The sequence below is a fragment of the Drosophila melanogaster genome, chromosome 2R (assembly GCF_000001215.4).
Source record: "Drosophila melanogaster chromosome 2R".
Lineage (NCBI taxonomy): Eukaryota > Metazoa > Arthropoda > Insecta > Diptera > Drosophilidae > Drosophila > Drosophila melanogaster.
In genome coordinates, this window is record NT_033778.4 from 15585276 (window position 1) to 16550324 (window position 965049).

Here is a 965049-nt window from a genome sequence, read left to right on the forward strand (position 1 = left end):
GCATAAATGCAGTCATTGCCAGCTCCCCGCCCGCTTTTCCACTGCCCCGCAAAAAATGCAGTCAGAGTCGCAGTAGAGATTGGCATGTAAAATATGCTAAAAGCATGCCACTTCCCAGGGGGCCGAAGGGTATGGGGGGCAAGGCCTTTTCAAGGCGTCGCTTAGTCGCGTTGTCAGATTTGTCAAACGCTCCCAGAAATGCGGGAATGAGGGCCAAAACAGCTGGAAGGCATCGAATGCCACGATGAATATTTTCCAATTGCATAGTTACAGGCGCTGGCCAAATATTTCAAATATTTGTGACATTCAAATGGTGGAAAATATCACCCAGCGAGTGAGTACACAAATCCATATCGAATAAGTCTAAAACTACACTTTTAAATGTTTTTTTATGGCTTATATAAAGGGGTATGAAAATTTAAAGGGGGAAAATGGTCAATGTATTGACATATTAAACCAGCTATAAGTCAAAAGAATATAATTTTTATTAGGAACTTTAATGTAACTATCTATCGTAATCAAAAAGTTGCTCGCTAAGTAGCTACTTACAGTTTGCTTTTGTGCAATGTTATATTTTTATGATATCTTTATAAATCACCTATATAGCGGATAGAATTTTGATAAAATTATTTTGTAGTATTATACCCACTAGATTCTCTTGACATTTGTATGAAAAGTATGCCTGACTTAAGCGCAGTAAACTTACAAAACTGAATGAGAAATAGAGGCGGGGAGCATAAATTACTCCGCTCATTGCGCACATTTCTGCGCCAAATCTAATTTGCCAATAAATTCCTTTGTTCATCTTGGCTAGAATGGGCGGCCAAACTCGTATCGAGCAAACTATCACAACTTTAAAAGGATACTTTGCGGCAAGCAGCAGATAATGCCTAAGCAGCACGGAGAGGGGGGGGGGGGGTGCAACTGAAATGCAGGCGAAACTTTAAAACTAAACAAACTATTTATAAATTGCGCAGAACTTAAGACCAAGCGAAAACTTGCCAAGGAAAAGAGGGTAGAGCTGTGCACTGAGAAAAATATAAAATAGTTTTTTACCTTGTTACTATTCGTATATTCGTATTTAGTTATAGTTAAGTTTTCACTGCTATGAAGTATAAATATCTTGAATTAGTTCCTTTGTTGAACTTATAACGAATTTGTTTCAGTGTCCGAGAAGGGCAATCGAAAATGGAGTGGGTCGCAAATGGACAGCGCGTAGGAAGATGCAGTTGCAACTGCTAGCCAAGCCAACTTCTTGTGGGCTGCGGCAATTCGTTTAAGCCGCTTTGCAGCCCCGGCAATTTATGTGCCACGGCTGCCTTGCCAGAAGTTCCTTAAAGTATGCCGTATGCAGCACTGACGCTCCACCCTTCCGCCCCTTGTCCTTGCCACCACCCCGTTGCGCCTTAACCCTCCGATGGGCTGGCAAATGCGTTTGGCAGACGACGCGGCATCGATGACGCCCCGAAAAACTTGGCGCTAAATTGCGGCCGAGGCGCGTGTTCCACAAAAACTTAAGTGGCTTATATGCTGGCCAGCTCGATGGCGAGGGGGCATACGAACAACAAACATGCGGCAACAACACTTGCAAGGAACATAAAGAATATCCAGGGGCCAAGTTAAGATCGCAAACCGAAATGCAGGACACTCTTAAGATATCGTCTTTTGTTAAGTTCTATTAAATACTTTGACAATGACTAAGAAGTAATGAAAACTATTATATATTGAAGACATTTAGAATGTTTCAAAAGCATATTTTCCCTCGCATATTAATAGGCTCATTTTTTAAGGATAACAATCGTATCCTTGGCAAGAGTATGAAGATGTCTGCTGATGTGGCGCTGTGTGCATGAAAAATAATCATGGGCCGCACTCGAAGCGTCGCAAAGTCTGCGGCAAAGTCTTTGGCTTTCGATGGGGCTCCTCTGTCAGATTTGGCGCTATTCCGCGATGGGGTTTGGGTTCGGGATCAGAGTGTTGGTGGTAATGTATAAGTAGAACGGATGTGGCTTTGGCTGAGGGAAGACAGGACACACTTGGGCATGAAGCTCACGCCAGGCGTCAATCAATCAAGTGAGAGTTGAGTTGAGAGATCGATGCCGCTTATCGATGAGTTCATAACATCAATTTCCATAAAAATCCGCTTTGGCAAATTTGTGCTGCTAGCGCAAGTAATGAATGGAATGGATGTGAAGGACTTAACCTGTGGATATCAGCTTAATTCCTGGACACCTAAAGCGATGTGACTTCGTCGCTCAAGTGTGATAATTAGCTGCAAGCTGTGGCAAACTCTGGCCCCGTTGTTGCTGGTTGCATGCACCATGTCCGGTTCTTGAGGGGGCTTCATTAGCAACATCAGCATCGGCACTCGCACTGGCACTGGCAACAGCTAGCCACCATGCCTGTGCATAGTTAATTGGCCAGGCATTGTAATTACTTAAGCATTAACCACGAAAGCAACACTTGAGCGGCGCCAGAGCGGCAGCAGCAACATGGCCAACAACAATGGCCATTTCCGGCCGAGTCTCTGGCTGAGTGTCCTGGCCTGGCTTAATTAGGTTTTTGGGCAGCGGGAATTTGTCGCCATGGCGTGTATGGCTAGTGTATACCGTGGCCCACCCATAATTTATGATCGAAAATGCGTTCCGGCCTCTGAGTCTCGAGGAAGCCGGCTACGGCATTAAAACCAATTGATTTATGCCGCTCGTTTGCGGTTTTCTATGTCTGCCGCCGTCTTGGGCTCTGTGATTTAATCGACAGCCCATCGATTGTTAACTGAGGGGATTTTATGGATGCCTTGTTTATTCCATGGCTAGCAAATTGTCGGTTAACTCACAGATTAGTTACAAGACACATCAGACAGCCGAAGGCACGTTCTTGACTCGCTTTGATCCCACGGGGCGTATGAATATTGATATTCGCATATGCAGTGCAGCCAGCAGCTGGCAAGCCTTTGTGCAAGTTTTAATAAAGTCAATTCGGGATTCAAGAAATTTGCACAGCAATTTGCAATTGGCAAAGCTGATTGATTTCGACGACTCTGGCCCCCAGGATGGCGCAACAGTAGCTGCCAAGCTGGCAAGTCAAGTGTGCTGCAGTTAACAAACACATGCAGCGCGGTCCTTCACACACACACACACACACAGAGAGAGAGAGGAGCAGACTTTCCCAGATTTCCCCTACAATCGCACACTTAAAATGCCAGCAGCTATAATTGTTACTCAGGTGACAGATTGCTGAATGGCAGCCAGCGACTGCGAATGGCGTGGATTTCAGGGAGGCTCAGGGGGGTTATGGCAATTTCCAGGCGGCTGCAAGGATATAAGGACCAAGTGGAAAACCAAAACAAACCCGGACCCGGCAATCTCGACCCGGAGAACGAGGCGGCATCAACGTAACGTCAGACAAATTATCACGTTACACTCGAGTGCGTGAGGCGGGCAACTATCTGCCTTTCGCTTGCCTCATCCTGTTGCCGCCCCCCCATACCATCGCCCAACGCCCACCGCCCTCCTGGCACGCCCCCTTTTCGCCCGCTGTCTTGCACGTTGTCGCCATGTGTCGTGTTCGTGGCAATTGCAACGCCAGTTGAATTCGCATCCGCATCTGCATCTGAAGGGGGGGTTACCCCCATAGTCGTGGCTCTACTGATGCTATAAATGCATTGGAGAATGGCAAAAGTCAATTTGGGGCTCTGCAGGCTTTCAGCTACACTGCAAAACAATTTATTTGTTATATAACATATATTCGAAATTAGTTATTTAAATATGATATATATAATTGTCAATGTAGTGCTACTTATAAATTAGTGATCCCAAGACACAGAAAACAATGTTTACGTTGAAATCGGCAAACTTACATCAGTAGTTCTTCTGGCATTTAATTTTAAATGAAATTTTATAAATCTTATAAATTTTTAAGCTTTTCACCGCTACGTGGCATAAATGCATGTGCGAGTGAGTGCCATTGGTTACCGCAGGAATGATAACCCTGCTCGTGGCACTCGTGGTCTTGCCTCGTCTTCTGCGCCCGCCCACTTGCCACACAGCAACTTCCACAGACATTCCAGTTTCTTTCACCTCCCCGTCTCTCCATCCAATTTCCACTTTCCTGCATCTCCTGGTGTCCTGATGTCCTGATGTCCTGGTATCCTGGTGCTGCCTGGTGCTGTCTGCCTGCTTTATTATCTTCTTAAGCATTGAGCCTTCCGACTGACGGTGTCCTGGCTTCATGGGCCGCTGATTGACACACCGTAGGCCCATCGTGACTTAATTGCATTCGGCTCAATGATAGCACAATTTAAAGGGCCAAGCAGCGCGCCAGGTGTGCGGATTGTCCGGCTTGATTAACGATCGCCCCTTTTTGGGTTGTTCACCCAATTTCTTTAGTAGAAAATCAGGCAACAGATGGGATGTGCAACATATACATATACATACATATTTTTGATTTATATATGCAGCTGAATGGCTGGCATATAAATTCAATTAAATATTCAACACTACAAATATCAATTGATAAACCATTTCGGATTGCAGGGCATTGTTTAATGTTATCTCTCAATTGCAACGGCATTTTGAGCATTTAAATAATTGATGCATTCGCCGCTGCCATGGTGCTTTTGTATTCGGCCGCTTTAATGGCGAGAAAAACGAGCTAAAACTACAATTGCTAAAACGATTTTCGCGCCAATTTCATTTGATAGCCTCCCTGCGCCCGATGGCACCAATCACGGCTTGCCACCATCAATTAAGTGTCATCGTTGTTGTTGTCGCCGGCAACACACAAAAAGTTATAATAAAAGTTGACAACATTTTTTGGTGCCATGCAACAGCAGCAGCGGCAGCAGTGGCAGTAGTGGCAGTAGTGGCAACAAAAACTTTTTGCCGATTTTTATATTTGTGCACAAATTTTTAATTTGCCCAGGCCATCGCCGCTGCAGCCCATAAATTGTTTTATTTCGACCGGTTGGAGGAGGACGGCAGTGGAGGAGGAGGAGGAGGAGGGGCGAAACTGAGGAGTGGAACTGCCAAGAGATGGGCAAACTAAAACTGAAATTAAACAAAACTGCTGTCATCATCTCTGGCAAGTAAACAATTGACGAGGGCGGGGATTTCCCCGCTTCCCAAAACTCCGTTGACTGACTGGCGGACTGTCAGCGAATTTGGTGACATCCGACTGCCACAACAGCGCCACGACAAGGATTCACCCGCCCACCCATCCACCCAATTGGCTGGGACTCTATGCAAATTTAATGTTCCCAACAATTTTCGTTTAGTTTTTCCATTGCGGCAGCGGTAGTGGCGGGCCTGGAAAAGCCTTGGCTGTCATTACATAATGACAATCATTAACTGGTCCCTAATAGGTTACTTGTAAGGAAAAGAAGATACTCGCAGTATCTTTGGAGCTTAGCAATGCCTAAATACCCTTTAAAACAGTGTAATTTGTCAATTTGTTAGTCTTAAAATGGAATAATAAATTAGAAACAATATCTATATATATGCAATATCTATGTACATGCAAATGTATATACACTTTATAAAAATATCTTATTAAATTTTTAGTGTTGATCTATAAATGCCAAACATATCTTCTTTTCACTTTACAAAACCCGCTGACAGTTTGGAAATATCCTTGGGGGACCCTATTGTAATTAGCATAATCAATTTGCTGGCTGCCTTCGTTTGCGTCTCGCTTGATAAATCGTTGCGGCAAGTCATCAGCGCGGGGTGGTGGTGGGTGGTATGTGGTGGTATATGGTGTATGGCGCTTAAGGCCGTACAAGTTTTTTGGTAACGGGCAACATCAGTCGGAAGTTGGTGTTAGTGTCACTATCTCACCCTTTTTGGCCATCCCCTAGCAGGGACTGCGTGCATCCTTAACGGCTGAATGGGCAGGGACACGAGTCAAGTGTGAAGGACGAGAAGGTTGTGATAGGTGGAGGGGGGGGGGTGAGTTTGGTTTGGTTGAAAGCGAGGTGGCAAGTGTTGTCCTGCGACCCACTTAACGCTGCAGATACGCCGCCAATTTCGCATGCAGCAAGGAGTTGCAGTTGTTCCCTTTGCGTGGCGCATGTTGCACGTAGTCGTGTTGCCTGGAAAAGGAGCTGCAACATTGGGGCACGGGGGTGATCGCCGTTCCACCCCTTGTCTTGCCATTCCTTTGGCTTCGTTTCGTTTCGTTTCGTGTTTACTTTGGCATTTTTTAGTGCATCTGCAGCACATAACTAAGGGCGCAAAAAACAAAGCAACAAGCAATGGCCCACGAGGAAAACAGGAGCAGCAACACGGCGAAAAATATCAAAGAAATTGCCTAAAACCTATAGACTTTCGGATCAAAGAGAAAAAGAAGTTACCAATATATGCTTAAATATATCATTGAAATGTAAGTTTAATTATAATACCTTGTAATTGTAACTAATTGACCCAAATGTTCCAATCAAACATTTTCTAAGAAATATATCTATTTAATATATATATCGAAATATAGATATTGATATGAGAATAATCGCGTCAAATGGTCTTATCGCTTTTTAGCTGTGCACCAGAAGAGCACGAAAAAGGAAGAAAAACTTGCTAACTGTTTGCCTTTTCTTTGGCCAGGCCCATAAACTGGCCAGTTGTTATAGTTGTTGCTGCTACACGAGGACTGTCGCCAGCGAATGCATTTTGTCACTTGGGCAATTTATTGCCGAGCGCCTTTTGATGTTTCGATGTTTGACACAAAGGAAGTCTTTAAGCTCTACTACTACCACCCTACTCTCCCCCACCACCTCTTCCTTTTTTTTTTTTTGCATCCCAAAACCATTTAAAGCCCATTCCAGCGGCACTTGGGCAAACTTCATTTGCATAAATAACAAATATTACTCATACGCCGCATTGCACGGTGCTCAGCTGCCGCCTTTTCCGACTTTTCCAGCCTTTCCGCCTCTGCTGCTGCCGCTGCTGCTGCTTCCGGATGCGTGGCAACATTAAAAGGCATAAAAAATTATGAAAAATCGTGCCGGGCTATCGATATTCACTTGAATTTTCCCCCCTCACACACACAGCACGAAAATTCCAATCAACATTTTTATAAATCACATGCGCGCCGGCAAATTTACAGCTGCGTTGCGGGAAAATGTTGAACGTCCGATGGGGCAGGGGATGAATTTATGAACTTGCGGCATGTTTCCATTGAATGTGGCCTACGCCCAGCCAGTGGCAGCGACAATTTCGCTTTATGCCAAGATAAATTGTCTTTGGCAGTGTAAACAGCAAATGAGTTGCAGGCCAAGTGCTTACTAATTGGAAAGAGAGGTTGAGCGACCGGGCGAGAAGGAGACAATGAACAGTTGCAATTGTCATTGCAAACACGTGAAAAATTGCCACTCATTACAAAAATGTTGGCCAAAAGCAAAGGAACAATGGCAAACACGCGTGACAAACTTTTTAATAAATGAAACTTTTGCCAGCCACTCGCCACTCGAGTCCTTTTTGTTGGTTTTGTTTTACTTATTTGTTGGTGTTTAATGTTTTTTTTTATGTTTGGTCTTTTCCACTTGTGGTTGACCACTGTGTTGTTAACCGCAACATTTTTGTGGACCAGCATTGCAAAACAACAATAACAGTCGTAAACATCACAACAACAGGCCAAATGCCAAATGGCCAAAAAGCTTAAACAAGCTGCCAATATTTTGGTGTCTATTTCCGCGTGGTCTACGCCGCTCTTAGCCCTCGAAAAAAAAGTGCCCAACTCCTTGGTACGCTCTGCTTTTCCCATTGTCGTTACTTACACTTTATTGCGTTTTTGTCATGTTTCAATTTTTTTTGCCCTTTGAACTTCGTACAGTGCGTGACGGCGCCATAAAACAAGCGGTGATGATGATAAGATTATGACTTAAACCGCTCAAACTATAGCCTGCGGCTTTGGCTTCTGTTTAAGTACTTAATTAAGTATTACTTAAAAAGGCAATATCACATTACATATATAAATATATACTTAGCTTAATGTGTGCATTTAGAAGTGTGTTTATTTGGCACAGTTCTATTTGGGAATTTAGCACTTCAAGTAAGTAGTATAACTACTAACTAGTATAACTACTAACTAGTATAACTACTAACTAGTATAACTACTAACTAGTATAACTCGTTGCGGTGTGCATCAAATTCGGAGTCGATTATCGCACCTAATTCATGAGAAATAAACATCTTTTATTGACTCAAATTCGTCTTACACTAATGAATAGTAGTGTACGCATACAGATGTACAATTTGCCGATACTCTCCCCAAGGAGATGCAATAATTTTGCGTACCAAATAAGTTTTTGCGAGTCAAACCATATATTCCAATGAATTTACAATAAAATAAAACTATCGACAAACTCGTGAGTTTTTTTCCCATAGACTGCGACATTATCGGGCGTATCAAAAGTGTATATCCCGGTCGACCTGCTGGGGGGCAATATCTGGGTTTTTGGTTTTGTTTTTTGGTGCTGCTGTTTCTGGTTTTATTTGATTTGAAGCCTTTTTCCGGGAATTGGCTGAAAAAGGAGCGAAAAAGCATTTATGGCTCTTTTCATGTTTATTGTCGCACATAAAGCTGGCGCAAGAAGGACACTCGAACCGCCGACTTCTCTCAGCTATTTTTACGGCCAGTTGGCAAATGTGTCGCTGTTCGCCAGCTTTAAATTCTATTAAATCAAGCAGAAGAGGCCAGCGAAGCGGGTTGGCTTTTAGGACAAAAAAAAAAAAAAAAAATTACGCTTACGACAACAAGAAATAAACTCAAAAACAACTTTCTGCTCGGAGAAGTCTAAACATGCACACAACACAATGGCAGTACAAACAACTACAACTACATTCAAGGCAAACAATGATCTCCTGCCCAACTCCCCCTCCTTCAACCATCCATTCACCCTTCACCCTTCCCCACACTCCATTCGCCGTACAGGACCCCTTGCTCTTAACCATTTTTGTGCGCGCGTTGACAAAAAATCGTTTAAACGCAGGCCAAGGCACGTTTCCTAAACACAATTGCTGTGGGTAAACTTCATTAGAATGCGGCTGCTACAGCAACAACAAAGGCGCTGAGTACAGTAAGGCTTGCATAAATCAAACCTGTATATTAAGTACAAAACCTTGTCAACTTAAGGTTGACATAAGTCAAGCACAATTGAGCAGCAAATATAATTATGTCCTTAGATACATTTTTAATAAACATACATTCGTTAGGTTAAGAAAATAAAAGATGTAATATTTTCCCTTTTAACGCTTATACTTAAGATGTCCTGTGTGTAACTAATGGTTGGTCCTAGAATTTAAGATATACAATTGCCACTGTAGACCAGCAAGAACAATCACACAAGAGTGACATGGAAGTCGCATAGTCGAAATGCCGAGGGCCGGTGGAAAGGGGAGGGGTGCAGCGTCCAAGTTTCCAAGTCCAAACAAAAAGCTAAAAAAGTCAAATTAATAACAAGCCCAAAACAGAAGCCAGGGGCAGCGTCAAAAAAAAAAAATAAGAAGGCCAAGAAGGGAAAACACCCGAAAAGCGCTGTTGGGCATTTGTAGCGGCTACTACGCTGCCACGCCCCCTGCCACGCCTCCTTTTGCGCTGGGCAAAAAGATCCGAAAAAGAAACGCCATTTGGGCTAAAGTTGTTCTTGTTGTCGTTTCGGCCTTTCGGTTGACCAACGCGAAATGCGCGCGAATTTTAATTAGTGCGGACTTTGCCCCGCCCCTTAAGTCCTGACCCCCACCCCCCCTTCAACAACACTCGTCCTGCAGGATCCGCCATCTGTGACCCCTGAGTGTGTGTGCGCCTGAGTGTCTCGCAACAAGCAAACAATTAAAAGTTTTTAACCTTAATGCGGATATGTTTGTTAAATTGCCAAACAACAGTGAGAAGGAACTGGTGAGTGGAGCGAAAAAAGGGGCAACAGCTTGAGCTAAATTTGTAGCATACTTTCGAGGGCAGCATAACTAGCATGGAAAAAAAATGAGGATACATTATTGTGCCAAAGAAAATACAGATGCCAAGTGAATTCACTTTAATTTACATTTAATCAAGCTGCAAAAGCTGCAAATTGCCGCAGGAGCCGCAATAGCCGACAGTAAACCACAATTAACCATCGCACCACCCAACCGCAGTGGTGCATCACCATCACAATATCACCATATTACCATATCACAATCGTCATACTGGGGCACTCGAAAGTTAATCACTTTTATTGGTCGCCATCGCCGTGTGGGAAGATGCCTGCTTGCAGTAAACCGCAAAAATGATGTGCAAAATAGTTTGGAAATTTTGCAAATTGCTGCAGTTGTTAGCAATCAGCTGAATGGACAATTTAAAGCCAAGGGAAAAGTGGATGGATAATTTGTTGACATTTCATATTGGCTCAAGGCTTAGATGGCCAAAAAAGTGGGCGGGGTCATTAGGGGGGGTTTTGCATTTGCTGCATTTGGTTGGCGGTTTCCTAATTTAATTCAAACTGGGAAAACTGGGAAAAGTCTTGAAAGCAACAGTGGCTTAGGTATCGAAGAACATGAAATGAAACTTCTTGATTAAAGATATTTATATCTTAATACCACTTAGTATATATATTGTTTGAGTAGTTTTAGAAATAATACATTAAGGATTCTTCATACGAGAAGTATGTGTTTCTTTCACGTTTCTAACATTATAGGAAAAGGAAAATAATCCGAACTGAGCTTTCACCATAGATTAAAATATCCATTTTCTGCAGAATAATTGCAGCTGAAAATCCTGTGTGCACGGATAAAATAGGCAGAAATAACGAGACAATTTTGTGATTCGTAGGAATTTTGTTCACTGTTTCCTAAGTTTACCAGCTGAATATATCCATTTCCATTTTCCATCTCCTGCAGGACGATGCACATTCATGAAACTGAGGCGGGTTATATGTCAAATAGCCCACTTTTGGTCTTCGACTGACAACAGCACATTCCTCAATTTCATTTCCCATTTGGAAACTGAAGCGACGGCAGGGCTCATAGCTAAATGCAATTATGCCAGCAAGGAGTGCAAACCTCTAATGTAATCTAACTGCAGTTGCCTTTTGGCCTCTCGTCCTGTTCGTCCTTTTGCCCCAAACCAAAAAGCAGACAAGCTGCAACGAATAAACATATCAAAATTGCATATTGTTTTAATTGTTTTGTTACCGGGTTTCGGGTTGCGCCCGATGCCTAAACTGCAGATTAACGCATTTACACTGCACTGGATTCTGCATCCTGGATCCTGGGTCCTGCCACACTACTCTCGCCCGCAATCCTCCCCTTACCCCACCTTAAGCACACACACACACACATACACGGCGTCACGTAGAAAGAGCTCCTGGTTTATGCATTTGCATGCACTAAACACGCATAAATTTTGTGTGCAACCGTAAAGATGTCTCTGTCCTCGGCTCGGTGCGTTTTGCCTGGTTTATGGCCATGGATGGAGGTGGACCCGGTTGCACTGGCCAAATATCTGCTGAATTGGTCGATGCATTCGGGTTTTATCGATAAATGTGTTGATTATGCAGTGGAAACTACATGGAAACGAGCTATTCAATCTATGATTATGCAATCTTTGAAATGTTTCAATATTTTTAGGCCATTATGCATAATTGCAGTATTTTTCTAAAGTGTATATGTTCATGAAGGGGGAAAAGGGGGGGGAAACGATCATACATTGGGTGTGCAGTGCTCTGGTTTATTTAGGATTCATATTTCGATAAACAATTATGCCAGTACCTGGGAGGACCGCTTGGCCACATAGCATGCGATGCCTGTAAGCCGCCTTTAAATATGGCAAGTCGTTAAGGTAAGCCCCTCTGATTCCCCCATGCCTCCCCCCGCCCCTTTTGGACACCAGACCGCTTTTACCCGCTCCTGTGCATTGCTGTGGATTTTATCCCTTCTTATTTCGTGGAGTAATGGCAGTGGGGGGCCGCAATTGAAAATTTATTTTGTGTGCTCATTTTGCACCTAATTTCGAAGGCGGCCCCGAGGAAATGAGTTGGCAAAAAGAGGAGTGCAAATGGGCAGTGCTGGGGGTAAAAGTCATTTTCCGTGCCTGAACCCCTCGGCATGCCGCCCCGCCTGCTCCTTTGTTCCTTCGTTTGTTGTATATTTATTTTAGATTTATTGTAATGTCCAGCAAAAAGATTGCCCAACTGGCCTTAGTCCTCTTTAGTTTCTTCTGGCCCCCGATCTGCCTTATCCTTGGCTCCCCTCTCTGCTGTATCGCCCCCCCTCCACCACAGAGCCGACCTTTTCTCCATATATTTTTTGCGACACACGCATTTGGTATGCAGTTTGCGTTTTGCGGCCTGACAGGACATGCCGAAAAAGGACATGGCCGGACTTTTGGACACGGAACACAGGAGCTGGGCCCCAGCTTTCATACGCTCGTTGAACAGGACCTGCCAGCCTGGCCGCTCCCCGCCGACCCGCCCCTCGCATCCTGCCAACTGGCACTGTCCACTTTGGGCCCCAAATATTGAAAGTAATGTTTACGTTTCCGCTTCCGGTTTAAGTCCATGTCCAAGCCATTCAGCCAGAACGTTTGTATTTCATTTTAAATTTTTGTCATATTCTCGGTCTCTTTATGCCTCCCGACTTCCCTGCCTCTGCGTTGATTGCACAAAATGCAATTTGATTATTGGGGGGCAGGCAAAACTTGTGTCTCCTTTGTCTAACTTTTTTCAGCCAGCCCTTTTCCGTCTTTGCCAGCCAAGGCTCGTTCATTAGCCTAAAGACTTGCATCATCATCATCATCATCATCATCATCATCAACATCAACATCGTCAGCGGCATCTCGATAAAAACTTATAACAGCCGACCGACTGGTTTGTCAGTTACTCAGACAGCCATTTGCACGGGCTTTCAACTAATTAGAAAAATACTTGAAACCTAACGGAAAGCATGCCTACAAAAATATTACACATACGCCGCATATGCCAGAGGAAAAAAGCTGCCTCAAACAAAAAAAAAAAAAACAGAAGGCATAGGTAACGCTGGGCGTCCATATATTGTCGTGGGGGCGGTCAGGTGGGCGTGGCCCGTTAGCCAGTGGCGCATAACAAAATTGCGCATTTAGCGAAAATGCAAAAGTGCAAATACGAACATCCGCTTCCGTTGCATCACCGAAAAACCAAAAAGCCAAGCCAAAACCAAATGGAAGATGGGGTTGGATCTACTTTGTCCATTTGTTTTGGGTAGCTATTCCTCCCCCTCTCCCCCCACACCCACCACTTTTGGCTGTCTCTAAGTGCCGTCGTTTTCCAACACTCACTAAGAATTTCGGAGGAAGTGGACCCCTTCCGTAACGCCGCTCGTTGATTTTTACGAGTCTACCGCCCAGTTTTTTGTGCTCCCCCCTGCCCCCCCCACCCTTCACATTTCTCATCCAGTTTGGATGGTATTTCTTCTGCGTTCTTTTTTTTTTTTGTATTTTCTGTACCCCCTTTTGTGGGGTTGTTGGACATGTGCCAAAAATTTGACATATGAACTGCAGCCGCCAACGCTGCCACGCCCCCTGCCCAGCGCCCCCACTGTTTGCTTACATCATGAGCGGTAGCCGCAAAAGAAATCGCACTGCATTATTATCAACTTCAATTTTGTTGTCGGCGTTCGTTGTTCGCTGGGCCACAAAAAGGTTGGCCGGGCTAAAAAAAAAAAAAATGAAACGGTAGCGAACCTGCGCTGCATACGTGATGTGCTGCAACAACAACAAAAACATCAATAAAAGACAACAACAGCAGCAACAACAACAACAGCAATCGGTGGAAGAACAAGAGCCACAAAATTGAAATTACATGTTTTACTTATAAGTTGGTTGGCCCGGCCACAAGGCGCAAAACGAAACAAAACCAAACCGAAGTTGGTAGCAGATTTTCCGAGGGTGTCCTGTAGGAAGTGTGGAGGGGGGGGGGTGTGTATACTGCAAGGGGGTAGTAGGCATCCGCAGGCCGGGGTGCCAACGGATTGGACGTCCAAACAACCAGAGAAGGTGGCTCATTAATTTGCCAAAAGCCAAAGCCAGATAAGCGCAGCTCCACTTGCAGTTGCCCACATGCAAAAGAGGCGCCACCCCGCGGATGCAACAGCAACCCCTACCGCCACTCCCTTCCCCAAAGCCACTGCTCCTGCCTCGCCACAGATAAAATCCAATATGGCGCCAATTTTCTCACGTATGACATTTAATTAACACAACAATGTGTCCCCAACGACATGGATGGGGGTTGCAGGCAAAAAAAAGGGGGCTTGTGGGCGTCCAGCAGTGAAGTATTCTGCGGTGAATGTTGTCATTAAAAACTGTAAATTATGGCGGCCAGTTATTGTGCGAACGGCAGTCGTGGCAAGTTGCTCTCGTTTTGTTTTATTTTGCCCATAATGCGCCGGACGAAGTGGTTATTGGATATCGAAAGGATTAAGCACAGGCTTAAGAGGGATCTTCTCAGCTGCCCTCCATATTCACTGAGTGACGTCAGGGGCGTTAGCACCGCGATTACCAAAAATGGTCAGAAGTTATTTCTAGACCAGTGAGCGGACCAACAAGGCTGTCACTCAAACTAGATCTTAGGAGCTACTGGACTGGCTTTTTAGGGCACTGAGAAAAAGGCTGCAAGTAAGTGTGTTTTTTTTTTTTAATTATTATTCTTATATTTCATTTCAAGAAAATATTGATTCTTACGCTATTTTAATCAATATTATATTAAATAATATTTGCAGATACTTCATACTGGTATTAAAGTATCTTAAATTGTTAGCAGCATAGTTCGAATTTATATATATAAATTTTAAACTAAAATCCAACTCTAAGTTACAAAAAATGGATTATCTTATTAAGGTCAGATCATAAACATCCTTATTTTTCTTGCAGTGTGAGATCAGACGCTTAACGGAAGCGCTTAACTGTTATTCCCGACGGCAGACAAGTGCAGTAGACAAGTGGCAGGCAGCGACTAAGAGAGAGGCAAAGAGAGCTGCTGAGAACACAAATTCAAGTGCAAACGGCAAATAAATCAAACGGCAAACAGAAAGCGCCGCTGCTGTTGTCGACTTCGACTGCAGCGCAGGCATTTCGTTAACAGTTAATGCGAAGATCGCAAAACCCCGCAACGCCCCAACCGCCCAATCAAGGTATAAAAAAACGCGTCAGTGTGTCAAGTTCGTTTGTGGCACTCCAAAGAGCACAGCAAAGAGGTACCTGCCGGCCGTAAGAGATTGGAAAAGCGCTCTTAACTACGATCTCTTGCGTTCATCCTCTCTCCTACTACCTTTCTCCCTCTCCCTCACTAGTGTGCAGTGTAAGGCATCTTTGGAAAGGTAAACGAACTTCCGGTTCGCTGGAAGCGCCTTAAATGTGATAGAGAAAAAAGTATGTGGCCTTACAACCGATACCGATATCTGAAATTTTGTGTTCTCTCTTCCTCTCTCTTTCATTTATTTGCAAATTATCAGATCTCTATTTTCCATGCAGTTTTATTGATAATGTTTTCAGAGCTTGTATAATCACCGCTCACAGCTTGTGTATTTTTAATTTCAAGAATCTAATACAATTTCAAAGCATTTCGTGCGAAAAAATTACAGGATAGGTAAATAATAAATATTGTAAATCGCATTACATTGTATTTTATGTACCGATGCATTGCTAGCTAATTACATATCGATGTGCGGCTACTTTAGAGCGTAGAGAACATTGGTTCCCTTGAGATCTACGGCCTGGGTGAGCAGCTCGAAAACCCCTTTCCCCATTCTGTCTGCCGGCCATTTAGGCTGCCGACTAATGGCCAAGATATTAGCTGCATGGCCGACTGCCTGCAACAATGTTGCGCTAATAACTCGAACGTGCAACAACCTTGCCGACCAGACCGCACCGCCCCCCGCCCACCGATTGCCACTTCTCCCAGACAGATTGAGACCAATTAGTGTGGCTCAGAAATCCGCTTGCTGCAAACGGAACTGCAACGGGCGGCTAACTGTTAGTCCGCTGCTGCAGTTTTAGTAGCAGCAGCGGCAGCGGCATCAGCTGCCGCATGGAATGCTGCATGCACGCGACTCCTTGGCTCTCAGACGGTCTAAGCCCGGTTGTGCAGTTCCAGCCAACGTTGAGCGCCACGGCAAGAGTCAGCGATCTCTGCCAGCGCTTAGACGATCGCGGCCTACTTTCTCCACATTCCACCGGCGACGAAGCCGGCGATGGCGGCTTTTGTTGGCCAACTTGTGCAGCCAGCGCGGCAGCAGCAGAAGAAACAGCGGCAGAAGCCACAGATCCAGCATTGGCTAGAACTAGACAAACCACAATGCAGCCCAGAATATAAAAAAAAGATCATAAGCGCTAAAAAACAAAAACTTAAAATGCTGCTATATGAAGAAAGTAGTACGTATCTACCTTTAAACTTGAGGTTATTTGTTTAAGGCGCTTAATTTCTGAACATCCATCTTTAAATACATTGCAATTGTATCTTTCTTTCTATCTAATTATCTATCTTTTGAATAAATCCGCTTAGTCCGTATGCCACAAGCGCGGAGCTTCTGTGGTCTGGTGGAGTGCAGGTTAAGTGGGCTCCAGACTTCTGGACACGCTCCGCGGATCCGTTAACACCTCTGCCGCTCCTCCGCCGCTCTTCTGCTGGCCAGTGGGCAGTGCGCTTTTACCGTTTAGAGTTTTAACGATTGCATAATCTGCGTCGCCGTTGGCGTCGCCGCGTCGCGCCGGTCGCACCGTCAGCTGTTTAACCTGAGTTTATTTTTGGTTGGTTTTATTTACTTTTTATTTGTTTGTTTGTTCGCTCGGCGGCTTGAATGAATGTTTGTATGTGTGTGTGTGCGTGCGTGCGGGCAGCGCTGTTCATTCAAATGCGCTGATTACCGTCCCACATCGTCCCATCTCACTCACTCGAACCGAAAGTGTGGCAATCTCATTTCGCTCGGCGATCGCTTAACGCTTTTCAGTTGTTGCTTTTGTTGTCGCTCTACACGCGCCGCTTCGCACTTTTAGTTTATTTACCTGCATGGACTAACTGTTCAAATCCATCTCCGTACCGCTCACCGTTGCTTCCCCGCACTCTTCCAGATTTCTTTCGCTTTTCGGGGGTCTTAAAATAGCCGCATGATTTATGTATTTGCGGTTGCTCCACGAGTCGAGCGTGTCTTGCATGATTACCACAACCGCAGCAACAAGACTCCACTGCCGCTAAAACCACTACGGCCCTCACCGATTCCCCCAACCCCCCTTTCCCCATCTACCCAAAAAAAAGCCATTTCGACCTAGTCTCCATCTCGGTTTCCCAAACTAAATTTCCTGTGTACCTCTAGCCAAGACTAGAAGCCCACTTAACGTAAATACATACGCGCTGGCGGTACGGAAATGTGTAATTAAAAATTGTAAAGTTAAGATTTATTTTTACCAGGCTTACTGAGATTCGAGCAAGTTGAGTTGCAACTTTTAAATCAAATGCACATGCAGTATAAACTTCAAAGGTCTGTTAATGCTTTCAATTTTACATTTGCTTGGTATTCTTTTTAAACAAATTTTCATAATTATATCTACACACTTTTGTTTTAAAGTAATTTTATGAAAGAAAAAAGTTTTTAAGCATTAATCCTTAAGATATCTGCTTTAAATTAATTGAAACCCACTAGTTGTTGATTTTTGGCTGCTTTAGTAGCAATGGGCTTGCCAGTCAATAAATGCAAAATTAAGTGCGAGTAAACAAATTGATTTATTAATTGGCCAACTTGACAACTTGTCCTGTCCAATGCACTTCGTTTTGTCGGTACATCCTTTTGGACTTTCGTTTCCTTGGGGACTGATGTCTGGCTCAAGATGCTGGACGAAAATCTTTCCGACAGCCTGGCAGCCGGCAGTCGGAGTTTCAAATTAATTTCGATTTGTTGCAGCTTGTTGCAACTTGATCCTTGTGGAATTTTACGGCCGGCAAGCTTTTCCTAATTGTTATTGCGTAGTCGTAGTCTTCTTGACTTTCTGCTGCTGCCGCTTCTCGTTGAGCTGCCATCTCCCCGAGGCCAATTTGTTTATTGGCTTCCGAATTTGGACTATTGGTGTTAAAATTTAAAGCGGATTTGCATTTGTAAACAAGTGGCTGTCTTCCGATGCTGCTTGCTTTAATAATCCCCGTTGGCCCAATAAACAAAGGGCTGGAGCAGCAGCAGATTCACATGAGTTACGAGTACAAGTTGCACACATTTTTAATGCGTTTCGTCGTCGGTCGGGGCACTCTTGATAATTAGCGACAGGGCAGAGCTGTAGTGGCTCTGACCACCGGATCCCAAGTCCCAGATCCCTGCACAATTTATGGCACTGGCCGGGGACATTGCTCAACCGACTTGTCACAAATTGAATCCGGATGGGGAATGCAAACGGGCGCCATTTGTCGTCCAAAGTCATCCATAATGCAGAGCGTGGCAGCACCTTCAAGCTGCAGGCGGATGGATGCATTGAATCCTTCCTTCGCCCCACGGCTCAAGAGGCGTCCAATTGACAGGACCGTGTCTCCTGTCAGCCTGGCTGGTTGGCCCCCACGCCTTTCCCAGCCCTACGCTGTTTTCCCAATCGTTTTGGTCATTCATCCTCTTACCTGGGTACGAAATTCATTGAATTTCAAATGCGATTCGCCCCGATTGCCGGGCTGTTCAGTTCTGTTTCGTTTTTTTTTCCCTCCCCCTGTTTCTCGAGCAATTGGCCAGTTCCGAAGTTGGCCACTTCAATTTGCATTCGTCCGTTCATGATTCATTCAAGGAAAACTTCAGCCCGGAAAGTATTAATTATTTTTGCTCCATTTTCGTTGCCTCTGCCACACGGGGTCACACCTGCTGCGCGCCCCCTAAAGCCACAACAGATCCCTTGGCATTTGTCACGCATACGCAGCGTTGACGAGTGTTAAGCATACGCAGCGTTGACCAGCTGATGATGACTTACGAGCGAATGCCGACGTATGCTGCGCCACCTCTTAATGTTCACCTAATCAGAATCGGGACATTTATCATCATCGTCCTTAAGGAGAATGTATGCACCTTTGGCGAAAATGTGAAATATGATCTCATCATTTTTCATAGGTGTCCTCAATGATTTAAGCTGCACAGCAGTCACTTGTTAACAATTAAAGTCAAGAGCTGTAACCTCTTGTTGGCGACACGAGCGAACAACGCAAGGAAAATTCTTGGGGCAAAAGGCAGGAAAAGCGAGCGATGGCAGCACAATAAATAAAAGATGCAAAGCAACGAACGAACGAAATAAGAAACTATGGTGCAAGGCTGCCTTCGGTCTGCTCCTTCGCTGGCTCCTTCGCTGGCTCCTTCGGCGGCTCCTTGCATTATTATGAGCGATGATGATGTTGCTGCGCCTTACCCCTTCGTAGCCCCCGCTGCATTTCCACCGACGTTGGCTGCATTCTCCCGTTGACAGCGCAAAGTTGAATTGTTTATTTGACTTTTAGTTGTTTTCTTGCCGTTGAAATGCGAGCTGGCTTCTTGGGGGAAAATCGGATGGGGGCAAATTGAAGGAGCCGAGGCAAGTTTCTGCCCTTTGGCTTCAAAGAGTTGTGAGTCCGTGTGAGATGAGGGGTAGCTAGAACTTTCTGTCCTTCATCGCTTGTTGCTGCCGCTGTTTTCTGCTAGTTTCCGAAGCCCCTCCACCGCCCTCGAACCTCAACACATTACCAACTTCCCCTTAGGCAGTCAAACAAGTTAAGTACACAATATGCAAAGCATCCTGCCCCCGTTCTTCCTTCGCTTTGCCATCCATTTTGGCCACAGGACACGGCCGCAGTGCAGAGCAAACTGTTGCTACTCCCGGCAATCAAATGAGGCTCCATCTTCGCCATTTCCCACAGCCGTACAGAGGAAAATATTACCCAAATAATCCATCAATTGCATTGGCTTCTGGCTAAACTTTAAAGAATTCTATTTTTCTCCGTGCACCAACTGTCGATGTTTCGAGGAGGATCAAAATTGTTGCGCAAATCACTCTGAAGCTAGGCTCATATCAGCCAAGGATTCTAAGGATTGCATATATGCCTTTCAATTTCGAGCCTTTGTGGCCGTGCCACCAAATGTTGCCAGAGATGCAAATTAGAAGGGGCAACGACAAAGCCCTATATTGCTTACGAGGGCTTTCCCTTTATATCCGCCAACCCATCACACTGGCTCACACTAATTGATTTGCATATAAGCAAAAATTTTTTTAATTACCCAAAAACCTAAGCGAACTTCTTCGTGGCAGAAAGCATTCAGCCACTACCGTTGTTTACCCAGTCATGTGTGGGGGCGTCAGAGGCGCCACTGCAGGAGGTAAAACGGTGGTTTTGCTGTTCGGGCAACGGTAACAGGGCCTGAATGGCACTTGAAACTTTAGACAGTGGCATATTTCCATTGCATAAATCTGGGCAACAACGCGCAGCGATGGCAAACAGAATGGCGACCACTAAACGCGCGCTAAATGCGGTTTAGCTTTGGAAACTGTATGAAATGTGGTCGCCAGGGGCGCGACGGGGGCGCGCGGATGCGAAACTTGGTTGGACAGGTGCTGCCACGTGTTTAGTTTGCTGCGCAACTGGTCAATGTGGCGGTGGCAGCGGTGAGCGGAGGGGTTCGGGGTCTGTGGATACCGCTGAGGTGGCAGCAGATAGAACGCAACGCTGGTGGGTGGATTGGTCCCCCATCCTGGATGTTATATATCCGGTTTTGTTGGGCCAACTCTTTTCGGTTTTTACCCGGTCACGTCCCGAAAGCGGGTAAAGACACTTTGGGTTTAGGAATGCCACATGATGGGGCACTATATGTGAAATTGGATTGGCACCGAAAATATATATTATTGTATGTCTTATTAGCAATATGGTTGGTATGATCAGAACATGTTTCCATCTACTTAGAAATCATTGAAGCTAAACAAAATTTAAGATCGTTTTTAGATTAAGAAATATTCTAAATTTCCGGAAGGATATGATCTAAGTCCCTGCAATGAAGTTCCTGCAAAGTAGATCATTTGCTGTTCGTTTTGAGTTCGAGTGTCCAATGGGTTAACCTTTTTGTTTTATGTTTTTTTTTAGACTTTTGTTTTTGTTTTGCGTGCGACGACGCAGCATATGAAAACACGTGTAGGACTGAAAGTGAGCCTGCTTGTGGGCGTGTGGTCGAGTGGAGGGGGGGGGCGGCAAGGACAAGGGGGCGTGGTGGGTGGCAGCCACGTCTGCGGCAAACCGTGCAAACAACGGTTTAAGATGATTAAGTGCTTTCGCAGCCGCAGTTGTGTGGGCAGGGTTCTCAGTTTTCGGCCTTCTGGGCTCTCAGGGCTTGTTTTTCGGGCTTTGCGCCGTTTGGCTGTTTGGGCGGAGGCTCTCGATGGCCGTGCAAAGTTTCATTTTCTAAAAACCCACAGCCCACCCATATACACTTACACACACGAATACGGACACAAAGATACCTTTCGGCTCAGGCTGCGCCAAAAATGGTGCAACAAAATCTAGCATTTTCCGTTTGGTCTTGTTTCCTTTCGGGCGGAAGAAATTTAATTTCCATATGTTTCGTGTGCTGTGGCAGCTGCTGCAGGTTTCTGCTGATGTGCAAGTTTTAAAGTAACCCAATCGTCCGAACGAGCCATGTATCATATACCACCATAACGCCATATATACCAACTACCATCCATCGTTCATCGTCCATCGTCCATCCTTCGACTCGTATGGTGTTTGCCATTTTTGCTGACTCTCCTCGTTGGCCGCTGATTTGTTTATATTTGCTTTGCATCTTGCCCAGCTAGTAGAGAGTGTGTCAAGTTCCGGGCTTGTCTGTTAACCCATTTGAGATGTCCTGACACCCCCATGTACACAATGACTCCGGTTGTTTGTGTGTCAGAAAGATTAAGTATACGTCAAGTGGTACGCGGCATTGGCTTTTCCAATTAGTGCGAGCTGCCTGAAAATCCGCTAGAATTAGCCAAAAGTTGCGTTTGCCTCTGCCCCGCCACACTTCATTTAATGTGGCAGCTTAAAAGTTTTCACTCAGCTGCCACCTTCTGGTAATTGAGTGCCTCAAGTTGGAGCCAAAGAATCCGGGAATCAATTAGCCGGATTCACTTGGATTTAAGCATTGAATTTATGGCCCACTGGGCAAGCGGATAAGGTAAAGTTGGCAACCAGATCTGTGAATTATAACGCTATGATATCTCGACTTCGACAGCCAATGGTATGGCTGGTATTTTTGCATAATTCAAGTGGAGCCTCTCGATTGACTTGACCCGTCAATCAGGCAACATATTGTCTGGTGTATATAGCTTTAGGCACAGGCACTCCGCACTCCGCACTCCGCACTTGGCACTCGGCACTCACAGTTCGACAGATGGATTTTTGTTGGCTGTCAGTTTGACAGGACATTTCATCATCGGGACGAAGTGAGTCCATCGGGCCCAGAGAGACTGACAATGAGTGCGTCCATCCAACTGGGCTGGTGTAGTGCACTTTATGCAAATGCGACTATTAATGCGCTCGACCCTAGACCCACGACCCCCGACCCCTCTAGCCACCTACTTGCGACCCCTTGGGCTGAGTGTGTTTGCATATCTGGTGCGCAATTAGCTTAATTTGTGCCACTGTCCGGTGGCAGTGGCTCCTGTTCCCAGTGCCAATTTCGATCAAAGTTAATCCTTTTCAATATTACCGAAAGCGAAAGAGTGAGTGAGATTTTCGAGCGGAGGAAAGTGGGGCTAGTGGGGCTCTACAATGATTTTTAGTCCTGCCTATCTGCATGTATAATATTATAAAATTTTCATATTTATTTAGATGCATTTGAATATTTTGCGCATATATATTCCGTTGTTTTTTTTTTCTTCTTGTTGTTGTTCTCTGTTTGTTGCTGCTGTTTCGTCCAACTAATGGGTATACTGCAATCCAACCGTTTTGCCGCTTTAATGCAGGCTTTTAGTTTGAATTGCAATTGCCCTGGGATGCCTGATTAGCATCGTTTTAATGTTTAATTAAAGCTCTCGTGGTTACTGCCATAACTTGCCATCCAACCGACTATCTGCTTCGTGTTGCGCTATTCAAAATAATTTAAATACAAAAAAAAAAAAAATTGTTAGCCCATTGCGTGGCTGCTGCATTATGGATTGTTTATGGCGAACGCAGAAATTTCTAAATAATTTATTTGTGTCCATCGCTAATTGCTGCCAACTTCTTGTTACTGGCCAATGGTTACGGCTAGCAGCTATTTTTGGCAGCAAACAGTGGCATTTCTGGTTTAATTACAAGGCAATTCGCCGACGACGAGCGGCGCAAAATTTTATGCGAATTTATTTAGCCGGCATAAAAATATTTGTAAAACAAACTGCGACGGCCATAAAATAAACACATACACATGAGCAAAAAAAAAAAAAAAAAAAAAATAGATGTGAAAAACATGCAGCAGACAAACACACAGTCCTGCGCTGCTCATTGAAGGGTCGAGCTGCGGGAAGCCGAAGGATCGCAGGGATTGTGGGGTCTGGACCAAAACCCACACAAAAGCCATCTAAAACCGGAACTCAATTTAGCGACAAAATGCCTAAAATGCAGTTTGAAACTTTGCGAAGGGAGCGGGGGTGCAATGCAAAATCCCACACAGCTTTTTTGGAACAGTGCGCATTGCCAAAAATGGCTGCATAAAATTGCACATTAAATTTACAGATTTTCTATCTAGATATAATTAGCCTTATCATAATCATGCAAGACTAGTATCTCTTTCAATTCGAATGGTAAATAAACTAGTAAACCTTTAGTATCTCTTATTATTAGGAAGGTCAATATGTTTCTATAACAATTAAGAACCCAAAAAGTTTTGGGCTTCAATCAAGCTATCATCATCGAATGATATTTGTCTACATCAATGTATCGCAATTCAATTTTCATCAGCTGTTCATTTTAGCCGCATACCTCCGTATCAGATATTCGCCTGTATATTTTCTAGCCGTATCGAAAATTTTGCCAATTTTGCATATGAAAATTGTACGCGGTTAATAGGCGACATGTGTGCAGAATGTCCTCGGAGAGGGCGAGGAGGTCCCCACACATGCAAATCTGGACATTTATATACACATACAATATATGCATATGCATGCATATGTATATGTTTATTCATGCCAATAAGTATTTGTAGGTGTGTGCGGGTGGCATTGGATGGATGCGTGCGTGCGATGCCGACACCAAATTTAATAATAATTCTGCAGTTGGGAAATTGTTTGATAATTTAATTGCTGTCGTCTAGCGTGCGGCCAATAGTAGTTGAATGGCATTAAACCGAACAGAATTAAAGCGGCGGCGAGCGGACAATGCAAAGTGGCCAAGAACCCTCGGCCTAATCAGGCGTCAGCTTGATTAGATGCATATAATTAGATGCTGGCCCGGCACAGTGCCCGGAATCCTGAAGAATAACCCACTTGTGCCCCTAGTGCACTCACCAGTCGTCGTCGCTCTGAAGATGTGCTAATAATCATTTTAATGAAACGATGCAGATGCCGGACATAAAAATCCAGCTGGCATAACGATGAGAAAAGTGACCGGAACGGGCGGAGGAGTTGCGAGGCCGGGAGGTCGCCTGCCGCAAAGCAGGCGAGCCGAGTTTACGGTCAGTTGGGGATTGTACCCCGGCTCCAAGCTGCTTAAGCGCTAAACAAGATGAATCTAATAACGAGCTGGGACTGCGACGCATCCTATTGCCTCGTTCTGGGCGCCGCTTCCGCGCTCGCTGTCCAATGTCCGTCAGCTGGCTGCTCTGCCCGTCTTGACCTGCCCCAAAAAAGCCAGTGTCGTGACACTCTTAAGTCCTGCGCTCTTTGGCTCTTCTCTTTTGCCTTCTTCGGGCCGGGAGAGGGAGAGAGAAAGAGACCAATCCACCCTGTGCGGTGCCGATTGCCGAGCGGATGCACTGCAAAACGCCGGCTAAATTCGAGGCTTCCGTGCACCCAGCCCCCTTCCACCTGCACACCGCATCAGTTTTCTCTGGCTCAGCCAAGTTGTGCATTGTAATCTATACCCGAGCGGCTTACAACTGGCATAACTTTGGGGGGTTGCATTGCCTATTTTCTGTGTTGCAAGTCCTGCTTTTGCGTGCGCTTCCTTGGTTACATTTACCGATCTCGCACATATCCTGTGGTATATGGTATCATAAGCTATGTTTAATGTATATAATAAACATATAATCAAGTCACCTTAATTAGGGAACACCTCCATATTAAGTCATACTATAAGGTTTTTTAATTTTATTTAAATTATCCCCTTTCTCTGTTGTATGCAAGTCTCTCTCGCTGCGAGTCACAGTGAATTTCCCTTAATGTTATCCCCACTAAATATTCTTCTCTTCAATGATTTGATGATTTGGCAAGAAAGCGGTGAGGATCTAGATAATTCAGTGGTTGATTTTACCCATACTTAAGGTATTACTTTTTAAGAATATCTATAGTTCAATGTCGGGATTCCCAATATTCGGCTAGTTAATCGTAGCCAAAAAGCAGCCACTGAAAATGCGAAAAAAAATGTTTAAAACTTCGCTGGCGCCGTTGGTGTTCGGTCTATTTCGGCTGTCGTTCGGTTTAATGGCGTTCGGCTTGGTTCGTTTGGGCTTCGGGAATCCCTTTTTCCACCGAAACGAAGGCGAGACAGACAGCGACGTCGCTGCTGCAGCCTCTGTCGCAGTCGACTGCTCTGCCGCCGACTTGTTGCGACACGCCAGACGTCAAGTGCGCATCTAACGGCATCACAGCGAGCGACAGAGAAAGAGAGAACGAGAGAGAGAGAGCGAGTGAGAGGGAGGGAGACTGGCACTGGCGCCTCGTGCAAAAGTTTACTATGCCAATGCACTCGTTGTCTGGCCCGACGTCCGCCCCCATTTCCCGGCCCCTTTTTACCGCTGCAGCGTTGCAGCGCAGTAACCGCGTCGGCCGCACAGAAGACCTCTCTGTCGCACCGCTGCGACCGCGACGGAGTTGCAGAGCAGAGAGCTCACGGCAGTTCTCGTTGGGCCAGTCCCCGAGAAGTTGGCATTCAGTCGCCACGCAACGTCCGCCAGTCGAGGTTGCCCGGCTCCACTTGGCGGCACTCGATCGTGTGGCAAAAAAACAAAAAACAGAGTTTGCGAATCAGCAGCCCAAGGAACCCTTTCCAAAGCCAAGTTCTGGCCTTTGGGCCGCAAAAGTGCAGCGACAGTCGAGCCGAGAGCCTCCAGCGAAGCAGTCGCAGGTGCTCTCAGTGCCATCGAGAACTTAGCAAATTGCCAAAACCGAAAGAAAAGCATTAATGAGAAAGATAAATTCTAAGCAATCAAGTGATCAGCTAGCGGAATCTGAAACCGTTAAGTACACTTTGCTGTGTCTGTGTGTTGTACTCTCGTACTGGCCAAGTTCTGATACGTCTCCAATGCTATCGTGTGTAATTTAATTCCGACGCGGGCATAATCAATTCGCCGTAATCCATTTGCACTTAATGCGACGCGCCAACTCCCCAAAAAATACGATACAAACAAATACAAAGAGCAACTGAATGGGAAGCCAGAAAATAAATATGACAGGTGTGAGCCGGAAAACTACAGGTGAGTGAGCTGTCATTAGGGGGCACTTATTATTATCAAGTGACATGTGGTAAAGGGCGTAGATTCAAAGATAAAGGGATATTATATGGTAAATATCAAGTATCCGCTATGGGTACGAAATATATAAAGGGACTTTGTATTAGGGCACTAGACAAAGAATATATTAAGTACGCGCGTCTTTAACTAACTACTACTGTAACGAATAGAAGTATAACAGTAATTTTCAAGTTTTAAGCCCGACAATTTTGAAGAAACAAGTTCAGGAAGTGCTAGGAATGTGCTATAGAAACCCCCTGCAACAATTCTTCATTTTGCCAGCCCCCATTTCTTTGCGTACTTTCTCAATGCAATAAACGAGTCATCAATCTAACCGACCCGATTCATCAGCAAATTCGCCACGCTTTTCCCGAGCAGCCAGCCAACGCTTTCCGTTCCCGTTGGCCATGCAAATTCCTTGCCCAAAAAATGGGTTGTTGGTCAATAACACTGCCAATCACTTTCTGCCTAATCATGCGTCTCACTCGCTCATCTGCCCTTCTGTTTGGGCCTTGTTTGCGGCTCACGATAAATGATGTTAAATAGTCCGTGGCCGGAATGAATTCGCAGTTTGTGTGGAGCCTCCAAAACTAATTTCGCTTTACACGTGAGCGGTTATCTTATCGCCGAAGTTCAGCGCCCTTATCAGCTGGTCGAAAGTGACAATTCCATTTGGCGGGCTACCCCGCTGACTGCTGATAAGCAAATTAGCTCTAATTGAGCTAAGCCGGCCATAAGCGCCGAGCAAATAACTTGGAATTGGGGGCGTTAACTTCGAACTTCTAAAGGCCTAAGCCGCTGCAGCCTCGGGCGGTTCTCACATTTGTTATGGCCAAAAGCTGAGGAACAGCAAAAAAAAAAAAATATATAGAATATCATAATAAGAAAAGTGGCCGCAAAGAGTGCTTAAAGAAGGCGAGTGGACGAGGGGAGGACAGGTGAAACTAGCCCAAAGAAAAGAATTTCTACTTATAACGAGTTTTTATTACAAACGCGCGAAAGCGGCGAGGCAGCCGAAAATGTACTAAAAAAAAGAAGACTGAAATGGTAAAATAGAAAATAAATGAAAAAGGAGTAGCTGAAAAGGTAGTAAAAATGGGCAAAGCGAGCGAGGCTAACTGAATTCCTTCTGGGTGGCTTAAAGGGGACGAGAGGCGGAAGGGTTGCACATAAAAAGTAACAGCATTTTTGCCTACACTCGAAGGAAACAGTAGTACATTTCTTGTACTCAGTTGTTGATAAAGGAGTATTTTATTTGATTCAAAAACTTAAGTATCTGCAGAGAAAATGCAAATAGAAAAATGTAATGAATGTACCGTTTAGACTGTTTTACTTAGTTTCTTTTCTGGGCTAAAAAACCATAGACTCTGTGAAAGCTATGTGGTGCAATTTTCTCAGTGTAGAAGCTGACAGAGAGGGCGCTTAAGGTTGGTCGGCAAGAGAGTTGCGGAGAGAGCGGAAGAGGGAGCGGCAGACAGATGAAGACCAAGACTGCGAAAGCATGAAGCAACATTATTCAAAAGAAAGCCAAGTTAAGGCATGCACACACACACAAACCCACGGGCGAAATAAAGAGACAGATACATGGCAGCATAATGCAGCAGCGAGAGAGTGAGCGATTGTGTGGGGGGGGGGGGTTGGGTGGTGATGGTGAGTTGGGTGGCAGATCGGGCCAGGCATTAAACATCATTCAGCGACGTCGACTGCGATGCTAGCTGCTACGCCGACTGCGGCAGCGACGCCGGCAACAATCACATGCCGACATTCTTTCATTCGTACAACGACCTCGACTTTGATTTGCAGTTTTGGCCAACAAAGAGAGCCGCTTCGGGCCAACACTGAGAGACCCGGCTCGCAACGGCCTCTAGACGACCTACACGCCTGAGCAATGGCCGCGAAGAGAGCGCCGTCGGCTTTCTTCGGTTCTCCGAACGGTCGGCCATAGCTTTGCTCGCTCGCTGGCTGCGAAACTCCATTCATTCGTGCTGCGCGTCTCGCCTGTGCCGGTTGTCTGCTGTCTTTCTCCTGCCTCTCTCTCTTGCCCAGCCACCTACCGCCCTACCCCCACAACACACACAAACAGACTCATACTCTGACAGTGGAAATGTTAAACAAAGACAAAGGCAGTAACACACAAGCAAACACACATAGAAACAGTAACAAACACAGTGCTCCAGCTAAATAAGTGCAAAAATCATACAAAAATATTCCAGACAAAATAAAATACGAACAAAAAAAAAGAAAAGTGAACAATCAGCCGAAAAACTGTGGGGCCCAGCCAATGCGTCATTCCCGCAGTCGCTCAATCCGGCAACAAGAGCTATCGCCACAGACACGAGCATTCGCACTCACATTCGCACTAGCACAGTTGCAGCTACAAAGTGCGAACGACAGGCCCAGACATCGCACCCATACACCCGGATTGGGGATTATGGAACCGAGATTTTGCTCAAGAGATCGGAACTAAGGCGCTCGAGAAGTTAGCAGGGCAGTGCGGTACTTGAAACAAGTTTCTAGAATTTCAACTACTTCAATAGAAAGTACACAGGCCTTGGCCCTTGGATACTAAGTATCTTGCTTAAATATGAAACTCCCAACTTATTCGATGACATCTTAACATTCAAGTTCTAAAGTTCAAATTCAAAATGTTTCGAATGAATTAAGAGCAATGCATCCATACAAAGCAATGACACCTTCTGATAAACCGAAATCGGAGCTAGCAATTCCTGCACCGATTTTCGCCCAGTGTAGATTGGCAGACAGCAGGCAGACTGAAAGCGCAGTGGGAGGGTCGCCACACAGTTATCAGTCTCAGTCGCAGTCTCGTTCTCAGCCCCAAACGCAGACTCAGTCTCAGTCTCAGAAACTGAAACAGACTTAAAATCAGACTGCGACTGAAGCTGAGACGCCGCTGTCGGCGTTGTCTGGAATTCGTATTGCCCATATGCGAACTCACACACACACACACTCACTTAGACACCGTGTGCCACACGCCCATTTGCACACATGGCCAACCGGATGTTGCAGCCATCTTTGTCATCGTTTTCAATCTCAGCCTTGGCTAAGGTCGCTCCTGCCATCCGATGTCCCATCAACCAGAAAGAGACAGGAGCAGTAAGCGAGCGAGCGAGAAAGAGCCGGGTGGCTGGCTGGCGTTGCCGTGAAGTCGTGAATTTATAACAAAACGCTAGACTCGGCGACTCTGACCGACTGGTTTGGCGTGTTGGCCCGGCTGAAATGTTTTTTTTTTTTTTTATGGCTATAACAAGCAAGCAGAGCAGCAACAACTGAATCAAAAGCATAAAAATGCCGCAACCCAAAAACCCACTACACAAATTCTGAATGGGCAACATCTGAATATTCGAGATGATCGAAAACGATGGTGAGAGGGAGAGGGGTGGAGAACCGGCGATAAGGAAGTGCGGGTAAGCAAAAATAAATAGATATATAAACATAGCGAATTGTATGCAAATTTGTTTCAGTAAACACGTTATTATTAGGTTGAAATATTTAAGATTAAATTAAATTGATTTTGAAAGTAATTTACATATTGACATCTCAATATAATCAAATCGCACTATTAGCACAATTAAAAATCCATGGATTTGCTGACCTGGCAGCCAATTTCCCCATTCAATGCTTAAGTTATTATTTCTGCCACCTATTTTCGATTGCATGTTTGAGCCAGTTGGCTATCACTGCGCCTGTGGGCGGGCATCTGCCACGCCCCTCCGCCGAGCGTGCTAATGAAACATTTAATTAAGGCATTAAACATCAGAAGCGCCATCAGGGGAGCATAATGAAACCGTATGCCAACACTATCTGTGTGTGTGTGTGGTTGGGCTGGTGTTTGTGCACCTGAATCGCTAAGTTAAGTCAAGCCCTGCTGATCAGCCAAATAGGAGGGGCAAAAAAGAAAAAAATCCCCTCCACTTCTCAATCCAACCTCGCTAATGCCGTCGACAATTGCCGTAAAAGTTTATCGCCCGCATTAAAAAACCATGGATTAAAATTCAACTTCAAATAAAAGTCGTGCATACGCGAGCCAAGGAGAGAAAAAATTCCCATCTCTATTTCACAAATTTTCTTTTATTTTTTGTTGTTTTTTCCACTGCTGCCTCTCCACATTTTTCACTTCGTTCTTTCTTATTCGAATTTCTTTGCTGGTCGCAATTTTTTTGTGCCCACATTTGCCTTCTTTTTGGCAGTTTTTCGTTTTTTGTAATAAAGATAAGAGCTCTACTTTTGCTACCTGCATTGCCTATTGCCCATTTCAGACCCTCCCTTCCCCATCACCTTGCCGCCGTTGGAAAAGTGTTTGGCTAACAAATGTTGTCCACTAATTGCAGGCGAAAAACATTTTCTCGGCTAACGAATTAAGCGATGTAAATTTTTGCGCTCCCGAAAATAGGGAAAATGCCATGGGTCTGGGTTAGATTACAAGTTTTGGGTGGCGTGGGCGTGACACGATGGGCAAAAAGTCAGACAGACATGCAGACAATTTCATATAAAATGCATGAGCATGAAACCAATTCAATAGCCAAAAAATACTAACACACACACACACATGGGAGCGGAAAATGGTTTGGTTGGCTGGTTGGAAATGAGGGGAAAAAGGCGGGCTAAAAGGGGGCGGAGGTGCTTCATGTTAACTGCCTGTCGAGCAAACTGCCATCGCACTGAACTCATAGTTGTCCTAGTTGTAGTTGTACTTGCCCAAAAAGTAAAAGACGAGCACGAAAATGGGTTGGTGAGGGGCTTCTCTGGAGTTAGGAGAAAGCAGTGAAAGAGGGAGGGGGGGTCTGAGAGCAAATTACACGGAGCCAGCGGCTGAACGGCACAGAAAGCGATGCTAACTTATAGATACAAGATACCGACGATGAAACGAATTTGAAACAGACGAAAATTTGCACAAAAAAATTAAAAGAGAAATGCCAGGAGCTGGGTGGTCCGCCCAGAATCAAATAGAAGCGACAAAGTTTTCAAATTAATTTATTGATACTGCGATAAAAGAGGCAAAGAGATAGGGAGCGAAGGAGCAAAGTGTGAGAGATAAACGTTTTATGGTCCTGGCCATCAGGAACGATGATGAGAGTGTGGGTGAGGAATTCCAGGGAGGATGGTCAACTGCCGGACCCGGTTTAATCAAATGTATTGAAAATGTTTCGATTCCGGCAAAGTTTTTCGAGTCACATGAAAGAGCCCAGGGACATCAAATGATTTTTGATCCTCGAATGGGCGAAGGATACAAAGCGAAGAAAAGAACAGGAGTAGGATGGTGTTAAGAGAATAAAGTTGGGCTAGGAAATTATAAAATACATTGTTAAGGAATTGTAACTTTGAGCTATGTATGTAAATCCGACTTAATCTCAGCTGCCAAAGTCTTGTATGCAGATGGTCAGTTTCCGGTGGTGCTATGATAACATTACGCATCCGCCGCATTGTCACTGCCACGAAAAGGAAATTTCCTCTCATTAAAAGCCAAATATGTGCTATCACAGCGACCCAAAGCAATAGGAGCCAAAAGCTCAGCAAAAAAAAAAAATAAAACAAATAAGAAATAAGAAATCAGCATACGGCGCACCTACAGTCGACTCCAGAGGACAGAAATATGTACATACATAACGATGAGCCTCACACGTTTGTTTATAAGGCCTAACAACAGTGAGCAGCGGTATATGGAATATGCACATACAAAGCATCTTCGACGACATCCCCCCCGCCCAAAATGGATCCCCAACTCCGCCCCACCAACGAAACGATACTTGTTCAATAACCGATAACATTTCGCTTTTGCTGACTTTGACTTTGCATCGTCTCGTTTTGGAATTTGTTGTGCTGTTTTATATTCGGTTCGTAGTTTTGCTGATACCGAAGCTTTAAACGCAAAAAATGCAAATTTTATTTCGCTATTCCGATGGGGAGGGTTTGGGATCATCCGCTTGCCCCTCTTTCAATGCCTATCTCATCCCGGCTTTGGTTGTGCATTTGGAATTGTTTTGTTTTTTTATTCGGCTTGTGTACTCATTTCTTTCTATTTGTTTTAAAACGCCGCTTACCCCGATTTATTTATTGTGCCATTCATGTTTCTCTATCTTTATGTGTGTTTGTGTCGCCCCTTTGTCTCGCCCCCCCCTCTGCAGTTGTGTTTTGTGTAATGGCTGCGATATTTATGGCCAGCAAGTCCTTCGTCCTGCCGACTCGTTTTGGACTCCTAGAACCAGCAACTGCTGCAATTTATGACCATGGCGAGGATTCGGCATCGGCATTGGCATCGGAATCGAATTCGCATTTGGATTTCGTATCCCTGGGCTAATAAAATATTGAAATATATAACAATTTGCATGATATTCGGTTCAAGTTCTCGGGGAGAGTTGAATAAATATGCCATTCCGCACCGATCCGGGGCAATTGTTTTCATGCTGCACTCTATATATTTCGCAGCCTTTGGAGTGCAATTTGTGTCGGTAGGAGGCTTTGATTGCAATTTCAGTTTGTAGCCCGAAAAGCCCTAATTGACATCGGAGGCCGGGGAGCTCAAAGTGAGGTCCTGGGGAATTGCGAATCCATTACTAGTCCGAGCACAGCTCTGGCTCGAGCTCTCTTGTCTTGTCAAGTTTATGGCTTGGCCAAGCGGTCAGCATCTCAATTGGCCGAGAGATGCTCTTTCCAATTCCCGAATTCCCATACCGATAGTGAGCATTTGCCAAGCCAAAGATGATGCCGGGCCCATAAACAAAGAGTTTGAAATGTTTAGCACGAATAAACGGCGGCTATTTTCATTCGCATTACGTCAACAAACGCAGATGTTCCGATTTTAGCGGCCGGCACATACTATACATATGTATGTTGGTGGAGATAGATCCACATGTTTGCCGTTTCGCAAAGCGGCCAATACATAAAAGTTGCCATAAACAAACAAAGATTTCGCAACCAGCAACGGGGAGAGAGATTTGCGAGAGCATCTAACCGATTTGTAAACAGAGATCGAGGCGGAACTGCAAATAGCTAGGTGATATAGGAAAATCGTGGTCAGATTTCGTTAGAATCAGCAACCAGCAGCTTTAAACGCACTAAGATAAATGGGTAACACCATATCAATAACTAAATCAACAAAGTATCGGAGTATTGTACTGTTTCTAGTTACTAATTACAGTTCTTAGCTACTATTTATACGTTCAACATCCATATTGCTGCCACATAAAACAAAAAAACAGAAATATATAACAGCAAGAAGCCACTCTAGACACACAATTTATCCAAAATTCTGTTATTATCAGTGTCACACTTGAGGCAAAAAGCAAAAATCAATCTAGAGCCTGAAGCAACTAGCAACATCCTGACTTCGGCAGCAAAAAGCAAACATCAATCTAGAGCTAGTGGCAACTAGCAACACTGTGACATGGCAGACAATAGAAGCAACAATCAGTAGCAGCGGCAAGTGCTGTGAGCAACAACAAGCAACATCCTACACAGTGGTAGCAGCCACATAAGACCGGTGGCAGCCATCAGGAACACCAATCAACTCTGTCATCGGGGGCGTTGCTTTAATATGCAGCCGGTTGTCAAAAAGATTATGGCACATAACGACAACACCTGTCGCTGCCTGCTGATGCTGCTGCTGCCGCTGCTGATGTTGGCGATGGCGATGTTGCTGGTGTTGCTTCGACTGATAACACACGGAGATAATGACGCTCAACAATCTGTTGCTCGGCTGATGGCCTGGAGCTGCTGCTGTTGCTGCTGGTGCTTCCTTTCGACTGTCTCGCATTTAATGTGGCCACATAAATTTTGGGGCAAATCAAAAACGCGTTTTATGGCTTGCCATCGCCGATGCTGCTGCCACTGCTGCTGTGTCCTGACTTGGTCCGAGGGCTAACAAAATTTATTGCATTTTACAAGCATATTACAAACGCTCAGCCCGCACGTACAGAGCTTTACCCGCTCTCCCCCCCCCCTGTTTTCCCTCTGCCCTTTGTTCCGACTCTTCAATTCCCAGCAGCCACATAAAGCGCGTCATGTCCGTTGCTTGTCCGTGAGCTGTCCGTCCGTGTGTCCTTAATGTCCGTATTGTCCGCTCCTCTGCTGCTCTGCTCCCCGACTGCTGAGCCCCTCGATTCTTCGTGGCTGCCAAATTGATGCAGACTCAGTGGCGCCAGGAGCGGCAGCAGATTCAGCTTTTGACCATGGTTATGGAGCAGGAGAAGTGGAATTGGAATGGGAGAGCAGTCAAGATTGATGGCCCGTTGAATTGCTCGCTCTGCGGCTATTCCCTCGACTTCTTCAGAGCCCGTTTCTCGGGCTTCTGTCTCACCATATGAATTACTCATTGCTCATTTTTGCTGCAATTTATTGTCATTGTTGGTGGCGCGGCTGCCACTGCTGCTGCTGCTGCTGCTGCTGCTGCTGCAGTTCTGATGCCGCTATCGCAATTGCAATTTTTCTTGCACATTCTTTATGGCAAGATGTTTTTCTCGCTAGATTTTTCATGTCGTCGCGGGTCTCTTTTTCTCGCCGAGTGAGCGAGCGTGGCCGAGCATATTTCGTCGATATTTACTTAAATGCTCACAAAGGACAGGGCGCTGAGTTATGGTTGCAGGTCCTTGAAGGCTGGATAAGGAATCGCGGCGATCATTGGTGAACATGGCGCGGCAATTACAACTAATGCGGCAACTGCGTGTTCCTGCGGCCGCTGACATCATTAGGCTCATGCACAAACACACACATATACAGTGAAGTGAATATGGTACACTGGGAAAAACATTGGCTTAACATTCATTAAAATTACAGCACCCTGTTATTTGCTTTAAATACCGTTTAAAAACAAATTATTAATTAATTTAAACTTCTTGACGTCCACTAATTAAAACTTAACACGTTATTGTACGTACAGAGTATAGAGTTTTTCTCTGTGTACTTTCACATACTTCCAGGCTGGCACATCGTTTGACTTTGGCCACTTCCGCCTAGTCCACATGCTTAATTTCCTGCTCTCGCCTCTCGCACAACATGGCGTATGTGTAATCAAGTGAATGGTGCCACATGCCACACACATACACACACGCACACAGACTAACGCAAGTGTATCCACTTCCTTTTCGCTGCTTTCAGGCTTTGCTTAATCACAGAAACTGCCATTTTTCATCAAAGTAATTACGAGACTTCGCTAGCCTTCTTTTTTTTCATTGTTTCCCCGTCCAACAACCACACACACTCACACGCATGCCACGACCACGCCCACCGCCCTAACTGCCTGTTTAAACACTTTACCAACCAGCCGCCCATTTGTGTCCATTTTTATGTGGCGTCAAATTAAATCATTTGATATGCATTAAAATTTTATGCACCATTTTATTTTGTTAGCATAGCTGTATCCCTTTCAAACACACATTCCTTTTTTTTTGCTACCGTTTTCTTTTTTTGCCGTCCTTTTTACGTTTTGAGTATCCATTTCCATTACTCGACACTTTTATGCCGTGAAAATATTTCGTTTTGGCTTTGCCTACTTTTGAGCGTTGGCGAATGAATTTTTTATGTGCCACACATTTTGTTAACTGACAAAAGGCCAAGTCACTGGCTGCATGGGAAATTAATATTGCAAATACCTTTCAGAGGGATTGGTACGCCGAGCTGCTTATGCAGATTTACAAAATTTGTTGCCATCGTTTGTTTCGAACTTTTTTGATTTCGTTCATTTGATTGTTTTGTTGTGCCAGTGGAATCCTTTTTACGCCCGCTGTGCACAAAAATATTAACGAGCCAAAGTTCCGTTTGGCAAACATGAAAGTCGAGAGCAAGAACAAGAAATTCCACCACCCCAGCCAAAAAACTAGAAGATGAAGCTGATTGCCAAAAAAAAAAAAGGATTCGCCGTTGCTGGTGGGGCCAAAAGGGGCCAAGTCCTTGGCAAAAACTGGGCCACGCCCATGCCAACAAGGTGAGGCAAGAATTTTTGGCAATGAGTGGCAGCCCCCAGCCTACGGGCCATGTTTTGTTTTCTGCCAATTGGCGTGGGTTGCTGCTGCTGCCTCAGCTTCTGCCGTTGCTGCTGCTGCTGCTGCTGTTTTTCCACCTCTGGCTTTGCCGGGCCAGTTGCCAAGAGCCCATGAATTTCCCAGCAAACAAGAGCACATACCCACATGTCCTGCCATTCCTTACGGCCTGCCTGTACGCTGTGTGTGTGTGTATGTGTGTTTTCTTGGCCAGGTTGTCATAATTTCCAAGTGACCCACACTGCATGTGGTCATGTTTGCTATCCCATACAAGTACACACTCCTTATATATGATTTATGAAAACTGCTGCGAAATTTGTTTTGCCGTGGAATTTGAAAACCTTTTGAAAGGCTGAAATGAAACGGTTTTCTCAGTAGTTTGCTTTCGAAACGCCGCAGGTGACACCATTCAAGGAGAGTTCAAAGTTCAACACTTGGTTAACTGTATTAGGAACGTAGAACGAAAATCAAATTAACGAAACCCGTTGTATTTTTCCGCAGGCTGGCTTATTAAAACAACCTGTTCAGCAGCTTAAACATAAATGGGGCAAATAATTTCAAGTTGAGTTCGAGTCAATAAAGTGTAAATAACACTGCAGTCCAAAAACGCTGCCAACAGCTGTCAGTCGCCAGCAGCACCACACTTTTCCATTACTTTTTTTCCTATCCTTTTTTGGGTGGTGCAATGGTGCAGTGGTGCAAAAGGAGCAACAATGGCCATGTAGACAGCAAAACTCTCACACACCCAGACACACACACAATTGTATGTTTTGTTCGCTGTCTTGTCTGTTGCTGTTGCAATCCTTTTTAAGTACAGAATGCAAGCGAAGTTTTCAAGGGGAGTGGGCTGGGCGAAACAAGACCCAGACAATGAGATGTGGTTCCTGTAGTTGCAGTTCTTAGTTTATTCTTTCAATTCCATGTCGAGCATGCGGTTTTCCAGCTCCAAAAGCTCCAACGTTGTGCATTTGCAAGTTTTTAGTTTTTGTCCAACCGACCGACCCACCGACCGACCGTACGTCTCACCATCCCCCCGCCCCCAGCTCGTTCGTTTTTATAGACTACTGCACTTGTCGCAGCCCATTGTCTTGGACACAGACTCCACTCACAGGATCTGCCGCTCCAAGGACCCAACGGGTGGTCTGCCAGGTGAGTTCTGCCCCTTTGCCAGGTGCTTTTCGGGGTTTAGTTTCTGACAATACTCAAAAGAAAATATGGCTGTCGGCGTTGGTGGGAGGGGGAGTAAAAGTTTTTGTGCGTTTTCATTTTAAGCATATTATGAAACTTAAATGCGATGTAATTTGTTCTTGGTTGTCTTGGTTATGGCTTAGCCCGCTTTAAGGATATGACAGTTTACAGTTCGCTCTTGAGTGCGGTTGACAGGTGTCTCTGTGGGTGGCTGTGTGTGTGTGTGCTGGCCGCGTTTTTCGGGCTCTGACAGGAAACCGTTTTCCCGTGGCCATGTCATTGTCCCGTTTTTAGTGCTGTCACATTTTGTCACCTTTGTGTGGCTCCTGTGTCTCTCCGCCTCCTACTATCTGCATCTTTCTTCCTCCTCTCTTCCATCTCGCTCGCACGCTATCTGCTCTTGTCGCTTTTTGTTAGCACTGATTATATCGCCATTATTAGAGGCTGAAACCCCCTTGAATTCCCCCCTCATTCGCACTAGCATATTCCGTTGACGTATATGACGTTGTATGCTTGCTGACAGCTCGCCTACGGCAGACTTTGCCCCTTCCCCAACTCCGCTCCACTTGCCACCCCCTGCATCTGAGGTGTTAGACACACTGCGGGAAAACGGGGAAGCTAAAAGAGGCGTTCTCCTTGAAAGTAGAAGCACTTAAAAAGACCTCCATTCAAAATTTGTTTACAAGTATAGGTATACTGTGCCATTTTTTTCTGTGCACTTTTCTCATGCCACTGTTTTCCCAAAGTTGCCACTTCCATTCTCGCCATAATTGTTTGCGGTTGGCAGTTATTAATGCGGGAATGGGCGGGAGCGTGGCACGGCTGGCAGCCAGGATGAACATCGACTTCCTGCCTCCGTTGGCCACGCCTCCCTAATGAGGTCATTGCTTGACAATCGCATTTGCCATGCAACATTTGCTGCGATTCTGCTGCTGCTGCGGCGGCGGCTGTTTCACTTCTGATTTGTTGCATTCCCAATGCAGCAGTCGCACTGCATCGCATCGCATCGCATTGCATTGCATTGCATCTTCAGCGTTGTCCTTCGGCATCGTTGCTTTCATTTCCGCTTCCTATTCGCCGTTCGCTTTCTTTCCTTCACCTCCGCCCCTCTCCTGGCCCATCCCCTCACTGGAGCTGTCATTAGGCGCCGCCCCCTTTCGCCGCCCCCTTTCGCCGCCCCTGGTGGCCACATTTCATTTGATTTTAGTTCATTTTAACTGTCTTTTGTCTCGTGTTTTACGCTGCTTCGGCATCTTTTCGCCGGCGCAGCGTTGCTTTCATTAATTTCGCCAGACGCGGGGAAATTGCGAAAGGGGGGAGGGAAAACTCTCTCTTCTTCGACATAATTTATGCGACAAGGCGTGCAGGAGATAAATTTCAGTCGTTTGCCATTTTTCGCTTGCGTTGTATTTGGTCTAAATAAATTAAAGCATCCTCTGTGGGCCAAAAACGTGGAGTACGGTAAAAGGGGCAAGGAGCTGGCCAAAACTGTAATAGTTCCGAGCGCCTTTTTGGGGGCAAGACGGGCTTTGAGCCTGTTGATTAATGCCAGCTCTTAATTGCATCGAGGGGGTGTCACAACAATGCACTAACCGCAAAGAAATAGCGGAATGCAGCCTGCAGCGGGATATCAGGCTTGTAGATGAAAAATATATATTTTGGAAAATCTAAGCACAAAAATAAATTCGATTTTTGAATATTTAAGTACTTATATTCCAAAAAAAAAAAAAAAAAATGGCTTACTTTTGACTATAAAAAATAAGTACTACATTATTTTGGCATATTTTCTCCTACTAAAATGTATATTTCTTTATTATGTTCTTTACTATTTTTATAGTTACTTAAGTAACCATTAACCCATTTTATTACACAGTTATTTAATCGAAGCCATTCATTTTCGTATTCTATTTATTCCTCGTTTCCTTTCCATTATTTTCTAGTGTGCCCATTTGCATTAGGGCTCACACATGCAATATCTGTTTGACTTCTACCCCAAATAACGTGCTCCCACCCTTATGGCACTCCCCTTGACAGCCCCAGTTGAACACGCCTCATGCAAAATAGCATTTTCGTGCGTTTGTTAATTAAAAGTGTACATTTTGGGGGAATGGGTTTGGCCAAGGGGCTGCACGTTGCAGGTGGCAGGTTGCACGTTGCTGGATTGCCGGTTACAACTGCCATCTGCCCTTCGATGCAGCAGCACTGATGCGTTTTTGAGGTAAACCATAAATAATGAATGAAATTAACAGCAGCAATGGAAGGGGCAGTGGTGCGGGAAAAGGGCTTCGAAATTCCCCATTTCCCCGGCGTCTGTCACACGTAAATGTCGCGTGTGTGTGTGTGTGTGTGTGTAAGTGGCTGCCACTTTTCCAGGCAATGCGAATGCATTTCCATCCTTTTGCGAGCAGGGCCACAGATTCCAAAGCAGATTGAAGAAGGAAATTTTGTGATTTATTGCCGTCGAGTTGCAGGAATTATGGTTGCAGTTGGAAGACATTTTTAACCATTCGCCGTCACATCTCTGAGTTATGGCCAGCATAAATTATGCACAGTAGCAGGCGCCACGCAGAATCACAATCAGAATGGAGATAAAAGCCGGGCTCTCAAGGAGTTGGCCAATATTGGATATAATCGATTTGTTACCACCTCTATGGGAGTGGGCTCATTAATGTTTATGCTGTCGCTTAGCTTTTTTATGCGGCCATCAAAAGTGCTTTGTGCTCCGTTAGTTACTGTTGCCGATGGCTAAGCTCGCATTTCCGTTTCCGGTCATAAAACTTCATTGGGTTATCAAAAGAGGGGTGGCTTATTTATGCCCTGGCCATTACTCAGCCAAGTCTTGCCCGCACATGATTTGCCAACAAAAGATACAAGTTGCAGATACAAGTGCAGCGTAATTCAGCTAGCAGAAGATGCCAAACAATTTATTCTGCACTCATGTCTAAGCTGGCGCAAAAATATTCATTTATTTTTGTTGGCACGACGGCAAGGCAGCAGTCGGAAACCGCAGCAATTAACAAGGATAAGGAAGGGAAAATGGCTGGGAAAAGTTGGTAAAAGTGGGGGGGCAAAATGGTGAATGGCTGGCTAGCTGTATAGCTGGCCAGTCAAGTGGCCAACTTTGTTGTGGCTCGCAACTGGCACTTGCTTATCTCGCATCGCTGCATTTTCATAATAAACAAATTTTATTTTATAAATGCTCTCCGGCCCGGGGGAAAATGAAGTCATGTGGTCCGAGACCCTAAGCCCCCTTAAACTCTGAGTCGTACATACACTATGTATAATTGTATATATATATAAATATATATACATATTTATATGGGGGCTTGTCGACTGAGACGAGAACTAATGTGCGTTGCACTGGAAGACAATGCCAGGCAGTCAGCCAGCCAAGCAGCCAACCAACCAGCCAGTATCCTCCATCCATATCCTGGCCACATTCTCTCACAGTTGAGCAAGCAAAGCAATTATTTATATTTTTGGCTGAGCATTTCTCTCCTGCGGTTTTTTCGGGTTTTCCATGGGAGGGTGTACCTTAGCCCACAGCTCGAAATAAAAGTCACACATCGCAAGGAGCTGCACAATAAAAATGTGCAGGCCACGCAAAACGTGCCAGGATATTCAAGTGGCCAGGACATCCATGCAGTTTATGACCGAAAAACGAAGGCCCGCTCTGACTTTGGCCTGAAAGTAGTTTTCATTGTTTTCCCTGCCCTCGGTTTTATGTGCCATTCCGGCGTTGTACTGCTCTACGTAGTGGTGTCCTGTAGACGACGTCTGTTTTGTTGTGGCCACAAGCAACAAGGACTTCTAATTAGCACACTGTCAGCTGGACGAAGAGAGGTGGTGGCGCTGTTGGTTGGCAGGACAATGAGACGACAAATGTGCTTAAATGGCCGAGTTGTGGACGCCACTAAAAACTCAACTAAAACTAAAATTGCACGACGAAAGAACGCGAAACGGAAACCGCAAACTGGCAAATGGCTGCCACTGCTGAAGGACATTACCAGCTTTTTGGGTCCTCTCGCTTCTGCACACATGCTACCTTTTTGTATGCATAGAAAGCGGCGGCTTTGAGCCGGGTGGACAAAACCTTTAAGAATAAAAATGGAAAAGCTACGTCCTCTAAGCGCCTGTTGTCCTGCCGTTGTCCTACGCTCCTTCGGCACGACTATTATTATGGGAATTTTCATTCTGGCCGTCTCGTTTTCCACTCGCGTCTATTTCCATTTTGATTGCAGCTACTGTATTTTTTTTGTTCCTGTGTATTTCGGGTTTTTTCCTCGAGCCGCCACCACTACCCGCAAATGTATGCAACACATTTCGTATGCAATGGCCGCGGCAGCAAATCCGCAGGATCGTCAAGGGGCTGAGAGTTGAAGGGTCCGCGGGCAGCGGCAGGGGCACGGGCACGACTGCCACTTCCGTGCTGGCTGGCGGAAATGGCGGCGTCAGGTCGCCAGCAACGACACCCAGGGCCAAAAGTGAAATCCGAAGCGCCGCTGGAAAACACATGGAATCAGTTGGCAAGGGCAGTCGGCAGCACATAGTAGGAATGAAACCAGGACAGACCAGACCAGACCAGGCCAGGCCAGACCAGGGAAAGGGTTCCAGAGACGGCCAATTGAATGTGTGGCTCTGGTTTCAAGTGCCGCCACTCAACTAGCACTTATTGCATGCGACAAACGACAGCAGCAGGCTCACAGGACACGAATGCGAATGATGATGGGATGGTCTGTAGATTTTTGGAACGGAAGGCAGGAAGCAGGCGGGCAGGAAGATGAGGACTCTGCTCCGGATGCGGCCGCAAACTTTTGTCGTTTTTTCAATTTCAATTTTTCACTGAAGTGCCCGTCGTTCTCTCTTTCGTTCCGTTGGTTTATCCTTCTCTGTCTGCACTTAAAGCAGTTAGCACGATGACCATCATTGGCATATCCATGTATGAATTCAAGCCCATTCTCCGGCACTAGGGCCATTTGCTGCATATGGCGCTGGTTGCAGGGGCAAGGCGTCATGTAATTGTTGAGCGGTGCAGAAGCAGCAGGACGAAAGCTGCGAAAAGGATCCGCAGGAGCAGTTGGCATACACACATTATGGTTACGCAGCGTTGCGATGAGGATTTTCGGTGCCTAAGCGGCCGTGAAGTCTGAAACCAAACAGAACTGCAGGCAGAGAAAGACAGGCCCGGCACAGATTTAATAAAGTAAATCGAGTTTTTGGGTAATCCTAGGCACATGAAATTCTGGTTTGGGTACTTCACATTGAGGGTTATAAGCACTGGCGTCGAATTACAAAATATTAAAGGGCTGATGGGTTAGTCAGCAAAAAGGTTGGATTTTGGGATAAAGGATCATACGAAATAGTTTGAAATCCTGCAGTCACTCTACAACAAACTAAGAAATACTTTTTAAACTTATTATTTAAAAAATTTCAATTTCAATACCAACTCTATAGGTAAAACTTAAGTATCCAGGCCAAACCTTTCTCCACACTTACGCGTATTTCAATAATTTATATACTTTATCCAGTTAACGAAGCCCGCAAACTTCTTAGTACTTTCGTAATACCCCGAAAGTAACTCCCTTTTCCGAGCCGGGAAATGTCGGTGGGATGGGCACTCACCTGGTGTCATAACTGCCAAGTGCAGACGTTGGCCGGAGTGCGGTGCTCCGTACGGCAGACTGCAGTTATTACGGCCGTAAGCGTAACTGTTATCTGTTTTTGTGCCCGGACCCGTTTTCGTGTTCGTGTTCGTGTTCCTGTTTCCATTTGGGAAATTTCAGAAGTTCGTTGATTCGTTTCTTCTTTTTTTCACATTTTTTTTTGCTGCTGCTGCTGCTGCTGCTGTGCCCGTTCTTCTCTCATAATTTAATATTTACAAAGTGGAGCGGAGCTGGCAACAGAAAACTGCAAAATAATAAAACGAAATTACCAAAGGGCCCCGGAGAGGAAAATGGGGCGCAGGGCAGGGCAGCTGCAGGAAATCTGCGCTGTGCATTAAAAAACGCTTAGGGCAGCAACTTTGTCGCCTGCCAGGCGACTGTCCAGTGTCCGCAGTCCAGTGTCCTGTGTGTCCAGTGTGTCCAGAGCCCAGTGTCCTGCTGGCTGGCATTGTTCATTGACAGTTTGGCTTCCTCTGCCGAATCTGCGGACTTTGCCACTCTCTCTCTTGAGAGAGAACGAGAGAGATTGGGTTCCGTACCCTTTTACCCGCTGAGCCTGTCGTGCATTTTCAAATTTGTTTGTTTTTAATTAATTGCACGCGCGCCGGCGATGACGATGTGGCCGACAACACAGTCAGCAGCAGGAGCAGCTCATATGTGACCGAAATGAGTAGGAAAAGTGCGGGAAAATTCGGGGGAAAAGCAAAGGGACTGCGTGCTGGACAGTGATTAAGCGAGCCGAAACTCAGTTTGTAATGGCGTTGGCATGCCAGGAGATTTTAGATAAAGTCCCCGGCCTATCCGCTTTTCATCCGATTTCCCCATTTATCCCTAGGCGCGGCGTCGCCCTCAAGTATGCCATAAAAATGTTCGGACTTAATTTCGATTAATTTACCAGAGCATTCCCATTGTGTTTTCCCCCACTCCATCCTTCCCTTTTTTTATTTTTCGCTGGTCCCATTTTGGCACAATTACCAACACCATCAAAAATGAAATCAAATTGAAGTTTCGCCGAAAAAACGAAGCAGAACGAACCCTTTTTTGACTTGACAGCAACGGCTGAGAAAATTTGCATAAATTTTAAATTTCAATTTGCAGTCGGTGAAAAAATAAAGAAAAATTATGCAAGCCAAGAAAAAACAGAAGAGTTCGAGACATCTGCAAACGGCAAAAAATGTCGAAACCAAATTAGCAGACAACAAAGAGACTCTCTATCGTTCTTCCGCAAAATTTTTTTCATTTTTTTTCCTGACTAGTCAGGCGAACGAAGGACACCCTTTTTCACTCGGTAGCTAACGCACTTTCCCAGCCGAGATGATTGTGTCCTGCTGCCTTTTGCCTTCTTTTGCTTTTTTGGCTTTTATCGAAGAGCGAGTCCTTGGTGCGTTTTTCAAACAGGTCCCCATGTCCTGTGTCCTGTGTCCCATGTCCTCTGTCTCGCTTCTGGGTCGTTTTACAAATTCTTACACATCCGGTATGGAATCACATGTGTGCTCGGTTGTGTGTTTTGGTCAGGGTTATAACGGAAAAGGAAACAACTGCCATTGGCAGCCATACGACGTTAAGGATAATCGTGATGACAGCATATTTTGTTACCCACGGTCCAGCTTCCGATTGCTTGGGTGTTCGGTTGAGATTCAGGTTTAGTTGCGTTCAGTTTGGCTTGCTGTCAGTTGGATGTCTTTAAATTGACATTAAAAACGGGCAAATAAGCTTAAGAAGACATTCGGCAGTCACTTCTGACCCCGCCAGCAGAGAAAAATCGAGCAGAACTAAACGCAATTTAAAATAAATCACAACACAAAATGCCGAAAGTGCTACACCCATTTGGCTGTGTCTTGGCCTTGTGTGTGACTGTAGATTGATATATCTGCGCGCTGCTTTAAAACTTGGGTGACAAATGTGAATTTTATGTTGATTTCTGCCAGGGAGCCAAGGAAAAGAGCTTACTCTAATATTTTCTGTGTGTTCTTCTCTTTTATTTCTTCCAGATGTCTTTGGGCTCCTGCTTGGACTTGGAAGATGGAAATCTTAATCCAAACGAATGGAAATGGAAGTCGAGGTAAGTGGCTGAGTTTCTTGCCGTATTAAGTTTCTGCTTAGCAAGCAAAAGTTCTTTCACTACTACTCGTAGTGGGACGTTAACCCTCTGCACAAGGGGTCTGCGTTGAGTATACGCAACGTGGACTGACCCTATTAATTGAACGCTTGTTTATTTATGGGCCTCGTTATTTGAGTGCATTCAAGTGTTTTGTACTGCGAGTGGCCACGCCCCTTCTGTGGGGTGGCCGGGCAGGCGGTCGCTATAAATTGTTAAGTTTTATCAGCCGCAACAACAGGAGCAGCATGAATAATAAGGCGGAGCACCGCCCACTTTCGCATTGCGTGCTCGAACAGGAACAGTCCTGAAAGCCTGAAATCCTGAAATTCTGAAATACATGCACACTGCCACTCGCATATGCAAAGCCACACACACACACAAACATACACATACGCACTCGCACGCACAATTGAAGCGGAAGTGCGCATTGTTTCCGCTTTTAATAAGAGTCGTTGTTCGCTGCGGCGCTGCAACAAGGTTCTGCATATGCTCGGGCATAATAATAAAGCATGCCGCCTGCCAATTCTCTGGATTGGGAGTCGGTGGCCAGAGCGGGCCATAAATTGCATTAAATTGCATTTAAATGTGTCGGACAGGTTAACAATGCGAGGAGTATCCGCCATAATTGATTGTAAATTAAACCTAACTCCGGCCAAGGCGCTTAAAGGCAGCAGCTTAACGGTCGAATCCTTATATTGCCCGTAATTATTCGGCCATTTTAACACTCTCCGCTGTGTCCCCAGTTTAATTTCTACGCTTTTGAGCGTGAAATAGCCGGAGCTGCAAGCGAAAAGAAAGCAAAGTTGGGCAAACTAGCAATTTGCTATGCTCTACAAGGCACTTTTGTCCTCCTCGGGGAGGCGAGAAAACTTTAATCTTATCCCAAGGAAATTTGCATGCCGCTGGGTTCTTTTTTTCGACGTGCTCGTCCTTCCTCCTTTTGGTTATGGCATGCCTGTCGACAATTAAACATATTCACCATTCACATTAATTGTGGCGAAACTTTCGGCCAGAAACCACCAACCTGCTGTGCCACCTGCGGTGGCTGCCACAAGCACACACTCAGGACATTCTCGTTTGTAGTGCCGACGTTTGTAGTGGCGTATACTCAATTTCTTTTTCCTGTTTTTTTTTTTGGTCCTCGCCTGGAACTGACTATGATCTATGGCACTTGGCATGTGTGAAAGTGGGCTGGAGCGGGCGTAAGTAAGGGGTGGGCACTTAAAGAAAATTAGGGCTGTGATCAGAAGGAATATGTATAATAAACATGAATGAGAACTTATGTTTGCAGAAAACTAGAAAAGTCTTCATTCAAAACAGCATAAAACTGCTTTTACGGTTGCCAATATAATTGCCGACATAAACTCTGCCATACGTCTTAGAATACCAAAGTTCTAACATTTCTAGTAAGGACTAACCTCATTTTCCTGATTGCTTTCATCACAGATTTTTCTCGAGTGCAGCTCCCCAAGGTAGATGACTTTTCTTCTCCACTTGATTAGCATTCGCCTTAGCCATTTGAGTCGCTTTGTGCTGGAGTGCAGGAGCGTGCCTATTGATGCGTGCTAATTGCGAAGCGACTCCGCATTGAAGTCCGTGCCAAGAATATCCTGGTGTGCCAGGATGCCACATTGTTATTTGGACGTAGCTGGTGTGCATAACAAGGAAATCCGTTTCGAGTGCGAGTGGAGACTGCAGTTCGTCTTTGTCTTGACGGAAGTTCTCGAGAGCTCCGACTGGCTTCGAGTGTGCTCTCTTCGAGTGTCCTGTCTGGCCGACTGGCTCCTCCCATTTTTCATTTTCCATTTCCCCTTGCTACCGGCTGACCCACTGCAACCGGCTTATCGGCCAGAGTCCTTTGGCAAAGCAACGACCAGGTTTAAACCACTGACAGCACTTATCAAAACGTTCAATCAATCAATCAATTGTTGCCAACAAAAGGGCGCTCAGGGAAAAACACAGTAATATTCACTCATACGCCCATTTGTAGCGACGAAAAAAAAGCAGTGCCAAACCAAATCAGCTTAGGCTGAAAAAAAAGGACCAGCAACTGGGAAAAAACAGCACCACTAATACAAAGGACATATGCCGGCTGACATGAAAGCAAAGCTCACTCCCACATTCGGTGGCTGGCTTTTGTGTGGCGGCTTTTTATTTGTCCATGGGCTCTGACCCAAAGAGACCCGAGCCGGAAAGCCAAGCCAATGGACTGGCGGGGGCCAACAAATCAGGCGCAAATCGGCCAGACAAAAGGCGCCCGCCGCCCGGTTGGAGGCAGCGATGGTTAGGTGAAAATCCCGGCAAGAAGCGGCTAAAAAACGTGCAACATTGTCAACGGCATTCCGCATGTCACTGCAATCCAGAGGATGTGTCAACGTCAGAGCAACGGACTCCCAGGTGATGGCCCACCTGCAGTTGGTCTCGTTAAAGGACTGCCGTCTAATAAGCCAATTCAAAGCCGTTTCACTTGGATAAAGAAAAAAGCGAGTTGGGTGTGGCAAATGTTTATCCAATGTGGCACATGCATAAATTTATGCTTACACACATTTTGTCAACATCTGCAGCATATTCACAACTTGCCAGATACTTTTCTGGCTCATCCAGCTGCCATCCACTCACACTTGCCAGCATTCTGCACACACATCGTGAGATTGCGGCAGATATTTGCATATTATGTCTATATGCAAATGATGGCGCGGAGCGCAGGAGCAAAGGAGCAGAGATGACGGCACACGCGGCGTATACGTGCTGCATTAACATATCAATCATACGTAGCGTAGCAGCTCCTTCCGCTTCCGAGCAAACATTTAGCTGTAGATAAAGATGAACGAGTGTAGGCCATGATTTTTCAGCGTGCCAAAACTTGCGCCATAAATCCGCAGAGCTTGGCATTCAACATAGTAATGCAGTTTATTGAAAAGTTAATTGCCACGGCGGCTGAATACAATGTACAATAAATTAATGCCAACTAACAACATTGTCAGCGATAGCCACTTCCTACGCCTGCATCGTGTCGACAATTGTAATTGTTGTGCTGATTGTTTAATTGCGGCCATTTTGTGATCAGTTTCCGTTGGCCACACACAAACACACAGATGAACCCATGAGTGTGCAACTCGATTGTGTACAAATAAATATGCCATTGTATTATTGTATGCATTTCAATACTGTTTGGTTAAAAAATTAGCCTCTGCGATTTCGTCAACACGCATTTAAATCACTCTCCATCGGTGGACAATTATTTTCGCTTACAATCTATATTTATGCTATATCCTGCGTCCGTTGTTTGCGTTTCCATGACATTAAATTGACTTTTGCAATTGGTTTTTGATATTTTCATAATATTTGCTCAATTGCCTGGTCATAATTTGTGATCGACTGGCGTTTTCCTTCCTTTTAAAGAGTAAACCCTAAGTGCGTGAAAAAAAAAATATAATCGCTGGCAAAACATCTGTGACAACATGGCGTATGATTTATATATATATGCGGGTCCCGCACTCTGCATTTTCGCGGTTATTGGCTGGCTTTAAGCCATGTTTGCTCTTTATTGGATTTTATTATGTTGCTAAAAAACCACGAAAGACCATTAATTGCATTTAATTAGAAAATATTGGCCATTAGCGGTGGGCCGCTGCAATTTATGCAGTTGCAATGCACAGCAACATCAACTCCTATTATTTTGTGAGCCAAATGACATCAGTGGAGCATATTTTTGCCAATGTGTTCAGAGTTCGCAGATGCGAGACATCACAGTCCAAATTGCGTCATTCGACCGCTTCAGTTTTCTCGGCAGTGAAACGAGTTTTGAGCTTGTTTCAATTATTTGCCACGCAAATACAAAATCCATTTGCGGGCAGGGTCGAGGGTATTTGTCCCATTACCAATTAGATGAAATGGCTTCGCCCTGAGCTCAACTCAGCTCAGCTCAGCACTCTCTTTCTCGCCATTTTCTCCGGGTTCCAATTTAATGAATATGTAATGGCTGAGCGAAAAAACTTTTCGCTTATCATCCCCCATCCATGAAAACTTGACTTGTAACAAAAAGCTTTATCAAGCGGCTTTCTATCTGGTCCGGGATTTTGTGCTGCTGGCAGCTGTTCCTTCATCGGAGCCCACATTTTTGGCAACCATCCCTCGGAAAATTCCTCACGCTTTTCAATCTCAACTTGTAATTGACGCTGTACTTGGCGGGTTGCATAAAAAATAATTTGATTATTAACTCGAGCCGCGCAGAGAAGGGGAAATTAAATATTAATTGAAACAGCTCACAGGGTTCGTGGTGCCTGCGGGACTTGTTGACTCATCCACAGGCTAATCCCCGACTAATCTGGGCCGGCTTTTCGCAGCCAACTGGACACTTTAAGTGCCAGTGGACTGTCCAATCAATTAGTGGCAGGCGAATTATGTTCCATTTAAATATGCTGGCCGTAGCCAAGATTTATGCGGCTCATAAATGTCACAGGCAGCAGGATACGCAACTCGATTCGCACAATTAATCTTGTGGATGTCAGCTTTATAAATATGCATGTGTTTGTGTGTGTGTGTGTGGGGGGGGGGGGTGGCCGAACCGCAAAGTCAATAATCGCCCATCACCTGCTGTGGGAATTCTAGCAGATGTATGAGGTCGTCGGTAGCTCTAATAAAATAATTCATTTCAAATTTACAACTCACAGAGCCGAAATGAAAAGAAGCCATATGTCAATTGCAGTTGCACACGGTCGCATAAACAAGATGGCAGACACAAGTCACAGCCAGAGTCCTTTTCGCCAACCAGCCAGATCCTTGCCCTATCCCGTTCCCATTCCGTTGCCTTTCGCTTTTGGCACACAATGACATGTCAAGTGCAAAATGCAAAACTGGACGCCACAGAACTTTTCGCCAATTGTTCGTCCTCGTTGTCGGCCTCGCCCACGCCCTCGTCCTCGTCCTTGGACCCCCGTCCTGCGTTCTCGGCCCCTCGACGTGGCTGCACCTACAACTTCCGGCCTTTGTTGAAATAACCATAAAATCAAGATAAGTTATTGGATTTGCTGGCAGGAAGCAGGAATAAGCACTTTTTGCCTTTGCCCTTCTGGCCCAGCGACTAGGCCTCGTCCTTTGCTCCTTTTTTTTGGCCTCCATGTCCTTGCCTGTGTCGTAGATTAATTGCTTTTTTTGGGGTGAGGCACACGGGTTCGTGTTCGGGCTCGAGCTACAACATCTCTCCTACTGACTCCTGGGAAAAAACATTTTTGTGTAATATAAATACGAATTTTTTATTTCCTGCCTGCCTTGTGCCGCCTCTGAACTTTGTGTCCCGACGATTGCCCCGGCCAGTGGTGCAGCTCCTGTTCCAGATCCAAATCCTGGTAACTGTAGCCGCCCATTTCCCTCTTTGTATAAATAGTGACGCTCACAATGCCGCTGCTCAGCCGGAATGGAAATGGTAGTGGGTGCGGAGGATTGGTTCTCCTCCACAGCTGGAGGCGCCACACAATCAGTTTTCACAGCTCGCACTTGCCTGGGTCCCTTTGCTTTCCCAGTTGCCAGTTACCATTGCGCCCAGCTAGGACTCCTTCTCCTGTTACTGCCGCACTAATGCGATTAAGCCGCTTGTTGTGGCTGTCAACGCGTTGACTGGTCTACTCCTCCCCAGTCACCACCCTGCACTCCGTTCGCCCTCATCCAACTGCCTTTGTAATTCACTTAAGTGTGGCACTTTGGCCTGCGGTAAACGTCGTCCATTGTTGCCCCACTGTTCGCAGGCACTGATCTCTTTAGCATATAACCAGAGGCCAGAGAGGTTTACCTTTGGCCAACTCTCAGATTTTCGGCTTGGCTCTGGTTTAATCATAAATTTTCAGCTGGATCTCTGCTCGGCATTGTCCAATGAAACGCCACGCCCCCCGAGGGGCGGTAAAACCAAGCGAACTGCTGTCAAGTGGTCTTAACCTCTTAAATACATTTTATTTGATGACATTGTGGCGTGTGGCCGGTTTAATCACGATATTACTGCTATAAAGAGTGCGAGGCGGCTAACCCAATTGGACTTTGTTTGTTCACTTAGAGAAAATGGTTATTTAAAAAAAAATTATTTCCATTGTTAAAGTAAAATAAGCACGAGTTCTGATATGCGAATCAATACGTCAATTTAAGCAATGTATTTTAAATCTAGGTCCTTACTTTAGGGAAAACGGAATGTCAGCAATTGACAGGACATTCGATTTGATTGCCCTTTTCCGCTGTGTCTCCGCTTTTCAATAATCCCAACTCAGATTTACCATAGGACAGTGCAATTATGCACAAAGTGCTTTGGGTGGAAGGACGCCATAAAAAGTAACAGCTCAAATGGCGGCGAGTGTCACAGTTTAGGAGATCCCAGGACTTATCGTCCTCATCCTGCCAGTCTCCACCTTCTCCTCCAACTCCCATTTGGCCCACTCACGCACAGAGGCCTGGCCCGGAGGCAGGAAGTCTTTACGGGCTCACACGCTCATCAGGAAGCCACGGCAATCAGGACATTCGGAGGATGAGGCAGGGAGGGCCGGAATGGCACTGGAATGGCACCAATTGGACTTTATTAATTTGAGGCCGTGCGTGTCGAGTTGTCGACTCGACTCGAGTCGAGTCGAGGTATTTACAATTGTTGTAAATATTTCCTTTATTATTGTAATTATATTTATGGGAATGCGAATTTGAATGGCTTGGGGACTGAGACTCAGACGAGGGGCAGGGGGCTCTCATGACAATGTTGCGTGCTGTCCCCAGTTCTTAAAGGGAATTAGCAGCATATTAAACTGATTTTTATTGAGGCACAGGCACTCCAGTTCCAGTTGCACATGGTTGGGGCTATTAATTTAACATTTGCAAATGGCCCGAAAGTATGCAACAATTCTGTAAATTCCGCTCATGAATATAAGCCAGCCTACAACTAATTTGTTGCCCCTTTCTCTCTTTGCAGAAGCACAGCCCACACGCACACAAACACATACACATAGAGAAGGACTTCTTGGGAACCAAGGTACTTCCGGAATGGATGGCCCGACTCCTGACTCCTCCTGGTCCTGCCAGCTGGATCCTCCGGTCTGAACCAACTTGACGCCGGGATCTTGGCGCAACTCGAGTCGGACGCTTCAGGTAATTATGCATATTTAAGCAGTTTTGTCTACAGTTTTACGGGAAGGCGCCTAAAAGGATGCTTTAAATTAATTATTTATGCAAGGTGGGGCCGACATATGCAAACATTTGTTCGCCTCCTACCTCTCGAAAGCCATGTGCGCCTGTCAAGTGGACTCCTCACGAGCAGGAAGCCATCCCGTACGTCTCCTTAATGGGTTTATACTCGCATGCATTTTAAAGGCATGAAGTGGATAGGCAAGGAGCGGAGGCGGGAGCAAGGCGCAGGATGGGCCTGCAAAATTAATAGAGGTTCCTGTTCCGGATAATTGCCATTCGTGCTCTTAAAGCTGCCATCCTGGCCGCAGAATTAATGTCGCTCTATTAATGCTAATGTCAGAGCATCTTCATCCATCAGTGTGTGCGCCCTATTCCCATCAAATCATGTTCTGGTCTGCTCTGCTCAGCTCTGTCTCACTCTGCATTTGTCAATAGTCGGCTTTCTTGTATATATCTACATAAATACAAAGATATACAATGTATATACAATATATATATATCTGTTTTTCGGACCACTTCCTTTCACAGCCACACTTCAATACACAGCTTTGCTTTCAGCTTAATTGTTTTGCAACTAAACATCAGTCGGATTGCCTTTCATCCTGCTTTGCATTGTTGTCGTCCTTCCAGGACCTCTTCTTTTCGATATTTCTCGTTTTTTTTCGATTCCCACGAGTTGGCTGAAAGTCGTGCCTAAGTAGCTTTTCTATAAATGACGGCATGGTAGAAAGCAAACGAAATGAAACGAACAAATCTGTAGCGCTCTTTGAGCCTGTTAACTGGAATCGGAGAACATGGCAACAGAGTGGCAAAAACCAGTGAGAAAAGGGCCCGTAACCGGTAGAAGTGCGGTGGGCGGGGCAAAGCCCTTCATCTGGAAGAGCAGGTGGCTGTTAAGCTGTTGGCATGGCACGGACGTGATAGCTAATTAAAATGTGTTCAAGGCCAAAGTCCGCGAATTGAGTTTGCAATTTATGCCACACTTTACGGACTCAAAGGGCTGTAAGTAGTCGAGTTACCACAACAACATCAGCTGCTGCAGGATAATAAGCAGAAGCATATAATTCCCTATATAATAGACACGAACGTTGAAACGTTATTTATAATAGAGATTTATTATTGTCGAGAGGCAATTAAATATCCAAAAGATGAAGATGAATTGTGGTTGGGTAAAAGTTTTTCCTTCTTATTATGTCGGGGGAAATGGAAAATTGTGTGCACTGTATTGCATTTATTTCGTGATATTGTAAAAAGTCGTAAACTTTTCCAAGTTATCTACGCTTTATAAAGAAAAGAATTTGAAAACAAATTGTGATCGAATCCCCTGATATATTTAAGCAATTTCTTAACGTGGCCAACCGAAATCCATTCCACAGACCACAATATTTGTGTGAGAAGTTCCCCGCTGCTTGTGGCAGGAATTATAATTTCCAATTCGGAGCGTCCAAAAACGAGCCTTAGACAATGGTTCACCATTCGGAAATTAGCATAGTTTTAGGCAGCCGAAAGTTTTCTGATGTTTTTGCCAATTTCCGTCAACAATTTACGGCACAACAAAAAAAAACACACAGAATTCCAACGAAATAGGCAAAACAGTCGGTGGTCGAAAAGTTTTTGGCGAGGCCAACTTTAAAGGCTAAAGGATATCGAGGGCGTTTAATTTATTGATTCGGGTGGCCCACAGATAGACAAACTTCGAGGGGCCAAATGGTGGTTTTGTCTGGGTGAGAGTGTGTTTGTTTCCAAATTTATACGTTTGTCCCAAATGGCATTCGAAGGGCTTAACGAGAACATCGAAATCAGCCCGCAAATGTGCGCTTAATTGAACTTTGAACCGAAATCGAATGGAATCGAAACGAATCGAATTTGGAAGACTCCCGAGTGGAATTTAAGCATCGACTAAATAAACCCACTGAGGAGCCTAAGTAAATTTAACTGAAAAATCTTCCCAAGTCCCGTGTCCTTGCCACCGTTGTCCTGTATTCTCTGTTGTGTGTTCTCCATTGTTTTGCTTGTTTTGTCCTCGCCTTTTGATAAATGTCCGGCAGCAGGCAGCCAAAAACAAGCACATAAATCACACGCATGTGTGGATAAGGCGGCGGGAGGCAGGAGGATGATTCGGTCTGGGACTTAGACTTGATATATCCCCACCTCCCCATCCCCATCGCCCAGACAGGACATCCAAGTAGTTAAAGCTCGCCGGCCTGGCCGCACTCAAACATATGCCAGTGACAAGCCAAAGTCGGTAAACTCACTAGCTCCGGAGCGGAGCCATATTAATGCGGTGTCGGAGTGACAACTTATGCATTCAGTTTAGCCAGCTTGATATATATTCTCTGCATCACTTCTGGACTAAACAGAAATTGCATTAGTTGCTATCGAATGAATCGTCATATATTTTTATAAATAAATATTAAAACTATGCAGCTTTTATTTGGAAGGCAAATATTATTATTTTCTAAAACCAACCATTTGTTAAATATGCTGAAATATTTATGTGCTTGAGAGCAGAAATAATATAAATTTTATGCTTAAGGCAAATTATACTTTAGCCATGCTTGCCCATCCCAAGTTCTATTTTCATTTCAAATGTTCAATATTTTTTTGTTATTTTTCCATGTGTACAGCAGGTTGTTTCCATTTTAGATGTTATTAAATTTGTTGCCGCAGCACAGATACGACCACAGAATGGAGGTGGCCGGTTGCAGAATGTTGCAAAGAGCCAATTGATTTCAACTGAAGCGCCTCCACTCAACTGAGCAAAGCTGCAGCCACAAAACACAAACACTGGTGCTGGGCAAAGTCAAATCCATAACCAAAAATCCGAGAGAATTCCGACAGTCAGTCAGTCAAACGGACAAACAATGCTGGGCCACACACATGTGTGTATGTTTTTGGTTGTGTCTCTGTCTCTCTGTCTCTCTCCGGCTCGCTACCCGTCTCTTTCTGCTGCTGCTGCTGTGACCGCAAATGCCCGAAATTTATGCCAATATTTGCATTCAATGCCCAAAAATAAACCGTAAAATGGTAGCAACCGAGCGAGAGAGATGGCCCAAAAAAGATGGCCAGCGGCTAAAAGAAAGAGATGAATGATAAAAGAAAGAGAGGGATGCGGGCCAAGTGAAAGAGATGGGGCGAATGAGGCTGCTGGCCAAAATGGTGCTGCACGCTTTTAGGCGCTGCATCGCCTGGCAGGATGCCTTCCTGCGTTGTGCTGAAAATTTCATATTTATGGCTTCTGCCGAGGGTGTTGGTATTTGTGCATTGAGTGCAATAATTCAATTGCACACCTCCGCAAAAGGAGTGAAGTGGAATGGAGTGGTGTGTGGAGCGAAGCGGAGGTCCTTCTGGTCAGCAGTTAATGCCCTGGAAAGGCGGACGTTTAAAGCGCTCCAGTGAGCAGTGCCAAGGATACGATACGAAACGATACGAAACGAAACGATACACAGAGATTAAAGCGGAGTGGGGCATAATTGGATTTGTTTAGCTGTCAATATTATGTCAGAAATCAACATGACCCGACAAATGGGGAGGAGTAGGGCGAGTGGGGTGCGACGGGCAGTTGGATAGACGGATGGATGGATGGATGGATGGTTGGAAGGATGGTTGGATAGACGGATGGGATTGATATATAGATAGACATCCGATATGGAGTCAGGCGATATACTACGCTATTAACTGCCAGTGACGCCAAACAATTCGCTCGCAAAATGACACGAACTCCGCCAAAGGAGGGGGCGGCGTGGGCGTGGCCCACATGCAAACAAGAATGGCAATCAAAAAATTTGACAACATTCCAGGAGGAAGGCGGAATGAGGAAGGGTAAAGGACGAAAGCAAACAGAAGCGGCTGCAGCTGACACAAGATCGAAAGGGACCGAGTAATGTGGATTTTCTCAAAGGACACTCCAGCCAAGAGCCCTCATACCGTTTACTCTTTCCATCGCAATCTGCTCGAGCTCGTCTCATGTTCCCTAATACCATCATTGGCTCCTTTTGTTTCAATTAGAATTTCTACCAATCTGCTAGAGAAAACGGCAAAGTGTTTAAGTTTGGGCTTATAACTACAGCAAAGAACACTCGAGCAGTGGAAAACCAAATGCTGGCTGCTCATTAGATTTCAGTCACTAAGAGAAAAGGGGATTACATGAGGAATTTAAACGTTGTAAGCATTATCCCCTTGTTTAAATATTCCAGAAAATACCTTACACCAAAAACTTTCCCATTAAATACATTTTTTTTTATGTATTCAAAGAGTACACATATTTTTTTGCGACCCTAGGCACTTACAATTTACGACATATTTTCCTCTCTGCATGCTCGTTGGCCAAAAAACTGTGTTAATAAAGTATTTGCTCACTCGAGTGCAGCCAGCAAACACTTGCAACGTGCGGTTGCCACAGGAGCGAGTTGGGGTTGGCTGCTCACCCAGTTGACTTTTGTAATCAGCAGGCGAGGATGCATCTGCTCCTGCTCCTGCATCCTAGCGATGCTCATGCTCATGCTGATGCTGATGCGGATGCTCTGCTCCTGATGTTGTTGATGTTGATGCGAGGCCTGAGCACAAATATTCCGGCCTGACTGACTGACATCCGTGCACACGGACAGGCACACACATATCGCACAGACGGATTCGAGTTAAGTGCCTGACTTGGCACTGTCATAATTTACATATGCCAAACGGCAGCGAGAAGGGTTAACCGGGTTACCTAGGAGCCTGTGCAAATATCCTGGCTGTCGTCCTTGCAACAAGCCGTTGCAAGCCGTTCTGGCAGTTGCAGGTGCGCCTTTGTTGGGAGCTTTATTTATATGAGTGATTAGCCAGTGGGAGTTGCAAGTTGGGCGTTTCGGGAGTCGGTTGACTTGGGGGGGCTCTGTTTATTTATTAGAGCAAGGTGTTGTTTGTATGCTGTTTGTGGCAGGTAAATATCAGCCTAGATTTGGCGATGTGGCAACATAGTGCCGCAACTTGAAGATACTGTTTAAATTATACCCCGGGCTTTATTGCAACGAACATAAATAAGAAGAAAACATCCTGTATTTAATTAATCTAGAATTTAAAACGTAACTTGATTCAGAGCTTGAATTTTGAAAAGTTATTTGAAAGAAATGCATTTTGCAACAATTCAATTGTGTAATAATAATGCGACATAGCAAAGTTCGAGCTGCACTAGTTCGGTTGCCTTTAAGCATCAGATGTTGAAACTACTCGACTGCCGCCCCTCAATTCAATATCCTTGGCAACTTTTGCCGCCTGAGACTTGGCTTTTTTCAAATGCCGCACACGTCGCGACTGGCCGGGTAATTGAGTTGGAAAAATGTTGTTGACGCCGTGCCCATACAACTGGCGGTGGTGATGGTGCTGTTGCAATTGCTACTGCTGCATCTGCAGCTGCAACAGTCAGCGGCGACATGTTGCGACAATTGCATCTGCATCTGCATCCGCAGCCCCGCAGCCGCATTGGCATCCGCATTCGAATATCCGCACATCCGCATCGTCGCCTCCGTTGGCATTTTGCATATTATTACGTCGCAGTCGTCCTTTTGGGGTTCCTGGCGAAATTTCGGCTATTTTTTCGCTTGCTTTTTCTTCTGCTCTGAACATGTGCGCAAACATTTAAATCAATTGTGTTCCAATCTCCAGAGGGGCTTGCAACATGGGGGCAAAAGGAGGAGGATGAGGAGTGTGGCAGCAATTGTTATGTAAAATACGAGCACGCTCGGCGAATCAACAACGCGAGCTGTCTGCTGGATGCAAAACATTTTTTGGGGGCTCCCGGGATCCTGCTGGGATGAGCCCGGCTCCATTTGACTCGATGCGCCTGGCTGGCATTATGTAAATAATTCCATATCGAGAGTTTTCAATTTGGGCTTAAGGCGCACCAGAGAACTGCATAACCCCCCCTCTTACTTTTTGCTTTTGCCTTTGCCTTGTGCCTGTCCTATTTTTTCTTTATTTTCGTGCCACTCGCAAGTTGGCAAGGTGCACGTTTTCTCACACCACCGAAGGTCGCTACTACATAGCTAAACACACACACACACACACACACACACAGTTATGGCCATAGGCTGACGGCGGAAAAGCGGTCGGAAAAGCGCCCGTGGAAAAGTTTTGCAGCTTAGGCCAGGCCATGCGAAAGCAAACCAAAGTCATGCACTTGGAAGCCAATAAAGCGGAAAAATATTACATTTTCCCACCGGCGAAGGTCCTGCGTAGAAATGCGCTTGTACATATATTTATGCAAATAGCTCTCCTCCAGTTGGCCTCCCTCGTCGGCTTGAATTATTAAAATTATTATTTCAACCTCATTTGCAGATTAGAGCGGACATAGCGTAGATCAGCTAGTTGCCCACGGCAGTGGTTAAATATTTGATTAGCATGCTACGCCATTTTTACATAACAATTCATTTTAATTAGTTGCCCTTAAACGGCAAATAATTTGCACTAAAACTTTTATCACGCAGTTGCCAGCGATTTTTTTTTTTTTTTTTGTTACTGGTTTATGCTGAGACTAATTATGTGATACGTGTTTTCAGATCCTGGGCAGCTTTTAATTGCAAAATGTAATGGTCTCAACTGCACGCAATTTTCGAGCTGGCTTTTAATGAGTTTTGTTTGGGAAGTCAGGCCGAGAATTGATCTCACCTGCGAAGGCATCCTTAGGTGACACATAATTTAGAGCTTAATCAGCTGCAAGTTTTCCACGCCACTCGAAATGGCTTAACTTTTTCGACTGCTTTCACCCCTTTCACCGTTAACCCTTGAGTATCTCGCTTACGTACATGCAAGCAGGAAAATTAAAAGCATACTTTCGGCGACTTGCAACCGCACGACAATGCAATAAAAGTAAACTTGCTCCTCGAGTTGCAAGTTCGTAGTTGCAAGTTGACTGCTTGCTACATGGCAAACAATTGAGCAACTCATTGAGGAAGAAAATCAAAATGCAGTGATAAAAACCAATTGAAAACAAGGACATTTACAAAGACAAAGACAAGCCAAACTTGCTTGTTCCTTGTATATTGAATGTTTATTTGCATGCGACAGAGCGTCCTACATTTATACACATACACATATTCAAAACGATACCATATATGTATGTGTGTGAGTGTGCCCCAAAAGTTCTGTGCTGTTCGGAAAACGTAGCGAGGGCATGGGGTTAAACGCGTTCTTAATATCACATAAAAAATAGAAGCGTAACAAAGTTAAACAAAACTTTTGCTGCAACAAAACTTTTGAGTTGCCCCACCAGAGGGAATCCAGCGGGGGCGCTGAAGGGTTAAGGGTGGATAGAGTTGACTTCAAATTCAAAATGGCCACCATTTTCGACTTAAAGCCACTTTAATTGACTTTAAGTTTTATGGCTGGCCAATCGAATTACGAATTACGAATTACGCATACCCATCATTCAAGCTATTTTCGGGTGGCCTTGTCCTCTGGGGAGAGCTGTCCTGCGAATTATGACGAAATTCGAGTCACTTACCTTATGCATGCCATAAAATATTTACCTGGGCCCGGCTTCGGCGATTCGCACAGCCTCTGGGACGCCATAAAAACCATGGGGGAACGAACATTAGGCCCGGCCTCTCCAACTTTTCATCCTCATTTTCCGCATTTCTGCGTATTTATTCAATGGCTAATGTGTGTGGGGTGTGTGGGTGTAGCGTTTGAACACTTGTTGAAGGCGCTGCCTGGTTTTTTAATTGCTTCGCCGCCTCGTTTGCCGCCCACTCATCTGGATTACGCAGCCACAAACAGCTGTGGGCGCAAAAATAGAGTCATGCTATTTTTAAAGTACATTATTTGCTTAGGGATTAACCGAAGTAGCAGACTACTGGGCAGTAAATAATTTAGTTTTACTTCAACATATTTGAAGGTTATTTTCAAAGGCTTACATATATCCAGAAAATATATTTTTTAACTCCTACATCTAACTAAGATGTTGACAGCAACTGTAGCTGCAGACATAAAAAGGATATGCGAGTGAAATGGCTTTGAAAGGGAAAAAGTGCAGAGGACGCGATGCGCCAAGTGTCAACAATAATTTTTAATTAAGATTTGTTTTCGTTTTTCATATTACAGTGAATCCTTGCTTACTTCCCCGTCCCCTTCCCTGACCCCGCTGACCTTTCACCCCCCGAGTGGCGCATAAAGCTAACTCGCACATTGCAAAGGCAACAAAAAGCAGCCTTGGCTGAGCGAGGAGTTAATTTGAATTTTATAGCAGTCAAGTTGTGTAATTTCAGCACCCAAACGTACATCGCCCGGCACATAACGTATACGAACCGTTGTACAAGCAGAGGCGTTGAGCAACACATGTTGCCAGTGCAGCAGTGGGCGTGGCCAGGGGCGTAGATGCAGTAGTTGTTCCTTGACTGGCATTACTTCTTCCTTCTATTTTTTATTTTTTTTTTTCTCATTTTCCATCTCCTTTTCAACAATTTTCCCAGCCTGACTGACGGATGAGAATGCCGAGCACTACGTATCTCGGAGAACGAGTGAAAAGTTTTTCAATTTCTTCAACTGCATTCGAAGTAGGAGAGGGCGGATGATGGCCATGTCGGCTACAAGTTAATCTGGCCAGAGACTCAACTTTGCCATCCGTCTTGCCAAGTGAAGAGGCTCAGAATATGCTCGTATGTGCAGTAGTTTCAGTTCATTTCCCCGACACTGCAATCCTCTTCGTTATTTTTCCTTTTACGTACCGTTTTTTTTTTGCCGCAGAACGCAAACTTCTAATTTCGTTACAAATTACACATGTAATGCATATGTAGAGGGTGTACGGTCCTATCGCATCCACAATTTATTAGCTGCAAATGGCCGACTCAAGAGGGACGCTTTTATCTGTTTGCCCCCGGGCGTTTTTCGGGGCTCAATTACAAGCCAAGTTTATCCGGCTGCCAATAAGCTGAAGTTTATGGTCTGCAGCTCTCGGCAATTAAGTTAAGCCGCCCCAAAGAATGTGCTCGAAAAGAAGTTTTTTGGCTGCTCGGCACCGAGGAATGTGTGTGTGCGCAACTGAGTGTGGCTGTGTGTGAAAATTGAATATTCCGCATGCCACATAAATTGAAAGGAATGGAATGGCAAACGAAAACTGCAGCAGCAGTCGGTGGCACAGACTGCTTATTAAATTATGTCGGCGGTGCATGGAGAAAACTTTTGTGCTTGGCCATATTAAAATTGTTGGCAATCTTTTGCCCGGCTCCTGCGAATTTGCGAATGGCCTGGCTGTCGCTGCAATTATTTCATTATGTGTGAGGCTCAGCCAAACCGGCTAAAGTCAAAGCCATAGCGAAAGCAAACTGCAGATTCCAGATCCCGGATTCCAAGGCTCTTTTTCGAAATTATGCACTCGCAAACTTTAGCAACAATACGGCAGACAAAGAGGCGTTGCTCCACGCCTCATTGTTATTATCATAATTGCATAAAGCTGAGAGCGGGATTCTAGTTCTTCTTAATTTCTTTATTTTAATGGCAAAAAGATCCAAGGCGCCGCTTGCTGGCGACAGTTTTCCCCATTTCTCGGCAACACGACTAAGCGCATTATTTGGCTTTGCATTTTGGGCCAAGTCAGTTTTAATTAGTGCAAGCTCCTGTAAACCGGCGGCTTCATTAATTTCCCTTCGCCAGCACGTGTCTCCAGGCATTCGGTGGCCCTGACTCTCGTGTTTCTCTGGGTTACCCCAGAGTTGATTGTGGATTTTTCTCCCTCACGCATCATTAAACACGCCCCAGGCTGGGCACACGCAAATTAAAGTGCCATATAATTTGGCCACCGCGCCCATGGCCAAAAAAGGCCCCAAAAGCAAACAGCTACGGGATTGTGCTGTATTTTTCCTCCGAATTTTCCTTGGGCCCATCGCATCGGTTGTGAACGATTATACATAAGAGATTCCGCAGAAGGCGAGCGCCCATCCGTTCAATTTGGTTTATTTTCGTTGCGCCGGGACCAACAGCCTTGATTGTATCAAATGGCCGGCTAAATGTTGACTCTGAAAGCGTTTTGTCTCGGCCACCGGAAGCGGAAATGTCCAGTGCCCCGAAGGAGGCGTAGCGGATTTATGGGGCACCAGCTGCACTGAAGCGTTTGACTCTCGTTTCAGTTTGTGCCGCTCGAGGCGTTCAAGGCCTGTCATCCTGCTGGCCACGCCCTACTGCCTGCCACATGCCACATGCCACGAGTTGCGTGCGGCACTCAAACACTTGGCCTTTCGCCACCGGAAGTGCGTGGGATGACGCGGAGCGAAACTTGGCCTCAAACGGCACCCTCAAATATGCCGCTGCTCCCGATTTGCATTTGCCAGACTGAGCTGCAGCTATCAATCAGCATAGATGTCGAAATTGAAAGTCAAAGATAAGACTTCTCCACACAAATCAATTCAAAGTTCGTAGAATTTTACGCTTCATTTAAAATTCTGTTTCTGTACATAGTTGTTCTAACAAGTTCTTGTTTGTTCTCATGGTGTTCTGCTAAATATTCCCTAAAAACCTCCTTTAGCATAACATTTGCTTATTGTACTGCACAAACTTTAGCTCTCTTTTTATAAATTCACATCACATGTTCAATCGTTTTTTTACACCAAACATTTAAGGATATTTTTTTTTTCATAGGACTCATACATCCATCAAAGGCGGTGTGGCAGGGGGCGTGGCCGTGTGATAGACACACGGTATTAAAATTACTGACAGCTACAATTTATTATCAATTGGCAAACAAAGAGTTCGAACCGAAGCTTACGTAATACATTTAAATCAATTGCGGAAATCCAATGGAAATGTAATCGAAAGGGGCGAGATGAGAAATGAAATGGAGACCAAAGAGCGGGGCTTCGCTTCATTGATGAATTCGCAAAACAATTAGAATTTCAAATGAGGACCTAAAGGAGAGAGAGAGAGAGGCAGAGAGAGAGAGAGAGGGAAAGAGAGGTGCAAATGTTGGATAGGACAGTGTCAAGGCAGCGAATGTATTCATTTCCACTTTGCAGCTTGGATATTTATTGCATATTTAATGAGTTTAAACTCAGACAGAAAATGAAATGCAATGCAATTTGCGTTGGCTCTGTGTGCGTACCTGCCGTCTCTTTCTGCCCCCGTTTCGCCCTCTCTTTCTGCCATTGTATAGTCCCATCTCGCTCGCTCACGCTCATTGCATTTGCTGATTTCCTGTTTGCGGCTAGCAATTGATTTGTTTGCAATTTAGATCCGAATTCGATGCGAATGCATCGAAAGGCCTGCTGGGAAATTAGTTCAATTGTTTGTTTGTGTGTGTGTGTGGCCAGACAGAGTTGGTAAAATGGGCCGAATCTGGTTCAAACGCAATGGCCAAGTCAATAGGTAGCTTTAAGTTAACATTGCGTATACGCCGCGTGGCACCCGCTCATAAATAACAAAATCGCATTAATTTAAAACTCATTTCGTGAATAAACACAGACAAGTGGGTGCTGCACTGGGTGGTTTGCAAACGCACACATGCGACGGCAAACTGCATTTTAAATTAAAATTAAAAGTTACTTGCTACCATTATCGCCCACAGCGGCGAGGACAACGAGCTGCGGACAAGGACAGTGGCGACAAAGGACGTTCGCGTCCTGGCCGAGGCGATAAATAATAAATATTGTGCACGCATACAATTATGCTATACCCGCCAGCTCACGTGCTCGCATTTTCCTGCGACTGCGGCCAGGTGCAAGTATCTAAAAACAATGCAATGATTTATGCATGCAATATTTTCCTTGAAAATTGCTCAATGAAACATGAATAATCACAACGCGTCGAACGCTGCGTATGCGTATTATTCGCACCTATAGTCGCACGAAAAAAAAAAGAAAACCAAAATACCCTTTGTCGCACTTAATTGAATTTTAACTTCCACTCTCGACGCCCGCGCTTCTGATTGATTTTTAATTAAAATATTTATTTATTTGTAATTAAGTTGATTGACTTTTCGATGGATGACCGCTACAAAAGCAACTGTCCGCTTAATGCGATGCCTGTAATCACTGAATATTCCACTAATTTCCGTTTCCGTCCATCACTTTGATATTTGCAGATAAGAACTTCGTTCGTCCGTCGAAGAATATTTCCGGATTCAGGAATCAGGTAAGCAATTGCCCAAAGGATGCCTTCGGATGCCTGAGCAAACATTCATTAATATCAATTTGACTCCGACCCGTTCGACTTCTTCTGTTTATGACTGCTACAGCAGGGACACAAATAATTTATTTAGTTCATTTTGGTTACTCGCCTGCGGCAGATGCTCCATCTTTACTTCCAACTTCCAACCATCCACAAAACCGTATGCCTCGTTTGATTCATGGCAAATAAACAATAAATGAAATTACCACATTTGATTGCCGGGCTCAGAACAATTTTGATATTCCCCATGTGCGTTCGTGTACCCGAAATCGTCGTTCCTGTCACACTTCGAGTGCGTAAATGACTAAATGAATGGATGCATTATGTATGCTGGCCGTTGTTGCGATGGGTCCAAATTGATTTTTAAGTTACGACCATACGCATTTATTTGGCAATTGGACGTAGACGGTTTCCCATTCCATTCCGTTTCTCGATCTTCGACTGCCAATGCCAGGGAATTGCAATTCCATTTCGCCATGCATTCTCCTCAAGGAGCATGTGTGTTATGGATGTCCTTTGGCCTGGCCAACGGCAGAGATTTATGGGCGAACGCACAAAAACGTTCATTGAAAACACATTTTCCATTTGGCCCCATAACCCCCCCTCATCTACTCTGCACACTTCGAATTGCAAATTCAATAAAGCATTATATAATATGGCCAAGACCTATACCCACACACATCCAAGTGGCATGGCTGTGACTTGCGTTGCGAGTGCAATAATTTACAACATTTTAATCGAATTAGACGCAACCCCAGGCGCTGGTAGACGGAATATGGTAGATGGGCACTGGCCAAGAAGCAAAATGCATTTTAAGTGCCGCCTGGCAGAACTTTGGCACTTGGCAGCTGAATTCGCCACCAGCAGCGGAAAGACAAAAAGAATGGCACACCACGGGCCAAGGGAATAGCACTTGAACATGTGCCAGCAAATCTGCGCCAGGGTGGCTGTCTTGAATGCCAGGCGAAATGAAAAAGGATTTAAGGTCTGCGATGGCCACCGTAATTATCGTCCAGGTTGCACTTGTGCAGGTTCAGTCTTAAACTTTGTGGAATAGAAGGCAGGATTTTAGTTACCTTGTATTTTCTAGTAAACCTCAATCAGCACCCTTCCATATCACCAAAGTCATACTTCTAATATCAAACTCTTCTGCATATTGTCGATATTTAGTTATACAATGGCTATCTTTTAAGTTTTTGACACAATCTATCGTGTCAATATTTAACACGATAAAGTGCAATTTAAATCCAGTTTTATCATCCTTCATAACTTTCAACAAACAAAGCCATAATTTATACAGCTTTCATATAAAGATTTTATTTTCAAAATTTATTGTTATACACTCGTAAGTTTCATTCACAATTCGATTAACTCCTGATTCGAATGACAAGTTCGACGACAAATTTTTATTCTCTCTAAATTGCCTGCATTCACTTTGAGTGTTCTAATAATGAAATCTCCTGTAGATCTTCTTCCTCTAATTTTTTTTTTTGTGATTTTAAACAGTTGATTTTAGGCCAAATGCAGGCGATGCAAGTGCAAGTGCAACGGATGCAGGCGGAACGCGAATTGTCATAAATTCCAGGCAATAAATTTCTATTTGTTTTATTTCGCCATTCTATTATTCGTTGCCTCGGCACAATGGCAGTTATGTCGGAGCCATCCGGAGCCCCTTTTCCACGTCTGCACAGCGAAGCGTGCTAAAATAAAAACGCTGCTGCTTTTCTTGGATTTGCGTTGAATTCACTTTTTTTTCCTCAGTTTTCATTTTATGTTTCTGGCTGCCGGCCTGCGACTTTTGTTCTGGCCTGATTTCTCTGACTGCTGCATGACTGCAGCTCGAGTCGCAGCTGCACTATGCAGCTAACAACCGAATGTAGAATGATAATGAAATCTACCGGAATCTGCTTATTTTCTCTCTTTTCCTTTGCCCCATCTTGGGGCGCTAATAACTTTTGTCTTACGGGCACTGAAAATCGATAGTGCTCATGGCAAATGATTGGTACTTGGCAGGCGGAAAATCCTAATCCGCTAAGCACCCAGGACACATGCTCATCGCGGTTTGACATCTAATGAGCTCATGAGCTGAAAGCTGTCGCAGTTTCACAGTCTCAATTTGAGTTTGAGTCGGGATCTTTAACTTTGCATAGTTTTTTAAATCCATGGTACTCGACTCGATTCCATTAGCTGTCGTGCGGCTGCCACTCTGATTGCATTAACCGACGAGCTAGTGGCCATGCCCTGAAAAGTATGCTACACGAATCACAGCTTGCGTGTCCTTACTGCCTGCAGTTGCACTTGCAGTTGCCTTTCGCTGCTGTTGTTGCGAATGACATGCAAACGTTGCATTATGAATGTTATTATAAAATCTCGCTAGCTGAGGCGGCGATTGTGTGTGTGTGTGTGTGTATGCATTTAAACGACTCTATTTACCACAAAATGGCTGCCAAACAACAACATGCCAGCAAACAATGAACGATAATAATAATGACACAACAGCAACAGCAGCAGCAGCAGCAGCTAAAGTAGCAGCAGCAGCAACAACAGCAGCAGCAGCAGCTGAAAAGGCAAACGTTTTAATGGCCACAACGAAATATACTCTAGTGGGAGTTACGAGTACCGGGCCGTGTGTGTGTGCTCTCTGCAGCTATTTAAAATTTAAATAATAGCAGAATACAACGAACAAGAAAAAAAAGAGAAGAACAACCGCACGGAATAATAATAAATCATGGCAAATATATATTTTCATACGCACATGCATGGCTTACTAGACGTATGTGTAATATTGCCAGCTACATTGTTGGCAGCGTTTTGCCATTTGGGCCAATGTTTTGGCCTGGCGCCGCGTGTTGATTTAATAGTCGTGGTCACAGGCATTATGGCATGCTCATGATTGCCCCGAAAATACGTGAGACCCACCACTCCCTTTTCGCCACTCGACCCGCTCGTCCATATATCGCACATTGTTCCGGCTTGGGCTTTTCATGCAAATTTCCATGCCATTATTTATTGTGTATTTAAACAGATTACGTGTAAGCAGCGTGGGAGCGCCGAAAGGCACCAAGACTCCCACATCCTAATGGCCAGCTACGCAGGTTGCAAATTGAAAAAGGCGAAAAAAAATGCAACAAAAAAAATGGGTGGAAAAAGCGTAAACTGATGAGATGGCAGCCAACCAAGACGTCGACATCTGTAATCCCCGCCTGCAAGTGTGCCATAAAAATTCAAATTCACCCCAGCTCATATGCTCAACAAATCCCAGTTAATTGTTGGTGCGGTGGTTCTGCAATGAAATTTCATGTATTCTAATTTATGCAAACCTAACAAAGGACCGCCCTTGCTGGCCACATTGCGCCTTCAGTTTTGTTTCGTTCTGCACTTGTGCATAAGTACAATGACTGAAATAAAAAAAACCAGTGGAGTCAGAAAGTAAAATAAAAAGTATGGGAAAAGGAAAAGAATCCCGAATAAAATGCAGTGCCAAACAAATGCAAACCAAACTCAGCTGAGGCGAAACAGTCAGGCAAGCAGCCAGCGGGCCACTTGGCGTATACGTAATTCGCATTTGGGCAACAGCAACACGAACAACAATTGCAATGGCTACGTGCCAAGGCAGCGGAACAGGGACAGCAAAAAGGACGATCCACAGCGAATGAGAGACAGGGAGAGAGAGGGAGAGGGGGAGAGAGGCCAGAAGGTAAACGGTATTAATGGCAGGACCTTCTTTTTGGCAGCAGTTGGCAAGCGTAACAGAAATAGCTGCAATGCGACTTTTTCGCTTTTTGGCTGTTGATGTCTTTTCTGCTGTATGTTGCACGTGGTGCACGTCTGTATGTCTATATGCCTGTATATAGTGACTATATCTAGCCATTGCAGCAACATACAAATCACTTGAAACTTTACGGATATCCCTTGTTCCGATTCCAAAAACAGCCCCATAAGTAATCGAATGCTAATGGAAAACTGTTGCTCATAAATATGCCAAGCAGCAATTTGTCGAAGGCTGGCCATAAAAACTACAAGGGCCATTTAACTTATGAGTGCTGTAGGCCCATCCCCGCTAAGCATCCCCTGCCCCATTGCCCTTAGCCCATCCGCGCCCTGGCCACCTTAGATTCCTTCCTTGGCCCGGGCCAATTGCCAGCGGCGTCAGCGTCGACGGCTCTTCAGCGTCATCAACACATCGTGTACGTGACTTTGCTAACAAAAATTAACAATTTCATTAGTGGTCCCCGTTGCAGGACGAACGATGAAAACTGGCGACTGGTGACTGAATGCTGGTTGCTGGATGCTGTATACGGAATGCTGAAGCATGGCTGAAGGAGATGACGTAGTGTCAGCCGAAGAAAAGAAAACGAGGAGCAACAGCAGTGCACTGTGAGAAAGATCATAACAGTTGAAGTTCGTTGTGGGAAATAAATTGTGAAGGAAATCAGTTCTTAAAGTGGTAATACATATCATATATAGAGAAAACGAAAAGTACCATTATTTAGAAAAACAATTCTGTAAGAAAATTAAGATCTTACCTCAATTGTTTTAGAGTCATAAGATAGGGTTTGCTTCAAAAGCATATTTTCTTGTGATATTACAGCAAATGGCTGGGGCAATTGCGATGACATTTTCTTTCCGTGCAGCAGTAAGTAAGAAAAAACAGAAAAGAGCTGACGGGGGGCAAAAAAAATTGCTGCCACTTATCAAACAGACGCCCACACACACACACTCACTTCCTGTCTGCCTGTACAGCTCTCCACCTCTCTCTCTCTCTCTCGCACTCGTTCCTTTCTGCTCGTGTGCGTGGGCGGGTGTGTGTCAAACTAACGAACCGCGCTGTCCTCACACGCCCCCTTTTACCGCCCACTGCAGTCATTTACAATACGTCTAAAAAGGCGCTGCGTGCCGTACGTGCATCAAGTGTGCTTCAAATGCACTTCATTGCCTCCGAGACACACACGCACACACCCAGCCATATATATGGATACTCGGCGACACACACACACGCACACATGCCCTGCAATTCACACCCACACATAGAGTGCTTAGGCTTTGTGCTGCACAAAGTAAATGAAATCGTGTAAGAGCAAAGAGTAGCAGTGAAGGAAAAATGTGAAGGAAGCACACACAGCACACAGCAGGGACATCAAAAAGCGCTGGCTCAGTTGCCGGCACCTTTTAGATACACAGATACAGAGATACTCGCACTCACAGATACTCGAACACTCATCGTTGAGACACTCGCACACACACACACTTGCATTCGCTCACAATCAATTGCCTAAAGTAGTTTGTAAAATAGGATAAAGTTGCAGTAAACTTGGAACTCTCCACGAAAGGATTCCCCGGGACAGTCTCTAATGAAAACGTAAAATCCAGCCGCACTTACCCGCTTTTCCCACTTTTCCCTCCTGAATTTTCCAGCTTTATTTGCCCAAGATTTGTGAGCAAACATACATGGATTTCGTTGCTTCGTTTTCTTTGCTTTATTTTTTTTTTCCTGCTCAGCTTGTTCTTTCTTATTATTTCGATTTATCTGCTCCTTGCGAAAGGCGCACTGCAGTCATTTTACTTGGGCCCCCTTGGGCAATTTTAAAGCCCCTCGCTTTACCGATTTGCGCTCCCCTTTCCCCCCCAAAAAAACGTTTGCGAGTGTGAGTGCGCTTGAAATTTTGAGGGCAGCCAGGCGAATCTGTCAAACGGCAAATACGAGTAAATAATAAAATCAAGTTGCCAGGCTGGTAATGTGCCCGAAATTGATTTTTTGTTGGGCCAGACAACAAAACAGGAGACACAATTGGCCGAAGGGGCGGCTTTGTTTAAGGCACTCGGCAAATATTTGGTCAAAAATTGCCGTGCAGGTGCTGAGTCCTGTTTTTTGTTTGAACTCGAAAGCAGGGCGTACAGCACGGAAAAAAACGGATTAGAGATCATTATTAAAGGATAATTATTTAAAGACCTATTTTCAGGAACATGTGGAATTGTAGTCTATATTCATATATTCATAATCCTTACATCTTGTGTGTCTATAAATTCCATACCTTTTCCACAATATAAAGACTCAATTTTCTAGTAGAGTGTGAATCGTGAAGTTCTTAAATTTGGGGCTATGCAAAGTGATTTTTTTTAAGCTCGTTGTTGTCTCCAGCAGACCTGTCAACTGAAATGCTCGCTGAAACGCAACGAAAGCCCCTAAATCAATAAAAGTTTCGATGGCTTAATACCAAAACGGAAGCGCTTTTTTCGGCGCTCGACAGTGGCGACGACAGTCGCTAAGTCGTCGAAAATATGCCGCCGCCAATTGGGGATCCTTGTTATTGCATTCCCGCTGCACCGCCAGCGACTGGCATTTGGGTTATATTTTTTATTGACTTAGTTTCGAGTGTCAGTGGCGCAAAGTTTGGAACTATTGCGCGGCAAGTTTGGTTCTCCATTATTTGGGCTTGCCTACTTTAGGCGTTGTCTGGCGATAGTTTTTTTCGGCTTTGCGATTACAAATGAGATTTATACGGCCATTTCCGAGCCATTAGAGGAAGTGCAGGGCGGCGCTGCCTAGTCAAGTGTGCGGCCATAAAGAACACGAGAAAATGGTAGGGGCAAATAGGAGTTACTTGTGCAACCGCTGGCCTCATATTTCTCCATTGGCCTTGGCGCATTAACCGACGCTTTTTCATTTACTTCTCTCACTTCGCAGGCCAACTTGTCAACAGAGCGGCACGCCTAATGTCCTTTTGATAGGCCCGCTAGCCGCTGCAGGAAGCGGCGACCGGCAGGAGGAAGTGGTGTCCACTGCAGCGGCGCCAGCGCTTGATAAATTATCATGTGAGCGGAGGGCAGGAAGACGGAGGGTCAGGAGCCGGAGGAAGTGGCAGGATGCGGCTGGCAGCTGCAGCAAATGATGCTGCATAGAACTAACCCGTTCACCTGCGACAATTTTTAATCTATTTTAAATGTGATACGAGACCATGGTAATGGTACGGTGCGACCGGATGATGGTTCACAACGACCGTGTCATTTAAACGGGTCGGTGGGACTTTCGTCCGTTTGTAACGCCATTTGTCAACGATTTATCAGTGTCCGTTTCGAGAATTATTTATGATGCTGTCTTGCACCTGCCGTCCATCGATAGTGGCATTAATTGATTCGTAATTGCATCCTGTTCCGGAATTAATGTTAAGCCGCTAACCCCAACGCTGTTAATCTATATACCACGACTATGCATTTCAAATAAAATTTATTTGTATATATTTAATTTAAACAAACGATAATATCTTTTCATTGCGAATGGGCTAACAAACAAAACAGATTACAAATGGGGACGACGTTTGTTTTCTGATGTTTTTTATCTTTTTTGGTTTTTTTTTTGTTGTTTTCTGGGAGTGCACAAGGATAATAACAATATTTGATGGTGTAGCCTACGGATAAAAACATGGAAAATCGCTGACTTCGATAACATTAACATGCGTTTACAAATAGATAATTGTATAAATAATTTTTCTATTGACTAGGGATAAATTTGTCGTATTTGCTTCGATTCTTTGCTAATTGGCTAATGTGTATATTTGGATAGAATGCAATGCAGCAGCGGAATAAATATAACATCGAATGAGTTGCACTGGGCAGCCTAACTACTTAGCACTAGCGGATTATCTGATATAGAAATTCATGAGGCGGCGGCGAGATAGCATTGCTTTGCTGCTCGTGCCGTTTTCAAATTTAAAACTTCGAGTTTTGTTTCGCCGCCATCGAAACTCACCACGCAGGTGTGAGACTCGGCTAGATTGCGGGGGGGCGTGTGGTTCTAAACTAGACTAACAGATAGGTTTCTTCGATTGGCAAGAAAAAAAGCTCGGCTTTTCGTTCGCTTCTCTACGAGATGTATAGTTCCACGCAGGAGTTGGTCACAAGGGGCGTGGCAGCTGCCCCCGCCGACCCCTGACTACCCGTCTTCAGCGGGGGCGCAGCGGCTGTTGTGGGTGTGGCATGGTTCGTGTCTATGCTGAGCAGCGTTTGTGATGCAGAGGTCTCTTGAGGCGTCGATGTGTCCTTTGCTCCTGTGGATGTGACGCCCTCCGTCTTTCCATTCACAGCGATCGATGGCATATGCGCTGGTCCCGCCTGACCGGCCAACTTAACGGAACTGGAGCTGGGACTTCCGCTTCCGGTCGAAGAAGGCGAAAACTGCTTGGGCGGCACAAAGGAGACGGCCGCTTTGGTGGGCGTGAGTATCAGGCCAGTACTTGTGTTCGGAATGGACACATTGGGCGGCGAAAGCGGCGAAGGTGGAAAGAAGTCCAGCGGATACTACAACATACAGAAATATGTTAACATTTTAATGTTTGTTTTAAAGATAATTACTGGGCTTTAAATACATTGCATTTCTATAAAATTCTGTGAAGGGGAATCCATGGTTCCATTTGCTTCTTTAATTTATAATATAATTTTCTATATCTAGAGGCGCAAATTTTTCAGCTTATCAGGTAGTGTAACTCGTGGGGCGTGTGGCTCTTACCATGGCTTGTGAGGGCGAGTGCGCCCCCGGCTGGCTGTAGTACGTGGTGGGCGAGACAGGCGGACTCGGGTAGGGCCAGTAGACGAGCGGCGCCGGGTAAAATGCGGACGCCGGATGGTGGTGCGGATGATGGTGCGATCGGGGCGTGGCCAGCAGGGGCGTGTGCGGCGGCGGTGGTGGCGGGGCCGCTCCGTAGGCCGGAAAGGGACCGCCATAGTGGGCGCCTAGCACGGTGGCACCTAATTGAAAATAAATAAAGAGTATTATTCCGCTGAAATGTTCATCGACTGAAGGGGTTCCTAAACAGAACAGGGTCGGGTTTCACTCTGGGAACTCTAGGGTAATAAGTGTTGTGAGTATGGCATTTGCTTGTTGAAGGGGAAGGACGAGGGGTCAGCAGACATATACAAGATATAAAGGTATATATGCGTGGGTTTACTGGTGTACATTAGCCAAACTTCTCAGCTTCTGTAGGTTTACTTATGCGGATAATTTAGCCACTCACTTTCATGGTTTGTGGCTCAACCTCACGTTTTAGTTGTTACTAGGTTAATTAGTGATCTTATCTCCGTAATTAATTGGCCAGTTAGTTTAGTCGATTAGTAGGGGCAAAATTGTATTCAAATCACTCACCGTTTAGACATTGCAAATGGTAGGAGAGACATATATAGTTGGTATTTTTGGAACGAGTATCTTACCACCTCACCCAGAGACCATGAAACAGTTGCGCACAAGTACGAGTACAAATTTTGAACATGTTTGGCCGATTGTTTTGGAAATTTAAATTTGTTTTCAGTTTCTTTTGTTTTTTTTTTTTTTTTGTTTTCGTTTTGGTTTGATGTTTCGTTCGATTGTTTTGTTTAATCCAAGCACCAGGCCCTCGCAGGCCGTAATTGATTATATAGAATGCGCCCGAAGGAACAAACTGCGTCGAGTTACATACAGGATGCGACTATGACTAGTACGATGTACGATGGACATTCCACTTAGAGTTACGATAGTATTTATGTGGCTAGAACAGTGACGGAAACAAAAACCAAACAAACTCCAAATGCCGATTCCGGATATCCACTCCCAGCGTTTTGGCCCTTGGACGAGGCGCTGAAATCGCGATCGAGTGTAAAGCTTAGCCCAAGCCCTATATCCCAGTTACATGTACATATAGGTGGGTGAATGGTGGAAGAGTGTGCGGGCAAGGAATAAGGATAGGGATCTTGGATGGACTGGTTCTCTTCTCGGTTTTGGGGGCATCAGTGTTAGTAAGGAGTTTAACCCATTATGATATCATATTGCTTATTAGTAGGTCTAGGAATAATCCTCTACTCATCGGGCAACACACAAAGGAGCGAAAGGGATGGTGACAGTGTGTGAGAGAGAGAGATAGAGAGAGAGAGCGGGCTTAGTTTAGGCGATATGTCGTATTTTATTGATGTAAAAAATTAATCAAAGATTTTTTTACTAACATCTAGTGGTAAAAAAGAATGGAATATCAAAAATCGTAAAATTTCCAAAAAACATTAAAACTGCTGTGCGTACAAACTAGTTAAGTAGATACAATTGATTATGTGTTGTTTCTTTAAAGTGGCCGTTTAACCCGCTCGGAAGCCACTTGATTGCCATTCTACGTAAGACTAAAGGTTAAATTAGGCTAAGGATTAGGCCAGGCGCAGACTATCTTTCCCATGCCTTTCCCTCGCTAAGCTCGATCTTCCCAAGCCGAGCGAAACTTAGTGTTAGACGCAGCAGGAGAAGACAGAGGTGGATATATGGATTTTGGTTTTGGGGGATTCGGTAGGTTGGGGAATTCGGAATCCGAAAGACGCTGACAAAAGCTCCTGTTTGTGTAAGAATTGAACAAAATGCTCATTAACTGAATTCCTATCTTAACTCACGAGATGTTCCTTATCATATATTGCAGATTTCTAAATACCTAGTGAGCTACGCCGAATTGTATATTATAATTTGGTTGACTTCTCATTATCATATCGTTTCAAAATAGTTACTTCTCAAGAGTTAAGACAGTCTTAAAGCTAACGAGCAATTTGCAGGATTGTAAGCCCGAGTCACCAGTAACCAGTTATCAGTTATCCGATTATGTAGACTAGTCACACTATATATGTATATAGACACTAAAGCGCCGCAACTTACAACAAGCTTTAGACTATAGATCTAGCTGATCCCGAATAAATTAGTGATGACAGAGAACACACAAACAGTGAGAGGTATTGATATCAAGAGGTAGAGAGTGATATAGTAGAGAGAACTATCCCATTTGCGACTAACACCAGTTACGCACACTTAAGAGCTACACCATAGATCTAGGCACTATGTATTTATAGGGTGTACGATATTGCAAGTCAGACGATGAGATTATTAATAATTGATTGTTAGCTGCCATGGAGAGACACGGGAAAAGATCGCCGCTAGAATTAAAATGCAATCCCATTTCACAAATCGCACAAACTTAAGGCTAGCGTGTATAAATGTAGGTATATAAATATGCATAAGTCGATAGGCACGCAACTCCACCCATCGATGGTTAATCCAAATCGTTTGTCTAACAAAACAGGGTTTCGTGATATTCGCTTTACTCGTGTTATCCCGTAAACAGTTGCGGGTTTCGATTTTCGTCTCAAAATTCAGTTTTAATTTGCGCTTGAGCCAACACCTGACGTGGTTCACGGAGGGAGGGGATCTTATGGCGGGCGCCAAGTGGCTATATTATAAACAGGATTACAAAGGGTAAACACTAAAATTAGATTGCACTAAATGAGCTTGGTGGCCACCGAGCCACCAATAAGAACTCCCTGCCCCATTGAACCACGTTAGCCTCTGTTGATTGCCTTCGAATAGGGGGACAGTCGAGGAGATATATATATATAATCTCAAGATATATACGTTCTCCTGCCCCTAAAAAACACGCGCGCACGCACACACACACCAAGCATACATCGAAATAAACAAATATAAGTCCATTGTTATGGAATGCTTAATTGATCAGGATACCTTGATCATTTCCAAAATGCCCTCTGTTAGCTGAACTACTTATGCGTGTATGGGTGAGCAGTGCTTTCTGGTGTGTGTGCGTGTGTGTGTGAGTGCCCGCGTGTGTGTGTATCGTTGTATATTAATTATAGTAAGTATGATTCGCTTAGACCATAGACAAGTATGCTTAGGCTACTACGAGTACTCCATACAAGAAAAGTACTTAAGTCTACAATCCAAATCGGTAATTATTAAGCTCTAGAGAATGCCTGGTATGCGTTGTGTGTGAGTGTGGCCATGATGATACATGATATGGTTATGTGTGCGCCTTAATGTAGGGTATTATATGAACGCCCCACCCACTCGCGGAATGTGCCCGAAGTGCTGGAGGTGGAGCTCTTATTTCAGGTTTTGTCGGATCTAGGTTCTAGATTCCCGAATTATAGTACGAGTAAACACTGCTGGGCTGCCGGGTTAAGGCCCGCTTAGCAGCACTGGCCGCCGCTGCCGCTCCGGCTGCCTCCTGCTGAAAGGCGTTCTCGTACGAGCGCTTCATCGATTGACTCAGCGAGGAGTTGCTGGCGGAAGGCGATGCGGCTGCTGCCGCTCCAGCAACTGCTGCTCCTGGCGCCACTCCAACGCCCGATGCCGCCCCCGCTGCTGACATATAGCTGAGCGGAAAGGGCGGCAGGTAGGCGGCCGAAGGCCTCTGCATGAGCACGAATTGCGGCTGACCTTGTTGCAACATGGCACTGGCATAGAGTTGCTGTTGTTGCTGCTGCTGTTGCAGGTACAGCGGATGCTGTTGCAGCATTGCACTGGCATAGAGCTGTTGCTGCTGCTGTTGTTGCTGCTGCTGTTCAGCGGCCAAGGCAGCAGCTGCAGCCTGCTGTCGCACCAACAAACTTTGCTGGGCTATGAACTGAGCCTGTTGTTGGGCCAGCAGGGCGGGTGTGGAAGCTGCTGCAGCAGCCGCAGATCCTGGCGGCGGCAGCGAGAAAGGATTGAGGGCGTAACCCTGAGGTGCCAAGGCCACCGCGGCATTTTGCAACGAAGCAGCGGAATGAGCAGCTGCAGCTGCCGACTGCTGACCAGCTGACATGAAGGAGGCCAAACCGGATGCGGAAGCGGCAGCCGAAAGTCCCGGCAACATAGCCGATGAGGCGGACAATCCGTGGTGGGCGGCGGCGGCTGCCGCATGGGCGTGGCCCGTGGCGTGCGCATGCGCATGAGAGTGCGGGTGAGTGTGTGTATGAGTGCCGCCCAGCGGCGACTGAGCGGTACCGGCGGCTACGGTCGTCGGCGACTGACCCGCCGAACTGAACATACCCGTAGTGGCGGCCAGCAGTGATTGCTGCTTGTGAGCGTGGCCAAGGTGAGGCGGCGGTGGTTGTGCCACCGGTGAGGCCAGACCTCCGTTGAGGACCATGTTCATGTCGTCCCCGGAACACTGGAACACCTCGATGTACCGATACTTCTTGCCGAACATCATATAATGGTTGTGCCTGCGCTGAGCACACAGACGCGCTGACTCCTCCAAGTCCATCTGGATAAAGGCCTCACCGCTTGGCTGGCCCTACAAGATCAAGAACAAAGGGTTAAATATACTACTTAATATACTATTAAAGCAAACTAACCTGTGCATTGATAACCATATGGACACCTTGATAAATGATGTGCTTTGCAAAGTCATCGAGGAAATGCAGAATGTGCTCGACCATCGCCTCGTAGGGCAGTCCGCGCAGTCGGATGCAGTTCTTGGTGGTGCCCGAGGTGATGAGGTGCTGTGTGGGGAGAGGGAGAGCGGGAGGTGGCACGGGGGGGCACAGGTTAGCGGGGCTGGCTCCGAGGCTGTGGCTGAGGCTGTGGGCACCCACCTGCGGCAGCAGCGGCAGCTGCATCGTGGGCAGTTGGGCAATCAACGGCGGCTGGCTGTGCCCACCGCCCGACTCATAGTTCTTGGGGTCCATCGACCGGTTGAGCACCTGCTGCACCTCGGCGGTCGTGGAACGGAATAGCTCAATGTACCGCTGCCCAATGGATTCACGGTGCCGGCCCAGCGCCTTGGGCGCATCCGTCTCGTTTGCGAATAGCACGAAGGCATCACCCGTGGCCCGTCCATCCGGCTTCTTAACGAACAGCACGCCCTCATTCCCGTCAAGAACATGGCAGGGCGGAGTATCCCCAGTGGTGAAGAAGTCCAGCTGAAAGGGGTAATTATAAAATTAGCATGAGTTTTAATAATTCTTCTTTAAACTGCATATGGATTTGTCGCATCCAGAGGTAGAATGAAAATGAACTCCTGGGCAGCTGCCTGTACTTACCACTTGCTTGGCGGTGGCGTCGTATGGTAATCCCCGCATGCGAATGATCACCTGGGCGCCCTTCGAAAGGAAGGCTTGCGCCTCATTGGAGGCTCCGCCGGCAATGGCCAGAAAATCCTCCCCCGATGCCCGGTACACCTCGATGTAGCGGGTGCCGATGTGGTGCTTGTGCCGCTTAAGCGCCATGTCGCGATGCTCCTGGCATACAAAGCGTATCAAAGCCTCGCCGTTACGACGACCGAGCGGAGAAAGACAGAGGGCCACGCCGCCTCTGGAATTCGAAGAAGGGGAGCGGTTAGCGGGTGGGTAGATTGATAAAGTGGGTCGCTCGTAATCTCGACACGGCCGACCCCTGAACTGTCTTATCAATGGGATGGCCTGGGCAATACTCCACATATTACTCACTTGGCTACGTTGAGGCCGCGGAAGAACTTGGCAATGTCCTGGTCGCTGCTCTGCCAGGGCAATCCTCTGGCCCTTACGATGCAGTTACCGTCGACTTCGTCGTCTATGGAGCTGTGGAGGAAAATGGGGAAAATCCGTAAGCATGGTGTTTTTGAAAAACCACCTATCCCGAATCAGGGGGTTATGCAACACGTAATGGGCCCAGCTCTTGGGCAAGGAGAAAAAGGCGTCGCAGTCACGTTCCGATGTGCAACCAAAGTTCTTGACGATTACCAAGTCGCATAAACATTTCTGCTGACTCTCCCGCAAACACACACTCGCACAAATAAAACAGAATGTCATGCATAAATGGGCCAAGCAAAAATACAAAAAAAAAAATACAACAAGAAAATAAAACCCAACGAGCAGCGCGAACAAATAAAAAACATGAATAATCAGACTTGGCAGACTTGGACACAGCAAGGAGTTTCAGAAAATTGCCATTCCGGGAAGGGGGTTACCTCTGTCGCTTGCTAATTGAAACTTTTATAGTGATTGGAACCAAAAAAAAAAAAAAAGAAAACAGACCCCAATCTCTAGGAGCCGTAGGTAGTTCAATATTTCCAGGCGATCTGGCGATAACAAGAGCCGTGCATTCACGTTGCCTCTGATCCGTTACAATGCCACCCGATACCACACGATGCCATCGGCTGAGAACCGATCCCGTGGAAACACTATAGCTATGTGGCTCTACGATCGAGCTCTTATCGCCTCCCAATCCAAACGAAGACTGACGAAAGCGACGCTCCCAGCTCGGATTTGTTGGGGCCTTCTTCCACTGTCACAGTTTTCGAGTGATTTCTTGGTGGGCTTGGCGATCGTTTTGAGTTCTTTGAGTGAGTTATTCCCACTCGAAATAGTGCTTGGATCAGCTGAGAGGGGCTTGAGTCGACTTGGGTTTTGGGGAACCAGTTCAGACGAATCCCAAACACAAACTACTACAAACTCACCAAATTCCAGGTTCTAGTACCAGGTTGACCAATTCGTTTGCAGCAAATTTGTGACCTGTAAAAATAACTCCCCAACAATTCAGAGATAAAGTGCCAACTTTATATAACTTACCTGCCTGGAGCAGCGTCTGGATCACAGTGACCATGTCGCGGGATTCGCGAATGTAAAAGTCGTTGTCCTCAACGGATGAAATATTAAGTTCTGTTGCGGGGAAAGTAATAAAAACTAATTTAAACCGTGTTCAGTTAATCAAACCAGGCAAATAGTAATCGTTTTATGAGCAAAGCTTAATTAAAACTCATATTAACTTAATATGCATTCGGTAACAATTATTAAAGATTATGCAAAACAAGCATTTTGCATTTTAAATCAAGGATTTGAAACGATTGCAACATACCTCCCAGCATCTCGGCAATGGACTGGGGCATGGGCAGCGTTGGCGCCTGGAGCATCTTCTTCACATCCTTGACGGGAACGAGGGCGCGGGCAAGGTCGCCGGACTTGTAGCGCAGGAACTCCTTGCGCAGATCGCTGAAGCGGTTGTAGTACGCCGGTAGCTCCACATCCTTGGCACTGGCCTCCCGATGGAGGCACTGCCTCAGGGGCAGCTGGCCGTCTGTGACCAGCTTGATCTCCGTATCGTGGAGCGACAGAGATCGCAGATAGGCATCGAACTGGAGGGTGGAGTCGCGGGAAATACACATTTAGTTACCAATTGCAATTAGCACGTCTCGTAAAGACAGACGATGGAAAAGAGGGAGTGGGCCAAAGGTTAATAATAGCATTTGGAAAAATACCCCAAACATTCCATTGGCCCGTGGAGAAAAGTAGTTACTTTGGGTCACTGATAGTGCCACATTCCCCAGATTCGCCCCAATGCCAATGGCTTAAACCCGTTTGCTGGCCGGCAATTATGGCCAATTAAGTGAACAGTTTTCATCCATGTCATGGTGAGTAAATATAACACGCGGCTTAATGTCGCATTACCAGCTCGAAATCGCAACAGAGCAAGGAGTGTAATCCAGATGACATCACTAATCTTGAGCCACCACCTTACGATGTTCGAGTGCAGCTTTATCTCCGGGCAATGGCTTTATTGGCCCTATTGACTTGGCCAATTAGCATGCCAGACTTGTGCCGGTTTCCCTGTGCGTCACGCGTCAATCTCGCCAGAGAACAAAGGTTCCCAGATGCACTTTTAAGCCAAGCTAAGTAATTGCCTTGACCAATGGAATATCACACAGCGAAGATTATATGGAAGTATTTGATCGATGCTTTGCTAACTACATGTTAAAGATTAACAGCAGCATTTTGAGATTATAATAATTTCCAGATCTATATAAAACAATCATTTATAACTAATCTTCATCCAAATTAAATGTTGCTATTAAAACCACTATATGTACAGCTCTTAACTGATTATTCAAGGTTGAAAGAGCGTCAACTGTTTGAAGTAGTTAAAATTGGTGATGAATCCAAAATATCAAACAAAAACTACCCCATTCATATCGAGATGCTTTATCTGCATCAGCAGCCAACAATGTGTGTCGCATTTGTTTGCAGAGCGTCATTTCCCAGTTCTTCTGACCGAATGGAGCTAAAAGTGGAGACGGGGGCTTGCCTGGAGTGTTCGTGTTATCAGTGGGTCAGATAAGCGCTCAAGGGGTGGGGTGCTGGCGTTGGCATTGGGTGTGGAATCTGTGCTGGGGTAAAGTTCTTCAGAGGATAATGCAACCCGTCGTGACTCTGCGAGAAACTCGACCAATCACCATGACTCCCTCGGTTCCGAACTAGATCATCGGTATTGGCTTATCACAAGTCGTTCGATATGTGCAGCACTAATGTCATTCATCTTTTCGTTTTCGTAATTTATAGCTTGAATACTTTATAAATATAAATCTTATAAGAAAACAGTTTTTACTGGTATCCATTCACCGTACTTTACTATTGTTATACTAAACTTGCTCATATTATCACATTTCAATACATTGAATATAACAAAAATTTCCACTGTGTATCTGCTTTGTATATAGCAGCACGCGTAATCCGATGCCCATTGATAAGGGTCCACGCAGCAGGCCTCATAAAACTCGTGGCAAGGACTCTCTCTTTTGAGAGAGTAAGCGTTCCATAAATAGACCCATCCGCATACCACTCAAAACATGTGCATTTGCTGGTGGCATAGTGCAGGGTAATCTTATCGTAATCAGTTGATAACCAATTTGAATCGAAATGAACCAAAACAACCCGAACAACCTGCTCTGATTACCGCACGGATCAGATTGGATTATACGCACCTCTTCGATGGCCTCGCTCAATGGTTTTCCAGCCGCCTGGGCCTCAGCAATGGGTAGAATCAGCTCGGATCCGTTCTCCAGGCTGTTTCCGTTGCCACTGGTGCTTCCACTGCCATTATTGGCATCCCCGATCGCCAGGGGCGGGGAGCTGGCCGTGTTATTGGTGACACTCGAGTTGTCCGAGGAGCTCGAGATGGTGCGATCTTTGATGAAGTAGCCATCCGGCCGCACGAGTATTTGTTTGGTGCCTACGATCTGAAAATGTGAATATGAATGGTGAGATGTAGTCATTAGTTTACCTTGACAATGATAAGTGTCGGTAATAATGATAGGGGCAGTACAAGGTATAGTCTGGGCTATGACATAGAAATACCCTTTCAAAAGAGTACACGTGTGTACGCGGCTTTCGAGTTTGCTAGATTATAACGATCTTATATAACAATATTTATAATGAGGCCAAGCTTATGTCATCCTTAATAGAAATCACTTTAAGAACTACCTTAGAGCTAAAGAAAACATTTCGAAAATCGGAAAAACAGTAAGCATGACTATTTCCAGCCTTATCACCCTGACATTAAAACCGCTCTTGACCGAGTCAACTTTTCCTATCACTACCATTCGAGAGTCGAGTTCACCTGCAACTCAGACCGCAAAATTTTTCTGGCTCTTCCTGGGAAATCATTTCCTAGGCGTCTTTCCGGAAACCTCCAATCTTTCGGAACCCAGAAACCGCAATCCCAATTTCAATTCCAAAGGGAACAAAGAATGGTGCTTGCGTCAGCGGATATGCAAAGAAGTTACGATCCGATTCCAAATCGGGGTTCTCTGCAGGTAGTTGGGCGCTATGCAAATCTATTAGGCCTTAGGAAGAAAACTAAAAAAAGAAACATGGCGATTTTCTTTGTTTTCCGATTTCTGTTGGCGTCCAAAATTGATTTACATAGGCTTTGAATGTGAGAACAATACTGGAATTGGAGGTTTAAAGTAAAAAAAAAAAAAGATCGAGGGGTATATGGCAGTACGGCTCCGAAGAAAATGAAAAATGCATGAGTTGTGGTCATGTTATATTCAACGGACAAGAGAGTGGGGGTTAAGAGCACCCCTAATTATGCCAGCGTGGGGATCTCGATATATCCGAAGAGAGGGTATACACATATATTTTAGAATTTCCATTAACCCACTGATTTCAGCTCAATAGAAACGCCGATTAATTAAAGTTCAGCCAACTAAGAGTTCTAATTGGTTCAAGAGATTAAGAGCAGGCCCACCTTTCGCCCGTCTAGCCCCTCGGCACTCGATTTAGACGGCTTTTTGCAGTTTGTTTTCGAATGTTAATTAACTTTAATTGTTGCCATACGAGTCATAACTAGCCTGTAATTAACATGCCAATTACTCCATCTGTATATGTAAGCCAGCGAGTGTGCGAGTGTTTCTATATTAAATCAATGAAATTGCTCCCCAGCAAGAAATCTATAACAGTGAAAATCAATTTCAGATCGAGCTGACATGAAAATGGATCACCTGAGACGGAAAACGATGTTTCCGTTTGGGAAAGTCGTCTGCCTCTGCTCGTGCAGGCAGCATACTAAATTCTCTTATCACGTTGCACGAGCCATCGCTATAATCAAAACGATCCGATTTGACAGTCTGGTCGTTCTCGCCGTCAGCTGTCCAAAAAAAGAAGACCCAACAGTCCCTCCATTAGGCAGTCAAATGACAGTCAGAATCGGTCAGCATATTATTATTATTATAGTTCGATGTCTACTTGTATGGCAGAAGGCCTTCAAATGCGATTTCGATTTCAATTGCTGTCATTGGAATATTATGATTACGACACAAGGCATTAAATCGGGCTCACAATGACAAGTCAAATTTAATATTGTTATTAGTTTTGTAAATAACAAAGAATCTGTCGAAATTTTAGCTTTCAATATTAACTTTTACCAATAAATATAATATAGAGTTGTTTTTATTGCCCAATAAATGGTATATTTAACTTTATTCAAATGATTGCACCTCTAATTTCCAAAAACGCGTTTGTCTGCTGACCTGCGATAATTTAATACATAAATTCAAGTTTAAGGTTTGGTAATCAACATATTTAATAATCGTTTAAATAATACAAATAGTGACATTACTACAATATTGGCACTTTCGAAAACTTTGGATCTTTACCGTTTGAGCATTTTGTGACTACGATATTAGCATATATTTCGCAGACTAAATTTCGTATTCAGATATGCAACGACATTTATAATATATTTTATATAAAAGTCTGGTCTATACGTGTATTCCTCATTAGAGGGGTCTAAATCTATTCGAGGAATAGCGGAGAAAGGGAAGGATTTTGGAGAAATTCGAACGTCTGCCGGTGACCCCGTGACCTGGCCAAAAATAGCAAGAGGAAAGCGATACAATATTACCAATAATCTGCGCCGGGGACTCACCGCGAAGACGATTAACATAAAAATTGGCCCCAGAGCCGAAACGTTTTGCGAAAGCCACTTAGCTGGAAGCCAGAGTTTAAGCTTTGGTAATTAATTCACAATATTTTGGCAGTGGAACGCAGACAGAAGCTAACTGCTCTGACAGCGGGTCAGGGCCTTGGATGGATGGGTTTAAGATCTCGCACAGAAATGGAAGCGTTCGTAATTGCGGTCCCCCAATGTCGCCATTAAATGCCACTTAAGATCATCGCGGAGGTGGGCTAGTGGGCAGTCAGTCAGTCAGTCAGTCAGGCAGGCAGGCAGGCAGGCAGGACGGGCTGGGAGTAGCTGGCTGTACTTACTAAAATGTTGCGTGCTCGTCATAAAATCGCGACAATGTCAGGCAAACATCTCGAATACCCCCGGCCAGTGCCAGCAAATAGCCTCAAGAGCCCCGACCCGAAGGTACACACAGACCCATCTCTAATGGCCGGCAATTTCCTTCATCAGTTCTAGTCGGTGCGAAAACAACGTCCACTATATATGTTCATATGCATCTAAGTATATAGGTAATACCTCCTCCCAGAGTCGGTGCCTCTGAACACGCAGCCTCCGACGGAATCGAAGCGCCTACGTAATCCCCAGATACTAGACGATACTAGACGGATACTATACAATCCGATACGGGTTTTTGTGTGCACTCGAGATTGTCAAGCATTGGGCAAATAAAATTGCGTATTGAAAGCGACATTATGAGACGAAATGCATCGAATTGGGTAAATCGAGTAACGAGTCAATGCAACCGATAATGGGAAGAATAAATTATTCCAAGATGATTGGGACGCAAAAAAACGTTTACAGAAAATGAATGATCACAAAAGATTGAAAACATTATGGTACTGTTTTAAAGGATTGCAATACTGCAGCATTACATAATTTTCAATTTAAAAAACTTCTGTGTGCTTTCTTGGAAAAACTCACTTTGCCGGTTGACAAATAAATTTTAATGGCAGGCGATATTTTGTCGCGGGAATTTCGTAATGCCATAGAGCGCAGCTCCGTTGAGGGCTTCAGACGAGACTGCAAATCTCGGTTGTTGGCCTGCCCTTAGCCACCTCGGATGTTTAAAGATTTTTTCCAAACAATTAGTGTCAATCGCTTGGCAAACTCAAAATATGCAAATATCTATATACAATGTGCATGTCTCTCAGTTTCCCACTTGGTAGGGATCTCCCCGAAAAAACATAAACACTTAAAAGCAGGGAATGACACGTGAAGCTGAGAAAATCTACCAAGTGACAGTGTTAGTAAGTGCCAATCTCAACATTATTTTCGAAATACATTTGGGTAGAAAATTAGTGGGTTAAAGTCTAGAAATCATGAAAATCTAAAAAGGCTAATGCCTGTTACCATTATAATAAAACGATATTCCATTTAATATGTTTCTGTTGTAGCATTCAAACTCATTAAACTGTCTTAGAATGCATAAACATAATACATTCAAAAAGTCTTTAAGTATCTGTCACTAAGCATATGTACATATATGTAATGTTGAGAGTGCTTCCATAATGGCTTGCCCCATTTTGACCCTCGCTGAGCATCCCAAATATTTGGCGAATCAAAATCGAGAGCTGTAACATAATAAGCGATCGCCGCTCCACACAGTTGAAAGTGCAGCGCGTATTTCTCTCTGTGTGTGAGTGGGATCTGTTATCGCACAGCATTCATTAATTAAAGAGTAGATGAGAGCCGAGCGGTTCGACAAAATGGTGGTCAGTGGGCGGCGCCAGTCGAGCTTTCCCCATATAGATGAGGCATACTCACTGCCCCCTAGTAATACAATAATAATAGACCGTTACTTAAACTGAGCCATTAAATTTTGATCTTAACCTTTAGTACTTAAAAAAAGAGATTACTTCGCTATTATTGACAATTCAAATTTGAAGTTAACTCACCTGTCCAGTTGAAACCTCTAAGAGAACAAAGACCAGCAATATGATCTCCTTCTCGTCCGATCCCAGGCCTGATCCATTTTGGCCACAGGTCGCAATGTACAGTGAAACAACGTGCTCGGGAACCTGCATTTTGTCAATCTCTTACTGTGATGATCGATGTGACTGAAGAAGTTGGATCGCTCAATCTGGATCCCTTGATTAAATCTATAGCTAGAGATTATGCTCCTTGTACTGAAGCCTAAGGACTAGCTTTGGATGATCTGCATTTCAGGGCTGCACCGCCAGCGGTTGTGCCTGGAAATAAAAGAAATTAGTGGGCGATCAGTGATTACGCAATCCGTATGGAAAACGGAAAACTGCAAAACTGCACACTTGGACTTTGGGCTGCATATTAAGCAAGTACTAATTACGAGTGCGTTCAAGAAATGTCAAACAAAGCGAATCGGTTTGTGGCAGAGTCAAAGTTTGCCAAAGTAAAACCACTATTAAAGATAGACTATACTATATGTACATATGTATGCATGTGTACTGTGTGTGCTTGCACTAAAAAATCGAAAAGAAAGCCAAAGTCCGGTGATTTGAGCGAGACTTGGCAAAAGGCTTGACATCGCGACACTTTGCATATGCAATCCATTGTCCGTCCGTCCGTCCGTTTGTCCCTCCGTCCGTCACTGAACCCACGTGACGTTGCCAGTTTTCCCGTTGCGTTGCCGCTTTTCAGCTGCATTTGTAATTGGCTCGAGCAATGGAGCTTCTAAGACCGTTGACGTCAAAGGGGTCAAATTGAAATTAAAGTATTAACCCCCGACTGGCGATTTGAAATTTAATTTCGCCTCGCCATGCTGAAAGCGAAATGACAGACGGAGAGAACGTACGAGAAATTACAGTGCAATTTAATGAGCATTTTTAATGTGAAAAGTGTTACTCTTAATGAAAACACAAGACCCTCAGAGTTCAAACAAAAATGGCGTTCGTGGGTTAATCGGGCGCGCAGGCGCAAATCGCTCTCTGTTTGCTTGTAGTTGTCATGACTGCTCTTTTGCCGTAATTAAAATTTAAAATAATTCATACGTGCAAAAAGGCCAGCCTGTCGTAATTGAGCCACTTTAAGTGCTCCTCGTGTCGGATCTGATCAGATCGAAAGGGAAGCTGGCTTACAGTCTAACCTCGTCACATTGAACCATAATTTTAACGCCAAAATACCAAATAATGTTTGAAGTAAGTTTTTTTTTAATGTCATATTATAAATGTTATATAAAAATTATCTTTGTAGTCTAATGTTTTAAAATTTATTCAAACAGATATACCCAATTATAAAGTTCCAAGCTAACAAGCAGCGTACTGAGAAAATAAAAAGAATTTCAAATTTCTAGAATGAAATTAAGTGTTGTACTTATATAAGTTGGACTGTAGCATAATGCCCTGCTTTTATAGTCTACACTCGAAACTCTTCTCGTTCGAGGGGCTTTATCATCTCGAAGAGCGACCGTGTGGTAATGAGGGATTGCGGTTATAATCTTGCGTCTTGTGCAATTTATGACGTTTGCTTTTTATGGGTTTTAAACGTTTAACGTTTTTGCATCTTGCACCGCCCTTTGGTTTGTTTTTTTTTTCCGTTAGCAGGAAGTCATCATCAATACAGGTTCCCACGATTTCGTACTCCCCAAAAGAACTGCCTCGGCTTTCATAACCAAAAAGCCTAAACTGGTTCGCAAGTTTCTTGATTTTGACACTTTTCTCGACCTCCGGGGTTAGTTAAACCGAAAAGCTGCGTTTACTATTGCCTTAAAGTGCCCTATTTCCTGTTCAGAGACCTTAAGCCCTTACAGCCCATTAAAGACTGTTGATTTACGTCAACCTTTCGAGAGTGGTACATACGTACATATATCATGGATTGTGGTCTTATGAGAGGCTTTATGCGCTTTTAATTGATTGCAATGGAAACTATGAAAAGATACGGTTATGCCAGAAGGGCAGACACGCATTGATAAGTTTCCCTTTCGTTGAAATGAAAAAGGTACTATATTCGTTAATGAATGAATAACGGTAAGCGAGTCGCCCAATTAAGTAAAATAAAGAATAACCAAATAGACAATGGGAAAGCGTTGCGGCCATCATTAAAAATAAGAAACGCTAAACCCTGAATATCACAGCACAGTGGGACCTTCCTATCTTGAACTTGTAATTATTGTACGTTATAAAGATTTAAATAGATTTATATCGTATATCACAGAAACCAATAGAAATGTACCGTTTTTGTTAAGTCAGAGGTAATTTTTGGTAGTTTTCAAAACAACCATTTTCCTCAATATTAATGAGAATACGTATGTTAATCGCACAAATATTTGAATATATTGAGAAATGTAGATTATTGAGAGGTTTGCGTGTTGTGAAGATCGATTTTCGATTACTGCACTGTGCGAAAGACAAAACCATCAAGCCGTTATTAAATTTGAATTAGTGACAGGCGCAGCAGGAGCGGAATAAAAAACTAATACCACAACAGCGGCAACAACTATTGCAATTAATGAATTGCTACCTGCCTATTGGTAAACCAGAAAGTGAGCAGATTTTCATTGTTGGCCGATTGTTTGTTGTATTTCGGACTGGCTTATTAAATTATGAATTGCGCAAGTTTCTGTTTTACGATTTTTGTTTTAAGCATTGTTCCCCGCTTGCATATATGTTTTGTTGTTGTCGCTGGCGTGTGCCGTTAGTTGTTGTTGGAGCAACAGGAAATCTATTATTGCGCAAAAATTGCTGGCGAGAAATGCCAATTGCCAAAGTTATTCGCACAACAAAAAAGTGGTAGAAAAGCGCAGAGAAGAAACGAAGGAAAATGTTTTGGGCTCTCGCTCTATCTGGATTTTTATCTCGTTCCCTCTTTTAACTGGATCTCACGCAAGCAACAAGTGCAACTCTGAAATTGCTGCTGTTTTGTGATTCTGCAAATAAGAAAACAGATTCAGCACTAGGCGATCTTCAAATACGCTTTAGCAGGTGCATTTAAAATTCACACCGTTCTGTTTTTTCCTAAGCAGCATGAGTATCAAATTGGGGTAGTATCTTATCTTGTCGGATTTTAATTACTAAGTTTTCCAAAAAAAAAAACTAGACCATTAATGTAGCGGAATAATTGTCGTTCTATTTAAATTTTCCATAATCATATGGAATCATATGACAAACTTGAAGACTTCTCTAGTGCAGGGTATTCATAAACAAGTTGTGTTCTCTTTCTCTCAGCATCTTCGTTTTGGGCTCCGCTAACTGTAAATTTGTTTTCACTTTGTTTTTGTTAATGTCGCTCATTCATTTTGGTATATTTAATAGATAATTTGATTAACGGCAACAACAAGTGGTTCTCAATCGGATATTTTTCCCTCCCTCTCCCTCATCGACACTCTATGGCGCTCTTTATCTCCCTCTCGCTCTTTTGATTTTTGTTGGATGCCACAGGTTGTTGGTAAATGATATCTACAGCTTCCTCTTGCTCGTCTTCCTCTGTTTCTTCGCTTTCTTACTCACTTTTTTCTCCCTCTCTCAGCGACGCGACTTAACTGTTTTTACTGTTTTCTTATTTTATGATTTTTTTTCTGTTCAACACGTTGTATACATTGCACTTGTTGGCTTTTCACAAATTTTGGTTTTTATTGCACTTTCTTTTCTCTCGCACACAAACTCGAAAAGACCATATGTGTTACAGTTACATTTGATAAAACGCCTGCTATTTTTGTTTTGTGGCCTTTTGAATAGTTTACTATTTTAATTTAAAGCCAGCAAACAAGTATTTTCTTCTTCTTTTTGACCTGTTGCTTCCACCACTTTGTCTTGTTGTCTTTTTCTAGTTGTTGAATTGGTATGAGTGTGCGTGCAAACGTTTCGGTGTGTGTGTGTGTCGAATCTGTTTATTAACTTATTTAACCCGTCGCGCATCCGCTTGGCTTCAAGTCTGAAAAACAACTGATCGCCGCAGCGAAACGCAGGTAACCACGAAGGTAAATTAAGGTGAGCTGCGCTTACCTCTCTCTGTGTCGGTAGACAGAGAGCGAGAGAGCAGACCAAACAAGATTCCATCACGCACATACCAGCAAAAACAACAACATGGCCAGGTATGAGTTTGCCAATAGGCCTTGCGGTAGTTGGCAACTCGGCGGAGAGAGTGAGACACAGAGAGCTCAAGGGAGAGAGTTACACAAACTCCGCCAATAAAGCTTGGCTTAAAGCAAAGAGCTAGTCTATAAGTTTCCCACGCTGCGCAAGACAGTTACGCTCAGTGAGCATGACCCGCGCTTTTCCTCTCTCTCTCTGTCTCTTTCTCGTGCTCCCTCTCGCATAGAAGTTACCTGTGCTGCTCCACCAACACATTCGTCCTCCACCACACATACACACGTACACCTGCATACTGTTTGCTCTGCTCTTCTTCTTCCTCCTCCTCTTCTTCGCTTGCTCAATTACCAACGGAGAACGGTGAATGCCCACGTAGAATAGACTGCTTACCTGGTTACCTTACCTTTTGGCCAGAATCATCATTTCCAGCTAGTGGCCATTATTTGGTAAGTATACTAAGTAGTAAATTTCACTGTTTTAGAAGCGGTGGATATGCACAGATCAAAAGCAACAGGCGACGGCGACTAACTGGCTGACAACCGAGCAACGTAAACGCGTTTTGGTCAAAACGAATAAGAGCGGGAGCGAGAGAGAGAGTGGGAAAATCATCGGGAGCGCACAGGTATTGGTGTGCGTGGGCCGCTTTTTTGAGGAGCAACCGTGTCACGACCCCCAACTACTTGCACTTATCGATATCGGAATGTAAACTCCCCTTTTAAAGGTGCAAGATAAATAATTTACTCGAACAATAGTTAGCTTCCTTTAAAAAAAATAAACAATATGAATGCTGGTATTCTTAATTGCCTCGATTTTTTATAACAAATATACCAATAACTACTACATGTTTTTGATCTGAAAGATACGCTAGTGGGAGTGCGAGCGAGAATATACTGTACGAGTAACGGATATACCTAATTCAATTCCTTATAAAAAGCACACAAATGCAGAAAACTGCATCCCTCGACCACATTTATAAGAAAGTAATACCGCCGTAAAAAGTTTAATACGTAAAGGTATTCGAAAAAAAATTGTTTCCCAACTATCACATATCCATCTTTCAATCATAAAAGCACGAGTGCCGAGTAGTTTACCTTACCGGGTCAAAGACGTAGTAAAATTGGCTGCAGAGGATAAGACACATTTAATAGGGAGTTTTTCAGAATATAGCACAATATAAACATATAAAATGACATACTGATAGGGACACAGAGCGAAGATAAAAAATAAAATCATTCTCACAAGATGATCTCGTTTTTGAAGCTGCGACTGAGCTCCTTGTGCGGCAGTACAATGCTGTTCAGCAGGATTTTCTCGGCGGGCACCTGCACGAAACAGCCTGAAATTGAAAATTAGGATTCAAGAATGTCATCACTCAATTCAAAACACCTACCCAGTATGGTTATCGAGGGGTTTAGCTTGCCCTCGTTGTTGAAAAGCGGTGGGTTCTCCATTTTGGCAAAGGGTTTGTTGGGATCGGGATCACTAGGTGTGCCCTCGACTCGAGCCCAAGCTCCAATGGTGGAGCCCCTGCCCACAATAGAGTGCAGCACGAGCGTATGGTCCAGGATCTGTGCCTGCTCCAAAACAATCGATTCGCGAATGCGCACACCTGGTCCAATTGTCACTCCAGGTCCAATCGCCACATTGGGTCCCAGCTGGAACAGGACCTTTTTGTTAGAAGCACTCTAAAAAATAAGTTTGATCTAGACCAACCACTGCGCTGTGATGGACAGTGGCACTGGGATGCACATAGACGTCCGGATGCACTGTGCAGATCAAGCTGCCGTCCCCTTCTCCGCGCTTGATCCCCACATTGGCCAATCTCTCGGGATGCGTTTTCTTGTACAGGCCAAGATAATGACGATTTGCGTAGATTGCCGACCCAGCAGTCTTCAGTTGGGACCACCAGTTAGGCACTGGCATGGCAAAGAGTTTATCGGTTCCAGCCAGGGGCGTAAGCACCTCCTGTTCCCACTTGATGTGCCCCTGCTCTCGTCCATTTCCATTTCCGTTTCCATTGCAAAATGCCTGGCAGCTGTACTCCTGACCTCTCGAATGAAAAATCTGTGCCAACACCGTGAATATATCCATGGAACAGACATACACCCCACAGTTGATAAATGTGGACACATAGGAGCTAGGCTTTTCTACATAATGCGAAACGGCTCCGCTACTCCGATCGAAAACCAGACAGCCGTAGTGCAAGGATTGCTGACGTGTCGCCTCCGTGGACATGATAGTAACCAGAGCACTCGCCGGGCGCTTCTCGTGAAAGTCGCACAGTTCTTGCAGCGGAAAATCAGCGCAAACATCTCCGTTCAATACGAAGAAGGCTCGGGGGTTACCAGCTCTAATCTGATCCCGGAAATGGTACATTCCGCCTGCAGTGCCCAAGGCAGTGAACTCCTGAAGGTACCTATGATAAAGGGTAGGTCAACTTGGAACTTAAGATTCAAGTTCTTCCAAAGCCCCTCTTCCCACCTGATGTTGATGTTGCTGCTGCTGTACAGGGCCTGCATGTCGCCCACGAATCCCTCCATTTGGGTCTGCGGATAATAGCCGATGATCAGGATCTCGCGTATATCGGGCAGCTGGGCGCAGGCCTCAATATGATGGGCGATTAGAGGACGACCGGCCAATGGAAAGAGCGGCTTGGGCGTGTCAAGCGAAAGGGGGCGAAAGCGGGTGCCCTTCTGGGGACCGCCGATCAGGATAACGGCCTTTAGCATGGTGTGCGTGCAGCGGTAAGATGACTAATGACGATCGATCAACTTGTGGCCAGGTTCTCAGAAAGATATATTTTATGTTTACGTTGCCAGCTAGAAAATACTCCGCTCTACAACAGCTGATTGCGCTAACAGCCCTTGGAATAGCTGATAACAGACTTAACAGCACGCTGAACTTGTTATCTGGTAAATTTATACAAGATATTCCTTTAGCCTTAAAATCAGCAACACCAAACTCATTGAAAATGTATGGAACATTTAACACAGCTAATCTAATTTCAAAATTTAATAGCTAATTTATTTTAATGAAAATTCTAGATACCACATTTATGCGGGGCATACTGTTAATCAAGTTTCTTATCTACTGGTAAAAAAAATTATTCTGGCAACAAATTGATAAATAAATAACCAATGCCATTGCCAAAAATTAGATTTCTTACAAATCTGCAAATGAGAGTTGTAAGGATGAACACCAATTTAGTGGCTTAATATATTTTTGACCTATCGAATGCGCACTGTATCTTTGCTGGAAGACTGTTACTTGACATAGCTGGAAAGACCTTTCAATGGAAAACCTCCAGATATCAGACTTCCAGTATTTGATTTGGAACAATTTGATTTTAATCTATTTATACAACGAAAACCATTTAATAAATGTCTTTAAATACACGATAAGAACAAAGGCGAAGCACTGAATCTATGGATAGTTGTTTACAGGGTGTAAAGCAATTCTCTGGCGGTTGCAGCAATACGAAACAGTGTCCTCGAGCAGAATTCGAGGAATTAGCGCACCAGATCCTCCGGATTGAACATGCCGCGGGCGCGACGCAGAATGGAGTCCTTGCTGGCGTCGTACGGATGGTCCTTGGAGGGAATCTCCAAAACAGCGGGCACGGGCGACGTATGGGCATCGATCACATGACGAATAAGCTCGGCGCAGTTCTGGTTGATTAGAATGATGTCGATATCGTCCCGCTTAAGGAAACGCTTGAAACAGTCCTCCAGTTCGCTGACGGCCGTATTTTTGTCGACCACCATAAAGTTGGGATGGCGATTCTTGTTGATCTCGCCCACTCCGCCGAGCAGAAAGCCCACACAGGTGTCCTCGTCGCCGATAACGCTGATCAGTTTTCCCTTGATTGCCGAGTGCAGAGCCATTTCGATTGGTTTTTTCTAATTTTTTCTTACGAGCGATGTGGACAGCGAAATTAAAACCTAACTCTGGAAAATGTACGGGTCAGCTGGTCTCTATCACATGACACAGTTGCGGTCTACAGCACTGGAAGGCGCCTAACAGCACCGCATTGGTATTCTTAGTAGGTATTTTAGTACCGTAGCGTAACGGTATCTTCTGATGGTGTGACCGTAAGGCACAGTGTTATTTGTGATTTTTAAATAAATGAAAATACTGTTAAGAGCTTTAATGTTTTTTTTATTGCTAATCGAGCGTATTAGTTTTAAATGTGTTTTAAATTCCAGGAATTAAGAAGTAGCTTGCCATAAATTATATTCTGGTTTTAAGAAAAATATCCATTTTTCTGAAAATTTGGATCTAAAATTCTTAATTTTTCAGTTGTTCAAAAAGGTCAAGTTATTTAGCGCTAAAAACATTTTGGTAAAATCCCGCTCTTTCTGATAAGAGTAAAAATATTAATAGAAACAGCATTCTCATAGCTGATAAGCTTTTCTTCAAATTCACGACGCACAGCAGCTCACTTTCAGTGTGTTTGAAGGTTTTCACTGGAAATGTGCAGAGCTTGGGTTGTTTTATTCGCTTGGATGCTGACGGCGGGACGAGGATCGGCCCGCCTTTTGGACGAGGATTGTGGAGTTCCGATGCAATTAATACCGAAGATTGTAGGTGGAGTGGATGCGGGGGAACTGAAGAATCCGTGGATGGCCCTCATAAAAACCAATGACGAATTTATCTGCGGAGGATCGGTAATTACTAACAAATTCGTCTTGACGGCCGCTCATTGTATGTGCACCGATGAGGAATGCATTGTAAAGTACACTCAGCTGTAAGCACCTTAAATTAATAAATAATATAATATAATTGAATAATTATATGTGATTTGCAGCACAGTTACCTTGGGTGTGTACCATCTACTGGCGACGGGTGAACACAATCATCCCCACGAGATATACAACGTGGAGAGGGTCTACATCCACGATTCCTTCGCGATACAAAACTATCGCAATGACATAGCGCTTCTTAGGTTGCAAAAAAGTATCGTTTACAAGCCACAAATCAAACCGTTATGTATTTTACTGAACGACCAACTCAAGCCGCAAACGGATCTCATCCAGGAGTTCACAGCAATCGGCTGGGGCGTAACGGGCAATGGGAAGATGAGTAACAATCTTCAAATGGTCAAGATCTACAGAATAGATAGGAAAATGTGCGAGGCAGCATTTTGGTACACTTTTGATTACCCAATGTTCTGTGCCGGCACCGCGGTAGGCAGAGATACCTGCAAAAGGGACTCCGGTGGACCCTTGTACATACATATGTTGTTCGATGGCATCAAGCGAGCAACGCAGTTGGGAATCGTCAGCACTGGCACCGAAGATTGCAGAGGTTTCGGTATGTACACCGATGTAATGGGCCATATCGACTTTATCGAGCGCATTGTTCTGGATGCGGACATTGAGGTGGTGCTACCCTATATAGACCTACTCGATGCTGGGTGTCTGGGCAACGACACGTTGAACAGCTGGGATAGAAGTGGTCCCGATGCGATCAGGTCCTTCGAGTGGTTGGCTGAGGTCTACAAGGATTCCTTTATAATCTCAAACGGCGCACTTATTTCGAAAAGTTGTCATCTTTTCTTTCCTCATTCGAAAAGATTACTAATGTGTTCTTCTTGTAGCTTTCGTGGTGACAACGGCGCAGTTGATTTCCGAAAGTACGGCATTGTAAGTACTTTGATCCCTTGGGAGGAGAAAGTTGAGTAATCTGAGTGCAATTGTATGTACATACATCTAGAAAGGTTCAACTGGGACAAGGCGATGTGCATACCTACGCTGTCGCATCTGTTCACAAGCATCCCAAATTCGTTAGCCTGGCCCAAAACGACATAGCTCTGCTTAAACTGGGCGAGGAAGTGCAGTACACGGGTGAGTGTCTTCCAAAGGCCATACGGATTAGCTTCATAATCATAATGTGTTCATTTTATGCGGCTAGAATCGATTCGACCGATCTGCCTGCCCTCGCTAAGCAACAAAGCGGAGCAGCAGAAGTTCCAAAGGCGTGCTGCTGATCCCGCCCTGAATCTCATAGCCGTTGGCTGGGGCACGCCGACTAACGTGGTGGTGCGGCGAACAAATGCCAGTAAGTGCTACCGGGAGGATCACCAAGACATCGGAGAGCAACAGTTGTGCATGGAAAGCCCTTCTCCTCATCTCCTGCGCGTGGGCATTGGCAGTCCCTTGGTAAACCCTCTAACCCACGGAAACAGGAGGGCATTCAGCCTGGTCGGACTGGCGAGCTTTGGCAGGTTAGAGCCTTTCGCTTCAAATGTCTACACCAATGTTCTCGAATACTTGGACTGGATCGGGGAAATGGTTAAGGCGTAGAGAATTCTTTGAAAAGTTTTAAGTTCTGCGATATGAAAACCATTTGATTTAATAAAGTTAATAGTAATAATAATATCAAAAATTTCATATACTGTAAGCCCACTTAACGAGAAGTTTAAATGCTTGCAAAATTACTTATATATTCAGAAATACTATTTTAGTAATAGTTGTTATTAAATGTATTGTAATTTCTTTTAAAATTCCATTTCAACAAAAACTTAACAAACAATAATTTAAATTTGAAATTTTTTGCAAAATTATTTATATTAAAATTTGCTGTTTTAGTATTTTCCAGCATTTGCGGTCGGTCACACTGAAATTCAAGCAAGAAGCAGCACGCGCCGCAGAAATTTGCCAATAATTTTCGTCCTCGCAAGCGTCGCAAGAGGAGGCGTCGTGTGATGGAAATGGCAACGGGAGCAGTATCTGGAGCAGCCGCAGCGGGTGCTGGAGCGTCGGTGGAGCAGCTGGTAGCCCAGACACTGCAGGCGGCCACAAATCCGAGCCATGAGATTGTCCAGAAGGCGGAGGCGCAGCTGCGCGAGTGGGAGCAGCAGCCGGGCTTCTTTCCCACGATTGCCCGTCTGAGCATGCGACGAGGTGGCGGCGGCGACGTGGTGTCCAGTACGGAGGACTCCGAGGTGAAGGTGCGCTGGATGGCGGCTGTCTACCTAAAGAATGGCGTGGAGCGCTATTGGCGGCCCAATTCGCGGCAGGAACTGCCCGCGGAGCAAAAGCAGCAGATCCGGGAAGTACTTCTGCGTCACTACGACGCAGAGGAAGTGCCCCAGGTAGCCCTGCAGGTAGCCGTGCTCCTGGGTCGCCTGGCACGCACGGATTACCCGCGATTTTGGCCGGATCTGCTGCCGACACTCATGAAGCAGCTGCAGTCCTGCGGTACGGATGGGGATTCGGCCCTGCAGCAGCGAATTCTTATTGTCCTACACTATGTCCTCAAGGCCCTGGCCTCACGGCGTCTGATGGCCGAGCAGCGTGCCTTCCAGGAGCTGGGCTTACAGATATTTGGATATCTGGCGTGGGACATTTGGGCACCACTTACGACGCGCTTTTTGCAGCTCGTGCGAAAGGACGAGGCCATGGCCCTCAATGCCCTTCAACGGGCGTATGTGGTGATGAGAACCCTGCGCAAGCTGGTGGTCTACGGCTGTGCCAAGCCGTACAAGTCCACGGATCACATGAACTTTGTGGAGCAGCTTTTCCAGCGGTTGCGACAGTGCCTCGAACTGCGCTATGAACTGAAAGTGGGATCGGCCACACCAGGCACTGCCACGATACTCACCGAATTGGAGCGCTTTGTGATTAAGATGATGAAGACCCTCAATGAACTGATGGAGCGGCATTCTGTGTCCTTTGCGAGGTTCGTTCCTGTGGCCCTGGAGTTCAGCTTCCACTATGTGTTCCACGAGGGCACCGCCCTCATTTTCGACGCCGGCGATCGCATTAACTTTAAAAACTTTGCCATACAGGCGCTGAACATGCTGAAAGGTATCATGCTGAGCGGCAACGATAGCATCAGTGCTCCGCCCGAAGGTGGTGCTCACATAGAGGATGAGCTGTTAGCCAGCGCTGCTCAAAGCCAAGCCAAGTTCTTCACAGCGGAGCGAGTGACCTACATCTGTGAGAAGATCGTGACGCACTATTTTCTGCTCACTCAACAGGAGCTGGAGGAGTGGCAGCAGGATCCAGAGGGCTATGACCAGGACGACGGCGGTGGTGATGCTTGGAAGTACGCCTTAAGGCCAAGCGTGGAGACCCTTTATTTCACATGTTTTACTCAGCATTCGCAAGTGATGATTCCGGAGGTGCTCCGTTTCGTAAGGCGTGCCCAGCAATTGCAGCTGACCCCGGAATCTGACCTGAAGGCCATTCTACTGAAAGACGCTATCTACAATGCCGTAGGCCAGGCAGCCTTTCATTTCTTTAACAAGCTGGACTTTGGCGCATGGCTGACATCCCAATTGCTTGCGGAGCTGCGCGTGGAAGCTCTGAACTTTCGGATCCTACGGCGTCGCATCATCTGGCTGGTAGGCCATTGGGTTGGCGTCCAGTTGCCCAGAGAACTGAGACCGCTGGCTTACGAAGCATGCCTGCATCTTCTCCGGCCGCAGGAGGACATGCCCACCAGGTTGGCCGCTGCCAGGACGTTGAATCTGTTGATCGACGATTTTGAGTTTATGCCGGAAGCGTTCCACCCGTATTTTCCATCCCTCTTCGAGGCCCTCTTTTTGCTGCTCCATGAGGCCGGCGAGTGCGACACCAAGATCGTGGTGCTGGGCACGATGACGCTACTTGTGGAGAAGATGAGCGAGTACATCGAGCCGCAGGCATTGCAGTTCATTGCGTATTTACCCCTCCTGTGGCGCGAGAGCGAGGAACACGACCTTCTGCGCTGCGCCATCATTGGCACCCTAGAGCAGCTGGTTCGAACGATACGGGATGTCCCAGAGCCCATGAAGCCCTTCCTCTACAGCGTGATCGAGCTGAGCACGGATCTTCAGGTGAGTGATTTTTTATGTTTAATTCCATATGCTATACATTTTTTTTTATTTATTTACAATAAGAATTTTTACATAGTTGAGTCAGTTTTGAGTCCAGCGGGTAATACTGAGTATCCAGTTAGTAAAACTTGGAACGTATGTGTAGACTCCTGGCCCTCGACACAAGTAGTGACCATAGCTGACAATACCTAGCTGAACGGTGCGGGTTATGCGGCCATTTGACATTTTCCTCGACAGCGGACCGCCTGAGTCACCGCTACAGGTGTCCGCCCGCCATTGTCCAGCGCAGAACTGACCGTATGAAAGCGAAGTGCGCAGGGATCGCTCACAGTCGCTTTGGTCAAGCCTGATCAGGTTCACTGTTTGCAGAACTGTGGCGGTGTTGATTAGATCAATCTTACCCCATCCAGCGGCCTCGTAGGTGGAACTATAAGGTACTTGGCCTGGATCCCGGAACAGACAAATTGGTCGAATGAACACTGCAAATGAGAATAATAGTAAAGTAACTGTAATGCACACCGCTTAGTAGATCCGTTCATCCGTAGAGCAATATAAAATTGGGGATAAACTAAATTGATACATATGATGGCATCTAACATTTGTAAACGACGGTTCCATTTAGTTTAAGCAATCCAATGTCGTTGCGACTGTCTTGTCTTCCACCGAAGAATGTATGGATGTAGGCGTTCTCTACGCTGTACTCCTCATACGTCGGAATACAGAACTCAGATGTACAATCGATGCGTGTCGATGTGTCGTATTCCCCAAGGCGAACCGTTCTGTGTTTTAGAATTAATTTAGTTTAAAAATCAAATACGAGCTTATACTTTATACTAACAACAAATGGAAGCTGTGCAGGCAGTGCGCTGCGGTGAGTACAAACCCTAGGAAAATCATTGTTAAAAATACAATTCGTAAATCACAAATTTCCGAAGGTACAAACTTTTTGTGATCAATGTGCCTGTACAAACTAAAGACGAGTTTTTGTGCAAGTAGGCCAACCACGGATTAGATCCTATATCTGCAGTTCTACCTCCAACGATTCTATTCGTGGGCGGAAGATTGATGGTAGTTCCGCAATTGGGATCAATAAACTGGGCTCTTAGTTTTGGTGTTAGACAAACCAGAAAGGCGAAACTAGCAATCCACAGCGATTTCATCTTGAGGTCAACACTGGCTGTACTGATTATTTTTAATGGTTTAGCATTCATTCTTTCACAACAATCTTATCTGTAACTAAGCTAAAATATAGCATTTTATGAAACCGCAATGAGTAACAATACCTAACTTTTTTTCGCACAGCAACCCTCGCACGTCTACCTCATCGAAGATGGTATCATGCTCTGGCTGGCGGTGATTGGGAACTCGACTGCACTGACACCCGAACTACTTGGTCTGTGCGACCACCTTCTGCCTATTATCGAGATGTCATCGGAGAACCTGCGCACCGTGCTGCAGCTGATTCATGCCTATATACTGCTGGACGCTCAGGCCTATCTGAGTCGTTACGGTGAGGGTTTCGTGGCCTACTGCGTGCGCTCTTTCGAGGACATACGTGTGGAGGGAATAATTGCCATGCTGCGGATCATCGAGACATGCCTGAAAACGGACGCGGCGTTGGGACTGCGGCTGGTGCGCCCAGCACTGCCCTTTGTCTTCCAGCAGGTGTGCCTTAAGCAGGAGTATCCCATGACAATGGGATGGTATCTGACCATCGTGGCCCGCACCCTGCTCATTGACCAGTCTGTTTTCATGTCGGTGGTACAGCAATTGCCACAAGCGGACGCTTTGGCCCGCATCCTGGACGTTTGGATCGAGATGTTCCCAATGGTTCCCGACACGCACGCAGAGAAGAGAAAGCTCTTCTGCCTGGCCTTCGCCTCGATCTTTGGAAGCAATGAGCTGCTGCTTGCTCGCCTGCCACATATCCTGCAGCTGGTGGACGAAACGTTGGGCGAAGTGATGGACAAGCAGTACGCCGCCACCGAGGAGGGTGCGTCACAGGCCACGCCTCGCTTCTATGATTCATTGGTCATTCATGACGAACACGAGCTGGACGATCTGCAGCAGCAGCTGGGCAGTGGCGGCGGTGTCAGCGAGGAATTTCACACCAAGGGCTACCCGGCCAAGACCTATCACGACGACCGCCACAGGCAGTTGGTGCTCAAAGATCCCGTTTACAAGATCCCCCTTACCGAGTATCTCAAGTGGCAGCTGCAGTCGTTGCAGGCACAGCTGGGATCCCAGCGATATGAGCAGGTAATGTGCTCCGTGGTTCCCGAGGTACGGGAAAGGATTACCATGTACATAGAGCAGACTGTGCCCAAGGCCTGTGTGGTGTGCGCGGGCTCCGGCTCCGGATCGGGAGCGCCTGCGGACAGGACGCTCTCCGAACAGGTGGAGTCCGGCTGATTCCGGACTGCTGTGCTTTAAAAGCTTTCTACGCTAAGTTATTAATGTATTTTGTATTGAAATTATATATTTTTAATTGTTAAAAACTATGTTCTACGCGTTAATCCACCGCCGGTCTGCGCTCCATTTTGCCTCTAAGCAGCGCACATATCGTTTCCTCCTTCTGCTGTAACTTATGACGCAACTTGTCCATTTCTTCTGCATTCCGGGCATGCAATCCGCGCAATTGTGACTCCTTGTGCTGGACAAGTACTTCCAGGCGGCGTACCGCCTCGTAGGTATCGCGCACCTCAGCCTGCCCTGCCTCCAGCTTTTGGGCCCACTGCAGCGCCATTCTCAGACGAGCCTTAAGCCGATCTCTGCTGTGCTTGGCTTTTTCCGTGCTGCGGACCAGTGAAGCTGCCCGTGCGGTGGTGGCTTGCAGCTGTTCCTGGAGGCAAGTTCGCTCTCTCGCATGCTCCTGCCGCAATTGCTCAAGCAGGGCTTTGCACTGATGCAGTGCCTCGGATTCGGCGGGAACTGGAGGAGCAACCGCAGCGGGCGCCGCCGATGAGGCACTTTTAAGCGCGGCTAGTTCGGATTTAGTTCGCGCGTAGGCCGCCTGCAGGTGATCCATGTCCAGGATCAGCGTCTGCATGCGCTGTTCGTAGCAGTGCATCACTTCCACCAGCTTCTCCTTGGCCAAGTCCGTCTTGCGAGTTTGCGCCTCCGCTTTGGAGCGGCATACTCCTAGTTGGGCCTGCAGACACACTCGCTCCTCTCGCCAGCCGCCGAGGTCACGACGCAGTTGCTCCTGGGACTGCAGCTGTTGGGCATTACATTTAGGTGGTGTGAATTTAAATTTGGACGGTTGATTATTCGCCGCTTACCAGCTTTGTGTTCTCCTCCAGGGCTCGCTTTAGTTCCCCAGTGAAGTGCTCGAACTCTGTGTTATATTGAGCCAAAAGAGCGTCCTTATCCCTTAGAGATTCATCGTATGCCTGCAGGAGTGGTCCCAACGTGTGAGTGGGCAGTGGCGGATACGGAGCAGATGACGAGCTGACTTTCGTTGATCCTCCACAAGTGGGTGCACCCTCACCGAGACGCCGTTGATCCTGGTAACTCTCAATTTGCACGTTCAGCCTGAAGACGAGCGTCTTCAGCATGTCCACGTCGCCGGCTAATGTTCTATTCTGTGCAAGAACGGTGTCCAGTCGTTGGCCGAGCTGTTGACAGCGGCTGCAATTGGCAACCTGCTGCTCCGCCTCCGTAAGACGCCGCTCCAGCTGGCCGCTGTCCTTGCGTAGTTGGTCATTCTCCTTGGCGAATTGGTCGTTGTATCGATGCAGGGTGGCTAATCGCTGCACAAGCTGCTCCAACTGCTGGTCCTTGGCTTGCAACTGTTTCAGGATGGTTATTTGGGGATATGTGGACCAATCCGATGAGCTTACCAGCGAGTTAAACGAACGATCCTTTTTGCGATCTTTGTGGACAACACCCAAGTTATCCTGTCGCTTTACTTCCACCTCCACGCTTCGTGACCGACGATTAAAATTGCCCGACAGAGTTTGGAGAACCTTTCGGTTCTTTTTGGGATTTTGATGATGCTGCTGCTGGTTCGGATCTGGCTGATCCAGGTCCGTTATCATCACATTTCGCGTGCTCATTGTGGCAGCTTTGCTATACGAATCCGGACACTTTTTACCTGGGCTGCTTGTAAACAAAGTCAAAACCACACCCGCACTGAAGCCCGTGTCCTGGCCACGTTGCCATGGCTCCTGGTCGGGTGTTTGACCCCGTTTTTTGGCCAACTGACAGCCACCCTCTTCCGCAAAGGGTAACGCGCCCCCAAAAAATACCTGTATTGCGACCTCTTCTATTGAGAAACTACTCACCACTCACTCATTAATGTGATAAAAAAAAACCAGGTTATACAATCAATCAACGCAGAAGTGAATCATTTTTGAAAAAGTGAATATTTATTTTAACGGGTATCTGATAGTCGAGTCACTGGACACGGGATTTATAATTTTTAATGTGTAGAAACTAAAAATAGCATGTGTTTTTCTTATCATGTGTTTTTTCCCAAGATTCTATTTGGTCACTTTTAAATATTTGAGAAAAGAGAACGCTATAGTTGAGTTTCTCGCTCTCATATCCTGAGTGAACAAGAATAAAGAAACGCTTCTTTCAACCTGTTTCATTCATTACGAATGTAAATTCCATCGAATCTACCATACCCTCTAAATTTCCAAGTAACGGGTATAACCACTTATATTCAAATAATTGCACATGTACATTTAAATCAAATCTAATTCTTGTAAAACGCTGAGAGATAGCTAAATGTGTTCTAGACCTTGAATTTAAAAAGAAAAAGGGGTTTACTCATAAAGTTATTACGATTTCAGTGTATACCGACTATGTGTTGCCTCTACAAATAATTTTGAATTTTAGAGATAAGGCTCTTAACAATTAAATGTACTTATAAAAACGATCGACTGTCAGCTCGGGCAGTTTGCTGACAGATCGTACAGATGTGGGGCGCTATTGCAGCGATCACAGCTCTGGCAATTGGAGTCCTCTGTTCTCTGGGCAATGGAGAGTACTTGGAACCGAGGTGCGGGCTAACTGCAAATACTATCGCTTTTAAAATAATTGGTGGCAGAGATGCGATCATAAACTCAAATCCGTGGATGGCCTACATCCATTCCTCCGTCAAATTAATCTGCGGAGGAACTCTCATTACCCAGCGTAAGTATGTGCGGGTAGTCGAATATTGGAACGATGACCATAGATTCCTTCAACAGGGTTTGTCCTAACAGCAGCGCATTGTGTTAACGAAGGAAGTGCGGTGTAAGTATGGTCATCTCTATTTTAATTTAGAATTATTAACATATAAAATGCAATACAAGCTATTTCCAATTGATTTTGTTTGAGCAGAAAGGTGCGACTCGGTGAGTACGATGATACTGCGACAGAGGACTGCAACAGCAAGATCTGCATCCCAAGGGCTGAGGAGCACGATGTGGACATGGCCTTCCGGCATGGAAAGTTCTCTGAGATCAAAAACCTGAACGACATCGCGCTCCTTCGCTTGGCCAAATTTGTGACTTTCAAAGGTGTGATTGATTGGAGTCGTACCAAAATACTCAGTATCGTTTTGCAGCTCACATCTCGCCCATTTGCATCATTTTGGGTACCTCCAAGAGGGAATTAGTCGATAGCATAGAATGGTTTGTTGCCACCGGTTGGGGCGAGACTAGAACACACAGGACACGAGGTGTTCTGCAGATCACCCAGCTCCAGCGCTATAATTCATCCCAGTGCATGCAAGCTCTTGGCAGGTTAGTGCAGCAGAACCAAATTTGCGCCGGACGCCTTGGATCCGATACGTGCAACGGAGACTCCGGCGGTCCGCTCTTCCAGACTGTGCGCCACATGGACAAAATGCGTCCCGTGCAATTCGGAGTCGTCAGCTACGGCAGCAGGGAGTGCTCCGGAATCGGTGTCTATACGGATGTGTACAGCTACGCCGATTGGATCGCAACCGTGGTGCAGCAGAACACCCATGTGCCCGCACCCATAATGCCAAACATTTAATCTTAAATTTATAATTACACCTAATTGTAAAATAGACAATAGTTGATTGATTTTCAATGCTGTTGTCTTTTTAAATGAAAAATATATAATTTTAAAAATTGATTGAAAAAATTATTTGCTGTGGATTGAGTAACGCGATTAATTTCACGGAATTGCAACTGATTAATTCAGCTTTATTCCAATTTAATGATTAACACCAGTTGTTGTGGGTTCAGTAACCAAGATACCGTCTCGCAAAATGAGCATTTCTCTCGCATCGACTTCCATTTACATCTGCATGTGCGTCTGCCTGGTTCTCCAGGAGCAAGTGGCCGCCAACTTCCTGATTCCGTCCTGCGGAGTATCCTATGAGTCCAATGTGGCCACGAGAATAGTTCGCGGCAAGGAAGCTATGCTGAAATCGGCTCCATTTATGGCCTATTTGTACTACAGCTCCGAGATCCACTGCGGCGGAACGATCATCTCCAGTAGTTCGTATCTTGCAGCTATCTAATGACTACCTAAGTTAAGATTCATTCAATTGCAGGATATATTCTAACTGCAGCTCACTGTATGAGGCCGTATCTGTAAGTATGCCCCATTTGTACTGAGACATCAAATTGACAAGGTTTGTTTCATCCGATCTAGAAAGGTGCGACTGGGGGAACACGATATTACCAGAAATCCCGACTGCCAGGGTGGATCTTGTTCTCCCCCTGCCGAAGAATTTGACATCGTTTTGGCCACGAAGTACAAGCGCTTCGATCGCTTCCTGGCCAATGATATTGCTCTGCTCAAGCTCAGCAGGAACATTCGCTTTAATGGTGTGTAGGGATATGCACGTATGGCTCAATGATATTTAAATAGAACCATCTCTATTCGCAGTGCACATACAACCGATTTGCCTGATTCTCAATCCGGCGGCAGCGCCCAATGTGCACGAATTCCAGGCTTTCGGATGGGGCCAAACCGAAACCAATCATTCCGCCAATGTGTTGCAGACGACGGTTCTCACCCGCTATGACAACCGCCACTGCCGCTCGGTGCTGTCCATGCCAATCACAATTAATCAGCTTTGCGTCGGATTTCAGGGATCGGACACCTGCTCCGGTGACTCAGGTGGACCTCTGGTCACCAAGGTGAACTACGACGGAGTTTGGCGCTACTTGCAGTTGGGGATCGTGAGCTTTGGCGACGACAAGTGCCAAAGTCCCGGAGTGTATACGTATGTTCCGAATTACATTAGATGGATCCGATACGTTATGCAGTCGAATGGATATTAATTAAACTATTCTAAAACTGTTAAAAGTAAAAGATATCTAGTAAAAAGTTGGTTAAGTTTTCTTGCTTTGGTTGCGGTATCCTTTTTTTTATCCCATGACATTTGTTTACTCATAATGGCATTAGACTTTAAGAGATACTTATGTACATACGTAGATTTCTTGGAATGATGATGATTGATTCCCATTAATGAGCTGATAAGAACTGCATTGAGTTTACTTAACCATCAACGTCAGTTGCATTCAGTTCAGTAGGCATAGAACAGTCACACTAAATGAAGACATCTCCAGCTTGGTTTGTCATCGCCATCTGCCTGATCCGCCAGCAGAGGATTGTGGACGCACAGTTCCTGAACCCGCTGTGCGGGGTTACCTATGAATCCCAAACGGCCATGAGGGTCGTGAACGGAAAGGAAGCTGTGATTAGATCTGCACCGTTCATGGTCTATGTGACCAACAATTCATTAACGCATTGTGGAGGATCGATCCTAAACTCAAGTTAGTTAATTAGTTATAAATGAACGTACATATAATATATCTGATTGGCTAATTTAACGTTTTTAAGGATACATACTTACTGCCGCCCACTGTGTTTTTCCCAATCTGTAAGTTTCCGTCTTTTACACAATATTATTTACTCAAGATTTTGATTTTGCGATTTAGAAGATTGCGACTGGGCGAACACAATATAAGAACGGATCCCGACTGCCAGGGATCGAATTGCTCTCCCCGTTCTGAGGAGTATGGCATCATGAAGGCAATAACCCATCGATTTTATAACGCTGCCAACCACGTCAACGACATAGCGCTGCTGAAATTGAACAGGAGTATTAATTTCAATGGTAAGTTGTTCCTGAATAAAGATACCCGTTACTCGTAGGGTAAAAAAGTATTCCACATTTGTAGAAAGTATGGTAGAAGGGTTGAGAAGAAAGGATCACTAATCGGGGTGATCTTTTCATGGCCATCCGTTTGTCCGTCCGTATAAACGTCGAGATCTCAGGAACTATAAAAGCTAGAAAGCAGAACGTTTCCACGTCCACAGGAAACTCATCAATTTTTTTTTGCCAATTTCTATCGACATTTTTGCCAACGATTTTAAAGTTTTCTCCGAGTAACGGGTATACGATAGTCAAGTAGCTCGACTATAGCTACCTCTTTTGTCTTAACATGATTCCATTACCCAGTTCATATCCAGCCCATTTGCATACTCCTAAATCCCGCTAGTGCGCCCAGTGTGGCTACATATCAGACCTTCGGCTGGGGAGAGACCAAAAAAAATGGGTTTCCCCATTTGCTGCAGACCGCGGAACTTAGGGCATACGACGCCGCATACTGCAGCCGGAGTTTTCATGCGTATATGAACGGAAACCAGATTTGCGCCGGCCATGAAGAACGGGATACCTGTGCCGGCGACTCCGGCGGACCTCTGGTGACCAGGGTCGATTTCGATGGAGTTAAACGCTACCTGCAGCTGGGCATCGTGAGCTATGGTCCAACGGATTGTCAAAGCCCCGGAGTTTATACATATGTGCCAAATTACATTAATTGGATTAGAAGGGCAATGCTAATTAATTGAAATTAAATGCTGTGCATAGTTATATATACTACAGATCTAATGAATAAAGAACGCATTTATTCGACAAACTCCTTATCGGTGATTTAATGTTTACTTGTTTGGAATTTATTCAGCAAACATGATTTTTGAAAATAAATATGTTGTATACTACAATTTAATTGTATAAATTCGGTAAGCTCACAAAGCCTCGCAAAGTTCTACCATGCGATTGCCATCATTCGCAGTAAAATGTTGTTGTGCCTTCCAGTGAATCACCTCATAAGCCGTCGTTTCAAATCGCTGATAAGGCCTGAAGAGAAACTAAAAATGCGCTCAATACGAAAAGATTTCATTAAATTTCAGTATGAATGCGCTGATTCGATCGGAATGAACGCCACATTAACTATATCGTTGCTCGCCAGTTATATGCTTGTTATATATTCCGATTCTGTATCGGCAAATTATCTTTACGAGCAATGCGGTCTTATGCGAGAAGAGTTTTCAACATCTTTGGGTCCCTGGACAGCTCTACTGCACACGGATGGTAGTATCTTTTGTGCCGGAACGCTGATAACTGATGGTATTCACTACATGGAACATACCATATTTAATATTTATGTAAATAACAATGCATTTGTTTTCAGTTTTCATACTGACTGCAGCGAGCTGTATTCGACCAAACGCCGTGTAAGTTATTTAATATAATTTTATATTTCGCTAAAGTCAACTTATTCTTGTGCTCGCAGTAAAGTTCGTTTGGGAGAGTTTGGCAGATATCCCAATGAATTGCCAGAAGATCATTTGGTGCACTATTTTCTGATGTATCGGCTTTTCAACAATGAATCGCTAGCCAATAACATCGGTCTACTGAAATTAACCAAAAGAGTGCAAATTACAGGTGTGTATTTGCTTATTTAAGGCTGTATACAATATACAAATATTTCCTAACCGAATTTTTTTGTTTTCCCAGACTACATTATGCCGGTTTGCATTGTCCTCAACCCGCAGAATCAGCAGCTATCGACTATGCGATTCATCGGAAATGCCTGGATGGAAGACAGCAATGTGTCCTTAACCAAGGAGTTACGACCCATTGTCATCCAGAGTAAGCCGAAGATGTGCACTAACCTTGACTTGTACACCCAGTTTTGTGCTGGCCACCAGGGCAATTTGAGGTCATGCGACGGCCTCACCGGCTCGGCACTGATCCAGAATTCTAGATATATGAACAAATATCGGCATATTCAGTTCGGCATCGCGACTGTGAACGATATGGATTGCGAGGAGTCACAGGGTTATACCGATGTGTTGAAATTCTACTGGTGGATCCAGGATGTGGTGTCACTGTTCAATCATTATTCAACAAATGAGAGCTATATTGTAAATGATTATATTAAGAAAAACTTCTGAGTTCGGGAAAGCGTATTTACGGAACAGAAACTTCCTATGATTTTTTCATGCTACAATAAAATGTATACTAAAACTATACTAAATTGAATTCTAAAAAATGTGTACATAATGACTTATACTGCTGCTGGCGAAATACAATTCCCGCTTATTAATAAACAATAAAAACATTTTTCGGAATAAAGTCAGCGATAAGATTGAGTGTTCTTAAAAATGCGGACCGGTTTTAGTTATTTCAGTTGGTAAGCATGCCTTGTCTGGAAATGAAGACTATTATCGCTTATTTGGCTCTATTCGTCCTTGGAGTTCATGGGTCTTCGTCAGTCTTTTTGGAGGAGAATTGCGGTGTAGTGCCTCGGTTATCCTACAAAATCATAAATGGCACTCCCGCGCGATTGGGAAGATATCCGTGGATGGCCTTTCTGCACACGCCCACCTATTTTTTATGCGCCGGATCGCTTATTAATCAATGTTCGTTTTTTTTTTTTAATTTTGTTTTTAATTAGAAAAATTTCATAATTTACGAATAATTTCATGATTCAATTTTCTTTTTCTTTGATTAAAATATATACCACTTTCAGGGTTTGTATTGACGTCGGCTCATTGCATTGAAGACGATGTGGAATTGTAAGTGTGATGATGGTAATCAAAAATGATTTTAAATTCTTTACTTGTTTATTTAAGAATTGCTCGCTTGGGCGAAAACAACAGAGACAACGATATAGACTGTGAGAACAACAGGTGCTTGGAAGCCACCCAGGAGTACAATGTGGATATGCTCTTCAAGCATAGGTTATACGATCCCAAGGACTTCTCCAATGACATCGGAATGCTAAGGCTGGAGAGGAGGGTTGAGTACACATGTGGGTTGAGTGGACGTTGATATAGAAAGATTTTCCATTTATAATGTATCTTTCGATTGCAGATCATATCCAACCCATCTGCATTTTCCACCATAGACGTATGCAGTTGGTGGTGGATCAGATCACCTGGTTCAAGGCCACTGGCTGGGGTCTCACGTCTACCGATTTGAATACCAAGTCATCCCGCGTTCTCATGGAACTGAATCTCTACCGCCGACCAAGAAATGATTGCGCCAGAATCTTTAAACAAAACTTTCTTAGCGGACAGATCTGTGCCGGAAATGATGATGGTAACCTTTGTAGAGGTGATTCCGGTGGTCCGCAAGGTCGATACGTATTGATTTTCGGCATGAAACGCTTCGTCCAGATGGGCATCGCCAGCTTCACGTATGAAAATTGCAGCAAAGTTAGCATTCTCACGGACGTGGTTCGATATGGCAGATGGATCAAAAAGGTAGTGGATTGGTATGGACGGTGAATAAAATACTTCAAAATAAACACAGATACTAAAACTAATAAATTACACATACATTGATTATTTATATTGGGCATGCAAGTTACATTTGATATATATATTTTTTTTTTATCAATTTGTTAATAAAAAAACATACAATTAAATGATAGATGAGTACAGATCAAGATGTAGTATAAGCAAAAATAAAATGGGGAATTATATTTTCAAGTTCTTTTGCTCATCTTTTGCCGACATTGTAGGCAATTCCCAGAACGGCACCAGCGATAAGGGGTCCACTTTGTGAAGCGAATAAAACCTGCAGAGGCTGTTCGAGAATTCAGTATATCAGAAAGAACCTCCAAGCAATGAGCAACTTCATCATTGGAATCGCAGTAATTTGCTGTCTGTGGCGTCGCGTGCAAGGATTTCAAATGCTCCTGGAAGAGGATTGCGGGATTCCGCATAACATTTCTGAACGAAGTGTAAATGCAAAGTTGGCGCAGAATCCATGGATGGCCTATTTGGAAACTCCAAAAGGATTCCATTGCTCTGGCACTCTAATTAATCACTGTATGTTTGCATATGATATACTTGTCGTGCAGATCTAATGCAACTCTGTTTCAGTGTTCGTCTTAACGGCAGCTCACTGTGTTCCGGACGACTTGCTAATGTAATTAATCATTAAAAACATATTTATATATTACGATTATACTCAGTGTGAATCTAATTAAACTATTTTCTTAAAGAACCGTTCGCCTGGGAGAGTACAACACGAAGACTAAGGTGGACTGTGACAACCACCTGTGCCAGGAACCCTTCCAGGAGTACAATGTGGATATGGGCTTCAGGCATAGGTATTATAATGCGAATGACCAAACCAACGACATCGGCATGCTGCGACTCGGAAGGAGGGTGGAGTACTTAAGTGTGTCTAGTTAGGATATGAGTACGACATTTTTATAATATCGATGCATTTCACATATGCAGATCACATACGTCCGATTTGCATTTTCGCAAGCAACCGTTTCCAGGAGCCGATAGACCAGCTCACCTGGTTTACGACCACCGTTTGGCGTGAAACTGCCGCTAACGCAACGAGCAAAGTTCTTCGGACCATGAACATCGACCGCCAACCCAAAGAGACGTGCTCCGAAATCTATGGCTGGAATATGACGTTCGAACAGATCTGCGCCGGCAACACCTTGAGTCAACTCTGCAGCACCGACTCCGGGGCTCCGCAGATCCGCAAAATGTGGCACAATGGCTCAGACCGCTATGTGCAACTGGGCATCGCCAGCAGGGTGAAGGGCCAGTGCCAGAACTCTGGCATTCTCATGGATCTATTGAGCTACGCTGACTGGATAAAACGGGTGGTACGGCAATACGGACCCTCGACGGATATGAACCGTTCATTAAAGAAATGGGTCGATAAAATTCCAGTATTTTACTACCCGAAATAATATAATATCAATAGTAAGCTTTCATTGCTAGTCCTTGTTTAATATAATAAATTAAAAAGTTTAATGTTGAACAATAAAGACTATGTCGCATTTAACATTTCTATGTTTCTAAGCAAAGAAACTCAACAAATCTTGTTTTCCTTTTAAAAAAATTACAATATTATTGGCTTAATCTCAATTGACTGATTATGATTTTCTTGTTATACATATAACAAATCCATCTGAGTTTCAAGACTTTTTATTTTAGCCAAGTTTCGCATATATTTGTTACATTTCATGTAGAAAAGATTCGATCTTACATTGTTGGTTGAAAACCATGCTAAGCGTTGGTGATGTAAAATTAGGAGGATATGTATGTAGATTGAAAAATTGTTTAAATGCATTGTGTAATGTTTAAATAATTAAACATTTTTTAGTTTTGATAATACATTTTCTAGTAATTTTTTATTTATTTATTAAAACAATTTTAAAATACTGAAATACCGCAAAACTTAGTCGTATGTACCAATGTTCTTCATATCACTTGTAGCTCTTTTGCACGGAAATTTAATTTGCTCAAAACACTTGTTCCAATAAGCAAAACGTGATTGCTTATATTAGCTAAGGTCAGCTTCTAGAGTATGCCACGGATAAAGAAAGAAATTCGTGCTAAAGTCGTTTGAAATTGGCCCATTAAAAATGTTTTCTATAAACAAGTTCGGATCGCATGAAATTGCAACCTGTTTTGCAAAGAGTGCGAATAGCTCTTGCTAATCGATATTTCAGAGCCCTCCCGATCCCATGTTATCTGCAAGTTGAGCAAAATGGTTGTGTTCATATACATTGCATTTTATATTATATTTTCACACTAAAACTAATTTCTAAGTATTAACATTATAGCACATAAGTTAGATTAGTTACGATGGGATGAGCTATAGATAATTACACATGTTTCTTAACATTAACATTATTAACATATAACATAACATTATTTGTGCAGTTAGTTGATATGGCGATATGTCGTCGAGCCGGCAATATACACAACCGGTTTTTGTGCCGCACTTTCGAGAGATTCGATTGCATCGGACTAGGTTGAATCGATCTTAGTAGACCACGATGGAGCTACTGCATGGCGTGTCTTGGATGGATGTAGTGGGATCCGGAGTTGTTGTCCTCCCGGTAAATGGCGGTCATCAGGAGCAGCAGGGTGCCGGCGATCAGGGCTCTAAAGACTTTGTCAACAAATCGAATGTGCTCCATGTTCTGATGCTCGTCGACTGGTCGAAGCTTTGGAATTAGCAATCTTAGCGCGTCTGGCTTTGAAACGTTACTGAACGCTCGTCTTGATAGCGACCGGAATTTATTGCAGCTCCAAGCGAGGTGTTTTCCCCCTACTGAAGGTTGGATGGTGGAATTGCTGCGGCAAGGGTAGTTTCCCAGCCGCCGACTTGGAAATGCCCCAAACCCAATCGCGTTACGAGCACTTTACAATGCCACAAATTGTTGTATTTCAGAACTCTGAAACAACAAAGCGAAACCCCCCTCTCGGAACGAGATCGTTGACTGACTCTCTGCGTATCGCTATAATGAATTCAACTAACAAATTTTGGCATCGTCAACGTGCCAAGATTGCAAATCAAAAGCAATCTGTTTTGAAGACGAGGCGACGACGCATTTTCTTGGATCATTGCTCTTTAAAACTGACAGAGACTGGACTCGAGGAATCTGGAAGAATCGATATAGGGAGGGACATTTTTTTATATGTATATCTAATATCATTGTATCCAAACTTACCTAACATATTGCTGGAACTTGGGACTATGGCAAAATTGAATACAACTGCGCCACATGTTTTGCGAGATCTTTCGATATAAGGAAAGAGTATTTGCGGCGAGACTACTAGAGATCCGAATGGGATTCAAGGTCCAGTTAAGGGGAAAATCCCGCTCGATGTTCTGCAAGTGTGGCATCTCTCGATGAGTTCTCGTTTCGGACTGAGGATCAAGGACTATTTGATCTCAGGTAGGGGCGCAAGCAGCTGCATTTTCTTTGCGCCTCCAGATGCCCAGGGGTAGGTCATGTCCTTAAGAGCAGGATGGAGTGAGGATCAAATTCTTGTTACCTACAATTCGCAATATGGTTTACTCTTTAGATGTGTATCTAACCGAAAACCTCTTTATGCTAGTAATATGACTGATGAGCAAATCTTCTCTTAATTCAGTAAAAATTCAGCTTTAAGATACAATTATGTTAGCCGAAAACAAAGATATTAACAGAAATGGTATCAACGCATTCATTCTTCACCCTTTTTTATATTTAAAATAAATATTTAATGTTCTCTATCCTGCACTGCAGCATTATTTGTTTCTCTGTAAATTTAATCACTGCAATATGCAATCAAGCTACCTGTAATCAGATAATCCACAGAGATTCCTCTGAAGTTTGACTGTCTTCTGCATTCAGTTCATATCAGAGCTTGGTGGCGCAATGACGGTTTTGCAATTGCTGCTCCTGGTCATATGCCTTAAACTTGGTCAACAATCCGGACAAGCAGTTCCCTTTGGAAACCAAACAGAGAAGCCCTGTAAGTGCCAGCAGATGAGGGGTGACCTGTAGTAATGTTTCCCTCCCCAAGATCAAACATACTGCACCACCTACGATCAGAAGCCAGGCAAATGCTTACACTACAGAGAATGTTAGTGCATCGCGAAAATAGTTTCGAAGCCAAAGGACCAGCTGACCGCCAAGGACTTGGAAATAAAGAGGAATGCCCCTTGTTTTTCAAATTCTAAAGTGAGTGGTCATTTAACAAAGCGACATATGCTGATATTCCAATCTTTCAAAGAAATTCATTTGCTGTGAGGAATTCGTGCTGATTGCCAGTGAGAGTTCGTGCGGAGAATTCGGGGATCAGAAGATAACTGGAGGGAGCGAGATTCAAATGGGATCTCGACTTTGGATGGCCTTGCTGCAATTGAATCTTTCAAAACCGAATGAGAGGTTATCCTTTGCGTGCGGTGGCACGTTGATTAGCCCACTTATGTATTAAGTTAGTCCGAAACCAGGGAGTCTCGGTTAATATTTTAATATTAATATTAAATATTATTATTATTATATTATTATAAAGCAAACAAGATTATTAAATAGGTGACATTGATAAGATAATTCATGTACTTTAACATAAGCGAATAGGAAAAACAACTTAAGACCAATCTTACTTCGGACAGCCCCTAATGTTGAACGTTTTAGAGTTTATCAGGTATATTGCAACTAATTGCAAGCTCGTAGTTTTCATATGTCTTACGTTAGATACTTTCAAGCTAAATGGTTTGGTTATCTACGCTGAGGGCATCCACTAACTGGGAAATTCGTTGAGCTCGCGTCAATTTCCACGATACGCAGGACAAAGCCGTGATGAAGAAGCCAATCGCTATAAACCCAAAGTTCATCATAGGAACAATCAATTCAATAGCACTGTTACTCACCCATTAGGAGAATGGCCTCGGAAGTCTCATCCTGCCAGGCTTTTGAGACAACGCACAGTAAAATGAATCCGCTGAGCAGGCAAAAGGATCCAACTACGACGGCCAGTGTTATGAGTATGATCACCGGATCGTTTAGAGGACCATAATCAAAGAGTGTACGGCAGAGGGACGTTTTCCGGGGCATAGGAGTACCACTGTTGAATAAAAACTAACTAGTAGATTTGCTAATCCAAAACTGTGCACTACGAACCAGGCTTGAGAATAGGTGGGTAGAATGGGAACAGCTCTGCACTCCATGGCGCTCCTAAGGAAACTGAAGTTGGAGCTCCACACTAATGTTTTTGGGTGGCTGGCGGGCCCTACTTCTCCACATTCTAAATTTAGCCCTCAGTCGCGGCTGACGATCGCAGACGCGTGTCTGAGATTGGAGTTAGGGCGTTACATTATCTATTTATAGCCATCTAGGAAATGGTTCGATCCGGCGGAACTAGCGGAACAGATGTTTGAGTTCAGCCGGCTACTTCTGCAGTCACAATGCGTCTATTTTCGTATCTATTTTCTATGCAGAGTTCAATGCTCTGTGCGTTGAGCTGAAGAAGAAATCGAAGATCCCGAGAAGTCGTGTAATGTAATAAATCAACTTCATTACTGCCTCATAAACGTCGAAAAAGGAGGCGTGGCGGGGGCGAACAAGTGCGAATCATTAACTCGATGTCTCGAAGTTCACGTTTCGCATGTGCCAAGGTAGCGTTGACAACCGACACGCGCAGTTTCCCCCCGCATTTTCCGCCCATCACCGGCGTAGTTATAGAAATATACTTGGCTGCTGCATTCAAGCGAGCTGTAAATTATGCAAAATAACGACGTCAAAGTTTCAATATAATGAAGCCAACGGACTGGCGGGAGTTTCGGGGCCCGCAGGTTGGGGAATATTATAGTCTGAAATTTCATCCCTAATGTTTCTATGCCATTAAGCCAAATAGAAAACGAAAAGCAACTTATGTGCCATAATGTTATACCTTTAGATTCCATGGATGCATGAGGGTGAATTTAAAGTTTCATTTCATGCACGTACTTAAGTTTTAAATGGTTTCGAAAGTATGTGAAACGACTAGTTGTGAGTTACCATTAAATATATTACTTTACAATTGTTTAATTGAATTTCGGGTGCATGTAAAAACTCTAAGGTTTCTTTACAACAGTTGAATGCTAGAGGTTATAACATTTTTCCCCTTGGTTGTGGCCTGAGACCAACACTCAATCACTGCCCCAAGTCCTGAAGACATAAAAATCAAATCGAAGCCGTCGCCATAAACAATTATGAACTTTGTTGCACATTGTTGTCCACACATGGCCACACGGATCCTGCTCCTTGTCGTCGCCTTGGTTACATTGTAAAACGTTTTATTGTCGCCACCATCTGGCGACGATTTGTTGGCAGCAGCGCACCGCCGCCAGACGCCCAGCCACCCACTGAAACCACCGAACCCACCAGAGGTGCCAATATATCCTTTTTCTTGCTTATTTCAAACCCATTCAGCTAATGGAAAAATACCATTCCCGGTTGGAAAGGCATAAAATATGACCTGATATGTATCTAATTAGAAAAATTACTCCAAAATAATATTTAAAAGTTTTTTGATAATAATATTTTAAAATTATTTTGATAAATAACCGTACTTCTTTTTTTAATTTAACTTTTTTTGCTTATTTGCTCATCACTGAACCCACCCTAAAAATCCGATTTCAAGGTGTAAGCCGGCGGCACGACGACAACTGTTATGCTTATCGGATGCTTTCTGAATAAGAATAAGAATTCGGATGCGGATGTGGATGTGGATGGGACTCGAGTGCGGATCCCAGGCGCTGAGGCAAATTGCTGCTGATTGTCAGGTTCAGGCGACGCTGCGTAAATAACTGAAAGTGGTCCGAGGTGCCAACTGCCTTTGAGCCGGACCCAAAAGTTTGGCGAAGCACATTAGACGGCGATGGCCAAACTTCGGACCGATTAAGTTGGGAGTCGCAATGAAAAGGGCAGTTGGCAGTTGGCAGTCGGATGATGGTGATGCTGAAAATCTTATCGCCGCACAAGAACCCGTTTCTTTTTAGTGCCGCAATCAGCGCTGTTCACTTGCAATGGCCGTGGCAGGACAAATATTTTACTTTTACTCTTTCGCGTCCGTTTCGAGATTCATTTTTTCTTATACCGTCTCCGTTTCTGACTTTAACTTTCCGCCCCACTCCCCCCAAAGTTGAGCTCTCTAATGCGCTGCAAAAGTGTGCCAAAGACGCTGACAGCGAAATCAAACACAAGTCGGTTGGAGTACATATATATAAACGGACAAGCAGCGGAGAAGGTCCTGCAGAAGGTCCGAGGAAAGGATGCACAAAGTTAAAATTAAATTAGCGTTTTTTCGAGCTACGCAGGGTAGCAGGGCGATGAGAGGTTGGGTCATTCTGGGCCACGAAATGAAGTCCAAGGGCACGCGATTCTCTGGGGAATGCAGGGTATCTATGGGTCGAATCCGAATGATTCCCACTAACAAGGTATTCGCATCCTAGTGCCACTGTCTGTCACTGCCTGCTACTTAGCCAAATTAAAATTTCAGAGCACCAATGCGCTGCACGATGTTGGGCTACATAAATAAGAAGCTAATTTGAAATAACTATACTAATATCTACATTTTTAAAAGTTATAAACTAAATTGGTACCAAACAAATGAGCTTAATTAAATATGTGGTATTCCTTCAGATATTTTATAAGTTACAAAACTAGTTGTGTTATAATGAGATTCTGTCAAGGGATCATCGTAACTTGTATTTTCTTAATTTATTTAATTTAAATTTGAAATATTGGTAGAGCATTAATCCTTCGACTCGCGAACTAAGCAGTTTCGCTTCCGTTTCGCTGTTAGTGTCCTTTTAGCGCTTCGCATTTATGCTTGTTTAAGCAAACGCCGTGTTATCGTCCGGATCCGGATTCGTGTCCGTGTCCGTGTCCGAGTCCAGTCGAAAGGATAATGCGCGTAATTGTTGTCCGTGCCCGGCAGTTGGCGCTGAAGGAGCGCCTCTATTTGCATGGAACGCATTAAAAGTCGCTGGCGCAGCGCCGTGGCAATTCAATTTAAACGAGTGGCATAAGCGCAATCTGGCAAACTAGGGATTACCACTAATGCCGCACGTATGCATGTATATATCTGGTATCCGGAGTTTAGTGCATATATGCCAATGCTCCGGGAATGACTTTATCGGTACTCAATGGCTCAATTGTTGGACCAGCCTCTGTGACTTTCGCTCTCAGCCCTCTCGACACATATTCGCATATCCGCACATCCGCATATCCACATTCGCATCTGCCAGAAGAGCCAACGGCAAGGGCACTTCGAGTGCAGTCAGTTCAGGTCGAGTGTTCATTAAGCGAGATCAATGGGTTGGCATATGGTCACCGTGGCTTGAAGTGCTTGAAGAGAGTTAAAGGACGTATGCAACATGGGTGCAATTATGTGTCCACGATTTGATTTAATTTATGCTCAAAACCTTTGACTATACTTTAAGTACACTCACATACCTATGATTATATCCAAACTTTTCCGTTTTAGCATTAACTTTGAGTTTAGAAAGATGCATTCAGACATCAATGGATTGCTTGGGCTTTAATACTTTAAATACGAAACTCGTATACTCCACATCACATGACTACGGATTAAGCTTCCATTAAGAGTGTCCTTTGTTTGCTAGAAGTTAAAGCCCAGACACAAGAAGATTTGGCTACGCTTCAATTCACTTCACCCGAGTTTGGCTGCGAAATTGGCATATAAGTGGTTGAGCGACTAACAGGGAATATCAAAAATATTGCCATAAAATATGCCAAGACAAGCGCCACAGCTCTATCCGCATCCGCATACACATCCACATCCGCATCCGCATGCTGAACCACAAGCAGTGCAGATACGAGTTCCAGCGTCTTGACAGCCAGCGATTGACATGAAAAGGAGTGGGGGGAGGGGCACTAAACTGGGGTTCCGTTGGAGACAAGGTAATGAAAAATATTTCCATATTGCAAATAAAGTCAGCTTGCCAACGTGGCAACCCTAAAACCTATTTCTTAACCCTTGTCGACAGGGCGCAGGACGAAGGACGAAGTACGAGGAGTGGCCCTCCTTTACCTGCAGCTGCTGCTGTTGCCGTTCGTTGGCTTTTGTTTTGGCAGCCTGGCATATTTCAATTTGGGACTCAGGACGACGGGGCCCAAAGTTTATGCAAATTCATTTCAAGTTTCCTGACGCAACAGCATTATCAAGCGCAGGACTGGCGACCTCCGACCTCCGACCTGCAACCTCCGGCCACGACGATGATGATGCCGATGATGGAGATGTTGCACTTGTGCACACGTACATATATATGTATGTACATACATACTTACTTACTTACTTGTTGACCTGCTGCCTGGCTCTGTGCCAGGACGCAGTTGTTGTCCGCAAGTGTCGGCATTTATATTATTACAATTATTACGTCGATGTGCACGGCTTCCCTTTGTAGCGGTTGCTTCACGTGTGTTTGCCTGTTTGCGGTCGGCAGTCAGTTGCTGCACTCGAGTCCAGCACGGCGTATACGCAATTAGCCATATTGGTCAATATTGTGCCAAGTTACGCGCAATTTCGCGGTCCTGGCCATCATTAGCTTTGTGCATTGGCGCTTGGCAGTGGGCTCGGTGCCATCAAATGTGTGCTTATCCAGCGGGTATATATTGGCCCAAGGGAATGATCCAGGCGCTGTGAATTTGCGACTCGATTCGATTTTTTTTTTTTAATTAAGTTTGGAGCTGGCAAAGTTTTGCCTTGGCTTAAACAATGGCCGGCCACTCGAGACTTGTTTTCTTTGTTGGCAGCCACCCTGCCCAGCAAGCAGTGCATAACTTGATTAAATTTCACTCCTTCCCGGCGAGTGCAGCCATAAACCACGCTCGTTTAATTTCAATCCAAAGTCTAAGCAGTAACAAGAGCCAATTCAATAAAAATTAAAAAGGAAAGCTACTGAGGTGGGTGGTGGAAGGGGTTGGGGAGTGCTGGAAGGGGAAGTAAGGGGCTTACCGAATGAAAGGGATGAAGCAATCACAGGAAAGCGGCAAATAAACTTGAAGAAAATTAAAAGTGGCAGCCAAGAGAAGCAGACGAAGCACACTGAAGTTGCCATCCAACTTTGATGGAGGCAGTGGAGGGACGGGGAAAGGACCACGGCCTCCACGGGGAAATGGGTTGGGAGCTGGGCGGGGATGGTGTTCAGAGGTCCCGGAAACGTATCGACTTAATTGAACAAATCGCAGTAAACGAGCCGTAAATTTTTAATATGTTTCGGTTTGCGTAAATAAAAGCTGACGCAAACTTCCTTTGGCAAAGGACTACCGCAAACGGAAGAGAGATCGAGTCCGACTTCGTTTAGGTAATCGATTGCGTCAGTGAAGCCTGGCCAAATTAATAAATCAAATAAACGCCGAGTGGAAACGGGCCGAGGTAAGCTCATTCAATTAGCAACTAGCTCCTGCTCCAGGCTCACTTAATTACTTCTGACGTCTGCTGACTGATTAAAACACAAGGCCTGGGCTAGCAAAAACACAGCATTACCGGACCCGGACTCTGACTCGAACCCGGACCCGGACCCGTACCCGTACCCGCACCCGGACACTTCGGACTACGTCCGACTTTAAGCTTTGACATTTCGGCATTAGCCGGAGGGGCAGGAACAATATTTTCTTTGCCCACTCTAGCGCAAGTCGATGTGTCTGGGCTGCTGGTTTATTTGCCTTGGATTTTTCCTTTTCTGCTTGGAACTCAAGTGTTAATCCAGCCAGCTGGCCAGACATCCGGCTAACCGGAATCCTGTTTTTGTTTTCAGACATCACTCTTCCAGTCTCCTTGCATTATAGACATCTTTGGGCACTGGCTACCGTCTAATCCCGAAGAATCTGAACGTGATCTCGCATTGATCAGTGCCACGAGATATATGTATCTCACATACGCGGAAAAGCGGAAACGGAAATGTAACCGAAGCGTAAAAAATGCCCGACTGCGACAGCGGGTCGAATTGTCATTGTAATAGTAATTTATTGTTTGTAAAACTTTGCCAGCAGCTCACATATGTCGACACCAGCAGTGGGAGGCGAGGAAAAGCTGGGCTGAGATGGAGAAAAATGGCTGTGGGACAGCGTTTGACATTTGACATATGCGAGTCGTTTGACATACAAGCAAATTACATGGAACTATTTGTCTTGTCGGCTAAATCGCATAAGCTGCGAGCGGAATCCGGAATGCGGCCACATAGCTAAAACCGTGCTGAGATCTAGCATCTTTGCATGGCAAACATATTGAGTGGCATACGGGGCGTATGAGTAATGTTCCAAGAGTTATACGAGGCGTTTGGGCAGTGTAAGTGCTTTACGAGGCGTATGAGCAATGTGTTTAACGCTTATGGCAGGCACTATCGGCCACTCTGTACAGGCAATTCATAATTAACCAGCAGTGTGCGGCGCCGCACACGGGGCGTATGAGCGATGCGTTGCACTTGGCCGACCAAGCAAAGTCATTCAAAATGTCCAGCACATTTTGCCGGCGCAACTTTTCCCATTGTTTGGATGTTTTCGTTGTTGTTGTTCTGCATTTTGCATTAAGTTAAATGTTTTAATTAAAATGGGAAAACTTTTCCAATTACGGGTTGGACCGCATAAAAATTATCAATTCAAAAGCTGTGTTTTTAATTTTGCTCTACTTTTTTTTTCGGCAGCACATTACCGTAAATGTGCCTCTTCTCGGGCACTGTGACTGTGACTACCTCGCCGGCTGTCACTGTCCGCGTCACTGTGAAGTTCCGTATTGCGAAAGGCAAATTAATTAGGTGCAAAAAGCGGCAGGAGTGTTGGCAAAACTTTCATAAACTCGGTAAGCTTGCTAATTGCATCAGAGAGCGTGTTTAACTTTCGAAAACTGTAACTTAAACGAGGCTAATTAGTTGAAGCACAGTCAGCTTTAAGCTCGCAGGGAATTTCGAGCTTGGTAAGAAAACTGCATCGATAATAATAATAATAATGATAATGATCGAGGAGAAGGCATGTGCATGGCTGTGCATTCATAACAGTTCTGGCAAAAAGGGTCCTTCCTGTTTCGTCCTGCACTCGCTCACCTGGCTCAGAGATTAAGTTTATGTGGCGCCGTGTCGTTCATGTGATTAAGTCTCGGCCGCACTGCAAATTGCTGGAGGAAGCCGTGCGCTTTCGTTGCAATTAAGCCGCAACTGCCACATAATGATAAAAAGAGGGACCTCCTGGCATAAAGGAGTGGCGACTGGCGAAAGGGGGAGGGTGCCAAAGGAGGGCGAGCTCAGTGATGGACTGCGTTTTAAGCCTGCCTGCCCCAACGAATCCACTCTCTCACTAGTTACGGCCAAGATTGCTGCCAGTACCCACGGGCTATATTTTCTTTTTATTTTGCATGTGGCACAAGGACACTTTTGGCTTTCTAACTGGGTTACCGCCATCGTTATGGCCCGTGAAAATTAAAGCCATCGCCTGGTGGCGGCTTAAATGCCTCGACTCAATTGTCAGGCATAAAGGCAATGTTGCCAACTTTTGATTGCTTTGCAGTGCCGCCAGTTTGAGGCAGTTGCAGCTAGCATGTGTGCAGTCGAAAGTTTTAATAAGCAGCCAAGTTGGGGGCACATTTTCGCCTGCAACTTGATCTCAATTCCCACGCACCTGAACCATCCGCAATGGCACGGCCTTAATAATAATTAGCACTCAGCTCCCGTTGCTGGCCATTTGGCATTCTGGCGTGGTCAAGAGCCATCCTGCATTGCAGTTCTGGCCGTGACGTGGCACGGAATGTGTTATATATAGTACTCGTACTGGCTGAAATCTGCGCCTGTGTTTCAAGATTTCGCTGCCCATTTATCAGCCAAGAATGCGCTGAAAGTTTTTCCCATTCCTTCTCTACTATAATTTTTTTTGTTGTATTTTTTTTTTTTTATTTTTTTCCCAGCTTGCAGTGAATTCTTTTTATGCTGCTCGTTCGTTTTTTTCACTTTTTGGTGGGCAAATGGTAACGGGTTTTAACGGATTTGGCTCGGGGAGAAGGCAGCGCATTGCACAATTTTAGAGAGATGCCTTTTTCGGTTCGCTTTGGTGGCAGAGCAACGTGCAGATTTATTGCATTCAACTTTCGTGTGACTTTCACAACAAACTTTTATGTCTTGAAACTTTTCAAGTTTACTTAAGCAACAAAAGTTTGTCCTCGCCCATTCAGATTTTTCCCATTCTCGTCGAATTTATTGCCAAAAACACAGGCATCCAAAGCTTAAGCGTAGCCCGAAATGAAGTGTTGGTAATATGCCATGAATTATGCGCATTAAATTTTCCAGTGTGTGCCATAAAAGTTTGCGGTTTTTCCACTGATTCCCGCTAATGAGGCGATGATGCGTGTGGAGTACGCGTCTGCATCCGGCGGAAATGGGTCTCTCGATTGTCCTCGTAAATCATTCGATTGGCAAGGCGAAATATCGATTTACTGCCACTGCTACAGCAGGCATGGCTAGCAAAGCTCGCATTAGAATTATTAAAATTCCTGCTGTGGTTTCTTTTTTTTTGTTTTTTTGCCCACATGCCACTGCCACACACACAAAACCCAGAACCACTCCGTGCCGAGGTAGGTATGGCTTTCACTTGGCTGACTGTGCCATTTGGCAAATTAAAAATATTGCCACAGGGGCGTAAGGGGCGCGCCGCACGCTGCTCGACTGGCAAAAAAAGAAGATGAAGAAATAATAAAAACGTAACCAGAGTGGAAGTGGCAGCCACAACAGTGGCAACAAAAATGAGCAAACATACCATATTTATGCCAAACAAAATCAATATCGAAAGTGGCACACAAAAACTGAAAAGCAGGAAGCGGAAATTTCAGAGCAGGCAAGTCAGATGTTTGAAATATTAGCCAGACCCAAATATTTTCGCGGTGCTCCATATCACCTGGCATTCGATTCATATCTTCTATTCAAAGGCAGTAAATGGAAAATTTAATGAAAGTTGTGGGAAGTTATATCTAAAACATTGAGCTATGGATTTAGGTCATTCTCTAATGTTGTGCTTCTCTTACATATTTAAACAAATATGAATTTCCTTTACCAGAGAGAGTGAACTATGCAATGTTCATAAATGTTGTTTATATAAAATGCTGGCTGAAGTACTTAAACAAATTAAATTTGTTCGTCCCTTCCACTTGTGATCAATCAGCCAACTTAATAGTAAATCGCATCGAACATTGAACATTGAAGTCTGTTTCCAAAGAAACTGCCAAGCCATTTAAGTGCAGGAAATTGAATTTTGAAATGCTCTCATCGAACGCTGGATGGATGATACGAATCTGTGGCAACAACTTGTTGTTGGAGTCGGGAGCGTCCCTTCAGTGGCTTCGTCCTTTTCAATTAGGAGCACTCATCTCGACAATTTCCCGTTCGTTGAAGCAGGTCGGAAATTATGGCACGCCCATTTTAATCATTCGCCATTTCCGGTGCACAAATACACCGTCGAATATGTCGAGCTAACGAAACTAACGAATCTCCGCCAGGATCTCGATCTGCTGAGCTGGCAAAGTTTCGCAGGGCAATTTAAGCATCCCACCTGGCTGGCTGCTGGGTTAGTTGGTTGGTCAAAATGGTGGCAGGCCAGGGATTTGGCCTCTTTCAGGACAGCGCTAATTGCACTTCTTAACAGGGTGAAGGTGGCTAAAATGGAGGTTATTCGAAACAGGGGGGGCGGAGTACGACAAATTCCGTGGGCACAGAAACCACGCAAAATTTATGGTTTCAATTAAAAGTTTCACCATTTCCGTTCATTTGCGGCACAAACAAGCAGCCAGCGGCAAGTGGCAGGCTGCCCCACTTGGTAGGTTAAGAGGGAAACCGATGGGGAACGCAATACGGTAATGAGCCTGGACAAAAGCAGGGCCCCAAAAAACTTGTTACTTTTGCAGCTCAGCGCTTAGGAAATGGACAAAGTTTTGACCATCCGGCCGGCAATAAAAATGTGAATTATGAGAAATTTCTAGCTGCAACTGACTGCTTCCACTTGTGCCAAAAAAAAATCATCAATCTGGTAGTTTCTTTCCCCTAAATAGCATTACATTTGAAACCCATAATATTCGACCTTCGTAGAATGATTTAAGGTCGCATAAATTTCCAAAAGTAAGTAACATATTCATGCTTTATTTACCGTAAGGCCATACTCGATACTGAATCTTCGGTGGACTGCGTACCGTGTAGTTATCTACCACCATAAGAATCCAGTCGATAAAGCTTGATAGCCGTGTATAAACCCCAGGACTGTTGCATAGTGAGCTTCCAAAACTGATGATTCCCAGTTGCACGTACCGCAGAGATCCATCCATGTATACCGGATGAATCAATGGACCTCCAGAGTCGCCCGCGCACGTATCCCCGTCCGGATGTCCTGCGCAGATCTGACTCTCGGTTACATTCACCCAAAGCATATTGTAACATTCAGATGCATTGAGTTCGTTCAACTCTACGGTTTTAAGCACCTTCGAAAATGTCTCGTTTTCTGTTTTTCCCCAGCCTGCAGCCTTGAAGGTTTTGACATTTGGCACTTTTGTGGGATCCGTGATAATGCAAATGGGCCTGATAACAGCTTTATGAGGAAAAACAGCTTAGAAAATTATTTTATGAAGAAATTACCAAAAACAAATTACCATTAAACTTCACTATTGGTTGTATACGAAGTATGCCTATATCGTTACTATAACTGCCAGTTGTAAAGTACTTGTTCCGAAAGGCCTTGGTCACTGCAAAATACCTTGATGAACTATGTTCTCCAAGACGAACGGCACTAGATTTAAGAAAATTTAACATGATAAAGATATTTCTGTTGGTATGGAATAGTACTCACAGTATTTGATCTCTTTTGATGCAATGGGCTGCACTCAAAACGAATTCTACACGAAAATTTAAGAGTGAAATGACTACTGAACCCATCAAATCTATTTTTTCTTACGTTTGTGAATGAGAGTTCCGCCGCATACGAGCTCAGCTACTTCCTTATCATTATATTTAAATATATATGCCATCCAAGGATTGGTTCCATTTTCTGCATTCTGACCATGCATTATTTTTGGGCTAATGTCAGGGTAGCCACAATTCGGTTCAAGGAACTGTGACATAGCACCCGGCCAGAGCAAAATGATCTTGAAAATCGTGAAAATAAACATTACTTCTCTTGTTCAGAATACGCAGTGTACTGGTTGCAATTTCATCGAACTCATTGGTAATAATCTCGCATTCAGCTTATCAGCAAATAAATGCTGTAAAAAAAAATTATACAAATCAAGTATTATTATCGAAGATGCTTGCTTTTTTCTTCTTTAATTGTATGAAGTAACTATATTGATATGTTGTTCTCTTTTCAGCTCCAATTGCACTGACTAATCGAACTCAGTGTCTGAAAATGCTCGGATGTGTAAGCACTGTTTGTCATATCGTCACTAATTGAAGTGCAAATATTGATGAGTGCCTAGCAAGTGCAAACGCGCTTCGCTAATTTGCACAATTCTCGCGTTCCGCCGCATAATGCGCCGCAAAGTATGCCATGCCAAGTCAATGCCACGCCTGGCAATCCATCCGCCCACATTCCACCGCCCATCGGCCACGCCCACTGGCGGAAAAGTAGAAACGGATGCAGCAGCTGCAGAGAGATCCAGAACAGCCAACAGAATTGCGATGGGCGACAAACAGACTAAATGCTGGCACAGGCAGACTCAGCAGAATTTCAAATTTATTCAAATCAACTCGTTCGAGGAGCGAAAAGGGAACCGAATTCGGGGCGTGGCAAGGCGGAAGGGGGAGGGAGAGGGGGAGGGGGAGGGCGAGGCAATGAGCAACGGCAACCGAATGAATGATTCAATTAGGCATCAAATATTTACAGCAGACGTTTAAATATTGCGACAGACATCAAGTCGGCTTGATATGCCCGGAAAATCTCGAGTTGCATCTCCGGCTGAGCTGAGATTTCCTCGAGAACTTTTCTAATTGGCCGCTAAGTGCGTTCGTTGGCCCTTGAGCTCTGTCTTCCAATTTTCCAGGACTCGACTCACAAAACTGGAGCAAATCGGGGGAAAGAAGACAGCTGCATTTTGACGAGGCCACCGAGAGTTCAATATGCACACTGCATAAATAAGCAAATAACTTTGCCATTGTTTTCCCCTCCCAATTCGGTTTTCCTCGATTTTCCAGCCCAGAGGCAGTTGAAGTCCCAGTTTTTGTCTCGATTCTCTGGGCTGGAATAGTTTTCTTTTAGATTTATGAGTTTCTCCAATACAAAATAGTTGTACGAATTCCCATTCCCTATGTGTGTGTGTGTACGCTTGTTCAATTCAAATAGTTTGATTACAAAAGTTTTTCCATTGAACATTGCTGGCATTCGAGCAGGTGGAAATGCTGTTTTGCATGGAGACTGCTCTTTCGGCTTTTCTCTTTTTGTGTTGAAAATATTAATTTAATAGGAGGAAAGTGGAAAACGCGCTCTCCTATTTCTGCAGATTTGTGTAATTTAATTGGATTTGATTTGCAAACATTTTACAGGCAGGCAGGCAGTCAGCCAGTCAACGTGGCCACGCCAAGTTGTCGCTCAAGAACTTGAGCACTCCAAATATTTTCATAATTTTTATCACGATTGTAATTCTCGCCGAAAAGTTTTTGCATTCGCAAAGTTGCTGGGCCAACTTTCGTGCCCGAGAAAACTTTTGGCTGCTGACAATGAGCTCACAACAGATTTCTGAGTTAATTTCCAGCATCATTTTGGCTCTTCATCCGCTCCCTTTTCCATCCGCCGATGCTGTTGCTATTGGCATTGCCATTGCCATTGCTGCTGCGCTTTGTATTGTGTGCAACTTTGTTGGCAATAACAATAACAATTGCCAGAACACGCTGCACGCACTGTTAATAAGCCAAATTATAGAGCCGCAGAATGGGCTGAATGCCCCACGTTGGGCGCCAGCTAATTGGTGCTTAATGCGGATACTTACGAGCAAAGTTGGCTTTAAGCCGCCGCGCCTTATCAATGTCGGCCCAAATGGATCTCGCTGACAGACAGGAGAACAATGCCATTAATCAAGCGCCCTCAAGGTGCTCGCCCAGGTTCTGGCTTTCTGCTATGTTTTTTTCCTTACTACTCACCGAAATCCCCAACTCACATGTCACATGTATGGGTATGGGCCCGATTCGATTCCGCCCACTTTGGATACCGCATGAAGCGACAGTTTTTCCTTCTACTCGCTTTTCACTTCCAACTGGGAAAAAATGAAGCAAAAAATCGGAAGCCCAGCAGCGGCGGTAGGACATTCCCCGCCCCTTTGGGCCCACAAGTGCTGACAGCGATAAATTCTAATGCCGGGTCAGCACTGCCAGCGACCACGCCTCCGATTCCAGGGCGTATGTGAGTGTGGGCGTAGTTGACCAAAGCATGAAAAATGCTTTCGTTTCCTTTGGTTTTTCCTGCTTCTTGTTTTGCCGGCGAAATGAATGAAGAAAGGAAGTTAACTGGCATTTGGTTTTTGTTTGCCAAGGAAATATTTTTAGCACGTGTTTGGTCAATTTCTGTTCCTTCAAATCCCACCCATACGGCCACCCACTTACAAGCTAGCCACATTTGTCACTTTAAATGCAATTTGACTTGTGCCCAATGCGCATAAGTTTTCCCAGGCTTTTTCTCGACCGCCTCATCCCCATTTCGGTAGAATTTTCCTAAGGCATTCTCCCGGCAATTTGTCGTGTCTTGTTTGGGCCAGCACATGGGCAACTTGGGCAACTAGAATGGAGAGGCGAACAGGGAAAATAGGTAGCATGCACTGGGGAGCGCTTAGGGAAGAGCTCAGCAGAATCAATTTTAAAGTGCTTCTCCGGAAGCCTGCGAAGATATTTATTGTCTGCCCCGGAATTGCAACAATTGTCGACGACCGAGTCGGGCGGGTCTGCATCGAACACTTTTCAATCTGCATACGAAATCAGCGGCGCTGACAGTCGCCAAGCCAATTATTCCAATAGGCGAACATGGGATGTGGCCATATTTTCAATGGGTTCTCTCTAGTTCCATGTTCTTCAAACTTAATTTGATTTCTACTTCTACAAAAAAGGAAAGGAAAAACGTTTTATCTAAAATTATGCTTATGATAATTGAACTACAAGTAAGCATCCATTTTTTTCTCCATGTTTACTTCATTTCCTCTGAACCCATAACCAATTGCCACCTGATGAGCAATGAACTCGACTGTTAAGCTGTCGATTGCCGAAAAGAAAGCTTGAGTTATTTGAATATGCACTGAACTGGTAGCAAATTACCCCATCCCATGTGCAACGCTTATGGCTTCATTAGGCTGCGTCGTTGAACGTAGCTGTATCTTGGGTGTTCAATGAGCCGGAAATGTCTTCATTATGATTGCATATGACCCGGGCCAGCAGAGAGTGGGTAGATAGGCGGGGGAACGGAAACGGAAGCGCCAAACTTCATTTGTTGTCTGGCTGCTGTTTTTGTTGTTGCTCTTGCCATCGCTTTTGCTGTTTACCAGAAGTGCGTACGAGCGTGCGAGCAATTCGATGGGCGCACAATCTCAGCCAGCCATGGGGGCGTATGAGTGATGGCGGCAGTCATGCAAACTGACAGTTTATTTACCCAACGCCATCATTACCGGGCCCAGCCAATGTTTGCCGTGGGAGTCAGGGAGTAGTGTGTGCCGGCTGAAATTATCGCACGATATGAAAAATTGACTGTGATTTATGCAATTATGTTAACAAAATATTTACTTGCCCACTATTGATGGGCAATCCCTTTTATTCCTCAGCACCAGGATAACCATTAGAAAGACATTAGCTGTAAGCCCCTCTTAATACAAGTCCAGTGAGCTGCACGCGACGCAAAGGAAAATGAAAAAATCCCGCTTAGCTTTTTGGGTTCGGATCATCCGCTCGCCTTTGTGGTCAGGAGCTAGTTGGCCAAAATGAACTCCCCTCGACGGATCAGCTTCGACAGCACAGCCGCAAAATGGAAAGGGAGGGAAAAACTTTGTCGTGTTTATGACTTCCAGCCCCAGTTTCAGTTACAGTTTTTCCGACAATCCCCTGGACCCGGAGTCCGGGGTATTGATGCCACTTCACATCGACTTGTCAGGAACAGCCGCTGGCAAGTTTTTGATGTGTCAGCCGGAGGGAGGAAACACTGGGACGTACGTACAATCTAATAAACGAGCTGGCGAAAAAGAATAACAAACTTTCACTGACCTTTGTGGGCTGGACTATGAACTCTGATGAAAAATCTACTCGTACCTTCGAAGGACCTTCGGCCCACTCACACACGCAAATTGAAATGAATAATAGAACGCTGTGAGCCAAGAAAAACAACCCAAATGAGACCCATTGTTAGTATTTGGCTGGATGCCTTTGTTCTGCCCGGTGTCCCTGGGGTCTGCGTGGTGCAGGGCAAACAAACAAAGTGAGAAAAAGTTGACACATTCACTTACCAGATTAAAATGGAGCCAAGGCCACACCGAGGAAAAAGCAAGCTTTTAGCGCGGGAGTAAAAAAAAATGTCAAGTGTATTGATAATTTCATATTTATATTGAATTGTATTAAGTCTTAAGCCTTGGAAGTCGCTTTCTTTTATTTCAATTTCCAATTTATTAATCAGTTTTTCTCTCTGTGTACAAAAGCACTAAGATATTGAGGAAAATCGAAAAGCCCAAACACACACCTGTGTCGAAAATGGCTCTTATCAAATGAGGCGGCCGAAAAGATGGATAGAGACCGATGCCTTTGATTTATGGCCGCGAAGTAGTTTTGCACTCAAAAAGTCCGCTACATCAATGTCAGTTAATTGTCATTTATTAAGCCATCAATTGTCACTGGGATCCGGGTGCGAATTCTTCGACCCACTGGCCCACAACTTAGCATTTAGACAAGGCCAAGACGACAGACGGCCAAGTTCGGCTAAGTTGGCTGGCGAATTGCTCAGCGAACTGTATTAATCGGGGTCATATGCGCAATTATAAAGAATAACGGCGGTGCAGAGACTCTGGCTTCAATACCCCCCTACAAGAACCCTCAAAGGCAGCCAAGTTTTTCATGAATTTTCGTGCCACAGCCGCAGCGGCGGATGAGAGGCGGCCCAAATTCCCGCATTCGTCATGGCTGGCTGCTGCGTCTCTGGAAATTCACTCGAATGGAAAGCAGAATTTTCCGAGTGCCAGCGATACAAATAGATAGATGTACATATCTCACCCAACCCCACTTGGTGCTTTAAAAACTACGGCCACTTCATTTAAATCGCGTGAGCTGATGCGTTTGATGATTTGTTTTAGCGATTTGTTAACAAATTGATGGCCACAAGCGTCAAAGACAAGGGGAAGTCATAATTTGTACACCGCAAACTGGATTTATCAGCCACTTCAAAGACGCCCATGGAGTCGGGGTTGGTTGGAAAACATATCTAATTGCAAATTAGATTCCGGTTTCCAGAGGTCACGTGTCGTCGTCGCCTGTGTTTGCACATCGGGTAGCAGAGCCAATCGAGTATGAGCCGGACTAATCCCGTAATTACAAATCTACGGCTCGCCGCTCGACTGACTTTTCCAGCTTTATTTCGCCATTATGTTTTCCGCCCTGAACTTGAGCAAAAATCGATGGCTCGTCCCCGTGGAGCCCTCATAATTTTCATAACGTTGCCATGGCCCGGATCGATTCGGTTCGATACGATTCGATTCGATTCGTCTGCGAACTCTTACATGGAATTTCCTGACGATAAGAAAAATGCGCACAAGGGGCATTGAAATTTATGCCCTGAATTTATGCCCCTTCGCATTATATTTCCTCGGTCCGATTTTCCGCTTTTCCTCGTTTCCTTAGAGCCTGCCTGCCTGCCTCGGCGGCAGGTTTAATAATTTGCCGTTGAAATGCACCAAGTTGCGCAATTTTCTCGACTCGAATTCGCTGCTGCTGTGGATAGCAAGATAACGAGGGTTGGGGGGGTTGGAAGGGCGTTTGGACTTAAATGCTGATACATCCTTATCGCTGCTAATGCAAATGCAGTCCAAGTTCAGCCCCTGAGCCGAATTTATGCAAATTACTCATTTTGCGATTAAATACTTATTCCATTGACAAACACTGACGGCCAGAGCTCACCACAAGGGTAATTTGCGAAATGCAGTCAAACCGCACACATCAGCCGCACGGCAATGATGAGATCCTTCTTGGTGATGGCTCAGGACCTTTGGACTTTGCTTTGATTTGGTTCCTGGCTCCTGGCTCCTGGCTCCTGGCCTTTGGCCTTTGGCATTCGAGAAATGCGACTAAGACGCAGGGAAACCGCATCAAAAGCAACTGCCCAAACCCACAGCAAAGTGAGCCATGGATTGTCCATTTCTGATGTCCCAAGTATCCACATAAATCCGGTTTAATTAATTTAACCTGTCAAGCCGTTTGATTGCATTTGAATGGCTTCAATCGAATGAAGTTGAAGTGTTACATGGCGAGCGTTCTGTTAGTGAAAATGCCCGAAAGAGAGAGAGAGGGATGGAGAGATTGTAAGGCTGTCTTCTCTGTCTGATGCACTCGTGACGAGGAAAATTGATTTTACTTCGCTCGCGCTGGCATTTCATTTCCCTCGCGTGCAGTTCGCCGATTGTTTTGGAATTGATATTGAAAGCTGTCAATTTGCATTTGACATCGTTTTCCATTTTTGCCAAAACTGCACTTTTTCCCTCGACATTTTTGCCTTTTACTTTTTCGCCGCCAACGTTTTCCTTCGCATCAACGTACATACATACATACATATATATATTTTTTTCTGCCACTTTTTGTTGTGATTTTTCAGTTGATTTGCCTGCCATTTGCATAGGAGTGGGCGTTTTTCGGGTTGGGAAATCGCTGCTTGACTTTGATGTGTTTGACATTGTTTTCGTTTTTCGCTTTTTCCGGGGCGAATGCATTCTGGTGGCACTGGCTCTGCTCCATGGGATGTTTTCATTGCGATTCGGGACATCCACTCGGGTTTGAATTTGGTATTTGGTATTTCGGGGAGCAACAATGCCGCATTCGCTTGTTAGTGTCAGCCTGGATGACTTTGTCGTGTCACGACCCCCATTTATGGAGGAGTCCCACCCCTTTTCAACCCACTGGCCACAGCCCGCTGGCTGGCCATTCGCATTAAAGCATTTTAGCCATGAACACGAAAAGTTGTCACTTTTAATTATATCATCGCCGAGCATCCAATTATTATTATCGCATTATTCGACGGCAAATTACGCGTGTGTCGAACTATAATAGATACTTTTAAAGCTGTGCCGGCTGAAAAATATATGACCCTTTAAATATTTACCGCTCTGAAGAGCTCCAAACTGGCTCATAAATATTTAGGATGCTGCGGGCCAAAAAAAGATGAATGGATGGCGTCGCGGAATAAATTGTTAACACGCATGTGCCGCGAAAATAATGCGAATGATGAAAATTAACTGAAAACTTTATTAAATATGCAAAAGTGGGCGTTCGCTGGGTGGTGTGGGAAAAATGCGGCTGCCAAAAGGAGAGGTAATGAAAGTTGAATGTTTAAACAAAGCGAAGGTCCTTGGATGGGGGTGGTTGGGCGGATGGGCGGTTGGGCGGTTGAATGTATAGGCGGTTGGGCGGCGTTCAAATCTAGGCTACAACTTTACTTAATGCAATAACCGTGTTATGGGCCCGCCACAAGAAGAGGAAGAAGCCGCCGGAAAGGACAGGCCAGGGGTACATGTAAATGGGGACACGGCAGCAACAATTCCCCAGGAAGTCAAGACAACGACACGCACACACAGACACAGACACCACCGACTCTAACACCAATACCATTATGCAGCACCCCACCATTGTGTGGGCTAACAAACACAATCAAATGCATTGGCCTAAGGACACTGCCTTGTTGCAAACAATGGAAATTCGCCACGTGCGAAGGGGCGTGGGGGAGGTGGAGGTGGCTAGGGGGTTGGAGCACAGCGGGCTACTTCCTTGTCATTCACTCATTCACTCCCAAACTTCCCGCCGCGGAATTCTCCATGGGTCTGAGTCAGTTCCTGATTCCAAGAAATAGCTGGGTAGCTGGGAGACCGGAGCGGAATTTACTTATTTGGCGGAAAGCATTCCAATAGTTGCTAGGAACAGCATGTTGCGGGCGTATTTCTGATATTAAATGCTTTCAGAACTTATAAAGAAAACGTTTTTGAATAAGGCAATATAGACGTTAATATTGGCAGGACTTAGGATAACCAATTAATTGTAAACAAATGGTTTCATATTTAATAATGGGTATTAATCGATTTGAAATACTTAGGAGATTTCTATTATTATAACTCTACAAGCATATAGTATGCTAACAGACATTATAATGAATATTAAAAATATTATCTATCTAATTCTGAAATTTTAAATTATTTTGTATTACTTATTTTCCCACGCGTAGATCCTTGACCCTGTGTGTGGTGTTAACCTTTTTCGCTCGCCATGAATCGCTTTTCGGCTTGTTTATTTTCATTTCGCTGCACCCATACCCCATTTTGGCACTCGTTTTCCAGCCCCAGCACCAAATCCAGCTCCAGTTCCATTTCGATTCACGCTCCACTGGCAGGATGATATATGTGCTTGGCATGCGTCGTCTGTTGTTATATTTCTGGGCTGACTCTGACTTATGATATGGCCATAGCTATAGCTATAGTCTAGGCTTTCGTTGCGAGGAAATGAATTATTGTCGCTCTGTGCAATTTTCAATTTCATAAGCAGGCATCGTGTGTTGTTGGCTGTTGTGTGTTGCGTAAACGATCTGAACTCTGGGGGCATACCAATTAGGTGGGTCCTCGTGGTTGGCTTCGATTTGCTTGGCTCTTCGCTTTTTTTGGGTGGTTAATTGCCAAAGTTTGTGGCCGTGGGGCCAGCGCTTATCGGCCGTAAGTGGAATTGTTTTCGACCGCGTGCGAAGGTGAGTTTGGGTAAATATTTAAATTTGGAAAAATAATGTATTATATCATTATGCTCGGGATGGGCGCAATCAGCGGGTGGGCGCTGATCCTGGTCCCGGTTTTGGTCCTGTGTTTCTGATTCAGAGCGCTTCTGGCTTCCCGCCAGCCTGCCAATTTAATTCGTTTGCATAAATTTTCGTTGTTTTTGTTACTGTTTTATGCTGTGGGTCACAGAACCGAGCCCTGTGGCTTTTTTATGCCCTCCAAGCTCTTCCTTGTGCTCGGCTTTCCCTCGGCGTGGTTTCAATTTTTTATTATTTCGCTGTTTTGCTATGCAAAATTCGATTTTAATGTGCTGGCAAATGCTTTAAATATTTTCTTCTGCCAAAAGCGGGGTGGAAACGCTTTATGTTTTGTTTGTGCTAAGCGAAATATTCTGGGAGTCATGAAAAACATGAACCGCTTGAGGTTCGCTTAACTGTCTGGGTGGGTAATTGACAATTAGGCTGCCAGTTGTGGCCATCTTTAAGTTGATCAATAATTCATTAGACTATTGTCTCTCACGGATCCCCTGACCCCACGCCCATGACCAGTGACCCCTTGCTGACCCCACGGCCAACAATCGCTGTGGCTCCGCTGGACCTCCTTCCAGGGTCATAAATCATCATTTATATTATTAACAAGGGATCAAAACAGACAAGCCAAACTTCACACACACGCACACAAACACTTTCATATGCATATGCATGGCTGAGTGTGTGTGTGTGTGTGTGTGTGTGTGGAAGTGCTAGTGTGTTGGTTTGTGTGTGCGTGTGTAACCGGAAACCAGAGCAACCGCAAATGACAAGGGAGTATGTCCGTCTAAACTGCTTCCCTACGCAGCGAAAACATCAAAGTCCGGGGTCGTAAGTGAGGGGGTCGAAAGGGGCGTTGGAGCCGTCGGAGGGTTAAGGAGTGGACGAGCCAACGCCAATGTGTAGCATATTTATGGGCACATCATAAGAGAAATTCCCGACTATGAGCCAGTACAGTCCCAGCCAAAACACTGATGCTTTCCCAAGCATTTTTTGCCATCTTTTGAGAAAGGTATTTAATTAGGTTCTTCAAATGCAATTTTTAGGGGATGACCTATCAGAAGTGGTATCTCAAATACAGTCTAAGCTGAAAGAGGGCATAGAAAAGCCAGATAAATACATGCTGAACTTTGAGCAATCGCACTTTCACTTTATATTAAACCCTCTTTCATAATAAATAATTGAAAACATTAAATAATATATCATATCTCATTTTTCTATATGTTAAATTTGAATGCTCATTTTAAATAACATTTCCTTTTCTGACGAGCGGTTTGATTTTATTAAATATTTTCCATTTTCCAGAAGCCAAGTCACTATAAAACCACTGCACTGCGCTGTAACACTATGATTCAGCAGCTATCTCGCTTCCGGGTAAACCTTTGCACTATAGGCTGAATGGTACCTTTTTGTGGCCAAAATGTACTCGGTCCCGTAGTCCCGAAAAGCCATTTTTTAACCATACAGCTGTTAGGATTTTAACTTTGTAAGAAGAACACCTATTAAGAATACAAATCAAAAATTGATCCCGAAAATTTCATTTTACTTTACTTTAGTGTAACCCAATACAAAAAACAGAAACTATATATCTCTCTCCGTTGTGATGTTATTAATTTTAACCACAAAAAGTTACCATTCAGCCTATAGTGCACTGGTCGAAATCGTAGTCCGAGTCGGTTAACACTCGTCGGGTGTTTGTTTTTGTGATGGACTGCCTGCGTTTTCTGCCCTCTGGCCAGGATTCGAGGTGATGCTGCCCGGCAGCTTTGCATGTTTTATACTTCTGACCTTAATACCTGCGGACCCACAAGCATGGAGCACGGTGGACTGGAGTTGTGGGTCTGGTGCTTGGAGTACGGTTCCGGACACGGACAGTTAAGGACAAGAGTTGAGCGTGTGAAGCTGTTTTTGTCTTTGGGACTGCTGGCACTAAGCTTAAAAGCAAACACAGGTGTTCACGGGTAGGAGAACAAGTTTCAGGTGAGTGAATATGTACTCCGTTTATTCGGTAGTTGGCCAGTTTAAGTTGGTTATGCAATCGAGCTCGCCTCAATTCATTTACAGATATTAATAAATTTAAGCATTCTTGAATATGGTGAAGGCCTAAATAAATTTATTATCAATAGCACGCCATCAAGTATGAATTGCATATATGACATAAATAAGCGTAAATACAAAGAGATGGATTGAATTTAAAGCCTAATTGGCTTTAAATTTTAATTTCACTATAAAAACTAATTGTGGAAATAAGCCTTTTCTATTTACCAAATGCACTTAAACATTATTGAATGTGTGTAGGGATCATAAAATCGATTTAAGAGGGCCGTCATACAGAAAATGGCCTGCAGCCCTGAGCAAACATGGCCGGCAAAGAGCAGCTTGCATTGAATAGCGCCCCGCAAACACGATGAATTATGAATATTCTAATTTGGATCTTATCGCACTCATTAACACCTTAAGGCCCAAAGGCAGCTCTTTAGAATTTCCCGCTGAGACAGTTGCCTCTCCAATGGATGGGTTAACCCATAAGTTGATAAAGGTTATCTCCGGGGAAGTGGAACAAAAAGCTCAATGTTTGTTACCGCTCAGTGTGTCAAGGGTGTCGATTGAAAAATGGGTGGCGCAAGTGGCGCCATTGTGGGTGGCATTGAATGGATGCAGGTAGTATGGCGATTGTATGGCCAATCGACAATTGTCAATTGGCAATTACCAATTGCCGTTCATCAGTTTTCGGCTTAAATTGAAAGCCTTACAATTGGAGCTCAGGCATGTAATGAAATAATGAAACAAAGTGCAACTCGGATGGCTCCACAAAGGATGCTATATGAAGGGAGGATGGAAGGGGTGTGGGTGGCGGATGCAGGACACTTGTGCAGCTTCAGCAAATTTTTAATTAAAATCTTTGTGCTTCCACTGTGCGTGCTTAATTAATTGTGCTTTAGCTGGTAGCGGCAGGAAGGATTTTCATTCTCAACACGGGAAACTTCTGCGTATAAACTGCCTTCATACAGTTCTGGACAGAAAGGGTTTTATTTTCGCTCGGGATGTATGTATACCCCCGACTCATATTTGTTACTTTCTATTTAAATATTTCCTAATCTTTCAATTGGGCTTTTAATCTGAATTTTCTGACTTCCTGTTCTGTTGGCTGACTTATGGGTATCTGATACTCTACTATAGCCTTCTTCTGTGTTCTTTCTTTAAATAGCTATTAATATAGGTTAATTAGATAAAATGATTTTACACTACAGTTTACAGTAAAAAAGTATTAGTAATTGTCAAAAACTATGCTTAGCTTTAAATATTTCCAGCATAGATCTACCAATTTTTATATTTAAATGGAAAGAGCGGAAGTTTTTCCATCGCACTCCCACTTTCCTTTTCTTTCACTCTTTTTCTTCCGTTCACACACACACCCATGCACTCACAGTCCGTGGGCGAAGTGCTTTCAGCACAAAACAAGTGTAAATCAAATAAAACCTAATAAAATATATAAAGGGGCGAACGCAGGTTGCCACACGCCCTTCTACACGCCCACTCACCCTTATGCCACCCACACACACACTTACAAACACACACACACGCACGCACGTCAGATGGCCCATCTGGGCCATGGGAAAAAAATGGAAAACGAAACCTAAATGGCAAACGAATTGAAGTCAGCAATTTTATGTTTTATTGCAATTCTTGCCTTTCACCCCGCTCCAGTACCCCAGCGCCCTCATTCCCATTTCCATTCTATTTTACGGTTACCTAGCTGCCCCAACCTCCTTTTCCCAATTTCCCCAACTGCCACACTTTGCCATGGGGTGGGAAAGTGTGGATCTGCGGATTCCGATTCATATACAGCCATTTTCCATGCAACGCCAGCGACAGCGGCATCAAAAGGAAAAACTTCTTGCCCCAAGCAGGCGAAATCGCTTAAACCGAAGATTTTTTGCCACTGCCTCTGGTGGCTGAAAAGGGGGGCGGGGATATTGGGGTTGGATCGGCGAAAGGGGATTGGAGTTGTCCTGGCGATGCGTCTGCCGGCTGCAGGCCCTACTCCCCCACCACTGCCCTTCGACCTGCGCATATGTCATAAATGGGGTCTGGGTCCTTCGGCTCACTTGCAAGGGCAGGGTTGTAAAAGCGAAATGGAAGTGGTTAAGGGCACTGCCCTATGAAGGGGTAACACCCATCTACAATATATTCCTTTCCTTTGCTAAGAAACCTATTTGATCTTATATTTAAAACATTTTTGTTTGCTGCATATGCTGATTAAAGTTCCATGATGATTTAATCAAGTCATATGGGAGATGTAAGAAAATTTCCCTTCTTTAAAGTTTGTATGTTGCACGTTGTTTTCATTAAAATATATATAATAAATAAGTTAACTGAAAGTGTGTTTTATGGACGCTTTTACCCCAAATTCCTTGTTTATTCTTTTATCGGTCTTTCCGTGGCAAGTGCGATGCAATTGTGAGGCAGTTATAGATACGGATATCTGTCTAAGCACACGTACGCGTGTGGCTGTGTGCGTGGGCGGTTGAAAGTGCGTGTGTGTGGTTGTGTGCGTGTTTTGGGGAGGCATTCGTGCGTGTTTGTTTGGCCGCCGCATACGCTTAGGTCTTTCTATTGAAATTATTTCCATCGATGTGTTTCATGTGGCGGGCGGGGGGTTAAATTGTTTTGAAGCACGCATAAATTATGGAAAATTGTTGAATATACATAATTTATGGCTGGCAATATCAGAGTAATTCAATAAAAGGTCTGGGCTAAATTATTTATGTTCCAGCTTGATCCCGATCGAGAACCTCAAAAAAGCCCATCTTTGGGGTTTTCCAGCCAAAAAGAGACATAACAAAAATCATAAATTTGTAGCTTTAGCCGGCAGTGGCAATAATTCAATTGGAAAGTCAATAATTTATTTTCTGACCAGAGTGTCGAGAGTGAAATTAAATCTAAATTTCAATTGCCTTAACTTTGGGAATAACTCATCGATTTGTTTGTTTTCGCTGTGCTCCATTGTGGTTTTACTATCCAGCCCGTTTCCCTGCCCCTTCGGTTTTGCCGTCCCGCATTTTCCTTTTTCCATATCGGATCCCGGAGGCTGCTCACGCCTGGGCCATAAAACTTTTATATCAACTTATGTACACTTACAACGGCCATTATAACGCATTAAACATAAACGCTGTTTCATGGACCTTCCCGCTACCTCCCCTCCCTTCAGCTATCTAATTGCCAATGCCGGCAACTCACACACACTTTGGGCTTCGGACTTTGGACTCTGGACTATGGACTCTGGACTCCGACGGCCATGGCCTTCGGAAAAGCTAAGGGGGCGGTAATAAATCATTGGCGATGACTGCTGCAGCAACCTCATTGAACATTAAAATAATTGCAAAGCACAACTTGGCCAATGATTGCGCCCTGCGAGTTCATTAATGATAATTAAAAAACTTTGTCCATCAGCAGCCGGCGAAAGGCGGCTGTTCATTAGATGGATGGAGGCTGTGTCAAAGCTGTGTCGGCAATCGGTTTTAGCCCGGCTTACTAGCCTAACTAACGCTTCCGGAACAGCTGGTTGCAGGCCTTTAGGCCAAATGCAATTGCATCTCCACTTCGATTGCAGAAGTCATATTTCACGGGCCCAAAAGTAGGCAACATCCAATTGGGGCCCGATTCCCACAAGTCCTTCCGCCTCCTTCTCCAGCTGCTTTCTGCCAAATGTAAACAAACATTTTCCACACACATTTCGGTTGGTAGCGGATGCGGGACGATTTTCCTGGAAGTGAAATGCACGTGCAGATTAACAGAGCGCGGAAAAGCGTGCGCAGACTCACCAAAAAATGGCAGAGAGCGCGTGTTGAGTTTTCCAAGCCCGAGCCAAGTTAGCATTGAAAAGCCATTGTTCAGTTTCCCAGCCAGTCAGTTCGTTCGCGTTTTCCGTCGCAAAAGCCTGTGCAGTGTTTTTCCGGTCTTCAACGGGACAATTCCCAAAAGTCGTAAGAAGTGAGAAATAGCTGCGGCTTCTAAAAGTGTTTGAGAACATTAAAAGAGTTTACGAGCAGCCCAAAAACTTTGGACTCGAAAGTGATTTGTGAAACACGTTAACTAAATAAAATCACTAGCATTGAATAGTGCCAAAAGATACATATCGGAGTTTTGTTTACCTCTGGCACTACGACACTGAATGGCTTTGACATTGGCGGCACATTTGCATCCGGGCAGGTGTAAATATTCATTTCTGTAGCTGGCAAAGTTGCTGCCTGCTTTTAGCATAATTAAGCGCATCACAACGCCCCCGTCGCCGCCGCCCCTGACATTCGCAAAGGACTCGAGGTGGACAAAAAAAAACTTGGCCAGAGCCTTGAAACTTTGAAGAGCAGCCGCCAGTCAAAGCAGCTTTAAGGTCCTGTTTTGTATTTGCCCCTCACAACGGTAGGATCCGAAGGGCAGGCGAACTGCATGGTAAGTGGAGAGCACCTTTCGCTGCAGCCCTTCTTTGTTTTGACCAAGTTAGCAGCTTGTTTTTAGTTCGTTAATTGAAGCCCTAGGAGAAGTAGGAAAAACTTAAATTGAATACCGCACTTAATTATGCAGTGCACGGGCCTTGGGAATTCATCTCTTCAGTGCGGATTATTGGGGCATGCCTCAGAAGTCAATCCGCAGCACTGATACTCCAGCTTTCCCTAACAAATCTCCCAACTACAAAAGTAATCTCTCTATCACAATTTCTCTGTTCCTTGCCTCGCTTCAAAATCGAAACGAAACTTGAATGGCTTAAGTGATTTAGCAACTCGATCGCATTCGTTTGCGCATTTCGATGCCAGAGCAGTGAGAAAAAATAGTACAGAATTAAAAGCAAAATTAAATTAAAGCATGAAATAATATTTTACTAAATTTAGTTTGTTTTGAGCAACCTGTCTGCTGGTTTTGTGTCAATGCAATTTTAAAATGATTGAAACATACAACGATTTGAAATACGTAATACTGTGTTTTCTGAACTATTAAGTAAACCAATCTATATGTGTTAGTGCTCTTTATTAATGTAAACTTTCATCATATAAAATAAAAGTATTAAGGCCACTTTTAAAGTTTACTTTTATTTCCTTAAATACTATTTTTCCCACAGTGCATTAACTGACACGATTTTTTCCTATATCGAATACGGGTCGGGATGCGTTGCCTACTTTCGGGCACTGGGAAAAACTTTTTAAGTGCCAAAGCAAAAGGCGCCGAATGCCGAATTAAATTAAAAATGGGAAGGCACAAGAAGTGGAATATCGGCTCGTGTGCAAATAACAGAGAAGGGAACCCGGCTTCAAATTCAATTTGAGGAGTATACTCTCCGCTTTCCCTTTCCTTTGCCACCATCCCCTCCGCTCGATCCCTAAGAACTCCTGCCCCGCCAACAATAGTTAAGCGGAAATGTAAGTCCCTGGGGGCACAGGCATCACGGAGCCTTGGAAGTGTGTCAAAGTACGTAAAGCTGAGACGAAGGAATCAATCGAATCGAATTGGATGGATTCGCAAGGAAGTGGCGGCGAAGGCGTAGCGAAAACCAAACAGCCACGGGCCATAAAAATGGGCCAAAATGAGCGGGTGAGACGTCAAAAGAAATTGAAATGGAACTCAAGCAAAAACTACTTTGTTTGCGATTAGCACTTGGCCGGATTATGGGCCAGAGGGGAGATGGTGGCCTCCACTCGAAGGACTGCCAGTATGGCGGCGGGCGTTTGTCGAGAGGAAATGAAATGTGTGTCAATATATTGATTGAATAATGGTCTACATATTGACAAACAACTCAAAAGGCACTCGACAGTGCCAGACTAGAGACGACGACGCTCAGTCAGCCGGAAGAGGGGGACGTAACGCTGGCAGCCTAGGGGGCCACAGGAAACGGAAGTTACGCACACACGCACACTCATACTCGCACACTCACAATCACATCCACACACTCACATGCGAAGCTGTCGAATCGGCAAATGCAAAGTGAGACATCAAAAGCATTTCGAGTGCCTCGTCATCAAAGTAAAGCAGCTGCTGGCATCCCAGCAATATTCGGACGAAGATATAGACCTCGATCCCCAAAGACGGCGTCAAGATGCTCCCTAGACGGAAAAGGGGGCGTGTTGGGTAACACGTGTTCCTTTAATTAGATAAAGTTTGTTTGCATTACAAACATACTGGCAGCAATTTTCCACTGTGCTCAGTTGTCGATGGCAACGATGCTGCTCCTACCGCTGCTGCTACTGCCAAGTTTTCTTTTTCTCAGCAACAGCTCCATCTTTCTGGCAGGGGGGCTGAAATAAAAATTCCCCAGCGGCAGAAAGTTCTGGAGCATGATTGACTGACGACGCACGTCTAGTCAAATAAAAATGGCACATAGAAATAAAAAATAAAATATGCCAGCAACTTGGTCGCTCTGTGAATATTTATGTAAATAATTCCATTGAATGGTGCAGTGCTCATTTGGACGACGTTTTCCGCAGACTTTTCGCTGAGTTTCCGCTGCGTAAATATTTGAATATTTCTCTGTTTATTTATTTCCTTTGTGGCGATTTTCTCTTTGAATCAAGTTAACTTACAAAATGGCTGCAAAATTCATTCAGAACTTCGATATAATTAGGCCTCATTAGTGCTCAAAGTGGGCGAAAATTGGAGAATGTCATTTAAAGCTGCTGCAAATCCCACACAAATTGAAATAAAATATTCAACAAGCTGAAAGAAACACACGCAAACAAGGCCTTTCTCGAATTCAAGGCTTTCTGCCGCCCCTTTCTTCTCGCCTTTGTTTGTTGTGCGGGGATTGTTGTTAATTAAAAGCTCACAAAAGTAGGTAACATGCATATTACACACGCTCTCTCATTCAGCCTCACTCTCAATTTTTGCACATACGTATTAATTCGGCCCCAATGCCATTGTGGGTGTGTGTGTGAGTGTGTGAGTGTGAGTGCGGGGCTTCCTTTTCCTTCGATACAACAATGCAATAGCGAGCATTGAGAATGATAACAATGAAGGACGCCACTGCACACATAAACTTGCCAAACAAACACAAGGAAAGTGCGCAAGCCAGCAACAACAAAAAAAAAGTAAGATGAACAGCAACAATGAAACACACTAACACAAATCTTTATTTAAGCATAACACAAAAAACACGACAAAAAATAAAGAACAGCAGAAAGAACCCAATTCAATAGTGGAAGCCCACAAACACACTGAAGCCCTGAAAAGAAGGCCGAGAATGGTTGAAAGACGGGCCGGAAGAAGGGGCCAACCGGGTGGCGAGTGAAAAAATTAGAACACTCAAGCGCCCCGGGATATGCAACACATAGCTGGAATAGCGACTTCTTCAAGGGCCTTCAACTTGCCCCATTGCTGCACTGCCACAGTTAATTTCCTATTTGTGGTTAACTTTTGAATGCTATTGAAAATGTATCAGTTGGCAGAGTGGTCAGGGATTCCTTTGGACTATAGGACATATACTTGTATTGTTGCATACTGTTACACAGATGTGTAAATGGTTTCTTAAATCTGCTTATTATATTTGCATTCGTATTTAATTTTTGTATCAACTTTGAAGTTATAAACTAGACCTGTTTAGCTGCATTTTCTCTCAGTGCACTTGCTGTTGTGGCAATGCCATTGCAGCAGTCAACTGGATGGCCAGCCATTTCCGTTTCGATGTCTCTCGTTTAGTCGTATGGCAGTCAAGCCATTCCCTTCCACTCGATGCCAGTTTAAACTTGGCTTGGCACGGCCTAAACACGCACACACACACACTCGATTTTCCGCCCTGTGCGGCAAAGTTTTCCCTAACTCCTTTGGGGCAAAAGAGGAGGAAAATCGAGAGAGGACGAGTCTGCCAAAAACTTTGCATCGCAAACTTTTCTGCATATATTTTCCACAAAACGGATGCTTGTTTTTCATGTCTGCTGGCTTATTTCGTTTTGGGGTTTTCCATTTTTAGGTTTTTTTTTCACCCCAGCCCATCCCTTTGCCAGAGAAAAAAAGAAACCCCCCGCCGGCGGCATATTCTATTAGAAAACCTCTTACCATCCAGCTCTACCGATTTCAAATGCTTTAATCGCAATTTATCAAATTGGAAGAGGCCGAGTCGGGCTGAAAAGTTTCTGGACTCGAAATTGGGGCATGGTAAGCGTTTAATTTGTCAGCCATTTGCTTAGTTAAAAGTTTTTCAGTTTCCATTTACAATTCGAGCTGATACATGCCTGGTTTTTTATGGAACATTGCAGGGTTTCATTTTTCGATCGACAAGAAAACTGAAAGTCTGCATGCAGACTTATAAGTGTATGAGATATTCGCAAGGATTTAAGAAAGGATGTACATGATTTTTTAAGGGGGAAAGGCCACTAAGGTTAACAAAAAAACCTTTTGATATGAGGAAATGGAAAAAGAGTACGAATTAACTATAAATAAATAAATAATAAACAATAAAGTTTTCCTTTTATTAGGCAAGGTTTGAACTTGACTTCTATTCAAACGATGCAGTGAATACAAAAATTATGTGAATATAGATAACATAGTTAACTTACTAGCTTAAACAACTACTAAAACTCCTAATCATAAATATTATATATTTTTTTAGGATATCCCACCATGTAAGCACCTGATGTGGAACAAAGCGGAGCGATGAGGCTTCGAAATCTGACCACCACTGCAGCATGTCCTTGTCGGAACGGAATACACCCAGCCATGGGCAGGGAGCGGGGGCAGGAGGTGGGTCAGGGGGATTGGCTAGTGGAATGCACCGCCAGCGACCGCCGGACGTGGAGGAGGCGCTCTCCTCCATGCTCTGGACGCCCTATGAGCGCACACCCCTGCCCAGCTCATCGGAGGAGGAGGCCGAAGAGGAGGACGACGACGAACGGCTCAATCGCCAGCTGCGTAAGTCGCACAGCAGCTACGAGGCCTCGGCCTTGAACCACCCCCACCACGCCCACCTCCCGCTTTTCGCCCACCACCAGCAGGCGCTGGACAGCGGATCCGCCCTGCTTCTGCCCCCCGTGCCTTCGTTTCCCCCGTTTAGTTTAAGCGCCTTCGACGCGGCCATCGCCGGCTTCGATCCCCTGGCCAAGGTGAGCTTCTCCGCCAGCGGAGTGGGTGGCCGGCGGAACCGCTACTCGTTCCCCGCCTACCAGGGAAGCCCCACCCGCACATTAACTCAATGGTGCTCCTCGGCCGCTACTTCAATCAAGGAACCACCCTCCTACGACTCCTTGTACAACGCCTCCAGCTCCAAGATTGGAGCTCCACCTGCCACGTCTCTGATCCTCAAGACCAGCGGGGAAGTGGGAGTGGCTCTCGAACCATGTGATAGATCGCAACGATCGCCAACGAAAGCAGTAGCAGAGGATCAGAATCCGGATCGAGAAGGGGGTCAGGATCGGGATCTGGATGAGACTGAATCCAAGGCTGCACCACTAACGGCTAATGTTCCCGCTGGCTTGGGTCTACGGCGCTCCTTTACGGATGACTACATTTCGCAGGTAAGTGAAATCCATTTCCCACAAAGCCAATCAAAGTGTTTAGGACTCTTTGTTAATAAAGTGTGACCTGGTTTCTATTTAGTGCACTCTTAAAAGTGTCACTTTTTATGAGGCATTAAGTGCAACTCCTTTGGAGATACCAAGATTATGCTTACCTTTCAGCAATCACCTAGCGCCATCTGCAGGTGAAAATGGAATATCATATCCAACCCACCCCACCGATACTTTCAGCTCCTTAATGGAGCACCATCAAATTTGATGTCAAGGGCTCAGCATGAATTACTTGGCGCCGCCAATGGGAAACTGTGGGACTCGAGCGCGAAATGGGAGCGCCAAGTCGAACTGTCGCCTTATCGAGCCCATTGACAGCCCCGTACTCCGCGCTATATCCCCCCTGCACCGCACCGCATAGCACCGCTACCATCCTATTGTAACCCCGATAAGGGCTAATGCTTCACTTAGGCCCTTAAGTGCCGCTAGCATCCCTCGCCGATAAGCGCCATATGTTGCCTATCAGCATCGAACGTTGGTCTTGGTCCGCTGTTGGGGGGGCGGGGGCGGTCTGCGAAATAGAGGGACGGGGGCGGGGCTTTGTTTCCACATATTAAATTTTATATGCATATGCATAAAGAACGGCATGAAGTACTCTCGCATAGGGGCTCACATGTGGCTGTGTTTTCTGTGCACACTTCATAATTTGTTTATGTGGCGTCAGCGAAACGGAAAATTGACCGCACAAAAATGACAAACAAGCAACAAAGGCGGCGGTGGGCTGAGAATGGGGTGGGGAGAATGCATGACAATGGTTTCACAAAAGGGTTCGGGGGGGGGGGGGTGTAGGAAAAACGAATATATCAGTTTTCATTTTGGGAAAACTAATAATGCTATCAAAATACGTGGAGTCGTAACAATTGCACGAAACAACAACATATAAAAATGCCATAACATTAAACGCTTTTACAATTTGTACCTACGTATGCAAATCGATAGTTAAAGAAAAGAATCGATTGAGTTTTTCGAATGTCACAAGGATATACCCTATACTTTTATGTAGGGTTGAAAGTCGATAGAGACTTCTTTTCTGGTACGTGTAATCCAATTAACGAAACTACTGTTTGTTTCCAAATGAAACATCCAATGTTCTTAGAACTCTGGTATTTCTAATCCAATTCCACCGTCGATCTGTTCATGTTCATGGCTGGCCGAATCTAATAAGCAGTGACAAATGCCTCAGAGTGACTACTTCTTCAATTCGTGTACCCTTGTGATCCACATATTCCCCCTTTTCCGGCACATATCACTGCTTATGTGCGTGGCTTTGACGACTGACTCATGACGAGAGGTTTATGGACGAGACGTAATGAAGTTGCCAGAGCTTTTCCACTGGCAGGCACCGTTAGCCGAGGATGAGTTTGGTTTTTCGGCACTCAGACCTCCCCCCCCCCTGGAAAAACCCCCCTCGCCCAACGCATGTTGCTGCTGTGATTGCAACGCACTCGAGAGCAACGCAATCGCACAGTGCACAAGACTGAGCAGCATTAGAACAATAAATTCGAGCGGGTTCGAAGGGAAAATGAAGGGGATGGCTGGCTTGCTGGCTGGCTAACAGTAAATCACATTATATTTCTGTGACGTAATTAATGCAAGTAACACAGCGTAACATAATTAGAACCCACACAGAACCGAGCAGAGATGTGTGTATATTCGCATTTGGTTTTTAACCCACATCCCCATGTCGATGGGGATTGGGTTAGGGTATGGGTTAGGGTTTCGGTTAGGGACCAACAGCTTTATCAGCACTTTGCAGGCAGCAGCAGCCACAACAACACCAGCAATTACTTGTGACGGTTTTATGTTTATGCGTTGGCTTAATTAATTCAATTAAGCGCGCATTTATGCTTCGCCCGAAGGATCCTAAACGGGTACCCGTTCGCCACCTTTTTGGCGGGAAAATGCTGGTGGAAAATGAGACCCACTGGCAGCGGGTAATCCCCCAGCAATTAGCATTAATTACGACTGGAAACGTAAATCTTGTCACTCGCTATATGCAAAACGTACTCATGCTCATCTATCTCTCTCTCTCTCTCTTTTTCTCCTTCTCTTTTCCACCTCTCTCCCGCAGAATTGCGATCCATTCACGCCAGCAACTGCAACGCAGCACAACAGCAACACTGAGACAACGGCAACGGAAACACAAAGCCCAGCAACGAATGCAAGATCACAACAAAGCGAGAAAAACCCAGGCAGCAGCGCAGCGAATTGCATTATCAATGAACAGAGAGATGAGGCAGCAACTGCAACAGCGACATCAGCAGCAGCAGCTGCAGCAGCGGCAGCAGGGGCAGGGAATGAGGAAACCAGCTCGGTGGCAGTGCAGGTCAGTCAACCTGTTTCCTGTACCGCCAGAGAGCGTAGAGAGCTGCTGAGAGCCAGCAACACGAACACGCCAGCGAGCAGCAGCAGCAGCACCAGCAGCGCCAGCAACATTAGCTACGCGAGCAACATCAGCGGCGAGCGCTCAGCGATCAGTCTCTCGGCAACTTTCGGCGGGCCAACGCTGTACAGCGCGAGCAGCAGCAACCGGAATTGCTACAACAGCAGCAGCAGCAGCAGCAACTATCGCCCACTGTACGACGATTCGAGTAGCAGCAGCGTGCTGCGGCCCAACAAATGTTTGGCAGAACTCGAGCGTCTCTATGCCGAATTTCGCGCGAGTGAAAGCAGATTCGAACGGGGTCTGATCCAGTGCCAGTTGGACATTGAAAACGCCAACGCCACCGACACCGTTAGCGAAATGCGTCTAAATGTGCCAGCCACTGCGGCAGCAGACACTGTTGCTAGTTGTAGCAACAGCAACAGCAGCAGCAACAACAACAGCAGCAGCAGCAGCAGTGTGTTCCTCAATGTGTCCGGCAGCAGCAGCACCGATAGCGGCGACAATCAAGTTGTCGATGAGGCTAGAAGCATTAGCAACATTGCTGTGCTGCCAGCAACAGCAACTGCAACAACAACAACAGCCACTTCCAAGTCCTGCCAGCGACAGCCGAGCCTAACGATCCAAGTGAACAACAACAACAACAACAACAACAATAACAACGGCAACACTAACGGTACTAGTAACGGCAATCGGGTCTCGGTGGCTTCGCCCACGAGCATTGTGAACAACAACAACGGCGTGTGCGTTGTCAACTGCAGCTACACCCCCAGCAGCAGCAGCAGCAACAACAACAGCAGCAGCAGCAGCAGCAGCTGCATCAGCAACACCACCAACAGCAACATCAGCAACAATAACAGCGTGGTTGAAATCAATAAGTGTGTGCCAGCAGCAGCCAAAGTGTTTAGTGCAAGTGTTCAAAATCAAAATAGGCTCAATAATAATAGTAGCTGCCCAAAAGGGGATCAGCAACATGTTGCTGCTGCATCCACGGCCAGCAATAATAATCATGTGCAGCCTGATAACAGTGTGAATATAATCAGTGTGAATGCAAGCAGCAGCAGCTACAATAATAACCACCCACGCACCTTCACCTCAACGGAATGCCAAACGGATGATCTGTCAGCCAGTACATCATCCAACATGCAACAGCAACACCAGCAGCAGCAGCAGCAGCAACAGATCCGGACACGGGAGCAACGTCGCAAGGAGCGGCGGGAACGCCGGCAGCAGCAACAGCAGCAACAACAGTTTCAGCCACACCATGCGCGACGCCACCCGCCCCCACCTCCTCCGCCACAACTACACCCACCACCGCATCTGCACCACCCACATCCCCACCCACTTCCCCACCCTCATCCGGCTGCCATGGGACTGGCACGCGCTCTGTTGCCCGACATCCTGCACGCCCACTACCCGCCGCCCTATACTGCTCTGCCCGTGCCCGTGGCCATGTCCGCCGCTCCGCCACCGCCGCCCCCGTCGACTGCCGTTGCGGCATCTGCTGTTGCGGCGGCGGCACAGCAGCCAGCACATGCAAGTCCGGCTCCTCCGCCAGCGCTGACGTCCGTGATATCGACGGTGCCACTGCCGGGTCCGCTGCCAGCGCCTCTCATGAACGACGGACGCTTCACGCTGCCGCTGCCCATCATGCGCAGGTGAGTTCCCACTAGCCCACTAGCTGTCCCCCAATCCCCAAGAGCAACTCTCTTCCCGGACAGCATCGATCACTCATCCGACCCGTTACGTTCGACCAGGCACTCCTTTGTCGTCTTTGGACAGTTTCGAATTTCGTTTTCCTAGCCCGGTGAAAAGTGCACTGAGGAAAATGTGGGGAAGTTGTGAAGATAACAGAAAAAATCCGTTTTAAGGACCTCTGTTATTGCTTAACATGAATCTGCTTACAGAGTTGTTATACCGAAAATCCGTTCACGTTATACATACACATGTTTCCATATGTTTTGCTGAAATAGTTTTTGACTTCATTTCGAAGGCGTCTTTAAGTACAGTACACTTGAAAACACTCGAAAGAAAATATTCCTTTATAAATAATTATGTAAAGTAAAAAAAGATATGACTAAAATGGTAAAGTAAGGACCCTACATAAAAGATATAAGATACATCTCTTTTGAGTAGTTTTATAAATCAAATTTCGCACTACTTTTAATTACTTTAATCCCATGCTCACCTGCGATTCCTGGTATTTTTCCCAGTGTCCATTTCGACATTTTCTATTACCACATACTGGCTGTTTCGCCGCTCTTCCTGCTTTCGAGTGTTCGTGTTCGTGTTAGACGGGGCCAGACATTATAATGATGGTAATTTTTATGTCAGTAACAAATTTCTTGCATGATTTGATTCTCCACCTCGGCGAGGAACAAACCCCAGACCAGGAAACCGGGTTCAGGTCCAGGCCGGTCCAGGTCGGTTCGGTGGCGTAAAAATTAATTCTCAACGTTGACAGCTTCCAAGAAATTAAGAAAAATGTAGAAAAATGAATGAACGACAGAGAATAGAGCAAACGAGTGGCTTTAATTTAAAGTTGATGCGAAAAAAAAAACGCGCCAGCGGTCGGTACATTTGGCCATTACTCTCGGCTAGTTTTCGGCGAAAAGTTTTGGGTCTTCAGTTTGGGGCTTTAATAACTCATTTTTATTATAATGAGTTCGGTCTTATCTGTAATTGCACATCTAGCGCCGCAGCCTGGCTTTGTGCTAGGCTGACTGGCCATAATTCTGCGATACTGGCAGATCGGACTGGCCTAGTCGCTTTCCCACGCATTTATTGCCTGGAACAGTGAAACACTTATCTATAGTTGGGCACTGGCAGAACCAGTTTTCATTTGAGCCCGCCACACAAATAATCGATGCCGCGTGTACTCGAACTTGTATCTCCGTTTCGCCATTTGTATCTGTGTATCTTGCTGTTTCAGTTTCTGAGTCGGCAAATGTAGCTGTTGCCGTATCTGACGGATGCGCTATCTGTCTAATGCGCTCCCTAAACGTCTCGAAATGAAACAACAACCACTTCAAACTTCCACCGTTTGAACGTTTGACATTTTGCGACAGACAGACGTTGCTCCAGTCAAGAGCAAATCGTGTTTCACAATTTTAATTATGTTTGCCCATTGAATAATTGCAAAACTGTGTCAGCGCGAACTGAGCGCCAGAATTAGCTATTCTTTGTATAAATTGGAGGCGTGTTCACCGGCTGATTAGCATATTTATGAAGAACGAGTACGAGTTCAAAGTTGGCCCATTAAATTAATTGTTTTTTCGAGGCAGGGCCCTGCAGGGGTGGCATTACATGAAGGTTAGGTGATTATAAAAATTCTACTGCGATTTATCACATATCAAACGGTTTTAGTCCTACAACCAGCCTTTAAATTGGATATTTCGCTCTAAGCCGCTTACCTTTCCCATCAAAAGATTCACAGATAATTGGGTCGCTTAATGGAGATTCCTGGCAGTGAAGTGTGAACAGCATCCCTCAATGAAAGGGTTTATGTACGTACATACATATAAACCTAAAGCGAAGAGAGAGCCCAAACAACAAACCGCAGACATTATCTGCAATTTTAACACCTTCTGCCTTCGTCCCAAATTAACATGCTCTTACACAACGTTTTTTTTTTTTTTGTTTTTTTGTGTTACTTTACCCTACCTGCCCCAAAAGGTGTAAAAAAAAGCGAAAGTTTTTCAGCCTCAGCTTTTTGGGGGATAAGGAGGAGCAGGAGCACTCTGTGTCGACCGGACCAGGAGTAGAAGGGTCGCCTGGTGGACCGTGTATAATCTTGAAATCATTAAATAACCGAGGGAGAAAAACACAGCCAGCCAACTGAACCCAAAATGAAAAATGACAACAGCAAAAATAACAAATTCAGAGAGCAATAAAAAGGAAACGTGATGCCGAACTCACGTATAAATCGGTGTAATCATTTCTTTGTTGTTTTGTTTTTCTTAGCGTTTAATTTTATTTTGAAACTCTGACAGAGCCAAAAACAAGAGCCAAGTTAACACGGAGAGAGGGACAGAGACAAGAAAGGCGGTAATAAAATCACTCGAGACAAACGATGCGGGATGGGAAGGCGAAAGAGAGAGAGAGATCGAGGAGTGCTGTCTTTTTTCTTCGACCACTTTCACTTTCGCATTCGGTTTTCTTAGTTTTTTATTTTTGTTGTATCTGTATCTACATCTGAATCTGAATCTCTGGCCTGAGGTTAACGCAGGCCAAATGGCCAACAGCTTATCATAAATTTGGCTTAAAGTTATCCAGGCACTCACTCATAAGCGAAATGAACTCGAACTTGAGGCATAAATCAAAAACAATTTAGTTAACATCATTTGGACGCGTGTTTCCTTTATTAATTATGGCGCTGCGGCTAATTGCAAATTGAATGGATGGACTGATGGTGATTTTGCTGAGCTGACACTGAAATCGGTCCTGCTCATGACGAAGGAGGAGGGAAACCAGTTTGCTGGCGAGTGCCAAATACAGAGTCCAAATACCCCGAAACTGGATAAAATACACTACAGGCATTTGCATTCGCATTGGCGTTTTGCGGAGAAGTGCAAAAGTATCTGCCAGATACGCCAGCTCGATATCAACATCGATGATTCAACTTCACCCATGCAAATGGAAACGAAACAGAAACAGAATAAGAAGCAAAACAGTGAGCGGGACAGATGCACCGGGAGCGAAAGAGATAGCGGGATCGAGACAAAAACCAGATTTCAGCCGAAAACAACCAGGTAAAAACCAGCCAAGATCGAGTTGCAACTCCGTGTCGCGAGAGTCTAAGGAAAGAGACTCGATGATCTTGTCTGGGGATTCTGCAACATTTCGGGGGATGACACACTTTTCCGCAGCTGGAAAATTGAGTGATTTTTCATAAATGTTCGTTCGCATCTCGGCACCGGGAAAATCAGAGCCCAAGAGCCAGCACTCGACACTAAATGCTGCTGCCGCTTGCTGCTGCCGTTGGTGGTGGCTGTTGTCAGTAGAACTGACCAAACAACTTTCCAGTTTTACGGTCTTGCAACTGCCAACTTCTGTCCTGCTCTGCCCTGGACTCCTGCTGTCCTACTCTCTCACTGATTTGGCGGCGTTGGGTTTATTTATTTTTATAAGCGAATAAACACAGCCAGCAATCAGAGGAGTTTACTAACACTAACCGACTGCTGGCATACCCTTTAAAGGATGTCCCTCCTCCACCCATCGAACAAACGTTTCGCCCGTTCAAGAAGCTCTGGCCACAAAACGAATCGAAACGAAACGAAGTCAACCGGGAAGAGAACTTACCAAAAGTCAATAAAGCCAATAAACCAAAAAGTTGCCATTCTCCAGTCGAAATGATATGGGTAAAGAGAGGGCTGGGTACACAGGGGAAATATTTTAGTAATAGTACGTATGCTAGTAATGGAAAAAACATATTTTTAAAACATTTCAATTTTACTATTTTATGTACCAAGCTTTATATATTAAAAAAATACTTTTGATACGATCAAACCATATGAATATTCTTGATTGTTAGGCTTACTAGTTTACGAAGTGGTTACAATTTTCCTTGATTTTTCTCTCGGTGTTCTGGCCATACCCATGCCCAACCGAATTGCAGTTGTCTGCTTCAGCTCCGTCTGTTTGTGCCTCAGCTTCTGGGTCTGTCTGTGTTTGTATAGAAAATGCATTCGGGCCAAGTTGAAATGAGCCGGCAAAATGCAGCAGCAACATCGGATGAGGTAGCAGCACCACCAGCAGCACCACCAGCAGCAGCCACATCACAAAATAGACGGGCCAAGTCGCAAGCAAGTTGCCAACAAAGTAGATTGAGAGAGAGTTGTCGGACTATGGCCAAAGGGCCGAGAAGAGACGGCCCAATCTTCTGGCTTATTAAATTGTCACCCGAGTGCATTCGATTCGATTCGCTTTGATTTGGGCTGACTGTGGCCCAGAAACCGCAAAATGCCAAATCTAATGGGGTCTCGGCCGTAATTGTGCCACTGCAATTAAGTCTTGCTAACTGTGGTCAAATTGTTTTAATAACTTTTTAACAGCCATAAATGAGCCCGGCCTTGAGCAGTGGGAAACTGTCAGCTCTTTCTCTTTTTTTTTTTTCTTTAAATTTTCAGATGGTCTTGGTTTGCCTTTTGTTGACTTGTACGTTCTGGCCATTACAGTTCAATGCCTTGGGCAACGCCGAAAACAAAGCCCGGCCAGCTCATTGTAAATTCAGATTCAGAACTTCGCACAAAAGCCCAAACAAATGGCGGCGTTTGATGCAAATTCGGAGTGCCGAGCACAATACAATTATTCCCATGATGGGCATCATTTTAAAGCAAGCGCATAAATAAACTATAATCATTTGAGTTGAAAACCAGCGCATCCAGAGTTTAATACACTAACTGGTAAACACGTGTCTTCTGAGGCTATTCTATGTGACGAGGGTTTCTGTGACAGGATGGAGAATGTCTCGGATTGAAACCCCTCCCAGTGGTTTCCTCTTTCGATTCCTCACCTGGGGTATCGCCCGTTCGAGTCGTCCGCTTGGGTTTACTGTATTATTTTTTTTTGTTTATTTTTGCGGCTGCTGTGGTTTTAAACAAAAGTCCATAATTTATGTTATGGCTAAGCTCCTCTCTCTCTCTCTGTTTTTTTTATAATTTTATTTTGTTTCTGCGGCCAGGCTTTTGTGCAACGAACTGAGTTCGATGGGATTGGCAACTGGGCGTGTGTGTGGCATTGATTTGGGAAGGGGTTATGCTATAAACCTTATAAGCGGGGGTTCAGCTAAGTTCAGTTGTGCGATAGCACATTCGCTGGAAATGCACTAAAATTGGCATTAAAGCTGACTCAGGGAGCAGACCACTTGACCCGCATTATGGCCGGATATGTGGGCGCATTTCCCCGTCGTTTGTACAAATTTGGTTGGATAATCGCGGTATTGGCACATGCTGCAATTAAACCTAAGGCTCACAGCTGCCAGCTCGATAATTAGCCCCTCATTTTGGCTTTTCAACCTTTTGGCTATGGATGGCATGAGGTAATATTTGATTTGGCGAACCAGTTTTGTTTGGCCGACCGTTTTTCGGGTGAAAGTTAACGATTTCTCAGCTTGTTTGTTGCGTAGATCTCTGTGGATCTCTTGATCGATGGTCAGTAGGTGGGCACATTTGCCTATCGAGCGGAGAAACTCCCACTCGCCAACGATCCATTTACGATTCCCTCTGACGCTCGCCCTGTTTGGCTTCAATTACCGTTTACAACAAATGCCAGTGCTTAAATATTTAAAACCAATATATACCAAATGCGCAAGTGTAATGAGGACGTACAGGAAGTTGAGTGGGGAAAGCGCATTTTAATGGCAGCATTTTAGCTTAAACAGTGTGGCGCTTACCCAAAAACCAATTGCCAGGCAGGCGAGTAGCAGGATGCTCCATCCGATGTCTGAATCTACTTTTCCTTTTCCCCGACTGCAGATACTGAGGTCCTGCCATTGCCACTCTGCCACACAGCACTGTGTCAACTGTCAACCGCAAAATGCGCGCGCTAAAAAAAGGACAACCGCAAAAAAAATAGGAGCTTCCAACAGGATGCCACGAATTTCGGAAGAGTTCGAGAGTTGAGTCAGATGGGGTGACCTCTGTATCTCGCACTGATTTCAATTTAAAGTGCAATGAGTTTTGCAGTTTCGTGGCTGTAGTTTCGGTTGTGTTGTTGCCGTCAAAGTTGTTGCCAAAGCTTATTTGTTCGTTGTCTGCAAATCTGCTTGCCACATACAAAAACACACGGACAGAAACATTTGCACAGTTTGCTTGTAATGTAATGCTCATTGCTGTTGGTGTTTCTTCTTTTTTTTTTTTTGGTTTTTATTTGTAGCAACAAAAAGGCAACGAAACAAGCGCGTTTCGCAAATTAATTAAAACATTTAACAAATGCGCGTGTGGCTGCCGGGTATTCCAGTTCCAGTATCCTTTTTGTGTGTCCTCCTGAGCACTTGAGCAAATAAAATGCATAATTTATGTTACTCCTTCGTGTTTTCCCCCAAAAACCCCTTTGCGTGTGCGTTTCTCATAATTACTTAGACATACACACAGCATTTACGGATGGAGGACAAGGGCAAACAGAGACTTACAATTTGTCTTGGCCTCCCACGCGGCGTATGCGTGATATTTGCAAGTGGAAGGGTTGCAAACACGTTGCCAGTGACAACTATAAATGTCTTGAAGTTCGAAAGGGAAGGATTGGAGATGGGCGGTATGGAATGGGATCCAGGGGTCATAATTAGAGAGCACCGAGCACGAGCACTTTCATAAGCCAAACTAATGGAGAAGATGCTGAAAAATCACCGCCTCAGCCGCATGGTAAACATGAGAAATGGGAAACGTTGGCCCGGGCAACCGCACGAGACAAAGGCGGTAATTTGACGCAGCTGGGAAACAGCAGCAGCAGCAGCAGCAGCGGCAGCGGCAGCAGCAGCAACTGTTGCAGCCACATCTATATAGACACACGCACACTCAAACAAGGCCGCTGCGAGTTGACGGCCCAACTAAAAGTCAAAACAAATAATTTGCTATAATAACTAAGAGCGTAGCCAAACAGCTGAAAACAAAAGAAGAAGAGGGCGATGGGCAAAAAAAGCAGAGAAAAAAACTAAAATAATACGAAGAAATTGGTAGAGAGATAGGCAAGTGGAAGTGAAACAAAGCAAACTCTCATCTCTTAGCCACAAAAGCCAAGACGTAGAGAAAACTTTCTCCTCGGCTAAACGCTTCATCTGCATGAGTTGCTGTCGCTCTGTGTGTGTGTGTGTGTGTGTATGTTTGTGTACTTTACAAGTTGAGGAGCCCAAGATGGGTCTTACCCCTTTCGGGATCGGGAGTATCTTGCCTTGGAAACCCTGCTCCCCAAGCCGCATAGCTATTAAACGCACACTTGCGACGACTTTTCACACGCAGACACGCCGCAGTTTTCCCCTCGCTTTTCCACCGACAAATCCCTTGGCCAAGTGGATGCAATTTTTGCATTTTACAAAGCAAGTTTTGCAAATCTCGCACAGCTGCGGTTAGTCTCCATTTACATTGGGCTCCGCGACATCCCCACCATTCCACTTTCAAGGGGTCTTTCGTTCTTTTCTGAGCGGTGGGGAGATAGAGATACTACCCGCATGGTCATAATTTCGTTTGGGTTTCGTTCCGCTTATCGGCAAACTGCAATCAGCATATAATTTTTGCCCAGCCGCACATAAAAACGAATCGAAACGAAGGAAACAACATGTGGCCGGCTGGACATGAACACCCTCATCGTATCTCATGGCCATGGCCCCATAGTTCATTTGGCAGACCCTCGATAAGGCGGATGGCCATCACAGACCAACCAACCAACCAACCAACCAACCCCTAGGGGTCTCATTCTGAGTCACAGTCCGAAGCTAAAACTGGGTCCAGAAAACTGACCACTTCGCAGTTCTCTGTGTCATTCGGGTGGCGAAAAAAAGAGTCATGGAAATGGACATGAAAATGAAAATGTTGCTGAACGCAGGCTCAGGAAATTATGCGTAATGAAGTAAGCACTTTCTGCGGAAAGGGGATTTCGGTTATCAGGGGGGAGAGTGTGGTGTGTGTATGGCATGGAATGGTATGGTATGGTATGGTATGGTAAGGGCCTTGTGTTGATAGCTGGAAATTGCTTGTTGGACAGACAACTCGGACGTCCCCTTTGCCATCCTCCCCCTTGTACACAGTGCAAAATACCGCCCGCTCAAATTAACTTTCATTGATAATATAGCAAATATGAAGGGGAGGGTGGGTGAAACACACATATGTAATTTCCTTAGAGAATCTATTGTATTCCAAATTATCTGAATGATTCCTTTAAGTTTTAGAATGTTATAAACGTACCTTTTACTGATTATTTAGTTATTAATCATTCAAAAGGGATAATTTCTCAAGGTTGTGATTGTAGATGAAGTCAAAGCATTATTTGTTGCATGGAAAACATGTAGATCCTTTCGAAACTGTCGCGTTTTTCTGAGTGCAGATTGCTTTCTGCGGCCAGCTCGGGTAGTTTTTATTCGCTTCGTTTCCGCGTCAATTTCCTTTAATGCGCTGTGGCGTGATGTCCCTTGGCTCGTTCGGTCCGAGATACTCAGCCCTCGTATCTGTATCTGCGTGTTCATATGTATCTGGCGGATACATGCGAATGTGCCGCACTGTGTGCCGTGTGTCTTCATATAACTCTCAATCAGTTTTGCGCTTTATGCGCATTTTTATGGCTTTTGCCCGGCTCAACTGGATGATGGGGTGTTGTTGTCTTATTGTGCGCTTGTTGCTGCCCGGCACAGTATTTTATCTACGTAATTGAGTTCGTTTGCACATTAGCAACAGAAACAACAGCCCGAGTTTTGAATGGCGACAGGCTAGAATTATGGCCAGAGTAATTGGCGAGAGCCATGTGTTTTTACGGATTGCCAAACGCGCTGCCCGCCGCCCAAATGATCCAATTTCGCTTGATTCAATTGCCTGACAGGCTATCGGTTTGATTCAATTCACGTAAATTAGTGAACGCTGGCATTTTGATCCGGTGACGATAATGGTAAATCCGGTACGTATTGCATTTCCACTCTGCCAAATGGCTCATTAATGCACATTATCGTTATGGAAATTCTATTAAAAATCTTACGACCTCTCATTTGCCGTTTAAAACCAGTCTCGTTGGTATACAATCGTTATGGAAAACCATTGACGGTTATACCAGTCCTTAACACCAAACGACCCATCATCGATGCAGCCCAATTTCCAGCCCACAAATAATCAAAAACTAATTGCCAAAAGAGCGGTTAATGGCAAGGGTAATGGGCCAGTTGCGTGCCGAAAATACTTAAAGGTGCCAGCAGAATTCGGCAGGTTATCGCCGGCCAGCAAAAAGAGTTGAAGGAAACTTTAGCTGAATCACGACTTTGGTACACTTTTGTGGCCGCAACGAAACGAAAGCAAACCGAAAGCGAGCCGGGCCAGCAGCATTTCAATCAGCTAACTGCCAACAGCTAACAATCCGGCAACGTGCCGGGGGCAAGGTGTCTTAGAAGCATCGCCAATCGCGTCCATAGCCAGAGCTTCGCTGCAAATTAGCCACATTTATGAGCATGACCAAGTCGGATTTCCACAGTTCACAGTCGCCACAATCCGCACACTACCAATGGCTCTATACTTATAGCCATAGTACCACCGATTTTTCTTCAGTTTTTTTTTTTTCAAATTGAACGAACGAAGCGCACTGAACGTGTGAACGTGAATTGGTAATCGATGAGCAGTGGGCATGGCTCCGACTTTGCTTTTGGTCTGGCTATTTCTATGCTATTTGAGGCAACTACCACTTCCATCCAGAGCTCGGGGGAAAATGCTGCGGTACGTGCACAAGGTCAAGTTGTTTATGGCCAGCACTTGATATTTGATATCATCGCCAGTGGCCTGGCCACAATTTGGATTTTGGTCTTCGGGTTTTTTATTGTTTCGTGTCCAGTTATGAATATGCATGGCTGTCTGACTGACTCGAAATTGATGTGATATTGAGCTGAACGATCGTTCTCAGGTGGAGAGTTCATGTGGCCTAATCTTTTCTTACACAAAATCATGCGATACCTGTGTGTTTGTTCAGGTTTTCCGTTTGAATCACAAATTGTGTTTGGCCATGGTTGAAGAAAAAGGTAAACATACGCTTGACTTTGAGTACGAACCAAGTGCTTTTTTATGATCAGTTGCATTTCGCTGGAGCAGCTGGCAGCTAACTTATCTACACACATTTCGTTTTTTTATTTCCCTGGTTTCGTTTTCTTTAATAGCCATCATTAACGTTTTATCAGCTAGATATAAACTGTACAGATTTTTCATGAACAGTGTTTTAAAGCCATTTCTTATTGGCTTCAGTCGCTAAAAGCTTTAGGTGATATCTATCTATCTGCAAACTAACGTTTTAATAAACACTTGAAATTCAATAATAAATTAAGATTTGTTAGAGAATGAGACTTTTAATACTGAATTTCATGCTATATTCATGCAATACACTTTCTCTGATAAATCATTCACACTTGTTTTTTGTATCCATGACAGACATTTAAATCTATTTCCCTGCGATTGACTTCGTATGCTGGCCATGTTCGGTGTCTAGTAGGACATATGTATGTAGATATATCTATGCATCCGCATATGAATGCTGATGATTCTGGAAACGAAGGGTTATGACTTCGCCCCCCTGGAACCCATTCGTCTCGATTGTTTGGCTGCTTTTTGTTTTCCGTTTCTGCCATCACTTTCCATTTTCGACATTTGCAAATTTGCATTTTGTCTGTTATTGAATATGTATGACATATAAAAAGCAGACATGGCTGCAACAAAAGCAAAAGTAACAGAAACACCAACAGCAACAATGTGAGCACATTTGTCCCACGTATTCATTTAATTTCTGCCGTGTATTTCATTTCAATCGGCTGTTGCTTTTCATTTGGCGCGACTTTCGCGCACCAAGCACCAATTTGCATATGCCGCAGAAAGAGGCCGAAATATGGTTGGCGAAAGAGACGGATAGTACTGTACTATAGACCGGGAAACTATGACAACGCCATTTGATCTAAGCGTCATCTGAATGGGCATCGAATTAAAGCGGCCCGAAATTGAATATAAACTGTGTTAAAATTGAAAAGTCGAGCTGTTCTAACGGTACGTGTCCGGATTTTCCGGGAATGTCCTAGTGTTCTGGTGTCCCGATGTCCTGATGTCCCGATGTCCTGCTGTTCGGGTGTTCGCCGCATCCGCAAAACTCTGACAAAAGTCCGTGCTTATAGATGGCAGGCACGTGACCCGGCAGCAACATCAGCATGCCACCATTTGCAAGCTGAGAATTTAGATCCAGGTGGTCCACGTCCACCTCTGGGTCCACCTCCATGTTCCGGGGCGGGGGAAAAGGGGCCGTCCAGAACCGCCCACTCCAAATTGTTTAATAGAAAAATTATGCACTGATTTGTATTTGTCTTAATCTGCTCCTTTTCGTTTCTGCCTTCGTGACTTATTTTTGGCTCCCCATTGCCGTGTCATTTTCATGGCTGGATTCTGGATGGAAAATCGACGGATAGACAGGGGAAAAACTTCTATAAATAGAAAAACAACGAAAATCTTTACCTGACAAACTGAAACAAAGACATCTCTCCGATATTCTTTGGATTATTCTATCTATATTTATTAATTTTGGGGGGTTGGATTTGCATTCAATTCAATTTGAATTTATTTTACATTTTAAAATGTAAATGCAAAATTTCTTCGCGTGTAAGCAGGAGCATGAGTCTGACTGGCGCTTATGCAAATCGCAGCCAAGGAATGGAAATAAATTGCCAAAGTGTCGTCTGCAAAGGCCAAAGGATCCGATTCGAGTGGGTGGACAGCGGATCGGGGATGGGGTGGCTATGGCTAAGTTATCGATGGCAGCAATTTCCGGAGCGACCCGAAAAAACAAAAAGGAGCCAAAACGAAAATGCCGCCTTTACATGGCAGAGTGGCTCGTCGTAAAAACAAACTCCAGAAATCCGCCGCATCAAATTGGCAATGGCCGAGAAAAACAAAGGAAAAACTCAATTGGAAGCTACTGTGAGCAGCACTCAAAAAAAAAAAATTACGGAAGAGGACGGTAGGGAAGAGGTGGGAAAAGCCAGTTACGGTGTTACTGTTTTCCTGCTGCTGCCCCACGCAGCGAATTTCCGTTTGAGCAGTTGAAAATCCATCCCTAAACTGCAAAACTTTCCGCCGTAATGCCTCGGTTCGAATCCACAAAACCGAGATCCAAGACACTGGGCGCTTCGATTTGTCAACGATTTGGAATCGCTTGCATTTTTATTGGCTCTGTCTGTGGATTTGGAATTTCATTTCATTGGCCATTTCGGTTGACCTTCGTGTTGAGGGGGCGGCGAGTTGGAATTCCTGGCGGGCAAATTCCTCCATAAATTGCTCACGCTTGCCGGCCAAAGTATTTGATTATGGTTTTGCATAACTCGAGACTATGGCTGTTATTGGCTTTCTCCGCGCATTTCTTGCATTTTTGAAATCGAAATTAAATTTGCCCAATGCAATGTTATAGATTTCGACCATTTGCTTGGAAAGTTCTCCTACCCTGAGCGCGATAATTCAATTTTTCACACCCTACAACATTTGAGTAACGCCCGAGGTCATCAGGTGTCATAATCAAATAAACTTCCACTTCAAACGGCAAAGTAATTAGGCGTTTGTACGGGGTAAAGCCAAAATGGGAGGAAAGGGCTGGGAGATCTGGAGGCCAGCGGCCCAGAAATGTTTATTAAACAACACCGTAATGAGTTGTTGACCTCATGCCGAGAATCGACGGCGAATGTTGCGAAATTCTTTTGTTTGCCAGGGGTAAACACACACACACACACACACATATTCACTTACCAAGGAAACGATTCGCGTAATAATCAGAGTTCGAAATGGTTCAGTAGCTGGCTCTTCGATTGATTGGAAATTATTCTCAACCAGCTAATTGCCGCGACAAATTAAAATGCTTGTTTAATCTGTGATACAGACTCTTTGGAATTTAATATTCCCAAAAGTCTCTTAAAGTGTGTTATAAATAAGACACCTATTCTCCCATTTAAAGCCTTTTACCTAACCAATTATGGTGTGCTCGCGATAAATATAAAGTCTCTCAGCTTTTGTGCAACGTAAATCAGATATTCCACAGAGGTTCGCTTAAGTATCTTGCAGATACTTTTGTATCGTTAAATTTGTCTCACAACTGATTCAGTATTTCAGCCGACAAAGAACAAAGCTGACTATCTTGGGCACTAGTGCTGTCATCTGCTCGCCGGGGCATTAATGTATTCTAATTAATGACGATCCCCCGATAACATCTCATGGGTGATGAAACTGAGCTAGTTGAAGAGCCCGCATCTCGGTGGGTAATAAAAATATAAATATAATAGCTCCCCACTGGCGCACATAATTTTGTCCACAACTTTCCAGCAAAGACCCCTTGCATTTCGTTGAGACAAAAGCGACCGCCAAAGAGAATCCATTGGGTGCTAAATTAAATCACTTGAAGATGCCACTGCGCGATATTAAAAGCGCATAGAATTCGAGGGAAATCGCTGGGCAGCGGAAAAGTGAAATAGTGAGTGGCCAGGGGACTGGGATGCGATGTGACCTACATTGTGGCCAACATTGAGAAGTTGTTTTTGCTGTTGGCAGCGTGATTATTGTTATTGCAGCCCATCATAGACCAGCGACAGCAGCCACGTTGCAACAGAAGCAGCAGCAGTAACAACAACATCGACGACTGCATGAATGAATGAGCAAACCTCATGATGGGCTAACGAGCAATTTAAGAATTTAATTTATGTACGTACATATAGCGACACAGATACATGGCAGACCCAATCCCAGTTCGAGAAATGCTGGCACTGCAGCAGGAGCAACACCAACAGCAACATGCAACGTGCAACACCAAAAGCAACAGCAACAGCAGAGATCTCGCAGCCTAATGACGCAGCCACTTAAGCGGTTCCTGTGTGTGTGTGTGTGTTTGTGTTTTTCGAGAGAGCGCGCCACATTGGCTGCGGTTCTTGCAGCAATGTTGCTTGCTACAACTGCGGCGTCGCGTCGGCAACATGTAAAAGTAATTGCCAACCCGGATGCTGCTGCTCCATGGCCATGGCTGCCTGGCCGCCTGGCTGCCTGGCTGTGCCACATGAAAGCCAGAAATTAGAAACGGATCTCAAATTAGAAATGCCTGAGACGCAATGCCAGTGCGACTCCAGTTGTCGCTGTCGTTGTCGTCACGATGTTTGGCACTTGTTCCCTGCCAACAACCCATTTATTTCCCACCCACCCACGAGTCCACATATGCACATATGTACATACATATGTGGGTGGCTAATGCCTTTTTCTTTTTGTATACACGTACGCCTGTCTGCTGCAGTTGGCCGCACACTTGGCATGCTGCCCTATATTCCAGATTTGCTTCTGGACGGAGGAGCAGAAGGAGGATCCAATGGGAGCCATGCGTGGGCGTCAATTGCTGGCAACTCTTGCGTTTTATGCATTCAAAAATTGGCAATAAACGTTGGCCAAAACTTTGTCTGCATTGCTGCACTCGAAACAAAAGTTTCAGCAATTACCTCGCAGATGTTGCAGAAGTCACATGCCACTTTATTTTACATTTTTTATGTCTCTGGACATACTTTCCATCAAATCGCGATAGAATTTTAAATGTAAATGTCACCAGAATTCCTAAGGAAACCAAGTGATTTTAATAAAAGACACCTATAAAAACGTAGATGATCATAAAAAATGCTGTCAATAAAAATGGTATTGCATTTATCTGTACCTACTGTGAAAGAAATTGTAAACGTTCTGTAAACATGCTGTTCTACAAGAAATATTTTCTTTTGCAACAAAAATGATTTGTTCGGATAAACATGATAGTAATGTTTGTAATAGTATGTTTTCCGAATAGCAGACTATTATTATTATTGAAACCTGACATTTTCTGCGAGTGCAGCTATTTCCGCAGCCAATGGGCAGCGCCAAGTTTGCCATATAATCTTTTACACCCGCATTAAGAGCTCACTTGGCCCGACAGAATGGGGGAAGTGGAGCCTGTCAGCCGGCAGAGGAGAGCTCCTCTGACAACTCAACTTGCAGATACTCCATTTTAGTTGATGGGGTAAGGGGGGTGAGGGACGCTTTCGAAGTCGTGTGCTCGAGTTACGCCCCCCAAAAGATACTGAGATACCCAGACACCGCCACCCAGCTGGGCTCTTTAAGGTGGCAGCTTGGGCCCTGGGTTAAAGCTAGAGCTGGCCTAAGTTTGCCTGTTTCGGAGCTCCGGCATCAGTCAAGCGTCAAAGCGTTTGCAGTTAACTGGAAAAACGTTGCCCAAGTTTAGAGACTCGCTCTCCGTCTTCAGCAGTTAGTAGGTCAGAAGTTTCTGCGGCTGTGTGTGAAATCGTTACTCCGCCATACGTGTGTATATATCTAGATACACATATTTATATATATGTACACAATTATATAGCACAAGTACTATACACCCAACGTGACTTTGTCTCTTTTGCTTGGATATTTTATTGCCGTCTGCGAGTCTCGCTGTTTGCTTTCATTTTTATATACATCGCGGCAAAGGAACAACAACTGCGATTTTAATGCCGGGTGAATGTCATGTTCTGAGTCGCAGTCTCTATTGCTACTGGTTTTCATTTTATTTCCATTTAACCCACACACACACTTTTCGTAAAAATAGAATCATGTTTGGGCATTTATTCAGTTGCCTTTTCTCTTCGGATTCTAAAACTTCTAAGTGTCATGGAATTTAATAGAACACCTCGCACATATTTTTTAGATCGAGGAGGGAGGAGAGATTTATAGAAGTTTCCCATTCAGAAGAACCAAAAGACATTACAATTTGTTTTTAACATTTTGTAGAAGACAATCCATCAATGTCCCGTCAACTTTATTTAAACGATTTATTAAAGGAATAGAATCTTAGAGAAATATTTCGCAGATTTCTCTCTGTGCAGCCCAGATCTTGTGAACTCAAATCACCCGACTTTAGCCCGAAGAACAAGCCAGAGAATCCCAAATGTCTGGCCAAATTAACACAGCTCGTAGTTCAGGCCCCGAAAACCCTTCTTGCCAAAAAAAAAAACACAAAAGCCCGCAAAACAATGAGGGAACAGAAAAAAGTTAGTATTACAAATCAGAACTGCGGCAAAGTTGAAAAGCGCGCTGTAATTATGGCCCTATTCGGAATGGAAAATCGGGGAGAAGGGGAAACGCTGTGATTGAAAGTTGAAAATGGGTTTTGTGGCCTAATCCGTCCTTCAGCCGGCAGCTGCAGCCAAAAAATTTGCTTTGTCAGTGGGCCAAAATGAGAAAAGCTATGGCTAAGTTTGGCTGTCAGTGTGTGTGTGTGTGTGTGTGTGTGTGTGCCAATGTGCCAATGCTAATATGCTTTTCCAGCTAATTATTTTCATTTGCTGCGCCCGCGGTGATTGCCTCATTTTCCACATTTAATTACATAAGTCGAGGTGAAAAGAAAGGAAAACTAAAGCTGAAACAATAACTGAAACTGAAACTAAGCGAGAGCGAAAATAAAAGTTAAAGAAAAGCACCAATGAATTAAATAAATTATCAAATATACATGTAAATTGAATTCAACGCGATTTTCGCTTTCATTGTCCGCCGCTTCGCCTTTAATTAGTTTTCCACTGCTTTCGTTTGATTTCTCACGAGCGAGCGGAAAAGCCGCTGCTCGGGGAATTGCCTGATAAATAAAATTAAGTTTCCATTAAACTTTGATTAGGCCTCCTTCTTTTTCTTCTTCTAATTGACGTGCGGGTGCGAGCGGAATTAATGTCTCAGTTTAACGAGCTTACATAAAAACATGAATCAACGCTGTTCTTGTTGTTTGGAGTTGTTCCATGTAGCTAGTTGTTGGCGGATGTTGGACTGATAAATAAATACATATATATAAAATCCCCACTGAGTCTTATCGTAATGAAGCCGCCTTTGTTTTTGACGCACTGAAAATTGCTTAATCAATTGGAAACTGTTCACTCGCATGCAAATGTCAAACTGACAGATGCCGGAAAGCAGAGGGAAAGGAAACGGAAACGCCATTTAAATGGAAACTCCGCAGAAATGAAAGTTCAGCGATAAGTGCGCGTCGAGCGCGAAAATGAATAAATACGCTCAGCCGATGGAACTGTGTCAATGTTGGCAATTACAAATTGCAATTAATAAATGAAAATTAAATGCAACCGCCCGATTGAATGATTGCCACACTGACTGACTGCCGAACTGACTGAATTAGCGCTCAGCTGGCTTACTGTCCGTCAGTTGCTAGCTTGCTAGCTTCTAAGCCTTCGCTAGACTTATAAAGCGAAAACTGACCCTGAACTACTTCGGATACACATCGCACATATGTGTGGATTTAGATGCACTGAGGAAAACAAATGTAACATTTCTATACCAAATGTGCAGAAACTTTCAACACGTGTGCTTTACTAGGGTTCATTTGGACCACATTGCTGTTACTTCGCTGTTCATAAAAGTGAACTTAATATTCCTCAGTACAATTACCTGAACTTTTGCTCCGTGTTGTAGAGATTCCATATTCTCTATTCATCATATAGCAAGTGCGCAATTGCTGTGTTTACTCACATGCAATGGATTTTAATAAGACCCCAGATGGGAATGCAAATGCTAATGGGAATGGGTTCCAGTTCTCCGATTTGGACCGCCCCTAATTAGTGTTTAATCAATCATCTGATGCTTAGCAACATTCAATCACGATGGGGGGCTATCTGCAGCTGGGGAAGATACATCGATGTAGTTGAACTTTGTCACCGCATGTGGTCGTGATTGAAATGCCGCAAAGTGCTGAGATCTGTGAGATCTATGTGGGAACTTTGGGGTGTTTTGCTGGAATAAAGAACGATCTGGGGATGCGTGTCGTTAGAAACTTTTGAATAGGGCAAAGAATACATAGTTATTGTTCGGACTGAACTCACCTTTTGGCATTTCTGCGAGCTCATTTCCGAGGGCCTGAGCGATGATGAGCTGAAAAGATCAAATTTATCATGACACGACAACTGATGAAACATTCATGCCGCCGCATTACCGGAGTCAGCGACCTCGGGGCCATGGACTCAGGCTCTTTTTTTGGCGGGGAAAGGGCAAACCTCTTCTTTAATGGCCCGTCATAAAAGTGTAAATCCCGAATACACGAAATACGGCAAATCCTTTGCCAGCGAGAACGGCAGCAAATTATTAAACATAAATTTCCGGTTGCCCAACTTGTTTACGGATGTATGTTTGTGCACGTAATTTTCCAACAATTTATCATCTTTTTGTGAAGCGGCTTCGATGACACAAGCAACAAAAGCGCCAGACGCTTTTCCATCCCTCTAACAACATCGGCAAGGACTATAAATATATTTTCCCCTCTAATTGTTTGGCAAGGGTTTGGTTTGGTTGCTTCGTCTTGCCGGGTGTAGAAAACGCCTGGCCGTATCCTAATGAATTTACGCACACACGTCCTTTTTGCCTTTGTCGCCGTCTGTGTCGCATAAATTGTCCTTTCTCCGCAAAAATATTTTACGTCGTCTGCTTGTCTGCCTGCCTGGCTGCCTGGGCTGCCTCGCCACCAAGGATGCCCAAGGATATTCGGAGGGATCCTTTCAGCTTGTTTCGTGTTGGCGGGCAGTGCGCAAATTTTTGGTCTTTTGCCTCATAAATCATCAAATTACAACAATTGCGCACTCGCTGCGCTTTTGTGAAGAGAAACCCAAGGATAAAAGGAAAAGGACCTGGCGCGAGACGATGCCGTTTGCCAATTTGCTGCGCAGCAAAGCATCTGTTGTCCTCGCCATCCCACCTGCGCTGTACGAATTTTCCATGCCACCATTTTGTCGCCCACCATTATGCCCCTTTATATTTTCCAGCTGCCTTACTAAAAATCTGTTTTCCATTCTGCTCAATTCCAGATCCCCCTCGGAGAGATCGGGCAAAGGCTGCTGTGGCCAGTGGTTTGCCGGACCGCCGCTGCGCGCCCTTATTGCCGTCGTCGCCCTGGGGGGCGTGGCCTGCGCCCTGGGCGGAGCGGCCTTGGGCGCCACAGGACTCGCCGGACCGCCCAACTCCCACCTCACGGCCGCCCTGTTAATGATTGGTGAGTGAGACTTTTATGAGATTCCGTAACAGTAGTATAAATATTTGTAAAGGGAAAAATTGAAGGTCTAAAGAATAATGGAATATTATTTCAAATAAAATGATACCGATTAAAGTAAACATGTATTTATTGTCGCAAATTTGTATTTTCTGCTTTAATGTTATTTAGCAAATAAGGGGAACTTCTCCCTATTTATTGAAAATGCATATCCATTTCAGTTTTCTGAGCTCACAGCGAACTAGGCGTTTACGTAATCTGGCAAAAATCGAGCAGGGAAAATGGCATTAAAGGCGGCAACGAGCGCCTTTTGATGTTCACTGATGTTTACACAAGTCGCGGGAACGACTGGAAATCCCCCTGGCCAGCGAAATGGCAAAAAGGCGAAAAGGCCTGTGTTTGCTCACAATTGTTACAATTATAAATGCCATTCGGTGCTGTCCGTCGTTCGCTGCTGGGTTTTTCTTTCACGCTGAAAAGGGCGACGGAGGAGGTGCCCCAGTGTCTATTTGAGCACCTTTGTATACCACTGTGTGTGTGTGTGTGTGTGTACCTGAGTATCTGGCTTTGTGCGATACCTCGTGCATCTGCTGACCCAGTTCGAAGAACAAACAAATTTGCAACCAGACAAGCCAACTGTCAATATTGCCAGAGCATTTAGTTCCGGCTGCGATTTCTTTGGCCAAGCCATCGCTCTATTTGGTGTGATCAACAGGTCTGCGCAGGTAGTTGAACCCCAGCCCAGTTCCACTCCAAATTAAATGCACTTGGGAAAGCTCTTTTCTGAATTAAAACGTCATCGATTCCGAGTCTGACAACTTTTCGGGCCACTCATGAATCATTCATTACGCAATCACTGCCGAAAGCGGGGCCAAGTGCACAGCTCTACTACTTGACTACTCACTTTTATGTGCAAAGTCTGTAGTCGGAGTTTTGGTCTAATCAATTGCCGGCGCGTTTAGTTTTAGCGCTTGCGAAGCGTGACATTGCGCCATTTTCGGTGGCAATTACCGAAAAGTTTTCAGTCCACACAGTCAGTACAGTATACAGTATGTATGTGCGGCAGCATTTTACATAATTTAATGGCAATCAAGCCAGCCAGTCAGCAAATCTCCAACTATGTACAGGCACATAATGGTGCTGGTACTGGTAGAGTCCCACCATCATCATCATTGTCATCATCAACATTAACATCACGATGATGGGCGAGGTCTTTTTGGGGTCTTCGGCTTTTGTGCGGAGATGTCACAACGCTCATGACAATTTTCGCTAATAAAATCGTATGCCTAGCTGGCAAATTTGCCATGATGACATGCTCCACTGAATGGCTCGTTTGGCCGGCAGGAGGAAAAGTGAAAGTCTGGACGGCATGATTAGGCCTAGGCTGGATTTGGAGCTTTAAGTGGAGCTGTAATTGCGTGCCACGCCCCCCTTGGGAGTGGGCTAATTAATGCTCAAGCTAAATGGATAATCGGGAGGGGGCACTTGGGGGCGTTAACCGAACTCTAGCTCTAAAATTAAGTCCGTTTCCACCTCTCATTTTTGGATTTTTTTCTCTTTCATTGCAGGAGTTGGCGTCGTTTTGGTGACTGTAAGTGGCGCCGCCTGGCGAATGACGGCGCCGGGCGGCCAGAGCTGCCTGGGAATCGGCCTGGGCACCAGTGTGGACCTTGGACGGTGTGGCCGGAGGCCCTGCAGTCGCGGTGGCGGAGCACCGCACGGACTGCTCTATCCGGAGTTCCAGCACCGCCCACCGCCGCCCTCGTACCAGGCCAGCATGCAGGAGTACCGGCTGAGGTGAGTTGAGTGGAGTACCAGGAGTACCGGGAGTAGCAGGACTACCAGAACTTCCAGAATTGCTGGTGCATAAATTACACGCAAGGACAGCAGTTGGTGGCGGACCTGCGGCTTTCGTCCGCCACTCGCATGTCCTGGCGCAATTAATTGCATTATGCATAATTATGCAGCAACCAGAGCGATTTGTAGCTACACTGAGACTATACTATTCGTATCGAAAATATTTCAATATCTTTAAAAGAGTGGAGAACTATAAAAACTTTTTCTAAAAGCAAAAACACTCTTTATAACTGTCATTAAATTAAAAGAAATTGAAATACAATCTTTCTTATTTTAGAGTGTACAATCTTGCTCATATACTCATATACTCTTCAACCAATAAGTAAGAACTTCCTGTTAAGTTCTTGTTTGTTATAAATGACAAATATTGTTTTTAAAATAGAATTGTTTTTGGAAAAGTAGATAGAGCCTCTGGTGGACAGTGTATCTATTGTCAGTGTCCACATCCACACCATCACACCCTTAACCCTTTGGCTGGCCGCCTTTTTCCTGTCGTGCCATGCCACACAACTACAACAGCTACTCACCCGAATCCTTTTCGCTTCTCTCCCGCAGACTTTTGCTATTGGACCGCGATCGCCAGAATGGCGTGGTGCGTGGAAATTCGCCGCCGCCCACTTATCGATCTCATGCGGGCAGCCTGCTGAGGTAAGTACTTCCGTTTCCGGCGCAATCCTCCCTGCAACTGTTCCCCGACCGCCTCCGTTTCGACTACTCCGTTCCGCCATTCGTGAGTTATTTGCAAAGTTTGGCGCCTGCCAAACCGCAAAATGTTTTCCAGACCGCCAAGGAGGTGGAGGAGAGCGCGTTAAGGAAAATTGGGGATGTAGTATGTGGAAGCATTGGAGATCTGGGATCTGGGGTAACTCTGCTCCGGCGGTTTGGCTTTTGTGCGGTTTCCAAGGGTGTCAACATTGACACATTGCTTTTCGGGTGTAGAAGTTTTCGAGTAATTTTCGATTTTTCCCATTCAAAGAGAAGATTCGAATCAAAAGATAGCCTGATGATGGCAGCAAACACTCCCCAATTGATTCGGCAACTAATTGAAGAGATATAGAAATCCACCCTGAATATATATGAGCAATCTGATTGCGTTTCGACCTCCAAAAAATATGACTCAAGCCAAGGCCATTTAAATGACAAGGACTTTTACAAAAAGTGGGTGTCGCTGGAATAATTATCGCCCGGAACGCATAATGTTGGGCTAATGAGAAAAGTTGATTTTTATGGCCTACAAATTACTGCTGGAGAAGAGAACAAAGGCAGCTTGAATTTGGTATTTAAATATTATTTGCAGCTCGTTTTAGAAAATTGCCATTCAAACCGTAACGTATTTATGTCAAATTAACTTACTTCACTCGCACACTTGAATATTTATAATGTGTGTAATGCAAATGGAAAGGCAACAGGGAAATCTTATTTCGGGGCTTCCCCGCACACTTAGGTTAGCCAAAAATGTCAGCGGAAACGGAAGGAAGAGGAAGCAGCCAGGGGAAGTATGTCAAAAAGCAAAACTTATGCAAAGTGTGTGGCAAGAAATCACAGCATTCTTCAAGGCAGGCAGGGACCCCAGTAAATGTGTGTGTCTGAGTTGCGTATTCAAATGACGTTAGTGTTGGTGGGGGGGAAAAACTGGCAAAGAATTCAGGGAAATTTTGCAAAATATTTACACACACGCGCGCACATCTGAAGAGCCTGCCAAGCCGCATAACAAGCAGCCCGTAAAGATGGAAGGTTAGGGGGCAAAAGGGCGAAAGAGATAAAGGGGATGATGTCCTGCGTTGCAAGGACGGAAAACTGTCCTTGCTGCTGGCCAAGTCAATTAAACCAACAAAGAGCCGACCAAAGAGCTGCGAAAATTGCCTGTTATGCACAGCACATCACATCACATCGTAGACCAGACAATGGAGGCCAACATATAGATAGGCCCGATTCCAGGACAAATCCTGGACGATGACTTATTTTGCTGTTTCCGTTCGCCCGGCGTCTTTGTCGGAACAATTAAATGCAATTCTACATACTCCAAATTGCTCCATACAATTTGTGCGAGCTTCTCGAATTTTGAGAAATCAACCAGCCACGCCCACAGAGACCGAGACACGCCCCCTTTGGAGCACTCGGCAAGCCATTATGTGCAGATGAGCGTTTGAGTGTTGACTTTTGTGCTCTGCCGACTGAAGTGTGAATTGTCTGTGATTTGGGTTTAGTTCCCCGACGAACCCTCACCTAAAAATAGCTCCTTTCAAAATCCTCCCCTTGAAATCTTTTTACCTATCGCCATGCACATGGCAACAATTGCCACAGCGGCCTTTTGTTATTTAAATTGACAAAGATGAGAATATAGAGAATAGAGACACACACGCTTATGTGTTTGAAAAGGACCGGAGTCGTCATATATCCTATACATACTTAAGACTCACAACGTTTGTGTGCACAGTGCGAAATTTTTGAAAATAAATTTTAAATTTAATGTGTAACAATTAAACTTCGTATTTGATTGCAAGTATCTTTCAAAAATAATAATTATAGTAAGTAATCAAAAGACACCAATTAAAATAACTAAATAATATTTAAATAAAATTGAAAATTTTTTGCCTGTGCACTCGAATAGACAAATCTCATAGAAATTCGCCTTTGAAGAGACCCTATCTCATGGATGCAAATTTGTGCATTTGGCTAACATATTTGCCATCTTCTTATGCCCGAGAAGGGCAAACAGAACCGGATTGACTTTGGCTCATGTGTAAATAATTCATGCTTTGATTCACTTACTTCCAGGGCTCCACTGACCACCCTGAGATCCGGAATGGGCGGAGGATGCGGCGCCGGGGGAACAATCAGCAGCAGTATGGGCGGCTCCGAGTACAGTTTGCCGCCCAGCTACCGCTCCAGGAATGCCACGCCCGCCAATCTCGTATGCAGTGAGCGGAACATCGAGACGGCTCCGTCCGGTAGACTGCTGGCCAATGAGGATCTGCAGCTGCCGGAGCCGTCGGTGGTGGAGCAATTGCCGGACTACACGGCGCTGCAGTCGAACACGTTGCTTACCTCGGCCATCGTGGAGATAGAGTCATCCAATCGCATTCCGGAAAGGGAATCCAATGCATCGAACGGTGCGGCGGCGATGAGCAAAAGCAAGGATCTGGTGACCATTGTGACTATATCCCAGTCACCCGGAAGCACCCACAGCCAAACGCAAACTGAAACGCAAAATCCAGCTGGCCAGGCCAGCGCACTCGATCAGATCGATATATTGGCGCATCTGTAGCGATCGAACTGAACGGTTGGATACATCAGATTCAGACACTCGTTAACCCAAAGGTATTTATTTGTACGGAACTCAAGCTGCTCCTAAATGAATGTAATGTAACCCCTATCTGTAACCTGTATCTGTAAGCGGCGTTAGCTGGTAAGATGTTTGTTGTACTTGAATGTGTTGAATTTATTTTTGTAAGCATTAAGCAGATGCGCAGCGTAGTTATTACGAATTCTAGATACTTGCAATTATACATATACGCCTACCCATTGAAGTATTAAAGTATCCAAAACGAAAGAAAATGTTAAAATTAGAACATGAGAAACTCTGAGCTCAGCCAACGACTAATTGAACTGTAAATACGACGAAATTTCGAACGCATTTCTAGCAACTAAACTATAAACCAGGCCAGAAACGAAGAGCAAATACTAAGTATATAGTGTATGTAGGTATGAGTATCCTCGGGATATGCATAACTCGCAACGGAACGCTACGGTGACAAATTTGGCGCGCACTTTCGGAAACCACGAATATCCAACTGAATACTGAACTTCGATGTCGATTTCGATTTCTGAATGCGTTTCGCACAAAAACAAAATAGGTAGACCTACCCCTAATGATATGTAAGTTACGACTAATTGTACGCGTGTCCTGCACGAGTACAACACACACAGATACACACACACACAACAACAACCAAACACACACTCGAAAACTAACTTAAAGTCCTTTACCGTAATGTGCAAGGCAACGTAAACTAAACATGAGAAATAAAACCCAACAAATCGTTGAAAAATGCCACAAAACCCCAAATTGTTTTTCTTTCTCGCACGAAGGGCGTGGCACATGCCTCCACGTCCTGATCCTGCTTAATCTACCGTGAATTTTGCTGCCATCGCCAGGCCTCTAAAGTTTTGTATTCAGAGCGGGGTAAACATCCGAGTTTCTCTGAGTGGGGTATTCGGAGTCCCAGCGATTAACACCCAGCACAGCACAGCCCATCACCCACTCACTCACACCTTAGGACGAGAGCCGAAAAAATAAAATACCAGGCTCAAATGAAACCAACAAAAATTGGTTGAGCATGAAATTGATGTAGAAGTGCGTGCCCATTTGTGGGTGGTCGGTAAGTATGGATGTGTGTGTGTGTGTGTGTGCTATTGTCGTACGGGCGGAAAACAAAAACTGTTGCATACTTTCAGGCAGCCTGTGGAATTCGTGTGCGCAGCAAACCGGAAGTTGCCAACGATAATGACATTACACGGGGAGTACATTATGATTGCTGTTTACGGCCATCACAAGAGAAAAGAACTCATTTTTTTAAACGCGAAAAAGATTTCGAAATTTATTCACTTGCTGATCATTTACAATTTACAATCGAATTATGGATAATTTACAACATAAATTTAGAAATTAAGTAAGCAACTGCCTGCTGACAACCTCGTTTGACATCTCTGATTAGCCCGATTCTAGGCCGCCAATCGGTTTTGGGAAATCCTCTCGCGCGATTTGTTAGCTTTTGGTTACGGGTTGATCAACAGTTTTCAGGCTCAACTAAGTAAATTAACTCTGGCCACAGTACATACATAGTTATCTGGGGTTCGGTAGTTCGGTTATGATACGATGTTTGAATAAATAATAGTTGTGTGGGACATATAATTTGCTAGCTAATTCGATTTCGTTTCGTTTGCAGCTACTGTTTTGATTTTGAGCGAATCGATGATGATCGCATCAGTTAAAATTAGGATAACATTTGTGTGCACAATTCAAAAACAAATAGAAATAATAATAGTTACGCATTATTCACTCTGACAATTGCAATAATAAGCATTAGATACGAGTTGGGAGCAAGCTCCCGTATCCAAGTAATCCGAAGATTCTGATAGATAGTTGGTGTTTAACCAACTGTGCGTGATCCCTGAAGTCGAACAAAATCATCTGAGTTGCGGCTTAGCGCGCGTGATTCTTGCAGAAGGGACGTCCGCCCTTGTTGTAGAAGCTCTGACCCTCCAGGTTCTGTTTGCAGAACTGTTAAACAATAAAAATAATATAAATAAATAAATAAAATAATCGTTATAAATAGGAATTAATTTTAACTACTACTTACCGTGCAGTTGAAGCATTGGCTATGGTAGTTGTGGTTCAAGGCCTCCACCCATCTGTCGCCAGCTTCCACGGGGAAGCCGCAGGCGAAGCACTTGGTGGTGAACAACTCGTTCCAATCGGCCTCGCAGTACGCGTTTCCATCCTCCAGGAAGAAGGGCCTGTTGCCAAAGATCTTGCCGCACTGGCCGCAGGTGAAGCACTCCGGATGGAAGTGTTTGCCAATGGCATTCAAACAGTCACCCTACGTCATACCATTATTAGTTGGATGAACCATTAGAGTTTAGCTTTAACTCTCACCTTGATCTTGCCAGCGCACTTGCTGCAAGTGGGCGCCAGGTACTTCTCGAAACAGTACTCGCAGTACAGATCGCCCTTCTCCTCAACGAATCCAATGTCCTGCAGCGGACGACGGCAGTTGCCGTTCACGCAGATGAAATGATCCGGGCACCAGATGCGGCCCAATGCCGTGATAAAGGGTCCTCTGTGATTGTGAGACAACAAGAAATTAGTTTGGAAATTTAAGATAGTACATAAAAACAATAACAAAATGAACGAACAAATGGCAAGCTGTACTTACGAGGTGATCTCCTTGTTGCACTGACAACACACGGGACGCTTACCCTCCTTGAGCAACTGACTTACGGCCCTTTCGTTCTCCTCCGACATGGTGGTTTGATCTTCGCTGTGAGGTCCCAAGGCTTTAACGGAAACACTGTATGTGGGTGCGCTGCCCTGGGTGGCATTTTGATTTCCCGCTTGCCCTCCATTCTGATTACCATTTTGAGTGGCTACAGAGGTGGCATTGATAGCACCCTGCTTAGGTTCTATGTAGGATCTTCGATCAGCCGCATGGGTAGCACCAGTGCGTTTCAAATTGTTCCTAAATGCAACCGGTTCGGGTGTGTCGATGGCCTTGCCACCATCGCAGAGATCAAGTATCTTGCCCATAGGATGCTGGGCAGCGAGTTCCATCTGTAAGGTTTGTTCCAAACGAGGAGCTTGCGGTTGTGCCTTCTGATTTCCCACCTCAGTGGGCAGATCCTTCTGGGAATGTACGGCTATAACAGGTTGCAGTGCAACTGGCTGGGTGGGATCCAGGTTCTTAAAGTCATCGAGATCTAAGCGCTTGCGAACGATCATTGGACTCTTTGAGAGATTTGAGCTGCTATTGCTGCGAAGACTTAAAGAGCTACCCGCATGGGAAAGTGGACCATTTTGTCCACCATTGTTGGCCAATCGTGCCTCCAGCATATTGGTGATGATTTTGCCGGCTTCCTGCATAAATGCTTGGGTTTTGTCACCCATATTTATTTTTCCAACTGATTCAGCCAGCATGGAAGTGGCATCCGACTCCAGTTGATTATCCTTCTGAAGCTCCTGGGCGGGTATGTCAGTTGCCTGGGGATGGGGGCGTGGCAAGGTGGCGAAGGTTTGAGGACTAGCATGCAGATTAGTGGATTTGGCAGCGCTTTGAGCTCCTGTGGGCACTGTAACAAAATGGGGGTAAACAGAACACAAAAAGCGTAAATGTTAGATTGGTGGCAGGCAATTAGTAGGGCTGGCTGGTATCAAGCTTATCAGTAGGAAGCTGATCCCAAATTATATTATAATAACATAAGATCATAAGATATGTGATCTATGGCATATCAAAGATCAATCTCAAGGTGTTGGGAAGCGGATTAGAATCATTCAAGGGCAAAAATAAATAACAACCATCATAGTTAACATATGAATCAAACTTTAAACACAACAAACTCTGGGATGCTCTGTTCACCTGATCTGCACATTGCAGCTGTTGCACAGTGGGATGCGCACTCCGGGTCCGGCTGCCTTATTCAGGATACCCCTGCCCCTCTTGGGCGCCGAGGTGGCTCCAAAGGCGCCAGCGCTCTTTCCTCCGGCACCTGGGGAATTATCCACATTAGAGTTCAAGTTCAAATCGCTCAGGTCTGGCGGAAAGACAGCGGGCGCAGGCGGAGCAGCGGCGTTAACGGCGTTCGCTATCACCGATTTTGGAACAATCGGAGCTTTGAATGGAGCAGTAGCTTTGGTTGGAGCTGCCGATGGAACAGGAGCGGGAGCACTTGCTGATCCTGGAGCTGTGATGGAAGCGATGGATGGCCGCGAGGCCAGATTAGGCTTGGTAATGCTGCCATTGCTGCTCCTGTAGGCCGTGGTGGCCTGGTTATTAGTGGTGGTAGTAATAGCAGAAGCTTGGGTTAGACTTTGCGACGATCTCGCGACGGATGCTGATGCTGAAGCAGATGCTGATGAGGATGAGAGCGATGAGGTTGTGGCTTTTGAGCTGCTCGCAAAAGAGCTCTGCTGCACCGATGAAGTTGTGGCTTGGTAGCCCGAGAAGGCAGACCTTTGCTGCTGTTGCTGCTGCTGCTGCAGGAAACCCGGTGGTGGTGCCGTTAGCATCTTTGTGGCGGCCGGAACAGTTGCATACCCCGGAACTATAGACTCCGCGGGAGCCGGCTTAAGTGGAAACTTCGAGTCAAAGGTGGGCGATCTCAGGTTGGGAAAGCAGCCCTCTCCGAGAGCAGAGGCCCGGGCACTAATAGCCTGCGATTGGCTGGTCAGACTGCTAATCTCTTCCTCCATGCAGGACAGACGCTTTGCCTGACTGGCCACGAATCCTGTCTTACCGTACGAAGAGCGACGTTCTGTGTCCGACTGATTCTGGGACTGGGATTGAGCCTGCGTCTGTGCCTGGCTGATGGACTGCGACTGGGCCTTTGATTGACTCACAGACTGGGAGCCAGTTCGGATCTCAATAGTTTTAGCACTCTGGGTACGTTCGAATTCCTCGGTGACCTTGCGACGTCTTTCGATTTGAGTATTTCCCACCTGGCTGCGTGTCTGACTCTGAGTCTGCGATTGAGCTTGCTGCTGCAGCTGAGATGACTGCTCCCTCTGTTGGATGTTCAGGTTGCCCACCCTTTGTTCCGTAATTCTCTCCGGTTGCTGGTTATAGCTCTGACTGGCCGACTGGGAACTCTGCTCGGAGTGAGCCAAAAGTTGTCCCTGGTAACTCTGTCCAGTGGTTATTGAGCCCGTCTGCAAGCGAGGACCTCCAGAAACTGACAGAATATTCGACTTGGTTTCCGGTTCCTTCATTCTCGGTGCTCGAATGGCATTCAGGGGATTTGGCGGTGGTCCCGGAGCCGGAGAACGTGTTCTGTCTGGAAAAGGCGAGGCGTTCAATTCGTTGTAGTTCCTGGCATGGGTAGCCGAGCACTCCTCGAAGACAAGCTTCTCCTCCGTCTGGTAGAAGGGCACAATTGGAGCCGGCTTGTTGGTCAGCGACGGGGTGTACGGCCTGGTGGGCGTCAGGGCCTGATCCGGTCGCACCAGTTCGTCTAACGGTTGGAAAGCCATCGTTACTGGACCCGATCGATCCTCAACAATAATGGGCACCGACAGCTGGGGCCGCCGCTCCTTCTCCCGTTCCCGGGAAGGAGCAACCACAGTTGTCGGCGCAGCAACCTGGGCAATGGGTCTATGTACAGTGGAAGAGTCACTGGTAACTGGTGCTTTCGGAGCATCCACGAATGCCAGCGGTACGTTCTCGCGCAGCTCCTGCGGTTCCGGAGTGCGAATGGGACTCTGGGTAGGTAGCACCGTCCAGTTGCGCTGGTATTTGGGGATGCTGTCCGCCTTGTGGAGGCCGGACTGTACGGCTTTGCCCTGTTTGGTCAGGTGGCTCAGCGGGGAGGGCGGCGGGAACAGGACCTCCGAGTGCTCGAGCTCCTCGGCGGTCTCCTCGATCAGTTCGTGGACATCGAACTGGCTGCTGCAGTAGCTACTTTGTACAGCGATAGCTGATGGGCGGACAGGTATGCTGGTGGGTGCTGGAGCTGGAGCAGGTGCGAAAGCGGTAGAGGTGTTGGCAGGTGGGACTGTGGAAGAGGAGTTAGAGCAAGCAGTCGCTTTGGAGCTGTAGGAAGCGGAACTCTGAGACTGGGCATTGGCCTGAAGGGTTTGGGTCTCAGCGAGTGTGGTTTGCGATAGCAGAGAGTGTTCTTGTTGTTGCTGTTGGGTTACTTGTTGGGGCACTTGTTGCTGTTGCTGTTGGGTTCTTTGGGTTACTTGGGAGTGTTGCTGCTGTTGGGTACCCCGTTGCTGTTGCTGTTGTTGCTGCTGTTGGTTAGCTTGAGGAGGTTGCTGTTGTGATTTCTGGGTGAGATGCTGCACCTGTTGCTGCAACTCTTGGCTCTGGACGCACTGCTGCAGTTGCAACAACTTGGATTGCTGCAGTTGCTGTTGGCTCAGAAGATTCTGTTGCTGGTTCGAGAGCTCCCTCTGAAGTTGGGTTAGCTGTTGGCCCTGCAGACCCGAGAGCTCCTCCTCTTTCTGGTGGAAGTAGTCCAATCTTTTCTGGTTGCGCTGCTGGGCCTTGAGATACTTCTGGTACTCCAGATCGGTTTCCTCCTTCAAGGCAGACACAATCGAGGCTCTTGGGGTATCGGCCACACTTCCAGCATTCGAAACCGTGTTCGACGACAAAGGTTCACGGGATGGCTGGAATGCTTGCATGGCTGCAAAGGCGGAGGATTTCCGTGGCTGATCTCTCCGCGTTTCGTAGTACTCGACAGACTGTGGAGGCTCCGGACGGATTCCCAGCTCTTCCTCGTGATCCAGCACCTGAAATTCACGCTTCTTGAGTTCCTGTTGCTTTTGCTCCTCGTCTACGCGATGCATAGCATTCTCGGGATTCAGGGGAGTGTAACCACGTTCTGGGGCGGTGCAAAGGGCATCACACATGCTCAGGTGCTCTTTGGGGGTGGGCAGGTCAATCATGTGGATGGGCACATCTTTATCAAAGTGACCTTCAAAGGGACGATCGGGAGCGGTGGTTAGAGCACTCACAAATGGTGATTTGGGTCGGTAATCCTCCCTCAAATAGGGTTTCGTGTCAATGGGTGGTGGCATATAGGGCTCGGTCTCCTCTGGAAGTGGGATGCCCTGGTCAGCGGGAGGGGCGAACTTGAGCTCGAACTCGGGAGCAGTAACCATGGCTTGGCTGAGTCGGGATCCGCGGGGAGGAGATTCCCGCAAGGGAGCAGGTGATGGCTCAACGGAAACTGTTGCCGGTGGAGCAGCAGAAACTTGTGGAGGAAGAGGTTCCGGAACCTCTTGAGTTTTGGCCGCTTCGGCGGCGGCTGCCTCCGCTTCAAAATCATCACCACAGGGCCGGGGAAAAGGACACTCCACCAGATGGAAGGGAACTTCCGGGGCTGTGGTCAAGACTCGAATCATGGGATTAATCCACTCCTTGGGCATTGGGTTGGGAATCTTGGTCGGAGGTATTTGGCGCACTGGGGCAATCTCAATCTTGATCTCGGGTGTGGGCTGGAACTTGCGTTCACTCTCCAGAATCTGACATCGCTGTTCGATTACAAGACCTTCGCGATCTTCTACAGCTTCGGAGGCTTCCGGTATGGTCTCTAGTTCCGCGGGTAGTTGGGGTAACTCCTTAATCTCAGGCTCATCGTTGAACACAACGCGACGGGTCGTAGGAGCAGCAGGAGCAGGAGTTTGAGTTGGAGTGGTCACGGGACTGGGTGTAACCTCCCTTACCATATCGACCAGCTTGTAGGTGCTTAGGGGCACAGCTAGGGAGTCCACGCACTCTTGGGCACTTCTCCTGCCGGACGGATAGTCCTGTACAGAATCCTGGGTACTGGCGTAATCCACCTGATAATCGAACTCTGAGCCAGATTGCTCCTGCATTTGATAGGCCTGCACCTGGGCTGCGTACATTCGCTGATACTCCTCCGAAGTAGTGGTCGTGGTGGTCGAGGTGGATGTATAGCTATCCGAGCTAGACTCCTGTTCCGCCAATTGGCGGGCACTCGCAGTTGTTAGTTGTGGTGCGGAGTAACTCTGCCACTGCGGAGCTCCGTTGGCCGAGGTTCCAACTACAGGTTGCGGATCTAGTCGAGCAGTTGCTCCTCCAGGTGGCAATGGAGGCACTTGCTGCACCGGATTCGAAACCACCACATGTTGCGTCTCCGGTGGAGGGATATAAAGAGGCGCCGCGGTGGGTGCCAAGTGGCTATCATCCTGCGGCGGTGGCCAAGTGAAACTAGAGCCACGCTGCGATTGGCGACTTGCGGCCAGGGCCACCTCGATGTCCATCTCATAGCAATCCTCCTCCTCGAATTCCGGCTGCAGTTCCTCCACAGCCTCTCCACCTTTCCGATGGAAGGGTCAGACAGCAGGTCAAGTGTTTTTGGGGGCAGGTTTCATTTGTGTGTTTCAGGGAGCATGGTTAGTTTGGTTTGTTTATTTTTATTTGGCGGACAGGGCAAATATAAGAGCAGAAAGAAACAAAAGACAAGCGCTTGTTAGTCCTTGGCACTGAGAAAGCGGCAGAGCGTTGGTCTTGGATCAGTGGTCAGTGGTTCGGTGGTTCGGATCAGTAGTGGTGGTGCAACGTTGACAGCGGCAGCGGATTCGAAGGCGATTTAAAACTATGCACACAACTTGTTCTAAAAACTACAAGGCAATTGGCGGCAAAAAACTAAAGCAACTCAGTGGTGAATTCGTTCAGCTTGTGGTGTTTAGTGTGGGTAATGGGCCCTGGAGTGGTTCGAGTGTCTCAAGTGGTGTATGGATGGTCAAGTTGAGGGCACACAGAATCGAGCAGGAAGACGGTTAAGTCAGGCAACTCAATCGAAGCGAAGCAATGAGTGGATCGGAAAAGTTTCACGCCCAACCCCACACACCCCATTGCAATTTGTTGACAGACAAACAAACAACGGTGTATCGCTGGCCGTATAAAGAGGGAAAATATTAAATGCGATTCAACAATAGTCGCTTTATGCCCCCCATGCCGGGGCAAATAAATTTTTTATTTCTTATTTTCAGTGCCATTTTCATGGCGAGCAACAATAAACACACGCGTACACACACACACACACACACAGGGGGCGGGGAAATTCTCGGCGCTAGGCACGCATATTTACTTCCATTTTTTATGGGACCACGTCTGACTCCCCCCTCAAAAAAAGAAAGAAAAAAAAAACAAAAATATACAACAACAAATGGTGGCGCCCCAGCTCAGAATTGGGAAAATGGCGTCGACAGGTAGTCATTGGATTTTATTATGCATAATTCGGTATTGGCTGTAATTTCGCAGAAATTGAAAATGGCAGAAACACACGACCAACACGAGGACAAAGGACCGTTTCTGTGGCAGAAACAAACGGAAAACAAACAGGCCAACGAAACGAAATTATTGCCGCAAATATTTTGTCATATCAAAAATGTTGGCAGCAGCAACAGAAAGTTTTTCGGCCATAATAAGAGGCAAAAGTTCTTCTTTATGTTTATTATTTTTGGCCCTGTTTTCACCCACATTCTATTGTTTCTTTTTTTTTTTTTTGTTTTTTAGACAAAAGGCATGCAAAGTTGTGCAAGAAAGGAAATTTCTTAGAATAGCAGGGACACAATTCGATTAGTACTTATGTATTTATATAGACACAGATGTGTATCTGTGAATATATCATATATCTTAGAGCGCTTTAAGCGGTATGCGGTTAGGCACGAAGCATTTATACTATGGTTCTTATAAAGATCTTCATGAGGGTTGTTCTTTGAAGTTTATATTCGCAGTTTATTGCTTAAAACTCATAGTATTTCAATCCATTTAAGAAGGTTTTAATATTTAGGTATTTCGTAGAATTTCCATAATTTCGCCAACTTTGCACGCCCTTTCATTTGCGGCTGTGTGTGTCTGTGGGTTTGGCATTGGGGGATTTTCTAATACGTGTAGGGGTAACCGTAACCTAAAAGAATCAGAAACCAAAACAAAAGTTATTCGTGGGATAATGGCTAATGGGCTCGGCCCGGGACAATAGTTCCGCCCGATCACAGAAATTAGATGGTGAAAGTACCCTCGATAAATCCTCGTACTGACGAATGCCAACCATTTGATGTATGGCCCCTTGGCACGCTTCAATATGCGCCCGCTCTCGGCAAGAAAAGTGCGGAAAATTCCTGGGTGAAACTGAGGCGGATGCTTGTTCGTATAATAATGGCTGGTAATTTATCTGCTTTCGTTTACATTTCCCGCTCCGTGTGGGAAAAGCTGCCTGTGCTGCGTGCTGGCATTTGTGCAAGGCAAACATTTGTTTGCCAGCACATTTCTGGTTTTTTTTTTTCCTTTGATTCCCTTTCCAGCAAATTGGGAACTGGATTTGCTCATATGCCGCCACTCGATTTTTGTTTGGGGTGAGGGAGGCAACGAAACCCTAAACCGAAAACCCCAAATGATTTCTGCGGTTGTGCGTGATTTTCGCCTTGATTAGGAGATTGATTCCTGACCAAATGAAGATTTATGTGAGCAGAGGGAGCGTTCGCTATTCGCGTCTCTTGCTAATTGCATTTTTAATTGCTTAACGAATGCGGCACTGGCAAAAATTGGCCCATAAATTGGTAGTGCGATTGCTGGCGCGGCCATATTTGTTGTTAATTCATTTCCGTTATGACAGCCAGCATGGCAGCGCGGTAATTGATAAACAAACAAACAGACAAACACCGAGCTGCAAGGATATATGTGCAGTTGGCGAAGAAAAAATAACAGAAATTGCCACGAGAGATCCCAAAGTGTTCTTGTTAAAGCCGCAGAATGACAGTGAGCAAGAAAATCAAACGCACAATATAATAGTAGGGAATTCAAATTGTACAGTAAAAATGAATATACCAAAACTGATTTTTTGATATTTAGAATCTATATGGTACTTCTATCCAATATTTGGCATTGATTTCAATGATCTCCCAGCCTTAGCTTGACTTTTTGGCCATTTACTTTTACCACCCACTGTGTGCGACCTTCTTCATTTCGCTGGGATATTTGCGCTGCATTTAAAGCCCTATCCTGGTGAAAAGGAGCGGAGGAGGCGACCACAATGGCAACAGCCACGCAGGCTGAGGCAGGAATTGCAGCGGCAACCAAATACATTTTATATCATTTATTTCTGTGAACATGAATGAGTCCCGTTTCGTTGCAATGGCAACGCGTTACGTATACGCAGCGTATCGCTTTGGTTTGCTTTCATTCGGTTTGGTTTTTCGGATCGGTTTGGTTTGGTTGGATTTTGTTGGGTTGGGTTTCTCCACCCAGTTGCACACCCGTTTACCCCCTTTCCCTTCGATTTCGCATCTGCATTCGCAGTTCGCCTTTCAGCACTTTCGACTGGCACACGGAAGTGGAAGATGGCAATCGCATTGGCATTGAAACCGCCGATAGCACCGCACCCACCCCCACGACATTTTCCGACCCGCGGTTACATCGGCCATTGTCAGTTTTAATTTCCCGTCTGGGCCCCATAATAATGATAAACACATTTTAAAATGCTTCCCCACCACCTGCCCCCACACCTATTGATTGAGTTTGTCAACAAAATGTTGCCATTATTAATGCATTCGGGCAAGGGTTGAGATGGCGTATAATCGGACCTGCTAATGAAATTCATTTGTGTGCTTCAACCTGAATGGGCTTATATGGGCTTTATGCGGGCATGTGATATGGCAGAACTCTTTAAAGCAGCAACTTTCTGATGATATCGTACGAGTACGAGTACTCAACAAGTGAGTTAATCTACGGCAGTGAATTTCAAACTAGAACTTTTGGCTGCGAGGCAATGCGATTTGCTTGTTGCATTTCGGCTGCATTTTACCTCGGTACACATTATTATTGTTGTAGTTGCTATAGTTGTTGTTATTGTAGCTGTTGCTGCTGCTATAGTTGTTGGTGTTGGAGGTGATGTAGGGGGACTGACTCGGGGTGCTATAATTAGATCCCATGGGGTAAGAGTTCCTATACTGCTGCTTCTGCTGATTGTTGTATTGCTGCTGCTGTTGTTGCTGTTGTTGGTACCTTACATTACGACCTACATATGTACACAGCACAGAGAAATCGGTATATATACACGGGCAGCAGACAATATACATATTTATATATATATGCTTAGAGCAATGTGTAGAGTAACCTAAGCTATGCTAAATGTTTTATGCAGCCACATTTGCCAAATAGTTTTCATTTAGTTGCTCACGTGGGAGGGGTATAACGAGCAGAAAATGGTTTTAGTAAATTTTGCCACAAGCATCTCGATAATTTCGATCATCTGAGGACTGTTGTTGGTTAGTTCTTTTCGTTTTAAGTCATGTGCAATTTATTTCGATAAATAAACGTATTTAGATATATATATATATATTAAACTCATTTTGGTTACAAAACAGAAATCCGGTTAATACTATACAACAATCGATCGACTGCCTCATCTATCACTCATAGTTTGTCATATTCTCAGGCTAACAACAAAAGGAACTAAATTGCGGGCTATATCAGGTGGTCGGTATATGGTACAAAGATATGGTACAAAATCTCAATTGGCTTAAGCGACTAGACCCATTCACCTTCTGACAGACAGCCGTCGTCATCATCATCCTTACCTTGTTGGCCCACATTGCTGCGGGGCAGGGTGGCGTACGGGTTTTGGCCACCGGGAGCGGGACGCGGCGACTGCTGTTGCTGCTGCGGCGGATACGACACCGGCGACTTGGGAGCGGCGGCACCGAACGGACGAGCATAGCCCTGGTTCACCTTTGGACGGGAAAAATTGGAAGTGGGCTATTAGTGGGGCTCCTTTTGAACGGCTGTAACTTCGATTTCATTCGGGGCTAACACATTACAACACTTAACACAGGTCAATTAGTTTTCGGGCCTGATCTGAGCGAGCTGCGGCGCGAGCTGAGCGGAGCAGAGTGCGAAGTACTTACGTTTTGAACTAGACGATGGTCATTCGAATGGGGCAAGGTCAGTGAGCAGCAGGATTGTGTGAAAAGAATATGCAAAATGTCTTAGCCATTACATATTTTTGAGCCAATTTTTACATTTATAAATTGATGCCTAAAATTCGAGATTTAGTTATTTAAATTTAAACGCTGCATTGATTTAGGTTAACGAAGTTATCTCGTTCCAACTGGCCACTTAAATCAAACTCCTTCCTGTTGCTCACTGACCTCGACCTTGGGCCCATTGGGGGGCGGAGTGGGATGGTTTACCTTGTAGCTGGGGCACGCCCCCTTTCCGGGAGCCTGCACGCTGCGGATGACGTTGCCGGTGAGCGTGACGTACTCAAAGGGCTGATCGCCCCCGCCGGCAGTGGGTGGCTGTGGTGGTGGTGGGGCCAATGCCACCGATTCAGCGCTAATTTGGCCATAAATCGAAGAGGGCTCATCTGCCACGTAGGCCGACATATTGTCTGATGATGATGCTGTTGCAGCTGGGCTATCTGTTGCAGTTGCTGCTTGGGGTGTTGCTGCTGCAGTTGCTGCTGTTGCAGCGGATGGTGCTACCGTTGCTACTGTTGCTGTTGCTTGAGAGCTTGCAACCTGATGTGGGTTAAATTTCAATTGATTAGCAAGTGTCGCCGTTAGCGCTGCCACAAGCGGCTGTTGCTGGTGTTGTTGGTGTGGCAGGTGTTGTTGGGGTGTGCTTGTTGCCGCCACTGCAAATGGCTTAGCCGTGTTGTTGTGTTTCAGTGAGGGTGCTGTTGTCGCTGTCGTGTGCTGTGTGGTGTTGTGGTGGTGTTGCTGCTGCAGCTTGTTGGAGTACTCTTTCAGCAGCTGGTTGTACGCATTGGGGCTCTTGTTCTGCGTATTCATGTCGTTCTCGTTCTGCGCAGCCTGCAGCCTGTAATTCGTCACGGACTGAGCCTGCGGAGGAGGCGGTGGCGGCGGGGAGGGCGGCGTCATGGTGTAATTATCACCCTGGCCAGCGCCAGGAGCAGCCAATGCCACCTCCAGTGACGTGGAGGAGCCGGATGTCTGGCGCGAGTGCAGGGGCGAACCAAAGCGATCTAGGGACAGAGTGGAGGAGTAACTCTGCTGGCTCTGGCCAACGCCGCTACCGCTGCCACTCCCACTGCCGCTGCCGCCAACTCCGGAGGAGGAGGAGCCACTGGAAATGGATGACAGGCTGCTGTGGGTGCGAGTGTGCTCCAGCTTCTGCTGCTGCTGCGGCTGCTGGATGGTGGACATGTGTGGCTCCGGGAGGACTTGCTGCTCCGCCTCGTACTGCAGCAGCTGGGTGGGCGAGGGGGGCGGTGGCAGGGGCAACTCCTGGCTGCTCTCAGACTCAGGCTAAATGGGTTAATGCGGGCAGGCGGGGGATTAACAAAGGCGGTTAATTAAAATGCGCGAGCGTTGCAAGTGGAGCACAACCTACGGCTGATGAACTAAAACCCCAGTGCGTATACTTTATTATGTGTGTGTGTTTTTGGTGGTGTTCTAAAAATGGCTAATAGGTCAAGGTCAATTGGCGGGCTAAATAAAAGCATCACTCCCATAGGGGAGTGCTGAAAATAAAGAGCCATATTCCTTGGGTAATCCACTCGGGTGATTATGCAACCTTTCGATGCAATCCGATTCGCTAGAAGAGTTTTCTTCTGCTGAAGTCACTGAAACAGAGTCGTATCACTTGATTCGCTAATCGTCGATCGTTGGAGTGCTGTACGCAAACCGATTTCTGGACACTTTTCGTGGGCACCGCGATCCCTTCTCCGTTGCCCGCTCGCTGCGGACACAGTTACGGACACTTCGCGGACACGGACACGCACACAGACTCCGTTGCTGGGAACGAGATGCACACTGAGCACAGGGCGCAAAGAAACTGCGGCCACGGCGGCCAAAAAGCTGCCAACGCGCTGCAGCTGTGTGTTTTTTATAGATGGCCAAAAGGCAAAAAATAAAATAAATAGCCGCGAACGAATGAGTAAAAAGCAGCGCTTGGCATATATATTTAGCATCTAGCAGCCATTGCACATTTTCGCGAAATGCGCTGGCCGCGGCAAAAACAGATAAATAGTAAAATAGTCTCTACAGCCGTACGCTATTTATACCGCCGCGCAATCAATCTGACCATGTCGATCGGATTGATTCGCCCGTCCGTGCCAAGGGGGAAGTCTTCAATCTCTCAATGAAAACACACCCATCCCCAAGCCCTTGATCTGCTCACCCAATCAGCCGTAGGTCGATCCAACAAACATAAACACAAAATCCATGCAAGGCAAGCAGAGGACTCACGCAAAAATACAGAGAAACTAAATGGAAACACAGGCAAACAACACACAGATAAACAACGTGTCAAATCAATTTAAATGAATTAACCATTTGATCAATACTTGAGAACAACAGTTGATAAGGCATGTGCAAATTATGCTTTTGATGTTTTAAAATAATTTACCAAAATAACTACACATAGTTTTGCTCTCTGCCAGCAAATGCATACAACTTTTGCGTTTTCATTTCATCGCTTTGTGGGCAGGAAAAGTAGAAAAGTGGAAAAGTGCGGAGCGGCAGCCAAAGAAAACAGTAAACAAGAAGCGTTTCTTGATAAAATTGCACGAGATGCTTGAACTTCTTTGCTGGCAAAAACTTTTTGCATTATATTGCATTTTTCTCTGCCGCCCTCCCCGTTCTGCAGATGATTTTTAACATTTTAGCATATGTCGGATGCTGGCGCTTCCGGCGAAATGTGCTGAGTTTAAGCAAACATTTTTCCTAGCAATATGATAGAATTGAATGTTGCAAAAGCAGATTCAGGTGGAAGGGGGTTGGCAGTTGGGAAATACCCTCCGCACATTTACCTTCGACCCAGTGCTTTTGCCTTCTGATTGTGTGTTTGGCTGTGTCTCTATCTCGATACAACTGTGTTTTCCGGTGAGTGTCTGACATTGTTTTAGCCACGGCAGGGAACACTTAACACTTGACAGGTGGGACTTCTATTGCCACCTGCCGGAATCTGTACTTACCGGTGCCGGAGCAGGGGTGGAGTTTCCATTGGAGTAGCCGTTCGAGTGGCCACCGTATCCGTGCGAGTTCAAGGCCGATGAGATGGTGGAGGCACTCAGCTTGGTGTTGCTGTACGGTAGCAATGGAAAATAATAGAAAAGATAGACAATATCTTAGAAAAGTGCCACATAAATCAGATTTGCCAGCGGTAATTGGCTGTCACCAGCCACCCGCCTAATTGGCCCCCCCAGTGCCAGACCTTTAATTTGGTTTGGCCAACGACATTGTTTTAAATTAAGCAAACAACCACCTAAAACCCGAAACAAATTCCAAATTCCAAAATTTGCATTTGGCAAATTGCAACTGTCACTGGTCGTTTGTGCATTTTTGACACACCAGCAATATCGCACACCCTCCACAGGCGTTTTGCTCACATATGTTATATTACAACCCACAACCCCAATCGATTGCTGGGAAAGCGCTTTCCCAACTCGTTTGCCGTCGTTTTAGTTGGCATGCAAAGTATGCGGCACACACATATGTTGCCAATTCATTTATTAAAAATTTGCGGCACAGCCGATGACACGTCAGCAGAGCAATCAGTGTCGCCTCTTTCATTTCCAAAAGCGGCGATTGGCCAGCCAAAAATAAAACAAGGTAAAGAAAACGCTTCGATAGTTGAAAACGAAGAGAAAATACCCTTCGACCCTTCGTACCCCTAGGACTTTGTAAGGGTCTTCTGTTTTAAAAATCTAATCAAAATTCTAATAAAAAACTAACTATAAGTCTACCCGGTATTTATCTATATCTATAATTGCTTTGCAACTAAGGCAATCTTGCTCATGTATATACTGCCTCCTTAGTGATCCTAAATCGTTAGGAAATTAAATCTCATGTTATTACCAACTTTAGTTATTAATAATTTTTTATCCAAAATATCTCGTTAAAGAGTATTTCCCACTGTAAATACTCCGTTGAGCATGGACGATTTTTCGTCGCCAGCATGTCAGTCGTATTTTGGCATATGCGAATACGCTGAATTTATTTATATTTCATTTTCATGTGAGCCCAGGACCTTCTACCCGACCAGCCCCCACTCACGTATCCCGCCACCGACCAATTGGCCGTGTAAAGGCGAATGCCACCAAAAAAAAAAAATCTGATAAAATATTGGGCATAACTCCGATCACTTACGGCTTGATGGGAACGGGGACGTAGCCCTCGGTGCCGGTGGGGGGATTGTTGATGGCGGCCTGTTTGGCGTGGATGTCGCAGTAGAGCTTGTTGTTGAAGTTGTAGTAGCCCTGGTTCTTCAGCGAGGTGCCACACGTGGCACACTTGAAGCACTCCACGTGCAGGTTCTTATCCTTGATGCGCACGAAAACGCCACTAAAAAAAAAATTGGTGTGGAAAAAAGTAAGATTATTAGCGGGAGTTGCAGAATGATGTGGGTTCGAGAAGCTCTTCATGGGTCAATGATGAAAATAAACACAATGATTCGTTTTATTCAACAAAAAATGTATCCTTTTACTCATGTCAAGTATTATCGCAATATAGATATTTACTACTGTTACTGATAGTTTAACTACTTAATTTTTCCACATCAATCCCATAGAAGAGCCCCTCAAATGCAGACACCGAACTCGATGATTGATCGAAAAGCACTTGATTACTGGATTACTACTGATAGAGTTCACTGTGCATTTGTGTGTGTACATCGTAACAGTCCCCAAAGGCAATCAGTTAGCCGTGTAGCAGGTAATGCGAGAAATATGTAAAAAGCTATAATGCATTATTGAGTTAAGCTCCCGAACGGCGAGCCAATTAAATTGGCATACAAATTAATACAAATGATGGTTCCCATGGATCTGGTCTGGATCATGAGCTTTATTTCCTGGCTGCTGCGGGAACTGAAGCTGCAACTGAGGCTGGAGCTCAGGTGTTGTTTGGGTATATTGCGTGAATGGCAAACAATTGACTTCGCCGCCGTGAGTTCGTGGAATAAATGCGAATTAAAATGCAGACACACTGGGTGGGGATGGGGGCTTGGATTTGCAACAGCAGACGCATGAATTATCATTGAACGGCGAACAACGCATATCCTTACACAATGCCCACGCCGCACAGCTGGCAGGCCGGATGTCCGCTGGCGGCCAATGGACGTGGTCGTCCATCCTGGTCGGTGGCCAGTGCCGCGGCTGCAGCCTCCATTTCAGCCTTATACTCGGGCCCCTGGAGGCCGGGGCAGATGGGCAGCACAATGATGCGCGGATCGGGCTGCTCCTGCTGATCCTGTCTGGCCTGCTCCTCGTTATCCTTCGGGGCCACCGGCAAGCTGGGCCTGTGTGTCGCCTCCGGCGCCAGTGTATTTGACTGCAATGGTACACCAATCCGCTCATCCTGCTGAGGCTGCTGGTGCTGGTGGTGCAGTGGAGTGCGTCGCTCGTTGCCGCCGATTGCGTGGCTCTGTGTCCAGTAGAAGTTGGCGGGACTGTGTGGTTCTGCACAATCAGCAACAGGCATCATCATTACGATTGAAGCGGAAAAGCTCAGTGAGTTATTTGGTTTAATCATGTGCAAAACCTGCCTAAAGTCTGCTCCAGGAAACTGAACCCTCTAGGCACCCTACTAATTGCTGGGAATCAGTTAATAATGCAAAAGCATCGCAGTTTTGCTTGCTGTTAGTCAATGTGCATACACAAATGCTAGTTACACACACACACACAATAGCGAGGGTATTAAGTCGGTCCAATAAGGTGATATTTTGAAGGAATTCCTTCTGCGATAGATCTCTGCTAGATCTCTACATCTTGGAATACCATCATATATTACCCCATTAGTTCAGGCCAATACCCTGTATTCTTTTCACAAGATAGTGATATCCAATCGGAGGCACTTACGTAATGAGGCGCTCGCATTCGGTGCAAATGTTCTGGCCAGTTGGGAGTCCGCCGGTGCTCGGGGGCTTGGGGGAGTTCACGGGGGCGCTGACATGGCGAGTGGTGCTCGATTGCTGTTGTTGTTGTTGCTGGTGATAGTGTTGCTGGTGTTGGTTGTATTGCTGTTGTGGCTGTTGCAGTTGCTGTGGTGCATCATGCTCGTAGTGGCTATTGCCGAATGCTGTTGTTGTTGTTTGTGTTGGTGTGGGCCGTGTTGACGATAGATGTTTGTTTTGGTGCGTATGAAAAACAGTTTAAATACAAACATGAGTTAGACAGAAAGATAGACAGAAATTGGACTTGCAATGGGTGTGTCTCTGGGTTTTCTTTAGCAGTCAATGGAAGACAGAAATGAGCTGGCAAGACACTATATTAGAGCTCATGCTTTAATCGAAACTAATCAAATAACTAAACTACATGACCCCTGCTATCGATCAACTATAAAGTGATTGCCCATACAAAACCTATTGTTCCTCACTAAAAATAATACTTTATAATAATAATCTACTCAATCCGTGCAGGTGACTTTGAAATTGTTGGTTAATATATAAATATATATATTTATAGACATGACTGTGTGTGGGCACTAGAAATGTGTCTTCACATAGAGAAAACGAAAGTCCATCTCCTTCTGCTGGTCTGATGGGTTAAACGACAAAAAAAAAAACAGAACAATTTAGTTACATTGGATTCGTGTCTCGCACGTTAGATCGGCCATTTCAAGGTCTCTGCTGGGCGTTTTAAAAAAATCATTGGCTAGCATCTGGCAGACTGCCCGCCCACCTCGCCCTCCCCCCTGCTAATCGCCCAGCGCATCGCTCACGAACGGATTGGCACCGTCGTTCAGGATGAGCAGCAGGCGGGCCAGCTCATAGTTGGCGTCATTACCTGGAGTGGACTGGCCGGTCTCCTCCTCGCGCAGGAACTTCAGAACCTCGGAGCGATCGCCCTGGTATTCCTTCTCGTTCTTCTTGAAGTTGACGCTGAAAGCAGAAGAAATTTATTAAACTTCTATTAAGAATGCTTAGCAACTGAAGATGCTGTACGAAAACACTTAGAGCAGGAAAAAAATTTTAAATTGAAAAGGACCAGAATCTCAGAACAAGCAAAGTGAGCTTTAACGATTGGGATAAAAACACGAATCGCAGGAGTAAATGAAACCAAGAGCCCTTGAGTTCAGCTTGTAGCATACTTTCAGGCATGAACACAGCGCAGCCCGAAAGTATGCTCCACTAAGTGAGTGAGTGGCGGCAACAAGATTGTTACGCATCCGCCGCGTTGGCCAGCAATCCCCCAAAGAAATTAAGCGCTAAAGGCGCGGGCCACGGTCCCACGCGTGCGTTTTGGCCCGCAAAAGTCGACAACTGGCACAAGCCGAAGCACTTGGCCCGACTTCTGCAGCAACGGCTATCATTTGCCAAATTGCACTCTTCGTTTCGACCGGCCTGCGGTTCCTCGCACGCTCTGCTTTCTGCTTTCTCAGTCTGCTAAATTTGTTGTGTCTGTTTTTTTTTTTTTTTCCTCTTCTTCAGCGGTTCAGCGCAAAGCAGAGCAGAGAAAGAACACTTTTAAGTAAAACTTTTCCCGATATTTTGCACTGTCACGGCTGCGGCCCAGACAATTGTTTGTTGCCTTTTGCCCAGCTTTTCGCCCAGACTTTTCCCGGAAAAACTTACCCGAGCACACCGCCAGCCAAAACCTCCGCCTGGGCCGAGAGTGTTTCCGCAATAGATTCATCGCTGTAAATGCCAACCGGGGTGTTGTATTGTTTATTGACAATGCTCTTCACGCCGCCATCGCCGCCGTTGGACTGAAAAACAAGTGTGAGTTGTAGGAAATACATGGGGCTCAGAAAGTGTGAAATGAGCAAAGTTACTGGTGAAATGAATGAATAGGACAAGCGGAGTCCGCCCACGCACTTATTGTAATTGGAAGTTATTGTTCTTCATGTTTGAGCCCTCCTCTGCACTTCTCACAAAGCAAAGCTAACTGAAATAGAGCCTGACTAATTTAATTTCAAAATATCAAGGGTGTATTCGAAATAAAAGAATTAATTACCAGCATATTGTCTTTGGTTGGAGTACATTTCTATTCCAGATTGAGTTGTGCAACCGTTTGCCTCGGAACATGAATACTGAAATATGTGTGTGAAAAGGAACTTTAATATAACACCATGTTTTATCGCCATTGGTGTTTGCAGTATCTCCGTACCATTTCAACTATGATCATTCACATGGTCCTAAATCAAATTAAGTTGCTATGCTTTCCATAATATTGTTCCTGAAACTTGGCACATAAAATGATCCCAAATCAATTTCATGTCCGTTGTCATTGGCTGGAGCTATTATTATACAAATTCATAACAATAAAATATACGAAAATGTATGCATATCACACAAACACAGACGCACCAAAAGAGACATTACTATGCATGGCATGGCATAGATACAGATGCGTGGGTGTGTGAGTGGATATGTGTGTGTGAGAGAAACCTTTTGCACATTAATTCTTGCCAGGCAAATAATCCTAGCACTCATATTCATTACTCATTCTGACACTTTTCAAAACTACGCACAAACAAACTGAGCGTCAGACAGACAGACATCGTATAAATGCAAATGTTGTCAACTCATACTGAGCATTTGGGGGCTCGGTGTGAACGGGTCTACGGGTCTACGGGATTTTGGGTTAGGGGTTAGGGGTTAGATATCCCAGCCCAACAACCGAAAATGAAATGAATGAATATGAAAAGCCACAGACAGACAACAAAATAAACGCAAAGTGTGAGGCGTTTTGTGGGGTGTGGAGTGCGGCCAGTCAAGGACTAACTATCAACATCATTGGTCATCATCAGGACGTCAGCATCAGATGGGCCACTAAAACTTTCCGCATTCCCAACTTTGGGCTGCCAGTTTATGAATTTTATAAATGATGTGGTGCGAGGACGGGCATGGGGCTATACTCTGCGTGATTGCAAATTAGTACACTCACGAAGGGACGGGCCGCGTTGTTGTAGCCACAGCCGATGTGCTGGCTGTCCTGTTGTTTGTGAGCCAGAGAGGTCTTCGTCACCGTCTGCAGATACGGCGAGTTGGGCTGCGGCACATTGCCAGTCGGTGTCACATGCGGGCGCCAGGTGGAGCCACCGCTAAAGGATCACAAGGAAAATTACGATAATATTGAGAAGTTTGTTTTGGCAAGTGGTTCCATCTACTTACCGCTGCACTGTGATGACAAAGTTGTTGCCGGAGCGCACCACAATGTCCTGGGCATCCTTGTGACGCAGATTGAAGACATCCACGTCATTGATCTTGACCACCGCATCGCCGGGCTGGAGGCCAGCCTGCTCGGACAAGCTGCCGGCGTTCACCTGGAAAAAATCAGAGAAAACACAAGACCGGTTAGTAACCATTACTCAACTCAACATCGATTTGCCATGGCCATAACTCACTACCCTGAAAATGCCTAGTTGGCCGAACTGGGTTTAAAATTTATTATGCTGCAACTGCAAAAATTATGAGCGGCACTCCGAGTTCCAAACTCGCGCTGACTTTAGCCGACTACGTATATCCCACATGTCCATCGAAACATGCAGATAAAGATATATACATACATATATGTACATATATACGCATATTTCTGTGTTTTTTGTGGCCCGCAACTGTTGGCCAAAGTTTAGTTTTATAGGCGCTGCTTTGTGTGCGTTTTGGGCGTTTGTTTTCATCATTTATTTATTTCCGAATATATGCATGTTTTCGGGCACTTCGACGTCCACGGGGAAATCGTGCGGGAAAATGCCATAAATTTGCACGATTAAAATCGTAAAAGTTACGCCGGAGATTCTTCTATATGGCCAGCGGCTGTGTGGGCGGCACTGACGCATACAGCCGTCAGAGAATTTTCAAATTTCAAACTTAAAATTGAAATGGCAGGCAGTTACTCAAGCACGGAGGGTTTCGAATAACTAGTCATTTCCAAGTTTTGTTTTGTGGAAACAGTGCTCGTAAATGTGTATAAATTACAGAAAATGGATTGTAATATGTATGTTTTTTGACAAATTGTAATTACAGCCCTTGCTGAACATTTATTATTGCTAAGCCAAAGCGTCGAATAACTTACCCTTCATTTTAGTTTTTCAGCTCCATTTAAACTCAACCTTCGATTGGCAAATTTAAAGCCGCTTAGAATGAAAGTCACTTGGCCTGTCAATGTCGCTTCATCAGCCAAACTAACCAACTAAGCACACACTCAATCCCTGGCACACATAGATACACTCATCAGGCTAAAGTCCACAACCACAAAATACAGCCACAGAGGAGCGCGGAGGGCGGGGCTCCACTGCTCCTGTTGCTCCACTCGGGGTCTAGGCCAAAAGCTTTGGGGGGGACCTGATGCGAAAGGAGGTCCGAACGGGGGCTCAGGTGTGCCCCAAAATTATACGCGCCATGCACGTATCCACTTTGGCAAATTGTCTGTTTATCAGACAACTGGCAGGCCCAGTCAGTCAGTGCTCGCCAGCCCCCTGAAAGCCTGCCCACCCCCTTTCGACTGTGGTCGGTTTATATTTGCACAAAACGGGCGACGCTCGTGCAAAAACAAACACAAACAGAGACACTCGCACACAGATACGCCGCATCGGTGTGTGTGTATGTGTGTGAGCATAAATATTTCATTGGCGCACTCACCAAGCGAGACACCTAAATTTTGTAATATTTACAAAGTTGCCAAAAAACGGCGAATCTCCCCCCGAAACCGAATCGAATTGAATCGAAGCGCAGCGAATCGGGGCAGCCGAGCAGAGCCGACAGGTTAACCGAGCCACAAAAATGTACACAGAGAAAAAAACCCGTAGAAGATTGGGTCTATAAAAAGTATGTGTATCTTAAAAGTGAAGTGTTTTAACAGGAAATATAAATAATATAACATATTCATCTTTTGTTAGTTAGCAATAGTTAGCTATTATCCTGTTGTGTGCAACTTATATGCAATTTTTGTCAGTGCACGCACAATCCCAATGGCAAAACCAAAACTAAAGCCAAATCCAAGTCCATATCCGACGTGTGCCGTTGACATGTTCATTTTCTTGTCGTCGGCTGTGGGGAAAATTGAAATTGCTTGGCCAAGGTGTTTTCCAGACAGCAACAAATAAGTCCTGGCTCCTCGTCCTGCCCAAGCTCATCACCCCCTTACCCATGCCCTCATCATTCAGCCAACCGAAATCAAAGCGAACGCGGCTCGGAAAGTATATTTTTTTTCTTTTTTGGGAACGTGAGTCGTGGGTCTGGGATATTGACATTCGGACAGTTTTATGAGTACCTGCGATCCGTGTTTGTATCCCCCACCCCATGCGAATATCTATCTATCTGTGCGCTCGTTCGACATTTGTCAGCTTTATAGCATTTGCGGCAGGCCGACAATTGACGGAGCATTTGTTTTTGCCCTTTCGAATGACTTATGAGCGGGCCATATGTACGAGGAGATGGACAAGGCCCAAATGGCATTACCAGGAGCTTTTGGCCCCGCCCTGGGTCGCATTATTAGTTTTGCTGCCACTTTCCACAGATCCCTCAGGTCGAGCTCGTTGCCCATTTGACATTGTTTGTTATGAGAAACCCACGACGACATATCCCATGTGGAGTATATCAACCGACAAAAAGCATTTGTCACACGAAGGCCTTATCTTTGTAAAGTAGAATATAAAGTTCGTTTTCATGCAGGAATGCAAAAAATCCCTTCTCTGCACTTAAAGCCTTCTCTGCGCTTCTCATAGAGTCCAAAAGCTAGGACTTCACGCCCACTAAGCAATGCCATGTTTTTAGGCACCCACCACAGAGCTCATATCCTCACGCCTCTTTCAGCAGGACATTAATGTGGTGTCCTGGCACATTACATGTGTGTGGGTGCTCACCAAGGGGATAGCTGCAGCAGGCAAATGATGATTTATATAGCGAGTGGACAGAGCTAGGGTGATATATACATACATATATGTATGCCCGCTTGAGAGTAAATGTTGTAAAAATAATTTCATTTGCATTATCATCAACATTTTGCTGGCTTGTGTGTATTTAGCATTTTACTCGGCATCTGCATATGTATGCTCTCTGCTTCTTTCGACGGCCCCACTTGAGAGAAGCTCTTGAAATTATATGCGTTATGACAAATACTCCCAGATACGTCGAAGTGGCTTTCGTGGCGATGTTGGCTTGGCGCTGGCAGCTTGACAAACATTTCTACAAAAGTATGAAGAATTTCGTCTCGTTTCGTTGCTGAGTTGTTGAAGTGTTTGATTTGCCGGAGTTGAGGGAAAAATGGTTTCGGCCATCCACCATCCAAAATCCATAAAGCAAATGAAATTCTGTGGACCGAACCGAAGCGAAGCCAAAGCCAAAGCCAAAGGCCCGTAATCAAGTCAACTAAGCGCTGCTCAAATCCATTCAAGTGCATTAAAATTGAATTTCGTTCAGTACACACACATACACACACACACACACACACACACACATCGATGTACCGGAGACAAAAACAACAACAATGGAACAAAAACCAAACCGAAATGCATTCTGTTGGGGGAGGGGGGAAAAGATCGGGAAAGATTGGGCCATGCTCACACATTGTATGCAAAATATTTATGTTGATAAATCAAGTTTGCTTTTGTGGATTAGGTGTATCTCAAATAAATTGAATTTGTGGCGTAAATTAAGCCAGAACCAAGAGCCAGGATACACACTTGCAGGACTCTAAAGTGGATGCCTAACAGCCAAGTTCTGCCAAGTTGTCGGCCAAGTTATGAGCTTGTCTAATTGAAAATAAATCTGCTTAAAGCCCCAGCTGAGGCGAGCAATATGACAGCGACACACTCTCATTTGCCACCGCCCCGCCTACAATATCTCTGCCCCTCGAGGGCCGTAAAGGGCGAAAAGAGAAATTGCGGAAAAGTCGTAAGTAGAGCGAACATGAACAAAGCAGATAAAATACAAAATACTGCGGAAATGCAGGGCAAATACAATGAATCTCAATGTGTATGAATATGCATGCTGCATCACTCATACGCCACGTTCGCCCCCCTTCCAGATGCCCTCGCCCGCTAGTAAATCACTGGAGACCCGAGAACTCCGGCACTGCGCTGATGCGGCTTTCTGGCACAAACAAATGGCAACCACAACACTTGACCAGCGCGAATGCGAACGGGCATGGTATGGGTTATGGTACTGGGAACTGGATCCCGATGGGCAAACAGTTCGCAACTAGACTGAGCTCTGGCAGCGATTAAAACGAGCCAAAGAGTGAATGAAAAACAGCAAACTACCGGCTACAGAAACAATTCACTCTGCCTGGCAGTTTAAAGTGCTCCTTGCCATTTTCCTCTATCTGCTGCCTCTCCATTTGGACTACACTTCAGCTTTAAGCCCTCGACATGGTAGCGTCCCCTGCCCATGCACATTCAATTAGATTGGAAAAAGTCACCAAATCACTTGCTAATGGCTTCGGCTTTGAACGTCGCTCCTCCGTTTTACAGGGCTGACCAGTCAGCCATCCAGTCCGCCAGACGGACAGGCAGACAGACAAATAATATTTATTTATTGATGGCGAAATATGGGCGGCAGCAACTGCAACATCGTGGCACCCGCCAAACTGTCGGCAACATTTATAAATTATGATTGCAATCAACGTTCAACAAAAGCGCGTTCCACCATCAGAAGGCTGGCTTCGTTGTAACTTGGTTGTTATACTCTATAACTTTTGGGTATTAGCAATCCCATTGGGAACACTTTCATTCCCCTTCGCGACATGAACATCAAATAAGACGCTTAGACTCGATTTACTATTGGAAAATATTGTAAATTGGAAAATTGTAATGTCATTTGATTGAAGAGTTTATTTTCATCTAGCTTCGGTACTTCTGTTAAGTATCTTATAGGTACTCAAGTGCCAAGTCTTGTAAAACATTTGCAATTCAAATTTTTTTCAAATCTACTTCAGTCAGGGTATTACAACATAAGCAAGTGTTTTGCAACTAGATCCCGCTTTTTGATTTGGTAGAACGACAGATGCAGTCGCATTCACACACAGCCAGAAAATTGATGGGCGAAAGGCGGAAAAAGCGTGAGAGTAAAACACAGTCTGACTGCAATAAACGTGACAATTTATATAAATGTTGCATATTCATAACGAGGAGCAATGGGAAAATACGTTGCCACAATGCCGCGCATTTTGCGGCAGCCAGCTCCCGGCTAATGAATGTTGGCCAAACGGCGGAGGAATTCCCATGTGGAGCACTCACTGCCGGCGGCCGGAATCCAATTCCGTTTCTCTGCTTCACATCCCAGGGATTTTTCTAGTCCGCAGCGTGGGCGCAGCTAGTATGCCGATCATTAATCTACCGCTAATGCCGGACCTCGCTCGCAGGTCTGAAAGAAAGATTCGGATACACACATGTATGTATGGCCAGGATGGATGTATCTTCGTATCTGGTATCTGCGGATCTGGGGGCTGACGTGTGTGGATTTCCTGGACAGCCAAGGCAACACCTACCAAGAAACGACAATCGCCTTGAGGGGCTTGGCTTTGGCTTCAGCTCATGCACACTGGACACTTGTGAGTTGTGACAGCAGCAAAATGGCTAAAAACGAGTGAGAAATTGCAATTGCCAATTGCATTTGCGGAGCTAAGCCATAACACGAATGCTCCAGGTCCACGTCCAAGTCCAGGTGAAAGTGCCGCTCACGCACGAGTTTGTGATAGATTCCCTGATTACTTCGGGGACAGGTTTTCCTTCAGTGCGAGATACAATTTAAACGATACCCACTCACGCATGGCATTTCTGTAATTTCTGCTACTTTTTATGGTCCCGTCGAGGAAAGTGTTCAACTGCAACTTTCAGGATACACACGAACAAATTGATGTAATGGGTTTGTGATTTCCCTTACTTTTAATTTCAATAGCTAACTACCAGTTGGTGCTTATTTTTTCTGAGATATGTGCTCGCTAAGATAGTTTCCTTAAGCAGGTCCCCATCTCCGATCCAATTTAATCATCCCCACTTGCTGCTCACACAAGCTCATCTGGCGGCTCATCTACGTGGAGCAATTTACGGCACCAGTTTCTACTTTCCGTCTCAGTCTGGAAATTGAGTTTAAATTGCTCTCAGCTGATGCCGCGGGTTCCTCTTGCCAGGATAAACTAGAATTTCAATAAATGTCACATGTACCGCGCTGCCTGCGTACGCAAATTGTTGATTAAAGCGAGCGGAGTGGAGTGGAGCGACCTGAACCTGATCCTGAACACCGGGGCCAAGAAGGGTTCATTAGGCAACGGGATATCCAGTTGCCGCACACAAATATATATGTGGGTTAATAAGGCGACAGGATATATGTATATAGTAGCTACAGGATGTGTGCTGGTTCCACCTCGGCTGACATCTTGTGCCTTGAATGTCATTAGCGTGGCTTGGTGTTAGTTGCCCCCAGAGGCAAATCCACCGGTGGATGAAACCCCAAAAACCCAGCAGGGGCGTCGATGGAAAGGGGTTTTCGGTACTCGCAGACAACTGCCAACTGCCGCAGCGCAAACAAGATTAATTAAGGAATGTAAATTTCGCAAAATTACGCGCCATTGTTTGGCTCCATCTCGCTCTGGCTGCGTCCCCCCAGTAGATTTCCATCTCTATCCTGCTGTGTCTGTTGTGTGTGCGTGTGTGTGTGTGTGCGAGAAAGGGTGTTGAGATTTTTTCCATTAACAACATCATCAATGGGCCGCCGGTCGCAAGGTCGAAAGGTGTCCTGCCCCACCCACAATCCGCGCTGTTTGTTTTTGTGCGACGGGTTGTTGTTTGGGAATTTAGCGGATTTCTACTGACTGCGGCCAGGAGCTTAGCCAGCTTTTCAATTTCAGCCACAGCCGCAGCTCCAGATCCTGCCCACCTCCTCCTGCTCCTCACCGTTCTCCAGTTCCTGGTTTTGACCAGAGCTCTGCGCTTGTCAGTCGCCGCATGAGCCATTTGAAGGGTTGGCCAACATTTTTAATTAGTGTCGTCAGCGTCGACGTTGTCGTTTGTTGCTGATTTCACCCAGTAATTCGAGATAAAAAGGGTATGCTGTTGGTAATTGCAGTAGATAAACGCGAATTAAGTGCGTGTTCTGCTCGTAAATATGATGCCCATTCTTTACTGTTTCTTTTGAAATAAATACTAGCATGCTTTGTGAAAACAAAATGCTTTTGTGCGAATTTTTACCTTTGATGAAACGTATGTTTGATTTTCTTCGGCATTCCGAAATTCCGAATTTTTTGAATAACTGACATATCACAAGTACTGGGTATTTTCAATTCGGGATTCCCGAACCACCAACCAATCCGTTTGTTATTTCTTCAGCTAGCTGTGGCTGCGGTTGCCTTGAACCCTTTGTGTATTGTGTCAGAAGCATGCATAAATTATATTTTCTGCGGGTCCGGGGAAATTTCTAATGAAGCCCGAAATTGGCTGCGGGAAATAACCAAGACGTGTGGGCCACACGATGGTAGTGCTAAGCTAACAGTGGATTGGGAAATTTTCGGGAACGGGATACTTTCCCAACCTGCTGCTTCTACCTGCTGGGCGGCGCAATGTGTTTTCGCATTTCCCGCCACGCAGCAACTCGCCCAATTTCCCGGCGATGGTGGCCAATGGTTTGGGCCATTGTTTACGCACTGCCGACGGACGTGTCGAAATGCGAGGCATGTGAGTCAGCTGCCAAAGTATCTGCATTCGTGTACATGGTACATATCTGGTATCTATGACTGCAACTGGACTGCTGCAGTCTGGCATATTTGGGTCAGCCTTTAAATAAACTCTATGGCAGCGCAGGAAATGCCTGCGTGTTTGATGTTTCAGTTACACATGATGGCTTAATAGTGCCAAGAGGAGGAGGTCGTTGAAGATATTTGGGAATCTCGTTCCTGGAAATGCCAGATATGTTCCTCGGGCATCCATCAATCCTGGACGCAGTTCTGACAGCCGTGAAATCGTGTTAAACGTAATCTCAGGCTAACCAAAAATCACCCTCCACCTTCACCTACCGTTGCTGCCACAGCTATTCGAGGCATGAATGATGGCACTCAAATTACATTAAATGGAATTTCGATTGGGCCTCTCCCTCGCCAGTTCCCCAAATCGAACAGTCCACCAGTCCTGCGATCTGGGAATGACAATGACGATGACAAGACAATGGCGGGGCAACAGAAACCGAATTCGAAATGGAAACAGTAAATGGCATTTACATGTTCCTGTCATAAGGCCGAAAGGGGAGCAGGGAACCAATTTAATGAATCAGCATCATCATCATCATCATCATCAGCCAGCTCCTGCTCGAGCTTTTCAGCTCCGGCTATTCTACTTTCGATAGGCCTCTCGAAATGCAGCATTGCAGATATCGGAGAAGTTGCAGCTGCAACGGGTGCAATCAGACAAATGCAATTAGGATTTGGCGACGCTTTCGTGTCGGGCATTCTAAGCATGCCACATCGTCATTCTTTTTCGGGTCTTCGCCTGCCGGAGTCCCCCCTCTCATTGCCCGAGGGGAAATGCAACAAGCCCAAGCTGAGGCACAGACATGAAGCTGGGACCCAAGGTCCGACGTTTGTCCCCGGGGATTTGACATGAAAGGCGCCGAAATGTCGATCCACGAGGATGGAGTTGAACAGCTCAAAACTGTCCCAAACGGGTGGGGAAACTACTATGGAATGGACAGTTTTAAGCACATTCAAGTTTACCGAAACACTTTCTTTATCATGAAATAAATAAATAAATAGTATTCTGACATTAAAATTACATATGGCCAATTATCTTAGCATTTAAGGCATAGTCAAGTGAAATCTCTTAATTAGGTCATCCAGTAAACACATTGTCTAAATGGAAAATACTTGTTTAAAGGACTATCTCTGTTCTATAAAGAACAGAGCACATTACATGGGTTTTTATATTGAATATGGGAATTGGGTCACAGTATTCCATTAGTTTCTATTACGCTTTCGCCTGAAACAAGCGTACTCAATAAAACTTTTAAAGGCTTTTCATATTAAATGCACAAGTTTCCGGATGGAAGGCTTTGGGAAATGCTCGCAAAACCCACTCCCCCCCCAAAACTTTTCCCCAATTTCCCACACTCTTGTGTGCACTCGAGCAACTTTTAAGCCTTCGCCGGACTGCTGATGATGTCCGCTCGGCTTGGCGGCTCTCAATTAAATATTTAACTTTAAGAAATGTAATTTCAATTAGCGCCACAGCATTTGGCCATTAGCGTGGCGAGTGCCGAGATTTGTGCCAATTGCGAAATGCGGAATACAAAAACAAGAGCCGCGATGAATGAGCAAACAGCAAGGAGCAGGAGGAAAATCGCAGGAAAATCGTGGGTGGAGTATGAAAAGCTGCGGGTTGGTCGGAATTTGGACACCCGCGCCTCTCGCTCAAAATCATTACGTGATTAAGGTTGCCATTACGGCCGGGAAAGCAAAAATAGAAAACTAGAGCATGGCACGCAGACAGCTGCAGAGGGGTTTTCTGCGGGACGGAAAACGGAGGAAAATCGGGACAGGGGGGCAGACGCTCAGCGACCGCAATTGCGCTCGCTTGGTTTGGCGGAAAATAAAATGAAGTGAAAGAAAATAAAATAAAATAAAACAAAATAAAATGATATAAAGAACAAAAAGCAACAAGAACCAGCTAAATAACAGCAAATAGAAATAAATAAATCAGCGACACGGCAGATGAGCTCTGGGGAGGATGGGCGGCCACAGGGACCCATCTTCGCCGCACAAAAACAATTAAAATGAAAAACCGTAAGCACTCTAATTCCGGGCGGAAAACGGGCGGCACTTTTCCGACTACTTCGAATTCGTATTCCGCATTCGTTCTCCGCACGAGCGAGCAAAATGGTTCGAAAACAAATTTGCCGATCTAATTAAAAGCTAAATTGTGACCATTAAATGGGGTTCACAACGCCACTGTCTACCTTACACATAAAACAAAAACGGATTCCATTCGATAGGCAAGTTAATATATATTACTCAAAATAATTAGTTTTTTTAGTAACATCGAAGTAAAGTTGTTAAGACTAAAGAGTGCGATATGTTTTCTCAAGTATTTCAATTCCCTTTTTTCCAGTGAACTATCTGTGACCTTAAGTGGGTACCACGGCATGGAAAAACATTGAAAAGCATTTAAGTTCGCTCCGCCTTTCAACAAGTTGGCAAGCAATGCAATTTACGGATGCAGAGCCCGGCGAAATGGATGAAGTGGAACGGGTGCCAGGATGCAAGGACATGGCCATTAGTGGGCCACGGGCCACGAGTGGAATAGAAAAAGTATGCCAAGCTGACCGCATAGCACAGGATAACACAGACCAGGACGAGAACGAGCCACTGATGCTGGGACAGGACCTGAAACTGGAACTGGAGATGGAGATGGAGATGGAGCTGGAGACTGTGCATGCGGACACGGACGTCTGGCAAATTGTAAATTAATTGATGAAGCCAGCGTTTAGAAGAGGCAGGGACAAACTCTCGGACTTCGGAATGTCAGGGCGGTCGCTGGAAATATTCGACAGGGATTGGGCTAATACTTTGAGCTTACAGTGAGTAATGCTGGTATTATAGCGAATAACTGCATAACATAGCAAAAAAATCGTCTTAAGTTTTTAGACTGTTTGCAGAAGGGTAGTTTACATTACTCATAACATAAACTCATATAAAATATTTTGCAATACTCTCATTGTGAGATACTTTAGCCCCCCTAAGAGGCAGCCCCTGGAATCGAGTAACTCGAACTGCAGCTGACATCTCGAACGGTAAGAGATGGCAATACGGAATGGAGCAGGATGGAGCAACGCTGACAAATTGCTGGTAGCAAGATTAATGCCTGCATTATCTTTCCTCATTTGTCGATTGTCAATGCAACTGGGCCGCGTCCGCAGCAGAATAGCAACAACAACAAGTTGATGCAGCAACAGGGACGACAACAGAACAGAACGCCCCTGGGGCGTGGCAGTTTACCTTTACCTTTGCGTTTTACCTGTCCAATGCCGCATTGTTCTCTGATTTCCCATTTTCCTCCTCTCTATCGCTGACATTTTTCAATTTGATGATGCACAGCAACAACAAACAACCGAGTGGGCGGCAATTTCGTCCTTATTTTTCCCATTCGAGCGCTTTTCCTTCTGCCGTTCCTTTTTTAATGGCATCTGGTGCTCGACAAGGTAATTTCATTTTTATATTAATGACAGTATGTTTGATGCATGTCCCTTTACAACTCCGTCTCGCTCGCTTAATCACTTAAGACTCTTAAATGCGAAAAATAAAAAACACAATGTGCCATATGGGTACACTTAATGGCCAATTGGTCGGTGGAATATGTCACGGTTTTGTTCAATTTAATGCCCGTGGAAATACAACTCTGAATATTTGCGAACATGAAACGTGAAAATTGCACTAATTAGTCAAGTCATCGATTATTTATCGATGGGGGGAGCAGGCATCACGTGGCAATCGATGCTGGGGGAAAAGTTAATTTTGGTAGTGTGTGTCGCAATTGCAGTTGGATAATTTGAAAATGCAATTACCAAAAATTAGTGCAATAATAGATAACGGGTGTTCTTGGTTTCCATTTTTAATTACTAGCATGTATTTTAACCTGTGCTGAATCGATAGTTGAGAAGTAATCCGTGTCATCGTTAGAATTAGAAAAGCTCATCACTGATCTTGTTTTGTTGACAAATCTTCAATGGAAAATCTTCAATAGCGAGTGTAAAGTGCAATTAATTTAAAACAAATCCAGGAAGTGAAAGATGTGAATGTAAATAAATCAGCAAAGAAGCAGATAAGACAGGTAGTACAGCTCATCGTATATTTTAAAATCTAGTATAAACCTTAAACTTTTTCGGCAGGTAGGCAAAAACTCAGCAATAAACCAAAATCAAAGGTGATAAGTCTTAAATTTTCATATTTTCCCATATATGCCCTTGTACTATGTACTTCGCACCTGCACGAACGACCATTTGGAGCCCCCCTTTCTAGGGCATTGTGAATGCCACCAATTAGTAGAGTCCTGCTCCCAAAAAAATGGAATATGGCGAGACAATATGTTCAGCTGAGCCCAAACAACTGCAGGCTAGAATCTAAATCCTTGCCGTCCAATAAAAACAGTAGAATGGATGTGGATGGACGGGTTGGATTCCGGGGTGTGGGGGGGTCCAACATTCCGGATGTGCCTGTTGGTCGTCGAAAATCTAGCGAACTTTACAGACAGAACAATGCCCTTCGGATTCCGAGTTGAGTGGAATTTTAGGTCTAAATCCGGCAGGGTCATAAAAAGTGCTTATTACATTATCACCTCAAGCGTGGCTGAGCTGGCTGTGGGCAGTGCCACGCCCACCCGCACACACACTGGCCCGTCCACAAAACGCAATTCACTCTCTCCCTCTTGCCTTATCAAAGGAACTGTTTGTGTGTGTGTCTACATGCCCTTCCCTTCAAAGGATATTACGATTCCTTCATCTGCTTTGTGTACTGCAGATCTTCCGAGGAGTTTGCCTTTAAATGATTACATGATGAGTAATTCAGAGCTTAGGACTAATCTGAAATCTAGAAATCTGTGAATAGATCACTTTAATACCTGTATGCATGATTCTGAACCATCCTCTTTTTTGTGGTATGAGTCGGCATTGCTTTGAAGATGTATTCTTAAAAGGTTTGATCTTAAGAAGCATATACCAAGTTGATCTAATTAAACATCTTACATTTTGAATTCCAATCTATTTAATGGTTGCTAGAGCCAACTGTTGATATCTCATTATATTTTTGCCAAGCCAGTGGCTATCGTTATTAAATATATTCCCGTAAATTGATTTAGTAAATAAAAATTAAATTTACAATCTGCTAGAGTATTCTGAAGTTCAGTGGCCGCAGCTGAATCCCCTTTTCTCGGTTTTTGCTGCGTGTTTTGGTTCTTTATTATGGCCCAGGCAGCTGCGTTTTTCAATTTTCGCTTTTTTAGGCCTGCAAACTCTCACCTGAGCTCGTTGAGCCCTGAGCCTTGAGCCGATTTGTTTCGGTTCGGTTCGGTTTGGTTTGGTTTGGTTTGTTTCAGTTCGGTCGCTTCAGTCACTTATTGGCAAATGTTTCGTAGCTGAAAAACGGAGGAAAATTCGGAGGAAAAACGGGGCGGAATCTGGTGCAGAAATGCGAAAAATGTGTAAATTTGCGCCCGCTTTTATTTTTCGCATTTGGCCCGGATGATGTGTAGCGGCTGATCCGCTTTGGCAACGCTCCCAGGTTCGAGTTCATTCAATTTGGATTAAGTCGTTCGTGTTGATTAACAAAATTGACTTTTTTGCAGACTTCTCGCCAATCGATTTCGATTTGGGATCGATGGAGAGCAGGCGCAGCTGTAAACCATTTAGCCGACGATGCCGTAGACGTTTAGTAAATATTCAATCAATTTGGATGGACAATAAATCACCAGGAAATCAAGAGCGTCTCAATTTCTCCGAGAAGATATGCGTCATAACAATAAAAAAAGAAGCATCCCATTTCCCGCCCTTTCCCCCAAAGTGCGGCAAATAAACAAGACAAGGCGACAGGCCATAATATATCATGGCCCCAAGGCGCCTGACGACACGACACGAAGATGGAGAGTCAGCTTCGAAGGACACTGATGCGTAATGGCTGCCATGGGGATGACATCGATCCGGAGCTCCGTCTCCTTAACTGCAAATCAATGACATATATTTACGCCAAATGCGTTTGCCCGCCGGGGCCACATGGACGGGAATAATAGGTTGAAATAAAGTAATAACCCGAATAATAGCATATGTCGGCGGAGCCATTACCTGCCGCTAATTGCCGGACAAACTTCTCCTGTCGCCGCCTAAGCCGGTCGCCAATTAAAGCCAAACAAATGCCGTTTGGAGTGCTAAAAGCCCTCAATCCGGATCTCACGGCTCCCGAGAGCCAGCCGCAATGTAAGTGCGGCTCATAATTTATTTCGATTACGCCGCAGCACGCAATTTGCGCCGGGCACATCCTTTTCGAGCACACGGACACGCACAGGAAGTGAGATATCCAAGAGCACCGGGAGTGCGAGTGGAGCACCAGGGCTAGAGATAAGTGTGCGCTGCGCGCAATTTCCGTTTCCGCTTGGTTTGCCCTTATCCAGCGCTGATGCTGTGAAAATCCACTAAGCAACAATTAAATCACAGACTCTCGAGAGCAACTTGGCAAGATAAAAGCTTAGAATGCAGCATAAACAATGTAAGGAATCGTTCACGAACTTTACCAACTATCGAAAGATGATGTTCGACTATACTAAAAATAGTAAACGTTTTCATGAATCGATTTAGAATGTCGTATAATATCCATTCTTATATGACGAACCAAAGTCCGCGCTGCAGGAGTGACTCAGAGGCATTAATTTGAGGACTGGAAAACAGAAACAAAGACAAAGGCTACCTGAAGTGAATCATTTCCAATCGTTTTCATGCAGGTAACAAGAGGCCGCCAAGCATTACCATTAGCTGACTAATCGTTGCCTTCAAGAGTGGCTGCTCCAGTCCGAGGCACTCCAGAAGCAGACCAAAATCGATTCCCGCTTTAAGCGTTTGCTCTTTACGCTTAGATGTTATAAATATTTATGGCGCACATAATGCAGCGCGTTGAGCTCGGCCAATAATTTCTCCGCTTACAGCTCTGCGATAACTGGGATCCCAGGCTAAATGTCGGGATGTGTGTGTGTGTGCTCCAAATGCAGCGAAGCGAGCATTTTCCACTGAAGGATTTATGCTCGCTGACATGCAACTTAAAAGCAAGGACAACAGCAAGAGATAGCACTGTGTGGAGTGGGAAACGGGATGCGGACGCAAGCAGCGGCAAACTTTTCTTATGCGGGATACTTTTCTTGTGCAGTCGGAACAACAATCGGCGAAGCGATGCTGAGCGCAAGGATTAGGCCACAAGGAGAATGGGAGTCTGCAACAGAAAGGAGCAGAAATTTATGTGACTTTTGCATGTGGGCTGCACGATGCAGGATGTGGCTCGCACTGGCTAGACATTAGTACAATTTCCGGTCCAGGCCACAAAATATTCAATAATATATTAAAGATATAGCCAGCAACCCGAAAGAGATATCACACAAAAGGCAAGGAGCTGGGAAAACCGGCAGATACAGGCGCACACCAGCAGGCACGAATTCGACAACTCAACTGAAGCGTAGCAGGCAGGATAAATCTAAATAAGACGTGCTCCGACTCCCGCCTGGCCTACTCCTTCTACTCCTACTGCCCCCTCTCCTTCTGCATCTCCTCTATTCTGCGGCAAGGTAGCTGGAGCATGCAACATCAGCCAGAGAATTTGTGCAATGAAGTGCAAGTGAACTTAAAGGGACTAAAGATACTCCCAACTACCTGACCACACGAGAGATGAGCACGTGAGGCGGATGAACACGCGGAGTCCAAACACGAATCACAGTAATTCAAGTTGCTAATCATTACTGCATGTATAAAAAGATAAGACGCAAGGTAGAATTAGACATTGCTAGTAGTCAATAAAAGTTAAACATGCAATTAAGAACGTAAAGCGATTCAAACACTAAGAAGATATTATTTAATATATTGATCGTTTGATGAGCTAACAAAAGTGGTAGGATCACTGAACCTACAAATATGTAAATAATATTTCATACAAAATGATCTGGCTTGGCTCACGAACTCATATCCCGTCGAACTCCCTTTAAACAAAACGGAAGTGCCACTCGATTCCCTGGAGCGGAAGTGGATATGGGGGCTACCGGAGGAAGCAGCCAGGTTTATGGGTATAAGGGGTTTGTTCAATAAATTTCAGCACTCTTAAATTGGCAATGCGATGCACTTTCAGTGGCAGTGGCATGCACCGATGTCCATGGCGTCCAGTGCGGAGTCAGTAGTCATGGGTCCGTTAAAGCGGGCCCGGTAAAATTGATAATCAATCAAATGCGGCGCTGACGCAGCCAGGCACTTAATCACTGTCTGGTTATCCTTTTTGTTTCGCTGGCTTAACTTTTATCAATTACGCCTTTTGGCGACTGACAGAGATGAATCACGGGAAATCAGCAATGCATCGAGAGAAGTTGCTTACCCCAACGGTCGACTATCTTTTTATTAATTCAATTAACGTTGCTCTGGCAATTGGTGTGGAATTAGCCGGCGACTCAAGTCAAAAGCCTGCGGATCAGGTGAGGCTTATGTCCGCATAATCAGCACACTTCTGTGGTTCCTTGGCATGTTCAAAACCAAGGTAACTTCCTGAAACAATGTTACATGGCCTGCCAAGTGCACAAATGCAATTTTCATATCTCGGCTTCGAATAAGCTAGCACAACAGTTGCTCTTAAGGCATTGTTCAATTAATAAAATGTCCGAGTGCATTGAAAGCAACCGCAGACCGAGATGCACTTTCCCCACTTTCGCCCCTCATCTGTTGACGATGTGGTCGAGAAAAGTGCAAGTTCAATCAGCAGCTGCAAGCTGCAAATTGCAATCGAGAGTCAAGAATCGAGAGTGGAGACCACAGCAGGGTGTCGCCTTCGCCTGATTCAATTACACAAGAGCCCGTAATCAGAGCAAAGGAAATTTGCCTCTATTATTTCGCTTGCATAAATCACTAAGAACGAAGACCTTGAGAATTTACTAAAGCAGACAGTTCATACCCTGTTTCCACAGATACGACAAAAATGAGTAGAACATGGCAAACGGAACTAATATACCTCAAAGTGAAAGAGCAGTTGCAAGTTATGAAAAGTCCTCCGCTTGAGTCAAAGACAAAGGCAAACACGGCTACCAACACAAAGGCTGCCCCCAGACAGGAGTCAAATAATTAATGGCCAACCGGGGAAGGCAAACAAACAAGCTTAAAACGAGCAAAAACACAACAGAAACTGAACCGAAACGTACCGAAAGCAGAAAAAATCTCGAGAGGATGGTCAACTGTTTTGAATACACTTCCTCGGAAAAGGAAGCTCCATTCATGGGCGATTAAATGCCAAGACAATCACAAATTGGCTAAACGATTTTGTTGGTTGTTTTTAATACGTACTTATGTATTTATGTATAAAATGAAATGATATATACAGGGTTGTTAGCAAGTCCAGGATTTCACTGCTGGTGAAAATTAACGTAGTGACAATAACTTACTTAAAGGAATATTTTAATAAAACAAACATACCCTTAGCAAGGGTAGCGAAAGAGGCGAGTCATGAGCGGATTTGCATGAGCGAAACGCGGAGTTCGGCGGGAAAAGGATACTGGGCTGGAGGATCATGTGTGTGGGACTGGCGGCCACGTCGGTTGCCTTGGATGCCGTCAGTAGCTTGTTATGCACTGTCCTCTCCAGTGTTCCCGTGGTTGTCTAGACTTTAAGTTGGCTAATAGCCGACACTGGCGCTTTTTTTTTATCTCTTTGGTTGTTATGATATGGTATGTGGCGCGAGGGCTTTGGTCAGAAAGCCAGAAATTTGTAGTAAACCGAATTTACGCTCTTGTATTACTTATTTGGTCCATTATTTGTGCGCTGCTTGGCTTTCGCTTTTATTTGACTTTGGCCTTTTGTGCGACGCTTTTTGTGGCCCCAAAACGAACCCTGCACTTGATAATGAAATATATGAACGTGGCTTCTATGCGAGAGTGGGTAAAAATCCGTGGGCATACGGCTTATAACACACACAGGATGCAGAACTTCCGAACAACCAGGGAAGCAACAGGAAGAGGACTTTATACTGTATACGGGGTGCGAGAACTGAACACAGAAAACTCGCTGCGAGAAATCATAAATTAATCCGATTTAAGCAGCTCAGTAGCTTATTTTTATGCCAAACCAACTCCAAACCAGCAGTTTTTGTTGCTCGATGAAAGCGGTGGTAGATTTACTCCTGGCCATGTCATGTGTTGCATCCTGATGAGTTGCGGCAGCATTTAAAGGAGACCAATTTGTTTGGCACTGGCTCAAGAGCCAGGAAGCTGACATGATTGGATGCTGACGATGACTAAGATGATGATTCGTTGTCAAGGTAGAAGGACCCTCGACTGCCAGTGCTCAGTTGGGCAGAGTGGCGCAGTTCATTCGAGTTCGTTCGGGGCTTAGTTGCGCTGCACAGCTTGTGTCGTCCTGGCAGCCAAGGAGCTCAGCTCAGCACGGCGAAAAATAGCCTAGAAACGTTTCATCAGCATGGCATTCTTTCTCGGGCAAAATGATCTATGTAACGTATTGTTGGGAATTCATAAGCTTCCTCAAAATATCATTAATAGTGTGGTATATGTACTGGTACACAAAAGAACACAAATCCCTTTTCGCTAGACAAAAGTTAAGGTTTCGCATGAACTATATAAACATAACTAATTAAAGATAAACTTTTTATGCACACATAGTAGATGTGGATAACGTTTCTTCCTGTGTGGCTCATTACGAGCAAAGTTTTTACGCAAAATCCTGCGGACGAGGATGCGACTTAAGTGCGCCATTCCAAATTCAATTGGGCTTGAAGTGTTCGAAAGGCAAAAGGCATCCAGCCAGGAGATGTCGCACCGCCGCGAGGCCGCTCAACTCATCTTGGCTAGGACTGTTTGGATTTATGGGCGGAAAAACCAGAGAGTGGCCAACAAATGATTGAGATTTAGTTTGCTTTATTTTTCGTTGTGTAATCCATCAAGATTTCCATTTCAAATTGCGCTGCGCAAGCTGAATGATTTTCGCATAAATTGCAAACCAATTTGCTTAGTACTTTTTTTTTACAGCCCTTAAATGACAGTCCTGTTGCACTTTTGGCCAACATTGTTTTATGTGGCTGCGTTGATAATTGTTAAATGACAGAAGTGCTCGAGTTTAGCCCATTTAAATTAATCGAAACAGCTCAATTCCGTGATAATCCACACTGGCTGTGTGGTGTTTTATTTATTTTCTGTTTTAAATAGCCCAGTGCAGCTCGGAAAAGAGAGAAGCCGCATAGCATTGACACAAATCCACAGCTGTTTAAATAGAAATTGCGCATTTAGCGCTGGCCACGCCCACCCCCACGTACCGCCCACTCGAAGCCAAAAACAAACAGATAAAAAGAGCGCACAGAATTCGTGTTATTTTTGAACGAACAACAATATTTACAAATTCTTTTCAGGGGGACTTTGACTCAGCTATCAAGTCCCAAATCAATAATTCCGAAATATTGGGGCATTGTTTTGGTCCCAATAAGTAAAGCAATTCTCTTTATGACTTTATGAGAGCATATAGGAATTCAACTGATGTTTAGCTACCGATTAGACTCGCACACAAACAAAGGTTCTTATCAGTGTGAGTTTGAGTCACAAACGAAGTCGCCAGCTTTGCCTTTGCTATATGATTCATAATTTGTTTCATTTCGAAGTCTCGGGAATATCATTTCCACTTGATTAACTAAAATATTAGCTCATGTCTTACTTTATCAAGAGTTGGAATGTTATTCTCAGCGATATTATCGTTAAACGAAGCCAACAACAACTAGATTAGATATAAGTACAATTCTTGCAAAGTATATAACTCTTGGCCAAATTGAAACTGTATCCATTAAAATCGCATTAATTAATTACAGCCTTACAGTTTTGATTCGCACTGCACATCGATATAAAACTAGGCACATTCATTTATTCCTTCGACATTTTCGCGCCACAAGCGCTCATAAAGTTGTCAAAATGATTTAGCAAATTTTGTTGTTGCGTGTCGCCACAAATGTAAAATGTTTCGAGATCTGTTATGAATGTTTAACAAATTTTTAGTTTGGTCCCTGTCTGTGTGAATGCTGTGTACATTTGTGTGGGTTTATATACCGGAGTGTCTGTATAGTTGTATATATGCTGTATGGCGAGGGGAAATTTGTTGAAAATTGGGAAAAATACGACTTTTATTTGTTTTTGGGTAACGTGCGCAAAAATCGCACGGAAACGCCACCACAAAAATTGAAACTTATATCAACGGATTTATTTTTAACATAAAAAAAGAAGACCAGCAAGCACTTAAACACATAAATAAATTAACTGACCAACTAATATTCGCTTCTCTCGTTTGTTGCCAGCGTAAATTTAATTTCATTTTTCGGAAAGCGTTTCCGAACACGCAAATTCCATTTGTCAATCGCCCGATAAGCGAATTGTTTCTGATTTTCCCACATGTTTACTCGCCGGCCAGTTGCGAAATGGATACGTATGTATGCATATAAGTGGGTGGGGCAAGAGATCCCTCACTTACCTTTTGCACCAGCAGGGGCTGAGCGAAGTCCGTGCCCCCCTGAAGGCGGAATCCCCAGGGTTGGGCATCGAAACGTGACAATTTGATTTGCAGCAGCTGTGGTTGGGCCATCTTCTTTTAGAGCTGACTGTAACGAAACGAGAAGTAATAATCATGATAACATGGCGTATACTTGATATCACGTAGGCGACTAATTAATGAAATCAAAACCTCGACGCACACGAAACCAACGAAAAACAACGCAGACAGACGAGAACGGATTGCTCCTTTTAGGCCACTAATAAAGACATTATTCAGGCATGTCCAGGCTAATCCTGCCAACAGTCAGATGACTCTTTACATACCTTCCCTGGTTCCTTCCCCTGGCTGCCAGCCCGAATCATGGAATCCCTAAAGCGGCCCTGCCCCACTTTTGTGCCACCCACAACCGGTTGCCAGATGCAGCTGCATGCGGAAAAGCTGCTGCGTCGTTTTGTGTGCCAAACTGAGCCAACATATTCGGCTGACTGAATGCAGCAGGCAGTCAGAAAAGTGGTTGAGGCACAGGATCGAACTGGGTGATATCCTGGGGACTTAGGGGCACAGAACATGAGCATAGAAATGTAAAGACAGACATGGCATCCAAATGTACATCTAATCGGGACTTAAATGCATTATATGTTTTAGTTCGAACGTTTTTCTTTTAAAGAATACCACAACAAATGTTTGGTGTCCCCAAATTTTCAAAGAATGCCATCATATCCCATTTGCCTGATATTTCTGCAGGGTGTTGGACATAAAACGAGTTAAACTTTGTTAGATATCGCCTTTTTTGCACACACAGAAACTCACACCCCGGAAAGGAGACTCAGTGTAGCACCAGGACTTCGAAGGACCCGCTGCATCCCTCGTCCTGGCCACAGTGAGTGCTGTAAGTAAGCGCACCCCAAACGGCACACGGAGCCGTGTTGTAAGTGTGGCTTACACGGGTTCCCATCTTTCTGTGCGTCCGTACTCAACTACCCCCATCTCCCCAACCATGCCCTTTCGTCCTGTCCTACTACTCCATGTCCTGTCGCACTTTTTTCCCCCGTCATAGCTATGTAATTTGTACGTGCGTCACAGGAGGGGGTGGGAAAAGAAAAGGGGTCAGGCGAAAATGGAAAAGTGGGCGGGACATGGGAGTCTGTTGATTTAGTTTGCTGCATAACAATTTTGCTGAGTGTTGTGTTTTTTATTAGCAAAGACACATTTGCCCCGTGTACGTTTCGTCTCTTTCACTCCGCAACTGCCCTCTCTCGCTCGCTCCCTTTCTCTTCCCACCGAAGACACTCAAAGTGGAAGTAACTACATTAAGCTATTAAAACGACAGCAGCTGGCGGTGGGGATGGGTATTCCAAGGGGGCGGAGGAGCTGGGATATCCGTACACACATATGGAAAAGAGACATTTTAGCACACACAGCAGTTTAATTAACGTTAAGTGCGGGTGGTAATGGCTCCATCTCGAGTCCAGGTTGCAGGATTCAGGTTTCCGGCTCGAATTCCCGCCAAGAAGCGTAAGGGGGCCAAGAGCACAGGCCGTAACACGTTGACGGCATTTGCATGTAAATACTTTGTACGCCATGAAGTTGGGCCATTAGACGCCCCGGTAAACCAACTGCACATGCACGGGAATAATTTAATTAAAATATTAAACAAATGCGGAGTGGAGTAGAGTGAAGTGGATCGGCGTAGAGACGGAGGCGGCCAACTCTTCCACGGATTCAAAGTGCCAGACTGAAAGAGGCCAAAAGCGCAACAACACGAGAACGCAAACACCAACGCTTCCCTCCAGTTTAAGAGGACAACGAAGGGAAAAGGTGGGTATCCTGGTAGTTCCGGTGCGAAAGGCGCCGTTTGGAGTCCTGGCTAATTACTGGCTCAAATGCTCTTGCCACAAGGATGCTATGCGGCTGACAAAACGTCATCGACGATTCGGCACACTGTAAGATTAAATTGCCGAATATGGTCCAGGTTTTACTTTTTTAAAAACATTAAAACCTTATATTCCCCATATGTAATAGGTTTTTATTGATTCTAAGAATCCTTAAACCTCCTTTCATATTCCAAGTTCCAAGACATACTTCTGTTGTAGCTGTTCGTAATATATAAAATTCTCAAAAAACTCTTATGGCAATATCAATTTTACTTTCCATACATTATCTCTTTGACAAACTTTAGTTTTAGACCCACCCGAGAAGCTTGTAACAAATGGTGAAATTTGTTTGGCCCAGGATTAGGTTGCTCCTTTTTCTTGAAACCCTTTCCGTCTTCATCCTGCCAGTGGGACCTGACCCACTTTTTGGACGGCCTTGGGCAAACTGCGGCGCAAACTTTCCATATGCAAGCAATTTGTAAACAAATTATTTGATCCTCAAACAGGCAAGTTGCTCCAGCAACTTATCAACTTGACGCCACACAAACAACAACGAGCGCCAGCAAATCCAAACTTGGTCAACCATGTATCATTAACAAAGTTGTCCAGTTGGCAATCCCATTGCAGCTTTATGACTAATAACCAAATGCCAGTGGATGGATGGGTGCGTTTCCGAAGGGGGCCTTGTTGGGTGCGGAGATGTTGGAAAAGCCGTGTGGACACGTACCGATGTAGTCCGCTTCCGGGTACAGTAAAACGTCGGTATTGAGAGCAAACACTAAACCATTGCTGGGGGCAGTGTCAAAAAACGAGTTATCGCTAATAACTTTTACACACACAATTGGCAAATTACAATTTATTTATGGGCCGCTGATGGTGGCCTTCCTCTCCCCTGCCTTGTGTTCCCCACTCTTTTGGCCTCCTCTTGAACTGCAGTTTGCATTTGATTCGGGGTGAGAGCAACAAATCAATTTGCATGCGGTAATTCCAAAGATTTATTGCCAACATTTTGTGCGGAACGAGGAGAGGGCGTGGTGTTTGTTTTGTTTGCTGGTTGGTATGCAAAAACTGTAAAATATCCGAAATTTATAAGAGTTCTTCTGCGTGTGGCACTGTAAGCCGATTTCCTGTCGCAGAAAGAGCCGCATAATGGGAATCACGGCCAGCTCATGAGTTGCCATTACCCCATTGCCAGGCAGAAAGTGAGCAGGAATCAAATTGATTTCAGAGCACACAGCATCATTAGCAGTTGGCAGTTTGGCCCCCGCCATAAAAGCCAGAATAATAACAGAGAGTGGAGTGGAGTAGAAAGCAGACAACGGCGAAAAAAACGGCGAAACCGAAGCCAAACTGAAACCATCAGCAGTCAAAGTCGATGGCGATGGAGATGATGGCCATAGTGGTGATCATGATGATGCTGCTGCTGCTGCCTGCCACAGATGATGTCATGGTGGCTATGGTGAGCATAGTACGGAAAAAAGCGAAGCGGAATGGGGGAGAAGGGGTTTTTGGGGTCGACAATTCGATTTGGCCATTTCGCACGCTGCTTTAAAATGCACTGCGCGAAAGTAGCTACAGAGAATAGCAAAGGAACTGAGCAGCTTCTCTATCTAAGAGATTCAGTATATTCTATTGGATTTTAAACGAAGATTTTCTTCTTTTTACTCAAACCATACTGTTATTTTCTTGTTTACTCTACGCAAATAATCCAAATGAATTATTTTTCTTAAATATTCGTGCAGCACCAATCGAAATTGGAATCGCTTTTGAAACATAGATTCTGGTGTGGTGTTTATTCTGGCATATCTGTTTATCAAACGGAACAGCTTCAATCTGTAATGAGCCAACTAATTACGCGCGGCAGACTCTAAACAAATCGGAAATCAGACAAACATTGTGCATTTGGTTAGCTGGCCATTTCAACACGTTAATAAACTGCATAAGGGAACAGCTCATTAAAAGCCACTCGAGTGAGGCAGCAACAGCTTTTTCCATTTCCCATATCCCATTTTCCATTTTCCACATACCATTTCCCATTTGACTGCCGGCTGTCAAGTGGTCGAGGCCCAAGAAAACTACTTCAAAGATCTTGCTGCTCCTGCTGTTGCTGCTGCTGCTGCTTCTGCTGCTGCTGCTTCTGCTGTTGATGTGCTGGCTCTTTGGGCCAAACAAAAGTGAAGCCGGAGCGACATATTCACCCACTAACTGGCAGAAGTTGGTTGAAATTAGGAGTGGAAAAACGCAGTCAGCAGACCCATCTGTCGGGGAATAACAAGCCATGCAAATGCCATGCCTCCCTACATCCCTGTATCCCTGTATCCCCATGTCCCCGTATCCACATCCACATCCATATCCATATGTGTGGCAAAGTGCTTGGTAGTTCCTCCGGGGAATCGAAGCGGAGGGCAGCGCCAAGTAGTGAACGCGTTGATTTCGCATTTATGCAAATTTCACGTACACTTCAAACTGCTCAACGTTTTTTCGTCTTTATTTTTTTCTTTTCGTGGCTCCCCGCTCTCTAACTCTTCAAGTTCTTCTTTTTGGCGTTTTTTTTTTTTTTTTTGTCGTTGTTTGGCTTTTTCCACAGACGCGCTTTTGTTGGCCGGGCCAAAACTAAACTTTGCTGAGTGAAACTGAAGTTGCCGTTGGGGAAATGCAGGGGGGGGGGGGCATTCGAATGGGTGCGGGGAAACAGGCAAGTAGTAGAAATTCTGCCTGGGGCCGAGTGATTTCTGAATACCTTTCAGACAGCCCCCAGCTCGGGTGTATCGGATTAGCGGGGTGTCCGAGTTGGGGATCAACCATTAATTGGATAGTTTTTGAGCAAAGAAGTCGAAGGTGTGGGAACATAAATATGTATTTCAAAGAATAGCTTTTATGAATTAAATTCAAACTTTGTATATATATTTAATATATAAAGATACCTTATCTTTGCTATAGTTTCGCTTTAAATCTGCACGATAGTGTTCGGTTGTATAATTTATAGATTTCAAGAAACATTTTTCTAAAAATAAAAGACCATTTTGATGGTATACATTTAAATAAAATATCTAATGATTTGCAGTACATGTCTATATATACATCATTTGGTCCCAACAGAGAACATTATATTTAATGCAGGCAAAGAAACTTTATTGAGCTATAATCGTATCATACTCTATTTAAGCTTATTTATTAAAACTGGAGTAGTTTAGTTTTAAACTCATTTTCATTGCGCTCCAGGGTATCCCCTAGTCGCTTAACCTATCACCTAAGCGATGCCGCACTGATGCAATGTGACGTGACGTCATGTGTGCGCTCGTGCTTGCGGCTAACAGGACATGTTTTCCTCCCGCCTGGAAGCTCCGCCCCCCTTCCCCTGCGAAAAAGTCCGCCCCGCGATCCCCCGCTGATGATGACGACGCTGTTGCTCTTCAGTCTGTCTAATGCAATGCGCGTGCTAAATGGGCGTAACTCAACGGCTCGACGACTCGACTTTTTCCTTTTTTCACGTTTTCCCCTCGTATTTCGTTTTTTTTTTTTTTGTTATATTTTCTCGCGGCGCTTATCAAGCGCTGAAAGCTAAAAAAGTTTTTCACTCACAATCACACTCACACCAGCACACGTCTGCAACTGTCAGTGCATCAAAACACTTGAGTATTTGAAAAAAAAAGTGTGGTAGGAAAAAAAATATGAGGAAAAACAACGGGAGGGGAAAAGTTTTTCTCTTTGTGCTATTTTTAATATTTTTGCACTAGGCGCAATGGCAAAACAAGAAGCGAGGGAAAAGCTGACAAAAGTGACACTTTGCATGCATTCTTGGCGTTTCTTTTGTGATTATTTTCTTTGCTTTTCAAGTGCGAGAGAAAAAGAGAGTGATATGCAAGTGACATTGAATGTGGCAATTTTCCGCCGGCCATGGAAAACTCTCCCGCTCACCTACAGATACAGATACAGATAGAGATACAGATACAGATACACAGGTACAGATACGATTGCAGTGGCATTTTTTAGGTGCCAAAAAGTTCAATACCACAATGGAATACCCCACGTTAATAAACCAAAAACTCTTATTCCATTATATAAATCGAATATTTATGGTTACATATGTGCGTATTAATTCAGAGCAATTTTTATCGACATTTTTTCTCAATTGGCAATTTCAAATATTTGCCTGTAGTTGCATAAATTTAAACAAATAAAATATGTAAATTCTGCAGATACAAACGCACAGCATACCCTGGCAAATAGGGGAGCTTATGCGGCAATTTGATTGCTTGGATACGGGATTTATAATTGTGCGATGGCTGTGCGCAAAATTGATTAATATTTCCCGAATGCTTTCTATGAGAAACGTGCAATATGCAATGCGAATGCAAATTTTAATCAGAGATATTATACTTCGATGGCCGTTTCGGTCAGCCAAAAATTCAATTTCCATGCGTTCACCTATTTTCGGAGGATTTTCGAGTGAATCAACATAGACATATGAAATATTTGACAGGTAAATATTTATTAAATTGTGTGTCAAAAACCGGCGTTTAAAGCTGAAGCCGAATAGCAATATGCTGATATTTTAGAACAGACGCATTTGGGCGAATCCAAAAGATACATATAGTACCGCTTATAGTTCTCGTTTTTATTCGTCTCGATATCGATAAGTAAACGGATTTAAAAGCGGGATTGTTAAGAGCAATGGCCAATAAATGCGACCATTAATAATGCAAAATATCACATTATTCGCCAGCGCAAAATGTAATTATATATAATAGAAACAATCAAAAAAGCAAATCCCATAAATTAAACTCCCGGCATAAAGCACTGACGGCTTTGGCAATTGAACAAATAACAGCTAAACAAAAAAATGCAACTGCTGGGGGAAAAAAAAATAGTGAAAATAATGCAATTTTAAATCTGTCACTGGAATAGTTAATGCCATATTAGTTGTTTTGAGCTAATAAAGCGTAATTATCAACACATTTATTTAATTAGCCGCACAAAGTGCGCAGAACAAAGCCCTCAATCAGTCGCCCATCTCCATCGCCCTCTTCAATTTGTCTACAAATTGTGTGTGGCATATATAATGACAATTTAATAGGCTTGTCAATCTGCTGCTGTTTGTGCGGTAATTTAATTTAATCCTCGCCCAAAAATCGAACCATTGATTTTAGAAGTAGTCATTTTTAAAGACATTCTTCGCTGAAATCTATCTACATATGTATGTATGTTTTTTCTATCCAATCGACCGAACGCATTATGCAGTCAATAAGATTATCGGACTGAAAACTGCAGAAACAGACGGACAGCGCATGGATTTGCCATTTGATTTAACATTAATGAACAAAATGAAATTAATTGAAAACTATTTTCATTCTGCCTCTTTGTTTTTTCCCGCCGTTTTATTTTTTTGTTGGTAATTACCTTTTGTGCATAATTGCTGGGCTTTAATGGGTTAACAAAATGCGATTAAGCGAAATGCAATTGCGAAATGCAAATTTTTCCTCATTCGGATGATTGGAGAGCATATCTCGCAGGCATATATCCCCTATTCACTTGGCCTAATGACAGGCGGCAGATTGAAACTGGCAGATAAAGTCGACACAAAGGACGGGCGGCCATAATTCTCCATCAAAAAATGGGAACTCCAGGAGGAGACACACTTGTTGCTGCCCCGCCCCCTTTGAACGGCCTGCCCTGGTGACAGTTTACAAAGTGCTGCAATTAGGGCTGACAAAGTGCCCGGCTCCTGGTCTCCTCGATTTCTCCTCGGCTCCTCGATTCCATCTCGACTCCTGGATGCTGGGAACATTGTGCGAACACCCGAATGAATTTGTTAAGACCACTGCCCGCTCGCCTGCTCTGTTGGCAAGCGAACAAGTATCTGTTGGATATGAATTAATCAAAGACTAAATAAAATGCTTAGCATTTGCATTTCACCCCGTTTCAACAAACAATTTGTCAGCCTTCGTAATGGACAGAGGCAAGTGTCACAGGCGGATTCTTCTTTTAAAAATACATCAGAAATGTATATAATTCATTTGGCCGAGGCAACTATTTCGGTGACGGACGCACACCGCTGTTTTTCTTTTTTATTTTCTTCTCGTTTTTGGGGTAATTGGAGCTGCAGTTTGGTCAGCAGGGGTTAAGGCAAAGTAATTTTCATTGAGATGCCGCCCTACCTTTCGCTTTCGCCAATCACAAATATATATATATTTTTTTTTTTTTTTTTTGATATTTGTGACTTTGGCATTGACGTCTGTCTGCAGGGGCTGTCGATCGAAATAGACTTGGCGCAGAAATGCCCCTCGAATATTAGTTCGTCGGTGGGCGGAAGGCCAGCGTTTTGAACTATTTTTCCAAGGAAAACTCGAGCGGAATGTCTTGGCTTACATACATATGTATTTAAAATCACCAATCGCCCGTTTAAACGCCACCAAATGTCGGGCAATTAATTCTCGATCTCGATGCCGAAAAAGAGATGCACGTAAATGCTGTTGTGATTTATGAGCGCGCGCCGCACGAGATTTTATAATTTGTTCAGCGCAACGTGCATGGCCAAAATAAATATTTTCCCTTCGTTAAATTCATAAACAAAACTCTGGAATGGATGGGATGGAATGGCATGGGTATGAGATGCCATGCGGGTTTCCCCACTAAAACCCTATCCCAAAGTGCCGACTCAATCGCAATCTCTCGATGGGTTTCTGTGGCTTTTGCCGCGGCGATGAAACCAAAAATTGTTTGCCAGTCACGTTTGTGGTGCAGAAAGAGCAGTGGCAGCAGTGGTACCCATTACCCATTTAGCAAAAAGTAAAAAAAAGGGGTATGGGGGGGAGGGTTCAGACAATTCGAGTTGCGTTGAGTCTGCACTTCTTCGTCGAAGATTTCGCGTCTGTGGGCGTTTATTTTCAACGCACTGCGGTTATGTAATTGCGAGGCGTCGGATACGTGATTACTTTTAGTCAAATTGCCGCTCGAATATTGTGTAATTCCGCTCGACTCCGCTCGCCTCCTCCACTTGCGATTTCATATCTGTGCGAAAGTGTGCCATCGCAGTTGTTGGCCAGGCGAAAGTGATTAACTTGTTGGCAGAAGTTAAGGTCAGGGTTGCACACCTCACAAGTGCTTTTTAAGTGGGAGCAATAACAGAGCACTATAACTTAGTAAATCGATAAGGAGAGCTAATAGTATCAGTCTGTATAGCAATAAATGTATTTATTTATGCTATATATTGGGAAGTAAACATTTGAAGAAATTGTTTCTTTGCTGAGATGATATCATTGGCTGAAATAGCACACCTTCTTTCCTATAGCCAAGCACTGCATTTAAAAATTCATTATAGAAGTTCTTTTAAAAGCCATATAGCATATAGCATATGAGATTCAAGATCAGAAGGTCGAAAGGGGTCATATCTCAATCTACTCCTACAACCATTCCCAGGCAAGAACCTTCCATTAACGTATGTTTAAATATTCTTGAATCATTATCATCGGTCGGGTTTTGCGTTGTTTCGCCACCTTTTTTTTTTTTTTTTTTTTTGTTCTTTTGCTCTGAGTGACATACGAACCCTGAAGAATAAACAAAGATACAAAGATACGAGAGAAGTGCTTGTCTCAGCAAAAGGAAAGAGAATGCAATCTACCATGACAGTTCACGAAGGTTAAATTCTTGAGAAATGATTTGGTGGCAATCGTAGAGACCGCAGAGAATTTGCAAAAAGCAAAAGCGGCCAATGAGAGAGCGAACTAATTAAAATATACGCAAAGCTGTTTGAAATTTGTAGAGCATGTCTCCCCTTTTTTGCCCCATCGCTCAGTCCCCCGCGATGGTTGCAATATGTGCACGAATCCGAGTCAAGTGAAGCCAAGCCATGAAATATTGTCACGCACCCAGGAACGGAATGGGATAGGATAGGAATAGGATGTGCACGAGAAGTGCCATTCTAATGAGCTCAGCTACATTTCCACGACGGCCTTAATTTACGATTCCCGGCCGAGAAGGAATTTGCTAGTATTTTTCAGCAGTGAGAAAAAATTTAGATACAATTCTGTTTACTAAAAGAACTCGACTTAAATAATTAAACGAACAGTCAGCTCTTTGTTTTCGGTGTATTTTCTAGTGCACCCATCATCCTCTGCGTAATTAATTCCGCCCTGGACTGATAAACCCCAGTGTAAACAAAGACATTTCATTCATCGAAAAAGTGGTCAGTGGCAATGGCTATTAGCTCATTCAAGTTTATAGAACCACTATCTTATCGGGCATTGATTCACGGATGTTGTGAGGCGTTGTAAGATTGATTCGGTCGAAGTGGCGATTGCTTTACAGCTATTATTGGTGAGGTGACCAAACATTAGTTTAATCGCTAGATAACAAGGTGGGTGATTAATCGATTTCGTCGTTTTGTTGGGGTTCACTGAACCCAGGCTAAAAGAAAGCCAGAAGATAAACGGACACAAGAACAGGGCGAGTATCAACAAGTTTTGGTCATGGCTAAATTACATCACAGGCAGACTGCTGGTGGCCTGGCAGGAATTGGAAATGGCAAATGGAAATGGAGAGCAACCACTGCGTATACGTGATGTCAGCGGCAGTGAGAGTGAGCGAGAGCTGGCGAGGTAGGCAGAGAGAAAAGGAGAGAGCGATTGCTGAAAATCGCTGAAAATAGATCAGGCGAAGAGGAAATCCGAAGAGCAGCCACGAAAATCGCAAACGAAAATTGCCAAGATAACGAAAGACACTTTTCGAGGAGGCGACCTAGAGAGCTGGTCTGGCTTCATTAATATGCGATGCTTTATGCTGTCGCCGATATATAGTCTATATAGCGCTCAAAACGTTTTGAAAATGTCTCAGAATTTGTGGCGCCAAACCGCAGCAATTCGAGCATAGAAAGGAGGCGCAGGAGGTGGTGGCCGCCACATTCGCAGCACTTTCGCAATTTGTGTATCTGTATCTGGCAGATATTGTATCTGGCGGATGGCTGCTGGCGAACGGCGCTGACTGACTGACTGAGCGAGAGTATTCGGAAACAAATCCAATCCGCGCAGCCATTTCGAGGAGCTATAAATAAACTCACCTTGAAAAGTTTCTAAAAATTTTCTCGCTTTTTGACTATATAATTTTATTCAATTTCAACGAGCCGAAGATCTACAACGTATCTGTATCTCTGTATCTGTGCTCTGGCCAACAAATGTGATATATGCGTCAAAAGAAATTCCCTGGATCGGCGTGCCAAGAAAATTATTTACCAATCGCCTATATTATTCGCGCTGAGTCTTCGGTTTCGTAAGGGACTTTACTTGTTGTTAACCTTCACAAAATGCACACAAGTCACTATTTAGTGGACGAATGGTGAGGGAGAGGGGCGGTGACTGTCTCTGATATTGATTCTGATTCATCAGCGATCCTGGCGAATCGATTGCGGCAGGCTATTGTATAACCAGCTGATTTCTACTTAACCGAATGTCTGATTTCACATGCGACCTGGTACTGACCGATTTATTCCGATCGGGTGGCTTTCTGCTGGGATTCGATTAGATTCGATTCGATACGGTTTCGATTTGATTTGATTTTTACTGATTTGGACTTGGATCTCGGTTTCGTATATTCGTGACGTTTGTGGTGCACTGCCAGTTCAGTTCTTGGGCGACGTTAACTAAGCGACGATTTTCTCTCAACTAAAGCAAAAACCGAAACCGAAAATTTTTATGTGCATTTTGTGCCGTTTTCGAATACAAAAATCTTTTCAACCACATCGCTGCCGTCGCAGTCGTCGTCGCTGCCGGCGTCGCTGCTTTTGGGCCGTGCGAGAGGCAGTGGCAGTGGCACAGTCTGGCTATATAGCATCTATATAGACATTGTCGGTTCTCAATTCCCAACCGATACGACGGCAGAGCCGCAAAGCTACAAAACGCCAGACGACGGCGACGGCAACGGCTGCCAATGTCTGTCTGGCTTTTGTGGCCCACTGTTTTGTTGTTGTTCCTGGTGCGGGCTATTCTTTTTGTTATTTGGCTAATTGTTTGTATTTTGTTTTCATAGCCAAGCTTTTAACGGCGCAGCCAGCCAAATGCCCATGTGCAATCAGTCCGTTTCGGGGCTGTAACTTATAGTAATCCTATAATTACATCTAGTTAAATGGGATAAACAATTTGCTGAAGGGCTCAAGTACAATTGCCCAAAAAATAAATCCTTAAGTAGGATAATTTCATTATCTATACTTTAGATATACATAAAGTTTCAATGATCTCATATTATTGTTTCTTGTCATGAATGTACTATGCGTATGAAACGCACATTTGGCACATCTCTTTGAAGTTGAAAGCAAGTGCAGGTGCTGAACTATTTCCCGTGATCTGTTTTCCTCAAAACCACAACAAAGTGTGCAGCTAAATGGGAACAACAACCCCGAATAATCTGGGGAATTTGGGTCACAAAAGATCCTAAGTGCGTGAATCAGCGGTGGTGACTCCATCCGAGCTATGATCCATCCGATCCATTATCCATTTCTCAATAAACAATTAATCATTCCGTCGGGGTCACACATCCCTCATACCCAATGCATGCTTCTTTTAAAGATCGCAGGTCCAAAAACATACTCTCGCTAAAATGAAATTTCCCTAAATTGAATTTCCAGTGCATGAAAAGTGAGCCATAAAGCATTAATATGTTAAAATGTAGCCATAGCGCAAAGCTTACAAAAATAAACGCAAATATGTTTTTGCCAGCGCTGATGTGCTCAATCAAGCAGCGAAATGAAACGAAACGAATTGAATCGAATCGAGGCAAACAATCCACCAATCCACCAAAAAACAAAAAAAAAATGGACAGGAAAACATGGACGACTATGTAGATAAATATGTATAATATAATATAATATTTGGATGTTTTATGCCGCGCGTATTTGTGTCTACATCACATCACATAGCGGGTGGCATAAAAAGCTCAGGCGGGTTAAACAAGAACAGCAAACAAGTAAACAAATAATAATAAACCAACCCGCCACCTAACTATGCCGACAAAAAACATTTCGGCTTTTTAATTAAATCATGTTGAGTGGCAAAAATGATAATAAAGAATCTAGCGCAATTCAATCAAAATCACTAACAAAAAACACTGTTCTTGCGGTTTTTTATTACGCATTTCGGTCAGGCGATTAAGATACGAAATACCGAGATACGGGCGTAATTAAGTTTAAAGACCGCATCTCGGCGATCTTTCGTTTTTATGTTTTAATGACAACGGTGACAACGGTTAGTTACACAATAACTTGCGGTTAACACTTTTGCTTTTTATACCAATGCGGTTTAATTGCTTAAATCTGTCTTTGATATTCGGGGATGCTGAGTCAACGGTCAAGTTTTCGGAGCCATGAATCACACAATCGAGCCCTGTGGCTCGAAACCGGCTCTTCGCGGAGCCGTTTTTTTTTTTTTTTTTGAAAACTTTTTGGCAGGAGGCCAGCACAAACAACAAACAACGAACCACAAACAACAAATCGCCAAGAAACTGGCCAAGACACTTACACTTCCTTCACTCGCACTTGTTGGATTCGCAAGCGGATTCGTAACGTTCTCTCTCTCTGCGAAAATGAAAAGCGTTTGGGGGACCGTGACCGGGAGAGTTGTTTCTGGATGTTTTGAGCACTTGAGTGAATACGTTTGAGTTCCTCGACACTTCTTGGTCTTATATCTTTCGTTCCGGGTTTATATCTTTCTGTTCTGTTGTTCTGCGAGATACAACCGCGCGCGATCGTTGCGTTCGAGCGAATGAGGGCTGGGATCGGGATCTCGACGACGACGGGTTGTTTGGAGTCGCACTGTAAGACGAGCGACTCACACAAATACTCCCGCTCACCCACACATCCGCACGCTGCGCTCTCACTCGCTCTCTTCTCCGCTCAATCAACAGGTAAGTGGTTGGCCAAAAGGTGCGCAATTGTATCGGTATCCGTATCTGTATCGGCCAGTCTATGTGTATCTGTACCTGTGCATGTGTGACACTCGTGTGCGGCACTTGCTGATAAGATAAGGCCAGAAAAAGCCGAATAGAGCAAATGCAAATATAAACAAACACCGGGCGCAACCATAAGCCATGAATTTCGCAGCCAGTGATAATGGCATTCGAGCCATAAATTCAGTTTTCTGGTCTGGATCAATAATTTGAGCAAGCTAATTTGCAGCAAATAGCGCGACTTTTGGCGAGCTGCAATTCTATATTTAGGTTGCATGCCACATCGCACCGAAACTGGTTCCTCCAGTTTCCTGATAATCTGGGTGACGGCTACACAACCCAAAACAACAGCGGCCCCAACACAACACCCTGATTCTGGACGGGCACAAAGTCTGATTTTCCTTTTTAGCGCCAAACAAAAATCAAAACAGTCGGGAAAGCGGCGATTTTCGCACACCCTCTAAACCTTTTATGCGTACTTTTCTGAATGCAGTTACTTTCCTTGTAATGAATGAGCCAACTTAACCTGCTTATCAAAGCTGATTTATAAAGAATATCTATATATCGCAACAAAATACATACTCTTCAAATTAAAATAAATACATTTAAATTTAAAAATCTAAAACTGGTAACTTTCTTGGCAAACCGCAAAAACTCTTTGTGAGGGCAACAATTCAGCAAATGCAGTTCCTCCCAAAAAAAAAAAATAAAAGAAAGACATGAAAAAAGCGATCAAACTGCGCAGTTGGCCGAAACCGGTTGCCGCCTTGCAGATCGCCTGCTTCATGCCCTTTGCTTTGCAGTGATATTGTTGACCAAGAGCGAGAAGCGGGCCAACAAAACCCCGTCTCCCAGCAACTGGAGGTGAAAAGAACAAACAGAAACCAAAAGTGCTAGCCCCATGACTTTGGCTAATGCACGCGAGAGCGGTAGTAAATCATTTGCCAGCTATTTTGTTTGATCAGTCGACAGAGCGGACTTCTGGCCCAAAGACAGACCGGCCAACAGAACCCAGCCAGAGGAAGCGACATCGCGCAGTCACTCTGAAAATGTCACGCATGCGCTGTCGGCATGCGCGTAATTGCATTGAGGATGTGCGAGGAGGCCAAGAGGATGTGCCAACTATATAATCTAGTGGGGGACGCATTTGGCTTTACAATTTAATGAGCGCTTAAATAAAGAAATTGCATGGGAATAAGCCGCAAAAGACATGAAAATGTGTGTTGTTGCTTAAGTACACGGTACTTTGTGTGCCAAAATGTATTACCATGAAAACAGCTGTGCTTTACTATTTATCGATTTATAAATATTTCTAAAAAAAAAACATTTATGGATGAACCAAATAACCTGCAAACGCTTTTTAACAATGCTTATTTTAGTTTAGTTTATGTTTAGGACCTAGACTATTCACATACTGGGCTCCAAAATTGTGTTTTAAACTGTATGTTGGACACCTAGCGTTGACTTACGAAACCTTCATAGTTTACATTCATTTTACACAAATGCAGCGCCACCTATGCGGGCACAGCTATAAGCTACGGATTGAGTAAAAAAAAAGTAACATGATAATATAATTAATTTTATCTAAATAGAAAGAAGTGAACTGCAGACTGGGTCTTATTTTTTATTTATTTTCAAAATAAGCAAAACATTTTGCTACATAATGTGATAAATATTAAATATAAGGCTTATCATTCATACTGGTTCATCGATGTTATTTATTCCTGATTTGTTATTTAACCATTCATAATTGTTTTAATGATTTATAAAGGTGTAACAGATATTCAACATGAGGAGCTAGCAATGAGTTTTTATTAAATTTTTTTTTTAATTTATGCCGATAATATGCACTTCTCATCACCGCAATCTTATACCAAAAAGTACATTTATAAATTTAAAAGAAAATCGTAAGTATAAACTCAGATTTGCATTGATAATTTTTATTGCATTTTTGGAATGATATATTTTATATTTATTCATTTCATCATATTAAAAATATTTACGAAATGATTTATTTTATAGTTATTTATTTATTATATATTTAATTATAATAAACTTTATCCATTATCCAATCCAAATAGCTTTGTATATAGGTGTAGACCACCATGCCGTCCTTACTGTAGCTCATTAGGCCAAAAAGATAGTACCTATTACCATCGCCGATATTTCTATATGTGCCTATGATTGAGCCTGGCGCTTGAACTTTAAAATCAATAGGTTGTGCGACACAAAATTGGTTACTTTTAAGTGGTTTCCCAATTCTTCTGGCGCATTCAATGTGATTGATGGCGTTCAAAGTAACATTCCTGACGCCTCTGAAATCATTGGTGGTCTCATCCACAAGTGTAGTTAACATCCTTGGCAATTTGGGACTTGGGACAATGCAGATTGGCTTGACAAGATCTAAATTAAAAGATTTTTAAGATCGATTAAGCGTTCAAAACTGAATCTTTTTTACCTGAGTTTGGCACATCGTGAGCTAGTTTAAGCAATGCAATATTGTTGTCCATTGATGAATGCGTGAATCTGGGATGGGTATGGATCGATTCCACGTCGAAACTTTTGAGATATTTGGTTTCCACCTTCCTGTAAGAAAAAATTTAAATAGTTAAGCAGAAATGTTATAAATTAATAACAGTCATATAATTTGTACTTACATTACTAAAGGAATGTTAGGGAAAGCACTGGCCACCGTCAAGACAAATCCTTTGAAAAGAAACACAATTAAAAAATTGAACTTACTATTACTAGATAGAACTTACTATTCGTAATAAGCACGCCAGAGAAAGTATTCTGATGCAGAGATACCTCCCACAGGCGAACAAGGACATCCTCCGCCCAGTTGCTCCTGCATTCTTCGTACACAACCTGATCACCTTTAGTTTCGAAATTCCTGACAGTATTATATATCCAGTCCTTGAAGGCGACAACATCTGTATAGACGCTAGTTGGGCTGCACAACTCGCTGCCGTAGCTCACCAATCCAACCTGAACGGTGATATTTTTTACGCCGTAGGTGAAATCAGCTGTCAACGGACTGCCGGAGTTACTTCTACAGAAACTTCTATCCCTATTGCCGGCGCAGAATTGCCCCTCGTTAATGGGCAACAACTGACCATTTCGATGGCACTCAAATGGTTTTTTCTGAGAGAGATATACGGTCTGCCTCACTTGGCTGGATGCTTCTGTTCCTTGTTGTTGCCATCCAAAGCCCTCAAACCTTTCAAATGGTGCTGACTTTACCACATGATCTAATATTATACAAATCGGGCGGATGTGGGCTGCAGGTGGAATAAATGTATAAAGTAATGAGTAGTTAATATCAACAATAATCGTAATATTATTTGAGCTATTACATTTGTTAGCTTACCATAATGCGTCACTTCACCGTAAAGTCTTAAAAGGCCTATATCGTTGACGCCATTGTTTGGGCGGAAATTGGAATGTTGCAAAGCAACCGCCACTCCATATTGTTCGTTGTTAAAGAATTGTGATGCATCCCTGTATTGGTTGTACATCCCGAAAAGCACGTACCTTCATAAAAAAAAGCTCAATCGGTGAAGCTAGCACTGGAGTTCTACTTACAGTTGACTATCTTTCGATATGCAACTCGCGGCCGTTAGGACGAACACTAAAATCAGATAGTATTAGTATAAACATAACTTTTTGCTGGAAATTATGTAATTGATTTTTTACTAACATTTGTGAACAAGCGTTCCGTCGCAAATAAATTGGTTATTCTTGTATATGCTTGCCATCCAGGGTGCGGTTTCAGTTGCACCATGATTGAAATTTATATTCTCTGAAGTTTTTGGATCGTGACACTTTTTATCCAGCAGTTGTGCTAAACCCTGGCAGAGCACTAATCCGATCAGAGCTAACGAAAGCACACGAGACATTGTTCTCGAACAAATTACCCTGTACGACTGACTCAAGAACACATTGTATTTTCAAATACAAGCGAAACCACCGATGTGCCTTATCAGCAATGCTACACATTTTCTTAAACTGGAAAGATATTTATGTTAAAAGAAGTAGAGTTTCTCGACTATCAGAAGAAAAAATAAATAAAATTTAAACGGTTTTCATAAGAGTGGGCGTGACAGTTTAGGTCGATGTATGGGCATTAGAGTAAATATATTTCATAAGGTCGAAAACGCCAACTTATTCCTGTGCCCTGATTTATAACGAGTCTGGCATACCCATTTTACCTTACAAGTAAAGGGTGTAATAAATAAAAAACATTCCAAGTGGCGCCTCTAGTCGTTGAATACATGAACTAAAGGTGGCCTTTCGCTTGGGACACGTTTTGAGACATGCCGATAAATATGTATTGTCAATTGTAAAATCCATGTAGATTAGATTAGGATACAGTATTTTTACAAATGTAGTTTATGGTTTGGAACCAGTGAAATTTGCTACAGTCCGATAGCTCGGACATGTCCATGATTGACAAAAGCCACCAAACTGTTCTAAAATAATGCTAACGCTATTAGATAACATACTCTATTTTATTAAAATTTAATTTAAATTATATAGAGTACTTATAATGAATTAATATAAATTAAATAATGTATCCAAACTAACATTTAAAATTTAAAATTATGAATAAATTTGAATTTGGATCGGAACAATGTAATCTTACAAACGGTTATAGACATATTTCACTACATTTAACATTTAATAATGTTTTTTTTAGTAGAATATAAAATCCTTAAGCTAAAACTTCTGCTAGTTATAGTAATATGTATGTATTTCTGCAAGGAAATATGTTAAATATGTATGTGTGTAGGGATATGTATCTATGTCATTCGTACGTTATGTTATGGTGTAAAATGAATTAGGGAATAGCCGGTTAAATATGTGTACTTTGTGGTACAAGCTCAATATCATTCACCTGATGGATCGATCGGCTACTTAATGTTTGCACTTGTCAACACGAATTGCCGTTATGAGCGGCAAAGGACACAAGGATGATGTGCCCGGAGTGCCGGGCACGTGCCCATGAGGACATCGTGATAAGGGGGCCAAACAATTTGACAATTTAATGTGGCGACAGTCGTCAAGCTGCAGTTCCGAAACTGAAAACTCTTACTCAGTGCCGAAACTGAAACTGAAACTTAGGATCGGGCTAAAACTCGTGCTCGCTGACGACATTAGCAGCGGAGGAAGCAAGGCTATAATTATAATTCCATTACCGCGGTGCAACAGGACCAGGAAGAGGAACAAGAACCCAATGGCTGGGTAAGGTGCTACTGATCCTGCGCCGAGATCCTGTGCCAAGTCAAAGACAATTGAGTGGCGTAATTGCCGAGCCAGCAACTAATGATGGCCAAGGATAATGCGGGCCGTGTTAATGTGGCCAGAACGCGCCAAGCTGGCTGACGAGCAGGTGAATCGCTGAGCGGCCAACAAAATGCGGAAGTATGCGCATTTCGCCCGATTCGCAGCGCCTTCGATCCGATCCGCATTTGATGGAATGTCCGAAACGAGCACTTGCCTTTCCCCCGCCCGAGTGCTGCCAATTAGGATGCCTCTCGGCAGCTGCCCAGCTCAACTGCTTAGCTGCTAGAATCACCCAAGCCACCTTAACCCAATAGCAAACGCTCCCCTCGCTTTTATGAGCCGCCAGGTGGGGTCGACGCGCATTCGGCGATAAGAATGTCATAACACAAGCTCCCAATTAACTGCGTCGCTCAGCGGAGGAGGAGCCCGTGATTCCAAATTCGGACACCATCCGACCGGGGGCTCATTTGCATCTGCGGGGCAGGGAGCAGGTTCATCTGCCATCTATCCATCCATCCATGCAGCCAGCGAAGGGTGCCACTTCGACGGCTCAGCGGGAGATGTCCCAGCTTCACAAGGAGCTGGAGAATCAGCGATGCAGGACAGTGCTGACACAATTCTAGCACCCTCAAATAAAAATGTAAAATTATATAAATATTATGAAATATTTTCTGTTAAGAATTGTTGTGTTTTGCAAGGCAGGACATGATATATTATACTGTGCAAAGATTATGATTTCGAGGAAATTATAAGTTGTTTAATATCATAAACATATTGGATTGAACAGTTTGGAATAGTTAAAAGTAGCTAGTTCCAGCTGAAGCGGCCACGCTGTCCCAAGGAGAGTCGCGCAGGGAGTCGCAAAGATATCCATCAACGTGTGGCGTGTTTGGCTCCTGTAAGTTGTTAACTCGACTTTTATTGCCGCACAGTCGGCGGCTGGACCACCGAAGGGTCATTGGCTTCGACTTGGCCGCGATCCACGCAACCATCGATTGCCTCGTTTGCGAAAGATCTCTCGAATTCGGCCGGTTCACACCCAGGGCCAGTTCATTTCCGCCCCTGCGGCCCCAATCAATGGTCACAATAAAGGTTAATTATGTAAATGTCACACAGTTGCTACTGTCCGTCCACCATTGATTCCCATTCCCATTTTCATTTCCATTTCCCACCCCGATTCCCATACCGATTCCCACTGTGATGCGTATTTCAACTCCTATTTCGATTTCGATTCCGATTCCGAAACGAGCTCAAAACTCACAATTTAATGGTCTCGAAACGTTTCAATTTTTATTAGTTCACATTGGGTCCTAACCTGTTGTCGGGAGCGTTCTAAATGAGAACATAACTGCTTCTGTTGGCACCGCCAATTAACCCCTTCCTCCCCAGCCATGTGGCCATGTGATGGCCCTTCGCCGTGTTGCCGCTTTTTACGGTTTAATTGTGCCCACGACCAGAGACAAAACAGAGAAATCAATCTCGAAATGCGTTGACAAGTGAGGCCAGGCCAAGAGCATTTCGAGATTTCAGGTCCGCGGCCGAAGAGCAAACAGATATTGCGAGGAGTCAGAGTAACCCCCGAACCCCGAGGTGCATTTAAGTGCACCTTTAGGAAATTAACCATAAAAAATTGCTTCATTTAACAAGGCAGTGCGGCACTAAAAACCAACCCAGACAATGTACAAACGCAACGCAGAAGACGAAGCCAAATGCCAAAGGCAGCCGGAGAAAACCAGAGTGACGTTGGGTCACATCTTTGGGTTGGGGGGGGTCCAGAGGTTCTGGCCTAGAAAGCGGAAGCTCTGGACCCACTATTTCAGGCTAATTGGGAAAGAGGAAGTCAGGTGACAACGGAAGATGTGGCTTTATAAAGCTGAGGAACAGTTTCAGCCGACTCCTCTACAGCTTCATTAGAAGTAGCTATTAAGGTCTTAGAAGAAAAATCATATTTTATGAATCACAGAAGTGTTTAATCTTGGTAAAACAATGCCTATGGCATAAAATACCAAAATATATATAATTAAACATAATATGTATTCGCTTATTAAATTTTTTAGCGGACGACGTATCCTATTCACGTTTATTACTTATATGCATTGCCAGCGTCTTGTTTCCATGTCCGCCATCTTAATCCATAGAGTTTATCCGTAATTGAATGACATTAATTATGGTGCATGCTGCTGTCAAGCCATCACTATGACCATTACCATTACCATTCCCATCCTCAGCTGGGCAAATCCGCTTGGCGATTCCATTCCCAGCCCGATGTCGCCGCAATGTCAAACATTTGGATCTGCTAATCGCGTAAAACATAACACCATTACCGCCATAAAATAAATTTTCTGCCATAATATCTGTCGCACAGAAGGGCCTCGGATCGGTGAAATGTACACGACGACATCTTCTGTCCCATTCCGCATCTACGTCCGCGTCCGCGTCCGAGTCCAATTTCCAATGCCCCAACTGGATTTTGATTTATGCCGAAAACGCAGAGGCGAGCTGGGCAAAAACCAAAAACACAAATCAAACGCAAACAGCGCGACGAAACATTGCAACAATCCATGCCAGCGCTCTGCTCCGGCTGCTACTGCTACCAGCTCCTCCAGATACGACTCCTTCAGCTCCGGCCCCACGAATGCCGGCTAACAAGAGGAGCAACCAAGCGCTGGGCTATGCTAGCATGGCCAGCAAAAACGGGCAAAAGGCGAGAGCGAAATCCAAACGCGAGCGGCGCGCGCGTTTTTTGCCGCGCCAAATGTGTTAAGCAAAAACGCGTCTCTGTGTCTCTCCGAATGTCCAGACTCATTGATATTTCGAGCGCGAGCGTATAAAAATATTCTGTCGGCCCAAGATCCCGAGATCCCGATTCCAATTCCGATTCCGATACTGATTCTGATTCCAATCCTGGCCTGGCCTAAAAGTGTCGCCCGAGCGGGATCGTCGCTGCGATCAGCGATCAGCAGAAATCATCGTCATCATCATCATCGATCCGGCGATCCAGAGCCCTTCGACTTTCGTCGAATGCACTGAAAGAAAATATATACATAAGCTATATAACACAAAAAAATTTAAATGAGATTCCATGTTAAGTGCTTATGCCATTATTAATTTCTTATAATCATCTGAAACACTATAAACCTTCGAACACGAAACACCAATAGCTCATAAATGCTTGTTTGTTTTTTCTCCGTGCACAGTTTTTGCGTGGTGACCTCAGAGGCTGTCAGTCATAGTCATGCCAGGGCATTCCAATCTGGCCATGATCAGGAGTCTTCTTGTACCGATACCCCGGTATATGCCCTGCTGGCTGTGCATTCCTCGCCGTCAGTTTCCTTGCGCGCATCCTCAACGCCTTTTAGCATTGTTTATGAAGTGGAGTGGTGTGGAGTGGAGTGGAGTGCATTGGTTTCGAGTGGAGTGGCAAGGAGTGATATTGGCGATATTGGCCAGGATACGGAATCGCGGCGTGCACGTGATACAATTATGGCAGCGTGTTTTTTCGCATCGTTTTTTGTGCGCTTTGCATAATTTAACTGCGCGCAATTGTCGCGGCAATTATTTTTAGCCACTGATTTATTGTTGGCATATTCAGAGTAGTGGTCTTGGGAAAGTTTCTCGCAACTTCACACCTTCGCCCAGGATGGCCATGTCCAGCTCCCCCGGGCACCTGCTTTAAAATTCCACTCACATTGGCCGCCGGTGCCGCAACACCATGCCACAATGCCACAATGCCACCATGCCGATTCCAATGCCATTTTCGCACTTCCAGTCGCCGCTTCACTTGCAGTTGCAGTTGCAGTTGGCAACCATTGTCGCCTCCTTCTGGGGGCGATCCCTCCGATGCCTCCTCCGCGGGCGATCGATAGTTATGGTCGTGTCAGACATCCTGTAATTTCGCCATTCCCCCTCCTGCGGATCCAGCGTGTTGGCAACTTGTTGACACTTCATTGGCGCGCAAGTTAATTAAGAACGAGAGCCGCAGATGCCGACGACCACCGGCGAGTCGATGAAAAACACTTCATTTATCATTTAAATGGGCATCTTGGGTACAAATTACACGAATTTCGTAGCAGAAAATTTCGCATAATAAAGTATATTATTACACGAATTTCGAAGCATAAGCTTTTGCATCCGTTGGTTATGTTCAGCATTTCAGGATCCTTTTTAAAGCCTTACTTGTATTTTAAACCCATGAGCCATAATGCAAAACACACTGGTTTACTCAGAACATTGTTTTATTGTTGTATTTAAATATTTTATTATATTATCACCCCCTTGCAACATTATTCATAGCAATCAATGTGGATGGAACTTGGAATGAATACAATTTCACGGGTATTTTAATCGACTGAACAAATTCAGTTTAAGACATCATTATCAGAGATCCAGTTTAAGAGAGAAGAAAGTGAAAAGATCGTGTGACCACAGAAATTCCATCAATTCGAGTTCCAACTTAGATTAAATTAGTACTGTTTGAATGGGGCGTTTACGATTAAACTAGGTTGCTATATATACACAGATCAAAACTGGGTCAGTGGCGAGACGCACTCAGTGGATTTAGTTGACTACCTCAACGCTGTCTTCCTCCTCTTGCTCCTCCTCCGCCTCGGCGGGATCCTCATCCTCTGGCGTTTCCAAGGGTGGAGCAACTGGACTATCCTGGCTGCTCTCGCAGGAACTGGATTCCAGGCACTCCAGACGGTTGCTATCCAGTCGGAGTCGTTTCTCCGGCTTCTTGAGCAGTTCTTCGATGGAGTACGGATTCCGCTTGCGGCTGTGGCTGAGTGTCGATCCTGGTGAAGCCTCTGGAGCTGATCCGGCGCCATTTCCACCTCCAGAAGCGGTTAGTGAGAGTGCCGCCGGGGAGGATTTACCGGAGTCGCAGTCGCTAAGCGCATCGCCAGCCGCTCCGGGAGTCGAAAGATCGATGGAGCTCTCCGACTTGGTGAAACCACCCAAGGCGGATGTGGAAGATGCGGCCGCCGCTGCCATGGCATGGGGCAAATAGCCACCGGCATAGGGCAGGAATTGACCACCCGACGCAGCCGCCTGGGCCTGAATGTGAGCCTGGGTGTAGTAGAGCAGGGAGGGATTCCACAGCCAGTGCTTGTGTAGAGCGGAGTAACTCAAGTCCAGGCCCGAAACATTGGGGTTCAGGCCGTGACTGTGGCCATGTCCCATGCTGGGCGGCATTTTGGGAGCGGGTTTAATTGGCATCTCGCCGGCGGAGTTCATCATCAACGCCGGCGGCTTGGCGTAGCGTGCGATGGAGGGCGTGGCTGCCGGTGTGGGCGGAGCCACGGTTACCGGAGGAGGCGGAGCTTGGCCGCCATATCCATTCGATGGACCACTGCCCGCCTGATGAGCCGCTGCCGCTGCCGCCGCTGCAGCAGCTGCGGCATTCTGCTGACTGGATGTCATCTCATCGGTCCACAGACCGCTGTTGCGCAGAATCCGGTTGATGGAGCTGATCGAGGGCACCGAACTGGGATCGCAGACGCGCTGCTGCTGCAGCTGCTCGCGAATTTCCCACGCGAACATGCCGCTGTTCTCCTCCTTTAGCCGGATGATCTTCTTCACCACGGTGGGCGTGGCCACTTGCTGTAAAGAGAAGAAGTTATACAGTTTAGATTTATTAAGAAAACAATTATCTTTGAAAGTTATTGTGTCTCCATATGATAACCCTTTAATTTGCAATTATTGGTTTTTTGTATGTTATGTGGATAACAAGCATTATAGCTTCATTAAATAAGCATTTGTACTAGTGCTTGCTTCAGCCCGTTTCCAAATTTACTTGAATGGATTTCGGAATATCTGTAGATATTTTCGTAATATTCAATGATTAAGTGCATACTAAGAAAGGTATTAGATAAAATTTATAATATATTTATATATGACATAAACGTTAAAGGCCTGTTGCGTGACTGGATATTTATGGTTATAACCGCCAGCCAGGTGCTTTAAACCCCTTTATTCTCAGGTGTCTCTGGTTACCCCCGTTTTGTGGCCTACGACTAATTGCCGTGAAATTCAATTGTGCACTAAAATAAACCACGGCGCACTCGCAACAATTGCAAAAGCGGCCGACAGCGAGCGCAGCCACGCCCCCTTTAAGCTGTCATGTTCGCGGGAAGATTTGCATCGGACCCACATCCGTGTTGTAGCTGCTTTTGCATATGTTAATTTGTACGAGTGACTGAAAGGAAGGACCTTCCTCCCGTTTTTCACTGGCGCCCGCTTTTCACGTGTGACGCGGTAATTCATTAAAAATTCATAAATACGCTTAAGGGGGGTTTATCGAACGGTAGTGGGGGACTTAAGGGGTCGGAAGCCCCTCCATCGCGGCAAGCTTGCATGCCAGATCTTATCAGAAATCTACACGCGCGTTCGCTCTTTGCGGGCCACTGTCCTTGCACCAGCCCCGCCCCCTTTTCCTATGCATGCCACAAGGGGCACACGGGACGGGGGCAACTTCTTTATTGACCCAGCGTAGGTGTTAAATGCGCGTTTTGTTCGAGCGAGTGCAGAGCGCTTATTGAATCACCATGTAAGCGGGTGGGTAACCGACATGCTGGGTGTGGGGCGCCTTCCGACGTGTACATTGTGCACTTGGTGGGCGGTGCAACTACCGTTAATTAGGCGTTCTGTTCCGTCGGCAAATATCGCACCTGAACAACTGTTTCCGCAGTCGAGGGGAAGTCGCATTGGAAGGGGTAGTTTCACGGACTATAGCTGGTAAAATGCCCTTACTATCCATAAAATATCCCTTTAAAACCATAAAGGACAAACTATTAAAACCATCAGCCTAATTTAAGAAAATTCATTTCCCTTAGTTTAATCGATTTTATGAACCCAGGATCTACTTTATATTACTCACTTTTAAGACTAGCCCCTCTAGGATCTAAACATAGTGGGAACTCATTGAAAACTAACACGGATTCTTAATCTAGTCACAATTTAACTACCACCGAGTATGTAAGTACTTTGAAAGATCTCTGAAGCGAAGCACCCTGTCTGAACAACCTTTTTGCAAGTTTGTAGAAAATATAATAATATGCAATAAAACTAATACTTTAAAGAGCCCTATATATATACAATACCCGTCTGCAAAGCGTTTAGTATGGTGCGTATGGGTCGTGATTCGGTGTTATCGCGTGGCTCCGCATGGAATCGCTGATTCCATGGCCCAGTGCAATCAGCACTATCTTCGTGCCATTGTCGTCACTTTTTGGGGCCGTGAAGCGAGCAGCAGCGGCTTAAACGGTAGCAGGCACACTTGATTGGGCGTGCGAACCGCACAGGTGGCTCCAGCCAGCCCAATCCAGCCCCATCCAGGTAGCCCACTTCCCGGTTATCATCCTCGACCTGGGCAGGCGAGATTGATTTGCTGCGCTCTCTGCACTCGAACGCCCACTCCTTCACCGTTCACCCAACTTCCACTCCCACACGTGGCCATAAAGGCTGTCATCGAATGTCGAGAACATGTAAACTAGCTGCTGGTTACAATGCTTATCTGGGCTATCTGCTTTCCGTGTATCTGTGATACTTTATGGATTTACTGCTGTGCGTTTGATTTTTATATAATCGTTTGTTGATTTCATGCACCACAGCGGACCACATGTGGTTTCCCGTCCCCCCAGATCTTGTTACCATCCCCCATTCGCAATCCCGTTCCCGCTTGGAGCCCACTTACCTTGGTCTTGCTGCCGCCAATGGATCCCGGTCGAATGGAGCCCGTCTCATAGAAGCGAGTTAGAATTTTGGAAACGCAGCCTATGCGAGAAAAGCACAAAATATATTACTTTATCTGAAGTATAAGGAAGTCATATGTAATAAACTCACCATGGGAAACCAGAAGCTGGCGGGATATATCACAGGGCCTCACTCCGCACAAAGCCAAGTCGACGATCCTCCGACGAACGCAGTCCGGCAAAGGACGGCCATTCACAAAAACTCCGCCCAATTGGTTGACTCCAGCTTGACCTAAAGGATTGAAAGGAAGAGGATATATTTTAGATATTAATAAACTATATTTTTGCCTGGTCCCAATACGTACTCCTCACCCATTTAATATACATTTAAAGGCTTTGAAAAGAACCATCTTTAAGTTCGCTTTGAACAAGATTAACAAGATTAGCAGCTTCTTTACAGATACTTAGAAAGTATTGTCTTAAACTGTTAGTGTTAAGCCATATATTTGGAAGTAAATTTTGCTAGACAAATGGAGCTTATAGTGGGAATTAAAAGCGCCTAAGCCTCCCAATAGAGCGAATAAAGTCTGGAAGATTTACAGTGGGCACACGCGTCTGGGCCAAATACCCGCAGTTTGGCAACCGCCCTGTTGACTTGGCTAATCTCTTTCCCACCTTTCTCCCCTCCTATCAACCCGCGGTCATAAACGCAGGCGGCAAAAGTGCGCCAGTAATAACCGTGGCTCTTTGTGGGATCTCGAGTTTTTGGTTATTCAGGGGGGAGTACGTGAAATGGGGGACTGCGACTGGAGATGGCATCTGATGCTTTCGTTTAATTTCCTTTTGAAGTTCATTAGCGAGACTCACCTGTATGCGGCATGGCTGAAATGTGATCAACAATTCAATTCAATGCGAGCCAATCCAATCCAATTCAATCCGAAAGTGATTCGATACGATCCGATGCTATCGGTAGTCGCTCGCAGTCGCTTAGCCTCCGTAAAGTATTTTGGTTTATTTGCTGTTGGTTGTTTGTCTTAAGTCTTTTAATTTTTTTGTCTTTCGTCCCGTTGCTGCTGATGCTGCTGCTGCTGCTTAGTTAATCGCTGAATTTTAATCAAATTTCAAGCAAGAACGTCATAAAAACGCTTTGATGGATGTCGTCGTGGTCGCCGGGCTATTAGGATGCTCAGTCTCAGGCCCAAATGGCGTTGCTCGAACTGATGTTCGATGCTGGATGATGCTGGCGGCCCACTCCCCGAAGACTTTTTACGGCTTCCACGAATTCGGACGGCGTCCAGGCCCGGCCAGAACCGATCCGATCCAAGACCAAAACCAAAAACCAGTGAAAATCTAGTAAGGAAAATACATAAAACTTAATTATTTTATAAAACTACGCGGCCGAAGGTTTTAATGTGCAGTGGTTTATGTGCTCAATGGCCATGTCCAGTGACCAGTGACCAGTTACCACTGGCCATTGCCCAGCGCCCAGTGCCAGGGAGTATCTCAAATTAGCTGCTTATCAGGCACATTCCGAGCGCAGCGTGAACTGCTGGCCCATTATCGAGAAGGTCCCCCCCCCCCCCTCCATCTAGGCCAGGTCGCTATAGTCGTACTCCTAAGTATAGAGTTAGCCAGGCAGGGGTAACAATTAAATGAATTTTGGCCAATTGCTCATTTCGTTAAATATGCAACCGGCCCAAAAGAGATATGCAAATGGGCTTTCAGCACCACCAACTTGCGGCCGGTGGTTTCCGCTTCCTGTTTTTATTTTTTTTTTTTTTTTCTACTTAATGCTTTTTGGGCCAGGATTTGAGCCTGTCGCCAGCCTGTCAGAGGCATGAAAACGCGCTGAAGAACCGTATAAATCAAAAACTGTAACTGCCACTGCCGGCCGACGGTCCACACTTTGTCATGGCCATGTTATTATGGAATTCACATTTGATTTAATTGCCGAGCCCGGGAGTCCTTCGTCCAGCTCCCTTGCCGCTTTTCAGCTCGTAAAACCACCGAAATGCGCGTGTTAAGCCACCGAACCACCGCACGCACCACACACTCCCCCTTTGAAATAAAAAAAAAAAACGGAAAAAACACCAAACAGAACGAGAAAAAAAGAACTCGAAATTAAGTTGTTCATTAGGTTTTTTTTGGACCTTCTCAGTCTCCGTCTCAGTTTTTCGGTTACCACTCACCGCGAACGGGAAACTCGTGCTGGCCGTTAAGGCCATAAAGTTAGCAGTTGGCCCGGGGCCACGATTTGGCCGACAGTGCGATAAGGATTGCAAATCCACTCGGTTTTGTAGAAAGTGAAATAGACATTCCGGCCAAATCCAATTTGGCCGCAATGAAAGGGTTAATTTCCCCTCTGGCGTGCTGCTCGCCCATTTCTCTGGAATTTTTCGTGGCCCAATCGAGGCCAGTGAGCAGTCAAAACTAAATAGTTCCGGACATAGTAGCAACCCCTAGAAATATGCGACTATTCCACTTGCTTTGCCACTTCTACACGTGTTAATTATCAATTATTGGGTACGATCCATCCTTAGAATGCTGAAAAATGTATCTTGCAGAACACAAAAACCTAAATTTGAGGTATTACTTTTGGAAATATATCTAATCTAACTAACAAGCAGTGATCCAAAGTATCTGGTGAGACCAAAAAATCCCCTCTAATTTTAAGAGACCTTATAAAATGTGAACGCGTAGCAAAGGTTTTTTCCAGATCCACAACGGCTACAATTTTAAATGTTGAATGCGATCTTGAGGCCAAATTGCGAGTTATATATATAGGGATGTTGCTAATCTGGGTTCTCGAGAACCGCTTTCTGGTTTTCAGGGGGGATAATATACGAGTATAATTAGTATCTTCCCCAAGTGCTACCGATTTCTCCACAATCCTCAACTCGTAAGTCTCAATTAGCTCCGTGCACATGTCAAGCGGAACAGACATAAAAACCGATAGAAATTAGTTAAACATACAATAATTTAAATTCGTGCGATTACCGAAAGTGGAACCGACAGGTTGGCCGAGCTTCTGTTTCGGAACCCTCTCCCTTGATTTTATTTTTTATCATTTGCTGCCCCCCCCGCAGATCAATGGATCGATCGAAGCCAGAGCCAAGCGGGGCATTAACAGCCGCTAATTAAAATAAAAAAATTATAATAAAACGTACGCTTCACCATTTGAATATGATTAGCTTGCTCTTTCTGGACCACGCTTAAGTAAGTTGTCCGACGGCTCGTTGCCTCGTTGCCGATGGCCAAAAGCCCCGAAAGCCGGTGGCTTGGGCTTTGGCTTAGAAAGCACACAAGTCAATGGGCCATAATGGCAGCCAGAAACGACGGCATGACAAAGAATTAATTAGCATACGATTTTTGACTTTTGTCGCTCGCCGTGGTCGTGGGAAAACTAAAGTCTGGCCAAAAAGGCAGTCATCGATCGTTGGCAGTCTGGCCAACGATCGATTGGTCCGCTTTAAATGAGTTATCTCGGTGCGGCGGAAGTTCAATTGGCCGTAGTTTTGCATTGCAAATTCGATTCAGGCCATCCGGTGGCATCTTCCACTTCATTCACAACATGAATATTATTCGAATATTATTGGAATCGAATCTTGGCCGAAACTAACGCCGCCGGTTGAATGAAGATCGCCCCGTTTGGTTCCGTTCAGACTCGATCCGTTAGATCAGATCGTCGTTCATTAAGAAATAAGCCGATCGATGGCAGGGCGTTGGGTCTGGGGGGACGAGGTCGGACTTGAGACCGATGTGTCGAACTCGATAAGCAAATATCGTTATTAAAGTCTTTCAAAAACGCCGCAACCTGATCGGGAGCGACTCGATTTTTAATGATTTAGTTGTTGAGAAAGCAAATTATGCGCAAACAAATTGATTACGATCGTTTATGGTGGTCATTATGGGCAGGTCGATGGATGCGACCAGATCTTAATTAAGACGCCGATAAGTCATCGTCGTTAGCTTTTGTCAAGTGTTGGCATAATATTACGGATTAGAATGTGTCTGCACTCAAAATGCAATGTGTGCACTTTTCACCAAGTTCAATTAAGCTTATCTGGTCTCGAGTAGAAAACGAGATAGCACATCTGGCGTAAAATCCAAATCAACAAAATATACAATCTAAAAACTTGTCAGTGAACTAATAAAGTTGTCATCTAATTTCATTTAATGAAGCAGATTCAAATAAAAGCTCAAATTTATTTTCAGATCCAAGCAAATGTATTCTAACTAATTTATGCCAATAATAATGACAATTCGTTATAAACGATCTATGGAATATTATAACAGATACTTGAATCTGCTAGTTTTTTATCTTTTTATGTTCTATTTTTTATAATCTAGATAGCAAATGAACACTTAAACTTTACCAATTCAACATAACTTGGTGAAGCTCAATTTAAAAACGTTGTGCAAGCATAAAAGCTTGACCAAAAACGGATAATCTTCCATGAATAGTATCTTTCCTAGATGGTTATACTTTTGAAATATATAATTCAAAAGATGTGCTCACCTTAAACTTAGAGCACTGAATTCGCCGGCTATCCAATAACTTTGCCGCAACTTGGTTCGAATCCTTTGATCACTTGAGCACAACACTTTCCGCTCGAGTTTTGCATGCACCGTGTGGCTTATTCCGCGGATAATGGCCGATTACTCAGTTCGGAGGCGCGACGGCTAATGGCTTCTGTATGATTCTTATTTGGGAGTTCGGAACGCGACGCACCTTGTCACTCGACCGTCAAAAATTCGACTAACTGCACGCGAATCGCGGGACCGGCGCATCGATTCGATCAATTTTTGTGGCAGTGGCAGTGGCGGTAGCAGTGGAAATTGAGAGTTGGCTTCGTGCCTCGCCCGCGGTCCATCAGCCGACAATTTCTACTGAAGCGCCGCCAAGCAGAGCGGCCCAAAACGCCACCGAAAAGCCGCCGCTCACTAACACACTCGTAATACGCGGCCCGCACACACTGACACAAGCGTTCACGGACTCACGGACGAACCGTTTTTCTGGTGTAACCGGTTTTTCACGGCTGCGACGTCCGCGTCGGTTTCAGCCCCATTTGGCCCACCGCCAGCCAATGAGAGCCAATCAGAGAGCTGGCCCGGTGCGCATGCGTCGCACGCTGCGCCGACGGTGAGCTGCCATTGGCCAGATTCGGCAGCAGGGGTGGGGGCCAGGTGACACGTCCTCCGGGAGCGAAATCGACACGGGCACAGTGGGTCAAGTGTGAAGCTAGAGGCTAGTGGGCTAGGTCGATTTCAACAGCATAGAAAACCGCATTGAAATTAGGGGTAATTACGTAAAGCCACTATATTCAGAGAGTGACTAATACGCAGTTACCTTTGTAGATAAACATTGCTAATCTGGTTAGTTGATTAGTTGGTTAGTAGTAAAAATTGTGATGATACTCAAGTGCAGCTAACTAAACTATCTTTGTGATTTAAGAGTTCAAAACTTTTTAGGATTACATTGTAATATATTTGGGAAGAAAGGAAACCTTATAGAAGCATGATACCATGACCTTTTACATTAAAGCTACTTTGAAATGTTAAGAATGAGCCACCTGATTTGAAACTAATAGTTTAGTGTCAAAATTGTTTTTCTAACTTGGTACACAAACTTAATGTTATGAGCAAAAACCGAGCAAGTTCAGTACAATCCAGCTTGCAACTTTTGCTCCACTGTGCGATTGCATGACGTCCGTGCAGCCCGCCTTCGCTCTGTGAACGCTCTGGGGGTAGTAGAATTTGGTGTGGATGGTCGGCGAGTTCCGGCCAGAGAGCGTTGCGGCAGAGCGTAGCCTTATCCGTGGCCGTTTCCGCAGCCGATGCGTTGCCGTTGCAGCCGCGTTCCGGCCAATCGGCGGAGGCAACGCAGCACGCAAACGCTCTCACTCCCGCCCCCCGCCCACGTCCTGCATCGTGTGGTTCATAGAAACTGATAGTGTATGTATCTCGCCCACTCCAAGGACCCCATCCACATCCACATCCGCATTGTGACACTGCATAGCCGTTACCCTGGCGAAACAGCCACAGCTACGGCCACAGCTACGGCTCGTCCTTGCCCACCCGCTGGAAACTCCCGGGGGAGAGGAGGAGGAGGAGGAGTAGGAGGAGCGGCAGGAGGCGGAGGTCGTTGGGTGGGTGTCGGCGTTAAGTAACGCTCGGTGGTGCCGCAGGCGTTAATTGAATTCGACAATTGTCGCTCGGCATTCACAATTGGAAATGGATTTTCACTGCGACGGCGACTGGTGCTGAAAGATAAAGCTGTCACATTGTTTGTGATTGTTCCAAGGGAGGAGTCCGGATTATTGATCCATTCGAGGTACCGAACATGATGAATGGAAATTAGTTGCCATGACTAGGAAATCAATGGTCCCTAGCAGGGGGAACTCCTGATCCACCAAGACTGGCTAAAGCCTAACCCGTTTTTTGGAGCCGCGTGGCGTATGCAAATCCACTTGCTACCAAAAACCACAAAAACCTGTGCGAAAACATGCAAAATTCTTAGGCCCACTCAGCGCGATGGCTTTCCCATGGCAGGAGGATGGCAAGAGCTTGGCAATAGCTTCTGCTGGCCAGAGATAAAACTGTCACAAAGGCCGGGTTGCCGGTAACCATTTGCCATTTACCAGCCATCCGAGCTATCCGAGCAGCTGCCTCTGACTTTTCCCAGGCAACCAAGCGCGGCGTAATAAGATCAAGCGAGTCAACCGTGCGTGGTGGCATCAACACACACCTCTCTGTCTCTTTTGGCACAGAGTCCTTTGGTCCTTCAGTCCACTGGCCCACCCAACTGGCCACGCCCAACGCCCAGTATGCTTGTTCATGGGCCACCCCCTCCGCGGGTCCTTCAACGTGTGTCTTGCCCTATCTGACAAGGCGATTATGCGACCCGGAGCCTTTCAAGTGGCAGCAATTACCCAAACTCCGGGTCGGCGCGCCCAAAAAGCCAACTACGCCCCAATTAAGGCGCACACACACAAATCTGTGTGGGAAGTGCGTTTAGCTGGGCTGTAAAAAACTGTTAAAGGATACAACTCGAAGAGAAAGTACCCTATAATTCAAATAGATCAAGCTCGTTTCGTTGCAAACAGATCTCTAAAATGCATAGCTTTCACTAAATTAAAAAAAAATTAATTTAAAAATAATAATGTAACTATAATAATTTAAACGTTAATCCATCCAAACATGAAATCTAATTATATATGTATTAAATAATGATCTGACCATCTAATTAAAGACAAATAGCTATATAAATTTGGTACGTTTTGGAACATTAAATACATTATAGATACATTTTTCATGACTGTTTCTAAAGTAAAAAGTTTAGGTTACCAGTCTATGCAATATTTCATCATACCCTCCATCAAAGGGCATTCAAATGAGCAACGGAAGTGGGTTTGCTCCGGTTTTATTAGGCGGCTGCCAGGGGGTGCAAAAAACGAGCTGTAATGAAAAGGGGCGGGACAATCGGCTTAACTTCTTCCGATTGACTTGGTTTACCATGCGCCCAAATGCGATCGCAATCGCAGAACTTACACTCGCTTATATTGTAATTGAAATGGAATCCAGTTCGAGTTGTGGTATGATTTGGGTCCGGTTTTCGACGGAATGAGGGAAGCTGAAAGAGAGGCTGCTAGACGGACTGACACCCACATCAACTTTTTGCCTAATCAAATTATGGCCAAAACCCAAAACCCATCCAGCCAAAGGCGTCGCATTCCAAGATGCGTGCCACCGAATCATTAGGTGGCATGCTAAGAAGAAAAAAAACGAGGTGAACAGAAGCTGCTCCCGATTTGTTAGCTGTTAGCCGTATTTCTGGGCGGCTCGTGCCTGGAGGTCAGTCTGCGGGAATGACTCCGGGGCAGAGTCTAGATTTCATGGTCATTAATGAGCGGTGTCCGCAGGAATGCGCCTGGGAAACGAGCAAAAACTGCGATTTTGTAGCGTGGGCGCCCATCTAATATGAAATTAGTTGCCCCAAACCGGCGGCAAATTAGCTGCTGCTATTTTTTTTCTTTTTGCATTTCTTTAAGACGCTGAGTGGGTAAAAAAAAACGGAGCCTGGTATGGAATATATTTTCTAATTGCAGGGGCGGCCTAATTGAGGGTTCGCTTCGGGGCACCCGTTCCTTGCAATCAGCAGATGCAAGCCAAGTCCCGAAAATTGTCCGAAGAAGGGACATAAACAAAAAAAAAAAAGGAACAGATATTTATATATATAAAGACAAAGGCGATTTCAGTGTGTGTGCGGGTCGCCAAATTGGCGCAGGTTACGCATGTGCCTCAAATCATGAGCATTGCTGCCACGCGATGATGGATGCAGTCGGGCAGGTTGCATTGCAGCCTCGCCTCCTGAATCCCAATTCCCGAATCCCCGAATCCTCGCATTCTCCGATCCTGTTGCACCTTGCTTCAAGGAGGCGCGTGGCCCAAAACGAAACCGAAAAACAATCGGGCAATTTCGTAAGCACTTGCCGACAAACGATAAGATAAAAATGATCTAAGGATAATGTACCTTTTCCAGGAGTCGCACAACCAGCAGTAATTTCTGACCCCATCCAAAAGGACGACGTGTAGGTGGACAAAAGGGCACGCGATTTTCGAGTGCCATAAAAATGAAAACGGAAAACTGGGACACTCGAGTGACTGGCATGTCAGAGCCAATTAATAAAAACGCAATTTCCACAAATCGAAATTTTTATAGAGTTTACAGGGTTTTATTGATCCCCCTAGAGCAGGACATTCCACACCTGCAGAGCAGAGCCCTTGGATTGGGCGGGCCGATAAGCAAAATGAGCAATTACAGGAGAAACTCTGACAGGACTTTGCTGGCGGCGCTGGAATTGTAACATTTTCTCACATTAAAAGACGGGTCCTGCTCGTCCTGCTCGTCCTGCGCTCCACTGAACCCTGACGCACTCACAAAATGGCCGACGCGAAAGGCGGAGAGAGAGAGAGTTCTTCTGCCCCGGCGAAGAAAGGCATCCACCGAGGGTGAGTCCTGGCCCAAAAGTTTGCGTGCAAGAAGAGGCGGCGGAAGGACGAGAACCTTTGCTTGCGATAAATTAAATGTCTGACATAATTATGGCTAAATTGAAAAGGCAAGAAGAAGACCAAGGAGCTGGCTACAAAATACATATAGGGATGGGGAGAGGGAGACTTGGCACTTAAAGGACTCTGCTGGCAGAGGGACAGGACAGTTATTGTGCCATAAAAACAGAAATTATTTGATCAAACACAATAAACACGCCAGAGGCAAAGGCAAACAGCGAAGCTCGAACCGCTGACAGGCTAATGATAGGATGTGTGCCAAAGGACATACAGATTATAGATTGAGCCACTATAATCGATGCGGGAACAGGGTGCTCCAAATATTCAGTTAATTGCGATCCCAGGACTCAATCGCAAACCCCTTTGAAGTGAAATCGAAGTCAAAGAACCCTTGGAAAAGAACATACTTTCTTCGGGATGTGGAAAAGAATACATCTTTTGTTAAAAACGTTTCTATATTAGGCTTTTCTAAGTTTGAAGCTCTGTCATTCATTAGAAAGTTTAAACATTCTTTCTAGCCAGAGAGAAATGTTCTGATTGTCTGTAGTATGTGTAAAAACATGTTGAAAGTTCCTAAGAGGAACTCCAGGGCTTTTTATGCACTTCCAGCAGCAGAGGAACGTACCCAATTCGAAACCCATCTCCTGCAACTCCTTGATCTCACCTCTTCCACTTGTGTGTGACTGTAATTATGGTTTTATGGCTCGCAACGCCTCTGGAAATCGGCCAGCACACATCATAGAATCCAAATCAATTATACGCTTGTCTAGGCCATCGAGCTTCGTCCGCTTCCTGGCCTCCACACCACTTCCTCCTTCAGCTGCTCCTGCTCCTTCAGCTACTACTGGTCCTGATAGCCCGTTGTCGGATGCCAGTTCCCATATCCCAAGTACCAGTCCAGCAAAAGTGTTAAAGTAACCATAAAACTTTGGCACTTCGAATCCGTTCCTGCTTTTCTTGCTTCTGCATTTGCTGTTGCTGCTGCATCGTAATCGTAAAACGCGGAAAGCGTTTGCGTCCGCCGCTCTGCCTGCTAAATGCAATATTTTTACGACCCAGTCCAGTCAATCCCAGAGTTAGTGAGGTCCAAGTCGGATTCCGAGTTGCGATCGCAATCCCAAAAGCCCAGGATGATCATTCAGTTCGTTGGCCCCTTTGGCGGTGGTCGTCTGGATGGCTGGCTAAGTCGGCTGGCTGGCTGGCTGGCGAGGAGCAAAAGTCAAATACGGTAGCTCGACTAATTGAAAAATTAAAGTCTGGCCAAAGTACTTACACCGGGCAGCAGTTGAGGTGGAAACGCCCACCGCCCATTCGTTCATAAATCTTGCGGCATTCCCAGATCCATCTCATCGCTCCCCTTCGATCTGTTTCGAAATGGGGTAACCTTAAGCTAGGTTGCCAGTTTGCCAAGTTGCCAAGTTGGCTAGGTGTGATCGCACACCCCCTTCCGTCGACTTCCACCTCTGAAGATGCCCAAACCAAACCCGCTAATGTGGCAGTCCGCACACCTTGCCAAACACTTTAAAAAGTGAGGGCAAACCTCCCGGCTGCCCAGGCGATTATCGGATCGAAGGTAAACACAGGTTCTGGCCAAGACCCTTTGCCGAATTTGTAATGCTGCCAAAAATCACTTCTGGTTTTTGCCCACCTCGCTGATCGATGTGCGATGATCGGTTTTGGGAGTGTGTATATTTTATATCAGGTACTGAGAAACGAAAAGGTGACATACCCTGTTTATTTAGAGTTATGATACAGCCGCAAAAATTGACACAAATTATGAATTTCAAAGTTAATTTTCATAGCCCTATATATCTTAGAATATATATTAATTCAAACGAACAAGATTTAATCTTTTATTTAAACATTGAAAATATTTTCTACTCGAGATAATTAAAATGGAATACTTTTTCTCTGCACAAACCATTCGCTGAAGATTTAAATATTCCGGTTGAACTTTAAAAGCAGTTTCTTAGACTTTATAAAAGTGCTATTTTAAACTGTGAAACAAACGACTTAAGCTAAGTTGTTGCTCTATATTGTGAACCATAAAATTCTTCTACCAGGTACTCACCAGTCTACAAGTTTGCGATACTTACTTTTCGCTAAACTTGCAGCTGCTAAGACCCCAGATCCGCTGATACCGCGGACCTCCGATCGATCCCCTTTTGGCGTACTTGTAATTTGCTGACGAGCTGGGTGCTCAAGGTGTGCAATCAGCTCCAGTGATCAGGCGAAGGGTTAGGGCTTAATGCTCTCACTGGATCCAGGATAAAAGTGCAGTGCTGCTAAAAATTATAACTACATTAAGTGCAGCAACAAATTGCAGACACTTGGGGCGTTTTAACAATGTCATTTACAGTGAAGGGGGAAGGTGGTGCTGGCCGCTAAGGGGTAGATCAAGAGATCAGGACCCACCCAAGTGCCTAAAAGAGGACTGCGGCACCCGAGCCAACCATAAATTACCCGTTTAATGGACTCGACGCATTGTCGCTGCGAACAAAGCGCTACAAAGCGGTTATAGTCATAGTTTTGGGACTGTGCCCGAGCGAGCGGTTGTGGTGCTGATTTTCTAATTTATTGCCTTATAAACATAATCAAATTCGAATCAAAACAAAACAAAACCGCCACCCCGAACACGCGTCCCGCTGCGTTCGTTGAGGATAATGATGACAGATCCGAGAAGCCAGCAATGGGATGATCGTCAAGGATGCCAAGGATGATCACACCACCATCCCGATGCGGTTTACACATCGCTGAATAGCCGGCTACCCCTGCCCATGGCATATCCATGAACATGAATCCTCGGAAAACCGCACAGATTGCCGTTGTTTTCGAGTTACGCATATGTCACTGTGTTTGGGAATGGTACTCCACCACACTCCATTCCACCGATTGTCCAATTCCTTGTTGGCACAGCAATTGTTACGTGCCATTAACTGCTGACATATCTATCCGCCAGCCGATAATTGATGCGTCCAAGTGCGAAATTCACGGCAGGTGTTGTTTGGATTACCACGAGAGCGAAATCTGGAAGGGATCGAGAGCTCGAGCTCGAAAGGTTGGTCCGCGCATCGCCAGCGGAAACTTTAATGTTCGCACATTTGCAGCTCATCAATTTTCGGCATTATCCCGTCCAGCATCAGTTCATTCAACCTTTCCTCCTGCCATGTCCATGTCCATGTTAGCGCCGTCTTGTTGACTTAATCGCCCCAAAACAATTTGTGCGTTTTTCGGCTGCTCCGCTTCTGACATGGCCTAAACGCTTGTCGCCTAATGACGGGGCAGCTCCAACCGGAGATGGATGCACCTCGAGCTGCTCGTCCTGACCAGGCATCTACAGATGATGATCGGGGGAGGGGAAGGTGGAGCTGCTGCCTGCCTGGTGCCCGCTGCCCACCGCATTATTAAGCCATAAAATTGAAAACTTATTATAATTACATAAACGTACGCCTCAAGCAAACCACGTGATGCACCGAAAAAAAAAACATTTATTTTTCTAATTGGTTTTTTATTTCTATGACATTTTTATTACTGGTATTTTTGTAGTTTAACAAACGAAATGCTACAAATCAACAAATCCACATCTATAGTTTAAACCAGTGATTAAATTTTGAAATGCTTAGTTTTTGCTCTTTGTACATACATACAGTTTTTTTGCGAGTGTTGATATGTGAATCGGTTTTGGGGAAAGAAAGAGGCAGGAACGGGAAGGCTGATGCCTGTGCAGAATGCGCTTTTAACGCGCTCCTTGCAGCCAGTTCGAATTTCGAGGCACACGCATCGCAAAGAATCTGCCGAAACTGCTGCTCGTTAACGAGCAAAGCAGAACAGATTTTTCCATCATTTCTTGAATGCCCGTGGCAAAAGGTATGGCTCGTTTTTCGGGCCCAGTCTGCAGCAAGTTGTCCGCAGCAGTCGTCATTATCGACATTACCATTACCATTAACATTACCATAAAGCAGATCGGCACTAAATTGCTAGCAATTGCATCTGCTACGCTTTAATTAATTACCAGGCAAAAGCTTAAACTTAAATATTTCAATTGTGAGGCACACGTCAAAGCAGACTGGTTTAGAAAATACTGAAAGCTCACCTCGTTTTCAAAGTTCTTGAAACTATTTATTTATACTTTTCTTTCCCTACACGTAGCTAATTAAAATGTTGTATTCGTTTCTGTGTAAATCGGACGCGCCTACAAAAGTATGCATACTCGTTTAGTCTCAATATGGAAATCGAAATCACACAGTCAGCTACGGTTTTTATTTATCTCTCATTCGCACTTAAGTTGATTTCCATTCCCCGTCTCTTCGATCGTGAAACGAATGACGTTGGACACGAACTTGACTTTCACAGAGAGCAGCGTTCTGATTGAATTCCGTGTATGATTGAGAGTTTAGATCGAGACGAAATAGGAATGCGTGCTACTAATTTATATATCACTTCGTAGAGAGAGAGCAGGTGCTTGAAAATATCGGGGTGCTAATGTGAGTGAGTGAGAATGTGTTTGTGAGCAGGTAAAATTGCCTAGCAGTCTCTTATCAGCGAACGGCCGTCGTTTAGGTTGACTTAATCTACTTAATTCCACGCCGCTTACTCAAAGTAAACAAAATATACTCAAGGAATTCTACACTTAATATTATCTATTAAAATACAAACGAGAATTAATTTCAAGTTGGTAACATAATCTAATGTTATGTGAGCAAACATTTTCCATATTTATAATTGTAAAACATTCATTTGATGTGTTTATTTAGAATTAATTTAATAACTTATATAAAAGAATCTTAACAAACGTTTAATTCTTGATTATTACGATGTTTTAGTCTAGCTAGCACCAATGGAAAATTCAGCTGCTCATTAATCTTCGTTAAAAACTTATTTTTATTATTGTCTGCGTTGCTTATTGTCTATCACAGTACTAAGCACTTCACGGGATCTATTTAAGTTATTTCATCTCATTCGAAGTTCATATCTACCCAAATGCACTATTCCTCGGGCTTTCGAACAAAAACCTCCTTCATTTCAACATCAGCCTGGTTTTGAGACTTACTGCGACCCGATCGGAACTGCTCCTCGATCTCCAAGAGCGTTCGACGACGCGTCTCTGGGAGGGCGAGATAAACGAAGATCAGGGCAAACAGAGCCATGACCCCAAAAATGATGAAGCAATTCGACATTCCCAGGTATTCCTTGATGCCGGGATAGGTCTTCAAGACCACGAACGAAATGAACATGCCCACGGCCACGGTGAGTCCTGAAGCGGGCCCTCGAACCTTTTGCGGAAAAAGCTCGGAGATCATAAAGAAGGGCAGGGTGTAAAGACCTAGAGTGCTCAGCACAATGAAGCCCACAATGGCCACCACCGGGAGATATGGGACTTCCTTAAGGATCTCGATTTGGCTATGTCCCGCCAAAAGGAACATGCACACGGACATGCCCAAAGTGGAGATAATCCCTGCCCTTCGGCGACCCCACCACTCCAGGATGTATCCCATGGGGCATGTGGTGATCAAGCGAGCCAAACCAATGAGCACGGCGCACATGAAGGGATCGATTTCGATGCCCGCCTCTTGGGAAATTTGCACGGCGAAGACGATGACCACAAAGATTCCGGTTAGCTGCTGGAAGGCGAACAAGCTCATCAGGATGACCAATGGCTTGTAGACCTCCGGTTCGTGCAGATTACGCCAAAAGGACTCCTTCACCGCGGTGTTCCTTTGCTGCAGGGATTTCTGCAGAAGCTGGAACTCTTCGAGCACTTGGGGATGGGTGATTTCATCTGTGGGAAAAATAATAACATTATACAATCCGTTCTATAAGGTATATTAATCTTCAATTGAAATGACTTTCAGTGGGAACTCCAAGCACTCGAGCGATTTCAATTTTATACGTGGTCCCACAAATGGACTATCATAATTTGATCGCTCGATTTGATAGAAAGCTCCACTTGACTTTGATTTGTTTTGTCATTCAAAAAGTCATTAAAAAAGTATACCTCCCATGGAACGTAATAAATATTCCACAGGCCTTATCTTGTTTCCCATCAAGCTCAACGTCAGCGAAAAACTCACCCGATTTGTTGAATCCACGGAAGTAGTTAAGTGATCTCTTCGCCTCCGTCACACGCTTCTTGGACAGAAGCCAGCAATGACTTTCCGGAAGTGGCAGCACGCAGAGCAGGGCCACCAGCTGGTAGCCACAGCAGATGAGGGCAATCAGTCGGAAATCATCGCGGATGCAGTAACCAATTCCGTAGAGAATCGTTATGCCACCGGCCACTGAAATGGATGTGCCCAGTATAAGACTGCCCCTCGTCTTGGGCACACTGATCTCGGCTGCATAGACTCCTGGTGGCGCACTGGCCAGTCCCATACCAACACCTATGAATATTCAAGCATCAAATAATACTTTTTCTACAGAGATAATAATTGTTAACGGATGTAAGACTTACCCAGCATAAATCGTGAGACAATTAGTTGCCAAAAGAAGGCATTTTGGTCGCTCTCACTGGGTGTGGCCAGCAGAATCCAAGCAAGAATAATCAGTACATTGAGCACTATCAGGGATTTCTTCCTTCCAATCCTGTCAAGCAAGAAACCGGACAGCAAGCCGCCTATAGGAGCGGACAGAGCGTTTACCGATGCGAACCAGGAAGCCTGCGAATCGTTCAGATGCACTGGCTCCGTGGTGTCCTTCAGCTGATGCAGAGTGGCGGTGGGCATGGCCAGGGTCATTCCCGTTGAGAAGACACCCACGTTGGCCAGGATAACAGCGATCACTTGTCGCCGCACTGCTCTTGTCTGTTCGCCAGGCGGAGGAGTCTTCAGCAGACGATCAAGTCCCGAAACGATCCTGGCCTGCTTACCATTGGATTCGCTGCCATTTTGATTGAGGTTCTGATGCTGCTCATCCATTTTATTTGTTGGCGGGCAAAATGTGGCTTATCTCAGCTGAAAAAGAGGAAAACTTTCAATGAGGAATTTTTTGAATTCTTTTACCCCGGCCATTTGCTGGCATTCTCACGGTGGGAAAACACTTCCTGCCCAGATAACTGGCCCTAAGCGAATTATTATGGCCCATGCCCTAACAAAGGCTAATGCAAATTTGCCTCGAAATGCCGTAGTTGCGGGAAAGGCAAACAAACAATTCATCATTTTTGATTACTCATTCGTTGCTTGTCTTTTGCATAAAGCTTAATTTTTACAAGACTAGTATAAACTTTATGGCTTACTATTTACCTAGCTGAGCTGCTTTATAACTTTATAACTAAACAATAGATTACGGCCAGACTTCTCGCGCAATATAATCAAAAGTAACTGGAGGCTCTTGCTATTTAGATTTTAAATCACAAAACGGCATGGTAACCCAAAAACATACTAGTATTATGCAAACATATCAAAGAACAATGAGTATGCATGACTATTAAACTGGATAGTATATCTATGATTACAAACAAGTAAGCATCATCCGATGATAAGAAAATAAACTTGTTCTCCTATTCGAACATAACCGGATTACACCCACGTTCGATTACATCGAATCCAACAGTCACGTGTGTTGTTCCAGAAGGGTATTTGTCAATTCGCTGCGTGCATCTAATGTTCCTGTTTTCTTGTTTATTACTTTTATGATTATGCCTCGAAGATGGCCTTGCCATCGGCAGCTATATAGCTAATACCCGTACCAACAAATAGAAGTGTAGCCGATAAGAAGTGCGGCGATTGTTGACCCTGCTCCCGCGTTGTCCACTGGCGATGGAAAGTGGGACTGGGCCACAGCTGATGGGGGCTGAGTGATCGTTTGTTTTGTGGATCGCAAGTCTGGTGCGCAATGCTTTGATCAATCGATGCCAATTAAGATTCAATGAATCCGCATGGCAAACATTTTCATTCGGCGGGAACACTTACTTCTGGTATGGAGATCTTTCGATTGGATTTTCACTGGATGCTCGAGAACCTGCTGCCCAAAAATCCACGAGGCTGGGAAAAACAGGTTCTGCGACGCTCACCAAAAAAAGATGTCGTGACTCGAGATGTGGATCCACGATCTTAAATCTGAAATGCTACAACACGGTGCGGATCAGAGCGGAGCGAACCCGTCGACGGTAAAGCGCTGGAGCCAACTGAATGCCGCTTGCCACGTTGGAGTCCCCAAACTATACGGATTTCATCGCCGCGCTCTCTCTCACGAACACAGACAGGCGATAAAGCGGCATAGAGTGCTGGTGGTAATACTGCCATCTAGGAACGTCATCCGGCCAATAGATTTGCCTTTATGTGTGTCATGATCGCTTTGATCGCTGATAATGGGCGATACTGCTGATCGGTTTGGACTTCTGAATGGGCATAGGGTTGACAATATGCCGATGCACTTTGTCCTTATCGGCTTGTTGGACACGAAACATTAAGTAACCATTTAACAGCCCATACGCTTGCGATGGTTCATTTGTGGGCCCATCTGGGTGGGTTAAGTCAACCTGTCATATATATAGTATAGTTATTATATCAGCTTATCAGTTTCGACGATTAACTCGCGGTGCGTTCGTCGCCTGGGTGTGTAGGAAATGTTCTCAAGAGGCATTTACAATGGCACAACAACGGACTGCGCAGATTTCAGATTTATCTTATCGAACGAAAGGTCTTTCGTCTTGCCTGCCGTCGTCTTGTCGAGTGCCGTAAAAATGAGACAATACTAATTGGCTTTGCCAAATTGCGTGCCATCAATTGGGCATTAGCAATCACGGGTGATTAGATAGCGATTATTAACGGAGGTGTTAGCAACAAATATTTGCTAGTGGCATCCAAAATGTGTTTCGAAAAACCGTTGACTGTAGCAATTACCTGCTGTCAGCTAGCTTGGAGCGTCGCAGCAGTGAGCAGCTCACAGCGTGCAACATAGCTAATAGCTTTTGTGCGTATGCGATGGGCATCACTGTTTGCTTGCTGCGCTCAATTGGATTCTGATTGATTAATTTCCGATAAGAATAAATGCTTATTGGAAAATATAAGTTTGGAATTTTCATGTATTAAAATTGGTTAAGAAAATACTTTTATTTATTAAAAAAAATTATACATTTCCTTTTTAAGAAGAATAAAATAGCTTAGCCATTTATAATATTTATTTTATATATATATTTCTTTAAATTCATTAAAACTTTATTTTTTAAGTGGCCAATTAGTTTATATTTGTACTTTTATTGTTTCTTGTATTTATTACATTTATTATATCTTCAAACTGTTTCTTATGCTTTTCAAATCGCGCGCGCTTTTACTTTCAGCTCAGTGGAAACCAGAACTTGTTCATTTTTCACAACAAACACAGAACTTGTTCTGGAATTGTGGCGCTCGCCAACTTGGGTCACACTGTGCGAACTCGGGAACGCGTACACAACACAAGGAGCGGAGTGTGCCGAGCAAAAGAAAAAAAGAAAGAAAAAGAAGCGGAAAAGCCACCACCAGAGCGTGGAAGGGAAAAAAACGAAAAGCTGATAGAGGCGCCCACGAAAAACGCACGCAGCCTGCAACATCCAAGGATTCCGGTGCCCAGACCAACGTAGTGTTCCGCCGTGATACAAGCTCCACGGGTCGCTGAGTGCGTGTTGCCCCAGGCTCAGTCACCTGGTCAGGCCGCCCCATCCTCGCCCGCTGCAGTGCAACAGAAAAATCTGCGGGGGATGAGCGCGTTTGTTTTTGGTCAGGTGTGCGATCCCGTAACGAGTGAACAGGAGCTGCAAGGCAGCAGGCTGGGATAAAAGCTCCAGCATCCTTAGCTCCTTGGCTCCTTAGCATAATTTAATTCGCAAAAATCGAAACGAAACCAAACGAAACGAAAGCGAGAAATCGGCTCCTTTGCGAGAGAGAGCCCCCAGTGTATGTGTATGTGTATGTGGCGGTGTGTGCGTGCCCGTGTGCCAGTGTGTGCGTGAGCAGCATCCTGGAAGCCAGAAAAAGACAGGAGAAATAACAAAAATATAAAAACATAGCAGAGGGGCCATCATCCGCATCGCAGCCTCCCTGGGAATGGAGGAATGTCGCTGAGCAGGTGCCAGTGCGACGAGCAGGATCGGAATAAGGATTAGCCAGCGTCCAGCATCCTCCGATGCCACCGCATAGACATAGATACAGATTACAGATACGGATACACACACCCTGCTTTTGTCCAGGCAGCGGCGCATAATGCAGTGATAATATAAACCAGCTCCTCTCGTGTCTCGTGCAATCTCCCAGTCCCCAGTGACAATTAGCTCCATCTCCGTCTCCATATCCATATCCTCCACGGCAAATCAACCCACAGGTCCTGGCTCAAGGATACCCGCACCCACAGCAACAGCCACAATAGCAACACAGGCGACCAGCATCGCAGCATCGCAGATCCCGGAGCGCATCAAGATGACCACGGACTTCCTCTTCCCTAAAATATCGGACTGCTCCTACGTGTCCTGTTACTGGTGATTATATGGCCATTCATGCGAATATACATATATACCCATGCCCATGTCCATGGGCAGGAACAAAAGCAACAGACAACGACAAACGAAAACAACAACAAGAACAAGAGCACCGCACGGAGATGGAAAACTTTTTCATTAGGCAGCCGAAATCATTCACCCAGCCTTCAGCACCTGAATATTAACACGCTGGCAGCGCAGCTCATGGCCAGGATATGTAGGCTACCTCCCAGGGGAACTCCAAAGCTGCGGAGAATACGCCTGAGCCTAATAAACTGAGCACAACAGTGGTCGCTCGCTAGGTGGGACGTTTATTAGGTTCTTCTAGAAGAAGTAACATGTGGAGTCTTCTGACTAAAGTTAAATATCTCAAATGCTATCGTAAGAAAACTCAGATCAAATACGCTAATATAAAATTAAATACAATAATAAATTATATTTGCAATGCATAATCAAAAAATTAAATAGATGTTCTAAACGTGTAATTGAGATTTTAATCTCAAAGATAAAATGTTCAATGATGCATAATTTCTGTAATATTTGAACACAGCCTTCTGCATTATTCATACTGTTCAAATTCATTTATATAATGTTGAACTAGCCTTGCAAAATTGTTTGTACCTAATGATAAACGTTGTCACCTTATCGAGCGACCACTGTTTAGAGCATTAAGCGAACTTAGTGCCCGATGCAAATGATACCCGCTGCCTTGCCCACTTGTGTGAATGATTATCTCATGCCTGGCCAGTCCCGGCGGACGAGCGTTTCTTCTTTTAATTATGTATATTTTATTTTTGTGCGTTATCTCTTTTGGCAACAACATTCGCCGCTCGGCGCTGCCATGTCCTTCGTCCTGTGCCGCCTCCTTTTCGGATGGTTTTCATTATCCCATCGCTTATTTGGTGGCTCCACCTCCTCCTCGTTCGTCGGCGTGCCCCGCTTTGCATTCAAATTCGCTCATTACCCACTCACTCCTGTGTGTCCTGCGACTCCGCATCCTTGCGCCGCCTCCCTTCCACCACTGGCTTCCCGAATTCGAATTCTGCTTCTGAGAATCCTGATGCGGCGCCGTTTGGCGCTGCGCAGCTCTAGAAATTAGGTCAAACGGTCATGTCTGCCAACAAGAAAAGCGTGCCACTGTGTTGGTGGTCGCTGTATCTGTGTGAGTGTGCGGTAGGACGGGCGCAGGATGGGGGTTCGTTTTTATGGCCACATGCGAGAGGCGCGTTTCGACTATAAAACAAACGACCGACCAACAACAAAAACATTCGAAAAACCAAAGCAAAAATTGAACAATACATACTACATACTATAATACTTTATAATATACATACATATTGTATGTACTTATGTATGTGCTATGTGGCATTTTCCTGTGTTGATGCAATATTTAAAATGCTAATTGCAAAAATGGCGGCAATGGCGGCGACGAGAACTAAGTAATGGCAACTTGGCAGGCGGTCGGTCCCCCGATGAATTGGCGGCGGGGACTTGTTTATCCTGGCGCGTGATATGAGTTTTATGTTCTGCCACCCACACACCCGCGCACACACGAATGTAAAAAAAAAAGCGGCAAAAAATAACAAGTAAAAGGCGCAGAACATAAAAAAGTTTTTACACACGCATACCCATTTACATGGCCAGATAAAATGTCGTTGCGTTCTCTGACCTCATACCACCCAACATTCAGCCTTCTAACCGCCCATCCGGCCAGCCCCCTTCCCCCTTCTCCCGCAGGACATGTTCATTGATTAATTCGCAACTGCTCGCGCACTCACATTTGCACTCAGATTCATCTCTCCTTCCAGGAAAACTCTGGAAAACCCACCGCTCTCGTTTGCCTCGCTTTCGTCGGCATATACACCACAGCAGCGCCATCTATGGGTCGCGTGTTGCAGCGGCTCGCAAGTTTTAGACACTGTCTTTTAGCTTTTGCGCCATTGCGCACTCATAAATAGATAGTTTTGAAACATATTTCAAATAAATATAATTGTTCATATTATTAGGAATTTGTTGGCTTTTGGGGTCGTTAAAATTCCCAGCGAAATATCCTTTTCTTGCCTTCTTATTTAAAGGATTCACAGGTAAATGGCAATGGCGCGATTTCTTTGTGTTTGCGTTTGAGCAAGTCACTCAAATTGGGCCTTGGCTTAAACCAGCCCACCACCAACAGAATAACGCCAGCTCACGATATTGCCGGGAGCCACTTTCAGTCTCGACTTTTGACCGCGCCACTTGAGTGGGCTGTGCCACCTGCCTCTTGCCTCTTTCCTCTTGCCTCCTTCCATGCGAACAATTTAGAGCACCCAATCCACCACCCCCTCGAGTCCTTGTTATACCTGTTACTGTTGATATGGCTGCCTTTGTTGTGCCACCTAGTTTAATGCCCCACTCACATGCACCTGAGGCCGCCAACATGCGAGCAACATTGTGTGGCAGCCGAATTGATTGGAATTTATTTGAAAGAGCCATAAACACTGAACTAGCAAGAGGCACGGGCCAAGAGTCAGCCGCGTGCCAAGCAAAATCGATTATTATAATGCCAACGAGGCGGCCTGTTGCTGATAAGGATTAGCATCAGTTAAGCCACTTGACATTTCGTGCAGGGATTAGCCCCGAACTGGAACTCGGACTGTGACTGGGACTTAATCTCGCTCTTGAGCATCTTGCATCTATCGATTAGTAAGCCCCCCGCTTTTCCCCTGCAGCGAGGAGAACGTGTGGAAGCTCTGCGAGCAGGTGAAGCGGACGCGGCCGGAGGAGCTGTCCAAGTGCTACGCCGTCTTCGTTTCCAACGAGGGTCGCACCGTGCCCCTGTGGCGCCAGAAAGCAGGACGCGGCGACGATCAAGTTGTGATATGGGTAAGTGGATGAACCATTATTACCACAATGTTAAGAACAGAAACTACCATATTAGAAAGTTATATGTAAAACTATGTGATGCATGGATAAACTATGATTTAATATGTATTTCATCACGTTGCCTTTTAGGACTACCACGTCTTCTTCATACACAATCCCTTGCTGAATCGCTGTTTGGTGTTCGATCTGGACACCACACTGCCCTTTCCCACATATTTTCACAAGTACGTGACGGAGACGTTCCGCTCCGATCTGGCCCTGCGTCCGGAGCACCACAGGTAAGTCACTTTAAGGATGCCGAAGAGAGTGTGATCATCAGTTTTGTGTATTTGTTAAACAGATTCTTTAGAGTCATACCCGCAGACACATATCTCATTGAGTTCTCGTCGGATCGGCGTCACATGCGTCGGCCGGATGGCAGTTGGATCAAGCCACCGCCCTCCTATCCACCTATACTCTCCAATTGTACGTATTTAGGTTGACAATCTATGGATATGCGACTAATATGCGTCTCTACCAATAGCGAATATGCACTGTCTAGGAGACTTTATCTGCATGAGTGCAGGAAAAGGTCCAGGATCGGTCTACAGCCTGTCGGAGTTCGTGCAAAACTTCTACAAATCGCCACATGTGATGGCGCAGAACAACAAGTAGATGGAGGGCCAGGGGATCTAGAATGCCGAATCGTGCATCCGAAGCATCCAACAGCCCACAGATGCAGAACGCATCCAGCAACTCAACCACATCCAAATGCAAATACAAATCCGTATCGAAATCGTTTTGTCGTTGTCGTTACCAGACAGTTAATTACCAATTGCATACATATACATACATACATATACACGCGAACATATAAATATATTTATGATAATGTATTTTTGTATTCAGGTTAACAGAGATCAAGTGCAGAAGACGGTTAAAACGCTGGCGCCACGCAGCTCTTGGCGTTCATATGCATTAAACTTCAATTCTAAAGAAATTATAAATCTAATTATACATTTTTTATTGTACGTATTGTATTGTATTTTATAAAGCAACCACCACACATACATACATACATATATGATAGCCTAGGGCAGAGATGAGATTATTATTCGTTATATCCTCCGTGTACTTTTTGTAACTCTAAGCCTAAGCGAAATGGAAAAGCACCAAGGCGGCCGGCGGACATCTGATCGCATATGCGCCGTTCCACCATATTTATGGATGTGGATCTACTACCACTTTGCATACTACGCTACGCTCTCGTTTATGTAATTCCATTTTTGGCTAGGCTCAAAGCTAACCCATGCCTAACTGTAACTTACACTCTACTCTAAACTCACGTTAGTCTCGTCTCCAAGCGAAATTGAAATCGAATTCGAATTCGAGGCGAATAATTGCATTAAAGCTTGTTAACTTGTTTTATCGTACTTACACTAATTACGTACTCGTACCGCAATTATAATTGTAATTCGAATATTATCTACTTTGTATACAACGGAAAGCAAATCGATGCTAATCGAATCGAATCGATGATAATACTAATAATGTATTGTATTGTATTGTATTGTATGTTTGTATCTAGCTAGTTTTTGTACGGTTTGTATGCCCGAGGATCCCCAGCCGAATCCACATTAGAGTACCCACACCCGATCCGGAAATACGAACCCCGCTTAGCGTTGATTTCGATATACTTATCGTATCGTTTCCCCTTCGATTAATGACTTGTGACGCGCAAAGACTGATTCATTATACGCCCTACGGTAGCTGCAGCTCCTCTTCAAATGCCTCCTCGTGTTTTATAAATGCCCAGTCCCTCGAGTGTCCCTGTAGACTTTTTTCGATTGTTTATTGTTCGGCTTCCAACCTTTAGACTCGGATTAGTTAACGAAACTCGCATTTATTTATGATTCTCTGGCTTACACATTGATTTTTGATTCGTATAGAGAGGTTTTTACTCGATTTGTACTTGTATGGGGTATACCATAAAGACATTTGAATATCTAGATCATAAACGAGAATGTATAAAAATAAATGCTGTGCAAAAGTCTCAAAGTTAAACCTAAACTCTTAATTATACAACTATAGCAAGCAACCAAAAACTCGAAACGTTTATTAATGTTCTCAAAGTATCTGCGAATAGATAGATACTTATACATATATTTATGAGTTTTACTTATCGATGGCAATCTTTCGTCCATCGACAATTGTTTATCGCTAAAAAGAACACCAAGCAAGCGATTGCATTATGTGTGTAAAAATCAATTATAATTAGACACATAGATAGAGCATACTTATCGTGTAACTAAGCATATGCGCCACTCTTTTTCTCTTCCAATTTTCTACTACCACCCGATAACATGGCATATTAACAATATTGGGCATCTTGCGCAAAATATATAGATATTTAACGGGCAGATATATATATATATATATATATATATATATATATATATATAGCTATAAGCTAAGCATTAAGTTTTGGCGCCAGCGTGAAAACTGAGCGTCTTTTTACTCTTTTTTACATAAGTATTTATATTTAACTGAACAAAATCACAACTGAGCATAAAAACGCAAAGAATGGTAAAAATGGAGCCACCTTTGATTCAGACTCATCTGCATGCAACGGGAAGTCAACCTCCGATAGCAGGCCAGATCAGGACAGAGTACCACTTCATCTTCCTCCTCCATCCGGAATCCGCTTTCAAACCCATTAGCTGCAAGTGGTTTCAAATCCATGGGTTGTCCTTCGCTAAACCCTCCAAAATGCATCCCGCACACATTAGTTGAGAACTAAGATTACGACAGATTCCCTGCTTTATTGGCCTACGTCTTTGTTAATCTATTTAACTCTCGATTATCTAACGTACCAACTATCGATCGATCTTTTGATTGTTATTGTAAAATATTTTTGCAAATTCCCTAGTATTTATACGTGCATACATAAAGCAAGCTAGCAAAACCAATGTCAAACCAAGTGTAATAACAACATTCAATTTATGGATCAATGAATTATGATTGTTCTCTCAATTCTGCAAATGTGAAGCGCTAATGGAAAATCAATATGAATACCACTTAAATTAAAAATACCGATCAATAAAATATTCTTGAAATTGCATTTTAAACAAAGCGTATTTATTCTTTTCCCATCGCTTTTTGTCATTGTTTTTGGAAAAGTTTACAAGACTAATAAATAAATGATTGATCAATATGATATATTGAGATCCTGACATCCTAGTCAGACGCTTCCTTATGCCTGTTACATACTTTTCAACGATTTTATAAATATCAAAAAAATATTTTGCAGAAATGCTGTCGTGACAGTTTATAAAGGTTTGTTGGCGTTAGAGTTTGTTTGTGGCAACATTAATTGCGCTGCGTCTATGCCTTCGATCAGATATCATTCGTCCGCGTTCGACGTCGGAAGCTTTTCAGTTATGGCGATGAATTTGGAAAATATCGTCAATCAGGCCACCGCCCAATACGTGAAAATTAAAGAGCACCGCGAGCCGTACACCGCCCACTATAACGCCTTAAAGGATAAGGTGTACTCGGAGTGGAAGAGTTCTGCAGTTCTAGGCAAGCTGCTCAAGGGAAGCACACTTTGCGGTATGTGATACTCGTCTATTAGCCCCTCCATTCTCCAATGCCACGTGTAGTGAGTGAAAAAACGAAAGAGAATGAGTCGGCTGTTAATCGGAAGTAAAGTACCAGCAAAGTCAATACCAATAAAAAGTGCAATGTGTGTATGCGTTTCGAAACTGCCACCGGAAAAGTGCTATTTTATTAGATTATTCAGACTTTCGTCGCTAGTTTCCCAGAATACAAGCTGTATTCGAAATCCTTCAGTAAATAAAGTTCATTTATACCTTAGCTGGTTGATAGAATCATTAATTGCAAGAAAGACTACAATATAAACTGTTTAGGTGGATATGGAGATAAGCTCAAGGTATCAATTCCCGATGAGTTTGACTTGTTGATCCATTTGGTGTTTCCCGAAAATGACAAGATCATTGTCAAGGCCGATGCGAGTAAGCCAGGTGAGATGAAAACTGACATACAATTATACTCGTTAAGCGGAACAATGCCGTTTTGGATAGGCAATGTCATTCTGGACATGACCAAGGTGATGGAGATTATCGGGAGTCAGGAGCACAACAAGCCAGTGTTTGATCGTCTCCAGAAAATCGTGAACAACAAAAAGCAGCTGCTGGAGGACAAGCTGAACAGCTTCCTAGAGAGCATAATGACCCAGACGCTCAACAAAATGGGCAATCAGATCGAGGTGGCAGGCAGGATTTCGCACCTTCAATACAAAAAGTGCGGCCCCGCTCACACGATCTTTGTGAAGGGATCTTGCAAGTACTCCGTGGACTTTGTTCCGGCCATTAGGCTTTCAGCAGCACAAGTGGTCTTGGCTCCGGAGCAAAGGATACATTTTGGTGAAACGCTCTACTGGGATGCCATACCGAAGCCCATGAAGCCAGCCAAAACTGATAACACATCCTTCACATCGTCCTTTTATGAGGCAGAGCGCAGACTACTATACGGCAAGCAGTTCCTCAAGCCCGCCATCCGCCTGATGAAGCAGAACCGAAATGTAAAAAATAAGGCCAACCTGAAGAGCTACCACATCAAGACGTTATTCCTGTGGCAGGTTATTCAACAGGATCCCAGTTACTGGAGTAATTCACCAAAAGATATATTTATCGAGGTGAATGATGATTTTGTGATGTCCACTGCTAACGTTCTATCATTACAGATGTTGGGCAAATTGGCGGACTCACTAGCTTTGACGCCGAAGAAGGGTAAGCTCCCCTTTTTCTGGGACCCCAAACTAGACATGTTTGCCCAGTTAACCGATTCCCAGCGAACGGATTTGTACAACCACTTCAGGAAGTGCGAGTACACCTTTCGCAAAGACAATGGAAATGTGAATGACTGCACCGAAAACAATGTGCATAGCTCTTTTAGTAAGAACACCACATACAAATTGTAACAATTGTTATTAAAGATTCATGTTAAGCAAAATAAACCTATTAAAAACGAAGTGGCCTCAAGCTTCGATCCTCAACCTAATCCAAATACAATACTTCATGAACAAGAGAAATTCCAAATTCCACTAAACAGGAGAAGCGGATGGCTAAGATGGAGTTGAATCCCCTCAAACAAAAAACACAGCAGAAACAGGCGAAACTTAATCGTACCTGAAGTGTTGGCGGTCATCTGTGAGTTGAAAGAGTTTTATTAACAGCAAAATGAAAATAAGTTTGATCTTAAACGTTCGATCTTAAGTCTAGTCCATGCCTCCGATGGCCGGGTGATGTGGTCGTCGTTGTTAAGTCGCTGGTGCTCTTACAAGCCGCCTCCGGATCGGTCCACGCTGATCTGCTTCAGATTGGCCGCCTCGTGCTTCTGCTCCTCCAGCTCGGCCATGCGCGCAAATCGGGAGTAGGCCACGTCGCCCGTTTTGATGGCCGACATCATCTGGAATTTTAAATTAATTTAAAATTTGTACGTGTAACTTATTTGCCGATTTGTTAAACCCATCTTATGTGTCTTTCACTTTTATAAAATTTACTATGTGCCATTAAATAGATTTTTTGGTCCTGGGAATGCTTCCAGTTTCCCAAGGTTTGAGATATTCTCTTATATCCCTAGCTCACCTGAAGGTATTCGTCCAGTTCCACCTGGCCGTTCATGTTGGTATCGATCTCGCGCAGGATTTCGTGCAGCTGCTCGCCAGAGACGTCGCCATCGCCGAAGCTCTTGAGAGCGCGACGGATATCGTTGATGGAAACGTAGCCCTTCTTGTCTTTGTCGATCAGCTGGAAGCGCTTGATGTATGTCTGGATCTCCTCCTTGGACAGCTTGATGGGTATGCGCTCCTTGGAGGTGCGGTTGACCGAGTGTCCCATCTCGTTGGCCAGGAACTCAGTGGCGTGCTTAATCTGGCGCTCCTTCTCGTCCTTGGACCAGCCCAGCTCCTCGCCCATGATGTCAACGATCACTGGCAGCGCCTCCTGTGCTGCCTGCACATTGAGGAAGGCCAGTCGCAGGCGACGGGCGATCATATCGACAGCGGTACAGGCGTACTCTCGCACTCCGTACCGGATCTCGGCATCGATGTATGGGAACTCGGGGTGGATGCGGTTACCAATGATGGGCCAACGCTTGCCGGTCAACGAAGCCATTTTGGACACGGCGAAGGCGCGGTCACCGTACGACTTGGCCAGATGTTGGGCCACCTCGCACTCAAGTCCGAAGTCCTGCACCAAACGGATGTACATGGTCGGGGTCCAGCCCTGGCCGCCTTCGATCTTCAGATAGGAGGTGACTGCCTCGGCGCGCTCTGGCTTTAAGTTGCAGGCTGCAAATACGTGGATAAGGTCATGATACGTTTACAACCGATTATAAGGAAGTCAACTGATAACTTATCTTAGTTCCTATCTTATGGTATCAGAATTAAAAATGAGTAAGACAGAAATTTATCTATTTCCGGCCCACTAGACAGCCATCATAAAATTAGTCAAGTCAAGTGAACTAGTGGACTCACCCTTGATAGCCGCGTCGATGGTGTGCTCGGCCATGGCCCTGTAGGTGGTCCACTTGCCGCCAGCGATGGTGATGAGATTGGAGGGGCTGACGTGGACGATGTGGTTGCGGGCCAGGGACTGGGTGTCGTCCTTGTTGGGATCGGAGACCAGAGGGCGGATGCCGCTCCATGCGGAGAGCACATCGCCACGGCGCACCTCCACATCCGCATTCAGATAGTTCTTGATCTCGTTGAGGATAAACTGGATCTCGTCCTCGGTGGGCGTTGGATTGTGGGTGATTTCGCAGGGCAGGTCGGTGGTGCCGGCAATCGTCTGCCTCTGCCAGGGCAGGAAGAAGATGACGCGGCCGTCGGAAGTGGAGGGATCCAGCAGACCCATCTGATCGGGGCTATAGTAGCCAGGCAGTACGATATGAACTCCGGAACTGGGGCAGCAGATGCTCTTCACCGTGGGGTTGTCCATCTTGCGGATGGAGTCCGTGAAGGGACCGGCGGCATTAACAATGCACTTGGCCTTCACGGTGAACTCCTTGCCGGAGATATGGTCCTTGACCTTGGCTCCGCACAGCACCTGTTTGCCAGTGCCGTCGTCCTTCTTCAGCAGCTCCTTCACCTCCACGTGATTGCACACAGTGGCACCGTGACGAGCGGCAGTCAGCGCCACCGCCAGACACATCCTGGCATCATCCTGCTGGCCATCATAGTAGACGATAGCGCCGCACAGCTTGTCCTTCTTGAGCATGGGGAACAGTTCGAGGGCATCCTTCTTGGAGAGGTAGTACGAGCTTTTCACATTGCGATCGCCGGCCACCAGATCGTAGGCCTTGATGCCCACCCAGTAGTAAGGAACCTGCCACCATCTGGGGATGCAGAATTATCTGGTTAGCAAAATCCCAGATATGGAGCAGATGTAATGTTTCAATTTACGTGTAAACTGGCAGCATGATGGGCAGAGGGTGGGTCAAGTGGGGCGCCGATTCGAGCATGGTGGCGCGCTCAGCCAGCGCCTCCTTCACCATGCGGTACTGCTCTAGATCTAGCTAAGATGGCAGTCGATAGTTAGCACTCTACAATGGGGGATGTTCTAGCCGAAGGTCTAGAGTTTGATAACTTACGCCCAAAATGGCCTTCTGCAGATATCGCACTCCGCCATGGATAAGTTTCGTGGATCTCGAGGAAGTTCCGCTGGCAAAGTCATCCAGCTCCACCAGGGCGGTCTTAAGACCTTTTATTGGAAGAAAGGACAAAACGTTTGTTAAAAGGCATTTCCAGGCGGAAAGAATCCTCTGCCACTTACCCCTTGTAACCGAGTCGAGAGCACATCCAGCTCCCGTGGCTCCTCCGCCGATGATCAGCACGTCGAACTCCTCGCCGCTCATCAGGGATTTGATCTGATCCGCTCGCGGGGGCAGCGTGCGCTTCCTTTTCGGCGGCACGGTGGCATTGTTAACCTAGTCGGTGGATACGGGATTGGAATAGAGTGATTAACGTGCATACAGAGGACCTTCAAGGACTGCGTACCACATGGGGGGTGTTCCAGCGATCCAGGGTGTACGAGGCCAGGACGGAACCAACACAGGCGCTAGCGGCTGTTACGCCGAACTTGAACATTCGCGAGGTCATCTCGGTGATCTCTCACGAAACTATATTGAAACGATCGAGTATTATATTGGGCTGCAAAGGTACAAAGCATTCGCAATCAATTTAACTTATTTTTAGTGCGCCCCAGCTCATAAGTATGCAATAAAAACGAACACGGATGATGTCCACAGAATGCACAGATTCAAATTCCTGACTTGGTAGGATACAAATTCTTTTGTTTATAAAAGGATGGAAAATTTTCACTTGAGATACCAATTATTGTCTTCATGAATTGTATATTTATTTATAGAATATTTTCAGTATTCTTAGATTAAAATTGTTTTTAAATATTGTTCTACGATTGCCCTAAATATTGCACAATTACTATTATTAAACATACATTTTTTCAAAAATAAAACCACTTGTATGAAAATAACTTTAATAGAATGTTACGAAGTTGAATAATTAGCTCTGTAGTAAGGATTCCATAATTGAGAGCACTATTTGATATTGTCGTGACACAGCTAGTTGCGAATCTTCAACTTAAAACTTGTTTTACAAATATCTCTCTTTGGTCTCTAGGAATTTGATGATATCACAAACACCATAAAATCTGGCATTAAACAGCAAATTAAGTTCCGAATTATTTTGCACTCTCTCTCATTTGCTCTCTCTCGCTTATATATCCAATGGCTCTCTGCCGCGCTTTTTTACAGCTGATGCGAGCTTTTGCGTAAAGCTTTTGGCCAACTATCGTTCAATCGGAATCCGAATGTGTGTTAAATCAATACTGCGGCGGCCAGATAATGATACAGATATGAAACTTGGGATCCGGAATACTGGACACAAAACAGAACGTAATCCGCACAGCTGCGTGCTGGACGCACTATTTGAGTGACTCAAAACCGATTCGTTTTTCGTTTTGATTCGATCCAATCCAATCCAACCCGATTCGAGTAGAATCGTGACCATGTTTACCTTTGCGCCTCAGCAACAGACTGAATGCGAAACACAGAAAAGCCGAAGTCGCCCGATTTCCGACCAGCGAGAATTGGAATGAGTATGCCAATGGCAATGCGAACGGAACGATTTTAGCGGCGGCCGTAATGGCATGTGAAAATGATTACATCAGAGTTTGAGTCACTTTTCCGCGACACTCGCCGTCGTTTTGCCGCTACCCGCATCCGCACTCGGCCAAGGCAAATCGGTTATTGAGCTCACCTAGTGCTCTGGATGCTATCTGATCCGATTCCGAATCCGAATTCGATTCCGGGCCTGGAACTGATGACCTGAGAACTGGTAGCGAGTCTCGTCCGTTTGGTTTGCCAGTTGCTGTTGCTCTGCGAAAACTGCACTGCATGCAGCTTTTTTTCCGCTCGAGAAAACTTTTGCTGCACTTCGTTGTGGCTCGTGCTCGGCGCCATCAGCTGTTGTGCCACGCCCTCCCACCCATCCGCCCCGTTTTGGCCCGGCTAATTAGCGAATTGGCAGATCTCAAGATGCTAGATAGACTCTCGTGCTGCGCAGCAGCTACTTGTTCTCGATTTTCCTTTTTTGCAATATCACGGTAATATCCTTAGTTTTGTCGTTTCCTAATGCATATGGGATAAATTAGTTTTGATTTGAGTACCAAGTGGTTTGGAATATCGAGCATTCTTATTTTTTGTGCAAACAGTAGTTTTTGACACTTAACCAGAATTAATTCAATTTTCACAAGCATCCTTAATCACTTCACCATAAATAAATATAGTTAAATGTAGGCAATTATGTCAGTACAGCCAACAATTTTCTCATTTCAACACTATTTACACATGCCGTATTTTATTTTGAAAAGTGTTATCCAAGAATGCGATAAGCATTAGTTTTTTTTATACAAGTTTATTCTGTGTCACAAATTGTTTCATCGAAAATTAAGCAAAATACCCGACGGATATATGTACATATTTATGTGGCTATAAACCGATCTCTATATAGGTGGCTTTCAAAAACCCCCCGCACATTTGCTTGTCTTTGTCTTTCTACCTCGTTTTTGGCACCTGCGAGATGCGCCCACGTTGTGTTCGCAGCGAATTTGTTCTGTAACTGGCGGCGGTCGGGCAGCGTATCTGATATTTTTATTGTTTCGCGCTCTTCGCTCGGCAGATTCAGATTATTCAATTATGCGGCGAGTGCTGCTGATAGGAACGCGGGCCAGCAAGGCTGCTCTTCCGTGAATTTCCACGGCTCGCCATCGAAATCGATTCGGGAACTAACCGCCTGATAAGAGAGGCCATTTCACAAGTGCCTCACGCGTTTCGAGGGCACCCGGCTTATGAATGAATCACATATGGATACGACCGGTCCATGGGGCGTATGAATATGTAGTATCTTTGTTGCGAGGGGAGGGTTAGACACATTTGACTGTGCTCTCGATCGGCTGACTGGCTGGCCGATTCCGCAGACAGAGAGCAGACGGAGCAGAAGACTTAAGTACGGACGGACTGCGTCATCGTACACGAGATGGCCTGGGTTAGGTAGGTCAGTTTCACTTGCGCAATTGGGCAAGAACTTTCCATCGCTATTTATATATATGGGCGGCCAGATCCGCCGATTTGGCGATCGGGATCCTACGAACAGCAGTGCTAAGTACAGACCTACAAACGACCTTGGCATTCCCAAATTAAAACGTCTGGCTAATTGTGCCGAAAGCGCACTTATCACGCCGCCTGTAACTGATACAAAGTATCCAACGTCTTTGTTGGAGCACCGACGGAGCACCTAACACGCATCCGTGGCGTGTAGAGCGCTCCGCCCACGTTGGAACATAATATTATATTGTAGTATTTGCACAAATGCCAGCGAAAGACGTCGCCGTAGACGTATTCCTACACACATGTATGCCATATAGTGTAGTGTATATATTTTAAAGATCGTCGGCGTCGCCAGTCGACGTATCTCTATCTGCCGATGTCGGCGACGACGCGTTGTTTGCTAGCACGTGAACATTATCAATGGATGCGGCGGACATGGCGGGGTAATTTGACTTTGCCGCGACCAGAACAACAAATCAACCAGATAGGGTTGGGCCGGCACCAGTGGAGGTTTCTACGTGGAGCTTGCCCTCCACTGAAGGTGCCACTACCTGACCCCCAAAAGTATCCAGCATAATCACAAGCACCTAAAAAGCGCAACTCTAAGACTTTGGAATGCCCTACACCTATTCAGCACCACTTTATCACTCAGAATAGTCGTTTCAATTCCATCATGATTACCTGACAATATTTGATCAATGTACCATTGAACTCGCTGAATAGCTAACACGAAGTTAACACAAATCATACTAATTATTTATCTGCCTGATGGGAAACGTATCTGTCACGTCACTTTTGACGTACTGATAAGATTTCCCTAGATTATATGGCAATCGATTACGATTTTAGGTAACATTGTCTGCAGTGTGGACTTTTGAGTATATGAACTCCCAGAGTTAAATACACTAATTTTAATTCGAAAACAAGTTAAAATAATTGTCTGGGTTTTCTTATCAAATTCGTTCCTTTTGCTGTTTTCCTTTATCTATAGGAATTATGATCGATGTACTTAAAAATAAATAAGTTCTCCCACCAATATATATATATTATCTAATATATTGATGACTTTCTACTTTTTATAATAATAAAATATTAAATTTATTGTAAGAATATGAAGCAAGTTTTTGCAGCAAAACATAATACACCAACGGGCATAATATAAATCTTAAACATAATGCAATTTAAACTTAACTATCTAGAACCAACTAGTTACAATCGAACTTCCCATACTTAATCGAGTTCAATGGCCAAGTGCTTAATATTTCATTCGTAATTTCAAGTCAGGTCCAATCTATAAGTTTGATGAGGAGTCGGCCGCGGTCTCGGCCACGTTGTCAGGGCTTCCAACGGCGGATACGACGCCCTTGGAGATGTGAGTGGAGGTGCTGTTGTTCCGCTCCCGACGCGTACGCATCAGAAGGTCAATGAGATCGAGGAGCAGGTCGTCACCGGGGCTGCACTGCACCATCAGTTGTTGTACGAAGGCCAGGCGCTCAGAATCGGAACGTGGGCCGCTTTTCAGAATTTCGGGTACCTGGGCCAGCAGCCCGTTGCGGCAACTTGCGCTGATCTTGGACTTGGCGCATACGTACTCCAGCACAGAGGTCGGGTTCAGGCGGTCGCACACCACCGACGACAGATTCTCGCGCACAGCGTGGTCCAGGAAATCCTTGGAGTGGTTCTCCGACAGAGTCTCTAGCACGTTGGTCTTAAGTTTTTCGTTTGCCGTCATTTGGGCGGACAGAAACTTAGCCAACATGCCGGCGCTCTTCAGCGGACTCTTGTCAAAGTAGCGCTGCAAAACCGACTCCAGCGGTAATTGCGCCACCGCCAGATCAAGAGCGGCTTCTGGATCCATGATGGCTAGATCCTGGCCGGCTGTCTCGAGTTCAGACTCCACTTCCATCGCCTTGACGGGTTCTTCGGATATGCTAATGTTGTGCGCGTTGCCTGTGTCGTTCCACTTTAAGCTGGTGAAAGCATCCTCCTCGGGTGCTTCGCCAGTGGATTTGTCCAGGCTCTTGTCCGTCGTCGCTGTTCTGGCCGTCTGTTCGCTAGCGAAACGCTCTATTTCGATTATGCTGTCTAACCGACCACGTCTCCTCAACGCCTGGCGCATCTCGGTGGTCTGGGCCACCTTGTCCATAAGCAGACAGCGTTTGGGCTTCAAACTGCTGCGCGTCTCCTCAGCATCGCGTAGATACTCCTTGGTGACGGACACCGGTGGGTCGTGGAAACTAACTCGCTTACGCTTTAGAGCCGGCGAGTCCAGAGTAACATCATCGAGACTTTCGCATCGTAGCTTGCGCTTCAAGATGCTTACGGAGGGACTGGCCGATGGGGATGGCAGTCGTTTGGAAAACACCAATAGATCCTTCGAGGGAGGTGCCTGAATCGGTGTGGAAGTGTGATCCGTGCCCGTCAGCTCGTTTAGCTCGCTGGTGGGAGTGGACACCTGCTCGGCGCGATCCTGGGCACGGGCCGGCGTCACTTGGTGAACCAGGCGCGAAGTAGACATGCACGCATACGGCGAGCCGGAAGCAGCGTCCAGCTTCTTGTTGCGAATCATATTGATCAACTGAGCACCGCGTCCAGTCAGATGTCCCGTGGGCTTGGGCCGCAATGTTGGACTCGAGGAGTTGTTTGTCTGCTTGCGATCAGGTGGAGAGCTCTGCGAAAAGAAGGCGGAAATTAAAAAAGTTCATAAAAACATTGTAATAAAGTAACCGTTTTAACCAAGTCTAATGCGATTTACTTACCAAATTGTATATTCGCGTGCCTGATTTCTTTGGAGACATCTCACCGGCAGCCACAGCCCCCGCAGAAGCGGCAGGATCTCCGCTGCTTCCAGGCAGTTGGGTAGAGGGTACAGCTTCCAAGGGTACATCAGGCGGGGTCAGTTGTGTTGTTTCTGGAACAGGGTCGGGTTTCTTAACCGGTTCTGGCTGAGGCTCTGGCTCAGCTGCGACTTCCGGGAAAAGATCCTCGCTCTGCGCGATTACCACAACGGGGGTGGGTTTTGCAACCTTTGCCTGCTTAACGGCAGCTGCAAAAATTCAAGTGTTGGGATTAACATCCTTAGCTCACCTGTTACTTGTTTCACGTACCTGCTGTAGATTGAACGACCGGGGACGGTGGCAATTTCTTTGGCGATCTGAGCTGTGGTTCAAACGCTGGCTGTGGCTGAGCCACCTGTTCCGTTTCTTTTTGAGCCGCCCGTGTTCGCGTCTGACGCTTTGGCGGCTCCTCGGCAAGAGAAGCAGCCCTGGCAGCGGCCTCGAGTTCTTTTTGAGCTTGGGACTTACGCCCCGGTTTCTTTCGGATGGGTGTAACTACGTCAACTCTCACTGGTTCCTTCTCAGACTCCTCGCTGGCCGTTATATCGATCACCTCGCCGTTGTCATCCTTGCCGGTTAAGGCCAGCTCACCCTGTTTGCTCTTTGCAATAACCACCTTCTTAGGGGTCCAGGGCTTAATGGAAGCCGAGTCCTGAGACTGCGACATATCATTGTACAGAGCTGGAATGTCCGACTTTTCAGCGAAGCGCTCCTTTTGACGATCCGTCAGCTTCTCTGGATTCAGACTCCACACTGATGGGATGATCACGAAGAGATCATCTGCCTTAAAGAGTTCTTTGAGCTGATTGGCCATCGTCTTCATGGGTAGCTTGCGAAACTTTTCTTGAATTCCCCGCTTCCACTCCTCCAAGAATCCGCCTTCGCACTTCATCTTATTCCAGCACTGGATGCCAGAAGACAATGTTGGTTTCAATGAATCGAACACTACCATTAGTTCGTTTTGCCGCAACTCCACCACCAGGTTGCGGAGGGTGTTTAAACAGGCTTCGAGCGTTTTCTGGGAGGAGGGCTGCTCGAAAATGGTTTGAAGTAGCCCAAAAACGTCCTTATACAAAGGTGCCTCCTTACAGAGTCCAAACTTGATTAAGGAGGTCACATAAGCATCGAAGAGCTCTGCAAAGAGCGGTTCATCCTTGCTCTTTAGGAGGTCTGTAAGTGTGGCTTTCAGGTCCGTCAAGAACTTCTTCCTCCCCGGCGCGTTTTGGCCTGCGTTTACCAGTTGGCGCCATTGATCGCAAAAAGAGGCATCGAAGGAGTTGCTAGCACGCCGTCCCGCAAAGGCAGCCAGTGTCTGAAGTGGCCATAAAAGCCAAGTGTCCAAAAGGGAAGCGTTGTGTGCCACACGGTATTCAAGCGCATTGTTTCGCAGATAGTTGGACAACGCCTGCGACACCTGTCGCCACACCTGCAGCTTGAATGCGAATCCCTCAAAGTCCTCTTCGTCGTTGGCCTGCATCAGAAGCTCAGCGAAGGAGCCCAGCATCCGGAACTCGTTCTGATTGTTCGCCTCGATACGATCGACTGCGAAAATGCATGCGATACTTCGCTGCAGAATTGCTGCCGGAACTTCTGTCTTGGATTTCAGTACAAGTTTCAAGTAGGCCTCCAGAACATCAAGATGGTCGCTTCCAGACACACGCTCCATTACCAAGTTATCTGCGGCTATGGTATTGAAAAGAGCGCGTACAACTCGGCCACCGGAGTTATCTTCAGCCTGCAGGATTTTCTCGATTTCACTGCAGCACGCCACATTGAAGGGAGCAACTGCCAACCGAAACATGGCAAGGCACAGATTCCGCACGAGCAACTGCAGCAGGAGTTGTTCCGCTTCTGTGGCATCGTTCTCGGTAAGCAACTTTAAACCGGAAACGGCAGCGGCCAAAAGAGGTTTCCAATGCTGTTGGAATACCTCTACGCTCATCAGAGGCGAGGGCTGGACCAAGGTCTCCAAGCGTAGCTCTCTCATTAGACGCTGCAACGGTTCACTGGACTCCACGCCCCAAAGGGCCACAAGGCAGGGCAGGGCCAACTCCCGAGCCGTCTGGTAGTTGTGCGCCAGACCCGTAGCCAGATTTCGTGGACCTCCGCCTAGCATAAAAGCCAAAAAGTGCTCCACGGCGCTGTCAAAAGACTTGGGTAACTCGTGGTCCAGGCAGCTGAGCAGATACCACCACACTCGCAACTTGATGCCACTCACGTGCGAGGATCGCGATTGTGAAGTGCGCAGGGGGATCAGCAGCAAACGAAGCCTCTTCGCGGATGTCAGTTCGTCGTAGGCGGCAAAGATCTTGATGAGCACGCGCCAGCAAAGAAATGCCTCCGACCGCACACCATTATCCGGGTTGCGGAAGCCCAATTCAACCAGAGCCAAGAATTTGTTGATATATACACAGCCCCTGAGCAAATCCTCGTCCATGATTTGTACCAGCAGCGTCCATATTTTGTGCCAGTTGGAGTTCTTAGCATCGCGCATCTCCCCGATGATGATGGTGTATTTGTCGACAAATTCACTGCGGATCTGAGGCCAGCACTTGGCCGAGTGGATAACGGACACGTCAAGAGCCACCAGTGCCTCCGCAAGAGCTGCCACGGCACAGTCCTGGATCTTTCGGTCCGCATCGAACATAAGCGGCAGGATATCTCCCAGCCAGAACTCCACCAGTTCGTCATCCGTAAAGGAAGTGGCTATCAAACCGGAGCTTTTGCAGCTGCTGGCCAACAAGTCGATCATCTGGTGGTGCACATGGAAATATAGGTGGGGGGCCGGAGCTATAGTGAGATACATACTTGGCGCTGCAATTGGGTGCCCTACTTACGTTGCAATAATGCTGACGGCGGCCAGCAGCGAGCACTTCTTTCGCGGAAAGCTGCACCGTGCGGTAGGACTGCCCCGCCTGCGCGCCGAAGTCTACATCCATGGCTCGTACGCTGGATGATACGCTTATTTAATTATATTATTTTCTTCCGCCTGCGAACGCCACAAGTTATTTTCCCGCAGTTTTAAAGACTGTCGAAGAAAAAAGCGCGCGAATTGCTATGGCTAGAGGTGGCAAAAGCAGGTCGATATGTCATCGACAAGTTATCGCCGACAGTATGAAAATACCAAAATTGTGAAACTCAGAGTTGCCAGACTTGTGCAACGCCGGAAGTTAAAAATAATTTAAATTTAAAATCCTAGCAACATCACAAAGGACTACCGTTATTATTATTTTAGCTTTTACTCGTTTATTGCTTTTTACTCGATATTGTAGAGCTCAAGAACCGCCGTCCTCAACTGATTTCCGTAAAATAACTTTGTAACTGGCGGGACTCAATTGGATTTTTAAACATTTTAAACTCCCCAATTACAAGCTAAAAAGTATTTAAAACGTGGAATTGCAAATCATACAGAATCTGCACCTTTTATGGATCGACATAGTTGCAAAACACAAACTCGTTTAATTTTAAACATTTTTCTTTGTCAATTTTATTAGGAAATAATTGTTACACACAGAAATGAATATTATAATTGTCATTTCCCCCATTATTGCTCGGGACACGTTCTCTTCCTAATTAATTAGCTGAACACAATTTTGCGGCTGTGAACCGTCGAAAGCTTCGCCGGAAAAAGGTTAAATAAAAAACTGATAATTAAACTTGGTTTAGCAACAGCTATTACACATAATATATATATATATATTTGTCAATAGGTTATACATAAGGTATGCGTTTAATTGGTGCGCATAGTTATACTTGAATAATTAATAAAAATAATACACGTATTAAATATATATAAAAGACAACTAAAATGACCAAAAGGGGCTATTACACATGTATCGTATATGCATATATAATATATATGAATATAAATAGTGAAAAATAGTCAAAAACATTTTACATATACATATAGGGTCATACATACATACAGCATACATATAAGTATATATAGATTAGTATAAATTATTATTATTATGTAGATTTCTTTAAATGCGATTCGATTTTGTTTCGATTTTTAGGTCTAACTTAGGTCGGTAATTGTTAATTGTTAGAGATTTACATGCGACTACCCAGCTTAGATGTTGTTATCCGATTTATGTTTAGGTTTATGTTTCCTCAATTAGTTTAGATTAATTGTAATATTAGTTACGCTTCGATTTGCACACATTTAGTTTAATTAGGACTAATTCTAGGAAAACACTTGCAACAATTTGTTGGAAATTCGTTACACGTTTGGGGCCTTTGTTTCGTTACGATTCAATTCGATTCTTTGTGGTTTATTGGTTTGTTTCTCGATCCTTTCCGGTTCTATCAAAATACTTTATCCTTTGAGCAACTTAGACTAAAGAAGGTTTTCGTTATGCACTTATTATCGTTTACTCGTTTCTTTGAGACAACTGAACGGAGCGTTTAAAACGACCGTTGCAGGTTTTTGTATTTTGTAATGCGTGCGCTTCTGTGCGATTTTACTGTGTTTTGTTTTGTTTAGAACTTTAGTTTAGTTTATCATTATTTATCGTTTGTCATTCGACATTCGTCTGGTTACCATCTCCCAACAACTGTTTCGTTTTCTATCTACAAAAGGAATCTGTTCTACGTTCAATTTCCGAGCTCCTCGACTGGTTCCTCTGGCGGATGACGGATGGTGGGGGGATGGAGGGAATGTATTTGCTGCGGGACTCATGCTGGGCGGGTTGGGCGTTGAGTTCAGTTCAGTTCGAGGGGGCGTGGCACATGCAATGACTTGCTTAAAGCTTGTATACGCTGATGTGATTGAGAATGTCCTACATGGGAGGGGAAAATAGGGCACACAACGTGCGAAAGAAGGAACGGGGAAGAAGTGACGTGGGTCAGCTAATTTCCGGCGGAGTGTGGCAGGGGCTACAGTTGCGTCTCACATAAATACATAGATATCCGGATCGATCGATCGCCGTATTATGGTTCTGTTATTATGTACATCGCCTGGGTAGCTTGCACTAGTAAATTGATATATGCGAATATATAGAATACATGTGTAGCAAGGAAGTGTCCGCATTTGCGAGCACAATGTCGAAGGATAAGATAGATATATAAATGTATATATAAATATATATAAGGAAGCGGAAGGGGACGAAAGCAAATCGATGCCGCTGTGTTACATAGATTATGCGATTAATATATGGCATATGGCATATGGTACGAGTACGAGTATATATTCGAGTATATGAGTGCTAGTAGTAGAAGAAGGACCTTGCATCCCGAAGGCAGCTAGCCAGCCTCCATAGACTGCATGATGATCATGACGATGCAGGAAACGGGGATTGGGTGGGGGGATGTGGGGCATTCGACACCGAAAATCGAATCCCCCTTGTTGTACTACCAGTGCATCATGCGCAGCTGATCGAGGATGCGTTGCTTGAAGAAGGTGCCCAGCATGCCGAAGACCGTCGACACGGCGGCCACGCCCATCATGACCTGCATGATGCAATGGATGCCAGACAGTTCCTCCTCCGACTGTTGCCGATGACGATGTCGCGCCCTATGGTGGCGCCGACCACCATTCTCCTGCAGCCGCTGTAGACGCTCCAAGTCCTCGTCAAACTGTGGCACAATGGCCAGATTGATGACTTCCGTCTTGGAGAGCAGCTGCTCGTTGGCTATGGTGTGTGCCTCGGTGGCTCCCTTGCTGGTGGCCTCGTTGTGCTCCTTGTCCCGCTCCCGCTGCTTTTCCAACTCACGCACCCGCGACCGCTCGTCCAGCATCGTGTTGTCACGGCTGAAGTCAAAGTCGTGGGTGCTGGGGATCAGCGGCGTCTGGAGCGTCCTTCCGGATGTCGGGAACTCAGCCAGGTTCACCTTGGCTAGGAACTGATGTCCGGAAGCGGGACTACGGGACGTGGCCTCCGGCAGTGGAGGCGGAGGCTGTTGCGTGGGCAATTGGTCACGCACCCGGGTCTCCTGGAACTGGTTCTTCTTGATGCCCAGAACCTCGGACAGTGGCCTGTTGATCATCGGCAGAAGCGAGTCGGAGGTGGGCCGAATTATAAATGACCCTCCTGGCTGGACGTTATCTGGAGGCTCCAAAATCTCTGGCTGCAGTGGCTTGGGCGTGGAGGCCACTGGTGAGGACTTTCCAGCACTAGTTTCACCTTTACTGTCCTCGGTATCCTCGCTGTCCGTGTAGACAGAGTCCTCCGCCGAGGAGGAATCTTCGGTTTTAGGCTTTGACTCCTTGGCCGGCTGTCCCGAAAACTTGTGCGTCAGGTTGCGTATGGGCTCGTACTTGGAGCTCTCCGAGTCTCCGCGATAGAGCAGCGCCACCTTGCCATCGGGCGTCAGAACAGGTGTAATCTTGGGGTGGGGCGACGGAAAGCGATGACTGCTCTCGGGGTCCGGTGACAGGGCGTCGAAGTCGGTGAGCGCCGGCTTCTTTTGCTGCTGCTGTTGCGCATCCTTGTCCGGACTTTGATCCTTGTCCGTCTGCTGGTACACAATGCTCACCTTGCCCAGCGGCGTGGAGATGATTTTGATGGCATCGTTGCCGTTCTTGCGGTGATACGGACCGTTCTTGCGCTGTTGCTGCTGGGAGCCAAAGAAGCCGCGCCCCTGGTTCTCCCCCGTGTCGGCGAACTCGTCATCGACGCCGTCATCGCCGTCCTCGCCATCCTCGTCATCGTTGGCAAAGTGGCCGCTGCTCTCGCGCAGATCTATCGCAGTGCTCGGCACGGCCACCGCAACAGCCGTTTCCGGAGCCGCCTGTGCTTCTGTGAGCAGCTTCTTGCGGATATTCTCCAGCTGAGTCTCGCGGAAGCTATTGCTCGGCCGGAATCGCGATCGAAAGCCGCCGAAACCACTGCCCTCTTCGTTAAGGAAATGCTCCTCGTCGGGCCTGGGTCTAACCGTTCTTGGCCGCTCCATGGCGATACGTTCGTCATCCTCGTCGTAACCCATGTCTTCCTCTTCATCTGGCACACTTACCAGACCTTTGGGATCGGGAAGCTGCTCTGGATCCTCCTCCCCATCCTCCTCGTCTGCATAATCATCATCGAGACCATCGTCATCGTCGTCATCGATGGTGTCGTCGTAGAGATCGGACTGCATGCCGTCCGTGGGGTAATCATCACTCTCGTCCCTCACCTCCTCCGTTGTCTCCCCCGCGTCAGCACTCTCCTCCGCTTCATCCTTCGTCCCCCTAACATCCGTGCTATCCCTAGTGCTATGGCTAAGACTATCGTTACTATAACTACTACTATAAGTTAGATTTAAACCTGTTCCTAAACTAACATCTAAGCTGCTATTGCTCCGTTCGAGCAATTGGGTAGTCGCATCTTTCAGTCAGTAGCATTTCTTGGTGCATCCGCACTTGCGCACGATGTCCAAGTTCTTGATGTACTTGCGGTTGTTGCTGCACACCATGCGCACCTGTAGGCAAAACGGGCAGATTGATTAGTTTTAAACACCAGGACATATTGTATATTCAGATTCACTCACCTTGCGCCGTCTCACAATTTTGGCCGCGCAGCACTGGTTGCCGCAGCCGCCCACGCACTTGGCGTACTTCAACGGCTGCCTCGAGCGACAGTCGTTCTCCGTGTAGTACTCGCGCACCTGCTCCTTGCGACAGGTGGACGCCGCTGTGGGTGGAAGGAAAGAGTCAACAGAACGCAATTAGTCGGCGAGCTAAGGCAGTGGCTGCAACGTGAGTTGCGGTCGGATAATTAGAACTAACAAAGTGCACAGTGTCGTCTCCGCCCCCCCCCATCAAAAACCCCACGATATTTCCCTTTGATGGATGAGTAGCGTGAAAAGCGAATGTCATGAATATGCGTGTGCGTATATGTGTCAATAATTAAAGCTTGCTGGTGTAGTATTAATATTTAGCATGTGCCACCATATGATTAACGCTTAAGAGTGAGGTGAACACCTCTGCCGTGTTTCTTGGCTATTTATGAAATTGCGATTCTGATATAAGTACCTTTTTTTTTAAATAAAATCACGTTAGTACCGTAATTCTAAATTTTTCAATGAGGTTGTTTGGTTTTGTTTTCTTGAGAATTTTAAGCCTACAATTCTTTTTGAAAAATTAAGCTGAGTACCCATCTACTTTTACCACATATTCACAGTCAAAACAAAACTATATAGATCTTAAATGCCCTACTCAGTTATGTCATATTTTTTGGTTAGTAGTGAATGGTGTACACCCGGGTGTGAGTTGTGAGTAGCAAAAGCATGATAGATGTATGTACCGGTGACTGTTGGGGGCTCAGTGCTGCCCTCACCTTGATCGCAGTAGCGGCCGCGCTGGCCGTGCTTGCACTTGCACTGGTAGCCGTCCCTGGCATTGGAATTCGGCACACAGCGACTGCCCCGACGGCATTTGTTCTCCAGGCAAGGATCCACCGGCTCCTGAAAATGGACAAAATTGTTTAGCTAAAGCCTTCTCTAGTGGTGATTACAGGACAACCCACCTCTTTGATGTGCGGTGTCTCGTCCATGAAATCCTGCTCGTCGTCTTCCTCCTCTTGCTGCTCTCCTTCGAGCAGGGCACATCCTGGTGTGATCTTTTGCTGGCGCTGGGCATTGCCAAAGTCGACCAGCTTATGATTGATCCACACCTCCTTCATGCAGCCCTTAAAGCTGGTAAGGTTGCGTATTTGCCAGTTCTTGTACGCCTGCTGTGCAGGATCCACGGGTAGGCCGCCCAGGAACATGGGCGTCGTGAGTTTCAGGTAGTCGTTGGAGCCCTCGTTGATGATGGAACGGGCCAATCCGCGATCCACGCGCAGCGTGAAATTCTTCTTGATGGCCAGAAGCTCCACGGCATGGTACTTTCCATCGGCCACCATCTCAAAGCTGTACATCGTGGACACAGGGTGATTACCCACATCGTAGCTAACCCGAATACGCCCATTAAACAGTTCCACTGCAAGATGAGCATCCTGGCCGTCGTACATGAGAATTCCATTCTGCTCCGCGCTACTGAAGACTATCGTCACGTTCGCCTCCGGACGTGTTCGCAGTGGCTCCAGTTCTACAAACGAGTTGTTGTGGACAAAGCTTATGCTGGTGAGGTACTCGCACCACTTTCCAGTGTAACCCGGATGACACCTGCATAGGTAGTCGCTGCCCTGAGCGTTCGGTTGGAAGCAGACACCGTGCTTGCACTCGTGGTTTTGACAAGGCGACGTCTGTGGATACATCATCGAGATCATGTTGTGGCCTTCACAGTACTTGCCCGTATAGTCGTCTGGACAGCGGCATTGGTAGTCGTTGATGCCGTCCACGCACGTTCCACCGTTCTGGCACATGTGGTTCTGGCAGTCGTCAATATTGTCCGTGCAGTTGGTGCCATGGAAACCTGCCTGACAATCGCAGCTGTAGTGGGTAAAGTGGTCCATGCACTTGGCTCCATTCGCGCAGGGATTGAACTCCGGACTGCAGAACTGGATTTTGGTGTCGCAGAACTCGCCACTGAATCCCGGCTGGCACTCACATTTGTACGACTCCACTCCGTCGATGCAGGTGGCATTGTTCTGGCACTTGATCTCGCCCAGGCAATCGTCGATATTCGTCTCGCAGCGGGCACCTGTGTATCCCGGAGCGCACTGACAGCTGAAACGACCCTCCTCCAGCACCGTGCAAGTGGCATTGTTGCGGCACGGATTTCCGTAGCAAGCATCGATCATAAACTCACAGTGTTTGCCATGATAGCCCGGCTGGCAGAGGCACTGGTACTCTCGCTGCGGAAGGGCCACGCACTGCGCTTGATTCTGGCACGGCTGCTCAAAACAGGCGTTGCACTTGGCCAGAATATCATTGCGCACGCGGCCGCGGCAAACGAAGCTCGACGAGGGTGTGGACAGGATCAGCTTATCCTTCATCTGTTCCGGTTCGGCGCAACGTGCAATTCCCGGTTCCACGTAGTCCAGCTTTATCCAATCGGAGAACCACTTCAGACCGCAATCGCAGTACAAGGGATTGCTGCCTAGTGCGCTGTATAAGAAATTAGGGTTCAATGGACTGTCCAATTTGGTGGCTAGTGTCTCTATCTACTCACATGTGGGTCAACGACTTGAGGTCCTCGAAGGAGCCTTCCGGCAGCATCGAGATGCGGTTACCGTGCAGCGAAAGCACGCGCAGGTTATTCAGGCCAGACAACGCATGCCGCTGCAGACACTGCAGCTTGTTGTATGAGATGATGCTGCAAAGGGCAGAAAGACCGAAGAAACGTTTACAAATTGCATTAGGCTAGCACACAGTCACAAACAGACACATGCGGCAATTGATGAAGAAATGAAAGTAATTGCAAAACGTTTTCCATTCGCAAACGGAGGAGAAACACCAGAAATAACGGCTAAGCTTTGATTGTGGATAGCGCACATCAACGAAGACAGTGGGCTTACATTGGACGAACAGCATCCAAGATGGGTTTCTTTGACAAAAGTTATAGTTCATGTTTTAGAGATTCCATAATGTCTTATATAATTATGTGGGTTTTGAGACTAATCTGGCACATGGCACATAGAATTTTAATGACTAAACGTTAACGAAAGTAGTGAAATAGCAGTGATAACTGCACACTATATCCACTATTATTACATGTACAAGCCCAATGTTCGACTAGGAACCACTGTAGCCTGGCGTCGCAGTCCGCGTCAACGACTAATGCTTAAGCACGAGTCACGATTTCGACTTTACGTCTCGGAATGAATTTCGTGCCTGCGCTCCCTAGGCTTCCATTGCTTTGTTGGTGACTGCCTTCTGGACAGAGGGGCAGACCTCGAGCCAAAGACCGGGCCAGAGACCGGCCCATGGCCCAATCCCAATCCCACTCGCAATGCAATGGCCAGGTCGACAAACGATGCAATTGGCGCAGAATTGTGTCAAGCCCTCTTGAGCCTTCGATTTGCGTTGCTTTTGCTGTTATTTCGTGGTTTCCGTGCTGCGGCGGAGCAATTAAAAAGTCATTAGGCCTAGTTGGACTTACAGCGTGGACAGCTTGGTCAGATTGGCAAAGGTGTAGTTGGAGAGAATGGTGATCTGGTTGTTGCTGAGATCGCTGCGAATGGAATGCCAAGTGGCGAATTAGCAAACGTCTTTGGGATGCACAATGTAGATAGATACTTACAGTCGGGTAAGGGAGCGCAAATGGCGTATGCGTTCGTAGTGAATCTGCTCGATCTCATTGGACTCCAGATACAGCTCCGATGTCTCGGCGGGAATGCCGCGCGGTATCTCCTTCAGCTGGTTACGCGAACAGCGGACCACGGTGCCGGTGCAGGTGCAGGATGGCGGACAGTAGCCATCGCCCAGGCAGCCCTCGCTGTTCTCGCTGCTACACTTGAATTCCGAGTGGGGCAAGTCCTTGATCTGCACGTCACGTACCTTCGACGGGGCTCCACAACGTGCCGCTCCGCCGTTCAGTGATTTTTTGCGCAGCCATTCCGCGAACCAGGCCAAATGACAATTGCAATTGAATGGATTCGATGCGAGGTTCCTGCGAGGGCATAAAAATTGTGACAGCATGGGCCACAAAAAACGATTACGATAACGGCGTTGATAAAGGGTTCTTATAATTCAATTTTCCTGCCCAGCCGCATGGGCGTTTGATAAATTAATTCCGTATTCATTTGGTGCCATAGTCAGCATACATATGTTACTCCTTCAGCTTTCCCTTCCCCTCCGACCACTTTCCCTGGCCAATCCATGCCAGGCACTTTAATTATGCGGACCAGGGGCCTTAGGAGCGGAGTAAGTGAAACAATGGCGCACAAATTACATTGGCAATTCCAAAGTTGCAGCCGAGTCCAGACTAATTTAATAAGCAATTCTGCTTTGTCATGCCACCAGCTATGCCAGCTCCCTATTACATGTGCATGTGTTAGAAGGTTTACACTCGAAATAAATCATTAGTAAATAAATATATACATCGTGCAGGGTTCCTGCTGATTACAAATGGTATGAACATAGGAGGTTAAATCACAATCGAGCATAAGTATTTGTATCCTAGTAAGAATAAAGTTACCAGTGATATTCCTACTGACCATACATATGATTTATATGATTGGATGAATTAAATTAATTAATTCAAATGTAAATAAGATAGTCCGCATCTTAATGCTGCCCGTACTTCTTCTTTCATTCTTTGAATATTAAACTCTTAGTATTTCTCTCAGTGCAGCAGAGTGTGTAGGCCGCAGGCAGCTAACTAACACTTTGGGCTCCTTTCACGCAACACCTTTGAAGGTGGCAAAGTGGGAGGGCGTTGGTTGTGGGGCGGCATGTGGTGGTGGGTGTCATGTGGTGCACAGCACTTAATGAATTTCATTGATGCTATTTATTAGCTACTTAAATGAATTTTACAATAATTTGCGAGCAGACCCAGCGGACCACACGGCACCTCTATGTATGTACCTCTCCTACATCCTACATGCTGACTGGCTTGGGCGCTCTCCATTGAACTCAATTTTAATTAATTAAATCATCGAAGGCGCACACACACACACACATGGCCACTGCCACGTATTCTCCCTTTGCTTGGGGGATGATTTACAGGCAACAAAGGCGGGGCACATGGGGCGCATGGGGCACATGGCCGGGAAAGAATGAGGAGCTAGTGGTATCTGTTATCGCAGCAGCAGTGCAGACAGAAACCCACACACACAGACGAGCAGAAAGCCATGCTATAAATTGAAGTTCAATTGAATTATATCCAATAGTTTGCTGTGCTTTTGGTGGCTGGCATCAAGAAGCAAAACTGATTTGATGGCAGCAGACGAAGCACATGGAGCAGACAGAGCAGCAACATCAGACAGAGTTCAACTGGAGAACAATCAGAACCATTAACCTCATTTTACGAGCGAGGAGCTGCTGCCCCTCACCAATCCATCCGCTGGCCAATTAATGCTTAAGCCAAATCATTTATCTATTGAAGTGCATCCCGAGCACTTGGCACAGTTTTAATTGCCAAGCATTGCCAAGCAGAGAATCTGGGATTCCGGGAATCTGGTTACTTACAGCGACGTCAGAGAGTTGAGATGCTCAAAGGAACCGGGCATAACGCATGAGATTTGATTGTCGTACAGATTGCTGCAACGGAAAGAGATTACGTAATGTCAGGTACTCGTTTACAGGTAGTGGATACGCTAATTAGAGGGCAATCAAGTTTTTATGGTGCTTGAATGGGAAATGAAATGGTCATATGTTTGCAATTAAAGATTTTTTTATCGTAGCTACTGTTTTCTTTTATTGTTGAACCAAAGAAATCCATACATTGTAGTCGTCAAAAACAAACATACCAAATTATACTCCCCCCAATTCTAGCAATCCCATAAGCATTTAAATGGACTTACAGCGTTTTTAGTTGGTGCAGTCCCAGGAACATCTTGTTCGATATCTCCTTGATCTTGTTCTCGCCCAGCTGCAACTCCTGGATGTGGGATGCTCCCTCGAAGGCGTTGGGCTCGATGCCGGTCAGCTGGTTGCGCTTCAATTCCAGCTTCACCAAGTGCGGCAGGCGACCAAAGAGGCCATCGGAACTGATGCGTCCCAGTTCGTTGTCGTTGAGCAAACTGCCAAATGAAGTAATGTATATATTGCGAGTTAGGGATGCGGGGAGCAGGATGCAGGGACATGGAATCCGGAAGTGGACTTACAGCTCAGTTGTGTGCAGGGGAATGTCGCGCGGAATCTCCTTCAGGCCCCGGCCCGTGCAATCCACGGTGGTGCCCTCGCAGTGGCACATGGCCGGACAGTCGGAGTCCATGCGGCACTCGCCGGACAGCTTCATCCGCAATTCATCCCAGGAGCCTGAAATGCGGAAGAGGGGGATCGCTTCAGTTGGCTGGTTAAGTACAAGGACGCTAGCAGCAGTCTTACATTTGAATTTCTCCTCGCGCAGCGATTCAATCCGACGACGATGCATCCGCTTCGGTGACTCGCAGCGGGCTCCACTCGTCTCTATGGGATTTTTGTGCAAATAGTCGGCCAGCCAGCGCAGATTGCAGTCGCAGATGAAAGGATTCTTGGCCAGATGTCTGTGTGTATGGATGTGCGAGTGTGCGTGCCGAAATGGAATGAAAGTAAGCAAAGAAAGTAGCATTGAGCATTCGACTGAATGGCTGAAACGGTTATGCGGCAGGACTTCTGAGGAGGGTATTGGGGCACCAAGACGTTGTTGCCCGGGCAACCGAAGGGAAGGGTCTATGGCTACCGTGGAGTCTTGAGACGTCTTAAAAGTGCACCAGCCTTGTGGCTACGACATTTCCGTTGTTGTTCTCCCTAGCTCGCCGTTGTTGTTCTGCAACTATTTAAAAGCGATTCCCGACAGGGTTGCCAAACGCCTGTGGACTGCGCAAATAGTAAATGTTTTTAGTGTTTCAATTGAGTTAGGGAGGCAGGTCCGCAAGGAATAGGTTAGCTTGTTAGCTAGTTGCAACTCAATCGATTTTATTGGATACTATTTAAAATGCTTTTTATGCGTTCTGGGATAGAGCTGGGATGTGAGTCATAAGAGTTTATTCCGTTATATATACATATATGTACAGCATCTTTACGGTTTGTATAAAATCCATATGGTAACAACCTAAATTTGCTCTCAATTTGATGATCTTTTAATTATTTAAAGAGCAACATATGCACCAATTCGGTATGCCAATTTATTAACATGATCATTAGCATATCAACGTTGCGTAGGACCGAAAGATCTCTTAAGTATCCACTGAAATATGCGTGAGCAACTAACCGGAAAGCCGACAACCCTGGCAAATACTTAACCCACTCAAGCATGCAAATCCCTCTGGCAGCCGCACTTATGGCAACCCCCCGCCCAAACCCATGTTTTAGAGACCATCCAAGATTTTTTTTTGTGCAGCTCCATAGCCGAGCGTACATTTATCGATGCCAAACGGAGAATTCTTCTCGGAGCCTTCGTCTTTTGTTCGCTGGAAATGCCGAAAGTCTTCACGGTTCACAGAGAAGGGGATGGATGCTGGATAGTAGGTGCTGGGTACTGGGATGATGTGTCAGGGGGCGGGAGATGCTTCTTGTTTGCTGCTAAACAAATGTCAACGCGAACTCTGAAGCGGACTCAAGACGAGAAGGCGTGGTGGGCGAGGGAGGCGGGGCTGAGTCAAAGGCAACTACTAAATGCACTTCAGAGGTTTAACACCAAAGTGCCTGCTCCATTCAAGATGGGATCCCGACATGGGCCTGTTCCCCACTCGAGTGCTTGGTGGGCGTTGAGCAGGCGGCGTTCAGCGGACGTGAAGAGGTCGAGGAGTAAGGAAGTGGAGGAATGGAGGAGTAGGTCTCCATGTACTTACACCGTTTTGATGCTCTTCATGGCGTCGAATGTGCCATTAGCCAGCGACTGGATGTTGTTGTCGTACAGGGAGAGCAGGCTCAAACTGTGCAGGTCGCGAAAGGCATCCTTGCGTATGCACGAGATCTCGTTGGCGTTCAGCAGCAGCAGCTGCAGCGAGCCGAGTCCTTTGAACACGCCCGAGGGTAAATCCTTTATTTTATTGCCGTACAGCACGCTGATGGGATGATGCCACGATGGTACAATGGCCACGTTGACGATGGGTGGAGCCGACATGGAAAAGAACACAAATAGAACACACGACGAATGTTAACAAAGCTCGAAAATAAAAGAAAAAAAAAAAGCTTAAAGAAAACACAAGCCCCGCCAGGAGGTGGCACAAAAAATTACAAAAAATACAAAATCACTCTGCGGGCAAAGACAAAGTGGTTAAGTTCTTGTTGCCGCTGTCATTCTTTTTTGTTGATATGAATGTGGATGTCGCTGTTGATGTTGCTGTTGCGGGCGGCAACTGGTTTCCTTAGCCCTGATCAAAAACTGAGTCGTGACACGCAAAAATGTTCTGCGTGAAAAGTAATGCTAATGTTTGGAAAACTGTTCCATCTAACTTTTAAAACTTAAAACTTATTCTAAGTAGTACTACAATTGCGCCTTTAATCTGTTTCCTTAGTTTAAGTTACTTTTTAATGAAGCACTCATTTAATTTCGATTCATTTGACACAAAAAGTACCATACTCTCTCCTGCAGCAGTTCTAATTGGAAGAAGCACAGCTCCAAACATAATTAAAAATTCAGAAAATAAAACCCCTTTAATGTGGCTACCAGTAATTAAGTCCGTGTCACGTTCTCAGCTCCATCACACACGTGCTCGTCGAGAAGGGAGAAGGTGGAGCAGGAGCTGGGTGTCAGGGCGATGGAGGATTCCACACATGGGCAATGTAAGCCGATGCCCGGCCCGATGCCTTGTGGTGTAAGCTGGCAGGAACGCTAAGCGTGGGCCGATTAGCTCGCTTCTGGCCTGGCCCAGAGGCAACTCTTAGCCCATTCCCCTCATTTAAGTTGGTTCAGGTGAGTTTACCCGAGTGCGGGAGCAGCCGCAGGGCAGCTCAAGTGAGTGCACATTTTGTTCTGCAAAGGCTACTTGTTGCACTGCAGCAAGTAAAGTGGCAACAACACCTCCACCACCGGGTATTATCTACTTACAGAGTGGTTAACTGCTTTAGGCCGCTTAGTGCATCGTGGGCAATCCGGGATATGTTGTTGTTGGACAGGTCGATGCGTCGCAGTCGTCGAAAGCTGGAGAACGATTTCGGCGGCAGTTCCGTAATGAAATTCTGCTCGAGGCGGCTGCAAAAAAAAAATCAGAGTATTAGTGATGCCAAGTCAGAGAGAAGCACCGCCATTCACATTCAAAGATGCACCACTTACAGCTCGGTGGTGTCGTCGGGCAAAGTGACGGGCACGCTGGTCAGACTCTTCTCACGGCAATCGACGATCCCGTCCGCACAGCGACATGGGTGCGGACAGCTGTTCTCCGCCCCGCATTCCATCGGTGCGTGCTCCGTCAGACCTGATGGACAAACAATATGGTTGCAGAGATTGGGATAAGTACTTGGCGAATTTAGTCTTGCTCCGGTTCGAGCTCCGGTAGCTGGGAAAACGAGCATCCGATTTGGATCTGGCTTGCTTTGCAACCAGCAGTATCGTAATTATCAATGCTACTGCATAGCCGCTCCTCCGATGGCGGGACAAAAGGGGATGCAGCAGCTGGGGAAATGGGTTTTGGGGAGGTGCAACTCTAACCAGCCGCTGGTCATAAATGTTTACCCACATAATTCCATAGCATTTCATACAAAACGAAAGTCAAACAAGCTCGGAATTATAGTTCACTTTGAGGTGAATGTGAAACTCTAGATACACTTTGTTGATGGATGGATACATTCGAAAATCTTAAGACGCGAGCTAAATAATAAACATTTAATATTTATAATAAAGTGAAACCGAGAAATGAACGATTGAGAAGAAAATTTAATATTTAGTTAAACAACAAACATGAGAACTTGAATCATTCATCGTAGAGGAATCAATCTATTCATTAATCTGCCTATCCTAGGAAAATTTCCCCGAAATATCGTTTATACACAAAGCCTTAGCAATTCGAAACCTCAGAGTTCCCATCATATTATAGGCACTAAAGAATTATCCAACTTGACACGGGTCATCCAGGGATATATCAGCTCATCTGCATACTCATATCGATTACAGGCTCCCCAGAAAAACCAACCACGACGCAAAACAATGCGATATACCCTAACCATTCGGCAGAAGTGGTTGAGCCAAGAAACTCGTTTCATGGCTGCATCGTTTTGGGGCGCATTTTCCGCTTCATTGAGCGCTTCACGCTCAGTCTTCAGCTTTGGTTTTCGTTTTGGCCACTACCCATTCCCATTCACTTGGCCCGCAGCCTCATCTCCATCTCGTGCTCAGGTCTTAAGCCTTCGCATCCGAGCATCTGCATCGGCATCTTTCAGTAAGTGGAGAAGCCAAAAAATACAAACACCAGGCAATGATTTCGACGGCGTTAAACGTTTTGGCAAACACACGACCTCGCTGCAGAAGGAAACGGGGGATATAACCGAATGGATGAAGCCACCAAAGCACCAAGTGGTTCTTGCCAGATATTGAGCTGCTGACGCTTTGTGCTCATGGTGCTCATGGTGCTTATGGTGCGGGTCGTTTCGTGGGCGTTCGAGGCAGTGGGGGTGTGCCCATATGACTGCTTATGATTTATACCCGCAATGCTTTGTTTTCCTCGCTTTCGCATAAAAAACTAATTAATTTCGACTACGAATTGTGACGGGGGGGAGGAGCGTCCAAATGTTGCCCATTTTTGGTAGCATTCAGGGAGTGGAAGCTGCCACAACATGTTGCACAAAGCACCGGGCCATTGGCCATTGGCCATTACATACCCGAGCATTTGAACTCCTGGTCGTGCAGGTCCGCCACGTTTTGGCCCTTCAGCTGCGATGGCGACTGGCAGCGGGTGTAGGGCGCCAGGCGGGTGGCACTGCGAAGGAATCGCGACAGCCAGGACAGATGGCAGTCGCAGGCGAACGGATTGTCCGACAGCCGGAGTGCCCGCAAACGTCCCAGTCCGCCGAAGATGTTGTGCGGCAGGGAAGTCAGGTTGTTGTTGTTCAGCGTGCTGGAAAATACAAGTGGAGAGAAGGAAATGGTCAGTGAGTGGAGCAGATGATCCGGCCTTATCAAGCAACTATATCTATTGGCTAGTTATGGTTATGGCAGCAAGGGTTTGGCCTGGCCAAAAGAGCACGAATCGGGTGCCGATCAAAATTTAATTAAAATGGTTAGCAACTATTGAGTTTCCTGGTCTCTCTACATGTGGAATCGCCTTCTATCTTCAAAAAGCCACTAATTTGAAATTCTCTTTTAATAGAAAGTTTAGGGCACTTGCCAATTTGTTTTCAACGGGCTTGGTTTATCGATTTCTTAGTAAACTTTACTTTCATAAAAAGTGTACTTCGTGCAGCTAATTAATTATTCATCAAAATTGGTATATTATGATTTGATAAATTTCTTGTTTATTGTCAACAAATTAATGTTAGTTAAACCCCCCATTTACACATTATCTGGCAAAACTGTTCAGCTTTAGCTTGGCCACTTGCCATTTATCTATTTGGTCCTCTCGCTCCCTTCTAATCACTTGATATATGAGCTCCATTTTGGCTGCGATTGGCTTATCTGGCCACAAAAGCCTAACCATTTATTATGTAATTTAGCCAGAGCATTAACTGATTGATTTTTAATTCATTCACTAATTCCCATTTGATTGATTAACAAAAGGCACTAAATCATTGATTAATTACTCGACCGCAATGGCACGCAGCTCCATTGATTGGCTAGCAAATTTGGTTATTATCTCCCTTCACTTTGACTTATTCTGGTAAATAGTACTCACAGTATCTCCAGCTCCACCAATCCCTTAAAGGCGTGCTCATCCAGGCAGGTGATTTGGTTATTGTCCAGCTGAAGACTCCGCAACGATTGGGCTCCCTTGAAGACGCGTCTACCCACGGTCGTGATGACATTGTTGGAGATGTCCCTGCAGGATTATCAAATTTATGGATAAATGATCCCATATCGAATACGACCTGAGTACAAGTGTCGACTACTATCGGCTACTTTGGAGTTTACTTACAATCGCAAAAGACTCGCTGAACTTGTCACAAAGTTTTCAGGAATTGCCTTTAGTCGATTGTTGTTTAGGCGTCTGTTTGATTACAGTGTTGGATTTGGTTTTTGGTGTTTCGATTTCGATATTGGTTTTTGATTTGATTTGATTTTGGTTTGATTTGGTTTTTGGTGTAGAGACGAGCATTTTAGGTACGCAAAACGAAACGTAACAAAAGCAGAGAGAGACAAAGAACGGTAGAGATATGCAATAAAAATAAACAAGAACAAAAACGGGAATCAGATACAAAATGTTAATAATTCAAACTAAATCTGGCATCAAGCTAAATTCAATTTGTACGCTAGCTAGCTATATTCTAAGTCTAAGAAAATATCAATTGATTAATTAAGATTAAGATCCAGATGTGGAGATCATCAAAAATTGGTTAGTAGTAGTGAGTTCAAATTCAATATTCAAAAGTATCTCATGCAACTAGCATTACTGCAAAACAAGTTATACTCCATAATCTGACGCTACTCACAGTCGCTCGAGTGAGACCAAATCTTGGAAGGAGTTCCTCTCGATCGTGTGGATCTGATTGTCAGTTAGTTGGCTGTGGAAATTCAAAGTTCGAAGATTTGAGTTAATCGGGCAATTTCGATTTAATGTTCCATAATTTAACTTACAGCATTCGCAGCTTGGTCAGCCGCTGGAAATCCGTCTCGTATATCACGGTCAAATTGTTTCCCTGCAGCTCGCTGCGAAAATATAGATAAAGAAATTACGATTACAGAAATTGCATTAATTATGTTGCAAGTCGCTGCGGTGTGGATGCAACCCAAGAGGCATTCAAACAGACAGGGCGATAATTTTTTTTAATTGCTTGTAAGACAAGAGGACAACAGCAATCTGAGATATGAATGCAGCTGGCAAAGGGAAAATCGAAAGGGGATCCACCGGGTAGGAGTAAGATGGAGATTTTTTCTGCTCCTCGTTGCTGATAACGAAAATATGATATTTAATCATTGAACATGGAGCACGGAGAACCGCCAACGAGGCCAGAACTCGTTTCTTTGGCCAGAAATACAAAATTTGTTACCTGTAGATGTCATAACAATGAAATGCAACCGAGAGAGATACAAAAGACTTCAGTTAACCGTGTGCGCATGCGCGCAACCATCTACAAACAACAACAAGTTGGTCTCAGCTGCTCACTTTTTGAGTAAGGTTCGAGCTGGAGTCTGGGTTTTTGGTCTTGTGGGCCCAAAACAACAGGTAGTAAGACCTTCGCCGACCCAGACGTAAGATATTTTCTGTACGGCTTAAGCCTTAATGAATCTCGCATCAAGTTGCCGATGATGAGGCGGTGGCCATTCACATACATACAGACATGTGTAGCCTGCTGCTCCTCAGTCCATCCACACACGCACATACACACGTATGTCTTTTTAATGAGCTTAATATCTCTTCGAGATGTGGTCAACTCTTGCTCAGATCCCACTGATTACAGCAGACTGGCCATAGTAACTGCACGACAAAAAACAAAACATAAGCGGGATTATCAATTTGATAACTTTCCTCTCTATCAAAAAACAGACTTACATTATAATTCAGCTGGGATTTGAATTGTTAAAAAAAAAAAACATTTCCTTTTTACGTAAAGTATCCATGTTTTTTCTCTCTCTGTACCTCAGCGATATCAGATGGTCGAGCAAGATTTTCAATATGCTTTGTTTTGCTTTTGTTGGGTTAAAAATAAAAACAAAAGTCTTGCTCGTCGCCGTCTAATTGCCAAACATTTTTCAAACGCTTCTGGCGCTGGTTTTTATGTAATTTGTTTATATCACTTTTGGTTGGAATCGCCGTATGCATAATTTTTGCCGTTTTCCCCTGGCTTATAATTAAGCATTTAACTTCATTAGATGCGTATGGGGCCGCCCGATATAAAAGCATTCTGTTGGTTTTCGCACTCCGCTGCCAATTAGATGCCATCTTGGGGTTTGCTCTTTTGTGGCCAGGAGCCGAGGAACCGAGTAACCATGGAACATCAAAAGCAGCTGCCACCTCGTTTACCTCAGCTATAAATTAGTCGTTCTCAGGTGTGAAGGGCCACCAAGCCGAGCAGCCAAGACACCCGTTTTCCACAAATTAGATATGCAAAAATGCTGTCGTGTCAATTGAATCAACTGTGTGGGTGACTGGCAGCCTGTCAGCTCAGAACTCTTCCATTCGAGCTCTCCTCTTCGAGGTCTTCACCCAGACCTCATCCCACCTTTCTGCGCCCGGGGGCTTTGTAATTAAATGGCAATGACATGGACATGGGCGTCGAAAGCGAGGGGGCGGGGGGTGGTAAAGGTTGAAGAACACAATTTGCCAGAGAGCCCCAGTTTGCATTTGGCATTGTTTTTTGTCCGTTCTCCCATGTATATACATACATACATACATACAGCTGAGCTCCAATGTTGGCCATCCCGTTCGGTGCACATGGACATGGTGCCAATAGTTGTGGGCATGTTCAATATTTGATATATGCTTGTGTGCCGGGTTAGAAGGTTCTGCCCAGTTCAGCATTAGGGTGTCCCAAGGTTGGTCGTGGAAGCTTTTTAATTACTTTGGCTATTAAAATCGAATTCAAAAGACTGAAACTATAACTGCTCGTTTTAGCATAAACTAAACCCAAAAGTATTTAGCAATTTTTAGGTAGCTGGATTTCCGTTTTCCAAAACGAAGCATTTAAGTTGCTTGCCATGCTGGAGTATAAGATAATGAAATTTGAGCTAGGTAAGTCACTTAAACTCAAACGTGCCGTAGACAATGCGACTTAGACTGTATTCAATTTCATTGAAACAAAAGTACTTTTCACCTTTAGAGTTCCCCCCTCTCCCCTCCGATGGCTTTGGGAATTAATTCCCCCGCTTCTACTATATAATCTGTTGAAATCATAATTCCCCCAAGAGCCTTTCCATCACATCCTCACCTGGTTGCCAGTCGCTTATTTTGGTTCTTTCGCTGCCCCACTTAAGCTCAGCTTAAGACTCTTGACACATTCTCCTGCACACACACACACACACATTTTGACACCCGGAACCTCATCGCTCCCCATGGAATGTCACTCACATAAATGGGACATATATAAATTTGATCCGTGGTCGTTGAGGCACCCTGTGCATAATACAATATAGTATAGTATAGTACGGCACATATATGCCGTGCCCAGTTCAGTTGGGTTCGCATCGGTTCGGTTCTCTATTTTAAAATGCAAATATGTCGTGCATGTTGATATGTTTTCTGTTTCTGTTGGCTCACTGCTGGCTGGTTTCTGTGTTTTATATTACTCTCTCTGTATGCAGCATTAAAAACGAATAAATACAAAATAAAAATAAAAACACAAATAAAAAAAGAGCGCAAATAACAGCAGCCAAATGTGTCCCTGAGCACAGTCGCCAGCCAACCAACCAGTCAGCCAGGCAACTTGCAACCGAGTTGGCCCGGCCGACTGCTTATAACTGGGCTATAATGCTATAACGTTAATGCTGCCACTGCCGCTGCTGATATCTGTTATTAATTTATGTAGAAAAACTGCCGCCACGACAGCAGGCTTTTGAGGCCGCTGAGGTTGGAGTTGAGTGCTGGAGGATGCCGTGGTTGGTTGGTTGGGTGGCTGGGAGGTGGTATTTTGCATACACTTGCTAATTGCCAGCGCGTTAATTTATGTGGCGACTGTGAGCGATGGACAGAGGACAGACGATGGAGATGAAGGAGTCGCAATGGCAGGCGGAATTGGAATCGCAGTCACAGTCACAGCCACATTGGCTTAATGCATTCGACTCTGCGCAACATGCAACAATTATTGCCGCCTGGCCACTGATGCGCTTATGCGGCTCCTTCGGCGACAATTAATAAACTTAATGGCGATTTAATGTAAGCAGCTCGCTGCAAGTCGGCTTGGGGCTGCCTGGTGGTAGCCTGGCTGTTCGGCTGGTTGGTTCTGTTTCTGGTCCTGTTTCTGTTCCTGGTTTCTGGACCCTGGGGACCCTTTTTCTTTATCGCTATCGACACGACGACATGGTCACGGCTTTATTTATTTCCCCATACTCCACAATCCAACTACCCTGTGAACCGCTGCTGTTGTTTGCCTATGCTGATTTTTAAATAAATACAAATCGGACCGACCAATCCCGGCCAGCAGCGGGTCGTGTGCGTCCGGACCCGGGTCCGGCTTTATTATTTTAATAGAGTGTGCTCAATGTTTGAACAATTGGCAATGGGCAATGGGCAAATGGCGAAAGAATGGGCCTTCCATAATTGGAATTTGTCATGCAGTTTTCCCGACTGCCCAACAGAAGGAAGTATCTGAATGGAGATCCTAACTAAACGGATGGAAATGGCAAGGCATCGATATGGCATTGGTGCGAGACTTGGCGGAAGTCTTTGTTGTGCCATGGGGGAAGTGTCTTTCTATTGGTTTTATGTCTGCTCAGATTGTTTGCATAATGGCATTTCAATAAAATTGTGAATTTAATATTGATTTATGACTGCATTAAGAATGGGAGTGGTAATTGAATGCTGATTCAAAGTGATTTTTAAATAGAAATCTATAAGGGGAGCTGCTGCCATAGATAGAATATGACAAATAGATACAGCTGTTAGAATCCTCTGGCCCATTCAAGCACCTCAATCGCACAAAAGGGTAATCCGCATTCGAATGTATTTATGTCAATAAAATACTCACAGTCGCTCCACGTCCGCTGAGATTTTCCTGGGAACGGAGGTGAGTCCTCGATGCGAGCAATCCACATTTAATCCGGTGCAGGAGCAGACCCTCGGGCAGCGGGCCTCCGTGATGACGCCCACTCCGCCGCCGGGTATGTGAATGCCCACTGACCCCAGTCCACCGCTGGATACAGCTGAGCTGCCGAATCCGCCGGAATACGGTTCCGCGTGGACCGCATCATGGCGCAGGAGTAGCAGGATGGGTAGTATCAGTAGCCGCAGCTGGAGCCGGAAGGGTGGTGGCATCAACGTCGTCCTGGACGGCGCGGCCATTGTGGCACATTTATGAAGCAGCGGCAACGTGCCTAATTGAAAGTGGCCCCCGTATATGCCAATCCACTTTGTCAACAGCAATCACCACTGGGTAAATATTTGAGGGAGAAAGGATAAAGGATTGATGATGCGTTCGCAGGCACTTTCACTTCACTGATTTCACTGGATTAATCCTTTCGATTCGATATCGAGTTCGAGGCGTTTTGGGTTCGGTGAATGTCCGCCCGCGCTCCACGGCGCACTTTTCACTCGGGGTTTTCCTACGGCGGTACGCTCTTTTGCAGCCGTCGCGAACGCGCTTCTTGACCAAACTGAGCGGACCGGCTGAGCAGATGTCTGTCTGTCCGTCGAGCGCTCGACAAAAGTATCGAGTACCGAGCAGCGAGTAGCAAGCAGCGAGAGAGTATCGGCGGCGAGTTACTCTCTTTTTCAACTCCCTACCGAAATCGTAGGTAGAATCCGGCTATGTAGGTAGAACGGCACGCACAAGTTAGGTAGCAGGAAATGCACTTTTCCTTTCCTTTGTCTCGGGTATCTCGTATCTGGTATCTTTCGGATACTGCACTTGGCTGTCAGCAGCTAAAGCATCGGACCGGGAGCGGCAGCAACTTCATCATCATCATCAGCACCGGCGGCAGCACCAGCTCGAAGGCATCGCAGCGACCTGCTGAGCGCATCTGCAACGAGATTGGGAAAGAAGAATGTGTCGGTAAAATCATGAAAAATTATCTATAAATTCGGCAAGGCATCGCAGCGGCAACAGCAGGAAATTGCCATTGACTGAGCGTTTAAATATAAACCTATACGCTTTACGATGTATATTTATTTTACTTAAAACTTAAAATATATACACACGAGGAAGTTGAGTGGCAGAAGTTGGATGAACGAACATACATACATATAAAACTCAACTGTCGTCTGTAACGCCATGATATATTGCCTGGCCACAAATTAGCTCGTCTTTTTTATTTTCAATGAAAAAAAAAAAGAAAACCATCCCTCGAAACACCTGTCGGATTGAGCGGTAGCAACTACCACTAATCACCTTCAGAAAACTACAATTATCAGTTGTTTGAATAGCATATGGTATGTTTTTCCTGGGGAAAACTCCCTATCAACAAGTAAACATGGGAATTTTAAGAAAAGAGTTTTCGTTTGGATAAACATTTTATTTTGAATGAGTGTATTCCTGTAACGTTTTAGTTACTTTTGATCATAACCAATAAGTCTAATAATTACATGAATCTAAAAGTTCTCTTACAAACCCAAAATTACATTCCACATTGTAGAGAAAAATTGATATGGAAATAAGAGTGTTCTTTGACCTCGTTTTCCATTTACAATGAGTATATTGCCCTAACCTACCATAGAAGTGAGGAACTATGCTATCTGGAAGCTCATCTAGTAATTACTCGCATCTGTAATCTCTGGGCTTCCGCTGTTCGATTCCTCGGGGGAACTCACAAATCATATTTAAGAGCACTCTGGCCCAATTAAATCTCTGGGTTCTTCTAATGACCCTTCTTCTCCGCCACCACCCGCCGTTCCTTCTATCCGCTCAAGTGCCAGTCTTCATATATGTACATACATTCCCCAGGCTAACACTATTCAGATTCGATCTATATTTGGCCATCTCGCTATCTCTTTCGCTCGCTATCGTGGCATCTCTTTCGCTGCTGGTCTGTCATGTTGTGTACTTAATTTGCAAATTGACATGTTAAGGCACTCCATACCGCTCGCTCGCTTGCTTGCTTCTGATATTAATTGTTTAAATTAACATTTGGATAAATGACAGCCGCGATTGATTCTGAATGCAGGAGGCATATTCAGTTATTGGATAACTGGAGTAATCAGCGTTGGACTGTCAAAAATCGCTTTCGCCGAGATATATCTTCCTCTGTTTCACTTAACTGGCAATCAACTTAAACTCAATTGAATGTCAAACGTAATTTGAGCAAGCTTTCCATACAAACGGAATGCACATTATACACACATGAAAAAGTACGAGTAGAGAACCTATCAAGACCAGGCATGGGGGCCTTTAATCAAAAATTTATCATATAACCCCCCCTCTATCGCCCTTCACCAACCGTTTTCTCACGAGCTGGAAAGCTCTGGAGAAAATATTTTTTGAACGGCAGCAAAGGCATGCCTTTCCCATCACGGAAATTGCGGGGGTGTACGTATGTGTGTGTGTATATATTATATGTATGCTCAAAAGATGTAATCACTGCATTGTCACCCGGCCGAAGGATTGCTCCTCCATCCTGCAGCTCATCCTGCTCAGTCCCTGGCTATGCTACGCTTATCATGCCTTGAGGGAATCTCTGCCTCATAGTCGGCTCATATGAAACATAAATCAGTGAAATTCTATACATGCCACTGATTGTCTACTCTTTTGCTCGACTACTCCTCCATACTACCCACCCCCTTATACCAACAAATTCCGAAGCAAATTCAATGCATGCCAATAACTCGTTCTCTTCTTGTGCCCAAGATGTGGAAGCCTAAGAATCTGGTGGAATGGTCGCTGTAAGAAGCCTGCCTCCAAGTCGCTCCAAACTGGAAATGGCAAGTGGACTAGAGTTGGTCTAGAGTGCCGGCGAATTAAGCTTAGGTAGGAAAACAACAATAATTTGATACCAAGAAGAATCCAAAGCACTCAATATCAATTTAGTTGAGAGTTATAACAGGAAAGTGATTTGTGTTTGCAAATTAAATGGGCAACGCAAATTGGGAAATTTTCAGTTAGAATTCGAACTAAATAAACAAGTGAGAATGCCTAATGCACATAAATTCCATATTAACAAGAGTCATAAGCTAATGTTTTATCTGGAAATACTAAATACTACACAATGCCTGATTCTCCGAGCACTAATGTTGACCGAATTTCACAAAAGATTAAAATATAAACTCATTTCTCTCTTTCAATCACAAAATGTAAACTAATGCATACTTGTGCGCATTCTCTTTAGATATTTGTTTGGCAATAATTTAAATATGTTCTGAATTAATTTTAATTTCACATTGAACACACTAATGGTGGCGGCCCATTTCAGTAATTTGTTTTGAGCAGAAATGATTACTTTAATGCATAAGCAATGACCGTTAACACGATTTTAGAATGGGCACTTGGCATATTTAATGACATCGATGTCGTTTGCAGAAATCCCGATCCCAATAAACATTCCATCCGCACATTGTACCCGAACCAAAGATTTTCCTGCCCATCTCCCACTTTTCCTCCCACTTTCCACTCTTTTTACTGCCATTTGGCCTGACACCAGGCGATAAGATGTGTGGTGGCAGCGTGGAGTTTGCCAGAGAACTATTCAAATAGAGCTGGCCAGCAGCAGAGGACAAATAAACCCGAGACACATACTAGATAGAATGTCATCTGCCGCTCAGAAATCTCCGACTGGACTAAGAGAGTCGTCTGCAGATTAATGACGCGACCTCGCACCAACTGAAACAATAGATTTATGGTAGATGGAGGAGGCGCCCAGCTCAATCCGCCGAGTGAGCCGCCCGGAGGCTCTTGTGGATTTTCCAATAAATTACGCTTAAGTATGCACTTAATTCAAATAATGCCACTGGGAGGGAAGTCGTCTGAGGGAGCCACCACCACCCGTCGCCCCCCTGACCAGATGGAGGGGTTGCCCCCAAGTGATTTGTTTTTTTGTGGCTTACACGAACAGTGGAGCTAGTTGAGAGCGAATCCCGCTTGGGGAGGTGGCCTCTGTTTGTCCATTGCCTATGACATGTGTCAAAATCGTTGTGCTTCTTGTACTCCCATCTCGAGACACAGAGATAAGCCATATCAAAGTTCTACCGCCCCCCACCCATTGAGGGATTAGGCTGAAGTCAGCGTGGCCAAAGTCAAACATGTCGAGCTGCAGATGGAGTAAATGTCGGGGAGTCTTAATCAATGGGAGCACAAAAAATCACAATAAGTACGGGGAAAACAGTTGACAAAGCAGAAACGGAGAAACAAAGTGCAAACAATCAATATATCAGATGGAGCCGGAGATGAAGACCCAGACAACGATTCGGAATTTGTGCCCACTCCCCAAAAACAGGTTCATATCAAAAAACATATACTTTTCCTTGGGCAGCATTCAAGCCAATTTCGATGCCCCAACATGAGACCCTCAATTAGTGCTCAAGTATCCAACGATTATAGATCTCTATAAAATGCTGAACGATGAAATAAAACAGAGACGAAATGTCAAAAAAAAATGAGAAGACCCATAATTATACTACTCGTAGGCTCTAAATGATAATTATCATTAAAACAAAGAAGATACAAAAGGCGAATATCAATTACGGGCTGAGAACAGGAAAGATCTGTCAAATGTAAATGGTAATTTCAAGCGTAGATAATCGAGATTGTATCTCTTGATGTGGGACCGGCGATATAATCGACAATTTACAGCACATCAAAATATTTTACCAATTTCCTTTTCAGCCTTTCTCCACGCCGACGATCAGATCATCATCTTTCCCCATTTGTGCTTTGGCATTTCCGTAGCTTCTTTTCTTCCCACCCCCTCCCAAAGAATACCATGCTGAGGTATGTAGATATATGTCGCAAAGAAAGAAAGAGTTCCGAGCTCCAATGCTTAATGCTCAATGCTCAATGAATTGTATTACAATGCGAAAGCCGTGGGGCAAAAGTAAAAAATAATAATAATAATAAAATCAGAGGAAAAGACCGTACAAAGCCCAGTTCCAATAGGGACTCTCGTCGACAGTTGTCCAAGCCGGAAGTGTCGCATACTTTTACGGATACACCGGCTTAATTATGCGCATAAAATGTAAGAACAACAAAAACAGCATCCCCATCAAGACGATGGAGCAGCGGGCAATGTCGGGCTTGAAATGACAAAACACAAACATTAATTGCTCCACATTCACATTCACGTTCACATTGTGATGCGGGGGCGGGGTAGGAAAATCAGAATGGATGGATGGGGATCCAGAAGGAGGAGGCGTACATATGCTCTGGGGACTGACTGACTCGTATTCCCCCAGGATTTGAGTGGAAAAGAAAGCGAACAGGGTAGCGAAAGGTGCACTGAAAGAAAGCCAAGCAGAATTATTCAAATAATAATCAAATAATAATCAAATGTTTTAAAACCGATTTGTAATCATGTTGTTTAAACTTTGTTAAACTTAGAATTGTAATCCACAAGTTCTCTACATTATAATTTTCGCTGAAATATTCATTTTTTGAGTGACACAAAAACTTTAAATATGACTCTATAGATGCCAGATGTAAACCAGTTTAATTGAAGCATATAGTCCCCCTCGGGAAAAGGTAGAATATTAGTCATACGGTGATATACAGATTTTGCAGTCAGTTTATCCAGTATTATGTCATGCTTAAATCAAATATTAAAACAATATCGGTACATAATGATTTTTACTGCTCTCAAGGTTTCAAAAATTTACTTACATTGAACGGACAAGAATGATTCATGTTCGAAAATTCTTTAAATGTGTCGAAAAAGTAGCTAGCAACGGGACTGTACTTCGGATTCTTGACGAGCTTGCAACAATCCACTGTTATATTGTACAGAAAGGGTTTGTATCCATTGTGTCGTTGAAACAGTGCTCCATTAACCTAAGTCACAAGTCTAGAGTTTTTCGAAAAAGGCATTCTGTTTTTTCATACCTTAGCATTGGTTACTGGCAATTGTAGCAATTTTAATTTAACCGAAATATACTTGTATGTCCTGTTCACAGACTTTAGATAGCAGTATTCAAATTCGCTAAATTCCTTATCCACAGCCTCACAATTTATATTTTTAAACTCGAGCATGGCAGTTGTCTAAAATGTAAGTTATCCTCTGTTAAAAGACTGATTTTAGGCATGATTTAAGTGCATATCTACTCACTTTGCTGGCCAATTGCATGGCTAGCCACAAAGTAAGCAAAAGGCTTAGCTTTGTATACATCCTAAGTCATCGGTGATCACGCCCAAACTAATTTTGAAATGCGTGGCTCTAGCTAATACGAGTATTATCATATAACTAATATCAAATCAATTAAAATGCGATTAGACTCGCAACAATTTGAAAATATAATTGACTTCATTTGAACATTTTTTTACATTTTTTTTTTTTTTTATATTTTTTTTACATTTTGTTTTTAATTGAAATTCAATTAATCAACATTGAACTTAGCTTTTCACCCAATTTCTTTTGAGTGTAATCACAGCGACTCCATTCAGAGAAGCGGCTTATAATTTATTAATCTATGCATAGAGCCCAACAAATACTCGTACTCGACTCGCAATGCCCCTGCCCGCCCCCACTTTGCCCCACTCTCGAGTGGTGGAAGGTGTTGGCAGTGGGTCCGTCTCCTCGTCAGACAGTCCGTCGCTATCCGCTGCCATCCGTTGCTATATAGCCTGAATATACGGACCACTACATGTCACTTTAATCTCTTGGAAGTGTCACTTTTGCAGCTCTCCAAGTGTTGCTGCCGTTGATGTTGCCTGTGCCCCGGGTTTTGTTTGGGATGCCGTTCGAGGGTCCCAGCGAAAGGGGTTCGGGGGCGTTGTAAACAATGTGCTGTTATAGTTGAATTTGAATTTTCATTTTGATAAGCAACAAAAAGGCATAATCACACATCAAATTGCATGTCGGGCCAGAGGGGCTCGGATCGGTCGGTCGGTCGGTTGGTTTGGTTCGTTTTGGTTTCGGGCTCGGAAAAGTGATGTCGGAACTGAAGGGGATTGGGAGTGCTGGCCAAGGCGAACCTTATGGTAATGAAGTATAGCAGCTGTTTTTGAGTTGAATTTGAATAAAAAGCGAGTGCAGGGGGATGGATGGTGGCGGTTGCCAGTCACTGATTTACATTTGATACAGAGACCGAGCCTCGGACTACTTGAACAATCAGATTCAATTTGTGCCACGCATTCGTTTTCGTTTTCATTTTCATTTTCTTGATCTGCCCCCCTGAACAACAAGTGATGGTGACGATCAAGTGTACGGCCCCTACAGTAGATTATGCTCTATTTGATTTAGGCATGGATTTTATTATTATACTTTTGGTGGCTTTATTATTACAATGGCGCCTCGAGTGCCGAAACGCAATCTTCATTTATCTCGTATTTATCTTTATCTCGACTGTGTGGGCTCATCTTCGAAATGGACAAACACAAAAGCTGGGCATTATTTAGTTTGTCGCCGTGTCCCCGGTTTCAACTTGTTTTCGAGGTTACCATAATAAACAGCCCCACCTGCGCCATTCGCGCACACACATCATTTCCATGTAAAGTTATAAAATGTTTCACAAATCCATAAAAACCCAAAAGGTAAAGAATCTGAGGCGTGCGTTTAGGTCCACCCAAATCCCCTGTCCGATCCCATGCCATACTATTCCACTCCATGCCATACCATACCACTCTACTCCATTCCATTCCATGCCACCAGAATCCCAGGTGCAATGCGTGTTGCAGTTGAGCTCTCTGCGATGTTGTTGTTTTGTTTCTGCTCCGGCTTTTGTTTTCCGCATTTCGGGTCAGGTAGAGCGGAGCATCTTCCTCGACGCCCCTAAAAGCCTTCGCATTGTTCTCGCCAGTAGAAGTGAAATATGTTGCAGCGAGCATGCTGCTGCATCACCGGGATTAGGACAGGTAAGGTTGTAAATTTCACCAGCCACGGGAGTCGACCCTGGAGTCAAAAGGTTGACGAGTAAATGTGGAAACCCTAGTTCCAGCAAGGAATAAGGGTATACCAAAAAAATGATAGCCCTCAAGTAATCTCACAAAGAGGGTAAACAAATCGTTAAGAAAAATTCATAAATTCGCTAAATTAATAACATAACAAAACGGCATAATGACATAACCAAAGAAATATCATAATGAAAATCTCTCTTTTACACAAGAAACCATCATAATTCCCCAATCCTTGTGACATAGCAACGCACTAAAATTATGGTTAAATTTGCCAAAGCAAGGAAACCCCGGAGTTTATCTGCTAATAACAATAAAATGCCATCAATGGTTCGTATTTTGTCAGGCTCAATAAAAACAACAGCATAAATGAAACATAGCCACAAAGTACTTTCATTCCGTCATATGTCTGGCCAATAAAGCGGAAGTTTGGGCCCCCAACCAATGCCCATGGTTGTACATAAATCAAGTTATTCTTTATTAATTCTTAGGCGAAGCATAAAGTAAATATCTTCGAGGACTGGCAGACGCAGCAAAGCAAACATAAATTTGGAGCTCTATTAATCTGGAGGTCATAATCCATCGAACCACCCTCTTTGGGATATTTGAAGCGATGCCTTGGGATTTGGGATATATTTTAAAGACATTTTTAAATAGAATAGAATAAATAAATAAATATCCTTATAAGAACTTAACTATTGTTAAATTCATGTCAACTTTAATATAAAATCAAGTGCATCAAGAAGACATATTTGTCAGCTTCAATTTAAAAGCCAAAATTACTATTTTGTGAAAATGCCCAAGAACATGCGACCGATATTGTTAAATGGAAATTTCTTTGGTCTGCCCCGTGTCCTGTGTCCTTCTGCCCCAGCACCACCACCCCCCCCCCCCCTCCGTTTACACTCCAAGTGACGCACACGCATCGTATCAAATTTCATGGCTGCCGCATGGGTGTGCGTGGGTATCTGTGAGTGCTGCGTCGTATCCAGGTTCGTTTCGTATCTTTTGCTCTTCCACTGGCGGCGTGTTGATGACAGATTTCGTCCGTCTGTCCGTCCGTCCATCCGTTCGTCGCTGTGTCGTTTCATTTTCGTTTCGTTGAAGTCATTTTTACTCATTTATTGTCACCGTTAGAGTACGTCAGAGAGTGTGTGTATATATCCTTACAAGTACTCGGGAACCCTGCAGGCGGTCATCCATGGTATTGATTCCACTTCCATCTCCACTTCCATTTCCATTTCCATTCCCATACCGACTTCCCACATCCATTTCGCCCGCCACAGCGGGGCACTCAGTCAGTCAATTGACATGACTCAACAACAGGCGAATGTCCCTGCGATTCCCTCGCCGTTCGTGCTCCTCCATTTTTGTATTCTTATTAAATATTTAAAAGCTTTGGCCTTTGTTTCTCCAACTGCCCGGGCCAGGCAAATACTTAATAATTTCATTCCGTTTCTTCAGTCGCACCGCAGGTTGCCTCCTGCCTCCACTTTATCATCATGCCAGCCCGGCCATCCTGCCTTTTTGACAAACTGCACGCACAGCGGCAACTTTAAAATTATGGTTTGTTGCATTTTAAATACAAATTATACACCAAAGGCTCTGACTCACCGAGCGCAAAGGAACTCGTAACTCGTAACTCGGGAGGCAGTGGAACAAGTGGGTCAGGTAAGACAATGAATGGTCATTAACCGCCCTGCTTCGAAGGGAAAACCCCGGCAGTTTTGATCCTAGTCCATGCGAGGGTTGCTCAAGAAGCGGGGATGATTTCACATTGCGGCATGGATTGGAATGCTCTTTTTTTTCATGTTTTGGGCAAGTCAAGTGAGTTGACACCTTTAAATGTCTAAAAAAAAATATATCTGTTGGTGCTGACTGGTGACCCCATTTGTGGGGTGACCCTGCCATGTGGTGACACCTTAACAGTTAGCCAAGTGGCCAGACTATTTCCCTCCACGAGATGACCCCATCCTAAGTGGTAGAATATATTCTATTCATCGTGGTTTGCCCCCCCGTAGAGGCCATAAAAAGTTCTCACACTTGGCTGTCAACCAACTCAAATGTTCTCATATGCGTGGTGGAACAAGAAAGAACGAAGGAGAGCCCATTAAAAAATTGATCTAACCTGACCTCCATAACGAAATGAAAGACCCAATTAGCTGCTTATAAAATTGATCATGGCAAACGAAGACTTGCAATATAAGGATGCCACCCTGAAAAGGTGACCCCAATTTGGTGGCTACCCTTCTCAAAAGTGAAACGTCGAGAAGTTATCAAATTACTTAAAAGTTCATACAGAAAACGGAGGATCCATATGGATATTTTTATGGAACTGGAACTGCACAGCACTTTATATAAATTTAGAATATGGATTTTTGGTATTGATTTCCGAATGAAATAAATAAGTAAAAATTTAAGTTTTTTTTTTTTTAAATAATAAACATTACTGGTCCGAAAATAAACCATATTTTTTGTCTTGTTCATGCACACTGCCACAGATTTCCCATATCTTTTGAGCACTCCTCGCCGTGGAACCTTTCAGGTTGCAGCTGCAGGTACACAGGGTGCAAGTGGCGCCCTTCGCCGACATGGTTATCAAAAGGGAAACCAGGGAGTGGCCACGTGAACGCAAGAGGACAATGGAGTGAACCAAGTGAATAGAACCTAAAAGTATAATATGACAATTGTTGGAAATTTTCCAAAGAGGGCGGGCGGCGGCACTAACTATATGCTACGGCCATACCATACCATATGCGGTTGCCCATAAAGGAAATGAAAAAGAGATTCACCGATGGCCTCAGGTGGGTTTGCAAGGCGGGGATAATTGCATCGGACTGTTTGGAGAATGATGGACTCGGGTTGTGGGACTGGCACTGGTACTTCGACTGCGACTGGGACTGGATTAGTGGCGAGTGGTTTCCCGGCTGGCATTTGGCATTTAAAGTGCCAAACTTCTTTGGGGAGCACGGGGTTTCAAGTGGATGAAGGGCAGACCTATTTGCAAAGCCTCCTGCCCGCCATCTGCATCTGCATCGTTCGTCTAACACTCATTTCAACTCAAGTTGCGCTCGCGCACGGCAAATATGCCTGGAATTTTTCAGCCCTTTTTGCAGCAACAGCCGTAGAAGTAGCTTCACATGGTGGCACTTGCTCCACTCGTCTGATTCCAGCAAATATTTGCAAATTTACGTTGACCCGGGGAACTGGGACGGTGCGGCGGCATTAGCGACAACTGTCGTGGAGTGGCACTTAATGAGCGGCGACTGGAGCTCCTCTTACTGCCATTTCCACCGCTGCTCCGCTGCGTGGTGCGGTGCGGTGCAGTGCGGTGCGGTGTGGTTATGTGCTACTGTTACTGCAGTGGCCCGCATGTCGGACGAAAACCAGAGAGATTGGGACGGACAAGGTACCAGGGACGATTGCAGACCAGAGAACCCCAGACCAGAGACAATCCAGCTGGAGTTATGCACGATGGCCATGCAATTGGCGTGGCAGCAGCAGTAGCTGTAGTAGCAGCAGTAGCATCTGCTATAGCAAAATCTATCTTTCGGATGCGAAACCTTGCGGCTGGTACGCCAGTTTCACTTTGTTTTGCTTCGTTACATTTCGTTTCGTTGCCTGTTTGTGCCACATATTCTACTTCTGCTTCCTCTACTCGTTGTTGTTTAGCACTGCAGTAATTTGACTTGATTTGTTTAAGCTGACACACGGACACAGATGCTGATGATGATGCTGATGCAAGTTGCATTCGTTGCAGTTCAAGTTGAAGTTGAAGTTCATGGGGGGCCACTGCACTTGCGCAATTATACGCTTATTAGGAGAACTCTTTCACGGATTAAGTCATTATTGCATTCAACTCTGGGCGCCACTTGAAGCCACTTATCACATTTCAATCGGTTCAACTTACATAAACAGTCAATTAATCGCGTCAAAAGAAACATGCCTTTAATCTCCTTAAAAATATGCCCATAAAAAGTGCATGAAATGTAACATCATAAATGAACAAAACTTACATAAATCAAAATGTAACACACAGCGCAATGCACATAAAATTCACTGCAAAAGTTACATCACTCACAGAAAATAGGTGCAGAGAAGTCCTTTCATAAACTTCTAAACTAATGAAAGTAGAAAACAATCGTATTCTTCTAACCCAAAAGCCATTTTGAACTGTTTTTATTTAGATAATAAGCTAATAAGAAGAATAATTATTTTTATATAGCATTATTACTTGTTTATATAAATTAATATTAAATTACCGCCAACAGGATACGAAAGACTTCCCTTCGGAAAAATGGATTTTAAAACCCTGTTAATACTAGCATAACCAAAAGTTCAGTTTCAACCGCAACTTATTCAAAGTTAAGCCCATTAATAATTTCGTATTGAGTTATCGTCGTGATTAATCCCCGTCCGTTTCGAATTTGGCTCAGTGTACGCCCGTTTACTGGGCGACTCTACCCCCGATGACAAATGTGCCGCTGCCATGTAATCGCATTAAACGTTCGCCGCTGTAGCTTCACACCCCCCCCTTTTTCCGGGTGGCCAGCGCTCCTGGATTTTCGCCCGTTGCATATGTTGCGCTCATTAAATTGGTATTTATAATGGCCCTGGCTAAATCGCCGCCCATTCGCCACGCCCCTCGCTTACTGTGAAGTATTACGAGTTCGTCTATGGGTATTACGTGCAAGCACTGCATCGCAGCGAGCGGTATGAGTATGGGTATGATGATGATGGCAATCATCATAATTTTTCGGCAGCTCCACCGGAGAAGCACAAAAAGCGCAAATCGAACGAAACATCGACGGGGGGAGGGGGAAGCTGAAAAGATAGAAATTGGTCGACGAGCCTGCAATTGACAATCTACAATCGACAGCGTCTAGGCAAATTGCGAAATTAATTAAATTTTAGCACAACTTTCGAACGGTACAAAAACTCAGCACTGGCTGGTTGAATGTTGCTGTTGTAGCTGTTGTTGCTGTGCGTTGATTGCCGCTCTGCGGTTGCTGCGGTCGCTGGTTGGGAATAAAGGGGGTAACAAGCGGTGGGTTACGGGTAATGGGTAGCGGCAAGCGGAGGACCTGGAGTGGACCGCACCGATGTGCGGGGCTAAAGAGCTAGGAGAAAAAAGGCAAAAGCCGATGAAACCCAAGCCAAGCGGCTCCACGTTTTAACATTTCTCGTACATGCAAGTGACAAGGCAATATCCGTCACGCAAACAACAGCAGCAGCAGCAGCAGCAGCAACAGCAACACCCTGACCAGCAGCAACAACAATGGTAATCTGGAGCCACAGGCTACAATGGGTAGGAAACGGTTCCACCAGAAGAGCCAATTGTCTCCGAAAAGGGTTATGACACGCCAATTTTTTAAAACTCAATGAGTAGGAGTGCTACTCAAAGGGTTTTTTAAGGAGCGGAAAATGACAACAAGTGGCGGTATAATTGAGTTTGATTGCTCTCGAAACTATTATATTGTTCGACCAACTCTTATACATAGGCTCATCCTATTGCACAGCTATTAACACGATATCAGGACAAATGTGTGCAATCCATAAAAAGCGGACAAACTGATCTGTTAATCGCTCTCCTTTTGCTCAAATTACCTTCTCAGTTCTAGAACACATCTGTTGTCGCGCCATAAAACCCACTCATATCTCATCCTGATATTATTCGACACTATATGGATCAACTCGACACACAATCAACAACTTGCTGTGGACATAAAGATTGCCTCATAATCGAACCTAATATGTGGGACAGCGATTACCCGAAATGACAGGCGATAAGTAATTTCCACCATCTGGACAGGGTTTGCCTCTTGGCCAGTTTAGTTACATATGTAAATGCGATGCGAATGGCCAGTCGGCGATCGGGCGCCCGAAAATTATTGGCCATTAAATCGGCAATCGTTACCACTGTGCTTGGCCATATAGTACATCAGTGGGTTGGGGGTGGGGAGGTGGGTTGTGTGGTGTGGTGGCATGGCTTGGGAATGGGTCCTGTTGTTGTCCACGGATTGGACGACTCTACGGCTCTGTGGCTTTGGCAAAAAATTATTATTCATCGCTTGTACAACGACGACGACGTCGCCGTTGCCGTTGCCGTCGCAGTCGCAGTCGGCGCACGAGTTAATTACGGTCCATTAGACTGCACAAGGGGTGTTTATTACCACATCAGTGGGCGCCGCCGCCAACGCCATCAGCCATCATCAGTACGCCCAGGAACAGGACCAACAACAACGGCAAAAGGAATATGTAGAAACATCGGAACAGGACATCGGAGCGAGCGGGATGCCGAAAGTTGGATGGCAAACTGAAAATTGTTGAGCGCCTCAAATCGCTGGACATGAAATCAGTTAGAAAATCTGCTTTGACATGGAAATTCCACCGGTGCACACTCCACTCCGTCGCAGGAATCAAGTGACAGGCCATCATGTCCTGCTGCTTAGCTGATCCTTGCACAGCGGGAAAAAACATCTTATGAAGGAAGTAGAAAATGACATCTTAATAACAATTCGGTCATTTTGTTTAACCAAAAAAACATTTGTTTTTTTTTATTGCTTTTATCAGATATTTAATAATGTAAGCATATAAAAGTCGGTATATGCAATTTTGCAATCATTATAAACTCATTTCTTTTGAATTAACTATAAAATGATTAATGGCAAATCCAATATTTAAACTTGAATTAGGCTAGATGTGTGCTTGCGGTTTGAAATTATATAATCCAAATTTCCCTCTAGAAAGTTAAGAGCAGTGTAGTGAACACCTTTGAAATATCACCTGTTTCTTTCCGTGTTTTATTCCCTTTTTTGCTTGACAGGTTCGACGCACTTTTGCCGCTTTTATCCTACATTTTGCCAGCGTTTTTAATTAGGACGCAGGCGCCGCACAACACGAATGGCGAACGGAAATCGGACAAAGGTTAGTGGCAGCAATCAGAGTTGCTATTGTGTGGCGCCCTCTCGTTCGCACACACACCACCCCCCCTGCTATCTGACTCGCTCGCTCCAATGCGAAAATGGCCAGCCGAATGCCTGGCGACAAAAATTTATTAAAATATTACGCAAGGTTGGGCAGTCAGTCATGGGTTGTGCTACCCTGTTGTTGTTGCTGTTGTTGTTATTCCCACAGCACAGCAGGAAAAGTTTTTCTCGCTTTTCGTGGGGTTGGTGGGCAACGAGGGGGCGATGGGGTAGGGAAGAAATATTTTCAACAAATTTAGAAGAGCGGAAATTGCAAAGCATTCAAAGCGAGTTGAGTCGCAGAAGTCGAGTTATTTGTGCAAGGAAAAACTTTTGCCTTCAGTTAGAATGCGAATTGTGGGTGGTTTTCCCTTTCTTTCCCCCTCCCCCCTCGCCCGTCCAATGTTCCCCCATTTTTTTTGGGTGGCAGGGCGGCGAGTTGAGTTAAGTTGGTTTTAGTATTGCAGCGTCGACACAAAAAATATAAAGTTCGCGTTGTTTACATAACAAAGGCCAGCGAAAAGGAGCAGGAGAAGGAGTAGGTGGTGTTGGTTGGTGGGGGTGGATGCCTGTCAATTGGTGCATTGGAATTCGACAACAACAGCGCAAAGGGGGTGGAGTGGGGTTGGGGCTAAGGAAAATGGGGTGGGGCTGGGTGCCAAAGAGAAACACACATAAATTGAAGTTTTATTGTTGCTGCCGGGGCCATAAACAAAGTAATTAAATGCAAAAGCCAGGCAGCCAGACAACAACAACATCAACATCAAGCAAAGGCAACTGCAATTAAACAGTTGAAGAAATGATTCTTTTCGGATCGCCATCTCTGCTTTTTTTCACATGTGCCAAGCCAGGCAAAAAATCTGCACATTCAAAACAGTGAAGGCAAAAAAAGCAAAAAAGAAAAAAAAAAAAGGAAAATCAAAACAAAAGCTGCAAAAAAAAATCTGCAAATAAACAGACTGAGCTAATTGAAGCAGCTGCGCCGCCAGCGTCAGACGTTGACCGCCTCTGCTCCTCCGAGGAACTGAAAAGCTGAAGAAGTGGAGAACTTGGGGAGCCCAGACAGGCAGACATACATACCGACCCCATCACCATTTGATGGTACGATCATCGGGATGCTCGTTGTTTTGCCTCTTAATTGGCAACAAGTGACAAGATTTTTTCTTTCCTAAACAACTACATTTTTTCATTTTCCCGCAACTCGAATATATTTGCTTAGGATGTGGGCAGGTGTGAAGACTTGTTAAGCAAACCAAAACGAAAAGCAAAAGAAAAATACGTGGTCATAAAGAAGAAAAATGTTAAATGGTTAAACGCTAATGGAAATGGCGTCTAATTGCTGGAAGGGGAAACGCTTTTTTGTATTCACAACTTTGTTCGCCAAGTATTCCATAAATCCAAGTGTGGGCGAGCAAAACGAGCAGAACGACGAGTGTGAGACAATGTTTAGCATGGCATAATTATCCGATACACGGCGGGGTGGAGAAGGGGGTGTGGGAATCACCTAAAAAAGAAAAGAGCACAAGTAATGAGACTGGGGAGCTGCACAACATCGGGGCAAATTACCGGACAAAGTCATTTATGCAGTCAAAGGGAAATATTCCCAGGAAAAATGTCTGGAATAAGTGCAGCACTCTCGGAAAAACGAAATGAAGTGTAGAGTGAATAATGCAGAGTTGAAAAATATGGCTACAACTCTATTCGAAACAGTCAGCAGTAGGGTTACCAAGGAGTTTCTTTAAAAGAAAAACTTATATCACATTATCCGACTCATCACTCATCCATCAAATGTCACGAATTGAGTAACTTGTTATATCAATCTGGGTCACAGTGACCACATTTCAACCCAAACCTTAACTTAAAGCCAGCAGCTAGAATGGCTAAAACTCAATTTCCATATGGTAGCATAAACTCACTTTTCTTGAAAAACTTCTGCCAACCCAACCAGTCGTATTTATGGCCATAATCTTCAACATACCTGCAAATAAATAAAGGGTAATAAAAATTTTAGTCTCAGTTATAAATCATGGAAATGAGAAAAAAAAATTCAACTTTTGCCAAAGCCAAAGATTCTTCAAAACTGCTCAGTAGGTTTAATTTATGTGGCAGCTTTAGTACGAGCCTTTAATCCCTCACTCTCTGGATTATAAAGTGGATATTCCTGCCACAAGTCGGCCGCATTCTAAGCACTTTGAGCTGCAGCAACAGCCAGAGTCGGATAAGAATATGAGCGAGCAAAGAAAGTGCTTAGCTTTTCAATTCTGCTTATTTAACTGGCCCTGCTGATTGAGTTCCTGCCGAAGGCTCCGCCAGTTGCACATGGAGCAGTTTCACTGGGAGATAGGGATGGAGTGTGTAGGGCAATGGCAACAGATAAATATAACGAACCCAACTTCCCGGAATGATTTAAATGCAAAGTGTACATTTTAACACGCGGCCTGCGCCTCCTCGTTCACCTCCTACTTTTCAGAATCTGCTACCACTCCACGAACAGCACCACCTCCTCCGGACTCCTCTCACTTCACTTTCCCACCGAGACCTCCATTTCGCTTGAAGACATTGCCGCAAATGAAGCAATTGCACACACAACCAGCCAACAAGCATGAAATACTCATGGAAAATACACTTGACATCTAATCGAAGTCTAAATACTCTGGACCAAAAATAATTACGTTTTTTAGACAATTTTATGATTTTAAAATTCATTCAATCAAATACACTGCATTCAGATAAGTTTGCATGTTCATAGACAAGATACTACCCTCTAATAATGTTTAGTTGCATGTTAAGGAGTTCATATTTAAGAGACTTAAGCTTTGAATATAACATCTTGTTATCTCTAACAAATTGAAATCCTCGTTGCAGCGTCCACAAATCAGCTGTGGGGAAGGGTATTCGAGCAGGAAGCAAGTGTAATCCCCTCGTGGATTTGCTGGATTGCCGGATCGCTGGAGGATGATGATGGTGGCGTCAGTCGTCAGAGTGTTTGTTGCACGGGGCTATGCCAATGCCGCAGCCGACGCAGTGCAACAACAAGTGCAACAACAGCAACTGCAACAGCAACTGCAACTGCATCAACGACAGGCGCAACAACAAAACATAAATTCCAATGAAATAAGTTGATTTATGCTGCTGCGCGCGCCGTGAGCTGACAGCCCCAGAACTCCGGAACCCCAGAACCGAAAGCAGCACCACTAGCGCACCGCTGGAATGCCCCTGCATCCTCATTCTCCGCACAAGGGGCACCACCATCACCTCCTCACCCCGTTCCAATCCCCCATCGCCACCCTTCACTCACAAAAAAAAGGGGCAGCAGCGGCACGAGGTGAAGTCGGATGGTCGGAAGACCATCATCTGGTCTTGGGGGTCGGGTACCAGCAGCTCATATGCCATATTTTTCATATATACGACGATATATACTATCTTGAGGAACATTTCTCTTCCGCCACCTACCTTCACCTACCACCCCCCCCCCCTCACTCCATCCAACGACTGACGTGCGGCATGCAAGAGTCAAAAATAACTAAAAAATAGAAAATGAATTCCCTCACTGGCGATGGAGTGGCGGCAATGGGGGCGTGGCACTTGGCGTTGATTGAATTATATTTTGTGCACCGGATAGCATAAAAACCAAATGTGCGCCTAGAAATTATTATTTCTTTTTTTTCGACTTCAGTTAAGTTCTTGTTGCCTTTTCACAATCAAAAAGCTTAAGCAAGTTTTTGCTAGGGATGGAAATCGTGACACGAAATAATGCCAGACGAAGTCAGGCGATTATAAATTACTTCACTGAATTTATAATTAATTTATGGAAATTCATGGACACTTGTACCTAAGACCCAGCCCAAAAAAACATGCTTTAATCGCTTTATTTGCGACTTGATTCCTTCACTTGAATCAGAATTCTTTTGGAAATTCCCTGGACATTTCATCATCATTTCATTCGCACATCTTATTTTCCATTGTTCTGAAATAAAATTTTCTTCGTTCACATCTCTAAAGATTCTCCCTTTTGGCCCACGCCATATTTTTAGGGCCTTTAATTTTATGAGCTTTTAACCCAAAACACAAACATAAGATTTAAAAAAAAAAAAAACAAAAAAAAGGGGGGCGGTGAAAACCAGCCAGCAAGTGTAAATCATGAAAATTATAAGCCATTTTAATTAGCTGCCGCTGCTGGCTTTCCTTTCCACCCATCTCAGCATCATCAGAAACACATTTTCCGGCGCATGTTGAAATATGCTTGATAAATTCGCCTCATCCTGGTGTTCTGGTTCCCAATCACCCACACCGTTGAAAGCAATTTCCCTCCATTTGCCAAGAAACATAGGTCCAGACAGTGAGCACGCGAGCAGCGGAGAAGGCTAATTCGGTGAGGCCAGGGGTCAAATAATGCATTTTCCTCATTAGACTGTCTCGGCCTTTGATGTTCTCCTTCGGCCACGCTAATTTATATACACCCCACATCCATATATAGTAGTGCATAGCATAGCACACTGCTTTCCATGCCAGGCATTTTTGTTTTCACTTCAAGTGATTTGCATGCCCCATCAATGATCCAAAACTCAGATTGTGTTTCTGCACGGGGGAAAACTGGTTGATTGGCTTGAGTATACAAATCCATAGAGGTTGCAACATGAACTTTAAAATTGAGGTACCAAGAAAGTAGCAATTAATCTTGTTCATATTGAAAAGTGTTAGGTGGTGAAAGATGGGACTTCCTACATTTTATCAATAACTATAAGTATTGCATAACTATATATTAAACAGGCTGCTGCAATCTGGCATTTCTCAAGTTAAGTTCGTATATATATAGACATCGCGAGGCAACAAACCACTAATGACTAATTATGTGGTTCTCATTTACGAGTATGTCTCTGTCGCTTTGAGGAATCTTTGAGGTTGTTCTTAGAGGCCGCCTCATAAATATCTGCTGCCCAAAGAATTGCCATTCATGTCGTGCACTGTGCGCATGGGCAGCGTGTTCAGGGGGAGGGTGGGAGAGGGGGTTGGGTTCCGAGGGGGTCGTTAAGGTGCTGGGGACAGGGCAATTGCTCTTTTTCTTTCGGCTCGACTGTCGCTGCCTTGTCGCTTTTTTGAGCCGTGTGGCGTGCACCTGCACCTGCGCGATAAGATAAGATGTGCCAGGTGAGGAGTGGTTTCGAGTTTGGTTGGAGGTGGAGTTGGGCATTCAGGGGGTGAGGCATGGAGTTCTGGCCATCTTGCGGCGGCTGGCGGCTTGTAAGTAGCCTGCCTTTGTCTATGCCCCAATGTTGTTTAACGATGTTATTGTCTGCCCCCGGAAAATGCGAGGAAAGACGGGGAAAAGGGGGGAAATTGGGTGGCTGCGTTGGTGCTGCTGCTGGTGGTGATGGTGGTGGGTGGTGCATTGTTGCTTCTCGGAAATGTTCGCCAAGGGAATACTGTGTGTGCGTGTCTTTGTGTATGGAACAAAATTGGGGAATTGAGTCAAGTCCAAGAAAAGTTAGCCGAAAATGAAAAGGATGAATTTGCTTGCCCAGAGTAAACGAAGGGGAAACATAAAGCAGACAAAGCGGGTCTCCGAAATTGGGAAAAAGCTGAGAAAATGCTACAATAGAACAACATTTTCTCGAGGAAATTTCCCTCGGATGTCTGGGCATTGAGAGGAAATCAGTCAGAAACATCGGTTCGGTATGAACGGAAATTAATTTTTGAGTTTGCTGCCCGCGGACTTTAATTCTCAAACCACATTTAATTGATATTTCCACCCCAAACCACGTTCAATTGATTTTTTTATTAATCTCACAAAAGAGCCCACAAAAAGTGCGCCATGCTAAACTATATTTAGTGCTCGGCCGGCTGTCAAAGTTCTGATCGGATAAAGGTAATTGAACTTTCACCACACAAAGTAAATGGATTCTAACGCCAGTCGCTATGAACTTGGTGGGTCTACTTCAATTAACATATTTTACCATTTTTTCCATTTTTCCTACCATTCCACAAACGTAACCCTTTGCACTGGGGGGCAAGTGACCCACAAAAAAACCTTTTGAAAAGAATAACCAAAACAAAGGTGAACCGAAGAACTCAATAAGGAAAATCAAAGTAGGCCACAACGAAGATTCCAGACCCTTCACAAAGATAGAAAAACAAATCAAAAGACTGGAGGGCAAGGAAACTAATCATGCAGATCTGTCGTCTGCTCTTTTTTTTTTTGTATTATAAGAGCGTGAGAACTATATATCAACTATATTTACAAATCATATGTAAAATAATTGCTTACATGCACTAATGAAACATTTTTGGAACTACGTTTCGGCACTCGTAGCACGTGTGTAATTATTTAGTCAGCCCTTTATTCCAATGCCAGCTCTATCTGCTCGTCCAAATCTTTCCCATGCAAGGTGCACTTTTCCCATTACTCAGCGCTTTCCCAGGAAAATGAGCAGGGCGGTGGTATGGTTTAGGTTCGGGTGGTTAAATGAAAGCCCGAACACATTTCCAATCAAAGTCGAGTTGACTGTGATGATGATGACGACGATGAGGAGTGCTCTGCCTTAATGTTTTAATTTTTGAGCCATTAACAGCTGCATATTTAGCAATCTGGCATATGCCGTCGCACCGCAGGGGGAGGTGCTGGGTGAGGTTGGTGCAGAGTGGTGGCAAGTACATCATTTCAACATTTGCCAACATGCATTAAACAGCAGCAACAAGAAGTGCGCGGAGTTGGGGCGACAACTCTCGGAAACAATGCCATTAGATATATCGCGTCGAGCAACGCCCATTTTTTGCACATTTTCGGTTGCCCTCACCCACTCACACGCGCAATCAAAGGATGCACACCCTCACACACACACACACACACACGCACACACGGACAAACACACACTTCGACACTCTCCAGGACATTTGCAACCCCTAACCGAACAGAACTGAACATCTTACCCCGAAAAGCGAAAAGCGTTATATCCAGCATATATTCCACGGCTTCTTGTTTTTTTGGGCTTACTTTTAGTGCTCATTCCGTGCTTCCCTGTTCGTTGGCGCAGCAAAAATTAAAAGCATTAAAAATGCCCAGAGAATGGGGTTCGGGATATATAGATTGGATGAGATGGGCTGGTCCGCGTGGGCTGGGCTATTGCACGAAGCTCCTGGGTCGGAGGACGTTCCATGCCGGCGGCTGAGGTGTTGCGATTGCAATAACCTTGCCCGGAAGAAAAGGCGGAGGGCGAAAGAAAAAAAAAATTAAAACCCACAAAAAACACATCAACCACGGTGGTACAGTGGAACCCGAGGGATTTGCGTTGTGGTTCTCGGGTTCAAGGATGTTAAACTGATCCCATAACTCTTTTCTCGACAACGGGCTGATTGGGTTAATAAAATAAACATGTTATTTATGTTGGTTCCATAAAAGTTGGATCTATCTTCATGGCTAACAAAACCTATAACTATCTATATCTATAACTACAGTATAGATCTGTATCTATCTATATCTATAACTACTGCATAGATGGTAGTTTATTTCCTTTTGAGTAGTTATTACATCTAAGCAACTGTTGTGAAATCCAATACTTCCTTAATGACACCGATTCCCTTGGTATGGATGAATCTTTTGGAGCCACATATAATTCGGCTACAGATCACGTGCATAGCAATTATGATTCTAATACAACAACTGCCTGAAATGGGATACTGGGTGTGCAAATATACTGGTATCCCGGCAATGTATACAAATAATTAATTAAAGAAATAATAATACCCCGCAACCCTTTTGGTCCTTAGCAATACGATCTATGGGATTCATCCCTCGGGACTTGGGACTTGGGCCCACTGTGCCATCAGGTTCACCACATAACGGTGAATCGTCGGTCGTCTTTCGTCATCAGTCTCCTGCCCGTAACGACAACAAATCGTTGTGGATTTTTATGAGTTTCCTTTGCAGCCTTCCTCCGTTTTCCCCCACCCTTATAACATACACGCCGTGTTTGCCTTGTGACAGGCAGCAAACAGATTGTTTTTATCCGTGAACTCGAGGATGGGGTGGCTCATCCGCATCCTTAAGCTCATCCTCATCGTCATTTTCCACCCAGCGGTGGTGGTGGGTTGCAGTTGCAATTTCCGTGGGCTGTCCCCTTGCCTTTTGTACATATATTGTATTCCTGCGCCTAGTCAACTGGCTTTAATTTAATTTAAACGACAATTCATGGCACGCACTCGCTGAAAATTCTGAAAAGTGATCTGCGTGCGGGCTGGCTGTGAGGTCGTTGCCGGTGAAGCCCTTAGCCTGGCCACGCCCACATTCCGACAGCCGTCTAATGAGACACATTTAACAACGGATCCCCCTCCCCCTTCCCCACCCCACGGAGGACAGGCACAATTTTACCAATTTCCCAACTATTATTGCAAGGCGAAGCGGAAACACATTTCATTCATTCATTGCGTTCGTCTGTACAGCGAGTATGCCATAGTACGATAGTACACCATAACCGTATAGATGTGTATATATTTACCCATGGGTCGAACCTATTTGCTTTTTGTACTTTTATTGCACCGGGATCGCGGAGAACCACCACCACCACCACCACCACCAATAACCAACAAGCAAAGCGGAGAAAGCCTGAGAAACGGATGGGGGTAGAGTTCAACTGTTGAGGAGTAGGGAGCGCTACGCTCGGTTGGGTTTCAGTTTTGCGAGCTGAGCTGGTTTCGACTGAATGCATCTCAAGGGCCAAGGAGTGGGGGTAGCTTATCAGACGCTAAAGACCGTGTTGAAGATAAGCCAAAGCTTTTCCCATTCGGATTGCTCCATCAAAAGCGCACGACGCACATAAATAAATTGATTTGGGGTTTCGATAAAGTTCATAATATATATATAACGCACATATAAAACGTTGGGAGGGAACCGATTAATATTGCCCACGTTTCCGGTGTTTGTTTTTTGTTCGTTGGAGGGGGGCAAGGAGGCAAGGGGTAGCCTGACATTATTAAAGTTCTGAGCACACACAAAAGGGTGGAGGGATCTAATAGAGAGCTTGGGAAACTTAATTTCTGATATCCAAAGTAAACGAATAGATACGGTTGGCGATATAATAGTACGTTGCCTATATGGAGTCACATTTTATGGGAATTCTATGAGCTTTGCAAACAATTTGCCTATCTAAAGGATCGTGCATTAGGTTTGGCCATCAGTTTTATCGGGAAAAAGAGGCATTTAATCCTGTACCGCAAGTGTTCATGGAAATTGATAACTTATCTGGGAGCAATTGAATGGGAATGGTAAATATTATTATCTTCGATGACAAAATGGGAAATTCTACAATTAAAGCCGACCAAATGCAATATGTCGAATAATTTAATTCACATTTCCATCTAATTTATCGCGCAAATGGATGCCGAATGCGATGACTCACAATTTAAAATCACATTTAAATGAAGCCAAATTGAAATCAATTCAAATGCGGCACAGAGAGGCATACAAAGCAAATGAAAGACATAATTCGATTTAAGCCACCGCTATAAGACCCGATTGGGGGCCATTAGCGGGCATCCCCGATCTTCAAGTCGATTTCCCCCCATCCAACAAAATGTCGATTCAAAAGGAAGTCTTCCCTCATATATTGAAAGAATTTACAATTTTGAGAACTTTCACTCGTTGCCAAGTAAGTCTTTCCAACAATGGAAATTCTGATGATGTTAATACCCCACCACAAGAAAATCAGACAAATTTATGTGAGCTTTCAATTTTATAATTGTATAAATAAACAACTATTAGCGGCACCGAAATGCGACATAATTGTCCAGTAATCCTAACTAATGAACCGACACAGAAGATGAACATGAAAAATGGAAAATGTGCTGCCCGAATGGTAATGCGAATGGGAATGGGAATGTAAATGCAGATCAGGCCAGTCTCAGTCCCAAGATTGGGAATAGACCACCAGGTGTCACCGTCTCACGGTTTCCCATTGTTGTTTCTTGGTCGCTGCTTCTGCTGACCAAATCCGGAAAAAAAATAAACCGAAATCAAATCAACAACAAATAAATAGAAACAAAAAAAACCGAGACAAAAAATTCAAATGCAAATGCAAACAAGGCCATAAAATTGAAAATATTTAATTAAAACGATGCGACACATATCGGGAAAATGAGGCGGAAGGTGAGGGGCCTGAGAAATGCCCAACTTTCCTGGTTTTCAACGTGGGCTGAAGTCTACGATCTACTGTAGCATGTTGTTGGGTGTCTTTAACTGTTTGCGGCTCAAATATTTGGTTGCAACGAAAATTAGAGAAAAAGAAGCTGTTCCGTGGCCAAAACGGCGGAGGGGTACGGGACGCAAACTACAACAGACAGCGCCTTTTATTGGTTTGTTTGTGAGTTTGTGTGTAGGCTTCAAACGATGAGATGGAGACAACGATGGCGACAATGTGACAACCACAACAATGACAGGCTGCTGCAAAGAGAGTAATGTTCCGAGAGCATTCGAATCGAAGTGGGAATACCCTATAGATAGGAAAGTGCCAAAAGGATTGCTCAGGCTTTTCTACAACTATCAAATGGTGCTCATATATCATTTTCTGGCCCATTTCTTTCACTTTCTTTTGTTCGGCATTCAACTCTATTTCCATTTTCATTCATTTAAGAGATAAAATGATTCAATTTTAACAACTTTAAGCTGGAAATATTTACATAATTAAGATATGTGTGGCACATGTTCAAAATGTATATTTTGAATATAAAACGTTTCTTTAAATCACTGGAAAGTTCTGCTCACACAGTTCGATTGCGTTAGTGGACATACCCTGCTATTGGTCAGGGTATTTATGTATAATGAGGAGTCGGCGCAGATTTTATTGCAGCATCACGTCTACGTCAACGTTGTCTACCGGATGCCTGCAATATATCAAACGGGAGTCGGCTCTCAAACTGGCCATTGCATCTGTCCCGCTCTGTGTTTCCCTATAGAAAATCCGCATTACCACACCCCCACCACCGGCGACTGGCGGTGTTTTGTCTGGCTCACTTTTAATAATTCCGCCCCGAGGGACCGGCGAACGGATGGTCACCTACACACAACGGCAATCGGAATGACAAACTATAACAATAGGAATATACTCCAGGCAATCCAATTGCAATGCCCGTCGTCTGAGTGTCCCTCGTCTGAGCTGCCCGTGAACCCCCTTGGATCCGGCCATCTTCCCTCCATTTGTGTGCAGCGAGGCATAGAAATTCCAAGTCCGACTCGCCTCCCCCCCTGCTCCGGATTCAGTTGTCCATCCAAGCACTGCCGTTAATTATGGGAAGATTTCCCATTGTACAAATGAGTTGGAAGAACAACTTTTGTCAGGCCTAATGATGGGTAGTGGACGTGGTAGTGGTAGTGGACTCCGGGGAAATGTCGCGTCTGGTTAGCTTCCAAAATTTATAGAAGAACGCCTCCTCGGGATGGCCGGAAGAATGCAAATGGCGGGGGAAAAGAGAAACCAAATTGGTTTATTACATTCTTTCATTAGGAATGGGAATGGGAACGGGACGGAGAGCTGTCGCCCGAAATCAACGACAATCAAATAAAGTTTAAATACATATTTTTATTTCATTACACACTTGAAAGTCTAAGCCCCGAAACGAACTGTGTCTCGAGAGCCGGAGATTTCGATGATGACGATGACGTTGGCGATGATGAGGCAGCGAGTATCTGGCGGATGCGATGCCAAGAGTGCCAAGTGCTAACGATTTGGCAATGGCCAGAGACATTGTCCCTCGTCTGTGGATCCATCTGTCCGTTCGTCCATCCGTCTGTCTGTCTCTCTGCTGGCCTGAGTGTCCCTAACCCAACGTGGCTAAATGTTTTTGCAGCTTTTGATTCCTAGAGATGGTGGCGTGAGCGTGGGAAATGACACTCCTACTATATACTCGTACATATATGTTTGGCCTAATCCACCCTCATAAATCATAAGTTAGCCCAGTTTATGGGCCCCAATAAACTTGTCATGTATTTCATGCACTGGGCGCGGGGATTTTTGTACAACAAATTAAATATGCAAATAGTTTGTCATATTTTATATTTGCTTTTAATTTCCTCGCGCACAACATTAAATTCCACGAATAAAAAAAAAAAAAAATACATCTCCCCTCTTGCCCTGATTTTTTCTAGCCATACCCTTCGCTTTATCTATGTCGGGCGATTAATTGGCGTTATAAATAAGCATTAACTGCTGTGGCACAACACAAATAAATTTCAATTTGTTGGCAAACGTGATCGGGTGTGGAGGGGGAGTGGAGGGGGGGGGGTCAGTGGAACTGAGAGGAGAAAGGGAATCTTTGGGATGACCAAGTCACGTGCGCATCTCTAGGAGCTGGCCGCGAATTGTGGCCGCTTACAGGTTTCGTTGCCTTTTCTTTTATATATATATACCCTACCAGAGAGTATAACTATTCTAATCAAAAATATGTAGTAAACAAATACGTGTAATATGGCATTTTAAAGATGTATATGCGCTTTGGTAATGCAGTATCACTCCATGTGATAATCTATTTTTTGTTGCATACTTGTATACACTTTTATCTGTATATTACGTTTATTTTACTTAGTTATAGTGTATCAAGTCTTCGGCTTGACAAACTCAACTTGATCCGTTGTCTTTCGCTTATTTTATTTTTTTTGGCTCGGATTTTTGTTGCCTGACTTTGGCTGACCAAAGGCATCAGACTCCGGCGAAAAATCCAGCATCAGCTTCAGTTTCAGCATCTGACTCTCGGGAAACGTCGAACGATTGGCATGCGAAGTGGAGTCAGAGGAGCCGAATTGGAGGGGTACTGGGGGTACTAGCCTCTGACATCGACCGACACTCCACTCCACGCTGAATTGCGAATGGAGCGTGGTTGCCTACATTGTAACTTGTTGTAGCTCCAACAAATACAACCTCGTACACTGTTAGTATAAATTCTCGCCTTTCATTTTGGCGAGTAGTCACGATTTATGCGAAATCATTATAGGCAAGTATTTCTCTTTCATTTTACGACGCTTTATCTGCAGGAAGAAGACACTACACTCTATATATATATAAAGAGTGTACCCTATAATTGCAGTCGAGTCAATTAAATACATAGATTGCAGCATGTCGATAAGACATTAACCTTCCCTCGCTGATCGCTCTCTCTCTCTCTCTTCCGCACAGTCCCCTCTTTTTAACTCAATCTTATTAGTTGTGACTTGAGCTTTTTGTTTTCGGCTTGTCGTGTTTTTCTTGCTTATTTTTTAGCCTTTTACAAAATGGCAGGTCATTTCACTTAGTCAAAAGTGAGGGAAATAGCGAAAAAGGGACAGGCAGCAGAAAAAGATAGCTGAGGTCTTCCTCGCCTTACTTTTTTTTAAAAAAAAACATTTTTTGTTTGCCCTTTTGGTGGGCGAATTTATGAAGACATGAAATGACTTTGATGTTTTTACTGCTGCAACTATGCGAAGATGTTTCCCGCTTGTGTGTCACCCCCGACCATGACTTGCAAGGAAAATGCTCAGCATTTTTGTAATTGACAAAATGGTTTATGTTTGGGGTTCCCTACGCTGTCCAGAATTCAGTGCTGCTAATCAAATTTGCTGAGAGGCATTTGTATAATTTGAATGTCTGTCCAAGTGCAATTTCAATTACAGTCGCTTAACTGTGGGAATTTCTGTATCTGTATCTTTAGTATCTGGCATCTCAAACTGCCCCAATTAATTGGCTGCGTAGTTGAAATTCCGTGCGATAAATGCGATTAATTGGAACGCTTCCTGCTGACCAACTTTATTTGCTGGACCCAACACCTGCTGCAGTCCCATCGACTTTCACTACGCACGGCTAACCCTAATTCCTCTGAAAAACCCAAAAAGACACGTCGAAGACGAGATAAACACAAACAAAACACTTGGCACCCAGCCGGGAAGGGGGCGTGGCTGGGGGCGCAGCCATCGGAGTGTGTAATCAACACTTTTATGTGATCCCCAATCCAATTCACAACTAATTACCAAAGCATCGATGGAATAGGAATAGGAATAGGAATTGGATTTGGATTTGGAATTGGCCTAGGGCATCGCTACATCGGCATGAAAATGTTGAAGGTATGGGGAGGGTTGGGGAATGGCATTTGGATTTCGATTGGGCATGGAAATGGAAATGAAATTGGGTGGCTCTCGCAATTAACGCTGGCATTAAAATCAGCCCAACGATTCCGTTTCCAATTATTTATTACACTTTCTGGTGCCTTTTATGCTGCTGCTTCTGCTGCGCTGTGCAGTTTGTTTAAACAAAATCAATCTAAATCGATTGCGCTACATTTGGAAAATAGAGACGTAAATCAATGGGCAGGCGACGGAGATGGAGGTGGGTCTGACCAGCCAACCAGGGACTACCAGAGATTAAAGGGCCCTCGGCGTGGCGATAACAAAGTGGTTTGTCCGCTGGAAATTAAGGCAAGCTGCGCCAAGTGAAGGTGCCGCGGGCAATGCCACCAAAAGAGGCAAGTACGTGTGCGTACTCTAAGTACATACACTGGAATTTACAGGGTATCGAAAGGTATGTACGATGGAGGAAAGGAATGTTTAACGGCTAATTTATAATCTTTGCTTCTCTAGGTCATAAAAATAAGTAATTAGACCACACGCCATATAAAATATGAATGGCCTTTTAGTATTTTTATAAATATGAAAATACAGGTAAATAGCTAGGCGAAAGAATACCATATATATAAATATCCTTTTGTTAGGACTTCATTTGCGTCACATCACCATCTGTTTAGTAACGTGAAATCCACAAAGGAAATAAGTTCTTAATTTATGCCGCCCCAATAACTTCATACATTACATCCATTAGTAACCAAAAACAAATCCGAATGGATTGACACAAGTCAAGAGTATCGATTAAAATGCTTTTATTGGAGCAAACAACAAAGGTTATTGAAAGTTATAACGGAAAGTTGTCGCGACTTAACTTCTGGCATGTGCACCTTTTATGATAATGTCATTGCGTATATGCCCCCGCCCACACTGTACAGAGGATATCGGTTAGTCGTGACTCCCGATCCCACGCTCCCTCCTCCTCAAGTGTTTATTTACACTTGTCTTATTTCTTGTTTGGAGTCTTTGGCGTGGTATCTTCTTCATTTTTTTGGTTTTTTTTTTTGTTTTAAGTAAGCGATTAGTGGCGGGAGACAATGAAAATTTGTCACTTGACAAGGCAAAAACAAAACGATTTCCATTTGCCCGACGACAAATGAGACATAAGGCAGGCACATAAGTGGATCCCAATTCTGCCCCTTAAATGCCAATGTATTGGAAGTAACAGCCAAATCAACAAAACAATCGTCTTGAGAGGACGTATGTGTGGGATGGAATGGTTCGGGATGGTATCGTATCGTATGGTATGGTATGGTATGGGATGAATCGGAAGCCCGCCCGCACACGCACTCGATGATTGTTATTAGTACATTTGCTGTGGAGTATATCTAATTTGCCATTGATGTGTGCATTAAGTTTGTACTGGGCGGCATACGGCATAGGAATTGTCGTAAAGCATTAGTGTCCCCCGAGATTAGAGCGAATGGAGGAGATAGGCCGAGGTGGAAAGGGGCCATGGCGGAAAAAGGCTGGCTCATCGCCCTTTTATTTGACATTGGGCAATATTTATTGCGAACTCATTTCAATGCTGGCAGAAACTAGGAAGAAAAGCTGACAGCGAAAAATGTACAGTGAAACCAGAATACCCTGGGCTCAGAAAATGTTACTATAAATACTAATGGGAAACCAAAGATGTTGTGGTTCTAATTGATGACATAATAAGATTATGTACATGAACTTATATATTTTTCAATTAGCAATTTGAAGGGGACTTTATACATTTAAAAATCAAATCACCTACGTAAGTGTAATATTTTTCATGTGACTGAGGCACACGATAGTTCCTTCTAGCCAGATGCGACTGTAGAAGGATAGCGCAGGCGACAGGATACGCAATACGAACAAAGCGGAATGGCAAAATACGCCATCAAAATAAATAAAAACAGGAGAAAACAGAACTGAGCGAAGGCGAAAACAAATTCGGTAGCACAGCATTCGGGGCTTTGGGCGGGAAAGAGATAGAACGAGGGGAGGGTTATACGTTACACTTCAACGTTACCGTTACGTCCCACCCAAAATGTAATGAAATCCTTTGTGTGCGTGTGCTTACGTGTCGGTGCGTGTATGTGTGTGTGTGTACGTTTTTGTTTGTCAACTTTGGCGAGGCGGGACATAAAAATGCTAATACAAAACACTAGAGCAAATTGCAGCAAAATAAGTTGTGAGTGGCGGCGGTGGAGGTGTGTGAGTGGCGAGCGAACTTGGCACCAGCTAACTAACTTTGCACGCAGGATTATCGCAAGGACACTTACCGTTTTAATCAGGCGAAAACACCGCTAATCCAATCGTAATCGTAACACCCACACAGACAAAGAAACAAAACACTAACACAACAAAGACACTAATTTTCGGCACTTTGCAGACGGAATTTAAATTCGACTTTTGCGCTTTTCTGCTGCTGCGATTTGTGCTTCAATTCGATTCGATGCGATTCGCGCAGACAAACGAAATTCAGGAATTTCAAGTGGAAATCTCGTTTGAGCACTTTTCGACCTGCGACTTACGAAGACGGCGCGGCAGAAAACTTTGGCCTTAACTTGGCTTTAAAATGGCCGTGCAAATGTGGATTGGCTAAGAACGCGCGACTTCAATTGCCAATGCACACTTTATGGTTTTTGCTTAAGTTTGGCAATTGCAAATTCTTTGCTCACCGGAATCTTCACTCTTGGTTTATACTATAATTCTTTTTGGACGCTCTACGCGACGCGATTGAAAGTGATGCGTGCGTCTGACCGCTCTCGTCGCCGTTCGAATTTTTTATGTTTCTGTTTCGCTGCCGAGCAGTGTTACCAGATGCAGGAGTAACCTCACCCGGCAAGAAGGGCCTAAAAAATACCGCGTTCGCCAACAGTTTAAAAGTTTCTTGTTCCAACTTAAATTTCAAATATTATGGTTAATAAGGGTCCAAAAACTCGTTCATTATTAAAGTGTTGATAATATTTTCATGAAAATATATATTTATTTAAAACTTTATAACTATCATCCCAAATTATAGAGTAGTTGTACTACACACATTGGCTTGTATAAGAACCCTTATCACTTGCTTTTATATAGGTCTCAATTGTTATTTATGTATTTCTAGCATTAAAATTACTAATTATAAGTAAAAATAACGGTATCAATTATTGTGTGAACTTCACAAAAGTTCTAGCCGAGACTCAACCCATTTGAACTGGTTCTTTGAACCAGCGCTGCCAGATATTAAAATAATAACCGCCAATTCGTGCTGATTTAAAAATTCCGCGGATTAACTTTTTTGCAGGCCAATCCCTTTGGAATATGCAAGTCACAAAGAAAACAAAAGAAATGGCGTGACATTTTAATCGAAATATGCAGCAACTTCCTGGCCCGCCTCATTAGGCGCCTTTGTTGGCTACGCCATCCTGGACTTCCGTTTATTTTCACTTTTTTTATTCAACTGGTCACGTTTGTTAATCGGCTTAGGGCCCAAGTACGTATTCCCTTAAATAGCTGACCCTCGAGAGCTGGGCACGTAGGAGGCCTACTCCATTGTTGGGATAATTTTAAGGGCAACTGTGCAGACAGGCGCGATCCGTAAGCCTAAAATATATGTGAAATGGAATTAAATGGGGTGGGTTGGATCGAACTGGGAATACCGGTTGTAGGGATCAAAAGAGCTCACACTTGGGAGTACCAACTAGTTGTTTTCGTTATTATTCGCATAACTACAAGGTAATATTCGTATTTAGATAACTAGCGCTAATCAAGTCTAAGAAAGCAAGCGGATATGTGGATCGCATAAGAGTTACGCTATGTACGGTACGATATTAGTCAGTTAAATCACAGATGTATTATTTCGCGCGCACTCCTCCGCCTGTCCAGCCTCCAATTCGAGCTCCAGCTCCACACCGGGCGTTCTGTCCGGTGGCTCGGCATTCAGCACAAGATTCTCTATGGATCGGAATGAGGCGTCCTCCAAGTGCGTGGACATGGCGGCGGTTGGGGGGCGAGGCAGGGTGCTGGCAGTGACCAAATTTCCGCCTCCCTGCGACTGGCGATGTCGCACCGAGGAGCGCAGTATGGTCACCACATCCTCCGCCGTATAGGGCCGCCTCTCCAGTGTCGAAGCACCCGAACGATGCAGTTTCCTGCCCAACGATTGCGAGCGTTGGGAGTAGCCAACGGGTCGCTGGTCGATCTCTATGGACTCGGGACTGCTGCTGGAAGCTGGCGAAGGATCCGCGTTGAAACTACTGCCAGCCGGATTGGTCAGTATGGTTAGGTAATCAGGCGGCGCCGCTGGCGAAGCAGACTCCGCATCGAGGGAGAGCACGGGTCGCGTTCGACTTGAGTCTCCGAGAACCCTGTGTCGATAAATTGGTCGTAAATAACTTTTTGTTTATATTAAGGGATGGTTTTTATGTACCTTCTTACGCTGCGGCGAATGCTCTGGCGCAGAAGCTTGGCAAGGCGGGCTCCAGTGGCCGTTGTGTAGGACGGAGGTGGTGTGTACTTTGGCGGAGCATCGTTCTGTGCATCGTGTTGGCCGCCCTCCGTGGTCTGGCCCAAAGCATTACGACGACTTTGGGACGCCGTTTGTCGAGCGGATGGACGACGCGGTTCCTCTCCCTCCTCGGGCGGTCGGTACAGCAGTTGAATGCGCTAAAAGAGAAAAGGAAATAATATTATTGAAAGTGCCAAATAATAAGGCAAATATTATTATAGACTCACCTCCAAGATATCGGGTGGCCCGTGCGCCAAATACCGGTAGATTTGAATAATAGCAGTCACGGGAATGACTAACAGCACTCCAATTTGGATAAGACTGCCCATCTTCCTGGACCAATACGTAAAGTATGACTTTCCACGCCAATAATAAAACTGATTCGACAACGAAGCCTTATAGTCTACGACAGACAATGTGATCAGACCAATGGGCAGCAAAACGTTCCAAGACAATGCCAAGAATGCCGACATGGACCCACAAAGCCTTAGGTCATTTACCAGATCATCTCCGTTGTACGGACGCCCCCGTATTAGAAACACGCCAAATATCTGAGCCGTCCAGATGATCGGAATGAACCAGGAGCCGCCCAGTAGAAAATCTACATAGTACAAGATCGAAATGCCCATCTCTGTGGCGAATGGAATGCTTAGGAGCAGACCAGTCACGCAGCTCAACAAAACCGAGCTCGTGGAATTACCTAAGGCACTTGAGATGGGTTTCCACATCACACACAGCTGCGCTAGACCAAATCCGGCGAACGTTGCAAAGGCCACTGCAGCCCAAACCCACGATATGCTATCACTGGCCAGCGAGAGCACGGCCGGAAAGATTTCCGAGATGAAGCGCAGTGCCTGGAATCCGCTCTCCACGTGAATCATGGTGCGATTCCTCCTGTAAGTCTCGCCAATGAACGAGGAGTAGTGCGGAATCAGCGAGCGCGGATAGGAAAGCAGATAAGGATTGGTGTTTGATTGCAGCGAGTAAATGGACGTGTAACAATCGGGATTCTCTGAAAAGCATAATAGAATTAGTTTAAAACTAAAAAAGAGACATGATTTAAAACTCACCAAACGATCCTGGCACATAAACGTATCCATGCTGCCACAGAATCTGTGCACAACACAACGCTAGCAGTGCCATTAAACCCAATCCGATAAGGGTAAACAATACCAGGAGAATCGCATCCCTCCTCAAAGCGGCCTTGTTGGCATTGGTGTGACTTCTGCTCGTAATAGCGATTACGGAGGCGCCTAGGAGACCCCAAGTAAGAAACGTTTCCTGCGTGGCTGCCGTCCAGCTATTTGAGTTCACCAGAAAGTCGTCGAAATCGCTGGCAGCAAAGATGTTCTACAAAAATTACAGAATATCGATAGTTTAAAGAGTTTTTTGTTGTCGGGTAACAAACTTACCTGTATCCTGCTGGGATCCACGACATAGACAAACTTAGCGGTCACTACCGCCAGAGCTACTAACGGCAGAGTGTAGATAATGTAAGCCAACTTTCCCAAGGACTTGAGACCCTTACAGAGGATGAGAAACACGGCCGCCCAAATAAGGGCCAGATAAAAGGCCAGCTGCTGAAGGAATTGGATGTGAGTCAGTTAGATGAGAAGCGGGATAGTGGGGAGGGCGAAACTTACCCGATCATTAACGTGGAATCGTATTCCACTGGCATCAGGATGATTGGCCAGATGTAGTCGCTGCAACACCACCACGTTGAAGTACTCGGCCACTGTTTGCGTGAGATTCCCCGTTGCATTCGATGCATCATAGCGATAGGGAAATGCCATCTCTTGCCAGCGATATCCACTGCGTGCTGCTGTCGGGAATACGTCCCTAAGGTAGACTAAAATCCAGGCCAGCGATACTGTTGAGTACAAGGCCAGGAAGCACTGCTGCATCACCAGAGCTATGCCCACTCCGGCGCATATCGGACTGATTTTCCACATGGAAACGGGACCAGCACGTATTTTGGCGCCCAAGCACATTTGCAGCCAAAGAAGTGGGATTCCAAAGATAACCGAGAGCAGAAGAAACTGTAGCAGAAAGTTGCCACCAAAGTTAATGGTGAGCACGGCAAATCGGCACATATTAAAGACTCCCAAAGTGCATCCGATCAGTGCAAGAGTACGACTTCCGGCATGGGGCCATTGACTGTTGAAACCGCACTTCTCGCGCAGCAGCAATTGCAATTGGTGGAGCGGCTCTAGGGGCGTCGTACTGCTGGCACTGCACATGGTCGTGGTTTGCACGGGATCCGGTTCCTGATCGTGTTCAGCAGAGCTGCTTCCGCTGCTGCTGCTGTCCGAGGGCAGGGAAACTGGACTGGGCATTCGTGACGAGCGCGCCGAGCTGAGTTCCGAGCATGTGGACATAATTGGGTGCGTGGGCGTGTCCTGCAGCTGTGGTTCTCTCATCTGCACGCGCGTCGGAGCGCTCTGTGGCCGACTCTGGGCTAGAATCAAGGGGCGAACTGGAGTAGGAGGTCCCTCCAAGCGGCGACCATACTGCCGGGGTCGCGGCTCTTCGCTCGATGCCCGTGCGTTCGTTTGCAGGAGGTTGTCGAAGATGTGCGCCTCTGTGAGCATCTGAGAGCCAACCGTAGGCGCTACCGATGCTTGGCAATCGCCTTGGGAGAAACAGCGACGCATTTCCGCATCGCGTCTCGGTGGCAACTCCACCAATAAGGTCGGTATATCGTCTTCCTCTCTTTCCATCGCAACTGTAGCTTTGGTGTCTTCCTGCTCGAGGGCTCGACGCATGGACTGTCGCCTCCAAACGTCCATAACGGGCTCCGTGGAAGTCTCCAATGATCCGGAAGAGGAAGCTAGAAATAAGAAAAGTTTAGTTGATTGTTTTATATATTTTAATCAGCTAAGAGATTACCAACCTATTTGGCTTGTAGGCCTTAATGAACAGCTGAAAGTCTTCCTTAATTGATGTTCTCTTTGGAAATCACCTTGTGCCGCCTCCTGATCTTCGCTTTTTTTCTTACTTGACTTTTTTTTCCTACTTAAAGGCAAAGTTCTAGTTCTAGGCTCTCGTTTTAAGCTGGTGTGGCCGTCTATAATGATGAGTGAATCTTCGCGGTTTAAGGCATTATCCATCTCCTCCAGATAGTTGTCCAGATCCATTAAATAATCCTCTACCTTGTCATCGTCACTTCCGGAATTCACAGATCCGCTCGAGCAGGTGCCATTCAGCTGCGAGACATCGTGGACATCCAGAATGGCATCCAGTTCGCTGAGCACACATAGGGCTTCATCCGTTTCAGCAGCTTGTTTGATCGGTGTGCTCAATGGCACCTGCTGCATCTCCTGGCTGCCACAAAAGGCACTTCGTTCGTCGCCCAGCTCATCTCCCAGTCTGAAGCTGATTGGCTGCAGCTGGAGGGGTTGTTTTGTCTGCTGGTGGAAGGCTTGGGGCGTCTGCTGAATCTCGATGAGATCCTCGTCGCTCAACTCGTCGTCGTAGTAGGCACAGGCCTGCCGTATCGATTCGCTGGACAGGCTGTTCGAGAGTCCAAACTGCTCATGCTCCAACTGATGCTGTTTGCTGCGAGCTCTTTTGCCAGTTCCCGTTCCCGATCCCAGTGCTGCTCCGGAGCATCCTGCTCCCGTTCCTGTAGGCGGCAGACTGGAGTAGGCATTTGAATTGCGCTTAAAGTCCCGGCCTGCTGCTTGCTGCTCCTTGCTGCTCATCTTGGTGCATTGCCGGATGTCGCAGCTGATTTGTCCTGCCGGCAGTGTTGAAAAGCTTCAAAGTCGTTCCTGCAATGGATACGAATAGGTGTTTATTAACACCAAAATTTTGCAATGGGTACACATAAAAAAAACTTAAGTGCAGAATAAAAATTTTTGGATCTGGAGAAAAATAAAGTAGAAAAGTAGACAGTTGGTATAAAGTGGCAATTAACTCATTTTCTCTTTGCTTAGATAGTTTTTTTCTTACTAAGTTGAATCTTACAAAAAAGCTGTGTAGTTGTGATTAATTTAATTGCATTAAGAACTAAATAGGAAACTGTGAAGGTGAAATCAGCACTTTAACCGACCGGTTAATTTGCAAAACATTTTTCAGGTAAAAGTTTGAAAAGGTTAACATATTTTAATTTTAACTAGAATATATTAATATATGAATTTAAATTCGTTTAAAATAAAACGAAATATTCTGGTAAATTATAAAAGGCATAAGGAATACTTTTAACAGTGAAAGTTGCCCAATTGGCAACAAGGAACCACTTAAAAACTGTGTCACATTGAGAAATTTCCTTAAATGGTGACTAATTTGAGAATGACTAATCTGCATTTAATTAACCGATTGATTGAACGGATTTCTCAATTTAGTGTTTTTTGTTTGTTAAAAAATAAAACAGCTACTAAAACCGCCAAACTAGCTTTTACTAATTCAAACGAGTTATTTCGTTGAAAGTATACAACTTAATAACCGAATCGGAAAACGATAATTAGCGAACAAGTAACTCAATAAAATTGTGCTAAAAAAAGCGATGATTCTCAAATGAAATTCAAGTTAGACAAATTCAAATTGTCTTTATGAGTAATCCAACCATCTAGCGGACTTCAAAGCTGTATAGCATTTAAATTATACCCCGAAATTGATAAGACTTGCTCCAATTAAAGCACAGATTGCGTCAAATCAAATACGTTGTTTATTTTTTCGGGAAATCCAAGTTTCGTTCAGCGATGATAGGCAATGCTCTCCTTCAGATGAAACCCGAGCCCGAGAAAAATGTTTGTTAAAGCCACAATCAAATCAGAACCACCGATTGGGACAGGTCAGTGGGAAGATCACTTTTCATTCTACGTTAAAATGCAATCAAATGCAAACAAGCGCGTGCTCTGGCGTTTTTACGATTGTTTGCACGTGAGTGAATCGCGTCTATAAAAAATGAAAAAAAAAAAAACAATCTACGCCAGCTGCTGTCAAATGGTCGAGAAAAAATATGGAAAAAAAATGTTTAATGGTAGAAAAAAAAATAAAGCAAATAAATAAAACAGTAGGAAAGAGCAGAGCTCATGTTCATTCAACTGATCAGGTGAATGTACTTCCGTTAATAATTTTTTAAGGCACGATATAAACAATCAATTCGGAAAGGGAGTGCTGGAGTCTAGGCCTTAAAGGGGGGAGATCGTTGGCACGTTACCTCGATTCACGTCAAAATTGTTTTATATTCGCTTTTTTTTTTTTGTTTACCTGTATGAATACCCTTGTGTATTATGGAGTTTATTTAGTATTTAAGAAGACATTTCCGACTTGTCGGCGGTATCAGCCGGTGATTCGATATAACGAGGACCAAATAAACGTAGTCCTCTGGCCAGGATAGCAAATAAAATGTGGCAAACGGTGGTGGTTTTTTTTATTGCATGTGGAAATGTTGTGTTCAATCAAAAGCAGCACATAGTTGCCATAGAAACCGGCAAACCTAACTTGCATAAGTTTATGCAGTTTATTAACTGTATAACGGTTATACATCTAAGCAAACTTTTTTAATTTTAAGGATTCTATAAGAGTAGATGTGCTGATCAAGTACAAGTGCAATGCTATGTGTATATAATAATGAAATTATTAGATACTAGGGCATCTGAGCTTCGACTTGGCCAACTTGCCTTATCAGTTGCTGGTCTGCGATCTCATTGAATCACAGAGTCTGTTGAGTCTGGTTTAGCTTTGATTTTATTTTGCATACGCTTAGCCGTGACCTTCGTAGCCGCCATAAAATCTCCGAAACTCACACACGCGCACGCGCACAACCAGTCTTGCACTTCTTTTCGGTAATACCTTTTGGTAATATATGCGAATGCGATATGGGCAGATGGTGCGGTGTGGCGTGGTGTGGTGGTAATAGAATGGGCAGCATCCACACTTTAATTGGTGGCCCAGAGGTCAAATTATTTAGCGAAGCAGCGCCATTGATCGCAAATTCACATATGTACACAAACCGATACATTTATATATATGTACATGCAAACGTACATAGGCAGGCAACCACGTACCGTTAAATTTCGCTGGCGCTCTCGTTTTCTGGCATTTCTCGCATTTTCGCACCGCACACAGAAATGTAAACAAAACAATTAGAGCTGCCGCCGCAGCAACAGCAAGTGCAACTCACAATCGATCGGCAACTCTGGCGAAGGTCACCTCGCCAAATGTTGGGGCTAAAATGGCAACTCCCAGGTGTGGTGCACTAATCACCAAACATCGCTGCCCGCTGGCCAACTTGTTTTCCTTTTCTATTCGTGGAGAGACTCTGAGTGTGCAATTACAATGAAATTGACATTCACCAGGCAAATAAAACTAGTTAATGCTGCCACACGCACATACATACGTATTTGCACACACACACACACACACACACGAGAGCGCAAACTGGGAAGCTGGCTCCATTGTGCGTGAGCAGCATGTCTGCCTGTGTGTGTATGTTAGTGAGCGACTAGGGTTGCAACTTATGCTGATCGCGAGATGCGAGGCTTCCAACGGTTCGATCTGCGATGCGTGCAGGTGCCGCAGCCCTGGCACAGTGAAAACCGGCTAACAGTAACTGGCATTAGTAAAAACTACACAAAAACGCAGGGTTTACTCTCTTTAATAAAGTAGCTCAAAACATAATTTAAACTGCTTTGTGACTTAATGATGTACAAAATGTATTAGGCATATGAGTTAAGCTAAAAGGGCACTTAAAACCTTAATCACTTGTAATGAGCCTAAATGGGTTTAATGAACTTTACAAGTGATTAATCAAAATCTATAAGCAATGTTTTGACAGTAACTTCTGTGGGTCAAGCACAGACTCGCATAGCGCCAGTTCACTGTACTTCAGCTATCTACCACCATGCCAGCTACTCTTGTAAAACATCAAACGTTGAGATCGGCACGTTTTATGCAATTTCTTCGTAGACAGATAAGTGCTGCAAGTACGGGGTGCGGCATTCGCATTCGATCCCCCTCCTTTTGGGACTTGCATATGAGTAATGCAGTCAATAAAGTGCCCACCGCGTGTAACTGCGCCTCCAATTGAGTTCAATATTTAAGGGAAGCACTGGGTCAATTGCTAAACAAACGTTGTGTACGGATACATACATATATGGATATAGAAATTCTGAACACATTCGCAGTCCAGATAGCGGGAATTCGTTATTTGTTTATTTTTGCATTCTCCTCTGGCAGGCGGAAGAAAGAGAAAGAGAACGGTAAAAAGCCCGCCCTGCTTTTGTTTTTCTTTTTTTTATGCGCTGTTGAAATTGTATGTATTTGCAAAACATTGCCAACACACACCATCACGCATACATACAGGTTATCCAGAGTTTTAAATGAATAATCATTCCGAATAAAAAATAAACGCTGATTGGGCTTTTGCGGTTCGCTGGGGAATACCTTAATGGGTGGATTGGTCATTCTCTTTAGAAGGGAATGGTAAGGGGTGGGGGGACAGCCCACAGCTGTTTCCAGCGACTGACCCGAATGGAAAATGTGAGAAATGGTATCAAGCCAAGCGCGTATGCGCAGCACGCTCGACAACCGAAATTACGGTGTGTACTTGTGAGATTGAGATTTTCAGATACGTGTCGCGCTCTCTCTCCCCTCCCTCCCTCTTACAATCTAGATAAGCAACGCTCGCTGAACGTGTGTGTGCGTGCGTCGCTTTGTTTCTCACCGTACGAAAAAGTGTTTTTCGAAGAAGATTCCAAAATGGAAAGGTAGCGGACTGTAAGGGTTTTCTGGTGTAGCGGGGGGATATGGCCACTGCTTGCCACACCACACTATAAAGAGCATAAAGCGCCCACACTCCGTAAAATGCAGCAGCAACACCAGACACACACACACACACTTGAACTCTTCCTTTGAAATACTCGCAGAATATACTCACACGAGCGCGCGTTTGGTAATTTCGATTTCACACATAAAATTCCCCGTAGCTTCGGTTCGGTTCTTCTAAATTTTGTTCACTATCTTCTGCACTTCTTGGCGTTGGAGCTTGTTAGTTTTTCGCGACCAGAACTCAATGGAGCTCCCTTACGAGCAGCGCACACGACTTCACGCGGAGAGCTGAAAACGATTGCTTGGATACCAATATTTTGGTACTTTTGAGTAGAGCCGTCAAAACATCGATGCTACTATCGATAGTATCGAACCGTGCATGGCGATGATATCGAGATAGTTGTGAGCAGTGGAATCAGACTGTTGCAAGCTAATAGGCTAATCTCTCGGGGCACATCACTTGAAGACCGTTGGGATTTAAAACTTAGCAAAATAAATAAATTATTTTAAAGAATTTTTGCAATTGAAAAGACAAATTTTTTAACATTTACATATACATTTATTGGAGAATGCATATAGTTGTGTGTAAACCATACTATCAGCGGCCTATAAACATGATCAACAAAAATACATACATGTGTTAATAAGAGTACTATAACAAGAAATCCATGTGATCTGCGGTCGTGCCGGTGCATTGATACCCTTTTCAGCGCGAATTAGAGCTGCTCATCTATATAAGGTCATTTCAGCGTGCATAATGTATGGTTCAAAAGGGATGCGCTCGGACACAATGCGATAGTTAGTAACGACAACTTACAACCGTAGCTAATGTAAAAACGAATAGCTGCAGTTGGCCAAGTACTTAGTAGACGATTAGTAGACGATTATATTAGCTAATCACCGGATAATTTGAACTTCGCTGTAGTAGTTTGTGTGGGTGCAATCAATCGATTTGCTTAACTGCTAACTAGGCTGGTGAACTCTAAATGATGTCGATATGCACTTCACGAAAGGAACGTGCGCACGAATCCCTTGATGTCTGCGCGGCACATGGGACAATTGGCTACACTGGGGGCGCACTGATTGCAGGTGGCTGTCGGGTTAACAGGAAGTTAGCTACAGCTCAAGGCAATCAAGGTATAGTTCAGCGACTTACCCAAGTGGCCACAGGGCAGGAACACTACGCCAACCTCCTCGTCCAAGCATACCTTGCATAAGCGTGCATCCTTTAGCTGGCGGTTTTCCTCCTCCAGCGATAGGTTTCCGTTCGGCGTGGCCACCGACATCTTTTGTATTTCGTCTGTGATTTTCGATATATTCGCCACTGCTTCAGCTGCCTGTGGTTTGGCTGGGATGGAATCGGCCACCGGTATTGGCACAGATGCTGCCTTGCTGGTGGTGGCCTGACATGGTTCAATAAAAGGAGCACTTGGCTCCGGCGGCTCGCGCACCTCCAGTGCAGCTCCTGCGCCCGCATCGTCAAAGATGTCATGCAATAGTTCGTCCAACGTAGAGAAAGCGCAGCCGGAACTCAAGAGCTTGCGCTGGATGGCATTGCGCACAACTCCTCCATCGATACCCAAGGCTAGGGCCTCCTTGGCCGGAGCTTCATCCATCAGTACGTCTGCTTGGAGCGTTGGAGCCGGAGCAGTTGCTGGCTGGGAACTGGCGTTGGCAGCTGTTGTCGCGAGCACTTCGCTTACATAGGCTGGACCCTTGGCCAGCAAAACGAACTGACACTTTGGCGACCACTTGGCGTGTTCGAACCACGGCTCGTCCTCCTTCTGCCAGGAGCGCAATCCAATGTTGCAGTGGAAACAGCGCACCTGGTCGCCTATTTTCTGATAATATAGGCCAGCCTGCGCCAAAGCCGAAGCGGGCTGAATATTGGAAATGGGCCAATCGGTGAAGGTTCTCAATCTGGCGTCCACGCAGGCGTACTTGGGACGCAGTGGCAGAGTGGTGGGCTGGATGCCCAGCTCATCCAGGTTCTTCCCGGTGGCAAACTCTATAAGGGGGCCCATTTGCACACGAGGACATTGGGGAAAAAAGCGCTTGTGCTCTTCAAAGGCATTGTCGTTCTTCTCCCACTTGGCAATCACTCCGTTGCACCAAACACACTTCACGTGATCCAGACGGTTCAGGTAGTAGAAACCTGCCTTTGCCAGAGCCTGCGGCGTGATGTTGGGATTCTACAAAGGAAGACGTTTTGGGCTAAAGTTAAACTATCTTATTCAGTCATTAAAAATATTTGAAATTATACAGTATACAATAACTTCATTTGAAGTTCATAATGATTTTTGTATATCTTAATTAAAGCTTAATTTCGTAGGATTATCAATCAACATTCAGCTGAATTGAGGCAGCTAACAAGACATTTCTTGTTTGTATACAAAAATATCATTGATACTTTCGACCGGGATTTTCCTGGCCTCATTTACGCTACTTTTTAACTACGCAATCATACTTACATATGCACTTATAGTGAGCTTGAAACTGAAACTATAGTGATTACAATGACCCGCTATGGTGAATCACCAGAAGCGAGCGACACCAGCTCAGGGTACTCACCGGCCAGTCCTTGAAAGTTACCAAGCGATTGGCCTCCAACAAGAGATCGGGACAAGAGCAGGACTCCGGGCTGTCCACTACGCTGTTTCCCTCGTTGTCGCTCTCCTGGCTCCTGGGAACATTGCCGCAGTGATTGGGAGCCAGAACCATGGAGCAGATGGGCGAGGAGCGGCGATGGCGCTCCGCCACTTGATCGCCGTATTCCCAGCGGTCGATGCGCACGTGGCAGAAATGGCACTCGGCCTCCAGCCAGTTTCCCGTGGCAAAGAAACCATTGGCGACCAGATCCTCCGCGGAAACTGGGGCATTCAGGGGCCATTCCCCAAATGTCGCCAGGCGAACGCTCTCCAGCTCCATGCCCAGCTCCGTCATCGTGGCGCTTCTAAATTGGATCCGAATGGATCCACCAATGATGTAATGCCACCAAGGGAATCACCAGCGAGCGCAGACGAAAATGAAAATAAGGTAAGGTAAAAATATAAACTTATTGTAGCGATGTAAAAATAAGCATCGATGTTTTTCGATACATCGTCAATGTTTCATCGATGAAATACCAACTTAATGGGCACTGCTTACAAAAACAAGGTCAAGCAGTTTACCTTGCTATTCGGTATATCCAAACCTAAGAAGTTTCCAGGTATTTCACGAGTGCCATATAACAGCCAACTATTTCAACAGCTGTCCAACCAACGATATAATGAACCAAAATCTCTTGTTTGTATTTTGTACGTTATTTATTTATATCGAGTTCTTCAATCAGTAACATTATACCACTTCCACAGTGCTCTGCGCCGCGCAGGGCCAGGCGGAACTCTCCGGATTACTAAGTGCCCTCCAGTATTTCGGGCTCTTCTCAAATTTGACGGTGTATTCCCTGGGAGTTTCGCGGGGCCAGTGCCATTATAGCTTCGAAACCTTGCTGAAGGAGCGACACACATGTGCCCCGGATGACGAGCACATCATGCACCTAAACCAGCTGCCTCCGGTTCGAAAGCCACCTATTATGATGAAGTGCCTGCAGCGGGATATCGAGAATGAGACAGCATCCGAGCCGGAACTGCTGATAATGCGCAGTGCCAAGGATATAGTGAATCTGCTTAAGCCCATGGGCAATGCCACCAAGCGCCACGAGCCGGGCAACTGTGTACTTGTCCATTTCTGCACCGCATCCAGCTTGGAGTGCGCTCGTGTGGCTTCGATGGTCAACGTGCTGCCCCATTACTTTCCCACGCTACCCATCGCCTATGTGGATGCCTATGAGTTTGGTCGTTTCAATGCAGAATTCGGCATCGTTTCGCTGCCCACACTGATGCTATTCCACCAGGGCAGGCCGCTAATCAAATTCGAGCCCGGGTGGAAGGACACAAAGAGCAGCTTTGCCAGTTTCATAATGAGTCACACCAATATGAAGACTGTGAATCCGCAGGCCATTGATCCGATCATCCTCACTCGCGCAGAGATGGAGCCGCTGTCTAATAAACCCATTGTGCAGACGGATTACTATTTGGGCCTGGCTTGGGCCTTTATTCTCGTCTGCCTTGCCAACTTCCTGCGTAAGACGGCGCTCTGGAAGCAGCTGGTAGAGATGGTGCAGCGCATTTGGCGGGAATCCGAGGAGACGCAAATGGAGATGGTGGACTAGTTAGTTAATACGTTTAATTCTCTATAAGTCGCATAAGTAGAACACTGGATTTACTATTATAATGTAATTACCATTTAATTAAATTCACGTTAACATTTACTTAGGCCTTACGAATTACATGTATTTGGGGAATTGGTAATTGTTGTTTTCTATCGTTCGGAGCCTTCAAATCAATTGTGTTCATTTGCACGCTAACTGGCATCCATAATTTAAAGCTTAGTGGCTAACAAAATCTAAAAACTTGAGAATTAATCAAATAATTCAAACTTATAATTACGATTTCATATATATTCCATTACTTTCATTGAATTTTTCGATTAGGTCTGAGAGTGTGTGTTGTAATGATTTCGGCGTTGAATAGTCACATTTGTTTTAAGTAAATTTAAGCAAGTTGTTCTGTATCCTGCGTGCACATCAATAGCATCTTGAAGTTGTACATTTTTTAGTGTTGCATTCTGGTCGACTCACGCAGGATAAGACAGAACTGGTAAAGAATTGTGTTTGTTAAAAAATATTTGAATTGGTTTTCCTGCTATGGAACAGAACCCAACGCTTTGCTTCCTAGTGTTTTTGAGTGTGCGATGCGGAAGATGTTGGCATACAGATGATCACGTTTCTACTACTTCTTCTTGCCGCGCTTGACCGCCTTGTAGGAGCTGGCCGCTTCGTCCTCCGTGTGAAAATGTTTTACGGCACGTTGTTGGCGCCTCGGATTGGCGGCATAGGGATGTGGATGTATGCTGCTGGCGGAGCAGAAACAAATGTTCATTAATTAACAGAAACGATTAATTAGAATAAGGCACAATACAAAACAAAAGGTATACATAATAATCATTCGTACACAGGCCAATTCGAACGCAAGTGAAAATTTATTAACAGGAAGAGAAGGTCAAAGGGAGCATTAATGGATGATGTGGGCAAGCGAGTGATGGATTCGTAGGATTCGCGCATTATGTCGTTCAGTGGTGGCGCAGCAACAGCAGCAGCAACATAGTTCAAATTTTGATTATCGTCGATGGCCAATTGGGCGTCGCGTAGTGTGGTGGTATATCGTCGAGTGTGGCTCTCGCAGATTGCGGTCTACATGCTATACGGATAGGCAGGCGATGCTCTTTCGGGCGGGTCAAAATGCGAGTATGCAGACAGAGAGTTAGATGTGTATGGGAAGGTGCGGCCTTACACGTAGCTTGCGGCCATAGTCTTGAGCTGCCGGCACGGCACGTAGATGTGGTGTTGCTGCTGTTCGAAGTTCGAAGTACTTGTGGCGATGAAGCGGAGCTGAGCTGAGCGGATCGTAGCGTTGGTGGCGCCTTCGGTTAGTAGAGTGCATGTAGTTACGTCGAAGACAGCCGAATGTCGAGTGTTTCTCGTTGTTGACTTTATTACTTATGATATTTATCTGGATTAGCATAGGTTTCATTTTATGTATTTGGTACTGTATCCGCTCTACTTGCGGTGGTACCGCGAATTATAAATACGCCAATCTCTGCATGATTTGGAAAGTACAAAATGTTGATGGAGAAGAGAAGAGAGAGCGATATGTCGTTAATACACTTGGGTAAATGGTATATTAGAAGATCAAGATCGTTGCTACCCATGAAGTCGAGTTCGAAAAGAATAAGCAGTATTGGTTTCAATAAATCATTAACGTTGTTGTTACAAAAGCGTTGTCAACCATTTGTCGGACCACAAAACCCCGGCATCAAACTTCGGCTGTCCGAAGACGTTTTTCGGTTAGGACTATACAAGCAGATAGAAATGAGGTTCGAAGCTGACATAGTCTATGTAACTAGGTTAATCCCGTATTGCCGGCTCCTGCCGATCCCAACTGAACAAACCTTGGAGAAGTGGACACCGTAGCCAGCGGCGAGGATGGGGGTGTCCTTAGTGGGCGGCGCGGCGTGGCCAGGCTATGCCCATGCCCATTTCGCAGGTACGAACGACGAGAGCTCACGTAGTTATTGTTGTTTCCGTTGCTTGTATCGTAGGTTGTTGGCGAGGATGTTGGTGTTGGTGCTGCTGCTGTTGCAATGTTGCCACTGCGTCGATGTCGTAGGTAGTTGTCGTAGTATGGAATCGAGTCGAAGAAAAGTTGAAAAAGATTACAACAATACTTTTGGGGGTCTGGGACTATGCTAGTTGGCGATCCAGTTCATTCAACGCGAAGCATTTGTACGTCGTGAGTGGGTGAGAGATCATGGCGAACGAAATAAGTCGTGGGCAAAACGAAAACTGAACAAACGAAAGATGTTGAGAGCTTAAGTTGCCGCCTACCTCTGTGCATTCTATGATTTCGATTCGATATTCGTTTCGTTTGAACGCAGTTGGGAATGTAATTAGCAGAAATTTATAGTATGCAATTCTGTTTCTGTTTTATCGGATAGTTAGTAAAATATACTGTATTGACTTTAGATTTAGTAATTATATCTGCAAGTAAATACAAACGTTTCAATTTAGCAACAGTTGTGTGAGGAGGAGGTGTGGTTAGTTGGGGGAATCTTCGGATCGGGCGGGCTTCAGCAAATGCTAGTCGGCTAATCCTACACAATCACGCGCACGGAACAGGGATTCGGGTGTAGATGTGACGTTAATCCCTTCTCACTCACCTGTTCTGCGGTGCCGTTGGCGCACTGGAATAATGGCGGCCCGCGGAGGAGCGAACCGGTTGCTGCTCCTGGATTACACAGTCATCATCATCGTCGTCGTCGTCCTCCACTGGCTCAATGGTCAACGTCGAGGTGTGTGCCGCTGGACGGGCGGGCATGATGGCCTGCATGCCACCAGCATGATGTCTTGACTGCACCGCTCCGCGACTAGCGCGCGATGTAAACTCCCTGTCAAACTGCTCGGCTTCTCCCTCCTCCAGATTAATGAACTCCTGGCGCTCCTCCAGTTGTCCTGAGCGCATGTCCTGCTCTTTCTCAATAATGTGTGCCCGCTCGCCGATGTGATGACCAATGGCCATCTTCTTCACCCCAGTGCGCGAGTCCTGCACCGTCCTGCGGGTCTCACGAACGCCTCCCGGTCCTGTTTTGGTACTAGTGCTGGCCTGGTAGATCTGAGGACGCCCATCGGGACCCGATGACATGGTCATCACGGTGCTCTGGCAGAAGGATGCGCCTGAATTGCCACCAATATCTGAAATACAATGGTTTTGTATGGTGCTCTTAACGGCGAAAGACCATTGAATACTCACCAGCGTTCAACAGGCGATTAAAGTTTGGCATCATGGGCATGCCGAAGAGGCCCATGGCTGGCATGGCCGGCATCTGCGGACGCTCCATGAGAGCGTTCTGCTGGAATCCCTGGTCAAAGGGCGAGACCTGCATGAAGGGATCGGGCATAAAGCTGTTCATCAGGCGATTCATCGAGCGCATCTGCATGTTCATCGCGTTCATAGTGTGGTTCATGTGGTTGCTGCAAACGAAAGATGAGTAACTTAGTGATACTTGACTGATGTGCGAGTTACTGGAGCTCCATTTGTGAACGGTTTGATTTGCTTTTACGTTTTTGTTTCATTTTAAACTGAGCCGAAATTAAGTTTTAAACAAAGCCAAACTAAATGACTTGTGGCCAAATATCGCAGTATAGTGATAAAGGCAGCGTAGCCTACGTATATACATAAAATAGGGTCTGATAGCCTGCCTTTACATGGGTCACTTTGCGGTTGGGCCTTATCAAAAGTCCCAGTGACAGGGCGAAACCTTTGAAATAACGCCTGCTAGTGCATTTTCCCCAATTCCATTTCCCTGCGGTCGCTCGATTCAAATTATCGATTATTACGTCTTCACTTCACGCATGCTGCGCACACACACACACGCACACTCCGATGGTTACTGTTAATTTTGGCACGCTATTTATTGCTAATTTTTGGGCACGTAAATATGTTTAATTGGCCTAATTGTGTGCCTATGGGCCAATTAATGATTTACACCTTGTTTTGCGATTATTTGGCTGTTTTTCCACGCCCCAAGAGGGCTTCGTTAGCTGCACACGTATGGAAATATATGGGGCTTCTGCGGGGCGAGCCGCATTTATTTAGTTTTTTTTTGCGCCATTTGGTACTTACTTCATAAGGCCGAGATCGTCGTCGAAATCACCCATCAACGCTCCGAATAAAGACATTTTTGTGGATTGTGTTGGCTTTCTGTTGCTCGAATTTTCTTCTTTCCGTATGCAGAATTTTCACGAATATTTTCTTTGTCAGTGTGGCTGAATCTTACTGGCTTAAATACCAGCGACGTCTACCACGAAAGTATATACTAGCTCTAAAAAATACCAGAAGCCGTTAATATTTAAAAACAAAATCTTCCTAATTATTTTAAATTTTTAAGATTTAAACAAATGTAATCTTACTCGAATACGTTAAACTATCTGCAAACGGTAAATTTCTAATATTGTGGATATTATTTGATTGCATCAAGTCAAATATAAATGTCACAAATAAATAATAATGATACTTCAAGCCACATTTACATATTTTATAATTTTAATTTCTGCATTGAGTTATTCTAAAATGATGCAATCAAACGATTTTGTAAAGTATAAAATTTATGGTTAGTTACATTGTACTTTTTCCCTTCCTCAAGATAAATTGCCTTCACCTATGCCAATTGGGTAATAATTTTATTTTTATATAAATCGTCGAGAATGGCTTATAGATTCCAATGTAATGGTCAGATAAAAAAGGTTTTTGATTAGGAAAACCAGTTGAAATGAAGAGTTAAACACCGTATATTAATTTGTAAATATATTATAAACCATGTTTTCTAAATGCTCATTTCATATTTATTATTGTGGTAAAATAATAATTTGTTCGATTTATTTGTTCGCGTTGTGCTTGTGAAGCTATCCACATTTTTAGAGATACGCCTCCGCCTGCTCTTCGATCCAATCGATATGGGAATTGACGCTGGTGTAGACACCCGGGAATCCTTCCCTGCCGCAACCCACGCCCCAGGACACCACACCCACCAGGACTCCGTCCACGGCCAAGGGTCCACCGGAATCGCCGTTGCAGGTGTCCTTGCCGCCCTCCAGATAGCCGGCGCAGAGCATCTCATCGGTCACCGTGTAGTCCTTGGTCAGATACTGGGCACCGCAGGTGCTCTTCTCGATGATCTGCAGCTCAACGGCGCGCAGCATGGCGGGCAGAGCTTCATCATCTTCAGCCCGCTTGCCCCAACCACTTACAACGGCCTGGGCACCCGACGGCGGTGCCTCCAGGGCCACAGCAATGGGTTGCACCAGGGCTGAGTACTCCAATGGCTCGCGAGTGATGATCAAACCGATATCATTCACATACGTTTTCTTATTGTAGCCGGCATGGGGGATCAGTTTGCTGACCTTAACACCCTGCTCCTCCAGATCGGCAATCGAGTTCTGACCAGCCACGATCCGGATGTACGAGGCATAGCGTCCCTTGATGCAGTGGGCGGCGGTGATGACGACCCGTGGTGCATAGATGCTACCACCGCAGATGTGGAGCAGCATGTAGGTCTCCAGGCGAACGGACACCTGGTACGGAAAGTCAGCGATGTCCGCCTGATCGCCACCAACAATGTGGGTGCTTATGGAGGCGGAATCCGTGAGAATTACCACACCAAGTGCAGCCAAAAGAAACAAACCCAAACGTAGCGACATGGTTAAACTTAAAGTGTGGTTCGATTTAGGTCTCTTATATAGGGCTGGAGTAGCCAGCTTATCACTTATCACCAAAATGGCGAATTTAGCGATCATCCATGATTGGTATTTTGGATTTTCATAAACTTCTGCTATGATATCGTAAAGTTTATACGACTTGCAGCTCAATTCGTTTTATATCCATTATAAACTGGGCGGTGGTCTTCTAAAGACCCAAATGGCCAGAAAGCCAACTGGCCAGAAAGTCAACTGACCAAAAAGTCAACTGGCCAGCTAAGGAGAACACAAATGGGGATTATCAGCAAAGCGATCCGTTGAGTCATCGATCGACTCTATTTCATTTGCCACTGAACTTTAATCGTCCCGAATGACGAAGGCGTCTAGTCGATGGCTGTAATCTCAATCTCCATGTGCTCCATGGAATCGTGTCTTCAGATAAGTGGTGTTGGAAAAGCAGGCTGAGATTTATTTACCATATTAATCGGTGGTGCACGAGAACTCGCAGCAAAAGTACAAGAAGTGGTAGTCTAATCGGTCTGATTGGCATAATAATAATTACTAATAATATTCTTACTGATAATAACTCTTAATCAGTAACCAATGCGCTATTGAATTTCCAAGATTTCTAAACCTATAACTCAAACGATCTTAACTGACTAAACACATCTAGGAATACTGAATGATGAATGAATGAATAAGAAACGTAATTCGTTTGTGTTCAGTAAACAATTGAAGATTAGCAAAGGTTAAAATTTCGCGGAAATAAATCCCGAATATATTTTGTAGAATTTATGATGACGTTAAAAGCAACAGTATGTGAATGTGCAAAGATCCGACGACTACACTGTAAACATAAATGATTGATGTAATCAACAACGTGAAGAGGTCCGTCTGCGCCATTTGAATATCCGCTCAAAGTTCGATCCACTGGCACGCGTCTGAAGATTTCTAGCTGACTTCCCCCTCGTTCCCACCGCTCAGATCGTTGAGTGCCACTGGCAACCCAAAGGGTCTGCCATTCCATGGAGGAGGTGGATAGCGTGGGCGGTGGCGGAGGAGGGATACATCAAACAAGCACCAAACGGATAATTGATTGCCATGCCACTTGGCAGGGGCATCCAGCATCCAGCACCATATCCACTTCTAGCTACTTAGCACTTCGAGTGCCGACTAGTTGGCAATTACTACCTATACTCGATACACTCGGGCATCTAGCGGATACGCGGCGACTCGGCGATTTGGTGATTCGGTGATACGGGGATTCGGGTATCCGGGGACTCCAACGACTTAGCTAGCACGTACATCATTTTCGGCGGCGTTCAAGCCGAGCTTGATCGGGCCAAATCGGTTATAAATAGACGCTAACCGGCGGAGGTCCCGCACTCGTAGCTCATCAGTCGCCGGATGTGACTCTGGCCAATAAGATCACAATACGGATATATCCCAAATCGAAGTGGAGCTAACTAACTTGGTGTATGTGTGGATTTGGACAGTGCTTGTGGCAAGGACTTTTGTGTGAAGCTATTAAAGATAAAAACAAAATATATTGACTATATCAAGGGAATACAAATACGTGACTAAAATGTTTGTGGAAAAAGTGGTGAGTGAAGAAAATATAAAAATATTTAAACGCAATTCGTTATGAATAAAAAGGATTACTCACAGCTAAAGTTTAAAAAAGAAAAGGAAAAACGTTTAAGTAAAATGTAAAATGGTGGCTATTACGTTTCTGTTTTTTAAAAGAATTTTAATAGAATTTAAAATAATTATTTTAATAAGGTGTATTTCCTAAAGGATAACAAATATTTACATTACTTTAAGAAGAGTGAGGATATATAAACCTAAATTTCATTACCAATACTAAAGTGAAATGATCTAGGTTTATAACTTATTATTTAATCATCATTTATCTATCAATGAATTGAGCAATGAATTTTGAGTATTCAAGTGCAAGTTTTTAATTTAATTTTAATTCACACCCATCAATTTGGATAATTTTATGAAAACCACATTTTCAAGTTCAAGTTTTCAACTAGATATACTCTCACAAATTTTAGTAACTTCGCTTGCATTTGAATCATTTTTAACCGCAATCTCAATGGATCGTTAGATTTTGGGCGGTCTTAGTGCCTCGACAAGCAGCCTCTCGTTTAGGAAGACCATTATGATAACTTATGGAATTAGTGGGAAATAATCATGATGTATATCTATTAGTGGCCAGGTGCCAATTGGCGAGCAAACACGGCGCGGGTTCTGCACACCTCGCAGCCTGGATGGGGATGGATATGCCGTGCCCAAAAAAAAAAAGAAGCATTCGAAACTAAGAAAGAAATATTCGATGAAGAGGAAAAAAAATAGAAGTAGCCGCTTGGAGCGGAGCGCAAGCCTTCTGGACGCTTCAGCGGTTTCTGGTCAAATATTGGGCTGATTAAACAAAGATACGCGGGTTGTTGGACCTTGTGGCGCTGGCTCGGATCCCCTTGAGAGTTCCTAATTGCGACAATAGTTTCGGGCAGCAGGCGTGGGTGTTACGGATCAGATTCAAATCGCTACAGTACGTAGTATTCAAATTCAAGCTAGCTTAGCCATCCAGCCAGGCATCAGAATAAGTCGAGTTATTGTGCAGATACATGCCGATCTTTGATATCCGGCTTATGGGCAATATGCCCGCCAATACCGCTGGTCTGTGGAAGCGTGTCACCTTCCTGCTGGCCCTACCGGCCATCGTCCTGTGCGCCGCAAACGCCTTCACCGGACACAAGCACGTGGAGCGGGAGCCGTTCGCCAAGTACGAGTACCTGAGGCGGCGGACCAAACGATTCCCATGGGGAGATGGCAATCGCAGTTTGTTTCACAATGCCGAGGTGAATGCCCTGCCCGAGGGCTACGAGGATGAGGTGGCTGAGGAGGATTAAAAGCGCCTATTATTTTACTCTTTAACTTAGCTTACTACGAACTGATGGTAAGAAGTTCCCACTAAATGGAATGCCACCTAGATTTTTGGATAAACTTTATGATGACCAACTGCGATCGTTTGCCGATTCCTTGTCCGTAATAAATTAATCATTGAGATCTGAGTCAGTTAACCAACCGGTGGTTTCACTTGGCCCTGAAACCAATCGCATTTGGCTAATGGTGTTGGGGCTCTCACTCTCGTCCAGAACCAAACAAAGGGGTTTTTTTTTGGGGGGGGGGGGGGGTTAGTGGTGCAAGGGTGTGGGGCGACGACAGGTGTGGGAAGTGTGGGCAACAAAAGGCTGTCCCTGGATTTTTGTCCGGTGATCATCATCATTTGTCATGTTTTGTGCTCATCGTGTAACCTGTTGCACCACGAAACATCGACGCGAATGGCCCAAAAATAAAGAAAAAAAAACCAAAGCAAAGCAACACGTACACATGAACGGTGTGGTGCTTTAATCGATCTTATGGATACACACACACGTACTTATAGCATCGCCCATACGCCATGTTGGCCCAAGCAATTCACACCGCAGTTAGATACATAACTTATACTTTCGTTGCGATTACGATAACGTGTGTTTGCCGAAAACTTGCGACACGCGGCAAGGGCAAGTGCTCGCATCCAAGTTCGAATGCCTAAGTGCTCCAAGATTCCTCAGTTAATTAGACTCCAGTGAGCGCAGTGCGTAGCTGATGAAGTGCGTTCAAGAGCTCGGCGTTCTCGATAGCAAACCAAATATTGACCTAAGCGGGCAATTATCCACGCGACTTGACCCAATGCATTTACGTTTGCTTTCGCCCCCACAGCTGGAGCGCACCACCAATTTGGAGCTATGCTCCATTCTGATCCTCCTGGTGATCAGCCTGAGCATCTACACATTCTACGCCACCCTGAACACGTACTTGAGATCGGTTCTCCTCTCGCTGAGACTCACGGGTCCGCCATCGCTGCCATTTCTGGGCAACTGCATGCTGGTCACGGATAAGGACTGTAAGATCCTTGAAGAAACCTTTTCGTGAAAGATACCTTTTAAGTTAAATTGAATCCCATTTCACAGTGATGCGCAGATGTGCCGGCAAGGCCTTCGATCTATATGGATCTCTGGTGCGGATCTGGGTGCTGCTCTTTCCCTTCTTTGCTGTCCTGGAGCCGGAGGATCTGCAGGTGATACTCTCCTCGAAGAAGCACACCAACAAGGTCTTCTTCTACCGACTGATGCACAATTTCCTGGGTGATGGGCTGATAACCAGCAGTGGTTCCAAGTGGAGCAATCATCGACGGCTCATCCAGCCAGCGTTTCATCACAATCTGCTGGAGAAGTTCATCGACACCTTTGTGGATGCCTCGCAATCGTTGTACGAGAATCTGGATGCCGAAGCCGTGGGAACGGAGATAAATATTGCCAAGTACGTGAACAACTGTGTACTGGACATACTAAATGGTGAGTCTCTAGGGGATTAGCAAGCTATAATTTCTCACTTAATCCCTGAACGACTTGCAGAGGCCGTTTTGGGTGTGCCGATCAAGAAAAGAGGTCAGGATGTGGCCATGATGGAGGACTCGCCGTTCCGCCAGGGCAAGATCATGATGCCCGCGCGGTTTACGCAACCCTGGCTGCTGCTGGACGGGATCTACCACTGGACCAAGATGGCCAACGATGAGCTTAACCAGAAGAAGCGCCTCAATGACTTCACACGCAAAATGATCCAGAGACGTCGCCAAATCCAGAACAATAATAATGGCAATAGCGAGCGAAAGTGTCTGCTCGACCACATGATCGAGATCTCCGAGAGCAATCGGGACTTCACCGAGGAGGATATCGTCAACGAGGCCTGTACCTTTATGCTGGCTGGCCAGGATTCGGTGGGTGCCGCCGTGGCTTTCACTCTCTTTCTGCTGACACAGAATCCCGAGTGCCAGGATCGCTGTGTCCTGGAGCTGGCGACCATATTCGAGGACAGTAATAGAGCTCCCACGATGACGGATCTGCACGAGATGCGTTACATGGAGATGTGCATCAAGGAGGCACTGCGTCTGTATCCCAGTGTCCCGCTTATTGCTCGTAAACTGGGCGAAGAGGTTCGCCTGGCAAAGCACACATTGCCCGCCGGCAGCAACGTTTTCATTTGCCCCTATGCCACCCATCGTCTTGCCCACATTTATCCCGATCCGGAAAAGTTCCAGCCGGAGCGATTTTCGCCCGAGAACTCCGAGAACCGTCATCCCTACGCCTTTTTACCCTTCAGCGCTGGACCGAGATATTGCATTGGCAATCGATTCGCCATCATGGAGATCAAGACCATAGTGTCGCGCCTGCTGCGTAGCTACCAGCTGCTTCCTGTAACCGGAAAGACAACCATTGCGGCCACCTTCCGGATTACGCTGAGAGCCTCCGGCGGACTGTGGGTGCGACTCAAGGAGCGCGATCATCCGCTAATCGCACATTGATTACCATTGAACTAAATAAGATTACTGATCCTGCGTTTTCGTTACATTAACTTTAATTAGTATGGTAAATATGTATATAAATCGATACAATAATTTAAACACTTAGCTTCCTCTAGCCTAAGTACAGTTCCCTCTGAACGGAGGGAGTGCATCCGCTTGAATGCAGACATACATACATATATCCTACTGTGAGTGGGTAGACGTGTGTGTGTGGGTGGGTGGGATGCTGATCCGCAGTCGCATTCATATTCGAGTGTTTCGTAAAGTTTCTCTGGGGTATATATATATATTTTTTACTTAAACAATGCTATATCTGCTTTATCTGTAATAAAGTTATGCTCGTCGGCATTTAACCGACTTAAACTAGGACGTGATATGCTGCGTTTCGCTATTGAATCGGTTGATGAGACGTCGCGCGCGTGATTCGCGATTCGTCTCCGCGGTGTTCCCATTACCATTGCCATTACTATTGCTATTGCCATTTCCATTGCCAGTGCCAGTGCCTCTCCCATTGCCCAAATGCCGCTGAGCACTGGCCACCGTGTGCTGTTGGGCAAGACGCTCGGCCGCCTCACGGACACGTTGGCTCATCAGCCGCGTCGGCGTAGCGGATCGCTGAGGCAGCGGAGAGCTGGGCATGGAACGCACCTGGGGTGACTTGCCTTTGCCGGATACACTGGGTGCGCCTCTACCGCTCCTTCCCGGCTCCTCTGCTGCAAAGTGGAAAACAATCAGGCGGTTAGTCATACGTTTGATTTCAAGAGCAAACCCTAAACGGATCTTAATGTCATATTTATGATCATATATGGACAGTTAGGTTTTATTTTGCAAGACTTTGGTTATCCTATCATGCAAATATAACCTTAGATTAATTGTTTAAATATGTGTTATTTTAGGTAGCTTGTAGGTGAGCTTAAGTAAAGTTAAATTTATAGAGATCGTTTGATTAGAAAGTTAAAATCAGTTGGTTTTAGTTAAGCAAAGGCTAGGTTACTTTCTATTAATTTCGCCATGTTTAAGTAACTTTCAGATTATTTTGATGTTTCTAACTATAGTTTAAAGAATCCTAGCAAGACTTCAAGATCCGTTTGGGGTCACAAGCAATGATTACTTCTACTGATGCGTCCCACACTCGCCACTTTGGCTATTTTGAAGGGCCCATAGGCAAGCGGAGGTTTGTTAGCAGCGGATGCGGATGCAGATGCAGAAGCAGGAGCAGGGGACACCTGGAACCTGTCCTTCAGCTGGGACACCTTCAGCTTGGACTCACACAAGAGCGGCTTGACCTGGGGTTTGGACCTGGGTTTCTCCCGTGCAGCACTGTCCTCCAGTGACTTCTTGCGCATCTTGATGGTGTTGGTAAAGTCGGAGCGCATGATGGCTTCGCCCTTGGTGGGCAGCTCCAGGCTAACGGGTTGCTCCGTATCGTGCACCACCGTGGGCAAGGTGCTCGCCTTCGCTATAGCCTCCAGTTTGGATTTGGCCAGCGAGAGTAGCAGCGTCTCCTGGGCTCCACTACAATTGGAACACTCACTGTAGCCTGAATCACTGCGTTCACTGCACTGGGATTTATCTCGCAGCTTGAGAACGGTGCGCTTCTCCACTGGCGGCATCTCGCCGCTGAAGTCGTCCTCCTCTTCGTGGAGCGATGTCATCTGGGAGCTGGTTCCACTCCCAATGGCACTGGTGGTCAGCATGCCCAGACCCGATATCGATGGCCTTGGACTGCTCAGTACTCCCATGGCAATGGCTGAGTTCCTTCGCGACACCGAAAGATTGGCCATGCGACCAAGAGCACGGATGGCGTTTCCGGTTTTCTGGATTAGCGGAAGCAGGAGCAGCAGGAGGAGCAGCAGAAGCAGCAGGAGCAGGGTTAAAATATTTGGGAGCAGCGAGCATGAAGCATTTACTAACCTGCCACTTGCGTCGAATGATGAACTTCTTCAGCTTATCCGTGCAGATCTTGTTGTTGCTGAGACTATCGTCTGGTCGTTGGCTCAGCCACTTGGACGCCAGGCATTGCTGGGCGGTCAGGCGGTCCTCCTTTCGGTGGACCAATAGCTGCGAGATGAAATCCTTGGCCTCTTGCGAACTAAATGAAGTGTATTAAGGATTAAAGAATCTTGGCTAAAGATATACCAACTTACACGCAGTCGAAGGCCTCGTCATCGTAATCGTAATCCGCTCTAGTTATATTCGAGAAGGTTTCCACATCGGTATCGCCCATGAAAGGCGACAGACCCGAGAGTCTACAAAAATAAAGTTACAGTTAATCCCATAGAGATAATATGCTCCAAATGCTCCACTTACAGCACGTAGCAAATGACGCCCACACTCCACATGTCGGACTGGAAACCTATGGGTTCGTAGCTAATGATTTCTGGTGGTATAAACTCGGGAGTACCAAAGAGAACCCGAACGGGTGCTTTCGTATCCAGTCGTTGGGCCAGACCAAAGTCAATGATCTTGATCTGGTGGCTAGTGCGCGTATGGCACATTATGTTCTCCGGCTTCAGATCGAGATGCACCACACTCTGGCCGTGCATGTAGGCCACGCCATCGCAAACCTGTCGCAGGAACAGGATGCAGTCCATTTCGGTCAAGGTGAAGTCGTCAGCCACCACACGTTCGAACAGTTCTCCGCCAGTGATGCTAGGGAATTCGAAAATTGGTCAGTGGTGATTCTCTAAAGATATGTGTAGTTATACTCACTACTCCATCACCATGACAATCTCCCTGGGACTTTCGAAGGAGGCAGCCAGCTGAAGGAGCTTGGGATGCTGCAGTGCGCGCATGATGGAGATCTCCTCGAGCACCTTCTGCCGATCCTGCGACTTGATGCACTTGATCACCTTGGCGGCCAGCAGCTGCTCCGGCTGACCGCGTTCCTGCACCTTGTAGACAATGCCAAATCGTCCCTTGCCCAGCTCCTCGATGATCTCGAAGCGGGATTTGAAATCTCCACCAGACTGCACGCTCACTGTCGCTTGTCCGAAACGATCGCTGGCATCCGATGATGTGCTCCTCTGTGGCGTATTGGTAATCTGTACCAGTTCGCTGGCCTGGCCGGGTGCACTGCGTCCATGGATATTCTCGGCACGCACTCTGAATCGGTACTGCCTCTCCGGCTGGAGGTTTTTGACGGTGTACGCTAAGCTGTCCACCACTCGGGTAACCTGCTGCCAGCTGTCCTCATCGCAGTTCTCATCGCCAATGGTCTGCATCTCAATGCTGAAGGAAAGCGGGGCTTGTATTAGCAATTTGTGTGGAAGTATACCGTAAACGGTTGATACTCACATAAAACCTGTGATCATACAGCCACCGTCGTAGGGTGGACCACACCAGGCCACTGCCACGCGATCTGGACCCAGCGATACACTGGGCTGGCCACTTGGTGGCTCCGGAGGACCTTCCACTGCCACCGAGGCAGCGGCTGCCTCCACGCCATAGTCGTTCATCACCTCAACCGTATACTTGCCGCTGTCGTCCGCCGAGATGTCCGTGATGTAGAGCGTCGACTGTTGGCTCGTCGTCCGGATCGTCACATTGGAGCTTTCCACAATGGGATGACACTGTGGACCGAAGAGAGATTTGTGTGAGAAGTAGACATAGATGGTGCACTGGAAAAAAGATATCAGCCCAAGTTTCCACAATACTTGCCACACTTTTAAAGTTTTTGGAAAAGTACAAATGGTATTATATCTTATTGTTTACCTAGCATGAGGTGTGAAAACAAGATAAATTCGACTGTCTCTTTAAGATAAAGTTATGGAATGACGTATAGCTCAATTTGGTGCTGATTTGTTTCGCGTGTATCGACGCAGTCAACCTTCGTTGGTGCGACTCGACCACCATTTGCGGTTTGCAACCATTACGTAGCCAGTCTAGGCAATCGAAGCAACACAAGCACCACCCGAGCAACCCAACTGGCCCAGCAAACCCAAGCGAACAACACCGCAAACTGATCGTGACACAGTCACCGTGGAGCAGAAGTCGCAGTACAGAGAGACCTGGTCTAAATGCCCAAAAGCGACACAGTGGGGGCTACTATCGAGATAGGGTGCCGCCGAGTGGGCTTATGGCAGATAAAGAATGTGGTATATGGAATATGTATCCGTAATCCTCTGGGCTGCCTGCTGCCTGTTTTATCCAAATTAGGTCAAGATTGCACAACACCACCAGACCAGTTATACCTTAAGCCGAATATCGCCACATCGAGATGTGTGGCTATTTATATATATAGGGGGTATGCCCCACTACTCACCGCCTTGTACCAGATGACTTTGGTGCCCGGGAATGGCTCGTAGCGAACGCTCAGCCGAACATGTCCACCGATCAAGGCGGTGCAGTCCTCGGGGCGTGTCAAAATGCAGCTTCTGGCCGCCAGCGAGGAACTGGAGCTGTTGCCACGGATGGCGGGCAGTACCAGGAGGCTGGTGTAGGTGCGTGTGGTCGGAATTCGACGGAACTCCGCCTGGGGATGCTTCACCTGCAGACAGATCTCGCCGCTTCTCGATGCGGTCACGTCACGCATGCGCAGAAGCCGAATGCCGTTCTCGGGATAAGACTCCAACTGGAAAAAAAAAGGGAGAGGAAATATGTGGAAAATTAGCTGAAAATCGCACATGCACTGAGACAAAAGCTTGCCACTTATTTCTGTCATTACGTTTCAATTAAAGAATTATTGTTCTTTAAGTGAACCAAATTATTGTACATTCTCAAAAGCTTTTTTAATTGAAATTTTATTGGAAAATAAACATTGTTGATTGAAATCTTCTGATCAAGTTTTGGTTCTCTATAGAGATGATATTAAAATCGATTTGAAAAGCTAAATTATTTATATTTTTTGCTTATTAAGCAATATAATAAAATTAATATGCTTTGGATTATATGGTATTGTATATCAGGCTGTGGATTTGAAACTTTATTCCAAATATATTCCATGAAACTACTTTAAGCTGATGATTTATTAACCAACCACAACTTTTAACTTTTTCACAAACTACTGGTTACTTTTCTCGCGGTGTACGCCTCGCTCGCATGGGTAAACAATTATATACTGTGTGCACAAGTGTCTGGAGAGGGGGGCGATCCGAATCCGAATCCGAATTCGAATCCGGGCGAACCGACTCCGGAGCAAGGTGCTGCTGCTGCTGGTGACGTGACGCGGATCGGACTGAGGTTGCTATAGAACTGAGCGACCCTCTCCGTGGCACGCACCAATTAAGCGAGAAGCGGGAACGGATGGGAGCTAAAAACTACGCCACGAGCGGAATTCCATGAGCGGACAACAATGTGACAATGACACTTTCACGCCCGCTCTCATTTTCATTGGAGCACAAACGACGCGGCGTTCCTTATCGAATGCGAATGCGAATGGGAATAGTTATGGGGGCTTAAACCGAACGCCAGCGATATTGATACTTGCAATCCATTTGGCTCGCCATCGCCTACCTGTGACATCTTGTCACGCCCTTGTGCCGATCGATTGGGATTTGGATTCTGATTCGGTTTGAGCCGGGCTCTTCGATTGCCCTATCATCTGGATAGGGGGGTGGGGTGGGTGATTGGGTCTGAGATACCGATGGCACGCGATGTGCACCGCTCGAGCGCCGATGAACGAATGAATCCCGGGCAGCAACTTCGTTGGCATGCAGCTCGCATCTTTTGGCAGCTCCTCATATGTGCGGCTTATGCAAATGAGCATACTCTCTCGCAGATTCGGGTCGAAATGTACATGAATATATACAACATACATACATATGTAGATATATACACAATTATTATTATTGTTTTCGCCGCCAAAAGTGCGAACAAGCAGCCTGCGGCAAGGCAAGTGTTGAAAATGAAGAGCACTGTTTTTGCTTTCGTCTTCGGTTTTGTTTTTTTGGGCCAAAAAGCACAGCGTTCCGATATTTATTACGTTTATTACGCATACGCACCGTCATGTTAAGTGAGTCATCCGCTTGGGCTAAAAGCTGGCCATTGAGATACCAGTCGGCTTCCGCATCGCAGGGGAAAACACGGGCGTAGAAGAGAGCTTCATCGCCGGATGCGCAGACCACCGGAAGTGGCGTCTTCAGCAGCTGAACACACTCTTCATCCTGGCCACGAAGATCACGCTCCAGGACGCACAGCTCACCGCTGCTGCTGCAATCGCTGCATCCGCTGTTGATTAAGCTGCAGATCGAATGGGAGTCGAAGGTGGAGTCGGAGGTGGAGTCGTTGATGTCGCTGGTAAACACCTGACAGCTGTAGATGCCGGAGTCAATGTCGAAGGCGTCGTTGATTCGCAGGCAGAGGCGTCCATTGCCGTGATCAATGTAACTGCAGTGAGCAATGAAAGTGCCATAAGTATGTGGATAGTTCGAAACAAAGGGAAACCATTCGCTTTTATTATTCAATCCAAGCTAATCGCTGGAAATTGGGTGCTTATAAAAAACTGAGCAATTTAACAATGTTTTTATAACTAATTATGTATTCAAGTTATTACAACTCAATATATTTCAATGAACTAAAGATTTATACTCACTTGAACTCATCGCTGTCTGGCAGAATCTCGCCATTTCGCAACCAAACGTAGCTGTAGGGTTCATCGCATTCGATGGAGCAGCACAGATCGATCACCTCGCCCTCCAGCGATTTAGTAATCTCGGGCAGTCGTTCCGTGATGACAGCACGACGCCTGCGAATCTCCGTATTCGAGTCGTGGAAGGTGACGGTGGTGGAAGTGATGAGGGGATCGTGGTCGCCGCTTATGATGCAGGTGTACTGGCCTTCATCCTCGCGCGTCACATTGTCCACTATGAGCAGGGCCATCGAGTCCTGCAGCAGGATGTGAACTCGTTCCGAGGCCTCGAGCTCCACGTCGTTGTGATAGAATCTCACCGAGGGCACCGACGAACCCCGATAGCCACTTGCCAGAGCCATGCGTCCGCCAATTGCTGTGGGTGGCATGGTATCAATTGAAATAGTTAAGCTGTAAATTGGGCAAGGAGCAGCACCCACCTGTGGATGGACCCATGATGCGCCTGTACAAGTGGGCATTACGGCGGGAGGAGGAGGCACGCACGCTGCGCACCGAAGGCGACTTGGAGTAGCGGGAGCTGCGGATGACGTCCAAGCGAGCGGTGGCCTCAATACGACCGAAATCGTTCTCCAGCGTGACGCGATACAGGCCGGCATCGTCGAAGGTCACCTCATCGATCTCTATGATGCGAAGGTCATCGATTTCCTTGACGGCAATGCGCGGCGTGGGTGTCACAATCAGGCCATCCTTGTCCCATGTCGCCCACGGTGTGGGATGTCCGGAGATGGCGCACTGGAAGCGCACACTGTCGCCCTCCTCGACGACGCGATTGTAGGGAATGGCGAGAAACTTTGGCGCCGTGATGGCATTCCGGGCATCACTACGCCTGCGTTCCGCCACGCCGGACAGATCGATGCTGCTGGTGCGGTACGATAGGCGCAGGGGAGAGAAACTTCTGGCGGGCGTGGATCTCGGCGTAGAACGGGGCGTGGAGTGGGCGGAGAGCAGGCCACTGGGACGCGCTAGCTGGCGGCTGAGCATATTCTCCTTCTCCTCGGGCACATCCACTATAATGCAGGCGGAAGAGAGACTGCGACCCACCGAGTTCTTGGCCACGCACGTGTACTCGCCCTCATCCTCTGGATATACGCGCGGTATGCTCAGCGTTGCCTTGGTTCCATCGAAAGACATCACGTAGTCCCGATCGCTGGGCATAACATGCCCATCCTTTTCCCAGATGATGAACGGCTCCGGATCGGCCTCAACGTGACATTCCAGCGATATCGCATCCCCATCGCAACAGCGGAGGTTTCGCAAGTTGCGAACGAATCGGGGAAGGGTCTCGATGTTGCTGATTAATTGTTAAAGCTTGTTAATGACAACATATCTTGATAATAAGCTTGAACTTACCCATGTCTCGTGTGCACTTTATCCATGCGGCTTTTGTTGAGTATATCTATTGAAAAAAAGATATTATGCATTAGCACTTTGACTTAGTAAAAAAATATTGCATTTCGAAATTGGCGCCCATTAAACTGCTTGCCAAGCAGTGGTGATTAGTGTCTTGGCTATTTTTGTCAGATTCTTGCAAGAGTGCGAATATATCGATAATCGATAGCAGCTGTGGCCCAATGTTTATTTTTAGCACACCATCTAATTTTCTACTTCTTGTACTCAAATTTTGGTTAAAACAAAATGAGGGGCATGATAATTGTGCCCATGGACCTGGAACCCGGCTTCCGCAAAGCAGACATACACAATATACCCGCTTTGAACAGCGGAATGGTGTACAATTTTTGTCTATCCGGCGCATCTGAGAAATCAAAACAAATGTGAGTGCCATCCCGTTCGCACATATACCTACTGTGTATTCTATTAAAAATTGAATTTTTGCCAACAGACCAACGAATAGATGTGATCTCCTCACGGATTACGTCCAGGTGCGCAGACATGGCGACGTGTGCGAACTCAAGGGACTCGTGTTTTCTGCCACCGACTTCGCCAACACGGTAACTCACGCCAATGTATCGCTTAAGATCGTCGAAAGTGCTCAGATGATCATGGACGGTCAATGCAGCCTGTGCACTGCAGCATGTGAGAATGACTCCATTTGCCACTAATGTCTAGTTCCTAATCTTTAGTACATTACAGGTACTTGTGCCCACATCGTGGCCTTCACCTTCTGGCTGCTAAACAAGAGCACAGATCGAAATCCCTCGGCTGTGGTGGAGTTTTGGGGCCACGAGTTGGAAAATCTGGTGCAACCGGAGCCCACAACTGCTACTCGAATATGTGATATAATTCCCAAGGATGATGTGCGAATGGAAAGCGAACTAAACTCGAAAGAACTTAGCGCCAGCGAGGGAGAGGCTTTCCTAGTGACCATTCTGAATGAACTGGCCGACTGTGGCAGGGACTCGGCGCTCTACCGGCAATGTGTGGAGACCACCGATGAGTTCGAGCCCATGTTCGTACACCATGTGCTGCTCCGAGCAAATGAGTACAATGTCGTCGATCCGTCCAGCTATGTGCAACACATGGAGGCACAGGCACATACGGGTATTATCGAAAGTCTGTACGAGGCAACGCGAAGCAAATACAAATCCCGATTGTGGGTGGAGGTACAGTATATGCGCATCCGTTGCTCCATGATGCACATGATCATAAGCCGCAAAACCTCTGATGATGACGATCAAATCTTCAATATGATGTTTTGCAGAGGACGTGACAAGAATAACGAGGATCGGGTGCAGCAGAAGGAGCACAAGCGCTTCATATTGAAACAGACTGAGAAGCTGGAGAACAAGAACTACTTAGAATGCGGTCTGATCCTGCACGAGAACTTCCCCTTCCTGTGCGCCGCCCCTGATGGCATCACGGACGATCACATTGTCGAAATCAAATCACCAAAGACTGACGAGGACTTCGAGAAGTACCTCGAGGCACGCGAATCTATTGCACCCAAGTACATGGCCCAAATACAAATCCAGATGTTTGCGGCGAATGTTAAAAAGGCGCTCTACTGCGTGCTAAGTCCCACGTTCGAGAGCAACGGAGCACTACACTACGTTTGGGTACAAGCGGATCCGGAATTCGTTAGCAGTTTGCTGAGCATGGCTGAAGACTTCTGGCGGGACGTTGTCTTTCCCCGCCTATTGAATATCTACCCCCAGTGCCCAGGTCAATAAATACATACACATTCACTGTGCTGCTTACCTTTGGCGAATATTTGTAGCGATATTACAGCCTTGGCCTCGCCATGGCAATTGCTGGCTATCACGGAATAGGTGCCGGTGAAATCCAATTTGGCGCTGGGTATCTCCAGCCTGTACTCGGGTCCGTCTCCAATTCGCCGGAAGTGTGGCGCGTCCTTGTAGTACTCCGGCTGCGGGCGAAAGAAAATGTTCGGCGATCAGTGGGTCGAATTGCTCAAGGTCACGTCGCGATGTGCTTGGACTATAAGGACTTGTTGTGCGGCTGTCGCAGATCATGAATCACGACTGTCTTTATACAAATGTCGATGCCGTTGACGCTGACTCGACCGACGTTGTTATTATTGTGTTAAGCTTATGGCCATATAAGCACAAAATTCAGTTTCGAGACTGTCGAATAGGAAAACTGGTAATGGGTATACGTTGCCCACCCTGACCTCCTACTCCTCCTGCCTGCCTGCCTGCCTGCTCGCTCGCTTCCTTGGTCGACTTCGTGCGCGACAGTGGCTAATAATATTTTTTTGTGTATTTTTTTCCTTTTTGGCTCGCGTAATTGTTTGTTGTGCGAACAAGCCTGTTATTTGATATGGGTTGAACTTGAATTAGCGTTTGACAGCGAATCGGATTTGTAAGATCTGTCTGAGTGGCCAGTGGTCTTGTATAACGCCGTTGCACCATTTCAGTATGACGCACTTGTCCGTAATCCGAGCCAGTTGGGGCAGCACCCTATTCACTCTATTCTTCACGTGCTTTTGTAGCCACTTTGCTGACGGATCGGTTTCTGTTTGCCTGGTTACCTCTGAGAGGGATGCGATGCTCCGCTTGTTTGGACACTTTGTTCGCGCTCGCGGATCAATCAAAAACGAATTTTATCCGCGCGAGCAACTGTAGCACCTCGAAAAAAAAAAAACGTTATACTAAAGTGTCTGGCCCACTGGGAGTTACCTATTTATAGTTAATTCGAGCGGAAGTTAAATTCGAACTTCCTGATGCCGGTAGGGCCCACGTTGCTAGTTCACCTAAACTTGAGACGCTGATAATGCAACGGGTTTGCAATCTAGAGAAGGTAGTGGATGGAACGACCCACATTTGCTGACGCCGCGAATGCAACTGACTAACATCGAGCTGCGCATGTGCAACAAGCTGGTCTCGCCATACGTCACCAAATACTCACATTTAGAAAATCGCGCAGCCAAACGACTTCGGGCTTTGGATCGCCGACCACCTCGCAGAATATGATGACGTTGTCACCCTCGTAGGCCTCGCTGGATCGTGGCTTGACCACAAACAGGGGCTCCTTGGAATAACTAGAGGGGGAAAATTAATCATCCTAACTGCAATGCCGAATGCAATACTTACGGCAGATCATCAGTCTTAATGCTGGGAATTTCCAGGGATCGCTGCGGTGCCACCGCCTTGTTCTCCGCCTCCTCAACGGCCACGCGGCAGATGGTCTCCACTTTACCCACGACATTGGATGCAACGCACACATAGATTCCTGCATCGCGCACAGTGGCCTCGGCAATGATGAGCTCCACATAACCATTGGAGTCCAAGGTGGCGGTCAGACGACGGCTGGGTCGCAGGCGCATTCCGTTGCGATGCCAGGTGACACCTACGGATGGATAGGCTTCGACCTTTGTGGACAGACGGATTTCGGAACCCTCGCGGAATATGTAGAAGGGATCCAGGGGCACATAGAAATCGGGTGAGATGTACGCTCGAATGCCCTTGTCCACCACCAGGGTGCAGTGGCAGGATACGGAACCCAGCTCGTTCCTCGCCAGGCAGGTGTACGTTCCGCTGTCGTCCAGCGTGGTTGCAGCGATTTCCAGCGTAAAGAACTGTCCCTCGGCGCTAATCAGATGCTTTCTATCAGTGTGGATGAGCTCATCGTCCTTGTACCACAGGATCTCTGGCACGGGATAGCCTACGATCTGGCAGGTGAGTCGTACCGGGTAGGTCACCTGGACGCGTCGATCCCTTAGGCGCATGGTGAAGATAGGTAGCGAGTCACCGACATCGGCTACATTGCGACCATGGGCGATCTCCTTCAAACGTGAATCTGCCTCATAGATTCTCGAATCAGAGACGACTTGGAGGCGGGCAAATGTGGAAACCCTGCCCTTCGAGTTGGTCGCCTCGCAGGTGTAACGACCCGAGTCCAGTTCGCTGACGGTGGCAATGGTGAGGGCGCAGGTCGAACCGATCTGCCGGATCTTGACGCGTTCCGAACTGCTGCTCAACTGAATGCCATCCTTGAACCAGGTGACCTGGGGCCTTGGCGCTCCACGCATGTTGCACTGCAGCGTGAAGGAGGAGCCCAACAGTGCCTTGGCCTGTCCCGGCAGAATCTTGACAAATTCCGGCAGGCACTCGACACCGCCCACTTGGAGTGGACTGCTGGTCTGGACGGTGGGTCCCCAGCCATATCGGTTCTTGGGCGTCACTCGGAAGTGGTACTCAACGTTGGGCTTCAGGTTGAAGGCGTCGAAGGAGTTGATGGGCGTTAGACCCAACTCCCGCCAGTAGGCTCCGCCCTCGTGACCCACCACCCAGGCCTCAACCTTGTAGGCCATAACCGGAGCAGAGTTGGCACTAACCGGCTTGCCCCACGACAACGAGATGTGAGTGGGTCCGGAATCCACGACCAGTGGCTCGGTGGATATGCAACCCGGTGGATCTGAGGGATGGATGAGAGAAAACTGATAAATGAATGAGGCTCAAATGGGATTGGGCGTGGATAGTTAGGTGACCTCAAGTAAAACTCTTTACGCCCCGGAGAAATATTTTTTATTTTCTTGTTTCCACTACGTAAATGTATAAGCTGGATTGCTGTGCTTTATATAATACATTATTTATAATAAAAGTAATTAAGTCAATCGTTCAGAAATACTAACAAAAGATAAATACAGGAATAGTTCATGGGTATCTGTTGGGTATCTACGATCTCACAGGAAATTTCTTTTGTAGCTTGTGGTTTGTTGGGGCGATTGAACCGATCTGCAAATGATGATTGCAAATGAGGATTGGGCTTGGTTTTAAGTGACACATACGGACACTACGACGGACAACACGGAACACAACGGACATTGAAGGAGTCTACACATGATACGGGTTATCTTATAACCCAAATGGAATACACAATCCTTACCTCTGAAGTACGAGGTGTCGCTATAGCTGTCCAGGGGAAGACCCCATCGTGGTTGCGTTGGCGTCGCGGATCGAGCGCGCGGATTTACCTATAAGTTTTGTAGTCAGAACGATATATTGTATTGGTTGGAGTGAACACATAGGGTCAGGAAAGAAGACTGAGGTGGGCTAAGTATGATATAATTGTAATTTGTATTTGGTGCTTGCTTGAAGAGGGAGGCGTTCGAAATTTGCAAAATAAATTGTATTGTATTAATAAGCTTTATTCTTCTTTCTTTTTGGGTATTTTAATCTGGAATTAGAGAAGCAGAGAAGAGAGAACGAATTGCAGTGGTTAGTGAGCGAAAGCGATAGAGGGACAGCCACGAGCAACAGATCAACTGGTATATATAGCATATAGCATATATCATATAGTGTATAGATCGCATAAGGACACATATATAGACACGCAGCCTACCGTCACAGTGACGAATATCCTGTCGGTGCCAAAGTTGTTGCGGGCTACCACGAAGTAGGTGCCAGAATCGGAGATCTGGGCTTGCTGCACTGAGAATCTTGTGTAGTCATCGGACACCTCTTTGCTGACCCGATCCGATTGGGTAATGTCCTTCGTGCCCTTCATGAAGGTCACTGCAAAACAAGAATCGTACATCAGAAGTTACCTACACACCATCGTTGGTATATCCGGCTTACGCTTTGGTTTCGGATCGCCGGCAATGCGGAAGGACAGCGAGAAGGGATCACCGACGGCGATCTTCATTTCGGTATCCGGTCGCGAGAGGAACAGCGGAGGACGCTCATCCTTCTCAGCTCCGACGGCCACATCGACGTTGACATTGGATTCGATGCGACCAAAGGCATTGGAGGCGCGGCAAGTATAGGTGCCTTCCACCTCGGGACCGGCATTCATGATGGTCAGCGTGTAGACACCGCGATCGGCCAGGGCCTTGACATTGGGTCCATCCACCACCCTGCGATCGCGAAGCCACTTGACCTCGATGGGTGTGCTGGTCTCCATGAATTCGGCGGAAATGGCCACGGTGCCACCGTTGCAGACCGTCTGATTGCCCAACGGCAGCAGGAAGTGCGGCTTGTTGGGATCGCGATGGAAGAATCCGTGCGTCTTCTCCAGCGAGTAGTGCTGGCGTCCCTTGAAGTCCACCTGATGGGAGATCTTGTTCTCCGCACCCTCGTTGCGGGCCACGCACCAATAGATGCCCGAATCCTTCTCTGTGGGATTCACGATGACCAGCTTGGCATAGCCATCGGCCTGATCGCTCGGCTTGAACTTCTCGCTGGCCTCAATGGGTTCCGTGCCCTTGATCCATTGGATTTCGGGACGCGGCTGGCCACGTACGCGACAATCCAGAACCAACTCATTCTCGTTGAGAGAATATGTGTCTGCAAAGGGTAAGGATTAGTAAGTAGGTTTCTTTCAATTTAAATTGGGGCCAACAGAAGTTAGAAAACATTAAGGATGTGCAAGCGAAGATGGAATCCGTAGCTTCTTCTAGACGGGTAATACCTCGAATTGGCTGCGTAAAAGTACTTGGCAATGGGGCTTCCTTGAAGTTTTTATATACCCGCAGCTGGGCATGAGTTAAACTCTCTCCAAAATCGTTGGTGGCACAGCAGGTATAGTTGCCACTATCATCGGCCACCGCGGCGAAGATCTCCAATGAGGCTTCTCCATTCAGATACACTGTCTGATAGCGATTGTCGCTCCTGGGCAAAGGTTTGTGATTCTTCAACCACTCGATGTGGGTATTCTCGTCTCCGGATACGGAACAGACCAGCCGGAGATTGGCTCCCTCCGAAACAGTGCGATCGTGCAATAGAGTGTGGAAGAGTGGCTTTCCCTTGCCCACGTTGCGTAGGACACGATCACCGGCTCGATGAAGTTCTCCATTGCCGTTAACCTGGCTACCGGAACTCAAATGCGACTGGCTACGTGACCAAGGCGTGCTCTCATGATCACCAATGCTTGGAATCTCCTCCTGACTGACGTTAATCAGGCGCTTAAGATCGGCCGCCTTGATGGTGATGCTAGTGGAGTCAATCCGATCCTCGTGCTCTGCATAGCAGGCGAAGATTCCACAATCGGAGGATATGGGATTGCGTATTACCAGCTTTCTTACACCACCTGGTTCTTCTATTGTTCTGTACCGGTTGTTGCAAATGGAGTGGTCATCACGCATCCAGCTGACACTCGGGCGTCCAATCACCTGGCAACTAAGCACGATCTCATTACGCTGGTCATCGTAGGATTCTAAAAGGAACCAAATAAAAAGGTTAGATGATGTATGGTTAAGGATGCTTTAGTAATTACCTATAATACCACTGGAGAAGCTTTCCGGCAACTTTCCCGTGGACTGATCCAGCACACTTAGCTGGCCAGCACTTTCCACCGTCTGCCGGCTGTTCTTCACCACGCATCTGTAGTGGCCACTGTCCTCCACCCGGGCATCGTAGATTTCCAGGCTAATGGCTCCGTTTATGTTGTAGATCTTGTGGCGGGCATCCTTCGTCACCCGCTCGTCGTTCCTCAGCCAGTGAACATCCTCGATGATGCCAGTCACATAGCAGATGAGCTGAGCCTTGTTACCACTTCCGATGGTCATGGTCTTCAGGCTGGTCTCCAGATTTAGTCGCAACTTTGCCTCCCGAGCCTTCGCCTTGGCAGCTGCAGTATCGTTCGCCGCGGCACTGGAGGATTCATCCCGTTTGATCTCCTGGATGACCTTGTCAATCGGTTTCTTATCGGCAATTCTCTCTCTAACATAATCAGAGGCTTGAACAAATTTGCTGATCTTCATTTGGCCATTTTCACTCTCGGCATAGCAAGTGTACAAGCCGGAATCATTGCTGCCAAAGTTGTTAATGGTTAGGAGTTTTATTCCGTCGCTTTGCTCCTCATACTGGTACTTGGTGCCCTCGATGGGCAGTAGGGTATTATCCCTCTGCCAGTAAATATGTGGCTTTGGACTGCCAGATACCTTGCACTCCAATGTGAGCTGGTTACCCTGGGAATGATATGCATCTGGAACATGGACAGAGACAGAGAGACACAACCCAAGACACATAAGACAAGGCACTATAAGAGGTTTAGGAAGTTGGCTTAAAAGGCGGTTAGTTCTCTTAAAGTAATCTTAGGACTACGAATACGGATACACTTAGCTCATAGATACAAGGACATTCACCTGTACGCACTCAGTTAGACAGTTCCCGCCAGCACATTGAGAATCCTACCTTTGATGCCCACTACAAATGTGGGCGGAATCACCTCCGGTTTGCCTGTGCTGTACACAAACAAATTGCAAGTGCTCACGATTTCGTTTTCGCTACCCCTGACCCGTAGAGTGTATTCTCCGGCATCCTCTTCTGTGACGCCCACGAGGTTCAACCAGGCGATGCCGTCCTGCATGGACATCTTGCTCCTCGGTCCGAAGGCGATCGGTTGGTCACCAAAGAACCATTTGGCAGTTGGCTCCGGTCCATCGATGTTCACCATCCACTTGACGTTGCTGCCCGATTTCACGGTTCGGTTGGACAGGAAGTTGCGGAAGTACAAACGCTTTCTTAGATCCGGAGGTGGTGGTACCTCGCGTCTGGAGCTGGTTTGCTCCTCCTCATCCGGTTTGGGCTTCCTGCGGCGCTTCTCGCCACCCTCACCATCAGCTGCGCCTTCGGCACCTTCCTCTCCGGCAGCGGCTGGTTCCTCATCGCCGCTCGGACGTGGAGGTCTGCCCTCCCTGGGCGGCGAGATGCGAGGTGCCCTAACACGTGGCTCCACTGTAATCATGTGGACAATCTCGGTCTTGCCCTCGCGATTCTCCGCCTGGCAAACGTACTTGCCGCTATCCGAAGCCTTCGGGCGACTGATGAACAGCTCACAGGTGCCGTCATCGTGGTCAACCTGCTGGTACTTGTCGCTGTTCTCAATCTTGACGCCATCCTTCACCCACGTAACGGCGGGCGTGGGCAGACCGCGCACATGGACGTCCAGCTGGAGCTCGTTGATCTTGCCGTGCATCGTGTCCTTGATGTTGCGCGTAAAGGTTGGTGGAACATCACCAGTGCCGGGATTCTCGTAAACCTCCAGTCGGCACGAGGTGGATGCTTCTCCAGTCTCGTCGCGACCCCAGCATTTGTACTCGCCGTTGTCCTCCGCTGTGGCGCTCATGACCTCCAACAGACACAGACCCTCACTGTACCTACCCCTGATCTTGGGTGAGTTTTGGATCTGCTCGCCGTCCTTGAACCACTTGACCTGCGGCTCTTTGGCCTCCAGGAAGCATGAAATCTTAACCTTGGATCCCTCGGCCACCACGCGATCTCTCATCGAGGTGCTGAAGTGGATAGCGATGTTCTTCTCGCGACGCTTGCTTGACAAGCTGGCGGTATCGGAGGCGTAGTCGGTGGCATAGGCCGAAGAGGCTCCATCGTCCTCCTCCTTCTTGGCACGCCTCTTCGCCTTGCCGTCCTCAGCCTCGGATTCCGGTTCGGCAGCAGGAGCCGGCTTCTTTTCCACCGGCTTCTCCACCTCCTTCGGACGCAACAGGCTCTTGTCCGCATGGAACACACCATGGATATTTTCGGCAATGTGATGGGATTGACCCTCAAAGAGCACATAGTGCGAGATCTCCATCTTGCCGGCGCGACTTTCCGCCTTGACAACATACTTGCCGGAGTCCTTGTTGTCCGGTCGATCGATGATGAGCTCACAGGTGCCGTCCTGGTGCTCGATGATCTGAAAGCGACCGCCGCTCTGGATTTCAATGCTGTCCTTAAACCACTGAACCGCCGGTGTAGGTTGACCCCGGACAGCTGTCTCCAGGATCAGTTCGTTGGTGTTCAGGTGATAGGTCTCTGAGAGAGAGAAACACCGAGACTGGTTACATAAAAACGTTGCCAAAATAGCATTGCATAACGAATGCAGTCAATGGCACTGCACAATTATACACACTGCTAATTATAGATGATTCGATCGATTACGAACACTCATCCGATACCCAATATCTTACCTTTCAGAGAGCGTATAAAGACGGGTTGCACATCCGTATTGACCTTGGTCTCGTACACATGCAGCATGGCAGAGGTGGTGATCTTGCACGACTCATTCTGGGCAACAATGGAGTAGGTTCCAGAGTCCTCCACCTTGGCATTGGTGAACTCCAGCACCGCCAAGCTGTCGCGGTTCATGTTGCGAATGTTGGGTCCATACGTTACATTCTGGTCGTCCTTGAGCCACTTGATCATCGGCTGGGGTCCACCGATCACAGCCTGCAACTTGACCTTGGATCCCTCGGCCACGTAGCGATTGGACAGGTTGACCGTGAAGTACAACATCTGTTTGGGCGAAGGATCCGGCATTCGGCTGCGTCGCTCGTAGCCACCATCGCCACCTTCGGGCTCATCCTCCTTCTTCTTCTTCTTGCCCTTGGCCTTGGCATCGGCTGACTCTCCGCCTCCTCCTCCTTCCTGCATAGCAATGGCAGACAGGATGCTCGATCTGCGCGAAGTGTGGGTGGTGTCGACGACAACCGTGTGGGTGGTCGACTGACTGCCCAGTTTGTTCTTGGCGGTGCAGACATAGATTCCGTTGTCATTGATCGTCGGCTTGTTGATGATCAGCTCGCAAATGCCGTCCAAATGCTCGATCTGAACCACACGATCGTCGAGCACCACGGGTATCTGGTCCTTGGTCCACGAGATTTCAGGGCGGGGGTTGCCGCGAACCTTCGTATCGAGAATCAGATCGTTCTGCGAGGCATGATACACATCTGAGAACAAAGTCAATCAATCAATTTGGCTATTTTCGTACGCGATCGACCTCAATTGCAACAAAACACCGAACGTCGGACACACAGAAGTACATGGGTCTTTTTGAGGATCGTGTAAGCGATAACACTTGGCCACAGTGCACACACACACATATCTACAGAATGGGGTTGAAATACCTCGGAGGGGTAGGGCGAAAATGGGTTCAGATTCATCGCCATCCGCCTGTGCCGCGTACACCTTGAAGTAGCAGGATGTCTCGATCTCGCTGAGATCGTTTTTGGCCACACACTTGTAAACGCCAGAGTCGGCGGATGTAACGTTGCCCACCTCCAGGATGGCCTTGCCCTCCTCGGACAGGTTTTTGATATTGCCACCCACAACCACCCACTTGTCGTCCTTCATCCAGCGGGTATTTGGATCGGGTCCAATCACAGTGGCCACAAACTTAATAGTTGAGCCCTCGAGCGCCATGCGATCGCGCAGCTGAGTGGCAAAGGCCAGCTTCTGCTTGGCGGGCACCAATCTCTCCGGCGTGGCCTTGACAGGATGCAGGCGCGCCTGCTCCTCCTCCGCCTCCGCACGCCTCTGATCGGAGTCGGCCTTCGACTTAAGGGCCGCCTCCATGGCCTTCTTGGCCTGCTTCAAACTGTCTAGCTGAATCTTGTCGCGGGCATGGAAGATGCCGGGTACGTGGTAGTGCAGGTTACGGGCCACCTCGACCGTATGGTTAATCTGCACCTCGCCACTGGAATTGATCGCTTTCATCGTGTAGATGCCGCCATCCTTGTTGCCCGGCTTGTAGATGAGCAACTTGCACACACCGTGCGCCTCCTCCAGCATGGTGAACTTGTAGCTGGGCTTCACCTGGAAGCAGCCGCGCCACCACGTGATCACAGGCCGGGGATAGCCGTGCACGTGACACTCGATGGTCAGCTCATCGTCACGTAGATGGTAGTACTCTGAAATGGTCAATTTTTAAGCACTTAGGGTGGTCAGCAATCGCCACAAATCCCGACAAATACCTTTGATATACTGAATGGAAGGGGGTTTGGGTTCGTCCTTGAAAATTTCATAGATGGTCACAATGCACGACGAGCTCGTCTCATCGTTCTGGTTCGAGATCACGCACGAGTATTCGCCGGAGTCCAAGATGGTGGTGTTAAGCACCTCCAACACCAGAATGTTATTGTTATTGATGATGCGATGGCAGCCATCGCGCTCCAGCTGCTTGCGATTGTGGTACCACTTAACCGACAACTCCGGACCATCCACGGCGCAGGCCAAGCGCACACTTTGACCGGCTTCAACGGCTCGGTCAGACAGGAAATTGATGAACTTGGGATTGCGGGCCTGCTCCCGGCGACGCTGCCAGTCGGCGTCGCGCTCCTTCTCACTGATCCGCTTGGCCTGGCTATATTTGCGCATCTGCTGCATGAACTCCTCGCCCTCGACGGCGGCAATGCGCTGCCAGCGCTCCTCCTCGTGGGGATCGGGGCGGACAAAGTCGTCCGAGGAGTCGCTGCCGCGACGCTTTTCCTTTTTCTTGGTATCCTCTTCAGGCTCGGCTTCGATTTCGTCTTCAGGATATTCCTGTTCCTGATCCTCATCTCCGTATCCGGCCTCAGTGCCTTCTTCACCCTCCTCGCCGACATTAGATGGATCCTCCTCGTCTTCCTCGGCCTCCGCTTCTGCCTCCGCCTCAGCCTCTTCCTGGGCCCGTTGCTCGGCCTCCAGGCGCTCCTGCTCCTCCTTTTCGGCTTGCAGACGCTTCTGGCGCTCCTCAAAGGTCTCACCCTTGGGCTTGGCCCTAGCAGCTGCCTCCTCGGCGGCCTTGGCAGCTGCCTTTGCCTGCTCCTCCATCTGGAGCACCATCTTGCTCTTCTTTGGCGGCGGCTTGGCCTGCTGCTGCTGTTGCTCGAACATCTTCTTGCTGGCCTTCTGGCCACCGCCGATCTCCAGTTTCAAGGTCAATTTCGGACTGGGCGACTTCTCTTTTTTCTCCTTCTTTTTGGGCGGTGCCTTCTTCTTGCCCTTCTTCACCGGCTCATCGCCGTCGTCGAGGTCAACGCTATCCTCCCTGTCATCGCCGCCAAAGTCACCCAAATCGTCGCCATCTTCGGCTCCGGAAGGACTCATGTCCTTGTCAATGGACTTGCGCTGGGCACGCGGCTTCCTAGCCTTCTTCTCCTTCTTCTTTGGCTTGACCTCCTCAATGATTTCCTCCTCCTCGACCTCCTCGTATTCCTCCACAACGTAGATAACCTCAACGTTGGACACATCCATTACGGCAGCGCGATCGATTACCGACAAGTCGGAAGTTATGTAACGCACGGGCTTTTGCACATCCAACGGCTCGGAAATATCCATAACGAGGGCGCGATCGAAGACGGCGATGTTGCAGGTGGTCTGGCTCTTGATATCCCTTCCCAGCTCGAATGGTGTCTTCTCCTTCTCCTCGCGCTTCAGGAACGGAGTTATGCTGCGCCATGTCGAAGGTGTGGCACTGCGCCGCGTCATGTACAGCGTAAACGGAGTCTGGCTCCGGCCATGAATGGGCGTGGCACTGCGTCCGCGAAGGCTTCCTGGAGTTGGTGACTTAAGCTTGCGCTTCTTTTGCGTTGGCACCTGCAGCGTATCCTGGGCGGATGCCGCCTCCGGTTCGGCGGAGGCCCGTGGCTCGATATCTCCGTTCTCGGTTTCTCCCATTTCGGATCGTTTTCGTACGGTCTCTTTCGGTTTTGGAAGGATATAATTCGTAAATGAGAACCGAAAAGAATTTTATCCGTCCGAGTCGTATATGTATATGACTGTGATAATCAATATATATAGCCCGCAACGGTTCGATCGAGATTTTTTAGGACGTGAGACGTCCGTTCGATGCAAAAGAAGATTCACGACTGTCACCGAACGTGGTGAAAATTTCGAAAACACATTCCCACTTCTCGAATCGATCGATCCTAGTCCCCCAAAATCGATTGTTAATGCTAAAAACAATTTTACGAATTCTGTTTTGTTCGCTGCCGATGTCGCACATACACACGCATGCAACATTGATTTGCCAAAATGTGATTCTATTTAAGTAGCAGGCACTTTTTAATTGAATGCAGACAGTAAACGAAGTTATATAAGTGTAAGCACCGCATCCATTCGAATTGAATTAGCTATTTTTAATGGGCGGATCTATTTAAATGCGATGATAAAGTGCATCGTTTACCTTAATCATTGATCACTTGCCATATTTGAGAACCGAAAGTGCGAACCGATTTGTTAGTCAAGTAAATACGCCCGACATATCATAAAGAACGCGACTTATTCTAGCCTTACAAACTAGTTTCCTATATACTAGCTCTATACTACACACATATACTATATATATATATATATACATATAGCTAGAGATGCAAATGCAAGGTGCATAATGCGAATTCAAAGCAATGCAGCACTAATTAAGTTTGAAATTCGGGCATTGGATCACTAGGTAGATGGGGCACAATTGGCACTTACCTCTAATGTTGCGTGTAAATATGGGCGGAGTGCCAAATTTACTTGAAGGTGCTTCGTATATAGTCACAAGACAGCTAGTTTCGACTTCTCCATTTTGATTGGACGCTATGCATCGGTAAATGCCAGAGTCACCCAGTTCGGCCGATTTGATTTCAAGGCACGACAGTCCGTCGTTCAATGTTCTCCTGTACTTGGCACCGTTCTCGATGGGGCAATTATCCTTGAACCATTGCACATTCATCTCGTGACCCGATAGGCCACAAGTCAGCTTGAGGTCGCTGCCAGACGCCGTGTTTCGATTGGTTAGTTGGATGTCAACCGTGGGCTTCCGCTTGGCACTTCGGGATTCCTTTCGGTCCTTGTACTCGGAGTCCATGGACTTGTACGTTTGCAGGCTAATAGAATCTGCAGTTTGTTCAGCCAAATATGGCTTTCGTTTTGGAACAACCAGATCCTCATCCAGAACAGTTGGTTTCTTTGCTGAAAGTTGATCTGTTTTCTCAGCTTCATTCTTTACAGGAACAGATTCAGAAACCTTAGCCCCGTGACTCTTTTCATCGGCAGGTAATCCATCTGGTTTAGATTTAGCCTTTGAGTCCATAGGTTCAGGAGTTTTTATTTCAGCAACCTTCTCTTCAGATATTTTTTCGGGAACAACATCAGCAGCCTCTGCCTTTTGGGATTTGTTAGTAGCGCCATCCTCCTTCTGTTTTTTATCATTCTCATCGAGTTTCTCTTTCAAGGTTGACTTCTTTTCCAGGACCTTTGCCTTCTTTGATTTGGCCTCAGAGTCCTTAAGTTCAACCTTTTGGCTTTCTTCTGCCTTTTCTTCCGATATCTTTTCCAAAACGATTTCGGAAACCTCAACCGTTTGGGATTTGGTATCAGTGGCAACCTTAGTCTCCGTCTGCTTTTCTTTCTTTTCATCCAATTTCTCTATTTCGATTGATTTCTTCTCCAAAATCTTTGCTTTCTTAGGCTTGGCTTCAGAATCCTTAACCTCCTTCTTTTGGCTTTCTTGTGCCTTCTCATCAGTAATCTTTTCGGAGACAGTTTCGGACACCTCAGCCTTTTGGGATTTTTCATCAATAGCAGACTCTGTCTGTTTTTCTTTCTTGTCTTCAAGTTTCTCTTCTTCGATTGATTTCTTCTCCAAGACCTTTGCTTTCTTAGGCTTGGCTTCAGAGTCCTTAACCTCCTCCTTTCGGCTTTCTTCTGCCTTCTCATCAGTAATCTTTTCGGAGACAGTTTCGGACACCTCAGCCTTTTGGAATTTTTCATCAATAGCAGACTCCGTCTGTTTTTCTTTCTTGTCTTCAAGTTTCTCTTCTTCGATTGATTTCTTCTCCAAGACCTTTGCTTTCTTAGGCTTGGCTTCAGAATCCTTAACCTCCTTCTTTTGGCTTTCTTGTGCCTTCTCATCAGTAATCTTTTCGGAGACAATTTCGGACACCTCAGCCTTTTGGGATTTTTCATCAATAGCAGACTCCGTCTGTTTTTCTTTCTTGTTTTCAAGTTTCTCTTCTTCGATTGATTTCTTCTCCAAGACCTTTGCCTTCTTAGGCTTGGCTTCAGAATCCTTAACCTCCTTCTTTTGGCTTTCTTGTGCCTTCTCATCAGTAATCTTTTCGGAGACAATTTCGGACACCTCAGCCTTTTGGGATTTTTCATCAATAGCAGACTCCGTCTGTTTTTCTTTCTTGTCTTCAAGTTTCTCTTCTTCGATTGATTTCTTCTCCAAGACCTTTGCTTTCTTAGGCTTGGCTTCAGAACCCTTAACCTCCTTCTTTTGGCTTTCTTGTGCCTTCTCATCAGTAATCTTTTCGGAGACAATTTCGGACACCTCAGCCTTTTGGGATTTTTCATCAATAGCAGACTCTGTCTGTTTTTCTTTCTTGTCTTCAAGTTTCTCTTCTTCGATTGATTTCTTCTCCAAGACCTTTGCTTTCTTAGGCTTGGCTTCAGAATCCTTAACCTCCTCCTTTTGACTTTCTTGTGCCTTCTCATCAGTAATCTTTTCGGAGACAATTTCGGACACCTCAGCCTTTTGGGATTTTTCATCAATAGCAGAGTCCGTCTGTGTTTCTTTCTTGTCTTCAAGTTTCGCTTCTTCGATTGATTTCTTCTCCAAGACCTTTGCTTTCTTAGGCTTGGCTTCAGAATCCTTAACCTCCTCCATTTGACTTTCTTGTGCCTTCTCATCAGTAATCTTTTCGGAGACAATTTCGGACACCTCAGCCTTTTGGGATTTTTCATCAATAGCAGACTCCGTCTGTTTTTCTTTCTTGTCTTCAAGTTTCTCTTCTTCGATTGATTTCTTCTCCAAGACCTTTGCTTTCTTAGGCTTGGCTTCAGAATCCTTAACCTCCTCCTTTTGACTTTCTTGTGCCTTCTCATCAGTAATCTTTTCGGAGACAATTTCGGACACCTCAGCCTTTTGGGATTTTTCATCAATAGCAGAGTCCGTCTGTGTTTCTTTCTTGTCTTCAAGTTTCGCTTCTTCGATTGATTTCTTCTCCAAGACCTTTGCTTTCTTAGGCTTGGCTTCAGAATCCTTAACCTCCTCCTTTTGACTTTCTTGTGCCTTCTCATCAGTAATCTTTTCGGAGACAATTTCGGACACCTCAGCCTTTTGGGATTTTTCATCAATAGCAGAGTCCGTCTGTGTTTCTTTCTTGTCTTCAAGTTTCGCTTCTTCGATTGATTTCTTCTCCAAGACCTTTGCTTTCTTAGGCTTGGCTTCAGAATCCTTAACCTCCTCCTTTTGACTTTCTTGTGCCTTCTCATCAGTAATCTTTTCGGAGACAATTTCGGACACCTCAGCCTTTTGGGATTTTTCATCAATAGCAGACTCCGTCTGTTTTTCTTTCTTGTCTTCAAGTTTCTCTTCTTCGATTGATTTCTTCTCCAAGACCTTTGCTTTCTTAGGCTTAGCTTCAGAACCCTTAACCTCCTTCTTTTGGCTTTCTTGTGCCTTCTCATCAGTAATCTTTTCGGAGACAATTTCGGACACCTCAGCCTTTTGGGATTTTTCATCAATAGCAGACTCCGTCTGTTTTTCTTTCTTGTTTTCAAGTTTCTCTTCTTCGATTGATTTCTTCTCCAAGACCTTTGCCTTCTTAGGCTTGGCTTCAGAATCCTTAACCTCCTCCTTTTGACTTTCTTGTGCCTTCTCATCAGTAATCTTTTCGGAGACAATTTCGGACACCTCAGCCTTTTGGGATTTTTCATCAATAGCAGAGTCCGTCTGTGTTTCTTTCTTGTCTTCAAGTTTCGCTTCTTCGATTGATTTCTTCTCCAAGACCTTTGCTTTCTTAGGCTTGGCTTTAGAATCCTTAACCTCCTTCTTTTGGCTTTCTTGTGCCTTCTCTTCAGTAATCTTTTCGGAGACAATTTCGGACACCTCAGCCTTTTGGGATTTTTCATCAATAGCAGACTCCGTCTGTTTTTCTTTCTTGTCTTCAAGTTTCTCTTCTTCGATTGATTTCTTCTCCAAGACCTTTGCTTTCTTAGGCTTGGCTTCAGAATCCTTAACCTCCTTCTTTTGGCTTTCTTGTGCCTTCTCATCAGTAATATTTTCGGAGACAATTTCGGACACCTCAGCCTTTTGGGATTTTTCATCAATAGCAGACTCCGTCTGTTTTTCTTTCTTGTCTTCAAGTTTCTCTTCTTCGATTGATTTCTTCTCCAAGACCTTTGCCTTCTTAGGCTTGGCTTCAGAATCCTTAACCTCCTCCTTTTGACTTTCTTGTGCCTTCTCATCAGTAATCTTTTCGGAGACAATTTCGGACACCTCAGCCTTTTGGGATTTTTCATCAATAGCAGAGTCCGTCTGTGTTTCTTTCTTGTCTTCAAGTTTCTCTTCTTCGATTGATTTCTTCTCCAAGACCTTTGCTTTCTTAGGCTTGGCTTCAGAATCCTTAACCTCCTTCTTTTGGCTTTCTTGTGCCTTCTCATCAGTAATATTTTCGGAGACAATTTCGGACACCTCAGCCTTTTGGGATTTTTCATCAATAGCAGACTCCGTCTGTTTTTCTTTCTTGTCTTCAAGTTTCTCTTCTTCGATTGATTTCTTCTCCAAGACCTTTGCTTTCTTAGGCTTGGCTTCAGAATCCTTAACCTCCTTCTTTTGGCTTTCTTGTGCCTTCTCATCAGTAATCTTTTCGGAGACAATTTCGGACACCTCAGCCTTTTGGGATTTTTCATCAATAGCAGACTCCGTCTGTTTTTCTTTCTTGTTTTCAAGTTTCTCTTCTTCGATTGATTTCTTCTCCAAGACCTTTGCCTTCTTAGGCTTGGCTTCAGAATCCTTAACCTCCTCCATTTGACTTTCTTGTGCCTTCTCATCAGTAATCTTTTCGGAGACAATTTCGGACACCTCAGCCTTTTGGGATTTTTCATCAATAGCAGACTCTGTCTGTTTTTCTTTCTTGTCTTCAAGTTTCTCTTCTTCGATTGATTTCTTCTCCAAGACCTTTGCTTTCTTAGGCTTGGCTTCAGAACCCTTAACCTCCTTCTTTTGGCTTTCTTGTGCCTTCTCATCAGTAATCTTTTCGGAGACAATTTCGGACACCTCAGCCTTTTGGGATTTTTCATCAATAGCAGACTCCGTCTGTTTTTCTTTCTTGTCTTCAAGTTTCTCTTCTTCGATTGATTTCTTCTCCAAGACCTTTGCCTTCTTAGGCTTGGCTTCAGAATCCTTAACCTCCTCCTTTTGACTTTCTTGTGCCTTCTCATCAGTAATCTTTTCGGAGACAATTTCGGACACCTCAGCCTTTTGGGATTTTTCATCAATAGCAGAGTCCGTCTGTGTTTCTTTCTTGTCTTCAAGTTTCTCTTCTTCGATTGATTTCTTCTCCAAGACCTTTGCCTTCTTAGGCTTGGCTTCAGAATCCTTAACCTCCTTCTTTTGGCTTTCTTGTGCCTTCTCATCAGTAATCTTTTCGGAGACAATTTCGGACACCTCAGCCTTTTGGGATTTTTCATCAATAGCAGACTCCGTCTGTTTTTCTTTCTTGTCTTCAAGTTTCTCTTCTTCGATTGATTTCTTCTCCAAGACCTTTGCCTTCTTAGGCTTGGCTTCAGAATCCTTAACCTCCTCCTTTTGACTTTCTTGTGCCTTCTCATCAGTAATCTTTTCGGAGACAGTTTCGGACACCTCAGCCTTTTGGGATTTTTCATCAATAGCAGAGTCCGTCTGTGTTTCTTTCTTGTCTTCAAGTTTCGCTTCTTCGATTGATTTCTTCTCCAAGACCTTTGCCTTCTTAGGCTTGGCTTCAGAATCCTTAACCTCCTTCTTTTGGCTTTCTTGTGCCTTCTCATCAGTAATCTTTTCGGAGACAATTTCGGACACCTCAGCCTTTTGGGATTTTTCATCAATAGCAGACTCTGTCTGTTTTTCTTTCTTGTCTTCAAGTTTCTCTTCTTCGATTGATTTCTTCTCCAAGACCTTTGCTTTCTTAGGCTTGGCTTCAGAACCCTTAACCTCCTTCTTTTGGCTTTCTTGTGCCTTCTCATCAGTAATCTTTTCGGAGACAATTTCGGACACCTCAGCCTTTTGGGATTTTTCATCAATAGCAGACTCCGTCTGTTTTTCTTTCTTGTCTTCAAGTTTCTCTTCTTCGATTGATTTCTTCTCCGAAACCTTCGATTTCTTGTGCTTTGCTTCAGAGTCCTTAATCTCCTCCTTTTGACTTTCTTCTCGCTTTTCGTCGGCGAAATTATCCGCCTCCGCGTTGGACACGTCTTTTTCCTTTTGATCATGATTTTCAGTCAATTGTTTAACTTCTTCAATAATAGTTAAGATATGTTGGGATACAACATTAATCTTTCCATTTATTACAGCCGTTAAGAGGGGTCCATCTTTTTTTTCAATATAATCATAGTCACTGAGCAACGTTGTTTTAATATTTTCAATTTTTGGTTTTAAAACTTCCGTCTCGTCATCTAAAAAGTCATCAAGAATTACGAAAATATCCATAAGACTCTGTTGCAAACTAATCATTTTTTCCGATGACTTATCAACATATGTTTCTGATTGAATTTTAACGGCAACTCTCTCCAAATTTAAAAGTTTGGGGATTAATAAGGACGGTTTGGTGAACATGTTAGAGTCGTCGATAAGTTGAATAGTAGCTTTTGTTAAAATCACATTGGTTTTAATTTCCTTAAGATAGTTGAGTTTTACTTTCTCAGCTGCTTCAGGGGAGGCCTCACACAACAATTCAATAAAGGATTCGAAGAGTTCTTTTTCTTTATTTTCTTCTCCTCTTTTTCCGTCATAGGTGTGAACTATATGGTCTCTTAATTTGAATAAATGTTTTGCCACTACCTTATCATCTTCAAGGTTATTGACAATTTCCCGACTTTCTCTCAAAATTTCATCGACACTAGATCCTAATGCCTTGGATAATTCTGTGAGCCTTTCTTTCAATGTTTTAATAATATCATCTCGAGATTTTCCATCCTGATCACCTTGCTTTTGTGCACTAGCCTCTAGTTCTTTTTCTTCCAGGACTTGCTTATCCAAAGTTGTGGCTTTCTCTGATTTAACCTCAGTTTCCTTTACTTCAGGTTTCTTTGGTTCTTCAATCTTTCCTTCAGATACCTTCTCAGCTACGACCTCAGATACTTCTGGTTTCTGGGACTTCTTTTCGACATCCTGATCACCTTGCTTTTGTGCACTAGCCTCTAGTTCTTTTTCTTCCAGGACTTGCTTATCCAAGACTGTAGCTTTCTCTGATTTAACCTCAGTTTCCTTTTCTTCAGGTTTCTTTGGTTCTTCAATCTTTTCTTCAGATATCTTCTCAGCTATGACTTCAGATACTTCTGGTTTCTGGGACTTCTTTTCGACATCCTGATCACCTTGCTTTTGTGCACTAGCCTCTAGTTCTCTTTCTTCCAGGACTTGCATATCCAAAGTTGTGGCTTTCTCTGATTTAGCTTCTGTTTCCTTTACTTCAGGTTTCTTTGGTTCTTCAATCTTTCCTTCAGATACCTTCTCAGCTACGACCTCAGATACTTCTGGTTTCTGGGACCTTTTCTCGACATCCTGATCACCTTGCTTTTGTGCACTAGCCTCTAGTTCCTTTTCTTCCAGGACTTGCTTATCCAAGACTGTAGCTTTCTCTGATTTAACCTCAGTTTCCTTTTCTTCAGGTTTCTTTGGTTCTTCAATCTTTTCCTCAGATATCTTCTCAGCTATGACTTCAGATACTTCTGGTTTCTGGGACTTCTTTTCGACATCCTGATCACCTTGCTTTTGTGCACTAGCCTCTAGTTCCTTTTCTTCCAGGACTTGCTTATCCAAGGCTGTGGCTTTCTCTGATTTAATCTCAGTGTCCTTTACTTCAGGTTTCTTTGGCTCTTCAATTGTTTCTTCAGATATCTTCTCAGCTACGACCTCAGATACTTCTGCTTTCTGGAACTTCTTTTCGACATCCTGATCACCTTGCTTTTGTGCACTAGCCTCTAGTTCCTTTTCTTCCAGGACTTGCTTATCCAAGACTGTAGCTTTCTCTGATTTAACCTCAGTTTCCTTTACTTCAGGTTTCTTTGGCTCTTCAATTGTTTCTTCAGATATTTTCTCAGCTACGACCTCAGATACTTCTGGTTTCTGGGACTTCTTTTCGACATCCTGATCACCTTGCTTTTGTGCACTAGCCTCTAGTTCCTTTTCTTCCAGGACTTGCTTATCCAAGGCTGTGGCTTTCTCTGATTTAATCTCAGTGTCCTTTACTTCAGGTTTCTTTGGCTCTTCAATTGTTTTTTCAGATATTTTCTCAGCTACGATCTCAGATACTTCTGGTTTCTGGGACTTCTTTTCGACATCCTGATCACATTGCTTTTGTGCACTAGCCTCTAGTTCCTTTTCTTCCAGGACTTGCTTATCCAAGGCTGTGGCTTTCTCTGATTTAATCTCAGTGTCCTTTACTTCAGGTTTCTTTGGCTCTTCAATTGTTTCTTCAGATATCTTCTCAGCTACGACCTCAGATACTTCTGGTTTCTGGGACTTCTTTTCGACATCCTGATCACCTTGCTTTTCTGCACTAGCCTCTAGTTCTTTTTCTTCCAGGACTTGCTTATCCAAGACTGTAGCTTTCTCTGATTTAGCTTCAGTGTCCATTTCTTCAGGTTTCTTTGGTTCTTCAATCTTTCCTTCAGATATCTTCTCAGCTACGACCTCAGATACTTCTGGTTTCTGGGACTTCTGTTCGATATCCTGATCACCTTGCTTTTTCGCACTTGCCTTTAGTTCTTTTTCTTCCAGGAATTCCTTATCCAAGTCTTTTTTTTCTGATCTCTTGGGTTCTTCAATCTTCTTTTCTATTGAATGGTCAACAACATCTTCAGTTTCAGACTTTTTGATATCTCCTGCTGCATCCTTATTTTGGTTTTGACTTTCAATAATTTGTTTGAACTCTTCACAAATGTCAAGAATCTTTTCAGTTATTAATTTAATTTTTCCATTAACCACAGCAGTATTAAGTTGTCCTTCTTTTTTCTCAATATAGTCATATTCACTCAGCAATATTTTTTTTATATTCTCTATTTTCGGATTAATTTTTTCTGTTCTTTCATCCAGAAGGTCATCAAGTATAATAAATATATCCATTAAATTCTGTTGCAAGCCAATCATTTCTTTCGATGACTTATCAATAAGTTTCACCGTTTGAGTTAATTCTGAAAGTTTTTCAAGATTTACCAGTTTGGGAACTAGCAGAGACGGCTTTGTGAACAAGTTGCTATCGTCAATAAGTTGAATTGCCGCTTTTGTTAAAATAATGTTGGTTTTAATTTCTTTTATGTAGGTTTGAATAACGTGCTCAGTGGCTTCTGGACAGGATTCGAAGAGGGATTCAATAAGTTTTTCAACAAGTTCCTTCTCGGTCTGTTCCTCTGGTGGTTTGCCATCAAAGGTGTGAACAATGTGCTCTCTCAACTTGAATATAGACTTTGAAACTTTTTCGATATTATCAATATTATCAAGAATATCTTGGCATTCTGTCATGATTGTTTTAATTTCATCATTTTGCGTAGCATTGTTTGGAGATTGGGATAATTTTTCCGATAAGGCTTCCAAAATATTTTCAGGCGATGCTTTTTGAGATACAACTTCAGTTGATTTTTGCGTATCATCCACCTCTGTTTGTTGTTTACTCTCTTGGAGTTTTTCTTGTTCGGATACTTTATCTGCCTTCTGTTCATCTTTTTTAGCAACCAACTCATTTTGGTTTTCTAGCTTTGATTCGACTTCAATATCTTTCTTGGTTTCATCATCCGTTTCCTTAGGCACTTCTTCTTGAGTTTCGGTTTGTTTGTAAGAATCCAGTTGTTGCTCGGATTCCAGCATTTTGGGTCTTTTAGCCTCGGGTTCAATGTCTTCCTGGCTTCCAGATCCTTCTTTAAGATCTATGTCAGTATCCAAAGCTGATTCAGGTGAGGAGACATCCGATTGACTTTGAAGTTCGGAAAGAAACACGTTCAGTTTGTTAAGTTTTTCCTGAAGATTACTGATCTGCAGCTGCAGTGCATCTATGAGAGCAAACTGCTTAGTGGTTATCTGACTGAGTTGCGGTTGAGAAAGGATTTCTTTCTCGATTTGCACAAGAGTTGCCTCGAGCTGAGCGATATCGTCTGTATTTTCATCTAGCAAAAGAATACATGTCGGATTATTAACTCGAAGTCCTTCCTCGATTTCGGTAAGGAACGCCTTTCCAGACGAAACGTTTTCAATAATTATGCCTATATCGATTGGCACTGTGGGTTCAACATGAATTTCGGACAATGCCTTCAATTCCGCAGTGATCGAATCCATTTCCTGTAGAAGTTCTATGACACGAATTGTATTGTCATTGCCCTCAATAAAATCAAAGACAGCCACTAAGCTGCTTTGTGTCTTCAAAAGACCACCTAAGACTTCGTTACTAATCTGCTCGCTGACATCGTTTATGCACCGAAAAGCAGCCATTAGACTAGTCTGAAGCTGAACAACAACCGAAGATGATTTGTCGACATCTACGGTGGGCTGCGCGGCCACAGCTCCAATTGAACCCACTAGATTCTCAATAGGTTGCTTTAGAGTTTTCAATTTTTGATAGTCCACAGCTTCTGGACGCTCACAGTACGCAACAAAGTTAGCAAATGCCTTTTCGATTTTGGCAAACATTTCCTCGGCCAACTGACTTTCCAGAATTGGTAACGAAAGCAGTATGTCTTCAAAGGCACTCTCTACGTTCTCCAAGGAGTCCACCAAGCCAGATTCATACGTGTGCACCAAGCACTCCTTCAATCTGAACATGGTGCGAGCTATTTGCGCTTGGGCCAGAACGGTTTCCTGTTGCACGGTATCAGTGACAAGGGCGATCTGTATGTTCTCCAGATCTGACTTCAGTTGCTCCATTATTTTGCCAACTTGCTGAAGTTCTTTATTGGCATCTGTCTGGGTAACTTCCAGACAGGCTTCTAATTGCTTGATGCCACTGGCGACACCTTGTTGTATATCGAAAACCTCCACTTGGGGCTCTTCCTCCACAACGGCTACTTCCTGGATGTGATCTGATACGGTTTGCTGATGACCACTGCTCTTAAGTTCAGAGATATCTCCGTGTGTAGATATATCAATGACATTTTCCAAAAGTTGCACATCGATCTGCTCGCAGTATTGCCTCACATCGTGCAATGGAGTGGCCAAAGTCTTGAGCTTGGACAGTTCGAGATCGGTCAAACTCTCGACGCCACTGTGGGCCATACACTCCTCCACCTGAAGAACACAGCGTTCCAAGCTGCAGAGCGCCTCGGCGAAAGTTCCCTGTTGACTGGCCTCTGACATCGAATGAGCCGCTTCCACCAAGTTGGTTTCCTGAACCACTGCCAAGCTACTTTGCAGCTCTTGCATCTTAACAAGGGCTGCCTGTACCTGCTGTGCAGCTGTTCCCGATAGGGAAACCACGTCAGGATCTTCACTATGCGAAAGAACCGAGGTGATTCCCTGGTTCAAATCGGACAGTAGGACAGCAACAGTCGATGGTTTCTCGGTACCTTTGGGCACTTCCACATCCGGATCAGTGGGCAAAGACTCTGCGACTGACTTAAGCACTGACACATCATCCAAGGTGGATAAATCCTCCATTGAAGCTCGCGGGGGCTTCAGATTTTGGAGCACATGAATCAGACTGGAGAGCGGACTGGCAATGGATAGCTTTTCATCCATTGACTCCTTCTGTTGGCCAACAATGTCACCAAACTGATTCAGTGCATTTATGAACTCACTCTCAGTCAAAGATTCGGGACTGTGTAGGGCTTTAGCCAAGTCAGCAAAACTTTTGCCACACTCGAAAAGAATTCTAGTCGTATTGGCCTCGTTGACGTCGAGTGTTGTTTCTGCCTCGCTAAATGTCGCCAGTCCTTTAGCAATTTGCAGAATACGAAGAAGATACACTTGGGCTTCGTTTGAGGAGCTCTTCACTCGTTCCGAAGCCTTTGGGTTTTCACTAATTTTGTTTAACGCTTCCTGCAGGGTTTCTATGTTACCAACAGCTTCTTCCAGGGACACCTTGGTCTCCAGCACTTTCCGCAGCGCGCTGAATGATTTGTCCTGCTGCTGCGACGCTTGCTCCTCATCCTGTTGAATCTCTTGCTGTAGGATCTTAAACTCGTGCTCTTCTATATCGATGACCACGTTGCGGATAAGACTGCGTATGTTGTCCAGGGTCTGAAGAGCCTGCTGATCGGGTTCCCGAGCGACTAGCAAGCGTTGGTGACCTTTTTGGGTGTTCTCCTGTAACATACTCAGTGGTTCAATCAGGTCGGCCAAAGATCCAGTCATATTCTTGACCTCTGTCTGACGGATGCAGTAGTTTAGCTCGTCGACGGGCCGCTTTAGTCTGTCCAGCAATTCTACATGATGTCCGGTAATTTCTCTTTCCAAAATTGCGCCAATTAGAGCTGACAGTTCATCCTTTAGGTTCAGCAAGCGGATCTTAACGTTGGGAGATAGTCGGGCAGAGATCCTTTCGATGTTCGTCTCAAAATGTAAGACAGCCTGGGCAAATGATTGTAAGAGCTTCTGGGTATCAGCAACACCCATTACTGGCTCAGATCGCAGTTGCTCCTGAGGCACGGAGTCCTGACCACTTTGCAGTTCTTGGCCCAGTTGCGCCAGACCATTTTGAATCTCCTGCAAGGGGGGCACCATCGATTCCACTGTGCTAACTGTCCGCATTCCTCCCTCCACACTTCCTGATTTTTCGTTAAGGATTACTTCTAGACCCTTTTTGAGTTCGAAAAGAGGGGGTGTAACGATATCCAAAATGGCCATGTTTATTTTCTGCTCAATTGACTCGGATCCTGCGAGAGACTCAGTCTTATCTTCAATGGACTGCAGTGTGGATTGCAGCTGCTTAATCGGCTCCACAATGCTCTCCAGCACCTTCTGGTGCACCTTCTTGTAGATCTGCTCCTCGGACTCCTCAAGCGATAATTCCATTTCGACGCGCTCTAGGGCTTCCTGTATCTTTGCCACCGGCTGACAAATATCCTTTAGAGCGCTTGCTTCGCTGGGCAGATTGGCCTCCGAAATGGTGGCAAAGGACATGGAATCGGGCACTTCTTGCATTTTTTCAACCGTTTCCGAAAAATGCTTTGCTGCCTCCAGTTCTTGCGCCTCCTGCAGAAGAGCCTGTGATTTAATTGTGCCCTGCGTGATCTCTAATCCCTGTTGGATGTCATCGGCAGTCAGTTCGATTTGGGCTCGTAGACACTCCGATTCAAACTTCCTACTAACGATTTTCAGCTCCTCCAGCGCTCTCTTCATTTGCTCGGCCACGCTGTCAATGATACAGACACTGGTGCGTTGGATGAGCGTGGCTCCAGTCTCGTCGATCTCCACGCACTTTTCAATGACCTGTAGACCCATGTGCAGTCGTCGAATATCCTCATCCATCGATTGGATGAGGGCGTCGATTTGGGTCTCGCCAGAGTATACTCTTAATTTCGATTCGATTTGCTTGATGGGCTCGATTATGTTGCGGATGATGGCTATGCTCTGATCCGCTGCCGACGGAGTCATCATCATGGTGGACTGTTCCATCACTTCATTCTCGACGGCACTCAAATGATTGTCGATAACCTTTAGCAACTTTGCGAGCGGAACGAGGGCAATCAGATTTTTATTGATCTCATTCTCATCGGAAACAACCTTGGCATGGGAGGATTGAGTTACCATTAGTCCGTCTCCCACTGCTCCCGATATATCCTGCAGACGAGCATCATCCTCTGTTGTCTTCGAGGAATCGGTATCTGTGGGTTTTTTGGACTTTTTACGCTTTGGCGGTGCCACTGAATCCTTGTCCTTCTCCGGACTAGCTTGTGCACCAGAGGCTGCTTTTTGTGATGCGGACATCTGGGCACTGGCAAAGGTTTGCAATTCCGATGTCTCCTCATCACCTTGACTGCCGGACGCTTTGGATAAGCTAAAGAACTCATCCGTTTCCGTGGGCTTGGACTTCTTTCGCTTTCGAATTGGCGCTGATAGCGATAGTTCCTCCTCCATTTTGTCAAAGGATTGCTGAACATACTGCTCAGTCTCTCGGTCCACTCGGCCTTCCCTTCCGGAAGAGCCGTGTACCGTGATCTCGTTTATGGAAATGTCATCCATATCAGCCTCAGTTCGCATATCGTCCTCGACTGTAAAGTATTCAGGTGAAATGTCGATGACCACCGCTTCCATCAGAAGTTTTCCCGATTGCGAGGTCTCTTTGACGAAGCGCAGTGGTGGCAGTTCGACGATGTTGTGCTCAGTAACATGCTCCGAGATTTGATCGGCATACATTTCGACAATCTTTAGGGCTTCCTCCTCCGTAAGATCGGGAGTCTCGTAGAGCGAAACCGATACCTCCTTGCCGTCGAAGGAGAAGGACACGTCGCCCTTTTCATCGATGGTTATGTCTCCGACTGGCGTCTCGTACAGCTGGGAGGTGCGCTCCTCCTGGATGGTTGACAGGGAGTAATTTCTTTGTAACTCATTTTCGTGCAGTTGCTCGCTCTTTTGCTGCTGACTTCTTTGGGCATCCTCAAAGCCCAGAAGCGAGGCCGAACTGGCAACGATACCCATGCAGTTCTTCGCTTCACACGTGTAAGTGCCCAGGCAGCAGGTGCCATCCTGTCCAGAAATAATCCGGTGAATATCGCCCGGTTTCAGCTCCACCCCATCCTTGTACCACTTGAGCGCGGGCTGAGGAACTCCGATGACCTTGCACTCCAGATTCACGGCTCCCTCCTCAGTGAGCACGGCGCGCAGGCATTCCAGGAAGCGGGGTTTCTTGTAGTGTCGCGGGATCTGCAGCTTCAGGAAGCAGGAAGTGATGCTGGTGCCGAAATCATTCACGGCCACGCACTTCCACTCCGCTTGATCAACAAACTCCACGGACTTGATGTCCAGCAGCCAGTCTTCGTTTTCACCCCGATAATGGTTATATCTTTCGTTCGGATCAATGGGCAGCTCGTCCCGGAACCAGGATAGTATTGGATTCGGCGTGGCCTTCACCACCACCTTGAACTGAAAGGGTTCGTTGATCTTAGCATCCGTGCTTTTCAGTCCAATTAGAAATTTTGGTGCTTGGTTCTGATTCTGTTGGTTGAAGACAAGTCGCTCCTCGTCGGTCAGCTGGTTCTGAATGTCCTCCACGGTGAGGACGGCAGTGCTGCTGGTTTCACCCATGCAATTACGCGCAATGCAGCAGTAGGTGCCCAATGAGTTGGTGCCCGTCAGCTGGTAGACATCGCCCGGCTTCAGTTCGTGTCCATCCTTGAACCACTTGAGCACGGGCGTTGGAAAGCCAACCACCTTGCACTCGAAGGACACCAGTCCCTCCTCGGTGAGCACGGCGCGCAGACTCTCCATGAACCTGGGCTTGCGATAGTTCCTAGGTACTAAAAAAAAAATAAAGGTTTTATAAATATCAGGTCTAGTAAAACTGAATCATTCCACTCCACTCACTGTCCATGGCAACGGAGCACGTTGAAATGCCCATACTGCCATCGAAGCTGGTCACCACGCATTTCCATTCGCCGGCATCGCAGGACTCCGATGGCTTCACCTCGATCATGTAGACGCCCAGGCCGTCCTCGATCAGCTTGTACCGCTCGGCGGTCTCCACTCGTCCGCTCGCATTGTACCAGCAGACGCTCTTCGGCCACGGCGGCACCACCACTGCGGGAATGGAGGAAAGATCAGGTGTGAGATCATGTAAACAATCTGCTCGAACGCCGATCTCAGCCTTCTCGTTATATGTATTCTTTTTTTTTTTTTTGCGTCATTATTTTTCTTCTCTCTGGCGGGCAATTAGCGGTTTTGTTTTGATCGCAAATGTTGATGACCCACCTCAACATTCGAGGCATTCCGAATCGTGCGATCGAGTTCAAGTTTCTAGAGCACGATCTAAAAACAACAAGCGCCGGCGAGAATTGGACCAATTTTCGCCAGCACGCCCAAGTGCCCGAGAGAAGATAAACAAAAATACGTTGGCCCGGTGCCAGCAGGAGATCATCGCTAGATTCACTAGACTCCGAGTGCTCACCTTGACAGCCGAGAATGATGGTCTCCCCGATGAGCAGGCTCATGTCTCGCAGTTCGTTCGTGAATATCGGAGGCGGAGCATTGCTTGCCACGCTGCGGAAAGATAGAAACATTCGTACAACACGAGAATCTCATTTAATGCTCTTTTAAATAAGCCAAAAATAGAGCAATTAGAACGGTTGAAAAAATGAACGGCAACAGTGCGTATGAGTAATGAAATCTCTGCTCACCTGTCCGCTGGCTTGAGAGATCCCTCTCGACTTCCGCGTCCCACCACATGCACCTTGGAGCTGGAGTAGGTGACGCCCATACAGTTTCGCGCCTCACACGTGTACGTGCCCAGCGAGGTGGGGTCATCTGCGTTGGCGGTCAGGGCGAAGATGTCGCCGGCCTTGATTTCCTTGGAGTCCTTGAACCAGCGCAAATGAGGCGTGGGCACACCCACCACCTTGCATTCCAGCGAGACGGTTCCCTGTTCCGTGAGCACTGCGCGCAGTTCCTCCACGAATTCGGGTGTTTTGTAGGCCTTCGGCACCAAGACGTTCAGTGTTCCCAGGCAGGAGTTGCGTCCACCAAAGTTCTCCGCCATTAGCATCCACTGACCACCGTCGTCCAGCGTCACGGGACTAATCTCCAAGTAGTGGAAGGTGCCTTCATTGACTTCCGTGATCCGGTCGTTTGCGCACACTCTCCGATCATTTCTGTACCAGGTTAGCTAGAAAACAATAAAATAGTTAAACAGTTAAAATACAATATGGGTTACATTAACACGCAGTTCTAAATAATAGAATATTTTGAAACCTAATGGACTCCATGCTCACCTTAAGATCTGTTGAGCTGCGTATTTCGGTTAGGAGGCGTGTCCGGGTGCCCACTTTGACGGATAGGTCGGGCAGGCGGCGCACGAACACCGGCGGATCGTCGCCCGTGGATCTGTCCTCCACGATGAGCTCGACGTGCCTGCGCACCACATCCTGCCTCTTCGTCCGGGCGAACAGCGTGTAGTGGCCGGCGTCTTCCCGCTGCACATGCTCCACGGCCAGCTGGACGGCATTGCTGGTGGCCGTGATGCGGAAGCGATCGGAATTTTCAATGGGAATCTCACCTCGGCTCCTGGAAGTACAGCAGGATTAGGGTTAGATCACCCAAAAGGTTGCCCAAAATGAAGCACTTGAATCCCTATGGAAAACATTGCAGGTAATAGATCACCTTTTCCTGTAGACCGACGAGGCCGAGGAGAGTGTGCCGTTGAGTTGCTTGTGCTCATTGCACTGGCAGCATTTGGAACATCCGTTGCCCATGGCGTTTTGTTTTGTTTAATTTACAACCGATACTGCAATCGGTTACGGTTAAAGGCAGATTGAACTAACCGAAATTCGTTTCGATTACTAGAACTCGTTTGAATTTAATGCAATTTTCAATTTATGCCCCTCGGAATGTTACTCTCATTTCATTTACAGATGCTCCAACTTTAATTTTATATAAATACTCGATCTGTTTCGAAAAATACAAAAACGTCAAAGTGGATTCTTTGGAATAAATAAAACAAAACGAATATGAGATTTTAACCTATAGTCATCAATCTACCATCTGTCTTCCCCAAGAATATGTATGTTAAAATTCTGTGATATATAAATATAAAAGATTCCCTGTTTTCGGAAGCGTTTTCCAAATTACTCAGCTTGCACGTGCAAACATTTTGCTGCTCAAGAGTTATTTGTTTATGTGCCGCACTAATAAACTAATAAACCGAAAACAAACAATAATCGGAATTATGTGAAAGCGAAAATTGACAAAAATATTTTCGAATGTTTATAAATAAATGCTTGAACTTGCTTAGCTATTCGAATAGACTAAAAGCCGAAAAACCGCGGACTGCAATAATTCAAACGCTAGCTAGACAACAACGCGATTGCCAATTTATTTTTGGGATGCGTGTGTTTTTGATGTTGAGCGCTAATAACTTGTTGTTTCGCTGTCGTTTTGGCCGAGTTCGAGAATTTTCAAATTGTTTCTTGTTTCCTTTGTGTAGCCCAGTAGTATCGGTTTATTTATTTGTCTGTTGCTCTCGCTCGTATATTGCCAAACATCAGAACCGATCCAATCCGATCCGATCGCACTCTCCACCTATGTAGGTATTATGTAATTTTCGTTTTCGTTTGAGAAAAACTATTTTCAACACTTTTAGGGCATTAAATGGAAACGTTTTTGACGCACATCGCCGACATTCCATACCATGGCACTGCCCCCCCAAAAAACAACGAAATCCAAGGCAGACGAAAGTTCCGCGGACGCGACAGCCAGCGATTTGTTAATGTTGCTATAATTAGACGTTCGTTACAGAACTCGGCCTGCGGATCGGACACCTCCAACAACCAGGTGCCATATCCCTCAGGAATTCTCGCGCACAATTGATTGATTTCGATATGTAGGTGATTTATTAAGTATACGACGCGTGCACACCCCCGAATTCCACGAACCAGTACGTATACGCAGTGGTGTACGAGTATATATAGAACTTTCGTATAGCACTGCCGCCGCTGCTACAATTCTTAATGTCCGCCCGCTGGGCAACGGATATGTTAATGCGCCGATCGTCGATGTGGAACTGGCCGCTCAAGAGTTTTTGGGTGGCCCATGGCGGAATACTCAGAGCAACAAACGAAAACTGGGAAACCTAAACATCTAATGCTGCTGGTTTGCTCTTTGTTGGATCTGTGCTCTCGGTCTGCTCAATTGAGCAAATCGGTCTCCTTGGCGCAGAAGTCATATGTTAATGCGCAAATTTTTGGCATTATGCACAGCAGACCGCGCGGAGCAAGGACGGTGATTCACACACCCGCGAACGAGTGCACAGGTAAGCCAAGGAAAATATATATATATATATAAATTTTCACTCGACAGATTTATGACTTACCACTCGAATTTGAAGGGCAGCAGCTCGGGCTCATCCTCTTCGGAGCAATCGATCTTCACGAAGAACGTGGCCCGTTCGTTGGGGATGCAGCGGATCAGGGAACTGGAGTTCTCGCTGAACGTGATGCGAGGTGGTGGTCGGTGGCCCGCCTCGGGCACCCCATCCTCGCCAGGAGGCTCTGCAAAGTGGGTAACACGGTGCGTTAATTATAAGCATGAGTAATCGCTTTATAAGTTACGATGCCGCAGGAAACCGTCCGCCAAACAAATAATCATAAATATTTGCGAAATGTCAAGAATGGCCGAGCATCCGCGGGCAGACATGAGCACACATATGTAGTTATGCCGGCAGGGAAAGCAAAGAGTCGGAACTTTAAAGTGAACTCGCATTCAGGATACCCTAATCAGAGTACATATAATCAACTGACTGATTTCCACATAAAAAGCATTTATTTTAAATCACTTTTAAAATATAAATGTTTTCTAATTTGTGAAATAAAGTGGTTCTCTTTATACTCATATAAATTTCCGTCGCCTCAAATTTTGTCTTTTCGATAGCTTAATAAATTTTCTTGGACATTGGAAATAGAATTTATAATAATAAATTGCTAGCGAACACGTTTTGAAACTTGCTTTAATTTTTAAAAATAATAAGACTGATCCCTAAGTTGAATTTCATTCATAAACCGAAGATACTACTCAGCACAAACATCCAAAAATATTTAACTCATATATCAACAATCGCTGATTATAAATTCAAATGCCATAAACACTATAATTCCGGTATCAATAAAGTTTGTGTTTACACTGAAGAGCTCGTTTGTCTCGTGCACATCGCCCATACCCTGCACAAAAACATCGAGTATTCGAAATATTCACTAAAAATAGTTCCAAATATTATTCATACGCGCCAGCAGCAATCGCTACTTGCGAGCATGTCGAATCTTTCTGCATGGGCAAGCCCTAATCAAATGTGATTCGCAAATAGTATTCAGGCAATTGGGAACAGCTCGCTCCTAGCCGGGATGCGGACACGATAGTGACACTCGACCAGCGCATATTCCAATGTACAATTATGAAAATTTCTCATACACAATTCACAAAAATTACGTAACCGCACTGTGGCCGTACAAAAGCCCATGAAGAAGATGGGGGGAAAAACGGAGACGGAGCCCGTGGCTGGCCATAAAAATACATGGCCCCACAAATAGCCATTAAGTACTCTGTTCGGGACCGGGAACCGGGTGCAAGAATAAAAAGGAGATTCTCTCACTTTCCCGGCGCCGGGCCACCAAGAACTGGGAACTTGGACGGATGATGCTTACCCGCGGCATTGGCTGCTGGCGATCTCTCCATGCTCGGGTCTCAGGTCTCACTATATAATTAGCCGATTAGCCGAAACCGGGCCACTTTGGCATGGGACTGGCAGGACTTTCTGTGTAGGATTAGGGCGCAGTATTGTCGGATGGGTATTTTCGAGGCGGCATTAACCGAAAGCGATTTAATATATTTTTTTTTTTTTATTATTTATATTTAGAACAAACGCCGCACACAAACGACGGTAAAAATTTGAATTTTTCCGTTTCCGATTCACTGAAATGAAATTTTCCGCTGGTAATTACGCGTATTCCGTCGGGCACAATGAATCGGAAAATGTGTAATTAGGATATATTCACATTTTCAGCCTGTGGCATTATTTCAAACTGTTGCTGATGGTGCAGCGCATATACACGTATTCCTCTTCCAATTCCAATTTGAAATCCACCAGACACTCGCACACACACACTCGCACTCACACTTTGGGAACACAGTGATGTTCTATCTTTCTATATATAAACAATATGTACAACACAGCATCGGCGTTCGGTTCGAATGGCGCACACCACGTCCAGCAGACACCTCCTGGATCTCCGATCGTTTTTCTCAGACTGAACCGAACTGAACTGAGCAGACAGATCAGCAGCAGCAGCAGTAGCCTCGCCTGTCCATGTCGGATAATTTTGGCTGCCCCGAGAAAGAGCAAGCTCTTTTGATGATGATCAGAGATGCGGCGCATGTCTTCTGACACGGCGACTCTCACTTGATAATAAATACAAAATGTACACAAGGCATTTAGTAGGGCTGTCAGGTAAGTACACATCTTCACCCGGCCACGGAAATGGATATTTAATTCCTTCGCTTAGGCCTAAACACACACATACATATGCACGATTTGTAGTAAATATATAGTTGACAATTGATCGAAAAATAGCAATTGCAATATACAAAATTGCACTCAGCGGCGCAACAAGTAGCGACAACTTGTTGCCTTGTACGTTTGTTAGTTGGTTAGTATTGTTCGATTAAGCTAATACGCATTCCAATCACATCCCTCAGACTGAATAGAAGTGCGAGTTGAATCTTGTGCGGCACGAGGGCTCCGTGAATGGTGAAAACCAGGCCAACGAGAAGCGTCCGAACACCGACTGGATGCTCTTGAGGCGCGATTTCTTCGCCCAGCGGGCCTCCTCCTTCTTCAGCTGTTCGATGCCCTGTTGGAGAGAGGAATGCGAGTATGTTAGCCATACAATCCCGTGCAGAGAGAGCAAGCAAAGCACCCACCGTCTGATCGTTTAGGATAGCCGTCAGCTGAGTGGCCAGCATGATGATGGTGAATATGCCGAACATAAGGCCCTCAAAGGTGAGAAAAAGCAGCAGGAATATAGTGGCCGGCGGAGAGTACGGCGAGCAGGTGCGCCAGTCGTTTTTCACGCACTCCGCGAACTGGGTGAGCACCAGGAAGAGCGTGTGCACGGAGATCGAAGCGATATAGAACTGCAAGTCGACAGCCAAAGGAAGAGGCATTAACTGGGCGGTTGAAAGAGATAAAAGAGATGTACTTACGGTGAAGAGCACAAAGTACTTTTGATTGTTCTCGCCCACGCAATTATTTACCCACGGACAGTGGTGATCCATCTTGCGGATGCAGCGCTGGCAGACGGAACAGTGATGAGCTCGTTCCGGCTTGATACTGCAGCACTTGGGGCACTTGTAGAACATCTGACCCTCGCGGTAGCCCATCTGCTCGATCATCTCCTTGGTGGCATTTCCGCGCGGTACAGCGCCCTATAGTTAATGGAGCAGATGATAATTTAGATATAATAATTTATAAATAAATATATAAATCTTATTTGCACACATATACCGAAAATATAGGAAAAATATTGTTCGAAGCTCATGCTTATTAGGCATTTTTGCCGCCTACATACATAGATAAGGTAGTATAAAGTGCATGGCCATCAGCAACTCACCGGATCCGAGAGCATTGTGCGTATGTGCGAGGCGAAGGCCAGGAAGGCGAGTGCCTGGAATATGATCATGTTGATGGTACTGAAGACGGTATAGTTGCTGGGCAGAAGGATCAGCCGCATGACCACGAATTCGGCGAACAGGATAAGCAGCCAGGTCATGATTACGCACACAATGCCGCAGATGTCCTTGACGCACCAGGCCTTGTTTCCGCAACATCGGTTGTGCTGGTCAACGCCACCGAATCCTCCGCTACCGCCGGGCGACAGCGCGGAGTACGAGTAGTTCATGGTGTCCGGATGCAGCCCACGCACATGTGACGCATCGGCCTCGTCAATTCCGTGATAACGCCACCGGACTGCGGACCATTAGCCAAAAGGCGTTTGATAAACAGCAAACGCAAAGCAAGAAAACACAACTAGCAATGTGCCATTCGCGTCCGCGGATATGGCGTCAGCTGTTTGCCATTCGCCCAAGGGCGCTGACAGGGTGAGGATAACCAAGGTGACGGTTTAATAAAATCGTTTGTTTATCATTCAGCTTAATCCGAGCACAAATACAAATACAATACATACAACACTTAAAATAGATACAAGGAAATACAGGCCCTTATCTACAAAGTTTCCAATATCAGGTGTTATGCAGGCGTTAGCTTGGCCCTCGGTTCCAGCAGAGCCCAGAGTCCAGCCAGCGATGAAATTGCCCCCAGGAGTCCAATTGTCCGGGGCGTGAGACTTGTGTAACCCAGAGCCGTCAGCGGAATGAAGAAGTCGCACGCATTCTTCACCGTGTCCACAACTATGTCTTTGTGTCCCTGCATCAGCACGTAGGACTGCAGGGCAAGGCGCTTAAAGTCCTCCGGCGAGTTGATGCTCGCGGGGATGCGGCAGCGCGAAATGCCGCTCTTGCTACCGGATCGATGCAGGTCCAGTACTCTCAGGATCTCGTAGAAGTCCCGGCACAAGTTCATTATGATCGAGAAGAGCCAGTACTTATTGGCGATGTTGGACCAGCGCTTGGCGTTCACCGCCGTCAGTCCCGTCCTGGCCAGCCAGAGGAAGTGATCGGCGAAGAGGAACAGCGATTGTGACAGCTTGCTTAAGGTGAGCGTCACACGGATGTTAAGATCCGGATGGTGAATGGTCTTCAGAGCGCCGTAGAATACATCAACGCACTTACCAAAGCGGAGTACTGAGTTGAAATGAGATTAGCTACGTGCTCGTGGAATACCTTAGAATACCTACATTTTCGGAATGTGCTCAGGATGTATTCAACCGTCTTGAAGTTGTCCACAAGCGCTGGATTGGAATTGGCGGACTCCAGCGAGTCCCACATTGCACGCGAGGCATACTGAATAAGTCGGGCGATTTTGTCCCGTCCGCCAGCCTGATTGTTCAACTGCACCAGTTGATCCATATTTATGTTGTGACCGCACAGCTCGTTGGACAGCTAAAATCAAAATTATGCCAAATCCAAAATCCAAAGTTCGATTATTAGGCTGAGGGCCCAGCAGCTGTTCTGCCGCTTCACTGTGAATGGCAAGTTTTTTTTTTAATAAACCAGCACCGTGGGCGTAGATTGAATATATTGTGGGTGCAACAATTTGTAAATAATATATTAAGAGCAAATTAAAATAAGTAAATTGCTTAAGTACCTTTCCATTACAGTTTTAAATGCTATATTTACCCTTAATATCACTTTCCCTCTACGGCCATGCTTAACATAAGTAATGCGCACGTTTCACAGCACTGTCGTTTCAACACCGTTTTGTTCAGTTGAAGACGTCGCCACGTAAATAGTGGTCCGATTTTAGATTTTGAAATAGCTGACACACAACTTGCAATCCCACCATGGCTGTAAGTGTAACTAGCACAGGGATAACGCTCTCAAGGATTACATAAAACCGCTTGTCCACTTTCAGCCCCAGCAAAAGGGTAAACAAGGCACGAAGGGCGCCAAGCAAATCGTGGAGGAAAACAAGACTACACTGACTTTCTACCGGAACATGGCCATTGGATGTGCTGCACCCGCTCTGCTCCTCAGTTTCCTGGTCTTCGAAGTCACCAAAACCTCAGTGGTAGGCCGCCGAAAATCCCCCTCAATGAACTCAATCATCAGCCTCTCGTTCTTTATTAGTTTATGCACATTCTTTCGTTGCTGATCCTGGGGAGCTCCTACCAGTTTATGGCGTTCATGTCGCAGGCCAAATACTCTGAGAGCGGTGCTCTTTTGGACTCCGGCAACGACTTAAATATGGAAGGCGGCATCGCGGAGTAAGTGCACCCACAGAAGCTTTGAAGTACTCTGCCTACACATGATTCTCCCTCTAGAAACGTTAAGGATTTGATCATCCTTACTTCCGGCACCCTGCTGCTGGCCCTCATCTCAAACTACTTCTGGTTGGTGCTGCTTTTGGCGCCCATACGAGCTGGATGGATGCTCTGGGGCTCCGTCATCCAGCCGTGGCTGTCGCAACGCAACGCCCAGGACGATAATCCCCAGGTGGACGAGAAAAAGCAAAAAAAGATGGATCGCAGAATGCGTCGCATGAGATAGAAGCCACTTTCCGAGTTGACCTGGTGGTTAAGGGGTTCCTGGTTTTAATGAGATTCTACGCTTAGTTGTGTGTGCGTTTCCAATTTGTTAATTGTTCAGCAAATTAAACTGCTCGAGACAAAGACAATTCATTGTTTTAGTTAGTCAAAGCATTTGTGCGATTTAATTGCGGTGAATTTTTAAAGACGCAAACTTTGCGAGGGAAATTGCATTTCCTCAAGGCTGCCTCCCATTTTTTGTGCATTGTAAATATTCGTGTAATTGTTTATAAATAAATGTGCTTCAGTGCAGCAGGAACTAGTGCAGTGTCCGTTTCTCTTCGAGATGCTGGCAAAGGAAGCGTGGGATTTAAAGAACAAATAGTAAAGGAAGGGTGACAAAAATAAAATTAAGCTTTTGCAACAATTTATTCTCTTGTTGTCTAGACAATTGTGAGCATCCAAACTAAAGTATAAAAGTATCAAATAATGTTATGCCGGGTACTGGTGTGTTGTGCGGCTCGGAGCACTAGATTTAACTAGGTCTAGATTCCAAAACCCCTAAGGGCTCCGGGGACACGCAGCGCTTACAAAAACAACGAGGGTAATGATGGTAACTTAAGAACTTTAAATGCAGGATAAGTGAGAGGGAAAGGGATCTGGGGAGAGTCACATGCGCGGATAGACCTCAATGGATCCTTCCAGCCAGCGGAGCGGGTGACCTCTTTGCCTAACATCATACATCTGTGCTTAACTACAACAACTTCCGAATAATATATATGCTTGTATATACGTAAATATATATATATAACATCGTCGCGGCTTCATCAGCACGCCTTAGTTGTACTGCTCGGGAATGACGTATGAGATGTCGTCCCACGGATGACGGTACAGGCCCTGTTTGAGACGTTTCTGATCCATGTAATGGCCAATAAATCCTATGCTGCGGCCCAGAACGAACAACGAGTTGATTGCGCCGACATTAATGTACTCCTGTGCTTCCTCACTGAAAGTGCAAAGGATTTAAGTTAGTTGCTGTTCTTAAGTTCAATACACGCGCCGTTCGCTCACCTGGTAAATGAGCCGCTGTTACGCAGCATGTCCACAAATGCGGTGGCTATCACACCGTCCACATTGAGGATAAGATTCGGTTTCTTGTTGGTGGTAATCTTCTCAACCTCCAAGGCGTATTTGAGAAGTGGACACGCAGGGAAGTTCTCCAGTACGAATTCCTTAATGATCTTCACGCGCACATCGGGGTTATTAATGGACTTTACACGGTGGCCAATACCCAGGATAAGCTTGCCCTCTTTGCGCATCTTGTTTACGAACTCCATTGGGTGCAGGTTGGTGTCGTATGCCTCAGAGAACTGTCGAGCCGATCCGTCCAGGGCGCCTCCAAATCGATCCCCCTAAAGGTTAAAGCAGATTTACAGTCTATCTTGCAAATGGAAATGCGGATGCATTAACTTACGATGGTCAGAAGACCGCTGACGACTGAGGACACCAGGTCCTTGCCAGCACGGGCGCACACAATGGTGTTGTGAGCTCCAGAAACTGCGGGACCGTGATCCGCAGTAACCATCAGGCACATCTCGAAGAACTTGCACACGTATGAAGGCAGGCAGCGCTGGAACCATAGCAGTGAGATGACACCGCCAATGCCGACGTCCTTGCTAAGGACCTCGCTGATCGGCATTCCTGCGTAGATAAGCTCCTGGCCACGCTCGTCGCAGATCGACGTCATGAATGACGCGGGCTTGCGAATAAGACCCAGCTCGCGGGCCCACGAATAATCCATGGGCACAGTTGGTGGTGGCACCTCCTCCTTCGGCACTACTCGACCAGTCTTAACCAGCTCGCCGTACACGTGGTGGATGAGTTCACCCAGCGTGTCGAACGAATCAGGAACGTAGGCGCCGGCATCTCGCAGACCCTTGTTCTTGGCCGTAGCCGTCTCTCGGTCGGAGTTCGCGCAGGATCCGGCATGGCCAAACTGGACTTCCGAAGTAAACATGCTGGCGCAGGTACCAATGCACCAGGCCACCAGAGGCTTGGTAATACGTCCGTCCTTCAGAGCGGCACAAACGTCGTACTCCTCGGTTCCACCAACCTCTCCTAAAAGGACAATCAGCTTGGTTTCCGGATCGGCTTGATACCGCAGAATGTGATCCATAAAGGTGGAGCCTGGGTACCTATCTCCTCCAATGGCAATGCCCTCAATCACGCCGTCGGTGGCCTTTGAGATAATATTGTTCAGCTCATTGGACATTCCTCCGGAGCGCGAAACATACGCAACACTGCCTGGACGGTACAGTTTCGAGTGCAGGATGTTATCCAGCATACCGCCGGTGTTGCCAATCTTAAAGCAACCGGGCTTAACGCCACCCACGGTTGCGGGTCCAATGATTGCCACTCCCTTCTTATCCGCCTCAATAATAAGCTTGCGAGTCATGTTTTCCGGAATACCTTCAGCGATGATGGCCACCGTCCGGATCTGGGGGAATTCGAGCACCTCTAGCGTCGATTCGTACGCACTGCGCATGGAAGCAAAGTTGACCATAACGTCCACCTCTTTGTGCTTATGAATGGCGTCCGACATTTTCTTGTAGACAGGAATCAGAATTTCCTTGTGACCCCAGTAGTACTTCTGCTTATGATCGCCGGTGAATGGATATACCATTGCCACCACAGAAGGCTCATCGCGTCTGAGAAAATAAGCAATTATGAGTATATGATAGGGGCGCTTGTTATTAATAACGAGAATTTGACCAACCTGCAGATAAAATCAAAGTCGAGCATCGACTGCACCGCCCGCTGCTGCATTCCCCACACAATCGCCTTGGTGGTGTTGGAGAAGAACTTTCGGTTAAGACTCGATCCGTTGCGCTGAGCACCGGAAATGCCCGCGCTGTCGGCCTCATCTGCTGAGATAGGTGGTAGTTTAATCGGTTTAGCTGCGGTCGGGCTCAGAGCTATCCCAAATGGAACGAGTCGAAAAACGAGTCGAGATCGATGTCGGGAATCGATTGTATGATGATGGAGGAGCAGAGAGCGAGATCAGGACGTGTAGAAGTTTGACAAACCAGGACGATACACAAACACACACAATACACGAACACGGGGTTATGAAGGACCGTGCAGAATCAGATCAGATCAAGTGCAGATCGGTTGGCCAAACGAGCATTTCAAATTTGTTTTATATTTGGTTTTTGTTAATAATTTGGTGGAGGTTATGTGGATATTTTTATAATTTTTTGGTGAGTGTGGCGACAAATTTCGTTGTCGTTGTAGTCGAGGGCGAGCAATGCAAACATACAAAATACAAAGAGAGAAAAGAGAGAGAGATCAGATAAGTGAGGTCGATCGATGCATTGCAATTCCTAGCGGGATACAAAAAGATTATTGAATTACAGCTAAAATGTACTAGTGAAATCCCGGGTTAGCCGCACACAAACTTATCAAAACACCCAACTACATCACAATTCATTACGCTCTACTTACCGGAACCGGAGCCCAACGCCTCAGAGGCATCGCTGGCCGCCTTGAGATCGGCCTGGGCCTGCTGTCCACCGGGCAGCAGGAAGTTGGCCGTCGAGAACTCAACGCTTGCCGTTTGGGGAATGGGTCGCTTGCCCAGCGCCATTCCGCAAATAGCGGTCATGTGGGTCTCAGGTCCAAAAACGTGCAGTGGGATGCCCAGGGTGCTGCCAAAGTCGCGCATCTTTCGAAGACCCTCCTGATAGTTGGGTCCAGCGCGGCGCACAAAGATCGATACATTGTGCTCGACTAGCTTCGGCTGGAATTCGCGCAGGGCGGTGATGATGCCTGCACAGAGTATTACATTTAGATAGATCGCTGATAAGATAAGGTATCAATCTCTCACCTTGGAAGGTCGCAGCCACATTGGTAAAGTTCGCAATGCCCCCTCCGGTAATCAGCACTTTGCCATCGGGATGCTTTGGCGAGGAGGTCATCAGGTTGAGAATCGTCTTTGCGTACTCGTACGTCTGCTGTTCCGATGGAGCCCCACTGTATTCGCCATAATTGGCCAGCTCGGAGGCTCCACCCAAATCGCAGATGGTGTCCGAGTAAATGACACTGGCGCCACCGCCCGCCACCATCGTCCAGATACGACCATTACGATTAAGGATCGTCAGCTTCAGCGAAGCTCCACTCTTGGCGTCCAAGTCGGCGATGTAGGCCTCCTCGGGATATGCATCTCGACCAAACGGAGGTGGATAGTCAATCTCGCCCCATTTGGGACGGCAGATGAAATCAGCTGTCGAATCCAACTTGGCCGCCAAATCCAAGATGTACAAATTGTCGGCTGTCACCACCAGAGGGTTAATCTCCAGATATGTGAAATACAGGTCTACATAGGTCGTGTACAAGGCGCTGACAAACTTGGCAATGCGCTCCTTGGTGCCCGCGTCCTTGACCTCCTTCAACAGCTTGCTCTTCACGTCGGCTAACGACAGAGAAGAGTTCACAGGTACGTCCAACTTCACGGCCTTAGCATCCACATCGCCAATATCCACGCCACCCTGGTGGTAGAACAGAATGGTGTCTGCGGCGCGGTGCGAGTAGATGCACACGTACATCTCCTCAGCCTTATGGATTAGATACAATGGTGTTAAGTATACATACACATAATAAACAATTTGATAACTCACATCGGTGTGGGGCACAAAAGGTTCGATGATAAAGTTCCTGAGCTTTCCCACGGCATTTCCGATCTTCTGGTCCTTGTTGAGGCGCTCGCCAATCCACTGCTTCACCTGCTCAAAGTTCTTCTTGACGCCAATTAGTCCCAGCTTTCCACGGCGCTTGATAAGTTGATCGGGCTTGCACACCAGCGGCTGCAACAAAGGAAAGGACGGGGCTAATTAAATGTATGCTAAATATAAATGAAATAAGCGACAAATCGTTGAACTTGTGCCTTCTGATCTCGGCGCGTCAGTAAAAAAGCCGGTTCCAACGATCAGCATCTGTCGAAAAGATCAGCCGATAACATCAGGGGTCGTTCCCGCGTCATTGCCAATGACAATGCCAGTGCTCGTACCCTTACCCGAACTTGTACTTGTGCCCACACAAAAACACATCTCATATGCTTATTAGAAGATCGTACGAGTGTAAATTGAGCAAACAGTCCGACTACGAAATATCATCCGAGATGTCCGTCAGGCGATTCACTTTGTCGTGTAATTAAAGCCGAAAGAACTCCCATTATGCTCACTAAATTTCGGATCTATCTTAATTGCATATAAAATTACGAGATCAAAATATTAAACTAATAGCTCTAAGTGAAACTATTTAAAGGGAGTTGTATTGTGTTTGATTGTTTGCTTCTCCCCCTTCAGTGGGGTAAACATCATTATCAGTAACGTAATAAAAGTATTATGCACTTCAAACGAAAACGTGACAACAAGACAATAAGTCTATTAAATCAGAAAGTTAATACCTTCTATCTGCATGTCATAAATTAAAACACCTTCCTGATAATCAGAGTTTCACAATCCTGCCTTTAGATTACTAAGACTAAGTATAGGGACGCTCCCTCTAGAGTCAACAAACAACTTATAGATAAGTTTTAACTGATCACATTTCAATAGAATATATTATTTTGCGAAAATTGTTTGAAAGATAGTAGAGTAGTTCCCTGAATCCCCCACTCGACTCAGCGACACTTCGCCACTTTAAAATCTCCGGCATATTTGAATTGAAATTATTCTTTAGAAATTCAGGCGGCGCAACAATGCTAGGTAAGGTCAATAAATTGAGACGCTCCAAAATCAACAAATAACTTGATGATAAGATTTCGAACATATGGATTTCGGTGATAAAGGTTTTCTAAAACAAACACGGAACATGTTAGCTTCCCCTTATTTCCCACTCAACCGTTATAAGTGCTCAAGATAAGTACTTGGCTACAGCCAAACTTTCCACTATCGATCGGAAGGTCAATCAGAGATAGCTGCGTGATCGTGAATCCCAATCTCCACGCACGCTTATCGTGTTCGCAAATGAGGTGAGCCTGATCCGCCGGCGGATAACCAAAGGGGCCAAGACCACGCCATGCCACGCGACCTACGACTGGGTCCCCGGCAATCTGATAAAAACCAGAGTGCGCCATGGGGTGAGCTGTCGGTCTGCGCCCGCGTCCGTCCGTCTACTCCGCAATTTCCAGCGATCAACTCGCGCGACCGACTGGCGCCCAATTCGCTCTTATCAGGAGCCGCGCTTAGTCATTCGGCATCGGCGTGGTGGTCGAAGCGTCCACCACGAGGTCAAGTTCAATGACAATCCCGCCGAGCGTTTGTTGTCGCTGGCCCAATTGTTGTTCCTACATATCGGCTGATTCGCAATCGTCGAGTTCCGCGAGTTTCGCGGCTATTTTTAACTGGCACTCACCGTGGTCAGCAGCCAGGGATGGTCAACGGCGAGCTTGGACCAATCTGTCGTGGAATTTACTGTGGAAAAACGGCAAGTGGCCGCGCCGGCGCCATGGGTGTTGAGATGGCGGTTCAGGATGTCCTTGCCGGAGGCCTCGGTGATTGCTTTCGCCGACATGATGAAGCTACAGAATATACAAAAAAACAAAAAAACAAAAATACAAAAATATATAAAAACAAATCAATTAAGATTTAATATAGCCTTCTTTCAAATACAAATAAAGGAGGGTCTCGTGTGTTCGCGCGTACCGTTTGACTTTGTCTGTACTTTCAAACTTTGATTTATTTACTTAGAATTGATTAGAGCACGACTGTGTGCAGGTGCAATAGGTTTCGAGTAAGTTTCAAAGTGTGCGTGCTGGGCGGCTTCAGCTTTGGGTAGCTACAGGCTGGGCAGCTAGCTAATCAACCTGCACGTCGTCGGGTCTGGAAGTAAACTGAAATCGAATGCGCGACAGCACCATCCATGAAAATGAGCCAGCAACAGGCGTATTCTGATTTCGATTTCGTGGCGCTGCCTCGGCTTTCAAGCTTCGCGACTCCAACGGCTTCGGGTCTTTAGAATTTTCGGCTTATGTGTTGATATGTACATGGCTCTCGCTCAACCAGATGGTTGTTTCCCAGAGATTAGGTCTGCAACGGGATCTGGCCCTGGACCATTACCATTGCGTTGGGTGTGGGGAAGCACCTTTTGTAGAACCGGTTATCAACATATCATTGCAGCTTGGATATCAAGCCCAGTTAGTCAAGTCAGTGGGTCACTTTGGCTGAGGGCCGAACTTTCTCCCAAAAATACATGAACAGCCAATGGCTAGCAAATCGGAAATGGCATGGAATCTAATTCGATGAAGAGCGCACATTGAAGGGGGCTGATGACTTTGCAAGTACACACGATCTAATTTACATCTGGAAACGAAGTTCACGCCTAGCCGATGCGTATGCAAATTGGCTGCCCTGCTGGTGAAACTAAAAAAAACTAAATGCGAAACCGAAACCGAAGCCCAAACTAAAAATGTTGTAAGCGGTGAAAGTGGGCAAAATCAATAGGGCTGTTGCATCACCGTTCGTGGGTCAAATAGCTGTTAATCTTCGCCTTCAGTAATTATTGCAAAATGCTTGCTGATTTTCGCATTAATATTTCTGCAATATTCAGCGAATATGTGATTATAGTGTGTGTGTGTGTGTGTGTGTGTGTGTGTGTGTGTGAGTGTAAGTGCGTGGAGCAAGCCGAACGATCTGTGCGAAATTTCATTTGGTCATGTTTTCCTTTGTACTCGTCACTATTCAATGAAATTGTGGGTGTATATACGCGGGTATATTAACGGGCGACGAGAGCACTCACTTTAGTTAAATCAGCTTCACGACCTGCGATTAATTTTAACACGTAAACTAAACTGCAACTTTCTTTCGGTTGTCGTTTCTTTAGCTAGCGATGGCCAAGTTTCGATAGCTCTTTCACTGTTTTCCCTCGAATACATGGCGATACATTTTGTTATTAATTTTTTTCGAGCATACTTTTTGGCGCGTTTTAAAATACTGCGCAACAGTATGTAATATTATATACAGTATTAACTGTATGCGCTAGGCTCTATAATATTAATAGCATTTATAGTAAACAAATTAAATATATATTTTTTTATATATATTTAATAATATATAAATATTTCATTATTTTAATAATCTGCTACAATACAATGTTAAATTTAATCGCATGCCATTGAACGCTTAAATTATACTACCAGCAAGAAATCAACTAAACATAAGCCCATATATCAAGCAATTTATGTAGCCACCTGATGCGCCTTAAAAAAGGATTCTGTGCTTTAATGGTATATTTTTAAAATGATCATATGATTAGTATTTCCCTGTGCCGGATGGTATGTTTTATGTATTCCACGGCGGTCACACCGAAAAGCGATAATAATTTTTGGCCAGCGATATTGGATAATATAAATAAAGCGCAACGCCAAGGAAACTCCAATTTAGATTAGCAGCTGGACAGAAAGTCGGTTACCAGGAGCTGCGCCATCGCCGCCCACACGAACACACACACACACAGCATCCCAGGATCAAGGGAACGCACGCCATGCCCACACAAGTCCAGATGAGGCCGCTTTTGCGAATATTCGCAGAACCCATCCTGCTCATCCTAATCTTCCTTTTCACTTTGGGCGCCAAAGGTGAAAAGGTCCTGCAGGAGACTTTCCTGGGGCTGCAGGAGGCACCAATCCACGATTTGGGGGACCTTCGGCTTGTGCCGTCCCGTCTAGACTTTGGAACGTGGTCCGTCGGCCAGGCGCGTTCTCAGACGGTGACACTATTCAATCAACACTCCAATCGAACGCTCCAGCTGAACGCGGTGGCCGGACCAAGTCCGGCGTTCTACAGCAGCTTCCTGGGCACGAGAGAGGTGCCGCCGCAAGGCAATACAACTTTCAACGTGGTGTTCCTACCGCGCCAACTAGGCGCCATTGCCGCCGACCTTCTCATTCACACCTCCTTCGGCCAGGCCGAGTTGGCGGTACAGGGCGAGGGCAGTGAGTGCCCGTACCGCCTAAAGCCGTTGGTGGGCATTAAGGCGCCCATGAATGCGACACTCACGCCAGAGATTCACATGTACAACCCGCACGAGCGGCCGCTGCAGATACTTGAGGTAGGTTTTAATCAACACTCTGTAGGTATATTACCCATAACCATGTCTTTTAGATATACAGCAGCGGCGGCGAGTTTCAGTTAGAGTTGCCCAGCGGTGGCTCGGAGGGCCCACAAAATCTGTGGAAAATTCCTCCACACACTTTAAAGCCGGTCATTAGGATATCATTTCACGGCCGCACAGCTGGCAATCACAGCGCCTACATACGCATCAAGGTCGCAGAGCAGGAACTGGATATTTTTATTCCTGTCGAATTTGAGATTCTGCCACGACATTCTGTGTACGCCCGCAATCCACTGGCGGACTTTGGCCGTGTGGCCACTTTAAATGCTCCGGATGCACTACAGTTCAAGCTGGACGTTCGGAACGACGAGAGTCGCCAACTCTTCGGCAGTTACCTTCGCCAGATTCCGGGTCTCTCGTTTGACGCAAACAACACAAGTATAGTGTTGGATGCCAGCCTATTCGAAGGCGATGAGATCATTAATGATCTGCTGGTGATCAACAGTAACCAGTCCAGTACCAGTCCTGGTGCGGATCAGCCGTTTACAGTGCTGGTGCGAGCGGAAATCTTCCATGGAGGGCTCACCTTCGACAGAAATGCCACCAGATTTGTGACCACCTCGCCAGAAGGCGTCGAGGGTGAACCGCTGGAAAGAAAACGATCGCTGGTGGTGCGGAACAAGTTCGCAATACCCCTAATGCTCTTTAACGTAAGTCTCACAGAGCCCATTGATGAATCCATATTGGAAGTAACCCTCGTAGGCGATCCAAGGATACTAATTCAGCCGGACGAATCTGTTGAGCTCCTGCGTCTAAATCTGCTAAACGACCAGGTGCCGTTCAAATCCTTTCTGAGGATTGAGACGAACGTGACGGTCTTTAAACTTCCATTGGTATCATGCAGTGGACGTTTACACGTTTCCACGCAGCCAATTGTGCTTAACTTTCGACAGGAATCGCTGGAGAAAGCGGCATATAACCTGGAGCTAGATCTGGGTACAGTGCCATTCGCCGAGATGTCGCGTGACGGATTCGTGATCCTGAGGAACGACAATCCAGTGCCCGTTAGAATCACCAACTGGTTCTTCAAGCATCCAAAAACTGTCTACTCACAAAGCACCTTCCTGGGTTGCCGCGCCACGGCCATCGGACATCCGGTAAGTGTCGAGAACGATACAAAGGGATGGCATTTATGCACAGAGATCCGTGCCGGTGAGAGCGCCGTATTTAAAGTTGCCATTCAGACGTACGAAGCGGATGCAACGTTCGGAACCCTTAAGGTCTGGACGCCATACGAGGTGATTCGCGTCCGAGTTAAGTTCGAGGCCTCTGTGGGCCACTTAGAGATTGATCAGGAGCAGCTCAGCTTTAAGAACTGCTTTCCTGGCAAAATGTGCACTGCCGTGCTGAGCATCCGGTCAAGCTTCACACACCCGGTGCACGTGAAGGGTATATCCTTTGCACTTCCGGTGGGACTGCGCTTTAAGGACTTTAATGCGAAGGGCACTACGATTGCTCCACAAACGCTTACCAAGGTTGGACGCATTTACTTTGACCCTGCGTCCGTGTGTCGAAATAATTGCTATATACGAGAGTCCACCAACGATCTTGCTATCTTCCCTAGCGTTCCAGGTGGAGGGAATGGCAACAGTGGCGTTATCAACAATAATCTCCTCTATGACGGAGTGGAGTTGAGACAGCGCACGGAACTCTTTAGACAGTTGCGACGCCAACTATCATCTATGTCCTTAACGCTACACAGCGAAGAGCTACCGCCGTTGGAGTTGGACTTTTCCATAACGATTGAGTGGCCGAAACTGGTGCAGTTTCAGCCTATTCCACCCACTCCGGCTATTGAGGTTGGCCAGGTGCAGCGCCAGTGGATAACGCTGACGAATCCTTCGCAGAGTCCGCTCCTGCTCGATTACTTTCTATCGGATCCGGCTTTTGCGCGACGTACGCAGCTATCGTTACCCCACGAAGTGATTGACGTGAGCTCAACAAGTTGCTATCTGACAGATAAAGAGGTTTTTTCCCTGCCTGAAGCCGGGGATCCCATTCTGTTGCCTGGTGGCGCCAGCTTAACCATCCCCATCACTTTCAGCGCCCAGCTGCCGGAGAAGTACTGTACCCTGCTGCATGTGAGAAGCAATCTTACGCTGTATGAGGCTGTGTGGCTACAGGCTCGCGCCGTGCAGTCGCAGTTCCGTTTTGGAAATCGGCGCCCGGGAGCCGCATCGCCGTTGCTCTTTGAGATGGCCACCAACCAATTTCAGGGCTGTCAGTCTGGCAATGAAGCAGTGGTAGTAACTCGCAGTTTTACGGCACGCAACTCGGGTGTCATCCCAATCAGGATCGAGGGCTTCCTCATTGGCTCGCTGCCGTGTGAGGATTTCGGCTTTAAGGTGATGGATTGCGCGGGATTCGATCTGGGCGAGAATGAAGCTAGAAAAGTGGAGATTGCGTTTAGCGCAGACTTTACTACCTCGGCGGTAAAACGATCCCTTACGCTGCTAACGAACCTCACCTACGATATAAGCTATAAACTTCTAGCACAAATGCCAGCGGAAAGTGTGGAACTATGTGCTTCGCTTTTGGTTCGACCTGGATGGGAATCCTCCCTAAAAAACGCCGCTCTTGTAGTGTTACTGGCCAGCTTTGGACTGGTTTTGGTGGCGGCGGTCTTTGATGCAAAAGCCATAATGGTTCAACAGAATGCCTACGATGCGGCCCGAAACAAGGGTCCTTTGCAGCCTACGTTTAATTTACGGAATATAGTAAAACTGCAGGCGGAGGAGGCAGCAGCTAAAGCAGAGTCTGTGCAGCAACAGCAGAAGGTCAAAAATGGCCAACTGAAGGAGTTGCGAAAGCGAACAGTAGTAAATTCCACGAATTCAAAGTCAAAGTCGAAGTCCTCATGGTCACCATGGAGCATGGACATGAATGCGCTAAGCAAGCATCTACAAAAAGCCAAACCAAAGACAGTGGTAAGCACTCCAGTTACCCCTCCTGCTGCTAGTGCTCCTGCTGCTGCTCCTGTCCCCTTGCCAGAGGCAAAGCCCGTTAAGAAATCTTCGACGCCATCGCCTCAAGGTGTTCCTATATCAGTTCAGGTACGGCCACAGAAGAAAGTAAAACCTACACCGGCAGTGGTCCTTGGGACAACCAAACCCAAGCAGGAAGTATCGACCCCCGTTGCGGATCAACACGAAAAGTCGTTGGCCAAATCGAGTCCACCACAGCAGGAGAACATATCGCCCAAGCCCAACAAGCCACCAGAACAGCGTGTGCTTAAGGAACAGAACGGATCGGCCAAGAAAATGGGAAAAACACCAGGCAGAGAACGGGAAAGGGAACGCCGTTCGAAGGATCAAAAGTTGACCAATGGCACGGGGGCTGGAGTGGGATTCAGAAAGCCAGAGCGAAAACAGCGCCAGAAGTTGAATTTTGGGCAGACCACGAATAGCACGTCGCCGCCAGAGTCACCAGATGCGCTTAAATGCATCAGCAATCCTTGGGAGACGAGCAGTCGCGTCTCCTTCCGGGATGTGCTTCGGACTCCTCAAATGGCGCCCACAGATAATGGTTTCGATTGGAACCATGCGACGTCTTCGAGTGATCTCGGACCGATCGGAGATAACCGAAAGAACGCCACGCCACCGATGGTGACATCGCTGTGGGAGCCACTTTCAGCTACGGCCAGTAATTCGCTGTTCGCCAACACCGAGGTGGATTTCATAACGCCAGATGGTAAGTCGCTATAATGATTATAAGCTCACAATTCCCTAATGTATTTCTACTCGAACAGCTATCTACGAACAAAGGGAGCGGGAAAAGCCGCAGTGGGAACAGCGGAGCGACTTGGTCATGCGACAGCAGCTACTTCTTCAGCAGCCCCAGAAACTAGAGTTTCAGCTAAGGCAGCAGGAGAAGATTTCGCTGCTGGCGAATATGGATCCGAGCAACTGGGCCACAAACTGGTCACCACTAGGATACTCCACCTGGCCCAATGCCACAGCTGGCATCGGTGTCATGCGTCCTCCTCCAGGTCTGGAGCAGAGCGCACGTCAGACGCACAACCTTGCACAAGAACAGGTCTCAGCGGGACCGGCATCTGGAACTGGAGCTGCACTACACGGCGAAAGCCTACCCACGCAATACGATCCTTTTACCTCGCCAAGCTCAATCTGGTCGGATACGTGGCGTCAGTCATCACAGCGCAACAACCATAACCACATGAACTAAGGGAATGACGAGGAGCAAGCTCACTGATCAAACCGAATCAACCAAATGAAATTCTTACCACTTAGACACCTAGGATACGCGACGATGGAGGAACGCTGAATGATCTTTTCCAATTTGACTTTTGACTAATAAACGCAAAGATAATTGACTTTCGTATCAAACTTTGTTCATTGTTTTGTTGCCAGTAATTTTATCTAGTTGAGTTAGCTACTTTTCCTTGTACGTAATGATTCCCTTCTCGATGAGATCCGGAATCTCCACGGCCAGCCAGGGAGCAAGCTGTAACAAAGGATTGATGAAGCAGATCCAACGAAGGCGGTGGTATATTTAGAGTACTTACACCCAGAGCCATAGCGTGGGCGATCCCAAACTTGGGAACATTGCGTGCCCACAGTGGCTTAAAGTGATCCGTCAGACAGATCTTGCCACCACGGTACATCTTCGCTGTCTTGCCGTCAAGTTCTGGCAGGGCAATCTCGGGCGCGGTGGTTGGGTACGTCACTGGAATGTCGAACTCCACGTCGAACTCGTACTTTAACAGGTTGTGCATGTACCAACACTTTCCGAACCACTTGGTGCCCTCCTTGTTGGATTCCAGACGGAACCAGTCGCTGCCGGACTGTTTGTTGTTCTCCACATACTGCAAGCAAGGAAACGTTAATAGTTCCATGGAACATACTATGGATGTATGTATGTACCTTAATTAGTGCCTGGTACTCCTCCTTGAGCCGCTGCACCCACACATCCTTTTCGCGCGGACCAGCGCGAATCTGCAGCAGCGGAATGTTGCTCAACGTTTTTCGAGTGCTGTCGTCCACCATCTCGTCCGGAAAATAGCCAAAAGTAAGGAAAATGCGGAACGAAAACAAAAGCCTTCGCTTGACACGTTCACGATTATGTGTGCGAGAGAGACAAGTGAAACAGCTGAGCGAGGTGGGTGTAGACAGTGGCGCAGTAAATGCCGTTTCTTGAGGATTGGGATTGTACGGCTAAAACAACTGTTGAGTTGCCTATCGATAGTTTGGCGCCTAACTCAGTTTTCGAAATAAAGTCTCGCGACATAATATTAGGTTATTTGACCAACTTCTTTATATTCTTTTAAATACGTTACTAAAAGAGTAAATAGAAGACTTTCTTAACATGTAACTCTCTCTTTAAATATAAATAAAGGATATGTGGTTACAGTTAGCAAATGCTTGTCAACAATTGAATCTTGTGACTTGTTTGATGAGGTTTTGGACCTGGTAGTCCTTTTTAATAAATTCCAGTTTTATGCGCATTGATTTATGATGTTGGATGCAATGTACGCTACAAGCGTGTTGTATAATTGTATAAGTAAGTCAATAAAGCACTATATGGGCTTGTTCCGTATTATGAACATGGGAACTTCCCATAAAGTTTGTGTAACCAGAGCAAAAAATATTCCTCCAATGCAAACTCTATATAGCCAAGCGCATCTGAATCCAGAGTAAACAATGAATTTGTAAAAAACAAAAAGAAAAAAAATGCGATCATGCTGGCCGGATCCAAAGAAAGATGTTGGCAACACTGCCCACTATTCGTAATATAAGGCGGGCCTGGAGTAGGAAATTGTTTAAATAAGATTCGCTCGTCGCGCGATAAGCATCAAATCTAGAAAAGCCGAACCGGCGCGGTGATAGTGTGAAATTAAACAAAGTCTTAAAAGGCTAACAATTTGGCTCCATTGACTGTGAATATTTGAACTACCTAATTACATCAAGTGAGTGTCATTTAAATCGTGTTATCGTTGTTTTTAGTTTTGATCTGAGATAATATTTGACTTTCAAGAACATTGCGAAATAACCATTCGAATTCCATATTTGTGACTAGATTTTAAATAAATGTTTTCGTTTTGCAACAAAATAAATGCTATTTACCTAATTTTAAAAGAGCGAACATTTTATGTAGACAAATAGATTTTTGAGGAAAGCACCCAAAAATGTTTGCTTAAAGTCAAAAGATTACATTTCTTGATTTCAATCAATAGGTACTCAAAAATATAAGTAAGGGATAGATCAGTGGGAATCACTTAAACCAATGGGAATCACAGCCATCGAAGTGGTGATGCAAAAAAAAAGGTCAATAGATCATGGCAGATTTGCGTCGCACCATGTGTGGCTTGCAAAACTTTCCAAATATTCCATTGGTAAATAAGATGTTGCCACAGATGAAAAAACAAAACATCATAACGTGCCTAGTCATTTCTTTGGCACAGATTGAGGATTCCGCAGAAGACTAGAATGTGTACAAACACACACGCCGATTGATGATACCTTTGAACTGATACCATGATAATGCCAATTCGCTGATAAGGATTAAATCCACTTTTCCAAACCGACTCAAACTGGTTTCTCCGTCTGCCTGAGCCGTTGAAGCATCCCGGGTTGGTCGTCGTCAAAATAAGAGTATTTAAACTGAACCGTTGTGCTATATGCGTCTATATGTGTTATGAATTACCAGATTCGACCTTAATCGCTGATAACGCCAGCTCCGATGTCCGTTTTACCAGTTCGAGATGATCGGGGGGCAGATGGACAAACCAGTTTCAGCCGGTTGATCCCATCGACACAGGGATTTCAATTAATAATCACATAATTTGTTTACCCCGCCACTGCAGTCATCACAATAGGGGTACGGTGTCCCATTTGGTTTTTTATTGCGTCAAAAGGTCACCTAGGGCTAGCATTCTGCTCGAGGGCTGCTGGTAGTTGCTATCGCTTCTGCAGGTACCAACCCTCCATCCTGCCTGGTCTCTGTGGTCTTTCGTACGCTGACGGCGATGATGGTGTCTGATTTGCGAGAACGATTCAGTCGCTTGTGTCGGTTCTCCTCCCACTCCTTGCGGTGCACCTTTTTGCGGTGCGCATGCATGTTGGCATTTGAATTGAAGGTTTGCGGGCAATGGGGGCATGTGTACAAAACCTCGCCCGTGTGGGTTGTCATGTGTTCCTGCAAGAACAGTTCAAAATCAATTGCTTTCATCGGTCACTGATTTCGCTAATTACCTTTAGTTCATTTGGTCTCTTGAAGGCCTTTTCGCACATAGGACACTGATGACTACGTGCCGTATTGTGGGTGTACTTGATATGGTGCTGGTGTGCCTGTAGACTGGGGCATATCTTAAGACAAAATTCACACTGCATCGGCTGCAGGTTCTCAGCGGTATGCATCATTTTTATGTGGCGGGCCAGTCCATATTTGGTGGTTAGCATTGAGTCGCACAAGTGGCATTTGATTGCTGCCTGCGGCCCTCCCGTGTGCTCCTCCATGTGCCTGGCCAAGGCTTCGCGTCCTCTGATCGATTTTCCACAGACATCACAGATCTTGGCATATAAATTCAAATGGACCAGCTTAACATGTTGCTGCATCGTATACTGACTGGGATAACTGAAAAATACAAATGTAGCTATCTGAGAAAGAGTAAATCTTTCGGTCACTCACGTTTTCTCGCAGTGCGTGCAAGGGACCTTCCACTGCTCTCGTGGAATGTGAGTCAGCTTGTGGCGCTCATAGACGACGGCGCTGTAGAAGGCCTTGGAGCACTGTTCACAGCGGTATAGTCGTCCGCGAGATTTGATCTCATGCATGCGCATGTGCAACTCAAGACTTCGACGGTGGCCCATCACGCGGCCGCAGATGGAGCACTTAAAGGTTTCAGGGTCCTGGTGGCGGCGCAAGTGGTCGACAAGAACTCCCCGCTTAAGGAATTTTCGGTTGCAACACATTGCATAGCCGCGCTGCTTGTGCTCCCGTCGTACATGGGCCAGCATCTCGGAGAAGTCCTCCATTGGCAAGTTACAGATGTGGCACTGAACTTTATAGTGCTCGCGAATATAATCATTAAACTCTTGTGATTTCTGGATTTTGGGCAGACAGCTTGTATTGGGCCGTTCCGCGAGTTGCACGCGTCGACGACCTCTTGAGCGTCCGCTAACCTTTCGCTTAAGCGTCGGCGGTTTTTTCTCCAAAACCTCTGGATCCTCCGCTCCCTCCTTGCTGATGCAGTCGTCGGGTAGGAAATCCTGCTCCTCCTGATCCTCAAGCACATCGGCAATTGTCAAGTCAGCTTCGGGGAACTCGATTTTTATTTCATTTAAATTGATTTGCTCCAGCACGCTCTTCAACTCCTCGCGTGCATCCTGTTGAGCGACTTTTCGAGGACGTCCACGTCGGCGTTTGACGGCAGCGGCTACGCTGTCGTCATGCTCGCTTTTAACGATGTGCTCTTCTAGAGCGGAAGCAACCACTTCTGGCGGAGATGTCTCCTTCAAAACAGTTTGCTCCAGCGCTTTGTGGGCTTGTTCCACATTGAGGTAAAAGTTGTGAAAGAGCAGTAGCTGCTCCCAGCAGGGGCCGCACACATAGCCGGCTCTTTTTGAGTCAGGGATCTGAAAAAGATCACTCTTCAATAACAATAACAATAATAACACAGGTAATATTTGTTTGTTTACCTGAAGCCAGAAGTGTTTCTCGATGATGCACCGCAGGCCAAGTGAATCGGCTTCCTCCGAGGCAAACTCTATATTGCCCGCCGCATCATCCACAGTCTGAGTGCACAGAAAACAAGGCATTTGTGAGAGAGACGCGCGAAAATATACAAAAAAAATTATTAAAAATGTGTGTTATTCTACAAATGAAAACAGGGCAAAGCACAGCTGATTACTGTCATCGCTAGCGGCTATCGATAAGCGGCGCCAGAATAGTGGGACCATAGTCGTGTTTTTGAATTAAAAACTTCGGGTTATTTGTTTTCACTTGCTTATAATAAGCACTTAGATAAGCACTATCTGGAAAAGTAAACCCTAAATATTTTATTAAACGAATCTGTACTGACAGTTTCGCACATAAAAAGAAGGTGCATATCGCAATATCTGGAAGTGCGCAATATTTCCGAATATACGTTTTATGGCATTCGCAGAGAGGTCATACTGATTCAAAGTTTTGTGACTTTGGGATTAATTTATTTTAATTTAGGCTTTAATTCGCCTTAATTTGTTAAAACGTTGCTTGCGAAATGGCCACGCAGTTTGGGGAAATCTCTGAGACGAGCCGTTCAACTCGTCTCCACTGGGTAAATGCCATTTCGCCGGGCTTATCGGAACGCACTTTTACACCTGTCTTTAGACGCCATAAACAAATCCAGACGTTTTAATAACAGTCCACTTATCGCTGTTTACATATTTTTAGCCAGCTTAATCTCGACGAGAAACTCGGAGAGCACAGTCATGGATGTGCAATCGAGTCGCGTTGTCCCCGATGGGGGCTACGGATGGATTGTGGTGGCCGCCGTTGCATTGATTAATGTGAGTGTTCAATAGTCTTTAAAAGGAATACCCAAAACTAAACATATTTATTGCATATGCCGGCATCCAGATGACCAACCAATCCATTTTGTCAGTGTTCGGCCAGCTCTTTGTGGGTGAGCTGCAGAAAATGCAAGAGGACACATTTACGGCGGCCCTGATCACGAATCTAAACAGCCTAGCTCTCAATTTCTCTGGCCTCTTCATTGGACCCGCGATTAAGAGCTTTAAGCCGCGAAATGTAGCTGCTACAGGTTGCATCCTAGTCGCCCTGGGCCTGGCTCTGTGCGCCTTTGCCTCTGAAAGCTGGCACTTCATTCTGGGCTACAGTTTCTTCGTAGGCTTTGGACTCGGCCTCATCTCGCCGTCCACATTCATGGCCATTAACTCGTACTTCACCACTAAACGAGGACGGGCTGTAGGTGTTTCATTGGCAGGTGCTGGCCTTGGACAGGTGCTTATCCCTCACCTAGTGCGTTACCTCTTGGATAACCACGGCTTCCGCTACGCAGTCCTATCCATGTCTTCCCTATCACTATTTGGGGTAAGTTAAGAATATAATATTATGTTGATCCAATGCTTACAGCCCGAGTACCTTACAGCTTTTTGGTGCTGCCTTCTTGAAACCACTAAACCCACCTGCCAAGCACAACAACCGCAAACACATTCGACTCCTGACCGAGGCCGATGGGGAAAAGACTAGTCCCCTTCAGGTGGTGATTGTTCCGACTAATCAAAGCAAGATCGAGCGTAGCCCGCCAAATGTGGATACTCTGTGCAGCCGAATGGGACAGCGGTTGGTACAGGCAATGGATCTGGAGCTGCTCAAAGATTTAGTATTCTGGAGCATCATTGTGGGCATGGCTCTAGTCTATACGGCCACCATAAACTTCACGATGATCTTTCCTGGTTTTCTTGGACAAACGGCACAACTTAACAGCCAAATGGTGGCCTTCTGCATGTCCCTTGTGGCTGGCGCCGACATTGTGTTCCGTTTGCTGCTGCCCATCGTCACAGATCACCTTAGAATACCCTATCGCGTAGTGTTCCTGATCGGCATTGTTGGACTCTTTGTCGCTCGCTGTGTGCTTGCCGAGAATCAAACGCTGCCCGTGATCATCACCATGTCTGTGTTGACAGGCATGATGAAATCAGCCACTGTAATCAACAACAATCTCACCATATCGGCGCATTGCCGCTCGGAAAAACTGGCCGGCGGTCTGGGTCTGAGCATGATGTCCAAGGGCGTTATTGTTATCACAGTGGGCCAGCTGCTGGGATGGGTGCGAGACTACGCCGACTCCTACCTAATCTGCCTTTATGCTCAAGGAGTCATTCTGCTGGTGGTGGTTCTTGTTTGGACACCGGAGATATTGTACCGCCACCGCAGGCAGCGATGTGCCACCAACAAGTCCATGGAGACGCAGTCTATAGACGCAGCTGAAGTGGCCAAACTCAACTCCTAAATCTCTGGTCACTACCTGACTGGATAAGAGTTTAAGCGAAGGATATCGGTATTGACTGTCATGTGATAGGCGATGAAATGACTTCCCCGTAGGGAACATTCCACTCTCGCCGCAGTAGTTATCTGAGTTGTGAGGAAGGACCAGTGTCAGGAACAGCACTATCTGTATGACTATGCATCTTAGGTTTAGGTTTTCGATTATTTATTACCATTTTAGCCCCTAGACCTAACTTTTGTACTGCCATAAGAGCCAAAATACAAATTAAAGTATGCATATTACAAAAACCAGGTTTATTAGCATGAGACGAGTTTGCAACTCTTTCTCTGATCGATCTTACTTGGGTAGGTATACTATTTATTCCGAGGAAATGAAGCTGGGAGTGCTGGAAACAGCCGATGCGCCCGATTCTGTGTTGTAGAAGATGCGTCGCTCGATGCCATCCTTGGTGATGATGCCAATGCGCACCACACCACCGGAGCTGCCATCGTGGTAGATAGCGTGCTGGACAGCTGTTGGAGGAGGTTTAAATGGGATTCGATTGAAGGGAAACTGTTTTGGTTTTTTTGGGATTACCTACCCTTCTTGACGAATGTAACGCAATCCTCCAGCGCCATATTGGGGCGGTAGTGCTCCCTAACAAATCCGTAGATAAAACTAGATCCCGATCCGCCGATGGTGCAGGACTCGCGGGTCAGCATGCCGCCCAACGGGATGCTGTACACCTGGCCGCCGCGCTGCTCATCCCACCCAGCCACAATGATGCCGGCAAGCAGGGACTCGCGGTAGCTGTAGCAGTAATTACGGAACTCTGAGGCGGCCTCGAACACCAGAGCATCCTTGTTGGTCTGATTCTCGTGATAGTTCAGCGAGTAGGCCACAATGTCGGCAATGGCCTGGGTGTCGGCGGCCGAGCCACTGCGGCAGCAGTACACTTTGTCCGTGATGCGGGTCAGCTTGTCGGTGACCCGATTGGCAACATAGGCGCCCGAGCTGGTGCGCGAATCGGCTCCAATGACCACTCCGCCATCGAACTCCACTGCCATAATGGTGGTCTGCAAATAGGTAGGATTGTGCTCTTAGTACGAAGTTATGTGGCTGATGCTCTTCATACTTACACCAGTGCTGACCGGTGTGTCGGTGAAATCAAAGTCGGGCTGCATATTGATCTTTAAATTTGTTACAATTCAATTTACAATTGATATTTGTTGAAACGCCGCACGAACACGAAATGACTGGCTTGTTTTGGATAAGTGTTACCAGATGGCGATGTGAAATGAAATGCTTCAAATGAAAACATACACCTTTCGCACTGACAACAGTTCAGTAAAGTAAAAACGAAGTGCCAGCAGCCCTGCTTTGCGGTATATCGATAGTATCGATGTGGGTTCATTGCACATGTTGAATTTGTTTTGAATATTTGTTTTCTTGAATTAAGTCTAAAATGGCATACGTTGCACTGAGCGAAGCTGAAAAAACATATATTCTACACGGCGTGGAGGTGTGTTAAACGGTTATGCAAGAAATATAGTCTGTACCTTAAACTATGCGTTTCCAGGATGACTTTCGTTGCGATGGACGTTCACGACGAGATTACCGGCCCATGGACCTGGAAACTGGACTGGTTAGCAATGCCAGTGGATCCGCTCGCCTTCGGCTGGCGAACACAGACATACTGGTGGGCGTCAAAACCGAGATTGATGTACCCAACCCGCTGACGCCCGAGTTTGGTAAACTGGAATTTTTTGTGGATTGGTAATGATGCAACTGAAGTTCGAAGAATATGCCATAACATATATATTTCAGCTCTGCTAATGCCACGCCGGAGTTTGAAGGACGCGGGGGCTCGGATCTGGCCCAAGAACTTATTCTCTCCCTGCAGAACGCCTACGAATCGCCATTGGCCTTCAACTACCGCACGTTGTGCCTCATTCCGGGTCAGCAGTGCTGGAAGCTGTACATAGACATCCTGGTTAGACTCTAGTGTGCTTAATTATACCGAAAATGCTAATCCCTGTTCTCGCAGATTCTGGAGTGTGGCGGCAATCTACACGACGCAGTGTCGCTGGCCGCCAAAGCGGCTCTGTTCAACACAAAGCTGCCCCGGGTGACAGCCACCATGTTGGATGCCGGCATCACAGACCTCATCATATCGGACAATCCGTATGACTGCACCCGCATCGGCATCGAGACGGTTCCGCTGTTGGTCACAGTTTGCAAGATCGGTGATTATGTCCTGGTGGATCCTTCGGCGGAGGAGGAAGTCTGCAGCACAGTGAGCATGGTTGTGTCAGTTTCCATGCGGAATGGACAGGCATTCCTTTCGGGTACACACTTGACCGGCGGCGGAGCCATGCACCGGGACACCATGCGCAACTGTCTGGAGCTGGGTCTGGCCATTGGCGAGCATCTGGACCGGCTGCTCACTAAAATGCTAAATCTGGAGCAGCAGCGCGTCGGACTCAAGCGACCGCAAATAGTAGGATTTCTTAAATAAAGCGGCAAAGTCTTGTAATGAAAATTTACTATTTAAACGATCTGACTCTGACTTGGAGCTCGGCGCTCCGATTAAGCTTAATACTAAAAGCTATCTGGTGGCCAACTACTACTGGTCCTTGCGCTTCTTCGCCTGCCTGACGGCCGGAGCAGGCTTCTTCTCCTTGGGCTCGGGCTGCTTGCCCGTTAGCAGTGAAGTCAGCATTTCGCTGATCTCGGGCATATCGTTGCCCATCTGTGGAGCAGAGCATGATTCATATAATACTATAGTGCTGTGCTATACATGATCCTCACGGCTTACCTTTGGGAACTGCAGATTGTCGATCTCCTTCTTTGTCTCGGGATCGTTGATCATCTTGGGCAGCACCAGCATAAGGAGCAGAGGCAAGACCATCATTAGGACCATGGGGCTGAACAAGAAGTCGGTGATCTGTGTGGGTCAAGAGCAAAAGTTAGTTTTGTGATTCTTCCGTTGGTGGCAATATAATGATGCACCTTCCACTGCTCTCTGGTCTGGAAGTATTTAAAGGGCATCAGTGGCTTCACGCGCAGGGGATATGCCACCTGCATAATTTGGGCGGGCTGCACAAAGTTCACTTTGCGGGCGCGGAACTTGCCCTTGGGATTGATCTCGACGCGCACCTGCAATTGAAGAAATTTTTAGTGATTCTGGCATCATATTGAATGGATTCCCTTAACTGACCGGCTCATAGAAAACATCCGGGTGGTGGACATCCAGGATATAGCTGCCGGATGGCACTCCGCTGATCATGAACTGCCCATCCTCGCGGACGAATCCCTTAAATTCGCCGTCGTTGATGGAGAGCGTAATCTCTGTGTGCCACTTCGGTGTATTCTTGTTCACCGGAGCACTTCGTCCGCCTCCTTGAGTGGGTGAAAAAATGGAATCCGGCGGGGAAACGCGTCCTTCGATGGTGTACAGGCCAGACACCTCGTCCACCAGTTCGTCCTGGCCAATGATAACCTCGCAGCTGACAAGGGCCAGAAGGGCCGTAAAAACAAATAACTTTAGGCACATTATTCGGGTCAAAGTAAATTTTTTCTCCAATTTTCCAATTGTCAGCCGATGATGTGACCGTTTGTGAGGTTGTGTAAAATCCAATGACAGGGCTGGCAACAAAAAAAAAAAAGTTACGGCAACGCGGGATATTTAAATGTGTGTAACCAATGAAAGAAACTTGTTTTACATAAATTTGCTGAAATACTTACAGAATATGTTTGACAAACCTTTGATATAGCATTCCAATCGATGCGAAGACAATGCATAAAATGGTATCCTTTGAATATATAATATTGCATTCATTATTTCATTGAAATGCTTTGTCCGAAATGCGCAGATCAAAATTGCTTATATTTATGGATATTATTTGGGAACTTCAATGAACCAATATTTCAATGTACGTTTTTTTTTTATATAAAGCTTGAACCGCAGACCCTTAGACCCTTAGATTTTGCAATGCTTACGATTTCACAATCAAAGTTAGCTTTAAAGAATAAACCTCCCTTCTTTAAATGTTGTTATCAAACTGACTTAAGGCAATTGAAAACCAGTTTCGCTGACTTAAAACCAAAAAGCTCGGTAGTTGGCGGTATCGGTGGTTTGTCTTTTGGCTTACTATCGATACACGACTGAAAACCCACTTCAAATGCTTCGCAGCACTTTTCGAGCGGCTCTCCGCCGACTTTTCAGTCGTTGGCGGCATTTCGTTGCGTTCGGTTTGGCCATATTCACTCTGTTGATTGGACAAGAAGTACGGAGCTAACGCAGCTCGGAGTGTTTTTCGAATATTGTTGACGGCGATTTTAGGTTAGTGCGTGCTTTGACAAACGGGTTTTGAGTTATTCGCGATGAATGGCGACGGCATTTGCGTTCGCGTTCTACTGGGCGTGCAGGTGTGCCCATGGCCAATAAGTGCCACATGCCGCGCTTGCAACATGCAGCGTGCAACAGGCCACACATCAAGTTCAGCCTGAAGCACAATCTTAACTTTGTTGTGGTTTTTGGGCAATGTCAATGGGTTGTGGGATGAACGTTGGATCAAATCTGAGACCGATCCCCTAAATCAGCACATAAAAATTCCAAAGTTACTGCTGTGTTTTTGTATCCAATCCACTTGAACTGTGTCGCATGTACAGTGAAACCGGTTTCAGAAATGTTAATGATGCTGAGATCACACAAACCCCGCCCCCCCTCACTTACTCAATTCAACGCTTGCATAGATTTATATTTTTTTTCGCACACAACATTTCAATGGCAAGACGCAATGCAAGTCTTCTAGTTACGATCACAATGGCAAATAATAATAAATTAATTAGGCACTCGAAAATAGAAACAAAAGCTAGTGAGTGATGTCAAGCGGCGCGTCTGCGCAAAGTTGTTGGTGATGTAAACAAGTCGCAAAGGTAGTAAAGACAACAAAGTTAACCAACTTATTCGGGTTTATCTCGGGACGTGCCCTGGTCCCTTTAGAGGAATTGGCACACTCGCGGACACGAGCTTAGTGGCTTGCGCAATTCGATGGCTGATTAATCAGCGGCGACTGTCACTTTCAACAAATGCACTTCCATGCATAAGTGTCGCTCAACTAATGACGACAGACAGTACAGCTTGGTACAGTTTTTGTATTTGGCCCCCACTTGGCGAGGCGATTTCCTCGATCTGTGTGCGATGTGATGTCATCTAATGGGCATTTGATGTGAATACATCGAATCCAATATTCGAGCCGTTAAGGCCTTTTTCTCGGCCACGCGACTGTGGCACAGTTTACGCATTCTACTAGGTTTTACAGGTGGAACACCTGTTCGGATCTCAATCAATTAATTTGCACTTAGTTCGGAAGGAAGTTAACTTTGAGGGATTTCTAAATGACTATACTAGTGTTTACTAATAATATGTATACCAAATTTGAAATAGACACGATATAGAAGGGATATATACATACATGATGATGATGGGTGGTTATGCTATAGATAGTACATTTCATTATTCCTAACCATTAGCAGTTAAAATCGATCTATAGTCGTACGACCTGTTGTCTATCGCCTGGTTAAACATTAATTTAGGCCCAAGTCTTTGACACATGCCACTCAAGTTCCAAGTGCAAATGTTGATCAATCCTATTCGGTATGCACAGAACCAGCCTGAGACCTCAGTAACCATGCTTCCTATACAAAAAGCCAGCCGAATGGGTGGAAGGGTCTAGTACTCGGTTGCCTGGAACTGCGCACCACAGGCCAGTAGTTAACCCAGTTTACACAGGTTCTGGCACGCGATGTCCGGCCAAGATTGTTGCGGTGCAAGGAAATTGGGCGACCACCTTGACCAGACCCCATCCACCTGGGCACTACGCCCGCCATCCGCCCCATTTGAACTCTTTGGATGGGGTCAAAAGCCAATAGTTGGCGTGTGCTACAAAACTACCTAGGAATAGTCAACCCACTACGTCTAATGGATGATACGACGGTTAAACAAGTGGATATAGACCTATTTCTTCGCCTGATTGGGCCATAATCTAACGGACTAGCCAAAGTCAAATGCAATCTTATCGACTTACAGGGGTATGCCAATTATGATCGCTTTACGCAACTTTAGAAGTGGGTGATTCAGCACAACCGATCTTAAGTGACATCCAGTCCAAGAAGGTGGATTTTAACAAGTCCGTTTACCTTTCTGATGTCGGCGATCTACATACCATTCGCATTGATCGAAGCAATTAGTGTTGGAGTGTCAAAAACGTATAAGTGGATATGTTTCGTGCAGTGTCTACACACCGATAGCATTCAAATTGCGATTATTTTGTGTACGAGTTTCAAAACTGGCTTTTTAGCAAGGGCACGACAAGCTTATGTGTAGTTTATACTATATACTATATGTGATATATATGTACATATATACCCCTTACAATGGGCAAGTTGGTGGTAACATAATGGCTCATTGTTGCTGTCGGAAAAGTCGCTAATCAGTTTTGTCCCACGTTCACAGAAAACAAAAGCACAAAAGCCGAGTTCCAGTTGAGTTTTGGTTGTGTTGAGTCGAGTCGTGGTTATAGGGCCATACACGTATGGGTAGGCCAATGGCTATATGCCGCGAAACGCTTATTAATGTGCCAAGAATTTAATGGAAAGCATTTATCGTTACTTTTGTGCGGCAGGTGAAATTTCTTTCGGTTTTCACTTTGCCTTCTACAGACAGTGCGAACTACCAGATACATACATATATGTATCTAACCAACGATGTAGATATGTTCAGCGATACCTTCGCGAAGGTCTGGGTGAATGTTTCTTTTTTTTTTTTAGATAAATCACTCATAATCAATACATTTGACTTTCAAGGTCTAACCAAATGCGAGCACCCATTGTGCGGTTCTTGAATGACTCGAAGTGGTCAGAGGTTCAGCCAAAACCAGCTGCCAAAAATTTTGGTGTAAACAATGACTGTATCGAGCTAAAACCGCGCTTTAATTAACATTTAGCTGGCACTTCAAAGAAAGGCAAATGTATAAAAACAAGTAAGCCAGCATTTATGAGATACATGCGCTATAAAACGCGCCAAGGTCAATCGTAAATGCTTTCAAATTCAAGTTCAATTCGAATTCTTGACACGGAGCGGGGAAAAAATATAGAGGAGTTACAGATACAGATACAGATACAAACAACCGTGCTGTTGTCGATGAATCACTGTCGTCTGTATTCCCACCACCGCCACATGGGAAAGTCCCAGGCCCATAACATATTCTACCCACTCACTTCCTCATTGATCTTGATCTTGGTTTTAACGAAAGCAAAAGTCATCTTGTGACTCGCGGGGGAACTGACCTCGTTAATGTTTTCTTAACCATGCGAGTGTTTAAATAAAAGTAGCACCCATAACCCGTAAATCCCAGTTAATGTGCCGATTTGCTTAAGTACAATAAACGTTGATTTATAGCCCAGTTGGCGAGTAATTAGCTCGACTCATATGCGCGTATGCGTAATATATTTGCAGTCAGTAGGAATAGTACGCATACGCAGCGATGCCTGACGACCCGTGATATTCCCCAAGTGATAAGCGTCGATTGGCCGGACAATCTGAAAGCTAAACGGTGTTAAGCGATACGTCCGTGGCAAATGTGTTATATCCATATCGGGGTAACATAATCTAGACCACAATCGGTCGCATTCGTAAACAAATGGAAGCATTTTGATTTGGAGTCTGGGCATTATGAATAGTAACCAATTAGTAAATAATACTTTGAGCATACATAATGTTACGGTTTTTTGACTTCAACTTTTATGTTTTTGATTAATTTTACTTTATACTCTAAACCTAAATACAAACTTAATTAAATAAATACACATATAAATTACAACTTCTTGCACAAAAACATTTAATCACTAATTTTCGGAGAACTTCCTATAGAGCATATATCACTTATATTTATAGTAACGTGCTCTAACCATATGTCATGGAACCAACGTAGGGACTTGAAGTGCCATCCACTCAGTAGCTGTAGATACTTCGATTGTTATCAAATATGTAGATGCACAGATAGATTCGCAATTCACTTGTTTGCGGGTTCGCTGAAAACGTGCCCCCGATAAGCGGGAAAGCAATTATTTATGCCATGGTAATTAAACAGACGACAGAAGATGGAAATGACGAATGTTTGACGAGGGTTTCAGATAGCTACGTACATATGCATATACATACATATATGTATGTATACATATAGTTTCTTTGTGGGGTCAGGAGGAAGCAAAGGGGAACGGAAGTCGGGACACGGTTCGCTACTGATCACTCAATTATCATTCGATAGCGAAAAGCAAAACTCTAAGCGGCATTGTCTACCACCACGACAGGTGCTCCATTCATAGATGATGCAGGCGCTGACGATGCGGAGTTGGCTGGCAACGCTGGTGACGGCGCTGCTGGCGGTGGCCATCTGGCCGGATCCGGGACAGAGTCTGCCGCAAGGTGCTCCGGAAACCGTGTGCGACACCATGCTGCCGTTCCACTCCGGCGGCAGTGTGCTACCCCAGAACAGTGTGTCGCCCTTCAGCGTGGAGACCTCTTCCTCGACACTTGGCCAGGGTCAGACGCTTCGCGTGGATCTGACGGGTGTGCCGGCGGGCTTAAGCTTCGGTGGCTACATGATCCAGGCGCGCAATCGGAATCCACCCCATCAGATCATCGGACAATTTGGACCCGCCCGCGATGGCACCATTAAGCTAATGAACTGCGAGAACTCCGTGAATAATTCAGCCACGCATAGCAATGCAGGACCCAAGCAGCAGGTTATCCTGGAGTGGCAATCACCAGTGGACTTTCTCGGCCAGGTGGTCTTCAAGTGAGTCGGAGGGGAATCGACTGGCAGGCATCAATGATACTATCTTTAATTTGTATACCCATCACAGTGCCACCATTGCCCAGAGCTACAATGAATTCTGGGTGGGCGTGCCATCTCAGCCCGTTCAGATAGTCCGTCGCGATCTGTCCGCTGCTCCACCACTACCCACACAGAGTCCATCTGCCCCTGCGGGCACCACCCGTGCTCCCTATGTGCCGCCCAGCTATGTGGCGCCAAACAACGTGGTTGCCGTTTCCTCGGATCCCATCTACAATGGCTGCGGACAGAGCAAGAACTGTTTTGGATTCCCCGACGGTTGCGTGGCGACGAAGAGCTGTACCTCCATCACTGTGGTCACGGTGCGTGGAGATGTCTTCGAGTTTGAGATTCAGTCCGGCAAGGGTGAGTCATCCGTTTTTCTTTTTTCCCAAGTTGGTCTTCATCTTCATCGCCGTTTCTAGGAACCAATGCTGCTTACGTGGCAGTTGGTCTTTCTGATGACGCCAAGATGGGTGACGACTTGACCACCGAATGTGTGCCAGAGAATGGCCGGGTTAACCTGTATTCCTCCTTGACTTCGGCCTCTCCTTACTCGGCAGTGAGATCCAATGTGGTAAGTTTGACTCATAATCACGCAACAAATGAATAAAATGAATAATTTACCTCTTAATGGATACCACTCTTTCTAGAACCAGAACTCTGCCCGCCTGCTGGACGCCTCCATTGTGGATGGAGTGATCTACTGCCGTGTGCAAAGGGATGCAGTGACCAATGTGCAGGGACGCACTTTTGATCTTCGCAATGGCAAGTACCATCTGCTGGTGGCATCCGGCAGCAGCCTTAAGGAGAACAGCGTGGGCTACCACGACATTGGACGCCTGCCCTCGGCGCAACCGATCAATCTGGCGGAGGTGCAAGACCTGAGTGGTTCTAGCAGACTGCTCATCCAGCTCCACGGTGCCTTCATGATTGCCGCATGGATTGGAACCACCTCGCTGGGCATCATCTTTGCGCGCTACTTCAAGCAGACGTGGGTGGGCAGCCAGAGCTGCGGCACGGATCAATGGTTCGCCTGGCATCGCCTCCTCATGGTCACCACCTGGTCGCTTACGGTGGCCGCTTACGTACTCATCTGGGTGGAGCTGAAGCAGGCTGTGTGGCATGCCCATTCGATAATCGGTCTGATCACGGTGATATTGTGCTTCATTCAACCCATTGGAGCTCTGTTCCGACCGGGACCCAATGACAAGAAGCGGCCATACTTCAACTGGGGTCATTGGCTGGGCGGTAACCTGGCCCATATTCTGGGAAGTGAGTTCAGCGGTCGTAGATCATCCAAATATATGGCTTATTCACGAATCTTCTTGCAGTTGTTACCATCTTCTTTTCTGTAAAACTACCAAAGGCCGAGCTGCCCGAGTGGATGGACTGGATCCTGGTCAGCTTCGTGGTGGTGCATGTACTCGTCCACCTGATATTCTCCGTAAGTAATTCATACTGCAGTGGTTGGGTGTTTCTCCCCTCTCATGTGACCCCGAAGTGTACAAAGATTAGACCCAGCATCGCCTGCCTGCCTGTACAGTGGTTCTAGTTGTGTCCCTAAACGTTCATTCATTCCATACTAATTCATCTGTCACCCATCATCCGCTCGAGAACTGGTGGCTATGTCCCTTAATGTGTAGATCGGCTTGTGTTTGAATCATTGGCAGATTGGCGGCATGGCCTCGGAGCGTCATCTCAGCCAGCGGGCGAACACTTTCCAAATGGGCGACATGTCCCATCATCAGCAGCACGCCATGCGGAATGGCATGAGCATGGAGCGGAAGATGGATGCCCCGGTAAGTAGTAGTAACCTATATTGTCCATATTCTTCATCCTGTAACTTCCCAATTTCAGTATGCGGGCATGCGCAAGGGATTGCTCGGAGTTTACGGCGTGGTGCTGATTCTCTTCGTGACGGTGCTGATCCTGTTGGTGGTGCTGGCGCCCATCGAACAATTCCTGGGAAAGTCCTAGGCCCCCTAATTCGGATGTCCTGTAACCTGTCCCCTTCCAATACTCGTGTCAGTTTTGTGTGCTCATTGTTTAACCCCTTCCGCCCACGGCTCTGCCCTGCCCACCACCCAAATTCCCATCCTTTTTCCATTCAGCTTTGTGTTGTTAAGTGTAATTAGGCGCATGTGTAACCTGGGGCGGAGCGTTCAGTACATGTTATATAATTTATTATTAATAAAATAAAACAAGCCAACATAAATGCAGTACTTTCTTTCTCTTCTTTGCTGCTATGCTCAATTTTAATCTGCTGCGCTACATGCATATATGTTTTACCGGTAGTATCTGGTGCTGGTGAGTGCTGATCGATCGGATTGCGTTGGATTATTCTATGTTTAGTATGGATTTGTATAAAACCTTGCAGCTAGAAATTATCATTATCTTTAGATATAGGTATATATGTATGTATGTGGTGTGTATGCTTTCGTTAAAGTGTTGCTGCTTGCTTAATTATAGTACGTAAATTATAGGTAGATCTACAATTTTCAGATATTAATGCAAAAACTAAACCCAATCGAACGAAACGGCCTTAAAGTAACAAGCGGAATCATCGCTCCTCCAGGATGACCGTTTCCTGCGGATACAGCTTGAGCGACTCCAATGTTTGGCTACTCTCGATGGCCGTAAGATCGCGACGCGGCCAGCTGCTGATTAGCTTGTACTCCTCGATGAGGAAACCATTGGCCGTCACAAAGTTGAGCAGATCCTGGTCAAACAGAGAACAGTCAACAGGCAATTCAAGTGTGGCTTAGTAGCACCTACCTGTAGGTTGTTGTTGATGAAAAAACGGCGCTCCAGAAAATCGCCAGTGGGCTTACGCACTCGGATCTTTGAAGTCCCCGTTTCCTGTTCGGACGGCTCCTGAGGTAGGGATTGTTGAGCCTGGGCGAAATGTGTATTTATAAGCGGTTTATCGTACAGAAAGAAAAACAACATGAACTTACAACTAATCTGATGGACTCGCGTCTAGCATCTTCTTCGGCCCGCTCGGACTCCATTCGTTTTCGCTCGGCCAATTGTGCAGCCTCCTTCTGGCGCTTTGCCGCATCCTTAGCCATGTCGGCTTGCAAAGTTTCCTGATAGGCCATGTCCTGCTCTGCCTTCACCTGATCACGGGCAGCGCGTTCGTCCTCTTGCCGTATTTCCACCTGAAGCTGCTCCTCAAACATTTCGCATGTTTCAATCAGCCTCGTAAGCAAGTCATCCAGACCAATGTTACCTATAAATTATTGAATTGTGATAAGTAAACAATATTATTTTAAAGATTTCAGTGGGCATACCATGAATCACAGATAAAACTTCGCAATTGCTGCCCAGCTGGCGGCTTTTTCCAACCAACATGATGGCTGGCAGCTTGTCCAATTTAATGTTTCTGGCCGTCAGAGAGGCGTTGCTGCTAATGCAGGCCGTCAACGAGGAGAGAAACCTGCGGCACACATAACTTGTCAATAAAATACCCTAGAAGTACACCAATAACGGCTCACATGTCCTTGTTGCTCTCGTAGGTCATATCCCAGCCATATAAAACAAACTTCTCTTTGAAAGTTTGTATAATGCTCTCATGTTTCATCAGTTGATCACAGAAAACGTTGCTGAGAATGCTCTTGCCGTGATGCAAGTAAATGGCCAACAGCTTGCGCTAAAATCACATGTCAGTTGGTAATATAATTTATAAGAGAAATTGAAATGAATTAGCCAAAATTTACCTCCTTGGCGGATCGAAGGCAGGCCAGCTGCTTGGCGTTTTCAAGGCTGCCCACAAAAAATTCGGGACAGGGCTCGCCATAACGCGCCTTGTAGTTCTCGACAAACTGCGTGGAGCCACTTATCTCATCATCCGTATCGTTTGGTACTGGAAAATTAAATAACTTTACCTACTGCATTCAATAGAATGCATTTATAATGCTTACTTAAGTGTCTGTTGGGGGGCTGAGCGGGTGGCGAGTCAGTAAATATGTACTCGGCGTTGTTGAAGTCTGTGGCATCTTCGAACTCATCTGTCGAGCTCTCACTGTCCACGGTCACCACATCGAATGCGTTGTGCTGATTGGAATTTGTTGGCGCTGATCGTTCCGTGCTGCGAACAGCGAATCTATGCGAGAGCCCAATGCCAGATTGCTAAAGGGTTTGCAGTAACAGATAGGATTAAGCTAGCATCAAGATATTATTTAAATTGACATACCGCCAGAGTGGTGTCATTGTCACAACCGTTGGGCCAGCCGGTCCACTCCTGGTGGCGCACTGGTATGCTCTTGATGTCGAACACGTTCATCTTTACCTCTTGCACTGTCATACGTCCTGGCAGGCTAAGAGTGAGTGGTGGGTCCGATTCGAACTGTATGAAAATGGTGAAGTCCTTGTCCACGCGCTGCGTCACTTCATCCCTACACAAGATTTATGAGTAAAATGTTTTAAGGAGTATTTTCGAGCGGACTCACTGTTCGGTGTCCATGAAACCGTCTTCGGTGAGGTCCACCAGGATCAGTTCATTCTCCGGGGAGAGATCTAGGTTGCATAAACGAGTGCCCAGCTGCTGTGCATCGCTGGCTTTGGAGGGTGGCCAGCCGCGAATGGCTTGCCTGCACACAGGCACACTTGTCTCGGCAAAGATTTTGCGTTTAAGTTGTTCTAATAGAGATATGTATTGGTTAATTGACTCAGGCAGCGCGAGATCCAGATCCAGCAGGATCCAGTAGAAATCCTTACCAACTGTGGCCTCCGATGGTAAACGGAGCTGGTAGAGCTGCTGGTTAAAGTGGATGTTGAAGGTGATCACGTTTTGGTTGTTGTTTTGGCTGGACGCGGGGTCCAGGTTGATACTGGACGTCAGCTGGGCTAGCAATTGTGACGCTATAGTAGATACATTTCAAGTCATGGGACAAAAGCGGCGCTATCATGTTCAACTCACTTGGAAATCTTTGCTGGATGTGCGGCTGATTTAGGTTTAGGTTTTGGTTCTGGTTTTGAAGGGCGGCCGCAAAGAAACCGGACGCGTTAGAAGTCCCGGGCATTTCATCAAAGCCAGGCGGACGGAAGCCATTCGTGCTCTCCACGGCATTCCTGGCCGGTGGCTCTGGCACCAGGATAGGATGGGGACTGGTCAGCGGCGCATCCTCGTGCGGGATCACGCGACTTAGAGCCTCCTGCAAAGAGACAATGTAGTGTTATGACAAGGCATATTTGCGGAGTTGGGGAATCCAAAGCAGGGCAACTGAACAAAGAATCTGCACACTCACCACAAGATTCCAGTCGGCGGCCTCCAAGTGGGAAAAGGCTTCGCCCACATCGTCGATGCCCGTAATGCTCTGCGGATGAGCATAAAGATCATTTAGTACCATATAGTTCGATATTGGAGCTATCTGCCAAAGTCACCCATACACCAAAAACGCACACGCATCGCAATGTGCGCAGCGAAATTGACGGGTTTTTCGGTTGAGATCTATGAAGAGCATTACCTGAAAACTGGTCAAGGCCTCGTCCTTGTTCTCTGACATTGGAAACGCTTGTGGTTCGCTTTGTTTGGCCGATAAACTCTTCTTTAAACTCTACTGATTTTCACTACAAAAAATTACACAAAGAAAAAAGTGGCTAGTCAGTGTGACCAGTTGAGAGTAAGCGATTTATGCGCAGTAGCGCTACTGCTGCTAACGGCACTTTGAAATAAATTTCTTCAAACCTTTTTATATATTCATGTATTTTTTTTTTTAAATTTTTTAACCTATGCTCATTGGAAATTGATTAATTTGGACGACAAATAAAACACTGACAATCGGATAGCATTTACTTTCCATAGAGTTGCAGCTGTTACATATAGCTCTGTTAACTCGCTTGAAGTCATGTTAAATTTAAAATGAAAGGCGGCAAAACTTGCCGCCGCCACATCAGAACTCAAAGGATATGAGCTGCCCACGCAAAGAAAAATGCTGAATTCCCACAAAAACTGAAAGCCAATCCTTCAATCTGCGAAATGTATTCAGCTGTAAATTGTGATTAATATGAGAAACTTTATACTCCGCACCCCCGGGGACGAATAAAAGAGCCTCCGCACAGCCGGCGATACAAATGCGGCTCAATTAATCTTCATGAAGTGGCGAAATCAAAGACGCGGTCCGATGTGACTTGTAGATGGCCAGGATGAAGACGTGGTGTAGACGACTCCGGGCTGGTAAACCGACAACATGTTGCTCTTGGGCCTGAAATACGCTCTTCTACTGGCCATTACCGGCTGTTTCCTGGTGCCAATCCATGGATCAGGATCGGATACTGACCAGGTCCTGCCGCACCGCATCTACCGTCTGCTGGACCGCCTCTCCGGAGGACGCCGCCTGAGTGCCAGCTCTACATTCGCCCTGTTGCTCTCGCAGTTTCTGATAAAACGTGAGCCCAATGAACCGTACACTTGCGATACGGATGACGGATGTGCGTATTTATTTATGCCCCGTGCATTGCAGAGAAACTGCGTTACGTGGCGCCTACGCGTTACGAACGTCAGCTCTACTACCATCTGCTGCACAGGATGGAACACATCAGAAGGGGATCGGGTCTGGTTTCCAGGGAGCATGGTGTCCAGGGGGAGAGTATGCTTGCTACAAAACTAACTACGTATTATTGTTTATGCTAATTTCTGGTTAGTTCTCAGCATTGCCTTTCAGGCGAATGTGTTGCTGCTGCCTCCCTCGCTGAAACTGGGCGAACTGAATGCCAATGGGGAGTACGAGCAGCTGGCCGAGGTCTACCCGAAAGTGGTCAACGAGGGCCAGCTGAACAGGACGCAGTCCGGTGAGTTTGAGTTCATATATTATATATAGCATATATATAATATATATCATAATAACAATACATTCATTGAACCTATCGTTTGATTTACCTTTGTGTGTAGACCTCTGCCTCCGGGACATTGTGGAACTGAAGCCACCCCACTGCAAGCTGCTCTCCGGCGAATGTTTGGAACTTTTGGCCAGTGATGCACCAGCCTACGGATACCAGAGAACCCATCAGTAAGCGTACATATACATATATCCACCGCTTAAGACATCTAAAGCTAGACGATATTTCCATCTAGGGTCCTGCTGCTCTACGTGCTGGAGCATCAGGCATGTGCCCCCCACCTCAGCCCACCTCAGGTTTACGAACTGCTGGCCAAGAGTCAGTGCGATGAGGTGGAACGCGAGCAGAACGCCATCCGGAGCCTGGGGCTGCCAGTCGTGTATCGCGATCTGTATCTGGAGCAAGGTGAGCAGGGTTCAGTGGGCCGGTGATGGTGGTGGTGGTGATGCTGCTATCGCTGTTGCAGCTACTGCTGTTCTATGGGCTATCCTTGTTGGGCTATCGCTGACATATATCTTTGCCTTGCCACATATCTCTGACATCGCAGCCACCATCTGCGGCCTGTTTGGCTACAATGAGTTTGTCAACTGGCGCAACGTAATGGAAATTGGCAGCTGGCTGGAGGGGGACTCGCCGAAGGATATGGATGTATTGGCTGACGACGGCGATAGCCAGCACATAAGCGATTTGGCCTTGGTCTTCTACACAAATGCACTGCTGCTGCTGCACTAATCCATCGAACATTCCCCCAATACCAAGCCCATCCATAATTTCTGCTTCTGCTTGATAAGTTAATAAAGTGGCGCTTATTGCTTTATGGTTGTGTCGATTTCAGCAAGTGTCGTGGTTAATACTTTTGTTATTGAACTGCATCGTGGTGCAGTGATGCGGGAGGGGTGGTGGTGGTGTACTTCGCTGGGAACGGAAACAACATTTGTAATGTGACACATTACTTGCGCTTGGTTGCTCGCCTGATGGATATGCAGCAGGACGAGAGCTGCGACGACAACACTTTCCATTACAAAATGCTCACTCTGAAGTGGAATACTAATATTTGCCCTGACATACTCGAAAACATGGAAGCCGGAGCTGCGAAGCCCGGAGGCCATCGGAAGGAAAAGGGGTCGCCGCGTGGCTTTTGGGCTCTGGCTTCTGGGTTCAGGAGGTCCCCGGCTGGATATTAATGCCTCATTTGCTGAATGTTGTCGGGGGTGGCAGTGCACAAGGGGATGGGGGAATGCAGCCAACAAGGCTGCAACAAGCTTGCACTAAGCGAAAAATGAGTTCCTTTGGCAGAAGTTCTATATCCTTCCTACTCCTTAATCACAGACGTACTTTGTTCTTTAATTGTTGTTCCTTTGGAAAGTCAATACCGTTGCTCACTGAATATTAGCTATATCTGAATCTTATTATCGATCTAAGTTCCATTTTAAAGCAGGCATTTCTTCAGGTGCAGCCAGACACACAAACAACCATGTCATACGTCGTTCCCTTTGTCGGGGGTCATGAATAGCGATGGGTCATTAGTAACGTCGACTTGTCAATGCAGCAACAACGCCGACAACAGACTTGCCAAGTCTCGGTTACCATCGTGGGCTGAGGATGCGGGGTGTTGGACACTGGCTGGGTCCTGCGACCCATTGGACATGCCTGCTCCTTCTCCAATATGTTTTCCTCTTTTTTTTATCATTCCTTTCGGCAGGGGCGAGCAGCGACATCAACCCTTCGTCAACCCTTGCAACCTGATCAGCTGACTTACTGGCCACTGCACAAATAACAACAAACCACCCGCCCACTCCCCGCAAGTAGCAGGCGTCCCGGGTTGTTTTTGTACACGCGTGTCGTCGAGTTCATTATGGGCTTATGTCTCTTAAAGTGTGGCTATGTGGCTCTCCGGAGGTGTTTATTGTGCTGTTAACTGTTAACTCGCTGGCAGCGGCAACAACAAAATGTTGTTTAACATTCTCTCCGGCTCTCCAGCGCCACACATCCTTCACCGTTAGCTTCTCGCCTGTCTGTTGTTGTAATGGGAGCCCGGAATGTTTGTCTGCGCTCGTTTTGTTTTGCCTCTCTCGCTCTCACGCGGCGCATGCGTGCGTGGGAGAGCACCTTGCGAGAGCGCCTACCAGGCTGGACTTTGATGGGGTGGAGAGTAAGGTAGATAGGGAGCTTTTGGAGCTGCTCTAGAGTTGCCAGGTGGGCGTAAAATTCCATTTTTAGATAGCACTATAATTCTTAGCATGTGCTTGATTTTTAAATGTATTTTAAGTTTACTGAACACTACAGATATTTTGCACTCGGATAAGGGAAATATATATCTTTTGAGCACACCGACTTACAAACTAGCTTTATTAAACCTTATTAAAATTAACTTTAATAACGTAAAAAACTTGCCGTTTTTAATAAAAACCCATTTTTGAAAAATATATCCTTGCAACCCTATTAGCCGAGCTAACTGTGTGAATTGAATTGGCGCCTCTTTACATGGCCGGATAATCGGACAGCGGATATAAAAACAACAACGAGGACCAAGGACTCTGTGTCCGGCGCTCTCTGCGATGTCTGCCCGTGTTTTTTTTCCTGCGGCAGCTAGACGCTCTCTCGCACTCTCTGGTTCTCAATCTCTCTTCCGTTTGGCAAGTGGCTTTTCCATTCCGAATCGACAGTCATACGCTCAGTAGTCTCCCGTCAATTAGAGTGTAAAAACGTTACGCTCCCACGAAAAACAAACGGAATCGCTAGAAACGCCAGAAATCATCCGTATCCGCCGTCATCAGACATCCGCTCGCAGGATACAACCAAAATAATACATATACACACCGTCGCACAACGAATAAGCCATATAGCCATTGCAGGAAACTAGCCAAAGCGTCGAAATTCCCCCATAATTGTCGATTTTCAAGTGCTCCGATCGAAAAATCGTAAGTGCAATGTGAAAGTCAGCTTATACGACAGCTGAATGTGTCAGTGTTAGTGTGAGTGAGTCTCCCCAGCGATTGAGGGTGTGTGGGTGTGCAGGAGTGTGTAAATGTAAATACCACGAAAATCGCTGAACGCCGAAAAATAAAGCACAGGCCAGTGGAAGAGGAGGCACAGGAGAGAGGGAATCAGAAATCAGCGAGGACGAAGCCAGAGGCAGTTGAGCAAGAAGAAGAGGAACAGCAGGAGCAACAGCAAGCGTAAGGATTTGATCTGTGCATGTGTGTGTGTGTGTGTGTGTGTGTGAGTGTACTTTAAAGAGACGTAAAATTGCGAAATGAAATAATGGAAATTTATGTGGCTAGCGAACTTCAAGTGGCCACTTCACTGCCCTCACACCCACATATGTACATACACAACCACAAGCACAAACACTCACCCACACATCCATGCAGCACTTTTATTTATTTATTGCGATTTTTGGGTCAAACTAAAGTTGCAATGATGATGTTGATAATTACCAGTTCGTTCACATCGCCAGCAGTTCAAAAGTCTTTGGGGGAGTTCCCCTTTTCCACCCACACGCACACAGAAGCACTCACATAAAATCGCCCACTCGCACACAAGCATACACACGCGCCCTCGAGTTGGGTGAGTGTGTGTGTGTGCTTTTGTTTTAGTCCTTGGGTCCTTGCGGGGAAAATTACTTTGTTGTTGCTGTTGCCTTTGTTGTCGTTGTGGCAAGGAACGCGGTCTTTGACAGCTCTCAAGTAAAACGCGCACCTGCGAATTCGCCATAAATTAGGCCCGCGTCCCGCATATAGCAGGATATATAGAAGGAGATATATTTAGTGCGACGTTGGGCCGATGTCTAAGCACTCAAAGCGCAGGCAGGATAAGCCCCATGGAAAAAACGCGCCAAACCTCAAGGCTATTACAGTGGATACTAGGGATAGTGCGATCCAAGCCACCCATTTGCCAAAGCTCAAACCACTTTTATTTTATTGGCACGAAAGAAAGCTTTAGCTTAAGAACAACGACAGCAAAAAAGCCGAACATTCTTATTAATTTTTAAATAGCACATGTCCTGTTATTGATTTTTCATCCATCTGAAAAACGAAACAAATATTCATTTTATTTATGTTTTCAAAACATATTTGATTCATGTGGGGCGGCAGGCTGACTTAAAAGATTTTGTTTTTACTCTCAGAAAACAGAAATCGTGTTTTTCCATTTATGTTGTTTTGCAAACATGGCTAGCTTATCAAAACCGATATTGTTTACACGGCTCATAGTGCATCATACATCATCATACAATCATATTTATTTAATACTTCTAAAACAGCATGTGCGTTTTTAGCAACATGGCACAAAATTCTCGTTGATTTTGGTTTGATTCTGGTGTTTTAATGGTTAGCTTTTATTTGATTAGTTAAAACTGTAAGAACTTTTTACAAAAAATCAATATGAATATATTTGCTTTTAGCAATCCAATTCTTTAAGTTAATTAAGCCATCCAATCCAGATAGTAGCTCAAGTTAATAAAAAACGAATTCTCCATGTCGTTGAAAAGTTGTCAATTAGTTTATATTGCTAGTCGCGCAACTTTTAAATGCAATTGGATTGAATTTATTCGCTAATTGCTCGAAACTCAACAAAAACGAATGAAATGCTCCATATATGACATTCAGTTATGGCAATGAATTTAGTATTATTTTTTTATGAATGCCCTATAATTTCTTGGGCTAAAGTTAATGGTCACAAGACTGCGTGCTTTTAAGTAATACCTTTTTTAAAATAAAAAATAAGCTTGTTAAGAAGGTCGCCTTTATCAGATTTCGTGTTAAAATAAAATTACAGAGTAATTTACCTGTACCCCCCGTGCCACCCTTTAAATGAGTCGTACCTTTAGGGCTTCCTCATAAAACCGTCTCAGTGCGCAGGAATAGCGACGAAGATTAGCCCAATTAGCGTGTCTCCACTGTGGTCGCTCCGCTGTCTCTGGCCTGTCATTTTGGCCAGTTTCGGGGAAGTCGAAACTGTGGCATGCGTGAATCAAGTTGATTCGAGTTGCTACCCTTAAGAAGAGCCTTTGTTTTTTCTGTGTTTTCCATGTATTCTGTGGTTGCTGGCCACCCAATTGTCCCTCCACGGATTTTGTGCTCTATTTACCTGCCTTATAAAAACACAATTTATTGCCGTACCAACGTTTTACCTTTGTGTTTGGCTGCTGTATTGGAATCGGGTTCTGTTTTCCGCTCCTGTTTCCATTTCTTTTGGACCCAGCTTTTTATTGTATTTCGCTGTTGCTGTTTTTAGTTTTAGTTTCAGTTTTCGCTCTGCTTTGTTTTATTTCGTCTCGTTTCATTTCCAACTTAACTTTTCCGCTCTGAGGTTGTGATTCTGATTCCGATTCCGATTCTGTGCGCTCGGGGACTTCCCCTTTATTGGCTTGCTGTAGAAAGTTTTTGCGTGACATCAGCCATGGATATTATTCCGCTGGAAGCCATTTTGTTTGGCCTTGTTTGCCTTTTGAATCAATAAACTAGCCATGGCATCGAGAGCAGAGCTCCTTAATAATTGAAAAGCAGCGGGAGCTTAGGTTTATGCCCTGCCCTCTTTTTTTTGCTTTAAGCCACAAAAGGACACTTGGTCGGAACGCTCAAAAGCAGGCAACACTTTATGTGCATGCAAATAATTCGTTTACCACTTATCCGGCTCACTTTCACTGCAAACGCCATAGTTTTCGGCCATATCTGTGGACAAAAGTTTGCGACTCTCCAGAGCAATTTGATCATTTGTTATGGTCTGGTTGAAACTCTGGTATTCCCACAGACGAAAAATTCCGCAACACTTGGTGGTCACGTAGTATCTAGTGGGCGAAAGTTTTGAATTTACGATTTACGAGGCATAAACTTTATGCCACAGCTTTCACTCGATTCGAATGAAAGTCGTCGGTAATCTGTGATAACGAATATGGATTCCGTTAAGCAGCCAGCCAACTATCGGCTATCAGATATCAGAAATCGAGGATGAAAGGCCGCTGCCCAATGAGCTTTTAATTGTGTAATTAAATCACTGCCACTTGGAGCACTCATCTTTGTTCATTAGGCTAATTGGGTGGATCAACTTATTCTCAAAACGAGAAAGTTAACAATGGATATTGACGATTGTCGAGAACGTTGGGCGCCACTCGTTCTCGAACGATTGCCCATTATGAACTTCGATACCAATGCGTTCTAATTAGTTCCTGAGGTCGCATTTTCCAGGCAAATGAGCTCACGTTTTTGTGCCGCCGCTGCTTACCTGAATAATGAGTTTTCCATCCACACATCAACGGCATGCATTTCGAGCTCTCGAATGGTAAAAACGGAGCACGGAAAGCGGGGAATACTCCGTACCGGCACCCACACAAAAGTGAATTCTGGGCGACGGGCGTCCACATTCTACATTGCTGGCCATTCGGAGGCGTTGTACCGGAAAGAAATGCCATTAAAAACGCAATAAAAATGCAAAAAAAAAAAAAATGGAAAATGGAGAAAACACTACAAAAACGGGTTGGCAGTGGGGAAATCCCGAATGAAAGAAATGCGAAAATATAACGTACAGAGTGTGCAGATACAAACGTACAAAAAGTAAAGAAGTATGTGGGTAGTATGTCAACCTCTCTGCACCGTCTGCGTGTGTATGTGTGTGTGTGTGTGTTGGGAGTGTGGGTAAATAGCCAAGGTGGAAAAATCGATATAAATGAATACGGCAACATTTGGTTGCCCCCGAAAAAAAAAAACAAAAAAAAGTAAATAAATAAAATGCGAAAAACGAAACCTCGACTGACTCAACTTGAGACAGTGCGGAGTGGCTATGGGTTTTTTAGCCCTTACGTCAAACTTATAAAAAAAGCGAAAAGTTTTCTTGCACGCACAACCATTGCGAGTGCTTACCCACTCATACGCACACACACACACTAATGCAGCAAGGAAAGCCCCAAAGGGAAGAATGGTGGTGGAGGGAGGGGGGATTAAGGGGCGGAGGTTGGGAAAAACCTCCCGAGGCCGCTGGCAGTCAACGCGATTTTAAGCGCAGGCATATGAAAATTGCCATAAAAATATATAGTACGCTTACAAGGGGTTTCCAACAGCGATTTCAGGCTTACACTACCTTTTGGTTTTTTTTTGACTTGCAGATATTTGGAATCCATTAAACGTGATTCATATAGGATATGCATAAGTAAAGTGGTTCCATTGATTTCTTGACCTTTTCATACACTAGCTATATTATCTATCTAGCTTTAGTATCTTTTTTTTTTTTAGGTTGCCTTACTAAAAACCCTAAAGTTAATAATTTCAAAGTTTATTGGTCATGAAACTTGTATCTTCGGAATGATTATCTTAAGAAAAGCCATTCTTCGTAAATAGCAATGCATCACATGCATCTATTATTATCTATTTTTATCTAACACCGGGTACATTGTAAATAAATGAAACACCGAAATAAAGCAACATCAGCACAAGCAGTTAATAGAAGCAACTTCCAGTTGGTTTAGCTTAATTAATCAAATCAAACATCCGGTCGTCTGGGGGACTTCCTGAATCTGGATGCCTCACGCCCCAGTGGGCCACCAAAGAGTATAAATAAATAACGTCGGCAAAAACAAAGAGTGAGGCGAAGGGAACAGGACAGAGTAAAACAGAACAGAACAGAACAGAGCAGCAGAGCAAAAACCGAAACAGCGGAGATGCTGCGGTTGCAATGTTTGCCCCAGTAAGTATGCTACACATTTCTCGAGCACGGGTTAAGTGCGATGCCAGCGAAAGAGATAGCTGATACGGGGGCAGAGTGTGACAGGAGAGGGAAAGCGAGAGTGAGAAAAGAGATGTGTGTGTGCACGTGTGTGTGTGTGTGGCACCAAAGCCTAACAACAATTGCACGCATTTTCCTTCCATCTTGCAGACATCTGACATTTCAATTTAAAATTGGCCAACGAAAAGACCCGAAAATGGGCAAAGAAAACTTGGATTTTCTTTGCGTCTTCGATTTTTCCATCAACTACTGCTGCCTGTGGCAAGTACATATCTATGCCCATGCCCATGCCCATGCCCATGCCCATGCCCATGCCCATTTCCATGCCCAGCCTTTTTGCTATGCAAGGTAGACACTTTGCCGAATTGTGCTCGTATTGATTTCTAATTACTTGGCCACACAGTATTCGGCTTAAGGTAGGACGCCAGTTGGCAGGTGGGTTGCTTGAAGTGGTCGGAATGGGTGCTGGCCAATGGGTGGTGCGGGTTTTGGATAATGTGTAGGAGTGGCCACGCTTGATGTGGGGCTTTGTCTGTTTGTTGTGGCGGCGTTGCCATGGTGGCTCCTATTGATTTTACTAACGCCATGAATCATGCCAGAGCTCCTGCCTACACTGAGAGAAATTAAGCATAACTCGAATGTCATTTACTATTCAATTTCATATTTTATTTATATCAATGCAATATTACACCATTTACTAATAACATAACCATATAATAACATATAAATCTCATAAATCTCGTAACTTGTGAGTGCCACTTGGGAACTAGGGTTTCGTAACTCTCTAATACCTCGCCTGCTTTAAGCTCCACTTTCTTTCCATTTTTTTTTTTTTTGTAGTGTACACTCATTGCTTACCCCCAGACCCTAATCCACGAAACCTGGTTCCCCGGCGGTGCTCCATTTGTTGGCTACTGCGTGTTTAGCAATTTGTGGTTATATTATAATGACCACTTGATTTGCGTTTGCGTCGGCTTGAGCTCTCTTGGCGCTGCTTTTGCCGCCTACTAATTGCGCGCTTGTGTCGCGTTTCTGTGTGTGTATATGTTATTTGTGTGTGTTCTCTGGTACTTTCAGGTGCTGGGACTCGGGCACAAGGACTGGCGGCAGGACTAGGAGCAACAGTCGCGGTGGCAACGTCGAGACGCATGCACGCTCCATGCTCGCCGCTGGCTGATGGCCAAAGGACTCGGAATCGCAATCGCAATCGGAACTGGAACGCCAGAGAGCAGAGCACCACTACCATCTGTCGTCGAAATCAACTGAATTGAGCGTCGAAAGAAAGCAGAGGTAACACTGCGCCGCATCAAGTATACGCCCCATTGCGCCCACCTGTGGACAGAGTGCAGCATGTCAACTTCAAAGCATCACCATCACCATTGCCGAGTCGTCTGCGTGTGGCTCCTCCTGGTGCTATCATCACTATCGTCGGCCAGCATCGCTGTGGGTGCGATCCCGGAGCCAGAGGAGGCGGCCTTTCAAGGTGCGTTTGACAGAAACCAAACCCTCTATCCCCAAATGAATAACGCCCCTGTGACTGTGCCAAGTGCCTAATTGTGGAAATTTCGGGCACTTTAAGTTCGATATTTGGCACGGGCATTTCAACTTTGAAGAGCCCTACCTATCCCGGCCCAGCAGCCACCACCACCCACCACCCATCCCTTTTGACATATCAATAAACGAGGCACTATTGTGCGGCATTTGACATTAATGAGCGACTTAATTATGCGTGAGCGTAGGGGCCAAAAACCAGGAAACCAGTAAACCAGAAAAACCGAACCCAAACGAACGTCTGATGATGAGGGTGAGGGCGGGGTCGAGTGATCGGAAGTTATGCAATGGCTGTTGTCAAATTTCCAGTACCAATGAGGGGGCGAATGTGTCATTGGCGACGATGCTGATGTGTGTGCTGCTGACACTTCGATTTCAATTGCATACAAAATGCGATTTTTCAATTTCAATTTGAATACGCAACGCATGGCCGGCGGGCAAAGGAGTTTTCAACGAGTGAGGACGGTAAGGTCCTGTGTGGCAGCCAGCTCTCTCTCTTGTGTGTGCATATGCAAATGGATTTGTGTGCTGGCGTCCTCTGTGTCCAGTGCACTTTAATCGTTCCCACACAGTTGCTTAATCAACTAGCAAGCCTGCATGCATGCACAAGCTTTGTCCAGAGCGGCGAATCCTGCCATCTACGCCCCATGTTTCCCCTGTTCCATCCTCCTTTTGATGGCACTTTAACAGAGTAGCTGACGTGTTCGTGTCTCCATCTTCAGAATGTGCCACTGCGTTCGTTCCATTTAATACAATGTGTGACGTAAGTGCCGGGCCACTCGGGCGTATGCGTAATGCTTGTAATGTTTTACTTTTCTCCTTTCCCTTTTCGAATGTTTTCGTTTTTCCAACCATTTCCTCCTCCTGGAGGAAATTTGCTCTGGCACAAAATTTCGGTGTCAAGTGAGCGGCCCAAGAATGCACCGGCACAAATGGGCTGTGATTTTGATTCACCTCCGCCTGCCTATGGAATTTGCATTTAAATTGCCATCGAACTGGGTACGAACAACTTTTCCATTACCGTCGACTAAAAACAGCCAAGCAGAACTATCGGCCAACCGAGTTATTTAAGTAGTCATTATGAATTTTTGCGGTGAAGGAGAGGTGGGGATGGTGCATTTGAAATGCTGCCATGGCCAGCAGTAAATTACGGAAAACGTATGACCGAAGTCAGGAGCAGACCGAAACGTAAGGAAACGAAACCAGGCCCAAAGTCCTTAAAGCTTATTAGAATTTATTGCGGACACGTCGGTCACACCCAGGAACACTCACACACACACACACACACTCTTCGTTACGGAAATAAACGGAGGAGACATGGACGTAGACGTAGACGTGGACAGGCAGACGGGACACTCAACTAAACTCAACTGAAGTGAACTGAAATTATGAACCGAACTGAAACGACTCGGCTCGACCGAAAGTTGCCATGCCCCTTATTGCTCCCTTTTAGTCCGCTTTTAGCCCCCTTTTAGTCCCCTTCTAGCCCTTTTTGGCCCCCTTATCTCTCCCCCTTATTGCCAGCCCCCTTATCACGCCCATCTATATGCCACAATGCTAACTGAACAATCGCACTAAAATCCCACTGCCTCTTCCCGCTCCGCCCACGAAAAACAGGCCACTGTGGACACACCAGCCCCTGCGAACAACTATGCTACGAGATCCACGATGGAATGTACGAGTGCGACTGCATCGAGGGCTACGAGCTGAACAAGAACGGTTACAGCTGTCAAGGTGCGTTCAGGATGGGATTGGGATTGGGATTGGGCTTGGGGTTGGGAGTTGGGAGATACATACATATGTGTGGATGCATGCATAGATGTAGCTTACTACCGCCAGGCCACAAAAGTGATTTGGCATTTCGGTTATTATTTGAAAATCACCTGTAATGGATGGCACTGGCATCGCAAAGTGGGCGGGATGAGCCAACAGATTACATGTGGAATGCCCCATACTCTGGGTGTTATTTATTTTTGGCAACGACTTGTTTGGGGAATTTGCAATTTTGCAATTGTTCGGCCCCCGGCTGGTAGACAAATTGATATTTTTGTGTTGTTACTCCGTATATTTATATATGTATATGTTTTGCATGTAATTTGTGAGTTTTTGACAATGTGTTGAAAAAATTACATGGCATACAATCAGTTATTTGTGTACAAGGCGTTCTAATTTAAAATAATATAGATCACATTTTTATTTCAGTTATCCGTAACTATTGAGTTGGGAATATTTAATTTTTGTTTGCGGATTTTTTTCATTGTTAATAGGGGAATTAAAGTATTAAATATCATTAATTTGGCCAGCTCACTCGCTGAATTTAATTAAAATGGTTGCATTTCGTAACCGGATCCATTTCGATTTTCCAGTAATTAACGCCACATCCAACAGTTTGGATGGGCGTGGCAAGTCGGACGAGGATGTGCTCTACCAGAAGGGCGCCTCGTTCAGCGCCAAATTGGCGAACGACGATGGTGGCAAGTCGATGGCCAAGTCCACGTTCGCCCTATCCGCCGCGCAATCCGCATCGCCGGCGGGCAACGAAAATGGGGAGGATGAGTCCGGATCCGAGGGCGACAGCTACGATTACGGCGAGCTGGAGGACAGCAACTCGGAGACACAGGAACAGAAGCAGAAATCGCTGAATCTTCAGCAGCAGCAGCAACAGCAACAAAAAGTCAATTCAAACGATTACTACATATCAGCGGAGAGCATCAACTTCAATTCGGAGTCCGAGGGCCAGGAGCAGCAGGATGTGGCCGACTTCAAGGCGGCCAGCACAATGCTGCCCAGCTCAGTGCCACCCACTCCCAGCAGAAGCACGACAAGGGCAACCGCCAGCACAACCACAACGACCACGACCACAAGGCGATCCCCTACCAGGGCGCCCAAGCAGCGAGTGGATGTGGACTATGGCGAGGGTGATGGCAGCGATGACTATAGCTACAGCTATAAGTCGGACATGTCCGTCTACGACGATGTCAACAATAATCAATTAAACTTAAGACGCAACAGCAAATCGCAAACATATCAGCAGACAAGCAATACCAACACGGCCAAGAACCGCAGGAAGTACCCAAACGTAACCAGCAACAAGGTCCAAATGCATATCACGAGGGAGACCAACCGACTTGAGAACATATCAGCAGCGGAACCGGCTGTCGTGGGAGCAGCCATGACAACAGACAGGTGGGTCACACAAACGTATTGCTTGAGGGGGCGGTGAATTCCTCATCCAATTTGGTTGGGCGAAATCCTTTGGCCTTTTGAAAAGGATTTCTTTGTTGGTCATGTCGAACCAACTTAGGTATGCAGATGCGTACATGATGGTTGTCAAAGCAGGAAAAGTACTTTAAAACTAATTTAATGTACTTTAATCAACTTATTCCACTGCAGGAGCACTCCTACATGCAATCTGGATTGCGGTTCCGATGGAATCTGTGCCTTGGAGGCAACTGCCGCCAGTTCTCGTTGTCTTTGTCCCTTTGGCAAAACGGGCAATGGCTGTCAGGAAGGTAAGTGGATGCTCGAAGGACCAAATCGTAGAGAACTTAAGAACATGGTTACTTTATAAACGCGTAGATATTCGAGCCCATGTTCCGCGTTTCGCCAAGCGATCCTGGCTAGCATTTCCGGCGCTCCATGGCGCCTACAAGCACGTCCAATTGCGCATCGAATTCCGTCCAGAGTCCTTTGACGGCATTATCCTGCTGAGCGGAGAGCGCGATGACCTCACCGGTGACTTTATGGCCCTGCTACTAAACAAGGGCTTCGTGGAGTTCTGGTTTGATTGTGGTTCCGGTGTGGGCAGCGTTCGATCCCGGGAGACCATTCTGCTAAACGAATGGAACTCGGTGATCATCTACCGTCATCGATGGGATGCCTGGCTGGTGCTCAATCATGGCACCAAGGTCCAGGGAAGATCGAATGTAAGTTCGCTGTTCAGAGGAAGGACAACTTTTTATAAATGAGTTAAAATCTTTCAGGGATTGTTCTCACGCATCACTTTCCGGGAGCCAGTTTTTCTGGGTGGAATTGGCAACATAACTGGATTGGCCAAGCGTCTTCCTCTGGCCGAGGGTTTCGCCGGCTGCATTCGTCGTTTTGTGGCCAACGAACATGACTACAAGTTCACAGAGCATCCCTTGGGCGATGTCATCAATGGATTCGATATACGTAAGAAGTGACTAATAAAGTTTTAAACAGCGTAATATATTGATAACTTCCCACAGAGGATTGTTCCACCGACAAGTGCGTGAGGTATCCTTGCCAGCATGGTGGCAAGTGTTTGCCCTCAGATCAGGGCGCCATATGCCTATGTCCTATAGGATTTGTTGGTGATCTGTGTGAGATTCGAATGGATCTACAGGTAGGTGTTCTCTGAAAGTTCTTACCGCCTTTTGGTTATTCATGTACTCGCCATCTCTTAGGTTCCCGCCTTCAATGGCTCATCTTTCTTGCGCTACGCTCCACTGGGCGATAGTGCCCTCATTTGGTTGGAGCTAAAGGTGACCCTTAAGCCCGAACAGGCAGATGGCTTGATACTGTACTCGGGTCCAGAGCATAGAGGTGACTTTATAGCTCTGTACCTCAACGACGGATTTGTGGAGTTTGCCTTCGATCTGGGCAGTGGTCCAGCTTTAGTGCGGTGAGCATTACGGCCAAACTAGGTCACTTTTATGAGAAGTCACTTGTATTGAGCTATACGATTTTTCCTTTCCAGGAGCGAACATTCCCTCAGTCTGGGTCAATGGCACACCATCAAGATCTCTCGAACAGCTCGTCTGGCGGTGCTCAAGGTAGGAAGTCCTTACTGTCCTCTAACTTCCTTTATCAATTCTTTATTTCCCATTCCTTAGGTGGATAAACATCAGGAGGTTTTGACTATTTCATCGAACGGCTTTTGGCACTTGTCGCTGGACCAGAATCTCTTTGTGGGCGGCGTTAACCACGTGGACCGTCTGCCTTTGGACCTCAAGTACAAACCCTTCTTCGTTGGCTGCATCCAGAGGGTAAGTGGTACACATCCCGTTTCCGCTTTCAATCCCATTGTCTACCATTGTTCACCACTCACAGATCGACATCAATGGCCACTCGCTGGGCATTGTGGCGGAGGCATTGGGTGGCAGCAACATCGGCAACTGCCCCCACGCTTGTGTGGCACGACCCTGCGGCCCCCTGGCGGAGTGCGTGCCTCAAATGGAGAGCTACGAGTGCCGCTGCAGCATCCACAATGAGCGCTGCAACAAGGCCGCCGAGGTGCCGCCCGAGCAGCTGCCCGAGCTGGCTCTCCACAAGTCCAAGGTCCTCGAGACGAAGGACAATGGAGAGGCGGCGAAGAAGGTGTCTGGCTTGGCGCACAAGAAGCATTCCAAAAAGCACAGGAATTTGCATAAGCCAACCCCTGCCACGAGCACGACCACAAGCACCACCTCAACCACCACCACGACCACTGAAGCTCCTTCTGAGAGGACAGAGGAAGCCACTGCGGGGGCGCTAAGCAACGAGGAAATCGAAGATGATATCATATTCCGTCTTGTGCAGCAACAACAGCAGCAGAAGGAGCTCAAGAAGCAGCACCAGCAGACGACTACTACTGCCCCAGCCACCTCAACCACATCCAGTGGTCCATCTAAAGCAAAGCCCAGGCTTTCAGGGAAGCACCATGCCAGCAAGCACGAGCACCATCTGAAGCCCAATGCTGCCTTCACCCGCAAGCTGAGTCGCCTGCCCACCCACTACGAGAGTTTCCAGACGAACCCCGACAGCGATATCCTTACCTTCGAGGACAACAATGACTGGGTGACCAGTCTGCAGCAGCAGGAGTACGGCGATGCCATGGCGGCCAGTCAGGTGCCATTGGCCTTTGAGGATGCAAGTCCCGGTACTCCCAGGTCTAGTGACAACAACGAAGATGATGAGAATGCCTTTGTGTTCGATGAGTCGCTTTTTGACGCTTCCGATGGAACGGAGGAGTACCAGCGCAAGCAACTGGCCCAGGATATGAAGCGCATCATGTCAAATTCAAATGCGCACTCCAGTCACAAGAAGGCAGAGGTCCAGTTTCCACCTCAAGGCAGTCAAGAAGTTGGTACCGCCAACGAAGACACCTCTCAGTACAGCGATGACTACAACGATGATGAGCTTTTGACGCCAGTTATGCAAGGCGGTGAGGAAGTCAAGCTGGAACAGCATACCTCCAGCACACCGCAGACCCACACCGACTGGAGTCTTCTGAAGAAGTTCGACCTGTCCGCCGAGCACCAGTCGCAGGTTCAGGGCGTACGCAAGAATTTCGGAGCTTGCTTCGCCGGCAGCGATAGCTATTTCCACTACAATGACGCGGACACCATGAGCCAGGTGATCAGCTACAGCATCGATCTCAATCTGCGCATCAAGACGCACTCGGAGAACGGCGTGATTCTGTGGACGGGACGCCAGGGTACGACGGAGGAACACGACGACTACCTCTCGCTGGGCATCGAACAGGGGTGAGTGGGAGGGTGGTGGGATCTACATTCCACACGTACTTATATACGATATGTATTCCGAACAGGTACTTACACTTCCGCTATGACTTGGGATCTGGTGAGGTTGATATCCGCTTCAATGGCACCAAGGTCAGCGATGGTCTGTGGCATCGCGTGAGAGCCATAAGGTGAGCACTAAATCTTATAGGTTCTAAGAACTAAAGGGATAAAATCCTTGAAGTTGATTTTGATACTTTAAACTTATTAATTCTAACCAAATCTCTAATCTTTCAGAAACTCTCAAGAGGGCTATCTGGAGGTGGATGGCAGAAAGACAGTCACTTTGCGGGCGCCTGGTAAACTCCGCCAGCTTAACACGGACACCGGTCTGTATGTGGGTGAGTATCTATGAGATATGATAGTTCTATACGGTATACTAAGAGATGTCCTTGTTACAGGTGGAATGCCCGATGTTGGTTACTTCACGCACCAGCGCTACTTCAGTGGCATCGTCGGCTGCATCTCGGAAATCGTCCTGGCCGGCGAAATGAAACTGAACTTCGATCCTAATACGCTGGGAACGGAGCACAATGTGGAGACGGGCCTCCTATGAAACGCTGCACGCACGCCTCAAGACTTTTGATATCGACTAGTTTAAATTTATATGTTAAACCACACAAATGTCCTTCGTCGATTTGTGTTTGTACAAATACGCTTTTAAAACCAAAAAAAAACCAGAGAGAAATCGAAATTGCAGAGTTAGGATGAGGAACATTTTTTTACACCACGATACGGAGGAGAGACGAACTAAATCTAAATGGGAAACATACTACATATTATATACACGCATATTGAGTATATACAAATGGGCATATATATATACATATATATTTAAAGCAGAGGAAAACAATTCGAAAAACCAAGGCACGCTTCTTGTAGAGCCTGTGACTGTCAATACTTCAGATCGGAATAGTTTATATATAACTTTAGCAAAGGATTTATATCGGAGGCGTAGTTCATATAGAATATGAAACAAGATCGGAAAAATCTGAGTAACCGAACTGTCCATTTGGCGCGATTTGCGAAATTAACGAAATTAATGACAAACGATTAACGATTAACGAATGGCGTAAGAGATACTTTAGTGTGTGGTCGCTTTTTTTGAACGAACCGTTACGCTTTATATGCAGAGCTGCCATCTTTTTGTACCACACACACACACACACAACGACAACTCTCACACACACACTACAAGCACAGAAGAACTAACACAGTTATAAATGCAAATTGGCAAATCTTTCGTTTTTCGCATAGCTGTACCTTAAACTATGAACTGTAAACTGTATAACTGTACATTCTGTACTATGTGGCACTTCTTGGAAGGTCCAGTCCAAAAACGAACGAATCAAAGACCGGAAACGAGATAAATCGAGATATGTAGGTGGAAGTGGGATAAGATGAGATGAGGAAACAAACATATTAAGTGGTAAGTTAATAAATGTGTAGCGTGTATTAGCTTGTAAGTCGGCACACTCACACACACGAAACACACTCACAAACACACGCCTGCCTATATAAACTTTTATATCAAAATCGTAAGATACTAAAGACACCAAAGATACTTAAGACATACGTAAGAACACCAAAGCAAACACACTATTTAAACACTTGAAAACGCGCTGAGTCAGAATTGAAAAAAGTGGGCGATTTTTAACAATTTATACTATACAATAAAACACTCACAACAACCACAAACAACAGACAAAAACAAAAACAAAAACAACAAGAAAAACTAGCTAATGGAAACCAAACAAAAAACGAACGCAAAGCAATTTAACAATCCCATAGCGAAATTTTTAAATGCAAGACAAACAACTAATCCGAGTAGCCTGTTGAAACAATTGTAAAAGAGCGAACAAAGTATGGTATATGGTAAATGGTAAATAAAAATAACTAACTAAGAAGGTGGAATCGTTTGTATTCGTCTTATGAGTATAATTTTGTAGCTTAATGAGATAACAACCACGTATGTAGTTATATATACATCATAAACACATATGCGTAACTATATATGACTATGAGAAACTATAGAAACAATGGCGTAAAATGAATAAAGAAATCACAACCACCAATCAATGTAAAACTAAATTAAACGACATTCAATGTAGCTTATTTATATAACAAATGAAGATCGCGGCATTGAGATACTTAATTTCGTACATTGGTTTGCAGAAAATAAATTAAAAAACGATTATAAATGTTGTTTTCTTGCTTTTGGTTAAACTGATGGGGGTTTTCGAATTTGAACTTGCCGCTATTTACCAACCGGTTAACCGGTTGAGCTGGTTCATCTCTGAACGGTTGCTGGTGCTGGTTCCGAATTGAGCTTTGTTTCGTTTAGCGGTCAGCCGATAGAACTAGTTCTAAAGAGTTCTTAGTTTCAACTTTTAATAACTTTTGCATTAATCGATTTATTATAGGCAAATTTTTTGAAAACGAAGTAAAAGGACCTGATATATGTATACATTTATTATAAATAAAGTTCTTGGTAATATTTTATAGTGCACCAGCTCAACCGTTACTGTTCCCCAAAACATGAATTTTTCACCAAACTATCGATAATTACTATCGCTCGCTGGTCACCTCTGCTGCGGACCTGGTTGTTGTTGTTGTGGTCCGCCAAGTGAATTTTAGCCAACTCTCTGAGATCAAGATTGAGAAATATCCGTAGACCTGAGATCAGATCAGACTGCGGAAGAGGGGCCAACCAGACGCGGAAGTAACAACCTTCAACTCCAGCCATGGCCGCTGTGCTGCCGGAAAACGCGGCCGAGATCGCGGTGGCCAATGCAATCAATAACATCAACGGGAATGGAAATGGGAACGGGCGCAATCGGGTGCTACCTGGCGGATTAGGTGGTGGTGGCCAGGTATGTAATTACCCATGGATTGTTAAAAACACAACACTCTTATCTTTTCCCCGACTTGCAGAACAACATGATGAATATGCGGGATCGACTGTTCCATGCCATATACTTTCGGGCGGCGGCCACCTATGCGGAGTTGGTTCCAAGGTAAAAGTCATTGGCCCCCCTTATCTGCCCACCCTTATCACCCGCATATGATTTTCCATTTCCAGGAAGGTGCAGTTGACCATTGAGTTCCTGCTGCTGGCCAAGGCCTTGCTGTTCTTCTTTACGCTCATCTACGTGCACAACTCCTTCATCAAGAATCCCTGCACTTGCCTGCAGGATGTTAAGAACTGGCCGCGCGAAGGCGTCATCAGGCATGGATTACCCTTGGTGCATAGTTTCAATCATTATTAAGCCAGAACTTCTTTGCAGAGTGGAAATTATTCCTCACCTGGCGGAGAAGCGTGCAATTTGGCAGGGAATTAAAAGGGACCAAGAAATAGTGCGCTCCCTCAAGGATTCCTAGTGAGCATACAAAAACCATCCTTAATAAAGGAAAGTTACTTCATGTACACTAATCTGTTTTAGCTACTATGGTATTGGACCCCAAACTCGTCAAAATCACGAAACGCTTAAACGGTACGAGTCCATTCTGGGAAAACTGGGTCTGCCCGTCCGACCAACATTCGCTTACAGTAACGAATCCCTGTACTACTACTTTGATGCCATCAACATCCTGGACACCTACGACCATCCAAATGCAATACAGCTCAAGAACGAAGAGGATGATGGTTGGAAATTCTAAATATTAATTATATAGTTTTTCCTAATAAGCATATTCTATTGTAGAAGAGCAGTACATTGTGGAGTATTCATTGGAATACGGCCACCTCCGCTTGTCTTCATCCACGCGAAAGCGTCTACGCATACCCGTACTCACTGTCCAACTGGATCCCAATACGGACAAGTGTTTTGGGGACAGTTTGACGCGATATCTGCTCAAACGTTTGCTAGGGTAAGAAATATTCTTTGGTTTAAAGTGCAGCTGCATTTTAAAAATATTTCCTCTTTGTTTATAGCTATGATGACTTACTAATGGCATCCGTACGAACAATAGCCGAGCAGGAGGAAAATAAGGGCTACCTGCGCAATGTTATAACCGGCGAACATTATCGCTTCGTCTCCATGTGGTGGGCAGCCTGGAGCAGTTACCCGGCTGCCTTCTGTGTTATGTTACTATTCGTAAGTCAACTGAAATCACGGGGATTATATAGTTACTAAAATAAGTTTGTGTTTCAGACGTTCTCAGTGTCGATGTTGCTGCGCTACTCACACCACCAGATCTTTGTGTTTATAGGTAATAAATTCATACAACCCAGCCAAGTTTTAATATACTTTAAGGACATTGTTTTCTCTTTTAGTCGACCTGCTGCAGATGCTGGAGTACAATGTGTCTGCCCGGTTCCCAATCGCACCGTTGCTCACTGTCATATTGGCGCTCGTAGGTGTGGAAAGAGCCTGCCTAATGATTCATTTGCATTCCCATTAACGCTTGTATTGTATTTGTATTTTTTTTCTTCAGGAATGGAAGCCATCATGTCGGAGTTCTTTAATGACACCACTACGGCCTTCTACATCATACTGATTGTCTGGATCGCGGATCAATACGATGCCATCTGCTGTCACACGAGCATCACCAAGCGTCATTGGCTCAGGTGCGTACCAGTTCGGAATCGTTACTTTTCCCAAACGTATCCAGCCCAGCAGAGTATCCCCATTCTGGCCATGTTTATTTTTGTTTTTACTGTGAAATCGTCCGTGCCCCGGACAAATGACAAATTCAATTACATTAAGTCTGCAATCCTTTCCAGCATCTATGTGTTACCGCTGCCCGGCCATAGATAATAGCTTCCACCCGGCATCTTGGCCATCCCAACCCACCTCAGTCATCAGCACTTAACAGTTCATTTCGTTCGGTTCGCATATTTTCCTTCTCTTTGGTCTCAGTCCGTGTATTTTGCACTCTTCTCCCAATCCAACCGCCGGCGTCCCGGTTGTTATTTGAAAATTAACTTGGCTTGCGCAAGCCTCCCCCGGGGCCAGAACAAATCGACCAGTGGCCGCCACCCCTTCGCCAGGGGGCGGGGCAGGTCCCTCCCTCGCCGATGTCCGCGTCCTTCCCTCTATCCACTCAAACACACAGACACCGGCAAACAGAGAATTTCATCACTTAAGTCAACAAGCGTAACCCAAGCGCCGTTTCTCCATATAGCCATCATGCATATAGCTCCTGACCAACTGGCCCAACCAACTGAGCCGCACCATTAGCAAACATTTAAATAAACACGCTGCCCGCACAGCAAAAAACGACAAAAAGGGGAAAAAATGCGAAGAAAAAAAAAGCTATGGAAATTTAGAGCTGCTCATTCCCGTTGTTCGATCGACATTAATGACCATGCACGTCAGGACAGCGGACAACCCCATCCTCGCCAGAAACAGAGCTACTTTGCGGTTTATTACGCGCACTTTGCATAATTGAGAACGGCCGCCGCAAGAAATTATTTCCATCTTTTTTTTTTTCGGCCACTTTTCCGGACATCAATTTCCACGATGCGCTGAACGGACCATCAATAATTCAAGAAGACACTCGAAAATTCCCTTTTCGGCGAGGGCCAAGGTCCGCACGCCTTGATTATGAATTCATGTGCCTGCATCCATCCTCAATCACTGGCCACACAACCGCCTTGCGGTGTTGATTTTGCGTAATTTGCGCCGAATTAAAAGGCTATCAGTGGTCCAGAAAATTTTGGCAAGTAAAGAGTCTCGTCGCCTCCACGAGGGCCACTTGACGTATATTTATATTCATTAAAGATTCATTGCCGCGAATGATTTTAAATGTGCTCGCCTTGTTTGCCCACAGCTTGTCCTGTGGATTCCTATGGAAATGGCAGCTGGGTAGCGGCCAGACGAAGAACATAACTTGGGCAAGATTACACCTTACGTGAATTTACTGGGGCACAAATTAAAAATTCATGGGAAGCAGGCATAAGGCATCGTTTTGTCTCGCATTTCTTCCAGCACAGATGAAAAGGCAGTCGAGATTGCGATGATAGTTCCTCTGTGAGACCACAACGACGCTACTAATCTGTTAGGTTGTGATGTGCACCTGGCCAAAATGGAATATCTTTTGTGTCTGATGCGCTCCTTCGAGTTTCGCATAACTCATCATTTGCTCGCCCAGATTGTCAAACTTTTTGCAAAACTTTTGAATGAAAAAATATCCAATTGCATCGTACCGAGCGAATCCTTTTCTGTGCAATTGAATGGCAAACAATATCTGATGTTGCTTCGCATAGGTAGCTCTATAAAGGACATTGATTGGGTATGGGTATTGGTCTAAGTCCAAGTCCAAGGAGCTTTCGTCTTGGGTCCTTCCTCGCTTTAAGTGAAATTAATTCAGTACGGAATCCTGGCACATCCATATGCCATATGGCCGTGGACGCTCCACCGGAACCATAACAGCATGTTTGTGAGTGTTTTGTGTGTCTGGAGGGTGTGTTTTCTGGATGTGGGGGAGGCTGGTTCGAGTGTGTGTGCTTTCCTACGGTTTAATTTTGCTGTTATTGACTGCCCCAAGCGGTGAAAGGGGTTTCCGGAACAGTATATTTGTACCCTAACTGCATAGGGGGTGTATAATTCGGAGAAAGCGGCTTTTGATAATGAAATTTAAACAGCATGTGTATGGCAACTGGATTTGAGTGATATTATAATTAGAAAACAAATCTATTGTAAGTGGTTATAATTGTTAAATGAACATAATTATTATATATTGTAATCAACTTGGCTTTTTTGCTAGGGTATTACAAATTTCATCATGGCAAGTTAGGAATTCTTTCTTGTTCTTGCTGGCGCCGCTGTTGTGGGTCCTGCGGTTATGGGTTACAGGGCCGGGATTGCTTGTGCTGCTGCTTCCTGCTTCCTTCCTGACTTCCTTCCTTCCTGCCCGAGGTGATGGGGCTTACTGGCCCGATCCTTCTGCTCCTCCTGCTTCCGTATTTGCTCGCCTGTTTTTGCGGTTAACTTGGTCTGCGAAAGGCAGGCAGTCAAGTCGGCTAAGGAGCAAGCCGGCTGGCATTGAAGTTAGCATAGAACACAAACAAGCTGGCGGCGCTTTTTGCTTTTTAGCTACTACCACAGCTGTTCCAATTCAAAGCCGCCCCTTGCAGTCCGCCAAATGGTATTAATTTCATTGCATAGACTAATTTGTGTACTTAAACTTTGCTAAAAGTTGCAATCAACGTGAATTGCAAATGGCAATTGCAGATGGCAGTCGGAAGCTTAAAATTGTCAAGTGGCAAACCTCGGGCTTCAGCTGCTGCTTTTGATTTCGCTTCTGCTCCGGCCTCCATTCCATCTCTATTCATTTTAGCCCAACTCTAACCTTGCGAACTTCCTGTCAATTGCCTTCAATTCATTCTAATTGACTTTAAAGTCATCAAAGGAGCGGCTGTCTCGGCTCTTCTTAATCGCCGTTTAACGATGCTACCCCGACCACCTACCATCCCTGACTACATCCATATATATTCGCACGGAAGGAGCATAATAAGCCCCTGACACCCGGACTTTACCCCCAATCCCCCAGCAGCCCTTTCACTTGGGCTTCTTATTTTGCCCTGTGGCTTCTTGCGGCGCGTAATGCTCCTTTTGTGCTTAAATCTGGTTGCCAGGCACGGGCAGACGACACGTATTAAATGAGCTGCAAACGCACAGGAAAAGCTAAAAGAAACACCTACCTTTGCTGGCCTCCACTTCATCCTGCTGCTGCCTGCTGCTGGCTACGAATCCAAAGTCTTGCGCAGATTGTTTGTCGCGTTGCGAAAGCTGAACGCTGAAAGCTGAATGGCGAGGAAGCTGACGAAGCTGAGGACCCAAGCATCAAAGAGCAAATGCCAGGAACCCGGAGTCGGGGGGCCAAAGTGGTTGGGCAAAGGGGTTTGGGTTCAGGTCGGTTACAGTAGCGCGCCTCAAGTAGCCGACTTCGTCTCCGCTTTCGTCCTCTTGTTTACACGCTTGTTACGCTAACAAACATAGCGAATATATACACATATATATAAATATATATACATATATACGTATTTATATATAGGGTATAGGTGGGGACCATATAACATATATATTCGCAAGCCATTGTTGCCGCTTCACGGTCTGAATAGGTGGCCACGGTGTCGGCGGGTTAGCCTCAACGTCAACGGCATTGGCAACCATGGTGAAGGGAGCCCCCGGAAAAACTGGTGGGAAAGGAAATGGGCTGGCATTTTCCTTTCGCTTTGCACTCCTTTGGCTGTTTTCGTGTTGATTGAGATCATGTTACGCAAAGTATAATTGCGTCAAGTTTGTTTTTCTGCCATAACTTTTGTCCAAACGCGCGGGCGGCGACCCCCATCAACAGAAGTGGCTCAAAACGGGGGGGTTCCTATGATGGGTGGATGGTTGGATGGGTGCCAACTGGATGGGTGTATACTCGTTGGGCGGGTGTTGTTCAAAGGTGCAGTTGATGAGTGCTCATAACGAGGCAAAATCGCTTCATTGTTGTGTGTGCCAGTTGATGTGTGTATGTGTGTGTGTGTGTGTGTGGCTGTGTGTGTTTGTACTCTGTTTGTTTCAGTTTCAGCTTGTTTTGTTTGTTAACATGGCGTATGCGCAACGTGCCTTTGTCTGTTGTTTGCATATGCGACAACTCTGTTCCAATTTATGCACGAAAATGGGTCGTTTTCACGCATTTAACAGGAGGAGAAAGCTAGAGCAATGGAATGCGTGGTGTTTGCATGGCAAACACTTCACTTTTTGTGATATTTCAATTATGTTTCGAGTTGCATTCACTCACCGGCACTTCGCTTTCGAGTTTCTCCCATCGAATCAAAAACTCATTGAACCCCTACCTTACATCTGTTGAAAGAGATATCCTTTCTCCTGTTCACTATTCCGTTTCCCCGTCCGCCCTTCAAAGATATGCAATCCCATATGTGTATGCAAATGCTATTAAAAGCAACCATTTCAACAGAGGAGCTTACAAGCTCATTGAGCACTTTAACTATTACGAATCGCCCACATGGCTCCTTCTTCTCGTTCTAATTTGCCCCCTCGGTGTTTACCTGCAACAAATAAACACTTATGACGCATATCGGATCATCGTTGCTGCAAAAACTGACACAACCAACAGCAGCATTTCGCACTTGCCATCAGGTTGAGCTGAGCTGAGGTGCTTACTTAACCACGCTACCCGACTCAGACTCTACACCATACCCGCCGACACCCACACTCAGCAGCAGACACATGCAACAGTTGTCCTATTTGCCATCCTGGCACTGGCCCGCCCACTTCCGCTTTTGGTGCGAAGGATATGAAAGCCAACAGTATTTGCTGGCGCACATCCGTCCTGCCACATCGCACCTTGGTCGATGGTGAATCGAAACGGATTGCTTATTGCAAGCAAAGAGTTGTAAGATTCATTTCTTGTAGTCAGACTGTGATTATATTGATTTCTACTGATTCTTTGAGAATGTTCAAAATTCAACAGATTCTGGTTTTGAAATATGATTGCATTTCTAAGCTATGAAGTAATTTCCTTAAAAGCTTTTTCAAGAAAAATATAATTCTTACTAATTACTTACTACTTTTGCTTAAAATCTATATACAACTTTATCGGAACATATGAAGTTCTCCATTCTCAAGAGTTGTCCGCTCAAGAGAGATTTGTCCGGACAGTGATGTTTTGAGTGTCCACAAGATATTGCTCCTTAAGAAGTATTTCCAAGATGACAGTACACTGTGCGCCCGCTGGCAATGCAAGTGGAATGAGGATGAGGATGAGGAGGAGGAGCATTGTCTGGGCAAGGGTACGGGTTACGGGTGGCATCGAAGGAAAGGGTAAGGAGCGGAAGCGGGGATGAGGCGTTGCTGCTTGTCAACGCTACGCTACATTAGGAAAGCGAATGAAACGGAAACGAACGGGCGATAAGTGTTGTCTACGTGCCTGCAGCCCGCACTTCCTTACCAGCCACCCGGCGTCGAGGATTCGGGTGTTTGTGTGTGTGTGTGTGTGTGTGTGTGTGTGTGTGTGTGTGTGTGGATCCATGTGGCCATGTGTCAGTGCGAGGGAAATTGAGGAAATTGCTGGCAAGCGTTCGGCGGGTATGTGTCCATAATGCTCAACGCTCACTGCTCCTCAGCTTGCGCAATGCCCTGGAAAGGCTTGCTAAATAAGAGTCGTGTGTCTTCATTTGTCGCTGTTGATATTGATGGCGGATACTTCTGGGTTACTCGGTGTGTGTGTGTGTGTGTGTGTGTGCACACAATCAACTCGAATTAAATTCAATAACATAACTCAATCATGGCCATGCCCCAAAACCACCATGTCCATCCCCATTCCGTTTCCGATTCGTATCCATTCTACCCCCCGATGGTTGTAAAAATAAATTAAAGTTGAATTCCGCTGGCCACGCCAAAGGTCCTCTGTCCGGTTGTCAAGCTGTTTGTCCGCTTGTCCGCTTCTCCGCTTGTCCATTGCTTATCAATGAGAGTCGCCTTCGCCCGTCATTATTGTTGCCTCTGTTGTTGTTACGGCCATCCATTGTGTTTTTTATTTGTTGTCTTTTGGGCCAGCTACAATTCAGCTAACAGCGCCAGCAATTATTTATATTATTAAATCCTCTTGAGTGTTATTTTTTTTATATTTTGCCCCCGCTTTTGCCCTCCTCTGCCCCTTCATTCAATGGGGCCATTGTTGTTTCCGTTTCCATTCGGTTTCTCGCCGCCGCCACTGTTGTCTTGGCATTTTGATATTTGCCCGCCCCGGCTATGGTTACTTGTTACTTGTTACTCTTATGTCATGGCCCGGACTCCCAGGGTAGCTCCTCCATCCTCTATCCGCCGTACGCCATCCGCCACACGTCTGACCCATTTCTCCACAGCATATGCTCGGCCCACCCGAAAAAAAAAAAAAACGGAAAAAAAATGAACCGGAATGGCAGTTTCAAGGAGGTGGCGGTAAAATAGAAAAACAGAAACCAATATGTTTTTGCTCTTTATTTTTTGTCAACTAAATACCATTTTGTTGAATGGTAATCATGCTTTCCGCCCAATGATCGCCGATATTTGATGTGGGTTTCGAAGCCCCAGACACGATTTCTTTCCTTTTTTGTTGGCAGCTTTAAAATGGATGTGAGCAAATCGTTTGGCTATTTCTATTATGTTCTATGCCAAGGATGGGGTTTCGATTTTCTTAAGTGCCTGACACTTTTGAAACCACTTTTAAATGGGGTAAATGTTTTACTCACTTAAACCGAGATATATATAGCATTAGGTTGACTGGGCTGATGAATGAATGATTCGTTTTAAGGTATGAATTCGTTAAAACCCATTTAGTTATACATCCATCTATGTATCTATCTTATTAGGTTTAAAGTTCGCCTAAGATCTGAATATATAATCAATTAGACTCTGTTGTAGTATTGAAAGCGTACCTATTCCAACCATTGACTGTGAAACGGATGTGCCTGCCTGCCTCTCGGGTGACAATTGTTTGAGCCTGGATCTAACTCGTTTCGTTTGTTCACTTGCAGATTCTTCTACCTGTACCATTTTGCGTTCTATGCGTATCACTATCGCTTCAGTGGACAGTACAGGACGCTGGCCCTGCTCTCGTCGTACCTATTCACCCAGGTGGGTTATGCTATACGTGGCCAAATGGCGTAACCATGGCGAATAATGAATGCGTTATGCAACGACGCTGCGACAATGATGGAAACGAACTCCGGCCATGTTTACGCCTGTCAAGTGCATGACAAATTGCCATTCTCCACTGGCCTTTTGTGGCATTGTGGCATTGTTTCCAGCCAGGCCAGAGGCTCACGTGCAGACCGAAACCGGTCTCACGTGCCCGGCGACCGTGGCATAACATCTCATCCTATCTGCTCCATATATCTGTCTGAGATTCACACTCGTGCCCCTTCCTTTTTCCAGCACTCGATGGTGTTCTTCTTTCATCGCTACGAGCTGCCAGCCATCATGGCCCAGCACCAGGTCTTCATCATTACACGCAACCAGGGAGCAGCAGCAGCAGCTGCTGCAGCGGCAGCGGGCGCGGGCGGAGCAGAGGCAGCAGGAGGGGGCGCAGGAGCAGGCGCTGCAGCTGGTGGACAGCAAGGAGATGGTGGGGCAGGAGGAGGCGGCATCGGTGCTGGCCAGCAGGCGTCCATGCAACGTGCCCGTCTCATAGTCACTCGGCTCTTCAGTCAACTTGCAGCACAACGCCATCAGCAGGAACCACGCCCGCCAGGACCCACTGCCGCCGTGGGCGTGGCCTTGGCCAACCTGAGAAGACTGCCCGTGGTGGGCCAGTTGTTGCAGGGCCGCGAGCAATTCGCCACCGTGCGTCGCGTCTTCCTGGGACATGGCGGCAACGCAAGGCTGATGCAGGTGCGTCTGCAGCGTATTAACGTCGCTGACATACCTGGCTTGCGCAACCAGGTGGCAGCGGCCATGGCAGCAGCGGGGGCCGCCCAAAGGGGCCAGAGCGCTGCAACAGATGAACCCACCATCGGCGATGTTGCAACTACAGATGTGGCAGCAGCAGCAGACGCGGCAGCAACGCCAGCAGCTAACGATGCAGCAGGTGAGCTTTGGCGACATTCGCTCGCCTTAATTGAGTGGGGCCAGCACACTTCATTGACTTTCACAACGAGGGCTTAAACTCTTAACTTTTGTGGCAACCATTTGCATACCCTTTTCAGTGGGCATAATGCTTGCATCAAAGGTGCTTTTTCACAAGAACTCTTTCTGTTTAATCCGCAATAAATCGTGCTTTTAATTGCATCCTTTCGCTAGAAAAACAATTAGCCTCGGGTTATTTTACGCAAATAAGTGCAAATAAGTTATCATGCGCTAGGCAAAAGAATTTCTGTAATTAGTTTACGATGCGATTATTATAATTGTATTTAAACGTGATTTTCAGTAACATCTGTCAGATGAGTGTATAGAATATCCGAACTTCGACTTACATCAGTAGCTTTCCATTTTTTTTTTACGATGGCAGAGCTGTTTTCGTTGCCACGAAGTCCTTTTTGGCTGTGTGTGAAATCGTTTGGAAGATAAATTCAAATTTAAATTCCACTCGACAAACGGGAAATCCCTTTCGCCTCCGGAAGCTCGTGTGTGAGTTGGTAACAACCAAACAAGCAATACAAATAAGCAAATAACAGATTCGGTGGCAATAAATGCCAACGAGAGCACTGCACGAGATTGGCACGAGTGGTGGTGGGAGTTAGTGGAACGAACCATGGATCCAAGGAACCAAGGAACCCTCGATTTTGAAGCATTTTCAATAGTCGTGGGGCAGCAAAGCCGCTCTTAACGTCTTTCTGTCTGTACACAATAATCGTAATATGCATGAAATTATTTCTCAATTCGCAGGAAAATGTTCACTGTAAATGTTTCGCTTGTCATTTCCTGTTTTATTTTCACTCTGCCTTCAAATTCCCTGCATATTTCAGATGTCGAAACAAATCAGGGACGCAAGCAGCCGACAACATCGAGCATAAATGATGCAGTAGCAACGGGAGCGGAAGGAGCTCAGGACAAGCCCGGCCAGGAGAAAGTGGAGGTGGTGGAGAATTCTGGGCAAGAAAACCTACAGCATGGCGATGGGGATGGGCAAATAGCGGGCATGTCCAAGACGCTGGAAAATCTAAATTTCGTTGCGGCGGATATTATAAATATGTCGGATGAAACTACTGTAGCATCATCGCCCCCAACGAACGGCACTCAACAACCAGATCAGACCCTGATCCACACCCACGTCCATGTCCATCAGACTCAGCCAAAGGCGAGGCAATTAGAAAATAATTTGCCAGAGTTGCTGAAAGCTGAGGGGGGGGCATCCGCAGCAACGGCATCAGGTGAAAAGCAAAGCTGCCCACTACAAGCACCCAGCATTATGAATGACCAGCAGCAGCAGCAGCAGCAGCAGCAGAGGCAGAAAAACAAACCGGACGAGCCCGCGACAGCAACGGTAGCAACATCAGCAGTTGCCACGTCAAAACAATCCTCTGGGCCAGGAGCAACAGAGGTAGGAGTGGTAGGAGCGGCAGGAGGAGCCGAGGCAACAGCCAGGCCAATGATGGATGACAGGCAAACAGTTGATTTTATAGAAGGCGACAGCCCAACGTCAGCAGCAAATTGCCAACTCAATGCTGGCGCAAACCACAAGGCACAGGAGCAGCAGCTAATGAAAACTTCACAACATACATCAAACCAAGTGACAACAGCAGCAGCAACAGGAGCAGCAGCAGGAACACCAGCAACAGTAACACAAGCAACTGGAGCAACAGCCGCAATGGGAACAGCAGAAACATCAGCAGAATAAGCAAGGCATTAGTGGCGAGCCTCCAGAAACGTACACAACACAAACCCAATTCCGAAATCGAATCCGAACACAAGCCCAAACCAATCGAAATTAGCTACCCACATAACAAGATGTTATACATAAAAGAGCTAGTAAATTTTAGATAATTTGTCTGGTGTACTTATGTCCGGAGATCAACCACGACTCACGACGCCCCCGCTCCGATTCGAATGTGTGCTTGTGCCGTGTGAATGTGTCTGGGTTGGATGGGTGGTAGATGGATGGATGGATGGATGGAGAGCTGAATGGATGTATATGGTTAGATGGGTAGATGGTAGATTTCCGAGTGGGGGAGGGGAGTAGTGGGTGTGAGAACGTGTTTGAGCTTCGACCAGGAATGGAGTGTTGGAAACGCGTAGTTGACCTGCTTGCACCTGCAGGTAAAAGTCAGGATATACATACAAATATATATATATATATATATTAATAATGTTGCACGGCTTTTTAATTAGCCAAATACGTGAGAAGCAGCCACACATGTACGGATACACACACACACACATACACACAAGCTAGTCGCGTTTTAAACTTAACTTTTTTGCCCATCCTTGTTTGCCCCTTTATTGAGAAAAATGCGTTGAACATTTTTAATTAACTTTCGTTCCGAGCTGCCTTCAACCCACGAAGCCCCAGCCGCCTCATCGTTTAGGACTCCGCCTCCGAAACCGGACGGACAAACAGCCCTTCCGGCCGATAACCAAACCCGATCCGAAGCCCAAGCCGATGCCTCCACTGATGCTTCTACTGTTTGCCCAAGCTCTTTGCTTTAGCTTTATGGAATACCATAGGATTGTCAACTGTAATATATTTTGTTTGTCGAAACATCATTTTAACACAAAAAAAAAGAAGAAAAAAAACGGGCCGAAAAAAGCCATCACAAAGGAAACACACTGTGAATATTCATGAGAAATTGCCGTTGAACGTTTGCCTGTTGTTGGCCAAAAAAAAAAAAAAAAGAAAAATGTGAAATTCTTGATTGTAATTTTATTGATTTCACTTACATATGTTTTTAAGCGTACTCCTACTTTGTACATGGTAATTAATCTGAGATGCGATTGAGTGAAAGTGGGCGACGTGTTTCTAAAACTATTTCGTAAGCAATGGCGGTCGGAAACGAAGTTCGCGAACGGTTTATAACTCTTAATTATACGTAATAAATACTAAAACTAGTAGCTATGACTCTTTGCTATTGCTAAACAAAAAAAAAATGTTATTTCTAAATGTGTATAAATATATATACGACATAAATTAAGTGCACACTTTCATTTATGGGCGGTGAACATCTCCATCTGGACTTGGTTTTTGGGTGTCTAATGAATCCGAAAATGGTTTTGCAATTTACATAAATGTTAATAGCGATGGCAATTTAATTTGACTGGAACACAAACAAATTATGCACCATCAGAAGTAGCAACTCAATTTGCATATTTCCGCCTTCTAAAAAATAACTGAGCGAAACCAATTCTCGGGGTAGTTATATTATGGATAACATTTTTCCGAAACAGGATTTTCATATCGGGGATGAATGGATGGAAGATCTCTATATAAGTTATGGTTATGATTTTAGCAATTAAAAAAGCATGCGCTGATTACATTATAATTAAGTTAAATGAATGAATAAATAAAATGTACGCGAATGTTAATCTGCGGATGGAAATCCTTGTCCAAATTAACGTCAAAATGTCCTGTGTCATCATCTCGCAAGGACATGGCTATGCTACTGTGAGTAGCGCCAAAAGTTTGAAGGTACAATATGCTAATAAAACAATGCAAATTGTCTGAACAGCTTCCACCTTCGCCTGCTGTTCCCGGTGAAGTTGCTCCTGCTGATGCGGCTCCTGGTGTTGGCAACTTGTGCTGTCACTGCGCATATCTTCCAGCTCGCTGATGTGAGCCAAGCCAAGTGACTTACAATAATAAACAGCGGGTCGTGTTATGTCGCATGTGCCCACTGCGGACTTGGGACAGGAGCAGGGACATCACGACGACGATGACGGAGTGGCGGCGTGCCGGGCTAGACAGCCATGACAGCCGTGGAGCACTTCTTTTATGCTGGGCTGGGGCGATGGATGTGAGGGGACATGGAGCGATAGCATCAGTAGATGCCGATGGTCGTCGCTGGCGGTGATGTGGGGGAAAGAAACATACATATTTATTATGTCGACAAGTACTCGACGACTGCCTATATGAGCAACGTGAGCTTCCTTTGATTAACATCTTTATCAATATTTTCTTATTATTTGCTCATTTCATCCGGCTGGAGTGGGCGGGGCAGACGGCAACTTTTCAATAAAGGCGGCTCCACAAAGAAGCTGGCAACTGACAGCGAAAAAGAAGTAAAAAAAAAATAAACAAATCATTTGCATCTCATTAATGCAAATCACACACACACATACATACACATATCTATGTATACAAATTATCATTTTAGTAGATTTTCCATATATTTATTAGCGTAAGTTTATTAATTACAATAGGGCTTGCGCGGTCTGCACTTAATGAGACGAATAGTAAGTACGTGGCGATGACCGACGCTTCTAATCTTCCAAAATCGACTGACTTAAGTATAGCAAGAGTTCTTATCTCTAAAGCTTAACAAGTTACAGTTTCTTATAGGTAAAGCTCGATCTATAGATGGGAAAAGCACTTGAGGCTTACGACTATATTTCGGGTGTTTTGTGATTGTGTTAACTCCTCCCCTTCTAAGACGAAGGCTGTCCACAGACTTTTTACAATTGGCAAATCTATTTGAAAGCGGATCTTACGGGTAACATTGGTTGTGCACTAAGTTCCCATACTGCCAACCTGGTACTGCGTTAAACCATCGAAGGGAAGGCAGCTCTGCGTGTCTGGATGATCCGAGAAGTTCGTAAATGCTGCTGATTCTCCATGTCATGGGTTCGCAACAAGGTTCTGGAGATGATCGTAGCGAACTTGGAAAAAATCTTTATTGTAACCGTCGACTTGTTGACGACGATGATGCTGATGTTGGTTGAACTAGTTGACCATCAAAACGTATGTGTTGAACGCACTCTGGTTGGCGTCTGATGGAAGATATTATTCAGTTCGTCGTTTCAGTACCCAGGCGCAGAAATAGTTGCCGCATCTTTACGTCTTTAGCAGATACTACGTTGATAGATCTTAATTCCCTCTTCTACTCTTCTCATCTACTTAAGAGGTAGTTACAGTTTTAATACTAAAGTTTTGACAATAATTAAGTATAACAATTATAATTTTATAATAAAGTTCATTCAGATATTTTTGATATTAAAGTATGTAGTAAAACGCTTATTGATTGCAAGTATTGATTTTCCTATTTAGTTGAACAGAATCAGGAAAGGGTATTGATAACATTAGTGTTTTATTTTTTTTTTTTAATCGGGAATTTGAAATCTAATTAGAGTGAGTGCGCTATACTGTTATTATGCCGTTTTGGTAATGCATTTATTTTCTATGGTAGTTTCAGGAAATATTTGTGGTTGCGTGGACTTTAAGTTTTCAAATCATTCGGGTCTAGCATTTCATCACATACCTTTAAAATTTTCTAAAGAGGATGAAGCGGAAATAATACAAAATGTTTAAAGATTAAATAAGAAGGATTTGACAAATATTTAATTGAAAAATGTTTGCAAACTCTTTTACTAGTGTTCAGATTTCACGTTTGTATTTTGCTAACTTGGCGATGGTCACAAAAGGAAAAGAAATACTAAACCTAGCGTAGATTATCTTTATGAACGACCCTCCCTTTTATGAGGACCGTTGTCCCGAGGTCTGCTTCGATTAGTTCTTCCCTATACCGTGGGGTTAGTTTATTTCCCAAGCGATTGTTTTGTTTTACCATGACGGTTTCTCCCACCTCAAAGGTTCTGTCTCGTCTTGTTACATTTTCTCTTCTTAGCTGTTTTTTAAAAGAAGCCAATACTGTATTCGCTGGACCTTTTATTTTATTTCGCATAATACCAAGAGCTTGGTAAAATGTTGAACTTCCCTCGTAATCTTTGAAAACTTTAAAAGCGACATGAGCCGCTTTTCTCCACGACACATATGTTTCACTTTTGCCATCAAAATCTGGCAGAGATTTAATTATATCTAGAGGCTCGCTACAGACAACACCTGGTCTAATTTCAGCATCTACATAAGTTTCCACCTCTGGGGTGTTCACTGTTAATTTCCCGATTCGCTCATTCATCTCCTGCAATTGCTTTTCAAATGATTGTTTTTGGACTGCGAGCGCACCGGCAACAGCACTCTCTACGATCGCTTTTAACTGAGCTTCAAATTCCATTTCACTAGTTGTCTTTGTTTTTGACCACCAATTATCTGATGACTTATTATTTTTTTCTGCACTGTTTTGCCTACTTGCCTGGTGCGCTGACCATTTATTTAAGCTTGACACTAGGTTGTCTAAAAGGTTATCACTGTCACTCATGTATTTTTATTATCAATACTCTTTGCATAGGTTATAATATAATAATAATAATAATATTTTTAATTCGTTCAATAAGCGTTATACTTACAATATAATAATAGTGATTAACAAACAATTTTAAGGTAGATGGTCTTAGTAATTAATATTATATTTTATGTAATCACGAAATTTTTATTTCTTAGGTTAGAGTTAATTAGCCAAAGCCGCTGGTTTTGTCTCCGGATCCTCCTTTTGTTATTTATTTATAATTATTCAGTTATCGTAGGTTTTTATATCCGTTTGGGCGCCAATTATCATTTTAGTAGATTTTCCATATATTTATTAGCGTAAGTTTATTAATTACAATAGGGCTTGCGCGGTCTGCACTTAATGAGACGAATAGTAAGTACGTGGCGATGACCGACGCTTCTAATCTTCCAAAATCGACTGACTTAAGTATAGCAAGAGTTCTTATCTCTAAAGCTTAACAAGTTACAGTTTCTTATAGGTAAAGCTCGATCTATAGATGGGAAAAGCACTTGAGGCTTACGACTATATTTCGGGTGTTTTGTGATTGTGTTAACTTACATATCTACTCCTCCACGTTGTGTTTCATGTTTTAAAAGGCTTGTCAATTCCCATTCGCAGCCAGTGGAACCCCGAGGCGGTATCCTTATGCCCCCCAACCCCTTTTATGCTTTCGAAAAGCCCCAAGGATGTTGTTAATCAGAAGTCAAACAAAGTGTTGCCTACTTTTCAGCTATGATTGCTAGCACAACATTTTAATTGCGTATTTATGTATATTCTCGGCAAATATTTCCTCAAGGCTCTGACCAAAAACTTAAGCTCGTGGCAATAACTAACCATACATATATATACAATATTTTACTACATCAATTACCTTTCGCCTGCGGGATGTGATATACTCGAGAATCGCAATTAAAATGGTTCAAACTACAACTGACAGTTCAAAGTAATCAAGCATTTGATATGTCCTTGTACTTACTTTCAACTTTTGAGTGAAATCACTTGCGGTGAAATTCTTTCATATTGAATACAAATACTTACTTAAGTGGAATTTTTCACAAGTTCTTTGAATGGCATTCAATTCACTTCTTTCAACTTCAATTGACCTGCAACCTTAATTGGCATTAAACGGCTTATAGAGCAAAGGAAAAATGAAAAATACGCAATGAATAAAAAAAAATTAATATGTTTGTTACGTGCTATCGCATCCTTTTTTTTAAGATTTTCCAGCGTAGAGCAAATGTACTTAAATGGTATTTACCAAAGAAATAACTATATGACTTTAATTAAAATGCAGTAGTTCACAACGTTTAGAAAGCAAATCGCTTTAATTAAGATCTGCAGTTTACTTGTGCAATTAATTGCATAAAAGAAATAAACTGATAAATTAATTACCTTTTAGCCACTAACATTTTCCAGCTCATTTAAACGGGTTTCGCTCTTTTTATTGCTGAACAAATCTCGGTGAACTACGTGTATTCTCAAGCAATAACATTTGGATTTCAGGTTATAGCTACGAGCATACACGTGGCCATTGGAGATTGGCGACGCCATCGTAATCCACTTGGAGCACAACAGCGCCAACTGGCAGCTGCCACTTTCACTGGCCGTAATCCGAGACGGTCGGTCACTTGGCACCCGGATTCCAGATTCCACTTAATATTCATCTACTTACCAAAGGTATTCCTGGTGTTTTCGGCATCGCGGGCGGCGGGCATTCCTTTCGCTGCTCCTTTGGTTTTGTGTTACGCTCGCCCGATGCGCCTAATAATGCCAGGACGCAGAATTAATTGCACTATAATTTGTAATTAAGTCACCGGGCAGACACCAAAACTACGCGTGCCGGAATGTCGAAGGGGGTAAAGGGTTTGTGCTGGCTAATAAAACCGAAGTAATATCGCTGCTCTGTTGTGGTTCTCTGGTGGATGGGTGGGTGTGGTGACCCCGACCAGCCACTTTCCCTGCTGCCATAACTGTACATGTAACTACGTTGTTTCGCCGTAATTAATTAATTACATTACACAAACTTGCCGTCATCACTAGCAAGTTTTGTTGCTTTTATTGCGCTGGTTGCAAGTTGCAGGTTGGGTGGTGTTTGTAATGGACCACCACCCATGTGGCAGGCCACAAACGAGCATCACTTTCAATGAAATTAGCTTGTTTCGCAATCGTTCTTGCCACCTAGCCACCTCGGTTGCCTCTTTGCCGTGGCAATTATTTTGCAATTTGGTGGCAGGCAAAGCCAATCAACTACTTTGGCAAACTTTAGAGCGCAAAATGCAAAATGTAAATAAAATTAAGTCCCCTGCCATGGGGGGGTAGCGTTCACTACTAAAACTTCATAAAAATGCATTAAAAGTTGTGCGGAGAGGTGTGCTTTGCTTGCCTTTTTTTTTTTTTTTGTTCATTTTCGAAGCCCAGGTAAAGTTGAGTTAATAAGCTGACAGATTTCCCTCGAAGCTTATAACATTATTCACCATTTAAGTCTAATATTACACATTTTTCTGGCTTTAATTGTGCTGCTGAGGGAGGAGGAGGGGGGGGGCGGTTGGAAATGCCTGGGTTGGGTCAAATGCGTAGGAAAACGGAAAAATCAACAAATATCAAATTTGCTGTGTGCTGGCATTGCTGCGGGGCACTGTTGTTCTCAGATGTTGCTGCTGCCGCCGCCGCTGTCTTCGTGTTGCTCCTTGTTGTGCTGTTGCTGCTGCTCCTGTTGCTGTTGTTGCTGCTGTTGTTGCTGCCACACAGACAGAGAAATAAATCGCGCATAATACCGCATACCAGAGCAACAGCACGAATTATTTGCACTGCGTGACAAACAATTTGTGCCAACATTGACAGCGGCGCATCCGTTTCCGTTCCATTCCTTGCCTCCTTTGTGGGCGGACTGCAAGTGGACCAGTTCCTTGGATCCTGAATCCTGGACCCCGAGGAGGAAAAGCCGCCTTATGCTTGCCTCTCCGCACGTCGCCCCTCCTGAGTTGTGTAAATATAAATATTTTCATTCCGCTTCCATTTCTTTTGCCCCGGCGTCAGTGTTAATTGAAAAATCATTTGCTGAACTTAATTAAGCAATGTCCTGGCAGCCACAAAAAAAAACCGAGAAAAAAAGGGCAGAGTACAAGTACATGAGAAATGCATTCGCAGCATTATTAATTTCGATTTGTAATCAAATTGAGCGCTGGAAAATGACATTAGATGGCCACAAGACCACACCAGACCGCGCCACACAAATGATAATCAAACTGGATGGCTGGCTGGCTGTGTATCAACAGTATCGCATCGATATATGCGAAATAATGGAGGTCCTGATGGAAATGGCGGCGCATAGATGCCGCTGCTAATGTGACACATGATTTCATTCCAAATTTATGTATGCAAACAAAATTGCTGGCCCAACAATAACAGCGCCAACGGACAACAAAAAAAAAAAAAAACGAGAAGAAAAATTGAGAAAATATGTTGCAAATGTAAACAAAGTGTGGGAAAAGTGAAAGAAAGGAACTTTGATTTGTTTGGTTGGGATTGAGGGATACGCATACGGGTTTGGGGTTAAAAAAAAAAAAATGCGCATATATACCATATATGTCGGGGTTGAATTTTTCTGATCATTTCCTAAAATATTTACCCCTGTCGATGCGATGGGTTAGCTGCCCACTTTGATTGCCCCATAGAATTCCATTGGGAATTCCACTCAAGTTGGCTAACAGAAGTGGGCGTTATAGCCAGCGTATAAAAAGCCACTAGGATTCGACATTTGTGTGCATTTTTTAATGGCAAATTGAAATCACAGCACGGCAGACAGTAAAGGGGATTAAGTTTAAAGCTTTGTCTGCTCTTGTCATGGGGTGTTGTTAATTAAAACTCCATTCAGTTCTTCCACCAGACCCGCCCACTTTTTATCTTACCCACTCTTTTGTTTATACTTTGCTGCTTTTTTTTTGGTTTTTTTTCATTTATTTTTTTTGGGTGCAGCAACTACAGAGTAAATGAATAATTTGTTGACACTTTGCACCCACTTAATCAAGAGTTTGTTCTTCGTCCATGCCAGCTCGACTCCTTTTTAATTACGAGTGGAGATGTCAGTGGCATGGGAAGTGGAAGTGGAAGTGGAACTGAAACTGAAACCGAGACCGAATGCGGATCCGAATCCGAGAGCGAAACAAGTGTAAGCAAATTGAGCTCCTTGACTAACGAAGTGCCCAAAATGAAAGGAGAGGACGAAAATCCGCATATGAAAGGACTGACTGAGGTGGCTTTGTTTAATTAGTTCCAGTCATAAATGAGTTTGGCCAGTAGGGATGCCAGGGATGATGGCTGCTTATCAGGTGTGTCCATGCAGGTCAAAAGTACCCAGACTCCATACATATCTATATATATATATATATATATATATATATATCACGACCATGGCTTGGTCGCATTAATACGCTCCGATACGTAAATATAATTGATGTTTAAAAAGTCTTACTGCGCGCTCCCAAAGTTACGATAAGTATGTGCCAACAATATGGAGCCGCAGGCGATATACTACATACTTTTGTCATAAGTCCGGCAGCTGGGACATTACCCATCGTGCTCAATCCAAGGACGAGAACGATGGATGTGGATGAGTAGCAACCCCCAGTGGCAAATGCTGTGCCCATGTTTCGGTCATCCGAGCATATCGTCCCACCGCCTTCGTTCTCTTGTAAGTCAAACATTAATTGGCACTTAAAGGCATTTAATGTTACTGACTGGCTGAAAGCTATACTTTTGCCTTTCTTTTTTTTTTTAAAAACAATTTTGATGTTTTCACATGTCATGGGGAAAAGTTGAAAAAAGTAACTATCGATGGCTTTATAGATATTGCCATATACATATATATATGGCTGTATATATGTATATGTATTTATAGGCCATAATCTTGGTGGAATACTTACGCGCAGCAGTTCACTTACATCGTCTGGCGGGGCATAAGCGCAGATTAAGCATACGCAGCGTTGTCAGCACTGCCAAAAGTCACCGTTGTATGGAAATAAATGCTCAGCTGTCGGGGGGAGAAAAAGTCATGAATAGATAGCGCGGTTAATTGGAGGCGGATTACTGTACGGCAAGGCTGGGCATTTAATGGAATTTTATTGTACCCCAACGTAAAAGACTTCCTTCCGTAAGGGATTTACGTGGCACCCAGTTACGTGGCACGTAGCAACGATTTCTATCACTTACCATCAGTTCAATTACGAATTATGTGCACTTCCTAGACGTCTCACTTGCTCCCTTTATCGCTCTGCCTGCGCCAACTTCAATATTTAAATTTGAGACCATTAAAGCTAAGCTGTATTTTGGGATTAGATTCGACTCTTGGCTGAATGGCTTTCAACCCTGGATCTCAAAAACCCCCCAACCCACCCACACATGTGTTTGCTGTCTGTGGCATAAGCCGAGAGGTAAATAATTTCCCTCTTTTTATTGCCCTGCAGTCAGCATAAAAAGTCAATATCTGCTGCACTTCTGCCGTTGGTCCTTGCAGCCCAGACACTCTTTGGCCTCTGTCCTTGCCATCCCGGCTGCATATGAGCTGGTCATAAATTTTGCCAAGCCAGCCCAGGGCAAATAGCAGTCACTGCTGCACCCAGTAACTGGCCTTCGTTGGGCTCCATTTGCTCCACTGGCACCTTCATCCTCCTGCAGCACATTCGTTGCCTTCGTTTTCCTGTTTGTTTAGCGCAATTAATGAGGCCGACGAGTCTGGTTGGTTGGCTGGCTGCCTGGCTGCCTGGCGGTCGTATGGGTTATCAACAGGTGTTGGGTTTCAATTCCTTGTTTATGGCTTATCTGTCACTAAACCAACACCAGAGGCACCCCAAACCCTGTCCGCTCTCCCCGCTCCTCCCAGCCTGCTGGTCTTTTTAATTTAAACGAAATTAAATTCGACCACAACCCATGTCAGGAACAAAGACCAATCCTGGCCGCACTCCTCCGTGGGACATTAATTAAAGTTGACGTCTAGGTGTTAGCACTGCCGCCAGTCGGCGATATATCACTATGATCAATCACACACATATACAATCGCACACACACACACACACCCACACACTCGCACTGTTGCATGGACATGTGCGAAACGAAAGGAGCAGGACATGTCAAATTGCTTGTGGCCAAGGTTTCGGTGCAATTCAATTTGCAGCTTGATTTGTTTGGCATTTTTGGGTGCTAACCCTACTCTTTTCCTTCCGCCCATTTGTGTCATAAATTCAACTGCCATATGCTGGCATTTTTGTGTGTTTTCTGTTTTTTTTTTTCTGTGTGCCTCACCCAATAGCACCCCCTTCCTTCATCTCTTTTTTTTTTTGGGGCAGCCCACTTCCGCTTCCTTTGGTGGTGCGATAAGCGGGCTGGCATTTATTATTTAATACGATAAAAGCGGTGGCAATAACGTGAGTACCTATCTACTTACCCGACCATATGGTGGGCCACCATCTCGTCCAACCGGCTTCACTCGCTATATGCGCCTTGGCTGCGAAACAGCTCGACTCCATATGGCACTGGCATTGCGTATACGCCACGTTGTCAGCTGCCACTTGTCATCGCAGCGTTGCGAATTTGGTTGGCGTCACTCGAACTCGATGGTTTTGAATGGATATTATAACGATGGGCCACCGCTGATAGACTTCGATCTGAGGCATACTTTTGTGGGCGAAAAACACTGACTTTTCATATTAAATACTATTGGCTTGGAGGAGCGGAACCAGAACCGTTGGCAGTCAGACTGTGACTGTTATGAAGTTTGATAATTTATCGGGCAGCAAGTCTAGGTAACGCCGGTCCGCCGCTGCCGCAGCCGCTGTCGACGTCACCTTCCGGCGAAGCTAGGCGGTACAAAAGTGGGGTAGTTGTGGGTGCTTGTGGATGGCCGCGGTGGATGGCGTTGGATGTCAGTGGGTGGCTCCCCCCCGCCAACATTTGGTATCTATGGTAACTTGGGCGCGGTGACGGTACACCAAAAGGGATGAAAAGCGTTTCAGCCTGTTGAGGCTGCTGTCGCTGCCGCTGCCGCAGTCACTGCCTCGGTCGCAGTCGCTGCCTCGGTCGCAGTCGCAGCTGCTGCCGGAAAATGGAATCCACAATGGCAACCAGTTGATGGAAAATCGAGGGCGGGCAGCACTTGACCTCCTGTGAGGCATAAAAAAAATCGGAACCAGCCGCTTGCATTTGTTGCAGGCGCCAATGCCACCCACCTGTAACACACACAACACACAACCGCACTGCGTGTGTATGTGTGTATGAATTGGATATGCGGCGGGGGTGGGTGGGTTGTTCTGATGTGGATTCCATTTACCCAACTGTTATTGCCGCCGCACACAGGGCGCATGCGCGATTTTAGCCAACAAGTGAAGCAACAAGCAGCAGGAAAAAGCAACAGTCGGCTAACAAGTGCGAGCGAGAGAGCACTGGCCGGCGGGAGCGAGAGGCAAGATGGCAGTGCGATTGTGAGTAATAATAATACGAAATACAGGGCAGCTGGCGACGCTTTTTTCCCAGCTTTCCTCGAACTTCTGCAGCTCTGGCAAAAAACTCAACTGCTGGAAACTGAAGCTGAAGCTGGAGCTGGAGCTGTGGACTGGAGCTGTGGATTGGAGTCGGAGTAGGATCTGCTGCCTTGGCTTTGGCTTGGCTGTGCCTGCGGGTGTGTACGGAGCTGTTAGGAGCTTTGGTCGCCGCTCGTCTACTTATTATTATGCTTAATTATACCCTAGATGGAAGTACATTCATCATCTGAGGTGGTTGTCTTTTGGGCTTCAAGGAACACGATCAATACTTTTCTTAGTTATCAAAGAAGTTATCACGATCAATCCAAGGGAAATTCAATTGCTTTAGCATAAGCAAGAAATATAGAATGCATTATACAAGTTATGGGCTCATTAACAACTTTTTCTATATAAACATAACTTGTTTAGTGCTGTTATCCTTTTTAATGTGATCTTTGATAATAAAACACAGGTTATGAGAAACTGTAAGTGTATACCTAACTTCGCTCTTACCAACGAATAGATATTACTTTAGATTTTTTCTCTGCTTTGCCTTAACATATATTAAAGAAGCTGTAAAAACAAAAAAACAAAAAAAAAAAAAAAAACAAGACAAGAGGGGCGGAGCTGGCATTTAAAGTACGGTCGCCCCACCCGCACTCCAAAAACCATACACGTATGTGGTGCAAGGTAAGAGGTGGTAAGGTGGCAAGGTGGTTGCGAGTCTTTGAGCTATAGTAACAAGTATGTCTCATATGTTGGCTCTCTGCCTTTTACTTAGTCGGGCCAAAGGCAGCGCAACTACAAGGACCTCAAGGATGCAGGAAAAAAACGAGAAGAAGGAGCAGACGAAGGAGCAGATGGTGGAGCTGGAGGAACTGGAGGAGCTGGAGACAGACCGAGCGACACAGTCGATGCTCAAAAGTCAATTGTTTGTGCCTGCTTTGGAGGCGAGTCTGCATAACTTTGCGAACGAACCGACACATAGAAGCCATCTGGACCCACACCCACGCAATCTGTTTGGATGTATCCGACAATGAGTTTAGTTTTTCCGCAGTGGAGTCCTTGCGAAAACTTGTTGCTGCCAAAGCCATCGAAGTTTGCTAAGCGACTTTAATTTGCCGCAACTTGTGGCTGCAACCGGAGATGCGTGGTGGCATGGCGATGGAGTGTTTGCTAGCTGCAGGATCTTCGCAATGGAGTGGCAAAAGAAGTTGCGGCAAAAGCAATTAGCCGACTGCAGGAGTGGTGGCAAGTGGTGGTGGGAAAAGTTCTGAAAGGATAATTACCCACGATCGATTAACCTTAAGCGATCTTTTCTCAGCTAAATGGATTGCTTTTTAAAGAAGTAATTACACTTCTATGCTATTTGCCAGTACATCCGGTATGTAAAAGTATTTTCCATTCCTGCATTAGGTCGTTACATAGCTGGTTATCCAATTTTCTTCTCACACTTGTGCATATCGAAGTTCCATCTTTCGTTATCCTATTACCTTTCACTCCTGTTTTCCAATCTCACGCGCTTTTCCTCGATGCGAATTTCCTTGATGATACTCAAGAGTCGCGACACTAAAAGAAAGATAGAGTTTTATGAGCCATAAATATGAATTAAACATGCGATGTTGAGATGGAAAATGTTAGATATGTGCTCGAAAATATATATATATATCTGATATGTGTTTTCTATAAAGCATCTTAGAATATTGAACGGAAGCTATTGCGCGCTAAATTTAGAATGTTTCTAGTGCCTTTGGCTCACTTAGGAAACATTTTGCGATGAAAGAAGAGCTTCCTCGCGTGAGAAAGTCTTTTAGCTTATGCCTTTCTTTTCTCCAAGGACTCAGCAGACGATACAGGCAGAGGACTTTTCGGTAATCTTCAACACAATCATAAATCAAATCCTTGTCCGGAGCCGCAGGAAAAATTAAATAAACTCGTTGAGGCGGCGGACAAAGCAGACAACAACAAGCTAAAGGACTCGATCCAGTCGAGAAATCCACGATTGTTCCTGGGTGTGGGTGAATGTATGCATGTATGGGTGTGCTGCTGCACATGTGTGTGTGTGTGTGTATGTGTTCTGCTCTGTCTGTGAGTGTTTGGCCTACTTTTGTGCGCTGCTGCCGCGCCGCCAATCGCCTCCCACTGGCTCCAGCACCACCCACTGGTCCACCCATCCGTTCCCCATCGCCGTCACTTTGTTTATGACGCGATTCGTGGATGGAGGGAGCAGAAGGACGAAAGGGAACTCCCCTGGCAGCCTCTGTCTGGCATTAAACACATTTACACGCCCATCTGGCAACAGCTGCTCCTCTTTGGCGTTCCTCCTCTCCGTCGCTCTAATATGCATACACCGCGGTTTAAGGACTCGTATCCTTTAAAGAGAACTACACATGCTGATTCTATAGTTGTAAGACAAACTGCTTAACTTTGATACAAGGCTTTTGATACTCAACTGTGCTTGCCAATATCCTTAATGATATATGATATTATATTACTAAATTGACTTTTGGGTTATACCTAACACTTTTTTCCAGTGTCCCTGCTGGCGTGTCCTGGTCGATTTGATATGCAGATGGTGGCATGGGCATGCCGTTGTGACTCCTGTCTAGGTGGGTGCATTTCTTTTGGTTTGTTGCCATTTGCATCTTTTTACAGCCGCCGTGATTCGATTGCGATTGCAGCCAAATGGTTTTAACGGCAAACGGGAAGCCGCCGTTGGAAAAAAAATGGCACAAAAAATGGCCAGGAGGGCGCAACAGGCGGATGGGGGAAATGGCATCAATGGGCACAATAAGCATATAACAATGACATGAAAGCCAAAGTGAACAGGGTTGGATACCCGCTTCCTGGCGCTGCACTTTGTGTGCCATTGTGTGCCGCACGGCGGACGCATAAGACGAGGAAGGAAATTGTAAATGAAACGCATTTCAAGTGCTGCTGGAATAGAAGGACAAGCTAGCAAGCAGCAAGGGTGCCACACGGAGCAGCATCCTGGGCATAAAGCCAAACCAGAGGCTGGCAACGGGGCGTATACGCAACGCTGACAAGCCAGCAGTATCCGCATAGTCCGCCACACCACCAACACTCACACCCAACAGGATTGAGTTACAGCTTGTGTCCGGGGCCAAAAGGCGAATGGTGTGCCGCCACATATGGAGCAGGCTTTAAGTGCAATTGTATATCCTTGCTCGGTTTTTGCGGTATGCGTGTGCGCGACATAAATAATACAGAAAGCCAGACTCGGGCTCAGACTGCCACTTGGTTCCATGGTCACATGGTGGCTGAATGGCACTTCAACCCACACCCAAGTCCTTGTGCGGGGCGGAAAATCTAAGCAGACACGCTCGCGTCTACCCTTTCATGTAATTATTCATGTAATTGTCATCCGAACTTCATAAGATTTCATTTAATGGGCCATATACCAAATATAAATTGGCTTTCTTGATTTATACGAAGCGATGGTATACGAACACACACACCCACACTCGCTGGCTGTTCCTTCTTTTCCAGGGACATCTATCTATGTCCTGCCCAGCCTCATGCTCATCCTCCAACCACCTTGCCCGCCATCTCATTCTGCCCCATCTGATGCTGTCATTTTGCATGCCACAGGATCCTGGGCAACCGACTGAGAGTGGCGATGAGAGCTCACACCGCAAATCGAGTTACGAATGCAAATCTCTCTCGGTGTGTCCGTACTTTTCCATTTCCACGCCATTCTTTTTTTTTTTTTTTTGGCCAAGCCGTTTGGAGCTAGATGAACTGGAGAAGTTGGTCGGTTGGCTTGGCCGGCGTGTCCAGAAATGGACACTGCGACAATTTGTGGCAATTACATGTGTTATCCCGCCCAGATATTCGTCGTTCGATTGGACAACTGGCTGAGTGTAATTACGTTCAGGGGTTCCTTTTGTCTTAGTTCACTCATGGCGTATACGTAATGCAGTTAGCGCACAAAGCTGTGACAATCTGTTGGATTTGTGTCGTGAAATGTGTCATGCCAAAATGAAGTTGCTAATCATGAATGTAAATGAAATCTTTAGTCTGATGAAAAGTAATATGGAATATACCTAGTCAATATTCAAATATCACTGTAATTGTAAAGTGATATTAAGCAGGTTCGCAAATCTTAAATAAATCTATTACATTTTAGCTTGGCTTATACTATCAATTCCTTCTTTCTGTACCTGTATGAAAGTGTTTCCCTAATCCTTCAAATTCATTCAGTAGAATTATTATTTCCTCTTCGCTTCTATTCCGACATGCATGGGATTTGCCCTTTGAATACTTCCCGCTGTCAAAGAGCAATAATCTCAATTGTCCACAATATTGTATAATGATCTAGACATCTCCGTTCCGTCTATATATATATATGTCCATTCATTCATTCAACCGAATCCAGGAACTCACGGAGTTAGAAAGAGATGGATAAGGACAGTGGCACATGACTCTGTCGCACGTTTCGCAGTTAATTTATATTCATAAGTCAAATTGGTGTACAATTACCGCCCGATTATGAAAACGAGCAGAGTTCACCAGCGGGGTGGTGTGGGGTGGTGGAACAAGCGTCTGTGCCAGCTACCAACCCCGCCTGCAATCCTCCGCCTGGAGTCCTCCAGCTGACAAGGGTCGTGGCATGGCGCTGTGTGGCACCAACGTCTCCATATGGAGCATGTTGCTGTTGGCTGCTCTCTATTTTTTAATGCGGCGACAAGTGAAAACAAAACAGCCAGGAGCAACCCCCAAATGACACTCGCCAGGACCCCCCACTTAAACTCCCCAGCAAGGATCAGCGCGTTGCCGGGATAACCGTGGTGGGACAGGACAGGACTAGTTGATGAGCTGGCGCCAACGATGACTGCGGCATGTCAGAGGATAACAGAAACATGTCATCCACACACACACACTAAGACACACCCAGTGGGTCACATCCCGACACCGCCATCGAGGTGAACAGGAATTGGGCCGCAGCTGGGCTGAAGCTAACCCACACTGCGCCTGCGACGCTCTGGCGGCATTAACGAGCAGGAACGTCCAGCCAGCCGGGTTCCAGTGCCAGTGCCCCCATCTGCCCCAGCTTCCAGTTCATGTGGAGCCTCCACTCGGTGAAGCATATCTGTATATTGTATTACATAGTTCATTTGAGTCTGGCAAAAAGTAGTAAGCATGTATTTAAAAGAATAGCGCAAGCTTGTAGTTATTTATTTATATTAACCTTATATTTATGGCACATAACCTGAAGTTCTTTTCCAATTAACTCCAATTTAGTTAACATATGCCTACCCTTTTTTGCGAGTGTAAAACTAAAGTCACAGCATCGGCTTGCCCGTCATCGTCGGGCGCGAAATCTGTAAAGTCAGCCACAATTTTGGCGCCAGTCTGCTGCTCAGCCAGCTGTGCGTGCGGATGCGTGAACGACAAGTGGTTGTGCCTGTGACCCCAGGACCAGGACCAGGACTCCATCTCCTCGTCCTCCGCCCTGCCGAAGGGATGGCAAGTGTGGAAATCATTCCGCCATGCTTCATTTTAATTTAGTCGCCTTAAACGTATTCAAAGCGCGTGCGGCATGCAGCTCTAGATCTAGTTTTAATTTACTTATTGTTGCCGCTTCAATGGCAATGGCAACCTGAAACGGAGGGAACTCCCTCCACTCCCTGACCGTAAACCTCTTGGGCCGAGCCAGTCTGGCCAAGTCGCAAACCCCGTGGCTCCATATGCTGTACGTTGGATTTGTAACTTTATTAAATCCAAGTTGATCGAGCATCCTTTGGGGCTTTGCGCTGGCTGAGTTTTCGATTTGAAAATGAGGTCACAGTCGCCAGCCATATGGGAATCGGGTTTGACTGTTTGCCGTCGCCTTTGAAGCTCCGAAGCTGCCTGTGCTGGCTAAAAGTGCTGGAGTGGCGCGGCACTCTTAGCGTCGCGTTTTGGATTTCAGAAGGAGACGAGCGTAATCTGAATACGGGGCGGATACGCGTTATTGATGCGTTGCCAGGCCACGCGCCTTAAAGTATGCAACTGTGGGGAAGTGGGAGAGTAGAGATCTAAAGGAGTTGGGGCAAGATGAGTGGCAGGCAGGCAGGAGCTGAGTACTCCCACAACAAGCAACTTCCATTAGCCGCAGAAGATTGACTTTCGAGTCGCGGCGAAGAGCCACGGATTAGTGGGAGTGTTCCGAGGCTAATGATATACACTAGCGTCGAGTGAAATTATAAAGTGCGCAGCAGCCACTACAATTAATTTCGGAGCATTGCAGGATGGCACGCAAGTCCTGCTCCTTATTACGCACGACCTTCGTGGCAGACCAACACCACCACCCCCCTCCCCCCTGCCCATGCAGCTTTAGTTGATTTTTAAGCCAGCTTAAGTCGCGCTGAGCAGGCTAGAGATGTTGGAGTCCTCCATCTCGAGGACGCCATGTTACCTAGCAGCTTGCACAGCATTTGCAAATTAGGTCGCGCTTCCACACTCTCGTCTCAAGATTTGAAGTACTGCAGATGCCCGCTACCAGATTGGCATGATTACCCAAAAAAAAACACACACAAACACACAGCGAAAGGCCAAAAAGCCAAACAATTAGCCGAAGTGGCTTAGCAGCGGGCGCCTGATTGAAATTAAGTGCAATTCGAACGCCGACACGAACTGTGTGCAATAAAAGCAATTTACCTAAAGCCCCCAATAGAGTGTCCACAGTCCAAAGTCCATAGTCCATAGTCCAGAGTATCCGACCCGCGCAGCTCTTTCAATTGGCTGACAGGACTGGCTGTTCGGCTCCTTTGAGATCACCTCCTGCGTGTCGCCATACGTGTGCCACAAAGTGTGCACTGTCGAAAAAGTGTGGTGTGCTCTCAAAGGATGTGGTAAAAAAAAGTACTAAAGACTTCAATTTCTTCTATTTCATTCTTTTAGAAATTCATTAGAAAAAACCTTTTTCCTTTGCTTTTTCAATTTAAATTAAAAGTTGATTTCCGGCTTCAATCATAGGACTGTTCTCGACTTTATTTCTCGCAGTGCATGTTTTTCAGGCACTAGATGTGGGGTATTCGGCGGGGGGTTCGTTTGTCTGAGACCGGCATTAGCGCAGCAGGTTGCCAATGTTGGCCATTGTTCCTTTTTGTGCTCGGCTAGCTCCACCAACGCCACCTCCTCCACATTCTACTCCACTTTTGTATTGCCATTATTTTTTTTCGACGCTCTCGCCTTTGTCCCGTGGCAACATAATTGATTTGTGTCCTGTCCACTCCACCACTTCTCGATGTTGCCACCGCCCGTTGTTCAATTGCAGGAAACTTAAACCTGTTTGGGAGCCACACATGTAGTGACGCTAGAGAACTGGACATGTGGACACATACAAATCATGAGGTTTGCCCAGGCATTACAAATATTTCCCATCGATTTGTTACCTTTACGGCATTCGCTGTTTGTTCCGGCATTTGTCACCTTTTGAGCTTTTTGGCCCGGGTTTGTTTTGTGATTAATCTCAATTTGTTGAGATGTCCTGGCTGTTTACGCCGACTTGCTGACAGATTTCTCTCGGGAATGGAGGTGTGAATTTCACTTCCGAGAAGGCAAAGCATTTGATGGCATCCACACTTGTTGCGCAAAAACAGCAGCTTGGAATGGGAAATTTGGGGGCTCTTTCTTCGCAGAATGCCAAACGGAAATGGTTTTAGTGCAAAACCAAAAAAAAAAAAAGAAAATCTATTGTTTTCGCATCGGCCAAAGACAAAGGCCAAAACGCAATGCACGTGCCACACTGGAGCTCAGATTTTAGGCAGTTGATGGATTTGCCGTTTCCAAAACAATGTGCACACATATCGTTTGCACGTGGCATAGACATTCAATGGGGATTCCATCTTTTGTGCACGCTATTATAATACACACTGCTGCATCCATTTGATAGCATGTAAGACTATAAGTTAATTATAGACTTTGTTGTTTCTGGGGTCGGTAACTTAAAAGGCACAGCAAAAAAAAAGGTCAACTGATTACGGCCTGTTTGGCAACTTGGCCAACGGCTTTTCAGCAATCACAGAGAAATTTTGCCAACGCAATTAGGGTTTGGGGCTCAAATGGCGGTGGCGATAATGAGCGTTATGGCAACGCAATGTAATGGAATCTGAGGGGGAAAGGACCTCAATGTCAGCAGCTGTTTGATTTGGTTTGGTGACAAAGGACTCGAAAAAGAGAGAGTTCCAGCAAATGAAACTGAATCTAGTTATATAATCAAATTGTGTATGCACATGTTTGTTATCTACTAAGCAAATGATAAATATACTTTAGATATCTGCATTTCTACAAACTAGTTAATCAGCAACTTAAGACTTTTGACTAAAGTTAAACTACTCCTATATGCAATCATTAAGCTTATCTCTTGATTATGCAAAAATGATACTTGCAGTTTGTAATAGACAAAACAACACTCATATGCAATGGCAACCGTAAAAATAATTAGTGCAAATGTAACTAATCTAGTTACATGTGTAGTTTGTATTATTTTATGCATTACAAGTGCCGTTTCGGCGGTTTAACTTTGTAATTGCAGGTCATACGAGCGCTTAATATGTATATTTTGCATATCCCCTGGAATCGCAGCCACATAGCCAAATGATTCGCAGCGGGCAAAGTTGAAAAGCCAAACATTCGCCGTATAACAAAAGTTTTTTTGTTTTCCCACCGCTGCCGGAAAAGTCGAGCCAGGTGTAAGCTGTTTTTCCGGGCTGGCGTGTCCTAGAGAGAGGGGGGGGGCGGCATTAAAGCTACATGGAGGAACACCCGGATTTTCCACACAGAAGCGCAGGGGCGAGGGGCGTGGCAGCAGGATCACAAGGAGCAGAAGAAGAAGTGCTGCTATTTACGTTTCCTGGGAAAGTCGTAAAAGCGTACAAACGAAACAAGCAAGAAATGTCGTTTCGACTGCCGAGGCAAACAATACAATTTGTTACCAATTAAATGACTGCGTTGCATAATAATAACAATAACCGTAGCAGCAACAATAATGCCACCCACCATAACCAATGGGTCCTTACACGCAGAAAAATGCTGTGGGCATTTACACAGTTGAATACTGGAATCATTGCTTTCATTATTATCCATCATAATCGAATGCTTCAGGGTTAAAGTCGCATGTGAACTTATGTAACATGTATGGGGCATAAGTACCTTGTGGGCAGTATAGCTAAGAGTATAGAAGCCAGATTTAAATCTGACTTTCATTAAAATGCTCGCTTAAAAATAGAAAACTTCCAGTAATATACTGCTCCCTTTTATTTAAATGTAAGAAAAATGTATATATATCGCGCTATCTACTATTTATATCCTATAAACTTTAAAAGGATACAAGCATATTCTTTCACAATATACCATCTACATATATAGGCTACTTTGTGGTATCACTTTCGTGTCGAATTTTCTCGCGGTGCAGCCACACAAACACACACGCGATAGACAATATTCCCCGCTGGCGTCAACGAAGCCAAGCAAATATGTGCGAGTTTAAGTGTGTGTGTGTGTGTGTGTGTGTGGCAGCATCCGGCGCGTATTGGTTGCCAAAGTAACGGGAATCAATAGCTTGCGAGGAGGAGTGGAGGGTGGTGGAAAAGTGGGCGGGGAAGGATGTCTTTATTAGGCGGCAAAAGCGACAAGAAAAACAAATTTGTATTACTTCATTATGTCAATGCTTTTGATTTGACTTTTTTGCCTATACAAAAAACCCATACACCACCCACACCCGATTTCCTGCTCACTTTGATTCCATAATTCGTTATGGAATTTCCATAAATTGAATTTTTCTTAAATTATATTACTAATGGAACGTGGAAGTTGAGACGGCAGCAATTAGGAAATAAAACACTGGCTTCTTTTGTATCAAAATATATAAATGTTTATTAGAATCCATGTATATATGCATACGTATATCCTATACGGACATATGTATGTACATACGTACGTATGTATGTATGTACCTTTATATTCACGCAGTTAGTTATTCTCAATAATTATTATAATTATTGCATGTGTTTATTGATTTGCCTGTGTATTTGTGGAGGGTACAGCTCGCTCAATTGAAGCCAATCGAATGGCAAACAGATTGCATTAAATATACAATAGTTTCTCTGATTTTTACTGAATATATATATCTATATATATATCTATTAATTAAACGTGCAACTCGACCATGGCCATTCGGTCAATTTTTCACAAATATGCACAATTATTTATTTGATTTGGAGAAAAATTACAATTTTCCAGCTCTGTACTTACTCTTGTCTATGTGTTTTCTCGTGTGTGTGTGTTTTTGTTTGTCTAAAAAAATATTCGCAAATATTGGCAAATAATAATGCAACTAAAATCGTATCTTTGGCATTTTTTTTATTCAAAATAAATTGATACCGTTTGTTGTTATTGCTGCTGTTGCTGTTGTTGTTGTTGTTGCTAATGCGACCGCTGTTTGCTCGATTACAAATTACATAATGTAAATAATTCAGCGGTTGAGCTTATGCAAATACACAAATTAGTTAATCGTACTTAGTTTAATAGGCAATTGCGTAGCACTTTCGTGCACATTTTCACGACGACAAAATCAGTGTCCTCTCGTAAAGTAATTCAATTTCATATTCAAGTTCAATTTCCATTTCAATTTCATTTCCCATCCTTCATGCAACTATTGCTCTAACTTAGGCTCTGGACTTCCACTATAAGTTCATATAAAATCAATGCTTTACTCACTACATGTTAGTTCGATTCAGGGATAAGGGACGGTTGGATTAGGTAGTAGATAGTAGTAGGTAGTAGTGTAGTAAGTACTGCCCAACTAGCAGCTACATATAAACTAATCTAACCATTTCACATAGAATTATCCAAAGGGGAGCTTGTGAAAATCATTTAAAACTAGATTCTACTTTAAGTAATCAATTTTCGTATAAATATTTGTGTGTGTGTGTGTTGTATGTTGTATGTTGTGTGTCTGGTGGATATGGTCTGTTGGTTTGTCTGTCTGTGGGAAGCACTTGTGGGTAATTAGGAATCGTTTGGTATTCAAACGGCTAGTTCGATCCGAGTACCTGGATTATTGGCAGCACTATTGTGGGTTCGATTGCTTCTTAGAATGTAAAATAATCAAGCTCCTTTCGGACACGTCCTTCGCCGTACGTCCCAGTAAGTTAAGCCAATGGTAAAACAACTAAAGTACTAAACTCAATTGGGCACCAAACAGCGGCAAGTACGCAGCCTGCCTCGGTGGTTCCCCTGATCCTTTGATGGAAATATGCAGCATAGTGGTCCGATAATTCAAAAAAAAAAAACATGCAAGCAATTCAGCTTGAGCAAATCAAGCTGAAAGTCTAATAGCTGCCCAGGGACGTGGGACGATGGACATGTGTGCCTTCTTTCTCGCGTTTAACTTAATTTTAGTACAAAGAGTTTTAAATGCTATGCTTAAAATGGGCTCGTGTGCATGTGTCTGTGTGTTTTTCAAGCTCCGATGCTTGTGTCCTAACAAACACCATTTGTGTCCTTGTGGTTCGCGTGGTTTACATATAAATTAGAGTACATACTAAATAAATAATATGCAGCATAGTTCATCGATTTGTGTTTTGTGTTAGTGATACTCGATAGTCCAACGGTGTAGACTTTATGTTTGCCAGTAATTTAGCACATGATTGTTTCTCCATTCTCGGCTAATACAAAACGTTATCCATAAAAAAACTCCATCGACTTGGCGAATACTTCTCGGCTGGGATGCAGTTTCCCTCAATTCGAATACAGTGTCCAAAGAAACCAATTTGCACTTGGATATATACAAAAGAGTTTGCTTAGTTGCATATAACTTGTGCCAAATCGGTTAAATATATATATGTATATATCTATGTAGATTGTGTGGTTAATACGATGCGATTGTTATTATTGTTGCAGTTGCTTCCAATCTGGTTTGCTGCTTTCCTGCTGCTCTTGACACTGATTTATGGCGACACATATGGCGGTGGTTTGCGGTAGGAGGGCGTGGCTGGCGACTTGCCACGCACTTCCCGGCCGCCCACAACCACCGATGGTGGTGGCACATAATCGTCCACGTCGTTGTCACCTGCAAGGAGTACACGATTAGCATATTATAAATATAACGGATCGATGTGGGCGCACCATTCATGTTTGAGGTATTGTAGGATGGTGGCAGCAGCGGCGGCTTCTCGTCCTTGAGTATGACAGGACTCTTGTTGCCGATCTCGGGCTTCTCCTCGTACTCGTCCTGAAAGATGACGGGAATACCCTTGGCACGGAAGGACTTGCGCTCCTCTTCGTCGCCTAGAAAGCAAATCGATAGATCCATTTTGTAAAGCAGTGTAATTTGAATTGAGTCAGTTTCGCCGGCCTACCTAGCTCCATTTTGCCGCTCCTTTGGCGACACCAGTGCAGGCAACAGGCAATGATTGAGGCAGCCACAAGCATCGCCACAATGATCACGATGGGCCATACGAACGTGATCATGTAATCCTCGCCGAAAGAGGACTTATGTGTAGGCTCTTCGGGGCGACTAGGTATATAATCAAGTTGGTTGGTGTCTATGTTCTCAGTATCTATAATGATATTTTTTAATTTTAAAAATAATCATATGGTAAACTAACTATGCAATCCTTACGATGACAAATACTGAAGGGCACCACCGAAAAGTTGGTCAAATTGAGCTCGGGTCCCAGAGCCCGTTTGGCTGCCTCCCTCAGGCTGAGGTCACTGTTTAGGTAGACACTCCTAGTCATGGCCACTTCCTTCTCCCGACAACTGTTGTGCTTCCTGTACAGCGTCGTATTGTAGAAGTTCACTATGGTGCCATCGGAGTCGTGGTGCGTGGTTATCGAACGGATCTGGATCTGGCCAGTAGTAGGATCTCCATTCAGCTTCGCTACACGCTCTACAAACTTCCGCTGCAGATCGGCATTGAATCGCTCGTGTTTGATAGACAGATACGCTTTGAAGAAGAACCCAAAGTCACGCTTTGGCGCTGGGCTAACCACTACAACCAGGGCATCATGGGCACTCAGGCCACCACTGTCTTCGGCGACCAACAGATATTCCTCGGAACCAATGTCACCGCTTTTCGGAATGCCATAGAACTCTTCGTTCTTGGAGTCGAACTGCAGCCAGTGGCGTGGGCTAAGCTCAAGGTGATCCCTGGTTTTCAACGTAAGAGTCAATTGATTGTCGTTCGCATCATAGAAGGTATCCGCCGGCACTTTGTAGACCAGCAGCTGGCCCAAGCTAGCGTTAACGCGATCCACCTGGTTGCGTGGCATTGGAGGCACATTCTTGGTCATGTGTTGCGTGGGCTTCACCTGAGTTAAATCCTTCTGACAGGATCCGATTAACTGTCCTGTTATAGATTTGATTCCCAGCTGTGGCTGAACCAAATCACTCAGTCTATTGGCATCCAGTCGTGCAATAATATCCTTTAGTTCCTTTTCGGGACACTCGCTGGTGGGCAGCGTTTCATTAAAATACACGAAGGTGGCACTGTGTGGATCGTGTGGTGTCTGTCGGATCTCACGCACCACCACTGCCGAATTGGTGGAGTCATCCAAGGTTCTGGCCACCGCATTAATGAGCTTCAACTGCCAATCAATGTTGTGACCCGGCTTCTCGTTGATCCGTACAAAAACACTGATCTCGTGGTTAATGGTCCTAACCGCTCGATGCTGCTGCACACTTATCTCCACGGTTTCCGTGACACTGGCGTTGCCCGAATCCGTGGCCGACAGGCGATATTGCCAGCGGGATACCGTGTCGTCCAGAGGTCTACAAATGAAATGAGATTCATAAATCACAATCCTTGTTAAGACATTTTAGTGAACCAACTACTCACAGGCCATAAAGCTCCCTCTTGTCGGCGTTAAACTGCAGCCAAGAGTTCGCCTTTAGCTCGTGGCCATCCTTGTCGGTGAGCGCCAGGCGGAGATTACCCTGATCCTCGGCATCGTAAAACGTTTCCGGTAGCACATGGAAGGTGAAGGCCTTGCCCGATGTGACAGCCAGCTTCTGCAGGCGTGTCTTGATGATGGGCGGACTATTCTCTTCCGGCTGCGGTTCCATGTAGTCGGTGGAGACAAAGTTGCTGCTGATGCTGCTCGACTCCGGAGTAGATGCCGTGGTCGTGGCCACCGAAGATGTGGGCGTGGCGGGCGTCGACAGCTGTTGGCAATGAAGTGAGTTTAATGTTATTAGTAGAGATTCAAGCGTTGCCAAGGGAATATGTCTGATGTTACCTCATTATTGGCCAGGCTATTGTTGCCGCTGCTGATGGCATCGGGTTCTCCTCCTTCCTGGGAATTACAGGGAAATTATTAACAGTGAGATGGCTAATTGGCGACAGATGGCTGGCTAAGTGTCATGCTGCAAAGTCATCGGCTAAGGAGGCAGGCAGAGTGAGTGTGTTAGCGAGTGTTAGTGTTAGTATAACCAATACGGATACGGTACGGATACAAGTAAGTGCTCCATAGTGGACATGCAATTACCAAGGACCTCATGCAGGAGCTCTGGTTAGCTAATTGCCTACTGCCCTTACATGCTAAGTGCATTTGGCTGGAAGCAATTTCCCCTAATTGGATACGGGATAAACGGTGAGACAATCGGGTGAAGAGGGGTTTTGTTGAGAGCCGGAATGGTGGTATTGTACTTTCAAGAGCGGGTGGAGGTGCAAATCTATGGCTTAACATCTAAATTGCGATTGCGATTGCGAGATTTCACCTTAGAGCTAATCGTGCGGTGCGTTGTGGACTCTATATGAAATTCGCTTTCGCCTGCTGTTGTTGCAGATGCATTGGCAGTTGTGGCTGTTGCGGTTGCTGCTGCTGCTGTTGCTGCTGCTGCTGCTGCTGTGCTTGCAATGGCAGTTGCAGTTGCAGTGCCAGTTGGCTGTGTTGCAGTAGCAGTGCCTTCAAAATCGTCGATGGGCAGCTGGGTGCTCAGCTCGAGCTCATTAAGCACAGTATTTGGCTGCATATATTTTTTTTTGTGTTTAATTGGTAACAAATATGAGTAGGTTTTTTCTCCAAGGGGCGGAAAGTGGGCGGTTATCTACGAAGTTCCTGAGCAACTCAAACCCTGCATACCATCTTACTTTATGTACTATGTACGTTTTTTAGGACTATCATACAAATACGCTTAATCTATATATAGTTATTTATACATCCTGCTATCCTTCACTACAGAAAAAAAACTAACTGCAGCTACACAAAAAGTATGTACACTTATCTTTATAACTATTTGCTATCTAGTCAGTCTAACATTTATGCTCTCGTACTTGCCAACTCCACTAAAATCTTGTACGGCAGTTACGTAAATGTCCTGTCATTTTGTGGAGTTTGGCTTTTTTTTATGGGACGCTACGTTTACACAGCACAAAGGCAATAAAACACAATATCAATATATGTATGTATGTAAAAAGAGAGTCGTGAGCTAAACTAACTTCTGACACAAAGCGCCGGTGGAGAGAGGTGGAAGAGAACGTTTTACAAGTGACAACAACAGGGGACAATAAGGACATACGGACATGAGGCACGCACACGTACAACGGCGAGGCAAAAAGGACACTCGTTCGTAATATACACACACACAGAAGCGACATCATTACCTTTGGCGATTCAGACAGTGTTGTTGTTGTTGTAGTTGTTGTTGCTGTTGATGATGCTGTTGTTGTTGTTGAGACTGTTGCTGTTGTGCTTGTTGTTGTTGTTGATGATGATGATGAGAATGATGATGCAGATGTGGTTGGTTGAGTGGCTTGTGTTGGAACGGATGACGATGGAGGAGGTGAGGCGGATGAAGATGATGAGGATGATGTGGTGGCTAGGCCATTTCTGTCTAGCTCTGTGGGCATGACCGTGGGTGAGTTAGCTGGGGACAGGTGAGGGGTCGACACCGAAGTTGAATCTTCACCAGCTTCGCTGCCAGATGCAATCGATGCGACGGGCGAGAACGAGGACGACACCGAAGAGGTGGCGTCATAGGGTGAAAAGGGCTTCTGTGTTTCGCGAGCGGACATCGAGGGCGTGGGCGTGGCCGAGGCCTCCACATCGATAGCCGGCACAGCGCCGGAGTCCACCGAAATTTCTTGCTCATCCAAATCAACGGGCTTTACCATTTCCGTGGCACGTGTGGCCGCCGCACTGGTGGTTTCGTCTGGCACAATCTCCGCGGCCAATGGAACTCCCAATTGCTGTAGTTCCACTTCCTCTTCATCTTCACCATCGTCGGCTTCGCCCAGAACGGGCAGCTCCTTAATATTCTTCGTATTCTCAATCGTCTTGCTGATGACGGACTCCAGCTTGGAGACGCTCTCTTCGATCTCCTCCTCCACGTCCGGAACCAGGGGAACAGCCGACGAAGAGACGGATTCGGGCGACACTATCTTCTCCGACACCTCCAACTTTTGGGTTAGTCACAGCGAATGAGTCGAGTTGGTTAGTTGTTGAGGCGATTTCGAAATGGTTTACATATTTTACAATATATTTGGTTGGATTGGTTGATAACATTAACACACAATTAGATCGATATACACATAGTGAGAGAACGAGAGGAAGATAGCAAAAAGAGAAGAAAGAACATAAACACCGTATGATGAATTATAGTTATTTTCAGTGTACGCATGTGGGTGTGTTTTTTTTTTTTTTGTGTGTGTTCCATTTAGATGCATGTGTGGGTGTGTGTGCAGTGTGGTTTTTTGGATATTATTCCAAATTGCGGTTATTAACAAAGTGCAGTGAAAACAAACAGAACCAAATAGCTTCCGGAAATCAAAAACGTATCTAGACAGTAAGTCCAACGCGATCCATACATATCCATACAGATACACGTAATACATACATATGTCAGCATGTGTGGTTAACCAACAAGTATGAACCGCGGGTATTCTCATTTAAACGTATGTATCAGTTAAAGAAAACACCCAGAGAAACCGAAACAAATATGGCGAATTGTCTTCAAAACAATTGGCCCCAACACTCACCGCTCCGTGATGATGTCGATGGGCATGTGTGGTCACTGGTGGCACTTCCGTACTGGGCTCACTGCACCCATTATCCATCGATGGCATACGAAATAAATGCGAAATTATCAGTTCTATGCCACACTCAGGTGAAAGGGTGATACTCACGCAACTTCCTCATCGTCATCCCCATAGTCGTAGTCATCTTCATCGGCACCAGAGCCCTCGGATTGACGTCGCTTGCGGTTTGATCTGGAGTTGAAGGACCGAGATTAGTGTGCCACATTAACAGGAAATCAGATATGCGGTTATCGACTTTGTTATCAGTAAGTTCTATATTTAGAACTTTACGTTTCAAAACAACTTCCTCTCTAATAAGCCTGATGACTTCTTACTCACCTTGATTTCAATTCCTTTCGCCAAATGAACCACAGCCCGAAGTTCTCCTCCGTCAAAGCGCCAATGGTGCCATCCTTCATTTGGTGGGCAATCTGCTTGGCTATCGGTTCGCCCATCACAAAGTAGCTTGGACCACAGCCGATCTGAAGAAAGGAATGCAATGAGTAGCAGATTAGATTATCATAAAAAGAAAATGTTTTTATTCATTCAAATATAATACAAACCATGAAACTGGCGCGTCCCAGGCGACGATTCAGGGTCTCGATATTCTTGTTGCCCTTGCCTCCTTTTCTCATGGCCAACTTGTGCATGGATCTCAGTTCGCGTTTAGACACCGAATCCAGGGAAATGAATTCCTACAAGGAAATACTTTAACTAATCCTTTTCAAGCATTTTTGGCACAACTAACCTTGGGTATGGCAAAGAACTTGGCCAACTTGGCCTGGACATGAGCTCGTTTCGTGGCCGTCAGCTCACTCCAGTCGTGCTTCTTCAACAAAAGTGAAAGCACAATTTCACTCGGAGTATTTTGGCAACTCATCAATTCCGTAACATACGGATCCTGTTTGTAGGCGGGCACATCCTTTGGCTCAATTACAGGGACCTTGAATGGAAATTGAGAGGGATGTGAAAAATATATAAAGATAACTAATGTATAAAGATTATTCATCTGTGTTTTTATTAATGAATTTGTTGTTTCAGTTGCAAGATAAGGTGAAAGTTAGCATTATAGATTGCACAGCCGAAAACCCGACAGCAATCTAATCTCTAAAATGGCTAGCTTATAAGTAGTTTCCAAAAAAAAAAAAACCCACTCTTCATTAATCAAAATTCTTGCAATTTCCAAACCAATTTGATTACTTGTGACCCACATGGGAAATAACTCACCTGGGAGTCGTTGACATTGAAGTCCCGCTCGCCGTGAATCCATACGACGAAGTCCAGGAGAAGGAACAGCGACAAGCTCGCACTGGCCGATAAGAACCACTGGAATCTCATGTTCGGTTCCGTCGGCGATATGTGTCGTTATGTGATATAAATATGAGTCCAAAGAATGCAGTTTCGATTTCGGTTTTGTTTTGCTGGTTCGGTTTTAGCTGGAGCTACAGTTTCCCAGCTGGGATTTCGCTTTCGTTTGGAGAGAGAAGAGAAAGGGGATGCGTCGATGCGGCATTTACATTATCATCTTCGTTAGCAGCGCCTTCACCATCTGCAAGTGGAATTTATGGGGAATTATTATTATTATTAGACATATTTTATGGCGCAAGGTCTTTGAGGGAGGAGTTGGAGTAGGAGCAGGAGGTGGGTGCCATCCAACATGGTCTATGCTAATTAATTGTCGACTGGGTTCGGTGACCCAAACCCAATTTGTGCTTCGAGCATTTGTGTCTATGTTGCTGCAACTTTTCCTCCGACAAGTAATTAACATAAACAACCGTCAGATGTTGTTGTTTTTCCGGTATTTGTGGGGAAAATTAACGCTTGATTAACGTGATGCACATGATCTTTTTCGATAATTGAAGAAAAGAAAATGGAAAGTTCGACTCGAAAGGGGCATTTAATTAAGCCACCACTTATGACAACTATGGGTGAAGGGGCAAAGTCGGGCGAAGACTATTGCTGTTTGATTATGAATAATTCACTGAATTATTTACGTCATACTAATAGAAGCTACCCATTCAATTGGCATCCCAATGACACTCTGCTCCAAAGTGAGCATCCAATTCGAATCAGTACAACCCTTTCATGTTGCTCCAGTCCACTTCATGGAGTACTCGCCATAAATTTGTTAATCCCCTCATTGAACACGCATCCCCCCCCCATCTACGATTTTCATTTGGCTCAAGCTTGTCTGCTTATCATCGACTTCTATTTATAGACCCATTCGACCAACCACTCCCCAAATAACTCTTCGATAATCATTCAACGCAGGCATTATCGCCGTACAAAACCCCATACCATTTTTCGCTGCGGGTTCAAATGAGGCGACCATGTGTTGCAGTTGCGGGGAGACGACACAAATTGGGGCAACATTGCACAATTTGCAGCATTCCGGCTGAATGGGGTTAATGTTTGTGACTTGTCATAAAAATGCATAGGGAAGTGGAGTGAAGTGCATGGGAATGCCTTAATTGCGGCATTAAATGTGCGATGCTACAAAGCACTAACTATATACTGCATAGGGTTCGTCACTTGCAATCGATATCAAAGGAATGCCTTCTTCAAGAAGCATCGACTACTATTGAGTTATTGAATGCCATAAATAATGGAAATTATAATTGCTTATGCATGCGCAACTAAAATATCATTTGTTTTTCCATCGCATCGCATTGCATCGATTCGTATTTGTGTGTTGTGCTGCCTGCTTTCTAGTTAAATTTAATTGAAGACCTCCGTCCGTGGAGACCCAGCTGGAATAGCAAATGAGAAATGAGAAATGGGAAAAGGAGGAGGAGGAGGAGGAGGAGCTGGAGGAGCTGGCCCAAGTGTCAAGCGGCGGCAATATGCCACCGATACAGACCTCTTGTCCTCTCCCTGCCAAACACCATATATATGCCACCATATATGAACTTAAAATGCAGCCAAGCATGCCGGGGCCATCAGTCGTTCGTTATACCCCATGAACACTCCACTCCACTACGCTCCTCTCCAGCTCCGTGCCCCGGATCACCCCTTCCATGCTCCCTGCTCTTTGGCATGAATGAGAATGAGACTTTGGGCCGAGTGTGTAGTGTATTTGCTGGGTATGCAAATGAATTAGCATTGCGCCAAATGCAAAAACCAAAGAATCACCGGAGGAGCATGGGGGCAGGGCAACGTACATACATACATACGTAGTGGGTGCCGGAGCAATGAGAGAACATAACTTAACAGGCGGTATTACAAAACAAGTTTTTCCGTTGTTTCAGCCTGCTGAATGCAACGCTTTAGATGGTAGCTTCATGTGGCGTCTGCATGTCCAGTGGACGGATGATGGCCACATCCATGCTGGTTCACTGGTTCACTGGTGCCGCCAGTGGAGTTCGAGGGTCAGCACATAAATTGAGCCGACACAAAGGCAAACTAATAAAGGTACAAGAACAATATAGAAAAAAGAGCCATAATGATGGCGAGGATGAAGATGTGGTTGATGCTAGTGCACTGGGAAAAATCAAACAGATAGATGGATTTATTCATAAGATACACATAAATTATAGTTGACAACGTATAGCTTTAGTTGCAAGAGAATAAATCCACTCCAAGACACGATATTTCATGATTTAGATAACATACGTTATTAATGCATATCGATTGGATTTTTGGGTTCGTTTTACACACGTTTTAAGGAAGCAATCAATCTTAAAGCGATACCTTTTATGCATGATTTTAAAATATCTAATTTCCAAAACCAGTTCTTTGGCCATAGAACCCTTTTTTCCAGTGTGGTGCCACCGCCCACGCAACGCGAGCCTTTCAAGTGGGCCGACTTTTATACATCGCCATCATTGTTGTTGTGGCATTAATGTGATTAGAAAAGAGGGCCAAACATTTAGAGCCGGCACTTTGCGATGGTTGCCCCTTCACTCTATGCTATCGCTGCCACTCGTTTCAGCTCTTCCCGCGGGCAATTAATCGTCTCCAGAGGTTGCGCCCAGTGCAGTTCAGTTCAATTAGCCTTGGTTAACACACACACACACAAGGTGGCTTCCACTGCATCATCATCTTCTTGCAACTACGTGACACAAAAGATGTTGATTCTGCAGCGGCAGTGGCAGTGCAACAAAGAAATTCTTTCATCACAGAATGCAGCGACCGCATAAACAAATTTATTTTCATTTTCCGTGCACCCAGACGCATTACTCATCCGAGCCCATGGTTTTTGGTCGCATTCACTTGGTGGCCCAAACTTTTTTATGGCATTTTTTTGGCACTGAATGAATATATGTAATATGGTATTCCCAAACTTTAACTTCCTATTGAGTTTTCATTATGAAATCATTCTACAGAATATAAACCATTATTCACAATGTTAGACAACTGACTGATAAGATTGTACAGCATTTAGAACTGACCTTTGCTGACTCATACAAGAAGCTAGGCCCATTTCAACCAATACTCTATAATCGTATTTTTTCCCTTTTCGAACAATAAGAGTGTTTCATCTTCAATTAGCTTTCAATGTTGTCTTCTGTGTGGTTTCATCTTTCCCGTATTAATTCGGTTGGATTTCTTGTGAAATAATAAACCACAATTGTTCCAACTTTCCATGCTTTCTTTTCGTTGCCAGCAATTTTGTTTCCTTACCCCTTCGATCTGGACAACGGGTAGGGCAGGGCCGACTTAATTAATTTGATTCGCCGCACTGGGCGAACAATTCCGACGATGAGCACGATGAATTCTTTGGGGGGATGGCATAGAGATGGCCAGCATTGGACTAATGGATTGTTGGTCGCTTGTATATTGTTTACGATGCTGGCCGATTGAAAAATTGTTATACACAGGAAAACGCACACGAGTACGAAATTTGTGTACACATGCTCGTTTGCCCGGCGTTTGACCCACAATCTTGTCGTTGGAAATAGTCTTATTGAAAATATGCTTTGTTGCACGCATCGCCAGTGAACTGGAAACTCAAAAATTTGGCTGGGGAGCGTTGGAAATCCCCAGCTCTATACAGTGGAAAGCAGGCCATGCAATTACCAAAAATAGACCAAAGTCTCTTGACTCCACTCAATCATCGCCACGCATTGGCTATGAGTTTTTTTTTTCGGTTCCCGCCCATTGGAATCCAATGCAATGGGATATCTGGGCTGGTCACGAAAGGCGTGTCGCATTCTGGTTTTTTACAAAAAAAAATAAAAACAAAAAAATTAAAAGCCCAGTACACAAAACGAAAGGCAAGAAAAAAATACTTTATAATGACTTCAGCAAAAAAATTGTAACCCAAACGAGGGAAACTCAAATGAAAAACAAAGCGATACGTCAAAAAAAAATTTCCATGCCTCGTTGGTTGTTTCCTTCATTTTAATGATAAACAAAAATGTTCATAGCTATAGTGTAAGGCATTTTCGATCTAATAAAATTTTCATTTATGTACGAATTTTATGTATGTCTTTATTTTTTAAAAATTCGTAAGTCTTTGCATTTTGAAAAACAAATTTCGTTAGTGGAAAGAGCCTAGTATTTGCTACAACTTTGAAAATTTTGAAAATACTTTCCAAAGAGATGTTTGTTGTTTTATCGTATTTAACGATACACAAAACCAGCTGGATTTTCAGCACTTAAAGAGCATTTCTTAGTATATGATCTTTTAGTATCCGATATTTCCAGCTGCTAAAAAGTATCTAAAGCAGTCCTATTTGATTTATCAAAGAATTGCTTATCTTTAACTTGTAATTTCGAAAAATGCTTTCGCTGATCTTCTATCACATGTACATAAATATGAATATCTGATGACAGCAGAGTCTCCCGAATTCCGAAAACCCAGTCCATTCGATTTCCCAACTCAGAATACCCTATGATGTCATGCGTGGATCTTATGACTTTATTCTCCAGTCCGCTTCACGCGTTTCTTCTGCGTAAATAAAAACAATCCGAAGAATCAACTGGAAGCGCGACACATGGTGAGCATTAGCATGGCTTTCACAGATAGCGCTTCTCTGCCCCGAAAACCAAAAGATATGATATGATAAGAGTGGTTAGTAAAGTAGGCTGATATGCATATCCGATAAGGGGGCTAACGAATAAAAAATTGAGAAAACCATCAAGGTGTAACCCAATTTCCGGCGCATTGCCCAAGAGCCCAATGATCCGTGGAAAGCGGGCCCAAAAAGGTGTTAAGCCGATTCAAAATCCCCGCCACATACATACGTGATGCACTGGGGGGCAGTTAAATGGAGGCGTTGCCGTGGTTGCAGTTGTCGCTGACACAGATGCGCCCATATATATATGTACGTGTACATATGTATATCGGTAATTCATAGAGTTAAATTGAGTGTAATTAGGCTATGACGATGATGAAGACCAATTTGGTGATATGCATAATTGAAGTGGGTTACGGCAACAGAAGAAGAAGGGGCAATTGCAATCCGATTTCCAATTAAGACAAACAAACCATGACAAAACGATGGCTAAATTGGATAACATCTAAATGCGCACAAAGTCGAAGTAATTGTAGTCTAAATGTAATTTGATTAGAAATCACGCGGCAATTATCGCTTCAGCGAAACTGGAGAAGTTCCCAGAAGTCCGTGGCCCAAGGAATGGTGGTGGTGGTGGTGGTGGTGGTGGTGGAGTGGTGCCAGGGGAGCACCTACAGGTTGGGGGCATTGCTCCACTCCCCAGTACTTTGCACCACACTGGCCAAAAAATTGAAATTGAAACTCTTTTATGACCAATACAAACTACTTTACATGAACTGCAGTCGAAGTTAACTTTTCTAATGATAGATGGAGCTTCGAGATATGCAAATTCAAAAGTGCACACTTTTCTCGCAGTGCACTGAGTTGCGGAGTAAGAGCAAAAATATTTTTGCGTGGGGCCGATGTCTGCAACTAATACTTGATGCTTGGGGACTTGAGGTCTTGGGCAGGGCATCCGCCAAAAAGGGGATACGGGGCGCGACGGACAGGCAGGGCATCCGCCATTTTGGCCAAATGGTGGCGGCGTTGGAGTTGCAACAGTTGTTGTTGCTGCTGCTGCTGCTGCGTTGGGAGCCATGCGCGCAGTTGGCGATCAAATGAGCTCCAAGATCTGTTGCATGCATAATGATGCCGTCTGTTGTATATCTGCTCGCTGTCGCCGATGTTTCGTTAAATTGTCTATGTGTGCTTGCAGTAAGCACAGCAACAATAACAGAAAACAACAGCAACACAGGCCAATGCTAAAAACAAACATAAAACAACGCAATGCCATAAAGTTCAAGCCAACAACACACACAGCGCCACTTACTCACTCTCGCACACAAATAAATAAGCAAGCGAACACAGATACTAAGGCGTTGATGAAGACGACAGACAGCAGATACAAGAGCAACAACAACAAACAGCGATCCAGTGCCGGCTGGTTGGAGAATTGGACAGCTGCCGCCATGATAGATACGATACTCGCACTCCGGCCGGCCTGGCCAAGTATTTCTGTACTTTAACGGGCCACGGAGAAGCGCAAAGCAAAAAGAATTGGTACTAAGAAAAACAAGGCGACTGAACAACGAAGTGTTGATCCCCTTACTAACTAACTAACGAATACAAAAAATGAAATTTAACATCAGTTACAGTTTATAGAAAAGGTAAACTTTACATAAGAATGCATAACCTAACTGGTTAAAACAAACATAATTCAATGAATTCTTGTTATCTTTTGCTGGCAAATTGGTGCCTAAACTTCGGCTGTCTCTCCTTCAGCACAAGTTGTTTTCATATTATCATATTATCATAATCAAATTTCAAAGTTTATATCTATATAATCATTTAAGTATTATTCTTGCATTTAATTTGCTAAAATTAAAAACAAAAGGCTTTCAATCTATCAATCCAATTAATTGCGTGGGTGCCACAAAGAGAACTGCAAAAGTGAAAAGTTAAGTTTTGAGTCATCAAAAGCGAGAATGTAAGCCCAATGACGAGCCATCATCCAGATGCGAGGCCAAAACAGACATTCTTATAATTAGTGAAAAAAGCGGGCGAAAAAAGGGTCTGCACTTGACACGCAACCCGGGAAATGGTCGCTCACTCCCACACAAGCGCTAATAGGACAATCCCAACGCCCCCCCCCTCCACCGGGACCGCCCTCATCGTTGGGCCAGCAACAAATTGACGCAATCTGATTAAAAACGCATCAAAATAAAACTAACTGGTGGCGAAGGGAAACCGGGGAAATGGGCGAAGGGACAACAACCTATGCTAAATGCTCGTAAAAGTAATTTTGTTGGCCCACACACACAAACACACTTGCACGCAACACACACACGTGCAGAGACACTCACACAGAGACACGTAATTTAGGGGTGCTGGCGGAAGTGAAAAGGAAACATCTAGTCCTCTTAGAACAGCCGACGTCCCCTTTTTGCGTACGCAGCATCCGCAAAAGAGTGCCGAAAACTGAGTGGTAATGCCGGGGATTTTCTACAGTAGGCACTCGCGAATTGGGAAAAACGTATGATAAACCAAGCCAGTTTAAACAGTGGCAAGCATAAAGTTAGTTAAAGCCTATGCCGAAATATTATATAATATAATATGTACATAAATAGATAATATAACACATTCAATCAAAAACCAACGTTGATGAGTTAATCCGCTGAATGCTAAATATTGTGTCAATAAGCTATTGTACGTATTGTTCACACATTCTATGCGTTCTTGCGTCTGAAAATGTCGACCTATTTATTTTTATGGTAGTAATAAGTTTTTATTGCTTTGCCAACAATTGTATATTATGTACATGTGAGTTTTACGTTTTAAAGCAGAAATTGTTTACTCACATTAAAACAAATCTAGAAGAACCTGAAATGTAACTCATTTAAAAAATTTCATAAATGGTCGCAGTAAATGCAGTTTTAAACTTAACTTCATTTGGTTCCTGCGCACCAGGTTCCACTGTACTGAAACATTGGTGCCGTGTATGGCCAAAAATCACAGTGCGGGCGGAAACTGAGTGCCGTCATCAAAATACGCACACACACACACACACGTTGGAGAACACGGGGAGAGAGCAAGATAGAAAGGGGCAGACAGATGAAATCAGAAAAAGGAGAAAAGGAGGAGGAGGCAAACGGAGTGACAGCTGCCCCATTCGCATCCGGGAAAAAGTGGCCGCTAAAATCATTTGTTAAGTGCGGTGGCCATGACAACTGGACCAAAAGTCGGAGGGTCCTGCTTCTGGTCAGATTTTTCAATTTTTACATCTCCCTCTGTGCAGAACGCACACACATATGCAAGTATTTCCATCATCATCCACACCAGCAAACAAAACAAGAACAACAGCCGTGTGCAGCCTCCTGCCCCCTTTTACACGCAGAGAAATAAAGTATAGCAAGTCGAAATTTAGTCGAAATACATTTTAATGCAATTTTATTCATCCTCTTGCTTGATAAGGCTAAATAATATGCTTTTATAAAAACAGACTGCGTTCGAGACCCTCAGCGAAACTTTTTCTAACGAGAATAACTTTTCGATATCAAAATAATTTATTCATTATTTCGTCCAGTGCATCCATTTCGCTTCCGTGTTTCGAAATTCAATTTATGTATACTTTATGGAGCCGTAGCCGGCTCCCCAAGCTCCATTTCGCCCCCCCTTTTGCCCAGTGAGGCGGAGAAAATTGTAAGTTCAGGAAAATCGATTTTCTTGTTGTATTTTTTCTGCCGTTCTTCATTATTTTTTTGGCTGGCTGCAGACATGGCTAATTGGAGTTCTTTTTGTTGGCATCAGCTCGTGAACTGAATGCTGCAGTTTGCATCTTTACTCACCTCGTTGCGCTATTTTTAATGCACCGGATTCGGATTCGGATTGCCTGTTTCGGGGATTCGATTCGGGACTCTCCTGCCCCACTTCCCCACTCTTTTGGCCAAAGAAATTGCGTCCAGAGAGCGACACTCACACTCGCACGCACAAACACACGCACGTACACACGACTGCAGCAATGTTTCTCTTCAATTGCAGAGCGCTTTTTTATTCTATTTTCACGAGCTCACTCGCGATTTTACGCACTTCTTTTCGGCGACAACTATTTCGTTTGAGATAGTAATTCCGTGGAGTAATTATGCTTCACATGCTGCCTGTTTTCCGAACACTTTTCACTTTTCTTTCTTTTCTATGCAGCTGAATGGGAGCAGAAAACAAACGCAGCCCTAACGGCACCGAGTTGTGGTTGTTGTTGGCTAGGCAGTGTGACCGCAACTGAGGGTGGAAAAGAATCCGTTGCGGAAAATATACCGAAATGTATCTTGTGGATTCATTTGCAACAGCTGCGCTGCCACAACCATCGTGGGTAGCTAGAGATGGCACAATACCAATTCGATATATGTACAACCAAACATATTCATTCCATATTTAAAAAGTTTTCGGTTACTTTCAGATCCATTCAATTAAAAGCGGTTTATCTAATTTGTCCCCATATGGTGGTTTTCCATTTGACCAATATTATGACGATTTTTTAGATTAATTGTATGATTCCATCTATATGTAATGCATTTTACATGCTAACGTAAAATAGCATGCAGCTAAGTTCGAAATTTCGAACCCAATGGTCTGGCAACGCCAAAGCGGCTTACCGGCTGTTCAGGCGGTATTATTCGGACTTCATGCGGTCATACTAACTGGAAATTACTTAACATGCTGCAAGGAATGCTCCAAAGGCGAGTAAATAATGAATATACCATTTATTTTGAGTGGTATAATAACATACATTGGCATTGCAGGACCTGCCTGGCGGTTGTCAGCACCGCACAAACTCTAATCGTGCGGGATAAGCACGCTTTCAACCGGGCGGTGCTGAAACCGAAAGTACGCTGCCATTTTCCGAAACCCATGGAGGTGAAGAGAATTAATGTCCACGGCTGGAATGCTAGGATGTCGACGCCTGAGGGACGACGAGTGCTGATGAACCGGATCCTCAAAGGACGTCACAATTTGTCACACTAGCCTTGTGTTAATAAACCTAACTTTATTTACAATGTTATCCGATTGCGATTGCTACAGTAAGCTCAGTTTTAGTTTCGTTGATTCGCTGGTACTCCCAGAAAGGCTGGCGCTCGATGGTAGATCTGCTGAATACTCTTCGAAGATTTCGAATCGTCAAGGATGAACACGAAGGGCACACTGCTGGACACACCTTGGCCCTGATCCCGAAGGAAGCCCTGCGGCAGGGACTGTTCCCCGCCGAGGATAAGACAATCCACCAGGGACATCTTTTGTAGCGGCATTGCTGGCACCAGGTATAACTCCTTGCGCTCGTAGTCGATGGCGCGAACCACACCTAAAAGAATTTTGGAATTCAATTAATAAGCCACAAAAGAACGTGAATGTGTACAAACCTATTCCCAAACATTGGGGCAGACCTGCTCCGTGATGGCACAGATATACTACATTAGCCTCCATGCCTCGAATCAGTTCTTCGCGCGAGTAATTCTTGCTGGTGGGATGCAGGATTTTCAGGGATTCCAAAGACACTCCCAACGGCTGGCAGTCTGTAAGAGATTTGGCATTTCCAGTCAGGCAGGAACTGAGACGTGCCAGAAGATTGGAGTACCGCATGTCCTTGGCGCTGAGACTCCAAGTTCCTTTTTCCCTTGCAGGCACTGCACTTATCAGCTTATGGAGTGTGTATTTTGGTATTTCATTGATCTTGAACTCCTCCGCAGAGTATATAATTGGTTTTATCTGCGACAGACTGTTCCGGTCGAGGACAGAATCAAAGTTATTGATTGGAATGGGACTGGCAATCTGTACAAGATCCGTGGGACGAATGCGATCCACCAGCAGAGCCATCAATTCGATACCAAATCCCTTATTATAGCCCATCGTATTTATCAGCCAAGGAATATTTGAATACTTGGCATCGTTCTGAATGTTTTGGACTAGCTGAATAACTGCTCGGGCATACTGCTCTGCGCACAAGACAATGTTGGTGTGGCCCACGACAATGGCATGTTCCGGCTGCCTGTTGTACAGGAAGCCCGGTCCCAGAAGGGGCTCATCAATTACGGTGCAAGAAATAGTCTGGGGTACAAATATTTCCGGCTGACCAATGTCCAGGTCGATGAGCAGCATGGATGGGAATTGACCCAGATTTCGGTTGATGAGGTAACGCAATAAACTAGACTTTCCGACGCCCTTACCACCGGCTACGATTATTCGGCTCGTTGCATGCATTTGTAACTTATTCCAAACCTGCGGAACTTGGAGAGTGCGACTTTGATCGCTCGATTGAATCAGACAGTGCAACAGGGTTTCACTTTGGCCAAATGGTCGATTGGAAGAATTGACAAGTGGGAATACATTTTGCGCCATGTGCTTGCCAAAGGTATCGACGAGCTGCTGGGCACTTGTGTTTCGGTGGAGCAGTACTATTGCATTCGTCTGACGCTGAAAGCTGGTCTTAATCCTGTCTAGCTGGGCGCGTGTAAAGTTCTTGTTGAGTTCTTCCCAATTTACCTCATCTTTTACAGGTTTTTTAGTCTTGGTTGGCGAAATAGATACCCAATTAAGGCCTTTAGGAGAATAAATTGTGATTGCTTCCTGCCTGCGTGCTCTGTAACCATTTACTGATATTTGACCACAGAGTAGAGTCAACACTAGTGTGCCATAAACTTCGAGGTCCTCCTTAATCACGGCCAGCACATGATTGCTCTTCAGACTGTTCTCAAAGACGCTAAGCTCAGTGGGATTCGCTTGCGGATTTCTGTAAAACGGGACATCGCTTGGTTGGAGATAATTTTCCTTTTCTGGTGTTACAACTTCAGGCAGTGATACCTCATCATTCTCTTCGGTTTCAATTGCAACTTCAGACTCCTTCTTTGGGGGCACACTGCTTAAGTTTTTTACAACAATATCCATAACACTTGACTGTTCAATACGTTCTTGCTTTTTTTCCACAGGCGGATCGTCGAAGATTTCCTCTATAATAAGCGGCTCTCTTTGCATACCCACAGGTGGATGATCGAAGAATCCCTCAATGTCAGGTGGCTCATAAGTTGAATCGAGGTCGTCGGTGTCGAAGATATCGCTTCCGAATTCTTCACTATCGCTGTCACTAACATCCTCCATATCGCTATATTCACTGTAGAAATCTCCATCACTATCATAGTCTGCGCTGCTTGTGTCTTCACTGTCAGACTCTTCGCTGTCAAATTCCTCCGATCCAAAGTCATCGCTATCTTCTGGCTCATAATCAATGTCATCTTCGTCGCTGTCAGTTTCTTCCTGTGCACTTTTAAATACCTTAATCTTTCGAACTGTTCCACTGCCATCCCCATCCAACAAAAGAGGTTGGTATTCATCGTGTTCAAAAGGAGGAAGAATATCTGATAACTTGTATTCGGGGCCTTTGCATTTGACCTTAAAAATCTTTGGATCTTTAAGAAATGTCTCGTCTATTTCTTCAACTACATCGTTTTCAGAGTCTAAAAAACATAGTTTAAGTTAAGAAACAAGAGTAATATTAAAAATTCCTTACCACTTTCAATTAAATAATCGTCTTCTTCACTCCAATCATCCAATGAATTCATTTCAATGTCACTTGTTTCCGCTGCAGTACCAATTATCTCTACTACTTTACCATTTTGTACGACCTTCATTGAGCTCTTGTTTCCATTTACCTTATGTTTCTTAGATAAACTTGCTTCTTTTGTTTTATTTGGCGTCTTGACTTTGGTTTTCTTAGGAGCTAATTCTGAAAAATACATATATATTAAAATAAAATGAGGTTGTAATTCTGGATCTAATGCATACCATTTATACTATGAACCTTGGGAATAGGAAGCTTAGCACTTTTGCTTGTTGCTGCAGATTTTTTAGCTGCAACATTTGAGGATTTATTTACAGGATTCTTTTTGGGTAGGGTATTATCCTTTTTAAGCCTCTTCTGGGATGGTGAACTGTCTGGATTCGACACATTATTGGAAAGAGGTCTCTTTGCGCCGGCTGTCTTATTTTTCTTGGATTTTTTGGGCGACTCCATCTGGGCTTTTTGAATCATTGTTTCCGAAATCTTTGCAGGATTGCTGGCCACCTTTGAAATAACTTTTTTCTTTGGAACAGCAGGTGGGTGTTGTGGTTTTTCCGGCTTACGGCGACCAGAGGCTAGTTCTCGCTGTTCGGTGAGCTGGAAGCTCAGTTTCATTTCTTTCAGAATATGTTCGTCAAGCATTCCTTTTCAGTTTTTTGCTGAACTACCAATACTTCCCGGGCCATGCGACCGCAAATTTAAGAAGAAGAGCAAGAATAACATATGTGCGGTGTTACCAGTCGTGGTCGGTCATGGGAATAACGCGCACAGAGTTGCCATCGATGAGAACTATCGATTGGGTTAATAACAGCCCTGCGCTCGAAGGCGTTGGTTGGTCATCGAGCGTTCATCCCGCTACCGAGAAATGAAACGGATGAACATTGTTCATCGTCATTTTGCATGGGAAAAAATCGTCGAGTTCAATTCGAATTTTTGTAATTGCATTAACTTTTATACGATATAGCTAAACGGTAGACGCATAAGAATCAACAAATTTGTGCCATTTTGTAAGCAAATTAAGTGTCGAATTCGTGCTGAGTGTTGTGAAATCACCAATATAAATTGTAAGTGGCCGAAAGAGCAGAAGTGAAAAAATTCCACACAGCACGCACACAAATGCACGCACGCCCAGCCAGAGGCGAACAGACACACGCACACACACACACACACAGCCATACCGAGAGTGGATGATGAGATGTTTTTGGAATAAAGTGTGAGCGGGACGGGCGCGGAGAGAGGAGTTTCCTGGAGTGTTGGAGAGAGGGGTGGAGAAGCGGGCGGCCCTATGACGCGACCAAAATGAAAATGCGAATGCGAAAAACCGTAAAGAAAAACGGGAAAAACTCGGCTAACGGACAATGGACAATGGCCAGATAAGAAAGAACCCCACACTTTATACTATTAGATCGCCGTCCAGCCGCAAGTATGACTAAGTGTGTGCGCGAGCGGGAGAGGGCTATCGGAAAAGAGAGCGAGCGCGCGAGTGTATTTGTGCTGTGTGTCCACCAGTGTGCGTGTGACTGTATGCGAGTGTGTGTGTGGCTTTTTCATTTTGATAATTTTTTGAACAGGCGCTCGTTCAGTTTTCGCGAATATATAAAACAGAACGGCTGACTCGGATTCGGAATCGAAAATTGTATTCGGATTCAGAATCGGACTCGGAATCCTCGGGCATCCGCTGCACTTGCATTGCATCTAGCTACAGTTTGATTTTGCCTTTTGCAGAACTTCCAATGACGACGATTCGCAAGAAATTGGTAATTGTCGGCGACGGTGCCTGCGGTAAAACTTGCCTTCTGATTGTCTTCAGCAAAGATCAGTTCCCCGAGGTCTATGTGCCCACCGTATTCGAGAATTATGTGGCCGACATCGAGGTGGATGGCAAACAGGTAAGCCCCTTTTCCCGGACAGGCCCGCCCCTCCCCTAACTACCCGTCCCGTCCACCACTCTGAATGCCACCCCCAACCGGTGGCTGACCCCCCTCCCCTGATAACCCCACCCTGCCATCCAAGTGATAATCGTCTGATCTCGTTTTATAATTTGTGTGCATTCTCAATTCATTCCGTTTTTCAAGTGCGCGTATCCTCCTTACACTTTCCACCCGCCTCTGTGTGTGTGTGTGTGTGTGTGTGTGTGTGTGCGGGTGTGTGTTCCCATGGGTGTGTGTTTATTGTTCTCTTGTTTGTGCCACCCACAACTTCACCCACACCTTGGTCGTTGTATTTCCTTTTCTTCGCCTGTAAAATGAAATGAGTCAATATCGCCTCATGCCCACAGACGCATCCATAAATAAAGGTGTCTGGAAAAGCAAAAGAAAAATTAAGATCATTTTTGGTTAAGTGGAGTGCAAATTTGGATTTTTCCGAAGAATTCAAAGTTTTGATAGCAGTGATTAAGTCACACTTGGGCACATTTCCCCACACTTACACGCACACATGCTCAACAGAGAGTTGGCAGCACACACACACACACAGAAGTAGTGCTGCTCCCTTCCTTCCGCTCGTTTTCTTTTCTTTTTATTTTGTATTTGTCTTATACAAGTCCGTTGCGCACATACAGTTTAATGCGTTGCGCCGCCCCCCGCTCTTTCTGCTGCTCTCTCGGGCGCTCTCACTCTTACTCTTTCTCCCTGCCTACCTGTACTCTCTTCTAAGGGGGGGGAGCGCTCTCCCGCTCCACCGCGCACTCCCTTACTCTATGGAATGTAATGTGCGTTTTCCATTGGGGCATCAAGTCATGATTTGGCTATATGTTCGTTCATATATTCCATTTGGGATCTACAGTATTTTCAGGCGCTTTTTTTCGAAATAAACACTGTGTGTTTGCCTTTGCTGCGCAATATGGCGGGTTTTCAATTTTCAGTTTCTGTTTGTGTTTCTGTTTGGATAGCGTTTACATACACACAAGTTCACGTCATTCCACTTCGCCTCGCTTCGATGTGATTAATTCGTTTGGCATTTCCGTCAAGTTCCTTGCTCACACTCTCGTACTCGCACTCATGCTATCTTCAACTCGAACTTGTCCCATTCTCCTCCGAGCCCGCATCGCACCGTCCCGTGCCACAAAAAGCCCCATCTATCTATAACCCTGACGACACCGCAACTGCAAGCGTAACTCTCAATCATAATCCGCATCCGATTCTCCAGGTGGAGCTGGCCTTGTGGGATACGGCCGGGCAGGAGGACTACGACAGACTACGACCGCTGAGCTATCCCGACACTGACGTCATACTGATGTGTTTCTCAGTGGATTCACCCGATTCGCTAGAAAATATTCCTGAAAAATGGACCCCAGAGGTGAGTTTAACTGGAATTACAGAACAGTTTCTATCAGACGATCGTAAACAAGTATGGTACTATATATATATATACTATACGGAACTAACAAGTCTAGACAAAATATGTTTTTAATTTTTATGTAATGATGCAAATTTGGAAAAAGTTGAACTTTTAACTCCAGTTAAAATATATTAAACATTTTTGAAGTTATCGAATGCATTTGCTTATGATATGGAATCTTTAAGACTATGCATCTCTGTGTTCTTGTTTATGTCATTGAAGCTATCTGAAAGACTGGTTTTGGTTTAGAACGAGGAAAGTTTAATAGAATTGTTGGTTATTTCTAGTTTAATCACTAAAAATAGTCTGCTATGAGCCAATTTGCTTTGACTTTCTGAATCATTTCCTTACTTCTCAGCCTTTAATTTATAATGATAGATATAGATAAGAAGAAAGTAAGTGGTTCCCAATTACGAATTACTTGTTTTTGCAGTTCGACTATATGGAATCTGATATCAAAATATGATACTAATCCTTACTACATTATTGCAGGTCAAACACTTTTGTCCAAATGTTCCAATCATTTTGGTAGGAAATAAGAAAGATTTGCGAAATGATCCCAACACAATTCGGGTACGTATACGCGCTGTTGAACGAGGTGAACTTGCAGCACTAAACTAAACTTGATTTTACAGGATCTAGCAAAAATGAAGCAGGAGCCGGTGAAGCCGCAGGAGGGTCGCGCCATGGCCGAGAAGATTAATGCCTTTGCCTATTTGGAGTGTTCGGCTAAGTCCAAGGAGGGTGTGCGAGATGTTTTCGAGACGGCAACTAGGGCCGCGCTGCAAGTCAAAAAGAGGAAGAAGACCAGATGCCTTTTGCTCTAAAAGAGCAAATCAACAACATGAAAATCTTTACCACACACACACACAGCAAAAACAACAGCATAAACACACACAAACACACATACACACCTTTTACAACAATAACGAGCTGAACAACAACCACTCAACAACAACATCAAGAACAACCAGAACATCGGATACACGAAGCTGCACCACCACCCAACCAGCAACAAACATGAGCAGAAAACAGAGAGCTTGAGCTAGAAGATCAGCGGAGGAGGGATGCAGCGAGATATAAGGGAAGGCAGCACCAAGTAGAATGTCAAATGCGGATTTGATTTTATATACAGTCTAGTGTAGTTATAAACCGAAGTAAACAACAGTAATAACTCTGGCATTATTATTTGTAAAAACTAGGGCAGAGCAGATCAATCAGTCAGCCACTGCAAGCAAAAAATATATATCGATATATGTAAACATATTCAAGTTGTGTCCGTTTCTGTCCACCCCCTCCTCCTAGATGTATGTTATTATTTCGTTAACTGTGTTGTCAAGTGTAGAGTCGGCTGTGGCTGGACGAGATTGTGTCGTATGCGAGGGTGAGTGAGTCAGGTGAATCAGTGGAATTAGGAACAGAATCGGAAACGGAATCGGATGTTGGATCCCGGGGTCCAAGGAGGTCGTAGGCGTCAAGATGAGAGTTATGTTCCCATTAAATCTATCAAATACAGAGAGACCAGGCCGCCAATAGGAGTTGGAAGCGAAACTACATTACAAGAGCCGAACTAAACACAAAACAAAACAAAACAAAAACGATAAATGTTTATTTAACTAAACGTAAGCCACAAATGAGATGCATTCAGTTTTCGCGTGGGAGATGCTAAGAGGGAAAATTTTTGATGAAGTGAAAAACTATTTCGAGCGCATTAAGCGAGTTTTTAATATTTGTACTTTGCATTAAAACGAGTGGAAAACATAAAAAAAAAAAGATACTACAAAACAACCAAACAACTATATGAAGAGTATTTTATGATTTTATAAAATACGATTATACATATAATTATACTATACAGTACATATGTGTATGTCTCTTTTTTTGTATTTTGTACCGTCAATCGTGTAATTCTCACACAGAAGTTGAAAAACTCGAAGATGCATCAGATACAACCAAACTATATTATACTTATGAATAAACAGTACATTTGATCTACTCTTGGTTTAACTAACTGTTTTCTTATTTGGCCGGGCATCGAATTTTATTAGGCTAAGATAATGGATTTAAATCCGGGGAATACCCGCCCTTTAAAGTCAAAACACTTATCTTTAACGGGGTTAAAAAAATCTTTATTGAGGGTATTGTTTTTGTTTATTTTGTGCTTTTGTATTTAATTTTTTTTTTTACATTTAAAATGTACATAACATTATGAATCAAAATGTTTTGGTTTTTCATCGATTAGGTATTAGGTTTCACAATATTATTCCCGAACAGGTATGTCGTTTTCGAAACAACATGGACACGACACATTGCTTTGAACATCTAGTTCCCAAGCCTTTTCTCTTAAAACGTACTTTTTAATCGCTTAACTTTCGCGGCGAAAGCAATTCTATTATATTTCTACCCGCATTTGATTCGTTTTCGTGTTGGAGCTGTTGTTTTTCTTTTTTTCGTCAGTCGATCTGTTTGGTTCGAACGGTTGCAGGATTCGCAATAACAATTAATTATTAGTAATTATGGGTAGTCCATTCAACTGTTTTTTGGGATCATGTAACAAACAGAGTAATTAAAGCCGTGTTAGTATTTTGTTTCCGGTGATGCAGTTAACATTGATGAGAGGAACTCATGGTGATTGCTTAGAGAACGTGATGTGTGGTTTCTTGTGGTAAAAGTAATCAACAGATTTCGTTAAACTAATAATAAATAAACTTAGGCGTAACACGTGTGTCCTTAACAATATAAACAATAGACTTTTCTCAAACTTAAACAACAAATGCATCGGCTGTCGTGGACTTAAATTATCAATTTGGGCTTGGATCTGAAATGAACGCACATTCTCATTCATATTTCATAATTTGCAATGTTCCCGCGTTTTACATACTTCTTAGGTCGATCGATCGATTTATAATATTAGTATACATTAAATTCAACATTTATTCGATTAGTTAAATGTGTGGCTCGTGTAACGTATGTCATGTGCGTGTATTCTGGGTAAATACGTACATACATAAGTTTAAAAATCCTCCAATTCTCTGCCCTTCGCACCTGGCAATTGGCTTTTGGGTTAATCTCCTGGCTAGGATTCAGAGTTGTTCAGATTGTTAGTGGGGGAAGACTCGACCCCTCGATCTTGCTGAATTTAAATGCTTTTGAGCTTTAGCCAATTGCCACACTTGCTTAATCGCTCTCGTCTAGGAATCAACATTAGTAATATTTACTACATAAACATATGTACGTGCATTGTTAATATGTATCTTTTGGATCGGTGCTTAAACGTATTGATATACTCTATCGCTGATCTACTGCCTCGCTATCCTTTCCGGCCAACAACAAGTACTTTAAATAGTTTCCATAACAAATAATAAATAAACCACTGTGGCCATAACAATTAGTTATCTGCTCCTCGATCGGTTAATTTCTCTTTTGTATGTTGTATCTGATGGGTATGTGCTATATACAAAATATAGCAAACAAAAGTTACTTGGTTTTTGTGGTTAATATTGCACTCATTTCAAGGAATCCGCCTCCTGGTCTAGTTAAGGTTTCGTCTGCGCCGGAAAACCAATGCGAAAATGGATCGGATGCGCCACCAGCGACTTCGTCGCCCCGTGTGAATCTTTTCCGAATTGGAGTCCGTGCCCAGGGCCTTGTGCATTTCCTTGCGTCGAATCTCGCGGACCAACGTGTAGAATGCCTCGTCGATGTAATGACGCAGTGCAGCCGATGTCTCAAAAAACGGGCAGCCGAACTGGTTGGCGAGATTCCGGCCCTCCTCGGTGGTCACGCGTCGCTGCGACTCCAGGTCCACCTTGTTGGCAATCAGAACCAGCGGAATGTCCTCGGACAGGCGGACACGGGTTATTAGTTTCCTGTACTCGGAGGCCTCCTGGAAGCTGTGGCGGTCGGTGACCGAGTAGCATATGATGAAACCTTCGCCGCAACGCATGTATTGGTCCCGCATGGCCGTGAACTCCACCTGGCCGGCGGTGTCAAGGATGTCGAGCAGGGCGGCCTCATTGTCGATGACCGCCTGTTGCTGGTAGGAGTCCTCTGCAGCAGCAAAAAAGAAAAAAAAAACCGGTATACATTTAGTGGGGTTGTGGGGGCTTGTGCCTTAGACGCCTTGCGCACCCTGCGCCTTACTCACCAATTGTGGGGTCGTGGTAGTCCAGGAAACTGTGGCTCACGAACTGAAGGGTGACAGCTGTTCGGGTTTCGTCGTCGTTTTCAGAGGGCGTTGGGAGTGGTGGTTGGTGGAGTTTCGTGGGTGTCGGTGGTACGGGGGTCAAAACAAAGCGTAAAAGAAATTGAGATAATTTATTGATTTTTCGCAGCCCCAATCAAAGTGCGCAGTGATAACTCGGCATTTTCTTTCGTCTAATCCATGGCTAGAATAGCTCACCTGACTTGCCAACGCCACCGTCGCCCAGGATGACAATCTTATAGACCCGCAGACCGCCGCGCATATTCTGCGGCGGCACCGGAGGCGGCTTGATCAGGCTCCCGTTGTCCCTGTGGTCGCTGGGCACCCGCATCGAGTCCGTGTCGGCGGCGCTGGTGCAGGACCTCAGCTTGCTGGATCGCTTCAGGGCCGCACAGCCGATGGACATGTCGCCGGCCATAATACCGCTGACCTCGCGGATTTAGACCTGGTCCGTGTCGGTCCTAGTCCCGTTCGATCGGATCACACGGAGAACCTCTGCACCGCCGTCGCCAATTGTGTATTATTTTCTTGTTTTTTTTTTTCTTGGTCGGGGTTGGTTCCCTTCGAGATGGGCGCGTGACGATACTGGAGACTGCAGTGCGCATGAATTTTAATGACATGCGATATTTAAAAAAAAGCTAATTTTTTTAATTTAAATTATTTACTTGTATTTAATACTTTGAGCACTTTACATTTTAAATCAAATAAATCAATTTGTTCTGTTGTATGGATAGCGCATAGACATAAAATATGAAAAATCCACGAGTAACAGAAAAAATTACATTTGGGTTTTCTAAACGTTTGCGTTGCTGAACTGTTAAAATTAAATTCAATCTATCGACACAACACGATTTAAAATAAAACATAATTATTAGAATTAAATAAATGTATAAATATTTATGCGTAAATATAGTTTTTGAGAGCTGTCATGAGTTTTCCATCCAGAATAATAAAATTGAAATAGCGGTGCCTTTACTGCCCAGCTGTCATCTCTAGCTTTCATCATTCCCGCCGGATCTGGCAACGCCACTGTCTCTTTATAAATAATTTTCCCACGGTGCGAGCGGTATTTGCATTTAGTAACGTGCTGTTCGTCGATCCAGATCGCCCGTTTTGCCCGGTCCGCTCGAAAAGGAAAAACAAACACTCTCCATTATATTGGCATAGGTTTTAGTGCCTTTAGCGAGCAAAATGTCGGGCGATGTGCAGCCGCGTAAGCGCAAGGATAAGCGCCGAAAACGCGGTAAGTCCCTGTTACGGTACTTTTACTTACAATCATACTCGAATGGACCGTTATTTGGTGTGAAAAACGGTTTTGTCTTTTCGCCGCCGCCGCGTAGCAAGCAGTTCATTTCTTTTATTAGCATAATAATATTGTCGAGTGCCTTTAAAAATAACTTTGCCCTATTATATAAAATTATACATCTCGCCTGTTTTCTGTCGCTATGCGTGTGCCGATCGAGCAGGAAAATATATATGCATGACATGTGTGCGGGCGAGGAAGGCGGGAGGTAGACCATAAAGTGGGTATTTCGATCGGTAGCCAAAGAAAAAGGGCATTGAATCGGTGTGCAAAAATCGAGAAAAATCAGAGAGAGTGGTTTTCCCTGATTTATTTATCTTTTTCCCAAGGCAAACAGATGTTTCGTTGTCCCTGGGGTATCCTCTTATTGCTATCTCTCTCTGCCACTTTTTCTCTCTATTGCTCTCTTCTCTGCGTTATCTTTATCTCATTGGAGAATGGAGAGCTCCGTCACCTTCTCGGCAAATTAATTCCAATGCAACAGAGATCGAGATTTACATACACAGATACTACAATAGATACCAGATAATGATGCTTCCGTAAAGATTCTGGGGCCATTACACCCACGGCACCGAAATAAGTAGCCACGATGGTGCATATATGTGTAAAGCCATTTAATTTCACTTGGCCAACTGCCCAAGAGCATGACTGGGCGGCTTCTTTGTTTATCGTTGCGCATATTTAGGCATAAACAATTCCCCCCAACCGGCGCCGTCTTATCAGCTTGTAATGCCGGTATATGTCTCATTGTAACTAACTTTTCGTCTAGATGATCGCAAGTCCGAGGGCGATGTGACTGTTCTGCGTCAGTCCAGTTTTCAAGGTAGAGAAATAGATACCCCCCTATATGTATTTTTCCCAACACACCCCGGAATGCTTTGCCAAATTAATTGAATGTCTCGCTCAGTTACTAAAACCAAGTAAAACACTCGAAGGTGGATTCAATTAAACTGCTTGTAATCACATGTGTTTTTTTATTATTCACTATCATGCAAATGTCGGATCTCAGATGACGACGAATCTTCGCACGGCGTTCACATTACAAAGATGGGAAACGAAGATCTCCACCTGCATGTGCACCACGATCACGGAACTGGCGGTCACTGGTGCGCCAAGATTATATTCTTCGCCCTGATGGCAGTGCTCCTCGGTTTGGTGGGTCTGATCATCATGGAGAATCGCGGACTGGAGGATCGTAAGTTATAGAATTCTTAGAAATTTGAATTGTACTGAATACCTGTTTTATTTTAGTGGACACTCCTCTGTCGGAGTCTAGGTTCTCGAAAGTTTTTGATGGCTGGGTGGACGAACATCGAGATGAGCATGATGGTCACGATGTGCAGGAACCCTCGGGAGAGGCGTTAGATGATCACGATGAACACGACGACCATGATGATCATGAAGACGAAGGTATGTTAATATTAACTTAATATAAATTCTTTTAAATATATGAACACTTTTTAGACGAAGAGCCCCTCACAGAAGAGTTAGAAGAAGAACTGGAGGAAGAGGAAGAGCCAACTGAGGAGGATGAGCCAGCGGCAGATGAAGAATATGAGGAGGATGAAGATGAGGAGAACAATGCGGGTGAAAACATAACTGCCGAGGATGCGGAGGAGGAGGAAGAGGAGGAGGATAACGATGATGAAGGCACCGTAGAGGCAACTGTAGAAGCTACCACTGAAGCCACTACGGAAGCCACTGGCGAATATGAAGCTGAAGAAGATGATGAGGACGAAGCAGCAGCAGATGATGATGCAGTAGAGTCCACTGAAGCGCCGCTCTCGAAAGCTGAGGAGGTATGATCCTTAGTTTGTGAAAAGATTGAATATTTCCAAAAATTAATTAATTTCGCAGCAGGAAGATGATGAGGATGAGGATGAGGAAGAGCAAGAGATCGAAGAATCAGTAGAGCCGGAAAGATCCCAATATGCGGCACAAAGTGCTCCCGCCAAAGATAATAATGACGACGACGATGATGATGTTAGTAAAATATCTAATTGCTTGTTGGTTTAAATGGTTTTCTTATTTGTTGCTAAATAACTTTCTTATTGCAGGATCAAGACAAAAACGATGCAGATGATGGGGATGACGACGAATTTGAGTCCCTGGCTCAGCAATTCGAAAATGATCCCGAGGATACAGTGCCAGCAAAAGCTGTAGAGAGTGAGGAGCAGGATCAAGACCAGGCTGATGAGGAGGAGCCCAAGGAAGAGGGCTCCTCTTGGTTGGCATCACGTAAGTAGCGAAGGAATGAATAGTTGAACGGTTAACGGATCTCGCAGGCTTAGAACCATAAGAACTGACCGACTGAAATATGCTCCACCTTACCAAAACTGAAAGAATATGCACAACCACACACAACCAAGAACTTAGAAACCGAAATTGTACAAGAAAGTGCAAAAGGCATTTGTTTGTTTTCTCATACTAAAACCTGACTCATTTACAGTTGCCGTTAAATTTGGCGTTGGCGTTGCACTTGCCTTAGTTTCACGCCTTGTATTGATAAGGAAAAGTCCAAATACAAGTGAGTCTTCAATGCTGATCTGCTCCCCCGAATCTCCGCTCTTTGTATTCCGCTCTCTGCTCTTGATCTCTATCAATCATATCCGACAAGCACGCCAAATGTTATGCTAATCAAATAAACCATACTCCGGGGAAACTTTTCAGTAACTATTACTAAGCGCCGCTTTTCGTTCTAACCCACCAAGCGATTGGTAAAATCAGCAAATGACCTCATTGTCTCGTGATTTATTCTCGTTGTATTAACAAAACTAAAAACAAACTCTGGGCAATGACTTCTCTTTTTGGTTTCATTAGAATGAGAACTCATTGGCCCTGTCTAAATTTTGCACTTTCTTCAGTTAGCTTATTTTGATTATGATTTTATATTATTTCTTGAATCTGATTGTAGTCACAGCTTTGTTCCAATTATTATTCGACCAATGTATGTATGTACGGAAATTGTTGAATGGCTTTGTTCTTGCTCGATTAATAATCCCTTAACTCGAATAACGTTCGAATCTTCCGTGGTGAATGCATAGCTGAGGATGAGCCCGCACCAGAGACTATATTCAGGCGAAGATTGACGATTGCCACTGCTGAGGATCACATACCGGATGATGTGGAGGAGCTGCCCCCTTTGGACGATGGTTGGAGATATGAATTATTAATTGCAAACTTCGGCTAGCCGAAGTTGCTTCCAAATCATTTGATTGACAAGTGATCTGGAAGCCTATGCTGTATGATATGCCTGGCCAAGTCCAGAGTATTAACTTCAGTCGTATCCCATTGTCTTAAAAGAATATTCCGAGGAAGAAATCGAAATCGAAGAGGAAATCGAGGTGGAAATCAGTGATATTGAGGAGGAGGAGGAGGAAGTACGTCACGATAACGACGACAACGTGGCCTCCATGGCCAGTTATGTGCCCGAGACATTTGAGCAACTGAGCGCCATGTACAAATACGCCCAGGAGCCTACGAAGGATGCCAAACCCGAACAGAAAGAAAAGGAGCCGGAAAAGCCAGTAGGTCACAGCGATATCTACGTGGAATACGAAGATGGTGCTATCGAGGATTACGAGCATGACGGAGTTAGCGATGAGGAGATCACCGACGAGGAGGACGAAATCTCCGACGTGGACGACGCCGATCTGATGAACCGGCTGGAAGCGAAATACGGTCGTCTGCCCGTCAAGGAGTTTGAGAGCGATCCGGACTCTGACGACCCCAGCTGGACACGTAATTACTAAACGCACAAATCACCACGTCTGTCGATGACCACCCGACTCCATTCTCCATCCAACATATATTCGATCGATCACATAAGCTATCGTAATCATAGGCCCAACACTACTTTAAGACACACGACCAAAAACCGATCGCTTTACACATAACAGATCGTAAGTGTTAGCCATAGGATATACAAACTGACACCTCACACAAGGTGGAGCTATCTAGGCCGTAACCGTTCAAAATTTCACTTCATTTTTTTTGTTGAAAACAATTTGTTCTAATTCAGATTCTTAATCTCTAAATAGAAATAAAGCCGAAAGAAGCTGCACCTGCTCCCGCAGAGAAAGAGGATCCTTTCGAGCAAGAGTTGCGCAAGGCAAACGAGGAGATGATTAGGGAGGTATGTCGCAACCAAAAGGTGTCTCCTTCACCTGGATTAACCCGTGAACTATATATCTTCGATATATCTCTAGCTCAACAATCACTAAAGAACATCACAACAAAAAAACAAAAAACACAATCTCATTTCAAAGCTTTAGTTTATGTTTGCTTGTCAAGTTCATTAGATCATATAACAGCTTAGTCATGTAAGAACAAAAAAGGATAATTAATCAAATGATAGGATTTAACCTTATTCATGTATTTATAGAAACGCTCATTTCAAGAGACCCATATATGATTGGGATGAACCCACGACCAGTTACTCCAAGAACTACACACCCACTTGGAGTAAACTTTGATCGCGGGCTCATCCTTGGAACTCCTTTCAACAGCGTTTCAATTCTTGAGAGAATGATTTTATACTAATTGCATGCTTTCGTATTTTGTCTAACCATTTTTTTTTTGTGTTTTGGCTGGCGAATCGCGAACTAATATCCACCCCAAAGAACTATGCCCAAGCCCTGCGTTCCTTTAACACGCTCACCACCAACTTTGCCCACGAGCCATCGGCCCATTTGGGAAGAGCTCGACTTCTGGAACTACTGGCCAAAAAGGAGCGCAGCAATCAGCGCCTGTGGGAAGCCATCGATGCTTACAAAAGATATTTGGCCTTTGGCGAGCTTGTAGCCAGCAATCAGGAATTTCAAACCGCCGGCGAAAGCTGCATCGAGAATTTGAGATTTTTGGGTAAGTTAACATAATCTGTTAATCTGTTTCACTTTCTACATTGCCTATTGAATTCTAGGTCACCACCGACAGGCAACTACCATCCATGAGCTGCTCATCAATCGTTTGCCTGAGGATCCACGGCTTCGTAACCAACTATCACTCACCTATCTTATGGTAAACAAGTAGGTAAGATAGGCTACTTTGAGCTACAAATACTTTATGATTGTCTCCCAGTCTTCAGCAGGTTGAAAAGGTGGCTGTGGAGACCCTGAAACTTTGGCCCAACAATGCAGTGGCTCAACTTCATTATGGACTAGCACTCAGACAGTTCCATGCTGATTACGCCAAGGCGCTGCCTTATCTAAAATATGCCGTGGAGTCTGGAGAGGAGGGCACGCAAGAGGCTTTCTTCTATTTGTCGCTGGGCGAGACCATGCAGCGCCTGTCCATGAAATCAGAAGCTCTTGAGGTGTACGGTAAAGGTGTTGCCAAAGGATTCTTTGCCAGCCTCTATCAGAGATCGCTGTACAATGAGCCCAGGTTGAGAGCACAGCCATTTTGGCAGCCCAAGGAAACGGGCTATGAAAGGCAGCTGGAGAAGCTGACGCTCAATTGGCGTGCCATTCGCGATGAAGGACTAGCACTGCTGGGAAGAAGTGGATTCTTCGAGGATGAAGCGGAACTGCTGCGCGACAAAGGAGTGTGGCAACAGTATGAGCTATATGCCCAGGGTCGTCGGGTGAAGGACAACTGCCGCAGGGCCCCAATCACCTGTAGCCTGCTGGAGGAATTTCCCGAGTCCGCCGGCTGTCGACGTGGCCAAGTGAAGTTTAGTGTTATGCAGGCCAAGACGCATGTGTGGCCGCATTGTGGACCCACCAATTGCCGACTGAGGGCCCACCTCACGCTAGCTGCTCCGGAGCCGGAAAAAGCATCACTCCGCGTGGCGGAGCAGGAAAGGTGAGGAAAAACGACAAAACCTTTCCATTTTCATTGACTAACCTGATTTGCTTTAGAACCTGGCGTGAGGGAGAACTGTTCATATTTGATGATAGCTTCGAACACGAGGTGTGGCACAACGGAAGCCAGTCACGCCTTGTGCTCATCCTAGATATGTGGCATCCGCAACTGAGTGCCGCCCAGCGCCGCAGTTTATCACCCATTTGACCGGTAGTCACTTAGTTGTTCTATTCATAGTTCCGGTTCCTAGGCCTGCAATTTAGTTTAATTTCTACATTGTTAGTTAAATCGCCATGTTGTATAGACATTGTAATTATACCTCTTAGTCGTAAGTTCGGTTTGAATGCGTGTTTAGGCTATGTAGACGTCAATTCATCTGTGTATCATATACGATTAGCGTTGGCTGGCAGCTTACCCTCGCTTTTCTACTTGACAGAAATAAAACCTTTTAGGATTTGATAATTGTGGTTTTTATTTATGCCCATGATTACCTGAATTTGCAAATATACCGCTCTCTGTTGAAAGATGAAGTATAAAAGTGAGCTAGCGTTTTACTAATGGATATCACAACAAAATGTTGTTCGCCGGATTTGGAGTACTATTGTTTGTAGCTGTTGCTGTCGGAGATTCCTTGGATGTGTGCCTGGAGGATATGGGCTGTATGCGAGGCACTCTAATGCCAGGATATCAGAGCGGAGAGTTCGAAGCCTTCATGGGCATTCCCTTTGCCCAGCCGCCAGTTGGACCGCTGCGTCTAAAGGTGGATTGTTCTTTGCTCTCATACTTTCAGAAGGATTACGTATATTGAATGCTTTCAGAACCCTGTGCCGAATGAACCCTGGGAGGGAGTACTCGATGCTGGAGCGGCGAAGGACAGCTGCATTCAGAGAAGTTACTTTGCAAAAGAATGGGGTTTGATGGGAGTGGAGGACTGCCTCTACCTGAACGTCTACAGACCGAAGGTATCAAGATTTGTAGTAAGCATTCTAAGATAGTCCTGATGGGTTTGGTTTTATAGAATCGCGCTGAAGATAAGTTGCCCGTGATGGTTTATATACATGGAGGCGGTTTCTTTAGCGGATCTGCCCATCCGATGGCTAGTGGACCAGAGTATCTGATGGATACAAACAAGGTGGTCATGGTAACAATGAACTATCGCCTTGGTCCCTTCGGTAAGTTGTAGGGATTATCAAAAAAAAAAACACCACTCACGTGGAGATCAAATGTTGCAGGTTTTCTAAGCACTGGCGATGAGCACATGCCAGGGAATTTCGGTTTCAAGGATCAGCGATTGGCTCTGCAGTGGATACAAAAACACATAGCTACATTCGGAGGAGATCCAAAAAAGGTCACGGTCCTTGGGCACAGTGCTGGCGGAATATCTGCCCACTTGCACATGATTAGCCCCAATTCAAAGGGTCAGTTTGTTTTTTAATTGTATTTTGATCGCAAATAAGTCACACGCTTGTTTGCAGGACTTTTCCAAAATTCCATGTCCTTGACTGGCACCATGTTTCTGTCGGCCATGAAGATTCTCAAAGATCCCCTAAGTCAGGCAAGGCGTCTGGGCAAGGAATTGGCCATCGATCAAGCGGAGAGTCTCAGTTCCCAGGATCTTGCGGAAGCGCTACGTAATGTGTGTCCTAAAAAACTCCTTGTTAGTGTGGACAGCTTAAAGGTGTGGGATAACATGCCCCATCTAACCACTCTCCCAGTACTGGAGGCTCCATCTCCCGATGCCTTCCTGGTCGAGGATCCGCTAGATGCCCATCGGGCAGGTCGCATTAACCAGATGCCCTGGATACTAAGCCTAAGTTCGCGAGCTGGTGAAGGTTCTCTATTCATAATGCGTGCCTTCATTAATCCCAAGCTGCGGGCAGAGTTCAATGAGAACTTCCTGGAACATATGGCCCTGCTGCTTAACCTGCCCGAGGGAACTCCCGTCCAGATGGTCAGCGAAATACTTGATGCTTACGACTTTAAAGGAGATAGTCTTAACAACGATACCATGTTGAAATTGGCAGAGATATCTGGTGACTTCAACTTTTATTATCCGATTTATGAAACTATTTCGTCGTATGTCACCTATGCAAATCTCGAAGAGAATCCACTATTCATCTATATCTTTGAGTTTGCCGGCCTAAACTCTATAACAAAGTTTTTTGCTGGCACCACTGACGACTATGGTCTTGGAGCAGTTCACATGGATGATGGTCTGCACACCATACGCATTCCGGTTAGCTTCGATGATTTTCCCAAGGACTCGGAAGATGCCAAGGTTATACAACGAATGTCTTCGCTGATGACGGATTTCGCCAAAACGGGGTAAGCTGGGAATAGCTTAGTAGATATATTTCATATCTTTATATCTCTATAGAGTTTTCCACGAAGAATCCATCTGTAAAGTTTCGGATTTCAAAGAACAGGGAATGTGCAACTATCTTCACTTTGGTGGCAACAAAGAAAAGTATCTGGAAGATATTCGAAACAGCATAACGCTCACCGCATTTCCCATATGGAAAAAGCTATTTGCATAGCTCTCTCAATTCGATTATAACTACTTCGGGTTAATTTAAGAATGAACCCGCGTTAAATAAAACCCATTAATTTGCGAAATGGAACAGAATGTGTAATGGGTACCATTGCAGATACCCCAGATTTTCATTGAGGCATTGTAAGTGCGTTCCATTTTCATAAATGCCTGCTGCTCCATCACATCCCATCCAATCCCAGTTGCGATTCGAAGGTCAATTTACATATGCAGAATGTGCAAGAAATGAGATTAAGTGCGAATAAAAGGCCCGACGACATGCGACATGAGATAAGATTGCCACCGATCCGTAGCGCAGTATAACTCGCCCGATAGGGGAAACCTCTGTCGACTTGGAGACTTCTCAAGATCTGCTATCTTAAGGTGGAGCACGATCCATGAGAGTGAAAACCGTAACGTTCTATGGGGGTGGTGGTGATAAAAGCGAAAGTGAGTGAATAATATCCAGGTTTCAGATGTTAAGCTCGAAAGTAAAAGTATGCGTGCATCATCTTTGAATACATTCAAGTTGTATAAGCTGTACTATTATTAGTTGCTTCAACTAGTTAGTACAAGCTATTGATCTGTGGTAGCAACAATAGTTAGTAACTTACTTTTTTTTTTGCCAATGACATCTGCACCATGATTTATTTCCGTGTGAATGCATCCGATAGCAAAATCGTGAGCCGAGACAGGATAAAAGCAAACATTTCGATACGATGCGATCGCAGTTGATCGCAAGTCGTCGACTCTGACGGATCGGGGGCATAAGTATAATCCACTGCCACTTTCTACTCGTTCTGGCGCGTGTTTCAAATTACCCTAACCAGATTCGGTTGAGGTCGCTGGTAAGATGCTAGTTGCATTTCCAGATCAATTCCTATTCGCAGCAATCAAGCATACGCCGTGTGTACCGTTCTACAAACGATCCAAAACGATCCCAAACAGCTGGCTAAATCGCGCTGATCTGTATAAATTTTCCACCGCACATTTTGTCAAGATTGTGGGCAGAGAGCCACTTGGTACGGAGCAAAAGTTTTCTTCACGATTCAACTGAACAAATCGTCAGATCGATTTGGGCCTCGGTCGCGATAGGTTCTTCCAGCGATTTTCACCCAGCGACTGTCTAAGTCTAAGATTGAGTGAGTAATTGAGCTTTTCCACCAGGATAGTGGGCCTGATGGCTGATGGCTTATGGTCAGCAAATCCATTTAAAGACCAAATTAAAGTTGACATCATCTTGAGCGAGTTAACGGGCAGCATAGGAAGCCCCAACAAAAAAAAAATTGATCATAAATAACCAATCGTTTTGCATAATTAACGATCCATTAGCTCTATTTTCAGTGATTTCGTGGACCGCCGGCGATGATTCAACAACGGATGCTACAACTGCTGCTTCTTGGACAGCTCTTGGCTGGCCCTGGACCCTTCTGCGCGGCCTTGGCCACTGTGGACCAGCTCACCGTGTGCCCACCGAGCGTGGGCTGCCTGAAGGGCACCAATCTCCAGGGCTATCAGTCCGAAAGATTCGAGGCCTTCATGGGCATTCCCTATGCCCTGCCTCCCATTGGAGATCTGAGATTCAGTGTATGTTAATTGGGCATCTTTGCTCAGAGATTCCATTTATGTACCAGCTACTTCTTCGTCAGAATCCCAAGGTAATGCCCAAGTTGCTGGGGATGTACGATGCCAGTGCGCCCAAGATGGACTGCATCCAGAAGAACTATCTGCTGCCAACGCCAGTTGTCTACGGCGATGAGGATTGCCTCTACTTGAATGTCTACAGGCCAGAGGTGAGATAAAATCGAATTTCTTAGGAGGATCTAAGAAAGTACAGGGTCAGTAGGGATGATCCGGCTTTGCGAAATCCTGTCCAGCTTAAATGATTGCCTTATTTAGATTCGAAAATCCGCACTACCTGTAATGGTCTATATCCATGGCGGCGGCTTCTTTGGCGGCTCTGCAGGACCAGGGGTAACTGGACCCGAATACTTTATGGACTCCGGTGAAGTGATTCTGGTGACCATGGCCTATAGGCTAGGACCCTTTGGTGAGGCCGAAGATAACTAACAAAGTGTAAGAAGTGTAATTTTTGAGTTTCTCGTTCCACACAAAGGATTCCTATCGACGCAGGATGCTGTGATGTCTGGTAACTTTGGCCTAAAGGATCAGAACTTGGCACTGCGTTGGGTGCAGCGCAACATTCGTTTCTTTGGCGGCGATCCTCAGCGGGTGACCATTTTCGGCCAAAGTGCCGGCGGCGTGGCTGCCCACATGCACCTGCTGAGTCCCAGATCCCATGGCCTGTTCCATCGAGTGATCAGCATGAGCGGCACGGCCAATGTGCCCTTCGCCATTGCGGAGCAGCCACTGGAGCAGGCTCGCCTCCTGGCGGAGTTTGCAGACGTGCCAGATGCCAGGAATCTGAGTACAGTAAAGCTAACCAAGGCACTGCGTCGAATAAATGCCACCAAGCTACTGAATGCCGGCGATGGTCTCAAGTACTGGGATGTGGATCACATGACCAATTTCCGTCCAGTGGTCGAGGAGGGATTGGAAGTCGATGCCTTTCTCAACGCGCATCCCATGGATATGCTGGCCCAAGGAATGCCCACATCCATTCCCCTGCTTCTCGGCACTGTTCCAGGTGAGGGTGCAGTCAGGGTGGTGAACATTCTGGGCAATGAGACGCTACGCCAGAGTTTTAACTTGCGATTCGACGAGCTGCTGCAGGAACTGCTGGAATTCCCGGCCAGCTTTAGCCAGGATAGGCGCGAAAAGATGATGGATCTGCTGGTGGAAGTGTATTTCCAGGGCCAGCATGAAGTCAACGAGCTGACCGTCCAAGGGTTTATGAATGTAAGTCGATGGGGCTGATGTTAATCAGTTAACTAAGTTAATATGATCAAGCTAAATGCATTTTAATTTATGAAAATGTATCGAGCATTCATTAATCATAGCTTTATTCTATAACTAGTTTTTATCTATTTTTATATGTAGTTTATTTATAAACCACTTCTTGATTTCCAGTTAATATCTGATAGGGGTTTCAAGCAACCCCTATACAATACCATTCACAAAAATGTTTGCCACACGCCGAATCCCGTCTACTTATATAGTTTCAACTATCAAGGACCTCTTAGCTATGCCTCTGCCTATACATCCGCGAATGTGACCGGAAAATATGGAGTAGTGCACTGCGATGATCTGCTCTATCTGTTCCGTAGTCCACTGCTCTTTCCCGACTTTCAGCGGAACTCCACGGAGGCGAAGGTGATACATTCCTTTGTTGATTACTTCGTGCACTTCGCCAAGTTTGGGTGAGACTAAGTTTGATAGTATGGATTGTTTGGGTACTATAATGAATCAACATATATTTTTCGCAGAAAACCCAGGAATTCCGAGTCACTGACCCCCTGCTCCATTGAGGTGCTCCAGTCACGTCCCGACGGAATATGCGACTATCACGAATTCGCAAATGCACCAGATGCCTACCAAGGCTTCGAGGTTCACGTGGCCAGCGAATTCCAAACGGATAGGGTGAATCTATGGTCGCATATACTCAACGAAAAGTAAAATAGTTCTAAACTCTGCTCAACCGATAAACTAATGTACATATATGAACGGTTGGTACTGAAAAAAGTCGTAGAAAGTAAGATAGAATGCAGCTATTGTAAGAAAATAAACTACTATCAATACTTAAGAACAAGCATTATTTCAGTTAGTTATTTGTTTTGCTTGCTATTTTGGATCTAACGTTTTTGGTTACATAATTCTTAGAAATACCTCTACCTTTAATAGTTGTCTGGAAATTCGCCTCGCTTTCCTATTTCTAAGTGTGCCAAACTTGATAAGCCATAAAATAAATTTGCAACACGTGGGTTATATCTATATTACGGCATTCGAAAAATGTTTTGAGTGGGAAAAAGCGTGCCATAAAAGCAGGTTTAGCAAATTAAGTATACGCCGCGTGGCGGCAATGAGAAATGTGTTCGTAATAGTTCAGTAGTTCTTCCTCGCTCAGATGGATTGCAATTGTAAATCAATTGATTATTCATAGATCGGAGTGAATTGTTCTGACAGGTGACTGCTGATTATTATCTCGTCTATATTGAGTAATATAAATATTAGCTAATGACTCATGATTTGCATACTGCATTTCCTGTGACTTAATTTTTGTTGTATGTATGATGTTTGTTGTCATGTATATTCCACAAATGTAACTTTGAGTGCAATGAACTTTTTGTGGCTGGCAAATTGGGTTAGCACATGCAATGTATCCCTATTGCCTGGATTTATGTCAACCTCGAGCACAATTAAAATCAATAGAGAGCGCAGTGAAATCATTCAGGTGTCTGACAATTCCTGCAGGACATTCGTCAGTCACATTTATTGCTGGCTAGTGGAAAGTTCGACAATGGAGCTGCGTCGGAAAATCGCTCTGCATATTCTGCCCCTATTTTTAGCCATATTTCTATTCACCATGGGCGAGGCATATCTGAAGAGTGTCCGCGTGGATGAGATTCCCTTTGCCGGAAGAAAGGCCCTGGCCAATCGGCGGTCCAGCGGTATTCATCTCATCTCCAGTCTGGAGCATCAGCGCACTTTTCTTCATCTCTTCCATGTGCCCTGTAAGTTAAGCAATCTATTTCGCAATCGAAAGTGTTATATACAAGAATGGGCCATAGTTTTTCCACATTTAACTAGAATGTTCTAGATCAAGATCTCTGTATTTTGAACAAGGATTAGAACATAGGTTTCTGTGTGATATCTTCCCAATTTACAATAGTTCTTTTCAGTTTAAAAGACATCCACAACGCATTGAAATCATTTTAAGAGACGAATACGGCTAAGCCTAAAAGTATGCTATACTTTTTCACAATTTATCATATGTCGCAAGGAAACAATGAATAAACTTCTTTAGCAACTAAAATATTTAAATTTTTATCTCCTCAAGCATATGAATACTTTTATTAAGGCTAGCAGAATTACAAATCGCTTAAATTTTTACATTTCAGACATCATATGCTTTTATGCCGCGAAGGGCAAATGGCCATATGTGCCTGGATTCATGAAATACCGGGTTGACAATGCAGCTCGCAGTTTCTTCAATCAGAACGACAGTTTCATCAAACAGTTTTGCACCAAGTGGATTCAGGTGAAGGAGTGCTTTCGTCCCTTATTCGGTGGGTGGCAACTCTTTATGGAGTTCAGACATAGATTGACCTATTTAGGCACCTCTTTCCAGACAAATCAAATAACACAGATGTTGAAGTGGAAACGCTCGATGCAAAAATTCAGGGACAGCGTTGTAATTGTGACAAATTGTTGCTCTCAACGGAGCCACCTGTACCGGTCGTCTACTTCGACAAGAACTACATTGGAAACGTCAGTTCGGAAACGATTTTGAATACCATTGAGTTTCTTGAGAGTTTCCTGCCACCGCCCACTAAAAAACACAAGCGCAAGAATCGCGTTCGCGGGCGCGTAGATGATATGGATATTGAATAGAAATCGTTCTTTTTCATTCGCATATACCTTCGTAACGCACTTAGATTTTAATCATCACAATCATAACCAAAAAATCATCGCTTAAATTTGAATTCAAATTCGGTTGTCAACAGTTTTCTAGAGATAAGTGGTACACTATCTGTAATGCTCAGAATATTATGGCAAAATAAAAATTCTTTAATTAACAGAGCGCAACTTAGCTTGTTAATATAGATTCTTGTTCATGTTTTTGTATTAAATGTAAAAATATTTATTAAAAATTGCTTTAAATGTTTTTTATCGATAGGCATAGCTATACCGATATTAGTCGATAGATATGCAGCTGGTCTTAGTTTATCGATAGTACTATCGAAATTGTCATCGCCAATTGGATTCTGGTATATATTCGCGGTCGCCGGACGGTCACACTTATTGCACTTACTCCAGTTGGAAAGGCAACAGTGTTCGCGTCGCGGAAGAAACAAGAAAGAAAAACAGCGAGAAGCACTGCAAATGCATTGGCTGCATTTAAAGAACAACCGCGATTAGAGGAAGTGTCTCAGTACACAGTCGAATTAGCCATACAAATTGGCAAAAGTGTTATAAAAGAGAAGCGCGGTGGTGTGCCAACAGCCCAAGAGCAAATTCTTTTGCATTCGCTTTTGAACCGCTTTCATCGCGAGTTCCCGTTTCTCTGTGTGCGTGAGCAAAGAGCGTGTGCAAATAACTTTTTGCCGCGTTGTCCGCCTGCTGCGAATTTCCAACCGAAAGAGGACAGCGAGAGCGCGAGAAGAGAAGAGAGGATCGAGTGATCGGGTGAATGTCGCTGAAACACCAGAAGCAATCCTACCAACCGCTCCCAACGGCGGCCGCCATGGACAATCCGGCGATGATCCAGAGCAGCGGTAGCAGTGGGAGCAGCTCCTCTGAGGAGGGCGGGAGTCGTGAGGATGTGGCCAATCTATCGCCGCTCGGACTGCCTACGACCTACTCGTCACAGCAATTGATGCCCTCGGATACGGACAGCATGGAGGAGGAGCGGCACCGACTGCGTCCCCACCACCATCACCACCACCCACTGGGCGAGCACCACCACATCCCGGGCATACCACCATCCGCCGTCGTGCCATCGCGTCTCTCCAGCGTGGGCAGATCGCAGTGGTTCACCGTTACCGTGCTATGCTTCGTCAACCTCATCAACTACATGGATCGCTTTACGATCGCAGGTGAGTCCGGTGATACCTCTTTGGGTGTCCTATGGGATTCCATACGTTTTTTGGGGGGCTTGTTGCCGCAGTAGATAGGAAAATTTGTTGACACTATTGAAGAAGATTGCTATAGACCGCTGTAAAAATCACAACTTTTGTGTGACCAAAAGATTGGGCAGCCCAAAGCACTTATAGTATGTATTCATTTATATATCAGGCAAAAGAATAATAAAAACATTTAAATTGCACAAAATCTGCTGACAAAATCATAATGTTATTAATTAGCAGCCGCTAATCAACAATACTTGTGACCTAATCAGTTGAAATTTATACCTCATCGTCGACAATGCGAGTCGTCGCGTTCCCATTGTTTACAAAATGTACCATAAAGATTGCGAGCGAGAGAATTTGATTAGTGACTAATCTACTTACAAGTGAATCACGCGATCCAAAAATATTCATACAGAGCATTTTATCATTCGATTCGCTTTGCACCGAAACTCGGGACATTTCCACTGGGTGGGCAATCAATCAAGACCCATTTCGCCTAAACCTAAACATATGTATATTATTTCTAGCACTCAGGTGCGATAAAATGGAGTGAGTGAGCACGGCGGTGGCGGCACCTGACCTGCTTAGCACGGCGGGTAATGGTAGTTGCGATCGGCGATCAGAAAGTCCCCCGCCCGCGTGACAATTACAGGGTAATCTCATGTTTCAGTCGATAAATACAGACACACTGCCCACATAATTGTTGAGTTTATTATTATTAAGAACATTAGCGAAGGAAATTGATCTTAATTCATGCGGGCGGCATTTCATTGGACACTTGTTGAGTGCCGAAGTTCTTTTCACTGTTTACTTGTGTCTGGAAAATGAGACTACTACCGATTGCACTTGCACTTCGACTGGCGACATCTTAGTTACACAAAACGCGGTGCAAATCGATTGGAAACTTGTTTCAGGTTACATGGCGAAACAAGTTGTGACTGATTATTATACGTACAAGTCCGCCTCAGACGACCGTTTAATATGCATTTCTAAATATGTGTATATTATAGCTATAGTTTCGCATTTTCTTCGTGAACCTGAACAGCCAGTTCTTCCTGAGTCAGCAGAACTTTTCCACTCAAGGCCATGTGATAACGTCTTTTACTGTATGTGTAGTTGCAATTAATTTGCAATTATAAATCACTGGCTATTAGTTATCAGTTGATTGCCGCAGCGGCAATTGGAAATCGATCTTACAACCCTTTTTTTTCGGTTGCAAATCATAAGCTTTTGATTCGTGTAAAGCCACCGGATCGAGTGACTAAAAAAACATCATACGACTTTTTGCAACAGAACAGGAAGTGGAATTACTCACCGAAAAGGGGCGATAGCACTTACATACCGAGCCAAACAAAATCGCTGTTTACATATTATATTTAATATAAACACACATCGCTACTCGCCACTCGGAAATTTTCATTATTTCCATGGGCGCCTAATTGATTGTTTATTTTGAGAATTCTGCGAGCGCAAGGCGAAATAGAAAACTCATATAAACAATGGTCGGTCGCACAAGGTTTTTGTTTTGCCATTTCTGCCAGTGGCATTGTTATCATTATCAACCCCCCCCCCACTTTTTTGGGCCTTATCAAGAAGTGGCTGAAACCAGACGCGCTGCATAATCAATTGCATTGGATCACCAGCTGCAGTGCACGTGGTGTTTTGGGTCACTTTTTTGCAGTGATTAGATTACCAAGCGATTATTTGTTTAGCTTCTGCTAACTGACTGCTCTGATTGCTTGGCCCTTTTGTATTTAATGTGAATTTCGGCATTTGCAACGTTTCCGTGTGGTTGTATATAACAAGCAAAAATACATGCATACATATGCATATATTTATTTGGCGCACATAGACGTGTGTATCAGCTGATGTCTGCCCAACCTAATGGAATGCATTTAATTATAATTTTAAGTGCGTCTCGGCCTTTGGCTTCGACCTCCGACTTTGCTGAAATTCGCCTGGTTTTTTAAGCTAAAACCGACCGACTGACGGTAGTGGTGTGATGTTTTGTAACCACCTCGTTCGGTCAAAAAAAAAAAAAAAACACTGGGAAGCCCCCCTCTTCATTCATGATCGTGATCTGTGTGAGGGTGGATGGGAAGGGGGGGGCGGGGCTATTCTGTTGTTGACAGTAAATTCAATTTCTGCACCGACAGCGAACTTTGATCATCGCAAAAAGAACTGGCATTTATTTTGGTCAACAGATATGTGGGCTGAGATATATAGACCAAGTTGCCGTTCTGCTATGCTTCCGACGTAATTTTCTTGGCCCCCATCCAAAGCAAGCGATCACAATAATTGTCTATGTCAATTGATCGAGTTGAGATTTCGGTGGCATACATATATCTGTTTTTAGTTATTTTCAAGTCTTTTGCAATCACTTTTACTTTTTTTTTGCCATTTTTCAACGTTTGTTTTGCATATTTTGCATTTGTTTAAACCCAAAAGTCACTGAGTTCGGTTTTTTATATATTCGCTTTAAATGTTTTTTTTTCTGCGAAAGATACATAAAAACTTTCCATTTTGTTGCCATCGCAGTTGGGGAAAGAAATAACAATGAAAAGAAAATATAAAATATGCAGCCTTGACAAACCGAAATTGTCAATACCCTTGGAAAATAACCACCAACTGAGTGAAATTACTCACACTGAAATTTACTGAATCAATTCCATTGCATAAACATTTGTCCAAACGATATTTCTAAATATGGCACAAACTTGTGGATAGTTTACTTACGTATGCCTCAAATTTGAATAGGTTCTTTGGTTACACAAAACGCGTGGATGTAACAAATGCACATTTCCTTAGCGTATTTTGCATTTTTGTTTGAGGCTTGCGCGCTCATTCAACGTCAATGGTTCTATTCTGCATTCAAGATACGTTTTTTGGGTCAACGACCTACGCAAAGTGCAGTGCACACTTTTTGCCGCAACAAATTCAATTAACGAAAGGCAAAAAAACTATCCGAAGAATAGTAGAAAAAAGGTTGGGGTAGGGAATGTCTGGAACGCGATGGTTGGGGAACACTTTTCTGTGGGCGCCGCCGCTTTCACAATTAATTTCCACCTGGCCCGCCGAAAAGAAAGCAAGAAAGTTTTTCTCTAAACACAATTCGAGTGCTCCGCTAAGCATTCAAATGCATTCCAAGCGAAAGTCACAGCCTCAGTGAGTTTTTATCTTTTTGGTTTTCGTTTTTTTTTGGGTTTTGACTTCGACTCGTGGCCGAAATATCTGTCAGAAATTCGTCGTTTATTCATCGTCCGATTTTAAAGCTTACGCTGCATATCGCGCGATTTTTCAAGGCCGACGTCATCAGACGCCACAGAACATGGGGGGTCAGAGGGAGATAGACTGCTGTTGTGCCGAAAGAGAGGGAGAGAGTGACTGAGAACAGTCACTTTCGGACGCAAACAACTTTTTCATTCATTCATGGTAATGAGAGTCCCGGCTTTGTTGTTGTGGCTTCTGCAGTTGCCTGGTTATAAATATTGGCTTTTTAAACGGATCAACGTTCTACAGATTTCTCTGGCCACAGTACAGTGCATTTTTATAGTAATAAGCTTCGTTGAAATTGGAAAAATAAAACACTTCAAAATTTCGACTTCTGGAATTTGTACTGCTCAAGTAATAGAAATTATTTTGAGATAAACGTACATACATTTCAGAGTCTTTTAGTAAATACCACTAGTCATTGTCTGGTTTCCAGAAAGTTCCACCTTTGGGGAAGTCCAAATATTATTTGTAATAAAACCTAGCATTGCGAATCCCACTGTCGCGTTTATTGGGCACAAGAGAGAACAAACCAAAGAGAGAATTTGGCCAGAGAGATAAACAGGTTCTAAAAATGCGGCAGCCGGCTAAAAAAGAATACTAATACTAAATACATTGACGAAACTTCCCCAAAAGTGGGGAAAATGGTAATGAGAGGGAGGTATGTATGTATCTACGTATTCCTTTGACTTCTTTTGTTTTTGGCCAAGAAGTGCCCATAAACATTAGGAATTCCTTGCGTGGAATGAGATTACTCGTTAAGTGTGCGAGATAGCAATAATATAAATATACATATGTATATATCATAAGGAATGCCTCACCCAGACCAGCCCCACTGTGTCCCCCCTCCGCCTCTCTCCGCCAGCCACTCTCAGTCCACAATCGCAATGCAGTACACACACACACGCACACAGACTTATCGCGTGGCGTCCCCCAACCGTTACGTCACTAGGCAAGGCAAACAAACACGCTGATTGGTCGAAAAACATCGTACGATAAATTTCTCAAATCGAAATGAGCGAAAAGACCCAGAAAATGGAATAATTAAAAAGCAAAGGCTGATTCACTGCAACTTGGCTGCTTCGTGCCACGTTTCGCTTCGGTTCGCGGGGGTTCGTGGAGCTTCGGCTCTCTCTCTCTCTTGAGGTCTCTTTGCGGCTCTCTTTTTCGTTCGCTCGCTCTCCTTCTTTGGGGCACAACTTGTTGAGCTTTCTGTGTGTCATTGTTGTTGCTGCTGCATTTGCCGGCTTCTGATCTCAGACACTCTCTCTCTCCTTCTCTTCCCCACTCTCACTCTCTCCCATCGCCCACTTGATTTTGTGGGCCGTTGTTTATTTTTGGGTACTCAAGCACTTTAGGTAGTTATTTTATTTTGGCCATTCCGCAAAGGCCAATGTACGAAGAGAGACGCATAGAAATACGGAGCTTAATAGCGGTTTTTGTTTTTATTTTGAGCTGCATGTAGAATGTAGGAAGTAGCGTTAGATCGGCTAACAGTTATTGACGAAGGTCGTTTGTCAATTAATTCGCTAGTTGCACATCCGTTTGTTAATGAATTTTTAAACGTCGCAAAGCTGAAGACGAGACGTGCAGGAAATACATGACCACACAGCTGAGAAAATGTGTGCGAAGGTGATCGCAGCGATCGATATTCAAATCATGACACAGATTTTCATCAGATCGATACATTGATTATCGGAGCTACGAAATAACTAGTAAGATAATGATATTTCGATATTTCAACACTTCGATTGTTACCAATTGAAAAGCTATCCTTCAGCTGATAAAAAGTTGCGGATCTTATCAGTACTTACTATTCGAGACTATAAACAGCATGATTATGATATATTTACATTTTCAATGTTATTTTAAGATAAATAATGACATTGAGATCCAACATATTGTCACACCCTTGACTATCGATTGCAGATATTATTACCACTACAAAGATATCGACAAAAATGGGCGTTGTATCAACTTTGATCAATTAAAGTTGGTACTATCTATATAGGCTTCTCTTTAATAGATATCGATGGGTTTATTATGGCACTCTGGGGAAAATATGATGACCCATAAAAGCATACGCCACATTTCCGGAATTTTCTCGCCGTCATAGTGGGGCTCCAATGACTGGGGAGTGCTAATTATAGATACATCCATCTGCCCTGCTAAACTGAACAATTTGGGACTTACGTAAAACACTCGAATATAGCAAGCTTGTATTAACGATTTATATGGTTTGTCAATTAACAACTCCCGCTGAGGATGGGCTGATATGTACGAAGTACAATGTATACAATGTATATCACACATCACGCGAATTCCTAATACATAATGCCAATAAAAGAGTAATACATAATACTGTATGTTCATTTACATTTCCACCGATACCACTTTTCTAAAATGTACATTTCGAAAAGGATCTAATCTCCGCTTTTCATCCTTTCATCTTCCAGGAGTTCTCACAGATGTCCGAAATGATTTCGATATTGGCAATGATAGTGCCGGACTTCTCCAGACGGTCTTCGTTATCTCGTACATGGTATGCGCCCCCATCTTCGGCTATCTGGGCGATCGTTACTCCCGCCCCTGGATAATGGCGGTGGGCGTGGGTCTGTGGAGCACCACCACCCTACTGGGGTCGTTCATGAAGCAGTTTGGATGGTTCATCGCCTTCAGAGCGCTGGTCGGGATCGGCGAGGCATCGTACAGTACCATCGCACCGACGATTATCTCGGATCTGTTCGTGCACGACATGCGCTCCAAGATGCTGGCACTGTTCTACTTTGCCATACCCGTGGGATCCGGTCTGGGGTGAGTGTTCCCCTCTTGACATTGCCGGCCAATGTCCAGGTCAATGATCAACAGTCCGGGAGGATGGGTTCTTATCATCCGTCTACGAATGCGCCTTATCATCTGCTGGTAACAGGCGATGGGGGCCAAAGTTTGAGGACGGTTGATAATCAGCAATACCCACTGCTGGCGAAGCGTGAGAAGTGACACGTGACTGTATGCTTTTGTAAATTGAAATTGAAATTGATTTACTTTTGGAATGCCGACAATTGAAGGCTCTCTAATTCAATTAGAGTGCTGGGTCAATTGGGCGGGTTGATTGGAAATTATGCAACGTCTAATTGGCCGCCAATGCAGCGCGGACCAAGAGTCAATTCATCAGGATCGGTCTCATCAATTCATACCACTTTGTTTTCTTCTCTAAACATAGATACATTGTGGGATCCAAGACAGCGCACCTGGCCAACGATTGGCGCTGGGCTCTGAGGGTCACGCCCATTCTGGGCATTGTGGCAGTTTTCCTCATTTTGCTGATCAAGGATCCGGTGCGGGGTCACAGCGAGGGATCGCACAATTTGGAGGCCACTACCTACAAGCAGGACATCAAGGCGTTGGTCAGGAACCGTTCCTTCATGCTCTCCACGGCTGGATTCACGTGCGTTGCCTTCGTGGCCGGAGCACTGGCCTGGTGGGGACCTTCCTTCATCTATCTAGGCATGAAGATGCAGCCCGGCAACGAGAACATTGTCCAGGACGAGTAAGTGTGCCCGCCCTTGGCAAGCCAAAGCCCCATTTTCACGAACTTGATCCATAAATGACTTGAATATCTCTAAAGAATTTAATCGTGAAAATGGGGCTTGTGCGCAACCTTTTGACACCGAGCCCCCCAAAAATCCCCCCCGCGAATATCGAGCTGTGCGCCTTACAATGATTTCCGATTCGTCGTCAAGCATCTCGTACAAGTTTGGTCTGGTGGCCATGTTGGCCGGACTCATCGGAGTCCCGTTGGGCTCCTTTCTGGCCCAGCGATTGAGGGGTCGCTACGAGAACTGTGATCCGTACATCTGTGCGGTGGGACTTTTCATCTCGGCTCCGATGGTCTTCGCTGCTCTCGTGGTGCCGCAGACAAGCGAGAGCCTCTGCTTTTTCTTCGTTTTCGTGGCCCAGGTGGCACTGAACCTGTGCTGGTCCATTGTAGCCGACATCCTACTGGTAAGATGGTAGAAACAAGATGCAGCAGCAGCAGAAGCAGAAGCAATGAAAGCGCAGGAATCAAATGCTAAAAGCCAGCCAGCCGATTATTGAAAGCAATTCATGAAAGGGGAGCTCTACGTTAAACCCCAAAAACTTGCCCTAACCACCCAATGCTCGTTTAATTGTTAATGCCCAGAATGCACGAAAGCGTTGTTATCCATTTGGAGCTAGTGTTCCCCATGATTAAGACCACCATGCAATGGATAAGAACGTTGTTGTGTATGTCGGGGTTCTTAAGCTTTGGCATAACTAACCGAATGTACCCCGAAATTCCAAACCCCGCCCTTAGTGTTGCGTTCAACTTCGGAGTCATCACCATGTTGGCGGGCCTGCTGGGCGTGCCGCTGGGCTCGTTCCTGTCCCAGTACCTGGTTAAGCGTTATCCCACGGCGGATCCGGTAATCTGCGCCTTTGGGCTGCTCGTGAGTGCGCCGCTGCTGACGGGCGCCTGTCTCTTGGTCAACAGCAATTCGGTTGGCACCTATGCACTCATATTTTTCGGGCAGTTAGCTTTAAATTTGAATTGGGCAATTGTTGCGGACATACTGCTGGTAAGCCAAGTTCCTCAGAACGGGAGACACCTGTAGTCCCGGATATCTAATGCTTTCTATAATTTTGCACCTACACGTATTGTTTGAGTATCGTAACTGTAACTACACACAGAAAAACTTTAGTTATAGCATTAACTTTTTACTGTTATAATGAGTAACACACACGGCACAACCACACACACAACACACACACAACACACCCACCTACACACACAGCTTGCCTACTCACAATTGCCTTAACTTTACTTAACTTAAATTATATATGTTGTCTTTACCCGCATCTTTTACAACTGGTGGTGGTCATCTGATACTCCATTTTGTGGTTGTTTCATGATTTTTGGGTGCGGTTTTTTGAGTTCAGTAAACCGAAGAACTTTAAGGCAGTTTTGGTATGTCTTTAAGTTTCCGAAGGCCCCCGTACATTATCATTCCTTACAAGTCATGTAATCCCCCGAGATAAGACCAATTTATCTCGCCTTATTGCTTTTTGTAAAATGTAATCAACGTAGAGTTTGTCATCTTATCAATGTTACTTTCATCCCTCTTGTGCCCCACTTTTTGGGGGGAGGCAAAAGGGAGTGTCCAACCCCCGAAAATACTTGCAGTGTGCAAATATTTTCACACTCAACCCCCAGTGGAGGTCGTATATTCTTATTAAACCATAGCACTTTCCCAAATTGCAGTGGAAAACCAACCCGCACTTAATATTCAGCCCCATTTCACGAGACCTAGTGTTGAAAATATTCGTATTTATATATGGATTCTCTTGTCTGGTTCACCAAATTTCGGGGGTTATCTTCCGGGGTAGTCACGTTTGACGGTTTTTGCGGAGATAAGCCAGTGGTGATAGGTGATAAGGAAATTAAAAAACCAAAACAGTGAATCATATATATTTGTACTATCGCATTTAGGCAGTATTTTGGAGTAAACTTGAGAAAGTATAAACAAATCATAAACTTAAAGATGAAAAGCACTTTTAATTGAATTAGTTACCACACTAGTACAAATAGGGTTTATAATACACCTCTAATGTCATTAAAAAAAAGCCTTAACTGATTAAGTAACCCAGATTGATAGAATGACCCCATTCAATTGCGAAGGTGTCTCAAGATAATGAATGTTGGGTAAACTCTGTAAGTAGCTGAAAGTTATCCCATATCTCACATAGATAGTGGATATGGAAATTCGTGGACGTAATTCCTTTCGAAAGATACGTACGTATTTCTTAATTTGTTCTAAATTTGGCAGTACGTCAGAGCAGGCAGCATATAGTACAAATACGTGCGGATATATATAAGTATATATAGTGCCCCAACTCACGCCCCCTTTAATGCATTGCTTTTTGGCCACGCACTTGGTTCCTTTTCTGTTTTTTTTTTTTTTATTTTTTGTGACCATTTTGTGCCATTGCAAACGATTCCGTGACAGAAATAAGCAATCTGATTTCGCTTGCCAGCCAAAAACTCACTCGATTATCTAACCCAAAAAAAAAAAAAAAAACGTTGGGGCGATCGGCCCACCTTGGTGGCGTTATATTAATTGGTGCCGGCGATAAGCGAACCGTGATTAGAGATTGCCATTATCTGGCCACCTTTGTTGCCATTGTTTTTGCAGCTCCACAAGATCAGCACAAGGTAAAAGGGAATTGTTGTAATGTCATAGTTATATGGCGTAAATTTTTTGTCGCTTTACATACACACAAAACACACTGCTTAACACACACGCATCGTACATACCTGTAGTTATAACAGTAAAAACTTAATGTGGCCAACAACAGTTTAGCGCACAACAAATTGCCACAGATTCAATTTAAATATATCAGCTCACTACTTACCGATCCACCCTCGCTAAGCAGAGTTCGCTCACAGTGTTCCCAGCCAGGCTCGCCAACTGTTCCCATCTGGTTAGACTCCAACCTGAGAACGCAATGCTAATGTGGCTTTTCTTTTGGGAACCTGTTCTTTGTTTGCTCCCGAAATTCTTGAGTGGCTCCATCTCTGGCGAGCTTTTGGCAAATTTGAATCTACTGTTGGCACACTCACACACACACGCCTACACCTACACACGCATTATCGCTTTAATCGCTTTGTTTTTATTTGTTTTTAATCAATTATTTTAGTTTCGGTCGCAATGTAGAATACTTTCTGGAGCGAACCTATAAGGGTTTAACACCTAGTCGCCACAAGAATGTATTTTCAACTGCACCGATAATCGATAGTCGTAGCTTAAGAATCGGTTGTGGCTTTTGCTTTCATTATTTGCTTTGCATTTTGTTGTTGCTCTTGCACTTTGGCGCCAGAATTCAAGCAAAATCTTAATAACCCTTTCATTTTTGTTATATAGTATGTGGTGGTTCCCACGCGACGTTCAACAGCCGAGGCCTTCCAAATCCTCATCTCACACGCACTCGGTGATGCCGGCAGTCCGTATTTGGTTGGAGCAGTAAGTACACAAAAGAATTTCTATACTACAGTAGTAGTTACTAACTACACCATTTCGATAGATCTCCGAGGCCATCATGAAACACCTGCACAAGAACCCCAGCGACTCTGGACTGACCACCGAGCTGCGAAGCATGTCCCAAGTGGCAGGTTCCGCGATCAGTAATGCCACCCAGGTGATCGCGGAAGCCACCACCAGTTTGATGGAAACAGCACGCTCGTCAGCCTCTCAGGAAGTAGGTGGAATCCACTTAAACTTAGAGTTCACTCTGACTAACTCCCTGGTTTTGCTTATTTTAGTACTCTGATGTGGAGCAATTCGAGGGACTGCAATATGCGCTCTTCTCCACCAGTTTTGTGGAGGTGCTGGGCGGCATTTTCTTCATATTCACCGCCTGCTTTATCATCAAAGACAAGTACAATGCCACACGAGGACTGCAAGGTAAGCTGAATGGGTTGGATTCAGATCTAAATGCCCCTTTCTCAACTATCTATTAGCTTTCTGATTAAAAAGTAACCGAAAAAGTTTGAGCAAATGTAATTTGTTTAAAGAAAGGTCTATAGACTAGATTTTAAGCTAAAATGTATATAGAGAAGACTTTACACCCCTCTTTTAAAGTTAATTGTTAGAACAATGGATACTTTTTAATCAGAAGGTGTCTTATTTGCCCACTCTTTGGCTCAACTGTCTTCCGTTTGATATTGCCAGGCGATCAGGGAGCGCAGGCGGTTCGATCGTCAGTCGCCTTGGCCAGCGGGCAAAAGGACGTCGAGTCCTTCAACTCGGACTGCCTGGTCCTTTGCACTGACATCGCGCTGCGCGAACGCACGTGATAGCTAAAAATATGAAATATGCATTCTGGTGCGCGGCACCAAATGATTACTTTATTTTGGCCCAGTTCCCGGTAGGTGGAATGCTCTAAATTTCGTTAAAACGTTCAGTTCTGCGTGCGTTCCATTGTTGCGTTGTACTAATCTCAGTTACTTGACCCTAATCCATACCCTGTTCTTCATGGCTTTCTGTGTGCTTTGCTTGGCGGAACAAGTTTCTAATGAATGTGTATTAATTGTACCTTTTAGATGCCACGGCTCAGCAACAGCAGCGGGATGAGCGCGGTCAGATTGCCTAATACCAGCCGATTCTGGAGGTTATGCTGCGCACTCAGAGCTCCGATGGCATGCCGGGTGAACTGATACTGACTGAAAACCATCTTTAATTTAATTTACGGTCACTCGCACCACGCACATCCCGCATCGGATCGTACTGGAAGCTTACGGGGACGGGGACACCTTGCTCAGTTGGGCGGACAAGTTCCCGATGTTCATGTTCCTATTGGAAGGGATCGGAGGAAGGAGGAAAATGGGGGAAAGGACCACCATGCCAACACGTTCAAGCACGCCACACCGATTTGTAGATATATATACAAACAAAATCAAAAACTCTCACCCAGGCACTCACTCACTCACCAAGTCATAACATAACACAGATCATTTTACTTGTAAACGTCAAAGGTCTTGGGTACCCAGGATACCTTGCTTCACCCACGTAGTCGTAGATAGGTCTAGCTCTGGTATTTTAGACTAAATCAAAATTAGCAAGAGTTTCAAGCGGACTCGCATTCGAAGAAGTGCTCCCTCAGATCGGATAATGTAAATAGATTATCTCAGGCATCGAATGCGTAGGTCGTGCAGTTTGGATATTTATATTAACGAATGTATATTTAATATGAATTGTAAATATAGATAAGCACCGGGCCATTGTATAAGTGCGTAGTCTATTTAATCAATTTTATCATAACGCCTTAGTTTTACACTGAACATAATTTTAATCATAGCCTTAGTTAGTTGTGTAACGAATTGGAGAAATGTGTGCACCCTCAGCAATTACTGAATATTACAGCAAAACTATTTTGAACCAAAACCAACACCAATCAGTCCTCGAGTTTGCTTTTCTATTTGTTGAATCTCAATCGAATGCTAGCCTAATTGGAACGCAAATTGAAAGCGACATAAAGACTGCGAGCAATCAAATATTGGTCCATCGATATTTGGCTAAGAATAAACCAAACTAATTGTTTAGCAAATAAGGTAATCATCCGGGGCAATAAAGAAACATTTTAAATCACTTTCCTCGATTGCGTTTAATTTTTCTGGGACCGAAAATTTTTTTAAACTGGCCTTGATATTTTCGTTTTGAGTTATTTGTTATTTTACTCCTTCTGAGATTGTTGCTTCAAAATTTCAAGCAAAACTGGCGAAAATGTTTATTATCTTAAAACGACTTAATTATCCCGGTTTATTACAAAACTTCCAGGTAGGAACAGCTCTTTGAAGTCAGTGCACTAGCCCCGAAACATGAAAATCGAATTTTTCTGAAAATACCTTTTATTTAGCCATAAACGCCTGCAAAATATAAAAATTCAATTAAAATTCATGCAATCAGAAGACATTTTTTCGAATTTCCGTGTCATAATTTTTTTCAGTAATTTTTTAGTATAAATATCGATAATTTCATCGACTGAGCTTTTGTGGGCCAATTTGATTTAGACAAGTGCAGCCACACTACTTTTGGCCGTCTTTGCCGACACTATTCCAAATTAATTTATTTGTTATTGTCGCTCCGTTTGGACTTGTTTCCCAAGCTATCCACGATGTCCATCTACGCCGACGTTCCAAAAGGACCCGCCATCGAGGTCTTCGCCCTGACGCAGGCCTTCAAGGACGACAGCAATCCCAACAAGGTCAATTTGTCGGTGGGCGGTAAGTTCTAAAGTTCTATTTTCTCACCCCACCCCCCTCCTCTAACAGAATGAAGTGCATACCTATGTATGTGCATATGTTTATAAAAAGTATATGTGTATTACTTAGCCGGCTGTATTTGTGTGCGGCTCAATTTGCTATCATTTGCTAGTTGGCTTGCCCTTGCAATTCGCCACCCCCCGCACCGCTGGAACGCCCGTTTCCGTTTGCCACCCAACAGGCCACTCTGCTGGAGGTCATTTGGATGTCAATGTCGCAATGTATGAATTGCACAGATTTTTCCATCCTTCTTGCTTTCCAATTAGTTGGCTTATAACCAATTGTGGATTTTGTGTGTGTGTAAACAATTTCAAATACTCTATATGGTTAAATATTACAACCTATTTCTTAATTACTTAGTTACATATTTTGCTTATTCCATTTTGTTTCAGCTTCTCAATAATATTTAAACTCAATGTTTGCTTAAATTAGCAGCTCAAAACGTAGTATTTTAAAGCTCCGATTGTAAATATCAATCTAATTTTTTTTAGTAGTGAATTTCTTTTGCGACTTTCTTTGTTCTATATTTTCCTCTGACGTCAGCTAACACCGTATTTATTTATTGCCTATGTATGTTTTTGTGTGGCGGATGATGATAAGCCACTTGTTTTTGGCAGGTACACCACGTCCATCCATTTCCTCCAATACAATACATTCAGCCAGCGAAAATTTGAAGGAACGACAACAACAATATTGCCGCCGGGTCGTTCAAGAGCAATTTTGCTTCACCTTTTCTATATTTATGAATGTTATTGCATAATTTAAATAACAATTCCCACCAGCAGAGTCGCCGATTATTGTATTTTTGTTTTGCTCGCAAAGCCAAGAGTCATTAACCCTTGCTCGTGTAAATGATTATGCCAATTTATTCGACGTATTTTGGTTTTAATAGCATTAGAATTAATAAATATGTATATTCAATGCCAAAATCAGCTGATTTACAAAAGGTATCTTTAAACTAAACTTATATCGAATCATGGTATTTTATTACCATATTAACTCAAGCAAATGGATGTTTTAATGAGCTTAATTATTCATTCTTCTCATTTCCGTCAATTTATTGTCGTTATGGCTTGTTTATCGCGCCTTCGCTTTTATTTACAATGCTGCAAAAGTATAAACATTACCAGACCAATTCATTCAATTGGTTTCGTATAACACGACGCCAGTGCTTTTCAGTTGCTCCAATAAATAAATAAATTGGCCTAGAAACAACGCATGAAAACAATATCAAATGGCCTATAGCAATGAGGATTGATTAGGCTTGTTAAGAGCATTCAGATAAGACTTGAATATTGTACGGATTTTAGCACTTTGACCCATGTATTTCCCTAAACACTTGAGCAATCAGTGGACTTCGAATAAATTGGTTTACTCATTTGATCTTTGGTTTCGTTCATTCACAGCTTACAGGACAGATGCTGGAGTTCCTTGGGTTTTGCCTGTGGTGCGCAAGACGGAAATCAGCATTGCCAGCGATGAGCAGGTTAACCACGAGTATTTGCCAGTGACTGGTGAGTAAATGCAATGCATTTCATCAAAGTAATTTAATTAACCCAATGATTCTGTTTTGCAGGACTCGAAACATTCACCAATGCGGCCACTGAATTGGTTCTGGGTGCCGATTCCCCAGCCATCAAGGAGAATCGCGTAAGTTGGGGCTCAACCTAAAAATATGTACTCTTTTATTAGACTGCAATTTTCTTGTAGGCCTTTGGAGTGCAGACCATTTCGGGCACGGGTGCCCTGCGCGTTGCCGCCGATTTCCTGCACACACAACTGAATCGCAATGTGGTTTACTACTCGAACCCCACCTGGGAGAATCACCACAAGATCTTTTGCGATGCCGGCTTTACGACCGTTAAATCGTACCGCTACTGGGACCAAAATAAACGCGAGTTGGACTTCAAGAACATGCTGGCCGATCTGAACGATGCTCCGCCCGGTGCTGTGATCATTCTGCACGCCTGTGCCCACAATCCCACCGGCATTGATCCCACCCAGGAGCAGTGGACTGAGCTGGCCGATCTGATGGAGAAGAAGAAGTTGTTCCCGCTGTTCGACTCGGCTTACCAGGGCTTTGCCAGTGGTGATCCCGATCGCGATGCCTGGGCCGCTAGGTACTTCGTGCAGCGTGGCTTCGAGCTCTTCATCTGCCAGTCGTTCGCCAAGAACTTTGGCCTCTACTGCGAACGTACCGGCAATCTGGCTGTGGTGCAAAAGAATGGTGCTACCAAGGCAGCGGTTCACTCTCAGCTGACGCTGCTCATTCGTGGACAGTACTCGAATCCGCCCGCGTATGGAGCTCGCATCGTTTCCAAAGTCCTAAACACACCGGAGTTGCGCAAGGAGTGGATGGCCTCCATCCAGGCAATGTCGAGCCGCATCCGCGAGATGCGTACAGCTTTGCGGGACAAGCTGGTTGCCTTGGGCACCCCCGGCACCTGGGATCACATTGTCAACCAGATCGGCATGTTCTCCTACACCGGTCTGAACGAGAGCCATGTTCGTGTGCTGATCGACCAGTACCACATTTACCTGCTGAAGACGGGACGCATCAGCATGAGTGGCCTGAATAAGGGCAACGTTGAATATGTGGCCAAGGCGATCCATGCCGCTGTCACCGGATCAGGAGAAAGTGCATCATGTCCTTGCGAAAACAAATTGTAATCGTACCATTGGATCGCACCATTGGATAGATACGTACAACGACTAGCTATGTACATATATTGGGCATGCGATTTAGAAATCCCAAAGCTGGATCACAGATGTCTGCACCATTGGCATTTAAATCAAACCAACAACAATTGCAATTACTAAACGTTTATACGCGGCTTTTAGATGGATATACACATATTATACACCGGAAACGAATGTTCCACATTAAAGTAAAAACTTTACAAAAATTACGCACTATTGAAAGCCGTCGAAGATTGGTTAAATAATTTAAGCTTACAACGTTTATTGACCTGTGTGTAGTAACTAAATAAATCGACAATATCATTACTGAAGTATTTAATCTTTGGTGGGTGTGTAATTCTTTTTGTGGATCGTATTGAAGTGGGAAAATAATTGACATTGAAAACATGTTTTTAAAGTTAGCCAGTTGTATTCTTATATATTTTCCATAACACTACAACATACTTTAAATAGCTTAGAAACATTTTTAAATTAAGTACCTAAATGATTAAAAAATAAACTTTTGAAAATAACATTCATCTGCATGCACTGCTTGACGTCAATCGATCTATCGATTAACAGTCAGCTGTTTACGTCTTGCAACTTTCACCTCTAGGCTTGAAATGTAAATTTAACGAAATTAGCAAAACATCATAAATATTAGTCGAATTTTAGATATTTTTCAATGGCAGGTGCGAATTGTCTCAAGAAATGTTTAAGTTTTGGTCATTAATGAAATGATTTTCTGCAGACGATCCAAACAAGCCCTCTACCTCGTCGAAAACTGAAGATGCTCCGCTGTTCCCGCCCGCAAAACCAGGAAAAAGAGTTGACTATGGGACAAACAACACATTGGAGCTACTGGAGCGGATTCCCAGCCAGGTGGTGGATCTCAAGCTGGACGATGTGCTGACAGCCGTCAAGGAAGTGGATAACCTCTGCGACTATCCGCGCTGCAAGACCAAAACCAGCCTGATGGGCCAAGACTGCCAGCATTGCAAGAAGAGATTCTGCTTCAAGCACGGACTGCCAGAGGTGCACGGGTGTGGCGAGGAGATCAAGCGGGACGAGCGCAAGAAGTTTCTGCACCCGAAGCCGGCGAAAACCATCAGGCAGGAGGAGGATGTGAAGAATGCAAAAAAGCGTCTGGATGCTAAGTTAAAGGAAATGCAGTTGGGGCGCACTCAAAAAGCCACCGGAGGAGGTTCCAAAAAGAAGAACGGAAAATAGGAGGGAGTATGATTATGTTAGTTTATTAAATCTTTACAAATACAATGTTCTCAAAAGGTGTTTCAGTACAGCCAAAATTGCTATTAAATATCGTGTTCAATTTATTCTGATATTCTTATTGATACCATCTTTTTTGCTCATCCTGCACATCCTTAAACGTCTGCTTGTGAGGACCAGCAATCTCCTCCTTAAACTGACGTAGCAGAGCATGCCTGGGTTATTTAAAATAAAAATAAAAACCGTTATCAAGCCATTCAATACATAGCCAGTGTGGCAACTCCCTGCAGCGCTGCCACCTGCCGACAACCAGCTGTTGCTCACAAGCTGATGAAACTTTGCCGCATTTGCAAGTGCAGAAGCGACTGGCTGTTTATACGTGCGCATATTATAGAACGGATAGATAATGTCGAAACGTGGGCAACCGGCGTGGCAAGCTCCCGAGGCGGTGGATCGGCCGAAACTGAAGCTGTTCAACAGCCTGACGCGACAGAAGGAGGACTTCGTGCCGCTGGACGGCAATAATGTAACGTGGTATAGCTGCGGACCCACCGTCTACGATGCCTCACACATGGGGCATGCTAGGTAGGTTTGGGCGCCACATCACCATCTGTGCATTTAATCTTATCTTCCCTTTTTACGTACTACACAGATCTTACATTTCCTTCGACATTCTGCGGCGCATTCTGTCCGACTACTTTGGCTACAACATTCACTATGTGATGAACATTACGGACATCGACGACAAGATCATAAGGCGTGCGCGGCAGAATCATCTCTTCGACGAGTACGCTGCTGAGGCGCAAAAGCTGCCACTGGATGAGCTGCTGGGTCAGCAAAAGGAGGTACTGCAGCGGTTTCAGGATACATGCGCCAAGAATACAGATCCCGACAAGAAGATTATGCTCGACAAGACACTGCAGCGGATGAACGATGCTGTGGAGGCGCTGACCAAGGCCGTTGGCAAGGGTGATGAGCGGGAGATATCCGAGAAGCGGCTGCTTTACCTAAACGAAGCCAAGGATCCAATTTCCGACTGGTTGGACTCGCTAAAGGGTGCTCAGATCAATGATAATGCAGTATTTGAGGCACTGCCGCGGTACTGGGAAGACCAGTTCCACAACGACATGAAATCGCTAAATGTAAGTTATCGCAGTACTAAGAAAGTTGAATCATTTGCTAATTTCATGTTTACAGATTCTCCCGCCAGATGTTTTAACTCGCGTTTCGGAGTACGTGCCACAAATCGTCACCTTTATTCAAAAGATTATCGACAATGGCTTGGCCTATGCAGCCAACAACTCCGTTTATTTCGATGTAAATGGCTTCGACAAGAGGGAAAAGCATCATTATGCTAAGCTGGTGCCAGAAGCATATGGCGACACCAAGTCCCTGCAAGAAGGTGAAGGCGATCTGTCCATCGCAGAGGATCGTCTCTCCGAGAAGCGTTCTGCCAATGACTTTGCCTTGTGGAAGGCGAGCAAAGCCGGCGAACCCTGGTGGGATAGCCCTTGGGGCAAGGGCCGTCCAGGCTGGCACATTGAATGCTCGGCCATGGCCTCGGATATCTTTGGGCCCACGTTTGATATACACACTGGCGGTGTGGACTTAAAGTTCCCTCATCACGACAACGAGCTTGCCCAATCGGAGGCCGCTTTTAATGAGTCGGAGTGGGTTAAGTACTTCCTGCACACGGGTCACCTCACCATAGCTGGCTGCAAGATGTCCAAGTCGCTGAAGAACTTTGTCACCATCCAGGAAGCTCTTAAAAAGCATTCCGCCACCCAGCTGCGACTGGCGTTCCTGCTACACTCGTGGAAGGATACTCTTGACTACTCAGAAAACACCATGGAAATGGCCACCCAATACGAAAAGTTCCTCAATGTAAGACGAAGTAATCTTGAGTTTAGTTATGTTTTTGATTTTACCTTTATTTATTGCAGGAGTTCTTCCTGAATGTCAAGGATCTGACGCGGCATGTGCTCTCCGAAGAGCCCCGCCGGCAGTTTGATGCCTGGACAGAAGTTGAGGCGGCTTTGCAGAAGAAATTCTCAAATGCTCAGGTCCAAGTACACGCCAGCTTGTGTGGTGAGTAATCAAAAGATTAAATCGCCCTTAAATATATAATATTGCTCTATCTATGCCCGCAGACAACATTGATACTCGCAGCGCCCTTGACGCCATTCGAGAGCTGGTATCCGTGTCCAATGTCTACATTCGCGACAATAAGACTAGACTCAACAGTCTGCTGCTCCGAAACGTAGCCACATATATCACCGATCTGTTGCACGTGTTTGGCGCAATATCTGGTCCTCGCGGTGGCATTGGCTTCCCCGTTAGTGGTGGCTCGGGAGCACAAGCTGCCGGCGCGGATTTAGAAACTACGGTTTTGCCTTACGTTCAATCGCTGGCTGAATTCCGCTACTTGGTGCGGGAGCAAGCCAAAACTCTGAAGGCCTTCGACATCCTGAAGCTCTGCGATGATCTACGCGACAATGTGCTGCCCAATTTGGGCGTGCGACTGGAGGACAAGGATATTGGAAAGTATGCCGTAAAGCTAGTCGACCGCGACTCACTTTTACGAGAACGGGAGGCAAAGCTGGCCGCCGAAGCGGAGAAGGCAGCAGAAAAGGAGCGCAAGAAGCAGGCGGCTGCGGAGGCTGCAGCTGCGAAAGAAGCCCAGCGACGTGTGAATCCCAAGGAAATGTTCCTGGCCGAAACCGAAAAGTACTCAGCGTTCGACGAAAATGTAAGACACGCAATATTAAAACCTATGTTCAAAATATGCTACTATTTTAAAACATTTTTTGTAGGGCCTTCCCACTCACGACAAGGAGGGCAAAGAAGTCAGTAAAGGACAGATCAAGAAGCTGCAGAAACTCCAACAGCAGCAGGAACAGCGTTACAATGAGTATTTGGCATCAATTGAGAAAGCCTGAGACCTAAGATCAGAGCCACCATGTTAATGATATTAGCATTTATCCGATTTAAAATCCTGAAAACGTACCATTTAGTTAATGCAAGAGATTTCAGTTCCCAGCTTGAAGCAATCCATCTAATAAAATAATTTTTCTATGATATGATTATTTTAATTCTTATTTACAGGCCAGTTTCAGTTTTTTAAATTATTGATTTAAAATCAAAATAAAGTCTAGATAAAAGCTGCCAATATTACGACCTACAACTACAATAATAATAACTTATAATAAGTCCAAAGAACGGACGTTAATTCAATTAATTGTTCTAAAGCATATTTAAACTATTTTGACAAATACGTGAGAATCCAAACGGAATAATTGGATTTTTGAGTACCAATGAGAAGTCAAAAGAATACAACCGGACCTGCCTACAATAGTCATCTCTATCACATCCCAATGACGAAATTGATTTTCTAAGCGAGATCCAGATAAGTTGGCCTCTTTATCCGTTAAGAAGGTATTGCTATGATATAAACGAACATTAGATTTCCATTAGAGTTGAGCGGTATTCTCAGAAGTCTTTGGTATATCTGCATAGGTTCCTCTGGAATGTTGGCCTCAAAGCTAAGGACCCTTATAAGCTACCAATATCATTGTAACGCTTCAACTTGTCCGGGAAATTGTCCCGGAATAACACAGGGTCCGCTCTGAACTCCACCGTGCGAAGTGGCATGCGGCCGTAGATTTTGGAGAAGCGATCAATGCAAGCCGAACGTTCACGCATGTGATTCAGATCAGCGGAGAGCATTTCCGTATTGGTGCACTCCGGGCACTTAAACTTCTTTCGAGGAGTAACCTTAATGGGCGGATTGTTGGTGATGTTGGCCACCAGAAAATTCATGGCAATGTCCTCGCAATTCATGTGCTCATCCACCCAATCCTTGATATCACCCGGCATGGCATGTGTGTACATGTGACTCCAGTACTTGTGATGGAAAGCAGCGCCGGTAAGAACCATTGATATTTGGTTCGTCCACTCCGATTCGTAGTGCCAGCGCATCGTAACATTTTCCCAAACATGAATTCGACTGGGAAAGCCAACAATGTGATCAGGAAACTCTCGCCAAACTTCATAGCTACAAAATAATGATAATAATTCGTAACGAATTATCTTAAAATACAACTTATATTTACCCAAAATCCAACTCATCAGTGGTCAGCATTATGATGTCATCGTCTATGGTTAAGATAGCTTCCGTTTCTATTTCTGGATATGGATAGAATCGATTGGATAGCTTGTTCTCCTTGGTTTGCCGAATTTTCAGCGGTTTCGATATAGATGGAAAGGTGGATACTAAAATAAAAATATATTAGGGATTATTACTTATGTTGTAGTTGTGGACTTTTAAAGAACTCACAGTGCGGTGGAGATTTTTTCTGATTATTCCAAATCACTAAAATGCTTTGCAATGATGGCACTACAGCGAGCTTCTGAATCAGCAGGAACAGACTCTCCACGCGATCGTAGGTGAGGATGACGGCGGTGAAGCCCTGTGACTTTGGTGCCAGCGACGGCAGGAAAAGGGGATTGAATGTGGAACGGGCGTTGGTATCAATGGTATTCCACTGACGACTGCTACGGGCTCGCAGCGGAAAGATCCTACTCTCCAGCACCTCAAGAGCAGTTAGTGTCACAGTCTTCAGATCTTTGAAGTACTTGGAGAACAACCACTGCACTTGCTTCTGCATTTCAACTATCTTAACACTCGATATTGCTTTTAGCTTCTGCATTACGGAATGCAGTTCGTTTTCGCGTATACGAACGGAGGCCAATGACCAATCAATCACATCTTCGAAGGGTAGCACATAGTTGTCCACGGCAATTACGGGAATACAGTGCTGAGACATAATCTCTACTAGATCGGGTTGACCCATGCGAAGACTACGACCTAGCAGGCAAAATTTACCGCGAGACAGCAGCCGAGGATACTCCAGCGATTTGTGGTGCTGCGACAAAGGGCAGCGCATTGTGAGATCCAAGTTCTCGCAGGCTCCCAAAAGAAGCAATTGCTCGCTGTGAGCCAGAGATAACTCCCTCAGAGTCCTCACAAAGCGCGGAAGAATGTTCAGCTGGGCTACTACCAATAGGAACTTCCTCTGGGCCGTCGCATGTGCATGTTGTCGCACCAATCGTGGACTCCAGACTGGAATGGCGACATCAAAGCCCGGGCGATAAGACCAAGAGTCAAAGCCACCGCCAAAAATGATGGCATTATCCGTATTCACATCCAGCACAGTGTTATAGGATGGAGCTCCGCCGGGCAGCATATTAAAGATGATGTGGTTGGCACCACGATCCCAGAAGTCCAGTGAAGCCAAGGCAGCGCCCGCCAAGTGCTTGTCGAAGACATTTTGGTTCAGGAGATCCAAACTGGGCAGAAAGAGGCACGCTTCGTTCGGATTGGACGTGTAGTAGCGACTCTTTAGTACCGCCTCCAATATTTGGAAGTACTCGCTGGACAGGGTGGTGGCCGTTTTGTCGCTCTGCTCGTCAACAAACTCCTGCAGCGGATAGATGTAGACCTTTAGGCGGTCGTGCTCGCATTTGTAGATGTTCAGGCAGTCCCAGAAGGTGCAGTTTACATTCCGTGCCCGCTGTTCGGCCTCCGGATTTACGGCAAGCTCCTGGATGTGCTCCAGGTCGAGGATTAATGTGTGCGAGTCCCTTTTCCCATGGAAGAATCCATCCCGTGGGCTGCTGGAGAGATCCCAAAGCAGAAAACCCGCGCAGAGCGCCACAATGACTAGTAGCCCATAGGTCAGGCAGTTAAGTATATGTTCCCTGGGATTGGTGTGCGATATGGCCCGTGACTGGGTCACAAAACTCAGCAGATTCTTTATTTTTGTCATTTTATTGATATTTTCACATATTGTCCTTTTCTCTTATTCCCAAGATAACATGACCGTATAACGGTCAACCAAAAATACTGATATGACAGTGTTGGCTATAGACCGTTAATAATATAAGCAAATTCAGCAATGAATCGATAAATCTAAAATATATATAGTTCATGTGTCAATAAATATATTTATATCAATTGAAGGAGTTAATTATATGCAATAACATTTCATTTGAGGTTTATGACTATTAAACTTATTGAAATCAATTTTTACCCACTGTGCAAGCCTTAGCTTTTCTCAACACTGCAAAAGGTTTTATTGGACCAAACCAATAAGTTCGTGTTCTGCTGGGGATTATTCTTTGGGCTTCAGAGTTAGGCCCATCTTGGTAGCCTTGATATCACAGCTGGGAAGCTGTTTTTTCAGAGAGGCGGCTACAGCCTCCATGTTCTTCACGAAAATCATATCGAATATGAGCAGTTGTCGCAGATTCTTGAGCTCCCCGATCACAGCAAGACCGGAATCCGTGATGTTGTAACATCCGGAGACCTGGAGTCGCTGCAGGGAGCTGCTGATGTGATGAAGTCCCTCCAAGCCATCGTTCTCCAAGTGCTTGCAATTGTGGAAGATGACTGTATCGATGCTCCGGCAGTCCTTTAAGTGCTCCAGTCCTATTTTCATGATTGACGAATTTGACGCGTCCACCACTTTGATGCAGAACTGCGTGTTCTCTCCCGGCAACGAGTTGTAATCCTTCCACAGCCTGGAGGGACTCTCCACAAAGCGCACTCCGCCTCCGTTTTTAATAATCCACTCGGCGCACAGGCGGTTGGCACCCACTTTCGACAGACGTTCCGCGTCCACCTGGTTGAAGGCGACAGCCACATAGCCCCAGATGCCTCGCTGATCCTTGGGATCTCTGGCGAGTAGTTGCGTTATCCTGGGCAGCTTATTTAACAACAACATTTTGGCGATGGGCGAAACAGCTGAGCCCGTCCGTTGTTTTGCAACACTTTAATGTGGGATGCCAGTTTGTCAATTTGGAAAGAATTAAAACGTTTTCGTATTTAAACTTCATTTTGCTTAACTTATTCCATAAACACAGCTTTATTTGACAATTATTGCACTGTAGTGTGTTAACAACTTTGTAATGAGATATCGCAGCATTTTGAAAGCTAACAAAAATGTATATTAACATACTGTAATTAAAGGACCGTTACATTACATGCCGGCAAAAGGAGCATATTTTACAGCACTGTTTTTAAAGTGCATGCGGTCGGGAATCAAATATTACTCATAAATTAAAGACTATAAATAATGCATTAAGAAAATAAATACAATTTTTTAAGTTCTATGCAGTTGCATTTTTAAAATAAGTGTCTTAATTTGTAGTGATTATTTAGTGTGTTTTGTGTGGTTATTTTTAGCACGTTTCTACCGCACCTACGTATATCTCGACTCTCCAATCACGGTCACTCTGCGTTCAATTTTCACGGCAAGCGGTTCGTTCGTGCGCGTCGCTGCTGCAATCAATTAATTGAAAACAAGATCGGGGTAAATAACTTTGGTAAATGATCAAAGCGTACGCCGCCACACAGCCAATACGAATCGGTTTCTGTGTGCCAATTGCAAGTGCTCTAAATTCACAAAAGTTCTTGCGTGCGAGCGACGGAGATAGCGTGTGTGAACATAAAATCACGGCAATAACAAAAAACGAAAATAAAAAGAAAACAACATACATATGCTTGTGGCAACGATTAAAACGCCAACGAGCCTTTGTTTAATGCGCCTGATAAGTGAACAAATCGCGGTTTTAGAACAAAACTGAGAGAGGCAGCAAACAAAGTAGCAACAAATAGGCCCCCCACCACCATCTCTCTACTCCAACGAAAATCACGCATTACGTCCACTGTTGTTGTTCTCGTCAATGAGTGCGCGGGTGTGCGTGCACGTGTATGCGTGTGTGTGTGTGTGTAAGCTTGCCGCCACCGCAATTGAGGAAAAATACACCAATACATGGGCGGCATATAAATATAAGCTGTGCATGTGTGCGTGCGTGCAGTGACGTCGCCGTTTAGAATCGAACGTGTTAAAGTGACGAATAAACAACAAGCGGGATTCGGATTTGGATTTGGACTCTCGCAATAGCAATAGGAATCTGAATCGGGAATCATCATCAACATCATCAAAGCAAGAGATAGACAAACAAAACAGACAGCTAAACATTTGTACATTTCCTTCGCACATCGCCGCATATGTGTGTATATGCGACGTACGTAATAGTTTGCCGCCGCAGACATTAGGGCTCTGTTCTGTCTCTCTCGCTTGCTTTCCCTCTCTTTCGCTCGCGTCCGCTTGTTTACACAAACGCCCACACCCCCCGCCCAACGCCCACCGTTCACCGTCATTTTGAATAGGTAAGTAAATGCCGCATTCCGCCGACTAATTAAGTTACCAATTGAGTTTTGCCGAATACTAAGTTCACTTTGTTGATTCCTGTTATAGTTATATAGTTATAATGGGTATTATTATTATCATATATTATTATTTAAGTTAAACAGAGACAGCATACAACTAAGTGCTCTACACAATTTTCATCTTAACTAATTTACAAGCCATTAAAAGAACTCAGGCAGAGTCCAGTCCAATGCTTCAAGTATCCAGAAATAGGCTCCAGAAAACTTTGGAGTCACACCGTTTGGACTCTATGTATATACGTAGTTCCATTCTGAACTCCCGAGGCAACCAGCGGGGTCTCAGCAAAAGATGAATGATATACCGGGTATGGCCATGTTAGATGATAAATGGCGCGCTATATTAAATGATTTATTTCGCTGGATCCCCCGAGTTCATTGTGCCCACACACCTCCCCCCCAGTTCGCCCCCTCAATAGCTAATCTGCGGTATCTCACATTCAGATTTGTGGCGCAGATTGGAGTCGGAGGTAAATGTTGAATATTTTGAATAAAGTAAATGGCTGGCAGGCCACAACACGCGCCTAAAAAGCCACAGAGATCGCAATGAAAGAGCCCGGACAATTTAAGACTGGAAACGGGCAACTAAATTCCATCAATCAATTTGAAAATATGAGAAAAGAACACTGTGAAATTGATCAAGAATACGCTGAGGAAACGATGTGATGTTGATCTTTGTCTACTTCCAGTCCGAAAAGGTTCAATTAAAGTTACCTAAGCTTGTTGTTCGTTCTATATTATATACTTGTGCTCTGTTTCTATACATTTCTACAATTCTGCGAATATATAATATAATTAGTATCTAGCGGATATGCCCAATGTTTTTTATTGCATTATTATCCACAAGCGATTCACATGCTGAGTCAACTGACATTTCCTCAATAACACAAACAGTTCGGAGATTGATTTTAATGGCATTTCGCATTCGTGTACGTTTGTTTTTCGCTGGAACTAATCGTGGAATAATCATTTCCCCTGCTTCTAATAACTTTCCAGTGGCAATTTTTAAAAACAAAAAAATAAATGTTTTTTCCACATTCTACTTTATTGTTTTAGCGATGTGCCAGTTATTCTACGCCCAGTTGGTTGGCTATTGAGTTATTATACCCTATACCCGTTACTCGAAGAGTAAAAGGGTATACTAGATTCGATGGAAAGTATGTAACAGGCAGAAGGAGGCTTTTTCGACTATATAAAGTATATACACTATTGATCAGGATCAATAGCCGAGTCGAGATCTCAGGAACTATAAAAGCTAGAAGGTTGAGATTCAGTATACAAATTCTAGAGACATAGACAAGATTGTTGACCTATGTTGCCACGCCCACTCTAATGCCCACAAACAGCACAAAACTGCCACTTTTAAAAAATGTGTTGATATTTTTCACATTTTAAGTAGTTTTGTAATCTATCGATTTTGAGTAACGGGTATTTGATAGTCGGGGAACTCGACTATAGCATTCTCTCTTGTTTTTTTTTTATATAGATTCCGCTTTCTGCCGTTTTCTAATTAGTTATAATTACACTTAATGCAATTTAGTTATGAGGTTCTGTTTCTGTGCCCACATTCGTGAGCTCCTCAGATGGCTGTTCGTGCCGTTTCCATTTTTGCATTTATACATTTTAACATTGATGGGGGATTTTATGATTAGTGCAACTAGTTCGTGTTGTTGCATCTGACTGCTCTTTCTGTTACAAGGGCCGTCTAAAATCTGATGGAGAAGGGAGTGGGGAGGAGGAGGAGGAGAAGGAGGCGGAGCGGGCAAAGCGATTAGGTACACAAAAGCCCCATCGGACAGCAGGCGTCGATGCAATTTGTATTTGTAAGATTTTACTTGGCCCGATAAGCAAGTCCAAGCAGCAGGAATTTCCCCAACTCTGTTTTTTTTTTGGGTTCCATGGCCCCTGGAAAAGGGAAATATCGAGATTATTTGGTCATAAGGCGGTTCTCCCCATCATTTTTGCACTAATGGTTGTTCAGATAGTTCTATTTTACTTTGCATAATGTATTTAATAGAGAATGAGGCATGCTAAGCGTACAGTTTTTAGTTGGAAAAAGTTTAAACATTAGATTAAGCAAGAAATATCCTTTAAAATGCAAACCAATTGTTTAGATTTTCTAAGAATCTGTTAGCTTTTTCAAAACTCCTTTTGATAATTTATTGCATTGTAGGTCTGATTTGAAGCCCACAAGTTGCAAGTAGCAGAAGGCAAAGTGGATACAGGAGCTTAGATTCAGTACCTGAGCATAATATATTATTATGCAACCGCCTGGTTAAAGCGAGGTGTGAATTCTAGCTAAATTCAGTATCACCTTCGCATCATATGCATATGAGCTATGCAATTTCAGTCGTAGATTGCATCAGGTGGTCTCATAAATAAATGCATTTAATGCTCCGCTGGGTCGCATGGAGTGAATGGATTTTCCTGGGTTGGCTCTGGATCTGCTTGGGTTGGATGTTCTGGATGATGGGCTGATGGCGGTGGGCTGGCCCTGGGGAACTGGCCAAAGACTTGACCATGGCATGTCGCTTGTCTCACGAAAGCATCTCGCAATGATGGAGCCAGCTATGGCCATTGCAGCAGCTCCGTACACCGACCGGCTCCTCATCATTAGCAATTTGAAATGCACTTGGAAGTGTGGTGCGAGATCGGAGATGTGCCGGGGCTGTGCGAGTGTATCCAATTATTTCAGCATTTTATGGCGTAAATTTCCTTAAACCCAAACCATTATTCAACTGAAACGAATCGCGGCCGGGGCACACCAAAAAAGAAACCCAAGCAGAATAACGTATGCAGTTCACCCCCTCGGATGCCACAAGTCTCCTCTCCGAAAAGGAGAGGAGCACAGCTCCACGGCAGCAACAAATCTTAAAAAGGCATCAAGATTATTGCGCAGAAAAATTCTTTTCTTCACACCTCGACCAGACAACCCAACGTCGTCGTCGTCGTCGTCGTCTTCAATCCTCAAAGGTCTGGCATGAAAAAAAAAGTAATAAACGAAACAAAAAACAGAAAAAAAAACTAAACAGAATAAGAAACTCAAAGAATTAAATGCGACTTCAAAGAAAGGTAAAACGGCAAGCGGAGCACGGACAAGAAATATGGTCAAAACGAAGCTACGAGGGCCAACACCACCAACAATGGACATCATGTGCAACAACAATAAAAACCAATTTAAGCCGACGTTCAAGCAGGCGGCTTAAAGTGTGTGGCAGGAGTGTGGGGCATGCACCATGGCGTACAGAGAGAAAAACATACTGATCGCGACATGAGACCCATCTTCTTGCCATCGTATGCACTTAGTGACTGATTTGATAGATATGAAATTTGGTATGAAAAGAGGAAATTCAACTTTCTTATAGCTTTAATTATCGGAAGAGGAAGAATAACTTTCATTTGCATTATAAAGAATTAAATTAGTCTAATAGTTATGATATTTGGTATGCAAAGAGCAATTGAAACAAGAAATTATTTTTATATTATTATCTCTACTAAAAATGATCAGCATACTACGTGGGGATTTTTCCCCAGTGTACATATGGTGTGGCGTGCGGAGGATTCCTCGTGGGTCTACCTTCTTGTCGGCTTTCGTTTAACTGACGTCCCGAACACCACAGAAAGGGCCACAACAACAACAACAAAGGCAACGCATACACACAATCAGTTTCAGAAATCAGATTCGGTTCGAAGTTGAATAGTTCTCTGCTGCTCGGAATTATGTGTACGTACGTACTAACATACATATGTATGTATGTATATCTTGTAGCTACGTGCGGCGTATCTTTGTCACTGCACCGATCTATGCTGGCACTATCTAAATGTATGTATGTGCGGTTGAGTGTGCAACCTACACAGCTGTAACTTGAATTAGGGATATGTGTTTTCGGTTTTCGAAACGACTTGGATCACTTTCCAGAGAAGAAAAGCATTGGAACCATGTACCAAACATGTCAAAGTCAATTTTGGGTTAAGGGTTTTTCGGCTATATGCAAATGGGACGTAGTTTTGTTTGAAAGGGATGCCATTGAAGAGATCCCAAAGATAAGATCGGTAGAGGAAATATCCATTTAAACAAGTTCACTCTATCTATAACATTGAAAGAATGTTATATTCTCTAATTTATTTACTTATTTCATGAAAATCTTATCCTTTGTGTCACGCTTATTCACTAACTCGCATTCATTGAAGACAATTACTGCAGAGATGAATAGTTTATTATTCTACAATGCATTCAGATTTTATGAATGCACAATGGCAGGGATTAAGGGACATTCCCAAAGAGTCAAGCTCATGGTCTATTATCCTATTATTATTATGTATCCCAAGTACTTTTCACCTTTCCCACACACACACACCCTTTGTAACTCCTAACACTGAATTCTGAATTTCCAAAGTGGCAGAAAATCCAAAAAAAAAAAGAGGGCAACACAATCCGCTCGAAAGAATTGAGAGGAAAAACCCGAAGCGAATCCCAATCAAAAGAGCCTTCTTTGCGAGAAACAGATGCTCCCTTCTAACACGCACACATTGGAATAGAGTCCCTACACATGTATAAATATATGTATATATATATATACGTATATTTGACCGATCATATCCAGTAACAATGCAAGTGAAATCCCAGAATCCCTTCCTCTTTCAGCCCAGTTGTGCAGTTGTTGTTGTTGCTGTTGTTGTTGCTCCGTCTTTGGAAAACGAGGCCCAATCCAGTTTTCTGTTCTCTGTTTTTCTGCTCCATAGCTGCCTGCAGATCTTGAGTTGATTTCGTTTTGGCTTTTGGTTCCTGGAGTTTTTCAGAATTTCGTGCTGCGCCTGGGCCGCTTTTTTGTTGTTGTTGCTGTTGTTATTTTGCCTTTTGTGTTTTTATTTTTTCTTCACACCTTCGAGAAGAAGGCAAGGGGCAGGCAGCCAAACTGAAATTTCAACGTTGACTGCAAATCCAATTCAATTCCCAATGGCGGCCTCCAATGCACTGGAGAGTGTGCGAGCGAGATGGGCGAAGGCGGCAGAGCGAGAGCGCGATATGAGATGGTGGAGAATGGGAATGGTGTGGGGGGGAGGGGTGTGTGTGGATATTCTTCCCACAGCCGGTTTTTGGTGTTGGTGTCGCGCTTGGTTTTCTCACTTGGCCCGATCCGAAGCTGCTGGCCTTTTGTATTTCGTGGGCCGCGATTCTGGGACCACAGCGACTGACAGCTCCAAAGCTTTGGGTATTTTATTATTTTGTTTTTTAAACTTCATACCAGGTACTTGAACAAAACGAGGGTATGCGATAGCTTCATCTAAGTATTATTTATATAAAAGTAAGAGTATGAGCTGCTGAGCACATAAACTAAAAGCGACATTCAGTTTAGTATACAATCCTTAAATGTATCTGTAAGTATGTTCTGTACAGGTCATCAGATAGTCGATGTCATGTTTCATATCAACATTCGTTATGTGTAAGACTGCTTAAGCAGGATCGGTTCTTAACTTTTTCCTTCGCTGCGTTTAAGATCCCTTGACAGTCGGCTCAGTGTGAGCATTTTTCTTTCTTTCCCGCCAGCTTTAGTTTTTTTTTTATTCCTTTTCTTTATTTTGCATCTTGAATGGGAATACAATTTGACATGCTTGGGATTTTCATGAGAGCACAAAAAATCAGAAATTATTGCCGCCGCAGATTAATTTTGAACGCGCTGCTTGAGCTCTCCTCCTGCGGCTTTTTTGCTTTTATCTGATGCACAGATACAGATACAGATACAGATACTCGAATATACGAGCAGCTTAAGTCGCGGGGATTACAAGTCGTCGTTTTGGTTCAAGGTGAGAGATCCAGCTTTGGACGTCAGTCTTCCAACGTCTTTTACACTAACTGGCGATACCATATTCCGCTAGTGCGATGAGGCCTTCCCAGTTTGACAAACACCATAAAGCGTAAAAAAGCGCGATATCAGGGGGCGATTTGTTTATCATCTGCCTGATAACCGCGCGCATTTCGGAAGGCCTGAAAAAAACGGTGCAAGTCTGTCACTCGTACTCAGGCATGATATCACCAACAAACACTTCGCAATGGCTATTCTGGGAAATTGGCTGGTGCAGGATAAGATTAGCGCCACACAAAACGGGCAAAATACCGGAAAAAAACATACAAAAACTCGATTTATTGTTTTACTTATGAATTTATATTATAAATAACCAATATATGGACACATATAAAAATCTTAAAGATGCATTTGCATGCTCACGAAAATTTTGTATAATATAATATATATGTATTATATTATATGTTGTTGCTTCTACTTTCTTATGTTTCGTTCGAATATCAGTGCCCATTTACATATCATCAATAAATTTAATTTAGTTTATAGAGCCTTCCGTTTATATCGGCGCATTCAAAGTATGTATTCGAATACGGCGGACTAAGATAGTTAATAGAATTGCAATTAGGACATAAACGACACACTGCTAGTTGAGTGATTCTAGGTTTCGATACCGTTTTAGTAGTAGTACTGACTTTCTCCTGTTTGCTCTTTCTCATATTGGCTTCCAATGTCTCCTTCTTGAGTTTTGCCGCTTGAATCCGGGCACTGCGTCGTAATACAATGGGTGGTTCTTTAACCTTTTCTGGACTATCTAATTTTTCCCAATCCATTGAAATTCTGGAATTCAGTTTCTTTTTATCCTCCTGCACGTTTCTTTCCAATAGCTGCTGGTCCTTTTTAAGTTTTGCAGCTCGAATCCCCGCACCTTGTTGTATAACCACTGATTGCTCATCCATTTGTCTCTCCTTCACTTTTGATGAATCCTTTTTGGATCGTCCTAGTTGACGCTGCTTAGCTAATCCTAATTTTCGGCGACTAACTTGTAGCTGCGACTTTTTCTGTTGCTTGCGAAAAGCAGCAGCCAGCTTCATGTCCTTCAAATAATCGTCGACCTTGAGCTTTACTTTCTTTAATATCTTTGTGAAAGTCTTCTGTTCATCGTTTATTTCCATAGGATTTTCCTTGCGATGGTCTGAAGCAATAAGACTAGAGGATTTCACAATATTTTTCGGCCTTCCGCGCAGTCGTCGTGGTTTCTCAGTTTCCAACTTATGCGGTTGATTTTTAGTCCCGGCTTCGCTGATCCTTTCCATTGGATTTGTAATGGGCGGCACATATCGTGAAGGTTCCATATTTACGTCACAATCCATTAGCCCCTTATCAGTAGTATTCTTAGCTGTTTGCCTTCGCGATTTGCGTTTAAATATATTCGAAAATTTATACTTTTCGGATCGAAGAGATCTGATTTTAAGACGTTTATTTCGTTTGGAATGATGTTTTTTTAGCGATAGGCTATAAAGTTTGCCTTTAACATCGACGCAATTCATGTACAGATTTTCTGGTCTCAATTTATCGCAATTCAAAATGCGAGACTTATTATATTTAGACTTTCGATAGTTATACTTCGTTAGATTCATTTGTATTTCTTGTTGATTCTTTGTATGGCTTTGACTTCTGAGAAGAATTGGGTTGTTGAAGCAATCTTCATTAATAATCGAAATGCACTAAACGAGCAATTCTACTGTCGGCTTACCTCAGCTCTTCTGATGAAGACAATTCTGCTGTTTACACATTTGTTTACAAAGTTTTTGGTAAAAATTAATGGTTTTGTACTTTGTTGTGTGATTTGTGTATCAAACTGACTGAAGTATATTTGGATATGAACTGTTTTGATATGTCTGTTTGTGGTTGTGAAACTGATTTAAAAAGCTACTGAGATGTATCCTTAATACTATATTTGCTTTTTTATGTTGGATGAAGATACAAACTATTTCCAAGGAGTAAACACTTAAGTTTATTTTCATGATCAGCTGAGCTTAAAACTCAAATTCACCTGACTGCTGGCAGCCAGCACAACCAAAATCAGGTAGATAGTGCTAGGATACGATATTTGGCATATGATATCACTGATATCACACGCCTAGCGCTTATCAAAGAACGCGAACAACAAAAGGAGCAACAATAACACAGAAAGCAGTTGTTGCGCTTTATTTATTCTTTATTTATGCGCCTTAGACCAATCAAGCAAAACGGTTTATCATTGAAGCGATAAAAAATACGTTAATTTATTATGCACACACACCACGGAAAGCACTGACATGTGTATATACAAATATATGAAGAAACGATTCGAAGCCGAAGAAAATAATAATAATAACAATAAATGTTTACTAATTGCGCAAAATTGAACTTGAAAATGTGAAATGTGTGAATACGCAAGTCAACAAACTTATGGAGTGAGTTCTTTGTCTGTTTGCCCAGTAAAATGCTATTGGACTTAAAGATTATAGTTGATATCTAAGGAAATATAGGAGAAATTGATTAACATTTTTTTAAAAATTATTAAATGTAGTATTAAAATTTTAAATGTTACGAAATTAAATTTTGTTCTAACGCGACATAGAATGTGTGTATATTCATTTGCTCACTCATAACAAATGCTTGTTTCCATTTTATTTTAATTACTTAATTCAAGTGATTTTCCGCCAGAACGAAAGTTCAAGTGACTACCGATTTGCGGTCGAATTAACTCGGAAACTCGGCTCATTTTGGTCGGATTAACAGCAGAAAAGTTGGCCTGTAAAATGAACAAAGCGCGCAATTATAAACTCTATTTTTTTTTAGTTATTTAATTAGCGGACCCAGGCGGAGAGGCTGAAATAGTACGAACGACGTCTCTCGTATCTAGAGTGGAAAATTAATGGCAACAAAATTAAATTTATTTTTGAACAACAAAAACAACAAAAAAGAGGGAAAAAGGCAGAAGTGAGGCAAAAACAACAACAAGAGCAACGGACCTGGGCTGCCAGACAGCCTGGCAATTTTGTTTCTTATTGGATTTTTATTCGCGCTTGCGAGCGTGTGAGTGTGTATGTGTGTGCGTGTGCGCGTATCTGTGTGTGTGCGTTAACGTAAGTGTGCGAAATTTATGTTGCTATTTGCGTCGCTGCCCACTGTTATCATGGGTTCTGCCCGATGTTATTGTCGTTTTTGTTGTTGTTCTTGTTTCTAGTTGGCTGCTGGCACGTTACCTAATTAGTTGCCGCAGACAGCGCGACGTTTTTACCTTTTAGCGCTACACGTACACAGACACATCTACAGTTTACGTATGTGTATTTATAATGGTGTGCGGTCGCTTTGACGTAACACATTACGACAAACGGGCAGCGACGTCGACGTCGACTGCATTCGATTTCCGTTCTCTGCCCACGCACATGCATATTACACACATCACCACAGCGGAGGCAGCGCTGCAGCAGCGCTGTTAGCTGAGGCAGCGGCAGCGACGATAGAGAAAACTTAGCAGAAAGATACAAAGGCAAAGACCGCAAATAAACACGCGACAAAGTGCAGCTTCAACGTTTTGTCTTCCTCTTGCTTCTGCATTTGGCTTTGTCTTGCTAACGGTCACAGTGGGGCAAAATAGTCAAGTTTCTTTTAAACTTAAAAACGTTTCAGTAGGGGTAATTTATGTGAAATTATTTATTTTAAATTTATTTTTTAAATTTATAAAAATTTCAAAAAATTATACAACTATTTTGTCGTTAGTTTATTTGCATTTATGTAAAAGATTCAGTGTTAGTGTGTACTAGTGCCTTTTTTTGTTATCATTTTATACTGGCCATCTGCAATATGTGCCCAATAACTAACGTACTTGTTCCACTGTGCCGTGGGTTTTGGCAGCATCGCATCGCTTGAGTTGCAGCTGCTCGGCGACCCAACCTCACCCCACCCCACTCACTGCTTGCCACACCGCCACCTCCGCCCCCACTACCATTTTTCACCTCAATTTTCCGACCGCCCCCTGGCAGCGTTTTGGTTTATTCTCCTTTTGCTTTTTGACTCTGTTATTTTCTTTTCATTTTTTTTTTTGCCTCGCTTTTTTATACACACACAACGACAGCGAGAAGATAAAAAAAAACACTTGTACAAATGCAACAGTCAGCTTATTCACAATGATATTGTGTATGCTATATTTTTATTCGTTTGGCAAAAGTAATAAACATCAGATAGAAAAAACAAAATACACGGCAGACAAAATCATTTGGGCGAACCAAAATGCTTTCGCAAAGAAAAATAAAAAAATAAAAATAAAAAGCAGAGAGCCGAAAATCGAAAAGCGAAAACAAATCATGACAAAAAGCTGTGGGCGACAACAACGCGAGTCATGAGTGAAGAAAAAAAGCTAAGATAAAATTACCAATTTAAATGCTAAAATCCGTATCGACGACGATGGCTGAGCGAAAAGCCACTAAAAACTAAGCCAAATAAAAATGCAGCCCAGACATTTAGTGAAGTAAAATGCTAATAAAGAAGTAGATACTGTGTGTATGTGCTATACCCGACTGCTGCACAGATACGATAATTATATAAACAACGAAAACTGATTGCCGATGTCGTTCCTAATGATCATCGCAAGATATACACGTTGATCATGAATGTACATATATGATGGGATATGTGTGGCACATGCGTGTAGCATAAACATATGTGTATGGATCCATCCACACAGTTCGAACCGTGAGCATTGTGTACATATATCAATGGGTGTGTATTATCATATCATCATCGCCAGCGGACAGGCGACAACGTGGACATTTTGTCGTTTTTATAAGAAGACAATACCCGGGGCCGAATTCGAACGTTATCTAATAAATTGTGAGGGAGTTGACAGCGGACGATTGACAAAAAAAAAAGAGCAGAAAACATAAAACCGACTGAAGACTGATAAATTAAACAAGAAACGGTGTAGGGAATCTGCATTTGGTCGTAAATATTGTTGTTGTCTGTAAGCTGTCCGAAAATGAGTTCAGAGTGAAAGCCCACTTCCCTTCCAAAAAAAAAAAAAAAAAAAAAAAATACAAAAAAACAGATAGATGGTGTGGGTTTTTCCCTCAAATCCCCCGACTTTAACCTTTTTCGGTGTAAACAGAACTCTGCGGCTTATCAATATGCGAATTAGCCAATGATTATGCATGCAAATCGATTCAAAATGGTGGCACAAATCGGTGGGCAGTGGAAATTAGCGCTCTCTGCTGATTGGTGTGTGAAAATTGATCCACCAGATCGTCAGATAGCCCCCAAAAGATAGTGATTTAATGGCCCGCATCATGCTTAGGATGTTCGGGTTCGGACATCATCAAAGTGCTGCTGATCGATAGGTGCGAAAACGGACGTATTGTTCGAATGATGATCGATAGCCATAAGCCCGCTTGAACTGCCAATTTTGGCAGCTTACTTTGGATACAGTTTATTACAAAATAGCTGAGTTACTGCTAAATGATGATCTTTGGAACCTAAATGTATCTTTTAGTATTGCAACACTTCGAGGGAAGTTAAAAATCATAGTTGTAATCATGTGTAATCATTTTTACCCTTGGAACCCATATGCCAGCTAATATGTACATAGTTAATAAGGCCAATTTCCTCAATCCCAAGGTAAACCCTTTGATTAGCTCCAGTTTTTACCACCTCAAATAAAATCGAGCAAGCACTTGCAGCCCCACCAAGAAGTGTTTATTTGCCCCGAGCGATCTGTACAAATATCAACAAATATAAACATTTTCCTCTGTAGATACCGCGATCGAAGACAGTGCAAACCTATTGATTAGATAATTGCAGAGGGTTCTAAAAAATAGAAATTAAAAAAAAAAACAACACGAAATGTAGAGCGTGAAACGTGCGACAATCTTTGGAGATTCAGATAGAGTAAGATAGGAGGAACTCCTTCACGGAATCGGGGCCAAGTCTTCGACAGAACAGAACTACTAATCGAAGCCTCTTCACTTCGGACACTTGAGGTTTTCCCTGGCCAGCTAGTATGTAGCTATATATATGTACATACATATATATAACTATATATAGGCATGGAGCTGTGAGAAATGTGGAGAAAAGTCTTTGAAGAAAATCTTGAGACCAAAGTAAGCGGTTGTTTCTGCTCGTTTTGTTTGATTTTTTTTTTTTTTTTGCTTTTGTGTGTTACTAAATTTGGTTGTCTGGGCATTTCTACGCGAGTGTCTAAATGTATCTGTATCTGTAGCTGTAGCTGTGTTTGTACCACACCATTTTTAGTAGCCTGTCTATATATGTAGCATACTATATGGTATGGCATTGTATACCATGCCATGCTCAACTGCGGTAATTGCCGACTATTTTCTTTAATTCGTTTCCAGCTGTCCTTTTTCTGTGGGTGGTGTGTGTGTGTGTCTATATGGTGGGAAAGTGCTCCAGCATCATTTCTGCTCGCATCCGGGGGCCACCAAAAAGGTGATAGCAGCGACCACAAACTGCGCAGCATACAAACGTACTTTATCTCGCCGCCGTACTGTCAACGAATTTGGCGAGCTTTGATTCCAACGCAACGCCCTCCGCATTTATGTATTCAAAATAAATCCAGCGCACGCTGCACAATTCTGGAGCAAGATGAAGACATTACGTCTGAGTTTTTTAAATTCTGCATTCCGAATGCCTCCGGGGGCCTCCGTCTGGCAGTAGACACTTCGTACTCGTACTCGTGGTCGTCGCCACAGAAATGATGATGAGATGATATGTTTTGCTGTTTTTGCAACTACGGCAGTGCGCGGTGCTCGGTTGCTGTTTTGTTTTCATTATAAAATCGTTGGCTCTGCGCGTTTTTTTTTTTTTTTGTTTTTCATTTCGCACAAAACATCCGGTCGTATTTTAATTTAATGAGTATAAATTCTCTGCTCGGCCAGAGACACTGGCACTTTCTGCACAATTATTATTTATATATTTAAAAGACATTTATGTTATGAAAGCAGCAAGCATAAAATGTTTTAAGTGTTTCTCTTTTAAGTATTTTTTTATTTTCGTTCTTTCTTTACACGTAAGCATTTAGATTTCGTATTATTTCCATTTTCAAATATTTGTAGAGTATTTTCCAAATCTGATTTTCTATTTCTTTTCCATTCATTTCAAAGGCACTATGCACGGAATACCAGAATGCTTGGCTGGCGAAAGGAGCTTTCCAACACTGGCCGAGGGCGAGTGACGTTCGCTGGAAATAACGGCGCTTTCTTACCGCCGCTTGAAACTCAACGAATTTAACAAAAGTCGCAAAATGCACGTTTCAGCCATAAAAGGCCGACATCCGACGAGGGAGTCAAATGATGATAGCTCTATGGTCATTAGTAATTATCGAATCTGCGACATCAAAACGAGTGGCAATGGCAAATATTTAATGTCGTGGAGTCGTCGTCGGCGGCGCAACAACAATAACAACAACAACAGCAGCAGCAACAACAACAATGCGGCATCTGAAAGTCGCAGTAATGATAATTGCAATTATTCTACAACCAATGATTTCAATAAAATCAATAAATTGCTGCTAATTACGTACATGCTGCTGATAACAGCGGCCACAATTTGTCAAAGCGCCGCCCAGTCGCCGTCATCATCGAATGGCAATGGAGTTGGAGGATCCGGTTCCACTGGGGGATCCCCCCTGAGTGCTCTACTCAAATCCGGTGGCGCCTCCTACAATCAACAGTTGCCGCAACAGCAGCTCTTCGCCATGCTGACCAGGAATGGAGGTGGCTCGTCGGGACCGCGATCGAGTGGCGGCAACAGAGGCTACACCAGCGCCAGGCAGCACTTCATGGCACTCAGCGAGGATTACTCGGATGCGGATGTGGACGAGGAGGATATGGCTGCATTGCACTATCCGCTGTCTGCCTCACATCCACCGGCTGGCGTTCAAGGATCCTCCTCCTCCTCCGGCATTTCCATACAATCCGGCTCGCTGGAGACAAATGGATTCGTGGCCGACGATGGTGGACAGTACGAGCATGCCCAGAAAGCACTGGAAGCTGCTGCTGCGGCAGCCAAGGCCAGTAATAAGTACAACATCGACTGCCCCAAGGACTGCAAGTGCCTCAATGTCCTCTTCGACTGCGATAAGCTGCATCTGGAACGGGTGCCCGTCTTGCCCAGCTACGTGCAAACTTTGTAAGTATATTGTTAATAGAGGAGGAAATTTCAGGCAGATCTTCATTTTTTTTTATTTTGATTGGAAAAACTATTTAATCAGCTTCACATTAACTTAAGGTCATTGTGGTTTTTCTTCTTCAAAAACTTCCAACTTCAGAAGAATAGCGAATATTGGTGGAGTTTGAAACATTCGACATTATTTAAATCCATAAATTCCTTGGGGGATGAAATGGCGAGCCACCCCCATCAGATATTCTCTGCGAATATAAATTACAGAGTGGCACAACCCTCTACATCGACATTTGGCCTCAATTTTAGCATTATTTTTTTTTTTTTTTGGGGGGGTTGCGATTTTATCGTTGCGCTTTTAATCAATTTAATGCATGGCAAAATTATGCAAACGTCGTTCGGTTTTTATCAGTAGCTTTGCATCGATAATTGCGACATAATTGAGTTGCATTGGGCTAGCCAAGGATTTTACAAATGGCGTAAATTAACTTTTATCTTTTTTTTGCAGGCATCTGGCTAACAACAAATTGAACGATACAACCGTTCTGGAGATACGTAATCTGTTGAATTTGACAAAAGTGTAAGTCAATCGAGAGTTTATCCGAGAATACTTTAAACTAATTACACTTTACATTTGCTTTTAGTTCATTAAAACGAAATTTATTGGAGGTAATCCCGAAATTCATTGGCCTCAGCGGTCTGAAGCACTTGGTATTGGCTAACAACCATATAACCAGCATCTCCAGCGAGTCGCTGGCAGCTTTGCCACTGCTGAGAACGTTGGATCTGTCCAGGAATAAGCTGCACACCATCGAGCTTAACTCTTTTCCGAAGTCAAATAACCTAGTTCACTTGTGAGTTACCTTGAATGTTCCTTGATTTAGGCAAATATTAATCCTTTTGCCCACAGAATACTCAGTTTTAACGAGATAACCAATGTGAATGAGCACTCGTTTGCGACTCTAAACAACCTAACAGATCTGGAGCTGAGTAATAATCGCCTAAGCACTCTGCCCATAAGGGTTTTCAAAAATCTGAATCAACTGAAGAAGCTGTAAGTTATTAAAATACTGCATTTTGAACAACCTTTACAATGTTTTGATTTCACTTTACCACAGAGCTCTCAACTTTAACCAACTGGAGATAAACTGGTCCACGTTCCGTGGCCTGGAGTCGATGAAAAATCTTCAATTGAAGTCCAATAAAATCCGTGCGCTGCAGGACGGCGTCTTCTATGTGATGCATAAAATCGAGACCATTGATCTGGCCATGAACCAGATCAGTTCCCTTTCCCGCCAGGGTCTCTTTAATCTGACAAAATTGCGCCACCTCAATCTGTCGTTTAATGCCATTTCACGCATTGAGGTTGACACATGGGAGTTCACTCAGTCGCTGGAAGTGCTGGATCTGTCGAACAATGCAATCAACGAGTTTAAGCCACAGCATTTGGACTGCCTACATCGCCTGAAAACGCTCAACCTAGCCCACAATCGATTGCAATATCTGCAGGAAAACACCTTTGATTGTGTGAAAAATCTTGAGGAGTTGAACCTGCGTCGCAATCGTTTGTCCTGGATCATCGAGGATCAGAGTGCGGCGGCTCCGTTCAAAGGGCTACGAAAATTGCGACGCTTGGATTTGCATGGCAATAATCTAAAGCAGATCAGCACTAAGGCGATGAGTGGTCTCAACAACCTGGAGATACTCAATCTCGGTTCCAATGCCCTGGCCAGCATTCAGGTCAACGCTTTTGAGCACATGCTTCGCCTAAATAAATTGGTTTTTAAATCGCTCAACTTCATCTGCGACTGCGATTTGGTCTGGTTCCAACAGTGGCTGAAGAATCGTTTTCCCCAGCAGGCCGAGCACGCGGTGTGTGGCTATCCGGAGCATCTACTAGATCGGCATCTAAAGTCACTGAGCAGTTCGGAGTTGGTGTGCGGTAAGTGTGATATTATAATGTTTAATGTTTAGATTACTAACGCGCTTATTTATCTCCTCAAGTGGACTCCCCGAAACCGCGAGTGGAACAAGAACCGGACGACATGCTGGCCGTGAATGCAGCTAACATCACTTTGGAATGCATTGCCAGTTCACCGACAGCTGCCTCACTGGCCGCCGCCGATGAGCTGAAGATCAAATGGCGCCACGACAATCAGCATGTCCAGGAGCGACCGGCTGTGCACGACGGTGCTAGCACGGAAACGCAGATCCGTCATGATCTGAGCACCAATCAGACCTCCATCTATGGCTATCTGAGGCTCACGAATGTGACCTACGAAAGCGCTGGACGCTATCAGTGCGTGGTATCGAATGCCTTCGGAACCACCTATGCACAGAAATTTAAGATATCTATAGGAAGTACGCACACACATTGCCTTTGTCATTTAGATTTATATTAATAACTATCCTTACATTCCCAGTTCATCCCACCTTTTTGCAAGTGCCGTCGAATCTAACGTTGGACGCTGGCGAAATGGCTCGATTGGTCTGCTCGGCCAGCGGTGATCCCACACCTGAGATAGCGCTGCAAAAGTTCGGCGGTAGTGAGTTTCCAGCGGCAACCGAGCGTCGGCTGCAAGTGATCCGCGAGGAGAACGCATTTTTGATAACCAACGCTAAGCCTAGCGATTCTGGTATTTACACGTGCACAGCGTTAAGTGCTGCGGGCGAGATTAAGGTCAATGCAACGTTGGTGGTGAATGGTAGGTTCCTTTAAGCCTTTTACTTTACTTTCTTCACTAATGTGTTTCTTCTTTTCAATACAGACAAACCGCAGCCTAGCATTCCCTTGGTGCACCAGGAGGTGGTTGTGGGCCGTACATGTGTGTTGCAATGTCTTAGCGAAACGGCCAATGCTGATTTTGAGCTAGAACATCCGCACCGCGAGTGGTTTAAGGAGAACAAACCGATACACATCTCGCCAACAGCTCCGGACGGCGATCGTTACTATTTTTCCAATAACAAGGAATTGCTCGTGATCCTGAATGCTCAGTCTAACGATGCTGGACACTTTCGCTGTGAGATAACGGACAACTCGCGAACGTTTACGCTGCAATCAGAGCTGGTAGTGGTCAAGGAGAACCTTAACTGGGTCGTCTTGCTGGTGGGCATAATCACAGTAACCGTCATCTGTGTTGTGGTCGACTGCTGCATCATTTGGTGCACTCTGCGCTATCAGAAAAAGAAACTACGCATGAGCCTGGCTGCCGAAAGGCATTCAACGCAGTTACGCCCGCGAAGCCTTGCGGATCTGGGCTGTAGCTATGATGAGGCGAACCACAGACGTCTCACCGTGATGTCAACACCCCCCTCCGAACAGCGCTGCCTGGAGCAGGGACTGACCCTAAGCTATCTGCGCCAGACGGACTTGGAGGCCCAGCAGGATCATTTGTCCAGCAAGGACTCGGGCACCGGTTCGGATGCGGCTGTGAAACGCACTCTGGATGACTTTGAGGTGGCCATGCCCAGTCATAAGCATCACACCGACGACGAGGAGGAGGAGGAGGTTGAGGAGGTGTATGAAGAAAACGAGCCACCATACATAAAGCATACATACGAAGTGAATTATGCTGAACCCGAGCAGCATCTCTTTCTGCAGAACAACAATCACAACTACGACGGTGGCGGGATTGGCGTTGCTGGTGGGGTCAACAAAATGGTGCCCAACGCGCTGCTCCGCAAATGCAGCGCTGGTGCCAGCGGCAGCAACTACAGCTCCATCCAACAGTGCACAACAGTGGACATTTGAGCGGTGGCTTAACCAAATGAGCAGGATGATCAGGATCATATACCAAAAACTGGAGGCTGCACCGTAACCCCAACCGCAGTCCGCCCCCAAAACGAACACAAAGACTGTTTAACTCGTAATTATAATTCGTAGATGGTGGCCCAGACTTTTGGACTGGCCACGACCATAGAGCAGGCGGCCTTATTGATGCCTTTGCTATGGAAATAGGACAGCTAGAGAAACATACCAGTGTCTTCGTAATTTATGAAATTAATCGTTAGAATCGATTATCATTAACTTGTAATGCATAATATTTAATTATCGTATATGTATATTTATAATTTTCTTTCGCTTGTGATATTATTTATTATTTTGATTGCCCGAGTTTTAGACGTAATACATTCACCACTGTATATATATCACTTAGACTTTAATTGTAGTCGATATCAGTTTCGTGCGTGGAAACACACTCGTTTATCAAATGGTTGCCAGTAAATCGGCTATGACAGCTCCAAATGAGTGGGAGTGTACCTTAGAAGAATACTTTGCAGTTACCTTTTGCTTTGATTAATTTTCTGTTTGAATTTGAAATGAGTTTGCCTTAAGTTTGGCCTTGAAAAAAATTTGAAAGAATACAAAATGAAACAAAGTCAAAATATTTAATAAAATGATGCATTATTCCAATACTTTATCGGAATTTTCAGTCAATGGGGATCTTGGTGGATTGCGGCATATTTCAAGTTTAGTAAAATAAAACCATCGACTGCTTTTATTATTTGAACTTGCTTTAATCTGTCTTCGAGTTGTAAGTGTGTCATCAGGTAAATGCTTGGTCAGTTGGAATCCTCTGAGCTGTCACTGTAGGCAGCCAAGAGGGAAAGTCCAGCTGGAGCGGCAGCTGGCTGATTTGTAGCTTTAGTTTCCGCTGGTGCAGACACAACTGAGGGCGTGGTTGCGGCTGGTTTGGATTCAACTTGCGTCGTTCCAGTGGCTACCGTGGGCTTTGCTACTGCGGTTGCCTTGGGCTTGACCAGCACCAATGGTGTCTTCCTTTTAACCATTGACTGCGCTGCGGATGCTTTGCTGGAGGATGTGGCGGAAAGACTGATCGTGCTGGGCTTGGCCTGTTTGGCTGGTGGAGGAGCTGACGGTGTGTCCAACGGTTCATCCTTGATCTCCTCAATGATTTCCTCAGCGACAACACGAGAGCTTCCTTCTGGCTTGTTCTTAAAGTTTACGGACCTAAGGAAATGTAATGTGTTAAATACACCGACCAAATAGAATACCTAGTAGAGAACTCACTTAATAAAATCCTCGTCTTCGCGCTCCTCCCGCTCCTGGCGCTCTCTCTCCGTCTCCACCGTGTTGTACTGCTGCAGCAGAGTGTTGTAGTCCACTGTCTGCTGACGCCGGTTGAGATCACGCAACTCCTCCAGGCTCTCGATCGTTTCGATCTCGTTGCGCGACTGTTGGGTGCGATTCTCGAGCAGCTTCATCGGATTGTTGGCCTCCTCATCGCGCAATTCCTGCTCCTCGCGACGTGCCTGTTCCTCGGCCAACTTGAGTGCCATGAAATTCCTGGTGGCCCCCGCCTCAATCTCGTAGTCCGTGTTCTGTGGATCTGTCTTGAAGGAGATCTCCTGCAGGCAGCGCGTGCACTTGATGTAGAACCGATAGATCCTGATGCCCAGGTACGTTTCGTTCTCCACGTCCTCCTTGCGAGCGTTGAATTTCTTGCCCTTGTATATGTATTCCCCACACGTTTTGCAGCGCATATTAAATGGAGCCATCAATCTCACGGTGTACTGCCGGTTTTTGGCCAGTTTCATGCGCGGAATCTTCGATGGATCGAAGTCCGGGGGATAGTATTTCTGCAGAGGAGTCGGTCAGGTGGCGATCTATTAGCTTAAGATGTATTTACTTACGTTTAAGACCTTTCGCTCGGACATTTTGAAGACTACGATTTATTTCTTACTAAAATAAATACAATTTATTTATCTGCCTAACAGTGCTGTAAAATGTGTGCAGTAAACAGTGCTCAAAGGCGTAATCCGCCGTTGTGAAAATATAGTTGTCTCGCTCCTACCTTTTTTTGTAATTGCATTTACCGCCAAATTTGAATTTAATAAAAACTCTTATAAACTGTTATACACGATACCTCTTTTTGTAAATTCTTTGCTCATTGCCCAATTTAATAAATAAGTTCAATAACTTATAGTTTTCTGCTATACATGCGCTTCTTTATAAATAACATTTATGTACAAAAACAGTTTTTCAAATGCAATTACCAAATTTATATCCACACTTTCCACTTAATATACAATTTAGATACATATTTCTTTGGCTATTATTGCTGCTGCGTTGTCAACACATCGTTAATACAAAAGTTACAAGAACACAGCTCATCTCACATATTGCTGCTGCTAGTTGGGTTATCGTTTTCGCCCGGTGGACTATTCCTCCGCAGTCCGGAGAACCTAGAAGGCAGCTGCACGATGGGCCTACCGTCATCCAAATCGGTGATCGGTGCGGATGACACATACTCACTGCCCACATCCACGTCCGGAAAGCTCACCTTTTTGGGAGAGGGAATGGCGGGCACGGTCACGGACTTGGGACGCCCATCCATTTTCAACGCAGCTCTGGGTATCTTATGCTTGACCAGCTCATAGGTGCAGGCGTAGAGGAATGTGTACTGCTGCTGCGTTTGCACCATTTTCATGCGCTGAAGTAGTGGAGAAGTAATGAGATAAATCCACAATGGCACTGAAAAAAAAACCCACCTGGAATCGCAGCTTTTTGACCGTTTCGAAAATGTTGATTTTCGACTCGCTCTTCAATCGCTGCATGATCAGATCCAGGCCAATAAACGTGCCCGTCCTGCCCACTCCCGCACTGCAATGGACGACAATGGGCGAGTAACTGGGTCGCTTCTCCGCCTTCACCTTCTTCACAAACATAATCAAATGCATGGGATCCTCGGGCACGCCGTGATCGGGCCACTTTTTGAAATAGTAGTGGATCACCTTCTCCTTCAGTCCGTACTTGTCGTGCACAACAGTCAACTCAGTTCGATCGTACAGCTCCAGAACCTCCTTGGACTTGATAGTCACAGTCAATCCACGCACATTATACGGATAGTACTCGTGACACTTGATCTGTTGACAAGACAAAGAAGGCTTAGCTTCCATCTCAAGGACCTAATCATGTACCTACCGTATTGCCCTCGCGAAACTGGGTAACTTGAACAATAACCCGCACGTTGTACTGCAGGATCATGCGCCAAAAGTCCATCACACTCTCTGGTTTTGGTCCCTGGGTGGCTATGTACTCCTTCTTACGCGTGTGACCCTGTGAAGTGGATGCACTTAAGATGATCTTCCTTAAGGATTAGCTATAACAACTACTTACATCTATGAAGGAGGCATTGATGTAGTCCGATCCCTCCGCATCGATGTCCAGAATCACGCGATTCTTGTCATCTATTAAATGGGAAAAAATGTGGTTTCCCATAATGGTTATTGCTACATTGAAGTTACTCACAAGGAAATATGTCCGCATAGCGATTCTTGTGGCAACCCAATTCGGAGGCGGAATAGCTGAGCTCCAAGGCCACAACGGTGATCTCCTTGAACTCCCTGGCCAGTTTCTCCGGCTTGGCAACTTCGGTATAAAAGATGGCAAAGTTCTTGGCAATGACATTGCCAAATGGATCCTCGATACCCTGACCAGAATCACGTTTCCTGCACCAAACGAAGTTAAGTTCTTTTTTCTCTCGTGAAGATTGCCATCGTTGACTTACCAGGCCAATCGCTTGCGCACCCAGAGAACCGTCAAACCAAGTACGAAGGCCAGCAGCAGGCAACTGCAAACGCTCACCAGGATCAGGGTCACCTTGATGGCCGCCTTGGTCTTAAAGTTGAGTACGGCGGCATCGCTATAACCAGATGCGGTGAACAGTCTCACCACAACATTGTAATCCGTGTCTGGTAACAAAGGTCCATTGCAATACGTTTTCTGAACCTCCGAACACTTGTCCAATCCGATGGTAAAAACAATTTCCTCATCGGATGTCACCTCTCCATCCCTTCGCTGACGTTGAACGGGTTCGGGATGCCAGCGCTCCTCGGTGGTTTGGTACTCCAGACTGCAGTCACCTGTGCCATCTGCGCCGGCCTCTTGATAGGATAGAACCTTTGGCCAATCGCTGCTGACATCGTATTTGAGGTGTGGAACTCCAGCACAGTTCTTTTGCGAGATCATCAGTGCCATCCACTTGATGTCGCCGGATGCGGATGTCATGATGTCGGCTGGAAGGCGAACAATGGCCGTTTTCGTTGGATTAGATGTCTCCTCGACATTGGCGCGCATTTGCTTGATAAGCTCATCACTCGGAATGGTGGGCACTGAAAGAGAAGATACACGAATGGGAATCAATGGATTACGGATTACTTTTCCGTTATTTCGATACTTACGTCCCGCTGGCGATTGCCAGCTACCCGGTACACTGCTGCTCAACTGTTCCACATCGCGATTCTTTACGGACACCTCAACCGTATAGTCGAACTGTGGCTGCATTTCCGTTTCCGTGTAGGACATCCGTCCCTGCTTATTCCCCGTGTCCAGTTCCACCCGCCGTTCAAATGAAACTGGAGCGAAGTTATTTCGTGTGCCATTGAAAGCCAGCTGGAAATACTCGATATCGCCATTGGACTTGCAGGGCACCTTCCACGTGATAGTCACGTTCGCTTCGTACACGGCGTTATTGTTCACCGGACCCTGGGTTAGTACGGTCAACTGGGTCACGCTATCGGATACTACAAGATACGAAATATTTACATTACTCATATTACTCATATAAAGATATTCCATCTATTCATCTTAACTCACCTGCTGGCAAAGTGATACCAATTACGGGTTCTGTATAGACGCCCATTCCGAAGTCATTTTGTGCCGCAACTTGCATCATGTATCGCACAGCTGGAGCCAGACCCGTGAAGTTTACACTAGGATCACCCTTGGTCTCCGACTTGGTGTCCTGCTCGACTATCGCGCAATCCGCGGGCACAAAGTAGCTGGCCTCGTGACGCATCAGGAATGCCTGGTAGTACTTGATGGGTCCGTTTGTGTAGGTGGGCGGTTGCCAGTTGAACAGCAGGCTGCTGACAGTGCTCTTCTCCAGCATCACACTCTCCGGCTGCTCGGGAACTGAAAACACAGATCAACTTACATATGAACTTCATATATACATATGTATATAATGTAGGTCTTACAGTAGGTTGTGGTGTGCATATCAGCATCGACAACTGGTTCGGAAGGTCCTGCCACATTGTAGAGTATTACTTTGCAAACGTAGGTGGCGTAGGGGGAAAGTGGACTTAGACTGGCATTAAAACCTGAGAATGGAATATGAATTAGAATAGCCATCTGGATACCGAATGACTGGATGACCAGTACACCCACCTTGTTTGCTATGTCCCTCCACATAACGCTCCGCGTATGGATTTCGCACCTGGGTGGTGGCATTGCACGTGAAGAGCGCAAAGATCGTCGGACAGGAATTGTTGTAGTCCGCATTGAAGGCGATTAAATCAATAAATTCGGAGCCAGCATTCTTCATTTCCAGCTTGACCTTCAATAAAATGCTTGCAGTCAGTAAGAAATGGTCAAATGGATACGAAATATACGTAAAATAGTCCTTAGTACCTTAGTGTAATCAACTATAGCTGCTTTGGTCTCCACACCAACCTGTCTCAGCTGACCATCGAGGTTCTCCTTGGTGTATGGGATTATCTGAATGATGTACACCTGACAGGCCAGCAGATTCTTGTCGAAAACAACCGTCGTATTCTGGGTGGTAATACTAAGTGCTTCAACCTCAACCAGCTTATCGTCCTCCATCCAGCCGGACAATCGGTAGCCATCGATGCAGAGATCGGCGTACTCGGGCGTCTTCCAGCTCACCTCCATCGAGTAGGCTTCTGCTTCCACGACGGGATCTTGAATCACAGATGGCTCTACAAGAAGATAATCATAGTAGATAGATAGATGTTGGATGAGTTGAAGCGCACTTGCACTCACGATCCTCGCCCACGGTGCTCTGCTCCTGGTACTTGGTGCCAGCGCTTCCATTTAGCTGATTGGGCACAATCTCCACCAAATATATTCCACACGGATCAAGGTCGTCGAAGATAGCGAATGTCTCCTCTGTGATCACATTCATAGTTTTGTTTTCCGATCGTTGAATGGGTCCGGTCAGCGTTACACTATAGTTAGCCACACATTTGGGATGATTTTGTGGAGAGAACCAAGTCCAATGCAACTGGGTGGGATAGGCGGTGGGACTGGGTTCATAGACGGCACTGACCACTAAACATTTGAATTATGGTGATTTATGGTTTACTTGGATAGCTGGTCTATCTAGTTGCACTCACACTTTTCTGCCGAAGTAAAAGTCTGAGAAGCCTTGGCCGTGCTGTTCTCGTTGATGAAAACCTGAAAGGTGTACAAATCACATCCTTGAAGATCGGTCAGGAGGTACTCCCTCAGCTTGCCATCGGAGGAGACATCGGTCCACTCGCACTTAACTGATGGGAAGAATAAAACACATATGTATTTCAAAAGAGGTTATAAGAGGAACCTAGAGTCTACCTTCATCACTGGGCGTATCGGGTGTGGTCTCCATTGGTGTGGTGGTAACGTAGTCAATCTCGTTCGTAGTTTCCGTACTGGGCACATCCGTGGTGGTATCCTGATTTTGATCCGTTCCGCAATCGTTGCGTTGCCACTTGAAGACATAGTTACTGATGCAGTTCTTCTCGGAGGGATCTCCCCACGTGATCATCGTGATGCCACTGGCTAGGTTCGTTACGTTCATGACGAGATCGCCGGGCTCCGCGTACTGTGTGTCCACATCGGTGGCATCCGTGTCCACCACAACGCTAGCGTTGTTTCGCGTGTCCAGGGTGATCGTGTGCGTTAGGCAGGCGCTTAAATTCACGAAAGTCTGAGAACTTTTATCGTTTAGCAGCTGAAAGGATTTGGTGTAGTCCGTCGCCTTTGCCGTGATGCCAAAGGACTCCACACAGGCGCGGTCGTTCGTCTGCCAGGTCACTTTGATGGTGTTCGCTGTGGCCACCACTGAGGTCACTGTGGTCTTGGGCTCTGCGATTAAAGATGATATGGTTTATGGTTTTCATAGTTAGCATTTTTATATAAACATACGCTTATATTCAGTGTAGGCATAGATGGTTTGGTCAGAAGGCGGTGGTTTGCCGGAGACATTCGAACGGAATGAAACCACCGATGTGTAGAAGGTGCAAGGATTAAGGTTTTCACTGGAAATCATAGGCATTATGTTAGTCCGCGATATCATTTCACTCAAAACATTCTACGAACCAAACGTGCGCTGCGTTGGCCTCGGTTTCCGATCCGGATCCATTGCGACAGATCACCTTATCGATGGAGTAGTCCGCCTCGTTGGAGATGCTAAAGCCGAGTGTGTAGACCGTAGAAACCACAGTCACCTCCACCTCTGGAATATTGGTAATACATATAGCTTTTTATAGGCTAAAACAAAACTGGATGCACTTAGGATTTGAAAAGTATCTTATATCAGTGTATCTTATATTAATATCATATTATCAGTGACATCCATATGCTTATTTTTCAAAGAGTAATACTTACTCTCCGCCAGTTCCTGGCTCTCACTCACTGCCACCAGGGAACCAACGGTTTGTCCTTGCACCCCAGCGATCCAAAGGATAAGGATTAGTGCGTGAATCCTTCGATGCGATTGCTTCCAATTTGTGGCTTCCATCTTAGGGCCTCATTGCTTCTGCTGCTTTTTGCGGTGAGTAATGATGCGTTATTAATTATTAATAACAAATTGTTATCGGCGGGGAGCTAATGCAACCGGTTCCTGCGCGGGATTTTCCGCGAAGCATTAACCTCGCCCAATTGCAAAGCACTTGGCTCGCATGCACACTGTTCATTTGTTTATAAACACAAAACACAACAAATAAGAGTTCACTGGACGTGGGCAAACGAAAGGTGATTGGTCATAAACAATTAGTGGCCGCCGAACTTTTGCATATCTCGCGATGTGGGAAACGATTCTGGATCTCCCCGAGTTGCTGACCAGCGCAACAAAAATTAAATGTAATACATACAACTTCCAGCGAGCGATTTATGATCATTTCACAAATACCACACGTAAGTGGAAAATGTAAAAAAATAAACGAAATGGTCGAGATACCAAAAAAAAAAAATAAAAAGGGGGTTATCTCAATGTCGTGGCTTACACCCAAAGCCTTTTAATGCGGCGGAAATTCATGAGAATGAAGTTGGAAACTCCAGCAATGTCATGTCGCAATATTCTCTGAATTTTTTGTTGGATTTTTTGGATCCCTAGAATCTTATCAAGCCACTTCACAGGCTGGAGAAGTGGCCAGCAGATATAGATACAGATAGTAATCTGGCTTGTTGGACAACCCAATAATAATCGAACAAAATTAACGACAGATTCGCTAAAATCGCAGAGAATCGCCGACGACGATCCTCGAATTCGAATCGCGGCTCTGTTTGCAATCCCATCACGCAGTCGCAAATGGAATGGGTATAGCAATAGATATATAGATATAGATATATAGACTATATTGCCGATATGCTGAGTGCGTCATCGAAGAGCTTGCTAATCGAAAGAATTCCGTACCCTCAAATTGGCAGCACTAATTACTAATTTCAGTTGTCGCTGCCGGCAACGGAAGCAAGCGAAGAAGACAGCTCTTCTTTGGAGCAAATAAAAAAAATGACACTTTCCGATCATTATTAATGGGTTTGGTTATCAGAAAGTGTGGCAATGGAACGTTGACAATTTGCCAATGTCTGTGCCCGATTGTTTAAACAAATCGCAGCGCGCCGAGGTTTTCCAAAACACCAAGTAAGCCAATAATAACAATTTAACGTTTACAAACGAACAAGCGGCCTTTATCATCGGCATATAATCATCAGAGTTGTCGGTCTGATAACAGCCATACGGTGCTGGCTCATAAATGGCTTTCGATTTCGCCAGTTAAACGCTAATGTGGCCAAGAGGATCGGCTACCGCAGGATTAGCAAGCATTGCTAAACTGAATCATATTTAACATATATCTATAGAGCCATAGAATTGGCTGATATAGCGGCTATATCGATATAATGTAATGCGTACAAAATGGCTGATTAAATCTCAAACACTGATAACACACAACGAGTGCCCAAATTTGGCAAATGATTTACATTATTCGGCAATTTTCCCAATGAGCGATTGAGATTGTGTACGATACGCTGCACTCACAGGTGACAGATGGTTGCTAATTGTTGTTGCTGTTTCGCGAATATTTGGGCGCACCAACTATGAATAACGAATGTGTGTGTGTCGCCCGAAAATCAGTAAACTAATAACCGTTTCCGCTGAGCGATTCTCGAATACTGAGCGCCAAAGGGAGCACTCCATAAATCGGTTGTGTTGTGTTCTGGCGCTGTGTGAGCGGTGATAAGGAAAGTTTACTCCCATCGCGAATGTGTGTGTAAGATAACAACAAAGTCGGTTTACAATTAGCAAACTGCAGTGTTGACTATCGAATTGGGATGTGTTATAAATAAATAGCAATACTTATATGGCATAAATAATTGGAAACCCATTTTGTTCACTCACGGATAGGCGTTGTGGTTCCGCAAAAAAAAAGCTGACGAAGGTCCATTTCCTTATCAGCATTTTAAATAGCGCGCCAATTTTTTAAGCTGTTCACACTGCGCTTGCATGGAAGTAGGGCTTAAGTTATGGCAACTCGTTCTTTACTCAATGGTTTCAGTCCTTAGGTCTTATATAAGATATAAAAAGTATTTAGAAGTTATTATACATATTTTTATTAACATTTTTCTACATTCCTAGTCACATCGATAGCTAATCGCTGTCATCGATAGTCCCGTGATGTTTTTTGAGCTGCTTCCACTGCGGTCACACTAATCGAAGCATTTTCGTCCGCTCGTCACTTTTCTGCGTAATTCTTTTCGTATATTTCGATTAAACATAAATAAATAAGCGTAATTATAAATATATGAAATACTAAATTGTTGTAAGTAACGTTCGCTGCATAATAAGAACAAACACCGAGTCGCCGCGTTGTAAATAGAACACCCAAGCAAAATGGATTTTTCGCAACCAACCCGTGTAATGGGCTATTGGGAGAAATGAAGAAAAAAAAACGTCATATGTACAAAACTGCCAATGGCAAAGTGTTAGTTCGCGCATTATGTACCAAGCATGTCGGTTGGAGTCGGAAAATATAATATACTATATGTGCGCTTGGATATTTGTCCTTTTTCCCCATTATGCATATTGCCTTTGGGACATTTCTTTCTCTTGGCCCCCTCTCTCTATCCAAGATGGCCGTCGTAACAGTATTTTCGTTCAAACTGTTGTTGTTATTGTGTTTGTTATTGAAAAGAGAATGAAAAAACAAGCGAAAGAGTTATGCAAATTATGCACAAAAAAAGTAGTGTGTTGAACAAAAAGACGATCAGTAAATAAGTGGAGAAACGAACTATGATTACATTTTATTTACAACCACCAGAAAGCGATGACACATCGAGTGCGTTGGTGTGCGTGCGCGAGTGTGTGTGTGTGTGCGAGTGACGATGTCTGTGGATTTTCGCGCATGTTTGGAGTCCTCCCCCTCGCCAAAAGTAGAATTGATCGATTTTTAGCCAAGTCGAGTCCCCGAACTGGCCGATTCCTTGCATATATGTACTTCCCGTTCCCCCATAGGCCAACAACACCTATTACTGGGCAAACCAGTTCTGCCAATGCACAAGAAATCTCGTTTTATTTTCTTCGTTGTGCTTGTGTAGTTGTTTTTGTTTTTTTTTTACAGTTTTCCGTTTTGGGCTTTTTTGCTGCGGCATTCTTTTAGATATTCAAGACCCGTTGCGATTTCCCAGAATGTGTGGAAAGCGCTCCTGACACTGCAAATTGTTTCTATTATCTAGTGACGAGCTTTTTGCACGTTTCCAGCAGTGGGTTAAAGAAAGGCAAAGCAAAAAGTCTCGGCACTTAACGGTTAGTCCCTGCATTCGATGCCCGTCGTGGGGTTAAAGCTGGAGTTCAAAGCTTTTTTGGCTATTGTTTTCCTTTTTCCTCTCTCTTTTTGCACTTGAAATTGCAATTGCATTTGCTCGCCGGCGCGTGTGTGAGTGTGTGCTAATCAATGAAACACGCAAATAAACAAGCAAAGGCAAGTGCAAGGTCTGTTTGCCAGAGCGGGAGAGAGAGAATAAGCAAGCGAATTCAAACGAAAGGGGGAGTGAGAGGAAGAGAAAGATCCTTAAAATTCAAGACCTTACTGTGTGTGTGTGTGTGTTCGTTGCAGCCCTGGTCTATGCCCCTTGCCAACTATCTCGCTCTCACGCCCACCCAAAACCATTTAAAATTCAAATATTAAATTAACTTGAGCAAGTGCAACAATGAGAATCCCATATGATTTTTACTGATTTAGTAACATTTCTGGTGTGGCGTGCGACCCAAACGCCCCCTTCCCATTGTTTTCATTCCCCCATATGGCACACACCCACAGCTTTACGGTTACAATGCGCATGGCTTTGTGTTTCGGAATGCCTGGTTGCCACAACACAAACAGTGTTGACTTCGTTCGATGGTTTAAGGGACCCCCCACTATCTTAACCCCACTTTGCTGCCCACGCTCCACTTTTCCATTAATACCCGTGACGCTCGCAACGCTTTTCATCGATTTTCCTGGGATATATTTAGATGCGCAGTTAGAGCGCAGCCAAACATCCACCCACAATATTCAAATGATGAGCGCCAAGTGCTCGAATACAGCTGATAAGCCCTATAGGAGTAGTTCAAGTCGCGTCCAGCCGAATGACTCACGGCTATATTGAGTGGCCGTTTCGAATCGGATTCGGCTGTGAACCCGTTTGGTCAGTTTTTGCTTGTCTTTTTTTTTTGCCATATTTGCTAGTTCAAAAAAATCGTTAAATATCATTTGGCCAAAAATAATTTGGAAACGTCATTTCCTAGACCGTGATGTGTGAGCGTGTCTCTCACAGGTGGGGCCATGAAATTAGTAATGAATTCGAGATATTTAGGTCTTGTTTATGTTTTCATAACACCTATTAATTTAATGATCATATAGCCAATAACTATTTAGCACAAATAAAAGAAACAGCTGAATTAGTTTTTATGCTATCAATTGCACCTCTGGTGCCCGTGTTTGTTCTGCTTCTTCGCTCGCACGCTCTTTCGCAGCCTTATTTACCTATAAGAAGTTGCTTGAACTACCGTTAAGTCTGGCTAATTGGCTTTGCCTTGTCGTGGATTTTCCTTCGCTAGTATATTCGTTGGCAACGCGTCAGTTGTCCATCGTTATCAAGTACGCGAGATATGCGTTAGCTATTTGTTTCCGATTGCTGTTGTTATATTGCGTGCTATACCCATGATTTGGCCACCTTGAGTTGATTAAAAAGGTTTTGCAGTCAAAAAAACATGGGCACTAAACAAACAAATAGCGCACCCATATGATTTCTGCCTAATTCCATGTGAAATCGACCCTTGAACTCACCGATGACGAGTGCAGTTCGATTGCAGGGGTTACCAAATGCTGCTGCTGCTTCGCTTCAAGCATTGCCAAAGTTTCGATTATTATTTTTTTTTTGCCCACTTATTCGAGGCACGGGCAACACAAAAATGTGTGCCAGAAACCAAAGACACGATGATAATGATGATGCTCCGCTTTGGGAGAATGAAACAATATAATGACTAGACGAAAGGTGAGCATAGGAAACAGAAATACTGCTGCCAAAAAAATTCAAGAAAATGTGGGTGACTCGCCTGCCCTCCATGAGAACTCAAACGAAACTTGCTGGCATTTTTGGCATTTAGGTTTTGCGAAACCAATTTCCTGTCCCAGGTACATCAAATCATCATATGATTATACAGTAGAAGTTCGATAGATGAACCAAAAATTATACATAACTCTGTCTAACGAAATGGTTTGCAAGATATGTATATAGGAAATATATCTTGTATCTGACTGTGGTAAGAACTGCTGTACACATATTGAATGTCTACCTTTTCCATTGCAGAATTGCAAGAGTTGAAGGCGGATAACCGAATTGCGAACGAGAGAAGCAAAACAAGCCAAATCGGAAAACAGTATGAAAATGGTGTTGTCGCAGCGGCAGCGCGAGGAGCTGTAAGTCCCAGTCGTCTTATATAACTATTACCCCATGAACTAATCCTTTTAATTGTATCGCCATCAGTAACCAAGCGATTGCCGATTATCTGGGCTCAAATGGCTACGCCGACTCATTGGAGACCTTCCGCAAGGAGGCCGATCTCAGCACAGAAGTGGAAAAGAAATTTGGCGGACTGTTGGAAAAGAAGTGGACGTCCGTGATTCGGCTGCAGAAGAAAGTGATGGAACTAGAGGCTAAGCTCACTGAAGCTGAGAAGGAGGTCATCGAGGGGGCGCCCACAAAGAACAAACGGACGCCTGGCGAGTGGATACCTCGGCCGCCAGAGAAGTTCTCCCTGACCGGTCATCGTGCCAGCATAACGAGGGTAAGTTGAGAAGTTAACAAATTAATAAACATTTTACATTTACATTTTATAATTGCAGGTAATTTTCCACCCCATCTTTGCTCTTATGGTTTCCGCATCCGAAGACGCCACCATTAGGATTTGGGACTTCGAAACTGGCGAGTACGAACGCAGCCTGAAGGGACACACGGACTCTGTGCAGGATGTCGCATTTGATGCCCAGGGCAAGCTTTTGGGTAAGATCTTGCCATAGTTGAATATATAGTAAAACCAATTTAATTTTGCTTTAATTGCAACAGCCTCCTGCAGCGCGGACTTATCCATCAAATTGTGGGATTTCCAGCAGAGCTACGAGTGTATCAAAACTATGCATGGTCACGATCACAATGTCTCGTCGGTGGCCTTTGTGCCGGCCGGAGATTATGTACTCTCTGCATCCCGGGACCGCACTATTAAAATGTGGGAGGTGGCCACAGGGTGAGTTAAAGAAAAAGGACATTTCGTTTAAGGGATAATATGACCAACATGTGACTTCTCATCCTCAGCTACTGTGTGAAAACCTACACAGGCCATCGAGAGTGGGTGCGAATGGTGCGAGTGCACATCGAAGGCAGCATCTTTGCCACATGCTCAAATGATCAGACAATACGTGTTTGGTTGACGAATTCAAAAGACTGCAAGGTGAGCATTGCCATGTGCAGCTTCTGCTGGCAATGAAGAGTCTAACGACGGTTTGATTCTTCTGCAGGTTGAATTACGCGATCATGAGCATACTGTGGAGTGCATTGCCTGGGCGCCGGAAGCCGCAGCCTCTGCGATAAACGAGGCAGCCGGAGCAGACAACAAGAAGGGCCATCACCAGGGCCCGTTCCTGGCCTCCGGCTCTCGCGACAAAACCATTCGCATTTGGGACGTGAGCGTCGGCCTGTGCCTGCTTACCCTGAGTGGCCATGACAATTGGGTGCGTGGCCTGGCATTCCATCCTGGTGGCAAATACTTGGTGTCGGCCAGCGATGACAAGACCATTCGGGTGTGGGACTTGCGCAACAAGCGATGCATGAAGACGCTATACGCGCATCAGCATTTCTGCACCTCCATAGGTGGGTCCACACAAGGCATTGTGTGTATGAACTATATATTTTAATTGTCATCCGTTTTCTTGCAGATTTTCACAAAGCGCATCCGTACGTAATTAGCGGTAGCGTAGATCAAACAGTAAAGGTCTGGGAATGTCGTTAAATTAAGGAAGAATCGGCAAGGGTTCTGCTTACTTCTCAATTTAAACATAAATAAAGCTAATATATTAAATCACATACCCACACAACACGCCCATACACGAGCAGTCTCGGCCACCTCCGCGGAAGTTTATTTTCCAGACGCTTTCTGTGTCAGCGTAAAATGAACATATTGTATTTTAAAACTGAATGAAACTGGCGAAAACGAATTATTTATTTAATTGTACGACCTTCTAACTAAACTAACTACCTACCTACTATACAAAGTACATAAACAAAATGCCCAAAAAATACATACATACGATTATCGTTTAAAGTTAATGCCGCCCTCCTTTATAAACCAGCATTGGCTCGCTAAGCAAACGGGCATCCTAACTTGAATTTGTCGTAGAATTCGATGAGAATGGAACGTATTTACAATGGTAAACTGTATTTCATTCGACGGCTAATACCATGTGTACCATGTGGCGCAGAAATGTTTTTCCATCCACAAATGTACCCGAGCACTCGCACTCACTTGAAAAAAATTCAATGACGTTGATGTGTTTTAGTGTTTGCAAAATGTATGCATAATAATAGCTAAATTCACTGGAAAATTTATATAAGCAAGGAAGTATTTCAACATCTAAGAAAACTTGTACTCACAAAGAGAAGTTTGTTAATGAGAATTACTTGGAGAGGAGTGCAACATGCTTTTTATCATAATTGAGGTAGTTTTAACGATAACAGTTTGCTTCTTTTAACCATATTCACTTTACACAATTCCTGTTTTGTGTTCTTTTTCGCGAAAGGATCTTCAACAAAAACAAATACCTTTCAAAATGCTTACAAATTTAAGTTGGCTTTAAGTTCAAAATATAATTTACTTTTACGGTTTACATAGTAGAAAAATGCTGCAAATTTATTTGTAATTGTTTATTTAAGAGCAACGGCAAAAAATATACCTATATATAAATATACTATAAATAATTATTTGTGCAAAACCGAGAAATCATATAGATGTATCTGAGAAAACAAAAACAAAACGCAGAAAAATCCAACAATTAGAAGAAACGATTTTTCGGATTCAAAGAAATCTAATTATTGAAAACAATAAAAACTTGCTTCTTCAAGAAACCAGAAAAAAATATGTTTATACCCAGAACTAAAAATGGTGGATTTCTGTCAAGGGTATAATTAATGTATTGCCTGCGATGTCAAATTTTGAAAGCATTTATTATACTCAAAAATGCAACATTTGATGCACCTTATAAATGTAAGACAACAAAAAACAAAATGCGCACTAAAGCCACGACAACTCAATGCATAATTCGCAAAACGCTTTCTTCTCAACCAAGCTGCTTTAGAAAGATGGCCTCAGATGAAAACCCCTAGATACTGGCGATGTATAGAAATCGCTTAATATATATATATTACAAAAGTACTATAAATAAAACCGCACTGTGTTTTATTACTCTAAACGGTTTATTGATAGGAATAGAACAGGAGGTACTAAGGCACAGGCTTGTCTTGTTCTTGATCCACATTTTGGGATTCCTTTGTAGCTTCGGTGCTATCTAATTCCACTGCATTTGTGTCCTCTGCGCTTTTCGCTTCTGTATTTGAATTCACTGCCTCTTCATTCGAAGTTTCTTGGGTGTTATTGTCGTCGGATTCCTTGGATGCCACCTGTTGTCCTTCCTCAGGGCTACTTTCTGCCTTTTCTTCTGTGGGCTCTTCCTCGGAATCTGTGTTACTATCCTCTGAGGCTTCCTTAGCCAGTGGCTTCTTGTCCTCTCTCGGCTTTTTCGCCCTCTGTTTTCTCTTCAACCGTTTGGCTCGTTTCTTAGCAGTCTTTTCTTCGGCCGCGCGTCTGTTGTCGTCCAACTTCTGCTGGTAAGCTTCATCTGCTGCTTCGCGGGCACTCTGGTTCTGGATGTTCTTCTGGCGGGCGTACTCCTTGCGTCGCAAGTGGCGGTACACATGGAACTCGCCGGAACCCGCTCCAGCACTGCTTCCCATCACATTCCGCACGAACGTGGGCACCGAGGACATGAAGTCCCGTTCGCGACGCTGCTCCGGTATGACCACGGGCTTATCCTGGCAATAAAAGGTTTATTAATATGAATGTCCACCCAGCTTTCCAATGCAAACACATACCGGATTCTTCATGAGCTTCTCCAGCTTCAGCCTCTGTAGATCTGTCGCGGTTTTGATGAACGGCCGCAGAGGCTTGTCCTTCTCATCGGAATCGCTTTCTCCAGATCCCGCATTCTTTTTCTTTTTCTTTGCCTTCTGTTCGGGCTCTTTTACCAAATTCTTTATAAGCGACATGTTTGTTTGGTTAAAAACAGTATTTTATGTGTGGCTGTATTACAAGTCGTAAAAAATACACACCGAATTAAAAAAAAAACTTAACGGGGACTATGCTTGATCTGTAAAATTGTATGCGTCAAATTAGAGTCGATAAGTTAGCGGCGATGGCGGAACGGTGGAATTTCAGGAAAATTTCAATTTTTGAGATAATTTCATAACAGTAGGTCCAGCTATGAACCAACCCATCCTTAAAACAGGCCCTTTACATTAATTAATTTTTAAAAATTGTTGAATAGAAATTCACCTTCAAATAAAATAAAAAAAACCTACCCATGTTACAAATTTCACTGTTCCTCAACGACGCTAATATGACGCACTTTATAAAAAGGCTTAAAAATTTGTTTTAAATAAAAATAAGTTTGTATTGTGCATAAATTACCTTTTATTAAACAGAACACAATTGTTGTTAAAATAAATGCAATCATATATATTGGTATCGTTTTTGCGTGTGCATCCCTATCACTAGTTGTTGTCCATCTGCAATTATACACAGCAAATAACTAAATACTAATTAAAATACTGCAACCAAGCCAATGCCAGCGGTATATTTAAATGTTCACCCGGTGGTCACACTCTCAGCCGTTAACAACATAACGCGTTATTTTCTAGCGAATCGGCCGATTTATATCCTCGATAAGTAATGTGCTGAAAAGAACAGAACTAGCAAAGACCCACTTGTCATAGATGCGTACGAGATCGTTAACCAAACAACAATCACGTTCGCAATCGACCAGAAAGACACTGAAAATCGAACCGAAATCACCCCGAGCTCGGCGAGCGGTTAGAGTTGTGTAACACGGACGGACGGGCCCAAAAAAAAAAGAAACGTGAACTAGAACTCTGTGTCTCCTCCGCTGGTTTTGTTGAGTTTTTGGCGAGCAGGTGAAACAAAAGCATGGCGCTTGAAACGGAGGCGAAGAATTCAAATGCAACGGCCACGGGCGATGCAACAGCAACAGCAACAAAGGCCAGCGGCAAGGCCAAGGAGAACAACAACACGGCCGGCGGCAAAAAGAACCTGAATCCGAATTCGAATCAGCAGAATTCGAATCAGAACTTGGTCAATGGCAATGGCACGGCTGCCGACGGGCCGGCTGCGAAGAAGAAAGGTGCGTTTAACTTTCCGCCTACGCCCATGTTCAACCAACCAATCAACCACCCACCCACCCACACACCAACCCATCACCACCTCCTCTTAGCTTTGCTGCCTTGGAAACTGCCTCAATATATTATTTGCCACAAAAGCCAATCACATAACATTTTTAACATTACGTAATGGGCTTTTTCTTCCCTATAATGCCTTAAAAGCGGCGCCCGTTGTCTATGGCTGCCCCTCCACCCCCTTTTACGAGCCTTCCCTCTCCCCCTCTCTCCATAAACCGCGTGGGTTACAATTGCAATCGTAAATGTGTGTGTGTGTATTATTGGAGTTAAGTGCGTGTGTGAGAACTGCAAGTGTGAGGCTCCCTATCTCTCTCGCTCTTTCTCTTCCTCTTGGCATGGCAACGCACATGTTATTAACCCGGCAACGGCGACGAAATGTTCATTAACCCCCCGGGCGGATTTCTTGTTGCGTTTAACCTACAATTAACACGTGCGCGGCCCGAAATGCATGCACTTAACACACGCAAATTGTTCGACAATTATGTAAATCATGTTTTCTATCCGTAGACGCATCGCTCTACACTTTGTCTCCTTCTCTCCGAATTCCTTGCGGTTAATGAACATTGTACTTATCACTTTTGCTTTCTCCTCTCCCCACTCTCTTTGCCTCTCTCATTCTCTCTCCCTAGCTCTATCTCTATGTATCTCACAGTGCTGTAATTTAGTATACGGCTGTTGAAATTAGCATGGTCGTGTTAAACCCATTCCGTTTTCCTGAGAGATCGAAAGGAGATTGGATTATTCGGTGGACTGTTCGTTCGTACGGACTCCGAACGAACCCGGCCCCTTTGGCCTTATCAGCTCGCTTTTCTCTTTCTGTTTGTTTTTCTACTGTTTTGTTGTAAATGTATGTACATATGCCTTTATATGTATATGCAAGCACACAGCTTGCCGGCGAACACAGACAAACTGAGCGACAAAAGTGTGCGGACAGTATTGTTATGTAAAAATCGGAGCCTGGAGGTAGAGACACCTCTTTTTAAATTATTATATATTGCCAGACAATTTTAGAAAAGAAACGTGTAACGTATTTGCATTACCTTTAATTCTGTCACCATTTTTCAAATAATATCAAGGTTTAATTATTAAACTAGATATAAACCACTATTTATAAATTAAGAATGGTAAACATTAAATTCTAACATAAACTTGGCAGCATTGCTTGGAAATTTAAATTCCTAAGAATAATCTTTTGTTTTTAAAAACATACTAATGAACCATAATAAATAAATAACGGATTTATACAAGATTCTTCTGAGAGACATGGAAACAAAAGTCGGTCCAAAGTTCACGTTTCTCCCTATACATCGAATAGGTTACACAATGCTCCATATGCCTTTCCCAATATTGACTAACAACAAATTACTTCTTCATCGCCCCATGTAGGCAAGAAGAACCGCAACAAAAGCCCAACTGAACCCACAACCGAAGCCGTTCTGAGCAACGGACACGCCGAGAAGCCCACAGTGGTGGATGCAGTTGAGGACAATGCCGATACCAATGCCAATGTGGAGAAACCGCAGGAAGGAGGAGCACCGGATGCTGAGGCTGATGGTGATGACATTGATCTGGACGCTCTGCAGGACATTGGCATCACGGTGAACATCAGCAGTCCCGGCGCCGATCTGCTCTGCGTGCAGCTGTCCAGCATGGAGCTGGTGCAGGAAATCCACCAGCTGCTGATGGACCGCGAAGAGACGTGCCATCGTACATGCTTCTCGCTGCAGCTGGACAACGTGACGCTCGACAATTTCGCCGAACTCAAGTCAATCAATAACCTTGAGCAGGGCTCGACGATCAAAGTGGTAGAGGAGCCGTACACCATGCGGGAGGCCCGTATTCATGTGCGCCATGTCCGTGATCTTCTCAAAAACCTTGACCCGGCCGACGCGTACAATGGCATTGACTGTACTTCGCTGACCTACTTAAACACGATCACTCAGGGTGATTTGCTGGACAAGAAGAGGACGCGACCGGACTCCGTGGATTGCACTCCGCCGGAGTATGTGACTCCGGGTGTAAGTGATCCGCCAATTCTGCCATTGCATCCAAATGTGAAGAACGCCAAGGGACCGCAGGCTCTCAAGGTACTGACTACATCCGCCTGGAACCCGCCACCCGGTCCTCGCAAGCTGCATGGTGACCTCATGTATCTGTACGTTGTCACCATGGAGGATAAACGATTCCACATCTCAGCCTGTTCCAAGGGCTTCTTCATCAACCAGTCGACAGACGACACCTTTAATCCCAAGCCCGACAATCCAAGCCACCTCAGCCACTCGCTGATCGATCTGCTTTCCCACATATCACCATCGTTCCGACGTGCCTTCCAGACCATCCAGAAGCGACGCACCATGCGTCATGCCTTCGAGCGTGTAGCCACGCCCTATCAGGTGTACCAGTGGGCAGCTCCCATCCTGGAGCACACAGTGGACGCTATTCGTGCCGAGGATGCATTCAGCTCAAAATTGGGGTAGGTTGAGCAAAAAGATTTTAATAGTATTACTACATAAATGTTAACAAAGTAATAATAATTATTAATTAAATACCCTAAATCCTTCCATCCCGCAGCTACGAAGAGCACATCCCCGGACAGACGCGCGACTGGAACGAAGAGCTACAGACGACACGGGAACTGCCACGTAAGACACTGCCGGAGCGCTTGCTGCGCGAGCGCGCCATCTTCAAGGTGCACGGGGATTTCGTGACTGCCGCCACGAGGGGCGCCATGGCCGTTATCGACGGCAATGTGCTGGCCATTAATCCCGGCGAGGACACCAAGATGCAGATGTTCATTTGGAACAATATCTTCTTCTCGATGGGCTTCGACGTAAGAGACCATTACAAGGAACTGGGCGGCGATGCAGCCGCCTTTGTTGCCCCACGATACGATCTGCACGGCGTGCGTGTCTATAATGCCGTTGATATTGAAGGATTATACACACTGGGAACCGTCGTCGTTGATTATCGCGGCTACCGTGTTACTGCCCAATCTATTATTCCCGGAATTCTGGAGCGGGAGCAGGAGCAAAGCGTCGTCTATGGCTCCATTGACTTTGGAAAGACGGTGCTCAGCCATCCCAAATACTTGGAGCTTCTTAGACAAGCCGGTAAGCATCTGAAGATTTTGCCACACGTAGTGCTTAACGAGCGGGATGAACCCGTGGAGCTGTGCTCCTCGGTGGAGTGCAAGGGCATTATTGGAAACGATGGCCGACACTACATCCTCGACTTATTGCGCACGTTCCCGCCAGACGTGAACTTCCTGAAGCTTCAGGACGTGCAGCTGAGCAAGGAATTAGTTGATATGGGCTTCCCTATCGAGCACAGGCACAAGTTGTGCTGCCTGCGTCAAGAGCTGCTGGAAGCTTTTATAGAGGATCGACATGTTAACTTTATCCGAATTGCTGCTGCGCGCCTTCAGCAGCTTACTACCATAAAGCAGTCTGAAAAATCGGAGGCGAATCCTGTTCCAGCCTTAGAAGGAGCAGAAGCGGCAAGTAAAGTGAACGGAGCTGAAAAACCCGATGACAAGGAGAAGAAAAACGAAGAGGAGGAGAAGAAGGAGAGGTCCACTTCTGGCGAGGCAAGGGCCGCCGCCATTGTTAATGCCATCCGGGAAGCACAGTCCAATGTAGCTACTTCGAATGAGGTGCAAGCTGCCGAGGTAGTAAAGCGGGCTTGCGCCGCCGTTGGATCGCTGAAGGAGAAAGAGTTTGACTTCCGCTTCAACCCCGACGTATTCTCGCCTGGCATTCGTCACGCGGATGGCGAGGAGGGCACCTCGCTGGCCAAACAGAAGGTGCTCGTGCAGGAAGCAGCCGAGTTTCTCGTCCTTAAGCAGATACCCGCCTTTATCAAGGAACATATGTCCCATTCATCGTCACCAATCGATGGCCAGAGTCTAACAGAATCTTTGCACAGTCACGGCATCAACGTGCGTTATTTGGGCAAGGTTATCAAAATTTTAAGCCAAATGCCTCGCATGGATTACCTGCATAGGATCGCTGTCCTCGAGCTGATCGTACGGGCCACCAAGCACATCTACTATACGTACATGCAGAATACAGAGCCGCTGCACCTCTCTGCTGCCATCAGCCACTTCCTCAACTGTCTGCTGACCAACGGACCCGTCAACCCGGCCGTGAGCAGCGAGGAGGCGCACAAGAAACGCGGCAACGGCGGTAAGCACAACAAGCACAAGTCCTCCAAGGGCGGAAAGGGTCAGCAGCAACAGCAGACGACAGGCAATCAGAATGGCAGCTCGTCTGGCTCCTCCAATAGTTCATCCGCATCCGATTGGACTCTGATGACGCCCCGATCCCTGTGGCAGCAAATTCGTAAGGAGGCCAAGGTCTACTGGGACTGGGAATTGGATTGTGACTCGATTGAGACTGCGGTCTCCAAATACGGCATCCTGCGTATCAGTCTGATGCGCGCCTTCTGCTTGAAGGTTGGTATTCAGGTGCTGCTGCGAGAGTACAACTTCGAGTCCAAGCACAAGCCAACCTTTGGCGACGACGACATCGTCAATGTGTTCCCAATTGTGAAGCACATTAGTCCCCGGGCAACCGACGCCTATAACTTCTACACCACGGGCCAGGCCAAGATCCAACAGGGCTTGTTTAAGGAGGGCTATGAGCTAATCAGCGGAGCACTCAACCTGCTGAACAACGTATTTGGCGCATTGCATCAGGAAAACGGATCCTGCCTGCGCATGCTGGCCAGGCTCAGCTACCTCTTGGGCGATGCCCAAGATGCTCTAGCGATCCAACAGCGAGCAGTGATCATGAGCGAGCGGGTGAACGGCATGGACCACCCATCGACCATATTGGAATACGTATGTGCCTTTGCTGCCCTGCCTCATTCTTCTAAGTTCAATTAATATCTGTATTCTTCCTTCTTTAGACACACCTATCACTCTATTCGTTTGCTAACGGACATGTGGGAATGTCTCTTAAGCTGCTGTACAGAGCTCGCTATCTGATGGTGCTCATCTGTGGTGAAGATCATCCGGAAGTGGCACTGATCGATGTAAGTTTACCAAGTTAGTTAAAAATTTGATTAAAATCCAACCGTCTTACCTTTATTTTCAGAGCAACATCAGTTTGATTTTGCATGCGCTGGGCGAATACGAGTTGTCGCTGCGGTTTATCGAGCATGCCCTCAAGCTGAACCTGAAGTACTTTGGCGACAAGGATATGCACGTGGCACTCAGCTATCACCTGATGGCCCGCACACAGTCCTGCATGGGCGACTTCCGCTCAGCGTTGAATAACGAGAAGGAAACGTACTCTTTCTACAAGTCTCAGGTGGGTGTATACTAAGCTAATTCCACAGGAAATCAATCTGAATAATATATTTTATAAACAGCTTGGCGAGAACCACGAGAAGACCAGGGACTCGGCCGAGTGCCTGCGTCTTTTGACCCAGCAAGCTGTGCTGCTGCAGCGCAAGATGAACGATATCTATTCCAGTGGCAAACTGACCAGTGACCTGCCGCCCATCCACATCACACCACCGTCGATGGGCTCGGTCCTGGACATGTTGAACACCATCAATGGCATTCTGTTTGTAAAGATTAGGTAAGACTTACACTCGATTGCCTTTTCACAAGGGATTTTCTAATCTGTATTCTACTTACTAATTTTAGCCGAAAAGACATTGTCAAGGTGCGCAGTGAAATTGAAAAGCATTTCAAGACCGATAGCACCGAGAACGAGGTGAATGATGCTATCAACTCCATTGTGGCTGCTGCTAACAACAATGGCGAGGCCGAGGATGCGGTATCCAAGGATATAAAGGAGCAGCCAGAAGCAGGCAAGCAGCTAACAAATGGCGACAAGGCGGCAGCCACTGAGGCGACTTCAAGTTGAACGCTCCCAATGGGCGATGTTTAACAAAAAGATATCGAAAATCCCAACAAGTCACAAAATTTGCCGCCTGTTCATTGCATTGCCGTATCGTTAATCGTATTTTGGGACTGAGCAAAATGAATGCATTCAGGTTTTAAACTACTACAGCAATGACCTACCACCAACAGCAACATCAAAAAGTACCAACATCGTAATAAAACATAATTGTATATGTTTTTCTTAAAGGCTGCTCTTGTACTGCTCACACACATCGCATCGCGTCGTATTTAAGAATACGCATAGAACGTCCTATAACCATTTATGGCATAGGTCAATAAAGTACTTTTAGATTTAGTCAAGCAAACTATCAGCAACACTATTAAGCATCCTATCCAAAACCTACAGACAGATATCACAGAAAAATCAGCTCTAACAGAAAGTTGACTTGTTTTTGAACGCAAAAAGTCGCCTAGCTCTAACACACATGTATGTTTTGCCAAACCATTTGCAAACCCGTCAAATGCCTTTTATAGTTTGTAATCGATTGCACGTAATCACATCCGTTACTCTTAGTTACTCTAGGTATACTAGATGATTCGTTGAAAGATTTGTAGCAGGAAGATATATTCTTGATCGGGATCACCAGACACGTCCGTCTGTCTAGAAACACGAACTAGAAAAGCTAGAATGTTGACATGAGGAATACTTGCTTCTTGTCACGCTTAGTTGTTTTAAAACATTGTTACTTTAACCGCAAAAAGCAGTAATTTTATATTACTATTTTACCATTCTATACTATTTTACAATATTCGCCGTTATGCCAACAAATTTTAGAGATATCTTCCTGCCACCTCCCACTAGTTGAGTAACGGGTATATGATAGTCGAGCAAATCGACTATAGCGTTCTCTTGTTTTATGCATTGTTTTTGTTGAATCAACTTTACAACGAGTGCGACTAAATATTTTACAATAACGTTAGGATTCACCCGATTGGAAAAAAAAACCAGAGGAATTATTGAAGGATTACGTTTTTGTTATACAACTATCATATAGATATATATCAGAAAATATATATATTATTCATATGTAATGCATACACATTTGGGTCCTTCGTCTATCAAGGACCACATGAAAAACGATTCATACGAACAAAATGGTTTTTTATTATTAAAAAGATCGAATTGCGATCAAATAAAAATGAAGCTGCCAAGTTGATTTCGTATTTAAAAGAACCGCATTTGAGTGTTACTAAAACTAAACTTATACGATCTTATGGGTTAATGGTGCTTCTTGGTGGGGAAATTGTAGAAAAACAATACTGGAATGAATGGTCTTAAAAATGCAAACTGTATTCTTAAAAACATGTACATGCTGGTCGTCTGGTCGCCTACTTCCGTTTTCTGCACTTGTTGCGTCCCTTTCGCCTCCTGCCTGGCGTTTTGCTTGGCGACTTGCCATTCTTAGCGGCCGCAGCCTGCTGTTGCTGAGTCTTGGGCGTGGATGCAGTGCCTGCTGCGGTGCTTCCGCCTGCACTGGCGGTGGTGCTCTGCTTGCTGATCCGATTGGCAGCACCCTGGCCACTGACCTTCTTCGACGGAAGCAAATGCTGGCTAACCAGCTCGCCCAGGACGCCCTGGTGGGCCAGCATAGAGAGGAAAGTGCAAATGAACTTATCGTAGTTGTGGGTACGTCGACTGGCGTCCACCTTAAACATGTGCCTCCGATCGTTTTCGTCAGCCAGATGCTGCTCATTGATGGCTATTTCTGTGTCCAGGTTCTTGAGAAGCGATTGCAGGTCACGTGCGGTGAAAGCGCTCGGCTCCAATAATGTGGTGGGTGTATCCGGACGTTGTGAGTCTCCGTTCCCCGATTCGCCCTGCTCGTCGGCCTTTAGAAGTTTCTGCAGTGTTCCGGACACGATTGCCTGGTTTGTGCGCAGCATCTTAAGTTTATGTGTTATGGCAATCCGCCTGTCTGGCACTACGGCCATGAGATTGAAACGTATGTCCTGTTCGCCGGTCGCTATTCCCAGTCGCTCAGCCATCACACGTCGGAACTTATCTGTCCAATCCTCGCTATCCTCCCAACCGCCGTGATTCATGGGATACGGTTTCAAGCCATCCAGCTCAAACAGTTGTCCATTGATAGGCACAAAGCTAACGAAGTGAAACGCCTCACCCGTGAAGCGGCAACTTGAGACGCCCGCTCCCGTCCTTTCTAGACGGCGCCGAGCCTGCGGCATTGCGTGTGAGTTATGGGCACAGGCCAGCTCCGGAGTGTTGCCAATAGCCAGCCCCTTGTTCTCCGGACTCATGCCTTTGGTGTGGGTTTTTAGTCGACTCAGGGTGTCGCCCAGCTGAAGATTGTTCTCGTTGCAGTTCAGGAGCACCGAAAGCAACGCGTGTGTGGCACAGCTATTGGGGACTACCTGCTGGGCGAAGAAAATGCTGGAAATGGCCTCCTCATCCTTGACGAATATCTCAGCAGTTGTCTCCACAATTTTGCGTCTGGCGCGTCGCTCTTCGATCCAGCGGAAGAGAAATATGAAGCCATATGGACTCTCGATGGGTTTCTGTAGGTCGTACACCTCCTCCACCTGTACATCGTGACCTAAGGATAGTACATATTTTAATAGGATGTGTGGAACAAGGCATATTCAAATAGATTACATCCAAAATCCTTGAGAAGCAGTGTGAAGAGACCTGGGTCGGACTCCAGCTCCAACCAACCGTCTGCCAGTTGGGCCATAGGCATGGTGGTGGCTCCTGAGGCCGTGGAAAGTAGCGCATTGTGGCTGAGACTGTTGTTGCCTGCCGCCACTGCGGCCGCCTGGGCACCACTACCTCCTCCAGCAGCGTTCATATTTGTATGGCTTATACAATTGCTGCGAAAGTATCCGAGATGTTACTTTAATTTCGTTTTTCTGCACAGAGAAGGATATACACATGAAAATCTATCAAAGGAATGTTTACGTATAAGTTTATTTGTCATTAATATAATAAACAAATGAAATAGTTACCGGTTATACTCATAAAAACGTCTTCAATAGTTTGTTTTCATATGACATTTATTGTTGCATAGAGCATAAGTACGTTGGTTTGCTAGTTTTAGGAGCAATCCATATACTGGCGATGTCCGTCCAGAAGTTAGGGCCGTCGGCTGCCGGTTATCTTCTGTCCCCAATTCATTTTAAATATAAAAATATTACCGATTTGGACCAAAATAGTTTTTTGCGCTTCCTCTTATCTGCCTTAGCCATTCACAGGATCACGTAAATTTCAATAACGATAATAATCCATTGCGCGGCGAATGGCATGCAATTTTAACGATCTGGCAGCGCTTGTATGAGTTTACAGTCAGCTGTTATTCACGTAACTTTTACTTTTGCCTTGGCTTTTTGGTAGAAATTCAATTGCTGTTGCTATGGTTCGACCAACACTAGTTGCGCTGGCTAAGCGCGTACCGCTCATACACTTCCGCAAGGGTGGTGCAGGAGTGCCGGGCGCCCAGACAGCAAACCAGAAGGCAAGTTCCCAGGCCGCAGGAGGCAAAAAGGTTAACCCAGCCCATTTCATTTATACACAATACCACGGCTTCTTCTGTGCATCATAACTAATCTTCGTAATTGTCCCTTCTACATTTAGTTGGCCGGTGGACCAGCAATTGAGGACTACGAGCTGCCGGCACGATTTGCCCGCAAGCCAATTGATCCCGAAGAGGCGGCTTACATTAATAATGGGGGTATTCCAAACTGAAGGGGCTCTCAAAGTATGCTGCTTATAAAATATAACACATATTAATGTCACATCTGTTGTAGACGTCTCGGATTATCACACATGTTTAGCGTAAATTATACAAGTTCGAATTAAAAAGATGAAAATAAATTAAGTGCGGCGCCAGAGTGCCGTTGTTTTTTTTTTTTTTTAATGACCGGAGCTTTCGTCGTTCGCTGCGAATGGCATTTGGGGACCGTCGAGGAAGAACAAGAGCAGCGAGCACCACTGCTCATCTGAAACGAAAGCCAATCGGTCGTGATATTTCCACACGCGCAGCTGCTTTTCGATCGGCTCTGTGTTCGTTCGTTTGTTTGTGCTATAACTGCTACCCCCGCCCACTGCGATCATCCGCCTTGCCCCCGCCCCCCGCAGTTCCCGTGCGCCGCGAACAAAGAGTGGAAAATTTTGGTGTCAGCTAAAAAGGAAACCCTTTAGCCATCTTATTTGGGCCCCGTAACGTTGCGGCCCCCCGTAAACACCGGATTCGTTGTATCCCCCACCTGGATGGGTGTGAGGCGTAGTATGCCAGTGAACTGTGCCAACAAGGACTGCCTGGGTCTCCGTAAGCGTGTCTGTGGTCTGCATCAAACGTGGAAGTGGCTGCATCAGACGCCCGCCCTGCACGAATACCTCATCTCGGCCAGCTCCGTGGCTGCAAACACATCCCGAGCCACTAAGAACGCCACAGTCTAAAGTCCAGAGCGACCAAAGCCATTTAAAGACCAAAACGAATAGCGTAGATAGTAGACCATACATAACCTAAAGAAGAGCACACACGGACCACACAGAACCAGGCAGACGACAACCGTAGAAACCAACCAACCAACCAACCAATCAACCAGCCAAAAGCTTTTTTCGACACCATTGACCTTGTTTCGCTTGCAAGTGCATTGTGTCCCAGATCACCTGGCAACAGAAATCACACACACCCGTACGCCCCACTTCCTTGTGTAAGCCATGAGCATGCTGTTGCGACGCAATTCCAGCCAGCTGCGGCTACTTCTCTCCTCCGCCGCTCAGGCCACGCGCCTGGCATCCAGCGGAGTGGAGCCACCATCTGCTGGACAGCAGGAGATTAAAAAGCAGAGGCGCCAGCCACCGCCCGTGGTTCCCGATTCGGAGATCAAGAAGTCCGTGTTCATCTCGCAGTCCAGCGATGTGTTCACCAACCTCGCTCTAGAGGATTGGCTGTACAAAAACTTTGATTTCAGCCGCCACCATGTGCTGCTGCTGTGGGCCAACGACCCGTGCGTAGTCATTGGTCGCCACCAGAATCCCTTCACCGAGGCTAATGTTTCGCAGCTGGTGGAACGCGGCATAACACTTGCACGCCGCAATAGTGGCGGTGGAGCGGTGTACCATGATCTTGGGAACCTCAACTGCACCTTTTTCTCGCCCAGAGAGCGCTACGATCGCAAGTACAACCTGAACATCGTGACCAGGGCCTTGTTCCGCGAATGGGCCATCAAGGCAGAGATAAATGAGCGCGACGACATTGTAGTGATGAATAAGAAGGTGAGGAGGAGCGGTGGCTCTTATCAAGGAATGATGCGACCCCGGCTGATCCCTCACATTGGCATCAGCTCACTTAACCAACAGCTGGGGCTGTGCATCTGGTCTTTATTTGCCCACTCAACGAGTATGCCCTTGTTCAATTACAGATTTCCGGCACTGCGGCCAAGCTGGGACACCCGAACTCGTACCATCACTGCACCATTTTGGCCAGCGCCAACAAATTGCACTTGGGCGAATCTCTGGTGCGGGAGCCGGCCAATTATATTAGCAAGGCCACGGCTTCGGTGCCGTCGCCCATTCGCAACCTGGTTGATGTCAATCGCACGGTGAACGTTGCTCAGCTGCGTTCCGCCGTGGGTTACGAGTATTTGAGAACGGCTGCAACTACGCTTGAAGACGGCGGCAGCACACAGACGATGCAGCAGCGCGGCTTTCAGCTGGTCAATCCCACAGAGAAATGGTTCCCCGGCATTGAGGAATTGCGCTCCAACTACAGCTCTTGGGACTGGGTCATCGGCAAGACTCCCAAGTTCACCGTGCAGAAGGAACTGGAGGTGAAGGGCGATGAGCAGGACATGAAACTGAAACTAAGCGTGGAAGTGGAAGCGGTAAGATTTGTTTTGCCCTGTTTTAGAGAATTATCACTTATGATTTTACTAAATTTGTAGGGATTAATGAAGGAGATCGGCATCCAGCTGCCGCAGAGCGATCAGCTCGTCCCGGTGGTGACTCCGCTCCAGGGCAAGCCCTACAACGAGGAGAACCTGAACGGAATACTTGGCGCCCTTAAGCTCGTCAGCGCATCGAATGTGAAGCAGGCAATAAACGGATCAGCTTGATTACTGTTGTGCTAGCTCGAAAAAATTAACAAAAAAATATATAATCCATTTCTAGAGCACTAACCACGCTAACGTAGTTATAATCTTTCCAAGAAACCATATTACTAACCTAGTATTTAAGCGGTTTACCAACAAACTATTTACTTTTGTTACCACGTTTTATATAAAAGAACTGCATTAAATGTTTAAACATTGATTATTAAAGCATACTGCTGTATTATTTAATACTAAATCAAAAAGCGCAGTATGTATAAAAATAGTTTTTATTTTGTATAACCAATGAAACAAAATGGATTTGTAAAAATGAATACAAAGCTTATATGCTAAATCTTTAAGGCACTTGTTCGCTTTCTTTTGACACAAATTGGTTGTACATATGATTAAAAAATATATTACAAGCTATAAACATGAATACTAGGATACGGAACAACAATAGTGATCTGTGGGTTCCAGATCGTTAATACGTTGAAAACGAAATAGAAGACATTGCATAAATAGCTACAGAAAATTGCACTCAGAACGGAAAAAATGGAAAATGGAAACTGGCTTAAATGTGAACCGTTTGCACCAATTCCGGCAGGTTTTGGTAATCAGGATCGCGGGCGAAAAACTCGGTGAGATAGACAAAGGTTGGCCGATCTTTGGGTCGTTCCTTCCAGCAGCTCTGCATCACGGCATAGATGTAAGCTGGACAGAGATTGGGCTGCGGCAGGCGTTCGCCACTGTCCACCAACTTGATGGCATCGACATTAGATATTTCCCCATATGGCGGTGCGCCGAGGGAAAACATCTCCCAGATGGTCACGCCAAAGGACCACACATCACTGGCGTGCGAGAAGATGCCCAGGTTGAAGCTTTCCGGTGCGTACCAGCGGATGGGCCAACGTCCGCCCTGGGTGAATTGGTATTCCGTGCTACCGGGTCTCAGTGATCGCGACATGCCGAAGTCACTGATCTTCGCCTGGTGGCGTGCGGTCAGCAATATATTTCTGGCGGCCAGATCGCGGTGTACAAAATGCTGTGATTCCAGATAATGCATGCCTGGTACAAACATTAATTAATTAATTGAATTGAATCAAATTGTCTTGAATTTGACTTACCACACGCAATCTGTGACGCCCAAACTTTCAGCTCCGCATTGGCCGTGATCTCATGACCATGATCCAGTATGTACTGCAGCATGGAGCCCAACGGAGCTAGCTCTTGAACCATCATTAGCATTTCACCCTTCGCAATGCCAATCAATCGCACAATGCACTTGTGCTCCAGCCGCATCATAACTGATGCTTCGCGCAGGAACTCCTGTTTGTTGCTGTGCTCGTCGCTAAGCATCTTAATGGCCACCTCCAAGCGCGATTCCTCGCCGGCACCGCTCTTTCTCAGCAGCCATCCACTGTGCACCGAACCGAATTCCCCGTGCCCGATCTCTCTATCCAGCACTAGTTTTTCTGGCTCAATAAAGAATCTCAGCTTGGCGGCCTCCACCTCAGTGGCGCTTGGTGTGCTTGGCGTACCGCTGCACTTGCGATGAAGATAGCTGGCCATCTCACTTTCCGTTGATGCGTTCGGACCAAGCGAGTTTAGTCGCGCCACGGCGGGCGCCTTGATCTGCTGATCCAACAGGGATAGCACGTCCATTGTGGGCTGGTAGCCGTTGCCGATCCACTGACCTGCTCGCTCGCGCTCTATGGCCACATCACTTTTCGTGAAATACTCAACTTCGGCTTCAGTCTTTTGGGCAATCGGTGGCAGGTCAATCTCAATGGGCGTGTTGTTCCTGGGCACGTTGTACACTTCGCCAGCAGCGGCGGCACCAGAACCAGTTACGCCATCCGCGTTAAACGTTGAGAACTCCGTCGAGAACGACAGGCTCTTCAGCATGGGTGCCGCTGCCTGCAGCTCCTGCTCCGTTCCGGCCAAAGAACCACTCACACTGCTCTCGGAGTCACTGCGTTTGCCCTTGGACTTGTTTTTGCGCAGGCTGTTCATGTCGAATAGCGCTTTCTTCGGACTCGTCAGTCGCAGAGTGTTGAACATTGAGCTACTGTTCTCCTTCTGCTTTTTCTTCGTTATGGTCAGGGCGGGAACGTGGGGGTGTTGATGATGCGAATGTGGCGATACTGGAGTGGGCGGGGTAGCGGGCGATGCTGCTTTTGGCTTCATATTAGATCGAGGTATTGTGGCAAACGATGGCACCTCTGGCTTGGGCTGTGGCGGAACCGGATACTTGAGACTCACTGGCAACCCGTACGAGAAACGCATGAAGTGGGCTATTAGATGTTCCACGCTTGGCCAGTAGGGACCGTCATCAATGTACAGAAACTTGGACTGCAAAACAGAGGTTACTTTAAAGAGAACATTTAAAGTACGGTGATAACTTACCCCGCCCGACTGCACCTTGTTACCATTCTGGTAGAGATCAGCTTGCGAAATACGAAAATTCTTGACCACCTGATCACAAAGCAATGTTAAAACCAACCCCGAGGCCGCCGGCGACTCGGAGTAGCGAACCAGAAAGCAGCCGGAGGTGTCTACTTCAGGTTGCTTGGCCAATAGCTCCTTGGCATGCTTTTTTAGTATGGCTACTGCCTCTTCTCTGGTCAGAGTGCCATGATACCACTGGTCTCTTGTGGTATTCGCCGGTGGGAGCTTGTAGTTGAGCAGGAATTCTTCTACTGCCGTTTGGCCCGCTTCCTTGGCCAGATCGAATGGAAATTCACCCGAACTTGTTCTGGGCAACGGCGGAGCCTCAGCCAGGAGCAGCTCTTGCACAGCCTCCAGGTTGCCGTGCTTGGCAGCCTCATGCAGCGGCACATAGCCGTTGTCGATGTTCCTGCCCTGGACATTGGCCTGTGCCGAGATGAGTGTGCGTATGAAACTGGCCGGTTTGGAGCGAGCGGCGTACTACGAATGTAAGTGTATGGTTATAGGGAGCTTTATGCATAGTTGTGCGTGGGTAAACCTACGTGCAATGGCTGGCAGCCAAAGGAGTCGGAGCTGTTGACCTGGACCTTTGCATTCAACAGGTGTTTCAGTATATCCTCGTCCGAGTGGAGGGCAGCCAGATGCAGAGCCGTCTGTCCATCCTGATTCTTGGCATCGAAATTCCGATAGCCGCACTTGAGCAGCTCGAAGACGACCTTGCTCTCGTTTTTGCTTGTGGCGCGATGCAGCAGATTGGTCACTCCGTGGCTGCGAGTGTTGTGCGGCGGCAGATCGCGGATCAAGGGCACCGTCAGCTTGGTGGGCAGACCATTGGCCGCCTGCTGATAGTAGTCGACGAGCGTGTCCAGGCCGTGCAGTATCTTCGTCTGTACCTTGTCGTCGATGGAGAAGAAGGCGTCCTCGCCGCCATGTCGCCGCACCTGGTAGTGACACACCTCACCCTGGCAGAGCAGGCTCAGCACAAAGTCCCCGGCCGCTGTGCTGCTCTCGCGCACCAGAAATGTCCCGTCCTCGTAACCTGTTGATTGATTGCCATACCAATTACCCATCATTGTGCTCCACCACGCCCACATCCCAGCGATCATCACTGATGTCAGGCCAATTGGCGTCCTGCGCCAGCACTTACCCTGCTTTAGCAGTTCGTCGGCTGCCTCGCGGGACAGGTTGCCGTGGTACCATTTCATGGGATCACTATCGCGACTCATTTTTGGGCCATTTGCTCCGATCCTGCTGCGTTTTGTTAATAATTTTGGGGAAGTGTGATCGTTGGTGGATCGTAGGAAAATACCGCCAGCGATCAGTGTTGCCAATTTAGCTTTCTTCCACTTGATTCTGGCTTTTTTACTTATGATATTTCAATTTCTTTTAATTTTCACGCTAAAAGTTGGCAGCACGGCCAGGGGATGGTCGCGTTGCCAACCAAAGAGAGTTGGCGGGAAAATTTAAAATTTCACTCTTAAGATTTCATGGTTTATTATTCATTATTGCTGATTTAAAAATAACTTAAAAGCGAGTTCAATTAAAACTTGATTCTATACATCAATATAAATGCTCGCATAAGTGATTATAATTGTTTATATAAAAATACCTATTTATAATAATATTTAATATTATGTCAGAATTATCATCGATCAGCTTGCATCGCAGAAATTCAACGAATTAATTAAATGAAACTATATTTAAAGTAGTAATAAAACACTTGTCTTAATTGTTTCGCATCTATTGTATATTTTCATTCTCATGTGTTTTTTTTTTTATTCTCATTATGAAATTTTCGCTTAACAAAGTATTAAATTATTGGCGATTATGTTACGATTAATTTTCTTTTCGCTCTGCAGGTTATGTGAGAATAGTCTTAAGCATTTAAAAAACGACTATACGCTAGCATACAGCATCGAAATTAATAAAGAAATCTAGGTTATGAAATATTTATAAAAATTAAATGTCATCGTTTAGAATATTCATATTCATATCCCTTACAATGTAAAGAAAAATTAACGCAAAGCCTATTTTAGTTCCGATTCATTGCTTAGATTGAATTTCTCCGCTTTCGATTTCCTAGTAAGTATTGTGGCAACTTAAGTGACTAACGATACATACACGAAGAATACATAATTATCCCCCCCAAAAAGATATACACCCAAACACACTCGCTCCGAACAGCATATTTAAAATCTGGCCCCTAAAACTTATTGGCTAAATTTTCAGTATGGTTTTTCCATTAATTCTCGTGGTGCTCGATGGTGTTGGCTTTATTCCACCGGTGCAATTTTGTTGTAGGGCAGCTGTGTTCAAAAACTATGCTTAAAAAATAAATTTCCATATTTCGCTATTACGGGGAATTTTGATTTAATTCAATGGCCTGTTCCATGTTCCATATTTTTGGTGTGGATATCGCTGCTGTTAGTGTTTCTGCTGTTGATTAATTTTTGCTTGGTCCTTTCGCTGGCTGTTGATTCATTTATGGTGCTGTTCGGTCCATTAAAAGTAACTAAATTGTAGTGTAGAGCAAAGTTTTAAAGTTTTAAAAGTATCATATTTCGAAGCGGTAACGAATTCCGAGTTCTTCTTGGGCTTGTTAATATTCATTCGGCTTTACATTTATGACTTTTCCTTTGTTGATTTTTGTTGATATTTATATATATATATATTATGTGTGAATTTAATTAATTAGCTATTGAAGGGAGCCCATCACAGTCTTTGATTTCAGAACATCATTTTCATATGAAAAGACAGTTTCCTTGCCGTTTTCGACGACCCTGAAAATGCAAATGCAGATATGAAACGATTCTATGATGGCCAGATAGAGTTTATCATACCGTTTGGTCATCAGTTTCTTGCCATTCACAAACACCGTCGAAGTGGAGGTGCGCTTGACACTGGCACCGGGTCCGCTGGAGATGTGGGTGACACCGCTGCTGCCATTGCCGTGGGTCATCGACGAGAACGAGGTGAAGCCGCTGGTGGGCATAAAGAAGTCCATCATTGAGTAGTTAAGCATTGGAGCCCCGAACGGACTGGCCACTTTGTGCTGGTGGTGATGATGATGGTGGCGAGATGATCCACTGCTGCCGCCATTGCGTCGACTGCCACTCGAGCCGCTTGTGCTGCCATTCGAATGTCCATTGGCATCTGCAAAACGATAATCATAAAAGTTAGAACACTCTCTACACACGTTTACCCATCCCATCAAAACACTCACCTCGGAATAAGTCGGCGAAGGGCGAGTGGATGCCGAAGAACTCACGGAACACTTCCTCGGGCGGGCGGAATGCAAACTGAAAGCCGCCCAAAATATCGAAGTCATCGAAATCGTGTGTGCTATAATGGTGGCGGGCATGCGAGCGACTCTGGCCACGATCGCCCAGTCCATCTTTGCCATACTCATCGTATATGCGACGCTTTTTCTCTGTTAAGAAATGGGAGTACATGGTAAGTTGGGTGTGAAACAACAGGAAAGTAAATGCAATTAATTAGTAATAAACGCTCGAGCTGCGAGGATTAGCTTAGACTTAGCATGGAAACAGTGGTGGGAAAGGTTATGAATGCTTATGAATGCTCCCCCATCACTGTACGAAAACAGCGTTTAGTTGCAGATAGAATGACGAACGAAAAACAAAACGACGTGCGCCAGGATGTCAGTCAGCAAAACCAAAGTAACGAAACAATTGCAACGCTTTTGGCCTCTCGCCTTTACCGAACATCTTGTGGAACGGAGTGCCCTCGAAAATGTTGCGAAACGTGAAGGCCTGGTACCGGTTGCCGGAACGCCGCCCGGAACCAGACCCATACCCCGAGCCCGGATAGTAGTCGTAGTCGTAGTCCCGTCCATAGGACGACGATCCACCGGTGCCGCCGTTGCGATAGCGGGTATAGGAGCTGCTGTTGCTGCTGCTGCTTCCGCTGTTCGAGGATTTGTGCAGCGTGGCCCGGGCATCGTAGATTCTGCGCTTACGTGCTAAATACACAATATAAAGACTTAATGCCAGGCAGCCTGGATCATCCGAATCCGGATCACGTGATACCCAACCCAAATTTCTTTGTTTTTCGACGCTCGAAGAAATCTGCGCTTGAGCAAGGCACTTACCATCGGAAAGAACTTCGTAGGCTTCGGACAGCTCGCGGAAGCGTTTGTTGGCCTCATCCAGGTTGTCGGGATTCTTGTCTGGGTGCCATTTTAGTGCCAGTTTTCGATATCTGCAAGTGGTGAATGTTGTGATGAAACGAATATGTTGACCGGAGGATATGTGTTACTTCGAAAGTCATTTGTTTACTTACGCCTTCTTCACTTCACTATCGGTAGCGGATCGCGAAACATCCAAAATTTTATAGTAGTCAACCATGTTGGTGATGTGTCTTCGAGTTCTCGGTGGTCTCTATTCGCTGTATATCGTTTCAGCACGAATTGCAATCTAATGCGTTTAGTTTTTGGTCCAATCCTTTTCCGGCTTTTGCTTCTGCAAAATATGAACAAAAAAACGGGAACAGAAGATGATGATTAGTCAAGGGATTAGAGCCAAAAATGTGGGAATATTTGAGAAATGTCTACCTTTAGAATCGGATTTAGACAGAACTGAATTTGGAGTTATGTTTCAAATGTTGTTGCTGAAAAAGCAAAGGCGAAATGGAAAACATAAACAAATAGAGAGGAGCACACACGCACACACAGATAAACTAGATTTCGAGTAAAGCAAAGTCAAAGACAGCTTGGTTTGCATGGGCCGCCGACACTTTTCAATTTTTTCGAGTTCAATGTCGTTCGAAAACCCCATTATGCCATCGCCCACACACGCAAACTGTGAACAAGATAAACCGAAAAAGTACACGGCGATAAAAAGGCGACGAAAAAGAGATTCAAAAGCATAGATTACCAAATATATATTCGAATATTGCAATTATTTAGATTTAATGTTTAAGTAAAGTTATACCAACAAGCAAAGTAAAATGCAACATTTCGTAAATGCCATAATATAGTGTTAGAAGTGCCAATTTCTCTCTGTGTAGACAGAGAGAGAGAGAGGGGTATATCGAATACATGGCGCATGTGTAGGGCGCTCAGTTAGCCGTCCATCAACTTTTGGGGCAAAGTTGCTCAAGCGTTTTGCGCCCCTCTTGGATCTCCGATCTCGAACCTCAGATACCCTCCCCCCTCCCCCCTTCCACATTTCCGTGCAAAATAGTCGCTAATTTTATTTAATTTGTATTGTTGTTGCTGCCGCCCGTTGTCATGCAGCCCCCTTGACACAATTTGGCTTGATTTCATGCGCGAGTGTTTTTTATCAAACACATTACAGCGGCCAATTGCCTGTATTTTACTTTTTTTTGTTGTTGTTTGCTGTTGTTGCAAGTGGAAAGTGCTTGGGATAAATTAGCCCTGCGGCCAAGTGACATGACAATTTGCATTTACACAATCTCGAACTGAACTGAACCGAACCGAACTTCAAAACTTGAAAACTTGTTGTTCGACTGACCAACATCGCTGGGCTGTGTTTATGTTGCTCTTGATGTGGGTTGAAAATATTGAGATTTGGTTCGGTTCTTATGGGCGGTTCATCCAAGTTGATCGTGTTTTCAGATTTTTCTCACATTTTTTCAGAGATCTAATTTATGGTTTTCGATGTCTTGCGTGTGCGTGGCGTCACATAAATTTGTCTATTAACACATCAAAATAGATTAAAGATATATACTTTACGTATTTAAATATAATAGTGGAAAATTATTTTAAGAACGCAGTGGACGAACAGATACAATGCATCTTAAAACTATATTTAAGTATTTAAGTTGTTACAATAGTAACAATTAAAACTATTTGTCTGTGACACATTAACTGCAATTAAGCATGAATTACGAAAGGCATTCATTAGTTTCTGTGCACTTTCAACTATCAAAAGCACTAATCTATTAATAACAGGGTCAAAAGTTCATGAACTAAAGAAAATGCCACGAATAAGTTACATTTTAACCATCCTTCGATGACCGTCGATAAAATAAGGACACCGGAAGGTCAGGCTCAGGTTCCACCGAGATTTGAACTCGGATCGCTGGATTCAGAGTCCAGAGTGCTAACCATTACACCATGGAACCACCGTATTGGTCCTGGGCCATTTTCCTTTTTCTGCTCGGGAAATTCGCACTGCGCATGTTGCAAGCTGGTGCGAAAGGGATGGCAAGCGTTGTAAGGACTTTCTGTTCACCGTTAACGCTGGCCCTTGAACTTCCGGGCGCGCAATTTCCAATGCAACATTTGAAACTTTCCGTTTCATTTGCTGCATTTCCTATTCTACATAGGTGTATATCTAATGATTCTTTAGGATTAGTCTGTTTACATGTAGCAATAGGGGTTTAAGAACACCCCCGATTATAAATACAAATCGAAAATGAATTTTGCGGGAAAAGAAGAAAATAATATACATATATATACATATATATACATTTGAATGAATTCCCCCTTTATTTATACAAACATGTACGTACATTGTGCTATCTATATAGCGTATATAGGGAAATAGAGATATTGCCGGCTTGTGAGTGTGTGTGCGCGTAGTTTGTTCGCTTTGCGGCTATAGCTATAGAGTATATACCTGTTGACATATTCGGCAAATTCTAGGTCGTAGGTGTAGGAACTCGTAGCATTGTCTAAAAGCAGCAAATGACGACGACGACGCCGCGACTGCCGTTGACGTTTCTGATGGCTGGCTAGCTAGCTGGCTGACTGGCTGGTTGGCTGGTTGGCCAGCCATCCGCATGACACACACGTCAGCGGAGGAGTCGAGATAGGAGGAGCTGGAGGAGAAGCCCGGTCACCAGGTGAGCAGGATGGCGGGGCTGTCCAGGGTAATGAGGCAGCAGAAGACCGGCTCGCTCTGGCTTGGATTTCACTGGCTCAAGTCGGATTGGAAGCAGTGGCTAGCTGCGAGACCATATCTCAGAAATCAGAATTCAGCACTCAGCACCTTGCCATCGGTTTGTGGGCGTCTGTGGCATTTAAGGCATTTGGCTGATCTTTCAGTTGGCTAGTGATCCACAGATCGCTTTTAACTCTAAGCAGACAAATGCCCTCACTGAAGCATATGGTTTTAAAGACTTTACTTTCCGATTTTTAAGGCCCCATAAAGAGTAAAAAAAGGTTCAAAATCAGATTGCACGACAAAGCAATTGCCTAATTTTATTGGCTTTCCTAACGACTTCATAAACCCCCAAAAAAAATAGCGTTAGTCTGGTATGAAATGTTCGATTTTAGGAGGATATGATGCTAATTTGACATTATAACATTTCGATTTACAAGAAAAGAGATGTAACAATTTTACGAGACTTCCAAACACAAATGAGGAAATTAACGCAGCACATACGAATACGTTAATCGTAACTGGTTTTTAAATATCAAACCCATTTCATCGAGGGAATGATTCACAGTCTGAGACATTCCGTTTCAGATTGTTCTTTACAGAACGAAGTCATAAGTGCAAGGTCACGCCAGTGATAAATAAGAAAATCACTGCTTAAATATTGCTCAATACAAAGTCAGTTTATAGAAAATGTATAAAGCTGATTCACTTCATTATTCTACGCGTAAAATAAAATTACTGCAAATATTGGTATTAGCTAGCCCTGAGCTCCTTTAATTTAGATTGTGATTTCCTTTACCAAGAAGACGAAAGATAAGAATTCTAAGTGACGAATATTATTGTTTAGAGAGTAAACTTTTAGCAATTTTCAATCACATAGGATAGGTATAACTCCTTTAAGTTTTCATTTAAACATTTCAAAGAGTGCTCAGTGCAGCTTTTTGTGGTTACTTGCGGTGTATTTGTACCCCGCATTATTTACCACCCAGTGTTTAATCATTTATTTAGCCGTATCGCATTCGAGCAGCTTTAATCACAAGCTCGGGAGACTCCACCACATTCAACAAGTGTGTTTGCCAGAGACAGCAACAACAACATACATGGAGCTGCTGCCTACATGGCGCAGTTTGAAACCTGAAGTGACTCCAAAAATTATGTATGCGTTTAGTCTGCGGTCTGCAGAAAGCCGAATGTTTGTTGTTTTCGCAGCTTGGTGTTATTGTTGTTTATGCAAATTACATCACCATCGAAATGGCGACAATGCAGCCAAGATTTTCCACACACACTATTCACTATTCGATTCGATTTGTTGACGCTGCGATTAAATTTTGAATTGTGTCACACTGCATCGATGATAAGCAAACAAACAACAAGGCGGGGAAACAGCGATAAAGTTGGATAAAGGTGGGGAGAAGCAGCAAGAGGAAGCATCAACAGTTGGTTGCGTGTTGTCTGCCTCGCTCTCTTTTTATTTTCTTTTCTTTTCTATTATTTTTTCTTTTCTTTTTGAAATGGTAAATGGTTTCGGTGCTAATTTTGCCATAACCTACATACACATTTGTACTTCTGCTGCAATCGCACACAATCACACACACACACACAGTGACACAGTCAAGCGTGCGATAAGAAAACGCTGCGCATTTATATTTTTATTGAGCTCGATGGAAAGTCACGCAATGAGCGATGCACTCGCACTTTTTATAAAGGCATGTGTATATTTACATCGGTTGCTTTTTCGATGTTGTTGTTGTTGTTGTCGTTAACCAGCAAAGGCCAATCTCGTTTTTAACTTAATGCTACGTTTGAACGCGGACTCGAAACTGCACATTATAAAACAAAAACACGGAAAACGCAGCGAGCCAAGAAATGTTAAAATGAACGAAAAAAACTTTTGCAGCCGTACGCGGCAATGAATCGTTGAGAATTGAATGCAAAGCACAAGAAACGAAACAACTCGGTGATCAAAAGAGAGAGCGAAAAACCAGCTGACGGCATTGCCATGCATCATTTTCTGTGTTATTGTGGGGGAACATTCGGAGAGAGAGAAAAAGGAGAGCGATTTTTACGGAGAGATTCTCAGTTTTTGCACCAACTCGACTCATTGTTATTGTTGTATCTCACCGGAAGTTGTTACGCCAATACTCGAAGCCCTATCTCTGCGCTATCATTTATCTTTCGGGCACTTTCGTTATCAGAGAGTGTCGTATATTAGAGGCCGATCAGTTGGTTTATTGTACCAGCGGTTTGAGTCCCCTTTTTTTTACCAACGTGATTCATCTTCCAGTTTTCGCCGAAAATCGTTTCTCCTTCACCTAGACTTATACTTATTCCCGCATTGATTCCAAATCTGAATAGCGAGTCATGTTAATTTGAATAAAGATGAGTTTTATGGCCAAAGTTTATAACGCTCAAGACGACAGAGCGAAGCCAAAAATGTAACGACAAATTTAAATATTTAATTTTAGAACTCTCACCACGAGTCGTTTAGGCCGTTCAACAGTGGTCGAAATCAATATTCCACAGCTAACAGAACATTATTAAAATACAGTATAAACTTTTGATGTATTTACCACTTAACAACGAAAAATCGTGTATCAAAAATGAGCGGTATAACACATTTTCCAGACGTACAGCTCTCACAATTTAAGCCCACTGTGCGGACACAACAGCAGGTGGTGGATGAGAACCGAGGGAGGTGCGCAAATTGTTTTGCGAAAAATGTTGAAAAGTTTATAAATTGCAACTTTTATATAGCACCACACAAAACACAACACATTTTCGATGTGTGGGAATTTATTTTTAGTTGGGTGGGAAGAGCGAATTGGTCATAAGTATTGCGGAAGGAAAATATTAATGCAGAGCAGCAAAAAAAAAAAAAAAAACAAAACATTGACGTGTTTCAGCCGCCGAGCAAAGAAATCGCAAGCAAACTGGGCGAAATTGGAACAGTGGATAAACGGTCAGTAATTATTAGGGGAAAATAACACAAATTAGGCAGGCAGGGAAAACAAAATGGAAAGCAGGGGAAACGACGAGCCAAACAAAAGGGAAGCCAAGGTGGAAACTCGCCAAATTGCACAATTCAAGGAAAAGAGCAGCAGCCACAATGCAATGCCAGCAGCCATGTGAAGCAATCGACAAAAGACCTGAGAAAAGCCACACACCCAAGACCTAGAAATAGACACGTGGGCGTGGGAATTCATCTATATATAGATAGATAGATAGGTTCCATGCCCGCAGCTACAACACCCCCCCTCCCCCCGCCGCACCAAGCAAACATGAAAAAGTGTTGTAAGTGTTACAAGCAAAGCAGCAAACATTCGAAAGCCCAATGCTGATTCATCCGCAGCTGGCGGTTCCCCGCTGGCCAAATGATTTTTAATAGACTTGGAACGGTTGTAATATCATCAAATCTATTGGATCTACAGCCAGAAGGGGGAGCTTGCCCTCTAGTTTTTTTTTTTTTTTTTGTTCTCTTGAACAGTCAGGGGGCGGGGTTTCAGTGCAGCATATCTAATCAAAGGCCCTTCCCACCACCCTTCGTTTGTTTGTTCGCCGCATAAATACAAAAAAAATCATTTCAATGTAAATTTCGAAATGATCTGTGTAATTTTTGTGGCCGCCGTTAGATTGCTGCGGTTCCAAACCGAAAGACGGGCGGTACGGATATGTTCAACGGGCGTGGTCTGTGGTCATGTTTGGTTTATATATGCTCTATAGAGAGCATTTCGTTTGCTCTTGTGGCTTAGTCATTTGGAAATAACACCCGGCATTAAAAAGAAGGGGATAAACATTATATGTACAACGAACTTATTAGTAACTACTGCTCTTTTTCATTTTCTTAGGACTCGTTTCCGAAAAATTTCCTGTTTTGATAGAGCACAATAGATACATAGCATATATAGCACCGAAAAGATACTCGGAAGAATATGTAAATATTTTGCAGACAAGCAGCCACTTGTTTATGTGTGCTCAGATAAATATTTGCCGGCAATCAAGTAGCTCAGGCGCACTGTGATCTAATAAAATCAAGCCTTAATGTGCAAATTCAACTCACCGCATTTGTGCGGGTGTAACAAACGTTCGTGTCCGAGTCATGCAGTCATAAAACACCAAAAACTAAATAAGGTAAGTCGAGTTTGATACCAAAACCAAACCCGGTGCCCTCTCCCGCTGCTTGGTCACATAAAAACTACCCACCATCGATCGAGAAATAAACCTGTAGTCCGATCCAACAGACAGCTGGTGGTGATGATCTCAATGCTCGACGACGTCTGATTTGTGGAATCATCGCGGCAACTAAGAAGATCTTAAACGCCCGACTTCTCTGTTCGCGAGTTCAACGCTTCCTAAGGCGATATGTACATGCACATAAATCTAAGCCACAATTGATAGCCATCTCCTTCGACCATCGCGAGCTACTGTGAAGCGAGTAAACCGAAAGAAATTGGACTAGATAACAGCTTTCTCCCATCAATTATAGTTCACAAGTTGATGATTAAACATAGAAGCAAACCAAAATACGTATTTTAGAGTTATACAAGTAATATAAGCAAAATTACTATATGTATTGTAGATATTTAGGCACCATTAACTCATGTAATTTTCTTCTGTGTACTGGACACTGCACATGGTGCATCTAGATCAAATCCGGTGGACGACAATGGACTTCCACTGGATGCCACAGCGAGAAGTCAAGCCTGGCTGCCTGCTTTTGTGTTTTTTTTTTGTCGAGTGTGCAACTTCGAGCGCTTGTTGCATTGACAATGAAGTTATTAAAGCGCAAAACCGCAACGAACCACCACCTGAGGTTATTTTTCTTTTTCAGCAACGGAAACATGTGATTAGCTTGCAGCACTAGGCACTGGGTGAAATAAAAAACGTACTCCGCGTGTCAAAATAGACGTCTTACCAGTTCACTCCATAAATCCACCTGATACTAAACCAACTTTTTATTAGGGAAAGTAGAAAATCACTTGGAATCCCCATCACAACACAGCTTCAGCTTCGAAATTAAAGGGCAGCATGATTGAACGCCTTAATTGGCGAGTTGTTTCGACTTGAGTTGCCCAATTTGTAGCAAGTAGCTCACTTAGTTAAGCACAACATTTTACCAATTAGATAAACCTCAAAGCCAGACAAAAAGTTAACTAAAAAAGATGGGTTTAGTTAACCCAATCTATGTGTGTGTGTTGTATAGCCACAGGTGTTCAATGTTCTGCTGACTTAAGAGCCTCCAGTCACGTAAAGAGATTTCAACGTCTGGAGTTCGCCGGATGACATTACTTATGGGAGTTAATTGCCAATTCTGGTTTAACATCAACTTCACATAATTTGTGAGCTTAATAAAATGTTTGATTTAAGCACTTGAAATTCTATATTTCTCATTAACAAAGATTCAGATGGGTTTCTTTAATTGAAAAAGCTATGAGATACAGAACTCTTGCTTTATGACTTCAACTTAATTGAATGCTAGCTCTTTAATTAATTTGTACACAATATCTTTTAATTTAAAATTAAATTTGTTCTTTTCGATGACGCATTTTAAACCATTTCAAAGTTTTCCATTAGCACATCAACAACTTCTAAAGATACCACATAAACAGTTTCCTCTTTTCTTTATTACTTCATCAAAACTTTGGAAGCACTTCTGGCACCCCTTTCACCCATTTGAATTTTGAATTTCCAAGCACTTGGGGTACAACAAACTTTGGGGTCAACAGGCGATGGCGATGACTCTGTGAGTTGCTTGCTCAGCTGGAATGAAAAATTCGAGGCAGACGCCGCGTCGTCGTAGGCAGTTTTTTTATCTGAAGTTTATCGTCTTCACGGACTTGGTCAGTTGGAAATGGGCACCGGCGTCCCAGCTTGAGACCCTGCCCCAATGATCTCTGCCGCTCACGCTGAACGAAGTCTTTTTATAGTTACGACTGCGTTTTGTGTGGGTTTATTTGCTTTAGTAATTATTATAAATAGTTGGGAATTAAAGCCATCCAGCGAAATGAAAGCTGAGAGATGGCGGCGCCCGCAGTGAAACGACTGGCAAGTGGCCAAACGAGACCAATTTCCAAAGCAATTTAGTTTAATTGAATGCAATAATCATAAAAAGTAAGGAGGAGAGCGCCAAGCCAAGATAGTAAATTTGTAATTGAGAAGTAATTGCTTGTCGCACTGAAAGGTAATTTTATTTAATCCACAATGTTGATAGGCGTCCATACTGCCACTTTAAGTGGAAGCTGCAACGTTAAGTGATGGTGCAAAATGCTTTTTAGCCACTTTGACTGTTTCTTTCTTTTCTTTTGTGCTGGCCAATTTGCAATGAAGAAGCACGGCTAGCACCACGACATTGAACGTGACTCAGGGGTAAAAAGCATCTCAGTTATGACACGCGAAATCGGAGCGAAAAAGTTGAGTTGGCAAATTAAATAAGCAATGCGAAATGCGAAGAAGCGGCCAAAAGAACAAAACGCGAAATCATATAAATTATTATAATATCTCCTGCCAGTTTGCTTATTGCCTCAAAGCCCGTTTCAAACAAAAGATACCCGACTGACGCATCATCGCTTGCCTCTAATTAATGGAAATAGATACAGCTAGAGATAGAGCTACAGATATGTAGATACATTGAGCAATGGCAACTCTCAGTCTTGGTCAAATTGCCGCGCCTCATTGAAAACCTTCGCTCTTCGTCTTGGCTTCACTCGGAAATCGAATCGAATCGAATCCAATTCATGTATCAGTACACATATGTATCTATGGGATGCGTAACACGCGCCAGCATTTAACTCTCTATAAATACGAAGTACAGCGATATCGTGCTAAGGTTAAATTTAGTGGATAGCTGCAAATGAATTCGATCGGAAAGCAAGGCTGCTAATGAGCCAAGTCCACTGGAAATACGATTGCCGTAATCATCAGGTTGCAATGCCAGATTCTTTAGAATTTCAAGGGAAGAATCGAGCTCTATACACAAAGTCTTTTAATGACATCATTTTCAGTTGTTAAGCAGTTGGTACCAAAAACTAAAAGCTGTTCGTTGCGAATCTTCAGGAACCTAAGCCAATATTATTGTTAACTATTTAACGTGTTTAGCTAATGATTTGAGGTACTTGAAACTACGAGCTCCACTCCTTAAACTTGATTAAAATCTCTAATAATATTATTCTCGCTTAAAATATCTTTTCTCATCTTTCAATTTGATCGATCTAGTTCCTCACTCCCGCTGCTTATGAAGAGTAGGCCTCTTTATGAGCTTAACCCAATTAATAAATTAAACTTTGTGCGTTCCGAGACACGTGTAAGCGATAACGCTCATCATTCGATAGGCCCTAGGCTTTCCCACACAAACAATCCCCGTAGAGAAAGCATTACTACCTCGGTAACATGAAGTTGGACACGGGATATGATTATGGTGATGGCTGTATCTGACCGCGAGTCCATGTCTGCGGCTTAGTGGATGCAATCTCTCCAAAAACTCTTGAGCGGACAACAAGTGCCGCTCATTAGGCGGACCGCAAACAAGGCGAACCGGTTAATTTAAATAGCCAGAGACGAAGATGAGACCGAAACTGAAGCTAAGCAGACGCAATGATTGATTTACCAGGCACAGTTAGTAAGCTAAACGAACTGAAGTTTACAAGAGACGATTTCCACTGGCCAACCACCGGTGGCGGTTAGGTGGATCCAATCCACAGTTTCAATGACGCTGACAGGCAACAATTTTTATGTGCGCTTCAAGTGCATCCGGAGATTCATTCATTTATCTTCATGGGCTCGATGAAAAGAAGCCACAACGACTTGAACGACGAAAAGAAAAAACAAAATCGCCTCAATGGCCAAATACCCGGTTTTGGTAATTAATGAAAACTCATCAGCCGCAAAATGCGCAGCCAAGTAAATGGAGCGGCTTGAATTGCTGTTGGATTAGCTAAAAGCTAAAAATAATCGACGGCACCACATCAAATTAAGCCCAAAAAGGTAATGCATTATTTGCTATATGGTGGAATCGACTTGAATGCCTGCTTTTCACTTAAGAAAAGCCTACGCTTCATTCGAGTTTTAGAGAGGCTGAAAATTTCTCATTGTTTTAAATTCATTTCCTCTCTGGCTTATTGTCTAATTTCCAGTCGATCTCATTTATGTACAATAATTGCTTAAAGGTGTGTGCGCTTTAATAGATTTTAGATTTGAAGAAAGCGGCTTGTTATAACAAACTTTAAGTACTTTTTTAACTTAGTTGATATTTTAATAAAATTTAACTGTGCTTGATTGGTTAAGCCCATATTTCTCTAGACTAGATCTTTTAATAACAATTCGACTGCTTTATTTCATCCGTTCCCATTTTCACTGTGCTCCACTCAATTTCATGTGCCATGGGCGCAGTTTGTTTAATTAACCAGCCTGCAATTTTCACAATACCTTTTGGCGCTTTTCATTCCGCCAGTTTGCGTTACTGTTGCTGTCGAGTGTGTCTTCTCAAGCGTGTGACCGGAGGTGAAATTTTTATTTCTGATTTTTGGCATTAGACCCGCGAACCACTGCCGCAAAATGCCTAAAAAGTGCTGGCCTGGCTAGCTGGCTGACCAGCTTGCGATGGCGATAAATGTGCGCAGATACGTTACAGGCCGCGTCGCGTCGTCTGGCCGCTTTAAATGGACAACTGGGAGTGGGTCACAGCTGCAGCTGTGGATCTGTAGTGGAGCCTGCGGCTCACCGAGGCAAACGAAGCGATTATAGGGACCCAGACTTGGAACTAAGCCTTCCCCCCGAAACCAGTTCGTCTTCCCAGACAGACTTCGCAGCGATTCTTTCTTTCCTTCGAAGCGTAAATATTTCAATTTATTTATTGGTCATGCGTCTTCGGCATCGTATCGTTTTTCGAACACTTTCTTTATATTCGGCACCCGAATTTCAGAAAGATATAGCAACATATGTCGTGGTGTGATCAGAAACCCACAGTATCTTGGCCTCGGTCTTGGACTTGGACTCACCAGCACGCAAAGCCGTGCCAAAATGTGTGTCAATGGCCTTTGCGGGCCCTTCTTTTCATTTTTATTTGGGGCGGAGATACAAAGTCTGGGGCGTGTCCCAAGCGGATTTTCACTAAACTGAAAATTAAGAGTGAAAACGGTTCGAGTTTCTGTCTTTTTACCCAACCCTGCCATTTTTTTTTTTTTTTTGCAGCACACAAAGCAAAAGAGGTGTGTACGTCGATTCCAACTGCAGACCATGCATGCATGACCCCGCGTATTAGTGTCCCATCCTATGGCCGCCTGATTGTCATGCTAAATGGGTGAAGTGAAACTACGACTGCGATTTCGGACTGTCGAGAGCATTGACCATCTCCCCAAAAGAGCATTGCCTGTTTTTAGCTTTTTCTTCTCCTACTGTCAACTGTCAAACGAAATTTACACGTTTTTCTTTCCAGCTGCAACTCACGAAATAGTCGAGACTTGAACAAAGAAATGGGGAGTGCGTGAGGCTCCTTTAGCTGATTGATTGTTTGGCAAAGTTTGCATGTTAATTGCCTTTATGGTGGCGATAGACGACAAAGCACACTTAAAAGTCTAAAACCCCATTACTGAGTTCATTGGAGTTTTCTTTTTTATCAGTCGTGTCGCCTTCTCATTTTCTACCAATTAACATTACTAGGTTGTGACTCTCACCCTAGCGAAGACAATGGAACTAAAGCAAATATAGTGTAAGCGATTAAAAACAAAGTGAATAAGATATTAATACAATCATTATACTGAACTTCTTTCGTTAGGCCACATATTGTCATTAAAAATTCTTTTTTCATAGTGTTAAGCAATCAAGTCCTCTGGAAGCGGAACGGAAACGGTCGAGGCTGACCCAACAATTCAATTAAGTTGACTCCTCCTGCACATCTGAACGATCGAGCCCGAGTGGAGACAACTTGGTTCCTACCTGCTAGTCCGGCTGGCTGATGCGGATTGAAAACAAAACAAACAGAGCTTAGACAACTCACAACAATGCGGTCGTTGGACGCGCAGGCGCGCAGCAGGGGCCGCTTAATATGCAGCCAGCGTAGCTGGTAAGTCGGAGATGTATACCCATATACCCATACCATATAGCCAGCAGCAGCTGGCGTCTTTCGTTCTTGCTGTCGCTCAACTGATCAACTGGTTTAACAATAAAAACAAAGCTCAGGCGGCGTTGGCGTTGCTTGAACGTTCAACAGAAACGAAAAAGTTACCGTCTTTTTTGTTGCTTCTCTCATGCGCTGCCATCGATTGTCGGGGCTTGGCTTTCTTTGAGGGAAAAAATATACAAACTCACTTAGAAACTATAAAAAATGGCAATTTGTACGCTTTGCCTTTTTCTCCGCTTCTTGCTCAATCGTATGTCTCACACGCGCTTCTAATGTCTGGATACGATACATAAGCTCGTTCAAGATGATGGCATATAAAAAGCTACACGAGTTTTTCAATTGACTTGGAAAGTGGCAAGCGACTGCCAGCATGCATCAAATGGATCGAGCCCCAGCGAAAAGTGGGCGTGATGGGCAACAACAATGGCTCACTGTTTTTTGGCTCTCGGCTTTGCCACACTTTTGATGAATTAGCCGTTTTTTTTCCATCGAGTGTCGGGGCTTGGAAAATTGAGTTGCAGCTGCAGCTTATGATGGAAGTGGTTGGCAGGGAGCGAGGAAGTTCGTTGAGCCGGATCATACCCAGCTGAGACTCATTAAAACACCACTTGAACCACGATTCGTGTTACACCGCCTCTAAGTGCAGGTCAATAAGTGGAGTTGTTGTCTGATTTTCAAGTCCAAGCCAGTTTATGCCTTTGTGCGATGCTATGGGAGAGAAATGGCTGGAAGAGCTTGATTGATGGGGATTCTCAAGCAGGGTAATTGATTTACTTATAAATAAAATAAAAATACTTCCCATACCGGGAATCGAACCCGGGCCTTCTGGGTGAAAGCCAGATATCCTAGCCACTAGACCATATGGGATATGTTCTACTTTCTTCCAAGTTATATAAACGTTTTTGTAGTTTTTCCTTGTTAAAAATGGTGCACGTACTTTATAAGGAATTTTATGCCTTGTTCATTTTTAAATTTATAAATAGAAAATATACAGTGGTGACTTTAAAACATGTCCTAAGAGGCAGACTAAGGACACACTTTAGTCACCTTCCAGACAAGTCCCATATTGTCTAGTGGTTAGGATATCCGGCTCTCACCCGGAAGGCCCGGGTTCGATTCCCGGTATGGGAAACTTTTTTGCCTAATTTCGCTTTTTTTTTATTTGTTACCATCAGAGGGTTAATAATTTTGGGCTTTGTTAAAGGGGTTGACTGACCATTATACAGAGGTGGTCAAAAGTATTTCCACAACGAGCTTTTTTTTTCAATTAGTTGACAATGGTTATTAGTTGACAATTGAAAAAAAAAGCTCGTTGTTCAAATACTTTTGACCACCTCTGTATATGTTTTCATTCCATATCTTAATTTTCTTGTATTAATAGTTTTTCCTGGGTTAAGCAAAATAAACAAATAAACACAAGGCATTCATTCATGTTGGCGAACAAAACGAGTCTTTGCTACAACACAGATAGCCTCCCATATGGTCTAGTGGCTAGGATATCTGGCTTTCACCCAGAAGGCCCGGGTTCGATTCCCGGTATGGGAAGAGTACTTTTTTTTTACTGCTTAAAATAATTGATAATTGATTTTCCACATATATTGAGCAGTCTTCAAGTCTATTGCTTTCGGTAATTGTATGTATTTATGTTTGTTTTTGCTTTTCTAGTGTGCTTTATTTCTTTGCAATTGCCTAGCGCCACCAATTGATGCCAATCGGACACGCTACGAAATAATTCGAGACTTTTTTATGGCCGTTGCTTTTCGTTGCCCCAAGTTGTCAATTGTTGATGTTTGTGCTTATGTAGAAAGAAATAAGAGAAAAGAAAAAGGAGGGAAAACGGTTTTGTTAACGACGGGCAAAAGCTCAAAGAGCCAGAGTACTTAACTTTTGTTAAACCGAAAATTAGGCATGCCCAGAATTGCAACATGTACTGGAAGCAACAGCAACAACGACAATAGCCTGCCGCAAAACGTGTGGCAAGCGAATAGCAGCAACAATAAAACGGGCACAATGCCTTGACTGAGTTTTGAACGTTTTTTTTAGTTTCTTTTTTTTGTAGTAGATACGGAAAATTGCTTTTTCATTGTTGCAGTAACCAATTTTTGGCTGTTATTGTTGTTATTTACAAGCTGACTTGGCAAACGGAAAATCAATTTTTAATTGCAACAAATTTGAGAGAGCTGCGGGACAGGCAAATTGCGAGTTGGCCAAAAAAGGCAAATTAAAGTAAGCGTTAACGAAAAACAATTGGCATTTTGAGTCAGAAACGGGTTTAACGGTATCGCAGAGGCAGCTGCAGTATCTTTTGAGGAAACACGCCGCCACATGTCAAAGGGGGACAGCAACAATATGTCAAAATCTCGATGAGCAGAGCAATGAACCGTTGTAATTAGCATACGTCCGCGTGCGTGCGTGTAACAGAGAGCACAATAGAGGCACTTTCGATTATTGAACTTGTTAAATTCCGCATTTCTCTGTTTGCGCTCGGTGCTTAGATTGTTTATTATTTGGTATTACGCTTATTCTTTTGCTTTGGTTGCTTACCTGGAAATGATCTCTTTCCTTTGGTGCCTAACCGAAAAACAAGCGAACAATTAATTTCATTAGAAGTATCTAACAAATGCGAATCCAACATGAGATATAGTAAAACAAGAAATAAGTGTGAGCAAATAAGATAAGCAACGCCGCGTGGGGAAAGAGAGAGAGAGAGAGCTGTTGGTGAGAGCGAGAACGACGCGAGTTGTTGGCGGAAACTCCTGTCGCAGCAAGCAGCAGCAACAACAACTACAGAACGGCGACAATTACGGCGCTTTATTGATTTTTTACAAAACAACTATTCGAACACGAAGCGTGCCGTTTGCATTTGAAACTCGGTTTTCAGCTTATATCGAGATTATTTAATGCACAACAAAACGGAGCACAAAAGAATTTCGCACACCAGCACAAGTTTTAAGCACTCACACACACACACATACGAAGCGACTTCAATGTCAACTTCACTTTTTGTATTTTTATCTACTGCTTCGCTATTTTTGGTTTTCTTTAGCAGTATTTAGTACTTTGAATTTAGTATTTAACTGCACTTTATTACCCGTCAGTCTGCACGCATCCGTGCGCTCGTTGGTCGAGAAACAAATTATTCAACCGCCACTTTGCTTTTGGCCAAGCGCGCTTTTCCCACAGCTGTTTTACTTAAGCGATAAAACGCAGCGACAACTATCAGTCGCCTGGCTATCGATTTGACCCAGGGAGGGGAGCAACTAGCTCTGCCAATCGAACTGGTTCCGAGCCGAAATTCAAAAATGTCATCGGTAAGATAACGTGTTTAGCTACATCCCTTTGGACATGTTTTCTACATGTTGACTTACATTTTACATTATATTTAATTTTATTAGCTTGGCGGTTAGTTTTGAATATAAATTGAAGGTAAAAAGGTATAGACCAGTTTTTTCTATTCTTGTTTACCAGATGATATATCGCACCACAATTGTTCGCTCTTTTAATGCTCATACTCATAAAATATATTGCTCTTTAATATTATAATATTTTATTCTGCATTTAGGTTCTTAAGTTTCGTATTTTTTTTAGCTTTTTACCGATGCTCAACCCGAATTTCTGTGTCGCCGCCGGAAGCAGTGATTCACATTGGGCTTGACACCCTGACATCGATTGTTCCAAGCCACCCAGGCGGAGAATCCTTGCTGTTTCCTGATGTACTTCGCACAGGCAATGGAATACCGGATATCGTCGCTCAACAGCAGGCGGCAGGGCAAGCGACACAGATCGTTGGATGGACGACCATCCGCCGGCTTGCACCAGTAACGATCGTTGATCTGGAAGAGACCCCAGTCCACGGATCCATCAACGTTCGAGGGATTGATGGCTTTTGTGTTGAACGAGCTCTCGCCCTCCACGAGGCACAGCCAATCGGGTAGCTCGTTGTAAGCCATTCCGTATCGATACAGCTGCCGGGCCAAACTGCATCTGCCCACCTGGCGGCCAGTGGCCAGTGATAGCGTTAAGAGCACCAGCAGCCAAATGGGCCACATCTTCCAGAAACAATGCAGGCTTCTAATGGTAACTCGTGGCTTATATAGCCATCCAGTTTGCTGCGAGATTCGGAGCACAACTTGGCCCAATCTAATTTTTACAAGCACTCATTTGGACAGCTCTGAAGTGTGGCCCACACTCGAGCATAAATTATCAACACTAGGCGACAAAGATTGGAAGTCATAACCATCTCCAATTCTTTTATTTTGTTGGAGCTATTTCGGAAAGGCTATTGCTCTGAGAAATCAGTAGATATATGGTTATTTTAGGGTGTAGAACTAAAACTACAATTCTCTAACTTAACTTAAATCCCAAACATGCAGATGAGTGTCAGACTTTCAATTCTCGATCATTGAAACAGGCCGATCGGGCCAGTTTCGTTAATATATGGAGTGGGAATCGCTCGCCATTTAAGCGAGGCATCTGCCTGGCCCCAGATTCACTTTCAATGGGTTCTTTTGTGCGATGCTCAGGTATTATATAACCATGTTGACAGCTGGAGGGGCCGGAGCACTTGAGATCGCGTGTGCGCCAACAATCGAACAAAAACCCCGAGAGAGCAAAGTCATTCAACTTTTGGACAACTTGTCGTTCTTTCTTTGTTTTTGTTTAACGTAAAAAATTAGTACAAAAATATGCAATAAAAATGGCATGTGTTGATACTATGTTTATCCCAAACGAATCTCCTCCATTTCCTGAGCGGGCGGCTGCTTGATCTCCTGTTCCGTTGGCGGCACATATCCCTGTCTCGGCAGGAATTGCCTCTTCCTGGATGTGGGACGTATAACGATGTGTGCTACGCATGTGCAAATGGCGGCTATGGCAAAGTATTTGAAGCTCTCTCGTCCGCCCAGGCTTTTGAACATAAGTCCGCCGATTAGGGATCCGATGGAGAAGCCAAGTCCATCGTCCATGCCGGCCATCAATCCTTGAACGGTGGCCGATGTTCCCGGAGGAGCCACCGCCGAGGCGTAGGCCACAATGCACGTATAGCACAGAGCATAGGTAATGCCCTGGAAAAAGAGCTCCACGCCCACCAGATACCAGGGATTGGGAATCCAGGCGATCAGCGACAGTCGCACAGCGTAGAAGAAAAAGCACATGCTCATGCAATGAACATAGCCCAGTTTTTTGATAATCTTTCCGCTGTAGAAGAAAAAGGGCACCTCGCCGGCCAGACACTCGGCGGCCACCACTAGACCTTCGATCAACTTGATCTGATGCATGTAACCAGTGGCCTCGGCCACCTGCTCCAAGTGCCAGAACATAAAGTATATGATGAAGGAGTCAATGATGCCAGCCATTGTGGCGAAGAACAGAAAGACCAGAATGGGTGGCTTGCGCACCAATTGCCAAACATCGCTCCAGATGGACTCGGAACCACCCAGTTTCGGCAGCTTCAGCTTGGACACACTGAACAGATCGAGCAAACTGAACACGCACATGATGATCAAGGCAGGCGTCAGACTTTTGACCGCATCCGTGGTCCACCAGTTCACTACGATTCCGGCTAGCATGGCAGTGGCTCCAAAACCAATGGTGCCCCACACTCGTTGTGCTCCGTACTTTTCCTGCTCCTCATCGCCCAGAAGGTCAAAGCAACAGGCATCGGATATGGAGTTTGTCACGTTGAAGCCAACGATTCCAATGCAGAGCAGGCATACGAACAGCCAGAACTTGCCAGCACCATAGATGCAGCTATTTACGTGTCGCACCTCGCAGGATGCACTGTTCCAATCGATGGCTGCTGGTTGCGTGAGACAGATGTGATAACTCTCGTTGCCATGAAGCAGATTCTGGTTGAGATTGAGGCCCGACTCGTTGGCAACAATTAGAGCGGAGAATTCGCCTACTTCCTTTTCTTCCTGAATGCATTTTGCCTGATGAGTGGTTTGACAAAATGCGTTGGAGGATTGGATAATGGTATTGCAATCGTTTGGATTCGTCAATAACGTTACATTCCATTGGGCACTTCCCTCGTCCAATGGAATGAAATGTGAGTTGTCGGGCAGGAAATAGAAGCCGGCGAAGGCCAGTGTCATGATGAGGATAAGGGAGATGAAGATGAACTTGCGCAGGCTCTGCAACAAAGATTATAGTTTAGTATTTATATTAATAGTTACTAGGCATATCAAGCTCACCGTGAAATAATCGGCTAGGAAACCCACCAAGGGTTTGGCTAAAACATAAAGTAGGGGCAAGGCGGCCGTAATATAGCCCATAACATCCGGTGGAACACCGATCTGCTTGCCGATCACCGACAATTGTGGCAATATGGGTCCCATGGCTAAAAGTTGACAATGTGCACATGAGTTTATAAACTACAATAATTTCCAAGAAATCTTTCTATAATTGCAGCAGATTCTCACATCATATATTCGATAATGTCAGCGATAAGAACATTTTGATACGAAAGAATCTCACGAAGTGCGAAATCGGCTTTAATTTTGGATTGTTAAGTTATAACTTTACACTCACCCGCCATGAAAAAGAAGAAATGTGCCTTGATGGGCAGCAGGCGCCTGTTTAATCGCACCATTGTGCAGTCTGTAAAATTATGGCTAGTGTATCACAGTTCGGATATATCCATGCAATCCTCTGGTTATGCCGGGTGAGATGTGGTTCCTACCCAGATAAGATCATAATTTTTCGCACGTCTTCGACTTCGCCGTTCGACGTTCTTAGGGAATCTGTCGTCTGGTGGATAGAGTGTTTAAATAGTCACAGCGATATGGATGTAAATCAGAGAATGCTAAACTATATCTAATCACATCGCGATAAGATGCTAGTCCAGACTATATAGCAGTCTGTAATCGTCTGCATAAAAGTTCTATTGAGATAGCCAAAGGGAGGGAGCATAACACTCCGGAACAACGAATCTTATCTTTTCGCACCAAAGTCGTTAGATTTTGTTGGAAAATTAAGACCGTATGTGCGATAAAGATTTTAGGGCCTGCCATAATAAATATGCCCTTGAGGCATGTCCAAGATTCCCCCCCCCCCCCCACTTGTACCAACCAACTCAATTAGTAATTTTCATATAACTTGCGATATTTTTTTTATACTTTGTAGATAAAAACCGGTTTGCGGTACCAAATCACTTGTTAACTTGACACAGAAAAAAATTGCTCTTTTGCCAAAGCCGAAATAACTTTCGTAGATTGATCATTAATCAAACACAATTTAGAAATCCCTAGAAATAACAGGGGAGTTACGAGAAGAAAAAAAAAACCCAAGGTGCGTGAATGATGCTAACTCAAGTTATAACCGGGAAGCCATAGAAATGCTTCACTTGACTACGTTAAGTTGTGATGAGCAAATGCTTTGAATACAATGAAATTGCACGAAACGTGTATAGTGCATATAGTGTTAATTAAGTATATTGATTATCTGTCGAGCAATTAGGTTCACGCGATTAAAATCCACCCACAAGTGACGATTTCCCAGAGATCAAGTTGAGTATATGGACGCCAAGAGCTGCGGTCAGAGACTGAGGCAAGCAAATAATGCCGAAAGGCATGCAGTTCGCATGGAAACTGATAAGTCAAGTTGGCCGATAAGGCGTTCGTTAATCATATGTTTGGTATATACAAACATAATTGATAAAGCGCTGGACTGGACAGCTGCTTAATGTATAGATAGGATTAATGTTTTTTTTTTTATATAGGTGATCCCCGCTTAGATTCTCACGCAAAAAGATACTAATCAATCAGAGAGCTATCCAAAAAACCCCGCCTGACTCATCATCAGCTGTGCGTAGCTGCTTTGTATTCCATTTATTATTTATTTACTGGCGATCTCGTTCTGCAGCCGGAGCTTACGGATTGCTCGGATCAGGTTTTACTCGCTGGCATCTGGGAGAGGGCTGCCTTCAGTTGCCGTCGATCTTCCAATGCGAGCGGTTCGGGCTTGAAGCCAACTAGTCATTGATTAACTAACCTAATCTCGACTGTTAGACGATCTTCAGTGAGTGAATTGACAATTAACAAGCAGTTGACGCAATCGAAGCTCAGAATGCAGTGGCTTACACTTATTTTGGTGGGGCTGTTTGCCTCGTTCTTATCAATATCGATGTGCGTGGCTGTGCAGCCGCCCGATGATGGAAAATGTAAGTCAATCAAAGATGAGGGGCGTATTGCCTTGTGTCTGGAAATATATTAATAAAAAGCATGCAAACTGCGTAAATTAGTAGACGAACTGTTGGCGATAAGTGATACATGAGCTTGTGATTGTAATTAAGATGTATCTTAATCATAAGCAAGTCTAAAGTTGCACTTAATATGTTAATTTTGAACATGCAACTAAATTCTGCTGAAGTTATGTTTGTTTACCAATCATTTAAGCCATTAAACTATGAAATATGATGCTGTAAAGGCCGACAGCAGCTGTTTACATTTCAAATATATATGATAACTTCTCAAGCAACAATGTTAGTCAATCTAAAAAGTGGTCGAGAGTAAAACTAAACTTTTTATTACAATTCCTACACATAAAAACCGTTTCAAAAACCACCAATCATCATGTATCTTTTAATCGAAATGCACTGCGAGAGAGCAGACGACCTTGCCACTCCACCGGGTGTAATCAAAATCCGCTAGAGACAGCCGTTCCAAAACCTGTCCCGACCTTGGAGCTCGTGATCCACTGCCCAAAAAGCGTCCGGGCAGAACTGACTTGTACCCAGTTTTGCACCATTAAGCGAATTCTGCGAATGCAGCGCACTTAATCAGGTTTTCCCCGACAACTGCGTTACCTGAGGGGAATTTTTAATTTAAAACAGACAAGTGAAATACCCAGCTCAAAGATAATATCTTTTCCGAAAAACTGCATGCGAAAGATACTTCAAAATAAACAAAATCATTATTAATGCGGCGGCTAGCGACTGGTTTTTCGCCGATCGTATACTAAGCAGATGTCCAAACTTTATGCAAAGATTTACTTGCTTCTCCTCCTCCTTCCGCAGTGCGTGTTTGTGTGGTGGAATCGCGTGGCGTTTATCGGAAAACCCCCAAGTTCTGTCCGCTGCTGGAGGCGAAGAGCAACATCGAGTGCGTCATCGGCGTGGATCGATTGGATTGCGTGAGGCGTATCCACAAGGGCACCGCCCACTTTGGAGTGCTCACCTCGGAGGATCTGGTGGCCGCACGCTGGGCCAGCGTTGAGATCCTGGTGGCCAGCGAGTTGCGCTCCCATGAGTCGCACTTTGAGTACGAAATTGTGGCGGTGGTGGACAACCACGCCAATATCCATACTGTTCATGATCTTCGAGGTGCAAGGCTGTGCCATCCTGGCTACGGTCTGGGCAATCACTGGACGGAGGTCCTGGCTAATGTAGGTCACCTCAATGGATATCTTATAAAAGTACTCCAATTTTGATTGTATATACGACTTCTTTACAGTACTTTGAAGCTGCCATGGTCTCGAAGACTTGTGATCCCGAAATGACCGTCACGGAGGATCGGATAGCATCCACAGCCAAGTACTTTGGTCCCAGTTGCAAGGCTGGTCCTTGGGTGCCCGATCCCAAGCAGGATCGCATCCTAAAGAACCGATATCCCTCGCTGTGCGAGATGTGCTACGAACCGGATAGCTGTGACCAGACCGACAAGCATTGGGGACGCCGCGGAGCTCTCTATTGCCTGACCAGTGGTGGCGGGAATGTGGCCTGGGCTCGTCTGGATGATGTGCGCAGTCATTTTGGTGTGAGTTTGAGGCATACAATCTTTGCGCACAAATATTTGTGAATAACCTTCTTTGACTATTTCTTTTAGTTCTCTGGCATTCCGGCCCAGTCGAATCCCTCGGACTTCAGCTATCTCTGCCCGGATGGTCATCTGCAGCCATTGAACGCCAGTCAACCATGTGTCTGGGTGGCCAAGCCGTGGCCCGTGGTGGCTGCCCGTCGCAGCCATGCCGCTCAAGTGCAGCGTCTCGTCACTGGACTCAATCATGATGAGCCAGATAGTTGGCAGAATGCGCTGCTTAGCCTGCTGGAGACATATCACGTTTTCACTGTGCCACTGGATAATGTGATAGCTATTGATGACTATCTGGACCAGGCCACCGCATTCCAGTCCGCCTACAGCTTCCCGGAATGCAATCCACCGCGTTCCATTGTATTCTGCACCACGTCCATCATCCAGCACATCAAGTGCTCCTGGCTGCAGGAGGCTTCTCAAGTTTATGGTGTGCAACCGAACATTCAGTGCGTCCGCACCATGGATGAGCAACAGTGCCTGGATAATACCAAGTTCAAGGAGACAGATGTGGTGTTGGTGGATCAGGAAATGCGCGTGAAAGCTCAGCGGGATTACAATCTAGTGCCATTGCTATACGAGTTCGCAGCGGATATGCATGATCGGTATGTGACTATTGCACTCGTACACAAGGATGCCAAGTTCGAGAGCTTTAGGGATCTCAAAGGAGCCAGAGCCTGCTTGCCATCCTTCGAGGGAGCTGCGCATTTGTCCGTTCAGGAGACTATTGTGAATGCGACTGGCAAGGTGCAATCGCTGCACTCCTACTTCCACCGCGACTCCTGTTTGTGGAATCTACAGAGCGGACGCAAGTGTCCTCTTCACTACCAGGGCGACGAAGGTGCTCTGCGTTGCCTTTCCGAGGGCGCCGATGTGGCCTTCCTCAGCTCGGATGTGTACAAGAAGTATGTCGTCGGCAATCTCACCTCAAATTGGTTGACTCCTGGAAATCACAAGGATTTCCGGGTGTTGTGCCCATACGGTGGCATTGAGAAGCGCTCCAACTTCGAGTACTGCTACCTGCATTGGACCACCCGTGGCCACCTGATGACGCACAACTCTTCGCTGACGCGACGCAATGAGATATATAACTCTTTGCGCGATATGGATCAGTTGTTTGGTAGAAAGTACAAGAGTGAGACGCGTCCATTTACCCTATACGGCATCTTCGATAAAAGGAACAATGTGTTGTTCCGTGACGACACCGATGGCCTACTGGGCCTCCAGGAGCTGCACCGCGACAATGCCAAGCGGGTGATGGAGCACATCTACGATCGGTATGCCAATACCCAGTACTACAGGAATTTCGACGAGAGTGGAGCCATGAAATCCAGTCATAACTTATGGATATTGCTTGTCTGCTTATTATTTGTAGTGGGTCAGCCGTTTGGCTAGACCCGAGCTCAACACTAATCTTATTTATTGTGATATTACGCTAAACTTAAGTTAAGAACAACAATGGCTTCAAAACGAGCTTTATCACCCAAACGGACTTTTTGAATTTCAAAAAGAGCGGCTAGTGTCGATAGAAAAATATCGGATGGGCAATCGATAACATTAGCTAATTAAAAGTTGTTGAAGTTTAAAATGCATTTAATAAGCTCAGAGCTCTATGCTCCTAATTAAAGCATAACACTGCAAACGTTGCAAACAAATAACTAAATTTAATGAAACATTTTTTAATAATACCTACCAGTTGCATTTAAACATGCCAGCCCTTTTCAGCACTGTCGGATCAGCTGATTGTGTTATTGCTGGCCTCTTTGTTGTTGCTATGTACAAGGATTTGGTTGCCAGGGAAACAGGAAAAAATGTCACAACTGAGCTGCATTACGATTGATTAAATTTACGTGGCATACGGCATTTACTTCTATTAATTCGCAGCTTAATTAAGCACTTTAAACAGCATTTATTCCTTCTAAAATGTCAAAAAATGCGGGGCGAACCAGCAGCAAAAACGTAAGCCCAAAGAAAGGCACTTGAAACGAAGAATATATACATATATATCAAAAGCACAAATATATAGTACACCTTTCCATTGATTGGCAGCCAACAGCGATTTCACTTATTTGCACAGCAAATTTGCATTTCACTCGCTCACAAAAACCAAACCAACGAACTTTTTAACATTTACACCTGTCGCACAGTTAGATTAGCAGCTTAGTTTTCGAGTTAATGGCAATTAAAGCCTTATTGCCCAATAGCACACACATTAGCATTTTAATAGCGCAGCACATATGGAATAGCATTCAATTAAAACTAATAAACGAACCGATCGCCACACAAAAAAAAAAACAATATGTTAAGATTGGGTCAGTGTTGTAAAATGCTAAGAAATAGTGCTGAGCACCCCGACAAGACGTTATGATTTCAAAAATCTTTTCGAATTGCAGGTCAAAACGGAAGTGCCAAGGAAGGTCACTAAATCACCAGCAACAAGTGGACCGGCCACCACAAGGGAATCGAAGGAGCGGAGGTCACTGGCCAAACAACCGGATAGCTTGGAAGGTGAAAAAATTGCGAGGAAAACCACAACAGCAGCGCAACCTACGACCGCCAGCAAAAAGCCATTAGCCACGGGGAAAAACAAGGAAAGGGAGTCCTTGAGCAAGAGGACCACTCCGTCCCCAGGTGCATTGCGTGCCACCACCAGACACACAACCACGACCACAAACCCACCCCTGCAGTCCAAGACCACCAAGACCACGAAGCTCGTGGCCAAATCGAAGCCCAATGCAGTTCTGGACACGTATCACAGTGTTACGGTCGCCTCGCCACCGCAAAAGCGCAGAGGACAGGCGGAGCAGGAGAAGGAATCGCCCACGCCTTCATCAAAAGAATATTCCCCTGTTGCACAGACTCAAAAGGAGCACAAGCCACAGTCTCCTTCCAAGGGAGATGCTCGTATTGTTCCGGCAAGATCCAGAACTTATACACGCACCTTGGATCCCGAGGAAGTGGTTATCCTTAAGCGTGAATCCGCCAAGCAAAGAAGCGAAGTGGAGGCCAAGGAATCAGAGCCTGTGAAACAGCCAGTGGCCTTTGAAGTCAAATTCGATGAAGCCAAAAAGCCAGAACCGGAATCCGATCACTACTCCGATGACTTCGAATCCTATGAATCGGATTTCGAAACCGATGCCAGCACGCCCGACGAGGTGGAATCCGATGAAGCGCAGGAGCCCTCATCCTCCGAGGCGGAAGTGGAGGAGGAGCGGGAGGAAGAGGATTCGGAGCCCACCCAAAATCCCATCACTGTGATCCAACGCGACAAGGATCAAGAGCGGAAATTGGACTCCGGTCATTATGACATGCATTTGCGCAGGAATCCCTTGAGCAGTCTGTCCACGCAGAATCAGTATGATAGCTTTGATACCAACTCGATGGCCAACTCAGAGCAACTGGACTCGGGCATTAGCACCACTGGCGTGGAGAAGCCCCGGAGTGGAGAGGCTAACGTGTACTATGGTGGCTACTCGGGATTCGTTTCCCATCCCGTGATCAGTCGTCGCGGCGAAGAGCTAATGGCCAAATTGCGTTTCGATCAACTGAACTACCACCTGTTCGAGATGAAGCCCCTCAGCTACGAGGGATTCATGCAGAGCTATGGGAAGCTGAATGCCAGTCAAGTGGCCACACAGACGCAGTCACCACACATGGACGGCGAGTGCCAGACGCTGGAGGTGCACAGTCGTAGCAGCTGGACCCAACATCCACCCCACTATGGTGGGCAATTCGTTCTCAGCTGCAGTGTCGATGCGGAGTTGGATGAAACATGGAGCAAGCAACCTGCAGATGAATACGAAGCTAGCATTTCTCGATTGGAGCAACTGCATCGCCTGGAGCAGGCACGCTCCCAGCAACTGCAGCAAAAGAGATTGGCCAAGAGCACGGATCTGGAGCGACTGAATTCGTTTCTTCACAGGGCCGGCAGACTTATGGGACTGGTTTTGGAGGGCAAAACCACGGCCCACGGCCAGGGGAATAGTCCTCGAAATGTACCACTTCAGACGGGACTGCTGAACGCACTGCCTGTGCGTCGAATCTTTGGAAGTGCCGGAAATGGACAACTGGTGGTCACCGTGCACGAGTGTCCTGCGGACAGCAATGTATATAAGGAGGACTTTGCCAGCCTTCTGATGGTGTGGTCACTGGCCAATCCCAGCCAGCCGTTGCGCCTGCTCTCCACCTGGGCGGAAGTCAGCCGTGTGGCACTATCTGCGCAGGCCCAGGATATCGTGGTGGCCGGACTGAGAGATGGTAGTGTGGCTATGTGGGATTTGCGCGAGACGCACAGCTACTGCTCCAAGTTGGATGGCCACCTAACCCATTTTGCAGCCACACAATCGGTGGTTCCCATGCCGGAGCAACAGGACAAGGAGGTAAATGCCATGGATCTGGGCGCTGTGGTGGATGTGCGCAGCTTTAGATCACACTTGAATGCTGGAGGAGTAGCTGCGACTAGTGGTTTGCAGACGACGTACAAGGAAGTTCAGGTAGGTTTTATTGTAGTATTCATTTATAAATTCTATGTAAAGATCTATATGAATACATATAATTAATTATATATGCAATCCTTTGACAGTACGCCTCGCTGAATGACTCCGGCCTGCTGACCATGTGGACCCTGGTGGAGGGCGCCTCGTCCACCAACAGCAACGAGTTCAGTTCGCCGTGGGCGCGTGTGAAGCTACTGCAGAGTGGCAGCTGTGATCTGAGGAGCTATCTGGAGCGACGCCTCCTGAAGAGCCATCAGAGTGCGTACGAGAAGACCAAGTCCCTGTTCCAGGGCAACATCTACAGCGATGATGTGCTGCGTGAGCTGAATGACACGCAAACGCTGACCACGGCACTCCAGGGACAGGGATTGCAGGGCCTGCGCTTCACCAGCATCGATACGGGCAGTGAGCTCATCTATGTGTGCACCAACCGAAACTTTGTGCTCTGCTGCACGCGTAGTTTGAAGACGGAACGCTTCGCGAGGATCGCCGTGAACGAAAGTCGTTTCCTGTTTCCCACCTCGTTGTGTGTGCTCTCCAATGAGAACTATGTGGCCGTGGGTCTGTCCAATGGATCTGTGATGATACTCAACTGCAATCAGCGACAGAGGCAGCGCCAGAGGAATCAGCAGAGACCCAAAACAGGACTTCCGCCGGCCACGGATGAGCCCGATCCCGAGACGGGCAAATCGTGTGCCATTCAAAACATCATACTCAACGAGCGTAGATCATTTGACCAGCAGATGGATGACAATCCCACGTACGATGCCCGACCCAACACAGCTCTGGAGCTGATTGAGCGACCCAGGCGTTCCTACGAAATGAGGGTCTTTGACCAGCAGCTGCTCCTAAGTGGCAGCGGTCTGCGCCAGCATCTCGTCCAGGCCCTGATCCTCTCCAGCGACGGCTGGCAGCTTTCCGCCCTCACCAATGGCACTGTGCGTCACTACGATTTCTATCGCGACAGAGAGTTACCCGTGGAGGAGCTCATGGACACACGCCTCAAGGTGACGGACATTGCCGGTGCTCGAAGTTGTGGACAGGAACAGGTTCTGCTCATCCTGGACTCGACTGGAAAGGTGCAGTCGCGCACTCTGGACTACTAGCTTGTTAAATATTTTCTAATTATTTGTATGCGTTTGTTGAAATCATTTTTTAAAATGAAATAAACTCGAACTAGTCCTACTCACTTTTAATCAATTTTAATGGTTTCTATTGCACAATTTGTGATATATAAATGATATATATATGACTTTATAGAACTATAGTACTAGCACTAGCAAAATACTCTATATAGATGGGCCAATATTTATATATCTGAATAACATATTTTTTTAAGGGACACCTGCATATGCATACATATATTATTAGAATATCCTTAGTATTTATTTTAAACATTTATTAACATCAAACTAAATAATCTCACTAGCTTCCCTCATTGATATGTACACTTTTCCATCTGATCCCGCAGAGTGGTTCACACCTGCCTGGCCATGGACAACATGCCGCCGGCTGTTGTGGCTCCGAGGAGCTGGCGCACCGTTTGCAGTTCATCCCGCAGCGCCAGGACCTGCGCCCGCAGAATGGAGTTCTCCTGCTCCAGCAGCGCTGCTCGGAATGCTATCCTATCCTCGCGGATTTTCCGCGCATCTCTGGACCTCTTGGCCGCCTCGTTGTTTCGCTTGCGCCGCTCAAAGTACTTGGCATCCTTTTGAGCCTCCGGAATGGGTCGCTTTTCACCGCGGACGCGACGGTGCACAAAACCCGGAAACATACCGCCTCCAATTACGCCCACACGATTGAGCTCCATCAGCGGAAATTCCAGTGCCTGGAGAGCGTGACTTGGTGGTGCGATATACTCGAAGGCGGGTAGAGTTTCCGACGATCTCTTGGCACCGATCATGCCGGGAAAGCCCAGACCGGTTAGCCGAAGATTCTGGGGAATGGAAATGGAGTAGGACGGATTGTTCTTGGACTCCAGTTCCGCATCCAGTTCGGAGTGCATCGATACGGTCTCGGTGACATCCAAAATGGGCGACTGGGCGGGCGAGTGCATCCTATATCGGTGACTTCCGTTCGCGCCGACGGCCGGGCTATATCTGAATCCAGCTCCTGGCTAAGAAGCTAGCTACTGGCGAGGCGACCACCTGCCTGCCGTGGTAATTATAGGTTCTTGTCACACAAACTCCCCCACGTACACACACACACACACACATACACCCGCTTTGGGGCTAATTCTAAGCCAGCCACAACCCTCCATCGCCGGCTGATTCAACCAATCACGCAATGTTGACGGTAATTATTCGTCAAATACATGACACTTGGCCGGGGCCGCATGGCATTTATTTGTGCTGCCCGGTTACAAGGACTTCATATAACTGGTTAGCCAGATTACATGCCCCCAGCCCAGTCCAGTCCACCTCTCCCCGCTCGCCGATCACTTCTTGGCCCTTGGAGTTGACCAACTGTTATGTGTTGGGGCGGAGATAGTAAGGCTTACCCATTGTCCATGCGCTGACCAATGAGAGTGACCCTTGGCTATCGACCGGCATTTTGTGGACGAATATAACAGCGATAACAGCGGTAATAGTCTGAAAGAGGCGTGGTGGAAGCCTACTTGCACTCACTGAAAGTTATCCTTTAGGATATCTTACTATATAGCAAAACATGGGGTAATGTAAAATGTAAATCATGAATATGCAATTTTTAGTCATTACATTAAAATGAAGCCATCTTATTTGAACCATTATACAATAGATATACTTTTTTTGATCCTTAAACTGATAGTTCTTGTAGATTCCTATCACTCCAAATCATTTTATCAGATATTCTAGGCATAATATATCTTCAATTGCTCTATGTGAACTTTTTATTTCCGAGGTTTTTTGAGACTTAAAGGATTTTTCCAGCGTGTACCAATCGATTTCAATAGTCCTAAGAGGAATAGCTTCTGCTCCTTTTTAGCTGAGCTCCAAAAACTGCAGCGTCAGAAAGTTGCAATATGCCTAATCCGCTATTATTAAGACATCAAAAAGTTGTTACCAACTTTATTTTGATCAAGCATGATTCTTCAAAATCGTAAAATTTTACTTGCCTTCCGACAATGCCACTCACGACATCCAAGACCACCGTATGCATATCCAACAACCATCGACATGTAAATGAACTCCGTGTGTCGTCTTTAACCCGTTCCGTTTCGTTTCGGTTTGAGAAAGTGTCACCTGTTTGTTTGCCGGGGTGGTAAATTGGCAGTTTGGGTCACGGAGTCCTTGCCGTCTCCGGCAACCGGAAGTCGCATCCTTATGGCGTTTCATAATGTATGCGCTAATTTATTATCTGTTGGCAAAAGTTTGGGCCATACATAGTTAACCCTTTGACTGTCATGCCACCGATGTTTCGTTTATGGTGTTTTGGCCCAACTGAGAGCCGAACCCGGAAATAATGGATTGCGTGCCGGAGTGACATGTCTGGAGAATTGGAGGCAGTCTAATATCCATCAAAGGGTCGAGCGAGATGGATTCGAAATGCACACATATAGAAAGCAGTACGTTTTGGAATCGGTTTGAATTGGTTGGCATTACCAAACCACCAAACTTCTACTCTACGGACTGAGTTCGATTTTTTTTTACCCACCCCGGGGACCCATTGCTAATGCATTGGGAGGATCGTTTTGGACATAGGCTATTAATGCGTTAGACAAATTACCGGGTAATCTAGACAGTAGAACACGTTATTGCTTCGTTGTTTGTTTGGTCAGTAATTGAAGAGCAAACCTCGTGGACTTCGCGGTGGACAAACCGTTAATGACACCTTTAATTGGATGACATTAGCACCCGGGGGTCTGGGGCATGACCAAGTGGGCCCTGCCCCCATCCTACAGTCAAAGCATAGGCTTCGCTTAGCCTGTCTCTCGGAATAGTATTCATCTAACAAGTATTCATCGAACAAGGAAATCGTATTTTTATAAGCAACGAAATGTGTGACGAAGGATCGATCAGGGAATGTGAGCCCACCACCTTGCGGCTTCCTTTCAACAGCTACCACATCAATTTGCCGCTATATATTTTGGACATGGTGCGCATCTTCCAGGATCATCCCAAGTACAGCAATGGTATCCACGAGGAGCACATTCTGGAGATGCTGGAAAAGGAGTAAGACAGATCGAGTAATATACTTAATGGTAATGGTAATGCTAATCATCTAAATAGACCCTTTGCCTGTGGCGATCTGGAGTCGCAGGTGAAGACCGCTCTGCTGGACCTAACGGCCAAGGGATTCATACGCTTCATTACCAATGGATACCGCACCCTGGGACCCATTGCCAAACTCTCCAATGCCCGTTCCGCGCGCCACTTCAACATGACATGGCAGCGCATTGCCGAGCTGCAGAAGGTCAACTGTCCGAGCCTGGAGGCGGGATCCATCTCCAGCGGACCCTGCATCCAGCGCGGAGCCAACTACTAAATGATTTCACTTTTTGTTGTGTTAACCATTTCGTTTATTGAGTTCATTTCCTTGCAGATCAGCAGAGTAACGCGCCACACACACTCTCCACACTTCTTCCAAATTGTAATCGTCTAGTAAAATTCCTACAAATCCAAGTTTCGGGGTAGTTAGTTGAGTACGGGTGGTCATAATCATCATTATGTTGGGAACACATGTCGCGGGGTCTGCCATCCTTTTGACACTTAACCAGGCTAATTATTCTCAGGGGTTGGAATGTCGCAGGTGTTTATAGGGGAAATGCTTCCGAAACTGATTTAAGTATTACCATTGTGAATAGGCCAACTATCCCTGTTTGTGATCTGGAGTACATCCCCGACGAACTGTGCCCCAATGTGACCCTTGGCCAGGCCCATTACCCTTTTGGCCGAACCGTTTAGATTGTCAACACCAGGACAGCGGAGGACACAAGGAGGACCTGTCGTCATCGCAGTCCGAATATGTGCCCGCGAACCAAACACGCATGGGATCCCGGCCAGGTGGTATTTATTGCCTCTCTAATCGTTGCGGCATAATCTATTAGCACCCCACCCGACAGACAGATCCGCGCTTCCACGTCCAAAACGGTGTCCCTTGATTTTTTGCTTTTGCACATTAAAGGCAATTATTTTTATTGTTTTAGTTTCGAGACAGTTTTGTGTTTGTCATTTGCCAATGGCTGTTCCGCGCTCATAATTGAACCAGCCCCAAGATAGGACATTAATCAAGCCACATGACATCTGGATAACATGTTCGAACATAGTCAGTTTATTGGGATCGCTCCGAAGTAGTGATAATTCAAAAACAAAAAGAGTCCTTCGAAAGAAATGTAAGCATTGTCATGATAATGTAAGTGGTTAAATTGTAACATGGTCAGAAATGAAAAGCTTACAAATAGCTTAGGAACTATTGTTATGTAAACTATGTCTACTTTAAATTTGATTAACATTATTCCGACGACTTATCCCGACTTATTGGCTAACCTGAGCGTAGTTGCGTTGCAATAGCTGTTCAGGTATATATTTCCAATCGTCCAGGAAGCGAATTAGGAAGCCATCCGGTAGGCGCTGTACCAGATGTACATTCATCTCCGTGTTTAGCAGCTTACTCTTGAGATACTCGATGCATTCGATTGTCTTTTGGTGTGTCAGATTTTTTGACCTTACAATTCCCTCAATGTGAAAACTAAAGACGCGGTGGGGCTTAAAGCTGTCCACGTTTTCACATGGAGCCAAGCAGCTTAGGGGCACGAACTCCGTGTTGCCGTAATCCACATAGAAGATCATGTACTCACTGGGGAATTCATCGATTATCTGGGCGCGATAGAAGCAACCATCACTGTAGAGAGCAAGTACAATGTCAAGAAGACGCGGTTTCGACTTGAAGGTCCGTTTGTTCTCTGGCACATCCTTTTTGTCCCACACCAACGGCGGAGATCCGTCCAAAAACTGGCCATAAACCTCGGTGGGGCCATTAATAAAGGTGATCAGGATGCCGACAATGCTGCCGATTTCAAAATGCACTGTTGTATCAAAGATTGTCTCAGGAAGAGCTCTAGCTAGCTCCACATCTTTGGTGGCGCCATTCGGAGCAAAGGGCTCATGAGCAAAACGACAATTGTTACCTTACAAATAAGCCACGTATTAAAACCTTTACTTTGTAAACCAATTTTTCAATTAATTTTCTGTAACTTACCCTTAAAACAGCCATTCAGCTTGGGATCGTAGTGCCGGCAAATGCGTTGCTCGTCCTTGGGACGAAAGCCAAGAACTGCTTTCAGAGGATCACTGGTGCTCTCATCGATTTCATTCAGCATGGCCATGTCATCCTCGGTTATTCCAGCTGGATATTTAGTGGTGTTCGTTTTTGTAGGTCTGCTTAACCTATCAATGACCGGTTCGGCCACTAGTGTAGAATTATTGTTTTCGTGCACTCGAATCTTAATATACGTATTAACAAAGCAATGCATATTGGCGATATCACAGTTGATTAAATCGCATCTAATGGCCTGTGCCGGCAACCGTTTGATGTCGTCCGGTAGTTTAAATATTGTTTCGTTGCCGTCAAAATGAATATGCTCGCCAAAGTCGATAAGATACGCATCATATCCTCCGCCCGCAGAACTTGAGTTGATGGTGATCCGAGTAATGATGTTGTTAATACTGTCGAGAACTGCAAAAATGTCGCCGTAGTCGGGCAACTGGTCCAACTCCTGCAATGGCAGTTGTCGCTGGAGCACCTTCTTAATCCTATCAGAACTTTCATCCCATTTAGCCACATAGGCGCAATTATCCGTTACGTCCACGCTCGCTAAAACGGCAGTAACTATAGTATTCTCTGGAAATGCAGCCATGTCCTTTAAGATTTGATTGTAGATATCACGTCTGGTCGTCTCAGTGCCTCCCTTGGGAGGCAATAGGAATCGGTTTCTGGGACTTTTTGGGAGCTTGTTAACCTTTTCGATCGATGCAGCAGTTACCTCAGTAGGATTCTCAAGCTGCCAGTTGTTGGGCATGTTGATGGTGCTCTTGGAGATCTTGTTGCAGATACCTGTGCCAATTGTTTGAGTTCCCTGTTTTGCAGCCAGAAGGGACTGATTGTCAGAAGTTGCTGGAGCGGAAGCTTCGGAACGTACTGGATTGTTGGCCTTTTCAGTTTCCACGACAATCTTGGAGCCCACTGGGATCTCTTCTAGAGATCCCTCAAGCTGTTCGTGGAAAGGATTCGAGGGCATAGTCTCCTCCATGTTCTTGGAAACTGCTAAAGGCTGCGGAGTAGCGTCTCTCTCTTCTGAGAGGTTTTCATTGACCACTGATATTGCGTCGAGCTGGTTTGTCGAAGAGGCTTCCTGCACAGCCACGACGGGCACTTCCTCCGAAGTGGAGGAGGGCAGACATTCCACGAAGGCCGGCTTCGAGGACTGACATATAGCTTCAGCACAACCCGGTTTTTCGATCGCTTGTAAACCTGAGCGAATCGACGAATATGGATTGTCGATGGATTTCTCGTAATATTCGTAGTCTCCCAATCTGACAGACTGGCGGTTGATGTGTAGTTGCACATTCAGTTTCATTACGTGTGCATTAACTTCGCTCAGACTGGCCACCAAGTGATCGTGCAGCGGAATGAGACTCCTGTACAGCAGATCTGCATGCGACAATTTTTCTGTGAGCTCCTTGTGAATTTGATGCATTTCGGTTTGATAGGAACGTAGATTCCCCTGTAGCTTGTGCATGTTGCTATCGAACAGCTTCATAATCATCGAAATGTCCTCCAGATTCATTTTAAACAAACAATTTAATACGAAAACAGTTTAAAGAAAATATTCGGCGCAAAAGCAAGAGGAAGAGAAGGCAAGGCAAGCGTTGCCCGATGTTGCGGCGTTGAAAGCTTCGATTAACAAAATGCGCGGTCGATAACGATGCATCTTGTTATGGTTGGTGTCTTGGCTAATTGGTTTGAATTTGGCGGCTGTTCAATAATTTCATCGACTTTTTAGATGTTCCCAATAGAAAAGTTTGGCTTTTTAGTTTAATTTTATATAAAAACCACTCATACTAAGAAGTAGATATTATCGAACAACTTGTTTTTTATTAAAAAAAAAAAACATAGCCAGATGTATACACAACCAATTTAATAAGTACTACGCCCACTCAAAGTCCTTTCACAGGTTTTCAGTTGGACACTTGAGCGGGGCCGTGACCGACTTGCTGCAGGACACAAACTCCTTGCTGGGCTGCACACAGCTTTTCTCGCGATTGTAGATGCCCAGAAAGGCGCGGCAATTGGCGCAGTACAGGTACTCATTGTTGTCCGCGGACATGAGGCAGGGCAGGAAGCACAGAGGCCAGCAGGAGACCACCCAGGCGGCACAGCAGCCGTTGTTCGAGATCTCAGTGGCAGCCTTGATAAGCGGCCGCCTGCTGGTCGCGCAGCACGGACAAAAGATGCGCCCCTCCGCCGGTGCCCAGCGTTCGATGGAGGCGCGATAGCATTTCCTCCGATGCGACGTCGAGTTCTCCAATGGACGTGAACATGGACATGGGGAGCTGGGCTTCTCGGTTTTGTAGGAGGCGGCTTCACTGACGGCAGCAGGGTCACCGGCGACAGATCCACCACTGCGACCATAATTCTTCTTTTTGGCCATATCTATCGATTGAAATTTTACGAGGAGACAATCATAGAAACTCGCCCAAAACTCTCACATTTCTCTGCCTTTTCGGCCATCTGGGACTCGGACAGACCCGTCATCTTGCTAATCTTCGAGAGCCGCTCCTCACTGATGCCGTGATCCGCGGCCAGCTTGTGCAGATTCTTGATTTTATCCGTGGTCACTGCGTATATCTCCGGATGATCCTGTTGGATGTGTCGCACCAGTTCACTGGTGTCGTAGCGGGAGCAACGGATCACCTTCATGCAGTGCAAACAGCGCAGTGATTGCGTATCACTTGGTTTCGGATTTGTCTGGGACATGGCCCCATTCGCTATATAACTCTAGAGATACTTTTACAAAAGTGAAATACTTTAGACGACGAATGGGTTTTGTTACTGTTATCATTATTTTTTGATGCCACAATCCTTGAAGGGAAACTGCTCACTCACTCGTTTTCCATAAACTTAAAACCAACATAAGCATTGGCGCACACACGCATTAGGATTTATTTTATGCAGATGTGTGAATTGAAAAAAAAAACCCTCGGCATCAATCAGCTTAAGCCAAGTATGTACATATATGGTATATGGGTTCTCCCGCCTTCAATAAAGACCAACAGAGAATAGCAGGTATACTCAGTGCTATTGTGAAATGGAATACTTGAAGTGGGGCAACTTGAGCCACCCATCCGTGGACTTGTCGACTTAATCCATTCGCCTTCGAGCACCCTGTATCCATAATGCTCCTTGGCTGCGTCAACATTTTATTGTCAGTCATTTTTCGACACCCCCCGCCGACCCCTTCATCTTAACAATCGGTTCCGTTCACGTGCCACGCCTCCTTATCCCAACGCCCAAATGATTTTCATCAGGGGCCAAACTTCGCCTACACTTATTTCGCTTTTTTTTTTTTTAAAGACTTTGAGTGTGTTTTTCAACATTTTGTCAAAATTGATTTTTTACTGCACTTACGGCATGATGCGACCGTTTTGGGGTTCCACGTGGCTACACAGGACTCCACATGCCGCCGTGTGCCCCAATACACAGTGGAAAGCTTAAAAAGCGGGGGAACTAAATATTTTAATATATAAAATCAAATCAAATAAGCATTTAATATTGTCAATTTCAAATTATTTCTAACAAAATAAAATTTATTAAAATATGCTTAGCAATATGTAGCATTTAAAAGTATTGCTGCACACTTCTCTGTGTAAAATCAGCCACGTAACACCTTTGCTACCCCATTTTTACCTATTTTTTTAGCACTCGCACTCATACTCATACATTGCTCATACGCCGCGTTGTACGCACAAAGAAAGCCAAGTCGCACCTAAAAAGCCAACGCGTGTCGCTGTCATTCTCCCCAATGCGTCTGCATTTATTGACTTTGTTGCTGGTGCTCTTCCCATATATGTTTTTTTTTTCCCAAACGCCCTCGAAGATGTCATTAGAGCCAGTAAAAAGAATCCTGCGAAGAAGAGAATCCTTTGGAAAAAAAACACGCGTGGCCGGAGGCTGTGGGCGATTTGCATTAAACCGTCGGCTGGTAAAATTGTGGAAATGGGTAAAGACTTCGCGGCGGATGCGAATTTCGCTGACACAAGTGCTCCGAATAATTTGACTCGATTCTCGTTTATTCTTTAGATTTACTTACACATAGACAATACATCGTACACTCAATGTCTAGGACTAATATAAAAATACAATTCATTTGTTTCTTGAATTTGTTTCCATGTGTTTTGCGTTCTGCATTTGGTTTGGAAGCTTTGGAAGCTTGTTTGTTAACGTTTTCTTTCTTTCGAATTTCGATTTGTGTGCGCATCACCCGTGCCCATTTCAATTATTTCAGCAATGTCCATCGTTTCTTGGTCAGTTAATGTGAAATGTTTCTCGTCGGATCGGTCAGTTGGTTGCATCATGGTGCGCTAAATCAATTCGGTGTGTGTAAAAATCATCCTAGCCTAGGTGTGTAAAATTGGACTATGCTTAACTTATGTACAAACACTGAATCGTAGTTGGGTATAATCTGATGCTATTACAATTAACCCAATTTTTCTCTTACACACGCACACACTTTTTGAGGCACATTCAGTTTTTGGAATCATCTAATAAATTTATAAAGTTTGCAACAAACAACTCCCGCGCATCACTTCCACACCCAATTTTCAGCTCCAGCTCCCCAGCTCCTATATAGCTCTATAGACTAATTGTAAAAATTAAAAATTGATTTACCCGCTTTTTGTAGCCCAAAAAACTGCTGGCTGCGGGCCAAAAAGGATTATCTCCCCGCCCAGACAACTCCTGCAAGTTTAATGCATTTATCACTATTTTCCGGCCTCGGCTGGAGATATGAACTGACGGCGGCGGGGGCGGTAGGCAACTGGTTCCGAGCCTTTTCCAGCGCGTTTTCCGGCGACTTACAGTGTGTTCTGCTTGGCAGCATCGCTGCTCTTGGCAGTCGCGTCGGGTCGCGAACGTGGGCGCCGCTTGGGCTGCAGCGAATAGAGGCGTCCGCTGCGAGCTCGACTCTGGGGCTCACACTCCAATCGCCACGTGCCAGGGCCACCACTGTAATGGATGGTTTAAGGTTGGGGGAATAAAGTTTTAGGTGCGAGGATGTCTATAGATACTCACTTCATCTCCAGCTTCGCGAGGCGCTGCTTGATCTTGGCCTGGCTTGCCGTGTACTCAGCCAGGAGGCGGGCCAGCCGCATGTTGAGGTTCTCCACCGAGAGCTCCAGCTTTTCGATGCCGCCCTCGATGCTGTCGTGTACCCTTTGTGAATCTGGAAATGGAGTTTGAATTTCATATTAATCTTAATATATCTAACAGTTACATAATATAATGCAACATCTAGAAGTGCACTGTAGACAGAAATAATGAGGACGAATGAGAAAATAGTGGAATACCTTCCATTTACGTTTTGAACAACATGACGTATACGTAATATTTGATACCTAAATGTACTAATCGAACTTACCAGCGAATATTTGCTCGTCCAGTAAGCCATCCTTGCGCAGCAGCTGGCATCCTCGCTGAGTGAGCGTGGATCTGGCCTCCGGATAGTCGGACAGGGTCTCCCACAAATCCCGTTTCGCCAGACAGAAGAGATCCGAGTAGCCCAGGGATCTCACATTGGCGGTGCGCCGATTGCCCGTCCGATTGCCCGCAATCTCGAGTACGGAAACCTCGCCGAACACCGAACCGGCGCCCAAGGTGGCCAGCACGGTGATGCCATCATCACCGACGACGGACAACTTGCCACGCTTCACGATGTACATCTCCTTGCCCACGTCACCCTTGCGACAGATATAGTCGCCCGGACTGAAGACCTGCAGTTTGAGCTTCAGCACCAGGGCCTCGAGGAGACCCGGTTCCGTGTCGTGGAAGATGCGCACCTGCTTCAGCGTATCCATGTGCACCTGGATAGCGATCTCCGCCTTCAGCTTGTCCGGCAGAGCGGCCAGCACACGCTCCTCGTCCAGCGCACCACTCTGCGACCACGTGTAGGCAAACCAGCGGATCACCCGGGCCTCCAGCTCGTGACCCACTCGCCGGAAGGCCATGTACTGCTTGACTCCGTCCATGCGATTCTGGAACTCCACGCGGGCCACATTCATGTTGGAGATCATGGAGCCAATGTTACCTGGAAATGGGCGCAGTGTGTTAGGGAAACTTGGTTAATGAACAAGCAGAGTGGCAGCAATTCATCTTGGCCATTTCATAACCGGTTCGCCCGCCCACATGGTATGCAGTGAAACCGAAGCTGGCCGAAGCTTCACTCATGGATTCCGGCGTGCGGATAACGTGGCACAAAGGCGACTAATGGCGGCACTTCCGGTGCCGGAGTCAAATACACACACATGCTCGATTCCACGAAATGGAGAAGATGCCTAGGGGCACTCAGCGAAAAACAAATACTTAGCTCAGGATATTTTGAAATCTAACTTGGTTGACTTTAAGGCCCTAATGAATAGAGTCATATTTTGTACTTGCATAAATTTTTGGCAGGAAAAATTAATAATGAGTAACATAAGGAGCTATTATAGGCTATGAACAGCCTTATTGTTTTAAGAAAGCTGATTTAATTTTAATTAGATTTAATACTATACTAATAGAACCAACTTGATTTAACTAACAACACTATGTAATTCACATATCTGCTCATACTTTTGTAAATATGTAAGGACATGCAATCTAGTCTCTCTCTTCTGAGATTTCCTGCCTAATTTCCTAGTACTATTAATCTATTTCTTCGAGTGTGCCCGTCAAATTGTCCTGTCCAAACGAACTCGGCATTCATCACAGTAAGTAAATTTGTTTGCAGAGCCAGGTCGTGGGGATGGAGCAGTCAAATGATGGGGATCTGGGGAGTCTGGCAGCTGTTGGGAATGCAGGAATGTGCCTTACTCCTTGACACCGCCAACCCATTTGGGCGGCGGTAATGGCGGCGATAAGGACGACGACAAAAATGATAAAAAGGCACGTTTGCCAAAAACGAAAAAAAAAAACAGAAGCGGTGGGAGATGATGATGTGAGGGGATGGGGGGGTGACGGCTACAAATCAACCCGGCAAAACAAAACAAAATGGCATGGAACCACCGAAGAGGACACAACTGAAGGCGTAATGAATAATGTGGGTCGGTGGTTCGGCGAAGGTCGGGGTGTACGTGTGGGTCCTTGACGTGCGTGGCTGTAAATTAATACCCATTGATGTCACAGATGTCACTCTGGAACCAATTAAACGATCAGGCGAAATATTTGCGTAAACACGAGCAAACTGAGGGACTGAGGGAGCCCGAAAGGGATTTTCTAGGTTATCAACCCAGTTAAATGACCCATTCCTTTCACAACTCACCCACAATGGTGGCGAAGATTAGGACGCCAGCCAGGAAATCGGCCACCACGAACAGATACTCCACATCGTTCTCCGGCGTTGGAGTCTCGCCAATGGTGGTCAGCGTTAGCGTCGACCAGTAGAAACTATAGATATATTGCCGCTGCAACGTATTGTTCCTCGTTCCATTCAGATTATACACCCACGAGTCCGAACTGAAGCCGATTTCGTAGCTTATGGCAAAGTACATGCACGCATTCCAGTGGATCAGCACCAAAATGGCCAGCACCACCTTGCAGATGCGGAAGGCATTCGGATATCCCGTCGCTGTCTCCGTTCGATCGAACCACTCCCACAGTCGATTGATCCTGAGCAGACGATTCAGACGCACTATCACGGGACACGGCAGATACAGACTGGAGCAGGTCTCCGGCGGCCACCAGATGTAGGCCAAGTCCGTGGGCAGCATGGACAGGACGTCGAGGTACCAGCCCTTGGTGTGGAAATAGTGCCGGCGCAGCCGAAAGGCATCCCGCACGAGGAGACCTTGGTCCAAAAATCCTGCGAAGCATGAGAGCGGAAACAATGAGATTTACATAGTTCTATGGCAGTGAGGTGACCTAGAGATTTGCTCCGTGTGGCGACTCCGGCTTTGTCTCAGTGGTGGCTTTTGGCTACGCCATGTGGCGAATGTATTTTTATTGCTCTTTGGATTTTAAACGGGTTGGCCAGAACGGGAGTACCCTACATAAGATACCAGTGGATTGATATCTTGATATATGTATCTATGTGGCAGATACAAATGTTATTTCTGTTTGAAAAGCATAAATTACTATTAAGAACTGTCAAAATCATGGAAGATTATATCTTCACATGATTCGCTTGTATTGATTTCAGTTGCCCAAGTTAGTTTGCTACCACCAACCGCAAAAGTTTGGGACAACTAGCATCAACTCCTTGTAGCATGATGTAATAAATCCCCCATATATATCCTTCATCCTGTCACATTCCCCTGCTAAGATGAGGAGCATCATGCTGGAGTAGCGTATGAAACTAAGCGGTACCAGAGCGTTTGTTGCTATTGTACAAAATGTCAAGGTTGGCTTATCCCCTGCATTTGGCAGCCCGACCACACCCACAATCCAGAGCTCACAGGACTCGCCAGCATATGTGTGTTTAAGTGTGTGTGTGTGTGTGTGTGTGTGTGGAATCGTGGACAGAAATGGGACTCGCATGCGTGCCAAATGGCTTTGTCGACAGCATTGCTAGCTATTGTCTGAAGGCGGCTTACTGCGGGTCTCATTTGCATAGGTAAATCGCAAAAATCTAGATCCCTCAACGTGGCAAGGGGGGAACGGGGTTGGAGGGATGTGGATGTGGATGTCAGTGGCTCACCCTCGTGCATGTGGACGAGCGTATCCAGCAGATAGATAAAGTCGCACAGGTAGTCCAGCGTGTACCAAAAGGCGGGAGCACTCTTATTGATCTCCCAGAAGACCGCACGTCCCACCACGAAGATGATATTGTAAAGCACTGCCAGTGAAACGATGGCCAGCCACTAAAATAAGATGTGCATTCAAAAAAAAATTGATTAATTATATACATTTATATTTAATTAATTACTAATTAAAATGTCTGGAAGGGAGCAACATAATTGGGAAATATTTCGTTGCATACATTTAGGCGAATTTAAAGGTAGTTTAGGTCTAATTCTAAACTTTACTTTCTTAAAGTGAATGTATAAAACTGTAATTATATTGAGTTTTTTTAAATTTACTATATTTTGAATTCGAACTTTCTCAATTACAGACGACTACGAGAAGTAAGCAAGCATGGCTAAGTAGCTAGTTTTTATTTGTGCCGAAGCTCACTCACTCTGTAATGCGACTGCAGGGTGGGATCGACGGACAGACGGTTGCACAGGACACTGGAGCCACGTATTTCGCTGGATAGCGCCGCATCCTCCATCGCCGGACAACCCTTGCCAATCTTGTCCGTGTTGGTGGTGTTGGAGAACTTCTCGAGGAACCAGTCCGGCGGTTTGGGGCGATTCCTTTTAGTCAGACGCTGGCGCAGTGCCTGCAGAGTGCGTCTTAAAGCGGAGGGTTTGCTCCGTTTGCTTGGCTCCTACACGGTGAAAAATATTTTAAAAAAAATAAAGGTTATTAGAAAATTTAACATATGTATGCAAATTAAGATTTAAAATATTTTTAATGCATATTTATGAAACCCTCTCTATATTTGCACTATATTCCTTAGATTTGCATAATGCCCTCAGAAATTCTCTCTGTGTACCCGTGTGTAGTTTAAGGGTGTAACGTTCTGGCATAAGTTTGGCGAAAAGTTTCGCCGAACGTTCGCTAATTGAAGCGTTTTAGTGCTCGGCTTATGGGTATCTTTCTTTTTTTTTCTGGCTCTCCTTCCCCTCTAACCGCATTAAAACTTGGTCAGCATCCAAGTTTGGTGCTTAAATTTTGTTATGTTATGTCTGCCAGCGGAATGACGCGGCAGTGGTATTTAAAGCCAACTGGAAAACCAATAATGTACAGATTTCATGCTGTTTGCAAAGAAATTAATGAAACACGAAGGGATTCATAGTATTGACAAGAAATCAGTACTAAAAGTTTAGTAACTACCTTAACATTTTCTTTAAATGGTCCTTAGAAACTCTAAAAACATACAAAGTGATTATAAGTTATGAAATATATCTAGTTTTTGAGATAAATTTCTTAAATATTCCTTGCTTCTTCTTGCTGGTTTTAAAGACAACTGATCGCATTGAAGGACACATCAAATAAAAAATGTAAAAATGCTCCCCAGGAGTGTAACTAGTCTAAACGTTCCAAGATTCCGGCGCTCCAGTTTCCCACCCACTTTCTGTGCATTAAGGGCGTGTGCTTGACAGTCTAATAAACGCTTATCAGTTGCCGGCAGCGGTTAATCCATTAAGCCATCTTTAGTTCGAGAAAAAAGGGAAAATGCGGCGGAAAGGCGGATGGGGGGGGGGGGGGAAAGGCGGGTTAAATATGACGCATACGCCTCGTTGAGCGGCGAATGGCAAATGACAATGCAATGCCACGCCCCCCCGCAGCGTGTGTGTGTGTGTATACAAGTATGTGAGTAGGTTCGAAGGCCACATACTTATGTGTTTGTGTGTATGTGTGAGTAGGTGGATTTACCGCATCTGTTTGCTGTCCCGTTATGGCGGATATATCCAGCGACTGCACCATGGCTTTGACTTTGAAATGTCGCATACAAATTGAGTTGCGTTCGCTGCGCTCTTTGCTCTCTTCTCTCTCACTTGCACCTTAGATTTTCCGATTTTGGCCTGCGGCAAATAACAATAACGGGCGGGCAATAACGGTTAGTTTTTTGGTCAACAGCGTCGCGCATGCGCTGCGTTGCGTCGAATGGACTTCTCAAACTGTTCACACTGCCCGCACTGATAACTGCCGCCAAAACAGTCGACTTGGCCAAGGCGAAGCAGCGACGCCGGCAGCGCAGTCGCCACTGACCAAACCACGACATCCATACACAATAAAGCACAGTGGAACCTGCGTAGCACGAACTGTGAAGTGGGATTGGGGAAACTGAAACTTTGATGTTTTGGAAAACCTTTTAAGAGATTCGTTTTAAGACGAATTCAACGATTGCCTTATATTCAAAATATTTATGAATGCCATGCGAGCAAAGTAATAAGTTCGTGTTGCGCAAGTCCCACTGTACCGTACAACAGTTAAAAGCGTGTGGCTTGTTTGCTAGCTGGCGTTGTCAATTCAATTCGGAATGCTGTTTTGCAATTTTCTTAATTTGCATCGCCGCTCATCGCGCTGCCGCGTTTTAATTAATTAACTTGCAACGTCGACGACGCGGATGAAGTTGAAATCTCAAGTGACTTTGGTCCTTCGGCTGCTTCAACCATCCAGTTGGTGGCAACTGAATCGACAAGATTGATGATGCCGGCCGGCGTTTGTCGTTTTTTGGTCTAAACGCTTTTTAATTGGCCATGGCAATGCGGTTTCAATTAGGCTGATAGGCGACGCATTGCTCCCACCATTGGCCATAAATTAATTGCAATTAATTTGACGGATAGCCGGTGCGTTAGATCGTTTAGTTCTGCTGATAGTCATAGTCATTTTGATAGTCGATAGTTTTGATTTTCAATGAGCTCATCATCAGCAGATTGCGATTCGCCAGTTGCAAGGTTATGCACAAAATTCGAACGGCTTTTCGGCGTATTTATTTATTTATATGTATATTATTTTTTTACTTTTCGCTTGTACTTGAATTCGAAACACTGAGCCAGCGTAGTAGCATTGGGATTATCATCCAACCACCGCACTGATTGGCATTCATGTGGCATGGCCGCGTGGAACTCACAATAAATTTCCATAATTGCAAGTCCGTTAGGCCGAAATCTCTCATTCCACTGGCATTTAACACCTGACCAGGTAGCTGCTCTCCACGCAAAGCAAATCAAACGTTTATGACACGCGCCACGGCGTTTTATGCTCGACCCATATGAACATTACTTAGCCAAGGTGTTGCATCATAAAAATCGAGTTAGAAACGGTTAAATAGCTGAACCGTTTAATCGAGGAAATCAAGCTGCAGTGTTGTAAAACGTGGCCTATTAAAGGGTTTGAATAAAATTTTTAATGGAAAATATCACTTTGATGGGCTTGAGTCACTATATCACTTGTAAGCCAACTTTGTTCCAGTGTTCCAGTCCTAAGAGTTCTCTTAACAAAATGCTTGTTTGATATCAAATTTCTCGATTAGCTTATGTTCTTACGAAATCCAATCGTTTGAGTTCTTTCTACTAAACTAAAAGCAAACGTTTTGGAGTTATTTCCGGGGATAAAATGGTTGAAATTCAATACGCGTTGGGATGAATAATAGCAAATCGATATCTTATCACTTGATCAATGGTCTTAAACCCATTGTTTTTCCGTAACCCATGCACTTTATCACTACTAGTTTGTTATTGATACAGCCGTTAGTTATAGTATATTTGTTCATATTGATTGTGATTTCGATGGGATCGTGGGAAATTATGCAAATTGCGGCGCAGATTGGATGTTGATGACCATAGGCTGGCTGTTTATCGAGGGACCAAACGACAACAGGGTCCGTTTAATAAACTGACTAATGCTGGCTAAAATGTGTAATCCGATGTCCTGATTGTTGTGTTTTTGCCTCCAAAGTTACATGGGGGGGAATCGGAGTGACCCTTATCAACATGGAAACCCAATTGTCGTTGTTGTGTTTTTCTTGCTTTTTTTATTCGTTATTGCCGCTTCAATTTTTAAGCCTTGTTTTTGGATTGTTTACCGAACGCATTAGTTGACGAAGAGCTAAGCATTGTTTCTGTTGTTTTCTTTTTTTTTGGCTTTACTAAATTTATTTATTGCAAAGTTACTGCCTGCGAGCTAAGCTGCCGCCTGCGAACGCGTTTTTTTCGTAACTGCCGATGGCGCAAAAAAATTTGACTAAGCGGAAAGTCCGCAGACAGAACGCACTTTCGCTGTTTGTTCTCGCTCCTTTCTCCTTTCTCCGTTCGCCGTTCACCGTTAGCCCCCGTTTCCCTGACTTTATCCATTTCCCATCCCGCTCGCACTTTCTCCGATTGCCATCATCATCGTGTTGAGTGTCCTGCCGCCTTCTCAAATTGCACAGCAACAAAGACAATCGAGCTAACATCGACACTGGCAGAAAAATCGTTTAATATTTAATAATTAATTTATTTATGGTGTAGGCGAACAAGAAGGTACTCATTTAGTTGCTTGTTTGAATATTTAGACAAAGTGTTAGGTATTCGTGTTTCAATTTCGTTGAAGTTCCTTTTTGCATAGAAAATAAAAGAACTGCTGCTCGTTAAGCCATTTCTCGCAGTGTACGTACGCAGGTATGGCCAGGCAAATAGAGTTCATTAATCGGTTTAATGGCACGACTGGATGACTGAATGACTGGACGGACCAGCTGACAAGGATACACAGCGCCGTTCCATCGGGGCTGTTCAACTCGAGGACTTGTAACTATTTTGGATTGGCACGAGACTTGCCATATTTTCAATGCCAATTCTATAAAGTTTTAGACGACCACCCCACCTCCCTCTACAAACCCAATTTTTGAGTAATGGACGTTTATATAATGACTATGCCAGCAGTTTGGGGTTTCCTCTAGCTTTTCCTCAGCTGTTTGTGCTGTTTGTGTTGTTTGTGCTGCTTTTTGTGCCGCTGCTGCTGGACAAACACTTGGAACACACCTCAAAAGCATTAACAACAAGCGACCAAGCCAATATTTGGACGCCATGGCCATCGCCATCGCCATCGACATCGACATCGACATTGTCAACCACAACGATATGCGGGCATGGAAGGAAAGTGGAAAAGTCCGGAATATGGAGGGCAGAGACTAGTGGGGGGGGGTTGGAGCTTTTCGAGGGCCTTTCATTTGTATTTATTTCATTGCGTTTTTCTTTCGCTACTGGTATTGGTATTGCTGTTGCTGTTGCCATTTATGAAATGACATTGAAACAGTGCTGTGTTGCTGGTTTTTTCTGCCCTCGGTTTCATTCACTTTGAGCGGAGGCGAAAGGAACTCTCGAGTTCGAGTCTCTTATCTATCCACCATTTGCACCCCTAGTGGGTCCTCCAGCTGGCCAACTGTCGTTGGTGGAGGATGAGGAGGATTCCCAACATATCGGCTAAGCGCACCCAACTCCCCTAACCGAAATACACACTCACTTATTTATAGCCCTGCGGGTAGGAATAAGTCTGGTTTCCTTCTCTCTTTGCTTTTTATAAGGAAACCTAAGTAATGCAATTATCCTCGGCAGGACATGAGAGATCTCCGACTTGCTGGATGAGGATGAGGATGAGGATTGCAGAGGACGCGAGAAGTGCAGTGAAACTTAAGAGAGAGAGAGTGGATTTGAAAGGCGAGATGCGGCCAGTTGGAGATTAAAGATACGGAAGTCAAAGGACACCAATTCAGCTGCTTGTTGTTTCAAAAGCTTTGCATTTCAAAGTGGAAAATGGAAATGCCTATTAGGAATTTGCATAAAGTTGATCTAATAATATTTATCAGTTGTGACAGCTTGATTGAGATAATGCCTTCATTTTGAGCCAGCATTATGTCAACTAAAATTTGTTTTGCCTTATTAAATATTCAATCCCAACGCAGAGAGCACTTAATTAAATTTAAAATTCTTTAAAAATGCTAAAAAATGCTTTGAAATCATTAAAAAGAACAATGAACTTCGCTAAATTAAACCACACAAATCTTATCACCCCAAAACTCTGTTTAGACCACAAAATGAATACCCCAACTCCATATAAAGCACACTCACAGCCTTTTTGTTTTTTTGCCTCCCTTCGTTTTTTGTTGTGCGTATTTCAAGTCGATTGACACGTGCTAATAAAAATTTCTGCGGGCAGCCAAAAATGGCATTCATTCAGTTGGTGGGGGCCCAAGGGTTTATTGGGGCGATGGCACGGCTACGTGACAATAGAGGAAGTAATTAAAACACGATTTACGGCAAGGTCAAGTTTATGAAGGTCCGCCCAGTTCATTTGCATTTGTCTGGAGCGGAATGGAATGGCTTGGAATGGCCAAGTCTGCGGGGAGCTATGCAGACAATGCGAAGTTTCCATGGCCCGCAGCTCGGAAAAAAAAACTGGGCCAATTCCGCCTTCAGAGGACGGGGGCGTCAATCAATTAGAGCAATTACTTAATTTCATTTCCACATAATTGAAATGTGGCCAGGGACGAGACGAGACAGCATGGACAGAGCATAATGTATCAGTTATTGGCCATAGTTTATCGGCGAACGTATCTAAATGTGTATCAAATTACGCATACGCCACGTTGGCCGCGCAGGCAAATTGATTTGCAGTAGCGCCACTATCGCGTTATTATATTTGTAATTAATATTTTAATATTCACGAGTAATTCACTTTTTCCTTACTTTCCTTATTTTCACAGTACTAAAAACTAAACGGACTTCGCTGAACTAAATGAACTCATCTGCTGATAAGTTTAGCTGGCCACCGTTTAGCAACTCACCTGTATCAGCTTCCTGCCATTTTCCACATAACTGGAATCGCTGGCATTTGGCTGATAGTGCTGTTTTTGCTGCGTGTCGTGGTCAGCGCGTGCAATGGCCTCCTCCGGGTTATCCTCGCAAACGGAAGCACCGAACTCATCATCGTCATCCTCGTCGACGTCGTCGTCGTCCTCCTCCTCGTCCTCATCCTGCTCGGCTCCTCCGCCTGGCTGGCGATGAATCCCCTGGCGATATTTCCGCTGCCAACTGCGACGCGGATAGTGCAGGTGGTGCACCTCGCCATCCACTGCCATCGGAATCGAGGTGGCCGCCTGCTCCACCGTTATTGTGGCCGTGGGCGCGAAGGGTGCGAACAGACCGCCACTAATCTCCTCCAGCGGCGGAGGTGCCACGCCCAACGTCGCCTGATGCGAGCCGCAGGGCAGCTGCAACTGGGCGGGCGCCGAGGAGGCGGGTCCCACCAATCGGGTGGTGCGGTACATGGGACGGTTGGAGAGGCTAATAGGGATAAGTGTCGAGTAAAATTAATTGTTAATCGTTTAACAATAGTAACATCTAAATGCATTCAACTAGGGGAATAACTGAAAACGTACTAAGTATCGAAACAAAGTATTGTAGTTCCCAGAAGTATCTTTGAATAGAATCTAATAGTATGCTAATGCTATAAGTTCTTAGAATGTATCAAATACAATAAAGTAAGTTTTAAAGTAAGGTATACAATTTTTAGGTAACATGGCTTCCATAAATATATAAAATTCCCAGAACAGTTCCTTGGAAATGGAATCCCACTTACTTGTAGCCATATTTTGGGGACTCGGTTTCGGGGCGTCGCCGGTTGGACATCATCGTGTTGACCCGATCACCGCGGGCGGCAGCCATCATGTACGTCCACATAGCTGGCTTGGAGCGACGTCTGGACTTGGTATGGATGGGAATGCAGCTACGCAAGGCACGAGCCCATCACTACCATCACCATAACGAGCAGCGGACGCGAAGGGAGTGGATGATTCTGCAAGGAGGACAAAGGAGAAGGAGTTCAACTTTTGCACTCATATCCGGCCGAGAATTTAAGTTGTATTTGTGGCCCCGGTGCCTAAACGCCCACTTGGCGGCAATTGTGGTCTGGCCACGCCCACTCCAGCTGGAAAAAGGCCCAAGGCAGCACCTCCGGGGACCGGAGCAGTCATAAATGTTTCTTTCTGCACGGCCATAAAACACTTGGAGAGACGTTAACATAAATGCCAGCCGCTTAGTGGCCAAGAGAATGAGGAGGAGGATGAAGAGGAGGAGGAGGAGGAGCATAAGGAGTCGGATCCTGGGCTTCGGGGGCTGTGCCTCTGGGATGTCTGCCGTGCTGCAGTAATTAAGCAATTAAATGCAAAATTGTTGGCTTACGAAACACACAGCCCTGTGGTTCCCAATTTCACCATTGCCCCTCGAGATAGGCAACAGAAAATTTTTCAATGGACGTCTCCTGCTCGTAGCTTATGTGCAAAAGTTGCAGAGCAAGGATTTGGTAAGCGGCAAGGATATAGGGTTGCCTGGCAAACTGGTTGATGCATAAAACTTTATCCGCAGGTAATCAGAGAGGTGCCGTAAATGCTGATGGGCAATGCTTAAGCAACTACTTGTTTTACACATTTTAAATACTCAAGGGAAACGTGTGCTTTTGGTTTTTTTTTTTTATTCTGGAGAACTTTCGAACCTTTGGTAAACCCCCATTCAATATGGGCAACTTTTTGAATTAGTTGCGTAAAGTGAGAAATGGCAAAATACTTTCAGTTCACATGCAAGTTGGGAATAAATTGGGGAAACCCTTGTTTAATTATGTTCATGACGTTTACACAAACAGCTTTTGGAAACTACCTAAATGTACTGAAATTAAAACCAGTTCAACGTGTGTAAAGTTACAAGTAAATTGAAATATTGCTCATTTTATATATAAAATATATCAACGCTACGGCATAAAAAGGTACATTTGAATTCTCCAGTAACTACTTTTCTAGGAAAAACTTAAATTTGTTTCGTAGTAAATCGAATCCACATTCAAATCCGAATCAAGCTGAATTCCTTAGAACCAACTCGAACTAACACTTCAACTAGTGTTAATTGAGGAGCTGCAAGGATTCAAAGGACAGCAACAGCAGCTGTCCAAGTAAAGAAAGTTCTCACTTGGCAAACGAAGGAAAATAAATAAAAATAAAAGAAATTCCGCTTAAAGGCGAGCTAATGATGCGCAAATGATAAATACGAGCGAGATTTTCAACATTTGCGGATAAAATGCAGCTGTGAGTCACGAAAAGATGAAAAAAAAAAAAAATCGAATGGGTGTTTTTGGCACTGAATATGGAAATGGAAATGAAAACGCGACTGCGACTGCGAATGGAAATGCAAATGCAAATGCAATGGCTGATAATCAAAACGAGCGCAAAAACGTAGCGGCAATGCGAACATTTTTTTTTTTTTTTTATGTAATTTCCAGTCGAGTGGCTGCCACAAAGAAGGTATGTATCCACATGGACATAGACAAGCTGCACTTGATCCTTTGTCCTTTTCCTTTGTCTGGCATTACGGAGCGCTTACTGTCGCGTGATTTTATGTCATAGATTATCTGTGAGCTGCACGCTCCTCCAGCCAAGCATTCAATTTTAAGTGCAATTTTGGTTTTTGGCCAGCACAAGTGGCATCCTTCGATGAGTCAAAGTTTGGGTTGGGTGGGGATGGTTTCCCAAAGTCTTTGACCGCCAGTTTGGTGGTCCATTGTCTCGTATTTGACTTTGGCCAAAGGGATTCAAATAGCACAAGTACTTTGTACCGTGGCAGCTAGCTACCCAACCCGGACTGCATCGATTTTTCGCCATGAAATCAAAGTAAATCCATTTATCAACTTCAGCTGCAAACAATTTTTCGTGCAGATAAGAATTGACTTTGATAAAATGTGGTTGGAAAGCCACTTTAGATGTTTGCATCTTCCTTTTGCTACTCTGTCGCCGAATCGAAAGTGGCAGGATGATGAGGATCTCGTCCTGCAGCCAAATATCTTGGCAATTAACCCATGAACCTCAAAGTCAAACGCAACCGCATTGGCAGCAACTTCAAAATTAGGCAAACTTTTCGTCCTGCCCCTGGCATAATTCTCCCCGATCTCTGACCTCTTCCCGCAGGATAAATTCCTAACGAGCCATAAATTTTGCCTACTGTGTGTGCACATGGAAAAAAAAAGCATAAAAGCATTTTTACAACCAACTTAATTGTAATCAAAACAGATTAACTTTAAGCTTGTTTAGAAAGTAATAAATGGAAATCATAAGTATATTGTATTTACTTTTGTTATTAATTCATTTAAGCTATGTTCAGAGCAATCAATATTGAATCAAGAGGTTTTTCCTATTATATACATAAGACATAAACGACTTTGTTCTAACACTATTCATATCTTCCACCATTTTAATCCCAATTTCCAACCAATTTAAACCATTTCTCCCTCTGCAACGATGTGTCTTATTTGAAATGATTTAGTGGCACCATGGGGGCGAGTAAAACGAAACTCGGGAAACGTGTGAAGTTTACGCCCCATGGAATCGTGGGCACTCGCCCCCGCTCCCCTGCCAGCGGATTATGATTGTCCAAGTGGCTGGAGACGAGGATGCAAGGGACCAAGAGCCCTAAATAAGTAAACACATGTCCATATTGAAAACAAATTTCGCTGCGGCCCTCTTCTGTCCATTTCCGCCTGTCAGCTGGGGGGATCAATTAGAAAAGGAGCTACCCACAGAGCACAAAACAAAAAAAAGGAAAAAATGTTTATTCAATATGTATAGCGAAACGGTGCTCCCACTCCGAACACTTAGTGTTGTTTTATATATTGTACACCCCCTGTTTGCCAGCTTCGCCAGCTAGCTGAGTTTAATCCTCTCAGACGCATCACGCCATGTGGCTGCGGCAGGGGAGCATTTCAAGTTCAATCAAAACGATGGGGCAATCCGAAAGGAGGAGAACAGAACAGAACCGAACAGTATATGAATAAAAAAAACCCAGTTGAAAGAAATGTTCTAAAACAGGATGTACACGCACACACACACACACACACACACTCAATGTACGCGATGCACAAAATATGCTAATGTCAATTATTTTGTGCGTAATTTGCTTTTCATGCTTCGACGGGAAATGTGTAACTGGCGCCTCATTATGAATATTCATTTCCCGCATACAAGTGCCCAGAATCCTGTAGAGGCACCTTCACATCCACAGGCCCAACCAGATCCACGCATCCGCAAGCAAAGCCCCTTTGTTCGCTAATCATTTCGCAACCATCGACTTATCTAATCTGTTTTGGTGGTTTTGCTGCCATGATGATAAGTGTTGCGGGGCCAAGTGGCGGGGGAAGGATGGGGGGCTTTGGGTGGCTGGGGGGAGGGGGTCAGGTGGACCTGGCACCATCCCGAAAAGGTGAGGTGACTTCAATTAACATTCGTGCACGTAAAGGCAATAACGCAAATGGATTCGGGCTTTGTTTAATAAAATGTGATATTTATGGAGTTTACTGCTCCTCTCGAAGCACAACACCCCCCCACCCAATCGCTGCTCCTCCCCCGTGGATGCCAATTAATATGGCACCAAGTTCGTTATTAATTCGCCGCTCTGTGTGTGTCCTATGTTGCTGTAGTTAACAATTAGGCAGACCGATATCAGTATCGGAATGGGCATGGAAATCACGCATACGCCGTGTGGTGTAGAGTGTGATGTGATGTGATGTGGCTTGGATTGGAGTTCGGTAATTGTGATTACAGCCTGTTGCCCATCGGCTGTACCTTATGTATCCTGTGGTATGGATGTTCTGCCGCTCTGCCTCGAGTGGATCCTGCTAATCCTGGACCCTGTCAGCTGGGGAGTTGATGCGTAATCCTATTAGCAAACGCTTGGCGTCGCCTTTTGAGTCGAGTCTCCTTACTTTTTGCACACTTGTGTTGGCATTGGATTATTTAAGAATGCGTGCAGTAATTTCAACATGAAATTTGAATATTTTTTACGCCTCGCGATTTCACAAAACAACGCACGGCAAAGGAACAAAGCACAGAAAACTTGAGGGGAGGACTCGAAATGACAGGCATTTACATTTGTTGCTGCCTGCTGCGATATCCTTTTTTTTTAATACGATTATTATTACTTTTTTATTTTACTTTGCACTTTTTTTTTATTGAATTAAAATTCAAATCAAATGTGACGGCTGTCCTTTTTTGGTTCGGTGTGCCATGATTTGAATTGAGCCGTGGCCGCGCAAGGGATCTCGAGAGGATTTCGTGTTCTATCCTATGTACTTGTGGATCTCGACGGAGGAGTCCGCGCCGTGTACGTTCGCTAGCCCGGTTGGCGGCGCAATGAGAGCTCCGGAAACTGAAAACAGAAACAGAAGCACAACCAGAACGAGAACGAGTACGAGAACCAGAGGCGACCACTGAAACTGAAGCTGCTGGCAGCCGAGTCCGCGTCCGTCTGCTTTTCATTCATGAGTAGAGTGTGCTGCCTTCGGCTCGGCTGAGCTTTTCCCGCATAAAAGCTCAACGCTCCATGCTCCATACGCCACGGAAGCTGGCCAACCTGTTGAATATGTCCTGGGTGGCCATCAGGACGCCAAATGGCCGGCATCCTGGCCAGAGTTTCAACGAGTCGGCTGTTGCCAGGCCCGTGAAACATAAATTAATTAAATCAATGCTCCGATGCTCGTTTCGGTTGATCACATTGACACATTGACAAATTGAGGGTCGTGGGTAATGTGGGAATGAGGGCTCTTCTGGGGTCAGGGTCATTGATTCCTAGTGCCGTTTTAGGTTTCGGCCCCGGAGCTAGCTTAGTTCATTTGCTGAAGTTGATTAATGCATGCAGTGTTCGCTTTTTGTTCTGCCGTGATTTAAACTTGTCTGCCACACATGTTGTCCTCCAAGCAGATGGATACCACCATGTGGATGGGAGCCTCTTTCTTTGTTGACACTATATGTAGGTGCACTGACATCTGACCAAATCGAACACAACTAATTCGGCACGATTATTCACATGCCACAGAAATTAGATTAAACTTGGCCAGAACATTATTTGGTCGAGCTTGCCCCATTGGCTTGCACCCTCACTTACGTGGCTGAAATGGGGGGATAAAGTTTTGCTCGAACATCTGTGTATTCCCAGTTTATTGCATTTGGTTTTATTACACTCAGCAAATTCCTAGGTAAGCAGCTTAGAGTAAAATAAAATGTTTAATATCAAGTAATGGTTTGAAAACTAAAGGTACTTGGGTTATTGGGAATTTTTATTTCTAGAAATATTTGTAGAATTTTTAGAAAATAAGTCCAAGAAAGTTAAGCTATAACAAGTTTCTTCAATATTTCCAACAACTTCAAGTTCTATTATAAAACCAAAATTTCGATAGTTTTTCCAAGTGTACGCTGAAGAGTCTGTAAGGAGCAAATAGTATGGAAAGTTCATTGTTTGAGCCCAAAGTTCAATAGTTCGAGTCGCAAGTTCACTCACCAAACAAGATGGCAGAGGCCAACAAGTGGCATCGGGATTTCCAAGATGACAGGATGTTGGGCTGCTGGGAATCAAAATCCGGCGAACACTGACAGCTGCATATACATTTTAATCCATCGATTTCGCCGAAAAAGTACTCCATATTCGTTGGAACTATGTAGGTGTGCCTGGGGTCGTCGCTACAATGACTCTCGCATTCACAATTTCCAGTAATTTGTTATTCAAACACATTGCGAATCGATTATCCGCTTGGCATGCTCCCTCCAATCGAGCAAATATGCTGATTGACTTTTGTCAAGGCTCATGTGCGTGGCCCCTTTGTCGCATCCCCAATCAATCCCCATTCGATCCCATTTCCATTCCCATTCAGCCTTTGTGTGCGTGCTGCCAAAGCAAATACAAATGAGGAAACGCGGGATACGGGGATATAGCCACCATCGCTGGCTTTCACTTTTATCCGGAGTCAGGGAATCCCAACCTACGAACCACCCAACCCACCAACACCCATTTTACACATATTTATACTGGCTATATATTGTAGTAAGATGGGCGGAATGCCTGACTGACTCTATATGGCTCTGTTTTCAGTTCGATAAGGCCGATTTGGTCGTGGAATGAGCAGGCATTGGCAGCCGGGAGCAGAGTTCTCATAAACTTAGTTGTTAAATGTCTGCCAAGGACTTCGGTTTAACCTTTGCCGAAGGTCTAGCGCTTTAAGTATTTGTCATACGGTGCAAATTCATCTTGGCCAAATGGACGAAGGCTGTGTGGACGAATGCGACAGGAAGTTGGCCGCAATTCCTACGCTTTTTTCATGCTCATGCTCGTGCTGCCCGTCTCAATGTCACTTGTTGAATGGAATTGATTGCCACGCAATAAAATGTAATTGCATTGGCTCAGCTTGAATTCAATGTTAAGGTGCAAGGACATTAATTAACCGCAAGCAGCAGCTGCAGTTCCCTGGACCATGGGGATCCTGAAGTGGCTCTGATTGCTCGGCATGCCACTAAGCGGGCCGCATATTAATTAGAGCACCAAATGGAATGGAATATAGTGTGCTGGCGGCAGCAATGCAAATACGCAAATTTCTCTAGGTGCTAGCTAGGAGTACCATGTGCATGCGCGCTATATGGAAATAAAGTGCTGACCCAGCGCACTGACAGGAATTCCATAAATACTCGAATATGTTGGAACGTGAAATATATGGGAATCAAAAGAGAGCTAAAGGTCGAACTTGAGCTTGACAAATGTGCGCACTTGAATCGAGCTTGAAGAAAATCCTTGGCTAACACATTGGATTGCTTGATTGGATTCCCGGATAATTGCACGGCTATTTGGGGCGTTATAATTTATTGAACGAATACGCTAAGAGTGTTTCGTGTTTAGTAATCAATAGTTAAAATGGGCTAGGACTGGGTCCTGCCCCTAATTGACCTGAGCTGCAGTTGCAGCTGCTCGCAGCGCTGGCACTCGCGGGTTAGCTGCTTGACAGCCAGAGCATACTGGCGCTGCAGTTCCAGCAGCGATTGCAGCTCCTCGTTCAGCTCGTCGCGACGCATCCGCTCCTCGTTGTACTTGTGACGCACCTTGTCCTGGGCACTCTTAACGCCGTCCACGATGGACTCAAACTGGCGGATAAAGTCCTCGCGGCCGTGCGGACTCATCATACCCTCGTTGTACGCTTCGCAGATGGAGTTAAGTAGGGCCAGTTCCTTTTCCATGTAGCGCTTTTTGTCGTTGAGTGTGTTGTACAGGGTGTAATATTGCTTGGTTTCCAGATGCTTGCCGCTCATCTCGTTGTGCAGTTCGTGGAAACGTCTCTGGTATTGGGCCAGCTCTGTGCGATCAGGAATGGCATCAAGTTTTCGTTCGATGGCCACAATTCCGCGATTTCTCTTGGCCAACTGCAGGCGCAGCTCCTTCAGACGTTGCTCCTCACCGGCCAATGCTGCGGCTTGTGCTTCCGCGTCTTGGGCACTAAATGATTCCAGGTCACTTTGAAAAACAAGAGAATAATAATTAATTATTGTCCTCGATACGAAAATGAAATGCTAACTTACTCGATTTGCAGCTGTAGATTGGCCAAATCGGTGCGACAAGATTCCTTGAATTCCGCCTCGCTTTTCTTCAGCTCTTCATGTTGTTGCAGCAAACTCTGTATTTTTTCGAGGAGCCTTAAAATATACATCCAATTAAAAGACTATACTATATATTGTTTAAATAAACCCACTTTGGATCTGCTTTATCCTGTGTATCTTTGTGTGCTTTGAGCTCAGTATTTAAGGTATTCAATTGGTCCTCCACTTCCTTGGTCTTTTCTTTCTGCTCATTTTCAGCATCTTGCAGCTGTTCGTTTTCCTTGCAGTAACGTCTAATCTTATGTTCCATAGCAATTTTGGCCGCCTCGAGACGTTTTTGTTGGTTTTGTGATTTCAACTCTTGGGCATCCGTCTCCATTTCCAGCTTGAATTCAGCATAGTGCTGTTGAAGCTCTTGCCGTGCTGTAGGATCGAGATCAATGCGCTTTTGAGTGCCCGTCGGGTCATCTTTGATGAGAGATAAGCTGCGAAGATACTCCTCCAGATCGAGCTGTAAAATAAAGAAAGCTTGTACATATATATATATTAATATTTCGCACCTTAAACTAATACCCACCTCATCTTTTTCTCCAGGACCCCGATCCGCCTTTCTTTCAGCGCTGCTCCTAAAGGTCGGTCCTGGATCTCCGTATTCTAAAAGAGTAAGACGCACCCTGGACACATCATCATCATCATCAGGAGCTTCTTGGCGTTCGTACTGCCTCCTGGGGCCGTACAGATCCTGTATAGCCTTAATGTTTGTGGAGGCCAGGCGTATTTTAGTGAGATTGTCCTTGTCGCTTTTGTACTGATAGTGATTATGAAACTGGCCGATGGCAAATCTCTTCAAGCGCTGCCCACGCTCCGCTCGGTTTTCCACCTTAATAAGGAGTTTCCATTAAATCGTACAAGGTGTACGTTATTCCGACTACTCACAGAGGTCTTAACTAGCCACTGGATGACGGGATGTATGGCCAAGAATTCCAGACCCTGCACTTGATGGGGTTCCAGGCTGTGTGGGCACTTCATGTCAATCAGGACGGCTACGATCTTCTCCACCAAGGCACTGTAGATATAAGGATATATAAATGATGATATGCGCTTAAGCCATCAATGATATACATTACATCTTCTGTCCAATGGACAGACTCTCATGGAACAGAAGGTCCACGTCCACATCGTAGTCGCAGCATTCGATGCACCAAGTCATACCGCCCACAACCTTATCGAATGCGGATAAGCCCTTGATGCGGGCACGATAATATCCGGCTGCCACCAGTATGTCGAAGGTGTCCTGCTCCTTGGCCGTGGCATCCGAGTCCTCGCGACGCTCCACCTGCAATGGAAATCAAATTGAGCTGGGGATTCCCGGCTGGATGGGATGCACTCACCTGAACTTCACGCCCATCCTCGTCGTAGCGGGTGCCCAACTTGACATTTGGCAGGATCTTTGAGAATACATCGCGGTTAGCCATGAACAATCACAATTACATGCTATTTAAGGCCCGAAAGCTATTGCTTATCTTACAAAGTCGGGAAAACACAAAAATTGGCAAACGACACAAAAATTGTCAACAACATTGGCTAAAATGTGTGATTTTTCGGCAATTACCTTGCGTTCACACCAATCGTTCCATTTGAATTGCCGCCGCAGACGGTCACACTGCTGCCGGTCACCGCATTTTTTGGACTTTTTGAAGAGGCGGTGTGCGGATTGAAAGATGAATTACTACGTCTGTCTGCACCAGGAGGGTGTTAATAGCATACCCAAGTTAATCGAGAAGGCCTTCGCGAACAACTATAATGTGGTTTCCACCTCTATCAACGCCAATATGTTGCCCTTCGAACCACACGAATCGGATCCCACATATCCGGCCACAATTTTGAGCGGCAGCGACTGGAATTCCAAGGTGATATTTACCATGTCCGACGTGAATGTGGACTCGCCGAATGACAAGCTGCGCGAACACGCAAAGGAGGTATTCATGAGGGACGTGGCCTGGGCGGAGCACCTGCAAAATGTGGGCAACCTGATGGTACGGCTGCGCGGTCCGGAAAACGAGAATCTGGCCTCCATTGTGCTGGCCAAAACAAAGGGTAAGCATCTAGATACCGAAGCGGATTCTCAAATTGTTTGTTAGATGATTTTCCTTCAGGGAACTGGTTCATCCAAGTGCCCATCACCAATCCAGAACTGGCCACATTCGAGCACCGAAAGGATGCCACCGCCGAGGAGGTGGCTGAAGCGGAATCGAATGACCCGTGGAACTGGTGGAATAACCTGCGCATGGTCACCAAACACAGCACCAAAGTGAAGGTTGTGATAGAGCTAAACGATGCTGATCGACCCAGCAAGGAAACAGTGCGTCGCTGGTTGGGCGAACCAATCGAGGCAATCATCATTCCGTCTTCCCTGTTCGTCAGAAACCGCTCCAACTACTGTGTGCTGAAGAAGGAGTGGCAGCTCATCGTCGGGCACTTCATCTCGGTACGGGCCAACATCATCATCTCCACAAATCCCAACGATAAGGCTTTGTGCCAGTACGCGGATTACGTAAATAAGCTAATTAATGATAACTGCGATAAGCACATGCTAAACAGGTTAGTAGAACGCATTAGATTCGTCAATTATCCAATACAAATTGTTAAATTGTTTCATTAGCTATGAAAACATGCTGGAAATTCCACTGCAGCCTCTTTGCGATAATCTGGACACCTATACCTATGAGGTATTCGAAACTGATCCTGTCAAATACAAACTCTATCAGGATGCCGTACAAGCGGCCCTGTTGGATCGAGTAAGCGCTGCGGAGGCTAAAACGAAACTGGTATGGTGCTCTTCTCCACCTATAAGATATATATTAACATTTGTATGTTCAAACCTACAGACAGTTGTAATGCTACTGGGTGGAGGACGAGGTCCTTTAGCGAGAGCTGTTTTCAATGCTGCCGAGTTAACGAAGCGCAAAGTTCGCCTCTACATCATAGAAAAGAATCCCAATGCCATCCGCACCCTCTCCAACATGGTTAAAACGCTTTGGGCCGATAAGGGTAAGAATAAGAAAAAAAAAAACACCTTGCTTTAATCCAGTCTTAATCCGCAACAAATCTTTCAGATGTTCACATTTTTTCAAAGGACATGCGGGACTTTTCCCCTCCAGAGCTGGCTGACATCATGGTTTCGGAGTTACTTGGTTCCTTTGGCGATAATGAACTTTCGCCCGAGTGCCTTGATGGAGCACTGAAGCTGCTCAAACCGGATGGAATCAGTATACCCTACAAATCCACCTCCTACATTAATCCACTGATGTCAGCAGTGCTGCACCAAAATGTCTGCCAATTGTTACCAACCTATCCTGCCTTCGACTACGGCTATGTGTCGCTGCTAAAGAATATTTACCATATTGACGAGCCGCAGGCTCTGTTTGAATTCGTACATCCTAATCGAGCGGAAAATATTGACAATACTCGCTGCAAGACGGTTTCATTTAAAGTCAATAAAGATTGCGTGCTGCACGGAATCGGCGGATACTTTGATACCCATTTGTACAAGGACATCTGCCTAAGCATCAATCCTCTGACCCATACGCCTGGCATGTTCTCCTGGTTCCCCATGTTCTTCGCAACGGTACGTGTGATGTGATTAGTTAGCCTTTGATAACTGCTACATTAATATATATTTTTACTACTCAGCGTCCAAGAACTCTGAGGGAGGGACAGACTATATCCATCCAGTTTTGGCGATGCGTGGATGCAACCAAAGTGTGGTACGAATGGCAGGTGGTCAATTCTCCAGACGATTGGGAGCACCATAACACACGCGGGACAGGTTACAACATGCGATTGTAACAGCAGACGATGTAATAACAACCAATAGCCAAATAATCGGCATAATTTTTTTGAACTGCAATAAGAATCAAACTAAAGAGACCTTAATTTGTCTGCGACTTTTATTTAGGTTTATGTTTGAAAAGTTTATAAATACTCTTAACGTATATAGATGTCCTTACATATCTGTGGGTTTTATTATTTTCGGTTTGTAAAATTTAGTTAATTTCCGGTTTCCTTTCATTTATTTAATTAAATTATATGTATGTATATTTAAAGCGCTGCACATGATCGCGACACATCTCATCTAAGCGAAGGCAATTATCAGTTATGTTAAGTATGTATAACGTAATCCATTTAGTTTAGTTTAAAGCGGAGCTGAACTGGGCGGCGACAGGTGGTGATTGGATCTACGAGTTGACAGGATTAACCTGGGCCAGCGGGGATGGTCCTCCAACGGCGCCACCACCACGAATGGCGATTGCACCCTGGCCGGACCGGATCGGCTTGGCGATCTGTGCCTGTGGGCCACGTCTGCCCAGATGCTTCTGTCGCACCGCCTCCTTGATGCGGTCCACCTCGTATTGGTAGCGCTTGCGATCCCGCATTGCGCCCTCCTTCGCCTCCTTGAGCGCTGTCTCCAGAGCTTTCACCCGCTCCATGGTACAGCGTAGACGCTTCTCCAGCTTGGGCAGCTCGCACCGCAGATCGGCGTTGTCCCGCACCAATTGCTTGTGCACCTTGGTCAGCTGGTCGAGGTTGTTCTCCAAGAAGGAAATCTTCTGTTTCTGCGCGAGTGATCCACCGTCCTCCTCGCTCTCCTCGTTTACGACATTCTTTCGGATTCGTTGCTGTTGGCACAAGGGAAATACATTTTAAGATCTGTACGTAGCAATAATAGATAGGATTGCTTAAACTTTACCTGTAGATCCTGAACGAAAAGTTTTCGCAGGTTGTGTAGCGTCTGCAACTCCTTGGCCACCGTGTCCTCCAGGCCCTTGAGGTCTTTGCGCGCTTGCTCCCGACGCTCGTTGGTGAGGATGATGTTCTGAAGCTCGCTGGACTTCTCGGCATCCTCCTGGCGCACCTTCTCGTAGTCGGCCGTCATCTGTTGGTGCGCCAAGAGCAGCTTTTGATGGACATCCTTCATCTCGTCCATTTCGTGCTGCTTGGCGGCAATCTCATCCCGGAGCTCGGACACCTGCCGGGTGTGGGCTTCGCGTAGCTCGTCCATCTGAGAATCGAACATGGAGCGCAGCTCCTCAGCCCGCTGTTTCTCCTCGGCGTTAACGGCGGAAACGTGCTCGGCGGCCTTGAGCTTGGCGCATTCCTCGCGCAGCGAATCGATTTGTTCCTCGAGCGTGCGCTTCTTGTTCTCTGCCTCCCGCATCGACTCCTGCAGCGACTTCATGCGTGCCTCGTGCTGCGAAATGAGTAGCCGGTACTCGCCCAGATCTTTCTCATATTCGGAGATCTTCTTGTTGGAGTCAGCCTGCTGTGTTTCCATGTTGGAGCATCGCTGGGCAATGTTCTTGGCCTCCGTCTTCATCTTGCTGATAAACAAACGCGCCATGGTGAAATCTTCCTCCACCTTGCTGGCATCCGTGCCAGCCAGAGCACTCATCTTGAGGTCAATGCTGGACTCGCCGGGGGCAATGGCCTGGCCCACTTCGCCAAGGTCGCGCAGTAGGTTGGTTAGCATTTCCGTGATGCGCTTCTTCTGGTGTGAGGACATGTCCTTGAGCTGCTGTAGCTCTGTGGAGGCGGCGTTGAACACAGACTGCTTCTGCTGCAGCTCCTCGTTGAGGGCATCGATATCCTTGTTCTTGTTATCGATCTCCTGGGATTTCTGGTCGTAGTTTACAGCCAGCTCTTCGAGAGCTTGGAGCACCTCCTTAACCTCTTCCTTGGCGGACTCGTTCTCCTGTTGGATTCGCGCCATCTCCGACTGCAAAGTCTCATACTCACGCCGAGCGTTAGCGATGAGTTCCTCCTGCTCCATCACCTGCTCCTTGAGCTGCTCGGCGTACTGGCTCTGCTGATTGATCTCCTCATCCTTGTCGTCCAGCTGCTGGTAGAGACGCTCGCACTCTGTAGCCAGCCTGGCCTGCTCGTTCACGGCAACCGATGCGGACATATTGGCGAGAGCCGTTCGCTGGGCGGCCAAAGCGGCCTCGGCCGCCGCCGTCTGTGCTGCCTCCACTTCCAGGTTGGGCGTGCTTGCCTCCATGAGATCCTCCATGTTGATTTGCTCCTCCGCCTTAACAGTTTCACCCGCTCTCCAGCGCGCAAGCTCGATCTCCAGCTTCTCCACCTTACCCTTTAGTCGGGCGTTCTTTTCCTTCTCCTTTTCATAGCGTCGCTTCCATTCCTCGGCAGTAAGCTCCTCGTTAACGCAGACCACGTTCTTCACTGTCTTGGCTCTACGACCGAAGTCCAGCGTTGACTTCGTTTCAGATTCGTTGAAACTGGCTGGAGAGCAGCAGATGACGATGGTTGTGCGTGCATTGCCTCCCAGCGACTCCTGCAGGATGCGCGTGAGCTTGGAATCACGGTAGGGGATGTGCGTTTTGTTTCCGTCCGCCAGGGCTGAAATTACGTTGCCCAAGGCCGACAGCGACTTGTTGATGTTCTTGGCTTCATCAAGAACGGTTCCCTCCGCTCCAGTCTTGGAAACCTTCTCGGAACCGGCCAAATCCACCAGGTAGAGTTTGCCGGATAGTTTCTTCTGGTTCTCCAGGTTCTCCTGCTTCACATTGATAAGGAATACTGAGTGGGATCGCGAAGAATGCTCGTTCATGTCTGAAAGGATGGATAAATCGTTATAAAAGATGATCTGGTACATGAAACACTACAATCGAGGTCAGAGCGAATGCTGGAATAACTCCTAGACTTGTTTGGCTGAAATGGTCCTGACCATCGATTTTAATTAGTACTCACTTGTCACAGCGATGTGACGATTGGATTTGCCCTCCTCGATCACCTCGAAAACATCCTCCGGCGACGAGACGAACCGTTCCGTAGCGCCCTTGACGTACGGCACCCGGTTCTTGTCCTCGTGCACGCTTAAGTTCACCTTGGAGACGTCCAACAGATCTCGAATCTTGTCCATGTAGATCTCGTAGTAGGAGACCTTGATGTGAAACTCCAGGTTCACCTCCATCGCGTAGATGTGATTGAAAATGTCGTTGACGATACGTGGTATGATACCCTGTTTTACGGAGTCCCCGATCACGCCCTCCATCGTATGCGTTTTTCCGGAGGACGTCTGACCATATGCGAATATCGTTCCATTGTACCCGGCCAGGACATCCGTAACAATGGACTTGGCCGCCTCATTGTAGACCTTCTCCTGGGATGCATTCGGTTTGAAGACCTTGTCGAACAAATACACCTTGCCCTGCAGACGATGGAGATTAGGTTTAGTATAATGTGTTTTTTTCTTTAGTACATAGCAGCCAGTTACATTAGCTATAAACTGGTGTCAGTTGCGGTGAAATTTCTTTCGGAGATTCATTCCCCCTGTCCCCGATCTTTTCCCGCTGACTGCCTTTGAATCATTTTCAACGCATGGCCGCGAAGCAGATTGTAATTATGAGCATTAAGACATGTTAAGTGGAAGGGGGAAGAATAGTGAATAACGAGCGCCAGAAGAAAGCCACAGCGAAAGAGAGATAGATAGAGTTAGTCAGAGAGAGAGAGAGAGCGTAATGATAATGTCTGTGTATGGAGGCACTATATTAGTGCTGACTTTTTTGGAACTGGTTCAATTGCCCAAGCTTTACCAGGAATATGACGGATTACACCTGGCGGAAAAGCGGGAAATTCAGCATAGCATACAAAGCAATAACATTTCATGTGGCATAAAAGCAATACAGCCAAATTCCATTGCCTCCAAAGTTGCTCTTATTGTTTTTCCTCATATTTTTTTTTTTTGTATGCTTTGCGTGCATGACTCATTGGCGCGCGGACAGGGGAGTGGAAGTGGAGCGGGGGCTACCGTCAATGTGTGTATGTGTTTGTGTGGAAATGTAAGTGAGGTAAGCACTGAAGGCGGACTGGAAACTAGAAAAGCGCATATTTATGCGGCCCAAAAGAATGGAACACCCGCTTTTAGCAGAAAACCGTCTAGTGGGTGGCATTTCTCCACCCCGTCATCGCGCTTCTTTCGATTTACACACCCTATTCTTTTTCGACTGGGGGAAAATCAATTTGGTGCAAAGCAATATTGATTTGGAGTAAAGTTAGTTGGTTTCATCATATACATGTATATGTACATCTAGTTTTGTTTTGTGCAATTATTCATGGGTAACTTTAGTGCCTCTCTCTTTTTATCGCCTGGCATTCCAATTGGTCGGCAATTTTGGGGAAGGGTAATGTACGCTAATAGGCATGACGTCATGGCGCGGCACGCCGAGATTAATGCATAACACATAGGGAAAAGGCACTGGGGGCTGGCGAAAACTATAGATCTGGAACACATACCGCTATGGATATGCAGTTCTCCTCCACATTGTTGGGGAACTTGACCACGAACTTGGAGCCGGCCTTCTCTTCGCTGTCGTTCAGCGGTCGGAATCGGCAGACCACTTTGATGCTGTCCTCGGCGGGAATCTCTCGTTCCGCGGACATTGCTTACAGGGCGGAGATAGATCTTTCTGGCGGAGATTGTTGGATTTCTGCAGCTCTGGGCGCGACCTCTGCGCATGCAGCTCACTGTTTACGTGGATAATCAACGGACTCGCTATCGTCCGCACTATCTGCTGTTCACTGTTTGCTTGTGCCGATTCTGGTACTCCGTTTGGCCCCTTTTGTTCCGATTCTCTGCTGATTCCGACACACTCGCGAAAATTGGGTTGGGGGCGGCTCAAATAAGAAGATGCAGTGAAAATTTTGTGGTTATACCAGACACAAAAGTTGAATTGGTCAAATGGCGATAACGCTGGAGCGCAACCTCGATTCTGACTGCTCCGCGTCGTACTGTTTTGCACTTTTTTGCCCGGAATGATTAAGTGCAGCCGCTAAATGCACTCGCATACGTTAGTAGGTCGGAATTAGTTGCACTCAAAACTATTTTATTATTCGACTATTATTTTCGCTACTGTGCGCCAGTGTGACCGTTCTGCTCGCCCAGCTAAATACCAATCGCCATTTAATTGCACAATAATACTGAATTAATACTCTCAAAAGCTTCGAATGTATGAGACACCCTGCAGATCTTGAAAATGGTAACGGCATATAATATTCCTAATTAAGCGATACCGTTTAAAAATCATTCAAAAATTATTCAAAATTGCTTGTTTATTGTCACTTTTGTTTTTCCTGTCCAAATATTTCGGCTTGGGCGCAATATATAGCTCCAAACTAGGCATACAACCTCTGTAGGTTCAATAGGAAAACGCTATGGAAGATTGATCACCGAGTCGCTGGAAAGGATTGTGGAGAACAGAGGGGCACGATGGCACAGAAGGATATTACGTCGTATTTGAATTTGGAGCGATTGAAGAAGACGCAGAAGCTCATCCGACTTTATCGATCGAACGAGTGCCTCTGGAATCCAAAGTCACCTGGTTTCCATAGTGGTTCTGCGAAGGATGACGCCTGGCGACAAATCACCCGGCGGATGAACTGCGGCCTGACTCCTGACCAGGTGGAGCTGCAGGTGCTCGGTCTGCGGCACTACTACTCCAAGGAATTGGCCGCCATCCGAAATAGTCAAATTGAGGGTTATAGTTATAGTCCAAGGTACTCCTACTTCGAGGACTTGCATTTCTTGGGAAACTTGGAGGTGAGTGGATGGTTTTTGCACTGGATATTGAATAGTGAACCATTATCTTCTATTTTTACACAGGAGGAAGCTAACTGTCCCATTAAGGAAGGACATTTCCCACCCAATTTTTCGGAGGACACATTCATATCGCCTCTAGCTTTTTTAAGTCCCAGCTGCAGTGAAACCAGGTGCGGGTACACCTTCTACAAGATGATTCTAGAGCCTGAGCCACCAAATGAAGAGTTCTTAGGTGTGCACCATGAAAGATCTACGTCCGGCAATGATCGGTGGTATCCCACTGCGTACTGTGTTCGTTGCAAGCCAGAGGAAGACGAAGATCCTTGTGAAGCGTGCGAGCTAAGAGGTCAAAGCAGTCGTCCTCAATTCGGAAGTAAGAGCTCTTTAGAAGGCGGAGAAAGCGGCAGTACCAACCCAAGGATGTCTAATCGGTATCAGGAACAGGATCAGTCAAATAAATTCCAAAAAAGTGATAGCAAACAGTATCGAACTGGGAAACCATGTTCATGTCCCACGAAAGACAACCCAGAAAAGCGTTCATCGCAAACGCAACAAAATGATGTGTACGTCGGTGCTGACAACTGGGATGGTTACGAGTCCGTCGGCAATGGTATACGCAGCGATAGATGGCCAGGTCCCAGACTATGTTCCCAAAAACGCGGAGAGTGGAAGCCCAGGTTCCGTAAAGTAATCGGCGAGGACAATCAGAAGTCGTGCTGCGACAGCTGGAAGCGAAATAATAATGCCGTGTGCGGGAGACTTCTAGACCAGTTGGCCAAGCAACAGAATCAACCCGGCAGTTACTCCGACGATGGAGACTCCGTTCGGAATCAAAGCTGCGGCTGTACGAAGAATCGCCGCCAGTCAGGCGAGGATCAGTTAAACGTAATGCTGTTGCAGAAGAAGTATAGGGATCGGACTTTGTCGAACAATGCAAACAATCCTACCACCGATCGACACAGCAACACTCAACCGATTTCGGATCAAACTTACTATAACACCAGCCATCCAGTTCCGAACTGTTGTTACTGCACTTATAACCAAGTAAATCAAGACGTTCAGCGCTGCAATATCCATGGATGCCAGTGCATTTACTGCAATCAAACTGTGCCTCCCGCCCACGGTAACTACTACCAACCGCATCATGTCGATCAGAATGCCAGGAACTATTCTCGATCAGCTCCACCAGACGCTCCATATGATGAAACGGTTTACCTGAATGACTACGGACGATCTATGTATCCGGAGCCACAGCATGTGTATTGCATCAATGCGGAGGATGCGCCCACAGATGTGTGGGTACAGGCACAGTCCCCAGATGCCTCTACTAACCCATCCCAGATGCCCATGGCACCGCCTTCAAAGTCTTGGAATCAGGAAAAGGCAACTCGGCCGCTTCAGCCAGCCAAAAAAGGCAATGCCACAGCACCGCCACCTCAGGACCCAATGAAGACATATTCTTCAAAAGCTAGTGCATTAGAAAAGCATGAGCAATCTGGACAGAATCTTATCCCAACTGAGCAAACTAAATCGATGCCAGAGGATTTTCAATCAAAGACCGTGCAAAAATCGAATGATCAAGGTGAACGATCCAACTTAGGAAGAAGATCCTACGGATCCGAAAGTTCCAATTACAACCAAGGAAGGATTCAAAATGAGGAACGATCTCGCAGGGACGGTCCAGATCGTCCTGACCAGAAGAAATATATATGTGAGGATGATAATTGCCCAGTTAATAAACGCCATCAAAACGAGGAGCGTCCTTCAAAAAGGCGATCTCGTAAAGATGATGAAGTTGGTAATAACCATAATTCCAATTATGAAGATTCACCTCCCCCACGACGAAGAAAAGACAATGCCGATGAAGCGAAAAATCAAAAAGTTTTCCAACTTCAAACTGATGACTCCCAGTTAATGGCATGTCCCGCGTATGATCGTCGTGATCCTAAGGAATGTCCCCATTTAAAATGTCCTAGTCCAAAACACCGAGAAGAAGGAGTAGCTCGGAACTCAAGAAATCGCGACTACGAGGAGAATAATGAACGAACCTCCAAGTCTAGGAGGAGCAGTCCTTTGAGAAATACTTACAATGAAGAAGAGCAGCAGGCTCCCAGAGAAAGATCCAGTAGTCATGGCCGGGAGGATAATTTTAGGACAAAGAGAAAATCAAATGAAGAAACTAAAAGATCCAAAAGAAGATCCGATGAAATCTGCAATGACGAAACGTGTCCATTTGGAGTCTTTACATCTAGGCAAAATAAATACCAATCCGAACGTCGAACAAGAAATAGTGGGGAAAATGAGTACTCTAGACATGGCAATGGAACGAATCCGCGTTCCAAAAGAAGAGATAATGATAATCCATGCAATAATGACACTTGTCCATATGCCGATTCCTTGGAAATTAATATGGCCAGGTCGAGAAAACATAGCGATCGATCTTATTCTAAAGAGAATGACGAGGAGGAAAAAATAGCAAGGAGATATAGGAGTGAATCCTCACCAAGAAGGCGATCGCGGGAAAACGATGATTATGAAGATACCGCAAAAAGCTATAGAAGAGAAAGCGATAAGTATAGGAAACCAAGAAGAGAAGATCCTGACTATGATTCAGATTACAATGAATATGGACAGAGAAGATATAACAATCGCTACAGTGATAATTATCCTGAATATCGTACTTCTATAGGAAAGCCAAACAAGTACTCCAAACGAGAGCACAGAAATTCACCTTCTAGATATGCTGAAGGACCTCGTGAAGATTACCGAACTGAATACAAATACAGAAACCATGGAAATACTTTAGAGGATTGTTATTGTGACGATTTTGAATCGGATGAATATGATGCCAATAATCCATATGATGCCTATCCTAGAAGGGAGAACGCTACCGTTCGAAATCGAAATGCTCCAATGGAGTACAATGGAAGAGAATCTTCAAGAAGACCCAAACGGCCCTCGAAGTATGATAACTCGGAGAGCGAGGATATGCCTTACAATAAGTCAGAGCGCATAGATACTAATCGAAATCGTAATGCAGACAATATCACAACGAAAAGGAATCCATCCTATTCCAGAGAAGCTGATCTATACGATTCAGCAGAGGATGACTGCTTCTGCAGCGATGAAGAAATCCCCCACGCAACAGCAAATAGGAACTCTCGGTCGAGTAGAAATGATCGCAGGTCATCAGGTCTTGCCAACAATGGAAAACAAGATAGATCCAGAAGATCCGAAACTACCGAATCCCGAAGAAATGAATCAAGGAATAGTGACAGGGCACCGGAAACTCGTCCTTCAAATAGGGATATAAAAGAAATACAAAATCCTAATAATGCATATGATATAGACATTAAAAATAAAACGCACGACGTAGGTGAATATTCCAAGAACGACAACAGGAACGCTAATCATAACAGTATCGTGAGCCCAGTCTCTGACGATGATTGTATTTGCGACGTGGAAAGTGATCCGAAAGATCCCAAGTCAACTGTGCCGGAGAAACGAAATCAGGCTGGCAGTATATGCATAAATCTAAGCACATCAGTGGAAGACAAAGAACATAAGATGCAGTCATTTGGAAAAGCCAAGAAAACTGCAGAACCAACGGTTATGGTACCCAAATCATTAGATGCCTCTAACAGATTGAGGGAACAAAAGGAGGGCAAGACAAAGCTAGTAACCACCAGTGAAAACCAGTCGTCATCCGCCAAGAAGAATATCCGCGCCAAAACTGGAATATCGCCCAGAGTGCAATCGAGATCCACCAGCCCCGTTCGCCAAACAGGAGCTACGAAGATTCAGCCAGGAGAGCCGGTCAAGAGACGAACGACGACTAGAAGTCCTTCCCAGAACGCCGCCAAGAGAACAATGGAAACTCATGCAGCTGCCAACAGCAAGTTGCCCTTTGATCTAAATTCTGCCGCCTATTTTATTTGCAAGTTACAGGATGAAGGTAACAACCATCAGTACCTGCTTGTGGTGCCCAAGAAGCCGATTGGAACACCCGATGGCCACCGGAAGGCCCCAGGACAGGAGTCTGTGAAGCAGCTACACTGCCCAAGGCAGTGCTCCGGCTTTCAGAGCATGTCCTGGGACGATTCGGCGACCGCGACCCGATCCCAGCCACCTCTGCAATCCCAGGCGAGTGGTGGCCTTTCCATACTGGGCTCCTTTAGGATTCCACCAGTGCTGGCCAGCACAGCGCTGGGCATCATCAAAGAGCATCTCCACAGGAACACCGTGCTTCAAAAGCCAGATGCCAGAGAAAGAGAAGCATTATATCCACCCAGAAGGATGCGGCGCATTCTTATGACCAGACCGATTTCAAGGCCAAGGAGACCAGTACTTCGTCCATCCCACAAAGCTAATGCTCCCATTCTGAAGGAGAACAGAACCCTGCTGCTCACCAGCAATCCCTTTCGAAACTTGAGCTTCAGCGATCACAATCGAGAAGTTATTGTCCTGCATCCGCCGGATCCTGGCTTTCGGCCATCGAAAAACTCCTTCAGCAAGGGCGAAGTGGAGGTGCAGCACATCACAGTGCCCAACGAAGATACCGTTGTGAAGCCCGTGCCACCCACGCCACCTACGAAACCCAAAAGGACATCGGTGATCAATCCATAGCTGTTATGTCCTCACACAAACTCGCCCTCTCGTCATAAAAAAAAAAAAACAGCACCCAACCGAAGCCGAAGGACTCAGCTGCCTTTTTTATTCAATGAGAGGAGTTTTGGCCAGGAGTTCAGGGGTGTCACGCTACACCGCCCACTGTGGTGGCTTCGCAGTTTCGGAATCGTTCGGGGTTAGACCAAAACTTGAAGTACGCCTATCAATGAACTGTTGAGTAATTAATTTATGATCGTTTTTGAAATCATTGAGGCGTAGCCAAACGATCTGATGGCCAATTGAATCTGGGGATCTGTGAATAGTAGTGGGCTGGTTATAATTGGTAGAAAGGGTTAGATGAGTAGCTCATTTTGGATTGAACACTTGGTTCACAATCAAGCGATGCGTTCCATGAATAATGCCTTTGAAATTGAAATTATTTTTAGCATTCAATTAAACATTTCAATTTATTTCATTACATATTTAACTTAATCTACAGTAAGAAGAAAATCACATAACTTTAGTCTAGTATCATCCATCTATGACAAGGATCCTCCGCTCAATCCAAATCCACTATCGCTGTCGCCGAAGATGGTGTATGCAGCGGCATCCACTTCCACGTCCCCGTTGTTGAGAAGATCGCACAGCGCCAGGATGTAGGACTGGGCCATCTGGAGAGTCTCGAACTTGGACAATTTCTGGTCAATGGACGGAGCGGGCACCACTTCCCTTAGGCGCTCGAAAGCCGCATTCAATCCATTCATCCGCTTCCTTTCCCGCGCATTGGCAGCCTGTCGTCTCCTTTTCTGGACCGTGGGACTGAGATTGGTCTGCTCTGGACTGCTCTTCCTACCGTCCGATCCTGTGAAGCTGTTACTCCGCCGTTTGGTCTGCGGCTGGGTGTGCTGTCCTTGCGCCTCCATGATGGGTCCTAGTTCCGTTTGAGTTCCGCCTGCGGCATCCAAGAATTGCCATTCCGGCGATAAGAAAGCCCCCTGTCCGTAATCCTGGCCAGAAACTGGCGGCAACTGGGTCAAGTTGTAGTTGGGACTGCCCAGGTACTGGGAACTGCCATCCTCCTCGGAGGCAGACGAGTAGTAGTAGCTCATTGCAGATCCGAGCGGCTTGAAAGTTTCGTTGCAACTGAAACGATCCGATCGGATCCAGACTTGACTACGGTCAACCCCCGCGAGATGCATTCTACAAATATTTTCACCGCCGTTCTGACCAAGTTTGTGTAAATGGCCCGCAAATGACCCCTGGCCCCAGGATCCTCGCAGCTATTACCATGGCCCGGCCAAAGGATCTCCCCGAGGAGCTGGGGTGACTTAGGGGTTAGATATGTTTCCCTCCCTTTCGCTCGGTGGTGAAACGCCTACACTTCGCCTGTTGCCATCTCTTTCGCGCCAGGCACGCGTCATATCTTGCCAAATTGGTACTATCATGCCATGGGATCTTCCCCTCTCTCTCTCTCCCTCTCCCTCTGTCGCCCATAATTTGTGACTTTCACGCTCAACGGCACACGAGCGTGTGGAGGGGTGGGGGGCTCGGAGCTCGCGAGGATGAGCTACTGTACTGGTTGGCATGGGCCATCAATTAACCCGCTGGCGAACTGCATTGTGGCTCGCGTCTAGTGACCATATGCTGTACTCTGCTGTGCCGTGCTGAGCTGCACCGACCCGACTTTGACTTCGGTTAGGAACCAACATATGGTCGATGCCCATGGCACTCAGTGGTTGCCTTTGGTCCTGGAAATTTGAAGTCCTTGGCAGGCACACGACATTTGCCGTCTAGCCAGTTGTCGAATCAAACTATTAACTCGAATTGAACAGATCTTTCCTTTACTATTAAGTGGCTATGAAAAATAGTCTATTGATGCGTTTGATAATTGCCTTATGTTTCACAAAAATATCTTACTATTACTATAACCATACCATATATATTATGTTTTGTTTCACTACCAAATATGTCTTCTTTTCATAAAGCGAATCGCCAATTATTCAGTGTAAAACATGCTTCGTAAATATGTTGAATAAAATTAATTTTGAAAGGAAGCATTTCATTTATTTCATTAACTAAAAAATAAGTTTTCCCAAAATTCATCAAATGTGTGCCAAATCTGACAAATACTTCTCCACTTTATGTGATTATTGTAAAGTCATTTATATTTTTTGCTGGCCGAATATCTTAAATATGATATTCCTTTGCTCTCAATATTCTTTACTTTTAATCCTTATCTCTGGCTCCTGTTGCTCTGGATTGAAGACCAGTTTGCGCATGTACCAACACTGCACATTGAGCGAAACTATCTTTTTTTTGGCATAAACACTTATTTTAAAGAAAAGCGTGCTTTCATGTTTTGAGTATACAATGATTATATTAGACACTACGTCTAACTAACTATTAGTATAAGTATTCGTTAAATCCTAAAAGATGTACAAAAATTTTTGGTTTACTTTTGGATAACCTTTTTACTCAACACTCATTCAGAACCGTTATAAGTTTATGGTTTAAACTGAAAATTTATATTTTAGGTGTTTTTTAATGTTTGAATATATTTTAAACATTTTTAATACTATATAATAGATAATTGTCTCCGTGTTATCATTACACTCCTCGCATGGAAATCTCTCTCTCTCTCGACGGCTTGTGCTCGGCTCCCATTCGGTTTTGTGGGGAAACACGAGACGAGGACGACAAGGAGCTTCGTGTCCTGATACAGCAACAGGATTAAATATATATGACGAGCCGAGCAGCGCAGTGTTATCATTTGAAGAAAAGAGTTGGTCGCCTGTGAACACGGTGAACTTAAGCATTAGAGGTTTAAGCTTATCAGGATATAGGAGTGCACCCAGCTTACACATCGATAGATAGCTCAGCTGAGCGCGAAAGTAACTGGAATAAGTAAGGGAATCACTGGTCTAGCGAAGCACCCAGCCACGGATGTGTCTGTACTTGGGAGTGGTGGAGCACCTGGTGGATGTGGTGGCCTACTGCATGTGCCGTGTCCTGGAGCTGTCCCTGTTCGCCTGCATGATGGTCTGCGGCTCCATGAGAGCCAAGCTGACCCACGGACCCACCAACGAGCTGGAGCAATGACCAGGACACCAGGAGTGCTGCTAAAAGGATGCGCGCGTTTGTGTGTTTGAGTGTGTTTCGACTAAAATTTAATAAAGGCAACTTTTCTAGTGGCGAATAAATTACAACTCATATGTGCTTGTAAACGATTGTCTTTTCCTCCCGTTGGCTGGCCCTTTGGAATTGAGCCATAACTCAAGATGGCCCACGGCAAGGATGTGGCCAAAGGGACTGGCTGTTTATCCTTCAGCTTCCATTGTTGGATTTTGTTTTTGTGCGGCGTACTCCGTTCATGGTACTTATTAGCCCTGAAGGGGATTATATGGGCAGTAATACAATGCCCATTTGCATGATGATAAAGTATCGACTGGGGGGGCCTTCCATGCCCACATGCTGGGCAATTGTGTGTTGGGGCTTTTGTTTTTGGCGCCTGCAAATATGCTCCTTTTTATTTGGGGAGTAGCCCCCATCCATTTCATAGGATAGTCCTGCTTCGGTATTTATGTAGTTGTTTACAGCCTCCGGCTTGGAACATAAATCCATTCAAATTGTACGTGCAAATGGGAGGACATCATGTTATATTACACACACCCGCAGCAGGCACTTCGAATTTGAGTTTTGAGCAAGTACAATTCATGTTTTGATACATTTTTGATAGCTGAGCAACAAAATCATACCAAATTCCCCTCTGAACATGGACAGCCCAGTAAAACAGCGCCTAAAACCCAAGAAGCTGGACAAACATCCAGGAACTCAGAAGGTCGAGTTCAAAAAGGATATCATCGATGAGGTAGCGGATCAGTCGGTTGAATACGATTACATGAAGTATCCCAGCAATAAAGAGAAGGCAAAACTCCTGAAAGGCGTTAAACCATCGAAAAGTGTCACATTCAAGACGGTGGTGGAGCTGGTGACCTATTCGGAAAACTGGAAGATGAAGATGAGCGAGAGCAGGCTGCGCTCGGAGGATGAGCAGGTGTGGTTACGGATGCTAAAGTCCACTTTCCGATACTCGGGCACCACGTATTTCTGATGCATTTGGACAAGCCTATTAAAAATTTTAGTTTTACTAGAACAATTTAAATAAAATACTACTACTACTTTTTGATACGTTTTCCAATGCATCAGACTTATTCTTATTTTCAGTTTCTTATATTACAATCTAATCATTCTTTTAATCTTAAACTTTAGCTGAAGAGCTCCCAAAAATATCGCAACTACTGACAACTTTCCTTAAAATTATTGTTCGTTGTAAGCTAATAAATTGTTATGTGTTGATAAAAAAATATTTCGAGAAAAACTAAAAATAGTTGGTTTTTATTTTGGAAAAATAATGGTCACAGACAATTTAATGAGAGTTTTTTTTCCCCAATATCATATATTTTATGGCAGGATCTTTATTTACCCAATGCTCGGCATCGCAGCTGGTTGATGATGTTGCAAATGACATACTCGCCGGTATCCTGGCCACCGAACTCCTTGGTGCGAATGCCTTCGTCCATGGTGCGCTTCAGCTCGCACCACAGTGCATCGGCGCACTTATCGTGGCCCAGATGCTGGAAGAGATCCACAATGGTGGACACGATGCCGTATGCACTTAGATTGGCATAATTGGTCAGCGATAGTTTCGTCTGGAGCGGTTTGAAAACGGCATGGTGATCTCCGATCTCCACCGCACTGAAGAGATTAGCCCCGCCACAGACTCCACTGCAGATGGCGGATAGGAATGTGGCATAGCGTTCGCTGGCGAAGAGGCAATCGAAGTAGGTGGGCTCCGTCATCAGCCGGCTGATGGCCTCCTCCACCTCCATGAGCTCCAGCTCCAGGCAATCCTTGTAGTGGCAGTGCAAGCGCTGTGCGGCTTCCACCAGTGAGCCATCGCTAATGGGCCACTCCTTGGCCTTGTTGATCAGCGTCACCCGTTTCCGGCCCGCCTTTGCAGCCGCCTTAAAGGCGTACCGCAGATACTTGTCATTGCCTTTTTGGGAGACGACGGACAGGGCCTCCACCACTCCCTCCACGGGTGAATATTCCAGTTCGTTGAAGATACCCATGTTGTTCTGACCGATTAACTGGATGTCCACGCCCGGAAAGCGGCACTTGAAGCCGGGAAAGCTGCGTGTCCGGGTCTTGAAGACGTACAAGTCCAGATCATTGCAGATCTTGAGCGCCTTCTGCTTGGCTTCCGCGTCCGCCTGATTGTCCACATGAACGGCGGTTCTGTTCCGGAGCACCGAGTGGAAGTACTCGTCATCTTGGCCAGCTTCGATGACTTGGACCTCCACAGGGACGCGGCTGCTCGAAAGCAGGGATGACACGAATTGGGCTCCCTGCTGGCCAATGATGGTGGTGCCCGTGACCAGAGAGACCGTATTGATTCCACCGTACTTGGACTTGGGCAGCACATTGACCGGATCAGCTCGAGCGTCTCCTTTTGCGTAGGCCGCTCGCACACTGCCGTGGATCTCGTCTGCGAAGTGGCGGACGCTGATCCTGGCCAGCATCGACTGAGTCACTTTCGGGCATCTTAGCATTATTTTAAAGATGAATCCTAGGAATGTATCTGCTAAGTAAGCAAGTGACACAAATTGCCCCCACAACTGTATACACAAATATTTTGAGATCCTATTCCTAAGTCCGAGTTCCTAAATTAGTGTAAAAGAATGAAATTTTTATTGCTATTTTTCAGCTGAGTAACGGGTATCTGATAGTCGATGCACTTAACTATAGAATTCTCTCTTGTTTTTAAATAAAGCGCCGTTTTCGGGCAGATTGGTGTGACCAAGGCTTGCTACCCTAAAAATCGCTTAAGATTCCATTTCATACTTTTAGTTCGACATTAGATAATAGTGGCTATGTAAAATGATGTAGAAGAGTTTTTACATTTCTACATTTTTAGAATAAACATTTTTAAGACAAAAAAGAATCATTGTAAATGTATTTTTAAACTGCAATAGTCATTATGTTTTTGAAAAGCCCACCGGAAATGCACTTAGAAAATGAAGCACTTGTTTAGCGCGAACTAAAAGTAACGGAAAGGCCGGCTTCCGGTTGCCATGGATTTTTGTTAAGTTTTCTGTAATTTTGGTGAGTAAAAACTCGGTGAAATGGCCTCCTCCAGCGCTGTAGAAGATGAGCATCTAACGGATTCCGATTTAACCGACGATGAGGGTGAGTTTGTGTCACTATTTCCCCTAGAACTTCTTTTAATCCTGGAACCCAGAGCGCAGCGTGGAACCTCGTCAGGAGGAGATCCGTCCGGAGACCCCAAAGCCATCGTATAGCGACGAGGAACTGAACCAACTGGTGGGCTACATTCAGCGGATGAGTGTGTTGAGCTGCTTGGATCACAGGGACTGGCAGGAGGGAACTCTGGACATCATCCGCGGCTGGCTACTGGAGGTTCACGAGCCCCTGCTAACCATTTACTACGACAGGGATGCCCTAGCCGCCTGCTTGGGCATGCCCTCCATGTGTGTCTCGGATCTGAGTTACTTTCGCCGCGAACCGAATGAGATTTTTAGCGTGGAGGGATTTCACGATGAGATTAACTTCGGCACCTTGACAAGCGATGTGGATGGCTGCTTGATGGAGCTACTCGATCGCTTGTACGTCCCCTTCTTCCGGAACTATCTCGAATGGAATGCCACGGTGCGTAACCGTTTCTGTTCCAGCATGGACAGATTCCTGGCATTTCTCAGCGGAATGCACCATCAAATCTCTGGGATGTCCGTGATGTACGTCCCCTTTGTCATCAAGGAGTTGACGGCTGGGCCCGTTGATAGATACTTGGTCGGCAGCCTGGAGGGCATCGCTCTCTACTGGACCACACAGATTCGAACTTTGCTGGCAGACGATACTTTGACGGTTCCACATGATCTGGTCACCGTTCGGGATGAGTTTGAGTTCTGGGAATATCGCTGTAAGTTTGTAACTGTTGCGCCTGTAAAGTATATATAAATTGAAGATGGTGTTCTCCTATTTAGATGAAGTCCTTCAAGGAATCAATGATCAATTGGCTCATTCGGATGTTCAGAAGGTTTTGTTACTCTTGCACAATGCCCAATCCGTGCACATGCCACAAATGGATGGACTTATTGAGAGGGCCAGAAAGGAGCTTCATAAATCTCTGTCGAATATTAAGTACCTTCATCTGCTCATTGAGCCCTGCTCCAAAATCGATGCGGCCACAAGCCCGGCGGATTTGACGAAACTTTTACCTCGCATTATCCACCTCATACGTTTCATTTGGCTGAATTCGGAATACTACAATACAACTAGGCTAATTGCTGCATTGTTTCGGAATTTGAGTAATCAGATCATAAGGTGAGTATTACATGAATCACACAAGTGGATAATATATACAACATTATTGCTCCTTACAGATTCTGCACAAAGCAAACCAAAGTGGAGGAGATCCTCTCGGGCAAACCGCGTTTCGGCATTAGGATATGCAACGTGGCTATTGAGTGCTGCCTGACTTATAGGGGAATCTATGATACAATTTCCAGAGATCTTGCCCAGAAACACACACAAATGCCGTGGGAGCTGGATGAGGGACTAATCTTTAACCACATCGACGCCTTTGTGGAACGTCTGAATGATGTGATTGACATTTGTGAGTCCATGATTGTGTTTGGCCGACTGGATGAAAACGGAAGCATACCCAAACCCGTATTTGGCGGAACCTGTGGCGAGGAGCTGGAGAAGATTGCGGAAAGTGTGGAGGTGCAGTTTCTGGACACCTTGAACAAGCTACAGCAAAACTCGCAGGCATATATCCTGAATGTCCATCGCGCGGATTGGTATGCAGATGTGGCTGGCTTTCGCAAAAATATGCAGAAACTGGAGGAGACTGTCCAGAGGCTGATCTTCAATGTATTCCAGCAAGTGTCCAATGTTGAGGAAATGTTGGAGGCTCTGCAGGCCATGCTATTCTACTCCTATCGCCAGAGGGGAACACTGAGAAAAACATACTTAAAGGAAACAAGCAAGCTGTGGAGGATGTTCTCCAAGGAAATGGATGCTACGTCGAGAAAATTGTTAGAGGAGCAAAGCCGAGAATCCTGGTTATCAAAACACGTATCCATAGCTCTCGGCTATCGGATTAATCTTGAACGCCTGACATGGCTAAGAGATCGGTTGAAGAACTCCGAATGGTTGCCGGCTGTTAAGGAATCATCTCCGGCTTTGGCCAAATTCGATGCACTGCGTCACGAATTCCAAAAGGAAATTCGACTTGCATACGATGACTGGGTGGCCAAGTGCTGTGGCTTTTCGGGAGATCTTTGCCAGCGTTTGGATCGTTATCTAGTCGTGCGAAGTAAGAAATTCAAGGGACTTTTGGAGTGCAATATCGATGCCTCCGTTCTGGAACTGTGTGAGCAAGCCCAGCATTTTGAGCGAATGGGCTTCGCCATTCCCAGCACAATGAAAAAACTTTACGAAAGATACGATACTATAAGATCGTTATATAATGGTATAATCAAACTGGCCTTAAGTCACAATCGCATTCTGGCTGTTTTGAGCGATAGGGAACGGAAACTCTTTCGTCCTCTGATCCAAGCGTGTGACCGCCAGCTTGCTCCTGGGGTATTTAAGATCACCTATGGCTCCGAGTTCAACGAGGAATTTTTTGAAGATGGAACAGAGTTTATCGCTGAGTTCCAGGAGTTAGTTCTTATATTCAAGCGCGCTAATCGCGGCGTGGCCAGGATTTGTGAGAAGATCTGCGGCACTTGTCTGCTGCATTTTGCATTTTCCGGCTCCGTGGATATATCTGTGTTCCAACAGCAGTTGTCCAGCAGGCTGAGTTCCTCCGGTGACATCTTAAGGAGCTACTACAGTCATGTAGTGGAGCTACTGTCAGCCTTTAGTGGGCAATTTCAATCGGTGGATGACGAAGTGAGTTTATTAATTATAATAAAATTGAAAATCTTTTTTGTGACACAATTTAGTTATATGCCAGATGTCTGCGGAATGGATTGCTTATGTGAACGATATGGATGACATGCTAGCCAGCTCCTTGATGACCAGTGCTCGTGGATCATTAAACAAACTCTATGAGGCCCTTCATTGCGATGCGGATATGGCATCCGCTCCCATTATTGTCGTCGAATCGGATGTGAAAGATGGTCGGATTGTCTTTACTCCCGACATGGATGCCATTGGAGATATGATCAATGGAATCGTGGACAGTATACGCAGCATGTTGGATCAGTTTCCGCGATTGGGTTATAAACTAAAGCTCCCAAAGAAGCAGCAACGCCAGGGATTCGCTAGCGTTTTTCGGGAGGATCAGGAATGCTCTGAATTGATGAGAAGCATTCAAGCGGAGATTGGCATTCAGCGGGAGGAACTAGCTAAGTACGAATCGGAGTGGAATAAGAATCGTGTTCTTTGGCAAACGACAGAGGAGGAATTCCGGCAACGCCTTATGTCTAAGTCTCGAACGGCTGGCGTCTTTGAAGGCGGAATTGAACACTACAGTGCCCTGGCGGACGATGTCATCTTCGAGGATGCCATCACTAACGTTTACTTTATCCTGATCAATCAGAATGCACTGAAGAGCACTATGCTGGATTGGATCGAGAAGTGGCAGGCTCTAAATATTAAAATGCTGCTGGATCATGGTAGCAATTTGATGGGAGGTATGTACCTCTTAACAACATACTTATAATTCTGAGAAGTTATGTAGCTAAGACATTGAACTAGGATCTAATCTATATTTTATGTAATTTTAGCTGTTTACCGATATATGCGACGCAACGAGCGTAATGTGATGAAGGTTCCTCGTACCATCCGTGAAACGGTGGCTGCCAAACAGCTCTTTGAAAAACTCCTGAAGGATGTGCCAGTGAAGCAGTCCGCATTTACTCCGATGCTGGAACTCTTCGTTCTGCTGCACAAATACCAGGTGAAGCTTAGCGAGGAAACATTTGAGCAGGTTATGGGATTGGAAACGGCTTGGCTGCATTACCTTCAGGTGCTGGAGGAAGCGGATGAGATGCTGGACAATGAGGACAGTGAGGCCAAGTTGCTATTGGCCAAGCACGGCGAAAAGTTCAAGTTGATATTAAAGGATTTCCTGGAGGATTTCTATTCCAAATTACCCAAGAAATAGGAGTATCATAACTATTATCATAAGTGATAATCAATTTATTTACATTAAATTTAATTTGCACACCTACTAGCTGAGTAATGGGTATGTGATAGTCGGGGAAATTAACTATAGTGATTTATTGAAAAACATGCAAATACTTCTCACATTCCGAACTTTTATTAAACTCTTTTTTCCCCAATTGAGTCCTGCCCAGGATTACAAGTCATAGCAGAGCGATTTATTGGTACAGGGACAACCATCGATGCCGTAACGCCCAATCGGAATGTCCGTCTGGGTCTCCTTGTGCTGCGGTCCTGGCAACTCGTAGAATTTCTTACCAAAGTATCGATCCGGGAGATAGTACGATGGATACTCCGCCCTCAGCCTCTCGTGATCCTCCCGCAGAAATTTTGCCAGTTCGGGAGTAGCCCGTCGAGCTTCCAGGCGATACTGCTTCGGCTTGGCCATTCGGATTGGAACTTCCAGGTGGAGCTTCGAGTGCGGTATGTAGGACAGCAGCTCCTGGTCGAGTTTCACTGCCTGCTCTGCACGAATTTGTGCGCAAGTGGCACACTTGCATTTTCCACCATGGTAGCAGTACCGCTTTCGTCCATCCTCGTCCACCATCAGCAGTGGGGTGCAGATGGGCGACGGAACCGGTTGTGCCTCCGTCTGCGTGGCAACCGACTCCTGGGCGGGATCGGAAAACATTGTGGAAAGAGTGGGGTTCAAATCGGAAAGGTACGAACGATTTGGATTGCAGAATGAAACTAAATATCGGAGAAAAACAGATGTATTATCAGCAAACTCCTTGGCAACTAGATATCAAAAATTACAAATTTTAAATTAAACATTTTATATTGTGCAGCTTGATTAAAGTTTCCAAGTGGCTGGAGACACCTCTGCTGCATCCACAACTAAGTGCAGAGTGAGGATATGCAGCGGAGGAGTTCCACAGCCAGGTGAGATCCCCATGCCGATCACAATCTTTTATCCTCAATCGTTTATCCCCCGTGCAGTAAATGTTTTTGCTGAGATCCTTCTTATCCCGCTTCACAAAACCACAATCCGGACACACATGGGACATCGCTGGATTTCTTTGTGCAGCCTTCATCTGAAGATAGTAATCCTTGAGCTTTCGCTGACGCACTTCCTCGAAGAACTCGCGCATTTGTGGCGAATCCCGAACAGTGGGCTCCTCGATGGGCTTCCTACTCGCTTGCATTGGACAGACGACATCGTCGTGTTGAGCATTCTTCGACATTTTCAACTGATCGTGTCGGCCGCTCGTTATTTTGCCTTTTCGCGAAGAAGAGGACATATATGACATGTTATCCAAATCCGTGATCCTGATCGAAGCACTTGTCCTCTTTGGCACTTTGGATGGCATGCTGATATCTCGACTTTGCTGCGATCCATTCGTGAACTTTCGAACGTAGGTGTTGGCCCTGGTCATTGACCCGGTCGTTTTGAGTAAATACCAGTTGAGGCCCATTGGTAGTTGGTCGATAGTCGAACTGCAACGGTAGGATAGCTTTTTCTAAAACTGGAAATTTTGACTAAAAATATATCGATACCTGTGATTATGGAAAATAGAACTTAATCCAAAGGAATCATTAAACTTTGCACACAATAAACAAAAAAAAAAAACTAATTAAAACTAATAAATAGCGTATCCCCCTATCTTTGCGTCATGATATCTTATCATATCATTTTAACATGCCAAATTGCATCATGCTAATCATTAGGTAGGTACTGCTTCTCTATAAACCATAAAGTGCTTTTAATGATTAGAAAGCTTTTCATTTCCAATTCGCTCTTATCGTGTAATCTCTAACAACGAATGAGCTTTTGGAGAGTAGTACAAAATGAGCTATATGAAATGGTTTATGCTCATTCGCTATCCACAAGCGAAGCGGTTGGGATCGTCAGTACCGACGAAATGGAGAAGATCGAGGCTGAGAGGCAATGGCTGAGATACACGGTTCTTCCGTCAATTCTGAGGAACGGGCGCCTGGTGGACAACTACAGCGAGTCCAAGGTGACCACATTCCATGTGGGGGACATCGACATTGATGTAATTGGCCACTCGGAGGCCTTTATGCTAACTTTTTGCTACCGGACAACCATTAATTTTGAATACGACGGGCAAAAGTTTCAGCGAAAAATGGTGGTTAAGGTAGGTTTATTCCATTCACATAGTATAAATAAATCTTAAACAATCTATCTGGATATCTAAAAACACAACGAAAAGATTTACTATACTCGCGGAATTTAAATTATATTATATAAGTGCCTTAACTGCGTACTACTTACCAGTTTTGTTTTCCAGCAAACTCAGATAGCTTAGTGAGAGTGTGGGTTTTATGGCAAACATTGTGAAATAGAGGGAGGCATCTCAACAAAAGAACAAAGCGAATTGATTTTGAATTCAAAATAAATCACATCTAATGATGAAGTTTACTTTGGCATGCAATGACCCCAGAATACCAATAATTAATTGTTTTTTTTTTTTTTTGTAGAAAACACCTGCTATGCCACCAGAAATGTATGAATCCATACAGTTTGGGCCCCTTTTTACCAACGAGATAAATTTCTATACGGAAATTCTGCCAGAGTTTCAGAAGTTCACCGATGGCAAGTTTGCCGCACCCAAGTACTATTACGGCGAGTTGAACCAGCATTCGGCTGTGGCCATTCTGGAGAATTTCGCGGAGCAGGGATGGCGGGTCACCAAGGATCGTGTGGGTCTGAGTCTGCAGCACGCCATGATTGCCGTGAGTTACCTGGGAAGGTTCCATGGCTTTGCGTACGCCATGAAGCACAAGAACCCGGAAAAGTTTGCCCAGCTGACTGACAATCTGAAGGAATCTCGCTATGCCAACGATAACATTCATCCGGAATGGAAGCTCACCATGAAAACGAGCATCGATCGAGCGGCCAAGGCGGTGGCCACCTATCAGCCACAGATCGACGAGGAGTTTGTTAAGAAGTTCTGTTTCATGATCTCGGACTATTCGCAATACGGTAGGCAACGGGTGGCGCCCAGGGAGCCACTGGCCACCCTGTGCCACGGCGATTATGTGAGGAATAATGTGGCGTACAGGTACGATGACAAGGAGGAGCCGCAGGAGATCATGATGTTCGACTACCAGACATTGCGAGTCTCCTCTCCCATGGTCGATCTCAACGTCTTTCTAGCCGTGTCCATTTTTGCCGAGGTACGCGATCCAAACTTCGAGGCCATCTTCTGTGAATACACCTTGGCGCTTCATAATAGCTATAGGGAGCACGCCAAGGAGGAGGTTCCGGATTTCCTAAGGTGAGTTGTTATTATTATTCATTATTCATAAGCTTTTAAAATTTCAAACAAGCGATATGAATGCAAATCAAAAATCTAAAAATACTCATTAGGTGCTCGATGTGATAAGATAAGATAATCCTGTAAAGCTTTTTACTGCCAAGAAATAATATAATACTAATTACGCTATTTCTTAGTCGCGGTGAGCTTCTGAAGGAGTACGTGCGTTTCCTGCCGTACAGCTTATCCATATCGGCCAGTTTCCTCATGAGTTTGGTGGATCCCTTGGACATCTCGCCCGAGGAGATGTTCGCCTTGCAACTGTCTGACGAGGAAATCATCGAACGGACCATGAATCGAGGTGGAGAAGTTGTGGACAGGGAGGTTGCTCACCAGGTTAAGGAAATGCTGGAGCTGAGCCAGGCGACAGGGGTGTCCATTGATGACGGCATTGATCTTGACAAGTTGCCCAAGGAGTAATCAATTGATAGCCTAATGTAAAAGTATTCAGGCATTTCAGGTATAGCGTAACTGTAGATAATAAAATAGATGTTAAAGTGACATGCATTACCTATTTAGAGTTTAATACACTGTTTAACCGTGACTAGGAATTTTTAACAGTGGTGGGGGAATCGTAAATTGTGGGCTACTTAAGATTTATAATCTTATCATTGCGTTTTTTTCAAATGTTTATTTTTATAACTGTTGCTTTTGTTTTGATCGCACAACGCCGCAGCTGATTGTGTTTTTGCTGAACTGCCAACCTGTTGTAGTTCTGCGTTAACCAGCACTGTCACACATGTGAGAGTGAAATATGAAAATGGTTCAACCTTCGCGGCAGCAAATTTTGCGTTTATACAAGCATTTAATTCGTTACGGCAATCACCTAAAGCTGACCGACAAGAACTACTTTCTGGGAAGAGTTCGCCACGAGTTTCGGGACAACCGTTCCCTTACGAATCCCGTGGAAGTGGAATTCAGCTTTAAGGTAAGTGCCACTTTCGTATTTCATAACTGATTTACAAAATGAACTTATATTTCAGCGCGGAGAGACCCTGCTAAAGAAGGGACGCATTCTGTAGGAATGCTGCGAGGTCTGGTGCGATTCCTGGCGCTGCCTCCGACCGCTGTGCGCTGCAAGTCCAATCTGGACTACTCCCGCTTTCCCGTGCTTCAGGAGTCGGATATCGAGGAGACCTTCATGCGCGGCAGTGGTCCTGGTGGCCAGGCTGTCAACAAGACATCCAACTGCGTGTTCTTGCGCCATCTACCCACCAATATAACGGTCAAGTGTCACACACATCGTCTAGCATCAAAGAATCGAGTGGAGGCTCGTAAACTTCTACTGGAAAAACTGGACGTGCATCTAAACGGAGAGCATTCAATTGCCGCGCAAGTCAAGGCACAAGAGCAGAGAAAGTCCACTGAGCGGCGGCGGCGACAGGAAAAGCTGCAAGAAATGAAGAAAAGCTGGCAGGATAGAGAGCGCACAGATGGGGGAACCAAATCTACCGATAAAGAGTGATAACTTTTACTTCTAAAACGGTCTTTTAAATATTTATTTTTGGAAAACAATGGGTTACCAACTGGAGAAATCTCCAAAACCATTCGCCAGTTTCTTCTTCTTGGCTGCTTGAGCGGATGTAAGTGGCGCCTCTGGCTTTTTGGCCACTGTCTGAAGTTTCAGGTACTTGCCTACGCCCTCTCTGTACACCTTCAGTGGCTCCTTCATGCGCTTTTGCTGCTCCTCCTTCTTGACAATCTCCTCCTTGCCGGCCGCCTCCTCCTCGCGCTCCTTGGCCAACTGTTCGGCTGCCTCGGCAAATGGATTCACAAAGACCTGTGAGGACTCAATGATGATGTCCTCAATTGGTCTGTCCTTGTTATCCACCTCGATATTTTCCATCTTTTGAAGAGTGTCTAATCCTCCGACAAGCTTTCCAAAGATGGTGTGTTTGCCGTCGAGATGTTTGCAAGAGCGATAGGTGATAAAGCTACGAAACAGCGTATACTTGCAAAAGCATTGAAAAAATGTCACTTTGTGGTACTTACAACTGAGAGCCATTGGTGTTGGGTCCCGAATTGGCCATTGATAGCACTCCTCGGCCCGTGTGCGTAAGATTCGGCTTAAACTCGTCCTCAAACTTCTTGCCCCAAATGGACTCGCCACCAGAACCACTTCCAGTGGGATCACCACCTTGCACCTGTGGATAAAACCATAGTAAATTAAAGTTTCTCTCAAAAGAGATCGTACTTACAATAAAATTCCTTATGGACCGGTGAAACATAACATTATTGTAGTAACCATTGGCGCAATGCTTGATGAAGTTATCGCAGGCTCGAGGAGTTTGATCGCAGAAGAGCTCCAGGTTGAGAGGGCCAAGGTTCGTATTTAAACGAACGTAGCCCTTCTTTTTTACCCGCTCGTACTTGACCAAATCATCATCTATGATAGCCGCCTCTATTTGGGAAACGGGCACCATGGCGGTAGACGTAAAACTGGCCGCCACCGCTCCAGTTGAATAGTGAGCTGCGTTGAACTTGTCAGCTGTACGCTTCGAAGTGGAGGCCTCCTCTTCCGCTGGCTGATAGTCCTGCTGCAGCTGTTCCAGCGTCTCCTTGGTCTCCAGATTCATGGTCTTAATGCGGCCGCTGGCTGGATTCTTTCTCTCTTGCTGCTCTTCTTCCGTCAGGACTCGTAGATTCTTCTTAATATGATAGAAGGTCGAGATGTCGTACTTTTCCAGCTTCTGAGGATCTTGTATTGTGATGATATCCTTACGCTGGAATGGCGTGTCATCCACCAGATCCTTCCAGTTCTTTGTCTTAATGTTCAGCTGGTCGATTGCCTCCCAGCAGTATACATTTCCAGTTGTGGCCACCGCCACGATGTGCGAGTTCTTGCTGAAGGGCTTGAACAAGGCGGGGCAGTGGTACTCATCGTTTGCATTCCTGTGGAAGTTCAGCTTCACCAATGACTTGGAGTCCATCTTCTGCCCGGTGATGGGGTTCACCTTAAAGGTCTTGAGAAACTTAAGAATGGCCTCGTACTCGAACACATTGCCCTGTAGATCGCAGTAGGGCATCTCGTAGGGCGCCATCGTAATGCAGCAGTGCTCGAATGGCAGCCGCTTGAACTTGACATGGTCGTTCTCCAAGGATTCCACTTTTTTGCCGCCATACAGCTCACTCCACTCCGTGTACGTGAGGTACCTGTTAAAGCAATGGGTAGTCTTCATTTCCATAACTCGCTGGATGTGCTAAATACTTACATTTTGTCCTTTTGATGCTGCCTTTTACCCATCTTGGCTGTTTGTTTTTTTAAATTAAATTTGCAATAAAGTAAGAGCTACAAATAGTTTGTTTACAAATGCGGGAGAGAACTGCCAACTCTGTGCAGATTTATGTTGATGGATATCTAGGCTGTTCACACTTCGGGTACCATAAACAAAAGTATCGAGTATTTCAAAAAGTTAAAAACGAATATAAAAACAAATAACAAGAAAAATGCAAATTTAATTATTTATAAGTATTAATTTTATAAGATACCTTTGATTCTCCAATGTGTGTTATTTAGAGATGCCCTGGCAGTGTGAACACTGCACATTGGGCGCTGCAAGAGGTTCGCCTTACTTATTCATTACCCAGTATTTTGACGTTGGCCAACACTTCTCTTAGGAGAGTCAGCTGTTTGCTGAGAAGGTTCAGCAGAATCAAACAACAAAGAATTTTCCAACTTATACTATACAGCGATATAAATAGTCAGAACGGTTGACCTTGACGTTGGGCGATGTCTAGCCCACATATCAACTACCGCTCCCTGGCCGAGGAGGCGGCCAGTCCGTTCCTGGAGCACCATCCCTCCACAGGCCAAGGCCCATCCAAAACACAAGACGCAAAAGCGAACGCAGCTGCTGCGCATTTAGACCCCCTCGGTGAACACGGGCTGGAGCAGCCGCTGGATGAGCACGACACCGAGCATGAGGGCGAGGACACGCCTCGAAACAGTGGCGTCATGATCCACATGGTTCCGGAGACGGGGCGTGCGCGGTGGAACCACATCGAGGACCTTGACTCGTTCTTCTCGCGAATGTATCAGTACCAGCAGAAGCACGGATTCACAGTGATTGTAGTGGACGAAATGCTACAGGTTCTGGAGTTTGGTTTCGTCGTCTGGCTACTTGCCTTTGTGATGCACTGCGTCCGATTTGACGTGCTCTTTGGGGACACCCCTCCAGGGGGACTTAACCCCAACAAGACAACTTTATCCGATGTGATGTACCCCACAGGCGAGTGCTTAGCCAACTTCACTTGGGTCACGTACCTGGTTGTGTTCATAGCCGCTATCTATTTGGGCATAAGGCTTCTGAAAATGGTGTACCATATTACCCAGTACGCCGATATAAAGAGATTCTACAACTCTGCGCTTCATATCGAGGATTCGGATCTGGACAACTTTACGTGGCACGAGGTGCAACAGCGGATTCGTCGCGTCCAGGCCGAACAGCATATGTGCATCGACAAGGAGTCGCTTACGGAATTGGACATCTATCACCGAGTTCTGCGCTTCAAGAACTACCTAGTGGCACTGATGAACAAGCAACTGCTGCCTGTAAGGTTCCACATACCGCTGTATGGCGAAGTGGTCTCGCTGAGTAGAGGTATGTTGTTCAACATTGACTTCATCTTGTTTCGCGGCCCTGGATCTCCCTTCCAGAACAATTGGCAGCTGCGTGATGAGTTTGCGGTAAGAAGCAATCAAACGGAGCTGGCGCAGCGACTCTCCAAACTGATATTGGGGGTGGCGTTGTTAAATTTGGTCCTAGCGCCTGTGATCTTCGTATGGCAACTTATCTACTTCAGTTTCTCCTATGCGAACATTCTTCGTAAGGAGCCTGGTGCCCTTGGCCTGCGTACATGGTCCAATTACGGCCGCCTCTACCTGCGCCACTTTAATGAACTGGACCACGAACTAGATGCCAGGCTGAATCGGGCATATGACTACGCGGACCGCTATCTCAACTCCTTTTCCTCGCCACTGGCCGCTGTGATAGCCAAAAACCTACTCTTTATCAGTGGAGGACTACTACTTCTAATCCTTGCATTGGGCATTTACGAGGAACACGTCTTCCAGGTGGAGCATTTGCTTGCCATCCTTGCAGGGCTCGGCGCCATAGGTGTGGTCTGCAGAACTCTAATACCGGATGAGAATCTCGTTTGGTGCCCAGAGCAGCTAATGACCGCCATTCTGGCGCACGTTCACTACCTGCCCTCCGAGTGGCGGCAGCAGGCGCACACGACAAAGGTTCGCCAGGAGTTTAGCAACTTCTTTCAGTTTAAGGCTGGCTACCTACTCAGCGAAATCTTCAGTCCCTTCGTCACACCCTTCGTGCTGATCTTTGTGTTCAGGCCAAAGGCCATAGAGCTGGTGCGTTTCTTCAGGACGTTCACCGTATCCGTGCGAGGAGTGGGCAACGTATGCTCCTTTGCCCAGATGGATGTTCGCAAGCATGGCAATCCCGACTGGCAGTTAACCAGCGAACTGGAGGAGATGACCCGGGCTACAGCTCAACAGCCGCAGCAGGAGCCACAGCAGCAAAGTTTGGCCGGCGGCAAAACGGAGATGTCGCTTCTTCGCTTCACCCTGAACAATCCCGAGTGGCAGATGCCCAAGGAGGCCAAGCAGTTCCTGCGCGGCGTTAGAGAGCACGCCGTTGGTGAACTAGTCCAGGCCAAGACGTCGATGGTGCAGGAGAACCCGCTGACCAACAGCCTCATCTCATTTGGCACCATGGGAGCGGATTATTGTTCCATTGCGAACTCTGTGCTGACCGCACAGGTGACGCCCCAGCAACTGGAGATTTCGCAGTCGTTGCGTCCGGGTCTAGGACCGGTATCTGGAGGATTCCCCGTCGCAGCCAGCGACTTCCGCCAGATGTTGCAGCAGAATCTGTCCGCCAGTGTCGGCCCGCTGGACAGCATGCGCCGATTGCGCCTCAGCCGGGCTGAAGGCCGCTTGGAGGGTCCGACGGATACACTGCTCTACGGACTCTGTGGTGTGGACCCGCGCGTGGGCAGCACTCCCTTGAATGTGGGCGTGGCCGACATGTGCCTCAGTGCCCTCTATTTGCACGAGCTGAACCAGCAGAAGCGCCAAGCGCGCCAGTCTCGCATCGACGAGGCCGAGGACGAGCGTCCTGGTACGAGCCATTGGCCACCGCGACCACCAGCTGCTCCGTCGGCTGATACTGGCTTCGGCTCCCGCCATACCGTGATTACCTCAAAGGCTGCCGAGAGCACGCCGCTTTTGGGTAGCATCCGCTCATAGCAGCGGCCAGAGTGGATCTAACCACCTGTAGAGCTAAGGACCACCCATTCTGCTATTAGTGATTAACCTAAATTTTAAAGTGTAAACGAACGAACGACGTCGTCTAGTGCGTAGCTAAACTAATCTGAAACTAAGCTAAACTAAACGAGAAGCAATAAACATAAATGCATTATCAAATTGATCAGCTTTATTATTTCAAAGGAAATTTCGCTAGATAATAACTAAATCTATTAGTGTGTAGTAGTTGTGATTACCCATTACCCATATTTACATATATATATATGTATAAACTATTTACCTGGTTTGATTATAATGGCTTGTAAATCCTAAGCATTATCCGTTGTGTATCCTGTGTACAACAACTGAAAGGAGACACCATAAAAAAAATCCATTTTCATTGTGAAGATTATATTTAATGTCTTTACGGCTTATCCCGATCTTAGCTCTCCGGGATGTGGGAATGCCAGCTCCATCAGCACTGATGGATGGTCCCCATTTGTAGGCATTGTTGGCACACCACATCCACCTGGTCCAGAGATCCAGATGCGAGTGGCTGAGGAGAACGCATCCAGCTGTGCTGCAGCGCCTCGTGTGTCACTTGCCACACACGAACGCCATTTGGCGATTGGTGTTGATGGCCAATGCGGCGAGCAGAGACCAAAGACTGGAGGAGATCGGGGCGCACAGAGTGGACCGACCAAGTGCGTGCCTATGAATCTCCCAAGCCGGCAGACACCGATACAGATGCAGATACCGCCGATCCCCGCCAGCTGTGGCAACATTTATGAATTATGTGCGTGCTGCATGGAGCTGGAGCTGTAGCTGTAGCTCTAGCTGGAATCTGCGGCTAGATCGCTGGAGAGCCTTTGGATCACGTTGTCTCATTTTTCCGCTGCACGCCAATTTTGGGGGGGAGCATTGGCCAACATTACACGAATGTACGAGCTGCTAGACGGCCACTTGCCCGTTTTGGATGCATCCTCCGACTCTCGCAGTGCGATGGACGTTGGAGATGCAGTTGCAGTTGCATGTAGTACTAATTGTAGAGCCCGCGATATCCGATCCGGCAGAGAGAAAAAATGTATTATCATTTTAAAAGAATATTGAAATAGTTTAACCATAAGTTCGACAATTGATAAGATAATAGATTCGTTAATATATATAGATAGATAGATAGAGAGATAGATAGATAGATAGATAGATAGATAGATAGATAGATAGATAGATAGATAGAGAGATAGATAGATATATAGATAGATAGATAGATAGATAGATAGATAGATAGATAGATAGATATATAGATAGATAGATAGATAGATAGATAGATAGATAGATAGATAGATAGATAGATAGATAGATAGATAGATAGATAGATAGATAGATAGATAGATAGATATATAGATAGATATATAGATAGATAGATAGAGAGAGAGAAAGATAGATAGATAGATAGATAGATGGATAAATAGATAGATAGATAGATTCCTATGTATGATGGTGGTAAACTTATACTTACACCCATATCATACACTATATGATGTTTTTATCAATCAATTGTCATCCTTATAACGTTATATGCCTTTGTTATTTGGCTACATTACACAAATGTTCAATAAATTTAATTATACTATGCAATTTTCAACTAATGCTAATAGATTTTCCTCGGTGTAGATAAACGCATTGGAGTGGGGCGACGCTTATGGCTCAAATGGAAACATTTCGCGAGCCTTGTCAAACAATCGAATTTAATTTATGATTTCCTGCGCCAATCGAGTAATGACACTGCATGTGGTAGACCCCGGCGGACCCCGAATCTCTGAATATCTGTTGATCACTCGATACGCAATTTGGTCACAGCAGGGCCAGAAAAATTGGTAACGAAATATCAGAATTGGAATGGCCAAGAGGGAATGGTAATGCGAATGGATATGGATATGGATTGGATATGATCGTGCGGCGACGGGAGCCACTTGCATATGCGGCTGGCTGTCTGGGATTCTGATGGCCGTGGACCACCGCGTAGCGTTCGGCCAGCAGAACCAGTTCAAGATCAGGCGTCACTTTGCGCCGCTGACTGCCACTGACAGTTGGATAAGGTTTCGACTGCGATGTGGAGCTGGAGTTGGAACAGCGCGCTCTGTGAGCTCCGAACTCCAGACTTTAGACTCCAGATCGCAGCTGCCATTCCGCAATTAGAGCTTTTCCTGCAACTGTTGCTGCTGCACGTCGGCTGCTATCAAACGTGTCTCAATGTCTCCGGCAGCGACTAATGATGATGGTTTCATGTCCTCCGTCCTCCAACCCTACCCGCCGATCTCCTACAGATTCGAGTGTGAAGCATCAGCGTCCCCTTTGATTGACAACTGATCAGCGTTTTGGAGCAACGTTTCCCACTTTTGGTGCACGCACGTTCTACCCATGATAACTTATCGGTTTTTTTTTTTTCATAATTAAAAAACCGGCTTGCGATGGCTCCTTACAAATAGCCATCGCGACTGGAGGATCTCATTGGCTTGGGATCGGTTCAAATGGTTTAGTTGCAGCATCGGCATCAGCACTGGATTTGCATTGCAAATTAGAGTCGCCTCCATTGCTGCTTTCTCCCCCTGATCTTGTAATCGAGCCCCGATTCAATAAAACATTTAAACATTAAACTGCTTTTATGCAAATTGCCGGCATGCGCTTAATTTTGCGATCAGCCAGGGAGTCGGGTTTTTGGACTATGTAGCATCCGCTTGAATTATCTCCACATCGCATGCCTGCAACACCTTACGATCCAGCGATATCGATCCCGCCTCCTCTCGTCCAGGTGTAGATAGTATCTACAGCGGCCACAGATTTTGTGCTGCCTCCGCGGGCAGAGCTCCTCCTCCTAATGGCGGTGGCTAAAATGCTAATCAATAGCCTTATCGCTATTAATCTCGGCTTCGATTTACCTTTTGCCCGACTCTCTGTCGGCTACTTGTTTTTCTAGATGCGATTTGGGGATCCGTCGGTGGATTTGGTGCTGGGGGACAAGGGTATTGATCGCAGCTCGCTATCCATTAAACATCCAATTGCTGTTGCCTGTTTGTAAATGTTTGTTGGCTTAAATTGTGCTGCGTTTGTTTCCCCCAGCCGTCATTACGTTAATTAACGTTGAGCATACGCCGTGTGGGTCAGCAGGAAGAGGGCAAGTCGACCAAGTGGTCATCATCTGGATCCTCGAGTTATGCAAATTAGAGCACATTAATTTGAGTGTTTGTTTTTAATGGTTTATTTTGTGCAAAGCGAATAAAGTCTCGTTAAAATAGCGCTAATATTTCCAATCAACTGCTATAAAACAGTGAAGATGCATCTTAAATCTAATAGATCGAGATATAAAAAGTTATGTTATAGATAGGTAATCTCAAACGGTTCTCGTTTTTATGTTTATATGTTATATGTTATGGATTTCATTGATGAGTTTCTTTAAGGCAGTCTGGTCTTTACTTAAATAGCGTTCTTATGGTAAGGATACTTATTTGTAAGTAAGACTATAAGTTACATTTATAGGTTTGCCCAATTTACTACCGCAATCTGTGCCACTCCTTCACTGAATCACAGCACGATGATCTGGCGGAGATTGCATTCTTTGGACTCATTAATTTGGCATAAGCCCTCCAGCTGCAGGTCACTTGGTGAAGATCGGAGGGGGGATCAGCGGATGGGGGCCAAGTCATTGGCATATTTATGAGCCAGCCGCTCCCCACAGACGGAGCGTCGAACATGAGCCTGCCGGGCGGCAACAGTCTCCAATCTCGCATCTTCCATCTTGCATCTCCACCTCCCAAATCCATCCCAAGTTCCAACACCCAACTCCCGATCTCTGGCTACGCCGGCCTATATATTGGCTCCATTGGCGCGTGGGCTGGATTGCCGAGATGCTGGGATGCTGTCGCCCGAAGTGGATTTTCTGTTCAACAAGTAGTTTATGATGTTTTTGTCAATTCATGGCAAAATTAATGACGCTGCAGAAAAGCACACGCACACGGAATCCGCTGCACTGGGAGAAACTAATTGATCTGATATTAATAAATATGTGAATTTAAGTATGTTTAATGAGTTTTAAAGGATAAAGAAGTGGAATATTTTGATTGGTCACCTAAGAACATATCCATAAATATCTGCATTTTCTACAACTTTGCAAATTCCATAGTTTTGTGGCAGTGTAGCCTTGGTCACGCTGGCAAGGCGTTAAAAATTGTTGCCTATAAACTTAAAGAACTGCAAAGGAGTTGGCTGCACCGCCCCCCTTGGGGACCATCGAATATCCCCCGGCTGAATCTGCATTCAGAAATGCCATTAGTCACATTTGTGGGCCACAGTCGCAGGCGCTTGTAGCCATGACTTGTAATTTTCTCCTCCTTCCTCCGTGGAACTCGTTTGGATATTATTAAGCGGGGTGGTTGGGGGGCTGGGCGTCTTCGAGTGGCCTGCACAAATATTTCTATTGCCGTTAATGGCGTTAATAATTTTGCTGGCCAAACGCTGGCGCGGATATGGCCGTGGATGCGGGATTAGACCGCGTCTGTCATGTTCCCGGATGACGTTACATGGCTCCGACTGACAGCCGGCAGCAGTGGAATATGAATATTTGCGTGGAACCCATCTTTGGGCGGTGGCTAATGCGAAGTTAATTGGAAAATGCCAGCCCAGAGTGGGCAGTGCATCCCGAATCGCGTCGGGATTAGTCGGAGCAGCAAATGGCGTATCGAATTTCCAGCTGCCCGCTGGTAGCCACCGCCTGTCACTCGCCAGTGGAACTGAAGCCACCGAAGCCACCGAAAGCACAGCTCAGAGATAACTCCAATGCACTCCACTTCACTTCACACCGAATCCCAAGCACTTGTTCAACACGCTGAAAACGGAGCAGGAGCAGCAGTAACTGGAGATGCTTAAGATGCTTCCATCTGCTGGCGACATGCCATGCATCCGATTTCTGGGGAAGATCTCTGAAATACATCCACATTGTGCAGGTGCGAATTCCATAAAAGTATCTCGTAGCTGAGTTTGAATTTCACAAATAACTGTGGTGCTCTCATGAAACCGACTCAGATTCTAGATTTCAGCTAGATACTTAGCAAACAAAATGCAAATGCAAATGCAAATGCAAAATTTTAATATTGAAACTTTAAATAGTATATCTTCCAGAACAGCGAAGAGAATGGCTAAGAATTGGATGTATTTTATGTGCTAACCAATCTACATTTAAATAAAAAAAAGTTCAAACTAACTAGTCTCTTGCGTTGAATTTCGGTTGTATATCACGAAATTGAAGATCTTCAAAGGCAGTTCTATATACTTTTTACATACTCTTGCTAATCTTTATCTTGATAACTTTTATAGTAGATTTAGGCTAGATCAAAATCATTTTTTTTTTACCTATTTAAGGTTATCATTCAATAAGGTTCAAATGGAATGCGGATCCGATTGGGCTCCTGGGAACTTGTGGTGATCTCATCGAATGAATCTGGGCGATCGCCACCTGCGCCCCGTGCGATTTGTGTCACTTGCGAGATTGGCTCTTGGTTGCTCAATTTATAAGTTGGCTGTGAGGCACGATGGCGATATGGTCGCCATTTTGGAGTGTGTGCGTTTTTAAGGCCGTCTAATGAACACGCCTACCTGCGTGCACCTGTGCCGGTGTATGTGTGTGTGTGTGCGTGTGTGTCTGAGTGTGTTCAAATGCACGCGAGTGTGTGCGACGCATTGGTGTTAGTGGCTCGCAATTATAAATCACGCATACGCCGCATAGGCCAAAGTCGAGCAGCCATTGCAGGTGTTTGCGCTGTGATTTAATAATATTGGTGCGTGGTGAATGGCCCGCAGCACTTGACTTGGGGCCTATTCAGATTGAGAGAGCGAGAAACGCTGACAAATTCGGCAAATGGCAATTGGCAAAGGCAAAAAGCAGCAAATAGAAAAATCAAATCAAATCAAATCGAATCGAATCCCCAAAAAGCGGGCGCTGCAAAAACACAATTTATTTGCGAATAAAATATGCAGCGTGTAAACTCCAATTAGACGCTAATTTCAGCCACAAAATGCAAATGTGCGTGCAGGAGTTTGGCTGTATTTTTGTTTCTCCTCTATGTTTGTTTTTTCTTTTTTTCGGTCCCATTCACTTGGAGGCCTAAGGCTAAATCGGCGCAACTGGAGGCAAAGTGAATGGTTTTTGCAATTAATAAATGGCCGCTAACCGCACCTGACCATGCCCACAGCCACAATAAACAATGAGCCGAAATGAAGTGCATTAGTGCATAAATCCTGACAGATACAAAGACAACCCGCAGGGATTGCGTGCCACCTATATCGAGGAAAAAGCAGCAAAAGATAAACCCACACACAAAAAAAATAGCTATTGAAATGGGGGATATCGCCCACGTTTCGATCTGCCACGATAATTGCCAATTATGCGACGAATCAAGGCGGCCAAATTTGGCAGGGAAAAAGTCAAAATAAAGCCGCGTTTTTTATTGCAATTTTCCAGCCAGCGTTACGTTGCGACTCCTGTTGCTTATTTTTTGTATGTAATGAAGTCATTATAACATATTGCGTTCCCTGCACGCAGCCAGAGCTCTAAATCTGGCCAAGATCCAGCTCGGCTGGCATTGGCCATAAATTCTCATTCGTGCCCGTTTCCCAAACTCCAAGCTCCAAGCTCCCAGCTCTTAGCTCCAAACTCAGCGCTCAACCTGTCACGACAGCTGCGCCGTCTAATCTAATCCAATTGACTTTTTTCTTTTTCTATTTTACCCATATATTTTTTTACTGTATTTTTCCAATGCTCAATGTCTCTTTGGGCCGGCATTATGGATGCAGGCTGCTCATTAGGCTGACGTTGGGCAGGCCATAAATCCAAAAGCGAAAACCGCCCACAACCGAATCCAAAACCACATCCATATCCATATCCAAATCCAAATCCCAATCCAATTCCCGTTCGCCGGTGACTGATCGCCAGTAGCTGACATCGCCACCGTCGATCTGTGGGATCGTGGAGCTTTATGGCTCCACTTGACTGCAACTGACACACACTTTGTTCGCCTGTCGACCGGGCGGTCTTGGCTTTTCAGCTCCAACCTCCAAGCTTGTGGTCCAACTCCAAATCCCATGTCCCCGGACATGAGTTGGCATTTCAATTGGGCGGCTGGGGCCACTCCCAAGGGCTTAATTTGGTTGACTGAAGGCGGACATGCACCCAATTTTAATCAGCCAAACGCAGTGCATTAAATTGATTAATGATTACGACCGCAAGATTGACAGTTCATTTGACTGGAGCAGGGTTATAAATCCTTCAGGGCGTAGAAAAGGTTACAACAATTTTATACAAATTTATATACCTTTTCAATTATAAACATGGTATTATTTAAAGTAGAAGTAACTTTATGTCACATATTCTTGTACTTTTTTTCTGTTTAGCAACTGTGGAAAGTTTAATCAATGACTCAACTACATTCCCATTAATGTGAGCAACAAACAAAGAAATTTCCATTGGGATCCATCATTATCGCAGATATTGATAAAAGTCGTGGGTGGTGTGATTCTCATGACAACCAATGTTTACTCCACCCACTGCATTACATTGCATAGTTGTTGCACGGATTTTCACCTAATTTGGCAATCTGCTAACAAAATCACGAGTAAATGAAGTTCTCCCCTTAACAGCTCCATTTAAAGTTGAGTCGATGATAAAATGTCAAGGCAATCTATCAACGTGCTCATTATCATATTATCATTGAATTCCGCTGAGATGTTTGTGGGCACACGGTGCGTATACGTAACGTGACTTAAGCAACTTTGTAGATACCACACTTTATGAGTCATATTTGGGATGCCAATTGGCCAGGCTAAGTGAAAAGTGCACTCAGGCTGGCCCATTATCCATTACCCATTACCCATTACCACCAACAGATCAAAGTCAATCTTCTGCTCTCGGCTAGCTGATCAGTAAAAAACTCACGTAGCTCATGAGCAACTTTTTTGTAGATCGTCTGGAACGCGAAGTTGGGGGGCTTTTGAGGGGGAGTCACTGCAGCAGTAGCTGGTTTGCTGGCCTATGGGCGGTACTTAAGCTCACGCACACGAATGCAGTGTATAATATATATATATATATATGAGAATATATATAGTAGTCACTTTTTGCGCGCCTCAAAAATTGTTATTGCACATTTAAAGGCGTCATTATTAGCGGCTACACGGAGGCACTAACAATTGTCCATGAATTTCGAATGAAACTGGAGTCTACGCACTAATTGGACGCTGTAGGAGGATCGGAAGGAGCAGGACATGGTCAGGGAGAGTGGACCGATCTGGACCATTGGTATTGCAACTTTTTTTTTTGTCTTACTCCACTGCTCTTAGTGGGTTATCACATAAATTGTGCGCACAAATCTTGATCTGCAAATCATTTTCGACAACTTTACGGCCCCAAAGGCGAGGATATGGAGAAGGTGGTGGGGTTCTTTGGGGCATCGAGGCCCCACTCTATATGCATATGTATGATCGTAACTTTGCTCCGCTATCTGTCGCTGCGATCTCGATCAGAGTGCGCATGCCACGATCCACGATCGCAGGCAACAATATTTTGTGGAACTCTGCGTTTAGTTACTTTTATTTGTGGTCGCCATTTCCTGTGGCACCATTAACCCATTTTCTGAGGGAACTAAAGAGATTTGGTTTCAGTAAAATCGCAATGAAGTTGGAAAATCCTTGAAGCCTATTTAAACAATATTTCTCTTACGATTCTGCCTTTACAATTGGTTAATAATAATATTATGTTATTATTATGTTCATCATTTCTTTCGAAAAAAATCAAAAAGATTATTAAGAATACTTTTATTAATATTTTACTATGAATTTACTATTTCCAATGGAAGAAACAGAAAATTGTGCTTTTGATGTACAAATTTTGGAAATTTGTTATTTTTTTATCAGAATATCATCACAGGATATTATCACAGGATATGGAGAAAAACTAAGCTTCCCCTTAAACCAACCTGATTCTAACTGATCTTTTACTGATATGAATAGTGTCATTTTAAATATTAAATAAAAGTATCAATACATTAAATACATAAGTATGCCCAGGAATATGGCCAACAATGGGTTAACGGTCTCAATCAGAGCTTGGAATAACTCAGTTGACCCGTCCACTTAATTTAGGGACTCAACACTAGCTGGCACCGTCCTGTCAGCGACTAATGAAATTTATGCATTTATGCTGGAATCCTTGCCAGCGCCAGCGAGTGGAGGAGCACGAATGGGACAACGGACGATGATCCATGTTAATGTCCATCAAATGTGCCAGGGGTAAAGCAGCTGTCAATTCGATTGTTGGACATGTCCACATGTCCATGTTGCAATTTGCAATTAGCCGCACTAGCAACGGATATCGCAGAGGATGGGGAAGTAGAATGGCATTGGGATGGCGAATGGGGTATGGGGATATATAGAGTGGACATAGGATGCCCTGCAAGTGTCGCGATGCGCGTTTCCCGTGAGAAATTTCAATTATTTTAATTAGCGTGGCGATCGCGGTCGCTTTATTAGGCGAAACCGATCGATGTAAGCGCGTCTGCGGCTCTGCGGAGTCTGAAACCGAGTTGAAGTGTATCTGTATCTGGCCAATTTCCGCTGCACGCAACGCTCTGCTGCGCTGCTGCTCCGCCGCTGGCGTCGCTGCCACGAAGCTGGGAGCTGGAATTCCAAGTTGATAGCGAAGACAGTCGCCGGCAGAACAGGATTCTGGTACTCGGGCATCTTGAGGCCGCCTAATGACATGTTTTGGATAATGATGACGGTGCTGGAGAAGGAGTCTGCAAAAGACCTGGGCAACTTGGCGATGGAGTTGGAGAATGGCGTGGATACTGGTCCGCCGAGTGGCGATAAAAAGCTGGAACTTAATTTAAATTGATGACACTGCTCTCGTCGCCGGCCACTTGGAAAATTGCCCACAAGCGGCGAACGTTTGCCGAGCAAATCAATCTGCATGCCAGCAGTCGGGGATTCGTTTTGCAGATGGACCACCCGGCGCACGAATTCGCGGATGTCTCTGTCTCTGTCCCTGTCTCTATCTCTGTTTCTATTCCTGTCTCTGTCTTTGTATATTTTGCAGCTGTAACTGCGGGCTTAATTGGCCGCAGCGGTGTCAATTGCAGCGCCACCACTGCCATCACAATGAGGGACCAATGACCAGTAGTGTCTGGAAGTGGTTAGTGGATGGCAGTGGATAGTGTCTAATGTCTAATGGCCAGTGGCCAATTCCCTGGCCACCAGCGGGCATTGAATGCGACTTGCTGACCAAGAGTGTCGCCCGCTGTGATTGGGAATGCCAATTTCAGCAATTAACAATGGCCATAAAAGCCTTGCCGGACAGGTGAGTAAAGCCGTCTTAAGCGCAGCGGATGTGAGATACTAAGTATCTCAGTTACCAGATAGCACTCGCCAGATACCAGATACCGCATACAAGGAGCTTACACATGCAGCACACCGTGGATTAGCAGAGTGTGAAGCGAAGGCGGAAACGATCTGAATCCGAATTCGATGCTAAATATGTATCTCAATCCGATTCAGTGTGGGGCACTAACCCGTAAACAAAAGCCAAAGGCCGCTGTCGAACATTAATCAGCAGATCGACCCGCTTAATGCACGCAGAAAAATATATTGCCTAATTAGTCATCAGTTTTATGGGCTTTATGATTTATAACAATTGCTGTTCTATAATTTTGTTGAAGATGCTCCAACAGCATTCAATAAACAGATAAAAGAACACAGCAAACTTTGAAAACCCAGCTACCAAGTGCCAGCAAAAATTAAGTTAGGTTGAATTATAACTTTCTGCTACCAAAATAAATCATAGCTAACACATAGAAAGTTATATTCACTAATATTGTACTAATTATACATTTTCAAATTGATTAGGTTCGAAAAATACAGTTACGAGCTTTCATATAATGTATTTTCCAACATAAAGGCTTTCAGAAACCATTCTTATGCCAGCTATTAAACATTTCTCTCAGTGTGGCAACAAAGTAGCAACATTTAGGAAAACAAGACACGAGTCATAGCTGTTGCTCTACAAAGTATCTATATTATTGCCCTTTGGCGGAGACTTCATAGCTCCCAGCTCCAGCATCAACTTCAACTTCAACTTCACTAGCGTTCAAGGCGCTGCAATCGCTGTGGGTGGGGGAATCTTGTCGGTGGGGGGGGGGGGGGGGTAGTTCAACGACTCGATAACAATAAGATGTTGAAAGTATCCGATATTTGGCGGGTGGGGAAGTGTTGGCCCGACCTTGGGCCGGATTGACCGCTTAGAGCACTCGAATACGATTGAATTGGCCACAAGTGGCTGGCTACGTTGGCCCAATCACGCACTCACTTCCTGGCCAACTGACTGGCGTGACCCATTGCCATTGACCCATTATGCGATGAGTAGTGCCAAATCCCAAAACGCAAGCCAAACTTAAACCCAATTCCGATTGCAGTTCGTAACAAAGGCGACGGTATGTGCCGTGCACTCTGGGTGGGAATTCGGAAATAGACACGTTCGACAGCTGCGGCACATAAACAAGTTTGATTGTTACGAAACACGGGCATTGAAATTAAAAAATGAAGACGTCGAGATCGCGACACCTGAATTATTTGCAGCCCTTATCGAATAAGTACACACAACTCGCGGTATGAGTCGCAAAAACCAAATTAGAATATCAATCTCATACGAACACACACACACTGGCAAACACTCGGGGCAATCATCTATCTGAGCAGCCATTTTATGAGTCGTACGAAGATGGAGATACAGATGCAAAGATACACACTCGCACATAGTGCGTACTGTATCGGCTGGGACATTGCATGTCCATTCTAAAAACTCGCTAGCTGGCTGGCTGGCTGGCAGAAGCCTGAAATATTGAACCGATATTGGGCAAACGCGTTTTCCAAAGCGTCGACCACCGATCGGCTCAGTACGATCCGAGCGATCAGTCCCGCTCACCAATACAGCGGACCATAGCCATAGCGCTCCGATCCGATCCGAGGCCCTCACCTCACCTGCCTGGCTTTCGCTTTCAGTTGCTGCTCGCCGCTGCCGCCGATTGGTGTTGCTTCTTACCTGTGTCGCGTCGTCGTGTTGCCGCCGTGTTTTGAACTCCGACGCAAGGATCACCCACCCATTAGTGGCCACTCCCACACCTTTGGCATGTGGTGAGCTGGAAAGTGAAGTGCTATACTGATTTCCGACGTTGCTGCTGCATAATACACTCCTTGCTGAGGATAACACATAGAAAAAGTGTCTGCTTCTCCTTTGGCAAGTGGAGTACGTGAGTGCTAAATCGGAGCTACTACTACCAAAATCTCATCGAGGTGTTGCTCCTGTGTAATCGTGTGTCCTTATAGTAGCCCACTTCATTGGCATGTGTTAAAAGTGCGTGTCACGTGATTCAGGTGATTCCCCTTTGGCCAACTTAGTTTCCCCCCCTCGAAAAACATGAACGCGGACCAGGAGTCGAACAACCATCGCGGTTCAGTGTCGTCCAGTCGTTCCCTGGAGATTCCCGCCACGCCCTCACGTTCACCCAAAAAAGTATCCTTCTCGGATGAGCTGCCCCAGTCGCAAACTCCTGCCCAGCAACCCATCAACCAGCAGTCAGCGCCCACGGTTGTGAGTCACGTGCTCCAGCAGGCTGCCCAGTATCTGGAGCGTTTGCATGGAGCACGCGATTCCGCCGAGGAAAAAACGGAGGAAGTGCAGCCAGAGCGAGCTGATATCAGAGATAGCAGCGATACCAGCGAAGCGGCCGTACTCGATTTGGATGCACTGGATGCAAGTGCTGATGAACCGGCGGCAAATGCTGGCCCAATCGTGGCCAGTTCGCCAAGTATTCTAATTGGAAGCGTTAACAGGCAGGAAGCGATTGGCAGTGCAAATGGAAATGGAAATGCGAATCCGAATCAGCGGCAATCAAATTTGTACATGGAACGATACAACCTCAATTTAGATAAGAACTGCAGCTCCATGGAGCTGGAGGCGCGCCGGGAGAAGCAACGCTGGCTACTCATATCCGAGTGCAGTGCACTTTTCGACGAGGGCGAAGGCAAACACACCAGGGAGGCCTTCCGCAAGCTATTCCTGGACGAGGTGAGTCCGTCCCTAAATGTTATAGTGGTGCCACTTTCTGCTTCCTTTTACCATTTTTAATTAAATTTACGTTCTGTTGATGAAACATTTGGGGCAACTTAGTTTCTTGTGCTTCGCCATTAATTACATCATCGAATGGATGCAAGTTTATGGGAATGGTAATGAATATGGGTCTCGGAAAGTGACGCTCTGGAGCGCCCTGACCTTGTGCCACTTATTCTGTGGTCCTTTACCCGATCGCTGGTCGATCGCAAAACCCGTTTTTGGGTTGCTTGATGGGCTCAGCTTTTGCTGAGCTGGTGTTTATTTGGTTTCGGCTCCGTACGATCGACCACGAGCATTTTGTTTTTATGGGCTCCCCGAAAGCCGTTTAACCAGTCAGGGCTCATCCGTTAAATATGCACATTTTTCATCATCGCCGGGGGATGGAAGATGGGAGATCGCCACAACAACTGTGACCAAATGCAAAAGACCCAGCGCTGCGCTTCGATTTGCAGACAATGCTGGGCGCTCATGGATCGTGAGCTCGAATGCCATTAAGATATTAATAAGCGTCTAATTTATGCCATTCGTCTTCATCACTACCGCATAGTTCGATTCCCATAGTTCGAATCACCCCATAGTTCCCAGTCGTGGGACCAGAACACTCTTGATTATGCTCATTACGTGGGTCAGCCACTGGGGTAAACACTGTGCTCCGTGCACATATATAAATCTTTGGTTGCGGGGCATAAACAAATGCTTCTACAAACAATACGAACGTAAATTAATTAACACTTGCCCAGAAACGGGAGACGCATAAATCCCAGCGGTTTACAACTTGTTTTTCGGTCTTGCTTACAGGAATTCCAGCAGAAGCTCTTCCAGCTGTTTGATCTCGAGCGGAATGGCTATCTCCTGCAAGATCGCTGGATCGAGCACCTCAAGGGTCGGCTAACGTAAGTGTGGGTTGGTTTGCTGGCGAAGGTGGAGTTGCTTCCTTGGTATCCTCCTGCTCCTCAGAGATCGCTGCTGATGATGTTGCGACGGTGCCAAAACAATTAGCTCGCCTTCGGAAAGGCAAAGAAATAAAGAAAAAATAGCCATACGATCGAGTCCGATCCACACACGCACCTGGCTGGCGTGCTCCAGGCATTCCATTCCAGCTGCGACGACCAGAAGCCCCATGCCACATCACATCGCAGCCCCAGATGCCAGATGCCAGCTCCGTTCCCAGACGATGCCGATGTCCGTTGCCCATGGCGATGCTATCTGCGCCGTGTGTTAACATATACAACAGCTAACATAGTCCGCGTGCCTCGACAGCCTCTAAAGTTGGCTGCGGATCGGAACTGGGCACCTGGACTGCTCTGCAGCCAGAAACTGTCATTGGCTGCCTGTCGTAATGAAGTCATTCAAATACAAATATAGTGCGAGCAGCAGCGATATCTGGGGATGCGGGTTAGGCGATTGGTATCGGGATCGGCAGGCGACGTATCTTGTGCACAGAAAATAATGAAACCGCTGACACGGATTTTTATCAAGTGCTTTAAACAATTAAGAGCCCAATACGACATCATCGAAGCGAATAACATCATCGCACATTGTAAATATATTAATTTTTGCAACGCAAACACTAATCAAAATAATTTGGCATTCGCGACTGCCAAGTGCTGATGGAGTACACATGTAAATCAGCAAATGGAATCAGTAAAGATAAAGTTGGAAAATATGTGTCAGTGGAAGGAGGCAATTGAATGCGAAGACAATTTAATGTGAAATCCAGTTCTCTCAATAATATTTTCGATAATATCTCATTGAGTGATTCAGTTTAATATACTTCTTATCAATGAAAGCATTAATTGTTTTGAAAACCAATTAACCAGTCGAATGACTCACGGCAAAATGATCTTTGATGGATTTTCAGAATATCGTATTCTGGGTAAATGTTTTCTTTGTGTATCAATGCCAAGATATGTGGGAGTACCAATGTATGTTTACCTATATTGAGATCTGTCTTGTGAATCTTGCAGGGACGATCGCCAGATGGACTTTGCCGAGCAAATTGAATCGGTGGCCTATGTGATCTGCGGTGAGAACAAGAGGGTTTCCTTCAAGAACTTTCGCGACATCTGGCATACCAGAGGGGTAAGTATTGTAGTTTCCACAATGCTCGGAATTTATTGTGATCCATTCCCAAATTCACCCACAAGATCCTCGATAAGCTATACCGCCTGATTGAGTTGGATGGAAGCAATTTGGTTTCCACCAACCAGGTAATGGAGTTCATCTCTCATCTGACCAACTCCCGGCCAAGGACCGGATTCGACAAGAGCTCGCTGGCGCGGTTGGAGCAGCTTTTCCGTACTACAGTGGGCAACGAGCAGGAGATTCGGCGGGAGGAGTTCCAGAAGATAGTTACCTCAAAGAATGTGAGTTAGCAAAACAAGTCAAAGTATTTTGAAATGATGGTTCAAACAAGCAGATACATATGTTAATTCATTTTCCTTTGATTTAGCCTTTCTTCACAGAGCGGGTTTTCCAAATCTTCGATAAGGACAACTCGGGTTCCATTTCGCTGCAGGAGTTCATTGATGCCATACACCAGTTCTCTGGTCAGTCGGCAGATGACAAGATTCGATTTCTGTTCAAGGTCTATGATATAGATGGTGGGTTTGCAGAATAAACTAGAGAATCTCTACTCAACCATCCATCTTCAATCTACCAGGTGACGGACTCATTCAGCACAAGGAGCTGCACGATGTTATACGGCACTGCATCAAAGAGAACGGCATGGAGTTTTCCGAAGACCAGATCGAGGATCTCACCAGTGCCATGTTCGAGGATGCTGATCCGCACAATAGTGGTGAAATCACCTACGAGGCGCTAAAGAACCAGCTCCATAAGCACGGTGGCCTACTGGAGAACCTGAGCATAACGTGAGTTCTGCCTGAAGATACATAGATCTTTTAACTAACGAAATTCCATTTCGTAGAATCGATCGCTGGTTAGTGCCCATCGCAGAGGATCGGCAGGCGGGAGGAGCAGCGAAGAGCGGATTCTGGAACTCCCTGCCCCATCAGTTCTCGCTGGCCTACATGAAGAACAACCAGGTGTTTGTCACATATCTCTTCTTCTACATCACCGTCAATCTGTGCTTGTTCATATCCCGCGCTATCCAGTATCGTGCCAGTAATGGTTTCGTCATCATAGCTAGAGCTTGTGGTGAGTACTGATCTGCAATTAATTGATAGGTATAATTAACTACAATTACTAATTTACTTTTAGGACAATGCCTGAACTTCAACTGTGCCTGGGTCCTTGTACTTATGCTGCGGCACTCACTGACTTACCTCAGGGGTCGTGGGTTGTCCTCGTACCTGCCACTGGATCACCACGTCTATCTGCACAAACTGACGGGCATCACGATCTCCGTATTGAGCTTGATTCATACAATAATGCATCTGTTCAACTTTTCCATCATCGTGATCAACGATCCAAACATAAATGCGGGTCATTACACCATAGGGGAATGGCTACTCACAGATCGTCCCGGTTTGTTTGGCCTGATACCAGGATGTGCCAATCCCACGGGAGTAGCTCTGCTTGCCATCCTGGTGGTGATGTTCGTGTGCTCCCAGCCCTTTGTACGGCGGAAAGGCAGTTTCGAAGTCTTCTATTGGACGCATCTGCTTTATGTGCCCTTCTGGATACTGTGCCTCTTCCATGGACCCAACTTCTGGAAGTGGTTCCTGCTCCCAGGACTCGTTTACATAGTGGAAAGGGCTCTTCGCTTCATTTGGATGAGGGGAGAGCACGGCAAGACGTACATCAGTTCCGGATTGCTTTTGCCTTCGAAGGTGGTGCATCTGGTGATCAAGCGACCACATCATTTTAACTTCCGTCCCGGCGATTATGTCTTCGTGAACATACCGGCCATTGCCAACTATGAGTGGCATCCATTTACTATAAGTTCGGCGCCCGAGCAGGAGGACTACATGTGGTTACACATACGCACTGTGGGCGAGTGGACCAATCGCTTGTACCGCTACTTTGAGCGGGAGCAGCAAAAGCTGCAGCAAAGTGGCTCCTCGCAAGAGATTCCCCAACACATGCACGCCATTCCCACGCCCAGTTTCATGCTCCTCAACGAAGCTCGCAACCCTGCGATAGCCGGAGAAAGATCAGCAACGCCGCAAACTGATTTCCTGGCCAAGAATTTGGGAGTGCAGGCTGTGCCGCCAGTGCGTCCGCCCCGACAGAACCGCAAGCCCGCGCCAGGAGCTCCTATCGATCCTCCAGCCACTGGAGTTAACCGCATACGCAGCATCAAGAAGACTCTGCAGCGGACATTCTCCAGAAAGGAGGCAGTGGACCCAAAGAAGGGCATCCCAAACGGAGCTTTCATTGCTGATGGCGAGCGGGAGGACTCCAACTTGAAGCAGAGACCGCTGGAGAAGAGCATTTCTCTGCCGGACATCAGTGTGAAGAGCAAAAAGCGGAGTCGCCTCAAGGCGTAAGTATATGCTTTAAATATGGTACCTTTTCTAGACTTGCATCGTAATCCACAGACTTCGAGCTTTGGGTCGCTCTGAATCCGAGTCTGCCTTTGATGAGAAGCGGGTGCGTCGCGCAAGGAACAACAGCGTGGGATTGGCCTACCTCAGTCCGCAAAACAAGTCGCTGGCGCAGAGTTTCCGATACATGCGTACCAAGCCCACTATCATCGCCTTCAAGACGCCCAGCATGGAGGAGCGAGAGCATCAGGTGGCAGCAGGAGAAGCCAATGGAGCAAGTCCAGCTAGCCGAGCCGAACAGGGTCAACTGAGTTCGAGGATGGATTCAGCGGACAAGTTGCAGTTGGCCAGGCTAAGCTTATCCGCCGAGGGGGCATCCAAGCCGTTGGAGGTAAGTACTCGGTTGACTGACCTACCAATTAACTCTTCTAAACCATTAATTGCTCCAACCGAAGGACCAAACACAGACGGGATCGCCTAGCAGAAAATCTATTCTGCGACGACCCACATTCCTGCGCTCCCTGTCCGCCTCCATAAATAACAGAACCGGAGGAGGTGGTGGGGGATCAACTGGTAGCTCCACAACTAACAGCGGTGGCAAAGTGACACTTGATGCGGGAGTCATGGAGGTGCGGGTTACACCAACACACATACCAAAAGCCAACAAGGGCTAACCCACTAACCTAATCCTAATGCTAACTTACTAATTCTCCACACAGATATTTATCGATGGCCCATATGGAGCACCCTCAAGTCACATCTTTGGCGCTCAGCACGCGGTGTTAATTGGCACGGGCATCGGAGTCACACCGTTTGCCTCCATTCTGCAGGTATAATATGTCTTGTGTAGTCCATGAACGCATATAATAGTGTAATCCTAAATAGTCCATCATGCATCGGTACTGGAAAGCTCGGCACAGTTGCCCGAGATGCCAATTCGAATGGGCCAGCGAGATACCCAAGTCTGTGATGAATCTGCGGAAGGTAGACTTCTTCTGGATCAACAGGGATCAAAGATCCTTCGAGTGGTTCGTCAATCTGCTGTCCCAGCTGGAGATCGAGCAGGCAGAGCTGGGCGGTGCCATGGAGCGGTGAGTGTTAGCTGTTAGCATGTATTGTGCGAAGATTGTCAATGAATTTTCCACAGATTCCTGGACATGCACATGTACATAACAAGTGCGCTGCAAAGAACCGACATGAAGGCAGTGGGTCTCCAACTAGCTTTGGACTTACTGCACGAAAAGGTAGGCGCAAAACATATGCCTCAATATCAGTGCTATTCTAAACTCTTCATGAATTTTCTTACCAGGGCAAGCGGGATCTGATCACGGGTCTGAAAACCCGCACCAATGCCGGCAGGCCCAACTGGGATAAGGTGTTCAAGCAGCTGCAGGCCCAGCAAAAGGGAAAGGTCACCGTCTTCTACTGCGGCCCACCACAGTTGGCCAAAACGTTGAGATACAAGTGCGACCAGTACGGATTTGCCTTTCGTAAGGAGTGCTTCTGAACAAGCCGCCACATCCATCGCCCACATCTTCTCGTCCAGTTTCATCTCCACACCACTCGCTCTGTGTCAATCCCCTTCGTTCATCGTGTTCTCATTTGCATAAGCAACGGGTTTATTTCGGGTTCGGTTCGGTTTAGCTAAGCTTAGATGGCTATTTATTCGTCACTTGTCTTGTTGCCTCATTGTTGAGTGTGTGTCCCCCAGCTTGTAAATATCTATATCTATCTGTATTATCTATATGCTCATGCAATAAAGTTTGTTACCCAATGTGCCGTCCAATATCCTATTGCATTTGGTTTTGAATATAAATAAATAGCAAGAGCTTCTTTGCAGGCGGATCCGAGTTCTACATTTGATGCCCCGGTCGCAGTAAATCGCTTTAAAAACACAAACAGTCCGAACACTCTAATAAAAACAAAAACTATAGGACAAACACTTCACACAACTAAGCTACCTGTACCAATTTACTGCCTCAGCCATATGCTAAAGTTGATATCACTGGGTCTGGACACTCGGGCAATGGTTATAGTCTCATCATCAATGTTGTCCACGTTGTAGAACTCCCTCAATTCGGCAATTGCCCTCTCCTCAATCTGCGTGTGTACCAAAGATTTGTTCCGCATGCGCTCATAGGATTCCCTCTGTCTTTTTTCATCCGCCAAGATGCGCGAGAAGCTTTGGCTTTGGTCCGTGGGTGTGGTGGAGGATGTGGCATGTCCCCTCATCATATTGGCAAATGAAGTGGGATCCGTGCTGCTTCCAGTGGTTGGAGAAGTAAATGAGTCATTGAACGAACCCGATGGCGTGGTTGTTACGCCCCAGGCATTCGGAACAGCCACTGGAGTGGAGGATTGTTCCACTAGGGGTGGGTTATTAGTCCGCCAACTCTTTGACTCGGAGGAAAGACGCTTCCGTTGCTTCTGCGAAAGTTTCTGCGACTGAGGAGTCAAGGAGCTAAAATCGAGGTTGTAGCTTTTGCTTAATGGTGTTGTGGGTTCAGTTTCGTGCGATGGCGGCGGAGGTGTTTGCTCTTTCAGGGGCTTCCTTTCAATGGGTACCAGTTCTTGAGTCGGTGGATCCTCATGTTTAAGTGTGTTGTTCACTTTTAATGCGGTTTCAGCCAGTTTTCGCTTTTGATCTTTTTTGTCGACCACACGAGACCAGTTTTTGTCCTCGCTGCGAGCGCTATCCTGGGGTGATGAGGGCACTTCTGTCCCTTGAGTCGATTCGCTTATGCTAAGAGATCTCATCATGCTTGATATGGCCTGCTGTTCATACTGGTGCCGGGCATCTTGCTTGCGCAAATCCTTCTGTTTGTGTTTGGCGGCCTGCTTAAGCTTTGATTCCTACAAAGAAAGAAAATGTCTTTAAACCGAGATCAATGATAGAATTGTTAAGCACAAACCGCATCCATTCTATAATTTAAGTCCACATCACACCCGTCCACAAAGCTGAGCAGCAGCTCATCTTCTATAGCCTCTGAGAATGGAGTTATTTGTCTGTAGTCGAACACCCTTTTGAACATCTTTCGATAGTGATCATTTAGGCATTTTAGAGTCTCTCCATCACATTGTTCAATGCTGCGATAGCAAAGCACGCGGGACAAGTTTTGGCAAATGAAATCCATACAGCCCTTCTGTAGTATTTTGCAGTTGTACATGGCGGCAAACTCGAGCATTTCGCCGCACTTCCTTATGCTGATTTTATCCAGGATTAGAGACTCGCACACATTCTGCAGCGACTCAATAAAGTACTGGTCACAAATGGTTATCATATTGTAGAGGAATGTCTCCAGATAACCCTGCTTGCAAAAAGCCTCGTTATCCAGACTGTACAGGTAATCGAGAACCGGCTCCATATACTCCGCGGGTACACCTTCCATGGTGACAGACGAGCGTTCCGCCCACAAGTGCATAAACATCATCTCAAAGTACTCCAAACGTGCCACTAACATACATTTATGAGCCCCTAGTACTTTTCCGTCCTTGCAGACAATTCTCACATCGTACAACTCTGGATGATCGGAGCGATACAAGCGATTGAAAAGTTTTCGGGCATTGGGCAGTGGAAATTGATGGTCACGCACGTAGCTCTGTACGTACTTGGTCAGCTCGACTAGTTGAAACTTCTCCAGGTGAGGTAGGAACATCTCGCAGGTGCGAGTTCGCTGTTGAGGATTCGCAGGTCCCAAACTTTGCTGTATACAGTCAATATCTAAATATGATATTTATGGAGTTATTAAAAAGAATCATTTTTTACACCTTATTTTTTTCTCACCATCCTCTGTTGGCCAGTAGCTCGAGTAGATATGATTCAATATCAATTCAAACATCTTTCCCGTCAAATGATCAAAATTTAAATAAATATCCTTGTCCAGATAACAACGAATAAGGTCTCTGAGACCTGGCGCTCGACTGTAAATGATAAACTTGTGGGCCGCGAACTTCTCTCCGTCCACATGGAAAACCACATCGTGGACAGCATCACAGTCGCTAGTCTCGTGCAGCAGCTTCTTGAAGCTGTGCTCCCTGCGTGGCAGTGATGGCTTCCGAAAGTACTTGGTGTGTGACTCCTGCAGAACGGCAAAAGACGAGAAGCCCTCATCGCAAAAAATGTATGTGGCACGGTCGATGTTCGGAACTCGCTGCAGCTCGATCCGGATAACATGTTCCCGGGAGATTTCCGTTTTGTTTTGATCGTTGTCCTGCCAGTTGTCCAGGCTGCCCCGAGACTTTTCCTGCAGTGCTGAGGATGGCAAGGCGATCTGATTGCACTTTCCTCGATAAACGCAGCCATCCTCGGAAAGCACCATAACCTGATTGCACTTGTAGAGTATTTTCTTTATCTGGTGCAGACGAATCGGTGAAAAATTACATCTGCAAAAGTGTATATGGTCATAACAGAAAATCTTAAGCTGGCGTGAATGGCTTACCTGTAAAATTGTTGAGTGTTCTCGTACCATAAATACACCACGTTAGTTTCAGTGAGCATCAACAGCTTGAGAGCTGCCGCGGAGCCCTTCGTGGAGTTCTTAAGGTTGCCGCCCATCACCGAAATGCTCTTGAGATCTTCGTAGCTGGTGTGCAACAAATCGTTGTGATATAATTTTCTTTAATTTAGTAAACTCACTTGGGGGTCTTTATGTATCTAGTTTTGTCTGCATAGCAAAGGGTAATGATCTTTTCCTCGTTGTAAATTACCGTGGCTGCATTGTTGGCTTCTACAAAGCGTATTGTAGTTTTCGCAGGAAGCTTGATCTAATAAAAAAAGATGTTAGAGACGTACAGCAATATAAACAACTCACCAATGTGGGCACCGTGATGGATGGCGTGTTGGAATTGATGCCAAACTGGCCCTGGTTGGCCCCCCAGACGTAGACACACCTGCTGCCGTAGGCGATAGAGTGCTGATCGCAGGCGATCACGCGCACCAGATCGCTGGCACCTTTGTCACGCAACGCGACCACTTCCTTAAACTGCGTGAGCTGCTCGGCGGCATCACGCACGCCCAATTGATGGTCTGTGTTAAGGCCGCAGGCGAAAACCAGCGATTGATGCGTGAGCACCAGTGAGTGCTGGCGGGACACGCTGATGCACTGAATGGAGTCGCCGCTCAGCTTGGACGAAACCTTAACTCTCTTGGGTGCAGGAAGACTGTTTTCCAATCCAATGCCCAGGCGACCGCCTTTTCCATGACCCACAGCATACAGGTGGCCTTTCTTGTCGCAGAACAGACTGTGGTAAGCTCCAAGTGCCACCTGTTCCAGCCAAAGGTTAGACTTTCGAAAGAAGTCCACCGCCTGCGGAGTATTGGTGTTCTGCTCGTTGCCAATGCCCAGATTGTAGTTTTTGTTCGAGCCCCACACTAGGACATCGTTTCTATGGGAAGATACATAAGTTAAGTGTGTGAAATCAACAGCGTCCTGCACCCCACTCACTGTGAATCCGTGGCGAGGTCATCGTCATCGCACTTCCGGCAGATTGCCTGCAGTGGACACCTTGTGTCCTCGTCCAGCAGTTCCAAACTGGCCCCGTAACGAAGCAGCAGTACGGCGCAATCTATAGAGCCGTAGTAGAGGGCTCTGTGTAACGGACTGCTTCCCGATTCGTAGTCCTGGCCATTGATGTAGGCTCCGTGGTTCAGCAGCCACTCCAAAATCTCGTACCTGGCCGTGGAGGCGGACATGTGCACCGCCGAGCGGCCCTAGAATTTCGAGATGAAGATAACATATGAATTGCCTTCTACGGCTTGTCTAATTTCACCACGCACCAGATCGTCTAAAATATTGGCGAAGTTTCCGCAAGTCTTGAAAATAAAAGACGCCAGCTTCTGGTTGTCAATGGAGCGCTTTGTCAGCGCGGCGGTGATGGCGTTTCCATGCTGGCGGAGTCTGCACTTGGCGGTGCAATCGTATTCCTGCGTCCTGGCGGCTGACATCGGATATTTTAAAAATAAACGCCGGGATATTACGTTTTTTACGTGGATTATTTTGTTTTGCTCGGAGTGCAGTGTGACCAGGTGGGAGACCCAACCTAACCCAACCAATTTAATTCAACTGTAATGTGGCGCTTCATTTAAAATGCAATAGAATTTTCATAATTTATAGCTATCTTTATATAATTTCATTTATACTTTTTATATTACACTACTTCTTTCTTATCACTTTTTTTCTTTTAACCATTAAATACACACCATTATACGCTGGTGTTTAAAAAACTTTTGATTTACAAAATTAATTATTTTTGTTTACATTAATCAAGAAAATTACTTATAGATGCCTTATCATCAATCGGTAAGATTGAATAAAGGCAAAATATTAAATGTAACTTAATAAATACAAGAGACAACATTTACTTTCATAATATTCAGACTTATCTACAGCTTAGTTTACTTATACATAACTATGTTATACGTATTTTATTTTTAATTCTCGCCTTTTAAGTATGGCAAGGTTTTCGTTGCCACCCCGGTACCTAACGATGGATCTTCCTGTCACTGAGATAGCCCCATTCCTCCGAATTATGGAGTACACACAGACTTCCTTTGGAGCTTGACTTCTGTGTGGTCTATCAAAGTTACGGACGCGTGGCCTCGATGTTGGTTTAGGATCATATTTACTGGAATATGATATATCCAAAGATGGAAACTCCTGTTGTTTGATGGGACTGATAAAATTTCTAATCAACGGCTGCAAAGCCTGTTCCCTTTTAGTTGATGTTAGTTCTTCAGCATGTTTTGTCACCGGGACTTTCGGCTCAGTTGGTATGATTGGCTTGCAGGGGCGAAGTTTTCCCTAAATGAACAGAAACCTTGTAATACTTACAATACTTAAGCACACTGCTTATTTACCGAACAACAATGCAGTTTCCGGGCTTTTTCCGTGTCTGCAATAAGAAAGCCGCACTTGCACTCCGCATATCCATAAATCCTGTACAAAGGACCTCGTCTCTTGATGCTGAAGCACTTCTTGATGTGGGCGAAGCGATTTTTGAACGATACCATGGATATTCCACAACCTGGACACTCGACCATTTCCACAAGCTCTCCAATGGTGTACCAAATGGTTTCCCTGCTTCCATTGGAGCCTTCTTCGCTCGCCTAAGGATACGAAGGACTTAGAAGTTGTTTTCACTCAGTTTATAGTAGTCTTACCACATCTTTCCCCAAATCCGACATTCTGGAATTCGTATATTCTGCAAATAAGAAAGTAAAACGTAAACAAATGGTCGATTCGTTTATTTCATAGTATGTACTATTTCTCACCCTGTCGTTGTATTGTATTGATTAAGAATGGTTTTCTTTGATAATTTATGATGGAATAACTCAATCCCACTGCATTAGCAGGTCATTTTTCTTTGATATTGTAAATAATAACAATAACTTTTAATGCACAACGATTAGAGTGACCAAAATCCGATTTGATATCGCCTATCGTTATCGGCAGTGTTGGTAAAGGCCCCGCAGCTTGCACTGCTATTGTGAACTGCAAAACAGCTGGCGTTTTGATTGCACTGCGGCTTTAAACAAATTAGTAAAGTAAATAAAAACTGCATTTTACGCCCAAACACTTAAATGGCTTTTTATTATCTGTAACAAAGTCTACAAATCGCAATGGGTAAGCCAGCGGCAGTAAAGGAATCGGCTGGACCGCATCGAATTTCCCCCTAAAGCTGGTGGTCCTAATTGTAAACTTTTTCTTTATCTATCTTAATAGATTCCTCTCCTAGCTGTTTACTCTGCATGTGCGAGTATCCGGCCATGATGGGGGACTATATAGATGTACACTCCGCGCGCGGCGACCAATTGGAGGTGACTACGATCGTCAACCAGCACTTCCCCGTCCAGATCTCCAAGGAAAGCGACGAAAGGATATGCGGCCGCTGCTGGAAAATCGTCTCAGACTTCCACACTTTACACGAGTTCGTCAGTGCAGCGCAGAGCTCTTTACAGGAAACAAAAGTGGCGCTCATGGAGGATGATCCCCTAACACAGGAAACTACGTCCTTTCCGGAGATTATAAAACTGGCTACTCAGGAGGAGGAAGGGGTGACGGAACCACAGGAACTTGGCGGTCGGAACTTCTTTTACCCAGAGATTAAGATTGAGGAACATGAATTGGATACTCTTCCCCGCATCGAGATCCTAGAGAGATCGGCCAACACCCAGGAAAACCAGGACCAACTTGAGGGTGCAGCCAGACGCCTTAGGAAGCGTTTGAAGGCAGAGGATGGATCAAGTGTTGACAAGGATAAGGACGAGGATGGAGTAGAAGAGACTGCAGAACCTGCGCCGCCTAAAAAGCGACGTGGTCGCCCAAGGAAATCAGACGCTGCCGTTGCCCCGCCCCAAAAACCTAAAGAAGACATTCAACTTGACCTTAAGGCAGAAGAGCTTGACGAGTTCGTAGATGAGGAGACGGACCCTGACTTCTCATGCCTGGTGCCTAGCGATAACTCCTCCGAGGACGATGGAGGCAGCGATGGCTTCGACTCAGACTCAGACTTTGAACTGGACAATGGAAAGCAAGAGTTTGCCGTGCTGCCAAAAAGAACAGTAGTACGCCCCAAGAAATACAAGAAGCGGACGAAACCGGCGGAGCCGAAAGTCCGCATGTCCCGCGAACTGCTGGAGCAGCGCAAAAAGCAGCAGGAAGAATACGACGTCATCATCGCCAAGTTCTTTACCAGCGTGCTGCCGTGTGCCATCTGCAATCTGCTGGTGCACAACTTCACCGAGATGCAGCGTCATCACCGACTGACCCATCAAGTGGATCCCGGCTACATGATGTGCTGCGGCCGCAAGTTCACGCAGCGCAAAGTGCTGGCCGAGCATGTACTCGTCCACTGGAATCCTGATCACTTTAAGTGCAGCGTCTGTGAGAAGTCATTCCAAAATTCCCGTCACCTGGAGTCGCACCAGCAGGTTCACATGGATCCCGCCGTTAAGCTTACGTTTAGCTGCGACCTCTGCTCGAAGACCTTCCTTAGCAAGACGGCCATAGACTACCACAAGCTTAACAAGCATGTGCCCAAGTCCGAGTTCAAGTTCACCTGTTCCGAGTGCAACAAAAAGTGGGTTTATACTTTAAGCGTCTGTATGTCTTTTTCACCTTTTGTTTACTATTCCGCAATAGATTTCTCACCGAGCGCAAGCTGAAAAACCACATGAGCTCTATGCATGACCCAGAGAGTACCATAATCTGCGACAAGTGCGGCAAGCAGATGCGCACCAAGATCATCCTGAAGAAGCACCAGGAGCTGATGCACTCGGATAAGCCACGTCCGGAACCGGAGCTACAGCAGTGCCAGATATGCGGCGCTTGGCTAAAGGGCATGACCGGCCTGAAGCAGCACATGAAGAGCATACACGTAGAGAGTGCCGGCGAGCATCGCTGCCATATATGCGCTAAGGTGTCCCCAAATGCAAGGGCTCTCCGGCGTCACATCTACCACAATCACGAGTGCGAGCGCAAGTTTAAGTGCACCATGTGCGAAAAGGCTTTCAAGCGGCCGCAGGAACTCAAGGTGAGTTTGAAACTCATGACCAGTTGATGTTAATTGATAAACTTGTATAACCCCTCTTGTAGGAACACACATCCACTCATACGGGTGAAGTACTCTACACCTGTCCCAACTGCCCGATGACATTCTTCTGCTCCGCCAACATGTACAAGCATCGCCAGCGATTGCATCGCGCCCAATACGAGGCGGACAAAAACCAACCCAAGCCACCCAACATCCTGAAGATTTCGCGCAACGCCTCGACGCAAAACAAGCCGAAACAGGAAATCTAGCACCGAAAGAGAATTGCTTAAAATATTCGAACGCCTTTCTTCACTTTCACAGAATTAGTTCGAGTCAAATTCAAATTGCCCAATATTATAAATTATGACACATTCGCACAACAGTTTTTAATTATTTGTCTATAAAACGTAAAGTTAAACGTATTGTATAAACAATCTCTTTCGAATGAAATCTGTGAAAGTTGATATTCAAAGGGCGTTTTGTACCTTAGTCCTAAGCTGAAAGTATTTAATAATAAATGCGAACTGGACTCTGCTCCGATCCAAATAATTGATAACAAAACAAAGTTGGGAATGTCTTTCTTTCTTTATAATTATTTACAAGGATGGCTTAATTGCACCTTATATAACGCAATGACATTTACATGGTTTCATTCGTTTCATTTTTACACATAGTATGCATAACTTTAAAATATTTATATATAGATACTGTATCTCTCTCACGTTTCGCCTACAACTCGGTACACAATTTTCGATTTAGCAATAGGAATTATTGAAAAACTTTACATACGCATAGAATATTATTGTTCTCATGTGGTAGACTCTCAATCGCTGATGATGGTTTTTCTTTTTTTGGGTTTTTATTGGGTTAACGCACACGCGGGGTTAAACAAACAGGCTCGAGCGGATCTTCTCAGCGATTAATGTATGCAAACAGCGCGCAGATTTTTTTGCTTATAGATTTTCGATCGATATCTCTAGGCAACATTTATATAAATACAATACTTCCGTTGGTTATTAGTTTGTCTTTAGTCGAAACGTACCATAGCATCGGAAATTTGTTAGCACAATTAGCTCCGTGAACGTTTCAGTTTGCGATTTGCGACACCATTTTCGGGCTTAAATTTATTTTGGGCATGTTGTTTGTATGTTGGCTGTTAGTCACGGATACAGATACCAAGTGGTGGAGCATAAGCACGAAACGAGACGAAAATGTTGTAAAACAAAATGTAACTCAAATGTTTATTGTATAGCTACCAAAAAACGAACAAAAAAGGAGAATGCGTGTAAATTTGGCTGCGGGTTAAACACTCTGGTCTTCCATCATGTGATAAACATATATAAGGCATAAGAAAAACATAAAATACTGCTTTGCAAACTGAAGGGGGGACAAAAGAACAATCGGAAAGTTCCACAAGATCTGGGATTATTGCAAAAGTTTTCTTACTTCTTTTTTAAGGACTTATTTCGGTTGATTTGGGCGCGCCTCGATTTCTCGAACCGGAAGTAGATTTGAAACAGATATCGGCAACGCGCAACATAAATAACAACAATAATTAGATAACAATGACTAAAATTATTTAAAGTAATCTATTAATTTTGTTTCATTAGATGTCTGCGAATGGTTCAGCTGATTTTTAAGTTGGTTGTTTTTTTTTTCTTTTGTATTAAAGTGTATTTTGTGTGGCTGGATGTATGCAATGTTGGGGGCGACGGGCGATCTTAGACCTTGGCCTGCTCCACCATATCGATGTTGACCTTGTAGAACACATAGGGGAAGTATTCGGACTGGCCAAAGCCCAGGCCGGGGATGTCTACGTTCTGTGGAGAGAATGGAATGAAATCATGTCAGTTTGGGTGATAATTTTATTAGGTATCGAGTGTAACCCACATCAGCACTGCTGACAGCACCGCCGGCGGAGGCGCCATCCAAGTGACCATACAGCTGGTTGAGCACATCGCGCAGACGCTTCACGCTCTTCTTGTTGGGCTCGATCAAGATGGCCTGGAAGTTAACAGGCAGTCCGTATCTGTGGGTTCACAAATTACATATAAAACATTGCATTATGGCAATAACTTGGTGATATACCTCAGCACGGATTCCACAAACACGCGCAGCGCCTTGACGTGGATGAGGGCGCAGAAGGCCTCGCTGAAGTTCACCTTCAGCCAACGAACCAAAGGACCCTGCAATGGATTCGAGATTAGAACAGATTTCCAATGGCACACGCTCTCAGTGGGCTACACACAAACTGCTTCTTCTTGTCCGTCATCAGCTTGGTCATCTCGTTCTTGCCGGCAGCCAGCTCCTCCTCGTTGTACACAAAGTCGCGCACAATGAACTTGCGCTCGCGGGCATGCAGCTTAAACTCCTCGGCAACCTTCTTGAAGAGCGTCACGTTGAACAGGCAGTAGTCGGCGTCCTCCTGGATGAGCTGCGACGAGCGGGGCACGATCATGTCGGTGATCTTCTCGTAGTTGGTCAGCCAGTCATTAGCCATGACCCTGTGCGTGAAGTTATGATAAATATCATCAGTTTATAATGGAATAGTATGTATGTCACTCACTTGGGTACAATGACCAGCAGGGTGGTCAGGTACTCCGAGTCCAGGATGAAGTGCTCCTTCTTGACCAAATCAGCCAGATTCCTGGTCAGCAGACTGCCACTACAAAGCGCGGAGTATTATATGAATATCTATAATGTTAAAATACTTATTTATCGTCACTTACGTCTTCTTCTTTTCCAGATTCTGCAGATTTCCCTTGAGGTTGTTATAGGCCTGCGACTTGGTCTTCAAATCGCCATCGATCTGACCGATCTGCTTGGAGATAATGTCGGCGATGTTGCGCAGCGACTGCTTGATCGGATACTTGGCCATGTCCCATTGGAAGCGGGTCAAGTACTGGGGTAGTTCGGCTATTGATGATCGATGCAATGGAATATCGGTATTAGTTAAATCTGACTGGCACGAAATACGCTAATTTTCTTAGTTGACTAGCTGAACAAACTGGTTGTTCAATTAATGTTTAAGTACAAAACGAAATTGAAAAAAATACATAGTAATTGTAATTGATCTAAAAATCGTATTGAATTAGTTTGAAGGAAACTAGGCTCGAAAGCTATTTTAAATTAGAGTTATACAAGTATAAGTAAAGTAAATAAGGTAACTGAAAAATGCTGATTAGTTAGTTATTACGCACATATAAATGACATTAATTTACTCAGACACACAGGCACACACATACACACACACACGTACAGGATACACATAAGGATTATATTAACAAGGAACATTGAATAACTATAAATTTTAGGATGCATTTACATAGGCTACGGGGATAACGAGGAATTTTGGACTACGCATATTAGTCGCAATTGGAAATACCTTGCGTGTCATACGGCACAACACGTTAGCTGGATTTTGAAAACATAATGCTGTGTGATAAGTATATATATATGTATATAGACACTCAAGATACGAAAGTATAATGCGAAAACAAAGCGAACAGGAACTCAGAGATTGATCAACATTTGGCGCTGGGCAAAGCCGCAGTTTTAGAAATTATTATCGTGATTTTTATTTTTGTTTTTGAGGTGACATAGCTGACTGAGTAGTATATAGCTTAATGGGAATCGGCGTTAGTCGTGGCTGTAATGATGTGGAGCGCAGAACAACATTTGGTGATTTGGTGAGCGTACACTGAAAGAACAACATAATCGCTTTTTCACTTTTACACTGGTACAAATAATCAACAGATCCGTGTGTTCATATACACTGAAATATTCATAGTCAAATCGCGGGAAAGCAAAACGAAAGCGCAAACAAAAGGCGTTTGCAAATACCACAGAGAAAGTAGAGAAAGGCAAATCAAAAGTGGCGAAAGAAGGAAGAACTTCGATACGATCACTGGGAGAAATATTTGCGTTAACAAAAAGATCGAAACTGAAACGGAAACGGAAACGGGAACTCGTCTGCGTTTGCAGTTAACTCCCGACAGTGGACGACGATCAAAGAAGGTGGAGTGGTTCAGATAGGTGGTGGTGTCGGGAAACATCAAGTTGCTCAAGAAACAATAAGGAGAAATCAGAATCAGATCAGATCATAATCAGAGAAAATAATGATGAACTAAAAGGAAACGAAAGGAAACGGAAACGGAAGAGCAACGGTAACATCAACATGTACACACATAGTAGGTATATATGTCAACGTCGAGATCAAGAGATCTGCATAGACGATATATGTAACTAGAAGAGGGATTGGGTCGGTTCGGTTCGAATGGGAACGAGACCAACCCGGGGCATGCTAACCTGGACTCAGCGGAAACTCGGGCGGCTCGGCGGGATCCGTGTCCGGACTGGATCGCCCCTGGCTACTACTGCCACAACAACTACTCACTGGAGACGATCTATGTGTTGGTGTTAAATTAAATCCATTGTTTATATTTAATTGACTCGGTGTAGAACGTTTGCTATAAATTTGATCGGCAAGAGAATTGAAGAAAGAGCGATAACTAGAGCGCGGTGTGGTCGATGCTTGATGCCAAAATGTCATTGCTTTGGATAGGTGTTGGTTTTGGTATTGATTGTGGTTCTGTGGGGTCAGTGGTGTTGCATGTTGCTGTGTCGTCTGTTGGTGTTGCAGCTGTGCTGTCTCGTGTTGCTGTTGTGCACTGTCAATGTGAATTGCGAGTGGCGAAATGACGATGGTGATGGTGATCATGGGGTGGTCAAATGCGAATGTGTGCGATGGTCGATGGGGAGTGATTTAAAAAAGAAATACATTATTATTGCACTTGACTCGGTTCTTGGTTCTTAATCAACTCAAACATATATGGATTTTCTGGGTTTCATATTGCTGGTGTGGTGTGGTGTTTGGTTTGGTTTTTTAGTTTTTGGATGAGGGCAGGCAAAGCGGGTGCGCCATTGTTTTCAGTGTGTGTGGTGTTGTATCTTGTGTTTTTACAGCGTGTTTGGTGTAAGGCTTTTGTATAAGTTGGGTGGTGGTTGTGGAGGTGGTGTTCATTTGGCTTAGCTTTAGCGGGATGACAGCGGGTGACTGGCTTTTATATTCTGGTTTTTGTTGGGTTTTTTTTTTTCTTTTTATTTTTTTTTGTCTGGGGTGCTGGCGATTTGGCAACGTTCTACAAAGTAGGTAATGCGATGATAAGATACCTGCTCTTCTTAGAGTTACGCTTGGGCTTATTGAACCACCAGTCGAAGGCGTCCGACAGATCGGACTGCACACTGTGCGGACTCTTGGGGTCCTCGTCCGTTTCCCCATCTTCGTGGGCATTTGACGCATCGCCCTCGTCCTCCGACATGGACTTTTGTACGGGCGACTGCAGCGGATTGGTATGCGGTTGCTGATGCGGATGCGAATGATGATGCTGCGGCTGCTGCGTGGCCAAATGCAGCTGGCTCACATGGCTGCCGCTGCGGAAGCTGAGCTTGTTATTGTTGATGCTGCAAGTGTTGTTATTCAGCCGCTTGCTGTTAGAGCGGGACATGCTGCTGTGTACCGAGCTGCTGGTCGTGGGCGCCGACGTGGAGAAGTATGCCGAGGAGCAGAGCGTCGAGCAGGAGGCGGGCCCCCCTCCACCTCCACCGCCGGAGGAGTTGGATGCAGCTGCAGCGGCTGCGGCACTGGTGCTCGGGCCATTGCCCAAACCGCTACCAGTGGCTATCGCCGCCACCGTGGACAGTGCACACCGTGTGGCACTGAGCATGGAGGAGGCAGTCTGGGAGTAGCACTCATCCGCCAGTAGCGTGCTGGCCGTGGCACTTGTGCTGGGCGGGGCACAGGCGAAGCACTCATCGCACGGACAGACGTCAAACTCCGGCTCCGGCTCGTGACTCGTGGACAGGTTAGTTAGGCTACCGCCGGTTAAGGATCCAGGCGCAAGGACATCGCAGGCACAGGCAGGCGGAAGATGGGGTGGTGCAGACGCAGGCGCAGGAGGAGTGGCGGGAGAACAGGTGGCTGCGGATTTACCCTTGAGATCCTGCGGCAGCTGGTGGTGATGGTGGTGGTGATGGTAGTGTTGGGGTTTGTTTTGGTGGTGCGTGTGCTGGTGTTTTCGCTGGTGTCGCAGACTGAGATGCTTGATGCGCTGGTGGTGGCGACACGGCATGCTGTCGTCAGGTGGCCCAGGACCTGCATCCGCGCAAGATTCGTTCGGGGTTCGCGTGCCGGAATTTGGGGCGGTTCACAGGATTCATTCGGATGGCGATCGGGTTTCGGTTTTGAGATGATGTTTTGGTGTCGTTTTTGATTTGTTGTTGGCGATTCGATTACCGATACAGACAATACAACACAAGGCATTTAGATTCGGTTGCAGACTTAGTCTTAGCTAGGGTTTCCCTTCCGATTGGTTCGGCTCAATTTCCGGGCGGGACGGTCGAAATAAATTATAAGTAAAACTATGTAGCATACATTTAGGGGCTAAACCTCACGCTCTGCCTATCTACTATCACGATCAACTGCTATCATAACTCTAAAACCGAAGAAATCTGGGTAATCATCGTTACGATCGTTACGATCCATCAACCAAAAGCAAAACCAAAATTATACTTATCGTTTGTAAATATCGTATAAATAAATAAGGGAAATCATATGGGAAAAATGTAATTAACTTGAAACTCATGTGTGCTTATTGGGTTTTGGTTTTTTTTTTTGAAATATGTATATATGTGTGCGAAAAGGAAACGGAAGTGAATGGCATCCCATGAACAACAGTGGAACAAAAAATATGTAATTGGGGGAATTCAGTGATCCCAGGGCTGATAGATGTTTGCGTCTCATTTTGTGCTTTCATTTTGGGCGTTTTCTGGTACTCGATTATTTTGTTTGCAGTGTAAAAGCGTTTCTTTGTCGATTTTTTTTGTGTGCTCCACACTTTACCAATTAGCTCTAATTGCGAGTATCTCCCATCTTTCCCAATTAGCGAATTGCGGTGGATGTGAAAGGCGTATGAACAGGTGCAGAGGTACACACACACAGACACACTGACTCCCGCCCACCCACACGCACGCACACACACACACTCGTTCGGCGGAAAAAGGTCCTTTGAGGTGCATCTCCGCACTTTGGCTGTGTGTGTGAGTGGGTTTTTCGGGTGAAAAATGGTACAGAAAGAAGCGTTTTTCCAAGCGATTCGATGCAGGTGAGGAAATGAGACAACACAGATACACACACGCACACACACTGCAATCAGGCACACACGCGCACACACACAGACAACAATTACAACAGTCTATATAGTTAAAACATATATGTACAGTACAAAAGTCGGGCAACTTTAAGACGCTCGCACTTACAAAGTTATTTATACAAATCATAGTACATGTAAACTCGAAATAAAAATTAAGAAATATGTATGAGGGAACGACACTCGCGCAAAAGTTCATAGTCAAGTATTTATATATATATAGATTTTTATATATGCAGTTTATGGTTCTATATCTTTACAAATTAGCTTTCCTTCGTCTTCATTGTATCTTTTTTATCGTTCTATTTTTTTTTGCGGTGAATGATTTAAAAACTAATGGGCTTTCAAATGACGGAAAACCACAAATAACTTGTCCAACTCAATTGTATTGAAAACCGAAAAGAAACGTACAACAATTCATGTAAAATATACAAAGTGTTCACTGTACTCCTTCAGCGTGTGTGAATGAGTGTATTTCTATTGTTTGTCATGGTTTTTGATATATTATATATGTATATATTTTATTTTCAGGGGCGACCTTCGACCAACGCAATGGAGTAGTTGACCGGGGACTTGGGCGCCCTTGAATGGGGCCAAAAATACGCTGGTGTGTGTGTGTATCTGTGTGTGTTGTTTAGCTGGCATAGTATAGAATAGTTTTAGATTTATATAGTGTGTGAGTTCGGTGCGCATTAAATTGTACAACAAACGCAACACAAAATAAACAACGCAAATTCCCATTCGGCTAATTTCAACATTTCTTTTTTCTCTTCGTTACAATTTCAACTATTTTGTAGTTTTTTTTTTTTGGTCCGCAAAGTTAAATTCCATTGTTGTTTGATGGCACTGTATCTTTTTAGATCAACTTGAGTTAGATGCCTACGAAATATCCTTATTTTTTTCAGTGGTGATGATTGTGCGCATGAGTTCAATAGAAATCAAAAGATAACGTAAACGAAACGGATCAAATCAAAAATCAAAAGAAACCCAGGAGTGTAAAGGAAAATAAATGTTAGAGAACGAAAAAATTAAAAAGGCCTAGAAACTAGAAACTCGAACCAAATATATGTAGCGCCGAAGGGCTTCGGCTGAAAATCGATTAGTTTTTAAATCTGTTTCTCGCATAATCTTGAACTACTGGAAGGGTATATTAAAGTCATGATTGAAATAGACGGTATTCGTGTTAGTCAGGTTGGGCTTTTCTCACATAGAGACATAGATAGATCAAAACATTCCATAGTAACCGAGTTCTTTGCAGCCCCTCGATGGCTGGGAAAGGTGGATTTCGATTAAGGTCTCACTTTTGTTTGTTAGTTAGTACAGAATAGTTGTGGGTAAACAATAGATATGGGCAATACACATGGTACGATTATATCTGAGCATTCCGATTCAAAAGTGACTACGGTCAGAAGAACTGCTTAGAAATAACTAAAGAACCAAAACGATATAGATTCGTGACTCGGGACAGGCATCACCTAACCACGTCAACTAAAACTAAACTAAACTAAACTAAACGGAACTAAGCTAAGCTAGACTAAGCTAGGCTAATACAACTTAAGTGGTGGCAGGCAGACGACTTACTGTTGTTGGCCATCAGGTTCTCGTGCAGCTTGTCCCGCTGATCCTCGAGCACCTCGCCCAGATAGTTGGCCACCTTGCGGGTGATCTGCTCCACATAGGTGTCCAGTTTGCCCAGATCGTCGGAGAGGCCCACCAGTTGGTCGAGGGTGCCCACCTTTAAAGATTTAATAATAGTGGTTAGATGTTGGTATGAATACACACAAATATATTGCACTTCAGTTACGTAACTATACAATAAACTTACCTTAAGATCTGGAATATGGAACTTGTAGTTATTGCACAGGTTGTGTTGCTTGCTGGTCAGATTGTTCATCGTGTCGTACGTCTGCTGGCAGGTCTTGTCGCCAGGGGCCGAGATAATCCAGTATTCCGACATCATCTTGATGGCTATTCGAGGGGTAAAAATGAAAAGTCGGGGAGTGAGTAAAAGCCGGAGTCAATTTGTCTGTGACCTTGCTAAATCGATTACCCCCTCCTAATTTATGTAACTTCTCCTATCGATTGAATGACTCGAAAGTTTCTGCTGATGAAAATTTAATTAACACTGTCCATCGGGCAAGTGAATCGTCCATTTACGTATATGTGATCGAGCCCTGAAAAGTGCACTTTCCTCAGACAAAGGAACCATTTCCCCGAATGGAACCATCACAACCCCAAACTCTGGCGCCAGACAGTCCAGCGCCAGTTTGTCTATGTTGCGATGGTATATATGTACATGTGTACACTGTACAGGCCTCGTTGCTTACACAAACACTTGATCCTAGCACTCCTTGCGTCTCAACAGAATGGTTAGGAACTTTCCCACCAGGTTTTTTGGCATTTTTCCCTGGCCGTCGTTCGTTTTTTTTTTTTGTTGGGCTTTTCCTCTACTCCGTTTGTTTTTCCTACTTTCTCCGGTTGTGCCACATGCTGACGTGCTTCTATGTCGGGGGTTCGTTGCCGAATGAACGGCTGGCCTAACGACCAGATGCCATGGAAGTCGAAAAAGCCAACGGCCGAAGTATCTGCGATCCGGTTCGTCAGCCGAACACGAATCCGTCCGGTTGTGATGACGAAGCCGCACGAAGGGCACGGAAGGCAGGAAAGGAAAAAGGCGCCATGGCCCAAAACCAAAACGAGTGCTCAATTTGGGCAAGTGTCGCTGACTCCTAGCGTCGCTACTACTCTGTTTGCTCCTGCCACAGGGCGTATGAGTAATCACACAGCAAACGCCACGAGATATAAATCTAACTTTACCCAATTTCGGCCTATGGTCGGCACTGTTATTACATAACCACCATGATGGCCTTCACAAAGAGACACGAAAACAAAACATGAGCCCAAGGAGTGACAACAGCCCAGCTCCCCGGCTCCGTCTCCAGATCCGCCTTCCTCCTCCTGCCCCATCAAAAGTCAAGGCAGTGCATTGTCCTCGCCCAGGAAGTGTCGGGAGTAGCAACAAGGACAACAACTGGAGGGGGCGGGAGTGACAACAGCAACAATCCTGGCAACAGACAACGAGGAATGGTGGTAAGTGGGATACGGAAACACGCAAAGAAAAAATATCACCCGAGGCTATAAAATATAATTTGGCATCTAAATGAAGGTTAAGAATGACATAACCAGGTGATCAGTCAAATTAGAAGTTCATTTTTGCAAGATCACTTGGTACATGTATTAAAAATATATTTACATATATGCTCAAATCGCAGATAAACATTATTGTATAAGTATATATATTTTTCAATATATCCTTTTCAGCGGAATCAAACGTCCACATGCTTTTCAAACTGAATCTCCATATTATGATTCATGACATGTAAAATGATACGAAATTGATATGTGAATGTTATTATCTAATTTATCTAGATATAAAAGTTCAGATTTTAGTAATGGCTGTGTGTAATGATCTAATGGCGGAATGTAGCTCATGATAATTAACCACTCATGTTTAGGCTGTAACATATGCTTGATATACTCCATAATGTGACTTGCAGAATAGCAATGACAGAGAACTTAGCACGTTTTGTTTCCAGTGCACAACTACGTACGTATGTTTATTTTTAGCAACGAAAGTCAAGTTGCTGCGGGCCAAAAGGGAAGCACATATAGAGATATAGTTAGATATATGGATAGATAGGGAGGACGACGAGCAGGAGTTACCGACTGTTATGCTGCCATGTTCATGTTGAACTGATGACGTGGATTGGACCGAGTCCAAGGGAAATGCGAGGATAAAGGACAGAGGGACGATGAGCGGAGGGCTCCAGCCAACGCGTCGCCAGGCGAATGGAGACAGTCTGACTGGCCAACGGCTGGCGCTAATGGAGAGGGCCTGGGGTCCAGGTCCTAATCCATATCCCGATTCCAAGCCCATACCCATATCCAAATCTAGATACACATCCAGTTGGGGTAGTCCAAATCCAATACAGGAAATTGCAGCGACGAAAACAAAAGACAATAAAAAATGGAACAAAGGAGGAAAACAAAGTTTTGACGATATCCTCGCCGCAGTGGGTGTGCGCCCAAATTAATTAATAATAATGTGCTTGCCGGGGGGTGGAATGTGGGTGGGTGGCTGGCACCGGCTTGGTGAAAGTGGGTGGCTCGGGAGACCTTGCACACAGACATACAGATAAGCACGCGCTGGAATTCCAGCAGCTGTTTGGCCATTTGAATTTCCGCCTTATTGGCCGTGTTTGAGTTTTGCCTACAGTTTCGTAGAGTATATATATCATGTATAATATGTGCTTGGTTTTCATCAAGGTCCTTGTTGCACGCAATACGATTATTTATTAATCCTCGTGCAGCGCATCAAAGTGTATTTGCTTGTTTTCGCACAACACGATCTATTAATCAGCGAAATACGTGCCTTATGGCAAAATAACCGAAAAGTATTTCAATTTTTAAACAACATTTTCCAACTTTTTTTGTTTACCCAAAGAGCGAAAGAGAATTTTGTGTTCTCTTTCAATTTTCAAAGCGCCTATTGCGCTCTTTTCACCACTCGCTGTGGTGAGTTGCTCTCGCAATGTCAGCTGTTCGTTGACAGTCACATGACAGTTTTTCGATCGATAATTTTCCGCTGCTCACGGGTTTTTCATTTAAGCACAAAAACCAAAACACTTTTCGCACATTTTCCCGACTCCCCGCCCCCAGCCCACACGATCATCAGCTGGATATTTCCAGATACATCCGCAGACCTCGCGGCAATCTGCCGTCGAACGAAACGCAACAAACTGGCGAACTCTTTTTTTCAGGGTCACACTGCTTCGACAAAAAATCATAGCCACATTGCAAAAACTAATTTTCTCACTATCTTCAATAATCTACAAGAGATTTGCGCACTTTTCCTGGTCAGCAGACCTACTGCGATGTAGTAATCGGTCTTTTTTTTCGGCGGGGGGTAACTTTTGCACTTTTCACGGCGACGTGGAAAACCCGCCGAATTAACTATTTCTTACGGTTGGCACTTACTTTTCAGCGAATATGGTTGATTGTAAACGAAGCAGGTGTGCTTTTTGTGCTATTTGAAAACAGCAAGTGCGTTTTTCTTTGCCAAAAAATCAGCGCAAATCGACCGCCGCCACCCACAAATGCGAACGAAATTGTGTGGTGAGAAAAGCGCTGGCGAAAAAAGTGACAGTTCACAATGCCCACGAGATTCACGTGATGGCGCCAGTGTTGCTTAGCCAGCGAGCCAAACAGCTGACTCCGCCAGCAGCTGTTCCAGCGCCGCGCGCTCTCCAACACTGCCTGCGGCTAAGGTGCCGCAGTTTCATTGCTTAATTTTATTCCAGATTAGTTTAGTTTAAAACATATCGCCCGCCCTGGACCATTAATATTAGCAAGTAAGTTGATTGCGAGTGCGAGTACTGTTCGTGCTGCGCTGGATGAGGGCTGTGGGCGTGGCAGGTGGTCAGTTTGGGCGCTGATGTAACCAGAAGTCGGAGGAACATAATATGTGTGCAATTAGAATTGGTTATTGTAAATTGGGAAAAGCTGTTTCACAGTGTTTTTCCAGCCGTGTGTAATAGTGTAGATTTAAAAATTATCAACATCCAGTGATATGTGTCACCTCATAGATCAGTTTCATAATCCTGACCCCTAAACTATGCTTATCTCCCGGCTCTCAAATACACGTGTATTTCTATCGGGAACATCCCGACCTTTGACCTCCTCCTCCTCCTCCTCCTCCACCTCCGCACCCTCCTGCAGCCGAAAAAGAAAAGAATGACTCAAGAGCAATCAATTAGCCAAGTGCGCAGCAGTTCCAGGAAATGTTTATTCAAATATTTCCCAATTCCGAAGTGCTAAAAATAAGCCCACAAAACCACAACAGTGCCCCGTTCCCTTCCCTTCGATGACTCCTTTTCCGCATAAACAGCGCATCAATTTCCATTCTTAAATCCACGGGCTGCTTAGGAACACCGGGTGAGCTGTATTCCACGCAGGCACTCGAGGAATTAATGACTTAAATCACTTAAATTGCTTGAAATTAGAGTTTCATGACTTTGGATAATGATTCATACTCTTTTGCACAATAGGACAAAGTATTCTCTTATTTGTTAATTTTACTTACTTTAACTAAACTGTATTAATTAACTTAAGTACGACTCAAGTAATATCACAACTACTTAAAGTAGTCTTGTTATTATCTTACTTTAAGTGATTTCTGTAGAATATTTTATCAATTACCAATTGTGTTCAGGTGATTTGAAATCACGTTTCAAGATAGTGTTCAGAAAAGATGATAATCCAATTTAAGTTATACCAGTAGGAAAATTAGTAGAACTCAAATTATAAATAATTTTCTATTAATAATTCCTAAGGGCACGTCTTAAGTAATTAATCGGAGAAAAGCTATTGGAAGTCACTTCCCAGTTTTTGTCACTGAAATGGACAGAGTGTCACATCTTATTCGGTGGCATTTTTAAGGAAGCCGCTTTGTTTCGGCCTTATCAGCGATGGACAGCCTTTGATCTTTACCCCATCGCAAAAGGCCACGACTATCGATGTGCATATCTATATAGTCTGGCGGCTTCTTAGTCCCCGACGATTGTGTTTCGTGCTCGCTGGCCGTATCTAAGCGATAAATATTTCCCGTAATTATGCACGATCGCTATTTGTTCGCCGAGCGCTTTCAGCAATTGGCATTGACTTACAGCGCCTATTCTCGCCTCTGTGTTTGCTCGGTGGCTAGGTGGCTTCGTTGGCTAGGTGTCTGCTTCTCCACTGCCAATTCCGTCGTCATGGTCATATTCATATGCCAGTGCAGCGCCTCCAGTGCCGTCAGTCCGCGGAGAGATCCGATCGAGTGAGCTTCGCGCTACCCAGCCTTTTTTCACAAATCCACAAAGTTCCGGGCCGAAAAGTGAAAATCTATAGTCAATAGGCCAGTAGTCGCAGGTGCTAAACGTAACGGTAAATATGTCAACCGCTTTTCGGGTTTGGGCCACACTCGCACCTCTTATCGGTTATACAATATGGACGCGTGTGATTGAGGGAGAGTGGTGGTTGGTGCTTAGTGCTTGGTGGGCATGACCCACTTATGGGTGAAGACGCTCCCAGCCTGTCCCACAATGCTCCACCGAGCAAAATTCCATTCTATTTCGATAGGAAATCATAATATTTCGATCATCATTTTGATTTAATTATAATTTGCGCCTAACTGAAATTAAAATGTGTGAAAATGTAGAGAAGTTTCAGGGGAAGCGGTTTTGAAAAAAGAGTTATTGTGTTAAAGTAATCATTTTTGTAGCTTGTTCTCTGACAAAAAAAGTTTAAAAGAAATGATTATCTATTGTAAATAAATGTAATCATAAATTCTCTGCGTGTAGCCACAGCATCCACGCCCCTGTCCCTTTGGCTCTTTGGGCTTGTCTTGTTGGCTTACATTTATTGCGATGCGTGTGTTTTGGCTTACTTCACAGCGGTTTAGTGTTCTCTTTTGTGGAGCTCGCCTGAGCGGGGGAAACTTTCTCCGCTCCGGCGGCTCTCTCTCCCTCTCTCTCTCTCTCTCTACACGCTCAGTTTCTCAGCCAGGGAAATCAGTTGGCCCCCAAGACGGGGGCCTCTGGCTGGCAGACTTTGATGACTTCTTCAGCCGCAGCCAAAGTCACTGGCTTACACACGTCCAACGCAGCTCGAGCGTGCAACAGGTTGTCTCTGCCCTCGTCCAATTTGTAAGCATTATAAATACGCCGTGATTGCGCGGGGAGAAAGTTTCCCAATGCCAATTGGCAGTGGAATTCGGGCCACATCGAGAACTCTGCTTAAATTAAATTAAACAAGGCCTTAGCTCCCAACATCATGAAGCAATTTCGAAACGCAAATAGTGATTGTTATAGTTGTTAATAACAAAGATATTGAATTAAATATTTACTCTCATGCCAAAGCTCCCACTAAAAGTATACAAATTGTCTCTCTTACAGAGCTCAGGATTAAATAGATAACCGGATACAATCATGGCATCCCACTGGCCCGAGAACGTTGGCATACGCGCCATCGAGATTCTCTTCCCCTCCCAGTACGTGGACCAAACGGAGCTGGAGACCTTCGATGGTGCCTCCGCGGGCAAGTACACAATTGGCCTGGGCCAGGCCAAGATGGGCTTCTGCTCGGACCGCGAGGATGTCAACTCTCTCTGCCTGACGGTTGTGAGCCGCCTGCTGGAGCGGCAACATGTGAAGCACTCGGAGATCGGACGACTGGAGGTGGGCACCGAGACCATTGTGGACAAGTCGAAGTCGGTGAAGTCCGTGCTGATGCAGCTGTTCGCCGAGAGCGGGAACACGGACATCGAGGGCATCGACACCACGAACGCCTGTTACGGCGGCACGGCGGCGCTCTTCAATGCCGTCAATTGGGTGGAATCTTCTAGCTGGGACGGCCGCCTGGCTTTGGCCGTTTGTGCTGATATCGCCGTGTACGCCAAGGGTGCAGCGCGCCCAACTGGTGGTGCGGGTGCTGTGGCTATGCTGGTGGGTCCAAATGCGCCGCTTATCCTCGATCGTGGACTACGCGCAACGCACATGGAGCACGCCTACGACTTTTACAAGCCGGACCTCAGCTCCGAATACCCAACGGTAGATGGAAAGCTCTCTATTCAGTGCTACCTTTCTGCTCTGGACACCTGCTACAGGCTGTATCGCAAGAAGTTCGACCAGCAGCAGAAGGATACTTCCAAGCAGCCGGCCAGCCTGAGCACCTTCGATGCTATCCTATTCCACACACCGTTCTGCAAGTTGGTGCAAAAATCTGTGGGTCGCCTGAGCTTCAACGATTTCCTGCTGAGCAGTGAGGAGGAGCGAACGAAGCAGTTTCCCGACCTGGAACGTTTTAATACCGCTACCCTGGAGAGCACCTACTTTGATCGCGATGTGGAGAAGGCCTTCATGACGCAGTCCGCCAACATCTTTGCCAGCAAGACCAAGAAATCGCTGCTGCTGGCCAACCAAGTGGGCAATATGTACACACCCTCGGTGTACTCCGGTTTGGTGTCTCTGTTGATTAGCGGACCAGCCCAGGAGCTGGTGGGAAAGCGCATTGGTTTGTTCTCCTACGGATCCGGACTGGCTGCTTCCATGTACTCGATCAGCGTGACCCAGGATGCAGCTGCTTTCGAAAAGTTCGTCTCGCAGCTGGACTACGTGCAGCCGTTGCTGAATTCACGGGAGAAGGTTGCGCCCGAGCAGTTCTCCGCGCTGATGGAGGTGCGGGAGAAGAACAACCATGCGGCGCCCTACACGCCAACGGGCAGCATCTCCGCACTGTTTCCCGGCACCTACTACCTGAAGGACGTGGATGCGCTGCATAGACGCACCTACGAGCGCACACCGACCATCAGCAATGGGGTGCACTAACCCCGGGCTATGGTTCCTTCGGTTTGGTTTCGGTTTCGCCTACAACTTGACAATAACTCTAACTCTCTCGACCAAACCCATGTAAGCAGTAGCTGTAGATGGTATCTATTTATAACTGGTATGATCCCGAGGGGTCGCTATCCTTTTTGCTCTTATTCGGGTCCTTGTCGCGTATATAGTACTACACTTCTTATTTATACAAGCTTGCGAATTAACTCTTTCATCCAGTCAGACCTTATTTATATCATGGAACAAGTCTTAACTAGCGTCGGTACTGCAATCTATGCCTATAATTGTACAATACTTATACCTGTGTGTAATGCACACAATCAATTGTTTAATAAACAATAAAAATCAACAAAGTCAAACTCTTCAGTGATTACCTGGTATTTATTGTCGGAATTAACTTATTACACAGATCATCGATGCAACGTCAATGGACAATGTGGAAATAGTGTGTATATAAGAGCATATTCGATTTGATGGCAGCGGCTGATTTGCATATCTTGGGCTTACAACGCTGTAAACTTGTAGAAAGTTACGCCTGGGGGAGGGGAAAATGAAGTAAGTCAGGGCTAGTTAGTGTTTTGCAACGGATTTTACCATTGGGATTGACGCGTGTGATGAACTGACTCTCAGACTGGAAGACGCCCAACTTGCTGCTGGCATCGTACAGATCCTGCACATTATAACCCTTGGGATTCGTCAATCCGAGCTCCTTGACCGTGAAGGGGATCCTGTAGGGAGCGCCATCATCTCGGCGACTGACAAAGGCGACAGCATAGGAGTGATGTCCACTCTTGGTTACTGGCGTAATGGGACGCTTCCAGACTTCGATTTGGTTGCGGGACAAAACACGGCGCCCCTGGATGCCCAGCTCATCCTGGTCCACAGCAATAACCGCACTGCAAATAACAAAAGTTTACCAATAAGTCCAAGAAGATAAGATATCGAAGCTTAACCAACCGATTCTGGAGTATAGCCTTGATCTCGGGACGCACTGCAGCCAGATCATTGGACATAATTAGAGGAGCTGCCATAATGGCCCAAATCGCCATCTGCAGCTTGCTTTGATCGTAGCTCAAGCCGTAGTTTCCCAGCAGCAGCATATCTGGATCGTTCCAATGTCCTGGTCCGCCATGCGGCTGAATCCTGTCCTGATTCTTGGCAAAGTAGTCAATGATCTGCATAAGGGACTCGAGCGAGTCTTCGATGTCGTCCCAGTTGCGCCACAGATTACAGTGCTGCTTGAGTGACTCATAATCGGGCATTTCTCCTGCATCCTCCTGATACGCGGGCCAACTGCAGGAGTATACCATCGGTCGACCAGTTTCATTGAGCAGGCGTCCGAACTCCGGATAGCCCGAGGCCATGTCGCTGATATTGGCATAACAGCCGTCCAGCTTCACGTAGTCCACATCCCAATCCGCAAAGGTTTGGGCGTCCAGCTTCATATGCTTGATCACTCCGGGATAGCCAGCGCAGGTGTTGGTGCCGTAATCCTGATACAAGCCAAACTTCAGACCCTGGTTGTGGATCTGCAATTCATTCGTGTTAGTTTGGCAGCCTTGAGGGCTAGAGTTATATATTAGAAATTACATGATCGGATAAAGCATTTAGGCCGTTGGGAAAGCGCTTTCTGTCCGGAACCAGCTTCTGGGTATCGTTGTCGCGATTCTTCTCCAGCCAGCAGTCATCTATGATGACGTACTCGTAGCCAGCATCCGCATATCCTTCAGAAACCAGGAGATCCGCATGTCTTTGGAAAAGTTTTTCACTGAAACAGGTGAAATGAACAAGAAGTAAAGGAACATTTGAGGATCTGAGTTGGGTTTGGGTATTAACCTGATGCACTCATCCGGATACAGTTTACAGTCGGTGATGCAACGGAATCTGTAAGTAAGACATGGGTAATCAAAAATTCAGAGAATCTTTAAATAGACTATAGTTATATCAGTAGTGTTAGTTATATCAGCAATGAAATAAACAAAAGCGTTATTGCAGCGTAGCGTGTAGAGTTCATGCCAAGGCCTAATTTTTACTAACTATTAAAGTTTATTTATTTTAAATGTTAGACGTAATGATAATTCTTTATGATCTAATCTAGTTGCTGGTAAATATTTCTTACCGCTCCCAGGACATCCAGCCCATAGGTGGCCTAAAATCGACAGAATTTCAATTAAGTGGCCTAGAATCCAATCAAAATTTAATACTCACTTTAGTGCCAGGCCATTATCGAGGCCCATGGATAATTGCAGAACCTGCAGCAGAAGAATCCCGCCCAGAAAGACGCCCCACGTTCCGTACATGGCGAGCTAGTGGCACCGACTGAATCCTGGCCTTTGGGCACCCAGGGAATTTATATTCTCCAGCGGGCGGCACTCCAGATAACTCTGTTTGGCAGGGGCACCTGAGGAGCTGGAGGTAGGGGAATGGCACCTGAAGAGCTGACAGAAGGTTAGTGGCTAATTGCTATTGCAGCGGAGTACTCCCATCGACTGATTGGTGTTCGCCGGGTGGCGCAAACAGCGGGCTTTCTCGATTGCAGGAGGAGCCGGAGCCCCTTATCACGCCAAGTTCACAGCGATCACAGGGAGCAAATAGAGAAAATCGAGGAGAGACCGAGAACAGGGGCTTTTGATTCTGATATGCTTTTGTTGTTCAATTCTGGCGCTGCTTGCCAGCTACACTGGTCAACAAAGTTGGGGAAATAGTTGGAAGCATAGTAGACTAGAGCACGGTACTAGTGATGGGAAAACATGTACTAACAAAACATAGGAACTATGGTCTTTTATTAGAAAATTTTGATCTGGTTTTTAAGAATAATTTAAAATTTCTGTTTTTGAGGATCAGATCTCAGATCTTATGAAAATCTTAAAAAGAATCTTATTACAAAAAAAAAAAAAACCGAAGGTCAAAGACAAGCTCTAATTGTTGTACCGCATTACGTTTGTACCTTAGGTAATTTTTCTAATTTTGTGGCTGGCAGCTCTGAAGAGAACCTACACAGGTACGCAGAACGAACCTTCTGATAGGAAGCACACATGTGTTTAGCTGATTTAGCAAAATGCAATTACTGAACTGAGTGCCGCTGCACTTTGGGCTTGTAATTGAATTCTTTTGACCCAAATGTTACCTTATCGCCTTTGCACTTACAGATAGCAAAAGATGACTAATTAAAGCCGGTGTTTTGTTATTGATTTTGTTTGTACGATTGACTACGTTTTCTTTCTGAGTTGGTTTTTTTATTTAAGTTGCGCGGAATGATTTGTTCCATGTACGACTAAAACTGGAGCTAAAACATAGCTCTCGACCAGTGTTGTTTGTCGATTTCGCAAGTTAGTTGATCGCTGGTTAAAAAAACGGACACAGACATAAATATATTTTAAAAGTGCAAAAAGTGATTGCAAACGTTAAAATAATATAAATGTTTTGGTTTTCAGCATGTTTTAGTAACAAAAATGTATCGTCGACTGAGCAAAGTACTTCATTTGTATTGCCAATTCAAAGAAATTTAAAATTTAATTTTGCCGCCCAATCTTCAAACTGCTAAGTGTTTTGGCTTGAAAATAGCTAGCTTGAGCTCAAATTTAGTTGATTTCCAACACCGACAACATTGCGGAACTCCAAGGAGGGGTCACACTGGTTGCTTTTGGCGTGTTTCGTTTGATTTAGATTTATATTATTCGTCTTAAGTTTAAGCATGGTATTCCAGTTGCCAACAACAACCGCCGCCCCGACCGGAGGCGCAACATCGTCGTTTTCCTTCGGCCTCAGCACAGGAACACCAGCCGCAGCACCAGCTTCAGGAGCAGCAACCACGGCTCCCGCCACAAAAACCACATTCTCTTTCGGAACACCGGCACCTACTGCTGGTATCGGTGGCGGAGATGCAGACAACAGCAAGGCGCAGGCTCCACCAGCCTTTGGATTTGGCCTGGGATCCGGGACTGCTTCAGCTCCCCTCACGCTGGGCACTCAAGCCGCCGCAAATCCAGCGTCCACCACTTCTGCGACCGCGACTGGAACCTCTGCTGCTCCTCCCGCCTTCGGAGGCTTTACGGCTCAACCAGCGGCATCTGTGGTGCCAACTATAGCAACCAGTGCACCCAACACCGCAGCTACCACAACTGGATTGCTGGGCGGGTCTGGATTGGGAGCTCCCAAGACCACGGCCGCTGCGTCCACAACTCTGACTGCAGCTCCGTCGGCCATAGCCTCCACGCAGGGAGCTGCACCGGCCCCAACTTTAAGTACTGGTGGTGCTTTTGCCAATCTCACTACCGAAACCAAGACCACAGACTCATCGGCCGTTTCCACGGCATCCCAATTGTCCTACCACCAACTTGAGGAGCATATCAACAAGTGGACTCTCGAGTTCGAGGAACAGGAAAAGGTATTCACCGAACAGGCCACTCAGATCAACGCATGGGACAAACTGCTCATCAGCAACAACGGGAAGATCGTCGAGCTCAACGATGCCGTGAAAAAAGTGAAAACCGATCAGCAAGTGCTGGACCAGGAGCTGGAGTTTATAGCCACGCAGCAAAAAGAGCTTGAGGACAGCCTGGGACCGCTTGAGAAGGAATTCGTTAATCTCCCGAGGGTGGACATGGAACGCAGCCAAACCTACCTGATGGTGGAGAATCTGGACACACAACTGAAGCAGATGTCCGAGGATCTAAAGGAGATAATAGACAACTTGAACGAGGCCAACAAGGGCCAGGACACCACTGATCCCATCATACAGATCGGAAAAATCCTTAATGCCCATATGAATTCGTTGCAGTGGATCGAATCGCAGTCGACGAACATCAGCAAGAAGCTGGAAGACATTGGCAAGATTCAAGACTCCCAGAAACGCGATATTTTCCGAGCTCCTTTCTAAAGATAAGTCCCCTTAATTTGTTAACTTAAATAAAGATGGTTCCATTGTAACCACAGAAAGAGTAATGATTTTATTTAAGAATTTATTGTAAACATCATACTGCCTTCAATTAATAACCCTTGAAGTACTTAAGCCTAAAGAGCGGCACCTGTTTGCCCTTAGTGGCAAAGGCCAGGAAGCTGCTGTGCGGCGAAAAGGCCATGGAGGTCACAAAGCCAACCTTCTCGTTCTGTGCCGGGAAATTGGAGTACACAGTGGCGCTGGGGAAATGGGCCAGCTTAAAAGCATTCGGCGCCTCACTGGAGCACATCGCCAGTAGCTCAGATGAGTGATTGAACTGGAGATCCGTGATGGCAGTCCGTAGGTTCATGAAGCGCTTCTCGGGTTGTGGGGCCTTGGATGCGAAAATGCTCTCGTAGTCGTAGATGTTGACCACGCCCTCTTGACTGCCGGTGGCCAGTAGGCGTTGGTTGGGAGACAGTTGAATGGACTCTCCATGTATACAGCCGTCGTCCATGAAGATGTGCTCGATGAGGTTCTGGCGCAGGTTCAGCACGCTGACATTGGAAGTGGAACCGCAGACGAGGATCCTCTTGGAGTCACTAGACCATGTGAATCCCTTCACTTTGCCCTCCTGCTTGAAGCTGTGCAGCAGCTCATTTGTTTTGGCCGTGAGCAGGTGAATGGCTCCAAACTTGCCAGCAGTGACGATAAATTTGCCACATGGAGACACCTCAAAGCGGTGCATAAATTCCATTGCGCCCGGCAGCTTTAGCTTCGATTCCTTGGCTTCCAGCAAGTCGTAGGAGTAGTAGAATGGTTTCACAGAACCAAAGAACGCCCTTGTGCCGCATGGAGCAATTCTGGAGCACGCCAGCGGGAACTTCTTGAAGCGCATGTTGTGCAACCTTTCGTTCTTTTGCCCATCCACGGCGTAGATGGTGGCTAGGCCATTCATGCCCGCCACTAGAGCAGCAGTACTGGTTGGATGAAACTGAATGCTGGTGGCATTACCCTCGGCATATGTGGCCCTGTTCAGGTCTTTGACCCGTTTAAAATTCAGAGTCTTCTGGGGCAGATCACTGTTCCGGGCTTTACGATCGATAAAGCCAACCGTCCGCAGCAGTTCTTCGTCGGAGGATACGTCCTCGTCGTCCTCATTTTTGACCTTCTTTTCCGCCCACTTGGGTTGGTTAAGCGTGCGCTGGAATCGCGCCGTAAGATACTCCTTGTACGATTTATCCTTGCGCAGGTGGTTCAGTGGACCCGTGTGCTTTGTGGCCTTCTTGACATCGCCCACCTGCAGGTCCTCGTCATCGGAATCCGACCAGGCGGCTTTCCGCTTGTCGCCTGGCTTTGCCTGGCCGGGATTTTCCTCCTGCTCGTCTTCGTCATCGTTCGGCAACTTTTGTCCCACGGACTTGGCTAGATTGGTGAGCAGTCGCTGCCTGTCGCCGAAGAGCACCTTTTCCATGGGCACCTCCACATAGTTGAGCTCCTTGGCCTGCGAGGCCTTTGGAATATAACGTTCCCTTTTGATCTTTGCCGGTTTCTCTTGCTCCTGCTGGCCGTAGAGGGCCTTCAGACTCTGCAGCTCCTCCAAACCGTCGCTGGACTCGTCTGAACTCATCGTGTTCGCTGGAAATGCACGCAAATTCGTTTATTTACGAACTTTTCTTTGGACCGCAAAAAAATATACACGTGCAGCTGGGCGGGAAATCGACTAACGCTTTAAATCAAAAATACCACGCCACGGTGGATTTATCGATAAGTGTGACCACATCGATAGCAGATCGAAATAGATATCGGTGGGATGGGCGCCATAATTTGAAAATTATAAAAAATATTACAATTAAAAAATATATTTATTTAATTTAAAATTAAAATGTGCGAATTTGTATAATCAATTATTAAAACTTTGCACAACTTCTGTAAATGTTACCTCGCTGACCTCGGTGATTTCAATCTCACGCTTTCTTTTGCATTTATCCGGCATCTGGCAAGTTTTCAGATGACGGTGAAGGAAACCCTCATATTTGTACTTTTTCCCACAACGATCACAGATTAATTCGGGCCTTCTCTTCCCTAAGATCTTTTTCTCCTCCTCCTGGGCCTTCAGCCTTACGATACATGCGTCGCACGCGTATCGACGGGTCACTTGGCCAGGCTTAAAGCAGGCCTTGAACTCCGTGCGACAAAAGACGCAATTGAAGGTCTTGGTGATGGTGTACGCCCCTTCGTAGGATTCATCCGTGGACTCGCACGGTATCAGATGGCTCTCCAAATGGGTGCGATACTCCAGATCCGTCCCGAACTTGACATGGCAGGATGCACAGGTGCGATTCATTGATGGGCTTCCATGCAGGAGCCTGTGGCCGATCAGGGCATCCACCGAGGAGAAGATTTTCTTGCAAATGTTGCACTGATGCTGGGACACGTCCGGCACATCCTTCATCATGCGTGCCAAGCGTCTTTGGCAGGCCATCAGATGGACCTTGTAGGCACCGGCCGTGCGAATCACATTAGAGCAAAGCGGACAGTGGAAGCGTTGCGTGTTGTCCTCCAGGAAAACTTTCTCCTCTTTTATCGGCTGCAAACAGGGCGCCACGTACACCTTGGTAACAATACCATTATCCTCCTGAATCGACAGTAGAGTAGCTGGTTCCAGCTCCTCGGAAATCCAGTTGCCAGCACTTGTCATAATCCTTTGTGGGCTCTTGTGTTTCGCCAGTAAGAAGCGTACGAAGAAAGTGAGAAAGTCGCCGGTCATTGTCATTGAAAGATAGAAAGTAATACTCGATACTCGATACTCGGAAACTGTCAGGGCTGGAAAAGAAAGAAAGCGTATACGCGATAGGTATGCCTCAAAAATGTAAACTTTTTAAATTTGTCCAGGCAATGAAATTCGAATCCAACGCTTTCCTCCAAAAAAAAATTAAACGTTTTATTCGGATTACCATAAATGAGGTGGTAATATATTTAGCCATCATTTAGTTTAACCAATTAAGCAAACAATCTTCATGCATTTTTACTGTCTAAAGCAGAAGTATACATACTATATATATTCGGTTTAATTTCGTTTTTAAATGAAGTAGGTCAGCTTCACAGTTTCGAACGCAGCAAATAAATTATGTTTTATGAACCATATTAAAGGCTTCTCCATGATTTCGTCTGTGTTAGGAATTATTTTTAAAATATCATCTTAGAGACTTAAATATAAATTTAATTTAAATTAATTTCTAAGGAAGATAGCTATAGTTCAATGGCAAGCCTGGGCAGAATAAGATCTATACTCGTAAAACTGATTGTTTAGTTTGGTCTTTGAACTGTAAAATGCAGGAACATGTCTTTCGAGTGCCTCTAATCCCCGCCCAACTTCTGGCATTGTGGTAAGCTCCGGATCCCTGCTTTATGACACGCGTAATGCGAGTCAAAATATGCAATTAAACAAAAACTTCTTGACTGGAAAAATATTTGCATAACTTGGGCAAACAAATGTCGGAGCACGTCGTCCTCGTCACCAGTCGACAATGTCGAGTTGTTGTTGAACTTGTCATTACACACGCACAACCAGGAGAGCACCAGTCTCATCCACCCACTAACCACCCAACCACCCACTAATTTACCCATCCACTGGGGGTGGTGCTCTCGCCAAAGTGTGGATTAATAGCTGGGGTGGTGCTGCTGCTGCCAGAAATCAGCGCTCGTAAAATTTACGTAAAATTCATTAAGCGCAACAAAAGACGCTGACTGCGTGGAGCAAAAGGGGGCAGGGGCAGGTTGGAAGGGAAAGGGGGGGTGGCGCCTGCAATCGCTTAGAGACAAAGCCCTGCATAGTTGATAAGACGCGTCCTTCGCGGGGGGAGGACGTTGCTTGTAGGAGCAGTGGGTGTTTAGTTGGGTGCCTGGGTGGGTGACGGCTTGGCATTTGTGGTGCCCTCGAGTGTCTCCTGCCAAGTCAGGCGTCAAGCCGCACGGAGAGCAACCAATTTTTGTCATTTCAAAGGGTCCAGCATTATTGTTGCGCCATCCAGGCGGCGATACACTAGCAAATAATTTTCTATAAATATTAAACATACTTATCATTAATTTTAAGCAGCGCGAAGTTGGGTTGTTGGTATTTCCTCAAAAGATTGTGAATTATTTAAAAAGCATACACTATTCTTGAATGTATTATATGCTTTTTAAACCATTTAGGCTATTCTTTTTAGTTATTTTGAAGTAAGCTATCTGAAATATGAATATTTTTCATTTCAGAATCTGTTGATTTCAGATTAACAGAATATGGGATTCTTTTATATCTTTCTACTAATCCTTTACGCAGAAGCTTTTTTAATCGTTTGCCTTAAGTAATAATAGCTAATCAAGTTCCAAGGATTGAAGTTTGTCTAAGAATCGCTGCATTTTCTGGGAGTGTTCCCCGCCCATTTTCCGCCCACTTCCAATATCCTTGAGTTCCTGTGCAGCGAGGCGCTGCGATTCAGCGCTCCTTAAGTGGCCTGACATTGTGGCAGATCCTTTGCAGTCGCACTCCCAACTCCCCGCCATGCCAGTATCCCCCATTCCGCGCCCTGCATCTCGCATCCTGCGCTGCAACTCCTGCCGACTGACAGATTAGCGTGTTGACATTAAGTTTGTCCTTTGGCAGTGTAGGCTAACATATGGCCTTTAGTTGGCTTTAAGTATCGGGCGCATTTAGCTCCAGCTCCAGCTGCACATGCAAATGCTGATAGAGCCACGCATTACAGCATGTTGCGGTCGCTCCTTGTGGGCGTGGCGCCTGGCCACCTGCCCCTGTGCTCCATCGCTCCACCTATGTGCTATCTTTCGAATCACGGATGATGGCTCCTGTGGCATGTAATGAGTTTTCCATTGCCCCGCACACGGTGCATCAGGTTACCCGTACCTACATCACCGCTGATTTGTGCGGTTGATAATTGGGCGCGCGGTAATGTTGGTAATTAACGTCTTTCTGTCCACCGATATCGGCATATTGACGGCCATTGTCAAGGGCGCGTTTTATTTGCAGGACAAAATCCTGTCCAACGCAACGTTCGTCGTTCAAACGGAATTAAGCCAAAGGGAAAATCTGGCGACAAAAAGCGTAAAACTTTGTTGGCGATACATTAGCGAACAATGCATATTGACATTGTATTGACAGTGCGCGACATGGCAATAGCACTTAAACACCATGCCATTTCGAATCGCTTTAATTGGTTAAATAAATGTATGACTGTCGTGTGCTATAGAACTTTTTTGACATTTCTATATCAATGAAGCTGGAAATCTTTATCTTTAAATTATTTTAAAAAGCCAGGAATAAATAATCAGCCTTATAAATTATTCTAAGCGTTTGACTTTAAAAGGTAGTATCTCTTCTAATAAAATCTCCTATGTAGGATAAGTTTTAGTAACTTTTTCAACGCAAACTCGCGTCTGGTTGAAATGGAAATTTCGGTGAAAAACTATTGAAAGCTAGCCGAAAATGGTCAGGAAAATAAAAGGCTTGTGGCCAACGCTTTCATGTCGACCATAAAAATAGCAGACGCATAAAAAATTAATAAGCGATGGTCAGTCGACGAGGACGACGCATTGCCGTTGTTCTTGTCCCTGGCTTCAAAAAAAAAAAACCCCTTGTATCCTGCAAACGCCCCTCAATCCTTGCCCCCTTTACTCCCCCGCCACCCCTTCACTATATTGTCCAGTGTGGCAGACATCATTAATGCATAATTCAAGCGTTTGGCAGTTTTGTGCTCGATGCTTTCAATATTCAATTTGAATGCCGCCCAAAGCGATTCGAAGCGGTTTTGTGTCTGCAGCATTGTTGTCCTTTTGGCGTTGTTGTTGTTGTTGTTGTTTTTATCTGCCCCATTTTGTTTTCGTCTTCGCTTTCATGCTCGCTTATTTACTTGACCGCCCCCCCATTTTCCACGCCCGCTTTTCCGCTTTTCCATCAGCGTATACTACCTGCTGCATTATTCAGACGCCTCGACTCGGAATCGAACAAAATGCATGGTAAACAATTTCCATTGCAAAGGGGGCGGGGTTCGAAGGGGGGCGGAGACAATGGCCGCTTAGTCTCGTCATCTTGCTGTTGTTTTTCCGAACGGCTTTTCCCCACTTTCCCGCCCCCACCAATCGTAGGTCTTACAGCAACTGGCAAGCAATTGGAATTGGAATTTATTTAGCTCAAAAACAAAGGAAAATAATAAGTGCCTTACAATTCACTAATTGCCACCTTTATTTTGTAATTTCAAGTAGTATTCATAAAAATACAAAGCATATTGGGAAAGAAATATATTGAAAATACAAATATAATTTTTTCAAGTGGTATTATTTATGAATGTGCCATATTTATTCAATTTTTATATATAAAGCATTGAACTTCATTTGAACTTGTTCAAGGACTAAAAACCAGGAAAACCACATTCACGCCTTGAGTGCTATTTACTTGGCCGCTGCTGTGTGTCCTGCATGCGTTAGTTGTTTATTAAATATAAATGATTGTCACTTGCGGCATGTTGCCGCCGTGTCCCTTTTGAAGTAAAGCGAAATGTTGATGGCGATGATTGCTCGAATTTCATTTGCCAGGGAAACATGGCTGCAGGACATCGGAGTCCTTATTGCGATTCCTTGCTTGAACTGCAATTGCTGGCGATTTTAACCCACCCCCACCACACACACACACACAAACACACACACGCACACATGCGATCCCATGTGAGGCACTTTTCTTTTAGGCGGGCGCCGCTTTGACAAGTCATGCAATTGATATGGATACTGGCCATTTGCTCGTCATAAATGTGAATTGTCACGACGGCATCCCGTCATCGGAGTGGAGTTCCACAACTCCGCAGATCCACCGCTGTGCAATCATCGTCAATCGTCCGATATTGACCACAAAATGCCATTAAAAAATAATTACGCATTTTAATTGGCATTTAGTTGGAGCAAAAAATTAAGTGCGTTCAACATAAAATGTGATTACACCCGTTGCACATAGAACAGAAAAAAAGAGAAGGAAAAACCAATCGAGGGGATCAGCGAGGTGAGCAATTAACTTTCAATCGGATTGATATTGTCTGATGTTATGGAGTGCTTCAAAATCCTAAGAGATATCAAAGGGTTATGTATATACCACTGAAAATTAATTATTCATTTTAGGCCAACTTTGTAATTTAACAAAAAACACAAGAAAATCATAGTTAACAGATGTATTAGTGAACTTAGGAAGATTTTTCATATCATGATTAAAACTTCTAGTTTGCATAAAATGCTACAATATTACTGAAAAGTTAATGTTTAATGGAGATTAAAACCGAAGTGGTTTCATTTGCTAAACGTCAAGGTTTTTCATCTCGTTTTTGCTTAAAAAGGGTATTCTGCAAACATTTTTTTCTTCGCTGATTACATTAACGCTTTTTTCCGAGGCTGGATGAAAATAATTTGAGCCTGCATGTGTCACCTGATGCATATCGAAGTACCTGATTGCAGTTGGCACTTAAAAATCAATTAACAGCGGCTGCGGCACAAATAATTCCAAATGGCCGAGCTTCCAAATGGACAGCTTTTCAATTGCGTTAGTGCAAAAAGACTGGTAATCGTACATTTATACCGGAAAAACTTTGCATACCTTGTATCATCATATATACATACATATATATTTATGCGGCCACCTCAAATGGTGTGGCAACATGGCAACGTGGCAGGATCCGCCAGGATATTCCAACCTTTCCAACAATTGCGTGCTCAAACCACCGAACCACAAATACTCCAGCACTCCACCACTCCGCCCGGAGAACAACACTAATTGCGGTATTAAAATAAACTACAATTGCAAATGGCGCATTTTATTTGAGGGGTGGAAGAGGATAGGAGGCGAAGGTCCTTGCTGGCCACAGTCGGTGGTTATTATTTGCTGCAGTGGCTGCATTTGCATTGTTGCCATTTCCGCTGGCTGGCTGGCGCATTTTTCTATGTAATTGTGGTTCCGTAATGTGTGACAATTAAATCCAGTTCGTGGAAATCTTTTGGGCAAAAAGCAACCGAACGTGTGCCGCAAAGATTCCAGCGAAGATGGCCAACAGAAAAAATCAGCGCCACCATGAAAAGTGACTCTCTGCTCGTAGGCCTTTCGTATGCCATAATCATATTTAAGGGTTTCCTGGAACATTCGTGCGACTGCAACCTCAATTGCAATTGCAATTGCTGTTGAACAGTTGGTTAGCTGTGGACTCGTCCGCCACTTTTCCGCCATCTGCCAACGTCCAATGTCCAATGTCCAACGTCCATTGCTACCATCGTTTCTCTGTTTGGTTGAAAACCACAAATTAAGCAGAGAAATCCTTGCCGTGCATGCGAACGATGGCGCCCGGGGAAAATTCCAATAAAATCAGTAAAATGTCCTATAGACTGCGCACTACCCACTAAAAATAGAAATGAACACACACTCAACTTTCAGTTAAGATCTATTTAGACCCAGTTTCTTAACAAGGTTTGGTAAAGCCAGGGCATATAGCTCATGAGATCCAAATATGAGCTGTAGCCATCACAATTGCCCGTCACGGAGTTGGTTACTCCAAACTGAACATATATGGTTTTATGTCCGTATTTCACAAGTGACCCCAATGGACCGCCTGAATCTCCAAAGCAGGCGTACTGCACGGGATTCCAGCAACATATGGAAAGACTCGGAACACCGCAATACTCATTTCTAACACGGCGCAGGGACATTTCCTGCAGTGTAGTTGGCATCTTGTAATAGTGGGCCATCTGACCCCAGCCAGTTAAAGTAAAATTCTGTATGCTGTTTGCAAGGGACTGCAAGCCGGAATTTAAAAGAATGCAAATTGGTCGTATATAAGCTGTAAATTAAGTATAGATTGAGTATAGATATGGGTTAATATGTATAGAAATGCACTGAGTTACCATCGTAGACGACTTGGCGATCCAGTTTGAGCACAGCAATATCATGGTTTCGAAAATCTATATAGTTTTTATGACGATATATTGAAACAACTCTGTAGCTTCTAGTCTGTCCATCCGTTGTCCTCGACGAATCGTATTCACCCAATCTAACAAATCTGCAATAAAACAATAAAAGTAAACAGAAAGTCAGGGCAAGAATGTTAAGAACTTGCAAGTTGTCGTTGATTTTCGTACAATGGGCAGCGGTTAGAACAAAGCCTGAAATAAATAAAAACGTTATAAACTATAATACTTAATTAGTTGCAGTTGCAAGTACGAACGGTAGGCAATCAGTGAGCCGCCACATGCGAATCTGTTATCTCGTATCAAGTAAGCCATCCATGGAGTCCTTCGAGCATTCTGACCACCAATTACTCTTATTCGAAACAATGCAATGCATTTTGAATCCAATAGCTGCGAATATCCATAAGATCCCAGGGTTAGGATTACTAAAAAAGTCAGCAGAACGATTGCAGGCGTCATCTCAATTGAAACAGCGGAGCAAAACTGAATTCCCTTTGTAAGATTTATTACAACGAAAAGTCAGAAGCTCAAAAAGTGCAGTAAAAGCGATTATGCAGAAAAATTTACATACAGAAGAACAGAAATATCACGATTTTCTAAGAACTTTTATTTACAAACAGTACGTTGATAAGGGAGGCCTTGTTTTTAAATTGAAACAAAAGTTGATTAAAGTGAATAATATATTTAATTAAAGTACAGTAAATATGAGCTCTATTGCTTTCTAATAATAACCCAATGAGTAACAAAATGTTATCAGATGATTGATAAGTTTTCTATTTACTTTTTAAATTTCAGCATTTATAAAAAGGGCATGCCCTACAGCTTATAAATGCATGGGTATTAAAAAAATACAAACGCAGGCGAGCGCCCACAAACATGCAACATCCCGACCGCAATGTATTACGAGGGGCGTGGCAGGTCTGGGCAGCCAGATAAATGCCCGTTGCTGCTGCTGCTGCTGTTGCTTTTGCTGTTGTTGCTGTTGTTCCTGCCATTGTCGTTGCCATGTTGCCACGTTGCATGCAAACAAGTGCAGCAAATACACACACACGTACATGCAGCGGCAACACAAAGACACGGACGCTGACACGCTGGTGCCCGCACGTCAGCGCTCGTGCGTTTATTTGCCGTTTCCGCTTCCGTCTGTCGTCGTGGCCGTCATCGCCGCTGCTTCAGAATCCTCTACTGGCCCCCAAAGAGCACCCCGCCCCATTCCATTGCGGTCAATTGCAGAGCTCAGATTGCGCGTTAATAAGTTGCTGTTGTACTGCTGTTGCAACTGCTGCTCCTGCTGCTGTTGTCACTGCCGCAAGGACTTTGCATGTAATGCACTTGGAAGTATCACGGTTTCCGTAATTTCCATAGGTCCCATTCAGCCATTTCCAGAATGGCAGCATAGTCAACTAGTCAACGCAGCCCCTATCGCCATCTGCAACATGTTGCTGCTACAGAGTGGCAACTGCAACAGCAACAGCATAAGTCGATAGCATCGGCAAAGAAGCAACACAAAGTTGTTGTCCCCGTTCGCCGGGCAACAGAGTCTCGTGTCTGGTGACTCCTCTCGACTCGACTTGAAGTTTTTATGTGCCCGTCCAGAAACTAATAACCGTAATGCTTAACGTTTATTGAAAAAAGGTGGCCAGGTGGGGTGTGACACTCGAACTTGGCCAGAACCATGCTTCACTGCGCATACCATATAGTATATATATGCCACCGGCAGCAGTCGAACAGTTCATAAATATTTCCAACAGCTCCACGGATGCAACTTTTTGGCGTCGCATTTAATGAAGCAGCCACTAGCTTGACCAATTCCCTGTCCTTATGGCCAAGGAAATCAAGAGTTTTCCCAAGCAAAAGTTTACCTCCGACAGTCTGGCACTTTTCCTTTCGCCGCTGGAGAATAGAGGTTTCTAAGTTGTCTACAAAGAAAAATACGCGCGTGGTGTTTATAAATAGGATTAAGCTTAAAAAGACTTGAAGTAAATAGAATTTGTAGTTATATTGTTACATTTTGAAAAAAAAAATTTTATGTGAAAATTTCAAAATTTGTTTTCTATCTTTTAATATCCTTATCCAAATGTTTCTTCGATAATTTTCCGCGCAGTGCAGTGAAGAGATGTTTGTGGTCATCTACAAATGCCGGCCATATATTATGCATGGGCTAAAAAGAAAAATGATCAACAAATTATTGACATCGGAGCTGCCCCGAAACTCCTCCAGTCCCTCCCACAATTTTCCCACTCCCCGCAACCGAAGGGGAAGTTGCGTTTTCCGGGGCAAAACTTTGGCAAAGTGAAAAACTTGCTGTCAGCATTAGATAAGCGCCACAAGTTAATAGACTTGTAAAACACACACACTTCTCTTCAGTGTTGACCCCTCGAAAAAAAAAAAAAACGTTGGTTACAGCGGCGGGGTGGCATTCATACCGAAAGAGGAATTTTATTTATTTGTTTGTCGTTGGCATGTGGCGCGTGTTCCGTTCGGTTTTGGTTCCACCCCCCGACCCAGTAAATAAAAAATAGTGATATAAATAAAAATGTTATATACGCCCACTCCGGCGAATGGGGGGCGGGGCAGTCGGCAGTCGACTGGCGGCTTATCAGCCAACTAACAATTTAGGTTGTCAACTCGAAGGGCAGCCGGAGATGTCTATCGTGGGTGGTGTGGTGCAAAACTTTCCTGTTTAACTAGACTCTTGCTTAATTTGAGCGTCTGCGGCTTGCCCCGTAGTCCCTAGCCCCTTTTGTTTGATCTCTGACCGGGTCAAAGTTTAGCTCATCAACAAATGATCCATGGTTGTTGCTGGCTGCGGGATGAGCGGAGTGATTGACAGCCCACTTCCGTTTCCTTCGGCGGCGGGCGAATGCGAGTGTGTATGCGCCTGCTTATCAACTGTAGTAACTTTCCAAGTCGATTTCAATTAATCAATTGTCAAAATACTTGACAGCTGAATTTATAACTTATTTGGGTGGCAGCAGTCCCAAAGTGGAAGCGAAGCAGGAGACAGCAGGATGTTGCTGCGGCTGCTGCTTGTGTGTTGCACAGTGTAAGCTGCAAACACTAGAGCTGACAAAGCAAAGGCAACACAGGTCCAAATCGCCATGACAAGTGTAAAAATGCAATCACAGAGGCGTGGCATCTTCATGGAGTCGCTATATGCGTGGTTCGTGGCAGCGAACGAATGTTGCCACCGATGTTGCTGCCCCAGCTAACGTTGACATTGCCATGTCATCACTCTCGCTCAGACAGTCAGTCAAGTTGGAGGCACTTCGCCGGGCGCCCCTATCCGCATTCTGGCTCACCCCGGGGGCTTATGCTCCTGTTATTTACAATAGCGCATTTTTACACATATTTTTTCAAAGTCAACAACATGATTTTCGCAGTCTACGCTGCGCGACGTGTGCATAAAACCCAAACACAGCAGCAGAGCAACAGGGAAACAACATTTACATTTTAAGTAGTTTTTAAATCGCTGCAGACAAACGTCAGCGTGTTGACAATTTATCATGCTCCTGCTCCTGCTCCTTCGAAGTTGGAAGTGGGGGGCGCTGGGTGGTCAGTGGGTGGTTGCTGGTTGTGTGGTGCTGGGACGTGATACATCCGGCGCCACCCGTCGCGCTAAGGCCAGTGAAATTTTTGATTGATTGCTGTCAGATGGCGGAGTGTTTAAGCACAGACTGCAACTGTATTTGCCAGCCGGAAGTAAAGTAAACTCGGAAAACTACACCAACTGCTCTTTGCGAATTTTCCTTTTAATTAATTTAAGGCCGAATGCAACTTATTGATTTATGTGCGTGCCTGCAAATGAGGCTGAAAGGCGCCAGCGGCGGCTGTGTCCACTTAAGGGAAGAATACTCAATTAGCTGCGAATGCGGATGACGATGATGATAAGCGTGCAGCTACACTGAGCGAAAAAGAAGATGCTCATTATAGGCAATTGAATATCAGTAGCTTGTGTTCTTGAAGAGAATGGATTGCATTTGGGAGCTTCTTATAACCTCTCCTCTGCTTAAGTATTGTTAAAATATTACTTGGAATTAATCGTGCTGTTAGGTTTATTAACTTTTTTATCGGTGCACTGGCTCCATGACTCCTCACTGGCGGCACCTCGTTAAGTTGATCACATTCCCGAGGGGTCAAGGGGTAGCGACAAGTGTCAGGACTTCCATCCATGCCCATCCTCTTTGGCTGCACTTTCACATATGCAAAATTAATTACTTGGTTGATGATCGCTTCTCGTACACGGCGAAAAGTTCAAGTTGCTGCATTTTTATGCCGGACGAAAATTCAATTGAAACTTTGCAGACGACAGAGAATGCGATTGCGACAAGGCTAATTTCCGTACTCCTTCGAATTCTCGTACTTGAAGAAGTTTCCACACAGATGCCGATGCCAAAAACTTGCATTAAAGTGGATCGGTCGAAGAAATTTATGAAGTATCCGTCCCGCGGCTGATTGTCCACTATCCCATTTTCCACCATCCCAATTTGATTGTACACGAATCGAAGAATTTTTACTTTATTTGAACTCGCCGCCACCCCCGGCTTTCCATTCCATCTATCCATCCAGTCGATGGTCATGGCCATGGCCACTTGAAGCGCATTTTCTGCGCCATTTCCATTCCGACTTCTGGCCTTCGGCACTTGGCATCCCCTTGCTTTTGCTGTTCCTTTGCTGCTTTCACTGCTTTTGCTGGTTTGATAAATTGTCTGGAAATTACAAATGGACACAGGGGCCAATAGCTTTTAGGCAAAGTTCGCCACGCTGCTCTTGTTTTGGTTTCGTTTTCGGTCAGGGGCATTTATGGTAATTTAAAATAAATGTGTGGCCCTGGAAGGAGTGCTGAGGATTCGCAGGCGCTTCCTGTCTATTTACGCTGATTTATGGCCGAGCATTGTTGACTCTTAATGGCAAATGTCGACAAATTTGCTTTAATGGTCAATATAACAGAGGCTGCTGCTGCTCGGTTTTTTGATTTATGCCCCAAAAAACCCAGTCGCCTGGGATTCACATCTAGGCTGAAACCCGAATTTGGACCGGTTATCAGTCACTCAGCCTGAACTTCGCTATACAAAAAAGGCAACAACTCGTTGAAGATGGCGAATAAGTGCCGCTGCGGTGCAGAGGTCCTGGGCGGAGAAAACAGGTGAGTCGTGGAAGAAAGGTCCTCGAACTTGAAGTTCCGACTGATTGGTTATATTCCGCCTGAGATAGAGGTGTTTTCTGCGAGGGTCCCTTGCTGGATGCTGTCCAGAGATCGAAAATGTTTCCCGACTGCAAACACTTTGTGGACATGAGCTGCATTTTTACACCTGCCCAAACTTTGGCCGACTTCGATATGTTCACCAATTGCCGCAGAAACGATGGATCTCTAAGGTTCCTGCAAATGTTTGTCGAGGTAAAATGTGAAAAAAAAACTCTAAGAAAAACCCAAAGAAATTTCACTATAAAGTAGGTATAATTTTAGAAATATTTTCTTACTGCAGAAGCACTTCAATGATCCTGGCTCGGAGCTGGAACACTGGACACCGCCGGATTGGAAAGCACAGCCTTCGTTTCTTGCCAGGATCTCTGACCCGGAAATAAAGCAGTTCGGTTCGGATGTCAATGGACTTTGGAAGGAGTTGGGGCGGCGGATTAAGGATGAAGTCAAGGAGAACCCCGATCAGTATTCCATTATCTACGTACCGAATCCTTTCATTGTTCCCTCCTCAAATTGCCGCGAGTACCGCTACTGGGAATCGTTTTGGATCATTCGCGGCTTGCTGCAATGTGGCATGCATCAAACAGCCCGGGGCATGATCGATAACTATTTGGAATTGGTTCAGCAGTACGGCTTTGTGCCTGGTTGTGGCCGGATATACTGCTCGGGTCGATCGAACCCTCCACTCTTGATCATGATGGTAAAGGCATATGTGGAGGTGACCAAGGACGAGCAGTACGCCATTGAAGCTTTGCCGCTGCTGGAAACCGAATACGATACCTTCATCAGCAAGCACTCGGTGCAGGTGAAGGGCAGGACCATGTATCAGTATCGGGATTCCTCGGCAGGACCCAGGCCCGAGGCCTATCGAGAAGATCTGGAGTGTGTGGCAAGCATCAAGAGTCCTGTGGTCCGAGAGGTTATGTACACCGAACTCAAGTCGGCTGCTGAATCGGGTACGAACTTCAGTTCACGCTGGTATGTGACCGTCGATGGTTCCAATAAAGGATCCTTTCGAGACATCAAAACATCTGCCATTGTGCCCGTGGAGCTGAACTGCATTGTTTTCCGGAGTGGCAAGATCCTGGCCGAGTTTAATCGCAAAGCGGGCAATACGAAAAAAGCCGATGAGTATCAGGATAGAGCATGTGTCCTAGTAAAAGCCATTCGGGATAATTTATGGAATGCCCAAGCCGGCATTTGGCTGGACTACGATCTGGTGAACAACAAGCCACGCAACTACTTCTGCTGCACCAACTTTGCTCCGCTGTGGGCCAGGGCCTTTCCCTTGGTGGACACTGAGAAGGTGTCCAAGGGGGTGATGCAGTACATCAAGACCAATGATTTGGATGCGCAGTATGGTGGTGTGCCGTACACGATGAATAAGGAGTCGGGCCAGAATTGGGATCACCCCAATGTCTTTCCGCCCATGATGTTCCTGATCATCGAGGGACTTGAGAATCTGGGCACTCCGCCGGCAAAAGCCATGTCCAAGCGATGGGCTCATCGATGGGTGAAGTCCAACTATGCGGCATACAAGTACGAGAGCTTCATGTTCGAGAAGGTAAGTTACTATATATCCGTGGTATCGTTGTGTTTTATATAATGTATTTTAGGACCTCAAGCATCAAGTTTAACTTTTACTAGATTGTCATACAGGTTCTAATACCTGACAGTGAGCAATCGGCCTTAAAAAATATTTCGCACTAACATGGCAGTTTCCTAATCCGATTTTTACCACCTTATTGCAGTACTACTGCGAGGACTTCGGCACATCTGGAGGATCTTCGCCGGAAAACACTCCGCTGGGTTACGGCTGGACAAACGGCGTGATCATCGAGTTCCTCTGCAAGTACGGCAAGGAGATAAGCTTGGCCGACACCAGCGACGAGGGTAGCAAGAGCAAATCCAGAGGATCAAAGCCATCCGGAAAATACCAGTACATCATTACCAGTGAGGCCAATATGGACGATCAGCCATCCAAGAAACGGTGCGTGTGTGGCGCTCCTTCAATGGTGGGAACCATGTCGCACAAGTCGACTGCCACAACTGCAACCAGTGACTTTGCTCAGCAGACACAGCCTCCTTGCTCCTGTGGCATTGCCCAGAAACAACGGTCACAGACGCAACCAGGAGAGGATGGCAAATGCTCATGTGGCGCAGGAGCGAAGGAAAAGTCCCAGCAGCAATTGCAGCCAAAGGATGCGCCGAGTTGTGGAATATGTGGCTCCCAGAAACAGCAGCCATCACAAGCTCAAATGCAGAGATCTCAGCAAAAAGTAGACGACGACCAGTGTACATGCTCTAGGAAAGAAGCACTACAGCAATCTCAATCGCAACAGCAGAGAACCCTGGGGATACAGCACGATCCAGATTGTCCATGTGCCGGACCACAGCAAAAAGGAGCAGGACTAATTGTCGTTCAAGGGCAAGTGCCGGATACCGATCCCGACTGCGAGTGCTCCATGGACGAACGACAGAAGCAGCAGATGGAACAGCAGCAAAAGCAACAGGACTGCATGCGGCAGCAGCAGCAGCAGCAACAGGAGCACCAGAAGCAGCAGCAACAGCTCCAATCTGAACAGCAACAGGATTGCACCACCAAGCCACAGACGCAGGACTGCTCCCAGCATCTGAAGAAGTCCAATGGAGGCTGTGGTTGCCAGGATGACGAGGATGAGGATCGGCACGACGCGCTAACTGGACACTATTTTCCAGTGGCCGACAAGGACCCCGATGACGTCTATCAACAGGAGAGCAAGTCGACACAAAGGGAGTCGGGATGCGACGGTTGTGGCAGGGATGATTGCCCGGATCCTCCGCAGGAGGACTGCGGTTGCAGTCCCGTAGCTAAGCCACAGCAGACACCCATTGCTGAATGTGCTCCTCAGCCGAAAGCGCCGCAGCCTGCACCTGCCGATGACTGCAGTTGCGCGGTGGGTAAGAGTCAGAGCAAAGCCGCTTCAGTCGTACCACCGCCCACCTTTATATGCCCACATTGTGGAGGCGTAACATCCGAAGCGTTCCTTTCCACACACACAATAGGCACCAATCGAACCATGGGGCCGCAGGACGACTGTGGAGCAGCGGGTCAGCCACTTCGTGGACTTGCCAGCAAGGGTATACAGAGTGGTCACAGCAAGGTGGTTGCCGGCGGTGCCGGTGCCGAGTGTGCTCCTTGCAAGGCTCATGTGACCGCAGATTTTCCGGCTGGCCACGGACCAAAGCCTCTATTCAACAAGCAGTTCCCACTGGCGGATCCTGCGAGCAACTTCGACGCGTGTCCTCCGAAACGTGGATCTGATCCGACCAACAACAAGAAGAAGAAATGCTGCAACTGCGACGAAAAAGAGGATGGGGAATAGGTCCACTTCACCTATGGATCAATGCCCTGGAAGAACATGCGAAGGCCTAGTGAACTGAAACTAAATTTTAGTGTGTCAAATTTGTGGGGCTCACCAGCTTGAAGATTTTGAATAAAAAGTATTTTTATTTGGAGTACTTTTAAACTAAAACCAGCATGGACAAAGGCGATTTTTCTTTATTAAAATATTGAAAATTATCTAAAAAAAAAAATTCAATAAGGCAGTTACTTAATTCGTGAATTTAGTGGACTTTGCGGAAAGTTTATACAAAAATACAAATCAAGTAGAGCCAAAAATTTAGGTTCCCCAGTCCGACGTATTACTTCTTCTCGGACACTTTTCGTTCCGGATATAGCAAATACACCAATAGTTCCTCGGTGACCTCGACCTTTGAATGAGAGCTCCCATAGCCGTTGAAATTCAGTTCATTCTCCTCCTCGTCCAGCACATAGTACAAATCGCTGGCCATTGCGGATGAGATATTCTGCACTGGCTGAAGGACCTTGAGAGCATCTCGCCGGAACAGTTGAATGGCCTGGATTAGCTTTTCACCAGACCTCAAGCAGGAGTCTAACCGCACCGCCTCGACCGAAGGGTGTAATGCCTCGTCCAACTGGAAGAGTAACCTTCGGAATATGAAGCTAGCGAAGGTCTTTTGCTGGCCCTCAATCAACTGCTTCCTTCGCATGGAACACGGTTGCATGACTGCGAACGCCACATAGGTCATCAGCAAGAACTGGGTGCAAATGGACAATGCCAGGACAACGATCAGATAATCCTCATCACAATGCTTTAGACTTGGTGGCTCTGTCCAATTCAAGATTGGCGTGATGCCAACAGGCACATATCCTGGCTGCAAGGTGGCCTCCAACATGATCATCGATTCAAGGATCACCGAGTCAACAAATCCGGGGTCAAATTTTGAATTTCGAAGTCGACGGGTTTGTGTGTGTGTAATAGCCAAAAAACCAAAACTGGCCAAGCGTGGCTTGCTTTAAGCCCCAGTTTAAATAGTTAGTTGCGTACATCGTCTAAGAGTCGTACTATTTATATGCTATCCTTTATATGTATCCTTTCTTATTAGATAAGATTTTTCCCTTGGCAAAATCATTCAGAGAAACATCGCCTAATTTCTTCCATGACATGTCATTCACAATCCACTACGGTTATCTTTATGGGCCTGTCAATATCTTTATGACGCGCCCACCCGCCCAACCGTATGGGTGTGTGTACATTTGGACAAGGACACATTTTGGGGGAAAGCGAAAGTATCCTTTGACACAATTTCCGCCAGCTTCTGTCTCTGTCTACTCCGCTACCTCGCTCTCTTTCTAGCTGTGTGTGCTCAGGCTTGTAATATTGGCGAACGATTCATTGATGTATTCACACACACACATATGCGTTCAGCTGCTCACTGACTCATAAGCTCACCCACACAGATTCGAGCCGAAATATGCGCGCTCCATTACAACAGAACCCCCATACCATGACATGACATACCATGCCATGCCATACCATTCCCACCCATCCCGGAAAACCCCCTGTTGACGCGATTGTACGGCTCTGATATTATTGAAATGCCATTTTGATTGGCTTTGATGTGTGTGGATGGATGGATGGATGGGCGAGTAACGATTTGATGTTGCTAAATGTTTTATGCAGATGCGCCGATAGCAGCCTATGGTTCCATTGATGTGATTAAGCGATAAGTAGTCAGCCATGAAGCATTTTGGCCACAGATATTAGTTTGTTCGCCCGGTGATTGCACTGCTCGCTAATTTGATTGAATGGCCGCCGACTGGAAGTGAACTGCATAAAAGAGTTCGCCTGGCAGCTTAAATAGTAGCAATGGAGGATACCCCATTCCCGATGTCCGATTCATATGGCCTTTCTCTTTCGAGTTCTTATCCAATTATACACTTATGGCCATTTGTCAGTGGAAAGTGTCAACAGTGGCGCGGCACTCTGTATATCTGTGTGTGTTTAAGTCTGGGCTGGGAAATAAGAGGCGAAACGCCCGAAAGGAAAACCCAAGGCTGACAGACAGACTGCCAGGCAAACAGTGAAAACTCAGGGAGAGAATCGTAACCGCAACCGAATAACCGAGTCATATCACAGACGTGCAACTGAGCAGCACTTGATGATGAAGAATGTGAGCATCCTTGGCAGCGCCTGCACATGCCACTTGAGGCACTGAGAAAAACAACGCGCACCTTTAGAGTCTAGATAATAGGTAACTGACTAGTTAGTGTTGAATCTGCCACAATTAAATTAATTTGTGACAATTACTGATATAAATCAAAATATCATAGGCAGGACACCAAAATGTATAATAGAAAAGTAAATGCATAACTATACACTTCATAAAACCAAAAACTATCGTACGGCGCACTTTTGTTTAATGTATTCTCAGAGTGAGCAAACCGTGTCCCTAGTCAAATGGCAGTGATGAAATGCAGAAATGCTGTAGCTCATCAGTCTTCGGGAGTGCGACTCCCGATCCCCGCCCATCTGGCCCCTTAGTCGTCAGAAGTCCTTCGGCGGAAATCCCCTCTTGATTATAAGTTTGACGCACCGCAGCCTTTAATGTGGATACCGCGACTAGAAACGAAGAACTCGAGAACCGTGGAAAAAGTTGCAGTCTAGCGACTTCGCAGACTGCTGAGTTGCGTTTCCAATTAGACTCTGGGCGAATCATTTGCATGTTATTGACTAAATTAAGTGGCAAGCTAAAGTTGTAAAAATATGCGAAATTGGCCAGCAGCAGACGAGCAGACGAAACACAAAGCAAAATATGCGAATCCAAATGAATTGAAATGAAACGAAATGAAATGAAATGAAATGAGACCCGAGCCAAATGAAATGGAGAGGGATTTTGGCTCAGTTGGCATTATATCGGATGACAACAGTTCAAAATACCTTCACTTTGAACTGCCAAAAAGTGCTATCCACCTGAGTTGTCCTGCTGAGAATATATCCAGATAGCCGAGTTGAGTCTTTGTTTGGTTGCAAATTGAAATTGAAATTTGCATGTTTGCCACCAGAAATGTTTCAATTATTCGCATGCTAAAATGAATATAAAATCGAAACAAGCGGCAGGAGCAGCTGCAACAACAACGAGAAATCTGTCATATGTCAAACTTTGCCATATTTAATTTCCTCTTTGCGAAATTAGTTTTTCCTCATCCGAAATTTGTGCGCACCACATATTCGTGTTTGTCGATTTTTTCTACTTTTCGTTCCTTTCTTCCCTCTCTCTCTCTCTCTCTCTCTCTCTCTCCCTATATATAAGTCTGTCTTTTTTTTTCGTTCGCCCCTCGCACACAGCTGCAATAATTCATGTTCAAAACTACAAATTGAGTCATAAACAACTTTTGATTTCGCATATGGCAGTCATGTCCTCCGGTTTCTGGGGGGTTGTGTCTTATTTTTTATATTTTCCTTTTTGTGCTCGGCGTTGCATACTTTTTGGGGTGCATTTGGGGATCGGCCTAGAGAGGGGTGCGTGAGTCGTGATCGCGGCAGTCGTGACACGAAGAAGTTTTTGTTTTGTTAATCCTAAGGATTTTTTATCCAGGGTTGTTAATATGTGTCCTTAACTTGTAAAAGCTTGATTCCTCAGTACCATTACAAGATTTACTTGGCCACCAGATGAAATATATGTAACCAAAAACTAACCGAGTTAACCACATAATAATATGCTGAAAAATTCCAATCATTTGTTATTCTTAACAAACTGCATTTTAAGTTAAGTCCAAACCACATTAGGCACATTCCAAGTGAAATTTGTAGTTTTTGTGCACCTCTAGTGGGATTTGCCGGAAGTGCCCATTGTGTTCTAGTTGACCTTTTTAAAAATTCAAGCGCCTGCAGTCGCTCTCATTAAAAACAAAAGATTAAATCCTGAATGTGTGCTGTGTGCATACATATATACACATACATATATAGACGCATAAAACCGCTTAATTCATAATTTAACTGGGCGCACTTTTAGTTGCGGGTGGTTGGCACAACAAGAGCCGAAAGTTGAAAAACCATTTAAAAAGGTATGCAAACAATGTGTGTCCGTCTGGATTTCTGGCTGTCCGAACGTCGGGATGTCTGGATGTTTGGGCTTACTTATGTATTTCACTCTTTATGATTTATTTCGAAATACTCTGGCCACATTCAGACACCAGCGGCAGAAAACCCGAAAACCCAAAAAGCTTTGCCGCTTAATTTCATTAAAAATTTATGAAATAAAGGCACATCCAGGATGGCGTATTAAAATTTGATAGTCTGCTCCGTGTGCATGTGTGTCTTTTTTTTTTTTTTTTACTTGTGTGTGGGTGTCTGTCTGTGTGTGTGTGTGTGAGTGCTCCATGCGTCATTGTTAATATTGTGCTGCGGTTTTTACGCCGAAAGTCACCGATGGACGACGACGCGAGGCGAAAAAATTTGGCCCGTCTGTGTGCACTTTATTTGATGGACTTGTTTATGAGCCATTTCCATGCCATTCGAATGGCATGCCCATCTGGATCTGGCTGCAGCACCTTGATTCTCGCTCTTATTAATGTTTATTGCATTTCGAGCGTTTAATTTGATGTCCGCATCCAAGTTGCCAAATGATGAGACGTTAAATGGAATTGCAACTCGAGCTGTCCTTATTCGTCCGGCGAACCAATTTGCAAATGCACACGAATTGCGGTGGGCGACGCACTTTTCCCTTGCTCATATTCCTTATTTTATATATTTTTTACTCATTTTTTACTTTTCTTCTGCATTCCCACTTTCTTTTTTTTTTCGGCCAGAAATTGCATTTTTAATATCCTTGGCAAGGATCGCTGGCTGTCATGGGTAATGAATGCGCTGGCAAACAATTATTTTTATATGACTGCTGGCTGCGACAGCCGCCTGTCTCTTTGCCGCTCTTCTGTAGAATTCTCCAGCACCAACTGCTTCTTCTTCTCCTTTTGCTCTGCTTCTTCTTGCCCGGTTGCCAGCGGTAACGGTAACTGCACATAAAAGCACCGTTACATACTTGAGAAGTTACAAGATGTCATTTCGGCATCCTGCAATATTCATAACTGCCTCAAAGTACACTGCCAGAAATTGGGTGATCATGACATATTTTCAATGAATAATATGTTTTATTTAAGTTAATTTCGATTTGTAGTTAAATATATAGCTAGCTTCTTTCAACTTCTATCTTCTTTATAAATTTGACTAAACCTTTTCAAGTGATGAACATTATTTCTGAAAAGTGAATATATCCAAACTAGAATTGAAATTTTCTAGCAATGTAAAATCTTCAATGGTAATGCCATACTTAAATTTACTTGTATTTTGTATGTTTAACAACTAGTGCGTACTGTAATGCTTTCCCATTTGGGTGCCACCAAACACCTGCTGAACAATGGCGAACAATGTTCCAGTCACACTTGCCGCGCTTGCAACAGTGACACTCATTAGATTAGCGCTGATTGCGCAACCACTCGACCTCATCGCACCGCCCAACCTCCCAAGCCACCCAACCACTAAGCCACCCACCAAAAAAGGGGGTTTTTCGCCAAATGCTGACAGCTGTGTGACAGCGCTTGGGGAACGCCCTTAGAAAGGCCTTGGGCACACGGTTGTGTGGGTGGGGCTGTGGGTGGTGGTTTGGCTGCATTGATTGTTTTTGCCACTGGTAATTTGAAACTTTAAAATATTTATGATTTATGTTTAGTTTCCTTCGGACTGCTGGGGGTGACACAAGGACACGAAATCGCAGGAATCGCAGGACACCCCCGAAAATTCTGTGGCCCGTGGGCGGGATGGGCTTGGGCACGGGGTGGGCGTGGCCATGGCGAATGCTGGAAAATTTTTCATTACACAGCTATGCAGTCAACGCAATAAGCAAGGCAGTTGGAGTAAAAACCCAAAGAGGAGTGACATCTAATGGAGTCCGCAAATTTTGCATGAGGGGATGGGGCAACACTGAGAGATTGGCCAAAATACTTGGCACGTGCTGGGGGATGGGGGGCTTTTGCGCTCCAAGTGATGCTGAATTGAGTTGTCAGTTGTGCGAAAAGTTGCGTTTTATGAGGGTTGATGTGCGGGGATTAGGGGAAAGTTGCCAAGACTCGCATTAAATATTAATAAAAACGCTACCTCGGGGACTTGCAGGTAACTGCACGTCTGCGGTGGATTTGAAGGTGTCTCTGGTTTGAGAACGTGCCTAATAAAACGCCTGCCCCGCCAAATTTCCATCGTGATTTGTCGGCTTTCTAATCCCGAATGTCTAATCCCTCGAATGACTCCGAAACGCGCGAAAGGGATGACTACCCCTCATATTTTGCACCCCAAAAATGGGAAATGTGCGTATTTTTCACTAACAATTTATTATCAACCACTTAGGATCGGAATAAGCGATAGTCCATCGAGTCTTATTAGATTCCAAATAGCGGGAATGAAACGACCGAACCCCCATTTGCCCAGCCCCCCGCAAATAGCATATCTATGACAAGTGCAACAGTGCGACGACAACTGGAATCAACCCTTGGTTTCCTTTGGCGGGGTGTGGATACTTTTATAGACCGTCAGAATGATATATGCATGCCAATATTATGACAGCAGCAACATAACTGGCAACTGTTGAAATATGCCCTGGGCCACGGGAACCGAAAACGGAATCGAAAAAATTTCAATGGAGAAATAAGTTTTTGGAAATGCCTAATGGGAAATACCCTTTCAAAGTTCCAGCATTGGGTGAGTTTGGAAATTGTGTTGCAATTTAACTGAAGTACTTAAGAAAGTAAACAAAAATGAAATTGAAATACAATTTTTGAGTTTGCGGAAGTTTTTTAATGTATAGGATGTATAATGTATAGTTTTTTATGTATAGGAAATGTTCAAAAACGTAATAAACATTTCGATAGAAACAACTTAGTTGCTTTACAAGTTAAAGTAGAATAAAATAATTGTAGTTCTTAAAATTCTGCGTTGCTTTCTAGCTGATAACACTTGATTGAGAACTGATCAGTGATAGCTTCATCAAAATCCTGATTACCCTTCCACTTCAGGGTATCCGCACAAAGGAGAATCGAGAAATGGCAAATCAGCAGCAACAACTCATCGACGACGATGGGCGTAAAGTTACGCGCGCATATGTAAGTGTCTGACTTCCGTTTCCGCTTGACAAGCTACGATGCTGCCATATCCCGCTGGGGGGTGGCTTCCTACCGACCAACCCCACCCCATGGCACAACGAACACTCCACAACCCACAAAAGTTAGAGTTGAAGTTGTTGTCATGTTTGTCAGAGGTTGGGGCTATTACATTTTACTTTTCATATTTGCCAGGAATAACCGTGAAATTGTTTTTTCTGTCTAGCCCGCCCCTCGCAAAGCACATAAGTGTGTGTGCGTTCGTGTGTGTGTGTGTCAACTACCCCTTTGTCAATTTCAGTGCTGAAGTATGTGCAAAAAGCGCTGGTAAGTGTGAGAGGGGGCAGTTGGGAAACTTTCATCTATGCCGCCTTGGGCCACAGCAAATTGCAAGGGATTCGAGAATTGGATAACAGGGGGTTATGAGTTGGGGGTGGGCGGTAAATGCTATTTAAATGTATAAATTTTAATAAGCTCTTTTCGGCCCTTTTGTTGCCGACCAGCGGCGTAAGTAAGCCTGTTATTTGATATCGATTGCTAGAGAATTAATGCGAGCGGGCATTTGTAATTTTTGTAAAATATTTCCGCCTGCTTAGCGCACACACAATTAAACTCAATTAAGTGGGCATATTTAAACATGAAATTGCTGCATCGCAATTGGCAAATATGTACACGGATCGACGCCATCAAAACCAAAACCCAAACAAAAAAAAATGGTTTAAGGAAAAAGGGAAAAGCTAAAGGGAAAATAACAAAGAAGAAGCTCAATTCCCCAGAGTGGCTGCATCACCGAGGGATAACAAGGGTAACGAGAGGACTCAACAACGCAGCCAACGAACTTGAACCGCAATTTTTATTTGGCAATACATGCTAAGACATTTCCGTTTTGCCCCAAAACATACCTTTTGCCCCACGTTTTTTGGCTACTTTGTTGCCGCAACCCTCATGAATATGTAAGCACTCGCTGTGACGCCGTCCCCTTCGAAGATCCGTCCAGGTGGGAAGGCAACCTTTGGAGTAGCGCTAAGCCCGTTAGCTCGGGGTGGGCTTTGCCCAGCCAAGCAAGACCAGCCTGCACCGAAGATATAGTGGTGGCACCACACCAGAATCACCCGACCCACCGACCGAGACAGACAAACATCAATAAACAAGAACCGTCGCGTAAATAATGCAGCACCCGGAGACGCTGCTCAGTTCGACTGACTTGCCTGTTCGCCCGCCGAAAGTCACCAGTCACCGAGCACGCACGGATCGTCTCCGGAACTCCAGAAGTCATCTATGCACTGCCAAAAAATACCCATCCTTATCATGCAATTCAAACTATGCAACCGTTTAGCCACCACATTTAGGAAGTTCGACACTAGTACTTATTGCTTGCCTTTAGTAGATCTACTTGATACTCAAAGATCTTTGAAATTTAAATGTTTCGATTATTGAAGTTTTTAGAAAACTCTTCTAATACAATCCATAGCAAGTAAATTTGATTCCCTATTACGATTAGATGGGTTCTAGATAGTTTAATTCCATGTTTCCGCCAGTGTATTGGGAGTCTAGTGTTCCACCCTGTTTAAAGACTACGTGCGGTGCGCCAGACATTCAGACATTTCCCCGGTGAGCAGACTTTGGCCCACTCGCCCTGCACTGCAATTGTCTCGGGCTTCATGCATTTTACATTTTTAATAGATTGCCTGGGATTAATAACACACGCATTCGCCCATATAGACAACCCGGATGGTACAGGGGCTAATGGGGTCCAGGGGGGTGACCGCAGGTATTGGTTTTAGTTTTGGTTTCCTTGGTCGGCCCAAGGGATGCATAACACATTGCGCGGTTTACGCCTCGACGCGTGCCCCTGGAAATCGGAAATCGGTGGAGGATATATGGGGGGTTAGGGGGTATAGGGGGCAAATCTCTGACCAAATTGGCGGTGGTGGCAATGCGTGCAATTAGCCAAGAGTGATGGAAGGGAATCTGGCTAATGGAGGATGAGTTTGGGATACTCTAACGAATGAAACGAGGCGTGGGGTAACTGGGTTCATATGGGGGCATAATATAAATTATCATAAAGAATCACTTTTAATGCATACTTAAAGCCTGTTGCTTTGGAGTTAAAGAATACAAATGAAATTTCTAAGGAATTCATTTTAATTAGATTATTTAATTATCTAAACTAAACTAAAAAACACCTAACAAATTTCAACCAATTAAATAGCTGCTAAACTATCATATATATTTGTGCTGGCATTTGTTTTCCACCTCAAGGATGCGTCATTGAAAAGTACCCCCATATCGTTAGTGTGTGCAAAGCTCTATGGAAATATTTCAATTTGAGGCGCATAAAACTTTCCGGGAAGAGGCAACCAACCAGGAGCCAGAAGCTCCGGCTTCGGAGCGTCAGAACTCACCCGAAAACTTTGGAATAACGCAAAATGTGCGGACGGACAGCAGGAAAAGCGAAAAAGAACGAAGAAAACCTAAACCAAAAAAAAAAAAGAAAAGAAAAGGAAAGCGCAAAAGGGAAAAAGTGGAAAACTTCTCGGGCGAGTAGCCGCCGAATCCTTGTGGTCCTCGGATCCATGGGCCGGTGGTCCAAGTGGCAAAGTTTTGGCTGTTGAAGACATTAATTTGAGCCTTGATGATATTCAATTTAGGCACTCCGCTGAGACTTCTGGCACTAAGCCTCCAGCCTCCAGCTCCACACATTCGCGCACTCACAATGGAGGCAGCCACTGAAAAATATGAGCTGACCCACGTAGGCAGTGTTCACTCCAACAGTTGTGGTCAAAATAATAGTTGCTTTACAAGCAAATTGTTCGTGTGAACCAATGGAAAATCTGAATTACAAATGAGGGTATTGTAAACATTTGTAAATCAATAACCCTTTATTCAATGTTTAAGGGGTTTGAACTAATTTAATTATATTTGGATTATTCTAAATTATGACATTGAATCAAATATTGACTTTAATTACCGCAGCACCATAATAATATATCTACATATAATTATATATTTTTTACCGCATCTGTTTACCTCAGAGACTACTTACAGGGGAAGGGGAAAACTTAGTGACAGCAGGAAAAGTCCCCAAAAATAAGAAAACCAACAGAGGGAAAATGTATTTTTTGGCACAACTTCTTCTACATGCACTTGCCGCGTTTGTTAGCCGCGTGTTGTTTTTGTTGCCCGTCCGTCCGGCGAACCGCGCACTCTTGGCCTGGTCAACTTTTCATGTTTGAGCTTCATTTTATTAAGTTGGCAACACTTGCACAACAGCTAACAGCCAACTGGCAAATGGAAAATGGAAAATACCGCCTGTGCCTACAATTTGGGGTCAACGGCGAGCTGTGCAACTTTTCCTTGGCCCAAATAATTTTCATTTTTTTTTTCATAGTTATTTTTAAGTTTTTCGTTTAATTTTCAATTTGCCGCCGGGCGACATTATTTTTAAAATATTCACCGAGTTGAGTTGAGACTTCTCGTAGGCCTTTTTTTTTACCAGCTGTGGCCGCTTGTGTTTTAACTTGATTTGGTTGTCGCATAAGCTGCTTGGCCTTTTGTTATTATGGCTGGCATTATTGTTATTCCCTCGCTTGGTTGACCATTTATGCTTATTTATTTTCGCCCACTCGCATTTCCGTAGCATACTTTTTCGGGCAGGGCACAACAAATGAGGAAACTGGTACGTGCTCGTTGTTTGGCGGGATACGGATATTTATATATATAAAAATAATATATGTATGTTCGGTATCAGCAATAATTTGTTCACAAAGAGCTGGGCCCAGAAATTCCATTATTATTATTTGCTCCGAGGTGTTTATTGATCTTCTCCAAACACGACTGTTGACACTGTCCACCGTTTGTTGGCTTGTTGATTGTTTGTCTTGGCTTTGTCTGCGGCCGGAGCCTAAGGAAAATATCGAAATACAACCATTTGCATCGCACCGCCTGCGACAATCTAGACCATCTTATACACAAGCCCGGCTAGAGACCATAAATTTCCGGCTTTAGTGGGAGTCTGCAAGTCGAGAACACTGAGCGGAATTATTACAAAATGAAAATGAAAATAATCCATTTGGTATAAATCATATATGGATTACAAGCAATAATTAAATACATTAACAGGAAAGTAATTAGATATATTTAAGTTATTTTTTATTTATTATTTCCTTGGGGTAAACATCATAGAATTTATAGTGATAAATCAACTTAATATTTGTTGAATTTGAAAATAAGCTTAAGTGCTTGATTTATTAACCCCTTACAAAAGCCATTTTTTCGCTCAGTGTGTGGCCGCAGCTGCTGCATTGTGAACTACTCGCAGCGATAAAGTAATGAATTACCTGGTTCTGTACAACAATAAATTGTATTTGGATTTTTATTACAACTCTGCTGATTACGCTGTCAATAGCTGGGGGAAAATATGATTTTTTTTGTGCAGCTCGGCGACCTGGTCCGTTGTGTCCACTGGCATTGGCCATTTGGGCGGTGCTGCTATTGCTTTTGGCCCCTTTGGTTGGCCAAATGGCAACTGGCAACGGCTGCTGCGTTGGCCTTGTTAAATTATGCTCGTCATGGCGGCACTTCCGGCCCAAAGGCGCTGCCAGCCGTCCATTGTTGCAGGAGTCGTGGAGGGAATGGATGCTGAATCCTGAGCAGAATCCAGAGAAGCTGGAGCAGCATGGCTGTCAGGCTGTCTTCGTGTTTTTTAAGTTATTGCATTGGGAATCGGCCGGCAGCTAAACACAGGAGCAGGAGCTGGAGCCGGAGTACTAGATGGAGTCGCAATTGGAGCTGATGCTGATGCTGGAGCACAATAACAAATGAATCTAGCCGAGGAGCTTTGTGGCTCCTGTTCCTTTTGGCGTGCGACAAGGCCGTGCCAGCGAAAATTCCCCTGATCCCTTATGTAATTTTTAGATTTTCTTCTCCTTCTCATTGGCCGAAGTGAAATCCATGGTTGGCATAAAAAATAAGGAAAACCAAAATGAATTAAACCTGTTGCCTTGATAGCCAACAAGGCAGACCAGCCAGCTATCTCAACTAAAACTGAAACTGAGACACTGCCAAATATGCAGAATCTTAATGAAAGTCAAGATGTCGGAGCTTGGCCAACTGGCGGTTGGCTACCTATCAGTTGTTGGCAAATTGCAACTTAAATAAAGCCAAACGAATTGGTCAGGATTGCGGAAGGCAAGCGGTAAAGGATTTCCGTCAAAACTGCCACACAGCCAGGCCAAGAGTACGCAACGAACTTTGGTTATCCTTTCGCCAGTATTTCATATCTATTTTCAAGCAAATCCTGCCACGGGCGAGGCTAAATGGAGGTGAAGTATATAAATGCAACGAGCTTAGCCCTTGAGCACATCAACCGCGTCCCTAAAGTGTGTTCACTACCAAGGCTTTCCGGAGAGTTCGCGCAGGGAATCCTTGGGGCGGTGGGTAAAAGCGATGGGATTCTGGATTCAGGATTCGGGATTTGATAGCTACCGCTGTCAAAAGTCAAAAGCTGGCAAGGAGCAGCAGCCAACAGCCAGCAGCCGCCACAAGTTGCCTGTCGACGGACAAACTTATGGCTAAGACCGCAAACAAATTTCGGGCTGATGCAATGTAGCTAAAGTTGTACGGTGCCACTTCGCTAAGGTGCACCACTTCTATATAGAGAAAATCAATATTAAAAGAAAATATGTTTTGATATTATATACATCTGAATATTTGTTTTATAAGAATTAGAGCAACTTAATATTTTTGTAACCTTCTCATTCGATTACTATTCTATCCCTGGATAAGCTTGACTGTAATCAGCTTGCTGATCTGATTAAATATTTTTCACATTTATTTTTGCAGCTTGAATAAAGTAGTTTATTCACTATTTTGACTGTAGCCTTATTTGGGGCTGCAGCAAGCGAATTAGATGTTGAAGAAAATTGTCTTCCTGTATGAATTTCATAATTTCCTCAAGTTTTAGTTAGGAAAGGCAAGCAATTTCCTCCTCGTCTGCTTTCTGGCTTGCTCTCTAGGTGAGTGAGTGTGTGTGTGCATACGAGTATACTCATACCATTTAATTCCCCTTTCCGATTTGGCTTTAACTTTAAAGTCCCAACTTTGCCGGCGAATTGGTTGGCTGGTTTTGACGCTGTCTTTGGTTTTGGCCATGTCAGTGGCTGCGGTGGCTGGGGAACTACTCGTGTATGTGGCCAACTCGGATTGGATTTTCAATTTCTTCGAATGTTTGCTGATGTCATCGACAGAAGTCCGGGGGAATTTCTCCGGCCTTTGTTATTTATATTCCTCGGGCTGCTGACCCACTCAACTTAAAGAACCGATTGTGGAAGTGGGTAGTGGGTAGTGGGTAGCCGGGGCCAAAGGACAACCCTTTGTCACATTCTGCAATTTATGTTATTGTGTGCACACACCCCCCGATCTGTATATGTATCTGTATCTCAATCTATTGCTGGCATCTCTCTGTTGTGTTTATGTTCTGTGATTTCTATCAACAACTTTTACTTTTGTAAGCAAATACGGGGCGCATCTCAACCAGAAAGCAATAAAAATTGTTTACAAACATTATTTGCGTATATCCTTGAGCCGTAAGCACCTTCCATGTCCGCAACTTTTCACCATTTAAGTAGATTTTATTCTCTCCTTCTCTCTCTCTCTCTCTCTCTCTTATTTTTAAGCACACACAATAACATGCATTTGCCATGTCACTCGCTCTGTTCTCTGTTCTCTGACCTGTCTCGTCCTGCCAAGGATATTCCCATACCCGCTCTACTTATCTCATGTTTAGGTTTTGGGGCATTAAAGCTTCTAGCACACTCTAATAAACTAATGTCCCTCCTTTGGGGCCAACTCCTTTCTGTTACCCTCCCAGTGGCGATGCTAGCAGTCCCAGATCCACAGAGTTTGGCCCACAGTTTGCTTTGCGAAATATTTTATTTGTCGCTTCGGCCCAGCTCCTTCTCACTCGGATTACTCGAAAATGTTTGCGTCAGATTTTGGGGACTCGGCAGGAAGATGATGATGGGGGTCGTGGGTTTGTCGGCGGCGTAAAAAAAAGGACTAAAAAGGGTGTCCAGGTGTTGGATTTCTCCAACTTTTCTGTGCAATTTTCCTGCCACTTTTCTTCGGTAAATCGCTTGAAATTACTTGATTGAACGGGGAATATACTAATAGTGCCACAGTTGGCCATAATTCAAGATGTACGATTACGTATTGTCAACTTAGGGGATGCTTAAATATTTAATTCATTACTAGATAGTTGAATTTTGGAGCCTATCATTAATTTTAAGATCCCTCACTGAGCAACTATTTGCATGTACATAAAGGAATTAGAGGCTTCAAATAAATTGAATAACTTTTTCCATAAAATTTAAATCATGTATATACGCATACAATAATGGCATTGCCTTTTGCACATTAGGGGTGACACTTGAACCCCAAGTGGCCATCTTAATCTGACTCCAGGTTAGTTCCATCGTTGGGTAATAAAGACCTTTCTCAGCGGAGAGTGGCGCTTCCGATTTCCCAGTCCCCAGTTTCCCAACTCGACGGCTGGAAAACAACTCCATTTAGGACGCATAAAGCTGGGGCAACATGTGTGCCTGGCAAGCCGGGGAAATTCCTTATGCCAGCCAAAGTGAAACTGTCACTGCCAAGGTTTTCCTCTGCGATTTTTTGTACCCAGTCGCCTTTCTTTTCCGCTCTGTTTTCTTTTTTTTTTTTTTTTTTTGGCAGAGATGTAAGGGGCAGGAACTCTGGGTTGCATATTTAAATTTATGATTATGTCGTTATTCTGTCTGCCCGCATTGCTTAGGCGGCCGAAGAAAAAGTGACAGCGGGCCAAACTTAATACGAATTTATGTGCAACATATTTTTGCACTTTTTTCCCCGCCCTTTGAAGCATAAAGTGAGGCAACTAAGCGTCCATCTCATAAAGAAGGGCCAGAAGCCAAAGTGGTCAACATATGCTCCATCTGCTGGGCAAATACAAAAGAGAGAGAGAGTTGATGAGGAGGCCCTGGTTCCTGATTACTGTTTACTCCAAGGACATCGGGATTGTTTAACTCGAAAGTCTTGCCATTAAGATGGTGAACATTAAAATTCCTTTTCGCTACCCGGCAGCATTTAAATTGCATTTCAGCTCGGGGAAATGACAAATTCGTACATAATAAGAAAAGTCTGGAAGGGCGAAGAGAAATGGGCTCCATTTGGCATTTGGCAGGTGGGAGAATCTGGGTAGCTGAGTTGGCGTGAAATTGAGCCAAAGCTCCGCGTCTAACTCATTTTTAAATACAAATTTATGTACACGGAAATAAAAGCCAAGCAGCAAGCGCCTTTTTTTTCTACTTTTTTTTTTTTTTGATTAATTTGTCTTTGCCAAATGGCTGGCCATAAATTTCAAGTTAATAAAACGAGTTTTGCCCTCTTCTAATAACGGAAATTTGTCACACGCCATCCTGACAGTTCTGTGTCACCGGAAGTATGTAAGTCCTGTGATCCCATCCATCCCTCTGCCGCAAAATAAAACTGGCAAGTGCCGCTGATGACATTGTGGCCAACTTTTGCCAGGGAAAATTATGCCCAAAGTTTTTCCACCCAACCCTCCACATACATACATAGATTGATGGAAAACTGGTAGGGTTAATCAATGGCCAGGCCGCACGCACCGAACAGCTCGGAATTCGATTAGAGGCGATGTCAGCAAGGCGCTCGCTCGCCTCAAGTGTCACTTGCAATTACCCAGGGGCGCGGGCTGGAAGGGGTCCAAAGTGCATTCAAATTGGCTTAAACTAAGAACGTTAAGCGTGCAGCTGTCTAATTGTATTTGCCACCAGCGCCTTTCCGCCAACCCTTTGGCGCCCCAAAAGTAATGTGAAAGTGCTAGGGAACTTCAAGATTTATTAGCATCAAGATTAAAGCATTAAAAATTTGCAGACTGTTTTTGCCTCACGCAGACATTACGGGCAAAATTTAGTGGGTGGTTGGGGGGCGTGGCAGCTGCCCTCTCATTTTTTGGTCGAGAAGGGGGTAAGGGGATGGCCGGAGCTGCCGTGGAAAGTGAGTGCAATTTTCCTTCGCTGGTCTACATCATCAATTTAGCCTTCTAACCACTTCTCCATTTGGTATACCCTGTAAAATAGATGATGATTTAGTATGTTTGCAATCGAAAGTTTAATAAATTAATAATTAAGTAAATAAGTCTAATTCACTGAATTATGAAGAGCAGTATTTTTGTTTTTTGTAGTTATTCTGCTTGGAAGCAGAACATTCCTGCTATTTAATATAAATCACTTAAAAGGGTATTGCACAATTCGATGACCCTAATATCTGGTGTTACGCCCGCTGTTGTTGTTGCGGTTTCATGGGCATGAGGCTGCCGATGCGGATGAGGATTCGGATGAAGCTGCTCCTGCTTTTGCTTTCCCATCGCTGCTGGCTGTTTCCGCAGCAGGAGTGGCGCAAAAATATCAGGCACAACAACATCGCCTCGGATGGCAGCAACAACTATAGCCCGTTTCATTGCGCACTTTGTCGGTCAAAACTTTCGACATTAGCACTTAATTTACTGGCCCAACTTAATGAAGTCTACACTTGGCTAATTTACGCGAAAAGCTTCAGCTACTTAAGAGGAACATTCATCGCGGCCCAAGCCCCATAACCTCCACTCTGGTTAAAGTTTTCCATCAGCAGCTCTGTCGGTAATTCAACAACACAAAAGAATTGAAATAGAAGCACTAGTGTTCTATGAAATAAAAATAAAATATATTTAAAGAAATGTTTGCGATGACCTCTTACAATTGTTTCACTGCTGAAACTTAACATAAATCCAAATTTTAGCATAAATCCTAAATTTCAGCAACAATATATTCGCTAACTGCATAAGTTATCTCAAAATATATAAAATAAAATATAAATAAAATATATTTTTATAGTCCGCAATGGTATGTGGGCTTCTGTTTGTCGAATTCGATATTGCCCTTATCGATTTGTTATATTTTCTCTGCATAAGCTTATTGATAAGGCTTATTTCCAGTTGTGAGCGTTCTGGAATAGGAGGTTTGATCAGTGTTTCTGGTTTGCTCGTCGCGTTCTGTTGAGCTGGAAAAATGTTCGGATCGCTGAATGCCAACCACGTGCGAATGGTCATTGCTGGCTCCACCGTAGTTGTATCCCTCCTTATCGCTGGCTTCACCACCACATGGGTGGAGATCCATAAGTGCTGGGAAACCAATGTGTGGCATCATGTTTGCCTGCTGCAGATCATCGGTGGAATATTTCTATTCGTGGGCTCCTCAAAGGTAAGGATAATATATTGATTTATTCACAATTATAGTAAGTATGACATTTCTTCATCAAAATAACTAAGAGAAATCAAGTTTAGCTTTCTATTCGTAGAGTAATCACTGGCTTTTCTTGCCCTGGCTGCTGGCAGCATGCATATTTATTTACACGCTTCTGTACAAATCCATCGTGTACTTCTACAATCTGGAGGGCAGAATGGTATTCGCAGTTTTCCTCTTTCAATCCATTGCCGGTATTTTTCATATGGCTTTTCGCAAAGAATTACTCTGTTTATAGCATCTGTTTTTATTAGGTTTCTGGTCCTATTTCATGTACGATGTCTTCCAGGACTTTCTTCAAATGCACACTCAATCGCATCGGAAAATGCTCATAATGGAGTCGGTGCAAACGGAATATTAGTGCGTTTGTCTTTTTTTTTTCTAGCCCAGTGAAAAACAGTTGAGCCGAGTGTATGGGGCAAATAAGTGTGAACATGATGTTTGCTGCGGGGTGTGCTTTTGTAGCCAAAAGTAAAATAAGCGTTAAAATGTCTGCTAACCCAGTGGAAGACTGGTCGGTGTGGTGTGGGTTGGGTTCCGGGTCTCTTCTGGGGCTTTTGCGGTATCGTTGCATGCGTATTGCATTACCCGTCCTGTCCCCAACCACCCACAACCCATTGGCCCACCCCCTTTGGCACAAAGTGGCGTATGAATAGATACATGTTTTGTTGCCCGTTTTGTTCTGTTTGTCGTCCCATAAGCCCCTTCTCCGCCTGTCTGTGGACTGGTTGTCGTAATCCAACAAGCAGACAGGTTAAATACACCGCAAGGACAGACTCACACACACACGCACACACACACATACAGTGCGGCTGCTGGAAAAAAGTGTGACAAAGATGGTGGGGAAAACTGGCGGGAAATGGGCGGATATTCGGGGAGGCGACTCGAGTCGCGCGATTCGGTTGGGAAACAGACGCATCCAAACAAACAATAATCATGCAACAATAGTGAGAGCCGCAAACAAATTGCTTTTCTATGTATACACTGGAGTACAGGGAGCTCAGTACACAGGGGAAAAATAAGTTATGTACTATAAATTACCATCTACGAAAAAGATACTTATAGTGTAACATAATCAATCAATATTGTGAAAGCAATTTAAGTAAGAAAATATTAGTAATAATGTTTATTTATATACATATAATATTCTATTAATTCAATAATTTTTAAGCTAGTTAGCAGTAATCGCATTCACGAGGGATTAATATTTATTATTTATTTACTTTATAAATTTGATAAAGCCTTAAAAAGGCGCACTTAACTGATAACGTGTGCTAATAACATAAAATAACTGATAATACGTATACGTAGACTTTGATGAGCTTTCCTCGATTTTCATTTACCTTTTAAAAAAAAAACATTTTAACAACTTACATTTATTGAGCTACTTTGGTTTTTCCAGTGAGCGTGTCATGCTGGGGCTCACTAGCAGATTAGTTTCGTCGCAAGTGTGTTTTTGAGTTTTATTTTTGTATTATTTAGTTGTCTTTTTTTGCAGACGCACCAACCACAGAGAATCAAAAGCCGCATGGGCGTAGTCTGTGACACCTTTAAAAAAGGGGTGTAGAGCACTGGCAATTAGAATGGAGAGCGTAAAGTAAAGTTTGAATGTCCTCCTCTTCTCAGCTCCTGTGTCGTGTTCTTGTCCTCAGATCCTTGCATCTTCCTTCCCAGCCTGCGATGGGCTTTTGTTGTCTGCAAAGTTTGCCTTTGACACTGGGTGCCAGATCCGCCCCCTTTTGGAACACCAATCCCCAACCCCATCCCCAGCCACCTGGCATGCCGGCAAAATGGAATCCATTCATTCAAATCTATGTGAGCCTGTGAGCGTTAGTGTCTGTGCAGCTTGTTGAACAAAATTGAAAATTAACTATAAATTCTGTGTGGCAAAACATGCAAACATGTTTGCGGAAATACCTGACAGACTCAGGAGGGTCAAACCAAGGGGGGGGGGGGTGTGGTTCGGTGCAGGAAAGATCAGGGGAGGTGGCTGGGGAGTGGCACAATCGAGCAGCCGAGGTGTCAAGCGTTGCAAACACCTTGGTGACATCGAACCCTCCGCACAAAGCGATTCATTGTTGCGAAATTTAATGCGAAAAATTCATTAAAATAAAAAACAGCAAACAAACTTTGAATCCACCGGGAGCCCAAATTGAATCGCCCGAAATTTGTGATGGTTTTTTTTTTCGGCTGCACAGTGAAGCCCTTCAAAGGTGCTAAGTACATACAAGGAGAGGCCAAAAAAAAGGTAGGGTGTTAACCCTTATGACAAGTTGGGGCTCAAGGGGATTGTGCACTCAAAAAAAAAAACTAATTTACAAAATTAATATTTTAAATAAAAGTAGTAGAGAAAATGTTGTTAATAACTATTAGAGGCAATGATGCTGAGCAATGCTTGAGTATTCATTAGTTACTAGATTCGATGAAAAGTATTTACCAGGTAGAAGGATGAGTTTCCGGCCATGTAAAGTATGTATCTTCTTGATCAATTTCAATATTCCAGTCGAACTGTCCAGGAGAATTCGACCACAGCGTTCTCTCTTGTTATATATATTCACTTGGTGTTTTGCAGAAGTGCGACCACGCCCACGCGCAAAAAACAATATGAATTTTCCCACAAAAAGAAAAAGAAGGAAATGAAACCCAGACGGAAAATCAAGGGAGCCCGAGTTATTCCAAACGGCGGACCAGGAACAATCAGCTAGACTTAACTAATAAATTCCCGTGAATTCCGCACGCAGTGGAGTCGAAGCGGAAATCATTTAAGCTGCCAAATCAGCCGGCCAGATGGTCCAAACAAAAGGCCAGGGAGCCTGTAGAGAAAAGTGCCCCCAAACGGAATGGGAGCTGCAAAAAGAAAGCGATTAATATTCATTCAGTGTCGCGCGTATATCACTTTTTATTTGCACAGGGTCGTAGTTTTCTGGGCGAAAGGTAACCCTGCAGCGGTGGGCGTGGTAGGGGAAGGAATGCCAGAGCAGGCGCCGCCAAGTATGCATGGGAATTCGGCGCACGCAGCGGCAGGTGAGCTCGTGTGGCTGCTCCACTTGTTGTTGTGTTAATGCGAATGAGCATGAGTGTGTGTGCCAACGCACAATTACATACAACAATTTGTGCTTTGTTTGGCCGCGTGTGTGTGTGCATGTGCGTGTGTGCGTTGGCAGGGAATCCAAATCACCAAAGAGCAATCGTGGAGCAGCAACATGGCCAGCGGAATCAAGATGGAGGTGGATACTGTAAATGCACTCGAAGAAATCACAAGGAATTCAAGGCAAAATGTACAAAAATTACTTCGCACCTAGGAACTCGGATATCAATATGATATATTTCAGTAATAATGAACTACTCAACACTCTTTTTTTTCGCAAACAACACTAATACTTATTTTTCCAGTGCCCAGCGAATCCGAGTTGGCCTGCGGAAATCCAGTTGGCTTTGTGCCGCTGACACCTCCCACCGGAGGCCCCCTTCCCCTCTCCCCGTGGCCCCACTCAAATTGGAAGCCCAAATATGAAGTCGAAAAGTGTGTGTTGTATGTGTTTAAAAGGGTTTGGCTAGGGATGGATGATACTATTGAGGGGCGGCTCTATCGTTCCTCCGGCGCTTAGTTTTCAATGTGAAAATTGAGAAAAATTGCCAAACGAGTTGGTAAGCGATATTCTCGCCTGCTCCGCCTGCCGTTTGGTCCGATGCCAGGTGATGCAGTTGGGCCATTGTTAGCCCAAAACCCACCTTGGCCCAAACCGACTCCATCTTTGCCAGCCGTAGTTGTCTGCCTCTCCACTCACTTATTGTTAGTTTCGCTCGCTTTGTTTTGACAACTTCTGGAGGAATGCTCTGTGAACTGAACGCTTCGTCAAATAAAAACGAGAATTTTTGGCTTCAGTTTACTTCCGTTTGCTTTGACTGCCTGCTATGCCATCACTTGGCCACCCTGGCAATTGGAGACCCAAGAAGCTGCTGGCAGCCATAAAATTACGATCCAGCAGAGAGCAAATGACGCGAAACAGTCGCACGGACATGGCCAAGAGCCTCTGAGCCAAAAGGGGCTGGGGCAGCAACAACACGTTCCTTGCATAAAAATCGTGCAGGCCATGCTAAAAACGTTTATCCCTTTTAGCCCCAAGTTCGGCTCTGGAGGAGTCCTGCCAGCTCCCGCAGAACAATGGCGGCGAAACACTGAGAAAAATAAATACAAATCCTTATTCTTATTAGACCGTAAAGGAAAGTTGAATTACAAAATCAAAGTAAGTTATTGTAGGATATTTGTTGTTTCAAAAGAACTTGCTTACAAGGTATAGATATATTTTGTTATGTTTTGCAGTGCCTCGGATTTTTTCCTGTGCACTGAAAGAACAATTTCTTCGTCTTTAGTTTCAATGGCCCCCACGACGGACCGAAAACCATTTTAAATGGAACGTAAGCCGAGACTGATGGCCAGCAGTGGAATACGAGGAGTTGAAGCAGGAGTGGGAGTGGCGGGCAGATAAATGCCGCATCATTGGTTATTTATATGCGTGCGGATCTCAGGTGGATGGCCCTGGACTCAAACGATATATTTATTTGATTTTATTGATATACAAGCGGGCGTAAGTAGTGCATATCCATCTCGGCCAACGAGTGGCTTAAGTCCTGGCCTGGCCTGGCCTGTCCCTGTCATTACGACGGAACGATACGGAACGGAGACCAGTTTCAGGTGAATGTCGGCATGGGAAATTAATTAAATCGCATTCAAATGATTGGCTACGTGCCATTATTAATTCGAGCATAAATTATTCCACATGCCCTAATTCCAAATGATTTTACTATCCCCTTCGTCGCCGCCACCTCCGCACAATCTGTGGTCAATCACTTGATTGGCCGCTCAACGAATGGATCTGAAAGTTTAATGCAACACGTATTGGCACTTCCAATTTATGGCAATTAAGTGAAAGTTCTATAATCGCCAAAGAAGGTGTTGGAGAAAGGACTCTTGCAGCTGACCACATCAATTACTAACCTGGGCTAATTGAGATTGTGCGGCAGTTGTCATTTTTCCTTGTGGATTTGCAATTTGGATTTTGACTCGAAATTGTCCGTGTACATGAAATGCGTTTTAAGCACAACGTTCGTAATATATATATATTTCAAATAAAAACTGCTAAGAAAAAATTAAACTTTTAAATTCAATGTTTTAGTTCCAATTCCTAAAATTTGATTTAAATCAATACTTGAAGTATTAGGGTAGATAAAGAAGTTCTTAACACTTTACAAACATAGAAACAATAGTAAATTAAATAAAGTCTAAAACATCAGATAACATTATTTTGAAATAAATTAAAATTTAACATTATAAAATACACAAAAAGAGAACATAAAGAAAATTTGTATACGATTTTCATTAGATTTTTGTACATAAAGTACATAAAAATATATATTATTACAAATGAATTCATCTTGAAACCAAAAATTTTTCAGGGACAATGTTAACATTTTTTAGACTGTTCCCACAGTGCAAGTCTGTAGGCTCAACAGCAAAACAAACTGTTAAAAATGCCGGTAGGTGCTGAGAAGTGTTCCCAGTAACAGTTGACACGGCATTGCCAGCTCGAAACTCGTTTTCGACGAACTTCAGCGACTGCCAAACGAATGAGAGCGAAGCCGAATTCCCCCAAAAAGCCGAAGTTACGAAGATACGAGTGTGTGTGGTGCGAAAACTTCGGCGGCGGCGAAGCAACAACGACGGATTGTTCAGTTTGTCTTGAAATCGCGACTCGAACGGTCATCGTGTGCGGATGTTAAGCGGGAAAGTGGGAAATCGGAAAAGCGCAGTCAGAAACCGAAACCCAGCTAAAGAAAACTCGTGCAACTCGCTAGCAGTGCCCACGCAACAAACAAGAATAATAAATGCGAAATATATATGAAAAACACAGGTTTCAGTTTCAGTGACAAGTGTGCAACATAACTCAGCAGCAGTGAGGTGAATATACAAATCTCGATCCCCAAACGACTGTGCAACGCTCTCCAATCCCCGAATCCAATCAGAATCCCACCTGAGCTGAGCGCTACCTGCCAAGCGTGTTTCACTTTGCATTACCCGCGCTGACCAGTTGATCCCAACTTGTTTGCAACCCGTTCTCTTTCGTGCCTCTGACTGCAGAAAAGAGTGCGGATGGCGGAGTGCGGAGTGCAGCGTGAGGAAGACAAAGGAGTTATTTTTGGCCATCAGTTTGCCATTTGCATTTGTGCAGCCAGCCAAGTTGGCCCATTCAGCACATAAATTGCGAATGCAAACGGCCAAATTGTTATTGCCACTTAGAACAGCTCTAAGCGCAATTCTCTCGCCTTTTTTTTTCGTTCCGAGCAAAGTGTGCAATATCTTGGCCGTAACAGTAGCCACCTGGTCGCAACTTGCAGCAAGCGATTTGCGATTTGCGACTCGCGGCTAACAAAAAAAAAAGAAAAAATTGAGAAAAAACGCCACCAAGACACAAAAGCTGGTTGAAAAAAGTGCTGGCGATTGCATCGCATGTCGAGGTTGTTTCGCATGCCCTTGCCCCTCCGCCCCCTCCGTGACCCACCATGCCCCGTTTGCCACGCCTCTGCATACCCCCCTTCGGTTGCCCAAGAGCCATGCAACAATGCGAACAGAAAGAACTTCAAAAGCACTCCGACCCTCCGTCTGTTTTTTGGTGATTATGAGCGCAGAACTGCAGCATAGGGTCAAGAAAAAGTGCAGCCAAGTCGCCAGTTGGATGCTCTAACTTTTTAAAACCAAAATATCTGGAAATACTACAAAAAAATCGTTATGTTCAGCTTTTCAAAAGTATATTTCATTCTATTTGGTTGTCACTGTTGTTCTTTATGTTTTTATATATTTAATATATTTTAATATGATAGGTAAAGTTGTATTTATATACAGACAATTTACTAAGTATTCGGCACGGGGTCATTAAAAAACTTACAGACTTATTTTCATAATATTTTAGTGTCTCAATTAAACATTCAGCACTCTTTTTTTTATTTATTTTGTAATTGCATATAAAGTGGCGCTTTTTTAAAGAGTGTGATACGATCCAAATTTTTTTAATTCCTCGCTTAAAACAGGGGCATTAATTATTTCACAAAGGGATGAAAAACGCGATGGAATTTCTGCCGCAGTCAGTTAGGGTATTAAATGCAGGGGGCAAAAAAAGCGTTTCAGCTCGTTTCGCGGCGTACAATGGAACCTGAGAAGATTGGCCAGAGCCGAAAAAAGTGGCCAAAGAACCTGGCCAAAAAGAAGAAAGTGGCTCGTTGGCCAAAGAAGTGAGCGGGGCAGGCGGCAGGCTCAAAGCATTTAAGCGCCTTTGACACTCAGCTGGTGGCACAAAAGGGGGGCATGGTCTTCTGGATTAGGGGATTGGGGGTCATGTGAGACAGCTGCCAATCAATGGCAGACTAGGCCCATCACTTTGTGGCCATTTTGCCTCGTGTGGCATGTTGCATGTGTGTTACAATCGAAAAATAAACGTATAAATAAAACAAGAGCGACGAGAAAATCGAAAAAGGAAAATAGAAGAGGAAAACCGTTTTCAGAAATCGCTTCGAACTTCCCATTTTGGGCCAGGCAATGAGGAAATTATGCGCTAATGGCAGCCAAAGTTCAATTTCATAAATAGTTAACTTCAAAGTTGGTTACATTCTCCGAGGAAAAGTCAGTAAATTACACACACCCGTGTGTACACACACTCAATTGCCGCATAGAGAGAGACATTTTCAGCTTATTAAATGGAATTAAGCAATTTCTGCGTTATTACCATGAATATTTGAAATCGGGGGCAAATACCAAAGCCAGGGGATTAGTTATTTCCGACTTTACTTGCGCACTTTTATTCTTATTGATTCTTAGGCGGCAAATTAATGTTTTCATTGCGTTTTCCGTGCTCAGCCGCCTGTCCAACGGAAGTGTCGTGTGGCCCAATCAAACAAATACTCATACTCCGTAAAAAAAACGTGGCCGAGAAAAAGGAGCCACACAAAGCAACCAAATTACGCCTAATGGTTTTTTAATTGTAACAATAATTGCCGTCGCCATTGCATGAACAGCAGCAGCAGCAGCAGCAATCAGAGCCCTTAAGAAGGGTGAAAATGGCCGAAGGGGTAGGCATCTGACCCTCCTATTAATGAAAGCTCTTGGAAATCATTTAGATGCCTGCAAATTGCCAGGCTCTCATACAGTATGGAAAAATGTTTTCATGTAAAGAAAATGGGTATTTATGCGATATAAATTGGCAGAATAATCAGAAATATGCATAGAAGTTATTTATAATTCTTTCACGTTCTTAAACTAACATCTTATCATGATTTCTGATAGATTGAAACATATAAAATAGTTAAATGTCTTACTGATTTCTATTTCAAGACTGTTTTTAGGCACATTTCTTTAAATACTGAAAAAACAATAATCAACCGTCTTCAATGCCCTAAAATTACTGATATTGCTTAAATACCATAAACTTAAAAGATACATAGATACTTGTGATTTTCGAATCTAAAGAGTTTTGCCACAGACTGAGACTTTGTAAAGCCCTGACATTTTAAGTAATCAATTATAGGTATTTACGCATCCTACAGAAAGTGCATTATTTCATATTTATCAATTGAAATTAAAGATTTTTTTCTTTCTGTGCATTACAACGAATTGGAGGCTCATGTTTCTGCTGCGCCCGACTGTTGCTGCTGTGCAGAAGGCAGCATAATTGTTCGCTTCATGTTTGCGACTGAGTGTGCTCGTGTGCGTGTCTATAATTAAGGCCAAAAAGGCGAAATGGTAAAAAAAAGTGCTGGCCTAAGCTATGCCGACGACTAAACAAAAGCCAGCAATGAGACGCTGAACCTTGAACTTGCTGCCGTTGATGTGGATGGTGCTGCTGAACTCGGCTGCTATTTGGGTTTGTTTGATTCTATTCATTGTTCACTCGCCGGCAGTTGATTATGAGTGTATTTTTTTGTTTTTTGTTTCGTGTTTCTATTTGCTATTTGCTGGCTGTTTTTGCGAGCTGGCTTGTTGCTCTTTTGCTCTTTGGTCGTTTTTGGTTAGCCAACATAGCCTGAAATGGCCAAGCGTAGCATACTTTTGTGCGCCGAGGGTCTCTAATGTGCGCCATTTTGGTTTTATGCGGGGTCGGTGCCAGTGTGTGTGTGTGTGAGTGTGCGAGTGCGAGTGTGAGTGTGCGTGTTGGCCCATTTGCCCAGAGGTCATTATAGACGCTTCCTTGGTCCGCTCGGCACGTTGTGGCCGCCAACTTCCGCTCTTGTTGCTCTTGATGTTGCTGTTGGGGCATCTGCAAGTGTTGCTGATGTTGCTGTTACTGTTGGTGTTGCCACTTTGAGCCTTTTGGCTTTTGGCCGGGTCCAGCTCTCTAAAGTGGCAATTTGTCTAGTTCTGTAAGCGCCTCTTTTAACGATAATGATGATTGCGCATTGTTGCGTTTTTATTTCAGTGCACAACCTGTTCACACGCACACACACACACAGACAAATCCACTTGGAGTTATGCCTTTTTTTCTGTGCTTGTGTGTGTGTGTGTCTGTTTGCTTAGCATTTTCCGATTTTCATTCATAGCCGCACCGTTTCCCGTTTCATCCTTTTTCGCCCGTGTTCTTTCATTCGGGACTTTTATTATTTTCATTGCCATTTCTTATTCCATTTGGCCGTCTGTCAGTTGTCTGTCTTTTGGTTTATGCCTTTTGCTTTCTCTCACTTTTCCCATTTTTTTTCCACATTTTACCCCCCCTCTTTTTGGCCAAAACGTGTCGTCGCCGTTGTTAATTTTTAGTGTAGGACGAATGTTCGCATTTGCTTTATTGGCCATGGCCGAAATGCAATACCGTCTAGACGCCGCGTTTGTCCAGCGAGAGGCTTGTCGGGGGGCTAGGCCAACAGCCCGAACCAATCGTTTGATGTTCCTATTTGTTTTGGCCGAACTATTTTGATTTGCTATTTGGCTACAGTCGGTTTTGTTTTGGCCAATTCGGCATGACTGCTTTCGGTTTGATTTATTTTACATATTTTTTCTATTTGCCATTTGTTGGGTAAATAAAATCTAAAAGTTTCCATACAATTTTCGTCAATATTTGACCACATAAAATGCATTTCACATCGCTCTGTGTGTGTGTGTGCGTGCGTTTGTACCTGTGTGTGTGTGTGTGTGTGTCGTAAATAATCAATAAACATTTTGCGGTTACCGATGGTCAGTGTCGTGGCCCCAGTTGACATCCATCGATGGCTATCGCACTCTGGACTCTGGACTTTGGCCGACGGCATCAGCTGATTACTTTATCACAAAAGCGTAAAATGAGGGGACGAACGTCAGAGGGCTAGCACACACACATACACACGCTCACGCACACATGCATAACTTAGCCGGCATTCACGTGCTGCACCGAATGACTTTATCGACTGCTAAACGTCGCTTGGCCATTTGATGCGGACGTCGATGTGCACACGTTTAACCCACTGGCAAGTATTCACACAAACAGAGCAGAGCACAGAGCACTATTTTCTAGCAGTGTACTTTAGTGAGCAGCACACACACTCTGTGATAATTTTTCTGCTTTGTCGTGTGCCCTGGCTTTGCTCATGGCTCCAGTTCACAACGTCCTGGGTCCTGGGCCCTGAGTCCTGAGTCCCGAGCTCCGAGTCCTGAGCCCCCTAAATGTTTATTGCTTCATTCTGTTCATTCTGTTGCGCAATTTAATCGATGTCTGGCTGCTCGGCTGACTGCGCTCCACTCCACTCCACTACACTACACTTCACCCCGTTTCCTGATCCCTGATTTTAAAGAGCGGCTAATGTAAAGCGTTGAATTATGGCAATTTGCGATTTAATGAAACTTTATTCAGCCGGCAATCAGAAGTGCTCCATATATATACGCGCTGCCTGTCCATCTTGATGGGACTGCTGGTGGTACCCGTTTGGAGCGGAGATTGCGACTCACACCACCCCAAGGATTTTGATCCTTTTAAGCAATTATCTTATAACACAATCCTGTGGGGGTCAATCCGTGCCTCATTTTGCGCTCGAATGCGCCGCACAAAGTATTTAAGTAACTCAAGCCGTTACCAACAAAACAGATTTGGCTGAAGGAGAACGGATAGTGGCTATGGGATTTGGGGGCTCGGGATTGGACCAGAGGTGGGGGCGGGGTTAACCCTTTTTGTTTGCCCTCCTGGATTATGTATTTGTGTTTATCTTCAGTTTTTGTCTGCTCTGTTTTGCTGCCGCTGCTGCGAATGAGAAAGCTTACCGCAAAAAAAGAAGGGGGAAAAAAATAGAAAGCCGTAATGAAATGCAAAATCGCTTAAGTTCGCCGGCAGGGGAAACACACAGCTGCCCCGCCCCCCCAAAGCAGCCGCCCCTTTTTGTTGACAGCGTGTTAGTGGAAACTAAATGAAATTTTCTTCATGCTCTAGCTTTGTGGGTTTTTGTTTACACCACCCCCCCCCCCCCCCCCGGTTTTTCATGGCTCTGTGTCGGCTGTGTGTTAATGTGTTTGGGGGTGTCTATTAAGGGTGCTACATGTACATCAGGACAGACATCATCCTCATCATCGTTACGTCCTTGTGATCATCATTACCATCGGTGTGGCGGCTGTATTTGTAGTTGTAGTTGTACTTGCCGCCGTTACCTTGGCCCCATTGCCATTGTCCTGTGCATAATTGAATGCTCAGACGCTTTTCAAATTCCACTTAATTCCCGGGGTGCAATATGTATGGTTACATTGTGAAAAATCAGTTATCTATATATATACGGCATAGTAAAATATATTCAATAGAACCTTCTATTAATGTCTAAAACATGGCAAAGTTAGCTATGTTAAATGGCTGTGCTGTAAGAGTTGGAGCAAAGTAGCTTACTAACTACATCATTTTTCTCTGTGCATATGTGTAGGAGTTACCTCTTCAATGACTTCCGCATAAGTGTTTAATTTCCTGTGTATTAACATGCTTAGCACAACAGAGAGAAGCGAATAAGCTACAAAACGCATTGCAGATATGAAAAAGGGGTTGCAAAAAATGAAAACCAGAAAAGGTGCGTTTTGTAAACCCCCCTCTGAGTGGGCTGGCATAACGATTTGTGCCAACAAATTTATTTAAAAAGGATTATCAGCAGCTAAGCGCCATGCTGGCACACTTCAAAGGCCGCCACGCTTTTCCACCGCTCCCCCATCGGAAAATTTTTGATGATGGGGAGTGGGTGAAACTGGGGAGGCACAGAGAAACAAAGAGCAAACAAAACACGTAAGCGCCGCCATGGCATATGCAAATTTCAATGTCAGACTCAGTCTGAATTTGAATTTGAATTTGAACTCGAGTATGAATTTGACATTCAATTTTGTTTTTTTTTTTTTTTATGAGTTGGGGGGAAGGGTCGTCGTGGGCTAAGTGGCTTTATATTTGATGATTATGGCTGGGGACAGGGTTTAAATAATCAAAATTCCGACCATTTCAAGATTAAGTCCGAAGTTTCAGTAATTCGATGCGCTCACAAAAATCGAGTCTTCTAGGATGTCTTTTCATTTTATGAAATTCCTGTGATAACCTTTCGCTTTACATGAACTTGATGACATTTATATGCTTTTAAGGGGGTTCGCTACTGGGTTCATATCGAGTTTAAAAATACCGAAAAAAAAATTGTAGCAACCGAATCAGAAGGCGTGAGAAATTCAATTTGTTGTCACGTCCATCAGGTTAAAATGAAAGTGGCGGGAGTTATTTTGTGGAGCAGGGTTGGCATTTTCATGTTATTGAATACTTTAAAAGGTTTTTCGACTACCCCTACCACCTCAGCCCATACAGTTCCGAAAATTCGAATCTTTCTCAATTTTCAGTCGTGTTTCCCGGGTCCTTTGTGAATTTCTGGGGTTGGTAAAATTCTAGTTGAAACATTTTATTTACTAATTGCTGAGAATTTCCTTGTATATGTGCGTACATATTTTGGGGAAATTTGTTTCTCCTTCAATGAGCGCTCGTGCGAGTGTGTGTGTGTGTGTGTGCATGTGCGGAAGTTCACACACGCCTGAACACTCAGAGCCTGTCAAACGCACTGCAGGAAAATCCCCTTGCAGTTTTCCCTTTCGAAGTTGGCTGAAAATTTTCAAATTTCCGGCCCACCCACTTCACCGCGCCGAAGGAAATTGTCTACGCATGTTTCTGGCACTTTTAAGCGGATATAGTATATGTGGGAAACTATTCCGCCAGCTAAGTCTGCTCCTTATCCATTATTAATACACGGTGCCCAAAGTGTTCAACACAAATTTGCAATTTGCTCAAGATTCGCTGGGTGGGAAGGGCGTGAATTAGCCCGGCCAGCCCGATAAGCATTTCCCTTCGCTTTCCCTTCAATTTCACCCTCCAACTTCGACTAAATGGCATATGGATTTCCGTTGTCCGTTCGTGCCTTATCTCATTGCCATTGGCAATGTCTGTCTGATGTGATAATCCGCAGGAATTAATAAATAAACCATTAACAAATAAACTAGAGCTCAGTCCATGCACACACAGCATTGCATTGTGATTGGGTGGTGGGTGGTTGGGTGGGTGGCTGTCGGTGGTCACTGGCCTTCGGGCAAATGTGCGTGCCGCTGGGAAACCCTTATCAAGGACTCACCAACAGCGCCAGTCAGGTCCAACCCTGACTTGACTTTCTGCAAACATCAGCAAACAAAAGCGGAAGGTTCACTCCAACACCTCACTCTTAGGATTTTTCCTTGAACAGTGGCACAAATCCTTTAATGTGGTCGAACAATTTGCAAGAATAGAAACCTTTTTACACTTTTTAATAATGAAATAATAAATGTTCACCCTCCTTCAACGTCTCTCCTGTGCGTTACCTCTAATTCTTTTTTGATTTTTTTACCCCCTGCTAAAGGTCATTGAGGGCGTGCCTTCAAAAAAAAAAAAAAAAAATGGGAGGATCCAATGCAAATGGCATTTGTGCGTGTGTCGCCTGAAATTTCAGTCAATTAAATGAAAATAAATGAATTATTGATAGTTTTCATGGCTCTCGTACAACTTGAACTAAACCTTGGCCAAATGTAATTAGGGGAAGAGTCGTCGGCACAGCCAGTGGAAGAATGTCATTTGAATAATTTAAAATGTTAGACGCGCTGGCCGTTCGATTGCCAGGCACAGGACATGGGATATCGGGACATCAGGAGCATAGGACACCGGACGGTGCATGGTGGGCGGTTGGGCAATGGGCTCTGGAGTCCTGCTCCTGACCGGAGCCACAATGACGTTAATGACAGTGACGAGCGGTTGTTTGCCTCAGTTCTCGTCGACCAAACATTCGGCGCAAACAAACAAACAAACAAATGCACGCACGTACTCCGTGTGACGCACACTCACACTTACTCATAAAAAACAATCAAAATGCAAAACGGAACCAGGCAGACGACACTCCATGGGGAAAGACTCCGTGTGTGTGTGTGTGTGTGTGTGTAGGTGTACACTGGAAGAAAAATTCCATACAAGTTTATAGTTATAACTTTGCTTGTTGGATTGCACTTGATTAGAACTTAGAATAAGCTCAAGCTCTCGACTTTTATTTCAAGAATTAACTTCTTGTCGTAGTGCATCTCCTTACTCCCTAAACCTTTTCTCTCAGTGCACGTGCGTGAGCCTTGCACCAGGAGGATCAACGACAAACACAAATGGCTCCTGATTGCAGGCAGGAAGCAACAGCTAAGGGGATGTGGTGGTCGGACCGGGGAATGGGGGGGTTTCTACGTCTGTCTGGCTATGCGACTAGAATTCAACATTTTGCCGCCATTAAAATCAAATTGCACTTTCGTGCAGCACAGGCCAGGATACTAAGCCAGAAAATCTGGTGGAGAGGGCATGGAATGGGCAGTGGGGTGGCGAAGCGACGGAGGTCACGAGCCGCGTCAACGTTTTTGGCAATTTCGGCGAAATATTGCTCTCGCTCCTCTGTAGCCATGCTTTTTTTTATGATTAATAAAAGCAAATGTAAATAGTCGCAAATAAAAAGCAGCTAAACGAAATGAAAGCAAGCGTTGCAAAGGCGACCTTCAGCAGGGTGGTGCAGGTGGTTGCATTGGGCGGGGTGGGGGTCGTTGGTGCCTGGCTGGTTGGTTGGTTGGTTGGTTGGCTGGGAAAACTCTCTCACCTCGCCCCTCTCTGGTCCCACAAACTTTCGCTTAATTTCTATTAGCATTGCTGTCGCTTCGTTTTCATTGCTGCGGCACGCTCCGCAGGTTGCTGAGGTTACCCAAGGGTTGGACGGGGTTGCGAAACTTGCTGCAGGGGTGAATTAGTGGGTGAGGGGTGGCGCGGTGGCAAGGTGACCAGGGAACGCTGAGGGAATGCAACTGTCTGCCCGGCTTGATTGTTTGTATTTCTCATGGCACTCCATGTCAGTCAAAATCGCTTCGTTTTCCCCACTTTCAAAACAGTCAAGCTGCCACAGATCGAACCATTGGATTGGATTTGGGAGTTACAACGCTAATTCTACGAAAAACATTACTTTTAACATTCTTTTCATACTGAAAGATAATTTATTTTATCATATACACTTGTAATTTCATTACATGAAATTGATCATGAGCTTACCATTTAAATTACGTTTAAAGGACAACTATATGCTGTGCAAAAAGTCTGTAAAGTTTAGCTATAAAACGCTATTGCCACACAATTTTCGTTTAGAGCTGCAGAGAATTCAACTTAGGGAACTTTGACTGTAAACCCATTCCATTTATAACCCCTAAAAAGTATGCACCATACCACCCAACAAAGCCACCCACTTTGTACTGCTGTTTGTTTTACAACGTTTTTAACTTGTTTGCAAGGATTAGGTAAGCAACTCAAACAAGAGCTAGTGCCCAGGACATCCAGCCAGCCAGGATGCAATGCGAACTCATAAAAATAGACAAAGACATGGCCTGCCAATTTTCAGTGGGAAAATGATAGCAGGGCCGTGTGGGGTGGCGGTGGTAAGTTGGGGAAACTCACCGACCAGTTGCCATAGACTGATTTCCATTCAGCAACCGTTGCCAACATTAAATGCATCGAATTACATTTTCTATTAACCAACTTTAAGAGGGTAGGGGTGGTTGTTTGGGATCGTGTGGCTACTTTGTGTGTGGAAAAGGGGGAGGGCTTGAGGCTAAATGGGGGTCCTGTTGTGCCAGCCATGAGCGAATGTTGCTCGTTTGTTTGCTGCTTGTTTTACAATTCGCTTTTTTAACGCTTTCGCGCTGTGATTCCTTCGTCCTGCCAGCGGGTCCCTGACATTGTTGTGCGGCGCCTTGAACCTTTTGCAGTCCCTGGTCCTTGAGCCCCCGCATTCTCCATCCAAGCCGCAAACCCCCAACCCGTGGCACACAGCCACCCTCTGCTAACCCGTCTTGATTGCAGAAGTTTTTGTACTGCGCTTTGGCTAAGAAGCCGCTGGCTGCACGCCGTTTAGACCAGCTCCTACTCCTACTCCACCGCCAGCTTTCTGGCTTTAAGTTATGAAAACTTTTGTCGTTGTTTTTCCTGCCCGCCTTTTCTTTTGCCGCTATGTTTCTCCACTGTTCGCTGTTCAGGTTTTTCCACGTATTTGGTTCCTCTTTAAGCGCACATTAATCAAAGTTTTTCGCCGGGCTTAGCCGAAGTTTGAGGGCATTTATAAGGCAATTGTGGAGTTCGTTTCGTTGGCCACGACAGGTGTGTGTGGGTGCCGGCTTCTTGTCCCGTTTCTTTGATGGCTGCATTGGACATTGAAGCCATATGGCATTGTGGCCTTACATTCAGGAGCGCGATAAGAAAAGCGGAAGGTATAAGGTATAATGAATATTAGCTAGTTTTTCAACAAATACGTCGAAAGAGTTGTGGGAATGTTCAAGATTCTTCTTCTTTTTTACAACTCAGGAAATACTTTCATTATGTTATAGAGTGGTGATTTATTTAATGGTAAATAATATGTTATACCATGTGCATTTTGGAAGTAAAAAATCTCTTGATACATTAAATCGATAGTTTTGAAAGCGCAAATACATTGACTACTTCAGTGATTCTATATTTGGCTTCCCCTTAAGCTAATTCTCTGCCACAGTGCAGCTGGACAAACCTGTCAAACAAAAGTCTCCGAAAATTCCTGAAAACTTTCTCGTTCCCCAAGAACTGACCAGAGTTCTGGTTTCCAACTCCCTCCCCTGCTAACTCCTATTTATGCCGCTCTGCCAGTGAAGGCAAGTCGAAGGGCTGGGACGGCAAAAGTAAGCTGCAAGACATTCCAAAGAGCCGACTGTCTGAAGGTTACCGCACACTCACACAATGCCTAATTGTCTTTGGGCTCGACTCTGTCTGGCCGACGGCCCCTGCCCCATCCGCCGCCCCCCTATTTTCAGCTTTTCCCGCACAGCACCGATTCGCCCCGCCCCCTCAGGGCCTGTCTGAGTGACTTATGTCTGGCTTTAGAGAACTTTTTGCAGCATACAATGTTGCATTGCAAATTGAAACACGCGACGCTACGCGATGCGGAGCATTGGGAAAAAAAGAAGAGAATTTCCCAGACACACACATACACACGGAACTACGGGCATATGCATAAATAATAATGCACGAGCATACTTTAAGTGCAGGCGTCTGCTAGGCTCAAAGCCCCGATTCTCTGTTATATTCTGGTTGAAGTTACCATGCCCCATACCCATTTCCATTTCCACTCCCGATCCCAATCCCAATCCCCTGCCATCTGAAAACCCTTCACTCGTCTAGCCGTCTGCTCTCGCTTTGGGCTGTCCGGTTTTTCCAGGAGTTGGGCAGTGGGTGGCTTGTATGCACTTCAGTTGTTCGCTCGAAAGTGTCTGCTGCATTTACCCTTGAAAATGTAGCCGCTGCAGACTCCGCTGCACGTTGCACGTTGCACATTGCCCGTTGCAAATGAGTTCAATACACTTGGCATAAACACAAACATTACTGGGAAATCCACTCATAGCGCGGTACATTTCCCACTGCGCCGGCGTCGCATTTCCCAACTAATAATGCTCTCGACATTCTCGCTCTTTCAGGTTTTTCACGAACTCACAGCCGAACCATCGCTACCAAGACGAGCGAAGCCCAAAGCGAGTGTGTTTATTTAACACACTTCCTCGTTGCGAAAGTCTTCAGTTCGTGTCTGCTGCTCGCGAAGTGCGCGCCACAGTGAAGAGGGAAAGCGGAAACGGAAACGAATGCGTCGCAAGCGATAACGGAAACGGAAGCGAAGGAACATGTGTGTGTGACGGGAAGATCTCTGCTACCCGAATTTAGAATAGATCGTATAGATCGCAGCCAATGCCGCTCAATGCCCAGTTAAAGATTGCTCAATCAGTGAACAAAGTGACATACGCGAAAGTCAGTGACTCAAACTGTTGTGCTAAAAAGCAACAAAAATACTCTATTGCCGACTTTAGCCAGGCCAAAAGGCAGGCAGGCAGCATGTGTGCCACGGGGAAAGGTAAGCACAGGCTCTGTAGCCTCAGTGCCCTGCTCCTCGTCCTGGTCGCCCAAACAGTGCACGTGGAATACGCCCGGGCGGATTATGAGAACACCTGGAATCTATATTACGAGCCGCCCTGCTGCACGGGCTCATCTGCTGCCCATCATCTGCGCCACCACAAAGGTAAGTCCCTACAGTTACTCAGTGCCATCCTTCACCCACCTCGTCCCGATGTTTCAGTCAAGGTAAGTCTAAGTGGTGGCCAAGGCTAAGGAGTCCCGACTAATTTGCTGCCGGATTAGGGTGGGTTTATATGGCAACTAAATTCACTTTGACTGATTGCTGCACTGCAAGATAAAAAAGACACTTTCTGTGCTTAGTGCTTAGTTCTCCAGATCATAGTTTCTATAATATAATATATTACTAGGTAGTTTTTTTTTTCAAAGCTATCCTGTATAGTCGAAGGTGGTCGGGAAAGACTTTTATAAACAGCTTTCTGAAGCACAACTACTAGGTATTAAGTAATGACAAACTGAATTTTTCTTGTTACAGTTTCCTAGAAACACATGCAAAATAAGTTGGCACAGGTTATAGTTGCTGTTCATAGAATTTGTTTTATTATGATACCATAGCAAAAGAGAATGCAACATCAAACAAACAATTTTCTTTGTGAAAAATCTTGTTAGAGCGTTAATATTAGATATTTTTTGTAGTGCCTTTGCTCGGATATATGCGAAATACAAATAGAATGGCTTAAACGTTTTCCTCACTTTGTTCGGCCTCGAATTCCCAGCCAGCTAAGCCCCGGCAAACAAAACTATTCACAACAATGGGCTGAGGGTCGAAATCGAAGTTTTGGGAAATAAGTCAACAGCTTACATAGCCGCGAATGCCAAGAAGCTGAAATAGATGTGGCTGGGAGTGTCTCTCTGTGTGTGTGTGGGACGCGGGGGTTTCCCTTTTTATGGCCGAAAGGAATAATTTTCACTTTAAGCGGATTTGCCGCCCACGCCCCATGCTCCTTTTCTTGATTTGCCATTTCGGTCCACTTCCGTCGGCGACGTCTGTTATCCTTTTTCACCCGGCTCTCTGGCCATTTGGCATCCAGAACTCGTTCGCATTGCTATTGTTTTGCCATTGTTTTATTTCATCGGCAAGACATTTCTCTTCCGCATTGTGTGAAGTCGATAGGGGCTTTCGGGGGATCGGCGATGGTGGGGGTTTTTTTTTCAGAACTTATAGACTCATTCGCGCGCAGCAGCCTGTGCTTCCTTGTACTTTACTTTTCCGCCAGTACTCGAGCAAAATTAAAAACTTTTGCCCGGCTGCACGGACTTCGTTTCGTTGTTTGTTCAACGGCAGGACCTCTCCTCAACCGCCTCACCTCCCGACTTACCCCCATCTTGACCGTCACTTCCGCCACTTAAGTTGTGTTTTATTTTACCCGAGCTGTGCTGCGTTTTTTTTTTATCTGCACCCCAACTATTAGTGTTTAATTAGTTTTCAAGTGGACTTTTTATGAACTGAAAGCCGAGCTAAGCCCAACACAGATTCCCGTTTTACTGAGCTGTCGCTGAATAATTAAAACTCATTTCGCATATCGGATGAATGTGAGTAAGTAATCCGCTTTAACCAACAAAGTGCAGGAAATACTATTCGCAGCAGCAATGTAAAACTTTTTAATGCTCATCAGAAATTATGACTAGCCGGGGCTATTATGTGTGAAAATTCGCCTTTGTCTCGCATTTTTATTTACATAAACAATTTGGGCTTACGCAAAGAATCTCATCCTTACAATTAATGCAATCTGGGTAGGGATTTTCCAACCGCAGAAATGTAAACAGAAACGAGTTTTAAGCGCTCAAACTTTTCCGGCGACCCACAAAAATAAAAAAAAAAAAACGAAAGAAGGATATTTTCAACTTCATAAAGGTTCTCCGAGACGCCAAAGTAAGCAACAAAAACCAGACCAAATAATAAAAAAAAAAAATACCGAAAAGGGAAAACAAGAAGGAAAGTACGAGGCGAAAAGCTTTGGGATAGCATATCAGATGTTTGCGTTGTTAATTAAAGAAAAACAAGCAAAAGTTTAATGGCGAATATTAGCGCTCCCCCGCTGAAATGACCCCCAGAAAAGCCCCCAGACGCAACCTCAATATCCACCTGGTTTTTGGACCAAAGTTGCGGACATTGCGTAAATAGAAACAGCACAAAAGGGGTGCAAAGGCACACACATACACACACACAGAAACTTTGCTCCTTATTTCCCTCACGCACGCAAAGCCGAAAAAAAAACACAGCACAAAAAACAGGAAAAGCGGGAAAACAGGAAAATGGCCATGGGAGCCGTAAAGCAGGGAAATGAAAACTGTTCACAAATGTTCATTCCTCTCGTAAACTTTAAGAATTTCGAGCATTTAGCGCTGGCAGCCAACAAAAGTTTGTTGTTTCACCCAGCACTTCCTTTTTTTTTTTGGGGCCGAAAACGAGGAAACTTTTACGTTCGACCAGCAGGTGGATGTAGTACTCTGAGCTGTGGGCAGCCATCGTCGGCTAAATTAGCCAACCCAGCTCAGCAATTAAGCAGCAATTTTCAGTTGTAAACGCCAAAGGAGGGCTAAAAGTTTTTGGCAAGATTTCTAGCAAGGCATTTCATAAGTCCATCAGCAAATTCACACAATTGAAGTCAAGTCAAAGGTACAATTGGCGAAAACCGAACGAAAAGCACACACGCAAGCACAATCAATGCCACCAACAGGGCGTATACGCAATTTAGGGGGTTGATGTAGCTGGGGGCCGGAATTTAAGAAAATCAATACAGGTCTGCGCTCCCTTTCATGTGTGTTGCCGCCATAAATAGCAGATTCACCTGTGTGTTTGGGTTTTTGGGCCAAATCCAAAGCCGAGTAAGCTATAATTTACAATCGCATTGACCTGATTTCCGGCCTACGGATTCATTAGCCAGCGAATGCCAACTGTAACTGCAACTCCAAGTGCCATAATTCAGTTCGCTTGGCCGCAAGTACAAATGCTTGTTTGACACACAGAGTGTGTAATTTATCTTAATGCAAAAAGGAGAGGCGTAGCGACTATGACCTTCCCAAGGATCAGATGCGGCAAACCCAGATACAAAGATACAATGGTGCGGATATAAATACACCAGCACCCACACGGGTTGCGGTTTCTTGTTCCCTACAAACAAAAGCCAGACGATGAAAGTGTATGTGTGTATGTGTGTGTGTGTGTTTATGTGTTTCTGTTTGTGTGTGAATCGACACCTCGAAGGATAGGGCTTCTCGACCGCAAACGAAAGGAGGAGCCAAGGATGCGCCTACTCGAGGACTTTTCCGGCCAGCTCTCCTCACGTTTCAAAGCCACTCGCATTTCGACTCGAGTTAATGACGACAAATTAATTAAACCAAAAATGTCTGCGCCACTAAATTTGATTATAAAAGTTTACGTTTTCCATTCCAATTTCCCTCCGACTGTGGCTGAGTGTGTGGCTTTTGCCATAAATTCGTTAACATAATGATGCTATACTTGTACGCATTAACACACAAAAAAAAAAAAAAGGAAACAAACAAATACGCATTAAAACTTTGGACTTTCAACTTTTCTTTGGGGCCTTTCAAACGACAATGGCAACTTGTTTATAGTTTTGGTTTAACAACTTACGGCAAGCCTATTAAAATTAATTTCGTTTTATGTTAATGCCGAGTTTATTCAATTTATTTAAAACACATGTCGCTTGATTTAATTAACTTTACATGACCGTTGCGGCTTTTGTTGCATGCACCATGTTGCTGCTGCAACCGACGTTGCTCCCGTGGCTGTTGCAGCTGCAGCTGCAACTTGTGCTGCTGCTGCTGCGGGTGACACATGATGGGCGAAAGCCCGATGGCCATAACACCAGAGCTGACAATATTACGCCGCTATTGTTGTCAGCCGTGTGTTTTTAATTAAACACTTTAAACCGCAAGGACGAGGCTTAAACAGCTTTTAATTATAAAGCATTAACAGAAGATCCTATCATAAAATACAAATATTAACCAGAAACTCTAACTGTTCTGGCTTGCCAATGTAATTGTTATGCGTTGCATTAGCACAAAATTACACTCTTGAACATTTAATGGTTAAGTTAGGCCAAATTTCTGTCTATTATCATGATGCATCTTGACCTCGCATGACCTCAATAAGTATCGCCCGAGGACCTTCACTCATTAGTGATGGCCATTACAAGCAAACTGGAAACTTCAGTCCTTTGCCAGGATGTCATAAACATAAATAATCATTAAAACTAGACATAAATTGCAAACTTTGATCTTCAGGCATGGCATTAACGTTTCGCTAAGCACTATACACACACTCGAACACACACGGACACCTCTCTGTGCACTTACTTACACTCGATTTCAATTATCTGCTCGTATTTAGATACACCAACCACAAGGATAACAACAAGGGAAAAAGCAAAGGCATCGAGAAATAATATGAACAGCCGAAATATGTTCATTCATTAAGAGTGGAAGCGGGCATGAGGGTTAGGGTGTGTGTCCGTCAGAAATAATTCGTAGTGAAATATATTAAAGTTATGGCCTGACCCCCGGGCACATGTGTTGGTCTGGTGGTTGGTCGAGTTGCCCCCTTTTCTGTTTTCGGGGGAATTTATATATGGAATAGCGTGAAATTGGGGGAAGACCCGCCGCACGAGTTCGTTTGTGCTGGATTTTTAGAGTGGACACCGAACTATTTTGACCGAAAGCATAAGGCTGGTAAAAGTTTGGGGGACTGGGCGGTCTGTCGGCATTTTCCCGGGGGTTGCTGCTCGCCAGCATATTGCAAAAGTTAAATTGGTTTATTGTCCATTTTTATGACACAGAAATAACTTTGTGCCATGCGAAATAATTGCATTAAGTGCAGCCTTCCTCCCTTTCAAACTCGACTTGCATGGGAATTGTGTGATTTAAATGGACGTATCGGAGCTTTTTTGCATGATATATGTATATTCCGTATGGAATGCCAGGGAGGGGTGAAAAATTAACACATCATTTAATCGACGCACAATGGAAAGCGATAACAAAGCAATCAGACGGATGAAGTTTCATTGCAAGGGTATGTGGGTGGAAAACCCATTTCTAATTAATGCTCAGATAGCACAGCTTGTCCGTGTGTTTGTGTTTGAAAATTGTGTTCACAATGAAACGCCTACGAAGTGGCAGAGAAGACAGAAAACGGGAGCAAAGGCAGGAAAAAAGGAACGGAATCGATTGACCTGTTTCCCTTACAGATACAGCTACAGATACTTCCAACTGAAGGTTCTGAAACGGAGTTGGATCCCTACTCAATAACGGTATTTAAGCGGCATTCTCTGCCCTGTCCGTGTGTGCAGTCATTTATAATAAATAATAAACCTGAAACAAAGGACTTACAAACACACTCGCACGCACAAAGCAGCAGACAAAGGAAAGTTATGGCCAAACAACTTCTTCATATGGATATTCAATATTTATTACGCATACGCCGTGTGGTACTGTGGCGTCCTGCAGTCACGCTATTTGAAATCAATGCGAGAAAATATACACTTCATCAGTATATATACAGCACTTGCAGGAGAGAGAGAGAGAGAGAGAGAGAGTGAGAACGAGATAGCGAACGCAAAAGAGAAAGACAAAGTATTTATGATAAACAAATACTTTTCACATTTTCTGCGGCAGGCTTCCAATGAAATGGGACATGAATAAGTTCTTATATGTACTGCACAGGACATGACATAAATTTATGGAAAGCGGATTGATGTCTTTAAAAAGAAATTAGTAACACAGAATAATTTCACCATCCTCACAAGTTAAAAAGCATTCACAGCCATTCCCATAATTCAGTAAGCACCCATCGACTGCTGGCATTGAAATGCCAGGCATTAATGCGACGTCGCGCACCGTTCGCTTTTAAGGACCGACACATATAATCATATAAAGTCATTTCCATGAAAAATGAACTTTCCCTCTGCGGTGAGCAGAGGTGTGTTTGCTGGGGGAAAAGGGACGATGGCGACGCGCCTTGTTTGGCCCGGCAAATGTGGCTTAATAGCAAAATATAAATCTCAACTCGGTTCGTGGATATTTTGCATTGCGCATTGCGAGTATTTCAATTGTTACGCAAAAATTATGCGTGGAGCATAAAACCGCACACGGAGCGCAGATGGCAAAAAGGACATGGGTGGGGGCACATTAAATTGCAATAGCGCACAAAAGTATGCAATAAAATTTGGCTAATGCGTACAACAAGCAGACTGTCTGTGGCTGTAAGTGTGCGTATGCGCGTATGCGCCTCTGTAGTGGTGTGTTTGCGGGTGTGTGCCAATATTAGTCATGCCACAGCGCACACACCCACACGAGCCATCCTGCATACATTGCCATTTCGAATTGCACATAAAACCGCCAATTTAAAAATGAAAACTGCCGGCCAGGCTGTCATGAGATGCGCCCGCGTGGTATGGGTTTTCCAACAGCGTGGCGGGGGGGAGGTGGAGGGTAAAACTTCAGTCTGCCGCATAATTCACTTTTTGTGTGTGCGTTGTTTTTGTTATTTCCCGCCGTGGTAACCGCTCAATTGCTGGCTGCTACCTTTTGGCGCAAGGCCCGAGCAAAAGTGAAATTTAGCGGCTACAATTACCGTGCAATTTTTGGGCCAAGTTTCCTTCAGGGGGTGCGCGGTTTTTGGTGGGCCAGGGCAGCGGGAATTGGTCTCTTTGCGCCGTGCAATTTGCCACACTTTCGAATTAGTCGAGATACAAGGGGAGTCAGTGGCGGGGTGTTGCCCTGTGTGCAGCGAAGGTGGGTAGAATTTAAAATGCCTCACCATAAATAAGTGCTGAGGTGTTGGCCGATATTCCTCCCAGGGGGTGGATTCCGCCGGTCTGTTTTCTCCTTCTGCCCTTCTGCCTTTCTGCCAGCTGTCTACGGTCAACTGCAACCTTGCCATTACACAGAAACCGCCCATTTCTACATTCCCATTCCATCCCCTCGTCTAACTCTCTAATTTATGCACCCTTCTGAAGGCAACGGCGCAACCTGCTGCGTTGCATGTGCTCCCCTCGGAGTTGCCTTTATACGATTTTTTAGTGCTACACGAGTTTTATAGAAGAAGCTTTTATTTTTTCTGGTTTACCCAATTGAGGTGAAACGGAAATGAGCTGCCGGAAACGGCAAACCCGCACACACACACACATATATACAGGCAGAGATACAGACACAAACGCGCACATATACACACGGCACAGTTGCGGATTAGGGCAGCAAGGTGCTGTCCTGTAATTTGAAACAATTTAGGCCACGCGTCGTCAAAGAAATGCGTCCGAATTCATTCTCCTTATTCCGAGAAAAAGATGGAACCCCAAAGGAAAGCTGCGTGTGATTGCTTTAAGGGAATTCTTTAAGTCCTGTTCAACAGGAAGAAAAAGATCTGAGCAAAATGATTAGTAAAACTATCAATAGGAATTATAAAAACAAATATTTATATGTATAAATCAATTTATTTATAGTCTCTGTTATTATTTAATCGTTTTGCGATATGCGTCACTCGGCCATAAAATCGAATTGCCAACCCTTTTGTATGATATTTTTTCGCTCTGTAAAAATGTATGTCGCACGCACTTTGGCGGCGTCTGGTCGAGGTGCAAAGTTATGCGCATACGAAACGCAAAAAGGCTCAAAGGATACTCCACTTCGTCCTTAACACTCTACGACATGTGCGTGCTGCATGGCGTTAGCATACTTTTTTCCTTCTCTTTTTTTTTTGCCTTGCCAGGTGGTAGTCGTAGTCGTCTTGGTCCAAAGTGAAGTTATAGTTGGGGAAAGTTAAAGTTGCCTTTTGTCACGAAATAGATACTCCTTTGTCGGGCCCCCCAAGGCAAAGGCGTGTCCGGAAAAGAAATGCCTCAAAGGAAAAGCGGCAAACGTGTTGAAAATTAAGAAAATAGCAGGCAACCAGCCGAAAAACCCCCAAATTCAAGCTGCCAATCAACGTCGAGGCCAGTTGCTGTTGCTTCCATTTGGCCAGAGAAAATTCTGCTGACGCAGGAGGAGAGTAACCGAATCAGGAGACACTGTTGACACAAAAGGTGTAGCCTGGAAATAAGCATATTATTATGTCCTTTGTGTGTTATGAAAGCGAGAGAAAGCCGGGCGCCAACAGGGACACTGTGCGAATGGCCCAAATCTAATGAGTAAATGAAGAGAGGGGCGTGCTGGGCAGGGCAAACAAGTCAAATGATTTATGTGCTCACCCGGCAAAGGACACGAAGGACCCGCCAGCCGAAGAAAGGACATAAAAACTTAAATAATATCTACGATACAGAGGTGGAGGAGCTAGCCTGGCTTGGCCCACCTTGCGTGCCGAATGGCTTCTTGTTTGTCTTTTATGATGATTATTTTTCAACATTTTTACGATTTATATGATGGCAGTAGCTGGAGCAGATGGAGCAGCAGTAGCAGCACAGCCAGTGGAAGTAGTTCGGTTCGGCTCCGAATGCAATTATAGTGCACGCACGGACACCGAACACAATAAAAGGATCGTAAAGGGGAATCTGACTTCTATATATCAAGCCGGCGGACCAACTGTGTCAGAGCGTGTCTGTCTAATTAGACGAGAGCTGCTGACCCCCGCCTACCCCCGGCGATTTCATGTCTCAGTTATGTGGGTAATTAAACTTACAACTTGGTGCCATTGTATGTATATAGTGCCCATCTAAGACTCCAGCTCCAGCTCCAGTTTCATCTCCATCCTCATTTGGTATTTGTGTTGCCAGCAGGAGAGCTTCAGGAGCTCACTCCTTTCGCAAGTGCTCCTCCCAGCGAAGCTATCATTATGCCGCACACACACACAAACATACTAAAGGACGCTTGAAGTTTCGGCAAGGCGGTGTGGATTTATAGCTGTTACCCACTGTAACAGTGTGGTCCCAGTAACTGCCACCTCACCTGCCAGCTCACCTGCTACCCGAACATAATTCTTGCCGCATAATTGCAGCATTAACAGGGTTAATGGCGCCGCCACTGTCTTGGCATGTTTTTACGAAAATGTTGCCTATTATGATGAGCAAATGTGTTATAAACAATAACATGAAGTGGGCCACAGGACATTGTGAAAAGGTTTGAGCAGGGTGCTCTGCCTGTTCTTGCCGGGCGAAGTTTCAACCGCATCTGCATTCGTTCAACTAATTAGCAAAACTTTCACGTGCGCTTAGCAAGTGGATAGTTTATAAATTTAGCATAAATAAATATAATAAGGAAAAAGTTGATATTTACATGTTCTCACTAGTGCTAGTAGCAGAAGGATTTTGTTATGGTATAAATTATATTAAATGTATATACTTAACTGTAACGAAATTACTCACCTGTCCCACATTTTCGAACCCCATTGGCACATCTCTATTGGCACACCACCACCCTATGGAAAATCCAGTTCGTCGTGTGTTTTTGTTTAGTTTTTCCTTTTCGCCACATAATTAACATGCAGACAGGCACACACCCGTTCTGCAAACTCGTGACCCTCGTTCGCTTGCCTCTTGCCACACCAACGACAGGGGTTAAGGCAACAATGTTGCAGTTATTAAACCAAGATGGGAAGCACTTCAACCCGAGGGAGAGTGCACCACCAACCAAATGCGGAGCCACCACCACGTCTCAATACGGGCTACACATAATGGCCAATAAAATGCATGCAATTTCCTATGTTTCGAGAAACTTTTGACGCTGCATTAACATTTAAATGAGTTTATCAGTGCGTGTGCGATCGCAAATGGGGTGCGGGAAGTGGGGTGCGGAAAGTGGAAAGTAGTACAAATATTTATGTTGAGTCCCGCAAGGGCACTAAAAAGCCATCTGGCCCAAAGGACATGGACACAAAACGCGAACGCGAAGAGACAGCCCCAATGATTCAGACTGATTTATGTGTTTTTGAACTTTTTCCTCTGCGTAATTTAATTAATGGCCATCAGGGCAAGGGGTAGTAGTCCTGTATCCTGATCGCCGACGGGGTGTGAGCACTCACTTCAGACACTTTCAGTCACTTCATATCGCCGAAGTAGTGTACCTGGCTTAAGATTAATTAGCACTTGCAACGCACCGAAGGCGTCGAGGGAAAGCCCCCTTTAGCCCCAAATCCGCCGACTTGTTTAGCAGCTGAAAACAAATTGCGGCCAATTGCGCACTGGCCACTTGAGTGGGTGAGTGATGGGCGGGGCTGCTGGGCGGTCTGGGCTGAGCTTTGGGGAAATCAAGGTAAAGTGCCGCCGCTCTGGTTACTTTCAGCTTTCCTTTCCTTTTTTTTTCCTCCCGTTTCACTCATCCAGCTCACATGGCGTCCTTTGGCTCGGCATGCAAACGTGGCTTTGCCTTCCAATGTCACGTGACCGCAGGGAATCGGTGGGCAGCAGGGAAAGTGCTCTCTGGGCCACATTCATGGCCAGAGATATTCAGCTGGAAGCTTGCTCAACACGCTGACATACAGCCCCGGGGATAAGCTGGGCAAAATTTAGTGCCATCCCCCTTCCCCTCTTTAAAAAATTCAAATCACCTAAAAAATATGCAAGAGATTTATCCCCCATTCCATGTACATAGTAAAAGCTTATCCACTGCACTCGCAGCTTAATGTAAATATATTTGAGCACTGCACAAAATAATTGTTTCGTTTAATATTTGCTTAATTTTGGTTTATCTAATCAAGTTCTGGGGTAGATTAAAACTGCATTTTAGGCTCAAGTTTAGATGAAGATTTGTTTATTTTGGTATTTATGCACAAGTTTGAAATAGTTCCTTATATACCTTACATATATATCATCATTATCTTTTTGTGTTTCAGTGCACTTAGACGTGTGTGACTTGCAGCTATGCGAATGCCAGGCACCCACACTTTGTGTGGCTCTCACGTTTAGTTTTCATAAATTTTCGCCATAAATATTTATGCGGGCGCTTTGAAATATGGAAAATTGGTAATTGGAAAATTTTTATCATGGTGCTGGAAAGTTCGCCACACACTCGAACCACAAGCCCCGGGGTGTAGCACTGGTATTTGTTGTAATTTCAGGTGGTGACCCCGACGTGGTTAGATATCGAATTCCAATTATGCGCTGTAATTAAAAACGCTTCAAAGCGCAGATCGCTTGATGAATTCCAGGGAAATTTTAGTCCGCCCACTCTTCGGCTTTTCTCGCCATTTTCTGCTCCTCCATACGCCCTCTCTCGGTTTTTGCCCATAAGCTTTTACCACAAATACATGTGTCGTTACATTGAAATGGAAATGTAAAACTCGGAAATGCATTCCAAGTGGAAGGGAAGCTGCGCGGGCAAAGGGAAGGCGGTGCAAATTCGGGCAGAAGTAAGTCGAGACGCGTATTTTTCAGCATATTAAACAAGCCAAGAGGTTCAAATGTTCCTGGTGGTCGTGGTCCTGGTTCTGCTCCTTTTTGGCTCAGTTCCTTTTGGGAGTTCGCTGGCTGTCTGCCGGGCTGTCAGACCACGTCGACTTCATCGTCTGCTTGACGTCTCATTTTTTCCCAGTTTTCTCAGTTTTCCGGCTCCTTTCGTTCGAGTACATATCCTTTTGGTCCTGCTGCACGTTTTTTTCGGCCTTCCCCGCCGCACCGCCTGCACTACCCTGCCGCACTTGCCAGTGTTGCTGACGCATGATGTAGGTGTCTAGACTTGCTAATGTTTCCTCTCGCTGCTGCAGTTGCAACATGCAGCTTCCGATGGAGTCGTAAAACTCATCCGCTGAATTATGTTGCCTCAATTTTTGACCAGTTTCGGCATCCCAGCGCATATCCCTGGGATTTGGCTTTAAAAATGGTAGCTCGTTGAGTGCTTTAAGTTGGTATATCCTTGGTTTTTCCCTTCACTTCTCCCGAAGCCACTGACACACTTCCCTTGTAAACCAACTTGTAATATATTCCCACGCCATTTCGTGTCGAGAGTGTGCAAGTGAACACATACACACACACATGCATATTACGTATACGTACTGTGTGCTCAACCACATTTGCAGTGAGCAGAGAATTGCACGTTTGTGTTTCTAGATTACAGCATTGTCTGGCTATCCAGGACATCAGAGAGTCCTGGTGAGCCTGCAGGGGACTCAAGTGCCGGTGCCAGCCATGTCTATGGCTTTATTTTTACTATACCACACCATACTATATACACTTCTGTGTCGCGCTTTCTTCTCTCTCTCTCTCTTTCTTTCTCTGTCTCGCGGTGCCCAATTTCTTTCTCGCTTTTTTACGGCGTTTGCCATCATAAACTGGCATAAAGAAGGGCCTGAAGAGGCACACGGAATGAAACCAAAAGCGCAGCCCAGTAAAATGAAGTCTAAGCTAAATCCCACATAAGGTACGAACGTGCTCAACACAAATGCCAGGTGCTTACACAAACACACACGCACACACACTGTGGCATGGCAGGCTGTTTGCCGTTTACCTTATTGGGTTTTTACAGCCCACACCGAACGAAAAACTATGGTGGTAGTGCAGTGGCATTTATGCGGCGGTTGGCAACCTACGTGATAATTGTATTGTTTATTTTGGTTCCCACAAAGGCACACACAAATTTGGTAAGCTTATTAAGCATGCCTCCTTAACCAAAAACAAAAAAATATGTGTGATAGCTGAACACTCAAGCAAAATGATGCCAGAATGTATGATACATTGCAACTATTAATAAGCAAATTCACTTAATTTTCGCTCAGTGCGCCTGCTATTTGTTCGTGGCCTTTGGGCGAGTTCTGTGAGCAAACTTGCCCTAAAGCCTGAGCCAAATTTAAGCCTGGCCAACAGCGGCGGCAGTTCACTTTGCATACATATGTCTCGTCTGCATCGGCGAATCTCCTTCTACTACTTCTCCGCCGGCAGTCGCAGTCTGCTTGGCCAGCGCATTCGACTGGAAGCTGTTAAATATCGAACACATATTTATATGTAGCCAGGATGCAGGTGGTATGGCCAGGACATTGGCAAATGGCTTCGAGATTTGTGCGACAGTTTATGCTGCTGGAAGCGAGATAAGCCTGATGCATGGCCACGACCCCGAGCTTTACATTTCCGGATCCACAAAACTACATAATGCACACGAACGAAATTTAACGTACTTCCTGATGATTATTTTGCCTTTAAAGTATGCCTTGCAGGATGCTAGTTCTTTCTCCATTTGCTAGACCGTAATCAACGTAAATAAGAAGAATATTTCATTTGTCTCAGGAGCAGAAAACAACTGACATAGCAGTACAGATTTGATTTCCTTTCGGCTGTTGAAAAGCCAATCATTGTTAAATTAACGCCATAAAAAATTACGCACTGCCTGGCACTCGGCTTCAATCTACGGTGGAGTGAAGTGAAGTGTAACGAAGTACAGTGAAGCCAAGTCAAGCAACCGCAACGCAACTGAGACAGAATCAAATAAAAATTAAGTGCTGACTCAGTTCGTCTGGAAAAAAGAGAAAAGGAAACGAAGGCAAAACAGTGTGCGGCATGCAAAGTGGAGATAAGAAAAAATGCTTCACAATAACAACAACAATGCGGCGGCGTTACGGGGCGCTGGTGGGCGGTGGGCGGTGGGCGTGGCAGGGCATTTACATGACCGCAAAACACAACAATGGAAGTCGCAGCCAAACAAAACGTTTCACTGTGTGCGTGCGTGTGCATGTGTGAGGGGGTAAAGTACAACCACAATTTTCATATGGGTAGTGTGAAACAGAAGTCGGACCGAAAACTGTGACCATATGCAAAGGCAGGTGTTTTCTGCGTATGTATGTGCTTATGTGTGTGTGTGTGTGTGTGCATGGGTGGCTGTATGTTTGGTGTGGGTGAGATAGGAAAGGAGATCCTTGGCCTGGCTAAGACAAATGATGCAAAATACATTTGGACCCCGCGCACCACGAAAATGGAGGCAAATTTTTCATTTACCTGCTGCCAGGCTCAGACTTTCGTCCTTCGTCCTTGCCCCAGCATCCCCTCCACCTTGCATCCTTGCCACCCCACCATTTGCCGTTGCCATTGGAAGTTAAGTATACGTAACGTAAACGCAAATTTAATGCTTGAAAAATTCGCTTAAATGGATTTAAGTGCCGCTTTCTCTTCCTATTTTTTTTGTGCTTTCTGCTGATTTTTTTTTTCTTTTTGCCTTACTTTTATTTCTGGCCTGCCTGCCTGTTTTATCTTGGCCAGCAGATAAATGAAAATCTTCAAAAAGATGAAGTAGCGGTCGGCGAAAAGCAACAGAGGCCGAGCTGAGTAGACTTTTGTGTTTATTGGGGCTACTTATCGACTGAGCACAGTCAAGTGAGCTTTGGCCCACCCAACTTCTGGCCTCGGCTTTGACCCATTTGGGGCTTAGTCTTGGCCAGATAGATAACACTGAAGCTTAGGCAAAACCAATTCAAATAGAGTCCTGAGCAAAAAAAAACCTTCAATTAACCGCAAAGAAAGGCAACGAAAACGTTTATTGAACTCAAATAGGTTTGCACTTATCAGAAAAAGCCAAGCAAATATTTTAAGGTCAATGATTACAATGAATGCATGCCAAATAAATATTTATCTTCTTGTTCAGCTGTAAATCTCTCGATATAAAATATTATTCATTGCCTTTTGCAATTTATTTGTCATTTTATAACCGAGTTAAACGTGCTTATAAACATAAAACATAAAAACCTTAAGTTTCCCTTCTGACTGACTTTGTTTAGCTGCCTTTTATCTGGCTTATCTGCCCTATAATTTATATGCTGACGCATCATATAATCTTTATCCCAGAGCAGCGAGGAAAAAAAAAACGAAGGAAAACCCTTAACCTTTGCCGCTGGCATTTAAATTTAGAGCCCTATCGTGGGGCGTAAATCGATGCGGAAAACTGGCAGGAGGGAAATTTACGATTTACGGCTACAGCTTGCCACGTTCAACAAGCCGCATACATTTTTATGGCCAATTAAATTCCATAAGCCAGGCTAACCGTAACGAAATCGGTCGACGCCTCAAGATCTCGTTTTAGGCCTTAAGTTTTTCGCTGCCATCGATTAAAGAGTCGAATGTGGTCAACATGGGTTCCTTTGCCGAGTGTTAAGTGTGAAGTAATGAATATTAAAATGAAATTTACAGAGGACAAGGACACACGCAGCGGCAGAAGCCACGCAGCCATCGACAGAGAGCAAATATTTTGACAGCTGTCAGTCGAGGGAAATGATTTCGCATTTCTGTTGCTTCCACTTTTTCCCGGGGCTTCTTTGCATGGGGAAAGCGGCTAGGGAGCAAGTTTCCCGAGGAAAAACTCTCCGCTCGTAGGGTAAATCGAGGAGGAGCCAAAGGAATGGGTGGGGCACATGCCAATGCCAAACTGATAGACAGGCAGACAACGTGCGACTGCCGCCTGACTGCTCTTTTAACACCAATTGCTTTTTAATGCATGCACGTCCTCTCGTCTCACTCTTGCCCCACATCATTCCCCCCCCCCACCATCCACCCCCACCATCCACCACACCAAAAAAGGAGAAAAAATGTCTAAAAGGAGCGCAAAGGAGGCTAAGAAATTGATTGACATTTTTGGTGAGCAGACATTTCGTCCTATTTTATATGCAAATCAGCTGGATACACAAACACACACACAGGCGCACGAGCATGTCAACTGGCTTCCCGTTGACAGGACAATAATAACGTTAAAATGTCGGGCATTTATCGTGCCAGCTTGTATATGTCTTTGTGTATGTAGGTCTTTGTACACTTGCATCTGCAACTAATTACACACAAGGCTTTCTTTCTTAGGTCAAAAGTGTTCGATATAAAGGTATCCCGGCCAAGTTTACTTCGTGCTTTATTCCTTCGGCTTCGTTTTGGGTTTGGTTTTGGGTTTCGGTGTTGGCGGTTCCACGGGATAGTCCCACGTAGTTGGCAGGGAATTTCTGTAATCGAACTTATACAGACTTCTCTTGACAAACTCACAGATATCATCGGGCTTTGGGTAAACATTTGAAAGATCTGCGAGAGCACAGTTAGCAATCAGAAGATAAGTAAGGACCGCACTCATTTAGACGCAGTTTGTATTACCAAAGATATCTTACCATTATCAATTAGATACTGAGTCATGGCAACGCCCACATTGAAGGCCACATTATGTGCATCCTTGATGGGCGGAAACAGAGTGCCTTCGTCAAGTAGTTCCTGCGGTGTATTCCTGGCCAGCTCGTGCGACACAACGGAAAATACTTCGTTTGGCAGATACCGGGCCTTGGCCGTAATGGCGGCCAATGCGATGCCCGGAAAAGTCAGACAGTTGTTGGCCTGAGCGGGGCGATATCTTTTGCCATTGATGACCACTGGTGGAAAGGGCGATCCGGATCCGAAGAGCACGCGACCCTGTATGAAATACAAAGCATTGGTCTTACATAATTAAAGGACATACCCCACAAATACTCAATCTAACCTCAGTGTGTGTAAAAGCCTGCTCGGCGGTGCATTCCGAGTTGGCAGTTGGATTCGAGAGGGGAAAAACTGCAGGACGTTCGTGATTTTTCGCCATGGTTTTCAGTACTTCTTCATTGAAAATTCCACCCACACCAGTTGCTCCAACAAGTACGGATGGCTTAAGCTTCTTCAGCACGGCCATCATATCCTTCATGGGCTCCATGGACTTTATAAATATTTTACCCATCTCCGGTGGATTAGGTGACTCCGGTGTCAAAATACCATTGACATCCATCAAGTAGATATTTTTAGTTGCCTCCTCGGCAGGAATGCCGCGTACCTCCAGTTCCATGGCCAGCATATTGGCGATACCCAATGCCGCACTCCCAGCTCCTACGAAGAGAAATACGGTGTCCTCCAATTTACGGCCAGTGATGCGTTCCACATTGATGAACGCGGCCAGGCCAGTGGCTCCCGTTCCCTGAATATCATCGTTGAAGCAACAGTACTTGTACTGGTATTTTTCCAAGAACTTCAAGGCATTTGGAGTGGCAAAGTCCTCGAAGTGGATGAAGGTGTTGTTTCCGAAGCATTTAACCGCCGACTCCATAAATTCATCCACCAGTTCATCGTATTCCGGTCCCTTGACCCGCGGTATTCGTGCCCCAACATAAAGGGGATCCTGCAGCAGGGCCTGATTATCGGTACCCACGTCGAGGCAAACGGGCATTAGTGTGCTCGGCGGAATGCTACCCAAAGCCGTATATAGGATCATTTTGCCCAAACTAATGCCCATCGCATTGGCACCCATGTCCCCGAGACCCAGTACCCTTCCGCCATCCGTCACACAGATGGCCTTAACGCCCTCGTCCACCCAGTTGTGCATAAGATCCCGGATGTGGCCCTTGTCGTGAATGCTGATGAACAGGCTGATGGCCTGCTGGAAGTTCAGTCCATAGGTGGCCACCACATCGCCCACCGTTGGTGTATAAACAATGGGTAGCGATTTCTCGATGTTCTCCTTGATGAACCGGTAGTACAGTCGCCGGTGTCGATGGTGGACAGCACTCAAGTATGTAAAGCGGGCGATATCTGTGGGTCTCGCCTCAAAATTCGCCAGGGCCGCATTCATCTGGTCATCCATGGAGCGCACGGAGCAGGGCATCAATCCCATGATGCCCAAACGTTGCCGTTCCTTAATGGTGAACGCAAGGCCCTAGAAGGCATATATATATACAATTAGTTTTGGGCATTCCATGGCATATGGATCCTTACCCACCTTATTGTACTTTCCATTCATAACAACATGCCAGTCAGGTCTTGTTATTTGTTCCATTTCGTCATCATAAACGCTGAACCGCCTGCTGGAACTCAGAAGAGGACGGGATGCAAGGCGCAGCAATGGATGCAGCCGGCGAAATTCCATGGTTTAAAATTTTTTTTGCAAGTCCGAATTTTTATGGGTACCTTTTCATTTGGGAATTTTGAGATGTTAAATTTTTATTCGAAACGCCTACTTTTTCTTTTGATGTTTATTTTCATGGCCGGCTGTACTTGGATGCGGTTTCATTTTTGGATACGCCCAAGTCTCAGCCAGCGAGCTTCCATAGGTCAGTTTATAGCTATTCTTTTCGATATACTCCTCAACATCTTCCGGTTCTAAATTGCGCTTAGCATAACCTTAATTAACCAATTAGAAAGATAATAATATGCGCATATATGTAAGTGTAGGCTCTCACCGTTTTCTATCAGATACTTGGCCACTTTCACGCCTATTTTGTAGGCAACTTCATTGGCCTGCTTCACCAGAGGATAGATACGTCCGCTTTGCATCTCCTCATTGGTTGGAAATTCAGCGAGCTCGTGGGCGGCCAAAAGGAATATCTCGTCTGGCATTCGAGTGGCCAAAACAGTCATGGTGGCCAAAACCAAAGCGGGAAAAGCAAAACAGTTGTTAGCTTGACCAGGAGTTAGCCTTTTGCCATTGAACTCCACGGGCGGAAAAGGAGATCCTGCCGAATATATAGCCTTTCCCTAGACAAATTGCAGAAAATAAAATGGGTAAATATTCGGCAAGTATTCTAAAACACTTACATCTGAGAATTTGTACGCCTGTTCGGCAGTGCACTCAGATTTGATGGTGGGATTGGAGAAGGCAAAGATGCCAGGACGTTCGTGACTCGCTGCCATTGTGCGTATTATTTTCTCAGTGAAAAGTCCTGGTGCCGAGGTGGCACCCATAATAATTGAGGGCTTCACTTGTTCGACCAACGTCTCCAGGGACTTAGTTTCCTTCATGTTCTTGGCGAAAACGCATAGAATATCCGGTATGCTCTTCCTAGCTGTGGTCAAGACACCGTCTTGATCGTAAAAATATATATTTTTGGCAGCATCAGCCTCGGAGAGACCCCTGGACATCAGCTCCATTTTAAGCAAATAGGCGATGCCCATGGCAGCGCTTCCCGCTCCGGCGAAGACAATGACATGCTCCTCCAGCGGCTTCTTGGTGATCCTCTGGATGCCAAGCAATCCACCCAAACCAACAGCGGCAGTGCCCTGAATGTCGTCATTGAAATGGCAGTAGCAATGCTGATACCTATTCAGAAACATAAAAGCATTGGGTGTCGCAAAGTCCTCGAAGTGGATGAGCGTTTGATCTCCAAAGGTGGATACGACTGCCTCCATGAACTCATCCACAAAGCACACGTACTCATCGCCCTTTAAACGCTCATCCCTTAGACCGATGTACAGGGGATCCTCGTGTAGCGATTTGTTATTTGTGCCCACATCCAGGCAAATTGGCAATAACATACTCGGCGGAATTCCGGCCAGGGCTGTGTACAGTTCCATTTTTCCCACTGCTATGCCCATGCCATTGGCTCCCAGGTCACCTAATCCCAGGATACGTTGGCCGTCGGTCACACAGATGGCTTTCACCGATCTCCGCATCGGCCAGTTGGACAGGATCTGCTTCATGTGTCCTCGATCATGTTTGGTAATGTGTATTCCGGTCATGCCGCGATACAACATGCCGTATACAGTGCAGGCCAAGCCCACAGTGGGCGTGTAGATAATGGGCAGCACCGCGTGGACGTTCTTCGATACGAATTGAAAGTACAGTCTCTCGTAACCCTGGCGCAGAGCCCGCAAATAACGATATCTGCCCACATTCGATTCGAAGGAGTGAAAGTTGGACTCGATGGCCAACATCTGCTCATCGTACGTTCGAACGCAGGCCGGCATGAGTCCATGGATACACAAACGCTGGCGTTCCTCCAACGTGAAGGCCAAGGCCTATCAGGATCTATTGTCATGACTTTGTAAACACACAGACTCAGCATAAGTTACCTTATTGCACTTGTCGGAAAACACCACTTCTATGGGAACCCTGATTGTGTCGTGGGATGAAGACGGACGAATTTTAATTAAATTTGGACTACACTCGCAATTTGATTGATGTGTCTTCGATATCGAAGATCCTCGTGTAATGCCAAAGTTCAATAACCTGAAGAAACTCATCTTGAAAGGGACTGCAAATTTAATAAAATTACAGTGTCAGAAAATTAAATGATTTTTGATGCACAGCCTCTTTTGGTATTTTTAGCTATGGCAATAATTAATTTTTATTCTTTAGATGTGACCTTTCTTAAAGCACCAGATACACCAGATAAAATAGCCATTAGAACTAATGGAATAATTTGTGTTTAGTAAATAAAACAAAACATAACAAAACTCCTGGCTATTTCGGGGGAATTTGTGCCAAAAAAGCGACACAGTCGAAATGAGGGCTAATTTGCATGAGGTCACAGGCCGTTCCGTATCTATCACTCATTATGCATTATTATGGAAATCACTTTTGTAACTGCTATTGTTGTTGGCCGGCCATTAGGGTTGTCAATGACCAGAGCGAGAGGTCGAAGGACAAAGGAGCGGGCCAAGTCAGCACAAATGACTCTTAGCGCGGCCATCAAAGGATTTGCTTGGGCTTTGGCCCAAAAATAAAAACTTGTCCTTGCCCACTGTCCCTTCCTTCCTTTGTCCTAATGTTTGTGTGTGTGTTAGAGTGTATGCCTCTGTGTTTGTGTATCTCACTGGGTGTTGTTTGTGTGCACTGTGTTCTTGTTGTTTCACTAATTGTGCCAAATTAGTTGACAACTTAATGTCGTAAAAATTTCAGCTAAATGCCTCAATCTTTTGTTAATGACATTGACAGCGGTGCAACTTTTTCGACTTGTGTTTGTTTTTTTTTTTCTTTCTTTCTTTTTTTTTTTGGGTCCAAGCTCCGGCTTTGAGCACGTGACATCGCTGGCTGGAGTACGTGACACTGTCAGTGTCAAATGTGCAAGGACATGGATGAGAATGAGGATGTGGACAAGGAGCCGTGTCCTTATGCTCTCTTGTATTTACTCAGGCCCCCATAAATTAACTTTGTGTTTGTTGAGCCGAAATTATAATAGTTTAATTAGTTCATTTCGCTTTTTTTTGGCCCACCCAACTCCTGCTGCTGACAGTTTCATTAGGCTTTAATTAACTGTCTCAACTTTTGTTAATCAATGTACAATGTACACGTTGCGTATACTCAATATCGTCTCTTTGTTCATCTTTTGCAGAACATGTGCAGGACTTCAGTTGCGGGCCGCTGCACTACAAGACTTTCTACATGGATGAGCGCAACAATGCGCTATATGTGGGCGCCATGTAAGTACATCGTTGGTTATTTTTGGGAAACTCAAAAAACCATTAAATATTTATCAAGCCGAAAGAACTTATTAGTAACTCACGAAATCATTTAAAATGGCCCATAAAATGAAAATTAATTGTAAAGTTACACTTTGTTTTCAGTTGCATTTACCTTGAAACAAGTCCATGTATTATTAACACAAATAGTTTTCAGCTGGCCGCAATAAATATTTCGGGCTTAGTGAGACCTTTTTAATGTTGAGAAATATGCCATAATTTGGGGAAACTTTCTTTTCCGGTTGCAGACAATTAGAAAGTTCCGCTTGGGGCAGCATGTGGCTCCCTACTTGGCAACCCGAACGCATTTGGGGCTGCATATTTCATTTTTCCAACAAGCTCTTGGCCACACTGTCGGCATACATAATTATGAATTAATGCCACCGACGAGGGGTCTGAAGTCTGAAGGTTCTGGGCTCTGCAATTTGACAGGGAGCGCACCCGTCTGCTCATTTGTCTGCGGCTAGTTGAACACGGCCGCATTTTCATAGTTTTGCGGCTGCCGGGAGAGGAGTTTCGGAAAAACTCATGGAAAATGCGGGCGATGAGGGGTAGCGCCTAAAAGCGGGCAAACAAAGTAACCAAAATTACCACTTGACTTGAGGAGGCACCGATCCCAACGAACCGGCGAACCACCGGCAATCCACCAACACCGACGACGACCCCACGCAACCACAGCTGGCGGCTCTCGTCAGCGATTGCGGGGCTCCTAGAGCCGGCAGGGAAATGAAGATTAATGGTCTCGCAGTTGTCGAGGGAAAGCTACCAAAAACTCTGCCAGTAACTACATAAAACACACTTTAGACCACCGCTGCCCCTTTGCGTTTTCCTTTTGTTTTTCCACGGCGGCACAAAAGTTTCGAGTGGCCGGAAAATGGCGAGAGATGGGCCGCCGTTGCCGCTTTAAGTTCCGTTCTGTTCATTTCTGTACTGTCTGTCTGGCAGGCAATATTGCCACATTCGACGTATCAATCAATCAGGGCACACTGACTGCAATAAGTACGCTGGCAGGCAAACCCCTACGACAGCTCAGTGCACAGCAGGTGTGTGCAGCTGACAACGATTTTTCAAGCCAGAAGAACACAGAGAGTGGCACAGAAAAAATGTCAATGAGCTGAAGTTTACCGAGGCCAGACAGCTGGCAACTGGCAACTGGTGTGGCATTAACTTATCGCATGAGGGGGCACGACTCGGGGATTAACTCGAGTGCCGGGGGATGACAAAGTTTTCCTCTTTACCATGCTAATTCATTTATTTGCCCCTTCTCTTCCAGGGATCGCATATTTCGGCTCAATCTGCGCAACATCAGCCAATCGATTTGTGAGGTAAGAAATGCTGAATTCAACTACAAATATACATATTTCCAAAATGAAAACAAAAGTTGTTTAATAGTTGGACAGTTATTTAATGCTAGTCAATTTGTTGGTAGTACAAGAGTTTTTTCCATAAATGAACACTTACTTAGCCTGCTTACATTTGGATATTAAAATCGATAAATTCACGGGCCATTGATGGGAAATAAAAGAGGAAACGCCTTTGCATTTCTGAGTGACCAACTTGTCACTGACAGCTCGCAATTGCTCTTTAATGATTCCATCTTCAACTATCAATATCCGCCTCTGTCCGTTCAACCGCTTTTTTCCGCCGCTTTTTTTTCGTCCTTGGAAGCTGCAGTCCAGGACTAAGCCCAGTGCACTATCGCCACCTCCTGAGACGTAGCAAATGCTTTTAACAGCAATTATTTGTGCTGACTTCTGGGCAAGCGGCGGGCAAAAGGCGGGCCATTTCAAGTCGATTCCCAGCACTTAGACCTTATAACGCCGGCCAAAAGGGACTGACACTTGGGGCAAGTGGAAACAAAAGTGGAAAGTGCATCCACAGAGCCACCGGATATTGTGTCTATATGTCAAGCATAAAAATTGTCAGTCGATGGCTTTTGCTCCCCCGCCATTGATTTGTGGCTTTCACTTAGGCAAAAGTATGTGCAGCAATACAAACACCGAAAGCAGATTCCTTGTCGATTCAAGTGCCGACCAAACAAAAAAAAAAAAAAGAAAAAAAGAAGAACGAATCGAATTAAATAAACAAATGTCCAACGTGAGCCACACACACAATACAATCGGGATGAAAACGCGACATGCGGATATACCAAAAAATTGTGGCGCGTGCTCTCGGTTGAACATGCTCCATTTGCCGGGGACGCATTCCAGCACGCTTTCAATAAACTTGGCCAACATAAATTTAAACCGAATGCCATTTCTCATGCTTCCAGCGCGATGTCCTCATCCTGGAGCCCACCGGATCGGATATCCTGAATTGTGTTTCCAAGGGTAAACGGGAGGTGAGTGGGCCGTCAATTTCTATAACCATTTAAATCCTTTCAAAGCATGTGCAAAATTTTCTATCGATATCAACGAATTTGTGAACTTAACTCATGCCACCGTCCTGCCCACTTTATTTCCATTTGCATTTCGAAAACCACAAAACCCACAAAAACCACCATATGATTTCCTTACGGCTATTATTTTCTAACATTTATTACAATTACACAAAACAAAACAAAAACTACAAATCGAATGCAATTGCATTTTCTGGCGCTTGACAAGAAGGTGGAATGCCGAAATCACATAAGGGTTATCCAGCCGATGAACTTCAATGGCCAGAAGCTATATGTTTGCGGGACCAACGCCCACAATCCCAAGGATTACGTAATAAACGTAAGTACAAAGAAAAGATGGGTATATATTGTACCATTTTTAAAGACTTAATAGTTAAGAAATGAATTTCAAACCTTGAGGGCATGCTGAGTCCTTTGGCATAAATTAAAAATCCATTTTTCGTAATGTGGGAAAAAAGGGTTTTCCAGCGACTTCATCAATGTGCCTAATTGTGAATGTCAGTCAAGTTTTTGAAGTTCATTTCAGCCCAGCGGGCGACCAAAATTAAAGTCAACTAATGCGCTTTTCGTTCGTTTGCTTTTTCTTTCTCTCTCCCTAACCCACCCGCTACTGAACGAACCACCATCGCCTCATTTGACCCGCAGGCAAACTTAACACATTTACCCAGATCCCAGTACGTGCCCGGCATTGGCCTGGGCATTGGCAAGTGTCCCTACGATCCTGCTGACAACTCAACCGCCGTCTATGTGGAGAACGGAAATCCCTTCGGCCTGCCCGCCCTGGTAAGTTCGACCCGAAAAGCGGAAGTGGAATAAAAGTACGGATAAAGGAAGGCGCAAATAAAAAGAAAAATGTCAATTGTAATAAAATTACAAAAGTAAAGCGGGGCCCAAAGACGAAGGAAGTTGGCAAAGTTGTGTTTGGGACGAGGCAAGAAAATTTTAAAGACGGCAAAAACAGAGAAAGGCAGCAATAAAGCAGCTCAAATTAAATTAGAGCACAAGGCACAAGCACACACACATACACACACACACATGCACACATACACATGAGCAGATGAGTTCACTCAGAGAGGGAGGCACGTGCGTACACTTTATGCGTAATTGTGTGCGTGCGTGCCCTGGCTTACTGGGCGTATGCGTGATGTTCGAGCCTTATCAATAGTTGCCTCCTTGCTAACAATGTCTGTGTCATTTCTCTCTTTCCCCCTTCCCGTTAACCAAAAATGCAGTACGCCGGCACAAATGCCGAGTTCACCAAAGCGGATTCCGTCATATTCCGCTCGGACCTGTACAACCTGACGAATGGACGCAAGGAGGCCAACTTCAAGAGAACCGTGAAGTACGACTCCAAGCTGCTGGACAGTAAGTAGTGGCCATAAATCATATATTGCTAAGACAACTTTTAATGATTACATTTCTATTCATGGAAATGTGTAAAATCCAAATAATATGTAACAAATCACACATCAATCGCTTTTCTTTTCAGAGCCCAACTTCGTCGGCTCCTTTGAGATTGGTGAATTTGTGTACTTCTTCTTCCGCGAACATGCCGTTGAGTACATAAATTGCGGAAAAGCCGTCTACTCCCGAGTGGCTCGGGTGTGCAAAAACGACCGCGGTGGAAAATACATGATCAGCCAGAATTGGGCCACGTATCTGAAGGCGCGGATGAACTGCAGCATCTCCAGCGAATTTCCCTTCTACTTCAATGAGATACAATCCGTCTACAAGATGCCAACGGACGATACCAAGTTCTATGCCACGTTCACAACGAATACGAATGGTCTGATTGGATCGGCAGTGTGCAGCTACGACATCCGGGACATCAATGCGGCCTTCGACGGTGAGTATTCACTGTAGATATAGGTCGGTGTCTGTGTGAGTGTGTGTGTGTGTGTGTTGGCGGGAGGGTGTGGGATGCTCGTGTGATTTATTACAGTGTCCATAATTCTTCGGGGGGATTCCTTTTCTCCGGCGACGGATGCGGATGGAATTACGCGCACAGGTGCAGGCCTTTTCCCTGGAATTTGAGCGTTAAATGGTGCGCATTGAATTGATGGTGGCAGACGCAACGCCCAACCTCGTCCACTTCTTCCATGGAAAGCGCCTGGCAGCTGAATTTCTTTAACTGCAGGACCTCCGGTCCAAGTAATGAGTACAGTCAACACTCTCTGTCCAGCCCAACGTGCCCCGGAAAGTTCATTAACACCATAAAGTCGGGTTCTGGCTGCAAGTGTGGAGCGGTGCCAAGACTGACAGGCAGACAATCGGGCAGACAGATCCTGCCACACAGACACTGCCACCGGGCAAAGTGCTTGCAAAAAATCTGGCATACACTTAAAATTCATTACGAAAAGTTTGCGGGCATGTTGCACAGACAGCGGCGAGTGTGATAAAAAAAAAATGTGGAAAGCCACAGCAATTAATTATGGCCACAAACGATTATGGAGCCGCTCTCGAAGGCCAGAATGTGATTCTTAAATTGTATTCCATGTTTGCCGCGTAATCATGCTCTTGCGGGAATCTGAAAATAATAATATGCAAATATTCACAGGAAAACACTGGGAGATTTAACGGAAAAATGTCAACTTTTTCTTTTTTGATTTTATGCATGTAAATGGGTTACCTATTATATATCAAATCCTCATGTTTTTATAGCTAAGAAAATTTATAGAAAAAACATTGATTCGTATGTGCGGCAGAAAAAGTTTTTAAATATTACAATCCGATTACCGCATTGTTGCATGAACATTAAAGCACTGTTCGTGTCTCTTAAATTGTATTTTTTATTTACCGAGTGCGAGTGCGAGTGCCACAAATCAGCTGGCGCGCAGTACTGACACACATAAATTAAGAGCAGCATTCTCCGGCACTCAACTCCGTACTGATGCGCCCATCTCCATCCTTCGCATATATTCCCCTCCCAATCCAGGCAAATTCAAGGAGCAGGCCACCTCGAACAGCGCCTGGCTGCCCGTTCTGAACTCCAAAGTGCCGGAGCCACGTCCTGGCACTTGCCACAACGACACCGCCACGCTGCCGGACTCCGTGCTGAATTTCATTCGCAAACATCCGCTAATGGACAAGGCGGTCGATCATGAATTTGGCAATCCGGTCTTCTTCAAGCGGGACGTCATACTCACCAAGCTGGTGGTGGACAAGTAAGTGAGAACTGTATTCATTAGCGCCGCCAGCCAGTTGCCAGTTGACTGTCGGTCGGTTTGGCAAGCAGCCAGGAGCACGGGTACTCCGTATCCTTGTTGACATTCGTCCGACCAATGTATGTGTGCACTGACAGTAAAAATAAATCAATTCAATAATAAATTAATAATAATTTGCTAATGTGGAGCATAAGTCTGTAAGGCTTTGTTTTTTATCAAAAATATAATAGCCTAACAATACTTCAATAAAATTTAAAAATTCTAAATGACTTATAGATACTTAGAAAGATACTGAGTTTCCGGCAGATTTATTTAACTCGAAATATGGAAACTCGATTTGTTTTTTCTCTCAGTGCACAGCATCCTGGGCTGGCTGTGTGCTGTCAGTTGTTCTGGCAGCGAAAAATGTTTTTTCTTGGCCGGAATTTGTGTGAAAAGTGCCGCAGGATGTGTTTTCAGCTAAGCGCTTTCCACTGACGTTGCCATTCTTGTCTTTTTTTTTCGCCTCGTTCTTTTTCGCCGCAGGATACGGATCGACAAGCTGAACCAGGAGTTCCTAGTGTACTTTGTGGCCACGACGTCTGGCCACATCTACAAGATAGTGCAGTTCATGCACTATGGCCAGCGGCACTCGAACCTGGTGGACATATTCGAGGCCTCGCCGCACAGCGAACCCATACGGGAGATGACCCTCAGCCATAAGACAGGATCCCTGTACGTGGCCACCGATCACCAGGTGAAGCAGATCGACATTGCCATGTGCGCCCGCCGATACGACAGCTGCTTCCGCTGCGTCTCGGATCCCTACTGCGGCTGGGACAAGGACGTCAATGCCTGCCGTCCCTACCAGCTGGGTCTGCTGCAGGATGTGGCCAACGAGACGTCCGGAATCTGCGACACCAGTGTGCTGCGCAAGAAGGTCACCTCCTCCTATGGCCAAACACTGCACCTTTCCTGCTTTGTCAAAATGCCGGAAGTGCTGCGGAAGAAGCAGACACGCTGGTACCATCACTCCACCGAAAAAGGACGGTGAGTATTGCAGAATAGCATCTTTCATATATATATATAGATATAAAGGATTTCCACTATATAAATAGGATATCTTTGATTTGATTAGATTCCTCTTGCACTTCTTGACTATTATATATTTCTATGCACATTCATTCCACATTATCCCCCCGAGTATCTATTAATATCCATCAATTGACTAAAAACATAGTTTTTACACTTAACATTTTTTTAGAAATATGATATAAGACAAGTATAACATTGTTTCATTGCGCGCTAACCCAAGCCCATAAGTTTCAACACTAGGAAACATTTCAAACATATAACTTTAAAGCATTGTATTTGGAGCTATTTTGGGGGGAAACCCTACACCATTCGCGCTTATCCGAATCGCAGATCTCTGGGAAAATTGAAAGCGAATAACGGCGGGGGGAAAATGTGTAAGCGATACGCCGCTTCATCTCACTTAGCCGTGCCAATGCTGCGGTAAATTGACACTTTAAAATGCGCTCGAAGTCTGCTTTTTGGCGTTTTCGCCACTGCCGGTGCCCAAGTAATGGAAAAACTTTCAACTTTCCAACTGAATAGTCGACGCAGTCGAAGTTGAAGTTCGAAGTCTGTGTGTCTCGCGCACACACTTTATATTGATTTTTATTGTGCGTCCTCAATGCGAATAGAAATTGGAGAATCCCCTGCGCTATCGCAGCAGCCATCTGAAAAGCCATCTCTCTACATCTGTCTCTATCTCTTGTCTTCCATCTCTGTCTCTCTCTGTGGTAGCTATGAGGTGCGCTACACACCCACCAAATATATCGACACCAACGAGGGCGGTCTGGTCCTCCTGGCGGTGAACGAGGGCGACGGCGGGCGGTACGACAGCTACTTGGACGGCACCCTGCTCTGCAGCTACGGCGTCACCGTGGACGCCCACAGGTGAGTCAGCTCAAGAATCGCAATTGAGGTGGTTGGAAATGCCATTGACTAACCAATTCTAGCTAATATCAAAGGTTATTCAAATATAACTATCTATCTTCTTAACTAAGTGAATATGATATGAATATTCCATTTATAAATTTGATGAATAAGTCTAAAAACGGAAACAAAATGATATCTAACTTAAATTTTATTTTAAGAACTAAAACTTTTCTTTGCGCATTTTAAATGGCATTCAAACAATAACAACTTATCCCTATCTTGATATCATGAATATTTGAATATTCAAATTCATTCACTACCTGTTTGTTGTATAAAAATAACTATACAGAGTCACAGAATTGATACCATATTCTAAGCACTTATAAATAGATTAACATTAGAATAAAGCTATGTTGTTAAAATAGGAAAATATCCAACTTGGCAGCCCTGCCGACACGAGATTTTCCCACTCCCCGCCAAGCCTAATTTCCGCGAAATGTCAGAAACTTATTGTTCGCTTTTCCCATTCAGATGCTCGCCGCCATCGCAGAAGCAGGACTACCAGAAAATCTACTCGCATTGGTGCAACGAGTTCGAGAAATACAAATCGGCCATGAAGCAGTGGCAGGCCAAACAGGAGGTGCGTATCCTGGGAATATATATACAATATATATATATTTGGGCTTGGGCGCCAGCTGCCGTTAATTGTTTTAATTAATTTTTCGGCGTCAGGTGCGGGGGTGCCTTTTGAGTTTTAATTATTTTGTAATTCGCTGGCAGAGATCTAAGTGTTTTCCCCGCTTCTTTCCACTCTCCCTCGATTTTCGCCTTATTAGCAATGCGGCCTCAAGGACAAAACAGGACCAATCAGCAGCAATGGAAAGCATGTGAATGATGTGTTCAGCAACGATGCTTTGGTCTGACCCAGAAGTGAGTATCCTTGAGTCCTAGAAAATAGGACAACACATGCTATCTTTGGTCCCTGCATAATCAGAGTACTGGAAAAAACATTCCTAAATCATGAATAAGTTCTTTTAAGATGTAAGGCAAAAAATCAATAGCAAAATTTAGCATTTCGAGTAAAAATGAAGACTTCCAATAAATTAACTGCATACTTGGAAACATTTTAAATCATTTCACTGTTAAATATACAAAAAGACAATTATTATTTTATTTTTTCAATGAAAGTAAATATATTTTACATAAATAATTTTTGAAATTCTTGATATTAGCAGTGTTTTTTCGCAGTACACCCACCCATCATCGACTGTCCCCGCATAACCAACCAGTAGTTGTAGTTCTAGCAGTAGTAGACCCTGACGAAATCTAACCAAAAATGTCCTTTGTCCATACCCCCCACCACCCTGCCAACTCTTTTCGGCCGCTGCTTCTGCTGATGATGCGCCCCACAACTTGTTGTTGGTGTCCTGCTGCCCAGAGTACTTGTACAGCTTTGAGTTCTTGTCGTCGGCGACGGAGGGCGTGGCCAGCGCCCACCGCAAATTGTACATTTTCGTGTTCGTGCTTACCATATTTGCTCGCTTCTAAAGTTTCTAGTTAAAATGTAAATGTAAGTTGAGTGCCCATGTAAGACAACCCACACGAACCTCCTTTCCGTCCACTTTCCGATCTTACTTTCCATATATCTAAACATATTTGCTTTATTTGGGTTTATTCTGATTGCAGGCGCAGAAAAGCAGTAAGCAAACGAGGAAAATGTGAAGAACAAGTATAAAAATGGGACAAGAGCCGAGCTGAGGAAAAACTATGAGTAAAGAAAATGATTACAGAATGGAAAAACAACCACTACAAAGACTGAAATTTTTAAGCTTTTAAAATCGACAATATTTCTAATAATTTCGATGCGTTTTTTTTGGTCATGCTTTCGTTTCGTTTTGAGATGTTGTCAGCGTCAAACTGAATAATTTTCGACATTAACTAACTGATATACAAAGATGGAGTAAACGAGAAAAGTTACTAGCAAAAGGATCCTGCCATAAGTCAAATGGAAATTACGGTTTTACACTCACACAAAGACACACCTACAGAAGAAACTATTTCTATTTCGAGCTAAGGTTAAGCTAATCTAACGATACGGATACAGATATGGATATGGATACGGATACAGAAACCGAAAAAGATACAGATACGGATACAGATTGAGAAACAGACACAGATGGAACTGCAACCACCTAAGTGAGAATCTGACCTAAGGCAATGTATTTACACCAAGCTCATGAGGCGCAACGCAACGATTCGATTATGTTTTCCATTTGGTTCAGTTTCCGGCAACTCGTCGCTTGGCCATTTCGGGTTTGGGGTTGGGAAGATCTTAAACGAATTTGTATATTACTTAGCCATATTTGTTCGACTAAACTAGCCTAAGATATACATATACACGATTAGCAGTCCCTGTTTAGGTCATAGACATGTACCGAACCAACTTAATACGATAGCCAAAACCAGAAACGGAAATAAAGTTTCGGAAAACAAATGACGCACAGCATGAACGGCTATATGGGATATGAAACTATTTAGCTTAGGGCGACTTGTACATAGACGAGCTTTAGATGATAAGTATGAACCAGCGTTAGTTTTGATTTTTACTCGGCTACGATTATGATTTGGAATTCTCTATTCGGCATTAACTCGCTCTTGTATAGATTGTGCGTTGGCCTAATGTTTACGATAAGCAATACATAGTTATATATGCATATGCGTAATTATAAATAAATATAGACACATGAAGTTACTGCATTGAGACCAACATGCTCATGGTTACTTACCCGTACTTAGCGTAGGTAAGTTGATGTGTGGCGCGTCATTTTTTTTTAGTAATATTGCAGAAATTCATTCTCACGAAAAAAAAACAAAAATTGAAAAAAAAAACTCAAACACGACTCGTTGCATTTAGTAAACATATTTATATCCGCGAAAACTGCCATAATAAAGCAAAAATCAAGGAAAATCCAAACGCTTCACTCAGCCCGAATCTAAAATAGGTTTGTTCAACAGGAAAGAAAATTTAAATAAAAACATGAGGGATAAAGGAACGGAATCTCTTAAGCATTATTGTCACCCAAACACACACACACTCTAAATATTTTTCTAAGGATTTTTTCTGCAAAAGTTTTTAATGTTTTCATCTTAGGACAACAAAAAGGAAAAAAAATAAACATTTTAGCATTGCAAACTGGCATTGCCATTGTAAATGAACTAAACGGAAACCACAGAAAAATAACTATTACAAAACAGATATTTAAAAGCTACTAATGCTCTGAGCTTCTAACTTTAATGGATGAAATGTTTTTGCGTTGCCTTTAGTAGTGTTTTTTTGTTTAAACGATTATTGTAAATAATTTAAAGATTATGTGAAATGTTTTGTATGACAATCACATGATGTTGAGTAAAAAATATAACAAAAATAAAGCAAAGGAGGAAATTGAATGAAAACTCTAAAAACAAAAGAACAAAAAAAAACAAGGAAAAAATATGAATCCAATTGCCATTGCGCAATTAAGAATGAAAATAAATATTAATTGAGTACTTAACGAAACATTCACTGTAAAAATATTAATACAAAGTAAATAAATATTCGCGGTAAATATATATATACATAAATAGATAAACGACTTTTACAAAGTATTCATACAATAAAAGAAGATTTGCGCTTAACCATCATTCGAATATACCAAGTTCAAGGTTCCATTTGAATCATTTCAAACGCAGATTCCCGAACTATTTAAATAATTTCGGAGAACAACAAATCAGAAAAAATGAAAGAAATTATGAAAACAAATTAGGTGTAAACACATAAAAAGTAAAATGCAGTAAATAAATGTGATAAGATTCTTTAATAAGCAAAAATTGAAACTGGTGTGGACTTTTATTTCGGGAGGCGACTGTAGAAGGGGAAACAAGGGAAACTGTTCTTAGTCGAATTCGAATTCGGATACTCATAAAACACAACCTTTATTCATTTCGAACGAGCAATATTCTGGAGAGCAGTAAGTCACAGCGATAACAAGAGAGTCTGGAAACGAACATTGTGTTTCACTAGTCGACTTTCTGATACCCTTTTGCAAATATAGATCCCATTGGTAAGTACCAACCAGTCAAAGGATTTTAAAAGGGTTACTCGCGAACTCATTTCAACAAGCATAGCATAGCATCATAATATTGACTTTATTAAAATTAAGAATAAATATTATTCCACAATTAATAAAACGTAGTACCCCCCTGTGACAAACGCTTCATTATAGTAGGCCAATCCAAACTTCAACGAGTAAGAGCAATACTAAAACATATGTATGCCGTACACGAACCTTAATCCCATTTTCAATTTTACTGTGTAGTATTAAACAAACCGCTGCGTCGCATTGATCATAATTATATATGTACAAGTAAAAAAGCCACAAATATGAGTATTTTGAGACTGGTGCTGCAATTCCTGCTCTTCAGTTTGGTGCTGGTTTCGGGAAAGTTTCTCTATCACCGGAGCTACAAATACTCCCCGGAGCTGATAGCCGAACTGAAAGACTTTGAGAAGCTGATTCCCACGGTTACCATCGACGAAGTAGTCGCCGAGCATATGATTACGGATTCCGGATTCCGTAAGGCCATTAAGTTTTTGCGCAGCTCCGATTTCAAGACGCTGCAGCAGCGCATTGAGTCTCTGCCAGAAGTTGTGGATCTAATTAATTTCGTGCACCTCAATGATACGACCCAAGAAACAGTGGAGAAGTATTGGTATCGTAATAACACATATAACAGGCTTCGCAGGTCGGCTTATCTTAGGGAGCAGATTGTTTTGGTGCTACTCGAATCGAGTTCAGAGTTCACACAGTTGAGTTCGTTCACCAGTTTCGTGCGTGAAATACTAACGCATTTGCCCCGTGATCGATTTGTGGCCCTGATCAATGAAAAGCGGCAGAAGAGTGCCTTGTTCGCCAAGTTCTATCAGGCACTGAAAAGTGCAGAGTTCAAGGCGAAATCCGAAGCGGCATGGGTAAGATAAGATAATATTAATAAGATATTGCTTGTATAAGCTTCAAGAATCTCTTCTTTTTGGAAGTTCATGGTCATCCTAATTTTTTCAAAATTTCCTTAATTTTGTTTGATTTCAGAAAACCAGCAATGTACAGAGCGTTGTTCAAGAACTTTCGCGACACGCAATCGATGCCCAGGATCTGAAAACCATAGGTTACGAAGTCATCTCTTGGGGTCCGAACACATTGTGAGAAATTCCCTTCGAGTTAAGGCCAATAAAATGTTGCGGTGAAGCTAATACGACTTGGGTACGGTCCAGTTCTATTGGCTAGTAAAAAATATATATGTACGTATGTGGCTATCGAAAACTCCAGCTGGGCTCCGTTCTGGCCAAAAGGTCAACTGATAAACGTTAGCCGGAAAGTGCAGTAAAAAAAACCTAAGCAAATAATTCAATATGACAAAGAGCAAACCGACACAATGCCGGGTTGCATTTCATTTTCCGTATTGATAAATGGAATGGAATATCGCTGCTTTCGCTCAGACGCACACCTGTCAAAGCCAGACGCAAACACACACACGTGCAATTTAATTTGTCTGCATTTTTGCTGTGTCTATGTTTCCTGCCATTTCATGGTGGTTGTTTCAATTATTTTATTGTCGTACTGCGATAGTTTCGAATGCACTCCCCGGAGAATTGTGAAACCAATCCCGAAACACCACCCACACATGCAAGCGTAGACCATGTGCGTGCATATGTACATACATACATATGTATGCGAGTATAGTCACACAGCATGAGTTGACACATGAAAATTGCATGCAATTAATTGCCCGCTGGCGTACTTGTACTCCGACTTTGGTTCGAATCGAAATCAATATGCAGACTGGGCAAACAACTGTTATTAGACATGATATGCCATGCAATTTGCCCGCCAGTTACTGGCCCATAATCCCAGCTTTTAGCCCTCTGGTTTAGTTCATTTAATAATGGCCTAAACGTAAGTACAGGTCCTAGATATCAAGCGTGTAGTACTTGCGGGATTCCGTGGTGGCGATACTACGATTTTGCATGCAGTAAACGTCAACGATGTTCATTCGGTACTCCGGGTTGTACATCGAGTTCTTGATGTATTCCATTGGGTTTTCCGGCTGCGGATATAGAGTGGCCAATCCGCGTCCAAAGGCGTACGAGAATATGGCCTCGGCAATCTGCAGGCTGATGCACTGGATTTTCCTCATCGGCGGATACACATTCCGCTTCTCCAGGTCACAGGGCCAGACCAAGCTGGCCAAACGCTCGGCGGCCACACAGAATGCCTCATCCGGAATGTTTGTAAATCCGGCCAACATCACGCCGCAACTTATTCCAGCCACCAAATAGCTACTGGTGCAATGCCCCGGCTGATACCATTTGTTGGCATACTTCAGCGGGGGAAGCTTCGAGCCCGAGATGAAGATGCAATGACCTTTTGTGTAGGAAAAAGCATCCTCCGCAGAACATTCTGTTTGCTCGAGGGGTCTTGATAGTGCAAATATCACAGGTTGATCGGCGCTCTTCTCCATGGCACGCAGGACATCGGGGGTAAAGGTATTCGGCAGCGATGACCCACCCACAAGGATGTTGGGCTTCAACTCCTGAATGGCCTCGACCAGGTCGAGGATCGGATCCCTTTGGTTGGCAAATTCCAGAAGCTCTTCGGGTATATCCTTCCTCCCCAGTACTACCAATCCATTGGCATCGAAGAACCAAATCTTCTCCCTGGCCTTCATTTCGATGAGACCCTCACGTTTCAGCAGGACCATACACAATCGAGCCATGCCAATGTTAATGGCTTCGGCGCCGTAGAACAGGAATACGTTGGAGGAGAAGAAGACTCTCTTCAATCGGTTGCACACTATCACACCGGCCAGAGCAACTGCAGCGAAGCACTGAAAGTCCACGTCGACAATGCACTGGCGTTCGCGGTACAGCTCCAATTGCTTCTTGGCCTTCTGGGCCTCAAAGTCCTTGCACAGGATCAGGGCACGTGGTCCATACTGCTGCATCACGGACAGTGTGAATTCCTCGAACAGCTGGTCGTACAGTTTTTCTGAGCAACGGCGCTCCCGCAGGCCCGTATACATCGGATCGTTCAACAGTTCCTCATTATTGGTACCCACATCCAGCATTACGGCCAAGCAATAAGCCGGATGAATGCCGCCATAGACGACATTCTGATGCAAGTTGGAGAACAGTATGGGCATCTCGTCGACACCCAAGTCACCCACACTCAGAACAGAGGCACCATTGCTCACCAGCAGGCAGCGAACGCAACGGAATGGCCAATTAGACAGGATTTGCGAAACGTGCCCCAGATCCTTAATGCAAATGTAAAGACCCTGGCCCATCGAATGGATCATCCTGTGGACCATTAGCAGATCTATCGAGCCCGAGGCATCCGTCATGGGTACAAAGCGATCGGGATTGGACAGCAAAAGGTAGTAGAATAATCGCCTATTTCGACGAGACAGATATGTCAGATATATATACTGTTGCACGTTATTGGTAAATGACTCGAGGAGATTACTGCAGATCTCCGCCTGTTCATCTATAGTTCGCACTGCCACCGGAAGTAGTCCGTGAATGGATAGCACTCGCCTTTCGTTCAGTGTGAAGGCCAGTCCCTTGTTGTAGTTGGACTGGTTGAGCATCCATAGACCATCCACCTTGGATCCGCTCAGCCGCGTGTCCATTTTCCAGAAGGTATCCATATATCGGGGCATATAGTCGAGTATCTCGGTCTTGTCGTAGTTGCTCACGCACTTTAGCTCCTTGTTCTTCTGCAACTCTTCCTCCGCATTGTCCTTCTTTTCATCGTCTTTCTTTTTCTTTTTTTCGGCCGACAGGCGGCTCATCCTGGGCGACTTCTGCATGATGTCCTTGGGCAGGACGATGTTTTAGACTGGGATGTGTTATTGAATGTGTAGGTTCCAGCGAAAACGGGAAGGTGTCTGCGTGTGGGTTATTACTGTCCGAACAAGACCTGAACCAATACTGACGAAGATAGGGTCGCCTGCTTGTTCATCACCCGCTCATTTGCATACACTGAGCAAATAAATGTACAAAATATTTGGCAATGCCTTCGGATCTCAGCATTTCTAATCATAGGTATTCCAGAATGTCCTTACGCGAAGGGATATTATTATTATCAAAATAACAGAAATAGTTCAGTTTGAAAAGTTTCATTTTAAAAGTGTATTGTGTAGAAATAAAAAGTAAACCTATTGTAGATTAGTAGAGCTCTAAAGTAAATTATCGTTTTAGCAATATGAATTATTTGAGGCTAGATTAAGTGCCATTAACATACTTTACAAATGGTAGATTTAATAATGCACGCTCGTAATGCGATCACCACTTTAAATGTAATTAATTTATATTTTCCCCCAGTGCAGCAATCCGAAACGTAGACCGAATTCTAGACCGCATCAAGCATCGCCATTCCCCGCGCGCTTCGCCGCATCCACGTCCACATCCACATCCGCATCCACATCCAAATTCACATCCACATCCACATCCGCAGCCACATCCATCCGTCCCACCGGGCATTATGCAAATTGTGTTGCGCACTTTGCGGCGACCTCAAACTCGGAGTGACATCCTAAAATGTCGCCACTTCCGCTTCGGATCTAGACCCCCATCCCTTTGCCACTCCCCTTCCCCGTGACGGACAAGTTTGTCAGAATTTTGATGCAAAATATCAACAATGTCGTGGGCTTTTGGGTTGGTGTGGAGGGGTTTTGTTCAGTTTGGGGGCAACATCAAAAGCACGCAGACCGTGCCAAAGTCTTGGCCGCACCTTTTATGCTAAATACGCGCGACAGACAACACAGCCATTGCCATTTGTGGCCATCAGAAGTGCACTTGGCCAGCGGAATCTTAAGTGGAATGGCAACCGAGTAATATTTTTTGGCCCCAAACGGAGGGGGGGGGACGTGGGGATTGAACAGAAACCGAGCTGGGGAGCATGGCTGAGCATTAAAAAACAAAAGGAACCGAATGGCCCGGCCATAAGCGGCTTAATTTCCTGGGAAAATTTCTGGATCTGGGGTTGTCCAGCCACCCAGATGCCACCCATTCTCCCCATTCACCACATCCACATTCCGATAAGACTAACTGGGGGGAATACAAAAATTTAAATACAGCAAAATTCCATAACTAATTGGAAGTGGAAAAGCACAATACACACTACGGACTGTAGTCCTTCCGAAATCCAATTATCTACTGAGATGCACAAAACTGTGTGGGAAAGGAAAGGAAAGCCGGCTGGTGTTGAAGGATATGTGGTTGGGTCGTAGGTTGTTGGTGGCTCTGGTGGCTTTGGTGGCTTGGTTGGGTAGATGAATGTGCATCACAAGTTCATAATGAAATCAATTTTCAATCAATCGTTCGCATTGCAAAGTAGCAGGAGCAGCAGCCAGGTTGTGTTCTTCCCAGCTCTCCTGGGCGATACTTTTGCTACTGGCTTGTATCGGTTTATTTGGCTGCCTGCTGCTTGCTCCTTCGTCCTTCTGCTTCCTTCGTCGTTGGTCCTTTGGCCAGTCGGACATTTGCACTTTTTTCGCATTTGCAGTTCCAGTGGCTTGCTTGTTTTTTAGCCCTTCGCTTTCGGCCACGGATGTGCTACAAATTGAATTTCTGCCGCGGGACACATTAAGCGATCGCCTGCCTACGGCCTTTGGCATTTGAACATAAAAATTTATGCGATTCGAGCGGGATCGAAATGGGAATGGTTGTGGGTGTGAGTGTGAGTTTTGGGGACTTGGGATGTGGGGAATGGGGCTGCAGGTGCAGGTCCTGCACAAAGAATGTTTATGCGTCGTTTATACCGAACAATTTGAATATTTTATGGACAAAATTCGATTTCGGCTCCCTCTCGTCCAGTACGTGCACTAAAAAAGTTTTGCATATGGAAATTGATTTCCTTTGACCACACATACCCGTAGTACCCGTGCATGAGATAGTCGATAGTCCTGCTATAAATACTTGTGCGTCCATTTCCATGTCCATGTCCCTGTCCAGTTTTTGGTCATTCACACGCACGCTTAGGCAATGCCAAAAACTCTGGTCAATTCGACGCTTGACAGTTGTCAGCCAAATAGAAAAAATAAGGCAAATATACGCCGAGAGCAAACAAAAAAGAACAAAAGTAATTTGCACCTCTACGAAAAAGTTGCGAGACCTGGCAATTTATATGCACCACGTGGCACTTTTGGAGACCAACAAGCTCACAAAATGCACAAAAAAAAATTGTTATATCAAATAATTAATCTAAAAAGAATACCTTTCACAATGTATAAGAGACTAATTGAAAATAATTGCTTAGTTTATATGCTATTCATTTTAGGTAATGTCTTTAATAGTCTTAAAAGTGTGTCATTTTTAATTGATAATATGTATATTTATTTCCATTAATTGATGAGGTACACTTCTATTATTTTTTTTTTTTTAATTTTAATGCCATTAAATATTGAAAAAGCTCTATTCTTTTTCTCCGTGTGTTTGCACACAAACAATAGCTGGCCGGCATCTTATTATCGAAATGGTCGAAATTGGTCAAATTTTTACTTTGAAAACTTTAGCAGGCCACAAATCAAATCGAATAAACTCCATATGGATTTAGTCGCATTTCCAGCTAAAATATTCACCAAACTAATACAGAGGCAGTCAGCTGGCAAAAAAATGAAAAAATAAAATAAAATAGAAAAAAGTAGCAGGAGAAAAAAGTGGTAAGCCCTTGGGGGAAATTGTTGCAGTTTATCAAATGTTTTCGCATCGCATGTCGTGGCCAGTGCATTTTGGCATTTTTATTGAAATTCCCATTTATGCAGCGCTGTGGGCATTTAATGAATGTGTCACACTATTTCACAATTTCGGCATTAACAATTTGGATAATTTATGGGCCTCGACGGGTTAGCGGGCGCAAGTCGTCTGGTGCTTAAATCATTTAACTAAAATGCGAAATTTAAATGCTCCTGGCGCAACACACTCAAATAAATGTCACATGACTGTCGCTGCTGCTGCTCCTGTTTGCCTTTGGGCCCCCAGGCCTCGCACCGAACAGCTCAAAGTGAAAAGTCTTAAATAAAAAATTTATAAGCTTAATAAAAGCGATGCAGCAAACTCCGATGCTCGGCGAGCAGGGCTGCGAATTTCTGTCGATTCCTTGTTTTTCCTATATATATTTATATATATATATATAAACATATACGAAGCACACACGACAAACTTTCAAATCGGGAGCTACGTGCGTCAAAGCCAAAAAGCCCCAACTTTATATCGCGCTATTTGCCCGCTTTTCCCAACCTCTCCGTTCCATTTTTACCCCTGCTTTTACTTTGGCAACTTCAAAAGACTTTTAGCTTATTTTTTAAGTCCCCTCCTTCTTTTCGATGCTGCTGCCGCTTCTGCTTTTGCTATTTTATTTAATTTTATTTTATTTTATATACTTCTTTTGGCCAAGTTTCTGCTGCAACCGAGTGTCTGGGTGTCGTTGCCTATTTAACCGGAATTTAGTGTTTATTTGGTTTATATCGGAAGTCCCAATGCCCGCGCCATAAATATTGTGGGTGAAAAACGGGAAAAGCGAGTGCAGGCTGGCTGAATTATGTAATTAACTTGTTGCACGCTTGCAAAATGGAGAGCGAAAACTATTCGCAATCTGGGCAAAACTAATCGCATGTATCCGGCAAATAATTCCGCCGCAAACGGAGCCGCATTAGTGGCGAATTAAAGGACCCATAAACACGAAATCAGCGCATGCCAAGCGCTTCCAAGGAGCCGGGTTCGCATAAAAATTGTTAACGGAAGCGAAAATTAATTAAGCCACAGGCCAAGGGCAAAGCACGCACTGCCACGCGATGGAAGGGGTTGGGGAAAAATCAGGAGGGAGTTGGCTGTGGCGGTGGAAATCGGTCATCTGAGGCTGCGGCGCTTGTCGTGGAAAATATTGAACGCCTGCCTGCTCTGGAGACCGAAACGCGCTTTTAGACGTGCTCAAATATTTGCCAAACGTGTCAAAAGCGCCGGAACACTCTGCTCTCCACTTCGAAGGACCTGACCGGACCGTACTGAATTGAACAGAATGGGATGGGATGGGATGGGATGGGATGGGGGGCATCCCCAGTTATCCACATAGCCCACTACCCCGAAAATAGCGAAAACCCCAATTGATTGAAGGTTGCGCAGGCGGGGCAGCAGTCAGCAGTCATCAGTCGTCGATGACCTGTGTGTAAGGACATAATTTCTGTTTTTGTTACGGTTTACTGACATCCTTCGCCGGGACAGGAGATGGAAATCAAAGCCAAGCCCGAAATATTGATTGACAAGTGACGGTGGGACAAGTTGGCGTGGATAAAGCGCATATCGATTGATCTGTCCGTCTATAAATAACCAATATCGTAATCAAAACGTCACGGTGCGGGGAAAAAACGTCACAGATAAATAGGCATTTATTAAAGTTAGCTACCTTAGCCGAAATTAAATCCATTAATGCGATTGGTGGTGCAGTTTAAGTTGCATGAACTCTATTATTTATATACATCACAAAGCGTATAAGTAATTATGAATTTTTTCTCATTATGATTTTATTAGATTTACTAATATATACTCAAGATTGAATAATTTAAGAAGCAACCTCTTAATTTAGTATTAGAGACTGATCGACTGTATCTATGTATCTTTATCTTGCTTTAAGTATCTTACTAATCTGCTGACGTTTCGATTTCGGGGACATGTACCCAATTAAACAACGCTTTTTGCGACGTGCAACAAAAGTGGAAACCAAGCTGGCAAACGAAAACATTAAATGTGAAACAGATTACAAGGCACCCAAAATAAAAGAGGCATGGGTCTGCGGAATCCAGCTGCTGAATGTGGCAAGAAGTTTTTGGGGACAGGCCGCCGCCCGGCAAGGAATCGGGCCTAGACAAGTTAATTTATGGCAGTCAGTGAACCATCCCAGATACTACAGCCAACGTCTGCTGATGCCACAACTCAAAGTGCTCCCTGCAGCCCGGTTGGGCCCCCTCCCCCCGTTTTCCTTGGGCTTTCGCACCATGCAATCCCTGCAATCGGATTTACCACTTTGCTCCGCCACTCTCTCTTGCTCTACGATTTTATTTCATTTTTTTTTTTTTTTGTTTTCCTGCGCTGCGGCTGTTTGTGCGAAAACTTTTGCTAATTTGCGGTAATGTTAATGCTGAACTTTGCACAAAATTAGTCAAGTTCTTGGCGCGGCCAAGTCGACTTGGCGCTGCGGATTAAGCGCCATGTTACGCCAAAAGTGTTAAGTTGGAAATAAATGTTGACACTTGCGGTAAAGCGGCGCTCTTATGCCGCAACATAAACAAAGGGCGCCTGGCCAAGAAAATCACTTTAAAACACATGGCGTTCGGGGGGCTAAAGCCAGGCAGCATGAAATTAACTGGCCTCCGCGTCCTGCCAGGATGCACTGCACCCTTGCCCCCGCTTGCCCCATACTCTTCCCCCTCCTCGTCCTGTGCGACGGCCCCAGGTGCGTGTGTACCGCTGACTTCGCCGGACTGCAGTTAATTAAGTCGCCGCCAACTTGGGCCGAAGCCACCTTTATGGCAGCTGAGGTATGCCAGGAGCTCGCTGAAGTATTCTGGTTGGGGCAAAATTAATTTATAAGTTCGGTCCGCTCGACACACTTGGGAAAAACCCCATAAAGGTGGCTCGGATATATATGCAATTTACCTGATAAATACTTTAGCTTTTAAAATGGCATTGTCTTTTAAATCTTATATTAATACCTTAAGTTAACACTTAAGCCAGCTAAATAACTTAATACCAAGGAATTTGGTATTTTAAGGGATCACTAAAAAATCAACAATAATAAATAAATTAACTTAATATGAAATAGTTAAACGACAGTGTTGAAACTAGTAATTAAGATATGATATTAATACTAAAGCTTATCAAATTGTACTGAATCGAGTTCATGTAACTTTTCACTAGCTTAGGCGAAACATATTTCAGTGGATCACGATCAGATGGTCGAAACTAATTAAACAATTATGAGCGACTCAAATCGAATTAGCTGTAATTTCTCGAAGTGCAGGATAACTGGCATGGCCAATTGTTTACGGCTCCAACCGACAAACTGACACCGGCAAAGTTTGAGCCCTCGAAACTTTGCGCTCCAAATTCATAAAGTGTCATACGTTACGGTGGAGTCAGTGGAGTGCCTTAGTCTGGGCCAAGTTTTAATCAAGTTGGGGGCTTAGTCAAATAATTTATGTAAAAAATTGCGGTGCAACTAAAGTTTCGGCCGGCTGACGTTGACAACGATGGGATACAATTATTATTGGTTTGTAGGCAGAACAATTTACACGCTGCGGCTGTTGGGTTGGGTTGTAATAAATCAAGCCAAGTGAATAAATCATATCTGAAAACGCGGGGCGAGGACGAGTGTGGAGAGTGTGTCACAGTTGACACATACGGCAAACGGCGACGACGACATGAAATAATGACATGAAAATTGACAATTTTATTCCTACTTAACTTGCTGAATGAGCAAATGAATACATCAGCCGGAATGTGAGTGTGCGGGCGCACATATGCATGTATTCACATATTTTATGCACAGTTTGACAAGCGAGCGAGCTGGAAACGAGACCTGAATGGGCGCCTGAATGAGCGATTGACTGACTGACTGACTGACTGGCTGGTTGGCTGAATGACTAAATGACTGAGTGACATTCCCGCCAGCTGTCAAAGTGTGTGAGTAGTATCACACTCAAACACCCACCAAATAGGGGTGTGTTTCGGGTGCGCTTTTCTTTTTGATTTGCATCGACGGAAATGCAGTGGTCCAAACCGCCCACAGGATACCCGCCCATTTCCATAATTTACGATTCCGTGGACTCCTAAGGCAGCAAGTCGTGTTTTATGGCCTATTCGAAGCGAATGATAAGCCACATAAATCAATATTTTATATACTTAAGCTAGAGGATGCACTTAAAAAATAGCACTAAGAAAAACCTTTAAAAGTTCATTATGTTTACACATTGCCTCTGTTAGCTTTTATAACTTAAATGTTCTTATGTTCAATAATTTTAAACTTTTTTTTTAATATTATTTTCCGAGTGTTGTGACCTCACTTAGCTGCACCTCGGTCATGAATTCCCCCAAACAAGTGAGTGTTTTTGTTGAACGTTACTGATTAAATTAAATAATCGCTCGGACAAAACGATTGTCAGAGTCTGGAATGGTCTCCAAAGTCTCCACAAAACTGCGGGCGAAAAAGTACCGTGAGAAGAGACTGTCAGAAGTTCAGAATCGGTACAGAAGCTCACATCGCCAGTATGAATCGCGGCCAGCTTTTAGTTTTGTGCATTTTTGCCACTGGAATTTCCCTTTCGATGGGTTTTCCCCAGGACGATCTAATTAAGCCGGGTAGTGACGAATCGGATGTGAGTGGCATTGGCTTCGTGACGCTCGACGGAACGGCCAGCGAAGAGAGTGACGAAAGCGACCAAGGCAACGCGTCCGATGATTTGATATTTTTGAGTCGCCAAAAGCCAAGTCCGGTCAACAATTCCGTCGATTTGAGCGCCTTTGTGGCACTGATTCCTCTGCAAGAAGTCCAGTCCATTGCTGCTCACTATTATCATCATGATGCGGAGTTTCAAAGGTCGTACGCCTTTCTCGCCAGCAGCGATTTCGCGGACATCAAGCGGAAAATACTTCAGCTGCCGGAAGTGCTGGAGTTCACCAACTATCTGGGTAACAATGGACTAGATGTCGTCAAGGTGATGCATTCGGTGGCAGGAGTGTTCAAACCGTCCATTCTGAGCTCCGCAGCGGTCAACGGTGCGTATGAGTAATGATTTTTGTCTTAGTAAAGATTTCCTTTAATTATTGGTATTTATATCCATAAAATCCACAAAATAGAAAGTGAATATTAAATAAGCATTTATTTATTGTCTGAAATCTACTGAGAACTATTTCTGCATTTTTCAGAGCCAACAAAAGTCACAACCACCGAAGATGGCAGCTCCGCCGCTGGAGAAGCACAAACTGGCCTCCATGGAATGGTGGAGAGGGTCCTGGAAATTCTGCCGCAGGACCAACTGTACGCCCTATTCTTCGACGAGTTTGAGAGCAACAAACAGTTCGCAGCATTTGTCGACAGCATTAGCAGTCCAAAGTTTGCCAAGATTTTGAGCGGTTTGCAGGTGAGCTGGGAAATCCCGGGTCCACCATGTGGTAATTGTATTTCAGCCAGGGGACACGCTTTGTTTGCTCGCTGGCCCCACTCCTACGGCTACGCGTATGTTTGGGGAAAATTGTTTAAAGGAATTCCATTCGATTGCCAGCTCCATAATAATTTCCAAGAGGGACGTGAGAAAAATTCCCGATTGCTTTATTGAGTTTTGGCCAAAAAGGTATAGGTTAAAAGTGGGCAACCTTTATATGCGATTCCGTATACAAATCAACTTCCGTTGATGCCTACGAATTTTCAAGTGCCACCGCCTTTTTCTTTTTATGCTTTTTTTTCGGCCACATTTCCCAGTGTTTTTCGTTTCGCCTCGCTTCTAATTGGCAATTGAGCTGGCCTACGTGAGGCACATATTTATGAAATCAAATCGACAGCCAGCAGGCAATTTATATTTATTTTTCCCAGCCCCATAACCATATATATTTATCAGCCATTCCGATGGAGAGTGTTTCTGATAATTGATTTCGCCGCACTGATTCACGTCTCATTTTCATCATTTCAGAACTCAATGCCGTTGCGAAATCTACTATTTGTCCTGCACAATAACAGTATCTATGTGGAGCGGATTGTGGAGTCCGTAAAATCGTATCTATCCATTTCCAGTTTTTAGTTTGCCTAAGTCTTAGGGGCTTGTTTTAAGCTCGCTGTGGCAAATAAACTGTATGAATTAGACAAACTTATTCAAGTATATGACCTTTATATCATTTCATCCTAATTTTGTTGACTAACAATTTGGTAAGTATGTTATCACTGAGTGTTCTGTTTATCTGCCACTTTTTGCCCACCACGAGCATATGAAATTGGGCTCCCCATTTAGTGTGTAATAAACGGAAGGGGAATTCTTTAAAGACATTCGTTTGTCCTGTTGGGTGGGAAATCGATGGGAAGTGGAATTATTTAGCAGCAAGCGCGGAGGCCTCCGGGGAATTGACAACGCCAAAAGAAACTTGGGCATATTAATAACATTGCAGGCATCCCCAAAAAAGGCAGGCAAAAACAAGAGGGTTAAATGACGTCAAAAGTTTATCTGCGAAAAAAGTTGCCACGGCTGTTGGCCCTGATTTATGCCGCCGAATGCCAGGAGACGCCTTCAACGGCGCAACGCAACAGTTGCAACTCTCTTAATGTCGGCGTTTATTTGAATAAACTCCAACTTTGATTTCACAGGCAGCGAGCACGGGCAAAAAGTTGCAAACTTTTTCGGTTAACTGATTTTCACACAGACCCACACCTGCAGCCTCGCGCTTTTCCGCTTTTCCAGGCGACGCGAGAGGTGGAGCGGGAAAAACAAAAAATTATATCCTTCTCGCGCCCCCCAGGAGACTCATAATTTAGCCCGAGTATATCAATAAATTACGCATGCAGCAAGCAGCAGGTGGAGGATCCGACCCAACCAATGGGGTTGCTGCCAGAGATAAAAGTATTGAAAAAGTATCCAATTAACTGCGTAGCTATGATGCAACTTTGACCATTCCATCTCTGGGTTGCCGTTGGCTCGGCAGCGGGGGTTGTTGGTCGGTGGCTGGTGGGTGGTTGGTTGGTGTTCCCATCTCAACTCGGGTCGATCCAGGTTAAGTCACCCCCGACATAAGGTGAGCGTCAGCCATCAAGCGGCAGACAGCAGGCATCAGGCATTCGACATCAGGCTCCATTAATCAATTACAGACCAACCAGCCAGCCACCCAACCATAACCCATCCAGAGATCACACTTGCCAACTGTTACTATGCATGCACTCGAAAAAAAATACTCATTATTTCAGTGTATCGAAGCGAAGTTCCTAAGCTGGAATAACTTCGAAGTGAATGCCATAAAATAGACTTTATTGTCAAAATTAGCTGTATAAATTTATTTTTTCCAATATTATTTACAGCTAAAGTGAAATACAAAATCCCCTTGTAATTTTTTCGAGTGCATTCGAGAACGAAATTCAATCTCCTGCAACCAGTCCGGGGCAATCATCCGACCTGCGACCTGAGCGACACACTTCATTCGATTGTCGAGATTTTCGGAGGCTTAGATTGATGCCCGACGGCTTGACGAAAACTCTGCAGAATTACAATTTCCAAATTTCAGTCTCGTGAGGGAAATCGAAATCCAGTGGAAATGACTCTGCTTTCGGGCGCCAACTCGGTGGGATATCCCAGTCAAATGCCGGCGAAAAGGATCAGCTGGCGGCGTTTGGTGGCACTACTGCCGAATTCGATAGGTTTGTCATTAAAACCGGTGACACCTCATTTGAGGGACCTACATCTCGTCCAGCGCCGTCTCCAGGACGATTTTCTGGGCTGTGAGGCTCTGTGGACGATTTTTATGGCCGCCGCCTGGAGTTATCGCTACAGAACGCGGCTGAGACCATTTCCCAGCCACTGGAATACCATAGATTTGGTTTTTAATACGCTGGGTGATGCACCCAGACTGGAGGTGCTGCAGCAGCAGCTCATGCACTGCGACTATCAGGCCTGCTCCCCCAATGTGGTTCGTTTGCTAACGGACATCCTGGTGGATCAGGCCGATCGCGTGTCCTTGAGCTCACTGCGACCCTGCGAGTTCCAGGAGCTGTACGCTCACCTGGGCATGTCGCCGCCCAAGCAGCCACCCACCCAGATCTTTGAGGTGCGAACAGGCAAGGGCAATGAGAAGGGGGAGGCATATGCCAGTTTGCGGCAAGAGAACAAGGAATCCGTTCGCCTGGGCTTCTATGGCTGCAAGCTAGAGAAGGTTTATGCGCTTCTGAATTCCCAAAATTCCCTGGACAATGGAAAGTATCTGGAGCTAACCTGCGATATCAATGAAGCCCTGGCCAGGAGTAAGCCCCAGGCTGGCGTGGGTGGCTCCCGTTGCGGATCGATACTGCGTTGCGTGGCTGTGGTAGAGTTCGTCTTCCAGGACAATGAAACCAGCCGCGATAAGAAGCAAGTGATCATCAAGGATGCGAACACCATGCAGGTATCGTATCTACTATTGTACGGCCAAAGCTGCAATGAATACGCAATGGAGCGACAGATCAAACTGATGGCGGAGCCAGCTCGAGAACTGCTCAATTGGCTGGAAAGATACCACAAGAAGGCCATATCCTTGGGCGTTGGCCTGCTGATCGTTTCATCGATGGCCCATTTCGGAAGCACTTTCTTTCGCCTGTTGGCTCGCACTGGCTTCTACGTATTCAAGCGAGGTATTTTGTAAATGTAAAAAGTGATAATCGTTATCTTTTACTATCCATATCCTGTGACCTTGAACTGCAGCAGAGCTCTGTTGCCGACTTCAGTTCGATATTCCACTGCAGTCGGCAACAGAACTCAGTGACAGGCATCTGTAATGTGTGAAATGAAATCGATTTGTATCTTAACTCTTCTCAGAGATTCTATCTTCTCTGGTGGAATTTCAAGGGAATGGAAGGGATAAAGTGGCGGATCGTGGTGTTTCAGTGCCCACATAAATAACAACAATTTAGCATTCACAAGTGACGCAGTAAAAATTTATGCGCTCTCGCACATTTTCAATTTTCTGCAATTTTTCTAGCAATTGTGTGAAATTCCTTGCGGCCATTGGGCAACAGCAGCAGCTTCAGCAGACGTTGCATGTGGCAAGGACACAGACAGATTTGTGTGTGTGTGCGTGTTGAGTGGGCACTGCACTTGGAGAAATACCACACTACCTAATGCAAGCACAAGTGCATTAAAAGGGGAAATTCGCATTATTTAAATGTATTAGCCTGTCTCATTGAAATGAGTTATCAAAGTTAGCTTACTATTTCATATTTCTACTATCTAAATTTAAGTTCACCAGCACTTTTGCTTTATGTGCACGTTCTGTGAGCATTAGTGCCGCCGGACACTTTTAGGGCCACACAATTTAGAGACTTGGCTGGGCTAGATTTTCCATTCCATTTTTTTTTTGTAGCACGCTTTTCCTTCTTTTCTTTTCTTTTTTTTTTTGTGTCATGGAAACCCGCCAGCAATGTGTGTTCGTGTGTACTTATGTGTCGCTGGCTGGCTCCGCTTTTTACATATGCTCGTCTGCTCGTTGCTGCTAGAAGTTATGCCTGGAATTCCAAGCTGCCGTTCGATGGCCGGACTTTTCCGCCGCTGGTCAGATGGTCACATGGTCACATGGCCACATGGTCGTCCGTTCAGATGTTCAGATGGTCGGCGGGAGGAACGAACGGCGCATTGCTGGCATTTTGAGGCGTTGCTTGTGCGAGGCATTTTTGCAAGCCATATTTCATTGAATTTACATGCCCCCAGCTCGAAGGGAGTTTTCGCCCCTGTTTGTGCTGCAATTACCGTAAACACTCAGCCGACGCTCTATCAGTGCTGATTTAGACCCCATTTCTCCCAACCAAAGCCCTTCACTTCAGCCACCCGGCCGACAGTTCGCAGCTAGCATTAATAAAGGCACACATCAAAGTTGGCATTCGCCACATAAAATTCAATTTAGTGGCAGCGACACCAAAAATAAAAAGGACATCCCCTGAGCGGAAAGCTAAGCCGAGATGCACATTAGCATGAGAGCAGAGAAAGAAAATGTTACAGCTTTATAAAGATAAGTAAAAGTAGGTCAATTACAACTTTGTCATTTAAAATATGATCATTTAGAAAAGAAATAATCATGATTATAACGCACGTTTTCTTATCTCGCAGATACTATAATTCGGAAATTTAAAAATATTTAAATAAGAGAGTTATGTTTTTGCTCAGTGTATCAAGGGGCTGGGGGAATGGTTGAACAGGTTGGAGTGGATAACAGATGAAGGAAAATAGAAAGTTCACCCACTTAGGTTCTGCACTCGAAACTGAAATCAAAATAAATGTCAACGCTGCTGTCACACAAAGCCAAACCGATTTTACCACCGTTTTCTCCATTTTCCGAGCTTTTCCGTAGCGAAAGAGAGTAGCATCCCCCGATTTTGCCCAGTTCACCGCTTGGGGTCGAAGTTTTTGACTTCCTTAATGACAAAGTGTGGTGACGTTGGCTTCCCCTGCATCCAGACGATGGAGCTGATGATGATGATGATGATGATGATGATGATGTCGATCACAATGCGGCAAGGACGTTGATGATGCAATTTCCCTGGCCGGAGTGGGTGGTGAACGGCCCACCCCATTGTTCGTTTTGTTAATCTAGCAAAATTGATAAGGTGTGAAATTCTTGATTTTATTTTCTGCGTCGTGCACAGCAAAATGTTTTTCTTTCTTCGAACCATCGTTTTTTCCTTCGCTTCGCTTTTGATTTTTCTCCCCTCCTGGTTATTTTTGGGGTTTTTACTGTTTTTTATTTTTTGGGGGGGGTGGCGTCCTTTGATGTACTTTGATGAGGTGTTTGTTTAGTTTTCCCAGCGTTCGGTGATTCTTTTTCGGTTTTTTTCTTTTCGTTTCTTTTTTTTTTTTTGATGTTACGCCGTTGTAAACGCAATTTGGATACGATTCAGGCGGCAAAAGCCCAACCTGTCTATCACGCTTTTTTCCATTTACATTTTAAACGAAATTTAATCCAGTTTGTGGCAGCGCAACAACACCTTCTGTCATTTGCTTTGAAATTTAAATAAGCAAGAAAATTGACTTTGCAACGACAGCAGAGTCATAAGAACATGCCACATAACCGGGCCAGACAGCCGGTCTGCAGGGACAGTGGTACATTCCGTTTTCCGTGAGTTTTCCATGAGTTTTCCATGCGTTCTCCGAGCGTTTTCCCTGGGCTCCGGCTTAATTATTGGCCCGTCAATTGCACAAAGAGAACCAGAAACGGAAACCGAAACAGAAACAGAAATTGTTCAAACGTTGGCCGGGCATAAATTGATTTGTACCGACGTGGCTAACGAAAAAAAAATAACATAAAGTGTGGCCACCGATAGTCAGTGGGCAGCGAGAAACCCCTGCCGGCGAAATCCGGGTAAAGTGCAACGTGCCCCGCGCAGGAAGCTTCCCCAATGAACTGCCAAGTTCTCCATTTCGATTCAATTCAATGGGATTCGGTCGGTTCGATTCAATAGATTCAAGTGGGGGAGTATCCAATTCCGTATTGGGAGATTGTTAATTATTGGAAATACTCGCACCGAACTCAAAGGATACCCCACCTTCGGCGCGTGTGTGAGTGTGTGTGTGTGTGCGAGTGTGTGCACCTTGCTAATCAGTGCATTAGCTGCATCCGCCATTATGGTCCTTAATCAGGTGTCCATATCCATTGCTTAGTGACCACAACATGAAGAGCCCGATGGCCGAAGGCAATCAAGATGCCACTGGAATGAAGCACTGAAAAGCAAAGTAGTAGCCAATCGTTTGATACTAAAGTTCGCTTAAGAAGAATAAATAATAGGCATTTTCAATAATTAACAATGCCTTACTAGTTGATAGCAATTGAAAATATTAATAACATTTATTATTAATCATGGAGTTCTTCAAATAGTTTATTATTTTGCTCGGTGTCGTGCTGGGACTGCGATTGGTTGAATCTCAGGTGGTGGGAAGTGTGTGGCGGGGAGGGGGGGTCTGAGATCAAAGTGCCCCTTTGAGTCACTCAAGTGGCCACGCAGATAATGCCCGACACAAAGGGTCGTGGTCTTGTGATGGTCTGAACCAACTAATCGCATCGCCAGCAGCATATGGACAAGCTGCCACAGCTGCAGATTGCGCATACGCAGTGTGGTCGTTCCGTTTAGGTTTATTTGTCACGCAGCTTGGCTACCCAATTGATTTAAAATCCGCCTGATGGCAGCCTAATTCGCTGTCGGACTGTGGAGCTAACATTTTGTTGAATTTCATTTGCGCTTCAAAACCCAGTTAGTTGGCAGAGTCGCGTCGAAAGTTTCGCTCTCTCGGTTTGTTGCATGTGCATTAATGCTGGCAGTTAACTTAATTTTGTCGCATTTACCCACACATTAAAGAGGCGGGCAGGCGAACGAGGCAGCTGCCGAGCTTGCAGCACTCGCAAGACAAACAATGCCACGCGAGACAAATAACTGATGGGCGGCGTCCGTGGCAGGTTGAAAAGTCTGCGCCGCGAAGTATGCAACGCACAGAGCTCATCAGCGCAGCCCGCTCGCAAACGCAATTTGCATCACACTGAGGGAAATTTGACAGCCATAGTTGGTTTCAAATAATACTTACATAGCTAAAAGTATATGTGAAAAGATCATACTGTTCCTTTAGGTTGTTTTCGTGGAAGTTGTTTGGAAACCAACAATCCAACAATATCCATGCTGATAGAACACTTCTTATAGTTCCAGAGATATCTGACAGAAGAACCTAAATATTTTCCTCAGTGCAAACAAAGGCCCTGCAGAAGGGAGCGTGCGGTGCTAAGTGAGTGAGTGATGCATACCGTAGACTATGCAAGTTGAAGGAAAAATGGTAAATTACGTTGACAACGCGGGCAGTGGGCGGGGAAAATCCCATTGTGTCGCGGTTTGGTTCTTGGCCCCCAATTTGCATGCAAGTATTCTAGATGCGTGCTGTTTATTTATGATTGCATTCAGTGCCCTGTGCCCTTTAGCCCCTCCCACACACGTTTCTCGACCTCTCTGGTTTTATAGATATAGATTAATACCCCTTCTCGCAAATGACATATACATATGTGCAGCCGCAGTTGATGGTGCTCTTGAACCGATTAAATATAAATTATTGTACAGCATTTGCATATAGATTGCATGGTATTTAGTAGATGCCACCACATTTTAAATGTATACAAATATTTTACTATTTTACCATTTAATTCGTGCACATATCACTTAAAGATCTTATTTTCTGTATTGCAAATTGTATAGCTTTAAGTTCTATATAAAAACTTTTCACTTTAGTGAAAATTTTGTTGATGTTTTTCACATGCTCCTGTTGTTGAAAACTCGACTCGACCACCGGCGCTGTCATCGAGCATGTCAAAACAAACATTATAATCCATAAACTCCACCCCCCAAAAATCCACCCACCCATTTTCAAAACCCACATAGCCCATATGCGTTGCTCCATGGGGGTGGCATATTTTTAATGCGTTTATGCTAATCGAGCGGATTTCGATGCGGCTTGCCTTGTTAAATGTGCCAAGGCTGGACGTGTCCGTAGAATAGGAATTCTGATGGCAGGGGCTCGTCCTCAGATCAGTTCAGTTCGGTTCAGTTCGGTTCAGTTGAGTTCAGTTCCGAACCGGCTGTCAACACACACATTTTGCTGATTGCCATGTGCGTTGTCTTTCCCAGCGAATTTGCATAAATTGCGTTCAAGTTGAATTTGGGGTTTTTGGCGTAGAAGCCACGGTCATGGGGATTCGAAAGTGATGAGTAAGGAGCCGGAAAAACGTCGCGTCATTCGGGAGAACCCTCGTCCTTGGCAATTATAGGGCCTCAGGTAATTACGTAACTGGCAGCCGCAAGTGCCCTTCACACTCACGCCAAGGCCCACAAAATTATGCACCGACATTGAAATTGAATGACTCTCCTGAATTTGACATCAAGTTTAAATTACTTTGGCAACACATACACACTCACCCACACACACACACACAACCACTTTCGAAAGTTACAGGGGTATAATCAAGTGCCACGTCAATGGTCAAACAAAATTTTCGCAATCAACGTGGCCTTTCCCCTTTTTTTGGTCCACCAAAAATTTTCAATTATGCGAAATTTGGCTTCTTTTGTTGCACCCGCTGCGGCCGCCTCTGTGCCGAATTAGGCACAAAAATTCTCAATTGAATTGGCCCTGATAATGACAACTTCATGCATTATGCCTGGCCCCGGGGCCCGGGGAATACGGACATATGGACCATGCACCATGGGCCCAGAACCAGGACCAAGGACCAAGGACCTCGTCCACAGTTTGAACGACAGCGACAGCCGCTGAGCCACTGAAGCATTCAAAAACTTGACAATTTCGTTCACCGTCCTCCTGCCACAAATATGCGATTGCCTTGTTCTGGTGCAAATGAATGGACCCCCCGAATCTCCGGATCCGGAGCCCCCAGAAAACCCCTACCCCCAGAGCCAACGAAACGCGCCAGTTTGTGCAGTTCGTTCATTTTTTCGTTAAGGGGGCATCCCCCTGGGGTGGACCGAGGTGTACGGGGGGATGACGGTCGACTGATGGCGCTATGTGGTGCAAATTTTCACAAAAATGTACCAAACATTTCGCTGTACATCGAGCATGGTGCTTGCATCCCGCTCCGCTCTGCATCACCCCGCCTTGCCAGACCGATCCTGTGGCATGTGTGCAGGCGTTGCCGCTGACGGCTGGATGGCCCAGCAGCCTCCATTTCCACGCCCTTTCACCATTTCAGCCGTGCAAACCATCGACCAAATGCACGTCAGAGGGCTTTCCCTTTTACAGAGAGCTATATTACTATGCAAAATATATGATAAAAATACTTTAATAAACAAATAGCAGTGTTAAGTGTTGCATTGCTTTTAAGCAAATTGGCTAAATTAAGACATGACAATTATATCGACATCATTTTGGCGAAAATAATCTAATTTTATTAAATAAAATGTAAAGTTTGTTTGTAGAAGATATATTATGACGATGATGAATGTTATAATGACAAATCGATATATTTTCGCTCAGTGTATGTACCCCTTTCCCACGGCACTCGTGAGCGGCTGACTTATGCATTCATCCATCCAGTCAGCCGCCAGTTTGCCCCGGCGTGCAAAAGAGCGGGCGAGTGTGTGTGGTTCACTTTTAATAAATTCATAAATATTTATGTATGCAAAATTCGGGCCAAAATGCTGCCAGCAAGCGACTGCGTCTGCGGCTGGTCCACCTAGCAATCTATTCAATTTGCCAGCAGGAGCAGGAGTCCACATGGCTGGTAAAAGATCGAACAGGACTACTATATCCCTGCCAGGCAGCATCACCACATCGAGGCCCAAACACGAGAGACAGCAAAATGGCGATGGATTGATGCGGCATGTCACAAAAACCGCAACAGCAACTGCAGGTGAGAAACGAGGTGGGACACGGTGACATGTCCTAGGCTGAGACATGAGCAATTTCCATATTTTGTGACTGAGCGAGTAAATCATGGGCCAGGATCCAGGCAGCACTACACAGACTACTACTCTACACCGTCGAACTATGCAAAATGGTAAAATGCCTCTTGCCAAAGATTACAAGAATGTAAACGGGGTTGAGCACAGCTGACTTCCGCTGCACCCACACACCCACTCCGCCACACACACACACACAACTCCCAAAGTTGCGAATCAATTTTGGCCAAAGAGTGTGCAGCAACATGTTAATAATATCTTGAGCTACCCTGTCCAGTTGTGGGAGAATCCCCCGCACAAAAAAATTGAATACTTTCCTGCCCTTCTGGCTCGGGGCAACTCTGATGTGACATCATGAGGATGGATGATGGAACTTGGAGGTTGGAGGATGGAGGATGGATGCCAAATGGGAACGAGGCGTATAAATCACAGCAGGCGGCACTCACGAAGCACTCCTATTTTAATCTCGTTTTTGAATACTCGTTAACTTGCCTTTTGTTATTCTTGCCTTATTTATTTTTTTTTTGATTTTCACGCGTATTTGCATACAAATGCGACGGACTGAGTTGGCAACCCTGGCAATGGCGTTTGCGCGCTGCCTACACGCTGTTGAAATGATTTAAAATCAATTTATTTTTTTCTATTATCCCTATGTAAATCATTTCACGACAGACAAACCGACGGACCGAGAAAGTTTCCATGCAAATAAATCAACTTGATGCGTGGCCATAGAAAAAGGAGCATGGCGAGGCTAGAAAAAAGTCGAGTGAATGAATTTGGAATTATTTACAAATTCGCAAACAAATTTGCACATGACAAGCGATTGCGATAAGTGGGGATGGATTATGGTCGGGGAAAGCGGCTTTAAGGGCGACTTGATTCCGAGAATCTTCGATTGACTGCCAATTGAAATATTAAATTTGAAATATTAAATTAAAATGGAACTTAAGAAGCAGATAAGTGGAATTTAACTTACACTCGAATGCTTCGCTGAATTCTATTATCAAATTGGTAGTTTTGTTGCGGCTGGCAATAATAACTAGTGATTCCAAATTTGAATAATTAATATAAAAATATTTTATATTATCAAGTATCTAGAGGTGAAAAATTAATAGAAAAGAATATATTTTTAGAATATGGTTATGGTGTAAGCTGTTCGATCGATATTACTTAGGTTTACCCCTTTCGTGTTAAATGTGTTAAAAACATGATTTTATTTGGCACTTAGCCACGTTTATTGCTTTATAAGTACCTTCAAATTTACATAGCTTCGAATCAGTGCCACAAAATATGATAATGGTTGACATTATGCCATTACTGCATTCACCAAAACAGATATGACAACCAGCTAATGACATTTAAATGAGCACTAAGTTTAAACAGACCAAGCGAAACTCATTAATATTTATGCGCAGAAATTATTCCATTCGGGTCAATGTGTGACAAATGGGCAATCAAATATTTATTTGCCACAGACAAAATGCAAAAAATCACAAATGCAGTACAAATTTTTAATATGTATAACTGCATTTAATGGCCACTGAATATTTATAGAAAAAATTACGCACAAATGCAATAATAGCGAAACGAAAATTAAAGGCGTAAAAACAACTAATGCGCACCCAAAAAAAAAAAGAAAATATTCAACTCAATATGAATAACAAATCGTGATGAAATTTACATTGAAATGGCCGCAAAATGCAAACAAATAGAAAACAGCCTGCGAAAATATCAAATTGCATAAATAACTAATTAAATTTAAATTTGCAATTTAATGAGCGCCATTTGCGAACGTGCGAAGACTTCAAAATTCATTTTTGGATGGCGTCATGTTTTGTTTCAGCAGTTCGGAGGTCGCCTTTCGTCCTTTCTATTACGCTCATTATGCATACGAATAATTCCTATATGAAGCCCTGTGATCTGTGTGACATTTTTATACCCGATACTCGTAAGTAAAAGGATATACTAGATTCGTTGAGAAGTATGTCACAGGGAGAAGGATGAATATGTATATAGCCACTTGGGATCACTAACACTGTAAAGCCTTTTATCTGTCCGTTTCTCTGTCCGTATAAAGGCAGTGACACTATAAATAACATACTCTTGTTCCGGATTAGCCCAGTCTATGTCCAGTGTGCAGGGTATCCCCCAACTGTTTTCTTTATATATCTAGCACTTGTCTATCTGAGTAACGGGTATCTAATAGTCGCGACACTTAACTATGACGTTTTCGCTTGTTTTTGCTGTTTTTTTTTACGTTACTCTCGCTCTGAAAACTTTCCTTTCAAATAAGTTTTTCTTTGGCGTAAAGTTGGGCGTAATTAAAAATTTTCGCTTTTTATTCAAGATCAGGCTAATTAAAAAGTTTTGACCAAACCAAAGGGGATTGAGAGCAAGGTATTTAAAACTTATAAGAAGCTTGCCAAGGCCCTCGAAACCAAGGATATGAAATTCCCTCGGTGACAACAGAATAAACAAATAAAATGAAATAGAAATGGAAAATTATTGTAGAGTATGAGTACCTTTGGCCAACAAGACCATTTGTCGAATGAACGTCGGAGTAAATATCACACAGCAATCGCAATTTTCATGAACAAATAAGAAGCCCTAAACTGGGCTGGCGAACTGAAGCATCTCGACTGGAATAAAAATTAAATAAAAATAGCTCAGAGCCATATGCCAGCAAACTACTTGAGTTGGCAAGCAGTTGCTAACCCTCAACTAGCTAAACTCAGTTGAGTTCAGGGGTTGACGACGACCACGGGGACACTGCATCATTTCCAAATGAAATAAATCAAAATAGACAAACAAGCAAATAAATAAACAAACAAACAAACAAAGCCAGCCAAGCGAACAAGGGGAGTACAGTGGAGACTGGACAGGCGGCACCACTCACTTGGAAGACAGCAAACAATCTGCACTTAACTAGAGTGCACTGTTAATGGATCTGGTATCTGCAAGACAGGCACAACATCGATTAGCTATTTGAATGCACTATTCAATCACTAGAACTTTTGAAGCAATTCAATGTGAAACTAATTGAATTTTATAAAAAGAATAGGCTACCAAAACTGTTCAAACTATTATGTTAAGCAAACATTGTTCTCTTGTCAATATTAAAAAGTCACATTTCCTTTTTCAATTTCAAAATTCGTCTAAAATGATCACATCTTAGTGTTAAAATTAATTCACAAAATTTAGGACTAGGCAATGAGTCGTTATCAAATCTAAATAGGTCAAATAAATTAATTTTCAGTTTAATTGCGTCATTGACTTATTTTAAGTCTAAATCAATTTAAGGATAAGCGCTTTAATATCAGATCTATAAAAAATGTAATAATCATTTGGGGTTTCAGATTACAAGTGGAATTAGTCTGGACAATTACATTTTTTATTAGATACGATTTTGTTGGTCCCTTTTGCCAGGCATAAAACTGTATAAGGACATCCACACAGAGCCACTCACACTTGAGGGTCCGAAAGGACTGAGAAGTTAAGCATTTTTATAGCTAGCAGCATTATGATAATGAAAGGCAACAAAGAAGCGGCGCCATTGACACTTAAAATTTAATGTGTGTGGCATTATGTTAAGCACCTGGCTCCGAATGCAACCCTTTTGGACGCGACTCACACTCGAAAAACACGCATACATATACTGCAACGATCCGCAGCACATAAGCATATTAATAACGCCTTTATGCCGCAACAAAGGCAGCTGCGAGTTGGAAGTTGGGGCCGTGAGCTGGGTCAAAGTTGGGATGATGCGATGATGGGGCAGACGTGTGGCGCCGTGGCGGTTTAATTTAATTAAACAACATCAATCCGCTGTATACGGACGACCACCTTTGGCCCCTCTAATAATGTGACTGAGTAAACGCCGCACTTGGAAAAAAATATTCGAAATATTTCGAGCTTTTAGAAACGTGTGAATTCAAAAGGTGTTTACATTGACCTGCTTCTTAGTTTATATGTTGTTTTGCATCAATTACATTGACTCGACCCTAAATGATGTAAGGTCCTTTGGCTTTATTTTTCGTTTCCATGCATGCTTTTTTTTTTTGCAGTGCACACTCCTTAAGCCCCCACCGCCAAATCACCCAACTCGCTTAATAAGAGGGATTTACAACTTTTCCGTAATAATTTTCAATTAAAAAACGCACTTTAACCCCGGGCAACGAAACAACAGCGAGTTTTGTTACTCATTTTTCGGGTACTGTGACGTGGCACTTGACAAACAAGATTTGCATGTCACACACATACGCACGCTTGAGCATGGTGTTCCTGTCATATTAACGGTACTCTGCACACACACACGTGCCTAAAAGGATTTGAGTCCTTCAGCGTACCTCGCACGAATGCCTTCTGTCATCGCTGCGCCCCTCGGAAAATGTTCCCTTTTACCATCGCTCGGTGGCTGCAAATATTTGATTAGCTAGACAAAAGTTGGCAACTTTTTCCCACTCTTTAAAGCTCTTCGTTACTCTGTTTTTTTGTTTTTTTTTTTGTGCATTTTATGACAGATCCCGCCTGTCAGAGTTGCCACTCTTTGGCAGACTTTTGATGAAGAGACTACGGATTGGATCCCGAAATGTTTACTCGGATATCTGAGACACTCGGTGCGAGTTGCTGGCAAATTATTTTCGCAAAGTTGGACTCCTAAGCTGAGTTTGAGAGTTGGCAGTTGGACAAACTAATGTGTAGTAGTAGGCCGTTGTTCGCAAAGATCTCGAGTTTCAGTTGCGAAATGATTTCGAAAGTTTTCTTAAGACAACTTTTCAAGCGTTAAAGCCGCAATAAGTCTCCAGACGCCATACTCTACACAGACATAAATATTTAGGAAAGAAAGCCTCTTCGACGAATCCATTAGTTTAGCATAAGTCTAGCTAATATATATTATGAACATAATGAAAGCAGGGGAAAATATTACGAAGTAAGATGTGCACAGGGAAACCGGATTGTGGCAATTAAAGCAGTTCTATATATATAGAATATTATATTACAAAGGGATTATGCAGTATCGTATCTTTTTAGCATACCAACATCAATACAAAAATTTTAGGCATGAGAACTATGATGTTTTTGAAATTTTCAGGGACATATAAGTCGTTGTTTATCTTATTTTTTGAGGCATAACTGTTTGTGAGGCAAGGTCTCGCACGCCGAAGTCTTTGCCACAGCAGCCGCAGCACTTTTAATTTTCGCCAATTTTTTTACTCGTTTTCCCATAAAGTGCTACAAAGTTGCCGCTGACGTTGACGCCACAGCAAATGCGTGTAACTTTTTAATCAAATTATGTGCAAATTTTCTTTGGCAGTAATTTTTAGTACAATTTTGCACAAAATTACTGGCGAGACAGTAGCTGCTGCAAGTTTGCTAGTCTTTTTAATGCTCGACTCTGGCTTGTATTTCATTTTGCATGCGGCCAGTCAGCTTATGCCATATGCCTCGGCCTCACGCTCTCCTGCCACATCGGAAAATCCCCCAATCTGCCAGAGAGCCCGCATTATTTTTAATTGAATTTTAAAGTTTTTCGCCAAGCCAAAGACGAAATATTTTTGTTTTTCCGCCAAAGTTTCTGCTCGTTGGGGCTCTGGCAATTTAATTAGAAAATCATTTTGACTGCCGCTGTCTTTGCCACTTTGCCAGAAATTTATAAAGTAAATTTTCCCAAGCACAAATCACATTGGGTTGTCTGCAGATTTAGTTTGGGTGTTGCCACATTAGTAGCCAAGTTTATTTCATTTCATTTCGTGGCGCCCAACGGGGAGCATCCGGTGGCTGCATGTGCGGATGCGAATGGGTTTGCATTTGCTAGCACGTATTGTCTGTCCTTCTGGTCGTTTTTTGTAATTTGCAACAGACACATTAATCAAAAAACTGCTACTCGCCACGAGGCCCTGCCTCTCTAGTCAGTCACACATGCCAAATGGCATTGGTCAACTGCCGCTGGACAGGCTGTGTCCACTCCTCCTCCTCCACCGCTGCACTCCTTTCCAGGGTTATTAAGTGGTGGAGGTAATTGAAATGTCAGCGGAAGTGTTGCTGGCCGCACACACAGCCTGCGGTTCCAGGGGATTCAGATGAGATGGGCCCAGCCGCCGCCAGGCAGGAGACAGTCTCTGAAAAAGTGATTCCACATATCCACATGCCTGACCGAAGCGTTTCCATGGGGCCACCGGATATAGGAGACCGTAACGAGCATTAACGAGCCCAGTAGTGGTTAATTATGTTGGAATTGGGACCTTTTGTGGTCGCGCAATTGCAAGTCGCAGCAATCGGTCCTGAGAAACGATTATAATCCACGAATTTTGAATCCTAGTTTGATCATGTGTCTGCTATAGGAATGTCGTAATATGTTTACTTTGCTTTTACTTAAGTAATATTTTAGTTCAGTGATAATTTACTGTGTCTAATAGCACATGATATATGTATAGAAAAGTTAAAATATTTTATTGCATCCATTTATAATTTTCTTTTCAGAAACTTTATGCTCGTTCCCTCTACTTTTCAACTTTCATCAGTAATCACTTGTCGCATTTAGAACTGGCAACATTTTCCATCCAATTTCAATTTGATAATTTCCGTAGCAGTTGGCTTACTTGAACAACGATGTACGAATTATCAAATCGCACATGTACACTGGGCTCCATTTTCCGCATATATGAACATATATATCTATATACCATATATATATATACATATCGGATGTAGGTGTGGGCGTTGCCGAACTTTTTTCGGAAGGACAGGCGACAGGTTTTTGCGCTGCTTTCAGCTTACCTTCGAATTTCCTCAAACTTTTTTCGCTGCCAGAACTTTTTCATTACATTTTGACTGGTACAATTCTCTATCTGCTGTTGTTTTTCTTGAATTTTTTTTTTTTTTTGGCTGCAATTGCTGGACCTGCTTCTGTGTTGTTTATGAGCTAATTACATAAGCTCGTTATTAGGCGAATTACTTGTTTCTTCATTTGCAGCAGCAACAGCAGCAGAAGCAGAAGCTACAGCAACAGCAAATAAGAAAACTTTTTTAATTATAACCTCATTTAGATTTGACGTTGCCGTCGCTCGCGCTTCCTTTTGGCCAAGTTGGCTTGCTGGTAGTACTCGTAGATTGTGCTACTTTCACATCAAACCAGCAATCTAATCAGCGGGCATATTTAATTTGATCTGATTTGGATCCAGGTTCGGTAAGCGAAACCAGTGCAGTGAGGCCTGGCTAACGTGTATGCACCTTAATCGCTTCCCTTTTTGGGATCAGTGGAATACCTTAGCTTCCTGCTCAGCGGAAATCGTTGTCAATGCATCCGGATATCCGTGCTGCTGACTCCTCCACTCAGCAGAATTCATATATATTCTTTATTCCGATGAAGCGTAAAAATACGTCTTACCTCGCTCCTTTTGCTCCACAGAAATAAATATGCTGAATTTTGTTTATGCTGCATTTGCATACATCTTTGTGAGTTCAATTCTCGAGCGGGGAATCTCAGACGGAAGGCAAATAAGGAGGCGAAATGCTTTTTTAGTTGTTGACTGCAATTTCCTTGGCATGATTTCCACATTTCTTTTTTTTTTTTTTTTGCCTCCTCCTTGCATTTTCCTCCTCGAACTCCATTCTCTTAGCTATTTGTGCAACTGTCTGTGTGTGTCTTGCTGAGTGTGTGTTGAGAAAATATTTGATTTACGTCAAATTGACACGCATGAGTTAATCAAAAAATGATTTGTTATTGCTTACAAATGCATCCGTAATTTCCATATTTTCCAAAACCAAAAGAAAGTTGCATTAAGTGTATATTTCAAGTAGCTTTCATTGCGGAAAGCTATCGAGGCTTGTATAACTTTACAGCAGTAAAGTTATTTTTATTGAATATATATCTTAACCTCGCTGCCCTAATTATATATTTTATGCTTCAAACTTACCCTTCTCAGTGATCTGGCCATAGAGCTTAGAACACATATGGAGGAGGATTAAAACTGGTTTTGGAAACACAAAGAGCAATACATGATTTTAGCCCCCAGAGGTTTTGCGAACATTCCATTTGACTTCAGATTAAGCTGGAGATGTTATTCATTTGAACACCTTGCCAGGCGGAGAGCTTGGCCACCTTGAGGCATCTTCTTGGTTAAACAAGATAAATGGGAAATGTGAAAATGAAACATCACCTTGCCGGGCCTGCCCCTTCAGCCCTAAGGACCACAAGACAGGTCCAAGATATATTCAGTATTTATATTTCATCCTGTTGCCCAACTACCCAAGTAGAAGATAACATTTTAATAGGGCAGCGCCACCTATTGGCGAGTGGGTAGGTGAGCGAGGTCCTTGGGGCACCGCCCACTGCCACGCCCCCCTACCATCCCAGGATGTCTGTCCATTAGGTTAATGTGCACTTCAAACGAAATTAAGATGAATTGATTAAAATTACCAGAGTGCAGAGTGTTTGCTTTTGGCTTCGGTTTGAGTTCAGTTGAGTCGAGTCGAGCTGAGCTGAGCTGCGCCAAGTTGAGTTGAGTTGAGTCGAGTTTGTGGCAAAGTTCAGGGAGCAAGATTAAGTGCTTTCATTTGCCTTCGCTTGAAAAATGATGCAGCCCTGAAGTCCTGCAACCGAAGAGGCCAGAAGGAAACGGAAACCGATGGCAAATAATGAAAGTTTCGGTCGGCAAGTGCAGGTTGCAAAATAATGAATGGGGCCTGCATTTATTAATGTATTTGGAAAGCGTTCGCAAATTAATTGCCATTTAATTTGTTATGCTAACTACACTCACACACCGAAAGACTAATTGGTTTAGCTGGCAACATTTTGCGTAGCTTTAATTAAATTGTAAATTTCCCGTTTAGCCAGCAGGAAGTCGAGCCGAGAGAGCAGCGAAAATTGCAATTAAGATAATTATCTGGCAAAAGCAAAAGTGTAAATCCTTTGCGCTCCAAGGATTATGCAACTGCAGTCTGCTGCGCAGCGCTGTTGCCATTGCTGCCTTTGCTGCTGTGTGCCGCACTTAATTTGCATAAATTTCAAATGAATCCAATGGCCAAGAAAGCGCAGCTAAACAATTGCCACTGATGAAGCAGCAGCAGAGCCAAAATTACACTGCGCACAAATGTTAAAACTTTTTGGAAAACCAGATTAAGAAGATATGAAATCAAAATATCTGCATTACTTGAATGGCTTGCTAAAATAAAGTTATCGGAGATAATTTTTACCAGTGAAAATATTTAAAATATATTTTATATATATACAATAAAATAGTTTTAGATCGAACTAAATTCAATAAAATATATAATCAAGAACAAACATTCTCAACATTGAATTTCGGTACTTTAAAAAATTTTATTATTTCCGTACATTTTTCTGAGTGCAGATGCAGCTGAAAACTGCAGCTTGGGGCGCTTACTTTGTCTGTGCCACATGACGCCCCGCTTGCCATTCCCCTCCCCCCCCTCGTTTTCAGGTGCCACAATCACCAGGAAAGACGTCGCAGGATAATCGAAGTACAGGGAGCGGGTCCAAAAAAACACTGAGCCAGCGGAACGAAGAGAAGGAGCCGTGAATTTTGTGTTATTCTTACGGATTTTCTACTTTGTTGGCAATGTAAGCAAAGCAACCTCGCCCCTTCAACAATCCGGCTTTCCGCTTTCATTTGCTCTGCGCAAAGTTGACGCTTTTGTTTGATTCGTGTCACCCAGCTGACCAACGCCCTTGCCACCCAGCCCGATTTACCATTGCCCATTGCCCATTTCCCACCCACTCCAACCGTAGTACTCCCACTCCCAACTCCTGGGCAACCAAGCCCAAGGTTCCCTCTATCGTTCCACTCTGTTGGAGTTACTTTGCTTCGAATTATGCAAAACACAGAAGCGGGCAAACGGGAAAGAAACACAAAACAAATAGAGGAACGGAATTGTCAAATGAGATTCAATGTTCTGCTCAAGTGGCTCTCGTCTCCGGTTTTCCACCGAGCGGAGTGAATTTTAATAATAAATTTTCGTGTGACCACCGAGCAAAAGTTGCAGCAGCTCACATGCAATTTTCCAGAATTTACTGCTGCGTGAAACTTTGGCAATTCGGCACCGAATGCTGAATAACCGAATACGGGAATGGCGGGATGGCCAACAAAGTTGGCCAAAAGCGTAGCTAGTCTTGGCCAACTGGGAGCGCCTTGCGTGTCCAGGCACAAACTGAAGGCAAATGAAGCTACAATTACGTCTACAAATACACATAAAAGGGGAAGTAATTTGCAATTAAATTACGACGAAATGGGCAATAGAAAAGGAATTAATTGTCCACGAAATGCAATTATGCTTTCCCCTCTCTTTTTCCGCCTTTTCTTTTTTTTTTATGCGCTGCAAACTGAATGTGCGAATAAATGAACGAATGAATGGCATCGCAAAGTGGGACAGCCCGGCAGTTAAACTTTGGTTGCAGCTTAATGGAATTGCATATTAAGAACTTGTCAAAATGATAACTTTCCTCGGTGCCATCGTCAAAACTGAAACGAGCAACATGGCAGTTCGCACTCGCAAAGTAAGTGGGTTTCTGTCAAAAAACTTTAATATTGAATGGCCCAAATGGGAAGAGGCTGGTTACCAACTGGTTCACCCTAATAAATTACGAATGTTCCTTTTATTGAACTTAATTTCCCCTTTTTTTTTGTGTGAGAGCTTCCAGCAAAGCAAAGTAAAAGCCGCTGCAAAGGAGATATATGACCGCAGTCAAAGATTACATTTAGTGCAGACACTAAGAAAAACTTCGATGTAATTGTTAAAAAATCTAAAGTGTTTCAAAACTTTAAATATAGATATGTGGAAATTGAGAGACCTCCTGCCTTAATGAACTAATTTCTCTATATAAAAAATTGTCTATTTTTCCTTCTTTCAAGTATATATTCTTCTAAATCTTTCGAGTATATACCATTATTTTTGATACAATAATACAAAACCAATTTAATTTTCCGAGTGCACACACACTCAGTGATTTTTAGTGCACTCGTAGCTGCAGCCCAAGGTTGAGTGCCTCAAGCAAGCCGCAAGCAGCCAAATGCGATGCCTTTCAAAGCTGGCTAACGATCGGCAAATAGACGAAAGAGGGGCTGGCAGGACAAACGTAGGTCCTTTGGCAGGATAAAGCAATGGGGATGGTCAGCATTTTCGGGTACCATGGGTTTTGGCTTTGAGCGTGGCACGCAGCAAATGCGTTTGCATTACGGTCAGATGTTTGCGGCGAGCCCCTAGTCCGCAAACTTACAGGCACACCCAAACAAACTTGTTTGCGCCTTTATGGCAGCCAAAGTTTGACCACATTTTGCTAACAAAAATATTACAACAATGCCAGCCTTGAAGTCTGCTTGTGGCCAGAGGACCACAGCCTCGCCCACCAGTCCACCACCCACAAAAAGGATGCAATTAATTTCGCAAAAGGACAACTTCATCTGACAGCAATAATGTATTGCAAATACCAGAAGCGCACAATGGCCGAAGAAATGCATAAATTGCCTGCTGAAGGCAACGAAATAAGTGCGGAAATTGGTATGGGATTAAATGGCCTAAACAGTTGCCGCGGCATTAGGCTGATCGGTTGGGTTTGAACTCCTTTTCCCTTCTCTTCCTGCTCCCTGCTCCCTTCCCCTTTGCCATTTCACCCGAAAACCAGCAAGCCATTGGATTCGATGTCGTCCAGCAAACTTTTCACTTTGCATGAACATAAAATACATACCAAATAGAACAACAACATCCAGCCATGCAGCTGCAAAAACAACACAAAAAAAAAAGGGGAAAACTTTTTAATTTATATTTAAACTTTTTCAAAGTGTTGAGCAAGGGGCGTTATCTACTGGTGCTGCGACTTGCCGCCTCGACTCCCAAATAGCCATAAAACACCAAATGTGCGCCTTGCCACGCAGAAGTGTGTAAACCAGGCTAACAAGCTCTGCAACCCGTTTAAAGCTCAGCGGTTGGTAGTTGAGGTCAGTCGGGGATTACCGCACATGAGACGGCAGGGGCTGCCTGTTCTGCTGGTGTAATCATTTATTAATAGTTGATTATGTTAATAAAGGTTTGGGTCTAAAGCCAGTTATATAGTATTTAGAACTTTTAGCTGAGCGTTGCTTACAATTAAAAAGATTATATAATAACTAAGTATCTTGCTTGCACAACACATATGTGTGTGTGTGAGAAGTAATTGATTAAAGCGCATAAAAGAAATGTAAAACCGCAAAAATAAATATCTACAGTTTTCTTGGTTATCTTGTAATATATTTAATAACTGCTATAGCAACAGTTTAGTGCATTACGTTTCATCATCATCATAACATCAGCTTGTATAAAAATAAGAATTAAATAATAAATATGCCTGAAAATGAGTTTTCCACAAAAGTGATTGTAGTGATGGCCATTTAATCAATCTGCAAATTATACGTTTGGCTTTTATAAGCCCGGAAACATCGTGTTTTTTTTTTCAAATCACAAGCTATTTTATAAAAAAAAAACTCAATGGAAATGTGCCATAAAAGGGGTTGCATATCGTAAATGGAAGCTTATTTGAAGATCAGTAGAAAAATGGAGCGGAAAACATATTGGATGTTGGAGCTAATACTGATATTGAATGTGGTCCACTTGTCGTTGCAAATCAGCTACGAATTCGAGATTGAGGACGAATCCATCTATTCCGACTGCAGCGACGTTCCACCCGGAACTCTTAATATAAGCGGTCTATTTGATTTGACCAATTATACCACCACAATTACCGCGGATGGACTTTCCGTGTCGGGAAACATGACATCCGTGTTTAATGCCCAGCCAACGGATCGCATCGAGGTTTTTGCCTAGGATAATATCAAAACCTATGGTCCTAATTAATATTTTTGGTTTTTTTTTTTTTTTTGTTATTGCAGTTAACTGGAAACCTGCTCTTTTTCGATCGAGGTGCCTGGCAACCGACCACATTGAATATGATGGTGCGGGATTTCTGTGCAGTTATGTACGACAAAAAGCAGCTTTGGTACACAGATTGGTCCTCCCACGTTGTGAATAGGGATGAGATCAAGGACAACTGCATCAAGGTGCCCGGTGTGGGTGGCATTATCAAGGCCATATTTGCATTGTGTAATATTGTTTTGCTTTTCAGACACTATTCCTTATAGAATCCTATAACATGAAGTTAGTTTTTGGCAGTGGCATACCATTGGGTACTGGCCGTTACAGCATTCGCGTGCAGGTATTTGCATATGACCAGAAGGGCAAAAAGCGTCCCAATAATGTCTGCTACGAAGTTAAAGGGAATTTTTATAAGGAAAGTAATATTTGTATATCGAAACCGATATTAATTACCATTAATGTTCTTGCAGAGAGCCTAAAATCTCAGATGTCCAGTACAAATCACGCAAATATATAGTTGGTTTGTTTGTCTCCTGCGGCTACATTAAAAAAATATATATATATGTAAATGTTTTGCTTTAATAAAACGAAATGCTTATTATTTATGCGAAACATAAATAGGAAAATAACATATAACTATTCCCGTTTTGTTGTTTTTGCTTGCATTTGGGGCTGTACATATTTTTTTTAGAACAAGTTGCATTTGAGTTTATAAAAAATAAGTGAAAATTAATTATCGAAAGAGATTAAGAAGTCAAATTTACAATAAAGGAACATTTAAATTTGCACAGTAAGCAATGCACATACATTCGCATTTTATTCCACCGGCTCAAAACTTAAAATCAAATATTTATGTCATGATTACCTCATTTATAAGTACAAGTGCTCATTTAAATGTAGTTACGCTGAAATTATCAATTAACAAAGTTATATCAAATATTTTCTTCCATGGTTATCGGTAATCTTTTAGTTTATTTATTATATATTGTAGGTACAATTAATTTGAAGATTTTTATCAGAAAATTGTATGTTGTCGGCTCATATAAATGGAGAGGGCGTTTAATTACAGGTTTGCCACTTCCCAAAACAATTTAGAGAGGCACTGATAATATAATAATAATTAAATATACTTTGCTGGACTTTATAAATAGCGTTAAAAGTGACTCTATTCCAAATTAGCCTTTACTATTTTTTAAGCCCAAGATGAGTCAACAGCTATTTAGAATATGGCAGCTTCTAGTCCTGATGGCATTTATCCCACATTCAATTGAAGTTAGCTACGAGTTTACAATGGAAGATGAGCGTATTACCAGTGATTGCCAAAACGAACCACCTAAAACACTGAACATTGATGGATTGTTTGACATGTCAAATATAGATTTTGAAATGGCAGAGGACGGAGTGCAACTTTCGGGATATAAAACCGTCGTGTGGGATATTCAGCCAACAGATCGAGTTGAAGTATAAATATCCGTCATATTACTATAGTAATAACTCATAGAACGCTACTCTTTTAGCTACAAGGAAGCGTTCAGTACTTCGATCGTGGCACCTGGCAACCGACCACGCTCAACATGTTGGTCAAGGACTTTTGCCACGTTCTATTCGATAAGAAGCAGGTGTGGTACGATGCGTATAGTAAGCATATAACCAATTCCGCACAAATAAATAACACATGCTTTCGAGTCAAAGGAGTAAGTGGATAATATAAGATAATAGAATAGTTACAACTAACGACTTTCGTTGCAGAGTGTCATCGAATTTGAAACCTATACGATCGGTTTGGAATTCGGCAGTGGAATACCATTGCACAGAGGCCGCTATGCAATCCGTTTGAAGTTCAGGGCGTTTGATAAAAATGGAAAGGTAAGGCCAAACGAAATTTGTTTTGAAATCAAGGGTCAGTTCTCTAAGAAAAGTTTAGGCTAAAACGGAAATGATTAATAAAACGATAGCATGCATTTGGAACAATATTTGTATTTCTATTGTCATCGATTTCTTTTATAATTTAGTAAATCACAAATTAGGTCACAGAGCTTAACAGCTGAGCACCCTTAATGTAATAGTAGATGTATTCTAACAAAGTTGTTTTGAAACTGTTCATTTCTGCGCACTGGTTACCATTTTTCGCTGGAATTCCCGCAAATGCTGCGCATTCATTTATCAATATTTATTGCATTTAATGTGCAATTTGCATTTCTTAATGAAATTACACAGAAATTATATATAAATCAGCAGCATTTGAGCAACGTGCACTGTGGCACGTACCACTGCCTGCCACGCGCCACGGCAAGTATCGATATCTCGCTGGCCATGTAATTTCCGCTTAATTTGCTGCCATTACCACAAAAATGCATTAAATGTGCATGTGTGTGTGCAAAAGGGCACGGCGATAGCCTTTAAATGCGCTGCAATTATTTGCATTGCCATTTTAATTGAGTGTTAAAATATTTGCGGCCACCTGGTGCTGCGATCCGTGGAATATGTCATCTCCTGGCTTTTGGTTCACAGCCAAAAATCTAAGCCGTGATTTCTGCCTGAAGAAGGAGCTGCAAATTTTGGACCACAGCCCTTTTTGACCGGCGATCAGCCGCCATTTGCTCCCATGGTGATGCCACTTTCCTGTTTATCCTCCGTGAATGCAATCCCAGTGACTTAGCAGCGCTGCATCCAAAGGTCGGCTGTGCGGGTGCATTAATAAATTGAGTTGGGTCCATGGTGCAGCTTGCAACTGCAACTGACTTACACACTGTGAAAAATGTGGAAAAGTATGATATATTTTATGATTTCAAATTGCCAAAATAACATATTATCTTAACCGCTAATACTTAGCATTAATCTGCCGAAGTTGCGGTGTGTTTCATTTAGCTTGGCATAAAAGCACTATGCATTTCTTGCAGTGCACCCATATGCACACATATGCACAATAGCTGAAAACGGGCCTGTCGATTTCATTTGATATGCGCCTTTGGGCCATAAAATTTGACACAAACGCAGGACACACACTGGGCCCAGTGCCGGATTACGAGAGGTTGAGGACCAGGTCCTTGGACCACGACGACGATTGGTAGCGGCAGTGGGTGGGGTTATGCGAATGCTGGGCAAAGCGTTGCTCATTTGCAGTCGTTATTAAATTGCGTTTTTCAAATGGAACTGAACGGATGCAACTGCAACTGAAGGACTGGACTTTGGCAGGGGCCATTGGCATTTTAATGAACTGATGCATTTGGCCAGCTGCATTCGGCCCGAATTTGCCCCTTTGTGCATTTATTTGTTTGCTCTGGCACTGATTGTATTTGCATTCGTGTGTGTGCGGATGCGTGTGTGTGTGTACGTGTGTGTGTGTGCCATTGGCAAACGTTCGATTTGGTGTAATGAAATTTTCTAATCAAAGCGTTTTGTTTATTTGCATTTGGTCATGCCGCTCCGCCTCCTGCCGCTCCTGCTGATCCTTCGGCTCCTGCTGGTCGAATCGGTTTTGTTTGGCTTGTTGACTGCCCGCCGCATAGTGTTGTTGTTGTCCGCCATTGTTTACATTGGGTCAAAGGTTGTCACTTGTGCAAATACTAATTAGTTGTAATTAGGTTTTACATATGCACACCAACCGCAAAACAATTGCTCAGAAAGTGAGTGGGCGTGACTGACGCCCCTTTCTCATTAATCGATGGATTAATCTTCGGGCAAATCGCATTGCAATTGAGATGAAATTAAATTACCCCAAAATAGGCAAAAGCCTCGCTGAAAGCATTCATAAGCTGTTTTTATATATCCTTTTATCCTTTTTTGTGATTGTGTTGATTTTCTTGGCATATAATAATACCTCTCTTTTTAATTTCCCAATTAGTTGGCCAGTTACCTTAGCCCTTCGATTTAATCTAGACAGTACTTTTCATCCGGCTTAGCTGTGCTCACTTTGATCTGGTCTCAAATTAAATGGCATTTTGTGTGGCCAATTTGCATATTTTGGGCATGGCAGAAATGGAAACAATAAGCCATAATTTTTATATAATTAACTATATTCCCAGCTTGGCGCCGCATAAAGTCTTTGAAAACTCATTTGAATATGAAATTCATATTCAAATTCAAATTTTCGCAGCTCCAGCTTCTCCCCTTGGCATCCTGGCAGCCAGCGAGTTCAATGAGGTGTTAAACCATAATTTGCACAAACGCTTCGCTGAGCCAACCGCCCACCGCCCATCAGGCAAAGAGCCACGCCCCCATTCCCAGCGCCTCCCCCACCGCAAATTTGCATTTTGCGCGCTTTAATTTTTACTTTATTTCATTTCAGTTTTTTGCCGCATCTTTTTTAGAAATATTTTCAAGCCCCATTGTTCCTTCGCCCCAAAGTGTTTGGCCACAATTACGCAATGAAGGCGAACCGGTGGTTTTTGGCGGAGTTAGGGATACTTTGATGCATGCACCGCCATCACAGTTAATCGCCATGAAATTTGTGGGCCATAAAATGGACACTGGCCAAGCGTAATAGCCAAATTTTATTAGCTTCAATTTAACAATTTGTGGCCAAGGCCTCTCCATGGACTTTATTAATATTTAAACAAGGCAAACATTAGACTTATGACCGCTGTGCTCAACTGTGCCAAGCTCTCACCAAAAAAAAACAGGATCTCATTTCACCTGGCCCGGCTGCTGTTACTGATGAGGATTCAGCCCGAACAAAGGAACCACACCATTTTAATTTTTCACTTGGCTGAGTGCAGAATTAAGACATTAAACGAATGCGTCGCACTGTCCCCCGCCCCTTGGCTTATAATGAAGTTGGTGCTGGGCTGGCACAGCTGTGCCAAATCCCCCACTTCCCAGCCTCCGACCAGACGTACAGCCCATCTCCATCCATGGCTGTCTGGCCAAAAGAAGACAGTACCCCCGAACAACTGATTTTAATAACAGTCATCCGCTGCCGCTGTGCATAACGATGCGTAACCGTCGAGCAAGGAGGAGAAGGAGGAGGGGCGGGGCGGTCCGTTTGAGCCACGTTATGACTTTGATTCATCAGGAGGGAAAGTGGCTGGGAACCTGCGACAGCCGCTGACCTGCACTGCCAAAGAAATCTGGGAAAATCGTAACAGGATCTAATCATCCACTGCCACATGTGTTAGCATACGAGTAATAACAAAACTATAAGTAAGTAAGCATGTTTTAAAACAGTAACTTACTTAAAAACTGAATAACTTAAATGATTAAAAATAAAAATAGCAAAATATTATATGTATTTGTGTCAAAACAGCAGTGTAGATTTTTAAATTTCAAATTGCTATATGTGTATTTAATCATATAAATAACTAAATATTCCTTTCAAAACTAAACATTTTCTCCATCAATTATTGATGTAATATGATAAGTTTTTTGCCAAGTGCCTGCGCGCCATTTGCATACAAATGGGCGTTGGACTTTGACGCATAAGTTCGCTGGCAATTTGCTTATAAAACGTATTCTAATTGCCAGCAATTTCGACGCGGCGACAGGAGCAGGTGCAGGTGGAGCTCCTTCTCGTTGCGCCGGCAGTCGAGGGTTAATCGCTCAGCGGACTTAACTCAACCAAATCCCCAAGCATGCTGGATTCTGTGGAAAAATGAAAGAGGCAGCCCGCCGCCACCCTTGTCAGCGTTAGTAATAAAACTTTATTGAATTGTATTGATTTTAAAATTATTACCATTGAGGCGGAAGTAATGCAATGTAGCCGTGTGCATATGTGTGTGTGTGTGTGAGTATGTGTCTGGGTGGCTGCGTTTTACGTGTGTGTATGTGTGTGAGCGCTGGAGTGTGTTCTAGCAACGGCTGTTGGAATTTTACAAACAACAACATTTTCATTATTGTGTGCAGCTCAGTGCAGAGAAAGAAAAAAAAACGAATAAACCGAACCCAAACAAAGGGCTGGCTCAGTGAAAGGGGGTCGTGTATTGTGCGATTTGGCAAAGGGGTGCCGGGGAGCAACAACCACCCCTTTGGAAATCCCCTTTGTCGTCGTCTCAAGTGCTTAACTTTCCATTTCGATGTGTGCGCTGCAAAGTAGGCAACGTTTTCTTGAAACGCAACTCACACACACACACACGCAGCCCGGATTCCCTTTGCTTTTAATGAAAATCTAACGTTTGTTGTAATTTTTCCTCTGTTTTTCTCTGGTACTTTTTCCCCTCATTTTTGTTTTGTTTTATTTTATTTTACCCGGCTTGCCGTCGATGTTGGGTATTATTCGAGTTTGGTTTGGCACGTGCACAAATGCAGCTAATCGAGTGTGAAAATCGTTCTGGGCTGCCCCAAGAATTCGCTTTTTAAAGTTTTGCTCCAATCTGTGCTTTAATATGGAGCGGTAGTTACAATATATCCATGTACATACGTATATCTAGAAACAAAATCTATAAGCGTGTGGAGTTGAAGGAAACTAATAATTCGACTAAACATTTTCCTTAACAATTGAAAATATCATAAGCAAGAAGTGCTTAATTAAAAGTATTAAGATTTTAATCTTATTAAGTCAATTCTAGCTTTATCAACCATTAAGTGTGATATAACTTGCAGTTGCAGTGCATTGGTGAATACTCTGTGAGATTGTTTTGGGCACTGCCCACCACTCCACTTCCGGATATGCAAATCCATTCGTGGAACTAGTTCCGCTGGGCAGCCGCAAAAGCCAGCTCTCAGAGCCTGCCAATTCATTTCTATTCATGTTATGCAATTGAATTGCCCAAGTTCACCGGTCGCAGGGCAGCGCAAAGGCTTTCCTTGCCCGCTTATGCATATGCACACAGGACATGGCCTGGCCGGCGTTATACTTTCTTTTTTTTTACCTGCACACTTGCTCACCTGTTCACCTGTTACGGCCAGCTAAACGTACCTGTGGTCGCCTCCAGCTGCTGCCTGTGGCGAAAGCCCCGTTTGCTGGCTCCTAACTGAGAGCTGAGCCACAGTTTCAGATGGTTGCATCCCCTGGCAGCAACACCGTGTTTCCCCCGAGACTTTCGAGCAGCTTTCCCCACGATTTTACTTGGTGTCTTTCCCTCCAGCTTTTACCCTATTTTGCCCTTGTCGTGTAAAGACAGCACTTGCGGTTGAGTTGATCTGACCGCTTGTCCGGCAAGCCATAATTATGCAATTTCTTGTCAACATGCTCTGGACGGGAAATGCACAACGTGGCCGAAAGTGTGTGCATCAGTATATGTGTGTGTATGTGTGTATGTGTGTGGGCCGAAACAAAGACTTGAATGTTTTAGCTTCTTGAAATTGCCAGACATTTAAAGGCAATTATGCAGAGTGAGTGCTGTCTCCCTAACTCACAACTTTTTGCGGTGTTGTCGAATGGACACAAGAGGCATAAGCAAGGACATAAATTATTCATGGCTGCATTTTCGGGTCCCCAATCAGAAGCCTAATTTGCCATGCTTAGCCCAAAACGAAATGCTCGAATGAATCCTACACTCAGTTTAACACACTGCAGGAAAACTAAGATTGTTGATCTAGGATGAGGCCATTGTGGATATAGAACACACATTTCAAAACGCTGCCTAAAAAATTTTAAATTACACAATAATTAAAATCTAATATTATTTTTGAATTGCTATGTATCTAGATCTGGCATGTTTTGAATAATGGATATAGACTAAGTATCTTTTATATTATCGTTATAACCTCTCTGGAGATTTTTGTAATATCCAATATGAATTCATTCTCGTGAATCGCTTTTCCATTGATTTTGTGAAGTTTATCTTGATTTTAGAACGATATATTTTCTGAGTGAGCTACGCAACATGCATGTATTTATATTTCTCAGATTGGCAGTGTGTCTGTGTGTGAGTAAACATTGTAGGAAATTCGCTCTTTTTATGCTCATGAAACCTAATCACACACACCCGCCCACTGCCAAAAGCCCATTAAGAGGCAGGCTAAGCCAGTGCGTTTGACTGTATTGGAGTGGAGAGTGGTGAGTGGCTTGCATGGGTGTGGGCTTGTGGCAAGTGTCTTATCTACTTCCTGCTGATATGTTTATGATGCCAATGCCACTGATTATCAACTGCACAAGCCAGATGAAGATTCAGACCGGGAAGAGCACCATAAGAAGAGCAGCCACCAACCAGCAGCCAAGAAAACGAAAAGTTATTGCAATGCGTTCGTTGCCTCAGCGGAAAGTTGTCATGACAACGTCGTATTCGCAAGTAGGGGAGTGCCATTGCCCACAGATTATGATTGAGTTTGTTGCACACACATACACTTGACGAAAAAAGGTATGAGAATGAACAAAGCTTTAGAACAGAACTTCTATTATATCGCTTGCTCATTCTTCCTGTTTCGCAAATAGTGCAAATATTTCTTATGAATTTCCTAAGCTACATATACTGTTGTTTGGCTGAGTGTACAAAGGACATCCGCGCTGAATAACGTCATTTGTTTCCCTGCAATGTCGTGGAACAGGGAGACATGCAAAGTTATGGCGGTGAGGAAGGTTCCTCTGTTGTCGTCAAGCCATAACGCGCATCATTATTAGGCGAAAATTATTATGGCACCCGCTGGATATCAAACGGCATCTACATCCCATTTTCCACGCCAAGCCATCGTCACTCCTCAAGTTTGATGGCATAACGACTTTGGCCAAAAAGGGCGTTTGAGCGGGTGGGTTGGCGTGGCCAAATGCAAATCTCATCAGTTGGATTTATGACACGCATAATTTTTATTGTGTTTGAACTGCCAGCGTTGAACACATCAGAAATTGGCACATGTCCTGGCATTTTGGGCCCTGCTAATTTGGGGCCCTAAGATTTTGTACTTTTATATGCTTCAGCACAAACATTGCAAGTTCTGCATTTGCTTGGTGCCATGGCGCTGCTCCTTAATGGCGCCATAAACAGAGCTGCCTGGAAGGCAGTCTTTGATTATATAACATAATGGATGGGCGATAATGGGTGGTGGAGCATGGTGTGTTAGGTGTATGGTGTGTGAAGGCAGTTGCCCTGGGCATTCTGCGAGTGTAATTAACAGGCTTCCGACACGACGTGTTTCTAATGCGAATCCGAGTGCATGTATTTATGCCAGCGCCTGAGGTATTCACCTGATCCTGTGTGTATGTGTGTGTGTGTGCTGTTGCTACAGTTGCTGCTGCATTCGCATTAAGCCGCTTATTGTTACAGAGAGAAAAAAAGGTTAAACCCGTAAGATCCTCCATCGACACGCCCAAGGGGGAACTCAACAACAGAGTATTTTTAAGGATTGTGGACTTAAATTATTGTATCCGATTTAATTTATCCTTTATGTACAATGCTTATTATATTATTAATAACTATTAATATAAATCCATTAAAAAAGGTTTATACATGTATATCATAATAATTAACAATATAATTTCTTTGGGTATTATAGTTTGAAAATTGAGAAATTATCATTTAATTAAGTGGCACCTGTGTACGAGTGTATTGTACAGTGAAACATGTACAATGGCAGCCGCAGGCTAACCAAAAGACATTGGTTGTGTTGGGTGGAACTTTGTGGATGGATTGGAAGGGTGTCCCACTATCCCACTATCCCATTCCAGGCGCCATGCTAATTGTATTCGATAAAAGAGCAACGAACACTTCCGGGGTATCCACTCGAGGAGGTGACAGCTCCGGATGCAGTGACGCAGCACCAGCTGATCGAACCGGGAGAGCCGTTTTCATGGCCGGCTAATAAGTTAACAGCGGCATAATGGCCTGTTTCCTGCATGAATTGCCAATTATAGTTGTACCCCGTCCAATCCAAAAAAGTTTCCCCGCCCACCTGTCCGATTCCCCGCGGGGGATTCGATGAAAAAGTGCACTGTCAGCCGGCTGCGGGGTTTCTGGTTCGCGTGCCACAGTGATTGATGATCATCAGTATATGTGTGTGTATATGTACAGGACATAGTGTTTGTGTCCTAGAGTAGTGGGTGTGTGTGTGTGTGCCACCTAATAGAACAAGTGGCAATTGCCATATCAATGATGTTGCCATGCAAAACTAATTTTGGGCGTAGCTAGCTTAACGAAATATAGTTGTGAATTATTTAACAATGAAATCGGACTCAATTAAATTCACAGATAATTGGATTGGACAGAGAACCAATCGGAAACTTGAAACTGGAAAGCTTTAAAGTTATCAACGTAGCGTAGAAGTTAATAATATGGAAATGGAATTTGTCATTTCAAACGAACCGTTTAAATATGTGCTTAAGTTATGCATTTAAATTGATTACAATTTCAGTGCGTTTAGAATCACTTGAATAGTCCATTGTTTGATAGCTAGGTAAGTTAGTTTGGGTAAAAAATATATTCTTTAACATTATTTTGATAATTGTGATGACATATTCATAGAGCACAATTTTATTGTTTTACTGGTTGAATATTAACATAATTTCGTGAGAATTAATTATGCATATTATTTCAACCATAACGAAACTACTTTTCAAAATCTAGCTGCAATTTTTCAACAAATTTGCTTGAAATAGTTAGTTCAAGTGGTTCATTAGAGAGAGAGTCCAATAGCGAGGGATTCGTTTTAATTAAACACAAAATAAAACCATTTTTGGAGCACCGAAATACGTAGCCGCAGAAATAAATCACTCTTTTCGCCACTCACCTAGTTGTGAAACGTAGCGCAACATTTAAAAATCTTTTAAGCATGCAACTAAGCCCGTAAATTCCGATCGAATTGAATTAGTTACAGCTAAAAGCCCCCGTGGCACGCACGCACAAATTGCTGCCACCCCGCGGCAACATACAGCATTCGGTCGCAACAGCAACAGCAGCAACAGCAGCAGCAGCAGCGGCAGCAGGCCGCAGGCAAAGCCAGTAAAATCCATTAACAGCCTCCAAACTGGCCGCAGTGTTAATGATTGCCGCTTATCTGTTTCTCGAAACGATTTTGGGCGGCAAATGGCACGCCCCACCGCCCACTACACGCTGGTGTTACTTATTAATTACAAGGTTTTAAATTAATTACGCAGCTTAAAATATTAACACCGCTGCCAGGGAAACCCCAGCTTATTTAACGCCGCAGCGCACGCAGAGTAAGTAAAACTGCGGCAGATTGATTTGGCAGCACAACGACTGCGAACTGAATACCAAAACGAATTTCCCAGTTAGTTTTACTTTGTGGGGGTAACCATTAATCAGCGGAGCAAAAGAAAAACGCCGGAAAATGCGAGTACGGACTATCTACTGCGGATCGTCGGATAATACTGCTTGCTACGTTTTCACACATCAACGGACAGGAGTAAACTTTTGAAACTGTCAAATTGCTGTGTGATTTGCTGGCAAATAATAAACATGTTTAGCGAATAAATTTATCAAAACTAGCGCGCGAAAGGAGCGCCAACAGTTGGGGCAAATCAACCGACAGGACTAACGAGGAGCCAACAACACACACACACACACACATGCACACCCTCGCGCATACGAAATGCAAACAAATGGAAAACGTCGACGGCACACGCAGGTGCCGCACGCAAGTCCCAGTGGGTGGTGGGTGGTGCTGGGTGTCCTTGGATGGTGCTGGGTGGCGGCTCCACAATAAACAGAACTAACGAAGAGTTGGCTTCAATCGCTGCCGCCGCCGCTGCTACTGTCACATAAAATGCAGCGATTTCAGCATTCCAAATAAACACACTTGCACAGCAACAAAAAATATAATTAATTAAGATAAATCTAACTAAAAATGTGCTAAAATCAAAACGAAATCATCACTCTTCAAACGGTGTTTCAGAAACAAAGTGTGCTATTGAATTGAATAGCATTGAAATATTGAAATATCTTAAATAATATGTTCAAAGTATCTCATGAAATCGGTTATGTATAGTTTAAGAAATTAGTAAGTCATTTTATTTTTTCCCTAAATTGCTTAAGAAAGTTATCATTTCTTCTCTGCGTGCCACTGTGTTTCGTTATGGATTTGCAAACAGTTTGTTATAGCGTAGTGTGTACTGTAGATGGGGTGATTAGTTCCTGCTGTTAGTATTGTTACTCCTGTTAGTCCTTTTACACAGCTACTTTTGGTGTGTCCCTTTTCATTGGCTGATAACTTTTGCCTGCCGGTCGGCCTTTAGTTTTCTCTTTGATTTTCTTTTTACCAGGGCTTTTCCCCGTCTGGATTTGGTGGCCTACAGATTGAGCGCTTAATTTGTTAAGCTCGAAAAGTAGAAACTCAAACAAATCAGAATATCTGACCGAGAGTCAAGGCGTATTTGCCTTTCTACCTATGTCCATTGGGCTGTGTGTGTGTGTGTGTATTCATTTTGCTTTTTTCTGGGCTTTTTCGGTGGGGCGGATGGGAATTCTGTGGGTGCCCAAATGTCTGGTGGCTTCCATCAGAGGAGCAGCTTCAATCAGGCGGCCCACAGTAGCACCCACTCGCATAGAGAAACGGAATTTGTGCGGCTGACATCGGGGGCACGTTGTTTGTTCGTTACGTTTTTACCCATTTTGAATCCTTTTTGCCCCAGGCCGATGCTGAAACTCACCTGTTCGACCCGCTGGCCTTTTGCGAACGCTTTGGCTGCTCTATTTTTGGCTTTTGATGTGCAGGAAGCTCATCATCAAAGGATCCCCCAGCGGACGTCGTGATAATTGTGCTTGTGTTTGTATGTGTGTATGTTTGGTTTTTTTTTTTACCCATTTATGCTACCTGCATGTCGCATTTTCTTCGAACCCCCGTCGCTCGATTTTCCGGACAATTTTTTTTTATCCTGTTGTTTGCACTTGACTTTTTGCCGGTTTCTTTTGCCTTTTGGTCGTGGCCATGTGTGATTTTTACCTTTTTTTTTTTGTATTGGTGTTTCTGTTTACAACTGGCAAATATTGACCCGCATTGATTGTCGTTTTTCCGCTTGTAAATTACTGAACTGAGGGGAATGAATGATGATTACGAGTTAAAGATCAAGGTGGCACCTTTACTATAAGATACTTTCACTATTTAAGCCTTAAACGATGTAGTGTGATTTGGCTTTTTTAACAATTGGTAATTAATTGGTCAACGATTGATTTCGTTTATTTCCTTCGTAAGAACTAACAGCGAAGGATTAACTTTGTTATTACTTCTGGCCAGACTTTCGCTTTTCCGTCTGAAAAGAAAGTAATTGGCTTAAGCTGGATGTTCGGTAGCCCACTAAGGTCATTTAACAGTTACAGTTATGACTGGCACTGCCACAATATTGAGCCATTTTATGTATATTTTTTGTGCGATTCGACTTTATTTCATTTTCGGCGTCATCGTTAAAATGGCTTTTATTATTTCCGTTGGCAGCGTTATTAATGTTGTTGTTCTGCTTTTGACTTCACTTCCGGTCCGCACACACACACACACACGCTCATTTTCCCACGCATGTGGCTGTGTGTGTGTGTGTGTGCCAACAATTTATATTTTTCAATTAAGCAGCAAAAATTTTACGCTTTGTTTCGTACAAGTGTAATAAATTTCAACTACCCTTATTGCCTCCCTTTTTGCTCATGTTTCACTTCATTTGGCCGCCATATGTACTGGCATTTCGATTGGGGTTTGTTGCCATTGTAGCCGCTGTTATTTTCCAGCTTTTCATCTTGTTCTTATTGTTGCTTGCACAATTTTCGCGTTATGGTTTAATTTTTGGAACACGCGTGTAATTGATAGCCGCCCTCGGCTTAATTAATAAAATCGTGAAATTCGAACATGCAGTGATGTTGTAGTTTTAAGGGAATAGTAAAAGCATTTAGATGATTTCAGCTGCGAAGGTTTAATTGCAAGCGAGTTTGTGGGATGTGGGATGGAAATTGAAGCTAAACTGGATGACTGCGGGTATAAATCATCAAAATTTGACGGAATTGTGATGCATGCTGTCTTTCATAAATATACTAGATAAACTAAAGGTCCTGCTGCATGTAAGTTCAATGAGGAAAACTCTCATCTTAGTATACTATCTTTAAGCTTATCCAATATAATGAAATCCCTGCTCACCCCAGGATTTCTATGATTCACCACGAACAAACACAGCATGCAAAGATACACTGCTATATGTGCGGTGTCCACAAAACACATACCCAACGAACTGAGCTCCCCCAACAGCCAGTACCATTAAACAGCTCTTGTTGGCTGTAAAGTGCTCGTTTAGCACAACGCTTGGGTTTTTGTTTTTGTTGTGCAATCATCAAACGGTTTAGCTGTAAAACTAATTGCATTACATCAATTTTTCTGTTAAAAGTCAATAACCAATCAAACCCCAAACCCCGCAGTCACCAGGATACGAATGGATGGAAGTACGAGCGCGACGGACGGACGGACGGACGGACTTTCGGAATGGAGCGCGGTTCAAAGTTCGAAAACGTGCAGTTAAATGCACACAGACACGCACAAACCGACGAATGTGTACGTACGTTGATATATAGAATGATATATGGGGAGGGGGGTGGTGAGACAACCGGTCGGTGGTCAATTTAATGGCAGCGGGCTGGGGTTATACGGGGTGCGGATCCCCATTGAAGAGACGGATGTAGCGACGAAATAATGACAGGAGTAATCACATTAGCCCCCAACAAATACTTTTGCAGGCGGCGCAGGGTTGCCAACGCCCCGGAATAATTGTTTCAAATGGAAGTGGTACGCTGGCAATCAAGAATGAGATTGCCATTTGCAGATTATCGAATTTCGCTTGGGGTTGCCTTCAATTCGCCCAATTCCGTGGGTGGACATGAGCTAAGAGGATCTGCCAGCGAGATGACAGCCCTGTCACTATGCTCAGCTTACACACTGAGAAAAATACTAACTAAGAAGTCATAAGCATAGGTAATCGTAATAGTTTGAGCAGTGCCTTTGCTCTTTTGAAATATGTTTATTTTGAATATATTGTGAATCTACTTTCTAAGGCGAATATATGTTGCATCTAGAATAGGATTTTTTCTGACTGGAATCACACAAATTGTCGATAATTATAGCAACTATGTGGAAGTGGACTTATATTCCTTTAGTTTATAGGTATTTAGAAAGGGACTTAAAACTTCGAAACTATTTTCTTTCAGTGCACTTGCATACACAAAGACAAACGCGAGTTGCCCCCCAAAACGCAGCCACGATGACGTGTCCATGCAGCCCCTGTCAACATGACCCCCAACCTTCGACCCCAAACGCATACACAAACAAAACCTATCAGCGGGGGGGGGGGGGGCGTGGAAATGGGGCGGCTGGGAAACAGGGCGCCAAATGCTGACGGCGCAGAGTTGACCAGTTGACCAGCCCTAGACGAACGTTAAATCGTTAATTGATTACGGGACAACATTGATTGTTGTTGTTGATTTTTATTCTGCCTTTTTTTGTTTTTTGTTTCTTTACCAATTTCGCTGGCAGTTTTTTCGGGCACTTTTGACGTTGGGTTTAGAGGAGGGGGAAGCTTTATTTGGCCGAAGGATTACGCCGCGGGTTCTGCAGGGAGTAGATGTAACCCCCAGCTGTAATGAGTACCAGGACGAGTTCGAGTACAAGCACTGGATATGTCCTGCAGCATTTTAAAACTAATTGTTAAGCAAGCAGGCATCCCAGTCGAAGGAACATCCATGTCACGTACGCACAAACCGCAAATACAGACAATCTGGTCGAAATATAACCGGCAGCCAGTGAACAGGATGGAATCGGGTTATGGCCGGGATGGGTAATGGGTGATGGGTCTTTCGGTTTTTGTGGGTGCCATAAGGATGCTTTGAAATAGAGAACGCCGGCACTGACTCCTGTAACTGATATTGCAGTTAAGGCGGTAACGAGTCTGCCGCCCAAGGAGCACAAAAAAAAAAAGAAATCGACCACTCCTGCTGCTGCTGCCACTCAAAATTCTGGCCACCCGAAAAAAGGGCCAAAGGGCTGTTGGCCAAGCATGAAAACAAAATACGAATGAGGTAGCAGCGAGCGGTACTCCTGACGAGCATTTTAAGCAGCAATTATTTACTTTTACTTGATGCCGAATGACAACAACAGCAGCATGGAGTTGGCATAACAAGGGGCCTCGTAGCATAAAATTCAATTTAACTATTTTGCAAAATTCATTTCCAAAAGCATAAATTCCAGTTGTATGAATGCATTTTGAGGAGCATGTCTAAGGGCTGGAAATCGGGAAGGTAGGGCAGTGGCTCGAATAGCCAGGGCACCAGTAGAAGAAGTGGGACAACATTGTCTAGGTTACTAATTGATATACTAGAGTGCACTGTATAACACGTGTAGAACTAGTTTCGCAACAAATGCCAAGCCAGTAACTAACCAAGTCAATGCACTGAAAACAATTGCAGTCATAGTAGTTGCTAGAAATGGGAGATTTAATGTATCTTTGTTCAATTTGTAGAATACGTTGCTCAACGAAGGGTTCTATTAAATCTATAGATTACATATATATTTTATTATGTTTTCAATAATGTAATAAATGTATAAGGCACTTTTGAGTAGGTTCCTCTTTTAAAATAATATTATTAACTATGAATACTTAGAAAAAATACAAATGAAATATTTAACGTACAATTTAACATGGAAATGAGGAAGCCACTTAGTTTTTTTGCCCGTGTAGTTGCCGCCACGTAGAGCTTGTTATTTAATTTCCGCCTAAAAGTATGCAACAAATTGAAAGGATTACACAAAAGTTTATGCAATGCAGCAAGAGCAGCAGCAGCAGCAGCCGCATCAGCAGCAACAGCCAACTTAAAACGGCAAGACAAATGCGACAATTTAAGCGCGTTTTGGACCGCTGGCACGCCAGCAACATGGCATAAAATTAATGTCAAGCAAAATGGGGAAACAGCAAAAGCAGCAGGAGGAGCAGCGGAAGTTGGAGGAGCAGCAGGCAGGAGGAGCAGGCAGGAGGAGCAAATAGGAGCCGCAGGGGGCCAAATGCCAGCTGAGGCATCGCATTCGTTCCCATTCGCCGCCTCTGCATCTCTGTCAGCCAAAAACTGCTGCAAAATGATGTGGGCCGTGCCGGATCGGCTTGGCTTGGCTTGGCTTCCCAGCTAGCCATATGTGTGTATGTGTGTGTGTGTGTTGTGGGCGTTGCGAGTGCAACAACTTTTGTTGCATATTCAGCAGCAATGGCTGCAACATCAACGGCAACAACAGCAAACAGCGATGGCGGGCGCAATTTGGTTCATTCGAAATAAACTTGGCAACGCTTATATGGCCGCATTTTGTGGCAAATAAACTTGCAACTGCCAGCCATAAAAACTATGTCGATGTCGACAAATTATGCACCAAGCACGACAGCATAAAGTCCTCATTCTGTTGAAATTTATCACCGACTTGTCAGTGGGACTTTTAGGCATCCGATATCAGTACATAACTGGGCCCAAAAGCCCAAATCAATGAGGCATTCTCTGCAAATTGCGTCAGCAAGATGCATTGCCACCAACCAGAAGATTCAACAGATTTTTGTCATCGTGAAACGACCTGGATTCCTGTTGCACTAATGATGGCATATTGTGCGTGTGTGCCAGCATATGACGACTGGAGGATTTCCCCTTTTGCTGATTTTCCACATTGTACTGACTGCACATCAGGTGAAGAGATTGCAGCTAAGTCCCAAAGGTCATGTCTATACGATGATTTTGCGATTGTCTATTTACACACAGAAAATGGTACGAAGTTTTGAGTATGAGACTAAAATGTAAGGAATAATATAAAAATACAATAAACTATGTATATATAAAAGTTCACATATTTCACACATAGCTTATATGCAAGTTAAAGATCAGGCTAGATATAAGATGATGTAGATGATATAAGTGATAATTGATAGGTAATATCTAAAATAAATATTTTTATTATCCTTATGAACATACAAAATGTATCCTTTCGCTTTTGAAAACTATGAATCAATAGAATCTAGGACGTCTTGGGACCCCAACTGATTACCTCAAATACGATTTGAAGTATTTCATCCACGTTGATGCTCTTCTGACTCAACTTTTTTATGGGCGCCTGAAGATCTCTGGAAAGCTAAGATAAAGCGGAGCGTTATAAAAACTCGACTAGATACCTTTTGAAATCTTACTCTGGCACGCTGCACCAGCTCCTTGAACTCCTTATCCCTCAAAGCCTTGTAGAGTTTGGCGAATTCAGTGCTCTGTTTCGATTTCTGTGCTATCAAGGAATAGATTCTGGTCCTGGGTAAACTATGAATAACATCCCAGAGGAAGGTGTTCAGGTCGCGTCGCAGCATCAGTTCCACTGGTACAGTCCGCGACAGTTGATAGGCACGCAAACGTGTTGGCAAGCTGTCCACCAGTGTGGTAATGTCGTAGCCAGAACCGTAATCGCTCACATAGTTAATAATATTCACGAAATCCGGAGTGGCACGAACTTGCTGCCAAGTGGCTATGAACTCATCGCTGCGAACAAACTCCACTGCCTGGCGAAACTTCGGGTCGAAGATATAGTATCTGGCGGCAATAAAACCAATTCTGCGACGTGGAACCAAGGCTACGAAATCCTTGAGATCCTCTCGCAAGCCGCCAAATGCTGTTGCCCAACAACTAATTGCTGAGATCAAAAGAATAACCGACACGGAGGTGGAGAAAGTCATAATGAGACTCTTAGAGTTTTGGTAGCGGCCAAGCCTTTTATACTTTCGTGGGTACAATATTTACCAATGTCTTTGGCGGCGGGGGTGTGCCAGGTGCTAATTGTCAACTGTCACCAGTCTCATCAACTATTTGGACCGCACAAACTATTACACAGCCGAAAAAAACGCCAAATATCGTCGAATTAGTTCCACTTATAAATATGTGTATAGCTTTTACATAATATCTCATCTCATAAAACTAGATAGCTTTCATGCTTATTTAATCTCTTACAATATGTGTTTGTATTAATTGGCAAATGTTTATTCATGAATTATCGTAATAAAAACTATATTATTATTATTTTTTCCACTGCACACTTTCGCTTTCACCGACACTGGGAATAAGTACACAAACCACAATCTGTAGCCAGTATTCAAAGCAGCGACTTCGCACATGATAAACAAGATGCATGGTCAACAAACGTTGGCCAAACCACGATAAATCAAGTGAGACATTCTTTTGTCTGGCCCAAACTGACTGTAATTGCTCCCATTTGTGCATTAAAAATAATGATTGATTCAGACTCGGAATGCATTTCCTATCCCAGTCTGAATTGCCTATCCCACACAAGCTGAATACATTGTTCTGTTGTGTCTGCAGAAGTCGAAAAATTAGAATTCAATTGCGTGATTTATGCATTCGCCAAATTTACGAGCCTTCTGAGAATTCCATGCCTATTCACCCACCACCTCGAACCGAAGAAAACCAGACTTCATTGGAGTAAACCACAGAACATTTGCGTGGTCACACAATTTATTAAAGCGAAAGCTAATGTAGATTATAATTAATTGCTCAAATTTATGCTCGCACTTCCAAAAAAGCTGGAAGCAGCAAATTGAACATGGCACATTTGAATGAGAATCATTTTTGCACATTAACCATAAATTACAACACATATGGCGGCCCTCTATTTATAGATATGTATAAAAAGATATTTGCAGCTTTAAGTGTATAATGTCAGTACGGATATGCTTCCATTTAAACCAGAGCTTACTCATTAGTATATATTTGTGATAAGTAAATCGTGTGTACTGCATAATTTTATTTACAGCATTGCATCAATTGATGGTCAGTTGCATTCGACAGCTTCGAGATGAAGCTTATTCCAGCTCTGCTAGCATTACTGATCCTGGGACACGGAATATCTCTAGGATATTCGTATCTTCTAGAATGGGATTGTGGCATTTCGAAATATACCTACCGGATAACTGGCGGTAGAGATAGTCCCCTGATGCTCAATCCATGGTTAGCCTATTTGCATATTAACTCCAAATTCATTTGTGGTGGCTCGCTTCTCAATCATTGTAAGTATGTGAATATAGACTTTATTCAACTGAAGGTAAGTTCTTGAATACAGAGTATAGAATTTATTGAACTGAACTAAGTTATTAAATACATCGATTTTATAAACAACTCATGACTTTTTTAGGGTTTGTGCTGACAGCAGCCCATTGTTTTAGGGATAAGAATGCTAAGGTGTAAGTAATATCTTAACATGAAAAACTAAATCATTAATTAAGTAATTATTATTAAAGTTTAGTTCGATTAGGAGAGAACGATGCTAGTCAGAAAATTGATTGCAATGAGTCTGAATGTGCGGCCCCACATTTAGAGTATATGATTATGCAAAAGTTGATCCATCCACTATACAGAACAGCCCACTATTACGATATAGCGCTGGCAAAACTCAATCGATATGTTGTATATACAGGTAAATCCCTTGAATAAGCTTCTAATACCTAATCAACTTAATTACTTTAGATAGCATACGTCCGATTTGCTTGATGCTGAATCCAAACTGGCAGGTATATGTGGACACCATTAGATACTTTATTATAACCGGCTGGGGTGCCACCAATGCATCCGAAGTGAGCGACAAGCTGCAACTGACAAGAATTCCCCAAATCGATCGATTCACCTGTCGCTACTGGTTTGGATACATGGTTGATCGTACTCACATTTGTGCGGGCGAAAGTAAACATTATGTTGGCAAAGGCGATTCTGGAGGTCCGCTGGGCAGTATGGTGGATTATAAGTACGCCAAGCGTTTCTTTCAATTCGGAATCGTTAGCCATCTTCGGCAACCATTTCACGGTGTTTCTGTATTCACGAATATTTTAAGCTACTCGAATTGGATCCATCGAACCATAATCACGAATAGCGGGCATTGACAACAGAAGCAATAGTACTAAACTTGCTAAATAAAAAGAAATAAATAAATAAAAAAACGAATGCTTACTATGAATGCTAGAATGTCAATTTAGACTATCTTCTTTGGAAAGAAGACTTTTATAGAGTTTCATGCGTAAAGCTTTATACCCTCTACAAGGGTATACAAATTCCACAAATCTACATTTCTTATAATCCGCTGGTCACTGATAACGGATTATTAAAAAATCCTACTGAGCTGCCGAAACAACTGATAAGAACGTGGAATTACTTTGAAGCTAAAACTTCTCTCAGTTGCAATGTCGAGCCTCAAGATGAAGTACATTTCGTATTTGCTAGTTTCTTCTATAATTGCCAACCAACTTCTCTATGGACTGGCCGTTTTACTTGAACCCAATTGTGGCCAAATACCTTTTCGAATGCGCATTTTTGGCGGAATGGATGCTGGGTTAGTCTCAACACCATGGATGGCTTTTCTGCACAATCACTTACAGTTCCTGTGCGGCGGCTCACTTATCACGAGCGGTATGTACTTATATTAAATATTATTAAATAAATTCGCACAAAATAACAAATTCTAATAATGTAAAAAAAAAATCTTTCAGAATTCGTGCTTACCGCTGCGCATTGTGTGATGCCCACTCCGAAAAACTTGTTAGTATTCCGAAGAGCTTTTTGAATATATTTGTTCTGTTAATGGTTGTCGTTTCACGATTTTAGAACGGTTCGACTGGGAGAGTATGATTGGACAAGACAAATGGATTCCATTAACCCGAAACACAGGCACAGGGAATACATGGTAACTAGAATCTATACGCATCCCAGTTATAGGTCGATTGCAGCCTATGATATAGCATTACTGAAACTGAATCAGACAGTTGAATATACAGGTAATAGAATATACAGATAACGTTAGCTCAAAGTTCTCCTTATAAATTGGAACATAATTATATTTTACAGTTGCCATTCGTCCCATATGTTTGGTATTGCCTGAAAATTTCCACGAATGGTATTGGCTTGTGGATTCTGTAGAAGACTTCACTCTTACCGGCTGGGGTGCGACCAAAACTGAACCTGTTAGCCAAGTACTCCAATCCGCCAATCTCACCCAGATCGATCGGGGAACCTGTCACGATCGGTACGGACATTCTGTCGATCATACCCACATCTGTGCCGGAAGTAGCAAATCATTTGCCTGCGTCGGGGACTCTGGCAGTCCACTTGCAATGAAGGTGGTGCATAATCGAAGATACATTCACGCTCAAGTGGGAATTGTTAGCCGTGGGCCCAAGAATTGTGATGGAGTTACTGTCTTCACAAACGTTGTAAGCTTCACCGAGTGGATTTTCAGGACCACTTTATACGACGCGAAATACATGTCCTAACCAAAAGCTAGTAGCAAATCAATAAATTTATATTAAACTTTGAACTATAACTATATGAACTTTATGCTTTTGGAGTGCGAATGCATTGTTTTGCGATTGAAATGACAATGCCTTTCAGTGTTATTTAATTTGTTTTTCAGTGCCATAACTTTAAAGCAACTTCTTGGTAATCAATTCAAGTTCAAGAATTTATATTAAAGTCCCAAATCAGTTTTAGAATCTCTTTTAATCTGAAAAGCCGCACAAAAGGCAGACGGCAGGCAATAAATTTGCATCAATATCGTTGCTGCAACAATTGGCAATATTCTGTGGCCAAAGCAAACAAATAACCGAGCCGAAGGTGAGTAAGTGTTCGATTGTAAAAGGATCTTCCGCCCAGGACGAGGACGAGGCCAGCAAAGTTACGTGTGTTTTGCGGGGCATTTGCTGCTATTGAGGACAAAAAACGGAAATGGAAATGGCAACGAACGCGTTACGTGTGTTTTTTGGGCTGGAATGGGATGCGGGATGGTGGTGTGGCCAAAAGTCGACTAGAGGCCTTAGTCCACCACCCACGGGGGCCATCAGGTCCTGTGAAGCTGAATTGCTGCGGTTACCGGGATGCTGGTATGCCAGTTTAACCAGTTAACTGGCTACCGTTCGTAATAAGCTGCAAAACGCTTTTGGGGCCCCCGTCTTTTTGGCCATTGTCCTCCTTTGAAGTTTGTTTATGATTTTCGGATGCTGCACGCACACGGCAAAAAGCGTTAACCGCATTAGATTTAGATTTGCCGCTTGTTGTGCGTATACTAGTGAGATTTATGCATTTAGGAAATTAAACATCCTGTGCGGCTGGACATTTTAAATTTCGCTACCCTCGTTTCGTCGGCTTAAAGGTGTGTGTACACTGAGCGCTCGGCTGTTCGGCTGTCATTAATTTGAAATCATGCGTGAAATCGCGTAATGTCGCCAACACGCCCATGCCCATACCCTTTGGCCACATCCACAATCCGGAACCAGATTCACCGCCATGGCTACATACAGTCGCACACATAACCATGGCAATGGCAATGGCCATGTCCCACCTCGCCATCCTCAACATCCTTCTTGCGCGCTCATTTGTATACAAAAAAAAAAATGAATGTTTTTGCTTGTTTTTATGCGCCGCCTACTTGGCAGTGTACTCATGTGTGTGACTGTGCGCACACTGAGCGAAAAACTGCAGTCAATGGTTAAATTTATAGTTAAATTCTTAGAGCTATATAATGTAATATTAAATAAGTCTTTGTTAAAATTAGAAACACGAACAATGAAATGAATTAGAAAGTTTCCAAATGGAAGTTTTAAATCGTCTTAACTTGATTGCACTCAAACAAAACTATGTACCACAAGTATCACTAGTTTTGTTTCAGTGTATTTCTGCGTCTGTGACTGTGTGTTGACTGTTTTTTATTTGGCCCCATCAGCACGTTGGTTGGCCCGCTCGACTCGGCGGAAATGCGTCGACCACATCAATCACGCGACATTGACAAATGTGAATATTTTTGTTGAAAATTATATGCGGTGGGTGGTGGGTGGTGGACGGGTGTTGGTTGAAGGGGTTCTGCACCAGAAAAGCGGCCAAGTGGCTGTGCAAATTATTGGCTACAATAGTGCTTCAAATTGGGCAATTTATTGCTTTATTGCTTTTACGTGTTTCGTCTGCGGCTTGGTTGCAATTTTTATATATTTACCCCTTCTGCAATTCACTTTTTCATTATGTCGCCTGCAGAAATGCACTTGTTGTTGCCGATAATTGCAAATTTAATCATCACATAAAGTTTCAAGTGCGGCCAGGTTATTCGCGGATTAATAAATAAATAACCCAACGCTGACAACTGAAAGGCAATTTACTATTCGGTTAAGAGTTATCATTTTTTTTTTTTTTTTTATAAAAGCAAAAAAATTTTGATCCTAGCAATCGTCTCCTAAAATTTACAAAATGTCAGTAGCTTAACATATGGAATTAGTTCAGTTTCTCGATTCCAGCTCAACGAAGCTAACACATTTTTTTTTTAAATAATAAGCACGATTTTTTTTATTTTCCACTTCAGTGTTTAGTTTTCCCCACTCGGTCGCCATACTAAATTGTTCTATAGTACACAGCAAATAGACTGTAAACAGTGAAAATCTTTAGCGAAGTTTACCCAAATTTCTACGCAAAATGACTCGATCGCAGATGATCTCCAGCCTGCGCCGTTCTACACTGGGATTATTCAGGTGCCACAAGGCGCTCATTTTTGCCAGAATTCCAGCTTTTCAGCAGGTAGGACGTGAATCTGTGATGTTTCAATTTCATTAACATTTTGACAATACTTACAACACTTACTCAAAAAAACCCACAGGTGAGATGCAAGAGTGAGGATGGCAGCTGCAACACCTGCAACTTGCAGGGAGTAGTGGTTGGCCTGTATGCCAAGGATGGTGATAAGGGGCTCAAGTTGTCCCCAGGTGGCGAAAAGTTCGACGACCGTGTTGGCGGCAAGATCACGGAACTAATCAAGGAATCTGGACTCAATGGGGAGCTCGGAGTGGGTCGACTATATCAGAATATCGATAAGGAGTACTGGGCCGTGGCGGTTGTGGGCCTGGGCAAGGAAGGAGCTGGCTTCAATGCCGAGGAAGTCATCGACGAGGGCATGGAGAACGTGAGGGTGTGCGCCGCGGTGGGTGCCCGAGCACTTCAGCTGCAGGGCTGCACCACCTGCCATGTGGATGGCATGGAGTATCCGGAGCAGGCTGCCGAAGGCGCCGCCATGGCCGTGTGGCGTTACAATGTGAACAAGCGCAAGAAGAACCGCATTGCCATACCGAAACTGGAGCTGTACGGATCCACAGATCAGGATGCCTGGACAAGGGGGCTGTTCAAGGCCGAATCACAGAATTTGGCCCGTCGTTTGTCGGACACGCCCGCCAACCAGATGACGCCATCCATTTTCGCCCAAGCCACCGTGGATGCCTTGTGTCCCTGTGGTGTTTCAGTCGAAGTGCGTTCAATGGATTGGATTGAGACTCAGAATCTCAACTCCTTCCTCATGGTGGCCAAGGGCTCGTGCGAGCCACCCATTATCCTAGAGGTTAGCTATTGCGGCACCTCACCGGAGGAGCGACCCATTCTTATGCTCGGCAAGGGACTGACATTCAACAGCGGTGGCCTATGCCTGCATCCGAAAAGGGGAATGGACGAGTATCGCGGAGCAGTTTCCGGAGCTGCAGTCTGCGTGGCCGCCATTCGAGCGGCAGCCGCACTATCGTTGCCTATTAATGTGTCCGCCGTATTACCCCTGTGTGAAAATATGCCATCGGGAATGGCCACCAAGCCGGGCGATGTGGTCACACTACTAAACGGCAAGACCATGCGCATCAAGGATATCTCACTGGCCGGCACTGTCCTCCTGGCCGATCCCCTGCTCTACGCTCAATCGACTTTCAAGCCCAAGTTGGTGGTGGAAGTGGGCTCGATGGCCAGCGGCATTCGCAAAGGACTGGGAGCCTCGGCCACCGGACTGTGGACCAATAACTCTTTCCTCTGGAAGAATTTCCAAAAGGCCGGAGCTCTCACCGGCGATCGTTTGTGGCGCATGCCCCTATGGAGGTACTTCCGCAAATTAGTGGCCCCCCGTGCATCCTACGATATATGCAGCACGGGAGAGGGACACGCATCCTCCTGCTTGGCGGCTGCTATCCTTTACGAACTGGTTCCCTGCTCCGACTGGGTGCACCTGGATACCCACGGCACCGGAATGCTGGCTAAGCACGGAGTTCCTCCGTATTTGCTCAAGGATTGCATGACTGGTCGTCCGACTCGATCGATCATCCAGTTCCTCTACCAGATGGCCTGCAAATAATGCATCTTTAATTTATACTTGACGAGGGATCCGCGACATCCCGATAATACGTGTCTGTGTGAAAATTCAGTGTCCTTTATGTGCTCGGTCACTTGTTCTATATTATCCATTTGACGTGCCCATGTTCGGGTTAGTTTCTAGTCGGTATGGTGATAATCCTGTACCTTAAAGATGTATTCCGTGGTATCAGTATGGTTGTGAACTTAAATAGAATAAAATTCAGGTAGCGAATTAAACATTTCTTTTAAAGAGACTCCCATTGTCCGCATGGCAACCTCAGTCACCTTTATGGACCACCTCCATTAGCCAGGACTAAGTGCTGACCGGCAGTACGCGCTTACATATGCCTAATTAGTGCCGTAGAAGAAAGCATATTCGGTTATTTCGGCACAGGCCTAATTGCTCCAAGAAAACACTGGAACGCGTACGTGACGAAAGGCGATGTGAGTTCTAGCGCACATTCCTTATTAATGCGCACATGTTTTGCATGGCCAATGGAAAGCGTGACGAAGGTTCTACCTCAATATTCTGCACATCATGGCGGGCTAATATGTGCTCCACCAACTTTAGATGCCAACCTCGTGCATTTTTTACATTTTTATAGACATGCAAAGGTAAACTTTTTTATCTATGCGGAATTTTAATTTTTCTAAAAATATTTACCTATTTAGTTTATATTCCAATATCTAAAGTCCAGCGAGACAGTTCCATCACTCTCGCAGCTTATCTGATAAAATGGCCCTTCCAAATTACACAAAGTAGAAAAGAACCACCTCAAATAGAAACGTCTTGCTTCGGCTTTTTTAATGAATTTTCCAGCATGGTCCTTGCGAATTGATTTAATTTTACCTCGGGTGGCTTCCTACCTTTTTTCTTTTGCTGATTCGTGCGCGTTTTTATCGCAACAACTGTGGACTGAGTTTGAGTCTCAGTTTCGTTTTTGGTATCTTGTTTGTTGCTTAATTGGAAGGAAATTAAAAAATAAACAAGCAGCGCCAAAAGCAAATACTACACGCTGGCGATTACCTGGACAGCAACGCCAACACCACCGCCCATCTGAACAACAACCCCCGCTTTTGGGTGGAAAATTACACCCCACCCACAAACAGAGGCCCACCGGCTGTTTGGAATTTAATTTTCATTTCCCCAGCCCCATCCGCAAGAAGAGCGTTAATTTTATCTTAGAAATAGATTTTCAGGTTGTTTGTTATTTTAGGACCAGCTTGCGTAAGAATTCCTCGTGCCGAAAACTTTACAATCGCCTGGCTGGGCTCAGTATTTGCCTTGAATTAATTAAAACCCATCGACAATGCCCACCAATTGGCAGCAGCCGCAGAAGAAGGAATCATCAGCAATTGGCTAATTGAAGCGAATTGCAAGGATGAGGAATATTCCTGCAGCAACCGAAACCCACATATCAGTGCACACACGCGGCGCCCCAAATAACAAATTGAAATTCAGGGCAACAGTTGAGCAAGGCAAACAGAATTTGGCCATTGATGAGACGCCAGTCGGGAGACCAAGTTTCAGCTTGCCCCTAGCCATGGAAAGTGTCTCCCAGTCTAGTGGTGCGTGTCCTAAAACTGGGCTTGCCTTTGGCCAGGATGCCCAGGATTCTATCCATTCACTGGAAAAAATTTGCATAAAATATGAATTGAAGAAATCTGTGTGAGAAATTTAAATATTTAAAAACAATATTTACAACTTTTCTGTTAATTTTTGTTCTGTTTAATGGCTATCCATTTTATTTCAGAATATTTTGATTGACGGTGCTTAGAACTCCGCCTTTGTAAAGTTTTTGATATATTTGCAACTAGCCAAATTTGTGAAACTGTAGAACGGTATAACTAATAAGACACTTATTATGCGATGGCGGTCTGGTAACGTTAGACCAAGTTTAACGATATCACGTACATACGTTAACTAACGCTAACTACGTCGTTAAGTGGGGGTACGAGTTAGCTGGTGAGCTGGTGTGTTTGCCAGTGTTTGTGGAGGGACACGCGGCGAGTACCAGGACACGGATACGGATCCGGACACGAGATGCCGCAGTGCCGGGAGACTCGGAGTGCCGGAGTCGGTGGCATATACTAATCAAGCTTGCCAGCTATATTGCCATCCCGCTGCGAGCGAGCAGAAAATTTACATTTTCAATGTCCTGGGTCGCGGGCACTCAGGTGAAGTCGGGTCCTTCATGCCTTCGTTGCTGCTGTTGTTGTTGGTGGTGTAATAATCAGGATCACGTCGCCAAAACATGAGGCTTAGTTAAATGCCGCTAATTAGGCCCTTTTGTGCGCATTCCTGGCCGGGCTATTAAAAACTGTGCTAGCCATAAAAGCCAACCGTTAATCAGCTGCACATACCAGAAATGGCAAGGGGGGGTCCATAAAAACACTCGTAATGCCCGTAAGGAAAAGTTATTGGCCGTCTGCGGGAAAATCGCGGGTCGGGTGCGAGGATTTCTAATTATGTTTGGGTCAGTGCCAGTTGAACTCGCATGCGAGCGTGCTTGCCAAAAAGAATCTATTTCGATTGAAAATTGCCAGAGACAGAAAACAATAAACATAATCGCAATATTTTATATTTCCGCAACAAGAAACAGCGGGAAATTGTCAACGAGCACATGAAACTAGTCAGCAAAAGTTTCGCTGGCCGGATGAAGTGCGCAAGGGGGTTGGGGGGGGGAGGTGTGGAAAATGTCCAGATTCTGCCAAATGGCCAATTCCATCGAAGTTGGCTTGGCTCTGACTTTAAGCCATGCCCCCACCGGCACTTTGTAGCTCATGAATAATCCTTTTCAGCTTAATCGACTAACCTTTGCAGGGGTTAAAATCAGTTTGAAAATCCAAATAAATATGCAAATTCCACCAGGGGCCAGAAAAGGTGTCCCAAAAGGTACATTAGACCCTGAATATACCGCTTACCCCGCTTACACCGAACATCCCGTCGCACTTGGTAAAATGGGTTTTGTCACCTACGTAATCGATTAAGCGATAAGGTGGATACAATGAAAACTCACAAAAAGCGGCAGACAAAGCGCTTTCAAATTGAATTTATATGGCTTGTTTAACGCCGCTTAAGTTAACAAATATATAGGTATGCACATTTATATACCTAGCTGTGTTGGCCAATGAATACACATAAATTAAAGCAGGGTTTAAGCGAAATGTTTACATTGCCCGCCAAAAAGCAGACCGAGCCATTGTTATGTGCGAACAAAAGGAATGTTTCAGCTTAAAGCTTATAACAAACTATCAAACTGGAATTAAACACGCACCAGCAAGAACAGTAACACACACACAAACACACACACACCCACACACTTACACAAGCAGGACCAGCTAATTATGCAAATGTGTTTGATTGCGAAAACCCTGCGCCAAAATGTAGGCAACACTTTTCGAACGGCTGCTTTGAAATGCCAAACAAAATGGAGAAACTAAAAAGTGGACTAGTTTGACTTGGTTATACCCTGCTTTTTTTACAGGTAAGATTGTGATAAGGTAGGATAAACTCACCTTCAATTATTGTAAAACAATCAATACAAATGCACTTTTTAGTAAACACATACAGAGATGTAAAAACAGGTTTGATAATTCTGTAAACTCACCTTTTCATATCCGCACACTATACCCCTTTACACTTGGCGGGTGGATAAACAACAAAATTAGCATAATTATGCAATCTACAAACGCCTCACACTCATTTCGCTTGCAAAATCCAAATAGAAAACTTTTTAGCCGTAACAGCAAAGCGAAGCTAGTGGAAAAGAATAAATTTATTGCCCATGCCCACCAACCAACTTTTTGGTCAGCAAAGCTGGCCTGGAAAAAAATTTGCATGAAAACAAACGTAACGAGATTCGAAATCAAATGAAAGCGAAACTTTGAACGGTAAACAAATGTAACATAAAATTTAATACGAAAAACAACTAACACAAATTGGTAGAAAATTATTACGAAATAGTGTTTGTGCTGATTACTTTTTCTTCTTAAGATCCTTGAGAACTCGAGCGATTTCGTCCTTCAAGGCCACTGCACGTCCGGCCAGCATTTTGGCCAAAATGGCATGCTTTTCGGCCATTTCCAATGCCTCGCGATCTCGGCTGCTCACTTCGCCAGTTTGTTCGGCAGATCTTATGGCCAAATTGTTGGCGGCTTCCACGGCCTTCGATGCCTCGGCCAGAGCTCCTTGGGCCTGCCTTTGGGCCGAAGTGTAGGCCTGTTCCAGTGCCTCCAGACGAGCCTCCTTCTTCCTCTTCAAGTCCTCCAGTGTGTTGGTGGCTTCTGTTAGTAGAGTAGCAGCTCCTGAGGCCATTGTGAACACCTGCTTGGCCATATCCTTGGGTGACTTTTGTCCTTCAGCTTCTTGCTTGACTTGATCGCCCTTCGGATTGGCTGATATCTCTAGCTTGGGATATATGGTAATTGGTTTGTCATCTTCGGGCTTCTGTGCTTCTTCAATTATAACTGGTTTTTCCTTTTTCTGGACTAGCAGCTCTGCAAGTTGATTGGGATCTGTATACACAGGACCAATTTCATTTGCGCCTTCAATACTAGCTTTGTGATCCTTTTTAGAGTCCTTGGATTCTGTTATCTGCATGCCAAGCACGGGTTTTTGATCTGATCCTTGTGGAATTTCTGACAGTGATGCCTTTTCCTTGGGCTTACCCGAATCACCAGATTTCTTTTCTTCCTGCTTGGCGAGTTCCTTACTGCACTCGGATATGTTGATGAAGACCTGGTCCTGCTGCTTCGATTTTGTCGAACCGCCTTCATTGTCACCACCGAATTGGTAATCACCATCGCATTTCGGCTTCTTCTTGCAAGGATCCTCCTCATCTTCACAGGAGCCCTCTTCGTCCTTCGGCTTACAAGGATCGGGCTTGCAAATGTCATCTTCTTTCTCCTTCTGCTGGCAGGGATCTGGCTTACAGACTGCTTCTTCCTCTTTCGCTTTGCAAGGATCTGGCTTGCAAACGGTTTCCTCTTCCATGAGCTTGCAAGGATCAGTTTCCTTTTCGGCGTCACAAGGATCTTTCTTGGTCTTGTGTTTCTCCCATTCCTCCGCCTCTTTTAATTGTCTCTTGCGCTCCAATGTCCTAGCTATCTCCCTGGCTCGCTCCTCCTGGGCATCGCAAGGATCCGCCTCAATGGAAAGGTTAGTATGCCTGGCCTTAACCTCCGGATTGGCCTCTGCCTCCTCGCTGCGTATTATAGTTTGGTTGCAGATGTTCGGTCCAGACTCTCGTTCCGTAATGCTGTCCAGTGACTTGGTTGGTGCGGCTGTAGGCGTTGCGGATTTGCTGGCAGTTTCGGAACGCGCAGCTTTGGCGGCGTCTGCCTTTTTCTGAACATTCTTGGCCAGACCCGACATCTTTTCTTTAAGACTATTAAAAAGAACAATAGCTTTGGCCATCAAATCTTTGGCGATTAAAGTGGCCTTTTCGGCCAACTGAGAGGTGTCGACAACGGGTTCTTTTGGCTCCTTTGGAGCCGCAGCCGCCGGAGGCTTTCCTTCTCCACTAGGCTTATCTGGTAACTTTTCGGGAGCTGGTTTCTTTGGCGGTTCGGGCTCCTCTTCGTGATGCAAAGCAGCTGCTGCCTCTGGATCCGATGGACCTGGCATTTGCTCTTCAGGAGTGTGTGGCCAGAAAGTGGGCTTGTTGATGAAATCGGGTGCCAAGTGCGGACGGGCAAAACAAAATTCCTCCATGGTCATTTCGGAATAGGGTCGCATTGCCTTCACGAACTCCAACTTTTCGGTTAGCTCCTGGATTCTTTTATCCGACTCCGCCTTGTATTCGCTAATACATTTTGTCACCACCTTCTTTTCTTCATCGACGAGTTCAAAGTATCGCTTGTGATCTACTATGGCATGTCGATTCTCGAATACGGAATGCAATTTATCATACTTGGTCTCGTATCCCTTCACCCAATCGACAAACTCTTCTCTCACATTCTGACGGTAGTATTCCCAGTCGATTGTCGGCATCGATTCCGGATACTTACGAACGCGGCTATAAAATATATTTATATTATTCTCTACAATGGGAAATAATTCTCATATAAAGCAACATAAGCTGTAACCTAAATAATTAGTAAAGACCCTGCCCTTCTAAGGTAGACTTAATTCATGCTCCCCCAGGTGACCCCAATTCCCTGTTTTTGGTGACCCCATCTTACTCCTTGTACTCCTCGTGCTTCTTGGCAAACATTTTGAACTTGTGCATCTGGTTCGGCGGCACCTGTTTCATCAGATCCGCCAGTTCGACAACTTGGCAGCTTACATTCTTGACGCCACCATTGCCACCATTGCTCTTGATGCAGTTCACCAGCTTTTCCCACATCCTTCGGATTCTTTAGCAGTATTTTTATGGATTTATATATGTGTATGTTCAGGTGTGTTCACATTGGCCTCCAGTCTGTTCTATAACTTGTACAAATATGTGAGTGCGTAGTGTGTGTGTGTGTGTTGAAAACTCCTAAGGAGCCAACTGAGAGCCATTAAAAGTGAAAATTCCAAAAGGCTATAAAAAAAAACGGGGTGGGCGGAGAAATCGAGATTTCAATTTATAGCCCGAAATTGCATATTCATGCAGTTTCAATTAAATCAGAGTCAGGCGCAGCGACAGCTAAGCAAGTGGGTTTGACTAACTGACAATAAAATCGAAAATTAATTCCAACCCAGCAGACTGCTCAAGGAAAGTTAAATGTAATTGCATGGAGATGGGGTATTTTTGGGGTGGCATTGCCAAGTGGGTGGAGTGGGTGGAAATGTAAAATCACACCCAGGATATGCGTATGTGTTTGGGACCTCTCGAGTCTGCGAATGCTCCAAAGTGACAAACGCAATTTATAACGCAACGAAAATGGGCTAATGCCAATTCTTCAGGTAATTGTCGTCTGCTCTCTCTCTCTCTCCCTCTCACTCTCTTTCTCTAGAGAATCATGGTGCGAGAGAGGGTGTGCGAATTGCAACCCCTGCTGGAATCGCAGGATATGCTCCTTTAAACGTTTTGGAACGAAACGAAACATGCGCCTGCGCTCTGTGAATGTTTCGCTGTCATTTTGACAGTTGCGAATGTCCTCTCACCACCAACAAGGACCTTTCCCTACAGGACTCGAACAGCTGCCTCGCTCTCGCAGGACGAAACGCATGGAAAGAGGAACGGCGAGAGAGAGAGCAAGAGATTGTCTGCTCCGTTTGACAGCAAAATTCGAGCGTCTGTAAATTTGTATGCCTATTTTTCTGTGTTTTCGCATTTAAAATAATTAAAACTCGAGTGAAACTTAAGATTTATGAATCCAAATAGTGAACAATGGTTGTGATTACGTTGGCACCCATCTATAAACACAAATAAGCCCACAGTCAACTTAACTTCATCTGTGTTCATGTTCCTTTTCGCGTGTTTGTGTGTACCATACAAAAGTGTGTTTACATTTTTTCATTCATCCTAACCAACAACTAAACAATAGAATAAATGGTTTAAAAACATTTTCGCAGAACTGGCAGATTAACAATATCAAGTAAGTTACCTAACTTTAGATCTCTAAAGTTCATGTTATCTGAAATCCTATGTTCCTATGAAATATAAATAAAATTCATCGTGTATGTGATTGTTTGAGAGTGTACATGTACACAATCGCATCTATGTAAGTGTGTGTGGAAAAGGACATACCTGTGCAAGCTGGGCCAAGGATTCTATGTGGGCTGGCCTGGATGGGATAAAGTAAAGAAAATAAATACAAGCACCAAAATATACATTTAAAAACTCAATGAGAATAAATAAATATGTTTGAACAGCTGAAAAAAAATGATATTTATACATTATATTATACATTATTTATACAGACACTAAATAAATAAGGCAACGGATTTATTCTATAAAATATCGTATTAAGTAACTTTAATATGCTTAAAACTGTTTTTTTTTGTTTTTAAAATACCTTTAATCTATTTAAGCTGGCAAAAAAAAGGTAATCACATAAATTAAGCTCAAAATAATGGCCATAAGCCCAGTGGTCATAGTAACACTCACCCACTTTTCGGCTCAAATTTATTTCAAAACTTAATGAAACTCATCAAAATTCCCACGGACCGAAATGAAATGCTGCAAATGAACTAATTGACTCGAATGATACTTTACAACTTTGCCGAGGCTAAGCCCGGATCCCAACTCTTAACCCCACGAAGAAGAAAATAGAGTTTTGCGGCAAGCGGCGAATAAAATGTGGAAAAATAAATTTCCAAAGCTCGCTGGCTGATGGCTTAGAATTTTAATGTAATTTATTTTTGGTAGCAAGGGGGCGAGGCGAACAGGGCTGAAAACCAAACGGAGGCCAGAAACAAATAAAGTATGGACCAACATAAAAATTTATGTGCAGCGTAATGGCAAAATATATATATATATACATATATATACACAGCATGCCATAGGCCATGTCGGTGCTTTGTTAAGCCCTTCTTCTCGCATTTCCCCTTGCTCTTCGGGGGTTGGGGAAAACTTTTAAAGTGTGCAATTTAAATGAAAATTTCCCGAGCTGAGGCCCGCATTTTCCGCAGAGCGTAGAGCGTGTCAGGCCACGCAGGCTGACTAGCAAGTAGTTACACACACACACACCCAAAAACTACTTATTTATGAAAGGGGGCTAGGGTTTACGAACGGTGCACGTTGCCAGGATCCTACCACCTACCACCCTTTTCCACTGGGCCAAGTGATTTTATGCTAATATTATGGGTCATTGGGATTTGCGCAGAGCAAAGTGCTTGTTAAACATTTCATTAGACTTAGTGTAAATACCCGCGGTTAACAGGACCTCGTAAAACCTTGCCAATCCGCCACTCCCCCTCCAAAAGCGCCACCCCTTTTCACCGCCGCCCATGTGTATGTGTGTGTGCTTCTGCTTGTGTGTGTGTGGTGTAGGTGGCCCCAAAAGTTTCCTTTTGAAATTGAAAGTGTTGATGGGAGGCATTGAGCCGCGTCTTGGGTCATATGCTAGCATATGGTGCTTATGTACAGTCCGTTTCGCAACTGAATGGTTTCACAGGGATTAATCAATCGCAGGGACACGGTTGTAAACTTGTGTAAAAAGGATTTAAGCGTTTTATTAATTTCGAAAGTTCAGACGTGGTAAGGTAAGCTGTGTTACTAAGACTAAGTTCCTAGAATTCATAGATTATAGTTGATTTTCTTGTAGCATGGCCTAAAGTTGTGTCTCTACTTATAGTCGCTTTCCAAAGTAAATTTGCAATACGTTTTTATGACTTTCTACCCTATAAAAAGTATATTCAATCACACGGTTGCTAAACTTATGTACCGCACTGTCCACCTAACCCTAGCCTGTCAGCTACCTTTTGTGTATACGTAATTATTCAGCAGCTGCTGTCAGTTTAAAATAAAAGTGAATTTTGCCAACCAAAAGAATGTACAGAGTTTGTACTACAGACCTTAAATAAGCCAAAAAAAGCTGAAAGGGCTCACACACAGAAGCCGTCCGAAAAATGACTTTCGGTTTAATGCCAAAATCATGTCAGTCGCAGATGTGACCACATTACATATTGCACTACTTAGAATGTATATATATTTTTGGTAGCGTTGGCATTCTTTATTGGATTCGTGTCCATATGCGGCTGACAGAATGAGTTTTTGATCAACTGACGACGACGTCACTCAAAATTTTGCAATTAGTTATTGATGATTCGGGGAATCTCGGTGCCTGAACGGAACCATGAATGAAATATGAGCATTGCCGCACTTTAAAGCGTTAAATGTTCCCTTTTTGTTTTTGTTTGTGTGTGTGTGTGTATGTTCTGTTGACGCCGATGCTGCTGTTGCCTGCGGCAATAATTGGAAAAATTTCCATTTGTCCTTTTTTGCCCTTGTGCAAGAACCACGGAGCCGTCCGTTGTCATGGCCAAACTGGACCAAGGATCAAGGATTCCTCTCCAGAAGCGGCGGACAAACGAGACCGTAGGCGCATTTGCCATCTGTCACTCTGGCACTCGTGATGAATGTGTTTGACGTGTGGCTCAGGGCACGCCCCCCAATCGTTGGCCTTCGCCCGTTGGCGTTGCCTTTACATAGTTTTCCACCCATTTTCCGACCTCCAGACCACCATGGAGCTCCATCGTCAGCGCCAACTCACTGCCACACCGCATGACGTTGCATACTTTGCGGCGCGAACGCCCAGTGAATAATGTGCGTCGGAAGTGCCGCCTGTCGATGGTGGAAATCTTAATGGCAAATTGCTGAGATGTAGCTATATACCTGGTGTATATAAGTAATTACACAGCGCACAAATGTAACAATTACGCATTATATTTGTAGACATATCAATAGAAGGAAATATATATGTATATTTTATGTAAAAGAGTAATTGTATAGGATAGACTTTGTGGTATATTTTATATTAGTTTATTACATTCTGTAACTGTATTTCTTGTCTAAGCCATAGCCAGCATTTAATCAAAAATGAATTTTCCTTTTTTTTTGCCATTCCAGATTGAATTCCAAGAAAGAAACTCAAAACTAAAGTGTTGCCACAATGAACGGGATACATTGGCTTCTGTTTGGCAGTTGCCTCATGCTAATTTCGCAAATAGAGGCAGTCACCGAAGAACTTTCACCAGGTGAGTTTCCCAACTGGTCAGAAGTAGAGTATTTCAATGTTTTCGTTTAACTGATGGGCTGATTAAACCAGCTGTGCCGTCTGGGCACAAGTTGAGCAGTCTCTTGCATTATGCAAAAAGAAATTGCAGCACGAATGTAGCATGCAGATGAACAGTAGGTCAAAACAACGGACCACCTTCTATGTATATATACAGTGGAAAAATATGAGTAAATATTTTCATTTCATTTGGAAAATTTGACATTTATTATTTGAAATGCAAAATCCAAGCCATGTTAGAAGAGATTTTCCTATTAAAACCAAGAGGTTTACCTCCTTACTTGAATCACGCGATTTTCTAGCGGTGTAATCCCTCACTCACTCGTTCCTACGATTCTTGTGTGTCGATCTATAATGCAAATTTATGCGCTCCTCAACTTGGGCAACTCAATCAGCGCACTAGTTGCTGGGATTATAAATAAACAATGGACACAAGTCGGACAGACCTTTCAATAGAGCTGGCAAGTACACAACTACGCTCTTCACTGGCAGCATGAACATCAATTTTAATTATGCAAATGTCCGAAGCGTCTTCTGACTTTGACTTCGACTTTGGGGCCCAAGACCAACCCAAATCAGGGACATCCAATCCAATTGGCTTAGAGCTCATTATAACTGCATTAGCATTAGGCAAAAGTGTCAGTTGTTGTTGCCCAGCAGCTCCATTATGAGTGGAGTAGAGGCCCTGGTTATCCCACAAAGGAAAAAAAAACTGAAAAACCAAAATGAAAATGAAAACAAAATAATAAACGAACGACAGAGAGAAATTTTCAATTTCCCCGTGGCCCTTTGGAAATCCTCCTGCAAATGATGATGAATGCGCCCTGGCTGTGACCCAAATAAATTTGTCAATTTATCATTTGCCTAAAATAAGATGACATTGGTCTGGCTCTGTCATTGGATTTATGAACCACTCCGCCACCCTCCACACCAACCGAGTTTTCCGAGGAGTGGAGCAACAATTGTGCACGTGTGTGTGTGTGGATCTGTATCTGAAGATGCAGATGAAGGCTTTCAGATATTTGAAAATTTTGCACACTCGTAAGAAGGGGAGGGCTTCTTGTATCAACAATAACAAAACAGTCGGCTTGGGCGAGAATGTGGCTGTGAGTCGGGATAAGTGTCGGCTTATGCTTCTTGTTAAACAATAATAATTGCAAATCAAGTTAGGTTCCATCTCTCGTCTGGCACTTGATATTTTGAGGTTTTTGGTTTTGATTTGAATGGAGCCAACTTGTTTTAACCCCAAAGCTAATCGAATCACAAGCACACACACACTCACACACACTCTTTGCTCTGAACTCTAAACATTCGCATTTTGTTTGGATTTTGCACAATTCAACCAGCCAGCAAGCACTTTTTGTCTTAGCCAAAAGTAAAGGCTTAGGAACTCGCCCTAACAAGCTGACAACTTCAAGTTCTACCACCTTTGTGCTCAACACACAATTCACAACAGGAAACTGAACAATGAAAGTGGTGTGCTAAAAGTTGTGAGCGCTTCGTTCGTTCAGAAGTTTTGCGGTTATCTATCAAATTAGTAAATAACTCACTTGACTGCATTAATATTACTTTGCCAGCATTTGTGGAATTTTTTACTTCTTATTAATGATCTATTACAAGGCGAACCGCAACGGGCAAATACTTAAGATTATTTGCCTGCAAAAAGAGGGATGCACACAGCGCCGAGCAGCGCCACGAACAACAGATGAAAATTAATGACTTAAAGAGAGCAAGTGAAGTGGCCATGCACTGTGAGAAAAAAAATGATTTCACATTAATTACCCAAGCTGATTGATGATGGCACATTTAGCTTTGGTAAAAGAAAATTATGGAAAATAAAATTAATTTTTCTGTTCTGCTCCTTAGCATGGGATTAAGCTTTATAACCAAAAGGTTATAAGGTTTGTTCTCAGTGCAGAAGGAGAATCAAGAGTTTTGTTCCAGTGGACAATGCCCCAGCACTCGAACATCTCCCAATTGGGCAAGGGTATACGCATCCCCCAGCCATTTCCCTTATATTATTATTAATGAGCGGAGCAAAAAAGGTGAACGCGCACACACCTTTTTTGCTGCTGCGATGGGAAATTATAAAAGTCGGTGGATAATGGAAAATGTTACGGGATGATGGGTCGCGTTCGAGTGGAGTGGTCATAGCAGACAGCTTATTATCATGGTGGCAATAATAAAAGGGAATTATTAATATGACAAAAGACAAATGACTGAAATCGAGTTTGAAATGACTCTGGAATGGTTGGCCGTGGAGTGTGGGGCATTTTGGGTTGGATGGTTATGGCTTAAGGGTTGGGGTAGTCGACTGACAAACAAGTGCCAAGGGGGCATCACACACACACACACACACACACACATACACAGACGCACACACGCACATGGACAGGCCGCAAAGACAAACGAATGGATCCCTGGCCTTTGTGACTCCAAGTTGGCTCCTTTTACTTCTGACCCTTGTGGCAAAATTGAAAATGTGGTCTGTGCATTGTGGGCCGAGTTGTGTGGTGGGGTGGTGGCGGTTTGGTGGGGCAAGGGATATAACCCTCTGGAGCGGAATGACAAAAGGTCAAAAATACATTATGTGCTAATGCAAAGTCCATGTTAATAAATGTTGATTGAAATAATGATGATTAATATTTAGTATTTTGACATTTTGGCTTGCGGCTACCGCTGTCGCAAAAAACACTTGGCCAACAATAGTTGGCCGGGCTATTATCATTTATTTTGTGCGCTCTGCTCTGATGTTTCGTTAGCAAATTGAAAAAATCCTTTTGTTCGCCATTTGCCGCTGCTCAAGTTGATTTATTGTGTGCACAATTATTCCCGGGAGGAAGTCTTCCATACACTCTTTTTTTCTATTTTTTCTGTTTATTTTGCGACAACAATTTATAGCTGCAAATTCTTGGCTAGCAAGATTGAGAGCGGAAAATCGGTGGGTTGGGATGGTGTGTGCTGGCACCTGACATCCTTGTGCCGCTCACATGGTCGAATTTTTCGCAATTTCATGTTTTATTTAGTGCATTTTCCATTGCCAGCCCCCTTCAGTTACTGTAACCCCCCCCCCCCCACTACCTGTACCCCACCCTTCTCCACCTGAGCCAATAATTCCCAGGCTATCCGCTCCTTCTCCTCCTTCTTTTTTTTTTGGCTCCTTGTGTGTGTGTACGCTGCATTGGCATTTTTCGATTATTGGTTTTCTTTCATTTGATTGCACATTTACACATTTTTGTTGTTTGCTTTTTATTTTTGCCATCGGTCCGGCTTTTCTCACTTTTTGCACTCGGCTTTGCTTGCACCACAAAATTTCGAACGTGTCGATACCCTGTCGCATATCGGGTATGTTGGGCTATGTTAAAAAATACTAAAAGTAAGAAACTATAGTGTAAAATACATATATAAACATAGGATATTGAAATCAAGCATGAGAACTAATATCTTCAAAATGCAAAAACCTATTATGACAGATGTTTCGTACAGCTCATATATGAAGCTCATATAAAGCTTTTCATTTTTCGAGTTGTCTGTACTAATTTCTAACACAATATTTTTCACCCACTTTTGGCCAACTTTCTCTTAGTTTATAAAGAATCTTCAAAACATAAACCATAAATCCCAGTTGCTGGGGTATTCAAGTTTTGATCAGCGAAAAGTTTGGCTTGCGTGTTTATCTTTTGTTTCGATTTAACTTCTTTTGGTGTTTCTGCTGTTGGAAGCTGTGATTCTATTTGTTGTTGTTGGCATTTTCTAGCCCACCTTTCCACAAAATTTTCCACCTTTTTTCCCCAATTTCTCGCACTTTTTTTTTGTTGGCTCTGCTGACGCTGTCAAGTGTTTTGTCGCTTGTCAACGATTTTTCGCCGTACTTCCGCAAAAGCCAAAAATGCTTGCCAAATCGTTCGTTTCCGTGTGTGTGTGTGTGTGTGTTTGGCAATTGCAATTTTGGATATTTATTGCAAAATGCAGTGACTGTAAAGGAGGCACGCCCTCCTTTCGTGGGGTGGGTGTAAACCAGTCTGGGGCTAAAACATCAAGCCACACAGCCCCAAACTCCGCCACCTAATTGGGCACTTTGTAGACCAACCGAGAGGACCTGATCCTGGCAAAATGTTACATGTTATTAAATTAACGGCAGACGTTCAGCGCTTTGCATATGAAAAGTGACAGTAAGTGCAGCAGTTTTCCGCAGGAAAAACGAGAGCATGTTAGTCTACCCCACAGATGGAAATGGTCGGGCTCTTTGGTTGGTAGCTCCATAAACTTAAAAGCCTTGTCATGTTTGCTTAACATTCATTTTTACCCCGGCAAAGCTCGTTTAATTGTGTTAGTGAGCGTTTTATTATGGCACGGAGTGCCTGGACCAACATAAACCCTAAACCCCCCACCACTTCCCCACTGGTTTTTCCAACCCCACCCCCCATTCCACACCCATCTCGGCTTTTCCGGTGGCCACAGTCCTTTAAATTGTCGCTGGCATCTGTCCCGTTTAAGGAAATAAATTGAAAGCGAAATAAAGTGAAAATTTTTGCATAGAGAAAAGTGTTTCGGAAAAAATTACGCCCGAAACAGAGAAATAAAAAAAAAAATAACAAGAATTTAATGAGTCATTTGAGCTACGCCCGAAGGCCTGAAATTTCCGGTAGAAACGAGCGAGTGAAAAGTTTTTCCCAGCTCCTCAGGCTTTTGCCCTTGCACTTCAAAGCGAGCCCAGCTGGATTTCAATTTGAACTTTGGAAATGCTCCAGGCCAGGCCGAAAATAATAATTATTTTGATTTTGGTTTTTCATCATTGCCGGTTCATAATTATTCATAGTTGATAATCAACGGCTATATGCATTGTTTTATATACAAGTTCCCATGCAAAAAGGATTTTAAAGCGATTTTAAATTTAACTTGTAGCACGAATTTCTGTATGAATTTACCTCGTTCGACACTGATTCCTGATTGTGGCCTTAAAATATTGCAAAATAGCGCATAAATCCCAAAGATACATGTTCGGAAAAATGCCTTGCAATCAAATTCTTCATGCAGGACACATTTCTACTTTTAAACATTCTAAAACTAAAGCAGCAGTGCGCTCCTTCTCCTCAAAAAAAAAAATGGTTTTGCACTGGCAACAAATACTCCAAATAAACAAAGGCTATAGAAAGACACTTGGGAGTGGGAAAATGGTGAAAATGCGGAAGAGCGGGGTGTGCGGAAAACGGGGACAGGGACACAGACAGTTTGATGGAAATTGTTAGGCAAGAACAAGCCAACAACAATGGAAAATACAAAATACTTTTGGGAATCAACACCAAAGCAAACAACACACAGATACAGATACAGAGCTACAGATACAGATACGGCCGACAAGTGCATATGTCTTTTCGTTTGAGAGACATCCGAAAAAGGAAAGAAGTGTGTACTATAGCTTTGCAAAATTAGAGGAGCTCCGAAGAGCGAAGGCAAATGAGCCAGAGACACGTAGAGGATATAGGGATATATAAGGATAAGAGTAAGGGGAAACGGGAATGTCAGCTGGGTGGCATAGACACAGTTACTTAGCACGTCAATTGCATGTGGCATGTGGATATACGCTCCCAAGTGGCCTTGCCAGCCGGAAAAGGAAAAGCCAAAAACCCGGTCTCGAACTTCAACTTCAAAGCTCGGCACTTGTGCACAGCGAACAATGGCACAATGGAGCTCCAAATGCGAACATTATGAAATACTTAGAAATCCATAATATACAGGATATCAATTTATTATATACCATAATCAACAAGTTTTAAAGTTATAGCCAAATCCATTAAACATTTGTAAAGCATTTATACTTCTCTTGAATAATATAATATGCACAAAATAAATCTATAAAATATAAATCAGTTATCAACATTTAATGCTTGCTTTAATTCATTTATATGCATTATTTTAATAAACGCATATTATATAGTTTTTCGCTGTGCCTCTTTTGGAAGCTGGAATTATATGAAAAATGCACAGCACACACAGCCAAACAACTGAGCAAACAAACAGACGTTGGACGTATGCAATGAGCCAGAAAAAAGATCCTGGCAAACGGCAGCTCAAGTGGCCAATTGGACCAAGTGTGTCCTTCGCAGGGAGTTGAGTTCCATTTTCGATTCAGGTTGCACCTTGCCTTGCCTTGCCTCTCACCTTTTTGTGTGCTGTTCGGCAATCAGGCGATGTTAGCTGTAAATTGATAATACTTAACGTGCAGCACATTTCCCCCTCTCCCCCATCACATTCCCCCCCTTTTTCACCGCCATCCACTTGCTTATTTGCACTTGACTTTGCAGTGGCAAGCAGTCGTGTCGAGCAGTACAGCCACTTGAGGCACGCAACATCGTTTAAAATTGCATTTTTAACCTTTGATGGCATAAAGTGCATCATGTATTACTAGGGCTTATCTTCAAATATGTGTTATTAAAAAGCAGATCATATTTATTGTAATAAAACTAAGTCATATCAGGAAGTATATTCAATATAATTTCCTAAGAATATTGCTTGCCACCATTGTTGTTAATATTGTTTAACAATTTAAAGTTGAGCAGGATCAAAGAGTCTACAAAAATGAAGGATTAGAAGTTTTCTATTCCATTCAAGATCGAATGCCGACTGCACTTGGGGCTGAAAGTGTTTTCCTTGTCTTTGGCAGTCAAAATCCCACCTTCGCAACGAACCAATTCTAATGCGCTTAATTTTGAACAAAAGAGCCAAATGGCAGAAATGGCGAGATGGCGCAGCGGCTGCAACTTAGTAAGCCTACTTACTTAATGGCAACAAAGAAGCAATCCTTTGTTTGTTCAAAGGCGCAATCAGACGAGGGGGCGTGGCATGGCATTCAGTCTAGCGGCAACAATAACAATCGCTGAAGAAAGTCCTTTGGGTCTGAATCAGTGCCTGTTTGCACTTAGTATTTGTGTTTGTGCAATTAATAATGGCAAGACTGAAAGGAAGCGCCATTCCCCTCTATTCCCCACAAATGTATGCAAAGTCTTTTCCATAATTTTCCGACTTTTTCCTTTAATGAGGTGGGGGCTTGTGGGGGCAGACAACGGTCAGTTATCTCGTTGAGAGCATCTCAAATATGCAAAACTAAACTCAATTCTTGGCTAATACAAATGTGCAGCTCATAGCTGGGAATGTTTAACTTTTGCTCTAATCTGACATAATGAAAATGAAGTGCAGAAATGGTAGATTCATCTCAATCAATTAGGGATCGGACTTGGGTTTGGCTGCACAGTGAAAAAAAAAACTACGCCACATTCAATTCGGTATTTCTATAACTTTAACTCGTTTTATTAGCCAAAAACATAAATTTCCTTCGGTGCACGGAAAATGTAATAAACTTAAGTATGCATGCTGGAATATGTATTTCGAATATATTTGCATAAATGCAACTACTGCACATGCAATCCAGGCAAACATGAACAACAATGGCTCAGCGGAAACAGGAAATGCAAATGTCTCACAAGGGCGGAAATCTATTTCAATAAACTTGCGACATTGATAAATTATTAAACTGACATTTTCCAGTTGTTGTTGCCATGCACTTGTTTCGCCTTTCTGCCCCACAGCAGTTGCAACTTTTGAAATTCAATTATACCGATTCAGTTCTGACAAACACATTTGCCAAGCATTTTCCTGAGGTCAGCCAAAAAGGCTGGGAAAAAAAATCAGAAAGCCTCCAATGACAAACGAGTGGCAATCGGAAAAATGTTGCCATAACTGAAGCGAAGCTTCCATACTCGTACAACTCGATGTGGCATCGACAGGACAGGGCTTTGTGATGTTTCCAACTGACAGCTGGAATTAAAATTTCTTCTCGACGAGCCGATTTATGCCTCCTGTGCCTCCAGTGACTCCTGTGTATCCAGTGCCTCCTCCGATGGGCGGGGGCTGCAATCTGCTCCAGCCGAATCAAAAGCCAGTTTCCCCATCCAAAACTCTGTTAATTGTTGTGTGGTTCTGCACCTGATGTCGCCAAAGAGAAAGGGCGGTGGAAAGCTCTGGGCCAAAAGAGTTGACAGCGAGTGCGTTGCGGTGCTGGAAGGGGGGGGGCGTTGCGGGCGGAAAACTTCGAGCCGGATTTTCCCAGACTTTGCTGACATGCGGCTTGAAGCTGCGGCTTCTGACCCATCAGAAAACTCAGCTTTGCTGCGGTCTCACCGTAGCTAAGCGATAAAATTATCAACCTTTTTTTTTCAAGCCTTTTACCCCCGACAAATGGCAGCTGACATCGCAGAGCGCTTGGTAAATTAACTAACTAAAATAACAATATAAGTAGTGGCTTTCTTTTTGGGCCATCAAAAGTGTTTACACATGCCAATAGAACGTTGAATATTATGAAATTTTTGCATTAGAAGCCCAGAGTTTAGTAACTTGATTGCCAGCAGTATTGTAATATATTTTGATTTAGTTTTTCTCTTTGTGCATTCGTTAAGTCGAGCGGTGTGGGGGCGGGTCAAAGTGTAGGTGTGGCCACACTTTAAAGTGCTTAATTTTGTCCCCAGTTCGGCAGGCACTTCTTCTAGTCTGTTGCACGCGATCAAAAGGCTTGCCGCTTTGTTTTTTCCCCCCAATTCAAAATGCAACGAATTCTGCACCGTCTGCTGCATTCGCATTTGCATTCGTATTCGCATTCGCATTTCGCAGTCGTACTTTGCAGTCGCATTGAGTGACACAATATAAATCCGAAAGTAGTTGAACCCCGTCTCGCTGGCGACCAAAATGCTTTTTTAATTATGCACATGGAAGGGAGACAAAAAGGAGTGCGGAGGAGCAAAAACTGCCGGCAAGTTTTGTTTGCCGACGAGTTAGAACTCTGAAGCTGCCAAGCCAACTTCCTGACTAGTCTGAAGTCTGTCTCTGTCTCTGTCTCTGTCTCTGGCTCTTATCCTCGTCGTTGTCCTCCATCCTGGTACTGCTACCGCCACTGGTACCGCCCATATGCCCCATACTCACGCCCTCTACGGCTAGACAAGATTTGTTTATCTGGCTCTTTCTGCACTTGTTCTGCAACTTTTGTTGCTGCATTTTGCCGCAATCTGTCTGTTTGATGTGACACTAATCCCGGAAAATTCCGGCTGACTTCTGCGTCACCCACTTCGAAGGTAGGTGATCTGATCTGTGGGATCTACGCTTAAGTTCAGTCAATCTAATCGTGGTCGCATTATAGTGCTTGTTTAAGAACCATCTATGCTGCAGCAGAATTTTTTGAAAACATTGTTTCAACATATATGTATTATTTCAATATATATTACTTCAATATATATATTATGAATTATAAATGTTTGATACGCCTTATCGCTACTTCCAAGTTCTGACTTACCGTAGGTCTCAAGCATCTCAAAGATACAAAGTCTGCGACTTGTAGATACATTTGAGCTCAAGAGGGGTAAAAGGAAAAGCTTGTCCGCCATCGTTAAGGTGACGTCATAATGTCTGCAATACAAATACATGCAATTATGTTTTGTGTGCGATAACTTGTCATTATGCAAAATATGCTGCATTATTTATAGCATAAACACAGGCGCTGACATTGCATGTCAGGCCAAAGTTGAATCCGAATGGCGTAAAAAGGCAAAAAAAAACTGCAGAGCTTGGCCCAAAGGCACAAAAAACACACCGAGTGCAGAGTCGTTGTAAACAAACGAGTGGAGGCACAACAATGTGCAACACAATTGCTGCCGCACTTAAAATTAATTGAACTTGAAACAAGTGCAGCCGCAGCCGCAGCGCCAACTCATGAGAAATTCTGTGGTCGAGCCAAAAGGCAAAAACTTTTAGCCCACACACATACACACACACACGCACACCATCACGCCTCACACTTGCAGAAAGCTTTCATTAGTTCTGGCCGGCCAAGTTTTCCTCGTAGTTTACTTTTTCTGGTCAAGTTCCAACGGCAAACTTAATATTTAGTGCCATTTGCTTGCTCTGACAGTTTCCAGAAGTCAAATCGTTCTTGTTCTTGTTCGTCGCCGATGCCGCTGCCTTTGTACAGTCAACACACGGTAACAGGAATCTGTTTGCTTTTTTGACAAGAGCACCTTGATAGATGCAACAACTTGGAAAGTTAATAAAAGGAGTATCTCAATGCTAAAAACAAAATAAAGTTCTTAGCTGTAAATATATCTGTGAATTGGTTCTATTTTTTAGGACATATGAGCATATTCATTAGATTTATAAAACCAAGTACAGAAGTCCCAAGCACGGAAAAATATAATTTTTAGCCGAAAATAAAGCTATATCCTTGCGTTTTAAATGTTTTATAATTTCAGTTGAGCCAAATCTTCTATAGGCTTATTTCACTGCAGTTGTTGTTGCTGCTCTTGTTGGTCAGTCCAGTTTTTATTTTTCTTTTGGCTTTTTGGCTTTCTGCGCGAACAAGTTGGTAGGAAGAAAGTGCATTGAAATCTTTGTAAGTATCTTGAGTAAGCCAACTTGGGACGACAACAACACAACAAAGGACAAGCAGCAGAACAACAAATAACAAAACAGGACATTCACAACAAATGGTTTTTATCGCTTTCTCAAGCTGTGTATGTGTGTGCGTGTGTGTGTCTGTCAGTGTGTTGGTGTGGTTCGCTGCTGGTTATTTGGCCAACTTTTTATATAATGCATGAAAGTTGCCGGCCGCTGACAAGTTGAGCGACCAACAATGTTTGGCGAGACAAGTTCCATGTATTATTTGGCACAATCAAAATGCTATTTAGGCTCTCTCCCAATTTATTAAGTAATAAATTGCATCACAAAATAATAAGCAAAACGAATGCTAGTTTTTATGTTTATATGAAGGGTGGTTGATTGGCAACTATTTCATTTTACTTGAATTTCTCTTTTCGTCCCTTAAATTGTTGCATGACTTCTTATGGAATGACGTGTACTTTTTAGATTTGAAATTATTATTTAATTGACCGCAACTAAAGGATTCCGAGATGAAGAAAGCGAAAGAACTAAACAAAACACATCCCATCTTTTTCCCACACATACATACGTGTGCGAGTATGTGCTACGTGTGAGTGCGTTGTGCCTTTGTTTGTGTACGTGTTGGGGCATACGCGCTGTGCAAAGTGCGCTAAATTAAGCTGTCATTAAGGACTTAATTAAAGTCCTTTGTTGAAAGTTGACATTGTGTGAAAGAAACGTTTGCGAAAACAAATGACAATGGCGACGTTGTCGCTGCTGCACTTGAAAGGCTATCCCCCGAAAAAGGGAAAAAAACCCAAAAATGGCAACCAACATCAAAGCAACTACAAAGCGGCAACAACAATGCGGGCTAGAACGAGAGTGAGTGTGAGAGAGGGAGAGGCAATGAAATAGAGGGATAGAGTGAGTGAACATGTGTCAAAAATTTTCAACAGTATCATGATGCAAGTGCTCCTTTGGTCGCACGGTCGGGTGCGAGGGGGACGACTAGTGTGGTGATTCTGCGAAAACTCATTAGCAGGCAAACAGAGAGAAAAGGCCAGGCAGACACAATCAACCAGTGGCGTGCGCAAGGATTTCTTGTGGGGGTTAGCCAATGATTGCGATCAAAATTATTAAATTTTAGTTGGAAACGTTTGCACTATATTATAAGTTTCTTACCTTTTTTTTCTTTGATGGTCACGTACCACCTGAGCTGATCAGTGCCTCAAACAATCATCATTAACATCTCAGCTGAATAATTGAATAAACTACAGCCCCTACGCCACTGATGGAAACGAAAGCACGCACAGGTGGCACCCGTACAATAGAAAATATCAAGGAGATGCGAAAACATAACCGACTTGCTTTTTAATTAAATATTTTGCCAAGCAGACACTCAAATGCCAGAGACACTAGCAAACTGCGTTTAATTGCCGCTCGAGGCTGCTAAATGCAAGGATTCGTCTGCATACCTGCCATCCATCCATCCATCCTGCCGCCCGTTTTGTGTGTGTCTGGGTTGGCAAATGTTTGCCTATTGCCAAAATTGTCGTTGTCCTTGTTGTCCTTGCTAAAAATCACTTTGCCGCTTCCGCACGGTGAAGTACGAAAATTGAATACCGCCATTCTGCAACGGCATTTTGTGGCAAGGAGCAAGGATTATATCGACAAATGAAAATCCACGACGCTCCACGAATATTAAACAAAGTTTTGTGTCAACAGTTTTTACCTTTTCTTAAGAATAATTTAAGAAATAGTTAAAATCGGCTTGAATACGTCAAAGAAAATATTATATTATATATTAACTAACTTAAAAAGCAAGCGCATTGTAAACAGACAAAAATAAGAAAGCATATTTCAAAGTTAGCCAAAATAAAATCTAAAACTTCTGATATAAAGAGAAAAAGTTATGCAAATTATATATATTTTAAATATTATTTTCAAACACGATCACCATTGTTGGTATATACCAAAAACCCAAACGCGTGACTGCGATAGTCATTCGACTTAAACGCGCTAGCGTTTTTCTCACATCTGCGCGATCGGAGCGATCGTGCGTTGTTGTTGTTTTCTCACTTCTACTTGTTGTCGGTTGTTCTTTTGTGTTTGGTGTTTCCGCTCGAGATTCTTGGGCATTTTACCAGTGTTCCCTTTCGTGGCGGAACTTGTTTCGCATCGGTAAAATATCTGAAATGCATTAGGCTTGCAACTATCTAATTGGCGTTTTGCAGTTCATTCAATTCGGAGTTCGATTTTCGAAATTCCAATAAACCGAAACTCCCAACAACAACTCAAGTGTGTATCTCTGGCTTTGTTGTTGCGTATGTGTGTGTGTGTGAGTGCGTGAGCAAGTTTGTGTGCGTGTGGGTTAAAGGCAAATTTTAAACTGAAAGCAAGGAAATATTTGCAGATTCATCATTTATTTATTGATGCAGTGCCTTGTAAATAGTATAAACTTTAAGAAACGCGCTCGTTCACCTTCCTTGTCTCTTTCCCACTCTCCAGCGTTGAGGAATTTTCATTGTTTCCCAATATTGTTGCTTTTTTTTTTGTTTTTCCGATGCGTGGGCATATAATAAACCAGTTTAACGTTTCCTTTTGCCTTTATCTTCATATCGCACATGCTTTCCGATGGCTAAATGCGTTGAAATCGAATTGAAAACCGAATTGAACACAGAACTGTGTAAAATGCATTACGCCTTTATGCGCCTGCAACGCATACATAATTAATCCGAAACGAAATTGGCACTACGACTGCGGGTCCAAAAAAAAAACATATATATATAAGGAGAAAAAAATAGCAGAGGGGTGCTATAAATCGCCCAAGGAAAGAAGTTTATTTTAAAATCCATTTGCCAGTGAAATCAATTCCATTGCAATTGCCGCAAAAGTGTGTAAAAATAATACAAGTTAAATGTGTTAACAGTTATTCGTGGGAAAAAACGTGCCGGTTTTTATTCATCAAACGGTAAAATCAACAAGCAACCGCCTCTCGCTCGCTCTTGCACTTTAATCCAATTGAGGTTGGTGGGGTCGCATTCGGCCCCCGGTCGACCACCCCTCTCGCTCGCACCGCCCTCGCAATGTCGCTTCTACAGCTATCGCCGCTCCTCGCACTCCTGCTACTCCTCTGCAGTAGTGTGAGCGAGACAGCTGCGGACTACGAGAACACCTGGAACTTCTACTACGAGCGTCCCTGTTGCACTGGAAACGATCAGGGGAACAACAATTACGGGAAACACGGCGCAGGTAACTAGCCAACTAACGGTATAAAAAGGGGCGGGAACACGGATTAAAACACACTTGTAAAATAAATTTTCACTTTTTGTGCCCTTTTTTCGAGGGGCTTTAAAAATTAAAAAAAATGTTAACAAAATCTTTTACTAGTTCACATTTCTTCGTAAAAACTATGTGAAATGTATGTTAATGTTCGTTACACTTAAAACTTAAGAATGAAAACATTATTTAAAACGCTATTTTACAACTTGATCATAACTTAAGTATGTATGAAAAAAATGAATTAAAATTGTTTCGCATTACTTATATTTTGTACAGGGTACTTAAATCGTCGGCTTACACGAATAAGACAGCTTTTTCCCCTTTTTTAACTGCGGCCAATATTATTTTTCAATCTTTCAGGCAACAACAAATTTGTAATTTATTTGCCATAATATTCGCACATGTTCTTTGTGCCTTTATTATTTATCTCGTTTGGTTCGATTTCAATTGCAACTATATTTTTTCGTTTCGGTTTGGGCCATTTTCCATTTCTGGCTCGGAGCATTGTGATTGTTGTTGTTTTTTATAATTTGCATATTAATGCGGTGCATTCATAGTGAATATTGCTGGTCCGCGCAATTGTGAATTGTTGCTATTCATATGCATATTTCATGTTTAAACAAATACCAATAATGTAATCATATTTTAACCATATGCAGTCCTATAATCCACAGAGATAAATCCTGAATGATATATAATTGACTGGGTTCCCTTAATCCCCCCCTCCCCTACCACTCTAGAAAAATGTGAATGCTTTACCATTTAAATGTTCAATCTACCTAGATTTTCCGCTGTATTTTTTTACAAGCCCTCTGTTTCGTAGACTTGGCCAGCTTTATTGAGTCATTAAAGCCTAAAAGTATTTAAAATTCATCTACGAGCGGCCACAAACAGGTTATTCACTTCTCTATGTCTAAGCCATGTTGGATTTTGCCAATAATTTTGGCCAGCATTCATTTATCATCGTGCGGTTGATTGAAAAGTTCCCCAGCATACATTGAATGTGGCTAGAGAACAGCAAAAAGCCATCAAGTATCAAGAACGCAGAAAATGTTGTATAAAAAATTTAAATCTCATTTAGCCAGGCTGGCCAAACAACAACAACAACAACAGCAATCCGGGTCAAGACCAGTAAACATTTTCTAATAGTCCACGTTCCGGAATGCCTGGCATGCCGTCCCCCTTGTCTCCACTATATCTTTAACTATAAGCCATAAGTGCAGCATAAAACTTCACGTGCCGACAACAACTTTTTGGTCCTTGCCGCATGTTGCGCTGTAAACTCAATAGCTAAGCACTTGCCCTAAAGGAAAACGTGAGACGATTAGGGAATCGTTCAAGCTGCTTGCGCATACTTTTCCGGGAGTTATATAGCAAAATCTATATGGGATAAGTCCGAAATGCATGCAGAAGGAGCTACAAAGTTCGAAGGTTGGACATTTGCACCAGATGCACTATATAAACCGATCGGCGGGCCATAAATTAAGGTAAAACCAACTAAACCACAAAAGCCACCGAACTGAATAACAACAAAACTCTAAAATGTCAACTATAAATTCCCCCGTTGATGCGGAATATTTATTGCATGTTTTTTTTTATCTTCTTCTTCTTTTACCCGTCTGTAAATGAAAAAGCACTATTTTCATTGATTTAAATGAAATTAATTGCACTTTATTTTAGGGTAGTACAAAATTTATGCCTCTCTATGGCATTTGTGAGTACCAATGCGGCCGCAACGTCCTCTGTCGCCACCTCGGCCACTTCAATTGGTTGACTCAGCGGTTTGACAGATGTTTCCACCACTCTGTACCCTAAAATTCTATTTTTATCTGCCGGATAGCTCTTCCCCTTTGTTTTCTCTCACAAAAGATACAAAGATACACGCACAAGGTGCTGCGACTTCATTATTAAGGCCAAACCCCTGATTATTGACTCATTTTTTGACCGGCAGGTAGCCAAAGGTTGAATTGTTTCTGTAGTCATAAAAAAAGGAAGGAAAAATAGAAACTAACTAATAGATTCACACAATCCATAGCACTTAATGGTATTTAATGCATTTACATCCAACTAACTAACTAATATAGTGCTTACAAGCTTGTAGATACTGGAAACTCTTAAGCATACCAATACGTTAAATGGTTTTCTATAAGCTTAAAACACATACATATCAAATTTGCAAAGCCAGAGGAGTAATGAACTCATTTGCTCTAAACTTCATCTAGCAAAAAGTGCAGCAAATAAAACTGAGCAACGCAACATGGCCAAGTGAGACAGTTTAGAATTATAGCAGTCATTTCTTATTTATTTTCAACTCTCTTGGTATATAGTTTTTATTGCCACAAATGGTGGATGAAGCTTGGGATTAATGGCTTCCGCGTTGTCTGATTTCTGGCCAAATGCAACAGCTTTAAGAGCTTCGCACTCGCTCGTGGTCTTTGTCAAACTGTATAGGCACACACTGCTGACCCATTAAAACGACAAAAGCGATAAAGGGATAGCCGAGTTCTTGCCCCCGGCTTTTATATTTCCTTCTTCTGGGTTTATTTTTTTTTTTGTATTTTTAGAGCCAGTAGCTGGGGTGGGGCTTCAGCTGTGCGTTCCACTTCATCATGACGGCAATGTCAAAAGCTGTTCACATAGCGGGTCGAATGGAGACCACCCCTTTCCTGTTGAGCCGGGCGGATGGCTGGCTGTTGGGTTGTTGGGTTGTTGGGTGGGGATTTACCTGGCTTTGAGCCGGGATTCTAGTCAAGCACTGGGGAACCACCCAAAGCATGTCAGCACGGAGCAACGTGGAGCTGCTCACAATGGAAACTTTGCCGCGAAATTGAATTTCAATGCAATACAGTGCAGTGCTGTGCAGTGCAGTGCCGTTCCCGACACCTCCAGTTGCAAGTGGGGCTTAATATTGCTTCCCTGCGAAGCTACAAGCGGCGGCGGCAACATCATTAAAAGTGTGTTTAAAGCGGACCCTTTTGGCCAAGTTTTAGTTGGCCAGCGAACGAACGGAAGGAAAATCACGTTTCGCCTTGGACAAGTTTGCCAAGTCCACTTGGAGAAAGGGGCATTCTCGAAATAGTGACTGAAATAAAAACTTTCGACTCTAATTATTAATATTTAATGTTAGGTGCGAGAAGTGCAAGTAGTGCTATTTTTTGAGTAACTAGGGGGTGTTTTCAGGGGTTTTTAAGTTAAGCTGAATAAGTAACTTTTCCACGCACCCCAAATCAATGAAAAATCCAACTAGAAATTGCCATTTTTTGTCGCAGTGCTTTGGCAAATATGTGCATAGTTATGTAACATCCGATTGATAGAACCCACTTAATGTAGGCGTTGCTGATTACAGCTGAGGAAGTCCGCTTATCGCTCGCAGGGTGATGGAAAAACGCCGAGAACAGAGAGATAGAGAAGTAAAAACAGGGGAAAAGCGGGAAAAGGAAAAACGGAAAACCGATAGCTAAGTGTCGCAAAATGTTGCAAAAGCAATTAGCACAGGCAACGGGCCAAATGCAATCAATCAACTGCAAATGCAGTTAGGCCACAGATTTTGTCGTTTGCCATAATTCAATCACCTTAAATTGATGCAAACAACTCGCTTAACGTTAATTTCAATTTGCCCATCATTTTAAGGTGAAATTTAATTAAATTTTCATTCATTGCCTGACTGCTCGCCGTTGCATATCTATGTATGTATGTACATGTGTGAGCTAGTTCGTATTTGTGCTAGCCTAATTGACTCAGGCTAAGCATGCTAAAGACCAAAATTTGCCTTCCCTTTTGTCTGGCCAAAATATGTTGCATATGGCAAGGAACTTGCGGCTTTGTGCGCACTTAAGTGGCAACAAGACGTGCAGCTGGACTCTGTGAATTCATGGAAAATTAAGCGAGCCGCAGAATGTTTTAGTTGCTGGGCAATTTTCCCATAAAGGTGGCCAAAACTAGCAAAAAAAAATAAAAATAAATGAATACCATCTGGGTAAAAAGGGCTGAGGGTAATAGAGCTGTAAATACTCATACGTAATTGTACACTTAAATAATACAGGATATATAATCACATCATTCAAATTTCTTTTATGAAATTCAAACTTTTTTATATTTGGTTAAAAAATTGAAATGGCTGATATTTTCAATAAATACGGCTTGGTGTTTGATTACGATAATTTTTTCAACTATCCACTCTAATATTCATTTGTTTTCTTTTACCTGCCCACATTTTTTCGCTCATTAAACTTCAGTTGTATATGTATATATCCTGTACAAGGGTATAAAAAGTGTGGGTTTTAAAACTATTTGAAGCGTTTATGTGGCGCACTCACACATGAGCCATCAAATGAAGTTGCACTGTGGAAATACCTACCTCTGCTACCACCTCGTTTTTAACCAAAAATGGAAACAGTTACCGCATCCGCATTTTGTTGCGTTTTTGTTGGCAGCTTTTGGGCGATGTCCAGGCCATATAACTAGGATACTCGGATGCTGGGATGCTGGGATACTGGGATGTCTAGTGCTGTTTTGACTGCTCTTTTGATGCTTTTTTATGAGTGCGCTCTTCGTTTTTTTTTTTTTTTTTTGCATTTCGCTATTTTGCAACAAAATGAACTTGCGCAGCGCATTGCTGCTGCCATAAAATGAACTAAATTGAGTTGAAAATGTTTTGCACAACTCTTCACCCCCCCAAAAAACTTCCTCTACAGTCTAAAGCATCCCTGCATTTCATTCATGGCTGCAATGTGGAATTAAAGCTGCATCCCGATGCCCCGGGGGCATTTCAGACGGCTTACAGTGCTGACAATAAGTGTATTTACCATGCATATGCGTTTTAATTATACACACAGACAATCAAAAGGAGACAGCCACCTCTGGGTTTGGGGCCATTGTGTGTTGTCTTGTGCAAATGAAATGGTAACCGCTTTGGCTAAGCATTTTGGCTTACTCCCCACACTGCCAATCCCCCTCTATTCTTCTACTTTGGCTTTCTCAGCCACACCCACTACCGCCCGCCCGCCCTTTTCACATTCAGTTTGCAGCACAGGTGCAGACGTCTAGACGGCTTTCGAGTGTTTAGAGCCGACGTGAATTTCTCATAATTAGCAGAGCACTGAAATAACTGGGAATTTTCGCCAGGGAAATTCTGGGCGGGCAATGCAAAGCAGGGAAATAAACAAAGTGATTGCTTTTATTTCATTCAGTAGATAAAAAATATATATTTATTTTTTAAGTTTCAAGATGGTATTCTTTTAACTAAGTTTTCTATATGTTCCTTTTATTCTAAGAACTTAAATTTTCTTGGACCAGCAGTCATTTTCTCTATTTTTTACTTCCATTTCTTCCGATTAGTCTGCCCTCCCTCCTTCCACTTTTTCACATCCTTGCAATCCCTTTATTGTCTAGACTTTCTACGGAATGTTTAGCTGCAAAAGACCAGAGAATTATCAAAGGAAATTTTGGGTTCTTCCCAGTTTAAAGGCCATTTGCATAGCCAACTGGATGAAGGTAAAAGCAGCTGCAGGGTATTGATTCGACATGAAAGCCTTGAGTACACGTTCCACTCTGTGTGTCATCTTTTGCGACAAATTTGGAATATACCTTAACATTTCAAAGGTAAATGTCAGCCGGAGACCGTGCACCTGCAACTGACATGGTCGTGTATATTTGCGTATATATACGTACATATATGTATGTACATATGTGTGGTACCTTCATCTGGGGCCCGGGGCACGGTCAAATGGGCGGCTTGAGTGGGTGGCACGACATTAAATGTACAATATGCTCATTGCAATCCCTTCAACCTCCCCTCGTGGCCAGCACTCGCATTTGATTTGATAATAACGTTTTCGAAAATGTCGTTTTCTCCCTACCACAAATTGATTTGACTGCCTAATCTTGGCTCTTTTTGCTCCATTTTGCCACGTGGGGTTGCTCGTAAAAGGCAAACGCATATTTATGAAGAGCATAAAAATTATTGACATATATGGCGGAGTCATAAATGCGCATACCCATAAGCACTCTTCTACTCCGCCCAGTGAAAATCGCAAAAGAAAATTGCCAAGCCAAAGCCAAAAAAAAAAGGGAATATAAAATTTGGCGTTTGTTGTTTTTTTTTCTTTTACGTTACTCAAAGGCAGCTCGTAAATGCAATTTGATTTTGATTGGACTTGGATTAAAAGCAAATAAAGTTCACATCTTAAATGTCAAATTTGAAAAGGATTTTTACAGTTGCCTCTGGGTAAACTTTAGTCAATAAGATGGGGAATTCCGAGTGAAGAAGATTTACAGATATGTCGATATATCTTTATAAAGTCGCACAAAGAAATTTTTTAAATTTTTAAAAATTAAGTTTCCTTTTCAAGACGAAAGAACTAGATTTTAATTTTAGCAAAAACTTGAAAGGCTTTCTTTCTTTTCCCAGTCTCACAAAGTGCAAAAACCGATTGGATGACCTCGTTTTTGCTAGGGTTCACGTCCTTTGGTGCCATCAATTTTATGTTAATATTTGCCATATTTTTATTGGCTTAATCCAGTCGTGAAATCGTGGCAATATGTTTTTACTGGCTGCCGATGACAATTGGCCGCCATAAACAATTTCGCAAATCGTTGTGCGCCGTAGAGATTTAACCATTTCCGCAGACTCCATGAAACATTTATAGTTTTCTGGCTCAAATGCCACAGCGAATATGGACTCGAATGTGGTCAATTAAGTTGGGTAAATGCAAATTATTTATTAGTTCATTGGGTTCGTTCTTATTGAACCTTAAAGAGTAAGTTTTTCTCGCTTGAAGATGCGAACGAGCGAAAAAAAAACTTTGAAAAGGTTGTGCCAAAAAAAAAGGGCAAAGGGAAAACTCGAAGTAAAAGCAGGAAAGTTCGACAGGCATTCACAATAAAAATATGTACAAAAGCATTTCAAGCGTACACAAGTCGACTTCCTGTTTGGCAAGGACATTCTATACGAAATGTGCATGCAAACAAGGATACGCGCGAGTGTGTGTGTGTGCGCACTTCTATTGTAGTTGGCCAATAGGTTGCTCGTTGTTTTCCCCCCCTTTCCAGCCCTCTTCCCCAAAAAAAAAAATATTCTCTCGAAATCGGAAATCAAAAATAGCTACATTTCTGCCGGTGGGGTCTTTGGTTTCCTTTCCGTATTTACATATCCCATTGTTGAGCATAAGCATAAATCGGATGCCAGTTTGGGTTTTGTTTGGGTTGGTTGAGCTTGGATTGGAGTCTGAGTTTTTGTATGCCCTGCCCTTTGTTTGCTCCATTGCTGACCTCTGTCATACTTTCGCCCATTGTCCGGCTTCTGTTGAGGGGGATAATGCCTCGGTAATCCATATTACTTGAACGACATTTGACACTTTTGGGTGGCACACAGCTTCCCGTACCACTGCAATTCCATAATTCCCATCAGCAGCGCTCCTTGGCGGCAATATTAATTGCTGATGATATTGAAGCAGTGATGAGTGACAGGCGGCAAATACAAATTAGTTTAATTAAAGAATTGTGTGCGCAGCATTTAGCAATATAACCACATAGTAACCACACATGTACACATCATCCCGCTGGGCAAACAATTTTGCAGACAAAGCGACGTCACTGAAATTAACATAATACAATACTTATAATTAATGGCTCTTGTTTGTCTGGGGGGCTTTGGAAAGGCATTTTGTGTCCTAAACCCTACTTATTTTCTGCTTTGCCACGCGGAAAACTTCAATGTAAATAAACAGGACCATTTTCAAGATCTCTCTTACTTCGTTTTTATTTTTTGCACACAAACGCCGTTTGATTGAAATGGGATATCTGTATCCGTATCTTTTGGGTGGCCGACTGGGCTTCGTGCTCCTGTTTGTCTGTGGTCAAAACTGTCCGCCATTCTGTGCGGGAATGGAAACTTTGTTGACACTATCTAGACACTGTGTCCGGCGTCTGCAACTCGGTTCACTTAGGGAAAATTTCTTGTGCAAATATTGAGTTTACTTAACGAAAATATTTTCTCTTACAGATCATGTGCGGGAGTTCAACTGCGGCAAGCTGTACTATCGTACATTCCATATGAACGAAGATCGAGATACGCTCTATGTGGGAGCCATGTAAGTACATATGCTATAGAACTTCAAAAGTTAGAACAAAATAGTAATATTTAGGTTTATTTTTGATTAACAAATATAACATTTGATTGCCACTTTATCTAATTTAATTAAGTTCATAAGTAAAGACATTAATGGCAAACTATTACCTATCTTTCTATCTACCAACCTATCTCTTACCCATCTCTTAGCTGTTATTCAATAATCCCCTACAGCAGCAGAACTACAATGAATTGTATATTTCTCTATTCCAGGGATCGCGTATTCCGTGTGAACCTGCAGAATATCTCCTCATCCAATTGTAATGTAAGTATGGCTGCCATGACTTCGGCTCTGTTTGTGCTAAATGCCTTAAATATGATAATCCTAGAGCACGCTTTTAGGCTAAGTCCTTTCGTCGCGAAAGGTCGCCAATGGGGATGGAGGAGGATGTGGGATGTGGCAGGTTGTCGAGAGTCGGGCCACAAATCTAGATGACAGTGGGGGGGTGAAAAAAATCGTGAAAAGCTTTCGGGCTAAACAACTTTGCTTGCGGCCGTTGCTGTTGGTGCTCTGTGGCATATTGTTAAAAATTCATTATACGCCACGTTGCCACTGGGCAGGGTTGTTGTTGTGTATATGTTTGCCATAGTTTCCAAATGGCCGCTAAGCTTCTTGCAGCCTTTTGTGGCAATAAAGCGCCATCTAAACGTTGTCAGCACAATACACCGGCTTAGCAGCCTTTTAGGCGCACTTCAAATGGCAACAACGACGTCGACAGCCACAAATCTTCGATTCCCACGGCGCAGCGGCTAAAAAAAAAAAATGTTTATTTTAGTTAACCCAAAGGTTTCGAACCCGCCAACTTTCAGCACACCAAAAAAAAAAAAAAAAGTAAAGAAGGACCAAAAAGCATATTTAATATGCACTCTCTTGTCCGGACATTATGTTCCTGTCGTATTCCCCGAACTGGTTCGGTTCTGCAGGCTCAGGTTTATGCGTTGCCCAGATATAAATTTTTTGAGAGACATGCCACATACGCGAACTTGCCACAACATTTGCGAGGCAATTCGATTACAGGAAGTGCTACCCCGTGTCTTGGGTCTCAAGCTTGGGCTCGGTCTTGGGCTGTTTATGAATTTATGACTTGCAAAAGTTTGTTTTATGAGCGCCACACACCTGACTTGGTGTGCTTCTCACAGTTGCCGTCCTCTATTCCACACCATACCATACCAAACCAAACCAAACCATTCCATTCCATTTTGAGCCCTGCAAACGCATCTCCGGGCCGAATCGTAAAAGTCTAAGAGGTTATATTTCCTTGTAGCATGCTCGCCAGCCAGGATACGTCAATATATTTTATGCGGTTAAGTGCGAATACATTCGCCGTGGGCATCATTTGGTTCTGGCCTATACACATGGAGTTACACTGAGGAAAAAAATGAGCTAGTAAGATCTAACATAAAATATACTCAACTAATCATAGAGAGATTATACTCTAATACTTCAATTGGTAATCTCTGATATGTACATATAGTGAAATGTATGAAAATGTAGCCTGACGTATTTGTTCTCGATTTTGTCTCAGTGTACCCGTTTGCCTCGTTTGCTCCCAACTCCTGCACCTGTTCCGCCTCCTGTGCCTGGGCTCCTCGTAGCACTGCTCCCGCTGCTTTATGCGCCAAATGCAAATTCAACTAAATAATACATGATTTCGGTTTTATATGAACGCTCTGCTGCTGCGACTGCCTGCCTCCCAAGTGGGCGGGAATAGGTGGTTGGGTGGTTGGGATTGGAGCACGTTGATGAAGGTGGCTAGGTGGGTGGCTGCGACGGCAATGGAGCAATGGAGGTTGGTGCGTGAAAATATTTCGTGTGTGCTGGGGTAACATTACGTGATTTATAAATAAATTTAGTTGAAAGCATTCTGAAGGTGCCACGGACGAACGCTAGTTGTAGTTTATGCCGCATGAGGCAGAAGCAGCCTCATCCTCCCCGTTCAGCATTTGCAATATACAATTTTTGTATTTCGGCTTTTTTGAGTAAATTGAATTTTTGAATTGATAGAAGCCGCGGCACGTGAGCTTTTAACCTAATGGTTAATGGTTGGCAGGTGTACGCGATTTGATTTGGTATATATTTAGCTAATTTATGCCGGGCTTACTTTTCATTTCAGCGGGATGTGATCAACTTGGAGCCAACACGGGATGATGTGGTTAGCTGCGTCTCCAAAGGCAAAAGTCAGGTGAGTACAAAACGTATAAGAAAAGCAGTCATAAAAGATATGAAACTAATTGATAATAATATTTTTATTTGAAACTTCCAAGAGAAATTGTTCACTAATTTTGCAAACAAAAACTTTCATATTATTTTGACCAATATTCAGTTCCATTCATAAAATCCCCTTTTTTATACTGATTTCATAACAACTTTTCTGAATATCCTAACCACAATTGTTTTACCTTCTCCTGTTAAATTCCTTTGTGCATCTGCAACTACTTTATGTATTCTACATATGTATATACTCTCAAATAAATCACATCCCTGTGGAGGTATTTCAGTAACTCGATTGCAGTTTAAAACCAAGAAAATCCCATCGACTGGCAATGTGGCAGACGCTACTGTTGCAACTCGTTTATAATGTGACAGCAAATCCTTTCATTCGAAATCAATTTCAAGTTATTCGTGGCAGGAACAGCAGAAGCAGCAGCAGTAGCAGCATGTTGCATGTTGCACACACACACACGATATGGGGGCCACATGGGCATCCTGCTTAAGTCATCATAAAGCTGCCTGTGTGCCACTGGTGCGCTGGCAGTAATTTCTGCAGCGTTTCGTTGCATTGTTGCCAATTGATTTAGCTTCGGCAGCGACGCGTGCTATTGCAATTTGTCCACATTTCTGCCACAAATTCGCTGCTGCATTACGGAACACACTCGAAACTATTTCGATTTCGCTGTGTTTGGGGAGCAAAACAGATGATGCCGTTCGCCGTACCATAAATTGAAAAGAACGACCCACAACATTGTCAACCCGGCCAGCGTTCTTTTGTTCTTTTTCCAGTATCTTTGTCTCTATAATCGATATGTGTGTGTTTATTGCAGATCTTCGACTGCAAGAACCATGTGCGTGTCATCCAGTCAATGGACCAGGGGGATAGGCTCTATGTATGCGGCACCAACGCCCACAATCCCAAGGATTATGTTATCTATGTAAGTTGGCCAGATTGGGAAGCCATACGCCGTATGGCATATATGCTATATTTGCCATTGCCATCTTTCATTCATGTCGCCCATGAAAAGATTGCCACCGACAGTTGACTTTAGATGCCAATCAACAGTTGCTCATTCAGCCTTTGACATCTGTTCATAGATAAAGCACCTAAACTAAAGTCAAAACACTCGAAGGGTAATCTTTTGTGCTCAGCATTTCACTTATTCACCCATCTCTCCATCCTTAAGGCGAATCTAACCCACCTGCCGCGCTCGGAATATGTGATTGGCGTGGGTCTGGGCATTGCCAAGTGCCCCTACGATCCCCTCGACAACTCAACTGCGATTTATGTGGAGAATGGCAATCCGGGTGGTCTGCCCGGTTTGGTAAGCAAATTGCTCGCATAAACCAAAACTTTCTCGGACCTTAACTGAGGCTGTAAATTGCTACTCCACAGTACTCCGGCACCAATGCGGAGTTCACCAAGGCGGATACGGTTATTTTCCGCACTGATCTGTATAATACTTCGGCTAAACGTTTGGAATATAAATTCAAGAGGACTCTGAAATACGACTCCAAGTGGTTGGACAGTAAGTATGAAATAAGCATATATCCTTCTGAGTGCAATTTACTCTAATACTTTTATAGAGATGCAAGTAAATGGTCTTAGCTTACTAACGTTTAATTTTTCTTTTTTCCAATTCACAGAACCAAACTTTGTCGGCTCCTTTGATATTGGGGAGTACGTGTATTTCTTTTTCCGTGAAACCGCCGTGGAATACATCAACTGCGGCAAGGCTGTCTATTCGCGCATCGCACGGGTGTGCAAGAAGGATGTGGGTGGAAAGAATCTGCTGGCCCACAACTGGGCCACCTACCTGAAGGCCAGACTCAACTGCAGCATCTCCGGCGAATTTCCGTTCTATTTCAACGAGATCCAATCGGTCTACCAGCTGCCCTCCGATAAGAGTCGATTCTTCGCCACATTCACGACGAGCACTAATGGCCTGATTGGATCTGCCGTATGCAGTTTCCACATTAACGAGATTCAGGCTGCCTTCAATGGTAAGCCCACCGACTTTCGGAGCGATCCGCACATCCCGTTGACATGCAATTTTCTGTGCTTGTCCATTGTCCCCCAAGTGGATTGGGTGGCACTGACTTGAAATTGGAAACGGAAACGAAAATGGAAATAGCGCATGCAACTTATTGGCAAATTTTATTTGCAATCTATACATTTGTTTTATCCATTCGATAGCACCGCTAGCACCCCACTGTGTGTGTTGAGTGTTTTGTAATTTCAGTCCAGTTCAGTTCAGTTCAGTTGGGTTCCGTTCGATTCGTTGCCGTGCGCAACATAAATCGCATTAGAAAATCCATTTGAATGGATTATGGCCACACACATTCACACACTTGGTGGCTCTTTTTATTTTTCACCGGCTGACAGCTTAGAGGAAAACCAGCTGACACCTTTGGTCGTAGATTTAAGTCTTCAATTGCAGCTCAGCACTCCGAGCTTGATAAACTTTTTTCCATTCCCTGCCATCTCATATGAGCAATTGTTTTTGTGCTCTTTTACTTTTTATCCCGCGCGCGCAGGCAAATTCAAGGAGCAATCTTCATCGAATTCCGCATGGCTGCCGGTGCTTAACTCCCGGGTGCCGGAACCACGGCCGGGTACATGTGTCAACGATACATCAAACCTGCCCGATACCGTACTGAATTTCATCAGATCCCATCCACTTATGGACAAAGCCGTAAATCACGAGCACAACAATCCAGTCTATTATAAAAGGGATTTGGTCTTCACCAAGCTCGTCGTTGACAAGTGAGTTGAAAACAAATATATATTTTCTATTTGCAGGTGCAATGCTTGACTCTTTGTTTTACTAGTTTAATCCGTACGTTATTCAGAAATGTAATCGAGTAAAATGTAAGAAATATTAGCCAATATAAATCAAACTGATGTAAGCTCATTAAAAGAATGCTCTTAAAATGAATCAATCACGTAATACGCTGTTGAAGTATAGGTTTAATTCAAGGTTACTCATATGCCGATTAAAACATCCTTATTTCAGAATTCGCATTGACATCCTCAATCAGGAATACATTGTGTACTATGTGGGCACCAATCTGGGTCGCATTTACAAAATCGTGCAGTACTACCGTAACGGAGAGTCGCTGTCCAAGCTGCTGGATATCTTCGAGGTGGCTCCAAACGAGGCCATCCAAGTGATGGAAATCAGCCAGACACGTAAGAGCCTCTACATTGGCACCGATCATCGCATCAAGCAAATCGACCTGGCCATGTGCAATCGCCGTTACGACAACTGCTTCCGCTGCGTCCGTGATCCCTACTGCGGCTGGGATAAGGAGGCCAATACGTGCCGACCGTACGAGCTGGATTTACTGCAGGTGGGTGATTTAAAGCCAGTGGCATATATGATACTAAATTCATGAAACGAGTGGCTTCTTTATCAACTTAATACGTAAAGATACCACAAACCCATCTAATTATTTTTTCAATTGACTCAAAATCAAAGCTGAAACGGATTGATTAATTTCACTTTTACATCTGCAGGATGTGGCCAATGAAACGAGTGACATTTGCGATTCGAGTGTGCTGAAAAAGAAGATTGTGGTGACCTATGGCCAGAGTGTACATCTGGGCTGTTTCGTCAAAATACCCGAAGTGCTGAAGAATGAGCAAGTGACCTGGTATCATCACTCCAAGGACAAGGGACGGTGAGTGGAATATATGATTTGCTTTCATACACCGACAACCAATCGCATGGATTTCTTTCGTAGCTACGAGATTCGTTACTCGCCGACCAAATACATTGAGACCACCGAACGTGGCCTGGTTGTGGTTTCCGTGAACGAAGCCGATGGTGGTCGGTACGATTGCCATTTGGGCGGCTCGCTTTTGTGCAGCTACAACATTACGGTGGATGCCCACAGGTAAGCCAATACACTCTGTCGATATTGAAAGCCTAACTAACAAACACCGCACTATATTACTCAAAGAAATACAAGTTGAACACATTTTGCCCTATCGATTAGCATAGTGTGAACCCATATACTACTCAATTATATTTAGATAATAATATCTTCCAAACATTGTTTTTCTATTTTTGGAACAGATGCACTCCGCCGAACAAGAGTAATGACTATCAGAAAATCTACTCGGACTGGTGCCACGAGTTCGAGAAATACAAAACAGCAATGAAGTCCTGGGAAAAGAAGCAAGCGGTAAGTGATAATGAGGACCAACGCCCTTGGGGGTGGATTTGTGGTAAAATGAGGTTGGTGGAATGGTCGTGTTTGGTGGTTCCGGTGGGCCCGAGTGCAGACATACGCCATAATAAACGATTTGAATGGCAATTATTTTAATAGCCTTCGAGTTGGGCGGCTGTCCAGGCTGACACCGCAGCGTCAAATCAAAAAGGGAAAATAATAATAAAAGCGGTGTAAGGTAGTTAAGTTGTCATTATCCAAGCACCCCACCTGTGGTGTGACCCAAATGCAAGGTAATTGCTCAGCCGGGTGGGAGATGCAATGGAAATGTAATTAAAATGCAATCACTTTGGCCTGTGTGTATATGTACCTTCGAAATCATATTTACTAATTGTGTGTGTCTTATGTCCATTTTTGTTTTTTATTATTATTCGTTTCCAGCAATGCTCGACACGGCAGAACTTCAGCAGCAATCAGCATCCGAATGAGATTTTCCGTAAGCCCAATGTCTGATATCACGAAGAGAGTATCGCCCTCAAAATGCCGTCATCGTCGTCCAATCAATTTTAGTTAATCGAAAGCGAAGAGGATAATAACAATGCGGAATAAAAAGCCCAGGACGAGAAGAACTCATTATAATCATTATTATCAGCGACATCATCATAGACATACTTTCTTCAGCAATGAACAGAAAACTCTTCCTAAAGGATTATGCATTTACCGAAGCATTTACAATGCATCCATTGACTTAGACTTAGACATTAGGGTATTATCGCATGACACAGCTCCTCCCATACGGTGCAATTCACCCACTTAAATCGATTCACATAAAATACGATAACAAAAGCCACAACCCATAGTTAGTTACGACAATTGAACAATGAAGATACTTAAACAACTGCCGCAGAATCGCACATTCATATCGTTATTTGAATCTAGACTTTGATCAGTTTCAGCATAACAACGTACGAGTATATTATATATATACAGATATCCAAACTTTGAACTTTCAAGGCTTACTTATAAATATGGCAAACTAATGTAATCGAGAAGCAATGTGATGTTAAGTTTTGATAAATTTATGAACAGCCTAACTAACATAATCGCCATGAACTCGGTTTGAATGTACTATAGCGAAACAATTATAAAAATTGTACACACATGCATGCACATCATACGGATATATGAATCAGCCCCAAATCGAATCTAATTCTAAAACTTAAAGGAACGATCCTTAGATAAACCTCAATCACAAGCAATACTCGCCTAACGTGCATCTAAATACATAAATAACTCGAATCGGTCCATAGCTTATATACTTCACGATATATGTAACAGTGTTCAGTTGATATCTAATACGTATGTGTACTTCAAATGCCAGTTTATATTGTAAAATCCATTCCCATCTTGCCCACAAAAAACGATTTGGAAGATTATGATTTTTAGTGACTTGCACTCTCTTCACACTAAATGTACTTAAGGTAATTTGCAAAAATCTTTAGTTCTTAAGCGTTTAGTTATAATAAAATGAGACAAAAACCATTTTAATAAAAAATATCTAAAATTAAAAACAAATGTTTGTGTTATTCGTTTCATGAAGTTATTATTCAATAGCATCAAATTGTTTTCAAATCGCAAACCAATTTTGTTATTGGTTTGAGAATCCTTATGTAAGGACATGGGATACAATTCTGCTAACACTTAGCAATAATAGAATGTGAAACAAAGGTGTGAGAAGACCTGTCCAAATAATAATTTCAATTTCATTGCATCTCTAAGCTTATCTCTGAACACATTGCATAATTCCAACCGAGTGCGCAAAGACAAATGTTAATTTTAAATCAAATACTTTGAACTATTCAACTTGGACAAATATTTTATAACGAGGAAACCCAAGCCGGACATTGGCCAAAGTTAGCCACCCCTGTCTGTGTGTGGGGGTGTGTGTGTGAGGGAGTATCTGTGTGTTGTTAGCCAGGTTGTTGGAGACAAAGTTTGTCGTGCCTGGGACTTCGGCCTTTCGGTCAGGTCAAGCGCAAAGGCGAGAAATAACCAAATTTCCAATTTGGTTTTCGGGCTATGTGTTTGCCGACCCTTCGGTTCACCTTGCTCAAAACCAAAAGGCAAACATTTGAACTGAGTGGGTGTGTGTGTGTGTGGTGTGTTTGTGTGTGTGATGGCTGTGAAAAGATTTGCATATTTCTGCGACACCGGGGCAACATTAAATTGAATTCCATATTCAAATAGTCGAGAGATAAGCGTGAGCATACTTTCCAATTATAGATGGCCCTGCCCGCAGACAAATAGAATTAAAGTGCAACATTTTTGCATAATAATGTATCTTGGTTGTAAAATGCGCCTGCTGCCCTGCGACGACTGTTCGCACCTTAATTAGTTATGCAGCACCAAAAATTAAGCTTAATTAGCGTTGACTCACTGGTTTGGAAAATTAATTATTTCCACTCGCCGTTATTATTATCGCTGTGCACTTGGCCGAGGCATCAGCAGGGCCCAGCTTCCGGACTGGACCCGCTTGTTGACTACTTAATTGAAATTCATATGATTTTTTTTATTTTCCTTTGCACTCTCCACTTTTGTCATTATCATTTAAATAGCGTTGAGGGTGCTATAATCCTGGCCAGAATGCTGGAGCGTTGGGCGGTTGGGTTTTGACGTTGACAGGATTCCTTGCGAGGCTGAAGAACGCAGCTTTGAGTCTGTTGTTTAAATTAAATTAATGCATATTAGTGGGCTTCGGTTAAGCCATTATAGGGCGACTTAAAAACTTAATTATGATATCACAACTATGATTCCTATGCCCCCAAACTGTTCATAATAAATACAACTAATACTTAAGAAACAACTTTTATTTTACTTCAATATAAAGAATTTGGTGGTAATAATACAAAAGAATTAAATAACTTTTTTAGAATCTGAAAATTTTCATAGCCTGCTTGTTCGTAAATCTCCATTTTGTACAAATGCCCAAAAAAAAAACCGATCTAGGTTATCCATGAAATCCAACTGACGTGCTGTCAATTCGAGTCACTAGCTCCGGTCCCAGGAAAAGTTCAGTTTACTTTAGCATTTCGTACGGGTCACAGATCAGCTGGCAATAGAAATACGAAACAAAATTCTCAGTGTTAACAAAAAAAATTTGTGAAAAAATACGCGCGTGACCAAATTTTAGAGTTACGTGGCTCGGAGGTGACCAACAAACGTATTAATATTATAGAAACATTGCGAGTTATACAAAATTTCCTATTCGTGTGTTCATTGTAATTCTCAATTTGATATTGATATTGAAGAATGCCTTCGTACAAGAACATGTCTTTGGTGCGCGCTGGCCTGCGTATGGTGCGCCAAAATCGTTCTGGACAATCTGTGATACCGTCATATCGCCGCTATGCGACATCCTGCAAGAGTCCCAAGGGTGTTGTGGTTGGTGTTTATACCAAGGATGGCGATAAGCCATCGAAAACCACCGCAAATGCAGTGACCTTGGATGATGCTCTGGGTGGCAAGCTGTTGACCCTGATCCGTGAACGTGGAATGGACGGCACTCCCGGAAAGGGTCTGCTCTTCAGTGGCTTCGAGGGTGAATACCAGGCGGTTGCCGTTGTCGGTGTTGGCAAACAGGGAGCAGCCTACAATGAAAACGAGGAACTGGACGAGGGTATGGAGAATGTGCGAGTGGCAGCGGGCACTGGAGCCCGAGCCCTGCAGCTCCAGGGCATGTATGAGGTGCATGTGGATTCCATGGACTATCCGGAGCAGGCGGCCGAGGGAGCCGCGCTGGCCGTATGGCGTTATAATGCCAACAAGAGGAAGAAGAACCGCATTCAGACCCCCAAGCTCGATATGTATGGCAAGGGTGATCGGGATGCCTGGGTGCGTGGTCTGTTCAAGGCGGAATCCCAGAATTTGGCCAGACGTTTGTCCGACACGCCTGCCAACATGATGACGCCCTCGATATTCGCACAGGCCGCCGTGGATGCCTTGTGCCCATGCGGCGTTTCCGTGGAGGTGCGCTCCATGGACTGGATCGAGGATATGAACCTCAATTCCTTCCTAATGATCGCCAAGGGTTCGTGCGAACCACCTCTATTGCTGGAGTGCAGCTACTGCGGCACCACGCCCGAGGATCGTCCCGTTCTGCTGCTCGGCCAGGGTCTGACCTTCCACAGTGGTGGCTTGTGCCTGAAGCCCAAGACGGGTATGGACCAGTACCGCGGCGCCATGGCCGGAGCTGCTGTTTGTGTGGGTGTTCTTCGTGCCGCCGCCGCCCTTTCGCTCCCGCTGAACATCACGGCCGTGATGCCGCTCTGCGAGCACATGCCCTCTGGAATGGCCGTCAAGTGCGGCGATGTGGTGACCCTGCTCAATGGCACCACAATGGGCATCAAGAATGTGGACAAGGCACCGGTGGTGCAGCTGGCCGATCCGCTACTCTATGCCCAGGCCACGTACAAGCCCAAACTGGTCATCGATATCGGAACTGTGGCCATGGGTGTTAACTATGCCGTTGGCGGCGGTGCCAGTGGCTTGTGGACCACCTCGAAGTCTGTGTGGCAGAACTTCCGCAAGTCCGGCGGTCTGACTGGCGATCGCGTCTGGCGTTTCCCCCTGTTCAAGTACTACAAACAGATCGTGAACAAGAATATCACCTATGATCTGTGCAACACCGGTCGAGGACCTGCCAGTTCCTGCCTGGCGGCTGCAATCCTTCACACCCTGGTTCCGTGCGCTGAATGGGCCCATCTGGACATCCGTGGCACCGGCATGACCACCACAATCAACCCCAGGCCCTACCTACTCAAGGACTCGATGACCGGACGCCCGACGCGCACTGTTATCCAGTTCATGTACCAGATGGCCTGCTCCGGCTAGTAGAGTCCATGCCATGTAGACACACCTTCCTTGTGGGCCTCCATGTTGGCCCATGTATTCGATATTTGATGCTTTGGTACAGTGTTTGCACAGAAAAAACATTCTGGTCTGGAGAAGCCATCCTCGTAAAGGTTCACTTTAATATCGTTGGCAATAAATTGTATAAATTATGAGAATTTCAAGTTGGAACCAAATTGTATTGATGTTTTTGCAAAAATTAGCTATTAGACATATTATATAAATGCATAGTACCAAATTTAAGCAAAATTGTAAATCTATTCGCCGATTAAAAGTATTCAATCAAGCAAATGTGGTAACTTGAGTAATTTCACCTTTGGAACCGACCTATCGAATCAAAATTTGATTTCCAATCGTATAAATATGGCCTGATTTTCCAACTCGATTGATGGCAGCATTGCGGATTTTCCTGGCTTTGATGTGCGATGTGATTATGTTGACTATAAAATATTTACCTTTTGGCTGGAGTGACGGGAAAATTGCATTTGAAGTCTGAGGTGTGCGGTGGATTGGTGGGGTGGGGAGGGGGAGGGGTTGATGCCAATCAATGGAATTCGGCAAATGGCATTATGAGGTTGACTTGATTGTCCACATATACTTATTCATACTCGTACGAATGAACGACGCACTTACTTACGTGCCAGCATTTATCCGGCAGAATGTTATGGCTAATTGCAAACGGAGCACGAAATGGCAAATGTCTCTCTCAATATTTAATTGGTCCCTGGCAGGCTTAGATGCTCAACTGCGTCCTTTTCGTCCTGCCAAGGATCAGGTGAACATGAGCATTTGACTGCAAGCCATGTAACTGCAGTTGGCAAATGTTGGCTAAACGATGCTGTTTTATATGTGTGTGTGTGTGTGTGTGTGTGTTTGTGCCTTTGACTCGGATTGTTTGCGGGCGTTTGGCCAGTCAAATTTAATTTTGCCCTCTCGAATGCGAAATGGCATACTTCTGGATTATATATTACACACAGGCACACACACACACACACACTCAGTTTCCCTGGGGCCTCGGTTCAGACCCTTAGCACTGCACTTAAGGCATACAGCTGCGCACAATGTCCTATTTGCCCAAGGATTTGAGAACACAGCCACCCACCCACCTGCCACCCACCTGCTTGGCCCTTCTTCTTGCCATTTGTTACCTTGATTAGCTAATGCTAATTTGGGGATTTGCAATTTCCTCTGCTTGTTTATTTATGCCTCGGCTTGTATTTATGTGTTTGAAGTGCTGATTGTGGGCAGCAAATGTAATGCCGAAACGCGATTGAATTCCGTGTTCAGTTAGGTGGGAAAATATTTTTTAAAATTTTTACATGCTCAAAACATTAAAACAGATAAATTATTATGCACTTATTGCATGAATCAATGTGAGTTATTGCATTTTCAATTTATTTAACTAATTTCAAATGGTTTTTGAACAAAGAGTTTACACTTTAACAAAGTATTTATAAAGTGCATTTGAAATGCAACTAATTTATTTCTGCCCAACTTAAATGTTATGCTAAATAAATTAATAAAATCATGTGGTTCTCTTTGACCGTTAATTACTTTCACCCTTCGGTTCGCATTGTAAAATGCATTCAATTTGCCTGCAATTAACATGACAAAAGTATTTGTTTTAAGCTAATCAAAGGCCATTTGATTTCGCAACTCCCCCATGAAAAAAAAACAAAAGCCATTCGGAGCCATCCAACTCCAAGTCCCAGATGGCCAGATTGCCCTCAGCTGAACCCATTGACATTGGCCATTATCGGGAGCAGAATAAAAAAAAATTAAAAAACATAAACGTCTCATTTGAACACAGAATGGCAATTTGCTCAAGACAACACAGAAAAGGCTGCCCCCGTGGGCGGCTGGGGGTTAAGTGGGCGGGGCCAGGACTTGGATACGGACTAAGGAAATGCACGGATTTTATTGCTTATTTGTTAAATGGCTCGAAAAAGTTAATCAAGCGTGATTTTGATACGCCCCAGAGATAACGAATTATCCTAGGTGGAGGGACTTTTCCCCCTGCATACACATACATATTTATATGCATTTGGCTTTGTCTGTATTCGTTTGTTTGTATGTGTGTGCGTTATCCTGCACTGCTATTGTTTTTATTGGTAATTTGGGCACAGAAATTTTCAAATTTCACCGCTTGACTTTGAAGAACATAAAAATGAAATCCCCAGTTCAGACATATCGTCAACGGCACCTGGCGTTTGTCGTTTTATGAATTAATAAAGACGTCAGGTCGGTGAAAAGTCGCTGTACCACATAGTCCTATACCCCTTAAACACCCGGAACTCAAAAACATAATGCGAGTGGGATAATACAAGCCGTCTTGTAGCTTATTAAACGTATTTTTACAGCATGCTTTGCAGGAATTCTCACTTTATATGCAAACATGTGAAACACTATAAACAAAGGACCCCAATTTGCACACGCACACACATACGCACCGTTGGCCGCCCTCCCAAAACTCACACATACGCAGCTGTTGTGGGAGAAAATTCGCTTTCTATTAAATTTTACAGTAAACTGAATTTACGCCCGCTGAAACAAGGGGGGCGTGGCTGGGTCGGAAAAGCTGGAAAAGCAGCAGCACTTTTCTCATATAAACACAAAATTGCAGAAAATGGCGACACCTGCTGTTGCAAATTAGAAAAATAAGATGTTTCATAAAAATGAAATGTCAGTTTTGGGGGAAGCTAAGGCGAAATAAAAGTGGGGAAAACCGAGGCCCAGCACAGCAGGAAAATCATCAACAACAACAGGTGACATGGTGGGAAAAGTGTGTTGCAAAAATGCCGTATTCAAATTGAACACTCGAAACAAATTGAAGGCCATAATTGCTAATATTACAAAAAAATTATATAAAATATAGCGTAGAATGTGGATATGTATGTTGTTGGAATATACTATTCAACCTACAAAAATAACGTTAAACAACACTACTTTATATTTGATATGAATGGCCACACCTTTTATGCCATAAAACATATTGTAAGAGAATACCACTCTTTTTATTCCTTCTTTCCTTCTTGTACGTTTTTTGCTGTGAGTAGGTCGTGGTGCTGGTGTTGCAGTTGAAATAACTTAAAATATAAATCATAAAACTCAAACATAAACTTGACTATTTATTTATTTATTAAGAAAGGAAATATAAATTATAAATTACAACAGGTTATGGGCCCAGTCCATGCCTAATAAACAATTAAATTGTGAATTAAAGATTGTGAAAATAAATTGTGAAATAGCATTTTTTCACATTCTTGTGAAATAGCTTTTTTTTTTTCACATTCTTGTGAAATTATTTCCTTCTCAGAATTTGAGTGAAAAATGGACAAGGCTAAACGTAATATTAAGCCGTTTGATGGCGAGAAGTACGCGATTTGGAAATTTAGAATTAGGGCTCTTTTAGCCGAGCAAGATGTGCTTAAAGTAGTTGATGGTTTAATGCCTAACGAGGTAGATGACTCCTGGAAAAAGGCAGAGCGTTGTGCAAAAAGTACAATAATAGAGTACCTAAGCGACTCGTTTTTAAATTTCGCAACAAGCGACATTACGGCGCGTCAGATTCTTGAGAATTTGGACGCCGTTTATGAACGAAAAAGTTTGGCGTCGCAACTGGCGCTGCGAAAACGTTTGCTTTCTCTGAAGCTATCGAGTGAGATGTCACTATTAAGCCATTTTCATATTTTTGACGAACTTATAAGTGAATTGTTGGCAGCTGGTGCAAAAATAGAAGAGATGGATAAAATTTCTCATCTACTGATCACATTGCCTTCGTGTTACGATGGAATTATTACAGCGATAGAGACATTATCTGAAGAAAATTTGACATTGGCGTTTGTGAAAAATAGATTGCTGGATCAAGAAATTAAAATTAAAAATGACCACAACGATACAAGCAAGAAAGTTATGAACGCGATCGTGCACAACAATAATAACACTTATAAAAATAATTTGTTTAAAAATCGGGTAACTAAACCAAAGAAAATATTCAAGGGAAATTCAAAGTATAAAGTCAAGTGTCACCACTGTGGCAGAGAAGGCCACATTAAAAAAGATTGTTTCCATTATAAAAGAATATTAAATAATAAAAATAAAGAAAATGAAAAACAAGTTCAAACTGCAACATCACACGGCATTGCGTTTATGGTAAAAGAAGTGAATAATACTTCAGTGATGGACAACTGCGGGTTTGTCCTTGATTCTGGTGCTAGTGACCATCTTATAAATGATGAGTCGCTGTATACCGACAGTGTGGAGGTTGTGCCTCCACTTAAGATTGCAGTGGCCAAGCAAGGCGAATTTATTTATGCCACTAAGCGTGGTATTGTCCGACTACGGAATGACCATGAGATTACACTGGAGGATGTACTCTTTTGTAAGGAAGCTGCTGGTAATTTGATGTCCGTAAAGCGTCTCCAAGAGGCAGGAATGTCGATCGAATTTGACAAAAGCGGTGTAACCATTTCGAAAAATGGGTTAATGGTTGTCAAAAATTCAGGTATGTTAAACAATGTACCTGTGATCAATTTTCAAGCATATTCTATAAATGCTAAGCATAAAAATAATTTTCGTTTATGGCATGAGAGGTTTGGCCATATAAGCGATGGCAAATTATTAGAAATAAAACGAAAGAATATGTTTAGTGATCAAAGTCTTCTAAACAACTTAGAGTTATCATGTGAAATTTGTGAACCCTGTTTAAATGGTAAACAGGCAAGACTTCCTTTTAAACAATTGAAAGATAAGACCCATATTAAAAGACCACTTTTTGTAGTACACTCAGATGTCTGTGGGCCTATTACTCCAGTTACTTTAGATGATAAAAATTATTTTGTGATCTTTGTTGATCAGTTTACACATTATTGTGTAACTTATTTAATTAAATATAAATCTGATGTGTTTAGCATGTTTCAAGATTTTGTAGCCAAGAGTGAAGCTCATTTTAATTTAAAGGTTGTGTACTTATACATTGACAATGGTAGAGAATACTTGTCAAATGAGATGAGACAATTTTGTGTTAAGAAAGGAATTTCTTATCACTTAACAGTGCCACATACACCTCAGTTAAATGGTGTTTCTGAGAGAATGATAAGAACCATTACGGAAAAAGCTCGAACCATGGTTAGTGGTGCAAAGCTAGATAAAAGCTTTTGGGGCGAAGCAGTATTAACTGCTACTTATTTAATCAACAGAATTCCTAGTAGAGCACTTGTTGATAGTTCAAAGACCCCATATGAGATGTGGCACAATAAGAAGCCATACTTAAAACATTTGAGAGTGTTTGGTGCAACTGTTTATGTGCATATTAAAAACAAACAAGGAAAGTTTGATGATAAATCATTTAAAAGTATTTTTGTGGGCTATGAACCCAATGGTTTTAAGTTGTGGGATGCTGTAAATGAAAAATTTATTGTCGCAAGAGATGTTGTTGTCGATGAAACCAATATGGTTAATTCTAGAGCTGTTAAATTTGAAACAGTGTTCCTGAAAGATAGTAAGGAAAGTGAAAATAAAAATTTTCCGAATGACAGTAGGAAAATAATACAAACAGAGTTCCCGAATGAGAGTAAGGAATGCGACAACATACAATTCCTGAAAGATAGTAAGGAAAGTGAAAATAAAAATTTTCCGAATGACAGTAGGAAAATAATACAAACAGAATTCCCGAATGAGAGTAAGGAATGCGACAACATACAATTCCTGAAAGATAGTAAGGAAAGTAATAAATATTTTCTGAATGAGAGTAAGAAAAGAAAGCGAGATGATCACCTGAATGAAAGTAAGGGATCAGGCAACCCGAATGAGAGTAGGGAAAGTGAAACAGCAGAGCACTTAAAAGAAATTGGAATTGATAATCCAACTAAAAATGATGGCATAGAAATTATTAATAGAAGAAGTGAGAGATTAAAGACTAAGCCTCAGATATCCTATAATGAAGAGGATAATAGTCTAAATAAAGTTGTTCTAAATGCTCACACTATATTTAACGATGTCCCAAATTCATTTGATGAAATTCAATATAGGGATGATAAATCTTCTTGGGAAGAAGCCATCAATACAGAGTTAAATGCTCATAAAATTAATAATACTTGGACAATTACAAAAAGGCCTGAAAACAAAAATATTGTAGATAGCAGATGGGTATTTTCTGTTAAATATAATGAACTTGGAAATCCAATTAGATACAAAGCTAGATTGGTTGCACGAGGATTCACTCAAAAATACCAAATAGACTATGAAGAGACATTTGCTCCTGTAGCTAGAATTTCAAGTTTCCGATTTATATTGTCATTAGTAATACAGTATAACTTGAAAGTCCATCAAATGGATGTAAAAACAGCTTTCTTAAATGGCACGTTAAAAGAGGAAATTTATATGAGACTTCCTCAAGGTATATCGTGTAATAGTGACAATGTGTGTAAATTGAATAAGGCAATTTACGGACTCAAGCAAGCGGCTAGATGCTGGTTTGAAGTATTTGAGCAAGCATTGAAAGAGTGTGAGTTTGTAAACTCTTCAGTTGATCGCTGTATATATATTTTAGACAAAGGTAACATCAATGAAAACATATATGTATTATTATATGTAGATGATGTGGTTATAGCTACAGGAGATATGACAAGAATGAATAACTTCAAAAGGTATTTAATGGAAAAGTTTAGGATGACTGACCTAAATGAAATAAAACATTTTATTGGAATTAGGATAGAGATGCAGGAAGATAAAATCTATTTAAGCCAATCTGCATATGTTAAAAAAAATTTTTAAGTAAATTTAACATGGAAAATTGTAATGCAGTTAGTACTCCTTTACCTAGTAAAATAAATTATGAATTACTTAATTCAGATGAAGACTGCAATACCCCATGCCGTAGCCTCATAGGATGTTTAATGTACATAATGCTTTGTACACGCCCAGATTTAACTACTGCAGTAAATATCTTGAGCAGATATAGTAGCAAAAATAACTCCGAATTATGGCAGAACTTAAAAAGAGTTCTTAGATATTTGAAGGGCACTATCGATATGAAATTGATTTTTAAAAAGAACTTGGCATTTGAAAATAAAATTATTGGTTATGTGGATTCTGATTGGGCTGGTAGTGAAATTGATAGAAAAAGTACAACAGGGTATTTATTCAAAATGTTTGATTTTAATCTCATTTGTTGGAATACAAAGAGACAGAACTCAGTAGCAGCCTCATCAACTGAAGCTGAGTATATGGCCCTATTTGAAGCCGTGAGAGAAGCTCTATGGCTTAAATTTTTATTAACTAGTATTAACATTAAACTAGAAAACCCCATTAAAATTTACGAAGACAATCAAGGCTGTATTAGCATAGCAAACAATCCCTCATGTCATAAACGAGCTAAACATATTGATATTAAATATCATTTTGCCAGAGAGCAAGTTCAGAATAATGTGATTTGTCTTGAGTATATTCCTACAGAGAATCAACTGGCTGACATATTTACAAAACCGTTGCCTGCTGCGAGATTTGTGGAGTTACGAGACAAATTGGGTTTGCTGCAAGACGACCAATCGAATGCTGAATGAAATTTTTTTATATATATTTTTCAAATTTAAATTCCTGTAAACATATTTTGTTACAATGATCTGATCGGGTTTTTCTGGGTTTTCCCCGTATCCTCGCAGCAAATGCTGGATCAGTTAACACTTCCCAGAATGCACACCACCCACATTTGATAGTTACTAATGAATATTATTGTTATGTTTTTAATTATAGACGTTATTTTTGAGGGGGCGTGTTGGAATATACTATTCAACCTACAAAAATAACGTTAAACAACACTACTTTATATTTGATATGAATGGCCACACCTTTTATGCCATAAAACATATTGTAAGAGAATACCACTCTTTTTATTCCTTCTTTCCTTCTTGTACGTTTTTTGCTGTGAGTAGGTCGTGGTGCTGGTGTTGCAGTTGAAATAACTTAAAATATAAATCATAAAACTCAAACATAAACTTGACTATTTATTTATTTATTAAGAAAGGAAATATAAATTATAAATTACAACATATGTCTTGTTAGTGGTTTAAATGCCAATATTTCTAATACCCACTGTACAATTCTAAGATATATATTTTAATTCTATTAAACATTAAATGGTCTATATTTACATAATAGTAACATATTTCAAAATGTATTTTTTCAATGTTTCTTATGTTTATGTGTATTTAAATAAACTTTTACTTCTGTCTAACACCAAAAGTAAAATTTCCAAGACCTTATATTAAGCCACCCTGAGTTGATGGGACCAGTTTTCTTATGACTTATACCTATAGAAATTTTTGGGGAATTGCTACCATTCGAAGGTAACACGTCTCTTATCACACACTTTGCTCACAGCGATTGGGCACAAAAGTCATTTAAAGTTTGCCAAACAGTTCGATGCTGCAACAGTGGCGGGAAAATGCTGGAGAAACGGCAGCAGAAGCCGTAAACAAACACAGGGCCAAAGGAAACAAATCTAATAAAATCAGCAGATGATGGTCATTAGACCGAAAAGTAATTTCATTTATTCGCAAACTCGATTTGTTGCTTTGTAGCACGAAGTGCGCACGAGTGCTGCTCCTGTTTCTGTTTCTGCTTCAGTTTCAGTTTGCCTTCTGTCCCGTCCAAGGAATCTGGCTGGAGTGTCCTGCAATGGCCAAGATAAAGGTCAGGGGATCCCGTTCCCCGGCGGCCAGGGGAGTATTAGTCGGCTAAGCAAGGCAAATCAAAGCAGCGAAGCGTTCAACCAGCGTCGCGCATAAAAACCAAAAAGAAACACCAACAAACTGGCAAAACGAAACACAAACAATGGCTGCAGCCAAAATGTAGACAATGTGAAAAATCACAGGCACTGAAAAAAAAAATATGTACAGCAAGGTGTACTCCCAAGTGTGATATGCCTGAAAACTTTAAAAGACTTAATTCCAATACCACAGAAATTGTTTATGCTATCCCACAATAAATTAAGCAGAATAATAAGCAGAAAAAACAGAAAAGTTCTACCAAAACACATTTTTTCAATAATTGTACTAACTCCTTCTGTTATCCTTATTCCAAACTAGTTATATATTTACTTCAAATGCCTTGTAAATAGATGTGATCTTATATCTCCATATAAAGCCCCAAAAAGTATGCTATACCTTTTTTGATTTGTATTTTACGCATGTATCGCGATTAGCCAAGGACTTGTTGTATAAAAACATTACTTGAGGCACCAACAAAATAGAATTACCATTTCCTTACACCTGTGTACAATTTTATGCATCAAAGATCACTAATTTTTTTCGGTGCACTTGTAAAGGGGGAGCCCAAAAGCAATAAGAAAATGTGCTGCGCGCTCTTATAGATTTCTTAAACAAATTCCGAAGATGCGTCGTTAAAATTTGGCCGCCACTAAAAGCACAAACGGATTAGGAAGCCCATCAGGAGCCGAGACGAAGTATCCTGCGCGGATTGCCTTACCGTTGGGGTCATAAAAGTGTTTCTGGGGGCCCGCACACACAGACACACTCGCACCTGTAATAATGGCGAAAACAATAAAATTTGCCGACGGAAAAGTTTTTCGCTTCGAAATTTCAATGGCAAAATCAAATGGACAAAATGTAAATGAAAATGCTTTTAAAATGAAATTTAGCGTTACCCAAGCGCTTCATTGTTGCGCAGTATGGACCGCGTTTCCTGTCTCTGTCTTTCGCCATCGCTCTGTTCTTCCCTCTCCCTTCCTCTCTCGCCCGTGCAAAACGAATGGCATTTGGAGCGGCACCTAAACGGAAATGAAATTAAGCACAAAATGTGCCATTTGCCAGCTGGCAGTTGTTGTTGCTCGTCCCTGTGTTTCAGTTTCAGCCATTACTTTCGCCCGGCCAGCAGTAATTGAAAAGTTGGTAGGAGCCACTCGTAGCGAAGGCCCAAATCCAAAGGACTCCATCTTTGCCTTTCAGGCTCTCGGATTTTCCTTGGCCCCAAGCTGATTTGTGGAATGCCATTAAGCCTTTAGTCGGTTAGTTAAGAAGATGGTGTCAGATATCAGTAAACTGGAAATTAGTCAAATGCAACTGTAAGATTTACTCAACTTGGATTATCTATGTCGAGCTAAAAGCGTGACAATAGCACTTTGATTTCCATTAAAGAAGATAAGGAACTTGATCCATACAATCTATATTTTTACTTTAACTACCCATAACAAACGCTATATTACCTTTAACTGGAAAATACTTCCAGTTATTAAGATTTTCATACGCATCTAAGTACTCAAAGCACTCAAAGTGTCTGTGTTATCTCACACTTTCAGTTATCACGAATGCGGCAAATAGTCCGATCGCTTACAGCCTGCCACGCCCACTCGACCAGCTGGTGCCATCGACGCCCCCAAGTACTAGATGTTCATACATCTCGGGCCATATGGTACTTCATAATTTTGATGATGTCCAACGGAAAAGTTTATTTTTCCATCTCGAAACATTCGTCCACTTTTCCGGCGGTCAGTGGACGAACTTCGGTGCTATAAAATGTGGCAAAGTGAACGTCTATTTGTCAGAGTTTTTATACACTTAGAACGAGTGGACTGTACGCTGCCTTTTGCTTACATTATTTGATTAGCAATATTTAATCAAATTGTCATAGTTAGACAAACGTCCATATGTCTCTCGGGTTGCGGCATCATAATTCCTGAGCAAACTTACGTTGAAGTTAGATAATGAGGGAATCCCGGACAATAAGAGGAACTTTATGCTAACTTTGGCAAACTCTCCGACTTGCCATCAATTCATCGGTGCGATGGGGAATAGAACGTAATTGCATTGGCCGCATGAAAGGAAATCATTAATGACATACCGCCGGTGGTCGAGGGGATGGTGAATATGGGGGGTGGTATTGGAGGGATGTAAGCAATGGTTTCGAGTCGTCCTTGCAACGCATTTTATGAACAATTCACGCTTTTCCTACCAAGAAGAGAACAAAGTTTAGTCGGTTGGAAGTGCAAGTGCAAGAAGGAAATTAAGCTGAACAATAAATTTTCTTCGGCAAGTGCAGCGCCAGCATCCGCCCAACTTGGCCGCCCCCTCGCCCGACCACGCCCCCCTTCACCCTCCCCACTCTGTCTATCCACCGCCCGCGCTCTTATTAGCAGAGTTCTTGTTTGCCCTTTTCCATTTTTTTCTTGGTCCTTTTTTCGCGCTCTTGTTGTGGTTATGCTTGCACTGCTTGGCCCTGTGTAGGCAGCTACACTGAGAAAAAAACTATAACTAAGTTGTGAAAAATATATAAATATATGATTATTGATTAATTATTGAAATAAATAATATTCAAATGATCTTGGTCTAATATCTTGATCTATTGTTATAAACGTTGTAATCCTTAAATCTATCTGTCATAGCTAAAATATGTTTTCACTGTAAATTGAGTTATTGAAGCACAGCACCAAAGCGCGAATTACCGCCATTTTGTGCACTTTGAACGCCATGTTGCCGTTTTTATCGCTGCGGTCCTTCTCATCCTTCATCGTCCTTGTAGTCCCTGCAGTCCGCCTTTCAGGATCTCTTGTCATTGCAGCTGCCAAGTAATTTTCGCAGCACACCAAAGAGTGCTGCGCGTCTCATTGAGGCGGGTAATTGATTTATGTATTTATACTGATTTTTTAATTAATTTATAAGCTTTGCTCTGGAGTGGCGGGAAGCCCAAAATGCTATTTAATGGCAAAGTGCGTAAATCAATTGGCGATGGATGCCTGCTGTAATAATAACCTCTTTCAGTGCTTATTACTGAAACTATTTCTATGGATCGTAAATCAGGCTGAGTGCCAGTGTAAGTGGGCATATTCAATTAAATCTTTCCAAGATAAATGCATTCAACTCAACTGGTAATTGATTTAACACTTCTCTGAATTAAAATGACATTGGGTGCAGTGCTTGCACCAAAAGTGATGGTAATTTGATTGTAGTTAAATAGTTTGCTTGAAAATGTTTATAACAATGTGTACAAACGTTGTTCTAACTATATTGGGTTATAAAAATATTTATTTACAATTTGAAACAAAGAAACCCTGTTTATTCCGAGTGAATAAAATAATTTAAAAATATTTTGAAATCAAATGCATCAGTATTCATGTTTTATTAGCAAACCGCAGCGGTTTGCAAATGCTCAATATGTGCAAACAACATCTAATTTCTTTCATAAGCGAGTCTTAACAATATTCCGACCGCCACTGTGCGGTGGGCGTGGCATTGGCTGTCCACTCTTTATTAGCAATACAAATGCAAACATGCTGCACAAACATCAAGGCACAACTCTATTTGTGTGTGTGTGTGTGTGTGTGTGTGAGTTCATTTCCGGTGTGGGACGTTGTATTTTAATGCTTGTTATTGCTGCTGTTGTAGAGGTCCTTGTTGCGTTTGCGTGCATATGAAAATTAAAATTGTTGACAATTGTCATTTTTTTCGCATTGCTGCTGTTGTTGTCATTGTGTTGTCAGCATTGTTACCGCGGTTGTTGCGGCTCAAGCCGCCCACTGTCGTATTTTCACCCGGCTTTCCCCATTGCCTTTCCCCAAGCCGCGTTGTTGCTGCTGCCACACGCAACTAACCGCATTTTGATTGCCATGCATTCGACCGAATCGTGCTCGTTGCTAAATTGAAAGCATTTTCCGTGCCGTGAATCTCGGTTGGCAGCGGCAAAAAAATAACAACAAAAAATGCATTTTTGCAGAAACCGTAGAAAGAACGGAAGTTGTCGCTGGCGTGTTGCATGCGTGGTCTGCATCCAGTGGCACTGTGCCCCTGCCACGCCCTCCGCAGATCCACGGCCGTCTTATCCTTAGCGCCAGCAGGCTGTGCGATTTGTTTGCTTGCTCAGCTCAGCCCATCTTATCGCTGCGCAGAGTGTGAAACTGCATTAAAATTGGTTATCCTGTAGGCGACAACCATCCAATCAATCGGAACATACATATGTACATCTCATTTATACATACACCTAGCGAAACCGAGCACAATCTTCATTAACATAAGTATTCATAAAGTGCTAAACTATTTATGTAACTAAGTAACTGAGATTGCACTCAATAGTAAAATAAATATTTTATACTCCCTATGATTTTTTTCTACGTGCACATACCAAGAGACTTTGCCTCCGCCTAACTCAATTGATTTGCTAATGTTCCGGAGGTGCTAAGACCAGAATCAGACTTAATTAAATTTTTGTGTTGCTGCCGCTTCGGTAGATTGTGTGTATGTGTAGCCTTAAGGCGCTGACAGAGGCGCACATCTTGTATCTGTATCGTGTACGAGTAGAAGTATCTTGCAGATACCATGCTGAATCTGCCCAGTGGTGGCAGCTGTCAGACGGAAATCTCGCAAGTTCATTCAGCCACACAATAACATAATTATTCAATTATACGATGTTGCTTGTTGATTTCGCTTGAGTTAAAAAAAGAAAAAAAAAATAGAAGGCAAATTCCGTAAGACGCCTAGGAACGTAATCGCTACGACCAAAATCAACAAGCAAACGGCTAA

The 965049-nt window shown here is 44.6% G+C and overlaps 137 protein-coding genes, 10 long non-coding RNA genes and 14 other non-coding genes across 323 annotated transcripts, besides 10 other annotated features; 81 read left to right on the plus strand and 80 right to left on the minus strand.

The window, feature by feature from the left end:
* Positions 1 to 28578: 28578 nt before the first annotated feature.
* CG42524 (uncharacterized protein) lies at positions 28579 to 71939 on the plus strand. 3 transcript variants are annotated; one of them, NM_001299536.1, is made up of 5 exons: positions 28579 to 30025; positions 45435 to 45505; positions 52485 to 52660; positions 64746 to 64795; positions 71517 to 71939. In NM_001299536.1, exons 1-3 carry the CDS (start codon positions 29967 to 29969, stop codon positions 52610 to 52612), a joined length of 258 nt encoding a protein of 85 aa, NP_001286465.1. In that variant the 5' UTR covers positions 28579 to 29966; the 3' UTR covers positions 52613 to 52660; positions 64746 to 64795; positions 71517 to 71939. The 3 variants fall into 3 exon arrangements, with proteins under 3 accessions (NP_001286465.1, NP_001246346.1, NP_001163160.1); NM_001259417.2 differs by lacking the exon at positions 71517 to 71939 and adding an exon at positions 64899 to 65035; NM_001169689.2 differs by lacking the exon at positions 71517 to 71939 and having other exon boundaries at positions 64746 to 65035.
* mir-278 (mir-278 stem loop) lies at positions 71791 to 71888 on the plus strand. The gene has a single exon (NR_048116.1). It is a non-coding gene; the product is annotated as a mir-278 precursor RNA (primary transcript).
* Positions 71940 to 72042: 103 nt separating the features above from the next.
* Positions 72043 to 91394, minus strand: fus (fusilli). 8 transcript variants are annotated; one of them, NM_001169690.1, is made up of 13 exons: positions 90242 to 90678; positions 86717 to 87010; positions 82336 to 82590; positions 80436 to 80712; positions 80150 to 80239; positions 80038 to 80092; positions 79049 to 79159; positions 78644 to 78914; positions 78197 to 78523; positions 77957 to 78103; positions 77649 to 77895; positions 73335 to 73573; positions 72043 to 73126 (listed from the first exon to the last, which is right to left on the minus strand). In NM_001169690.1, exons 2-13 carry the CDS (start codon positions 86843 to 86845, stop codon positions 72692 to 72694), a joined length of 2583 nt encoding a protein of 860 aa, NP_001163161.1. In that variant the 5' UTR covers positions 86846 to 87010; positions 90242 to 90678; the 3' UTR covers positions 72043 to 72691. The 8 variants fall into 8 exon arrangements, with proteins under 8 accessions (NP_001163161.1, NP_725479.1, NP_001246347.1 ...); NM_166105.3 differs by lacking the exon at positions 90242 to 90678 and adding an exon at positions 91214 to 91394 and having other exon boundaries at positions 77957 to 78523; NM_166108.3 differs by lacking the exons at positions 72043 to 73126; positions 73335 to 73573; positions 90242 to 90678 and adding an exon at positions 91227 to 91394 and having other exon boundaries at positions 74741 to 77895; positions 77957 to 78523.
* On the plus strand, positions 91166 to 91570 carry asRNA:CR45143 (antisense RNA:CR45143). The gene is made up of 2 exons (NR_124565.1): positions 91166 to 91269; positions 91324 to 91570.
* Positions 91571 to 91942: 372 nt separating this feature from the next.
* On the minus strand, positions 91943 to 93681 carry Gmppa (GDP-mannose pyrophosphorylase A). Its single transcript, NM_137207.4, has 4 exons — positions 93305 to 93681; positions 92537 to 93239; positions 92214 to 92478; positions 91943 to 92159 (listed from the first exon to the last, which is right to left on the minus strand). The coding sequence occupies exons 1-4, from the start codon at positions 93550 to 93552 to the stop codon at positions 92059 to 92061; spliced, it is 1317 nt and encodes a 438-aa protein (NP_611051.2). The 5' UTR covers positions 93553 to 93681; the 3' UTR covers positions 91943 to 92058.
* A 469-nt stretch (positions 93682 to 94150) lies between these two features.
* Vha14-1 (Vacuolar H[+] ATPase 14kD subunit 1) lies at positions 94151 to 94809 on the minus strand. The gene has a single exon (NM_057621.5). It carries the CDS (start codon positions 94705 to 94707, stop codon positions 94333 to 94335), a length of 375 nt encoding a protein of 124 aa, NP_476969.1. The 5' UTR covers positions 94708 to 94809; the 3' UTR covers positions 94151 to 94332.
* A 460-nt stretch (positions 94810 to 95269) lies between these two features.
* Positions 95270 to 97202, plus strand: CG30091 (uncharacterized protein). The gene is made up of 5 exons (NM_166110.3): positions 95270 to 95570; positions 95631 to 96367; positions 96423 to 96468; positions 96539 to 96669; positions 96737 to 97202. Exons 1-5 carry the CDS (start codon positions 95296 to 95298, stop codon positions 97126 to 97128), a joined length of 1581 nt encoding a protein of 526 aa, NP_725484.1. The 5' UTR covers positions 95270 to 95295; the 3' UTR covers positions 97129 to 97202.
* A 91-nt stretch (positions 97203 to 97293) lies between these two features.
* Positions 97294 to 99658, minus strand: asRNA:CR43429 (antisense RNA:CR43429). Its single transcript, NR_048118.1, has 2 exons — positions 99499 to 99658; positions 97294 to 99434 (listed from the first exon to the last, which is right to left on the minus strand).
* On the plus strand, positions 97444 to 102140 carry Impbeta11 (Importin beta11). The gene is made up of 2 exons (NM_176177.2): positions 97444 to 99647; positions 100950 to 102140. The coding sequence occupies exons 1-2, from the start codon at positions 97530 to 97532 to the stop codon at positions 102057 to 102059; spliced, it is 3228 nt and encodes a 1075-aa protein (NP_788357.1). The 5' UTR covers positions 97444 to 97529; the 3' UTR covers positions 102060 to 102140.
* Positions 99729 to 100807, minus strand: CG30082 (uncharacterized protein; the record flags this gene model as incomplete). Its single annotated transcript, NM_001202013.1, has 4 exons — positions 99729 to 100126; positions 100245 to 100426; positions 100486 to 100531; positions 100591 to 100807. The coding sequence occupies 4 exons, from the start codon at positions 100805 to 100807 to the stop codon at positions 99729 to 99731; spliced, it is 843 nt and encodes a 280-aa protein (NP_001188942.1).
* Cep89 (Centrosomal protein 89kDa) lies at positions 102113 to 103710 on the minus strand. Its single transcript, NM_137209.4, has 3 exons — positions 103490 to 103710; positions 102929 to 103438; positions 102113 to 102864 (listed from the first exon to the last, which is right to left on the minus strand). Exons 1-3 carry the CDS (start codon positions 103703 to 103705, stop codon positions 102160 to 102162), a joined length of 1431 nt encoding a protein of 476 aa, NP_611053.1. The 5' UTR covers positions 103706 to 103710; the 3' UTR covers positions 102113 to 102159.
* Positions 103711 to 104550: 840 nt separating this feature from the next.
* Erasp (Endoplasmic reticulum stress-associated serine protease) lies at positions 104551 to 105739 on the plus strand. Its single transcript, NM_166112.2, has 4 exons — positions 104551 to 104789; positions 104846 to 104891; positions 104979 to 105157; positions 105205 to 105739. The coding sequence occupies exons 1-4, from the start codon at positions 104573 to 104575 to the stop codon at positions 105636 to 105638; spliced, it is 876 nt and encodes a 291-aa protein (NP_725487.1). The 5' UTR covers positions 104551 to 104572; the 3' UTR covers positions 105639 to 105739.
* Positions 105740 to 105778: 39 nt separating this feature from the next.
* Positions 105779 to 108612, minus strand: asRNA:CR44372 (antisense RNA:CR44372). Of its 2 annotated transcripts, NR_124566.1 has the most exons (2): positions 106188 to 108612; positions 105779 to 106127 (listed from the first exon to the last, which is right to left on the minus strand). The 2 variants fall into 2 exon arrangements; NR_124567.1 differs by having other exon boundaries at positions 105779 to 108612.
* Positions 105838 to 106941, plus strand: CG30088 (uncharacterized protein). The gene is made up of 4 exons (NM_166113.6): positions 105838 to 106108; positions 106165 to 106204; positions 106266 to 106441; positions 106503 to 106941. Exons 1-4 carry the CDS (start codon positions 105877 to 105879, stop codon positions 106898 to 106900), a joined length of 846 nt encoding a protein of 281 aa, NP_725488.3. The 5' UTR covers positions 105838 to 105876; the 3' UTR covers positions 106901 to 106941.
* On the plus strand, positions 107173 to 108476 carry CG30087 (uncharacterized protein; the record flags this gene model as incomplete). The annotated part of the gene is made up of 4 exons (NM_166114.2): positions 107173 to 107395; positions 107463 to 107502; positions 107561 to 107739; positions 108085 to 108476. The coding sequence occupies 4 exons, from the start codon at positions 107173 to 107175 to the stop codon at positions 108474 to 108476; spliced, it is 834 nt and encodes a 277-aa protein (NP_725489.2).
* Positions 107831 to 108059: a mobile genetic element.
* Positions 108613 to 108816: 204 nt separating the features above from the next.
* Positions 108817 to 109957, plus strand: CG33460 (uncharacterized protein). The gene is made up of 4 exons (NM_001038860.2): positions 108817 to 109035; positions 109100 to 109142; positions 109202 to 109353; positions 109426 to 109957. The coding sequence occupies exons 1-4, from the start codon at positions 108843 to 108845 to the stop codon at positions 109863 to 109865; spliced, it is 828 nt and encodes a 275-aa protein (NP_001033949.1). The 5' UTR covers positions 108817 to 108842; the 3' UTR covers positions 109866 to 109957.
* A 153-nt stretch (positions 109958 to 110110) lies between these two features.
* Positions 110111 to 111203, plus strand: CG33461 (uncharacterized protein; the record flags this gene model as incomplete). The annotated part of the gene is made up of 4 exons (NM_206121.3): positions 110111 to 110333; positions 110444 to 110489; positions 110547 to 110725; positions 110788 to 111203. The coding sequence occupies 4 exons, from the start codon at positions 110111 to 110113 to the stop codon at positions 111201 to 111203; spliced, it is 864 nt and encodes a 287-aa protein (NP_995843.3).
* A 315-nt stretch (positions 111204 to 111518) lies between these two features.
* CG33462 (uncharacterized protein) lies at positions 111519 to 112735 on the plus strand. Its single transcript, NM_206122.4, has 4 exons — positions 111519 to 111749; positions 111804 to 111849; positions 111926 to 112104; positions 112167 to 112735. The coding sequence occupies exons 1-4, from the start codon at positions 111545 to 111547 to the stop codon at positions 112637 to 112639; spliced, it is 903 nt and encodes a 300-aa protein (NP_995844.2). The 5' UTR covers positions 111519 to 111544; the 3' UTR covers positions 112640 to 112735.
* A 715-nt stretch (positions 112736 to 113450) lies between these two features.
* CG30080 (uncharacterized protein) lies at positions 113451 to 116421 on the minus strand. Of its 2 annotated transcripts, NM_001202018.2 has the most exons (5): positions 116354 to 116421; positions 116104 to 116297; positions 115837 to 116048; positions 114413 to 114740; positions 113451 to 114343 (listed from the first exon to the last, which is right to left on the minus strand). In NM_001202018.2, the coding sequence occupies exons 1-3, from the start codon at positions 116398 to 116400 to the stop codon at positions 115939 to 115941; spliced, it is 351 nt and encodes a 116-aa protein (NP_001188947.1). In that variant the 5' UTR covers positions 116401 to 116421; the 3' UTR covers positions 113451 to 114343; positions 114413 to 114740; positions 115837 to 115938. The 2 variants fall into 2 exon arrangements, with proteins under 2 accessions (NP_001188947.1, NP_725491.1); NM_166115.4 differs by having other exon boundaries at positions 114413 to 116048.
* On the minus strand, positions 113451 to 116421 carry CG42662 (uncharacterized protein). 4 transcript variants are annotated; one of them, NM_001202016.2, is made up of 5 exons: positions 116354 to 116421; positions 116104 to 116297; positions 115837 to 116048; positions 114413 to 114740; positions 113451 to 114343 (listed from the first exon to the last, which is right to left on the minus strand). In NM_001202016.2, the coding sequence occupies exon 5, from the start codon at positions 113876 to 113878 to the stop codon at positions 113741 to 113743; it is 138 nt and encodes a 45-aa protein (NP_001188945.1). In that variant the 5' UTR covers positions 113879 to 114343; positions 114413 to 114740; positions 115837 to 116048; positions 116104 to 116297; positions 116354 to 116421; the 3' UTR covers positions 113451 to 113740. The 4 variants fall into 4 exon arrangements, with proteins under 4 accessions (NP_001188945.1, NP_001188944.1, NP_001188943.1 ...); NM_001202015.2 differs by having other exon boundaries at positions 114413 to 116048; NM_001202014.2 differs by lacking the exons at positions 115837 to 116048; positions 116104 to 116297; positions 116354 to 116421 and having other exon boundaries at positions 114413 to 114619.
* CG46433 (uncharacterized protein) lies at positions 113451 to 116421 on the minus strand. Of its 3 annotated transcripts, NM_001382148.1 has the most exons (5): positions 116354 to 116421; positions 116104 to 116297; positions 115837 to 116048; positions 114413 to 114740; positions 113451 to 114343 (listed from the first exon to the last, which is right to left on the minus strand). In NM_001382148.1, the coding sequence occupies exons 4-5, from the start codon at positions 114586 to 114588 to the stop codon at positions 114313 to 114315; spliced, it is 207 nt and encodes a 68-aa protein (NP_001369091.1). In that variant the 5' UTR covers positions 114589 to 114740; positions 115837 to 116048; positions 116104 to 116297; positions 116354 to 116421; the 3' UTR covers positions 113451 to 114312. The 3 variants fall into 3 exon arrangements, with proteins under 3 accessions (NP_001369091.1, NP_001369092.1, NP_001369090.1); NM_001382149.1 differs by having other exon boundaries at positions 114413 to 116048; NM_001382147.1 differs by lacking the exons at positions 115837 to 116048; positions 116104 to 116297; positions 116354 to 116421 and having other exon boundaries at positions 114413 to 114619.
* Positions 116422 to 126321: 9900 nt separating this feature from the next.
* Positions 126322 to 127369, minus strand: CG30083 (uncharacterized protein). Its single transcript, NM_166116.3, has 4 exons — positions 127154 to 127369; positions 127049 to 127094; positions 126852 to 126988; positions 126322 to 126790 (listed from the first exon to the last, which is right to left on the minus strand). The coding sequence occupies exons 1-4, from the start codon at positions 127365 to 127367 to the stop codon at positions 126348 to 126350; spliced, it is 840 nt and encodes a 279-aa protein (NP_725492.3). The 5' UTR covers positions 127368 to 127369; the 3' UTR covers positions 126322 to 126347.
* A 14736-nt stretch (positions 127370 to 142105) lies between these two features.
* CG30089 (uncharacterized protein) lies at positions 142106 to 176769 on the plus strand. 2 transcript variants are annotated; one of them, NM_137212.4, is made up of 7 exons: positions 142106 to 142651; positions 146793 to 147693; positions 149816 to 151785; positions 170673 to 170857; positions 172423 to 172651; positions 173267 to 173359; positions 175490 to 176261. In NM_137212.4, exons 2-7 carry the CDS (start codon positions 146869 to 146871, stop codon positions 175977 to 175979), a joined length of 3792 nt encoding a protein of 1263 aa, NP_611056.2. In that variant the 5' UTR covers positions 142106 to 142651; positions 146793 to 146868; the 3' UTR covers positions 175980 to 176261. The 2 variants fall into 2 exon arrangements, with proteins under 2 accessions (NP_611056.2, NP_001286466.1); NM_001299537.1 differs by lacking the exons at positions 142106 to 142651; positions 146793 to 147693; positions 173267 to 173359 and having other exon boundaries at positions 150221 to 151785; positions 175490 to 176769.
* Positions 176770 to 177289: 520 nt separating this feature from the next.
* Zasp52 (Z band alternatively spliced PDZ-motif protein 52) lies at positions 177290 to 231729 on the minus strand. Of its 22 annotated transcripts, none has more exons than NM_145757.3 (16): positions 231485 to 231729; positions 218086 to 218212; positions 198040 to 198191; positions 197813 to 197969; positions 196498 to 196631; positions 195710 to 195804; positions 194783 to 195002; positions 193077 to 193271; positions 191903 to 192011; positions 189153 to 190232; positions 188541 to 188691; positions 187766 to 187978; positions 179848 to 179977; positions 178371 to 178554; positions 178075 to 178314; positions 177290 to 177995 (listed from the first exon to the last, which is right to left on the minus strand). In NM_145757.3, the coding sequence occupies exons 2-16, from the start codon at positions 218194 to 218196 to the stop codon at positions 177918 to 177920; spliced, it is 3249 nt and encodes a 1082-aa protein (NP_665700.2). In that variant the 5' UTR covers positions 218197 to 218212; positions 231485 to 231729; the 3' UTR covers positions 177290 to 177917. The 22 variants fall into 22 exon arrangements, with proteins under 22 accessions (NP_665700.2, NP_001036551.1, NP_001261015.1 ...); NM_001043086.3 differs by lacking the exons at positions 194783 to 195002; positions 231485 to 231729 and adding exons at positions 193990 to 194383; positions 229454 to 229642 and having other exon boundaries at positions 189153 to 189482; NM_001274086.1 differs by lacking the exons at positions 194783 to 195002; positions 231485 to 231729 and adding exons at positions 193990 to 194383; positions 229454 to 229642 and having other exon boundaries at positions 179848 to 180172; positions 189153 to 189482.
* Positions 208725 to 270370, plus strand: tun (tungus). Of its 4 annotated transcripts, NM_001299539.1 has the most exons (6): positions 208725 to 209675; positions 263235 to 264404; positions 267113 to 267266; positions 267396 to 267544; positions 267607 to 267731; positions 267790 to 268314. In NM_001299539.1, the coding sequence occupies exons 2-6, from the start codon at positions 264346 to 264348 to the stop codon at positions 267918 to 267920; spliced, it is 618 nt and encodes a 205-aa protein (NP_001286468.1). In that variant the 5' UTR covers positions 208725 to 209675; positions 263235 to 264345; the 3' UTR covers positions 267921 to 268314. The 4 variants fall into 4 exon arrangements, with proteins under 4 accessions (NP_001286468.1, NP_001246351.1, NP_001246352.1 ...); NM_001259422.2 differs by lacking the exon at positions 208725 to 209675 and having other exon boundaries at positions 263304 to 264404; positions 267790 to 270370; NM_001259423.2 differs by lacking the exon at positions 208725 to 209675 and having other exon boundaries at positions 263304 to 264404; positions 267790 to 269706.
* On the minus strand, positions 233839 to 235839 carry CG33465 (uncharacterized protein). The gene is made up of 7 exons (NM_001038861.3): positions 235612 to 235839; positions 235497 to 235542; positions 235282 to 235445; positions 234674 to 235192; positions 234569 to 234617; positions 234370 to 234497; positions 233839 to 234314 (listed from the first exon to the last, which is right to left on the minus strand). The coding sequence occupies exons 1-7, from the start codon at positions 235808 to 235810 to the stop codon at positions 233953 to 233955; spliced, it is 1467 nt and encodes a 488-aa protein (NP_001033950.2). The 5' UTR covers positions 235811 to 235839; the 3' UTR covers positions 233839 to 233952.
* Positions 241418 to 249780, minus strand: Poxn (Pox neuro). Of its 2 annotated transcripts, none has more exons than NM_001274087.1 (5): positions 249408 to 249780; positions 245756 to 246238; positions 245040 to 245180; positions 244891 to 244970; positions 241418 to 242798 (listed from the first exon to the last, which is right to left on the minus strand). In NM_001274087.1, exons 2-5 carry the CDS (start codon positions 245766 to 245768, stop codon positions 241755 to 241757), a joined length of 1278 nt encoding a protein of 425 aa, NP_001261016.1. In that variant the 5' UTR covers positions 245769 to 246238; positions 249408 to 249780; the 3' UTR covers positions 241418 to 241754. The 2 variants fall into 2 exon arrangements, with proteins under 2 accessions (NP_001261016.1, NP_476686.1); NM_057338.3 differs by having other exon boundaries at positions 249408 to 249642.
* Positions 257485 to 262087, minus strand: CG8249 (uncharacterized protein). Of its 3 annotated transcripts, NM_001259420.2 has the most exons (5): positions 261865 to 262087; positions 261642 to 261790; positions 260409 to 260907; positions 260029 to 260337; positions 258823 to 259736 (listed from the first exon to the last, which is right to left on the minus strand). In NM_001259420.2, exons 3-5 carry the CDS (start codon positions 260869 to 260871, stop codon positions 258943 to 258945), a joined length of 1566 nt encoding a protein of 521 aa, NP_001246349.1. In that variant the 5' UTR covers positions 260872 to 260907; positions 261642 to 261790; positions 261865 to 262087; the 3' UTR covers positions 258823 to 258942. The 3 variants fall into 3 exon arrangements, with proteins under 3 accessions (NP_001246350.1, NP_001246349.1, NP_611060.2); NM_001259421.2 differs by lacking the exon at positions 261642 to 261790 and having other exon boundaries at positions 257485 to 259736; NM_137216.4 differs by lacking the exon at positions 261642 to 261790.
* Positions 270371 to 270488: 118 nt separating the features above from the next.
* Positions 270489 to 270530: a mobile genetic element.
* A 155-nt stretch (positions 270531 to 270685) lies between these two features.
* cGlr1 (cGAS-like receptor 1) lies at positions 270686 to 272247 on the plus strand (the record flags this gene model as incomplete). Its single annotated transcript, NM_176180.2, has 4 exons — positions 270686 to 270857; positions 271175 to 271288; positions 271349 to 271962; positions 272011 to 272247. 4 exons carry the CDS (start codon positions 270686 to 270688, stop codon positions 272245 to 272247), a joined length of 1137 nt encoding a protein of 378 aa, NP_788360.2.
* A 229-nt stretch (positions 272248 to 272476) lies between these two features.
* Positions 272477 to 277480, minus strand: Gpo1 (Glycerophosphate oxidase 1). Of its 4 annotated transcripts, none has more exons than NM_137219.3 (8): positions 277408 to 277480; positions 275326 to 275478; positions 275102 to 275255; positions 274920 to 275029; positions 274732 to 274844; positions 273805 to 274664; positions 272915 to 273618; positions 272477 to 272735 (listed from the first exon to the last, which is right to left on the minus strand). In NM_137219.3, exons 2-8 carry the CDS (start codon positions 275425 to 275427, stop codon positions 272604 to 272606), a joined length of 2175 nt encoding a protein of 724 aa, NP_611063.1. In that variant the 5' UTR covers positions 275428 to 275478; positions 277408 to 277480; the 3' UTR covers positions 272477 to 272603. The 4 variants fall into 4 exon arrangements, with proteins under 4 accessions (NP_611063.1, NP_725496.1, NP_725495.1 ...); NM_166119.2 differs by lacking the exon at positions 277408 to 277480 and adding an exon at positions 276607 to 276745; NM_166118.2 differs by lacking the exon at positions 277408 to 277480 and adding an exon at positions 276364 to 276443.
* A 1553-nt stretch (positions 277481 to 279033) lies between these two features.
* Positions 279034 to 283872, minus strand: Rif1 (Rap1 interacting factor 1). The gene is made up of 4 exons (NM_166120.2): positions 283630 to 283872; positions 281063 to 283544; positions 280715 to 281001; positions 279034 to 280626 (listed from the first exon to the last, which is right to left on the minus strand). The coding sequence occupies exons 1-4, from the start codon at positions 283729 to 283731 to the stop codon at positions 279247 to 279249; spliced, it is 4251 nt and encodes a 1416-aa protein (NP_725497.1). The 5' UTR covers positions 283732 to 283872; the 3' UTR covers positions 279034 to 279246.
* A 347-nt stretch (positions 283873 to 284219) lies between these two features.
* On the minus strand, positions 284220 to 336843 carry sli (slit). Of its 6 annotated transcripts, none has more exons than NM_057379.4 (21): positions 336364 to 336843; positions 305015 to 306005; positions 300969 to 301040; positions 300824 to 300895; positions 300310 to 300381; positions 300070 to 300213; positions 299060 to 299295; positions 297519 to 297660; positions 297294 to 297437; positions 296092 to 296307; positions 294647 to 294804; positions 294424 to 294577; positions 294121 to 294339; positions 293786 to 293857; positions 291897 to 292265; positions 291756 to 291827; positions 290826 to 290969; positions 289237 to 290761; positions 289015 to 289174; positions 288260 to 288402; positions 284779 to 288190 (listed from the first exon to the last, which is right to left on the minus strand). In NM_057379.4, exons 2-21 carry the CDS (start codon positions 305326 to 305328, stop codon positions 288104 to 288106), a joined length of 4515 nt encoding a protein of 1504 aa, NP_476727.1. In that variant the 5' UTR covers positions 305329 to 306005; positions 336364 to 336843; the 3' UTR covers positions 284779 to 288103. The 6 variants fall into 5 exon arrangements, with proteins under 6 accessions (NP_001097333.1, NP_476727.1, NP_001261017.1 ...); NM_057381.4 differs by lacking the exon at positions 300310 to 300381 and adding an exon at positions 321897 to 321958 and having other exon boundaries at positions 289048 to 289174; NM_001103863.3 differs by lacking the exon at positions 300310 to 300381 and having other exon boundaries at positions 284220 to 288190.
* Positions 309572 to 318117, plus strand: asRNA:CR46471 (antisense RNA:CR46471). Its single transcript, NR_167851.1, has 2 exons — positions 309572 to 309691; positions 309797 to 318117.
* CG33463 (uncharacterized protein) lies at positions 310554 to 311288 on the minus strand (the record flags this gene model as incomplete). The annotated part of the gene is made up of 4 exons (NM_206124.2): positions 310554 to 310712; positions 310787 to 310954; positions 311006 to 311161; positions 311229 to 311288. 4 exons carry the CDS (start codon positions 311286 to 311288, stop codon positions 310554 to 310556), a joined length of 543 nt encoding a protein of 180 aa, NP_995846.2.
* lncRNA:CR44373 (long non-coding RNA:CR44373) lies at positions 330720 to 331520 on the plus strand. Its single transcript, NR_124568.1, has one exon. It is a non-coding gene; the product is annotated as a long non-coding RNA:CR44373 (long non-coding RNA).
* A 921-nt stretch (positions 336844 to 337764) lies between the features above and the next one.
* Positions 337765 to 346660, minus strand: bdg (bedraggled). Of its 4 annotated transcripts, none has more exons than NM_001299540.1 (8): positions 346462 to 346660; positions 341470 to 342349; positions 340220 to 341406; positions 339989 to 340153; positions 339647 to 339926; positions 338804 to 339588; positions 338499 to 338734; positions 337765 to 338436 (listed from the first exon to the last, which is right to left on the minus strand). In NM_001299540.1, the coding sequence occupies exons 2-8, from the start codon at positions 342278 to 342280 to the stop codon at positions 337908 to 337910; spliced, it is 3993 nt and encodes a 1330-aa protein (NP_001286469.1). In that variant the 5' UTR covers positions 342281 to 342349; positions 346462 to 346660; the 3' UTR covers positions 337765 to 337907. The 4 variants fall into 4 exon arrangements, with proteins under 4 accessions (NP_001286469.1, NP_611064.2, NP_788361.1 ...); NM_137220.3 differs by having other exon boundaries at positions 339989 to 340156; NM_176181.2 differs by having other exon boundaries at positions 339989 to 340156; positions 346249 to 346660.
* A 234-nt stretch (positions 346661 to 346894) lies between these two features.
* On the minus strand, positions 346895 to 349550 carry Diap2 (Death-associated inhibitor of apoptosis 2). Of its 2 annotated transcripts, NM_176182.2 has the most exons (4): positions 349523 to 349550; positions 348924 to 349305; positions 347509 to 348544; positions 346895 to 347445 (listed from the first exon to the last, which is right to left on the minus strand). In NM_176182.2, exons 2-4 carry the CDS (start codon positions 349293 to 349295, stop codon positions 347357 to 347359), a joined length of 1497 nt encoding a protein of 498 aa, NP_788362.1. In that variant the 5' UTR covers positions 349296 to 349305; positions 349523 to 349550; the 3' UTR covers positions 346895 to 347356. The 2 variants fall into 2 exon arrangements, with proteins under 2 accessions (NP_788362.1, NP_477127.1); NM_057779.5 differs by lacking the exon at positions 349523 to 349550 and having other exon boundaries at positions 348924 to 349442.
* bug (bunker gear) lies at positions 349550 to 350663 on the plus strand. Its single transcript, NM_137221.3, has 2 exons — positions 349550 to 349648; positions 349706 to 350663. Exons 1-2 carry the CDS (start codon positions 349621 to 349623, stop codon positions 350563 to 350565), a joined length of 888 nt encoding a protein of 295 aa, NP_611065.1. The 5' UTR covers positions 349550 to 349620; the 3' UTR covers positions 350566 to 350663.
* On the minus strand, positions 350618 to 354798 carry Mlf (Myelodysplasia/myeloid leukemia factor). Of its 8 annotated transcripts, NM_001169693.1 has the most exons (6): positions 354635 to 354798; positions 353762 to 353982; positions 353172 to 353703; positions 352404 to 352604; positions 351746 to 352051; positions 350618 to 351305 (listed from the first exon to the last, which is right to left on the minus strand). In NM_001169693.1, the coding sequence occupies exons 1-5, from the start codon at positions 354688 to 354690 to the stop codon at positions 352012 to 352014; spliced, it is 1050 nt and encodes a 349-aa protein (NP_001163164.1). In that variant the 5' UTR covers positions 354691 to 354798; the 3' UTR covers positions 350618 to 351305; positions 351746 to 352011. The 8 variants fall into 8 exon arrangements, with proteins under 8 accessions (NP_001163164.1, NP_995847.1, NP_725502.1 ...); NM_206125.2 differs by lacking the exon at positions 351746 to 352051; NM_166123.4 differs by lacking the exons at positions 351746 to 352051; positions 352404 to 352604 and adding an exon at positions 352840 to 352992 and having other exon boundaries at positions 350618 to 351308.
* Positions 354799 to 355334: 536 nt separating this feature from the next.
* CG8299 (uncharacterized protein) lies at positions 355335 to 356208 on the minus strand (the record flags this gene model as incomplete). Its single annotated transcript, NM_137222.2, has 1 exon — positions 355335 to 356208. The coding sequence occupies one exon, from the start codon at positions 356206 to 356208 to the stop codon at positions 355426 to 355428; it is 783 nt and encodes a 260-aa protein (NP_611066.1). The 3' UTR covers positions 355335 to 355425.
* Positions 356209 to 357588: 1380 nt separating this feature from the next.
* Positions 357589 to 361991, plus strand: Cyp4aa1 (Cytochrome P450 4aa1). Its single transcript, NM_137223.3, has 4 exons — positions 357589 to 357808; positions 359977 to 360160; positions 360228 to 360611; positions 360672 to 361991. Exons 1-4 carry the CDS (start codon positions 357791 to 357793, stop codon positions 361616 to 361618), a joined length of 1533 nt encoding a protein of 510 aa, NP_611067.2. The 5' UTR covers positions 357589 to 357790; the 3' UTR covers positions 361619 to 361991.
* On the plus strand, positions 358753 to 359292 carry COX6AL (Cytochrome c oxidase subunit 6A-like). Its single transcript, NM_166124.4, has one exon. The coding sequence runs from the start codon at positions 358839 to 358841 to the stop codon at positions 359121 to 359123; it is 285 nt and encodes a 94-aa protein (NP_725504.1). The 5' UTR covers positions 358753 to 358838; the 3' UTR covers positions 359124 to 359292.
* Positions 360612 to 360671, plus strand: mir-4919 (mir-4919 stem loop). Its single transcript, NR_048119.1, has one exon. It is a non-coding gene; the product is annotated as a mir-4919 precursor RNA (primary transcript).
* Strn-Mlck (Stretchin-Mlck) lies at positions 361658 to 404223 on the minus strand. 10 transcript variants are annotated; one of them, NM_001274090.1, is made up of 27 exons: positions 403619 to 404223; positions 402295 to 402472; positions 400199 to 400490; positions 399608 to 400092; positions 399379 to 399470; positions 398799 to 399011; positions 383801 to 398731; positions 376842 to 377552; positions 376038 to 376781; positions 375206 to 375913; positions 374970 to 375142; positions 374514 to 374601; positions 372719 to 374042; positions 372534 to 372666; positions 371364 to 371532; positions 369558 to 369603; positions 368627 to 369498; positions 368151 to 368562; positions 367561 to 367945; positions 365883 to 366191; positions 364916 to 365190; positions 364331 to 364849; positions 363929 to 364270; positions 363766 to 363867; positions 363533 to 363710; positions 362730 to 363435; positions 361658 to 362331 (listed from the first exon to the last, which is right to left on the minus strand). In NM_001274090.1, the coding sequence occupies exons 1-27, from the start codon at positions 403647 to 403649 to the stop codon at positions 361982 to 361984; spliced, it is 24768 nt and encodes an 8255-aa protein (NP_001261019.1). In that variant the 5' UTR covers positions 403650 to 404223; the 3' UTR covers positions 361658 to 361981. The 10 variants fall into 10 exon arrangements, with proteins under 10 accessions (NP_001261019.1, NP_001261018.1, NP_725510.2 ...); NM_001274089.1 differs by lacking the exons at positions 402295 to 402472; positions 403619 to 404223 and adding exons at positions 400587 to 400871; positions 401858 to 401987; NM_166129.3 differs by lacking the exon at positions 362730 to 363435.
* On the plus strand, positions 369765 to 371361 carry CG8366 (uncharacterized protein). The gene is made up of 3 exons (NM_137224.3): positions 369765 to 369979; positions 370048 to 370241; positions 370299 to 371361. The coding sequence occupies exons 1-3, from the start codon at positions 369843 to 369845 to the stop codon at positions 371333 to 371335; spliced, it is 1368 nt and encodes a 455-aa protein (NP_611068.3). The 5' UTR covers positions 369765 to 369842; the 3' UTR covers positions 371336 to 371361.
* On the plus strand, positions 402171 to 402811 carry lncRNA:CR45021 (long non-coding RNA:CR45021). Of its 2 annotated transcripts, none has more exons than NR_124569.1 (2): positions 402171 to 402234; positions 402310 to 402811. It is a non-coding gene; the product is annotated as a long non-coding RNA:CR45021 (long non-coding RNA). The 2 variants fall into 2 exon arrangements; NR_124570.1 differs by having other exon boundaries at positions 402315 to 402811.
* Positions 404224 to 404407: 184 nt separating the features above from the next.
* CG8314 (uncharacterized protein) lies at positions 404408 to 406011 on the minus strand. Its single transcript, NM_137226.4, has 4 exons — positions 405584 to 406011; positions 405177 to 405398; positions 404895 to 405107; positions 404408 to 404824 (listed from the first exon to the last, which is right to left on the minus strand). The coding sequence occupies exons 1-4, from the start codon at positions 405869 to 405871 to the stop codon at positions 404666 to 404668; spliced, it is 882 nt and encodes a 293-aa protein (NP_611070.1). The 5' UTR covers positions 405872 to 406011; the 3' UTR covers positions 404408 to 404665.
* Positions 406012 to 406091: 80 nt separating this feature from the next.
* Positions 406092 to 407100, minus strand: Pex11ab (Peroxin 11a/b). Its single transcript, NM_137227.3, has 2 exons — positions 406826 to 407100; positions 406092 to 406772 (listed from the first exon to the last, which is right to left on the minus strand). Exons 1-2 carry the CDS (start codon positions 406995 to 406997, stop codon positions 406219 to 406221), a joined length of 726 nt encoding a protein of 241 aa, NP_611071.1. The 5' UTR covers positions 406998 to 407100; the 3' UTR covers positions 406092 to 406218.
* Positions 407101 to 407132: 32 nt separating this feature from the next.
* CG8320 (uncharacterized protein) lies at positions 407133 to 408432 on the plus strand. Its single transcript, NM_137228.4, has 5 exons — positions 407133 to 407170; positions 407309 to 407437; positions 407503 to 407658; positions 407718 to 407854; positions 407912 to 408432. Exons 2-5 carry the CDS (start codon positions 407432 to 407434, stop codon positions 408135 to 408137), a joined length of 525 nt encoding a protein of 174 aa, NP_611072.2. The 5' UTR covers positions 407133 to 407170; positions 407309 to 407431; the 3' UTR covers positions 408138 to 408432.
* ATPCL (ATP citrate lyase) lies at positions 408256 to 416015 on the minus strand. Of its 4 annotated transcripts, none has more exons than NM_001144202.3 (9): positions 415913 to 416015; positions 414530 to 414695; positions 412792 to 412977; positions 412002 to 412728; positions 411620 to 411943; positions 410892 to 411090; positions 409590 to 410823; positions 409187 to 409527; positions 408256 to 409121 (listed from the first exon to the last, which is right to left on the minus strand). In NM_001144202.3, the coding sequence occupies exons 2-9, from the start codon at positions 414686 to 414688 to the stop codon at positions 408953 to 408955; spliced, it is 3339 nt and encodes a 1112-aa protein (NP_001137674.2). In that variant the 5' UTR covers positions 414689 to 414695; positions 415913 to 416015; the 3' UTR covers positions 408256 to 408952. The 4 variants fall into 4 exon arrangements, with proteins under 4 accessions (NP_001137674.2, NP_523755.2, NP_725514.2 ...); NM_079031.3 differs by having other exon boundaries at positions 408528 to 409121; NM_166131.3 differs by lacking the exon at positions 415913 to 416015 and adding an exon at positions 414820 to 415012 and having other exon boundaries at positions 408528 to 409121; positions 410892 to 411039.
* Tmem131 (Transmembrane protein 131) lies at positions 415906 to 421626 on the plus strand. Of its 2 annotated transcripts, none has more exons than NM_137229.3 (3): positions 415906 to 417223; positions 417277 to 420976; positions 421035 to 421626. In NM_137229.3, the coding sequence occupies exons 1-3, from the start codon at positions 416657 to 416659 to the stop codon at positions 421469 to 421471; spliced, it is 4704 nt and encodes a 1567-aa protein (NP_611073.2). In that variant the 5' UTR covers positions 415906 to 416656; the 3' UTR covers positions 421472 to 421626. The 2 variants fall into 2 exon arrangements, with proteins under 2 accessions (NP_611073.2, NP_001286471.1); NM_001299542.1 differs by having other exon boundaries at positions 416486 to 417223.
* Positions 421618 to 422392, minus strand: Ufc1 (Ubiquitin-fold modifier conjugating enzyme 1). The gene is made up of 3 exons (NM_137230.3): positions 422170 to 422392; positions 421812 to 422111; positions 421618 to 421750 (listed from the first exon to the last, which is right to left on the minus strand). Exons 1-3 carry the CDS (start codon positions 422290 to 422292, stop codon positions 421679 to 421681), a joined length of 495 nt encoding a protein of 164 aa, NP_611074.1. The 5' UTR covers positions 422293 to 422392; the 3' UTR covers positions 421618 to 421678.
* Positions 422393 to 423063: 671 nt separating this feature from the next.
* CG8389 (uncharacterized protein) lies at positions 423064 to 428540 on the plus strand. 2 transcript variants are annotated; one of them, NM_137232.4, is made up of 4 exons: positions 423064 to 423212; positions 426680 to 426795; positions 426866 to 427339; positions 427398 to 428540. In NM_137232.4, exons 2-4 carry the CDS (start codon positions 426718 to 426720, stop codon positions 428259 to 428261), a joined length of 1416 nt encoding a protein of 471 aa, NP_611076.2. In that variant the 5' UTR covers positions 423064 to 423212; positions 426680 to 426717; the 3' UTR covers positions 428262 to 428540. The 2 variants fall into 2 exon arrangements, with proteins under 2 accessions (NP_611076.2, NP_725515.1); NM_166132.3 differs by lacking the exon at positions 423064 to 423212 and adding an exon at positions 426405 to 426563.
* Positions 424126 to 426163, minus strand: CG8388 (uncharacterized protein). The gene is made up of 4 exons (NM_137231.3): positions 425944 to 426163; positions 424934 to 425880; positions 424498 to 424879; positions 424126 to 424441 (listed from the first exon to the last, which is right to left on the minus strand). The coding sequence occupies exons 1-4, from the start codon at positions 426061 to 426063 to the stop codon at positions 424172 to 424174; spliced, it is 1719 nt and encodes a 572-aa protein (NP_611075.1). The 5' UTR covers positions 426064 to 426163; the 3' UTR covers positions 424126 to 424171.
* Positions 428530 to 429512, minus strand: Prosbeta1 (Proteasome beta1 subunit). Its single transcript, NM_143774.3, has 3 exons — positions 429377 to 429512; positions 428839 to 429313; positions 428530 to 428770 (listed from the first exon to the last, which is right to left on the minus strand). The coding sequence occupies exons 1-3, from the start codon at positions 429419 to 429421 to the stop codon at positions 428616 to 428618; spliced, it is 675 nt and encodes a 224-aa protein (NP_652031.2). The 5' UTR covers positions 429422 to 429512; the 3' UTR covers positions 428530 to 428615.
* Positions 429513 to 429632: 120 nt separating this feature from the next.
* Positions 429633 to 430775, plus strand: Rrp42. The gene is made up of 4 exons (NM_166134.3): positions 429633 to 429759; positions 429817 to 430013; positions 430065 to 430230; positions 430285 to 430775. Exons 1-4 carry the CDS (start codon positions 429703 to 429705, stop codon positions 430753 to 430755), a joined length of 891 nt encoding a protein of 296 aa, NP_725517.2. The 5' UTR covers positions 429633 to 429702; the 3' UTR covers positions 430756 to 430775.
* Positions 430767 to 431879, minus strand: EMC7 (ER membrane protein complex subunit 7). Its single transcript, NM_137234.4, has 4 exons — positions 431458 to 431879; positions 431250 to 431396; positions 431056 to 431184; positions 430767 to 430989 (listed from the first exon to the last, which is right to left on the minus strand). Exons 1-4 carry the CDS (start codon positions 431791 to 431793, stop codon positions 430864 to 430866), a joined length of 738 nt encoding a protein of 245 aa, NP_611078.1. The 5' UTR covers positions 431794 to 431879; the 3' UTR covers positions 430767 to 430863.
* A 582-nt stretch (positions 431880 to 432461) lies between these two features.
* CG8399 (uncharacterized protein) lies at positions 432462 to 439352 on the plus strand. Of its 2 annotated transcripts, none has more exons than NM_001299543.1 (8): positions 432462 to 432582; positions 436614 to 437101; positions 437169 to 437503; positions 437563 to 437714; positions 437791 to 438412; positions 438472 to 438584; positions 438784 to 438939; positions 438998 to 439352. In NM_001299543.1, exons 2-8 carry the CDS (start codon positions 436629 to 436631, stop codon positions 439115 to 439117), a joined length of 1971 nt encoding a protein of 656 aa, NP_001286472.1. In that variant the 5' UTR covers positions 432462 to 432582; positions 436614 to 436628; the 3' UTR covers positions 439118 to 439352. The 2 variants fall into 2 exon arrangements, with proteins under 2 accessions (NP_001286472.1, NP_611079.2); NM_137235.3 differs by having other exon boundaries at positions 438811 to 438939.
* casp (caspar) lies at positions 439353 to 442886 on the minus strand. 3 transcript variants are annotated; one of them, NM_206126.2, is made up of 14 exons: positions 442830 to 442886; positions 442609 to 442711; positions 442390 to 442458; positions 442062 to 442296; positions 441860 to 442003; positions 441592 to 441781; positions 441336 to 441537; positions 441064 to 441271; positions 440860 to 441005; positions 440638 to 440792; positions 440434 to 440579; positions 440098 to 440372; positions 439916 to 440035; positions 439353 to 439859 (listed from the first exon to the last, which is right to left on the minus strand). In NM_206126.2, exons 2-14 carry the CDS (start codon positions 442645 to 442647, stop codon positions 439701 to 439703), a joined length of 2088 nt encoding a protein of 695 aa, NP_995848.1. In that variant the 5' UTR covers positions 442648 to 442711; positions 442830 to 442886; the 3' UTR covers positions 439353 to 439700. The 3 variants fall into 3 exon arrangements, with proteins under 3 accessions (NP_995848.1, NP_001286473.1, NP_611080.1); NM_001299544.1 differs by lacking the exon at positions 442830 to 442886 and having other exon boundaries at positions 441860 to 441988; positions 442609 to 442768; NM_137236.5 differs by lacking the exon at positions 442830 to 442886 and having other exon boundaries at positions 442609 to 442768.
* A 441-nt stretch (positions 442887 to 443327) lies between these two features.
* On the plus strand, positions 443328 to 444816 carry CG8401 (uncharacterized protein). The gene is made up of 6 exons (NM_166136.3): positions 443328 to 443530; positions 443605 to 443730; positions 443786 to 443932; positions 444033 to 444150; positions 444216 to 444385; positions 444528 to 444816. Exons 1-6 carry the CDS (start codon positions 443332 to 443334, stop codon positions 444710 to 444712), a joined length of 945 nt encoding a protein of 314 aa, NP_725520.3. The 5' UTR covers positions 443328 to 443331; the 3' UTR covers positions 444713 to 444816.
* Positions 444817 to 446654: 1838 nt separating this feature from the next.
* Positions 446655 to 461968, plus strand: SP2353. Of its 2 annotated transcripts, none has more exons than NM_001299545.1 (15): positions 446655 to 446901; positions 452777 to 453182; positions 454868 to 454984; positions 455617 to 456436; positions 456644 to 456762; positions 456830 to 457176; positions 457234 to 457423; positions 457480 to 457616; positions 457678 to 457895; positions 457971 to 458046; positions 458107 to 458259; positions 458324 to 459738; positions 459804 to 459905; positions 460012 to 460115; positions 460176 to 461968. In NM_001299545.1, the coding sequence occupies exons 2-15, from the start codon at positions 453050 to 453052 to the stop codon at positions 460328 to 460330; spliced, it is 4086 nt and encodes a 1361-aa protein (NP_001286474.1). In that variant the 5' UTR covers positions 446655 to 446901; positions 452777 to 453049; the 3' UTR covers positions 460331 to 461968. The 2 variants fall into 2 exon arrangements, with proteins under 2 accessions (NP_001286474.1, NP_611082.2); NM_137238.4 differs by having other exon boundaries at positions 446655 to 447159; positions 460176 to 460980.
* A 404-nt stretch (positions 461969 to 462372) lies between these two features.
* CG8405 (uncharacterized protein) lies at positions 462373 to 475560 on the plus strand. 2 transcript variants are annotated; one of them, NM_001299546.1, is made up of 14 exons: positions 462373 to 462647; positions 462709 to 462791; positions 462857 to 463003; positions 463062 to 463154; positions 463218 to 463420; positions 463479 to 463644; positions 463709 to 463871; positions 463929 to 463986; positions 464051 to 464134; positions 464212 to 464344; positions 471251 to 471350; positions 471651 to 472302; positions 473180 to 474470; positions 474543 to 475560. In NM_001299546.1, the coding sequence occupies exons 1-13, from the start codon at positions 462519 to 462521 to the stop codon at positions 474049 to 474051; spliced, it is 2883 nt and encodes a 960-aa protein (NP_001286475.1). In that variant the 5' UTR covers positions 462373 to 462518; the 3' UTR covers positions 474052 to 474470; positions 474543 to 475560. The 2 variants fall into 2 exon arrangements, with proteins under 2 accessions (NP_001286475.1, NP_725521.1); NM_166137.2 differs by lacking the exon at positions 474543 to 475560 and having other exon boundaries at positions 473180 to 474191.
* Positions 475561 to 476507: 947 nt separating this feature from the next.
* Positions 476508 to 479083: a mobile genetic element.
* Positions 479084 to 479978: 895 nt separating this feature from the next.
* On the minus strand, positions 479979 to 480069 carry mir-137 (mir-137 stem loop). Its single transcript, NR_048121.1, has one exon. It is a non-coding gene; the product is annotated as a mir-137 precursor RNA (primary transcript).
* Positions 480070 to 492919: 12850 nt separating this feature from the next.
* lncRNA:CR43415 (long non-coding RNA:CR43415) lies at positions 492920 to 493544 on the minus strand. 2 transcript variants are annotated; one of them, NR_048124.2, is made up of 2 exons: positions 493440 to 493544; positions 492920 to 493368 (listed from the first exon to the last, which is right to left on the minus strand). It is a non-coding gene; the product is annotated as a long non-coding RNA:CR43415 (long non-coding RNA). The 2 variants fall into 2 exon arrangements; NR_048123.1 differs by having other exon boundaries at positions 492920 to 493332; positions 493389 to 493544.
* A 2356-nt stretch (positions 493545 to 495900) lies between these two features.
* Positions 495901 to 513289, minus strand: Dg (Dystroglycan). Of its 4 annotated transcripts, NM_176183.3 has the most exons (15): positions 512853 to 513289; positions 504296 to 504617; positions 503817 to 504011; positions 503632 to 503763; positions 503408 to 503550; positions 503177 to 503260; positions 503030 to 503090; positions 501656 to 502450; positions 500770 to 501018; positions 500289 to 500345; positions 499889 to 500214; positions 498671 to 499821; positions 498408 to 498608; positions 498175 to 498336; positions 495901 to 498118 (listed from the first exon to the last, which is right to left on the minus strand). In NM_176183.3, the coding sequence occupies exons 2-15, from the start codon at positions 504404 to 504406 to the stop codon at positions 497997 to 497999; spliced, it is 3789 nt and encodes a 1262-aa protein (NP_788363.1). In that variant the 5' UTR covers positions 504407 to 504617; positions 512853 to 513289; the 3' UTR covers positions 495901 to 497996. The 4 variants fall into 4 exon arrangements, with proteins under 4 accessions (NP_788363.1, NP_523756.1, NP_788364.2 ...); NM_079032.4 differs by lacking the exon at positions 501656 to 502450 and having other exon boundaries at positions 496392 to 498118; NM_176184.4 differs by lacking the exon at positions 500770 to 501018 and having other exon boundaries at positions 496392 to 498118.
* A 383-nt stretch (positions 513290 to 513672) lies between these two features.
* On the plus strand, positions 513673 to 514062 carry mRpL34 (mitochondrial ribosomal protein L34). Its single transcript, NM_001043087.2, has 2 exons — positions 513673 to 513740; positions 513804 to 514062. Exons 1-2 carry the CDS (start codon positions 513718 to 513720, stop codon positions 514024 to 514026), a joined length of 246 nt encoding a protein of 81 aa, NP_001036552.1. The 5' UTR covers positions 513673 to 513717; the 3' UTR covers positions 514027 to 514062.
* On the minus strand, positions 514031 to 517333 carry CG8414 (uncharacterized protein). Its single transcript, NM_137240.4, has 4 exons — positions 516835 to 517333; positions 516560 to 516775; positions 514419 to 516506; positions 514031 to 514360 (listed from the first exon to the last, which is right to left on the minus strand). The coding sequence occupies exons 1-4, from the start codon at positions 517250 to 517252 to the stop codon at positions 514095 to 514097; spliced, it is 2988 nt and encodes a 995-aa protein (NP_611084.2). The 5' UTR covers positions 517253 to 517333; the 3' UTR covers positions 514031 to 514094.
* A 78-nt stretch (positions 517334 to 517411) lies between these two features.
* Rho1 lies at positions 517412 to 521954 on the plus strand. Of its 6 annotated transcripts, none has more exons than NM_134308.3 (5): positions 517412 to 517674; positions 518336 to 518499; positions 519758 to 519907; positions 520442 to 520522; positions 520585 to 521954. In NM_134308.3, exons 2-5 carry the CDS (start codon positions 518344 to 518346, stop codon positions 520774 to 520776), a joined length of 579 nt encoding a protein of 192 aa, NP_599135.1. In that variant the 5' UTR covers positions 517412 to 517674; positions 518336 to 518343; the 3' UTR covers positions 520777 to 521954. The 6 variants fall into 6 exon arrangements, with proteins under 6 accessions (NP_599135.1, NP_995850.1, NP_599136.1 ...); NM_206128.2 differs by having other exon boundaries at positions 517412 to 517617; NM_134309.2 differs by having other exon boundaries at positions 517412 to 517545.
* Positions 521955 to 522164: 210 nt separating this feature from the next.
* Ric (Ras-related protein interacting with calmodulin) lies at positions 522165 to 524742 on the minus strand. 2 transcript variants are annotated; one of them, NM_057863.4, is made up of 3 exons: positions 524352 to 524742; positions 524097 to 524153; positions 522165 to 523999 (listed from the first exon to the last, which is right to left on the minus strand). In NM_057863.4, exons 1-3 carry the CDS (start codon positions 524569 to 524571, stop codon positions 523482 to 523484), a joined length of 795 nt encoding a protein of 264 aa, NP_477211.1. In that variant the 5' UTR covers positions 524572 to 524742; the 3' UTR covers positions 522165 to 523481. The 2 variants fall into 2 exon arrangements, with proteins under 2 accessions (NP_477211.1, NP_001163165.1); NM_001169694.2 differs by having other exon boundaries at positions 522402 to 523999.
* Positions 524743 to 525055: 313 nt separating this feature from the next.
* Positions 525056 to 531721, plus strand: Asph (Aspartyl beta-hydroxylase). Of its 8 annotated transcripts, NM_001259429.2 has the most exons (15): positions 525227 to 525396; positions 526226 to 526279; positions 526466 to 526651; positions 526708 to 526866; positions 526921 to 527255; positions 527314 to 527439; positions 527514 to 527694; positions 527906 to 527983; positions 528501 to 528608; positions 528760 to 529358; positions 529497 to 529591; positions 529665 to 530319; positions 530378 to 530487; positions 530536 to 531261; positions 531318 to 531721. In NM_001259429.2, the coding sequence occupies exons 1-10, from the start codon at positions 525345 to 525347 to the stop codon at positions 529206 to 529208; spliced, it is 1728 nt and encodes a 575-aa protein (NP_001246358.1). In that variant the 5' UTR covers positions 525227 to 525344; the 3' UTR covers positions 529209 to 529358; positions 529497 to 529591; positions 529665 to 530319; positions 530378 to 530487; positions 530536 to 531261; positions 531318 to 531721. The 8 variants fall into 8 exon arrangements, with proteins under 8 accessions (NP_001261020.1, NP_001246358.1, NP_788365.2 ...); NM_001274091.1 differs by lacking the exon at positions 526226 to 526279 and having other exon boundaries at positions 525056 to 525396; positions 526927 to 527255; positions 528760 to 529197; positions 530079 to 530319; positions 530378 to 530483; NM_176185.4 differs by lacking the exon at positions 526226 to 526279 and having other exon boundaries at positions 530378 to 530483.
* A 112-nt stretch (positions 531722 to 531833) lies between these two features.
* On the plus strand, positions 531834 to 533874 carry Jhedup (Juvenile hormone esterase duplication). The gene is made up of 6 exons (NM_137241.4): positions 531834 to 532021; positions 532080 to 532223; positions 532280 to 532433; positions 532494 to 532679; positions 532737 to 533586; positions 533639 to 533874. The coding sequence occupies exons 1-6, from the start codon at positions 531836 to 531838 to the stop codon at positions 533796 to 533798; spliced, it is 1680 nt and encodes a 559-aa protein (NP_611085.2). The 5' UTR covers positions 531834 to 531835; the 3' UTR covers positions 533799 to 533874.
* A 643-nt stretch (positions 533875 to 534517) lies between these two features.
* Positions 534518 to 537498, plus strand: Jhe (Juvenile hormone esterase). Of its 3 annotated transcripts, none has more exons than NM_079034.5 (7): positions 534518 to 534639; positions 535124 to 535378; positions 535441 to 535584; positions 535691 to 535841; positions 535908 to 536650; positions 536822 to 537111; positions 537178 to 537498. In NM_079034.5, the coding sequence occupies exons 2-7, from the start codon at positions 535157 to 535159 to the stop codon at positions 537365 to 537367; spliced, it is 1740 nt and encodes a 579-aa protein (NP_523758.3). In that variant the 5' UTR covers positions 534518 to 534639; positions 535124 to 535156; the 3' UTR covers positions 537368 to 537498. The 3 variants fall into 3 exon arrangements, with proteins under 3 accessions (NP_523758.3, NP_001163166.1, NP_001286476.1); NM_001169695.2 differs by lacking the exon at positions 534518 to 534639 and adding an exon at positions 534859 to 534933; NM_001299547.1 differs by lacking the exon at positions 534518 to 534639 and adding an exon at positions 534859 to 534933 and having other exon boundaries at positions 535136 to 535378.
* Positions 537499 to 538208: 710 nt separating this feature from the next.
* CG30095 (uncharacterized protein) lies at positions 538209 to 539302 on the plus strand (the record flags this gene model as incomplete). The annotated part of the gene is made up of 3 exons (NM_166143.2): positions 538209 to 538422; positions 538810 to 538977; positions 539040 to 539302. The coding sequence occupies 3 exons, from the start codon at positions 538209 to 538211 to the stop codon at positions 539300 to 539302; spliced, it is 645 nt and encodes a 214-aa protein (NP_725529.1).
* A 403-nt stretch (positions 539303 to 539705) lies between these two features.
* Positions 539706 to 552963, plus strand: spin (spinster). 5 transcript variants are annotated; one of them, NM_166146.2, is made up of 9 exons: positions 539706 to 540507; positions 546267 to 546624; positions 547034 to 547360; positions 547554 to 547815; positions 550752 to 550850; positions 550912 to 551085; positions 551150 to 551291; positions 551559 to 551754; positions 551930 to 552963. In NM_166146.2, the coding sequence occupies exons 1-8, from the start codon at positions 540102 to 540104 to the stop codon at positions 551681 to 551683; spliced, it is 1893 nt and encodes a 630-aa protein (NP_725532.1). In that variant the 5' UTR covers positions 539706 to 540101; the 3' UTR covers positions 551684 to 551754; positions 551930 to 552963. The 5 variants fall into 5 exon arrangements, with proteins under 5 accessions (NP_725532.1, NP_524823.1, NP_725530.1 ...); NM_080084.3 differs by lacking the exon at positions 547554 to 547815 and adding an exon at positions 548147 to 548408; NM_166144.2 differs by lacking the exon at positions 551559 to 551754.
* Positions 552964 to 553076: 113 nt separating this feature from the next.
* Positions 553077 to 556653, plus strand: Got1 (Glutamate oxaloacetate transaminase 1). Of its 2 annotated transcripts, NM_166148.2 has the most exons (5): positions 553077 to 553163; positions 553492 to 553609; positions 555055 to 555162; positions 555225 to 555298; positions 555359 to 556653. In NM_166148.2, the coding sequence occupies exons 1-5, from the start codon at positions 553110 to 553112 to the stop codon at positions 556316 to 556318; spliced, it is 1314 nt and encodes a 437-aa protein (NP_725534.1). In that variant the 5' UTR covers positions 553077 to 553109; the 3' UTR covers positions 556319 to 556653. The 2 variants fall into 2 exon arrangements, with proteins under 2 accessions (NP_725534.1, NP_611086.1); NM_137242.3 differs by lacking the exon at positions 553077 to 553163 and having other exon boundaries at positions 553404 to 553609.
* A 273-nt stretch (positions 556654 to 556926) lies between these two features.
* CG30094 (uncharacterized protein) lies at positions 556927 to 557660 on the plus strand. The gene is made up of 2 exons (NM_166149.2): positions 556927 to 557019; positions 557079 to 557660. Exons 1-2 carry the CDS (start codon positions 557013 to 557015, stop codon positions 557555 to 557557), a joined length of 486 nt encoding a protein of 161 aa, NP_725535.1. The 5' UTR covers positions 556927 to 557012; the 3' UTR covers positions 557558 to 557660.
* Positions 557661 to 557871: 211 nt separating this feature from the next.
* On the plus strand, positions 557872 to 560631 carry CysRS (Cysteinyl-tRNA synthetase). Its single transcript, NM_137243.3, has 6 exons — positions 557872 to 558139; positions 558207 to 558696; positions 558752 to 559438; positions 559498 to 559642; positions 559705 to 560303; positions 560368 to 560631. The coding sequence occupies exons 1-6, from the start codon at positions 557961 to 557963 to the stop codon at positions 560491 to 560493; spliced, it is 2226 nt and encodes a 741-aa protein (NP_611087.1). The 5' UTR covers positions 557872 to 557960; the 3' UTR covers positions 560494 to 560631.
* On the minus strand, positions 560629 to 563444 carry sotv (sister of tout-velu). The gene is made up of 3 exons (NM_166150.3): positions 561891 to 563444; positions 561667 to 561826; positions 560629 to 561608 (listed from the first exon to the last, which is right to left on the minus strand). The coding sequence occupies exons 1-3, from the start codon at positions 563380 to 563382 to the stop codon at positions 561107 to 561109; spliced, it is 2154 nt and encodes a 717-aa protein (NP_725536.1). The 5' UTR covers positions 563383 to 563444; the 3' UTR covers positions 560629 to 561106.
* Positions 563445 to 563536: 92 nt separating this feature from the next.
* CG10731 (uncharacterized protein) lies at positions 563537 to 564520 on the minus strand. Of its 2 annotated transcripts, none has more exons than NM_001299548.1 (1): positions 563537 to 564520. In NM_001299548.1, exon 1 carries the CDS (start codon positions 564337 to 564339, stop codon positions 563728 to 563730), a length of 612 nt encoding a protein of 203 aa, NP_001286477.1. In that variant the 5' UTR covers positions 564340 to 564520; the 3' UTR covers positions 563537 to 563727. The 2 variants fall into 2 exon arrangements, with proteins under 2 accessions (NP_001286477.1, NP_001027422.1); NM_001032251.2 differs by having other exon boundaries at positions 563537 to 564364.
* Positions 564521 to 564847: 327 nt separating this feature from the next.
* On the plus strand, positions 564848 to 584244 carry lbk (lambik). Its single transcript, NM_137247.3, has 9 exons — positions 564848 to 565790; positions 578812 to 579838; positions 580338 to 580409; positions 580474 to 580683; positions 580740 to 580883; positions 580948 to 581771; positions 581834 to 582190; positions 582253 to 582534; positions 582598 to 584244. The coding sequence occupies exons 2-9, from the start codon at positions 578952 to 578954 to the stop codon at positions 583578 to 583580; spliced, it is 3759 nt and encodes a 1252-aa protein (NP_611091.2). The 5' UTR covers positions 564848 to 565790; positions 578812 to 578951; the 3' UTR covers positions 583581 to 584244.
* Positions 566960 to 567316: a mobile genetic element.
* On the minus strand, positions 567988 to 568536 carry lncRNA:CR45993 (long non-coding RNA:CR45993). Its single transcript, NR_133124.1, has one exon. It is a non-coding gene; the product is annotated as a long non-coding RNA:CR45993 (long non-coding RNA).
* On the plus strand, positions 568631 to 569276 carry lncRNA:CR45994 (long non-coding RNA:CR45994). The gene has a single exon (NR_133125.1). It is a non-coding gene; the product is annotated as a long non-coding RNA:CR45994 (long non-coding RNA).
* Positions 571992 to 573519, minus strand: CG10734 (uncharacterized protein). Its single transcript, NM_137246.2, has 2 exons — positions 573405 to 573519; positions 571992 to 573325 (listed from the first exon to the last, which is right to left on the minus strand). Exon 2 carries the CDS (start codon positions 573286 to 573288, stop codon positions 572182 to 572184), a length of 1107 nt encoding a protein of 368 aa, NP_611090.1. The 5' UTR covers positions 573289 to 573325; positions 573405 to 573519; the 3' UTR covers positions 571992 to 572181.
* Positions 584245 to 584324: 80 nt separating the features above from the next.
* On the minus strand, positions 584325 to 585586 carry CG8435 (uncharacterized protein). Its single transcript, NM_137248.4, has 3 exons — positions 585485 to 585586; positions 584862 to 585430; positions 584325 to 584801 (listed from the first exon to the last, which is right to left on the minus strand). The coding sequence occupies exons 1-3, from the start codon at positions 585506 to 585508 to the stop codon at positions 584393 to 584395; spliced, it is 1002 nt and encodes a 333-aa protein (NP_611092.2). The 5' UTR covers positions 585509 to 585586; the 3' UTR covers positions 584325 to 584392.
* Positions 585587 to 585836: 250 nt separating this feature from the next.
* On the minus strand, positions 585837 to 593032 carry Ptp52F (Protein tyrosine phosphatase 52F). The gene is made up of 18 exons (NM_137249.4): positions 592897 to 593032; positions 591246 to 591399; positions 590958 to 591093; positions 590784 to 590896; positions 590211 to 590723; positions 589994 to 590146; positions 589641 to 589928; positions 589266 to 589576; positions 589023 to 589191; positions 588833 to 588955; positions 588450 to 588767; positions 588035 to 588376; positions 587362 to 587965; positions 587103 to 587302; positions 586971 to 587041; positions 586776 to 586910; positions 586343 to 586717; positions 585837 to 586284 (listed from the first exon to the last, which is right to left on the minus strand). Exons 2-18 carry the CDS (start codon positions 591376 to 591378, stop codon positions 585967 to 585969), a joined length of 4302 nt encoding a protein of 1433 aa, NP_611093.2. The 5' UTR covers positions 591379 to 591399; positions 592897 to 593032; the 3' UTR covers positions 585837 to 585966.
* A 518-nt stretch (positions 593033 to 593550) lies between these two features.
* Positions 593551 to 599828, plus strand: Lis-1 (Lissencephaly-1). Of its 4 annotated transcripts, none has more exons than NM_057812.5 (8): positions 593551 to 593677; positions 596706 to 596815; positions 596883 to 597183; positions 597242 to 597398; positions 597462 to 597639; positions 597708 to 597843; positions 597911 to 598262; positions 598328 to 599828. In NM_057812.5, the coding sequence occupies exons 2-8, from the start codon at positions 596778 to 596780 to the stop codon at positions 598399 to 598401; spliced, it is 1236 nt and encodes a 411-aa protein (NP_477160.1). In that variant the 5' UTR covers positions 593551 to 593677; positions 596706 to 596777; the 3' UTR covers positions 598402 to 599828. The 4 variants fall into 4 exon arrangements, with proteins under 4 accessions (NP_477160.1, NP_001246361.1, NP_788370.1 ...); NM_001259432.2 differs by having other exon boundaries at positions 593551 to 593602; positions 598328 to 598716; NM_176190.2 differs by lacking the exon at positions 593551 to 593677 and adding an exon at positions 594058 to 594097.
* An 18-nt stretch (positions 599829 to 599846) lies between these two features.
* On the minus strand, positions 599847 to 601231 carry CG8441 (uncharacterized protein). Of its 2 annotated transcripts, NM_001259433.1 has the most exons (3): positions 601132 to 601231; positions 600537 to 600744; positions 599847 to 600476 (listed from the first exon to the last, which is right to left on the minus strand). In NM_001259433.1, exons 2-3 carry the CDS (start codon positions 600708 to 600710, stop codon positions 599889 to 599891), a joined length of 762 nt encoding a protein of 253 aa, NP_001246362.1. In that variant the 5' UTR covers positions 600711 to 600744; positions 601132 to 601231; the 3' UTR covers positions 599847 to 599888. The 2 variants fall into 2 exon arrangements, with proteins under 2 accessions (NP_001246362.1, NP_611094.1); NM_137250.4 differs by lacking the exon at positions 601132 to 601231 and having other exon boundaries at positions 600537 to 600747.
* Positions 601232 to 601308: 77 nt separating this feature from the next.
* On the plus strand, positions 601309 to 609002 carry clu (clueless). 2 transcript variants are annotated; one of them, NM_137251.3, is made up of 7 exons: positions 601309 to 601861; positions 603303 to 604389; positions 604488 to 606756; positions 606825 to 606950; positions 607013 to 607228; positions 607290 to 607501; positions 607570 to 609002. In NM_137251.3, the coding sequence occupies exons 1-7, from the start codon at positions 601648 to 601650 to the stop codon at positions 607790 to 607792; spliced, it is 4347 nt and encodes a 1448-aa protein (NP_611095.1). In that variant the 5' UTR covers positions 601309 to 601647; the 3' UTR covers positions 607793 to 609002. The 2 variants fall into 2 exon arrangements, with proteins under 2 accessions (NP_611095.1, NP_001261021.1); NM_001274092.1 differs by lacking the exon at positions 601309 to 601861 and adding an exon at positions 602614 to 602879.
* Positions 608624 to 608687: a mobile genetic element.
* On the minus strand, positions 608787 to 611058 carry caly (calypso). 2 transcript variants are annotated; one of them, NM_176194.2, is made up of 3 exons: positions 610792 to 611058; positions 610442 to 610695; positions 608787 to 610382 (listed from the first exon to the last, which is right to left on the minus strand). In NM_176194.2, exons 2-3 carry the CDS (start codon positions 610632 to 610634, stop codon positions 609160 to 609162), a joined length of 1416 nt encoding a protein of 471 aa, NP_788374.1. In that variant the 5' UTR covers positions 610635 to 610695; positions 610792 to 611058; the 3' UTR covers positions 608787 to 609159. The 2 variants fall into 2 exon arrangements, with proteins under 2 accessions (NP_788374.1, NP_611096.1); NM_137252.3 differs by having other exon boundaries at positions 610442 to 610725.
* A 50-nt stretch (positions 611059 to 611108) lies between these two features.
* Positions 611109 to 611653, plus strand: CG44242 (uncharacterized protein). 2 transcript variants are annotated; one of them, NM_001202028.2, is made up of 2 exons: positions 611109 to 611327; positions 611417 to 611653. In NM_001202028.2, the coding sequence occupies exons 1-2, from the start codon at positions 611196 to 611198 to the stop codon at positions 611525 to 611527; spliced, it is 243 nt and encodes an 80-aa protein (NP_001188957.1). In that variant the 5' UTR covers positions 611109 to 611195; the 3' UTR covers positions 611528 to 611653. The 2 variants fall into 2 exon arrangements, with proteins under 2 accessions (NP_001188957.1, NP_001137676.1); NM_001144204.3 differs by having other exon boundaries at positions 611109 to 611297.
* Positions 611654 to 611766: 113 nt separating this feature from the next.
* CG42837 (uncharacterized protein) lies at positions 611767 to 614103 on the plus strand. The gene is made up of 3 exons (NM_001202030.2): positions 611767 to 613063; positions 613210 to 613671; positions 613732 to 614103. Exon 1 carries the CDS (start codon positions 612053 to 612055, stop codon positions 612239 to 612241), a length of 189 nt encoding a protein of 62 aa, NP_001188959.1. The 5' UTR covers positions 611767 to 612052; the 3' UTR covers positions 612242 to 613063; positions 613210 to 613671; positions 613732 to 614103.
* Lipt1 (Lipoyltransferase 1) lies at positions 611767 to 614280 on the plus strand. Of its 2 annotated transcripts, none has more exons than NM_001202029.2 (3): positions 611767 to 613063; positions 613210 to 613671; positions 613732 to 614103. In NM_001202029.2, the coding sequence occupies exons 1-3, from the start codon at positions 612506 to 612508 to the stop codon at positions 613900 to 613902; spliced, it is 1191 nt and encodes a 396-aa protein (NP_001188958.1). In that variant the 5' UTR covers positions 611767 to 612505; the 3' UTR covers positions 613903 to 614103. The 2 variants fall into 2 exon arrangements, with proteins under 2 accessions (NP_001188958.1, NP_611097.2); NM_137253.5 differs by having other exon boundaries at positions 612065 to 613063; positions 613732 to 614280.
* On the minus strand, positions 614151 to 617609 carry Shark (SH2 ankyrin repeat kinase). Its single transcript, NM_080004.4, has 5 exons — positions 617474 to 617609; positions 616869 to 617365; positions 616285 to 616806; positions 615003 to 616230; positions 614151 to 614943 (listed from the first exon to the last, which is right to left on the minus strand). Exons 1-5 carry the CDS (start codon positions 617550 to 617552, stop codon positions 614450 to 614452), a joined length of 2820 nt encoding a protein of 939 aa, NP_524743.2. The 5' UTR covers positions 617553 to 617609; the 3' UTR covers positions 614151 to 614449.
* A 444-nt stretch (positions 617610 to 618053) lies between these two features.
* mrj lies at positions 618054 to 636518 on the minus strand. Of its 8 annotated transcripts, NM_001274093.1 has the most exons (8): positions 636395 to 636518; positions 635848 to 635874; positions 620626 to 620804; positions 620435 to 620544; positions 620045 to 620305; positions 619550 to 619756; positions 619167 to 619479; positions 618054 to 619106 (listed from the first exon to the last, which is right to left on the minus strand). In NM_001274093.1, the coding sequence occupies exons 3-8, from the start codon at positions 620688 to 620690 to the stop codon at positions 619022 to 619024; spliced, it is 1041 nt and encodes a 346-aa protein (NP_001261022.1). In that variant the 5' UTR covers positions 620691 to 620804; positions 635848 to 635874; positions 636395 to 636518; the 3' UTR covers positions 618054 to 619021. The 8 variants fall into 8 exon arrangements, with proteins under 8 accessions (NP_001261022.1, NP_725545.2, NP_725542.1 ...); NM_166156.4 differs by lacking the exons at positions 635848 to 635874; positions 636395 to 636518 and adding an exon at positions 624915 to 625122; NM_166153.3 differs by lacking the exons at positions 620045 to 620305; positions 635848 to 635874; positions 636395 to 636518 and adding exons at positions 620897 to 620952; positions 624915 to 625122.
* On the minus strand, positions 622360 to 622431 carry tRNA:Gln-CTG-1-1 (transfer RNA:Glutamine-CTG 1-1). The gene has a single exon. It is a non-coding gene; the product is annotated as a tRNA-Gln (tRNA).
* On the minus strand, positions 634099 to 634170 carry tRNA:Glu-TTC-1-1 (transfer RNA:Glutamic acid-TTC 1-1). The gene has a single exon. It is a non-coding gene; the product is annotated as a tRNA-Glu (tRNA).
* tRNA:Glu-CTC-1-1 (transfer RNA:Glutamic acid-CTC 1-1) lies at positions 634363 to 634434 on the plus strand. Its single transcript has one exon. It is a non-coding gene; the product is annotated as a tRNA-Glu (tRNA).
* tRNA:Glu-TTC-1-2 (transfer RNA:Glutamic acid-TTC 1-2) lies at positions 634777 to 634848 on the plus strand. The gene has a single exon. It is a non-coding gene; the product is annotated as a tRNA-Glu (tRNA).
* On the plus strand, positions 636361 to 637912 carry asRNA:CR43898 (antisense RNA:CR43898). The gene is made up of 2 exons (NR_073879.1): positions 636361 to 636614; positions 636892 to 637912.
* On the minus strand, positions 636837 to 637352 carry CG7798 (uncharacterized protein; the record flags this gene model as incomplete). Its single annotated transcript, NM_137254.2, has 1 exon — positions 636837 to 637352. One exon carries the CDS (start codon positions 637350 to 637352, stop codon positions 636906 to 636908), a length of 447 nt encoding a protein of 148 aa, NP_611098.1. The 3' UTR covers positions 636837 to 636905.
* Positions 637913 to 637942: 30 nt separating the features above from the next.
* Positions 637943 to 645405, minus strand: CG15706 (uncharacterized protein). Of its 5 annotated transcripts, none has more exons than NM_001299550.1 (5): positions 644803 to 645405; positions 641382 to 641499; positions 639832 to 640050; positions 639495 to 639640; positions 637943 to 639434 (listed from the first exon to the last, which is right to left on the minus strand). In NM_001299550.1, exons 3-5 carry the CDS (start codon positions 639890 to 639892, stop codon positions 638022 to 638024), a joined length of 1620 nt encoding a protein of 539 aa, NP_001286479.1. In that variant the 5' UTR covers positions 639893 to 640050; positions 641382 to 641499; positions 644803 to 645405; the 3' UTR covers positions 637943 to 638021. The 5 variants fall into 5 exon arrangements, with proteins under 5 accessions (NP_001286479.1, NP_001286481.1, NP_611099.2 ...); NM_001299552.1 differs by having other exon boundaries at positions 641293 to 641529; positions 644803 to 645127; NM_137255.3 differs by lacking the exon at positions 641382 to 641499.
* Tsf3 (Transferrin 3) lies at positions 641226 to 644594 on the plus strand. Its single transcript, NM_079035.3, has 4 exons — positions 641226 to 641461; positions 642317 to 642684; positions 642753 to 643055; positions 643125 to 644594. The coding sequence occupies exons 1-4, from the start codon at positions 641368 to 641370 to the stop codon at positions 644502 to 644504; spliced, it is 2145 nt and encodes a 714-aa protein (NP_523759.1). The 5' UTR covers positions 641226 to 641367; the 3' UTR covers positions 644505 to 644594.
* On the plus strand, positions 644923 to 648812 carry CG15701 (uncharacterized protein). The gene is made up of 3 exons (NM_137256.2): positions 644923 to 645068; positions 645503 to 647602; positions 647692 to 648812. The coding sequence occupies exons 1-3, from the start codon at positions 645033 to 645035 to the stop codon at positions 648709 to 648711; spliced, it is 3156 nt and encodes a 1051-aa protein (NP_611100.1). The 5' UTR covers positions 644923 to 645032; the 3' UTR covers positions 648712 to 648812.
* A 270-nt stretch (positions 648813 to 649082) lies between these two features.
* Positions 649083 to 649661, minus strand: CG7786 (uncharacterized protein; the record flags this gene model as incomplete). Its single annotated transcript, NM_137257.1, has 1 exon — positions 649083 to 649661. One exon carries the CDS (start codon positions 649659 to 649661, stop codon positions 649083 to 649085), a length of 579 nt encoding a protein of 192 aa, NP_611101.1.
* Positions 649662 to 651439: 1778 nt separating this feature from the next.
* Positions 651440 to 652204, plus strand: CG3687 (uncharacterized protein). Its single transcript, NM_137258.3, has 2 exons — positions 651440 to 651756; positions 651814 to 652204. The coding sequence occupies exons 1-2, from the start codon at positions 651581 to 651583 to the stop codon at positions 652067 to 652069; spliced, it is 432 nt and encodes a 143-aa protein (NP_611102.1). The 5' UTR covers positions 651440 to 651580; the 3' UTR covers positions 652070 to 652204.
* Positions 652205 to 652827: 623 nt separating this feature from the next.
* On the minus strand, positions 652828 to 655447 carry krimp (krimper). Its single transcript, NM_137259.4, has 2 exons — positions 653783 to 655447; positions 652828 to 653711 (listed from the first exon to the last, which is right to left on the minus strand). Exons 1-2 carry the CDS (start codon positions 655368 to 655370, stop codon positions 653059 to 653061), a joined length of 2241 nt encoding a protein of 746 aa, NP_611103.2. The 5' UTR covers positions 655371 to 655447; the 3' UTR covers positions 652828 to 653058.
* A 213-nt stretch (positions 655448 to 655660) lies between these two features.
* CG15708 (uncharacterized protein) lies at positions 655661 to 656659 on the minus strand. The gene is made up of 2 exons (NM_137260.3): positions 656293 to 656659; positions 655661 to 656236 (listed from the first exon to the last, which is right to left on the minus strand). The coding sequence occupies exons 1-2, from the start codon at positions 656558 to 656560 to the stop codon at positions 655752 to 655754; spliced, it is 753 nt and encodes a 250-aa protein (NP_611104.3). The 5' UTR covers positions 656561 to 656659; the 3' UTR covers positions 655661 to 655751.
* Positions 656660 to 657869: 1210 nt separating this feature from the next.
* CngA (Cyclic nucleotide-gated ion channel subunit A) lies at positions 657870 to 674530 on the minus strand. 2 transcript variants are annotated; one of them, NM_001202031.2, is made up of 9 exons: positions 673962 to 674530; positions 669941 to 670156; positions 669147 to 669645; positions 662952 to 663203; positions 662472 to 662634; positions 661098 to 661637; positions 659220 to 659885; positions 658874 to 659024; positions 657870 to 658807 (listed from the first exon to the last, which is right to left on the minus strand). In NM_001202031.2, exons 2-9 carry the CDS (start codon positions 670039 to 670041, stop codon positions 658657 to 658659), a joined length of 2523 nt encoding a protein of 840 aa, NP_001188960.1. In that variant the 5' UTR covers positions 670042 to 670156; positions 673962 to 674530; the 3' UTR covers positions 657870 to 658656. The 2 variants fall into 2 exon arrangements, with proteins under 2 accessions (NP_001188960.1, NP_477116.1); NM_057768.3 differs by lacking the exons at positions 669147 to 669645; positions 669941 to 670156; positions 673962 to 674530 and adding an exon at positions 664256 to 664520.
* A 2478-nt stretch (positions 674531 to 677008) lies between these two features.
* fidipidine lies at positions 677009 to 679344 on the minus strand. Its single transcript, NM_079036.5, has 7 exons — positions 679142 to 679344; positions 678878 to 679086; positions 678687 to 678816; positions 678328 to 678630; positions 677903 to 678261; positions 677733 to 677846; positions 677009 to 677667 (listed from the first exon to the last, which is right to left on the minus strand). Exons 1-7 carry the CDS (start codon positions 679223 to 679225, stop codon positions 677079 to 677081), a joined length of 1788 nt encoding a protein of 595 aa, NP_523760.1. The 5' UTR covers positions 679226 to 679344; the 3' UTR covers positions 677009 to 677078.
* Positions 679345 to 679376: 32 nt separating this feature from the next.
* Positions 679377 to 681684, plus strand: csul (capsuleen). Of its 2 annotated transcripts, none has more exons than NM_057836.4 (6): positions 679377 to 679847; positions 679892 to 680351; positions 680413 to 680578; positions 680639 to 680801; positions 680867 to 681378; positions 681444 to 681684. In NM_057836.4, the coding sequence occupies exons 1-6, from the start codon at positions 679472 to 679474 to the stop codon at positions 681597 to 681599; spliced, it is 1833 nt and encodes a 610-aa protein (NP_477184.1). In that variant the 5' UTR covers positions 679377 to 679471; the 3' UTR covers positions 681600 to 681684. The 2 variants fall into 2 exon arrangements, with proteins under 2 accessions (NP_477184.1, NP_725552.1); NM_166158.2 differs by having other exon boundaries at positions 679907 to 680351.
* Positions 681685 to 686696, minus strand: Khc (Kinesin heavy chain). The gene is made up of 4 exons (NM_057242.5): positions 686064 to 686696; positions 684519 to 684978; positions 682501 to 684380; positions 681685 to 682429 (listed from the first exon to the last, which is right to left on the minus strand). The coding sequence occupies exons 1-4, from the start codon at positions 686208 to 686210 to the stop codon at positions 681989 to 681991; spliced, it is 2928 nt and encodes a 975-aa protein (NP_476590.1). The 5' UTR covers positions 686211 to 686696; the 3' UTR covers positions 681685 to 681988.
* A 142-nt stretch (positions 686697 to 686838) lies between these two features.
* Positions 686839 to 692380, plus strand: CG33017 (uncharacterized protein). 3 transcript variants are annotated; one of them, NM_001299553.1, is made up of 3 exons: positions 686839 to 687366; positions 687430 to 691261; positions 691315 to 692060. In NM_001299553.1, exons 1-3 carry the CDS (start codon positions 687037 to 687039, stop codon positions 691317 to 691319), a joined length of 4167 nt encoding a protein of 1388 aa, NP_001286482.1. In that variant the 5' UTR covers positions 686839 to 687036; the 3' UTR covers positions 691320 to 692060. The 3 variants fall into 3 exon arrangements, with proteins under 3 accessions (NP_001286482.1, NP_001286483.1, NP_788375.1); NM_001299554.1 differs by having other exon boundaries at positions 687430 to 692380; NM_176195.3 differs by having other exon boundaries at positions 687430 to 692060.
* A 29-nt stretch (positions 692381 to 692409) lies between these two features.
* Positions 692410 to 693121, minus strand: cato (cousin of atonal). The gene has a single exon (NM_057996.5). It carries the CDS (start codon positions 693081 to 693083, stop codon positions 692514 to 692516), a length of 570 nt encoding a protein of 189 aa, NP_477344.1. The 5' UTR covers positions 693084 to 693121; the 3' UTR covers positions 692410 to 692513.
* Positions 693122 to 694739: 1618 nt separating this feature from the next.
* prim (primacord) lies at positions 694740 to 695195 on the plus strand. Its single transcript, NM_137264.3, has one exon. It carries the CDS (start codon positions 694918 to 694920, stop codon positions 695071 to 695073), a length of 156 nt encoding a protein of 51 aa, NP_611108.1. The 5' UTR covers positions 694740 to 694917; the 3' UTR covers positions 695074 to 695195.
* A 479-nt stretch (positions 695196 to 695674) lies between these two features.
* Positions 695675 to 696354, plus strand: CG15705 (uncharacterized protein). Its single transcript, NM_137265.2, has 2 exons — positions 695675 to 696028; positions 696244 to 696354. The coding sequence occupies exons 1-2, from the start codon at positions 695747 to 695749 to the stop codon at positions 696274 to 696276; spliced, it is 315 nt and encodes a 104-aa protein (NP_611109.1). The 5' UTR covers positions 695675 to 695746; the 3' UTR covers positions 696277 to 696354.
* Positions 696355 to 697671, minus strand: CG7755 (uncharacterized protein). The gene has a single exon (NM_137266.3). The coding sequence runs from the start codon at positions 697584 to 697586 to the stop codon at positions 696450 to 696452; it is 1137 nt and encodes a 378-aa protein (NP_611110.2). The 5' UTR covers positions 697587 to 697671; the 3' UTR covers positions 696355 to 696449.
* Positions 697672 to 697739: 68 nt separating this feature from the next.
* Positions 697740 to 697803: a mobile genetic element.
* A 356-nt stretch (positions 697804 to 698159) lies between these two features.
* On the plus strand, positions 698160 to 702175 carry CG9068 (uncharacterized protein; the record flags this gene model as incomplete). Its single annotated transcript, NM_137267.1, has 6 exons — positions 698160 to 698223; positions 698276 to 698974; positions 699039 to 699378; positions 699438 to 700956; positions 701021 to 701702; positions 701796 to 702175. 6 exons carry the CDS (start codon positions 698160 to 698162, stop codon positions 702173 to 702175), a joined length of 3684 nt encoding a protein of 1227 aa, NP_611111.1.
* asRNA:CR43728 (antisense RNA:CR43728) lies at positions 700522 to 700979 on the minus strand. Its single transcript, NR_073880.1, has one exon.
* Positions 702176 to 702221: 46 nt separating the features above from the next.
* Positions 702222 to 702286: a mobile genetic element.
* A 24-nt stretch (positions 702287 to 702310) lies between these two features.
* On the minus strand, positions 702311 to 702958 carry CG30324 (uncharacterized protein). Its single transcript, NM_166160.2, has one exon. The coding sequence runs from the start codon at positions 702863 to 702865 to the stop codon at positions 702371 to 702373; it is 495 nt and encodes a 164-aa protein (NP_725558.1). The 5' UTR covers positions 702866 to 702958; the 3' UTR covers positions 702311 to 702370.
* Positions 702933 to 703694, minus strand: CG30099 (uncharacterized protein). The gene has a single exon (NM_137268.2). It carries the CDS (start codon positions 703647 to 703649, stop codon positions 702996 to 702998), a length of 654 nt encoding a protein of 217 aa, NP_611112.1. The 5' UTR covers positions 703650 to 703694; the 3' UTR covers positions 702933 to 702995.
* On the minus strand, positions 703652 to 706199 carry asRNA:CR43730 (antisense RNA:CR43730). Its single transcript, NR_124571.1, has 5 exons — positions 706027 to 706199; positions 705849 to 705947; positions 705641 to 705780; positions 704471 to 705471; positions 703652 to 703671 (listed from the first exon to the last, which is right to left on the minus strand).
* Positions 704045 to 706058, plus strand: JhI-26 (Juvenile hormone-inducible protein 26). Its single transcript, NM_079037.4, has 3 exons — positions 704045 to 704333; positions 704677 to 705476; positions 705653 to 706058. Exons 1-3 carry the CDS (start codon positions 704097 to 704099, stop codon positions 705933 to 705935), a joined length of 1320 nt encoding a protein of 439 aa, NP_523761.2. The 5' UTR covers positions 704045 to 704096; the 3' UTR covers positions 705936 to 706058.
* Positions 706178 to 706994, plus strand: CG30100 (uncharacterized protein). 2 transcript variants are annotated; one of them, NM_166161.2, is made up of 2 exons: positions 706178 to 706443; positions 706499 to 706994. In NM_166161.2, the coding sequence occupies exon 2, from the start codon at positions 706540 to 706542 to the stop codon at positions 706978 to 706980; it is 441 nt and encodes a 146-aa protein (NP_725560.1). In that variant the 5' UTR covers positions 706178 to 706443; positions 706499 to 706539; the 3' UTR covers positions 706981 to 706994. The 2 variants fall into 2 exon arrangements, with proteins under 2 accessions (NP_725560.1, NP_001286484.1); NM_001299555.1 differs by having other exon boundaries at positions 706243 to 706443.
* CG42372 (uncharacterized protein) lies at positions 706178 to 706994 on the plus strand. Of its 2 annotated transcripts, none has more exons than NM_001144205.2 (2): positions 706178 to 706443; positions 706499 to 706994. In NM_001144205.2, the coding sequence occupies exons 1-2, from the start codon at positions 706276 to 706278 to the stop codon at positions 706535 to 706537; spliced, it is 207 nt and encodes a 68-aa protein (NP_001137677.1). In that variant the 5' UTR covers positions 706178 to 706275; the 3' UTR covers positions 706538 to 706994. The 2 variants fall into 2 exon arrangements, with proteins under 2 accessions (NP_001137677.1, NP_001137678.2); NM_001144206.2 differs by having other exon boundaries at positions 706243 to 706443.
* Positions 706989 to 708855, minus strand: CG7747 (uncharacterized protein). The gene is made up of 4 exons (NM_137269.4): positions 708728 to 708855; positions 707714 to 708668; positions 707508 to 707659; positions 706989 to 707449 (listed from the first exon to the last, which is right to left on the minus strand). The coding sequence occupies exons 1-4, from the start codon at positions 708757 to 708759 to the stop codon at positions 707035 to 707037; spliced, it is 1554 nt and encodes a 517-aa protein (NP_611113.1). The 5' UTR covers positions 708760 to 708855; the 3' UTR covers positions 706989 to 707034.
* A 269-nt stretch (positions 708856 to 709124) lies between these two features.
* On the plus strand, positions 709125 to 711957 carry Atg9 (Autophagy-related 9). 2 transcript variants are annotated; one of them, NM_137270.4, is made up of 1 exon: positions 709125 to 711957. In NM_137270.4, the coding sequence occupies exon 1, from the start codon at positions 709246 to 709248 to the stop codon at positions 711781 to 711783; it is 2538 nt and encodes an 845-aa protein (NP_611114.1). In that variant the 5' UTR covers positions 709125 to 709245; the 3' UTR covers positions 711784 to 711957. Both variants share the same exon structure in this region, with proteins under 2 accessions (NP_611114.1, NP_001261023.1).
* A 216-nt stretch (positions 711958 to 712173) lies between these two features.
* Positions 712174 to 721420, minus strand: lncRNA:CR45232 (long non-coding RNA:CR45232). Of its 2 annotated transcripts, none has more exons than NR_133126.1 (1): positions 712174 to 721420. It is a non-coding gene; the product is annotated as a long non-coding RNA:CR45232 (long non-coding RNA). The 2 variants fall into 2 exon arrangements; NR_124572.1 differs by having other exon boundaries at positions 714971 to 721420.
* A 573-nt stretch (positions 721421 to 721993) lies between these two features.
* Nox (NADPH oxidase) lies at positions 721994 to 731210 on the plus strand. 4 transcript variants are annotated; one of them, NM_001299557.1, is made up of 14 exons: positions 721994 to 724942; positions 725786 to 725880; positions 726955 to 727069; positions 727135 to 727353; positions 727440 to 727590; positions 727650 to 727860; positions 727917 to 728146; positions 728210 to 729437; positions 729493 to 729829; positions 729894 to 730067; positions 730158 to 730268; positions 730324 to 730529; positions 730586 to 730682; positions 730748 to 731210. In NM_001299557.1, the coding sequence occupies exons 1-14, from the start codon at positions 724292 to 724294 to the stop codon at positions 730943 to 730945; spliced, it is 4023 nt and encodes a 1340-aa protein (NP_001286486.1). In that variant the 5' UTR covers positions 721994 to 724291; the 3' UTR covers positions 730946 to 731210. The 4 variants fall into 4 exon arrangements, with proteins under 4 accessions (NP_001286486.1, NP_611116.2, NP_001286485.1 ...); NM_137272.2 differs by having other exon boundaries at positions 723667 to 724942; NM_001103866.2 differs by having other exon boundaries at positions 723874 to 724942.
* Positions 731038 to 735457, minus strand: CG8060 (uncharacterized protein). The gene is made up of 8 exons (NM_137273.3): positions 735215 to 735457; positions 734883 to 735148; positions 734250 to 734823; positions 734075 to 734202; positions 733878 to 734021; positions 733223 to 733821; positions 732351 to 733159; positions 731038 to 732291 (listed from the first exon to the last, which is right to left on the minus strand). Exons 1-8 carry the CDS (start codon positions 735380 to 735382, stop codon positions 731410 to 731412), a joined length of 3570 nt encoding a protein of 1189 aa, NP_611117.2. The 5' UTR covers positions 735383 to 735457; the 3' UTR covers positions 731038 to 731409.
* Positions 735458 to 735539: 82 nt separating this feature from the next.
* Positions 735540 to 736849, minus strand: CG30096 (uncharacterized protein). Its single transcript, NM_166162.3, has 4 exons — positions 736709 to 736849; positions 736598 to 736638; positions 736295 to 736543; positions 735540 to 736238 (listed from the first exon to the last, which is right to left on the minus strand). Exons 2-4 carry the CDS (start codon positions 736619 to 736621, stop codon positions 735852 to 735854), a joined length of 660 nt encoding a protein of 219 aa, NP_725563.2. The 5' UTR covers positions 736622 to 736638; positions 736709 to 736849; the 3' UTR covers positions 735540 to 735851.
* Positions 736850 to 736910: 61 nt separating this feature from the next.
* On the plus strand, positions 736911 to 739526 carry CG4282 (uncharacterized protein). Its single transcript, NM_137274.4, has 4 exons — positions 736911 to 737060; positions 737160 to 738516; positions 738579 to 738969; positions 739032 to 739526. Exons 1-4 carry the CDS (start codon positions 737057 to 737059, stop codon positions 739236 to 739238), a joined length of 1959 nt encoding a protein of 652 aa, NP_611118.3. The 5' UTR covers positions 736911 to 737056; the 3' UTR covers positions 739239 to 739526.
* Positions 739527 to 739537: 11 nt separating this feature from the next.
* Positions 739538 to 751362, minus strand: Vha44 (Vacuolar H[+] ATPase 44kD subunit). Of its 5 annotated transcripts, none has more exons than NM_001144207.2 (11): positions 751215 to 751362; positions 748003 to 748145; positions 747759 to 747912; positions 744142 to 745123; positions 743278 to 743639; positions 741699 to 741885; positions 741536 to 741634; positions 741218 to 741473; positions 741058 to 741155; positions 740860 to 740998; positions 739538 to 740789 (listed from the first exon to the last, which is right to left on the minus strand). In NM_001144207.2, exons 2-11 carry the CDS (start codon positions 748135 to 748137, stop codon positions 740691 to 740693), a joined length of 2511 nt encoding a protein of 836 aa, NP_001137679.1. In that variant the 5' UTR covers positions 748138 to 748145; positions 751215 to 751362; the 3' UTR covers positions 739538 to 740690. The 5 variants fall into 5 exon arrangements, with proteins under 5 accessions (NP_001137679.1, NP_725565.3, NP_725564.1 ...); NM_166164.5 differs by lacking the exon at positions 751215 to 751362 and adding an exon at positions 748505 to 748707; NM_166163.3 differs by lacking the exons at positions 743278 to 743639; positions 751215 to 751362 and adding an exon at positions 748505 to 748707 and having other exon boundaries at positions 744962 to 745123.
* Hmgs (HMG Coenzyme A synthase) lies at positions 750815 to 755967 on the plus strand. Of its 6 annotated transcripts, none has more exons than NM_079972.4 (2): positions 750815 to 751588; positions 754172 to 755967. In NM_079972.4, the coding sequence occupies exon 2, from the start codon at positions 754205 to 754207 to the stop codon at positions 755600 to 755602; it is 1398 nt and encodes a 465-aa protein (NP_524711.1). In that variant the 5' UTR covers positions 750815 to 751588; positions 754172 to 754204; the 3' UTR covers positions 755603 to 755967. The 6 variants fall into 6 exon arrangements, with proteins under 6 accessions (NP_524711.1, NP_001286488.1, NP_725568.1 ...); NM_001299559.1 differs by having other exon boundaries at positions 751485 to 751588; NM_166167.3 differs by lacking the exon at positions 750815 to 751588 and adding an exon at positions 753027 to 753161.
* Positions 755968 to 755975: 8 nt separating this feature from the next.
* On the minus strand, positions 755976 to 758907 carry CG7997 (uncharacterized protein). 2 transcript variants are annotated; one of them, NM_166170.3, is made up of 8 exons: positions 758759 to 758907; positions 757820 to 758049; positions 757731 to 757760; positions 757448 to 757495; positions 757202 to 757379; positions 756569 to 757140; positions 756206 to 756507; positions 755976 to 756146 (listed from the first exon to the last, which is right to left on the minus strand). In NM_166170.3, the coding sequence occupies exons 2-8, from the start codon at positions 757909 to 757911 to the stop codon at positions 756115 to 756117; spliced, it is 1254 nt and encodes a 417-aa protein (NP_725571.1). In that variant the 5' UTR covers positions 757912 to 758049; positions 758759 to 758907; the 3' UTR covers positions 755976 to 756114. The 2 variants fall into 2 exon arrangements, with proteins under 2 accessions (NP_725571.1, NP_611119.1); NM_137275.4 differs by lacking the exon at positions 758759 to 758907 and having other exon boundaries at positions 757820 to 758247.
* Positions 758908 to 759101: 194 nt separating this feature from the next.
* On the plus strand, positions 759102 to 760553 carry Nup62 (Nucleoporin 62kD). 2 transcript variants are annotated; one of them, NM_137276.2, is made up of 1 exon: positions 759102 to 760553. In NM_137276.2, the coding sequence occupies exon 1, from the start codon at positions 759306 to 759308 to the stop codon at positions 760488 to 760490; it is 1185 nt and encodes a 394-aa protein (NP_611120.1). In that variant the 5' UTR covers positions 759102 to 759305; the 3' UTR covers positions 760491 to 760553. The 2 variants fall into 2 exon arrangements, with proteins under 2 accessions (NP_611120.1, NP_001286489.1); NM_001299560.1 differs by having other exon boundaries at positions 759209 to 760553.
* Positions 760554 to 760562: 9 nt separating this feature from the next.
* Positions 760563 to 762225, minus strand: wcd (wicked). Its single transcript, NM_137277.4, has one exon. It carries the CDS (start codon positions 762118 to 762120, stop codon positions 760600 to 760602), a length of 1521 nt encoding a protein of 506 aa, NP_611121.1. The 5' UTR covers positions 762121 to 762225; the 3' UTR covers positions 760563 to 760599.
* A 113-nt stretch (positions 762226 to 762338) lies between these two features.
* Positions 762339 to 763252, minus strand: CG15710 (uncharacterized protein). The gene has a single exon (NM_137278.2). The coding sequence runs from the start codon at positions 763189 to 763191 to the stop codon at positions 762394 to 762396; it is 798 nt and encodes a 265-aa protein (NP_611122.1). The 5' UTR covers positions 763192 to 763252; the 3' UTR covers positions 762339 to 762393.
* A 5696-nt stretch (positions 763253 to 768948) lies between these two features.
* Positions 768949 to 769940, minus strand: CG30098 (uncharacterized protein; the record flags this gene model as incomplete). Its single annotated transcript, NM_166171.2, has 4 exons — positions 768949 to 769354; positions 769419 to 769573; positions 769631 to 769676; positions 769739 to 769940. 4 exons carry the CDS (start codon positions 769938 to 769940, stop codon positions 768963 to 768965), a joined length of 795 nt encoding a protein of 264 aa, NP_725573.2. The 3' UTR covers positions 768949 to 768962.
* A 2521-nt stretch (positions 769941 to 772461) lies between these two features.
* On the plus strand, positions 772462 to 773206 carry lncRNA:CR43416 (long non-coding RNA:CR43416). The gene has a single exon (NR_048125.1). It is a non-coding gene; the product is annotated as a long non-coding RNA:CR43416 (long non-coding RNA).
* A 314-nt stretch (positions 773207 to 773520) lies between these two features.
* lncRNA:CR45322 (long non-coding RNA:CR45322) lies at positions 773521 to 774220 on the minus strand. Its single transcript, NR_124573.1, has one exon. It is a non-coding gene; the product is annotated as a long non-coding RNA:CR45322 (long non-coding RNA).
* Positions 774221 to 774454: 234 nt separating this feature from the next.
* On the plus strand, positions 774455 to 778249 carry CG6262 (uncharacterized protein). 3 transcript variants are annotated; one of them, NM_166172.3, is made up of 4 exons: positions 774455 to 774627; positions 774696 to 774879; positions 774949 to 776248; positions 776436 to 778195. In NM_166172.3, the coding sequence occupies exons 3-4, from the start codon at positions 775259 to 775261 to the stop codon at positions 778047 to 778049; spliced, it is 2604 nt and encodes an 867-aa protein (NP_725574.2). In that variant the 5' UTR covers positions 774455 to 774627; positions 774696 to 774879; positions 774949 to 775258; the 3' UTR covers positions 778050 to 778195. The 3 variants fall into 3 exon arrangements, with proteins under 3 accessions (NP_725574.2, NP_611123.2, NP_725575.1); NM_137279.3 differs by having other exon boundaries at positions 774968 to 776248; NM_166173.2 differs by lacking the exons at positions 774455 to 774627; positions 774696 to 774879; positions 774949 to 776248 and having other exon boundaries at positions 776351 to 778249.
* Positions 778250 to 778275: 26 nt separating this feature from the next.
* Positions 778276 to 780620, minus strand: CG15711 (uncharacterized protein). 2 transcript variants are annotated; one of them, NM_001299561.1, is made up of 1 exon: positions 778276 to 780620. In NM_001299561.1, exon 1 carries the CDS (start codon positions 778927 to 778929, stop codon positions 778369 to 778371), a length of 561 nt encoding a protein of 186 aa, NP_001286490.1. In that variant the 5' UTR covers positions 778930 to 780620; the 3' UTR covers positions 778276 to 778368. The 2 variants fall into 2 exon arrangements, with proteins under 2 accessions (NP_001286490.1, NP_611124.1); NM_137280.2 differs by having other exon boundaries at positions 778276 to 779032.
* Positions 780621 to 793539: 12919 nt separating this feature from the next.
* On the plus strand, positions 793540 to 794860 carry lncRNA:CR45316 (long non-coding RNA:CR45316). Its single transcript, NR_124574.1, has one exon. It is a non-coding gene; the product is annotated as a long non-coding RNA:CR45316 (long non-coding RNA).
* On the minus strand, positions 794020 to 794920 carry lncRNA:CR45317 (long non-coding RNA:CR45317). Its single transcript, NR_124575.1, has one exon. It is a non-coding gene; the product is annotated as a long non-coding RNA:CR45317 (long non-coding RNA).
* A 320-nt stretch (positions 794921 to 795240) lies between these two features.
* On the plus strand, positions 795241 to 800490 carry CG43187 (uncharacterized protein). Of its 2 annotated transcripts, none has more exons than NM_001299562.1 (3): positions 795241 to 795474; positions 795572 to 795710; positions 795771 to 800490. In NM_001299562.1, exons 1-3 carry the CDS (start codon positions 795283 to 795285, stop codon positions 795875 to 795877), a joined length of 438 nt encoding a protein of 145 aa, NP_001286491.1. In that variant the 5' UTR covers positions 795241 to 795282; the 3' UTR covers positions 795878 to 800490. The 2 variants fall into 2 exon arrangements, with proteins under 2 accessions (NP_001286491.1, NP_001246366.1); NM_001259437.2 differs by having other exon boundaries at positions 795771 to 796620.
* Positions 797926 to 798023: a mobile genetic element.
* A 758-nt stretch (positions 800491 to 801248) lies between the features above and the next one.
* Positions 801249 to 846483, plus strand: Sema2b (Semaphorin 2b). 4 transcript variants are annotated; one of them, NM_001144208.2, is made up of 16 exons: positions 801249 to 801475; positions 813554 to 814146; positions 835006 to 835093; positions 836406 to 836457; positions 837405 to 837473; positions 837739 to 837849; positions 838176 to 838313; positions 838763 to 838895; positions 839020 to 839376; positions 840466 to 840694; positions 841220 to 841723; positions 842483 to 842635; positions 843149 to 843257; positions 843454 to 843547; positions 844056 to 844187; positions 844304 to 845488. In NM_001144208.2, the coding sequence occupies exons 2-14, from the start codon at positions 813819 to 813821 to the stop codon at positions 843538 to 843540; spliced, it is 2358 nt and encodes a 785-aa protein (NP_001137680.1). In that variant the 5' UTR covers positions 801249 to 801475; positions 813554 to 813818; the 3' UTR covers positions 843541 to 843547; positions 844056 to 844187; positions 844304 to 845488. The 4 variants fall into 3 exon arrangements, with proteins under 4 accessions (NP_001137680.1, NP_001261024.1, NP_001261025.1 ...); NM_001274096.1 differs by lacking the exon at positions 844056 to 844187 and having other exon boundaries at positions 837742 to 837849; positions 844304 to 846483; NM_001038863.4 differs by lacking the exons at positions 801249 to 801475; positions 844056 to 844187 and having other exon boundaries at positions 813648 to 814146; positions 837742 to 837849.
* On the minus strand, positions 829540 to 834123 carry Menl-2 (Malic enzyme like-2). Of its 3 annotated transcripts, NM_001032253.2 has the most exons (7): positions 833744 to 834123; positions 832490 to 833689; positions 832135 to 832429; positions 831675 to 832075; positions 830415 to 831611; positions 830053 to 830347; positions 829540 to 829969 (listed from the first exon to the last, which is right to left on the minus strand). In NM_001032253.2, exons 4-7 carry the CDS (start codon positions 831819 to 831821, stop codon positions 829806 to 829808), a joined length of 1803 nt encoding a protein of 600 aa, NP_001027424.2. In that variant the 5' UTR covers positions 831822 to 832075; positions 832135 to 832429; positions 832490 to 833689; positions 833744 to 834123; the 3' UTR covers positions 829540 to 829805. The 3 variants fall into 3 exon arrangements, with proteins under 3 accessions (NP_001027424.2, NP_001027425.1, NP_001163167.1); NM_001032254.3 differs by lacking the exons at positions 832135 to 832429; positions 832490 to 833689; positions 833744 to 834123 and having other exon boundaries at positions 831675 to 831875; NM_001169696.1 differs by lacking the exons at positions 832135 to 832429; positions 832490 to 833689; positions 833744 to 834123 and having other exon boundaries at positions 831671 to 831875.
* On the minus strand, positions 829540 to 834123 carry Menl-1 (Malic enzyme like-1). The gene is made up of 7 exons (NM_001032257.2): positions 833744 to 834123; positions 832490 to 833689; positions 832135 to 832429; positions 831675 to 832075; positions 830415 to 831611; positions 830053 to 830347; positions 829540 to 829969 (listed from the first exon to the last, which is right to left on the minus strand). Exons 1-4 carry the CDS (start codon positions 833912 to 833914, stop codon positions 831909 to 831911), a joined length of 1833 nt encoding a protein of 610 aa, NP_001027428.1. The 5' UTR covers positions 833915 to 834123; the 3' UTR covers positions 829540 to 829969; positions 830053 to 830347; positions 830415 to 831611; positions 831675 to 831908.
* A 485-nt stretch (positions 846484 to 846968) lies between the features above and the next one.
* jtb (jetboil) lies at positions 846969 to 847908 on the plus strand. The gene is made up of 2 exons (NM_137282.3): positions 846969 to 847625; positions 847744 to 847908. The coding sequence occupies exons 1-2, from the start codon at positions 847038 to 847040 to the stop codon at positions 847855 to 847857; spliced, it is 702 nt and encodes a 233-aa protein (NP_611126.1). The 5' UTR covers positions 846969 to 847037; the 3' UTR covers positions 847858 to 847908.
* Positions 847909 to 848576: 668 nt separating this feature from the next.
* On the minus strand, positions 848577 to 850679 carry CG7848 (uncharacterized protein). The gene has a single exon (NM_137283.3). It carries the CDS (start codon positions 850520 to 850522, stop codon positions 848621 to 848623), a length of 1902 nt encoding a protein of 633 aa, NP_611127.1. The 5' UTR covers positions 850523 to 850679; the 3' UTR covers positions 848577 to 848620.
* Positions 850680 to 857935: 7256 nt separating this feature from the next.
* On the plus strand, positions 857936 to 859570 carry CG4409 (uncharacterized protein). Its single transcript, NM_001103867.3, has 3 exons — positions 857936 to 858482; positions 858633 to 858847; positions 859394 to 859570. Exons 1-3 carry the CDS (start codon positions 857975 to 857977, stop codon positions 859499 to 859501), a joined length of 831 nt encoding a protein of 276 aa, NP_001097337.1. The 5' UTR covers positions 857936 to 857974; the 3' UTR covers positions 859502 to 859570.
* Positions 859571 to 860710: 1140 nt separating this feature from the next.
* Parp16 (Poly(ADP-ribose) polymerase 16) lies at positions 860711 to 862237 on the plus strand. Its single transcript, NM_166177.3, has one exon. It carries the CDS (start codon positions 860997 to 860999, stop codon positions 862074 to 862076), a length of 1080 nt encoding a protein of 359 aa, NP_725583.1. The 5' UTR covers positions 860711 to 860996; the 3' UTR covers positions 862077 to 862237.
* An 8809-nt stretch (positions 862238 to 871046) lies between these two features.
* Positions 871047 to 871102: a mobile genetic element.
* A 10331-nt stretch (positions 871103 to 881433) lies between these two features.
* CheB53a (Chemosensory protein B 53a) lies at positions 881434 to 882247 on the plus strand (the record flags this gene model as incomplete). The annotated part of the gene is made up of 3 exons (NM_001014530.1): positions 881434 to 881670; positions 881748 to 881924; positions 881981 to 882247. 3 exons carry the CDS (start codon positions 881434 to 881436, stop codon positions 882245 to 882247), a joined length of 681 nt encoding a protein of 226 aa, NP_001014530.1.
* A 686-nt stretch (positions 882248 to 882933) lies between these two features.
* CheB53b (Chemosensory protein B 53b) lies at positions 882934 to 883659 on the plus strand (the record flags this gene model as incomplete). The annotated part of the gene is made up of 3 exons (NM_001014531.1): positions 882934 to 883191; positions 883248 to 883424; positions 883480 to 883659. 3 exons carry the CDS (start codon positions 882934 to 882936, stop codon positions 883657 to 883659), a joined length of 615 nt encoding a protein of 204 aa, NP_001014531.1.
* Positions 883660 to 899565: 15906 nt separating this feature from the next.
* CG15712 (uncharacterized protein) lies at positions 899566 to 900277 on the minus strand (the record flags this gene model as incomplete). Its single annotated transcript, NM_137287.2, has 2 exons — positions 899735 to 900277; positions 899566 to 899679 (listed from the first exon to the last, which is right to left on the minus strand). The coding sequence occupies exons 1-2, from the start codon at positions 900263 to 900265 to the stop codon at positions 899566 to 899568; spliced, it is 645 nt and encodes a 214-aa protein (NP_611131.2). The 5' UTR covers positions 900266 to 900277.
* Positions 900278 to 901398: 1121 nt separating this feature from the next.
* CG33458 (uncharacterized protein) lies at positions 901399 to 902526 on the plus strand (the record flags this gene model as incomplete). The annotated part of the gene is made up of 4 exons (NM_206132.3): positions 901399 to 901609; positions 901735 to 901783; positions 901841 to 902016; positions 902067 to 902526. 4 exons carry the CDS (start codon positions 901399 to 901401, stop codon positions 902474 to 902476), a joined length of 846 nt encoding a protein of 281 aa, NP_995854.2. The 3' UTR covers positions 902477 to 902526.
* A 251-nt stretch (positions 902527 to 902777) lies between these two features.
* On the plus strand, positions 902778 to 903907 carry CG33459 (uncharacterized protein). Its single transcript, NM_206133.3, has 4 exons — positions 902778 to 902999; positions 903080 to 903128; positions 903195 to 903364; positions 903435 to 903907. The coding sequence occupies exons 1-4, from the start codon at positions 902789 to 902791 to the stop codon at positions 903857 to 903859; spliced, it is 855 nt and encodes a 284-aa protein (NP_995855.2). The 5' UTR covers positions 902778 to 902788; the 3' UTR covers positions 903860 to 903907.
* A 1917-nt stretch (positions 903908 to 905824) lies between these two features.
* S-Lap8 (Sperm-Leucylaminopeptidase 8) lies at positions 905825 to 907958 on the plus strand. Its single transcript, NM_137288.3, has 2 exons — positions 905825 to 906143; positions 906223 to 907958. Exons 1-2 carry the CDS (start codon positions 906042 to 906044, stop codon positions 907723 to 907725), a joined length of 1605 nt encoding a protein of 534 aa, NP_611132.1. The 5' UTR covers positions 905825 to 906041; the 3' UTR covers positions 907726 to 907958.
* A 3655-nt stretch (positions 907959 to 911613) lies between these two features.
* Positions 911614 to 914154, minus strand: knon (knotted onions). The gene is made up of 2 exons (NM_137289.1): positions 913911 to 914154; positions 911614 to 913744 (listed from the first exon to the last, which is right to left on the minus strand). Exons 1-2 carry the CDS (start codon positions 914072 to 914074, stop codon positions 911704 to 911706), a joined length of 2205 nt encoding a protein of 734 aa, NP_611133.1. The 5' UTR covers positions 914075 to 914154; the 3' UTR covers positions 911614 to 911703.
* Positions 914155 to 914902: 748 nt separating this feature from the next.
* On the plus strand, positions 914903 to 948184 carry Sema2a (Semaphorin 2a). Of its 4 annotated transcripts, none has more exons than NM_166178.3 (15): positions 914903 to 915254; positions 918230 to 918357; positions 940099 to 940186; positions 940438 to 940489; positions 942339 to 942407; positions 943267 to 943374; positions 943624 to 943761; positions 943833 to 943965; positions 944084 to 944440; positions 944975 to 945203; positions 945454 to 945790; positions 945957 to 946120; positions 946184 to 946336; positions 946519 to 946627; positions 947054 to 948184. In NM_166178.3, the coding sequence occupies exons 2-15, from the start codon at positions 918273 to 918275 to the stop codon at positions 947123 to 947125; spliced, it is 2094 nt and encodes a 697-aa protein (NP_725586.1). In that variant the 5' UTR covers positions 914903 to 915254; positions 918230 to 918272; the 3' UTR covers positions 947126 to 948184. The 4 variants fall into 4 exon arrangements, with proteins under 4 accessions (NP_725586.1, NP_477507.1, NP_599130.1 ...); NM_058159.5 differs by lacking the exons at positions 914903 to 915254; positions 918230 to 918357 and adding exons at positions 930875 to 930995; positions 931645 to 932066 and having other exon boundaries at positions 947054 to 948153; NM_134303.4 differs by lacking the exons at positions 914903 to 915254; positions 918230 to 918357 and adding exons at positions 930875 to 930995; positions 931744 to 932066 and having other exon boundaries at positions 947054 to 948153.
* Positions 948185 to 949667: 1483 nt separating this feature from the next.
* Positions 949668 to 951811, plus strand: loopin-1. Of its 2 annotated transcripts, NM_001103868.2 has the most exons (2): positions 949668 to 949854; positions 949921 to 951811. In NM_001103868.2, the coding sequence occupies exon 2, from the start codon at positions 949922 to 949924 to the stop codon at positions 951500 to 951502; it is 1581 nt and encodes a 526-aa protein (NP_001097338.1). In that variant the 5' UTR covers positions 949668 to 949854; position 949921; the 3' UTR covers positions 951503 to 951811. The 2 variants fall into 2 exon arrangements, with proteins under 2 accessions (NP_001097338.1, NP_611134.1); NM_137290.4 differs by having other exon boundaries at positions 949668 to 951689.
* Positions 951812 to 954417: 2606 nt separating this feature from the next.
* Positions 954418 to 959568: a mobile genetic element.
* Positions 959569 to 965049: the final 5481 nt, after the last annotated feature.

Excerpts from the sequence above, each read along its gene's own strand:
- CG42524 (NM_001299536.1), top strand. The coding sequence starts at position 29,967 with ATGATCGAAAACGATGGTGAGAGGGAGAGGGGTGGAGAACCGGCGATA. Across the intron at positions 30,026-45,434 it reads CCGGCGATAAGGAAGTGCGG|ATGTCTTTGGGCTCCTGCTT; the intron begins GTAAGCAAAAAT and ends TATTTCTTCCAG. Across the intron at positions 45,506-52,484 it reads GAATGGAAATGGAAGTCGAG|AAGCACAGCCCACACGCACA; the intron begins GTAAGTGGCTGA and ends CTCTCTTTGCAG.
- fus (NM_166108.3), bottom strand. The coding sequence starts at position 86,845 with ATGCAGGTTCCCGAGCACGTTGTTTCACTGTACATTGCGACCTGTGGC. Across the intron at positions 80,713-82,335 it reads TGAGCGAGGCCATCGAAGAG|TTCGATGCCTATCTGCGATC; the intron begins GTGCGTATAATC and ends TCCACCCTCCAG. Across the intron at positions 80,240-80,435 it reads CATTGCCGAGATGCTGGGAG|AACTTAATATTTCATCCGTT; the intron begins GTATGTTGCAAT and ends TCCCCGCAACAG.
- Gmppa (NM_137207.4), bottom strand. The coding sequence starts at position 93,552 with ATGCTAAAGGCCGTTATCCTGATCGGCGGTCCCCAGAAGGGCACCCGC. Across the intron at positions 92,479-92,536 it reads CTGTCCATCACAGCGCAGTG|CTGGGACCCAATGTGGCGAT; the intron begins GTTGGTCTAGAT and ends GTCCTGTTCCAG. Across the intron at positions 92,160-92,213 it reads CCCCTCGATAACCATACTGG|GCTGTTTCGTGCAGGTGCCC; the intron begins GTAGGTGTTTTG and ends TTTCAATTTCAG.
- Vha14-1 (NM_057621.5), bottom strand. The coding sequence starts at position 94,707 with ATGGCTCTGCACTCGGCAATCAAGGGAAAACTGATCAGCGTTATCGGC.
- CG30091 (NM_166110.3), top strand. The coding sequence starts at position 95,296 with ATGTGCAGAGCTTGGGTTGTTTTATTCGCTTGGATGCTGACGGCGGGA. Across the intron at positions 95,571-95,630 it reads ATTGTAAAGTACACTCAGCT|CACAGTTACCTTGGGTGTGT; the intron begins GTAAGCACCTTA and ends TGTGATTTGCAG. Across the intron at positions 96,368-96,422 it reads CGGCGCACTTATTTCGAAAA|CTTTCGTGGTGACAACGGCG; the intron begins GTTGTCATCTTT and ends TTCTTCTTGTAG.
- Impbeta11 (NM_176177.2), top strand. The coding sequence starts at position 97,530 with ATGGAAATGGCAACGGGAGCAGTATCTGGAGCAGCCGCAGCGGGTGCT. Across the intron at positions 99,648-100,949 it reads AGCTGAGCACGGATCTTCAG|CAACCCTCGCACGTCTACCT; the intron begins GTGAGTGATTTT and ends TTTTTCGCACAG.
- Cep89 (NM_137209.4), bottom strand. The coding sequence starts at position 103,705 with ATGAGCACGCGAAATGTGATGATAACGGACCTGGATCAGCCAGATCCG. Across the intron at positions 103,439-103,489 it reads ATCGTTCGTTTAACTCGCTG|TTGCAAGCCAAGGACCAGCA; the intron begins GTAAGCTCATCG and ends ATCCTGAAACAG. Across the intron at positions 102,865-102,928 it reads TGGAGGAGAACACAAAGCTG|CTGCAGTCCCAGGAGCAACT; the intron begins GTAAGCGGCGAA and ends AATGCCCAACAG.
- Erasp (NM_166112.2), top strand. The coding sequence starts at position 104,573 with ATGTGGGGCGCTATTGCAGCGATCACAGCTCTGGCAATTGGAGTCCTC. Across the intron at positions 104,892-104,978 it reads GTTAACGAAGGAAGTGCGGT|AAAGGTGCGACTCGGTGAGT; the intron begins GTAAGTATGGTC and ends TTGTTTGAGCAG. Across the intron at positions 105,158-105,204 it reads CAAATTTGTGACTTTCAAAG|CTCACATCTCGCCCATTTGC; the intron begins GTGTGATTGATT and ends ATCGTTTTGCAG.
- CG30088 (NM_166113.6), top strand. The coding sequence starts at position 105,877 with ATGAGCATTTCTCTCGCATCGACTTCCATTTACATCTGCATGTGCGTC. Across the intron at positions 106,109-106,164 it reads CGGAACGATCATCTCCAGTA|GATATATTCTAACTGCAGCT; the intron begins GTTCGTATCTTG and ends ATTCAATTGCAG. Across the intron at positions 106,205-106,265 it reads CACTGTATGAGGCCGTATCT|AAAGGTGCGACTGGGGGAAC; the intron begins GTAAGTATGCCC and ends CATCCGATCTAG.
- CG33460 (NM_001038860.2), top strand. The coding sequence starts at position 108,843 with ATGAACGCCACATTAACTATATCGTTGCTCGCCAGTTATATGCTTGTT. Across the intron at positions 109,036-109,099 it reads CGGAACGCTGATAACTGATG|TTTTCATACTGACTGCAGCG; the intron begins GTATTCACTACA and ends ATTTGTTTTCAG. Across the intron at positions 109,143-109,201 it reads TGTATTCGACCAAACGCCGT|TAAAGTTCGTTTGGGAGAGT; the intron begins GTAAGTTATTTA and ends TTGTGCTCGCAG.
- CG33462 (NM_206122.4), top strand. The coding sequence starts at position 111,545 with ATGAGCAACTTCATCATTGGAATCGCAGTAATTTGCTGTCTGTGGCGT. Across the intron at positions 111,750-111,803 it reads TGGCACTCTAATTAATCACT|TGTTCGTCTTAACGGCAGCT; the intron begins GTATGTTTGCAT and ends ACTCTGTTTCAG. Across the intron at positions 112,105-112,166 it reads AAGGAGGGTGGAGTACTTAA|ATCACATACGTCCGATTTGC; the intron begins GTGTGTCTAGTT and ends TCACATATGCAG.
- CG30083 (NM_166116.3), bottom strand. The coding sequence starts at position 127,367 with ATGTTTATTTTCACGATTTTCAAGATCATTTTGCTCTGGCCGGGTGCT. Across the intron at positions 127,095-127,153 it reads CGGAACTCTCATTCACAAAC|AATTCGTTTTGAGTGCAGCC; the intron begins GTAAGAAAAAAT and ends ATTTTCGTGTAG. Across the intron at positions 126,989-127,048 it reads ATCAAAAGAGATCAAATACT|TGCCGTTCGTCTTGGAGAAC; the intron begins GTGAGTACTATT and ends TCTTAAATCTAG.
- CG30089 (NM_137212.4), top strand. The coding sequence starts at position 146,869 with ATGTCCTTGTCGGAACGGAATACACCCAGCCATGGGCAGGGAGCGGGG. Across the intron at positions 151,786-170,672 it reads CCGCTGCCCATCATGCGCAG|ATCCCCCTCGGAGAGATCGG; the intron begins GTGAGTTCCCAC and ends GCTCAATTCCAG. Across the intron at positions 173,360-175,489 it reads CATGCGGGCAGCCTGCTGAG|GGCTCCACTGACCACCCTGA; the intron begins GTAAGTACTTCC and ends ACTTACTTCCAG.
- Zasp52 (NM_001032249.4), bottom strand. The coding sequence starts at position 218,196 with ATGGCCCAACCACAGCTGCTGCAAATCAAATTGTCACGTTTCGATGCC. Across the intron at positions 197,970-198,039 it reads TTTGTCATCACAGTGCAGCG|CGGTGGCTCCACCTGGCGCC; the intron begins GTAAGTAGATGG and ends GTGATCCTTTAG. Across the intron at positions 196,632-197,812 it reads ACAACGCGGCCCGTCCCTTC|TCCAACGGCGGCGATGGCGG; the intron begins GTGAGTGTACTA and ends CTTGTTTTTCAG.
- CG33465 (NM_001038861.3), bottom strand. The coding sequence starts at position 235,810 with ATGTCTCGTGTGCTTTCGTTAGCTCTGATCGGATTAGTGCTCTGCCAG. Across the intron at positions 235,193-235,281 it reads CGGTGAAGTGACGCATTATG|CCCACATCCGCCCGATTTGT; the intron begins GTAAGCTAACAA and ends TTCCACCTGCAG. Across the intron at positions 234,315-234,369 it reads TCACGATGTGCCAAACTCAG|ATCTTGTCAAGCCAATCTGC; the intron begins GTAAAAAAGATT and ends CTTTTAATTTAG.
- Poxn (NM_001274087.1), bottom strand. Across the intron at positions 244,971-245,039 it reads CCAGCTTCTGGTTTCCCATG|GCTGCGTTTCCAAAATTCTA; the intron begins GTGAGTTTATTA and ends TTTCTCGCATAG. Across the intron at positions 242,799-244,890 it reads TTGGCGGCAGCAAGACCAAG|CAAGTGGCCACGCCCACCGT; the intron begins GTAAGTGGGCTC and ends TTCTCTTTACAG.
- CG8249 (NM_001259421.2), bottom strand. The coding sequence starts at position 260,871 with ATGGATGAGCAGCATCAGAACCTCAATCAAAATGGCAGCGAATCCAAT. Across the intron at positions 260,338-260,408 it reads TGTCTCACGATTTATGCTGG|GTGTTGGTATGGGACTGGCC; the intron begins GTAAGTCTTACA and ends GAATATTCATAG. Across the intron at positions 259,737-260,028 it reads CCGTGGATTCAACAAATCGG|ATGAAATCACCCATCCCCAA; the intron begins GTGAGTTTTTCG and ends TTTTTCCCACAG.
- tun (NM_001299539.1), top strand. The coding sequence starts at position 264,346 with ATGACCACGGACTTCCTCTTCCCTAAAATATCGGACTGCTCCTACGTG. Across the intron at positions 264,405-267,112 it reads TCCTACGTGTCCTGTTACTG|CGAGGAGAACGTGTGGAAGC; the intron begins GTGATTATATGG and ends TTTCCCCTGCAG. Across the intron at positions 267,545-267,606 it reads CTGCGTCCGGAGCACCACAG|ATTCTTTAGAGTCATACCCG; the intron begins GTAAGTCACTTT and ends TTTGTTAAACAG.
- Gpo1 (NM_137219.3), bottom strand. The coding sequence starts at position 275,427 with ATGACCTCGCGAATGTTCAAGTTCGGCGTAACAGCCGCTAGCGCCTGT. Across the intron at positions 273,619-273,804 it reads CATCGACGCGGCTATCAAGG|CCTGCAACTTAAAGCCAGAG; the intron begins GTGAGTCCACTA and ends ACGTATTTGCAG. Across the intron at positions 272,736-272,914 it reads AACTGGACGAATACCTTCAG|ATGATGTCGGCCATCAAAAC; the intron begins GTGAGCTAGGGA and ends TTAAAATTCCAG.
- Rif1 (NM_166120.2), bottom strand. The coding sequence starts at position 283,731 with ATGGATGTAGACTTCGGCGCGCAGGCGGGGCAGTCCTACCGCACGGTG. Across the intron at positions 283,545-283,629 it reads GCCGTCAGCATTATTGCAAC|ATGATCGACTTGTTGGCCAG; the intron begins GTAAGTAGGGCA and ends GTGCACCACCAG. Across the intron at positions 281,002-281,062 it reads GGTCGTTCAATCTACAGCAG|CTGCCGTTAAGCAGGCAAAG; the intron begins GTACGTGAAACA and ends GAATTTTTGCAG.
- sli (NM_057379.4), bottom strand. The coding sequence starts at position 305,328 with ATGGCCGCGCCGTCCAGGACGACGTTGATGCCACCACCCTTCCGGCTC. Across the intron at positions 300,214-300,309 it reads TCAGCGAGTCTTTTGCGATT|GGACATCTCCAACAATGTCA; the intron begins GTAAGTAAACTC and ends ATAATCCTGCAG. Across the intron at positions 294,340-294,423 it reads CCCCTGCACACAACTGAGCT|TTTGCTCAACGACAACGAAC; the intron begins GTAAGTCCACTT and ends TTCATTTGGCAG.
- bdg (NM_137220.3), bottom strand. The coding sequence starts at position 342,280 with ATGAGCAGCAAGGAGCAGCAAGCAGCAGGCCGGGACTTTAAGCGCAAT. Across the intron at positions 340,157-340,219 it reads GATTCCACGTTAATGATCGG|CAGCTGGCCTTTTATCTGGC; the intron begins GTAAGTTTCGCC and ends CAATTCCTTCAG. Across the intron at positions 338,735-338,803 it reads GGCCACCCGATATCTTGGAG|CGCATTCAACTGCTGTACCG; the intron begins GTGAGTCTATAA and ends TTTCTCTTTTAG.
- Diap2 (NM_176182.2), bottom strand. The coding sequence starts at position 349,295 with ATGACGGAGCTGGGCATGGAGCTGGAGAGCGTTCGCCTGGCGACATTT. Across the intron at positions 348,545-348,923 it reads TAACTTTCAAGGACTGGCCG|AATCCCAACATCACGCCGCA; the intron begins GTGAGTACCCTG and ends CTTCCTTTGTAG. Across the intron at positions 347,446-347,508 it reads CCTGCCCTGTGGCCACTTGG|CCACCTGCAATCAGTGCGCC; the intron begins GTAAGTCGCTGA and ends TTAACCCGACAG.
- bug (NM_137221.3), top strand. The coding sequence starts at position 349,621 with ATGAACCAAAATCTCTTGTTTGTATTTT. Across the intron at positions 349,649-349,705 it reads AAATCTCTTGTTTGTATTTT|TGCTCTGCGCCGCGCAGGGC; the intron begins GTACGTTATTTA and ends CCACTTCCACAG.
- Mlf (NM_206125.2), bottom strand. The coding sequence starts at position 354,690 with ATGTCTTTATTCGGAGCGTTGATGGGTGATTTCGACGACGATCTCGGC. Across the intron at positions 353,704-353,761 it reads TAATCGCCTGTTGAACGCTG|ATATTGGTGGCAATTCAGGC; the intron begins GTGAGTATTCAA and ends ATTGTATTTCAG. Across the intron at positions 352,605-353,171 it reads CCAACGGCACCGCAGAACAG|TGGCAACATTGCAACAGCAG; the intron begins GTGAGTGAGAAG and ends ACATCGACGCAG.
- Cyp4aa1 (NM_137223.3), top strand. Across the intron at positions 360,161-360,227 it reads GCTGGTCACGGATAAGGACT|TGATGCGCAGATGTGCCGGC; the intron begins GTAAGATCCTTG and ends CCCATTTCACAG. Across the intron at positions 360,612-360,671 it reads TGTACTGGACATACTAAATG|AGGCCGTTTTGGGTGTGCCG; the intron begins GTGAGTCTCTAG and ends AACGACTTGCAG.
- COX6AL (NM_166124.4), top strand. The coding sequence starts at position 358,839 with ATGCCGATCTTTGATATCCGGCTTATGGGCAATATGCCCGCCAATACC.
- CG8366 (NM_137224.3), top strand. The coding sequence starts at position 369,843 with ATGAGGGGCATGATAATTGTGCCCATGGACCTGGAACCCGGCTTCCGC. Across the intron at positions 369,980-370,047 it reads TCTGAGAAATCAAAACAAAT|ACCAACGAATAGATGTGATC; the intron begins GTGAGTGCCATC and ends TTTTGCCAACAG. Across the intron at positions 370,242-370,298 it reads CAGCCTGTGCACTGCAGCAT|GTACTTGTGCCCACATCGTG; the intron begins GTGAGAATGACT and ends AGTACATTACAG.
- Strn-Mlck (NM_001274090.1), bottom strand. The coding sequence starts at position 403,649 with ATGGAGAGATCGCCAGCAGCCAATGCCGCGG. Across the intron at positions 399,471-399,607 it reads TCTCTCAAGCCAGCGGACAG|CGTGGCAAGCAATGCTCCGC; the intron begins GTGAGCAGAGAT and ends ATCTTTCCGCAG. Across the intron at positions 364,850-364,915 it reads TGTATGATCACAGGTTTTAT|CATTGAGATGCAGACCATTG; the intron begins GTGAGTATCAAC and ends GCTTTCCTTCAG.
- CG8314 (NM_137226.4), bottom strand. The coding sequence starts at position 405,871 with ATGAACTACTCGTACTCCGCGCTGTCGCCCGGCGGTAGCGGAGGATTC. Across the intron at positions 405,399-405,583 it reads GCACAATGCTCTCGGATCCG|GGCGCTGTACCGCGCGGAAA; the intron begins GTGAGTTGCTGA and ends CATTAACTATAG. Across the intron at positions 404,825-404,894 it reads CTATCCTAAACGATCAGACG|GGCATCGAACAGCTGAAGAA; the intron begins GTGGGTGCTTTG and ends TCTCTCCAACAG.
- Pex11ab (NM_137227.3), bottom strand. The coding sequence starts at position 406,997 with ATGGATCAACTGGTGCAGTTGAACAATCAGGCTGGCGGACGGGACAAA. Across the intron at positions 406,773-406,825 it reads CCTGAGCACATTCCGAAAAT|TACTCCGCTTTGGTAAGTGC; the intron begins GTAGGTATTCTA and ends ATTTCAACTCAG.
- CG8320 (NM_137228.4), top strand. Across the intron at positions 407,659-407,717 it reads AAGTCACCAAAACCTCAGTG|TTTATGCACATTCTTTCGTT; the intron begins GTAGGCCGCCGA and ends GTTCTTTATTAG. Across the intron at positions 407,855-407,911 it reads ATGGAAGGCGGCATCGCGGA|AAACGTTAAGGATTTGATCA; the intron begins GTAAGTGCACCC and ends TTCTCCCTCTAG.
- ATPCL (NM_001144202.3), bottom strand. The coding sequence starts at position 414,688 with ATGTCGGCGAAAGCAATCACCGAGGCCTCCGGCAAGGACATCCTGAAC. Across the intron at positions 412,729-412,791 it reads CTTTTGTGCCCCACACCGAT|GCTGAGGAGATGTACGTGTG; the intron begins GTGAGTTATCAA and ends CTAATCCATAAG. Across the intron at positions 411,091-411,619 it reads GGCGTTGGGCTCCGGTTCCG|CTCTGAGCCCGACCGCAGCT; the intron begins GTAAGTAGAGCG and ends CATTTGGGATAG.
- Tmem131 (NM_137229.3), top strand. The coding sequence starts at position 416,657 with ATGCCCACACAAGTCCAGATGAGGCCGCTTTTGCGAATATTCGCAGAA. Across the intron at positions 417,224-417,276 it reads GGCCGCTGCAGATACTTGAG|ATATACAGCAGCGGCGGCGA; the intron begins GTAGGTTTTAAT and ends CATGTCTTTTAG. Across the intron at positions 420,977-421,034 it reads GGATTTCATAACGCCAGATG|CTATCTACGAACAAAGGGAG; the intron begins GTAAGTCGCTAT and ends CTACTCGAACAG.
- Ufc1 (NM_137230.3), bottom strand. The coding sequence starts at position 422,292 with ATGGTGGACGACAGCACTCGAAAAACGTTGAGCAACATTCCGCTGCTG. Across the intron at positions 422,112-422,169 it reads AGTACCAGGCACTAATTAAG|TATGTGGAGAACAACAAACA; the intron begins GTACATACATAC and ends CCTTGCTTGCAG. Across the intron at positions 421,751-421,811 it reads CCCACGCTATGGCTCTGGGT|CTTGCTCCCTGGCTGGCCGT; the intron begins GTAAGTACTCTA and ends CCTTTGTTACAG.
- CG8388 (NM_137231.3), bottom strand. The coding sequence starts at position 426,063 with ATGCCTTGTTTTCTGTGCACTCAGACTGTGGATGATGCGGCGGGCAAT. Across the intron at positions 425,881-425,943 it reads AGAAACACTTCTGGCTTCAG|ATCCCTGACTCAAAAAGAGC; the intron begins GTAAACAAACAA and ends GATCTTTTTCAG. Across the intron at positions 424,880-424,933 it reads TGCACGCACTGCGAGAAAAC|TTATCCCAGTCAGTATACGA; the intron begins GTGAGTGACCGA and ends TGTATTTTTCAG.
- CG8389 (NM_137232.4), top strand. The coding sequence starts at position 426,718 with ATGGATGTGCAATCGAGTCGCGTTGTCCCCGATGGGGGCTACGGATGG. Across the intron at positions 426,796-426,865 it reads CCGCCGTTGCATTGATTAAT|ATGACCAACCAATCCATTTT; the intron begins GTGAGTGTTCAA and ends GCCGGCATCCAG. Across the intron at positions 427,340-427,397 it reads CTTCCCTATCACTATTTGGG|CTTTTTGGTGCTGCCTTCTT; the intron begins GTAAGTTAAGAA and ends AGTACCTTACAG.
- Prosbeta1 (NM_143774.3), bottom strand. The coding sequence starts at position 429,421 with ATGCAGCCCGACTTTGATTTCACCGACACACCGGTCAGCACTGGT. Across the intron at positions 429,314-429,376 it reads ACACACCGGTCAGCACTGGT|ACCACCATTATGGCAGTGGA; the intron begins GTAAGTATGAAG and ends ACCTATTTGCAG. Across the intron at positions 428,771-428,838 it reads CGTTACATTCGTCAAGAAGG|CTGTCCAGCACGCTATCTAC; the intron begins GTAGGTAATCCC and ends CTCCTCCAACAG.
- Rrp42 (NM_166134.3), top strand. The coding sequence starts at position 429,703 with ATGGCATACGTTGCACTGAGCGAAGCTGAAAAAACATATATTCTACAC. Across the intron at positions 429,760-429,816 it reads ATATTCTACACGGCGTGGAG|GATGACTTTCGTTGCGATGG; the intron begins GTGTGTTAAACG and ends ATGCGTTTCCAG. Across the intron at positions 430,014-430,064 it reads CTGGAATTTTTTGTGGATTG|CTCTGCTAATGCCACGCCGG; the intron begins GTAATGATGCAA and ends TATATATTTCAG.
- EMC7 (NM_137234.4), bottom strand. The coding sequence starts at position 431,793 with ATGTGCCTAAAGTTATTTGTTTTTACGGCCCTTCTGGCCCTTGTCAGC. Across the intron at positions 431,397-431,457 it reads CGGATGTTTTCTATGAGCCG|GTGCGCGTCGAGATCAATCC; the intron begins GTCAGTTAAGGG and ends CTTCAATTGCAG. Across the intron at positions 431,185-431,249 it reads AGACCAGAGAGCAGTGGAAG|ATCACCGACTTCTTGTTCAG; the intron begins GTGCATCATTAT and ends TGACCCACACAG.
- CG8399 (NM_001299543.1), top strand. The coding sequence starts at position 436,629 with ATGATGCAGGCGCTGACGATGCGGAGTTGGCTGGCAACGCTGGTGACG. Across the intron at positions 438,585-438,783 it reads TCGTCCACCTGATATTCTCC|ATCGGCTTGTGTTTGAATCA; the intron begins GTAAGTAATTCA and ends CTTAATGTGTAG. Across the intron at positions 438,940-438,997 it reads AGCGGAAGATGGATGCCCCG|TATGCGGGCATGCGCAAGGG; the intron begins GTAAGTAGTAGT and ends TCCCAATTTCAG.
- casp (NM_206126.2), bottom strand. The coding sequence starts at position 442,647 with ATGTCAGAGAACAAGGACGAGGCCTTGACCAGTTTTCAG. Across the intron at positions 442,297-442,389 it reads CCGCCGACTGGAATCTTGTG|GAGGCTCTAAGTCGCGTGAT; the intron begins GTGAGTGTGCAG and ends GTCTCTTTGCAG. Across the intron at positions 440,373-440,433 it reads AGTTTTATCTGTGATTCATG|GTAACATTGGTCTGGATGAC; the intron begins GTATGCCCACTG and ends AATAATTTATAG.
- CG8401 (NM_166136.3), top strand. The coding sequence starts at position 443,332 with ATGTTGCTCTTGGGCCTGAAATACGCTCTTCTACTGGCCATTACCGGC. Across the intron at positions 443,731-443,785 it reads GCATGGTGTCCAGGGGGAGA|TTCTCAGCATTGCCTTTCAG; the intron begins GTATGCTTGCTA and ends ATTTCTGGTTAG. Across the intron at positions 443,933-444,032 it reads GCTGAACAGGACGCAGTCCG|ACCTCTGCCTCCGGGACATT; the intron begins GTGAGTTTGAGT and ends CTTTGTGTGTAG.
- SP2353 (NM_001299545.1), top strand. The coding sequence starts at position 453,050 with ATGTCAACTTCAAAGCATCACCATCACCATTGCCGAGTCGTCTGCGTG. Across the intron at positions 458,260-458,323 it reads TCGTTGGCTGCATCCAGAGG|ATCGACATCAATGGCCACTC; the intron begins GTAAGTGGTACA and ends CACCACTCACAG. Across the intron at positions 460,116-460,175 it reads GGACACCGGTCTGTATGTGG|GTGGAATGCCCGATGTTGGT; the intron begins GTGAGTATCTAT and ends TCCTTGTTACAG.
- CG8405 (NM_001299546.1), top strand. The coding sequence starts at position 462,519 with ATGGCCGCTGTGCTGCCGGAAAACGCGGCCGAGATCGCGGTGGCCAAT. Across the intron at positions 463,645-463,708 it reads CTGCTCAAACGTTTGCTAGG|CTATGATGACTTACTAATGG; the intron begins GTAAGAAATATT and ends CTTTGTTTATAG. Across the intron at positions 464,135-464,211 it reads TGTCATATTGGCGCTCGTAG|GAATGGAAGCCATCATGTCG; the intron begins GTGTGGAAAGAG and ends TTTTTTCTTCAG.
- Dg (NM_176183.3), bottom strand. The coding sequence starts at position 504,406 with ATGAGATTCCAGTGGTTCTTATCGGCCAGTGCGAGCTTGTCGCTGTTC. Across the intron at positions 503,764-503,816 it reads AGTTCTTTGCCATACCCAAG|GAATTCATTTCCCTGGATTC; the intron begins GTTAGTTGTGCC and ends ATTTCCTTGTAG. Across the intron at positions 503,551-503,631 it reads TGGGACGCGCCAGTTTCATG|ATCGGCTGTGGTCCAAGCTA; the intron begins GTTTGTATTATA and ends TCCTTTCTTCAG.
- mRpL34 (NM_001043087.2), top strand. The coding sequence starts at position 513,718 with ATGCTGCAAGGAATGCTCCAAAG. Across the intron at positions 513,741-513,803 it reads CTGCAAGGAATGCTCCAAAG|GACCTGCCTGGCGGTTGTCA; the intron begins GCGAGTAAATAA and ends TTGGCATTGCAG.
- CG8414 (NM_137240.4), bottom strand. The coding sequence starts at position 517,252 with ATGCTTGACGAACATATTCTGAAAGAAATGAAACTGAGCTTCCAGCTC. Across the intron at positions 516,776-516,834 it reads CAAGGTTCATAGTATAAATG|AATTAGCTCCTAAGAAAACC; the intron begins GTATGCATTAGA and ends TGTATTTTTCAG. Across the intron at positions 514,361-514,418 it reads GCCCCAATGTTTGGGAATAG|GTGTGGTTCGCGCCATCGAC; the intron begins GTTTGTACACAT and ends AAATTCTTTTAG.
- Rho1 (NM_134308.3), top strand. The coding sequence starts at position 518,344 with ATGACGACGATTCGCAAGAAATTGGTAATTGTCGGCGACGGTGCCTGC. Across the intron at positions 518,500-519,757 it reads TCGAGGTGGATGGCAAACAG|GTGGAGCTGGCCTTGTGGGA; the intron begins GTAAGCCCCTTT and ends CCGATTCTCCAG. Across the intron at positions 520,523-520,584 it reads ATGATCCCAACACAATTCGG|GATCTAGCAAAAATGAAGCA; the intron begins GTACGTATACGC and ends TTGATTTTACAG.
- Ric (NM_057863.4), bottom strand. The coding sequence starts at position 524,571 with ATGGCCGGCGACATGTCCATCGGCTGTGCGGCCCTGAAGCGATCCAGC. Across the intron at positions 524,154-524,351 it reads CGGTGGCGTTGGCAAGTCAG|CTGTCACCCTTCAGTTCGTG; the intron begins GTGAGCTATTCT and ends AAACCCGAACAG. Across the intron at positions 524,000-524,096 it reads CTACCACGACCCCACAATTG|AGGACTCCTACCAGCAACAG; the intron begins GTGAGTAAGGCG and ends TTGCTGCTGCAG.
- Asph (NM_001274091.1), top strand. The coding sequence starts at position 525,345 with ATGTCGGGCGATGTGCAGCCGCGTAAGCGCAAGGATAAGCGCCGAAAA. Across the intron at positions 525,397-526,465 it reads GGATAAGCGCCGAAAACGCG|ATGACGACGAATCTTCGCAC; the intron begins GTAAGTCCCTGT and ends GTCGGATCTCAG. Across the intron at positions 527,984-528,500 it reads AAGGAAAAGTCCAAATACAA|CTGAGGATGAGCCCGCACCA; the intron begins GTGAGTCTTCAA and ends GTGAATGCATAG.
- Jhedup (NM_137241.4), top strand. The coding sequence starts at position 531,836 with ATGTTGTTCGCCGGATTTGGAGTACTATTGTTTGTAGCTGTTGCTGTC. Across the intron at positions 532,434-532,493 it reads CTATCGCCTTGGTCCCTTCG|GTTTTCTAAGCACTGGCGAT; the intron begins GTAAGTTGTAGG and ends CAAATGTTGCAG. Across the intron at positions 532,680-532,736 it reads GATTAGCCCCAATTCAAAGG|GACTTTTCCAAAATTCCATG; the intron begins GTCAGTTTGTTT and ends GCTTGTTTGCAG.
- Jhe (NM_079034.5), top strand. The coding sequence starts at position 535,157 with ATGATTCAACAACGGATGCTACAACTGCTGCTTCTTGGACAGCTCTTG. Across the intron at positions 536,651-536,821 it reads CCGTCCAAGGGTTTATGAAT|TTAATATCTGATAGGGGTTT; the intron begins GTAAGTCGATGG and ends CTTGATTTCCAG. Across the intron at positions 537,112-537,177 it reads GTGCACTTCGCCAAGTTTGG|AAAACCCAGGAATTCCGAGT; the intron begins GTGAGACTAAGT and ends TATTTTTCGCAG.
- spin (NM_166146.2), top strand. The coding sequence starts at position 540,102 with ATGTCGCTGAAACACCAGAAGCAATCCTACCAACCGCTCCCAACGGCG. Across the intron at positions 547,361-547,553 it reads GAGAACATTGTCCAGGACGA|CATCTCGTACAAGTTTGGTC; the intron begins GTAAGTGTGCCC and ends TTCGTCGTCAAG. Across the intron at positions 547,816-550,751 it reads TTGTAGCCGACATCCTACTG|TATGTGGTGGTTCCCACGCG; the intron begins GTAAGATGGTAG and ends TTTGTTATATAG.
- Got1 (NM_166148.2), top strand. The coding sequence starts at position 553,110 with ATGTTTATTATCTTAAAACGACTTAATTATCCCGGTTTATTACAAAAC. Across the intron at positions 553,610-555,054 it reads GGTCAATTTGTCGGTGGGCG|CTTACAGGACAGATGCTGGA; the intron begins GTAAGTTCTAAA and ends GTTCATTCACAG. Across the intron at positions 555,163-555,224 it reads CGAGTATTTGCCAGTGACTG|GACTCGAAACATTCACCAAT; the intron begins GTGAGTAAATGC and ends TCTGTTTTGCAG.
- CysRS (NM_137243.3), top strand. The coding sequence starts at position 557,961 with ATGTCGAAACGTGGGCAACCGGCGTGGCAAGCTCCCGAGGCGGTGGAT. Across the intron at positions 559,643-559,704 it reads AGTACACGCCAGCTTGTGTG|ACAACATTGATACTCGCAGC; the intron begins GTGAGTAATCAA and ends CTATGCCCGCAG. Across the intron at positions 560,304-560,367 it reads ACTCAGCGTTCGACGAAAAT|GGCCTTCCCACTCACGACAA; the intron begins GTAAGACACGCA and ends CATTTTTTGTAG.
- sotv (NM_166150.3), bottom strand. The coding sequence starts at position 563,382 with ATGACAAAAATAAAGAATCTGCTGAGTTTTGTGACCCAGTCACGGGCC. Across the intron at positions 561,827-561,890 it reads GAAAAAATCTCCACCGCACT|TATCCACCTTTCCATCTATA; the intron begins GTGAGTTCTTTA and ends TTTTTATTTTAG. Across the intron at positions 561,609-561,666 it reads ACTGATGAGTTGGATTTTGG|CTATGAAGTTTGGCGAGAGT; the intron begins GTAAATATAAGT and ends ATTATTTTGTAG.
- CG10731 (NM_001299548.1), bottom strand. The coding sequence starts at position 564,339 with ATGTTGTTGTTAAATAAGCTGCCCAGGATAACGCAACTACTCGCCAGA.
- CG10734 (NM_137246.2), bottom strand. The coding sequence starts at position 573,288 with ATGAATCTAACGAAGTATAACTATCGAAAGTCTAAATATAATAAGTCT.
- lbk (NM_137247.3), top strand. The coding sequence starts at position 578,952 with ATGCACGTTTCAGCCATAAAAGGCCGACATCCGACGAGGGAGTCAAAT. Across the intron at positions 579,839-580,337 it reads CCCAGCTACGTGCAAACTTT|GCATCTGGCTAACAACAAAT; the intron begins GTAAGTATATTG and ends TTTTTTTTGCAG. Across the intron at positions 582,191-582,252 it reads ATTTAAGATATCTATAGGAA|TTCATCCCACCTTTTTGCAA; the intron begins GTACGCACACAC and ends TTACATTCCCAG.
- CG8435 (NM_137248.4), bottom strand. The coding sequence starts at position 585,508 with ATGTCCGAGCGAAAGGTCTTAAAC. Across the intron at positions 585,431-585,484 it reads CCGAGCGAAAGGTCTTAAAC|AAATACTATCCCCCGGACTT; the intron begins GTAAGTAAATAC and ends ACTCCTCTGCAG. Across the intron at positions 584,802-584,861 it reads GAAGACGAGGATTTTATTAA|GTCCGTAAACTTTAAGAACA; the intron begins GTGAGTTCTCTA and ends ACATTTCCTTAG.
- Ptp52F (NM_137249.4), bottom strand. The coding sequence starts at position 591,378 with ATGGAAGCCACAAATTGGAAGCAATCGCATCGAAGGATTCACGCACTA. Across the intron at positions 588,956-589,022 it reads GGAGGGACATAGCAAACAAG|GTTTTAATGCCAGTCTAAGT; the intron begins GTGGGTGTACTG and ends TTCCATTCTCAG. Across the intron at positions 588,768-588,832 it reads TATGCACACCACAACCTACT|TTCCCGAGCAGCCGGAGAGT; the intron begins GTAAGACCTACA and ends CTGTGTTTTCAG.
- Lis-1 (NM_057812.5), top strand. The coding sequence starts at position 596,778 with ATGAAAATGGTGTTGTCGCAGCGGCAGCGCGAGGAGCT. Across the intron at positions 597,640-597,707 it reads ATGTGGGAGGTGGCCACAGG|CTACTGTGTGAAAACCTACA; the intron begins GTGAGTTAAAGA and ends TCTCATCCTCAG. Across the intron at positions 598,263-598,327 it reads GCATTTCTGCACCTCCATAG|ATTTTCACAAAGCGCATCCG; the intron begins GTGGGTCCACAC and ends GTTTTCTTGCAG.
- CG8441 (NM_001259433.1), bottom strand. The coding sequence starts at position 600,710 with ATGTCGCTTATAAAGAATTTGGTAAAAGAGCCCGAACAGAAGGCAAAG. Across the intron at positions 600,477-600,536 it reads AGAAGCTCATGAAGAATCCG|GATAAGCCCGTGGTCATACC; the intron begins GTATGTGTTTGC and ends TTTTATTGCCAG.
- clu (NM_137251.3), top strand. The coding sequence starts at position 601,648 with ATGGCGCTTGAAACGGAGGCGAAGAATTCAAATGCAACGGCCACGGGC. Across the intron at positions 606,757-606,824 it reads CATCGACCATATTGGAATAC|ACACACCTATCACTCTATTC; the intron begins GTATGTGCCTTT and ends TTCCTTCTTTAG. Across the intron at positions 607,502-607,569 it reads ATTCTGTTTGTAAAGATTAG|CCGAAAAGACATTGTCAAGG; the intron begins GTAAGACTTACA and ends TACTAATTTTAG.
- caly (NM_176194.2), bottom strand. The coding sequence starts at position 610,634 with ATGAACGCTGCTGGAGGAGGTAGTGGTGCCCAGGCGGCCGCAGTGGCG. Across the intron at positions 610,383-610,441 it reads GCTTCTCAAGGATTTTGGAT|GTCACGATGTACAGGTGGAG; the intron begins GTAATCTATTTG and ends TACTATCCTTAG.
- CG44242 (NM_001202028.2), top strand. The coding sequence starts at position 611,196 with ATGGTTCGACCAACACTAGTTGCGCTGGCTAAGCGCGTACCGCTCATA. Across the intron at positions 611,328-611,416 it reads AGGCCGCAGGAGGCAAAAAG|TTGGCCGGTGGACCAGCAAT; the intron begins GTTAACCCAGCC and ends TTCTACATTTAG.
- Shark (NM_080004.4), bottom strand. The coding sequence starts at position 617,552 with ATGAGTCGCGATAGTGATCCCATGAAATGGTACCACGGCAACCTGTCC. Across the intron at positions 617,366-617,473 it reads CGACGAACTGCTAAAGCAGG|GTTACGAGGACGGGACATTT; the intron begins GTAAGTGCTGGC and ends ATCAATCAACAG. Across the intron at positions 616,807-616,868 it reads TTGGCTGCCAGCCATTGCAC|TACGCCGCTCGCTCCAAACC; the intron begins GTAGGTTTACCC and ends TTACATTCGTAG.
- mrj (NM_001274093.1), bottom strand. The coding sequence starts at position 620,690 with ATGGTTGACTACTATAAAATTTTGGATGTTTCGCGATCCGCTACCGAT. Across the intron at positions 620,306-620,434 it reads CTACGAAGTTCTTTCCGATG|CACGTAAGCGCAGAATCTAC; the intron begins GTAAGTGCCTTG and ends TTGTGTATTTAG. Across the intron at positions 619,480-619,549 it reads CTTCGCCGACTTATTCCGAG|ATGCCAATGGACATTCGAAT; the intron begins GTGAGTGTTTTG and ends ATCGTTTTGCAG.
- CG15706 (NM_137255.3), bottom strand. The coding sequence starts at position 639,892 with ATGGTGCGATTAAACAGGCGCCTGCTGCCCATCAAGGCACATTTCTTC. Across the intron at positions 639,641-639,831 it reads TTTCTTCTTTTTCATGGCGG|CCATGGGACCCATATTGCCA; the intron begins GTGAGTGTAAAG and ends GTCAACTTTTAG. Across the intron at positions 639,435-639,494 it reads TCCTAGCCGATTATTTCACG|AGCCTGCGCAAGTTCATCTT; the intron begins GTGAGCTTGATA and ends TCTTTGTTGCAG.
- Tsf3 (NM_079035.3), top strand. The coding sequence starts at position 641,368 with ATGCAGTGGCTTACACTTATTTTGGTGGGGCTGTTTGCCTCGTTCTTA. Across the intron at positions 642,685-642,752 it reads GGACGGAGGTCCTGGCTAAT|TACTTTGAAGCTGCCATGGT; the intron begins GTAGGTCACCTC and ends ACTTCTTTACAG. Across the intron at positions 643,056-643,124 it reads ATGTGCGCAGTCATTTTGGT|TTCTCTGGCATTCCGGCCCA; the intron begins GTGAGTTTGAGG and ends TATTTCTTTTAG.
- CG15701 (NM_137256.2), top strand. The coding sequence starts at position 645,033 with ATGTCAAAAAATGCGGGGCGAACCAGCAGCAAAAAC. Across the intron at positions 645,069-645,502 it reads GGCGAACCAGCAGCAAAAAC|GTCAAAACGGAAGTGCCAAG; the intron begins GTAAGCCCAAAG and ends TTCGAATTGCAG. Across the intron at positions 647,603-647,691 it reads CGACGTACAAGGAAGTTCAG|TACGCCTCGCTGAATGACTC; the intron begins GTAGGTTTTATT and ends ATCCTTTGACAG.
- CG3687 (NM_137258.3), top strand. The coding sequence starts at position 651,581 with ATGTGTGACGAAGGATCGATCAGGGAATGTGAGCCCACCACCTTGCGG. Across the intron at positions 651,757-651,813 it reads CTGGAGATGCTGGAAAAGGA|ACCCTTTGCCTGTGGCGATC; the intron begins GTAAGACAGATC and ends TCATCTAAATAG.
- krimp (NM_137259.4), bottom strand. The coding sequence starts at position 655,370 with ATGAATCTGGAGGACATTTCGATGATTATGAAGCTGTTCGATAGCAAC. Across the intron at positions 653,712-653,782 it reads GCTGAATGGCTGTTTTAAGG|GTAACAATTGTCGTTTTGCT; the intron begins GTAAGTTACAGA and ends CTTATTTGTAAG.
- CG15708 (NM_137260.3), bottom strand. The coding sequence starts at position 656,560 with ATGTCCCAGACAAATCCGAAACCAAGTGATACGCAATCACTGCGCTGT. Across the intron at positions 656,237-656,292 it reads GGCCGAAAAGGCAGAGAAAT|ATATGGCCAAAAAGAAGAAT; the intron begins GTGAGAGTTTTG and ends TTCAATCGATAG.
- CngA (NM_001202031.2), bottom strand. The coding sequence starts at position 670,041 with ATGTGGACGTACATGATGGCTGCCGCCCGCGGTGATCGGGTCAACACG. Across the intron at positions 659,886-661,097 it reads AATCTTCGCCACCATTGTGG|GTAACATTGGCTCCATGATC; the intron begins GTGAGTTGTGAA and ends GCCCATTTCCAG. Across the intron at positions 659,025-659,219 it reads GGACGAGCAAATATTCGCTG|ATTCACAAAGGGTACACGAC; the intron begins GTAAGTTCGATT and ends CTCCATTTCCAG.
- fidipidine (NM_079036.5), bottom strand. The coding sequence starts at position 679,225 with ATGGCTAACCGCGATGTATTCTCAAAGATCCTGCCAAATGTCAAGTTG. Across the intron at positions 678,631-678,686 it reads AGTGGCTAGTTAAGACCTCT|GTGGAAAACCGAGCGGAGCG; the intron begins GTGAGTAGTCGG and ends CTCCTTATTAAG. Across the intron at positions 677,847-677,902 it reads CAGGATAAAGCAGATCCAAA|GCTCCTCGAAAAAATACAGA; the intron begins GTGGGTTTATTT and ends GTATATTTTAAG.
- csul (NM_057836.4), top strand. The coding sequence starts at position 679,472 with ATGAATTACTACGTCTGTCTGCACCAGGAGGGTGTTAATAGCATACCC. Across the intron at positions 680,802-680,866 it reads AACGCTTTGGGCCGATAAGG|ATGTTCACATTTTTTCAAAG; the intron begins GTAAGAATAAGA and ends CAAATCTTTCAG. Across the intron at positions 681,379-681,443 it reads TCCCCATGTTCTTCGCAACG|CGTCCAAGAACTCTGAGGGA; the intron begins GTACGTGTGATG and ends TTTACTACTCAG.
- Khc (NM_057242.5), bottom strand. The coding sequence starts at position 686,210 with ATGTCCGCGGAACGAGAGATTCCCGCCGAGGACAGCATCAAAGTGGTC. Across the intron at positions 684,979-686,063 it reads AGAACTGCATATCCATAGCG|GGCAAGGTGTATTTGTTCGA; the intron begins GTATGTGTTCCA and ends CATCGTCTGCAG. Across the intron at positions 682,430-682,500 it reads TTTTCGTTCAGGATCTACAG|CAACGAATCCGAAAGAATGT; the intron begins GTAAAGTTTAAG and ends TTGTGCCAACAG.
- CG33017 (NM_001299554.1), top strand. The coding sequence starts at position 687,037 with ATGGCACAGAAGGATATTACGTCGTATTTGAATTTGGAGCGATTGAAG. Across the intron at positions 687,367-687,429 it reads ATTTCTTGGGAAACTTGGAG|GAGGAAGCTAACTGTCCCAT; the intron begins GTGAGTGGATGG and ends ATTTTTACACAG.
- cato (NM_057996.5), bottom strand. The coding sequence starts at position 693,083 with ATGAGCTACTACTACTCGTCTGCCTCCGAGGAGGATGGCAGTTCCCAG.
- prim (NM_137264.3), top strand. The coding sequence starts at position 694,918 with ATGTGTCTGTACTTGGGAGTGGTGGAGCACCTGGTGGATGTGGTGGCC.
- CG15705 (NM_137265.2), top strand. The coding sequence starts at position 695,747 with ATGGACAGCCCAGTAAAACAGCGCCTAAAACCCAAGAAGCTGGACAAA. Across the intron at positions 696,029-696,243 it reads TGCGCTCGGAGGATGAGCAG|CTGAAGAGCTCCCAAAAATA; the intron begins GTGTGGTTACGG and ends CTTAAACTTTAG.
- CG7755 (NM_137266.3), bottom strand. The coding sequence starts at position 697,586 with ATGCTAAGATGCCCGAAAGTGACTCAGTCGATGCTGGCCAGGATCAGC.
- CG30324 (NM_166160.2), bottom strand. The coding sequence starts at position 702,865 with ATGTTTTCCGATCCCGCCCAGGAGTCGGTTGCCACGCAGACGGAGGCA.
- CG30099 (NM_137268.2), bottom strand. The coding sequence starts at position 703,649 with ATGGGCCTCAACTGGTATTTACTCAAAACGACCGGGTCAATGACCAGG.
- JhI-26 (NM_079037.4), top strand. The coding sequence starts at position 704,097 with ATGGAGAAGATCGAGGCTGAGAGGCAATGGCTGAGATACACGGTTCTT. Across the intron at positions 704,334-704,676 it reads AGCGAAAAATGGTGGTTAAG|AAAACACCTGCTATGCCACC; the intron begins GTAGGTTTATTC and ends TTTTTTTTGTAG. Across the intron at positions 705,477-705,652 it reads GAGGTTCCGGATTTCCTAAG|TCGCGGTGAGCTTCTGAAGG; the intron begins GTGAGTTGTTAT and ends GCTATTTCTTAG.
- CG7747 (NM_137269.4), bottom strand. The coding sequence starts at position 708,759 with ATGGGTAAAAGGCAGCATCAAAAGGACAAAAT. Across the intron at positions 707,660-707,713 it reads GGTCCATAAGGAATTTTATT|GTGCAAGGTGGTGATCCCAC; the intron begins GTAAGTACGATC and ends TTTTATCCACAG. Across the intron at positions 707,450-707,507 it reads AACACCAATGGCTCTCAGTT|CTTTATCACCTATCGCTCTT; the intron begins GTAAGTACCACA and ends GCTGTTTCGTAG.
- Atg9 (NM_137270.4), top strand. The coding sequence starts at position 709,246 with ATGTCTAGCCCACATATCAACTACCGCTCCCTGGCCGAGGAGGCGGCC.
- Nox (NM_001299557.1), top strand. The coding sequence starts at position 724,292 with ATGAACGCGGACCAGGAGTCGAACAACCATCGCGGTTCAGTGTCGTCC. Across the intron at positions 725,881-726,954 it reads CACCTCAAGGGTCGGCTAAC|GGACGATCGCCAGATGGACT; the intron begins GTAAGTGTGGGT and ends TGAATCTTGCAG. Across the intron at positions 730,683-730,747 it reads TGGACTTACTGCACGAAAAG|GGCAAGCGGGATCTGATCAC; the intron begins GTAGGCGCAAAA and ends TTTTCTTACCAG.
- CG8060 (NM_137273.3), bottom strand. The coding sequence starts at position 735,382 with ATGTCAGCCGCCAGGACGCAGGAATACGATTGCACCGCCAAGTGCAGA. Across the intron at positions 735,149-735,214 it reads CCAATATTTTAGACGATCTG|GGCCGCTCGGCGGTGCACAT; the intron begins GTGCGTGGTGAA and ends TCGAAATTCTAG. Across the intron at positions 734,203-734,249 it reads CCATCACGGTGCCCACATTG|ATCAAGCTTCCTGCGAAAAC; the intron begins GTGAGTTGTTTA and ends TTTTTTTATTAG.
- CG30096 (NM_166162.3), bottom strand. The coding sequence starts at position 736,621 with ATGTCGGATTTGGGGAAAGATGTG. Across the intron at positions 736,544-736,597 it reads CGGATTTGGGGAAAGATGTG|GCGAGCGAAGAAGGCTCCAA; the intron begins GTAAGACTACTA and ends TCGTATCCTTAG. Across the intron at positions 736,239-736,294 it reads GGAAACTGCATTGTTGTTCG|GGAAAACTTCGCCCCTGCAA; the intron begins GTAAATAAGCAG and ends CTGTTCATTTAG.
- CG4282 (NM_137274.4), top strand. Across the intron at positions 738,517-738,578 it reads TGTTCCGAGTGCAACAAAAA|ATTTCTCACCGAGCGCAAGC; the intron begins GTGGGTTTATAC and ends ATTCCGCAATAG. Across the intron at positions 738,970-739,031 it reads AGCGGCCGCAGGAACTCAAG|GAACACACATCCACTCATAC; the intron begins GTGAGTTTGAAA and ends CCCCTCTTGTAG.
- Vha44 (NM_001144207.2), bottom strand. The coding sequence starts at position 748,137 with ATGATGTCGGAATACTGGATTATCTCGGCCCCTGGCGACAAGACCTGC. Across the intron at positions 745,124-747,758 it reads GAACCTGATGGCCAACAACA|GTCCTGGGCCACCTGACGAC; the intron begins GTAAGTCGTCTG and ends GCGCGGATGCAG. Across the intron at positions 740,999-741,057 it reads TTTGTGGAATCCGTGCTGAG|ATACGGACTGCCTGTTAACT; the intron begins GTATATCACCAA and ends GTGAACCCACAG.
- Hmgs (NM_079972.4), top strand. The coding sequence starts at position 754,205 with ATGGCATCCCACTGGCCCGAGAACGTTGGCATACGCGCCATCGAGATT.
- CG7997 (NM_166170.3), bottom strand. The coding sequence starts at position 757,911 with ATGTACGGAACGTGGGGCGTCTTTCTGGGCGGGATTCTTCTGCTGCAG. Across the intron at positions 757,761-757,819 it reads GATAATGGCCTGGCACTAAA|GCCACCTATGGGCTGGATGT; the intron begins GTGAGTATTAAA and ends TGTCGATTTTAG. Across the intron at positions 757,496-757,730 it reads GGCTGGATGTCCTGGGAGCG|ATTCCGTTGCATCACCGACT; the intron begins GTAAGAAATATT and ends TCTTACTTACAG.
- Nup62 (NM_137276.2), top strand. The coding sequence starts at position 759,306 with ATGGTATTCCAGTTGCCAACAACAACCGCCGCCCCGACCGGAGGCGCA.
- wcd (NM_137277.4), bottom strand. The coding sequence starts at position 762,120 with ATGAGTTCAGACGAGTCCAGCGACGGTTTGGAGGAGCTGCAGAGTCTG.
- CG15710 (NM_137278.2), bottom strand. The coding sequence starts at position 763,191 with ATGACAAGTGCTGGCAACTGGATTTCCGAGGAGCTGGAACCAGCTACT.
- CG6262 (NM_137279.3), top strand. The coding sequence starts at position 774,578 with ATGGCGAATAAGTGCCGCTGCGGTGCAGAGGTCCTGGGCGGAGAAAAC. Across the intron at positions 774,628-774,695 it reads GTCCTGGGCGGAGAAAACAG|AGGTGTTTTCTGCGAGGGTC; the intron begins GTGAGTCGTGGA and ends CGCCTGAGATAG. Across the intron at positions 774,880-774,967 it reads TCCTGCAAATGTTTGTCGAG|AAGCACTTCAATGATCCTGG; the intron begins GTAAAATGTGAA and ends TTCTTACTGCAG.
- CG15711 (NM_001299561.1), bottom strand. The coding sequence starts at position 778,929 with ATGATCATGTTGGAGGCCACCTTGCAGCCAGGATATGTGCCTGTTGGC.
- CG43187 (NM_001299562.1), top strand. The coding sequence starts at position 795,283 with ATGTTCGGATCGCTGAATGCCAACCACGTGCGAATGGTCATTGCTGGC. Across the intron at positions 795,475-795,571 it reads TATTCGTGGGCTCCTCAAAG|AGTAATCACTGGCTTTTCTT; the intron begins GTAAGGATAATA and ends TTCTATTCGTAG. Across the intron at positions 795,711-795,770 it reads CCTCTTTCAATCCATTGCCG|GTTTCTGGTCCTATTTCATG; the intron begins GTATTTTTCATA and ends TGTTTTTATTAG.
- Sema2b (NM_001144208.2), top strand. The coding sequence starts at position 813,819 with ATGCCGCTCAATGCCCAGTTAAAGATTGCTCAATCAGTGAACAAAGTG. Across the intron at positions 837,474-837,738 it reads TTTCCAAGGGTAAACGGGAG|AAGGTGGAATGCCGAAATCA; the intron begins GTGAGTGGGCCG and ends GCGCTTGACAAG. Across the intron at positions 841,724-842,482 it reads CACTCCACCGAAAAAGGACG|CTATGAGGTGCGCTACACAC; the intron begins GTGAGTATTGCA and ends TCTCTGTGGTAG.
- jtb (NM_137282.3), top strand. The coding sequence starts at position 847,038 with ATGAGTATTTTGAGACTGGTGCTGCAATTCCTGCTCTTCAGTTTGGTG. Across the intron at positions 847,626-847,743 it reads CGAAATCCGAAGCGGCATGG|AAAACCAGCAATGTACAGAG; the intron begins GTAAGATAAGAT and ends GTTTGATTTCAG.
- CG7848 (NM_137283.3), bottom strand. The coding sequence starts at position 850,522 with ATGCAGAAGTCGCCCAGGATGAGCCGCCTGTCGGCCGAAAAAAAGAAA.
- CG4409 (NM_001103867.3), top strand. The coding sequence starts at position 857,975 with ATGAATCGCGGCCAGCTTTTAGTTTTGTGCATTTTTGCCACTGGAATT. Across the intron at positions 858,483-858,632 it reads GAGCTCCGCAGCGGTCAACG|AGCCAACAAAAGTCACAACC; the intron begins GTGCGTATGAGT and ends TGCATTTTTCAG. Across the intron at positions 858,848-859,393 it reads AGATTTTGAGCGGTTTGCAG|AACTCAATGCCGTTGCGAAA; the intron begins GTGAGCTGGGAA and ends TCATCATTTCAG.
- Parp16 (NM_166177.3), top strand. The coding sequence starts at position 860,997 with ATGACTCTGCTTTCGGGCGCCAACTCGGTGGGATATCCCAGTCAAATG.
- CG33459 (NM_206133.3), top strand. The coding sequence starts at position 902,789 with ATGAAGTACATTTCGTATTTGCTAGTTTCTTCTATAATTGCCAACCAA. Across the intron at positions 903,129-903,194 it reads ATGCCCACTCCGAAAAACTT|AACGGTTCGACTGGGAGAGT; the intron begins GTTAGTATTCCG and ends TCACGATTTTAG. Across the intron at positions 903,365-903,434 it reads TCAGACAGTTGAATATACAG|TTGCCATTCGTCCCATATGT; the intron begins GTAATAGAATAT and ends TATATTTTACAG.
- S-Lap8 (NM_137288.3), top strand. The coding sequence starts at position 906,042 with ATGACTCGATCGCAGATGATCTCCAGCCTGCGCCGTTCTACACTGGGA. Across the intron at positions 906,144-906,222 it reads GAATTCCAGCTTTTCAGCAG|GTGAGATGCAAGAGTGAGGA; the intron begins GTAGGACGTGAA and ends AAAAACCCACAG.
- knon (NM_137289.1), bottom strand. The coding sequence starts at position 914,074 with ATGTGGGAAAAGCTGGTGAACTGCATCAAGAGCAATGGTGGCAATGGT. Across the intron at positions 913,745-913,910 it reads AAGCACGAGGAGTACAAGGA|CCGCGTTCGTAAGTATCCGG; the intron begins GTAAGATGGGGT and ends TATATTTTATAG.
- Sema2a (NM_058159.5), top strand. The coding sequence starts at position 931,901 with ATGTCGCTTCTACAGCTATCGCCGCTCCTCGCACTCCTGCTACTCCTC. Across the intron at positions 943,762-943,832 it reads CGGGTGGTCTGCCCGGTTTG|TACTCCGGCACCAATGCGGA; the intron begins GTAAGCAAATTG and ends GCTACTCCACAG. Across the intron at positions 945,791-945,956 it reads ACGAGCTGGATTTACTGCAG|GATGTGGCCAATGAAACGAG; the intron begins GTGGGTGATTTA and ends TTACATCTGCAG.
- loopin-1 (NM_001103868.2), top strand. The coding sequence starts at position 949,922 with ATGCCTTCGTACAAGAACATGTCTTTGGTGCGCGCTGGCCTGCGTATG.